General features: G+C 37.8%; 1 protein-coding gene, 1 long non-coding RNA gene and 2 pseudogenes across 21 annotated transcripts; 2 read left to right on the forward strand and 2 right to left on the reverse strand.

Moving 5' to 3' along the window:
* Nucleotides 1-29213: 29213 nt before the first annotated feature.
* DTNA (dystrobrevin alpha) lies at nt 29214-514176 on the reverse strand. Of its 20 annotated transcripts, none has more exons than XM_078153434.1 (23): nt 513903-514176; nt 513097-513242; nt 200966-201033; nt 188713-188793; nt 162213-162426; nt 147811-147896; nt 141791-141945; nt 139720-139825; nt 133938-134104; nt 129908-130032; nt 122666-122749; nt 120836-120925; nt 111264-111341; nt 110612-110704; nt 95559-95646; nt 90685-90782; nt 82426-82539; nt 71931-72027; nt 55318-55477; nt 51599-51688; nt 46742-46910; nt 44852-44984; nt 29214-32822 (listed from the first exon to the last, which is right to left on the reverse strand). In XM_078153434.1, the coding sequence occupies exons 3-23, from the start codon at nt 201030-201032 to the stop codon at nt 32664-32666; spliced, it is 2454 nt and encodes an 817-aa protein (XP_078009560.1). In that variant the 5' UTR covers nt 201033; nt 513097-513242; nt 513903-514176; the 3' UTR covers nt 29214-32663. The 20 variants fall into 20 exon arrangements, with proteins under 20 accessions (XP_078009560.1, XP_078009557.1, XP_078009558.1 ...); XM_078153431.1 differs by lacking the exons at nt 513097-513242; nt 513903-514176 and adding exons at nt 377764-377850; nt 378139-378220; XM_078153432.1 differs by lacking the exons at nt 513097-513242; nt 513903-514176 and adding exons at nt 283968-284096; nt 377764-377970.
* LOC110212520 (uncharacterized) lies at nt 49792-113606 on the forward strand. The gene is made up of 4 exons (XR_002325696.2): nt 49792-49875; nt 75574-75651; nt 110487-110777; nt 113172-113606. It is a non-coding gene; the product is annotated as an uncharacterized LOC110212520 (long non-coding RNA).
* A 113832-nt stretch (nt 514177-628008) lies between the features above and the next one.
* On the reverse strand, nt 628009-629808 carry LOC110212498 (nucleolin-like; annotated as a pseudogene).
* Nucleotides 629809-668671: 38863 nt separating this feature from the next.
* LOC110212550 (reticulon-3-like) lies at nt 668672-683240 on the forward strand (annotated as a pseudogene).
* Nucleotides 683241-812158: the final 128918 nt, after the last annotated feature.

An 812158-nucleotide genomic window follows, 5' to 3' on the forward strand; every position in this document is an offset into this window, starting at 1 on the left:
TGCATTTGGGGATCCCTACATGTGATTTCATTGGCATAGGAAACAGGGAAGAAACTCCCTGTACCAATGCAAATTCACAATTACTCTGAAATTTATAGTCTTAGAAAGTTTCATCAAGTTGTGCCCTGGTCAAGTGATTTGACCAGCATCTGTAGCCAATACGTGTCACAGCAAGAACTGAATTCATGTCTTCCTGACTCAGAGACTAAATCTCTACCCACTAGCTCATGCTGTCTCTCTCTTTCCCTTCCATATTTTGCTGTTAACAACAAATCTCTTTATACTTCATTGAAATCCATCATAAATCTACTTTCTTAAAGTAATTTTCTCTTCCTGACCCAATGGAAAACCAACTGCCTCTTCTTAAACCATGAGATAACTTATCAGGAATTCATTGCAAGGATACACTGAAGCCAAAACACCATTTCCCTTGCTTGTAAAAAACTGTGAAAAATCAACTCAGTGATATTTATGGGATATCCATTAGTGTACTCTGAACTAGGCAAGCTACTGTGAGGTTAGGGGTAGGGGGAATTCCTTAATTCCTTTCTTTGACTAAACTCCTGGAGTCTTAATGAGAGTGAATCAAATGAAAGTAGGTGTCCATCCATTCACTAATAGCAATATTGATTAATTTAATTGTTGAAGTAAATTACCTCATTATTTTTACTGTTAATCTCAAGTTGATGAAACTAGGTGGTATATTGGATGGAGCACTGGACTTAGACTCAGGAAAATCAGAACCCAAATCCTGCCTCAGATGCTTATGGCCTGTGTGACCCAGTTTCACTTTCCTCATCTATAAAAAGAAGGGGTTGGCCTCAAAGGCCTCTAAGCAGCAAGGTCCCTTAAAGTTCTAAATCTATGATCCTGTGAAGCTCGTGATGTTATCTAGAAGCTTCAAACTGAGCCCTCCTCATAGTAGGGGCACAATCAATGCCATGTTGATGGTTTCGATATTAGCAAATGCTACCTCCCTCTGGAGGCCTTCTTATATTAGTGTCTCAACCAACATTACATCTGGGTCTTTCAGAGGAATTTTGAATGCAGATATTTTAAACATTCAGCAAAATGTTAGCTGCAAGTATTTCCTACTTCTAATCCACTGCTTGTTTTAGCTTAATGTGGACGGTTACCAGTTTCAGACTCCTGGCCCCTATGGCTCCAGTCAACTTGGAGCTTCACTGGAGGAAGAAAGAATGCTAGGATAAGAATTGACTAGATTGTTATCTTTATTGCTGGGTGTCTGACATCACTTGTGAACTCTGCCAACATTCCCCCAGAAACAGATGCTCCTAAAGCAGGAATGGGTCTGTCTTCTTTCCCCCCCTACATTTGTTCCATGAATGTTGAGTTACAGAAGATACAAAGGCTCCAATTATGACAAAGAACTATTCAAGAAGGACACCCCCTTCTGTGAGATGGAATTTGCTCATTCTAGAACACTTTCTCTGCCTAATGGTTGTCATTTTTCTGTTTAGGGTTTCCCATTCACTCCTAGGTTTGCAGTAAGAGAGAGGATAATTGGAGGAATATTCATTTCCTACCGTGGTTTGCCTGGTGAATTCTTTTTGTATTCACCTTGATAATGATGATGATGGTGATGTTAATTGCCATTGTTATATCATCATCATCATCATCATCATCATCATCATCATCATCATCATCATCATCATCATCATCATTGAAAGAACTGGTGTGTTGGAGAGGCTTTTACCAAAGGTAGAAACTTAGGATCTTTGAAAACACCAAGTGATATTCTAATTGTGATCCAGCCCCATCCCTTCTTTCTACTTGCCTGAGGCCTAACCCAATGTCCATCTGCACTGCCTATCTAGGATTGGCAGCACATAGGGTTAAGTCCAGAATTGAGTTAGTTTGCCCTTCTTTAATTGCAATTCTCTAATGATTTGAAGCATTCCTTTTTTCATATGGCTATAGGGAGCCTGAATTTCTTCTCCTGAGTGCTGACTATTCATATCTGGTATATGAGTATTATGGAGTACTATTGTGCTATAAGAAATGAGGAAACATGATTTCAAAAAGACTTGGAAAGACATATATGAACAGATGCAGAGTGAAGTGAGCAAAACCGAAAGACAAATTTATAGCAAATCGCATATCATAAAAATGAACAATTTTGAGGATTTTTAGAAACTGACGAAGAATGAAATAAGTGGAACTAGGAGAATAGTTTATATGGCAATGACGGTGTAAAAACAAACAACTTTAAAAGATATAAAATCATTGCTCACATAATGACCATTCATGATTCCAGAGAGAGAGCCAATGATAAAACATACTATCTGTGACATTGAGAGGTGATGGATTTAAGGTACCATATGAGACATGTACATATAGATATCTATAAAATATATAGGGGTGTATTATTTGTATACATCCATTAAGGGAATTTGTTTTGCATAATTATGCATATTTTTTATAAGAAATTTGTTTTCCCTCCCTTATTGTTAATGGAGGTAAGGATTAGAGAAAGAGAATAGAGATTTATATTAATTTAAAAAAATACACAAGTGGGAATTGCTACAGACATGGAATATTGCAAGAATTTTCAAGTAAGGTTACTATATTATTAATTTACCTTATTATTTTACCTAGTCACAGGAGACCTCTCATAAAGTGGGAGTAATTGTAATCATAATGGAAAAACACTCACCCTACATATCCAATCTGTTGTCAAGTCTTGCCATTTCTACTTTCACAACACTTTTTCCCAGCTTTTATGATTTTATTTTTTTTAAAATTTATTGATTTTTAGTTTTCAACATTTACTTCCACAAGATTTTGAGTTCCAAATTTTCACCCCATCTTGCCCCTCCCCCCACCCCAAGACGGCATGCATTCTGAATACCCTTTCCCCTAGTCTGCCCTCCCTTCTGTCTCTCCCCCCACTTCTCTTATCCCCTTCCCCTTCTATTTTCCTGTAGAGCAGGATAGATTTCTGTACCCCATTTCCTGTATTTCTTATTTCCCAGTTGCATACGAAAACATTTTTTTTTAAACATAAGTTTTTGAAACTTTGGGTTCCAAATTTTCTCCCTTCCTCCCTCCCTACCCACCTTTAATGAAAAGGCAAGCAACTCAATGCAGGTTATACATATGCAGTATGCAAAACACTTCCAGAGTAGTCATGTTGTTTCACAACTTTTCTTGTATACATCTTCTCACCCCTCAAAAAGCCATCAGCATGGTACAGGCCCTCACGCACCTGGACTACTGTCTCCCTACCTCAGCTCCCTAGCCACTCCAGTCCACCCTCTATTTGGCTGCCACAATAATCTTCCTGAATTGTAGGTCTGACCATTTCATTCCCCTGCTCAGTAAACTCCATAACACCCTCTACTTAGCATTTAAATTCCTTCACAGCATGTTCCTTCCATTCCTTGCAAACAACACTCCATTTCATCCCTTTTCACTGGCTGTCCCTCAAGCCTGGAATGTTCTGTGTTCTCACCAGTGTCTCTTGTCTTCCTTCAAAACTCAGCCCCGATCCCACCTTCTGCAAGAGGCCTTTGCCAATCCCCTGCTCCCCAAATAGTGCCTTCTCTGAAAGATTACTTCTTATTTACATTGTATGAATCTTGCATGCACATAGTTGTTTGCATGTTGTCTCTCCCATAACGGTGTGAATGCCTTAAGTACAAAGAACCATGTTTTAGCTTTTCTTCCTATTCTCATTGCTTAGCATAGTGCCTGGTACATAGTAAGCACTTAATAAATGCTTGTTTCTGATAATGATATATAAACACTTAATGTCCTATCATTTACAGGAATAATTAGCTGAATTACAAATAGACTTAGATAGTAAGAAGAATTGTTTTTGACTTTAACCTACTTCTTTTATGTTGAGACCCATTTTTGTTTTCTTCAAAATTACTTTTCAACACTGGCCCTGAAGTCAGGAGGACCTGAATTCAGATCTGGCCTCAGACCAAACACTCAACACTTATTAGCTGTGTGATCCTGGGCAAGTCACTTAATCCCAATTGCCTAAAAAAAAAAGGGCAAAATTACTTTTTAAATTTTATTTTATTGGTGCCTTTTGCTTTTATATCATATACATGTCTAGTTATATCCAACATCTATCCCTTTTTCACATCCACAAACTACAGCTTGTAACAAAGATTAAAAAGCGAGAAGAAAAGCCACTCAGAAAAGCCGATACATTGACTGTGTCTAACAGTACGTGTAGTATTCTACGGAGGGAGGTGCATTTTCTCCACTTCGTCCAGGGCTAGACTTGGTCACTATAGTTATATAACATTACTTCACTATATCAGTTCATGTGATTCTCCTCATGCTTTTCTGACTTCTTATTTACTGTTCCTTCTGTCTCAGTAATATTCTATTACCTTCATATGCCATAATTTGTTGAGCTTTTCTATACTCATTGGGGACTCATTTTGTTTCCTGTTCTCTGATGCCTCAAAAAGTGTTTTTATGAACTTCTTTGGTATATATGGGATCTATCTTTTTGTCTTTGACCTTCTTGGGGTTTATGTCTAGCATTAGAATCTTGAGGTCAAAGGGTATTGTCAAATGGTTCAGCATCAGAAACTGATATGACATTATCAGTGGAAATGTCATTAAAGAAGAAAAATTATAATTTGTTTTGCTATTATGCTCCAAGGACCATCGGACTTTTCCATCTGACTTGCAGCTGCAAATGACCATAAGTGTTGTCTCCCCTTTAGAATGGGAACTCCTTGAGAGCAAAGTCTGTTTTGCTTTTTTCTTTGTATCCCCAGTGTTTTTCAGAGCGCTTTGCACACAGTAAGCACTTAATAAATGCTTTATTCCTTCATTCATAACATGCAAAAATGGCTTAGAACGCCTGTCCTAGAGAGAGTTAAATTTTTCTAAACACAACATTAAAGCATTATTGGCTTGAGAACAAACTTCGGGAAATGACAGGTTAGTGGCATTCTTGAAATTCCAAATTTTTTTTCCTTGTTAGGGTCTGAGAAACTCTGTTCTATGTAGAGGTGAATACAGAGTGTGGCCTGGAGTCTAATGCAAGCATGGTTCAAACCCGGGATCTCAGTGTTGGTTAAATATCATTTTCCCACAAACAAAATTTAATACCCATTCTCATCTGCATGGCAGGGACTGGCAACTAGCCGAGCAGATTTTAAGACATGCTACGTTTAAGTAAAATGATGTATGGTGAGGAACCAGATGCTTAGGAAGTGAGGGCAGGGAGTGGAATGGTTAAAGCACGTCCTGATGAAATGATTCCTACTACAGACTATATGTAGAGTGTGTCTATAGTACAATCTGAGAATGCGAGGCTTCATTGTATCAGCAGCAAGGGGCAGCTAGGTGGCACAGTGAATAGTGCCAGGCCTGGCGTCAAGAATTTTCTTCCTGAGTTCAATCAAATCTGGCCTTAGATACTTCAGATACAGATGGATGGCTGGGTGACCCTGGGCAAGTCACTTAATCCAGTTTACCTCAGTTTCTACATCTGTAAAATGAGCTAGAGAAGGAAATGGCAAGCCACACCAGTATCTTTGCCAAGGAAATCCCAAAAAGGGGTTATGAAGAGTTGGACAGAACTGAAAAAATGACTGAACAGCAGCAGCAGCAGCAGCAGCAGCAGCAAGGGGAGTAGTTGATCTATTAAATGAACATTGCAGAGCCTATGTTTGTAGTAATGTAAATGATGTAAATAGTTTAGCAAAGATTAACATGTTTATTAGGCTATAAAGGATTCATAGTTTGTGTTTGGGTGGAAAAGGGTAAAAAAAAATTTTTATTATGGAATTTCCTGACAATAGAATATCAAGGGGCAGCTAGGTGGCACAGTAGATAGAGCACCAGCCCTGGACTGAGGAGGACCTGAGTTCAAATTCAGCCTCAGACACATAACACTTACTGGCTGTGTGACCCTGGGCAAGTCACTTAACCCTATTGCCTAGACCCATCCCCCCAAAATGAAAGCTGGACAACAGAATATCAAAATCTTCACTATTAGTTTTTTTTGGTGATAGGTAGCCACATCTGTCCTAGGGTCTCATGCTTATCCTTAAGGAGAAAGCTTTGTATGGGTGACGCTTGGGAGGCTCCATAATCTTGCTTTCGTAATACATCAGAAGGCTCTTAGAGTTTAGGATATATATGTATATGTACTTATATATATATATATATATCCATATATATATGTATGCATATATTATATGCACTGTGTATTGCATTTTGGATAAGATTTGTGATTTTATTGGTTTAGGGAACTCCTAAATTTTGAAGATTCAGCCTGCCAGCTCAGAATGTGATAGTCTTAGATTGGTCCCTGGGGCACTGGCCTGTTAAATGCTTGCCCAGGGTCACACAGCTAATATGTTTCAAAAGGAAGACTTGAACCCAGGTATTCCTAGGCACCTGAATGGAATGCAGGGTCTGGAGTCAGGAAGACCTGAGTTCAAACTCAGCCTCAGACACTTACCATCTGTGTGGCCCTGGACAAGTCAGTTTACCTCAATTTGCCTCAGTTTCATCAACTGTAGTATGGTGATAATAATAGCACCTACCACTGAGAGGTGTTGTGAGGATCAAATGAGATAATATCATAAAGCGCTTAGTATAGTGCCTAGCACATAGTAGGTGCTACATAATTTTTATTAATTCCTGACCACACTGCCCCTCTTAGAATATACGATACTGAAATTCCTCATGTTTGGATAAACTTGGCTTTTCCTCACTTTCTTCTTCCCTTCCTCTTTCCTCCTTTTGTTCAGATGCAAATGATTTTTCAAGACCCAAATGTTTGAAGTTTAATTTGGGTTGCTTAGGTAACACTACAATGCTAAACTCAAGCTAAGTAACTGAATGAAGCAACTGGGTGAATAGCAATCTTGGCTGATGCCCACACCTAGTGGGGGAGAGATGAATTGTAGCTTGGTGTTGGACCAGCTGACACCTGTTTTTAAAGCTGCTTTCAGAGTTACAGCATATCCTTTTCCTGTGTTTTTCCTTTCTGGCTTTATCTTATTCCAGACCAAAATACTTCCCTGGTAACTACTCTCCAATATCTGTTATCTCACCTTATTCGAAAATAACCTTCTTGAGGGCAGGAACTATAATTGTTATTATTTGTATCCACATTGCTTAGCAGAGTTTGATGTATAATAAATGCTTAATAAATCTTTTTCATTTATTCTTTCATTTATCTCTGCCTTTCTCCTATAAAAAGAGTGAATTTTAGTTTAGAAGGTGTCTTTAGTGTTTCTGATGTATCATTTACTCACTGCAAAGCAGAAAAATCTATAGGTTACTCATTCAGGTAAGTAATGTCTGACATAGCAAGTAAATAAGAATATCATAGTCAATAAACATTTATGAAGCACGTTTATGTCCTAAGAACTGTGCTAATACTGGAGATACAAAGAATGGAACAAGATAGCCCCAGCTCTCAAGGACCTCCAGTGGTGGAGACAACACGCAAACAGCTATGTACAAACAAGCTATCTGCCATATGACTAGGGAATTGTTGTTTCGTCTTGTTCTCAGAGGACCATGACATCAGGAAGGATATGTTGTGGCTTGCAAGTGAACTGGATTTGAGTGAAGGAGGGCTTGCAAAGTCACCAGCCTCACTCTCTCCTCAGGAGCCATCTGGCTCCAGTGGCAAGATATAGATCAGGGTGACTGAAGATGGCCCCAGATGCAATGGAAGACCATGACCTTTTGAAGCTAAGGTCTTTCCCAGGTCTCAGTTTGACTGAGGAAATGCCCATTTCAGTAATTAAGGCTAGGTAAGAAATGAGGCGAAAAAATGGCCTCTTTTACCTAGTCAAAAAGCAAAGGCGAAGGGAGGTGAAGACCCTCTGGGTTTCTGGCCAAACCAAAACAATTGCTATTTACACTGATTCTGAGCCATCAGGGCCCAAACAAGGACCAAACCGGGTTTGGGCTGGGACCTATTGCTGGCCAATCAATGAGAGCCAGAGTGATTTGGGTTTAAAGCATGGTCTTTAAGAAAGAAATCTAGCCCGTAAACCCCAAGATATCTTGTCAAGTTTCAGCGATCAAAATTTATATTCCTTTGGGTAGAGCTCCCGCAGGTAAGGGTAGGACATCCTATGTGAACAGAGGGAGAGAAGGAGGAAGGGAGGGAGGGAAGGGAGGGAAAAAAGAAGAAAGGAAGGAAGGGAGGGAGGAGCTGTGTCCCCAGTGGGGCAGCTACTACTACTATTCACAGGTTGTTTGTTCTTCATTCTGGAAGAGGACCTTAACATCAGAAAGGTGATGTCATGACTTGCAAGTGAGTTGGATTTAAGTAAGAGAGGGCTGTAGAAACAAGGAAATAGTCAAGAGAGGGAAGGCACTAGAATCAAAGGCGAATCAGGAATGCTTCCTGTAGAAAGTGGGATTTTAGTAGGCATGTAATCCCTGAACCCTTTAGTGAGATAAATGATTGTTTCTCTCATATTAATTATTAATTGATATTAAGATTTTTTTCTTTCTGTTTTCTCATTCAGAAATAAACTCCTGTAGGTTACACAGTCAGTCTTTTAAGAACATAACTGACCTTGCCCCAAAATTTACCCCACTGAGACCATTTTCTGTAGGTGGAGTTGTTACCCCTCTCCACTAGAAAACCTTACAAAGAGCATCTAATCTAGGTGAATTCCAGCCCATTGTGTTCTACCCAGATAGGCTTGGATGGGTGGGGTAGATCCCTTTATCTAGATTTCCTGAGGCTGGGGGTGGTCTGGGTAGAGGGAGTCATGTTGCCCAACCTCTTATTAGAATAGGTCTACCTCTCATTATAACATTCATTCTCTCATTAATTGTAAAGCAATCAGAGTTGTTTCCTGCCTGTTGGGAATACCCACTCTTCCAAGGGTATATAAGTATCAAGAGGTCTCCATGAGGAGTCTTTGGTTTATGAAAGCCAAATGACCATCCTTTTATTAATTATTTGCTAGTCATAATTAATAAAATGATTAATTACCCAGAAATTATGTCTCTTGAACTTTTTATGTCATGTTGGTATGAGACTCTCTCTTTTCTGGTGGAGATTGAAGGGCCCTGCTCTATATGAGAGGCAGGGTGGAGTTCATTGTGGAACTGGTATTTGGTGGGAAAGGGGTCAAGCCTTGGATGACAAAGTGACCAAAAGTTAGATAGAACCCAATCATATCCCTCTAGACTAACAATATTTAAGAGAACAGATCTTCTATACTTCTAGTTGGGTATCCCTTCTCTCTGAGGGTGCAGAGTAGTGTTTTCTGGGCCCCCACCTCTTGCTTCCCCTCCTGGAAAGAATGAAGAGAAGAGTGAGGAATTGGGGGGAAAGCAGAGGTTAGAGATGTCTATTCTGTCTCCCTTCTAGCCATAAAATGACAGGCCCACCATCCCTACAGGTACTTGAAGGAAACTAGGGAATCTAGGAAATGTAGATGAGGAGGGAAAGAATTCCAGGCATGGGGGACAACAATGAAAATGCCCAGAGTTGAGGATTGGAATGTCTTGTACAAGGAATAGCAAGGAGGCCAGTATCCCTGCATTGCAGAGTATGTGGGGAGGGGGTGCCAGGTGTAAGAAGACTGGAAAGATTCGGGGGGAGGGTGTGTTATGAAGGGCTTTGAATGCCAAACAGAGAATTTTATTTTTGGTTCTGGAAATAATAGTCTGGATTGAACTGGAAGTCTGTTACCTGAATTCCAGGCCTACCTCAGGTCTATATGCTGGGAACTCAAGTGAGCCATCTGTTATTCAATTTGCATTTACTGACTTCCTGTTCTCCACAGAATTGGACTTTCTTCTATGCATCTTTAATCAATACATGGGAGACTTGACCCTTGCCCTCCAGATAAGCATAAGCTAATTTTCAAGGCAAAACATGTAGGAAGGAAAAGAAATAGGAGAAAGCAAAGGTTCATAATTTTGTCTAAGGATGGACCTTCTTAGAAAATGACACTGTAGGAGCACTAGGTGGCATAGTGGATAGAGCACTGGCCCTGAAGTCAGGAGGATCTGAGTTCAAATCTGGCCTCAGACCAAATACTTGACACTTACTATCTGTGTGACCCTGGGCAAGTCACTTAACCTCAATTGCCTAAAAAAAGAAAAAAAAGAAGAAAATGACACTTCAATAAAAATCAGATGTTGTTGTCAATATGAGACAAGAGCATAATAACACATTGAGAGGGAGACCAGACCTCAGAGAGCCTCTAGGTCTCTCATTTTATAGGTATTGACTCAGACACCCAGAGGCCTTTTCTAAACTCAATCTAGTTGGCTCTCCTTTCTTTCATTCGTTCTTTCATTCATTCTTTCTTTCTTTCTTTCTTTCTTTCTTTCTTTCTTTCTTTCTTTCTTTCTTTCTTTCTTTCTTTCTTTCTTTCTTTCTTCTTCTTTCTTCCTTCCTTCCTTCCTTCCTTCTTCTTCTTTCTTTCTTTCTTTCTTTCTTTCTTCATTCATTTGTTCATCTATTTTTTTTTAAAGACAATTGGGGTTAAGTGACTTGCCCAGGGTCACACAGCTAGTAATTGTCAAGTGTTTGGTCTGAGGCCAGATTTGAATTCAGGTCCTCCTGACTTCAGGGCCAGTGCTCTATCCACTGCATCACCTAGCTGCCCCTCTAGTTGGCTCTCCTTAACCCTGCAGTCAGGGCTGGACCAGGGCCAATCACTGAACGTCACATTATTATACTAGTCACAGAGATAAATGCTGGTGATAGAGGAGAGAGAGAGTGTGGAGCATACATCTCCCAGGGACACTTTGTCCCTTGTTTCCTTTAATCCTCCCAGGACACGTTATGATTTCCAGATCAGGTCAGACCCTTGCCCCCAAAGTACTGGATAAAGAACAGCAACTTAGCCTTCTCTGGCTTCAACAAATACACACACACACCCATATATATGTGTGTGTATGTGTGTATGTGTGCATGTGTACACATATGTATGAATATATGTTCATGTACACACATACATTCTTTTTTTAAAATTTTTAGGCAATTGGGGTTAAGTGACACAGCTAGTAAGTGTTAAGTATTTATTCTGAGGTCAGATTTGGACTCAGGTCCTCCTGAGTTCAGGGCCCGTGCTTTATCCACTGGGCCACCTAGCTGTCCCTATATTATGTCTTTTTAACATTTTTAAAAATTGTGTTCCAGATTCTCTCCTTCTTTCCAGCCCCTTCCCCATCCATTGAGAAGATAAGCAATATGATATGAATTATACACATGGAGTCACACAAAATATATTCCCATATTAGCTATGTTAAAAAAAAAAGCAAAAACAAAAAAAGTGAAAAAAGTATGCTTCAATCAGAGTTCACCAGTTTTCTCCGGAGATAGATAGCATTTTTCCTCATGAGTCTTTTGGAATTGTCTTAGATTGTTGTATTGATTAGGTCAGCTAAGTTCATCAATTCCTTCATATTTTACAGGATAGCCAGAGAATCCCGAAAGGTGAAGATGCCCAGGCGGGCTATTGTGATAAGCTAGGTGACAAGAAAGTAAGAAGGCAGCCTGGAGTCAACTCAGCATGCGGGCAGCATATACCCAACCAAATGGATCAGGATCTACTCTAGATCTCTAAGCACAAAGTCAGATTTAGGAACTTCTTTATCTAGCTCCCCCAAGTAATAATCCAGGCTGTCCAGGAGCCTGTAGACCAGATCAGGTGACAGTTTGTTGAAAGCAGATGATAGGTTTTGTTTATTGTGTGCCCTAACACAGAATGTGGTTGGGATAACTTTAGAATCCAGCATCCCTGAAATGCATACCTTATCTTCGAGTATTGTGAGGCTCAAATGAGATAATTGATGTAAACACTTTCTAATACTTAAAGTGATATAAATGCCAATTATTATTATTATTATTATTAGGCTACAATCACCAGGTTTTCTGTCTGGTGATAACTTAATTCCCTGAGCCTTCTACAGAACTCCTGCTGAACACAAGCAATATTTATAAAGCAACACAGAAGGATGCTGGTAGATGTTTAAGAACTTGCCTCTCTGGGAAAAAAACAAAAACAAAAACCTAATAGCCATCTATGCATATACTTTTAAATTTAATCTGCATTATTAACACTCTGAAGTCTAAATACTCAACAAAACAAATCAAACCCTGATTGGCAGTGAGTGCAGATTTCTGAGGTGCAAATGCTCACAATGAAAATTTAACAATTGGCTCTTGGGAACCTATCTGACCAGCTTCAACCACACCCCTGCATGCATGTCTTTAATATTGATTTTGAAAACAGTTGTTTGCATTAATTTTTAGAAGGGACTGGACCTGTGATTTTATCTAAATTAATTTCATTGAATTTAACTTAATTTAATTTAGTTCAATATCTTGGGGATTATAGCATCACAGAATCAAAAATACAATTTGGAATCCAGCACAGCTTGGCATCTTTCTGAAATAGAACCATGCCAATGTGCTTATGAAAACCCACCATATCAGAGAATATCTCTTGTTTCAGAGCCATGCACAGATGGAAAATCTGAGGTGACTTGGAAGAAAAGCAGCAATAATGAGCAAAAGAGTGGAGTCTTTAGGAAGGAGGATGAAGTAAATCATCATTTAGCAGTTTGGTAAATGGAATGTTAGACACAGAAGGACTTTGATGTATCATAGAATCAAAGATTTAGACCTGAAAGAGACCTTGGTGGCCATCTGTCCAGACCATCTCTCTTCATTTTTCAGATAAGGAAACTGAGGCCCATAGAAATTAAACAACTTGTCAGAATCCCCCAGGTAGGAAATTGGTAGAACTGAGATTTGAACCTAGGTCTTCTGACTCCAAATTCTTTTTTCTACAATACCACACTGCCTCCCATAATATCTACAAGGACTTGGAGGGAGAAAATCAGTGGGTTTTAAAAGTTTCAGAACTGAAAGGACCTTAGAGAATGGAATAGTTCAACTTCCTCCTTTTATGTATGAGGAAGCAGAGGCTCAGAGAAGCAAATGTTTTACCTAAGGTCACACAGGTAGCCAAGCCAGGATTCAAAATGTAGTCTTCTGACTCCAAATCTACTGCTCTTTTCACTATACAATGCATTGGTCAGAAGAGTTGATTGAAAGCAGACTCATGCAGGATGGTCACACATAATTAGAGAGGTTTACAGGACATAAGGATTGGACATGTGATGTGATTGGTATAGGGAACTCCCTGGTGGGGGAAACTCTTTGATTTATAGCCTTAGAAAGTTGCCTGGAGCAGTGGTGTCAAACTCAAATAGAAATGGTGGATACTAAACCATAGGGTGGTTGGGTAGCATAGTGGATAGAGTGCTGGGTCTGGAGTCAGGAAGACCTGTGTTCAAATCCGGCCTTAGATGCGTACTAGTTGTGTGACTCTGGACAAGTCACATGACTTCTGTTTGCCTTAATCCACTGGAGGAAGGAAGGCTGACAGAAAATTGTTAATACCAAATATAATATTAACTGTCACTATCTTCTAATCATCCTAGCAATGTTAGAATTTCCATAATATCCTTGCGTTCCTACCCTTAAGATAGTGTTGACTAGGTTGAGCTGAACCACACCTTAAGACCCCATCCCAGAACCTTTCCTTGTAAACAAAGCCAACTTGAGCCAGACAGTAGCCCCTGATGTCTTTCCATTGGGATTCATGGCATAAAGGGCAAAACTGTCAGAATGAAGTGGTTTTCCTTGCTCAGATTGCTGGCATCTCATGACCAGACCTTGCTATCTTGTACTACTTCCTCCCCCTCTCCTCCTAAGAGTATAAGAACCTTTTTCATGGGTCTTCAGGTTGGGAAATCCATTGTGCTCTGCACTCATCCCCCAGATTTGCTACCATGTTATCCCAGTTAAAGATTTTATTTCTCAACTCATGACTTTGATTTATTTCAGGACTTGACATGGCAAACCAGTCCACTATCTGTGCCAAGAAAACACATGGATGGTATGTTTCATGGGGTCAGGAAGAGTCAGACAGGACTGAACAAACCATACATAAGGATCACTGTGGCTGCATATTAACTTAAGTTTTGAAATATCATCTATGCTGTATTGTATTTTTATTATTTTAAAAAATAATTCCCAATTACATTTGAATCTAGTTTGGGTCATGCAGCCAGCCTGCTGAGTGTAGAGCACTGAGATGCCAAGTGATCTTCCCAAGGTCACACCTCCAGCATGTGTCAGGGGCAGAATTTGACTCTGGGTTTTCCTGGCTTTGAGGTTGGTTCTTCTATCTACTGTACTACACTGGTTCTCTGAACAGGTGAATGAGGGAATTTAATGGAGTAAATGAGTGGTAAGAAGGCTGAATTAATGAACAGGTTTAGGACTAACCAACAATTATCATTTTCTGGGGTAGGAAGGTATATATCCCATATAGCACTAGTAGGGCTATGATTTTAAAAAGGTTTGAGAGACATAGTTTCTGGGTAATTTAATCATTTTATTAATAAGACTAGCAGGTTATTAATAAAAGGATGGTCATTTGGCCATCTCTCTTAGGCTAAAGACATGGTGACAAGCTCATTGTTTATATACTCTTTGAAGCAATGAGGGGCTGCTAGTGACATCATGTCACCCTTGGACAGAGAAATTATCTCTACTCAAACCATCCCCAGCTATACCAGATCACTCCTGGCCTTGGGCTATATAGACAAAAGGATCTTTCTCCAACCAAGCTGGAGTAGAACACAATGGGCTTCCCCACCTTACATTAAGTTCCTTGTAAAACTGGGTGGGGCCTTACCAGGATCTGGAGAGTTCATGCAATCTCATTATCAGTAATGTCCTTCAAGAAAACTGAACTTTTTAAAATGAGCAAAATGGGGAGACCTTTGAATCTCTCCAAGATATAGGTTACTAATAATAATTTCTCTTAGGGCAGGGACTGACATTTGCCTCTTTTTGTAGCCGTAGTACTTAGCATAGTGCCTGGCACATAGTAGGTACCTAATAAATATTGACTGACTAATTGATAGTACAAGGCCTCATAAATAGTAGGTTTTTTTAAACATCTATTGAATGGGACTCAATAGAGCAAATAAAAGCTAGTGAATAGAGCTAGTGACACAAGCAGGGCCAAAGTCTTCTTGAGCCTTCAGAAGGATGGAGCACAGGATTTCAGTCTGGAATGAAGATGTCTCATCAGGTCACTCCTTTAGCTTACCTATTGACTGAGGGACATGGGACTCCATTTTCTGATTAATAAAAGTAGGAACTTGTGAATCTAGTTCAACAAAAACTCTAAATACAGGGGTGGGAATAAGAGTGGGAAAGGTAGAGGAGTAGTGGAGGAAAGAAAAGAGGCAGGTGATGAAGTCTGTGACCATTCTTGAATGTGAAACAGAAAAAGAAAGAAAAGTGGAGAACAAATGTTCCCTGAGCCCTCCAGGACACAGTCACCATCCCTCCATTCTTATCCATTTGGCAAGGGAGGTAGCCTGACAAGGTAGATGGAACCCTAGCTTTGTAATCAGATAGACCTGGGTTTAAATACTGTCAAAGACACAGTAATTGTATGACCCTGGGCAAGTTACTTAATCTCTCAGACTCAGTTCATTCATCTATAAAATGTGAACAGTAATAGCATTGTGAGGATCCAAAGAGATTATGTACCTATATGTACACATTCAAGTATATGTAGATATATTTGTACCTATGTACATATATGTTATATGTGTGTATATATGTGGAGTCTTTAGAAAGGAAGATGAAGTAAATCACCATTTAAACAATTCGGTGGGCGAAGTGTTCCAGACAGTAGGATTTCAAGGTATCACAGAATCATAGATTTAGAACTGGAAGGGACCTTGGTGTTTATCTCTCTGGTCCATCTCTCCTCATTTTGAAGATAAGGAAACTGAGGCTCAGAGAAATTAAATGACTTGCCTGAGGTCACTCAAGTATATGAATCTGTATTTATGTATTTGTATATTACATAATATATAATGAAATATAACATAATATGTATGTATATAATATAAAGTGCTTTGCATACCTGAATGTGTTATATAAATGTTAGATTAGAGACATCAGTCTAAAGCTGGGACCTCAGGCTATCTTCTAACCCTCTCGTTTTACAGATAGAGAAACTAAGGGTGGAAAAGTTAAATGACTCGCCAAAGTCACACAAGAAACAAGTGTCAGAGTCAGGATTTGAATCCAGGTCTTTCTCCTTACTGTTATTACTATTAGGCACTGAATGTGGAATACAATGACAACAAAAACTTAGTAGTTTGCTGTAACGCTCAACTCTGTTTCTGGGTTTCTTAATTAGGGATCCTTGAACTTGTTATCATAATATTTTGATAATTATGTTTCAATATAATTGATTTTCACTGTAATCCTAAGTATTTTATTTTATGCATTTAACAACACTAAGCCAAGACTAGATTGCCAAAAGGGTCCAGGACACAAAACAGGCTCCTTAACTGTAGTCCCAGAAATCAAAGAAGTCCTTGAGGAAAGGACTGTGCGTATATTCAGCTGTCCTCAACCAGATAAAGCAGCTTCCCTGACGACACAGAGTAACATGATGTAAGCCTTATCTCAATGGGTTGTGCCCATTGATTGTGAGATATGGGAGACACTGGCACAGAACCTCCCAGCATGACATGCCCACATCAAAGAAGACACTGTGCTGTATAAGCAAAGTAGAATTGCATAATATGTAATATATAAATACAGATTCATATACTTGTGTAACTCTCTCTGGGCCTCAGTTTCCTTATCTTCAAAATGAGAGATGGACCAGATAGGTAGCCACCAATGTGCCCTAAAAATGCTTGCGGCATTTGTTGTCTTTAAAACCTGAAAAGAATAAGCTGCCACAGAATTAAATCAATTACAATTCATGGAGTCAAATAACAGTGTTATCTCCCATTGGCTAGGCAACAAGAAAGACTTTTGTTTCTGGAATCTAAAGTAAATCCACCTTAGGCAGGCCTTCAGAGCTTTCATGGTGAGCCTTCTCAAGCTAAGCCAAATTCAAACAAGGCCTTGTCCCCTTCTAAAGCGATTTCTATCTGCTTTCTTTTTTTTTTCTGCCCTGGATGACTAATATGCATTAATATGAGGCTATGATGAACACATTTTAACCAGAATTCCCTAAGTGATTTAGCTGCCAATTTGTTATGAGCAGGTCTGCAGAGTAGGTCCTAGGAGAAGAGTTGAACCAGAATTCCTAGAGAGTTTCTCATTTGTCTGGAAAGATTTATGTGCCATTTTGCCTCTAGTTGGGGGCTGGGCTGCAGAACTTCTGAAAGTTTGTCTTATCTAGGTTTCTTGTAAAACATGCTGAGGCAGAGTCCAGAGAGCTCATCGTCATCCTGGCTTGCACAGACCTAGCTAGTGCTTAGTAGTTACAAAGTCCTTTCCGAATTTTCTCTAATTTGATCCTCATAATACCCTTGGGAGGTAATAACAACATTAATAATAGCTCACATTTGCATAGCATTTTAATTAAGTGATTTATTAGAAATTTCATATTGAACCTCAACAGAGCTGATTACACTTGCTTGGTACCTATTTACATTTAAATTGATTTAAATTCATAAAATACTTTAACAGTTTTCTCATGAGAGGCAGCTTGATGAAATGGATAGAACGTTAGTCTTGGAGCTGGAAAGACCAGGGTTCAAATCTCCATCCCTTATTGACTATATGGCTAGCGCCTTAACCTCTCGATTATTCCTTGTTCATTGCTCTCCTTTGTAATCAAAGAGGACCAAAATGATGTCTGTATGTCAGGGTCAAGGTACAGTGTGTCTGACTGGCCAATCAGACCAATACAAGCTCAGAAGGCTCTACTACAGCATTTGGAGTGGAGATGTCTTTAAATTTGCTCATCTCACATTTCTTTTGAACTACTGCAATTCTACTTTGCTCACACAGCACCATGTCTTCTTTGATGTGGGCTCACCATGCTGGGCGCTCCTGTGCCAGTGTCTCCCCTATCTCACAATCAATAACAAAGTTCGTCAGAGAGATCTTGAGAGTGTCCTTGTATGACTTCTTCTGACCACCATATGGGCACTTGCCTTGTGTGAGTTCTTCATAAAATAATCTCTTACGCAAACTTATGTTTGGCATTTTAATGACTTGGCCAGCCCATCAGGGGCAGTTCAGCTGAGAAGGGCCTCAGTGGCTGGTACCTTATCTTGCCAGGTGATCTTCAGAATCTTCCTAAGACATTTCAAATGGACGGGATTCAGTTCCCTGGCATGGTGCTGGTTTACTATCCAGGTTTTACAGGCATACAGTAATGAGGTAAGCACAATGGCTCTGTAGACCTTCAGTTTGCTGGTCAGTCTAATACATCTTCTCTCCCACACTCCTTCGGAGCCTCCCAAACAGTGAGCTACTCTGGCAATTCAAGTGTCAACCTCATAATCAGTGTGCACATCTCCGTGAAGTATACTGCCAAGGTAAGTGAACTTATCTACAACATTCTATATTCTCAGTTTGCTGTAAGTGGTAGTTCCATGTATAGATGGTACAGTGAGTGCTGAGTGGTGGAAAACCACTGTTTTCTTGGTGTTAATTGTCAGGCCAAAATTAGTCCAAGCAACAAAGAAATGATCCATATTCTGTTGCATCTTTACCTCAGAGTCTGCATTGAGTGCACAACTCTCTAAGACTATAATTTGCAGAGAAAATGCTAACTTGTATTGACAGAAGGCTTTTCTTCATCTAGGAGTTTTCTATACCGGAGAAATCACAGGTTTAATTCCTATCCTTCCTTTTGAATTTTCTGTTGTTCAGTTGTGTCCAACTTATCATGACCCCATTTGGGGTTTCTTGGCAAAGATATTGGAATGGTTTGCCATTTCCTTTCCCAGCTCATTTTACAGATGAGGACACTGAGGCAAACAGGATTAAGTGACTTGCACAGGGTCTCATAGCTAGTAAATATCTGAGGTTTTGATTTGAACTGAAGTCTTCCTAACTCCAGGTCCAGTGTTTTATCTAATGTACCACCTAGCTGCCCAAGGATGCAGAGAGTGGGAGGGACAACAAGAGGTGAGTTCCAAAGCATCCTGCGACCCCTCCACACTGGGGCCAAGCCTGATGCCACCAAGTGAGGGCAGCCTGCCTATACTCCAACACTGGGCTAGGGACTAGCATTTCCAAAGTGTTGCAGGAATAGGATGCCAGCAGGGATGTTGCCAAGTGGTCCTCAGGCCATGGAAGGAGGAGGGAGTCCACAATGGCCTTGTCAGTTGCTATTCCCAAGACTTGCCCTGGATTCCTGGGTCCATCCATGCTTCATTACACCCCAGGGAGTTCCCATAGCAGGTCAGCTTAGGGAACAGGGATGCTGCAGCTGTTTGATAAGGAGGAGAGGAGTCCTGCCTTGCCAGTCTGGTTAGTTTCCCATCCCTGGGATATGATTAGGACTTAGAGTAAATACTTTTCTTGAGAAAGACAGTACCCAAAGGCATCTAGGTGGTGCAGTGGATAGAGCACCGGCCCTGAAGTCAGGAGAACCTGAGTTCAAATCTGGCCTCAGACACATGATACTAGCCGTGTGATTCTGGGCAAGTCATTTAACCCCAATTGCCTCACCAAAAAAACCCCAAAAAACTGAGCCTAAAAAAAATCACAAGTTTTTTCTAAACCACTACTATAAGATAATTCAAGGAAGGGGAGATTGCTGGAATCTAGAAAGAAATTCTCTCTGTTTTCCCATCACCAGTCAGTCAGCAAACATTTATTTAAGCATTTACTTAGATATTCCAGTCACTAGGCTAAGTGATGAGGATACAAAGAAAAGCTATGATAGGCCCTGCACTTAATGACTTTACATTCTAACCTGGGAATTAATACATACAAAATATATACAAGATACCTATAGAGTCAATGGAAGGTTATTTCAGAGAGAAAGGTACTATGGATATGGAGAAAGAACTTCCTACGGAAGGTATAGATAGCACAGTGGATAGAGCATTGGACCTGGAATCAGGAAGACCTGAATTCAAATCTAGCCTTAGATACTTATTAGCTGTGTGGCCTTGGTGAAGTCATTTAACTTCTGCTTGCCTCAGTTTCTTCACCCATAAATGGGGATAATAATAACACCTGCCTTCCAGGGGTTGTTGTGAAGACTAAATGAGATCATTGTAAAGTCCTTAGCAGAGAACCTGGTACATAGTGTTATGTAAATTATTACTATTGTTATTTTATTGGATTTGAGCTGAATCTTAAAGAAAGTCAGGAAAACTAAGAGACAGAGGTGAGGAGATAGAGCATTCTAGGCATGGGGAATAGTGAATACAAAAGCATGGAGGTGAGAGATGAAGTATCATGTGTAGAAAACTGCAAATGGGCCAGCATAACTGGATCATAAGGTACATGGAAGTAAACAAAGAGTAAGAGCAGGAAAGCAGGAAAGACCCAGGTGAAGAAGAGTTTTAAGTGTCAAACAGAGGAATTTGTATTTGGTCCTGGAGTCACAGAAGCTCATAGAGCAGGGAGGTGGTCACCAGGAGAGATGGCCTGTCAGTCAATGCTGCTGACAGATTGATTAGTACAGTGTGATTGTAACCTAATCACTCGGTATTTCTCAAATACCCATTTGGAGGAGGCTGGTCACAGGTAAACCTCTTGTAATGCATCATTTCCTCCCAAGCACCTTGAGACTGGAAGTTCATAAAGAAAACTCAATGATGTAGGCAAACATCCAAACCTCTCCGACAGGCAACTTAGGAAGTGATTATTCAATTATGTTACAAAAGGATGCTTCATTTTACAAAATTACTCATTACAGGCTTTCTTTATATAGTGAGCTCTTTCCTTCCCACCCCCAACCCCTCCTCAGGGTATTTATAGCATGACCCAATTTACACATTTCAGGAACACATCTCTGGGGTAAAGTGAGGTAAACTTCCACTCTTGCTGACTGACTCACAACTCAGCATTGCAAGCAACTGTAAGTAAAACTTCTCATTTAGGAGTCCTCTAGATTTCCTTGTCAATTAAATCTCTTGGACTGTGGTCCTGGGGAAAGCCACAAACAGCAATGAGTTGGGCCAATGCTAACCAATGGAATAGAAACCTTGCTGTTTGGAAATAGGGAACTAAGACCCTGGAAATGACCATTACAAAAGGACCAGATATTTAGAGTTGGAAGGAAATTTAGAAGTCTTCTGGTCTAACTCTCTCATTTTACTGGTGAAGAAACTGAGCCCCAGAAAAATTTTGACCTGCTCCAAGTCATGCAGAAACATAGCCAGGATTTGAACTTGGAATCCAGCACTCTGTCCATTGCACCAAAGACTTCCCTTTCATTTTTCTGAAAGAGGAACCCAACACTTAACTGAGTCACCATAGATTTAATGTTTATTGTTTTACCCAGACTTCTATCATATTACAAATACAACAGATAATAGATTGTATTTCAAACTCCTGCACAGGAGATGCATGGGTATGTGTAATCAATTAAGCAACAAGCATTTATGGTGTCCATTACGTACCAGGCACTGTGCTAAGTAAGCCCTTTGAAAAGGCAAAGATGGAACAGCTCCAGGCCTTCTAGAGGCCTTATAAACCGTTATGGAGCTTATAATCTATAGGGGTGACAAGTTTACCATATATACATGTATATACGTGCAAAATAAATGCAAGGTAATGTTTGGGGAGGCACTAACAATTGGGGAGATCTGGGATGGGATCTTATGGGAGATAGCATTTGAGCTGAACTTTGATGAGGGAAAAGAATAAGCATTTATTAAGCACCTCTTATGTTCTAGGCATGGTGCTAAACAATTTAGGAATATTATCTCATTTGCTGAGATAATAAAAACAAAATTCACAACAACCTTGGGGATAAATTATTGTCTCCATCTTTCAGATGAGGAAACTGAGGTAGACAGAGGTTAAATAACAGGGTCATACAGGTAGCAAATATCTGAATCTAAGCCCCAGAGCTCTATCTACTGTCCTATTTAGCTGCCTAGAAAAGTAGGAATTCTAAGAGGTGGAGAGGAAGTAGAGGCAGCAAACATTCAATGCTTCAAAAATTATATTTCATTTTTTCAGTTACAAAAATCTATTTTTTTTCTCCCTCCCACTTCCTCTTCTCATTAGGGGAAAAAGAAAAAGAAAAGCAAAATTTTGTAACAAATATGTATAGTTAATCAAAGGGTCCCAAAGGGACCAAAATATATGTCTGAATCTACACTCTCAATCCATTACCTTTCTGTTGGAGGTAAGTAGTAAATTTCATCCTGGACTTTCTGCAATTGATGTGGATACAAATGGTGCCCTAAAGGTTAAAAAGAATATTAAAGGTTGCTTTTCCAGTACTTTGGAAATCCTGTAACTTGAGGGCATCCTAAAGTCTCTTCCTTTTATCTTGAAATACCACAAAACTTCTCTTTATCTTCTAAGCTCCCTCATCCTGTGTTCCCCTTGTCTCTAATGTTTAACCTATGTCCCCTCTGCCCTGTGCTTAAATCTTTAAACCACAAAGAATTCCTTTTGTCTCCCTCATTCTGTCCTGTCTTTAATCTTTAACCTCCATAAAAACCTCTAAAACTACATCATCATTCTGAAACCTCTATACAAGTATAACTCCCCCAAATATTGGGGTCTCAATTAGCTTTCTTGCTAAGGAGACCCATGTTTCTCACACATTAAATAAAGCTTCCAATGAATGGTTACAGAGAAAGTCTAAGTGAATTCTTTCACACGTGAACTGCTCTCCTAAACCTGACCTCAACATTTATGGTTCCAAACCCAGGAGTCCAAATATTAATTGAACTCTGCAGACCTTCACCTAGCCAACTGGGATGAAAGGTAAATGCCCTTTTCTGTGTTCTTTTCCCGAGATCTTACTGCTCCTATTGGCTCCCTGGCTGTGAGACCCCTGGAGCCCCCAGACACTGCCAGCAGCATCTGAAGCTTCACTGACTTCTGGTCAGTCAGACCATTGACTCTCATATAAGGGGATGCCCTTGTGCTGGGTCGGTCTGCTAGGAGACTGCTAGCATGGGAAATTTGGGGGAGGAGATCTTAAGGAAAATCAACCCTTAATATTCTTTTGAACCCTTAGGGCACCATTTGTATCCACATCACAATCATGTTTGGTCCCTGCATTGATCAGAATTCTTAAGTCTTTGTCTTTACAATGTTGTTATTACATATGTTCTTTTCTTGATTCTCCTCACTTCATACTGCATTCTCCCTTAGTTTTTATCTCTTTGGCATCACACAATGAGCTGCTATGAATATTTTTGTATATATAAGGCTTTTTTTCTCTCTCTTTGATCTTTTTGGGGTATAGACCTACTAGTGGTATTACTAGGTATACAAAAATTAGTAATTTGGGAGCATAGTTCCAATGCTTTCCAGAATGGCTGGACTAATTTATAGGTCTATTAAAATGTACCTGTTTTCCCACAGACCTTCCAACATCTGTCATTTTCCTTTTTTGTCTACTTTGTATATCTGATGGATGTTAATTGCTTTAGTTTGTGCTAACCGCTTTTACTAGGTGTTTTGCTCTGGTAGAGAGGAGATATATGAATGCTTGAGGCAATAAAGGGTTTTTAACAATGGAGGAGACCCTACCCTGTTTGCAGGCTAAAAGGAAGGAGCCAATAAGAAGACAGAGATTACAGTGAACAAGAGGTTGATTAGGGTGGGGTGAAGCTGCAGGAGGAGATAGGAGGGAATGAGATCTAGTACAGAAGAAGGGAAACATCTTGATGGAAAGGGCTACCTCTTCACTAGAGAATGGACTGAAGAGAGAGAGGTTGAGCAATGACTTAAAGGGGCTTTGAAATGTAGTATAGGGGAGAAGAAGAAGCTAATGGTTACCCAGGTCTTGCTTTCAGCAAAGTATGAGACAAGGTCTCACGCTGAGGTGAAGTAGGGGAAGTGGTGGCCTGGGAAACTTGAGGAGAGGAGAAAAGGTTTGAAATAGCTAATGTGGGGATGGTGATAGGTAATTAAGGAAATTTTATCTTGCTGGCTAAGATGAGATTAAATAACAAAAATCCATGGTGGACCCAGTTGGGACATATTTATTACATTCCCTAGAATAGCCGGACTTGACTATGTGAGCCCTCGGCTCTCATATAAAAGGACCACTGAATACAACTTTAGATTTTTTTCCCCAGGCCCTTTAGTATTAGACTCAACTGTTGTAACCTGTGCTTGAGAAGCCTGGTCCAGTAGGTCTCCTTAAGCCAGGGAAACCCATTCCAGATGTGCTGGGGGCATAACAAAGTATTAAATAGAAAGCTAGGCTTGGCATTAAGAAGACTTGGGTTTAGGTCCTACCTCTGATACATCATAGCTATTCTAACATGGGCAAGTCATTGAAATGTCTCTTGGCCTCAGGTTCCTAATTTGTAAAACAAGGAGGTTGGCCTCTCAGGCCCCTTGTAGCTCTAAATCTATGATCCTTATAGAAAAGAGGTTAGGAAAGGAAACAGCTTAGAGATGTTCAAGGCCTGCCAAGGACAACTGGAAGTGGCTCTCTCTTTGAGAGCAGGTGTTATGAATTACTTTGTGGCAGAGGGCCAAGTGTTCCCAGTAATGTAGAGTTGAAGCTTTTTGGTAATACAAAGTTGTAGTTTGCCATGCAGTAGCTTCTGAGGAGACAGCTTTATTCTGAGAGCTTAGTGGAGCTATCATTTAAAACTACCTGGTGCTTACAACATCACTAATGTGAAAATATGTTTAATAGGTATGTATATGTATAGCTTATATCAGACTGCATGCCGTCTTGGGAAGGGAAACAGGGAGGGAGAGGGAGAAAAATGTAAAACTCAAAAGCTTATGGAAGTGATTGTTGATAAATCAAAATAAATTAATTTTTAAAAATGGAAGAAAAGGCTACCTAGACAGAATCAGGAATGCCTAGTACTCCCTCTGTCCATCTTGTAAAAACTAGTTGTGGTTTCAGAACTGCCCAAATTCCAATGCACGTCCTAGTACCTTCTCCAGGGCCTCTGGAGTGAGCTTCTTCATGCTTTCAAAATCTATCCCCAAGTCTGGGGTCATCATTCCTGACCTCAGCTCTGAGCCAGAGTTTTTGAGGATGTTCACACCATAAAGTCTGGAGTATTCTCTATGAGGTCCTCCAAACCTTCCTTAGAAATACGTGGTAGCTTCTCCAGAATCCTCCCTGAGGAGCCGTGAACCTCAGCCTAAGCCGGGGCTCCGGAGGATGCCCCAAAGCCTGATACAGCATTAATAAATCTTGCTATCAGGCCCCAGATCCAGTTGTGGTGAAGCAGGAATCTTCTTCCATGAGGCCAAACCCCACTGAGACTGGTGAATGCATTGGGCCTCAAATACATAAAGAGAAGCATCAGAGTGTATATCATACCCCTCTGCTCAATGTTAATGTCCTTAGTGATTCCCTGCAGTCCATGAAGTGCCATATACTCAGATTGTTAAAAAACATTTGGAGTACAAAAACATTTGTACCGGGTCTGTGATTTAATTGGCATAGAAACTACAACTACAAAAAAGCATCCCTTCTGGTCTTAAAGAGTCTCCTGTGGTAGTGAGAGGTATGTGGCTCAGTATGTGCCAATGTCAGGACTCACACTCAGAGCTTCCAGATCCCAGGGCCAGCCCTCTATCCACTCCACTCTTTTGCAGCTCAGATCTGCAACTTGGACTTCTAAAGTGTTAGAAACCAATGATAGAAACCATATCTAGTCATGTCATAGACAGTATTACCGCAAAAGAGATTTCATTTGCTAAGTTCATACTATTCCTAGTATCTGCTCCTCTCCCTCCCACTTTCACAATCCCCATTGGTAAATTGGTTGCTGAGTCCTTTCTGACTCAGGTGCATCAGGCAGGTCCTGGTAAATGTCATTTGCTCCACAGAGGATAGGCAAATGAAAAGAGGAAAAAGTTGCCCTACCTACTCCTGATCAAGGACAAAGTCCTGAGGGAGTTTATGTCATAAACCCTACTGATGTGGAGGAAATAAGCCTATTAAAAAGTCATACTTCCCTGAAAAGTGAGGGATGATGAGGGGGTACCCTGAGCTGAGGGAATGGTTAGACATGGGTGGATCAAAGTCATCAACCATGAGTTAGCCCTTCTTGGCGCTGATCCTTCCTGAATAATTAGCCCACCTGTTGAGAACCGCCCCCCCCCCAACTAAACCTACAAAGGCAGGTTTAGATAAAAGTAGGAAAAGGAACTTTGGGGATGCTTTGATGTAGCCAATAGTTCCATGAAAGAACTTTCCTTCGTGTTTTGGTGGCTATAAAAAGATTAACCCTTAGCCATAGGCCTACCTACTACCTCAATCTCCTAATCAGCTTCAGAATTCAAAGAAGACATCTGTGAGAACTGAGAAACACACTACCAGTATCCAAGGATAAGAATACCATGGAAACTTCCGTTAACTCTGCTGTGTCTCTATCAGAGCTAATAAAACAAGTGTGTGGGAAGCAAGACTAGTAAACTATGTCTAGACTGGAAACCAATAAGAAGAAGCTTCCTTTAGCACCAGTGCACTCTTGACTCTCAGTAGGGTTTGGCTCCGTGAGAGAAATCCCTGGTTCACTATACCTCGGATCTGGGGTCCAAGTATCTACGTTTGTTGATGCTGATTTAGGCTTTGGGGAATCTTCTGGAGCTTAGCCTTGGGCTGAGTTTTAGGCCCTGCTGTTCTTAATGGAGAATTCAGGGTACAGTAGGGGTGATATACAATGGATGGAATTCAAATGGTGGAAAGGATGACAATAAAAAGATGATAAAGACAGAGATACTCCCTAGCAGAATGGTATGAATGAATGGAATGGAATGGAATGACTGGTGCTTTGTGCCAGGATGCTGAAGTTTAGAATGTGCATTCCTTCCACAAATAGACATAACTGAGCTTAGCACCTAGTGAACAAAAATAATTAGTTAAAATAGGAAGCTCTAGAAGCTTCCTCTTTTCCCTCATTCCTGGTGGTTACACTTCAGTGAGCTCTTTCCTGCCTCACACCTGCCTCAGTGTGACATTTTGTGATACAATATGGCTCTGAAATTTTTAGGTTATTGCTCTGCCCCCAAAGTCCTGTTCCTTGAATAAACACTACTGGAAAATCCCTGATTGGTGCAATCAGGGTACAGTGTCTGCCTAGCTCCCTCCTTCTACAGTCCACTAATATTTTGAGCTAGGGCTTTAATGCTACACTGTAATTTCAGCTTGCTCTAGACTCTTAGGTCTGTCCTGTGCCTAGGTGGAACAAATGTATAGCCCTAGGACTCTTTCTTATTTCTTCTTGAATCAGCTTTACCAATTTTACTGACAGGCCTGCTTTGACCCTAGCACCCAAGTAACTAGGTTTCTCTCTTTTTCCCTTATAGTGAAGTCCTTGTCTTGATAACCAAGTACCCTGAAGGTCCTAGACGACCTGACCCTGAACCTCATTCTTTCTGTGAGCAGATCATGTTATCTGCTGCCAGAACTTCTTGGTGCCATTCATCTGCCTTCTTGTACTTCTGCCAATGGAACTGCCTTTTTATTAGCCTGTAGTTGGACAGATCATGGCTTTGTATTGCATCTTTGATTCATGGTCTTGCACCCTGTCTTTCCTTTCAGTAGACTGAGCTCTTTATTCTGAACCTTCCTTCAGACTAACATTCCTTGAGCAGCCAACATCTGACTTTGAGTTCATATTCCTGCCTGATCCTGTGGATCTCTCTGGACTCCCTTTCTTGACTTCCCCAAGTCTAGCTCATCTTGCCTATTCTTGGCCCATGACTCAGCCCTGCTAAGCTATTAGTCATGATTAACTTTGTTTTGGACAAATTGCACCCCATCCCCTCCGAACAGTATTAAAAGGCCCCCGGGGATTCTGAGGGTTCTAATAATGAGGTAGAACTGGGGTTTCCAACAGACTAGTCATGAGGCTGCAGCCTGAGGACAGCCCCATCTCCCTTGTGGCCTATGGTAATTTGAAATATGAGCTTGAAGTATCCCTGGGCCAACTGTCCATGGGATAGAGGTAGCAGTTATGGTCAGAGGTTGCTACTATGTTCCCTCACCTCATCTTGAAGGCATTTATGTTAGGAAAGAAGCATAGCTGTGAACTACAAGGATTGAAAATAATCATGATTTCAAAGGAAAATGACCTTTATATACAAAAATATTTATAGTAGGTCCTTTCTGAGGCAGCTCCTTTCTGGAAATTGAAGGGATGCCTATCCATTAGGGAATGGTTGAATAAGTTACAGTATATGATTGTGATGGAATGCTATTGTGTTATTAAAAATGATGAGAGGATGGTTTCAGAAAAACCTGGGAAGACCTGTGTGAATTAATGCAAAATTAAGTGAGCAGAATCAAGAGAACATTATGCATAGAAATAGCAATATCGTAATAATGATCAACTGTGAAAGACTTAGCTATACTGATTAGACAATGATCCAAGACAATTCTGAAGGATTCATGGTGAAAAGTGGTATCCACCTCCAGAGACAAAACTGATGAACTGAGCGCAAATTGAAGTATATTTTTTCCAGTTTTTTTCTTGCTTTAAAATTTTTTTTTTTGCAACATGGCTAATATGGAAATATATTTTGCGTGATTTCACATGATTAACTGCTATCATATTGCTTGTCTTCTCAAAGGGTGGGGGAGGGGCTATAGACAGGGAGAGAACTTGGAACTCAAAATTTAAAAAAAAGAATGTTAAAAATGAATAATTCTGAAAAAAAAAAGAATCATGCTGATCAGTCTGTAATCACCTTTCCCCTTCATTTTTTACCAGTAGTATTTCATTGTCAGAACTTTCCTTTCTCTCCACTCAATTTCCGTCACTCCCCATATACCATGTCCCTTTTCTCCAGCATTCTCTTGACCTCTTGTTGACCATGAGACTTGAGATAAGTAAAGCATCTTTTCAACCCCAAAAGTTGGAGATCTCTGAGGTAGCAAAAGAGAAAGGTAGCTTGTCCACATTTACTATTAAATAATGGAATTTAGGCCACCAAAGTCTCGAGTTAGAGGCCCTGAGTTCAAATCACTCTGATGCTCACTACCTGTGTTATCTTAGGTATCTCAAAGCTCCCTGGGATCGTTTCTTCATCTTCAAAATGAGAGAATTGTACTGTATGCCTCTTAAGGTCCCTTTTAACTCTAGATCTATGATCTTGGATTCTGGGCTCTAACCATTAGGACATCCCTTCCCTTTATATTTAGACTAACTTTATAGTGACTTTAGGGGAAAAAAAATCCATCAAGGCAAATGAAGAAAAAGACCACACAAGGTAGTATTTTTAAAAACCTTTTTTTAATGAAGAAATAATTCCATTCCAAAATATAGACACACAATTAAATAGTTTAATCACTTCAAAATATAACATGTCCCCAGTAGGTTCCAACACACACACAAAACAATACTTAACAGCAATACAAAAAAATCCATACAATAGTAGTTTTGTTACAATACCAATGAATATCGTGAAATCTTTAGTGTCTCTGTATCCTTTGTTTCAAATGGCGTCAAATTACAGTAGTCATAATTAAAAAGTCTTACAGTAAGTAGCCTCAAGATGTAACTCTTTATATATACATATATATGTATATATATGTATATGTATATATATATATATGTATATTTATATTTATGTATAATTTATTTTTTGGTTCAAAAGTAAAAATGCCCTTTCTGCTGAGGACACAGTGGAGTTGCTGTTTGTGGCTCCTTGCGCTGAATTGAACCAAGGTGATCCTAGCAACCTGAGGTTGCATTATTTACAAGATCTATCTACAGTTAACAGCCAAGAACTCACAAGGGGTGGATAAAGATGATCAAAATAAAGGCAGACACTTGTGCTAAATTAAGATGCAACAGTTTGGCTCATGCATATAAGAAAATACATATCACAACAAAGGCCACACTCCTTCAATGCCATTCAGTTCACAGGCTACTTACAGATGAACCTTCACCGCCTTGCGGGAGATCATTCAAAAGACTCCTCTTCACCTTTCTCTTTGAACATCCCTTCGGACCATCTGCACCAGTTTCCTCCAACCCCCACCCTGACCAACTGCGACAGTACTCTGGATCCTGATCAGCCTATTCCTCTCGTGACCTAAGTGCCATGTCTTGGGGGTTTGGCCATGTGTATTCACTGTGCACTAAAATGCTATCATTGCTATGGGCCATGAATGTGTAATTCTTTGTCGAATGCACAAGAGACAACCAGCCACAAGATATAATTGTGTCAAATGGACAGACGAAGACCTGCTGGGCTTTGCATTAAGAAAATACTTAAAAATGTAAACCTGGAGTGCCAGAAAACAAAACAAAACAAAAATGGCCACCTCTTTTCAACTGTAGGATTTGGGTGCCTCGGTACGATCTGCACTGATATGGAGCTGAGAGAAATGTCAGGTGGCTGGCTAGTCTGAAATAGATCACTGAAAATGACCCCCAAGGAAGGCATTGCAGTGCCTTGATTCTATCGCATCTGCCTGATGAAGGGTGGTGTACCCCAATTCCTCTGCCCAAGGGAGAGCCTGATGGTATGTTCTTATAATGCCTTAAACTGTAAACTAGCTTTTCAATGTGGAAAAAAAAAATGATGACATGTCTTGGCAGCTCTGTCAGCTGCTGAAGGTCCCTAGGGATATGCAAGATTGGCCGTGTGGGACTCTGTATTCAGAAACTACTTGGCTGCAGCTCAAAGCTGAGAGTGATTTCGGCTTCAGCGTGAGGCACCAGTGGTCGCTCTTCCTGGCTGGCGGGGGCAGGGAGGGCTATGCTGTCACTGGGTATGGCCTGCCTTTAGGGGAGGCTGGCAGATGCCGCCCGAACAGCAAGCATTTATTAAGTGCCTACTATGTGCCAGGCACTGTGCTGTGGGGCTATCAAGACCAAGAATAATAATCCCTCCTCTCAAAGATCTGATATTCTAAGGGTCATAAAAATGATTTGTGGAGGGGAAAAGAAAAGAAGAACACACCCAATGAGGAAGAAACTCAAGCACTGTTCCAATGCTGACTGGGGTGCCGGTGATATTTGGTCTATGCTCACCCTAGCACAGGGTTCCCTGTGAACAACTTCAGACAAGCGTGGCTTCTGATTTCTTTTTAATTACAAAAGGATAACCCTGAGGCAGGCTACTTCAGACCAATTGCACAGGGATGAATGTCTTCTAGCCCTCTGGAAACTGAGCTGAAAAAACATCTGACCAGACATGTGCTCTCTGTTGGACAGCCTTTCCCTGTGGTCATACGTGGGCAGGGCCCAAGGCTCTGGGAGCCTAAGATGCAACATATAGTCACTGAACCTGGGCCTCAGTAATCCAAGAGCAAGTGAGGAACTGAGAAATCTTTTCAGCATTCTTAAGATGTCTCCAAATTGATTCTCCCAAAAGACAATTTTACTTACGCTGTTTCATCATTTCTTTTCTAAAGTTTCAGGGAAGAAAGGGAATGACCAGAATGCCTCCTACTTTTAGGGCAACAAATCCAAAATGTTCATTTAAAAAATAATAATAACTCTGAAAGACCCAAAGAACATTTCTCCCTTCCATCTACCCAATGGAGTGCCACAAAGAGCTGACCCCAGCTTCTTTCCTTCTCCTTCTCACAATCCCCACTGCATCCTAAATTCCCCTTCTGTTGCCCTCTGAATGGGCCAGTCTCCTTTCGCATTGCCATAGCCTGTATTGAGCATACCTGGTGGCCTACCAAGGAAAAAAAAACCACAAAAAACAAAACAACCCCCAACCCCCCCCAACAATCATTCAGAAAAAAAGAAAAGGAAAAGGAGAGGCATTACTAACAAGCGCACTTTAAGCCTGTACATTTAAAGCTGAAGGCCTCCAAACAACCTGAAAGGGAACAGATGAGACTGAGCAGGGAGAGGTGTTGAAGACATGCTTCTGAAAGCCCAAACAACAACGAAATGAGAGCATGGAAGAGCACAGGGGACTTTAGTTGGTTTGGGGAATCTTATGGCACCTGTGGTTTATAAACAGCTTTAGTAACGAGTATTTCAAAACATAGTTCACAGTTTTAAGAAGATCTGTGCTGATTTAAAAACTAGATTCTATATAATTCGAATGTTGCCTTTTTTTGTATATGATATCTATTTGGAAAAAATATTTACACTAAATTCTATGGCTGATTTATTAGAGTATCTTGAAAGAAAACAACCCCAAGTTACACATTAGCCTAGAGAATAGGGCTATGCTGCTGCATTTGGTACAGGTCACTTTTTTTTCTTTTCTTTTTTTTTCCCAACAGAGACTTGCAATCAAGTTACAGACTTCTTGGCTTCTGGATTCCAAGCAGGTGCTGCAGCCAGGAACAGAATCCTTTACGGCTAATGAATAACTCCAAGAGGTTGCTTTTTACAATTGCTTGTGGAAAAAAAATGTACAGTATATAGTAAATTGTTCTACTAAAATCTCAAAGTATTCAGAAATCAAACTCCTAGCTTTAAACAGTATTAATATCATCATTGTAAACTGAACAGGTTCAACATCATGTGCAAAGGTTTAAAATGTTTTGTTAATACTGCCATTGCTGTAACAGCAGCGCTATTTTTTAGCCTGGGTTCGTCATCAGGGATGAGCCATGTGACAGAAGATGCAGCTGATTAAGTTAACTTTAAACAAAAGTCTTTTTTTTTTGTCTCAAAACACACACCTACAAACTACGATTCTTAGAACAAAGATTAGCAGTGCTACATTCAGCAGGCAGACAATGTCAGGGGTTGGGGTTTCTTGTCAGGAGCTGCCCTACACGTTGGTTCCATTCTTCAGTGACATTGGTTGCCAGGGTGTCGTCTTCTTCCTCTGTCTGGATGTAGCTCTCATCGTCCTCTGTTTTCACATAACTTTCATCATCTGTCTGACTGTAGCTTGCCTAACGAAAAGATACATACAATTTTTTTTTTAATGGAACATTTTTTTTCCTGAATTAGGATTAATATTTTTCTTCTTTCCTGCAAAAACAATCCTATAGCTCCGATTCTCCTTTTCTTCATTGCAAGACAATAGACTATTTTCTAGCCCTTTCTATATTGAAAGAAAATCCTAAGAATCTTAGTGATTAAAGTTTTATCTTTATAAGTCCCTAAAGGCAAAGTGGAAAATATGTTAAAAAAAAAAAGCTAGAACACAGGCAACATTAATGTTGTCTTTCACTTAGAAAGTTGATTTGGCTTGTATCACTAAGGCTTAGTTTTCACTTGTTTTCTCAGTTATGGTGACTCCTCTAATTGTACTTTCTTGCCCTAGTCCCTCTTGTTATTTTAGGACATGGCAGGCAGTGACAGTAGTGGAAGTTGTAACTAAACACCACAGACATAAATTGAAAACCTGGGCCTCATTAACTAGGCACTCAAACCAACTGAGTTAACTGACCATAGTAACAGCAAATATAGCTTCTACTGAAAATCTTAAAAAAAAATGAAATAGAAAGAAGAAAGAGAATTAAAGGCGGTTCTTTGAGGCCTGCTGACTGATTTCTTTAGGGCTTGGTCAGCTTTCTTTTATGGCTCAAGTGTGTGGACATAAGCTACGTTGTATTGTTTTCCCTAAACTAGAATTACATTTTGGAAAGTACAAATATGTAGCTGGAAACATATTAAATCAAGATCATATATCATTTCCAACTCTGGATTTCCCTTGTGTTTGATGCTACCACGACTAATGATAGGTTTTGTGGTTTCTCCATGCCATGTGCCCCTCAGAAGCTTGGGGGACATTTTACCAATATCCAAGCCATTGTTTACCCCTTCTCTTGTTTTCCCTTATTTTCCATTCTCCCCCTGCCCTCTCCCATTCTGCCAACACTGGCCTCTGTTTCTCTAGACTTCATTATGTCCCAGGAATTTTTTCATCCGGCAAGATTACTTCATCATGACCCTCTGCTCTTAGGACCCCTCCCTCTGAATGGAAGATGATGAGATGCTTGTAGAACCTCCATTTAAGGAGAAAAACTAAATTGCCAGTATCAAAAAATGATAAGGGTCAATGCCTTGAATGAAGATGAAATTAAAGCAATGAAGAGGAAATTAAGTATAGCAATTATTAGGAGCTATTTTGCCCAAAATATGCCAGTAAAACTGACAATCTAAGTGAAATATATGGATAGTTACAAGAATATAAATAGCCCAGGTTAACAGAAGAAGAAATAGATTGCTTAAATAATCCTCTGTTAGAAAAAGAAATTGAACAAGTCATAAACGAGCTCCATATGAAAAAAATCTCCAGGACCAGATGGATGTAGAAGTGAATTCTACTAAACATTGAAGGAACAATTGATTCTAATTCTATATACATTTTTTGAAGAAATAGATAAAGAAAAAGTTCTACCAAATTCCTTTTATGACCCAAATATAGTTTTCATACCTAAATCAGGAAGAACAAACACAGAGAAAGAAAACCATAGGCCAACTTTCCTAATGAATATTGATGCAAACATTTTAAATAAAATCCTAGCAAAGAGATTACAACAATATATCACAAAGATCATACCTGAGCAGGTGGGATTTATACCAGGAATACAAGACTGGTTCTATTAGGAAAACTATCAGCATAATTGGCCATATCAATAACAAAAATATAAAAAATCAAATGACTGTCTTAATAGATGTAGAAAAAGCTTTTGACAAAATACAACATCCCCTACTAAAAACACTAGAAAGCATAGGAATAAATGGTGCCTTTCTTAAAATGATAAATAGTATCCATCTAAAATGAAGAGCAAGTTTTATGTGTAATAGGGATAATCTAGAAGCTTTTCCAATAAGATCAGGAGTAAATCAAGGATATCTGTTACCACCACTATAATTCAATATCGTATTAGAAATGCTAGCTATGGCAATAAGAAAAAAAAGAAATTGGAAGAATTAGAATAGGCAATGAGAAAACAAAACTATTATTCTTTGCAGATGATATCATGGAATACTTAGAGAACCCTAGGGAATCAACTAAAAAAACTAGTTGAAACAATTAACAACTTCAGCACAATTGCAGGATATAAAATAAACTCACATAAATCGTCAACATTTCTATATATTGCCAACAAAACTCAGCAGGAAGAGATAGAAAGAGAAATTCCATTTAAAATAACTGCAAATGATATAAAATACTTGGAAGTCTACCTGCCAAGACAAACCCAGGGACTATATGAACATAAAATCAAAACACTTTTCACACAGATAAAAACAGATCTAAACAATTGGAAAAATATTAATCATCCATGGGTAGGCTGAGCCAATATAATAAAAGTGATGATTCTGCCTAAATTAATTTACTTATTCAGTGCCATACCAATCAAACTAACAAAGCATTACTTGACATAGCTAGAAAAAATAATCACAAAATTAATCTGGAAGAACAAAAGATCAAGGTTATTAAGGGAATAAATAAAAAAGTGTGAAGGAAGGTGGCCTAGCAGTACCAGAATTCAAACTACATTACAAAGTGGTAATCATGAAAACCATCTGGAACTGGCTAAGAAATAGGAGGGTTAATCAGTGGAATAGATTAGATACAAAATACACAGTGGTAAATGATTATAGTAATCTAGTGTTTGATAAACCCAAGTGTTGAGGGCAAGAACTCACTATTTGACAGAAATTACTGGGAAAAACTGGAAAGCAGTTTGGCAGAAACTATACACAGACCAATATCTCATACTACATACCAGGGTCAAAATGGGTATATGATTTATACATAAAGGGTGATATCACAAGTAAATTAGGGGAGCATGGAAAAATGTACCTGTCAGATCCACAGATACAGGAAGAGTTTATGACCAAACAAGAGATAAAGAGGATCACAGGAAGAAAAATGGATTATTTTGATTACATGAAATTAAAAAGGTTTTTTTTTTTACAAATAAAACCAATGCAGCCAAAATTAGAAGGAAAGCATGAAACTGGGATAATAAAATTTTACAGGAAGTTTCTCTGATAAAGGCTTCATTACTCAAATATATAGGAAACTGAGCCAAATTTATAAAAATAAGAACCACTCTCCAATTAATAAATTAAAACAAAAGTCTCTTCATTTTTCACCAGGCTATGCTCCTCTGGACTTCATCATGCCCTCTGTGGTCACTGCCCTCTCCTCCCCTCCTTTCAGTGTTCTCTTATGTCTTGTCTTTCATCTATAAAATGTAAGCTCCTTACAGGCAGGGACTGTCTTTTGCATTTATCTCTAGTGCTTACCACAATGCCTGGCACATAGTAGGTGCTTAATAAATATCTATTGACTATTACATAACAGAACTATATTGAAAGGAATAATTCAAGAAGCAGTACAATGTGGTGGCTAACACTAGCTAAATGGCAATGGACAGGTCATTTAAACTTTCAGTATCCTGGAATAAGTTGTCAATTGGCAAGGATGGTAGGAACTGCCACACCGTGAAATCATAGCTCTGGACAAAAATAAAATAATTTAACAAATTCAATTAAACCAATTAAGCATCTACTATGCACAGAGAACTGTGCTAAGTGGGAGTGAGTGGGTGGGGGGTTAAGTTTAGATAAAATATAGTCTCTGTTCTCAAGGATCTTACAGCCTTAGAAGAAGATGTGTTATAAACACAATAATTATATAGTATTATGTGATAAGAGCACCAGATACTGAAGTATGCTTATGCATCAAAAGCGTGAGGTAATATGATGTAGTAGGTAAAAAGTTGGCTAGTCTTAAAAAAAAACCCACCAAAAAACAGATTCATAGTGTCTGAGTCAGCTCAACCTAGCTCTCAAGAGCCAATTGTTAAATTTTCAGTGTGTGCATTTACACCTCAAAAATCAGCAAATGTTACAAATCAAGGCTTTATTTATTTATTTTATTGATTGTCTAGACTTAAAATGACAGATAAAATATTAATAATGCATATAAAATTTAAAAGTGTGTCTTGCATATAGGTTTCCTCTTGGAGACCTGGTTGTTAAACATTTATACCATCCTCCCCCCAATACATTTTAATTCCAACTCTACCACTTACTGAATGACTTTGGACAAATCACCAAGAAATATCAGCCTTTCCCATCTCATAGCATTGTTTTAAGGATCCTGTGATTATATATACATACATATACATACACACATGCATATACATATATGTACATAGACGTGTGCATGTATATATACACGTGTTGTATATATACACATGCATGTGTATATGTGTATATACACACATATTTAACAGTTGGCTCCTGAGAGCTGGTTGGAGCTGATTCAAATACACCATAGAATCTGAATCTGTTTTTTTCCCCCCTTAATTTGAAGACCAAACCAACTCTTTCCCTACTACATCATGCCTCATGCTTGTTGATGCATAAATATACTTCAGGTATTTCTGTGTATACTTAGATTGGAAGCTCCCTTATGGCAAAGGGGCTGTCTTTTTCTTTTTTTTTTATTTTCCTTTTTTTTTTTTAGGCAATTGGGGTTAAGTGACTTGCCCAGGGTCACACAGCCAGTAAGTGTCAAATGTTTGGTTTGAGGCTGGCTTTGAACTCAGGTCCTCCTGACTTCAGGGCTGGTGCTCTATCTACTGTGCCACCTAGCTGCCCCAAGGGCTCTCTTTTTCTTTCCTTGTTTCTCTGTCTGTCTCTATTTGGCATGTCCACCATAGCTCCTGGGATTCTATTTTGATTCAATTGACAATCGATGTTTACACGGGAATTGAAAGGTAAATTTCATGATCCTTTCTATAAAAGATCATGGTCTTTTGTGAATTAATTTCCATTTCTGCTACATAGAAGAGGTCTGTAGGGTATCTCAAAAGTGTTAGTGTAGCTTTTAATAATAGAAAACTGCCCTAACATTTTGACTATATCTATATCTCTACGGAAAGTTGAAAAGCTATCAGTTCCTTCTTTAGCTTTTCCTACAATTGCCTTTTAAGTGCTTAAGTGACTGAATTAAAAACATACTGGTTCATGCTTATATATGTGTATGTATATACACATACATATGTGAGTATATGTATATACGTGTATATACATACACACACATATATTGTGGGGAGGAGGGGATGGTTATTGGCTGGATATAGGATGCAGAGAACATGCAAAGTCATCGAGACCACAGTTGTTAAGTTTTCTATTGCTGAGTTTATATCAAAAGCTTTTTTAAAAATTGCATTTTAAAATCAAGTTTTGGGGCTGGCAGTTTCATTTTTAGATCCAGTTAACTTTAAGCCTCTGCTCTTCCATGGCCATGTCAAAAATCCTTTTGTCCCTTCTTTCTCCTGTGTGGCATTTCTTAGGTTGACCTTTTCTGCCAGCCCTCAGCTGTCAAAAAAATGACACAACACAGAGCAAACATGATCAAACCACATTATACTTGCTCTTTCAGGACTAGACCCACTACATCTTTAACAGATGTTTTCAGTCAACTCCAGAGTTTTTCTGCCTATGATGATAATGAATTTATAGAGAGTATGGTGTCGTTCTGTTGTTTCAGTCATATCTGACTCTTTGTGACCCCACGGTTTGCTGTTTCCTCTTCCAGCTCATTTTACAGATGAGGAAAACTGAGGCAAATAAGGTGAAGTAACTTGCCCAGGGTCATAGAGCTAGTAGGTGAGTGAAACCAGATTTGAACTCAGGAAGATGTCTTCTTGACTCCAAGCCCTATACTCTAAGCACTGCACCACTTAGCTGTCGAGTATAGAGTCTCAAACCCCAGAAAGGTGAAGAGACTGGAAAACAAGGCAGTATTCTCTCCCTCCAGAAACCCCTTATCTCTTATAAAGTACATTTTACAGCACAACCTTAGGAACTCTGCTTTACTCTGGTTCTCAGGCTCATAATCCTAACCTTGGGCCTTGGGAAAATGAGCCAGAGGTATCTAAGGAGGAATATATTATTGGCTAATTTATATGGCTTTTAGAACTACATCTTGATTTTTTTTTCCACTTTATCACCAGAGGCTGCAATGATCAGCCTTGCTAATTTTGCAGACCCTGGCAGAGCTGGCTGAAAGCTGAACAAGGTGCTTGAATCAATGCAGCCAGGCAAACAAAGAGAAGCGGTTCTAAACTGGATGGGCAGCACTGAACGGTTCCGGCACACGGAGTCAGTTAGCATGGCCAGATGTGGAGAGGTGCAGGGCCCTAGGGGTGCAGGGTAGCCCTTGGTATATCTAATCAGCTGCATGTTTCATGGCAGCTAACACATAAGACTGGCTCTGGGCTGATTCCGAGCCTTAGGGGCCACTGGTGACATGAAGAACATGTTGGGTAACCGGTACATAAAAGGACAGGGGCAGGTGCAGTGGGGGGAGGCTCCTGGTACAATGATTCTCCTTCTGCTTCTTCCTTGACAACCATGGGGTCTCTAGCAATAGCCAGGAAAGGCTAAGATAAGTGTAAGATCAAGGTCAAATGTATAAGCTGAAGAATTTCTCTTTACAAACTTTTATCCTTTTGATTTCTTTAATATAATATAGTTTTACTTCCAGTTCCATCAGAGTATTTCTATGCTCACATGAGAGTATAGGTCATAGATTTAAAGATAAAAGGGATCTCTGAAGTCACTGTATTCAAACCCCTCATTTTACAGATGAGTTGGTGCATGGGATAGAGCACAGGAATCGGAGTCAGGAAGATCTGAGTTCAAAATGTGCCTCAGATACTTCCTGGCTGTGTTAACCCTTTGCAAGTCACTTAACCTCTTAGCTAGGTGATATAGTGGATAAAGCACTTAGAATCAGGAAGACCCGAGTTCAAATCTGGCTTCAGACATTTACTAGCTGTGTGATCCTGGGCAAGTCACTAAACCTCTATCTGCCTCAGTTTTCTCATCTGCAAAACAAGGACAATAACAGCACCTATCTCCCAGAGTTGTTATGAAGATGAAATGAGATTTTAAAAAAGCACTTTAAAAACCTTGAAGTAATACATAAATGATATTATCCTCATTATCATTATTATTATTTGATCTCTCTCAGCCTCAGTTTCCCCATCTGTAAACTGCAGCTATCTCACTGGGTTGTTGTGAGGATCAAGTGAGTTAACATGTGTAGAGCCTTCTGCAAGCTGTAAAGTGTAAATTATGTAAATACTAGCTGTTATGAGGGAACTGAGGTCCACAGAGGTAAAAGTGACTTGCTGAAAGTCACACAGGCTTTAAGGGATACGGTTTACCTTTTTACCCAGGTCCTGTGATGTGAAATCAAAAGATCTTTGTACTGTGCCATGACATCCTTCATGAGACTTTTAAAAAATGCTTCAGATTTCTTTGTTGTGTAGAGGACTTCCACTGATGCTGAACAAAACCCCTGTGAGCCTTAGTTGGGGGCTTTCCTCTCAGTTATGGTGACAGAAAAAAATGGATGATTACTTTGGGGCCAAACTTCTCCTGCTAAGAATTTCTAAAATTAGGCTGGTTCTCTGACAATGGAAACACAGAATCCATCCTTGGGACTGGATATGAAGTTTTTCCTGCTAGGCTGCTGTTGCTGTGGACTACATAGCATGTCAGCACTGTCCATGGGGTTTTCTTGGCAAAGATACTGGAGTGATTTGCCATTTCCTTCTCCAGTGGATAAAGGCAAATAAAGATTAAATGACTTGCCCAGGGTCACACAGCTAGTAAGTATCTGAGGCCACAGCTGAACTCAAGTCTTCTTCATTCCAGGTCCAGTGTTCTATCCACTGAGCCACCTAGGTGCCTCCAGTTAGTACCTGCAAAACCAAGGGCTTCACCTGCACAGCCTTCCCCAACCTAGTAGAGCTAGTAGAGAGGGAAGCATGTTTAATTCTTTGACTAGATCACAAAGTTGACGAAGACTTGCTCTTCTCTATTTTATCTCTCTATAGTATGGCTTCTAAACCTAGTGTCCATGAGCTTTCATTTTTGATGACTGTGTTTCAATATTATTGCTTTCCTTTGTAATATTATATATTTTACATATTAAAAAACATGATTCTGAGAAGGGGTCCATAAGCTTCACTATGACACTACCAAAGGGGTCCATGACACCAAAAAAGCTTAAGAACCCCTCTGATCCATAGTTTCATAAAGGTTGGAATCCATTAGAAAAATGTCAAGTGAGCAAGATGTTATTGCTACATGAACTGGTGAGTGAGTGCCAAGAGCTGATCCTTGGAGCATCGTTAGCATATAGAAAGAATCCTGCCAAGTATCCTAATGAATCAGAGTCAAAAATTCAGGTTCTGGAGATGCCGGCCAGCACTCCATAGCATTACTATGAAATACTCCATAAACAGCTATGATTGCTTGATGCCAGAAGGAAGGTATCTCATCACATGCAGACTTAAAAAACAAACAAATAAAAACCAGAAAGTGATTGTGAATCTGAGTTCCAAGTGATTAGAATTCACTGGTAAGTAGCCATATTTTTTCCTAAACAAAGAGGATACTTACTTGAGAGGAAAGTGATAGAAGGATATGCACTCAACCTTGCAAGCTGACCTGTGGATGAAAAAGGATATAAAACAAGAGAGGTGACACACCAAGTCAGGGAGGCAGCGAAGCTGGTGAATTATTTGGATGAAAGCCAAGCACACAAAGCGTTGCAGTGGGGGGCTGGGGAAGGGGAGGAGAAGAGGAAATGGTGGCTGGAGCATTCACATAATCAAACATCTGTACATTCACAGAAAATCATCTTAAAATTCTTCCAGACACATTTTTTCTGTGGTTCCGACATTTTATTTCTGTCTGCCATTGTGGTATTTGGTCATAGAGGAGAAAGCAATGTGAAAACAGCTTATGGCTCAAAAGAAGTTTCTTCATCTCAGAAAGAAGACTGTAAAACTCCGAGTATTTCCTCAACAAGTTTTACCCATCTGCATAATTTCTGATATGCTTAAAAAAAAATCAGATTCAATGTTCTGTAGCAGAAGGCTGACCTCCGCCTAACTCATGGAATGCCTGTAGTCACAGTTCCTGGTGTTACCCAAAGCCAGAAATAACTGAGCTCCAAGAGGGAGGCCAAGCTGAGGAGCCCAGAAAAACATGAACCCAGGCATTGACAATTTTACTATATCTCTCTGTGTACATGAAATAGAGCCAAATGAGAAACATGTGGGGATATCATCAGTCAAAATTCCCTGTGACTTTCTAATGGCTTGATTCCAAGCAAAGTGACATATCTCTTCCCTGCTGTGGAATGCAGTGAACATCCTAAGGAAAAAGAAATCTTCATTGATCTGGATTTTAGCAGCTTTATGCAGGTTTCTGTAGCATTTTATGTATTTATAAATATGCTTATATATTTATGAATAAATATGTTTGTATATTTATAAATAAATATGTTTATATCAAACATATAGTGTATTTATATAAATATTCATATAAATATGTTTTATGTTCACATATGAAAATTCATGTATAAATATATTTTATATATTTATCGCTCCATTTGATCTATAGACAAGTATCTATATAAAGAGAGAGAGAGAGAGTGAGAGAGAAAGAGAGATTGATTCACATTTTTTTAAACAACTGGGTCAACATGTTAGTTGTCTTTGAAAGCGGATCTTTCTCAAGGTGCTTTTGAGACCAAATTGATAAAGCCTAATGAAATGACAGGACTTAAAGCCCTAAGGTAAAAAGATACAGAGATGGCAGCAAAGATGGGGCCAAGATCTATGATTTTGGTATTCTCTTCTTGTAAAAGTACAATAGGATGATTTTAATTGCATTTTCTTTTATCAAATCATTGTCCAGAAGAATTATAGAGGTTAAGAAGCCATGCTTTCTTTTCTTTGGTTGGGGGGAAGGGAAGTATTTCCCTTTGCCCTGTAGTCCTCCAGGGAGAATGTTTCAAATTTTAACATGTCATGTGAGAGAGTCAAATAAAAGGTCATTTTTTTCTTCTCTAGTGTACTTTGAAAGAAAGGAAGGAAGAAAGAAAGAAAGAAAGAAAGAAAGAAAGAAAGAAAGAAAGAAAGAAAGAAAGAAAGAAAGAAAGAAAGAAGAAAGAAAAGAAAGAAAGGAAAGAGTATAGCAGACACCAAAATGCAGAGAAAGCTAGCCTGGGCACTCAGGAGGTAATGCAGATAGGTAGCATAATCTGATGGAGTCTACAAAGAGGCACAGACACACTATATGCACCAGAGGCCTTGAACCTCACTAAAAAAGCATGAAATGTCTGGTCTGAGAAAAGAAAAAACAGAAAGGGAAAGAAAACATGGGAAGAGAGCTAAGGAATTAGGGAAAGCCATCATTGTCAAAAATTTACATATTATTTTCTGTGAATTGGGATTTAGAGTTAGAAGGGATCTTAGAGGGTTAAAGGGCACTGGGTTGAAACTTTTCCTAAAATATGAATCCCCCAAATAACATTCCTGATATGTGGTTATCCGAACTGAAGTTGTAGACTTGTAATTCATTCTCTCCTGAGGCAGCCCATTCTGGCTCTGGACAGCTAATTTTTTTCCCCATTTTTTCATTTTCAGTCATTTTTTTTAGTCATTTGGTCTTTTTCTTTTCAATTAAAAAAAATTACACCTGTGATTTTGTTGCTACAGAGAATTCCTGATGAGCCAGCTCCCTCTAACAATGTTGACTGGTAACCATTGCGCAATTTCAAGTCTTAGAGATTTGCTTGGATAACTGAGAAGTTAAAGGACTCCCCCAGGGTCACAAAGCCGGTATGTGCCAGAGGTGGGACCTTGAACCTACTGCTTCCTCACTTTGAGGCCAGTTCTCTATCCATTAGGCCATACTGCCCCTTAGTTCTTTCATATACTGAACCCAAATCCCTGATTCTACCACCCATTAGTTCTGAGTTTTCCTTCTGGGGCTAAGCAGAATAATACACACAATCCTTGTCCCATGTGAAAACCCTCCCAAAAGCTGGGATCCCAAGATCCCAGCCAGTCTTCTCTTTGCCAAGCTCAATGTTCTTAGTTCCTTCAAGTAATCAGTAAAATCAGATTTTTAGAAACTTTGCTGTCCTCTGCCCTTTTCCCCACCTGATGCTTTATAAGAGGCATTAAGAGGGCAAATGCATTTCTAGTATTTCTGAAGGGTTGGCCTATCTATCTGCTTTTATATATCTGGGTCTTAGAATTTTCCCAGAACTTCTCAGTGGAATATCCTACTCTGTTATCTCTCTCTCTCTCTCTGGGAGGAAATCAAGGTTAAGTGACTTGCCCTGGGTCATACAGCTAGTAAGTGTCTGAGGCTGATTTGAACTCAGGTCCTGCTGACTCTAAGACCAGTGCTGTATCCACCACCCCACCTAGCTGGCCCTGTCATCTACCTTTAAGAGGAATCCATGAGTAGATTGTCTCCATTTTCCTTATAAGAGGAGGTACAAATAGTTTTAATTTACTTTTATTGCTTATTCTCATATGATAACTAATATAGCTATTCAAATATAATTATTTAGATAACTGCATCAGTTTTAAAGTATTTCAGGAAATAACATATCTTTTATTTCTTCTAAAAATCTGTTTCTAATAAATATTATGAAATAATAATCCCATCATAATGCTATAAGACCCAGAGAGAGAGAGACGAAATTTCTGCCAAAGTTCAGTTTGGGTACAATAAAGGCAACATGTTTCTCCCAACCCAAGTAAGGCTTTTTCTGACAATCTAGATAGAGTTTCAAATAAAATATTTTTGAGTAATGAGTAGAATTAATTTGCACAATTAGTGTTATTAGTACTTTAGTACCTGACTGGTGATTTATATATATATATATATGTATAATACTATAATACTATAAATAATATATTATAATAATATAAATACATTATATATATTATAATAATCTGATTTGTAGTCTAAAATACTCTGAGCAAAGCAGTCTATCTAATCCCTAAGAAAGTGGGAATGAATAAATTTTCTTAGTTCATCAAAGGATCCCAGCTATTAAAATAGATGTAATGCAAACTAATTTAGGGAGGTCTAAGGAGCAGCAGGCATCTGACTCATATACCTGGTAGGCTTCATCCTGCAGTTTCTGTTTCAGGTATTCTTCCATCTTGAGCTCATTTTCCAATTGACGGACAGAGTCATTTTCATAATTTTCATCCTCAGTCCTCACATAGGGGTCTCCATCTTCTGTAACCCTGAGAATACAAAAACAAAATTAATTGGAGCAAATGGGTCTTGGGCACAAAGAGAAATTGTCTGGAACTAAGGGAAAACATGGATAAAAAATTCATAGCAGATGTGTGTTTTGAGAGGCAGCATGGTTTAATGAGAAGAGCATTTGGTTTGGAGTCAAAAGAAACCTGACTTCATACCTTAACTCTGAAACTTAAGCTTTGTGATTTGAGGAGATCACTTAAACTTTTTGAGCATCAGTTTTTGCATCTGTAAAATGAAGACAATACAGTCATCCCTTCCACATTGCAAGGATGAGGAGCACTGTGACCCCATGATCTGGAAAATCTGTGTAAAATTTTTTGGCCCTTCCTTCATACCAGAGAAGAAGTCTGAATTATTATGGTATTAAAATACAAAATATGTTGATATTGTACAATACCATACACATATTTTATGCATTTCTGAGTTTCTAAATTTTTTCTGTGTTGTCTGCTGGCCTTTGTGTGTCATTTGCAGCTTCTGCAAAACTCCCCCCAAATTCCCATTTAATGCATTATGCTGCCCCGTGATATATTAAAAGGGTGATGGGGAAAAGTTGTGATGTGGAACGGATAACTATAATATTAATACTATGTTGTAAGGATCCAGTGAAATAACACGTTAATGGCTCTATAAACTTCTAGCATTATTATTTTTAGCAGTATTTTTTCCATAGTTCTATCCACTTCCATCCCTATGTTCCTTGGGGTTTTATATTCATTTCTAATAACTAATAAAAAACATCCTCCAAAATACTATTTTCTTGTGTTCAAGATCCTGAAGGACAGTTTCTATTATACAGAGAAACACATAATTGAGGACATCCAGTAGACTTGGTAGTTTAAACCTTAGGCTAAAATCTTAGAGAAAACCCTAGGTAATTAGTAATATACCAATGTTTCATTATGCAAAATAAAATGAATGTTTCACAACATAGATTAACTTATTCCAAAAAATAAACACATGAAATAATGAATTACAAAGGAGAAAAACTTCTATAATCATTATATTTTGACCTTCTATTTTATATTCTGCTTACTACCATTTGAATTTTAAACAAAGGGTAATGATAATTTTAGGTTAATGTTGTTCTTTTACAGAGGTGATATAAACAGTGGATAGAGATGGCTGGCCTTTGATTCAGAAAGACTTGCCCTGGGTTCAAATTCCATCTCTGACTGGCTTCCCCTGGGGAAGTCACTTAAGCACTCTGTACTTCCAGCAACTTCCAACGATTTATCAACTCTGTCATAGGTGGTCATGCTCTGTATTGGTGGAAAGCATTTCATGTTGTTAGTTCCCCAGGACAGATCCTTTACAGATGGTTTTTTATGCATCAATCTTGATAGTGCCAATGATTTCAAGAAGGCATCTGGTCCCTTTCTCGTTTGGTTCTTCAAAGCAGCTAAGCTTCTTCTTTGGAAATCTACAATACCTTTTCTGTTTGTTCTCCTTCTTAGAAATTCTCTATAGAGAATGATAGCAGACTCTGCCCAAGCCTTTTATATTCATAGCTACTCCTTCTAGTAGGTCTTGCCTCCCAATTCTGCTGCATTTAAATGCCGCTCAGTTCTTTTTCTCTATGAGGGTCAGGCCATTGGTGCCATATCTTTTCCAGAATGAAGGAACACCTCTTCTACCTCCTTACACCTTACATTTTCTCCAGCTACTCACAGTCTTTTATTTTATTTTGTTTTGAGGTTTAGAGGAACACATACATAAAAGGGGAGATACTTACATATCACTGTGCATGGTTCCAGTAGCAGCTCCACTGTGAAGGTACCCAGGTTTTCTAGCATGGATTTGTGCAAGGAAAGCCTTTTCAGAAGTGGGTGATGGAACTAGGTCATCAAATTGGGTCCGCCCAAATTCAGAATCCACATTACTCTCGGTCTCACTCCCCACCTCTATCAGGTATAACCAGAGATAACACAACAGAATTGTTAGCTTTGGTTTCTAGGAAATTCCTTTTATTACTAGCATTGCAAACAGTTTTATTTTTATCCAAATTACTAAATCAATTTAAAAAGCACAGGTTGCATATAGAATTTTATTCGACACACTGAAAAAAAGTGGGAGCTTTTTGTCTGCTATAATTGATATGAATCTTAGAAATTTTTTCCCTTGCCAAAAATATCCCATTGAATGTATTCTTTAAAAAACTTTTCCCTGATATAATGTTATAATCCTGTAATTCTTAACATTTTGGAACTGTAACGTATATGATGCTAAAAATGCCATTTGCCAATGAAGTCATATCTTTTATGACAAGTTATTATAATTGTGTAAACCGATAATATTTATCTGGAGAGGTGTTTTATTACCTCTCTGGAGACAGCAAAATGGTCAATTCTTAACAATTTATCTGGGCAGCAGTTCCATGTTATCATCCATGATAGCATAGAAGAAGTCTTTAATTATATACCTTCTTCCTATTGAGAGATTGGACAGCTAGGTGACACAGTGGATAGAGTACTGGACCTGGAGTCAGGAAGACTCATCTTCCTGAGTTCAAATCTGGCTTCAGACACTTACTACCTGTGTGATCCTGAGCAAGTCACTTCACCCTGTTTGCCTCAGTTTCCTTATCTGTGAAATGAGCCGGAGAAAGAAATGGCAAACCATTCCAGTATCTTTGTCAAGAAAACCCCAAAAGGGGTCACAAAGAGTAAGACAGGGCTGAATAACAATATAAATCAAACAGTAGATAAAGTGCTGAGCCTGGAGTCAGGAAGACCTGAGTTCAGTTCTAGGCTCAGATACCTTCTAGCTGTGTGACTCCAGGCAAGTCACTTAACCTCTGCCTTAGTTCCTCAACTGCAAAAATGGGGATAAAAATAACACCTAATTTACAGGATTGTTGTGAGGATCAAATGAGATAATATTTGTAAAGTGATTACTTAGCAGAGTACCTGACACATAGTAGGCAGATAATAACTCCTTGTTTTCTTCTTTCTTTGATAAGATTAGTTGATAACCATATTGGTAAAGGGAGGTCCCTACATTGATAAAATCATAGATCCTTCACCTATTTGTTTCTGTCAGTGCACGAGATAACAAGTTAGAAAAAGAAAGTTGACTTCAATCCAGTTCCCATCCCCATTTTATATTAGGGCTTTCAATATAATTTTGTGTGTCTGTGTTTTTAAATTAGGCATCAAAACATGAAGCCAGTTTATTTCTGGACAAGCTTCTTAATAAGAATAACAGATGGGAAAGACACAGAGGACTAGGATCACTAGAAGTTCTAATGTTATTTAATGAATAAAATGTGGATCTTAATGCTAAATTTATAATGATAAAAATAAAGTTTCTGATAGTGTCCTTCCCACCTCCAAACTTTGGTATTTAAATTTACATTATAATACAGGTATCAGAATATCAATGAACTCTTCCTTTATAAATTAATGTTTCAGCAAAGAGGACAACAAAAGCAACTTATTGAAGAATCCAGAGCTATCACTAATGTGTCTAGAACAAGTAGGAAAAATTAGAAATGCCAAACTAAAATTGTGTAAGAAGTTGATATTCTTGCCATAACTGAAAACATTTCATGTTAGATGAGTAAGGAAGAAAAAGAAAATGAAAGAAGTAGTGTGTTAACGTGGAAAGGGAGCTGAATTTGGAGACAGAGGACCTGAGTTTGAATCCTGACTCTACTCCTCATGGCCTATATGACCTTGGGCAAGGCACTTAAGTCCTCTGTGACTCAGTTTCCTTATTTTTAAAGTGAAAGGGTTAGAATTGATGGCCTGTGAGGTCTCTCCCAACTCTAAATATATGATCCTGTGACAGAGTCTAGCTCTAGAGAATTTGTCTTGAATGACACATAAATTTAAAAAATTCAAGTTTGTCATTACATTTGCAATGACTCCGGCCCTGAAGTTAGGAGGACCTGAGTTCAAATTCAGCCTCAGACCAAACACTTGACACTTACTAGCTATGTGACCCTGGGTAAATCACTTAACCCCAATCGCCTAAAAACAAAACAAAACAAAACAAAACAAAATTGCAATGACCACATGAATCAAGAAAAAGTATACATTTTCTCCTTTTATTATTTAACATGAAGTTTCTTTATTATTTAAGTTGCTAAGATTTCAGTAGTAGTTGGCCTTGAATCGAGACTACTTTGTCTCTTAGCAGTACACTATATAACAAGCTCTAATCCTAGCTCAACTAGGAACTAGCAAGGGGCTGTAGGTGAATCATTTAAGGTTCCTCAGTTTCCTCTCTGTAAAATAGGGATAACACTTATATTCCTTTATTCATAAGGTTGCTGAGAGGATAAAATGGGATCTGTAAATTATAATGTGTACTTGAATAAGTTTTAGTATCTACATTTGCAAACCAAATTCAATTCAGTAAAAATGAAACAAAAAACATGGATCGATTGGACTAGAAACTAGTCCATTGGACTAGTCACTAGATGGTCCCTATTAAATCCCTTCCAATCTAACATTCCATAATGTGATTAACACTAGTTAAATATAATACTGGGGGGAAGGGGTCTGCATGGCCCTACAAGATAGAACTGGGATGCTGCAGAGGGTTAGATTGAGGCTTAAGAAAAGGAAAAGCTTCCTAGTAATGAGAGCGGGATGGGCAACCTTAGGAGCAATGGATTCTCTGTCACTGGAGGTCTCCAAGGAAAGGCTGGATGAATACTAGTATTCTGAAGATGGAATTTTGATCCTTTTATAGGTTGGTATCCAAATTCCCTTATAACTTAGAGATTCTATGATTCTGATGCAACAGAAGTTTGCTCAGACGGCTCATAATCATAGTTCCATTTTCACTTCTCTTTCTTCTCTCCATACGGTCTCCTTTGGTGACCTCAACCACTCCCAAAGCTTCAGCTATCAGCTCAAGGTAAGATGACTGTCAAATCTATATTTCCAGCTACATTCCTTCTACTGAGCTGAAGTACTCTATTTCCAACTGGTTGTTAGAAACCTCTGCTAGATAGTCCACTGGCATCTTAACATTGAACACTAAACCCACTGTCTCCACTATCTCCTTCCTGACTTCTCTAGTTTTGTTAATGGAATTGCCATCTTCTTTGTCACCTAGGCTCAAAATCTTGCTGTCATAACTGACTTTTTCACTTATATATTTCTTTACTTATACACTCTTCTATTCCATTAATTACCAAGTCCTATCAATTTTTATTCTATGATATCTTTTGAATTCATGTCTTTTCTATCCCTGCCATATTAGTTCAAGCCTTCATTATTTCTAAAATGGACAATGGTCTTCTAGCTGGTGGTATCTAATAGGGGTGGGGAACCTGCAGCCTTGAGGCCACATGTGGCCCTCTAGGTCCTCAAGAGAGACCCTTTGACTGACCTGCTCTAGTATCTGACCATTACAGGACATCTTGTTGAAGTTTACATCCTATCTCAAACACTTCTTAGTTATATCCTCCAGGGCAAGTCATTTAACTTCTCTCAGCCTCTTGTTCCTCATCTGTAAAATGAGGATAATAATAGTATCTACATCCAATCTAGTAATAATAATAACAATCTAATAATAGTACCTACTTTTCATCTAATGAGAGAATATTTGTAAAGCAAACCTTAAAGTACAACACAAATGCTGAACTACTATTATTTCCTTTCAGTTATGTGATAAAGCTCTCTTTTTTTTTGAAAAATATCACAACTTTGTTTCAGATGAACTGATCTCTGAGAGGAAGGAAAGGATCATATTTTATTATCTCTGTATCCCTTCACTTCATTTAACAGTGCCTTGCAGGTTGATATTCACTCAGTGTTTCCTGAATGAATGAAAACACTTTGAAAAGGCATGTAAAGAATTCTTTGTTTTAAGGGATGGCTCTCTGGGAGGAGGAGAATTACAGAGGGAAGTCTAGGTAATGCAAAAAACATAGATATCAACAAAAAGATGTACTAAATAAAGAAAATACATGTAAAATGGCACACAAGTGTGAGGCATTATTTTCATCCACATAAATGAAAGCTGTGGAGCAGACTAATGTAGATAGTCAAAGGTTCTTGGTCTAGCTCCAGCCTCCTCAAACACATTCCAAAGAATTCCTGGCATGAAAACGTTAGAGTGAAAAACCATGGGCCAACTCAAAATGTTATTAAATTATAGGCATTTTGAAAAACAAAATAATGAGATTGATCAGATGGATATGAGACACTGGGCTATATTACTAAGAGCAGCAAAAGTATTGTCTTTTTTTTTTAAACCACTATAAATACTCACGATAAGTGATTTTTTTTAATGGTGTCAGCAACAGTTCTGCAATTACAATCTTAAAGAATTTGTCTGGGACCCTGAGAAGATAAGTGACTTGCCTCGGATCATTTCTCCAATATGTGAAATGCAATTCTTGAACACAGGTCTTCCGAAGTCCAAGGCCACTATTGGACTCTGCCTCCCATAAATAGACATTTTTTTTTTGGAGACAAATGGTCATTTAAACAACTATAAAATGTATGGACAAATTACTAAATTTAAAACTTTGGCTCCTAAGCAGCTCCATCTTTACTCTATACTTTGCAAACTAAAGCTTATAGATCCTTACGTAATGCACAGCAGTTGTTTTAATGATTGAGAGTCTCACCTGAGTTTAGCTCTTTCACCAGAGAGGACATGGTATTAGTGATGGAGTCTGCAGCTACAAGCAAGTCATTCCTTAAATTTCTCCTTGTACCTTAAGTAGAAAAACATAATACAAAGCACATGATTCTTATCTATTCCCAAATTATGTTTTTTTTAAACAAACAACCCTCCACCCCCACAGAGCTAGTAAAAGGAACAGACTCCTTCAACATCCTGAAGGAATAGATATTATGGGGGGAAAAAAAGCCTGGGTTACTTAGGACAAAGAGCTTCATTTTCCCAAATACTATGTACAGTAGTAACATGAAAAAAATCCTGACTTTTGTCTACAGAACTTTTAAACAAATCATCCACACAAATAGTTGTCGTATCTGTTGTTTCTATTTTCTCTCTCCCTCTTCTTTCCGTGCTCCCTGTTGCTCTTAGAGCAGATTATCAGAGTCCTCATGACCTAGAGGTTTCCCAGCCACTGGTAGGACCATATTCTTTTTTTTTTTTAATAGTCATCAAAAAAAAAAGAGAGGTTTTTCCCTTAGTATTTTATTTTCCCCCCAATTACATGTAAAGATAGTTTTCAACATTCATTTCCATAATATTTTGAGTTCCAAATTTTTCTCCCTCCCCAAGTCAGGAAGCAATCTGATATAGATTATACATGTACAATCCTGTTAAATGTATTTCCACATTAGCATGATCATATTCTTAAGGCATGAGAGTGGCTGAGAAAGAGTGTTCTCAGGACAAAGTATACACTGACCCTGCTGGGTACAACTTTTCATCACAGTTCCTTCCTCTTTATGTAAGTATGCTGGCTCCAAGGAAGCAGAAAGCAAAGCTTGGAAACAAAAACACTGTATCTGGGGTAATATTAAAACGCCCCCAACACCGCAGCCCAAAGGAGGGCAATCAGAACTCGTGTGTACACAGACAATGGTTGTAAGGGAGAGACGGACCTGGGAAACTGAGGACGAGGACCTTGGCTGCTAGATTCCTGATGCTCAGAGACATAATAAGTCTCGCCTAGCTCCTTTCTTGTACTATCTGAAGACCACGACTTCCCAACAAGCTGTAGAATGCCATGGCCAGGTTTCCAAACACCAGGCTTGCTCCCCATAGCTACACCCAGTAAATATCCTGGCTAAAGGAGACCAGGGCAGAAGCACTAATGCAATCAGATGGCTTTGTGGCACCTAGCATGGTGAAAGACTCTTTCTGTGTTTTGTTTGTCGGTACTTTACTCAGATTATTTTCTGCTTCTGGCCCTGCTAAATATCTCTTTCCAGTGAAAAGAATTCCAGTTGGAACTCTGAATGCATTTTCTCATTAAAAAAAAAATCTCCATAGAGACTATGCTCTATGGTACCATTAATGCTGTATGGTGCTATTAACACTGTAGATTACTATTACTGTTGTATTTCAAGTACGTTAAAAATTAAAAAAGGCAATTGTGGGAGGAAGCTAAGTGGTGCAGTGGATAGAACACTGGACTTGCAGTCAGGAAGACCTGAATTCAAATCTAGCCGTAGATTATTAGCAGACTGATTCTGGGCAATTCATTTCCAGGGGTGGGGAACCTGTGGACTTGAGGCCACATGTGGCTTTCTAGATCCTTAAGCCTTCAGCTTTTTACCTGAATCAAAATTTTACAGAACAAATCCTTGTAATAAAAGGATTAATATGATATAAATAATAAATAAAATAATATAAATTAGTATAATAATAAAAAAAGAACTTAATAAAAATTAAGTTATTTAACCTCTCTCAGCCTCGCTTTCCTCATCCGTAAAATGGGGATAATAATAGCACCCACCTCCCAGGGTTATTGTGAGAATCAATGAAATAATATTAGTAAAGTACTTTAAAGCACTCTATAAATGCTGGCTATCCACTATTACATAATCTTAGAACCTCATGATTTAAATGTGAATTCTATGGGAAAAATACACTCACAGGACATATGAATGAAATTTTGAACTACACCCTTTTAGTAAGTTGGGACTTGAACTTAATATAAAATATGGCTCTTTCTATCACACTACTGGTGGTCTAATGGTTATTAATTGAAATACAACAATTAATAGGCACAGCTAACAGGCTAAAGCTGGATGAGTAATAATTTAAATTTCTGTAAAAATATCACTCTGGAGAAGAGGGAGAAAAGGTAATTTTCTTCTAATTCAAAACACAATTACATGAAATCTTTATCACAAAATATTTACACTTATTTTTGTGTTAAAAGGCACACAATTATGTTAGGGCTCTGCACTTTGTTTCCTAGATATTGCTTTCATACTTTTAGCCCTCTAAATAAGTGCTAAGAAAGGTGTGGATTCAACAGGAAGCTTCTATGATGGTCATCCTCCAATCAGTTATTGGGAAAGGAGGCAAGGCTGTTTCTGAAGTTCACTGATATCATGACTTCATCTTCAAGAAAGTTCTGTGACAAGAGGGAATCCCTCAGGCATCTACACATCACAATAAGCCTCTACTTGTCCATCTCAGGAGTGCTAACCTCCTACTCTCCTGTGCATAAAATAATTAAACTGTTGTGCTATCTGCAAATTGAATTATCTCAGTCTTTAGTTGGTTATAAGCTAACAGAGGATGGGAAAGTAGTAAGAAATGAGGAACTTAATAGATTGTTCTCATCCCCAGAAAGTTTACTCTGGGGCAGATGGATAGAAAAGTTAATTAAATTTTTTTTAAAAATCACTAAGTTCACTGTGAATAGCTTTGAATAAGAATGGTTATATTGTTGTTCAGTTGTGTCCAACTCTTCATGACCCATTTGGAATTTTCTTGGCAAAGATACTGGAATGGTTGGCCATTTCTTTCTCCAGCTCATTTTACGGATGAGGGAACTGAGGCAAACAGACTTGCCACGTAGGTCACACAATAAGTAAGTGTCTGAGGACACCTTCGAACTCAGATCTTTGTGATTTCAGGCTCAGCACTCTATACACTGTGCCACCTAGCTGCCCTAAGAATGGTCATACAGTGAAGTAAATAAGCAGGACACTGTTCTTATTTCCTTGAAGGCATTTGGACCTCTTCTTTCACCCCTCACTGCTAGTGCCTTCCCTTTTAGATTACCTTCCATTGTATATATCTTATAAATATAATTTTTTTGCACATTATCCCTCCCATTAGATTGTGAACTCCTTAAGGGCAAGGTCTGTGTTTTTGCTTTTCTTTGTCTCTCCAGAGCTTAGCACAGTGCCTGGCACATAGTAAATACTGAATAAAGGCATGTTAATTGATTGACTAAATGCTACTGACTTGACATATTGTATTTTATCAAAGTTCCTGAGAAATCAAAGATATCCACTATACTCCTAAATGATGTCTGTTTATGGAGGATGAAGCAGAAAGGAGGAAGGAGTATCTACAGTTGATTTAGGGCAAGAAAGTAGAATATGTCACAGTACATTGCAAAGCTCTTATAAGTTTAGATCAATGGTTCTTAATCTGGGTTTCATGAACTTGGTTTTAAAAATATTTTAATAACTATTTCAATGTAATCAGTTTCCTTGGTAATCCTATGGTTTTATTTTATGCATTTAAAAACGTCATTCTGAGAGCGGGTCCATGTGCTTCACCTGACTTGCAAAGGGATCAATGACATAAAGAAATTAAGAACCTCTGGGTTAGACCATATAGCAGCATTTAAGTGAACAGACCTTCACAGGTCCAAGCAAGAACCAAAATAAGGTCACTTACTTTGTGCAAAGGCTTCTTGTACATCTCCTCCTACCCCTGTCAGAGAGTCCTGAGGTGTATGAGTTGGGGTAGAGCAGGCAGAGGCTGATCTGATGGGCATAGGAATAGGCCTGCTTATCGTGTGACTGGGAGAAGAACGTGGAGAACCTGCCCCTTGAGTCTGGAAGGACAATACAAATTGTTAATTTATTTTTACATTAAAAGGCCATGCGACATCTGTGATTCCTCTGTAATTTCCTGCAAATAACAAAAATTATTAGGCAGAAAGACAGGTATAGTAGATACTATACAGATTAGGTATAGTAGTCTGGGCACTGGACTTGGGTCAGGAAGACTTAGATTCAAATCCTAGTACAGACACTTACTATCTCTCTGCTGCTGGGCAAGTCATGTTACTTCTCCTTTTATTCAACTGAAAAATGAAATTATTGTATTTGATGGCCTCTAAAGTCCCTTCCAGCTCTGAATCTATAATCTTATGACATGATAAATGCTTAATCTACCTAATCCGAAGTCATCATAAGAAGATAAAACATTTTACATCCTTTGTGGTAGGCACTAAATATTGTATGTGCTAAGTGAAATAGGTCACCTGCTTGATCCTTATTTAAGAGTCTGTTAAAACTTAGTGCCATGGAAATTGCCTTCTACAATATTCAGAGATAGCCTGGTATAGTGGAAAAAAGCAGCAGCCCTGAAGTCAAAGGACATGGATCCACATCCTGTCTCTGACATTGCCTGTGTGACTTTGGGCAAGTCACTTACTTTCTCTGGGCCTCAGTTTCTTTCCCTGTAAAACAAGGACATCGGACTAGATGGCCTTTGAGGTTTTTTTCAGCTTTGACTCTATGATCCCATGACTACTCTAGGATTCTGGGTTCAAGTCATGAAATGAAATCAAGAATCTTGGTTCTGATCTAATTATTGGACACTGGCTCCTTGGAAGAAATCTCCCCCCTCCCCCCAAAAGGCATATTCCAAAATGCCAATAATAGATTTAAAAGTAGAAGGATCTGGCTTTCCTTGGGTTTAATAAATTCTAGCTAGCCAAGAAGAGGGTTCTCCCCAGAGGATAATGATTTTTTTTCCCTTTCCCAACAAAATATGAAATCCTCTGTTAAGATCTGGGCTGTGAGTTCCATGAGTAGAATGAGTAAGATGCTTGAAAGACTGAAGTAAGGAGGAGAATAAGAAAATAACTCAAAGAATTCTGAGGTGGTCATATTTTGAATGGAAAATGGTTGAAACATAATGACAATGCTTAATCTGGATAATGAGGACTTTGGGGAACATTTTGCTTATTTTAAGTGACTAGTAAACAAAGCCAGTCAGTCATACCTGAATAAAGAAGATACAACAGGGTCCCCCATATACAAAAACAATAGATTAGGTTGTTGAGATACATTTCCAGCAAAGAGCAATGTGGACACTTTCTATCCTGAGAGTCATTTATGCCAACATTCAAGTATTCATTATCTACCAGTATTAGAAGTTCACTAGGTAGGTAGGTAGGTAGGTATTATCTTGCTTGGGTACATTCAATTTCACTTTTTTGTTATGGGTTCAGCTGCATGATGCAGACACAATGTGTTAATACCAGTCTTGTAAGATGCCATGCTATCAGTTCCTTAGAGTTCAGCAACATATCTAAAAATATAATCTATACATTCAGAAAATCCAGTATAAATGAAACAAGAAATCCCAAAAGTAACACAGAGCAAGGCAATCAGCCGATGGGGACTACACAGGGTTTCCAATTACTTCAGACGACTTTTTAAATTTTTGCCTGTGCAGAAGAAAGGATATTTTGTATAGTTCAAAGGGCTTATCTTGGCTTTCCCTGGCCCACAATAGGGGGACCTGGGTGCAAATGGGGCTCAGTTATGTTATTATTATTTCATCAGAGGCATGAGCCACTGCCGGTGACCAGGCTTTCTGCCATTAAGGCTACACCATAGTACCCCTAGTAGAGGAACTACTGGGAGAAGGGACAGAGTTCTGTTGTGTGCAGTTTCATTTCGTCCGAATCTGCTTCTCCTCCTTTTCTAATGGGAAAACAGAGGTACAGAAATAAAGTGATCAACCTTGGGTACTGCTGATGTTCTTCAGTAATGTCTGACTCTTTGTGACACCATTTGGGATTTTCTTGGCAGAGATATTGGAGTGCTTTGCCATTTCCTTCTTTACCTTATTTTACAGAAGAGGAAACTGAGGCAAACAGGGTTAAGTGACTTGCCCAGGGTCCTACAGCTAGTAAGTGTCTGAGGTCAGATTTGACCTTAGGTCTTCCTGACTGTAGGCCCAGGTCTCTCTCTACTGCGCCATTTTGATGCCCCAACTTTGGGCATTAGTCAATGCTTAATAATGACTGGGGAGTTAAAGGAAGATGTGTTACGGACAGGCGAATATTCACTGGCATGTAACTCTGTCCACTCCATATACATTTTAGCTGAAGCTACTAATCTAACTGGGCAGTTACACAATGGATAGAGTGTGGGGCCTGGAGGCTGGAAGACTCATGTTCCTGAGTTCAAATCTGGCTTCAGACACTTACTAGCTGTGTGACCCTGGGCAAGTCACTTAACTCTTTTTGGCTCAGTTTCCTCATCTGTGAAATGAGCTGGGATGAGGAAGTGGAGTATCTTCACCAATAAAACCCCAAATGGGGTCATGAAGAGTTGGAAAGGACCGAACAATAACACTAATCCAACCAAATGTATCTTCAAATTCTTAAGCGTCTAAGCACCATGAACTTGTGCACCTATAAGAAATTGTGAAGGTGGCAACTGCTTCTGAAGAATGCACAGTCTGTCAGCAAACAATGTTTTCTTTACACTTGGCCATATATGACTGAGAATAGCCCCATGAACAACAGCTAACCTGGAGTCTATCCTTGGATTCCATTCACTTTGTCATGAAGCCAATTCATTGTGGTAGGTGAGGAACTGAAGGGAAGGAACTTCTTGGATAATAAGAGCAGGCAGCAGGCCTGGTAGAGTGTATGGAGGGTAAATAGGTCAATTTGTTGTCCACTCCAGAGAGTAGGATTATCTACCAGTCTTGGGAAGAAGGATCCATCAGTGGGTGGAAGACCTTTTTTCAGAATAATAGGAGGGAGACGGATCCCTCTGCTATCCCCAAATTCTCCAGAGCAAGTGATAGGTCGAGGGGGGACCATGGGGTTCCTTTCACTCTAGGGGAGGCCCTGAAGTACCTTTCCCTTTCTTCCCATCCCTCCCTTCTATTTTCTAGCACATTCCTAATGCCCACCATATACTGACTTCTGCCTACTCAAAGGCCCCACTGCTCTAGATCAATAAGGCTTTGGTTTCATTCTTCATATCCCATACCCCAAATTAATTCTTTCTATCTTTTCCTTCCTCTCAATCAAAACTCCCATTCTTTCAATTAATATCTCAAATAGGGGCTAACAGGAAAACGATCTGATCGAATGACTGCACACTTAAGTATAAATGACTGATCCCTTACCTCCCTTACCTATCCAAGGAATATTTAGATTTTTTAAAGAGGAGGCTTAATGACCAATTAATTGATCTATTGGGGAGAGGATTTTTTATTTTCTTTCTTAAGGTCTTCACAGCACCCTGATAGAAGAGCAAGATGGCTAAACCACATAGTTCCTTCTGGATTATAGAAGATCTAGGATTTTTTTGGGGGGAGGGCAGGGGGACACACAAGAAAGAAGGGCTGGACTGCTCTGTCCTGTTTCCTATCCTTATTGTCCTTAAAATAATAATAATGATAGCTAACATTTATGTAGCACTTTGAGATTTGCAAATCACGTATTCTCATTTGATTCCCACAACAATTCTGTGAGAGTTGTTATTATTGTCCCCATTTCATAGAGAGGAAACTCAGGCTGAGAGATGTTAAGTGACTTGCCCAGGGTGACATAGCTATTAAGTATATATGGCAAGAATGGAGCTCAGATCTTCCTCACTCTATCTTTTACCAGCTGCTTCCAGGAATACCTTCTGAACCCATTCCATGAGGCATCCTTTATGCCCTCTCTAGGTCTAATCCCTTCCTTATTTCCTTATTCTTTTGGGGGCTGAATTGTGACTTTGGATTCAAATTTCTGCTTTCCCAGATATAGATACAAATGAGCAGCTGTAGACTCTTCCATGGAATCTGAGCCTAGGATAGTCATCACTGGCCCTATTAGGTGACCATCCCTTGACCAAGGGTTTTATTTCTTAGTACCTGGGCCATCCAAATAGTCTCTGGAGCCCACCTCCTGAGCCTACCCTGCTCCATTTCCAGCCACTAACTAAATTTGCTTATGTAGTATTCAGGTTTCCCCCCAGAACATGGTCACCGTGATCCAAAGTCTCCTTTCTTGGGAATAGGAGAACTGCCATTCCATTAAGCCTGGTCTCTTTCCTTTGGCGTAAAGGGAATAATACCATTGTTTCACCTACCAGGACCTGTCCCCTCGTCTGAACTGCCTAAGGCCTTGATAGAACAAAATGCTGAGACTAAACTTCCCAGACAAATCCCTACCCAAACTAATTCCTTAATGATTAACAAAATCCCCTCCCCCCACCTCAGTGATTCTTATCGTCTATCATCATTCAAAACTCATTCTCTGTCTCCCCATTCTCTTATTTCTTATTCACATTCCCCTTAAGCCAGCTGGAGAAAATTACAAAATCATGCTGAGGTGTCATCCTCAACTCTTCAGTATTTCCTCCTATATCCAAACAATTGCAAAGGCTTATCATTTTTACTTTTATAATATCTCTCTCATATACCCCCTTCTCTTCTTTGACACTGTTACCACCCTGGTATGGGCACACCTCACATCTTGGGCCACTGTAATAACCAGCTCCCTGTCACAAATCTCTTCCCATTCTAGTGCATCTTCTACTTAGCTGTCAAAATGATCTTCCCAAAATGCAAGTCTGACTACATCACCCCACTACTCAATAGACCATTACCTGCCTATTACCTTCAGAATCAAATATAGAATCCTCTGTTTGGCTCAAAGCCCTTCACATACTTCCCTATCCCCTACCTTTCAGTCTTCTTATATCTTAGGCCACCCTTCCCCTTATATACTGTGTGATCTGGTGACAATGACCTCCTCATTCTTCCTCAAACATGACACTCTGTCTCCCAACTCTGGGCATTTTCACTGCCTGTTCTTCCATGCATGGAATCCCCTCCTGCCTCATCATAGCCACTGGCCTTCCTGACTTTCTTCAAGTTCCAGCTAAAATCCCACCTTCTACAGGTACCTTTTCCTTCTTAATTAGAGCCTTCCCTCTACTGATTATTTCCAATTTATCCTGTATGTAGCTTATTTGTACATAGTTGTTTTCATGTTGTCTCCTCTATTGGATTGTAAGCTCCTTGAGAGCAGGGACTATCTTTTATCTTTCTTTGTATCCCTAGCACTTAGTACAGTGCCCAGCACATTGTAGGCATTTAATATGTTTATCAACCAACTGACCAAAGAAATTAGATAGATTACAATTTGCAAGGCACTATACATGCATTTTTCCTCTAGAAAAGATTACATGATTAATGTAGGAAAATTTTTTTTTTATTAAGGAACAACAGTCCACGTAGATCAATAACATAGATCTAACATTTCTGACAACAGAGCTGAGAACAAAATTGACTTATGGAAGGCGGAAACCATGTATCATGTTTAGGAAGTTTAAAAATAGTTATCTTCATAAAGCATGAATGAAAAATTAATTTCTATGCTCAGTCCTCTTGGATCCATTCAATCCATACTTATATTACTTTAAAAAACTTTTGCACACTTGTGATTTTTCTGGAACTTTTCAAGAAGTATTTTGATTTTTACTTAATACCAAAGATACAGTATGGCTTTAAGAGGAATAACTAAATTCACTCAACATTCATCCATTCATTCACTCACTCAACATGTATTTATTGAGCAGCTACTACATGCAAGATGCTATGCTAGGAAATGAGGGGGATACAAAGATGTATAGACATAGTTCCTGCCCTCAAGGAGCTTACAGTATAGCAGGGGGGATAAACCATGAACACAATGAATTAGAATACAAAGTAGAAATATGCTAAGTACATAAAAGAGATATAAACAAAGTTCAGAAGAGGGTTTCAGAAAAAAGACTTCATGAAGGAATTGGCATTTGAGCTGGCTCTTGAAGGGGGTGTACCATTTTAACAGGTGGAATTAGGAGAGGAAAATATTCCAGGTGTAGGGAAGACTATAGGCAAGGTTACAAGGGTGGGAAGGTACAAGGTATGTTCAGGAAGTAGTAAGAAGGACAGTCTGCTGGGAACATAGGGAACACAAGGGAGAATTGTATGAAAATAGTTGAAAAACGCAGGTGAGTGAGCCAAACTTTGCAACAAGTTGGGCATGGAGTTTGAACTTTATGTAGTAGACAATGGAAGTCAGTGAAGCTTCATGAGCAGGGTAATGACATGCTCAGAGCTACATAAGAGGGGAGGTAGCATGGTGTAGTGGAGAGTAGAGTGGCCTGCAAGTCAGAAGGTCTAATTTTGCATCCCAGCTCCAATACTTACTAACTAGCTGTGGAACCTAAGGCAGTATGATATATCAGGAAAGAGCCCTGAACCTGAAGTCAAGAAGACCACAGCTCAAATTTCCCCTGCAATACTTACTAGCTGTTTGATCACAGGTATATCACTTTATTTACCTGAGTTATAGTTTCCTCATTTTTAATATGGTGTTAACAGTACCTACTTCACAGAGCTATTTTGAGGACTAAAAGAGATAACATATGTGAAGCATGTTGTACTTTGCAAACATCGACTACAGCTAAATCACTTAACCACTGTGTCTTATGAGGAAAACACTTAGTAGACCTTAAAATGTTAAATAAATGTGTTTTTGTTTTGGTCCAGACCTGTGATTTCATCTATATGAAAACTCCCAACCTCTTTCCTTGAGGCAGAGCAGACTCAGCAATCATCTCTAGCTTTAGTGGTTCCCTGGAACACTTAGGAGTTAAGGGAGATGCCCAGGGTCACACAGCCAATATGTGTCAGAGGCAGGATTTGAACCCAGGTTTTTCTGACTTGAAGGTCAGTTCTCTATCCATTATTCTGTGCTGTTCCCCACTATTATTAGAAAGATTAATCTCATAGCAATGTGTAGGGTGGACTAAAGGAATAAAGAGGAAAGAGGAAGGGAGGCCAATTAATAGAGGGGAAGTCAAGGGTATCTAAACTAGGGTAGTGACAGTGGGAAGGAAGGTAAGGAGTGAATGAGAAAGAAATTAAAGTGACAGGGTTAATAGGGTTTGGTGACTGAGTGTATGTTGGTGAGGGTAAGTCAAAGATGACCAAGAGGTTTTGATTATGGGTTACTGGAAGGACGATGATATCATGAATAGAACTAAGGACAGGAAGAGCAGGTTTGGGGGAGGGGGAAGATGATGAGTTGTATTGATATGTTGACTTTGAGGTGTCGGCGAGACATCCAGGAGGAGATGTTCAGTAGGCAGTTGGAAATGCAGATCTGGAGCTCAGGAGAGAGGTCTGAGATGGAGATAGATATTTGGGAGTCATCTGCATAGAGGTGATAGTTGAAACCGTGGTAGTGGATGAGATTGCCAAGGGAGAAAATGTAGAGAGAGCAGAGAAGAAGGCCAAGGACAGAGCCTTGGGGAACACCTACAATTAGGGGGCTGGAGGAGGAAGAGGAGCCTGTGAAGGAGACAGAGAAGGAGTGGTCAGAGAGGTCGGAAGATAACCAGGGGGGTACAGTGTCATGGTATCCAAGGTGTTAGTATTCTAAATGCCCTTTCTACAAGTGAGCACTACAAATCATCAGTGGCGTGATTACCTTGCCGCTGGCTATTAACCTCCCCCTGGGTTACTGCCTCTATGATACTTGGGTTGAAGAAACAGAGTTGTAGTAGAAAGAGCATTGGATCAGAAGTTGGAGAACCAGGATTCAAACCCAGGCTCTGTTACTTACTACCTGTGTGACCTTGGGCAAGTCACTTCAGTTCTTGGTCTCAGTTTCCTCATTTGTAAAATCAAGGGAGTGCACTGGATGACCCCTAAGGTCCCTTTCAGTTCTAGATCTTTGGTCCTAGATTGCTTCACTCTACCTGTCTATCCCCATTAATTGTGAACTGAAAGTCAGTGTGGTGTAGTGGGTAGAGAGTTGGCTTCAGAATCAGGAAGACCTGGCCCTAACCCATACTGGCTGTGTGACCATGGGCAATTTCTTAAGCTCTCAATGCAACTCATTGAAATACTAACTGCAGAATTGTTGCTGGTGTACACTGCTGGAGGTGTTTCCTCATTGGGAGCTATCTAGTTAAGAAATCATATGTGCAATAAATAATAATAATGACGATGATAATGCAGGGCTTGCATTCTGCATTCTTACTCTGTCTACTTGACTTTCTCTCTTACAGAAAATGTGGGGTGCTCCCACCAACCCTCATTCCTGGGAGAATAGCTTTTCTAGGAGTAGGGGCTTAGCTTCCTTAGGGTTGCTCTGTCTTTATCCCCCCAGAAGAGGAGTTTCCTTGTGATATGCCACTTGCCTTCTTGTACTGTTAGCCATGTAACTCACCTTTTCTGATTATATCATTAATGATGCTAAGTACCACAGGTGGCAGAGGATAAAACTTGCTTTAGAAATCTAGAGCCCTACTAAGATTCTACCTTTATTTGTAAGCAATTGGGATGGAGCCAGTGATATTGGTCCCAGGTAGGAGTGATGGAGTAAGGTCCAAGAGGAGATGGGAATAGGGAGTACTGAAGGATGGATGGGCTTGGTAGCACTCCATGACAAAAGAGAAGAGTGGGCGTGATTAAGATGGAGTGCTTACCAGTGCCAAGCGTTACAACAGGTGAAAGAGGTGAAAGTATGGAGGAAACACCAATAGATTTACTGATTAGGTAAACTTGGAGGGAGAATAGTGAGAAGTGGGGACAGCAGGTGTAGATAATTCTAGGAGCCAATTAATGAAGAGGAAAAAAATTAATTATATGGTAAGTTGAGGGGAGTAGTAGTGTTGAGGAAAGATGTTTTTAAGAAATGGGAGAAATGGGAATCATAGGATCATAGATTTAGAGCTGGAAGTGACTTTAAGGGCCATCTAGTTCAGCCCCATCATTTTCCATTTCATGAACTAGGACTTGATTAAGTAACCAGCCCAAGGTCACATAGCTAGTAAGTAAGTAACAGAGTCATGATTTGAACAGAAGTCTTTGGTCTTCTGACTCCAAAACCATTACTCTTTCCCCATACCACACTGTTCCTCCTTTATCTGTAAGCAATTGGGATGGATCCAGTGATGATGGTGCCGGGTAGGAGTGATGGGGTAAGGTCCAGGAGGAGATGGGAATAGATAAGGGCAAGGATTCAGGTGGAGAGGTTAGCTTTAATAAATGGGGGAACACCTATTCATCTGAGACAGGCAGGACAGAAGAGAGAGTGGATGAAGGGTAAGAAATTTTCTGATGGAGGGATAGGCTGCTGTGAGAAGGCAAGCTGGCAGGACTCAGTTTAAGTAAAGTATGTGATAATGTCAACTGCTCAGAGTGAGGAAGGGGGGATGGTACCAGCAGCATTGTCTGTGCCTTGGACAGCAACATCCTGGCTCTCATTTAGAAAGCCCTTCAAAGAGCCACACCTACCTAGCTCTTGACAACAGAAGGCAGGTATGGACAGGGCAATGTCTAGCCTATTCCCCTAGCAGGCAGCTGACCCTCTCTAGAGTCAACTCCTTTTAAAAGTCAAATCTATGAGTAGAATTGGAGATGTCTAAATTTTTGAACTGCTGGATGGTAATTGATTTATCATTCAGTGCTTTTATATTCCTTGTGGGAAGGAACAAAATAACTGCCTTTCCCAAGTTCTCTGACTGCCTGACTGGGGACCAATATGATTCTTGCTCCGTATTGGTATGTCCACCAGAGAGGATGTATAAGGGAAATAAAAGGAGTAGAGCTCCTGACTTATCAATTTTGCTACTTCTCACAGCATGTCCAACAAATTGTCAGGAACAGAGGGGGTGGAAATTGGGCCATTGCCAAAATGGAGTTTGGGGATTATTCTGTGATTCCAATTTTCTGTAATAAGTTTGGAAATAGCAGTGGACTGAGAGGCTAAAATCATAGAACTGTTTTTGTGATCTGTATTATTTTTTTTTGTTGAATTGAGTCAAGAATAAGTAAAAAAAAATGGGGAGGTAGCTGAAATCAAAGTTTAGTTTTCTGTGACTCAGTCACTGCTAGGTAATAATAATATTTCGAATTAGGGTATGAGAAGTATGAATCATCAATTCACATGAGTATAATTACAAGTTTTTATCATTAGGCTTGTTTGTAATGTTTAAGAATTCCTCCAACAAATTTTTAGAAATACACAAAGAATAACATGAAGAGAAAGTCAGGGAACTTTAGTCCAAATAATGCCTAAAATGCATTGTGTGGGACGCCATAATAATCACATTGGATTGCAGGCACTGTGGCTTATTCCCATCCCCTTCCCGACATACAATATTTTTCATAAGAGAAAGTAGGTATTATATACATAGAGTGTTCCACGAAAAGAAAGGCTCCAAAGAGAACAAGGATACAAATGGGACAGAAACAATTGCAGAATAGAGAAGTAGAAAAAATGGTAAAATCTCTTATCATTTAGCCAAGATCCCTGATGGAATGCACAAAAAAAGATGGGATATTGGCTCAGAGATTGGCATACAGTAGTAATATTTACTAATGAGCCCGATTCTATTGGAAGGGAAGACTGGTGAGGCCACCAATCCGGGGTGAAGGAGGAGAAGTCTGGAATGATGCCTTTTCTGTAAATGGAAAGAGCATATCCATTGCAGGTTCTATACATCTATGAACTTCTTGGGCTGGTTGCCTAAGGGTCCATTCAGTGATTGGGGGGTCTTCCCCATGGGAATGGAAATGATACAAAGTTGACTGATGGCTTAGTTCTCCCTCCATCTAGGAGGAAGTTGGATTCAGGAAAGCTTCAGGGAGGCTTGTCTTTCTTTCCTCTAAGGTTAGGAAAGTTCTATTTCTCTTCCCTGCTGGGATCAGGGGAGGAGAATAGACCCTAATGTGTGAAAAGAAGCAGGGAAAGGAAGACTCCTTAAACATATGTCCCCTAAGAAATTCATTTTCCCTTACTGGAATATTAGAATATTACTGCTGGAAATTTAATGACATCTCAGATAGATTGTCAGATAGTATTAGATGATTATAGAATTTAGAGCTAGAAGGGAACTTGGAGACAATCTAGTCTAATCTTCTCATTTTACAAATGAGGAAACTGAGGCCCAGAAAGGCTAAATGATTTGTTCAATGTCATACAGAGAGTAGGTTGCAGAGCTGGGATTTGAATCCAGTTCTTTGACTCCAAAATTCAATACTCTTACCACTCTATTTCTCACCAAATTTTGATTTGAATTTGCTGAGCTAAGGTTTTCACACAATACCAAATATTTAATGCAAAATTTTTGTCCTGGCACTGATTAGGACTTCAAGATTATATCACTTTCCTCTCATGCAGTGGGGATGAGAAACAAAACACTTTGCTGATAGACTAATTTGTTTTGTTAGCAATGCACACACACACACACACACACACACACACACACACACACAATGAATAAAAGGCAAGACAGAGGCAAAGGAAATTTAAAGACATTAAAGAATTGCTTGGTTTTTGCAAGAGTATTATTCCAATTGATCTATGAACCTGACTTTAAACTTCTTTGTAACTTTGAATTAGTGGGTATGTTACAGACACCCAGCTTGATACATGCACTTGAACTAAAAGCTGCTGTATTTCACTTTATTTGTGTTTTTAAGTACACTGCTCCCTCTGCTGGATTCTGAACCTGACCATGAAGCTGAGAATTTTCTCACACAATATACTATGATTACCACATAATAATGTGGCCAAAACTGCACCAGGAGACGGATTTAATGATCTCATGGCCTCTTATATGAGAGAAAAAGCTCTCAGTGGCAGAATAACAACTGAAAGTTACTCACTCATTAATGAGTAATTTAGACCAATAAAAGGATTTTTGCTTGGGTCTGGATGTGAAAAGCCAAAAGGCTGCTCCCTGTGATAATCTCTTTGCAATCTTTTTTGATAAGAATGAGTTCATTTGAGTGAGCAGCATGAAACAGGGCAGAGTACTTATGAGATGGTTACGAACTTTAATGGGCTGTTTTTTACAAAAGGCGGCTTCACATTTATGTATCCAGTTGGAAATGCAATATCTACAGCTTGTATTTTTTATGAAGGATGTAGAAATTATGTATTGAAAACTGTGAAATCTTCAAGACAATATTTAGCTCCAGTGTGGCTTTAGTTAGTGTGTATCTTTAAATCAATAAAAAAAGAGAGTATTTTGTTTAGTCTGAACAACTGAGAAAGGCATGAAATTGGTTAGAAACTTAAATCCCTGTAGATGTGAAAAGGCTTTAAGAGAAGTACGCTCTGTTCTCTTTTGTAACTGTTTGATGCTGACAGTAATAACAGGCATGAAAAATACCACTTCTAAATCTCAACACAAGCAAACACACAAAAATGGAGGCAAATTAGGAGGATATTTTCCTTTCAAAATGAAGCATGAACACACACATGTTAGAGGCAAGAACAGTAGGAAAAGCCACAAGATGCCTGTTTACACGCCATTGTCAGTCAAGACCTACATTAGGAAAAATAACTTACTCCCTGTTTCAGTTCTTCTTCCTATGGAAAAATTCAATCAATAATAGTTAGATTACTCAGGAGTTCAATAACAGCATACCCTATGTGAATGAATGTTAAGCAAGACAAATATCAGCAAACCTTTAGTAAAAATCAAATCTTTTCTATTTCAACAAACATTCTTATTTTGGGAACTCATAACATTTTCCTCTTTTGAGGACCTAGCTTTCTTTATGCAAATAGATTTAAAAAAACCCAACCAAACCCTCAAAAAACCAAACCCAATAACACCACACCTGTTTATGCTTGACAGAAGTTTCTTTCCCAACAGGAATCACCAAAACTTTTTGGTTACCAATAATATATATTATAACCTGAAATTATAACTTTGACATGGCAGCCTCTCTGCAGAATGATGTTTAAGGGAAGGATGGACTATTTGGTCATCAAATATGTCAAATCATTGTGGTGACAAAAGCTATAGGCACAGAGTGTTCTGGATTAGGGGGTCATCCTCTAAAAAGTATAATGCCAGGCTTATGGAAATAGGCCCTCTCAATCTATTTATTAGGAAAATAAGCAGAGAGAACTGCTTTGGGTCATCAAGGTAGTGATGGAGTCAGCACACACACAGACACAATGAACAGAATGGACAGAAATGAATCTGGATACTATCTTTGGAGGCAGGAGAAGAAAAAAAACCACTCAATTTGTTTAATGCTCTCAAAATGCAAGTTTACCTAACAAAGTTCTGCTCTCTGGCATGAAGGTGGACCCTGACTTCTATGTCAGTGGACTTCATGTTCTGACAGTTTCTACTGAGCTAGAAGGACTTGGTGATAGAGTGCTAAGTACATCATCTCAGGACCAGTGTGTTTTCAAAAGGTTCATCACTATAAGTTTGGGCAGCAGGTGGTGAATGCCTTTGGTCATAGGAATTCCTGATGGGCATCTAATAGATGATATGGCCTAGGAGGAGTGGGCTGGAAGAGGGAAGTGAAGTATACTAGTGCAGGGAGTACCCACACAGACAAGACCATATATCTTTGAACTAATGAAAGGAAGTCAGTACAGTTTTCCTTACATCCTAGGTGGCAGAAGACACAAGAGAAGTTGATAGGAAGATGAGAATACAGTAAGGATAAAAAACACACTGTAAAAATGAGTCTGCCCCCCTTCTCCTGTCAGAGGTGAGGTTCAGGAAACATTGCATCACCGTGTATCTCACAGGGAAATCTCCTTTGGGAATTTAATTTTATAAGTATCATAGATTTAATTTTATAAGTATCATAGATTTAGAGGGCACTGAGTCCAACCTTTTCATCTTACAGATGAAGAAACTGAGGCACAGAAGTTAAGTGACTTGCTCAGGCTCACACAGCTAGTTAGTGTCAGAAGCAGGATTTTTGCCCAGGTTTACCCAGATTGCAAGACCAGTATTCTATCCACTATGTCACACTGCCTCTCAGTCAATGGTATCTTCTCAGAAGGGTCTGTTCCCTTTGCTGGCAAGCCAACAGAAGTTTTTATTTACCCTACAGCATACCACACTTTAGAGAGGGCAGACTGAGCATCATAAATCTGAACCCCGATTTCCACTACTCTCTGGCCATCCTGTATAGGAAAAGTCAGGTTAAATCTGCCCTGTACTCAGTTTTTCTTGAATGAGAAGCTAATTCTTTATTATAGGAAGAGTGGGAACTTCACTGTCCACAAAAGAAAGGCAAAAAGGGACTTCTAGAGGTAGGTTGGTGAAGAATCCTGCATGTAGGCAATTTGAATATTATATTCATTTTACAGATTGACAAGGGAAGCTCAAAAAGATTTGTGATTTGCCCAAGGTCACGTGGCCAAAAGGTGAGGTTTTACCTCAGTTAGAAAAGAATTATTCTTCATGAGAGAACCACAAACAAAATAAGAGGAGTGGCACAGGGGGTCCATCCTTAGCCCTGTTCTGTTTGATGATTTTATTAATGACGTGAATGAAGCAGAGAGGAGATGTTTATCCAATGTGCACATGACATGAAGCTGGGAGGGACAGCCAAGATGCTGAATGCTGGGATAAGGATCCAAAAAGGTCTCAACTGGCTAGAATCATTGGGCCTGATACAATAAAATAAAGCTTTGCAGAGATAAAGCAGAACAAAACAAACACCCCCCAACCCCACAGCAGGGCTAAAAATATCAACTGCGTAAGTGCAGGATAGGGGAAATGAGTAGATGACTAGAAAATGGCTAGATGAAAGATTCTAGGAGAAAGACCAGGAGGTGATTATCAGCTAACTATGAGACAAGAAAAGGAAAAAGGCGACAAATGGCTATTAGGCTGCATTAACATAAACACTGTGTCCAGAACTCTTCACTGATGTAATGCTTCACAAAGCCCCATCATGGCCTGCAAGTGATCCCAGGAAGTGATCTCAGAAGGGAGATAACTGAGCAAAATATAGGCTCTGGGAGTTCCTACCAATGTGGAAAAACTTTGGGTGTGGGCTTGGTGATGGACGCAGTCTGTTGTCTGAGGGCCAGCCCAGGTGAAGTCTGAAGAATCAAAAAACCAGGGGGATGATTGTTGGCACACAGCAACTCAAGGGAGACCATATACTAAGTTACTGAGCAAGCTCCATCACTGAAAAGAATACTCACAGAAAAGAAATTACAAATGCTGAAATGGCTAGAGGAGGTGACGGTTCCATTCTTTTTGACCTGGCTGGACTGGATGTCAATCTATCAATCAGTAAATGTCTATTAAGTGCCTGTACTGTGCTAAGCACTGGGTATACAAAAAGAGGCAAAAGACAGTCCCTGCCTTCAAGGAACTTACAATCTCATGCATATAGAGTATTTACTCAGTTTTCATTTTCACATGCCTTATTATTTCAGGAAAGACACTGAAAGCTGGAAAATGTCTGAGAAAAGAAAACAGGATAGTGAGGGGATTTGAAAGAAGGTTCAGTTGTAGAAATTTTGCTTAGTCTTAATAAGGGGAGTGGGGGAAAGGAGACAGGAGGGCATAATAGTCTCAAAATTTGGAGGGATGTTATGTGGAAAAAGGAATATGTGGATTCTGCTTTTCCTTAAAAGGCAAAGGAAGAATTGAGAGAGACAGAGAGATACAGAGACAGTGCGACACAGAGACAGAGAGAGACAGAGAGAGAGAGGGAGACAGAGACAGAGACAGAGAGAGAGAGAGAGAGAGAGAGAGAGAGAGAGAGAGAGAGAGAGAGAGACTAAGATTTTGAATTGATGTAACACATCAAACACAGGAGACAATTGAAGCTATCTAAAAGTGGAATGGGCCACCCTGAAAGATACTGAGTCTTCCACCAGTGGAAGCCTGACAAATGATTACTTATTATGGATATTGTAGGGGGATTCCTGGTGGGGTATGAGTGAGTCTATGTCATATCTGAGCTTTTTTGCAATGCTGAGATCTCTAGATTCTATTTCATGGAATTTTATGCGTTTCTCAACTATATACATAAAGGCCTGGTGAATTTTTAATCATGACAGATGTCACTTAAGCTCAGCATGTAAGAATAGTTTGAGAGATAACTAATGTAAATTAGTTCAAAGGACAAATTTTAAGGTATTTATAAAGTATTAAAATTTTATTATTTTCAAGGACGTAAAACAATTGGAACTTTGGACCACTGCCTAATTGGATTTTCAGTAGCCTGCTGGGTTAAGATAAATTGATGAGAAAGATTGGTACAAAGTGAGCTTTCTGTTAGTGTTATTGACTGGCTGCCTGATTTAACCTGAGGCTAGGAGCTGATTGAGCTAGGAACAAAATTTAGGGGTCACTAATATAAAAATTAGAAAAAACCTAAATGATTTATTTTTAAAATTTATTTAAAAATTAACCAATTAAAAATTAATCCCAGAATCGTGGGATATTTTATTCAAAATGGTTTACCTTTAGTAGCTTCATGAGACCTTCCAACTGGACCATCAGCTCTCTCCGGCTCTCCTGAAGAGCAGACATCCTCTGTTCTAGCTCATCCTTGCGTTGTCTGAGAAAGAAGCAATTGTGATCAGAAGCAATGCTTACCCCATTCAATTATCCATATCTTCTTCTACTATTGAGATAATGACTACCAGAGAAATAGTTAGCTTGTTGCCTGCATACTACAGCTAGTCACTTGTCATAAAAAAGAAGGCTTAGGGAGGGCAGAGATCAAATTCCAAGTGAATGTGTAAGTATAGATGGAAAAATTTGTTTTAAGAAAGCAAAAGCAAAATTAAGTAAAGCTTAATTTTTTTTTAAAGTTTTTAGGCAATTGGGGTTAAGTGACTTGCCCAGGGTCACACAGCTTGTAAATGTCAAGTGTTTGGTTTGAGGTCAAATTTGAACTCAGGTCCTCCTGACTTCAGGGGCCTGTGCTCTATCCGCTGTGCCACCTAGCTGCCCCTTAAAGTTTAATTTTTTTCCCCAAATGCAGAGCCAAACCAGATCAGTCTCAAAGCTCAACAAGTCAAGTGATCTATTATGAATGTGGACAAAACTTCGCCTCATAGTAGCATCTGGATATCTGAACCAGAATTAGATCTTAGAGCCCACTTCATTCACATAGTATTATTAACAAAACCTTGTCTCCCAAAGGTGGAAATATGACAACATGCTATTTATACTGGCAGTTTTATTTTTTTAAATATTGGTTTCAGAGGTCAAGAAAGAAAAGAAGAAATCACTTAAAAAATATTTTTATGCAAATAATCTAAATTTTGAACTAGAAAACATTTTTTTCTTTTTGTTCCTTGAACTCCAAGTATCCTTTGAGAACTGAGGTGAAACTGAAAACCTGTTTCAGGGTTGTATTACTGTGTCATTCATAGTGACAATAAGAGGTAGCAACATATATTCAAGAGTGGAGGAGAAAAACAATAATGGAACAGAATTACAATACCTTTGTGTGGAACTCTTTTACATTCATTCAGAAAATTCAAATTCCTCCTTACCATTACTGCATGCATGTTACATAAAATTTCCCCCCAAAGAATCTGAATGATGACCCCAAAATATGAAAATACAACTTAAAAACATATAGAGGATTCATACATTTGTGTGCTCATGTATACAATTGTATATTATATTTGTATATATATTATACGTATATATTTGTATGTTATTTCGTGTAATTTCCTTGCTCAGAAATTTTCAATGGCTTCCTACTGCCTCTACAAATTTTTTTCATTGGCATCTAATGCAATATGGCTGTAACTCGACTTTATAGCCTTATTTCATACTATTTCCATTTGCCCAGGATGTTCCCCATCCTGGAATGATCTTTCTTCTCATTTGTTCCTCTTGAAATGCTTCTTTTCCTTCAAGGTCCATTAGAGGTAGCACTTCTTTCATGGAAATTTCTCTTGGTGCAACAGAGCATTGGGCCTGGAGTCAGGAGGAACTGAGTTTAAATCTGAGCTCAGACACTTAGCTGTGTGATCCTGGGCAAGTCACTTAACCCTTGTTTGCCTCAGTTTCCTTATCTGTAAAATGAAGATAATGATAGCACTCACTTTTCAGGGTTGTTGTGAGGCTCAAATGACAGAACTGTAAAGTACTTAGCATAATGCGTGGAACGCTAGCATAGTAAGCTCTATATAAAATGTTAGCTATTCTGAATCCACCTGGGGGAAAAAAAAGTGATCTCTCTGTTCTCAGATTTCCCTAGAGCATTTCTTCTGGACCATTCTTTTGCTGCTATCACATCCTAATCCTATACATCATGCATGTACGTGTAAGATCTACATTGGAAGACGGGTTTTAACACAGGGAAGTTATCTCAGCAGACAAAAAGTGGCATGTACCAGACAGGTCAAGCCTTTACTACTTCCTTGATGAACACCTCCTCTCAGTCCCTAGTGGAGGTGTTCCAGAATAATGAGCCCCAGAATAGAAGTGGTCATACGCCTAGCACAGTACTTTTCATGTGCTTAGTGACTTGGATAGGACGTGATCAACTGTGTGTTTAAGTCCTAGCTAGAGTCCCTAGCTATTTGACCTTGAGCAAGTTACTTGCCTCAGTGTCTATTTTCTAATCTGTGAAATGGGGATAACAATGTTTATACTACCTATCTCTAGGGTGGCTGTAAGGAAGGCATTTTGTAAATGTGAGCTATTATTTATTTCACTCTCCTAAAATGACCTCTTTTGCTTCAGGGGATGCCATTAATTTTAATATTCTAGAATTTGATAAATAAGCCAAAATTAAACCCCAGCCTGGATGTTTTATAGATGTTAATCATATTTCCTCACAGCCTTTGCCTTGCTCGGCTGAAGAATTTAACAATAATTTATCTGCCCTTTTCCAGACCTTTGCGAGCTCATACTATCTTCCTAAAGGTGCAGTATCCCAAACTGCACAGAATGTTCCAGGGCTTTGTACAAGAGGAGCATAATGATATCTGTTTTATTTCCAGCAGTTTTTAATTTATGATGCTCAACATTTTGTTAGCCTTTTGAGCATCAAGAGGAAGGCAGAGGCAGTGAAACTGAACCATGCTAAGGTTACTGAAGCAATCTCCAGAGAGGCTTTTAAAAGCTAGCTGAAGAATTATGAAAAAGCATTGATTTATCATTTTCCAAAGACCTTTTCTTCTCCTCTGTTAAAGCTCAGCCTATAATTGCAGAACTTCAATCACAGAACACACTTTTCCAAATATTTTACGATGACTTGATTCAATCTAATCTATAGGTGCTCCTACCTACAAGTTGCAATTTCATTCTAAAATGGTTAAAATATATTTTATGTTGTTATGCTTTTTTACTATATAATTTTGCATATTTACAAATAAAAGTTTTTTATTGCATAGAATAATGTCTGGAAGTATTGTTTTCTTCCAAGAAATAGATATGGTAATGTCATAAAAGTATGTTTCTTCAAATTTATCGTACATAGTAGGTCACCTTTCAGTGATTTCATTTTTATGCTAGCAGATACTTACTTGGCTTTCCATTTTAGGTGCTAGCCTACTATGTGACAGGCACTGTGCTAAGCACAGGGGAATATAATGCAAGGCAAAAGCAAATAAACAATCATTCCCTTCAAAGAGCTCATAGTCTAAACTGGATTTTTTTTTTTTTAGTTAGGCAGTGGGGTTAAGTGACTTGCCCAGGGTCACACAGCTAGTAAGTGTTATGTGTCTGAGGCTGGATTTGAACTCAGGTCCTCCTGAATCCAGGGCCAGTACTCTATCCACTGTGCCACCTAGCTGCCCCTAAACTGGATTTCTTTAAGAATATTTAATAATCTAGACTTTTCACTAAATTTCCTCCTTTTTATAGGAGCATAGGATTGAGATCTGAAGTAATCATTTACTTCAACCCCATATATGTTATTTTTTAAGCAAAGGAGGGAACTTTGCAAAGATGCTAAGAGGAGCCAAAAGTTCTTCAAGGCCATGTGGGAGGAAATAGCAGAGTAGGAATTTGAACCTAAATTTGAACATCTAGTCCAAATCAGCCCATATAAGCAATACAAATACACATTCAGTAACATTTATCACATCAGTCTTAAAGAAAAAACATAAATTTTTATTTATTTATGTTTTGTAAGGAGGACAAATTGAGATTACCTCTCTTGGAACACATTCAAAACCATCTGGCTATTTACCTGGCCTGGAATCCACTCAAGGTAAGACACTACATTAAGTCTCTTACTACAGGAATTACTTGGAGATTGTTACAAATAGAGCAGATAATGAAAAGATATATATTTGCAAATGGTCACTAGCTTAAGACACTAACTTAGCGGGTGGGTAATAAGGAGTACTGGCCTCTTTTATCTTAATACTTCTTTACCATCTAGCACAAAGAAATGTATATAGCATGCTGTTGTTTAGTGGTTTCTGACACTTCATGACCCCATTTGGGGTTTTCTTGGCAAAGATACTGGAGTGGGTTGCCATTTCCTTCTCTAGCTCATTTCACAGATGAGGAAACTGAGGCAAAGTTAAATGACTTGCCCAGGGTCACACAGCTAGTAAGTATCAAGAGGTCAGATTTGAACTCAGGAAGATGAGTCTTTCTGCCTCCAGGCCTGGCGCTCTATCCACTGTGTCACCTAGCTGCCCTCTGTCTATAGCATGTGTTTTTCAATTTATCAGTTTGGGATAATACGGCACAGGCAAGTATGGCAATTGACCAGAATGATGAAGCAGCGATAGATATACTTAAGATTTCTATTCTGAGAGGAAGGAGAGAATGCTCATTTAGTTAATCAATAAATATTTATTAAGCACCTACTATGTGCCAGGTACTGTGCTGAGCACTGGGGATTCAAAAAGAGGCCAGAGACATTCCCTGCCCTTGTAGAACTCACAGTCTAAGGGAGGAGCTCCCAATCTAGTTTGCCTCCTACCATTACTGACTTCGCTATTACTAATATTTTATTATGGTTAGTACTGTTGTATCAGGGATGGCAGTGAGCAAGAAACAATTAAGAGTCTTTGGTGTCCAATTCTTCAGATATTTAGGACTTAATTTACCATAAAATTCAAATGGAAAACAATCAACGACTGGATCTTGGTAGAGGAGGAATCATCCATTACACTGTTTCTGCAGGCAAAGTAAAGTAGGGAATAGGGGGATTCCGAAACATCCACAGGGAGTTTTAGTTTTGTTGTTGCTGCTGCTTCCACTACTACTTTGTGGCCCATCTGGTAAAGATGTGATGCAGCTAGGTAGCACCATAGTTCATAGAGTGCCAGGCCTGGAAAAGACTCATCTTCTGGAGTTCAAATCTGCCCTCAGGCACTTGCTAGCCGTGTGAATCTGGGCAAATCATTTAATCCAACTGGCAAACAAATCCAGTATTTTTGCCAAGAAAACCTCAAATGAGGTCACAAAGAGTTAGACTCGACTGAAACAACAACACTATGAGTCAGGTACTGTGCAGAGTGCTTTACAAATATTACCTCATTTGATTCCTACAACAACCCTGGGAGGTTTATTATTATCTGAGGAAACTGAGGCCGACAGAGGTGAAAATGAATTGCCCAGTGTCGCATAGCTTGTAAGTGTCTGAGATGGGATTTGAACTCCAGAAGATGAGGAGTTTGGGATTCTAGGTCCAACACTACCCATTGCACCATTTAGCTGCTTCCTTTTTTGATACTAGAGGTGATAGGGAGCTCTTAGATCTCACTGACACGGTCAGACTTGTGCTTTAGGAAGATCACTTTGACAGCTGAGTGGAGGAGGAATGGAATAGGGAGAGATTTGAGGCAGGGAGACTTACCAGCAGGCTATTGTAATAGTCTGAGCAATAGCCTACCTGTTCTATCAGAGAGAGGTCAAGTTTGGGCGTCTTCTGTCTTTCTAAATTTCTAGCTCTAACATTGACAGCTTGTGCGGTAGGTATCACTTACAGCATCTCACATTAGTCCTTGTTCATAAGACAAACCAAGGTAAAGACATAATTTATTCTTGCAGGCAGAAAGTTCTCCAAATGTTCTTGGTGGATGCTATGAAGGTGGACTGTGCTTTCCTACAGCTCGGTTGTAAATTATTTAGCTCTCCTAATGTCAGAGTTGCCTTGAGCCACTGAGTTAATGACAAGTCCTAAAAATTTAGGAGTCTCACACAATGACAACAATAAAATCAAGGGTATCTTTTCACTTCAAGCTGATGTAAATGTTTCAAAATGCTTCATGCTCACAGAGTGTCAGGAAGCAGACTTGTATATCTAGTCTAATGTCATGAAATAAAGAAAAGAAGAGGCTTTAGGTGGCCAACGATATTATCAAATGAAGGACCTTCAGAGAACTTCTTAGGTTGTACTTATCTTGCATTATTTTTTAAAATTATATTTACATGTCTACTTGCCACTTCTGAAGGGAAGGACTGTGTCTTACCTAAAATCTAGATCTCTTCTAGGGCTCAGCATAAGACTCTTTACACCCTAAGCACTTCGTAAATTTTGGTGATTTGAATTATACTGAAAATCTTCTAAGGCAGATGCTTTAATACCTGAAAATACTTATAATAAATTCCCAAGAACCTTAAAAATCTTATAGACTTATGAATTCATAGAGAAGGCAGAAGTTCTCAAAGGGTTTTTCCTAGAGACTATTTCAGAAGGCCTTGAGATCAAAACTATCTTCATAATAACACTAAGATGTTTTAATTTCTAATATGGTTAATATCAATAGATATAACCCATATAAACAAAAGCTCTTTGGTGTCCACAATGATTTTTAAGAGTATAAAAGGGGTTCTGAGACTAAAAAGTTTGAGAACCATTGGTATAGGAATTATACAGTGTAGAAATTGCTTCCACTAAAAGAAGTCAGTAACTCATCTGTAATTCATGTTTTGTAAAACTTGTCTTGGGCACTGCTTGGTTAAGCTTACCCATGTCATAAACCTAGTATATGTCAGAGGCAGAACTAGAAACCAAGGCCAACCTTCTATCCACTATCTATTTACTATCACCTTTGCAGGGTCATCAAGACATATATATCAATCGCAACTTGATTGTCAAAATTGATTTATTGATTTATGTCCCTGATTATGTCAGTATCATCTATCTTAGCTCATAAACCCAGAGACTAAGGACATTTGTGCTTGTTGCAAAGACACTGACATATGTAGGCATTTAATAAATTATTTTCATAATAAGATGTTATTGACATTTTATCTGACCATATTAATCTCATCTAGGGGAGGTAATAGAAAAACATGTATGAATTTTCTAGACATAATCTGGAACAGAAATCTCCTAGACAGCATTCAGAAATTTCTGAGAATCAGGCACCGATTCCAAGATTCAGTTGTTCAGATCTGATTCCTACAGGCTGGGTCTTTGCTGCAATTGTGTGGAGGGTGGGGTGATGAACTTTTCCTCAAACCTCCATTTAAGGAGTGCACTCAGGCCAGCCATCTCTTCATTTCTCGCTCAGCTGCACTCCTTCAGATTTGCCTATCATGTCCCTGAGAATTGCAAATGCCAGGTACCATCCCACTACCCTCTTTTCATATTCCTTTTTGTATGTTGTTTCCCCATTAGATTATAAGTTCTTCGAGGACAGGATTGTTTTTCTTTTTCATATTTGTACCCCTGGTGTTTAGAACAGTTCTTGGGCACATAGTAAGCATTTAATAAAGGTTGATTGATGACAGATTGCATTTCACTAGCTTGAGTACACTAAGGAGAGGCCCTTGGTCTCAAAGCTGGGAATTTAGGGCATAGTTATTCAATGTGTGCTCTTAATGCAGCAATATTTAAGGTATAAAAAAATTAGGAGGGAGCAGGAACCAATTAATTTTTTTAAATTTAATGTATTTTCCCCCCAATTACATGTTAAAACAATTTTTAAACTTTTTTTATTATAAAGTTTTGAGTTCCAAATTCCATCCTGGTAAGCAATCAGATGTAGATTATAGAAATGCAATCATGTCAAACATTGGCAGGAACCAATTGAGAGACAGATGATTGGTATTAATCTCACAAATGGAGGGTTTATAAGTTAGGAAGAGGGCTTTTAGAACCTGACCAGTGTCCTTTAAATGACCAGTGAAAGATAGGATTGCTCTGCGATTTCTGCAAAGGTCTGAGAGAAGCCTGTAAATCTAAATGAGGTGAACTCTGAAGGGGCATCTTTTTGCACAAACTGAAGAGGCTCAGAATTTTAATTCCTGTTAATCATACTCATACCATTTGAAATGTGGGTGTAATGGTGACTTCAATAAATACCTTTTATTCTTTCTTCAATACTTCAAATGATCTGTGATTTCATTCTTGTAGGCACTATGCTTATGGATACAGCTCAAAACCTTTCTCTGCTTTAGTTAAGGTTTTAATGACTTTCTTAGGCCAAAAATCAGAAAATTATCACCTCACCCACTTTCTGGTGAGGAATGACTATTAACTTAGCTGACTGGTCCTTGTACCACAGTCTATTGCTGGCTCCAGAGTCAAAGTCTCTCTAGCTTGGTGGGATGAGTACTTGCCCCAACCAAGCACAGCCTTGGAGAATACAGTGCCCTTTAGTCCATGATTTCTCCCCTTCCCTCAACATAAATGATGCTACTTTCCTTGAATGTTTTCCCTGAATACCTCAGGCTACCCTGTTTGACCTATTTTTATGTAATAATAGCTAGCACTTATAGAGAATTTCAAGGTTTGTAAAGGGCTTTGCAAATATTTGCATTTTCTCCTCACAACAACCCTTGGAGGTAGGTGCTATTATTCTTCCCATTTTACAGATGAGGAGACTGAGGCAGACAGCGGTAACGTGACTTACTCAGGGTCATGTAGCTAGTAAGTTTCCAAGGGCAAATTTGAACTCAGTTCTTCCTGACTCCAGGCTCAATGTTCTATTCATTGTGCCACCTAGCTGGTTACTTCCTACATGTCTTTCCGTTATTTAAGCTTCTTCAGGACAGGGACTATGTACTTTTTCTTCTCTGTATTCCCAGTGCTTGGCAGAGTATACTGCAAATTCTGGAGGACAGAGCTGGGGGAAAATCGAAACTGTTGATTTTATCAGTATAGAAAACTCCTCCTACTAATGTAGTTTGGCACCTGCTCTAAAATTTATAATTCCTGGGATATGACTGGGCCACTGAGAGGTTAAGTGACTTGGCCAGGGCCACACAGCCAGCATGGGTCAGACTAGGACGTGAACCAGGATCTTCCTCACTCCCAGGCCAGCTTTCTATCTACTACAGCCATGCTACCTCCTATAGTGTACTGCACTGTAAACAGTAGGCACTTAATATATGCATGTTGAATTGAATTCATCAGCATTGGGATTTCTGACCTCATTTCTCTCAAGAGAAATAGAAATAGGGCTCTCATCTTCAATTACTGTGATAAACTCATTGCTTTCCTTCTCAAGAGTAAGGGCTTAAAGGGAGAGTTCCTACTATCTGGAGTGGGAAACGGGAAGAGGCTAGGGACAGAATTACAAATACTAGAACATTGTGTTTTATACTAATAAAGCAAAGGCTTTGGGGTCACATGTACATTTTGAGATTTAAAAATGTTTTTTGCCAGTGAACTACAATTGTTAGAGTTCATAGATGTACCATGTGTGTATGGAGGGGGAAGAGAGAGGGAGAGTGTGTCTATCAACCTCTTGCCATATAATGAGGATTCTTTGGGTTGATGTTCTGTGTGAAGGTTAAGGGCCACGGTGGAAGCACCTTAATCGATCAGATAGTGAGGAAGCATTTATTAAGCATTTACTATGTTCCAGGTACCCTGTTAGGTACTGGTGGTACAAATAAAAAAATAAAGTTCTTCCTGTGCTGAAGGGACTTATGTTCTACTGGTGGAGGTGAAGGTGCAGACTGCAAAATGTTCACAGACATGTAGGCCCAGGATGTTTACATAAATACAAAATTACTTGAGATGAGACATTGACAACCGGGGCCTTTTAAAGCAGGGGGTTAGTATTTGCACTGAATTGAAGGGGGCTAAGGCTTCCAAGTGGCAAAGGCGAGAAGAGAGAACATTTCAGGCACGCGGGGGATAGCCTGATAAAGGAATGGGGTTGGGGGGGAAAGGGGAAAATGGAAATAAGTAGGCCAGTCTGGCCAAACTTAGAAGACATGGAAAGAAGAGTGGGTAAACAACATAGAAAGAGGCTGGAAGCAGATTATGAAAACCTTTAAATGCCAAACAGAGGAATTTGAATTTAATTCTAGAGGTAACAGGGAGCCATGGAAGCTTCTTGAGGCAGGGAATGACATAATGTTTCGTCTATGTTGTTGTTGTTGTTGTTTTTTAACTCTGCTCTTTATGATGTCTGTTGATCCCAAATTCAGGACACATTTTCTAGCTAAATACTATGCAACTTTCCTTCCCACTCCCTATATGACATCTCCTAAATTTCTGGTTTTGTTCTTTGAATGGACTTAGCAACAGTTTCTGGATTGGGGCATTGTGTTTGGAGTAACCTCTATTTTTGTAGATTTACTTGTATTTTCTCACTTATTAATCATCAGATTATATCCAACACAGGCTGGTCACCTCCCTACTCTTGTAGGGGTGGGGGATGGTCAATACCATTTCATGAATATATTTTTTTCGGGAAATAATTTTTGGTTTCATAATCCTATTTTGCACTACAAAAACTATGAATGAAAGAAAATGTAGTAGCCCAGCTGGGGGAACAACTAGAGAATTAGATATTTTTTAGTAGGGGAGCATAGAAGGAACATCCTTTTTCATTTTCTTAATGTTACCCATAAGTGAAAGAATATGAAAAACAATTTCGCAACCCAGGTGTGTGAGGCTTCTAATGACAGAGTAAATTAAAACAATAAAACAAATACACTGGAGTAGCCAGTTGTGAGCTAAGACTAATTTATTTTCACTCTGTAGGTACATAGGGTACCTACCTCAATTAAAGAAACCAGGAAAACATTTTCCCTCACATTGGTGAAGTGCCCCATTTACCTGAGAAGACGGAGTTCTGCCAGGAGAGTAGGATTCTGCTGGGCCTTCTCTGGGGTGGGCTGAGAAGCCTGTTCATGCTCCAGCCGTAGCCTCTGGATCTCCTGTAAGATTTCTCTTAGGAGAGAAAGATAAAGTCAGAAACCATGGGTTAGCTTTCTTTGACAGCTAAGGTCAGGACAAGTCAAACTAACAGAAGAAAGGAAGGCTTATATACTGAAAGTGTTGTCTGGGACAGGCCAAGGCACACCCTAGGCAAAGTCTGAAAACTGTTTTTTCCTCCCTTTTGAAAATCTGTCCACATCTGTGATACTGATGTCATAACACACACACTGTAATTTGACTTGACCTAACATAAATACCTACTTGATATGAAGAATGGAGTCCTCTGGCATTTAGAATACGTGCATGGATGAGAAAAAATATAGAATCTTAAGTGTACTTCCTTGTCTTCCCATGTAGGTTGTGCCCTTGGAGATTGCTTATCTTTTCTTTCCCTCATTCTCATTCTGAACATTGAAACTTGGGACCACAGCCTTCTTCCTTCACATATTAATCATGTTATATCAGACTTTTTGCTACATGTAGTTGACGTGTTTCTGGAGAAATGAGGAGATAGATATAACTCTATTTGAAATATGTCTAAATCTTCATGATATTCTGTTTTGGGTATTATAAATCACTAGGCCTGTTGCTACTATTAGGGCTTAAATGCTTGAGCAAGGAAGGTCTTAGACTAAGGTGCTGGGCTTAGTTTTAAAAAGTGGATTGCTGAAGAGATATTTTTCCTAAGAGACAAAAATGTGTCTCTTGGTTACTTAGCACCACACTTGGGAACCAGGCAGCATGAACAAAGATCCAAACCGAAGAGGTTCTTTGAGGGAAAATAAAGATAAATGTTGTGCATTTTGCAGAATTAGATAACCTCTTACTCTAACCCCAAATGAAATTCTTTGCCCTGAATTTATCTGCGAGCCAAAAGATCAGAGGTCCTTTAAATCTTCAATTAGGCCAAGTCCCATTTTTTATTCTACAGATTTTCAGCCTAACAATGGAGCTGAATGGGGCAGCCTTTTTCAGGAAAGTGGTTTTAAAAGAATGAGCTAAAATTGAATCGATGGATGACACAAAAGTGCTATTGGTGTGACCTTTGTCAGGGGCTGAGGCAACACAGCCCATTATTGACGTTGGTGCCTGGCTATTATTACATTTAGGTGGACATTAGACAGACCATAAAGGAGACATGAACTGGGGAAAGCAAATGGTTCCCACAGCCTGTCAAGAGCCATTAAATGGGGTCACAAGATATCACATCCTCTAGGAAAGGCACCTGCTCTTGGTCAACTCCCCATCTGGTCAAATGAAGAAGATAAAGTCACTCAGAGGAAACAAATCACAATGAATAAAGATGAATTGCAAGAACCAGTTAAGTGTAAGTCAGTTGGAAAGGCTGCCTCTAGAATATACAGTATAATTAGAAGATTCATTTTCACTAAGCGACCTCCACTCTCTGTGCCTGTTTCCTATTCTGTGAAATAAAGGGGTTAGATCTCCCAGTTCTTTTCCACCTATGGAACTTTACTGGTAAGAGTCAAAATTGTCGGATGCTTTTTGACCTACAATGTACTTTCCCCAGAACATCCTTGTGAAGTAGGTAGCCCATGTGTTATTGTTATTCACATTTTACAGATGAGGTCACTGAAGTTTGGAGAGATCAGGTTACTTGCCCATGGTCATAAACATTTTCAGATTCAAATCCAGTTCTCTAGTCACCAAGTCTCATTCTCTTCCTACCATCCCATGCTCCTAGGACTCCACAGCTATAATTATATAACTAAGGATCATCCCATAAAGCCTTAGACCCTAAGGAGAGAAACAGTGGGGACTTAAGTTTCAATGTAAGCTTTAACAAAACCGTCCTTAGGCATACATGCTACACATAGTCACAAAGATGTGAGTTGAGGCACACTACCTACTTATTTCAAAAGCCCTCCACCTTATTGTCTACCCAGAGAGTTATGTCCAACCCCTGGATGGGTGAGTGGGCAGTCATGACCAAGCCCAGTTTCCCCTTATCCCTTCAAACTGTCAGCAGTGGTGCCAAATACAGTAAGAATAATAATAAGAGGGAAAAACAGAAAAATATTTACATTAAAAACCTCACAGAAAAACTTATAGAATGGTAGGGGGCAGAAATGATGCATATATGTTATTCTCCCCAGTAGGATGTAAATTCTTTGAGGGTCAGAAATATTTGTCTTTGTGCCCTCTCGGACCTAGTGTAGTGCCTGCAAATATGCCCCTGTGAAGCTTATGATCTAAAATCTAAGGGGATAAGCTATGTACACAGCACTGTGATAAAGAAAGGGAGAAATGTAGACAACATGGGATAGGAAAGAGAGAGGACTTTCTGCTGGAGGTATGAGAGAAGGATTTATGGAAAAAAATGGTGGTACCTGTGGAGGAAGAGAAAGATCCTCCCCCCCAATTTTTAACACTATTTTATATTAGAATATTAAAGAATCAGTAATTTTGTCAGCTTAGTGGGGCACTCTAGGCATGGAAAATTTGATCCAGTAAGAGAGATTTGAACAGGAGGAGATGTGGAGACAGTGTATTTTTGTTTAGTCATTTTCAGTCACGTCTGACTCTTTGTGACCCTATTTGGAGTTTTCTTGGCAGATACTGGAGTAGTTTGCTATTTCCTCCTCCAGTTCATTTTACAGATGAGGAAACTGAGGTAAACATGGTTAAGTGACTTGCCCAGGGACACACAGTTAGTAGGTGTCTGATGCAGGATCTGAACTCAGGTCTTCCTGACTATAGGCCTGCCTCTCTATCCACTGTGCTACCTAGCTGCCCCTATGCTAAGCACTTTACAAACACTTCATTTGATCCTTACAACAACTCTGGGGGAGGTAGGTGCTATTAAAACCCCCATTTTTTAAATTGAGGAAATTGAGGCAAACAGGTCTTACCCAGGGTCACACAGTAAGTGTCTGATACTGAATTTGAACTCGGGTCCTCCTGACTCTAGGACCTATCTACTCTCACCACAATTCAGTATCCACCTTTCTACATAATTGCTCTACTGTTTTTAGTAGTAAATGCTTAAAAAATGCTTGTGGATTAAGTGATTGTTGATTGGCAGCTTTGTGAAAGACAGACTCCTGAGGAAAAAGAGAAATTATGCAGCATATTTACACAACAGTATAGGAGAGAGGTGATGAGAGCCTGAACCAACAAAGCACAGTGAATAGAATGCTGTACTTGGGTTCAAATCCCACCTCTCACATTTACTAGCTTTGTGAACATGGAAGACTCACTTAACCTTGCTGGACTCTGATTTAATTATCTTTAGAATTAAACATGTCATCTGGGCCAATGCACAATGTCCTCAGGTCCTGAAAGAGCGGGCAAAGGTAATTGCTGAGCCACTGTAAGTAAGATTAAAAAGATCATGGAAAATAGAAAAGAGGTCACAAGAGGAAGGACAAATACTGTCCCTTTTTTTTTTTTTGGCATATGCCAACTATAGGCCAATGAACTTGACTCTGATTCCTGGAAAAAGTCTAGAACTGATCATTAAAGAGATAGCTGATGAACAACCAGAATGAGAAGTGGTGATAAAAAAAAGCCAACATGATTCACTGAGAACAGGTAATGATAGAGTAACCTCATTTCCTGCCGTGCCTTGGCCATACTTTATATGGCAGGAAGACTCCAGCAGAGAACCCCAAAGATCTATGCTTGGCCATGCACTGTTGAATATTTGTAACAATGACTTGGATAATGTTTGCATGGATGGCAGGCTCATCACATCCGCATATAAGACAAAGCCAGGAGGGCTAATGAAGATACTGGATGACGAAGTCAAGATTCAATATAATCTTGACAGGCTAGAGCACTGAGCTAAATCTAATAAAATCAAATTTATTACAGATAAATGTAAAGTCTTGTATTTAGTGACAAAAAAAAAATCAACTGCAGTCCATGCTGAGGATATTGAACTTGTAGAAGAGAAGGCTCAGTTGGAATATCATAGCTGTTTTAAAGGATGTGTGAGGCTCTCATGTGGATGAGACTCATTTGATTGGACCCCAGAGAGCAAAACCAGGAGCAATAGGTACAAGTTAAGAAGAGGCCAATTTAGACTTGATGTCAGGAAAAACTTCCTCACAATAAAAACTGTCTTACGGTTGTGTTATTGTTGTTGTTCAGTCATTTTTCAGCTGTCCAACTCTTCATGACCTCGTTTGGGGTTTTCTTGGCAGAATTATTGGCTTGCCATTTCCTCCTCCAGATCATTTTACAGATGAGGAAACTGAGGCAAACAGGGTTAAGTGACTTGCCTCAGGTCATGCAGCTAGTAAGTGTCTGAGGCCAGATCTGAACTCAGGAAGGTGAGCCTTACACTCTATCCACTTAGTAACCTAGCTGCCTTGTCTTAAAGTGGAATGAGGTAAAAAGCTATTGGACTGGGCATACCATTTGATCCAGCAATTCTATTACTACAGCCCAAAGAGATCAAAGAATGAGGAGAAAGATCCACATGTACAAAAATATTTATGGCAGCTTTTTGTGATGCAAAGAATTGGAAATTGAGGAGATGCTCATCAACTAGGGAATGGCTAAATGATAAATGATTGTGATGGAATACTATTGTGCTGTAAGAAATGATGAAGGAAGAGACAGCTAGGTGGCTTAGTGGGTAGAGTACTGGCCCTAGAGTCAGGAGGACCTGAGTTCAAATCCGGCCTCAGACACATAGCACTTACTAGCTGTGTGACCCTGGGCAAGTCACTTAACCCCAGTTGCCTCCCCCCCCCCAAAAAAAAAAAGAAATGATGAAGGGGATGGTTTCAGAGAAACCTGGGAAGACTTATATGAGCTGATGTGAAGTGAGCGCAACCAGGGGAACAATTTAGTCAGTAACATCAATATCATAATTACAATCAACTGTTAAAGACTTAATAATTGATAAACACAATGACCCAACACAATTCCAAAGGACCCATAGTGAAAAATGTTATCTACATCCAGATAGAGAATTGATGGACTCTGTATACAGATTGAAGCATATTTTTTCTCTTTTTTTTTTTTTTCAGAACAGGGCTAATGTAGAAATTTGTTTTCCACATTCATATTTGTAATGGACTTTTTATTCCTTGCCTTCTTAATGGGTGAGAGAAGAGGTGAATTTGGAACTGAAAATAAAATAAAATTGAATCATGGGGAAAAAAAACCAAAGTAGAATGGTCTATCTCAAGAGGTGGTGGGTTCCCCTTGTTGGAGATCTTCAAGTAGTTTCTGCCTTATCAGGTATATTAAGTGAGGATTCCTTTCATGTATGGGATGGATCAGATAGCTACTGAAAGCCCTTCCACTTCTCGAATTCTGTAAATCCCTATCTCATGGTATTGTTTTGAAGCCTGAATGAGTTCATGTATTGTCAAGCATTTTTCAAACTTTAAAGGGCTATATAAAAATCAGTTATTATTGAAGAAGGGGGACATACAGGAGATAAACTTTTGGATAGAAAATGAAGACACCTTGGCAAATGACTGGCTGTTGGGAGGAGTGAGTGAGAAGGAAAAGATGAGTTTGAGGTTTGAGGTGAGTGACTGAGATGATTGTGGTGCCATCAACAAAAAATAGGAAAATTGTATTTGGTCAGCTATTTACTACTAAATTCCTCACAGCCCTTCTTCTCCCTTGTAAAATTCTTGTCCCCAATGCTATGTAAATTGAGGGTTACCATGTATAACTAAATTGCTCTTATATTCCCTTTTTGATGTGGCTACATCTCTCCAGAAGCAAGAAAAATTCCTGTGGTAATACAGTCATATTCTCACATTATGAAGCTAACCCCACACTCACCAAAGAATATTTAATGATGAGATTCTATATCTAAGGAATGAAATGCATTCTTTCAGGAAAATGTTTTCTAAAAAATCATTAAAATAGTTAAATTTGTTTAGCTTAGCACAGTGCCTGAAACATAGTGGGCACTTAATAAATGCTTGTTGACTGACTGATTATGAGAAATATGCAGAGATTTTAATTTGGACCCAGATTGAATTCCTGGTTTTGATTCATAGTACTTTTGTAACCTCAGGAAAGTCACTTTTCTGGGGCTCACATTACTTATCTGTAAAATGAGAGAATTAGACCAGAAGGCCTCCAAGGTCTCTTCCAGCTTTAAATTTATTATCCCATGATCCTATTATCTACTCAAAATTTGTAATTCAAAACCTGTAGGCAAGAAGAGATCTTCAGAAACCCTCACCAGTCTCACTTTAGGCCAAGACAAATGAGTAAGAGAACCAAAGTGTGTGTGAGTGTACTTTTGCTTTGATGCAATAGCAAAAACATGAGGTCCATTCAGCTAAGGGATTTTAGTACTGTTCTAGCAAAACATTAAATGAGTTACAATAACTTATATGTGTAGTATTAAAAATCATTGCTAAAGAATTGAGTAAGGCCTGGATTTTGATATTTTATAAACTCTTAAAATTGAGGTCAAAATAGATCTCCTATAACATGAAACTTTCATCACTTGCAGTAAAACAAAAGTGAGAGGTTACAAGAAATAGCAAATGTTTATTATCGCTTTCAAAAATAGAAATGACCCAAAGAAATAAAACTATTAAAAAATCTGAAAAGAAAACTCTGTGTGTGTGTGTGTGTGTGTGTGTGTGTGTTTCTGTTCATATAACAATGGACTAAAAAATGAGCTAAAGCCAAAATACCAGAAGGAAAAAATACTTGTAACACATCATGAACAGAACCAGAGGTAATACTAACATTTATTCAAGTCACAACAAAATGGATAGTAAACACACTGAAGGAATTAAGGAGAAAAATTATTAAAAAAAATAACATTAAGATAAAATATGGAAGGAACAGGGTATGGCTAAAGATCTTAGATGAAGCTGGTAACACTCAATAGTTTAGAAATATTTACAGAGAATATGAATCAAATAGTATATCAAATACAATTTAAGCATTTCTAATAGTTTGCATTACCATCTCTATGAAATTAACCAAATGAATGTAAAACTGTCAAACTACTGGTGATAATGATTTTCATCAGGATATTAACACTACATGGTGGCCTTCTTATCTTTCAGTTCCAGAAATTGAATACTGAACTCCTTTCTCTCTGATTCAGTCTGTGGTGACTTCACCAAGAAAGCTATTGCTAAGATATGACATAAAAGTTAGCCAAGTTTAATCAACCAATCAATCAGTCTCTTAGTGAGTGCCTACAATGTTGTTGATAGAGTTCTGTTGTGGAACTTTGGGAAAGGATAAAATCAAGGGAGAGAATATAGAAAGAAAAGAGAAAAGGGCCAATCACCTTTATAAATCCTCACATTTAAGAACGGAAAAATGACAAAAAGCAATTATAAGATTATTTATTCTAACAATTATTTATTTTTAACATTTATTTTTAAAAATTTTGAGTTCTGAATTCTCTCTTTCTCTAGCCCTTCCCTCATTGAGAAGGCAAGCAATATGATATCAATTATATTATAGGATCATTGATCTAAAATTGGAAGAGACAAGAACTCATCTAGTACAACTCTTTCATTTTATAGTTAAAGAAATTGTAACCTAGGAAGGTTAAGTGACTTGCCCAAGGTCACAAAGCTAATAAGTGTCTGAGGCCAGATTTGAACTCAGGAAGATACTTCAGGCCCAGCACTCTATCCACCGAGCCACTTAGCTGCCTTTTCTTTGATCATACAAATTTGTAAATAAGGGTTTTGTATTTCTTTTCTTTTTTTTAATGGGCAAAAGGAAGTGGGAGAGAGAGACGATAGTGCTGGTTTTATTTTTTCATTAAAAAAAAAAAACAAAAACCAAACAACTAAACAAAACAGAAATGGCACTGAGTTGAAACTAGGTTGGAAAGAAAGTTAGGACTCAGGCCAGGAAAAATTTGATGGATTGAGAGAACAGGGCAAAACTGAGTGACTAAAGATTATGATTTGACTAGTCACTAAAAATATTCATTAAATATTAATAATAAAATGTTTGGAAAATTCATATAAAAGCAAAACTTCATCCCATAACTTCCTAAGACTAGCTTTTCACAATTCAGCAAACAATCTTCATTGACAACGAGGAACATTTCCTCTTCCCTTAAAGTGATAACTCACAGGAGAAGACAGGTAAAGGTTTTAAATAAAGTACAATGCAAATGAATGATGATACACTATGAACAAACTGCCGATCTGGCTTAAAAGCTCTTACCTGTTCTTGTTTTCAAGTTCTGCAATCAGCTGCCTTTGTTGCTTATTTGCATCAATGGTGAAAGAGATATCAGAAGCACCCCTCTGCTGACTAGGCTGCTGTGAAAGAGATGACATAAAATATTTAATACTGGGGAGTACAAAACCATGTCCATCACAGTGACTCTTCCCCGAGGAGTCTCAATAAAATATATTTGTCAAGGTATGCTGAAAAGTGCGGAAAAGATGAACTTTTTATGAAAACAAAAAGATAAATCAACAGAATTAAATATAATTTATTGCCTCCCCCTACCTCTTTGTGTACCATCTCCCCCCAAAAAAAGGCTGGCATAGTTCGGCGAGCACTGGACTTGGAGTCAAGTAGTAGATATGAATTGGCAGCTGGATGTCAGAGTTGATGGAATATCAGACTTAGAGTCAGAAACAGAAGTCAGAATCCTGCCTTAGACACTTACTACATGTATGATTCTAAGCAAGTCACAACTTCTTCCAGCCTCAGTTTCCTCATTTGTAAAATGAGGGTAATAATAGTACTTACCACATAGTACTTAAATAATAGTAACAAAGACTTTATAAACCTTAAAGTCCAATATAAATGCTAACTATTATTATTATTATTATTATTATTATTATTATTATTATAGTAGTAGTAGTAGTAGTAGTAGTAGTAGTAGTAGTAGTAGTGGTATATTTAGCTGTATTCAAGCGCTAGACTTGGGTTTAAGTAACAGACACTTCTAATAGTAGCTGTGTGACCGTGGACAAGTCATTTTCTCTTTTTAAGCCTCACTTTTGTCATCCATAAAGTGAGTTTATAATACTTATGCCACCTACCAAACAGGATTCAATCAGGAGGATCTGAGTTCAAATGTGGTCTCAGACACATAATACTTACTAGCTGTGTGACCCTGGGCAAGTCACTTAACCCCATTGCCTAACCACAAAAACAAACAAACAAACAAAAAAATCGCACAAAACTTTAAACAAAAATGTTAAAAAAAAAAGGGAAGAACATTGTGAGGAAAGAACTTTCTAAATCTTACATTGTAATGTTAGTATGTTATTTTTGATTATTTTCATTATCATTTACTTCAGTGAATATATACTAGTATTCTTCCTGTGAAGGTTTTATTTGTAGGTGATGAGTAGAAGCTTTCCTCATTTGAGCCAACCTTGGTTTTCAATACTTATCTTCTGATCTATAATCTCTAGTATTAGGTAGGGAAATGAGTTGGCTGGATAATTTGGTTAAGTCATCCCTGGTAAACTCACTGAGTAGTTATCCCATATGAAAACAAGAATTGAAAAGTGAAAAATATAATCAATCAGCTATTTTCTTTACATCAGATATGAGGAATTTTGGTTACCCTCAGAGCCCTGTGAAGCAGAAAAGCCATTATCAATTGATGACCCCATAAATAAAAACAACTTAATTCACTTTTTCTTTAAAAAAGGGAGATGACTATAAAGCATCTATACATTTAAATATGTGGGTACATACTTGTAAATATCTAAAATATATATGTGCAATTTAAGAATGAGGAAAAGAAGATTATTAAATAAATAGACATAGGGACAGGAGCTGGGGCCTGTGATTTTATTGGTATAGAGAGTTCCAGATAAGGAAATACCCTCTATCAAGACAGATCAGCCTGGAAAAAAGACTTTGATGTGGTTGCTGTCTTCCAATATAAAGGCCACTCCAGTTACATCAAGTCAGCAAGCATTTATTATGCACCTACAGTGTGCCAGGCACCTTGCTAAACATTGGAGACACAAAAAATGGCAAAAACATGGTTCCTGCTCTAGGAGATCACACTCTCATATCAGCAACTATGTACAAATAAGATATGTATAGTATAAATTGTAGGCTATCTCAGAAGGACTGTGTTAACATTAAAGGGGTCTGGGAAGGGCTTCTCCAAAAATATAACTTAGACTTCTTCGAGCAGAGGTGTCAAACACGTAGCCCTGTGTCCTACAACACTCCCAGGTGTGGCCTGAATCAGATTAAAATGTCATTGGGAAATGTTTAATAAAACAAATAAAAAATATAATAAAACATAGATATTACATTTTAAACCTAAGCCAATATGTGGCCCTAAGGGATCCTTATATATGGATTAGTGGTATCCATTTCTATTGGAGTTTGATATCCCTGGCCCAGAGCATTTGGGGATAAATGGTATAAAAATACTCCAGTTTTATGTTAGATTCAAGTTAAAAAGATAGAAATGGAAGAGAGAGTAGACTCTATCTAGGTCCTCAAGTGTGGCCCTTTAACTGAATCCAAACTTCACAGAACAAATCCCCTTAATAAAAGGATGTGTTCTGTAAAACTTGGACTTAGTCAAAAGGCTGCACCCCAGGACCTAGAAGGCCACATGTGGCCTCGAGACTGCAGGTTCCCCACCCCTGAAGTAGAGAAAATGAAGAGAGAGAGAGAGAGACAAAGAAAGCAGAACAGGTGGCTACAAACACAAAGAATGAGAAATGCACAAAGAGAGATAAAAACAGAGCAAAACAGACCCACAATGAGATAACACACACAGAGACAATCTATACCTAGAGAGATGTAGAAAGTCAGTCTATCTGTATGCCTGTCTTTTTTTCCCCTCCTAAACCCCCTTGTCCCTCTTTCTTTCTTTTGCATATATGTGTACAAAGGATTAAAGACACACACACACACACACACACACACAACACACACACAGAGTAACAGAGTAACAGAGTAAGAAATACATATAGAGAAAGATAAGGGCAACATCTCTATCTTGTGAAACATCAAGGATAATATTTCTTTGCACTTTTAAACCTTACTGCATTTTTATAACTATAAACAAATAGTGGTTTCACATTTTCCTCTTGTTTTATGGGCTAGATGAAGATGAATTCAAAGGCTAGCTCTGGCTCATGAGATAGAGCTTCCTATTCTTGAAAGAAATAATGCCAAAGAATTATATTAACAAAAATCTTCCTTGAAATGACTAATTTTATTGCTGGATACTTAGGCTATAATTTTCTGTTCTTACTGAGGCAAAATCTTTGGGCTTTCCTTAAGGCTCTATCACAGGCAAGAATCATGGAGAAGGAAGGTAAAAACACAACCTGGGAAGATTTAAATCTGATCCTTCCAAAGGAAAGAAAATATATCCAAGTAAGTGAACTTCTAATGCCAGGTTTCTTTTTAATCTATGATCTCTTACAGAAAAACAGAATTTGACACTTGGAAGGCACTTCAGTTGCCATTTTTTTCAAGCTCTACCTGAAAGGAAATTCAAGTAGAACATAAACACCAAGTGGTTACCAAGCCTCTGCTCCAAGGAGAACGGAACCCACTACTTCTTGAGGAAGACCATTCCATTTTTAGACAGTTCTAATTGTTAGGAAGTATTTTTCCTGTCATCAAGCCAAAATTTGCCTCTATTAGTCTTTTCATCTATTCAGCCACTAGGGTTGTTGGGGAATTTACAAAGCAGCTGGACTCATAGCAGGGCTAGAGGGTGGGATGATATCTTCTCTACAGATGATCTGCTATGACTCTGATGTAAGTAAGTACCACAAATTATCTTCACTGAGGAGTCAGGGAACTGGAGTGTGCTGGGGTGTTGGTGGCTGGCAATGGGTGTCAGAGAGTAAGGGTTGGAAGGATGTGAACCAATTCTTTCATCCACCCCCTCCCTTTGATTAAAGCCAGTTACAGCAAAACCAACACATGGATTGATGTGAACTAGAAAACTAACTGGACAAGGGTGTTTTTTTTTTGCTAAAGAGCTTGTATGAATTTGTCCTTCCAGTTGACCCCATTGTACATTAGTCATTTAGCAGAAATGGTCTTCCTGACATTCAGTGCTGAATTCCTTTTGATTTAATTTTCATTCATGCTCCTTTTTCTTCTGAGATGTGCTGAGCTGGAAGACCATAATGAGATTGACCTTATTCATGCTATTTGATGTTTTACACACTTCAATGCTATCTCTAGTCCACTGAGTCTTATTTTGGGGAAAAAAATCAAGTACATTTTTAGCTTATAATTCCCCTTAGTCATGGGAATCTGACAGTGCCATGGTCAATACACCGAACTGTGAGAAAATGCCAGGGTTAATGCTTTGGGTCATCGTAGTGTTCCTGTCCAAGATCATTAGTGAGAATGCTCTGCAGTTAGGGCTCTGACAGCTGGGGTGACTGAGAGTGATGAAAAAAAATGGAGATGCCCTGTACTTCCCAACAAGCCAAAGTCCATGGTTATCCTCCATTTCAGACATCTGCATTCTGAATAAAGTGCCAAATTGATTTGAATTCTTTGTGTTGGAGAGATGGAGAGATGTGGAACCAGTCTAACCTTTACTACAGTTTTTCCAATTGTACTTGAACCTACAAGGAGAGAAAACAATGTCTTTCCTACAAGTGTTTTGTTTTTGTTTTGGTCAGGTCCAAATAGCATATAAGGGATGCGTATGAAAGGACACTGATAAGCTTTTGGCTTTAATTGGAATCTGCAGCCTAGTCACCGAGTGACATTAGCTAGTTCGTTAGCTAGTTTATCACAGAATCAGATTTAGAGCTAAATAGGATCTTGAAATCTAACCCTTTCATTTTATAACATAAAGTGCTTAATAAATGCTTATGGACTGGCTGAAACAGGTAGTAAGCATTAAGTCATGATTTTGTCATATATAGAATGGGAATTTTTACCAAGATACCATAAAAACCTTAAAAAGCCAACAATAAACTAGTAACAAATAAAACTCTGTATTGAAAGCAAGAATTACAATGAAAAAACCACTAACTGAAACAGAAGGAAAAGGTCCAGTAGCTGCCCAGTTCTGATAGAACTTCCTTAAGAATCATTAAAGACCCTTAATGAAAACTTACAGATGAGGATGTCTCTGCTGCCAGTCTCGCTGCATATCTGGCAATCAGCCTGTGTTCCTCGTCAAGACGATTTGGGCTGTCAAGCATGCTGTTCAGAATGGGAGACAGAGTATATAGTCAGGCCAGTAAAGAAACATTATCTATTTATCTTCCTATAAGAGTTATTTGCTACTCCATTTTTTTCCACTGCAGAAGACAAATTAACTTAATTTGTTAAATTAATTGTTAGCTTAATGAGCCCAGGGCTTGGTTCTATAGAATGTTCTAAAAGTCAGGACCAAGGGGACTTAAAATCTTTGCCTTTGGTCAATGCCATCCTATTGCTAAGAACTTGAATGCAAAAGTAGCCATTCTGATCAACCCTCTTGATGAAGGTCAAATTTCCCTTATTTTATTACTGAATGAAATCAGTTACATTTTGTTAATTCTACATTCCCTTTCACAAGACTGAGAATTATAGGACTGGATCTCAACAACAATGGGAATTTTTCAAGAGATGTCAGATTCGCATTCTTGTCACCCACATATTATCTAATGCTATAATAATAATCCTGATGATAGCTTGTGTTTATATAGTTTTAAGATTTGGAAAGCATTTTATAAATATTATTTCATTTTATCCTTATATCCTCCAGGGAAGTAAGGGCAATTGTTATTACTGTTTTACAGAAGAGGAAACTAAGACAGATATAGGTTAAGTGACTTGCCCAGATAGAGGTTAAGTGACTTAAACAATTAGTAAGTTTCTGAAGGAGCTGCAACAGATAGTACTATCCCCATTTTATAGATGAGGACACTGAGGCTCAGAGGAGTTGAATGATTTGCCCATGATCAAAACTCAGTATGTTTCAGAAGCTAGATGTGAAGTCAGGTTTTCTTGACTTTCTATATAGCAGTCTATACTCTTTGCCACAGCTTCCTCATTTATCAGTCTTATGAATCTTATGTTGTGGGTAACAAAAGAAAAAAAAAGTTATATTACCACTGAATGGATCAGTGTCAGAACCCACATTAAAATTTAAATCCTTGCAATCCCCAGTCCCTAACTGTAGTCTCCTCACATAAATTTTATTCTTGATTTTTTCCCTTAAAAATCACACATACTCATACAAACCAACACCCACTCAGGACAGTCTGCTCTATTAAAATACTAATTGTAAACCTTCTACCTTTGGAAAGGCTGAAGAGTCATGTGAAGTAAATACACATTAAAAATGACCTATTAGAAGAGATAAGCACTTTGAATGTGTGACTTCCATCCTTGTATCCTCCCATTGGCTTTTCAAAGCCTTGTGCACCAAATGCTTCATCTTCTCAGTCACCAAATGCTTCTAGTCTTTAAAATTCACTGCCAGTTCATTTCTGACTACACACATATGATAGGGGAGCTAGGTGGCCCAGTGGATAGAGTGCCAGGCCTAAAGTCAGGAAGACTCATCTTCCTGAGTTCAAATCTGGCCTCGGACACTTACTGAGAAAATCACTGAATTTTGTTTGCCTCAGTTTCCTCATCAGTAAAATGAGCTGCAGTAGGAAATGGCAAACCACTTTAATATCTTTGCCAAGAAAACCCTAAATGGGATCATGAAGAGTCAGATATGACAACAACAACAACAAACATCACATATGCTCACCCATCACCTTCACTCTTGTCAAATAAACGCATTTTTATCCCCCTCCTCCTCTACCCAGAATGTCTTACTTTTTTTAAATGAATTTATTTATTTTTAGTTTTCAACATTCACTTCCATAAGATTTTGAATTTAAAATTTTTTACTCTCTTCTCCCCAAGATGGCATGCAATCTGATATTAGCTCTACTTATACATTCATATCAAACATATTTTCACATTAGTCATGATGGAAAGAAGGATTAGAATTAATGGGAAGAACCACAAGAAAGAAGAAACAAAACAACAAGAGAAAAGGAGAGCAAATAGTGTGCTTCCATCTGCATTCAAACTCCATGTTTCTTTCTCTGGATGTGGATATCATTTTCCATCATGAGTTTTTTTGAGTTGTCTAAGATACTTGCATTGCTGAGAAGAGCTAAGTCTATCAAAGTCAGTCACTGTACAATATGTTAGTGTATACAATGTTCTCCTGGTTTTGCTCATTTCACTCAGTATCATTTCCTATGTCTGTCCAGGTTTTTAAACAACATATTGTAGGATTATGGTTGTTAATCCACTCTGCTGTCTTCCATTTTGTGGGAGAATTTATTCCATTCACATTCAGTTATGATTACTGTCTGTGTCTTTCTCTCCATCCTATTTCCCCCGTTTATGCTTTTCTCTCTCCTTTCTCCCTTTCCCTCCTCACTAGAGTTTTGTTTTCAACCACCGCCTTCCTCAGTCTACTCTCCCTTCTATCAGCCCCCCCCCTTTTCTTCCCTTTTACTACTACTTCCCTGTCTTCTACCTACCCCCTCCTTTTTCTTTCTCCTTTCCCTTCCTATTTCCTATGTGGTAAGTTAGATTTCTATACCTAACTGATTATGTTATTCCCTCTTTGAGCCAAATCTGATGAGAATAAGGTTCAAACAACGCTCTTTTCTCTCCCTTCTTTCCCTCTACTGCATTAGGTTTTTGTACCTTTTCATGTGATATAATTTACCCTTGTCTGCCTCCTCCTTTCCTCTTCTCCTAGAACAATCTCTTTTCATCACTTAATTAGATTTTTTATCATCACATTAAAGTCAACTTATACCCACATGCTCTGTCTACCCTTTTTATATGTATACTCCTTTTAAATGTCACAATAACGATACAGTTCTCAAGAGTTACAAGTGTCATCTTCCCTTGTTGGCATGTAAACAGTTTGCCTTTATTAATAACATGTTTTTTTCTTTCCTTTTTATGCCTCTCTTGAGTCTTGTATTTAAAGATCAAATTTTGGTCTTTTCATCAGGAAGGTTTGGAAGTCCTCTATTTCTTTGAACATCCATCTCCTCCCCTGAAAGATTATGCTCAATTTTGCTGGGTAGTTGATCCTTGGTTGTAACCCAAGCTCCTTTGTCTTATGGAATGTTGTATTCCATGCCCTCTGATCTTTTAATGTAGAAAATGCAAGGTCCTGTGAAATCCTGACTGTGGTTCCATAATACTTAAATTGTTTCTTTCTGGCTGCTTGCAATATTTTCTCTTTGACCTGGTAATTTTGGAATCTGGGCTACAATATTCCTTGACATTTTCAATTTGGGATCTCTTTCAGGAGGTGATTAGTGTACTCTTTCAATGACTGTTTATTTTCTGGTTCTAAGACCTCAGGGCAGTTTTCCTTGATGATTTCCCTGAAAGATGCTGTCCAGGCTCTTTTCAGAATGGTTTTCAAGTAGACCAATAATTTTTAAATTGTCTCTCCTGGATCCATTTTCCAGGTCAGTTGTTTTACCAGTGAGGTATTTTATGTTTTTTCTATTTTTTCATTCTTTTGTTTCTGTTTGGTTGATTCTTCATATCTCATACAGTCATTAGCTTCCACTTGCCTAATTCTAGTTTTTAACAAATTGTTTCCTTCTATCAGACAATGTACCTCTTTTTCCATTTGGCCCATTTTATTTTTTAAGGAGTTTTTCCTTCAGTGAGTTTTTGTGCCTCTTTTTCCATTTGGCCAATTCTATTTTTTAAGGAGTTGATTTCTTCATTGTACTTTTTTTTTTTCAATTTGGCTAATTGTATTTTTTAAGGACTTGTTTTCTTCAGTGTACTTTTTCCCCATTTGGACAACTGTATTTTTAAGGACTTGTTTTCTATAGTGAAATTTTGTCCTTCCTTTTCCAAGCCATTGACTCCCTCTTGCATACCTCTCATTTCCTTTCCCAATTTTTCTTCCATCTCTCTTATTTGACTTTTGAAATCCTTCTTGAGCTCTTCCACCAAGGCTTTTGGGGCTTCAGACCAGTTCATACTCCCCTTTGAGGTTTCAGATGTGGGTATATTGACAGTGTTGTCTTCTTCTGAATTTGTGCCTTGATCTTTCCTGTTCCCATAATAAGAATCTATGGTCATTGGCTGTTTCTGCTTTCTGCTCATGGTGTTTGCCTATTTCCTGGCTTTTAAAGTTGAGCTCTCCCTCTGGAATGCAGGGGGGCACTGACCCAAGCTTCTTGTACTGAAAACCTGAGGTCACTGGCTTTGTGCGCTGAGGCCTCAGGTGCTGGCAGCTGGGGGCTGTAGGAGACTGGCAGCTTACCTGGTTTTGAGCTGGGGTCAGCAGCACTGGAACTTTTGGGGTGGGGGTGGGGAGTCTGGCCCCTGGAGGATGCCTGCTCACCTGGGTTTCTTTAAAGCACTTGAGTGTTTGGCTGCTGGAGAATGTCTGCCAGCCTGGAGTTGTGCTAAAGCACTAGGAGACTTTGCTGTTGGAGAACACCAGCACACATGGTGGTTTTTCAAGCTGATGTTTACCAGGTCCCCTGCCTGTGCTGAGGCACTTGGGGAGGGGGGGAGTCCTGGTGTTGGCGCTTGCCTGCTTCACCACCCTGGGGCTCAGGATCTGGTTTGTTGTGGTAGGGCTTGCTGCAGGCTTGCTGGGATGCCTCCCGTCCTGTACTGTTCCCTCTCCCCTAGAGCAAGATGGGCCTTTCCCGTTAATTACCCAAGCTCCCTGGGCTACACGACTTTTGTACCCTGTCTTTCTGCTGGCTCAGCTGTTCCAGGGTTTTTCCTGGGGTGATATTTTCTGGCCTTCCAGAGGTCAATAAGGAAGGGGGAGAGTGACTTACTTCTTACTCTGCCATCTTGGCTCCTGGAAATGTCCTACTTTCTAATAGGCCAAAGGTGTAGAAATATTTGTACTTATTATCATCAAGTCACTTCTCTGTCCTCAGGAAGAACTTTTATTAACTCCTGCATGTTCAGAATCCTATTCATTGGGTTACATTACTTATCTCCCCTAAATCATCTACCACCTAGCCTTCATGATGATACTTCCCAATTTCTCAAACTAGAGTACATGGAATATTAAAATGAACAAAAATTAAACTATCAATGTATATATTTGTATGATATATAATATGTATAATATATGAGTTATGTTTCTGATCTATGCCTCTGGTAGACAGGAACTATATACTATGTGTTACCTAGCACAATGCTAGGCCCATAATGAGCACTTAATGCTTGTTGATTGATTGCGTGTTCAGTATGGACTCCAGTAGGTGCTCAATCAATAGCAAATACAATCAATATATATATATATATATACATCCCAATTTATAGTAATAAAACCAAATGAATAACTAAAGTCCAGCTCTGAGTCCTCATCAAAATACAGAAATGACCCTCTGTTCTCAAAGTCTATGCCAGTGGAAGACAAACTCTCTCAGGCTTCACCAGCCTGAAAATGGACTATAGGTCTGTTGTACAAGTATCAGCCTTGCTGAGTTCAGAACGGCTCATCACCAGAAGCTTGGCGCCAACATTATGATAATTCTGGCTACAACTCATCAAACTATCCACAGAGGTATGAAGGTGGTATGAATGTATTGGTACAGAACCACATGAGTGAAGTCATCGGTTTGGCACACTAAAGTCTTTAAAAAAAGATCTTTTGTAAAGTACTGACGGCACTGTGAAAATATTTCAAATCAAATGTGGTTCCTCATGCAGGCTTTGCACATAGAAGTCTTTGCTTTAATCTGAAAACCAGGTCTACAGACAATTTTGCAAGCTGAACAACTATGGCCATTCTCTTCTAGTGTATTTGAACTTATAGGCTTCATACAATAGAGTCTGTGTGAATAGTACTCTTGGGTATTTAAAGATCCTGGAACAACCATGGTGAGTGACTGTCAGAAGTAACTTTATCAAAGACCTTCCAAGTTTTGAAGACAAAGGGACCTTCTATCATTACTGACTAGCAAGTATAAATAAAATGAAGGTTATTAAAAAAACACATCCATCAATCTAAGACTTGAAGTTATGAAATTATGTCTAAAAAGCTGTAATTCATATTTTCCTGCTCCCTACAACTACCACAACTGAATGAACCAAGGGTGAAGTGACAGATCACCTCTTTGTGTACACATAGGATTTATGAGCCCATGTCTGCTACCTCAATATGTTCAAATTACACGTGTACAAGGATGAATGAGGCATCCTCTGATAAATTCCATTATTTCACTGCTTCACTTACAAATGGTTGGAAATGAATAGCCAATAATCCCTAAATCACTAAAACAAACACTGGTTCCCACATTTTGTCCATCCCTAGTTATTTATATGCAGACTGTAATCAGCAAGACTTGGCTACCAGGCTTAGTTGTATATGTGTGTGTGTGTGTGTGTGTGTGTGTGTGTGTGTGTGTGTGTGTGTGTTTGAGGGAGGGCAGGAATTCATCATTGAGAAAGTGCCTTATTCTCTCCCTTATCTACCTGGCCAACAGTATACTGCTACAACATTGAAAATTGACCTTTAGGAAATTTAAGATGCTTCAACCAAACTACCATCTGCTAAATTATAATGAAGCAAAGATTTCAGGAGGGCAGCTAGGTAGTGCTATGGAATAAAGCACCAGGCTTGGAGTCAGGTAGACCTGAGTTCAAGTCCAGCCATAAGCACTTACTAGCAGTGTGGCCCTAGGTAAGTTACTTAACCCTGTTTGCCTCAGTTTCCTCATCTGTAAAATGAGGTGGAGAAGGAAATGGCAAACTACTCCAGCATCTTTGCTAAGAACCAAGCCACCCCCCAAAAGAGTCACAAAGAGTCAGACACAAGTGAAATGACTGAATAACAACAAAAAGATTTCAGAAGACACATTCATGTTCTTTCATACTAATGCCATGTAAAAACCCCTTTTCAGAATACTCTTTTAATGTTGAGGATCTGGGTCCTGGGTCATAAGATCATAAGAATTAGAGTCAGAAGAAACCTGAGGTCACTTAGTCCAACCCCATCATTTTATAGGTGAATAAAGTGAGGTTCAGAGAACCAAAGCTATTGTCCCAGGACAGAAAACCTACAAGCGGCTAAACCAGGATCCAAATCCGTGCCCAACAAATGTCAATTCTGTACTACCTTACAAGGAGGTATAGAGTAGGCACCTGTCCATTTGGTGCTCTCCCATACTTTGTAAAGGTGTTTGAAATTCTACCATTAGAGATTAATTTATTTGGGTCTTAAATCCTTTTTGCTTCTCAGGAGTCCCTACCAAAACACAATGTGGAAGGCTAACATCTTAACATGTTATCACCCAACACTTTAGTAATAAATAATAGTTTTAGAGCTACAAGAGACCTTGCAGACCAATTAGACTCATCCCCACGTTTTATAGATGAGAAAGCTGATATCTAGAGAGGTTAAGTGATTTGCACAAGTCATATGCTTTATTGTTATCCTGTATATGTTGTTGTTCAGTCATTTCAAGTTGTGTCTTACTCTTTGTGACCCCTTTTGAGGTTTCCTTGGCAGAGATATTGGAGTGGCTTGACATTTCCTTCTCCAGCTTATTTTTGCAGATGAAGAAACTGAGGCAAACTGTTAAATGACTTGCCGAGGGTCACACGTGTAGTAAGTGTCTTCAGACAGGATTTGAACTCAGGTCTTCCTGAATCCAGGCCTGCCATTCTAGCCACTGTGCCACCTAGCTGCCCTAATTCTCTATATGTTTTTACACATACTCACTGTCTCTCACATTAAAATATAAGCTCCTTATGAGTAGAGATTGTTTTTTCTCTTTATTTATTAAAAAAAAATTGTTTTTAGGCAATTGGGGTTAAGTGACTTGCCCAGGGTCACACAGCTAGTAAGTGTCAAGTGTTTGGTCTGAGGCCGGATTTGAACTCAGGTGTTCCTGACTTCAGAGCCAGTGCTCTATCCACTGTGCCACCTAGTGCCCCTAGAGATTGTTTTATTCTTTGTACTTCTATCTCCATCATATACCAGAGTTCCTGGCATACAGAAGATACTTAATAAATACTTATTTGATTGATATTAAGTGATAGAAGCAGGATCTGAACTCAGGGCTCCTGATTCCAGATCTAGTAATTTATTGTACTATACTGCATCACAGTTATGTAGGGTTTACAAAGTTAACAAAACTATTTCTCATTATCTTATTAGGCAGCAATATAAAAGTCTGTCTCTCTGGCCACCCCCCTCCCTCCCTCACCTGCTTAACAAATAAAGATACTGGGACTCAGAAAGGTTAGTTGACTTATCTACAGTCACTGAGGTAGACTCAGTAGTAAAGATAGGGCCAGAACCTGAGTCTTCTGATACTCTAAATCCTAAAACTCTTCCAACCACATTGTTTCTTAGGATCTTAAACATGGTTAGGTATGGTGGCACATGCCTCTAATTTCCTGCTACTGGGAAGGTTGAGGCAAGTGGATTATTTGAGCTGAGAAGTTCTAAGCAACAATATGGCTAAAGATGAATGGATGTCCAAAGAGATTAAAAAAAAAAAAGGGAAAATAACCTATGTGTATAAAAATATTTATAGCAGCTTTTTGTGGTAGCAAATAATTGGAAATTGAGGGGATGCCCATCAATTGGGGAATGGCTGAACAAGTTATGGTATATGATTATAATCAATACTATTGTACTATATGAAATGATGAGGGAGATGGTTTCTGAAAAACCTGGGAAAGCCTATATGAATCAATGCAGAGTGAAGTGAGCGGAGCCACAAGATCATCGTATAGTCACAGCAATATTGTAATGATGATCAACTGTAAAAGACTTAGCTACTTTTACCAAGATAATGATCCAAGACATTTCCAAAGGACCGATGATGAAAAATGCTATCCACCTTCAGAGAGAGAACTGATGAACTCTGAGGGCAGATTGAAGCACATATTTTTCCTTCTTTATTTTTATTGTTTGTGTGTATGTCTCTGTGTGTGTGTGTGTGTGTGTGTGTGTGTTCTTTTGCAACATGGCTAATATAGAAATATGTTTTGCTTGACTTCACATATATAATCAATATCATATTGCTTGCCTTCTCAATGGGTTGAGGAGTAGCAGGCAGAAGGGAAAGAATTTGGAACTCAAAATTTTAAAAAATGTGTTAAAAATTTTGTGGTTATGTTAAAAAAAGATGATTGGGTGTCCACACTGTCTGGCACCAATAAGGTTAGCCTCCAAGAGCAGGGAACCACCAGGATGCCAAAAGAGGGGTGAACCAGTCCAAGGTGGAAACAGAGCAGCTTAAAGCTCCTATGCCAATCAGAAGTGGGATTGGGTCCTGTGAGAGGCTGCTGGATTCCTAGCCTAGGCAAGATAGGGAGACTAAATGTCTAAATTAAAAAGAGGAGGGCTCTTAAATAAGTACCAAAAGTGTGTAGCTAAGTAGAGCAGATTATGAAACAGCTCCTACATTTTCATTTCAGTCTGCGTAAGGTACATAAAGATGCCCACATGCACACAAATACACATATATATACACACACAGAACACACACACATATATACTTATATATATATATATATACATATATATATACACATGCATATATATATATACACATTCATGCAATTCTTCCTTTTGAAATAGAAAATGGCTAGGATTTTTTATGATAATTAATATCTGTAATATATATGAGATGAAAAATGCTCTATACTTTCTGGTGATTTAGAAGTACTTTTCTTTCCTTTATAGAAGTCTGATAACTTTTACTCTGCATATGAGTTTAAAATTTATTATTGGTTTGGCTGCTGAAACTGAGGATGTCAAAGCAACATAAGGCAATTAAGTTCTTTTAGCTAATTAAAAACAATTAAAGTCAAGTTTGCGATGTCTACAAATTATTGATGCTGTTTCTAATTAAAGAGTGTCCACATAGTCATATGCTATTCATTGTATAACATGAAACTGACTGAAAAATCAAGAGCTTTCATTCCTTCTCATATCCCAGACTGGCATCTTATATTATAGAATATATACTTTAATTCCATTAGTAAAGAGACATTTTAAATTATGGGAACTTCTAACTATCTTCTTTAAAGTGGGAAAATTTTTATAGCCTTAATAGACATTAAACTGATAGAAATCATGGGCTGCACCAGCTGTATTTGTGGCTCAGTTATCCAATTATATAGTATGGAATGGAAGAATTTGACAACATAAAGAGTAATTTTGGTTGCAAATATCACAAGCCTATGTAGAAACAGTCCTAATTATTTGCAAAAAACATAAATAAACGAAACACAACACAAGAGTTAGAAATATAAAAAGCATTTATGAAATACCTCCTATGTGGATCTGAGATGTCATTGATACAGGCATGGAGGAACTGCATCTATCAGTGTGTTCAGCATCTTCTCTGTAACTTGCAGAAGTTAAGTGATGTAGTGGATAGAGCACTGGACTTGGAAGGCCTCAGTTGAAATCCTGTGTCAGACACCAGCTCTGTGTCTCTGGGCAAGTCACTTAACCTCTCTTTGCCTTAGTAACCTCAACCATAAAATGGAGATAATTTATAATTTACTCTACCTTATAGAATAGTTGGGGGCATCAAATGAGATAACACATGTAAAGTGCTATATAAACCTTAAAAGGCTACATAAATGTTAGTTGTAGCAATAATTATAATGATATAATATTATATAACATTATATATCATAATGCAGGGTACCCCAAAAGTCTTAGTGCAGTTTTAAGCTCTTAATGATCATTATATAGGAGACATCCTATATAATAATTATACTCATTGTTATTATCATTACTATATTTTGATTTTATGATGGTTTAATATAAGCATTATTATTATAACATCTATGATGATGATGATGATGATGATGATGATGATGATGGTTATAGGACTATTCCAGGGTCAGCATCAAATATGTGTCACTGGCAGAACTTCAAAGCCAATCTTCCTGACCCCGTGGCCAGCTCTCTCTTTCCACTAGGCCACACTGTCTTATTACTACCTTAGTAAATTTTATCAACAACACTTCTTAGGTCTTGTGTGCAGGGCATAAGGTGTTGTGGTAAAATATACAAGAAACAGAAGGCCCAGTTCCTGATCTTAGTTTAGCATCTGATTGATAAGAGAGGGAAGAAGTTGAAACATTAATGCATAAAATGCCTAAAGAACACCTGCATAACAGCACCGAACAAGTATAAATGAATCTAATTTAAGATGAATAAATATTATTAGCTAGCATTTATATACCACTTACTGTGTGCCAGGCACTATGCTTAATGCTTTTCAAATATTATCTCATTTGATCCTCACAATAGCCCTAGAGTTAGGTGCTGTAATTATCCCCATTTTACAGTTGAGGAAACTGAGGCAAGAGGTTATTGTATTGCCCAAGGTCACACTAAAATTAGGATTTGAACTCAGGTCTTCCTGACTCTGGGTCAAACACTCTACCCACTGTACCACCCAACTGCCTCAGTAGTGCAGGAATATTGAGGTACTAAGGAATACAGTGATCAGAGTTAGTTCAAGTAAGACCAGGGAAGCTTCCTGGAAAATAAGTTTTGAACTGTTTTTTTTTCCTTCCCAAAGAGGTGAGAACTATGCATTAGTGTTAAAGCAAGAGAAAGTTATTATTGGTAAGAGTAATGGTGGTGAGGGAAAGTAGATCATTATAGTACTTTCAAATCTCTGATACACATATGACATTATTAGGTTCCAAAGTTCATTTTTTAAAACAGTGAAAAGGAAGAGGGTCAAGAGAAAATGAAAAAAATTAAGGATCTATGCAAGACCTAGCAATGTAATATGTTGGTGGAAAGGATGATGAGTCAAAACAATATTGGGAAGAGAGAATGGAAGAATTAAAAGGGAAGATAAAATCTCAGGGAATTTGAAGGATGTCTTTTTTGAACAGGGACTGTTCATTTAATAATTTTAATTCTACTTTTGGTTTTCTCCATAAGTAACATATGGTTATCTCCACGTGGGTGGGTAATACATCTATAGAGACAGTTTTATGGCCTTATGTAAATGAAGAAGTCATTGTGATTAAGCAGCAGCTAGTGAAAATGTCTGAGAATGACAGTTTTCTTCTTCAGTAATTTAGAAAAATGTTGCTATTTTAATTAAGAAAAGGGCCAAGAAATGGTTGAAGTAGTTGGAAGCCACTGGAAGTTGTGGATAAAAGGAGACCATCACATTGTCTTCACAAAGGAATTCATTTGTAGCCAAGATTCATGTTTGAAGACTAGATAAAATTTCTATGTATCAAAATCATTTCTGTAAATTAACATATCACTAAATGCACCAGAAATTAGATTAAAACAATCATTCCTTCCTTTAGAAGTTTTGACAGGCTGATTAGTGTGGAAGTATATGAAAGCACTTTTAGATGTATCAAACAATCCAGTTCTAAGATGTTATTATAATTGAAGACCTTGGACTAATAACTGTAAACAAGTAACAACCATTAGCAAATTGATAAATACTATCCTGTCTTAGAAATCTGTTATTTGCCTAAGTAAAACTATAATCAAATACTCAAAATATTTGCATATGTAAAACTATTATTATATAAAATTAACAGTGAGTGAGCCTGGGATTTCTACTAAGAAATTCAGTTTAATTCAACAAATCTGAGATGTCTTCAGGACTGTGCTAGGCACTATGAGGTATATAACGAACTTATAACCTTTCTGGGGGAAAAAACATATACCCATGAAATAATTATAGGTAAATCCTAGGAGAGTTCTCAGGAGCAGGCAGAATAGTTGAGAGTAAGTTTCACAGATGAGGTGAGACATGGTTGGCCATGAAAAGCAGGGTATGGAGAGGGAAGAAAAGCAGGGAAAACAGAGTGAGTAAAGGCATAGAGATGAAATGAACATGTCCTGTGTGAGGTACACTGAGAAGTGGAAGGTTAACACTTGATAATTAAGGTAAGATTATGGAGGGCACGGAGGTGTTTGGACTTTATTTATTTATATATTTATTTATTTATTTAAAGGCCAAATTGAATCCAGTGGGTGACAGTGGGGAAGACACTGTTGAATCAGAGGAGTTATGATAAAGGGATATTGTAGGAAAATGGTAGGAGTGGGTATAGACCAGTTGAAATAAATATAAAATTTATGGGCAACTTAGAAGAGGCAAAACAGTACAGAAAGGATGGAGAGCTGGCCTTGGTGTCAGAAAGAGCTGGATTTAAGTCTTGCCTGCAACATACTGGCTGAGTCACGCCAGGGAAGTTATTTAACTTCTCAGTGCCCTCAGCAGCTCTCGGAGATGATAAGTTGCAGAGCAGATGCTGACCTCCATTATGGGAAGGAGTTTCTTTACTGGGAGTTCCCTAAACCAGTGAAATCAGGTCAAATTCCCCCTCTCATTTCGTTCCCCCCCATATACACACCCACAAAGCGAGATTCATAATCCATTATGAAGTCCAAGTGCATTACCTCTTGCCAATGCACAGTCACAACTACAATTAATTAAGAAACCCATAGTTCAAAGAAAGAAATTATTACATTTGATGGCAGAAATGTAAATAAGCTTAATTAATGAATTTGCTAATAGACTTTGATTTTTAAGAATGTTACTGGAACATGAATAAGACTACCACTTTTCTCATATAACTTGTACAAATAAATATTTATGATTAATATAAACTGAGACAAAACAAAAATATGAACTCTTTATGTAATACTCATAAGCTGTTTGAGGGCAGACAAGTATTGGGTCATTTAAAATTTTGTGTCCCAGCATCTTTCATGAAGTAGAAGAATCTTATCTGTAAACCAGCAGTTCTCAAACCATTTGGATTCAGGATCCTTTCCGATACTTAAAAATTGTTGAGGAACCCCACCCCCTAAAGAGCTTTCATTTATGTGAGTCAGATCTATTGATATTTAGCATGTTAGAAATTAGTGACATTATTATTATGATTAAAATAGCTTTCACCTCAAGGACCCCTGAAAGGATCTCAGGGACCCCAGGGTTCCCTGGGACACACTTTGAGAAGCACTACCATAATTTTGTTATTGTGGAGAATTCCCTTCCTCTCTAGATCAAAAGACTTAATTTTAGTAGATACATTTTAGGGAGTTGCCTAAACTTCTGAAAAATTACATAGTCTTATATAGTCATACATGCCAAAGGTGGAATTTGGACTCAAGTCTTTGGGACTCCAGGTCTAGTCTATACTATTAACTACTATGCCATGCTGTCTTAAACACAGAAGGCACTTAATAAAATGCTTGTTGAGTTGTAATACCAAGTAAAAGGGAGGTCGAGGCTGGCAAATCTCTTGAGCTCAGGAGTTCTAAGCTACAGTGACTTAAACTGATTGAGTGCACTAAGTTCAACATCAGTATAGTGAGTCCATGGGAACAGGGATCACCAGGTTGCCTACGGAGGGATCAACAGTCCAGGTTGGAAATGGAGGAGGTCAAAGCTCCTGTGCCAATCAATTGTAGGACTGCGCCTGTGATTGGCCCCTGCATTTCTAGTCTGGTTGAACTGTCTTAAAAAAAAAGAAATAGTTGTTGAATTAAACTGTATTACTGTAAAGTAGTCATTGCACAAGAAATATAAACAAATTCTTAGTCCCTGAAGACAGAATAAAGTCTTAGTGATTTAATAGAGCATATTTTCCTCAAACTTGCATAAACAATTTTCTAGTTGACTATCTTATTTCCTTCCTTTTCACTTTAATCACAACTTAAATGAAACATTACCCTTTAATCTACAAGAGCCAGAAATGTCCTTAGAATAAACTAAATTCTATGATGACTTTCAGGAAAGCACTGAGTGGCTGGTTCCCATCCCAAAACCATGAGTCCATCTGTATGGTAATTCTCTAGCTAGAAACCAAGTATATCATACTCCCTGTCTTTGCAATGGTATAAATAATCACTTGGATTCTCTGGCATATGAATACTGATACTCAAAGACATCAAGTAAATAGAGTCATAGACCTCTTAATTATATGTGTATGTGTGTGTTTGTGTGTATATATAATATATATTATATACATATGTGTATTTTTTTCTTATCTAGCTGATTTGGGGACTGCTCTTTTGATATACAACAGTATACCACACTGAAACATAACGTCACCAACTGGATAGGGTCCTTCTCCTTCAGATTAAGCTTGGCTGCCCAAGGGCCAAACCTGCACTAACCGTGAAGGCTTGCTCTGAAGCATGTTGACATACAACCCGATGAGAACATGTTCATCAGCTAGCCTGTCTGCAACATCCAGGCTGTAGCGTAACCTGAAACAGGGGTGGGAGCAAACGGCGTAGTCAGGAGCGGCAGAGAGAAATTTATGGCAATCAGGACACAATGGTGAGTCATTTTCTTAGGGGTGCAGGTGGGAGTGGGTGGATAAAAACACTAAACTCAATACTGACATTTTCATTTCCCTTTTACCAATTTATAAAAGACTTTCGTTTGGATTAAACTACTTAAAAAAAAACAACCTGATTTACATTGTCCAAAAAAACACAAAGGTTAAAGTTAGCTTTTTTCTACAGTGCAAGCTTTGAAAAAGGCTCCAGGCAAAGATTAGTTATTTTTTGGAATATCTAATCAAGAGCTTAAGCTCAAGTACTGAAGTAACAAAAATCACGCCAGAGATTCAAAAACACACAGATGTTTAAGTACATTACTTGAAACATCTACTTAACGTGGTTAATTGGGTTACAATGAAACCGTTGCTCAGACTCAAAAAAGGTATTAAGAGCAGAATCAAAAAAGGTATTAAAAAAAAAAGAAAACTTTGTTTTTAGTTGTGTTAATAAGAGATGCCAACACACCATGTCTTTAACTTACCCTTTGCCTTTCAGAAAAATTGGAGCGGCCCTAGCCAGCAGTTTGCTCTGCTCTACTTCAGTATTCTTGTGAGGAGGGCTAGTTAATGAGATGGGAAAGCTAAGAAGAGTGTCAGCATTGATAAGCATTCAAGAATAGACATGAGTGACATAGGACCATATCTGCGGACAAATCACTTTTATTAGATTTAAATGTTAAGGACAAGATTTCAGATAACTGCACAGTTCAACTTGGTATAGAAACATAGACCCATTCAAACTCAGAAAAGAAACCATTCATTCATTGATCTTTCCATCCACCCACCCACCCCATTCATTCAATAGGTCCACTAGAAATTTAAAGTATGCCTTCTTCAAGTACCATAAATTCTCTAATACAGCATGCCTATAATTTCCTGGGCTGACAGAGCCCTAACTATGATGCTATTACTTAGACTGTTATCTCTTATGACTATAGTTACAGAATGATATATGATTTAGAATGCAAATACGAAGACCAAGGTTTGAGTCGCTTCTTTATATCTGAGAACATATCATTTGTCCTTATATTAAATGTGACTATAGAAATAAAAAGAACATTTTATTATTACTAATCCCTTGAACATTATTAATATAGATAGTTGCTATTAAAAAAACATTCTTTATGTCTACTTGCAAGCACGATCTAAATAACTTCATGAACTGGAATAAAAATCTCATTAATTTGCATTAATTATGAGGGGAGGTCAATCTTAACCAGTATAAAGAATAAATTACAGGAAACTTTTAAAGAAATGCAGTTTTACTACTTTAAACTACTCACAGTAATGCAAATTAATGACTAATGAAATTTTGCCAATTAGATGTCTTGGCAGATCTGTTTTTAATGAACAAGGTTCATTTGTAATGAGCAATTAATTCTTAGTATGTAAATGATTTTGATAAAGTACTTACAAACAACATGCCCATAAGTAGGCTAAATACTAACCTTGTAATTTTTGCTTGATTTATTATTATTATTAGAAAATCATTCTTTTTCATGGATGGAACAAAAGCAAACTCTTGTCCAATCTTGTTTGAGTTCTAAATACTTTATTACCAAGGTTAAAATTACATCCTTTTAAAAACTTTTATAATGCTTAAACCAAATTAATATTCACCCAGAATTTGCCACATAAAATAGTGTGAATTCCTCAACTCTGACTATGACCAATTTTAATTGGCTTAATGACTACAAATGTACCTTACTTTAAGAAAAATAAACACTAAAATATTGGAATTTATAAAATATATACATTGGGAGTTTGTTTTACAATCAGAATTATTGCTTTACAAAGAGATTTATAACAAATTCCTTCAAATATCAAGGTTTCTTAGAAGATTTTAAATCTATTTTAATTTACTAAAATTTTGATTTCATGCAATGTTTAAGAACAAATCTATTACACAGGGTGTGGTACCCATTTACTTAGAACGTGCAACCCCAGGAAAACATAATTGACTATTAAATTAGATTGAAGCCACCTATACTAATGAGTATATTGATCTCCATCCCCTCCCCCAACTGAGGTCATCAAGCCTACCAGGATAGGGCCAAAGAATACATTTAAGCTTTGCTCATAAAGTGTTCGTAATAAGCTCAGTTACACATGGGGTTTTTGGAGATGTATTACAATGATGCCCAAAGCACATGCTTTTTGACCAGCACTGGATAATGTTGCGGAACTCAGTTTCATTCAATGACTATCTTTTTCTCTATGAGCTCTGCCCACAAATCATGGAGTTTTACCATAGTTTTTACCCAAAATGTGTTTGTATCTGACCTACTTCAGGATCTCTGAAGACTACGCAAATTACTGTTTACCATGCCAGGTATTGCTTTTCTAGCTAACCAATTTAGCTATTTTTTCTTCTATCCTCTTATTCCCAGGAGTTGGACTTTATTTCCATGTCCATTCCAAGGAGAATACCAAAGAAAAATACTGTTGTGAAAGAAAGATATATTTGCTTCTAACATCTGGTGAAGTATTAAGTAATAAGGAGTACCATAAAATTGGAGGATCAATAATGCACTGGAAACTTACTACCATCACGGGGCCACTGACATGAAATGACAGCAACTAAAATAGCAAGAGGACTGGCGATAATCATGCGGCTAGATTTGTGTTTGTGGGAGAGGGTGAGGCTGGTGCTGCCTGTCCCACTTTGGTGGCTTGAATTCTTTTTCGATCGTGTTCACAGTGACCCTTCTAAGACTGGAATTGATAGAGTGCTTCATTTTCAGTTAAGAGGAGTGGGCTTTGAATGTTTATCAGACACATTCTAGCTGTATGACTCCAGCTAAGTCATTAAATGTTTTTTCTCAGCCTCTGTTTAAATCTTTAAAATGGGCATAATAAAAGTACCCACTTTCCCCAATGGTTTGTAGTGAGGATCAAATGAGATAATACAGGTAAGGTACTTTGCAAACCTTAAAGTACTGTATATATGGGTGAGCTCTTATATTTCTTTTTTTTTTCCTTTCCCTACCTAAATGCCAGATAGAATGAATGAGTATCTAGATTAGAGAAGCTTTTCTAGGAAAACAGTTTCCTCTATCTGGGAAATGAATTTCAAATCCATTTTGGGGTTTCATGGTGTAACGAATTTACACTAGATTCCGCAGGTGGTTTTTGAGTTTGGGGCAGGAAACTCCTCCACTACTTTTTCCTCCGTTATCAATTATAGCTGTGTGGATCTTGCAGCAACAGATGCTTCTGGTCTTCTCCTACTTACTGTCCTCATGAGTGCCCTGTAATTTTGTGTCATGTTTATCTATCTTCCTAATCCCTTTCTCCCACTGTCTGTTGCCTTCTTTCTTAAAGTCATTAAGAAGCACCGATTCCTGGTCAGCAGTTTATGACAACTACCACCCATGCTTCACAGGGAGTCTGGGGAATTGCATTATTTGGTGTTTATCTGAAAAAACTACCTGCTTTTTCTTGCACATATGGGCAATCCCTGTGTTCATTTCATGTATTTCAGCTGTGTCTGATTCTTGTTGACCCTATTTGGGGTTTTCTCGGCAGAGATCCTAGAGTTGTGTGCCATTTCCTTCTCCAGCTCATTTTACACATGAAGAAACCGAGGCAAACAGAGTTAAGTGATTTGTCCAGGGTCACAGTGAGGCTGGACTTGAACTCCCAAAGAGAAATTTTCCTGCCTCCAGGCGCAGTGCTCTAGCCACTGCACCACTTAGCTGCCCTTATTTTTATTCAATTGTTTATCCATTGCTGCTGGTTTAAAAAAAAAGAGAACCTTTAGAAAAGTTTAAGAAGACTATATACTTGCCTCAGGGATGGGGAAAGAATAGGAGAGAAGTTGTAGAACTATTCTTAAGATTATAGTTTCAGAGATGGAAGGGACCTTAGATATTCATAGGGGGTAGGGAACCCATGGCCTTGAGGCCACATGCTACCCTCTAGGTCCTCAAGTACAGCCCTTTGACTGACTCCAAACTTCACAGATCCCTACTGGATTCAGTCAAAGGGCCGCACTTGAGGACCTAGAGGGCCAACATGGGCCTATTTGTTCTGTGAAGTTTGGATTCAGTCAAACATCCTACCCTGCTAGAACCCATGTCCAAGCTATAGGAACTACCACCAGGGCTTGGAGCCAGAAGAATTTTCATTTCACTGGAAAATAGGAATGGGAAGAGCTTGGGTCTATTGTTAGGGTTTTGGCAGTGAAGACAGTTGTCTGAAATCCCCAAGATGCAATTATGAATGCATTTTTTTCACACATAAATATGTTATATACGTTGGTTAGATAATACAGAATTACTAAAGTGTAATACTATGCTTCAGGCATATTATGGGTTAAATAAGCTGTTGAAGTCTGAACTGGGAATGTAACAACAATTAATAACATGGAATATTTAGGAAAATGCATTCTACATTCCAAACAAACCAACTAAGAATAAAACCTCAGAATTATCATTGGCCCAGTCTTCTCCTTCACCCTTTTATCTAGTTTTGAAGTTTTACCAATTCTAGCAGAAATCTCTTATGTCTTTCCTTCATTTCCATTTCCACCATACAACTGTAGTTCAAGTCCTCATTGCCTCCTGTTTGGCCTACTGCAATCGTCTTTTAACTGGTCTTCTTATCTCTGGTTTCTTGTCCCTCCAACCTATCCTATTCACTGTGGGCAGATTTGGCTTCCTAATGCATAGTTCTGATACTACTCCTCTACTCAAAAAGCTACAATTAACTCTCCATTGTCTTCTGAATAAAGTCTAAACTCACTAGCCTAATACTGTAGGCCCACTTTGATCTAATACCAACATTCTCTTTGAACCCTGTCTTCCACTATAGCCCATGGGCATCCTACATTTAGGCAATCTGGACCATTGCATTTTGTTCCTAAAATATTCCTTGTCCTTTCTTGGCTCTATAAATCTGCTCATGGTATTTCCTTCAATTTGTGTCCTTCCCGAGTCTTCATCTGTCAAAACCCTCACCATTTTTCAGGACCCATCTCAAATATCAATTCCTCCATGAAGCTGAGTATGATATTACCTAGTCAAGAGTGATTTTTCCTTCTTGGAATTCCTGTAGCACTTTGTACTTCTCCCATATTACTTGTAACATTTTATATATTTTTTTGTCTTGTGCATGTTTTATATGCTCTAATTATATTATAAGCTACTTGAAAGCGAGGCCTTTATTTTGTGTATCTTTGCTTCATTCATGACATTTAATGACGGTGCAAATATCTGTTGAATGAATTAACATACACAACTTATTTGTAAATTGGGTACTGCCTACATTGAACTGAATACAGTTCCATTAACAAACACTTTACAGATGTTGACAGATATTTCCTACCATCTTGTGAAGTTATGTTGAAGGCATATATATGTATACTACCCTGACACTTAATCATTCAAACACACACACGTATATATGTGTATATATATATATATATACACACACACATATACATTTATGTGTGTGTGTGTGTGTGTGTGTGTGTGTGTGTGTGTGTGTGTATACATGCCTTCTCATCATTAGGCATAGGGTCATTCACATTCCATCCCCATCAGGCATAACATAAAAAATTTTTATATACATGTGTATTGAGCAATGAAAAAAGGTACAGACATATTGCATAATGGAAATGTCTTCAAATATTAGCAGTAGTGACCTCTAAAATGACAGAAATATAAATATTTTATATATTTCCTCTAATATTCCCTTCTCCAACTCCATCAAGCTATGAAAGATGACAATTGTTATTTGTCTTTTTTGGCTATTGTGAAGGATTCTTTTGGGAAGTCAAAGGGACAACAGGTCAAACACATACATACTGACCTTTTAGCTTACATGCAGAACATTTCTTTTAAAATCTTCCAATTAAAGAGAATGTTATCTATTAAATGTTATATGAAAAGTCCAAATTGTTGTATTTGAGGAGAAGAACTTTCTAAAAGCAAACTATATAATGCAGTGTGGGGTGATGAGTATCCTAATGATTGGAAAAAACGTGCTTCAACATAATTATAGACTGAATTTTTCATTAGTTGTTAAATATATGATAACCTTAACTGATAGAACATCATTGAATATCAGCAAAATATGGGTAGGTAAAATTAATATATGTAAGTAGCTTTCAAAGAAGAATGAATATATTATACTCAGGTATAAACCATGTGTAAGTATACTCAGACCTTGATGTTATCAAATTAATTTAAATAAATTTAAGACTGTGCAATATGATAACATACCAATGTATTTTATCTGCAGAGAAGAAACTTTATTGAAAAAATTTTTTTTTTGGTTTCTAACAATGCTTCTTCTTAAGGTTTTTGCCTCCCCCTTCTACTTTTTTTCTGTCTTTAGTCCTTTGGATTTTAAATTTTAAAATGCTTGCCACAAACAAATCATTATGTATTAAATATTGTTGGAGTTAACACTGGGAAACCAGCTCAAATTAATTCAGCCTAACACCAATGGTATCTTGACTCCATAGCATGCTAGAAATGAAAAATTTACTTGTGTCGCTCTTCAGATGACTAAATTTACCAGAGTATTTCCTACTGCTTAGCATCAGAATCTATTGAATAATTATTATTACTAATAGTCATATTACCAAGAAACAATTTATCTCTGTACATGAATGTTCTTATTGTTGTTCAGTTATTTTTCAGTTGTGTCTGACTCTTCATGACTCCATTTGGGGTTTTCTTGGTAAAGATACTGAAGTGGCTTGCCATTTCCTTCTTCAGCTCATTTTACAGATGAGGAAACTAAAGCAAACAAGGGTAAGTGACTTGCCCAAGGTCACACAACTAGTAAGTATCTGAGGCCAGATTTGAATTCAGGAAAATGAGTCTTCCTGACTCCAGGCCCAGCACTCTAGACACTGGGCCACCTAGCTGCCCCTTCACATGAAAGTTCTAGCTTACAACTAAAGCATCGGAAGCTAAGAAATGGATGTTAGCTATGCAAGGAAGATAGGGGACTTGTGGTTTTAATTATGTGCTAAAAATTTAATATGGTCAATAGCTGGAGTTAAAATATGATTTCTCTCCATTTTAAGTTAAAATTCTAACATATTCACATTGCTCTGGTGCATCTTACAACAGAATTTACCTGCAGTGACTGTTTTAACTCAGACAATTCATATTAATAGGTAAAGTAAATATGATAGTAGGAAAATTTTAAGTTGATTTAGATATTGACTCAAAATCATATCTTTTTTTCTGAAAGAAAGTTACAGGCTTTAAACTTGAAGAAATCATTCAGGAGGAAAAAGCCCAATTTTAGGGAGAAAAAGTGAATTTATAGAACCTCCCATAAAATACAGGTCACTTGAGATTTTAATAGGAATGCTGTTGTTTAGTTGTTTTTCAGTAGTATCCGACTTTTCATGACCTCATTTGGGATTTTCTTAACAAAGATGCTGAAGTGGTTTGCTATTTTCTTCTCCAGCTCATTTTACAGATGAGGAAACTGTGGCAAAAAGGGTTATGTCACACAGCTAGTAAATGTCTGAGGCCGGATTAGAATTCAGAAAGATGAGTCTTCCTGATTTTGGGCCTAATACTTTATCCACCCACACCACCTAACTGTCCCCTAATGGAAATGAACAGTCGCCAATTTAGCACAGTCAAGACAGAAGGCCCAAGTTATGATGAGGGGGAGTTCTCATGTAAAATGCAAACACTCAGAGAACTGAATAGTTATTTCGAAAGGCTACATCGGATTGAGAGAAGTCCTTGCGGGTAAGCGATGTGTAACTACACACGAGGAAAATTTGTACTTTCCTTGTTTGTACCACAGTGACAGATGCACTGTTGTTGAAGTAAAAATGTCTGGCTCACTAACCGGGATCTGGAAGTACCAGAGAAGAAAGTCTTTAGCATGTTAATCATATTCAAGTTTTGTGAATCATGAGATATTTACTATTTAGTTGGCAGAGTGGCGAGGCTTGGCTTCACAGTGAATAACTGCAAAAGTGACCTCTTACTTAGTGACAAGCATGGTAAAGGAACACAAATCGAGCCTGTAAGTGAAGCCTTTCACATTGGAGGCAAAACAGCAACTCAGTATCTAAATGCATTCTTCACATCTGGCCACTGCAGAAAGCTGAAAACAACTGAGGATGCTCTTTACTCCAAAGAATTGGAAGGGAATAGGAATTGGCTTCAGCCCATGCCAACGCCATGCTGTTCATATAAGCACACAAAGGTCAAGACAATTAAATTAGAAGGTGGTTGGGCCTTGAAGAAAGATGCTTTGAGGTGCTTATTGCAAAGGGGGTGTGTGTGGTATTGTGAAACTGGCTCGGTCACAAGATAACTGCGAAAATGATGATAATGAGTAACAGGTAAAATGGTGTAGTGGTTAGAGCACTCAGTTTGGAGCCAGGAAGACCTGGGGTCAAATCCTGCTTTAAACACTTATTTTATAACCCTGGGCAAGTCACTCCCTGTGTCTCAGTTTCCTGATTTTTAAGATGAGGGCATTTGGACTTAATGGCTTCTAAAGCCTTTGTAGATATAAATCTATGATCTTTTGATCTTGTAACGAGATGGTGCCTTTTGTACCCAAAGGTAATGTTACTGACCCACTATCCACGGGGAATATATTGAGGCAAGGCTTATAGCTTTCTGTCGATTTATATACATTCTTGCATAATGCCATGCATTTGCAAAATAGCTGGCTACAGTTTGGGTCCAGGGGACCTGGAAAATAGTGGAGCCAAATATTCCAGTTGAAGATCAAACACAAAGACCTTTGCTTTTTTAACTAGAGCAAACACACAAAAAGCCAAGAGTGAGTAAGTCTGTGAGGATCACTTCCTGGCTTTTAGGTATAGATAAATTGTCAAAACTTGGTTTGAAAAAGAGTGTGATGGAGTAATGATGGACATAAGAACGATATGCTTCTAAATCTGTATAAGGGAAATTGCTGGAAAAATTCAAATATTCTAGTGCCTTTTGAAGATCAAACTGTAACTGCAAAGAACCCCAGGTTGGTAGCTGCCAAAGAACCTGTAGCAAGAAATGCTTGGGTGAAGATTTCTATTTTTCATTCTCTCTGCTTTATTTTCAATGCTAGTTGTTAAAGAGATAAAGTTGATAAAGAGTTGTTTAACAACATAAAGGTAACTGAAAATTCCAGGTAAAGGCAATGGATGCAGAGGAAAAGGATGTCTGTCAAATTGAGTTACCTACCGAATGCCCTTTGCAAACACACTGGTTAGAGTTTTCTTGAATTGTTAGGTTGCATGTCATCTAGAAGAATGAAAGAGTAGGGGGAAGAGCCCCAAAGATAGTCACAACAGTATGGTTAAAACTAAATGCATTTCAGAAAGCCTGACAACTCACGAGTCTGAGAAAGATGTCAGATGTTTGTGTCCATGTTCTCCATGATGAACAATGAAGATAAGATAAATGGGGGAGATGGACTGAGCTACTCTCACAGTAATAACTGAAATCATACCATGATCAGCATTAAATACGTCTTGGCATAGATGTGGGGGTGATGACACCATTTCAGACCTGCTCAGTCACCTCGGTAAAGAAAAAGACCTGGCATGTTTCTTCTCAAAGGGGCATAGGAGCTTCAATCCCCAGCTCTTTTCTTTCCCAAAAAAAGAAAGGTTCGGGCTACTTGAAGCCATTTGTTTCTTACAAATGAACATTCATAGCATCTCTCCCACTAAGGATGTCTCAGAAATCACCATCTGGGTCTACCAGGAGGCATTTATTGGTCACATTGAGCAAAGCTGTGTAAAACCAGAGGCTTGATACCAAAAAGAGGATCTAGAATACCTGCCAGAATCGGAAAAAATAGACCTGCTACACATCAGTACAAAGGTGGGAAATCATATGAAATAACTGTGTTAAAGGAAGAAAGAAGGGAGCAAGTGTGCTGAAGGTTCAGGACTGCTTGGATGTTTAATAGGAATTTCATTAAAACCACAGAAGTCCTCTATCCCCACTGAGGCATCCTGCCAAAGCATTTTTAGTAACTGAGTAGAATGACTAATGATGGTTTAGCTAGTAAACGACAGCAGTTAGGGATTTAGTGCGCACATACTGACCGTGAGTTGCTGTGAAGCTGATTTACATACAGCTTTATGAGAGAATGCTCATCAGCCACAGGACTGGCTGCACTCGCACCCTCAAGTAACCTGAGTGATTCAAACAATAAGACCTCATTAAAATTGTCCATTGACACAGCCCAGCCCCAGTCAGAGCAGAAAGACATTCAGTGGACACAGCTTTATTAGACAGGACCCTTGGCAATAGACACCAGAGGCAAACCAAGGCTGCCACAGGATGTGATATAATCATTTAAAACAACTCTGGGGTTCTAAGGAAACATTCCAAAGAACCTGAAAAAAGGAAACAAATTAAAACAATTGCCACCATTTTGATTTACTGGGCACCGGGCACCCTGGAGGACCCAGAGCAGCTCAGAGTATCCTAGGAATATTTTAGGGTGGAGGAAGTCATGTTATCCATCTAGACGCATTCACCATAAGCACCGTCCAAGCTGAAATGATATAAAATGACCTGAAATAAGGATGGAGTCAGCCTCTGGTTGAGCATTTGCAGAATGCACTGTTTCCTAGAGAAAGTATAGCAAAGATCAAATGAAGACCTTAATATATTTCTGAACATTAACTGGAATCTTCCCAGACTATAATGAAAAAACAATGCCTTGTCCTCTGACTGGGTCTGACAATTCATAACTTCATTTTTGAAGAAACAATTGAATTGGCTGATGGTTCTTGGGTAGTAGTCAAGTTAAATATTTTGTCGCTCTGTTGAATGAGCTAGTATAATTCCTGTAACATTCCTATGTTAGAATTCTTCATGTCTAGCACTGAAACGCTGCCATATTCTTTTTACTCCTTTAATTACAAGCGTAAGGAATGCCATTATCGCCGGTCACTCCTGATATATGTATGAGGACAGCAGTGGATCAGCAAGAAGAACAGTAGCAAGTACTATTTTTCTCTGCTTCAAGCCCTCCTTAGTAAACACTGAAACACTAAGTAGCTCAGAAACAATGTTAGCTCTATAGTGAATGGCTTTGTGATTATTTTGTGGTATGTGTGACCATTGTAACTTTTTTTAGAGTCATTTGGGATTGTGTGGGAAATTCTTTACTCCTATATCTCTGCTTTTGCTTTCCTATTAGACTGTGCTCTTTGTACTCAAAACAACAAAGTTTCATACCATAATTTGATGTATTTGATATTTTTGTTGATAAAATAGCATAGGGTTCCTCTTGACATTTCTAATGTGTAACCAACTCAGAGGTATTAATTATTCCTGCCCTTAGATCATGGGGAAATTAATACATGGAAGATGAAACAAACTTCCACACATTTTTCTTGTTTTACTTATTAAACTGTCATGGAAACCACACCTCCCAGCTATTGATTTGACCCCTTGCTCTGAATACAGTAACATTTGCCAAGAAGGATGTTTTTGTCAGCTGATGGTTTTGGTGATGAGACTTTTTTGGACCATGCACAACAAATCAAAGTATTTCCAAAAACCTGTGCAACTCTTTGGCTTTTATGAACTTCTTGAACTGCAGTCCAGATATCAGAAAGTGCAATTTAGCTAGGGTTTTCACTTCATATTCTCTCCAACAGAAGTAGTGCATATTACAAGTGGGATTTGAACAAATTTACTGTGGGTAGGATGTAAACTTAGACTTCCAGAAATAATATTAAATCAATGAGTCAGCTGCCTTCCTTAAGTGTATAATGAATGAAATTAAGATCAGTTACATTTCCAAATTAGCTTTCAACCCACATTTACCCTAAATGGTTCAAAGTAGAATATTTTTCCCACCAGAGACTCAAGACTCATTTATCAAGGAGGTGACATTTTATGATAGCATTTGAACTTACCTTCTGGTTATGAAAGGACTTCCTGAGGAGGGAACAGAGTGGGAGAACAGTGTGTCATTCATGCTGGTTACAGGTCTGGGAGGCCTACAATAAAGAAAAGCCTTAATAAAATAACCACCCCCTTTCATCTCTTCCACTGGAAAAAAAAAAGGGTCATGGTTCTCTCCTGCCCAATATAAATTGATTGCACGCAAAGTTTGATATTTTCCAATTGACTTCTATAGTACTTTTATGTGAAAGAGGTTAATATACTCCCATGAATGCAAAATCCCAAATTAGACCCCAGGAGAAAAATGAAAGACATCCTTCATCAGTATGCACACTATTCTCACTTTTGCCTTTTAGAGCATTGTATGCTGCATTCTTTTAACTTCTCCCAGTGGAGGAGAAAATACTGTCATAGAACTATCTATGATCATGACTATTGAAAAACGGGAGAGGGTTTTGCTAACTGATAAATAGTTATAATCTTTCTCCACTTGGAAGGAGAAGCATGACTTAAGAGAACTGAGCAAGCTTTGTTAACTATTCCTGCCCAGGCCTTAAAGCAGGCAATGTCTTGTTATAGAAAGAACCTGGAATTTGGAACCAAATGATTGAATCCCATCTCTACTACTTACTGCCTGGGTGATCTTGGGCAAGTCATGCCTCAGTTTTCTCATCTGAAAAATGAAAGGTCTGAACTAGGATGACCTTCCAGTTCTATCTGTTATCCTATGAACTTAGATTTTCGGCTTCATTCTCACCTTAGTTCTCCAGGTCATGATGACAGCCCTCTCCCATAGATTGTTATTCCACTGTATGAGCACCACCCCCTTTTCCTCACCTTGTCGTACTAGAGTTTGAGGCATCCTTAAAACTTAAGACTTCTCCCAAATGAGTAATCACACGTATTTATTAATCAACTACTATGTGCCAGTCACTATGGTAGATGCTTGGGGTATATAGACAAAAATGAAACAGCTCCTACCCTCAAGGAGCTTACATTCTATCACTGGGAGATGGGATCCAATAATGATGGGAAACAATGGGGTCTAATGCTTTTTTCATATTTAATATGTGGATTTAATATGCGCTTCTTCTGAAAACACATTTTTGTCTCAAAACTCATCATAGCAGATTTAAATAGTTAATACACAGGGAGAATACATAAATGACACTCCAGTGAGATCCAACGCTTTTTAAAGGACGTTTCTGAGATAGTTCTGTGATTTCATCAATGTTGGTAATTGTCCTGCAACTTACAGTCTTGGGAAGTTGTCTGGGGCAGTGAGAAAGTGACTTTTCCAGTGTAAGTCAAAGGTAAGACTTGAACCTAAGGTCTGGCTCTCTATGCAGCATATCACACTGCCTCTCAAAGCCTTACTAGGCACTAAATATTAATCAAGAGGGTTCACACCTTGTTTTTGCCCCACCTGACTATTATACTTCACTGAATGCTCTTTTATATCTCTTTCACCTCTTTTCTGTGCAAAAGCTGATGTCCAAGCACTCAATTAAGAGCAGTTTTTGGTTTTGCTAAGAATATTTTTGATTATTAAGAATAGTTTTTGGTTTTATTTTGTATTGAATATTGGATAATCCTTGGTTACAGCTGAAGTAGGTAAAGTATTTCCTTGTATGGAGAGGCAAGAGGAGAAAGACACCACTGCGTGAGAGAGTAATTGTGGTTTCACTGAAATTCCAGACTTTAACTTTACAGTGCAGAATACTCTGCTATAATTTGCCAGCCATTAGAGGTACCAATAAAGAAATATTTGTATGAGTCTGGCAAAAAGTGAAATTTATAATGAGTCTTCTAATTTTTAAGTTAGGGAAGCATTATTACTGGCTACACTTTCTGGTCCTTCTGAGATAAGAAGTTGCCCTAGTAGCACAAAGGTGACCTTGTCTATCACAATGAAGGAATGTGGATGCAACCAATAGTCTGCAAGGGTGTGTGTGTGTGTGTGTGTGTGTGTGTGTGTGTGTGTGTGTGTGTATACGCACACACTATCAACATAAATGCAACCAAATGCTACTTCTTTCCAATATTTGATGCAAAATTCAATCTAAACAGCTTGAGAGTCTTAATGACTTTGAGAGAAATTGGTATAGTAGAAAGACTTTAGGGTCAGAAGATCTGGGTTTGAATCTCAACTCTGCTTTTAACAACATGTATGAACTTGGGCAAGTTGTTCAATATTTCTGAATCTCAGTTTCCTCATCTATTGGTTGTTTGTCGTCCTTCGTTCTTGAAGAGGACCAAAATGGTATCACTATGTTAGAGTCAAGTTACAGTGTGTCTAACTGTGGCTGATCAGACTAATTTGATCTTGGAATGCTCTACCACAGGTCAGGCACAAATAGTCAGTGTGAACATCTGGGGTAGATTCTCTAAATTTGCACATCTTGTGTTTCTTTTGAGCTACTTCAGTTCTGTGGCCACTCCAGTAAAACATGCACACAGCTCTGACCTCAGTAAGCTGGCCTTCATTTGGCATAAAAATGAGGAGGATGGACCATATGACTAAGGTAGCCCTTCTAGCTTTAAAAACAATAAAAATGATCCTTTATTTCATTTGCTTCAGGATAATTTAAAGGTGTGAAAATTATCTTTATGTTCTGTTTTGTTAATTTTGATATACCCTCAAAAGTGAGTAACACTAGCTAGTCATGTTTAAAAGGAGTTCTAACTTGGGATCTACCCGGGGAATATAGGATCTATAAGCTAGAAGGAGATAATCAGTCTACAAATTCCCATCCTCTCCATATTTTACTTCTATTTCCATATTCTGGTTTGTGTTAAATTTATGTTTTATAATTCCCTAGTAGACTATGAGCTCCTGAGGAGAGAAGCTGTGTCTTTCTCATCACTGTCTCCTTTTCAGCATCCAGCATAGTCCTTTACATTTAGGAGGCAACCAATAAAGGCTGTTGAACTGAATTATGAAAATTTCCACTGTGGACTGTCAAAAGTCAAGTTCAAAATGAGATGCATGGAACCAAAGAAATGCTTTCATCCTTTGCAGCCATCTAAAAAAGTGAAATTTTTTTTAAAATGTCTAAATTTGGGAGAAAAGCATCCTAGGAAAAATTAAAATGTAAAAATTCATATACTTCTCTAATTGCCCTTTGTTTTTCCATGGGCAAGTATCAATTTATAAAGTGGAACACTAATGCCTTTTTCCATTGTCTAGAAGTCAGAACAAGCTCATCATAAGTATCAAAGTAGGATGACTGGCCACAGAATCAAATATTATCCATACCTTTCTCCAAATAGCATGTCAGAGCTTGGAGGAACCTACATTTCATAGTAGAGGGAACTGAGAGAGATTAAATAATTTGATTAAAGTCACATGACTAGTAAGTGTTGGAGGACCTGACTAGATACCCTGCCTTCTTTGAACAACACCACACTGCTTTTTTAAGTAATATAGTCCTTTCTTGTTAACTAAAAGATCAATCATTCTATTGAGTAAGGTACACTGAGGATTTTAAACCAATCTCATGATGCCCAGAGAAGCAATGTCAAAAGATGGAATCAACCACCTGAAGTCTGTGCTAACACAGTCCAATGATTTATTTATGGATGTGGAAATTATAGGTTAGGACGCCTATAAAGCCAATATTTCACTTCATAATTACGTGTTTCATAGCCATTTATATTTATAATTGTAAGCCTTTAAAAAAGTATACTGGATTCTAACAAAATACTTACCAAGTATCTCTTTGGCAGCAAAAATAGAATAGAGAACATTAATTATTCTGACATTTAAGAACAATATAGTATCTAGGCGAAAATCATAACTCCTTTGCTGTTTGGCTCCTGAAAACTATTTAAATATTGCTAAGTGAGGGCAGATAAGTGGTAAGTGGGTAGACCATTAAATGCCCTCTGCTTGAAAAGAGGAGGAGGAAGGGAGGAAAAAGAGGGAAATGATTTTTTTCTATGTTGATTTGCTTATCTGTCACTCGTCCCTGTGAAAAAAGTAACAATAATTCTCTCATTTAAAATAATATTTTCCATTTAAATATTATTTTATATTATTCTCTAACGATATGGTATCTTTACTTGGATCTAACATGCAGTTATAAAAATTTCAGATTGCTAGGGTCTACAGTGCCACATTCATTTGTCAAAATTCACATAAAAAAGTGGCGCTAAGATTTTTAGGAAGTTTAAAAAGTCTATCCAACCAATTTACTAAATATTGATCAAGCCAAAGCTATATCCATTGCTGAAATTTACATCTGTTCCTTCCAGTGATTTTCTATTTTTAAAAAATATGAGAATGGATCTCGAAGAAGACTAGAACCAAATTCGATCCAAGTCATAAATCATTATTGGGATGAAAAGGTAAAGGGAATGGATGATATCTGATGGCTATTTCTAAATTCCCAGGTATCACAATATCCTGAATGTTGTAAGATGGAGCAGGAATAGACTTGATTGCCTTTAGAAATGTATGTAATCAGTGAGGTAGATGAGATAAATAAATGTATTTGCCTATACACATTATATAAATAACTGAGAATTGTATTTCTATATTTATTTTTGCCTAAAAAGGTATGTCTATAATAAATGTAAATATTGACTAGCTCTACACATATGCTCAACTAAGAGATTAAACAGATTAATAAACCATTCCAGGAGATGGCTATCACATGTCTATGATAATTTGCTACAGTTAAAAAGATACATTTTAAAATAGAAAATCATGCATGAGAGCAACAAAAAAATTATGATGGTTTATCTGGTCAATGTAACAGTATTTGGGGGAAGGAATATACAGAAGTGTAAAACTGAAAAAAGCATTCCATACTGATACAAATCAAAAAACCCTGTAAACCTTCAAAGTAATGATTAAATTCCTGTAATAATGGATATATTTCTCATGATGTTGCTTAATCTGTATTACTTTAAAATAAACATAAGAAAAAATACTGCAAAATGTATCGTCAATGGACATGCATAGTTTTCCTCAGTCAATATAAGTAACTAATATAGTTGGCCATGTTTTCCCTGTGATTTAATAGATGTTTTATTATGGATCACAAACAACATTCTGTACCCTGTCATGGACTCACTAGGAGGAAAATAGATAGCGTCTTCCTCATAGCTACTCACTTCAAATTATTTTTAGGATGTGGCAGTAATTCAGTTCAAATGCAAAGCTGATAGAGCAAGAACTTTCTTATCCATTTCCTATCTATCTTCATTGTGCCTAGCAGAACTGAATGAGGTACTGGACTGCTGAAATATGTTAACTTCTACCGGAGAGACAAGTACTTCTTAAGAGAACTAATGTCTGTTGGATTCAGAAGTAGAGCTCAGTTAGCATGGGGCAACCTCCATTACAATTCTCTAGCAGCTTACTGATTTTCATTAATTAGGGTCTGGATGAGGAGAGTCTAAGGTTTTTTAATAACATTGGGACTTCTGGGAGTTTAGAGTTGAGAATCAGCATATATGAGGTGGTTTTCCCCAAGCAGAGGAAAAACAACTCAACATGGGCCTATGATTAGCACTTGGGAATGATCTACAAATTTATAATAAGACAAAGCAAAGATAACCATATTTTATAGTATAGGATTTTAAGGATATTAAATGAGTCAGCTTCTCAGATGCCTAATTCTTACCAGCAGCTAAATAACTGTGAGCATGTTAATAATGGGGACTACTAATTATATCTCTTATTGAATACAGTTATTTCTCAACTCTTAGCAGAAAGCAGAAATTGGTCACAACCAGGATACTGCACGAAGCATTTATGTGCTGTTTTAGACAGGTGATCAGAGCAAATAAGAAAAGTTCTTTGGAAAAAAAGATATTTTTGTTTGTTCATTTTTTGAGAGAGCCTACAGTATCATCTCTTTGACTGACTGCCACAGTAATTTTCTTTGGTTTGCATATGGTCAATTGTCAATGTAGCTAGCTAGGTGGCTCAGTAGATAAAGTACTGGGCCTAGAGTCAGAAAGACTTATGTTCCTGATTCAAATATGGCCTCAGACACTTACTAGCTATATGACCCTGGGCAAGTCACTTAACCCTCTTTGCCTCAGTTTCTTTATCTGTAAAATGAGCTGGAGAAGGAAATGGCAAGCCACTCCAGTTTCTCTGCCAAGGAAACCTCAAATGGGGTCATAAAGAGTTGGACATGACTGAAAAATGTAGCTAGCTTTGGATGGGAGCTCTATAGCCCTGTTTTTGAGTTTGCTCATGAAAATATCATCAATCATTCGATATTAGTCAGCTCTGAAAAGAGATGGTATTTTAGGGACAGTGAATTACCAATTATGAGGCTTTCAGAGAAGAATATAATGTTATTTGATATGGCAGGGCAGCTGTACCAGAGCAAAAAGTTTCAGGGACATGGGGGAAGATTTTAATGTAGGAAATAGTAAGCCCTTGTAGCAGAAATATAGTCATCTACTTGTGCTTAGGCACAAGAGAGAAAGGAGGAGGATTCTTAGCTGACCGTCATGATGTCCTCTCTTAGGCTCGGTTATACAGCCAGGGGTATAAAAACTTTCAGATTTGATGACAGTTTAGTGTCGATTATTTTTTGAAGTGAGGATTTCCTGGTGTAGAAACTCCCTCCACTGACACAGTCTCTCAGGTTAATTTATACAATAATTTTGGAGAATTGTCTGGGGACACTGAAAAACTGAATGATTTACCCAGGGTCACATGGTTACTATATGTCAGAGTCAGTACAGATTCAGGTCTTTCTGAATCGAAGGTCAGCCCTCTATTCATTATGCAACACTACTACATTTAACTTCTGGCTTTTGAGAGAAATGAAAAAGAAGGTTGGGGGGAGGAATAGATAGTTCATTTTCTGAGTTTGTAGCATCTAGGAGGTGAATATACTTAACACCAAAAAACAAACAAATGAATCCATTTTCTCCTTATTATTAGCTGATGTAAATTCTACTAGTATTTGCATGTTAAAATATCAAATAGTATAATTTCCTCAATATCAGAAGTCTCATCTAACTTGTCAATTTCTGAAAGCCTTCTATATTTAAGATGGTTGAGCTAGCTTATAATTAATTCACTGTTAGGTCAAGGGAAAAGAGAATATTTGCTTTGCTGTGGCATTTTTAAAAATGGTCTTTCATTTAAAATTTTTAGATTTGAAATCTGAACTCTGGTAAATGCATATATACTTCCCTTAGAACCAATATAAATACATGACATGATGGCCAAGAACCCAAGAACATGATCAGCTGCCCCATGGCCTGCATGTACTTACACGATGTGAGCCAGGTTTAGTGGCTTTTCCGGCTGATCAGGAAACATGGGGTGCAAAGGTTCACGGCTGGAAGCACAACTCAGAGACTTGCTTAGTGCATTTGTTAACTTCTTAGCAGGTGACTTCTAGGAGGGACAAGCAAGACACAGGTAAGGTAGACAGGCACAAGGAATAATTTTGATATCACCTGAAATATCCCTCCAAGGCAATCTTCTGGGAGTGTGGGGGAGGAAGGGATGAGTATGGGTATGTGGGATGGACTAGTCCTGGTAATAGGAATCTCCCATGAGGGGGTTTCCTCTACCAATGCAGACTGGGACTCCTGCAACTTAGAGTCTTAAGACATTACCTGGGGTCACTGAGAAGTTAAATAACTTGTCCAGGGCCACACAGCCAGTATATGACAGAGGCAGAACTTGAACCTAGATCTTTTTGACTCTGAAAGCAGTTCTCAATCCACTACACCAGTAACCAATAACCTATCAATATGCAATCAGAAACCCTTAACTTGAATTGTCTTTTTCTGCAAGAAACCATTTACCATTGTATCTCATGTTTTCTTTTATACATTGACACCTAAAGTGAAAATTTTACTATAAAAACCTAGCCTTCCCTCATTATTTTCCTTCTCCTTCTCTTCTTCTTCCTTCTCCTCCCCTTCCTCCTCCTTCTCCTCCATTGTAACCCTTCACCAACTAGGCTATACTAATCACCAGAGAACAATAATAAAGGTATTCTACTTACTTAGAGACAAAAGGAGTAAAAGAAGAAATGGGTAGATGTTATTGAATACTTCCTGAAACATGATATTGAGAAAGCAGTCTATATAACTTAGGATACCAGAATTTTAACTGTATCTTAAAGCAAACTAGCTAAATTCCTATGATGTATAACCTGGATCACATTATTCCTATGATCAAAATTCTTCTATTGCTCTCTATTACATAGCAAATAAAGTCCAACATCCTTAACCTAGAATTCAGTTGCCTACAATCTCCCTTTCTTGCCCTTTCACATCCTATTTGCCTGTTGTATCTTATGTTTCAGCCCAATGTGACTATTATTGCTCTGTGCACTTCTCTCACCCTTTCCTGCCTCTGTGCCTTTGGACATGCCATCCTCTTTGTTTGAACTGTATCCTTCCCTTCTTCTTCTGCTCTCTCCATCATCTGCTTCTTTTCCATCATTTGAGCTCAGTTCAGGTGGCTCTTCCTCCATAAATCTTTCTCTGACTTTTCCAAATGGAAGTAATTTCACACACTTTGGAAATCTCTTAGCATTTCAAACATCTCATCCACATAAACTCAATTTTGTAACAAATTCATTTTATACAATCTCTTTTTGTAAGCTTCTTTTTCATTCATGTTTGTACACCACACAGTTTCTAGTTCAATGACTTATACATAGACCTTGTTTAATAAATAGCTATTTTAAAAAATACTACAAAGAGTTTCCTGGGATGTCTTCTCATAGTTCTGTTACCCATTCCCCATCATTACTGCCCCTACCATCGTCCAAAAAGTTAAAATAATGTTCTTTAAATCCCAGAGGTCACTGAGTCTAATTTTCTTTTTGGATAGTCTGATTATATTATCTAAAGACAGCGCCATCCAGTGTAACTTTATAGTCAAAATATTTCAGAAAAATAAAGACTATTCCTGGGAACTAAATTTTTTCCCCAAAGTCAGTTTTAAATGACAGACAAAATGAGAATATGGTTATTACTGAAGGGGAAATTTACATACAAATAATAATTTTCCCAATACAACAAAACCTCCAGGGTACTGGATATACAAAATATGAAAGTGGTTATTTCTTAAAAACAGATGACATGCCTAGGCCTAAAACTCTCTCCTTCCACAAATCTGCCTATTGAAACTCATTTCCTTCAAGGCTGCCTCCTTAATGGAACTTTGTTTGATCCCCTAGGAGACAGTGATCTCTTTCTCCTCAAATTTTCTTAAAATAATTTTTGTTAATCTCCCCTTTGCCCTTATATTCTGCCATAGATCACACTTATCTTGGTACATGTTATGTCCTTCTGCTCTCTCTCAATAGATCTAAGTTCCTTGAGGGTAGATACTTGTGTCTCTTTCTATGTTTGATTTTTCCTTGGGTTACTTGTACATAGTATGCTTTTAAAAACCTCACAGAGTGAAGGCAGAAGTCAGGAGGACCTGTGTTCAAATTCTGCGTCAGACCAAACACTTGACACTTACTAGCTGTGTGACCCTGGGCAAGTCACTTAACCCCAATTGCCTAAAAACAAAACCAGAAAAAAAAACTTGAAAAAAAAAGCCTCACAGAGCATTTTGATTTATATGTCAAAAGAACTTATACATTATTGTGTTATCTATATTATCTGTGTATGTATCTTATGGGAAGAAGACAATAAACTAAGAGAAGTTAGACTCAGTGGCATTAAGGGCTTTTTTTCTCAGAGTTTTTCTGACTGTTGTTCAGTCATCTCAACTCTTCATGACTCCATGGATTATATCATGCCAATACTGTTCATGGGGTTTTCTTGGCAAAGATACTGAAATGGTTTGCCGTTTCCTTCTCCAGTTGATTGAGGCAAATGGAAGTTAAGTGACTTGCCCAAAGTAACAAAGCTAGTGAGTGTGTGAGGCCAGATTTGAACTCAGGTCTTCCTGACTCCAGGTCCAGTGCTCTATTTAATGAGCCACCTAGCTTCCTGATAGTAGCTACTTAATAAATATTTGGTAATTTAATTGAATGGAAAACTTTCCCTCCCACAGATTCTGAAAAAAAATTGCATCCAAAAATTTGGGTAGAGTCTCCTCATCATTTTTGTGGTACCCCAAAACCAAGTAGAAACACTGAGAGGATGGCACAGTTCTGCCAGTACCCCAAAGAATCACTAAAATGTAAATTCAGCAGAAGTGGTAAACAATGAGTGAGCTAATGTTAAACATTCCTCTGCCTCCTTTTTTTCCCCCCAATAAGTAAGTACATTGTTATTTAGGCTTCATATTCTGAGTAAGTTTCTAATGGGTTTTCTTCTTTAGGATCAGTTAATTTATCTCTGGGTCATCATAATTTGAACTTAAATTTGTTTAGCTTTGGAGGGGCTTGGTTGCAAGTGCCATGCATTCTTCTCATGTGAAGAGAAGTATGACTGGAGGAGCTGATAAGATTGCCTTTCGAAAAGAAAAAAAAAAGAAAAAAATGATCCATAGAGCATTGCTCTAATGGAAGATGGAGACAACTGAGCATCCTCATTATGACTGCTTTTTGAATGTAACTGTTGGGGATGATAAGATATAGCAGCAGACAGCAAATCGTTTGAGTGAGAAACCAAGATAGTGCCATTTCTCATAGACTCACTGCCACCTGCTTCCTGTGACAAGCATATCAGCTAGGCAGCTAGCTATTCATGTGGAACTTTGTTTCTCATCATTTTGGCTAAACTGGTTTACTTAACTCTTTACTAAAAGATTAGTTACTTACATAAATATAATAAAAAACCAAAAATAAATTTTAAAAAATCCCAGAAAAATAAATGGATTAAAAGGAATGCTTCTCTTCAACCCAGATACCCACACTACTTTTCTTCATATATGTGTGTGTGTGTGTGGTGTGTGTGTGTATAAACTATATAAAATAACAAAAAGGAAACTAACAATCATTTTATGCAAGTCCAGTAGAAATCTAAAACACAATCAAATTTAAACACCCTCAATGTCCCATAAAAATAGAATTCTTCACCAAGTGTCTCCTGCTGTTCTCTTGGCATCCAAGCACAGCACGAAAATGATGGAAATTCACATCTAGACTCCAAGGAGCAAAATTGTTCAAAACTTTTTATTTATCATCTCTCAGAAACCCACAGTAGAGTCAGGAAAGGATCTCTACTTACCTCCAACGAGAAGGAGGAAGCACACCACATTTCACCCCCTGAAACAAAAAGTAAGTCTGACCCCCAACGCTAACACCATTCTTGATGTTCCTTCTCATTCTGGGGAGACTCAAACATTCTACAGTTAGCGATGCCTGAACCTTGCCTTACCCATGACGTGTACTCTTTCATTTGGTGCTGGTTGCTATGGGAACCACTGGCATGTCCCCTCCAGAAGCAGTCCTGACAGAGCTGGTAATTGTGACACTGCTGGCATCGATAGCGAAATCCCATCATGCTCTCACTGTGGCAATAGGAACACTCAACAGGGTGGAAGACTGAGGGGAAGATGAATTAAAATAAAAAGAAAATAAAAATGAATAATGTTAAAGATAAAACTACTAAAAGCCACTGAATTCTTCCACTGTCAACCCTAATTTTTAGCCTTCTGTTTGACATTCAGTTCTAGTTGAAAATAGCATTAGACAAATTTCAGAAACTTGAGGTACCCCTTTCAAGTAGAGTAGGAGGGAAACAGATGGGGGTATTCTTTTTTGAAAATAAACAAACAAAAAACCTCTGAAACGCCAGTTCCTCTCCTCTTCCATGTCACACCACAAGAATATAAATGACCCAGGCTAGTTTACTCCCACCAAAGACTGCTTTCTGTCTCTAAGAGGTTTATACAGTTCTTTGAAAAACTAAGAAACACATTTAATAGAAACAATTGAACTCTTAGAGAGTTCAGGAAATAGCAAACAGTTAAGAATGTGTGCATAGTGAGAGGGACAAAGATTAGGGAGAGGTGAGAGAGGTAAACAGAAAGAAAAGAGAAAAATAAGAGATAGATGTAATGAACACAGAAAGGAATGAGCTAGAGGAAATAAAGTAGTAAAGGGGAAGGGAGGGAGGAAGGAAGAAAGGAAGGAAAGAAGGAAAGGACGAATGAGAAGGAAAGGGAGGGAAGAAGAGATGAAGAAAGAAATGAAGGAAGGAAAGGAGGGATGGAAAGGAAAGGGAGGGAAAGAAGGGATGAAGTATAGGAAAGAAAGAAAGAAGATTTTAAGCACTTACTAATACAAATGTGCTAAATTCTGGGTATATAAATAGAAAAGCAAGACAGTCTCTCTGATATTCTAACAGGGGACATAGCACACAAAGGGTTTCAGCTGCAAGTTAGATGGAAAGGCTCTGTGCCTTTCCTTAGGGTGCATCGACAAAACACATAGGAATGTATCTTATTTAATGTAATTTGTACTGATAAAATAATATATTTCTAGTGTACAACCATTTGCCAGTGCCACAGACTCTTATGGCAAGAAGAAAAAGAGAGAATAAGAGGAGAAACGAATTACTGTTCTAAAACTGAAGCAATTGTCAATGTCTATTGAGAATCATGATTTTGGACAGGATAGCCAATTAAGAGCCATACAGATTTTATTTTCTGGCCATAGCTGGATAGACTCCATGGAAATGCTTAAAGTCTTTGAAAACAAGTTGAATTGAACCAAAGCAAGATATATTTCTTGCTTTGGCAACAGGAAATGTCCATTTCAATTTGGGTGGGGTTAGGTGATGGTATTTGGGGTCAATAATTAATTTAAAATCATTAAATATTCCCATGTCATGGGAATATGTTGAATTGCCAAAAGAAAAAAGGAGAAAAAAAGAAAAAAGAAAAGAAAAAGATAGAAAGCATGGCTTTTGCATTTGAGGAATTTATCTCTAATAGAGTGGTCAGGAAGAGAAGCAGAAATTATAAAGTGCAAATGACATAACAGCTATTTCCCAAAAGATAAACAATCAAAGGATTTGAACAAATAATTCTCAAAAGAATTTCAAAGCATTTACAACCACATGAAAAAATGATTCAGATCACTAAAAATAAGAGAAATGCAAATTCAAACAACTCTGAGATTTTGCCTCACACCTGAAAATTGGCAAAAATAACAAAAAACTGGCTAGAGTCAGTGTTGGAGGGGTTGTGAAAATGCATTATTGCCTTGTTGGTGGAACTGTGAAAAGGTACAACCGTTTTGGAAAGCAATTTGGAATTATGCAAATAAAGAGACTAAAATGTCCATACCCTTTGAAATAGAGACTTCCTGACTGGTATTATAACCCAAGAAAGCCACTGATAAGAAGAATGTCCTTATACATATTGCAGCACTTTTTTTATAGCTAAGAATTGGAAGCAAAGTAGATGCCATCAACTGGAGGATGGTACAACAAATTACAGCATATGAATATAATAGAATATTACTGTGCTGTAAGAAATGATGTATGTAATAAATACAGAGAAGCTTGGAAAGATCTACATGAACTGATAGAGAATGAAGTAAGCAGAGTCAAGAAACAATATAACTTTATATCTATCTCTATATATCTATATATACACATAATATATCTACTACAGTGTAAATGGAAAGAACAACACATCAAAAAAAATCAAAAGTGAATGTAAGAAAATTATAATGATCAAGTAGGACCCCAAATGAAGAAATGTAAGAGAACAACCCCAATCCACTCCTTCGGGGAAGTCTACCTGTGTCAGACATTGCACATGTTTTCAGATGTCTCAATGTACTGATCAGTTGTAAAGATTTTCTTCCCTCTCTAAAAAATACTCTTTGTTAGAAGGAATGGCTCTCTGGGAGGGGAAGAGGATACTTTGGATAACTCTGATGATGTAAGAAACAGACCACATGAATAATACGTATTTTAAAAAGTACAAAAAAAATAACAGAACCCAGTAGAGATATAAACTACCACTCTGGTAACCTCCAAGAATACAACACTCTCTCTCTTTTGTGAGGAGTCAGAAACTCCAGATCGAGAAAACATTTGCTAATAGATATTAACTATTAATATACTGGCATGTGATCTGCCCAGGAAGGAATATACAATGAGAACAACTGTATATGGAGGAAATACCTATAATGAATTTAAAGGCAAGTTTTTTAGCCTTACCAGTCTACATACTTCTCCTGCCTGCAGAGAAACCTTTTTAAACATCTGTTAGAAAAGCCTGATGCATTCATTAAGCATGATTTTAGAAGTTTGGATTTTCCAACTCCAATCTCTTTCAGAAAACAATCTCTATCAAAAGCCAATCTACAAATGTTGGAGCTATAAATGTACTGCAGCTAGCTACAGGAAATGTTTAATAATTAAATGTTAGCATTTTAGGTAAATCACAAATCAATACCAAATGAGAAGTGATAAAGCCATTATTCTGAAAAAAAGGTAAGGAAAATTACTTTTATTTTTAACTGAAAATGAACAATTTAGAGGGTTAATGCTGATGTGTACACATACCATATGATAAGGACTTCTACTTTTTTACTTCTCCAGGTATAAAGAGGTAAGAAAAAATGTTTGATGTCAAATTGCCTTAAGCCCTTAAACTTATTCAATCCATGCACATTATTTGAGAATGTGATGACTAAAAGTTCAGGGAAGAAAGCAGGGAAAAGCCATTCCTTCAATAGTTTTATAAGCAATTGTGGTGAATAGATCCACTTGTCTAGGGGTGTGCTAGAGGCAGCTTATTCAGGGATGGGGAACCTTTGGCCTTGAGGCCACGTGTGGCCTTGTAGGTCCTCAAGTGTGGCCCTGTAACTGAATTCAAACTTCACGGAACAAATCTCCTTAATAAAAGGATTTGTTCTGTAAAACTTGGGATCAGTCAAAAGGCCGCACCCAAGGACCTAGAGGGCCACATGTGGCCTTGAGGCCACAGATTCCTCACCCCTGGAAGATTGCTGAATTTTTCAGGGTAAGCATTTACACCTCAGAAATCAGAAAATGCTACAAAGTATTGTTTTGTTGATTGTATAGACCTAACGATAGTAAAAATGTTAATAATTCAGATTAAACTTAAAAAGTGTGTTATGTACTTTCAGAAGTCTGTTGTTAAACATTTACCAGCTTGTGACTGCCTGGGAAACCATGTGGGCAGATGAGGAAAGCTGTCTCCAAGTTCTTTTAATGCAAAAGCTTACCCAAACCATGCACATGGCTTGGGACTGTTACTACTGCTAACAAATTGTTCAATGTGAACTGTTTTCACTTAAGCCTAAAGAAAAATTAGGGTATTAAGAACAGTTAAAGATTAGTGAGTGATAGATTTACTTACACCCAGGAATTTATATTTCTTTAAATGTGCTTTAAATTTTCATTCTAAATATTATGATTGTATTAGTAGCTAATGTTGATGCTTTCCTGTTTTAATAAGGCATTTTATAGGGAAAGTATAATTGAGTGCAAAAGCATGCTAATCATTTTCTTTCAGTTAATCTCTCCTGTGGGTGGCCAAGCTGTTTGAGACATCAAGCCATGACCATCCACCTAGTAACCACTTACCTTAATTATGGGCCAAACATTGAGGAAGAAACAAATAGCTACCTTGCAAATTACATCTCCAAAGTAACAATACATGTTGTGACCTCAATCTATGACTTCCCAATTTTATTATAATCTTTGTGTATCACAATTATGTGCTAGCTAACACATAAAGGAAGCAGAACTAGTTAATGTATTTGGCCATTTTTTTTTGCATTTTTAACTGGTTATCTTCATTTTTCAGGGAGAATAATAATAATAATGACTATATCTTTCACAGGTCAATATATACGCTTTAGACAATAAGTAGGGCCCAGAATTATCTAAAAGAGATCAAGTAAGTCACATTTTTAAGAAATGGTGTGGCACTTTCAATGATCCTGAACTGCTTGCTGTCACAAAAGCTCATCTTTTTAACAGCAATATTTTCTCAGAAATTCTATATGGATGTGAATCAGGGAACAGAAGAATTTCAGAACAATGAAACTGTAATGAATCCTAAAGGACAATGGAAAGACTCATGCTGGGTATGAGTATTTTGGGGCATATTACCAATAATGTCTTTCACGTATGAAGTATTGTAAGAGATACAATTAAAGGCAAGTATCATTGGAACCAGTGGATTGGTAAAACAAGCAAGAATAAGATTACAGACAATAGGCCCAAATACTGCATAAGATATATTCATGAGATATTAAAAGAACAAGACCACCAGAATGTTGGGTAGATTCTTTATGGAGAATTATTAGAAAGGTACAGACATAATTCCATCTGCCCAATTTTAGTTTTCAAGAAGTTATTTTCTTATAAATACCTAAATTAACTATAAAGGACATATGAAGAAAGATACTATCTGCATCCATAGAAGGAACTGATAAATAGATGTATATAATAATTTTACATACACACACACACAACACACACACACACACACACACACACCCCTATTTGTGTGGCTATCTCTAGGGCAGGGGTGGGGGATGGAAGAAAAAAAAAAGAAATTTACATGATAATTTTGTTGTACATTCAAAAGGGAATAGCAAGTTGTCCATAGTAAATTAGCAGTTTCATGTGCAATCATCTTTTTTATTGTACTATGTTACAGAAATGCTTGTTTTATTCCATAAATTAAAAATAAAATTTAATAGTGGAAAAAAAAGAAAGGTAGGAACACAAATTGCAGTGAAGAAATAGTGGTAGTATCCTCACCAATGACATCACTAATCCATGAAAAATGACAATAAAAATTTACATTACTTTAGGTTTATAAAACACTTTCCTCGTATCATAGAGATGAGATAAATGCAGCATGATCAATAATACCAAAACATAACAAGACTGAAAACCAACAAAGATTTCAAAAGAAAAAAAAAACAGCTATGACCTCTAAATACCAGTTTCCTATCCATAGCCATGATGCACATAGTCAATTCAATTGAATTTCACAAGCACTTATGAAATGTCCACTACATGCAAGGTATTGTGCTAGATTAGAGATATAAACACAAAAGACAGTTCCAGCCCTCAAGGTACGTACATTCTATTGAAGGGAACATAGACTTTATAGTCTTATCTCGCTAAACTAAACTGGCCCAGGAATCAGTCTTACCATTTTCTACATTTGCCAATCGATGAAGAAGTGGTAACCAGACCAGACACTGAGGTGGGGGATCAGACATGAGTGTGTCCAAGAAAGCATTCAAAGTGACTTTTTTCTGTATCAGAAAGAAACAGGGTTAAGAATAAGAGAAAACTTTCTTAATATACCTGTTATGTGGGGGAAGCTAGCTGGGACACTGGATAGAGCACCCACCCTGAATTCAGGAGGACACAGTGGCTATAGGTGTACAAAAGTACAAATAACAGCTATCACTGATTTAAGGCTTTATAGACACAAGCTCATTTAATACTCACAGCAACCCTGTGGGTGACGGTGGAGTACAAGTCGTGTAAAAAGATTATTCCCTATTTATGACAATTCAGTGGAGGCTCTGAGAAGCTGTTACTTTTCCAAGGCTACACAGAGTGTTATTTCTAGGACCTGATCTTGACCCTCATTCTAAATCTAGCACACAGAGTGCGAAAGAACACAAGGATCATAGAATAAAGGCCAAAAGGGATCTTGGAGGCTATTTATTGCAACCTCCTCATTTTAGAGAATAGGAAACTGAGTCACAGAGAAGCTAGGTAATTTGAGTCACCCAGATAGCTACATGTCTGAGGTAGAATTTGATCCCAGATTTTTCTGATTCCAACTCCAACATACCATGTTGCCTCCCTGAAAATACTGAGCCGCTCAGGTGTATAACAGATCCTTTTATAAAGGAGATTTGTTCTGTGAAGTTTGGATTCAGTAAAAGGGCCACACTTGACCTAGAGAGCCACATGTGGCCTTGAGGCCGTAGATTCCCCACCCCCAGAACCCGTACTCTTCTGATCCATAGTAAGATAGATAAGTCCCAGGTCCAGAGGCCAGGTGGGTTCTGAGGCCATCTATCTCAAAAGATGGAGAGCAGTCAGAATGGACTGCTTTTCATCTATCATGAATCACACATTGACAGGGAAACTGTTGAAGCATCATTCATACACAACCAGCTTCTGGATTAGGGTTTTTTAAGTAAGGAAACTCATCTAGCGAGATAATGAGAATGCATACATAAAGCACTTTGCAAATCTTGAAGAGCTTTATCAGTGTTAGTTATTATCATTATTTTCTATTGAAAGTCATCAAGCTTTTGTGTTTGTATGATTTTTTTCCATCAGTGTAAGCAAAAACTTCCCAACATTTAGAACTCTTCAAAAGTAGAATGGACTGCATCAGGAAGCAGAGGTGTTCTAATAAAGATTAGATGAGGGGAGCTTACAGAAGAGATTCTAGTTAGGTAGTCAATAAGCATTTGTTAAGTACCTACTATATGCCATACACTATACCAGGTGTTCTTAAGGTATAGGTTGGGCTAGATGACCTCTCAGGGACTTTCCAGTTCTGAGATTCTGCAGCCTTATGCATTGCACCACTGTCCCTACAAGGGGGAAAAAGTATCTCAATCTCTTTCTCTTTCCTTCTTCTCTTTGGAAAATTTCCTTTCTTCCTCATTTGTCTTTGTCTCTTCTCTTTTTCCCAACCTCTCTTTCCTCTAACTCTTACCCTAAGCCAGTCTGGACCCAGACTCTGAATCTAATTGATTGTTTCCCGTGCTATTAATAGTTGACATTTATATAGTGCTGTAAAGCAGAGAATTCTATACATCTATTCTTTCACTTGGGCTTCACAATAAGTCTGTGAGGTAGGTATCTCAGCTCTTCCTATCATGCATGAGGAAACAGGTTTAGTGAAGTTATTTCCCCTGGTCACAAATCTAGTAAATGTCAGAACTGAGATATGAACCAAGCCTCGGTCCTCCTGATGCTGGCTGGCATTCTTTCCACTGGACCACACTACCCCTATCGAGAGGCTAGTAAGAAGATAGGAGTCTCTCATGTACTTTGGTCTGTACAACCAAGGATACTGGTTTTCACTGTTATTTTGGAGGAGGGTCACACCAAAAGCTGGTAACAATACACTGTAGATTAATGACATGATGGAAAAGTTTTGAATGAGTTTATGTGTTTTGGGGTAACATTTAGGGAGATAACTCCCATCATATGACATGCCCTTCCTTTAATCACACTGTTCTTACCTGTTGGGAGAAACAGGATCGGGCAGACTGCTCTGTATAACCAAATGAGGGACCTTCAAACACCGCAGTGGGAAGTTTGAGGACTTCCCGAAGGAATAGGTCATATCGCCCATAAACCATTACTCCATTGGAGTCAGAAATCATTGAGAAAATATCTAATGGAAATAAGAGAAAAGATGCTTAATTTACATATAGAAAATCATTCTATTTAATTCAACCACATCTCATTAAAATAATAAGGGATATGACTGAATAAAATATGCTTTGGAAAAATAAGGAAAGATATCTGATTTTAATACTTAAGTATTCATTCTCCTTGGCAAATTTTTATTTTAAAAGCTGGTAATCTAACACAAGACAGGAAAGCATTTAAATGAAATTAGACTAATTTGATAACCAGCAGGTTACACCAACTTTGTGCCTTGACATCACATAAATTGAGTAGATGACACTGTTGATCTTGTGAAATATTTCACTAGATTTACTGAAAAATGTTTATACATTTTTTACTATAAAAACTAGCTTTTCTGTGCTTTTAAGACATCTAGAAAAGCAAATAAAGGGCAGAGATGAGAAGGAGTTAAAGCAACTGATTAACATTTGATAGAGGTGGCAAACTCAGTGAACCTCTATGTTACATGTGCAAGAAGTCTAACTGCATGTAGCTGGGAGAGGGTTTTTTAGGCCTATCTAATTTAGAGGAAAAGTAGTATAGTAATCGGTCACTGGACTGGAATCAGAGTTGTAGGTTTTATTTTCACCAATACCCTTCATTTTTATTGTAACCAGAGGCAACTGGTTTAACTTTTTTATCTCAGCCTCTGCACCTGTATACTTAATGAAGATTAATGAGATAATGTTGAAGAGTTCTTCTGGGTTCAGCCAGTAAAAATGTGCCTTGAAAATGAATGACTTTTTTTCCCTTTTATTCAATATATTATCACCATACTCTATAGAAGTTCACCAGGAGAGGACTGCTCTTGGGAATGCATGACTGTACTACAACCTTTGCACAATTAATACACCTCAATGACTGCTTACTAGGAGTAGAACATTCTCATAGAGTGGAATCTTTTGATAACACTTATATCAGGGCATGAGACTGACACCTGTTATATATGATCTTTTATTCTACACATTTGTCATTGTTAGAATTAGAAGGGCTTAAGTTTCCACAGGTAGAATAATGCAGAGATTTAAAGAACAAAGGTCCCGGGAGGTGGTACACTGTAGGTGGGCTGGGCTTGACCAATAGGAACTAAGTGGATTGTTCCAAGAAGATCCCAAAATCAAGATAGGGGTCGAGCCAGCTCAGACCAGTTAGGGTCAACCTGAGGACACCTGAAAAATGTTAGTGCGCCTGCTATCTGACACACCCCGCATAAAATTAGAACCTCATTAACTAGTCATGGAATGTACGACCCAGGGAGGGGGAACATACTTGGCATATCAAGGGGAAACATGTAAGGAAAGGTGTAACTTGGGAAGGGTTGGACCAATCCTGGCCTGGGAGGTTTCGTGCCGAATTCAACTGCATAAAACCACACTTTCCCTCGCACTCAGGGCCCACCCCTCCTGAAGAGGGGTGGAGCCCGCTTCTGGCCAGAAATGTCTAAATCCTCTGGACTTTCTTTATAATAAATTTTCTTGATACTAAATTTTTGGTGTCAAGCCTATTTCTAACATCATGGAGGAGGAGCATGACCCATGTGGCACTAAAATCTTTGTGTGAAGGAGTTCTCAGAGTGGAATTTAGATGTAGGTGCAAATTAAAAAAAATTATTAGGTTAAAAAATGCTATTTAATCTATAAAACTGACCTTTTGGCCCCTATTTTTATCAATGACACTTCTCTTATTTATCTACTCCCATCTCTTACTGCTTCCAGATCACTTAGATGAGTCTGCCAGTGGCAAATATAGTATGCCCTAACATAAATGCCCATGAAATCCAATGGAATTGGCTAATTCCTAGCTATAATATCTATTAAATATCTATCTCAATACCTATAATATCTATTAAATATTTCAGTGGAGTCCCTAATTGCTTTTGCTTATGCTAGCTATCTTTCTCTTCTGATTTCTTTTAGGCTCTGGATTTGTGAGCTAATGTTTAGTTTGAAAACAGGATTAGTTTTTTTGGGCTATATTTTTAAGGAGCTTGGGCACTCTTGATTAGATTAAATGCAGAAAAGTATATCCACTCTGATTAATGCAATAAATCAACCATGATTCTAGAATACTGGTAGTAAAGGATGCTACTCATTTCCTGACACAGAGGTAATGGATTCAATATACAGAATGAAATGTACATTTGTGGACACAGATAAGGTGGGAAATTGTTTTGCTTGACTACGCATATTTGTTACAGGGGTTATACTTTTCTTCTTTTTTTTAAATTAGGAGAATAGGAGGGAAAATAAATGAATGTTAATTAAAAATAACATGGAAAATAAATTAAAAACCCCATAGTCATTTAAACTCAAATAATGGTAACATTTGTTATGAGGGCAAGTTCAACCAAGGAACAGCAAAGCAAGGGCCTATAGAGAAAAGATGTTGTTAATGGCTACATGGCCCAAGATTCCATATTTAATTCAATTTAAGGATCAAGTTGAAGAATGAGTTAAAAAGCTCTAAAAAGATCATCTCAATAATTACTGTCTACTCTACATTTAGACACTTGATCATATTCAGTTTGGCACTATGTCTATAAATTTCGTAAATTTTTTCTTCCCCTAGCAGACTTTCTTGTCCTTGTCATCAACTTTTGTATCTGCCATAATAATTAAAGTATCAGCTACATAGAAATGCTTAATACTTAACAATTCTTCTAGAAATGTCCTGAATTGAGAATGTTGGAAAATGAGGAGAAATGAGAGGGAAGAAATGGAATTCTATATTCTCAGACATTTGCCAAAGCCCAATCCTCTTTTTGAAGCTCTTAAAAGAATAGTTTTGTATGAAATAAAAGTAAACTAAATAATAAGGGCTGGGGTTATTAGTGGTGCCAACAGAGAGGAGCAGGGGGCAAAGAGAGAAAAAGATAGTAATGACTTTAGAAATGAGCAGATGACTCTTGTTTCTTGAATCAGAACTGTTCTGAGGCTACCCTTACACCTTGAGAAGCTGGAGCCTACACATGTGGAAGAGAGGACTGTGACATGCTGCTGTTACATTCTGTCCTACTGCTATGAGATAAATAATTTGGTGCATACATCAGGGCAGTTACTCAGTTTGGTGACTAGATGGCACTCACGTCATTTACTTCATTCTCTCTGTCAAAGAACAGTGGCTCTAATGGTCACTATATATATTATGATGTTTTCACTGATCACTTGCCTTTTTAAAGCAGGTGAGCTGCTATCGCTTGGGCTTCTTTGGCCCAAGGGACTGAAAGAGGTGTTAATAGTTGGGCCACTGCTTTCTTAATCAGATCAAACTCTGTTCTCATTTAGGCAGCAGCACTGGTATAGTGAAAAAAGAGCACTGGTTCTGGAGTCAAAGGGCATAGATTCAAATATTGTCTCTGCTATTTAATAGTTGTGTGACCTTTGACAAGTAACTTAATCTTTCTGGGCCTCAATTTCTTCATTTGTAAAATGAAGTGGATTAGTTGACTTTTAAGATCTATTTTATCTCTAAATATGAACCATATTTCATAATGAACCAACATTGACACTCATCTGTTTTAAAGCAGCATTTGCAAAATATACATTAGCTCCTTCATAAATTTCACTAACAAACTATCTAGATTTTCTCTAATATATCTACAGAATAAAGGGCTACTTACAACATTTAGGTACAGGCTTTGGGGAGAAGTCCTATAGTTAAAGTTTCCTCCTCTGACAATTCTTAATACTCCTAAATTTATTTTGCCAAGCCTTGACCTGAAGGAAATTCTTCCAGCTTCATAGTGAGGCACTTCCTTAAATAACTAGCAGCCAGAACTGTAATTAGCCATTTTTGTACACTGGGGAAACATCACAAAAATGGACCAAGGGTATGTGGCAAGATATATATCCTCAAATGATGGGGGAAGGGTTGATCCTTGTGGGCAGAGATATCATGAGGTCACTTCTTGGAAAATCAGATCAGAAAGGCAAGGCTAATGAGAAACTCAGCTAGGGTGCCAGGGGCTAAGGAACTGGTGTCATCTGATAGTTTTCCATTTTAATAAATTACCCTTACTATGTGCTAAGTTGAGTTGTTTCAGTGCTACCAAAAGACTGCAAGTACTATGAATACCCTCTAAATTTCAGCACCTTGGGCCAAAGGCCTACTCATCCCATCTTAGTTATAGTTGTAACTTCTAATGCCACCATTTTAACTTATTTAGGCATTGTATTAGAGTACTTTCCTCAGTTTCTCTAGTCTAATTCTAAAATCAAAACTGAACACCCAAAAGGGTATAAGATGACTTTTTGGTACTTCATGAATTTACACTGACTCTTAAGGAGGAAAAAATGAGCCACCCTGGATGTACAGGCTGATCTGGGCGGTTCTACTGATTTCAACCTTAACCTCTCTGGTTTTTCCTCCCAACTGTCTTTGCTGGACAACAAGAAAGCTGTGAGCAGGTCCTGGTTATTCTCCACCTGGGCTAATAATAGGCTAATTTAAAGCATATCTCAAACTGGTTTTCTTCTGTTCTCTATCTCTTTTCCCTTTATATTAGTTTATTAACAACCCACAATAACCTAGTATCTGAAGCTGATGGGCAAGCAACTGAAAGTGAAATACTGAGGTATCTTTAAAAAAAAAGTGTGTGTGTGTGTGTGTGTGTGTGTGTGTGTGTGTGTGTGTGTGTGTGTGTGTGTAATATGAATTGATGCTAATATAGATTTCTTCATGGATACCAAGGGATGAGAGTGACAAAAATATATTTGGACACAGGAGGAGGTTTCAATGGCCAGTTTTCTTTTCAACCTTTTGTCCATTTCAGTTTATTTTCCACCTTGCTTAGGACAACTGCATAGACCAGTGGCTCCAAAAATGCAGACTTCAGACTCCTAGGGACTAGGAAGTTATTACGAGGGGTCCATAAATCCATAAGAATACCACATACCATCTTTTTTATTTTATTTAGCTTCAACAAAATATTCAGTACAACTCAGCATAATAAATAAGCAAAGAAACCTTCTGTCAACTGAATAAGTATGTCTGGCACACATATGTATAACTTGCCTTTGGGATGTTTTTTTTAAAAACTGTGTAGATGCTGTTATGATTAATAATGTAGAAACTTATTCAGAAGCATATTGAATTTATACTATCTTTTTGTCATCATGCATGTTTATTTTCAATAAATACTAATAATACAGCTATCATGTGTTTTTTATGTTAAAAAAGGAGGCTTCATGCCATTATTCCAGGGGTGGAAAATTAATGGCCCAAATAATTCCTGTGCCCATACCTTGGAAAAGTCTGTTTTAGGACATGCATCTCCAAGTTCTACCTATTTGGCTTTCATTAAATATGGGGTGAGGAAATTAAGCAATATAGTTGGGTGACTTCTACTGATTGTTTATTGAAATAGCAGGATATCACGATTTGGTCTTCAAGTTCTTATCACTGGAAGCACAGGGCTATGTGATAGTTCAGATAATCTCAAAAAGTCAGTAGATTTGAAGAAATGCATGTTTAATATTAAAAGAACTGATCATTTGTGTTTAACTAATAGTAAACAATAGCAATAATTCCAATACAGAAGTATAGCTTTTATATTTGCATATAATTACTTAATGTGAATAGTTCAAAAACCAGAATCTAAAGACCTGGGGAGGTTGAACTTTGTAGAACTTTAAGGGGAAAAAAAGAACTTATTAAAATATAAATTATGAATTTTTAAAAAAGTTATAAATTCTTCAAAAACAGCAACAACTTTGACAGGTACTGGAAAGAATTGTGACTGGGATAAAGTTAGGGTATTACACGGAAGGGAAAGGAGAAAAATTTATAAAGAGATAGACGGTAAGTTTGTATTTTGGCTAGAGAAAGGGCAATACAAGAAATGACTTACATCTTAATTTGTCCATGATCTTTCCTCCACATAGGGTGGCTAAGGCCATTTTGACAGCAAATACTGAAATTTTACCGTGGCCTTCCCTATTAAACAACAATAAACAGTGATGTTATTTGAAGTAATCTCTGTAGTTAAGTCTTAATACATTCCATTACATAGAATTAAAAGGACGTGGTCCCCTGCAAGCAATATGAAAGCGCTCATCATGCGTTCTGAGAGGAAACATTTTTGTAAAAGTTGTATATATAATTTAATGCATGTTTCCATGAGCTAATTCACCGTTTCCATTGTGAAGAAAGAGGAAGGTCTTCTGGAACCTCTGTAACCCGTCCTTGCTTAGAATATTAGGCTCATAATATGCACAGAATGGACTGAAATTGTATAACACAGATTTAAACTTTTGTGCACCCCCATATCATACCCTTTGTTACTTTCTATTTAGAAAGTTTCAGATGCATCCTTCCACCCTGACAATGCCTCGCTTTTGAAAATAGAGAGATTCTGGATTCTGCCTCTTCCCCGTCAAATATTCTTTTTCTAACTATTTTTTTATATCTACAAAGGAGCCATTGTTATTGTAAAATATTTATCTGACAAAAATGAGTTCATTTTCTAAGGAGGAAACAATCAGTGCTATATTTGATCCTTCACCTTCTACCCAAATAAAACACACACCAACACACTTGCACCAAACTTCATGGATTCTGGAAGTTAGTCTATTTTGTCCTTCACACAACCCGCTATAATAGACCTCTCACAACTATAAAAAAAAATCAAATATATAGGTCCAAGAATTCTCTAACCCCTGGATCAAGCTGTTTATCTCATATTCTAGCCACCGAAAAAACACCCCATCACACTAAAGGATTCACTTCTCTCCTGGTGGCCCTACTAAGACTGATCCAAAGAACTATTTAAGGAAGGAAAATGATTGAAATGTCTGCTTTAAATATTAAATTTTGTGTACACTATGTATTTTTAATGCAGCCTAGCACACAGAGAGCTGGCTTCAGAGTAATGACATCTGGGATTCGAGTCTTATTTCTCATGCATGCTAGTTATGTGACCCTGGAAAGGTGAACTAACCCCTTGGTGCCCCAAGCAACTCTATAAATTGCAGAACAGGTGCTGATCTGCATTAATAGAGAGGGAGTTTCTTGTTCAGGAGTTCTCTATAACTGGTTTCATCTCAGTCATCATTTTCATGAGCTAAAATTTCTGAAACAGTACCCTTCAGCCTCAGTTTCCTTATTTGCAAAATGAGGTTAGACTAAATGACCTTTAAAATTACTTTGGCTCAGAAACCTTTCAGCTTACATTTGTCAGCCAGTCAACAAGCATTTATTAAGTACTTACTATGTGTCAGTCACTGAACTTAGCACTTAGAAGCAGAAATAGAGGTAATAGAAATAAAAGTAGAAGCAGGAAAAAAAAAGGTAGTTCTTGTCCTCAAAGAGCTTACATTCTAATGGGAGAAGACATAAAAGGGAAATGGAAAGGGAGGGGTTGTGGTGGAGTCTTGGTAGAGAAAGTCTAGTGGAAATGAGTCAGGAGTACAGCCTAGGGAAGGCTGAGGACATCTTTGGCCTGGGCATCTTCCTTAAATTAGAGTTTCTGGGAGGAATCAGACAATCAGAAGGTGAGGTCTCAAGGGTGCAGAGTTCTTCCAATGTGAGAAATAGTTAGGGAGGTGGTGGTGGTGGTGGTGGTGGTGGTGGTGGTGTTGAAGTGAGCTTCTCCTCTCCTGTCCTGTCCTCTGCTCCTTCTTCTCCTTCAATCCACATAGGGTATAATACCCTTACCTGTGGGTGCTCTGCCGAAAGGAACGTAAATTTTGATCGATGAAACCTGGCAAGGGTTTATGGATTAGATTTATTTCTTAAGGACCATGCCTTAAACCCAAATCACTTTGGCTCTCATGAATTGGCCAAGTATAGGTTCCAGCCCAAGCCCCACCTGGTCATTGTTTGGGCCCTAATGGCTCAGAGTGAATGTAAACAGCAATTGTTTCTGTTTAGACCAGAAACCCTGTGAGTCTTCCCCTCCCAGATTGATTTTTTTTTTTTTTTACTAAGTAAAAGAAGCCATTCTTTGCCTCATTTCTTAACCAGCCTTAATCACTGCATGGGGATTGCCTCAGTCAAAATGAGACCTGGGAAAGAGTTAGCTCAAAAAACACCAAGGCCTCCCACTGCATCAGGAGCCATCTCCAGTTCATCCTGATCTATATTTATATCTTGCCACTGGGTCCAGATGGCTGTGGAGCCCAAAGTGAGGCTGGTGACTTTGCACAGGCCTCCCTCACTTAAATCCAATTCACCTGCAAGTCGTGGAATCATCTTGTTGTCATGGTCGTCTTCAAGAACGAAGGACAAACAACAACATTTCTGTGGCAAGGTAGGGAAAGTCCTATGGAGATCAACTAGTAGTGCAGCCTGTAGAGGGATAATTTGTATTGTTCTTCATAGTTTTTTAACAACTCTCCTTGTAACAGTGATGTGAAGTAGGCAATTCAAGTCCATTATTATTATTATTATTATTATTCCATTTTACAGATGAGGAAACAGTGGGCCAGAGAGTCTTAAGTGACTTGCCCAGAATTACTATGTAAGTGTTGGAGCTAAAATATGAACCCAAGGCAAATGACTCCAAATCCTGTATTCTTTCTGCTACACCATGCTGTCTTCAATGAAATAATGATCAATAATAAAAATGAAAGGTGCTGACTTCCTTATAAATTCAGATCTATACTTTTTTAGCTCCAAAAATGTATGAAAAGACTTGATAAACTTATTCAACTTCTGTTGTTGTTGCTATGCTCAACTGTTTGTGAGCTAATTTTAAGATGAGAAACTGTCTGACTCTTTGTGAACTCATTTTAAGATGAGAAACTGAGGCAAACAGGGTTAAATGACTTACCTAGGGTCAAACTGCTAGTAAGTGTGTAAGACCAGATTTGAACTAAAGAAGATGAGTCTTCCTGACTTCAGGCCCTACACTCTATCCACTGCATCACCTAGCTTTTAGAGAAAGGGAAATATACCAAATGTGGGCACACTACTTGGGAAAAATGGAAAAATTGAATTAAAATCCAGAAAGAATTAAAATAAAGAATTAAGAATTAAAACCTACAAAAGAGTCTATTAAATGGGGGGGGGGGGAGTGTAGCTAAGTTCACACTTGCTGGAGAAGGAAATAGCAAACCATTCCAGTACCTTTGCCAAGAAAACCCCAAATGGCGTCACAGAGTCAGACATGACTGAAAAACAACTAAAGCTCACACTTTACCTGCACGAGGAAAAGATGTCAATGGATCTACTTTCAGCCAGAGGATCGATGGGATCCCATTATAACTATGGAGCCAAACTTTATGAAGCAGAGACCACTGATGGTCAGCATATCCTGAGCAGCAGATTCCCACACTGTCCTTAAGAGAGAAGTTTAATGTACTCAAAATACCTTAAAGTATGCAAATAGAACTGGGCATGGTTGTACATTTTCTGTAAATCTTTCATAGTAGAGGAGGCTGAGACAGGTGGATCCCTTGAGTTCAAGCATTCTGAGGTCCAAGTAAGCTTAAAGGGTAGGCTGTATCTGCACTACATCTGATACTAATATGGTAAGACCTCCAGAAGGAGAGGGTTACAAGGCTGCCTAAGGAGGGGTGAACCCAAGGATGTGATGGAGCCAGCTCAAACCAATTCCCAAGAACTGACTTAAATTTTCAGTGTGAGCATTTACACCTTGGAAATTGGCAAACACTACAAATCAGGGATTGATTTATTGTTTTGTTGCTTGTGTAGATGTAATAAATAATGGAGAAAATGTTAATAATGCAGATTAAACGTAAAAGTATGTCATATGTGCATAGTCTTCAGAGGGCTGGTTGTTAAACATTTACCAGCAGATTTCTAGGTGAACCTGCCCAGGTTAGAAAAATGTAGAAGGTAAAAAGCTTCTGTAAAGATCAACACTGGGACAAGCCTACGAGTGACTTTGCACTTCCAACCCAGGCTAGATAGATAGACTCATTCTCCTTTACAACTTGGCCCCAACCTACCTTTCCAGGCTTGTTATATATTACTCCTCTTTACCTGTGTGATGGTTCAGGCAAACTAGCCTTCTTACTGTTCCTCACATTTCCTGTCTCTGAAACTTTGTGCTGGCTGTCCCCCAGGTCTGGAAAGCATTCTCTCCTCCTCTCCTCCCTTATCATCCCCATTATTCTTCATGGCTCAGTCCTCTATCACCTTGTATTCCTGGGCTATGTCCATTTAGGTCTCTCAGTAATTCCTAGAACTTTATTATGACAATCTCCAAGATAATATTAGTCTGTAATAGATAAAGAGATTAGTTATTTCTTTATCTCTCTGTTATACCAAAAAGACAAGGAAAGAAAAGAAACAATAAAGGCTGAGCAATCACAAAATTTCTAGGCTCAGAAAGTCTTATACAAATAGATGATTTCATATCTAATTAAGAAGTCATTAAGTATCCATTGACTGAATGAATGATTAGTATTTCTAAAGAAGTAGACTATCATTAATACTTTTTTGTTCAGTATGTGGGAAAGGCTGATCATGTTCCTTCTATTTCTAGGCTCAAAGATATTTCACTCATAATAATGTATTGAGGATGGCATCTGGATATTCTTTCATTCTCCTTCCACCTCCTCCTCATACATCATCATCCTCATCATCATCAACAGTAGCAGCAGTAGCAGCTTCTTAGCGGTAGGAAGAACTAAGGGATCGCTTATCCCAACACCTACAAAAATTACAGGATAGCCTCTTCCACAACACTACTAACAAGGAAGTCACTCTCTGCTTGAAGACTTCCAGCAACAGAAAATTCACTTTCTATTGAGGCAACCTATTCCCATTTAACTTTTAGTAGGTTTTCCCTTCTGTTCTCCAATAACTGACACTCATGGGTCCTAGTTCTTTGATTTTGGGGAAAACATAACAAAAACAATCCCCTTTCTACTTGATAATACTTCAAATATTTGAATACAACTGTCATATCTATGCCAAGTATTTTTTTTTAATCCAGGCTATATATGTCCAGTGGTTTCAAATAATCAATCAATTAACAAGGATTACACTGGGGCAGCTAGGTAGTGCAGTGGATAGTGCCAGGCCTGGAGTCAAGAAGACTCACTCAACTTCCTGAATTCAAATCTGGCCTCTGATACTTAATAGCTGTGTGACCCAGGGCAAGTCACTCAACCCTGTTTGCCTCAGTTTCCTCATCTGTAAAAGGAACTGGAGAAGGAAATGACAAACCACCCCAGTATCTCTGCCAAGAAAACCCCAAATGAAGTCACATAGAGTCAGACATGACTAAAAATGCCTGAACAGCAAAATCACTAAGCTAAACGTCCTAAAGCATGCTGAATAATGATATTGAGACTTCAGCTTATTCTAGTTCCTGTGTTGTTATGCTGTGTTCAGCCCTCATTTTGTTGCTTTAGTTTATAAGATAAAAAATAAAAACTAAATTATTAAAGCTGTCTCTTTTATGAGAATCATCAAGCTTCAAGTATTTATGAGAACTAGGCTATTACAAGAAAACATTCAAAACAGCCAAAATGTGTAAATTATCTTGAAAGAAAAGTTTCTTGAAATATTTTATATAACTTTAACACTTTACCTGCTTATTCTGGAAATTTTCCATATAGTTGCTTTAAAAACCATTTACATCTTTGAATTACTTTATGGATCTTTTGAAGTATTCATCCAATGAGTACTTACTCAATTAGATGATGATTCGCATTTCGGGCCCTAACCTCTCTCATGACCTCTGGTATCACATCACCAACTGCCCACTGGACATTTTGAACTGTATGTCCTGTAGACATCTTCAACACAACATGTTCAAAACAGAACTCATTATCTTTTCTCCAAATCCTCCTCTCTCTTGAGCTTTGCTGTAACTATGGAAGGCACCACCATCTTCCCATGAACCCAGGCTTAAAACCTGGGTGTTATCCTTCGGTCCTCACTCACACTCACTGCCCAGATCCAGTCTGTTGCTATGTTTTGTTTTTTTTACCTTCACACCTCCTCCCATGCATCTTCTCCTCCCCACTTTACACAGCTTCCACCCTGGTGCAAGTCCTCACTTTCTGCAACAGCCTCCTGATTGGTCTCCCAATTTCAAATCTCTTCCCCAGGTCCAGTCCATCCTTCACTCAATTGCCAAAGTCATCATACTTACACATAGGGCTGAACAAGTTATCCTCCTTATGAAACTCCTTTGGATCACTATTACCACCAGGATCAAACAGAAAATCCTCTGTATGAATTTTAAAGCTCTTCATGACCTTCCTATCTTTCCTGTTTTTCTTCTTTTTTAAAAAAATACTGTATTCACCTCCATGTACCCAAGGCAGTTTAGGTGGCATGATGGCAAAAGCGCTGGACCTGGAGTCAGGAAGATCTGAATTCAAATCTGGCCTCAGATGCATAGTAGCTATGTGACTGTGGGAAAATCACTGATCCACTATTTGCCTCAGTTTCCTCATCTGTAAAATGGGGATCATACCATAACACCTACCTCCAGGGTTGTTGTGAGGATCAAATTAGATGATAATTGTAACTTGGTTAGCACAGTGCCTGGTACACAGTAAACACTCTATAAATGTTAGCTATCATTTTTATTACTTTGCTATCAAGGGAAACAGGTCTTCTTGCTGCTCCTAAGATGATACCTCCTCTCTCCAATCTGAGCCTTTTTCATTGGCTCAGCTCATGCCTGGAATGTTCTTCTTTCTTAAGCTTTGCTCAGTAAAATGTGAGCTCCTTGAGTGCAAGGACCATGTTTTTGCCCTTCTTTGTATCCCCAGTTATTTCACACAGTGCCTGATACATAGTAAGCATTTAATAAATGTTTACTGATGATAATGATACATTGTGCACATGATAATAATACACAGTGCCAGGTACTGTGCTTTGTGTTAGGGATAAAAAGGGCAAAAATGAAACTGTCCCTATCCTCAAGGAGCTTGCGTTCTATCTGACTAAATCTGATCCTATGATTGTTTTCATCATTTCGAACCTTGACCCAGCATAATTAAAAAGGGAGTTACTGGTTCAGTCTGAGGCTATTCTATGCAATAACAGAAAGACAAACTTTTCCCCTCATTGGGATCAACTGTATTTTTAGGGAATTATTGCCATGATGCAAAACCTTGCTTTTGAGAATGGGGGAAAGAAAATACATCCAACTCATGAGCAAATAATGAAATAATATCTGATCCTAGAGAGTCACTAAAGTTTATTAAATAAAGGGATGGCCTAGTTAGACATGTATTAGGAAATTCAGTTTGGCTGCTGTGTGGAGGATAGGTTAGGGAGGGGAGAGACTTGAAGTAGGGAAACCAGTCAGAAGCCCATTGCAACAGTACAAATAAGAGGTAAAGCCTGAAGTTGGGGACTATTTGAATAGATGGCAAAAAGTGTCATGGAGGTAGAAAAGGCAAGATCTGGCAACTGATGGATGTACGGGATGAGAGAGAGTTAAGGAGTCGAAAATGGCATTGAAGATGTTGGTCTGGGTGACACACAAATAATATGGTGCCCTTGACAAGAAGATTAATTTGCAGTAAAAAAAAAAAAAGTAATAGAATGAGAATGAAATAAAGAACATGACTCATCCATGTCTGTTTCTCCTGTGTAACCTGCTCAAACCTACCAAAATGGAAGGGGCAACAGGGGGTGGAGGGCATGATTAATCCTTATACTCACTCACTGGCCATTGCCTGGCACCTGCTGTAGCAATGAGGTCATGGGGGGAGGGTGGAATGCTGGGGGGAGGTGCAGATAGGTAGAAAATTTTACTTGGGCAATTGATGCAAGTGTCTATGTCATGTTTATGTTGGTTATCTTAATGTGTGGGTGTACCCATAATAGCCCAGTGGTAGGAGTGGATGAGTTGGGGAGTGTCAAGCAGTATTGTGAGTAGTGGGTGGTATAATTGTTTTGAAGACAAGTCCATGATTGCCTACTTGGGAAGGGCAGGATATGACCTACTTTTCTGCTCTCTGACTGGCTGATCACATGTCCTTGGGGTCATGTTACAGTTCTGAGGAGATGCATGGCCTCGGCTTTGGAAAGCACTGTCCTAGAGACAAGATGCCTAGAAGCAGGAATCAAGCATGTCAAATATTGGATCTAACAAGATCCCTGTCAAAATTCATGATGGGCCTTTGAGGTGACAGATCTTTCATCTCATGCAGGGATCCCTTCTACAAAACCAGGACAAGGGCTTCACCTTAGTTTGAATGAGTTCAATGACAAGAAACTCACTACCCTATAAACCACCCCATTCCATCTCAAGTAATCTCTGATTGTGTCTGATCCAAAGTGTTCCCTTGAAAGCAGAAAGGCAGGTGTGAAATAAATATTCTCAGTATACCTAACACACAGTGAGAAATTTTAGCCTAACTTGACAGAGTTAATGTTAAGATGACAGAGGAGTTTGTGGAAGGGGGTGCAACAATCGTTCTCTCAAATTCCTCTGAGACCACTGCCATTTAATGACCCACAGTGGTCATTTGCCAAGTGATTACCTAAAGAATTTGCAGTCCTACCCAAAGTATCTAAATTATTCCCAGGGAGTTTCATGAACTTGAGCAGAATTCCTGGGATATTTAACTTCTTTGTAAAATCAATTTGGATGGCATTTCCAAAATCCACCAGCCTTTTGAAGGTATCATTCTTCCCTAATACTAACCGCAGCTTACACCTTTACAATGCTTTAAGCTTTTATACAATGTGGTACATCCATTATATACAAGTACCTTACATACATATCTTATCTCACTTGAGCCTTGCAACAACTCTGTGGGGTAGGTGCTACTATTATCCCCATTTTACAGATGAGGAAACTGAGGCTGGAGAGGGTATCTTAGATATGTTCACACAGAGAGAGCCAGGGGAAGGACTTAAACACAAGTCTTTCCAACTCTAAGTCCAACATTCCACCCACCCACCCCAAACATCCTAAATTATATGGTATGGTTGATCAAGGCAAACATCCACTCCTTTCAACTGTTACTGTAACTATAAAGTTACTTCTTCAGTGAAATTATTTTATCTCAGGAACATGAAGGACTCTCAAACAAAGCATCATCCATCACAGCCAAGTCTTAGTTACCAAAGAAGAATTCTACCTGGATATTGAGAATTCGAGAGAAGTTTGAAAAGGCATCAGCTAAGTAGTCATGGGGTGTTTGATAGGTTCAGTCGTACCGATAACAAAAAGAAAGAATTGGCCTTTGTAGAATACTGTCTCTTTCTCCTTTGATTTCAGACATCCACACAAATTCACCAAAGTGAGCAGACAAAGGTTTCTCAGGAGAACTCCATACAGATAATGTACTGCTAGGGTAGTCACTTTCATAGGCACACGCAGAAACCGTTATATGCTCTACAGTACATCTTGGCTCTGAAAATACATCAGAGCCTTTTAGAATTGGAAAGGCAGAAGGGTTTGGGCTAGAGTACCTGGGTTCTCCTGCCCTTACTCATTTAGAGAAAAAAATACTAAGGTATCTTTCATGGTAACTGGGGATTCCATAGTGGGGAATGTCTGCTTAAATGCTTCCCCAAGAAGTAAGAGCTAAAACAGAGGGAACTGTATAGGTATTTTATATTCTCTACTGTAGCATTTATAAGGCTTATGTGTTTGAACTTTTAGGCTCTGTTAAATTAAGTATAACACAACAAATTAAATACCACTCCATTTGATTCACTACAAATATATCTTTCCAATTCAATTCTCCAAGGATATCTAAAGATAGTAAAGTGAAAAGGATTAGAATTTGGGATATATATAAAACCAATGGTGTTTCTCCATTTAAAATAGCTCAGAGAATTACAATAATTATTAATTTAAAAAGAAGCAGCCAAAGATCATGGAGATATATATATATATATATATATATATATATATAGATATAGATATAGATATAGATATAGATATATATATGTATGTATGTATGTATGTATGTATGTATGTATGTATGTATATATATATGTATGTATGTATGTATGTATGTATGTATGTATGTATGTATGTATGTATATATACCTGAACTCGATCAGCTTCCTAAAAAAGTCATGGGGTTTTTTTTGGGGGGGGGTGGTTTGAAGCTATAGGGATTTCCATTTTCCCTTTAATTTTCTTGCCATGTCCATCACTGCTGAATTCCATGTTGTTTTCCCATCTTCCTCAGAGACTTCAGTGCTTAGCTCACAGTCTTCCCCTCCACTTCATTTTTCACTAGAAGATCCAAGAATTTTAAAACATATGTTGGTAACCCTTCAAACTAACTGTCTCAAATCTCAACACAAGTGAAGCAAGGCTGTGGTATGGTAGAGACTATACCAACTCTGGGGTCAGAGCAGGTGTGTTTAAGTCCCTGCGAGATCCTCAGGAAGTCACTTAATGTCGCTGAACCACAGTTTCTTCATCTATAAAATGAAAGGGCTGAACTAAATGATCTCTGAGGTCCCTTTCAGCTCTAAATTCTGTGATTCTATGATCCATGTCTAATCCACCCAATAGTAAAGCCATATTCTGTCTGACATAATTCAGAATGGTTTCATCCTCAAGATATTTTAACACTGAAATTCCTGTCTCTAACCACAAGTTTTTGTATTTATTTCCAAGATCAGAAACAACTCCCCAACCCCAAAATCAGTTTTTCTCCTTGACTATCCTATTTCCGTCAATTGCACTTTGTTATTCAGTTCAGTTACATGTGATTTTTTGTGACCCTATGGACCATAACTCCCCAGGCGCTTCAATCCTCCACTCTCTCTCAAAGTCTGTCCAAATTCATGTTCATTGTTTCCATTACTCTAACCACCTGTCTCATCCTCTGCTGTTCCCTTTTCCTTTTGCCTTCAATCTTCTCAATCTTCAATCTTCTGAAGAGTCCCGTCTTCTCATTAGGAGGCCACAGTATTTAAGCTTCAGCTTCAATATTTGACCTTCCAAGGAACATCCTCAATTAATTTTATTGACTGATTTGATCTCCTTGCTGTGTAAGAGACTCTCAGAAGTCTTCTCCAACGATGCAATTTGAAAGTGCTGATTCTATGACACTCTGCTCTCCTTATAGTCCAACTCCTACAACCATACATTTACTACTGGAAAAAACTATAGCTTTGACCATATAGACATATGTCAGTAAAGTGATGTCTCTACTTTTTAGTATGCTGTCCGGATTTGCCATAGCTTTCCTTCCAAGAGCAAGCATCTTTTAATTTCATGGCTACAGTCACCATCTGTAGTGATCTTTGAACCCAAGAATATAAAATTTGACACTGCTTCCATTTCTTCTTTCTCTATTTTCCAGGAAATGATGGGACCAGTTGTGATGATCTTAGTTTTTGTTTTTATTTTTTTACATTAAGCTTCAAGTCGGCTTTTACACTCTCCTCTTTCACCTTCATCAAGAGACTTCTTAATTCCTCTTCACTTTGTGCCATTAGAGTAGTATCACTGAATATCTGCTAGCTGCCCAGTTAATGGCACCACCATTTTCCAAGTCACTGTAACTAAAAAGCTTACCATATTTTTTGTCTCTTTTTTATTCTTGCATGCTACCTCCTTTCACACTTTCCTGTCCTCAGCAATTCAATCTATTGCTAGGTCCATCTGGTTCATGATGTAGTGGTAAACTGGGAAGGTATATGAGGGGAAAGCTGACTTAGTATTTTATATATAAAAAAAGTAGATAAGGAAATGAAATTTTCTGTGTGCATGTGTGTTTGAATTCCTTTTCACCTAGAGATGTTCCAGAAATACAGCTTTCCTTATTACCTTTAAAATTATTTAAATGGATTGTACAGTTCTTACTTTTCAGAAAACATATAAATAAATGCTTGGTTTTTAAAAAATGTATGCCCTAGCTTTTGAAAGATTCAGTAAGGTAGCCAGTTCTGTCCCTGTATCTCCCATCCCTTACCTCTCAGGGTATTATTTTCTAAGCATACACACACACACACACACACACACACACACACACACACACACACACACACACTCCATTTCATTGTCTGTTGCCCACATCTGTGCAGTGGTTACCACTTACTCATAGTATGGTTGGGGATTTCCATTTTGGCTCCTGACAACTGTCATTATGGCATGAATTCAAGGTTTAACAGAAATTTACATTTTCCATTCCCTGTTGCATCACATTAATAAAGAACTCAAAATCAAAATAAGCACCCTGGAGACAGCGGTGACGTGACCCAGGGATGCTGGACTACTGCTGTGAAGAGGACAGGAGTGGAAGGCTGCTATAGCAGTACCATAGCTTGGCTCCATTCTTTTGCCTTGTCATGTGCAACAACCCAACCACCTTCTCTCCCTGCCCCACCACTCTGTTACCATGGAGACTAAATTATACCAGTAGATCTTGTTCTGAAGGGTACACAATACTAAGCAAGGAGACTCTCAAGCTGGGGTGAAATGCTTATTTTGAAACTGCTATTTTCAACCTAAGTATTCCTCAAAATATGAATTCATGAAGGTAGCATACATTGGTCTAACTGAACAGTAATTACCTCATTACTGCATTATGAAGCTGGAAGTCAGTTGGCTGCTTTTGTAAGTGGATAAAGGAATAAAAATCAAGCTGGAACACTCCCTCTGGCAATGATCACAATACCCTTATGTGCTCTGTGTACACATCTGAATCAAGCAAAACCTTAGGTGTTTCTCAAGATGAGGTGGTGGAAATTTTGCCTCCAAGGATCTCTATTTTACCATACAAGGCAGCAAGTAGAATACGGAAAGGTAAGGGGTTGTTTGAAAGATCCTCCTTAAAACTTTAGGGTCATCATATGGATTTAGGGTATACTCCATGTTCCATTTTCTGTCATTAAATATCATGGCAGTGTGTAGTATTGTAAATAGTCCTGGATTCATATCAGAAAAACAGAGTTCTAGTTCCATCTTTGTTACTGTCTAGCTACGTGACTTGGGGTACACCACCCTTCTGGACTTCGATGCCCTTGTCTATAAATGAGGTTTTGACTTGATGATCACTAGAGTTTTTCTCAGTTCTCAAATTCTATAAATCTATGAAGTATGAATATAAATGAAGGAGGCCAGTTTCACAGATGGTGTGTGAAACCAATCATCGTATAGACTTTTAACATGTCATGGTCACCATCACCAAGGTCACCAAGAATCCTTCCCTCTTTCTTCCATGAATTTCTGAGTAAGTTTCATTATTTTAGACAAAAAAAATCAATGAACATGGGAATTTACAGATAGGAAAGTTAATTTGCTGATAGGAAAGTTTACCATGCTTCCTTAACTCACACTCCAAACAGGCAGTCACATATTATTTTTACATGTTATACAGCCTTTAGTCTAGAGAGGTAGGGTAGTATAGTGGATAGAATGCTAGACTTGAAGGCTTCAGTTCAAATTTCATCATTGATATTGTGTGACCCTAGACAAGTCATTCAATTTCTATTTATTTCAAACAATTCCTAAAGACTTATTAATGAAGTCATTGTTGAGTTGTAATTTATTTACATCAGTGAAGTCAAACTCAAATAGAAATGAGGCCATTAAACCACACATAAGGATCCTTGTGTCCCCATAGACTTAGAAAACCACAAAATAACATTATCTATGTTCTATTATATTTTCATTTTTGTGAAATATTTCCCAATTACATTTTAATCTAGTTTGGTCTTCTGAACTGGGGAGTGTTGCTGGACACAATGCTTGCAGGCTGTGTGTTTGACACCTCTGATCTACATGACTTTGGGGGATTCCCACACCATCCATTCCCCCCATTGATGACATTATAGCTCCTCTGAGCATTCACCTAAAACATCTAGGTAGAACGCTAGGAACTTTTAAAGTTTACCTCATGAAATACAAGTGTTTGTTCCTAGTTGATATTCCACTTCCATATTTCCACAGACGTTTTTGTCTTGCTCTCAAATCCATAAACTTCTCTGACAATGTGGTATAATGGAAAAAGGACTGAATATGGAGAGAGCACTGACATTTATGTGTTTTCTGAATTGCACCTAGTAGTACCTTTTGTCAAATGAATTTATAACCTTACCTCACTCAACCTCTCTAAGCCTCAGTTTTCTCATTTGAAAACTGGGGATGATGATATTTACAAAACCTCTATCATTTCACAGGGTTGGTAGAATTAAATAAAACAGTATGTTGCAATTGCTTTGTAATCACGATATAAATGTCAGATATTACTATTTTTACAATTGGCATCAGTTTAGGCAGGAGAAAAGAAAGACATGTCTTTTAATCTGTTACTTTGGGCAACAAACCTGACACACGGGAAAAGATTGAACAGTGAGGGAAAACTAAAACCCACTGGTGAGGGAACTTACGGATCAAAGGCTGCAAGCAGGAAGTTGAGCAGTAAGCTGATAGACTGTTCCACGTGGATCTGGTGGGTGGTCGGCATCCTTTTGTTGAGCTGGTAGAAGATGGTTGAAAGCACAGCCTCCAGACGGGCCACATTTAGTTCTATATTTGGGTCTAGGCTGTTCAAGGCATTTTCCCTCAGAGCTTCAATGACATTCCAAATGTCCACCAGATGTACTGTATGTAATCAAAGGAGATTCATCAAATTCATGAAAAAAACCCCAATTTTTTAGAAAATATTTACCAAATTTTCCAACTGTGGTAGGTTCCTTCAGGGATCAAGTTCCTTACTTCCTTAGTGTTATTCCACAGCATCCTGTTAAAGAACACAGGATGTGTTCTTTCTCTCTCAAGCTCTCATTTTCACTCCTATTCCTTCCAGAGTCTGGGGTTTGTCTCTCTTCTTAGGGCCAATGGCATGTCAGATAACTGGTGATGTCTAAAGATGGAATGGGACCAGTGGAAGTGTTTATGCTAGGGCTAAGTGAACACTTGTTCAGGATATTGTTGAGGGGACTCTTACATAGGTTATGAAGTTGGGATCAGAAGACCTTTAAGCTCCCTTCTTGTTTGATACTCATTAATGCTAACACCTTCCTTCTGTTAATTATCTCTAATTTATTCTGTATGCAACAGAGCAGCCAGTGTAAAGATTTGTTTTATAGCTAAAACAGGGTTTTTTAATCTAGGGAACCATCTTGGGGTTAGTAAGTCAATAAACATTTATTAAGCATTTATATGTGCTTGGGACTGTGTTAAGGGCTGATGATACAAAGAAAGGCAAAAGACAGTTCCTGGACTAAAAGAGCTCCTAGTCTATTGGGGGAGACAACATGCAGACAACTATGGAAAACAGGATACATTGGAAATACAGGATAAACTGGAGATAGTCAACAGAGGGAGGGGCAGCTAGGTGGCATATTGGATACAGTCCTGGGCCTGGATTCAGGAAGACCCCCTTTGTGAGTTTGAATCCAGCCTCAGGCACTTACTAGCTGTGTGAACCTGGGCAAGTAACTTAACCATTTTGCCTCAGTTTCCTCATCTGTAAAATGAGCTGGAGAAGGAAATGGCAAACCACTCCAGTATCTCTGCTAAGAAGACCCCAAATAGAGGCATGAAACGACTGAACAACAACAACAACAGAGAAAAGGTGCTGGAATTAAAAGGGTTAGGAAAATGTTTGTAGAAGATGGGAATTTAGGTGGCACTTGAAGAAGCCAGAGAAATCTAGGGGTGGAGATGAGGAAGGGAGAGGCATGAGGGACAGCCAGTGAAAATGCCAAGAGTTGGAGGATGGACTGTCTTGTCTGAGGAGCTGCAATAAATATCTGGAGGCCAATGTGACTGTATTATAGAGTATGTGGTGTTGGGGGCAGAGGAGATTGAGAAGGAACAGTCAAATGGGTAGAAGTAAAACTAGAAGAGAGTAATGTCCTGAAAACCTAGAGAGAAGGTTTCAAGGACAGGGTGATCGACATGTCAAAAGCTGTAGAGAAGTCAAGAAAGAAGATGATTAAGAAAAGATCATTAGATTTGCTAGTTAAGAGATTATTAGGCATTGTCAATAAAGTAGTTTTAGTTGAAAGACCAAGTTAGAAGCCAGACTGTAGAGAGTTAAGAAGAAAGTAAAAAGAAAGGAAGTGAAGATTTCTATTGCAAATGGCCTTCTCAAGGAATTTAGCCACAAAAGTAGCTAGAAGGAACCCATGATCAAGTGAGGGTTTTTTGAGGATGGGGAAGACATGGCCATGTTTGTAAGCAGTGGAGAAGCAGTCATTATATAGGGAGAGATTGAAGATAAGACAATGGAGATGACAGAGGAGGGTGATCTTCTGGAGAAGATGGGATGGAATGAGATCACTTGTGCATGTAGAAGGGTCTGTATTGGCAAGGAGAAGGGCCATCTCTTCATATAAGACAGGGCTGAAGGACATAGGTGACAAGGCATCTGAGTGATGTGAGATAAGGAGAGAGGAGAAAGTTTTTGGTAAATGACCTCAATTTTTTTGGTAAAATATGAGGCAAGGTTCTCAGCTGAAAGGGTGAGGGGAGGAAATGCCATGACAAATTTGAGAAGGGTTAAAAAGATTTGGAAAAGGTTTAGGGTGAGTGGGACGGTGAGTTTATTAGGGAGGTGTAAAAGGATTTCCTTGCAGCATTGACGGCCCAATTGAGGTTATATAACATACATTTGTATCGGATGAATCATCATGGATTTGTGATTTTATTCACCTTTGTTCAATATCATAGATGTAGAAATGAAGGCAACAGATGGTGGGAATGATGCAAAACTAAGGCTTGGCAAGGGCGAGATGAGTGATACAATATGGGGGCTAAGGGCTCTGGAAAAGAGGTCAGTGAAAAGTTGAATTCGTTTGCCAATGGGTGAAGACGGAGAAAAGAGGAAAGTGTAGCTGGTGCAAGGGTGAATACGTAGGAGTACTAAGGGAGAAGCTGAAGGATTGGAAGTCATGGTGTGGACTCTTTCTTCCTGACTCTGAAGTTAGCTTTTCTATTGTGAGTACTATTATCTTCATTTTACAGATAAATTATCTGAGGCTCAGAGGGGTAAAATAACCTACCAATGGTCACAAGCTAGTGAGTGTCAGAGGTAGATGTCCAACTTTGGTCTTCCTGACTCCAGGTCTGGCAAAAAATTCACTATGTTATATTCTTTCTCTTGGATTTATCTTCTAATTAATCTACAACTAGATACCTTCAAATTGTGGCCTTATGTATCCAATACCTAAATTAGTAAACATCTTCATGGGAATTATTTCTAAATGGGAGTTGTTCAAGGAGTTCATGAATCAATTCAATGAGCTTACTGTGAGATGAGTCAATGACTGGAACTTCTAAGAGTCCATACCAATCCTCAGAGGATAATATATTGAGAGTTCCACACCTATTAACGACTTATAAAGAAAACAAAATACAACTGATAAAGTGTTTGACTGTGGTTAGTTCCAGGATAAAGTAGTTGGCCTACATGTTTGATTGGGTAGACTTTGGTGGAAAGAATAACCAATTTTGTGAAGGCCAATAAAAGTGAGGTGATTAGACTGCATGTCCTTTTGCCTTTCTTTAGGAGTGCAAGAGAGCTAAAAGATAACTTAAATATGGGAAAAGGGGAGAGAAACCTTTGTATGAGCACAGTCTCTCTTCCTCCATACTGCAAACCCTACCCCTAAGTGGCTACCTTAGCAAGAAGTACATGGAAATTGCATGTCCTTATCCTCTTGGCTCAAAAAGGAAATTCATAAAATTGGACTTTTCCAGTTCAAGAGATGGTGGTAGCTAGGAAAGTGGTAGAGTATGGAGAGTTACTGCTGAGGCACATGCCACCTTTTGATAGAGGACAACGTGTTCTTACACATGGCCCACAACAGCAATTTAAGACAATGCAATTATTGAACTCTTTCTTCCTAGTTCAAGTAGAAGTGGTTTCTAAACTTTTTCTGTGTCTTCTGCTGGCCTTCATGTTTTGTTTGTGGCTTCCACAAAACTCCCCCAAAATTCCCACTTAATTTCTTATGCTAACCTGTCTACGATATATTGAAACCATGCTAGAGAAAGTTGTGATGTAGAGGGATAACTGTAATTACATATTATGCAAGGTGCCCAAAAAGTCTTAGTAAAGTCAATTAATAAATATTTATTAAACTCCTACTATATACCAGACATTGTGCCATATTGGGAATATAAAGAAAGGCAAAAAGATAGTCCCCTTTCTCAAGGAACTCATCACTTTTTAATGGAGGTGTCAATGTGTAAACAACTATGGAAAACAAGCTATATACAGGATAAATTGGAGATAATCAACAGAGGTAAGGTACTAAAATGGAAGGACTGAGGGATGGCTTCTTGTAGAAGGGGAGATTTTAGCTGGGACTTGAAGGAAACCAGGGAAGCCAGTAGGCAGAGATGAAGGGATAGAACACTCCAGGCATGGAGGCAGGCAGTGAAAATGCCTGGAGTCAGGAGATGGAATGTCTTGTTCAAGAAATGGCAAAGAGGCCAGTGTTCCTGAATCATAGAGTACATGGTGGCAGGGGAGTAGGGCTATAAGGGGGTAAGCTTACTAGAAAGGTAGGGGGCTAGGTTAATGAATGGCTTTGAAAGCCAAAGGATTTTATACTTGATCCTGGAGAGAGATGGAGCCCCTGAGGTCTTCAGAGTAGAGTTTCTCTGTTTCTGGCAGTGTATCTATCAGGGTGAAAGTCCTGTTTATCAGAAGCTTAGGTACCATATCAGGTAATGGGGAATGGCTCTCTTCTTCTTCTCCCTTTAGGCCGTTGAGCCCTGGAAAGTGGGCTTGGGGTTTTGGTCTGTATCATGTGATGGAGTCGGTGTCCACCCACCCACCCACCTTCATTCTAGAACTGTGGCCATAATAAACTTGAAGGCAGGATACCAGGTCAAATGCTGCTGTATGCCCAGCCCAAGGAGGGGGTTGGGGGCAAGGGGTGGTTTATATTTGGAACTTGGTGAGACCAAGTTATATAGGAAACTTCAAACTCTGAACTAAGTCCCCTTCCCCTCCCTAGGGAAAGAGGTGATATAAAGAAGGATTATGCTCTCTTTCTCCCTCTTTCTTATTGGGGGAGGAGTGTTTGTATGTATATTCTTACTATACATCTGAAGTAAATATTCCTTTGTAAAAGTTAATCTTTTAAGTGATTAAACAGAACTGAGGTTTAGGGGACCCTTAAAACTGAGGGAACACACAAAGTGGGGGCTTCAGCCAATAGCAGCAACTATACATTCCCAAACACCCTTACTGCACTGAAAAACCTTGAGGAAAGAACAAAATTAACATACCTGACTCTCAGGCAGTGGGGGGTCAGTAGTCATTGGTATATACACATATACATATATTTACTTTTGTTGATGTTGAGGTCACATTACACAACTGAACTATAATTTGGTTATTTTCCTTTTCAAATTGAACCAAAGTAATTACTTGTAAAGTCAGTAGGAGGTAAATTACTCCTACTTCAATATGTTATGTAACATTTCATATACTTTTGTTAAACTTTATCAAGGTGACAATCTAGCACTCAAAACAAAGACATTTAAGTTGCAATATTTAACAAGATACTTATATCTTTTTTAAACAAATAAGGTTATATGTTTTTTAAATTTTAAACTATTTTGGTATAATGTGATTTTAAAAAATACAAACCAACTAGCCCAGCCAGGTTAGCTCAATAAAATATCAGTCTTTCCACCATATCATATTTCCTTTCTCCTTATTTTTTTTTGGTTGCTTTTTTGACGAGGCAATTGGGGTTAAGTGACTTGCCCAGGGTCACACAGCTAGTGTGAATCATGTGTCTGAGACCGGATTTGAACTCAGGTCATCCTAACTCCAGGACCGGTGCTCTATCCACTGTGCCACCTAGCTGCCCCTCTTTACTTTTTAAAAAATGTTTACTTGTACACTGGAAAAGATGAATTTTACCATTTTGTTCTCCTCCATGGACAACCTCCTTTCCCATCCTACCATTTCTCAATTTAGAAAGATCTTTCAAAAAAGTGAGCAAATGCTTCCTATCTCTGCAGAAAAAAAAACCTGGTTTCTCACTCCCATATTCTTGGGTGAATCCTGGTACTTAAGATAATTTTGCCTGTCCAATAGTGTGAATTTCTTAAGTCCCTTTCATCAAATATAGATTTCTTCGATGTTTCTCTCTGAGCCTAGAAATATATTGAGTGAGGATGGTATTATGTGGGGATGATTGCTAGGTGCCCATGTCATAGCTAACTTGACTTCAGTAGTTCAGGTTTGATACTGATACTGACTATTGCAAATATTGTCAAGAAAATGAGTTAGCGATTGTGCATGGCCTATTGTGACCTATTTGTAAAACTTTTCAGAAAAAGATTATCTGAATACAACATCTCAAATCCTTTGGACCTTTTAATTTTATTCCTTGTTTAATATGATATCTTCTAGTTTTAATATCTTAAACAAGGCTATCTTTACGGTTTATTTTTTTCAGTAAGTAGTTAATTTTTTAAAAAAGTCTGATTTTAAAATGATTGATTTTTCTTTAACCTATCTAATTCGGAGGTATTCTCAAACATTTTCTCATCCATCTCCTGAATCATTTCACTTCTGATCCTTAGATCAGTAGGGATTCTTTAAAAAGATAACTCATACAATGAAGTAGTAAATATATATTTTGACCTTGAACACTCCCTCCTCTGCCTCCACATCCCTTATGATTAATCTTGTTTTGTGTCTTGCCCTTCTTATCTAATAATGGGAGGGCTATGAACCTGTAAACTTGTGTTCTACCTCACTCACTTTATTAAAACTCTTTTGATTTAATTTGCTTTAGTTCTTTCAAATTCCCTTGTTTTCCCCCTCTTATTTGCCTGCCTCTCATCACTGTACTATCATTTCAGGAAGTCAGACTGGCTTAAAGACAAGCATTCCATTATCAGAATACACCCTCCAAAGCAGCTTTACCTATTGTACCTTTTTTTTGGGGGGGAGTGGTTGTGGTTGGGGACTTGACCTGTGATTTCATTGGTGTAGGGAATTCCCAGTGAGTAAAGTCCCTCTACCAATCTAGATCAGGAACTTACTGTGCAAAGATTGTCTTAGAGAGTTGCCTGAGGGTGCTGAGAGGTTGATGACTTTTCCAGGGTCTGTCACTCAACTAGTATACTCAGAGATGGGACTTGAACCCAGGTCTTCCTAACTCCAAGGCTGGCTTGCTGTCTACTGTCTCACACTGTTTTTTATCTGCTGTCATACTGCCTAGAAAAAACAACAACAACTATGCTATTGGTAAAGAAAAAGTAATGTTCCTCAAAGTCCTCCTCAGTGTTCAATTATCTCTCTTATTTTGGGAGGATAACAAAAAATACTAATGAGTTTTAGTATTGAAACAAAGAAATAAAAAAAAATCACAATAAGAAATGAAGCATTTCCTATGTTCCATAATATTATGTATGTATTAAGAAAGACAAGATGTATGTAAAATCAGGAATCTTTCAACTCCCAAGAATTGGGATAGCTCAAACAACTTCAAATTCCTATTCCATATTGGACAAGTTCACAGTAATAATAACAACAACAACAACAATTAGCATTTATATACTGCTTTAAGGTTTGCAAAGTGCTTTACAAATATTATCTCACTTTATTCTACCAACAACTCTGAGAAGTAGGTGCTATCGTTATTCCCAGTTTATAGGAGACTGAGGCAGAGGTTGACTTGACTAGGCTTTATCAAAAAAGCAAAGAAACAAGCAAAAAATCCTTCAGGGGACAGGGAAATTGGCCTTTTAAAAATCCTATCTTCAAAATATGTTTTGTTTTTGGACTTGCCATGAGGCCAGAGAGATCCCATTTTTTGTTTTGTTTTTGGACTTGCCATGAGGCCAGAGAGATCCCATTTTTTTTTTGGTCTTTCTTAGCACATTGCTTGCACATAATAAGCACTTAAACAACGCTTGTTGACTGACTGACTGAGAATCCAGGAGAATTTTGAGGTCAACCTTGGTGCTCTAAAATCATAGGACTCCTTTTTGGTTTGGAGTTTACAAGGAAACACATTAAAAACTCTACTTATATTGCTGTCATCAATATCCCTGACATCATAGGAGGCCTCTGAATTAGTCATGACCTGAATGAAGTGGAACCTACTGGACCTGTATCTGTCAATCTCCAGCTCCCCAAGGTAAAAGGGATGCCTATAAACAATGAGGAAGGAAGGTCATTCAACCTGCTATTCTTTATAAAGCTATGAACAGAAGACAAATCAATGGTGACAGTTTTCTAAATATGTATAGTGAAAGAGCTAAGTATTCTCAATTAGCTGTGAAAAAAATAAATTGCCTCTGCAATCTCAGTATAAGGAAAAAAAAACCCTACGTCAGTCTAAATGGGAGATGAGTCTGACTGATAAAAACATTTTTACAGTAAGGCAATAAGATTGAGTTCAAGTGCATAGAATAATAACATATAGACCAATTATATGTTAATATGTGCTGACAGGTCCTTGCATTTGATTTATTGGATTAATTGTTTCACAGAATTTCAGGGTGAGAAAGGACCCAACTCATTTTCTCCCAGGTCTACATATTTAGCACCAGTTTTTCCCTGAGCTTCAGTCCCATATAATTAATTGCCTACTGGACATTTCAATTTGGATGTCCCAAAGACATGTCAAACTCAACATGCCCAACATTGAACTCACTGTCTTCTCCCTGCTCCCTCCTACAGAGCTCCCCACTTCCAAACTTTCCTATTTCTGTCAAAGGCATCACAATCTTTCCTGCCTCTTAGGTTTATAACCTTGACATCATCCTCATTCTACATATCCAATCATGTGCCATATTTTGCCATTTCTACCTTCATATCCTTGACATATAGCCTCTTCTATTCACTCACACTGCTATCCACCACACTTCAGTTCTGACTCTTACCACCTCTTGCTTAGATTTTTGTAATAGCTTACTAATTGGTCTTCCTACCTCGTCTCTGCCTTACTGTTGTCCATTCTTCACTGATGCCAAAGTACTTTGGCATAGATCTGTGCATGTGATTCCCCTACCTTATCAATTCCAGTAGCTTTCTATTGCCTTTTAAAGTCCTATACAGCCTAACCCCAAACTATCTTTCCAGCCTTGTTGAACATTACTCCCTCTCCTGTACTCTGCAGTTCATTGAAAACTGCCTTCTTTCTGTCCCTCACACATAATGCCCTATCTGCCATCTCTATGCCTTTGTTTTGGCCACTCAATATGCCTGAAATGCATCCTCTCCTTACTTCTACACTGTAGAATCCTCCCCCTTCCTTGAAGATAGAGTTCAAGCAGCCTCATCTGCATGAAGTCTCTCCTGATCCCCCCAATTGCTAATGTCTTCCCTCCTTACCCAAACTACCTTGTAATTAACCACCATGTAATTCTTCATTTTATATTTGCACTGTATATATTAGAGGGCTTTAAAAGTCTCAGTGCAGTTTTAGTAGTTTTAGGTTGGTACGCAACCAAGAAGTTTCAATTTTCAAATATTGTGTGTGTGTGTATGTGTGTATATACATATATATATATATTTATATATATGTACCCACACATATACACACATACATGCATATACACACACATATATGGAGATACATATGTGTGTGTATACAATCTTGTCTCTTCCACTAGAATGTGTGGAGAGATTATTTCATTTTTTGTACTTTTATCCTCAATGCCTAGCATAGTACCTGACATGCAGTGTCCATTTAATACCTGGTAACTGACTGATTAATTGACTGTCCTCAGAGACTATCTATTCAAACTCACATCTGACCAAGAATTTGCTCTAAAATATACCTGAGAAATGCTTGTGTAGGCTCTGCTTGAAGATCTCAGGTAAGAGGGAATTATTCCCTACCAATACAGCTGATTCCACTTTTGCAATTTTAAGCATGACTTTTTGTAATCTCATTCTAAGTGGCCATTTGCATGATTTGGGAAGAATATTCCAAGTAGAAGTAAGCTTTACCTCATCTCCCATCTGAATTCCATTCATTGAGCAATAAATTATTTGTTTATCACCTATTCATTCTGTGTTCAGCACTCTTCAAGGTGCTCTAGGGGATATGAAACATTTGAAAAACATGGCATTTGACCTCAGCTACATGGTTGAATTACCAAAAATTCTGAATCAAGTGAAACTTGATTTAATGAAGTTTTCTCTATGTTTGATAATGCAAAGCATCAGGATCTCCTCTTTCTTTAGCATCAAAATAATACTGCACTGAATGCTTTGGTTTGTCATAGAAAAACAAAAGCACCGGGAAAATGAAAGTTTGGGCTTTCTTTCTGGTACCTTTTAGCATAAAATTGCATTTTAAAGGCCTGTAATAAAATTTACTTAGACCAACTAAGTCAGAAGATGAACAGAAGAAATAGAGTTGGCAGAATCAACCACTTACCACTAGATGGCAGTGGGTATATTTTACTAAACTGTACTCATCTTAATTCTACATTACACATCATATTGATATTGTCAGAATACACACCAACCACCCCCAGCCTCTGAGAAATCTGTACAATATGTCTATTTAAGTCCTAAAAGTAAAACACACACACACACACACACACACACACACACACATATACAAATAACACAATTTTGTCATCAAGTAATGCTTAATAGGAAACATGTCATGGGCAAGGAACATATATTCTTAAAAAATAATATTTGACCATTCATATGAATTTATCACCAAATAATGGTAGTATTTCTTGTAAACTTTAATTACTAATAAGACATAGTAGAACTTGGAGTCATCTTAAAACTAAGGCAGAGAGTTCAAGTCTACTTATAGAATGTTCCAAGTTGGAAGGGAACAGAGAGGTCAGAAATTCAACTTAACAACAAACCTTGCTTAAATTCCTAATCCATGCGTATAGAATGCTCAAGAAACAGTGCCTGGGCACCAGATGGAAAAGCAGGTGAGAAAGCTTGACTTCACCTGAGAAGTAGAAGCAGCCATAAGGGGTGGTTAATGAGCATCAGCCAGAGGAATCAGAACAGGGTAGTCAGAGAAAGGGCTTAGGACTCATAATTATCCCATACACTGGTATAAATGTGTGGAGAAACAGCTTTATGTGTATAGTGGGGAATGGGGAGTGGAATTAATGATTGTTAAACATTTTGAAAAGCTGTTCAACAGCGGTCTATTGAAAAGCTACTATTCACAGAGCTATATGATATGGAGGGGGCCAAAGTATGTCCAAGCCTTCAGAAACGGCATTATTACTGAAAAGAGAATACTCCCCACATATGACAAGTTGTAGAGCAGCAGAGGGGCAGCTAGGTGGTGCCATAGTACATAGAGCACTGGGCCTGAAGTTAGAAAGACTCAGCTTCCTGAGTTCAAATCTGGCCTCAGATACTTAATAGTTTTGTGACCCTGGGCAAGTCACTTAACCCTGTTTGCCTCAGTTTCCTCATCTGTAAAATGAACTGGAGAAGGAAATGGCAAACCACTCCAGTATCTTTGCCAAGAAAACTCCAAATGGGGTCACAAAGAGTCAGACACGGCTGAAATGACTCAACGACAACAAAAGTAAATTGCACAGATGTATTCTGCACAGTAACTAATCTTCTACACTGTCTTTTGAATGGAAGTTTTCAAATTTTATAGGTTGATAGACTATTTTTGTTCTTTACAATTCAATTAAAAAGGTTTATTTTCAGATTACCAAACTAGGTAAAGCAACTTTCTGCTTTCACATGTAGTGATCAGATAAAATCAATCTACCAACAAATAGAATATGAGGAAAGGTGTGAGGAGGGGAGAGATGGCTGAGACTTTATGTAACTCATGTGCCGACTCATTCAACATTCAGTGTAGGTTTTAAAAAATAATTGAAATTTATCTCAGCTGGTAAGTCACCTGACTTGGCTTATATTGTGTCTCTAAGGTCAGCTAAGTTCAAGTTGTACCTTATTAATAAACCAAGCAAGAATCATGCATTGAAATAGTAAAATATTTTATCAGGGCAGAATTGGAAAATGAAAGAAATTGGCAGAAAATGTATCATATCACTAAATGAATACAACCCATTCTCAAATGGACAAAACATCAGGTCTGATTTATGCCAGAGCACTCTAGGAAAACAGCTTCTCCAAGATTCATCTCTTTGAAATGGGAAAAGGTTTCTTTTTCTGTCTGGAACCAGAATGAGTAAAAGTGGCTTATATGCAGACATCCCTGGTATTACTGCTTGATGATTTCTCCTGCCAATATCATAGTATTCTAGCATGTCCCTGGTAACTTATCTCAGGAATACTCCAGGACACCTGGTTCCTAAATACCACCACTGCTATATCACATTACTATTGGGTCTTTCTACTTGTTCCTGAACTCCCAAAGGAAACCTCTATCTTCCCAGAAGTTTATTCTCACCAATCAGATTTTTACCTTAATTTCAAAAGCTCCCAGAGAAATGTTCCAATAAGACTCATGCCCTGTTGACTCAAAGTCTCATGGGAAATGTAGCCCCTTCCCACGTTGTGACTATTATCCATACCCCTTCTTTAATCTATAAGTAAAGAAAGGAAATGGGGAGGAAAAGCCTACAGTGGGAGAGCTTCCTAATTTTCCTACAACACTTATAACTTGAAAATGAGCTAAAATGGGCCATTGAGGGGAAACACTGAAATGGATAAAAGAAAAAGAGAAATAAACCACTCATCTTTGCCCCTAGATCCTCCCTAACTGGGGGAAGGCGACTTGCTCAGAACACTGCAAAACTGAGATATTCCTCTTAATCTCACATAAAGGATGCTCACATGATAAGCTCTACCAAGGGTTGTATCTGACAGTCTTCCATGTTGAAGACTTGCTCAGGACAATGCAAAATTGTGCTCTTCCTCTTTGTCCTTCCTAACGGGTGCTCATGGGATAGGGGTCTACAAAATGTTGGGTTTGAGAGTCTCCCATGTTGCAGGCTTTATTCTCCCAGCTTGGGGAGAAAGGAAGCAATGTGACCCAATATTTTACTTTAAAGAATAACATACCTTAAATTTCAAAATGTGAGGTAATGAAGCTGCCATCATGTAATGACTATTGTTGTTGAGTACCTAATATTCCACGTAATGCCGACACTAGCCATTGACTTAAAAGTCTTACATGATAGTGATATGAAAGCTGTCATGTAAACTGATTAATGTTTAACCATGGACATTATCTGCTAACAGACATCTCTAGTGGACAAGGGAATAAGTCTTCATTTTTTTAGGTACAGAATTGAAATGTAGAATCAGCCACATAAATACAGTTAGTTGCCAGAGATGTGCAGTATGGAACTAAGAGCCATGTCAGAAGCAGGAGCTGATATCAAGATCAAAGTTCAATATAAAAATGTAGAAATGCATTTAGGGCATCAGGTTTAAAGGTTCAACACTAAACCAGCAGAGAGGATTTGGTTCCATACCGGGTTCATTGTTTTGAGGCAGCTAGGTGTCACAGTGGATAGAGTGCTGGGTTTGGGGTCAGGAAGAACTGAGTTCAAATGTGACCTCATACTTATCAAAAGTGTGACTTTGAGCAAGCCACTTAATCTCTTTCTGCCTCAATTTCCTCAATTGTAAAATGAAATAATAATGACGCCTACCTCCATGTTTTGAGATCAAATGCAACAATTCTGTAAAGTGCTCAGCACAGTGCCTGACACACAGTAGTTACTTAATCACTAAACAGGTATTAATGCTAAGTATGTGCTAGGCACGTGTTAAATGCTGGGGATTTAAAAAAGGCAAAAGATGGTCCTGCCCCCAAGGAGCTTACAATCTGATAGCAACATGCAAATATACATACATACATACATATATATATATATATATATATATATATATATATATATATATATAAAAACAAGCTATATACAGGAAAAATATTAAATAATTAACGGAGGGAAGGTACTGGAATTAAGAGGCTTTGGGGAAGGCTTCCTGAATAAGGTGGGATTTTAGTTGGGACTTAAAGGAAGCCAGGGAGGTCAGTAATCAAAGTTGAGGAGGGAGAGCATTCCAGGCATTCCAGGAACAGTCAGAGAGAATAGCCAGAACCTAGAGATGGAGTGTTTTGTTCATGGAACAGCCAGGAGGCCAGTGTAACTAGGTCAAAAAGTACATGTCAAGGGAGTAAGGTATAAGAAAACTGGAAAGGTAGGAAGGGTCTAGGTTATGAAGGGCTCTGAGCACCAATTAGAGGATTTTGTATTTGGTCCTGGAGGCAACAGGTAGCCACTGAAGTTATTGATTGGAGGGTGATGTGATTGGACTTGTGCTTTGGGAAAATCACTTTAGTGGTTGAATAAATGCCTGTTCCCTTCCCTTTCTTAGGTAGATGAGCATGTTTTATGCCCAATTGTTTGAACCCAGTCCTGTTTTTCACATTCCCTTAAATAAGGTGCAGCTGGACAGTTCCTAGTTCCTTTCCTATGCAATGTTTACCTGCAAGTGGCTGTGATCTTTTCAAATGACTACACTAGATTCCAGGATAATAGTTCACTTCTTTTCTTCTGGGGATCAGAGCAGTAGGCTCAATTTACTCTGTCAGTCTGTCTAATGGCAGGAACAGCTACTGCCAGAGTTCTTTTCCTTTTACTTCTTGACCGAAAGGTAATAGTCTAGAGATTTAGAATGAAATGTGCGTTCTGAGACATGGCCAGTATATTGACTTGCTTTACTGGATTATACACATTTGTTACAAGGGAGGACTTCTATTTGGGAAGAGAGTAGTTTAGCTGGTCCTGATTGATCAGCAAGAGAAAGAGAATTAATAAAATATGTTTTAAAGTCACCAAATAAAAAGTGCAGAAAGGGATTCAAATTGGGCAATGTTGTTGCTATCTTATTAGATTTTATAAATTTATTACAAGAGTTCTGTTTTTCTTTTTTTTAAATGGGGGTACACATACACATATGTATATACAGAGGCGTTCCAAAATTAATATACACACATATGTATATAGAGAAACATACATTATAGATACATACACATATATATATATATATTGTTTAAATATATTAAGTGTATGTAAATTTAAATATATACTTTATATATACACATATTATTTTAAAAAACAAACTATAACAAGTTCAATTTCTTATACATCTTGTTTTTTGTATATTAAAATGTTTATACTTGTTGGTAATTAAGTTTTCTATTTTAAAAATATTTAATTATAAAGGAATAACTACTGACAAATTTGTTTATGTACCATAGATATGATGTATCCATTTTAAGAATTCTAATTATAAGAAGTAATTCTAATTCTAATTATATAATATATATGTATTTAAGAATTCATATAAACTAGTATAGTAAAGGGATAAGATGGAACCTGCCTCTGAAATCAGAGGACTTAGGTTCATATCCTGCCTGTAAAGTTTACTACATGCATGACCTTGGGAGAGTTGACAGCACCAGTACTCTGTTTCTTTATATGTAAAACGAAGGGGCTGGATTAAATTTCTAGATCTATGATCCTAAGTACTGTGAACACATAATTGATCATTAGAAGTGTACTAACAGAAATTCATCTGATAGAATTCTAAACTTTAGAAATTTATAAATTAAGTTAAAATTATTTTATGTAACAGGACCCCTTGACATTAAGAACCTGAGTTATAAAACTGATATTCTGCCATAGCTGCTTGTGCTGAAGTGCCTAACATTCCATGTAATGTCAACAATATTAAATTTGTCTTAATAATATAGGTATGATAGGTATTTCTATGGAAACTGGTTAGGGCCCAACCATGGCATTGTTTGCAGTAGACCTTTACAGCCATTTTGGATAACTTGGTTTTTATTTTCTATTGTTTTCCTTTTAAGAATGCTGAAATAAAGTACATAGGTGGTACCAGATAAAAATTTCTGGAATGATATTGGAATAGTTAAAGGAATAAAAGAAGAAAAGTAGAAGAAAAAAAAGGAAAGAAAAGGAAAAAGATATGGAGTCAATAAATTGCTTAGAGCAATTTCCAGGGTTTAGGTATTGATATATTATTTCCCCCCAAAGGGGAAACAAAGAAAATCAAGAATGGAATGTTTGTTGAAAATCTACTATATTCAAGGTGGAACATATACTACATAAAAAGGTACTGTTAAAGATTATAATACAAATGGGAAGATTGGAAATATAAGTAAAATGTAATGAATACTAAAAGACACAAAGAAGTATCATGTGAAGGATAGAGGGAATACAGGGGACACAAACTCCATTTGTGTTACTGTAATGGAAACTAAATTCTCCTGCCCCCATGTAAGCCCTCAGTGGAATTTTCTGTATGGATTTTTGTCACAGGCCTGCTCCACACTTTTTAAATTGAGCTAATTATTTTTAGGAGTTACCAGGAAAAAAATGTTGAAAAAGTCATTTTCTTTAACCTGTGGCAAGCATCCCAAAGGTGGAATAGGAGATGGTTTTAACAGCAGAGTGAATGGATTTGTGCAGTGAAGCATATTCAACAAATTCATTCATAAATTCATGCAACAAATATTTATTAGGCCCAAGGCACTCTGGGGAAAGAATAAAACATATCTCCCTTCCTATCTTTTTTTTTTTTTGCTAGGCAATGGGGTTAAGCAACTTACCCAGGGTCACACACCTAATGTTATGTGTCTGAGTCTGGATTTGAACTCAGGTCTTCCTGAATCCAAGGCCGTGCTTTATCCACAGTGCCACCTAGCTGCCCCCTCCCTTCCTATCTTTGGTCTCCATGACACTTGGGACTTCTGAGAGTCCAACACTTGAAGAAGAGTCCCCAAGAAGTCCATGATTGTATGCCTATAGATTGGTTCAAGTTAGTCACACAGGTTGGCTTTCTATATACATGGCTGTTTACACCTTCCCCCCTAACTGGAGAATCCTCAATGAAGACTTAGCAATTCATTTTAGAGAGATTGCTGATCCCTGCTTTGGTCAGACTGAGAAATCTGTGGAAAGCTTTCTTCTGTATCTAACTCATCGGTCCCAACTAGATGTGAAATTTTAAAATCAAATATTTCCTAAAATGGGAAAAATCATTGGGTTGACCATTTATCTTTCACATATAAATATTGAAGAAAAAAGACAACGAGCTCTATACAACAACAATAGCCATAGACAAAGCTGTAGTCTTGTCCATAGATGTGTGGACCAAGCATAAATATGCTGCTCAAGAGAAATAGTAACATGAAAACAAACTAACTAACAAACAAACAAAAAAACACACACAGAAACCCTAAGATGTTAAGGTTAAAACTAACAGAGAAATACATTTTCTCCTTATCAGTTTTATTCGAATCCATCAGAGAGACACAAAATCTTTTAAATCATGTCTTTGTCACCATTTTTGTTCTAAAAGAAATCTACATTGGCTTTATCATCATCCTGCACTATGGAACAGTTTTATCATAGGCTGAGGATTCCCAGTGAGAAACATACGCGTTTTTCCCCTGTGCTCCTCAGTAATGTTTAATAGGTTTGTTTATGTTTGGCTGCCTCTACCAACTTCTCCACAGGGACTTTTCTGTGAACAAAATATTCTAACTCCATCCACTTTTCTTTATTTTAAACAAATATCCGGAAGAATTTAACCACAAAAACAGCAACTAAATTATGTATTTTAAAGTACTTTTGGAACAATATAAACTATGGTGATTATGTTCCAGTAGTTATGCATATGCCATCCATTTTCCTTGCTGACTATTACTGGTGCTGCTTTTCTGATGACTAAAATCCCTGCTTTTGTTTTCTTTCTCAAACAAATCTCTGTTCTGAATATTGCTTCCATTAGAAAGGGTGATCTGCAAAAACTGGAAGTTAAGCTGAGTCTTGAAGGAAGGCAGCTTAGTGGACAGTATTATTGATGTACTACAGTAAGTCTACCAAGTAGGAAGTTCTAGCACATCAGGTGTGGTCCTGCCTTAGATCAACAAGCATTGTTTTCCAGGATAGGCCAGTGAGGAAAGTGCTATGGCTAGCCACTCATCAGTAACTGCTGACTGATGACAAATGGCCACCACTCAATCAGTAACTAATGACCTTAGCAAGACAGCTCAAATTCTCCAAAACCCCCTTAACATAATGTTGTGTATATGAACATAGCCATCTTGTACTAAAATCCCTTTTCTGTCTTCCAAGCATTGATTTGCAAGACTCTGCCGCTATATGCGTAAGTATTCAGAGTCTATATTTCTTGGGTACAAAGATCTATTAAAGTGGCAATGCCCCTTTTTATAGATACCTAATTGACTTCTAACTGAATTCTTTCCTTCAAATTTTGTCCATTTGGGGAGTCAGGGGCCCTTAAGGCTTCTTACAAGTTCCACCCTCCCTTCTTGAGATTCAATTACCTATTCTTCACACCAGTAAACCTCCATATAAAGACTAGAGCGAGATTTTAAAACAAATCCATTGGCATGGGACAAGTGTACCCTGAGCATTACCATTGGCTCTTCCTTGTTCTGTCAGAGAAAGAGCTAGTGGGAATGCTCTCCCAAGATATGTCCGCACACCAGTCCCATGTTCTATGCACATCTATGTCAGTATCATTTTACATTCATTTTTTAAAATTCATTGATGGGTACAGGAATGTTTAGCAGTGAAATCTTCTTAATGTAACCAATAGGAATTAATGTTATTATGCTGCTTTACTGAAACAAAGTTAATCTCAGTATGAAAAAGCAAGTGATGGAAAAGAATCATCTGGAAAATTAGTTCTCTTCTAAAAAATCAGAGGTGAGAAGGGACAGCATTCCAGGCATGGGGACAGCCAGTGCAAAAGGAAAGAGATGAGAGGTAAAGTGTCATGTGATGAATAGCCAATGCAGCAATGTAGTAGAGAGATGGAGTAGAGTAAAGTATAAGAGACTGAAAGGTAGGGAGGGAGTGTCCAGGTTATAAAGACCTCCAAATGCTCAAGCAGGGACTTTTATATTTGATTTTGGATAATTGGGAGCCACTTGAGTTTATTGAGTAGAGAGGTGACATAGACCTGCACATGAGAAAAATTTCACAAGAAGTTTGAAGTATATGTTAAAATGGCTCGTACAGAATTATTTCCTTTAAAAAACCTGTAGTTAGGGGCAGCTAGGTGGCGCAGTGGATAGAGCTCCAGCCTTGGAGTTAGGAGGACCTGAGTTCAAATCCAGCCTCAGATACTTACTAGCTGTGTGACCTTGGGCAAGTCATTTAACCCCCAATTGCTTCACCAAAAAAAAAAAAATCTTATTGGGGTAGCTAGGTGGTGCCCTGGATAGAGCACCGGCCCTGAAGTCAGGAAGACCTGAGTTCAACTCTGGCCTCAGACCAAATACTTGACATTTACTAGCTGTGTGACCCTGGGCAAGTCACTTAACCCCAATTGCCTTAAAAAAAACCAAACCTATAATTAAAAGTTAGGACAAGGAGCTGGTACCCTGTGAAACTAAAGTAAAAAATATGCTGGCTGTGCTACCTGGGTACTGAGTATATGAAACATGCTCAGGATGCAGAATGAGACATATGTATTTTGGACATGATCAGTATGGGAATTTGTTTTGCTTGACTACACATATTTGTTACAGTGATTTTCTTTTTCTTTTTTCACTTCCTTTTTTTAAAAAAATATTATAAAAGTTTCATGTTGTACTGAGAAATAAGTATTTCCTTAGTGGTCCCATTTAGATGACATACGCTCCTAAGTTCTTTTTTCACTTTCAGTGGGAAAGCAGGAGGGTGAGAAAGTTGATATTTGTTGATTTTTTAAAAATGCCCTTAAAAATAAAAAAAAAGTTAATGCTGTCAAACTGATTCAATCGAAATAATCTTAGATTTGGTTGAAGAAAACTGTTAAGAGTTCCATTTACTTGAGGAAGGTTATTTTGAAAGCAGAATGGTTTTCCTTTCCCTCTCTTAAAAAAAATAGATTTATTTTACCACATTTGAATTAATCAGTTACTGAAATAAAAATTGTTCAGATAAATGTAATCTATAAAAGGCCTCCTCTAGCAGGAGCTCTCTGATCCTATGATGTTAAGAGCTAGAATTAAAAAAAGCAGCGAGGTATCTTCAGTGACAATGGGGAATTCCCTGGCTTAGAATATCATTCTCTCCTTTCCCTGCCTCAGCCTACTGAATTCCCACCAATCCTTCAAACCCCACCTCAGATAATTCTTATTCTAATTAGTCTTCCCTCAGTTTCCCTGTTGGTAATGATCTTTTTTTCTTAGGTCTTCCCAAAGAAGTTTGTTTGCCACCTCTTTTTGGTATTTGCACATAGGTGGTGCAGTGGATAGCGTGCTGGGCCTAGAGTCTGGAAGACTCACCTTTCTGAATTCAAATCTGGCCTCAGACACTTACTAGCTGGGTGACCCTGGGCAAGTCACTTTACCCTGTTTCCCTCAGTTTCCTCATCTGTAAAATGAGCTGGAGAACCACTATAGTATCTTTGCCAAGAAAACCCCAAATGCGGTCACAAGAGTGAGACATGACTGAAAAAACTATTGAACCATAACAGCAATAATTGTTACTTGCATACATATCATATCACTCTCTTAAACTTAAGTTTAAGCTTCTTGAAGTCAAGAGACAGCATCTTATCTAAACTTTGAATTTCCTATAAGGCCTGTGGGTGCTTAATAAATGCCTCTTGAAATACGCTGGTAAACATCCTATGACTGGAAAGGGAAGGAATCTTTTCCCACCTTCTATATCTACTATTAACCAGAACAGATTACATGATGCTGAATTATTACTGTCATTGCCTTTTCTTTTGCTGACAAACTTAGGTCCGTTTCATTGACTCCAAAGTAATTTTTGAAAAAAAGATCTGCTGACACTCTAAGATGCCTGCATCATTAACCATGTCCATGCTTTGCATGAGAATGATGGTCTCTTAGAAATTCTGGTATTTGTATGGAATAAAGAAAGGTCAAAGTAGTATTATTAGTATGCAGACCTACTGACTATGTAAAACCTTTTGCCAGCAAGCTATACAAATACATAAAGGCTGGAGAGAAGAGTGAAGTACATACATAAAGGCTGGAGAAAAGAGAAGAGTATATAAATTAGTGTTCAAATATACATAGAAACATGCACAAACATACATACATAGCACTAGTCTCGAACTTCTTATAGTAAACTCTTATAGGCTCCAGATCTTAAAAAGAATAAGACGGGAAAACAAAATAATACAGTGGTAAGTTACTTGGGATCAGAAGGCTTGGATTTATATCCTGGCCATACTACTTATTACTTGGGTGACCTTGGGTAATTCACTTAACTTCCTTGGGCTTTAGTTCCTACCTAATCTGTAAAATGAATTTGGACTATACTGTTTCTGAAGTCTCTTCCAACTTTAAATCTATGATCCAATGAAGGAAAAAGGGAAGTATGGTTCAAAAGATCAAACCTACAAGGAAAAGCTAAAGTGATGGAGGTCATTTAACTTGGAAAAGAGGTTGGCTTATGAGAGCCATTTGGTTAGAGTTCTTTTAGGGGGAAAAAACCCAACCAGTTCTTCTCTATGCTTATTCTAGGGACTAGATGAAATATAAAATTTACGTAAGGTATGATGCCTGCCTTCATGGAGTTTATAATCCAGTAAAAGGATACGACAAATTCACATAAGAATTCTAGCTTTGGCTTGAGCTACATTAACTAGTCAATACCTAATTCCTAGGTACTATGTAGGTGGAGACAAGATTTACTCTCTCTAGTTGATGGGGTTTTTTAACCTAAAACATATGAGTGTAATATACACTATTATCTAATAATTAAATTAGAGAATTCAAAATCAATGTGTTTTACGCCATGGGATTATCCACTGGGTTAAAATATGAGGACTATCTTCAAGTCAGTATTACTACTTACTAGCTCTATGACCTTGGACGACTGAAGTCCTCTCTGTATCTTAACTGCTTCATCAGTAAAATGGGGCAAGGGGTAATCACACTTGAACAACACATCTCATAGCATTGTTGTGTGGGGTAAAAAGAATGCTATATAAATGAGGATTGTTTATAACATGCACATATGGAAGATTTTCAAGCATGTGAAAAATCTCCTTTTCTCTAGATCTTTTAAAATGGGAGAAAAGATAGGCCATATGTTTGGGATATATAACAGAGCCTGAATTGGGTGAGGAGATGATTTGACAATTTCTCAAGACCTCCTCTAAACTTAAGCTGCTGTGATAATCTTGAAAATATCTTGGATGATGTCTTTTCAATTGGGCACAAAATCCTGTCTAAAGCTTTAAGTTAAGTAAAGTTTAGTTCCATTAAGAAATAGGATCTTTTTCTATCTATGGGTCAACTTACTCTTTTTTTCCTAATAAAATATAAACAGAGTTGGAGTAGTTGGGCAAAGGTTGTACAGAGGGAAAAAGTAAAAAATATGCTCCCCATTTAACACTTCTGGAGTCTAACTTTGGCTAGAATCACACTAATTGCTCAATATCTATTCCCCCACCTCCTCCTATGTGTAGACCAGATTTATTCTGTTCTAGATGATAAACTTAACCTTTTACAAATTTCTGTGTCAACTGTGTTTTGCCCTCTATTTTGTGTTGTTGAACTCATTATTTTATATAAAAATATATTCCTCTTCTAAAATAAGTGTAATGCTATGAATATAATGCTATGTATGCCTGCTCCCTATTAGTATCTTTGAAAAGAGGAGAGATTTTTGTGACTAAAGAAGAGTTTTAAGTATGGCCAAGTCTGTGAAAACGCATCAACCCAGAATTAAAAAATGCTTTCTTTTGTGTCTAGGAATAGCACCTCACTACAGTGTAGTGCAAAAAGGCCTAGATTTGGAGGCAAACACATGTGGTTAGAAATCCCAGCCCTGCTACTTCTTAGTTATTTGACTTTGAACAAGTTATATAACCTCTTTGAACCTCAGTTTCCTCATCTGCAAAATAAAGGTTTTAGATCAAATGACCCCCAACTTCTCCCCCAAATGCATTTCTATTATCCTATCTTGCATGTTTGCTTTTATTGCAGATCATATCATATCTCCCCAACCCCACCTCCTCTCTCCCCAGTGATTTACATGTCATGCTGACTAAAGCTAAGCAAAGAACAGTTAAATTCACGAATTCTTTCTCTGTTTTCCTCTCTAAAAGGAAGCCTAATTATTTGGTTAAGTTAAAACATTCTGCTTTGATTAAGGTCACCAATAAATAAAGCTGTGTTAGCAATTTTCCAAATACCTTTGGATTTTACAAATTTTATTATAAAAAATGTTAAACCAAGGAGATAAAGTTTAGTGACCTTAGTACAGAAACTGTATTTGGGAACTCTGCTAATCAAGTAGAAGGAATGTATTTACACAACCACATTAAGTAGCTCGGTGTCAGGTAGGTGGGACAAGAGGATAGCATCCCAGGTCTGGAGAAAGAAAGGTCTGAATTAAAATCCAACCTTAGGCATTTAGTAGCTGTGTGACTGTTTGCCTCAGTTTCCTCCTCCATAAAATGAGGATAACAATGACACCTACCTCACAGGGTTGTTGTGAGGATCAAATGAAATAATAATTGTTAAGTGTTTAGCACAGTGTTGGCACATATTAAGCACTATATACAGTTAGCTATAATTATTATTATTACATAATGCTGAACTTGGAGTCAGGAGGACTTGAGTTCATATTTGACCTCAGGAACTTAATTAGCTGAGTGACCCTTGGCAAGTCACTTGTCTGCCTCAGTATCCTCAACTGTAAAAAGGGGATGATAATAGCACCAACCTCCCAAGGTTGTTGTGAGGATTAAATGAGATAATATTTGGAAAGGTACTTAGCACAGTGCCTGGCACATAGTAGGTGCTTAGTAAATGGTTTTTTCCACCCACATTTAATTTTATATATGAAAACTGAATCACAACTATGGATATTCCCTTTGTTATTTCCTAGATAATTACCTGGTTCAGTTTTTACTTAGAACATATATAGTATATATTTTTATTATATATAGTAAGTGATATACATGAGTCTCTTTCCTTCAAATCTCAGCTAAAATCTCAACTTCTGCAGGAGGCCCTTCTTGGTCTCTCCCTAGTTGTTGGCATATTCCGTTCTGATATCACCAACCATCGACACTGTATAAATTTTCTATGTACCTAGTTTATTTATTAGAATGTGAGCCTCTTGAAAGAAGGGATTGTTTTTGCCTTTCCTTGTATCCCCAGTATTTATCAAAATGTGTCTGACACAAAATAAGGGCTTAATAAATGTTGGTTGATTTGACTTATTCTATGGGAGAGCAAATCTATTACAGGAACCATATCCTTGTGCTTTGACATAAGTAAGAAAAAGACTTTTGCTACCACTCAATTTAAGAAATACACATTAAACATTTATTTATCTGTGCAGGTTATTTAGTCACCAACATATATTTTAGTTTATCCTGAAAAAAAAACCAAGTAAAATCATCAACCAGCATCCCATAGGGTACTTCTCCCTTGGTGGGGTGGAGAAGGGAGTTGTTTTTAAATAAGAGTGTATTTATAGTAATCACAGTTGGCAATTCATTTGTCACCAGCTGCTCTGCTTGGTTCAGCTCCCACCATCATCTTCATCAGGCCCTGCCCAGGATAAACTCATTACTAGGAAACTTGTCATCATGGAGCTTGCTTCAGTTTTGCTACTCACACGTCATCAGTGCCCTTAGTTGTTCTTGCTTCTCTTTCTAAGGGCAGGAGGGCTCAGTGAGAAATGCCTTCCATTACCTCCCTTAATTGAAGGCTCAAAATGCTAGCTGTCTCTTCATTTGCCACCAGCTACTGTGCTGGGTTTCAGCTCCACCACCATCTCTATCACGACCCTGCACCAAGTATGTCTGGCACCTCCCTCCCCTTTTCTGTTATCTTTTGTGCATTGTCATCTCCCATTATACTGTAAGCTCCTTGACAGCAGGGACTCCCTTTTCCTTATTTGTATCCCAGTGTTTAGCATGGTGCCTGGCACATAGTAGGCACTTAATAAATGTTTATTGAATTGTATTGTTTAGAACCGGCAATAGATATAGACATCTATGTAGATACAGATATGTCTGTATCTATATAAATGTATAGATAAAGATATAGTTATAGGTATCTATAGCTATATCTATAGAGATACCTATAGACATAGATCTTTCTTTCTGTGTGTACCTTTAACTATATAGCCTGATCCTTAGTTCTTATCCATGTCCTTTCTTCTTTTCCATTTCTAACTAATTGAAGTTAAATTACTTTGTTGCCTATGAGAAGACTCAGAAATAGTATTATGCTTCTGAACCTAATCTTTACACTAGGTTATGTGACTAGACATACTGGACTTGCGACTAGCCTGGTCAGGCATGTAGGTAGAGCAGTTTGTGATGGTCTTCTTTGGCTATGACCAGAGAGGGTAGGTGCAACAGCTAAAGCTATGAAGGGGGTAGTTTTATAAAGCCACTAATAGTGTACAAATGTGGAGTCAAGAAGGTTTAGGTTCAAATCCTACCTCTGATGCTTACCACCTATGTGACCTTGTGTAAGTCACTTAACTTTCCAGTGCCTCAGTTTCCTCATCTGTAAAATGAAGAGGTTGGATGTGATGGTCTCTAAGGTTCCTTCCCGCTCTAAATCAATTATCTTTTGTTTCTATGATGCCATGGCAATTATTCACTGAGGAAAGTCCCCAAAAGAACTATTAGTTACTTGGTTGTTTTCAGTTTTTTGGACTACTCATAGTGATAAGTGCTAACCACAGAAAAGAAGACAAGCTTGTAGCTATCTTATGACACTTTTTTTTTTAAAGGAAGATGTCTGTCACAGAACTCTTAAGCACTAGATAAATGGATCTCGGAATGCTATGAATGTACCACATTGGTCCAGCAGGACATTTGCCATTGAACACCAGGATGAATAATCTTTTAATGTTTAAAACTTGGGAAAGGGTTGGACTTTGTAGGGATTGCTATTTGTTTCCCCAATGACTTCACAATATTAGTGCTCATATTAGGCACTTAATATTTACTGATTGATTGATTTACATTTTATAGTAATTACAACTCTAGCTCTGTAATGGCAGGGTAGGTGTGTGAATGGGGAGCTGCCTCCCATCTTGCCTACCCTGAAACAGGAACACATATTATAATTCTGAAACAAAGAGCTACATTTGTAGTTCTATAAACTTAAAGGTGCCTGAGGACTTTGGAAACATTTTTTCCTTTCTTGTTTTTCTGTAAATAAATAGAGAATACAAAACTTAAAAGAAGGTTGGATATTATGTTCTGTAAAACTTGGTATTTCTTCAAACACCTTTGAAACTAAAATTTAAAAAACAAACAACAAAATACTCCAACAGTTTTACTGTGGCATTGAGGCGACACTGGTATCTTAAAGGCTTTGCCAGTGGACCATAGGCTCTGATATGTCCTAGTAAGGTGGCAAGACTTCTATTATAGGCCTGGTAACAGACTCTGTGTCTGTCAGCAGAGGTTGAGTCTAGCTGAGTTCAAAGAGGTGCGTCACCAACTTGATGACAAGGCAATAATTTTTTTCTTTTTGGCCACAGTACTCTGGAAGACTATTTACTAAGTTGTAAAGAGTCAGTGGTCAGTATTGGTAGAGGGAGTGGCCAAATATAAAAACTGATGGATCACTGAAGTAATCTGGAATGGAAGACAAAAAAAATTCTTTTAAACTATTCCAAGAACACATACACACACACACACACACACACATACATATATACATATGTATATATATATGTATGTATGTGCAGATATGTGCATGGCCTAATATTTTATCTCAGAGTAATTACTCAATTAGGACCAATTATTTCTGTATAGCCCAGGAGGCACAGACACCAAATTTTCTCTTTCTTGCATTCTAAATATACATAACACATGAAATAACCTCTCATGATGATTCAACTTGGTAACAAAAACTACGAGGTAGCAGTTGTTTTAACAAATGACAGACTTACAATTGCATTTCTTCTGAACAAATCTAAGCTTGCATGCTGTTCTGTAGGTAGATAACCGGATGCGATCCAAATCTTGGGCTCCTGTTGAAAAGAAGTACATGTATGCTGTGACTTACACTCAGAGGGAAATTTTATAACGTTCGCAAGTATTGGGGCTATAAAATACACACTTTTATTAGTTCTTCTCTTCCTCCCTCCCAATCTTAGAACATATTTGCAATCACAAGTTTTGAAATGGTCTGCTCTATATCACCTGGTTTCAGGCAGGGCTATCTATGCCTCCAGGGAATTGGGCATATCTATTCAACTTTGGAAATTGCATTATAGATCACGTTCATGAAATAAAAAATGGGAAGCTTAGCCTGCTGTGTATGTCACTTTGTAGAACAATCTGGTCCAGCTGTAGGCTAAAAGGCAAACTGGCTAAGCTCCCATATCAAAGGGGAAATATCAATACAGCCATAGAAAAACAACATTTTTATCTTTAAAAAAAAGAAATTAAAATGACCAGGTAATGATCTCAGAAATATGTGTATTCTTTTAAAAACTTTTTAAAATTCTGAACTTAGTAAACACCAAACAAAACAATCATTTCAATAGACAAAATTGGACAGAATATGAGGACTATACATGAAAATGTGTCTCTCAAAAAGTCTAAGAAATTCATCATGTGGCCAGGCATGTTGGTATTATGTACCTGGTATCCCTGCTACTGGGAAATCGAAGATTGGTGGAATATGAGCTCAGAAGGTCTGAGCTTCAGAATAGGGATTAAGCTGATCCCTTGTTCACACCCTTGTCTATACTAGGTCTAGCACTAATATGATGGATGCTGGGGCACAGAAGTCAACTAGGCTGCCTTACTGCTGAATCTGACTAGGTCAGAAACGGAACAGGTCAAAGCTTCCATATTCCATATTCATTCCACATTCATTATCAGTTTATGAATGGCCACTGCATTTCCAGCATAGGCAAGAAAGATGAATAAATAATCCAGCATGCTTTGTTGTTGTGTACTCATGTCCAAGTCTTTCTGACCCCATATGGGGTTTTCTTGGCAAAGAGATTGGAACAGTTTGCCATTTCCTTCTCCAGTATTATGCAGGAAGGGGTTAGGTGACTTTCCCAGGGTCACACAGCTAGTGAACGTCTGAGGCCACATTTGAACTCAGGTCTTCCTGACTCCAGAATCATGCTGTATGCACTGAGCCACCTAGCTAACACTTTGTCCTGGTTATCCAGAAATAAATATTGGTGCTGCATCTAGAGTCAGGAATATTTTAGTTCAAATCCAAGCTCAGACACTTAGTAGCTATTTGACATTAGGCAAGTCACTCAATCTCTGCCTGACTCAGTTTCCTTGTCTATAAAATGAGGATAATAGCACCTGCTTCCCAGGGTTGTTGTGTGGATATATTGAATAAATATTTTTAAAATGCTTTGCAAACCTTAAATCTCTATATAAAGGCTGGTGGTTTTTATTGTTATTGTTATTATTATCATTGTCATTATATGTTGTTGGTGATTATAACTTAGATGTTATCCTGCATCTCCTGTTGGATAACTACTGGAGGTAATCAAGAGCTGTATTATCTGTATTAGTTAGGCTGTTTGTGAGGTGGCTGATGAGATCTACAATAACGAGGTTATCTCAATAATGAGCTTCCTGGGGCACAGTGGAGAAGTCAGTCAGAAAGTCCCAAAGTAGTGTGGGTAGGTAAGAAATGAGAACTAGCTAGGTCTTTGACTTTAAGAAAAACACTTGACCTTGGACTTCAGTTTCTTCATATGTAAATCCATTCCAGCTTCAATGTTCTGTGATCTGAGCCCTTCCTATATGTTCATATTGTTATCATGAGGATATGTGTACATGGGCAGGAAAAGTAGCTGGAGACATTCAACCATGAATCTTAGAGTGTTTGATATCAAGTGCTATGATATAGGGAGGGATGTATAAATTCTTATTTCATAAATGTGTAAATGCTTCTATGTATGCAGTAAATCTGTAATGCCTATATCATTTCTGTTTACTTGTGGTTTGCCAGTAAAGAATGCTGGGTAAAATATGATAACAAAAACTGACTTGTACTTAAGATTTCACTTCACTAGAATTTCAAAAGCCATGGCTAATTGGGTGCCTTTTATGAAACTGAGGATGAACATATGTACTTCTTCTCTGATCACTTACCAATTCTTTAACTGTTAACTGGTTTCCCTAAATTAATTTTTTAATGACTTTGCCAACAGCCAAGATTTTGTGACTTTGTGAGTTAGAAAGAAAATTACTTATTCAATCCGATGAAAGTTTCACAGTTATTTGACTTAAACAAAGAATCAGAGAACCTTTTGTTAGGAACTTAGAGACCATTTATCCTGACTTTTAATCCAACGCAAAAATCTCATCTTTTATATTCTTGATGTGTTGCTGCTTGAATTCTTCACATAATGGGAAGTTTATACTTCACACGGAAGTCCACTCTAGTTGTTAGAAAGTTTTCTAAGTTGGAGTGAAATCTGTCTCCCTGTCATACCTACTTATTAGTCCTAGTTTTTTTTTTCTCTGTAAACCATCCTCTTACCCTTCGAATCTTCAACCTGTTTCTATCTATTAGAGCCTTCTCTAATGCTCTCAAACATGTCCTAGTCTCCTGGATCCACTAAAAACAACACAAAACAAACAAAACTGTGTTACACCCTACCCATCTCCTCAAGCTATTGGTTTTTTATCTCTACTTTTTTTTTTAAGTCAAGCTCCTAGAAAAAGGTGTCTACACTCACTGACTCCACTTGCCTTCTTCTACCTTCACAATTTGAAGTCTGGTTTCTGACCTTATCACTCAGCTGCAACAGCTTTCTCTAGCATTAGCTATATTCTCTTAACGGATAAAACTAATGGTTTTCATTCCTCATCTTCAACTATCTACTGCACTGACACTGTTACTCTACTTTGTATCTACTGCCCTGCCTGATTTCATCTCTGGGAAATAAGATGCCCTTCCCAGGATAAGCTCATCACTTCTAAACTCACTACCAAACGGTAACTGAAGCCCTGATTGACACCACCTCCATCAGCCTCCTCTCCCCTCTTATTGGAGGGCTGTGGTGGTGGTGGTGGTGGGAACGGATGGATGACACTGAATTCTTTCCAATGCCTACCTTTATAAAGGACAGAAACCAGCCTCAACACACTCTGCTCTGCATCAGTTGTCCTGCCTGGTTTCAACTCCATGGATTCCCCCAGCACTGAGTCATCCTAATCCCTTTCCTGCCTCCTTTTGTGTGTTAGACTGTAAGGTTCCTGAGGACAGGGGCTGTCTTTGCTTTTATAAGTTGTACGCCCAACACTTGGCACACTGCCTGGCACATGCTATTAAACACATAGGTGCTCAATAAATGTTCATTGATTAAACAATTGATTCATTCTAAATACTCAGAAACCATAAGCTTAATGATCTATTGTAGGATTTTCCCAAAGGAATCAAGACCATTAAATGTAGTTTCTAGAATCTACTTCTTTCATCTCCCTGAAAAAATAGGACAATATTTGCTTAATTCAATTTGGAAGGACACATTTCCTTTTTCAATGGTTGAGAACAGTTATTCTGTCATTGCATAAAAGGGTTTTTTTTAAGTACTCTGGGATACAGTCTATCAGGATAAGAGACTTAAACTCATTTAATACCATTAGATATTCCTTCTCCATTCTCTCTCTCTCTCATTAATAGGTCCATTGCTTCTATGTTCTTATTGTCCTAAGTATAATATTGCTCTGAACATAACATAAAAAGTTCTTAACATCCTCAGCTGCTCATTTTGGGCCTTTTAGCCTTCCCAATATTAGTCTTAAAGATTTTTGTTACTCCTTCATAGTTGTCCTCGGTAATGGGCTCTCTTCCCTTTTTTTATATATATCCCTTTAGATTCTGGCCTCATCAGAGAACTCATTATGTAGCCCCACTGGTCCTTTCAGATATACAGTGATATAATGAATAGAGGGCTGCACTTGGAAGCAAAAAGCTCTCAGTTTGAAACCTAATTTGGAAATTTATTAGCTGTATGATTCTGGGCAAGTTACTTAACCTCTGTGGGCCCCAGTTTTGTCATCTGTGAAATGAAAGATCTCTAAGATCCCTTCCAGTTCTAAATCTATGACTTTATGACCTTTCCTTTTTCATTCACTGATTTGCGTGCTTTTATTTTTGAATCTACTATCCCTCTTGGTATGTGTATGTGTGGAGGGGGGCATGGGATCATACCTATCTTTTGTCTTTTTGCCTGGCACTTAAGTGCTTAAGAAATGCTTATTGGCCTGTTGACTTGGCACTTGGTAGCATTAATAAATGCTTGTTGATTGATTGTCTGAGGCCACAAAGCTAGTCATTGGCAGATCTGGAGCCAGAACCCAGTCCAGAGTTCCCAGCCCAGTGCCCTTTTCACTAGAACAACAGCAGGCTTTGTGCTAGAACTACTTTGATAACCTTGTTAATGTTATAATGACTTGGTAGGGGAAGAGGAAGGAGAACAAAGGGCTGTGACTTACGGGCAACATTTTCATTTTAACTGAATACTGCCTTCTCACAAGGGAGTCAATAACTGGGAATTTTGTCTCAGCAGGGAAGATAGTTTTGGACAAAGGGGTCCTTTTCCTGCACCCCTTAAATCATGGCACGAAACAACTTCTGCTTATCTGTGAGCCAAACATGGTTCTTAATTTAATCTTCTTTCCTCTACCTCCATCCCTCATAATGCCACATGGAGAGAAGGTCCTCAACAAATGTTCAGCTGGATTTGTTAAGTATTCTTGTCCATTATGCTCTGTTGCCCCTTTTCTCCCATTTTCTAGGCAAAAGGTCTTTATTGCTTTCTTTTACCGTCAACTCTTATGTCTTGGTGTTGCTTCATATGCCTTCCTGAACACCACCAATTCCTAGCAGAAGTGACGTTTTGATCTAGAGCTTTCTTTTTTTAATTTATACACCTAAGTTTCTCCACCTTCTTTACTGGGGAAATTAACATCCCACCCCCAACACACACACACACACACACACACACACACACACACACACACACACACACACACACACACACACACACACACACACACACACACGTATGCTCTTCCTTCTTTTATAACCAGATAATTGTTTTATCCAGCTGAATCTCATTTAATGTTCTCTCCAGCTCACCATTTAGTACCCACTAGTACTGATTGAAAAGCAACCTCCTCAGTGATTGCGAATGATGGTCAGATATATTTGGTTGTTTTGGGAGTGATACCTGAGTCTTATTTAGCATTTGAGGAGGAGAGATGTACCTTTGCTTAGCTTGCTTAACTATTCTTCCTATAATCAACTAGAAATGTGTTCCAAAGTAATCAAAAGTATCTTATTAGGCTCTCTAATTACTCATAAAACCATTCATTAGACCCTACAAAATCCCTAAAAAGCTACATAATGAAAAGCTCGAGTTACAACTGGGGAAAAACAGCATAGTTAACCTCACCGTTAGACCCCTGTCTAGGGCCCTCTTCTCTCTTTAAATTTTCTATTTTGATGATTTTATTAGCTCCCATGAGTTCAACTAGCATTTCTATTAAGAAATATCTCCTAAATTTACATATCTAATCCTTATCTCTCTACTGAGCTTGAGTCTTCAATGGCCAATTTGCCTGGTGGACATCTCTAACTGGATATCCAAAAGAGATCTCATCTTTCCCCCTAAATGTGCTCCTCCTCTGAATACCTATTTTTGTTGAGGACATCACAATTAATTGATCAATAAGCATTTATTAATCACCTACTAGATGCCAGTCACTATGCAAGGTATTGGGGATAGAAAGACAAAAGTGAAAATATTCCCTGGCTTCAGGGATTCCTTCTGAGACTGCTTTACAATCTAATAGGGAGAGACAACAGAGATATTTACAAAATAGACACAAGGTGATCTAGAGGGAAAGGGACTAGCAACTTGGGTGGGGTGGGGAAAGGGGATGAGTCACCCAGGTTCACACCTGCCCTTGGAGCCCCCCTCAATTCTTCATAATCCTTCACTCCCCCTACATCCAATTAGTTGCCAATTCTTGTCAATTTGGCCTACATAATCTTTTCTCCTCTCATTTCCACTCATACACATTACCTACTTCAGACCCCCATAACTTCTCACCTGGACTATTGCCATAACCTCCATAGCTATATCCATTCTCTTCTCTCTCCAATCCATCTTCCACACAACTTTCAAACTAATATTCCTTAAAGCACAAGTCTGATGTGACAGTCTTGCGGCCTTGAGGATAAAATACAAATACCTCTGCTTGGCATTTAAAGCCTTTCACAGTCAGAGTCCAAATTATCTTTTCTGATTGGCTTCACAGACTTATCTTTATGAATTACTTTTTAGCTAAATTGGCCTAGCTGGAGCTCTCTTACAAATATTCTATCTCTCCTCTTTGTGACTTTGCACAAATCATCTATCCCCTATACCTGAAATTCTTCCACCCCCACCCCTCACCTCAATAGGGAATCCTTCATTCTCTTTCAGGCTCAGCTTTAATAATTTTCTACAAGAGTCCTTAGCTGGTTTTCCAGTTATTAATATCCCTCCCCCTCAATTACTTTGTCATTTTTTGGTTTTTTTGTATTTGCCTATCTGTGTGCATGTTATTTCTCCCCAGTAGTATATAAGTTCCTTGAAGGAAGGGATGAGTTGATATTTTGTCTTTAGATCTCCAGACCCTCATACAGTGTCTGGTATATAGAGTAGATGCTAAATAAATACTTATTGAATTCAACGAGGTAAAAAAAATGAATAACCATTATTGCCATCTATACACAATTGATGTTTCCTGGTCTTTTAATTTGGTAGGGCATTGTCAAAAGCAAAAATTAATTAAGTTAAATTCAAGTATCTGCAATATTATCATAGGTAAATTATTTTATAATACCAAGCCCAGAACTTTTCTATTCTATGTTACCAATACAATAACAAACAAATAAAACAACAACAAAAAACCTTCCCCTTTTTTTCAAGCAGCCCTTAGGACAAAATGTTTTGGGTTTCTTTTTTTTTTTTTTTGATGGTTAGTCACAGTGCTCTGATGTAGGACCTCATGACATTTTAAGCCTATTAAAAGCCTACGGTTGAATACCTAAGGTTCATTTTAGCTCTGATCTTCCACAATTCTACTTGTGCCTTTTATTTCAGCCCCTCCACCTCTTATTCCTACAGTCATCCCTTCCCTCTCATCTATCTTTAGTCTCTTGTTCTCTACTGGTTCCTTCCCATCTGCCCCAAAATTCTCCCCAATCCCAAAAGAGATAAAACAAATGGACAAAAAGCCTTTATTTTCATGGCCTATTCATCTATCTTTGATCTCTTTTCTCCCATTCACGGGTAAAATTTTTGAAAAAAAAAGTTTACACCAAATAGCTATCATTTCCCCAGCATCTACCCTTCTGTCCCCACTCCCTGACTAAAACTGCTCTTTCAAAGAATACTGCAGAGTAAAGAGGAACTGAGCTCAAATTTCAGCTTTGCTCCATACTCATTTGGACAAATCACTTAATTTTCAGGGGGATAGAGAAAGATCTCCATGAGATGATATTTAAGGTCTCTTTGAACTCTAAATCTTAGGATTTAAAGTCACAAATGACCTTTTAATTGTCAAATCCAATGATTTTTTTTTCAGTCCTCATTTTCTGTGACTTCTTGAAATCATTTCTAGTTATTATCTGCTGCCTTGACTTCACAGATAACACACTCTCCTGATTATCCTTTGTGAGAACCTTAGTAGCCCCACTATGTGAAAGAGCCCTGGGGATGCTCAAATTCCCCAGAGTCACTGTGCCAACAAAAGCCTGAAGTAATGGCTAAAAGCCCCTTTTCCTGAAGGGGGGGAGATTAAATATCAACTAGCCATTAACCCCCAAGCATTCTCCCCAGCATGAATCAGCTCCAGTCCTTGAACCTTGGCCTGCACACCAGCTTCAAGCTTCCTGCTTTAATCCTCCTTTAATCAGTTTCCTCTATACTGTCTTTTTCATCCATCACTCCTTAATCCCACTACCAGCCTGAACTACTGTAATAACAACTCTCTAAGAGGTTGCTTTCATGGCTCTAATTCATTGTCATATTTATAGAGAGCTTTAAGTTTCACAAAGTGCTTTGTCTATATTATCTCATTTTCTTGTTATCATTAATTTGCACAATTATCAGATGATTCTGCCTTCTATATAGATATGGTTGTGTTACCTTTCTGTTTAAAACCCTGAAATGGCTTCCTACTGTACCTAGAGTTGATCTCAAACTCCTTAGCCTGGTCAGTTCAAGGACTTCTGTTGTGTGAAGTCACTTAATTTTTCCAGATTTATCTCAAATCATTCCCTTTCATTTACTCTATGCACCAGTACATGGGTAGATGGTGGGGAAATAGAGGCCATTACATATAAACATTTTTTTAAGTTTACCTCTGACTGGGAGAAAAGAAATCAAAGACAAGTAATGCAGACTGATTTCTTTCCCATTACATGTTCCATTCCTAGATCTCTCAGCCCAGATGGGACTAGGCCTCTACTTTCCAGAAATATCCTCACCATCATCTCTCCAGCCCTGCCCCCTCCATGGTAGGTCCATCCCCCCGATTTCCAGCTCCCTTCTATGTGTTGTCTTCCCTCATTAGAAGTAAAGTCAGGTAGTCGGGGGCAGCTAAGTGGTGCATGTGTGTGTGTGTGTGTGTATGTGTGTGTGTTGGATTTAGGAGGACCTGAGTTCAAATCTGGCCTGAGATACTTGACACTTACTAGCTATGTGACCCTGAGCAAGTCACTTAACCCCGATTGCTCACAAAAAAGAAAGAAAGAAAAAAGAAAACAAAAGAAAAGAAGTAAGATGGTCTTGCTTGTGTTTATTTGTATGTCCTATGCTTAACAGAGTAGCTGGCTTACAGTAAGAGATTACTAAATGTTCTTGTTTTCTCTCTGTCTCTCTCTCCCCTCCCCTGCCTCACCTCTTCTTATTTTCTTCCTCCCTCCTTCCCTTCCTTCCTTCTTTCCTTCCTCCCTCCTTCCTTTCTTTCTTTACTCCCTCCCTTCCTTCTTCCTTCCTTTCCTTCTTTCCTCCCTCCCTTCCTTCCTCCCTCCTTCCTTTCCTTCTTCCCTCCCTCCCTTCCTCCTTCCTTTCTTCACTTTCCTCCCTCCCTCCTTTTCTCCCTTCTTTCCTCCCTCCCTTCCTCCCTTCCTTCTTTCTTCCCTCCCTCCCTTCCTCCCTTCCTTCATTTTTTCTCTTCTCTGAGCCTTTGCTCATGTTGCTCTCTGTTTGAAATGCTTTCTTCCATCTCTTTAATTCCTACTTATCCTTTAAAGCTCAATTTAAGGCTCACCTCCATGAATATTCCCTTTATTTCTCTAATTAATAGCAGCATCTTAGTTCCCAGACCTCAGTATCACTTCGCACTTCTCACACATTTATTATGTATGTATTAGGGTAATATGAGCACATATATGTTTATGTAGCTATGATAGCACCTTCAATTTTTCCCCTAGTATGCCCTCCTCTTTCCACCTCTTGCTCTGAGAATTGTGATCAAATGAACAATACCATCACCTCTGGAATGGACATAATGACAGATTGTTTTATTATCCCACTCAATATCTTTGTGACTTTCCAGACAGTAACTCCCTTTCCTGGCCACCACTTTCCACATATATTGTCTCCCCTAGTCAAAATGGGGGAGCTTCTTGAGGGCAGAGACTCTTACTTTTATATTTGTATCCTCAGAGTTTAACACAGTGAATAGCACAAAGTAAATGCTTAATAAATACTTTTCATTACTCCATTTGTTCATGTAATACAACTATATTGATCTGCTAGACAATATAAGATTCATGATAGCAAGAACCTAATTTTATATAAACTTTATATATCTCCAAATCCTTTGAACCGTGCACAACACAGAATAAGTGCTTAATACATGTTTGTTAAATTGAATTGGTTGGTTTTTTAACTTGAAAAATGAGATAAATCTTTTTCTTTTTTTACAAAAATTTAGGATAAAATGTTCAGGAGGAAAAAAGAATGTAATGTCCATTATCCATAACAGCCTGAAGTCTGATGGTGATTCCTTAGAATGGTTTTGACTTTTGAAAATGAAAAGGTTCTTCATTTCTGGTCTATAATATGGGAAAGACCCACACTGGTTTGTTGTTGTTGTTGTTGTTGTTGTTTTAATACTTTCAGATGGTTGGATAGGTATTAGATACTTCACTCTTTTATTTGTCAAGGTGAAACATGCAAGTAATTTGGTGATCTAGTCATGTCAGAAGAGCATTTCTGTGCTAGTACAGGTCCAGGAACTCATAGGTGATGGGTGGTAAGAGGAAGAGGGGAGTTGTATCAGATCATGGAAATTTCTCTCAAAAAGAAATATCCCAGGAAATAAAAAAGGTAAGCTCAATTTTGCCTGTTATTTCCATCCCTAACTTTAATTTCCTTTCCTTTTGTTAGGTCTAACACTGCCCTGGTACCACTAGAGTTTTGAAAGATGATAAAGAAAAATCTGAATCTCATCACGCAACACTTCTTAAGCATCAAACTGATAAGACTTCTAAAGCTAACACTGACAAAGTACAGCAATATTGGCATTGCCTAACCTCCTGTCCCCCTTAAAACAAATGAAAAAAATTAAGTTTGCTTTTTATTGCTATTTCTTATGCACGAAAGATGAGATAGAGCGCCAACATGAGAACAGCTTTTTCTTTATCGCTGTAGTTTTTTTCTTTAAGTATTTTTTCTTCAATGTCAAATACCTCTCCCCTTATGAATATGGAAATGAGCCTTAGAACTTAAGGGAGACAGCCAATTTAATTTTATAAACAAAATCAGCCTTCCCTATTTTCTTTCCTCCTCGCAAAAATCAGTGACCAATACGTTCACCTTTCTCTAGACTCTGTCTTGTAGTCACTAAGTAGAAGTCTTGGCTCTCTGCCTCTGTTTATGTCATTACCTGCCTCAGAGCTATTTTTATCTTTTATTTTTCTTTGTGCTTCCCAGGTACTGGTTAGTAGGACAGATTCTCCCTCTCTGTATGAGATGGGAATAACAGATGACAGTTTGGCAACATAGTCTGGCATAGGAACTGCGTCTGATTCCTCTTCCTTATATGAACCTGGGATTTCTGTCTCTTTGTAGTCTACATGTTGAAGAAGACAATCTTGACATCAAATAGCATTTACCATATAAAATCTTTAGTTCAAAGATCTACGTCTACAAAGGTATATGTATATAGATGTGTAAGCCTGAAATTATTATTTCATCTGTGTAGGAATCCCTTAAGACATAAAATTCCTTCCACTAAAGCATACCTGCCACCAACCCATAGTTTTAGAGAGCTGCCTAGGGCATTGAGAAGTTCAATGAGTTGCCCATTGAGCTCACACAACCAATATGTGTCAGAGGAAGGATCTGAACTCAGCGCTTTCTGACTGTAAGATTTGTACTCTGGGAGATGGCCTCTTCATAATAAATGTTAGACTTTGCAACTTAAGACTAATTTCTATTTTAATTCCTGTGAAATATTGCATAATGTCAGGCAAGTGTATTAAAATGTCCAGTAAAAAACTGGGCATGTCAAAGACTTTCGCAGGTAGGAAAAATATAATGCTACAAAGTTTGTATGTACCCTTTCCCTATTTGGCAATGAGAAATTCAGGGTAAGATAGAGATAAGAATTAGATGTGTTATGTCACTGGCATAGGGAACCCACTGATGAAGAGGCTTTCTCAATCAATTCAAGTTAACATTTTCTCTCTCAATTATAGTTTCAGAGAGTTGCCTAGAGCAGTGGTGCCAAACTGAAATAGAGATGGGGGCCACCAACACTCTATACAAGGATCCCTGTGGGTTGCACATTGACATAGAAAACAATATATTAGTATTACCTATGATCTATCATATTTTTATTTTGTTAAATATTTCCAAATTGTGTTTTAATCTAGTTCTATATCACTTGGGAATGTTGCAGTCTTCTGGGCTAGAGGGACAAAGATTAAACAACTTGCCCAGGGTCATGTAGCCAACAGATCTCCCAAGTGAGACTTGAACCTAGCCCTTCTGACTCTGAGGCCAGCTCTATCACTATGCCACTGCTAAAGGCAGTAATAATAAAATTCAGAATATGTTTCTAAAAAGCCCCATACTTACTCATGAGAAATTCAGAGAAATGAGAAACTCAGAGTACATTTCTTAAAAGCTCCATACTTACTCATTTCTGCAAATAGCTGTCTTCTTTCTGCCATGTTATTTCCTCTTTTCCCACTATCTTCAATCATTCTATGGAACAAAATGATTACAAGGTATTATTATCCTCAAGCTACTGAGGAATTAATTTTATTTGGAAATAAATTCTTAAGCCGTATTTACTACATAAACACAGAAAAGACATTTTTAAATAAAACTGCATTAAATCAGTATAACCCCTACTTTTCATTAACTGGAGAAACTCCTGATGTAAGCCACTACCTACATATTTTCCACATATGATTTTGTTATGATGTTTGGAATCAAGTCAATAAGCATTTATTAAGCACTTTTCATGTACCAGGTATAGTGCTAAGTGGGCAGCTTGGTAGTGTGTATGACGGACAGAGCACCAGGCCTGAAGTCAGGAAGACTCATCTGAGTTCAAATCTGGCCTCAGACACTTATTAGCTGTGTGACCCTGGGCAAGTCACCCTATTTTCCTCAGCTCCTCATCTGTAAAGACTTGGAGAAGAAAATGACAAACCACTCCAGTATCGTTGCCAAGAAAACCCCACATTGGGTCACAGAGTTGGACACAATTGCAAGGACTGAACAACAACAGTGCTAAGTGCTGGGGATACAAAGAAGGTCAAGGAAAAAAAAGAAAAAGAAAAAAAGAAAACCCCCCTCCAGTCCCCACTCTTAAGGAGCTCACAGTCTGACTAGGGGTGGGTAGAAGGGGAGGGACAAGCTACAAATGGCTACATACAAACAAGATATATACAGGATATATTGGAGATAACCAATAGAGGAAAGCTGGTAACATTAACGGGGATCAGAAAAAGGCTCCTTGTAGAAGGAGTCTCTAAATATAACACAATGGAGTGTGCTACATCTGGAAAGAGAGGAGGACCCAACTACCTGTGTGATCTCAGACAAGTTGCTTCACTTTTCTGGTTCTCATTTTCTTCATCTGTAAAATAATGGGACTGGACCATATGAACTCTAAGGTCCTTCTTAATTATGAATCTATGATCAAATGGTCCTGTGTTTCACTACATAAAGTTAAATCACGAGTAGTCAAATATTAGCCATCCGCAACAGTAGCCAAACACGGAGGAAAGGGGCAGTTAGGATAGCTTGTGGTATATGCAATTCCCTTAAAAACAAGAAAAGAAATATTGGGTTATTTCCTTGCACCCATCACCAGGGCTGAAGTTGCTGTCTGAAACTCCAATCTACTTCCTGGCTTCCCTGACTTCCTTCCAATCTCAGCCAAAGTCTCACCTTTGCAAGAAGCCTTTCTTAGTCTTCCTTAATCATAACATCTCTCCATTGGGCTTGTCCTCTCTAGATATCTTTTTTGTGCAATGTTGTTTGCCCACTGTCTCACTCCACAGACTGTGAGCTCTTTGAAGGAAGAGAATGTATTTTTATCTTTCTCCTGTGCTTAACACAGTGCTTGGCACATTGTTGTTGAGTCATTCAAGTCATGACCGACTCTTCATGACCCATTTTGGGGTGTACCTATTTAAAAATGCTTGTTCATTGACTGACTGATGGAGCTGGGGAAGGTTATGAAGAGGTCTTGAGGAGGACGGTGAGGGGAGAACTGGCCATTCGTGTCTACAACTTGCGGAGTTCTTATATAGTATTAGAAAAGGAACCTAGCAATGAATGGGGCCTCTTAATGAAACTTATATTTGACAGCAAATTTGACAGGCTGAATATTGCCACAATCCAAAACAAAGATTATTGTTCTTGGAGAAGACTTAAGAAATACTGGTATATTTCGCTTGAGGTAATGTACATAAAGCATTTTGCAAGAATTAACATATTTCTACAAAATAAATGTCATCTATGATAATGATGATCTTAAAATGAATCTTCTCTCTGGCTAAATTAACCCAAATTCCTGTTTCCAATAAATATACAAAAGATTGATACAGTTACTGAAATATCTCCTCTAACGTTCACAAATAGTTTTGAAGAGTAGTCTTTAAATATTTTTGATTGTGCATTCTATCACTAAAAGTATTTTTGAGCTTACACTCCTAATTGCACATATTTCCTTAGTTATAAATTTTATAATGTACTACTGTGCTAATAATTACATGACAAAACTTAGAGACAAAATAATATTTTACTCCAGAATCAATAGGGAGACACTAGAACTTATGGAATAAGAAAATGACATGGGCAGATTTTCATTTAGAAAAATCATTTTGGCAGCTGTATGGATGATGGATTGGAACAGAGAAAGACTTAAGGTAGAGAGACCACTCAGGAGCCTATTGAAATAGTACTAGGAGAAGTGATGGGGGTCTGAACTAGGGTGGCAGCTCTGGTAGTAGAGAGAAGGGGAAAGCTTGAGAGACAGGGAGGCAAAAATGACAAGATTTAGCAAGTAATTGGATATGTGGAAGAAAGGAGAGTGAAGAGTCGAAGATGATACTGAGGTTATGATCCTTGTGGTCTGGAAAGATAATGGTACCCTCAAGAGTAACAGGGACATTTGGAATTCAGGTAGGTTTGGAGGGAAATATAATGCAATGTAATTTTTCAACCCATCAATGTCTTCTCATCCTGTGAAATTCATTCTATCCTTTCCAAAACAAAGAAGGGGAAGGAAGGGCTCTTACTCACTACTAACACGTCTTGGAGGATACGAGTAAGGATGCTGGGGAGATAGGCCAAGAATTTTTCCAATATTACCTGCACAGAGTAAAGTTATAACTTCCATGAGGATCTGGATCAAAATCTGAGAGGGGCGCAGTGGGACTGTGTTGGAAGACAATAGTCAGCATGATTTTTTTAAAAAAGATAAGCCCCAAGTATAGTGAAGAGGGCAAGATGTGACCCATCTTCCCATACTCTAAGTGGTTTATTACATACTCCCAGGGGTCAGGTTGTGACAGCTCCTACTTTGGTGACCGCTGATCCAGAAGATAGGTTCAGATTTCATCTTCCATTAATTTTCTATGTAACATTGAAAGAGTTATTTCTTAAGACCTCAATTTCCTCATTGGCAAATAAGGATAACTATGATAACTAGAAGACAACTATAGTCACTTCCGTGTCTAAAACTCTATAAATATATATGTATATATATATATATATACCTATATATATATATATATATATATATGTATACACACACACACATATACATACATATATATTAAGAATTATCTAATTGAAGACATTTGGGTGTACATGTTAGAGATGGAAAAGAGATAAGAAACTAGTAAAGAAGTGCTTTTCAAATCGTACTTGCTTAATGAATATTTGGCAAATGAATAAGTGTTCAAAGTAGTTAAGCAGGCAAGACAGATTCTTGATAATCTATTGGAAACAATAGAACAAGTGACATCTTCTTGTTTCCCAGTTGTTTTGTAAGGCCTTTAATGGTCTGCCTCCATAAGGGAAATCATCACACACACACACACACACACACACACACACACACACACACACACACACACACACATTCTAATAACAATCTAGGAAAGAACAATAAAGCAAATCTGAACACTGTATGATTACAATGACCGAACTTAGTCCTGAGAAATAAGAAAATTTATCTCCTTTCATCGGTTAGGTGGGGTACTAGGAGGATGGAATGTTACATATGTTTTGAAATTTTAGTTCTTAACATTTAACTGTTTTTTTCTTCCAAATTTTAAATCTTTCCTACAAGAGAAGTTTTTCAATACACGAAATTACAATTTCAAAAGAAACTCATATTGCAATAGTTATCAAAATATAATTTAAAAAAAGAACAATATCAAGTTCACAGACATAAAATTACAATTACAAAGGAAACTAATTGTATTGAAACATATTTATCAAAAGTAGAAGAGTCCCTGTGTCTAGAAGGAGCTTAAGGTCATCAGGCCAGAGAGCAGCCAATCTTCACAGAAATCCAGAGCAAATAAGCTTTCCCATGGGAAGAGCTCAGCTGTAAATTAGTGATGGCATTTAATGGGGAAAGGAAAAGCAGGAAAATGAATCTGTGGATGGTGACCTTTTAAATATAGCCTTGATCTATGAAAAGGCATCAAGGCTAAGTACACTTCATACAGTTCATGGAAAGTAGAGGAAGAAGTTTTTTTCTCTTCTCTTTTATGGCAGAGTGTGGCAATCCATGCATGCCAGCTTGGGTGGGGGGGGAGCTGCAGGCTTCAGTCAGAAGGATAACATTCTCCCCATTGCTAGGCCAGTGAGGCCTAGCATTAGTGTAATCTAACAAGATGTAGGAAATATGTATATGCATATGTATGTATCCATTCCCATTTTCTTTTTATGAATGTGTTAATTTTTAGGATTTTACACTAGAAAATTTATTCCTTGTCCAGAAAAGTAATTTGGGTAAATTTACATACCCCCATTTAATCAAAATTTCCTCAGAGGTGCTCATCTTAATTTTACTCTTCAATGTCTATTAACTACATCTCTTGTCTTTTAAGGAGATATGCACATTTGAGATATTTATTAGGAGAGGCAGTCTATGATACCTGCCTAGTAAAAATACAATAGCTAGCATTTAGGTTTACAAAGTGTTTTACAAATGTTATCTCATTTTATCCTCACAGCAATCCTGTGAAGTAGGTGCAATTATTATCTCCATTTTACAGATGAGGAAGCTGGAGCAAACAAAGAATAAGTGATTTGCCCAGGGTCACACAGCTAGTGGGTGTCTGATGCTGGATTTGAACTCAGTCCCCAATTAGCATACAGTAGACTGGTTTTAAAGAGAACTTGGAGCAGTACTATTTGCCTTCTTAGCCTCTGTATTTATTTACTGAGGTTTTTAACCTTTGTTTGTGCCATGGACATCTTGGGTCATTCTGATGAAGACAATTGATTCCTTCTTAGAATAATGTTTTTAAATGTACAAAATTATAATTATAAAGGAAACTAATTAGATTGCATAATTTTGCAATTAGAATACATTTTTTAAAAAGTTCGTAGACCCAAAGTTAGGAGTCCATGTGTCTAGAAAAAACCCTGGAAAGACCCTGGTTGAGAGGGTAGGTAGCCTTTGGTCAACTCTTTTTAGTGGATAGCAGGAACAAGAAAAAAGGAAGGGATAGAAACATAAAATGAGGCACAACCTTCTTTAATAACAGAAGCTCTTAAGTTTTTGTGTGTTTTGTGTGTGTCTCTTTGTCAGTCTGGGGAAGCTAACAGAACTCTTCTCAGAAAAATGTTTTTAAATGTATAAAGTAAAATACATAGGATTGCAAAATGACATATATAAAAAATACTTATTTCACTAGGCTCAACGATCAATTGTTTGAAATGAAAGCCCTGTCACATAGGCCATAATTTGAGTAGCAGAAAATTGTTTTTTAAAAGACACAATCCGAGGTAATAGAAGTTGTACAACACAGGAATTGCAATGAATTTAACCTTTCTGCAAACTCACCATCTCTCTTCACTAATTAACTCAAGGAAAAAACTATCTTTAGCTACAGAATAAATGTTAGTCTTCCTATCTTAGAAAAATGGGTACTTTCTGAGAAAAAGAAGGAAAAACTCAGCAGAGTGAAATACTTGAAAAAGATAAGTGTCATTATAAAAAAAAAATCAAAGAACGCAATTTTCATTTCACCTCTCCCCATGTTTTCCAAGAGATATTCATATATTTTTCATCAATAATATTTATTAAGAAAGCAATGGAAGAAATAGCATGCTAAGGTACCAGGTTTTAAATGTAGAGATTTTTTTTTTGAAACAGGTGAAGCTATAAATAAATAATTAGCAAGCATAACTGCCAGCTCCCTTAATTTCCAATTTATTTCTGATCAAGGGCACTGAAGAGCAGGATGCTTGGTCACATTCCCTTTGCCTTTAAAAAAGACACAAGTGAGAAACCCACAGGAAGGAGGAGCCCATGTACAGAGAGAAATTTTCCTGCTGAAATAACTAGGATTGTCAAGAAGCTATGCTTATGACAAGAGCTGTCCAAAGTCATATGGAGGAGATGAAGTAGAAAATAACCCATCTGTCATGATGCCAATGCATGTCATAAAGCAGGTTGCTTACCACAGGGCCTAATCTGGTCAGTCACTACAGATCCTATAGAAATTTAAGTCCCCTGCCATCTGTAATCCTACTGCTACATTACAAAAAAAAAATGCAAGAAAACAAAAAGAATTAATACCACTTGTCTCTGTAACGAGTAAACCAGTAATTGATCCATTTGATAGAAGCACACAGAACCATAGATTTGAGCTGGGGCCTCTGAGGCAATCCAGTCCAAAAGCTTCCTGTCCTTCATAGATGAGGAAACTTGAAGTCTTGAGAGAATTATTGATTTGTCCAAGGTCACATACATAACAGGAGGCAGAACCAGAACTGAAATTCAAATCTTCAAACTTCAAATTCAACACCCTTTCTATGGTCCCACAGTGCCTCCTTCCTAGATATCATCAAACCCAATCATCCAAGACAAGCAAGTGTGGCTGCCAGGTCACCCAAGTTCATATCCTCAAGTCATCTTCAACCTTGGCAATCCTTCCTTCTCCCTCATTGGCTCCATCCAATCCATTTACAAATCTTATGGATACAACTTTCACAACATCTCTCTCAACCATCCCCTTTCTTCACTCACTTGGCTTCTTCCCCAATTCAGACTCTCATCCCTTCTCATAGGGACAATTGTGACAGCCTCCAAACTAGCCTCCCTGCTTTCAGTAGTTCATCCTTCACACAACTATTAAATTAATATTCCTGAAGCACAAGTGCGATCATGGCAAAATTTGGTAAAAACAAAAACAAAAAGAAACACTTTAATGGCCCTCTATTGCCTCTAGAATAAAATACAAATGCCAGTTTCACATTTAAAGCCCTCCACTGTATGAGCTACCTTTCCAGAGTTATCTGATATTACTTGACTAATACACTCATGTCCCAGTTGAAATGGTCTATGGCAAACACTTCTGGGGAATTCATTATTCATGCTGACTATTCATACTGATTGGGGAACTCACTATTCATACACATTGGGTGTATTTGCTGTTCTCCAAACTCAACATTTTAGGCACTTAATCTGTGCCTTGCATTGGCTGCCCTCTATGCCTCTAACCTTTGTCTTCCATGAAGTTCGGCTCCGATCTCATGTTCTCCATGAAACCTTTCCTGTTCCCTTAGATACTAGTGCCGTCTACCTTTCTAGCAAAATACATGTTATCAGCTACAGATATAGATTGCTTGAGGGTTTTCTTTTTATCTTTGCACCACCGGTTCTTAGTACAGTGATTTATGTACATCTGTTGAATTCAGTTGGACCCAAGTTGAATCATCTGTGAAATAGGAATAATAATTTCTGCCTTGTCTCCCTTCCTAGGCAGAGGAGGAAAATGAATTTCAAAGGTAGGTGACATCCATTGTGGCCAAGTACCCAACGAAGTGCTTCAGGGGAGAACCTAAGCACAGGAAGACTTACAGTTCTTCCCTCCCCAAAAGACTTCCTTGACTTCTATCCTCAGGAGACAAAGCCTATACTAAGGGTAGAGAGGAAACTAAATTACAGGCAGCTAGGTGGCATTGTGGATAATTGTGTGTTGACCATAGAGTTGGAAGATGTGAGTACAAAACTTGCTTCAGATACTTTCCAGTTGTGTGACTCTGGGTAAATCAGCTAAATGTTTTCTGACTTCATCTTCCTCCTCTGTAAAATAGAACTAATAATACTGGCCTCACAGGGTTGCTGCTATGAACATCAAATGAAATGACACACTCTGCAAACCTTAAAGTGCTATACAAATGCTAGTAATTAATATGATTGTGATTATTGCAAGAGAGAGCTTCTCAGGTCAAAACATGATTCCCACGATTAGGATGAGGTCAGGGAGAGAAAAGTTTTGCAAGAAAGGAGAGCTCAGTCAAGGAGAGGGGATTGCCTTCTTAGCAGTAGCCTCTGGGGGCTAGAGTCCTTTAGGTAATGAGAGGCCCACTGCAGTAAGCTGGACAGAAGAGGATGGATTCTTTGTCCATGGCAACCCAAATTTAATATTAAACCATCATTTTTCTTCACCACAACTCAGTGGGATAAGAGTTATTTTACAAATGAAGAATCAGGTGTTCAGGGAGTTTAGCTGAATTGCTCAACTCCTTTAATTAACTTCTGTTTGCCTTAGTTTCCTCACCTGTAAAATGGAGATAAGAATAGCACTACCTCCCAGGGTTGTGAAGATCAAATGAAAATAAGGTTCTGGAAAGATGGTGGAGTAAGGCAGGAAATTACCTGGCTCTCCCAAATTCCCCAACAAACAATCTAAAATAATGTCTCAAAGCAAACTTTGAGTGGTAGAAATAATTAAAAGTTGGGGTAAAGCAGTCATTCTCTTAAGACAGCTTGGGAGGACCTTAGGAAAGACCTGACCTCCAGGGGTAGTCTGGCCCGACTGAAGTGCAGATACCTCCTGACACCATGGAATCCACAAACAACAATTGTGGGGGGAGGACAGTTATGTCAGTGGCAGCTTGGACTTCAGAAACTTTCACCCCACAGAGTATTTGGGGGACAAAGATGTAAAATGGATCATTTTGATTACATTAAATTAAAAAGGATTTGTACAAATAAAATCAATGTAGCCAAGATTAGAAAGAAAGAAAACTGAGGGAAAAATTTGTAGACAACTTCTCGTATAAAGGTCTCATATCTCAACTATATGGAGAACTCTGTCAAATTTGTAAGAATATGAGTTGTTCCCCAATTGATAAATATCAAAGGAAATAGTTCTGTATGAAAAGATCAAACCTATATATTTTTATACATATGAAAAAATGCTTTAAATCATTATTGACCAGAGAAATTAAAATTAAAATGACTTTGAGATATCTCACACCTATCAGATTGGCTAGAACGATAGAAAGAGAAAATGACAAATATGGAGGGGATGTGGAAAAATTGGGATACTAACATACTATTGGTGGAACTGTGAATTGATCCAACCATTTTGGAGAGCAAGATGGAATTATGCCCAAAAAGTTATAAAACTGTATATACCCTTTGACCCAGCAATATCATTCTCGGGTCTATTTCCCAAGGTGATTAGAGAAAAATGAAAATACCTTATATGTTCTAAAATAAATAAATAATTTTAGCTATTATTATAACTATTAAGATGGTCTCTATGGCTTCTGCAAGCCTTAAGTCCTCTGATCTTATGACAATCCATGTCCTTAAGGCATTCACAACATATTATCAATTTTGGATTTAGCCTAAATAGAATGATTTTACATTTACATAATAACCTCTTGCTTTATAGCCTTCACATATGCTTTTAGTAAATTGCTAACAATAAAAATATACATTTCCATCACATGTAGATTGTGAGAAATTTTAAAAGTAGGTTCGTCTAATGAACACTGTTTTTCATATGTTTCATTTACCTGGTTGTCATTTACCAGTACAAGTCCATCTAACAATATTCTGGCAAAGGTCAGTTGAAAATCTATTTAACTAAATTAAACTGTTATGCTTAGTACTTTTTTTTTCTGGGTAGGCAATGGGGTTAAGTAACATGCCCAGGGTCACACAGCTAGTAAGTGTTATGTGTCTGATGCCGGATTTGAACTCCTGTCCTCCCAAATCCAGGGCCTATGCTCTATCCACTGCCCCACCTAGCTGCCCTTCTACTTAGTACTCCTTTATGGGAATTTTCCATTTTCTTTCAGGAGTATACTGGAAATAATAATGAAAATAATTTTCTTCTTCCAGATTTATATAACCTCCACATAATTTAAAGCCATAAAACCTTTTTAATATTATGAGAAGTATTTGGTTACTTAAGTCCAAAAGCAGACAATGTGCTTTAAGAGACAAGTCCTCTTTCCATGTCTGATTTTTTTCCCCTCATTTTGCTCTAGGTAGATTAGAAGAAGGTTGTAGAAGTCATGAGATGCTGGGTGAAGCCTGCACTTGCAGAATCACCAACTCCTGCAATCTTTACACTGAGTAACTGGAACAAAGGGCATTTCAAAACTCTTTTCTCTTTTAATTAATTTATTGGTGGCTTATGGATGCCTGTTAATAAGGCAGACCTCTAATATGACTTTCCCAGATTTACATTCCAGCCCTAATCTTTGGCAATATAATAACAATGTGTTCAGTGCTCTTTCCTGGGGCTAGAGATAACTGCTTTGCTCTTCCTTGTTTTCACTTCATCTACATGAACCATCGACAAGGTAGGAAAATGTTGTTCCTCTACTAAAGTGACTGCATTAAGCTGTGATTTTTCATCTTCGACTCTGCTGTTTCAAAGAAAAAACTTCATCTTCCTATTTCCACTGATCTTAGGAAAAAATACTATTTTACCATAACATGTGCCATCACTTGCCCTTCCCAACACACACAGACATGCTTCATAGAAGTTCCATCAAGTTTGATAATGACTTTAAAGAGCCTGTCTGACTGATCTGAAGCAAAAAGTAAGGGATCTATAAGGTCAGAAGTCTCATTTCCCCATCAAAATAACCTCACAATGTACATTAGGCTAAATATATCTATCATAAAAAGTTTTAGCCTGAACTAACATCTGAACTGACGAGTGTATGCTATTGTCATAAACACAGAGCCTCTCTTTCCAGAAATGGAGACATTCCAGACACATGCAGAGAAATTACCAGGCATTTTCGACAACTGGTAATATTTTGGGTTAGGGTTTGATTAAATTCAGGTCAACAGACATTTGTTAAGTACCTGCTTTGTGTAAGGCCCTATGGTTGGTGCTGGAGATTTTTTTTTTTATTAAGTGAGGTGAGGGAGCAAACCAGAGATAATTATTGGTGTCTAAGATACAAAGACCAAAATGCAAACAGTTCCTACTCTTATGGATCTTACCTACTACTGGGGAATCCATCATTCAATTAGTATTTATTAAGCAGCTATTGTACGCCAGGTACAGTGTTAGCTGCTGACTATAAAAATACAAAGAATGAAACAAACCCTATAGGTAAGTAAAACACAAGGTAGGATATAATAAAGAGGATGAAGGAGAGATCATAAAAACTGCTTTAGGAAAATTAAAAGATGGAAAGTACATTAACAGTTGGGGGATCAGTAAAGGCTTCATGAAGGTGGCAGCCCATGAGCCAAGCCATGAACAAAATAAGTTTTCTAAGTAAGGTTTTTGAAAGTACAGTCTTAAGAGGCAGAGGTGAGTTGAACATTCATGGGGAAACAGATTGGGAACAGAGAAAGGAGATGCAATGCTGAGCTCAGGAATCTGGAGAAGAACAATTTAGATGGAATGCAGTGTGGGAAGGGAAATAACATGAATGAAGTCTGGAAACGCAGGTGGAACCCAACTGGAGAGTTTTTAATGCCTTGCTGAGGAGTTCATATTTTATCCTGGAAGTAGCAGGAAGCCATTGAAAAATTTCAAGCAGGAGATTAGCATGCTTAGACCTTGATTTTTAGGAATTTTAATTTCACAATTGCATAGCAGATGGATTTGAAAGGGAAGGCTTCAAATAGGAAGACAAAAGAGGAAACTCTTATAATAGTTGCCATAAAGGTATCTTCCAGCTCTCTATCCTATGAATTCAGGACAAAAGGTTAGAGCTGGACAGGTTTTTACGTGTATGCATGCATATATACCAAATGCATCTGCACAAAAGTGACAATTTAATCCATCGTAGCTGATGAGATCACCAAGGGAGAGAGCATAGAGATCAGGACAGCACCTTAGGCATATTGGAGACTTCTGAAGTGAAAAAATACTAATAAGAGATCAGAAGGCAATGCGGTGCCAAAGTCCCCTCCTCCACAGTGCCAAAGGAGAAGAGAGTATCTAAAAGGGGGTCATCAAAAGGATCAAATCTTATGGCTGGTTGAAAATTAGTCACAAAAAATAAACAGAGGCAGCTAGTTGGCACAGTGGGTAGAGCACCAGCCCTGGAGCCAGGAGGATCTGAGTTCAAATTTGACCTCAGACACTAGCTGTGTGACCCTGGGCAACTCACCTAATCCTGTTTCCCTCCCCCCCCCAAAAAAGAGAGAAAATACACAGCATGCTTTAACTAACATATAGATTATTACTAATTACCAATAATCAGACAAATGCATGTTCTCTTAGTCTTTCATTCTCCTGGGACACAAATCCAAAGAACTCCCTGATATTAATTTCCATAGAAGAAAACACAGAGAACCACATCAAACAGCACCATTTCATTCAATACTTGTGTATTCCTTTGCCTCTACTGCATTTTACTATTCTGAAAATGAACAATACTGTCAATGTTGACAATACCATCAATACTCAATTCTGTTCTGCTCTTCTAGAACAATGGATCAGTGTCCAGATAATCACCAGCATCAGAGGGCTTCCAATGTGGTTCAAAACACACACAAATTTGGTAATAAGCTCCTGGGTAATTGTAGGGTCAACAGATAGTTGCTTATTTTCTACTGGCTCATAATTCTTGCACCTGCATTCTATTCTACTAAAGGCTTCCCAATAACAGCAGGTCTGTTTTTCTCTCTCACCCCTACATCCAAGCACACATTACCGTTTGCCTACTTTTGTTCACTAATCCCCTAAATGGTCTGGTTTAATTTCTTTATACAAACTTCCATTATCCCTTCCCCTACCCCTAACAGTTCTGGAAATATTAGACTTTATCTGTTCTTACTGAAAAGACTAAACCTAGAATTTTGAACAAATGGTTAAACTTCATATTAACCATAAACTTAAGTTTTAACAAGGTGGAGAGTATTTGGTATTGATGAGGACACCTAACATGATTTCTGTACAAAAAAGACAAAATTATTACATACTGACTTAAGAAATCTCATATTGTTTCCTTTGCAAGTTCCTACTCTTTTAAAAATAGCAAGAACAATTTAGGATTACTACCTCTGAGACTCTAGGTTGTCACTTTATCTTTCAAAGCCTCGGTTTCCCCCTATCTAAAATGGGAAGTAGATGAAGTTATATTGTCAGGTAACCATTCTGTTGGTTGAAATGCTGGTGTTTCATATAGGGTGGTATATATTTATGAGTGAGAAGGGCTAATCAGAACTTAAAATGGAGTTATTACTACTTGCACTAACTAGCTCATAGTTTTGCTGTGAGGAAAGTTTTCTATAAACTGTACCAAGCTAGATAAATATTTGAATTATGATGGCTATCCAACTATATTTCTGAATCCACCTACATTCAAACAGTAGGAAAAATTAACCTAAGTAAAGTGTTTCTTCAATCTTCTAATCTCTCTTTTATTCACTATATTTAATACCTCCTGATACTAAAAACCTGGTGGCTTTTTTTTTAGTGTCTTTTCTGATTAGCCCCTCTTACTCATAAATACATATTTAAATGACCTGTTCAAAGTTTTGTAGCTAATAAATGATTGATTTAGAGCTAGGATCTTTGTAGAGATTGCATATTATTGTAACACCTTGTTATAATAATTTTTAACACATACTAATTAGCTCATTTTAAACCTAGAGGCTATTAGAATGGGTTCTAAATCTACATGGTTTCCTCCTCTGCAGCTTTAAGGGCATTTACTTTAGACCAAAAAGTTATGAGATTAATCACAATTGCTCTGAGCACCCTGTTAGGAAAATAACATTTAGACCAGAAGTTCTTAACCTTTTTTTGTGTCTTGGACTCCTCTGCCATTCTGGTGAAGACTATGGACTCTTCTCAGAATAAATGATTTCATTCATTGAAACATTTATTCAGTGAAAACAGTCTGTTTCTAGGTACAGCTACTGATATTATTAGGGTTATAAAGAAGCTTGGTCCATTTATAGCTTCACAGGATTTGTAAAGTATAGCAAGAGGAAAAGGGGACATGGAATTGGCAGTGTATTTCAGTAATGATTATGCTTATATTCCCTCTGCTGTGCCCTAATCCTTTCTACGTGTTGGAATACACTTGGGGCTTCTATTAAAAGTGGCATTGGAGCCTGTTGTGGACTCATAATATACAAACAGAAATGGGACAAACATGGGGAGAATTCAAATAATGCTGGCTACTGGACATTTAGGATAAATTCTAGTGAGGAATTTTTTTTTTAGGGAGAAACGTTTTTAGAGAAAAAAGAGGGAAGAGAGGAATGTCTAAAATGAAGTAGTAGAAAGACTTGAAAGTGAATTTCAAATGTAGAAGGGCAAAATGGAGTGATTTGAAGGGACGACTCAGGACATGTACATTTTATTTGAGGTAATGGATTAGGACTGGGGCTGCATTGTAAATCTATGAGAGGGTTGAGGATCACCTCTAGCCATTAATACCCGTGTGTGTGTGTGTGTGTGTGTGTGTGTGTGTGTGTGTGTGTGTGTGTGTGTGTAAGGCTGGTGTGTGGAGTCAAGAAACTGGAACACTGCCTTTTTAGGGGGTGTTTGCAGGCTGTTAGCCACATTCCAAGAGGCTAGGGATCTCTAGCCCTTTTTTCTCCTCTTATTTTCTGCTTGTCTTCCTTCCCTTTTGTCCCCTTCCTATCTTTTCCTCTCTCTCTCTCTCTCTCTCTCTCTCTCTCTCTCTCTCTCTCTCTCTCTCTCTCTCTCCCTTTTCTTTCTCTCTCTCCCCTTTTCTTTCTTTTTCCTTCCTTTTCTTTCTTTTCCTTCCTTCCCTTCCTTCCTTCTTCCCTCCCTCCTTTCTTTCTTCCCTCCCTTCTTTCTTTCTTCTTTCTTTCTTCTTTCTTTCTTTCTTTCTTTCTTTCTTTCTTTCTTTCTTTCTTTCTTTCTTTCTTTCCTAACTCCTTTAAAAAGCACTCCAGGGACAGCTAGGTGGTACAGTGGCTAGAGCCTGGAATCAGGATGACCTGAGTTCAAGTCCACTCAAGTCCACCCTCACATACTTGACACTTATTAGCTGTGACCCTGGATGAGTCACTTAACCCCAATTGCCTTGCAAAACCAAACAAACAAACAAAGCACTCCCTATCTTACTTACATCTAAATTGGATTAGAAGGCTGAGAAGACTCAAGTCAACTAGTTATTCAGCTATAAATTCAAAGAGTGGAGGAATGATGTGGGAAAACAAATGTCTATTGGTGATAATGGCATGGGCAATCTTGCATATAAGTAGATGGAATAGGTATGATGGGATCTGGGGGTGACAAAATCCTCCCTAAGACCAAGACGAAAACCAAGCAAAACAACTCTGCCCCAACCTGTCAGATTCCCAGAAAAGCAGTATTTAGAGAAGCATTCTTTGGCGTAAACTAGCTCTTCCTGCCCTTTTTCTAAAAAGTAAGCACGCCTGGAAAGATGTTAAATAAGACTTTGTCATCCACAATTTAGCACAAATTAAGTATAGATTATTTCTTACAAATCGCTAGCCATTATCAGTGCACTTAAGGAAAGGATGCTTAGATTAGAGAGGAGAGATAATGAAAGACAACAAAATGCATGACTAGGTAGACAAAAGGTAGGATAAAAAATGTTACTGATCATAAAGAAGTGGCTGAAGGTGAGGGCAGAGAGGTGAGAAGGTGAGGATATTGTGAAATAGGTGAAGATAAATTTCATCTGTTTCACTACTGTACCTAAGATTGGCCCTGAACATCAGCTAGGTGGAACAATAGATAGAATATTGGACCTGGAGTCAAAAGGACCTCAGTTAGAATTCTGCCTCAGACACTTACTGGCTATGTAATACTGGGGAAGTCATTTGGACTTTCAGTGTCAATTTCCTCAGATGTAAAATGGGGACAATAATAGCACTTATCTCCTAAGGTTGTTGTGAGGATCAAATGAGATTATTATATGGAAAGAATTTCATAAACGTTAAAGCTCTATGCACGATGTCCCCAAAGCCTTAAGACTGCACTATGATTTTTTGGACACCCTATATAAATGTTAGCTATTCTTCATAGGTTCAGAATTGAGAAATCAGAGCCTGAGGAAGACAATCTTAACAAAGTACAAGATGGATAAGAAGTCATGGGGCAAAAAGTATACTAAAAAAAAATCTAAAATCTTTTTTTGTTCTAACCTGCATCAATGGAGGTCTCTGTAAATTTATTTTTGCCAACAGAAACACTTAAAAAGAAGAGATCAAGTAATTGTAAAAGGAGCAATTTATTCCTCAATAAAGTTTTTAATTTTAACATGTAGAATTAGGAGAAGCCAGGTCTTAACAACTTTTAACCTCACTTTTATGTGTCAGGAGGAAAATGTAACCGTGTAGCTGATCTATAGTTTAACATAAAATGAATTAATCCCTTCCTATTTCTGCCTTTTCTTCCACAAAGCCTTTCTATCAAGATAATGAGTGTGGGGAAATATAAGACAACCTAGAGAACAGCAATTCACCAGGGGAATAAAGACGAAATTAAAACACTTGCAGAAATGACATCAAAGGGAGTGTGAGGAATGCCATCCAATAAAAACACAGCCAAGAATCTGGGGTTAACCAACCTACCAGCCAAAATTAAATAGGCCACATGGAAAAGGAATTGGCAGGGTGAGTGTGCATCCCATAGCTATGGGTTGCACAATCTCTAGCAATAAACAATGAAATTCTGTGCGCCAATGGACTTCTCCCCAGACAGTGAATTGAGTTTTATAACAAGAGGGCAGAAAAAAAGGAAAGATGAAACAGCTATCTCTCATACTCTGCTTTTGGAACCCTGTCTATTTCCTGCTGATCATCAAGTTCTGCGTGTGATGCCTTCAGTGAAGGGAAATCTGTTCTAAAATAAGGAACTGGTAAAAGGAATCCCAGTTTCCTGACTAAGCCATGGTAATAGATCAGCGGTTGCCAAACATTTTTTTTTAAAAGGGGATACCCCTTGCTTCCCAGTTGTCATGTTGAAAGGGAGCAAGGTTCTTTTAAATTTCTGACTCAGAATTCCACAGGGAGACATAGGTATTGACAGCTACAGTGGAGAAGGGACAGGATTTGTTGCTCGGGGAGCTGGGCTCTGAAATTCAAGAGCTTGGGAATTGTGACACTCCTTGAGGTTTACTGGGGCAACCCAGGTGGAAGTCACTGTGTTACATTGTATTCTAGGCACATCCTTTCCTGTGTGTTAAAAGCAAGTTCTTTTAATATGAAGCGATCACTGAGACAATTGTTCAGTCTTAAGAGCTTCCACATTTGAATTTGCCAGTCCATGTTGTCCTGTTTACTCAGATGTGTTTAATTTCTAATGTTTCATGAATATGAGACTGTAATAGAAGAATATGAATGAAAAAGAGAGGTAACTAAATGCCACACCGTTTGTCATGACAGAATCATTGGGGCACAATTTTACCATTTCTTGAAATAAGTATAAAAAATTAGTCTGTTGGAGGAATGATCTGTTTGAAATAGCTGCTACACTGAAGAAAATCACAGCAGAAGGTCTGGAAAATTAGATGCCTACTTCTTTATAGTACTTTATGAACCTCCCAAAAGAAAGTATTACAATGAATTATATTTATTAATTAAAACATATGACATTTTATTGTCACATGGCACCTACTATAACATGAAAGGATAACATGATATACAATTGTTCAGAAAATAAAGCCAGTTAGAGAGCCAGAACACAAAGAAAATTTCCGAATTATAACCAAGTTATTGCTTTTAACTGGAATAAGGTAAAAAGGCACTCTCCTACCCTTATTCATGACTCCCATACCTCTTGCACACATACACATACATATACACATTCTTGTTAACAGTGTTATGGTTCTGAGAACTACTGTTCTGGAAAAAAAAAGCAGTATAAACATTTTTTTAGCCAAGCAGCATTAACTACCCTGTGGGTGAGCTCTTAAGATTATAAAACTCTCTCTTGTGGTCCATAAATATTTCAGTTCACACAAATATGTCTAATGTTATATAAATTTGTAGCCACTGAAATGAGTATTCTGGATTTTGGAGGTAGAGGAAACATGGTGAAATGTGAGAAGTACATCATTTTTTCCAAGATTTAAGATTTAAGATTTAATTTCTCCCCAAGAGGGATGTAGAGCTGTACAAGTCACTCTCCTAGAGTAAGTCAGGCACAGGCTCTGGGAAGACAGGAGCAATTCACTCAGTCATTGTCTTTTTCTTCACTTAAACAGCTCTGCTTTAGCCCCTGATCACTTTAGTGGCTTCAAAGAGTTAATGTGGAAGCTTAAGCTTTCTACCTGGAAGTGATTAGGCTCTGGGGGGAAATGTTCTTTAAAAGCCCCAAGTGGCTAGTAAAAGGCCTTTGGCTCCTATAAAAGGCCTTTGGCTAGATGTAGTTGAAAGTATCATTTGAGCTCATGCTGTGGCAAACCAAGGATATAGATATACCTGTACTGGCAGATAACTAGCTATTAAGTTTTGAATCTATAAAAAAGGATCCAGTCATATTTCTGGGACAGGGACCATTTAATATACCATCTGTTCTTCCCCCTCCCCCATAAGAGCAAGTCTATGCCTAACATTTCAAAGCCATACATAAATTGAAGCTTGAAAAAAGCAGCCACTTTCCATACCTGCCAACTGTGTGACTTTCATCAAGTCATTTAACTTTCTTCCACCTCTACTTCTCCATCTGTAAAAAGGGAACCATAGTACCTGAAAAATGTACCTCAAAGAGTTGTTGAGAGGCTGAAAAAGTCTAACAAGGATGATGAGAACCTTGAGATAATTTCATATGCATATCAGATGAAGGAATTTGGGATAATTAGCCTGCAGCATGACAAGACTGGCTGTGGATGAAGGAGGAACACAAAAGCTATTTTCAACTATCTGAAAGTCTGTCACATGGATGAGGGCATTAGATTTATTCCATATGGCTTTACAGGGCAGAACCTGTGGCAATACATTGAAAAGGCCAAGAGGAAAATTTAGACTTGATATAAGGAAGGAAAAAAAAACTTCTTGTAAGTGGAGCTATCCAAAAATGATATAATTTGTTTAGTATTTGCCACATTCAATAACTGACAATACTCTCCTTGAAGAAAAAATTCATAATATTACATAAGACTGTGTAAGTGGGACCACATTTAAACTTTTTCCCAGCACGGTAGAACCTGCAATGGCTCATGCTTTACTGGCAGAGCCTTTGAGAACCCAGGGTCCCTTCCATGCCATGTTATGACACTATGGCAATACTTTTATGGTACTGTACATAACAGATATATGTCTGTCAAAATGCATGTTGCCTTAAACCTGCAAACCTTCCCAACTTCTCACTGTCAGTTTTATCACAAACCTCCCAGTCTGTCTTCTTTTTACTTTCTACCCCATACACAGACATTCATCAAATTGTGGTTGATTCTTCCTCTATAATATCTGTTAGATCAATCCTTTTATCTCTTCTCAGTGCCTCATTTTTCATCCTGTTCTTCATCATTTCATGCCTGAATCACTTCAATATCCTCTTAGTAGGATCCCCTATCTCTAGTTTCTCTAAACCAGCCTACATACCACTGTCTGATAGTTTTCTCAAAAAAAAAATCACTTATCATGATGCCTTCCTAATAAGTAACCTACAAAAATATACCTTTGTTCACTGTATCTAAATTCTTCAACCATCTCTTTATATGCCTTTTTCCTCATTTCTCCACTCTATCCAACCATGCCAGATTCTTTACTGTCCATCTCACATACTTCACATTTTAGTTAGTCAATAAGTGTTTATTAGATGTCTATTAGGTGCCAAGTCATTCAGCAAGAATTAAAGTGCCTACTATGTGCCAGGCACTGTGCTAAGTGCTGGGGATACAAAGAAAAGCAAAAACATGGTCTCTGAACTCAAATTTTATTTTATTTTATTTATTTTTAGGCAACTGGGGTTAAGTGACTTGCCCAAGGTCACACAGCTAGTAATTGTCAAGTGTTTGATCTGAGGCTGGATTTGAACTCAGGCCCTCCTGACTTCAGCGCTGGCGCTCTATCCGCTGTGCCACCTAGGTGCCCCGAAACTCATATTTTAAAGGGGACGTTATGTGCATACAAGATATATACAGTGTAAATGAAAGGTAATCTCAGAGATAAGACATTGGGGGAGGGAAAGAGGGCTCCTGCAGAAGGCGGGATTTGATGTGAGTCTTAAAGAAAGCCAGAGAAGAGAGTAGGCAGATATGGGAGGTAGAGCAGCAATGTCAAACCTGGGGCCCCCAGGCCTCATGCTGCCCACAACACTCCTAAATACAGTATGAGCCAGATTAAAATGTAGTTGATGCATTAATAGAAAAATATAGAAACGTGGTTTTCTAAGTCAAACTGTGAATCACAGGGATCTTATGTATGGTTTAGTGGCCCTTTTTCTAACATTCCAGGAATGAGAAACAGCCAGCGGAAGGTCATGGAGCTAGGAGATGGAATGTTGTTATGTGAGGAATAGCAAGAGGGTCAGAATTGCTGGACATGTAGTACATGGTAGAAGGTAAAATGTAGACTGAAAAAAAGAAGGTTGTAAAGAGCTTTAAATGCCCTTAAGGGCATTTTATATTTTATCCTGAAGGTAATAGGGAGGTGGGAATAGTTTGAGTAGAGAGGTGACCTCCACTTTAGGAAAATCATTTTACTAGCTAACCGAAAGATGGGTTGGAATGAGAAGAGACTTTAGGAGACCAACAGGCTGTATACACAATAGATGCTCAATAAATGTACCAATGAAGGAATGAATTCATTCCAACTATATTCTTCTAGTGTGAATGAAGTCATAGTCTACTGCTTTTTTTTTAATTGCATCACAGAAAAACAAATTGCATCACAGATCACACTTTACAACCAGGAGACCAACCAGAAGGCTACTGTAATACTTTAGGCAAAAGGTGGTGAGGGCCTGTACGTCACACTTCATTGTGAGGGATGTATTTGAGAAATGTAGTGAGGGTGGAAATGCCAAGCACTGGCAACAGAATGGATATGTGGAATCAGTGCAAGAGAGAAGTCAAGGATGAGAGTGATATTGTGAGTCTGGATGATGGAGGCAATGGAGCTTCTCTCAACAGCAATGGTAACAGCAATATTATCACCATCTTCATCATCTTTTCTCCATCACATATCACCTGCCCCCCACCCCCACCCCCGCCCTTGCTCAAGTCAAAAACTGGCAAAGGAGAACTGAGAAACCAAGGAAGATTTTATCTGCTTTTATGCTACTTGCCCTGAACACTTTTTCATTTTGTTTTTATTTCCTTCAAGAACTGTCTCTATACTAATCTTCAGCAAGTATTCCTAGACTATCCTAGCCTCACAATAATTAATCCTCTATATTTCTGTCCTTCACTAATTAGGAATAACATTTGTTCTACATTATTATTATTGTCTAATTGTTTATATTTTCTGACTTCACATATGTTTCATCTTCCCAACTAGAATATAATTTCCTTCATCACCAACTGTCCCTACCATAGGCACATATACAATAGATGCTCGACAAATGCACCAATGAAGGAATGAAATCACTCCAACTATATTCTTTTAGTGTGAATGAAGTCATGGTCTACTGCTTTTTTTTTAAATTGCATCACAGATCACACTTCACAAATTCCAGAAATCCTCCCAATTTTCTCTTAGTCAAAATCTTCATCTCATCTTTCCACCTACCTGATCTACATCAATACTTTGAACTAGCATGCTGAATTATGCGTCACAATGTCCTTTGTTTTTTAATTCCTCTTTGCCAATTTTTGACTGTATGTGGGAGGGGCAGATGGTGATAACTGATGGAGAAAAGATGGTGGTGGTAATGATGGGGTGTGTGTGCATGTGTGTGTGTGTGTGTGTGTGTGTGTGTGTGATGTGATGTGGCTGAGGGTAGAGGTGAGCAGTATAGATAAACATATGACTGGAAGAAATAGAAGATGCCAGTACAATATGTTTTCACAAATTCATAGCTATGTCTTGAACTAAAAAAGATTAGAAACCAGCGCTACAGTACCAGACAGAGCACACAGATTCTAGAAAATATGATAAATAGTTTCTGTGTTAATAATATGTAAGTTCTAGCAAAGTTCTAGTCTAATGTGTAGTTGTGGCATGGAGCTGACCTTTGGTTCAAAGGCTTTCTATGATATCCAGGCACAAGAACAGCCACATTATACTTAACCCTGGAAAGGTTTCCAGTGTGGGACCAGCAACAGACTAGCTTCTGTGTCTGGCCTCTGAGTACCTGCCCAGCTAAGTTCAAACAGGCTCATCATCAGAAGATTGTGCACCAGATGAAGACTTTCTTGTGTGAAGGGTTTATCATCTGTGTTTGTGGAGGAAATACTACAGTAATGAAATTACTGTAGGATTTCAAAGAATCAAAGTAAGATATATTAAAATTCATGGGATGAGAGCTCTGTTTCAAGTGAGCCAAGATATTTTAAATGCAGTACAGGGCAATACTATAAAACTGGCATCATTATGTGAGATGCCAAATGTTCAACAATCCTATCCTACAACAATTGCTGCCTAGTTTAAAGTTGTTTTTCAGGCAGTATCTTTTGCCAATTCTCAGGCATGCTCCCGTGCAGACTCTCTTGTTTGGCCCATAGAAACACAAATAACTTCTGAATTTCTCTTTACATTCAGAGATCCCAACACCCTTGCCAGCAACATTTCTATTCCCCCAAAACTATCCTCCTAATGGAAAGGTATTTATTATTTACCCTAAAAGGGGACTTTTTGTGGGGGAGAAGAAGGGTGTTGCAGAGAAAAGAGTGAAGCTGATGAGGTGAGTCCACAGCTCACAGGACTAGTTATGCTGGTCACAGCCTGGAATTTCTTGAGAGCAAGAATTAATTCCCAGTGGAATCACTCCATCTACAAAGGTTTTATTAGCCTTCCAAACTCATTAACTGTCTGTGGCATTATTGCAAAGAAGTAGCCAAGTTAACAAGCCCTTCAAATGACATATCCTTTAAAGGCTGATTTTCTTTGTGGACTTTTAAAGTTTGTGCTTATGCTAACATTGTATATATGCTTAAAAAGTTGATGCTTGGTGGAGAAGATTTTTCCAGCTTCCATCATAGTTAATTAATAAGTAGAGAAATGATACTATTTTTATGCTAAGAAATAAAATAATATGCTATTTCAGCTTTTAAAAATATGCCCTCAAAGTGTGAAAATCCAACTACCAGTGTTTTTGTTTTCAAAAGGAGATGTTTTCATTCCAATATTGGAGTATCAAAGTCAAAGCTATTTCTTGGAGTAGGAAAAGTTCAAATTAATCATGTTATTTTTCTTTATTAAATTACATCATGAGACATTGTCAAATGACTTGTTAAAAATCAAATATTTATATCTATAGAATTGTTTTTGCTAATATTGAAATTTTTAAAAAAAGGAAATGACATTTTGTTCTTACTATGATCTGTTCCTAGTGAACTCATGCTGTCTCCTGAGACTCACCTCTTAAAAAGATTAAAACTGGTGGATCAGAGGCAGCAACCCAGCCAAAATCTCCAAACATTCCCTTCCAAACAACTTTAAAATAATGCCTCAAAATGAATTTTGAAGCAACAGAGCCAATAAAAGGTCAAGGTAAGCCATTTTCCCAGCCTAAGTCAACTTAGGAAGTAAGGAAGAGAGGTCTGTGACACCAGGGTGCGGGTCAGCTGGGAGCACATGCAGTAGCACCAGCAGTGAGTCTTGGTGACAGTGGCAGCAGCAATTTCAGGAGCTCTCAGCTCATAGACAGTAAGGGGGTGGGACAATTGGTCAGAAAGAGATTACAGGAGACTCTGCTGGCAGTCTGTGTAGCTGGTGCTATTTGGCAACTCTACTGCCCAAATACAATTCTAGGCTGCAGTTTCAGGGTAGAGAGAAGTGCTTGAGGTCAGTAACAAGGAAGCAGGGGCCCTGGTCACAGTTCTAAGGCACAAAGAAGCACAAGGGCTTGGGCCTGAAGGAGAGCAGAGGATCTGGTCACAATTCCAGGGCCAAGAGGAGTGCTAGTGCTACCAGCTTCAGAGGACAGGGGCCCTTCCTGGGTAAAGATTAGAGCACACAGTGCACACAGCAGCGACCACACCTCTCCCTAAATCACACCACCTCAGAAGCATTGAAAACTTGCAGACTCCCAGAACTAGCTCTGAAAAAAAGCAGTGTGAAAAAGCCTGAACCTGGGACAGTGGCATCCCATCCCAAGGTGAGCAAAGCCCAATTTTAACATAAAGGGCCCCTGCTCCTTTGTTACTTATCACAAGCACTTCTCTCCACCTTGAAAATAGGGGAAGCTACATTTTGCTAAGAGCTACCATATACAATGAAGGATTATAAAAGAATTTTATAGCAAGTTTCTCCAATAAAGGTCTCTTTTCTCAAAAATACAGAGAACTGAGACAAATTCATAAAAATAAGAGCTCTTCCCCAATTGATAAATTGTCAAGAGCAGTTTTCAGAAGAAGAGATTAAAGCTATTTATAGTCACATGAAAAATGCTCTAAATCACTATTGACTCAAGAAATACAAATTAAAATGACTCTGAGATATCACCTTACACCTATCAGAAATGACAAATGCTGAAAGAGATGAGAGAAAATATGTACATTAATGAAATGTTGGTGGAGTTGTGGATTGGTCAACTATTCAGGAGAATAATTTTGAACTATGCCCAAAAAGCTATAAAACTTTCTCTAGTATGATACTCAAAAAGGAGTCTCAGACAAGAATTACATCTATATGCCTTCTCAAATATTGCTGATCTGGGTGCATATCTGGTTTGAAACAAAAGCCATTTCCCAGGTCACTAGCCCTTGGCTTACAATTGCCTATTTGATTCCTTCCCATCAAATGCTAGCTAAACAAAAGGCCACACAAATAACAAAGTGAGTAAACTCATTTATCCAACAACTAGCAAATAGAAATTGAAGAAATACAGATTAGAATGCACCAATAATCAATACAATCAATACAATGATCCAAGACAATTCCAAAGAACTAGTGATAAAACATACTCTCCACCTCCAGAGAAAGAGAACTGATGAACTGAGTGAAGATTGAAGCACACTTTTCACTTTTTTGATTTTTCATGCTTTTTTTTTAATCAACATGGTTAAAACGGAAACTTTTTTTGCATGATTTCACACGTATAATTGATATTATATTGCTTTCCTTTTCAATGAGTGAGGGAGGGACTAGAAGGAGAGAGAATTTAGAACTCAAAATTTAAAAAAGAATGTTAAAAATAAAGGAATAATATTTTTTAAAATTTACACAAATCTGAATGAGCTCTCCAGGTGGGAGTAGGATATTGAAACTCAATTGAAGAGAGGGGCCTGATCCTACATAAAGGCCAATTCCCTTAAATAGCAAGGGAGACAAGCTAGAAATCAGAGATGTACTGGGGAGCTGGCCTCCACTATATGTCTATAAGCTTTCAAAGTACATCTTTCTCTCACAAGCATTGTTTGGAACCACACTTCTTCCTTAAGAAGACCTCAAATCAACTCCATATCTTACAGAGGCATAAAACATCAACTTGCATGAGTTTTACCATTTAGGAATCATGTCTCTTGCATATGCAGCACTACCCAAAATGCCACAAGCTTCAGTGAAAGCGCAGTTATTTGTTACAATAATGCTTAAAATTCTGATTTGTCAGGAAACTTGGAAAGTAAGATCTTCATCTCTCTGATGGAGATATTTGGGGAGAGGGAATTCAGAAATTATATCTAATTATATCTGAAAGACCTAAGAAATTCTATCTAAAATTCTAGTTAACTGGTTTAAGTAATTTATCAATAGTATCCATATCATGATGAATGACTGTCAATGTGGTTGTAAACTTCTCATAGTAATTCTGCCCAGGAACACACACAGACACAGACACACACACACACACACACACACACACACACACACACACACACATCTATGATCATTAAAAAAATACATAAATATTCTCAGAAAAGTTTAAAATTTGACAAGATGTCGCCACAACTAGAAAACAAAGGTGATTTTGCTAGATAGACATGAGCAGCAATAGACTTCAGGAAACAATGTTTTGTTTTGCTAACTGATGCTAACATGCCAAATCAATGAAACAAATAAGGCCTATTTTTTAAGCACCTGCTATAGTGTCAGCACAATTCCAGGTGCTATGGGAGATAAACAAGAATACAGTCCTAACAAGGATGCCATAATTCAGTGTGTAAGACAAGACTCACACATATGAAATATCTAGTAAATTAAGGGATTAACAGATTGTCTAAGCTGGTGAAGACCTGGTTTAAACCAGGTTTCATTCAGGTTGCTCCTATTGTAATTTAAGTCCAATGCTAAAACAAAATGAGCATTTGTAGGTGATTCAACAGTTAACTAAGGGAGATTTAAGTAGCCATAGCAGAGGAAGGATAATGAAGAAGTTTATGCAGTGAAGATACCCCATGCATTGATTCAATTCAGTGACTAAGTTTCTCTGAGCTTCCCACAGTAGTCTGTATTAGAGAGGACCTGAAGTTCCTCATGGCTTTTTGTACTTAGGTGACTAGGAGGTGATGTCAACCATTTGAGCCTTTGGTCCTGTGAATCCATTAAGTCCCAAGGATGATTTTAATACCTTTTAAGGAAAAGTACTAGCACAGCCTGCATGGAAGAGGACTGTAGTATACATTTCTCTTACCATGTCCCAAGTGCCATGGTGCCAACATCCTTCCTGAATGTCTTCTAGAAGATCTTCTACCACTTAAATGACTTTAGGGCTGGGAAAATTCCAACATTTTAAATGTTAAAAGTTTGGCATACGCAGCACTGGAGGAAGAAAAACAAAGTACCTCTTCTTCCACCTCACCCCCCTCCCAAAAAAATGGTAGCAAGTTTTACAGAAAGGAGAATTGATTTCTGACAAATTTTCCCCTCACTGGTCTAAATATCAAATTCCAGAATGTGAAGGCTAGGAACTTTTAGACTGAAACTGTAAGCTTGCCAACCACGTTAACAGAAGCAAATGTATAAAGCAATATGCATTATATACAATTGTACAGTTTAATGCTAAATCACATGGTGCTGACCATGAGAGTTGTAGGAATTCTCAGGAAGGTAGGTCTTTGACTGATGGATAGGATTCCGAGCCAGGAGAATAACTTAATATCAGGCATGGGGAAAAGAAAGTATATGATATTTGAATGGGTGGGGTGTGAGATGGGGTAGACACTGAGGAGGATGTATATATAGTATAAAAATAAGATTGTCCAGAGTGGATGGGTCAGATTGCCAGTCCAGCAGAGCAATTTGACTTCATGGGATGGGAATGGGGACATCCTTTAGAGTAGTTATCTCCCAAAATTGCCTAACCCCCAAGGGATGTGTGATCATTGAAACGGAATGTGGAAAGACAGATCACATCCCACACTCACTGCCACAGCCAACTACTCCTCTCCTTATTCCCCAACACTTCATTCCCTCCCTCTGCTTCTCCCAAAGCCTCCATTCTGAGCATGGTGTGGACCTACTCAGGTCAGCTGTAATCTAAACTAACCTCTACCTACAGCAGCTGCTGTAAAAAGTGACATTGGGAAACACTTTCTGCCCCTCAGGTCACCTCCTGATTATGGTGGGTCTCCCTGGGAGGGTGGGTTCTGAGCTCCAGGGCAGTAATCAATGAGTAAGAGTCTTGCCCCTGCCCTTTATATTTTGGGTGGGATAGAGTGACTCACTCAGGATAAGCAGGTATGGATTGAGATCTGGATCACAAATATCATTGTGATTACCTTCTGCTCAAAATAAAAAGCTTCTTTCAAACTTCCCTATTCTTATTGAGGTCACTATCTTCTTTTTAATCATCCAAGTTTTCACAAACTTGGTGTCATCTTTGATGCCTCACTTTTCCCCATCACATATCCACATATTAATTCAGAAATCTTGTTGTTGGAATAAATAGCGACAAGTTGGAACATATCATAAATGGTAAGAGGAGTATTAGGGAGTGCTGTTCTCTCCTAATAACAATGCCAATCATCATTATTGTATTAATCTGGGACTTACCTCTCTTTTTTCAAATGGAGTTCAGATAGAAGTAGTCTGGGCCAGTCACTATCCTGCTATTATTCTTTTATGTTTAGTATTCTGTAGATTATTGCATAGATGGATAAATAACTGCCTTTTGTAATGGATTAAATGTATTGCAATTTAAGCTCAGTGTTTATAGTTTCATCAAAAAATTAATTGGGATGACTTTAATAATAGATGAAATTATAGGGATGATGTGGTCTTCATCCTGTCCCCACAGACTCTATATTTTGAAAGCTCTCTATTTATACAGTTTATTATGGCAACATCTGTGAAAAATATCTGTAATTTTTCCAGATCAAGGTTATGTCCAGGTGGTTGTAAGCAACAGTTTGATCTGTGATAATTTTCCAGTCCCTGTACAGTTTACTTCATGAGTTCTCAAAGATATTTTGAATTCTGTATTTGTAGTATGGGGATTTATCATATGTCAGTCGGATGTGTAATTCTAGTCATCAGATTGTATATTAACATGTATTCAGTAGGCACTAAATTTTTGCCAACTTCAGTGCTATATTGCATAGTTACTAATGTTTCTTTACCTCATCTACTTTGACCAATAAATCTGGGCTCCTTAAGGAGAACCTTTCTATAATTTCTAGTGGCAATGGTTTGATCCTAAATTGTCATCATAAACTCTTTCTATAAATAGATCTGCATGAGTCAATCATTAATTTAGTGCTTCTTTCTTCTTTGCTGACATATTATTGGCTGAGTTCATTTGGCTCTTAGATCTTAGCTGTTTCATAGGCTTTATACAGTTATACTCAAGAAATCCAATAGCATAGACCTATTGTTAGCCTTTACTATTACTCAGTGAAGTTATGCCTGCTTATTCCAAAAGTATTTCAATAAGCTTTTAACTTGTTTAATATGTGCTCTGAGAATTTCTAGTGTAATAGTCTTCTTCCTTTTATGATGAGAAAGTATTAGTTTTTATTTAGCCATCTTAGGGTGATATGCCTTTTGTTTCATTAATACAAGTATATGTTAGGATATTTTCAAAATCCATTATAGTCCACTTTGCATCCTGAAAGTATATGTTAAGATTATAGTCATCATGAGAAAAATAAAAGGATTGGACCAGGTAATCTCAAAAGTCCTCTTCAGTTTTAAAACCATGATGGAAACTTGGCTTTAAAATGGAATTCTTCATACTGAACCCTATTGTTCTACTGACTCCCATCATTAAATGATAGAAACTACACCATTTGAAGGAAGTAGTGTTTTATAGAAAAAGAGTACAAGCAGAATTAAGTGGAAGAGGGAGATAAAAAAGATAGTGACTAGTACCTCACTATCTTGGCTGCCCAAAGAAGAAGGAGCCTCACAAAAAAAAAGGCAAGCGTAAGATAAATACTTCTGGAAATTAGCCAGGAGTGGACAGCATGCTTTTATATGAAGCACTGGCTGGAGCAACAAGATGATTTTTATAAGCCACACATGCAAAAAATGATGGCACCACTTTGTGACCACATCCTACAGGACTCTACATTACATACCCCCCACCATCACTCCAGCCCCTCCTTCCACTACCTAGCACAGTAGATTTTATGACTGATTAATTTTCCTCCTACTTCAGGCAGAGACGAATCTTTGGCTCAGCTGGCTGACTAAGATAATTCAACACTTTATCATTAGGTAGATTCAGTATAGAGAATTTCACATTTACATATAACTTCTTTGGAATATGACTATGGTAGGATCCCACTTTACACACAAGCACTTTAAAAGTTAATTTGTAATTCAGTTGTTGAGCCAGAATGCATTTTCTTGTACAAAATGATGAATTATAGAAAACAATATTATTCCAAATTTATAGCATCTTAGCCATATTATCAGTAAATAAAGCTTACATGAATTAATCTGGGATGCTGAATACCATGATAATTATGTAGAGGCTTGGAAAATACATTCTTCCCCTTGATACTGTGAGAATACAGAAGAAACTAAGGGAGTAAATCAAATGTGTTAAAATTATACTTGTTCTAGTCCCCCTGACCATCACCCTCTTTATAATTAGTATAGTAACTAAATAACATATCCTAAGACTAGGGGCTAAATCAGGGGAAGCCAGCTAGACCTTGCTGTCAGGACATTTTGGTCCTATGATCTGTAAACCTCAGATAAGCTCCAGGTATCCATAATAAGATCAGCAGAACACCAATGTTGCTGATAACTTTGAGATGATGTTGATATAATTAACTAACCCTAAAGAACTGCTGGCAAGTTTGAGATGATGCAGATATATTCATGAACTAACCATCAGATGGCATGGATAAGAGTTTGTCCTCTACCAAAACCCTATAAAAATGAGACCGGAAACTCCTGCCCACTCCCCACCCCCAGCATTCTTCTAACTCTATGTTGCTTGAGTGCTCCCAACATTGATCCAAGGTTATGTAAATAACTCAACCTCTCCCTATTCTCTTCCCATCCTGCCTGCCCTAGTCAGCTACCTCCTCCCAGGCCCCCACTGCTGTCTTTGCATTCTGATTGAAGCATTACTCTCTGCTACCACCATGGTCTTTTCCAGTGAATGCCCAGAGAACTGTGTGCACCTGTACTATTTAATAATTCCAGAAATTAATTAGCAATTCAGCAAAGAGAACAACTACTAGGTTTGGAAATAACCAAGAGATGTGCAGAGATTGAAGTAATTAAAAAAAAGAGTCAAGTTTCCTGGTTCACCTGGTGATTATATCACTAGGAATCTCCTATGATAGGTATAGGACCTATATCTTACAAGGACAAGTGGCTTTGCATCCCTTCAACCTACATCAGATGTCTAGCCTTGAGCAAGAAACAAATGACAGAGTTCTAAGAAAACCCCTTCCCCCATTTCTGCACCCATCACGGGCGCTGGATAAACTCAGCATGTAGCAAAATGCTACCACAGCAAGACAGTTTTAGAGCTAGATAGGAGCTAAGAGTTCATTTAGTCCAATTCCTTAATTCCATAAATGTGGAAACTGAAGTCTAGAGAAGTGAAGTGATTTGTCCTGGGCCAAATGACAAATAGTGATAGCAACTGACATTTACAGACCACTTTGAAACTTACAAAGCCTGATTTGAACCTGATAATCAATCAATCAGTTGATGACCAATCAATAAGCAAACAATGCTGTAAATCAGTGGCATCCAACTCAAATGGAAACAGATATGATCCCTACCAAATCCCTGCCAGGTGCATATTGACTTAGAAAACCATACACTAACATTATCTATGTTCTATTTTAATTTATTTTGTTAAATATTTTCCAATTACATTTCAATCTGGTTCAGGCTGCACTCAGGAGTTTTGTGGACTATTGAGGGAGTTTGACCCCTCTGCTAAGCTAATTACTTATTATCCCCATTTTACAGAAGAGGAAATTGAGGCCAAGTGAGATTCAATAACTTGAAATGATCTCAATAAGAGTCACAGGCAGGATTTGAACTCGTCTTCCTAATTCCCAAGTCTACCACCTGATCTATTACCCCAGATCATAGAGTTATTATTAGAACCCAGATTTTCCCTTCATATTCTACAACAAATAATTCTTCCTCTCTGAGGATCCTGATTGGAAAATTGCTCCCAACTCCTATAGAACAATATCTGATCACTCAAACATATGAGATGGTACTAAGTCAAGTGTCCATAAGGATATACTAGGCAGAAAGGAGGGGTTGTGATTACATGCATCCCTTCTGTCTGTATAATGTTCTGCCCTTTCCAAAGTACTTTCGATGTCTTGAACATAGTAAGTGCTTAAACACATTTATTGAATTGAAGTTCCCATCTCTTTTCTCATTTATGGACTTGTGAGTTCTTCAGAAGGAAGGTGCTACACAGTTGCAAGGCATTCCTATCACTTTGGACTCCAAGTGACTGGTCCAGCAGTTCTCCCACGTGCAGGAACAACTGTGTGCCTCTCTGCCAAGCTGAGTGGCTCGGCTGGAGAGCAATCTTGGAACAAACTTTTATTGTGCTTTGTGGAATTGCTTCAAGAGCTTCTTGTTCCTCCCGTAGGGCTCTGGACAGAAAACTGGGGACATAATGTCCTGGTGAAAGCAAAAAGCCTAAATTTATTTTTGGAATGATTTCTTGGAACTGTGGGGAGATGAGCTTTTTTTTTTTCCATACAGAACCAAGGACAAGGAAACATGAAGGTTAATGAAACACAAACTTTATGGACTAAAAGCTCTACTAAACTTGTCTGGTGTCTCCTGGTGGGCATAATCACTAGGTATAATAAATCCTCAGCAGGTACAAACAATCTGAGGCTCTCTAAAGATGGTCTCAATTGGCTGAGGCACTGCCACAAAGACCATTACTCCTAGTCATCCTCCACTGTACATTTTCTATCCTCTTTTTTTTTTTAAATGTCCTAATTCATGTTGTGTTTACTTTCATATCTTTTAAAGTAACTAAAATGTTGAAAGTGCTTTGGGAAGGCAGCTTTTTTAAACCTAAAAATAATTGCCTTCTCTCAACTCCTATAGAATCCTCATTTTTAGAGCAGGAAGGGACCTTAAGAGATCAACTCCTGTCAGACAGTTAAATTGTGATTCTCTACAAAGCCAAACACAGGGAGAATTAGAACTCAGGTCTCCTGCCTCCTAGTAGATCCCTCTTTTCATTATTCTGTACCACCTCTATCACAGTACCACAAACTTATCTAGTTCAACCTATACCCGACCAAGAATACTTTCTATAACTCCAACAACAGGACATGAAGCCTTCACCTGAGATTCTCCAGTGAGGGGAAGCTCAGGATTTCCCCAAAGCAGTTCACCCCACTTTTGTATAGCTCTAAGGAAAGGATTCTGAACCCCTTTTTGCAAGGGGCTCACCTTTTGGTGAAACATGGGAACCCCTTCTCAGGATATAAAAGTTTATAACAAAATACACAGAATTAGAAGGGAAACTAATTTTATTGAAATGTACTTATCAAGATTACATCTATCTATCTATATCTATCTATCTATCTATCTATCTATCTATCTATCTATCTATCTATCTATCTATATTTAACCCATCAACCCCAGGTTAAGAACCTCTGATCTAAATGTTTTCCCATATCTCAGCCTTTGCAATTTTCTAGTTTTGTCTTCTCAAGACAAAAAGAATGAGTCTAATCACCCTTTCTGGTGATAATATTTCAAATACTGGAAGATAGTTATCACTTCTCTCCTAAGATTTCCCTTCTCTAGGACTAAACAACCTCACTTCCTTTTTGTGGTATGGCTTCTAATTCCTTCCCCTTTCTGGTCCCATTCTCCTGGCAATGATCAAGTTTACCAATGTCCTTTCTAAAATGAATTACTCTGAACTGAATGTGATAAAATAATTGTGGTCTGACCAAAGCAAAGGATACTACAACTACAACCTTCCTCATCCTGGACACTGCCACCCTTTAGTTATGCCATTACATTTTAATACCCCACAGTCCTACATCCCAATTTTGGTACATAGAATGTCAGACAGTCCAACTAAGGAATACTTTCCAAAATATTGTCCAGCTCCCTTTCCATCAGTTCTCTCCAGAGAGAGAGAGAGAGAAAAAAAAAAGAATTTTCATTGGCAAGCAGCTCCTGGGTTCTCCCTTCCACTCCCTTGTTCTCTCTCACTTGCACACACATGCCAACTAACAGGTCTTTCTTTGTAATGTTCCTGGGAAGTGTGGATGAAACATAAGATGGGAAGGAAGGAAGGAAGGAAGGAAGGAAGGAAGGAAGGAAGGAAGGAAGGAAGGAAGGAAGGAAGGAAGGAAGGGAAAAGAACATAACCAGAGTAATTTGTTAACCTGTTTCTACCTAGCTCATCCCTTCCTCAATTTAAACAACATGGACCCTTAATCTCTTAATGCATTACAGTTTCTACAATGATCCGCATTCTCTCCCAAAGCATGTGAGGGGAAAAGAAAATGCTTAGTATATATCCCAGAGTTTTCCTTCTTCAGCTTTGAATCATCAGGAGAAGCATGTTTGCCATATAAAGTAACAAATTAGAGCTAGGTCAGCACTGGAAAGTGAACAGTGAGAGAACACAAATTGTACACGGTACTTCTTGGTTTTTAGGGCTACAGCTTTTAAATCTCCCACAATGTTCTTTGCAAGAGAAGTTTTATTTGCCCTGCTTTGATTAAAATTCAGGTGTCAATATAAATCATGCTGCGTCAAATGAAAGTGGATATTTTTCAAGGAGAATGAAAGATTCTGCTCTTAAAACAAACAAACAAACAAAAAAACTAGACATGATTTCTTATGGATGATTTCTGGTACAAGGTAGCTCCTGGGTTTCCATCCCTTTGAGGTCTATGTTTTAGTAACAAAATCTCTGTCCAAAATGTAAATAAGACTCTTTGGAAATTAAGACAAAGGAGTTACCAAATGCTGATTATCATTACCCTTATCAACCACATTCCCTACAAAAAAGGAAAGTGACTCATTAGATCCATAGACTATGAATTACTTGAAAGCAGAGTCTTTTTCTGTGCTTTGTATCCCCAGCCCCTAGCAAAGTGTCTAACACTTAGTAGGCACTTAATAAATGTTTATTGATTGACTGACTCTCTCCTTTCTCTCCCTAACAGCATTATAACAATAATAAACCATTTTTAGTTACATTTTATTCAATCTCTTTGTTGGCTCAAGGATTTTACATAGTCTGATAGGAGGCAATTTGCAGTAAAAAACTATTTGCATATCATTTGAAATGCTGTAAGAAACATTTCATCCAACCTATTTAAACCTTGGTTAAAGATCTATTTTCCGTTACTAATAGGGTCATAGCATTTAGAGTTGGAAGGGACCTTAAACAGTCTGTGGCCCATCTTTCTAATTTTATAGCTGAGGAAACTATGGGGAAATGATTTGTTCAAGCTCATATGGTAAATCTGAACCCGAGAATTTTGAGTACAGATCTACTGTCCCTTCTACTGCATGATAAAGTTCATATTAGGCTTTGATACACTGAGCAAAAAAGGAAGAAGAATTTTAAGGGAAAATAAAGAACACTAGGAAAATCTAGTTAGAATTCATTTGTACTTTTTGCTGAGGTTTTAAATGGATGGCCCCCATGATTACTGTTAATGATCCCCATCTGCCTTACCTCTCACTCAGGCTTTAATCACTCTACTAAAAATTAGGAAGCTCTATTAAAAGTATCTAGTAAGCCCCTAGTGGGTCCAATCACTGAACAAGCCACAGGGATATCAGAGTAAACAAAGGGGTGGAGAGAGGGTTCTACATTGTGGGATGCTGATGGCTCAAGGCTACCGCTCTCACAGCAAGATAACTGATCAGAAAGAGTGATGAGATTAACATATTAGGAAACAAATGGGAGAATCATTTCATTCACTTGGAGTAGATTCCAACAAATTACCACTATTTGCCACTGTCAGTCAAAGTGAAAAATGGTCTGTCAGGAGTAAAATTCAACAAAGTTAAAAGATGCTGTACTCAGGCCTGCCCATTCACAGAATGATGAGGCAGGTGGAAAGGAACCTCACAGATGAGCTTATTTTATAGTTAGGAAGGCAGAGACCCACCCAGAGGGGAGAGGTGACTTACCCATGGTCAGTGCCAAAGCTAAGAGGTTAGAACCTATGTGTTTGACTCTACTCTTTCTGGTCCACCATTAAGATCTTCCCTCCCCTGAAACCTGGGATCTGATTAGTGAGGTCTCACACTAACACAATTCAGGACCTACCATACCACTTCTCAGCCATCAGATATGTACCTCACTTTCTCCTTTTTTCAACTTTCGTTTCTCTATATGTTTTACAGTCTGTTATTTGATTATAATGACTTGATGGTAGGGATTATTTAGCTTGCTTGTATTTATATTCCAAGGGCAGCTAGGTGGCACAGTGGATAGAGTGCTGGGCCTGGAGTCAGTAAGACCTGAGTTCAAATCTGACTTCCTACAGTAGTGTGACCCTGGGCAAGTCAATAACCCTGCTTGTCTCAGTTTTCTCTTCTTTTAAATGAGCTGGAGAAGGAAATGATAAACCACTTCAGTATCTTTGCCAAGAAAACCTCAAAAAGGGGTCACAAAGAGTCACACATGACTGAAACAACTAAACAACAACAATTTGTATCCCCAGCACTTTGCATAGTGCTTGGTACATAGTGTTTCATAAGTTCTTTTCCATTAATTTTTAATCATTCATTCAGTATTGACCTGATTGTCTTAACAGACATGTCATCTACCTGCCAAAGTATTTTCATGTACTTATATGTATTTCTATAGTACTGATCATTCAGGCATTAGAATGATAGTAATGTTTATACAGTATCACAAAGACTACAAAGCATTTTACACAGTTAGTCAACAAGCATTTATTAAGCACCGACTACGTGCTAGGTGTTGTGTTAAGAACTGGGGATATAAAGAAAGGAAAAACACAGTCCTTGCCTACAAGAAGCTCAGTTTCATAACATGAAAAAAAACCAAAACTATGTACAAACAAGATTTAAATAAACTAAATTGGAAATAAGCAACAGAGAGAAAGTGCTAGCATTAAGGGAGATCAGGAGAAGCTTCTTGCAGAAGGTGAGATTTTAGCTGCAACTCGAAGGAAGCCTGGAAAGGTAAGAAGTGGAGGTGAGGAGGGATAGAATTCCAGGCACTAGGGTTGGCCAGTCAGGGAAATAAACCAAAAGGCTCCCTTGGCAGTCTAGCTGTGAAGGAATGAGGGCCTGCTACCAATCAATCAATAGACATTTATTAAATGCCTACTATGTGCCAGGCACTGTGCTAAGTGCTAGAGATACAAAAAGTGGTAAAAGGCAATACTTGTCCTCAAGAAGTCTATAATCTAATGGAGGAAACAATATGCAAACAAATATATGCAAAGCAAGCTAGGGTAATAGCAGCATCGGAGGAGAGAAGGGGTCATACAGGAGAATTGTTAGGAAGGTAGAATTGACAAAACTTGGCAAATTTTTCTCAGATAATATTAACTCGCTTTTATATAGTGAGGAAAACCAGCACTTTCTCATAACACTGCAGAATGGATAGTCTAAGATTTATTATTTCCATTTTTCAGTTGAGAAACCTAGAGTTCATGGAGAGTAAATGATTCAGGATCACATGATCAATAAATGGCAGAACAGGAATTCAGACCCAAGTCTTCCCACCCCAAAACCTGGGCTTTCACTATGATATTGCGATAATCTGGCAGTAGGGGCTGTTTCTGAGAGATGATGGCATATAGAAAGAAATGGCAATTGTGACTGCTGAACTAGTTTTAGTCACCTGTGAAAGAACATGGAAAATGAAAGAGGTATCACAGGAAAGAAGAAAAGCAAATGCCCCAATTTACAAAAAGGAAAGAAAAGGAACTCTACAAACTATTGGTCAGTTAGTCTGACTTCAATTTCTGAAAAAAAACCCTGTAAAATGTCTTATTACAGGGATGGTTAGCAAACATTTAGAAAAGAAAATAACTAAAATGAAGTAGCACAGCTTCACCAAAGACAGGTCATACAAGCCTAAACTCATTTCCTTTTCTGATAGGTTCATTAGATTAGGGCAACACTATGAATGCAGTTTGGCTAGATTTTAGCGGTGTTTGAATAAAATTTCTCATGCTATTTTAATGGAAAAGATGGAGAGATGTAGGCTAGATAATAGAATAGTTAGATTTGGAACTGATTGAATGGGAAGACTGTTTCTATATGATCTTGGGAAAAGGTCTCCAGTCTAGTACCCCAGAAATCAGTACTAGACCCTTGACTAATTCAAATTTTTATCAGTGACTTGGATAAAGGCATATATGGCATTTCAATCAAATTTACAGATGGTAAAAATTGGGCAGGATATCTAAAATAATGATTGACAGAGTCAGGATCCAAAAAGATCCTCATGTCCAAGAGCAATGGGTTAAATCTAATAAGGTGAAAGGTAGTAGGGTATCAAAATAAGGCATTATTTACCCAAAATGAAATTCACTAGTACAAGACAAGGAAAGCATGACTTCACAGTAGTTCACCTGATAAAGATCTGGAAATTTAGCCAATAGTTTGATATGGCAGCCAACAAGGCTAATGTTAGGTTGCATTTAGATAATCATGGTACCTGGGTCTAGCTAAGTGATAGTCCTCTTCCCTGGTCAGGCTACATCTGGAGTGCTATATTCTATTCTGGATGCCATGTTTTAGTAAGAGTATTAATAATCAATCAATAAACATTTATTAAGTGCCTGCTATGTGCCAGGCACTGTGATAAGCACTGGGTACACAAGAAGAGGTAAAAGACAGTCCCTGCCCTAGACGAGCTTACAATCTAATGGGGAAGACAACATGCAAACAAATATATACAAAGCAAGCTCAATAGTGTATAGAGGAAGGGCAGCTAAGTGGCACAGTGGATAGAGCACCAGCCCTGGAGTCAGGAGGACCTGAGTTCAAATCTGGCCTCAGACACATAACCCTTACTAGCTGTGTGATTCTGGGCAAGTCACTTAACCCCAATTGCCTACCCCTCCCCCCCAAAAAAAAGTACATAGAGGAAAGCAACCAAGATGGAAAAAACAAAAACAAAAACAAAAACCATTGAATAGGTACTGGATAAAGAAATTAAGATTATCTACCCCAGAGGAGACATATGGGGAGGTATGGTAGTCATCCTCAGGTGTTTGAAAGGTTGTTACTTGGAAAAAGGATCTTCTTATCCTTAACTTTGTTGCTGTTGGTGTTCAGTCATGTCCAACTCTTCGTGACCCCATCTGGGATTTTCTTGGCAGAGATGCTGGAACAGTTTGCCATTTCCTTCTCCAGATCATTTACAGGTCAGGCAAACAGGGTTAAGTGACTTGCCCTGGTCACATGGCTAGTATCTGAGGCTGGATTTGAACTTGGGTTCTTCTGATTCTAGGCTTAGCTCTCTAGCCACTGAACCACCTAGCTGTCTCCATCCTTAAGCTAAGAGGGCATAAATAGAGAACAATGTATGAGAGTTTTAAGAAGTGACTTTGTCCCAAAGTGATACTGCTATCTGAGTTGGAGAAGCTTATCTTCTATGGACATCTAGGTGACAGAAGGGGAAAAAATGCTTGGTCTATGGAGTGTATTTGTCCTAAGAATGATCTTTCTGCAACATTTTGCATAGGTGAAATCTCAAATCTGTTTTCATACTCAAACCTCAGTTGCTGTGCTGAGTCATCATTTCCATTCATTAATACTTCAAGCACATTATATAAATTCTTCCACTCAAACAGAGGTCTGCAAAAAAAATTTCCAAGTACTAGGTCCTATAAGATTTTTCAGGGATTCTTGAACATTTGGATGACTCAGGTATTTCAGAGAGCACATTTCTGATGGATGTTCCTGATGTCATTCCCATATATACTTTTCTACAGCCTCCCATTTCTCTTACTCTGATCTTCATGAAGTTTATAATATCCTTCTCATTGAATATGGGTTCTTTTCCACATGTCAGTAGAAAGAAATGTTAATCCTTTATGAATATTAATATCCGTAAATTGACTATATATTTCAAATATTGTACTCTCATCCTCATAATGTCACTCCATAATGCCAATATTTACCCAGTCACCACAAAAGCAATACTATAATTGACCACAAAATCTGATTAATTCAAACAATGCAAATTAGAAATGGTAATAACACTGCCAAATACAGTTATCAGTATATTATGGCAATTATAAAATGGTATTTATTCTCTTAGGCATAGATCAGAACTAAGATTCATGTAACAAAATGCTTAAGATACAAAATATAATGCTTGAATAATAATTCAAAGCATCCTGCTTAAAAGGAAGTCAAATAAAACCAAAAAATGACAACAAAAGAAATAAAAATTTAGCAAAACGTTTAAACCCCCAAACAGAAAAATAAAAAGGAAAGAAAAAAATCTATCCTGAAAGAGATTCCCAACTTATTAACTTTTTAACCTTCTTTAATTCATTAGGTATTTAAGCATAGGGTTAATATAATGGCCCCTAAGGTCCATATGGTTTCCTCTTCTTTGGCTTTGGGAATTTATATTAGATGAAAAGTTATAAATTCAATGACAATTGCTTTGAGCTCCCAGTTAGCAAAAATATCTAACATTTAGGGAGAGGTTGGATACTCTACCTAACTCTCCATTTATATCTATCTATAGATATAACTATCTATCTATCTATCTATCTATCTATCTATCTATCTATCTATCTATCATCTATCTATAACTCCTAGCCTCTTTAGGATTAAAGAAAAATTCAGTTTGCTGAAAATACTTGGGAAATTAAAACAGCAGAGTATAGAGCATAATATAGCAGGTGGTTCTTAACGGTTTTGGTGTCCTAGATGCTTTTGACAATGTGGCAAAGCCTATGGGCTCGATCTCAGAATATTGTTTTAAAAGCATTAAAAATAAAAATACATAGGATTACAAAGGAAACCATTATATTGAAACAGTTATCAAAAATTTTTTAAGGTCACAGTACCCAACTTAAGAATATTTCTTTCTATTCTAGTGTCGATGGACAGACATGTGCCAGGACAGGAATTCAGGTAAAGAGTTAAAAGAGTTTGCTTTCTAACTCACGTTCAGGACTTCAAATCCAACCTCAGACCCTAGCTCTGTGACCTGGCAAATCACTTAAACCTATTTGCCTCAGTTTCCTCATCTGTAAAATGAGCTAGAAAGGGAAATGACAAACCACTTTAGTATCTTTGAAAAGAAATTCCCAAAATCTGGTCACGAAAAGTTGGACATGACTGAAAAACAATAAAATAACCTTTTCTTGGAACTTCCCTTAGCCCAAATCTTCTATATCAAAATGCCTGTAGAGTAGATGTCCCTTCTCAATATTTTCCTTTGCTATGACAGCTCAGTCTTTGTTCCTTACAGGTGTGTTGGAACACTACTGCTACTCAAACCTATCCACTTCCACACTCTCAGAATCTCTATCTGGTTCTGAGATAACCTCTTTTATACAAATTCCTAAGGGCATGACCTAGTCTTTTATACAACAGCTTTGATCGATTCAAGGAGTTGTACAGATCGTATTCTAATTGATTGAGTCCATTGAGAAGTGTTCTAACCTAACAAAGGCAATTAATTTTAAGTGGATAAAATAAACAATGGATCCTCACTCTTACATATTAATACATAAATTACTTGGCTATGAATACAGTAGACCAGGCTGTGGACACATAAAGATTTATAGTAAGGTTAAGTAGTTACAAATTAAGGATGACAGGCGTACCAAGAGCTGCACTGATACCTCCAAAATGTCCTAAGACATAGAGGAAAGCCTTCAGTGCGCTTCTTTTAAGAGATTCCTAATATACAAGATGATACGGTAATCATTTATTAAGCATATATGTCAGGCACTGTGCTATGTGCTGCAGATACAAATAAGAAAAAGATAGTCCCTGTCCTCAAGGAGCTTACACTCTAATGGAGGAAGATAATACAAAATAGGAAGCTGAAAAAAGGAGGTGGTGGTGTCAGAAGATTCCTGGCACAGAGGCTTAATGAAGATAATGATAGAAATGAAACCAAGGGACCAGCTGATGGCAACTGAAGAGAGGGCTAGAATTTTCAGCCCTCTATAAAGAGAGGTTATGATAGGAGCTAGAGGGCTCAACCTTCCAATCAGAGAGGCAGAAACAACTGAGGCTACTGATGAGGTACCAGCAGCAAACTGAAGCAATATCCATGATGATGTTTAGTACCCTGAATAAAGGCAATTTGCATTTTGCAGTGTTCTTGCTTGGTGTGAAGTGTCATGTAAAGTACTACATTCAGAGCTGGGTATAACATTTTAGGAAGGCTATTTACAAACTGGATTTGGGTAACCCAAATAGTAGAGTCCAGGAGACAGAATATGCTGGAGCCAGTGCAAACTGGTTCCCAAGAACTGATTGTTAAATTTTCAGAAACAGCATTTACATCTTGGAAATTGGAAAATACTACATTTTGGGGAGGGTGAGGGTGGAGAGAGCAGTTAGGTAGCACAGTAGGTAGACTGCCAGACCTAGAGGAAGGAAGATTTGTCTCCCTGAGTTCAGATCTGGCCTCAGACATTTACTAGCTGTATGACCCTGGGCAACTCACTTCATTCTGTTTGCTTCAGTTTCTTCATTGGCAAAATGAGCTGGAGAAGGAAATGGGAAATCACTCCAGGATCTTTGCCAAGAAAACCCATAATGGGGTCATGAAGAGCAGGACATGACTGAAATGACTGGACAAACAACAATTCAGAGCTTGATTTATTGTTTTCTTGATTGAATAGACTTTAAGAAAGTTATAGTTATAGAAAATAATAATGCTGATTGAACTTAAAGTGTGTTATGTGCACTTTTTTTTTCTCGAGCCAATTGTTAAACATTTACCAGCACATTCCTGACTGGAGATGTCATTTGAGAATTTGAAGATGATTTGAGGGACAGAATAGTTATCTCCATGAATTTGAAAGACTATCATATAATAATAATAACCTTTACATAGTGCTTTAAGTCTTGAAAAGTATTATCTATATGTATGTATATACATATATTATTATATACATATATATAAAGTCTTTTAATTTTCACAACAAAACTGGGAGGTAGGTGCTATTATCCTTATTTTACAGAAGACAAAACTGAGGCAGACAGAGGTTAAAGGACTTGCCTAGGGCCACATAACTAGTGAGTCTCTAAGGATGGATTTGATCTCATGTCTTCCTTGTTGCATATCCAGTCCTCCATCCATGACACCAAAGATGTCAAACATGCAACCTGCTGACCCATACCATCTACAACACTTCCAGTGCAGCCTGAACTAGATTAAAATGTAATTGGGCAGTAGTGAACAAAATAGCTAAAAATACAATAAAACCTAGATAATGTTAATTTGTGGTCTTCTAAATTAATATTCAGACAACAAGGATAAATTTCTATTTGAATGTGACCCCACTACATTCTACCACCTAGCTGCTTGTACAAAAGGGATTCCATTTGTTCTGTTTGGCCCCACAAGGCTGACCTAGGATCAGGTATGGAAGTAACAGAGAAGCGGCTTTTGGCTTCTCACAATCAGGCCTACCCAAAGGTGGAAGGGGATGCTCTAGGAGGTACTGGACACCTCACCTGAGGAAGTTTTCAACCACAGACTTCACAACAATTCCTAAGGGATATTGAAAAGAGGATTTTTACTAATATATAATTAGCACTAGACGATGTCTGAGGTTCCTTCCCACTGTATGATTCTAGGAATCTACTGCTATAGGATAAGGAACTCAGAAAGAATAAATACAGATTTCTATGTTTGGGTTAAAAACAGAAACATCACAAGGTCAGGATGGGGGAGTCGTGGCCAGCCAACATTTCATATGAAAAGGACTGTAAGGTTTTTTAAAGGAATGTAAGCTCAAAATGATTCAACAGTGTGAGATAGCAGGGAAAAAAAGCCAATGCAAATTATGCAGAATTAATAGAAACAAAGTTTCCAGAGTGTTGGCAGGTGATAGTACCAATATGTTTCACCCTGATTAAAACATGTTTGCATTACTGTCTTCAATTCTGAGCACCATAGTTTAGAAAGGATACTGATAAGGTTTTTTTCTACCCAAAAGAGGGTGAAATGGATGGTGAGGGGTATGGAAATTTCTGGTTCCTCTCCTCACTTTGAACTTCTCTACCTTCCCACCAACAGCCCTAGGAGATGCTTCCACCTTGTGTCCATCTCTTTCAATTAGTGAGCCCCTGGTCACGAGGCATCCAGGCCACACTCACTTCACTGTCAGGTCCAGATTTCACTGTTTGCCCACAGCCTTATTCCAACATGGGTTTCTTCCTCTCTCTTCTTTCTAGCTATTTTTTATGTATTGTTTTCTCTTGTTGAAATGCAAGCTCCTTGAGGGTAGGACTGTAGTTATTTTTATTCTTTGCATTTGTGTTCCTAGCACTTAAGTCACTGACTAGCAAATAGTGAGCACTTAGTGTTCTTCCTTCCTTCCTTCCTTCCTTCCTTCCTTCCTTTCTTCTTTCTTTCTTCCTTTCTTTCTTTCTTTCTTTCTTTCTTTCTTTCTTTCTTTCTTTCTTTCTTTCTTTCTTTCTTCCTTCTTCCTTCCTTCCTTCCTTCCTTCTCCTTCCTTCCTTCCTTTCTTTCTTTCTTTCTTTCTTTCTTTCTTTCTTTCTTTCTCTCTCTCTCTCTCTCTCTCTCTCTCTCTTTCTTTCCTTCTTTCTTTCTTTCTTTCTTTCTTTCTTTCTTTCTTTCTTTCTTTCTTCTTTCTTTCTTTCTTTCTTTCTTTCTTTCTTTCTTTCTTTCTTTCTTTCTTTCTTTCTTTCTTTCTCTATCTCTCTATCATCTACCTATCTCTGTCTATCTTTCAACTATAATGAAGAAGTAAAGATTTAGGTGGAAGAATGATCACAGTTTTCAAATATTTGAAAGACTATTATGGAATAGAAATTAGACTTGTTAAAGAACCACCCAATGGGAAACAGCTTTTGGCTCGGTATAAGGAAAAACTTCAAACTTCTAGAGTTGCCTGACAGTAGAATAGATTTCCTTCAGAACTGGTAAATTTTCTAATGTTTAAGCTTTCAAGTCAAGAATGAATGACAAATTTTCAGGAATGCTGTAGAAGAGATTCCTTCTCAGTATGTGTTGTTCAAGGGGCCTCTGTGTTTCTTTCCAACTTTGAGATCCTGCATCCATATTGGTACAGAGTAATAATGGGTTTGATGATTCATCTAATTCAATTCAATTAAGCAAGAAATACTGGGATGCCTATTATGTGTCAGGCACTGTCCTAGGCACTGGGGAAACAAAAGACAAAATGAAATTGTTTCTGGCATCAAAAAGCTTATATTCTAGCAGGGAGAAGCAACATATGCAGAGAGAAGTAAGCACAAAATAAATACACATAATATGTGTGTATGTATTTTATAGATATGGAGAGAGGGAGACAGAGAAAGAGAGAGAGAGAGAGAGAGAGAGAGAGAGAGAGAGAGAGAGAGAGAGAGAGAGAGAGAGAGAGAATAGACATGTATATTGTTGATAATCTTGGGTATGCTTGTTCTCAAGCCTTCAGAAGTCATAAGATCAAAGATTTACAACTGGAATAAACCTTAGTGGTTATCTTATCCATCCCCCTCATTTTACAGATGAGGAAACTGATGATAACAGAGACTAAGAGACTTCTATAAGTTCTCACAGGTACTAAGTATCAGAGCTGGGTTTTGAAGCCATGTCCCCTGACTCTAAATCTAGGACTCTTTTCACTGTACCATGTCCGTTATGTGCCCTCAATTTATAGCAGCTACTACAGAGTACCATGCACTCTGCAGATGCCCAATTAATTTCATTCAAATGAAAAAAAAGAAGTCATATTTTACAACACTAACTGTGGAAGGAATCTGTCAATTATTTAAGTCTTTTTACTTGCAGTCATTCACATCATTAGCCACTCTGGATAAAAAAGGTCAATAATAAGCAGATGTAGAGAACAAAGAAGATCTCTGTGATACATGCCTGAGCTAAATGCAGATCCCATCCTTCTCTGGCAGATGTACTAGAGAGTTTTGTGGAGGTCAGAGTATCTGGGCATAGTACATAAGGCTTCATTGGGAGACAGCCATTTTTATGAACAAAATATTATTCAAGCTGAATGACATACATTGTCTAAAACTATTATATCTTGAAAGAAAAATTCACAGCTGCCTTAGAAACTCTGTCATGGCTTTTAAGCAATTTGCCATAGAACAGGACCCAAAATCAAACCAAAAGTCTTCTAAATTAAATTATGTAAGGTATAAGCTTCATGTTTTGAGCCAAGAACTTCCTAATTACTTTAGTGAAATATGGCAAGGAATAAAGAGGAAGCTTAGGAGTTAAGACTTCAGATGTATTACAGTAATTAAAAAAAATCAATGTCAAGCAATAATGTTTCCACCTCTGAAAATGTCTTTACTATACTGGCACATTCTGTGTTTTTGCTACTACAATTAGGGAGGCCAAATAGTTAAGGGGGAGGTTGGGGTGAGGTGTGGGTGTGTGCACAAAAAGGTCGCAACTATTGGCAGTAGCACTACCAGGGTATGAACCTATTCTATGCTGGGGCTTCCAGTCTATAAAGATGGGGAGAACAAGAACTTCTGGACTGCTTTTGTTATGGGCCAGTTCATTATACTATAGTGGTAGAACTGTTTGTCCGACAAGGGAAAGCTATTGAGACTTGGTATGGCATAGCAGAAAAGAGTCGTGGATCTCCAGTAAAAGGATCTGTGTTTGAATCCTGTCTCTACATTCTATCTTTGTGAATCTGGCTGTCTTTTATACTCTCTAGGCCTATATTTCTTCATCTGTATAATTACAGGTTTGATTAGGATTGATGGATCCATAACAGAGCAGTATATGGTTCCACATATATTATTGTTCCTGCATTTCTGGGTCAGTGTGTCCCTTTTATATGTGTCTATAAAAAAGTTAAACTTTCTGAAACATTGAAGGCTTTGGGCAATGACGATCCTGTATCACAAGGACAGCAAATAGCAACTTCCTTAATGAGACATTTTGAGCCCTTCCCTAATCTCTTGTGTATTTTGTTTGAACCATTTCAGTCATAAATGGGAACAATGGGATGGGGGGATGGAGGGAAGGAGTTGGCATTTGTATTTTGCCTGGTTTATGCCAGGCATGCTAAGTATTTTTTTAAACAAATATTATCTTATTTGATCCTCAGAACAATCTTTCAAGACGGATGCTATCATTATTCCTATTTTACAGTCAGGAAACTGATGCGAACAGAGGTTTAATGACTTGTTCAGAACCATACAGCTGGTAAGTGTTTGAACTCACTTTTGAACTCAGTTCTTTCTGAGTTCAGGTTCAGCACTCAATCCACTGTGCCACCTAGCTGCCTCAAAAATTAGCAAGTATCTGAGGTTCGATTTGAACTTAGGTCTTCCTGACTCCTGGCCCAGAGCTCCCAGCCACTGTACCATTTACCTGTCTCAGCCACCAGGAAAAACTGCCTATTTTTTTTCCTCCATTTTAGAGAATGCCTATAAATGAAACAAAACAAAATGTTGATCATTTATTTAATTTAGCATCCATGAAAGAGAAGTAACATTGGAGTCAGAATACAGGGCCAGACCTGGAATCAGGAAGATTTCACTTCAAGTGCTGCCTCTTGACACGTGCTGATTATGGGACCAACAGGAAAGTCGCTTAACCTTTCAGTTCCCTTAGGCAACTCTTTAAATAAAATTATAAATTTACTGGAAATTATTGATTTGTATTGGTGAAGTCCTCAACAATAAAATCACATTTACAGATCTCCCCTGTACCCCTTTCCAAAAAGGGCACTTTACAAATAGCTCCCAAGGGATTACACAGAAAAGCACATCTCTCAGTAGTTGTGGAAGAATTACAAGGTCTATATTCCAACACTGAAGCTACACCAGCCCCCTTTCTTTTGCACCAGCTGAAGTCACATTCCACTCTCTGAACTCTAAAGGGATTTATGTACTCTATTCTACTCAGGGACTTTACTATCAATACAACACATCCACTCTAATTCTCATGAAGATTTCAAATGATGGTCAGTAATCAATATGAACTTCTTGGGAACAGCTACAGATTCTTATCCTCAGGTAGATAGTATCATTCATCATGGAAGTTGACTTAAAATGTCTCCATTGGATCTGTTACTAGGGAAATTTAAAAAAAACCAACAACAAAAACAAGTAAAGAGGGTAAAGACTGAAAATAACAGTACACCTCAACTTTAGGCATTTCTTTAGCATTCTGTGCCATGTACAACAAAGGCAAAAGTCTTTCTGAATAAGAACTAAGCATTATTTTTTTTTTACACCATAGAACAGCTATGTTTGGAGAAGCAATTCCTATGGAGAAGGGGACAGCTATCCCTCCCAAATGCCAACCAATTGTCATTCACAGGGAAGGGTAACACCAAGGCTGCCCAAGGGAAAGACAGAAGGCAGCATGTGACAGGAAATTTTTTTAAAAAAGGCACTACCACCATGTCCCATCTCCATCTCTGAAGGAGACAGCCCAGGACCCCAAACCCAAAAACCTTTGGGTTTTTGGTTGCAGCCTGATTCTGGAAAGAAACCCCTGTAGATGCATCTATGTAGCTGCTCCTGCAGATACTATAGCCACATTTATTGAAGACACAGAAAAGTTACTGCCACCAAAGTCCTTGGCATCATCAAAAAATTCAACATCAGAAAATAACATGAATTTATCAGTAAAAATAACATTAAGGAAGTGTTACTACTGCTTTGCCACTGCACCTTAAGGACAATGGGCCCTTCTTATTGTGAGTTGCAGGTGAAATATTCCATGTTTTGTCTCAGCTATTAGAATGTGAGCTCCTTGAGAGCAGACTGTCTTATTTTTCTCTTTGTTTCCCCAGTGTTCAGTACAGTGCTTTACACATAATAAGTGCTTAATAAATGCCTTATTCATTCATTGGGAGCTTTGAAGAGTCTAGGGCAGTGGTATCAAACTCAAATAGAAAGGGGGGCCACCAAAGGTGACCATTAAACTTTAAGGATAGCTGTGGCTACATGTTGACTTTGAAAACTACATATTATGGTTATCTATGTTCTATGTATTTCTATTTATTTTGTTAAATATTTCCTAATTACATTCTTATTTGGTTCAGGGGACACTTAACAGTCTGTGGCTTTGACACCTTTGTCAAATGTTGGACTTCCCATTCTCACATTACTATCCTAACAGCATTCCCAAATAAGCTGACAGTGGTACCTACATTGGGAGCCAAGTATAGACTGGATATAAATTCATGGCTCCCCAAGGAACCTAGCATAGAAAGTGTATCATGCCTGACAGACCTTCTTGAGCACCTCCATAAAATGAGAAAGACAGCTGTGAACTATCCTTTTGCTAAATGTGCTAAAATTGAGCTCACTTTCCCCTGGTCTTTGTATGTCAGACTTTTAGGGATATATTTTGTATCAACTGTTGTTACTCCTCTAAAAACATCAGCAAGCATTGTTTGTAATGGGGATAAACTAGAAGCCTTCCCAGTAAGATCAGAGTGAAACAGGGTTGCCCACTGTCACCAATATTATTCAATATTGTGTTGGAAATTCTAGTGATAAGAGAACAGAAGAAATCAGAATGGGGAATGAGGTAATAAAACAATCTCTTTTTGCAGACAATAAGATAATATAATTGGAAAATCCCAAAGACTCAACCAAAAAGTTAGTTGAAACAATAATTTTAGCAAAGTAGCAGGATATACATCAGCATTACTATATATTACAAACAAAACTCTGCAAGAAGAGATAGTAAAAGATACTCCATTTAAAATAATTCTAGACAGTATAAGACACCTGAAAGCCACTTAAGACTAGATAACTAAAATGATTCTCAACTGATAATACTGGAGGGAATCCTACTGGTGGAGACTCTAGATGATGGCATTGGAGAATTAGCCTCCAACTTCTCAGGGGAAAGTCACCCCCAACTTCTAGAACCCTGGGGATGAGATGTGGCTTTCTTTCTCCAGGACCCAAGACTAATCTGAGAAAGCAAGAGTTGAGATAATGATCCTAAACATTTACATGGGCTGCAGATAGAAGGCACTTTGCAAACATTAAAAGCACTATAGAAAGGTTGCTGTTATTACATCCAAAATCTTGGCTTATCCAGTTCAGTCCTGAGAGAAATTTGCATTGGAATGGGACAGGCTCGATTTCGTCAGCCACAGAGCTTACCCCAGTGCTTAGTGGAATGATTAATATAATCCCTACAGACTCTAAAAAAATAAGTCAGTTGCTGTTTACCTGACTTACTGCTAAAGATAGGCAACTGACAAAGCAAAGTTTTAAAAGTAAGCTCCCTAAATTCCTCTGAAGGGTGAAAACGCAAATTTCAAATCAATTGGTATAGGAGAACAAAGATGAATTTCTAAATATTCCCTCTAGGTCATACTAAACAAATAATGAAGGAATTTCAGTCAGGAAAAAATATTCTTATTACTTTAGGCATTTATGATTGTTTTTTAAGCAAAAATTTATTGACAAACAGCACACTTTTTTAGCCATGTCCTCTTGGCTCTTAAGCTACTTTCTAGATGAATCTGGTCATTTGGAAGGTGCATTTTTTCATCATGAACCTGGAAAAAATAATTTATTTCACTGGGTGGAGTCAATCTAAACTGCTTAATCTAATTATTCCCAAGAAGTCAGTGTTTAGTTTACCATTTTTTAAAGTTTATTTTTTAGAAAAGGAAAATGTTTGAATTCAGGCACTAGAATTAAACTGCAGACAAACAATAACTAATAGCTTGCATTTATATAGTCCCTTAAGGTTTGCCACATGCTTTACAAATAGGACATTATCAATCAGTCAATAAACATTTATTAAGTATGCTGGGCAACTACTATATGAGGCAGCTAGGTGGCTCAGTGGATAGAGTACTGGGTCTGGAGTCAGGAAGATCTGAGTTCAAATCAGACCTCAGATACTTATTAGCTGTGTGACCTTGGGCAAATCACTTAAGCTCTATTTGCCTTAATCCACTGGAGAAAGAAATGATGAATAATTCCAACACCTTTGCCAAGAAAACCCCAAGGACAGGACTGGTGTGCTATGGTTCACAAGGTCATAAAGAGTCAAAGAACAACAACAAATACCATGCCCAGGGGATGCAAAGAAAAGCAGAAAGACAGTCCATGCCCTCAAGGAACTCTTCGTCTAAAGGGAGAGATAACATGAAAACAATTATGTATAAACAAGCCATACAGAAGATAAATAGGAAATAACCAAATGAGAGAAGGCACTAGCATTAAGGGGGATTGAGAAAGGCTTCCTGTAGAAGGTGCTATTTTGTTCGTAACCTGAAAGAAGCTAGGTGGTAGAGGTGAGGAGGGAGGGCATTCCAGACATGGGAGACAGCCAGCGACAATGTGTGGAGTCGAGTTTTGTTCAAGGAACAACAAGGAGGCCAGTGTCACTGGTTTGCAGAATATAGGGTGGGGGCGATGGGGCTGTAAAGAAAATTGAAAAGGTTGGGGGCTGGAGTTGGGCAGATAATGAAGGGTGTGGAAAGCCAAACAGAGGATTTTATATTTGATCTTAAAAGTAATAGTGATCTACTACAGTTTATTGAGTAGAGAAGTGACATGATCAGATGTCACCTTTAGGAAATTCACTTAGACAGGTGAGGAGATAGCATGGCAGAAGGGATAGAGGGCTGGCCTTCAAGTCAAGAAAACCTGGTTTCAACTTCTGCTGGAAAAGTAACCATCTAATTGTCCCCCTGTGCTGGTTGCTGTGTCGTTTTTCAGCAGTGTCCAGCTCTTCATGACTGCATTTGAAGTTTTCTTGGTAAAGATACCGGAGTGGTTTGCCACTTTCTTCTCCAGGTCATTTCACAGATGAGGAAATGGAGGCAAACAGGGTTAAGTGACTTGATCAGGGACACACAGCTAGTATCTGAGGTTAGATTTCAACTCAGGTCTTCCTGACTCCAGGCCTAGTGCTGTTACCCACTGAGCTACCTAGATGCCATAATTGTCCCAAGCAACTCTCTAAAACTAGTTAGAGAGCAGGTTCTGATCTTCGTCGGAAGAATTTCCTCATTGAGAATTCCCTATAACAATGAAATCACAGGTCTGTTCCAAAACTTAATAACTAAAAGCATTTAACAGATTCTTCTAACTCAGCTCCAGACCTAGAAGTGAATCACTGAAAACAAACAACTGAGAGAACAATATGTGAACATATTCATATCCATATAAAGTAAATTCTTCTGGTTGTATCCTAACCTTACCTAAGTTCATATTGAAATGTTCATTCTCTCTTTTGAGTTGCACAAACAGCACCTATCAAGAATCTTTCATGCGATGATTCTATTCACCTACAAGGAATGATAACACTTTTTCAATTAGTCACAAGTAGGAAAAGCAACATAAATTCTTTTACAAAAAAAGAATACTAGGTTTCAGATACAATGATCTTGTCGTTCACTTTTTAATAGAACTTCCAATATTAAAAGGTATCAATTGGGTGTGAGGGGAAAAGAATGTGATGGTTCATTATATTAATAGCTCTTTAGAATTATTACTATTATAAAGTTATCTCTTACTTCTTTCTTTGAGAAATACTGCGGGGCAGCTAGGTGGCACAGTTGATAGAGCACAGCCATGAAGTCAGGAAAACCTGAGTTCAAATCCGGCCTCAGATCAAATACTTGACACTAGCTGTGTGACCCTGGGCAAGTCACTTAACCCCAATTGCCTTAAAAAAAAAGAGAGAGAAATATCACAAACTGTGGGTTCCTAGCTAGAGCCTCTTTGACATTAGACAACTGCCACTGTTTGGTAAAGCTACTGACTGGTGCAGGGGTGGGGAACCTGCTGCCTTGAAGACACAAGGGGCCTTCTAGGTCCTTGGGTGTGGCCTTTTGACTGAGTTCAAGTTTTACAGAACAAATCCTTTTTTTAAGGGGTCACACAGGTAGTAAGTGGCAGGGATGAGATTTGAACTCAGGTCCTGTCACTTATGTTTAGCATCCTTTCTACTATACCACATTGCCTTCTAAGGTAGACTGAGTACTTACCAATCTAACAGATTTTTTTAAACTAGCTATATCTGATTCACTGGAAATTCCTTTTATTATCACATTCAGAAATGTGGTTTAAAAAAATAAGCTAAATGAGGGGCAGCTAGGTGGTGCAGTAGATAGAACACTGACCCTCGAGTCAGGAAAACCTGAGTTCAAATCTAGCCTTAGACACTTGACACTTACTAGCTGTGTGACTCTGGGCAAGTCACTTACCCCCAATTGCCTCACCAAAAAAAAAAGTTAGATGTCTAATAATGAATACCAAATCCTCCTGAGAAGCAAGTCTAATCTGTTTTAAAGAAAAAAAATTTTACATGGCTGCCTACAGATATGGAACACTGCATATGTTATGGGATTTATTTATCTGGTACATTTAATAATTTTACTGAGCTTTCCTGGCTTTGTTTTTCGGTTTTTTTCCCTACAAGGGCTCCCTGGGGAGGAGAAGGAAGGAAAATGAAGGTGATATAAAAAGAAAAGATATCAATAAAAATCTTGATTGACAGAATATAGGATGTTCCTAAATATGACCACTCCTCAGGACTGAGTAGCTAGCTTATAATGTATAGCACTGAGCTCATTGAATTTTTTTTTATCTGTTTAAGGAATATTGACACTTTTTTTGCTTGAGAAAACTATCATCTGCATTTCACTCAACCAAGAAGGGATATCTATATCATTAGGGAGGTAGTCTATTTTTCTTTCATTATATCACTACCTACTATAGGGATAAAACACTACAAATACAGTGTCCAAGTTTTTAAATAGCTTAGATCTTCCATAAAAATGTTATAGTTCTTTGAACTCAAAGGCCATTTGATGATTTTTTTAATGACTTGGATTTGGACAGAAGAAATACTTGATCTATAAAAAAATCAATATTACTTAAATGGGTGTGCCAGCCTTAAGAATCCTCCCAACCCCCCAACCTGAATTTAGATTTTTCTGACAGTTACTTTTTTATTCTTTCTTTCCTTTGTTCTTCTTTTTCCTTCCTTCCTTCCTCCTTTCTTCCATTCCTCCGCCTCTCGGTGTCTCTCTTTTCTTCCTACTTTCTTTCATTCTTTTGTGGTTGGATTTGCCTATCTTGCTTAGACTAGAAGTACAGCAGCCACTTGTGGGTTTGATCTAAATACTGGTCAGCACAGGAGCTTTAACCTGCTCTGTTTGTCTGCTCTGGGTTGCTTCGCTGCTCCTTCTCCGGCAGTCTAGTGGTCCCTCTCCTCCTGGGGCTGCTTACTATATTGGGGCTCAGCTTAATGTGGATGGATACCCAATCAGCCTAGCCCACTATAGCTTAGAACTCTTCGCTCAAGGTACCCACCAACCTCAGCCTCCTAGTTAACAGAGATCACAGGTGTGTGCCACAACTCTGCACCCAATGGGAATTGAGGAAAGGAATTGGGAAGGGGTAGGGAAAGGGTCGTGATTTACAATATAAAAGGATTCCAATATTTAAGTCCGTTCACAGTTCACTGGCCTTCAGGGACATTCAGATTCAACAAATACTTAAGTGTCTGCTTAAGTACAGGAGCCTTGCTAGTCTCTGATAACCTAAGTACAGATCTGACAGAGATGCAAACATGAAAGAGCTTTCAATCACATCGGGGAGGAGACACTAGGAACCAAACCAATGTAAGAGTGGAACTGCAAGAGAAAATGCCAAGTGGTGCTCTGTTTCTTGAAAGATTTAAGGACGGAGAGCTCACTTTGACCTAGGGGTTATAGAGGAAGGAGATGAAGGAAGGATTCCCACAGAAGAACATCACCCGGATTGGGTCTCAGAAGGAAGAAAGGGACTTCCACAGTCTGAGACTAGGAGGAGAAGGGAGTTCATTCCAGGAATGAGGGGTGAGGGGTTGTTGACCTGAGCTAATCATTGAGCCCAAAAATTAGGAGACCTAAAAATGCTGAAAGGGGAAGGGAAAGGGCTGCAAATAACCCCAATTTGTCTAGGATACAGAGTATGGGAAAGAGAGTAATGGCTCATAATTGATAATAATAACATTGATATAGCACTTTTTATATGTCAAGAACTGTGCTAAGCACTTCACAATTATATCTCATCTGATCCTCACAACAATCCTAGGAGATAGGTGCTGTGGGTTATTTCCAGGTCACAAATGAGGAAACAGAGGCAAATAGGAATTAAGTGACTTGCCCAGGATTGCACAGCTATGAAGTGTCCAAGGTCACATTTGAACTCGGGTCTTTCTGAGACTCCAGGCCTGGCAGTCTAACCACTCTGCCACCTAGCTGTCCTAGACTAATGAAATATTAAGTACAAAATACTCACTCTAGGCCAGTGCTATGTGTAGCTTTCAAGAATTATCATAGCCCACGATGTTAGTGAATTCAGCATATGCCCCTGTAACATCTCTTCATTCCAACTACAAAGAACAGAAAGGGACAATCTGTGCCTTTTAAAATTTATGCTAAATTATGCCTTTTGAAAAATGTATTGAATTTGCTACTCAAATACTAGTAGTACTCCAGGTCTTTTCTCCTTGTGTGCAGAGCTAATAAAAATGAAGCAGTCAGGCATTGATAAAGGTATCTGTTAATCTGATTCAGTAGCTCAGGGGAAAGTTATAAGATTAGGAAGAAAAAGCATAGGTGCCCAGAGGTTTGTCTTATTTCCACACCATCGAGCTCCAGCCTCTGCTTCCTACCCTGGGATCCTGACTGATTTAATTCTCCACATTTAGCTCAAACCCAAACCCACCACACTGCTTTCCAGCCATCCTCATGTCTCCCACCCACCTCTGTTTACCTCCAACTCTGGGAACAGAAATCAAAACATTGCCGTTCTTGGAAAAAAGTGAGTCATTTCACACTCTGTGAGTTCCACTCACCACCCCTGTGACTTCCCATAATAAAACATCCTTCCCTCTCTATCACTCCCTATTATTACTGTTGTTCAATTGTGTTTGACTCTTGGTGACCCCATTTGGGGTTTTCTTGGCACAGTTACTGGAGTGGTTTGCCGTGTCCTTCTCCAGCTCATTTTACAGATGAGGAAATAGAGGCAAACAGATTAAGTGACTTGTCCAGGGTCACACTGCCAGGAAGTGTCTGAAGCCAGATTTGAACTCAGGAAGATTGAGTCTATCCACCTACCTGCCTTAACACTCCCGGTAGGTCTTCCTCTACTAAAATATAAGCAGGGCAGGGATTGTTTTGCTTGCTTTTCTTTCTATCCCTAGCACTTAACACTTTATCTAGCATATGGTAAGTGCTTAATAAATACCATTGCATTTATTTAGAATATATTCCTTTCTCCTATGGAAAGATACATTATGAATTTCCCATTTAAAACAATTTTCTACTGATTTTTCTTTTATTCTGTCTATACTCTGAACTGAATGTCTTTCTACCAACCAGCAATCTTAATAATTCAACAATAATAATAAATAGTACCTCATAGTTATAAAATACGGAACATGTTTTTCTATTTTATTATTCTTAGTCTATTCTATGCTCACAACTACTCTGAGGTAGGTAAAATAATTCATGAAGTCTCATCTCTTCTCATGCTGAATTTTGGTGCTCCTCAAACATGCCTAGATCTTCATCCTGCAGCCTCACTCCAGCCCTGGAATTCACACACTGGAAATACTTCTGCACCTGTAGCCTCCTTCTCCAATTGAATGGCTCCTCCTAGAACCTCCATTAAAATAACTAATATGGAAATGTTTTATATGATTGTACATGTACAACCTATATCAGATTGCTTACTATCCCAGGGACGGGGTGAGGGGGGAGAGAGGAATAGAGTTTGGAACTCAAAACTTAAAAAAAATGTTCAAAAGTGTTTTAACATGTAACTGAGGAAAAAAATAAGGTATTATTATTATTTTTTTAAAGAACCTCCATTTAAGGAAGGCATCCAGGCTATACATAACTCATTCCTCGCCTGGTTGCACTCTGGACATCCTCTACCATCCCACCCCTTCATCTGGTACCTTTGTTCCCCTCTTCCCCCCCTTTATGTGTGCCATCTCCCATTAGATTTTAAGCATCTTGAGAACAAGGATTATCTTTCTTCTTGTATTTGTATGCCAGTGCCTGGCATAAGCTCTCATGCCTGAGAGCTTAAAAAATTCTAGGTAACTGAATAAGTTGAACTCATTCCTGTATTGCATTCTAGTGTTGGCTGTCACAGCCCTTATACATTCCATACTTGCTATCAATGTAACATTTCTCTTTGATTATGATCGCGTAAGGTTTTTTTTTTTCAATTCTGGTTTAAACACCAGACACCATCTTTCTCTTTAGACAACCACCTGGGCAGAGGGAAACTTGCCAACATCGATGAAATTCACCAAGGAATTGCTTTAGAACCAACCTTGCTCACTAGCCTAGCATAGGCTCACTTTCTCCTCTTTGATATGTGGTGCATGACCAGCATTTTTAGTTTAAGTTAAGAGCATGAGGTAGAAACAGACAAGTAACTAACTGTGATGACGCTTAGTCGTTTCAGTCACATCCGACTATTTGTGACCCTATTTGGAGTTGTCTTGGCAAAGATACTGGAGTGGTTTGCCATTTCCTTCTCCAGCTCATTTTACAAATAAGGAAACTGAGGTATATAGCGTTAAGTGATTTGCCCAGCAGCACACAGCTAATAAGTGTCTGAGGCTGGATTTGAACTCAGGAAGATGACTTCAGGCCCAGCACTCTGTCCACTATGGTGCCACCTAGCTGCTCTAACTTCAGTCGCTCCTAAATCTAAAAACCTATATTAGTTAACCAAGGATTTTATACTATTTGTTACACTGTCTGAAGTTCCAAATTTGTACAAATTAAATCATCACAATGGCAAGACTTTTATTACTGTTGATTTTGATTATGTCACTTAAAGTATAAAGTAAAAATTATAAAATGGATTCAAGTATATTCTTGGCTAACAATTTTAAATAACCTGTTTTCTTAGGAGAGGATTAGATATCTGATATGGAGACCACTATTTTTCCATACCAGAGAAAGTATAACCAGAATATTAAAGAAAAAAAGAATTTTTTTTTTTTGTTGTTTTAAAAGTGCTATGTGAATATGTCTGCCCCTTCGAAGCAAGTAATTTGGATGGCAGTATAAACAAGAACGAAGTGGGAATGGATTGTCCCAGTGCTCTGGGAACGATGTTTTACTAAACAGGTCAATGCCATAATTAATTGCTTACATCTGCTGCTCATTGGTGTGCAGTTCCTAGGTGCCTGCATTTAATATTCAGCCTTTCTTTCAATTCTTTAACAACAGCAACAAAGTTGTGCTCAGCTATGTCCAAGTGTCTAGTAGAAAAGGAAAAACGAATAGGAAATTACAGTGAAAGCCTTAGGTAAAACCTTGCCATTCTGATAAAGTTTGTTGGGTAGGAGAGGAACTGATGTTATTATAAAAGGGAAAACACTATTTAAATATTGCAAGTAGAATGCTGGCAAATCTAAGCACGGCTCTGATTAGCTTGCCACATAGAATGACTATTCTTGAGAAACTGGCTTCTGTGACCTGTGGAATATTTACAAAGATGAAACAGAAGTAAAAAATGAAACCCCCAGGACACTTTTTCATTGATGGGTAGGGAGGCAATAGGAATCCAACTCACATCAATCAGTTCATTTCTACTTAGCTATCTTTAAGGCACACGCTCCGTGGACTACAAAAACTCTGAATCTTTTTGCCCTCTCAAATTCAAAACCTGGTGGGGTTCTTGGGTTGGGAGTTACAGGAGTAGAGGGGCGCTGAGGAACGGGGTCGAGGACGCTGGGAAAGGAGGGGGTGGGAAACGACTGGGGTGGGGGGATGGGGTGGATATAGTGTACCTCTAGGAGAAAGACCTAGGGTGGGATTCCTCCCTTTAAGTCAAGCTTCTGGAGAAACAGCAAGTTAAAAGGAGTTCCATTTTTAGTTAGACGCGATTAAACCTTACCTTAGTCTGCAGTTTACTGCACCAACATAGCCCTAATGTTTCTTTTGGAGTACGGCGTATTCTGGAACTAGAGCATTTGACCTCACTCATTTCTACAGAAGAAACTCCAAAGTAACCTTTAACTTCCATAAAAAGCTGCGCTCATTCTCCCTGTGCTCTACACACAGCAATCTAATACACCTCATCATGTGGTCTGTTACTATGGTAGCAATGCATCCAGCTGCTAGAATACAAAAGGCTTGACAAAAAGTTGCTTTTTTACCCCTCTACCCCCACTGAAAAAGTCAGGTTTTAGTTTTTTCTCCTTGTGCTATAAGGTTAATTTGGATGTATTTAGGTTGCTTCCTGAGACTCACATTTATAAGGAAAAACAAATGGAAAGAATTCATTGTACGGAGGTGAAAAAAGGGAGGGGAAATCCTCCAAAGCTTTTAAAATAAATGAGTTGAACATAAGAAATTTTTAAGTTGTCACTAATCTCTGAAATTGCTGATGATTATCTACTCACATCATTTAGAAAACTTAAAATTCTCATCACTGACTTTATAGGAAATGCAATCAGTTTCTTAATTCCACTTTTAAAAATCATGTTAAAGTAGCTTAGCAAATACAGGGATACAGGTGTTGAAAACACTACTGAACAATTACATTTGCTACTTAAAGAGTTATTCCCACTGCAGTTTTCTATAGCAGACACTGCAGAAGGCATAGTTCTGCTTTGTTATAAAATCCAACATTAAATTACTATTAAAACCAGTTAGAACTATTTAATTAAAATTGATCACAGCCTTCATAATTGCACTTGGATGTCCTTTTCAATACTGATTCTGGGTTGATAGACTCAGTATCAACAAAACTGAATAGAGAGGCTTCAGATCAAGAATAGCTGTAATATTTAATCATGACGTTATCCAAGTATCTTCAGACTAAGTCTAAAAGAAGGGTGGTCCTTGCTTACTTTACTTACTTTACTTTACATTAATAAACAGTTTTTTTGGAAGTATGAAACAGCACAATGGGTTTTCTACAGTCAAATCAAAAAAAGAAAATTCAAGCACCAAATAAACATATCTTTCACTTGAATTAATAATAACTAGTATTTATATAATGCTTTGAGGTTAGCAAAGTGCTTTGCAAATACTATCTTATTTTATGCTCCCAACAACACTGGGAGGTAGGTACTACCATGAGTCAATCAACATACAATTATTAAGTGTCTTTATATGCCCGGCACTCTGCTAATCTCCAGGGATACAAAAAAAAAAAAACAACCCAAAAAACCTAGCCCCTGCTCTTGAGGACTCGGCAATTTAATCAGGGAGACAATGTGCAAACAAATATGTACAAATAAACTACAAACAAGATAAATAGGAACTAATAAACGGAAAGATCAGGCACTAAATTTAAGGACTGGGAAAGATTTCTTGTAGAAGGTGGATTTCTAGGAGGGACTTGAAGGAAGTCAGGGAAGGCTAGGAAATGGAAATGAGGAGAGAGAAAATGCCAGATATAGAGGAGAGACAGAAAAAAATGACCAAAGCCTAGCATGCCCTGTTCTGGAAGCAACAACGAGGCCAGTGTCACTTCATCTATTTTCCAGATGAGGAAACTGAGGCTAAGATAGTTAAATGACTTGTCCAGAGTCACATAGCCAATAAGTATCTGAGGCTGGATTTGAACTCAGGTCTTCCTGACTCCAACTCCCACTCTCCATCCATTGTGCCACCTGGCTATCTTTTAATTAACTAGGCTACATCATGCTTTCTCCACTGATTTGGTTGTGCTTATGAAGTTCTTACTAAATCCAAACTCAATGGCTGGGTAATTATGGAAAGACTTTCACGGCCACTGGAAGCATTTTCATTGTTACCAGCACTTTAGTATGTGACAGGAAGAAGTCGGGGGTTTGGCATTAAGTCTTGTCTACATTCATCCTTCAACAGGACTATAGCCTTCTCCCTCTTTCCTTTTGCTTTGCTAACCAGTTGTTTTCATATTCATTTCTTGCTTCCAAAAAAATGCATATATGTATATAAACCTATAAAAACATATATACATGATGTATGTATGTATATATAAATGTATATATACACATACGTGAATGTGTGCATATATGTGTTATATATACACACACATGTCAAACTCCAACCACTTCAGCATTATGTTAAAATTTCCCTCATCTCAGTCCAAATGAACTATTCTATGAGTAGACAAAATACAGTCCCTCAGGATTGTAATTTCCTTAATTCCAAGTCAAATGGGAGCATTCACCATTCCATGAATTTGTCCTATCCTTTCCCAGCTATGAGACATTTATTTAAACTTTCCATGCATGCCTGGAATGAATCTCTTTTCTATCCTCTTCTCCCCTATTTCCATCCATTAAAATTCTTCCTGTCTTCCAAGGCTCAGTTACTTTGCCATTCACTCCGTAACTGCCATTCCCTGATGCCCCAAGTTTGAAGTGATCTCGGCTCTTTGAATATCTTGTAACATTCAGTATACCTCTCTCTCCACATCTGTCATGATCTCTTTTGTAGTATAGTGTCTGCGTGCCTATCCTGTATTTCTTCCACTTGTGACTAAACCCTACTGACCTTTGTTCTATCCTGACACCTAGTACAATACTCTGCATACCGCAGGTGCCTAACTAATCTTTGTTACATTGACTTGACTAAGTCCACCAAAGTTTTCACCTTTGTGTAGGCACTTGACCTTGTTCATCTGCTCCCTTAGCCTTCCTTCAATGAACTTTGATAAACTTTTAAAAATTTGAAAATGCAATGAAGAAGATTTCATCACTAACTTTGAAGACCATGTCATAGTCAGAACCATGAAGAACGAGAAAGCTCCTGGAGGAGATGGCATTCCTTTCAGATTTATAAGCAAGGGGGTTAGGAGCTTAGTTGCGAGTACTTATCAGTAAGCATTTGAGTCCTAAAAGTATCTCAACCAAGGCTCCCATCTTCATTTCTATTTAGGAGAGTCTCTGAGAAATAGTGGGGCAGGTAGGTGACACAGTGGATAGAGTGTCGGGTCTGGAGTCAGGGAGACTCATCTCCCTGAATTCAAATCTGGCCTCAGCATCTACTAGCTATGTGACCCTGAGCAAGTCACTTAACCCTGCTTGCTTCAGTTTCCTCATCTGTAAAATGAGCTCGAAAACAAACAGTAAAGCACTCCAGTGTCTTTGCCAAGAAAACCCGAAAAATGAGGTCACAAAGAATCAGACACAACTGAAATGACTGAGCAACAAACATGAGAAATAGCATGTCTTAGTGAACAAAGGGCTAGGTCTGGAATCAGGAAACCTTGTATTTGAATCCTTTCTCTGATATGAACTATGTGAACATGGGTAAGTCACTTGGCTTCTCAGACCTCAGATTTCTTATCTGTAAAACAGGGATAATAATGCATGCATTCCTTACCTCACTGAGTTGTGAGACTCAAATGATATAATGTAAAGTGCACCAACAACTTTAGAGCATTATATACATTTCAGGTATTGTAAGTGGAAAGGAAAGAAAGCTTGGCAGTGTCTACTACCAAGGTAGCTCATAGCTCTCCCGTCATGAAAAGGACTGTAGCTATGACTGTTTTCAATGAGGCACACATAATCCACCATGTGTTCCACAGTCATCATGAGACTCCAGGTGGCAAACAGCACGGTGGACACAGTGGCTCATTGAGAGGAAGCATGGTGCAGTGGAAAGAAGAGGAGGAAAAGAGTTTTTGTCACAAGTGGGGCACTTACTATCTACAGCTGCTGCTTTTCTGAGTCTCATTTTCCTTATCCCTAAAGTTGTTGTTCAGTTGTATCCAACTCTACATGCCCCCATGGACAGTATGGTTCATACTGTCCATGGAGTTTTCTTGGTAAAGATAGTGGAATGGTTTTCCATTTCCTTCTCTAGTGGATTAAGGCAAACAGAGGTTAAATGACTTGCCCAGGGTCACACCACTAATAAGTGTCTGAGGCCAATTTGAACTCAGGTCTTTCTGACTCTAGGCCCAGGCTCTATCCACTGAGCCACCTAGCTACCTTTTAGGGTAGGTGTCGCCCGCAACCAGATTGTACACCGAATGGAGAGGCGTGAAATAACTTATGACATGGGCCAGGCAGAGTAGAATTACTGGCTCAGTTTATTCATCTGAGGGCACAGAATATATAGGGAAGATCTAGCCTAACTTCAAAGAGTCTTCCCCACAAGATACTCCCCAGAACATCTGCTGAGGAAGTAACAATCATGAATTTCCTCCTTATCAGGGTTCCTAGATTGGGCTGTAGATTCCAAGATTTTCCCAGGTGCCTTGGCGCCACCTGCATAGAGGAGTAAATACGTAAATCTAAGGTTCAAAGAGAGAGAATGGATATCTCAGAGACCTCTTTATCAGGAAGGAATTTGGGGAGCCGTACCACTTAATCTTTGAGCCCTTTGGGGTGAAAGCCTGAGCAGAGGTCAAACTCTGCCTTGGATCTTAAACCCTTATCAGACTCTTAAGATCGGCCCTCAACAGGTAGGCATGGGGACCTGCGGCCTCGAGGTTACATGTGGCCCTCTAGGTCCTCAGGTTTGGCCCTTTGACTGAATCCAAACTTCACAGAACAAATCAGGGTCCGTTCTATAAAATTTAGACTCATTCAAAAGGCTGCACTCAAGGACCTAGAAGGCCATATGTGGCCTTCAGGCCACAGGTTCCTTACCCCTGTTCTAGACAAACAAAGGCTAAGTGACTTGCCCAGAGTTACACAGCTAGCAGATGGCTGAGTCTGGATTTGAATCCAGGTCTCCCTGATTCTAGGCTCAGTGCTCTATCCACTGACCCATCCAGGTAGCCCAATCCCTAAAGTACCACACAATAATACTCACACTACCTATCTCACAGGGTCATTTTCAGCGAAGTGCTTTATAAGCCTAGAAATACTTTAAATATGAGGAGCTAGCATTATATTTATTTCAAACAAAGGCTTTCCATGGCCAATAAAGCAAAGACGTAGATCTGTTGATAGCAACCAGTCTAATAAGGATGGATAACAAGTCAACAAATTCCACACGTTCATGATGTAGAAAGGCTTATGAAATGAACGTTAAGCTTTATAATCAAACATATAGTCACACATAAAGATCATTAGAATCCTCCTATGTTGAAAAGTTCTCCAATTAATACCTTGCCCTTTTTGTTAAAGATAAATCATTCTTTAAAATAACATTTGGCTTGATAATGAAAGAGAAAAAACACAGGTGATCACTTTTTGGGGTTTGAACTCCCTCCCCAGGGCAAAAAATAATATGCTAACAAAGAGACAGCAGCCTCCAGGAAATAAGCAAGTAAATGAACAACTGACTTGAGAAAGGTGTGAACACAGGCACATTTTAATAATCTGTTGACTGTAGCTGACCTTAAAATATATGTCACCTCAACTAGCAACAGTTTGTGCAAACTGAACTGTATTCTACACATCTGGCTTCTTGCGCATGCTAGGCTACATCAAGGTTAGCCGCGCAAGGAAATTCTTACTCAATTCTCCTTCAAGCCTATCTTCAATGGCGTGGCATAAGAAGATAACCCTGGAGGAGGGAGAGGGTGAGGAGTCTGACATTTTAAATTTCAGCAAGTTTTCAGAAAGGAGAAAATAAATGTGCACTGCAGTATTTTCTCTATCTTAACCAACCAACTCAAACATTTGGCTGAGATTATTAAAATAGTCTTGGCACCAGAACAGCCCTGAAAATTTTCTAAGTACTGTGAATCGTGATGACATTGCTCTATGAAGTGTCTGAGTGGATGAGTGAGGCAAAAAGCATGGGAAAGACAAGCAGCAGCACCTACAGTGAAAGTGGATTCAGCACCTGCTCGCTCTTTGCCGACAGACTGATGAAGCAAAGATTGATTCAGCCAGAGTCTGAATAATTCATATCTGTTCTAGCTCAAGCAACAACTAAAAACAGACTTCTGGATCGCTCCTATTTACAACTTTGGGAGTCTTTAGCTCATTCTTCCTCCTTCTACGAACTGACTTCTTCCCACTAAATCTATCGGATGGACAGTTTTGTGTCTCTCTAGGCACAAGACACATATAGTTGTGGAGTATTGAATGTTTTTTGTTAGGAAAGCTAATAATTTGAGTTAGGAAAACGGATTGATATTTTCCTTCTTATCAACTGCAGTACATGAGGATGCTTGGTTCTGTTCTTTTTTTTTTAATTCTTAAAAGTCTTATTTTACAAATGGTAGTCCACATTTTTTTTGTCATTGGTCAGTTGTTTTTTGAGTTATGTCCAACTCTTCATGACCCCATTTGGGGTTTTCTTGGTAAAGATATTGGAGTGGGGGCAGCTAGGTGGTGCAGTGCATGGAGTCAGGTGGACCTGAGTTCAAATCTGACCTCAGACAGACACTTCCTAGCTGTGTGACCCTGGGCAAGTCACTTAACCCCGACTGCCTCACCAAAAAGCAAAAAATGGTATCGGAGTGGTTTGTCATTTCCTTCTCCAACTCTGTTTATAGAGGAGAAACTGAGGCAAACAGGGTTAAGTAAGTCGCTAAGGGTCACACACCTAGTAAGTATATAGGCTGGATTTGAACTCAGGTCTTCCTGACTCCAGGCCTAGAGCTCTATGAACTTCACCACTTAACCATTCCTAGTGCACATAGTAAGTATTTAATAAATGTCTGTTAACTGACTGTCAGGATCTGCTTCTCTTTCAATTTTAGAAAGAGTGATTATTGATGCTTTGCTGTACTATTATTCTATATACAAAATCTAGTCACCTATAGTAAAAAAAAAGTTTTCCACCTTCAACAATAATTTAGCAAAATTTATTAAAAACTTACTACATACATAAGATGAGAAACAATCTGATAAAGGGTCAGGCAGACTCTGTGACCAAGTCTTATCTATGATATATGCAGTAGTTGCATGACTAAAGGAAGTTTTAAGCTCTCAGTGCCTCATGTAATTCTCTTATGTCTACAAATTATAGTTAAACTGCTCAGCTTCCCCGAAGACTGGAGTCTCCCCATCGGGAGTTTCTTACACAGGCGTGGTTCTAGGCACTGGGTCATTGAGATAAAAACAAAACAATTTTTTCACTTGAGGACCATACACTATCTCTCTTACATACCAGTGCTTCAGATTGTCAACCCAGGAACTCTTGCTTAGACAATTTTGGCATGGTCTAACTGGAAGAGAGCTCCAGAGGTCATTCATTTCATTGCTAAACTTATTCCCTAATACATACTCTTTGATCCAGTGATAATGGCTTCATTGCCATTCCATGAACAAGACACATCTCTTGGCTCTGGGCATTTTCTCTGGCTGTCCCACAGGACTGGAACACTCTCCCTTCTCTGCTATACCTACTGACCTCCCTGGCTGTCTTTAAGCCTCAACTAACATCCCATCTTTTACTGGAAATCTTCCTCAACCCCTCCTAATTCTAGTGCCTAGACTCTGTTAATTATTTCCTATTTATCCTGTACATAGTTTGCTTTGTATAACATATATACATACATAAATAGATATATGATACATATGTGTGTGTATATGTATATACATATATATATGTATATATGTAGTATGTATATGTATTACTATCCTCTTCCCCAGTAGATCGTTAGTTCCTTGAAGGCAAGGAATGTCTTTTGCTCCTTTTGTATTTCCACTGTTTAGCACAGTGCTGGGCACATAGTAGGCACTTTATTTATTGACTGATTGTAGATGTGGTAACACTTAATCTATACAGATCTGTGGTAAGTTAAGAAAAGTTTAGAGGATACCATCTTGAAATAAAGTCAACTCTAATAAAGGCATTTGAACTTTAATAAAATAATATAACCTACAGCTAGAAAGCTATCTTTTTCAGACAATACCACATGCTGCATTCTTGTAATGGCTTGGCATATATCATAGAAAACAGTGCTTGTGAAAAGCTTTCAAACAATAGTGACAAGTTTGGATGACAGAAATTTCCTAGACCCTTTCTATATTGATAACTTAAGATATCTGAACCAGATATACCCATCCAATTCTTGAAAATTCTCCAAAAAAAAGTACTCAAATTATAAGCCATCTCAATTTTGATGAGCATTTGCTACCAGGCTATCTTATGATTATCTTCTATCTCTTTCTCTTCTATCTCTTTTGTTTCAAATTGAGTCCATTTCTTCTTGTTTGATCTTCAGTGAAAGACCACCTTCCAAAAAATAATTTTTCAGACTTTAGAAAAGTCATCAAAACATCCTTGAGCTCCCTTAACTAAAACCTTTTGTTCCTTTAATGTTGTCTTTTCTCCATTCTGCTCGACATCATTCTAGTTACTTGTATTATACTGCTTCAAACCCTTTTCAAATTGTACACTTCTAAAACAGAAACACAACCAGACACAGGATCTGCTTTGCAATTTCTTCACACTACCCTACTACTAATACATCAGGATGAAATGCATGCTCCTTGAAACCAGGAACTAATTTTTTTCTTTCTTTATATCCTTGGTACTTAGCACAGTATGTGGGACATAGTAAGTACTTAATAAACGTTTGTTGATTGAAATGCTAGTTGACTGACTATGGTGATTAATGGCTGTATCTTTCTACATCTGGACTATTATGAAACCCTGAACCTTTTCTGATATTAATTTCCTAGAAATTCAATCCAAATCTTGACTTTTTGTAGTTTTTTTTCTCCATCAGTATATTGTATTCCACCTACCTCTTTTGAACTATTAACTACTGGCTTATAGTCCAATAGGACATATTGGTTTTTAAGACATAGGATGTTAGTGGTAAAAGGGACTTTTAAAATCATCTAGTGCCTTATTTTGCCCACAAGGGCAAGAGAAGTTGTCTTGTTCAAAGTCACACGGCTATTAAGTAGACTAGTCATAAACCAAATCTGATTTTCCTGACTCCCATTCCATAGATCTTTCCATTGTACCAGGCAGCCTCTATAGATGTCAAGGTCATTTAAAATTCCAAATCTTTCCTCTATAATTCTTTCTTCCAGCTCCTCATTTGGCATCCACTATGAAGCATGCCACATGCTCAGTATTTCAACTTTCAAATAATAGATGGGTATCATTTGGAGAGGGGAGACATTGTCACTTGTGGGAGAAAAGAACATTTGGTGTTGCCACTAGGGTGCACCTGCTACTGGTAGAGAAAAAAAATTGTTGAGAATGACTAGAAAAAAGAACATTTCACCCCATAACAAAACTAGAATATGAAGTTGTAATTAGGATGGGGAAAACTCAGACTTTTCCTTAGGGTGCTAAAAATTTATTGAGGAAACAGTTTCTTCCAAAGGGTAGTGTTTTTCCTCTGCAACAATTGGGAGATCAGTGTCCCCTTATGGCCCTGCACCGGTATGCATTACATGGAGTGAGCTGGCTTCCTCTTCTCTTCCAAGGTCTCCAGCCCCAGGATACTATTGATACAACATTCCCTTCTGGTGCCTAATCTTACCATCCCCTTTCTCATTTTAACTGGGCCTGCAATAAGATTGTTTTCTGCCTCCCACCTATTGAACTGTCTTCTGAATGGAGTATCTTCACCCCACTACCCTAGTACGCATACACACTCTGAACTGTTTTTCCCCCAGGTAAAAAAATCACTAATTATATTTCTGTCAGAATACACAAGCAGTAATGTGGAAAGAAACTAAAAAAGAAAAATGCTGGGCTAAATGAAGGATCAGGCTATTCATAAGGTAAATGAGCCCAAAACCTATTTAAGGTCAGTGAGAGCTCATTTGAATTCAATTATTGCATTAATATCACATTGAAAGATCAGAGGAAGCCTGTGATTTGAGCTCAGTGGTACATTCTGTTGGCAAGTCGCCATGTTCTACACCAAATGTAACCTTTGCATCACCTTCTGTGACAGCCCCACATCCTGTACACTCAGATAGATGGGCTTTCTGCCTTTATTGCCATGGTAATGTCTTTATTTAGATCAATGTATTCTTTCTCTGCCAGAGGTAGAAAAAGACATTTCTGGAAACCCAATCTTTTTTCCAAGGCCAAGAGAACAAACAAATTCCTAAGACCCTGTCATTAGAAGTGTTCACTTTCTCTGTCTCTGAACCTTCTGTACCAGATTTTCTCTAAATGTTTTCCCCTTAACTGGCTCTAAGTTTAGCTATCAGGTCACAGGGCTCTACAGAATAACTACACAACTTGTATAATCATGGTATATAAGGGAAAATGTGTAATGAAGTATAAAAAAAATGATTTCCAACTATTCCTTCATCATAAAGCACATTGGATAGAAAAACAATTTGCCTGGCTCAAGATGGTAATACTGTGATCATTAAGTAAAACAATTGTGTGTGTGTGTGTGTGTGTGTGTGTGTGTGTGTGTGTGTGTGTGGTTTTCTTCTTTAAAGGTATGAATTGGGATGTTTAATGTAGTATAATATAGGGAAACATTGCTTTAAAGTTACCATTGTTACTGTTCAGTCATTTCAGTCATATCTGACTCTTCATGACACCATTTGGGGTTTTGCTGGCCAAGATACTAGAGTGGTGGGCATGTCCTCCTCTGGCTCATTTTACATATGAGGAAACTAAGGCAAAGAATGTTAAACGATTTACCCAGGATCACACAGCTCTAAATGTCTGAGGCTGGACTTGAACTCATGAAAACGAATCTTCCTGATTCCAAGCCCAGAACTCTAGCAACTAAACCACCTAGCTGCCCCATAGTAACCATAGATAGGGCCATAACTTTCTTAGTAGTTATTTCAGAGCAAGTTTCAGGGAGGATACAGAAGAGTTCTACACTCTTCTCTACATTGTTCCAATCTCCAATATAGTATACAAAATGGATAGGGGTAAAGTGAAGAGGATGCTGCCCTGACACTTGCTGCCATGCATAGTCATCTGTAAAATGAGCTGGAGAAGGAAATGGCAAACCACTCCAGTATCTTTGCCAAGAAAACCTCAAATGGGGTCATGAAGAGTTGGGCACAACTGAAATGACTGAACAATTCCAAACCCTGGAAGGGAGTTCAATTCCTGACCTTGGGAATTTACCTTCTAGGCAGGGAGATAAGAGATAAGAGTAAAATAGTTAGAAGTGAATTCAGGACTTTTTTTTTTTAATTATTACCTACAGAATAAATTCAGGCACCAAATTTCCCCAAACATAGTAGAGGCCTAGCTCACCAAAGTTGGCTTGCTTCCCCAGCTTGAGTGATTTCTGTAATTTACAGAGAGGGTTCTTTTATCTGGAGTTATCTTTTTTTTTTTTTTGGCTTCTGGCATATGGAATAAATCTGAAAATTCTATATTTCCTGGTGTTTCTCAAAGAGAGAATTCCTGATATTCCTAAAGGAACCAGTAGCTCAGAGATTTAATATATGAATAAGCAGTGACTGAGTCATTCCTTTCCTCCTTAATACTCTTTTGGGAAAGGAGTAAATGACTAAGTGGAGTAGTAGGGACACTAAGTAGAGTTGTAGAGACGCTCAATTATTCATTGCTTGTCCTTCATTCTCAAAGAGGACCATGACATCAAGAAGGTGATGCCATGACATGAAAGTGAATTGCATTTTAGGTGAGGGAGGGCTGTGCAAAGTCACCAGCCTCACTTTTTCCTCTGGAGCCATCTGGGTTCAGTGGCAAGATACAGATCAGAACGACTGTAGATGGCCCCCCTGTAGGGACACTAACTGCTTGGTGAATAGAGTGTGTATCAAGGATAACAGAGATTGAGGAGAGATAGAAAATCCAGAGCCTTTTACCCAGTGGGCATACAAATAAATAATTAGTGGCAATGGTGTTCAAGATGGAGCTAGGGCCAGCTGGAGGAGAAATTAAAGGCAAGAACCACAGGTGTCATGAAGGTTGACAGAATGAGGAAGCAGAGTTGGGGAGGGAGTCAAAGAAATGACTGGGAGGAAGAAAGGGGAGGGAAAAGAGATTCAGGATAAAATTTCCTAAAATTACTAAGAAAGGCAGTAAAAAGGAATACTAATGAGGTACATGAAAGAGTACAATTTTGAATATTGAGAAAAAAGAACAAGGTAATGTTTGAAATTTTATTCAGTGCAATATAAAAACAGTTTAATGAATTTAAAGAGGTTAATTTTTGTATTTAAGTAACTGTTCTATGGAGTGGCTCATCATGTGCATAAGCCAGACATACAGACAGAACACTTCTGTGTGTTTGTGTTGAACACCTGCTTTCAGCAAGTGCCTTCAATCTGAGACAGCCCCTCCAGTCCTGGGAGAATTAATTGGCACTCTGGGAGTTAATTGGAGCCATTGTAGCCTGGCTCCAAAATGGCAGGTAATCCTCCCTTGATAATTAGCATTGGTCAGGCTTTTTATTAGAATACTTCATCCAATTTAGTGCCCCACAACTGAAATGTGTAATGGAGAACCTGGAGAAGGTCCAGAGGCAAGCAAAGAAAATGACTGGAAAATCAGCCCCATCAGAAAAAAATGAAAGGAACTGGGTTTATTCAGTACAGAGAAGATGGGATATAATATAAATGACAGTAAACAGAGATATTATATAAATGACAGTAAGCTGCTTTCCACTTCTCTTTTATTACTAAGGACAGGACAGAAGGACGTGACATAACCAGTTTCTGACATGAGGAATCTGTGTGACCTTGGCTAAGCTTCAGGTGCTTTATCTATTTTGGGGGAGGGAAGGGAAATAATACTTCACCCAATTGCTCATTTGACAAACATTAAGACCTTATTATTTTTATTATTACTATTTATTGTTATTATTATTATTTATCATGCCCTCTGGGATTTAATCTCCTGAAAGATAGTCTCTGAAACTCAAACCTTCTTAGTACCCTCTGCCCCGGGGTCTGCTCCTTCCTTCTTATTGGAGAGGGTAGAGGGTGGACAGTGGAGAGCTCCTCCCAGACCTTCCATTAAAGGAGGGCATCCAGGGTAGCCATCTCATCATTTTGCACCTGACTGTGCTTCTATGAACTTCATCATGCCACTTTTCAGCTTCTTTTTATGTGTTCTTCCCCCTTAGTTTGTAAGCCCCTTGACAGCAGGGATGGCTTTTTGCCTTTCTTTGTATCCTCAGTTCTTGGCACAAAGCCTGGTACACAGTAGGAGCTTAATAATTGTTTACTGTCTGAGTGATCTATTTTGTGCAAGCATCTGTTCTAGGACCTTAGAATATGAAAAATAGCATATCAAACAGTCGTCTTCAAGGAATTCATTTGGGGATTAAGGAGGATAATATATACATAGAACAATTATATATGCATATATTACATATACTATAGATATAATAAACACAATTTGAGCAGAGAGCATTAACAACTGGGGAGAATGAGGAAAAGCCTCATTTCACTGGTAGCACTTAGCTGAAGATTTGAGGACAGCTAGATATTCCCAGAAGTGGAGAGGGAAGGGATTATTCTAAGCATCTGAGTGATTGAACCTCATGGCACATGCTGGGCAGACATCTGAAGGAACCATTCAAAGAAGTGTTCCCCAGAGCTCCTCTGTCAGATTCCTGGCATTCCTGGGAAGTGTGTGGCTCAATGTGCTGGGTTCTTTGAGATGATGAATAATACCCCCTTATTGGCTGCTGATTAGGAAGATCTGCTGACTCAGTGGGTGTTTAAAAAGGAATGAAACTACTCTAGGTTTCTCTTCTCTTCTCATTTGCTGAATATAGAAGGATTCTTTGAACCTTTTCCTGGAGAAGTCTGGAGGGTCTGATTCCTTCCTCCCACTGTAGCAGAAAAAGCATACAGCAAAACTCAGAGAACATGCCAGCTAAGACACATGAAAGTTAAACCACATATGTGGGCTTAGATGAGTCAGCCTGGGCTTGGTCTTCTGAAGGCCGCTTCCGTATGGTATTGTGTTTCTTTGCCTGATCATAGGTGATTGAGCAGTGATCCTGAGATGGACATTTCTAGCATAAATGGGCCATCTTAGGAGTTCAGGAAGGTACCCTCTCTATTTCTACTGCAACACTTCTTGGAGAAGAAGGTGATCGCTGACTAGAGAATAAGCCTAATAAGCACAGTACCTGGCACATAGTAGGCACTCAATAAATATTTATTGACTATTAATTGACTAATTTCTAGCCTAGCTTACCAAAAGACATGGACTTCAAGGCAATTGTTTGGTTAGTTAACAAGGTGAAATGTGAAATGCCTGTTCTGCAGTCTTGCAAACCCTTAATGTTCAGATGTTCAAGTCTCAACCAACAGGTAGAATTTTATAGTAGTACAAATTATTGCTTCTTGTTTACTCTTTTTTCTGGTTAATCTGAGCTGATGAATCTTTTGTGCTTAGCAGTTTTTGTAGAGAAATAAATGGCTGTCATCCTAAGCTGCACTGTATATCGAGTAAATTTCTACTCTTCCCTTTAAGAAAGACCCAGACAGGAACCAAACCTAAATTTTAAGTAATTTTCCACAGGGCTCTGGGGTTGGGGTGTAAAGAACCAAAGAATGAGAGGAAAGGGACCTGACCCTTAATTTAGATGCCCAGGCTTACACAGGGCTGAATCTCTGTCCTTGAGAGGGAAAGGGTAATTACCCCAGTCTTTAAGTGCCTGTAGCAGGTCCCCTCTCTGTTAGACAAGTATAACGTACAAAGACATTGAGACAGGATAATGCTGTGTAAGGAAAACAGCAACCAGGCCAATTTGACTGAAACATAGTGTGAAAGGAGGCATTAATGTACACCATCTCCTCAGACTTATTGGGGGAAAGGCTTTGTAAATTTTACTGCATTATAAAAATATTATTTATTACTTTTTATATGATTATAGCAGGGCATTTGGAGGTAAGATTTGGGAAGAACTTTCTGACATGATACCAGAATTGGCCAGGTGCAGCAGTCTGTGCTGATAGGTGGTAGATCGCTTGAGCTCAGGAGTTCTGAGTTGCAATAGAGCCAAAGTCAATGAGATATCCACCCTAAGTGTGGAACTAGTATGATAAGCCTCTGCGAGTGAAGGGCCACCAGACTGCCTAAGGAGGGTCCAATTGGCTCAGATAGCCAGTGCCTTCCTGCCTTCCTTGACTCCAAAAAGCCATTCATCACAGGATCGTACCTAGGCTTGCCTTACTTTTGCAGTATCATGTTTCTAGACATCAACCCTCCTCTTCACCTACTTCAAAATGTACCCACAGAGCAGCCCCTGATAATGTGAAAGTGAGTCACAATGTTTTAATTTGTGAACCTTTCAAAATACCATGTTTGCATTTCAGCAGAGGCCTCTTAGAGATAGTTCTTTGGATGAAAACTTTGCCTCCAATCATGATATAGGTATTTAGGGCACCATGGATAAATTCTGGGGGGCAAACTTTTTGGAAATCCTCAAATCATATAGATAGGGCACCATCTTACTCTCTCTACATGTGATATGACTGAATTGTTTTAAAAGTCAGCATTATTCTATGTAAAATAAAAACTTGTTTTAAAAAGTGCTATTGTTTTTATATCATATAGGAGGGGATTTCACCATTTTATAGTGATGATGCTTCCTCTTAAGGAAAGATATTTCTTACATTAGTCATAGCCCAATGTTTATTAGGTTTCTTTTCTTCCATTATAGTACTTCAGAATGAATGTAAAAAAAAAAAAGAATAAGCTTTAGGCTCTTTATATACTCAATTTGAGAAAGGCAGGATTGGAGTAAATAATGAAAATTTTTTTCCACTAGGGAAACTGAACAATCTGACTTAAAAAGGCATCTGGAAAAGCCCTTTGAGAGTATGTACACTGCTGGGCATTTGTTACCATATATACTATCTCCTTCCCAGGGCATTTGTCCATGTGGGGGAAGGATAGAACAGTCTTGGCCCTTTGGGTTTGGTTTCTTCTGGCTCCTTTTTCAGTATGAGGATGTTGTCCTGCTGGGGTTTTTGTCCTCCCCCAACCCTCATTTCCCAATTGAACTCAGAACCTGTGGGCCATGAATGACTCTGTCCCCAGCCCAAGGAGGAGGGATTGGGGACTTCTTCCCAGAACTGGTCCTGATAGTGACTTTTTAATGATTCTGCCCTTGTGACCTAGTCTGTCATTAAAGCAATGTCTAAAGTGAAAAAAAAAAAGTGTTTCGTACAAATCAGTGACTTAGTCTCTTGGATTCTCTTTGGTCTTTCTTTTCCTTTTGGAGCCCTTCTTTAAAGCCCAGGATGAGTTATATTAAATTCCTGTTTGCATTTTGATAGCTGAATGTGCATCTTCTGAGAACTACTGGCCTAATAGCCCATTTAAAAACATCTGGAATTCCTGGTTCAGGGCTACCTGAGTATTCTGTGGCCCACCTGAAACTGTCAAATCCTCCTTAATCCAAGCCTCTCTTGCTCTCTGACACACCTCTCCTGGTTACTAGGCAACTAGAACACTTTACAGTCAGGACACATGAAGCTTGAGTCTGGTAAGAGGGGAGGGTGAGAGAGAGAGTGTCAGGGTTTTAATGAGGAGTCAGTCCTGACCTGACAGAATATTTTCTTTGTCATTAGGTAAGGGATTATTAAGGCTGAACCTATCTGTCAGGAAGTAGATGACTAATTGTACTGAAAAACAGCTAAGCTTGAATGCTACAACTCATACATACCATTAGAAATAGAGCATGGAAAACCTCCACAGTATTCTACTCATCTGAAGGAGGGAGAAATTCATCTGGGAAAGATTTATATTTAGGATGGACATGTGTACTTTAGGCTCCCCCCACCTTTTTTCTCACTAAAGTAGTGAACCTCCACTTATATCTCAATCCTTAATAATCACAAGTAATGCCACTGGAACACAAACTTTAGCACCTTTTACCATATGGAAAGTCTTTGTGTATAGGCCCTGTAGCTTGCTCCCCATCATAATTATTAGGTATTTAAGCTTTCCTTCTATATGATACATTTCAAATATTATTCTATTATGTGAAGTTCAGAATCAATCAGTGAATTAAGAAGCAGTTATTAAGTGCTTAATAAATGCCAGGTGAGACAGCTAGGTGGCACAGTGGATAGTGCCGGACCTGAAGTCAGGAAGACTCATCTTCACGAGTTCAAATCTGGCCAAAGACACCTACTAATTGTGTGACCTTGGGCAAGTCACTTAATCCTGTTTGCCTCATTTTTCTCTGCTGTAAAATGAACCAGAGAGGGAAATGGCAAATGACTCCAGCATCTTTGCCAAGAAAATCCCAAATAGGGTCATGAAGAGTTGGATGTGACCAGAAACGACTGAATAGCAACTCACACTTCAGTCCCATCTACCCTTCTGAGTGGAGGGCTGAGTAATAAGCTTCTACCAAATCCTTTACTAAAAGAAAGAGCCCAGGCCAATCATCTCTTCATTTTCCATCCAACTAGCATCCTTTTGCATTTTTCCATTATTACCTTGTACCTCCCACTTTTCAGCTTCCTTTTGAGTGCTGTTTTCCTTCATTAAATTGCAGGCTCCTTGAAGGCTGGGACTGTCTTTTCCTGTTTGTATTCCTGGGCTTAGCAAAGTGCCAGGCATATGGCAGGTAATTAATAAATATTTATTGACCGACTGACTTGACTTCCATGAGACTGGAAAGGAGTGTAGATTTAAGAGCTATGGATGAAATGACCAATCAGTAGAATTATTAGGTCTTTGATATGGGAAAAAGATAAGTTAAATTTTGAGACTGGGGCTTATGAATAGAAACAGCAAAGTCAGAAGGTAAAACAAGTTTGGGGAAATGAGGATGAAAATTTGCTACCTGTATGACCCTGGCCCTCTTACTACATTTCACCTCTGGGCCTCAGTTTCCTCATATGAAGGATTAGACCAGACAGTCTCTAAAGTCCCTTCTAGCTTAAAATTCTATGATGTTTGATGAGTTTGATTTTGGACAAGTTGAATTGGAGGTACCAGAAGGATATCCAAGTAAGGCTATTTTAGACAGCATCTATATTCATAGAGGATTTATGCTAATTTTAAAATACTATACAATAGAAGTATTTAATCATACCCAATCATCTAGGTTTATAACCTCAGAGTCATCTTTGACCTTTTTTTTTTCTGTCCCTCACCACTTCTGCCGTTATTCAATCCCATGGATTGCACCACCATAACACCTTTTACATGCTTCCCCTCTCTCCGCTCATACGGCCTCTACTGTAGGTCCTTAATATCTCTCTTGCAGACTATAGTAATGTCCACAGTTTCCTTGCTTGATCCCAGCCTCTTCCCTCTCCCATCCTTCTAATTGCCAAAATAATCATTCTAGGAACAGCTAGGTTGTGTAATGGATAGAGCACTATCCCTGGAGTCTGGAGGACCTGAGTTCAAAACTGGCTTCAGACATTGGACACTTACTAGCTGTGTGACCCTGGGCAAGTCACTTAACCCCATTGCCTAGCAACAAAACAAAATAAAAAACAATCATTACAACACACACACGTAGCCATGCTGTTTCCCTGCTCAAAAGCTTTCAGTGGCTCTCTGTTGTTTTTTAGGATAAACTCCTTGGTTTGGTCTTTCAAAATCTGGCTCCAATCTACCTTTTCAGCCTTATTTCATTCTATTCTGATTAATGCATTCTCTGCTATAGGTGAATTGGACATTTGGCTATTCCTTGAACTCAAAATTCCATCTTCCTTGTTGGCATCTACATAAACCACCCTTCATGGCTACAGGGAACTCCCTCCTCATTTAATAATAGCGATATATTCAGAATCCTAATCTACCTTTAACATTCAGCTCAACTCAGCCCGGACGCCACTTTTTCTAGGAAGCGTTCCACATTCATTCCCCTCTCTTCCACCCCATTGTTATTGTTCTCTCTCTCTCCTCAAATGTTCCTATATCACTTTATTTGGATCTCTCTTTTACCCCTTTCATTTCCTATCTTGTACTGTTCTCATCTATGGGGTCTTTCTATTGCTCTATAAAAACACAAACTCCTTGAGATTGAAGAATATTTTTGTCTTTGTAACTACAGCACCTAATACACACTTTGTATATAGCCTCTTGCACAAGGACTTACTAAATATTAGCTGAATAGAAGTAAGCATTTTTTTAAGGATAGCAGAAGCATCCCTATAACAAAGAACAAATGTGTTACCCTGGGGAACTCCCATATTTGTAGACCTTTCCCAACTTGGACCAGTCTTATCTTGAAAATAGCAGCTTCATTGTCTTCATGTTTTTTAATTTCTCTAAGTTTAAAATATCACTGTGGAAATATTTTTCCTCATTCACTTTCATGCCACATATTCTTTCCTTTAACCCAACAAATAATTATTTCCTTAAATTGAAATGAGCTTCACCTTCAAGACTTTATATAGAGTGGCCACAAAGCACTTTGAATTTTACCACGGTTTCTTTCTGATTATTTTCTCTATTCTAGCTACTGACCCAAATTCACCATTTTTTCACCTCTCTGTTTCAATGCCTTCCTCTTCCTCATCACCACTTTCTTTTTATTGCTTCTATTTGTTCACTGCCCTTTGATAGCATCACACAAAGGTATAATTGACCATCTAGTTGGCTTCCTTCTGCAAACTATTTAGTTTAGACACCACCTTAACTTTCTGATTTCAATGAAGTTCTATCCCTTAAATGTACTCTACTTCCCCCCCATAGCCTAGTTAATGCCATTAAATATATGTGTATGTGTATATATACTAATATAAATACATATATGTATAAACATGTATACACACACACACACATACCTTGGTTATGAAAAGGGGAAGATACTCGGGATACTCCATGGCTATTGTACTTTGGTGCCACAAAAAACATAATCTCATCAATATTGGGATCTACTCCATGACAGTTCCCTCCACCCTGCATGCCATCTCATACTGTATGATTCTTGTCCTTCCTTTTACACAAATTCTTCATAAATTAAAATCACTTCCCCCATGGGTTTTGTGAATATTGTTGTAACAGTTGGGCCACCTCTTGCTCTTATTCCATGACCAGTCCATTTTGCCTTATGTGGTTATACATAATGATGTCATTTATAAAACTTTCAAGTTCAGGGACCAGGTTTTCACCAATCTGTGCACCCTCCAAGCTTAGTCCAGAGCCTGGCATGTAGTAAGCACTTAATAAATGCTTGTTGACTAACAGATGATTGTTATGTCACTGCAAATTTAGACTCTTCTGAGATAATTCTTTCTATTTCATAATATACACCCATATAGCATCACTGTAAGTTTTTTTGTTTTTGCCCAGACCTGTGATTTCATCCTTGTAGCAAATTCCTCACTCCTTCCAGCAATGCAGATCAGCAACCGTTCTGCAACTTCAAGTAGTAAAGAGTTCATTGGGGGCACTGGGATAAATACAAAGTTAAAGAATTTTGAACCCAAGTCTTTAAGTGAAGCCTTCATGGCTGATTTGAAGTCTGCTCTCTCAGAAGTAACCATCAATTTTGTCTCAGTCTTTCAGTGCTACGTTTCTCTTCCCATGGATCCGGAAGCATTCCAGGTAGCCTGCAGCACTCTGTGGGTGCTTATCTTTCCCGACTCATGATCTGATTCTGTAGCTATTCTCCCTGACAAAAATCTGTCAGTCAGGGCTTATGCCACCCCAGCCAGACATGCATGTGCACGTGTAATGCTTCCCAGGTAACATATTTATTTTTCAACCGAAGATACAGTTCCTTTACCCAAAAGCATATCTCAAACAATGCAAATTTTAAGGGATTTTGGAAGCACCTAAGAGAAACAAACCTAAAGGGATATGTTTAGGCGGTTGAGAATTTTGGAACTCCTCAAATCATACGATCAAGGTGGCAGGCTACCCCTGACTATGGCTGGCTCTGTGTTTCCTCATTGTGGATGCTAAAGGATTTCCACAGAGCTGTTAAAGGCCTCAGCAAGTCTGATGATCAAGCAACTTATTTGTTCTCTGAGAGCATTCCACACTGGATATTAAAGGTTCAGCACTCCCCACCTCCCCCCAGTAATGTTCTGTTTCCAATGGCAATGGGAACACGATGTCCGTTTGAGATGTAAATGCACTAAAACTGACAGTTGAGCAACCCTGCTGACCTCTGAGGAAGAGGGTAAAAAGAATAAAATCCACATAAATAAAAGAAAAATAAAGTAGCCAGGCACTTACACTCACAAATAACCCAGTGAAGAGCAGAAATGATTAAGTTAAATGCTTCATTAGTACTAAGGAACTCCTGCAGATTGGGAATACTAGAACAATGATGAAGTATTTACTTGTCAAAGAGGACAGACACTTCTCTCATGACACACCATGTATTCATTAGAGGAAGTGCAGCCTTGCTAAATAGTACGCCAGCTTATAAAGCATCTTGGGTAGCAAACAGCCATAACTAACAGAAGGATGATCGATCATTCAGCTGTGGAGAGAAGATACATAATCGAAGAAATCAAAAGGCTCTGTATTTAAATACGAATGTTGGAATGAGTGACACCCTAAAAATAGGAGATCACTAAAGGGGGAGTCTCCATAATAGATTGAGTTGTGCTAAATGTCAACCTACAAAACTAGAAACAAAATAAATCATATCTGGGAATGTTTTTTTGCAAATTCGAAACTGACTCATGTTAACATTTGTAACAATAACAAGTCTTCATTACTATTAAGAGCAGCCAACAAGATTATTTTAAGAATACTAAAATACAGAATTATGGCTTAAAAAAAAGACAACCTCCAATTTATATCCTAGGTAACATTTATTTCTTTAGGGAATGCAAGCCATAGTTGCTCCCCTTTCTTTGCAAAAGAGAGAGAGAGAGAGAGAGAGAGAGAGAGAGAGAGAGAGAGAAAGAGAGATATACAGACAGAGACAGACACAGAGAGAGTAATAAAGTGTATCTGAACTTCTGATAGAATGACTAAGAATACAGGCTTTTCATTTGATCCTCAAGACATGATTTTAACAGTAGCCAATGATTTTCTCATATTTTAAAGGGCACTTAAGTTGAGCTCTGGGGATCTTCATTAGACAAAATTCTTCTAAATGTATGCAAATCACCACTATGTTTTGGTTTATAACATCTTTGCTTCACACAGTTATAGTAAATTAAATTTAAACACCCTTCAAATTATGAGACAATTAATCAACCTCATTCTGAAATTACTCAAAAATATAACTGAAACATCACCACCAACCAGCCTAGATATATTCATCAGGTCACCAACATTCCCCCTAATATATTACTCAATATTTACATTTGGATGTAAGTGTGACTGAGTCTCTGGAAATTCATAACACTTTACATGAAATAAAGAAGTCCTCATTTTGAAGATTTGACTCAGAGAGAGCTAGACAGCCCTCCTTCCCACTTTCCAGTTCTAACCCTTTGTTAACTCCTCCATTTTTGGTAGTTAATATCAAGCACCTCTTACTTAACTGGTGTTGGAATTCTCTCACCTACAACAATCTCCTGTCCATAGTCAAATAACTAGACAGTGTCAGGGCTGGGATTCAAATCTATGTCTTCCTAATTCTAAGACCAGCACTCTAGCCACTGTATCATACTGCCTCTCAACTCTATGATTAACTTCATGACATTATAAAATGTTAGAGCTGGAAAGAAACTTAGAGATTATCTAATCTAACTACCTCATGTTACCTCATTTAGCAAAATTAAGGCCCAATAAATTGTGTGACTTGGTTACAATTATGTCACTACTGCCTTGGTCCTAATCTAGGCATTTACTCTGAAAAAGAGATCAATTGGAATTGAAAAGATAGTATATAAGTTTAGAATCAGAAAGTCTTGATTATAAACCACACTTGAAGGGGCAGCTAAGTGGTGCAGTGGATAAAGCATGGGCCCCAGAGTCAAGAGGATCTAAGTTCAAATCTGGTCTCCGACCAGACATGTGATACTTACTAGCTGTGTGACCATGGGCAAGTCACTTACCCCCAATTCCCTCCTCGTCCTCCCCCCCAAAATAAACCACACTTGAGTTTTATACAAGGCAGATATGTAGAAAAAAATAGAATCAAAATGGAAATTAATGGCAAAATAACTTTTATTTTTAGAACTTCTACTGATACCAGTCAAATTAATTAATGCAAGGTCCCAGCCTAAGGCAGCATTGACATCAACAGTTTACTTATTCCTATGTTGACTACCATAGGAAGGTAATTAAGGATTTTCGTTTAAATTTTTTTTTTTCCCATTAAGGTCCTTAGGACAAAAATTAATAAAAATCTCTCCATGTAAAAAACATAACATAAAGTAAATCACACACAAAAAAATGACAATGTCAAGAACTAAAAGTAAAACTGTCCTTAAATTTTATTTTTATCATCAAGAAATATTAGATTTTCAAAATGGTATCTTATTTGATATAGATTTGACAATGCATTGTTCTTGTGTTAAAAGAGTATTTATTGAATGGATGATTGATATTCAAAAGAAATCATGACTCAGGTTCAAGTCAGTCATGAATGTCACTTATTCATTTTGTGACCTTGGACAAGTCCCCTCTCTAGGATTCATTTTCCTTATTTGCATGAGGGTTTGGGTTAGATATTCTCTAGCCTGAGAATCTATGAGTCCATAAAACTGTCAATGATATAAACACTACTGTGATCTAAAATTTCCATCTGGATCTTCTTCCATTAAAAAAATTACCTTGTCTCATTCACTCTTAATATATTTAATCATTACTTCTTTTTTTTTCTCCCCAAGACCTGTGACTTCATCAGTATATGAAATTTTCTGTGAGGAAATCCCCTCAGTTAAGGTAGATCAGTAACTATTCTGCAATTCGTACTCTTAGAAAGTTGCCTGAGGTAATGAGATGTTAAATGATTTGCTCTGTATCCTTGCCTAAGGGAGGATTTCAATTCAGGTTGCACAGACCCTAACACTAGCCCTCTATTCATTATGCCACTCTTAATTACAACTATGTATGTATGTATGTATTGGTATGTGTATTGACATGAAGGATATTGGGACAATCCTAAATATCATGATATTATGAAATTTATCTAATAGTAATCAGAAAGAGGCCCTAGGGAAGAAGGTACATTTTTTCACAGGAGTTAAAACCAGAGGTATCCTGGTAAATATTTAATAAGCAGGTCTCTAAGTAGTACAACAAATTTTTAACATTAATTTGCACCATTAACATTTTCTCCATCACTTTTATAAATCTATAGGCAAACAACAAAACAATAAAGAAAGCCCTTGTTTGTAGCATTTGATAATTTCTAAGGTACAAATGTTCACCCTGAAAATTTAATGATCAGCTCTCTCCAGCCAGTATAAGTTGGCTCCAGCACACTCCAGGTTGTAACATGGATTCAGATGAATTCCAACAGCAGAAGTAATAAAGAGAACTGGGAGAAAGACCAATCAACACCTGATGTTCCTATGGTAGTTTACAAATTACAAAGTATTTTCAGAAACACAATCTCATTTGATTCTCAGAAGAACCCTGTGAAATAGCCAAGGTATGCACTGTTATCCTCATTTTGCAAATGAAAAAAACTGAGTAGTTAAATGACTTGCCCAAGATCATATCGCTAATAAGTAGCAAAGCCAAGGTCAAGGTCTCCATAGTCTACCACCTGGCTTCAAAAAAGAAAAAAAAATTACAAAAGGAAGTAGTAGGAAGTACTAGTCTTAAACTTTGATCCTTCTCACACAAAGAACATTAAGGAGGTACAATCTAGTGCCCCGCTTAAATTCTCTCACACACACACTCACCTAAAACTCTATGAAGGCACAGCAGGAACTTTCCAAAACCATATATTTTCTGTTCTCTGAAATGGCAGCTGACTATGGAACTTAAAGTTTTCCAAGCACTTGATCCAGGGACTGGTAAATCCTAATTATCTGTAATGGAGAAAAATACACTTCTAATTAGCTAGCCAAGCCCACACTGCCTTGTTTACTTACAGAAACAGCAAGTCAAATTTAGCAGCTCTAGATCAAATGGAACTTATATTTTTGTACTTTTGTACAGTGTGTATAATGTAAAAATGACTTATGCCTACTGGGATATGTTTTGCATCACCTCAAAAATCACAACAGCTTGCATTTACACAGTATTTTTTCCTCATATAATGCTGTGAGCTAAGTAGTGAGAGTAAAATTGTCTTCATTTTACAGATGAGGAAACTGAGGCTCAATGGGATGAAATTACTTCCCCAAAGTCTCAGGGCTAGTAAGTGTCAGAATGAGGACTCAAACTCGTTGTGTTTAGCAGGAATAGTATGTTTCCCACTCCATCACATTGCCTCTCTACTTTGCTATTTCTGTTTTTGTTGTTGAGTTCTTTCAAGTCATGTTGACACTTTGTGAGCCCATTTGGGGTTTTCTTGGCAAATATAATGGAGTGGTTTGCCCTTTCCTTCTTCAGCTCATTTTTACAGATGAGGAAACTGAGGCAAACAGGGTTAAGTGACTGACTCAGGGTCACACAGCTAGAATGTGTCTGAGGTCTTCCTGACTCCAGGCCTGGTGCTCTGTCCACTGTGCCACCTAACTGCCCCACTTTGACCAACTAAGTATAGAATCTAAGAATGTTAGAGCTTAAAGGTATTTTAGGGACCATTTAGTTAGTTCAAGGTGTTGATTATAAATAAGTAAGGACACAGAGACTGAGAGAAATGAAGTGAATTGCTGAAGGTCAGCCAAGTAATGAAGGCATCACTATTTCAAAGTCAAGTATTATGATTCTTAGTGTGCTGTTCTTAGTATTTAAAAACTCAAGTAAAAGGAAGATATTTTGTTATCATTCTAATTTCCCGCAAGAAAATATGTTGTACATGTACATGAAATGTTATACACACTCATTGTGCTACATGGTAATTAGATATAAATGGCCAAAAGTTTCATGAATTATGGCAGTGAACATTACTTTCGCATAGCAAAACTAGTCATACAAAGTGTTTCTCTTTGTGTCTTCTTAGTGCCCCAGAATTTGTAAATGTTTTAATATCAACAATTTTCCCAGGTGCTAAGCAGCCTGATCAAGTGAAAAAGGAATCTGAGGGTTAGAATCGAAAACATCGGTTGGAACCCTAGCTCTGTTAATTATTACCTCTGTGTCCTTGGGCAAGATGCTTTAGCTTTCCAACTTCTATAAAATGTTGGAGTTGGTTTAGATGGCCTTTAAGGTCTCATTCAGTTCTAAATGCCAATTATAACACTCTAACTATCATCAACAACACACTAACAATTACCCACATTAAAAGACAAGGGTCTGGGAAGCTTGCATTATAGGAATTTTAGATATCTTGTGCTTGACCTCCCCAGGGACTGATGTTCCCTCTACTATATCCATAAAGTCTCGTCATTAATCCAGTCCTGTTCCTGGTCCCCTGTCCTGCCTCTCCCCATCCTCATTTCCCTTACATGGGGGCTTGGTGTTTTAAGTACTAGCAGACTTGAGGGAATAACTGAGTCAACCTGGGGATGGATGAGGAGGAAAAGGGCAGAAGGAGGCTTAAGGAGGATTGGGAAAAAGGAGACAGGTGAGGAAGAGGAAGGGAAAATAAGGAAATGGTCCCAGAACCAACTGTCCCTTTTGACCTAGCCATTAAATCACCCTAAAATGTTTGAAACAAGTTCACCTTCAGAATCAGTCTTATGCCTTGTAGGATTTCTCCTTACTCCTAAAATACAATGTTGACACTTACAATATGTCTCCCCCCTTTGCTCCTAGTATCCTGATGTTCTTTTAAGAAGAGACAACTCAGCATTCCACAATTATGGATAAGAAACAAAACTTGGGGAAAATTATCACATTGATATAAAAATTATTTTTAGTAAACTCAATAAAAGTTTAAAAAGGCTATTTTTTGTTTTGTGCAAGGGGTTAAAGATCATGAAGACACTGGGTGTCTGAATGGGTGATGAGAAAGGAACACTAAAAGGGAGAAATGAATAGAAAAGGGGATGTCACAGAGTCCTTACTATTGCCCAGGCCTCAGTTTATTTGCATCTAAGCTATGATATTAAGAAAAAAAAGTACAAACAATTCATAATGTGCTACTTCTGGTCTGATCTTTCCCTGTAGCATGCTTTCAATCAAGACTGTATTAGGAGTATGTATGTATGTATGTATGTGTGTGTGTGTATGAGTGTGTATGATATCACTTATATAGTTGATTCTACCCCAACTCTTCCAGTTCTAGTGATATGGTACCAGTTTCCATCTATTTCACATGACTTCACTGAAAGCATGTCTAATTTGGTAGCAGCATCACCCTAACCTCTACCTTCCACTACAGATAGATAGATAGATAGATAGATAGATAGATAGATAGATAGATAGATAGATAGAGATAGATAGATAGATATAGATATATAGAGATAGATAGATAGATAGATAGATAGATAGATAGATAGATAGAGATAGATAGATAGAATTGAATATCCATTGCTTTTACTCTTCCTCAACCTGAAAATGGCAGCTTAACAAAGTGACCATGAATCTCCCCAACAGCCTTTCTCTCTATCCACTCTCAGCCAACCTGGCATTTGACACTCGAAAGGCAAAATTTCCACATGTGCAAATGAGGAGCAATAAAACCAGGAGAATTCTTTTACTCCTCTTATGGGAAAATGGTGTTAGTTTTACAATCTGGTGAAGAAGAAATTAAATAACACGTGATAAAGTAAATATACTGCTTCATTCAATTGAATTCTGTTCAATTCAACAAGGATTTCTTTTGTACCTAAAATGCACCAAACACTGTTCTACATGCTGGAGATCTAATTTTCTAAAATATCTCTGCTCCTAAGGAGCTATTTGGTATTATGAATAAGTAAATAAGTAACTTGAGGCATGGATACAGATAATAAATAACCTGATAAGAGAGAAAGCAATACCACCACCATCAATGCTGTCTACTTCTACTCGTGAGCCACTGGCAGCTGCAGCTGGAGAAAGTCACAAACTGTTCTGAGTGGATCTGTTGAAAATTCATGCTATTTAATGACAATCGGATCCTATTGTTGGTGTTGTCACACAGCTAGTAAGTGTTTGAGGTCAGATTTGAACTCAGGAAAATGAATGTTCCTGACATCAGGTCTGGCACTTTGCCACCTACCTGCCTTGGCAATCTTGCTATTTATCTCCAATTGACTCCTTATCATCACTCCCATAGAGGCTGTTCCAACCCTTTTCATCTGTCTTGAAGCCTTCAGTTATAGGCTTCCCTTTTTGCTCAGATTACCTTTTTCTGTCTTTTTAAAAAAAATAATATTCAGCCTAACTATTCTGGGCTTTACTGATCTCCCATCCTCCAACTTAAAACGTCCTTATTTTCACTCACCAGCTCCTCCTTTGCCCCAGGTCTCAGAGTATTAGGTTGCCTTCCTCTTTGCCAAGACTAACCCTTCTACTTGAAATCCTGATATCCCATCCTTCTGTCTCCAACGGAAGCTTGTCCTATGGATCATATTTAATCTCTCCTTATCCGGTGGTCCATTCTACACAGTCAAGCTCAGGTCTCCTCTCCCCCAATCTAAAAAATTAAAAGAACAACAAAAACTCAAACCCCTTGCTGGTGCCATCCTCTCAAGTTACCATACTATTTCTTTCCTTCTCCTTTATTCCCTTTTCAACTTCTAGACAGAACAATTTAGACATGCTGCCTCCACTTCTTTCCAACAATTCATTCTCCAGTCTCCAATCTGATACCACCACTCTTTTGGCACTCTTCAAAGCCACCAATTACCTTTTCTCATTCCTTGCCCTTGATGTTGCATTTCCATTTTCCCACCATTTCCAATCTGTTGCCAAGGCTTGTGAATTTCACCTTCGTAAGATCTCTTTGATATGCTCCTTTCCTCCTCTGATTCTGTCACACCCCAGTGTAGGACTTCACCTCTGCATGCCTGGACTATTTGAAGTAGCCTGCTGGTTGGTTTCCCTGCCACAATGCTCTCTCCACTCCAGTCAATGTTCCATTCAGCAGAAAAAGTGATTTTCCTAAAGTGCAAGTCAATCATATCTCCCCCATCCCAACCCCATTCCATCCCCCACATAAACTCCAGTGGCTGCCTCTCACCTCCAAGATCGAATATAAAATCCTCTGTTTGGGTGATGGAATATTATGTTGAAGGAATAGAGAGCCCTAGAGTCAAGAAAACCTGAGTTCAAACTGGGCCTCAAACACTTGATACTTACTAGCTATATGACCCTGGGCAAGTCACTTAAACTCTACTGCCTCACAAAAAAAAAGGGTCAGTATGGATGGATTGTAGAGTATGTAGATGGGAGTAAAATATAAGAAAACTGGAAAAGCAGACAGAGGCCAGGTTCTGAAGAATTTTAAATGCCAGCCAAAGGACTTTATGTTTGATCCAGGAAGTGACAGTGAGCCACTGGAATCTATTGGGTAAGGGAGATGACATGTCAGACTTGCACTTTCTGAAAATCACTTTGGCAGCTGAATGGAAGATGAATTGGAATGAGGAGATGCTTGAAGTAGAGAGACCAATTAGGAGGCTATTGTAACAGTATAGATAAGAGGTGATGATGGACTGAATTAGGTTAGTGGCAATTTGTGTGTAGAGAAGACAGAGTAAAGAGAGATGTAAAGGTAGAAGCTAAATGATCTGGTAATGGATTGGATAAGTGGAAGTGAGAATGAGGAGTCAAGGATGACAACAAGTTTGCAAGCCTGAGTAACTGGAAGGAAGGCAGAACCCTCTACAGTGATAGGGAAGTCATACTTAACAAACACATGACGTTATTTGTGGCCATTCCTAAAGCTGTGTCCAATCCAAGTTGCAATTACCAAACCCTCTTCTAATTTCCCATTCCACACTAAGGAGAGTGAAAGAAACAGCAAAAATTAGGCTCTGTGTCTTCCACTGGGTTCCAGAAAACTGCCTAACCCTAATTTGTGCTACATCACTCTCCTATACCATGAAACTTTAGCCCCAGATTACTCAGAGAATATATATTGTCCTTTCCAGTTCTATAAGAAATCTGTGTTTTTATACTGGCATAGGTTAATGCTATCCCTTACTCTTTATTTAAAATCTTAGGAAGTTTAATACTTTTTCCTCTAAACTTTAAATATTATCATGAGGACACATGAACTCATATAATAAATTTTGATTATTAATCAACAGAAAAAAGATAACCAACTTGTTGAAATATTTGAACCTCTCACCTCAAGCTTTTAGGTGAAATTAAGATTCAATAGCAATGTTTGTGCAAAGTATCTGTCAAATGGAGCATATATATATACTTATGTGTATATATATATGTGTGTCTGTATAAGTATATATGTGTATATATACATACATCTATTTATATCTACATCTATATGTGTATCTATCTGTCTATGTATCTATCTATCTATCCATGTACCTACCAATCTCTCTAGCAGTGTGCAATCTAGCTACCTGATGACTAAATCATCACATTTTAAAAGTAAAATTTTCTGGGATATTTTGGGAAGAATGTTATCAGCCAGGAGTGGAAGGGTTTGAGAAGCCTTCTTAGAGAGGATGGCACTTGAATTTAAATAAATAAATTTAAATTTATTTAAAATTATTAAATTAAATTAAATTAAAATTAAATAATTAAATTATTTATTAAAAATAATTTAAATTAAATTAAAAATAGGCAAAGAGCTGGAAAATAACATTTTAGGTATAGAAAACAGTATTGGCATAAACAAGAAGGTGGGAAAATACAATTCATGTTCAGGGAGCAAAAAGTAGGCCAGTTTGTTTGCAGTGTAAAAGGGCATAAATGATGAGGTTGCTGTACCAAACTGTGGATAGACTTGAATTCAAGGCAAAGGAGGTTGAAATTTACTCAGAAGGGAAAATAGATCCACTGTAGATTTTTGAGAAGAGTAGTAATGTGATCATATTTATGCCTAAAAATATTACCTTAGAAACTGTTTGAAGGATGAGTTGCTGGGGGAAGAGGGTAGAATTGAGAAGACCTAATAGCAGGCATCTCAATCTCAATATAGTCAAAACAGAACTCATTCTCTACCCCCACCGCAATCTGTTTCTTTTCCAAACTTCCCTATGACTGTCAAAGACTCTGTCATCTGTCCAGCTACCAGTTCCTCACTTTTACTTATCCTACATATGGGGTGAGTAGCCACATCTTGGCATTTCTAGGGTTACTTAAAAAAAAGTCACGGAAGGGAACAAAAGGAAGGTCAGAAGGAAAAACAGATAATAAGGACAACTTTGAAAGTTACATGTTAAGTTCATTACATGTTTAAGTATAAGAATATAATTTAAAAGGAGAAGCAAGCTGTACATAATAGAAACTTGCAGGTTTACGTTCTTTTACTTTTCTCATTTATATATGGAAATGTTCATTTTATTTGGCATTTGTAAAATTCATAACAAAAACATTTAAAATGAATTTTAAAAATTTTAAAAGAATTTTTGGTGTTGGTTGGATAAAACGACTTTGGAAGTCCATTCCAACTCTACATGAGTACATCACTCTGCTATACCTATAACTCTAAATGAGTACATGATTCTTTGGTTTCAGGTCATTTACTCCAACTCCTACGCAGTTAGAGCATCCCACCTACTAAATAAGTTCCTGAGTTGTCATTCAGTCACCTCCAGTGACAAGGAATTTGTTACTTCAAAAAGTAGCCCATTCCATTTTCAGACAGAAATTCTTCTTCAGGCAGACAAAAAAATCTGCCTCCCTATAATTTCTACTTATTAGTCTTGGTTTTTCCCTTTGGAAAGCAGCAGTAAAAAATCTTATTATCTGTCTTCTACAGAGCAGCCACGCAGATATTTGGAGACAACTACCATTTTTTCTCTAATGTTTCACTTTTTAAGGCTCAACATGCCAACCACCTTCAGCAGATCCTCGTATATTGTGGTTTCAGTCTCCCATCATATTGTTTGTCTTCCTCTAAAGGAGTCAGGATGGGGATGGGGAGGAGCTTAACCTTGTGCCTGAGACCTTTTCTTTTTATAATTGAATTTTAATATAATTGGTTTCAAGCACCTAGGTGACACAAGGGATAGAGTGCCAGGCCTAGAGTCAGGAAGTTGTTGTTCAGTCATTTCAGTTGTGTCTGACTCTTTATGACCCCATTTAGGGTCTTCTTGGCAGAGATACTAGTTTGCCATTTCCTTCTCCAGTTCATTTTACAGATGAGGAAACTGAGGCAAACAGAGCTAAGTAACTTGTCCAGGATCACACAGCTATTAAGTGTCTGAGGCCAGATTTGAACGCATCAAGATGAGTTTTCCTTATTCCAAGCCCAATGCTCTATCCACTGTGCCACCTAGCTGCCCTTTTTTCTCATAAAATGCTTAATTATTTTACATTTATATATATATATATATATATATATATATATATATATATATATATATATATATATATATATATATATATATATACTTAATAGTTCCACAAAGAAAAATTCTGTTCAAAAATGTCCTCAGACACTTACTGGCTGTGTCCTTGCCAAGAAAACCCCAAACGAGGTCACAAAGACAACTGAAATGATTGAAAAACAATAACATAATTGTTTTTCTTTGTAATCCTGTGTATTTTATTTTGTGCCTTTGAAAACATTATTCTGAGAAGTCCTTTGGCTTCACCAGCCTGGCAAAACATATAGTAAGATTAACCCCTGGTCCAGACCTACTTTGGATTATCAACATCCCTCCCATAACACATAGTGTGCATAGCTGAATATGATAATCCACATGTAGCCTCATCTCATTCAGGATAATATACATCTATTACTGCTACCTAAGAAGACATAACCTCTTTTGAGAAGTCAACTCACACTGTTGACTCATATCGAGCTCGCAGTCCACAACAACATAACAAAACAGAAACAAAACCCTTCTTCTCAGGCTGTCCATCCTTGTGTAAGTACTTTTTTTTTTAATTGAAGTACAAGCCTTTGTATTTAATCCTTTTCAGTTCTATTTTTGCTAGATTCAATACATCACATCTAGCCTGTTAGGATCTTTTTTGGAACTGCTTTCTGTCATCCACTGCATTGCCTGTTCCAGCTTAATGTCATCCACAAATTTGATAAGCCAGGATTCTGTCCACAAACAGAATTTTCTTATGGCTGCTGGTATATCTATTTCTGTTATATGTCACTATTTATTTAGGAGAGCTGGAAAATGCAAGCATTTTATAATGACATTTTGTGGCTAGCTACTTGATTCCTGGAACCTAAACTATGAGTAGGGTGAGCGGCAGAAGGGAACAATTTCCTTATTTATTGAATGCTGATTTTTTAAAAATTTTGGCTATATTAATTACAATTGATCACTCTTCTCATACCAGAAAAAAATTCTAAACCCTTTTTACTCTTGTTGTTGTTAAGTCATTTTTCAGTCATGTCCACCTCTCCATGACCCCATTTGGGGTCTTCTTGGCAGATGTACTAGAGCGGTTTGACATTTCCTTCTCCAGATTATTTTGTAGGTAGGGAATTGAAGCAAACAGGGTTGAATGACTTGCTCAGGGTCACACAGCTAGTAAGCATCTGAGGCCAGATCTGAACTCATCAAGATGAGTCTTCCTGATTCCAAGCCCAGGGCTCCATCTCCTTCACCACTTAGCTGCCCTTTTTACTCATAGAATGCTTAATTATTTTATGTAAACTTAATAGTCCTACAAAGACAAATTCTGCCACATTCCTAGACATTATCACAGAAGTGCTCATTTCTTTGCAAAACATCTACAGCTTGAGCAAACCAGGCATCCTAAACTTTCTGAAACACATAGGAAGTTTTTACAGTATGTGCTTTAAAAAAAAAAAGGAATTACAAAAGAAAAATAAACTGAGGAGGCCAACACAATTGCAAGGCATCTTTCACTGCCATAGGCTTTGTCTATACTTTAGCTCTCTCAGGTCCAAGATCTTCTCCCTGAAATGGCCTTTGAGGAATGAAACTTAAACAATAATTAACTAAAACATCACATTTAAGGTCTAGCCCAATTGTAGAATGATTTTTTTAAAAGGCAATTGGGGTTAAATGACTTGCCCAGGGTCACACAGCTAATAAGTGTCAATTGTTTGGTCTGAGGCTGGATTTGAACTCAGGTCCTCCTGACTTCAGGGCCAGTGCTCTATCCACTGTGCCACCTAGCAGCCCCAAAAATAATGATCTTTACCTAAGGTTTAAGCTCTTTCCCCAAAAGGGAAATGATTTTAAGACAGAAGGATTAATATATTTTTGTTGCAGCTAAAAAATATATATATATTTGCTGTAGTTCAACTTTTCTCCTCACTAGCATATTGGTCAACTAGTTGCAAGTCAAAGAATGAAGGATATTTGCTTTTGAGTACTAAAATAAAAATATGTCCATCAACAGGTGGTAAGACAAACTGTCTTCATTAACTTTATGGAAAAATATGATGACATGATTTACTATTTGCTCATATAGTTCTGTATTTGGAGGTAGCTAGCTATTGCAAGTGAAGAGAGTGCTGGACCTAGGGTCAGGAAGACCTGAGTTCAAATTATGCCACAGACATTTAACTAGCTGTGTGATGCTGGGCAAGTCACTTTACCTCTGCCTGTCTTTGATTCCTCAACTATAAAACTGCAAAACTGAGCTTGTAAGGTTATTGTGAGGATCAAATGAGACAATATTTGTAAAAAGCTCTTAGCACAGTGCTTGGCACATGCGTACTTATCTCTTTCCCTTTTTATATTATATGGGGATAGCATTGGACTGAATTTCATTGGTATACAGAATTCTCCTGGTAAGGCAACTCCCTGTATTAAATGCAAATTGCCCCCTTCTTTGTGACTTATAGTCTTTAGAGAGTCTTCTACACATTTGAAAAGAAGAGTTATAGCTTGATGGATTGGAAAGAATGATGGATTAGAAGTCAGTGGGTCCAGCTTTTAATTCTGGCCCTTCTATTTACTAATTGTTTTCCTGGGATAAATTCCTTTGTCTACTCCCAGTAGAATGCTTCCTTGAGAGCAGGAACTGTTTTTCACAGAATCATGCAGAGTGTCAATTGGAATAGATTCATTTTGACTTTACATGCCTGGAGCTAGCAATAGTAGGAGACACTTAATAAATGCTTATTGGCATAGACAAGATTGGATTGGATTGGACTGGACTATATTTCTTCATTTGGAATATGAGGAATGGTATTGAATAATATCCCTAAGTTTCTATCTATCTTTAAATCTATGATGCTAAGAACAGAAAAGAATATATTGTCAGATGGGAGAACTACATCTGTAAAGTCTTTCTGTGATAACATCAGAAAAGCAAAACCTAGCAAACATGACTCTTTTAAATGTGATGATAATATATTCAAGATTTTGTAGCAATAGACAATTAGAAAATCGACCTCTAAATTCTGGAACATGATAGACAACAATGAAATGATCATTTGCCTACAAAGAATATCCACAACTCTCATGTTACATGTATACTCTGAATTATGTGTGTTGAACACAAATTCCACTTAAAAATGTGACATATATATTCTTCTCTAAAGTGTACAAAATTCAATTATAGATTTTGTTCTTATTATATATCACCACACGTAAACACGACAGTTCCTTGAACTCCATTTCAGCTATAAACTCTTTGTCATGGAAACCAGATTCAAAAGATCTCTACATTTTTTTCTGGCCAAGTGTATCTTGTTTCTCCAGGATAAATATTTATGGGAAAAAATATAAATGAGTGGGTGTTTTCCTAGACAAAATGCTTCTGTCTAAACCTGCAAAGAGATAGAAGCATCTTAATTCTGGGAATGTTCCCTTACCCTTAATGTGCTACTCTGCTTCTGCTGGAGTATTTGTAGATGTAATATGGCATAATAACTTTCAAAGGGCTGCGGAGAGCGTTGTACTTTTTTCCATCTCACTAAAAGTACATGTGGATGACTTGTACAAATCACATCTTAAGACAGAAACCACCAACAGCAGGAGAGAGAAAGAGAAATTCCATTTAAAGTTACTGTAGACATTATGAAATATTTGGGAGTATACCTGCCAAAACAAAACCAGAAACTGTATGAACACAATTACAAAACACTTTTCACACAAATAAAGTCAGATCTAAATAATTGGAAAAACATCAGTTGCTCATGGGTAGGGTGAGCTAATGTGACACCAATGACAATTCTACCTAAGCTAATTTACTTATTCAGTGCCATACCAATCAAACTACCAAAAAATCACTTTATAGAGCTAGAAAAAATAGCAACAAAATTCATCTGGAAGAGCAAAAGGTCCAGAATATCAAGGAAATTAATGAAAAGAAATACAAGGGAAAGTGACCTAGCCATACCATATCTTAAATTGTATTATAAAGCAGCAATGATCAAAACCACTTGGTATTGGCTAAGAAATAGAGTGGTGGAACAGTGGAATAAGTTAGGTACACAAGACAAGTCAATGACTATAGTAATCTGCTGTGTGATAAATCCAAAGCCCCAGATTCTGGGATAAGAAGTTACTATTTGACAAAAACTGCTGGGAAAACTGGAAAATAGTATGGCAGAAACTAGGCATAGATCAACATCTTATACCATATACCAAAATAAACTCAAAATGGGTACATGATTTAGATATAAAGGCTGATACTATAAGCAAGCTGGGAGAGCAAGGAATAGTTTACTTGTCAGATTTATGGAGGACACAAGGATTTATGACCAAACAAAAGATAAAGAACATTATGAAATACAAATGGATAGTTTTGATTGCATTAAATTGAAAAGTTTTTGTACAAACAAAGCCAATGAAACCAAGATTAAGAGGAAAGTAGAAAACTGGGAAAGAAAATTTTACTACCAGTGTCTCTGATAAAGGTCTCATTTCTAATTTTTAGAGAACTGAGTTAAATTTATAAGAATACAAGTCATTCCCCAATTGATAAATGGTCAAAGGATATCAACAGGCAGTTTTCAGATGAAGAAATTAAAGCTAATTATAGTCATATAAAAATGCTCTAAATCACTATTGATTAGAGAAATGCAAATCAAAACAATTTTGAGGTACCACATCACATTGATTAGATTAGCTAACATGACAAAACAGGAAAATGATAAATGTTGGAGATGTGGGAAAATTGGAACACTAATGCACGAGTTATGAACTGACCCAACTATTCTAGAGAGCAATTTGGAACTAGGCACAAAGGTCTATAAAACTGTCCATACCCGTTGACCCAGCAATACCACTTCTAGGTCTGTTTCCCAAAGAGATCATGCAAATGGGAAAAGGACCCACATGTATAAAAATATTTATAGCAACTCTTTTTGTGGTGGCAAAAAATTGGAAATTGAGGGGATGCCCATCAGTTGGAAAATGGCTGAACAAGGTGTGGTATGACTATAACAGAATACTATTGTGGCATAAGAAATGATGAGCAGGCAGACTTCAGAAAAACCTGGAAAGACTTATATAAACTGATGTTGACTGAAGCGAGTAGAACCAGGAGAACATTGCATACAGTAACAGCCACATTGTGCGATGACTAACTTTGTTAGACTTATCTCTTCTTAGCAATGCAAGGATCTAAGACAACTCCAAAAAACTCATGATGGAAAATGCTGTCCACATCCAGAAAAAGAGCTATGGAGTCTGAATGCAGATGGAAGCATATTATTTGCTCTCTCTCTCTCTCTCTTTTTTGTTTCTTCTTTCTCGTGGTTTCTCCCATTTGTTCTAATTCTTACTTACAATATGACTAATGTGAAAATAGGTTTAATATGAATGTATATGTTGAGCCTATATCAATTTACATGCTGTCTTGGGGTGGGGGGAGGGGAGAGATGGGGAGAAAATTCGGAACTCAAAATCTTATGGAAGTGAATGTTGAAAACTAAAAATAAATAAATAAATTTATAAAAAAAAAAAAAGAAAGAAAGAAAAGAAACCAAAGGTGTCACCTAGTTTGAGGATGAAAGCACATTAGCAGGGGCAGCTAGGTGGGGCAGTGCATGGAGCACCCGCCCTGAAGTCATGAGGACCAGAGTTCAAATCTGGCTTCAGACCAAACATTTGATACTTTTACTATCTGTGTGACCCTGGGCAAGTGACTTAACCCCAACTGCAAAAAAAAAAAAGTGCATTAGCTAAAGCTACATTCAGGTTAGAAGCCAACTCAGCTTAGATGTACCTGAATACTTTGGGAAATGTATGATTTCACTTGTGTATTTAGTCTTTCCATCAATGCAGATCATAATCTTTCTATATCTCAAATAGACACTTTGGACACAAAAGTTACCATGTCCAAAAAAATGCACTACCTAGTGTCTAATAACCTCCAAACTTACATAGGCCTATCTTCAGAGAGTATATAGTCTAATGCCAAGTCAGTATTAGAAGCTTTCATCATTTTAGGGCCCTCCAAAGATAGCATCCTACTAGAATGATCTCCCACAACCCAGGATCACCCACATGTCAAGATGACACACCAGAGTAAGACTTTAGTGAAGGTACTTTGAACATGCTCTAGAACAGGGGTGGGGAATCTACAGCCTTCAAGGTCCTTGGGTACAGCCTTTAGTCCAAGTTTTACAGAGCAAATCCTTTTATTAAGAGGATTTGTTCTGCGAAGTTTGGATTCAAAGGGCTGCACTTGAGGATATAGAGGGCTGCATATGGCCTCTGAGGTGGCAGGTTCCCCACGCCTGCTCTAGAAAATATGAATTAAGCCTTATTTGGCTTTTTAAAAATTCCTATAGGTCACCCTCTCTTCTACTTTTTGAGGCAATTGGGGTTGACTTGCCCAAAGTTACATAGCTAGTAAGTGTCTGAGGCTGGATTTGAACTCAGGTCCTCTTGACTCCAAGACTGGCTCTATCCACTGTGCCTCTCTTGGTTAGCCTCTCTTCTTGCTTCCCAGATGTTCAGAACTACTTTCCTGTACTTTGATCTTATGAGTCTGCCGAATTCATCAGGTTGTCTCTGTTAATTAGGCATTTCAGTGTGGTATGTTGAGACGGTTCTTAACAAGGCCTAATGTAAACACTTTAAAATCCTTTTTTCCATCCTGGGGAGAAAAAAGATTAAGGCAGATTTTTAATCTGTATTAACAGTGGGTCATAACAATTACCAAATGAGAAGAGTTCTGTTAAAAATCCCCTTGGTTTGGAGGTAAAGGAAGACATCTAGAGGAAGACATTTGATGATCATACCTATTTAGAGGGACCTATTTGCCCTTCATCACTGAAGTACATAGTTTATAACTTTGATTGTGACCTGGAAAGGACCTTAAAGATGTTCTACTCCATCCCTACCCCCATTTTATAGATGAGAAAAATGAGCCTCAGAAAAATAGTGAATCAACGAACATCACACAAGTATTAAGTAGGAGAATTTGGATTGAAACCCCCAATCCTTCCAAGCTGCTTTTCTCTGATTGTTTTGAATGTGGAAGCCATCCCAAAAAAGGACTCACTTTCCCCCTTATTTAGTCTGCCTGTACAACTTACAACTTTTGCTTGCTGACAAGAATTTTGATAACATTTAAATTAAAAGTTAGACATGGGAGAAATTTCTTATTAACCAGCTTTTGCTCTGTCAAGACCGAGATCTCATTGATCTTATTGTTATGCAAGGAGACTGGGAAGATAGGCAACTTAGCTGGCAAGACTGTGTAGTGGGAAAACTACTGGTCTCGGAATCAGTTCAAATCCTGTTGCTGTTACTTCTTCCTTTTATAGCCTTTCATCTGTTCCAGTTCTAAATCCTATGCTCCTATTTGATCCTAAAATTATCCTATGATTATTTTCACTTCCAGCCTCAGTTTTCTCATCTGTAAAAAGATATAATAACACTTCCAATACACAGATGCTATGTGATAATCCTTAAAATGCTATGTAAGTGTGAATCATTACCATTTTGATGATAATGTCGATCGGCTCAAAGGCAATGTCAGAGCCTATAGTGATGGAATTGGCTTTGAGTCTAAACCACTGGAAAAGGATAAAGATGAGCTTCAGAACCTGCAAGGGGACTTTGAGAGCTGGCCTCCAGCAGAAAGGATAAAGCCAAATATGTGTTCTCGATGATGTAGAAAGCCAGCTGTGTCTGCACACTGTGAGCTGCTGGCCTGGAGTTGTCATTATTCTGCAAGAGGGAATCCCACACTAACAGAACCTCATGTAATTCTCTGTTAGCTAATGCAGACTATTCAGACAGCAGTGATGATTAGATAGCCATAATGTGATCTGTGCTTCCAGTGTGTCACAATAGTCCAGCATTCATTAATTGAGCCATTCTTTAATTCTGTTGTTTATGTCCTGTGCAGATACCTTGAGGTCTGTCACTACCAAGGGGGGAAGAGGGGAGGTGGACCAACGACAGAAATTTAGTCATTTCTGAAGGAATGAAATGGAAAGAAACATAGCATTCAGCTAATAAAGGATTTTAGCAAAGTTAGAAAATGGATCATGTAACAGCCTTGTCTTCATTTGGACATCTGAGTACTCTTAGGAAACTATCCCTGAGCTTTAGAAGACTGTAGCTCAAATGTCAACTTTCTAGGCTGGTTTGCTCTGTCTATTTATTTTCTTCCTGTGCTGCCTTCTGGCAAACATGACACTCTCAGATAACCTGATGAACTGGAACACAATTGCTTTTACCGGCGTAATACTTCATTATATATTTGTTTTGAAAACAGTTTTCAGAGCCTTGGAGGATGTCAGCAAAAGCAACAGAAAGAATGTGGATGTTGTTACAAGGTCAGCTTTTCAGAAACTGTAGGCAGGAGCCATTGGCTTCCTGTCAAACAATCACCATGGGATACAAGGCCATTCATGGGCAATGATTCAGCGGGTCTGACAATACCAAATACAGTATCCCAGCTAATGTGCCAACATACTACACACCCACTCTCCTCCAGGGAGCACTGCCAAGGCAAAAGATCTTATTTTTCAAGTTTATTTAGAAGCAACTATGGGGAGGTTATTAAAATATCCAATCTGAGCTCTTTCTCTGTAAAACTGGATTTTAAAAATATATCTGGGTTTTGTTATACAGAAAGCAAAGGCATTCAAGTTGAAGGCTGAGATCTTTTTTAAAATTTTTTTATCTGGTGTATCAAACTACTGAGAATCAGGCCAATGTGAGAAGCAAGAACATATGTACAGCACAGTGCCATCACCTTACTCTTCCATTTCTATGCTTGGTGGCCAAGCAGGAAGTAAATTGTATTTGTGTGTGTTTTTTGAAATATTGGCTTCAAAGTTTACTAGAGGTGCCAGGTTGGAGATTAACATTCACAAGCCAATAAAGACAAAAAAAACCAAAACAAAACAGCAACATGTTACTGAATCTCCAATAGGTCTCAACCTAGTTTCAAGGGAATTCCAAAGAGTTAGAAGGTGTATTTGTCTCCATGGTCTATTTAATTCTGGCTACTATACTGAGAATGGCAAGGAACTCATCAATTTAGTGTCAACAATACTTTAGACTGTTTCTTATCTAATATTTCCTATGGGAAACCAAATGAAAGGAAGTATTTAGAGTCAGGAGACCTGAATTTAAATACCGGCTCTAGCACTTACTGCTTTGGCAACTCTGGGCGCATCATTTTACTTCTGCTTTCAGTTTCCTAATCTATAAAATTGGGGGCTGGGTGACTAATATTTTTTCTATGTACCTCATCAAATTGTTGCCAGGAAAAGTGACTTGCAGATATTTGAAGTACTAAATATTTTTATTTTATAACTATTTCATAACTTTGGTTTGGATATGAGTTAAGGTTAGAATAGGCTAGGAGTAATCATGAGTAGTAGAGGCAGCTAGGTGCTACAGTCCATAGACAGCTGAACCTGGAGTCAGGAAGAGCTGAATTCAACTGCAGCCTCAGATACTATTTGTGTGACCTCTGTCTGCCTTAGTTTCCTCATCTGAAAAATGGGTATCATAATACCTCCCAGAATTGTCGATAACCTGTGGTAATATTTTAAAAGTGTTTTGGAGTTTCATTTCTTTTCTTTCTTTCTTTCTTTCTTTCTTTCTTTCTTTCTTTCTTTCTTTCTTTCTTTCTTTCTCTTCTTTCTTCTTCTTCTTCTTCTTCTTCTTCTTCTTCTTCTTCTTCTTCTTCTTCTTCTTCTTCTTCTTCTTCTTCTTCTTCTTCTTCTCCCTCTCCCTCTCCCTCCCTCCCTCCCTCCCTCCCTCTCTCTCTCTCTCTCTCTCTCTCTCTCCTCCCCCCCCTTCCTGCCTCCCTTCCCCACCCCACACCAGGTGGCACAGTGTCTACACCTGAATTTAAATATGACCTCAGACACCAGCTATGTGACCTTGGGCAAATCACTTAACCTCTCTTTGCTTCAGTTCCTTCAACTATAAAATGGGGATAATAATAGCTCCTATCTCCCAGGGTTGTTAAGATACCTGAGGTAATATTTGCAAAGTGCTTAGCAAAGAACCTGGTATTAGTTATTATTAGAAGTAGAAGTGCATCCTAGAGGGAGGTAAACAAACAAACAAAAAACAAATATAACTTTAATCAGTACAAAGACAGAGAAACTATTTTGGGCAGTTTAAATAAGTCAACAAGGATAGAGGATAGACCTCTGATTTCACTGGTATAGAGGATTTCCAGATGAAGAAACTCTAGCACCTAGAGTACTAGGAAGCTAAGTGACTTGTCCAGGATCATTCAGGTAGTATGTCAGGAGTAGGACTTGAACTTGGGTTTTTCTGTCTCCAAGAACAGCTCCCTATTATTTATGCTAAACTGGCTTTCAAATAAATGAATAAAAAACTATCATCATGTAGTAACAACTATTTGACTGAATAATGCCTATATGTTAACTTTATGGCTCCTATGCACATGTGAAAATTTAAAGTCTGAAAGAGAAGGGAAAAGAAAGGAATATGCAATAGAAGAGTGCCTTTTATGTCCTAGGCACTATGCTCAAGTGCTTTTTACTCAAATCAATCTCATTAGATAAAGCACAGCATAAGAGGAGAATCTGCCTCTGTCAGCTCTGAATGCTCTCTCTCCTCAGTTTCACCTACTTGGCTTCCCTGGCTTTCTTCAAGTACCAATTAAAACCCTATCTTCTACAAGAAGCTTTCCAAACTCCTCTTAATTCTATTCCCTTTCCTCTCTTAGTTATTTCCTATCTCTCCTGTATATAGCTTATTTGTACATACTTGTTTGAATTTCTCTCCTATTTGATTGTGAGCTCCTTGAGGACAGGGAACTGTCTTTTGCCTCTTTTGGTAACTCCAGCACTTAGCACCATCCCTGGCACATAGCAGGTGCTTAATAACTGTTTGTTAACTGACTATTATTTTTACTGCCAAATTGCCACTAAGGCTTCTAATGATCCTACTCCTATAGGATTTAGTGCTGGAAAAAATCCTAGAAGACATCTAGTCCTCACCTTTCATGTCATAGATGAAGAAACTAAGGGCTAAAATCTCACAAATACGAAATAGTAAGTCTATGATTTTTACAAAGTTGCTCTGACTACAAATTCAGTTAGCATTCTACTTCAGTAAGATCACTGGACACTGGAATTTATCATTGTTTTCTGCTCCACCTTAAACCCTGTGTTTCGGAAAACTTTTGATTCTTGTTGTTCAGTTGTGTCCAACTCTACCTGACCCAATGGACAAATTTCTTGGCAAAAATACTGGAATGGTTTGCCATTTCCTTCTCCAGTGTGCCCTAATTTTACAGATGAAAAAACCTGGGGCAAATAGGGGTTAAGTGACTTGCCCAGGGTTACACAGCTAGTAAGTATCTGAAGAGATACTTATGAGGAATGAATGCCTGAGGCCACATTTGAACTCAGATCTTCCTGGTTCCAAGCCTAGTGCTCTATCTACTGCACCACCTAGCTGCTACAGAGATACTTAAAAGAATCTAAATATCTTGACAATGAGAATGTCTAGCTAAGCTTGATTCTTGTCCTGTGTTTTTCTTCTCCTCATGGTTCTGTCCCCTGTATTTCTAGTTTTAATCCCTTAATCAAACCTATTTCAGCTTCTTCCTCCAGCTGTCACTGTCACCACAAAATAAACTAAACACCTGATTTCCTGGCTTTTCTGATTAAAAAAAACTCTAGTAACAGCAGTTATGTACATTTCTCTAGTGCCTTATGATTTCAAATGTTCTAGTTTTAATTTACTGTTACTTGGCTCTAAAATTCAACTAAGAAGTTAATTTCCAGCACCAGATATTAGGCTCTAGCATTAATGCCCCCCTCCATTCACTCTTCAGCTATTTACAGCTTCTAAATTAAAGAACATAACTTGAAGGTTAAGTAAGACACAGATGTGTTAGTAGGAGGTTTTATTAAATGTGGTTGAAAGGGATACCTTTGGTGCCCCATATTGTTAATAAAAATGCAGTGATATGCCTAGCCATCTAACCAGCTGCCAAGAATCATAAAAATCAAACTCTACTAACTAGGTTTTCAGACATTGTTCTTTCCTGGTTTTAATTCCTACCTGTCTGATCAATTCCTGGCATACAGTAGCCACTTAATAAATATTCACTGACTCCCTCTCAGTTTCCTTTGCTGTATCATCATTCATATCCTGCCCACTAAGATTGGATATGTCCCAAAGCTCTATCCTGGATCCTTTTCTCTCTTTCAATACTATCTTGTCCAGAGGTGGGGAACCTGTGGCCTCAAGGCCACGTGTGGCCCTCTAGGGTTCTCAAGTGCATCCCTTTGACAGATGATGGCCTCGAGGCCACAGGTTCCCCACTCCTGAATTCTTGTCTATATTAATCAACTTTCATCTCAATGCAGACATCAGCCCAAATCTCCATATCTAGCCTAAATCTCTCTCTCTTAATCTCCAGTCCCACATCACTGGTGATAAATGAACATATCATCCTGAGTGTCTCATGGGTATCTCAAAAGCAAAACGTCTAATTATCTCATTATCTTCCCCCAAAACCTTCTTTTATAACTTCCTTCTTTCTGCTGAGAATTCTAACAGCCTTACAGTCACCCAGAGTTACAACATTGGCATTATCCTCAACTCTTCTTTCTTTCTCTCTCCCCCAACCCCACACTTGCCTTGTTAATTCTTTCTCTATATATCTCTTGGTTCTCCTCTCCAGTCACACAGCTACAATCCTAGTTTAGGTCTCTTATTGCCTCTTGTTTAAACAATTGCTGTACTCCCCACTCCTCTACCTCTAAGCCCCTCCCCTATTCAATCAATCCTAGAAACAACTCCTTAAAGCCCAAACTGACAGGTGGACTAAGTCAGTCCCCAACTCAAGAAGCTTCAGTGGTACCCTACAATTTCTAGGATAAAATGCAAATTTCTTTGTTTGGCATTTAAAGCCCTTCACAATCTGGATCCAATCTATATATCTACATTGATTTCACATTATTCCTTTTCATGTACTCTACTTTATAGCCAAAATGACCTACTTGCTGTTCCTTATATATGGAATTCCATCTTGTTCAATATGTCTTTTCCACAGGCTGTCATCTGGTGTGACAAAAATTATCTAAGGATCTGTTGATAGGTACTGCTGCCAATTATACAATCAACAATGCAGAGACATGGAATACTGACTTATTATGCTTCCAGTATAGACTTACTATATGCAAAAAATCAGTGAACCCTGAACAGAAGTTTCACCAGTCTTATAAAGGTTTTGGTTACATAAGCAGGATGGGTACAGTGAAATTTGAAAAGCTAAATAAGGGAGGAGGATGATTTACAGACCAAAGAACAGACAGCAAAAGGGAAAGATTTGTATCAGGTGAAATGGGAAACTAGCTTCATAAACACCAGATATCTCATCTGGAATTTGCAAACAGAGCAAAAACTGACCATTTAATATAAGGACTACAGCTAATATTTCAACTTGATTTTGTAGGCTCTGGCTAGTTACATGACCTACTCATCTTAAGTAAATGACAGTAATAAAATTGAGCCAGAATTTCTCTTATTACACTGGAATGCTCTCCCTTCTCATTTGAATTTTTTGGAATCCTTAGTTTCATTAAAGCTCAGCTCAAGTCTTAGATCCTAATCATTCCAGTTGTTGGTACTCTCTTTTCCTACCCTGCCCTGAAATTACTTTGTATCTATCTATCTATCTATCTATCTATCTATCTATCTATATCTATCTATCTATCTATCTATTTTTGTATTTATTTATGCTCCTTGTATCTCACACTATAGAATGTAAGCTCCTTGAGCATAAAGTTCATTTGCTTTTTGTGTGTTTTTATCCCCAGTACTTAATACAGGACCTTGCATATGGTAAGCACTTAATAAATGCTTGTAGAATTGAATGTTTGATAAATAACAATCCTTAAAGGAAATGTTATCCATTCAGATCCACAGAATGCTTCTTTCCCCCCACAAAGGAAATATGATTCTATCACCTAAAATGTGGTAATAGTTTTTCAGAATTTCAACCAATAGATTTATTTCCTTAGATATATATTCAGAGGATCATAGGAGCCTATACTTATGAAGGAACCTTAGAGGGAATCAAGTCCAGCTCCCTCATTTTTACAGAGCAGGAAACTGAGGCAATGAGGTTAAGTGACTTGCCCAGAGTCATGCAGCTAGTAAATGTCTAAAGTGAAATTTTACTGTCTAACCCTGGACTGTGTTTTAAGAACCTCTGATCTGGTACAATTTCTATCAACTCATGCAGAGCCAGGAAAACAGTATCCATAATAATTACAACAATGTAAATGGTATGAATTATAAAATGAAACTAATTTTATGTCATTATAAAAGTTAATCTTGCCCCAAGAAGAGATGAAGAAATGCATCTTCATCCTCCACTGAAGAGGTGGGGGACAGTAAATGTGGAGTATTATGGATAACATTATATGTTGATGTTTTGGTTGGCTTCGCTGAACTATTTTTAAAAACTGATACAAGGAAAGGATTCTTGGGTAGCATAGGGAGAAGGCCATAATCATAAATGAATATGATATAAAAGCAAGAGACATCAATAAAACTTCAAAAAAATAATGGAGAAAAAAGTTGATAAAAGCATTTAGCTTCTATATCCTCTCTACCCCAAACACCATTTTCATACTCTATAACATTGTCAGTCTGGTTGAAAAACAAGCTGCTCTGCTTTTATATGTTTCACTTGATAAAAAAAAAATCTAACTTACATTTGTTAACTATCCTCTCATATAAACATATGTGTGTGTGTGTAACACACACACACACACACACATACATACATACATACATATCATGGCCCAAACTAAAAGTTAAGGCAGTTCAGAGGGCAGGCTTAAGACTTTTGAGGATTCATTCATTAAAGAGAAAAAATAAATCAAACTTTCCTTTTAGTTCTTATGCCTTAAATTTTTTTTAAAAAGCACTTTTTAAAAAAGTCAATATGTATCTAAGGAATTGAGAATGGGTTCCTGGAATTAAGTTACCAAACATTTTAGATAACAGTATAATATTTCAATTGTAGAGTCAGACATTTTAAAAATCACTCAATAGCTATTTCACCAATATATTTACCTTTTTACTATACCTTTTACTATTAACAAATGCAAAGAGAAAGAGAGAGAGATCTTTTCAATTCTGACAGGATACTAGTTCTTAAGGCTACTCCCCCCGAAAAAAAGTATCACATTATTTAAGCCTGTCACATCTATAAAATACGGGTTGGGAAACCTAGAAGGATAAACAATTTCAGTACGAGGAACTCAAGATTGCTCTCTGACCCATAAATCTAGGGAGAAAAGGGTTAATAATGATTGGCAGCTCATCTCAAGGCCTGTTAGAACACAATAGTCATCAAAAGAAGGGTTATAATGGCCTGATCCTGAGGAACTTAAGATAAGAATAGCTCATTCTTCTTGAAATGAAATTTAAAGCAGCACAATGTTTAAGGGAATGAAATCAGACAATACAACTTTCACTGTCATTTAACCATGGTTAATCATTTTAATGAATGGTTTGTTTTCACCTCTCAAGAGACTGTCTATGGTAAAATGTAGCAGCATTAAAATCAGAAATGAAAATGTTACTTAGAGATCTCTAATTAAGGAAACAAAAAGTGCTTATGGAATATAGTAAAAAGTGATGATGACATAGAAAGAACATTCTACAGTGGAATGCCCCTAACCACAAAGAGATTGCCAAGAATACAAGGGGCATAGATATAATAAGATCTGCCATGAAAAAAGCAGTTGAAAATTAAAGTTTCCCTATTCATATACATTTATTTGATGTATTTTACATATGTATGTGTCCAATACTGAAACTGCTAAAATAGCAGAAGAATAATGCAAGAAAGAAAAATAAATAAATTAGAATTTATTTTCTTCCCAATTCTGGCATTCTTGTGGGAGGAAATGGGAAAAGAGAAGGGAGGAAGAAGGTTAGGGAGTATGAAGTGAGATCTACATTCCTTTGTAGATATAACTTGTACAAAACATTCTTCTCTCCTCCTTTTCTCCTAAAATACCTGCATTTACTTCAGGCTGAGGTTATAAGACACTTCAGGGAAGGGTTTACGCCTGTTAGGTTTCCCTCTGCACCAAAAGAATACTTGTGAGTGTAAATAAAGACAAAATATTTAAGCTCCTGATGAACAACAGACACAAACAACTGAACAACGCAACTTTTAGAATAATTATGTCTATGGTTTAGTGTACACCAGATCCATGAACATTATTGGGACAGAGAAAGGATATTAAAATGAGTAGTAATCTTAGTCTAGACAATTTTGGAAATTAGCATCTAAACTAATCTTGCATACAAATTAGGGCCTATCAAAATGACAGGTGGATAGATGACATTTCTGTATCATTCAATTTCTATAGCTCACACACAAATCAAACCTCTCATGTAATAATAATTCATGCAGATGAACAGCATGTTAACACTTACCCACCTATCTAGACCCTTGCACACCAATGCCTTTGCCAGAAGCAGAAAGTTAAGTAGAAGGGAGAAAAAAGAGAGGGTTAGTGGGATTCATAACACATGAAAACTGGGGAGGGGATTAAGGGGTGGAGAAATGGGGACAAGCTGGCAACATGCTTGGGTAGCTCTGTTCTCTCCCTCTGCCCAGAACAAAGAACCACAGATTGTGTTAAAGGAGAGGAATGGAATAACCTTTCCACTTAGATTTCATACAGCTGTGGAGGAGGCCCTTCTGGGGTGGGTGCTGTTGAGGAGTGGGAGGAAAGGAAACCCTTAAGCTCAGTTGCTTGGATGCCCTGCCTTTGCAGATGAGAATTTTCTTGCTTGGCTGAATTAAATAATATTTTATATTAACAGAGTGCCAAAAAGTTCTGCATCTTTTGCATAGCTTATTCTGTGAATTCTCAGACCATTGTTATTTTGCATTTTAATAGTTCTGTAAAGGGAGCATAGTAGAGCAGATTATTCCAACAGCAGATGATCCCAAAGTCCCCTGCCCCTCCTCCAATTCACCTCCTTAATTATGATTTACTCCAAGTACTATTAAAATTTCTGTGTATTACATGAGAACATAGTGATAGCCAGAGGATGGAGTGTCATGATGGCAGCAACAATAATTGCTCATGTTTATATAGAGCATAAAAAATTCTTTCCTTATAACAGCCAAATATAGTGCATAGTGCAAATTTTTTTAATCAAAATTAAGGTTCACATAGGTAAAACGATTTTCTCATGAAAGTTGAATGGAAAGATGAGCCATGATGTTCGATTTACCACATTTATCTCTAAAAAGGAAAATTTGTATCTAGCTAATCAAGAGTTACATAGTAACCATTTATGGACTTGAATAAAACCAACGGGAAGATGGTTATTGTATTCATTTACAGAGACTGCATTTGAATATCCAAGGCCATGAAATTGATTTATACATTTTTTAAAAAGTCAGTCCTTATGGTTGAGCTATGCTGCTTCCCAGAATAATCCTGAATATTGAGTATTATCTTCACCAGCTCAGCTGAAGTACTCTTCTAATAAGAAAAAGATGTTCAAGTTGTTTTTCTTTTTAAATAAACATTGACTAAGTTTGAGCCAGCGCAGGTAAATGCATATTCTCTAAACTGTAAACTCTATGAGAGAAGAAATCATCTTGACTTTGCATTTTCCCCCAACAATTGGCAAAGGGCTCTCTACATAGTAGCCACTCGATAAACATTTGTAGTCTCTAACTGAATTATAACCAGATGAGACAACATTCCTAAAGCTGGGGAACTCTAGTCCTCAGGCTTAAAGGTATCAATTCACAGTGAAACTGGCAAAATTTGACTCCTGCAGTTAAATAAGCTCTACCTTGTTCTTTTGTTCAGTCACATGTAAAGAAATATTAATATATGGGAGACATTCATGACCATGCTATGTTATCCATTATGAATCAAAGCACCTATTAAAATTGATAAGCTTGGCTCCCAAAAGAACTGCAGAGTCAGCTAGGAAAAGAGGATTAATGTTTGCAAAGAAATTTAAAAAATAAAAACCCAAAGGCTGTGCATTATTTTACTACTACTACTAACAAACAGAAATCTTTTGAAATAATAAAATTGAACCGTATTTGGTAAACTAAGACAATTTCATTGTAAAGGATATGAAATACTCTAATGAAAAAATTAATCAGCAGACACAAAGTAGAGTATTAGTATGAGAGGTTACAGAGCAAAGGACTTTGAAAGGTTTAACGACTCCATTTTTAACCAATGAAGATTTTATACAGTCAATTGACATATGGACCTAGAAACTATGTAAGGGGAGGTGACTTTTCAATGAGGCAGTACCAAATTGAGTTTTGGTGATTCTGAAACAAATTTGGCCATGTGGGTTATTAAGGTTAATATTAGACATTTCAGAACAAAGATTTTGAGTATATTCTTAACAGGAATAAAATAGATTTTAGAAATAAATTGTAGAAATATCTTACAAGGCTTTGGCACAAAAAAAGAAGTAGATGGTTTAATGCAAGCAAGTAGGACTATTAGGGGAAAATAGCCCAACTATACTGAAGGGGTGAAGGATTCTGAATCCTGAATCCAGGAAAGGAATGGTGTGCTTATAATAAGCACTCAATAAATATTTGTTGAATGAATATGTTGCTGTGGGCCCCAAAAAGTCAACAAAATATTGGCCATAATCAAGGAAATACTGGAAACAAAATAGAAGATAATATGCCACTTATGTACAAAACCCAAACATATACATATATGTTCATATACATATACATATATTCACATATATAATGGAGAGAGACAGATATGCCACTTATCTACCTATCATCTATCTGTCTTCACACACACACACACACACACACACACACACACACACACATACATACATACATACATATACCATACCCAGAATTCTAGCCTAGTTTCCACATCTCAAGATTGACATAATAGAACTAGCCATTCCTCTCCAAGTGGCACTCCAGATATTCTCTGCCATGCCCCAGAAAGCCTCTTAGTGCTAGAAGTTCATTCCAGCCTTGGAATTCACACACTGGAGGTGCTCTCCACACCTGTGGCCTTTCCCTCTGATTAAATGTCTCCTATCAGAACCTCCATTTAAGGAGGGCACCCAGGCCAGCAATGTCTCATTCTCCTCCAGGTTATATTCCACACTTCCTCTAATGTGCTCCTGCACTTGCTTGGCTTTATGTGTTGTCTTCTGCCATTAGAATGTAAGCTTCCTGAGAAAAAGGAACTTTCTGCTTATATTTGTATTCTCAGCACCGAGCACAGTACCTGGAAGTAAGAGCTTAATAAATGCTTGTTGCTTGATCCAATAGGAATGAGAACTCATGTTAGGGAACAAACTAAAATGCTTAGGACCCCAGTTTGGAAAGACAAAGTCTGAGAAGTTCTTAAAATCATAAAAGACATAGAGAAGGTAAATATGAATTTATATGCTATTCCTAAATAGAGACATCAATTGATGAGCTAGTAAAAAGTATTGGGATGTAAGTCCTTTATCTTTGAGGTTGTCAAACAGGATAATCATGACGTTTCACAGTGTATCCACTGCTGTCTCTGTCAGATACAAAATACTGGATTGAAAGAAACATGGATCTGACCCAGTAGAACATTCTCATGTTTTACATTTTTCAGTTGATATCTCTGCCCTCCTCCCACTCGTACTACATCTTCATGCCTTCCTATCCTGTATTTTTCTTGCCCCAGTGAAACCTCCACAACGTATTTACTCAGTGAGCTGCAGGCCTTACTGGTTCTTTAAATATAGCTCCTACCCCACCCCCTCTAATCACAGGATCCCTGAAGGCTATTGAAGTAAAAGGCACACAATGGATTGGGGTCCACTGAAAAACATAGCTCCCGAGCCCATAATGAGTTTTCTTTTGCCAGACTAACCAGAGGATATATTAATGCTAATTCAGAGTAAAATATATATAACAAAATAGCATAGAAAAAAAGGGTGGGGGTGGGGTGGGGAATTTTCATCATAGACACAGGGTTGCACACGCCTAGATTTCCATGGCAATGACCAAAAATGAAACACATGTGACCAGAGAACACATGTAGCAAAGAGAGCATGGGGAGGCCACAGGTAAGTGGCTTAGGAGCACTCCTCATATGGTTTCCCTGCTTTTGGTACTGCTGCTTACTTGCCCATAGAACTGCCAATGTCAGCTGCTTATAAGGAGATATCATTGGGCTGACAGCTGATTTCTCTGCTCCTGCTCCCTGCCAGGGTCTTCCGTTGGGATATTCTCTCCACTGCACTGTCATCTGCTGCTGTCTGCCATAGGCTGCTACTCTCCTTCCAGTCTCTGCTGTTGCAATCTGCAAGTTTTCTGCTGAACTGCACCTCCTATGTAATCTTTTCTACCAGAGGCAGGGGTCTCAGCTCTGAGCTTTTGTCTCCATAGCACCTTTCAAAGCTTTTATAACTCAGACCCATCTAGTCAATCAGTTAAGACAAGTCCTTAGTCACTACATTTGTCTCTTAAATAATTTTTTTTTCTCATTCGCCTGCCACTCTTTTAATTCTGTTTACTTTTTTTGTTAGAGCAAGAAAATTCCCTTTTACCTCCTATCATTATCCTAAGTCATTCCATGCAAAAAGGCTCTCCAGAAAATTCATTTAACTAGACTAGAGGAAGAGAGAGGAGCTAGTAACTATTGTTCTATTTTTCTGTCAACATCAGTATAGAAAAAGCAATGAATTTGGTGATGGCAGGAAGACAGGACAGATGTTGCTGCCCTCCCTAAATAAACATTTTGTGTTCAGTGCTTCAGCTTCAGTTCTGTTATGTTCCACCTTTGATATTTGACTAGCCCACCTCTTTTTTCATTCATATATGACTTTTCCAGACACATTTTTTGTGTCATCATACATAGCTTTTCCCCTTCTGAATGTCCTTGGTTCCCTTCTGAGTATTTTTTTTGATGTTTCATTGACATTATTTTTTTCATCTTTTCTTTTTTTATTAGGTCAAGATTATTCTTCCTTTTCCACTTCTTTGTATAACTCCCTTTTCCACTTCTTTGTATAACTCCCCCTCAAAAAAATTAAAGCCCTCCCCTTATAATGTATTTTTATAGTCAAGCAAAATGAATACATTGTGTCTGAAAATCTATGTCTCATTCTGGATCTCTAGTGCATCACCTCCCTACCAAGAATTGGGAAACATGATTCATCACCAGTCTTCTGGAGTTGTGATTGGTCATGGCATTGATCATAGTTCTTAAGTCTTTCACTGCTGTTTTCTTTCCAATGCCATAGTTAATGTAGAAATTATTCTCATGGTTCTGGCTTATTTCACTGAAAAGCCGAGGCCATTCGCTGAGAGCTCCCTCTTTTCTCCTCCTCTCACATCACTCAGGTTTCTCAAACCTCTGACATTAGCAAATGCTACAAATCAGGGCTTGATTTATTGGGGTTTTTTAATTGTCTAGTGCTATTAATGCAGATTAAACTTAAATGTATGTTGTGAGTATCTTTTTCCCTGTCTCAGAGCCTTGTTGTTAAACATTTACAACCATACTACTGCATGGTTTTCATTATCTCCTCTACCATTGTCTCATATGAAGAGGTAGCTTTTCTCCTTGCCAACGTAAACCCCTCAATATGCACCTGTGATACCATTTCTCCTGTCTTCTCCAAAAAATTTTACTTCTGTCAGTTCTACTCTGGAATCTTCAATCTCTTCCTATCTACTGCCCCCTTACTTGCTGCCTATAAACACATTCCTGTATTCTCAACACTTAAAATGACCTCCATTTAATCCAACCATCCATGCTAGTTATTATCTTACATTTCTCCTTCCTTTCTCAGATAACCTCCTTAAGAAAAGTGTCTATGTTAGGTGCTTCCTCTTTTCCTCTCACTGTCTTCTAGATTCTTTGCACTCTGGCCTCTGATCTCATTATTCAATGGAAAATTATCTTTCCAAAGTTACTAGTAATCTCTTAACTGCTACACACAATTGCCTTTTCTCAATTCACATCCTTTTTGACCTCACTGCAGCATCCGACACTGTAGACCACCCTCTTCTCCACGATGTTCTCTCATCTTGAGGTTTTTGTGGCATTGCTCTCTCCTAGGTCTCCTTTTATCTGATTTCTCTTTCTCAGAATTCTTTGCTTGATTTTCATCCAGGCCATGCCCCCCTAATTGTGGGCATCCTTGAAAGGAAATGACCTGAACCCTTTTTTCTTCTCCCACTATATCATCATCTCACTCTGTGATATCATTAGCTCCCATGGCTTTAATTATCATCTCTATGGAGATGATTCCCAGATCTATATATTGAGTCCTAGTCTCTCTCCTGAATTCCAGTCCCACATCACCTACTGCTTTTTGGACATCTCAAACTAGATGTATCGTAGGCATGTCAAACTCAGTATGATTTCAAAATGAGTTCAAAACAGAGATTCACTATCTCTCACCCCCCCTTCCACCCTCCCTTCTTCCCAAATTTCCCATTACTGCCTGGGGCACCACAATTGTCCCATTTATCCAGCCTCAAATCTTGGTGTCCCCCAAGTCTTCACTTGCACTTACCCCACATATCCAATCTATTGTTTTCACCCTTTACCTCAACCTCCTAGCTTCCCTGGCCTCTATTAAGATTCATCCCAAATCCTACCAACTGCAGGAAACTTTTCCTGGTTTACTCCCTTGCTAGTGCCTTCCTTCTGAGATTGCATTCCATTTACACTACACATATTTTGTATATACACAGTTATTTGCATAGTCTCCCCCATTAGAACGTGGGTTTTTTAGGAAGGGACCAATAATTTGCCTTTCCTTGCATCCCAGAGCTTAGCTCATTGCTTAGCACATAGAAAGCACTTCATAAATGTTTATTGATTGACTGATATAAAGAAGAGTAATGTGCTTTTGAAGGATGGTTTTGTGAGGCTATCATCTACATGGAGGTGATAAATGAATGATAACTGACACCATGGAGCTGATGAGTTAACAGAGAGAGGGGTGTAGAGAGAAAAGAAGAGGAGGGCCCAGAACAGAATCTTGAGATACATTCACAGCTAGGAGAAGATGTGGATGACAATTTGACAAAAGTGACTGACTGTTAAGAAGCATTCACACAAATAGGAAGAAGAGAGCAATGTCATGAAAACACAATGGCAGGGTAAAGAGAGCATGCAGGAGGAGAGGGTGGTCATCTGTGCTAAATCCTACAGAAAAGTAAAAAAAAAATGATGAGAGCTGAGGAAAAAAAAAAACCAAAACATAGAATTTGGCAACTGAAGAGTATCTGTTAACTGGAGAAAGCAGTTTTGTTACAGTGATGTGGTCAGAAGCCAGACTGTAAGAGTTGAGGACTGGGAGATAAGGAAGTGGAAGCAATGTATGCACACGTTTCCCTCCTCACCCCCCCCCCCCAACCCAGAGTCAGGCTGTGAAGAGGAGAGATACAAGACAACAATTCTCATCAACCCCGGGTTGCCAAGTCTAGATACACTCCCCCAACATGTTCCTTTCTTTCCACTGCATAACTATACCTTCATTGGTTGTTCAATTGTTTCATTTGTGACTGACTCTTTTGGGGTTTTCTTGGCAAAGATAATGGAGTGATTTGCCATTTCCTTTTTCAATGGCTCCTGTCTATCCATTCAGGCAATCAGAGGTTAAGTGACTTGCCCAGGGTCACATAGCTAGTAAGTGTCTGAGGGTGGATTTGAAACTCAGGTCTTCCTGAATCCAGGCCCCCATGTTCTATCTGCTGAGCCAACTGCTTCCAATGACCCTTGTACAGGGTTTTATCTCCTCTATTCCTAAATAATTATAGTAGCCTCCTAATTAGTCTACCTGTTTTATTTTTCTCCCTCTCTTAATCCATTCTCCCCACAATTGCCTAAATCATCTTCCTAATGCCCAAATCTGATTATGTTACTTCCTTGCTCAACCATTCTCAGTGTCTCTTGGGGGAGAAAGTGCATTCTTCAGCTAAGAATTTAAAGGCCTCTGCCATTTGTCCTTCACTTGTGTTTCTAAACCTACATTATTTCGTATTATTCCTTTTCACACACATTCTGTTCCAATCAAATTGGCCCATTAGCAGTTCTTCAAACTTGGCATTCAGTCTCCAGGCTCTCAGTCTTTATCAGGGCTGTTCTCTATGTATGGAATGTACTCTCTCCTCAGCCCCACCTTGTGAGATACTCTCTTAAGGTTCAGCTAGGGTACCACCTGTTATCCAGAACCTTTCCAGATCCCCACCCCTCCCAGTTGTTAGTGCTCTTTTTCCCTTATCAAATTACCTCTTAAATACTCAAATAGATCTCTGATCTCATCTCCAAGGTGATTCCCTCCAACTGTATAGAAAACAACTCCTCTGTGTTCATCTAGTACAGATCTGTCTACATTTTTCTCTTAATTTCTCCTCAGTGGCACCACTCCCCACGTGCACTGCTTTCTCACTTTCTCTAGAATTGTTGAGCACATGGGGACTTCCATCGGTTATCCTTCACATGCCTAGCCCTTTCATCTTTTTTACTCCTACATTTTTTTATGATATCCTTCACCTTGATAAAAATAATTATTTTCTTTTTATTTTAATAACCATTTTTATAATTGGGACCCAAAGATTCTCTTTTGTGGTGATTGATAACCAATTATTAGTAGGTCAGTCTTTCTATTTCCTTGTGAAGGAAATAGACAAGGAGACATTCTCCTCTTAGGCCAGTCTCCACCCAACTGGGAGAGTTTATTTCTGATTAAAGGGTAAAGAGAATTTAATCTGGGTGAATTCTGGCTCATTGTTCAACTCAGGTAGGACTCAGGTAGAATGCCAGAAGAGTGCTGAATATGATCAGAGTTCCCCTAGCCCTTCATCCTTTAATTAATTGTTAACCAGTCAGAATTGATTCCCACCCTTCACTGACAACCCCTTTTCAGAAAGGCATTTAAACATTCAAGTGACCTCCATGCAGAGGCTTTTGTTTCTGAGGAACCACTGATCTCAATTTATTGGTTATCGCTAGTCAAATTAATAAATTTATTAATTACCCAGAAACTACATCTCTCAGACTTTTTATATTCATTTTACCCCACATTTCCCAAGATTCCTAGTTTGAATATGTAGCTCTCCATAGTCCTCTGGGCAATATTTACTTTAAATTATTTTTTAATTAGTGTCTGTCATATAACAACATGGGTAGAATGTTGGCAGTAAATATGTACGTCCAAGCTGTGTTCCTGTACCTCCTCCCACCTAGGATGTAAACAACTTGAGTACTATTTTTTGTCTTTGTGTTCCTAGTATTTAGAACAGTACTGCAGAGTATATACAGTAGTCATTAAATAAGTGTTTGTTGTTGAAGTGAATTTAAAATAAAAACTCCACAAGTACAAAATGAGGGAAACATGCTTAAGTAGCAATTTATCTGAATGAAATTTTGAGTTTTTGGTGAGTGAATGAATGAATAAATGAAAAGGCATTTATTAAGGGCTTATTGTATGCCAAGTGCTTTGTTAAATGCTGGGGATACATATACAAAAGGGAGACTCTTAAGGAACTTACTTTCATTAAATAGGGGGAGTCAACGCATATAGGGAAGTAATGGTCAGGTAAGGGTATTTTGGTCTAAGGAGACATAGGATAGGGTGTGGAACAGCAAGGCAGTCCATCGGCATACTTCTAGAGAATTATGAATTCAATATGAGTCAATGATGCCAGATAGCCATTAGAAAGACCAGTGTGCACTTAGTCTACATTAACAAGCAAATTATTGAGAATACGGGAGGAGAGTCCCATAATTCTCTACTCTGGGCAAAACACATCTGAAATATTTTGCTCAGTTTTCAGTAGCGCATTTTAGTAAGGACTTTGATAAGCCAGAGAGTTTCCAGATGCCCACAAGGGTAGTAAAGGGCCTTGAGATCATGCCTTATGCAGAGAGGTTAAAGAGATAGGGGCATTGAACCAGAAGAAGAGAAGGCTTGAGGGAACCTGAGAACTCTCTTCTTGTGGAAGATGGTGTAGATTTGTTGGGCTTAGTCTAGAGGGAAGAATTAGAAGTGATATGTATTCCTTACAGGGAGGCATTAATCTTTAGCTCCACATAAGGAAAAACATTTTATTATTAGACTTAAAGGAAGTAGTGGGCTTCCCTGAACTGTTGACATCAGGAAGGTGATGCCATGACTTGCAAGTGAATTGGATTTAACTGAAGGAGGGCTGTGCAAAGTCACCTACCACCAGCCTCACTCTCTTCTCCAGAGCAATCTGGGTCCAGTGGCAAGATGTAGATCAGGATGACTGGAGATGGCCCGGATCCAGTGGGAGGCTTTGGCCTTTTTTAGCTAATTTCTTTCCCAGGGCTCAGTTTGTCTGAGGTAACACCCATTCAGTGATTAAGGCTAGGCAAAAAAAAGGAGGTAAAGAATGGTTTCTTTTACCTAGTCAAAAAAAATAAATAAGTCTGAGAGCGGAAGATCCACAGGGTTTCTGGCCAAAACAGAAACAATTGCTATTTACACTGACTCTGAGCCATCAGAATCCAAATAATGACCAAATGAGATGTGGGCCAATCAGTGAGAGCCAGAGTGATTTGGATTTAAGTCAAGGTCCATAAAAAAGAAATCTAGTAGGTAAACCCCAAGATGTCTTGCTGGGTTTCAGTGATCAAAATTTATATTCCTTTGGGCAGAGCACCCACAGGATGCTGAGGTCTTTCCCAGGACTCTCTGAATTAGAGGTTTCAAGCAAAGTCTAGATAGCCCTTTGTTGGGAGTGCTGCAGCAAGGATTATTGTTCAGATAATGAAAATGTACTAGGTGGCATCTGATGGATCTTTCAACTCTGAGGTTCTGTATGAACAACCTTCTATGTATAGTTTAAGGACATGTGAAAAAGAACACATTATGTTAGCATCATTACTATAAAACGAAAATGTCTTAGGTTCTGAAGTAAAGAGAAATTATGCATGTGTATATATCTTAATGTAAACATCATGCAAACACATATATACTTCTCCTCTTTCATTATCCTGATCTAATTCATACCATTGGAAGTTAGAGAGTAACAAGGAAAAGGCTGTAGTTGACTCATAACATTATTGCTCATATATCCTGTATATTATGTTGACAGTAAACACAAGAAACTTGGCAAATTAATTTTTTCAAATTGTCAATATGTAGACCAGGAATTTTATTTCCAATGCCAAACAATAATGAAAAGAGAGAAATGTTTGAATGATTCAGTGCAAATGGAGTCTTAAAAGCAGGCTATTGCTTCAACAAGTATCTGAATCAATTTTTCTGTGAAGTTTTAGATTGTGAGACTTCATTTATATGCTGGGATGGGAAATGTACCAATTCTAAGAGGAGTCAAGTTGTAGATGGGATAAGTATAAAAATATATTAAAATTTAAACATCCTGGAATTTGAAGATGAGCTATATGCTACATTCACATTCCTGTTCTACTTCATGTACAAGGTAAGCTGAAGACCAGAAAGTGAATTTTAAAAAGTTTCATCAATTTCCAATGGCAGCTTCTGCTTGGACAGACTAATAATAACTTTGCTGTGAGATGGCCTCACATGATGGGAAAGAAGGGGATTAAAGGGAGTTATGAAAATAATAGAGGAAGGGGCAGCTAGGTGGTGCAGTGGGTAGAGCACCGGCCCTGGATTCAGGAGGATCTGAGTTCAAATGTGGCCTCAGACACATAACACTTACTAATTGTGTGTCCCTGGGCAAGTCACTTAACCCCATTGCCTAACCCCTCCCCCCCCAAAATAAGAGAGGAAACACTATGAGAAAAGAAGAATTTGAAAGACAGTAGAATGACTGGAGGGAGGAAAAAAAGAGAGAAACAGAAAGTAGGTAAATGCTAAGCAAAGGAATCCCTATGACAGGAACAGGGTTGTATGTGAGGAGAAGTGAACACAAATACTAGAAATGTCAGTGTCTGGCCAAAAACAAATAAGAAGCTTCTCTAAAATTTTGTTCCTAAAAATTACTGCTTCTGGCACCCGTATCAAAAAGAAAATGACTTCTGGGCATAAAGACATTTCTCCTCTGGACTTCCTGACCTTGTTGCAGCTCACAATTGATCATTTTAATAATAGCAATGAAAGTAAATGACTTAAATTTTTTTTTCTAAATTTGAATACCCTTAAAATCTCATTGTGAGTCTCAGAGAGGAGACTCAATCTTTAGAAAGAGGGAGAGTAGTTACAGTAAATGTTTTATTGGTTATAGAGATAATGATCCTGCAGGAAATTTGCCAGTCATTTAAAGAGCTCTTACTGTAGGATCTTGTGTTCAGAAGGTATTCCTCAGACCCACCAATTCCCAAGATCACTGTACAACAGCCTATTTCATCTCAAAACCACTTGTCAAGCACTAAAATAACCTTCACAGAACCTCTGGGAATTCACCCGAAGCCCATTTTCAAGACTGAGAAATAAAGACAGAGAAAAAGATGTGAATTAGCCAAGAAAAAAAAAAGGGGGGAAAGGTAGAGCCAGGACTGGAATGAAGCAGTACCATACAGAGTGTTCTCACCAAAGAAATTCTTACGAAGCCTCATCCAATTAACTATGCAGTGACAGAGAGCATGGACCAGAAGGATGTAGTTCAGCAGTGTCACAACAGAAGGGCTTTTCCCCCAAAGGGTGAAATTAAAAGTCAACACATTAAAAATAAATTAAACATCAACCAAAACATACCTTTTACGAAAATGTTTTTATTAGGGACAAAGCCTTTGGGCTCTATGGGATGAAATCTCATTTCTATGCACCAAAGGAATAGTAAACTCTTGTTTTCATTTTACTGGTAGAATACATTGCAATGGTCTTTCAAATAATAATAATGCAATGTAGAATTATAGAATGAGAAAGGATCGTAAAGACTGTCTAATTAAACATCTTCATTTTACACACGAGGAATCAGAGATGCAGGGAGAAATAATTTGCCCATAGTCACATGGGTAGTAAGTGGCAGTTTGGATCTGAACCCAGGGTCTCTGACTTCAGATCAAACATTATATCATGCTGCCTCCCATAAATAGTATTTATATGGTATACATTCATATATTTATATATGGCATTTATGTAGCACTTGAAGGTTTGCAGTGCATGTGACATACATGAATTATTTTTATTTTCATAATAATTCTGTGAGGTAAGTACTATAGCTAGGTGGCGCAGTGCATAGAGCACTGGGCTTGGACTCAGGAAGACTCATCTTCCTGAATTCAAATCTGGCCTCAGACATTTACTGGCTCTGTGACCCTGGGCAAGTTGCTTAACCCTGTTTGTCTTAGTTTCCTCATCTGTAAAATAGGAGGGAGAAGGAAATGGCAAAGCACTCTAGTATCTCTGCCAAGAAAACCCCAAATGAGGTCACCATGGGACATGATTGAAATGACTTGACAATAACAAAAAGTACTACAGTTATGATGAGTCTCATTTTATAAATGAGGAACCACAGGCTCAGAGCAGTTAAATGGCTTGCCTATAGTCATAGATCTAGAAAGTATCAGAGGTAGGATTTGAACCTAGATCTCTTTGTATGCTGGGGCCAGAATGTTTTTCCTTACATACCAATTAGGAAGGGGACTGAAGTAGGCAGAGCTAGAACCAGTATCTTCTATCTACCAGTCTAAATCACTAATACTTACATCACGTGACATATGCATCTTTTTATGAGGTGCTCCAATCATTCAAATTTTTGTTTTTCTTATGGCAGCAAATTAAAATTCAATAAACACAGGTATTTACTGGTTGCAGAACCCTGTCCTAGGTATTTGCTAGAAATAAAAAGTCTTGCTAAGAAAGGGTCCCGACTGTTATAGAACTTATAGTCTAGAAGTGATACAACATAAAAGCAGATAATTATACAATATTATGTAAATAAGTTAGAGAGTTATGAAACAAAACATTATTTGAGGTCCAAGGGGAAAGGTTGTTTTAAGGACAGTCAGGGAAGAAGACAATTTCACAGAAGAGGTGGCAAAGAATGGACAGCAATTCAATAGGTAGAAAGGGTGGAGGGAAGACATTCTGGGATGAAAGAAGACCTATGGGACTAAGGAAGAGAATAGAAAAGGCACAAAAGTCGAAAAGCACGGGATATGCTCGAGAATAATGCATTTCAACTGAATAGTGGAGATGTGTGTGTTTGTGTGTGTGTGTGTGTGTAAGGGGAGTGAGTGATTTGAGATGAGGCTGGCAAGGTAGGGTGGCAATAAATAATCTTTCAGTTAACAAGCATTAATAAAGCACCAGTGGGGAATTCCTGAGGACTTTTGAATCAAGGAGTGTGCAAGTAAATTAATTCATGGAAAACTGTTCTGAAAGTGACATGAAGGGTGGATTAAAGTAGGGAAAGAGTAGAAGTGGGATAATATAAGAATAGGACACGGTCATAGTAAATAAGGGCCAATATTTCTGATATTGCTTAAGGCAGCTTTTCCACATTATCTCATCCTGTACCCAATATTAATTTCCTTTAAGTAAGGTCTTGGTCAGCTACCCTTGCTTTATTTTCTACCCGCCAGAGATCCTTGGCCTCATCTTAATTTCCTCTCTAGACTGTGAATATCCATGGCATACACATCATCAACTTCAATGACAGACAAATCTGTAAAACACAGTGAATAATCAGATTTTGGGGCCCATGTATTTCCCATACATTTAAAATTCTATTCGTGATTTTATTCCAGTGTCATTTCTGAAATATTGACAATAAAAACCTGAAATATGCATTCTCTGGTGCTTCTTGGGCTCCAATTGATTAAAGTAGGAAGACTGACATTCCTCTGCCTTTTCCTAATGGCTTGAACCATACTTTGGACATTAGAACACTATCTGCCTGAGAGATGGAATAGTGTCGTGAACATAGAGGGGAACCTCATTCAGGAAGACTAAGGTTCAAATTCTGCTCACAGTACCCCAAGTAACCATTAGACTATATATTTCAGAGAAGGTAATAGCTGCATTGATAGAAGAAATTCCTCACTAGGGTCTCCCTGTAGTGGTGAAATCAGATCCAGTCTCCTCCCCCCCCCTCAAATAATCTAGATCTAAGATAGACTATTTTTTTAAACAGGAGGGGGAAAAGGACATTCACACTTCCTTCATACTCCTCACACTTTATCTTAAAGTTTCCAATCTGAAAACTGCTATTTCTCTTTGGCACCTCTCTAAATGAATGCCCACAATAAGCTCCAAGAGTGTAGCTGTCAGAATCACAACTAACAAGTTTTCTATTCAAAGCATGAAATGCACTTTCAATTCATTTTGGGGGAGGAATGTTGAAAAGAGAGACAGAGTTTTGGGTGGTGAGACTATGATGTTACCTGAAGCATGGCTACCAAGGGGAGGAAGCCACCATCTAGTAGCTTTTCTTTTTAACTAATTATTCTTGTTAACTGGGTGATGGATTCGATTGTTTCTATACTGTTATCCCTTTCCCCATTACGGTTTTGATACATCTTGGGTAGGCATAAGAAATTAAATGGGAATTTAGGGGAGTTTTGTGGAAGCCATAGATGACATAGAAAGGCCAGCAGATGACATAGAAAAAAATTAGAAACTCAGAAATGCATAAAATGTACAGTATTGCACAATATCAACCTAAATTTTACAATAAGGTACTGTAGTCACCCCATAAAAGAAAAAGAAAAAATTCAGACCTCTTCTGGTATGAAGGGAAGGACAAAAATTTTTATGTGGATTTTCCAGATTGAGGGAGTTCTGCACCTCTAAGGGATAACTGTGGAAGGGATAACTATACTTCTGAAGAATTAAAAGTGCCATCTCTATCTTTCAGTGCCCTGATGAAAAGCTCCAGTCACTTTATCCTAGTTATGGCTCCAATGGTAATGATTTTTTGGGGGTAGGGGTATGTATAAAGGGGTCTGTAATTTCATTGCTGATGTGGGGAGCTTCTGGTAAGTAAATTCTCTCCACCAAACCAGTTGGCAACTTCTCTACCACTCATTGTCTTAGAAAGTTGCCTGGGGGCACTGGCAGGTTAAATGTCTAGCCCACAATCACCAAATAAGCAGAGGGAGGATCTGTGTTAGAAGTGATACTTAAACCCAGGTATTCCTGATTCAGAGGCCATCCTCTATCCACTAACCAATGGTATCTCTCTGGCAATGATACAAATAAGGCATGATGACAAATAAAGAAACCGTTAGAAATTGAGGTGATGTGCTTATCCAATGTCCTTTTCCTATCTAGAAAAAATACTGTCATAATGGTTGGACAGTAATGTAGCTGACAGTTGTCAGGCTTTGAAACCTAGATGGGCAGTGGGTTATGAAGTATGCTAAGACATCCCAATCACAAATAAAAGAAATGCCTTCTTTGCTATTAAAATTGTCTATCATAGAGAAAATGTAGTCCCAAGTTATATACACTTCTAGGCAGAGAACTGGATTCAAGTTTCTTATCCCTTGGGGCAGCTAGGTGTTGAAGTGGATAGAGCTCCAACCTTGGAGGCAGAAGGACCTGAGTTCAAATCCAGCCTCAGACACTTGACACTTACTATCTGTGTGACCCAGGGCAAGTCACTTAACCCTGATTGCCTCACCAAAAAGCAAATAAAAAAAAAGTTTCTTATCCCTATCTCATTATCCTTGTGCCTACAGATCTATAGAGACATGTAAAGGTGTAAATTTCTACCAACAACTCTTGGTGGCCTACAGTTGGAAAAGTAGAACTGATATATGGAGGAAGGAAAGTGAAAGCCAGTCTTCTTTGTTAATTTTAAAGCCTAAGGCATTTTACCTTAAAAAAAATTACAGTAGCTGTGAAATGTATTTACTGCCTCTGGCAGAAAGGTGGTAGGCTACAGGTATGAAATGGGTTATGCATTTTCAACCACTGTCAAATTATTGGTTCATTTTGCTTGGCTGTATTTGTTTATTACAAGGACTCTTGTGGAGAGGGAGAGAGAGAGAGAGAGAGAGAGAGAGAGAGAGAGAGAGAGAGAGAGAGAGAGAGAGAGAGAGAGTGTTTGTGTGTGTGTGTGTGTGTGTGTGTGTGTGTGTAGGAGTCCTTCAGAAATGATAGTGTTATCTAAAAAAAAAAAGCACATCAAGAAAGCATTTTTAAGGGGTAGCTAGGTAGCCCAGTGAATAGAGCTCTGGCCTGGGAGTCAGAAGGACCTGAGTTCAAATCCAGCCTCAGACACTTAACACTTACTAGCTGTGTGTCCTTGTCACTTAACCCTGATTGCCTCACCAAAAACAAAAAGCATTTTTAATAAAATGAGTCCAATAACTGAGTGAGAACTCTGCCATGCCAGTCTCAAACTGCAGAGTAGCTAAGGAGGTGGGTTGAGGGAAAGGTGACCTTGTCCCTTCCTGTAGTCTGTTGAAGGGATTTATGAAGGAAAACTGAGGGTTTCTCTAACTGCAGCAATATTTATTGCTGCAATATTTATAACATGAATATATCAGTAACTCTTAAGGCATCAGGCCAGGAAAGTCCCTATGTTCATGTTCTCACAATTTGTTTGTAATATAAGCTGGGTGCCCTAGCACTGGAGACATCTCACATCATTTAGTCTTGTTAATGATCTTGAGGGCTGAGGGTTTTTCTCTACTACTCACAGATAGCAGTCATGAGAATCTCTACATGTGTTCCCTGCAAATAGGAACTCCTGTATAATCATTCATAGCATTTTTTTACATATGTACTAAAGGGCTGTTCTTCTTCCCTAGCCTTCACCTTCATTCTTAGTCAATATTAGTCTTCGAGTCAACTCGCTACATAACCAGAGAAGGTTAATGATGAGTCACTTATAATATTCATAGCCTCTACAATCCTGGAGCAGAAAGCTGTCTCAGAGAATCAAAAGCCAGTCTTGAAGATAGCAAATAAGCATTATAAAAACCAGGAAGTACCCAGAACTCAATACAGCAGCACTTAATATTCAGAAGCCCTAAAATCCATGCTAAGCATTTTATACGTTTAAAAACTGCATTCTTAACAAGGCCAAATAATCCACTACATATTGTAAAATCTCTGAATGTTTCCCAAGGGCCAGGTTTTGGATTTATAGAATGGTAAATATCTATTTCTAAGATAGCACCTCCTAAATTACTAGATTTTGTAGAGAAGCTTTAGACTAGATAAATAAGTGTGTAAATGGTTTTGAAATTTTGAAATGGAATGAATTTTTTTCTTATGAAAATGTTCATAATTAAAATATCCAGTCCATAACTCCTCAAATGTGTAATTAGGACCCACAGAGGGCAACAACAATTTTGAAGGACACATTTACAATTGAGAAGAAAAATAATATGAAAACTCTAAATGAATGTGTAAAAGATTCTCAAGTGCAAGAGATATTAGAAAGGCTGCAATGTTTTATTTAGAAGACTTTTTATATTTGCTGTAATAAAGACTTCATTGTATAAAGGACTAAACATTCTGGCAAGCTCCAGCAATACTTAGAATCATTAACACCAGATACATTTTATATCCATATTAGGCTGTGTGAAAAAGGCTGGCTGAATAACTGAGGATTGTGCCTTTCTTAGGCTTGCAATTTTAATCAAATGAATGAAGCCCTCTCCAGATTTTACAGTGGGACACCAACTGTTCATTATGATAATATCCCATTGATGGTGTGTGTGTGTAAGTATGCATATGTTAAGCAGGATATATATGTATTAAGCAGCACAAAACTGAAGCTGTTTCAATTTTTAAAAAAATTGACAACCAAAATATAAGCAAGTTTAAATAACCACAAAGTTTTGCAGAAACTTTTTCATTCTTCATTGGTTTATAGGAGGTCACTCTAGGCCAGCCATTGCGGAAAAGTTTTTATAAAAATTAGGAGGGAATCTACATACCAACAGGGAATAAACTGAAACTTAATAAACTCAATATAAAATAATTAGGTAAAATATAAAACACAGTGTTTTAGCTCCCTCTTGGCTTTTATTACTTTGCTACCCTGTAAACTTATGCTGTATATAGCCCCAAGGTTTTCATATGTTGGGTGCATCTTAATAAATTCAAGATGTCTAAATATTCACAAACACCTGGTTAATATATCTAGAAAAAAAAAGATCCTTTTAATAATAGTGCTGTCAACTCTCACACACTCCAGGAATGATTGATTTGTTGGCAAGTCTAAGGCTCTAGTCTTCTACCTTTTCCATTTATTCTCATCTTACAGAAGAGGGAACTGAGACCCAGAGACTTGCCCAGGGTCATATAGCTAATAAATATCTGAGGCAGGATATGAGGCCTTCCTGACAAGTCCAATTCTCTATTCACTGTGCCATCTTGTTGCCTCTTACCAGTTAGAACACCCACACAGTGAGATAATATACCCACTGAAGCACTGAAACATATACTGTTAGAGACTATTAATTTCATATAGGACAGGGAATTTGCCTAATGTTAACAAAAAAGGCAAATTCACTGTCCTATATGGAGCTGATGGTCTCTAACAGTTAGGACCAACGTAGTCCGTGCTTTGTTTACATGAGCCTATACATCTATTCATAATATGGGACTTGATAGTAATTAATTCCATGGTCATGCAAGTCACTTAAACTTTATGGCTTTAGGGGCAGTGGAGAAACTGACCCCATTTCCTGTGCCTTCCATTACCACAGGCAGTACATCGACCACACCATTTCTTCTTAACAACAAAATTAAACATGTGTGAGGTGTTTCCTACTTATGCATCTTAATAAGAAGTACATTTTTTTCATATCTATAATTAATAATGGAAGAACAAGTTAGGAGAGGAATTGATGGTCACCAAGATAAGACAATGATAGATTAGAGCTGGAAGTAAACTTAAAAGTCGTTTAGCCCAACCCTACAATTTTACAAAGAGGCTAAAGACTTGCCTGAGTTCATCCAGGTAGTAAACAGTGGCTCTAAAACCAGGTTCTGGGATTCCAAAACCATTCTACCTGCTGAACCCTATTCCCTCCCCAAGTGTGTACTTTTCTATCCCTCTGTTATTAGCTCTTCTGTTCATGTATTTCTCTTTAGAAATGAATGATCCATTCCTTGTGACTTGTCAATTTTCCCAGTTTAGGAAACTGGTGATTCCATTCCTATACATCCTGCCTTCCCCTACCATCCCTACTTCTGGGTCCCCATCATTTTCTATAGACAAGAGCTTGATGTTGATGTGGGTTCAATGAAAGACAAACAAGGTCGGCACTAACCCCTTTGATCCCGTTAGATTGTAAGCAGTTTGATTGAAGAGACTGTTTTTTCTTTCTTTTCTTTATACACTCAATTTAGCACAGTACTTGGCACATGTTGTCCAGTCATTTTTCAGTTATGTCTGACTCTTTGTGACCTCATTTGAGGTTTTCTTGGCAAAGATAAAGGAGTGGTTTGACATTTTCTTCTCCAGCTCATTTAATATCCACTTAATACATGCTCACTGACTGACTGATTAAACTTTCCTAAGGGTACACACCTTTCTGCTTTTCCAGAGCATGTTTGCCACAGTAAGAACATAGGCATGTCTCGTAGGGGAAAACCCACCCCCTACGTATACTCCTCCCACGCACACAAGAAAGGTTCAATGCTCAAAACAAACAATAATATGTATAAAGAGAGACCATTCTGTGATGCTTCATGATGAAAATTTCAGGGACAAACTCAAAGAGAATTATTACTCCTGTAGTCTCTGCTGGTCTTCATCCACTGTCACTACCCCAAAAAATGGAAGGTGTGGACTTCTCTTTGGACTGTGACTTTGGGTTTACAGCCTAGCCCTTCACTCCTCTCCTGTACTGTTTATTCACTGCGGACAGGAACCACATTTTAAGGATGGGCCATTACTTTCACTGATTCAGATATTTTGTCTGTCAAATTGTTTTCATCGGAAAAATAGCAACTATTCAGAGTGACTGAATGTTCTGCAATGAGTCATCCAAATTAGCCTACCTTTTACTGTGTATGACTTTAGCAATTTGAGGGGTCTCAGTGTACGAACTAAATAGACAATTTTCAGGTCCTTAGTGTAGTCACAGAGTTCAGGCTTTTGCAGCTTAATACAAAAATATGGCTTGTTTTTTTTTTTAATCAAGTACACTCATTGTCATTATTGGGCCAAGTCCTTCAAAACCTTGGTTGGCTAAAAATAAAAATCACTTTTGCCTGCTTTTAACAAATATGTCTCTAATTCAGATTGGAAAGCTTTTTCCTCAAGTATTTGCTAATCCTCTCTGGTTCTTACTTTTTGAACATCATAAAAATTATCTACTAAATCAAGTCACATGTCAAAAGGTGCTTCTCTTCTACCTTCCTTGAAATTGTCTTGCATCTGTTCTTAACTTTTCTGTCTTACTTCCTTCAACTCATTGTTCCAGGCACTTCAATCTCTTTCCTCTGGTCATCTTAATGGGATTACAGATCATAAGATCATAGATGTAGAACTGAGTCCAATTACTTCATTTTAGAGACGAAGACATTGAGACCCAGAGAGGTTAATGCCTACCCTAGCAGGATGTGAACCCAGCCAGCCCTTCCTCATTCCAAATCCACTCCCTCCATCCACTATATCTTAGTTTACAATGACTATATTTATGACAAATTTATGCCTATATTTACAGTTATCTTTATGCCAAATTGGATGTCCTACTCATGATTTTTCAAATCAGTCAGTAAGTATGTATTAAGAGACTGTTATGTGTCAGGCACTGTGCTAAGTGCTAGGGATATAAAAAAAGAAGCAAAAGACAGTCCCTGCCCTCAAGGAGCTCTCAATCTAATGGGAGAAGCAACAAGCAAACAAATATGTATAAACAAGATAAATACAAGATAAATAGGAAATAATCAAGAGATAGAAAGCACTAGAATTAAGACAGGTTGGGAAAGGCTTCCTGTAGAAGGTTGGATTTTAGCTGGTATTTGAAGGGTGCCATGGAAGGCAGGAGGTAGACATGAGGAAGGCGATCATTGTAGGCATGGGAGAGAGCCAGTGAAACTGACCGAGGGGGAAGATGGAGCATCTGGGAAGCCACTGTCACTATAGCAAAGAGTGTGTGCAAGGGCAAAAGGTACAAGAAGACTGGAAAGGTGTGTGTGTGTGTGTGTGTGTGTGTGTGTGTGTGTACACTATGGGACTAGTAATGAGTTTTGAATGCCAAATAAAGGATTTTATATTTGATTCTGGAAGTGATAAGGAACCAATGGAATTTATTGTGGAGGGAGATGATGGTATCAAACTTGCACTTTAGGAAAATCACTTTGGCAGCTGAGAAGTGGCTGGACTTGAATTCAGGTCTTCCTGACTCCTGGTCTAGCACTATATCCACTGCAATGCTTAGCTGACACATGTTTTTCTATGACCCAAACTGGTACAACTTTAATATATATGTAATTGGAGATGGGGTTATTCAACATAACCTTTTCAGAGTTTCAGGAAAAAACGTTAGCAGCTAATGACAGAAGGGCAGATAGGGGGCACAGTGGATAGAGCACTGGGCCTAGAGACAGGAAGACCTGAGTTCAAATCTGGCCTCTGACACTTACTAGCTGTGTAACCCTGGGCAAGTCATTTAATCCTGTTTGCCTCAGTTCCTCATCTGTAAAACGTGCTGTAGAAGAAAATGGCAAACCATTCCAGTATCATTGCCAAGAAAACCCCAAATGGGGTCATGAAGAGCCAGCCACAACCAAAATAACTGAACCATAGGGACAGAAAGTAAGAGTTCTGGATTGATAGCAGCTATGAGGACATGGTCAGAGTCATGAGCAGATAAATAGAATACGCTCTCCTCCTATCTTCCTGTCCATGTCCACACAGACAATTCAAACTTCTGTCTCTGCTCTTGGGACCCTAGTGGCCTAATTTCCCTAAGGCCTCTCTCTGTTCATGAGTTACCTCAGATTTTTAAAAAATTAATATAAAGTTAAACATAAAGAGCAACTAATATGTCTCAGTCCTCAGATTATAATCAAAAGTACTAATCACTATTGCAGACATACGAAGAACTGAAGACAAATTTGAGAAAAAGTGTGGGGAAAAAAATAACTAGACCTAGAGTCAAAAGACCTGGGTGATATTTTCTTTAACTTTTAATAACAATTTGGCCATGAGAAAGTAAACTGACTTTCTGAGCCTCAGTTTCTTCATCTGCAAATTTGGCATAATACGTCTTGTGCTCCTTCCCTCAACAGATTATTGTAAGGATAAAAGGAGATAATTTATGCATAGTACTTTATAACTATAAAATGCTATATAAATGCAATCTCTCATTTCACATCACTTTCATCCACTAAACTTTAAAAAGCCGGCAATATCTCAGAATTAAAACGTTGGAAAGAAAAATCACGAGATCCCTATTTTTGCTAGACAAGTCACCATCCAAATCTCATATTCCAATGAGGTAAGACTCTTCTGAATATACTCCAAATGAGCAATGGCATGGTAATTACTGATTCTGATACTAAGTTAGTGCTCACTAAGCATGGGACAGGGTAGGGCCTCTGTGACATATTTGGGAAGGTTTGCACTTCAGTCAGCCAAGAGACGAACTCTGGAGCCAGGGCAATAGGAGTCTCTGGAAGTCATACTGAAGGAAGGTGGGATGTGCAAAGCCTATTTCCATGAGGATCAAGACTATCATCCATTATGTTTGTAAAGTTATCCATTTTAATGGCATTTTTTTGTGGTGTCAGTCTTCTCATCTATTTAGGGTCACAAGAATTGGAGCTGACATCCACATCTGGAGAAACAACTATGGAGTTTGAATGCAGATCAAAGCATACTATTCACTCCTTTTTTTCCTTCTGTTTTGTTTCTTCTTTCTTGTGGTTCCTCCTATTGGTTCAAATTCTTCTTTACAACATGACTAATGTGAAAATACGTTAATAGGAATGTATATGTAGAGCCTGTATCAGATTGCACACTGTCTTGGAGAGGGAAAGAAAATTTGAAACTCAAAAGCTTATGTAATTGAATGTTGAAAACTAAAAATAAATTAATTTTTTAAAAAAGTGAAAAACATTAAAAAAAATTGGAGCTGAGAGAAACCTTAGAGATCATCTAGTACAACCTTTGTATTTTATAGATGAAGAAACTAAGACTTGGATAAGGGAAAGGGACTTCACCAAGGTCATACAAAGTCATAAGTTGCAAAGTTCGGATCGAATCTCAGGGCCTGTGACTTCAACTAAGGATTTCTTTTCCACATACTTATGTCAGGTTAAAAAACACTTTGGGTACAAATACAGCAGCAAACTTACACTGATAGCCTTTATTTAATGTGCTTTGTCTTTTTTTAAAGCCCTTCACAACTGACTCCCAACCTACCTTTCTAATCTTATTGTATATATGGTACTCCCTTTCCTGCCCTCTATGATCCAGTCAATTGGCCTACTTATGTTCTTCATTTCTGACATGCTATCTCCCTGTGCGCTGGCTGTCCCTCACATGGAAACGCACCACCTCCTTGTGTTTCTTTCAAAACCCCATTTAAGCACCATTCAAGTATGAATGATCCCTATGATCCTGATCCCCCAGCTTCTCGTCCTCCCCCACACTACTTACCTTATTTATTTTGTATGTACTTATTTATGCACATTTTCTCTCCCATTAGAATATAATCTTTTTGAAGGCATAGACTGCTTCACTTTTTTTATTCCCTAGCACTCAGCACAGTGTTTGGGATGTAACAGACATTTAATAAACGGATGCTGAATGATTGATTCTTGGAGAACTACTTTTGGTGTAAAGCTAGAAATAACTTTTCTTTAATATCTACATTTACGGATAAAAAATGGAGGAAAGCATTGATTGTGGCCCTGTTCCTAAATCACAAAGTTCTCAGACGGTTTGTGGAGCCTACAATATGTAGTCAGAATGCAATCCAAATAAAGAATGGAGTCCCAGTTTCAACACTCTCTATAAAAATGCATCTTTATTCTTTGTACAAGCCACCCATATGGTTTGGGTGACTAATAAGGATTCTCTTGTGCGGAGGTGATGTGTAGAAAATAGAAGTCCAATTTTAGGAGTAGAAAATTCTGACCTGTGATAATATTTGCTATTTTTAAATACTTAACGAATATCTGACTTATGACTGACTTTTCTACCCTAGCATCCATGCAGACCACACAGTCCTTTCACACCTTCTCTTCCTTTGCAGTTCTTATCCAAGTTTTTGCATAAATCTTCCCCAGAGGATTTGCCTGACATCCAGAGGCCTTCCTTTTTCTTCATCTCAGAAATGCCAGTGTAGCAACAGAGCTATCTATTGCTTTTCTCACTACCTGACACATCTTTTCAAATCATATGCATCTTTGAAAAGGTCTTTTGTAGGGGCAGCTAGGTGGTACAGTGGATTGAGCACAGGCCCTGAAGTCAGGAGGACCCGAGTTCAAATTTGGCCTCAGACCAAACACTTGACACTTACTAGCTGTGTGACCCTGGGCAAGTCACTTAACCCCAATTGCCTAAAAGCCAAAAAATTTTAAAAAAAGAAAATGTCTTTTGCTTTACTTCTTGGACACAAGTCAAAGAAATAATTCAATTAGATCTATTGGAAACAAAATTTGAAATTTAGTAGAAATCCTTTTGGAGATAAGATTAACATGAGTCTTCTAAAAAAAAATGGATGCTATCATAGGATCATCAATTAAAAACTGGAAGGACAGCAGAGGCCATACAGTTCAACTTCCCCATTTTAGAGATGAGGAAACTGAGGCCCAGGAAGAATAAGTGACTTGCCCAAGGTTCCACAGGTATGAGAGTTTGAGGTGAGACTTTAGCCCAAGTCCTTTAACTTTCTCTCTCTCTCTCTCTCTCTCTCTCTCTCTCTCTCTCTCTCTCTCTCTCTCTCTCTCTTCTTTATATATCTATACACATATATACATATATATAACACACATATATATACATACACACATATATTCATACATACACACACATGCATGCATACACATGATTTATGGAACAGGATTCAATCACAGCATATGTAAATCTGTGTAATAGTAGGCTACATATTTTTATAGCAAAGTTAACACTGGTTGGAAATCACTTGTTTTGAGTATTCCTAAGGCCTTTATCCTATGTTACTAATTCTAAGGTTTCAGATCAACTTGCAAAAATTCAGTCTTTCATGCATAGTGTAAAAGCTGCTAGAATTCCATGGTAAATTAAATGTCTTAATTTGAAAACAGAATCAGAGACGCTGTTTGGAACTGTTGGAACACTTGGAGAAGACCTTAGGAATCATTTATTATAACTATGTCACGCTGATATATGAAAAGAGGACTTGATCTCTATAATTATTCTATGATTAAGGAAATACAGTATGGAATAAAGAGTACTGGACTAAGAGTTAAGGATCCTGGGTTTGAGACATGCCTATGACTTAATTTGTGTCCTTGGATTAATTAGCCTTTTCTGGGTCTAAGTTTCATCTATGAAATTCTTCTTCTAGCCCTAAAATTCCATGATTTCTTATAATAATAGTCTGTGGCAAGGTCTGAAGCAACCTGGCTGTGACTAATACCTTCTGAAAGGGTTTTAAATTTTATTTTTATTTATATCTCAATGAGAAAAACACATTATTTCCAGGTATCCACTTAGGCACTCAGGAAATACTACCCAAGCTGCTGTTCTTGTCTGATCTCAGAAAGAATAGAGAAACACAGAAGTATCTATCCGACCCGGCATTTACAAGAAATTGAATAGTTCATATCATTTAAAAGGCTTATCAGTGCCAAAAAGAATCAGGAGGACTTGAGAAAGTACAGTGAGCTCAGCAAATGAGACTAGTGATGGTCAGAACTGCTATTGCTAATAGCATTCAGTTGATTGGGGAGAGTCCATTCAAGGGAAAATCTTGATTGCTATGTCTTATTACTTGAGAAGGTGCAGCAGAATTGGGAGGGAACATACTAGATGTAATCGCTGTTTATCCTCTTTTTTTGCCCCTTCCATGTTGCTGTTTTATCAGATCCCCCCACCTCCCAGTTTAACTTAACTTTCCTAGACTTGGGAAGGTTTAGAATCTGGAGGTTTATATGTTTCCAAATAGGTTTCTAAAGAAATAAGAGATCACCTCTCCTTTGTGGCTTTCCCTTCCTCTAATCTTTTCTTCTTTCTATATCTTCCCTTTCCCTTTTCTATCCCTTTTATCTTCTTTTATGGGGTCCACTTTGATCTTTAGCAAAAACATGTGCTGAATACTTTTAAAATGGTTACCAAGGGAAAAAATGAGAGCAGAAATAATAAGAACACTTACCATAGCATTTATGTAGCGCTTAAGATTTGTAAAGTGTTTGAAAAACATTATCATTTTATCCTCACAACAAGCCAGGGAGGTAAGTGCTATTATTTTCCCCACTGATATTAAGTGAAGTTGCTGGGAGACATGTGATATTAAATGCCTAAGGCACAATCTGAACTCAGTTCTTCCAGACTCCAGGTCCAGTGCTTCAGCCACTATGCCACTTAGAAAATCTTCATGCCCAGAGACCTGATTTGGCATAAGGACATCTGGTTTCTTGAGCATAGAGATGTTTGGAAAATGGATGCCCTCAGAATAAAAACTTTATCTCCATAATCTACTACTCAGTCTCTCTTTTCACTAAAATCTTCAGCCTTAAGTAAAGCAAAATGGAAAAATCAATGCAGGGGGGAATTGAGGAATGATGGGATCCTGAACTCCTAATCAGTCTGAACTTGAATTTCACTCATTTTTTTTCCTGATGAAGCTGCAGTGGGTCAATGAGATGTAGCATCATTATATTGCCAGCCTGTAGACAGGTATCATGTTTGAAGTACCCACAGTATGGATGGGCTAAGGAAAAACTCTGAGATCTCACAATTCCAGGGGATCTGATGTGGGAACTTGTAGGGTGGGAAGGATGGTTGAAACCCAAGACTTTAATGTACAAACCAGGTAACATGATGGAGTAGGATTTTTTTTGTCAACACTGCTATTAGACCACTGGGAGCTAAGGCCAATGGCAGCAGAAAACGAAGACATGTTCGTGAAATATCTTCAAGGATCAGCTTTGTACTCTTACAAATTTCTAGATCAATAGTTCTAGAGGATGAAGCCATCTTAGCATGTGCCTATGAAGTACTGCATGTTACACAAAAAGCTATTCTTACTTCTACGATGTTACTTCTAAGGTTTCTCTACACTATCTAGATGTAATAGTGACCATCCCACGGGACCTGTATGGGGATAAGCCTGTACCCTGGCTCTTTCTAAAGGGTCTCTTAATAAAGGGTATGTGAAATCAAAGGCTTATGGTTGGTTTCCATGATGGAGGTGCAGAGTGTCAAGTGTCAAAAGATTGACCATGGAGTGTGAAGAGCCTCTCACTCAGTAGATGTTAAAGGAAGGGACCACTTCTTTCTGGTTCTTTTCTTCCTTTCTTTTGAATGTGTGTCTTGGGTCTCCAACAGTTTTCTCTCGAATTTCCCACAGTGGGGCAATAGGGGATATCCCTCCTCTGCCTCCTTTCTTTGGTAGCAATTGTGGATGTTTGCACATTGGGGTGATAGCATGTGTAGTTTAGGTTATCTTGAGGCTGGATCACAAGTCTCTGGCTGCTCTTCAGTTCTGTATGTTTTCTTTGAGCTCTGATAAGTCAATGGTGATCCTGAGATGGCTATTTTCTAGACTTTCTAGATATCTCATGAGTTCAAGATATTGGGAGACACTAGGTTACAGTGTTAGTTGTCCTTTAGATGATGACTTCTGATATGGCTCCTTGGAGATAAAAAAAGACCACCAGTAGGAGATTAATGGCGGTCCACAGTGAGTCCAGGGCTGGGGGGACCCTCTAGGGATGAGGGCACTTTCCTCTTTGGGCCATGAATTTTACCCCAAGAAACTACAAATAATTAAGAAGGAAATTCAATATCCCTGGCCCATTTGTTCACTTTGTTAATTCACAGAGTCAGATGCAATGGTATTTTACTTAAATTAGTTTATTGTAACTGAATAAATCATTATTTACTACATTAAATGAACAAATCATTTACCCAGATTTTATATTCCTTCTACCCCTCCTAATTTCAAGGAGGAAATGTATATTTTCTTGGTGTAATTCCCTTCTGACTTCAGTTCTCAGCCTAAAGCAGCTGTCCTGAATCTCTACAGACTTTGATAAGCACTTTTGAGGGCCTATATGAACTGTTTTCAAAATTAGATCCTACTAGCTGAAAAACAAATAGAAGAGGTGGTTTTTGATGACCACAGTAGCTGGCCAGTCAGGTGGGAAATTACGCTTGGGCCTGCAGTTCTGTCAAGATTCACAAAGGTGGAGTCATATCACTGTCCAATTCTGTTCACCCACCCTGTTTTAGCAGTAAAAACAGCTGCAAAATTAGTAAGACATTATTAAAGCAAATATGGTATCTATTTATTTCACTCTATGGTCTTTCAACAGGCCACTGAATGTCTATCATCTGGCAACAGCTTTCAGTCCATACCAACCTGGGCTTAATTCAGAACTAATGACCTAGAAGCTAAGATGAAAGGCATGCTCTCCGGTTACCAATCCTCTGAGTATCCGCTCCTCTCAGTGCCTGTCTTGACTAACAGCAAAAGAATTACTAGACTTATTTTTATCAACATCAATCACTCACATTTAAGTGGACAATTGCAGATTCAAACGCACAGCTCAGTCATGACATTGGATTCTGCAGCTCAATGACAATCTAAATTTAAAAGTGGTGGGTGTGGAATAAGATGCCAAATAAGACCAAGAAATATAAACTTAGAAAATTCAGGCTGTACACAAATGAATTTGGGCAAATTTAACATACTACTTTAAGGAGAAATGACCATGGAAATTTTACACCAAATGACTTAATATCAGGGATTTCTAGATGTCTTATAGGCTCTGCCTCATTACCTAAAATACTGATTATCAATGTTGGTACTTTTTAATAATTTTCAAAAAATCTCAGGGGGAAACAGTAATTTTCTTCAGTAACTTGTTTCACTGTTCTAACAACTGTTATGAACAAATTTCATCTTTTATTTATGCTAAGGCCCTAGTATTGTAACAAACCCATGATAAACATATTTTGGTGATGCCAAGCTATTAATAGCTAACATTTATATAATACTTTTTAGGCTTTTCAAAATGCTTTGCATGTATTAACTCATTTGATCCTTATAAGAAGCCTGTAAGATAGGCATAATTATCATTCTTATTTTACAGATAAAGAAACGGAAAGATAGAGAGGTTAAATGACTTGCCCAGGAGCACATAGCTAGTAAGTGTCTGAAGCAGGATTTGAATTCTAGTCTTCCTGACTCAAAGTCCTACATTTATCCACTGCCTAGAATTTTCCTGGATTTTCAGTGGAAACATCACTGGTGTTTGATCCTTCATTTTTCCTACCTTGGAAAAGTACAGAAAAATCAAATTATCCTACAGAGCCCATCGGACAAATGTACATGTGCCTTTTGGACTAGTTGAGGCTGGATGTGGAGACAGAGAATCCAATTGAGTCCCTGCTCTGTCACTTGTGACCTTGGGCAATTTGCTTAACTTCTCTTGGCCTCAGTTTCCCAAATTATAAACTCGGAGGGAATTAGGTTTGATGTGCACAAGAGAAAGGAGAGTGTAAAATGTAAAGCTTCCATAGTCAGTACTTGACTACATTTAATAATTGTAGGAACTACTTGAGTTGTAAAAATCAGATAGTTTTGTATGTCCACATAGAAAGAGAAGCATATATGCCTTCCACTCAATCTAAAATAAATCTGCTTCCCCATTTGACCCCTCTCTATGGCCACCATTCTTCCAAAGGATAATCAACCAAGATTTCTTCAGAGGGTACCACTTCTTGACCAAGTTGGGGAACTTTTTGACTTCATAGCAGTATTTTCCTCTCAGGGGTTTCTTGCACATATCATTTCCCATTCCACATCATTCCCCTTTTTATCAGAGTTCAGTAATTTCCACTTCCTTCTGACATAGTTACTAGTTCTCTCTAACCTTTCTCTCCCAATTCTTCCTAAATGACTAGAAAAATCTTTCCTTTTCTCACTTTCATTTCATGTGAGAAAAAAAATCACCTATCATCATGACTGATAAGCTCAAGAATAGTGCTAGTTATTCAACCGTATCATGGTAAAGGAAAGTCATACGTCTGGAAGTGAAGCTAGATCTAGTAAGGCAGCAACAGTCTTTGTTTGGATAGTGATTAAAAGCTGGTCAATGGAAAGAGCACCAACCCGGGAGTTAAGAGACTGGGATCCTAGTTATCTTTGGGCAATTCCTTCCTGATCTGTAAAATGAAGGAGAGTGGATTACATGATTTTTTTTGGGTCTCCTTTAGCTCTAAGGTTATATCATTTCTATGATTCTTTAAAGCCTTTGAAAGTGTCTCCTTTAAAACCTCCACAAAAATCACCTACCATTTACCTCCATATAGGCCAATGAAACCCACTCTTTCTCAAGTGTTAGCAATCAAGATGAATGAAAACTGATTTTGTATTCCATTTTTCCTTTTTTGCCTAATTACTAATATTGGAAAATTAATATTTTCTGCCTCTTTGTGTGTTACAAATAAAATTTCTGTGGGCTGCTCTCTGAACCTAAATGCAATGTATCAATGAGAAAGTCCATTCTGGCAGATAGCTGGTACGGTGGATAGAGCACCGACCCTGGAGTCAGGTGGACCTGAGTTCAAATCTGGCCTCAGACACATAACACTCACTAGCTGTGTGACTCTGGACAAGTCACTTAATCCTAACTGCCTCATCAAAAAAAAAAGTCCATTTTGAATTTTAAACAGATAATAAATGAACTTTTGAAACATAAGCCCTTTTAAATTGGGGATTTCTTGTACTCAGTTAATATTACGTTATCTATCATAGTCTTATTATTTGTGTTATACACTTCCAAACTCTGAGTTAATGCCCTTTTTTTCTTTCCTAAGAACATCTATAAATTTTTTAAAAAATCCTTAACGTTGTTTCAACAACATTTATGGCTCAATTGATATTGTCTGCCTAAAGTGCTGCTCTGATTTGGCAAATGGAACTTATTCAGTGACAAAAATAATCTTTACTTCAGTGCTCTGAAAAAAAAATTAAGGTCTCAAAGCATAGATCCGTACAAACACACATAATCACATACGTACTTTTACAGAAACAGCAAATTATAAAATTTGAGATGAACATTTTTACTCAATTGAAATTATATCTTTTCTCTGAAAAAAAAGTTAATAAAGTTGGTTATAATGAACTTTTTGAGATTCTCAAATTAAGCACTTTGCTCCCAAAGCTTTTGGGATAATAATTAAGGTAAGCAACAGTTGGTAGATTCAAGCAGTAAATACCTCCGTTCGCTTAGGGATAGTTTCCTCGTGAAGGAATGGATAGTTTTTGAAAACAAATTCATAACAACCCCTGAAAAATCCTGCTGATAGAAAGATTCTCCTTGACAAGAAACAAGAGATCCAGCTGGGATCTGGCATTTTCCATAGGAGGCTTCTTCCAAGGGAACACCAGGGAGCTGCTAAAAAAGGCAGTCTGCCCAGAGTCACAGAGTAATCTAGTACAAAGCGCAGCATAATTTGAAAGATATGAAGTTAAAAAAAAAGGCAAAACAATAGGAGGTACCTAGTTTGCTTTCTGAATGATTCCTCTAAAGCCATCATTAAATAGAGAGATACAGGATTCATGGACTGTGAAAGCACAGCTTAGTCACAGGAATCAAAATACTTAATTATTTACATTGTGGTAGTTGTGCTACAGGAGGAGGTGGAGGAATCCTCCAAATATCCTTTTCTCAAATGACAGTGACTGAATTGTTAATGTCATTATCAAGTTCATAGTCACTCTATCTTCTACTAACAAAAACTCAGTCTGGACGCCATTTTAACAAACATTCACTTTTCCTTAACAGAATGGGATTTTCTATTAAGCAGGAGTGCAAGGTAGTAGAGCAGAAAAATTACACACAGACAAGATGGAAACAAGCAGATCTAGCCAGGTATGGCTGAAAAATTAGACATCAGTGATTGTCAAGATAAACTTTCTGTGTATGTCAGCTGTTAATAATGGAACAAAGTGGACACAATCTGAGGGGAAAATTATTGTCTCATTCTACTCATTAAAAGATTTGGGATAAAGCAGGTTTGGGAACTTTCCACATGCAAATTGCTCCATTTGTTTTGTTTTTTAGTGAGGCAATTGGGGTTAAGTGACTTGCCCAAGGTCACACAAACAGTACATGTCAAGTGTTTGATCTGGGGCCAGATTTGAACTCAGGTACTCCTGACTTCAGGGCTGGTGCTCTATCCACTGCACCACCTAGCTGCCCCAAGTTGCTCCATTTGCTAAAGCCCCAGGATCTAGTTTTGTATTTGGAGAGCTTTGAGTGAATAGTTCTGGTCAAAAGTAAAAGTCGTGCTCCCTCTGTATCTTATGTCCTGGCTCTTAGGTGGTGGCCAAGACATAACAACTCAACCAACATTGACACAAAGGCAGATTCTTTTGAAAGAAAGCCAAATATTGTTTGATTTATATTAACCAGATTGAAATTTCTAGTTGCTGACAGTAACATTTAACCAGACACTTTCAACTCTGCCTCAGTGGCTCAGGGCTCTCATTTGTATGTTGCATGTATATTTGTTCTTCACAGTCAAAGTTTCTGTTAGCAAGTAATTGGCCTTATCTGTGCAAACAGATAGCCAAGAGATTAGTGCCTGGGCAGCAATGAAGTTCACACTCTACACATGTAAACCTTGTTCTTTGGTTAGTGGCTATAGCTTCTATTCACTGAGACTGACACTATTGTGGAGATTGACTCTGATTTACATTTTCCTGGATGCCATTTCTTAATTTAGTTCAATGCAATTCAGCATTTACTAAAATAATGTTGAAGGCAGTATGGTGGATTGTAAAGTTATAAAGAAAAGAATTCCTGGGGCAGCCAGGTTGCGCAGTGGATAGAGCACCAGGCCTGGAGTCAGGAGGACCTGAGTTCAAATGTGGCCTCAAACACATGATACTCACTATCTGTGTAACCCTGGGCAAGTGACAACCCCATTGCCTAGCCAAAAAGAAAGAAAGAAAGAAAGAAAGAAAGAAAGAAAGAAAGAAAGAAAGAAAGAAAGAAAGAAAGAAAAAAGAAAGAAGAAATGAATTCCTGCTGCCAGGGAGCTTTCATTTTATTGGGGAAATATACCATGTCAACGGAATAGCAAATACAAATTAATTTCAGAGGTTGGGGGGGAGAAAAGGGAGGGAGAAAGAGAAAGCATTAAAAAGTAGGAGAACTTGGAAATTTTTGTCTAAGAAGCAACCCTTACTTTGAATCTTGAAGGAAGTCAAAGATTCTCAGACTTGGGGGTGAGGAGTGAGTGCATTCTGGGAAAGGGGGACACAGCCTATGTGAATGTACTGATGTGGGAGATAGAATTTGGAATTCAGGGAACAGAAAATAGACCAATTTGGCTGGATCACTGAGTATGTGATGGAGAAGAATGTGAAATATACCTGGAAAGGGAAGCAGGAGCCAGAATGAGAATGGCTCTCAAAGAAAGACTCACTATCACCACCACCGCCACCACCATCACCATCATCATCATTATCATGATCATCATCACCATCACCATCATCATCACCCCCGATATTTCTATAGTTTTATGGTTGATTGCAAAGGATTTTACATATGTTATTTCATAAAATCCTATGAGATTGATCATTTAAGTTTTATTATTTATATTCTTCAAATGAAGAAAATCCTCATGGAAATAAATTGACTTGTCCAAGGTCACAGTAGGGAGTGGTAGAACCCAACTTTATTCTTTTGGTTCTAGTACTATTTCCATCATCATTACAATACTGTATCTAAGATGAAAATACCAAATCTAGATCAACTTTCCAGCAATATTTCCAATTGATCTCTGCAGTATGAAGACTGAATCCAGTGTTCCCCTGTGACTCCATTACGGCTAATGTGGAATTAAATGACTGAAATATCCACTCATATTTATATAACACTCTAAGGTTTACAACATGTTTTCTTATAAAAATCCTGTGGTGTAGGCAGCATGTTATTACCTCCATTTTGCGGATACGGAATCAAAAGCTCAGAGAAGCTTTGTGATTTGCCATGTTCATATAACTTGCAAGCATCAGAACTGGAAGGTCAAAGATTTCTACTAGTTTACTAAGGTAATTTCCCTTTAATGTGCTATTAAGTCCTCAAGGCACCAAAGAGAACAACTAAGCAAATTCACTGGAGGGCCCTAAGGGAACCAAGTTGAATGTACTAGAGACAATGAAAACATTTATGTGTATGTCTCCTCTGCCAGTATGTATCACATTGAAAAATTCAGCAAAAGATAGTGCTTTATATAGATTTTTGTCAAAACACTGGAGAATACAGCAATGGTTTTGCAAATGATTCATATTGTGGAGTTTGTGGTCTGTCAACACCATGGCTGAGGACTACTTTTCAGTACAGAATGAATTGATGTGCCTTAAAATAATAGCCTCAGGCTGATGCACTTCATGAGTTAGTCAACAGATATCATGGGATACTAAAAAGCAAGGCAGAAAGCCCCTCAGTGGATGGCAGAATGTCTCCAGCAGGATCATGAAAAGTTGTGAGAGACAACATTGTAAGGCAGCAATAGGTTGGGTTAAAAATGAAGTGGGAGTTCCAAATAACTGAGCCATTTCCATGAGCTAAGGTACTCATTGATTGGTAAGGCACACACTCTGGGAAAGAGCATGAACTTTCTTGGGTCACTAGATTATTCTTGAGTAGACTGCTGCAGTGGATGGATGTGATTTACTACTAATAAATTGTTTCAACAATGTAAAATCTGGATAATTCCTTAATTTAAAGGATGTAGTAGATACGGTATTTCTTTGTTGAAACTAGGATTGAAACTATAATGGAAATCTAAATAGTCCCACATAAATCAAGAAAATGTAAAAAGAGCTTTATGAATAAAGAAAATAGTTGTTTTTATTTCCTGTAAAATTTGTAAAATCTACTGTTTTATATTTCAATTAAAAAAAACCACCTGTGAATAGGAATAAAATCATGCGTGAATTATTCCTCAGATAAAAGGCACTGGGCATTACCATCATTATTTCTACCCAAGACACTGAATTAGGGGGTCTTTATTCTGAATTTTAAGGCATTTATTATAAGATGTATGCCCCAGGCATAATGTCTAAAAATCAGGTTTGAAAATACAGTCACTTCAAGTCTTATAAAAGGAATTCAAAGAGGAAAAAAGAAATAGAGACCAGGGCAGTGAAGCTTCCAATGACTGCCTCTCTGCATTAGCTACATCCTTAGGACCTTTGAAGCTTTATAATTACACCAAATGCAATTGCTATCCAGGGACTAGGCAATGCTGAAATGCCAGAAGGTTACTGGAAATTCCTCGATAAGCGGTTCTTTGAAAAGGCACGAAGCAAGATTTATCTGGATCAATGGAAAAAAAAAATCTCAAAGAAGAGCATAATGCAATTTGAACACCACCTAAAGATATGCCAAAGAAAGCTAATCTTTTCTCATAAATGAATTACTAAACTGATGGCCAGCTTTCTTCACAAGATAGAACTTTATGACTACAGATCCTCGATGCAATGTGAGTCTAAAGAAATCCCTACCCCCCATGAATATGTGATATTCTCCAAAGGGTCCTTTAAAACACTTCAGTAGAACTCAACTCACCTGGTAAGATGTAATTTGGCATTTTTTAAAGATCAGGTGACTTCTACACGTTAGCTGACTACACACCCACATACACACACACAGCCTTTCACATGAATTAAACTATGTACAGTTATTAAATACTAGATAAAAGTCATGAGGAGTACTTCAACCTTTTATGATAGCAGAAAAGTCTGCCTCAGTCTTTAGGACTCCAATTGGTGTGATTTGAATTGGAATATGTCCAGTTAATCATGAGATGCAGAGCAGTAGTAAGGGGAAAAGCCACCATCAAGGAAGCTTTGGGGAAATGGAATAAGGATTGCAAAGACAGCTCTTTGAAACTCTGCCAAAGCTAAATGCAAACCCAGAAAGCAGGGAGGAAATGTGAATCAGTACAGTCACTAAGCAGAGGACCCAACCACTCCTTTAACGATTCATCAAGTGACGCATACTTAATTATTACATCTTCTGTGACAGGAGAGGGCTGTGAGGAGCCGAAGTACAGCAGGGGACTGGGGACAGGTGTTGGCTCAGATTGCCGAAGAAAATTAGGCAGGGGTCAGAAAATTATTACATGTGCAAAAACGTTGAAAAGGATTGGTAATAGCTCATCAGTCTTTTCAGTCATATTCCCATACATTAAACAATAGCATATTTTTACTGGCAGATCTCAAATTAATTTTGCATGTGGGTGGCAAGTGATTGGGAAGTATCAGGAGGGGTAGAAGGAAAGCATAGGCAATAATGGAGACTACCAGGTTGCTAGAACAGTGCCCTGATAGGGGGCATAATAGGACATCATTAAGGCATCTGAGTAAAGTGATCAGAGAGACCCATGAGCTGGAGAGGATGACACTTTTCACATATTTCAAAAGAACGTAAAATGAGAAGTAGCTGTTTTCAGAGGAGAGATGGCTGAGCTCATAGTCAGGAAGGGCTGAATTCTAGTCCCATTTCTCGTTCATACCTGGCTGTGTGACTCTGGGCAGGTCATTTAACCTTTCAATGCTCTAGACGACTCTCTACAACTGCTAAGTTACAGGTAGCAACCTGCATTGATAAAGGTGGTTTTACTATCTGGGAGTTCTCCATATCACTTATATAACAGGGCCAGGCCCCCTCTCTAGCCCTTAAACTGTCATATGTACTCATACATACAGGCTGTATAAATACACACAAATCAGTTTGATTGTTCTGTCAAAGAACAATTAAGACAATCAATCAAGACGCAGTCAGGAGGCATGTTTTAACTGCCCTGGACTTTAGACTGTCAAACTGTTCTGGGCATCAGTAGAGGGCTACTGAGGTATTTGGCAAATAAATTTCATTTTTTACTTAGATGAAGGACTTAGTAGAAATGGAAGCACCCCTATGATGATCTAAGTTATCCTGAAAGGAAAAATTTAGGGCATTCTATATCTCAAACTGACAATTACTGTTTGGTTTAAGCAATGTTAAGATATCCCTGATGATCACTGGTAAATGTCTGTTGACTGATTGATTGATGGACTATAAATGGAATTGGTCAAGGTTATCCTGAATTATTTTGGTGCCAAACTTTCATTTAGCATGCTATCTACCTCCAAAGAACTAATAGTCTGAATATAGACTGACACATGCTATTTTTCACTTCCTTCCTCCCTCCCTTCCTTCCTTCCTTCTTTCCTTTGAGTCTTCTTGTACAATATGACTAATATGGAAATTTTTTACATGATTGCACATATATAAACTATATCGAATTGCTTACTCTATCAGAGAGGGGGAGGAGAGGGAGGGAATGAGGGATAGAATTTGGCACTCAAAACTTTAAAAAAAAAGCTTAAATTGTTTTAACATGTAATTGGGAAAAAATAAAATATTATTTTAAAAAACAACAACAAACATTTAATGATGCTATTACTGCTAATCTATGCTGTCACAACTGTCATGACTAAGGTATTATGGGTCCCCAAATCTAGGCAGCAGCACATCCATTGCCAACACACACAAAATTCACTATTATTAATCTTCCCTCCCTTCTCCTCCCTTCTTTCTTTTCTTCTCACCTCATTCTTCCTCCCTTCCTTACTTCATTCCCTCCTTATGCTTCCTCCCTTCCTTACTTTCTTCACTCTTCATTTTCTCTCCCTTATTTCCTTCTTCTCATACCCACCTAGCCCTCTAGATAAAAGTGGGGGACCTGGAGTATTTTTTGTTCCCTCTTGCCCTTTCCAGAATCTCAGTTACCATCAATCACTCAGTAATCTCCCCTTCCTTTGAGGTTCACTCAATTCATATGTACCACCTAATCCAGATTCTAGTAGCTGTTATCTACTAATCTCTAGGATACTCTGTTCCATAGGTTGAATGCCTGGCTCATGTTCTGACTATGTCTGACCATTGTCTGACCCTCCTTCTATTTAATAAACTCCAGTGGTTCCCTATCACATCCACGATCAGATATAAAATTCTGTTTGGCATGTAAATCTTGAGTCCTCCAACTTTTCCAGTCTTCTTACATCTTAACTCTGTTCTAACATAGTCTGATTTACATTGATACTGGTTTTCTTGCTGTTCCTTGTACAAAATTATTCAGTCTGCAAACTCCTGGTATTTTCATTGACTGTCCACATGCCTGGAATTCTCTGTCTGCTAATGTTTCCTGCCCTTCCTGATTTCCTTAAAGTCCCATCTAAAATCCCACCCTTCCACAAAAAGCCTTTCCCAATCCGCCTTAATGTTAATCCCTTCCCTCTGTTAATCATCTCTAACTTCCCCTCTTTATAACTTGTTTGTACACAGCTGTTTGCATATTGTCTCCTCCGTTAGTCTATGAGCTCCTTGAGAGCAGAGATTGGTTTTTATTTTTAATTTTTTTTTCACAGTGCCAAGAACTTAGTAGGTGTTCAAATGTTTATTGACTGACATCTCAACCCCAGTTTCCCCTCTACAAAATGGGATAACAGCACCTGCTTTATGAGGATCAAATGAAATAATAATGCAAACTGCTTTGCAAATCTTAAAGCACTTTATGAATGTCAGCTACTACATATGGGAATATAATTCTGGTCTCAGGCTCTTTCGAGGACACCTCAATGCCTTTTTATAGGAATATAACTTTACTCCCCCAATAGGAGTAAAATATAATTTACATCTTTTCTTTTTCAGTAACATTGATGAATTTATGCCATGCTATGTATATTCTCTTGTCTGGCTCCCCTAACACATATACAAAAGATGGCTGGACAGTGTTAAGGTTGCAGTTTGTGACTACGAAACTGAAGGAATCTGCCATAGAAGTCACATCTACAGTCTTGGAGTGCTTACCACTGGGCTCTAACCAGCTGAGTTAATTAGCTGCAGAGACAAATAGAACCCTGGACTGAGAATAAACCACTCATCAATCACGAAATTGCCTTTGTATATGAACTTTCATCAACTGTGTAATTATCTGAGGGTCTAGAGACTATATTTCTGTAGGTTTTGACAGAATTCAAAACTTTCTGAAGGTCCAGCTGTATAATATTCTCCTTATCTCTAAAGTTATCACTTTCTCACAGAGGGAAATTGAACTGATTTGTTCTTATTCTCTCTTCATAAAGCCTTGCTGATTACTTCCTAGTGCCTATGCTCAGATTGATTTCTTCTAATATCTTCTTAGGAACTGAGGCCAAGCTGACCAATCTTTAATTTCCAAAGGTCATTGTTTTTCTTTAAAAAAATTTTTTTCTTAAAGTGATTTGTTCAAATTCCAGTTCCCTGACCAGTTTCCAGGTGGTCTGTCATGAGTCCTTTGTTAAATCTTAACTTTTCTTCTCATGGATTATTTCTGCTGTTATTTTGTTGTAGTTGTTACAGTTTCTTAAAATGCTTCTTTGGATTGTCTTTTTTTTTTAATTACTCTTTTATGTAAATACAGCCTAGCCTGGTGATCTCTTAAGGTCTCAGTTAAAAGATTCTTTGAGATTTTTTCCACAAGCCTTGAAATTATGCATATACTCCTTTGTTACCTGTTCATGTGTAAAAACAAAAAATTTCTGAGTTGAAATGTACCACACTGGTCATCTCGTCCAAGCCTTCCCTGAAACAGGAATCCTTCCTACAATATTGCTGCAAGGTGTTTTGCTTCCAGTTAAGGTCTCCAACGATTGTAATTGTATCCAAGGCTGCCCATTTCAATTTTTGTATTTCTGTTGAGCCCAAATTTGCCTGCCTGTAATTTCCACCAAATGATTCTCATTTTGCTCCCAGGGGTATAATTTCAGTCTGGTAAAAAACAACACCACTACCACCACCACCACATTTTTTCTAATTTTTTAACTCTTCTAACTCTTTTTCCCAAATCAAAGGTAAGGCAAGGCAACAAGGCAAAAAAAAATTTATTTATTTACTTCCTATGTTCCAGGAGCCATGCTAAATGCAGAAGATACACATACAAGCAAAAAGAAAGTCAGTCCCTGCCCTTAAGGACTTCTAAAGGGGGAAGACTATATACAAAGGGAGATGAAAAGTTAGAAGGGGGAGGAGGTGAATAATGTAGAGGCATGGTGCTGAAGTTAGGAAAGTCAGAAGCATAACCAGAAGGGGAATGAAGATTGGCCAGCCTGAACCCCTCCCCCAAATTGGCAACCCTGAGAAGAACTCACCAATGGGAAAGGGGTGCATAGATTATAGAGCTGGATGGGAAGAGAAAAAATGATCTAATTCAACTCCCTCATTTTTATAGATAAGAAAATGTAGACTGACTAAAGTGAAGGGACTTGTCCAAGGTCATTTACTTATTAAATGGCAGAGCCTGTACTCAAACCCAAGTCCTCTGAGTCAAAGTTCAGTGCTCTTTCCACTGCACCAACAGGACTAGTTTTTTCTTTTGTTTTGTTTTGGTGTTTTTGGTCATCTGTAAATTTGAAAAGCATGCCAACTGGTGACTCTGACTGTCTGTATTTAACTACAGTAATAGTAATAATAATGCTACCCCCAACTTTTGTAGAGCTGAGAGGAATTCATAAAAGGTTATGTAAAAGTTTTTATAAAAGAATAATTGTCAGAAATAGTCCTACAATACTGATTTTGTTATTCTTTTGCTCAAGAAGTTGTAATAAACTCCCTCAAAGTCTTTTATAACAATTCCAAATATGTCTTCCAAGCACTAAAGGCTTTCCAAAATCTGTATAGTCCTACCATATCATTCCTTGAAGTTCCTCAGAAGTACTGTGCTCATTCTTCTCTTAGGTCATACTGTTTTCCCAACCTATTTCCTCCATTCTCTTCATTCATCCAAATTGTAGATTGCTGTTTTCAATTTTTGTCTCCATGAAATCCTCTCCAACAAAAGTAGCTAAAATTGCTTTCTCCCTTTCCTGATTTTTAATTTAATTTATTGTTATCTTTCGTTTTTACCTCATCTTTATTTACACTACCCAGAGAGCCATTCTTTGCAACAAAGAATAAAAAAGAAAAAGAGGGAAAAAACAATTCGGCAAAACTAATCAACACATCAACCAAGCCTGATAGTATATTTAAAGTTCCACGCACGTAGTCCTTCAGCCCTGCAGAAAAGGAAAAGGGGTGCTTTTTTCCCCTCTGTCCTTTGGGGACAAGCTTGATCTTTATAATTCTGCAATGTTCAGTTTTGGTTCTTTAGTTCTTTCCATTTGTAGTTGTAGTTATTGTGCATATTATTTTCCCAGTTCCACCTAATTCATTCTGTATCAATTCATATGTCTTCACATTTTTCTTGGAATTCTTTGTTTTCATTTTATGTTTCCATTGCATTCAAGTTGTTTACCCATTCCTTAATTATTGGGAATCTATCTACTTTTAAAGTAACAATAGTAGCAACAACAATAATAATAGCAACTAGCATTTACATAGCATCCACTACGCACTAGGTACTGTGTTAAGTCCCTTACAAATATTATCAAATTTGTTCCCCACAACAACATTGGGAGGTAAGCACTATTATTACCTCTATTTTACACTTGAGGAAAAAGGTTAAGTGACTTGTGCAAGGTCACATAGCTAGTAAATGTCTGATATCAAATTTGAACTCAGGTCATCTTTCTTACTCCAGATCCAATACTTTATCTACTGCACCACCTAGCTGCCTAATTATTTTACTTATTATCATTAAATATTTCCAAATTGTTTTTCAGAATGGTTAGACCAATTCACAGATCAATTATCAATGTATCAATGTTCCTGTTTGTAGCACCTCTCATATTGACTATTCCCATCTTTTGTTATCTTTGCCCATTTGCTGGATGTGAAATAAAACCTGAGAATTAATTTACATTTTTGTTATCATTAGTGATTTGGAACAATCTGGCATGTTTTTGTTGTTGTTGTTGTTTTTTTATATGTATATATATGAGGCAATTGGGGTTAAGTGACTTGCCCAAAGTCACACAGCTAGTGAGTGTTATGTGTCTGAGGCCAAATTTGAACTCAGGTCCTCCTGACTTCAGGGCTGGTGTTCTATCCACCGCGCCATTTAGCTGCCCCGTGGCAGGTGTTTTTTTTTTTTAACAGTGTGTAACTCTTTTAATTGTTATTCATATCTTTGGACTACCTTTCCCCTGGAAAATAGCTTTGGTGTTATATGTTTATATTATTGTTCAGTTATTTCAGTCTTGTACAACTCTTCATGAGCCCATTTGGGATTTTCTTTGGGAGTGGTTTGTCATTTCCTTCTCCAGCTTATTTTACAAGGTGAGGAAACTGAGACAGGATCACATAGCTAATAAGTGTCTGAGATAAAATTTGAACTCAGGAAGATGAGTCCTTTTGACTCCAAATCCAGCACTTTGTCCATCTGTGCATCTAGCTGCATATGTTCCTTCTATGTTTTGGATACAAGTTATTATTATTATTATTGTTATGTTTTGGTGAGGCAATTGGGGTTAAGTAACTTGCCCAGTGTCACACAGCTAGTAAGTGTAAAGTGTCTGGTCTAAGGCCAGATTTCAACTCAGGTCCTCCTGACTCAGACTGGGTGCTCTATCCACTGCACCACCTAGCTATTTCTTAAGAGATATTTGATGTGAAGACTCCCATCTCTCTGTCTCCCCACTCAGGACATTTTTTTTCTTATCCTACAGTAACTATATTGTTTATAGTAGTGCAAAATCTTTCCAGTTTCATGTAATTGGAATTATCTATTTTATTTTTTGTGATTGACCTTCTCCTTCTATTTGGTTAAGACTCTCCCCTTAACCATAGTTTGAAAGGTAGCTTACTTTCTTCTCTCCTAATTTTTCATGATGTGACATTTAATATTCAAGCTACATATCTACTTCTATTGTAACGTGATATAAAATGGTGTTCTAAATCTAATTTTTGCTAAACACCTTTCCAATTTTCCCAGTTCTTGTCAAATAAGGAGTTCTTTCCTAAGTAATTCATGCTATCATGTATGTTGGACACTAGGTTGTTGAGTTCCATTATTTCTGATCCTTCCTTACCCACTCTGTTCCACTGATCTACTGTTTCTATTTTAACCAATACTAAATAGTTTTAATGATTGTTGCTTTATGGCATGATTTGGGCTCTAGAATTATTGGAATTTGACTTCTAAGAAGAAAATGTCATTTTAATGTTCATTTATCCAAAAATGACAGAGAAAGAAAACCAGACAACATTATACGGTTTGACTGTCTCTCTCTCTCTCTGTCTCTTAAATGCCAGTTACTTTAAAATTATAAAATATTTAGTCAGTAAGTAATTTTAATAGAATTGTAAATTCACCAAAAAGTTTTATTATACACAGTATAATAGAGTTCACACTCTTGTTTGTTTCTTAGGCATTTTTCAACATATGTGATTGTCTATCCACTTTTGGAACATTGCAAAGGTCAAGTAAAATTAACTGAAATTTAAGTGTGGAATCTGGGAAAAGAAAACCAACTCATAAATGCTTACTAAATATTTTTATATTTTGTTTTTTTGATTAATATCTGATACAATTTTTTTCTTTAAGGGAGTGGGGACATAATTTTTAGTTTTTCAGAACAATTTTTCACCAGGTTGTTGAGTAATTTTTAATTAAAATTCAGTTCAAATTAATCTCTTACTCTTAGCAAAAGCATCTGCTATTTCTCCTATCTTCCTCCAAATTTAGGACTTTCATTCAAAATGTAAACAGTTTCCTGTCATGAAAATGCAGCTTTTTATAAATAGGCTAAAATAGTTTTGAAGTTAAATTATCAGATGAATTTAGAATACACATTTTTAAAAACACTATTTTAAGAAAGATAATGTTGATGTCATTCAATATTGCAATCAACCCCCCACACCCTTTTTTTTTTTTTAAACATCTAGAGCTCAGTCAGACTTATAGAGATGAAGTCCTTCTCCTAGTCTTCAGGCTCTACATATTGAATGAGCAGCAATATTTGTTGCAGTCTAAGGCTATCTTAACTTGACTATATCCATCAAACCTGAGGACTAATCAGTGTAAAATTGATAGAGATGTATAGATTTCAGAGGATAATTGTATCAGTATATTTAGTTCTGTCCAATATTCACATCTGGACCTATCCTTGGACTCCAGTTCCTGAAACATTTATCATGACCTTTTCTTTTGGTGAATCCTACATTTCTTGGTACTTGACACTAAAATAGCCTGAATCAGTATCTAATCTTGTTAAGCCTTTGTATTCACTTTTTTTTTTCTTCCTGGAATAGGTCTTTGAAGACTGTCAGACAAGCCTAACCATGAAGCAGACTGTGATACTATTCCAGAGAAGCAAGCATTTCCAAAATGGGAATTCTTTTGGATTAAGATAGATATGGTTCATTCATAGAACATTATCTCTGGCAATTTCCCATCCAACATATCAGTAAAAATCAATAGTTTGATGAAATACTTTGAGATAGGAAATTGCTTTCCATACTTAGAAAGCAATCTACACATCCAAATATATTGATTCTTTCCTTGAAATATTTTAGCTGCTCTGTATACATGAATACACCAAGCCTAACGTACCCACGAATACCCAGGTGTAATAGTAATACAAACTGACATCTTTGTGCTAAAGGCTCAACTTTGATTTGACCTATTTTGCTTTGTAAAAGATTGATTAGGCTTGCAAAATCTACAGTAACTAAACAAAGCTTTACATATGTATGTGTGTATATATATACATATACATATACATACACACACACACACACACACATACATATTATTCAGTTATATTCAGTTGTGTCTGACTCTTCATTACCCTGTTTGAAGTTTTCTTGGCAGAGGACCTGAAGTAAGTTGTCATTTACTTTTCTAGCTCATTTTACAGATGATGGAACTGAGGCAAGCAGGGTTAAGTGACTTGCCCAGGGTCACACAGCTAGTAAGTCTCTGACACTGGATTTGAACTCAGGAAGATGTCTTCCTGATTCCAGGCCTGGTTCTTTATTCAATGTGCTACATCACTACTCAAGTATACATACATACATATATATATATATATATATATATATGTATATATACATATATAAAATGTGTGTATATATACATATATAAAATGTGTGTATATCTATATCTAATATATAGATATAGACACACAAATGTTTCTTTTTTGTGTGTGTGTATATACACACACATATAAATAATGTCCAAATCCAATTTTTATTTCAACTTTATAGAATCAATGAAACCAAGGCTGTTTTTGATCATAGATCAGGCCCAATACAAATGTGTATATATACATATATATATATATATATATATATATATATATATATATATACACATATATATATATATATATATATATATATATGCAAATATATACATATATCTCAGTTCTTAATAAGTAAGCTGGCTTGTATGTAAATATGATGAAAGTGGACGTAGAAACCAAAGCTTTTAATTGTTATAAATTTTAAGAAATTATTAAAATATATTAATACTAATTTAAGTTGAAATTTGTCTTTCCCTGAGCTTACAGGGTACACCCAATGTTTAGTTCTGTACTGACCAAAATGAAGAAAACCTACCTTTGTCCTTAAATGAAACCTGCCTCTTCTTAGTCCACATTCAGATATGTGGCAAAATGACAGTTGTTTCTAGGTGTTCATAGTTTTACACAGCCTTGTGATTGGAGGCTTTTAGTTTCTTCAATAGCGTGATTATCTGGATTTTATATCCATTGAGGTGTCCCAAGCAATTGCTGTAGAAGTTTTCCTGGAATAGTTTTGCACTGAGTTCTTTTTGGAACCTTCCCCAAAGTTACTAATATCACTCCTCATTAGGGATAGATACATTTGTTGCTATGAGTAGCAGTCATAGGAGATAAGAGCATGGAAACTGGTGTGGGGTGTGTTTAATGGTGATGGCACCATCTTGGATTATGTTCTTCTGATGGTTTTGATCAAGATAAATCATTCATTTGAGCAACTCTAACAATTGCAGAAAACATTAATTCGAGATTTCAAGTAAATTTTTTGTTTTAAACATGGCTCTGGAATTTTTTCAAAAATTCTACCACCTAACTATAAATGACATAGGCCTTCAGTACAGTGACATAAAGGAGGCATATTTCCTTTCCCTCTAGAGCTCTTTAATAAATAATGATAGTACTGCTAAACGTTTGCCTTCCATAAAACTCAGTGGAGATGAGGAGCACATAACAATACAAATTGGACAGCATAATCTTTACCCTCACTTTGGACTTCTGTCAAAAGCATGCTTTCTAGAAGTTTGTCTTTCAAATAGGAAATAGCATTTACCTCATCTAATTGCCTCAGACATACAGATAAAGTTTATTTAATCATAATTTTTCTAAACATGTTTAATTTCACGATTGACTATGGTGAGATAGTCACAAGAATTTAGGATATATATGCTGAATCCATCATTGCGTACAATGTGGACAGTTTTAAGAAATGTTACAATGTTTGTGCTTTCCGTATGCATATATAATGGAGCAATACTTTTTACTTATAGTAAAATAATAGCTAGCATTTGTAAAGCAATTTAAGGTTTTCAAAGAATTACAAATATCTTATTTGATCCTTACAGCAACCCCATGAGGTAAGTATTTTTATTATCCTCACTTTATAGATGAAGAAACTAAGGCAGACAGAGGTTAAATATAAAACTAAGAAATTAAGACAGACAGTGACTTTCCTAGTCATGCACAGCTGCCAAGTGTCTGAGGATTTGAATTCAGGTCTTCCTGACTCTAGGTCCAGCATTTTATACACTGTACCACCTAGATACTTCTACCTGTTTATATCAACCTTTGTATGATAATCATTACCTGGTACAACTTTTAAAAGAAGATTCGGAATTTCACTTGTCCCATAATAACATTATAATGCTGTGCTGCCCAGATGAAGAAACTAGCAATTACAGCCTCTAACTGTCTTGAAATACTTTCCAAATTGTTGTTAATGTCTTGGTTCAATGATTCTTTATCAAAGGAATAAAGATTAAAAGCCTTTTTTTTTCTATGCTATTTTATAAGGTTGCCATGATGATGCCAAAACCTTATGAACTCAGTGGAATAAAGGGAGGTCATATTAACATTATTATATGGATTTTAAAAACCTCTAGAGAACCACATTCATTCAAAAGAGACTAGTTTAGGGGCAGGTAGGTAGTGCAGAGGATAAAGCACCCACCCTAGAGTCAGGAGGACCTGAGTTTAAATCCAGCCTCAGACACTTGACACTAGCTGTGTGACCCTGGGCAAGTCACTTAACCTCGATTGCCTAATTTAAAGAGAGAGAGAGAGAGAGAGAGAGAGAGAGAGAGAGAGAGAGAGAGAGAGAGAGACTAGTCTAGCAATCCACACAGAAAAAACACAATGGGTAAACAACCAAAAATAAAAATAAAACACATTGTCCAGATGACAGCATATAGTTGGTAGGTGGCTCAGTGAAATAATCCATCAGTGCAAGAAGGTCTTACTATACTTCTATAACTAAATAAGCTAAGAATTGAGAGATCAAGAGGGATCACATTTGACTACTGCATAGCCCTTTCAATGACCATAACCACTCACACTCATAAAGCCCATCTTTTATTTTTTAACATCTGTGATATTATATGCATGCAAATCATGTAATAATATGGTCTAAGAAGAATCAAAATTCAAAAGACTAAAAATACAATGGAAATATGCAAACTGGGGCATGAGTAGGCCATAGCATGTCATCAACAATTTAAAATATTTGAACAAATGGTATAAAAGACTTCATAAAAACACATATGACTAGAACATGAGGTAGACCAGTTGCTCAGCAAGACTGAGAGGTAAGTCTTGAATTGTATGCTGGTAGCCAAAATACATTAAAAGAGCCAGAGGAAAGTCTCCCCCATGAAATTTTGATTAAGGATTTAGGAAATATATATGGCAAGAATTGTATAGAATGATAAAGTGTGTCAAGGTTATGATCAATCCCTGAGGAGGAAACACACACCCTGAAAATATCAGGGATCTAGTGCAGTACCGACATACTAGAGCTTTATGGGTTTGGTTCCAGATTGCTGCAATAAAACAAATATTGCAATAAAGCAAGTCACAAGATCACATGAATTTTTTGGTTCCCCGGTGCATATAAAAGTTATGTTTATACTATACTGTAGTCTATTAAGTATGCAGTAGTATTGCGTCTTGAAAAATGTATATACCTTAATTAAAAAAATACTTTATTGCTAAAAAAAAATGCCAACCATCACCTGAGCCTTCAGCAAGCCATAATCTTTTTGCAGGTGGAGGGTCATGTCTCAATGCTGGTAGATGTTGACTTATCAGGGTAGTGGTTGCTGAAGGTTGGGGTAGTTGTGGCAATTTCTTAAAATGAGACAACAATTAAATTTGCCCCATGGATTGACTCTTCCTTTTACATAAACACTTAGAGGCCATTGTAGGGTTATTAATTAGCCTAATTCCAATATTGTGTCTCAGAGAATAGGGAGGCCCAAGGAGAAGGAAAGAGATGGGGAATCTCTGGTCAGTAGAGTAGTCAGAACACACAACATTTATTAATTAAATTCTTTCCTATATGGGAATTGGTTCATGGTGCCCCAAAATAATAAACAATAGTAATATCAAAGATCATTGATCGCCATAATAAATATAATGATAATGAAATCATTTGAAATATTGTAAGAATTGCCAAATTGTGACACAGAAACACAATAAGAGCATATGCCATTGGAAAAATGGCCCTGATAGACTTTTTTCACAAGGAGATGCCACAAATCTTCAATTTGTAAAAATTGCAATACTGCAAAGTGCAACAAAGCAAAGCACAATAAAATGAGAGAAGCCTGTGCTGAAGTATAAAGGTAAAAGCAAGAGGATGACTAATTTGAATCTTTCCAAGGCATCATGGTAGAATAGAACAAATATTGGATTTGAAAATAAGGATTTGTGGATTCAAGTTTAGGCTCATCACCAATAATTCTATGACCTTGGGCACCATTTTGGGCCTCAGCGTCCTCATCTGTAAAATGGGAGGGGGAGTTACTAGGTGATTTTTGAGGTCCCTTCCATTTCTACATTATATGATTATGATTTTCTGGGCTTTGGTTTCTTCATCCATAACAATGGACTGGATGAACCTTAAGATCTTTCCTTGCATTATAATTTGCTGTTTTAAAATCCATATCCATGATATCCAGGGCCTACACATATCAATAAACTATAGAAAGTATTTTTAAAGAGTGAAAAGTTTAACATGTATACCATCTCATGGGTGTGGGAATGTAGCATTTGCATGCTTGTTTTAAATGCAGTAAGAGTTTGGCACAAAAGCTGAGTCATTACAAAATGATTTATTTAGTATGAGTATTTGCTTAGTCATGATTAATATACAGTGGTTTAATATCTCTATTTAGATAAATATGTGCCATGTTTTGTCATCATAAGATGAGTGAAGAAAATTAGTGGAAAAATATTTAAAGGTAAGCTAAATACCATTAAGCTGCCAAAAGTTTAATAAAATTACTCATGAGTATAAGTTTTGCATAAATAATAACAGTCTTGCTTTGATAAACTTTACTGTTGTTTTAATAACACTGATTAAAAACCATGAATGAGCAAATTCTTTCCAATGTCTCAATCCTTCTCTAGTCATAGGCTATGTGCTAAGGATGGTTCATTAAGTCTTCTGGGCTGGCTTGAATGCTATGCTAGGGAGCACAAGTTCTGTGGGGGATATAAAACTGGAGAGGTCTGACATATGGTCTTGGAAATAGACTATATCTATGTCTATCATCTAAAACTACCATAACAACAACACCGAAACTAGAAGATGAAAACTTTAGCCAAGGTAACCTGTGAAACAAAAAAAACCAAAATCAAAATGGCCCTAAGTCCTATATGGTAGAGTGATAGGTGGGAGCCTGACAGAGAAAGGACCTTAAAAGACAGGATGAAGAGTTTGTATTTTATCATAAGTAGTGTGTGCTTGGTGGCATCGGCTATTTGTAGAAAAGGCATTCAGAGAGAGCTCCCTAGGTGGGTTGGAATGCCTGGCAAGGCTACATGAAGGAAGTAGGATTTGAGTTTGGCCTTGAAGAATGAGTAGGATACAAATTTGCAGAGTGGAGGATAAGGGGCATTTTAGGTAGCGGCAATAGCATGAGTAAAAGGCATGGACGCAGTAACTGTAATGATGCCTCAGGCAAATAAGGAATAGTTTAGCATGAGTAAAGGGGAAATAGTGAGTTGGAAAGTAGTGGGAAATGAATTTGGATAGGCCAGGTAATAGTAACAATAACGACAATAGCTATTATTTATATGTTGTTAAGTCATTTCAGTACTGTCTGATTCTTTGTAACCCCATTTAGCATTTTCTTGGCAAAGATACTAGAGTGGTTTGCCATTTCTTTCTCTAGCTCATTTTTCAGATGAGGAAACTGAGGCAAACGGTTAAATGACTTGTCCAGGTTAAGTGACAGGGTCACACAGCTACTAAGGGACTGAGGTTGTATTTGAACTTGTCTTCCTGACTCGAGGCTAGGTGCTCTATTCACTGTGCTACCTAGTTGCTATCATTTATATAGCACCTACTATGTTCCAGGTATTGTGCTAAGCAGTTTACAAATATTATTTCATTTGATCCTCACAACAGCCCTAGGAGGTAGGTGCTATTATTTTGTCCATTTTACAGTTGAGCAAATTAAGGTAGAAGTTAAATGACTTGCTCAAGGTCACACAGATAATGTCTCAAGTCTTTCTGACTCCAGGCCCAGTGTTCAATCCACTGAGTCACCTAGGTGGGCTCATAGAAATTCATCAACCAGTAGAGGATGTATAAGAAATCGAGAACAGTATGTGAGTCATTTGATTCAGGTGAACGTTTCTCTGGTATGTGATTATTAGACATGTAATTTTGACGTGAGTCTTGGCTATGGCAATAATTATAAACAAAACACAGAAAAACAGTGTTTCATTTTCTGGCTTTTCTCTTGTGAATGTCAACATAACAGTAAACTACATCTGATTTTTATTATGCACAGGAACAATGTAAATCTTTTTTATTAGTTAGAAATCAATGTCAGAGTTTGCTGTCTTGAGGTTTAAATTTGTTATATTGTAGTTTTAGGGTTTTTTTTAATGCATTTTTTTTTACAGAATTAAGGAGAAAATATGGGAGCCCTCCAGTGGCCAAAATAATCCATGCAAATTCCCAGGTTTGTTTCTCCACACCAAATTTATGAAGACAAGTGACTTGCTATGTTGCAAGTAGCCAACCCAGAGTGCAAGTTTTATCTTTTTTTGTGAAAATGTTGATTTGAGGGGAAGCTAGGTGGTGCAGTAGATGGAGCACTGGCACTGGAGTCAGGAGAACCTAAGATCAAATCCAGCCTCAGACACATAACACTCACTAGCTGTGTGACCCTGGGCAAGTCACTTAACCCCAATTGCCTCATTAAAAAAATGTTGATTTGGGCCACCTTTTATTCTTTAGGAAAGATGAAGGGCTTAGAGAGTACAGAAGAAAATTTAAGGAGGAAGATAGTCATTAGATTTAGGGGAAGCAAGACCAAAAGGTTGACACAAGAAAAAGAGGAGAAGAAAGGAATAAGCATTTATTAAGTGTCTAGCATATGCCAGGCCCTGAGCTAAGCACTTTTATTGACCATCAGATCACAGGATCATAAACATAGAGCTCTTGTTATTGTTTGTCCTTTGTTTTCAAAGAGGACGGATGACATCACAGTGATGTCTTCACTTGCACATGAATTGGATTTAAGTGAGGCAGAGTTGCACAGTCATCAGCCTCACTCTGTCCTCCAGAGTCGTTGGAAATCCAGTGGCAAGCTAGAGGTGGGGACAAGAAGCACCTCATAAGCTATTTTCAACACCTCTCATTTTTTAAGCGATTCACCCAAGGTCACATAGTAAGCATCAGCGATAGAATATGCACTCGGTTCTGATTCCAAAGCTATTGTTTTTGGAAAAAGAAGTTCTGAACCATTGAACCTCGGGAGTAGCTATCAATTTCTTTTTCATAGAGAGTAAATCTAGGTTGTCTACTAAAGAAGCAGGATCTTGTGCCCCACAGAACAAATAAGGAGGATCTTGCAATAGCAATGAAATGCATTTTGACTTTGCAAGTGTTTGCAAAGACTAGGAAAACTGGAGGAGTCTTGATGAGTAATCCCCTGCTTTGGGGTACCATGTTGACCACATAGAGGCCTAATACAGAAATGCGAAGTGCCCAATCCCTCTGGGGTATGGATCTAGGTCTAGGATAAAGCAGATCAAAACTGATCAAACCTATAAGGTATATTCTGTTAACTTACATTCCAAGGTTCCAAAATTCTAGACAGCTTATTCTTCTTCTTAGAAATAGAGACAAAGGGTAGTCCAGATGACTCATGCATACTAGGAAACATTATTTAGAGGATAAATTACTCATCTTTTGATGAGATATCTTGAGTAGCCATAAAAAAAAATGATCGTATCCTGAGCAACACAAAGCTTTGCTTAGTGGAGAGTACTTCATTTCCTTCTATTGCAGCTATCAGAGAACTGCTATGAGTATGTTAAAAATGTTCACAATGAGGAAAGGATTCAGTCAACCCAAGCTGTGCTTGTTATTTCACTTTTCTACATCCTCATAAATCTATATTCTAACATAAGCATTCCTTGATGTGGCAGAACTGTTTATTTTATTTCTGATTTAGAAGGTTTATATGTGAAATATTTTGGTTTCCCTTTTTAGCAAGCAAATGCATATCTAACTAAGCCAGACAGCTGCATTTTCATTTGCTTATTCTGTATCATCAGATCACCAGCAATAGCTGGGTAGAAAATCTGAAGCAGTATCTCTGACTTGGAAATAATCAAGTCAGGTCTACAATGTAGCCTAATGTCATCATGCCATTTGGGGCTTTTCTTCTCATACTAAACTCTCAGAAGTTCTTGTAAAAAAAATGTGCTTGGCTAAAATAAATATACAAAACCATAACTGTAGTTGGTCAAAGAGGGGAAGAGTGGGTATTTCATAGATTCATAATAAGTATTCTAAGTCTAAATTGTACAATCCTAAAACTCCAAAGAAGAGCTAAGAAAAGAAGCTGCCTCCATAATTACTCAGGAAGTTAGCTACACCTACAGAGAGGTATGAAAAGAAATTTCTGATGAACTTGAATGTAATTTCAAAAATGTAATTATTTTACCCTAAGTTTTCTACTTGTAAAGGCTAATCAGGTTTTAAAACAGAACACACACACACACACACACACACACACACACACACAGTTTTCCATCAATTTCCCCTTACTTGTGAGATATAGAAGATTTATCAATTCAAATTATGACACTATCAAATTTCCTAAACTAATAAAGGTCAAACTGAGTTGGTATTTGTGAATGGCATCCAAGAAATTCCTCAGGAAATGTTATGGGTGATTCACTGAGAGAGATTCATCTAGGGAGCAAGCTATTTCCTGATAATAAACCAGACCCTTCTGGAAGCTGCACTCTGTCTTTTGAGGCCACCAGGGTATTATTTAGCCCACTGAAGCAATCATTTACCCTTGTGGGCTCCAAGTTGGAATGGAACTTGCTCACTAGGAGACTCTGGCTCATTAAGTTGAATACTTCCCTCATATCATTATAAAAATATTCTGGTAAATGCTGTAGTTACCATTTTTTTTCTAAAATAAGTGAGATCTGAGGTTTTGGTTGTTAGTGAACATTTAATGGTCATATCATACTTTTTACAAGAGAATGAAATAATCCCCATGTCCTGCACAACTATTCACGTTATTAGATTCAGACGCCTTATGTCTTCTGTGATTTTGGAATGTGGAGGCAATTAGCTTAATAATTGGCTAGACAACAAAGTGAGTACTGGCCATGAGGCTGTTCAAATAGCTGTGAGTTCCAGAGGTGGCAATGTTAACACCGTGGTGAGATATGATGTTCAGAACTATTCTGTAATGAAATTTTAGGGGCATTATTACAACCATTAGAGAATAACACTCTTTCAGCCCAACCCCAGGGCAGACTATAAACTAATATTAATTAAAGGTAAAAATGGTATGCTACGAACTTCTTGTCTGCTATTCAGATGAATTCTCTTCATAGCAGATTGTTTTTTTGTTGTTTTTTTTTTACGGGATGGGGGTGGTATTGTTCAAAGGCAACTCATGGGAGAGGGTAGCATGTAGCCGTAAAGCCATTTAAGTGGATTGAATAAATACTCTTTATTTCAAAAGGGGATAAAATGCTGGATGAAACGGAAGTATAATATTCTTAATAAGACCTATATAGTGATGAAAGTGTGACCTTTATAATATTGACAAAGGATTACTATTGGAGGGTCTGGGCTTTGTGGCATCACTTTTACTAAAATATGCCCCAGCAACTATTTTTCTAGTCTGAAGACTTAAGAGGTAGTGACTGTTAGCTTTAAGGAAATCATTTTAATTCCAGAACCTTCTTTGGGTTTAGTATTTTCCAGTGATTATAAAAAAAGTTCAGGAAAACCATTCATTTTAGGCAGCCATGGCATCTCATTGAGATCAGTACTAGTTCTGAAGGAAGTAGATACTTTATATCTCTTATCTCTTTATCAGTTTATCATGCTCTGAAGCTACTCTGCCAAACTCCCATTTGCACTTGCTTGGTCAAGTTCCCATAAGGTAATAGATTAATCCATGAGGGGTTGTGGAGTTGTTTTTCTAATGCTATAGCTCACAAGCCCCCACTGATGGGCTTTCTTCATGATTACTGGTTGATATAAATTTTTCAGCCAACTTTTAGGCTTTTCATGGAATTCATGAAAGAGAGATAAGGATTAAAAAAAGGCATCTTATAGGAAAATTCAGGAAAACAGGTAATGTTGAAAACGATTTTTTTCTTTCCATGAAATCTTTTCTATAGAAGAATGGAAAAGTGAATTGTAACATAAGTAACAACTAACCACATTCTTTATAGACGAAATAGTCTTAACTTAAATGAAATATTAAAAGTAATGAAATATAGTACTTTAAAGTATTTTTATACACTATCTCATTTGTTGAAGCAATTATTCTTATTTTATGAAGTAGGAAATTAAGATTCAGAGGAGATAATTGATTTACCCAGGGTCATACAACTAGTAACTATCAAACCCAGATCTTTCTGAGTTCAAGACCAGTATTCTATCTGGTATGCCATGCAGGTTTCCTGTGCTATCTCAGAATTGATTCTTTGTGGGATGCTGAACACAGCCTGTAACTTCATCATGATCACTGAACAAACATAATATTGCTACAATGGAAAAGAACTCTTTCTTTTCTAAGTAGGTCAATGAAAACTTGTGTTTTGGGATTAAACTGTTTTGTTTAAATCTTAACCTCACCCTCGAAGGAGAATTTAGAATGCTTAAGATTTAATTATGCTTCCAATATTATACAGTTATTAACAACCAATGCTCTAGTGTTTCCAAATCCCCCATCTATTTTGACATTTCATATTATTGGTTTAATTCTAATGTCTAGAAGATATATGCACATATTAGTAAAGCACAGGAAAAATCCCAATTTAAAGCTGCAAGTTCAAATGGTTGTATAACTTTTCATGTTCCTTGCTGTACAATAGGTCTTGTTGACTTAAATCTAAATCCTAAAGTAACAATATTTCTCACTCACAGACATTCCTTTAATGCATTTCACAGAATCATGGCATCTTAAAGTGGGAAAGCATCAAAAGGGTTCTATATTCCAATTAGAACCTAAAGAAGAAACTTATCTACAATAACTGTAATCAGCAAGTGGTCACCTAGCTTTCCCCAGCCTGTGATGGGGAATCTATCGGTCCTCAAGGTAGTTCACTGTCTTTCTGGGTATCTGGACTTGTTAGGAAGTTTTTCCTTCTATCAAGACAAAAGGTGACCATAAGTTCCACCTTCTGCTCCCAATTCTATTCTCAGAACAAGCATAATATGTGCATAATACTTTTCCCTGTGGCAGACCTTCACATAACTTAAGATACTTATTATGTCACCCTTAAGGTTTCTCTTTTCCAAAATGAACATACTGGGCTGCCCTAGTCCTCCACTATTCGGGCTTGGCTGAACTTCATTCTGTTGTGCCTAAGATGTGGTATCCCAAACTGAACACTATAATCCACTTGTGGTCTGATCCTAGAACAGCAGAATGGGAATTATTAACTCTCTTGTTGGAGGTACAACATTTTTATTAAAGTATCCTGAAGAAGGCATGCTATCTATGCCTTCTCCCAAGTCACTTATGAAAAGGTTAAACCGTACGCATCTGAGCTTTCCAGACTGCTCTCCATAGTCACAGTGGACTCAGGGGACACCTCTTGAGGTAGTTCACAGTTTCAACATTAGCTCATAGTATGTTCCTTTCAATAACATCTCTTGAATGCTTGTGAAGTTTTTGCTTACTTATACTTTTAGCTATGCCATTGACTTAGAAAACTTTCCTGTTTGCAGCCTTTGTATATAGCTGACTTTGGGTCAGTTGCTGTGATAAATAAGTGAGTACTGTGTGAAAATCAATGTGGAACACAAAATGAAGGTGGTGGTGTCCAATCTGATTCCAAGGTTTGAGACATTGCACAGTGCCAAATAGGAACACACAACCCATTAGTAAATAAAAGAGTTATTTAAGAATGAAATTTAAAAACCTTTCCATTTACATATATTATTTTTTCAAATGGCTACTATGTTGTTAGGATGTAAATATTTATTATTTGGACCTAATTATTCAATAAATGGAACTGTTGGGTTTTTTTTTTTGCCTGGGGAGCTGTGAAACAATTACTAATTCAATAAATATTTGTTAAGGTTCTACTTTATGCCAGGCATTATTTTAAATGCTAGAGATATCTACTCAAATAGAGATAACTAGGCAGTTCCTATTCCCAAGGAACTCATAGTCTAATGGGGGAGACAACATGCAAAAACTATGTTAAAATAAGTTATATACAAGATACATTGGAAATAATCAAAGGGAAGACACTAAAATTAAGAGGGATCAGGAAAGGCTTCCTGTAGAAGGTGAGATTTTAGCTGGGATTTCAGGAATCTAAGAGGCAGAGACGAGGAGGTAAAACTTTCCAGGCATGATGAATAGTCAGTGAAAATACATAGGGAGTCATGAGAGAGTGTCTTGTTTAAGAAACAGCAAGGAGGCTGGTGTCACTGAAGGAAAGAATACTTGGTGGGTTGGGGTGCATGGTATAAGAAGGGCTTTGAATGCCAAACGGAGGGTTTGATCCCTGTTCCCGGAGGTGATAGGGAGCCACTGTAGTTTACTGAGTAGGGAGATGACATAGTGGGACCTGTGCTCTAAGGAGATCATTTTAGCTGCTGAGTGGAAGATGGGCTAGAATGAGGAGAAACTTGTGGCAGGTAGACCCATCAGCCTTTTGCAACAGTCAAGACATGAGGAGAGAAAGCCTTGCACCAGGTTGGTGTCAATGTCAAAGGACAGAGAGGCAGAATACACTGAGGACTCCATGAGCCGTTAAAGTTTGAAAACCTCAGGCCAAGAAAAGATACTTGGAAGGCTCTAGTAAAAACCTACTGCCATTAATCATCAGTAGCCATTCTTTGGGTCTAAACCCATGTCCTTCCATCTTGTCTATGAGCATGTTGTGAGAGATTCTGTCACAGGCCTAGCTGAAGTACAGGAATACTATGTCTGCAGCATTCCCCTAGTTTACCAATCTAGTAACTTGATTAAAAAAAAAAAAGAGGGGCAGCTAGGTGGTACAGTGGATAGAGCTCCAGCATTGGAGTCAGGAGGACCTGAGTTCAAATCTGGCCTCAGACACTTGATACTTACTAGCTGTGTGACCTTGGGCAAGTCACTTAACCCTGTTTGCCTCAGTTACTCATCTGTAAAACAAGCTGGAGAAGGAAATGGCAAACCAGTCGAATACCTTTGCCAACAAAACCCTAAAAGGGGTCACAGAGAGTTGGACACAACTCAACAAAAAGGTGCTATGGTGCCACCCCCTCACCTTTCATAGATTTTAACTACCTGTTAACTATTTTTTAATTTATTTTTACCATTCTGAAGTTATTTTATTGAACAAAAATAAAATAAAGACTGAGTAGTTCTGTCTTCTCTCAGTTACGAGTTATCAGTGACCCATCCATTCCAAGGATTGGAACTCCCTCTTCTTTGTTTTTGGTCTTGCTCCCAACATAGCTTAAAAATCCCTTTTTGTCGTCACCAATCTCATCTTGTTTGAGTCAGTAGTGCTCCTGGCACTATTCTCACAGGAGTGTGCCTTTTTTTCCCCTCAGTTATGTTCTGCCTTTACCCATATTTTACACATCTTTATAAAAACCTAAGTTGGCCAATGACTTTTCCACGTTAATCTCTTTAGGTAATTCCTTCTTTTCCCCCCTTTATCAGAATCATTTGTGTCATAATCATTTCATTCTTGGAAATTTTCATTAACCTTAGGCTAAATTCTCTGTACAATTTTAGGCTACCTGGAGCCTACTTGTCTTTTCTCTGAACACCTAGAAATCTGTTCTCCTGTAGTCTGTGGGGCAATCATGCCCAGCTACTCACTCCTTCTCTGTCACAAACTCTTAAATGGCATTTTCAAAATTTCACTGATTCTCATTTGACCATGATAATGAAAACCCAAAAATTCAAAAGAAAGAATAATGATAAATCACACTTCCAAGGCAAATTGAAGTTTTCAAAGTCTTTCGCACACAATCTTATGAGACAGGTAGTACAGATATTAAAATTTTTATAACTTTTAATCTAAGGATATTAAACATATATTTGTGGCCCACAACTTAGAGTACTTCCCAATCTTAATACAATTCCTTAAGAATGAAATAAATTAAAATTTCAAAGGATCTAAGACTTTAGAAAAATCATTAGGTGAATAAGTATTTCATTAATCTCTGAAATTAAAGCCATCTATAGTCATATGAAAAATGCTCTAAATCACTATTGATTAGAGAAATGCAAATGAAAACAAGTCTGAGGTACCACATCACACCTATCAGATTGGCCAACATGACAAAACAGGAAAATGATAAACATTGGAAAAGATGTGAGAAAATTGGAACACTAATGCATTGTTGGTGGAGTTGTGAAATAATCCAATCATTTTGAAGAGCCATTTGGAACTATGCCCAAAGGGCTATAAAACTGTGCATATCCTTTGACCCAGCAATAGCACTTCCAGGGCTGTAGTCCAAAGAGATCATACAAATGGGAAAAGGACCCACATGTACAAAAATATTTATAGCAGTTCTTTTAGTGTTGGCAAAGAATTGGAAATTGAGGGGATGCCCATCAACTAGGAAATGGCTGAACAAGTCGTGGTATATGAATGTAATGGAATACTATTGTGCTATAAGAAATGATGAACAGGCTGACTTCAGAAAGACCTGGAAAGACTTGTATGGTCTGATGCTGAGTGAAGTGAGCAGAACCAGAAGAATGTTGTACACAGTAACAGCCATATTGAGTGATGACTAACGTTGATAGATTTAGCCCTTCTCAGCAAACAAGGATCTTAGACATCTCCGAAGGTCTCATGATAGAAAATGCTATCCACATCCAAAGAAAGAACTATGGAGTTTGAATGCAGATCGAACCACTATTTGCTATTTTTTTCCTTCTGTTTTGTTTTCTATTTCTTGTGGTTTCTCCTATTGGTTCTACTTCTTACTTACAACATCATTAATGTGAAAATATGTATAATAGGAATTGTGTGCCGTGTTGGGGAGGGAGGCGGGAAGGGAGGGAGAGAAAAATTTAAAACTCAAATGCTTGTGGAAGTGATTGTTGATAAATTAAAATAAATTAATAAAAAAAATAATCTCTGAATCCCTTGGTTTGGGTTTTATTTTCTTCTCTCAAAAAAGTTTTTTTAAACCTAAATGAAAGAGTAGTATGTGAATATGTACTACAGACACAAACTGCCCAAATCTATGCATTTGTAGCAAATAGCATTGACCCTCTATTCCCTCCTGGCCTGAGTTCAGTACCTTTCCTGCACTAAAAATAACTAGTGAAGGGGACCTGTGTTAAAAATGTGTTTAGTGATTTTATTTTTCTCCTTTTCACACTCTTTTGCAGCTCTTTGAAACAGGAATGGGAATAAGCTATAATATTGTTATCTACACTTTACACAAAATAAGCTATTTAATATTTGTGCCTGTGAAGGAAGCACCTGTCTCTTCTCAAAATTTTTGCCAGAGTGACTGCTTGAAGAGATGGAAGCTACAGACTGAGGTGTCCACAGCACTGTCAAAGCTGACAGTGAAGCAGGAAAACTATGGCTGTGATAAAGATTGAGGGAGCAGCAAAATCTCCATGGGATGGCAAATGAACTCTAAGTCTTAGAAATCAAATAGACCAGTGAAGGCAACTTCGAAAAACAAATAATCTGCTCCCATGTTACCAAGAATGAATAGCGACATACACACATGCTCCTCATTAAAGCTACAAAACTACTTTGCTTTTTTTTTTTCTGTCTTCCTTCTTTAATTGATTAAAACTGCACTGAGATTTTTGGGACACCCTGTAAACCTTGCCTTCTTATAACTAAAAGGAATCTCAGGAGGTGTCTAGTCCAAATCAAAATTTTGGAAGCACTTAAGAGACCATGGTCCCACAGTGGCTAATTTCCTAATATTATACAAAGTAAATTATTAATCAGTTCAACCATAAGCCCTTATAACAGGTCTGATACGTCTGCTAGGCAGTGGGGATAAAATGACAAAAATGAAACAATTCCTGTACTCAAGATTACTTTTCACCTACAAAAACAACATATATACATATAAGTAGATTCAAAGTATATACAAAATAAAGTAATTTTTCAGGAGGAGGATGGGAAACGCCAGGATGTTGGGGGCATGTAGGTTGTACAGTGGATACAGCACCAGACTTAGAGTCAGGAAGAACAGAGTTCAAATCCAGCCTCAGACACTAACTGGGTGACCTTGGACAAATCACTTAATCTCTATTGGCTGCAGTTTCCTCATCTGTAAAATGGGGATAATAATAGCACCCACCACCCAGGGTTGTTGTGAGAATCAAATGAGAGTATAAAGTGTTTAGCACATAATATTATATAAATGTTAGCCATTATCACTATCATCATCATGTAGGGAGGATAAGAAAAGCTTTTCAGGGAGCTTTGAAGGAAGCTACAGACTCTAAGAGGCCGAGGTAGCGGGGAGGGGTACATTCTGGGCAAGGGGGACCCCCTGTACAAAGGCATGGAGAATCAACTAATTTTCAGCATCTCACTTCACAATCTACAAAAGAGAGTACTTGTATCCATAATAGAAGCATCTTAGAAAAGAAATGGTGTGTTAATTACAGGTATTAAGGACAACAACCTAAGGTGAATCCACAAATTTCTGTTAATTTGTACTGAGGATTCAGATAAGCCCAGGATAACTGTGTTAGAAGCTAATTCTGGTTAAAAATGAATCAGTGTGTGATTATAGCAAGCTATTTCAGTTAGCTATAATCTTGAGTGAGGGCAGCTGGGTCGTGCAGTGGCTACAGTGCCAGGCCTGGAGTCAGGAAGACTCATCTCTCTGAGTTCAAATCTGGCCTCCGACACTTACTAGCTGTGTGACCCTGATCAAGTCATTTAACCCTGTTTGCCTCAATGTCCTCATCTGTAAAATGAGCTGGAGAAGGAAATGGCAAACCACTCTGGTATCTTTGCCAAGAAAACTCCAAAAGGGGTCATAAAGAGTTGGACATGACTAAAACAATAACAACAAATAATCTTGGACTATAACTCAGTAGTTACTTTGGGTTTCATAGCCTAGAAATCTGCATATGTCCTTGGAACAAGGAAAGAAAAATATTTAATGAGGGGAATGGCTAGTGAATGTCCAAGGTATGTATGTCATACTCTGCTGGATGCTATGTAGATGTTTGGAGGGTAAGCTTCCAGGCATGCACAGTGGAAGTCCCCATTTCAGAGCATGTATGTGCAGGTATTCTATGACTGTTTCCTTCACTCAGTGTGTGGCAAACAGGAGCCTTTTCCTCAGTTGTAGAAGCAGAACTGGGTATACAGAAGGCACCACTTGTCCAAATCAATCTCTCTTTCCTCGGCTGCATGACAAGGATGAAATGACTTATGCCTTCAGGTGGGAAGAGAAGTCTAGGACCTTTATCTCTCCACCTGGGCTGTGTTCCATGAGCACAAGGCCCTGCTGTTGTTTCTGTTCCTTATTCTGTTTATTCTTTCTATCTTAGTTCAAAGAGTATTGCAAATGGCTGTGATCTTGTGAGCTTTGAAAGGCTGGAAGAGCTAGCTACCAGAGGTCCAAGAACTGGAATCCATATCAGTTTGCTGGAAGTGAAGTCTGGTACACCGTTGTGGCCCTATTGACTCTTCACATTAGTGGGCCAACCTGGTAGCCAAGATGCTATGTTTTGCAGAAAGCAAGTATTTTGTTCAGCTGCCATTCTGCACTGGGCACAAGGGGTCAATACTATGTAGAAACTGTTTGAAGTTTGAGCTCATGCTCTTCAGGGACCAAAATGGCGTAGGGAATATGTACTCTTGATTTGGAGGGGATGTTTTTATATTTGAGCCTTGTTCTCTCTTTTCAGTAAATAAGTACATAAATATACTTACATATTACATGCATGGTATATAAATATGTAAAATAAATCAAAAGCTAAAAGTATTCTATCCAGTAAATGTAACAGCTACTTGATGTTAATTAAATGACATTGGGGTACTCCTAACAGAGAAGTGGACTAACATGCAGAAGGAAACACACATTTTTCAACATGGCCATTATGGGAAATTATTTTGCTTGACTATGTTTATTTCTCATGAGGATTTTGTTTTTCTTTTCCTCTTGGGGGGAAGAGGAGGTAGGAGGGGAAAAGAAATGTTTGATAATTGAAAAAATATAATAAACATAACATTGCAGTGTGAATCACTAGGTCAGTGAATGATATAGAGATCCTAACTATTGATTGATACTAGGGTGAACACACTATGAGGGATCAATATCAATACTTGAAAAGGATTCAGTAATATAGCCAGCAGCATTATTTAAAAATTCAAACATGCAAAAGTAATCTCAAAAGGAACTTATCTGACTTGTAAAGGAAACATACTAGGGAAAGTAACTGAAAAATGATAGCAAGAGAGAGGGAAAAAAAACTACCAATTTTTCTCTAATAGATAGTGAAAATTAAGAAATATAAAAACAAAAATGCTAGGATGAGATGGGCCCCTACAAATGTATCAGGCCAGCTTTCTATCCTAAATACAGCCAGTACGTAGTCCATATTAACTCAGCAAGTTGGGTCCTCAGAGAGTTGCTAATTACATCTCCCATCAGGGTCCTACCAGAATCCCTGGATGACTGGGGGTGTTTTTATAATGTTATTGGCTCAAGGCTCCATTCTGCTGTGGGAAGATAAAGGCCTAAACCTCTCTTCCCACCTAGATGCTTATAGGATTTCATCCTTCTCACTGAAATGCAGCCAGTGCCAGAGCTTGATTTGATCTTCTGTGTGTACAACCAATTCTAGCTCAACAGCTAAGTAAAATCTCCCTTTCTGCCACACTTTGAGTAGGCAGGAAATAGTCACATAATAACTGTGAATGCTCTTGGTTATTGTCCTTTGTTCTTGAAGAGGAGCAAAATGACATCACTGTGTTGGAGTCAAGGTACAGCGTGCCTGGCTGTGGTGGATCAGACCAATATAAACTCAGAAGGCTATATCACAGGTCGGGCACAAATAGTCCATGTGAACATTTGGAGAGGAGATGCCTCTACATTTGCACATCTCATGTTTCTTTTGAGTGAATGCTCTAAAGGGGAGAACAGGGCCCTTCATTGCACAAGCCCAGAAGTGGGCTCACCATACATCTACATGAATACCTCAGGAAGAACATGAAGTACGTGCTCCTAAGGACTGGACTCTCATTGGCCAGTCCTTCCATTATAACCACAAGAAGGCAGAAAAGTTTAAAAAAAAGAGTTAAATCTCTTTGACAGAAAATCTCTATTTAGAAATACATGAAATTAAGCACCCATCATATTTCTTTAGGCTATAATATCATGTAGAAAAGGATACCGTTTTGTTAATCCAACTAAGTGTTTCTCTTTTTACCTACCACCCTATTAAAGGAGAAAACATAGTGCCTTAGAGCATTCTATTTGGAATCAGAGGACATAGGATCGAATCCAAGCTCTGCCACTTACTACCTGCATGTCCTCAGAAGGGCCTCAGGTGTAAAATGAGAGTGGCTACATGACATGTAAGGTCCCTTCTAGTACTAAATCTATGATACTTCAACTTTTTTTTTTTAATAATGACACATACTCCTACACATTACAAACAAATTCCTTTCATCATCTTTCATTCCTTTCTCTAATATGCCTATTTTATGTTAAAATTTAGCAGAAAAGTTCTACAAAATACATAGAATCTTTTTAGTATGAAACTTTTATACCATCATGCTGTATTTAAAAGATTTTGTCTGTTTTGTTACTTGGTTTTTCTGGGATTATGCCACATACTTTCATAATACATGGGAATAGTTTCAAATGAAATAAGCTAGTAAAAATTCACTCAGATTATGAAGCAAGATATAAAATTATTGCCTTTTTTAAAAGTCCTGCCTCTTGCATCCCAAGTATATGAAGTTAATTCAAATATCTCCATAATGGAGACAAACTACAATTCCCCCAACATCTGATATGAGCAGAGACTTACAGTCTACCTTTAAGCAGAAAAATTATTCCCATTTTTTCTTTGTTTTAAATCATATAGATCTAGCAGATTAAAAGTAATTCTCCAGGTCCTTAAATGACTAAAACTTTACTTGTCCATTTTTTATTCAGTTTGGGGTGACTCTTTCAGCTTACATCAGTTTATATTCAGCATACATCCTTTAGCACCTCGATAATTTCAGATAGCAACATTATATATTGATTGCTGACTCAGGGTCTGTGTTCAAGGGGATAGAATTTGGAAACTAGTGCAGATGTTCTTATTTTCACCATTCAGCATGTCTGCCAATTAGACTGGTAGTTTTATTATTCAATCATTGCCACTTGACTATGCTTCCTTTTAATAACTGGTAGCTTCATCATGCCTAATATTCCCTTCTGTTCACATTTCAAACATATTTTGCACATCTTCCCTCACACAATGGAATCATTTTTGAAATAAAATAAAGCATTGAGGGGAGGGGATGGAGAGGAGGAAATATGAAACTCAGAATCTTATGGAAGTGAATGTTGACAACCAAAAATAAATAAATTGTTTTTTTTAAGCATTGCATGATAAATTTTGATATAAAAGACATGCAATATTAATGATATCTTTTAAATAATAGGCCATAGAGTTAAAGAAGGGCAGCTAGGTGGCACAGTGGATAGAGTGCTGGGCCTGGAAAGAGGAAGACCAGAGCTCAAATTCAACCTCAGACACTTACTAGCTGTGTGACCCTGGACAAGTCACTTAACTTTTTTTGCCTCAGTTTCCTCATCTGTAAAATGAGCTGGAGAAGGAAATGGCAAATCACTCCAGTATCTTTGCCAAGAAAATCCTAAATGGGGTCATGAAGAGTATGATTCAACTGAAACAACTCAACCACAACAAAAAGGGTTAAAGAATGAATAACTTAAAGTAAGAAAGAAAAGGGTAAATACAAAAAGGTAAAGGAAGCCTTTCTATGAATAGTCAAACATATGGGTGGATCTTTTTCCCTCCCAAAACATTTCACATTTATAAATATGATAAAAATCAATTCAAAAAATATCTATAAAAACAAGAAAGCAACATTTCTCCCTACCAATTTTCCTGTTAATTTAATAGTCCCTATGAGGATTTATTACTCTTCCTTGTTTCCCTTCTACTTCTCTTTTTATATATTGAAAACTTGCTGAAATTTAAAATTTTTGTGCCTGAGGGGGCAGAGCATAAGGATAAATAAGTTGATATTACAGACAACTCTCCAGTATCTTAAGCACAACCAGTATTAAAAACAACTTATACTGGACTGAGATTACATCAGAAATACACTAGTTTCACACACAGAGATACACACAGAGCTTGGCTCTGACCTCCTTTTGGCTCAGTTTTGCTATTGGTGTGCCAGAATCCCACTGGGTGGGAAAAACAAGGGTATAAGCCACTCCTATATAATTGAGAAGAGATCTGCTTCTACTTACCTAATAGTATGTGGGTCACTCTCTGTCAACTAAGATGATAGAAGAATGTCTAAATTTATTGGAGGAATAGGGTTTACACTGAAAGAAGCTTAATTATAGGGATTCTCCCTTTTTACAGTCAATGATTTATTGACGCGGATGGAGGAGAAGAACTTAAATCCTTCATCCCTTTCTATTACTAGACACAAAATCAGAAGCTCTGTACTGGTCACTTCCTGTCTCATGAAAAATGCTCAAGAAGGTCAAAAGGGATATACTAGTACACCTAGAAATTTAAGACAAGTAACCATTCTACTAATTATACAGTAACTGTCATTGTATACCCAACTTCCTGGGGTGTAATGGAGGCAATTCATACTGGAGAGCCAATTGGTAAATTTTTAGTGTGAACATTTACACTTCAGAAATCAGCAAACACTACAAATCAGAGCTTGACTCAATGTTTTGTTGATTGTTTGGACTTAAGAAAGTGATGGGAAAATGTTTATAATAGAGATTAAATTTAAAATTCTCCTATGCTTTCATTCCTGTGTCCCAGCCCCCTCCCAAGAAAGCCAGTTGTTAAATATTTACCAGCACACCCCAGTCTACCCCTGATCCTCAACAGCAGTTTCCAGGCCCAACTCCTGAAGTCACATAAAGAAGCAATTCTGAGGCTGTCTGAGGAAGCTAAGTGTTGTCTTCCCCATTAGAAGGTGAGCTCCTAGAATGTAGGGATAGTCCTGGGCTTTTCTATTTGTATTCCTACCCTTAGCACAGTTTTGTACATAGTAACTACTTAAATGTACTTAAATTCATTCATTCATTCATACATTCATTCATAACACTTGATGGAATTCACAAGTGGGGTAAAGGGAAACTCTCACCTAAGAGTAAATGTTACTTGAATCTTTCACATCAAAGAGGAAGGATTGAGCTGAGGAATTTGCCACATATGTCAGAATACATTTTTTTTTCAAATATGAAAGGAAATTATTACCAGGGTTAAGCTAATTTTACAAAGTGTGAAGGAAAATCCACATGATACTGTACCACAGGAATGGCTTTGAAGCATGGCCTATGTTTTTGCCTTTCTTTGCATTCTCAGAGTTTAGGACTGTCTCTAACACATATTATTTCAATGCTCATTGGCTGAATGATTTACTTAGAGATCTAGCATAGATAGAATTGGTTACTGCCTACTGCCTAGGTTCTGGGATTTCAGAGGAGGCCCTCTCCCCACAACCTCTAGTGTTTGCCCACTAAATATTTTCCCTACTGCTCTGGCTAGAATATCAATAGAATATCTCTAAAAGGCAACAAAGCCTTTCTCTTCATAATTAGAGATAAGATTTAAGGTACAAATACCCTTGGGATACTCATACTTTCCCTTGAAATCACACTAACTTGTAGATAACTTATATCTGATCCTTTTTTGAGAGGCTTAACCGGGAAGGGTTAGAGTTTGAGACACCACCAGATGGATAGGTTACTTAGCTTTCATGACCTTGCTCAGAAATTGTTCTACCATACCTCTAGGCAGAATTTCAGGAATACTAAATTACTGCTATTTCCTTTACCACCCTGGAAAAATGCAAAAAGGCAAATTTCTCCATAGAGCATTAGTTTAACATCAATTTTCCTTTTGAGGCCTTAACACTGGGTGTTATTTTTCTTAGCCAAATTGAGTGATGTACTCAGAATTATCTACACATGCAAAGTAGCCAGATTAAGACACCCATTGCTCTATTCCATTTTAATCTTATTCAGTCTAGTAGAGCCTAGCATATAAGGGAGAGCAAAGATTAAACTGCCCCGTTCAACAACTGTCTTTAGCATCAGGCTTTACAACAGCAATGTCAGCATATTTATTTTCCCCGTATAAAGACTTTCTAATTCACACTGTGTACCCTGTGACAATTATGGACAATATTTATTCAGAAGGAGTGCTGGGCAAGTTTGGAAAAGCAGCTAGTAAGAACAGAGCCATGAGATCATTTCATAAAACAAAAAGCAAAATCTATACATGGTCAAAATGTGCAAGGAAATGAAACTGGTCATTCTCAAGCAGTTTGCTTCTCTATCCCCTCATCCAAAAGAAGCACAAAAATCCTTAAAATATAGATTAGTGGATTAAAAAAAAACAAAAACTACTCCTCTCCAGTACACACACTTTGCAATTTAATCAACCCTTTGTAGTAATTTAGCAAACACCAGCTTTATTATTTTTTCCTGAGGGATTAGATAAGGGAATATACTAGGAATTACTAGTTATACTTTTTAGAAAATAATTTCTTTTGGTAAAGCACTTTCCAACAAAAGCTGTGTATTTTCACAAGTGTCTACTATATGCTAGGTACTATTTTTGACCCCCCATTTTTTTTAAGATTAGCTAAGAAATTATCTTCAATAGTTGCTCTATGTACTTTTTAAACAGCATATTTTTACTATGTAAGTTAGGAAGTACAATGCAAGAGAAATTACAAAGTTTTTCTAAAGTATCAAACCCACCTAACAATAACACACTTTCTCCCACAACACACTGGAAAGATGACATTCTTTGTTTTTAGTATCCTAAAGTATCAGACTACTGATATTTTAATTAAACAAACTCTCTGTTAGAAGTGGGTAAGCATGTGTGTGTCTGGGGAAAGAGCAAAAGGTAGAGGGTTTATTTAAAATGGATTGGCGACATTACAAAAGAAAACAAAACCAAAGAGATTTCTTTCAGTGGCTTAAAACATGAAATCCAAATGTCTCTAGAAGGACAGAGGAATGTTACTATCAAGATACTCAAAGCCCAAATCATTTCATTTTTCCTTTTTTCAAAGAAGAGTTCCAAATTAACTTTCATAGTTAGGAGTTGCACCTGAAAACAAATCTTTCTACTTACCCTGGTGTATGCACCATCATCTCCTAAATCACCTTAATTCCAATGTATCCAGAATGTGTGTGGATACGAAAAAGGAGAAAATACAGTCTAGGACAAAATTTGACCAAAGAGTTAATTACAACAGAGATCAAAACAGAACTCTCTGAAATGCTAGGGAGCAAGATGAACTTAATCCCTGCCTCCAGAGCCTGGTATATACTGTGTCTATCTTTAACTTGTAAATGATTTGGTTTCACATTCCATTGAAGTCCCACTGGCAGATGCCTTTGGTGAACTCACCAATCACAAGCTTTCATGTCCCCTCCCTTTCTCCCCCAGCCCTGGCTGTGCTTCCGTTCTGATATCTAATACAGATTTACTCAGCTGTCTTTTTACCTGTCCCTGCATGGATGAAAGAGGATGCTTTCATTGATGGCTATTACTGAAAGGCTGGGAACGAAAGACCAGGCTGAGAAATCACTCTCCCTCTTCTGCCCTCCCTTCCCCCACACTCTCTTCTCCTAGCCAGAAATCAAACTAACTTCCAAACTTGGCTGCCCAGGAAGGAATGTTCTCTGATTGCCATTTCTGCAAGTGGAAAGCAATGGAAAACAGCTCCTGTACTTTCTTCTTCACTAGTAATCTCCCAGGTATATACAACACAAACGTGTTGGGTGACTGCATTTTTTTTTCCTTTGGGGAGATGGGTACAAATATAGGGTGTAAGACATTATGTTTGGAGCGCAACGGGATTTTTAATTTCACAAATGAAGTTCTTTTATCCCAAAATAAAATTTTGTTAAAAATAAAGGCAAAATTTTTCTTGAGAATTGAAATGAAATTTAGGAAATGAGCTTTTAGAACCCATCAAAGGGAGAAAACTACACAGTTCAAGCTTAACAATATAGTCAGAGAAAAGCTTGATGAATTGTGGATACAAGGATTTAAATCACTCTTTGAATTAAGTCCCCAGGCACAGATTATCCATAGCGTTTCCCAATGAAGCTTGTGTAAGAAGGACAAAAGAAACCTGTGCAGCTTCTCACTGGTCTCAGAACCAATTTTATCAGGGACTGTGACTGGGAAAGAGTTATTATGCCTAAGGAAAAAGATCTGGAGGAAAGGAAACAGGAGTAGGTACGGGAGATGAGAAAATGAGACGACTTTACCAGGCATCACACTCACATCAAAGAAACTTTCCCTAAAAAGTTCATATCTATTCTCCTACAGTTTTTCTTTAGTGTGTTTGTTTATTTTGTTTGTTTATTTTGATGTCAAGATATATGAACTACTTGCAAACTGCCCTATCCAGCACTTAGCACAGTGCTTAGCATATAGTAGGCACTTAAATATTTATTGACTGACTGATTTATTGATCATTTATTTATTGACTGATTTACTCTTCATATTGCTTATGCAATCTACCTATCTAGGTGGATTTTAGTTCAGCAAAAGGAAAAAAAAGTATGACAAAAGTAATAGTAGGCAGTTCATCACTCCCTTGGTACCCAGGTAATGTCAAGTGAACTCAAAAGAAGTAACACATCAAGTGAAGCCCTTGTGGTGGATTTATGGGACAACATGAGTAAGAGTTACACAGAATAGACATGCATGGTGGGTTGTGATTTGTACCATTGGAAGGAATAACCACTACATGGATGACATCAGAGATCCAATGGAAAATAAAAAACATTAGAACCAGACAGGTGTAGAATGGGCTGTATATGATCATAGTAACTTTCTAGATAAAATGTAGCTCCTTGGGTATAGACTGAACAACTTCTTGTTAAGGGTGGGCTGCCAGGTGGTGCAGTGGATAGAGCACAGGGCCTGGAGTCAGGAAGAACAGAGTTAAAATTCAGCCTCAGATATTTGCTAGCTGTGTTAACCTGGGCAAGTCACAACCTCTGTTTGCCTTCGTTTCCTTAACTGTAAAATGAAGATAATAATAGCATCTACCTCAAAGGGATGCTGTGAGGATCACATGAGATAATATTTGTAAAGTGCTTATCAAAGTGTCTAGCATATAGTAGCTGCTATATAAATGATAGCTGTCATTAATAATCATTATTAATAATTATTATCATTATAATGTTAGACATTTTCTCCTCTTTCCCCCATCTTGACCCATTGGTGAACCAATTCAACTTTACACATTCTTTCTTTCTTGAATCTCTAGTTCTATTATTATTATTATTATCATTATTATCATCGTTCAGATCGTGCCCTGCCAAACCTAGGCCTTGGATCACTCCCACCATCCTCTGCCTTTGGTCCTACAGATGTGCTGGTGAACAAAGGTGGAGAAAAACCACACAACTGTCCTGATGGAGTCCACTACAAATTTATTACACAACCTCAACTTGGCCCTCACTGCTGCTAGGCAATCCCATCACGCTCCCTTATCAACTCACTATCCCACTCTCCACTGCAGCTCTTCCAAATTTTTTAACCTTCCTCAAACCTCCCATAGCTTCCATTCCTCCCATCCTCTCAGCTAGGAATCTTATCTCATATTTCATAGGAAAAAAATTGGAGCCTCTCACTATAATCTCTCTCTTTTCCTCCCTTACTAATTTCATATCACTCATATGCATTGGGCCATTATCTTTTCCATCCTCATCTTATGTGGAAAAGTGGCTTTACTCTTTCTTAACACTAACCCCTCTACCTGCTCAAATGATCCTAATCTCAACAGATTGCCCTCCTGTCATCCCTACCCTTTCACTTATTTTCAATCCCTCTGGCCCTCTCTCGCCCTTTCTCTACTGTCTACACCCAGGTCCATGCCCCTCCCCCCAACCTCAAAACCACCTCACTTGATCCTTCTGTTCTTGCTATCTATCATCCTATATCTCTTCTGCCTTTTGTGGTTAGATTTTTTGAAAAGGCCATCTCAATAGGTGCCTCTACTTTCTCTCCTCTCACTCTTCTTAACGCGTCACATCTGGCTTCTGACCTTACATTCCACCCAAACTGCCCTCTCCAAAGTTAGCAGTGATTTCTTAATTGCCAAATCCAATGGTCTTTTCTTAATCCTCATTCTCATCAGCCTCTCTGCAGCCTTTGAAACTGTTGGTCACCATCTCTTTCCTGATACACTCTTTTCTCTAGGTTTTTGGAGCACTACTCTCTCCTGGTTCTTCTCCCTCCTATCTGACCACTTTTCAGTCTCCTTTGTTAGGTCCTCCTCTAGTTTACCCCCTCAAACCACAGGTGTTCCAAAGGGTTCTGTTCTGGACCCTCTATACCACTTCATTAGCTCTTACAGAATTAACTTCCATCTCTGTGTTGATGCTTCTCCAATCTACCTATCCTGGGCTGACCTCTCTGCTGACCTTTAATCCTGCATCTCCAACCGCTTTTCAGGCATCCCAAACTGGACATCCAGTAGGCATCTTAAACTCAATATGGCCAGAACTGAATTCATTATCTTTCTCCCCAAACTAGGGGTGGAGAACCCGTAGCCTCAAGGACATGTGTGGCTTTCTAGGTCAAGTGCGGCTCTTCGACTGAATCCAAAATTCATAGAACAAAAGGATTTGGAAGTTTGAAGTTTGGACTCAGTCAAAGGGCAGAACTTGAGGACCTAGAGGGCCACATGTGGCCGGGAGGCCGCAGGTTCCCCATCCCTGCCCTACTCCTACCTTTCTTATTACTGTAGGGGGCAACATCATCCTCTTAGTCCTTCCGGCTGGATACCTCACTTCTCACTCAACTTCTCCCTATGTCTCATCCCCCTCCCCTCCCATATCCAGTCTGCTGCCAATGCTTGCTGATTCCACCTTGGCCAGATCTTTTACATGCATCCCTGTCTCTCCTGACAATGTCACCACTCCAGTGCAGGCCCTAATCATCTCATGCCTAGCCTATTACAATAGCCTGCCTCAAGTCTCTCCCCACCCCAGTCCATCTTCCATCAACCATCAAAGTGATTTTCCTAGAGTGCAGATCCAACTATATCATTCTTCTACTCAATAAAGTCTTAATGGCTTCCTGTAGCCTCCAGCATCAAATACAAAATTCTCTTATTTGGTGTTCACACCCTTCATAATCTAGCTCCCTGCTATCATTCCATGTCCTTACACCTTACTCCCCACCACATATTTCTTCTATCCAGTGACACTGAAATATTCTTCCTCATTATCTCCACCCACTACTTTCCTTGGTTTCTTTTAAGTCTCAACTAAAATCTTATCTTTTATAAGGGAGCCTTTCCCAAGCTCTCTTAATCCTAGTGCCTTCCTCTTAATTATTTCCTATTTATCCTGTATATAACTTGTTTGCACATATTTGTTTGCTGGTGGTCTCCTCCATTAGATTGGGAGCTTCTGAAGGGTAGGCACTGTCTTTTGACTTTTTGTGTCCCAGCCCCCTTTTCCCCTAGACTTATCAGTTTCTGGTTCGTAGTAGATGCTCTATAAATGTTTAGGCACTTAATAAATGTCTATGGACTATTTCATATTAAGCAGAAAAATGTGATCTTTTTCTTAATGGAAGCCTTACATCACCTGTGGCAGCAAGCTGACAACTAGGTGTCTAGTTATATTCCATTCCCATTATTGTTAATTATGGAGATTCTATACATGTCTCTAGGAGCAAGAGCAGTGTCTGCAGGCAGCTACTCTTGTCAAGGCCAAGAAGAAATAATTTAAATAAGTACTGTGGAATGGACCTGTATTCATTTTTTACCTCTATAGGGTAATCACTGTGATTTTAGCTGTCAGCACTCGATCTGCAATATAAGTAAATGATGTCTTTTTTCTTCTATGAGAAACACTACAAAAAACTTTGTCTGATAGGAAAATTGGCCCCTTTTCCAAGAGGCATGCAGCAGGTGATTTAGTTACCTTTAATTCAAGGCATGCAGGTATTTTATATTTTCAGTTTGCCAGAAGAGTTCCATAGTGTGTATTGACACTTAGTATGAACAATGCTATTAGCGAGCCACTGGAAAGATTCAACAGAAGCAGGGCAGTGTGGTAGATAGGGAGTGGACCTGCAGTCAAGGAGACATGGGTTTAAATCCTGCCTCACTACTTATGTGACCCTGGACAAGTCACTTAACTTTGCTGTTCATCTGTTTCTTATTTGTAAAATGAGGGGATTGAACTTGTTGACCTTTTTGGTTCCTTCCACCTCTAATTGGATGATCCTGTGACAATACTGATCTTTGTTTCTTCTGGGATAGTGATGACCAGTGAATCCAAGCTGCAGCCATGTATACAGAAAGTAAGTACTTGTATATTTAAAAGCAGAAATCAGGTTGTGGTTAAAAGAATTATCTACAGAGATCCTCTTTTTTTTTTTTAAACTCCTTTATCAAAACACCAATTTTCATGGCTCAAGGAGCTTAAACTCTTAGAATGTGGTAGTTTTAGCCTCTGCTAGAGAATCATTGAACATCAGGGTAGGAAAGAACCTTAAGGATCACAGATTATTTAGGGATTGGGTTGTGGTTATTCAATTGTTTCAGACTCTTCATGACCCCATTTGAGGTCTTCTTGCCAGAGATACTGGAGTGGTTTGCCATTTCATTCTCCAGCTCATTTTACAAATGAGGAAACTGAGGCAAACAGGGTTAAGTGAGTTGCCCAGGGTCGCACAGCTAGTCAGTGTCTGAGATGGGATTTGAACTCATGAGGATGAGTCTTTCTGAATCCAGGCCTGGCACTCTATACATTGCACACCTAGCTGCCCTTTGTTTTTCCTTGTACTGAGGAAAGTTTGTCTGAACCTGTGATTTTATTGGCAATAGGGAACTCATGGCATGTTAACTCCACCAATCCTGATCAGTGTCTCCTTTGCAATTTTTAGTCTTAAGAGAATTCCTTTGGGTTTTTAGAGGTTGAATGACTTGCCCATGGCCACACTATATAAATCAGCATAGAGACTGGAACCTATGTTGTATTGACTCCGAAGTCGCTTCTTATGGGATGCAGAGAGCCAAAATTTGCCTCCCCAAATTTTCATCCTTTTGTCCTCTTTCTGAATTTAGGGGGGTGGGACGGGAAAGTGGAGTTCAAGCAGAAAACATCTGACCCTTTTTTCTAAATGAGTGATTTATTAATTATTTGATAATTTATTTTTCATAAAGTGCTACTCATATTTCAAGATTTTAGAATTAGAAAAATTTGGAGCAGGGATAGATATCATCTGGTCCAACCCCTCAACTGTATTCTAGAAATAAGAAAATTTAGACTCACAAAGTGAAATAATTTATCCAAGGTCAAGACATGGCAAAACCTGGACCGGAATCCAGATTTTCTGATTCCTAGTCCAATATACTTTAAATAATTCAATCTTGTGGATGCACAGGTACTGGCAGAAAAATTGAAATCCTTATGCTGTAGTAGACAATTCTTCTTTCCTATGCTCAGGCACCCAAATTTTTCTTTGTAGAACAAAGGCATATATTATTAACTATTATTAAAATAGTCCTAATTTTATTTACTATGAAGAATGCCTATAAAAACATTCATCTACTTTCCTGTGCGATTTCTTATTTTAGATGTTATATAATGCTCTAAGACTAAAGTTGCTAAGTAAGGCCAACCAGCATTGGAACAAGAGTTCCATGTGTGAATGAAATCACAGGTTTGATCCAGTCTGCCCCACCTATATATATATATATATATATATATATATATATATATATATTTAATAGCTAGCATTTATAGAACACTGTAAGATTTACAAAAATCTTTACAAATATTATCTCATTTAATCTTCACAACAACACAAAAGATAGGCACTATTATTATCCCTATTTTATGGGTAAGGAAACTGAGGCTAAGTGACTTGCCTAGGTAATTAGGCAGGTAGGTGGTGCAGTGAATGAGGTACTGGGCCTGGAGTCTGGAAGACCTCAGTTCAAATCCAGTCTCACACATATATTAGCTGTGTGATCCTGGGCAAGTCATTTAACTTGCCTGCCTCAGTTTCTTCAACTGTAAAATGGGAATAATTATAGCACCCACCTTACAGGGTTGTTGTGAGAATGTATTTTAAAGTGCCTAACATAGCGTTCCCTTCCCCCTCTCCTTCACCAAGGTCACACTGCCAGTAAGTGCCTAAAGTTGGATTGAACTCAGGTCTTCCTGATTCCCAACCAGTCAGTCAACAAACATTTTTCAAGCATTTGCTATAGGACAGACACTGTGCTAAGCACTAGGAATATAAACACAAGCAAAAGGAAAAAAAGACCATGGCCTCAAGAAGCCAGTTGAAAACATGGGAAGGAAGGCAGGGAGGAACAAAGTAGCAGGTAAGGAGAGGGGTTGTGATGGACTAGTGAGAAATGAAGAGATGGCTGGCCTGGGCATCCTCCTTAAATAACAGTTCTGGGAGAAGTCATTCAGTCAGAGGGAGGGTTTCCAGGGACAGAAGGTATTTCTGAGTTGTGACGTCTAGGGCTGAAGTGATCTGAGATGAAGAGGTTTCTGGGCCATAATAGAGTGTTTCTGGAGTTCAAACTACTGAGGAATAAATAGATGCCCTCGTGTGCCCTCCTTAAATGGTCCAACACTCTGTACCGCTGTCTCTCCTAGCTGCCTTGTGCACACACACATACATATACCCACACAGAGTCTATGAGCATTAGTGTGTGCATAAAAATATAGTGGCCTCCACATAGAATTCATTAAAAAGAATGAATTAGAGGTTGAAGTAGATGGCTTCTGAGGTCTCTTCTAATTTCAAAGGTCTATGATTTCTGTAGACTACAAAGGAAAGCAGATTGTGAATTGAATGTGCTGTTGACCTATTTATTCCAAATAGACCTACAGCAACAGAAAGTGGGCCAAAGCAAACAACCCTGGTCATTGTTAACTCAATTCCTAATTGTTCCTTAGCTGGCCTCCTCAGGTTTTCCAACCCAAATTGTGAGAAGTTGACATCTACGCCTTATGAGCCAGTAATGTAGTTTTGGGATAACATCATTTATACCTGTATGACTATAGTCAGGACTATAGCTAATTTAAGAATCTCAATTAATTCCTACACCCTGATTCCTGTTAGATATCATCAATGAAAACTACCAAATGAAAGTGCAAAGTCTGAGACAAATGAAGTCTAAGCATTTTTAGGCAGCCTTAAATGGTTGGATGAGAAGAGTGTCTCTATACAAAATGAAAATCTAGGACTACCTATATACATATACATATTTATGTGTATGTGTGTGTGTAACACACACACAGAGGCAACTTAAATACTATGAACAAATATATAATCCTCAGCCTGCCTCCACAGTGTCATCCCAGAATACCTTTGGAGAGTTATTTCATATTATACTCCCTTTGGCAAACTTTATATTTCTATCAAACAGATCCACTTGTTGTATCCCACAATTAGCATTGTATCTCCTTACTATGTACCTTTGCAAAGACTGTCCCCTTAGATGTGGACATGGGGACCACCACCAGTCACTGAAGTTCACAGTGTCACAGTCATCCTGAAATCTTCCCTCAACTTCAACCCCCTACCATTTCACCAGTTGCATTGGATTACTACTATGGATGACTGATCAGTGAACTTTGGAGTGAAAAAGTCTTGGGTTAAATACTGAATTGACCCTGGTACCTGAAGATACTGGATTTTCAACCTTTAAACTGCCAATGTGTAAGTCTAGTGTTCTAATTTCTTAAGAAAAAGCAACTAAAAAGCTGCGGTGCATTTTAGAGTCAAATGTAAGCAGTTTTTAGATTAGGATTGTTCATATTACTGCTCTCTATCATTAGTACAAATAATTGAAATTTTATATATATATATATATATATATATATATATATATATATATATATATATGTGTGTGTGTGTGTGTGCTTGTGTACGCTGGGGGATGGTAAGGTTTGTAAAGGAGGACATCAGTCTCTGAGACAATTCAATGGGACACAGGAAATGAATATACAGGGGAAAATACTGATTCTCTATTGTCCAGAGCCAATTGGAGAGTAAGAAATCACCCAAAAGGCAAATATTTCCCTTTTTTCTTTTTTTTTTCTTTTATATTTCTGATCTGAGAAACCTATCAACAGAGATTAGAGATGTTGGTTTCTTTACATATCTAGACATTGAATATCATAAAATCAATCTCAGAGTTCTAGTTACTATATTATAGAATATTGTTTATTATGGCAGCTACCAAAATCTTGCCCCAGGACCTTGTGAGTGAATAGTGAATTCCTTGGGGGGAAATGAAAGTAGAGTCAGCTGGAACAGATTTATTAAAAGCATGCTTTCCCAATTGTAGCCTTTTAGCTTACGCCAAAGGATCATGACAGAGAGGAAAATGCAAGGACACTTCTCTAAACCACCTCCACATTTCACTTTTTAAATTATTTGTATTTTTTCCCTCATGTTGTGCATTTAGCCCCCCAGGTAAGGATGTGACAATATTGATTGGTACTCGGGTTCACTGATGTATGTCTTAGAATTGAGAATTTTCTTGAGATAAATTTCTTAAATTAAAAAAAAAGAAGAGCTGCTATTTAATATAATACAAGTATTATATTGGTCTTCAAGTCTCCCAGAGACTAAGGAGCACACACTAAGAAAATAAACAAGCTCATCATACATTTTAATATTTAAGAAAATTATTTATAGAAATTAAGAAATTAAATATTGTAAAATTTTCTGACAAATTTCCAAACTGTGCTATATATTACTTAATACATTCTTCCAAAAGTTAGTGTGGTTCAGTGGATGGAGTCAAGTGGAAGAACTAAGTTGAAGTCCTGACTTTGACACATACTGGTTGTGTCACCCTGGACATGTAACTCAATGTCTCAGTGCCCTGGGTGCCTCTCTACGACTACATTACAAAGGCATTGCTTACATCTTTAGAGGGAATTTTCACACTAGGAGATCCCCATACCAATAAGATCATGGTTCCCCATCAATTCCACAACAATGTCTCAATAGTTCTAGTTTCAAGAACACACAATAGAACCCATCAATTGTCCTCAATTCTTCTGAGCCTCACTTTTCCATGCTCTCCAGTAACACAAGCCATTAACCCAAAGGCAGCAACAGCCTGAAGATCTAGTATTTCCTGGTGCCAAGATCACCTTGGTGTGTACTCTGGAACCAGTCCACCCTGGGGATCACTGATCCGTTCTTCCTTCCTGTGTAAGGCAAGAACCAGGAAGGATTATAGACCTGAAGCGGAAGGGACCTTATCACAAACAACCTGACTTCTATTTTTAAATTTCCAAGTACTTTATTCATGTGTATACAGATGCAGCTTGAAACTGCTCAGTCAGATGTACTAAAAATAATAAAAGGACAATAACTAGAATAATAAAATAAATAATAAATAGAATAAATAAAATGATAATAAATAGAAATTGCCATAGAATCATAGATTTAGAATTAGAAGGAACCTTAGAGATGCTTATTGTTTGGTCGTTTTCAGTCATGTCTGAATCTTCATGACTCCATTTGTGGTTTTCTTGGCAAGGATACTGGAGTGGTTTGCTATTTCCTTCTCAAGCGCATTTTATAGATGAGGAAACTGAGGCAAACAGGGTTAAATGATTTGCCCAGGGTCACATAGCTAGTAAGTGTCTGAGGCCAGATTTGAACACAGGTCTTCCTGACTCTAACTAGGCCACCTAGCTGGAAGACCTTAGAGATTATCTAATCCAAACCCTTCATTTTATTGGTGAAGAAACTGAGGCCCAAATTCCTTAAATGACTTATCCAAAATCACTCTGGCAATAAGTGGCAGAGCCAGGATTTGAATATATGCCCAGGGATACAAAATGCAGTGCTCCAAGTTGGGAGTTCTTTCCGTTGCACTGGTCTTCCAAAAGAATAAGCATTTATGGGTGGCTGAGGTGATGCAGTGGGGTCAGGAGGACCTGAGTTCAAATGTGGCCTCAGACACTTGACATGTCCTACCTGCGTGATCCTGGCCAAGTCACTTAACCCTGATTGCCTCACCAAAAAAAAAAAAAAGGATAAGCATTTATTAAGTGCCCAATTAATCCAGCCTCATAATCTTCCTAGCTATGTGACCTTGGGCAAGTCACTGAGCCTCTGTTTGCCACTGGAGAAGGAAATGGCAAACCATTCCAATGTCTTTGCCAAGAAAACTCCACTACAAAGGTCCACAGAGTCATGAAGAGTTGTAAATGACTGAAGAAGAATCTACTGTGTCCCAGGCACTATGCTAAGTGTTTTATAAATATTATCTCATTATCTCATTATAAATATTATCTCATAAAAACCCTGGAAGACAGGTGCTACTATTATTATGTCCATTTCATAGTTCAGGAAATTGAGGCATACAGAGGTTAAGTGATTTGGCTGGAGTCACACAAAGTCTAAGTATCTGAGACTGAATTTGAACTCAGGTTTCCATGACTCTAGGCCCAGTTCTATCCTTCGTGTCTCTATGTGGTTGTAGGTAGGGGAGGCACACGGAGAAAGCCCACAATGTCACACCCAGGACACAAGCCAACAAAACAAATGAAAGAAGACAAGGACATTAGAAAGAAACAAACGCATTGATTGATATCATAGCCTATAACTTTAAATGCTTAATGCCAACCTTCATTAGTTTCGAGCTCTACTTTCTCTCCTTGTCAGTCCTGATTTTCTTGAGTGCTGGTGAACAAGCAGGCTAGCTTCCTCCTAAATTAACTTTTGCCACCTCTCCCTCTCCCTGGGTTTGCATTTTATTACAGTCTGATCCTGGCGTCCATCCAGCTCAGTATCTGTTACCGCCGTCAACTCTGAGAGAGACCACCATATGTTGTTGTGTGTCATGTGGCATCTCTTTAGTTAGCTGCAACCTTCATATTTAGGCTTATCCATTTCAATATTCAAGAGCTGAAATGTTCAGGAGTATTTATAACTGGGGGAACTTTTGTTTATTTTATGAAATGATAGGGTACAGTTAGTAAAATAAACATACACATACACACACCTAAAATCTTCAAAAAAAATTTTTTTTAAAGGAAGGGGGAGACTTTTTCAGTGTTTTGGCAGAAAAATTTGCTTTGTGAAAAATCTGTGATCATCACTATCCCCTCTTTACAAATAACTATTACTCTTAGTTGATAATTTAAGTTTTTTTCTTTGTTCTCTTTTTCTATTTGGACTCTTACTTCCCTCTTCCCCTTCCCCAATACTGCTCCTGTGGGATCAAAGTGAGCTCTAGTTAGAGCAGGTCACACACACACACACACACACACACACACACACACACACAACATCCCAGAGACAGAATAAATGCATGATCTCATCCTGAGGGACTGTAGGGCCCCCTCCTCTACCACCTGTGTGAACCCTGGCAGCACATAACATTCCTAATGACTCTTAAGGAAGTGGGCAATAGAGCATTTTCTGGAGGAAAAAAAATAATGCTCATTTTAAACTTGAAATCCACACACATTTTGACAGTGGAAAAAATTTTCAACCCATACTTAAAATCCAAGGTCAAACACTGTTTAAAGAAGATTTTTAAGGCTTATTCAGCTTGAAATACATAGACAAAAACATTTCTGTGTAGTAACAAAAAAATGGCATTAAAGAATAAAATGTGTTCCTGTCTAGCTTTTCTATCAAAGGGTTTCCTTGGAAACATAATGGGCTCACAGAAAGAGTAAAGGATTTGGAGTCAGAGAATCTGGGTTTGAATTCTGATTTCTGGCATTGATCAACTGTGTGAGCCTCAACCTCTCTGAGACTCAGTTTCCTTACCTGCATAAGGAGGACAAAAATACTTGTGTGGCTTACCTTATAGGTTTATTATGAAGAATACATGAAGGATCTGTGACTTCAGAAGCAGAGGGAACTCTCCCCACAAACGCCGACTTAGAGGACACAGAATTTTGCATTTCAATAGTGACCTACTGGTCAAGCCTGTAGCTAGAAAAAAAAATGCCTTCTACAATGTAGATTCTGCCTATGAGAGAGAACCCTCTATCTCTCAAGGTAGCCCATGACACTTTGGAATCAGTTTAATTGTTAGGAAGCTTTTCCTGACATTCAGCTGAAATTTGTCTCTTTGAATATTCCATTAATCACTCCTAGTTCTTCTCACTGGGGACAAAGAGAGCAAGCTAATCCTTTTTCCAATGACAATCCTTCAAAGAATGGAAGGCAGTTGTCATATCATCCCAAATCTCTTTTCTTCTGGCACATTAGAGACTGTTCTAGTGATTGGGAATTGCCTCCTAGCCCTCACATAGATGTAAGATATCCCAACCAGTGAAATACTGAACAAAAGAGCCCTAAGTGAATGAGACTGGCTTTTTAGGAGAGTTAATAGTTAAATCAGAGATACAGTCTATTAATAAACTATGGCACCTTTGATCTTTGTTTTTGCCATATTACAAGCTAATGGCCAAGCAGTTTATGGATTGAACTCCTTTGGATACCTGTACTTGTACCAATTATTTGTTATTCTGTACACCATTATAATTTTAATTGCTTCTTGCTGTTTTCTGCTTTATAGCCTTAAACCAGAAGAGAAGGTCTTCCCCATCTTTAAAATTATGATTTCACAGACAAGTATCCACCACAGGCCACAGGTCCATGCCATGCTGTTGCATTTGGAATCATAGTTAAGAGACTTTTTTAATCTCCTTGTTAATGGACCTTGAACAATGATGGGCAAGCAAACATTACCATCCTAGGTTGCTAAGCCCATTTAAACAAATAAAATGTTGAAGGATTCTAGACCATAGATCTGGAAGTGGAGGTGACAAAAAAATTTTTGGTTCACCATTAATCACTGCCCTACAGGCACTAGGAGTAGAAGTAAATTGAGTAACGCATGACAAAGACCCAGACATTTGTTGTATAAAAAAAGAGAAAAGCAGGAAAGCCTGTGTTGGCACTGCTACTTCCACCTTCCCCCCAGCTTCTCACCCCACTCCCTTACCCCCTCAACCCCAACCCCCACTGCCAGCTCAATTGAAGCCTTGCCTGGATATGAAGAAATATCTTTCAATAAATCTCATTTTGAATGTATAAGTATTGTGTATAGACCTATTTCTCCTTTTTCTTCTATAACATAGAGACTGAATAATCATAGATTCATTCATTTGGAGACACATTTGCTGTTGAATCTAGGAATTAAAATGGGTAGAAGAACATGATCATGGCCAACCACTCCAGTATCTTTGCCAAGAAAACACCAAATGGGTTCATGAGCCAACAACAAAACAACAAAAAACGTGATCAATTCTCCTTTTCATTTTAAGAGAAAAATACTCTCAACCTAAAGAAACTGTGTCTTTGCCTTTGTAAAGGCCAACCGCCCCATCCCCACCCAGAACATATTCCTTTCCAGATTCTGCCTCTTAGAATTCCTAGTTGTCTTCAAAACTCAGTTTGAGGCCTCTCTAGCCACCTAGAGATGCCAGTAATCCCCCCATACCCTGTCTTTATTTTGTTTACAATTTGAACATACACTTATGTTCATACACTTTCTCTTGCTCTTAGCACGATAAAATATAATCTAGTCTGATGTTTAAAGTCCTTCACTGTCTAGTTCTCACCTACCTTTCCAAGTATTGTATATCATTTTCCTTCACACACTTGATATTCCTGTCAAAATGACCTATTTGCTTTTCCCAATGGGGTATTAAATTTCCAGTCTCCAGACCGTTCCTCCCTCCTCCATGGCTCTCAATCCTATATTCCTCCCATTTGTCTCCTGCTCTCAGAATCTCTGTCTTCTTCCCACGCTCAGCTCAGGTGATTATCCTGCTCCTTCCCTCACCCTCAATAGAACGTAAGCTCCCTGAGGGAAGGAACTGTTTCATTTTTGTCACTCTATCTCCAGAAGCTAGCACAATGCCTAGTCCTTCAATCTCAAAGATGACCAAGGGAGATGATGACATAGATAATGAATAATGCTTGTTCAATGCTGAAAGTCCTCTGGTTCCCAATTCACCACTTTTGCCTCCACCATAGTGTCTTTCTAAGTCACCCCTCCCAGGTAATATCATGCTTTAAATGCATCCATTAAAATTCGTATACAGGAAGGCCCTTAAGGAGTGGCTTTGGGGGTGGGAGTTTCAAGTACTGTGACAAGTTGATTGAAATGACATTTTGGGTCGCGGTTCACCCTTAAGTACTCAATCACACCACCTGAGGCTGGGCCTTAAGCTTATGCTACTTCCACAGAGATGGATAGGCCAGAGGTGATCCGTGGGCTGCCTATGTGGGTAGCCCCTAGGGATGGTTAAGGCCCATCACCTCTTATTTAACTACTGTTACCTTTGGAAGGTTAATTAATTTTCAGGAATCCTCTAATGAAATGCAAATAACCACAAGAGAAAAAAATTTCTGGGGACCTGGTCAGCTAACATCTTGGTGGGAGTTGTGGGAATGGGACACAAGATAGAAAGAGTTTACTTCATGGGGGTTGTGAGGGTTGAAGTGGAGAGACTATCTCAATAGGTGCAACAGGATGGCTCGAAGTAATACTGATAGGGGACCTGTGAGGTTTGCCTGCTTTGCAATTTGGCACACTGTTGGCTACAATTTCGACCTTGTACATGTGATTCACAGAATAAGAATCACAAAATTTTCTCCTCCAGCAAGGCTGATGTAAGGTGAGAGACAGGAGGCTTGCAGCAGATAATTCCTAGAAGCATATGGTAAGAGACAGATGAAGGAGTGTGTGAGAGAGAAGAAATGCCTAAGAATATGTGTATTTGTCTGTCTCTTTGTATCTCTTCTTCCCCTCATGTCCCTTAATGCCCTTATCTATTTATATACTTTTCTCTTCCTGTCACTTCTCATCTAGGATGTGATTAAATTGTTCGGTTTAATAATCTATTCTTGTATTTCTTGTGCATTACACCATGAATACCATATTGGGCTGTGTCACAACAGTGGAGAGTATAAATGAATCTTATTTTACATGGAGTTTGAATGTCTTGAAATTAAATGCAAATTTTTGCAACTCATGCAAATTAGCTGTGTTCCTAAAATTACTAAAACAAAATCTGACAGCCTATTCCTAAATTTAATATTTTCTATTTTACCTTTCCCATTCCCTGTTGTTTCCAATCTGATTGTAGCTCAGGTAATGGAATACAAATATTATAGGCTATTTATGGGTAGGCTGTTTGTAAAAGCAACCACTGGAATTCTGTGGTATAAAACCCTCAAAAGACTAAACCATGTAAAACAGGACCTCTTGTGGTAAGCAAGAGACCAGACAGAATAAACCAATCAGATCAGAGTACCAAGGAGAAAAGCTGTCCCTCCAGTATTAAAGTGTGTAGGCATCAGGAGTTCTGTGAATTACCCTATGAAGGTCTGACATTTGATATGACTCACTTTTAATGTTCCTTTTACTGAAATAGGGAAAGTTCCTTTATTCATCATCATAAAAATAACTTCATTCAGCAAAGAATACTTTCGCAATCTGAATACCCTCAAGCCTTTCTGATTTCCTTTTACTGAAATTGCATGGTGTTTGGAATTATTAAGAGGGCTGGTGGCTTTGCAAAGTTATGAAGTTTGTTTTGTTTTGTTTTTCCAGTTGGACTTCACACTCCCTTCAGTATGGCCCTCTCCCCTTCCAATACCCCTTCTCCTCTACTTGCATTTCTGGCTGCCTAGGGCCTCCTAGTTTGAAAGTCTTATAGAGCAGCACCTGATATTCTATATTCTTCTGAACTGCTTTCTCTGGCATTAACATTTATTCATAATATATTCAATTTCCTTTGGGTCCTGCTGACCACAAGATGAGAGGTGGCTAATCTGGCCAATTAGAATTGCAATCATAAAATTTTTAAACTAGAAAGAATGGTAGAACTCATGTAGCCCTTAGGGATCTGTCCTATGGACAGATGTGGCTCTGAGTGACTCTCCCATCTTCAGTGCTATTCTGCCCCTCCCCAGGTTCTAGTTTCACCTGAGATGTTTTGCAATTTTTTTAAAAGGAAAGAAAAAGAGTACAGTCATCAGTAACAATCAAAAAATTGATAAGATTTTTGGTGGCATTGAGAGAAAGTATATTCAGGATTAGGGAGGTGATAGTTTCACTGTACTCAGACCTGGTTAGACCTCATCTGCAGTTCTGTTTTCCATTCTTGGCACCATATGCTGATGAACTGGAGAGATTACAAAAAGAAGACAATCAAGATTATAAAGGCCCTGGAAATGATGCCAGGTGAGGATTAGCTGCAGGATATTTCACCTGGACAAGAGGAGACTTAAGAAGTGGTGGGGGAAAGCACGATGGCTGTGTTTAAGTACAGTTAATCCTCAACATTCATGCCTTTAACTTTCATGACTTTAAGTATCTGTGTGATTTTATTAGTAACCTCATTTTCACTTTCACATTCACCTTTCATAATACATGAAATCTACAGTACCATAAATACTGTACAGCAAATAAAATTCTTAAAACTAAAACATTTTTTAACCTGAATCTTGTTGTTGACTATGTCAGATGGCAGGTATAAGAGTGTTGTACTATATACTATACTGCTGTAAACCCCTCTCCCTTGGCAGCCCTCTGAAAACCAAGGGAGAGGTTACTGGGACCTTAGTCACTGCTGTTGGAAGGCATCTAGACTGGTAAGGTCTGGGCATTGCCTCCGACATTGACCTTCACCACTGGTGGATGTCATTGGAGATGATAGAGATGATGAAGGTGCACTAGACTGAAACTTTCCTTCTTTTTTGCAGACATAACAAATCATCTATTAGTTAAAACTCACAACAGATAGCTGCTGCAGGCATTCCTGCATGAAGTTTATCTAACTCCTTTATCTTCTCACTAAGCCACATCACTGACTTTGCACACTTGGGCTTAGAGCCCAAAGGACTTGCACTACACTTTAGGGACATAATTGCAACAAAAAACTTGAGTTTTAAAGACAAACAATGAAAATATGCAACAGATCCACAGGGAGCTCTTTACCATGATTGGGTAAACAAGGCTAGTGAAGCATCCAGTAGGATACCAGCCACTCCACAAACTTACAAGCATCTCTCATTTTTTCTACACTACTCAAGCCATGAATGTTAGGGTCAATGAAGGTCAATGTTGGAGGTAATGCCCAGACCTTACCAGTCTAGATGCCTTCCAACAGCAGTGACTAAGGTCCCAGTAACCTCTCCCTTGGTTTTCAGAGGGCTGCCAAGGGAGAGGGGTTTACAGCAGTATAGTATATAATACAACACTCTTATACCTGCCATCTGACATAGTCAACGACAAGATTCAGGTTAAAAAATGTTTTAGTTTTAAGAATTTTATTTGCTGTACAGTATTTATGGTACTGTAGATTTCATGTATTATGAAAGGTGAATATTGTCTGAAATCACTGTTTTTGTTTCATTTTTTAATTGAGATGTTAGCACAAAAGATCACACAATTCTAGGAAGTTATTAGGGAGCAAAATGTTTTGCATGTTACCAATTTTATTTTGTGTACTGCAGTTTTTGGTTTATTTCATGGTTGCTGCATTAGGAAAAATGCATATCAGAATTATTGTTTTGTTATACAGGGGCAGCTAGGTGGCACAGTGGATAGAGTACCAGTCTTGGAGTCAGGAGGACTGAGTTCAAATCCAGCCTCTGACACCCACTAGTTACATGACTCTGGACAATTCACTTAACCCCATTGCCAAAGGAAAAAAAAAGGATCTGTAGAAAAGTGTATTTTCAGCAATCTCTAGTTAAAGATCACAGTTTTTAGTTGCTGTGAGAATCTTACCTCCTATTTCTCATAGGTTCAATGTATCAACATTCATGTATTTTACTTTCCTGGATTTTTTTAAAGGAAGATTATCCTGTGAAAGTTGAGGTTTGACTGTATTTGAAGGGTTACAATGGGGAAGAGGAGTTTGTATTGTCCTGTGTGGTTCTTGGAAGCAGAACTAGGAATGATAGGCAAAAGTCACAACAAGGCAGACAGGTTTGATGTAAAGAGAAATTCCAAATAATTAGCATTATCTAAATGGTGAATGTGCTACCTCAGGAGATAGAGGGAAGGGGAGTGCTGGTAAATGTTAAATAAGGGGGCTGGAGTGTGTGGGGCAATGTATACATATAGACTTTTAAGTTTAGTCAGCATTATTAACATTTTTTAAAAGTCTAGACAATAAAGAAAACATTAATTCAAGCCCTGATTTTTAGAGATTGCTGATTTAGTGGAAATGCTCACATTGAAAATTTAACAATCATCCTGAAAGTTGGTTAGAGCTGCCTCCAGAACACCCCATTTGCTCCTCACTGGAAATCTCTGAACTATAGCTACAGGACCACTTGTGAATGGGGTGGGGGGAGCAATACTGAGGAATTTTTATTCAGATATAGGTTGAACTAGTTATTACTAGCTAACTTGTTGATTTACCTAGTATTTGTTCCATTAATGTTATATCCCTGCTCCCCACCAAGGCAAACCCAGGGACTATCTGAACACAATTACAAAACATTCTTCACACAAATAAAGACAGATCTAAATAATTGGAGAAATATTAATTGCTCATTAGTAACCTGAGCCAATATAATGAAAAGATAATTCTACCTGAGCTAATTTAGTTATTCAGTATAATACCAATCAAACCAGCAAAGAATTATTTTATAGAGCTAGAAAAATAATAACACAATTCTTCAGGAAGAATAACAGGGCAAAAATATCGAGGCAATCAATGAAAAAAATGTCAAGGACAGTGATCTAGCAGTACCAGTTTTCAAACTATATTACAAAGCGTAATCATCAATACAATTTTTTTTTCTTCACCACAGCCCTATATGGCATGGTAAGTAGGGCAGGTATGATTATCATCTCCATTCTAAAGATAAGGAAAATGTGGTTGAAATATTTAAATTCTCACCTAGGCCTAGAATTGGCAGAACTGGAATTTAAAGCCTAGTCTTCTGACTACATGTCTAGACCAAAGCTCTTTAGACAGAGAATACAGGATGACAAGAGAAGAAGGAAATGGAAAGAGAGAGGGTATTCTGCACTTTCTCTGAAAGCAATATGGTTTGGAAGCACTGTACTTGAAGTCTGAAGTATGTGGCAATGGGCAAGACATTAAATCTTTCTGAATCTACTTACAATACCTACCTTATGTACAGATCTGACATTCTCAGTCTCTTAATCAATAAACTATAGTTTTCCTTATTGTCTTTAGGATAAAATATTAAGTCTTCTGAGTTTAATGAACACCATCTCCTCCTGCCCTTCCCCCCTCCCCAATTCCATACACAAAGTAGAATAGAAATTTATGCATGAAAATGTAACTCTCCATTACATATTGCTTGTTTAAAAATGATATAATTAACTTCAACTTATTAAAACTGTCTTCCTTGTGTCACCTTCACAAATAGCTTCAATGACTTTTAAAGTATCTTTTCCTTCATTCATTCATCCATTAAAAATCTCTGACTTTTAGAGTTCTTTCCTACCTTCTCAAAACTGACCCATCCTATTCTTTTAGTCTCTTTATACCCTACTCCTCTTCTCACACTCTATGGTGCAGCCAAACTCTCTGTTCTGTATGCAACATTTCATTTTCTGTCTCTGACTCTGCACTATATGACCCCCCATACCCCAACTTTACTGCTCCTTCACCTCTGCCTCAAGGAATCCTTCACTTCTTTCAAAATGTAGCTCAAGCATCACCTTCTAGGTGAAGCCTTTCCAGAACCCACCAGCTGTTAGTGCTTATCCTAAGTACTGTGTATTTAACTATCTTCCATTTATTTTCTATTTATTCTATACAGTTAGACATGTACATGTTGTCCCTTATAAAAGAATGAAAATGTCGTGAGAGAGGATGGTGCTTCATTTTTCTGTTATTGTACTCTTAGCACAATACCTGGCTCATAGTAGGCACTTGATAATGTTTGTTGGTTAAGGAAGGTACTTCATAAGCAGTTTAAAGAAGAAATCTATGCAAATTTAAGCTAATAATATCATTAAAAGCATATCTAACTTATGTAATTAGCTGTTTTTTTAAAATCATGACATTAAGGGAAATAGCATTACTGGGATATTTATTTTGATAATTAGACCATCCAATCTGTGTATCAGAAAATTGGCTAAGTTTTATGTTTAATGTTAATTAAACAAGACAAGATCTTCTTTAAATGTATTAATGTCGTGATTTTGAAAAGATGGCATTAGGAGCACAGTACTTAGGGTATTACAAATGAGAGGAGAAATGGAATTACCTGTAGCTAGCTAGCCTTTTTTATTTCCTCACTTCTGCTAACATAGCACTATTTGCAGTCAAATTCCTAAAGAATTCACTTACATTTCGAAGTTTTGGTTCAGATCCATCATGGTCAAGTAAAATAGAAAGATATGCCATTTAAAAAACATGGCCACAGTTACTTAAATTTAATGGCTGTGAAATTCCTACCAAAATATAGGACCCATTACTTCCTGTCATGTTTATCATTTGCAGGTGAGATGACCTGGAAAGCTGACAAAAGTATTATCTGTGTTAAATGATATTTGATTCAAAATAAATAACAAAATTGCCCAAAGAGCACTCTATTTTTTAAGGCAAATTCTTATTGCAATTATCCACATTGGCTGTTTATCAATTTCAGTGAAGACTTTATTTCTCCCTTCACACACACACACACACACACACACACACACACACACACACACACACAGAGTAAAATAAAGATGTAATACCACAGTATATTTGTTTCCTATAGAAGGCACAGCAATTGATTTCTACCACCCATAGCTACTTCTACAGATTGTAATTCAGATACTTTATCTTACTATTTCAAACCTTAGCTTTTTTTTTTTTTGAAAAAGTAGGTCTAGGAAAAAGAAAATGTCCATAGTTGCATTGTGAAAGAAAATAGCATAAAATTATGTCATTTTCATTATGTTCAGCATATAAGATTTTTAAAAAACCTAAAAATGACATTACTATAAAGCTTCACAGAAATGAGACAGCTGCAAAATCCTCTCCAATAGCGGAGATTTACTGAAATTTAGTTAAAAAGTAAAAAATACATATAAAACCTGTGGAAATACCACTTAATCTCTCAGTCTATCAAAGCACTGTAGTCAACAATTAATTTAATTTGATGATCAAGTACTGGGTAGATATAAATGAATGGAATGCAAAGGACTACAAATACCTTGTTCTGTTTTTAAAAATATTGAAATACCACATCAATCAGTCAATATACATTTATTAAGCACCTACTAGAGGCCAGGCACCTTGATAAATGCTGAGGATGCAGATACAAAAAATGAAATAATCCCTACTGTCAAGGAATTTTTACTCTATCAAGGGAGACAAGTACATATATAAGCAGCCTTACTCAAAGATTTTTGGAATATCAGGTTCTGATTGTAGCAAAACAGTATGGTATCCATTACAGAAGCAATAGCATGGGAAAACTGGAAAGTAGTATGGCAGAAATTAGATTTAGATCAACCTCATTATTGTATATGCAACAAGCTCAAAATTTACATTTATCTTTGAGATGGGGAAGGGAAGGAAATAAGCATTTATTAGGCCCTTACTGTGTGCCAGGCACTATACTAAGTTTTTTTACAAACATTACTTCATATAATCCTCACCACAACAATCCTGAGAGGTTGATGCTATTATTATACCAATTTTATAGGTGTGGAAACTGAGACAAAAGTTAAATGACTTGCCCAATATAACACAGCTAGTAAGTATATGAGGCCACATTTGAATACAGAGCTTTCTGGGGTAGTCTGTCCACTTCATCACTTAGCTGCCTAGAGGAAAAGTAATACTTTAAAAAAAAAAAGATAACCAGATCTAGTCCTTTTCTCATATAAGGCTAGAGGAAGAATTCTTAATCAAAGAAGGGATAAAGTTGATCATTAAGCATAAAATGGATTTTAATTACATGAAATTAAAAAGGTTTTATGCAAACAAAATCAATGTATCTATAATAAAAGGGTAAGTTATTGATCAGGAAAATTTGATTTTATTTGCAATCAAATAACTTTGAGAAAGACTTGATATCCAAGATATATAAAGAACTAACAAAAATGTCTAAGAATGAAAGCCATTCCTCCAATGGATTGGTGGTCAAATTATAGTAACAAACAATTCCTAAAAGAATTGCAAATTTTTAACAATGATATGAAAGTTTCTTCCAAATCATTAGTAATAAGACAAATCTATATTAAAACAACTTGAGGTTTTGCTTCATACCTAGAAAACTAGTAAAAATGACAAAAGATAGGAAGTCTATGTTGATGTTTCCTGTGTAAAAACAGGAACACCGATATACTGGTGGTGGAGTTATGAATTTGTCCAACCTTTCTGGAGAACAAACTAGAACTAAGTTATAAACATGACTAGAATGATCATTCCCTTGGACTTAGGAGAGTCCATTGCTATGCATATGCTCCAAGGAGATGAAAGACAGAAACATCACATATATAAAAGACAATTCTTGCTTTATATAAGTGGACTGTTCCACGGACCTCTGTGTAAAGAAATTTTTCTGTAATGAGAATTTTCCTGCATGTGTGGGAAGGTAGGGTGGCAGGAAGGGGGCTGGACAACCATGGAGGGAGAAGGCCAGCACATGGTTCAAGGACACACTGGGGCCAGGAACAAAGGAGTAAGAGCTGATGAAGGAACATGTAAGCTGTGACTCTGTCTGGGTTTCTCCATGTCTGTTGTTCTGCTTTCATTAAGAGAGCCTTTTTTTTTTTGGTAGAGGTCTAGGAGGCCATGGAACACTGACCTGAGGGGAAGGAATGGAGAGAGAGAGAGAGAGAGAGAGAGAGAGAGAGAGAGAGAGAGAGAGAGAGAGAGAGAGACAGAGACACAGAGACAGAGACAGACAGGAGCACACAGTACAGTTTACTTCACTATTCTTTTGGAGTGCAGATTTCTTTCAGAATTTGTGTAATGCAAATTTACATAAAGTGAGAATTGTCTGTATAGAAAAATATTCGCAAGTCAATTTTTTGTGGTAGTCCAAAATGACAAATAAAGTAGTTGCCTATTGATGGAAGAATGACTAAACAAATTTTGATACATGATTATAAAGGGATATTAAGATACTATAAGAAAAAATGAATACAAAGAACGAGAGAAGATTGGAAGACATATATGAGCTAATGCCAAGTGAAACAAGCAGAACCAGGAAAATAATTTATATTATATCTACATCAATGTTAAGAATAAAGAGAGGGGCAGTTAGGTGGTGGAGTGAATAGAGCTCCAACCTGGGACACTTAACACTTACTAGCCGTGTGACCCTGGGCAAGTCACTTAACCCGATCGCCTCACCAAAAAAAAAAAAAAGAGCTTCAGAATAAATAGAAAAAGAAACTGAATGTTGTATAATTATAATGACCAAGAAACTTGGCCCTGGAGAGGAGCTGAAAAAAGGTACCTTTCTCTCCTTTGCAGAAATGGTGAGGGGCAGGAGGAGACAACAGTTCTCATGGGCCATTACATGAATTTGTGTGTTTATTTGGTTTTAAAAAATTATTTTTTTTCTTTCTTCATTCTTTGTAATATGGCATGGTGGGAAGACTATATCACAAATTAATGACATGCAAAAAACCAAAAGATAGTAATATTTTTAAAATCAGGCTTATGATGTCCTCTTAAACATAGGCTCAAAGGTAGAATGGTGTGGTGCCTAGAGTGTCTGTTCTGGAACCAGGAAGCACTTGCCTTGGACACATAGCAAGTCATATGTAGAGTGAAAGATGGAGAGATGAGCTGGAAGAGACCTGAGACTTCATCTTGTCTTGGGCTCACGTGTAGACCTGTTGCTAAATCACCTAACCTCTCTTGGCCTTGGTTTCCTCATTTGTAAAATGTAATCCAGGGCTCTACCTGGAACTCTTAGGTCCCTTCCAGCTCCAAATCTAAAAACTCTCGATCCTCAACTAATCACTTCATTTTATAACTAAGGAAAATGAGCTATACGATCATGGATAATCCATTTAACCAATCAGTGTTCCAGGCAGCTCTTGTAAGACCATAAATTATAAACAAGTTGCTTATCAGTATTGGTAGAGAGAGTTTCTATACCTGCAAGTTCCCTAAACATGTGGAATCAAAAGTCTGGACCAAAAAAGCCCAACAGCAAACAACCAAAAACCCCCCACAGACTATTCCTAACTCGTATTCTCTACCAATAAATAGCTAAATATTGCATGTTTTTAAAATAACCTTGTTTGATTCTTGTTCCCTACCTGATAATAGTGATAATTAATATAGTTAATGAAATTAATATACTATATAATAACATAATACAATTATAACATTTAATAATCAAAATAATAAGTAATATAGCATTTATGAAGTGCTTTGATTTTGAAAAGTGGATATGTTAGCTCATTTGAAACTCACCACCCTATGAGCTACAGGCCATTATTGTCTCCATCTTACAGATGGGAAAACTAAGGCCCAGAGAAGTTAAGTGACTTGGCATGGGTCACACAGCTAGTAAGTGTCAGAGGCAGGATTCAAACTCATGTTTTCCTGACTAAAAGTACTGAATTCTAACCATTTCACTACTTAAGTGCCTTTAATAAAGCTAAGAAAGAATCAGAAGGAAAGTTCCAGCCACCAAAATCTTGGCTTCAGGTTCATACTGACAGGATTTTACCAGCAGAAATGCTGTTAAAGCTTGAAATTTCTCCTCCTCAAAGAGCTCTTTTCCTCATTATCTCCCTGCCACCCCTGAGATCACCTTAAATTTATCCTGTATATATCTTGGTTATATATTGTTGTTGGTATGTTGTCCCCTCTCCCCCTTTAGACTATGAGTCCTCTAAGGACAGAGACTATTTTTGCTTTCTTTGTATCCCCAGCATTTAGCATAGTGCTTGGCACATAGAAAAACACATAATAAAGTACTTATTGACTGGCTGACTGAAATACTTTTACAATACAATAAAGTACAATATGAAAGAAATTTCATGAGAGTTTTAATTTCTTTCTATGCCAAAGCAACATTTATTCCCAGTATGCTGCTGTTCATAATGTTTTCATTTTTTTAAATAAACAAAGGGACATGAATCAATATATAAGATGTTATGATCATTATCCACCCACCACAAGGTGGAAAAGAGACCCTCATAGAAGTCCTCCCATCCTTCTCATCTCCTTTGTTCTCTTTTACACCTATTCTAAAGCACATACTTTTCTCTAACTTTTGAAGCATCCTCTGGTAGTTCCCCAGGGTAGAAGCTTCCCCAGGGTCATAGAGCTGAGTGAGTCTGCATTATCTAGAACCACAGCTAATGCCTTCTTCTCCCTATTGATGTGCTTGCCTTCATTTGTCAGCCAGAAGACTCTTCATTCAAAGCAAAAAACATTTAATGCAATGGCATGGTAAGAAAAGTAGCAATGAAACAAGTTTCCCTTATGTCTGGGGTATTCTCTCTCTCTCTCTCTCTCTCTCTCTCTCTCTCTCTCTCTCACACACACACACACACACACACACACACACACACACACATTGAGAAGAGTGTATCCTCTATCTTTTCAAGAAGATATGGAAAGGAAATTCATGCTGTTAACACTACAAGGTCACTAATACACTAATTTGTTCTAGTGATATGATCATGCTGATCCCATTGGGTTTTTTCCTTCACTAGTCTCATAGTCTCTCCTGGGTTCTACTTAGACAGACACATCATCTCTGCTGGATACTCTTCTGCTTTAGTTTCTTCCAGACACTGCTCCAAAAATGCTGCTATACTTCTGACCACCTACCTGCTACCAACAGTCAGATGGGAACAAGAGCCCTGTGAGTAGCAGCACCCCTCCCCACTACACATACCATTCTTGCTTCCAGCCCATCCTCACAGCCATTATCCATGGAAGCAACTGCTGTGAAGACACTAGCCTTCCCCACCAATAATTAGCCAACTGCATTGCAAAAGGCAGGCAAGCTAGCATAGTTAAGGCAGCTGCTAACATATCTCCTGAGGGTGATAAGAGAGGTAAGAATGTGCCAGGCAAGTCAAACCACCACCACCACATTGATCACCATCTCCCCTCAGACCCTGACAGAGACAGTCCAGGACTATGAGCTTTGGCCTTTGGAACAACAATGCCTTCATCCCAGTGCCTATAGCCATCAATCCTGGGAAACAAGTCAGGAGAGGCACCCTGGTAACTGCTCTTGAAGGCGGGGACAATTCCAGTTACCAAAGACTCAGAAAAGAAAGCCTTGCCACTGTGGGTCCTTGACACTGTCAAATGGTTCAACACCAAAAACTGATATGATTTTAACAGTGGAAAAGACATTAAAGAAGAGGCATTAACATATGCTTTGCCATGGCACCCAAAGGATCCTGGGACTTTTTCATCAGACTTACAGCTGAAATCTTCCATGCACCGTCTCCACCATTAGAATGTGAGTGCCTTGAGAGCAGGGATTGTCTTGCTTTTCTATTTGTATCCCTAGTTTAGCACAGTGCTTTGTACTTTATAAGCACTTAATATATGCCTCATAAATCCGTTCATTCATTCATTTACTGGTCTGTCTTCTTTAGACATTGCTTTTTTTTTTTTAATAATCACCCTTACTTTCTGCTTCTGGCTCAGTTGAAAAATCTTGGGTGGTTTTTCTTAGGAAAGAGTGGGTGCTGCTATAAGTTTCCACTACTTTAAAGCCTCCTTGCTAAAAGACTTTTTTCTTTCTCGTTAAGAAGAGGCAGAAACACTCCCTACTCTACTTGGAAACTAGAAAAACTCTTCTTTTTGACTATTCTCTTGTCTTGGTCTGTAAGAGTCTTGGAGAAACCTCTGAAGTCTCCTCAAGGAGATTCTTGGCCCCCAGCACCAAGCACTCCTAACTACCTGACATCCTAGGCATAGTTTTTTCTTTGGGCTCCTTTTCTTGGTCCTAGGTTGGGTCCTTTAGTCAGAGACCCAGCCTAGTTTATGATGAATGGTTCCTATTATCTTCCAATTGTAATTTTTGGTGGCTAGACTACAAATTAAGCAATGATTATTTGACTAATAAATACTAACCAGCTCTGAGCTTCAGGATTCCCGATTTTTCAAATCCTAAATCTCTTCAATTTTCCCATGTAGATTAGTGTCTGAAGAGAAAGATTTTGATACAATGCCAAGCCCAGGGGCCAAGGTCATCATCTCATCCACCTGCTCAATCACATTTCTATTCCTTTCATATGCAGATATAGCCAGCCCCCAAACCTCAGAAGGGTATTAAAGAATGTATAGATTTATACTTTTATTTTACTTATCCTGCTAATTAATTGAAGACATGGTACTATTTTTCATCATTGTACCCTCTGTGCCTAGAATAGGTTTTTTTTGTAAATATTATTTTATTTTTTCCAATTACGTGTAAAGATAGTTTTCAACATTCATTTTTTATAATATTTTGAATTCCATTTTTTTTCTCCCTCCCTCCTTCCTTTCTTACCTCCTCCTTCCCCATGAAGGCAAACAATCTGACATAGGTTATATGTGTACAATCATATAAACATATTTCCCCATTAGTCACATTGTTAAAGGAGAAACAGAACAAAAGGGAAAAGCCACCAAAAAAAAAAGTTAAAATGGTATGCTTCAATTTGCATTCAGACTCCATAATTCTTTTTCTGAATGTAGAAAGCATTTTCCATCATGAGTCTTCTGGAATTGTCTTGTATCATTGTACCACTGAGAAGAGCTAAGTCATTCACAGTTGATCATCACACAATGTTGCTGTTACTGTGTACAATGTTCTCCTAGTTTTGCTCACTTCACTTGGCATCAGTTCATGTAAGTCTTTCCATGTTTTCCTGAAATCCACTTGCTCATCACTTCTCATAGAACAGTGGTATTCCATTACATTCATATACTACAACTTGTTTAGCCATTCCCCAGTGGATGGGTATTTCCTCACTTTCCAATTCTTTCCCATAACAAAAAGAGCTGCTATAAAAATTTCTGTACATGTAGGTCCTTTTCCCTTTTTTAAATCATCTCTTCAGGATACAGGCCTAGTAGTGGTATTGCTGGATTAAAGGGTATACACAATTTGATTTCCCTTTGGGCATAGTTCCAAATTGCTCTCCAGAATGTTTAGATCAGTTCACAACTCCACCAACAATGCATTAATGTTCCAATTTTCCCACATCTTCTCCACCATTTAACATTTTCCTTTTCTGTCATATTAGCCAATCTGATAGATGTGAGATGATGCCTCAGAGTTGTTTTGATTTGTGTTTCTCTAATCAATAGTGATTTATAGCATTTTTATATGACTATAGATAACTTTAATTTCTTCATCTGAAGACAGCCTGTTAATATTCTTTGACCATTTCTCAATTGGGGAATAACTTGTATTCTTATAAATTTGACTCAGTTCTATATATTTGAGAAATGAGGCCTTTATTAGAAACACTTGCAGTAAAAATTTTCTCATCTTTCTGCTTTCCTTCTAATCTTGGTTACATTGTTTTTGTTTGTGCAAACCCTTTTTAATTTAATGTAATCAAAATTATCCATTTTGCATTTCATAATGTTTTCCATCTCTTGTTTGGTCATAAATTCTTCCCTTCTCCATAGATCTGTCAGGTAAACTATTCCTTGCTCTCCTAATTTATTTATGGTATCCCCCTTTTTGTCTAAATCATGTATCCATTTTGACTTTCTCTTGGTATCCAGTGTGCAATATTGGTCTATGCCTAATTTCTGCCATAATATTTTCTAGTTTTCCTGGAAGTTTTTCTTAAGTAATGAGTTCTTATTCCAGGGCTGGAGTCTTTGGGTTTATCAAACAGTAGATTACTCTAATAATTTACTACTGTGTCTTGTGTACCTAATCTTTTCCACTGACCCACCACTCTATTTCTTAGCCAATACCAACTAGGTTTGATGATTGGTGCTTTATAATATAGTTTTAGATCTGGTACAGCTAGGCCATCTTCCTTTGCATTTTTTTTTCATTAATTCCCTTGGTATTCCTGACCTTTTTGTTCTTCCAGATGAATTTTGTTATTATTTTTTCTTACTCAATAAAATAATTTTTGGTAGTTTGGTATGGCATGAATAAGTAAATTAATTTAGGTAGAACTGTCATTTTTATTTTATTAACTCAGCTTACTCATAAGCAATTAATATTTTTCCAGTTGTTCAAATCTAACTTTATTTTTGTGAAAAGTGTTCTGTAATTGTGTTCACACAGTTCCTGGGTTCATCTTGGCAATCAGATTCCCAAATATTTTGCATTGTCTTACAGTTATTTTAAATGGAATTTTTTTCTGTCTCTTACTGGTGAGGTTTGTTGGTAATATATAGAAATGCTGGTGATTTATGTGGGTTTATTTTATATCTTCCAACTGTGCTAAAGTGTTAATTATTTCAAGTAGTTTTTAGTTGATTCTCTAGGATTCTCTAATTATACTATCATATCATCTGCAAAGACTGATAGTTTTGTTTCCTCATTGCCTGTTTTAATTCTTTCAATTTCTTTTTCTTCTTTTCTTGCTAAAGCTAACATTTCTAGTATAATATTGAATAATAGTAGTGATAATGGGAATCCTTATTTCACCCCTATTCTTACTGAGAAGGCTTCTAGCTCATCCCCAATACAGATAATGCTTGCTGATGGTTTTAGATAGATACTACTTATCATTATAAGGAAAGCTCCATTTATTCGTATGCTCTCTAGTGTTTTTAATAGGAATGGGTGCTGTATTTTGTAAAAAAGTTTTTTCTGCATCTACTGAGATAATCATATGATTTCTGTTGGTTTAGTTGCTGATATGGTCAATTATGCTAATAGTTTTCCTAATATTGAACCAGCTCTTCATTCCTGGTAAAAATCTCACCTGGTTATAGTATATTATCCTAGTGATAAATTTCTGTAATCTCTTTGCTAAGACTTTATTTAAAATTTTTGCATCAATATTTTTTACGGAAATTGATCTGTAATTTCCTTTCTCTGTTCTGTCTGTTCCTAATTTAGGTATCAGCACCATATTTGTGTTATACAAGAAATTTAGTAGCACTGCTTCTTTGCCTATTTTTCCAAATGATTTTTATAGTATTGGAATTAATTGTTCTTTAAATGTTTGGTAGAATTCACTTATAAATTCAGCTAGCTCTGGAGATTTTTTCTTAGGAATTTCTGTAACATCTTGTTCAATTTCTGTTTCTAAAATGGGGTTACTTAAGTATTTTATTTCCCCTTCTGCTAATCTGGGCAATTTATATTTTTGTAAACATTCTTCCATTTTACTTAGATTGTCAGATTTATTGGCACATACTTGGGCAAAATAGCTTTAATTTCTTCTTCATTGGTGGTAAATTCACTCTTTTCATTTTTGGTACTGGTAATTTGGTTTTCTTCTTTCTTTTTTAAAAAATTAAATTAACCAAAGGTCTGTTTATTTTACTGTTTTTTTCCCATAAAACCACCTCTTAGTTTTATTTATTAGTACAATAGTTTCAGTACTTTCAATTTTATTAATCTTTCCTTTGATTTTCAGAATTTCTAAATTGGTATTTAATTAGGGATTTTTAATTTGTTCTTATCTTTTTTTTAATTGCATGCCCAATTCATTGATCAGGTTTTTTTCTCTATTTTATTCATGTACATATTTAGAGAAATAAAATTTCCCCTAACTGCTGCTTTGGCTGCATCTCATAAATTTTGGTATGTTGTCTCATTACTGTCATTCTCTTGGTTGAAGTTATTGATTGCTTCTATGATTCATTGTTTGACCCATTCATTCTTTAGGATTAGATTATTTAATTTCCAATCAATTTTTAATGTATCTTACCATGGCCCTTCATTACATGTAATTTTTATTGCATCATGATCTGAAAAGGATGCATTTAATTTTTCTGCCTTTCTGTATTTGATTATGAGGTTTTTATGCCCTAATATATGGTGAATTTTTGTAGGTTCCCTATACCACTGAGAAAAAGGTATATTCCTTTCTATCCCCATTCCATTTTCTCCAGAGGTCTACCACATTTACCTTTTCTAAAATTCTATTCACCTCCTTAACTTCTTTCTTGTTTATTTTGTGGTTAGACTTACCTAGTTCTGAGAGGGGGAAATTGAAGTTTCCCACCACTATAGTTTTGCTGTCTATTTTCCCCTGTAACTCCTCTAAGAATTTGAATGCTATACCACTTGGTGCACATATGTTTAGTATTGATATTACTTCATTGTCTATGGCACCTTTTAGCAAGATGTAGTTTTCTCCCACGTCCGTTTTAATTAGATCTATTTTTGCTTTTGCTTTGTCTGAGATCAGGATTGTTACCCTGTTTTTGTTTGTTTTGTTTTGTTTTTTACTTCAGCTGAAGCATAATATATTATGATCCAGCCTTTTACTTTTACTTTGTGTGTGTGTCTCTGCTTCAAATGTGTTTCTTGTAAACAACATATCGTAGGATTCTGGTTTTTAATCCTCTGTGCTATCAGCTCCTGTTTTATGGGAGAGTTCATCCCATTCACATTCACAGTTATGATTACTAACTGTGCATTTCCCTCCATCCAATTTCCCCCTGTTTATACTTTTCTCTCTCCTTTTACCCTGTCCCTCCTCACTAGTGTTTTGCTTCTGACCACCACTTCTCTCGATTTGCCCTCCCTTCTATCAGCCCTCACCTTTTCTTTTCCCCTTCCCCTTCTACTTCTCTATATGGTAAGCTAGATTTCTTTCTTCAACTGAGTGTCTTTGTTATTCCCTCTTTGAGCCAGACCTGATGAAAGTAGAGTTCAAGCAATGCTCACCCCCTCCCTTATTTCCCTCTACTCTGATAGGTCTTGCATGCCTCTTCATGTGATATAATTTGACCCATTCTGCCCCCTTTCTCTTCTCCCAGTACAATTCTTTTTCTTCACTCCTTAATGTTTTTATTATCACATCAGAGTCAACTTAAACCCACATCCTCTTGTCTAAGTATACTCCTCCTAACTGCCCTAATACATAGTTCTTAAGAGTTACTAGTATCGTCTTCCCATGCAGGAATGTAAACATATTAACATTATTGAATACTATGTTTTTCTTTTCATTTTTTTTTCCTGTTTACCTTTTTAGGCTGCTCTTGAGTCTTGTCTTTGAAGATCAAATTTTCTGTTCACCTCTGGTCTTTTCATCAGGAAAGTTTGAAAGTCACCTATTTTATTGAATGTCTATCTTTTCCCCTGAAAGCTTATGCTCAGTTTTGCTAGGTTCTTGGTTGTAATCCAAGTTCTTTTGCCTTCCAGAATATATAGTCCAAGTTCTCCAATCCTTTAATGCAGAATCTGCTAAGTCCTGTGTATTCCTGACTGTGGCTCCTTGATACTTGAATTGTTGATACTTGAATTGCAGTATTTTTTCCTTGATCACAATATTTCTTGGAGTTTTCATTTTGGGATCTCTTTCAGGAGGGTATTGGTGGATTCTTTCCATTTCTATTTTGCCCTCTGGTCCTAGAATATCTGGGCAGTTTTCCTTGCTAATTTCTTGAAAGATGTTGTCCAGGCTCTTTTTTTGATCATGGCTTTCAGGTAGTCCAATAATTCTTAAATTATCTCTCCTAGATCTGTTTTCCAGGTCAGTTGTTTTTACAATGAGGTTTTTTACATTTTCTTCTTTTTTTTTCATTCTTTTGATTTTGTTTAACTGATTCTTTATGTCTCATAGAATCATTAGCTTCCACTTGCCCAATTCTAATTTTTAAGGAATTATTTTCTTCAGTTAGCTTTTGTACTTCTTTTTCCATTTGGCCAATTTTACTTTTCAAGGAGTTGTTTTCTTGAATGGATTTTTTAAAAAAATTTGGCTAATTCTATTTTTAAGGAGTTGTTTTCTTCAGTCAATTTTTGTGCTTTTTTTACTAAGCAATTGACTCTTTTTTTCATAATTCCCTTTCATAACCCTCATTTCTTTTCCCAATTTTTCTCCTACCTCTCTTACTTGATTTTTAAAATCCTTTTAGAGCTCTTTCAAGAGGACTTTTTGGTCTTGAGACCAATTCATACTCCCCTTTGACACTTTGCATGTAGGCTTTTTGACACTGTTCTCTTCTGAGTTTGTGTTTTGCTCTTCCCCGTTGCTATAGTAGCTTTCTATAGTCAGAGTTCTTTTTTTTTCTTTTTTTTTGCTCAGCTTTTAAAGATGAGCTCTGCTCCTGGGATACAGGGGCCACTGTCCCATGCTTCTTGTACTGGGTGCCAAAGGTCTTGTCACTGGCTTTTTGCATTAGGGCCTCTGGGGCAGGCAGCTTTCCCACTGCACTAGGGTGGCCTGACCTAGTTGCACCTGTTGTGCCCTGGGTTCTAAGACTGGCAGTTTGTTTGCTGCTCTGGGGCTGGAGGCCTCACAGCTGATGTGCTAGGCCACTGGACCACTGAACCAGATGCTGATCTCTGCTGTGGCTAAGAACCTCTCACTGGCTTACCTGGACACTGCCTACGCTCTCTTTTTACCCAAGAGAGATACAACTTTCCTGAAGTCCTTCTAAGTTATCCTGGGCTGGAAAATTGTTTCACTCTATCTTTCTGTGGATTCTGTCACTCCAGAATTCTTTTAGAGGCTTGATTTAACATTTTTTCCAAGGGAAAATGGGGAGAGCTCAGTCAAATTCCTGGCTTCTCTCTGCCATCTTGCCCCACCTGTAGAACAGTTTTTTTTTTCACAAAGTGCTTAGTAAATGTTAGTTTAGAAAAAAAAATAACATAGGAATATTCATATGAAATGTTGTAGAGCAAAGTAAGCAGAAAGAACAATTTCCATTAATTACTACAATGATGAGAGGCACTTTGGTGTAGTGGACTGAGCTTTGGACTTGGAATCAGAAGTTCAAATCTTGCCTCAGACACTTAATAGCTGTGTGACCTGGTCCAAGTCTCTAGGTCTTAGTTTCCCCATCTGTAAAATAGGGATAAACACAGCATCTCTTTCACAAGGTAATGTGAAAATCAAGATAATACATGTAAAGTTATATAAATGTTACCTATCATAATTATATAAAGTCACTGAAAAGAAGTCAAATAGATGCATTTCAATAAAAAATGTTCATCCTAAGAACACACTTCCTGCCTTTTTGTTACATGTGCAGGATGTCACATATACTGATGCTTCTTCAGTAAATTTTGCTAACTTCTTTTCTTATAAAGGAGAATTCAACATTGTGGTTGTGGTTATGGCTCTGTTTGTGGGTGTGTGTGTGTGTGTGTGTGTGTGTGTGTGTGTGTGTAAATGGAAAAATAACCAGTGTAAAAAAATGAAAGGCTTTAATTAGAACTTAAAATAAATTCTTGCTTAATGAATAAATATTAATGAAAAAATTGAACATCATCCTTACTGTATTTAAACTTTTTCAACACGAAGGACTTCCAAAGTACAAACTAAGTGATCCAGTAAACCAGAAGTTAGCAGTCCAAGGACATAACCACAGATACAGTTATTGTGGACTATGAGAATGACCAAATATGAGAAGACCAAGTTTCAAAAATATTTAATGACTAGATCATATCTTAAAAGTGGATTTTAAATGCTAAACTGGCAGCAATGTCGGCAGGTAGCATGGACAGATCACAGGATCATTATCTTATGTATGGAAAGAAACTTAGAGGTCAATGAGTCCAATTTTCTTATTTTATAGATGAGGAAACTGAGACCCAGAGTGGTTAATTAACTTGCCCAAGGTCACACATCTAATAAATATCTGAAATAAGAATCCTAACCAAGTCCTCCTGACTTCAAAGTTAGCAGTATTCTGTGCACTATACCATAGCACTACATATGTCTACAGAGAACAGAAGAGACTAGTTTGGTTTAATTGGCTGCTTTCAGTATTAATGTAATACTCCCATTATTTTTAATTATAAAAAAAAATACCCCCCTCCACAAAATAGAAGTGTTGTTAGTATATAATGTTAGCATGTAATTGTTAGTACATAATGATTGAGAAAGTGAATAATAAGAAAAAGCCACAATGAACTTAGTAACACTTTTAAGAAAATACTGATTTTTAATAATAACAAGAGCAACTGAAAAACAGTAATTCATATATGTTCAGGATGTATTCAATCTATGGGAAGTATATTTGCTTATTTGTCCTACAGTGTTATGCTGACTATATTAGATCAAAGTTTTTTGCTATTGTTGTTGTTACTAAAAGATCAAATGACCAAGCTTGGTATGAATGTGCAATCAACTTGAAATAACTCTATAGTTTTCAGATACCCATGGCTCCCAAGTGGGGAATCTAGTGAGAAGTGAATTCACTTAAAGCTAATGTCACTGTGAAGAATAATTCTGCTTCATTCAATAGCAATACACCCTACTTTTAAAGCTTTAAATCAAGTTGGTATTCAAAGAAAGATTCCTTTGGACCTTGACGTATTTCACACTGTCACACAGAAAAGCTGTGTTTGCAAGTGCTGTGTTGGCTAGACTGATGCTTATATTGGATTCAGTGGGATGCACAGGTGCACATTCCCTTCCTCAGACAATTGAGTCAGATTCAACATTTAGTAACTAAGTTCTCCTATTGTGAATACAAGAGGATTCAATTGGTTTATAACAGAGGTTAGAAGTGACATGCTCTATACCATCAAATATACTAAATAGACTTTCTCTTCCTCACTGAGAGGTAAGAGTTGATTGAAAAATTTCGATACTTTTTTTTTGGAGATATGTTATTTCTCTGAAATGTACATGTGGGAGTTTAGGGTAAAGGCTATGAATTAAATGGGTTTAATTATTCTGAAGGGAATTATTAAAAGATGGGATGGTGCAGCTCTGCACAAAAAATCCTTCATTTTTGACATTTTATGTTAACAGGCAGGAATGGAAGCATTGCTAATTATAGTTCACTACTATGCAGATTTCGTGCACTGAGCCAACTCTTTTAGATATGCCTCATGGATAGAGTGCTAGACGAGGAGTCAGGAAGAACTAGGTTCAAATTCTCCCTAAGATACTTATTAGCAGACCATGAACAAGTTATTTAATATTTCTGATTGCGAGTTTCTTCCTCTGCAAAATGGGGGTAAGAATAATAACACCTCTTTCACAGGGTGACTGTGAGGCTCAAATGAGATAATGTGTGTAGACAGTTGTCTCTAAATCTTAGGGAGCTATATAAATGCCAGCTATTAATAGCTATTTAATAATTCTCTTAACATAGTATTGCTGTATATCAGATTTTTCTTTCCATCATTGACTTTTAAAAAAATAAATACAGAGTTTCTAGATGATAAATAAATCACAGCTACATTTCAAAATAAAAATGGAGATTATGAAGTACATTTTGAAAACAAGTTTCATTTTTCTTCTTCCTTTTTCCATCAAGAGAAGGATTTTCATTTTAAATGTACATTTAAAAAAAATAAACTAAAAGGTGCTACATGCTTGGTGTAGTCTTTGAATAGATCCACATAAGACACACCAGGCACCAAAAATCATTAACCCTGATGGTGAAGGGTCATTGCACTTAGGACATGACTTAAACACCAACAGAAGGAGCCACAATACACTTAATAATGTTAGTTATTTGCATATAAAATGGCCAACTGGCCCAATTAAATGTGCCTACTGCATATCCCAACAGATGAGTATAAAACAGCTTAAACAGACATAATCCACCTCAATGTAAAATTTCACAGACAGACAGATGGATGGGAAGATAATAGATATTCTAACTAACTCCAGATTTTTTTTTTAAAAAAATGCTTTGTTTCACCACATGAAAGAGGCCTCTTAAAATTAATATTCTACCAGGACAGGCTTTCTTTCTGCATGAAACAAAAATAGAGCTTTTTGAATTGCAGTTATTACTGGTTAATGATACCTTAAAAAGGGAGATTTTCATTCCAGCTCATATTTGATTGAGAAGGATTTGAAGGGGCAAAAGAAAATTGTTCTCTGCTCCAGTACTGGGCAAAGTCTTCTAAGTTGCAGACCCTCGATGCAGCCTCCTCTTGATCTGCAGCTCCCAAACCTTCTATTGTATATAATGAGGTAAGTGGCCCCTTGGTCTCAGCTGTGTAGTGCTGAACTTGCTTTATTCTCAAGTACCCAAGAGGACAATAAGCTCTCTTCACTAATTTTTCCCACCAGTAAGCAAAAAGAATTGGGGAAAGACCTCAGCGATGACACAGGCAATTAACTCTCTGTGCTTTCCCCAATTGGTGAGCAACACATGGTCATAATGGTATAATTATTCCTCAGCTGATCATCAGGTAAAAGACCCAACTACTTCCAAGTATAAGAGAATAATTGGAAATAAAGAGTTCTGGGGGTGTTTCTCCCCCATCCTCCTCCCTCCCTTGCCCCCCCCACCCCGCTACCTTATCCGTCCATTCCCAGAGGAATGATTAAGCACTAGATTAAAAATTGGAAGACCTAGGCTCAAAGTTGTGACTAGCTGCATGACTGTGGGAAGGTCAACATTTTAGGCCTCAGTTTCCTCTTGCAAAATTGGATTAAATGATCATTAAGGTTGCTTACAGCTCTAAATCTTGTTATTTTATGATCCTTCTTTGCCTTCAGAGTAAATGTAGAAAGTGGAATGATGTTGCAGATGATGGAGGTACTGTGCCAGGTAGCATGGGGAGATTTACCCATCATTAACCCTTCCTGAGAGAAAGGAATATGTAATCAAAGAATCCCTGTTCAATTTTGTCTCTGCCACTTACTCGTTGTTCAGTCACGGTCCAACTCTTTGTGACCCCATTTAGGGTTTTCTTGGCAAAGATACTGGAGTGGTTTGCCATTTCCTTCTCTAGCTGATTTTATAAGTGAGGAAACTGAGGCAAACAGGGTTAAATGACTTGTCCAGGGTCATACAGCCAAGAAGTATTTGAAGTCACATTTGAACTCAGGTCTTCCTGACTCCAGACCCAGAACTCTATTCATTGGACCATCTAGCTATGCTTTGCCACTTACTATCTAAATGATAAGGGGTGATTCACATGACTTTTCTTGGTCTTAGCACCTCATCTGTAAAATGGGGGCAAGGTTGGACTACATTACCTTCAAGACAAAAGTTCTTAACCCTTTTTTTGTGTGTCATGGGTCACATTGGATCCTTTCTGGAACTAATTATTATTATTGTTATTTTTTAGGCAATCCAGGGCAAATGATTTATTCAGGGTCACACAGCTAGTAAGATTCTGGGGTCGGAATTGAACTCAGGTTCTCGTGACTCCAGGGCTGGTGCTCTATCCAATTTGATACTTAGCTGTGCCTCCTATTAACATTCTCACTACGTAAGATGACAAAGGAAACTAACTGTACTGAAATAGAGTTTTATATGCATATATATACATACATACATGTACGTATATCCACAGATTCATGAACCATGTATTAAGAAAGCTTACTCTAAGGTCACCGCCCTCCAACTTTAAGTTTAGGCTCTTGTGAACCTAAAATGCAGGAGAAAGTAAAATGGTTATTTTTCTGCCCATTTTGATGTTCCCCTACCTCTTTAATTCATGCCTGGAGAATAGGAGTTTTCCTCTTCCCTGATGACTTAGATATAGAAAAGAATGGCCTAATTTGTGTATTTCTCTTGAATCTACAGCATTACCACAAGAGAATAAAAGTTGGATTCTAACTTATAGTGGTTTCAGTTTTATAGTGAGGAAGGCAGTCTTTAATTCTGTCTCCCATCATTCTATGTTTTTTTTTCTTTACTCTTATTTCTTTATACCACACATGTTTATGTACAGCAGAGCAACTAGATGATAGAGCACCAGGCCTGTAGTCAGGAAGAGCTGGGCTCAAATTCAGTCTCAGACACTTACTACCTATGAGACCTTGGGTAAGTCACTTAAACCTGTTTGCCTCAGTTTCCTCATCTATAAAATGAGCTGGAGAAGGAAATGGCAAACCATCCAGTATCTTTGCCAAAAAAACAAAACAAAACCCAAATGGGGATCACAGAGTCAGACATGACTGAAAAACAACTTATGGACAACTGTTAGAATTAAAGCTTTTATCTTCTTCAGTCTAATATTTTCCATTGTTGTACCTCAGAGTGAAGTCTCAGTCTGTGACTTTGAACTATTGTCCCTGAAGACAGGGATAGGGCCTGGACATGTGATTTCACCAATATAAGGAACATCTAAGTAAGGAAATTCCTTCCAATTCAGGTTGGCCCTTTTTCTGCAACACTCAGAAGTTGTGACTTGCCCCAGGATCACACCAGCCGGTCTGTTTTAGAGGTGGGCCTTGAAGTCATGCCTTCCTGGCTCCAAATCCAGCTTTCTATCGACTATGGGTAACACTGCCTCTCATGATAGCTGCCCCTGAAACTGTCATAAATTCAGCGTCATGACTTCATTACAAACTGTGACAGGTAGGAAAGATCTGTTGCTAAGGAAGGAACACCCTTGAACAAGAATAGAGTTGTCAATTTAGTTAGTGGAAAGAAAAAAAGTGAGAATTAAAATGCATTGATATTTAAGTTAAATACAATCAATTTTTTCCCCTTGAAGCAAAGACTGTCTTCTATGTGAAAAGTTAACTGATTTCAGAAATAATACTAAAAACATTACCTATCTCTCTAGTCCCCAATTTCTCTGTGTGAAAAGAAGAAAAATAATCAAGTTGCTCCAAAACCAGAATCTATCCCTAAAAACATAATTATCACATGCAAATAAGTAACTGTCATATAAGAATCTTAAATTACTTTCTTAGTATAACTACCCATTTATAACCATTCCTCTCTAACCAATAAACTTAGCCTCCAGGGATTTTAACATTTGCTCTCTGGTAGGCATGGTGAGAAAGAAGGAATGTTTATTTGACATACATGAGGAAAAATAATTATTACAAGTTGAAAAATAATGAAAGACAATATGGTTTAGTGCATATAAAAGGCTGGGCTTTGAGTCAAGAAGTCCTGTCTAAATGGGCAAATCATTTAACCTTGTAGTGCCCTAGGCAACTCTCTAAGACTCAAAATTATAGACCAATTGCTTGTCTACATCAAAGTCCCCCAAATTCCACTCTGGGGAGTTCTATACACTGATAAAATCATAAGTCTGACCAATCCCTCCTCCCTCAAAACCATCAAAAATTAAATTGCAATTGCTATTTCTGATTTCAGCATAACTGTGAAAGCTACAACCCAATTAGATGGAGGCATTATGTTGGAAAACCTTGATGAATTACGTGTAACACTAAGAGAAAACATATTCCTTTGTAAGTCAGTACTAAAAAATCATATTTTAAACTCATTCTGCATCATGCATGTGAAAGTGTTAACAAATGCATCTGCAGGGAATGATCATTCTTCTGTATGGTAATTATTATTGTCCCAGGCACTCCAATGACAGTTTCCATTTTCATCCTCAATTACTTTTTGGACACTGTAGAAACAAAGAATGGACTTTTTGAAATACCTTCTATCTTTGAATTGATATCATGAAATTATTATCATAAAAATACTGTTTCTTGTATTTCACCACCAAAGAGATGCATGTATTGAAGACAGTGAGAATCTGTTCCCTACAAAACTATACTTGTTCTTTCTTTTAGCTTAAAAATAGACTCTTCATTACCAATAGAACTTGCATTGAAAATGTTTCATCAATGTAGATTACAATTAGCATTGAGAAAAAAATTTAAAAATAAAGTACAGCACCTGATTGTGTTAAACCATGTTATTTTCCCAGACTCTTAGGTGATTATAAGTTTCATTCTGAAAGAAATCTATATCAAATTACAGTATGTTGAAAGTTAGCAGGTGAACCAAAATTCATGACAGGATTAACAGCATGTTGCCTTCCCACTCCTTAGATTTGCTATGCTGTGTTTTTTTTTAAACTTTTATGAGCTTGTTTTGCTGTATTCTTTTTTGTTGTGATTGCATCATTCTTGTATTATTTTAACATATTTGTATCTTATATCTCCCCTGATATATTGTTAGCTCCATGAGGGACTATGTCTCAATTGTCTTCATATCTCCCCTAGCATCTGGCACAGGGATTTGTATATCTTAGGCATTTAATAAATGATTGTTGAATAAATAGCATTTATTCAATTATTTTCACAAGTTCTCTAATTATTCATTTTAGCATTTTCTGGTATGTTTTTATGTAGCATGAAGAAAGGGAAGAAAAGTCTTCTTTTTCTCAACAAATAGTGTGGAGTAGTGGCTAAAGAACAGGACTGTAAGCCTTGTTTCAGATCTCACTGCTGATGTATATTGTCAGGCTGTGTGACCTTGGGGAAGTCATTTAACCTCTGAGAGCTCTAGGCCAGTAGTGTCAAAGTCAAATAGAACTGGGGCCACTAAACCATAATAAGGATCCCATCAGGCTGCATACTGACTTAGAAAACCAACCACATATTAATATTACCTATATTTAATTGTATTTTTATTTATTTTGTTTTTAAAAAAGCCCAATTACATTTTAATCTGATTCTGGCCTCACTGGGGACTGTTGTGGGCCCCATAGAAGCCATGTGCTATATGCTTGATACTTCTGTTCTGGGTAAGTTAGAGTATACATTGCAGAAAAGATGGTGACTTCTACTGGTATGGGCTGCAGGGGTGGGGAACCTGTGGCCTTAAGGCTACATGTGGCCTTCTAGATCCTTGGGTATGGCTTTTTGACGAGTCCAAGTTTTACAGAGCAAATCCTTTTATTAAGGGGATTTGTTCTGGGAAGTTTGGATTCAATCAAAGGGCTGCACTTGAGGACTTAGAGGGCCACATGTGGCCTTAAGGCTCCAGGGTCCCCATCCCTGTATGGGGAGTCTCCATCTTTACTAACGAAATGATGGATCTAATTCTTGTCCCTATCTTGATGAACTAGGTCTCAGAGAGCACTCTGAGATAGAATACAGGATTGATTGGTTGGAATCCCAGTTTTGCAACTAGCTCTGTGACATTGGGCAAATCAATTAATGCATTTTGTATATATCAAAGTGGTGTCTCTGAAATGAAGATGATAAAATCTATCATAACTTATGCAGTTACAGTGAAGCTAAAATTCAGTTCAATCCAGTGCTCACTGCCATGTTGTGTGCTGGGAATATAAAGACAAAAGTGGGGTGGTTCCTGACTTCAGTGAGCTTATAGCCTGTATTTATTAAAGGAGATAATATATACTTAAGTACTATTCAAATACAAGCTATTTTTTTGCCACATATTTTTGAGGGACAATACATTAAATAATAGAGAAAATACAGAATGAGCCTGAATTTCAGTGGAGAAAAAAAGCAGGTGATGAAGGATAGGCAGTGGAAAAAAATCAGTATTCTTAAGGTATCAATACTAACAGAAGATTCTGAAGAGAAATAGATACAAAATAAAATTTGACAAGGGCAGTTTTTTCAGTCACTTGAAAAGTATATAAATTTAGGTGTTCCAAAAATCTTAGCATAGTTTTAAATTTAATAGTTTATATACATACACATTGGGTTTTAATAAAATCCTCATGTGATTTAGAAATTCCTAAAAGTGTAAAAATTTAGATTTCAAGCATAATAGAAACAAACTGTGACATTTAAAGATAAATTGGAGTTTCTTCTCACACTAATAACTAGCCCTATATTTCACAGAAAAGAAAACCATCAATTAAGTGAAATGTGCCATTAATATTGACTTTACAGCACTGAATGTGGAGGTACTCTATAGGACACAGACAAGAAGGCCAAGAAAGCAGAATATTGAACAGAAGATGAAAGATGGCATGAGTGCTGGCAGTGAAAAATAAAGATTAAAGAGGGTCTCAACCAACTCCGGAGAGCAAGCAGAAAATTTTTTGAAAGATGGCAGAAATCTGTGACTAAGTGTGTGAAGGTGACATTAAAAAAGGAAACTAGATCAACTGTTATTATATCTTTAAAAAGTTACTCAAAAACATGGAAGGCTGAATATTTTAGAATAAAGATGAAAATTAGCACACAAGGTGAGCTTGCTATATTGAGTACAGAATTACTGAAATGATTAGGGTATAGATTTTATTTAGTAGTGACTTTAAAGAAGCCAATAAAAGTGGAAGAAACACAATCAAATATGTTAGCATCTTAACAACAGAGATAATTTTGTCATTTTATTCAAATCCAGACAGATTCCAAATGGGATAGTTTAGCTGAATAGTTTGAGGTATGAGTATAACAGACATTTTTCCTCCCTGTCACTTTTAAATCACATGGACACTCAAATGGCACATGTGCTCTTTCTGATGATTTGACATCAATTATCATATGCTTTGGGTGAGCAGAAGAATAGCTAAATACCCTATTGTAAAAGCAGAGAGGACAGACAAGCAATGGGAAATGACTGGTATATCTACTCCTGCCCAGGGAATCCTACATGTTTGTTTAGACAAGGTAACATATGCAATTGATTGGCCCTATAGTAATAAAAAATAATAATAATTACTATTTATATAGTGATTACAGTTTGCAAAACACTACAAATATATAATTTGATTCTCAGAACAACACGGGGAGGGCTGTGGGAAAGTGGGCATATCAGCACCATGTTGGTGGGCCTGTGAATGGGTACAACCTCTCTGGAAAGCAATTTGGAAAGATGTACAAGTAACTAAATAGTTTATGCCACTGCTAGGCCTTTATCCAAAAGAGACCTAAAAAAGAGGAAGAGATCCTACATGTGCAAAAATATTTGTAGCAGCTCTTTCTATTTCTTGGTGGCAAAAAACTGGAAACTAAAGGACTGCCCATCAACCATAGAATGGCTGAATAAATTGTGGTATATGAATGTGACAGGATACTATTGTTCTGTAAGAAGTGATGAAAGGGGTGGTTTCAGGCAAACCTAGGAAGATTTGTGTTTGTGGTACAGAAAAAAAATATGTGTGTGTACATGTGAATATATACATGTGTGTATATATGTATATATACACACATGTATACATACATGTGTATTTATTTGTGTTATCTATACAAATATGTATCCATATGTACCTATGTGTGTGTGTATATCTATATCTACTATATATACACATGTGTATATATACAAACATACATATACACACATCTATTGAGGGAATTTATTTTGCTTGTCTATGCTTATTTGTTACAAGGAATATGTTTTTCTTATTTTTTTTCAATGAGTCAAGAAATGAGATGGAGAAAAATAAATTAAAAATAGAGAGGTCAGGTCTATTTTTAAAATTAAAAAATAGATTAGAAAATAGTGAAGTATAGGTGATGGAGGGTGCTATAGATGTAGGATGTTGCATGCACCTTCAGATGAGGTCACTGCAGTCTTAGTTTTATTTAAATGTTTTACTCTTTTTACAGGGTGGAGGTAATCTGTACGTGTTTATACTATAAAATCAAAACACATCAATAAAAAGAAAACAAAAAATGACCCTGGAATGAGGGTACCATTATTTCTCCCATTTTACAGATGAGGAAACTGAGGCAGACACAAATTAAGTGATTTGAGAGGGATCACATAAGTGTCTGAGGCAAGAGTCAAACTCAGATCCTCTGGAGAATGCCAAGCCCTGAACATTATATATTGCCACAGGAAACAAGAAGGCTGGTCAAGAAATTGACTTCTGACTTTATGGACATATATGGTGCCCATCCTGAGCAATCAAATAAACCATTCTTACATTAGCATTTTTTCCCACTCTCTCCTTTGTGAAATAGCTGGCCCCATTGGAACCAAGGCTGGGAAAATGCCCTGATTTCCTGGAATAAAAGAAATGATTATATAAGTTAACAGTGTTGTAATTCTTGCATGCAATAACAAATTTTCAGTTTCCATGGTATTAAAGCAAAATCATGCTCCATTTCTTCCTCAGCAATGAACTCTATCATAGCAGCATTAGGAACTTAAGAGTGGGTAGGCATTTTAAAGACTATCCTGTCCAATCCCTTTATTTTACAAATAGATGATATTAATTGTAAAAGGTCACATTGTAAGGTGATGTTTACGATCAGAGAAAAAGCTGATTAACTTTAAGCCATTTGAAAAAAGGTCAGGGTTTAAAAAAATAAATTCATTCACGTAGGATTTTGATAAAATTTGGCAAATAAAGTAGCTCTTGATCAAGATTGACCAAACAGATAAGTCCTTATAAGCATTAAACCTCAAGGCCAAACTGCTGCTTGATAATGCCTTTTAAAGAACCAAAGGGGAGGGGTTGCTATTGTCTTCATGATTATCAATCAAACCAACATGGAAACAATTGAGTCTTACTGAATCAAGGTTTCAATAACCTCCAAAGACAGATAGTGAAAGGCAGCTTGTCATGTTAGGCAGACAGTGAGACACAGGAAGTCACAAAGCTATGCCTCTCACACATATCAGCTGTGTGACCCTTGGGAAATCACATAATCTTGCAGTATTCGGGGACTGTGGTGAATTACACATATATGTCTACAAGTAATCTATCATTTATTTATCATCTATATCAACTATCTTTATCTTCTATTATTAATCTTTCATCTATCAATCATCTATCTTTATATCTATCTATTTCTCTCTCTACTCAATCTTTAACATGTACACTTTTATTTGAACTGGTCATAAGTCAGTGTGTAGGTAAAACTCCTTTCCTCCCCGAAGTACTGGCATGAATTTCATTGACTCTTGTGGAAATTAAAAAGCCTTTGTTTACATCTATTTTGGGAGAAGCAGAGAGGGAAAGGAAAGGGCCATTATGGCTCTGACCATTAAAACATGTGAAACAAGTATTAAGGTAGAAGAGAAAAAAAATTTTTAGTACTATGTAATTTACATATAGTCAATACTTCTACAACTCTCTGTCTCACTATCCTGCCCATCCCCCACCCCTCTCTGCCATTTTCCTCCTCTGGAATTGTGTTGATTAGTCCCTTTTTTGTGGAGCAGGGCAGTCTTCATAGAGACAAGTAGTTCCCTATAACAATTAATTATACAATATTTGGAATGATTATTTTTAAATGTAGAATCAGATTCCTGAGGACACATCATAGAACTTTGGGGATGTTTGCTTGCAATGTACCTAGACTGCTCATCACCTTCATCATATAAAAGTAATTTATAAAACAAAACACTAAAACCTGGACTGTATGTGTAACAAGGTCACCTGGTTAATTGAACTTTCTGGTTAACCTGGGGCTAAATTGGCTTTAATGAAACTCAGAATCATTAAAGTGTAAATCTGGGGAAGGTTATATTAACTAACACACTCTATGCCTGGGTCACCTCTCCTCCTAAGGAGCAGTGTTGAGGGATGCAGGATCAGAAGGAACCCTTTTAAGTCTGTTTGTTTGTTTCTCTCCTAATTCTTCTAACTCTCCCATGGCCTTGCACGTGTCACGATATAGCACGGTAAAATACTGTGGTTCCCTTCCTTTGAAGGTCAAAATATTTTGTGGACCCAGACATGATAGGAGCAGTATTCACTGATTAAGAAAATACATAATGACAAAGTGAGAGGTTAGTATGCTATATTATTAATATTCATGGACTGAATTGATACATAATGACAAAATGAGAACTCAGAGTATAAACACACTTTTGAATCACTTGCAAATTGGGAGCCACTACTAGGTGGCACAGTTGATAGAGTGCCATTCCTAGAGTCAAGAGGACCTAAGTTCAACTTCTTTCTCAGACACTTACTAGCTATGTGACCCTGGGCAAATCATTTAACCCTATTTGTCTCAGGTTCCTCATCTGTAAAATGAGCTAGAGAAGGAAATGGCAAACCACTTCAGTACCTTTGCCAAGAGAACCCCAAAATGAAGTCGTGGAGAGTTGGACACGACTGAAAATTACTAAACAATGCGAGTATAATGGAGGCAAAAATAGATTTAGAAATCCCAATCCCAGCTCTACTGCCTCCCACCTATGTGACTTTCACCAGTCATTGAATTCTTTTGAGTCTCAGTTTCCTCATTTGTAAAATTGGGATAATATTATTTATACTACCCACCTTATAGATTGTTGTGATGTTAACACTGTAAGTTTTATTGCATTACATGAGTTTCAGCCACTATTATGGAACTTGTGCCTCTCCCAGGTTCTACTCAGGGAAAATGGGGATAACAACCATCTACCTGATAGGATGAATGTGAAAATTAACAGGATGATGAACAAAGCATTTTTACAAATGTGCAAAAACCATGAGCTAATATTTAAAAATAGATTGGCATGAGGACAGATATCAGCTGATGAAAAGGAAATCATGTCAGGAGCTTTCAATGAGGCAATTACTGAAGAATTAAGCCATGTTCCATTACTCACAAATTTATGCATATAGTTAGCCCTAGGGTGGTTGGGCTTGTTTGTTGACCTCTAAAGTCCTTTTCCAGTTCTAGATCAGTGAACTAAATACAAACACATATATAGTACCATATATTACACTTTTCTATATCATATTTCTGATTTGAAATTCATTTGGTACTCACTTCAGCATTGTGAGGTAAGAAAAATTAAGATCCTTGTATTTTAAATGAGAACATGGCAGTTGGGAACACTGACATAACTTGTCTAAATTCATATAGCTAATAAGACAGGAAGCTGGGACTATAATTTTTTGTAGTACAGGTTTTTTTTTTGTACAGGTTTTCTAATGCAGTGTTATTTCTACCCTCACCTTGCTGGGATAGAATTAAAAACTGATACTTGGTTATGGAGCCATTTTTCTCCTCCAATCCTTTTCCTTATAATTGTCAACTGCAATATAAGTTTTGGTGTTGATATTCTTTCATAAACTTGGACCTTTCTGTTCATCAATATCTTCTATTCCCATAACCTACAGCTTTAGTCTACTGCAGTTACCCAAAGGGATGATTATACCTTACTTGGATCTCCTACTCACTTGTGCAAATTCCAATATTATAAATTTGAAATTCCCTCTTTGATAACAACAACAACAACAAAAATAGTCTTTATATAGCACCTGCTATGTGTCAGATACTGACACTTTGTGAATATTTGTAAATCATTTGATCTTCACAACAAAGTAAGTGCTATTATTAGCTCCATTTTACTGTTAAAGAAAATGAGGTTGAATGACTTGCCCAAGGTCACATAGCCAGTAAATGTCTGAGGCTGGATTTCAACTCAGGTATACTTGAGTCCAGGCCTAGAACTCTATCCACTGCACTACTTAGCTACCTAGGTGACTAAATAACTTCTTGTCTCTTTCATCTCTCTATTTTTCCATCTTTCCTTCTGCCTCACTCCTCTTAAGCTTATTCTTAGCCTTTACCAAATGCCAGTCTTATTCTGTCATTCCCCTGGTCTCTCACATTTTCTCTGGCACCACTTATTTCCTCTCATTGTTTTGACCTTCATCCTTGACTTCCTTGCCCTCTTATCTCACTGTGATAGACATTCTGCCACCCTGAATCCCTCCCATTATCTGTCTTTTCTGCTCATAACATTGAGTTGTTGAATGTTGCTGGAGGAAGTTGTGGTGCCATGATAACTGGGACCACTACACATTCTTGTTATGTAATCTTGGCTAGGCCTTCAATATTGCATTGTAAAACTTTTATTCTTCCTTGATTTACTATTTTATTATCCTTGGTGACTGTTTCAGATCTCTTCTTCTCCTTTAACACTCCAATATTTTTATATTTGCCTCTCAGCATACGACACTGCTACCTACTTTACTAAGAAAATGGAGTCCATCTGTTATGAGTTCTTTCTTCTCCCTTACTCCACACACCAAAACATTCCTACTTCTTCACTCAAGCTCTCTTCCTTTACTTCTATCTTCAAGGAAGAGGTAGAACTTCTTGCCAAGGCCCACATCTCTACCTATCCCTTCTTTTCCTCTCTAGAAGCTTGCCCATCAATCATTCTATTTTTCCCATTGCTTACAAACATCCTCAGGTCTAAACCATTCCTTAGCATGCACCCCGCCATCCTCTCAAGTTTTTCTATTTTATCATTTCTAGCTTTTACTGTCAAATTTCCAGAAAAAGTCTGCACTCAGTGCTTTACTTCTGAATTCCTTGTAGTATGATTTCAGTCCCAGTTCCTTGGCTGAAACAGTTTTCTCCAAGAATACCAATTATCTTTTAATTGCTAAATCTAATGGCATCCCCTCTGGCTAGAGGTAGCTAGAGGGCTGAATGGGATAGAACCTTGGGTCTGGAGTCTGGAAGACCTGAATTTAAATCTAGCCTGAGACACTTATTAGCTGTGTGACTTGAGTAAGTCACTTAACTGCTTACTGCCTCAGTTTCCTCAACTGTAAAATGTGGATAATAATAGCACCTACTTCCAGGGGTTGTTGTGAGGATCAGAGGAGATTATATTTGTAAAACACTTAGCATAGCGCCTGGTACCAAGTAAGTTTTTAATAAATGCTTGTTTCCTTTCTCTCTCCCTCCCCAATCTTCTTCCTATCCTTCCTTCTCAGTTTCTTTGACATCTCTGTAGCTTTTGACATTGTTGTCTACCACCGCTAACCTTCTCTGCTTTCCTTGATATTTCTCTAGACTGGTTCTCCTAGTACATCTCATGCTCTTTCTGTACTCCTTAGTTGCTTTTGCTGAATAATCATCTATTTCTTTACTCTTCAGGAAAAAAAAATGTCCGCTGGGTCTTTGTTCTAGCCTGTCTTCTCTACTTCACTATAGTTTCTTCCTTGGAGTTCTACAAAATTGTCACTACATAGATGACTCCAAAATCTGAATATATACACACACATACATCTCATTATCTCCTGAACTTTCTCATGCATCATCAACTGCATGGTGTATCTCCTTCTGAATGTCCCCTAGGCATTGCAAACTAAGTGCATCTAAAGTGTGTCTATTATCTTCATGCCCAAAATGTTCCAGTTTCTGTTGAGACATTTACCCAGTTATTTCATTTCATAATCTCAGCATTACCCTTGACTCTTTCCTGTTCTTTGCCCTTCGCATCCAGTCAGTTGCCAAACAGATTGACTACCATTACCTCTCTCATATCATTCTCTTCTCTCTACTCACATGACCACAATTCTAGATTAGTCCTGCATCATCTCTCACTTGGACTACTGTGGCAATCTCCTTATTGCTCTCCCTGCTTCCAATCTCTCCCTTCTCCAGTCCTTTCCCCACTTTTACAAAGCAGACAAAATAGTTTTTACTAAAGTTTAGGTCTAAACATGTAATTTCTGTGTTCAAAAGACTTCTGTGACTCCCCATTGCTTGCATAATAAATTCTAAACTTCTTAGCCTGGTATTTAGCATTTAAGCTCCCTTCCCCCAACAACTTGGTTATCAATCACTCTTCCGGTCCCCCTCCCCACACTCTCCATGTTACCACCATTCACTGATTGTACAATCTAGTCAAACTAGACTATTAGTTATTACCTGAACTTGACACTTCATCTCTTCCCTCCATGAATTTTCACAAGTTATTTCCCATGCCTTGAATGCATTCCCTTTTCATCTCTGCCTTCCACAATCTTCATCTTCCTTCAAGGTTCTACCCACATATATTATCTCCTCCACGATATGTCCTTGCCTGATGGTCCCAGTTTTCTGTGCTTTTTCCCTCATTTTCCTCATACAATACTTACTTATGTACATATTGGGTCTCCCCAGTGGAATGTAAGCTTCTTGTAGACTAGGAATATTTTATTTTTGTCTTTGTATGCTAAAACCTTATAGAGAGCAGACACTTGATCAATTTTTATGAACTGAAGAGGAAAATTAAAAACCTTTAATTATTACAATAACAGACCTCATTCTCTGTCAGCTCCTAGAGATAAAAAGTCAATGAGTTTTTTGTTTGCTTGTTTTTAGTGCTACACAAGCTGCCACGATAGTTGCTTCTAGTTAGTGGTGAAAGTCAGCATGTATCAGATAGAGGTATAGTAGAAAGAGAATTGACCTAAGATTTGGGAAGATGAATTCATGTCCTGCCTCTGACATGTTTAGCTGTGTGACTTTAGACAAGTCATTTGTCCTCTCAGTGCTACAGGAAATTCTCTAAGACTACACATTGGATAACAGATGACATATCAATGTGCATATCAATGCATATTAATATTCACTGATAGAAATCCCTCAATTGAGATATCTTTATGCTGATTTAACTATACTTACATGATACTCTTTCTTCAACTAAATTTTTATTTTGATGGAATATCACTGAGAAGGAACAACCCTGTGTTCTCTCACTCTATGCCTATGAAGCAGGATCTCTGGTAGATCCTAACAAGCTGAAAAAACTTTCATAACAGATGCAGTAATGGTCAATATGTCATTCCCCAAGGACAAGTCTACCTAAGTGAAGTCATCACCATGTGATAATTTTTTTTCTTCACAGGATCACATGAGAACTAGGATTCAAGGTATGGAATGGGTTGTGAATTGTATTAGTGAAGTATCCACACTGATGAAATCACAAATCTCTTAAGTAGTAAGTCAGGGGAGCAATTATTAAGTACCTGCTATGTTTCAGGAACTGTTAAGTACCAGGGAATATAAAGAAAAGGTAAAAGACAGTCCCTGCCTGGAGGAGCTCACTATCTAATGAGCGAGAGAACAAGCACATGCATATGTCCAAACAAGCTATGTACAGAATAAATAAGAAATAATTTAAAGAGGGATGGTACTAGAATTAAGAGGCATTCAAAAAAGTTTCCTGTAGCAGGTAAAATTTTAACTGAGACTTGAAGGAAGCCAGGGAAGCCAGGAGGCAGAGATGAGGGGGGAGAACATTTCAGGTATAGATAGTGAAAAAAAATGCCCAGACCTGAGACATGGAATGTTTTACTCATGGAATAGTAAAGAGGCAACTGTCACTGAATCAAAGAGTAGGGGGAAGGTGGAAGGTTGGGGAGGAGTAGGGGAGAGTAGGTATAAGATCAATGAAGACTGGAAAGGTAGGAGGCGACTGGGTTATGAAGGGCTTTGAACACCAAACTTTTTTGTTTGTATTGATCCTAGAGATGAGAGGAAGCCACTGGAATTTATTGAGTAGGGAAGTGGTAAGGTTGAACCTGTGCTTTAAGAAAATTACTTTGGTAGCTGAATGGAGGATGGACTGGAACAGAGGAGAGACTTGTGGAAGGGAAACCAACCAGTATTGCAATAGTCTAGGTGTGAGGCAATGAAGGCCTGCACCTTGGAACTGATAGTAAGAGTCAAGAGGACTTATTTTGGAAATGTTGCAATGGGGAAATTGGCAGGTCTTAGCAACAGATTGAACATGGGGAGTAAGAGATAGTGAGGAGTTGAGGATGACTCCTAGATTGTGAGCCTAGGGAATTGAGAAGATGGTGGTGCCCTCCAATAGGGAAGTCTGGAAGAGGAAACGATTTAGCTTAGCACAGTATTTGGCACATGGTAGGTGCTTAATAAATGTTTATTGATTAAGAGGATAGATGAATTCTATTTTGGACATAATTGAGTATAAGATGTCTACAGATATCTGATTTGAGATGTCCAAAAAGCAGTTAGAGATGTGAGACTGGAAGTCAGTAGAGAGGTTAGTAGTGGACAAATAGATCTGAGAATCATCAGCATAGAGATTATAACTGAATCCATGGCAACTGATCACCAAATGAAGTCATATAGAAGGAGAAGAGAAGAGGGCCCAGGACAGAAATTCTGAGTTAGTGAGCATGACCTGGATGAAGTACCAGCAAAGCAGACTGAGGAGAGGTCATATAGGTAAAAGGAGAACCAGGAGAAAATGGTGTCCCAAAAACCTAGAGAAAGAAGACTATTAAAGAGAAAAAGGTGATTAACAGTGTCAAAGGCTACAGAGAAATTGAGGAGAACGATTAAGAAAAGGCCATTGAAATGTTGGATGTTGGAGGGGATGTGGGAAAACTGGGACACTAACGCACTGCTGGTGGAGTTGTGAACTGATCCAACCATTCTAGAACTATGCCCAAAGGACAATAAAACTGTGCATACCCTTTGATCCAGCAATACCACTGCTAGGTGTATATCCCAAAGTCATCCAAAAAAGAGGAAAAGGACATATTTGTACAAAAATATTTATAGTAGTTCTTTTTTGTGATATCTAAGAATTGCATGTTGCAGGGATGCCACTCAATTGGGGAGTGGCAAAACAAGCTGCGGTATATAGTTGTAATGGAATATTATTGTGCTGTAAGAAATGACAAGCAGGATGACTTCAGAAAAAGCCTGGAAAGACTTGCATGAACTGATGCATAGTGAAGTGAACAGAACCAGGAAAATGTTGTACACAGGAACAGCAATGACTTACTATTCTTAGCAATACAATGATCCAAGACAATCCCAAAGGACTAATGATGAAGCATACCATCCTACCAACTGATATTGTTTGAATATAGACTGAAGCGTGTTATTTTTCTGCCTCCTTTAATTTTTTCTTTTATGTGTCTTCTTGTACAAAATGACTAATACAGAAATGTTTTACATAATTGCACATGTAGAATCTATATCTGATTGCTTACCATCTCAGGGAGGGGGGAGGGCAGGGGAGGGAAGGATTTGGAACTAAAACCTTAAATAAAATGTTAAAAAATAAGGAGGAAAGCAATATTTTTTAAAGAAAAGGCCATTGGATTTGGAAATAAAAAGATCACCAGTGACTTGGTAGAGAGCAGTTTTGGTTAAATAAATGATGAGAGCATAAGCTGGATTATTGGAGGCGGCTAAGAAGAGAGTGAGAGGAGAGGAATTGGAAGCATTTATCGTAGAATGTCTTTTCAAGGAGTTTAAACACAAAGGGTAGAAAAGATACAGGGGAAAAGCAGAATATTCCTTGAATTATTTTGGTAAAGTCTTAACTACATAGATCATAGAGTTGGAAGGGAACTTAGATGTCACCTGCAGAGGTAAAAATACTTATCCAAGTCATACAGATAGTAAGAGGCAGAGCCAAGATGCTGTCCCATTTCAATTCAAAGTGGCTCTTAGCATAGCACTGTGCTACCTCCTACCTTACATTAAACTCTCTTTAATTCATTATATTACAAAGAATGCTCAAGAAACTTTGAGCAAATTAATATTTCTATTTTGGTTATATTGCTTTAATTTAGCTACCCAAGTATCTTGAATAATATTTTAAATGTAGTGTTCTTGAAGCCAACGCAAAATGTTATGTTCTTTCTTTGAAAATTCTCTTTCAGCATCTGTCACTAAAACCTGCCTCCTAGGTCATTTCAAAAGAATACTATGCCAACATAGCAATTGTCCTTGTTTTTATAGAGAAAGAAGACAGTTTACATGTGCAGAAACATATATTTTTTTTCACAAAGGAAAAGTGAAAACAAGTAGTTTAAGTGAGCCAGAAAGCCATATTTTTAAGACCCCAACATAGTGAAAAAACAACCACGACCATGGATATCTTTCATAAACTTATTTTTGGCATGAAGGCAGTCTATAATTTTCACTGGATTGGGCTTCATACATACAGGTGAGTGCATGAAGTATTATTTAGCAGGTCAGAGTTCTCACTGGAAATTTCACAATGGTGTGGATGTCGGTAATACTATAATTCTTTCACTGCTTAGAGCTCAGAGTAAAATCCATAGCAAGATCAATTTTCAGCTACTTAAACTTCTCTTTTTCTTGTGGTGTAGAGAAAGGAGGGTCATGAAAAGGAGGCTTATTGACATTGCCTTATAAATGGCACAGCTGGTAGTTTGGTCATTTTAAGAGCTGCTGTTATTAAGCCACCCAGGCCTTTATGTTTCTCATGCATGTGATGTTTATTTGGGGTCAAGAAAAAAGAAAAAAAATTGTGAAGACAGTATTTCTAACAGGAAGAAAAATTCCTTCTCTTTAAAGACATTGACAAAAAATTGGATCTTTGTCTTATTTGCCCACTTTTGCAGTAACCTGAAACGCCCCATGGATTCAACTAGCACCTCTATATCCCCTACTACCAAATATTTGTTGGACTGATATCACCTGGATATCCCAGTGACATCTCAAATCAAGTTGTCAAAAGCTGAACTCATCATCTTCCTGGGTAAATGTACCCCTTCCTCCAAATTTTTCTATTTCATTTGCAGGCAACATCATCTTCACAGTCACCCAGGTTTGTAATTTTAGAACCATTCATGCTCTCCTCCTCCTCCTCAAAAAAATCAAACCAGCTTCCAAGTCTTACAAATTCTACCTCCCCAACACTCTCACAGCAGTCCTCTTTTCCACATTCACATGGTCACTCTAGTTCAAGCTATCATTTTCTCTCATCTAGACTTTTGTATTGGCTCCCAAACATGCATCTCTGACTTCAGCATCACTGCTCTCCTATTCATATTTCACACAGGTGCCAAAATAATTTTCCTAATGCACAGGTCTGACCACATCACTCATTAGTTCTCCTTTGCCTCAAGGATAAAATACAAACTCCTTAGCCTAACATTTCAGGCCCTAAATCACCTAGTTCTGATCTTACAACTTTATTTCACATTATTCCCCTTTACCCATTTTATACTTCCACCAAGTAAACTATGTGTTGTCTCCCTCTATACAAAGTATCACAAAAGTGTTAATGAAACTCTCAGCTTTAATAGCTTAGAGAGTTAGAACTATTTCATTTATGGCTTTTGTGTCTCCACTGCCTGGCACACTTGCTGTTCAGTTACTTCAGTTGTATCCAACTTATTGTGACCCAATGTGGGTTTGGTTTTTTTTTTTTTTGGTAAGGATACTAGAGTGGCTTGCAATTCCCTTCTCCAGCTCATTTGACAGATAAGGAAAAACTGAGGCAAACAGGATAAAGTGACTTGTCCAGGGTCACACCCTAATAAATGTCTGAGGCTGGATTTGAACTCCAGTCTCCCTGACTCCAGGCCTGACACTCTCCACTATGCCACCTAACTGCCTTGCCTGGAACATACTAAAGGCATAAGTGATAGATAATTACTAGCCACACTCTGAAAAGGTTTTTTGTTTCTTGCCTCATGCATCAATACAGACCATCTTCCATGATGGAAATACACTCCATTCTCATTTTTTATATTTCAGAATCAAGTCTGTTATATAAAATATTGCTCTCTGCATAGATATCACTTGGGAAACCACTTTGTAAACTTTCAAACAATACATTCATTTAAATTCTTCTATGGATCCAAAATCTTAATAAAATGGGTACTCTCCACAGTGAGGAAGATCAAATTCATTCTTATCTTTTGTGATTCTCATCCATGACCTTTCATAAAGATTTCATGAAGATCTACCCAATGTGCTGCATGCCTTCCTTTGGATCTTTGACTATTTTGTGGATACCATCATAATCTCCATTGCCCCTCCATTATCCCTCACTTTAATATATGACTAACTCTTCACCTATACTCTTGGTCATATATGTCTTTGTTATAATTTTTACACCACTTTGCACACAAACTATTTGTGGCAATATTCTACCAACTATTTATATCCACTATGCTTCTTTCTATTTCTCTTTGGCTCAATTGAAATTTTATTTCCCTTGACGTAATCATTTTCCATGATTTATGCCTATATTGTGTCGCTGATATAATATTGGTGTTTAAAAAAATGGACTTTTCTGGCAGTTGGAAGCTTAGGAGCACTGAAAGTGGCATGTAATTTCCCAAATGCAATGCTACCCAACCTTTGGACCCATCTATTATAGGACATCCAATTCTAGGCCTAGGTAATTGCCCATTTGCAGTGTCTGTCCCAGGTTTGTGAGGTGATGGAATAACTCCATGGGTTGCCTATCTACCTTTACACTAAAATCTGGACAATATGCATTCTTAACAACTTTTTTAAAACCTGTGTCCATCTTTTTAGGGTAAAATATCTGTCCATTTGGGGAGGAATCTTTGCTTTTATGGAAATATTTGGAAAATCAACCTGTTTAGCATTGCATAGACTTCCTTTTGTATGTATATGGCTAGGCCCAGCTACTTTTCTGGATTTCATCTTTTTTTTTAAAAGCCCTATTTCTACTTCTTCGTATAGATCACCAGGAACAGAGGTGGTAGCATCCAATTTTTATAGTTTCACTGTCATCAGTGATCAAGAATTGGCTGATACAGAAACACTGACATCTTTCATTTCACCTATATTTTGTTGTCCATCTTTCAATTTAATCTATAAATTCACTTTATCTGACTTAGATGGTTCTCACACCAAGCTTTTTACAATGCCATTTTCCTTGTACTGCTTTTCACTGTTTTGTAAGATAAAACTGCTTGTACTCTTCAATTTTTAATTACTTTCTGCTTATGAACCTCTCTAAACTCAACTACTTTGGTCCTTTCTAATGCTTTACAAATGAGCTCATACTTTGAGCTGGCATTGCTCTTGGCTGTGGTGTCTCTTCATTGGACAAGTTCAAGTTTTACTGATTGTTTCTGAACCATTTGGACACTTCATTGTGGAAACTGTTTTACGTCAGTTAAAATTATCTAAAAGAAAAAAAATTCAGATAATTCGATTAATTTTCTTTATTTTTATCCATCCCCCCCCTTTCCCCTCTAGAATCAACCACTTGTTAAATTGGTTGGATTGGAGACATGGTAATTGCATGCAGTCTTCCCATTTTTCTCCTTTCTAATTTAGTATTGATCTTGGCCTTTGTTCTAACAAGTACCGACTGCAAAAGAAATTCATACTGAATTTCACACAGAGAGCTAATTCTGAAATTGTTCCTGCTGCTTTAACCCACTAGTCATTTCCTGTAGGTTAAGATATAGACAATTGTTATTTTTCTGATGTCATTTGGTACTTTTTATACCTAGCAATTTCTGACTCTTCTTAAAGAAAGTATTCAAGATACATACATAAATGTGAGGTTTCTAAAAAGTCTACAAGATTGCCTTTTTATTCCTTGGTTTCAAATCAAATTTTCTAACAATTTTTGCCATAATCCACCTTTGTCTTGAAGTGACCAAATTAAGGTATATATTGACTTAATTCTCTACTTTTTCACCTTCTGATTGTGGTACAATAAAATGCAGTTATCATCATTATAGTTTGCTCCTTTATACTTATATATGAACTGAGATGCCTCAATGTCCCATGAAATGATGTTTCTTGTTGCTTTTCAGTAAAAGACGAATCCAGGTTTGAAAATGTCTTTACTCAACTGTCTGAAGCTTTCCTTCCAATGTTTTTATACCTTCTGGCTTCATTCAGAATAAATGTCAAGACTGATGTGGTTCAGTTCCTCCTGTTCTCTATCAATTAATAACATCACAGGATTTAGTGGTGAAAGGGACCCACTATTTTTTCTTTGGAAAAAGATTTCCCATTTAGAGCATCAAGAATTAAATGATTGTTGGTGGTGTAAAAACTGCTATTCATCTGACCCCTTTCCCACGATTCCATCACTATCACTGTGGAAGTAGAATGGGACCATATTGTTTTTGGTATTTTTATATATTAGGGGTCACTACTGCCACGTTCTGGTGATGATCATGTTCATACTTATTCAGGCAGGTTCTTGCATAGCGGACATGGTCTGTAACCAAAATTATACTTACCTACTTTTTCTATTTTCTATTTTCAAATATCTGTTTTGCTATTTCTCCATGTTTCTTGAATAAATTTGTTTGACTCTAGTCTTTCTTCTACCTTACCTCTACTCTAAAATTTATCACTAGTCCCATTTTCCTCATAGCTATGTGAGTTTATATTTATTTACATGTTTTCTTTGCATATTTAATTTTCTTGTTTTGGTTTTCTCATTAGATTAGGAACTCTTTAATTGTAGGGTACTGTTTTTTTTATAGTTGGTTTTCCCTGGTTTGTTATCAATATTGGATGAATGAAAGAATGAACAGATAGATGATACTTAATATAATAACCAGTTTTTATATGTGAACATGGGACAGAAAAAAAATGAATAGTCAATGAAAGGAAAGTGGCACCAATCAGTCTTCTCATTCCCTCCTACACACATTACAATCACTGTCTTAAGCATTATCTTTAGTTCACCAAGGGTAGGACTACTGGTTGGAGATTTATGATTGACTTTATTTAAATGATAATGCTATAACTGTGCTTATTTTGTGTTCTTAAAACTCTTTCAATGCTTTAAAACATTCATGAATTCATCAGCGTAGTTATTTCTCTAATACAGATCACAACCCCTGTGTGCTTAACTTGTTCAAAAGTTCCTGTGACCAAAAAAAAAAATCATTTCCTGGTGGGCATTTTAAAATTAGTTTCTGCTGAGGGACCCTTCCAAATTCAACCAACTTGGTCCTCAGAGAATAGACTATATCCACTGTTGAGCCTTGAATTGAAACTCTTTCACCTCAGTAGAACTTGCCAGCATAGCCTTTGAGAACCCACAGTCACTTCTAAGCCATAATGAAGCATCAGGAAAGTACTTTCTATCCAAAATAAGTAATTGGATAGAGTGTTTTTTATAATCAACTTGGAAACTCTTGTTGCAGCAGATGGATCATTAAGTAGTTGAGGAATTATGAGGGATTTGAGTGTCACTATGGAGAAGTATCATTAATATCATAAAGAATAATTCAGGGATGGAACAGATTTTCAAAAAATCTTAATTGACTGACTTTTCCTTTTCATTTATACCACAGATAGAAAGAATAGAGAGCCCAGGAATATAGAGTCAGAACTGTTTATCACATAAGACAAGAAGTGGAAAGAGCAGCAAACTTGGAATTAAAAGAACTGGAACCACCCCTTGCTCCAACTTAATATCTATGTGAACTTGAATAAGTAACATTATTTCTTAGGGTCTTGATTTCCTCATCTGGAAAAATGGAGATGATAATAATAGGCTCTATCTCACAGAAACATTGTAAAGTACACTGTAAACTTTAAAGCAAGCAGCTAGATGGCTCAGTGGATGGAGTGCTGAGCCTGGAAAGAGGAACACATGAGTTCAAACTCAGTCTCAGACATTAATAGTTGTGTGACTCTGGGCAAATCATTTAACCCTGTTTGCCTCAGTTTCATCATCTGTAAAATGAGCTGGAGGAGGACATGGTGAACCACTCCAGTACCTTTCCCAAGAAAACTCCAGATGGAGTCAGTCAGACATGACCGAAACAACTGAACAACAACAAAAATCTTAAAGCACTACATTAATTCTAGCTGTAGTGGTCGTCTTTCATTTTAAAAATGAGAAATAGAGGCCCTAAGAGTTAATATGAGTCTTCCAATGTTACTTAGCTAATCAGAGGGAAAGATGGGTCTTAGAGAAGGCTGCGTAATGTAGAAGAACAAGAATTTGGCCTTGAAATCAAAAGAACTGAGTTTGTTTCCTAGCCATGACACTTAATAGTTATATGACTCCTGAGCAAGGCACTTTAAGTCTTTAAGTCTATCTTTACTCCTGTAAAATAGGATAATGATGCTTGCATTATTTGCTTCACATGGTTGTTATAAGGAAAGTACTTTGTAAACTTTAAAGTGCTATGTAAAGCAGTAGTTATAATTGTAATGAGGGACTGGGACAGCACAGAGTGCATCAAAGTGCTCAGCTGATATAAATTCCCCACGTGGGAAAGGTTGGGGAGCCTGCTTCCGGCACAGTTGTGATAATGCATAATGGAAGTGTCTTAGAGAGACATTGGAACATAAATAGACATTCTGTAACTGGCTCCAGTCTGCTAACTGTGTGGTTATGAGGTGCCTTTAAAAAGCCCTAGTGACTAAAACCTCAGCTGTTCTCTTTGGCTCTCTCTTGGTTTGACTTCTTCACTGATGATGTCCATTGAGAGATGGCCTTGAGTCTTCTCCCCTTTGAGGTCTCTGCAATTTTGACTCATTGATTATTCTTTTCCGTTGAAGGTGAAGGAGGCTTTGAACTTTGTGAGTTTTAAAACGTCAAGAAGATTAGCATCTAGAAGTCTAACCATGCTACGCTTTGCTGCTGGCTCAGCATCTTTATCCCCACTGAGCAAGGAATGACCTTGAGGACCCAGCCTTCTGGTAGCCAAGATGAGGACTCATCTAGCAGGCATGCTTCGCTTAGATTTGAATTTGGTGGGACCAAGGGCATGTAGAAACTATGCCAGGGGTGAGCCTATTCTTCCCCAAAGTCTGAAATAGGGTAAGGGAAAGTGTGCAACTGAGGTGTTGGTAGGAAATGTTTGCACTTTATTTTTGCTATACCCTTGAAGTAAATACCACTTTGTAAAAGCTAATTGATGTTAAGTGGTTAAAAGGAACCGAGGTCCTAGACACTGGCACCTAATAAAAGAGGCCACACAACTGGTGGGGCCCTGAGCCAACAGCAATAGAAAAGAAGCTCCAAGTCCCTCAGAATTTTCCTTCTGTTTTAAGATCCACAGTGACTGGGAACTTGTTACCTTTTAAGTGAGCTATTCCATTTTTGGAACGCTCTAGTAGTTGTTAAGAAGTTTTTCCTTATGTTCAGCCCAGATCTGTTTTCCCATAACTTCTACCAATTGATCTTCATTCCTTCCTAGTGGCCAAGAGGAACAAGTTTACCTTCTACATGAATTTCAGGCTATCTATATTACTATGTTGCTTCCAAAGTAGTGATTGACTAACAGTAACAAAAATAATACTTAGTACCTATGTAGCTCTCTAAGGTTTGTAAAGCTCTTTATATTCATTACCTTATTTGATTCTCACTAAATCCTGTGGTGTAGGTACCATTTTTATCCCTATTTTACTGATAAGAAAACTTTAAACTTAAAAACACATTTTGTAGTAGGAGCAAAGTAACATCTTGGCCAGATTTTCATTCTCCAAATTAATTTTTATTTTTTACAAAAATGATTTTATAAACCTATTTCAGTATTCACTCCTTAGTTCTAAACATTTTTTTACCCTTCTGTGATAAATTCATATGTTACTATCCTCAATAATGAGAAAGATAGATAAACATATTCATTCTCAAAATAAGGAATACAGAAACATATGAATGGTATAATCAATACATTTAGCTAGACTGAATTCTCAGGTCACAAAAATTCATTTTAATATTCTGAAATCTTAAGTGACTTGCAATAAATCATTTGAACCACTGACTGGATTGGAAGATTTCCCATCCTTCAAAGGCCTAAGTAGGCAATTTTGTAGTTCTAAATAAAAGACAGCCTCTTGGTAAGCTCAGCGTACTCTCTGAAATTCAAATCACCTAGTAACCTTAATCATCTTCACAACTATATAATTCCCTGAACTATTTACAGTCTAGTTGGAGTATTCTGTACTCAAACCACAAAGAGGAATTAATTGAATTAAGTATAATTTACCAGAATTGGTATCAGTTTCTCCTTTTAAGTTAGTGGGCAATTATTTTTTTTCTTAGTGAAGGGGGAGAAATAGTTGTTTTGATCAGCTGTACAACTGCTGGTTGAGAAATAAGCTGGTAGTGCAGCGGATTAGGTAGCATGCCAGTTGATTCTAAAATTTGCAATGACATGGCATTGGGTCTGTCTGTGTGTACCTGGATTTATTCAAGTATGCTGCATTTGGATGACAACTCATGGGTATGTTATAGTGGGAATCCCCTTCATGTATGGGTTGGACAAGATGACCTGATTCTCAAGTTCTGTGATTCTTTGACTATATAGTTCTGCAATGTTCTAATGAGTGAAATTCCTTTAGTAATCATTAAACAAGCACTTTTTTGTGTTCCATGCTATGCTTGGAATTGTTTGTTTTGTAGGGGAAGGGGAGACAAAAGAAGGGGGAGTCTGGGGTTTTTATGTAGTTTGATTATAAGAATATAATATCTGTGTGTTGGTAGTTCTCCATATATGAAGATGATGCTATTGACCATAAGGCAGTATGTCTGGAGTTGTTTTTCCAATGGTGGAGCTGGAGTTTTTGCAGATCCAATTCATTCATAAGCCCTCAGCCACTCCTAAGCATATCTTAGGGGCATGCATTTGCAACTCACCTTAATGGAGTTTGGGCACAATTCACAGGTAGTATACAGAGCAAACTATGTAACTTAATTGAAGGTCTGGCTTGTGAAGTCAGTCTCATTACCTTGATGTTTTAACCAGCTAAGTTAATCAGTCACTAGAGCAGACTCTATGGTCAGCTACGTGGTGCAATGGAAAGAATGCCAGGCCTGGAATCAGGAAGACTCCTCTTCCTGAGTTCAAATCTGGCCTCAGACACTTACTAGCTATGTGACCCTGGGCAAGTCACTTAACTCTGTTTCTCAGCTGTAAAGTGAGCTGGAGAAGGAAATGGCAAACCTTTCCAGTATCTTTGCCAAGAAAACCCCAAATGGGGTCACGAAGAATTGGACAAGACTGAAAAATGAGTAAACAACAAGAGCAGAATCATGGCTCACTTGGGTCCTCTCAGATAGTGGCACTATAGGATATCTCTTAAAAAGCTCCTCCTGTGTGTGTGTGGGGGGCAGCTAGGTGGCACAGTGGATAGAGCACTGGCCCTGAAGTCAGGAGGACCTGAGTTCAAATCTGACCTGAGACCAAACATTTGACACTTACTAGCTGTGTGACCCTAGGCAAGTCACTTAACCCCAATTGCCTAAAAACAAACAAACAAACAAAAAAGTAAAAAGCTCCTTCTCTCAGCTTTCAAAGGATGTCCTTTCTTTCTCTCTTTCTTTTTCTTCCCTTCCTTCTTAATTCTTTCAGTCTTTGTTTCTTTCTTTGTTGGATTTTAATGAATTTTTCCAGTTCATTTTCATTGCTTTAACCTAGGGGCTAGTCACCCTTACTACATGTACTAGGTGATGATGAGGTCAAAAAAGTTAATGCAAGTTCCCCCAGGTGATCAAGGTCAAGAATCCATGTTAGAATAAGGTTCTCTCTTTTGTGAAAGTGGTTGGGAGAGGGGAAAGGATAAAAGAAAATAACTATACCAGTGGATAACAATAATTAATCTTATTTCATAGGTTCCATTCTTTAAATAGAACAGTGAATAGAACTCTTTAAACACATTATCTCATGCATCCAAAAGCACATATTTGGGAATTGCTCTCATTCCATTTTAAGGAGAAGAAAATGAAGACCTTTTCTGTGGCTCAACTAGTGAGCCAGGAAATAAAAGAGTTGGGTACAAAAAGGCTTGACCTTATTTCTTTGTTATAATCATATAAGCATAAGTCTAGAGAGCTGTGATAGTATTTTATTCCTTCCTTAAATTTCTCAGGACACTTTATTTGGACTTCTCCTTTATACCTACATCCCATGTGTCCTAGTTACTTGTTTAGATATCTTCTCCTCCTCCCCACACCTGAGTATAAAATCCTTGAGAACCAGGTTTATGGTATACTTGTCTATACTGATTATTTAATAAATATGTATTGACTGGTTATATTTCAGATTTTCCCTTCCTCTAATTAAAAACTGGCTATCAAATGTTGGATTGTTCTTGTTTGTTTGGCCACTTTTGTTGTTCAGTTGTTCAGTCACATCTAACTCTTCGTGACCCCATGAGCCATAGCACACCAGGCCCGTCTCTTCTCTGCTATCTCTCAAAGTCTGTCCAAGTTCATGGTTGTTGTTTCCATGACACGATCTATCTACCTCACCCTCTGCCATCCCCTTTTCCTTTTGCCTTCAATCTTTCCAAACATCGGGGTCTTTTCCAATGATAAGGTCCCATCTTCTCATTATGTAACCAAAGTGTTTAAGCTTCTGCTTCAGTATTTGACTTTCCAGTGAGTAGTCTGAATTAATTTCTTTAAATATTGACTGATTTGATCTCTTTGCTGTCCGAGGGACTCTCAGAAGTCCTCTCCAGTACCACAATTCAAAAGCATTGATTCTGTGGCACTCAGCTTTCCTTACAATCCAACATTCACAGCCACACATTGTTTGGTCATGGCAACTCATAAAAGAGTCAACCAATAAAATGGATCTTTGGAAGTACTGAAAGATATAAAAAACAAATCCAGTGATAATATTATTATTTACACAAGGACCCTTGGCCATAAAACCTTGTGGTTGGTGTCTTTTTTTCACCTGCAGATAAACCTAGTGAGGATGCTTTCTGTCTGTTTAGGAAGGACTAAAAAGACTAATTTGGAATTATTCTTTTCCATGAAGTACTCTGGTTCTTTGTTCCTGTGTTCATTCATAAAAACTTTATATGATCAATAACCTCTTCATCTATTCATTCAACATTAAAAGCAAATGAGAAAGCCAAAGAGATAATAGACAGCTCCTCCCCTGCAGGAGTCTATAACGAAATAGGGAAGCCAAGTCAAGAATGTCACCTATACAAAGAATACAAATGCAGCTGATGTTGATCATGTTGATGATGGTCAAGGCACATGCCTCGATGAAAGTGGTGTTTTAGGAAAATTGGTGCAGCATGGGTGTGTGCTGCGGTTTGATAGAGATTAGAGGGAAGGAGGCCAGGAAAGAGGCTATTACAGTAATCTAGGGATGAAGTCATAAGGGCCTGGTAGGTGTTGACAAGAACTCTGAATAAGTTTGTGGCAATGGGACTGAAGAGGAAAGGTCAAACTGAAGAATGAAGAAATGATAGGCTTCCATCTATGAAATGCAGATAATGAGAGACTCTAAAATCACATATCTTAGAACAGAATCAGTCTTCAAAAGATTGCCTAGTCCAGCCCTTGCACTCTCTTGCTAAGGAATCTACAATAGCTGTATAGGCTGTATGGGGTGTTCAAGGAGGACTGGCATCTCTGGTTTGAGAGCTTGTCAAGTCTTTTTCAGGGCTCCTTATCCACATTTGGTGTCTATCTGGCACTCAACTCTCACCTGTGGCTCCAAGAAGTGATAGCATGCATAGCAGCCACACCCCAATAAAACCATCTTGGCAGATGGGCTATACCAGGTTGAGAGTAACTGATGGGTCTCAAACCTATCAGTGAGCTAGCAGGGTGTCTACCCTATGCATGTGAAGACTTCCTCTGGTGGAATGGGCAGATGAGAACAATTTATTCTAACAGCCATGAAGGCTGCTGAAGCATGCACTTTAGAGGGCTTAGAGTTTGGTCAGACATCGAAGATACCAAGGTCATCTACCACAGTCGTCCTGACTTTTGTCCTGCCACTAGACTTTGATGACTGAGGAAGAGATAGTGAGGCTGATGACTTTGTACAACTCTGCCTCACTTAAATCCAGTTCATGTGCAAGTCATTGGTGATGCCACTGGTCCTTTTGGAAAACAAAGGACAAAAACCAACAGATTTATATTGTTTATGTACAACATTGTCTAAACTCTTATTAGGCTTTCAAGTGTCATTGCAGACTTGGAATAGTTTGAATAGAGTCTAACTTGTCCTTGAATAAAAATCTTCTCTATAATTTCCCAACAAGTCATCAATCATCTGGACTTTGCTTGAAACCCTACTTGAATCACCCTCAGAGAGTCCATTCCACTTTTTACAGAGTAGTAATTGCTAGGAAGATTTTCCTACACCAAGACTAAATTGGTTGGTCTGTAACTTCCACTTCTTACTCTTAGATCTGCCCTCCGAGACCAACAGAACCAGTCTAATTATTTCTTTTTCCAGATGATAATCCTTCAGATAATTTAATTCCACTATTGATTTCCCTAAGTCTTCTCTCCTTTAAACTAACGTCTCCATTTCCTTCAACTGATCCCTATAGTTAATGGTCTTGATTCCCTATATCTTCTTAATTGTTCTTCTCTGGACATTCTTAAGTCTATCAATATCCCTCTTAAAATGGAGCACACATAACTAGACTCAATTTTCCAGCTATGATCTAAAGAGGGCAGAGTTCAGTGGTACTGCTTTCCCAGTTTTGGGTACAATAATCTCACAATGTAGCCTTGGAAGGAAGGAAATAAGCATTTATTAAACTCTTACTGTGTGCCAGGCACTTTACAAAATACTTTGTAATATCATCTCACTTGATCCTCATAATAACTCTGTGGGATAAGTGTTCCATTTTACAGTTGAGGAAACCAAGACAAAAAAAAAAAGATTTGGTGACTTGCCCATGTTTATGCAACTAATTTAGTGTCTGAGGTTGGATTTGAACTTAGGCCTTTTTGACTGTAGGCCCAGTGCTCTATCTACCTCACTACCTACCTGCCTAAGACTGAATAAGCTTTTTTGGCTGCTGTATTACATTATTGACTCAAATGGAATTTTTAGAATGCAAAAAACTTCAGATTTTTGTTTTATAAACTGTCTATTCTTCCTCACACCCCTCCATGAATATGAAGCTCATTTTAAATATCCAAATGTAAGATTATACACTTGTTTCTATTGAACTTTACATTAGGTTTGGCCCAACCATTCTAGTCAATAGATAACTTTTTTTTGGCACATAATAGTATTTTATTTTTTTCCAATTACATGTAAACATAGTTTTCAACATTCATTTTTATAAGATTTTGAGCTCTCCCTTCTTCCTTTCCCTCTCTCCTCCCCAAGACAGCAAGCAATCTGACATATGTTATACACGTACGATCACATTTAATATATTTCCACATTAGTAATGTTGTGAAAGAAGAATCAGAACAGAAGGGAAAAATCTTGAGAAAGAAAAAACAAAAAGAAGTGAAAATAGTATGCTTTGATCAGCATTCAGACTCCATAGTTCTTTCTCTCGATATGGATAGCATTTTCCACCACAAGTCTTTTGGAATTGTCTTGGATCTTTGTACTGCTGAGAAAAACTAACTCTATTATAGTTGATCATTGCACAATGTCGCTGTTACTGTGTACAATGTTCTCTTGATTCTGCATCAGTTCATGTAAATCTTTCCAGGTTTTTCTGAAGTCTGCCTTCTCATCATTTTTTACAGCAAAATAGTATTCCATTACATTCATATACCACAACTTGTTCTGCCATTCCCCAATTGATGGACATTTCCTCAATTTCCAATTCTTTGCCACCACAAAAAGAACTTCTACAAATATTTTTCTACATGTGGTCCTTTCCCCTTTTTTATGATCTCTTTGGGATACAGACCTAGCAGTTGTATTAGTGGATCAAAGGGGATGTACAGTTTGATTGCCCTTTGGGCATAGTTCTAAATTGCTCTCCGTAATGGTTGGATCATTTCATAATTCTACCAACAATGCATTAGTGTTCCAATTTACCCACATCTTCTCCAGCATTTATCATTTTTGGTTTGGTCATGTTAGCCAATCTGAAAAGTATGATGTGATACTCAGAGCTGTTTTGATTTGCATTTCTCTAATCAATAGTGATTTAGAACTTTTTTTTTCATATGACTATAGGTAGCTTTAATTTCGTCATCTGAAGACTGCCTGTTCTTTTGACCATTTCAATAGGGGAATGACTTGTATCCTTATAAATTTGACTCAGTTCTCTATATATTTGAGAAATGAGGCCTTTATCAGAAACAATGACTGTAAAAATTGTTTCCTAGCTTCCTGCTTCCCTTCTAATCTTGGTTGTGTTAGTTTTGCTTGTGAAAAACCTTTTTAATTCAATGTAATTAAAATTATCCATTTTGCATTTCATAATGTTCTTTGTCTCTTGTTTGGTCATAAATTTTTCCCTTCTCCGTAGATCTGACAGGTAAATATTCCTTGCTCTCATAATTTGTTTATGATATCACACTTTATGTCTAAATCATGTACCCTTTTTACCTTATCTTGGTATAGGGTGTGAAACGTTGGTCTATGCCTAGAAAATGCCATGCCATTTTCCATTTTTTTCAGCAATTTTTGTCAAATAGAGAGCTCCTATCCCAGAAGTTGGAGATTTTGAGTTTATCAAACAGTAGATTGCTATAGTCACTTACTACTGCGTCTTGTGTACCAAACCTATTCCACTGGTCCACCATAATAGATAAATTTTAAAAGATTAAAAAAAACTTTACTTTTAATTCCAAATTCTCTCCTTCCTTTGAGCCCCTTCCCCACCTATTGAGAAGGCAAGAAATATAACCATTATGCATTTGAAGTCACGTGAGACATATTTTTGTATTAGTCATGTTCTAAAAAAAAAAAAGAAAAAATATGCTTTAATCTAGACTGATTCTCTCAGGTCTCTGTCTAGAGGTGGCTAGTATTTCACACAAAGAGTCCTTTGGAGTTGAGATGGACCATTGCATAATTGAGAGGTATTAAGTCCTTCACAGTTGATTATCTTCACAATATTACTGTTACTGAGGATAATGTTCTGGTTGTGCTTACATTACTTTGCAGCGATTCATATACATTTTCTCAGGTTTTTCTGAAACCATATCCTCTTCATCATTTCTTATGGGACAAAAGTATTCTATCACATTAATATAACATAAATTGTTTGGCCTTCACTTATTGATAGGCATCCATTTGGCAGCTAATAATTTGCCACCATAAAAAACTGCTACCCATGTTTTGTACATATGGATCCCTTTTTTCCTTTGATCTCCTAAGGTTATAGTACTAGGTAGTGGTATTGCTAGGTCAAATGATATGCATTGTTTTATAGCCCTTTGGATGTAGTTCCAAATTGTTCTCCAGAATGGTTAGAAATGTTCACAACTCCACCAACAGTGCATTCAAGTCCCTATTTTTCCACATCCCCTCCAGCATTTATCATTTTTCTTTTCTGTCATATTAGCCAATCTGATAGGTATGAGGTGGTATCTTAAAGTTATTTCAATTTGCATTTCTCTAATCAATAGTGATTTAGACCATTTAGACCATTTTTTTTCCATATGAATATTGTTGTTATCGTTCAGGTATTTCAGTCCTATCTGACTCTTCATGACACCTTTTGCGGTTTTTTGGGGCAGAAATGCCGTAGTGATTTGCCATTTCCTTCTCAGTCCTTTTTACAGTTGAGGAAACTGAGGCAAACAGGGTTAAGTGACATGCTCAAGATCATACTGTTAGTAAGTGTCTGAGGTCAAATTTGAGCTCAAGTCTTCTTGATCCCATGCCTGGTGTTCTATTCACTGTACCACCTAGTTGCCCCTCATATGAATACAGAGAGCTTTAATTTCTTCTTCTGAAAACTGCTTGTTCATATCCAATTGACTATCAATTGGAGAATGGCTTTTATTTTTATAAATTTGGCTCAGTTCCCTATGTGTTTGAGAAATAAGGTTTTTAATCAGAGAACTTTTCCAGTTTCCTTCTTTTTTTCTAATTTTGACTGCATTGGTTTTGTTTGTGCAAAATCTTTTTAATTTCAAAAAATTTCAAAAAAATACAAAAAATATTTTTAATTTCATGTAATAAAATTATCTATTTTACTTCTTGCAATCTTCTCTATCTATTGTTTTGTCATAAACTATTCCCTTATTCTTAGATCTGATAGGAACATTTTTTCATGCTCCCCTAATGTACTTGTGAGATCAACCTTTATGTCTAAATCATTTATCCATTTTGTCCTTAAATAGTGTGAGATGTTGGCCTGTGCCTACTTTCTGCCAAACTGATTTCCACTTTTCTCAGCAATTTTTGTCAAAAGTTGAATTTTACCCCAAATGCTTAGCTCTTTGGGTTTAAACACTAGATTAGTATTGTCATTTACTACTGTGTATTGTGTACCTGATCTATTCGACTAATCTATCACTTTATTTCTTAACCAGTATCAGATTGTTTTCATGATTCCCACTTGGTACTGCTTGGTCATATTCCTTCACTTTTTAAAAAATTGATTCCCTTGATATTCTTGATTTTTTCCCCCAGATAACTTTTGTTATTATTTTTTTCTAGTTCTATAAAATAATTATTTGGTAGTTTGATTGCTATTGCAATGAGTAAGTAGATTAATTTGATAGAACTGTCATTTTTATTATAATGGCTCAGCCTACCCAGGAGCAATTAATATTTCTCCAGTTATTCAGATATGACTTAATTGGTGTGAAAACTGTTTTGTAATTGTGTTCTTATAGTTCCTGGGTTTGTCTTGGCAGGTAGACTCCCAAGTATTTTATATTGTCTGCAGTTATTTTAAATAGAATTTCTCTTTCTTTCTCTTTCTGCTGGGTTTTGTTGGTAATATATAGAATGGTTTATGTGGATTTATTTTATATTTTGTAACTTTGCTAAAGTAAGTGTTTCAGTTAGTATTTTAATGGATTCTTTAGGGTTTTCTAAGTATATGATCATATTGTCAGCAAAGAATGATAGTTTTGTTTCCTTGCTGCCCGTTCTTATTATTTCAATTTCTTTTTCTTGTCTTATTGCTATAGCTAGCATGTCTAGTACAATATCAAATAATAGTGTGAGACTGGATATCCTTGCTTCATCCCTGATCTTAATGGGAAGGCTTCAAGTTTATCCCCACTGTAGCTCATGCTTGTTCTTGATTTTAAATAGATATTACTTATCATTTAAAGTTTCTTCATTCCTATGCTTCCTAATTTTTTTTAAGAGGATGGGGTATTTTATTTTATCAAAAGCTTTTTCTGCATCTATTGATATAATTCTATGATTTTCATTGTTTTTGTTATTGTTATGGTCTATTTACACTTCTCTCCTTTTTTTTTTACCCTCTCACCTCCCTGTTTTGCTTCTGATCACTCCTTCCTTTATCTGCCCTCCCTCTTATCACCACACACCCCCTTCCTCTTATTACCTTCCTCTCTACTTCCCTATTGGGAGAGGTGAATTTCTATAACCCAATGGTGTGTATGTATATGTATATGTATATGTATATGTATATGTATATGTATATGTATATGTATATGTATATGTATATGTATATGTATATGTATATGTATATGTATATGTATATGTATATGTATACGTATACGTATGTGTATGTGTATGTGTATGTGTATATGTATATGTACATTTATATGTATATATTTTTCTCTCTTTGAACCAGTTCAAATGAGAATCAGGATTAAGTGTTGCCCTCTCCCTCCCAGCTAAAGTTTCCCCCTTTATTTTAAAAACCTTTCCTTATGCAATTCTTTTATGGGTGATAAGTTTTTCCTTTCTTCTTCTCCCTTCTCTCTTGCATCCCTCTTTCTCACTCTTCCATTTTTCTTCTGAGATCATCCCAACATCATAAAATCATACCCATCTCCTCTATCTATGTATATTCCACCTAACTCCCTCATTATAATGATAAAATTTCTTAGGGGGTTATGTGTATTATTTTCACACATAGGAATATAAACAGTTTAACCTTATTAAGTCCCTTATGATTTCTCACTCATTTTTACCCTTTATGCTTCTGTTTAGTCTTGTGTTTGAATTTCAGATTTTCTATTCAACTCAGATATTTTCATCAGGAATGCTTGCATGATCTCTATTTCATTAAATGTCCATTCCTCCCTCCTGCCCCCTGTCCTGTAGGATTATATTTAGTTTTACTAAGTAGGTTATTCTTGGTTGTAATCCTAGCTCCTTTGCCTTCTAGAGTCTAGAAGTCTTAGATCATCAAAGACTATCATATTCCAAGTCATACACTCCTTTAGAATGGAAACTACTAAATCTTGTGTGAGCCTGACTGGCTCAACAGTTTACGAATGGTTTCTTTCTGGCTGCTTTCAGTATTTTTCCTTAACCTGAGATCTCTGGAATTTCACAATAACATTCCTGGGACCTCTCATTTTCGGATTTCTTTTAGGAGGTATTTAGTGGTTTCTTTTATTTTCTTCTTTGCTCTCTTCTTCTAAGATATCTGGGCACTTTTTCTTTATAATTTCTTGAAATATTGTGTCTAGGGTTTTTTTTAAAATAATTTCTTTCAAGTAGTCCAATATTCTTAAATTATCTGTTCTTGATCCATTTTCCAGGTCAGTTGTTGTTCCTACAACATATTTCACATTTTCTTCTATTTTTTTTTGCCTTGACTTTGTTTTAGTGTTACTTGATGTCTCATGGGGTCATTAGTTTCCATTTCCCCAATTATGATTTTTGAGGAGTTATTTCCCTCATTATTTTCATGCCTTTTTTTTTTACCAAGCTGTTAATTCTCTTTTCATAGTTTTCTTGTATTGCTCTCATTTCCTTTCCCACTTTCCTCTACCATTCTTATTTGATTAAAAAAAATTTTCCCATCCTATTCCTTAATTTTAGACTATATGTTAGAATTGGGCTTTGCTATTTCTGGGGGTGGACATGGAGGATATACGGCCTGTTTTTCTGACTTTTATGTCTTACTGCCTTCACAGTTAGGTCTAGGAGCCTTTAAGTTTTTGGAGCTTCCAAGATGGTATGATCTAGGGAGTGGTCTAGTCACTGCCCTTTTGCTTTGTACTTTGATCCTTACCCAGATGGAGTGCCTGCATCCCAGAACTGCCACCTGGAACTCGGTAATGGTCTACAGAACTGCCAAACAGTACCTGATCGTGCACTGAGTGATAGCACAGAGGAACTCTGGCATCTCTTTCTAACCAGACTTTCAGTCTCCTTACCATTCCTGCATGCTGAGTACTCTTGATGCTGTTGCTGCCAATGGTGCCAGTATCTCCAAAGCCCAAATTCAGTGCCATTTCTATCATATTATACTTCCAGCCAGCCCTACCCTAATGTCTTCAAATCTCTCTGTCTGTCTTCCTAAGGTGCCCTGGGCTGGAAAAAAATGACTCACTGTAAATTTTGGTTGGCTTTCCCACTCAAAATTTGGTTTAACACACTTTAAAAAATTGTCTAGAGGGTTGTATTGTGAAAGCTCGAAACAAAAATGCTCATTTCTCTCTGCCATTTTGGCTCTACCCCCTAGATAACTTTTTAAATACTCACTATCATCCACTGTCTTAGTTTTGGGTTACCAGCACATTTGACAATCATGGCTTCTATATCTCTTCATCTAAGTCACTGATAAAAATGATGAACAGCACAGGACCAAAAGTATTTCCCTGGAGGCATTCCACTAGAGAATGATCTCCTTTCAAATTGATATTTAAACAATAATAGCTACTCTTTGGATGAGGCCATTCAACTATATGAGACTTACTATATGTACCACTGTGTAACCTAAATGTTACTATCTTGTCCTATCTTGGTAGGGGTTGGAGAGAAATAAAGCTTTCCAGGAATAGAAAAATAGCTGTGTCTAATTATATATAGGTAAGCATAATCACACAATTAGTGCTAGTAATTGGCAAAGCATTGTTGACACATCAAAAAAATGCATATGCATTCATGGGGCTGGGGGGAGGGAGAGATATCAGCTAGGTCAAATGGATCTTAGGTACCAGGACAACTGGAAATAAATTGTACTCCTGGAAGCACAGGTCTTTGACCTCTTAAAATAATTTAGATTACTCAAAAAGAACTTTTAAATTGGGATTGCCTCCAATCTTCTTAAATAAACAAGCCAAACAAACAAACAAAAATTTCATTTTTAGAGGTGACACAGTCTCCATACAAATTATAGCAGCCATTTTTCAATCTGACTTTTAAAATGTAGAATTTGACATAAAAGTTCATGCATAGCAAAAGGGCACTGGGCACGAAGTAAAGCAAAAATCAGTACAGTATTTCATCAACTAAAAGTGTTTTGATTTTTTAAAAAATCAGAAAAATGATTATTCAATCAGAAATTTCAGTGCTTTTTTAAACCCAAGGGATTATTCAAATAGAGTACAATGCTTCTTATTTCCTCAATTCCTATGCTTCTGCTGAATATATCCTTTCAGGGTTTGTTTATATATTGATTGATTCAAAAGGTGGGGGAGAAGCTGAAAGAACATGCAAATTTAAAAGGTACCAGGTAAAGTATAGACACTTTTGCACAATCCCATGATGACTGGAATGAAAATAGCAATGCTTTTTGAGGGCACAGAAAAGGACAAAGCTTTTTCCTGCCCCTTCCTGAGATTCTGGGAGGCAGGGGGGCAGCTTCGGAGGGTGGGGGGCAGGGGAAAGCACTGAACTTCAAGCAAAAAGACATGACCAGATTAGGCAAACTGGATGACATTGGAAATGTCACTTAACTTCCCTAGGACAGTTTCCTCCTCTGTAGGAGGCAGGTGTTGGATTTGATTTCTAAAGCTTCTTCATTCTCTAAAATTCTAGGATTTTCCATTTTCTCTCCTGGCTAAAGTTACTTTCCAGCTTCTGGCAATTTACCTAGCTGCCAGCAACAATCTTCCTCTGATGTTTCTGAAGTGCTACGAGCACATCTCTGTCGTGAATACAGTTGTGATTCACACACTAGGAAGGGAAATGTTATTTGAACACAGCTATTGACTTAACATCCTTAGTAAATGGCCCCTTTTTTGGATGAGGTGACTTGTGGGCTCAATAGCTGAGAATCTTGTCACTGTGCCTGAGCACTGTTGAGTGCAAGTGGGTGGTTTAAAGTATCCCTTCCTGGCTTTATCCCAGTCAAGTCTCCTCAGTGGCTCAGCTGTTGCTTTCATGTGTAGCCTCTTTCCAGCAGAGATTGCTAATGTTACCTCAATACTTTAAAATATTTATGATTTCATCAGTGGTGGGGAATATACCCCCCACCCAAAGCAGATCACAAAGCTTCCATAAATTTCATTTATGTATTTACATTTTTTTTTCATTTAGACCTGTGATTTCATCAAAAAGGAACTTCCAATGTGGCATCTCTCTCCCATGATGCATATCAACAACAATTCTGTAACATGTTCTTTGTGGGTTGCCTGGGACAACAACAGGTTAAGCAGCTTACCCAGCCTCACACAGTGACTTTACTCCAGGTGTGTTGATTCCAGAGCTGTCCCTCTATTCACTTCTGACTCTCATATAAAGTTTTCATGAATTATTGTGGCCAACAACAACACAAAAATTCTTACCTGGGAGCCAACTACGTGCTAAATTTGGAGAGGCTGGTCCTCAGGTGATGGAAGGGGCTGATTGGCTAGGCCCACACTCAAAGCCTTTTTGGTAATGACTGCTAGAACTTAGCTCCTCTGACTGTATTTAAATTATGGGGTTAGGCTAAAAAACCCCAGACTGTAAAATGATGCAAAATTTTATTTACATTCACTCCTTAAATTTAGTTTGCACATAAATTTGTAGACCTGACTTTGGAGAATTATTCAACAAATCTCCATTCAGTCTCACTTCTTACACTGCCAATATTTTCTCTGATGTATGTTATTTCAGGGAGCTAGAAAAGAATTCCTTCTTCCTCACTACCTCATAATAGCATCCAAGCATAGCACTACCATAAATCAATCTTTTAGTTGTATATGAATAACTTTAGAAAAGCATGCATTGGTCCAAAATCTCCATATCCCCTATTAAAACCAATATGCTCCACAGATCACAAACACACATATATAAACCCTAAAAACAAACAAAACTCCTAAAGGAAGGACCTTTTTTTATTCAGAAATACTTGTATAAGTGGAAGAATAGAGCTAATGTACAACATCATCCTTTGTGTGAAACAGTAGGCAAATAAGATGGGAAGGAATGAAATAAGTCTGTGGGTGTCTCTGTTGAATATCAGCCTCAAAGAAACTGCAAGATAGCCAGCTGCTCTTACAAAAGCTCTATGACATGGGTGAGTAAAAACACATGTGAACAATGAAAGAAAGAAAGGAAAAAAAAACCCTTTCCTTTTCTCCCCTTTGAAGTTAAACCTTACTCTATGAACAACCAAAATGTCTTCTTACAAAGTGAGGTCTGTCAAAACCTATCCAATTATATAATTTAAAAAAGATAACATCAATTTCAAAAAATGTTTACTGGTAAGCTAATTGATAAAAGTAGTTCCAATTAATTTTTGCAACACTGGTAGGTTATCAGTAACTTTAACAGTAAATATGTGATGTGTGTGTTTGTGTATTTAAGGTAAAAAAATTCATTCAGTGTTCAGTACGGTATAGAAGAAACACTACACTGAAAAGGGCATGTCAATCAACTATTCTATTATTCCTGTGATTTCTCAGACTAAAAATATCATTCTTTGCCCACCATCCCTCAATATGTGTTCTCCTCGAGTGAAGGAACTGCCTTGCTTTTGAATTTGTATTCCTAGAGGTTTACAAGTGTTTTTTCACTCATTTATTCCTCCATGACAATCCTTTAATACTTGAATACAGCTATATCATGTCCCATCCAACCCCCAACTCCAGTCTTCCATTCTCTAGGCCAAACATTCCCAGTTATTTCAACTGAAATTCATGTGACATGGATTCCAGCCCTGCTGGACATTCTCCCATTTATCAATGTCTTTCTAAAACTGGGACATCTAGAACTGAAAACAATTCTCTAGATATAGTCTGATGAGGTTAGAGTATGTAGGCTAGAACAGCTTTCGCTTTCAAGTTATCAAACAGTGAAATGCCTGATTCCAAATTAGCTTTTATACACACACACACACACACACACACATACACACACACACACACACACACACACACACACACACACACACACACACGTCCCACAAGGCAGAACCAAGCCACTTCAACCAATCCTAATGTACTTTGTATGTAATATCTCATGTTATCCAGTTGCTGAAAGCATTACGTTCTTTCCCAACTTGATTACCTGGGTTAATACAAGATTGTTGTAAGGCTAAAATGGGATAAAATATGTAAAGCTGTTTAAAGGGCTTTGTAATCCTTGAAGTCCTATATAAATGCTAGCTATTATTATAATTATTGGCTGTTCACACTTAGGTCAATGCCTTTGATTGATTGATTCAATAAAGATGTCTAAACCTTACTTATGCTTCAGTTCATGCTTCTCATTGATTTAATTGCAGGATCTCTAGGCCTTCGGTTATTTTTGAGGTAGGGGGTATGGAACTCCACTTACATCTGCAATTTACAGAAAATGACCATTTCATCTTTTAAAGTAACAAAATAAGGAACTGAGCTTTCAAAAAAAGATTAAAACTTCTACTGACCAAAGAGAAGAGAATCAGTGAACAAGTCCACCTGCAGAGTTTAGAGCACCTGCAATTGGACATATATCCCACTGAGCAGTCATCCAGTTTCTGCTGTTAACCTCTGGTAGGTACAGCTGGAGAGCTTTCCCATGTATGTAACTTATGCCAAAGGTCATCCACCTAACTGTACAAGATATACACCTACTGAAATCTTTTGGTGTCCCTTTATGTGTGAATGTCTTCAAAGATTTAAGTTAAACTACATTGTATTAGAAGACCAGGAAGAAGGTGAAATAATGCAAGTGAAGAAATCCCAAATATTGGGAAGGGATGGGGAAGGGAACAAATATTTTTAAGTGCCCACTATATGCCAGGCACTGTGCATTCTGCAAATATCTCATTTGATCCTCACAACAATCCTGGGAGGTAGGTATATTTTATCCCCAGTTTACAGTTGAGGAAACTGAGACAATCAGAAGTTAAGTGACCTGTCTAGGGTCACATTGCTAGTAAGTGTCTGAGGTTACATTTGAACTCAGGTTTTCCTGTTCAGGCCAGGTGCTCCATCCACTGTGTTGACTCTGTGGTGCAATTTCAGGCATAACTTTGTCTAAGGTCTTAGCCTTCAAATTATGTCATGATGGCTTGACTTGCATATGCTAAGTCTCCAGAAAGAGACAGAGTATATATAGCCCAATGGATGGAGGGCTGGCCTAGGAATCAGGGAATATGGAGGTTTAAGCTCTGCTTCTGTCAGGCACCGACAGTATGAGCATAGGCAAATCACTTAACCTTTTAATGCCCTGGGAAACTCCCTAAGACTCCAAATTCCAAGGGAGTTACTGATCTACATTAGTGGAGTTCTGCTAGAAGAGATTCCCTACATTTTGTTGTTTGTTGTTTGTCCAACCCTATTGGGGTTTTCTTGGCAAAGATACTGGAGTGGTTTGCCACTTCCTTCTCCAGTTCATTTTACAGATGAGGAAACTGAGGCAAACAGGGTTAAGTGATTTGCTCAGAGTCACACAGCTAGTAAGTGTCTAAGGCCAGATTGAACTCAAGAAGATGAGTCTTACTGACTTCATGCCCAGCACACTGTCCACTATGGTGCCACTTAGCTGCCCATCCCTACATTTAGGAAACCACATTTAGTCTGGACAGCCCTCCACCGACTTTCCCAAAAAAGTACCCACTAGGTTTGCCTTTGTGTAAAACTAGCTCTGTCTCAATAATGCCAATTTGAAGGCTAATCCTAAGACATATTTGACAACCTAGCCATTTATGATTAGATAGGGCAGGACCTCTAATTATAGGAGGTACAACAGATTGTATATAAATCACAATTTTAAAAATAAAATTATTGAATGTTTTCTTTCTCTAGTGATGAGCTCAAGTATTGCAGGAATTTATTTTCCCCTAGTTTTCCACTATGCCTCTGTCTCCCCTAAACCTTTCTACCATTGGTTACAGGCGAATAGTAAATATAAAAGGAATCAAATATCCACAGCTAGATCCATTTAGAAAGATCCAAGCTGCCATTTTCTTAATATATTTCCTAATCCTTCCTAGTGATCAGATCCAGATAAGAATTTAACCAGTCCTTCATCTCTTCCACTCCCCACCCTCAACTCTTTTATCTATGGCTTTCTTAGGAACTAGTCTAACCTGTTTGGCAAATGATATAATTGTCTCACTTTACATAGTTAAGGGGAAAAAAAGTCTTAATTTTATTCCGATTACTTTTCGGCTATAGTAAGGCAAGTTTCCTCTTACTGATTCCATTTACACATTAAGTGCTACTCACTGAGTTTGGTAACTTTTGCTTTGATACATCACTTGGGAAGTGGAACAAGTCTTCCTGCCTTTACACTACTAAAACAAAGGTCAAACATTTTTAATTTAGATGATGGATTCACTTGCATATGCTAAACCATTGACTTCTATCCTTATACTGAAGGGAATATTAAAGGAAAAAGATAATAAATATGATAAGATACATGGAAGGACATTCACAGCAGAGAATAAATAATGAAATTTTGTGGACAAGAGAAAAATAATAAAAAGAAATTCTTGCTTCATTTCTACAGTAGCAAAACATTAAGTCATTGTAGTTCTAAGACATATATATATATATTTAATTTTTATAATTTTATTGGCCATTTAAAATATATTACCTATTTCATAGTTACAATTTAGTTAACATATGTGTATGCATGTATGTATATACATATATATATGTATGTATTTGGCAGTGTTGACATAAGTTTGAGATACTTTAAACCAATTACAATACAAGCAGAATAAAGAAAAGCAGGTCTAGTATATTCATACCACTAATATATACATACATATATGTATACATAAATATTTTAATGAAATGATATGTTTTTTTCAGAGAAACATGTGTTTTAAAATATAATAATACTGCATAAACTTTAACCACACACACACACACACACACACACACACTCACACACACACACACACCCCTCTAGTAGAGTAGTAGGAACATCACCATGGTACTAGAAAACAGGAGTGCTGGATTTATTACTAGCATTGCCTCTTCCCTTTCTTATCTCCAGCGTGTGCCTCAATTTTTCCTTGTTGTTAACGACTATAATCAATAGATGTCATTTAGAAAACTGAGGTGATGGAGGCTACACAAACTCAAGGGATTGTTATTGTTACTGTCATTATCAATTTGTGGTTTTCTCCTCTGCTTCCCTAAGTTTGGAAAGTACTATCCCTATCTCCACCCTGCTTGTTGATGTCTACTACATAAAGCTGAACTCAGATCCCACATGCGCCAGCTCACCTGATCCCTCCCCCAGACTCAAATATAATTACATTTATACCATGCTCTTTTATATGAACATTATTTGTGGCCCATATCTTATTACTTACTAAAGTATAATGTCCATGAGGGAAGAGATGGTGTATCATTTAAATGTAGCATTTCCCTTAGCAGTTAAAAGAGTACATAATGCACAGTAGGTATTTAATAAATATTTAAAAATTAAATTGAAATTGATTTGCTCCAATTTCAGTCTTCCTATGAAGTCTCCCTTTGTTGTCCTGTCTGTTCTTTCTCATTTTCTAGAACTGAGACATTTCTTATCTTCTTGAAATACTTCTAACATGATTGAAGGTGGAATGGGAGGCAAGGCATTAAAGAAAATATTCGGAAATTCTCTAGAATTGGTAAATTAGATCATCCAAAAAAGTTATAATTCAATGTTTATATTTTATATCAAAGCATCTTTTCTCATATCTGAAAGCCAATAGTTAATAGATATTTATTAAATGCCTATTATGTACTACTCACTATGATAATTTCTGGGCATACAAATAGGAAAAATAAAGAATGCCCTTGCCCTCAAGGAGCTTAAAATCTAATGGGGGAAGACAGATTGTTGTTGTTTGTCCTTTGTTCTCCAAGAGGGCCATGACATCAGGAAGGTGATACCATGACTTGCAAGTGAATTGGATTTAAGTGAGAGAGGGCTGTGCAAAGCCATCTGTTTCACTTTCTCCTCCAGAGTCATCTGGGTTCAGTGGCAAGACAACACAAAAAGGGAACTGCAAGAGGGTGAGGCTGGGGCAAGAAGATACCTGGCTACAGAGGATGGAGGAGAAGTCAAAGAAGTCCAAAATGAGTGTAGTAAGGTGAGAAATAAGATGTTTGAGAAGATGTCTCAGCTTATGGCTCTGCCCTCTAATTAGAGAGGCAGAGGGTACTGATGAGGTGTGAATTACAAGGCTGACTGGATCTTGCATGGTGATGAGATTTCCCAGTGATTAGTTTACTTGGGGCACAGTTCAAAGATGCCCCAAATGAGCCTCAGCTGGAGAGATAAGTCTAAGAAGGACCAGAGCTCTTTTCTTGACAATAATGGCTGTTGTTCTATGCTACTGACTCGGTAATATTTCATGAAAATGCTTATGCCCTTTACCATTTTCCTACTTAAATTAAACTCATGCTTATTTAACAGCCGGAGAGGGAATGTCGTGGAGGGAAGAAGAGAACTCTTGCTCTTCTCCATCCCTTTGACCAGAGTAAGACCTTGCAAACTTCAAAAGTTCTGGATAATTTTAGACTTCCTATTTATGTTCTAGTAGCATCGCTGAAACAGGTGACAGCAATTGTCTGAATAGGGAGGCAAGGAGATAAGTCAATACATGGAGGAAATCTATAAGGAAGAGGTGCTAGGTGGTGCAGTGGATAGAGTTCTGACCTTGAAGTCAGGAGGACCTGAGTTTAAATCTGGCCTCAGATGCTTGACACTTACTAGCTGTGTGACCCTGGGCAAGTCACTTAATCCTGATTGCCTCACCAAAAAAGCAAAAAATAAAAATCTATGGGGAACCCAGCAGAAAATTACACCATATGTAAAGTAGCCTGGCTTTCTGTTGTTTGTTCTTCATTCTCAATGACACCAAGAGGGTGATGTCTTGACTTATGAGTGAATTGGATTTAAGTGCAAAGTCATCAGCCTCTCTCTCTCCTCCATCGTCATCAGAGTCCAGTGGCAAGATAAAAGTCCAGTTGACTGGCAATGGTCCAGCAAGTAGACTTGCTGAGGGCTCCCTGAAGGGGCAAAGAGTCCTTCTAGGAGCTGTTAAAAAATCCTTAATCACCTACAATATTCTGAAGTAAATTGGGGAGGGAGGGTACAGGAGCCCTGACTAGAATCTACATTACTTTTTTATTATATAGGAAAGGAGATATAGTACCGGTTTATTCACTTGACAGTTTTCCATTTTCATAGTATGTACTTATAGAGTTTTAGAGCTAAAAGGAACATTATAATCCAATCCTCATTTTAAAGATAAGGAAACTAAAATCCCAGGGATGTTAAATGGCTTTTATTCACAGAGCCAGGTCTGGAACTGAAGGCCTACTGATTTCTAATCAGTTCTCTTTTTCTCTGCACCATATTATTCATGACAGTTTAGTGTGAGACCTTGTGACAAAGTAAAGTGGGCTAGATTTGCCATCAAGAGAAGCTGGAATTCAAATCCTGCCTCCTAAAATTACTACTTATATGAATAACTTTGCCTTTCTGAGCCTCAGTTTCCTCATTTGAAAGATATGGATAGTACCTACCATACAGGGTTGTAATAAGGATTAAGTAAGAGAATATATGCAAAATACTACAGAAATATCAGCTATTATTCATGACATGTTTTAGTAGTTTTTAGTAATAATTTTATTATAATTATAATGATAAATTAATAATAGTTTTAAATAATTTATTTTAATTATCCTCCATTAAAGTCCTACTCTAATGACTTCTCACAATGTGGAAATAACTGCAAGCTCTGTTAGGTGATATTAAGGTAGAAAAGCTTCATGGACAGTACTGATGAGGACCAGCCTAGCTAAGTTTTGAGAACTTCACCACTTAGATGACCACAATGTAATAAATTTTGATGATCACAACCATCTTCAAAGATGTTCTTCTACTAAACCATCAAAGGGTTGCAATCTTCATGAGGAGTGGAAGTATCCACCCAGCTAAAGTGGTAAATATTTTAAGTATTTCAATCATTAGGAACACCTTTGAGCACCCCTATATATTAATTGGTCATAATTTCAATGAAAATTCTAGTAGTCTTTCTGTGATTGCTTCTGTCTTCATAGTCTGCTTTGAATGAGCTAAAGTGAATAATCAATGATTGCTAGTTTGGTACCTGCACTAAAACAGCAGCTCCAGAATTTTTAACTGGAAGAACATCAGGCTAAGAAGTTAATGCTATTCTTATGTTCAAGTAACTTTGGCAATTAATTCCAATAGATCTGGCAGAAGGTGTCTGAACTTAGTCAATAGTGTAATTTCAAAGTCTTGTACAGTGCATAATAGTTGCGGAGGAAATTGAGATTTCAAGGGCAAGCTTTCATAGTAACCACGTAATAGGAACAGATGGGTTTTTAAGGCAGAAGCATGGGGACTCTGACTCATTAAAAAGGAAATAAATACAATGAATTAAATAGTAAATTAATCACGAGAGCAGGTACATTAGCATTTTTATGACCTCCCAGGAACTCGGACAGGAGGAAACAAGCAATACCCTGCTAAGGTGTGGGTACAAACTAGCTTGAAATGTATAACAGGAAATTATACGACTGCAAGAAGAAATTCCTTGGGAATTTTCCTTCAATTAGTGACTGGATAGCCTTTGGTACAGACTCAGACCCAGCTCAGTGGTTTGTTTGGCCATTGTATCTGGACTCATTTATTACGGCTCAGTGGTCCAAGCAACAGCATAATAACTTAAAGCAACCTGTTCCAATTTCAGACTTGCCAATGACTTTATCCGTTCCTGGACAAATCACTCAACTCTTACAGAAATGATTTCCCAGGGCAGTTATTTGGATATTTACTATTGTTTCTAATCATAAAAATACCTCTCAAGGACTTAAAATGTAACAAAATAAAACAGAACAAGCAAATAAGTAACAAAACCAAAAGAATAAATATCGGGGGGAAATGTCTATTGACTTTTCAAAATATTTCCAAGCTCTAAATACAAACTTATTTTGTTACTTAAATAATATCATCTTTCTTTAAGACCTCACAAGGCTGTAGATGAAAAGAAAGATTTTCTAGTTTCACTGAGGTTTTTGTCAATGTTTTTATATCCACTATTAAAATTCCATTTTTTCCCATTTTTTACAACCACTGATGAATTACTACAAATATCTTTTCACACACCAGAAGTCCACTTCTCTGATATTCTGCAGGACAGAACACAAATTTATTGGTGGAATGGTCTGAGGGAAAGTATAACCAGGAGTAAAGGGAAAAATACAAATGACCTGTTGAAGTATTCTGTGATCTGATTTGTTATGGCAGGACTTTAAAAGAAATATACCTCCTGAATTCTAACTTATACTATTAGAGGTAGAGTAAGAGAAGAGAAGAGAGTGGGAAGAAAAGAAGGAGGCTTGAAAAAAGAAGATTAGGATGCCTATAAATCAGAAAAGTAGAAAGCCAAGTAATCCTAGGATCCGATGTCAGGATTGAGCTTCCAAAATGGCCTATCCAAATATTCTACTATTGGCAGGGTTCTTTCAGCTAAACTTGCACAGGGCTAGAACAAGCATATATCACACTCCTAACAATTGTCCTTAGGTCCCCTGGTAAGAGGGAACTAACTATATTTGCAAAATGAGATGATTTTTACCTTAAAACCAAATAGTTGGGGCCAAAAGGAGAGAAAGAATCATACCCCCTCCCTTGAACATGCTTATCTTCACCCTCTTGGATCAGGAGAGTTTTCAAAAGTAAAGAATATACCAAAGTATTAAAAGTAACCAGCAAAAATATAAAATCTTCCTCCTTTGATAAATATACACATGGTAATTCTGATGTAAGGAGCTTTAGGGCATTGATTGCATGTGACTTAAACTTATTTTAGTTAATTGTGTGAAAAGCAATTCTATAAATGCCCAATTCTTGTGTGTGTGTGTGTGTGTGTGTGTGTGTGTGTATGTGTGTGTGTGTGTGTGTGTTTAACATTCAGAGGTTTTCCTAGAAGAGGTAAGGATGATGTCCCTGAATGGTAAATTTCAGATCGTATCCCTCACTGGTTAATTTTAAAGAGTATATTACATTGTGACTCTATTTCCTCTGGGATAAAATACAAACTGTTAAGCATGGAACAAAAAGCTCTCAAAGATCTACTTCCAGCTTGCCTTTCAAGAATTAGTTCACATTGCTCATCATCACAGGGTCTACATTCCAGCCAAAATGACCTACCACCCGTTACCTGAAATCAACATTCCACCTATTTCCATGTCTTCACTCATGCTTTCTTTCTTTCCTTATTCCTATAATGACCTCCTTCCCTCCATCCAACTCTTAGAATCTTTATTTAACTTCCTACAAGGCTCAGATCATTTGTCTTTTGTGAAGTGTCTCCTGATTTTCCTGATTTCCCCAACTATTTGACTTCTCTCTCACCCTGAATCTGACACTTATTTCCAATATGATGCAAGCCAACTCATTTCACTTTTCAGGGCCTCAGTTTCCTCATATATGAAATGAGTGGATCAGACTAGATTTAAGTTCTTCCAGCTCTAAATCTATGACCCTAAAAATTCTTCTATATTCACCTGTGTAATTTTATCATTTCATATCATAATAATCATGAGAAGCATTTACAAAAAGACCCCCATGAAGTTAATAGCAGCTTATATGTCAACATCTGTTAAGGAAGATGAGGAGGCAGAGAAATCCTATGAGGACTCAATTAGACCTCTAAGTAACACCAACATTTATTTTATTATCATTAATTATACTAAAAATATGGGAATGGAGGAGGAGAGTGCAAAAATATATTTGAAAACATGGTTCAAGAGTAAGAAATATGAGAAGTTAAAAGCTTATAGGCTGAAGAAGCTTCATACCTATATATCATGAATACTTTCTTCAAGAATAGTGTAAGAATATTTGGACATAATTAGCACTGAATAAAACCACATGAACACACAAACAAAGAAAATTATTACATAAATGAGGTTTTGAAAACAACAAGTTTTTGATAAGAGTCATTTCCAAATCAGCTGTCTGAATACAGTCAGACCATTAACTTTATAAAGCAAAGATAAAAATAAATATGTTAGAAGACAAAAATTATAAGCTTTGTAGTGCAATTGAGGCAATTCCAACCTGATTCATTTAAACAATCTATTGATTTTTTTAAAATGGGAAATGGATAAAATAACAAGCGTTCACACAGACTATTACCATTTCCTAAAGAAATTTAACCACAGTAAATCAATTACCACAACAAGGAGACAAACAGAGCCCAGAAACTTCTGCAGCCTAAAAACACTTGATTTTCTTGCTAAGGGGAAGGCATGGGAACCAAGGGCAGCAAAAACAGAGTATAAATTCATTTCTAATGCATAATGGAGAAGATTGTGGGAGATTATAAGGAGTATTGCTTCAAAAACAGTGAGAAGCAGAGAAAGTAAAAACCAGATTATAGAAAACATAGTAAGGGAAGCCACTGAGCAAGATTATCCTAAATGCATTTAAGGATGAAACTAAAAGCACAACAAACACATGAAAAATGCAAAAGATCTGTTAAGATTTCTATAACAAACCCTTTTCTTCATTAATGATAAGAGAGGCACCAAAATTTAGACTATAACATCACAGTCCCTGATATGCTACATGAATAAGTGAAAATAGAACTAATAATAACAATGATGTGAAGAAGAGACGGTCTAGACCAGCACATCTTATTTTTTTCTTTATTTTTTATTTTTAATTTATTTATTTTTAGTTTTCAACATTCACTTCCACAAGATTTTGAGTTCTAAATTTTCTCCCCAACTCATCCCTCCCCCCACCCCAAGATGGCATGCATTCTGAATACTCCTTCCCCTAATCTTCCCCTCCTTCTATCTCTTCCCCACCCTTCTCTTATCCCCTTCTCCTTCAGTTTTCCTGTAGGGCAGGATTGATTTCTATACCCCATTTCCTGTATATCTTATTTCCCATTTGCATGTGAAAACAATTTTTTTAACATTTGGTTTTAAAATTTGGGGTTCCAAATTTTCTCCCTTCCTCCCTCCCCACCCACTCTCATTGAGAAGACAAGCAACTCTACACAGTTTATACATGTGTAGTCATACAAAACACTTCCATAGTAGTAATAATGTAGAAAAGTAAGTATATTTCCCTTAATCCTATCCAGTTCCCTATTTATTCTATTCTTTCTTTTGACCCTGTCCCTCCTCAGAAGTGTTTGCTTCTGATTACCTCCTTTCCCAATCTGCCCTCCTCTCTATCACTCCCTTGCTCTCTTGTCCCCTTTCCCCCCTATTTTCCTGTAGGGTAAGATAGATTTCTGTACCCAATTGAGTGTGTATGTTATTCCCTCCTTAAGCCAAATTCTATGGGAATAAGATTCACTCATCCCCTCTCACCTCCCCCTGTTTCCCCTCCACTGTAAGAGTCTTTTCTTTTCTGTTTTTTTGTGAGATAATTTATCCCGTTCTACCTCTCCCTTTTTCCTTCTCCCAGTATAATCCTCTCTCACACCTTCATTTTATTCTCCAGATATCACCCTTTCATCTTCAACTCACCCTGTGTCCTCTATCTATCTATCTATCTATCTATCTATCTATCTATCTATGCATATTTTTTTCCCTCCAACTACCCTAATACTGACAAAGGTCTCATGAGTTACAAATATCATCTTTCCATGCAGGCATGTAAACATTTCAACTTTAATAAGTCTCTCATGATTTCTCTTTCCTGTTTACCTCTTCATGCTTTTCTTGAGTCTTGGCTAAATTCTTAAGGAATCTGAGCTGCCTATGTTTATTTCCTCAATTTTCTTTCTTGTCTTAATGTGACAGCTAGAATTTCAAGGATCATGTTAAACAGTAATATTAAAGGCATTCCTGCTATTCCCTCAATATTATTGGAAAAACCTCTGTACTTTCTAGTGTTTTTAGCAGAAATGGTTATTCAATTTTTTGAAAGGTGTTTTCAACATCTTTGATCAAATCATTTTATTTTTACTGTATATAATGTATATATGTATACATATATATTAAAATGATGTAATATATTTATAATCTTCCTTTTTTTGCTTTTAAAAAATTTATTTTTTTAGTTTTCAACATTCACTTCCACAAGATTGAGTTCCAAATTTTCACCCCATCTCACCCCTCCCCTCACCCCAAGATGGCATGCATTCTGAATACCCCTTCCTCTAGTCTGCTCTACCTTCTATCTCCCCCCCATCCCCTTCCCCTTCTATTTTCCTATAGGTCAGAATAGATTTCTATACCCCATTTCCTGTATTTCTTATTTCCCAGTTGCATATGAAAACATTTTTTTAAACATGTGTTTTTAAAACTTTTGGTTCCAAATTTTCTCCCTTCCTCCCTCCCCACCCACCCTCATCAAAAACGCAAGCAACTCAATATAGGTTATACATGTGCAGTTATGCAAAACACTTCCATAGTAGTCATGTTGTGAAAAACTAACTCTATTTCCCTTAATCCTCCCCTGCCTCCCATTTATTCTATTCTTTCTTTTGACCTTGTCCTTCCTCAGAAGCCTCTGTTTCTGATTACACCCTTTCCCAATCTGCCCTCCCCTCTATTATCCCCCTGCTCTCTTGTCCCTTCCCCTCTCCCCATTTTCCTGTAGGATAAGATAGATTTCCATACCCAATTGAGTGTGTATGTTATTCCCTCCTTAAGCCAAATCCTATGAGAATAAGATTCATTCATTCCCTCCCACCTTCCCCCGTTTTCCTTGCATTGTAAAAGCCTTTTCTTGTCTGTTTTATGTGAGATAATTTACCCCATTCTACCTCTCCCTTTCTCCTTCTCCCAGTATAATCTTCTCTTACCCCTTAATTTTATTCTCCAGATATCACCCCTTCATCTTCAACTCACCCTGTGCCATCTATCTATCTATCTATCTATCTATCTATCTATCTATCTATCTATCTATCTATCTATCTATCTATCTATTTACCTATCTACCTATCTACCTATCTATCTATCTGCATACATATAATTTGTGCCCTCCAACTACTCTAAAACTGACAAAGGACTCATGAGTAACAAATATCATCTTTCCATGCAGGAATGTAAATAGTTCGACCTTAATAAGTCCCTTATGATATCTCTTTCCTATTTACCTCTTCATGCTTCTCTTGAGTCTTGCATTTGAAAGTCAAATTTTCTATTTAGCTGTGGTCTTTTCATCAAGAATACTTGAAAGTCCTCTATTTCACTGAATATCCATTTTCCCCCCTGGTTTTGCTGGGTAGGTCATTCTTGGTTGTAATCCTATCTTGATCTCCAGAATATAATATTCCAAGCTCTCCAGTCACTTAATGTAGAAGCAGCTAACTCTTGTGTTATCCTGATTGTGTTTCGCAATACTTGAATTGTTTCTTTCTGGCTGCTTGCGATATTTTCTCCTTGACCTGGGAACTATGGAATTTGGCTACAATATTTCTAGGAGTTTTCCTTTGGGGATCTCTTTCTGGAGGTGATTGGTGGATTCTTTCAATTTCTATTATGCCCTCTGGTTCTAAAACATCAGGGCAGTTTTCCCTGATAATTTCTTGAAAGATGATGTCTAGGCTCTTTTTTTCGTCATGGTTTTCAGATAGCCCAATAATTTTTAAATTATCTCTCCTGGATCTATTTTCCAGGTGAGTTGTTTTTCCAATGAGATATTTCACATTGTTTTCTATTTTTTCATTTATTTGGTTTTGTTTTACAGTGTCTTGATTTCTCATAAAGTCACCAGCTTCCAATTGCTCCATTCTAATTTTTAAGGAAGTATTTTCTTCAGCAAGCTTTTGGACTTCCTTTTCCATTTGGTCAATTTTGCTTTTTAAGGCATTCTTCTCCTCATTGGCTTTTTGGATCTCTTTTGCCATTTGGGTTAGGCTATTGTTTAAGGTGTTATTTTCTTCAGTATTTTTTTGGGTCTCCTTTAGAAAGCTATTGACTTGTTTTTCATGATTTTCTTGCATCACTCCCATTTCTTTTCCCAGTTTTTCCTCTATTTCTCTTATTTGTTTCTCAAAATCCTTTTTGAGCTCTTCCATGGCCTGGGACCAATTCATATTTTTCTTGCAGGCTTTGGATGTAGGAGCGTTGACTTTGTTGTCTTCTTCTGCTTGTATGTTTTGATCTTCTTTGTCACTAAAGAAAGATTCTGTGGTCTGACTCTTTTTGCAAGGTTTACTCATGATCCTAGCCAATTACTTGAGTTATAAACTCTTTATTAAAGGAGGGGTCTACTTCCAGTGCGGAGAATGTACTGTCCCAAGCTTTGGGGGTTTTGTGCAGCTGTTTTCAGAGATACTTCTAGGGATCTGTAAATTTTCAATTCTTCCAAGATGGTGTGATAAGGAGCGAGGTGTTTACTCTTTTCCTGGCCTGTGCTCTGATCTATGAGTGACGACAAGCACTCTTTTCTGCCTTTGAACTGTGAGGAGGATTTACTTTTCATCACCACTACAAGCTCCACCAGGGCAGCACTCCTCCTTGCCCCAGGACCGCCACCCAGAACTGTGACCCAGATCCAAGCACGGGCAAAGCAAGAGAATCCTGTCTCAACACCAGCAAAGAGATCCCTTCAATTCCCCTCTGATCAGCCACTCAATTCCCCCTCAGTCTGTGGGCCAAGAGTTACAGAAGCAGCTGCTGCCCCGGGCACGTGGGGACTGAGGCTGGGACTAAGCTTCTCTCTCCCTGCAGTCACAGACTTGTCCTACTGACCTTCTAAGGTGTCTTTGGCATTCCTGGGTTCAGAAGTCTGGAAACCACCACAGCTGCCCCATTCAGTCCTATGAGGGCTGCTCCAGGTTTGCTGAGGCCTGTTTTGCCTGCGTGCCCATGCCGAACTGTGCTCCTCTCCCAGCCCAGCACAATAGACCTTTCTGATCGACTATCCAGGTTGTCTTGGGTTGGAAATTTGTTTCACTCTGTCTTTTTATGGGTTCTGCTGCTTTAGAATTTGTTTAGAGCCATTTTTTTTTTACAGATATTTGGAGAGGTTTGGGGGAGAGCTCAAGCAAATGACTGCTTTTTTTTTTTGACCAGCATATCTTAGACTGTGGGTCGTCACCCCACATGTGGTCATGAAAAATTTGGCAATAGTAAAAGGTTTCTGAATGAGCAACAATAAAAAATTAATTAAAAATCAAACGTGTAATGAATCCAAGGTGTTTCTGGGAGACTTGCCTGTGTTGCATCATGCAACTTCAGTGCAACCTTGGTTCTGAACTCAAAGCATGCGCACTTTGCACTGCACATGCCCTCAGGCCATGCAACACCAACAAACACTGCCAAATCAAAAAAGGGGTCTTTAGTGGAAAAAGTTTGAGAAGCCCTGGTCTAGACCAAACATATACAAAAGAGGTTCCCAGAGGAGGTGAAAAACACTGAGTATCAATATATCTGAAAGGATGGAAAGTAAATTTTTTTTTTGAAAACTACTGAATATATTACTATTAAAATTTTAAGACAATTAGGAAAATTGAAGTATCTATTAGTCCACATCCTTATTTTCCAAACCACATAAAATCTCTAAGAATCATCTATAATCACATTGAGGGTATCCTTGATGAAGGTAAAAGAAATGAATTGGATGGTTCTTCACAAAAAATATTTTGCAACAGACTCCATCTTTACTATCACAAAACCAACTGGAACTTACTGAAAATACAAGAATTGGTTGTTTTTATGGCTTATTGGCAGTAAAAAAAAGTTGATGTGATAAAGCAAAATGTTGCCATAAATAATTTCTTCAACAAGGTGTCTCATGTATATGTTGAAAACATACATATAGCAACAACTAGATGTGGTGGTATATCCTATCAGAGAGATTGAGTCTGGCAGGCATCTTGAGCTTGGGAGTTCTAAGCTCCAGTGTGCTATTCAGATTAGGTGCCTACACTAAGTTCAACATCAAGATGGTGAAAGGGTGTGTGTGTGCATGTGTTTGTGTATTTGTGTTGGAGTGGGGTAGGAACACCATCTTGCCTAAGGAGGGAGCAAACAGGCTCTGACCCCAAATAAGCAGGTTAAAACTCTTATGTTAATCAATAATGGATAGGTTTGTGACTAGCCCCTGTACTTCCAGTGTAAACAAGATGGGTAAGAGGGATCCTTAGCGATGGTGAATTACTAAAGATGCTCCTGTATAAGGGTAACATTGTACCAAATATATCAAGCAGAGAATCCTAAAATTGTTGATGAAATTCATAAAAAACTCTATATTTGATCTAAATACCCATGGGTGAAAACCAAGTAAATTGAGAACACTGTTTTCCAGTGTATGGTATTCCAATCTATGATACTTAGTTGGATGAGCAGGCCTTTACTATGCATATTTTGCAGATGGATAGTGGATTGGGCTCAGAATTTAATAAGGAGAAGAAAAAGGGAGTAGTATAAATTTTGGATATTGTACAGTGCTTTTATAATGACCCCACGATTCTTCCTGAAATTAAAGCTTATCATTGATGTTATGATATTTTTCTGGAGACACTGTACAACTGTGAGTCATGGAATATCAAAGGTCCAGAATTAAATTTGTGAATTACCTAAAGGACAATGCAGAGGTACATTGTGAACATCAGCAGCCCATAACAAATTATATTTATTCCCTGGCTATCTCTTTATTAGCTGATTTGGCACCTAGAAACCATGCATCTGGGACCTAACCATTTTATCTTTGAAACTCTTATCCTGTGGTGAGAATGCGTCACTTAGCTCACTGTATCAGGCTGGGATGACTCCAGTCATACAGCGTTTTATTCCCCAGCCAACCAATCATCATTTGCCTTACAACCTTGACCAGAGAACACACCCTGGAGGACTTAACCCTTTCAGTTCTAGAACTCCTACCTTCTGGCTGCATTGTGCTGGTCAAAGAACTTGCCTCTCATCACAGGCAGTTTTCAAAGAAAGAAATCTAAATTGTCAAGAGATTTATGAAAAACTGCTCCAAATCACAAATAATTAGAGAAATTAAAATTAAAGCAAACTTTGAGATTCAACTTTACACCCTGACCACATTGTTAAAAATGGCACTTGCTGGAGGGGATGCAGAAAAATAGGCACATTAATACACTGTTAATAGAGCTGTGATTATGTTCAATCTTTTTCTAGAAAGTAATTTGGAACTAGACCCCAAAAGTCTCTAAATTTGCATACCTTTAACCCAGTAATCTCAGTATTAGTCATTGATCCCCAAACAGATAATACACAGGCACAAACACATTTATAGTGGCTCTTTTTGTAATGGCAAAAAAAAGGGGGGGGAACAAATGGGGTTTTCATCAATTGGGGAATGGCTGGATAAAATATGGTATATAAATGGAGGGGAATATTACTGTGGCATAAGAAATGACAGTAATATCTAATAATAATAGCCAGCATTTATATAGTGCTTTAAGATTTGTAAAGCATCTTACAAACATTATCTCATTCTATTCTCATATCAACCTTGGATGAATTGTTTCATCCAAATAACAAGTGGAGAATTTTGTAAGAAGTTGTTTAAAGGATAGCATCAGAGATATGAATAATAGGTATAGGTGATGATCTGGATATATAGTAAAGGCTGGGAATAACCTATGGATAGCTGGACATGCCACGCTTGAATTCACATGGTCATAATATTGTGAAGAAGTACACAGACTGTAACCTTTGTGGAGAATTTATGGGAGCATATGGACAAGCAATAAACTGGATGAGTGGCAATCTGTGCCATTAGATCTGGAGTTCTTAACCTTTTTTTGTGTTATGAACCCCACTGGCAGTCTGGTCAAGCCTATGGATTCCTCAGAATAATGTTTTAAGATGAATAAACAATTACATAAGATTACAAAAGAAACCAATCATATTGAAATGCAGTTATCAAGATAGTTCTAAAAAACAAGTTCATGAATCCCTGCACTAGAGAGAGAGAACCCTCACTGATTCACTAAAGCATAGAATTATAGAATTTAGCACCCTGAAGGCAGGAACTGTTTTCTTTTTTTATCTTAATATCCTTAGCACTTAGCCTTACACATTGAGAGTGCTTAATGCTTGTTGAATTGAATTGAACTAAAATTTATTATCTTTATCAAAAAAAGCTTAAGGGCAGCAGAATCAAGAAAAGGATGGTCGTTTTTCAAAGTGTTTTAAATTTAAAAACCCCTTGATGAAGCATCAGGTTGCCTGAGTTATAGTTTAAGCTCTACTAGTAAGTCAGTGGGGTCATCACTTTGGTTCTAAAGGACCTCAGTTTGACCATCTTTAAAATGAGAGGATAATCTTTAAGTTCCCTCCTGTGTCTGACAGTTCATTTGTTAAAAAGTTTTCTACTTCATTTTCTCCATCTACTTAGCTAAAGCAGAGAAGTGAGAATCATTCCCTTGTGAGAAGCTCATTGTTTCTTACCAGCAAAAGACCAAAGGACTGAATGAGTAATAGATCCTGTCCCCTCAAGTGAAACACTTGCTGACCTTGAAATTTGAGCTTGATTTTAATATAGATATGTCAGCAGCTCACCCCAACCCCCACGGCATTGTTCTTTTCATTTATGTCACATGAAACTTGTTTATAATGGCATGCATTCTGATGAAGAACATGGTCCAGTGTTTAACAGGAATGTAGTGTTCCAAGCTGAACTCTGCTGTGTAGACTTCTATGACCCAGTGACATCGAATGGAAAGAGAACTAGACTGAATCTCTAGATTTTCCTCTGTGAAATAAGGATGACAAATAAAACCTAATCAGCAGAAGTATGTGAATAACAAGGAGAAAAATGTGCACAGAAATCAATGCAAAATTTTGGGGAGAAAAATACTATGTGTGTATCTCTCTCTGTATATTGGATACACACACACACACACACACACACATATCCAAGTTATCTCTGCGAGCATCATGATCAAGTATTCTCACAGGATATTTATTTCAAATCAAGCAGAGATCTCAACCTCTCTGATTTCCTATAGTTTAAAGATTCTCCTGCCTAATCAGAGCACTGTTGGTTTAATCAACAATTCAATTTAATCCAGCAGGCATGCATTAAATGTACTTACTATGTGTAAGGCACTGGGGAGGACTTGCGTCTACTTCCGCAGCTGAGTACCAGAGCTACATTATAACAAACCAGTTACTTTTGAATGGTGAGGCTGCCTGCTAGGGAACAGTCTAATTGCTAAGTATACTGCCTGGTGAGAAGGCTTAACAAAAGATTAATGAAACACCACTGGTCCTACAGTTCTCTTTCACTGCTTATGAACTGAAGATCTAGGAATTCACCCAGGTGAGTACATCACATTCAGGATAGAGTGAGAGTGGCAAATCAATTGTTGAACCCCAGTAACCAGAGGCAGGAAAGTGACAGAAAAAGCCAGAGAGGTGAAGGGGAAATAGAGACACAGAGAGACAGGGAGAATATTGTTGAATGGATGATACAGTGCTTTTGTAGGTCAGTGCCATTTTTCCATTCCTCTCTCACAGGGCATAGGAAAATGCTAATTATATCCTGAGACATCTGGAAACCTTACCTTAGGCAATGGATCACTCTCTGGGAAAAGATTCACAGAATTTCAGAACAGAAAGGAATCTCAGGGGCACACTTAACCCATTCTGGAAAAGAATTCCATTATGATACACCCAACAAGTCTTTTTCTAATAAGGGAAAACACACTACTACCAAGGTAGCAATTCCACTTTTAGTTCCAATTGTTATGATACCTTACTTGACATCAAACCTTATTTGTATATAACTTCCCCTGATTTCTGCTAGTTACGCCCTCTAGGGCCAAGGAGAACTTATTTAATCCCTCGCCTCACTCTGCTTACCCCAAAACACCTATATCTCTACAAAAGGCATCCTGACTTAGTGGGGATAGACAATAAAGGACTCCATCCTGTGGCATGTACCTCTCCCCTTATAAGGGATACCTAGTACTCTGCCAATACATAACACTCAAATATTTTGTATATGTCTATAATGTTGGAATGTTGGACCTTGTATGTGAATTTTCTATTGTTCATTACGGGTGCTTGTTCAATTAAAAATTTTTTATTAAGCACCTATTATGTACCTAATCTAACTACTCTAGGTTTATAGCTTCACACTGGTATTGGGGTGACAGTGCTTTTAAAATACTTTGGTCTTCATCCAATTCACTTCATATTTGATTTATTATGTGCTGTTTGGAGATTGCCTAATCCTTGGCTACCTTTGGGTGTCTAACTATGTTTATTATTACTATTACTATTATTATTAATTATCACTAGTTATATAACATTTGATGATTACAAAGTACTTTAGGTATACAGCCTCATTTGAAATTTACCTCTGCCATATAAGGTGAGTAGTACAAATACTATTCTCACTTTAGGAGTGAAGACATTAAGATTCAGAAAAGTCAAGTAATACACTGAAAATTGCATAGCTAGTAAGAGGCAAAACTTGGACCAGAACCCAAGTCTTATGACTTCAAATCCAATGAGCTTATAGCATGCTAATAATTCAGGAGTTAGCATTGGATTTTCCACAAAAAGCCCTTTAATAAAGGGTTAACTTGTTGCAAATGTTTACAAATGTTCTGAATAATATTTTTCCCTTTGTTCTAGGGAGATTTTTTAAAAAAACTTTCAAGTGTCTTGACAAATTTCTTTTAAGACCTATAAGATCTCTTGACAACAGAAAAGCCACCATCTACAACTGGAGTCATCTTAACCATTGCTATTGTTCGATTCAATTTTACTAATGAACATCTTTGGAACACAGCTTATAATGTAATGTTCTGCTAACTTGGTAGACAGATTGTTTATAAATAAGAATCAGGTGAATTCCTACCCATTTCCTCTCAAGTGGATGTCAGTCAGATAGTCAGTCAACAAACATTTCTTAAGAGCTTATTGTGTGTTTACTTTGTATCTGGGGGTACAAAAGAAAGATGGGGAAGGGGGCACTGGGGGAAGAACAAATCAACAACAAAAAAAGCTTAGTCCCTGCCTTCAAGGAGTGTATATTTTAATGGATGTAGGGTTTGAAGGCTTTCTTTGAATCAAAAGATTTTTGACAGTGTATCAAAACTGGAAAATTAGCTAGCTTCATATTGAAAAGTAAAATCTGTTACATTTAAATGCAATATAAACTGTAATTACAGTATGTTATTTGCAGCATATCAAAAACAAGAATGCAACATTTTTCAATTGAAGAACTAGATGTGCCGATAAAAAAAAAAGTCTATTTTTCCTGAGGAGTTGTGTTGGTGGTAAAGTATTTGAGAAGGGATAATGTATTCTGCGCAGCAGTTTACTACGGAGTTCCACTTATTACTCTTATTTTTGCATAAAGGTTATCATTTGCGTTTGTAAAAAAAAATCCAAAAAACAAAAGCACCATATGTCTCAGACTCACAGTCCTCTGGAACAGTGAAATTGTTTTAATATTACTGTGAGGAACTGGTGGAGAACACAGTGAAGGAAAAAGTCAGCTAAGCATCAACTGCATTACAAGGAAATGCTAGCAGTTTGGAGCCACCACTTGATTATAATGGCATACATGAGACCTGGAGTGAGAGTGTGAGTGTCTTACTAAACATAAACCTTGTGATAAAAATAAACAAGGGACACATAAATCATTGACATTGCACTTTTATGAGAAGCACAGCTAAACAACAATAATCTTCTATATCCCTTTGTTGTTCAGTCATTTTTCATTCATATCCAACTCTTTATGACCCCATTTGGGGCTTTCTTGGCAAAGATCCTGGAGAGGTTTGCCATTTTCTCCTCCACATCTTTTTACAGATGAGGAAACTGAGGCAAACTGAGTTACGTGACTTGCCCAGGGTCATACAGCTAGTAAGTGTCTGAGGTTATATTTGAACTCAGGAAGACACATCTTCCTGACTTCATCCACCAAGCCACCTAGCTGCCCCTCCATATCCTAAAGCATTAAAATAAAATAAAAACATTTCTTTTTGTCAATATAGTGAAATGATGAAGGCGACAAAGTAAAATATCTAATTACTTTGTGAAAAGTCAACAGAAAATTCCCCATAATTCATCACCCCATATTGAATTAGCATTGGCAGTAGAGAGGAAAAAAAAGAAGCTAGAGATTTAGAATCTGGCAATTAGGTGGTACATGGCATAGAGCGTTGGACTAGAAAGTTTAGAAAGATAGGTAAGAGCCAGATTAGGAAGAATTATAAATGGCAAATAGGGAAGTTTGTATTTTATCCTAGAGGCAAGAGGAAGCCATGGGAACTTTTTTTTTTCTCTTTTGGTGAGGCAATCAGGGTTAAGTGACTTTCCCAGAGTAAGTGTTATGTGTCTGAGGCTGGATTTGAATTCAGGTCCTCCTGACTCCAAGGCCAGAGCTCTATCCACTGTGCCACCTAGCTGCCTCCATGGGAACTTTTTGAATAAGAAAGCGATATTGTCCAATATGTGCTTTAGGAATCTCATTTTGGCAGTTGGGTGAAGGCTAGATTGGAGAGACAGAAAACACAAATAGGAAATTATGGCAGGGGTCCAGGTAAGACGTGATAAAAGCCTAAACCAGGATGGTGGTCTTTTGAGTGGAGGGGCAATGGATGTGAGAAATGTTGTGGAGATAGGATTAATAAGATTTGTAAACTGATTGAAAATTTTTCAAGGATGACTGCGGTTGGGAACCTGGATGTCTGGAAGGATTGTGTTGCTCTTAACAGAACTAGGAATTCTTTTCTCAGTCTTGAAATAGTGTGCTAATTGTTTAGTGCATTAAAATGCTCTTTTATTCCATGAGCTTTCTTTTTCACAGTGTGAGGGCAATGAGTCCCAACTTTATAGAGTCCTTAAAAATTCTGCAGGATAGAAATATATCTGAAACTAGCTAGATTTAAGTAGTTAGATACATGATAGGTATATGTTCATGTATGTGTGTCTGTATACACATACACACGAGTCTACATCTTGGCTAACTTAAATCAAATGAATGGGAATAGCTTTCAATACTCCTAATAAGGAGATCTTTAAATGATATGTTAATTTGTGAAATCTATTTTACTGTATATAATAATTCTCTAAACACTCCAATTTTGGTAAAGAAGGCTTAGCATATACTATTCATGAGTGTTCAGGGGACCATTGCTTTAACACTACATGGTATTAATGTGCAAAATTTATTTCCTCTTATATTGAATAATTTGGAATTGGAGATGCTTTGTATCAGGTTGTGATATTATCTGTGCTAAATAAAACAAAAACATTGATTTCTTCATTTGAACATTTTAATTAGAGTCTATCTTGGCTCTTAGTAAATGCAGCCTTCCAGTTAAAAATTTTATTAGTTTCAATTTAAAGATAAAAATCATAAATATGTATTTGTGTATAGCTTACATGCATGCTCCACTGCCTACCTATACTTGTGGCCATCTGTTCAGATGGCATGATGCCCACTGACAAGTTCGACCATTTTATTTGAATGGTGTTGCCAAAGAGTCATGGCCTTAGAAGCAGCATGCCATGGCAACAGCAATCTTCTCCATGGAGTTCTCCTTCTATGGAACCTGCAGATGTGTCTGCTTGTATGCTATCCCACTTGTTGTCACTCTTGTACCATATAACAAATGCTCAAAGAGGATGAAAGGTAGGGCAGAGCTTCACAGGCAATTCTGGCATTAATGAACACAGTATACACTAGAAAACTTCCCTTAGGAAAATGACTCATGGATGAAGAAATAGAGGATGATAGAGCAAGAAATACTATGAAAAATAACCTTTATCATATTTCTGTGAGAAATAACCTCAAGTTGGAAGTCCCATTGACATACCGATTTTTTAAAAGTTTTTTTTCTTTCTTTGTTTTTGCTTACAAACTAAATGCTCCCAAGAGCAACATATGCCATACTTTGGACAGCTCCAATTATTAGGAAATTTGTATTTATATTTAGCTGAAATCTGCCTCACTTTAACATCCCTTGCTGGTCCTAGTTTGGCCCTCTAGAATAAAGTTAAGTAAGTCTAAATTCAATAACTCTTTATATTACACATGAACAAAAGGAGTATGAAGTCAGGGACCTCAAGGTGATGGGGTATTGAAAGGGGTTGTGGGGGTGGGGGGCGGGATGACAATTACTAGTTACTCTAAATATTAACTACTCTGGGTATGTCTCTGTTCTTTATAAATATTAAATAGCTGCTACAAAGTAGAAATTGAATCATGAAAAAATGAAGGACAGAGATCAAGACACATGCTATTTAAATTTAAGGGGAGCTTTCATACACGTCAGAGGGGACAATGAACCAAAGAATTAAGAAGGTAATTTTCAGAATAATAAATTATTATTTATATAATCCATCAGTTGAAAGAATTGGGCATGTTTAGCCCAGAAAAGAGAAGACTGAAGGGGAAGAGAATATGACATAATATGTTTGGAGGAATTAGACTTGTCCTCTTTGGTCCTGGAGAGGCACAATCAGGAATAATGGGTAGATGTGGCAAAGAGGCAAATTCAGCCTTAATGTCAGGAAAAAAAGGTTCCTAAGAATTAGCGCTGTCCAAAATGGAATAGGCTGCTTTAAAAGGTCATGTGCTCGCTTTCCCTTGAAAGTCTTAAAGCAGAAGTTGGATAACTATTTGTTAATTATGTTATAGTGAGGATTCCTTTTGTTTATGAATTGCCTTGGTTGACTGCTGAGGTTTCCTCTAACTTCCAAATTTGATGATTCTGTGATAGAGTAAGCTCATAGACTTCCTGGTTCAACCCATTTCCAAATGAGGATGCCCACTTTGACATATCTGACAAGTCATCTGCCTTATCATCTGAAGACTTCCAACCTCCCAAAGTGGCCTATTCTAAATAGCTCAAATTATTGGGAATTTTATTTTTACTTTAGCCTAAATTTGAAGCAGATAGGTGGTGTTGAGGGACATAGCATAAGGAAGACCCAAGTTAGAATCCTGCCTCATACACCCTTTGGATGTGTGACCCTGGGCAAGTTGCTTTCTCTTTCTTGTCCTCAATTTCCTTGTTGGTATAATGGGAATGAAAATGGAATCTATCTCGAATGGCTGATATGACAATCAAATGAGATGATAACATGTGAAGTCCTTTGCAAACCTCAACTGTTATGCAACTTATAAATGGTAGCTTTAATTATTATTATTACCTGATTTCTCTTCCACATGAAAGTCCTTCAAATACTTGAAAGTTTACTATTATGTCCTTCCAAGGATTCTTCAGATTGTGTGGGGGGGACTTTTTTTTTTGTCATCCCCAGAGCTGAGTATGCTAACTGCTTGTTAACTGACTGACAGACTAAATATCCATTTTTCAACAGATCTTGTGACCTTTCACCCTTCTGATTACATTCCTCTTGATTCTTTATAGCTTAGAATATGCCTTCTCTGTAATGTAGCAGCAAGATCGAGACATAATACATTCAGTGGACTCTGACCAGGGCAGATGTATTTGATTTAATCAAGAAATACCAAGTTTACATCTTTACCTACATGTCACACACACACACACACACACACATACACATACCCAATAGCGAATTCAATGCAACACAGGCCTGACTGCTTTGCCTAGAATGGTAGCTTCTGGACATGTATTTATTATTTTCCTAGGGATGGCATTGCATGCTTTCCCAATTTTTCTTGACAACTCTCTTCCAATTGATCCAGTCCCCAAAGGGTGTAATGATGAATTCCATGTGGAGTCTATGGCAATATGTTGTAATCCTCATCCATACTGCAGTATATATTCTTCTTAGATGTTTGGAACAAGAAATGTTGGTAAATTCTTGCTAAGAATTGACAGCTTTAAAAAAAATAGCCACATCTAGTGTATATAAACACACACACACATACATACATACACTTATGTATATGTATAAAAATCCAGGTACATTATTAGAAAGAACACAAGATATCAGTTTTAGTCTTTGCCACACATTTATTCTGTGACATTGAACAAATTGCTTAATTAAATCCAACAACTGAATAGGATTAAACAGAATTGTTTTGTAACCCTAAGTAAGTCAATGAATCAATCAATCATTGTTGTTGTTCAGTCATTCAGTCCTGTCTGACTCTTCATGACCCCAAGGACCATGCCAACACAGCCCATAGGGTTTTCTTGGCAGGAATTCTGGAGTGGTTTGCCATTGTCTTCTCCAATGGATTAAGGTAAACAGATGTTAAGTAATTTGCCCAGAGTCACACAACTAGTAAGTATCTGATCTCAGATTTGAACTCAGGTGTTCCTGACTCCAGTCCCAGTGCACAATCCATTGAGCCATCTAGCTGCCATCAATCAATTAGCAAGTATTTATTAAGCTTTTACTATGTGCCAGGCACTGTGCAATGCACCAGAATAACAAAGGCAAGATCCTCACCCTTCAGGGAGATCAGATTCTAATGACAGACAACATAAACACACCTATGTATGTACAAGATATCTACAATGTAAATGGGAAGTAATCCCATAAGGAAGACGCTGGGAGTGGGGGTGGGGTGGGGAGCAAATTAGGGAGAATGTAAAGTAAGATTTGGGCTGAGTTTTGAAGAAGAGGTGAAGAGAGAGAGTATTTCAGGAACTAAGGAAAGTTAATGAAAAGGCATTGAGTTAGGAAGACTGTCAATCAGCAAGAAGGTCTATGTTGCCATGGGGTAAATTGTAAGACAACTGGAAAGGTGGGAAGGGACTAGGTTATGAATGGCTTTGAGGGCCAAACAGAGGATTTTATATTTGATCCTGTGGGTAATAAGGAGCCACTGGAATTCATTGAATAGGTTAACTTCTCTGAGGCTCTTCTAATATGTAAAATGAGGAGTTAAACAAGACAGTTTTTTAGGTCTCTCCAAGGCCTAAAATCTGTCACCTCCATAATGATCACCTAATCTTTTAATATCAACATTGTAGGCCAAGAAATAAAATGTCGAAGATAAAGCATTCAAGTTTCACATAAAGAGTATATATATATATATATATATATATATATATATATATATTTGGAAATCAAAATAAGACCTGTTTGGGCTACCAAAGAAGTTTTAGGATGGGATTTTGAGGGAAGAAGGGTATCTACCAAATAAAGTCCACTTAAAAGAAATACATGGAATGTGTGGATTCTTTCTAAGTAGAGAAGGCAATAAAATTGATGAAGGCAGAAGTCTTTCCTGATTGGAGCCTCCCTAACAGTGAGGAATTCGATGAGGATTTAAAAATGAATGGAAACTTTTGCAGAAGTGACCCTGGATTATAGAATTTAAAATCCTAGAGATAAGAAGGAAAGAAATCATCAAGATAAAGAAAATGAATTTCAGGAAAGCTGAGAAAGTAGTAGGAAGAAATGGAAGAAAGCTTAAGTGACAAAAAGGGTCTAATGGAGCAAGCTTTTTAAACTAACAGCTCTAAGGGCAAAAAGGTTAAAAAATATAAAAAATTAGTTGCTCAGAAAAGTTCTTACAGGCTTGCTTTGTGAAATCCAGTGTATATACGTACATGTACATATATACACACACACACACACATTCATAGACATACATGTATATATGTATATGCACACATATATGTATATACAAGTACATATATGTATACACACATGCACACACACGTGTGTGTGTGTGTGTATGTGTATATATATAATAGATCCAAATAAATTTTGATATTTCAGAAAAAAACTATAAATTTCTTCTGCCATCATAATTATAATTATAGATCATGCTTGTATTGCATTTTTTGGCTTATAACACACTGTCTTCACTATAATCCTGTGAGATAGGTAATATAAATATTATTATACTTATTTTATAGATAAGGAAATTAAGGTGTCAAGTGTCTTCGAATCATTGAATCTCATGGCTGAAGTGATTTCAGAGGCCAACTAGTCCAACTTGGACTAGCCTGAGAATTCCCTCTACATCTCTAACAAGTTGTCACAGTGCCTTCCTTTGGAGATCTATAATATAGGAGAAATAAAGGCAAAATAGAGTATAAGAAATACTGGATTTTGAACCAGAGGACTTGAATTTGAACCTTGATTCTGCTACACATTGTCTGTGTGGGCAAGTCATTTAATGTCTCTAGTCCTGAGTTTCTTCATCTATCATATAATGATGCTGGGCTAGAGCCTTTGTGGCACTAAATCTCTCTGTCTAGGATCTCCTGGCACAGCTCATTTTACTTTTGGGTGTTCTCACTGTTAAGACATTTTCCTTTACATCAGAGCTACATACGCCTCTTAACAACTTCCAATATTTCTTCCTTTTGGAGTCAAATAAAATAAGTCTAATGATTCTTCTACAGGACAGTCCTTCAATGAAGATGACTACAATGTCCTTTCTTTCCTTCCCCAAGTCTTTTCTTTTCTAGGTTCAATATTCCCAGTTCCTTCAAACAGTCATTACATGGCAGACTCATAATACCCTTCACCACCCCGATTGTCCTCTCCTGCACCCTCTTCAGCTTACCAATGCCCTTCTTACAATGTAGCACCTAGACCCGAACACACTACAAGTGTGGTCTGACAAGTGTAGTGGAACTAACACCCCCTCTACCCCCACACCTGGACACTATACTTATCTTAATGCAGCTGATGATCAAGTCAGCTTTTAAGGAATTTGCATAGCAAGTAGCAGAAAGGGGATTCAAACATAGGTCAACTGACTCCAAGTTTTCTGTTTTTGTTTTTTGGTTCATTTGTTTATTTGTTTGTTTTAATGTTATTTTAATAAGGGTAATACTAAATTTGAACTCAGGTCTTCCTGGCTACAGACCCAGTGCTCTATCCATTGTGTCACCAGATGCCTCTTAGTAGAAATCTGGTTATAGGTACTTAATAAGCATTTGTTGAATTTTATAACTATTAGGATTTTAAGGTTAAGATAATTGCCTAATCCACACACAATAACTAGTTCCTGTAGTATAATAATAATACTAGCTCACATTTATATAGTTTAATTATCTCACATTTATAGGCTCCTTTTCATAAATATGTTGTGAGGTAAACATAGCAGGTCTTGTAATTTCATTTTCTAGAGGAAGAAAATGAGTTTTAGGGCCTTAGAGCTAATAAGTATCAGAACCTAGATATCTGTTGATTCCAAAGGCAGTGTCCTTTCTATTGAACAGTTGGATACCTCCATTCTCCACTGTGAGTCATCTAAATGACTGGGATATCATCTTACATAGATTGATTATATCTCTAATGAGAGATTAGAGCTAATCATTCAATTGTCAGTTTACCATCTGGCACTTGGAACAACTGTGGTAACCTTTTAGGTCTGATGCATAAAAAATGATATCAACAAAGCCATTTTTAGAAATGAGATATGTGATGCTTTTCTCTTGTTCAGTTGTTGAGAAAAACTTGGCATACTTTCTAAGTAGGAGATCACTTCTGTTCAGCTTTCCAATTTTTCTACATGTCAGCACTTCTGTTAGCATATGTGCTGAAATAACCCAAGAGTAGTTTTCAGATGCTGTGACTGCATGAAGAGTTTACCTAGAGTCTGCTAGGATCTCTTCGTCTCCTGACTAATGAAGGGGTACAGATGCTGAGGATGCCGGAACAGGTTTAGAAGAGAAGAACAATGTATGTTGGCATTTTAGCAACTTTGAGACAAAAAAAAATGATAATTGAAGGGAAATCGGATAGATGAATTGTAATTCCTTAGATGAGATAAGGCTTACAGAGAAAAAATTGTGACATTCTCCTTTTTTCATCAGTCATCAACAAGACCACTTTCATTCAGTTTATGCATGCCAGTCTCATGAGATAAAGGAGATAATGTTTATAAAGTGCTTTAGCACAGTGCCTGGAACATAGTAGGTATTTAATAAATACTTGTTCCATTTCCTTTAGCTATTGGACAACTTGTGTGAGTCTGATACCATTCTTCTTTAGAGAGAATTTGCCTCTTTTTGCCTCAGATTGTCTTGGTGGTCCATGGTGCAATAGTTAGCTACATTATAAGATGTGGCTTCAAGTTTGATTTTGTACCATTAAAGCAAAACTCTTCAATTATTATCCAGGCAATCTTAACTTATATATGTCCCTTGCATATAAACAGCTACAAATGGCCAATTGGTCACAGAAATTCCCATGCCATCCTCAATGTTGCTGCTTGAGACCCTCCTCCTTTCTGTTTCTCATCTCTCTTTAGGGTCTCTTATGCCATGAATAGCAGTGGTGAAAGTGAAGGATTGGGACGACAAAAGGATAAATCACTATGGCTGATATTAATCAGCATTCTTCCCCAAGCACCATCACTGGCTCTCCTATCCCTAAATTATTGTTTGTCCTTCATTTTTGAAAAAGATTGATGACATAATAATATTTGGGTAAAATAGATGATGGGTGATGTCTTGCCTTGTGAGTGATTTGCATTTAAGTGAAGCAGAGTTGTACAGAGTCATCAGCCTCACTCTCTCTTCCAAAGTCGTTGAAATCCAGTGGCAGGACGAAAGTCAAGATGACTATCAATGACCTGGGATGCAGTGGATGACCTTGGTATCATTGACATCTGACCAAATTCTAAGCATTCCACAGCACCTGTTTCAGCTGTCTTCATGGTCATTGGGACAAATTGTTCTCATCTATCCATTCCTATGGGGGAAATCTTTGCATGCTTGGGGATGACATCTTCTAACTCACCAATGGGTTTGAGACCTTTGGATTACTCTCAGTGTAGTTTAGCCTGCCTGCCAAGTTGGTTTTACTTAAGTATTTATTCCTAAATATTAGTTTTATCAATGCCCCCAGAATCTCATTTCTTCCTTTCCACCTCCTCACTTGTCTCAGAGGCACAATCCAGATCTTTGCCCAATAATCACAGGATAATGAGATTTAAAACTGGAAAGATCTTTAGGAATCACTTAGTCTAATCCCCTCATCTTACAGATGAGGAAGCCCAGAAAAAATAAATAAATGGCAGACAAAGAGTAGAAAACAGATTTCCTGAATTCCAAGTCCAGTATTCTTTCCAATAGGCTTCCCTTAGCCCCCATCCTACCTACAACTCCAGCACAATGCCACAGAATCCCCCACTATTTGCTTGAAGCTAAGAAAGTACCATATTTCACTGTTCAGTAGGGGCTGGAGGCAGTCTCTGATTCTTCTCTCCAAGAGGAAATGTGTTCTTAATATCCAACATTGGAATTTTGAATGTATTCAGCACTAACATTACTACACACAGTATACTTTAATACAATACTACCTTTCAGATATATCCTGAGTTAAAAAGATTTTATTGACTGAACCCAAAAATCTAAGCACCATATAGAACATTGCTTCCAGGTTCCTAAATACAAACCAAGTTTTGTAACACAATTCATCTATCAAAGGTGATTCCCGAAATCTGGGAATCTTATTTTGTATGAGGAAGACAACCTTATTTATTAGCCATTTCTTAGTTGGTTCTAAAAAGGCCTGCTCCAATTCTAAGAATCACAAGACAGTTTGTTTGAAGTGATAAAATGCTATAGCAAAGAAAGTACAACTAAATGAACAATACAGGACTAAAATAATGTCAATGAAAATAATGCTAAAAAGCATTTGAACTAGTATTTATCAGATGATATATTATAAAACACACTTTCCTTCTCTTTGTTATTTTTCCTTCCCACAAGAGAGCACTCATTTTAGGGTTATATGTGTTGAAAGCTGTTGAGTGATCAGAAAATAGTAGTTATTAAATATAAAGGCATCAATAAACTTTTTTTAATTTAAGTGAGGCAATTGGGGTTAAGTGACATGTCTAGAGTCACACAGCTAGGAAGTATCATGTGTCCGAGGCTGGATTTGAACTCAAGTTCTCCTGACTCCAGGGCCAGTGCTCTATCCACTACACCACCTACCTGCCCCTTCAACAAACTTAAATTTTTTTTTTCTAATTTTTAGGCAATTGGGGTTAAGTGACTTGCCCAGGGTCACACAGCTAGTCAAGTGTTTGGTCTGAGGCTGGATTTGAACTCAGGTCCTCCTGACTTCAGGGCCAGTGCTCTATCCACTACGCCATCTAGCTGCCCCTCAATAAACTTTTAAGATAAATAAATGTAATTATTTTGATACGATCTTTTCAATAACCTGTTTTTCCACCATCAGTGGGATATACATTTGAGCCTTTATTCCAGTTATAGTGATGGACTGTAATAGACAACAAAAAAGGAAGGAATAAGCATTTATTAAGTGTCTGTTATGTGCAGCTAGGTGGCTCAGTGGATACAATGTCAAGCCTGGAGTTAGGAAGAATCACCTTCTTGAGTTCAAATCTGGCCTCAGACATTTACTAGCTGTGTGACCCTGGGTAACTAACTTAACCCTGTTTGCCTCAGTTTCCTCATCTGTAGAATGAGGTGGAGAAGGAAATGGCAAATCACTCCAGTATCTTTGCCAAGAAACCCCCAAGTGGGGTCATAGGGTCAGACACGATTAAAAAATGACTGAACGACGTGCCAGATGCTGTGCTAATGTGCTTTATAAATACTAACTCATTTGATCCCCACAATAACCCTGGGAAGTAAGTGCTCTTATTACTTCCATTTTACAGTTGAGGGAACTGAGGCAGAGAGAGGATGAGTGATCTGCCCCAGCTCACATACCTACTGAGTGTCCAAGGCTGGCTGTGAACTCAGGCCTTCATGAATCCAGGTTCATCATTCTATCCACTGCACCACCTAGCTACCTAAACCACAAGCCATTTATGTTTGGTTAAAAAATGGGGATTGAAAAATAATTAAATGGAAGTAGGTTTGTAGTCTCTGGCAGTAGGACCTCCTCCATGTAGCAGCTCTAGTGAAAAATGTGTGCAGTGCTGGGCTATCTTCTGCTTGCTATATATCACTGCTGAATGGAGCCCTTACATTGCTGTAGAAATTATCAGTCATTGTTACCAGTAATTGAATCCACTGATTATGATGCAATTTACTTTTCCTATATGGGACATTGTAACAATAGCTAGGAATCAGTAGTCAGCTGCCAAGGATGCCCATATTAAGTATATAAGTCAAGTGGAAAAAGAAGAAAAAAACTACTTGCAAATGACCTGAATGAATCCTCCGCTCCTAGAAACTTTCCATTTCCCCCTTAATATGATTTAAATCCTTTTGTAACTCCGTTAACTAAACAACCCAACTCCTCAACTGTAAGAAAACTTAGATGAACCTTTTATGAAGATATACAAATAACAACACTCATTCTAATTAATCACCAGAGACTGTCTTCCATTTTCTATTTCCACAAGGGAGAGTGGGAAAATGGGCTAAATTGCTGACAGAATGATTTAAATTAGGCTAGGCAGGACTGTTCTTATCTCTATCCTCTGCTGCAGTGAAGGCTGAGGCTGGTGGACCACTTGCTTGAGTTTGGGAGTTCTGAGCTGAAGCAGAACTGTAGCCATTTGGGTGTCTTTATTAAATCTAGATCTAATATGGTGAGCCCCTAGGAACAAAAGGCCATCACACTGCTGAAGAAGGGGTAAAGAAATTGGAAAAGCAGAGCGGGTTAAAACTTCTGTGATGATTGGTATTGGGATCTGGTAACTTCTGCTGCACTGGAGATAGAAAGAAAAGAATAAGACAGTCCCTGTTCTGAAGGAGCTCATAGTGTAATGGGGGAGATAACATGCAAACAATTCTATTCAAATAAGATATATACAGGTTAAATTGGAAATAAGGTAATCAACACAGGGAACCCCAAGGATAGCTCTCCAGATGCTGAGGCCACAGTTTTTGGAGATGGTATTTGTGGAAAATTTTCAACAACTCTGGGATATCCACATTTTGCATAAGCTTCCATGTCTCCTTCTTGGGCTCGTACCACTACCAATTCATCAAGTCATAGAAATGGCTCCTTTGCCTTCATAAGTGGAAGATATCTTGTCTACTGAATACATCCTGCTCATCAATAATTAGTGTGATAAATGAGGACTCAGAAAATAGAATTTTACAAAGAAGGGTGAAACAGTCCCTATCCCCCAAAAAGTTTATAATAGATGACATGTAATAAAATAATAATACAATAGTAAGTTGCATCATACATGCCAAATAAGTTATATAGATAATAAATACCATAGGAATTTAGAAATAGCAACAAGCACCTAAGGCTGGAGGATTGGGGAACTGGACTAGCAATGGGTAACAGGGCTTTGCCCCGGAATGCCAACATCTCAGCATAAAACAGCTTCCTCTTCATGGCAACTGCTTTTCACAGCTCTCATTCCACAGTCCTCTATGTTCCTTTGCTGCCACCTACCAAAATTGCCATTCTTAGGTTCCTGTTGCCCATGGTACTCATATGGCATAGTCACCACTCCCCAGGTCCCTTACTATAGAACAGCTGCCACTCCCATGGACCTATCATCATGGTGGCCTTCTTGGTGGTTCCCCTCTAAACTCTCTTGGGGCAGAGAGATGGATGATCCATCTCACGGAATGATAACTCCTGTCAAAGCTCTCTCCCCAACAGCTTTTGCTTTAAGTAGGATATTTATGAGTGGGTTATATATTATACATACAACTCTAGATCTAGGGAAAGCTTTGAGTGGAAATCATTGATTGTTAGAGTTGGAAGTGATGTTAAAGTCATCTAGACCACTACTTCATTTTACAGAAATGTATGGCCCAGAGAAATTAAGTGATTTTCCAAGGTCCCACAACTAGCAGTACCCCAGCTAGATTTTAAGCAAGGTGTCCTCCGTCTTAGTTCAGCTGCTTGCTGAGGATCCATTCAGGTCATTTGCAAGCTGAATGTGGGCCTTAAGTTGGGTTTTGAAGGAAAGATAAGATAAATGGCAGAAGAGGGAAAAGACTTTTAGAAGGAAAATAGCATGAACAAAGACCTAGACATGGGAATATATCCAGCGTATTTAAGGAACATTGAATAGACTGGTTTCTGTGCAGTATAAGGTTAATGTGAGAGGACAGGGGAGATAAGACTGGAATGTTTGTTTGCAGTCAATTTGAAAAGGACCCAGAATGCCAGTCAGTTAACTAGCACTGAATAAGTTCTGTGTGCCAGATACTGTGCTAAGCATGTCTAAGAAGTTTGAATGTTATTCTGTATGCAATGAAAACTATCATTTTCCCTACTACCTATCTGTCCAGTTCTCTACTTCTGTTTACAATAATAGTTCCTAATATCCCTCTTGATAATGTATTCAATCTGACCCATAATCTGCATATGTGTATTCACTTACCTCTAATCTACATTCCCCTTGCTCATTCACTTTTGGCTCTAGCAAGTCCTGTCTTAAGAGTGTGCCCTTTTATAAGGAAGGAGGAAGAAAGGAAACATGTAGTTGTTAAGCTCTTATTATGAGTGAGGCACTATACTAAGTTCTAGGGATACGAATACAAGCCAAATACAGCCCCATTCTCAAGGAGCATGCATTCTGTTTTTTAATTTTTTTTTTTTTAGGCAACTGGGGTTAAGTGATTTGCCCGGGGTCATATAGCTAGTAAGTGTCAAGTGTTTGGTCTGAGTCCAGATTTGAACTCAGGACCTCCTCACTTCAGGGTCGGTGCTCTATCCACTGCACCACCTAGCTGCCCCTGGGAGCATGCATTCTAAGGGGGGCAAAATAACACACACATGCAAAGAGCTGAAGGGGCTGGGGATGAATGCCTGGTTTTGAATTCCAGAAAGTCCAAAGCAGGGCCAGGAGGGGAAACAAAGGCTAGCTGACCTGAGTCCCACCAAAATGGAGGCCCCAAGAGGAACTCACCACTGGGAGAAGGAAACAAGGGCAACATCTCCATAATTAACTTAAAATAACGGAGAGGATAGTGATCTAAAGAGGCATGCTTAAGCACATTTTTTAATGATAAAGAAGATTACCCATTTTAAATAATAAAATAAAATATTTTTAAACTTTGTTATGTTCTATTTTGATATATTTTAAAAGATGTTCTGGTAAAGTTGGATTATAACAGAAAAGTCTGGTGCTAAAGAGGGTTGAATAGGTCCAACTGTAAACACTGAAGAAGAACTAGCCATTGTTTTGGAGAGGTTCTTAATCTTTTTTATAAAACTTATTCTTTTGCAAAGCTTATAGACCCTTTTTCAAAATAGTATCTCTTTTTTAAAAAAGTTATTAATCGAAGAAAGTGCCAAATTTCAGTTAGAGGTTAGTGAAAGTAAGGATGTATTTTTTTTCTGAGTCCAGAGACCTACCGAAAATTTGTCCATGGAGCCTAGGTTAAGAACTCCTGGTTTAATGAGTTAACAAACTCTGTATTTAATGTTCAAGCTACTGATAGAAAGGAAGGAGGAAGGTCCTTAAGTAGGGGGAAAAAAGAAACTCTGTAAAAACTCAAACTAGCTGGAAATGAACCATGGTTTGGATAAATAAAATTGTGGGGCTTTAACACTAGCTGATGCTAAAATGCTTCCTGCTTTTCTCTCTTGCCTTCTGTCTTCTTCCGTAAGAAAGAGATACTTGAACTCCCAGTGCTCAGAAAGCTGATTGAGAATATAAGAAAGGACAGACTCCCAGAGGGCTTGGCTCCAAGACAAACTCAGGGTGAATTAGGTCTATTGAAGCCTGAAGATAGAAGCAGAATTAGATTAAGCAGTGTTTGATAACAGTTGAAGTTTTCTGAGAAAGGTACCAAGTTTATCTCATGGGAGAGCACAGTGTAGTGGAAAGAATGTTAGACTAAGGGCCAGGACACTCAAGTTTGAGTTCTTAATTTGCCACTAATGAGTACTACGACCTTAATCAAGTCACTTAGCCACCGTGAGCCTCATCTTTCTCATCTAGAAAGTGGTGGGGTAGTGAAGAAGATGACGATGATAAATGTCCTACCTACTTTAAAGAACATAAGAATTAGTTGTAAGAATCAAATGCAGATACATAAAATAATTTTGTAAAATACAGAGTTCTATACACACAAAATATCATTATTAAATCTTATCTAACGAATGTAGTATTAAAATAGATCATTTATTATAATGCTATTCCATGTTATTACTTAGCTCTTTTGATTCTATAGGAGGGAAAAGCAAAATCAAAGGCAAGACATGTTAATAAATATTTCTAAGACGCTTACAAGGACTTATATTCAACAGAAGAAAAAAATTTATAACTCTAAGAACTGCCTCAGAAGTAGATGGTCCTTCTAGTAGAGGATGGGTGCACACTGTACAGGAGATTCATGTTCAGATATGATTTTGACTAGATGGCCTCTGAGGAACCTTCCAATAATAATTTAATTATAATTAATAATTATACAATAATTATAATATATAATATATTAGTTTATATATTCTATTATAATATGCTATATATTATATTGTATAAAATATGTCAAAATACATAATTATAATTCAATTATGGTTAGAAGGGACCTTAGAGGCCATCTACTCAAAATCATACTTGATATTTTAAAAATGTGATCATCATCTGGTAGAAGTTGGGCCTATATACAAATATAAGGGATAAGAGCTTTATTGGCAGTGGTTGATAGCTCCATTCCTCCCTTCCAATTCCATTTTATATGTGGTCTCTTCCCTCATAAGAATATAAGCTACTTGAAGGCAGGAACTATCTTTCTGTTTTTATTGGTATTCTCAGTGCTTGTTGAGTGAATGGGTGACTGACTTCAGTGTTTCTAGTGCTTTCTGGAGGCTTATCAGAGTTTCAGGACCAATTGCATTGTCAGACTAGGTGAATTAACACTAGGAGTGTTAATAGATAATTACACTTCTGAGCTTTACAACCCTAGGTAGGTCTCAACCTCTCCATTCTTAAATTTCCTCATCTAAAACATGAGGTAGTTAGACTTAATGGCTTCCAAGGTCCCTTCCAGCTCTGAATCTCTCTTCCTTTGAACCTTATGATCTCCAATCATCGAATGTTATTACTCTGCTCACTCTGGGCATTGGTCATGATGTAGAGTAAACCTGTTCTTTCCTCTAAGCGAGAAAGATGAGTTTAGCTGAGAGCAGGGCCTGCCTTTCAGCCTTCTAGCTCTGTGAGCTGCAGAATGCTTGTGCTGCCCCGGCTCAGTGAAGGAAGCACCAGCTTTTACTTCCCTGCCAAACCTCTGCTTGTTCAACTATAGACTGTTCTGCTCCAGAGACAAGGAAGCATACATTGTGGAATCTCTTTTTTTCTCCTCTAGATGGTATGTGTTCAGCAAATAAAGGTTTATGTTATGGTCATTTTTCTTAGTCTCCAGATAATCTTCCACACGGCTGACCAAAAAATCCTCATGTTTGGGTCTGACCATATCACTTCCTGCTCATAAACCTTCAGTGGTTCCCTATTGCCCCAGGATAAAATATAAAGTCTTTTGCTCCCCCTTAAGGCTTTCACAACCTGGCTTCAAACTTCCTCCCCAGACTTAGTTCATTCTATTTCTTTTCTGTGTACCCTCCATTCCAACCAAACTTCTCTTTACCTGATCCCCTACTCTCCATCTTCACTTTCCCATTACCATGCATTCACATGGGCTTTACCTCAAATTTGGAATGTACTGCATCATTACCCTGCTGAAATCCTCTTCCTTCAAGGCCCAGCCTTTCAGCTAAAAGTGATATCTCTCTCTCTCTCTCTCTCTCTCTCTCTCTTCTCTCTCTCTCTCTCTGTCTCTCTCCCCCTCCTCTCTCCGTCTCTCTGTCTCTCTCTGTCTCTCTCTGTCTCTCTCTGTCTCTGTCTCTGTCTCTGTCTCTGTCTCTCTCTCTCTCTCTCTCTGTCTCTCTCTGTCTCTCTCCCTCTCTGTCTCTCTGTCTCTCTCTCTGTCTCTCTCCTCTCTCTCTCTCTCTCTCTCTGTCTCTCTCTGTCTCTCTCCCCCTCCTCTCTCCCTCTCTGTCTCTCTGTCTCTCTCTGTCTCTCTCTCTCTCTCTCTCTCTCTGTCTCTCTCCCCCTCCTCTCTCCCTCTCTGTCTCTCTGTCTCTGTCTCTCTCTGTCTCTGTCTCTGTCTCTCTCTGTCTCTCTCTCTCTTCTCTCTCTCTCTCTCTCTCTCTGTGTCTCTCTCTTTTCTCCTCTCTCCCCTGATCTGATTCTGTCTGTCTGTCTCTCTCTGTCTCTCTCCTCAATCCTCCTAGAGTACTTTGTATGTGTCTCTTATTTGTACCTACCACATTCGACCTCATGTTATATGAATCATATCTTTCTAGTGAGAGGCTTGAGGGCAGAAACAGTATCAGTTTTCTGCATTGTATCCCTAGACTCTCAAAATATCTATGGATCCCTCAAAGAGAGTACAATCTCATTCATAGTACAGTAAATGTTTTATAAACATGTGCTAAGTTCAATCAATCAACCAATTAGCAAATTGAATAAAGTCATAGAATTCAGACACAGGAGGGCTCACAGAGGTCACATAGTGCAACCACTTAATAATAGCATTAATTTTAATGGCATGGTGCTTAAAGGTTTGCAAAGCACTTATAAAAATATTATCTTACTTTATCCTCACAATTACCCTGCAGGTAGATGTTATGATTGTTTCCATTTTATAGATGAGAAAACTGAGGCAGACAGTAGTTAAATGACTTGCCTCAGGTCTCATAGCTAGTGCTGATATCAAATTTGAACTTGGGTCTTCTTGACTCCACATATTGAGTTCTATGCCCAGCATCACCTATGAAAAAACAAACAAACAAACAAACAAACAGACAGACAAACTAAGGCTCAGAGACTGAGAATTGGCCAGGTGAGTAAGTAAAAGAACCGTAAAATTTTTGGGTAGCACAGTACAGTGAAAAAAGTGCTGGATTTGGAGTCAAAGAACTTGGGTTGGAATCTTAGCTAGCCTATTTATTAACTGTAGCTGTGGACAAGTCATGTAAGAGGTCTGTGTTTGTCAGTCAATAAACATTTATTAAGTACCTACTATGTTCAGACACCATGTTAAGCACAAAAAGAAGCAAAAGATAGGGAAGCCAGGAGGTGAAGTTGAGGAGGGAGAGCATTCCAGACATGGGGGACTACCAGAGGAAATGCCCAGAGCTAAGAGATGGAGTGTCTTGTTTTCAGAACAGCAAAGAGTTCAGTGTCATTGAATCAAAGATTATGTGATAGGGACTGAGGTGTTAGAAGACTGGAAACATAAGAGGGCTTTGAACATCAAATAGAAAATATTTAATTTGGTTCTGGAGGTGATATGCAGCCACTGGAGTATATTGAGTATGTGCTGGGTCAGGGATCGAGGGTGACATAGTCAAACCTGTGTTTCAGGAAAGTCACTTTGGTGACTCAGTGGAGGTGGGGTTTGAAGTACAGGAGGGGCCATATTGAGATATGTTGCAAAGGTGAAATTGATAGACCTTGGCAACAGATAGGACATGGAGGGTGAGAGAGAGTGAGGAATGGAGGGGGATGCCTAGGTTGTGAGCCTAGGAGACTAGGAGGATGGTGTTGTCCTTGACAGTAATAGGGAAGGTAGGAGGGACCCTCACTGTTCTCATCTGTAAAATGAGGGAGTTGTACTCGACCTCTAAGTAACTCCCTTTCCCCTAGTTCTAAATCCATGAAACTGAAGTAAATTGAATGCTCTTTGTGCTATTCCTTCCATTTAACTACCTCTTCTTTCTTTTTCATCTTCTAATTTTTAGTTGGTTCAGAAAAAAATGGACTTTTCTGCTGTCTCTTATTTTTCTTTCCTCCCCTTTTAGTGTATTTGAGAACTAAAAATCAGCCCTAATCATGTGACAACTCACAGTTGGTAGTGTCAAATGCACCCCCCCACATATATACATATATGTATACATATACATACACATATACATATATACCTGTATTTAGGGACAGTAGAGACAAAATTTAAAGTGAAATTAAATATAACAAGGAACAAGGTAATTTAACTTCTAATGAATGATCTCCATGAAAGTTCTCATCTACCTCTTTATCCTTTTCTAAACAAGGAAGCCAAGTGTAATGGGCTTGGAGTTAAGTGATCTGTGGGTTCAGATACTGCCTCTGACACTGTTTATATGACTCTGGACAAGCCACTTAACCTCCTTTTCCTATTCCTGATTTCTGGACTTCAAAATTATGCCTCTGCTACTTTCTGTTCCTGGAATATCCCTCAGCACCCTAGAGCATCTAACCAGTCCTGTGGCTTTTTCAACCTGGAATGTCTCTCTACAAATTCTGCTCCTTTATTCCATGGATGAGTTTCTCCCCAGGCTTCCATTTTGCAGAGGAGTTGAAGACAGTTATTCCTCTCTCCCTTTGTCCCCTTCTAGACTTACAGACTTCAAAACCATGCCCCTACTCTTGGTATCTTTTTCTCCCTCTCCCCTTCTTCCTTTTTCAGTTTCCTTTCTTGTTAGTCTTCCCTCATTAGAATGTAAGTATCCTGAGGGCAGGGATAGTCATTTTATGTTTGTATCCCCAGCACTTATACAATGCATAGCACTTAGTAAGTGCTTAATAAATGCTTCTTTTCCTTCCTTCCTTCCTTCCTTCCTTCCTTCCTTCCTTCCTTCCTTCCTTCCTTCCTTCCTCCCTTCCTTCCTTCTTCCTTCCTTCCCTCCTTTCCTCCCTCCCTCCTTCTTTCTTTCCTTCCTGTTTCTTAACTATTCTTGTTTAATTGTAAGGATTACAACAGTATTATTTTGTATTAGTTTTCTTCACAAATACATAGCATCTAAATTAAATTATAGGGTAAATAGTCCTTAAAAGAGTCTATTCTGTAAATATACCCATTACTTATAACTTTGTTTTTACCTACATGAAATTCCAACTCTAATGCCTCATTGTTGTACCCTAGTAACCTGGTTTCTTGAAGCCTGTCAGTAAGCCACAGGCTGGTAAAGAGCCACACCAAAAAGACATTGAATACGGTACAATCATCACAATCAGCTGCATGTATGTATGTATTTCCCAGATTAATTTAGCTAAATGTAGAAATAGTTTACAATTAGGCCTTGAATTTTTAAGTAGCAATATCTCACAAAAACTATTAAGGCATAGAGGGACTGTGATCTATGTCAAAGGAAAAAATGCAATGATGTTTTCACAGACCCTGGAAGTTTTGAACTATTCCTTGAGAAAACTAATTTGAACTTAAAAACTTGACTGATAAATGAACATTAGAAACATAGCTCAGTTGGTAATTGGGGATTTCTATACTCAGAATATGTTAGCTTCTTTACCACAACTCTAGATTATCTGATATTTTGAATCTTCTCCTTGCAAACCCAAACCTACAAAGCAATATCTAATGTCATTCCCACAAATGCTACAATGAGTCATAGAAACATGCAGAAGGGAAGGCAAATGTAGACTTACCAAAGGCTAGGTAGCATTAAGTGAGTTCTGGGTCTTAGAGTAAGGGAAATGAAATAATATAGATCTTTTCATGGGTTCAAAAATTTAGGCACGGCCCTATTCAGTTAAAGTTAAAGTGGGGAAAAGAGAATGTAATAATTCTACCTTCATCACCCTGACAAGGTTTTTCAATCTAAATTATGGCCCCCTTCCAAGACATCATTTTAGGTTGGTAGGGGAAGGAAAGTAAAGGAGAAGTGAAAAAAAAAGAATTAAAGAAATGGGTAGGAAAATGAGGGGTAAGTGGGATGGATCAGTTCAATAACCATGACAAGGCAAATGGAGTATTGTCCCAGAGTGCTAAAATTTAGAGGTTACTAGTAGCACTTATACTTCTTAAGAAGATATTAACAACTGGACTTAGTATTTAGTCAACAGAAATCATTAAAATAGGGAGCTATTTCCTAGTCACTACTCCTTAAGAGAGTCCCTCCCTCTCTATCTCATCCTTTATCCTCCACCCCTGATACTCCCTTAGGCAGTGACAGCCTCCTTAGAAGTGGCCATACGATAAGTATTTATTAAATGACTATTATGTGCTAGACCAGGCCTGCACAACCTGAGAAAAATACAGTGGATGTTTTCCTCTGCATTTTTCATGGGTCGCCTGAAATCCTTTGTCATGCGGCGAGGGGCCTGTGTGTCCTAGCGGCCATGGGCCACAGATTGTGCAGGCCTGTGCTTGACACTCTGCTAGGGTAAGACTATACTAATTAGTATCAATCTTTAGTCTCAGCAGTCAAGCTCCATGGTCAAGTCCAAACATAAATGCAAAAGAGACTAGCATCTTCCCTCACATCCTATCAGAGGGAAGCATAAAATACATGTTCACAGATAAATAAATGCAGAATGTACACAATACAAAGTAATTGGGGAGCAAGAACAACAGAAGGAATTAGCAAGGGACTCTTAAAGGAACAAACACTTGATTTGAGTCATAAACAGAGTAACAAAGGACCAAGACATGTGATCAGGGGAGCATTCCAGACAAGGGACAGCCATTGCAAAGGCATGGACATGTCCATGGAACGTTGTCTATAGGCAACAGCAAGAGGACCAGCTTGGCTAGTATGTAGAGAGTTTGAGGAAAAGTAATGTGAAATTAGCTTAAAAAGGTGGGTGGCAGGAAATGATGAAGAACTTTAAATGACAGAAGAGTTTGGATTTTATCCTACGGGTGAAAGGAAGCTACTGAAGTTTCCTAATTAAAGGAGTGACACAGTCAGACCTGTGCTTTCAGAATATCAATTGGGCAGCTGTGTGGAAGATAAACTTGGAATGAGGAGAGACAGGAGACATGGAGACTAATTATATTAGCTCCACCAAGAGGTGATCAGGGCCTGAACTAGGCTGATTGTGGCATAATGCACAGAGAAGGAGACGTATGTGAGAGATGCTATGCTATGCTATGATGTTCATTGGCCGCAGTCCAAAGGAGTTCTTCCACATCTTGTCTCTTACTTGTTCCCTCCAGTAGTGGCCTCATGGTGTCCTGGTATCTCTCTCCCCATAGTTTTGTGTCTCTAAATCCAAGATCTTAAGGTCTCTCCTTAACTCTTCACTAACTGTCCCCTCTTAAATAAATTCATCCTCATTCCACCATCACCCACAACTAAAAAAAAAAAAAGGCTGATCTGAGAACACATTTTGTTCTTCTTTCCCCAGGCACCCAAATTCTGAGTTATGAATCTGAAAAAGGAGTTGACACCTATATAGTTGAGGTGAAAATTTAAAACTGAAGAAAGAAGGGGATGACTTCCAACTCATCCCACTCCCAAAGATTCTGCTGCTAAGTCATGGTTACTCATTCAATCACCAACCATGCATTACATTTATGGCACTACTATATAACAGGAAGTATGCTAGGTACTGGTGATCCAAAGACAAAAATGAAGCAAACTGTCCTGAAGGAGCTTGGGAAGGAGGCAACCTGTAGATAAATAAATATATGAAAAATACATAGGAAACAAATGCAAAATAATTTGAGGGGAGAAAACATCAGCTGGGGTTCAGAAGAAATCCATTTAGGAGGTGATACTTGAACTTAGTTTTGAAGGAACCTGGGAGTGTTAAGAGGAGGGGAGAAGAGAATGCATTCTATGCATAGGGAACAGCCCGTCCAAAACAGACTTCTTATATAGTACTATGCCCCTATGAGGTCTTACACAGAAGTAAAAGTTATGTCTGAAATTAAAGCCCATTATGTTATGGACAGCAGGCAGAATTTTGCTTGAGCTGTAAGTCACATGCCAAAATAACACCCTAAAACAAAAGAACCATAAAAAGAGTGATTAGTCACTACATTAAAGAAAAGGGGGGAAAAATGCCCACACATTTTGAAGATCTCTCTTATCCTGAAGAACAATTCCCATTTTGAAGCAAATTTTCAAATTTAACAGTATTCTATCACTTTCTAGAGAATGTTTAGCAGTGTGAGCAAAAACTCTTCCATCATGCACATTCTAATGATAAATGCTGCTTTTGCAGATTTTAGGTTAAAAGACAGAAGCACAATTTATCAAAATATGAAAAACACACCACATTTTATGCTCATAAATAGAAACCCAAGCTGAGTTGGGAGGGAGAACCTGGAATATTGCCCAAAGAACACGTAATGTTCATTTCTTACCTTTCTGAAAATTCTTTTCTTCCTGACTTCTCATCATTTCCTAAGAACAATTTTTGTTCATGTTGAAGCTATTCAATGGCAGGCTTAATCTTTGCATATATAATTCATTTCAAAGAATTTGAAAGGCATCCAGAGACTTTTCATATTTAGGACAATTTTTAAAATGTCAACTCAGTAATTATTTTCCAGAAGGAAATGTACTAGTAACATTACTAGGACTGAGGACTTTTATTTTGTAAAGAATGACCATATTTGTTGAGATAAGACATCTGCTAAACATTGAAAAAAATCTGCTGATGTAGAGGATCAGAGATGCAGAGCTATAAGGGATGTTAGGGATCATCTAGTTCAATTCCTTTCATTTTTACAGATGAGGAAACTGAGGACCAAAGAACTTAAATGGCATGTCCAAGGTCACAAAGTCAGTAAATGGCAAACAGAATTTGAGCCCAGGTCCTCTGATTCCAAATTCAGCATTCTTCCCGTTCCATTGAACAGTCTTAAAGATTCACAAACTGGGGCTACTAAATAAGCTCTATGTGTTGAAGGTTTGGGTGAGGTCTCATCCTGAAATCTTTGTAATCAGAGACACATCATGTAAAAGGAGTACATTTGAAATGGAAAATAAAAGCAGGCTGCCTGCAGAAGAGACAGAAGGAAAGGACAAACATAAGACAACTGGTGGTGTGGAATATTGAAAGACTAAGCAACAGTGAGAGAATAATATTTTCCCTAAACTAAGTGTGTGTGTCATCTAAAATCAGAATTAGATAAACTAATCATGGATCATTTTCCTTGCTAATTCAATATAAGAGGTAGATTTAAAAATATTTATATCATGATAAGGTATATGAAGTCAAAACCTATAGTTTATGAAAAAAAACTATAACATGAAAAAAAAAACCAAGCAATACTAGAAAATCATGTCCAACCAAACAGCTGATGGGTTGAGCCTCCAAAGCAAGAACTCAATGGCCTCTTAGGTCTTTTACTCACTCCAATTTTTATGATTAATTAATTGACAAATTAGGACTGTTTATTTAAAGCAATATCCTTGTAGGCACATGGTACAATCTTCTGAAAGGAACTGTATCTAGGATTAGGGTGTAATATACAGGTATGAAAAATACTCCAAGCCACTTCCTTCTTCTATAACAATGCCACTTATTTTTTCTTTCTTATTGTCAACCTCATCTCGCTCTCTTCTTTGGTTTCTCTCTATAATTGTAGATTCTTGTTTAGAAATATTGCTTCTTTTCCCTCAGAACAGTCATGCAGCCAAGGTGACATCTTATCTTACATGACCTAGAGCACATCCAAGTAGATACTTAATCCTTTGCCACAGAAAAGATGCAGTGATGATAATTATGAGCCTGGATTTCTGTGTAAGTTTCTCTCTTGAATAGAAGAATCACATATCCCAATCTCCTCAAAGAGAAATGATTAAAAACTACAGGGGTAGCTACCACCCAACTCTCTCAATAGCTCATGCTTCCAATACTGGCACCAATGCTAGAAAAGTGTACAAAAAGAGATAAAGAACTAGGTAACGTTTAATCTATCAGGTAAAGAAAGAAGGAAGTAGGGATGCTATGCATAAGTCCTGGACCGCAGGTCAAGCATGATTTTGTCAAAGCACAAATTCAAACATGAAGTAGACAGTATGGTTACTTGAGTCATGCACTGATTTTCTCCTTTAAGCTGTGGACTAAGCAAAATGGCTCATATAACCTGAATCTGTTTAATCACGTTAAAGAGTTTGGGGCAGAATATGAAATTGGTTTTAAAATGATAATCAAAGTACCCCAAACATCTATTAATACTGTTAACCCCTCAAGCTACTGTTATCTTTATCTCCTTCCACCTCCCTCTAAATTTCTTAAAAGAATTGTCTATTCTTGCTGCTTCCACTTCCTCCCCATTACTTTCGCCCTTACCACTCTACAGAAGCCATTTTCCAGAAGGTCACCAGGGTCTTCCTAATCAATAAATCCAGAGGCCTTTGCTAGGTTCCCATCCTTCTTGATTTCTTCCACAGTATCTGATCTTGTTAACTTCCCTTTCTTAAATTCTCTCCTTCAGTCTCCAGGATGCTCCACTATGTCTTTCTCAGGAATCATTCTTTTTTTACTGTTGGCGCCACATCTTCCTCCTGCCCCTAATGTGTGAAATAGGCAGTTCCCTACAATTCTGTACAGTTCTGTCCTCGTTCCTCTTCAAGCCTCTCATCTTCTGTCTTTATGCTCTCTCCCTTAAGATTTTTACCCATGTATTATATTCGTTTTTACCTATCTCTATCCCAAAACCTTGAAATCTTTACCTCCAGTGCCGACACCTCTCCCAAATCCTAGCCCCACATTTGCAACTTCTTGGTGCACAGCTCTACCTGGATGTACTGCTGGCAGTTGAAACTCAATATGTCAAAAACCAAACTCATTATCTTCCCCACTATGCCACCCCCAAACAAGCCCTCTCCCACTATTTTTTAAGGTTCTTCCTCTTGACCACTCTTTTACTGTTGGTCTTCCTTCATTCTCCTAGTTATCCAATTTGAAACCTCAGCAACATATTTAATTCATAACTAACTTAGTTCTTAATAGCTAACATTTATATAACCCTTTAAGGCTTACAAAGCATTGTACACACACGATTTCATTGGATCTTCACAACAACGTTGTGAGACTGGCGCTATTACTATCTTCATTTTATAAATGAGGAAACTAAGGCTTAGAAGTTAAGTGACTTGCACCAGAGTGAAGGGCCACACAGCTTGTGACTGAGGCACCAGTTGAACTTGGGTCTCATTCTTTATACCTGATAAATCACCATGTCCTGCTGATTGTCCATGTGCAATGTATTTCTCTCCTTTTCATTATTACTATTAACAGTGGAGCTCAGAACTTTACTGGTTTTTGCCTGGAATCTTGCTTCCAGGCTCTCTCCCTTCCAATCTACCTTATATATCACTTCCAGAATCAGATTTTTTTCCATCAATCTCTCTGATCATGTTACTCCTCTAATCAAAAAGTTTCATTATTATCCTTATTATCTACTGAATCAAGTCTGAAATCTGAGGCCTTACATTCAAGGCCCTTTCATACTCTAGCCTCAATTTACCTTTCTAAACCTATCCTCCAATACTCCTACATTCCTACACTAGGTTCTAGACAAACTGGACCACTTGTTAAACTATATACCTGTGTACCTTTTCTCCTTCAAGCCTCTGTTTGTACTTTTCTCTCTACATGAAATATCTTCATTCCCCATTTCCTGCTATTAAAATCCTATGTATAATTCAGGTCCTAGATCAAATACTATTTCCTTCATGAATGAATGAAGGATTCACTCAGCCACTTGTGAACTCTGCTTTTCTCTGTACACCCCCTCCCCCCAGCACTTTCTTTAAACTTCTCTTAAGAGTAATTACCATGTTCTTACAGTTTAAGATTTCTACTTAGGTCCCTTCTCTTCTACATTAGTATTTATACTTTGTTTTTCTTAATGTTAGGTTATGCTTCATTAAACAGTATTGCTTTTCCTATCATTATATAGTTGTTGTTCAGTCCTTCAGTTGGGTCTGACTCTTTGTGACCCAAAGAACTTGTCCATGGGGTTTTCTTGGCAAAGATACTGTAGTGATTTGCTGTTTCCTTCTCTGGTGTGTCCCTATTTTTACAGCTGAGGAACTCAGGCAAGTAGGGATTAAGTGACTTGCTCAGGGTCACACAACTGGTAAATGTCTGAGGCCAGATTTGAACTCAAATTTTCCTGACTCCAGACCTGGTGCTTTATCTACTACACCATCTAGTTGCTACACAGACACACACACACACACACACACACACACAAGTAATTATATATGGACCAACACAGGACCTATATTATTTTACATACCATGTCATCATCATAATACCTTTCTGCAATTATGGTATGTTTGCTGTTTTCATGGTATATCATTATTCACGGATCTGGCTCCTCATTAAATGAGCTGCCTAACCCACTCAAAATAAACTACATCAAGTTATCTTGTAGCCCAAGGGTCAGCAAAATAAGGCCCATGGACCAAATCCAGCCTGACACTTGTTTTTCTATGGCCTAGGAAGTAAAAATGGTTTTTGCATTTGTAAATAAGTTTGTATTTGTTAAAATAATTATGAGCCTGTGAGCTGCACTTTGCTGACCCCTGTCATGGTCAACTTCTCTCAGTCTTCTGTGACTATGTTGCCTCTTCATGAGCTGTGCTTCTCGATGTCCTTATGGAATTTGTACCTATTTCCATGATATGCTTTCCCTATTTCAGCTTGCCAGAAACACAGTGCTTTAGTATCATGACCTCATTCAACCTTCATAGAAATCCTTTTCTTTCCTTCTATAGTAGAAATCTGCTAAATAAAGGTTTATAATGTTATTGTTCCTCTTAATGATGTATTTAGCCCTTTTTAAGCATTGATAGAGTATTTGTGTTCTAAAATATAGTTGTTGACAATTCATTCTTGACATTTTAGCCACTCACCTTAACTCTTCTTCTAAGAAATTTACTCTGATCTCCCAATCTGAGTCCAAAGTAAGCTATTTATACTCAGATCTCTCAAAACATTTTTTAACCTTCACATGTAAACATAATATTCAAATTTGTATTATAGCAGTAATAATAGCTAATATTTATGCAGTGGTTTAAGGTCTGAAAAGCACTTATATACCTCTTTTCATTTCTACTTCTAGATTGTAAACTCCTAGAGAAGAGGGTCTGTAAAGCTATTCATCTTTGCACTTCCTAGCTTAATCAGTGTTTATGTTTAATTGAATTTGAAAAGTGTATTTTTTCAAGTGATAAAGAATAAAACACTGAAGACAATTATTAAATCTAAGAGTAGATGGGCAAAAATATTCATTGCCAAGAGAATGTTGAGGTCACCCTGGACACCAAAGGATCATAGATTTAGAACCAGAAGGGACCTTAAAGGCTTTGTAGTTCAATGCTTTTATTTTGTAGATGGGAGGCACTGAAGTCAGGAGACATTAAGTGACTTGCCCAGTCACACAAGTAGTAAGTTAGTAAAGAGGCATGTCCTTTGACTCTAAAGCCTGCAATCTTTCCATAGTCCCACAGGGCCTCTCTCAAATTCTACAATCCAAGCAAGTGATCTATTTGTTAGACCAACAAAGAAGGCAAATCAAGACATCTTGAACATCATTTGGATGGCAGTAGATGTGTGACACACTGCTAATGTAATTTCAAACTCCAAAATAAGTTTAAAGTTTACAGAGAAACAAGTGCCTGACTCTCTATAGGGATGTATAATTTGTATAATAGAAGTAGCCTCTTCAATAGCTTCATTAGCCTAAATGGTGCAACTTAACATTTGTTGAAAGTTACGGGTAAAATCTGAGCCATTGTTAAAATGCAGATAGAAATCAGGTTGGTTTTATTTTGTCCTTAGTGTTCTAGAAATCACTGTTTATATGTTGGGCAAGCTAATGTTGGTGTTAGAGAGATAGTTGAGAAGTTATCTGAGAAGTCAGTCATTTATTTATTGCTAATAATACCTAAAAATATTTGGCAGGTATAGTTTCCCCACGTAGTTTCACTGTACAACTTTAGTTTATATCAAATTTCAACAGTAAATATTAAGTAGAATCATCATACAACATCCTAGAATCATAGATGCTGTGATGGAAGGTACTTTAGAGAGTCAATCTAGTACAATTCATTCATTTTGCTGGGTAGGAAACTGAGGTTCAGAGAGATTGTAGGCATGCTCAAAGTCTTTTTTAATCCAGGTCTCTGGTTAAAGCCCAGTTTTGTTGAGACTAGGCTGTTTCTTACTTTATCTGAAACCGCATTAGATATACAAAATTACAATTTTGTATGAAATTGTTCTTTGCTCAGTCTTGTCAAAAGACGTCAGGGAAACATCCCAGATAGGATTTAAATATTATAAACATCAAGTCAAGATTAAGATGTTTATTAGAGATAGCCTGTATCAGTCTTGTTCATTCTGATTAATTACTGTAAAAATAGATAAGTCTGTCTTTAAGAAATGTTGCTTTTGTCTTATAAAGATAACATTAACTCTAATTGTCTTTAAATGTAAGTATATTCAATGGATAAGAATTTTCATACAATTAAGTGGTCTCAAGACTTTAGTCTACAGATAGCTTTCACATTACGGAATGGAGACATTCTGGGAAAACTGTTTTTAAGTCAAATTTCTGTAAAGGAAATCCTAGTTTTTCATGATCTATTTGCTGACACAATGGTACACCAGGAATTTAGCACACCATGATACTTGCAGTGAATTATACTCTTCCCTTAACAGTACAGATTCCCATTCAAATAATTTAAGCACTTTGTGGTACTATCTTGACTCTGGGTCCTTTCTTTTCCAATTGGGCACTTTATTAAGTTCACTGTCTATGTGATAAAAATCAGTTAAAATTCTGTTCCAAAGGGGGAAAAATACACCTTTGATCTTGTAGATCAGATAGAGAGAGATGCTGAGTTAGATAATAACAGACTTAGGTGAACTCAAAGAATAGACATGTCAACTTAGAAGGGGGTGAGGAGGGAAATGGTGGTTCTAGTGTTGTTCTCCAGTTATGTGTACTTGGCTTTGAGTTGTTTAATGTTTTTATCAATGACTTGGATGAAAGCACAGACAGCATGCTCATCAAATCAGAGCTGACACAAAGCAGGGAGGAATAACCACCACATTTGCTGACAAAGTCAGGATTCAAAAAAAACCCATGACAACTAGAACTTTAAGCCAAATCTAATGATATAAAATTTAATGGGCACAAATGTAAAATATTTCATAAGAGATTAAAAAAATCAACCTCCCAGATACCAGAAGGGTAAGATAACAGATCCTCTGCAAAGGTTCCTAAGATCATAGTTTTAGAGCCAGAAGGATCCTTAGAGTTCATCCACTCCAATATCCCATTTCACTGAAAAGGAAACTGACCTCCAGAGAGTTTAACTAATTACAAAGTTTACACAGATGGTAAGTGGCAAAGCATGAATTTGAATGTAGAACCTCTAACTCCAAATACAGCATCCTTTCCTATAGAATGTGCCGCATCCCCTAAAAACCTGGGAATCTTAGTGGATTGAAAGCTCCGTATGAGTTAATGGTGTGCTATGTAGTCAAACAAGGTAATTGAAGCCAAGTTTATTTTAAGAGACAAATAGAATCCAGTGCTAGGGAGGTGACAGTCCTATTATTCTTTGTCCTGGTCAGACTATCCTGGAATATTGTGCTCAGTTCTGGGGACCCCATTTTAAGGTGGACATCGATGAGCTAAAGGGGGTCTAGAGGAAGGAGCATAAAAGCAGATCTAGAGGTCATCCAGTATATCCCTCTCATATTACAAATGAGGAAACTGAAATAAAGGGAGGTGAAGTCACTTGCCCAAGGTCACACAGGTCATAATAACTACAGGAAGGTTTTGAAACAAGGTTCCTCAATTCCCCCCCCCCACCCACTATATTATGCTCTAACCAGTTTAGCAAAGGACAGCAAGATCTTGCCATATGAGGACTGACTGGAATAATTTTAATTGTTCAGCATGGAGAAGTGAAACATTAGGGAGTGATAGGATAGCTGTCTTCAAATATCTGAAAGGCTTTCATATAGAAGAGTAATTAGGTTGATCTATATGGCCCCAGAAGGCAGAACTAGGAAGGTATGGATGGAAGTCACAAAGAGGAAAATTTAGGCTTGAAGCATAGAAAAACTTCCTAAAAATAAGAGCTAGCAAAAAATGGAACGACCCACCTAGGAGTAGTGGGCTCCTTGTCATTAGATATCTTCAGGTATAGGCAAGATGACTATATATGTTTGAGTGACAATTTTTGTTTACATATGGGCCAGGCTACATAGCCTCTGAAATGCTTTCCAACTCTGGGACTTTCTGATTCTAAAAGTTGATGCTAGGAGTTACTAACTGAAGTAGGGACAGAGTTAGGTATGGCATTTATGATTTCATTGTATAGGAAACTCCCAGGCAAGTCAATCTCCTCTACCTTCTTGGCAACTTTGGAGAGCTGCCTATCAAAATGAGAGGTCCAATAACTTTCTCAAGGTCACAGAGCCTTCCTTGTTCATGGGCAGATATCTACTCACTATTAACATTAGCCTCTCTAAACTGAAGCAACTGTCTAAAAGTAGGGCCATGGACTACATTGATAAGGGACAAATTTGGAGTGACTTTTCCATTTGTAGTCTGAAGATACTGAATGATGCTGAAGAAAGTCATACTACCACATTAAATGAATCCATTTCAAATTCACATTACCTAATCTCAATGGGGCTTTTATGTTCAGATCTGACCATGTTCCTTCCCTGTTGAATAAACTCCAATGGTTCTTTATTACCTCTCAGAGAAAATATGAACTCTTTTGTTTGCCCTTTGAAACCTTTTATAACCTAGCCTCAAATTATCTTTCCAATCACTACTCTCCTTAAACTCTGCAGTCCAGTCAAATTGATTTTCTTCTGTTCCTCACACACCCCTCTGAGTCTTTGCTATTTACTGTCCAGGTTTAGAATGCATTCTCTCCTTACTCCACCTCCAAATATCTCTAATTGTCTTCAAGACACATCTCAAGTACTCCCTTGTACATGTAGGTTTTCTGGATCTGCCAACTCTTAGTCCCTTCCCTCCCTAAACACCTTGTATTTAACTACTTTGTATTAATTTTGTACTTTTTATTCTGTATATGTATCTCTGTGTACATGTTGTTTCTTCTAATATGAGCTCTCTTAGATCAAGGATTGTTTCATTTTTTTTTTTGGTCCAGAATATGCGGTTTATAAAGTGCTTTTTGATTGATTTATACTCTCTTACCAGTTTTTCTCTGCTGTTTGCTAAGCTTAGCTCATCCTCCTACCTTTATAATTAAGAGAATTCCTGCTCTTTCCATTCCAGCATCCCATGTTCATTCCCAGTTTATGAAGTATTCCAACAATGTGGCTTGTAGTCTATATTTATTGACCTGAAGGTACAGCCAGAGAAAGGCAAAGAGGAGCTTTTTAACTGAGAGAAAAAAGTTGTGTTTTCTTTTAAAGTCCGACAGGGAAGAAATAAAAGAGAGATCTTATTAACAGGCAGGGTAGAAATAAACCATATCTAACACTGAATGACAAGTTGCCATTAAGGGAAGGTTAATGCCAAAATTAAATAAGTTGATTCAAGGAATATAAAAACTTTCTGAAGTTAGGGATCATAGCATTACATATTCATAGACTCTTGGAGCTTCATGAAACCTTAGAGATTGTCTACTTTATCACATACCAGAACAGGTAATTTCATCCAGCCCATTTGAGGGCCTCCAGTGATGAGGAACTCATTTCCTCCCAACACAGCAGATTTCACTTTTGGGTAGCTGTTACCATTAGAATGTTCCATCCCCGCCCCCCAACTGCCGGCCCCTTTTAATGACCTAAAATCAAGATAAAACAGATCAAGCTTAAATCCTCTTCAACAAGATAACCTGTCAATTGTGTGAAGCTAATTATCATGTCCTTTCTGAGTCTTCTTCTCTAGCTATGGTTCCAAATCCTATCACCGCTTTGATTACCTTCCTCTAAACACGCTTCCCATCGCCAATATCTTGTCCAGAACAATAATCAGGTATGGTCTTGCCAGGACAGAATATAACAGAACTACTATCAACTCATTCTTTCATAATGCAATCTTTGTAGTATTGGTTGCTCATTTTTTTTAAATAGCCATACCTCATTGTTGACACAAAATGAACTTCCCATCCACTAAAACAGTAATAGCTTACAAATAAATATATAGCGTTATGGTTTGTAAAGTGATTTAACTACATTATCTAATTTAAGCCTTTTAGCCAAAGTCCTACCCTGTTATTGTCTTATCCAGGTATGGAGGTAACCCTGGGTTCTCAAGCCCTTTTTTTTTTAGAAAAATTCAGTCTCTACTTAAAATTCTACTAAGCTGAAGAGGCTTTGTTTTTGGGTCTGGTGATGGTGATGTTGACTTCCCAAGGACCATCCTAGCTAAGTTCAGAGGATCTTATCACCAAGTTGGCTACCAGGTGATAAATTTTTTTAGTCACCACAACTTTCAAAGGCATTTATTAAGCCATAGAGGGATTGCCATATTTCTTTATGGGAGGAATATTTGCACCAATAAAATTAAAGAACTTTGGAGTAATGATATTAGCAACAACATTCTAAGGTAGGTAATACAAGTAGTATTATGTCCATTTTGTAAATAAGGAAACTGAAACTCAGAGAGGTCAAAAGATTTTCATTAGGTAACAGCTAGAAACAGAGTCAAGACTCTAACCCAGTCTAGTGTTTTTGGCAGCTCTTTGTAGTAGCAAAAGGACTGGAAACCAAGGGGGGAGCCTATTGATTAGGGAATGACTGGACAAATCATGTATATAATTTTAATGGAATACCAGAGTGCCATAATCAGTGATGAAATTCATGGTTTAGAAAACCTGGGAAGACCTCTATGAACTAATACAGAAGGAAATAAGAAGAACCAGAAGAATAATAATAGAAGTGTTTTAAGGGACAAAAAAACTTGAAAGATCTAAGACCTCTGATCAATACACTGATTATGATTCCAGAGGATTAATGATGATCTAAGCTAAGGCATCTCTTGACAGAGAAGTGATGGATTCAAGATGCTGAAGGAGACATGCATTTCTGGACATGGACAACATGGAAATGCATTTTGTTTGAATATGAATATTTGTTACAAGAGCTTTTTTTTCTTTTAAATCTGTGAAAGTGAGAGGGTTGGAAAATACATGTTAATTGAAAAAATAAGATAAATGTAAGGTAGTATGTATGGATTTTGTGCCCTTGGTCACACACACATATACATATATACATACTTAAAACTTTGCTGTTATAATAAAGGTAAATTATTTATTATACAAGCCTCGAATATTTATTTATTTCTGAATATCAAAAGTACCTGTAGATAGTGATAGATTCGTTATGACTATTGTGGGAACATATGGAATTTGTAAGAATCACTAAACTTTGAAAAAATTAACCCTTAAAGTATTTATACTATAAAGGAAATGCTATCAATTGATGGATTGGTGACAAATTGCTATCTTTTTTTTTTTACTGTTTGTATATTTTTCTCAGAAGTGTGAGTACAGCCTTTTCCCTTTTTTGTTGATATTTATAATAACAGCATTTATAGAATGCTTTAAGTTTTGCAAAATGCTTTCCCATATATTATCTCCCTTGATCCTCACAACAGCTCTGTCAGATAAGTACCATTATTATGCCCATTTTACAGATGAGGAAACTGGGACTTAGAGAAGTTAGAATTGCTAAGAGTTGTACAGTTAGTGTCTGAGGCAGGATTCCGCCTCATATCTTCTTGATTCTAAAACCAGTGATAATGATGAATAACTTTAATATAACTTTAAGCAAATATACCCACATTTTACATAGGATTTACTCCTAAGAATTTTAACATGTTTTAAGTCCAAAGTTTCATGGGATTTGGAGCTAGAAGAGGTTTTAGAAGGCATCTAATGAATCACTCTCAATATAGAAATAAAGGAAATGAGACCCAGAGAATTGATGTGACTTGTCCAAGGTCACACAGGTAGTAAGCATCAGAATATGGTTTCAAACCCAGGACCCTTGATTATAGACCCAGTGCTAACTCTATTACATTTTAAAAAGGAAAAAACAATGCCCTTTATAGAACTTAAAATTATCACCCTGATATTTACACTAACCAATTGAGCTAATCCATCCAGCTAACCCATCCAGGTTACGAAAATTATAGTTACATGGCATAAGTTTGGATACATCTATATCAAGTTCATTTATCTAGAGTAAGGAAATCACATTAAAATTGTGGGTTTTTAAATAGTTTCAAACAGTTGGAGGAAAGGCAGATTTGTATTTATTTGAAAGAATCCCTTGCAAATGAATAAGGTTAGAGGAGACATTTAATCAATTAAACAGATAATACCATGATTCCGTGGTATGCTCAGCTGAATAGTAATTGGTCATATAAAAATGTCTTGTTAAATACTTTATATTATGGCACATTTAAAACTACCAAGGCTTTTTAGGTATTTTTACAACTAAAGGCTGTAGATTACTTTGTTCCTCATAACTAAATTGCTACGAATACATCTATACAATGCGGTATAAGACATATACACATGTACAAAAATACATAGCCAAGTTTTAAATCATAAAAGAGAATGATTTTTTAAAAATCTACCCAATCCCCTGTCACTGTGACTGGATTAAATATAATTAAAACAGCTTCAAAACACAGCCAAACCCAAAGATATGTAAGGCTGCATTGTGAAGAAAATGACTGCCAAATCGTAAGCCAAGAACAGATTGGTGACTTAAGAACTTTAAAATTAGTTCTGAAGTGTTGGTTCAGTAGTTTGCCTCATAATAACCTGTTGTTTCAACACCTTCCCCTAAGTACTACAGCATAACTTAAAATTGCATAAAACTCTGCTAAAATGTGAAAGCATGGACCCTGTGGCAGTTTTATGAACAACCTGACTAAAACTAATGATACTGTCTTCAAGCGGAACTATATGATGCAACTAAATTATTCAGTACTAAGAACGCATGCACAAAACTCGTGTATTGAGGAAAAGTATGTTTCAGTAGCCTAAGAAAGTCCAGATGTATACGACACCTGCATTTATTATGTCTAGTTCTATAAGCGAAATGGCAAACAAGTGTAATGAGAGGCAGCAGGCATTTGTACTTGTAAAAACCTATTCAAGGGGAACAACTTTACTTCTACAAAGTCCAACAGCACGCGCACAAACCAATGAAAGAAACCCCGGGTTCCACCAGACCGATGCTTGACTGTTAAGTGAAGAAGACCTACAACCTCTCCTTGGAGTTCTACTGTGACGTCTCCAGCAAAGCTTTGCTGAAACGAGAGGTGCTTTATTACCTTGTCCCAGGCAAGTAGCACTTAAGCAGAAACGAAGATGTCAGTGAGGAAGCCCCTCCTTCTCCTGGCCAGTCATCTCCCTCTGCTTTGGGTCTTTTGAAAGACATCTCTCTATCTTCCACTCAGAAAATAAGAATGAACCAATATAAATATTGCTTTCCCTCTTTTTTTTCTCCCTCCCTCCCTTCAACAGAAAACTCTGAAGTGGGCAACAGGATTTAGAAACGGAAAACCCCGGCGACCCCCAACCCCCACCTTTGCCCTCTTAGCCATTTGCCTTGACACCGCGGTGCCCTGAAACGTTGGGAGCCACAGCTTCCAGGGAAATAAACCCATCCAGTATTTCCTGGTAAATATTCCTCAGTCAGTTTCCCCAAGTGAGGAGCATCCCTTTGTGGGGGCTTGGGGACCCCGACTCCCAAGCGGCTCTCCCTCCCTCCTAGCCTAGACGAAGGAGAGACGCCAGAACAGTAATAACAAGGATGAGGAAAGGAATCGCTCGCTACCTCCAGAGCTGCTCCCTTGGCTGCCTCTCTCGGCGGTGGCCGATGCCACTGCCGCCGCTGCCGCCGCTGCCGCCGCCGCCGCTGCTGCTGGGAGGGCTGTCTGGGTGCTCGCTGCTGCCACTGGGCGCTGATCAGCTGATATTTACCTGTGAGGTAATGCACACCCTGTAAGGTCATCATCATGCAGCAGTCCCTACCGAAGCCAACCTAGTGCGGAGTCCGGGAGCTCCAGGGAGAGCCCGCCTCGCGCTGCCGCCGCTCCCCACGCTGCTGCTGCCCGCTACCGGCCCGGGGAGCAGGGGGTGGGGGATGCTGCACCGCAGAGGCTGCGGCTCCTGGCACATGCTTGGGACTTGCTCCGGCTAAAAGCCAGCGGCACAGGTGGGGAAGCCCTGCGAAGTGGGTGTTTGGGCATGGGGGGTTGTAAGCCTCCCCTTCTCCTCCCCCATGGTCCTCCTTCCCATCCCCAGTTAGCTCTTTCCACTATTTACTTTGCCTCCTTTTGCACTGCCCTTCCTCCTGCCTCAGTGCCCCCTTTCCACCACCTCCACCCCCACCTCCTCCTTTTCTCCCGGAGGTGGTGTCAGCGGCTGCTGCTGCTGCTGCTGCTGCTGCTGCTGCTGCGGTCCCTGCGCAGCTGTGTAATGCACGTCATGAGCACCTCCCGATTCACAGAGCCTCTCTACGGCGAGCCGGGGGCAGCGTGCACCGGCTCAGCCCGGGCTTTACGCCCACTCGGCTACACATTCACATACACACATACATACCCCTCCCCTCCCACCCCACCCCCACCCACTGGTCCTCACCCTTTGGCTCCCCTCACCACCGCGCTGCCTCCAGAGCTGTCATCCGAGGGGGGAAGAAAAAAAGCTTTTCCACACACCTTCCGAGGAACCGGCTTGCTGAGCTCAGTCAGTCCTCGACACTCTCCAAACTCTTAGAAGGTGTCCACTTGTGAACGTGTGTATGTATACCTGTGTGTGTGTGCGCGCGAGTGTGCATAAGTGTGAGGTTGGGGAAGGATCCTCTTTCTTATTATTTAATAATGTCAGAAGTGCCGGGGCTGCTCCCGGAGTTGTGGGTCATGTGGGCACAGCAGAGGCTGGCTGCTGCCAGTACCAGGGTTTCCTGAGGATCCTGAAACTATGATCTCATCCTCCTCATCCCCCCTCCTCCCTGCCCGCGCACACATACACATACATACCCTGCATGCACTATCTTCTCTCTTGGACCTAAATATCTCTCTAGGGAAATGCAGTGTTCACTCTCTTCACTGGGAAAAGCCTTCAGAATGGAGATTTTTCTCTTTCAAGGGGTGATTTATTGGCTTTGTTTATTTTCTTTATAGTTTAACCACACACGTGCGGAGCCGAGCAGCGCCCATCTACAAAATTTAAAAATAAAAAATATTCAGACCTACATCTTGACCCAAATTTTCAGCAGGGAACCTAGGACTCCAACAAATAGCTCCATCTCAAGCCGTAACAAATAAAACCCCATACGCTAAATAGCTCACCATAATAATGCCTAGAATTTCTGTAGTGGGGCTCTTTAACAAGCTGAAAGCGTGTCACAAACATTACCTCATTTATTTGCAGAGAATCTTTGCAGGGGAGAGGGATTGGTAAGGCAAGTAGTACTGTCTGCATCGTATAGATGAGGAAAGTGAGGTATGAAGAAGTTAATTGATACGTCCTAGGTCACATAGTGTGGCAATATCTCAAAAAATAAATAAGTAATAGGTGTTGAGCACTCACCCACAGGGTGCCACATCATCATCAATTACACTGACTGTGAGAGTTGGTTACAGAACACAGAGAAGACACTATTTCTGCCCTTGAGATGATTATTAGCTCACTGAAATAGGACAGAGAAATTAATAGCCATTATATACATTTCCCCAAAGCTGTTTCAGTTATCTTATTCGACCCATCTTATGTCATCTGCCATTAACTAGATGTATGACCTAGGAAAAGTCACTTAACCTCTTTGGGTCTCAGTTTCTTCATGAAGGTTTAGGCTTAGATGATCTCTTGGGTACCTTCAGATTTTAAAAATTTATGAATCTAGGATTTCTTTAGATGGGCAGATGTTCTAGATATGCCATTCAAAAAAGTATTTAATCCATCAATCAACATCTTTTAATAGGTGTTAATTATATGTGAAGCACCATGCTGAGCAATCTAGGAGATACTAAGAAATTTAAGGTAGTACCTTCCAGAAGTTTAAAATCCATTTGGTAAAGAAAAGACATATATACCACACAGGAAACAGAGATGTCTCATGTCGGTCTCAGTAAACCATTGAAAATACTCAATTCAGCAAACATTTATTCAGTGCTCATTATTTGCCAGGTATCATACTAGGCACCAGATATTCTGGGAGCCACTGCACTGCATATAGATGCTAAGAAATCATTCCCTTCATATACTCTCCCAAGTTATACTCTAGTCAACAAGCACTTATTAAGCATCTACTGTGTGCCAGGCACTGTGCTAGGAATTAAAAACAAAAGTGAAAATAATTCCTGCTTTCAAGGAGCTCACAATCCAATGGGAATAGACATGCAAATAACCATATAAAAAAAGAAGAAAGAAAAAAGACATACAGTATAAATTGGAGGTAATCTCAGAGTGAAATCACTAGCATTGATTAGGGACAGCTTCTTTCTGAAGGCAAGATTTTAGCTGAGACTTAAAGGAAGTCAGGAGATAGAAATAAGGAGGAAGAGAATTTCAGGCATGGGGACAGTCAGTGAAAATGCACAGAGACTGGAGATTCAGTATCTTGTTTAAGAAACAGCATGAAGGTGAGTGTCACTGGATCACAGAGTTCATCAAAGAGGGTAAAGTGTGAGAAGACTGGAAAGGTAGAAATGGGGCAGTTTATGAAGGGCTTTAAAAGCCAAACAGAGGGTCTGATATTTTATCCTCTAGGTAATAGTGAGCCAGGGTTATTTATTGAGTGAGGAGGATTGGTCAGAGCTGTGCTTTAGGAAGATTATGTTGGTAGCTGACTGGAGAGTGGAATATGGTGGAACTTAAGAAAAAAGACTAACCAGGAGGTATCATTTTAGTCCAGACCTGAGGTGATGAGGACCTGTACCAAGGTGGTGGCAGTGCTAGAAGACAGAAAGTATGAAGGTAGAATTGAAAGGACTTGGCAACTGACTGGGGATGATAAAAGGGTGGTGAGGGAGAGTGAGGAATCTAGGATAACACTTCTGTTTCAAGGATACTGGGTTACTGAAAGGATAGTGATACCTTCTACAATAATAAGGATGTTAGGAAGTGGAGAGAAATGAGATCAATTTTTAGCATTTGAGTCTAAGAATAAGAATAAGAAAGGGCTAGGAATAGCTTTAAAAATCAGATGATTTTATATTTGATATTGAAGGTAATAGAAAGCCACTATCATTTGTTGAGTTGGGGGAAGAGGAGTGTGGTCGGATCATAGTTTAAGATACCTATGGGAAATCCAGTTCAAGATGTCCAAAAATCTAGAAGTCACTAGACAGGTCAGGTGGATAAACAGTTATGAGAATGCTCTGTACAGAGATGATAATTGAATTTATGGGATCTGATGGGATCACCAAATGAAATAGCATGGAAGGAAAAGAGAAGAGGGCGAAGGACAGAGGCTTTGTAGACACCCACAGTTAGCAGGTTCAACCTAAATCAAATGGAGACTGAGAGGGATTGGTCTGACAGGTAAGAGAAGAACCAAAAGACAGTAATGTCATTAAAATAGAAATTAAAAGGGGTGACCAACAGTCAAAGGTTACAGAGACATCAAGAAGAATGAGGATTGAAAATGGAGGGGAACTTAAGAGGAGAAGGAAATAAATATTTATATAGCACTTACTATATACCAGGCACTGTGCTAAGCACTTTACAACCCTGTGAGTAGGTGCTGTTATTATCCCCATTTTACAGTTTGGAAAATTTGAGGCAAACAAAGGTCAAGTGACTCTCCCAGGTTCATACATCTAGTAAATGTTCCAGACTGGATTAGAACTCAGATCTTTTTGAGTCCAAGTCCAGTGCTGTATCCACTGTACCATTTAAGTGTTCTACAATTTGGATTATTAGATTTAGAAATTAAGAGATTACTGATACCTTGGGAGGGAGTGGTTTTAGTGAGGTTGGAAGTCAGATTGCAGATAACTCTCCATGAATATAGTGAAGTATTGAACTTCATGACACCTGGGTTCACATCCCAAATCTCAGATTAATGACTAGGGAAAAGTCACATCATGACTCAAACCTTAGTTTCCTCTTCTATAAAATGAGAAAAATAATGTTTAGTGTACCTACTTTACAGCATTGTTGTGCATTTTCAACGCAAAAAAAAAGAGATTTGCTGCTATTTATTTTTAAAAGCACAGATTTTTTTTAAAAAAGTCACTGAAAAGCTTCACAAGGAGTCATGAGGGGTTATTGCAACTTTCTGAGGGTCTCTTGGCAAGTTGTATCATTGGCCCAAGGGATCATAGGAACATTCCAGGAAACAGAATTACCACATAAATAGCTGGTCCTATACCCCTAAGGCAGAAAAGAGAAGTCATTGACAAGGCTGGAAACAAGAAACAAGAAAACTGCTCTGAGTTGGTCCCTCTTCTCCTGCAATCTCAAGGGCTTTCCCCTTTGCCCTGGAGCCAACACCTTGCTGAATGTTTTAGGCAGATAGAAAATTGAGAGTACTTGTAAGTCTGAGAGGTGGATAAAGTGGATAGAGTGTTGCATTTGGAACTAGAAAGACCTGAGTTTATATCTTGCTTCAGACAAGCTATGCAACACTAGTCAATTTCCTAAACCTCTCTTTGCCTCAGTTTTATCATTGGTCAAATGGGGATGGGAATAGTACTTACCTCACAGGATTGTTGTAAGGATCAAATAAGATAATATATATAAAATGCTTTGTAAATGTTAAAAATTCTCATAGATGTTAGATGTTGATGATGATGCTAGCAGTTCTTAACATTCTGTTTACCTCTGGAGAGCCTTGGCTATTCATAGAAGTGGCATTGTCATATATCCAACCATGCTTAAATATGCACAAAATTACTTAACCTTTTGGTTTCATGAAATTTCATTTCATTAATCTTGAATATCTACATTTTCAAAAAAACATCATATTCAGGGGAAAAAGAGACACATATTTGGTGCTTTATAATATCCAAGTCTTTCTCTAAAGAGTTTAATTTGGGCTCTTGTATAATACTAATTCTTTTGTTGCCATATTCTAAATGTCTCCTATGCCATTGTTTGCCCCAAACCCTAGTGAACAAGTAGGAGAAGGTTTTTTTTCCTTTTTTTCCTGTTTGTTTTTTACTACACCTTTCTTCTTACGCTTTGCTCCGTTTCAGGTACTCTGTGATCCAGTGACACTAACCTCCTGCTATTCCTCAAATAAGACACTGAATCTTGTCTCTATGCATTTTCACTGGCTCTCTCCTATGCCTAGAATTCTCTCCCTCCTCATCTCTGCCTCCTGGTTTATTTCAAATATCAGCACAAATCCCACATCTACAAGAAGACTTTCATGTTCCCCTTTAATGTTAGTGCCTTCCCTTTGATACCATCTCCAATTTATCATATATATGTTGTGAGGCTATCCCCCATGTGTAATGGGGAGGGGGGGGATGCTTTTGTGTATGACTCACAGGGAGACAAAAATTGACATCTCTAGCCTCTTGTCCCTCCACCATTCTCCAAGGGAGATTTTAATTCCTGCCAGGATGGGAAACAGGAGTTGAGGCCAGAAGCTTGGCCACTCTCCTCAGACAGAAGAGAGTACCAGACTGGAACTGTATCTATCTTCTCCCTTAAATATTTTTTAGTTTTAAGAATGTGGTTTTTCAGGTTCAAGCTAAACTTCTGATCACTATGTCTTAATGGGGAAAGGAATACCCAAGTTTTAGAACCAAGGCTTAATTGACCCCTTTCCAACCAAGTACCACTTTTACAATGTATACACATAGCTAATAGCAAAGAAACCCATTTATCCAAGTCAATGGCAAAACAGAGAAATCAGAGAAAGTATACATATGAGAATATATATACCAGAGCATAAAGAGTGAAAAAGCTCTACCATTGTTATCAAGGTAGAAAAGTTCCCTGAAGTCTCTAATACAGTAAGCTGGGATAGTGACATGATGAAGACTGTCAGCTCCTCCCATGTCCCTTTCATCCCAGAGTTTCATTCTACCTTTAGCAACCTGAAGTGGAGTTGGCATCATCCATCTTTTCTCTTGAAACTGGAAGCCGGAAGTGCCCAAAGCAACTGCAGAGTTCCATGAGACTCCTAAGACTCAACATCTAAGGAAACTAAAGAACTTGGAGCTCTCTTCTCTCCCTTTCTCTCCAATTATACCCCACCCCTCATGCCCCACAGGCACAGGGCATTGATCTCTGCCAGTGAAGGAAGAATCCCATACCAATGGGTTTTGGGACCTGGGTTATATATAATATATATATGTACACACACTAACATATAGTTTCATATGTGCATGTATATATGCATGTAAATATATGTGCAGATATATATATGTGTGTATGTATAAACATTTGTCTGCACTTAGTCTTTTGCATGTTGTCTTCCCTATTAGACTGTAAGCTCCTTGAGATCAGGGACCATTTTTCGTTTAGTTGGTTTTTTGCCTTCCTTCATATCCGAAGTGTTTAATACATGCTTATTGTTTTTGACCTGACAATAAGCCATAATTATATTGGTGTTTAACATGTGCTTTTTTTTTGGAATCAGTCAACAAACATTTATTAAGTGCCTACTCTGTGGCAAAGATTATGCTAATTGTTGGGGATGCAAAGAAAAGAAAAAAGATAGTCCCTGCCCTCAAAGAGCTTACAATCTAAGGGGGTATACAGCACATTGAAAGAAGCTGAAAATTGAGAGTGGGGTGGGAAAGAGTACACAGCTCAGGGACATGCTGAAGTTCTGCAGCCAGGTGGGAAATGATGAGGTGACTCCCCTAGGTAATCTATTTAAATAGAGAATCTGGAAGTAATTCACCAATGTCCATCCACCTTTCACCCTGCACTCTCTTCAATCAGAAAGAGGAACCCTAGGGGCAGAGTAACATGCTTTTAGCTACTGCTGATACCCACTCTTATGGATAGAGAATTACTTTTAAGACTTAGGTTTATAATATTATTGGTACAGACACTCTCTTTAAGGATGGAGATAACCATCTGTCTAGGATTTGATCTAGGTGGTCTTTGATGATTTCTGTGGCCAAAAACCAAACCAAACCGAAGAAAATGACATCCTGTGGATAACCTTCACCAAATGATCTAATCCACTTATTAGACAACAGAAACACAGGCAGTCACCAGACCTGACTCGAAATCTTCTCAGCTTAGTAGGACCTGCCAGAACTTGTGCCCTGTTAGAACAGCCTTTGAGAACCCAGAGCCACCTCCATACCAAGAGAAGGCATCGAATTGTGACAGAGCAATAGTTTGGCTGTTTTACAAGTATAGATCAGAAAATGGTCCAGATCTCCAGTCATTCAACAATTCGTGGAAATGAGGAAAGAAGGAAGAAACAAAAGGAGAAAAGGAAACACAAGAAAGAGGAAAATAGAGGGGTGAAGAGAAGAAAAGGAATGAGAGGAAACATAAAGACAAAAAAGAAGTAAGAAAATTGAAGAGGAAAAAAATAATACATTAAAATCTGCTACTTAAAAAAAATTCTAAGAAAACCATGGACTAACATTGCCCAAACTCTGTTCCAAATGTTTGTTAAATGAATCAATCAATGTATTCTGTGTGATATGAATCTATTTTTATGAGATAATTTTGACCCTACAAAGTTTAAATATAAATTATGTATATTTCAAAATGATTGTAACGTGCAGCATTAAGAAATAAAATAAGCTTAATTTCCTCTATTTTGCTCTCCTACCCTCTCATAAACATCCTTTATCTGAAGTTGTCTATACCAATGTTAACAGGATGCCCTGGATTTTCCAAAATTATTGCACCTAAGGAAAAAAAACTATACTTTTCAGAAGTTTTTCCAAAGGACTATTGTTTGTTGGTCTTGAAAAATGTGGTCATTACATTTCCACTCCCAAATACTCCAAGCAGAATTTACGGTTTCCATAAGTCTATGTCAAATCCATCATTTTTCCCCCAGTCAGAATTAATCACAACCAGAAACTTTGTCATCGAAAAATATTTATTAAACCCATTCTGTATTCATGGCATTATTCTAAATACTTATAAGGAGAGGTTAAGTAGTCAGAACAAAGCATATTCTTATCCCAGAGAATCTTTTGGGAATAATCTCTACTCCATTAACCTTCTAGTCAATGTGCAGAAGTATCTACTGTGATTTCATTCTTCACAATGATACAGTGAGAAAAAAGGCAGATGATCTGAGGTAGTAGCAGCTGGAGTTATATACACCTTCATAGATTAATGACAATTTGTTGAATAGCAGTAATAGGTATGAAAAAAACCAAGGTAGACTATGTAGTAGGAAAAACAGTATGATTTCATTGCTGTAGGGACTTGCCTCATGACGAAACCCCCTCTTTCGATATAGGTCAGTCCATTCATTGCTACTATGGTTCTTAGACTTGCCTATAGCACTAAGAGGTTAACTCACAACCATACACAGTTAGAATGTGTCGAAGGCTGGACATGAACATGAGTCTTCCTGGTTTTAACTCTCATTGCCTCCATTGCCTTTCATTGTGGGCTAAACAGTAAGAGAATAAGTATTCTGTAATGGTTATATAATCTTTAGTACTGTATCCCATGATAACCCCTGTGATATTTGTTTAATGTCTCACAGTTTTCAAAGTTATGTTGGATAGAGTGGTTGGAGTAAAAAAAAAAGATATAGATGCAAATCGTAGCAGTTAATAGCTGTGTAACCTTGGGTAAGTCACAAAAACTCTGTATATCTCAAACAACCTCCTAGGACTTACCTAGTGAATCACAGACAAGTTGTGATCTATGTTGGTGGTGGGAGTTCCCATATTTGGATTTCCCCACAATGACAAAATCAAAGATTCTTCATGTTTTCTTGTATTTTTCAAAGTGTTCTCAAATATATTATCTCATTTGAACCTAATGGATCAGAAAGGCAGACAGTCTCATGTGGATGTAATTTTAAGGCTTTTAAATCAATAATTCTTCCTTGTTATCTAGATGTTGAACAGGGAAACATTCACATTTTAGCTATTGTTTTCAAAAGTCTCATAGATATTTTCCTGACTAGTCAGCACTAAAGATATTGTTCAGAATACTGTACTCCAACCTTTTTGGTAAACAATATGACTAGATAGATTCCTGTGTGTAGAGTACAACAGTGATTTATAATCCAGGATTTTACACGGGCTATTGGAGTTAAACTAGAGGCTTTAGCATGTAGCAGGCTCTAATGGTTTTGCAGCATCTGTGGGAGATTTCTGAAGAAGAGATGGAAGTCTAAATTGAATAGCCATATATCAAAAGCACTTTTCTAGCTATCCAGACACTCATGAATGGAGGTTTTTTAAAATTAAAAATGTATTTAGGTCTAATGGCTACTTATGTACTTAAGAAATAGACAATACCTTTGGTAGCACACTGGGATTTTCAAACTTGTTGAGTACTATTTTAAAAAGCTAATATATTTTTGTGTTAGCTTATAAATAGCTCTACTTGGAGGAAAATCAGCTTAAATCCTCACTAAGTCAATATGTACATATTTGAGTTGCACAAAAGCTCACTATAACTTAGTCTATAAAAAAAAATAGGTGTTTGGATACCATTTCCCCTTTAACATGCTTAATGTTTATTCAGAAATTATCCATTTATGTGGTATAATGAGAAGAATCACCTTCATTGATGAAACATTAATTCTTTTAAATTTCTGGATAGGGGTAAGAAAATAGGAGCTTTTAAAATTTAGGAAGTAAAATGATAAAATTGTTAAGTATTTATGATTATTATCATTTACTATAGAAATAGGGTTTGCCTATGTCTCCTGGTGCTTTGATATTCCCATAAACGTATTATACTAGTGTCATACTTAGTGTCATAATGAAGTTAACATTTTATTAGACATATGTTTGATATTCAAGTAATACTTTCCAGGTTTTTCTCCTATCTTTTTTTTTTAAATTAGGACCTATGATTTCATCGGTGTAGGGAACTTCTGCTAAGAAAATTATATCAATATAAATTGGTACCTATTCTGAAACCTAGAGTCTAAAGTCTGTTGAGGACAGAGAGAGGTATAGTGACTCACCCAGGCTTCCAGGTCAGAGATTACTCTTGAACTCAGGTCATCTTGACCCTTAAGTCCAACTTACTACCCACTATGCAACACTACCTCTCTTTCTCCGACATTTCTAGCTAGCCCTTCTCTCTTTTTAACTTGGCTCCTTATCTTTTCTCATCATCTCAACATAGATGTCCCCAAGGGTCTGTCCTTGGCACTTTGATCCCTTTAGCTTCTCTCTTAACTATCTCATTCCCATCGCTTTAACTATCAGTTTTATATAGATGCCTACTAAATCTGTATTTCCTGCCCCAGCTACTATTCCGAGCTCCAGAACCTCATATCTTATTTATGGGACATCTCCACCTGAAAGTCCAAACACTACATCCAAACCTGAGTTTATCATCTTCTCCTCCTTTTGACTTCCCAATTTGTTTCAGCGGCACCAGCATATACCCACTTGCATATGTTTGAAACCTTGGTGTTACTTTTGATCCTCTCCTTCACCTCACTTCTCATAGACAATCAAGTACCAAATCCTCCTGATTCTATCCTTAGGTGATCTCTCACATCCATGCTCTCTTCTCTCTTTTGCCACCCCTCTGGTACAGGCCCTCATTATCACTCCTCTGGATATTTATAGTATCCTCCTAATAGATCCTCCACATTGTCTCCTTTCCAAATACATCTTTCATAGTACTTAGTAGATTAATCTTCCTCATTCAGGGCTATGAGGAAAGTATTCTGCAAATCTTGAAATGCTATATAAATGTGAGTTATTCATGTGCAGAGGTCAGTTACTCTTCTGCTCAAAACTCCAAGTTCAAACCTCTTCACAACCTGATGCCATCCTACCTTCCTAGCCTTATTCCATAATATTTTCCTCTATGCATTCCATACTGGAGCCAAACACTTTTCTTACTTTCCTCACTTTGCTCACACGGTTACTTATACCTAGAATGTCTTCACTCCCTTTCTTTGTCTATTCATGTCTTAGGCATCCAACCCAAATTAAGCCTCTTCTAGGATGCTTCCTCTGATTCCTTCTCCTGACCCCTCATATAGAGCCTCTTATATATTTCACATTTAAAATTGTATATTATAGTTATATTTGTTTATGCCTTGTCCCCTCCTAGATTGTAAGTTCTAGGAGGGCAGTGAGCATGTCTTTTCTAAACTTTGGACTTCCTCAAATGCTTACCATAGTACTACGCAATCTGTTGAACTAGATTAAATAACTATATTCATTGAATGATTAGTTTCTTTATAGTTGTATTCTATGTGAAAAAGCATGTCTTGGTTTTATAAGGGCACATAAGATAAATGTTAGAGCAAATAGTCTATTTTTTATGTTCATTTAGCAGGTGTGAGGCTTGCTACATTGTGTCTGGTATAAATTCTCACCTTATTCTATTTACTCATTTTTTTTTCCTTTTTACTGAGCTGATGACTCTTTTGAGTAGACATTTGAAGTAAGGAAGGATGATGGCACTTGGGAGATGAAAATGGATGGGATAATTCTAGGTAAAGGTACTATCATGGCCAGAGTCTTAATTCAGGGGAAGGAATAGATAATGTAGCTACTATAACTAAATTAGACTGTAGGAATAGGAAGAGGAGTAGTAGATGAGAAGAGCTGGAGAAGATAATAATGATAAAAAAAAAAAAACTTAGAGGTCCAGAATAAGTAGGTTGGATGCAACAGAAGTCTCATCTATCTTCTTGTGGATGACCATGGAAGATTTTAAAGTGTAAAATTAACACAATATAAAGATATTTTTTTTTTTAAATTTTTACTTTTTTAGGCAATTGGGGTTAAGTGACTTGCCCAAGGTCACACAGCTAGTAAGTGTCAAGTGTTTTAGTCTGAGGCCGGATTTGAACTCAGGTCCTCCTGACTTCAGGGCCAGTGCTCTATCTACTGCGCCACCTAGCTGCCCCTAAAAATATGTTTTTGATGGGATTGTTCTGGATATGTAACTACTGCTGTACTCTAATGGATCTTCGATCTTATGGATGTGGTCATTCCCTGTGGTGATACAAATTACAACCCATCCATGCCTGCCTATTCCCATTTATGTCATTGCACAAGCTTCACAATTTTCATTGTTATGCCTTATTTTTTCTCCTTTACATATTTCTCTAGTGGTGATCACTACTTTGTTTTTGTGAACCTGGGCAAGTCACACAGTTCCTTCATCTGTAAAACAACGATTTTAGACTCAAGGAACTTTAAGATCCCTTCTGGCTCTAAATCTAGGACCCTTTGATGCCATTACCCCTTGGGCATTTCATACTCCACTGAGGAAGCCCAGGAGATTATAGAATAAAGCTTTCACATAGCACTCGTCCTAAAGAAAGTGATGAGTTTGTAATAATGAGGGGGGGATATAAGACAGACCAATATGCATGCATCATAACGACCTAAGATTGACAAAGTGGAAAGAATGCTGAAATAGAATTCAGAAGAGCTATACTATAGTTCTGATTAATTACTCATTAATTCACTCTCTTTGTCAACTTGGGTGATCAGGAAGTGATGGCACTTTGGTTTTCTATGATGGGAAGAAATTTAATGGGTAGAGCTGAAGGAGAAAGAATGATGTGAGCAAAGACACAGAGGAAGGAAACCATGGATTAGGAAAATACAAGACACATTTATGGGATAGTAAACAGATCACTTTGATTTGTACAATGGATTAATATTGAAAAGTGATAGTAGATATATCTGTAAAGGTAGCTAAGGGCTAGATCGTGGTAAACTTCTAATTATAAGCTAAGAAATTTGGACTTGAAATGGTAAGCAATGAAGAGTTATTGAAAACTTTTAAGGAGGGAAATGACATGATTGAAGCAAAGTTTTTAAAAGACCGGTCTGGCAGTTGTCTGTAAGGTAGATTAAGATGCAAAAAAAAGGTGGAGGATAGGAAGTAAACCAGTTAAGTTGTGACTGAGATAGTTTAAGAATGAGTTAATAAGTTCTTAGATTAGTTTGTAACTTTAAGAAAGGAAAGGACAACAAAAGAAAACAAGACAGAAGACACATAGTGAAGGCAGAATCCATTGGATGTGGTGGGAAATGGAAACTTCAAGACAGAAAGTATAGAATGAGGAAAGTAGAAAGAAGTGGACAGGATGAATAAAAGCTGGGGGGAAAATATACTGTGAGATCGTATATAAAGCTTCTTGGAATTCTGAAGTGGAAGAGATTTCCTAGAAGTTGTGTCTTGACTGCCTCCATCTAAGAAAATTCTTCCGAATTGGCTATGGGAACAATGAAAATATTATCTCTTCTCCATCCAGTGAGAGAGAGAGGAAGGGAGGAAGGGAGGAAGAGAGAGAGAGACAGACAGACAGACAGACACACACACACACACACACACACACACACACACACACACACACACAGAGTGCATCCCTGTTGTTGTTAAGTAACCTCAGCCTGGAAGCAGCTAGGTTGCGCAGTGGTTAGAGCACCAGCCCTGGATTCAGGAGGACCTGAGTTCAAATCTGGCCTCAGACACATAACACTTACTAGCTGTGTGACCCTGGGTGAGTCACTCAACCCCACTGCCTAGCCAAAAAAAAAAAAGAGTAACCTCAGCCTGTCTGACTCTTTGTGATCCCATTTGGGGTTTTCTTGGCAAAGATGTTGGAGTGGTTTGCCATTTCCTTCTCCAGCTCACTTTACAGATGAGAAAATTGAGGTAAAGAAAGTTAAGTGACTTAAGGGTCACACAGTTAGTAAAGGTCTGATGCCAGATTTGAATTCAAGAAAATGAATCTTCCTGATTCAGGACCAGTGTTCTATCCACTGTACTACTTAGCTGCCTCATGCCATCCTTACCAGCATTAATTTCTGAAATTCTTTTCAAAAGGAGATAAAAACTTTCATTTTACAATTCAAGATGACTTTTAAATGCAAATATTCCTACAAGATAGTAACCATAAGTTAAAAAAATGATAAAATAAAAAAGTATTTATTAAGTGTTAATTAAGTATTTATTTCTATGTTAGTCGTGTTAATTGCTGGGGATACAAATACAAAGCAATTAAAAAGTCCCTTCACTCAAGCAGCTTATATTTTAATGGGAGAAGGCAACACAGAATGCTAAGGAGAAGGAAAGAAAGGGAATATGTGCAACTGCATGGTTCAGCCATATACAGGAAACAATGAGGAAGCCTGATTCCAGGCAAGAGTAAGCAAAAGCTTACCTATTAGAGCCCAGGTTCCCAGGGGCATGGTCTGAGTTTCAGTGGGGAGGAGAAGGAGAAGGATGTTCAAAGTACAGTTGGTATGGTTTAGAAATGGCCAGGAAGATGTAAATGATTAGTCTCAAATCTTTCCATGACAGCAGGTTGTGATAGCAGGAGGGGGAGAGGAGAGAAAACAGAGACATTGGACAATTATGAAATGGAACACTTAACGATTTTCTTTAGGCCTGGCCCTGCCTTCATCTATCTCATTATTTCTATAACCATAAGTCCTGAATCATATATGTGGCCCAGGATATTAATGTACCTAGGGACATTTATATAGACTTCACACTTTTAGACACATATAATATCCTGGAAGCCATGTATTTGGAACATAATAGTCAGTCTCTGATGAACAATTTTTCCTTCTATCCTGCACCTTGTATAAGAACTCTAACTGGCATGAGATGAATGGAGCTTTGCCCCCATGCACTGATATCTGGGCAGGGTTGAGGACTTTCCAAAAGTGGTCCTGCTCTTTATCACACAGTCACCCTTAGATCACCATTGTCAGGATCCTGTCATCATGCCATTCGTTTCCTGGGACTTGTTTTCACCTCCAAGCCTAGCCCCTCTAGGGCCAGGTTCTCTGGAGAATGGCTATCCTTTGCTCCTAGCACAGCTACATCTTACTCACCATCCCCTCCTGAGATTCTCCCCTGCATTGCCAATCCTCCTTCTCCCTGTAAAATGAGAAAGTTGAACTAAATGACCTTTGATATCTCTTCTAGCTCAAAATCTGTGATTTTGTGCTCCACATTGTTTTTGTCCAGAACAAAAGAATTCGCATTTATAGATAGACCTAGAGTATGTGTATACCTTGAGTTTTTGTCTTTTTTTTTTTTTTGCTTTATGATCCCATCGACTCTATAATCTCTTTGGTGAGGGGGCAATGTCTTCTAATTCTTTGGTGTACTCTGCAGTTGCTGTTGTCACAGTTACACATTCAATAAATCTTTTTGCTTGACAGTCATGCAGAAAGCATATTGCTAATATCCTAAACTGGAAGAGAAGAATGGTACCCAGTGAATTGTCATGAACTCATTGCTGGAATAACACATATTCAAGTTTTCACATCAGGTTTATATACCTTGTGTAGAAGGGGCAGGTTGTTTCAGTTAGTTTTGAAATCTATTTACAATTTCCACAGGTGTGCTTGTAATCATTCGTTAAATACTTATTAGCAATGTTCAAATATCTCAGCAGCAACACCACAGCAGTAAAGCCTCTTTTCTTGGGAAAATTGATTTTCTCAGCGGCCCATAGACAAAACACAGATATTTTAGGGAGAAATAGATGTATCTATGTGATAAAGGCTAAAGGAAAGGGTGAGCTAGGGATGGAGCAGTCCATGTTAAAAGCTACCTACAAGCCATACCTTTTATGGTGTGTTTCAGCCAAATTATTTTCTTTTCGAAGAACTATTTCATTTCATTTTTCTCTGGTATATTTAGTCCTTTGAGGAACATATAGCACTTTCCTCATGAGGGGAGAATGATTTATGGATAACATATAGTAATTCTGAATAAATTGTAAATGTCAGTGGAAACATATTTGATCTATGTAGATAACCAATACAGATAATTTAGGCCCAAGAAAATCTATCATGGAACTTGAATTATCTAAATTTCCTGCCTCAGTTGATCCAATTAACCAGTTAATTATTAAATGCAACACAATTTTAGGCTATGAATATATGACGTCAAGACAATGAGTTAAAAAGTGAAAATATTATTATTAGCAATAATATCTAGCATTTATACAGTGTGTTAAGATTTGCAAAACACTTTATAAACATTTTCTCAATGAATCAGTTTTTAAAAAATAGATGATTTTCCTGCATACCCTCTCTCTATTCTTAACTTAAATAATACATTGTTTTGATATGGTGTAGGTAAAAGCTCTACACTGATCTAGGCCTTAGAGGATCATGTAAATGCCCACAATTTTTTTAGAGTAGTTTTCTATTGATGACTTATTTTAACACTGGGGCAGCTAGGTGACACAGTGAATAGAGTACCAGGCCTAGAGTCAGAAAGAACTGAGTTAAAATGTAGCCTCAGGCACTTACTAACTATGTGATCCTGGGCAGGTCACTTAATCCTGTTTGCCTCAGTTTCCTCATCTGTAAAATGAGTTGGAGAAGGATCTTTGCCAAGAAAACCCCAAATAGGATCACCAAGAATCAGACACAGCTAAAACATTTGCAATGGCAAATGAACAAAAGTCAGATTCTGTACCTGGAAACAGAACAAAATTCCTATGGGGTTTATCTTCTGTACCACTCAATTGACACATATCTATAAGCCTTGTATTGGTAGTTCTTTTTTTATGTGTGTATACCATGTCTTTTCACCTAGATTTTAAGCTCGATGGTGGGTAATGACCTTTTCTTGTACTTTTTTGTGTTCTCTCAGAGATAAGCAAATAAATCTGCACATAGTGAGATCTCATTATATATTTATTAATAATGATGATAATAAAGAAGACAAATTTCAAAATTCTAAAGAGAGTTGGTTTTTTTTTTTAAAGCTGGAAGTTTCTTTAAGCGGAGACCATATTTTTTTCCAATGTGCTAGTGAGTAGCATTACCAAACATACTCAATAAATGTTAGCTAATAGTTATAATGGTAATAACAACCCCTTACTTTGTGAGCTGAGCTGGTGTCCCTAGGTGGGTTATTTCATGATTGTGGTCTGCACACCTACTCTTCTTGTGCAGTGAAGAAAATAAATAAAAATCCCTTTGATGGCAGAATTATGCCTATGTAGGTGTATTCAGTTGAAACATGGGAACAGTTATTTCTGTGTAATTTATTTTTCTGTCTTTGCAATGACATTTGTTTAATTTAACAAAGAAAATAATTATAGCAGCACCGTCGTCTCTATTTTGGAGCCTTGAATACTTAGAGGAAATGATCCTCAGCACCTCTTGAGTAAGCATTCTATATCAAAATTTACTTAGAGAAAATAAGTGGGTATTTTAAGAACATTTGTTTATCATTTTAAAGGAAAATAGGAAGCAATTTCACTGAATATATTCTAGGAATGACAAACAATTTGACAACAGTATTCTATAGGATGTGTGTGGTTTTTTTCCCCTCTGACTAAATCCTCTTCCTGCTTGGTAGCCCAGCTCAAGGACTGTGTCTTCCAATACACCTACCCAAGCTACTCTAGGCCATAGACATCTCTCATTTGTCTGAACTTTTATAGGACTTACAGATGTATCTCTCATCATGATTCTACCTTATACATCCTCCAATATTGTTACCTAATTGTTTCAGAGTTTGTTGACTAAAGTTCTTTGAGAGCAGAAACCCTGTCTCATTCTTCTTTTGGATCAGTTTCTCAATAAGTGCTTCACTGATTAACTGAAAATGTGTGTCCCTCAGAATGAAGCATACTGCTAGGTAGCTGTTTTGAGATGCTATTGACAAAAATGTGACATAGTAATATGTTTTCCTCCATATTTTAATCTTACTGGGCAAAGACGTTAATTAGAGATTAACTCATTTAATTGGAGATCTAAGTCATTCTCATTTTCTTACTGATATTTAACAATTTAAATATGCAAATTACACAATTCTTACATTTATTAATTGTGCAAAACTGATTGAGCCTTTGACAAAAGTCAAATAACAGAATAACAGAATCTCAGAGCTAGAAAGAACTTCAATGGTCATCTATTCAGACCAGCATTTGAATGATAATCCTCTATAAAATCCTCAGTGAATGGTATTCCAGGGGGTCCTTGAAGATTACAGAGGAAGGAACCTCATGAGGAACCCAATTCATTTTGGGAAGCTCTAGTTTTTAGGGTGGCTAAGTGGCCCAGTGGATAGAGTGCCAGGCCTGAAGTCTGGAAGACTCATCTAACTGAATGCAAATCTGGCCTCAGACACTAGCTGTGTGACCCTGGACAAGTCACTTCACCTTATTTACCTCAGCTTCCTCAGCTGTAAAATGGGCTGGAGAAGAAAAGGGCAAACCAGTCCAGTATCTTTGCCAAGAAAATCCCAAATGGGGTCATGGAGAGTCAGACGTGACCAAAATGACTAAACAACAAACATTATTAGGTTTTCCTTACACTGTTTTCCTTACAATATGCCTGCCTTCTACTTTTTCTCCTTGTTCCTGTTTGTCCTTTGTTTTTGAATGGACCCATGACATCATGGAGTGACTTGTGAGTGAACTGGATTTAAGTGAGGCAGAGTTGCACAAAGTCATCAGCCTCACTCTCTCTTCCAGAGTCAACGAATTCCAGTGTGAAGACAAAAGTCAAGATGACTGGTCATGGCTTGGGGCACAAAGCACGACCTTGGCATCTTCAGTACCTGACCAAGCTCTAAGCACTCCATAACATCTATTTCAACTGCCTTCATGGCCATTGGAATAAGTTGTTCTCATCTGCCCATTCGTCTGGGAGAAGTCTTCACATGCTTAGGGTAGACACCTCCCCCTGCCCCAATTCACCTACAGGTTTTACTGGGGTGTTGACCTAATTTACTAGAGAGATTTTCTTTCTTTTAGATCCCATTATTGAACATGCTGGAGTGGCTTATCCTTTCCATCTTTGTATTAACTATTCATTTGATAAGCATGATGCCTTCATTAAATTATAGTTATCCCTTACACATCATGGGGTTAGAGATATGGTGCCCCCATGAACTGGAAAATCCACATAAAATTTTTTGCACATGCTACAGCTTCTTAGAACCACAGGTAAGAGTTGGGTGACAGGTAAACACCAAAGGTAGGTGAGCAGCCCTGAAAAGGGCTCAGCAAACTCTCAAACCAGGGGTGTTAGTCCTCCCTGAACCTCTCATACAGCCCTTTCTTCTAGCTCTGCTCTCAAGGGTGTAGCAAAAGAAGTCTAATCCTTTTCCCACTTGGCAGCCCTTCAAGTACTTAAAGAAACCATCATGTCAGTCTCCCTAAGTCTTCTCTTCTCCAGGTTAAACATCCTGCAATCCTTCAAATAATCTTCACCTCTGATGTTCATACTTTTGTGGCCTTGGGCATCTTACTTAATCTCCTTGAGTCTCATTTTGCTCACCTGTAATATGAGAAGTTAAGATTAGATGAACTCTCCGGTTCCTTTGCATTTTAGTGTAAGGATCCTATGATTCTATGACCTGATGTTGAGGACCTCAACCATTCTCGCTATCTGCCTCTTTCCAATGCATCAATGTCGATCATTCATGAATGAAGGAATGTGGGGGACCTCACTACTCTAAGCAATGGAGCCCTGTTAACTCATATTGAGCTTACAGTCTATTAAAATCTCCAGGTCACCTTTATGTCAACTATTGTCCAGTCACTCTACTACATCTTGTACTTGTAAAGTTGGTCCTTTGAAGCCAAATGCAGGACTTAATATTTATACCTATTAAAATCCATATTATTTGACCTAATTTACTAGAGAGATTTTCTTTCTTTTAGATCCCATTATTGAACATGCCGGAGTGGCTTATCCTTTCCATCTTTGTATTAACTATTCATTTGATAAGCATGATGCCTTTATTAAATTATAGTCATTCCTTCCACATCATGGGGTTAGGGATATGGTGCCCCCATGAACTGGAAAATCTGCATAAATTTTTTGGCCCTCCCTTCATATCAGAGAATAAATCAATTATTTTGGTATTAAAAGATTAAACATATTAATATTATACTATACCATACACATACTTTATGCATTTCTGAGTTTCTAAACTTCTTTTGTGTTGTCTGCTGGCCTTTGTGGCTTCCCCAAAACTCCCAACAAATTCCCATTTAATTTCTTATGCTGACCTGAGATATATCAAAGCCATAATGGGGAAAGTCATTATATGGAAGGGATAACTGTATTGATAAAAGTTATTAACAACCCGGGACCATGCACAGTTTCCCGAGACAAGAGATCTCCTGTCATGCTAACACTAAACTGTGAATGACCATTCTTGGGATCTGTCTATTCAACCAGTTCTAAATCTTCCTAGCTATACTGTCATCTAACCCAAATCTCTCCATCTTGTTCACATGAATAGCTTAAGAAGCTGTTGATCACTTTGTACAAATCTAGGTAAATTCTATCTACACCATTTGCTTGATTTACCTGTCTAGTGACCCTGAAGATAGCTAGGTGGTTTGGTAAATGAGCCTGGAGTTAGGAAAACCTGTGTTCAAATCTAGCCTCAGATACTAGCTGTGTGACCCTGGGCAAGTCACTTAACCTCTGTATAACCCAATTTACACACCTATAAAATGGAGCCTCCATTTTAATAGCATCTGGCTCCCTACATTGTTGTGAAAATCAAATGAGATATTATTTGTATTAAAAAAACAAGCTTAGCATAGTGTCTTGCACACAGTAGGTGCTTAATAAATTCTTGCTCCCTCCCATAGTAAAAAAAAAATGAAATGAAGTTAGTCTAGTATGATCTCTTCTTAATAAAACAATACTGGATTTTAGTGATTATCACTTTTCAGGTGTTTTATGTTCATTCTTTTCCTAATTCTAAAATTTTACAAGGAATCAAAGTCAAGCTCATTAGGCTCTAGTTTATGGGTACCACTCTCTTCTTTCCCTTCTTCCTCCCCTCACCCCCAATACCACCTTAATATGGACAGCTGTCATTCTCCAGTCCCATATCATCTATTCAAGTTTCCGTGATGTCATTGACAGTTACTCAGTAAATACATACAGAAGTTTTTTCATTGCCCCAGTATGTTCATTTTGGCCTAGAAACATGAAGTGAAGAAGGGTAGTTAGATGCTCTCTGCAACCTCTTTTAAAATTTTGAGTATCAGCTCACTATTAGATATTAATATCATAGCCTTTAAATTTTAAATATTATTCTCTTTGGCAGAGAAACAGAAACAAAATAGAAGTTAGGCAGTTCTATTTTCTCACTGTTACACATTATTGTTGGCAAGGGCAACAAAAAAGAAGGAAAATTTTGGAAGGACTGCGGGAAAACAAGCATATTGATGGACCATGGGGGGAGCTTTGAATGGATACAACCATTTTGGAAAGCAATTTGGAATTATTCACAAAAAGTTACTAAACAGCTCATACCCTTTGACTCAGCTATCACTGCTAGGCTTATACTCAAAAGAGATTTTAAAAAAGCAAAGGTGCTACATGTAGAAAAAGTATTTGTAGCAGCTCTTTTTGTGGTGGCAAAAAACTGGAAATTAGGAGGATGCTCATCAATTGAGGAGAGGCTGGACAAATTGTAATATATGAATTTGATGGAACATTATTGTGCAATAAGAAATAAGGAAGTAGATGATTTCAAAGGGAAATGGAAAGACTTGTATGAGCTGATGAAGAGTAAAGTGAGCAGAGCCAGAAGAACAATTTATACTATAGAGCTAACAATATAATTTATTTTTTAAATCTTGGATAAACTGATGAAGAAGCAAATGAGCAGAACCAGGAGAAAAATTTATATAATAACAATATCATTGTAAAGATGAACAATTTCGAAAGCTATAGGAACTGATCAATGCATTGATCATACATGATTCCGAAGGGCTGATAATGGAACATTCTATTCACCTCCTGACAGAAAGGTTATAGTTTCAGGGTGTAGAATGAAACTTTTTTTTTCTTTAACATAGCCAATGAGGGATTTTTTTTGCTTGACTATGGATTGGAATTTTGTTTTCTTTTTTTCTTCCAGTGGTGTGGAAGGTAAGAGAGAGAAAACTAGACTTCTGTTAAGAAAAAAAAATTTTTAATTTAAAAGAAGAGAAGGCCCAGGAAAAAGCCTCGGCTTATTTCTACAGTTAGTGGTCATGACATGGATGATGAATTAGCAAATATGACTAAGGAGTTACTGAACAGCGAAAAAAAACTAAGAGAGAGCAGTGTCCAGAAAACACAGAAGGGAAAAAAGTATGTAAGAAGAGAAAGTGGTCAATGTTGTCAAATGTGGAAGAGAGGTCAAGGAAGATGAGAACTGAAAAAAGGTCATGCTTCAAAGAACAAAACAAAGCAACCATCATCCCTTTTGTTGTCCTTAACATTCTCCTCCAGTTCATTCAGAGCTAGAAGACTCTCACACATGTGAGAATCATTATCCTTTACCTGTCCTTGCTTTCAAATTTTGTACATCTCTTTAAAGAAATACAAGAGGGTGGTGAGTTCTCCGGGTAGCCACATAAAACTCTTTAGATTCTGCTTGTCCGCTTTTCTTTTCTCATCACAACTTTTTCAGAATTTAATTTGTGAAAGGGTCCCATCCCTCCTGCATGGACTTCTCCTTTAGAATTTTAGGTCATGAAATGGATCCTATCCCTCCCTTTTCTGAATCCTTGAAAACTGGCCCTTCAGATGTTGAGTTCAAGACAGTTGATGGCCAAATTTCTTTTACTTTATCATTGAGTAATCAGTGGATAGAGTGCAGAACTTGGAGTCGGGAGGTTCTGAGTTCAAATCCTGCCTCAGTGCTTGCTAGTTGTGTGAACATAGGCAAGTCATTTAGCCCCTTTCAGTCTCAATTCTGCCTCTTAGTATACCTTGTTTCCTTCAAAATCTGTGGCAGTTCCATTTTTTCTGTGAAGCTTTTCCTGATCCCCTCCAGCTGCTAATGCCCTCCTTCGCACCCGAATTTTCCTTTCCTTTTGTTCTATTTATTTTTATTATTTTTGTATGTTGTCATATATTACATATAATTATATAATAATAAATGTATTTACAAATAAACAAAACCACTTGTATTATACTAAATATTTTTGTATTTATTATATTTTTATTTTGTGTATATTTATTCATGTATATATTACCCACCAATAAAACACAATCTATTTTAGGGCAAGTCCTCTTTAGTTATTTTCTTTGTATCCTCAGCGCCTAGAACCATGCCTGGCACATAGTAGGCATTTCATAGATGTTTGATGATTGATGGATGGAGCTACCCAAACATAGAATGGGCTATCACAGGAGAGACTGGGATCCTTCTTACTGTAGGTTTTCAAACAGAGACTGGATGACCACCTGCCAGCTGTGTTATACTGTGGATTCCACACTTGGGTGTGGATTGGTTTAGATAGCAGATGAAACTCTTTTCAACTCTAAAATTCTGTGACTCTGTGGTTCTAGGGTGTGCCCAAATTTATTAGCAGGTTGTTGTATGATCCAGTAAGGAAACTCCCATTGGACTAAAGTATCATGACTAAGGTATAGTTATTTTTGCCATCTTAGTGACCTCATTAGCTCGCCAAAAAGCCTATCAACAAGTCACTTCATAGTTGATCTTGAAGACAGCTGAAAAATTTGGTACCATGTACCACCCAGCCAGTTCTGGGCTTCAGTATGGCCCACTTAGGGACTTTGAGAACATCTATTTTCACTTAGTTTTTGCACTGAAATTAGGAAATTAAAAAAAAAATTTCATTTGTGAAAGTAAATTTTAATTCTCTGTCATTCAGGTATTGTTCCTGCCCTGCCTTCTTCTGACTTAAGATGTAAGGGCCTAAACTGAGCCTGTGGTTCATTGGCAGTCCTACTATTCTTTACTCTATCTGCAGAATTCTCATGGACTGAACCGAGTAGCTATTGATTTGAACAGGGCAAGCCCTGAAGATATATTGCTCAGAACTCTTAGATCTGCCTCTTCTTGATTGTGACACCTTCTCCTACTGAAACCTACCAGGGATTTGGAACCTGACGGCTGCAGGGCTGAAAATGTCTACCAATATTTAAAACCTCCTTTCTATCATGACTGAGTCTTGGCTTTGATTTTACCCTATAATTTGTTCTGTAATTTTTTCAAAAGCAAACTTAGTAAGGAAATATGACTTACTTGAAAGCTTATAGGGCAGGCTCTCTAAGGAGAATACAAGAAGAATGTTTCAGGGACTGTATTTCCTTTAATTAAACAAAGGCTTTAAAATATTGGCTTAATAGATTAGAATGTCTCATATCTTTCTCATTATTTTGGCAAGAATAAAATAAAGTGGTGTTAAATGTACTTTTAATATAGCACTCTTTAGATGGTGTCAGCATTCATGCATGCAGCAATTTTAGTTTTATTATTGTTGAGTCTACACCCAGGAACAGACATATTGGAGCAGATTCAGAAGGAAATGTGATAATTACACACATATAAATGTGCCATATATCCAGAGTTAGAATTCTAGGTAGGCAAGGTAGGCGACTGTTTAAGGAAAATGTGTATGTGTGTGTGTGTGAATGCGTATGTAAGAACAATGGGAATATGCTCTGAGAAAACTTTTTTATATTATGTATTACAAACCTTTCAAATGTTAGGATATTGTACTGTCCATGGCATAGGGGTATTTTATTTTATGAAAAGTCAAGTCACATATCTATCATGGGGGGCAAATACTATTGTTTTTTAAATTAATTTATTTTTAGTTTTCAACATTCACTTCCATAAGCTTTTGAATTTTAAATTCCCCCCTCCCCAAAATGGCACACAATCTGATATAGGCTTTACATACACATTGCTATTAAACATATTTTCACATTAGTCATGTTGTAAAGAAGAATTAGAACCAATAGGAGGAACCACAAGAAAGAGGAAACAAAATAAACTGAAGAAAAAATAGCAAGCAGTATGTTTCTATCTGCATTCAAACTCCATAGTTCTTTCTTTGCATGTGGATAGCATTTTTCATCATGAGACTTTCGGAGATGTCTTAGATCTTTGCATTGCTGAGAAGGGCTAAATCTATCAAAGTTAGCATCACAAAATGTGGCTGTTATTGTGTACAATGTTCTTCTGATTCTGCTAACTTCACTCAGCATCAGTCCATACAAGTCTTTCCAGGTATTTCTGAAGTCGGTTTGCTCATCATTTCTTATAGCACAATAGTATTCCATTACATTCATGTACCACAATTTGTTCAGCCACTCCTCAATTGATGGGCATCCCTTCAATTTCTAATTCTTTGTACATGTGGGTCCTTTTCCCATTTTTATGATCTCTTTGGGATACAGCCCTAGAAGTGCTATTGCTAAGTAAAAGGGTATGCCCATTTTTATAGCCCTTTGGGCATAGTTCCAAATTGCTCTCCAAAATGGTTGGATTAATTCACAACTCCACCAACAATGGATTAATGTTCCAATTTTCCCACATCTTCTCCAACATTTATCATTTTCCTGTTTTGTCATATTAGCCAACCTGAGATGTGTGATGTGGTACCTCAAAGTTTCTTTGATTTGCATTTCTCTAATCAATAATGATTTAGACATTTTTTCACATGAATATAGATAGCTTTAATTTCTTCATCTGAAAACTGCCTCTTCATATCCTTTGACCATTTCTCAATTGGGGAATGACTTGTATTCTTATAAATTTGACTTAGTTCTCTATATAGACAAATATTATTTTTTAAAAAGGAGTAAATGGTTTAATTAAATTTATTTTTCAATTGTAAAGCCCCCTTTCCCTCTTCCTTCCAATCTCTTCCCCCCAACTAGGAAAGAAATAAGAAAAAAAGTTCTTCTAATAAAAAAGAATAAATAATAAGGCAAAACAAATTCTCATATTTACACGTCCAAAAATTGTGTGTCTCATTCTACATCTCCATTCCTTTCTGTTAGGAGGTGGGTAAGAGGCATTGGTTCTCTGGAAGCATGATTGAGCATTATATTTTTTTTTGTATAGGCAATGGGGTTAAGTGACTTGCCCAGGGTCACACAACTAGTAAGTGTTATGTGTCTGAGGCCAGATTTGAACTCAGGTCCTCCTGAATCCATGGCCAGTGCCCCAGTATATTTAAATGCACTTAGCAATTTTTTAAAGTTTATTTATTCTTTTTTTAATACGAGGCAATTGGGGTTAAGTGACTTGCCTGAGAAATAGTGGGTTTCCCATCTCTGGATGTGTCCAAACATAGACTGTATATTCATTTCTCAGAGATGCTATAGTGGTATCTTTACTGAGATATGACTTGGACTATTTGGCTTCTGAGGTCCTTTCCAATTCTGACATATTATATTATGATTACATCCGAACCTCAAAGCCAAAGCTGAACAGTAAAATCCAGACATGAGTGTGTTCAAACTTTTCATACATAATACATGGTCCAGAACTTAGTTATGGACTCATTTGGAGTGTAGTCAATTTTTTAAAAGTTGTTGATGCCTCTTGTTTCTACATCACACCAATTTCCCAAAATAACCCTCCTTCTAAAGTCTACCCAGTGAGCCTTCCATTGAAGTAACAATAAAAAGTTAAGCAAGACCAACTGACATACTGTCTAACAATGTATGCAACATTTGACACCCATAGTTCCTATGTCTGCAGTGAAAAGAGGGATGCACATATCTTCCTCTTTTCTTTAGGACCAAATTTGGTCATTAAGATTCTATGATGTCCAATTTTGTTTCGTTGTTTTTTCCTTCCACATCATTGTAGTCATTATGTTTATTATTTTTCTGGTTTGAGTATGTTCGGTCTTGAAGATTGCTTGAGTATAATTTAATAATAGCTGGTTTTCTCCTGATGCTGTCCCTGCAGACATTAGAATTTGTCTCCTGTCTTATCCTAAAAGCCTCCCCTTCCTCCACCCCCATCCCCATTTCCTTGCATGCACTAGGGCTAATACAAGATTGAATATAAGGTAGATTTTATTTCATTTGATAGACATTGCAAAGTTCCTAATACTTGAACTCCAAAGCAGTCCAGGCAGTTCTCCTTCCCTTTCTAGAGGGCATTAAGCAATCCTCCTCTCTATTAGGTCATATTTTTATTTAGGAGTGTTCGTGAATGCAGTGGGTTCCTTGCTGTACAGATTGCAATCCTCCCCAGTAGAAAGGACTGAGGGATTCTCTCTATATCTCAATGAGACTGAACATTTCTCTATCCTCTTCCCCTTTCCCTCATTGAAGCTCAGTTTCTCCATCTCTCAATCTGCTGACTGATCTTTCTCTCACCAGGTGTTGCATGAATGCCCAGACCTTTCCCTCTTAATCTGTGTCTTCATGTCAGTCTGTACCCTTGATCTAACTCCCCATAAGTTTGTGCTCCATCCAGCATTGTCTATAAATGCTTGTTGACTGACTGACTTTTCTCAAGGGGCTCGCTTGCATGCATAGGCTTCTCTGCAGGTACATGTCTGCAGATTTTCTATATATCTCTTTGGCTTGTTTTAAAGGCCAAATGTAAGGGCCAGCTCAAGAGTGTGAACTAAGCTACAGGAGTAAGACTTGTCATTGGGTCTATGAGGATTATGGGCAAGAAAAATTCTCAACTTGTCTAAGAGACAGAAGAGGAGCTCATGCAGCCCCTCTTGGCACAAGACTGCTGTACAGAGGCTGGACAATGCTTTATCTTTGTCTGGTTTATATCCCATCTAGCACCTAGAACAGTGTTCTTCAATCAATTACTCAAATAACAATTATTTAAGAGCTTATTATGTGGCAGTTGCTGTGCTAAATGCCTGGGCTGCAAAAACAAAACCAAAACACTCCCTGCCCTCAGGGAGTTTACATCCTAGTTGAGGGGACAATGTGTATGTATGTAAGGAAAAAGAGACAGTTCTCAGCAAATGAACAGGTTTTTTTTGTTTTGTTTTTTGGTAAGGTATGAGGCAAGGACCTTAATGGAGAGGTTTGAGAGAAACTACTATTTTTTTTATTATATTAATAATCAATTATTAAATTAGGATTAAGGTTTTTTCTTTCTATTTCCTCTTGTAGAGACTAGCCCTTGTAGGTCATTCAGCCAGAGTGAAGGACATTGCTGGTATTTGAGATTGCCCAAATCTTTTGGGTACCTGCTTGGTGATCTGGGGTGGGACCCCACCCAACTAGAAGACCTTACAAACAGAAACTAATCTAGGTGAATCTTTGCCCTTAGGAAATAAGCCCCTGTTCTTGGAATCCTCCATTAGAATTCAGTTTATAAGGGAGAAAACCAATCACAGTGGTCTGGACAGAGATGGAATCCTTTGTCCAGATTACTGGAGGTGGCTGAGTCTTATGATCAAGTCAAGTTCTCAGCAGGAGGAGCTGAAGAATTTTAGCCCACCTCCTCATTAATATGTCCACTCCCTTATTAATTGTTCACCAATCAGGATTGATGTTTACCTTTCAGGGGCACCTCCTTTTCTCAGGGTATTTAAGCATTCACGGATCTCCATGGTTTTATTTTTGGTTACAGTGAGAGAAACCACTGACCATTAATTTACTGATTATTTGCAAGTTTAATTAGTAAATTGATTATTAATTACCCAGAAACTCTGCCTCTCAGGCTTTTCATTTGTCACAGGTTGTGTGGAAGAAGTGCTGTAGAAGACTTGAGGGAGAAAAGGTTTTGAATGATTATTATAATTAGAATAGGGAGAAATAAAAAGATTGTCCTATAGTGAGAGTGCAGTTGAGATTAGTTATCATAAAGGATAGCACAGAATGGGAGGAATAAGAAAAAGTGGAACATTGCTAAACATAGCAGAATGAGACCAGGCAGAGAATCAGTGGATGGGAGAAGTTTTGTGAATGAAGACAAGTTAGTAGAACGTTCCTCATCTGGTCTTGCCTTGCAGCCTTGTCCCATGGTATTAATTCCTATGTAACTACCCCTAGTAAGGGGTTGACTGGCCATAAAAACTCCTGGAATTTTTAGTTCTTCCCATTGTGGGAAGAGAGAAAACTAATGTGAAATCAGCCCTCAGACAAGGAAGAGAAGGTTTTTTTGTGCATAGCCAGCATGCGCAAGGTTCTCAAGAAGAACAAGAAGAGGAGAGGTGACAGCCATGCCATGGCAACAGCATGACCTCAGCAGCAGCTAGTGTCTGCCAAATATGCAGTTGCCTTCTGTAAGACCTTGAGACATGGCCTTTATTTAAATGGACAAGCTGGGAGGTGTATGGAACTGTGTGCATTTCATTTTGGTCTATGACCCCAGTAACTGAGACAGAGAGACAGAGAGACAGACAAATAGAGACAGGGAGACAGAGAGAGAGAGAGAGACATAGACAGAGAGAGGTGTGTTACTGGCTTAAGGGTTGTTAAGTAGGAAGAGGGAGGAAGACTAGGAGGAAGAGTGGGTTGCCTAAGAAATAAAGTCCTACTTGAAAATATTGTAGCAGATATGATCCTGACTGGAAATTGAAAGTTTTTTCATGTGACTATTATTTCAGCCACCGTTGGTGGCTAGAAGGTCCTAGAGATGTTTGTCCTATTTGACAAACCCACAAACTGTGCCTTTAGGATGAATCACTAGCAAGAAGTTGAAGACCCTTAAAAAGGGAAAAAATGTGTTGCATTTCAAATGTGGGATTGATGTAATGTTTAACAGAAAGGATAGTTTGAGGGCAATAATTAAACAACCAGAAGTAAATGTCCTAACCCCCTAAAATGGTGCTTGCTCATTTCTATCAAATAATCTGCATCTCTATTACTAACATTCTCTCTTTTTTTCAGTTAAAGATGAGTATAATTAACTACTTTGAAATTGCTTGCATGTGTGAGTTGGTGGCACAATGTTATTCAGCAAATTACACAAATGTTTAAGTTAAGTCAAATTTCTATTTTAAATATCTTTCATCTCAAACAAAATCAGTTATTTGTAGAATATGGTGATTGACTCTTACAATAGTTCTCTGATTTCATTACTCAAAGGTTCTAAGCAGTATTACTTTATTTTTCCAAATAAGAATAAATTTGTGCTATTTTTTTAAACTAAAAATGATTTCACTAAAAAACAAAAACAAAAACAAAAAAACAAAACTTCTATGAGTCAGGGGCTCCCTAGGTTAGAAATTTTGTGGTCATTTTGGGCTCTTTTGTCTCATAGCTAATCTCTCACTGAGTTCTGTGATTTTTTTGGAAGAAAAATTGATAGAATTTTAGCACTAGAAGTGCCTTCAGAGGCCATCTAATCAGATGTATGCTAGTAAATGTTTAACAACTGGTTCTCATTACACGCTTTTAAGTTTAAACTGCATTATCAACATTTTCTTCATCACTCTTAAGTTTAGACAATCAATGGAACAGTAAATCAAACTTTGATTGGGAAAGTTCCCCAGTTTCTGAGGTGTAAATACTCACACTAAAATTTTAGCAATTCGAGCTGGCTCTAGCACACTTTTGCATCTAATCCAACCTGAAAAAGAATTCCCTTTATAAGTGGTTATCCCAGCCTTTGCTTGGAAAGCAATCCACTTGTATGGAAAGAGCATGGGCTCTGGAGTCAGAAGTCCTGGGTTTACATCCCACTTCTGATGCTTATTGCCTGTGGACTTCCTGTCATTTCCACATCAAGTCACCTTCACTTCAGCCATCATTCTCATCGCTTCCCATACAACCTTGCACTTCCTCCCCAGGGTGCCCTAGCTCAGAGAGGTGAGCTTTTGCCTTGTCTTGCCTGGAAAGAAGCCTCTACCCCACTCCCCTACCATCTTTATACCATGTTACGTAGACACCAGCCTTTATTCTCATCTTTCACTCCACTTTGCACTCTCCCTTTATATAAATTCTTTTCCTATTAATTTTTTTTTGTTTTTTAAAAAAAATTTATTTTATTTTTTATTTATGGAATAAAACAAGCATTTTCATAACATAGTATAATTTTTAAAAATGACTGTACATGAAACTGCAAGCCTGTTTTGCAAACTTGCTATTCCTTTTAAATATATAATAATTATTATGTAATTTTCTTTTTTTCTTTTTTCTTCACTCCTCCCTACCCTAGAAATGATTACCATTAGACACAAATATGCATATATATGTAAAATCATTCTATACATACTTCTAATTATCAGTTCTTTCTCTGGATGCAGATAACATCTTCCTTCATGTGTCTTTTATAGTTAATTGGGGCATTTATAGACTTGCACAAAATAATGAAGAGTGAAATGATCAGAACCAAGATAACATTGTATACATTAACAGCAATATTATTTTAAGAATGACTTTGGGTAAGTCATTTTGACTATTATAAATACCCAAATTAACTACAAAGGACATATGAAGGAAGATTAATATAAATTTCCATTAGAATTTAAGTTCCTTGAGGTCAGAGACTATCTTGTTTGCTTGTGCTCACATCCCCAGTGTTTAACACAGTGACTCAGATGACATAATATCTTGCTGTGTGTCTTTGGGCAAGTCACTTAACATCCCTGGGTCTCAGTTTCTTCATCTATAAAATGAGGGAGACTGAGATGACTTCTGAGATTGCCCCTTCCTGCTCAAGGTCTATGACCCTATGATCTCAAATGAGGGGTAACACACTCTTCTTGAGACAACCCATTTTGCTCTGGAAGTTGTGATTATTAGGAAGATTTTACTTTATATAAAGCCTAAATTTTCCCTTTTTGCAACTTTTAGTCATTCTTCCTATTTTTGCCCTTTGGAGCCAAGTAGAACAATTCAGTTACTCTTCCATTTGATAGGTGTGTCTTCTTTGAATCTTTAATGCTCCAGGCCAAACAGCCCTAATTCCTTCAATCATACTTCATATGATGTAAACTAAAGACCTATCATCAGTCTTCCCTTCTCTGCACACCTTCTAGTTTATCAAAATCCTTCCTAAATTGTGGTTTCCTAGAACTGGTTTCTTAGACTCATACCTTTTTCTCCAAACCTGATGCTATCACTCTAGTTCAAGGCCTTACATTTTTTGGGCGGGCAAGGCAATAAGGGTTAAGTGACTTGCCCAGGGTCACACACCTAGTAAGTGTCAAGTGTTTGAGGCTGCATTTGAACACCAATCCTCCTGACTCCAGGACCAGTACTCTATCTATTGTACCACCTAGCTTCTCTCCCCCCTTATATCTTTATACCTAAAATATTGCATGAGAATCCCAGAAAATCTATCCCACACCATTCTATCCACACACACCAGAATTAGCCTCTATCTTCTCTGATGATTATTCAAATCCTATATACCTGCTTATGAATCCTGTATATTCAGAGTGACTAGATTGACAAGAATAGAATGTAGGAATAGAATATCTATGTTTCAGCAAAGAGTTGGACAAAGTCACTCAAACTGTCCTTGTGGACAAGATGGAAAGTTGTAAATTAGAGGTCAGTACAGTTGGATAGAGTCAGAACTGACTGATCAATGGCCATACCAAAAGAGTAACATTAAATGCTTAGTATCATTTGAGAAGAAAGTCTCTAATAGTGTGCTTCTAGGATCTATTCTTGGCATTGAACTGCAAAATAATTTTATCAATTACTTGTGTGAAGGTACAGATGGCATATTTATCAAATTTGTAAAAGGTACACATCTGAGAGGGATGGTTAACACAGAGTTTTTCTGACAGAGTTAGAATTCCAAAAGATTTTTGGGTCAGACCAATGGGCCCAATCTAAATAGAATGAAATTTAACAGAGACAAATCTGAAGCCTGCACTTAGATTTAAAAAAAAATCAACTATACATGTGCAGAATGAGGGAGAAATGTCTAGTCAACATTGCATGTGAAAAATATTTGGGTATTTTAGCAAACCACAGTCATTATTAGTTACCAATATAATATGGCAGCTCAAATGCCTAAAATGTAATCTTATACTGGATTAAGGAAACATAGTTTCAAGAATGAGAGATAACAGTCCTGTTATACTTTGCCTGGAAAGACTAGATCTGGAGTATTATAATCAATTTTAAGGAAGGATATTGACCTTTCCTAAGAGGTATTGAGGATATTGATGATTACCAATATGATGAGGGAATTCAAAACCATGCCATACCATTATAGCTTAAAGAAATTGAAGATATTAAGCCTAGAGAAGGCTGAGGGTAAAGTGGGAAGACAGAACTTCCTAGAACTATGTGACACTAATGACTCTGGCCCCTACCACCTGAAGGTCAGGTGTGTTAGATCTCCCCTCTCCTCCCTCCCAGGGTTAGACCTTAAAGGGGTCCAGAATCTCCTCCAATGGCTCCAACCCCAACAGATGTTGTTTCTACAATTGTAGGAGTTGGGTCCCCTGCATCCCCGTTCCCCTTACTCCCTAACAGTTAGATAAGCTTTTTAGAGGAATATTTACTTGAAGAGGCATGATAACAAATGTACAAGCTTACTCCCCTAGCCTATGGAATGCATAATCCTATTTCTCCCTTGCACCAGTCTTTGGAAATGGGAAGGGGATTAAGTTTATAACTTATTTATGTTCCAATAGAACATAGTTCCAGTTCCAATTTGGAAATCAAACTCCAGTTTGAGTCTGAGGCATCCTGGCTTTTCTGGCCTTCCCTATTGGTCTGACTGACTGTGACATCCTTCCTGGATGACACAAAACAGAAACAAACACTCCCTTATGCCCATGCTTATTTCACAGAGCTGAAGTAAAAGAGGGAGCAAAGGAGGGAAATCCTTCCCTTTCCTTCTTGCCAATTCAGTTCATGGTGCCTGCTGTGGGTAAAGAGTGATCATCTTTACCTTCTTGAAGCAACGAGAAAGAGCACAGGGTGTAAAGGAATCAGCTGGAGAGCCACTGTCTCAGTCTCAATTTTAAAGACATCATCTTTTACATAATCAGTCAAGGGAGGCTTCATGGGTGGGTACTCATGTCATAGGGTACAAAGAGTGCTTGAAATATGGGCATGCCCAGGTAAGCCCTCTTAGGGGTGCCTCTGTGTTAGGCAGATTTGGATATGATTCAAAGGCCCATAACAAGTAATTGAAGGACTGTCTCATGGAAGAGGTGTTAAATTCATTCTATTTTGCCATAAAGGGCAGTGGAGAGAAAAGTAAAATCTTCAGAGAGGCAGATTTCAACTCAGTTTAAGAAAAGTATACGAGGGGCTGCCTCACACAGGAAGGATCTTGGGTTTTTTTTGGCAATTGGGGTTAAGTGACTTGCCCAGGATTACACAGCTAGTAAGTGTCAAGTGTTTGGTCTGAGGCCAGATTTGATTTCAGGTCCTCCTGACTTCAGGGCCGGTGCTCTATCCACTGTGCCACCTAGCTGCCCCCGCCATCTTGGTCTTCTTAATTGATAGTACTCTGTCCCTCCTCAAATTATTTGGTTTTTACTTATTTGTGTAAATATCTCCTGGGAGAATCTAAACTCCTTGAGGACAGGAATTATTTTGATTTTATTTTTTGTATCCCCAGTGCTTTGCACATAGTGGGTACTTTATATATGCTTAATGGATTAAATTGAATTAATTCTCTGAAAGTAAAATGGAGTTGTAGTGTGTTCTTCTGCAGGAAATCTTCATGCAGAAGCTTCTCAGGTATGGGTTGCATTAGACGGAATTCAAGTCACACCCTTTTAAAAGAAGCCATGTAAACTCTTTGGAATCAGTATTAGAGAGTTGTGGACTTAATTTTTCTCTAACTGGTTTTTTAGGGAATGTTGGGATTTTATTTATGATGATAATAACAACAATAATAATATATGTATATATTTATATATAATTTTAAGAAATTGAAGTACCATACAGATATTACCTCATTTGATCCCCATAATAACCCTGCAAAGTAGGTGCTATTACAACCTGCATTTTATAGCCAGGAAAACTGAGACTGAAAGAAGTCATCACTTGTTCAGGGTTACATAGCAAGATTTGAGCTCAGGTCTTCCTGACTCCAAGTCAGACCAACGGCCACTGCCAGGGCAGCCTAGCTAAAGCAGCAAGGCACCTTGAGGTAAAGACAAGAGGCAGCATATGCCAGGCAAATCAAGTCACCACCACCAAGTTGACTACCGTCTTCCTTCAAACCCAATGGAGACAGCTCAGGATGCTGAGCCCTAAAAGTCTTTGGAATAGCAATGCTTCTAGCCATTTTTCTGTGAAGCAATCCCATATGTGGTCTGCTGAGTGCTCCTTCAGGCATCATAGCCAAGTTGCTGGAAGACAAAGTTCTTATCACCAAGGTTCTTGGCACTGTCGAAAGGTTCAGCATCAGAAACTGACGTTGATTTGAATAGTGGAAATGACATCAAAACAGAGATATTACCATTGGCTTTGTTCTGGTGTCCTAATGTCTGTGGACTTCTTTCTATCTGACTTGCAGTTGAAACCTTCCATATGTGTGGTCACTGCCATTAGAATGTGAGCTCCTTGAGGACAAGGACCAGCTTACTCATCTACCTGGATTCCCAATTCCCAGTGCAATGCTTTGCCCATTGTTAATGCTGTATTCATCCATTCATTCATTCAACTCCAGCCTCTTAGTTTCTACCACCTCTTTGTTTTGCATTTTTATGTTTTGGTATTGTTTGTTTTTACAACTAGATTACAGATCTAGACAGCAGACATTGTCCAATGTTTCTTTCGCATCCTCTAAGGTTCAGGCAACCAATGATCATGTTATGGATGTACCATATCTTATATATACAAATCCATGTATCTCATTTGGAACCACTCTGAAGGGAGAAAATTAAATATTGAAATGTCTAAGTAGATCTCAGTTAAAAATCTTAGTATTATATAATGCTTCCTGTTCAATTATTCCTATCAGAATTGGTTTGGGTGTTTTTCTCTTAAATATATTTTTCTAATTCTGGCCTTGTGCAACAAGCAATGACATTGTTAATAGAATAAGGTGGGGAAGTCATCGTAGCCTTCATAGAAATCACATGCTCATGTTATTTAAGTAATTTTATAGACCTTGAATCTCTAGCAGTGATTTGTTCTTTGTTCTATTTTTTTTCCCAACCAGGGAACTTTCAGTACGTACAGCATTCATAAAGCTTTGAATAGATTGTAGGCACTTGTTTTCAATGTTAAGATGTATCCTGGCATGTTCTGGGTGAGTCCAAATCTATCTAGCTCAATCCTATAACAATGAACTCTTAGTGACCTAGTAAAGGAATTACCAAACCACAATGAAGAGATTTGGCTTGTTTTTACCTTGCTCAATGGAATACATAAAACAAGAAAATAGGGGCACAAGACATAACTAAGATGAAATGAAAGTTTATAAAAATAAAAGAAATTCATGTTTATGGTTTGCTGACAAAATACCCTATTCTATAAATGAAAAAGGGGATGTTAATAAACACGTACTGTAATAATAAATCATGATTTGCTATTAGGAAACCTGAAAGCTTGTAGGAAGCTGTGAGTCAATTTCTGGTTTGTTCCATTTCTATCTTTTTTATTTTCTACTCACATTCATGTTTAAATTGTTGTGTCAGGGTAACACTTTGAGCAGCTATTTTTAGAATCTCACTATCATGTGCTCAATTTCCTGGAAGCCACATAGATTTGAAATTTATAAATTCACCCAATCCTTTTGCATCATAAAAACAAACACCTATTATGATATCACTCCGACCAAGGAAATTTGTGACTACCTGACAACATTTGGCCAAACTGCTTTTTTTGCTGAGATAGGCAAATCAAGAAAAATATTGAATATCATAAAGAAAATACCTTGGACTAAGATAGCACCTGAAAAAGAAAGTGACCCCAAAAGTCCAAGTAAAACCTCAAAAATATTCTGACCACAAGCACTAGAAGAGTACCTTGAAGAAATGAAATAAGAAATACAAAATACAATAGCTAGGGAGTTAAGAAAGGCAAGGCAAATTGAATCCTTAGAATAGATGGTAGAAAATCTCATTCAAGAATTGATTGTCCTGAAAATTATAATGGGCCCAACTTATGAAAAATAACTCAATGAGACAATAAGAAATAATAAAACAAAATTAAAAATTGGGAAAAAGAAGAAAATGTAAGAAAGAGAATATCAAAGCCAAATAATCTGGAAAACAAATCATGGAGAGATAATAAAAAAATTATTGAACTATCTGAAAATCTTTACTAATGAAAGTTTTGAATAACAGATCTCAAGAAATTACAAATGAAAAGTGCCAAAAAATGTAGGGTAAAGAGAAAATAGAAGAGATCCATCCATCAGTCGCCTCATGAAAGAAACCCTCGAATGAAAACTCTGAGGAATATAATAGCAAACATCCAGACCTTCTAGGTCAAAGAAACAATACTATAAGCAGCCAAATAGAAACTTCAAATTCCAAGAAGCCAAAGTAATGATCACAGATGACTTGGCACCTTAAAAGAGGAGAGCTTAGAATATAATATTAAAAAAAAACCCCAAAGATGAAAGAATACAACAAGGATAACCTATCTGAAAAAACTAGGTATAGTTATCCCTCCCACATTGTGGGGGTTAGGGGCATGGTGCTCCATTCAGAAAAATTTGAATTATTATGGCATTAAAAGGTAAAATATATTGATATTATGCAGTACTATATATAAATTTTGTATTTCTGAGTTTCTAAACTTTCTTTGTGTTGTTTCCTGGCTTTTGCATGTCATCTGCAGCTTCTGCAAAACCCCAAAATTCCCATTTAATTTCTTATGCCAACCTATGATGTATCGAAACTTTGTTGGGGAAAGTTATGATGTGGAACGGATAAATGTATAATTCCAAGGGGAGAAAATATGGATCTTTAATGTAATAGTGAATCTCTAAGCATTCCTGATGAAAAGGGGAACTTAATAGATATTTTGAAACGGAAATAAATGCAGGAACCAAGAGAAATATAGAAAGATGCACACATTTGTTCAAGTGGAAAAGAATATATGGAGGTAAGTTGTTTACATGCTAATAGGGTAAAAAGAAGCAAATATCTTCTAAGAACTCTATTATCTTTAAGGGTCACAGAGAAAGGTAAATATGACCTGTGGGTGATAGAAAGACTGTGGGTGTTTTGATCTGTTTTTCCAGTTTCTGAAATTGAAAGGGACAAGAACTATACTGGGGAAGTAAGGAAGAGGAAAATTAGAAAATATTGTCATATGATAGAGGTGCATATTATCAGGGGTATTTAATCAGAAGAGGTGGGAGGAATGGACATTCTATGAACCTGAATTTCGTATGAACTGGATTAAGGAATATTGAACATGATAAGACACAATATATTTTGTTATAGAAATTCATAGGGAAATAAAAGGGGACGAGGACAAAGGAGAGGTAGAAAGAAGTTTGAAAGAGAGGGAATGATAGGTAAGGGAATAGTTATAAACAAAAAAACTCAAATGTTGGAGAGAGGAATGTGAAGGGGGGATTAAAAGGAAAGGAAGAAAGGAACAAAAAGTCTGAGATCATAGGTAATGCAAAGGGAAAAGAAGAGCTGAAACAGAGAGAAAATAAGTTGTTATACTTATTTGTTATACTTATATGTCAGGAAAACTGTCTCTTTTACCACTTTCTTCTTATTTGTAAAGAGCTGGGATGAGAGTCAAGAAAGGAAAAAAGTACAAAAGGAGAGGCTAGAGGGAAATATACATTTAACAATTATGACCCTGAATGTTAGTGGGATGAACTTACCCATAGATTAGAAGATGATAGAAGAATAAATTAGAAAACTGAATCCAACAATATTTTATTTACAGTAAGTATATTTGAAACACAAAGATTCATATAGAATTAAAATGAGGTACTTGAGTAAAATCTATTATATTTCAGTTGAACTAAACAAAACAAAAGAAAACAAAACAGGGGTAGCATGATAGTAGATAAGTTTGTAGCAAATACGCATGATAAAAAGAAAGGAAAATTACATTATGTTTAAAGGTACCATGGGTAATGTGTGTGTGTATGTGTGTGTGTCTGTGTGTGTACATATAGTTTCTGTTTAGTTGTTTTTCAGTCGTGTCTGACTCTTCATGATCCCATTTGGGGTTTTCTTGACAAAGATACCAGAGTACTTTGACATTTCCTTCTCCAGATCATTTTACAGATGAGGAAACTGAGGTAAATAGGGTTAAATGACTTGCCCAGGGTCACTTAGCTAGTGTCTGAGGCCCATTTGAACTCAGGAAGATGAGTCTTCCTGACTCCAGGCCTACTCTATCCATTGTGCCACCTCTCTCTCTGCCTCTCTGTCTCTCTCTGTCTCTCTGTATGTGTGTGTGTGTGTGTGTGTGTGTGTATTACTTTAGCATATAAATACTTAGAGGAAAAGTTAGTAAAATTGGAGAAATTTGGGTTGGAGAATTTGGAGAATATTGGAGAAATAGTAAAACTAATAGAGGGAAAAGTTAATGGACTCTTTCTATCCTTAGACAAACCTAACCAAAAAACAAACAAGACCCAAATAGAACTTTAGAAAAATTAGAGATGATAGATCTCTGGAAATAGAACTAGAGAAGAATTTATATAATTCTCAGCTTATTCATGTAAAACCTTTACAAAAACTGATTATGTATTGTGGAAAAGACCTCACTAATACTTTAGAAAAGCAGAAATGCCAAAGACATCATCTTCTGATCACTATGCATTAAATATTATAGTCAATAAAAGACTCTTGAAGAAATAATTTAAAAGCAATTGGAGACTAAATAACATTCTAAAGGACTAGTGAGTCAAAGATCAAATTATTTTAAAAAAGCAGATTCATCCAAGAAAATGACATCAAAACTTGTAGGATGCAGCTTAAATTGCTTGTGGTGGGATATTTATATTTCTAAATACTTTCATCAACAAAAGAAAGAATAACTCAATAAATTTTGTGTGCAACTAAAAAAAAGAACAAATCAAAAATAGTCAACTGGACAACAATATAGAATTTCTGAAATTAAACATAAGATTAATAAAACTAAAAGCAAAAAAAAATCACTGAATTGGTAAATGAAACTAGATGTATTTAAAAATTTTAAATAGACAGTAATCTATTTTTTTAAAGAGAGAGGTAAACCAAATTGTGCATAAAAAATGAAAAAAGAGACTTTGAAAAGCTGAAAAACCAATAAAAGGAATTATTAGAACTTTTTTGCCCAATTATATGCTAACAGAGCCAATGATTTAGAGGAAATGGATTAATGCTTACAAAAACATAAAATATCTAGATTAACAAAAGAAGAAGTATACATTAAATAATCCAACATGAGAAAAATAAATTCAATGAGCCTGAATGGGATGTCCCAGTGAAGACTTCTCAGTGTAATTAAGGTAATGAGTTCAGAAGGTAGTGTGAGAAATGAACTCTCAGAAGTAAAGGCTCCTCAAAGCGTCAAATAATTCTTGATTATTACTTTCAAAATCCTCCCCCACTCAGACCCTGTTTTTAAGCACTTAACAGAAAGAATAAGCCCTGCCCCACCCCCAACCTGAGCCGTTTACCCTTGGCTTCCGGCCCCTTTCCTTGTCTTTGAATTTCTTGCCTGGAATGTAAGCCTCACCTCCCAGTTAAGAGGATAGGAAGAAATTTTTGAGTTTAGAATGTAAGCCCACCCCCAGTTAAGGGGTTAAGGGATAGTGGTAAGTGGAGGCTTATTTGCATGGTGGGCGGAGATTTGCTTTTATAAGGTGGCCCCTGTTACTCGGTCTCTCCCTTTCTCCATGTGTATCAAAGGAGCAGACAGCCATCTCTCCAGATTGTAATAAAGGTAACCTTTGCTTTCCACCTTGAGAAGTCTCTGAGTTTAATTTGGGTTAGGGTCGATGTCCCACACAAGCCATAAATGGACCATTGTGGGTAGGGAATTCCAGAATGAGACGTATTTTCAAGTTAATTTTATTAGATGTTCCAAGAACAATTAATTCCAATGTACTCAAACTGTTTGCATTATTAGGACAAGAGGCTCACATCTAAGTGGTTTCTGTGAGACAAACCAGGGAAATACAAAGCAGAGAAATAAAATATGGACCAATATCCCCAATGAACAGTGATTTTAAAAATTAAAATAAAATATTTGCAAATAGGCTAAAGACACATAATAAAAAGATTATGTACCAAAACTAGGTTGGATTTGTACCAAACTGCAGGGTTGGTTTAACATAAGGAAGATTATAAATATATTACATCATTTTAATATATATATGTATATGTATATACATTATATATAGTAAAAATCACATGATATTATCTATAGATGTTGAAAATACCTTTCAAAAAATTGAATAACCATTTCTGTTAAAAACACTAGAAAGTACAGAGGTTTTTCTAATAATATGAGGGAATAGCAGGGATGCCTTTAATATTACTGTTTAACATGGTGCTTGAAATTCTAGCTATCACATTAAGACAAGAAAGAAAATTGAAGACATAACCATAGGCAGCTCAGATTCCTTAAGAACCTAGCCAATAGCTCACAAATGTTCAGATTCTTTAAGATTCTGCCCATTATGATGGATCTTTAATAAACCTTGTCTCTGGCTGAAAGGAGGCTTGAGTCGAGTTCATTTGGGCAGGACCCACACGTCATGATTTTGGGGTCCCAGCTCCCTAAACTTTTAGACCTCATCATATGGTTCCCTGCTAACTGAGAAGAACTGCCTAATCCCAAACTCTTCTCCAGCCAAGACTGGGAGCTTTGTCTCCTTCAGAGTCCTAGCCATCAACTTCCAGATGATTGCTCAGGCTACCAACCTCCAACTGAGTCCAAGGTTTTCTATCCCATTGGACCTGAAGTCTGACTCCTTGAACAGGACCCAGAGAGGCAGGGACAGCTCTACACCCCTTGCCAGCAGGAAGCAATTTCAGAAGCCGAGACCTTTGCCCCTTACCCCAAAAGAACTGGGTTCCATTTGTCTAAGGGACTCTCCTTGAATTCTCCCACTTGATCAAAGAGGTCTCTGACATTCCCTTGAGGCTATAATCCTATCAACTGGCCTTTCATTGTGGCTACACCCAGTCTCCCAGTTCTGTTCCTTTATATCCCAATTGCCCCTGGCCACTTCCCACCTTTAATCCTATCTAGATTCCATTCTCCCTTGGCCATGTGGTCCAGGGCCCTGGCATTCTGTTTTCCCCAGCTTACTGGCCTTTTCCTTCCAGATCCTCCTTAGGCCCCTCCTCCAGTCATCCCAAACTACTCCTAGATCCCTCCCACGGTCTTTCTGTGTATAAGATACATCTTGTCTCCATTAAGGTGCTCAGACTCCTTAAGAACCTAGCCAATAGCTCACAAATGTTTAGATTCCTTAAGAATCTGCCAGATATGATGGATGTTCTAATAAATCTTGTCTTTGGCTGAAAAAAAAATAAGCATAGGCAAAGACATAATGAAATTATCACTTTTTACAGATGATATGATTTACTTAGAAAACCTTAAGGAGTCAACCAATAAATAAGAACAAGTAATCAACTAAGTTGCAAGATATAAACTAAATCTATATACGTAATTGGAATTCCTACATATTACCAATAAAATCCAGGAAGTAAGGACAGAGAAATTTTATTTAAAATAATTATAGAAAGAAAAAAATACTTTTGCATATACCTACCAATATACCTAGATACTATATAAATTCAAAGTTAAAATAAAAAATATTTTTAGAAATATAAAAGTAAATAGAGAAATATTGATTGCTAATAGATCAAGGTACTATGATAAAATGATAATCATTATGCAAACTAATTTACCTATTCAGTGCCATAGTAATCAAACTATCAAAATGCTATTTTAAAGAATTAGAAAAGTAATAATGACATTCATATGGAGGAATACAAGTTCAAGAATCCAAAGGTAATAATGAAACAAAATGGGAAAGAAAGAAAATCAGTACCAGATCTCAAACTATACTACAAAGCAGCAGTCATTAAAATGAGTTGGTACTGGTTAAAAAATAGAGATTAATAAATGAGAGAGAGTAAGTGCATAGTTTATAGAAGGAAATAAACATAATAGCATAGTGTTTGATAAGTTCACAGATCCCATTTATTGGAAGTAAGGACTCACACAAAAACTACTGAGAAAAATGGAAAGCAATTTGGAAGAACTTAGGTATATCTCACCCTATATACCTTGATAAACTCCAAATGGCTAGATGACTTAGAAGTAAAGAAGAATGTCATGAAGAAATGAATGGAACAGGAGGAAATAACCTTTTAGGTCTATAATAGGGGAAGAGTTCATGACTGAATATGCAATAAAGGAGAAATACAAAAGAGAACATAGAGGGTTTTTATTCTCTAAAATTAAAGTTTCTCAAAAGTATTTGCAGAAAGAAATGTAATACAGTTAAGATTAGAAATGAAGCAGGAAACTGGAAAAATCATTGCATTAAGTTATGCTGATAAATGTCTCATATCCAAGATATATAAAAGTAACTAATTAGAACAAGAGACGTTCCCCAATTGATAAATAATCTAAGGATATCAGTAGCCAATTTTCAAAGGAAGAAATACAAACTATTAACACCCATATGGAAAAAAATGCTACAAATTCCTAATAATCAGATAAATGCAAATTAAAGCAACTCTGAGACTCTATGGACAGCTTGGTGGCATAGTGGGTAGAGACCTGGGCCAGGTGTCTTCCTAGACTTGAGTTCAAATACAGCTTCAGATACTATGTGACCCTGGACAAGTCACTTAATCTGTTTGTCTCAGTTCTTCACCTGTAAAATGACCTAGAGAAGGAAATGGCAAACCGCTACAGTATCTTTGCCAAGAAAACCCCAAATGGAGTCACAAAGAGTTGGACGCAACTGAAGTGACTGAACAAGGAGGTTTTACCTCATATCCATTAGATTGGAAAAGATGATAAAAGAGAAAAATGACAAATGTTGAAGAGCCTGTTGGAAAACAGGCATATTAATACATTGTTGGTTAGGTAATAAATTGACCTAGGTATTCTGGAAAGCAGTTTGAAGCTGTATCTCCAAAGTTACTGAACTCATAATACTTTTTGATCAAACAGTATCATTACTAGATCTAGGTGGCAAAGAATTGGAAAATAAGGGGGCATCCATCAATTGAAGAATGGTTGAACAAAATGTTATGTGATTGTAATAGAATACTAGTAGTCTATGAGAAATGACAATTGGGACAGTTTCAGAGAAAGCTAGGAAGTGTAAAGTGAAGTGAGCAGGACTGGGAAAATAATTTATACCATAACAACATTGCAAAAACAAATAACTCTGAAAGTTTAAGAATTCTAATCAAAGAGATGACCAATGCCAATTCCAGGGGACCCTTGATGAGGCATGCTACTTGCCTCCTGACAGAGAGGTAGTGAACTTAGGCTGCAAATTGAGATATAGACAGTTTTTTGTACATGGCTAATGCCATGAATTAATTTAATTTGATTATACATATTAATTACTTGGGGATTTTTTTTTGTTATTTTTGTTGTTTCCAATGGGACAGAGGTTGGTGGTAACAAGAAAAAGTTGTTAATGTAAAAATAAAATAATAAAGGAGCAATGCTCCAAGTTATTAAATTGTGTATATACTTTACTCAACTATACTGCTACTGGGCCTATAACCCAAAGAGAACAAAGAACTAGCAAAAGGACTCATATGTGCAAAAATGTTTATAGCAGCCCTTTGCATAGTAGTTCCAAACTGGAAACTATGAGGGTAACCGGGTGGGGAATGACTAAATAAATTATCATATAAGAATGTAATGGTATATTATTGTCCTATTAGAAATGATATCATGGACAGTTGCAAAGGAAACTGGGAAGACCCCTATGGACTGATGCAATGAAGTGAGCAGAACTAGAACAATTTATATAATGACAATATTATAGAGAAAAAAGAACTTTAAAAGGCTTTAGCAGTATGATCAATGCAATAATAACCCTCCAGTCTAGAGGATGAAACGCACTGTTCATCTTCTTCTAGAGAGGTGAGAGATGAGACATAAATTTTTGGACATGGCCGATATGGGAATTTATTTTGCTGGACTATGTATTATGTTTTTAGTTTTTGTTTTTGTTGTTTTAGGCAATGGGGTTAAATGACTTACCCAGGGTCACACAGCTAGTAAGTGTTATGTGTCTGAGGCTGGATTTGAACTCAGGTCCTCCTGAATCCAGGGCCGATGCTCTATCTACTGCGCCACCTAGCTGCCCCTGGACTATGTATTATGAAGGGTTTTATTTATTATTATTATTGTTCAGTTTGAGTGTGGGTGGGAAGAAGAAATAATAAATGTTTGTAAAAATAAATACACCTTAAAAAATTTAAAAGAAATAGATAAAAATAATAACTACTCAAAGAGGTAATTTCTGGCATCCCTTTTAGCTTTTAGAGGGTGTGTGTGTGTGTGTGTTTATGTTTTGTTATTGTGGTTTTATGGGCTCTGTTCTAAGAAATATTAATGGAAATAGTCATTTCAGATTATTGCAAGAGCCTTCTGGTTGGTCTCCATACCTCAAGTCACTCCTCATTCCAGTTCATTCTCCACGTAGCTGCCAAAGTGATCTTAAAATGTAGGTAGGTTTGATCAAGTTACCTGCTCTCCTTCCATTTCCACCTCCCCCAGCCTTCTACTGAATAAACTCCACTATTACTTCCAGGATCCAATATAAAATCCTACAACTGCCATTGAAAGTCCTTCACAACCTGAACCTTTCAAATACTTTATTTCCATCCATATACATTCATATCCACATATATTCACTCCAGCTAACTGACCTTCTTGCTATGCTGCCACACACAGCACAGCATCTTCTGACTCTATATTGTCACTGGCTGTCTCTCATCCCTGAAATGCTCACCTTCCTCACATATGGTTGCTGGTTTCCTTGGCTTCCTTTAAGACTAAACTTAAATCCCACCTTCTGCAAGAAGCCTTTCCCAGCCAGTCTCTGTACCCCCACCCAGTGCCTTTTCTCTGGGATAACCTTCCATTTACACTGTCTTTGTGTCTTGGAGGCACATAGGTATTTTCATTTTGCCTCCCCCATTAGAATGTGAGCTCCTTGAGATCAGAAAATATTTTTGCCTTTGTATCTGGAACATTTAACACAATGCCTAGCCCATTATTGTTCAGTTGTGCTAGACTCTTCATTACCCCATGGACCATTACTGTTTACGGGATTTTCTTGGCAAAGATACTGGAGTGGTTTGCCAGTTTCTTCTCTAGTGGATTAAGGCGAATGGTTGTTAAATGACTTGCTCAGGGTCACACAGATAGTAAGCATCTGAGGCCAAATTCGAACTCAGGTCTTCCTGACTCCAGGCTCAATGCCCTATCCACTGAGCCATCTAATTGCCTTGACTAGCCCATAGTAACAGCTTAATTAATGCTTGTTGACTGACTGAAATGCAGCTGCTATTCTCCTGGCCATAGTCAACTCCTTATCTATCATTATGTCTTGTTCTCTATCTATACGTATCTAGTCCTTAATTCTGCTCATCCTTTATAAGTTTTTGTATGCATTGTGTTGCAGCTTATTCAAACCCTCTTTTGCCTCTCCATCACACTCTGCAAGATCTTACAGAAGGAGTTTGTGTTCTAAACTGATGCTGCCTTTGGCTGCAATATCTTTCTCTTTGGCAAAGAAGTGAAGTGCTTGCTGACTCAGACGTTTTAGGCTCTTTTGGTCTTCTTATCATGGTAATAGATTTACATCAGCTCACATTTCTATATGAAATTTTGATAATATTAATGTCTTTTCCTCCAGCAGTTTCCTATTTTTTGGCATCAATAAATTTATTTAAATAGATCAGATTGGAATAGTTTTAATTTCATGCCATTTTTTCCCTCATTTTTATTCTTTTAGGTTTATGTTAATTTTTATTTTGTGCTAATAAATCAGTGCTCTGACAGTATAGAGACAGCTGATTCAGGAATGATTCCCATTTTAGTAATGAGTCATTTTCTGCCTGCTAAAATGTATTCAGTTTCATGTTTTCTTGTGGTTCTCTGTTTCTTGCCAAACATAGCACATCCTAGTTCTTTTCTTGTGGTAGTGCTCTTTTCTTCTGTGTAGTCTTCATTCTATACTCCTGAGCCTTATTTTCGAACATATTTTTACCATCTTTACCTATGCCCATCTTTGCACTTTAGTCACTATTTATCAAGGTATTGTTGTTCAGTTGTTTTTCAGTTGTGTCCAACTCTTCATGACCTCATCTGGTATTTTCTTGGTAAAGATGCCAGAGTGGTCTGCCATTTCCTTCTCCAGCTCATTTTCTAGATGAAGAAACTGAGGCAAACAGGGTTAAGTGACTTGCCCAGGATCACACAGCTAGTAAGTATCTGAGGACAGATTTCAACTCAGGAAGAAGAGTCTTCCTGACTCCAGGCCCAGTGCTGTATCCACTACGCCACCCAACTGCCCTTTATCAAGGTATATGTAGATCAAATTTCAATTTGCAGATTCATTGACACAGTATCAATAATTATGTTATTTTATATTATATTTCTATGGATATATATATTGATAATTTCAATATATAGATTTAATATCAAGGTCTTCATAGAATTCCTCTCCATTTTAATCTACTACATTAAATATTAATTTCTCTGAGACTCACTTTTCTAATTTGGAAAATCAGGTTAGTAATACCTATCCTGTCAGTTTCAAAAGGTTGCTACTTAGATATATAGATGGTTCTGTGATCTCACTGGGGTGATCACTCCCTTCATCAGTGCAGAGTATAACTCTTCCTCTCTTGTGTGATTTCCATCAATGTCTTCTTGTAAGTCTACTGTAAAAAGACTTACAACATACTTGGTACCCTTTTCTTGCCCTTTTGATAAGTGAAAAGCACCAGTGTAGTACTGGGTCTATCTATCTACTGTCTTTCATCTCACTATGGGAATTACCCACTTCTTTGAATCACATCTGTCTAGGAGAATGTCTACTATATCTATCCTTGTGCATCATGATTGGCAACCCCCCCATCTTTATCTACAGTCTTGATTCTTCTGAGAATGTGGTATTCCATGATTCACATTCATATAGCATCACTGGAAGGACATTGATATTAAAGAGATGGACTTTTGTTTGGCTTGAGATCATTGAAATAATAATAATAGTATTTATATAGAACATTACTGTTTACAAAGGACTTTGCAAATATTATCTCATTTTATCCTCACAACAATCTTCTGAGATAGGTGCTATTATCCTCTTTTTTGTATATGAGGAAACTGTGTATGTGGATATGTGTACATATGTGTGTAAATATCTCATGTAAGTATTATAGATGAACAACCATCTGGTCCTAGAATTTACAAGGTTGAATTGTGTTTGAAATATTTACCATGTGTGGGTGTATGTATTTATGATTTTCCAATTTTATGCCTTGTGTAATTGAAGGATAGTGAAACAAAATCACTGCTGTCATTGCATCTTTCAAGAATCTCATATGATTTTAATATAAGCATGGAACACACCTTCTTGGTAAGAGTCTTTAAGAGGGCATTTTACTGTACCAAGTCAAACAGTTTTTGATAAATAAATAGAGACCATAACTATAGCAGACTATAGGATTATACATTTCAGCCAATTATGTGACTATAAAGATGTGCTGTATGATAGAATATCATTTACTAAAGCCTGCCTCTTCCCTTCTCATACCTCTTTTAAGTAAGGATGTACTTGATACATGTACAGATTGTTCTGAGGAAGGTTTTGTACAGTGGGCAAAAAAGTCAGTCATCCATGTTATAAGGACCAGAATAAGATTCAAGGTAGGAAAAATGCCTTGACAAGTTAAAACTTCTATTCAAAGTTAATTATTTTTATTACTAAATGTATTTTTATGCATATAGCCCTATACTCTTGCCTCACTCTAATCTTTTAGACACCACATCAAGCTTTTACTCATAAATTACCAAGAATAGTGAAGAAACACTTTGGATATAACACTAATCACTAAGTGTAGAAAAAAGAGATGAAGTATATCAGCTAATATTAGAAGTTGAGAAAGTGATTTGAAAGAAGATAAAGTAAAAAGCAAGCACTAACTTGAAGTTTGGGGATTATCTAAGAATTTATCCTTGGTATCATGCCTCATTTCCAGAATTCATTCTAGAATTGTACCCCAAAAGTACCATTTCTACTCAATCTTGTGGATTTTTAATAAGACAAAAATGTGACTCATTTGGAAAGTATATTTTGGAAATATTTTCCCTGGAAAGACATTCAAGATATGTTAGACATTTAAAAAAAATTTTTTTATGCCAAAATTGTCTTAGCTTTGACATGCAGGCCTGCATGCAAAGGTCTCTCTAAAATGCAAGTGCCAGTGACAAATGTTTCTGTTTGACAGGCATGAACACTGTGATACAGTTCGTACCTTCTAGTAATTTTCATTTAAAAAATATGAGTTGCAATTTTAAAAAAAATAGTCAAAGGTTTTTTTTTTTTATAAGCCCCACAGAGCACAGTTTAATGATTTTGTGGTTGCCAGTACCTTAATGTGAAAACAACTGGACCACTGGTCAAAAACTTAGTCTATCTAGTAAAAACTCTTTCAAAGAAATTGTTTAGCATCTGTAAGTAAAATGATTGAATTTTCATTTTCAACCTGGTGTTTTCATATTGGTTAGACTTGGCATTTTCATCCTTTTCATTTGAGATATTCTTGTCTCTCTCTCTTCCTTCTATTTCTATTTCTACCACTTTAAGCCTTTCTCCCCCTCACATCTGAACTATTGTTGTAATATCTTAATGATCTTGTTTTCACCCTGTTCTAATACATATTGTATACTTCTTCTATATTTATCATCTTATATAGTAGCATTTGAAAGATCTCAGAAGCCTCCAGGGCTCCTCATGATCAATAGGAAAAGGTTTAAACTACTTAGATGGAAATTTAATCAATCAATCAATCAATCAATCAATCAATCAATAAGCATTTATTGAATGCCTGCTATGTACAGCCACTGTGCTGTTTGTTGGAGATACAAATATTGAAAACAAAAAAACCTCTCACTAGGAGCTTATATTCTACTGGGAAGATACGTGGTGTATGGGGTGCTCAGGGAGGATTAGTACCTTTGGTGTGAGGGCTGCCAAGCCCTTTTTTGGGCTGCTTATCAACCTTTGGTGTCCACCTGCCAAGCAACTCTCACCATCGTGGCAGATGGGTTAAATCAGGTTGAGGGTAATCAATGGACCTCAACCCTGTCAGCAGATTAGGGAAGGTGTCTATCCCAAGCATATTCCCTGGAGAAACAGGCAGATATGAACAGTTTGTTCCAGAGGCCATGAAGGTGGCTGAAGCAGGCACTATGGAGCACGTTGAGCTTGGTCAGACATCGAAGATTCCAAGAGCACCCACTGTATTTTAGGCCATCGCCAGTCATCTTGACTTTTGTCTTGCCACTGGACTTTGATGACTCTGGAAGAGAGAGTGAGGCTGATAACTTCCTGCAACTCCACTTCACTTAAATCCAATTTACCAGTGAGTCAAGAAAGAAATACAAAATTAATGAGAAGTAGTTAAATATTAGGTACTTTAGGAAGGAAGGTACAAATAATTGAGTGGATCAGGAAAGGCTCGGTATAGTAGTGCTTGAACTATTTCTTAAAGGAAGAGAGGGATTTTATTGTGGGAAAGTAGAGAGGGAATGTTCCTTCAAGGCATGGGGGAGGGCCAATGCAAAATTATAGAAGTGGGAGATGGGGATGCCATGTGTGAGAGACAGAGAGGGCCAATTTGTCTGAAATTTAGAGTGTGGGAATGGGAGTAGCATGTAGTGAGTCTGAAAAGATAGGATGAGTCCATGTCATGAAGAGTTAAAAACCAAACACAGATTACATTTTATCCTAGAGATAATAGGGAACTATAGTATTTCATTGAGTAAGGGAGCAGCATGGTGAGATCATTTTGGCAGATACATGGAGGATGGCTTGGGATAGAAACAGACTTGAGAATGGGAACTAATTAAGGGGCCATTGTAATAGTAGAGGCAAGAGGTAATAAGGGCCTGAACTAAGATGGTGTCTATGTTAGGAGAGAGCAAGAGATGGACACAAGAGGAGACAAAAATGTGGAGGTTAAAAAGACAAGATTTGGAAAACCAATTGGCTATATTGCATAAGAGAGAATGAGGAGTTAGGGATAACATAAAGTCTACAAACTTGGGAAATTTAAAGAACTGTGCTACCTTTCACACAAATAGGGAAGTTTGGAGAAGGTGGGTTCAGGGGGAAAGATAATGAGTTCTGATTTAGACATATTGAGTTTGAGATATCTCTATGATATCCAGTTTGAAATGTCTAGTAGACATTCAGAGATGGGGTACTGAAGCTTGGTGCAGGGGAAGACTGGGGTTTTATATTTAAATCTGTGAATCACCTGCATTGAGATGATAATTAAACCCATGGATGCTGATAAGATCATTAATAGAAAGAGTTCAGAGAGAGAAGAGGGTGGAGAAGGAGTCTTCAGGAACATCCATGTTTAGGGGGCATGATATAGATGATGACCCATCAAAAGAGACAGATGGAGTAGTCAGAAATGTAGAAAGAGAATCAGGAGAGAGTAGTATCAAGAAAACCTGGGGAGGAGAGAGTATATAAAAGGAGAGAGTGTTCAATTGTGTCAAATGCAGTAGAGAAGTCAAGATAAGGACTGAATAAAGACTATCTGATTTGGTAACTAGAACGCTGGTAACTTGGAAGAGAGAAGTTTCAGTTGAGTAGTGAGGTTAAAAGTCAGCTTATAAAGAACTGAGATGTTAGTAAAAAGAGAGGAAATCAAGGCAATGAATGTAAACATCTTTTACTTAGAATCTGGCTGAGAAAGAGGAAAGATATTGGACAATAGCTTGAGGGAATGATAAGGTCAAGTGAAATTGTTTGTTTTTGAAGGATGGCACAGATGTAGCTAAGCAACCAGTAGATAAAAAGAGATTAAAGATTAGAGAGGCAATTATTGAAAGGGGTTGGCCTTGGAAAGAAGAAGGGTCACCTTATGATTGAAGACAGAAGGAAAGGATAAGAGAGTTGAGGATGATGTCTAGGGGTTTTGAGATAAAGAAAACAGACATAAAGGGAGAGAGAGAGGAGGAGGGAGGGAGGGAGAGAGAGGGAGAGAGGAGAGAGAGAGAGAGAGAGAGAGAGAGAGAGAGAGAGAGAGAGAGAGAGAGAGGAGAGAGAGTTCATAGTGAATGACTTCTAAAGTAGGAGTCAAGGGTGTGAGAGACTTGAGGAGAGAAGGGAAGGTTGAAATAATTTCTTGGGGGACTGATATAGAAAATTCAACCAGGGAAAAATAAAAGAATTTCCCTGTTGCACTGGGGACTAGTTTAGTCTGGATAGCATTCAATATCACTCCTTTATTTAGCCTCTACTATTTACCCAATTTTCTCCCCCACTACTATCCTACAATCATCTTTGGCTCCAAACAAATTGCCTTGCTCATTACTCATAAAACATACCATGTGAATTTCTTCCTTTGTACCTTCGTTTATTCCTTTCACCCAATCTGAAAAATTCCCCATCCTTGCTAAATCATATTCTCCAAGGTCTAGCTAAAGTGCCATCTTTTTTTTTGAAACTTTACGCAGCCTCTCTGACTTCTGATGACCACTCCCCTCTCTATGGCTCTCAAGTTCTGAAATGGTCACTTATCATTTTGTGTTATCTTAAATTATTATTAATATTTTTGTTTGTATGCCCTGTCTCTTCTCCAGGGGAATCAATCAGTCAAAACCATTTACTAATCACCTGCTTGGTGCCAGGCACTCTGCTAGGCACTGGAGATACAACATAAAAATTAAACAGTTCTTACCTTGAAAAAGCTTGTATTTTATCAGTAACTTATAATTAGCACCCCTAACACCTAGCTTGATACTACACTTCTAGTTTGCTCTCATTAGGTAGATAATAATGAATATAGTGTCTGTAGATCGATATGACTCCCTACTAAAATATTAGTTATGTTGGGTTATACCAGTGAAAGAAATTAATAGGAACTATTGTATTTCTTGCCCAAGATTGTGTGATAGATGCCTTTGTGAAGAGTGTATGGGTGAGTGTAGAAATGTTTTCTCTGTGACACTATACCTATATGACATTAAACTGTGGTTCTTTCCACTTCTCCTATTATACTTTTTCTAAAAGAGTTTTACCCTCATACTTAAATCTTTTCCAAGATAATTGGAAGCCAGTGGCTCATTTCAGTTTTAGCATGCTCATGTCAGTACTGTGTGAAGTGTTCAGTAAAGCATAGAGCAGATCACATGTGGGAGAATAGATAATATCAAATTCAGTAACATAGTGGGTGGTTGGGTGGGTGGCTGGGTGGGTAGGTGCTAGGGAAGGATAGAAGTGAATAAAATGTTGGTGTCTGCATAAAAATTTGCTCTTAGTCAGTGGCAGAACTCTTGGATTGGGTTGAGGTGATCCAAATCCAGGGATCCTTTAAATGTTAATAATAGCAGTATTATGAATTTTGTTTCAAGTACATCTTAGAAGATAATTTCTAAGCTAATGTCTGTAGCTAGCAGAATCATACTTTAGTATTTTATTATTATTTGAGAAAAGGAAAAGTAGAGGTTTCAGTGTGAGCATAAAAATCTTTCAATGCAATTCTGATGCATTCAGAAAAAAATAAAAATCTATAATTACTCCATGGTTCCCTAATGCACTGGAAAATGAAAGGGGAGTCTAATTTTAAAGTCATCATAAGGACGCTGAGTCCTTAAAGAAAATGCTTTTAGTCAAACAAAAATATAGGTGAGAACTTTTTTTTTTGGTAGTATCTATTCCATTGTTTCTACCATCATAGCCTCACAGAATATCACTATTGGATCTCAGCTTTAAAGGCCATTTATAACAACTCTGATGCATCTTGTCTAATAGTCCCTAGACAATTCATCTAGTGTCTGCTTCAATAGCTCCCATGATTAGGAACTTGCAAGGCAAGGCATTCCATTCCTTTTGAGGAGAACTCTAATTCAGAGAATCATAACATCACTGAATGAGGGTCCCCTGTACAGTGTTACTGACAAAGGTTGTCTAGCCTTCATTTGAAGACCTCCTTAGAGAGGCAGTCAATTGCCTCCTGAGACAGCTCATTTAACTTTGAGAAAGGCCCAAATGTTCAGGAGCACTTTCTTACAATGAGCAAAAATTTAACTATTACTCCCTTCCATTGTTTCCAGTTCCATAATTTGAGACTAAAGCAAAACAAATTTAATTATTTTACATAACAGTCCTTAAATACTTAAAGGCAGCCTGTCTTCTCTTCTCTTCTCTCCTCTCTCTTCCCACTGCCCCTGGACCCCCCATCTCTTCTGTAGCTTAAATGACTCAAAACCATTACCATCTCCTACCTGGGGGCTTTCCTGTTTCTCCAAGATACTAGGGCCTTCACCTAAATACACACCACACACACACACACACACACACACACACACACACACACACACACACACCCCTAATAGAAAATATCTCTAGTCCCTTCATCCTGTTCATTTTCTTCTGGAGGGTACTCCAAGGTATCTATGTCCTTCTAAAAATGTGGTGCTGGTACCCCAAACTGAATTAAGTTTTCAGATGTGGTCTGACCTGGGCAGGGTGGTATAAAAATTTCACCTGCTTCATTGTGAACACTAAGAAGTACTTAATGTAGTCAAAATTCTGGTGCAATTTTGGGCTTCCAGTTTGGTTTATAATCTCAACATTCAACTGAAATTGCCCTCTCCAAAACGGCCAATCATCCTTTAAGAGCATTTTCTCAATGCTCAACTTTCTTGACCTCTCTGTAGCACTGGATACGTGACCACTCCTCTCCTCCTGGCCACTCTTTCTTCTTTCAAGTTTTCACGACACTTCCCTTTCTTGGTTCTCCTTTTACCTGTCCGACTTGTTTTCTCAGGCTCTCCTGCTGGTTCATTATTCTTATGTGGTCCCCTAACTATGGGCATACACCAAAACCTGTGCCCGTCCCCCTTCTCTCTGCATTATCTCTCTCTTTGTAACCTTCTCAATTTCCATAAGTCCAAGTATCAACCTTAGACTGATAATTCCATATCTGTACATCTATACCTAGCCTTTCTTCTGAGTTCCAGTTCCATCTTCCCAACTGCCTAGAGGATATTTTGAACTGGATGTCTCTTAGGCATCTCAATCTCAATATGGCAAAATTGAACTTGTTTCCCAATTCATCTCTTTTCCACGTTTTCCTATGTCTGTCAAGGTCACAGCCAGTCGCCCAGTCCTGAGCACGGTATTCCCCCTCACCCCACATAGCCAGTCAGGTACCTAACCTAGCTGATTCTATCTCCACAACATCCCTTGTTTGCAGTCCCTTACCTCTACTCACAAAGCTACCATCCTCTTCTAGGCCCTCGTCTCCTATCACCTAAACCATCATAATAGCTCCTCTGCCTCAAGTCTTTCTCCTCTCCAATTCATCCTCCACACAGTTGCCAGAATGATTTTCCTAAAGCACAGGTCTGACTATGTCATTCATCTACTCAAAAAACTTTAGTAACTCCATATGGCCTTGAGGATCATATAAAAAACTCATTTGTGACATTTAATACCCTTACAACATGGCTTCTACCAAGTTTTCTAGAATTATGATTCGTTAATTACTTCCTTTCCCTCACTCTATGGTCGAGCCAAACTGGTGTTTCTGCTATTCTCTCTTTTCTCTATTCTTTTATTCTTTTATTTATTTATTTATTTACTTATTTGTTTGTTTTTTTGTTTATTTATTTTTTTGTGTGTGTGAGGCACTTGGGGTTAAGTGACTTGCCTAGAGTCACACAACTAGTGAGTGTTATGTGTCTGAGGCTGGATTTGAACTCAGGTTCTCCTGACTCCAGGGCTAGTGCTCTATCCATTGCGCCACCTAGTGGCCCCTTTCTGTTCTTTTGACTGAGAGTCTGAACACAGGTCGTGGTCGTCCCCCATTCCTGGAATGCATTTTCCTCCCATCTTTGCCCATTTTAGTTCCTCCCATTCTTCAAAGCTCAGCTCAATTTCCACTTCCTACATGAAGCCTTTCCTGTTTCTCCAAACCGCTAGGGCCTTCCCCCAAATACACACACACAAACATATATACACATATGTGTACACATATATAAACATACAAATTACTTTTGTTGTTGTTCAGTCATTTCAGTCATGTTTAACACATTGTGACTCCATTTGGAGTTTTCTTGGCAAAGAGAGCAGAGTGCTTTGCCATTTCCTTCTCTAGCTCATTTTACAGATGAGGAAATTGAGGCAAACAGGGTTAAGTGACTTGCCCAGGGTCACACAGCTAGTAAGTCTGAGGTAGGATTTGAACTCAGGAAGATGAGTGTTTTTGATTTTAACCCCAGTGCTCTATCCACTGTACCACTTAGCTGCCCTATTGACTAATAGTAAATTTAAATCAATTTTTAAATTGATTAATAGTAAATCTATGGACCATTAAAACCCTTAAATATTTTTTCACATAAAATGTCATCTTCCCTCACCTCCTCTGTCTTGTGTTCTTTCTGTTGATTTGTTTTTAAACACAAATTCGGGACTTCACATCCTCTCCTATTAATTTTTACTTTATTAAATTTAGCCAGTTAGTAAATAGTAGCAGAGTATTTATTAGGCTCAACATTTCAGCCTATCAGAATTTCTCTGGATTCTGACTCTGTGATTCACCATGTTAGCTATCCCTTCCAGCTTTGTGTCACCTGTTAATTTGATAAGCGGTCCATCTATGCCTGATCCAAGTCACTTCCTTGAAAGTGAGACAAAGCCATGAGTTCATGTCATGAGGTAGCTCCTCAACCCTAGGTTTTGACATAGCATGCCATCTGTTTTCTTCAGGAGCCTCCTTTCTAAATGAGTTTCAATCCAGTGTCTACTTGCTAAGTGACACTGACTCTGTTAGTCACTACCGTAGGTACTACGTAAGAATAAGAGTGACTCCAAGAAGCTGTAGCATGTGCAGGGGCCACACCCTAGTAAAACTGTCTTGGCAGATGGGCTAAACCAGGTTGAGGGTAACTGACAGGCCTCAAACACATCAGTGAATTGGGGGATGTCTGCCCCAAGCACGTGAAGTCTTCTCTCATCTGAATGGGTAGATGAGAACAATTTGTTCCAAAGGCCATGAAAGCAGCTAAAGACACTGTGTAGCGCTTAGAGCTTGGTCAGACATCAAAGACACCAAGGTCATCCAGTACATTCTGGGACATTGCCAGTTGTCTTGACTTCTGTGGTGCCGCTGGACTTCGATGACTCTGGAATAGAGTGAGACTGATAACTTTGGGCAACTCTGCCTCACTTAAATCCAATTCTTAAGCAAGTTAAAACAACATCTGTGATGTCATTGGTCAATAATAATAACTAGGGTAAAAAAGATAAAGGGCCACAGAGTTCTTGCCCTCAATAAGCATAGAGTCTAATGGGAATAGATAACATGTATACAGGTAAGAGTCTCATATGATAGAATGTGATAAATACAAAGGAGAGATCCAGACAAAGTATTTCAAGAAAATTTGGGCACACAGTGATCACTTTCACTTCAGGGTGACAAGAAAAGCTTTCTTGTCTGATACAAAATATTATTGAATCAGGTGAGGCTATCCCAATATTCCAGTATGGTAATGATATAGTCTGTACTATTCAATAACTGAAGCAATCCTCATTATGAGATTTTGCATTATACTGGTAATAATATTACTGTCGAAGCTGGGAAAACCCCATCTTCACAGCCTCTCTCCAACACTCGTTACCTCTGTGAACAAAAGGAAACCATTTAACCTTTCAGAGACTCACTTTTCTCATCTTTAATACCTACATACCTATCTACCTCAAACCTACTTTGAGGCACTGTTGCAAGGGTAAAATTAGATGATGTAAGTAAGGCATTATATGTAAAAGGCAGCTGCTATCTTAGAATGGATGAAGATACTGGATCCCCTATATTGAAGTCCTTTTATTTTTCAACTGTCTTGTGTAATTTATAGATGCTATTGTTGTTATTGTTCATTTGTTTCAGTCGTGTCCACCTCTTCATGACTCCATTTGGGGTTTTCTTGGTAAAGATATTAGAATAGTTTGCTATTTCCTCCTCCAGCTCATTTTACAGATGAGGAACTGAGGCAAACAGGGTTAAATGATTTGCCCAGGGTCACACAGCTAGTAAGTGTCTGAGGCCAGCTTCGAACTCAGGAAGATAAGTCTTCCTGACTCCAAACCTGGCTTTCTATCCTCTCTACCACCTAGCTGCCTCCTATAGTTTATGGGTTATCAATGATAAATCTCTTATTACTGTTCAACTTTGTATGTATCCTGGGGGGTGGGAAACATATCCTTATTGATTAATATTAGTATTCCTTTCTCTGTTCACTTAGTTTACTACCATGGACCAAGCAGACATTCAATAAATTTTAATTGATGGTTTCCATCATCAAAGAGCTCTCCAGAAAGTCAATAGAAGCTCCATTGCTCAAAATGACTCCAGAGTTCACAATGACAATTTATTTTCCCCCAAGTCCCTTCCAAACAAGTAGTAACTTCAAATTAAACAAGAAAAGTACTAACATTAAAGAGGTAAGGAAAATATTCTTATGCCTGAAAAGCAAAGCAAATCTGAATTTCTTGGATAATAGTGTGAACTGCAATCTCAAATATGACACTTCCTGTAGGAACTTCTGTCAATAAAAGAGACAATGTGATCTAGAACATAACCCTGGTAACTTTTTTTAGAGATTGCAGTACAGGAAGAAAGGTTATGTTTGGTCAATTACAGGCATTGATCTGTGAAAACATCACTGGCAAATGGAATTACAGTATCTTAAGATTTATTATTGTAAAGATAGCACACAAATCCTATACAGGTAGCTAAACTCAAATTATCAAAGTAAAATCGTCACTGTGAACTTTAAACAAATACCATCATACTTATGGCATCTACAAGTGAGACTGAAAGCTTCTGCAAAAAATATGGCAGCTTACTTTAAAAAAACATGTCATTTTGTAGTATTGGGGAACTATGTTGACAATGAATCTAAGGCAATGTTTTCATGATGACAAATGAATGGTTTGCCTGAAAAAGAAATTATGTAAATGGATGAGTGTGGCAATGTCCTAGCACCTAAGCTGTCCCTGCATTTTTTTTTCCATTTTTTTCCTGCCTTATATTATCTGGGGGAGAGCTAAAAGGAATATCTGAAGATATCTGCTTGCTATTTGCCTAGGTCAAGAGCTCTAGGATCAATCTTGTTTCTAAGAAATAGAGAAATGTTATAATAGCAGGACCTATCAGAGTAAGGTAGAATCCAATTATAAAACTTCTGTACCACTATATATTTTGTTAGAGTACAATCTTGATACTATGAATACATGAAGAAAATCACATTCCCATCTCAGGGAACCTGCAAACAAATCTACAAGTGAGTTTGTATTTAAATCCAAATGGATAAGTGCCTGCAGATTTGTTTTTAATTCATCTAAAAAGCACCATCACAAAAACACCCATTCTTATAGTTGGGGGGAGATTAAATCATCTGACTAAGAAAATGCATATTAGTCACTATTTCCAAACCACTTCAAAAAAAAAAACCAAACAGAACCAAAACCAAAACAAATGAATTATAGCTTGGTGTAGAATAATTACTCCTAAATTCATAGGAGAAAAAAGACAGAGACCTGACCAGGTAAAATCCTTATTAATTAACACCATGGATGAGGGCTTTTCTTGAAGTGCTCACTCATCACCCATTGGCTCCATCAGTCTTCACATGAACCTGACAGGAATGCAAGTTAACTCACAGATTTGTTTAGAGGCTCATTTTGGGATTCCCCAATGCTATATAAATTATTTCAGAATAATTTATTATTCTCCTTGACACATACAATCTCTTTTCATCCCTCCATGGACAGTAGATACTGACTCTACCCTCCTACCATGTAGCTGTAATGAGGGTGGGGCAGGGGTGCTGAAAACATGCTGCCTATTAACTGGGGCCTGGCTCTAGGTTAGGTAATCAAGGTGGTAGATACTCTCCCCAGATCACATCTGCCTATTCCTTATCCCATAGAAAGTGGAAGATGCTAATTCAACCCAGCTATGAGAAGTCAACAAGGAGAGCCAAAGAAGGAATTGGGGCAATAGATCATGTGGGCAGGTATGCAGGTAAATCAACTGAGAGGCTCCTAAAACCAGAAAGAGGGATGAGTAGAAAAGCCTCAAGGAGAATGAATAGCTCTTTAGCAAATATAACATGATAATGGAAAATGAACCAGTTCCTTATGAAAGACAGACTCTAGTGGACGCTCAAAAGAGCAGGAAATAGGAAGAAATTCCAGAGCAGTTAAAAAAAAAGAAATACATCAAAGGAGAAATTAGGTGTAGGTCAGAACGTGTAGCTTTCAGTGGAAAATTTAAAAAAAACTTTAATTAGAAAAAAATGAATCCATGATGGAGAATCTCCCCAAACAAGCAAAGATGTTAATAGATATAAAATACTAAAATGGTGGAAAACCTGGCGTGAAAAGCAAAAGACAGCAATGTTAAAGGAACAAATCAAGTCTCTACAAGCCCGAACAACTAACACCAAAGATAAGATGCACATAGACAACTTAAGGGTAGTTGATCTCCCCTAAGAATATGACAAATCAAAAACCCTGAATACCGTAATGCAGGAAATGTTACAAGAGAACTACTTACAGCTTCTGAATACAGATAACTAGCTGTCAGTCAAGAGAATCCACTGACCACTTCCAGTAAAAAACAAAACAAGAAAGCAAGCAAACAAACATGCTTCAAATTCCAATTCAAATTTAGCAATGGCTAACTTGAACCATTTTACTAATAAACAACGCATTTTGCAAGTGTCTTGGAGAATAACTTACTATTACAAAGAAAGTAAAATTTGAATAACACAAGATTATTCTTTAGCCCTGAGAAAATTCAGAGGGGAAGGGAACTGTATATTCTGAAAAGCAAAGGAGATCAATTTTCAACTCACAATGAAGTACCCTGCAAACCTGAGCCTAATCATCAGTAAAAACAAAATAGATTTTCAAAAAAAGAGAGGTAGTTGAGGTATTCCTACAATCAAATAAGAGATGAGCAGAATATTCAACTTGGTGGCTCAGTGTAGAGTGCCGGCCCTGAAGTCAGGAAGAGTCATCTTTGTGAGTTCAAATCTGGCCTCAGACGCTTACTATCTGGGCAAGTCACCTAACCTTGTTTGCCTCAGTTTCCTTATTTGTAAAATGATCAGGAGAAGGAAATGGCAAACCATTTCAGTATCTTTGCCAAGAAAACTCCAAATGGGGTAATAAAGAATTAGACAGGACTGAAAAGACTAAGCAATAACAACATCAAAACACCCCCATCCCCACCAAAGATAAATACAAGAAAGGCAAATAAGTATAGCTCTCAAGGATAGAGTAAATAATTAAATCAATTACCTCATGCTTAGAGGTTTTTTTGTAGTGTGAGAAAGGCTGATTTGTGCAATTAAAAGCAAGCAAACAAAAGAACTGAGGGATAGTTAAAAGAAAAAAAAACTCTAGGGGATAAAGTTGCAATCAGAACTTAAACAGGTGAACTGAAAGTGAAGGAATAGAACTACGACCCTATGGGCTAAACCTCTTGATCCTCTCCACAACATCGTAAGAAGTTATAGATTTAGAGAGTATTTAAATGGGGAGAGGAGAAGCAGGGCACAGAGGGAAATGAGTGTTGCCCCTCTACCAAGTCTATGGATGAATGGTGACGGGACCATGAGTCCTATAGGTTTTTAGTAAGATTGGTGCTGAAGAATAATTGCAGAGGGAGCAGAAGGAAGGGATTGAGCCTGGGAGACTTGAAGTAAGGATCTCACCTCAACTGGGGGGGGGCAGGAAGGATAATGGAGATGGGGACTCATGAATGCTTAATCTAGATCTGGAGTTCTTAATCTTTTGTGTGTATTGTGATCCCCTTTGGCAGTCTGACAAAATTTATGGACCCCTTCTCAGAATAACGTTTGTTGCTGGCATTCATGATAGAAGGAAATGATAAATTTTGGTTAAAAGTTAGCTAAAATAAACAAATAATTTTTCCCCACCTAAGTTCATGAATACTGATCCAGTTTGACAACTTCTGCTGTAGAGAGAATTGGTGCATTGGGAGACCCCCTTCTCCAGGTGATTATCGTGTCTCTCTATGGACAGTATCCTGGCTTACTAGATGGAGTATGTTAGCTCCGAGGTGCAACTGGCATAGATGGAATAGACCCAGAGGTGAGATGGTACAATCTTTGTGAAGAAGACTGATCATGGTGAATGCAGGAGGTAGGATTGGGCTGCATGAACTGGGATGTAGAAATTTCTACCATGCAGTAGTGTTTTTGTCCAATATTGCACGTTTCACAAGATTATACTTCTAGCAGTAAGTAATGACAGAATAAAGGGATCATAAGGAAAGACTTTTAAAAGTAGTAACAGACAGAAGAAGAAGTTAGAAGAGGGAGCTCAAACCTAGTGCTTTAGAAACTTTAATCACATTTTGAACACTGAGAGATTAGAAGGAATAAACAATGATGTAGCCAACTAATTAGAAAATAATTTTTCAAAATAGACTGGAAAAGAATTTATAAAGAGAACAAAGAAAAGAAAAATTCATAAAAAGGTATGGTAAAATAAAACTAATAAATACAAGGAGTTGGAGTGGAGAGGGGCAAGATTTTGAATTTACCACTAGATTGAGAAAGATGAGTACACTAATGCATTAATGTCGACCTTTGAATTGGTCCAACCATTTTGGAAAGCAATTTTAGAACAAATCCTGCTTTTGGCATATTGACACCAAGGAGGTCAATGATAAAAAGAATGTCCTTGTGTACACTGAAATAGTTACAATGACACATTTTTTGAAGCAGCAAAAACAAACAAAAACATCAAAAGAAAAACTGTGAACAAACAGGAAATGGCTAAACGAATTAGAATTTGTAATATGTATAATACATGTTTACAATATACACATATAATATATGTATATAAATATATAATATACATATATGTAAGACATATGTGTAATGTATATATATATATATATTATACATGTAATATGAATATAATATTATGCTACTATGTTTTAAAATGATGAATGTGACAAACAAGGAGCAGCTAAGTGCTGTAGTAGATAGAACATCAGGCCTGAAGTCAGGAAGGCTTATCTTCTAGAGTTCAAATTTGGCCTCAGACACTTACTAGCTATATGACCCTGGGCAAGTCACTTAACTCTGTTTGCCTTAGTGTCCTCATCTATAAAATGAGCTGGAGACAGAAATGGCAAATCAGTCCAATATTTCTGCTAAGAAAACCCCAAATGAGGTCATAAAGAGTCAGACACCATTGAAACAAGTGAACAACCACAACAGAAATGACAAATATAGAGAATTATGGAAAGATTTATATAAACTTATACAAAGTAAAGTAAGCAGAACCAGAAAAACAATAATTTGTCTCTGCAACTTCTACTTTTCAGTTCTAGTTTTTCTCCCTGAGAACAAGCGGAACAAGTATAATCCCTTTTCTACATGATGGTTACCACAACATAATGAATAATTGAAACTGAAGCTTCTGAAATTACAGTGACCAATCTTGGCCTTGAAGAAGAGATGTAAAAAGATACCTCTTCCCATTCACTGCAGAAGTGGAGCATTAATGGGTGTTTATGGAGTGTAGGACTTGGAGTCAGGAAGATCTGAGTTCAAATCAGCCTCACTTAGTAGCTGTGTGACCCTAGGGAGGTCACTTAACCTTCCTCAGCCTCAGTTTCCTCATATAGAAAATGGATATAATAATAGTACCTACCTGCCAGAGTAGTTATGAGGATAAATTGAAATAATATTTGTAAAGTTCTTTGCAAACCTTGAAAGTGCTAAATACATGCTGCTGCTGCTGCTGTTACTACGCCAGAGTTTTTTTTAATGTATTTGTTAGTTTTGCTGAAATGTCATTTTTCTCTCTTTTATCCTTTTTATAAAGGAGTATTTCTCTAGGAGGGAAAAGAGAAACATACATTGGGAAGTAAAAGTTGTTTACAAACATTTAAGTCTTCTATATTCCAGGCACTCTACCAAGCTCTGGGGTTACAAAGAAAGGCAAAAACCAAACCCCTTCCCAGCTCTCAAGGCGCCCAAAGTCTAATGGAGGAAGGAACATGCAACAACTATATATAAACAAGATACATATAGGATAAGTTGGAGGTATAGGTCATGTAAAATTAAAAATACCAAAATTTTTTTTTTTTTGGTGAGGCAATCTAGGTTAAGTGACTTGCCCAGGGTCACACAGCTAGTAAGTGTCAAGTGTCTGAGGCCAGATTTGAACTCAGGTCCTCCTGACTCCAAGGCCAAAGCTTTATCCACTGTGCCACTGAGCTCATTTTTAATTAGCCCAAAATAATTTTTAAAAATATTTTATTTTTCCCCAATTACATGTAAAAACAATTTTTAACATTCCTTTTTTTCCCCTAAGTTTTGAGTTCTGAATTCTATCCCTTCCTCCTCCCTGAGATGTAAACCATCTGATATAGGTGCAATCATGGAAAACATTTCCATATTAGTCATTTTGTGTGAGAAGACCCAAATTAAAAAAAAAAGAAAGTGAAAAATAGTATGCTTCAGTTTGTATTCAGATAACATCAGTTCTCTTTCTGGAGGCAGATAACATTTTTCATCATGAGTCCTTTAGGGTTGTCTTAGACCATTGTATTACTGGGAAGAGCTAAGTCTATCAGAGCTAGTCATTGTACAATATTACTGTTACTGTGTACAATGTTCCCTTGGTTCTGCTCACTTCATTCCACATCAGACCACACAAGTCTTTCCAGGTTTTTCTGAAATCTGCCTGCTCATCATTTCTTCTAGCACAATAATATTCCATTACAATCATATATCACACTTTGTTCAGCCATTCCCCAATTGATGGGCATCCCCTCAATTTCCAATTCTTAGCTAACACAAAAACAACTTCTGTAAATATGTTTGTACAAATAGGTTCCCCCCCCCCTTTTTTTTTAAATGTCATTGGGATATAGACCTAGCAATGGCATTGCTGGATCAAATAGTATGCACGGTTTTATAGACCTTTGGGCATGGCTCCAAATTGCTCACCAGAATGCTTGGGTCAGTTCACAACTCCACCAAGAGTGTATTAGTGTGTCAATTTTGCCACATCTTCTCCACCATTTATCATTTTCCTTTTTTTTTTTTTTGGTCATATTAGCCCATCTGATGGGTGTGAGGTAGTACCTCAGAGACCAAAACAATTTTTAAAAAAAGAATCTTAAAGTTCACTAAGTCCAACTCATACCTGAACAAGAATCTCTCCTATAACATTCACAATAAATGGTAATAAAGCTACCACTTGCAAACCTTTAGAGAGGAGGAAGCTATTAATCTCTGCTGTAGACCATTCCACTTTTGGACATTTCTAATTTTAAGAAGTTTTTCCTTATATAAAGACTAAATCTGTCTCTCTGCAACATCTACCTTTTGTTTCCAGTTCTTCTCCCTAAGGCCAAGCAGAACAAATCTCCTTTTTCTATATGATGGTACTTCAGATACTTAAAGACAGCTCTCATCTATCTTCCCTCTCCAGTCTTCTGCAAACTAAATATACTGAGTTCTTTCAACAGATTCTTGGATGGAATTTTCCCCAGTCCAATCACCATCTTAGCCTGCTCTCTGATCTTCTTATCAGAGGCCCTATCAATGTGCCCCTTAGAAATGAACACAATACTCCAGATATGTTTTGTTCAGCCCGCTGCATATCACCTCTTTCATTCTGTGAACAATGAATCTCTTAATTTTCTGGAACCCAATTATCTCTCCCTGGCTACCACTTTCTTCTGTGGATAGTATCTCTTATTAGACAATAAACTCCTCCAGCACAGACTGCCTTTGCATTTGTATTCGCATCCCTAGGATATAAAACAGTGCTTGGCTCAAAGGAAAAGCTTAATAATTCCCCCCCCCTCTGCCCCCCTCCTGTTAGCTATAGCATTAAGACAAGAAAAAAGGAATCTAAGAAAATAAACATAGGCAAAAAAGTAAGAGAACTATTACTTTTTTGCAAAAGATACAATGGTCTATTTTGAGAACCCTACCCTAAAACTAAAATTTTAATTGAAACAATTAAAAAATTCAGAAAAGTTGCAGGATATAAAATAAAGTCACATAAATCATCAATATTTCTGGATATTATTAATAAAATTTAGTAGGGAAAGATAGAGAAATTCTATTCACAATAACTACAGAATGTATAAAATATTTGGGAATCTCTCTACTAAGGCACACACAGAAACTATGTACGTACAACTCCAAAACACAACACAAATAAAGTTCTGAGTAATTGGAGAAACATTAATTGCTTGTGAGTAGATAATGCCAACATAATAAAAATGACACTATTACCCAAATTAATTTACTTATTTAGTGCCATATCTATCAAACTACCAAAAGATTATTTTATAGAGCTAGAAAAAATAATGAAATTCATCAAAAGATCAAGAATCCCAAGGGAAATGATGCAAAGAGGTGAGAAAAGGCATTCTAGTAGATCTCAGACTATACCACAAAGCAGCTATCACCAAAGCTATTTTATACTGGTTAAAAAATATAGAAATTGATCAGTGGAAAAGATTAGGTAAATTCCATTGCTTTACCTCCATTAACTGCTCCCTATTTATCCTCTGTACAGTTTGCTGTACATATAATAGCATGATGTCTCCCCCAATAGAATGTAAGCTCTCCAAGGGCAGGGACTATTTATTTTTTGACTCTTTTTTGTATCCCCAATACTTAACACCCTGCCTGGTACATAGTAGTTGCTTAATAAATACTTATTGATTGTATTATCAATTGGAATCAGTTCCATATGTATGTGTGTGTATGTGTATATATATATATATATACATATATATACATATATATGTATATATATATACATGATATGAGACCTTTATCAAAGAAATTTGCTACAAAGATTTTTTTTCTCTCCAGTTTCCCACTTTGCTTCTAATTTGAATTGCATTTGGTTTTGTTTGTGCAAAACCTTTTTAGTGTTATACAATCAACATTGTCTGCTTTACCTTCACCATCCTCACTATTTTGGTCATGAAGCTTCACTTTTCCATAGGTCTGAATGGTTATTTCTCCCTTGCTTCTCTAATTTATTTAGGAAGTCACTCCTCATGTGTAAGTCAACTTACCTTGATATATAATAAGATGTTGGTCTCATATAGTGATTAGTAAAATGGGATCCATGAACTAATTTTTTAAAAACTTTATAATTGTATATCAGACCAACATCTTACTACAAGGGAGGAAAAAATCTTTGCACCAAATTTCTCTGATAAAAGTCTCATATCCAAAATATATAAGGAACAGATTCCATTTCATTTGGTGTTTGTTAAGTTCAAAATAAAAATAAATGAAAGAATAAATACTTGTTCATTCACTAGCTTTCTTAAATATGTCATCTGCTGACTCATTTTTAGCTTGTTTACTAATAGCATTTTATATTTTTCACATAACTTTTGTTTAGTCATGTCTCTCCTATTTTGTATTTGTGAAATTGATTTTATTTTATTTTTAAAAATTTATTTATTTAATATTTTTAGTTTTTAACATTCACTTTTATGAGATTTTGAGTTCTAAATTTCCCCTCCTTTCCCCACCCTTGCCAAGACAGCATGAAATTTGATGTAGACTATACATGTACAATCATATTAAACATATTTCCACATTAGTCATGTTGTGAAAGAAGAATCAGAGCAAAAGGGAAAAATCATCAGAAAGAAAAATGAGAATGCTTTGGTCTGCACTTAGACTCCACAATTCTTTCTTTGTATGTGGAAAGCATTTTCCACCATGAGTCTTTTGAAATTGTCTTAGATCATTGCATTGCTGAGAAGAGCTAAGTCTAACAAAGTTGATTATTGCATAATGTTGCTGTTGCTGGGTACAATATTCTCTTGGTTCTGCTCACTTCACTCAGCATCAGTTCATGCAAGTCTTTCCAGGTTTTTCTGAAATCCACCTGCTCACCATTTCTTATAGAATAGTATTCCATCATAATCATTTACCGCAACTTGTTCAGCCATTCCCCAATTGATGGACATCCTCTCAATTTCCAATTCTTTGACACCACAAAAAGAGCTGCAATAAATATTTTTGAACATTTGGGTCCTTTCCCCTTTTTTGTGATCTCTTTGGGATACAGAGATAGTAGTGGTATTGCTGGATCGAAGGGTATACACAGTTTTATAGTCCTTTGGGCTCAGTTTCAAATTGCTCTCCAGAATGGTTGGATCAATTCACAACTCTACCAACAATGCATTAGTGTTCCAATTTTTCCACATCTTCTCCAAAATCAAATTGATTTGTTTTCAATCCCAGTTTAGGACTTCATACTTATGCCCTTTTAATTTCATCTTATTAGGTTCAGTCCAGTATCCATAATTCTATCCTATCCAGAACTTTTTGGATCATGTCTGTATTCTCCAATAGTGTGACTATCCCTATGGGCTTTGTATTATTATCTTCAAATTGTTAGGATGTCATTGATAAACATGACAGTATCCTCAGGCACTTTGCTAGAGACCTGCCCTAAAGCTGAAATCAGCCTCCTAATCACCACTATTTGGGTCCAGTCATTCAACTACATATGTGTTTATCTAACCTAATTCCTAAATGTCCATCTTGTCCATATGAAAAGAATGAGACATTTTTTTCCCCAAATGCTTTGTTGAAATCTATGTAAATTTGTAAGTAACTATCAAAAATCCAACCAAATCAAACCAGAAATGAGGCTAGCCCAGAATGACCTGTTCTTCCTTGATCAAATCATGCTGGTTCTTGGTGATTACTGCTTCCTTTTTCTAAATGCTCACAAGCCATTGATTTAATAGTAAATAAATTCTAAGATTTTCTAGGAATTGAAGTCAAGCTCATTGCCTAGTTATCTTCTTTACTTTGTGGAAAGAGAGAGGAAACTTTTCTGTTTTTCAGTTCAGTGGTTCTTCCCTTTTCAATTATTTTCCAAAGACCACCAATAATACCGTATGAATTTCATCTGTCATCTTCCTCCATTATTTTCCTAATATAGTCAGCCTATCTTAATGATTAGAGAGCTGGATTCTAAGGCAGAAAAACCAGTGGTCAATTCTTACTTCTGACCCATCTGTGATGGGGGGCAAATAAATCACTTAATCCCTCAGTGCTCTAGCCAGTTGGTCTAGGAAGTTTTTTGACCAGGGAGCCCCCTATAAGAATGAAATCACAGGTTTAATCACTGTGCTTATTGATTCTCTTATTACTTTAGAATGGAGATATCAAAAGGGGGACTTGCACTTCCCAGTGAGGCCTGAACAAGATTAAAAGATAATTGGGAAATATTTAACAAAATAAATCAAAATACAATAAAACAGATAATACCATATTTTAAAACTAATTCAATATGAGGCCAAAGAGATTCTCATGTGCAGATTAGTGACCCCTGTTTCTATTTAAATTTGACTTCACTGCGTTGAGATCTAGGTCCAGTGACTTGAACATATTAAATAGTTTGACGGTCTCTCATTATCTCTTCTCTTGTCTTGACTTTCAACTCCCCAGGAGACAGCTAGTCAGTGAAATGGATAGAATGCTGGACCTGGAAGACCAGAGTTAAAATCTGATCTCAGTTACTTTATAGCTATGTGATATAACCTCTGTTTGCCTCAATTTTCTCATCTGTAAAATGGAGATAATTATAGCACTTCCCTGGTTATGAGGTTGTTGTGAGGATCAAATGAGGCATTTATAAAGTTCCTGGCATATAGCTGGCACAGATAAATGTTTATTCTCTACCCCATACATTTTTTACCTTTCGTCTCTCTCAATCTTGTTGATTAAGAAAACAGAAGTAAATCAGTTGAAGATTTTTATTTTGTTTTGTTTTCCCTTCTCTTTGTCATCTACAAGTCCTGGTCACACACATATAAGTTGTGTTCATAACCTTTATTTGACCCCTTTCTTTTCCCCAATATAGCTGTAAAAGTCCCTTTTGTTGTATTTAGCATTGATATCTTCAGTTTATTCTGAACTTTAACACTTCTGACACTATTCTCATAGGACTTTACTCCTCTTTTGTCTTTATCTCTTATTGCCTGTCCTTGTCTCCATCATCTATGCTAGATTCTTGGATTTAGAGTTAGACAGACTTGAATTCAAATCCTCACCTTCCTAGGAGCCTTGATACTGTCTATGGGATTGTGGCCAAGCCACTTAAACTTTCTGTGTCTCAGTTTTGTCATCTGTAAAATGGAGATAATAATAGCACCCACCTCCCAGGCTGTTGTGAAAATGAAATGAGATAACACATATAAAATCATTTGCAAATCTTAAAGTGTCCAACAAATGCCCCTCCCCTGCCCCACAACCGCCTTTCCTTAACGGAATAGTTTCTTGTGTTTTCAGCATTTCATTCTTGGTAGCTTCCCATTCCTCTGTTGGGTCTATTTCCCCTTTAGAGTTTCAGGGCATGGCATCCTACCTATCCTTTCTCATTTCTCTTTGAAGTCTACTCTCTCTCAAAGTCTAGCATATCAGGTTATGCTTATTTTTCACTTTCTATCACAAATTTACCTTGCACATAGTAGACCCTTAATCAATATTTATAGAATTGAGAGAATTCTAAGGTAGAGTAATTTTCCCAATGTTCCTATCATTCCTACTTCATCATCCTCTTTGCTGGTCAAAATAAGGTCCTGAATAGAAATTGTATTATTGTTGCCTCCATTTTTAATGATATCAAAACTATCATTAACGCAAATGGCAGATATATCAATCACATTCTTTTTGGCAGAGAGAAAGGTCCAGCAGACATCATTGTTGAAGTCTTCCATAATTGTTATGCATCTTTGACAGATGTGTTTACAGAATTCTCATATATTTCCTCTTCTTGTCCAGGTAGCTATAGCATATTCCCCTGGCAATGTTGTATTTGTTTCTCCTTCTATTGATTCTCATGCATATGCTTTCCAATATTTGTCACATCTAGTTTCTGTATTTGTTTCTATGAGTATATATTCTTAATGCATAATCCTATTCTACCAACTATTTCTACAATCCAGTATTCTGCATGTAGTAGGCACATTATAATGCTAGATGAATGAAGAAATACGCAGTGAAAATTGGGTATTGTTACGCATGGGCCTCCTTTTACCCCTTTCCTTCAGTATCCTTGGTTCCCCCCACACCCCTCATGCATGGGACTATTGGAATGCTTGGGGTAGGAAAAGATAAAAATTTAAGGGTAATTGCTACATAATGACAGAACTCAAGAACTATGAAGAGATCAGCCATATTTCCATTCATTCTACAAAAAAATTTTATGTTTATTATCTAAAAGGTAGTGGATATACTGTTTGCTGAGAAAAAATAAAAAAAAGATCAACCTTAAGAAAACTACTATCTGGTAGAAATGAGTCTTTGATGGTTTGCTACTGTGATGAATCCATATTTTTATATATGTGGCCCACAGACTCTACCAGTGAGGATCACAGTATTTCTATTCTTTATCTTCCTGTGTCATTCTTATTAATGGCTTCCCATAAATACTCAGTTGAAGATCCACTCAGCGTACTGAAGGCCTTCTAGTTGTTTTAATATTGCATGGGTGTCAGGGTATCATTACAGTTATGTCACTATCCTTTCCTCACTCTCATTCCATGATCAATTCACCTCCTTTTTGGGTCCTATATCTGCTGGCCAATGTCTTTTATGCCACTTCTTATCCATGAATCATCATAGGTAATGTGTTGTGGCCTGCCTATCTTTCTGCTGCCCTTTGGTTTACTTTTCATTTTGATTTTTCCTGGATTGTGACATTCCATGATTCACAGCACTCTACTATTGCCAGGAGAATATTGGGACTAAAGAGATCAGCTTTTTTGACCATGCAGTTTGGGACAGTGTCTCCTCACTCCAGGTGAGCAGAGCCCAACTTTAACATAAAGTTCAAAGTCAAGAAGTAGGCTGGAAAAATGAGCAAAGAAAAAAAGAAGTACTTGACCATGAAAAGCTACTGTGGCAGCAGGGAAGACCAAGACATAAACTCAGAAGAAGATAAAAACGTGAAAATAGCTACAAGTAAAATGTCAAAGAAAAAGTGTTGATTGGACACAAGCCCAACAAGAATCCCTGGAAGAGTTAAAGAAAGAACTAAGACTAGTAGAGAAGAAATTGGAAAAAGAAATTAGTGCTTCAAGAAAATTATGAAAAAAGAACAGTTTGGCAAAAGATGCACAAAAAATACTGAAGAAAATAACACCTTTAAAAACAGACTTGACCTAATGGCAAAAGAGACGTGAAAATTCATTGAAAGAACTCCTTAAAAAGCAGAATAGGCCAAATGGAAAAGGAGATACAAAAGCTCACTGAAGAAAATAATTCCTTACAAATTAGGATTGGTCAAATGAAAGCTAATGACTCTATGAAACATCAAGAAACAATAAAACAAAGTCAAAAGAATGAAGAAAATAGAAGAAAATGTCAAATATCTCACAGGAAAAACAATTTCCCTGGAAATTAATTGAGAAAAGATAATTTAAGAGTTTTTGAACTACCTGAAATTCATGATCAAAAAAGAGCCTAGACATCATATTTCAGGAAATTATAGAGGAAAACTGCCCCAATATCTTAGATCTAGAGGCTAAAATAGAAATTGAAAGAATATATCTATCACTTCCTGGAAGAGATCCCAAAATGAAAACTCCCAGGAATATTGTAACCAAATTCCAGAGCTCTCAGGTCAAGGAGAAAACACTACAAGCATTCAGAAAGAAAAAATTCAAATACCATGGAGCCACAGTTGGGTTCACACAAGATTTTGCAACTTCCATATAAAATGAGCAGAGGACATGGAATGTGATATTCTGGAAAGCAAAGGAGCTAGGATTATAAACCAGGATAGCTTACCTGGCAAAACTAAGTATAGTCCTTCAGGCGGAAAAAGGGGATATTTAATGAAATAAAGGACTTCTAAGCATTCCTGATGACAAGAGTAGAGCTGAATAGAAAACACGACATTCAAACACAAAAATCAAGAGTGGCATAAAAAAGTAAAAGTGAAAGAGTAAACACAAGAGATTCAATAAAATTAAACTGTTCACATTTCTATATGGGAAGATCATACATGGAACTCCTAAGAACTTTATTATTATTAGGGCAGTTAGGAGTCTACATAGAGAGAGAACATAAGTGTGAGTTGATTATGTTGAGATGATCTCCAAAAATAAAAGATGAAGTGGTGAGAAAGAGGGATGTACTGGGAGAAGGGGGAAGGGAGAGGTAGAATGGGGACAATTTTCTCACATTAAAGAAACATGCAAGGAAGAGCTTTTATAATGGAGGTGGGAAATGGGGAGGAGTGGCAGGCAATGCTTGAAGCTCACTGTCATTAGAATTGGCTCAAAGAAGGAAGAATACACACACATATGCTCTCAGCTGGGTATAGAAATCTGTCTTTCTCAATAAGGAAATAGTAGGGGAAGGGGATAAGAGATATGGGGAAGGGGGGAATATAAAGAGGGTGGATTAAAGAAGACAATGGTTAGAAGCAAAAAAGACTCTTCAGGAGGGACAGGATAAAACGAGAGAAAAACAATAAACAGAAGAAAATAGGATAGAAGGAAATACACAGTTAATAATAATAACTGAATGTGGATGGGATGAATTACCTATAAAATGGAAGTGGATAGCAAAATGGATTAGAAAACAAAATCCAACAATATATTGTGTACAAGGGACGCACTTGAAACAGAAAGATGCACACAGAGTTAAAATAAAGAGCTGGAGCAGAATCTATTATGCTTTAGCTGACGTAAAAAAGGCAAAGGTAGCAATCATGATTTCAGACAAAGCAAAAGCAAAAACAGAACTAATTAAAAGAGATAATCAGTGAAATTATATTTCACTAAAAGCTATCACAGGTAATGAAAAATATCAAACATTTTTATGATAAGTTTCTCTGATAAAGGCATCATTTCTCAAATATATAGGAAGCTGAGTCAAATTTATAAAAATAAGAGCCATTCCATAATTGATAAATGGCCAAAGGATATGCAAGGGAGGTTTTCAAAAGAAAAAATCAAAGATATCTATAGTCATATGAAAAAATGCTCAAAATCACTATTAATCAGAGAAATGCAAATTGTTTTAACTCTGAAATTACCTCACACCTATCAGAAATTACTAATGCATATTGTTGTTGTTGTTGATCTTTCTTTCTTTTTCAGGGTCACACAGCTAGTAAGTGTCAAGTGTCTGAGGCTGGATTTGAACTCAGGTCCTCCTGACTCCAGGGCCAGTGCTCTATCCACTGTGCAACCTAGCTGCCCCTGATCTTCCATTTTCAAAGAGGTCCAATGATATCATGATTGATCTGTCATGTGTGAATTGGATTTAAATGAGGCAGAGTTGTGCAAAGTTGTTAGCCTCACTCTGTCTTCCAGAGTCATTTAAGTCCAGCGTTAGGACAAAAATCAAGATGACTGGTGATGTCCCAGGATGCAGTGGATGACCTTGGCATCTTCAACGTCTGGCCAAGCTCTAAGCTTTCCACAGCTCCTGCTTCAGCTGCCTTCATGCCTATTGGAACCAGTTTTTCTTATCTGCCCATTCTGTGGGGGAAGCCTTCACATGCTTGGGATAGACAGCCCCCAAATCACTGATGGATTTGAGGCTTATCAGTTACCCTCAACCTGATTTAGCTCACCTGCTGAGAAGGTTTTACCAGGGTGTGACCACTGTGCATGCCACCAGCTTCTTGGAGCCACAGGTGAGAGCTGGGTGACAGGCACACATGAAAGGTGGATGGATGATCAGCCCTGAAATGATCTTGGCAAACCCTCATACCAGAAGGGCTAGTCCTCCTGGTGTACCTCATACAATCAATGTTAAGAAAATATAATGTTGATTCAGAAAATATAAGTATTTTGTAATTTTGTACTTAGTGAAGCAGTGAAATGCAGTGAAAAGAATACTGGATTTGGAATCTGAGGACCTAGGTTCAAATCTTAGCTTTGTCACTACTGCATGGCTTTGGGCACTTAACCTTTCTGGCCCTTGGTTTCTCAAGTATAAAATAAAGGGGTTAGCCTTGATGACTTTGCAGTTTTCTTCTCTAAATCTATGATTTAGATTACAAGAGAATGTTACTTTGCATTTTATTGACTTTTGGAGGAAGAACATAAAAGAGGGAAACATCAAGCTTTGATATAGCATATGCACTTTGTTGCAACCCACATGTACTTCATAAAAGGGTAAGGAGAAGGGAAGAGGAGTAGAAGCAAAATTACCATTAAAAGTTATCCAAGATGCTGACTGATTTTAAGCCCTGTTTCCTATCCCAAGAAATATTAGCTTTTATTTGATTACATTACCAGATCATTATGAACTGGTCCAACCATTTTGGAGAACAGTTTGGAACTAAACCCAAAGGGCTATAAAATTGTGCATACCCTTTAACCCAGCAAAACCAAAAGAGATAAAAGGAAAAGGAAAATGACCTATATATACAAAAATATTTGTAGCAGCTCTTTTTATTGTGGCAAAGAATTGGATATTGAAGGGAAGTCCATTATTTGGGAAATGGATGAACAAGTTGTGGTATGTGTTTGTGATGAAGTACTATTGTTGAGGGAAATTATAAGGGAGGGGGTGCATGGTAATTCCCATATGAACTTATGCAAAGTAAAGTGAGAAGAACCAGGAGATCACTGTGCACAGTAAAAGCAATGTTATGATGATGATCAACTGTGAAAAACTTGGCTACTCAGATCAATACAATGATCCCAAACAATTCCAAAAGGCTCATGATGAAAAAAATTCTATCCATCTCCAGAGAGAGAACTAATGAACTGAGTGCACATAATTTTTTTGCATTCTTTATTTTTATTTTTTATTGCAATATGGCTGATATGGAAATAAGTTTTATGAGATTTCATGTGTATAATTGATATAATTTTCCTTGCCTTCTCAGTGGGTGGGGGAGAGTGGATGGGAGGGGAATAATTTGGAACTCAATTTAAAAAAGAAAAGGATGTTAACATATATAAATAATAAATTTTAAAAGGCACTGTATTAGCAGACTTTATATAGCACCTTAAGGTCTGCAAAATTTAGAAGATTTTGAAAGCAAAGGTGCATAATTCATGCCCTTAAAAATATAACAATATTGGAAAAGATCAAAGATATGATGAAAACAGCATAAACCATACTTCTGGACTCATTTTATATGAGAGGAGAAGGGAAAAAAAATGATTTAACTAATATATATGAAAGGTAGGATACATTAGAAAACGGACTTTTAAAATGGAGCAATTCTGCCAACAGCTGTGCCAACTGGCCATATAGAGCAATCCTTTAGAAGTTTTAACAGAATAGGATAATACAAATGATTTAAAATCTATTATGTGATCAATAGTCTGAAATCCTTGCAGGTTATTTAGTAGTCAGATATTAAAGATCAATGAGAAAAGTGTTAGAAATTGCCATTAGGAGGAGAAGTGTAACTTTAAAAGCAGAATTTGTCGGATGTGATTCATTTCAACCAAATGGACCTTTCCTTCCTTTTACTGTAAGATTTCTAATAATGATACTACAAGTTCTGGAAAAACAATTCCAATGAATTATACTTTCCCTTTATGGTCTTCCATTCTTCCTCCTAATTTCCCTATTTTTGTCAAAGATGCTGCAGTTCTTCTTCCAGATTTGCAACCTGATATTATCTTTGACCTTTTGCTATCATGACTCCTCCCTTCCCACATGTCCAATCAGTTGCTAAATCTCATCAATCCCTACCTCCATAACATCTTTTGCTTCCATCTTCTCTCTACTCACATGGCCATCACTCTAATTTCAGACCCTTAACCCCTCTCAGCTGGACTACTGGAATAGCTTTTGAACTGATCTCCTTATCTGAAGCCTCTCCCATTTCCAAATCATCCTCAAGACAGCAGCCAAATGATATTCCCAAAGCACAGGTCTGACACTGTCACTACCCTGTTCAAAAAAGTTCAATGCTCCTTTTGCCTTTAATACATATATACATACATATATACACACACATATATACATATATGCATATACACAAGTGTGTGTGTGTGTGTGTGTGTGTGTATGTGTGTGCATGTATGTATAAACTGTCCTCTTTGGCATTTTAAATTTTAACTCCATCTCAGTCTTGCTCCAATCTGATTAGACATCACTTCTCCTCAAAACCTGTACATTCTTAGCCAAACTTGTCTACGTACCATTTCCCATGCATGTCATGCTATCTACAGGCTGTCGCTCCCTCTTGTTTCCCCTAACTACTACTGGAATGCTTTCTTTCTCTTCTTCTTGTTCTTGTTCTTGTCCTTCTTGTTCTTGCTCTTGTTCTTGTTCTTTTTCTTATTCTTGTTGGTCTTGTCCTTGTTCTTCTTCTTCTTGTTGCTGTTCTTGTTGTTCTTGTCCTTCTTGTTCTTGTTCTTGTTCCTGTTAGTCTTGTCCTTCTTGTTGTTGTTCTTCTTGTTCTCCCTCTTGTCGTTGTTGTTGTTGTTGTTGTTGTTGTTGTTGTTGTTGTTGTTCTTCTTCTTCTTCTTCTTCTTCTTCTTCTTCTTCTCCTTCTCCTCCTCCTCCTCCTCCTCCTCCTCCTTCTTCTTCTTCTTCTTCTTCTTCTTCTTCTTCTTCTTCTTCTTTTTCTTCTCCTCTTTCTCCTTCTCCTTCCCCTCCTCCTCCTCCTTCTTATTCTCCTTCTCCTCCTCCTCTTCCTCCTCTTCCTTCTTCTTTTTCTCCTCCTTCTCCTTCTTCATCTTCCTGGTCCAATTCAAGGTTCAGCTCAAGGATCACTTTGTTATATGAGGCCTTTCCCAATTCCTTCAGATATGACTGGCTATCCCCATTAATTATTTTGTGTTATTTTCCTATAGATGAAAGTGTGGGTCTCTTCAGACTTAAGCAGACTTGCAGGTTGCAAGTCTGAATCATTTAAATAGCATGTGCATGTGTGGGTGTGTATATGTAAAGAAAAGTACATTATTGTGCTTTTATTATTATTGATAATACTAACACATCACTCCTGGGGGAATTTTTTTTACTTTATGGATGTCAGTATCACCATGGTGAAAAGACTTAGAAATGAAATATGTTTTTAGATTTAAGGAGCTCTTATGAATAGAACCAAGATCCTTTTTCTATGCATTAGACATAGGACCACAGATTTAGAGTCAAAAGGATCCTTAGAGGTGATCTCCAACCTCTATACTGAGGGCTAAAGAAGTTAAAAGACTCCTTTGAGGTCATACAGGTAGTGCTTGATTTGAGACCTTACATTGTTTCCACATGAAGGGCTCATTTTATTTCACTTTGATGCCTTATTAAAGGTTTTGTAATACTAGGCTGGCAAAAATTAAAATTCTATAATTTATTTATTTAAAAAATATATTTTCTTTTTACATCACCTTCATTCCCAAATATATCTGCTTCCTCTATCATACACAGACAACTATTCCTTGTAGAAAAGAACAAAAAAGAAATAGGAAAATAAAGCAGTTTAACAAAACTTACCAATATATCAACCAAATTAGAGCGTAGATACAAAGCTCTACAGTCATAGTTCCCCATGTCTACAAAGAAGAGAGGGAGGTGCATTTTCTTATCTCTTTTTTGGAATCAAATTTTGTTTTTATAATTATGTGAACTAAAAAAATAAGTTACATTCACTTTTGTTTTTGTTGTTGTTTCCACTGGCATTGTCGAAATCACATATGTTATTTTCCTGGTTCTATTTCTTTTACTTTGCAATACTTAATGTCTTCTAATACTTCTCTATTTCTTCATATTCATAATGTCTTAAGGTTCAGTAATGTTCTATAATTTTCGTGTGCCATAGATATTCACTTCATTTTCAGTTTTTTTTGGTACTATGATGGATATTTTGGTGTATATGGGACCTTATTGAGTAAACTAATAGGATTATAGACTTGAGCTGGAAGAGACCTTAGAGGCCAATAATTCTAGCTCTCAAATTTAAGAGGTGAAGAAACTAAGGCTCAATGAGGTAAGTAATTTGCCTAGAGTCATACATCTTGCAAGCATCTGAGGCCTTCCAGCCCTAGCCACCACCTAATAATATTATATGCATGGTATTATTTTGTTTTGTTTTCAATTTTATTTATTTTATTCTGAACTTAAGAAATAAAACAAGCATTTCCATAACATAGTAGAATAGAAAAAAAATATGATTGGACATGAAATTGTAAATCTATTATGTACAACTTGGTATTCCATTTAAATATATAAGTAAGTTATGCATGGTATTATTATAATATGGAAGGCAGAACAGTTGAGTTGTAGGAGCAAGAGGGAAGCAGGGAGATGCCAATAATTGGGGGAAGGCATAATTTTCTCTTTCATGCAAAAGTTGCCTATAGCAAGCCCATAAAAAAGGGCTTCCTTGATTATGTCTAAAGCGTGACCCAATAACATTGCTGCTATAAGGCTTACGGTTGTCTGAAGAGGGAGAGAGAGACAGGTAGGACTTTATCGCAGCACAGCAATATAGTTGTTTTGGGGGAGGAGTGCTAGTGAGTACATTTCTCCTGAGAAATGCTGTAAGTTGCTGAACTGCCTAAGGTCTGAGACATAGATGTAGTAGCTCCTCAGTGTTCTCTCGGTCATTCACACTGAACTACCAGATCAAGCTCCCAGAGGGGCGAAAATTATTTTTACTCTCAATGTTGCAGGGAGTAATCTTGAGGAGCTGGGATTTCTTATGCTGTCATTCACAAACTTCCATCCAGTGTGTCCCCAATTTCAAGAAACCAATTGCTATTAATTAGTTTTTACAAAGGGACATTTATTGAGAAGGCATAGGAAGGACAGAAGTTGCGAAAATATCCCCCCAAACTGGGGCTAATTCTCCCCTTGCAAATACAAGGTCCCTGGGGAGAGTGGGCTCAAGCTTAAATTAGTTAGTATAGAACATTTCTTGACAACCCAGGAGAGCATTCTTATCCTTACACATACTGAAGGCTCCTAGAGCTAATGGGCTTAATCTTGAAGTTCAAAGGTAGAGAGGTAGACAAGTAGGGGCCAAAAAGTATCTTTTAACTCCTGGCCCAAGGAGTCCTTTTCTCTTTTTGAAGAATTCCCAATTTTGCTTCTAATGAATAGCATTGGCAATACACGAGTTGCTTTTCTGGTCTGGCTCTTTGCAGGGCTTGGTATCTTGGCTGACGGGGCAATCCACCACTAGGTTGACTCCAGCATGTTGCTTGACAACTGAGCCAGCTCCTCAGGACTCAGCTACCCCTACTACATGCTCTGGTTGCTGGTGAGACATCTCTAATGGCTCCGATGGATCTCCCAAACTCCCAAAGTCACCTGGACATGCCACTCTCAGTATACTCATTCATTTGAAACCAGGAAAGAATAAACATGAAAGAAACTGAAGTTATATGTGTTTGCAGAAACATAATGACAGGGATAGGAGATAGGCTAGCTGCCTTTCCCTTCCCACAGTTTACAGCAATCTTCCTCACTTGAAAGACTAAAGGGCAAAAAGTGAGAGATCATCTACCCTAACCTTTTGAATGCTCACACATTTCCAGTTTAGAAACTCATGAGTCCTTAGTCTTTCTCATTCTAAAGCCAAATAAAAGGCTTTTCATCATCAGATAAGACTAACCTTGATTTATCATGGCCAAAAAATTCTTGGTCTCTAAAATTCTACCTATCAGATTTATATCATGCAAGGAATGTCTGAGCATGCTGCAAGGACTGGATCCTTACTGGCCAGTGCCCTGCCTTTCCTCTTCACTTTCATTTATTTGACGGAGGATAACAAAGAGTTTATAGGAGCTTAGATGTCATTTATTTCAAACCCCTCCTTTTCTAGATCCAGGAACCTGAAAATTATAGGGACCTACAGTCTTAATACATTCTTGGGGCAGCTAGGTGGTGCATGGATAAAGTGTCAGAGCTAAAGTCAGGAAGACTCATCTTCCTGAGTTCAAATCTAGCCTCAGACACTTACTAACTGAGTGACTCTGAGCAAGCCACTTAACACTGCTTGTCTCAGCTTCCTCATCTGTAAAATGAGCTGGAGAAGGAAATAGTAAACCTCTCTAGTATCTTTGCCAAGAAAACGCCAAATGAAAAATTGGACACAACAGAAACAACTGAACAACAGTATTCTTTATTTTTTTATTTTTAGCTTTCAACATTCGCTTTTATAAGATTTTGAGTTCTAAATTTTTTCCCTCCCTCCCTTTCATCCCCCCTCCCCAAGATGGCATGCAATCTGATAAAAGCCATAGATGTACAATCATATTAAGTATATTTCCACATTAGTCATGTTATGAAAGAAGAATCATAACAAAAGGGAAAAACCACAAGAAAGAAAAGACAAACAAAAAAACAAAAAAAGAGAAAATAATATGCTTTGATCTGCATTCAGACTCCTTTCTCTAGATGTGGATAGCATTTTCCATCACAAGTCTTTTGGAATTGCTGAGAAGAGCTAAGTCTATCAAAATTGGTCACTACACAATGTTGCTGTTACTGTGTATAATGTTCTCCTGGTTCTGTTCACTTCATTCAGCATCAGTTCATGTAAGTCTTTCTAGGTTTTTCTGAAATCTGCCTGCTCATCATTTCTTATGGAACAATTATATTCCATTACATTTATATACCACAATTAGTTCAGCCATTGTCAATTGATGGGCATCCTCCCAATTTTCAATTATTTGCTACCACAGAAAGAGCTGCTATAAACATTTTTGTACCTGTGGGTCCTTTCACTTTCTTTTTTTTATGATCTCTTTGGGATACAGACCTAGAAGTGGTATTACTAGATCAGAGGGTATGCACAGAGTGCGCAGCTAGATCAAAGGGTATGCATAGCCTTTTGGGCATATGAATAACAATTATCTTGATAGAAATTTCTGCTTTCTTGCCTCAGTGGTCAAGGGACCACTTGGCATTCTCTCTTCTCTTAAGTTTACCCTAGCAGGTAATATATAGCTGCAACAGTGATTAAGGAAGACAAACATATACTGTTAGTATGACAAGATAGTGCTAATAAAGCTATTAGATAATAAGCTTTTTGTAATAAGTACAATGGGGGATTTGGATTCAGAAGAGCTAGGTTTAAATCCTACCTCTGCTATAGTCACCTGTGTGACCTTGGGCAAGCATCTTCACATCAGTTTTTACATCTACCACTACTCTGTGGTGTCTAAGCTCTTTTCTATGTCTAAATTTAAATATATGATCAACCAGTTACACTTAAACTTAGGCTTTTATGGGATGACTTAGGAAACTAACTTCCAATAATAATAAACTTTTTAAAGAAAAATGAACATTTGCCTTAGCTATTGACTTACAAACTTTTTGAGTACAAAATACCTGATTTTTATTCTTTCTCCAAAGTATTAATAATGCAAGAGCAGAGAAATAACACATCTGTAAATATAATCTTTAGAAACATTCCTAGTAATTTACATGTCTATTTCTAAGCACCCAATAAAAACAACCTTCACAGAAATCTCATTCACTGAGATGTAAATAATTCAAAAGAAGAAGGAGGGGAAAGGACCACCTTTCCCTATAGCATGTAATCATTGCTCTGATTTTCTGAGAAAGGAGAGTAAACCAAAAATAATAATGGGTGATAGTGATTCATTATGGTGACTTAAGGGAGCAAAATTACCTTCCATAAATTCAAGGTAATTTGTCTCTATCAACCTGTCTAGTAATGATTTTCCATTTATTTACAGATTGGGTAGTAACATCTTTTCACAAATAGCTGATGTAACTTGTCATCTTTTATCTGTCCTCATTCATTTAATATCTTCCAAAGGTTCAGAAAGTGTTTAGGGTTTTTTGTTTTCCCCTTTTGACTCTGATGCATCTGATATTTTGGTTAAATTGAATTCTGAATTTAGTGACTTAGAAGCTATGGTACTTCCTAATGAATGGAGTTCTGAAACAAATGTACCAACATCACTTTTGTAAAGAATATCTTAATTGTGATGGACAGCCTCTGGAGAAACATAAATTATCTGATCACATGTGATAAAAGGAAAATACTTCATATCTTTTTATAAAGAGTATAGAACTAGGGATTGGGCCTATGATTTTTTCAGTGTAGAGAAGTTATGGAGACGTAAACTCCTTCTATTGATATAGCATGACACCAGTATCAGTAAGTAACTGCAGTTTATAGGTTGCCTTAAGGGCACAAAGAGGTTAAGCGACTGTTCCAGGATCACACAGCCAGTATGGTCGGAAATAGAATTTGAACATAAGTTTTTTATACATATGGATCTTTTTCTTTTTTGCCAACACACATCACTGGACCCATAACCTAAGCCTTTCCTGCTTGTTGGAGAAGGTTTTAAGAAACCATGCCACAGTAAGTCATTAGTATTAGGGAATTTCATGACAAGATAATGAAATGGATGAGTTACTACAGTTTTTTTGTCTTATGACTAACATCTAGTTTAAATGTGTAGAGAAGAGATTCCCAAAGTGAATGATACCACCCCATGGGAGACACTGGACCTATCCAGGGGGGTGGTAGTGGCCTTGAGTGCAATTGGGGAGTGTTGAATAAAAATAAGGGGGCCTTGGGAGTATAAGGGAAGAAGAGACGATAAGAAAATTTTGAAAACCATTCATATGTGTTTCATCTGTTGTGTAACAGAGTTAAAATCAGAGTGATTACATTATTTTCCAAATTAACACACAAAATGCAAGTTATAACCAATCGATCAAGTCAGCTGACAGGTCTTAATAAGCAAGTGTTGGCAGGCGAGCCTGTCACACATTGTCAGTAAGTCTAGCATGCATCGGCAGGAATATGTGCATGTAATGACTTGTTTACAATAAGATACTATATGGTTACATGATGCAAAATTTCAATGCAGAAAAAAATCCACAAATTTACAATAAATCATTAAATTTAAGATGCATCATTTAAAAAAAATGCAGCATCAGACCAAACACTTGACACTTACTAGCTGTGTGACCTGGGCGAGTCACTTAACCTCATTGCCTAGCAAAAAACAAAACAAAACAAAAAACCCTCCAGAATCTGCCAAGATATTTTTAGCTATTCTAACTTTCCCCTGTAACCTCAATGAAAGAGAATTCCGGGGTGGTAGAGGGAGGGGAGCAAGTAAGCCTCAGGGAACCAAAAAGCAACTGCAGTTTTCCCCAATTCTCTAGTGCCAAGAGAACTAACAGAATTAAGCATACTCCCAGATAGGGCATCCATCTTTGTCCTCTATGCTGTGGAAGGTGTCCCCAGGTCCTTGACCTTGAAACGATCCAGTGGGCCAAGAGCCTGAGAGCATCAGGCCGAGTGCAAGACAGCCTCGTAACTGTGCCAGAAAAGCATCTCCAAGCCTTGGGGTTTGGAGAGCGATCCCAGCTGCAGAGCAAGAAGTGGGGGAAGCTTACATACCTTCCCATCTTGGCTGGAGAAGAACTTGGGATTAGGCAGTTTCCCTGCACAGGCCACCAAAATGTTGAGGTTTAGGCTTGCTGGGACCCCAAAATCACAACATGTGGGTCCTGTCAAAAAGAATTCGACCCAAGCTTTCTTTCAGCCAAAGACAAGATTTATTAGAACATCTGTCATATTGGGCAGACTCTTAAGAAGTCTGAATGTGAGTGAGGTATTGGCTAGATTATAGGAATCTGAGAAGTGACTAGATTTTAAGAATCTAAGCCCTGAAAGTTTTTGAATAGAGGAGTTACCAATGCTTATTACCTACTATGTATCTAGTGTTGTGTTAGGTGTAGCAGGTTATAAGTATGTGTATATGAACATACAGAACCTGCTCTTTAGATCATCTCTATCTAGTTGGAGAGACAAGAGTCACATACAAATAATCAAAGAACAATGGGAACTCATATATAAGCAAGTGCTAGGCTTTATGGCATAGATTATGAGTTTTGGGGAGAAATTTATAAAAGAGAAATATTGATATGACTAACAGTGGTTACAGAAGAATGTATGGATGGGTGGGGGCTGGATCTGGGTCCTGAAGAGGAGATTAAAATTTGGATTAGTGATGAAGAAGAGAAAGGATGTTCCATGTATAGGGAATATCCTGAATGAAAATATGGAGGCAGGAATGGGAATGGGGACAGTAACCTGGTTATCCTGACTGAAGTAGAGGTTTCCTATTGGAGAATAGTAGAAAATAAACCAATAATGCTAAAATTTTTCTTGATATGTAACTAGGGAGAAAATAAAATACTATTAAAAAGTTAAAAATTTTTAAAAATTTAAAAAAGAAAATAAACCAATAATAGATACTTTTTGATGGTTTGGTAAAAGTAAATGGAAAAACTGGGGTCAGTTGATGAAGAGCCTTACAGGTTAAAATTTTTACTGGAAATTTAAACTTGGTCTATGAGACTAATGATCTGCAAACTTTTTTTTTGGTCTCTAGCACCTCATTAATTAAAAATAAATAACTTTTTAAAAAGTAAAAATTGAACATGTAAGTTTATTTATAAATGACATGCATGTACTAATATGCTGTTATATGTAAATAAAAACAAAATTTTAAAAGCATGAAAGGAAATAAATAATATTTTAAAGATATTTCTAATTTTTAAATGACTAGTACAAAACATTTTTATTCTTGAGAACAATGTGATTGAATATGCTTCATTATTTTAGAAAAAATTCTTTATTTGTATCTTGGGAAATATGGTAGACTCATGAATAATTGTTAGGAATCAGTGAATTTGGTTAGTGTGGCTAATTAAACAGGTGCATTTCTTTTTAAAACTTTTTTTATTTGAAAAATCTACAGTACAAAAGTAAAATAATAGATGACAGAGAGTTGTCATAGCAGCTTTTGAACAGGAATTGTGCTTTTTGTACAGTTATTTACCATACACAATGCAAAAATAATCAACAAAAAGCCCATTGTCCCTGATTTCAACTCAGCAGAGTTTCTAATATAGGCATACTTTGGAGATATTGCAGATTTGGTTCCAGACCACACAATAAAACCAATATTGCGATAAAGTGAGTTATATGAATGTTTTGTTTCCCAGAGCAAATAAAAGTTAGTTTTTTATATGCTATATTGTAGTCTATTAAGTGTGAAATAGTATTTTGTGTATAAAAATAATGTATATACCTTAACTTAAAAAATACTTTATTGCTAAAAAAAAAAATTCTAACCATCATATGAGTCTTCAGCAAGTCAGAATCTTTTTGCTGGTGCAGCATCTTGCCTTGATGTTGATGGCTGCTGAATGATCAAGATGGTGGTTGTGGCAGTTTCTTAAAATAAGAATAATGAAGTTTGCAGCATCAATTGACTCTTCCTTTCATTTTATCACTTAGTGGCCATTGTGGGGTTATTAAGTGACCTAATTTCAATAGTGCTGTGTCTCAAGTAATAGGTAGGGCCAAGGAAAGGGGGAAAGATAGGGAAATTGCTGATTGGTGAGGCAGTCAAAACACATACAGCATTTATTGATTATTGCTATTTTATATGGGCATTTGTGGACTCCCCAAAACAATTACAGTAGTAAAATCAAAGATCACTGATCACAGATCACCGCAACAGATATAATTACAATGAAAAAATTTGAAATATTGTGAGAATTACCAAAATGTGACACAAAGACATGATCTCAGCACATGCTGCTGGAAAAATGGTGCTAACAGACGTGCTTGACACAGGGTTGCCACAAACCTACAATTTGTAAAAAATGCAATGCCTGCCAAGTGTAATGAAGTGAAGTGTAATATAATGAGATATGCCCACAGAAATCCATTCCTCTTTCTTTCCAAGGTTCTGCTTAATGGTGGCATTATTCTGCAATTTCTTATTCATCTTTGGGTGTTTTAACTGTGTTTTGTGTTTGTCTGTGTGTGAAGAACTCTAAAAAAGCTAGTTTGGTCAGAGTGTAGAGTACAGGAAGAATAATAATGTATAATGAGTCTGGAAAGATAGGTTAGTGGTAGGCTGGGAAGAGTTTTAAATGCCAAAAAGACTTCATATTTGATTGCAGAGGTAATAAGAAACTTCTGGAGTTGGTTGAATAGAGAAGAGGCATGTTCATACCTCTGATTTAGGAAAATCACTTTGGCAGGTGTAAGGAGGACATATAGGAGAAGGGAAAGACTAGAAACAAGGAAACCAGTTAGGAGGCCACTGCAATAATATAGAGAAGAGGTGATGAGAACCTTAATCAGGGTGGTGACCGTGTAGTGGAGAGAATTGGGAGTAGGCAAGAGAAGTTGTGGAGACAGAAATTGTGAGACATGACAATTCCTTAGATATGTGGGAAAAATGAAAGTAAGGAGTTGGGGATGATGCCAAGGTTGTGACATTGGGTGGCTGGGTTCCAGTAGCAATCTTGACAAAAATAGGTAAATTTGGAAGACAGATGGGTTGGAGGGAGGGAATAATGTAATGATGTATGATACACATCACAACTCATCCTGTGCAATTCACTCTATCCTATTCCACAAAGAAAAGAGAGGTGGTTCAGTTCTTTTCCTCACCCATCACTCCGTGAATAGTAGAACTGGCCCTCCAAGGTGCACTTGTTATAGCCACGAGAAAATCTGCAGATCAGAGCGTAGCTACGTTGGGAGGCTGGGGACGTTCCCCAGTGATGTCTGTGCAGCTGTTGCATTGGGTTCTTGATGTAGTGATTGGGTTTCATTCATCTGATGGGTCAATGTCAGAACCAGAAGTTAGGAGCTTTCCCCGATAGTGTGCGGGGAAGTTGCAGAGTGGTGGGATTTAATGGTTTGAAAAGTAGATGTGGTTGTGTTGAAAACAAGCCCCAAAGTAGCTAGAAGGGAAAGGATGGGATACTACACATCTTCCTGCCCTTTGGTTGATTATCATGGCATCATTGGCTTCATGTCATACTCCACAAGAGAGCCAGTGTCCCAATTTTGGAGACTACTGCAGTAGACAATGGAAAGCCACTGTAGCTTCTTGAGCACCGAAGTGACTTGTTAAAATGATGTTTTATGAAAACTAATATGGTTTTTGTGTATTGTTGTTTTTGTTTTTATCCTTGGTTCTTGAAGAGGACCAAAATGACATCATTATACCAGAGTCAAGTTACAGTGAGTCCAACTGTGGCTGATCAGACCAATACAAGCTCAGGATGTTCTACCACAGATCGGGCACAAATACTCCATGAGAATATTTGGGGTGGATTCTCTAACTTTGCACATCTCAAATTTCCTTTGAGCGGCTTCAATTCTGCTTTGCTCATAGAGCATGGCACCTTCTCTGATGAGGGCAGGCCATGTTGAGCAGTCCTGTGCCAGTGCCCACATGTTACACAATAAATTCTAAAGTTCTTAAGAAAGACCTTGAGAGTATCCTTGTATCACTTTTTTTTTAATCACCATGTGAACGCTTGCCTAAGTTCTCCATAAAATAGTCTTTCTGGCAAGCATACTTTGACATTCAGACAACATTGCCAGTCCATTGGAGTTGCTCTTTGTGCAGTAGAGTTTGTATACTTGGCAATTTAGTTCGAGAAAAGAACTCAGTATCTGGTATCTTATCCTGCCAGGTGATTTTCAGAATCCCCCTAAGACAATTCAGATGGAAGCGATTCAGTTTCCTATCATGGTTCTGGTATACTGTCCAGGTTTCACAGGCATACAACAATGAGGTCAGCACAATGGCTCTGTAGACCTTCAATTTTGTAGTCAGTCTAATACCTCTTCTCTCCCACCCTTTCCTTCAGAGCCTCCCAAACACTGAGCTAGCTCTGGCAATGTATATGTCAACCTCATTATCAATGTGTATATCTCTGGAAAGTACACTACCAAAGTAAATGAACTTATCCACAGCATTAAAAACTTCTCCATTTGCCATAATCAATGGTTCCATGTATGGATGGTGTGGTGGTGGCTGATGGAGAACTTGTGTTTTCTTGGTGTTAATTGTTAGGCCAAAATTAGCATAAGCAGCAGAGAATTGATCCATACTCTCTTGCATCTTAGCTTCAGAGGCTGCATTGTGCACAATCATGTGTAAACAGAAAACCATGTACCAACACTTCCTTCACTTTAGTCTTGGCTTGTAGCCTTTTTTTTGGGGGGGTGAGGCAATTGGGGTTAAGTGACTTGCCCAGAGTCACACAGCTAGTGAGTGTTATGTGTTTGAAGCCGGATTTGAATTCAGATCTTCCTGACTCCAGGACCAGTGCTCTATCCACTGTATCACCTAGCTGTCCTTAGGTTTGTAGCCTTTTGAAGTTGAAGAAGGTACCATCAGTGTGGTAGCTGACCTTGATTCTGTATTCGTCCTCATTGAAGACATTTGACAAAATGGCTGAAAATATCATGCTAAAAAGTATGAGAGCAAGCACACAGCCTTGTTTCACTCCATTGGTGACTGGGAAAATGAGAGAGCATTATCCATTATCCAGAACCTGGGCAAACGTGCTGTCATGAAATGGACATACAATGCTGATGAACTTCTCTGGGCAATGAAATTTTGACATGATTTGCTACAAGCCTTCATGACTGACAGTATCAAAGGCCAAGCTTGGTCAGATCTGCAAACATTGTGTAATTCTAGTGTTCTTTTTTTCACGTCTAGGACAATGTTATGGCTTTATTAATAAAATATCATCATAATCTTAATTCTTAGTTATGTTTCTTCAAGGTATCAAAAATATAGTTAAAAACTGAAAAATTAAAAACAACTTTCCTTCATCCAGATGTTTTTGTTCCACTCCTAGCATTTCTCCTGGAGTTGTTGGGCAGCAAACATATTATCCCCCATTCCTTGGGCCTTTCTGAAGCCACACTGGCTCTCAGGTGGATGACCATCTTTCACATGAAGGATCAGTCTATTAAGAAGGACTCTGGAAAGAATTTTGCCAGCAATGACTGAGAGATCCCCCCACCCCCATGATTGGCACAAGACAATCTATTTCCTTTACTTTTACAGAGATGGACAGTGCAAACATTCTAGAACTTCTGGGAGAATAACCTCCTCTTGCCATATAATCTGGAAAATTTCAGTCACTTTTGTATGAGCAATGGACCCCTCTATCTTGATGAAAACAAATTCTAAAAATTCCAAAAACTAATTGAAAACTAATATGATTTTTGTGTATAGAATGGATGCAAAAGGGACTTGACTGGAAGTGAGGGTACCGGTTAGGATACTATTTCAAACAATCCAGGCATGAGTAGGTGAGGACCTGGACTACAGTGATGGCAATGGCAAAAGAAAGGAAGAGACAAATTGAAGAGGTGCTGTTAAGTATTCTGATGACTTTTTCCATAGACAAAATAAAAAGAGTAGTCAAAGATAACCACATTTTTTAGCTTGAAGGACTAGGACAGAAGTATAAGAGTTTAGAATGGGAGCTGTTTTAAGAGAGTTCAGTCACAGACATTTTGATTTTAAGTTTAAAATGTTTTATAGTTGGAAAGCAGTACATTATTATGTCTTCCCAATTAGAGAAAAGTAACCTTCCACAAACTCAACTCAAGCAAAACTCAATGCTTTCATTCTACAAAACTTATTAATATAACAAATATTGTTTTGACAGTTTTGTTTTGGCTCCCCAATGTTTACTTTGGCAGGGAAAATTGAAAGACATTGTCTCTTTAGAGAACATAATAAAAATTCACACTACGAAATTATGAATGCTGCTTTCAAAATACATAAATGCTGTTTTAAAACATAATTATGCTATAAATCATCTACAACATATTCCTTCTTAGGTAAATTTCGCTATAGTAGAAAGACAAATGAAACTAAAAATTCACTCTCATTTTTAAGTACTTGTGGCTTATTATTTATTTAAATATTTAAATCAGAGATTCTAGTGTGCTTTTTCACATCTAGGACAATGTTATGGCTTTATTAACAAAATATCATAACAATCTTAATTCTTAGTTATGTTTCTTCAAGATATCAAAATATAGATGAAAACTGAAAATTAAAAACTACTTTCCTTCATCCAGGTGTTTTAGGCATCCCTCTATCTCACCCTAAACATAGCTAATTGGAAACATTTGCATGACTTAACATTTAAATTTGAACCTGAATATTTGAAATAATTTAGAAGATATTCAAGCAAAGGAATATCTCACAAAAACTATGTTTTTTCTTATAATTTTCAGTAACAAAGTTTTGAAATGTACTTGGTATATCTAGTCTAATGATATGCATTTTTGTAAGACTAGATATTACTGATGTATTTGGAAAGACTTTGTATGCTGCAAAATGCAGCTATGTGGCTAGTGGATAAATTGCTGGGCCTGGAGTTGGGAAGACTCATCTTCATGAGTTCAAATCCAGCCTTAGACACTTACTAGCTCTGTGATCTTGAGCAAGTCACTTAACCCTGTTTGCCTCAGTTTCTTCTATAAAATGAGCTAGAGAAGGAAATGGCAAACCACTCCAGTATCTTTGCCAAGAAAACTCCAAAAGGGTCACAGAGAGTTGGATATGATTGAACAATTGTTTATTGCAAACTACAAACAAAAAAAGTTCTAAGTGTAGGCTTACAAAGAAAAGCAAAAACATGACTCTGCCCTCCGTGGGGTGCAGCTACATTCAATCATATTAAATATCTCATTTGGAATAACCATTTTCAGAATAATAAGTTATGTGTAGTCTTAACTTGCTTGAATTTCTCAGTGTCCTCCTTAGCTTTAGTGCAAAAGATGCAGGTGTGCAGGCCATTGGGACATTTATGGATCTAGTAAATTAGTAGCTGTTGCCATGAAGACAAGTTCATGTTCAACAAACTTTAAAATGTTCCAGTGTTACAGATGGTCTCATAGAAACTGTGCACAGTGGACTTTGCAGAACTCTTACACCATCCTGCCCCTGTAGATAAACTTGAGAAGAATGTCTTAACCTTTTCATACAGTGGTTCTTTGATGTATGGTGCCTAGAATGGAGTAGGTGCTTAATAAATGTTGGTTCAATTGAATTAAATTAATTGCTTCCTTAACATTGTAGGTTTTCTGAGCCTTTTCAATTGGCCCAGATGGGCCAAAATATATTCTGACAACACCTTCTAGAGTCTTGTTGCAGGGTAAACTTTAGCTGTCTCAAATCTAATTTGGTATCAAACTATAAATACTGCCAAATTACCTTTACAAGGGAAAAATATAACCCTAATGAATCAAGGGTAGTTGAATTTTTTGCCTTTAAAAGAAGAGGTTAAATAAAATTAAACCTGTTACTGTTCTGCCTTATTATGCTGATAGTGAGGAATGGTTCAAACAAGGGACCATCTGCTCTGTTCCCATTCTATCTCATATTCTCCAACAGATCACTGTTTTTGCAATCTGTCAGTTATTTTCAGTTTCTCCATGTCTACTGAATGCTTCTCTACTGACTACAAACATGCCAGTATTACCTACCATTCCTCCAGAAAAACAAAACCTCATTTGATTCATCCATTTTTACTATCATCTCATATCTCTCCTCTCTTCTGTGGCTAAAGTCCTTGAGAAGGGTGTCTACAATCGGTGCTGCCACTTCCTTTCTTCTAACTCTCTTCCTAACTCTACAGTCTGACTTCAAACTTCATCATTCAAACAAACTACTTTTTTTCTAAAATTACTAATAATCTCTTAATTGCCAAATCTAATGACCTCCTCTCAATTATCATCCTTTTTGACCTCTCTGAAACTTTTGATATTATGATCACAGTCTTCTCCTTGATACGCTTTTCTCTCCAGATTTTCATGACACTTCTTTTCCTGCTACGTGTCACTGCTCCGCAGTACATCTTTGCTGTATCTTTAAGACATGTCAGCTAATCATAGATGGTCCCACAGGGATTTGTCCTGGGTCCTTTTATCTTCTCCCTCTCTATTGTTTCACTTGGTGATCTCATTGGCTTCCACAGGTTAACTTATTTGGACTATATGTGCTGACCTGTGGTGGCACCTTCTGAACCCATATTGATCTGATTAGCCACAATCAGATGCTGTACCTTGATTCCAACACAGGGATGCCATTTTGGTCCTCTTTGAGAATGAAGGGCACCAACCACAACCATGAATTCACTTATCATCTTTATATAGATGATTTGCAAATCTGCTTATTCAGTCCTGACCTCTCTGCTTACCTCTACTCTTACATCACCAGGTGCCTATCAAATATCTTAAACTCAGCAGGTCCAAAACTGGACTCATGATCTTCTCCCTAGCCCCAAACCATCCTCTGTTCATAACTTTCCTAGTACTGTCGAGGGTACCACCATCTTTCCAGTCCCTCAGATTCATGACCTAGATGTCACGCTCAATTTTTTACTCTCTCTCACCCCCTATATCCAATGTTTCGTCAAAGTTTGTCAATTTTACCTTTCTAACATCTCTTACATACACACCCTTCTCTCCTCTGACACTGCTACCACCCTAGTCCAGGTTTGGATCTCCTCACTCTTGAATTACTGCAATGGTGGTCTGCCTTCCACTAATCTCTCTTCACTCCAATCCAGCTTCAATTCAGCTGCCAAAGTCATCTTTCTAAAACACAGCTCTAATTATGTCATCCCTACACTCAAAAAAGTCCAGTGACTCCCTATCACCTCCAGAATCAAACTGAACAATCTCTTCTATTCAGAGCCCTTCATTCCTCCCCTCCCATTAACTTTCTAGTCTTCTTACACTCTATAAATCCCCCTTACCTCTCACTCTTTGATCTAGAGACATTGGCTTCCTTATTATTACTTGCATAACCTGATTTGGGGTATTTTCCCTGCTGTCCCTAATGCCTGGAATGCTCTCCCCTCCTCATCTCCACCTCTTGACTTAACCAACATCCTTCAAATCCCAGATAAAATCCTGCCTTCTACAGGAAACCTTTCCCGATCTCATCTTAATGCTAACACCTTCTCACTATTGATGATTTCCAATGTCTCCTTTATATAGCTTATTTACATCTTTTTTTTTGCATTAAACTATGAATTTCTTAAAAGCAGGGCTATCTTTACCTTTCTTTGTATCCCCAGGGCCTAGTACAGTGCTCGGCACATAGTAGGTGCTTAATACATGTTTGTTTATTGACTAATATAACCAGTCATATGATATGAAGTGCTGATGAATCTATTGTGTTGGGCACTCTTTTTTTTTTAACCTATTGCCAGAACTTACACCACTTAATGATACTGAATACTTCAGTAAACTCAAAAAATATAGATGCTTATATAGCTCTGATTCTAATAATATGCATTATGCTAAATGGATTTTGAATCTCAATGGTATTCCTCTACACAATGCTGTCCATACGTACCTCTTTATCTGGTACTTTTGTTGTTGTTCAGTTTTCCTTTGCCAGCTCACTTTATAGATGAAGAACTGAGTCAAACAGGCTTCAGTGACTTGCCCAGGGTTACATAGTTAGCAAATGTATGAGGCCAGATTTGAACTCAGGAAGATGAGTCTTCCTGACTCCAGGTGCAGCACTCTATCCATTGTACTACCCAACTCCCCTAATTTTGTATTTTTCAGTTCAGTTGTTTTTCAGCAGTGTTTGACTCTTCATGACCCCATTTGGGGTTTTCTTGGCAAGGATACTGGAGTGATTTGCCATTTCTTTGTCCAGCTCATTTTACAGATGAAGAACTGAGGCAAACAGGGTTAAGTGACTTGCCCAGGGTCACACAGTATCTGAGGTCAGATTTGAACTTAGGTCCTCCTGACTCCAGGCCTGTGTCCATTGCACCACCCAAGTTGTTTATATCCAGTGAAATATAATATCATCCTTGGGGACAAGGATGATTTCATTTTTGTCTCTTTATACACTTAGCACAAAATTTGGCACATAGTCAGCATTTATAAAATATTTGTTATATAGAGAGGAAGCACTTTGGCCTTCACAGACTCTTCCTTAAAGTAGAGAAATAAATGCCAAAAAGATTTGAAAGGGTCCCCCATCCTTAAAAACCAAGGGGGGAAAAAGCTGATTGTGGTAACTACGAGGGGCGTTCTCCACTCTCTACCTCTTATAAGATCCTGGCCAGAATCTTTTGTCTATAACCCAATAATATCAGTGAACCGATACTCCCGGAATCATGGCATTTCTTCAGACAGCAGATACGATCTTTATTGTACATTAGATATAGGAGAAGCCTAGGAAGTACAACCAGGATCTCTAAAATAATGATAATAATAATATCAATATCAATAATAACAATTACAGTTAATCTCATTGTTGAATAAGTCAGGCTGTGTAGTTCTCTTGGTAAAACACAGACCTTTTAACAAAGTGAGAGGATGCAGGGGGCTGGGGAAGGAAAGGATGGGAATAGTCTTTAGCACTAAATCTTCTTGTCTTTCCATTAAAAGCTTCCAGCATGCTAATTGCATCATCAGCTTACTTATTGATTCTAATGTGTTGCACTTTACCATAAATGAAAGTCTCTGTAGTTGTTGCTTTAAGGATTCTTGAAATTTAATATAAGGATGTAAGGATGGAGAGTTTCCACTGCCCAGTTTTAATTAAAAAAACAATGGAATGAAAAATAAAATTTCAGACATTGCTAAAATTACCTTTTCCAGGGGAAAAAAATCCTGATAAATCACTTACTTGCATTTCCTTTAGTAACGAGGAAGTCTAGGCAAAGCAAAGTAAATCTCTTTTTGCTGAAAAGGCAATTTGTTAATGCTGGAAGTTTTATTTCTTATTGATTAAGTAATAGATATAAACTGACCCACTCCTCCCGGATGGCCTGACTTGAAAAATGTTAACACTGGACAACTTTAGAAGAAATTTTGAGGAAGTTTATGAGCACACCATTAATGGAGCTGCATTTTTTATCTATACCAAAGAGAACAACAATAATGGTTTTCTAAGGAAAAGGGCATGGGTAACAGACAAATAACAATGTTTATACTTAGTAAATAAATCTAGGATGAAACTAATTCATTTACCAAATACTATTTCTTCCACTAGCTGAACAAAAAAAAAAATGCACCAGGCTTGAAGTCTGTGTGTACTCTCACAAGTATATCCCTGAAAAGACTCAAGTGTTGAAGTGTATGATATGTACTAGCATCCATCCTGGGCAGGGCGCCATGTTTTCAGGAGTTCCTGGTACTCTTCTTACCCAACCATGAAGCACATGGGTGTCCAGTGAATGAATGGTAGCACCTGAACTTCAAAATAGCAACAAAATAGCCAATAGTTGTGTCAAAAGTAGGTGTTTTTTTCCTCATCTGTACCTTTTTGATTGATTAATAATAGATGCTACAATTTGCTGCATCCTCCCTATCTGATTCTATTGTTCTATTCCTTGGCATCAATTCCTGTATCTCTCTTAATAGAAAATCCTGCCTACTTTCTTTTATTCCTTTTTTCATTTTAGATATATAGTTCCTATTTCATTTTAAGGCTTGACTCAGTTTTCAGGCTTGTTCCACCATGCTTGAACTGTCAGTGCCCTTTGCCTATGGCAAATACCTCTTGTATGTCCCCACAGACTACAATTCCCATAATCCTCCACTGGATGGCTCTTGATGGAGGATATGACCCACTGAAGCTAAGAATGCCATAGTTTCAACCCCAGTTCCAGCATTTCCTAACAGAAGCTGGCAGTAGGGAGCAGACAGGGTCCAGCGTGACCCAAACTACATTCCTTTTGCTCCTTGTTCCTCAGCACCATTTGGACATCTTTTTTCTATTAATGGAACCCTAAGTTCTTCATTTTCAACTCCCTTATGTTTAGTGGTTGGTGGGCCTTGTGTCTGCTAGCAATGACATGGAACTGTAAGAGGGGATCCCTAGGCGATCCTGGATTTCTGCCACAGCAAGGGAAAGAGTCAGTAGATTCCTCTTCCAATACCTCTCATTTCTCATGATTCTTGGTGGTATTGGAGAATATGATATTTGACCTCACAGAGTCCACAGATTTTCTGGAGCCCCTGGAAAGTCATCTCTAGTCAGAATTACTATACTTGCCATGATACCTTCTGCTCAATGACCAGTCAAAACTCGTGGCTGTCAAATGAACCAGTGTTCTCTGGTCACATCAAGGATTTCATTGATATAGTTAACTCTCCAGAAGGAGAAATCTTTTTCTTTCCTGGAACCCATGACTATGTCATCAAGCTCCTACCGAAGACCCTCATCCTAGGTACATGTCTCTTCAAGTGAGATGAAGTGTGTGAATTATATTGCAAACTTTAATGTTATTTTTATCATTACTTATTTATAGGCCTAGAGACCCAGGCCGTTAATACTTTTGTAGCAAGGAAATTCTTCTAGATTCTAGACTTTTTGTTTGCAAAAGAACTACTACTACTGTTGGTGAGAAAGAAAATCTATGAGTTCAGACAGTGCTATGATGATAGAAATGTAAAAGTGACAAATATCACCTAGTATTTGTTCTAGAACTACTGAGTCAGTTTTTTTTTAATTTGTTAGGAGGTGGGGGGATGTCTAATTTTCATCAAGAGGAACTAGGACCTGGGGTTTGGGCAATCATGCATGTTAATTAGTATTCATTAAAGGAACAAATGAACAACCATATCTCAAATACGATTTGGACCATAATGATAGCTTGTGATGCCATTTTGGCTCTATAAATCCCTGCTAAATTTCAACAAATCATGACTGTCATCTTTCAAGGCCTGTTAATTCAAGATTTAGTCACATACTTTGAAAACATTTTAATCTATTCCACAACTCACACACAGTACATCTCATTATGTGAGTTAATGCTAGCATGGCTCCATGAGAACTGTTCATATTTGTAGCAGGTGTGTCTAGGGATAGCCTTGAAAAAGCCAATTTTCCTCTTGCCAACTCTGCCCTGTACAAGATGTGAAGTTCCCAAGGGAAGGTCAACTCTTTGATCAGGTGTTAATTGGACTTGTTTTAGATTCTTATTGCCACATCAGTGATGAAGTACACACCTGGTTCATGAACCTCAGTGACACCTTTGTGTTTGGCCTTTTTAAAAAAAATTGTTTATTTCATTAAATATTTCTCAATTACATGTAAAATATTTTTAGCATTCATTCATAAAAATTTTGAGTTTCAAATTCTCTTCTTGCCACCCCTTCTTCCGCTTTGAGAAAACAAATAATTTGATATTGATTATACATGTGAAGTCATGCAAAACATATTTCCATATTATCCATGTTGTGAAAGAAAACATGAACAAAATAAAACAAAAATAAAGAAAGTTAAAAAAAAGTATACATCACTCGGCCTTCAGAGTTTGTCAGCTCTTTTTCTGGAGATGGATAGCATCTTTCATCATAGGTCCTTTGAAACTGTCTTGGATCATTGCCTTGATCAAAGTAGCTAAGTTATTCGCAATTGATCAGATTTACAATGTTGCTGTTACTGTGTATAATGTTCTCTTGATTCTGCTCACTTCATTTTGAATGAGTTTATATAAGTCTTCCCAGATTTTTCTGAAGCCAGCCTGTTCATCATTTCTTATAGCACAACGGTATTCCATTATATTCATATACCACAACTTGTTCAGCAGCCATTCCCCAACTGATGAGCATCCCCTTGATTTCCAATTCTTTGCCACCACAAAAAGCTGCTATGAATATTTTTGCACAAATAGGTCCTTTTCCCTTTTCTTTGATCTGTTATAGATACAGACTTAGTAGTGGTATTGCTGGCTCAAAGGGTATGCCCAGTTTTATAGTTCTTTTGGTGTCCTTCCAAATCGTTCTCCAGAATGGTTGGACCAGTTCACGACGCCACCAACAGTGAATTAGTGTCCCAACTTTTTTCACATCCCCTCCAGCATTTGTCATTTTCCTTTTGTGCCATATTAGCCATGAAGATAAGTGTGAGATGGTATCTCAGAGTTGTTTTAATTTTCATCTCTCTAATCAGTAGTGATTTAAGACATTTTTTTATGTGACTATAGTTTTGAGTTATGCCTTCTCACTGGAAGCCTCAATCATAGGTTGGATAATCACTTATTGGGTATATTGTAGATGCTTGTTAAAGTATGGGTTGGAGGGTCCTTTGATTTCTGAGATTCCTTGATTTTATGATTATAGAAGTCCTTGGGGTTGGTAGGTCTGGTTTTCCAGAAGAGTGAGTTGTTCGATTCTCTAGCAGTCTTCAGTCATTTCTCCTTATGGATGCCCTACCTTTGGTGATGTTTGGTTTCAGAGTTATCAAGGAGGACAGAGATAGGAGACTGCTCTATGAGTTCCTGGAATTCTTTCTTAGCCAGTTGTGGCTTCTCAGCCACATAGCTCGCTCTACTATACACAATGCCCCTGATGGATTCTCATCAATGTACTTATTGAAAATATTGTCCTTCTGGTAGCATTTTTTAATTTAGTAACTGTATATGAATGCCTGAATTCTTAAGATTTGATAATTTTTATAAATGTGCTGATTATTTAACCCCTCTGACCCCATTTCAGTGAAGATTTGGCTGCACATAGGGAGCACTAGACAAAAACTAAGGTCCTCTTAATTTTAATAAAATGTTATCTCCTAATAATAGAAGGAGGGTCTAGGGAGGTGAAGAAGATAGGGTACTGATCAATAAGTGACAGAAAGCATCAATATTATAGACTACAAGGGTGAGAGAGATTTTATAAACTCTATGCCCATACTTTCCTGAGCCTGTCATACCCCAAATCTATTGGAGGCATGTACTCTTGGATCTTCTAAGTACTATCCAATCAATAGATTGCCTGGATAGCTGACACAATATAAAAACATAACTTTGCTTAAGAAAGAGAAGTATTTAATAGGAACCAGCAATAAATAAACAAACCCATTATAATTGGAGATCTATCAAGTGTGTGAATTGTGATCTATCAAACACATAGACTATCATGGGAAATCCCCATCAGAAAAAATGTCTACATAATGAAAATATAATCTCTAACAGAATCTTTAAAATATAATTATTTCCAAAAGGAGGATTATTTTCTCCTGGGTATGGTTAGACTTACAATGATACGAAGGCTTTTGCTGTCCTGGACACATGGCTAGATCAAGGTACAGAGCCAAGAGGATTCTGATCTCTTGGTCAAAGGGGAGAGAAGTGAAAAGTTTAATCCTATAAAGGAGACTGAAAAAGAGTGGTCAGAGGGTAAAGAAAGAAAAAAAAGAGGTAAAAGGGAAAAAAAAGAGAAGGGGTGAAAGGGGGAGCAGTACCATGAAAAACCAGGGAGGAAAGCATCCAAAGAGCAGTGAGCAGTCAATATTCAGCAGCTTTGGTGATCTGGATAGTACACTCGGGGTAGTCCTTTGCTGTCTCCTTTTCCTTTTGCCTCCTATGAAATTCTCAACTTAGACTTCGAGAAATAGTGGGGGATAGAAGAATCTGTTGTGCTATGGTCCATGGGGTCACAAAGAGTCAGACGTGACTGAATTACTGAGTAACAAGTCCTTTACCTCTCAGTCCTATTCCTCCATGCCTAGGGCTTCTGCTACTTTCTCAGGCCATTACCTCTACTCTGACTTCACTTTTCTCCCTTCTTGATTTCAACCCACTGGTTAAACAAACTAACATCATATTCTTCTCCTTCTACTTGTCTGGTCACCCCTCCTCTATCCCTTTTTGTATATAATCATCCATGTCACATTTACTAATAGTGTGGACTCTATCCTGGGCCCAATTCTCTCTCTCTATTCCACTTGATTACCTCATTAGTTTTCATGGGGTTTTTTAAAAATCATTTTTACATTGATGATACCCAGATATACAGATCCAAACCCAGTTTTCTTCCTGAGCTCTAATTCTACTTGGCCAACTGCCTGCTGGGCATTTTATACTGTATATACCAGAGACATCTCACATTCAACATGGCCAAAGCTTACTTCCCTCGAGACAACTTAAGTATCATCTTCTACATAAAGAGTTTTCTGACTCCTCTAGCTGGTGCTATCCATCCCATGATTACCTTGTATTTATTCTGTACATATTTAGGTGTATACACATTGTCTCTGCTGATAGACTGTAAGCTCCTTTAGGGTAAGAGTTATTCTAGTTTTTGCCTTTTCACTGAGCACCTAAAGTGATGCCTGATCCTTAGGAAGTACTTAGTAAATGCTTATTGATTAGATTCATCTTCCTAATGGAATTTTCTGCACAAGTCATTCTATAGCCTCTTTATTTTGTTTTTTATTTTTATTTATTTTTATTTTTTTTTGCTAGGCAATGGGGTTAAGTGACTTGCCCAGGGTCACACAGTCAGTAAGTGTTATGTGTCTGAGGCCGGATTTGAACCCAGGTACTCCTGAATTCAGGGCTGGTGCTCTATCCACTGTAGCCTCTTTATTTCATAACCTACCAAGACCACTCTTTCCTGAGACTTATGTTCTGAGAGAGTAAGGGCATTTTACTCTGCCCTTCCAAACTGCACTGTACACATTTTTAACATGAGGTCAAATATTAAGTTATTGACAAGGATGCTTAAGTAAGCAGGCTCCTAACAGCAAAGCAAGCAAACAAACACAATGTTTCTTCAGATCACTAACATAGAATAAAAAATACTGTACTCAAGGAGAGTGGGTGAAAGTTATCAGGACATATAAATACAGTCATGAGAGAATTTAACATCTCATGAAATATTTCCATGGAACTTAAGAAACATTTTTTTTTGGAGGGAGAGAGCAACAGTACAAGATCACAGATTTAAAGGTGGATGTACACAGGTCCAACCCTCTTATATTATAGATGAGGAAACTGAGAGCCCAAGAAGTGAAATGATTTACAATAAAACAGTTGAGACCTGGTGCCATGTGACAATTTTGATGCCCAACAAGCTCATTAAAAATTAACAAATAAACCAACAAAAACCACAATTTTGTCTGTATTCTATAGGGTCCCTGTATTTTGTTGGTACTCAAAGTTAATAACGTATTAGGGACAGGTACAGCATACAAAGCATTTTTAAGGAATTTCTAGACCTTAATAAATGGATTCTATTACTTATATAAGGTATTTATGCACAAGTTATTTATGTTTAAAATAATGAAATATTGGGCAAGAAATTGAAGACAGACACAGGTGGGGTTTTTATCACTAGTAGACATTGAAGGTAAGGACTTTAAAAGAGAAAGGTAAATTCTTCCTTGTAACTGCTAATGCCTCACTTCCGCCCAAAAATTATTTTGTTTTTCCTTTGTAATTTGTATCTACATGCACACACACACACACACACACACACACACACACAGAGATTTATATATCTATTTATATAATTATCCCTTCCATATCATGGGGTTAGGTTAACAATGCCCCCATGATCTGGAAAATCCAAATATAATTTTTTGGCCCTCCCTTCACACCAGAGAAGGTCTGAATTTTTTTCTTTTTCTTTTATGGGATGTTTGCAGTGCCTTATTGTAAAGTTTGCATTGAGTATTTGGGTAATAGGTCTGTGTTATCTGCTGATCTTTGCATGTTGTCTGCGGCTTCCACAAAACTCCCAAGAAATTCCCACTCATTTTCTTATGTGGAAGGGATAACTGTATATGCATATTGTTCTCACATGTCTTTGTGCATATATTGAGGCAACTAGTTGATGCAGTGGTTAGAACACTAGGTCTAGAGTCAGGAAGACCTGAGTTCAAATTTGACCTCAGATATTTACTATCTCTGTGACCCTGGACAAGTCACTTTACTTCTGTTCGCCTCAGCTTCCTCAACTATAAAACAGAGATTAAATAATAGAACCTGACTCACAGGGTTGTTGGGAAGATCACATGAGATAATATTTATAAAGTCCATAGTATAGTTCCTGGTAAATGCTTGTTCCTTTCAACCCTTTCCCTACCAGTAAAATACAAGGGCTAGGAAAAACATTTCCCCGGAAACTTGCAGATATAATCAAAAGGGTGTTTCCATGAAAGAAAATAGAATGGGAGGGAGAAAACAGGTACTAGTGAGGAGGAGGTGAAATTTATAAAGAAGCACATCAATGGAGAGAACTAGTAATTCACAAAAGAAAATATTCAGTAAGAGATTAGCAATCAAACCATGGCCACAAACATCTATAGACATATACAAGGAGTATGTGTAATAAGCAAGGATGAACTAGAGTTATTAAGTCAAGGAGACAATATGATCTTACAGTTATTCCTGAAATTTAGCAAGATGAGGCTAATGAATAATATGGCTGTGGAAAGATATACCTTTCCCCACCCCCAAAAAATGAAGAGATTGAATAAAAGAGATTATGGAGCAACATTGCATGTTAGTAATATGCTTATACGAGAAAAATCGCAGAATGAAGGGAGAGAGAAACACCTGTTTCTCCCGGTGAGGATCAATAAAAAGAGAAACAAAGTGATATTCTGGTGAGTTTGTAATGCAGACCTCTTAGCCAGAAAGATGTGACTAATGAGTTCAGAGAAGAGATAAAAAAAAACTGTCATAGAAGCATAATGGGGAATTTAACTAGCAAGATATCTATCAGAGATCTCTCTGTGCTGAAAAGCAGAGTATCTGATAAACTTTTGATTTGGTTTAATGATAATTACTTTCTTCAAAAGGTGGAGAAAATCATAAATAGAATTGCTATTCTGGATGAGATTTTGATCAAAAGGAGAAACTTCTTGCTGAAGTAGAAATGATGGGCACCTTAGGGGAAAGTACCCACTCAGTATTAGAGTTTATAAGAAATTGGGGGTAGAAAGTTGAGAATAGTCAAATTATACCCTAAACTATGGTAAAGATGATTTCAAAGAGTTTAGGGAAAAGATGAATAAGAGTTCATGACCAAAAATGACACAGAGGAATTCATGCCCATGTAGAGATTAGAAGCTGATAACACTGAAATTCTGATAGCTCAATCACAAGGCATTTAGTTTCATATTGCACCTCAGAAGTTTAGCAGTTGTGTGATCCTGGGCAAATCACTTAATCTCTATGGGCCTCAGTTTTCTCATCTGTAAAATGAGGTGATTAGATTCTATTTTATCTAAGGTCCTTTCCTTTCTAAATCTATGACCCTGTGATACTTTTCATTTCAATAGAGAAGAGGAGTCTACATAAGGGGATCAAGGTCCACACTCTACATAGAAACATTTACCAATTTATATTTTGACCAATTTTACTTCTAAAAGCCATAGAAGGTAACATAGGATAGATGTAGAGGAGCAGTGTAATCCTAAAAGAAAAGCCCAAACTAGAAACCACAGATTGATCTAAAGCTAAAAGAAATACATTTTGTGTGAAATGTACTTTCAAGATATACATATTGCAAGACCACTCTCCTTGTTAGGGTTCCAGGTTGACAAACACATCTTTTCCTTCTCTCAGTTTTAACTAGATATATTAACATGCCATGCTCTCCACAAGCATTATTCTCTCTAAAGCATCAAAAAATCACTGACCAAAGTGTTTTTCCTAGATTTAATTAAACTCAGGAAATAATAGAACTAATTAGGCTATAGAATCAACTAGTCTTCATTCTGAGTGAATTTGAGCATAATCATCACCCCTTTCTATTTAAAAGACATATGACACCTGTACTTTTCGATCATGCTCATGCAACCATAGGCTATGCCTCAATGATGCCAGGATTCAGGAATAGTTTGACATTGTGCAGATAATAACTGAATTCATGTTGGAAGTCTGATATCAAAGCTTATTATAATTGTGTACAAAGTAAAAGCTAATTGGCCCCAACTGAAGGTGAGTGGAGATCTTCTATAACAAACTACATGGAATTTTTCACACTTAGTTGCTGTTTACTTACTCGTTTTCAGCGGTGGTTCAGTAAAATATAAGTCCCACGATGGCAAGGGATGCTTGGTCTGGTTTTCATATCTCTAATACCTACCACAGTGCTGCATACATAGTAGATGCTTGGTAAATACTGGTTGTGATGTTCCCTGATTTCTGCTGCCTTATTGCTTAATTCTATCCAAGTGAGGTGTGACTGTAGTGTTTTACAAAGATGAATGATGTGATTTTCACTAGAAAATTGCCAGCTCTTCATAAGCCCTGCAAGAGACAATATCTTTTTGCTGAGAAATTACTGGATTCTGATTTCTAAAAAGGATACCTAAATTGCATAGTGCATATCTCATGGAAAAAAATAAAATCATTGCAGCCATAAGAGGTACCATTGAAATATGAAAATACATGATTTTCTCATCTGAATGGGGTATTGTAACACATGATCTTTGGAAGAGTTAGCAAGTGTGGTATTTTGGAAGAATATTTGTGTCACACAATGAAGCCAATAAAGGTTATAATTTACCATCCAACAAGTGAGGAAAATGATAACCATCTCCAAAAAGAAAGAAGTAAAGGCAATTTCAAATCATATGGATAAAGCAAGGCAAGAGTGGATGTAAGTTGTGATTTTCTTATAGAAAGTAATGAAAATGAAAATATTACATTCTTATTGTATCTTCCTAATTCTTGCTATATTCGTACATTTATGTAAATTATAAACAACCATTGAAGGGTGAGAATAAACATTAACAGTTATCTACTGAGGCTATGCAACACACTAAATAAACACTAAATAAGAAGCAAAAACAGTTCAGGATGGGAACTGTTACTTTTTTGTCTTGCATTTGAAGTATTTAACCCAGTGCCTGGCACATAGCAGCCACTTAGCAATTGCTTATTGAATTGAATTATCCATGAAATGGAGGCTAGGTAATAGGACCATTTAAAATATTTAAATTATCTAGATTAACAATAAATCTCCAATTTCCTTTGCATATTTGACAGAATTATAGGATATCAATAGCTAGAAGGGACTTCCGGGAGCACTTAGACCAACTCATACCTGATATGAATCCTTTCTATTGTATATGTGAGAAATGGGTCACCCTATTGCTACTTTAACCCCTCCCCCCCGATTTAAACTGAATATCTGGATTTCACCCCAACATATGGATGGGAAATCCAGTCCACCTTGGCCGTCTTTTTCCATGGACAGAGACAGAACAAGCCTCTAAGGTGTTCCGACAGTAACTTTCGGCTCAATTACTACTGATGTTACAGCAATTGTGCTTCCACATGTTTGGCTTGGGCTGATTGGCTGGATGGAAATATGTGGTCAAAATGGTGAATTAACTCCACTCTTGGGACCAATCTGGATTAAAGCTAATTCTTTAGGCATATAGGATTTTCCCTTAAAATGAACAAAAAGATCGATCAGGTTCTTGTGTACATTTTTAGTTCCTGAGTTTGGTGGTAAATTCTTTTCCGAAAGGAATGATTCTGTGTTAAATCAGCATTCACACTGGAAGTAAAAAAGAGATAAAACCCAAGCATAAAATGTACTTAAGCCAAACAAGATTTATTGAAGGACATTTTTCATAGCCCACTCTAGCCTCAGGAAAGCAGTAGATGTGGGTGTAACAAATCAAGAAGTCTGAATCCAGCTCATTTCAAAGCAGGTGATGAGAGGAGGGGAGGAGAAGGGAGAGGATAACAGTTTACAGTGTCATCCTTCCAGCTCCTCTCTTTTAAGCAGTAAAAGTTCCATTTCTGATGTGTGTCAGTTTTCCTTGATTTTCAAGGATATTATAGCATTGATTGTTGGGGAAATAAGGTATTGTATTTTACATCTGCTCCAAGCTTTATGTTTTGGCATCTCCAAGCATTGTAATTCATTGATGGAGCTAAAGAGAAAGGTGAGGCAGGGAAAGAGTTACTCATCTTATGGCTGACTCCTGTTCTCCTAGAGATAGGAGTCAGTTCTTTGTGGCCTTGAGTGGGCTCTGAGAAACACTCCCCTGCATTGGTAGCCATGACTCATACAAAGAACAAAGGTGCCAAGGTTTGTTCATGACCCAAATTTATGATTTAGTTCTTAAGCCTAGTTGCCAGAAACTAAAATATGCTGTAGATACGGTGAGCAACAAGAAAAACAATAACAACAATAAAAGCCTTCCACAACCCCCTCTTAATTCTATTTTAATTATTTCCTCTTGATCCTGTATGTAGTTTGCTCTGTATATATTTGTTTGCATGTTGTCTCCCCTATTAGAGACTAAGCTCCTTGAGGGTCTTTTGTGTCTTTTTTTATCCCACTGTGCTTAGCACAGTGCCTGGCACATAGTAGGCACTTAATAAATGTTTACTGAGTTGGAGAAGATGTGGGAAAATTGGAATACCAATTCATTATTGGTGCAGTTGTGAACTGATCCAAACATTTTGGAGAGCAATTTAGAACTATGCCCAAAGGGTATAAAAATTTGCATACCCTCTGACCCAGCAACAGCACTTCTAGGGCTGTATCCCAAAGAGATCATAAAAATGAGAAAAGGACCCACATGTACAAAAATATTTATAGCAGCTATTTCTGTGGTGGCAAAGAATTGGAAATTGAGGGGATGCCCATTCATTGGGGAATGGCTGAACAAGTTGTGGTATATGAATGTAATGGAATACTATTGTGCTATAAGAAATGATGAGCAAGCAGACTTCAGAAAAACCTGGAAAGACTTCTATGGCCTGATGCTGAGTGAAGTGAGCAGAAGCAGGAGAATGTTGTACACAATAGCAGCCACGTTGTGCAATGACTAACTTTGATAGACTTAGCCTTTCTCAGCAATGCAAGGATCTAAGACATCTCCAAAAGTCTCATGATGGAAAATGCTATCCACATCCAGAGAAAGAACTATGGAGTTTGAATGCAGATTCAAGCATGCTATTTGCTCTTCTTTTCCCTCAGTTTTGTTTTGTTTCTTCTTTCTTGTGGTTCCTCCTATTGGTTCTGATTTCTCTTTACAACATAACTAATGTGAAAATATGTTCAATAGGCATGTATATGTAGAGCTTATATCAGATTGCATGCCGTCTTGGGGAGGGAGGAGGGGAGGAAGGGGGAGAAAATTTGATTGTGGAAGTGATTGTTGGAAACTAAAATAAATCAATTAATAAAAAAATAAATGTTTATTGATTGATTGATTGATGACCTGAATTTCTGATCTAACTCCCAGCTCTCTCAGCCCGGTTGCCAAACACTAAAATATACTGTAGATCTATTGAATAGGTAACATTCATTCAAGGCCTTTTGTTCAGTATGAATTGACATGTCTTTTATCTATGAGATGGGCCAGTAGTCAATTGCCAGGAGTAGGGCAAGCAAGGACAAAAGTTTCTCAGAACTGTTCAGTACCTATAGACACACCCAGCAATCAAAATTATTCCATCTGTACAAATTGAGTAGGTAAAGTTGCGATGAATTGTAACCTAGGTATTGGACTAAAGATTAGGGTTCTATCTCCTTAGCAGAATCACTTCTACTAATAGAATTCCCTGACAAGACTCCTTAGATTCTCACTGATTTGATTTCCCCTTTTATATTAGACTTTCTGTTGCTCTTTTCTTGATATTTAGGTTTTATCTGTTTGTTTTCCCCTTCTGGTTGTGTTCACATCAAGATTCCTTCTAGAATTATAAGTTATAGGAAACTTTCCCAAATAAACTATCCCCTATATCCTTTGCTTGGGGAAAAAAAAGGAAAGTGAAACCCATTTTGTGACAACTTTCTGAGCAGTATCCTGTAGTACAAAGCTCCATGGATCCTTCCCATGGTTAACCAACGAATGCCCAACTAAAAGGCCGATATGTGTTCATGCTCATACAATTGTGCAAGGTTGTTCTTTAGCCCATGAAGCAGAGAATAAGTTTTAGTATTATTTAGAATCATGCTCTAAGTCTGCTAGAATAGGAATTCTTTGTCCAGGGCCTGTGAACTTCTTATTTTTAATATTTTTCTAACTGAATTTAAGTAAAATTGTTTTCTGGTGTAATACCATATATTTTATTTTATTCATTTAAGAATATCATTCTGGGGAAACAGGTCAAGAAGCTTTACCAGGCTGTCAAAGTAGTCTGTGACACAAAAAGGTTAAGAACCCCTGGACTATATCATTCTCTGAGTATTTAGGAAACTGAAATAGAAATGTGATAACTTTTTTTTTTGCATATACAGTTTTGTTTTGATAATAGAAAATGGGCTTTTTTTTTCTTTTGGACCCATTGTCCAAGATATTATTCTTGACCTATCATCAGCATGCCATGTACTATTTCTAACTTTCACTTTAAAAATTTTATTTTCGCCTTTTATCTGTATAATCACAATCACTTCAACCTCTGTCTCCCCTGGAATGAACCAAAATCAATTAATCAAGTGTTTCCAGTACAGTATCTCCACCTGTGTGTCATGAATTTTTGTGTTTTATTTTCCTTGCACTTATTATAAATTTGCAATGTACTGTCTACTTCCTGTTATGAGTAGCAGCACCTTTGAAACAAAGGTGACTGTATTAGAAGTATAGTCCATAAAACTAATTGGAATATACAGGATTAAGCCTACAACCTCAAATCCTAGATTTCAGGCTACTTTGAATTAATAGTTGTAGGATCGTAGTCTTAAAGCTAGAAAGGATCTTAGAAGCCATTAAGCGCAAACCCTCAATGTAGAGATGAGGAACTGGAGCCACAGAGAGGTTAAGCGACTCATCCAAGGTCCAACAGGTAGTAAATAGCAAAGCTTGGATCTAAACCCAGGTTCTCTGGCTCTATCTGTGGCCACATAATGAGAAAACAGGACTCACTGGAAAAGACCCTGATACTGGGAAAGATTGAAGGCAAAAGGAAAAGGAGATGGGGACAGCTAGGTGTGGCAGTGGGTAGAGCACCGGCCCTGGAGTCAGAAGGATCTGAGTTCAAATCCAGCCTCAGACCAAACACTTGACACTTACTAGCTGTGTGACCCTGGGCAAGTCACTTAACCCCAACTGCCAAAAATTATTTTAAAAATGGGATGGCAAAGGATGAGATGGATAGGTAGTGTCATGGAAACAATGAACATGAACTTGGACAGACTTCAAGAGACAGTGGAGGATAGAAAGGCCTCGTGCTATGGCAACTCTTCACGTTGAACATGACTGAGTAACAACAACAACCTCTGACTTTATAGCCATCACTGTTCCCACTGCACAATGCTGTCCAGCTCCCTCATTTTAACAGACATAGAAACTGCGACACAGAGAGGTTAGGTCGCTTGCTTGGGTCACACAGGTAGTAAGTTGCAAGGACAGAATTTGAAGTCAGAACCTCTGAGTCCAAATACAATAATTTCTCTACTATGCCAATCTTTCTCCCATTAGCTTCAATGAAATCATTACAGGGTCGGGGAACCTGCAGCCTCGAGGCCACATATGGTTCTCTAGGTCCTCAAGTGTGGCACTTTGACTGAAAACAACTTCACAGAGCAAATTCCCTTAATAAAAGGATTTGTTTGGACTCAGTCAAAAGGCCTCACCCAAGGACCTAGGAGGCAACATGTGGCCTCAAGCCTACAGGTTCCCCACCCCTGAATCTAACCAGCCACCTCACGAAGGGTGTAGCTGTATATGTTTCCAGTTCTTGGTAGCCTGTTAAGAGAAATAACCATGAGATAAAATGACAAAAAAGATGGAGTCTTCAATGCTCTGGGCCTACTTGATTTAGAATTTGATGATAAGGGGAAAAATGCGGGACTGGTTCTGATGAGATAAATGGGGGAAATTCTCACTAACTGATTTTACCCAATAGGTATTATTGGAAGCCATGGTTGAACTACTCAGCACAAAGCAATGCATTTCATAGTGAAGTACTTTAGAATGCTAAATATCACCCCAGGCTTTATTAGAAATTAGGATATAATCAAAACATTCATTCATAGTTAAAACTATTGAATCAAACCTCTGGGTTTCTCTTCTTCATTAGATTGTAAGCTCCTTGATGGCAGGGACTGTCTTTTGCCTTCTTTTTTTATTTTTTTGTATTCCCAATGTATAGCACAGTGCTTGGTACCTAACAGATGTTAAATAAATGTTTATTGATTATTAATTGATAGATATTTTGTGCCCACAGTGTCTAACATATATAAAATGCTTAATAAATGCTTGTTGAACTGAATTTTTATTACTTGACTTTTGGTTCAGAATAGTTAAAAAATTTTTAATTTGGGCATGTAATGACACTAGGGACTATTTAGAAAATGCTTTCTTGCAAAATTCTTAAAACGATCATTCATCAGAGGAGGTTACAAAAAGTGACTCATATAATTTCACATGAATTGGAAGCTTCAAAAACCTGTCATGCTGGGGCCTGGAATTTGGAAGTTCTGAATTTGGGAGTTCTAAAGTGCGGAATTCCAGGAGACACCATTCTAAAATGAAAATTGGTGTCCAGGGCCAATCTGCAATTAAAGGAGTTAGACCAAAGCTATCCTTATGATAGCCAAGGGAAAGGCAAACACTACGAAGAATATTAATTATTGAATTAATATGCTATTGAGAAATTAAAGTAACCCTCTAAGTTCTAAGCACTAACATATATGAGGGACATCCTAATCAGTAAAAGAATTTTTATTTAAGTCTAGGAAAATTTTCAATTGCCTCTTTAAAGACCATAGATTCAGAAGTTAGATTAAGGAGTTCTTAAAAGAAAGTGGTCAGTGTGGAAATAAAAAATCTCTCTTTAATGTAAGGGCTAACCTTTTCTCCAGTGAGAATTATTATGCTCTATAAAATATAGGTAGCTATTAAAACTTAGGTGAGTGATCACAAAGAGACAAACAATTTGTTATTTCAAAGAAACTCTTTGACCTACTTAGTCTGAGAAAGCCTAGAATGCAGTGGCCTAAAGCATTTGGATTTATTCACATGGCATTTATTCCTGCTTTTGTAGCTCTGCACCAATTGCCTTGCCTCTGGGTGTATTAACAAACAAGATTAAAAACATAAATTACCATAACTAATAAAATTACTCCACAGGCAATTTTAACAAGAAATCTTGAACCCTGTTTCTTGGGAGAGCTGATGATTGCCCAAAAACAAACTTGGCTATTCCTGAATCATACATTGCTTTACAGAGTTATACTCAAATGACCAAAATATGGCATTATTCTTGGCAATGACATATTGCATAGAGTGCTGTACACATATTCATAAATACCTGGATTTGAAACCTGTTTCTGCTACTTATTACCTGAGTGACTGTGGGAAAGTCACTTAACCTGATTGGGCCTCAATTTCTCCTTCTGTAAAATGAGGATGTTGGACTAGAACTATACGGCCTCTGACGTCCCTGCTAGCTCTAGATTCATGGTCTCATGGTCAGACATTTAATGCCTTTGAGCCTTGGGCCAATTTCTAAAATTATGAATTATGTGTAGATTGCAGCACTGTGACTGGAATTAATTCCTATGCTGTTTTCCCCATCATAATAGCTTTAATCGTAGTTGAAAATGTAGTCATCAAAATAATTTAAAAGCCAGGAGAATTAGATGCTCAGTTTGCTTATTTCAGATGTTTTAATGAGCAAATTGAATTGACCATAAGGTGAACTGTTTAATTGCTTCATAATTCGTGTTCAGGCAATGGATCTATGTAGCCATATGGACACCACCCTTAGGCTCCACCATTTCTATAACAAAAGAAAACAAACTTTATATGCTAAGGTCATTAGGGTGCAGGAATGATCATTCCTCTCACTATTTCTATTTAAATTGTATATCTCCTCCAGTATCTAACACAATGTTTTATGTATAATAGTAATCACATTTATCGAATTGAAAATTGAATTGTTTGGTACCAGTGAACTACTGTCCTTTTAACTGATTCCTCTGCCTCAGGAATATCCCCTACAATGTTCGCAAGACAGCTCATATTCTGCAAGGAATATCTGCCTTCTCCACCAGAACTGCCAAGAGGGCTGACCCCTCAAATGCTCTGGCAGTAAGAGACTCGAAAACCCAGGTATCTTTTGACAGTTGGTAATAACTGCACATCTTGACAAACTGTACCCTATTACATAAAAAGCATTCTCCGTTTTCATGTCAGGGTTAGAGCTAAAAAGTAGTTTGGAGTTTGATTCCTTTATTTTACAGGTGAGGAGATCAGAGAGCTACAAGTGACTTCCCCAAGATCACACAGGAAATAGATAGTAGGGTCGAGATTTGAACTCAGATCTTCTAAATCCAGTGCTCTTTTTGCTAAATTACTGACTACCCAACTAGTAGTCTTGTATCATGTTGAACTTGGAGTCAGAAAGACTCAAGTTTCTTTCTAGAACCAAAGAGAACATGCCTGATCTCTACTCCACATGACATCCATGCAAATACTTAGAGACAGCTATTATATGCTCCAAGTCTTCTTTTCTACAGACATACCCAGATCCTTCAACCCATTTTCACATGTCAGTCAGTAAATGAGCATTTATTGTATACTGACTATGTGCTAGGTGCTTTAGTAACTCATTAGCAGTCTAACCCTGGGCAAAGCCTTTAACCTCTTTCAACCTTAGTTAACTTATTTATAAAATAGGGAAGATAATAGCCCCTACCTTACAGAGTTGTCAGAGTTAAATAACGTAAGTGCTATACAAATGCTGGGTATTACAGTATTTTGTTACCCTCAGGAAGATAAAAACAAAATGGGTGACTACCAACGAGGATGATCTGGGAAAGCACAGAGAAAAAATTGTTCAAATTGCCTTGGAGAAGAGAAGGATGTCCAACTTTCAGGGGTCCATAGCTCCTTGGGTGGAAGTCATAGAATCACAGATTTTTAGAGTTGAAAGGGACCCTAGGGGTCATCTAGTCCAATAAATACCCCCAAAGGAATCTAGTATAATATGCCTGATGTGGTCATCCAATCTAAGCTTGAAGATGTCAAATGAAAGAGGGACATATTCCACTCATAGGTATCTCTAATTGTTTGCAAGTTTTTCATGACATCAAGTCTAAATTTGCTGGAGTTTTGATCACATCTGGTTCTTTCTTTCTAGAACCAAAGAGAACATGCCTGATCTCTACTCCACATGACATCCATGCAAATACTTAGAGACAGCTATTATATGCTCCAAGTCTTCTTTTCTACAGACATACCCAGATCCTTCAACCCATTTTCACATGTCAGTCAGTAAATGAGCATTTATTGTATACTGACTATGTGCTAGGTGCTGTGCTAAGTGCTAGGGATACAAAGAAAGGAAAAATACAAGCCCTTCTCTTAAAAAGCTCACAATCTAACAGGAGAGAAAGCATGCAAACAAATATGTACAAGAAGGTATATTGGAATAGGATAAATTGGATAAAAAGGATGTTGTTATTTAGTTGTTTTCAGTCGTGTATGTGTCTTCATGACCCCATTTGGGGTTTTCTTGTCAAAGCTACTGGAGTGGTTTGCCATTTCCTTCTTTAGCTTATTTTTACAGATGAGGAAACTGAGGCAAACATGGTTAAGTGATTTGCCCAGGGTCACAAAGCTAGTCTGAGGCCAGATTTGAACTCAGGAAGATGAATCTTTCTGACTCCAGGCCCAGAACTCTAGCCACTGTGCCATCTAGCTGTCCCATAAATAGGATAAAATGGATAAAAAGGATAAATTGGAAATAATCAACAGGGAAGGCACTAGAATTAAAGGGGATTGGAAAAGCATTCTTGTAGAAGATGGGGTTTTAGCTGAGCCTTAAAGTAAGCCAGGGAAGTTAGGAGGCAGAGATGAGAAAGAAGGGTATTCTAGGCATGGGGAACAGTCAGTGAAAATGCCAAGAGTGAGAAGATGGATGAAGTGTCTTGTGTAAGGGACAGTAAGGAGGTCGACATCACTGGATTGCAGAGTACTTGAGGGGCCTAAGGCTTAAGAAGACAAGAAAGGTGAGGAGGAAGGCAGGTTATGAAGGGCTTTGTACATCGATCAAAGGATGTTATATTTGATTTGGGAGGTGACAGAGAGCCACTGGAGTTTATTGAGTGGGGAAAAGAGAATGGGGAGAAGCTATTCAAACTTCATTTTCTTTTCTTGTGGCCTGTTGTCTCCTCCTCCTCAGCCTTGGAAACTACTCTGGCTTCCAAAGTTTCCTCAGCCTTTGCCACCAAAACCCCTTCAGCCTCGTTTACTGCCTCTTGGCCACTGAAGCCTCTATGACCATTGCTGCCATGACTACCATTGCAGCCTTCAAAGTCACTGGGCACAGCCCAGTCCAAAGTTACTTTATTTCCATCAATGTCCCAGTCTTCTATGGACTCTTTTGCAGCTTTAGCAACTTTTGAGTTGAAATTCACAAAACCAAAACCTTTAGATGACCCTGTTTCCCTGTCTATGACTATCCTGGAACCAAGAAAGCCATGAAATGAATCTTTCAATATTTCTTCCATTGTTTCTTCAGACAGACCTTTGATGAACAAAGTTTTGTAGAAGTGGCTCCTTCGCGCTGCATGTGTTATCTTCTGACCCTTTAGCTCCAGCCTGATTGCTCTGCCTTTGATTTCTGTATTGTTACAAGAATTCAAAATCTCTTTTGCATCTTTTACAAGGGCAAATTCAATACACACATCCTTTGTGTCAATCTTGGTTGTTCTGGGGCAAGCTGATCGCCTTCTCAAGCACTTTCTGCAGACCTTCTCCAGGGGCACTGTGGGTGAGGTTATTCACCACCAATGTCTCTGAGTCCACTGGCTTGCTGTTTTTCCTGCCCTGGGAATTATTCTCCTATTCTTGAATTTTCTCCCTTATGTAGTCCAAAATGAGTGCCCAACCATGAATTTCTGCTATCTGTTTCTCTTCCAAGTCCTTGTCCACATCTATTTCTGTCTTAAACTCAATGTAAGTAATTCCTTTGGGTGTTGCACTCTTAGTGCACACAAGTCTAACCTCAATTGCATCTTCAAAGACTTCCTTGAGCTCTTCCTGAGTTATTTTATAAGGCAGATTCTCTATCTTTTATGTTTTCTTTTTTGACTTTTCTCGTTTCATTTCAGAATCAACAAATTTGGAGCTACTGAGTTTTAGAACTTTTTACATGTCTTCAGCTGATTCCATATAGTCAAACCTCCTAGTGGTGCCAATGAAGACATCCACAACTCTAAGATCCTTTTTGCAAAAAAGTTCATGATTCCAGTTTTTAGCCCAGAAATAGTTTTGTTGAAGTTCAGGTTACCAGCAAAGAGATTGTAGACACTTTAGCTTCCAATTTCTGTTTCTTGGCTTTGGAAGCTTTTTGTTTGCCCATTTCTTTTTTCCTCTTCTGTAATGCTTCTTTAATGGGCACTTCTTCCTCCTCCTCATCTTCCTCATCAACATCTTCATTCTCTTCAGCTTCATCTTCCTTTTTTTGATTCCTTGGTTTTCACAGAAGCAGACTTTCCTTCGGCAGGTGTGGTATCCATAGCTTCTTCTTCAGAGTTATCCTCATCTTCTTCATTCTTATCACTCTCATCTTCCTCCTTAGCCTTTTCCTCCTCATGCTCAGTCTTGTTTAGCTGGAGATGCTCCCATTTTTGTGGCTTTGAGTGGCTCAAATTCTTTATCTTTCTCATCTTCACTGTCCTCTTCGTCAGAGCCACTGTCCTCTTTCTTGGCATTCTTCCCATTGTTTGCCTCTTTGGCTGAGGGGCAGGGTGCATTGCAGCTTTATCTGGAGTGCCTCCCTTTTTGTCTGGTGTGATGACAGCTTTTCCTGGGCTAACTGCTTTCTTGGCAAGGACCATGGCTGCCTTCTCAGAAGGAATTATGACTGCTTTCTTGGCAAGTGTGATGGCAAAAATTATTTTTTTGGCATATTCTGACATGTTTTCATCCTCTCTCTTTTATCTACTTTGGGGGAGGAGCTACTTTCTTTGGCCCATTTTGATTTTTAGTAGCCTTCCCGATTTTCACCATGGTGGGGACATGTGACTAGGGGCAGAGGGTAAAGATCTCTTGGCAGAGGTCCAGACAACATTGGGGGCAGTAATGAAGAGTATGTACAGGAGTCTATCCAAGAGCAGCCCTTTGCTCTTGGGTGAAATTTTTGCTTAATTTTGGCTGAAACCAGGCCTCTGGGTCACTGTTATTTCCTGTAGTCTCCTCATCATCTTTCCACAGGGTATCCTTCCCCTACTTTCCAATATACTTCTACGTATTGTCTTTCCTCCTTAAAACATAAGCTCCTTGGGACAGTTAGGTGGTGCAGTGGATAGAGTACCAGCCCTGGATTCAGGAAGACCTGAGTTCAAATCTGACCTCAGACATATAACGCTTATTAGCTGTGTGACCCTGGGCAAGTCACTTAACCCCATTGCCCAGCCAAAAAAACTCAAAAACCCATAAGTTCCTTGAGGGCAAGAATATCCTGTTTGCTTTGGTGTCTGTAGTGCTTGGCACATAGTAAGCATCTAAATGCTCTATCACTATCTCTCTATCATCTCTCTCTCTCTCTCTCTCTCTCTATCTATCATCTATCTCATTAGCATCAATATTTTGTCTTCCCATTACTATAACTAAAAACAAAACAAAACAAACAACAAACCATTTTGGTTGTCTTTGACTTTCCTTGGTAGCCTTAGATCATTCTGAGTTTAATCTCTATTGGAACTTTTTTATAGGACCATGCCACGTTCTTGTTTTCTTCATCTGTGGCCTGCCCTTGCTTCGATCTTCTTTACACATCTTTTAAAAATCAGATTTGATTGGTTATTTTCCTATGTATCCACAATGGTGTCTTCAGACAACTTCTATTTTTCCTCCTCAACATAAATGTTTTTCATGGTATCTTCAGAATTTTATTTTTCTGAGTTTCCCATCTTTCCTGGACTGATTTCCCAAGTAGAAATTTAGTCTGTGGAATCCTATCTAACCTTCCCCTGAACCCTTTGAAATCAGGTCCTCCAAAGTCCGTGGTACATGACAGATTATGACTGTCATGCTTCTTCTCTACAAGGATATTTTTATTAGAACCCATGACTGGATTTGTGAATTAGGAAATTACTTTGACAGCAGAGTGAAGAACATATTTTGTTGATTTTATACTCAAAATACCTCTCACCTTTGTCTCCTCTCCACTTACACAGCTGCAACCTTAGTTCAAATCCTCATCACCTCTTGCCTAGACTCTTGCAGGACTTTCTTACTTGGTCCCTCTGCTTTCAGTGGATGCTTTCTTCATTCCGTTTTCCATATAGTTGCCAAAAAGATATTCCCAAAGCATAAGACTATTGATATAGTCACTTAGTGCATTATTCTTTTGGTTCTGTTTATTTTGTCATTCCTCAGCACACACAGTCTGCCCATGTTTCCCAGTATCTGGCACAATATCTGGCACATAGTAGGCATTTTTTCTTTTAATGACTTAAAAGATTTATATTTATGTCATCCAAATCATGAACTGGGACCATCGCATTAACAAATACATAGAAATCAAACAAAGAAAAATAGAAAGCATCTCTATTAGCGTACTGGATTTACCACCAGTAAAAAAGAAAATATGGATCTGCCTACTTTCATTATCCTGGCCTCCATCCAGTATGAGTCCCCTACAGAATGCATGGTTATTTAATTTTTATTATCATTGTTTTATTTCATGCAATAATTTTTTTTAAAATTTTCCTGGTGGTACATTTTAATGCATACCATTGTTTTAAAGGGACAGCTAGGTGGCGCAGTGAATAAGGTGTCCGGCTTAGAATCAGGAAGATTTGCCTTCCTTAGTTCAAATCTGGCCTCAGATACTTACTATCTATGTGACCCTGAGCAAGTCACTTAGTTGTGTTTGCCTCAGTTTCCTCATCTATAAAATAAGCTAGAGAAGGAAATGGCAAACCTAGTATATTTGCCAAGAAAACCCCAAATACGGTCACAAAGAATTAGACGTGATTAAACAACAGTTATTAAAAATATAGACTTTTTGTATCACCTTTATTTCCAAATAGGTCAATCCTCCATCTGCTACCTAGAAGTCATTCCTTGTAAACAAATTTAAAAAGAAAGAGGGAAATATTCAACAAATTGGCATATCAACTGGTTGATACTATATGCAATGTTCTACACCCATAGTGTCCCACCTCTGAAAAGCAGGGAGGAAAGTGCATCTTCTCTCTTCAACAAGGTCATTTATTTATTTATTTATTTATACTGTATAGCATTCAGTTGTGTTTTGTTGCAATTTTGTTCTTTCTATTTCCATTGTCATTGTGCATTATGTTCTTGGTTATATTTATTTCATTTTACATTGGTTCATATATGTCTTTTCTAGTTTCTCTGTTTTACACATTTATCATTTCTTATAGCACAGAAATATTCCATTATATTAGGAAATATAGATATTCCTCAATTGATAGACATCTACTTGGTTTCTAGTTCATTGCTATTTCAAAATGTGCTGCTATACATATTTTGGTGTATATGGGACATTTCTTTCTATCTTTGACTTTCTTGGGTACATGGCCTATCTGGGCAATTTAGCCACTTCCTTAACATAACTCCACGTTGCTTTCTAGATTGGTTGGATCTATTCACTGTTGATTCAACAGGATGCAATTTTTTTAGTACATCCATCATTCTATAACCCATCTAACATGGACTGTTTCATTTTTTTGGTCATCTTTGCCATTTTGCTAGGTATGAGATGAAATATAGTGGGTGTTTTATAAATGTTTGTGGAACTGAATTTATTTAGTTTCTCCCTTACCTTTCTAGTACTGAATGGAGAAGGAAGAGCAATCTTGAATTGACTAATTTCACCCAGCTGTTGAAGAGATTGCGAAACCATAGATCTGAATGAGGAAAAGAAAGGCACAGGTGTGCCCCCTTGTGGAAGATTTCCTGTCTCTGATGTGGGGCAACTGAAAATGGAAGCAAATGCCCAAAGTAGATTTAAGGGCTGGGATAGAAGCTTTAAACTTAAAGTCAGTCTATTGATGTTTCTGGTAGATGGGAAAGTGATAGTAGGGATTCACAAATTGGTGGTTGGATTGAGCTTGGGTGGATGAATGAATAAATGAACATTTATCAAGCTTTTAGTATGCACCTTGCCCTGTGACAAGTTCTGGGGAAACACATGCATATATGATCAAGATGGTCCCTGCCCTAAAGGTGCTTACATTCTAATGGGGGAAGATAATCGCATTGGTTTGGAGATGGTTGTAAGGCACCATAGTGAGCAAAACAAGATGAAAACTCACCAATGCGACTATGGTCTCAGGGACTAGAATCAGGGTTCCAGTGGGAGGAAGAGGAAGGAGAAGAAGAGAAGGAAGAAGCCAAAGTGCAGGTAGAATATGGCATGAAGAAGACCAGAAAGAGGTGTGGTAGGAGTATAGAGCTTTGGAAAGGCCTTGGCAATGTATTTGAGATTAGAGGTAAGAGGAGAAGCAGTGACTCATGACTATGGTGGGAATTTTAGCAGTCATTTCGTGCAAGTGTCTCAACTTTCTACCCTTGGTCAGTTGGGAGAGATAGGGCAGAGCAGAGGGAAACAACTCCAGAAGCTCAAGGCCAACCTTTCAGCACAGTAAAACCTCTTCAGATAAGTAACCCTGCCCACTGCCCTGCTACCAGCTGCTGCTAACTACTACTTCACATGCAGCCTACTTTTAAAGGGAAACAAGTTCTTTTTTGGCTAATACCATCTGGTATTTAGCACATACTTCAGTATGCAGCAAAAGAGCAGCCTCAGCTTTCATAGATAGAAAGGAGAGGCTTGCATTTAAGTGGGCAGCAAGGCTCTAGCTACAGTTGGATGACCAGAGCTTTGTCCCAGGTGAATCTTTGACTCATTTTTTTATTAAGCCTTAATCACTGAATGGGCTTTGCCTCAGTCAATCTGAGACCTGTTAAAGACCTTAGCTTGAAAAGACCAAGGTCCCCCCACTTCATCGTGGGCCATCTCCAGTTGTCCTGATCCATATCTGGCCACTGGACCCAGATGGCTCTGGAGAAGAAAGTGAGTGAGGCTGGTGACTTTGCACAGCCCTGCCTCACTTAAATCCAATTCATTTGCATTTCATGGCATCCCCTCTCTGATGTCATGGTCTTCTCTGAGAATGAAAGACAAACAGCAGCAACTGAGAGGGTGCTGAAAGCATTTATTCTTTCAGTAGGTAGAAATAACTGAGTTCAGCAATTACGTGACAAAATAATTAAAGCAGGAAGCTACCACGTAACCTGCTTGGGCAATCAACAAGCATTATTTGAGGACTGACTATTTGCCAGATGCTGTTCTAAATAAGCACCAGAACAGTACAATGCCCCTTCCTCCCACCGATCTGTGCAATATAACTCTTCCACACCAGATTGTGAAGGGAAGAACCTGAGAACCCCCTCCTAAGATTCCATCAAAACAACAGGATTCTTAGTCCAATTACCCTCCCCTTATCCAGGGCAGCTGGGTGGCTCAGTGGGTATAGCACTAGGCAGCTGGAGTCAGGAAGACCTGAATTTAAATTCAGTCTCAGACACTTACTAGCTGTGTGACCCTGGGTAAGTCACTTAAATTCTGTTTGCCTTAATCTACAGAAGAAGGAACTGGCAAACCACTTCAGTATCTTTGTCAAGAAAACCACAAAGACAGTCCATGAGGTCATGAAGGGTCAGACAGGACTGAGCAACAACAATCCCAGGGAGGGTAAAAGTTGATTCGTATCTTATGGAAGAGGGAGAAGAAACTTACAGAAACCTTGTAATATGAAGGGTAGGAAGAGATACTGGTGGGTAGGACCTTTTAAATTTGTTGACTTGTAGGATCTTAGATGTAAGACTTGGAAGGGATGTTGGAGGCCATCAACTGATCCAAGAAAAGTAAGGCTAAGAAACTTGCCTGAAGTCATAAAGAAGTAAGTGACAAAGGCAGATTTTGAGCCCAGGCCTTCTGACCTCAAGTCCAGTGCTCTTTCCACTGTTCTACGCTGCCTCTGAAGCTTTTATTTTTTTAACTTTTAGGACAAAGACTCTGGCAAGAAGGGAAGACCAAGGAGCCAAGATGGTGGAGTGAAAGCAGTGACTTGCTAGAGCTCTCCCCCAAACCCCTCCAAATACCTATAAAAATGTGCCTAAACAAATTCTAAAGCAACAGAACCCACAAAAAGACAGAGTGAAGCAAATTTCCAGCCCAAGACAACCTGGATGGTTGATCAGAAAGGTATATTGCACTTGGCGGGCAGAGGAGCTCAGTGTGGCATGGGCACACAGGTCGCAGTGAAGAAGCAGGCGTCAGAGGACTGAATCTCGGGCAGCTGTGGCGATTTCCAGATCTCTCAACCACAAACGCCAAAGACAACTTAGAAGGTCAGTGGGAAAGTCTGTTTCTGTGGTGCTGAGAGAGGAGCTAGATCAGAGCCAGCTCCAGAGCACAGAGTGCGGGCACTGGGGCAGTGGCTGCGTCCTGAGCTTCCAGCCCACAGACTGAGGTGGAATTGAGTGGCTGATCAGAGGGAGATTGCAGGGATCTCTTTGCCAGTGCTGAGGCAGGAATCTCTTGCTTTGCCCATACTTGGATCTGGGTCACAGGTCTGGGCGTCAGTCCTGGGGCGAGACTGCTGGCCTGGTGGAGCTTGTAGTGGCAGTAGAGAGGAAATCTTCATAGTTCCAGGACAGAAAGGAGTGCTTGTGGTCACTAATAGACCAGAGCACAGGCCAGGAAAGGGTAAACACCTCGCCCCTTATCATCCACCTTGCAAGAACTGAAAATTTACAGGTCCCTACAAGTATCTCTGAAAACAGCTGTATAAACCCCTGAAGCTTGGGACAGTACATTCTCCACATTGGAAGCAGACTCTTACTTTAACAAAGAGTTTAAAACTCAAGTAATTGGCCAGGATCATGAGCAAGCAGCACAAAAAGAGTCAGACTATATTATCTTACTTTGGTGAAAAAGAAGATCAAAATATACAACCAGAAGAAGACAACAAAATCAAAGCTCCTACATCCAAAGCCTCCAAGAAAAATATGAATCAGTCCCAGGCCTTGGAAGAGCTCAAAAGGGATTTTGAGAAGCAAGTAAGAGAAGTAGAGGAAAAACTGGGAAGAGAAATGAGAGTGATGCAAGAAAATCATGAAAAACAAGTCAACAGCTTGCTAAAGGAGACCCAAAAAAATACTGAAGAAAATAACACCTTAAAAAATAGCCTAACCCAAATGGCAAAAGAGGTCCAAAAAGCCAATGAGGAGAAGAATGCCCTAAAAAGCAAAATTGGCCAAATGGAAAAGGAAGTCCAAAAGCTTACTGAAGAAAATACTTCCTTAAAAATTAGAATAGAGCAATTGGAAGATAGTGACTTTATGAGAAATCATGACACAGTAAAACAAATCCAAAAGAATGAAAAATTAGAAAAATGTGAAATATCTCATTGGAAAAACAACTGACCTGGAAAATAGATCCAGGAGAAGAATTTAAAAATTATTGGACTATCTGAAAGCCATGATCAAAAAAAGAGCCTAGACATCATCTTTCAAGAAATTATCAAGGAAAATTGCCCTGATATATTAGAACCAGAGGGCAAAATAGAAATTGAAAGAATCCACCTATTTCCTCCTGAAAGAGATTCCCAAAGGAAAACTCCTAGGAATATCGTAGCCAAATTCCAGAATTCCCAGGTCAAGGAGAAAAATATTACAAGCTGCCAGAAAGAAACAATTCAAGTTGTGGAAACACAATCAGGATAACACAAGATTTAGCAGCTTCTACATTAAAGGACCAGGGCATGGAATATAATATTCCAGAGGGCAAAGGAGATAGGATTACAACCAAGAATCACCTACCCAGCAAAACTGAGTATAATCCTTCAGGGGAAAAAATGGTCATTCAGTGAAATAGAGGACTTTCAAGCATTCTTGATGAAAAGACCAGAGCTGAATAGAAAATTTGACTTTCAAATACAAGACTCAAGTGGAACATGAAGAGGTAAACAGGAAAGAGAAATCATAAGAGACTTATTAAGGTTGAACTGTTTACATTCCTGCATGGAAAGATGATATTTATAACTCATGAGACCTTTGTCAGTATTAGGGTAGTTGGGGGAAAATATATATGTATGTAGATAGATAGATAGATAGATAGATAGATAGATAGATAGATAGATAGTAGTAGAGGCACAGGGTGAGTTGAAGATTAAGGGGTCATATCTGGAGAATAAAATTAAGGGATGAGAGGATTATACTAGAGAAGAGAAAGAAAGGTAGAATGGGGTAAATTATCTCACAAAAAAAAACAGAAAAGAAAAGGCTCTTACAGTGGAGAGAAAGGGGAAGGTGAGAGGGAATGATGAATCTTATTCTCATAGGATTTGGCTTAAGGAGGGAATAACATACACATTCAATTGGGTATGGAAATCTGTCTTACCCTACAGGAAAATAGGGGGAGAAGGGGACAAGAGAGCAGGGGATGATAGAGAGGAGGGCAGATTGGGAAAGGGGTAATCAGAAGAAAATACTTCTGAGGAGGGACAGGGTCAAAAGAAAGAATAGAATAAATGGGAGGGCAGGATAGGATTAAAGGAAATAGAATTAGTTTTTCACAGCATGTCTACTATGGAAGTGTTTTGCATAACTACACATGTATGACCTATATTGAGTTGCTTGCTTTTTCAGTGAGGGTGGGTGGGGAGGGAGGAAGGGAGAAAATTTGGAACCCAAAGTTTTAAAAACACATGTTTAAAAAAAAATGTTTTCACATGCAACTGGGAAATAAGAAATACAGGAAATGGGATACAGTAGTCTATCCTGCCCTACAGGAAAATAGAAGGGGAAGGGGATAAGAGAAGGGGGGAGAGATAGAAGAGAGGCAGACTAGGGGAAGGGGTATTCAGAATGCATGCCGTCTTGGGGTGGGGAAAGGGGCAAGATGGGGTGAAAATTTGGAACTCAAAATATTGTGGAAGTAAATGTTGAAAACTAAAAATAAATAAATTTATATCAAAAAAAAAAAGGAAGGGAAGACCAAGGAAAGGTTCTGTACTACCCAATTTTTCAAGAGAAGGTTAGAGGAAAGAACCCAAGGAAGAAATTTGGAAAGGTTTGGTAAAAGAAGTATTTAAATGTAGCTCTATCATCACATGAAGAGTTATGTTGGTTTTCCCCTGGGACATTTAAAGCACAATCAGCCCACAGAGGATGGGGCAGGACTGATTTAGAAAAGAGATACTGTTAGGACTTTGGAATGATGTGGAGTTGAGGGAAAGAGGTGGGGAAGGAGACACAGATGGCCATTGTATAAGATTTCTCTTCTTTCTTCTGCCATTGAGAGAGTTGTTAGGAAAATAAGATGCCAGTAATTCTGCCTGACTGTTATTAGGATACAGCAAGAGGAAAAGTAGTCTCAGGGTTCTGGAGGTATATGATCGGTTTGTTTTGAGAGATGTGGTTTGGAAAGCAAATCATTGGGAGGATTTGTCTGGGGAGATGTTTTTGTGACAATGTTAATGAGGGTGAGTTTTGAGTATGAGTATGGAGGTGGGGTGCCTCTGCTTTGCATTGAAAACTTGACATGTGACCAGATCAATTGAACTTTGGGCATGGGGAAACAAGTTACTGCAGAGAACAATTTTTGAATAAATGAAAAGTGTCCTAGTGAGTGGGAGACATCTACACCCCACCCAGATGTGCATGTGGAGGAAGCTATTGACATTTGTCATTATCATAGGTGATCCAGGAATTTGTGACAGAGACTGTTAAAGAGGGAAAAGACCAGGACGTCTTGTCCCTGGGAAAGGCTGGCAGTAGTGACTTTTGGTTAAAGGCAATATCTTAGCAAAAGGAAGTACCCATTATATAGTTGTGATATATTTGTAGAGAGAACTGAATCTTCTGCCAGAACAGGAGAAACCTTAAGGATTTTTCCCTTTGCTAACATAACTACACCTAATGACAAAGAAAGTTTTGACTCGGCAGAGAAGGAACTCCACAAAGTAGGATGTCTGTGTGAGAAAGCCATACCTCGGTCCCCCTGCTATGAACTGTAGAAGAAACCATGTACTGCAGCAATGCCTGCTGACACTTACTGGGTGCCTCAGGAAACTGCAGAGGTAACTACACTACAGGAGCCATTATACCAATAGGTAGACAGCAAAAACCAGTTGCAGGTCCCACTCAATACCATCTGCAGGGACCTAAATCAAAAGAGACATTATGCATACACATATATATATATATATGTATATACGTATGCATAAATTTTTTTTATTTCTATAGTTTTCATGTGAAAGAAGAAACAAACCAAAAGAAAAAAAAACAAGAAAAACATAAAGTGAAAAATAAGTATGCTTTTGCATTCAGACTCCATCAGTTCTTTCTTTGGAGGCAGATAGCATTTTTCATCATGAGTTCTTTGGAATTGTGTTGGATCATCCTATTGCTGAGAATTGTTGTTATTTTTCATCCTCAGTTCTTGAAGAGAAGCAGTAGCTAAGTCATTAACTGTTGTTTATCATATAATATTGCAATTACTAGGTACAATGTTGTGCTGATTCTGCTCATTTCACTTTGCATCAGTTCACGTAAGTCTTTCCAGGTTTTTCTGGAATCAGTCTGTTTGTCATTTCTTCCAGTACAAGTCATATATAATCATATACCATAACTTGTTCAGCCATAATTTCTAATTCTTTGCCACCACAAAAAGACCTGCTATAAATATTTGTGTACAAGTAGATCCTTCCTTCCTCCCTTTTTTTTTTAATCCCTTTGGGATACAGACTAGTAGTGGGCATAGTTCCAAATTGAGGCACTCTAACATTCAGGACTATAAATGCCTGGGAATTGACATAAAGCTTTGGGAGATGATTGTTTGTTGAAGGATTTGTCTATTTGCTCAGGTGTTTGTTTTATTTTCCTTCTTTTGGAGGGGTAGGGGAGTTGCTCTTGGCTGTCATTCTATTGATGTGAGCAATGGACAATTAGGAAACTCCCTTTACCACTTCAAACTTCAACTTGGAGCTTTAGAGAGTTGACTGGGATGCTGAAAAGTTAAATGATTTTCTCAGTCACTCACACACTAGAAATGGGATTTGAACCAAGATCTTCTCAATTGTGAATCTATCATTTTATTACTATTCTTTTAAAAAATCATCTTAATTGAGAACTCTCAATTTAATAATTGCTCAGAAAATTGAGAAGTGTTTGGCAGAAATGAGCTTCAGACCAATAGCTATACCATATTACATGATAAATTCAAAATAGATATGTGAACTGAATATTAAGTCACACAATAAAGAATAGATAGGTTATCACAGCCATGGCTGGGGAGGGTTCCTGATCAAAGATAAAGGTGATCACAAAAGCTAAAATAAGTACTTTTGATTACATGAAATAAAAATTACTTGAGAACTAATAGAAGAAGGGAAATCATCAATATGGGGAAAATATTTGCACCAAATATCTCTGAGAACAGTCTCATGTCCAAGAATATATCAGGAACTAACATAAATATAAAACATGTAAAAATTCCCCAATGGTTAAATAGTAAAAGAATATAAAAGAACACTTTTCAAATTAAGAATTGCAAATGGTTGAAAGGCATATGAATGATTGTTCCATATCATAATAATAAAGTAAATACCAATCCGAACAACTCCAGCGTTTAGTGCCAACACTAAGCAAATTGGCAAAGATGGGAATAATCAATGTTGTAGGCACTGTGGAAAGGTAGGGATACTGATGCTCCATTACTAGGGCTCTCTCTTCATTCTGGAAAGCAATTTGGAACTATGTTAACTCTAAGCATCTGGGTGGGCTATAAAAAAATGGGATTAAAATGTCTATATTCTTTGATCGTAAGATCATTCTGGTAGGCATATACCCAAAGGAGATCAATAAGAAAAGCTCTTTTTATACGAAACATTTGTATCCATTTGTAGTAGCACTTTTTGTAGTAAATGGGAACTGGAAACAAAATAGATGTCCATAGATTGGGGAATGACTAAACAGATTTTGGTACATGAGTCATGTACTATAAGAAATGATGAATATGGTGGATGCAGAGAAGTGTAAGAAGACTTATGTAAGACTGATACAAATTGAAGTGGGGACCAGTAAGACAATATGCACAAGAACTACTATGGTGTAAATAGAAAAAAAATTGTAGAAAGAACTACTATGGTATAAATAGAAAGAACAAAATTATATGAACTTAATACTGTGAGGCTAAAACTAATCTTAATCCCAAAGAAAAGATATGTGACTGCATCTCCCTTCATTGCAGAGGAGGGAGACTATGGCTGCAGAATACGGCATGTAATGTAAGAACTGCTCAGTATGTTAAGTTTTGCAGGACTATTGTAATGTTTTTGCTGTTGTTTGTTATGAAAGATAGCTTTCTGTGAGAGGAAGCAATATCGAAAAATAGAGGTGATATAAAACATTAACACAATTTAAATGAAAAAAGAAAATATTCCAAATGGTGTACTTATGAAGGGAATTGGTGTTAGTGTACTGAGTGGTGTCAGGTGCTGATTTCCTCCTATTTCTGTGTAAGGGATATGATGCAAAGAATTGAAAAATCCTCCAAATTACATTCCTGTTTCCTTTGTATTGAAAGAATTTTCCTAAGGTATAGGTCATGCCCCAGCGGAAAAATCTGCAGTGCTTCCCAATTGCTTATGGTACAAAACATAAATTTCTTAAGACCCTCCAAAGTTTGTTCACAAAAAACTGTTCCTTCAGTCCAAACACATAACCTCCTGAGACCTTAAATCTTACTAAGTCTGTCCCCATGGGCATCCAACTAAGCAACTGGAATGGAACTATAAATTAACTAGTTCATTCACAGCTGCAACAGCTATTTAGCAAGCAGAATGTCCACACTAGCTATTTACAGAGATTCCACCTCAAATGTTCCCTAGCTGGTATCCAATTTAAAACACTATGTATGCAGAATACTGCATGGCCCATTCCCAGAGATCAGAAGGGGAAGACACTACAGTCTTTAAAGATCTCACCTTGTATGGGTGACACCAATTAATTTGTATAAATTAGACATGGGTCCTGACTTCTTCCTGCAATTTCAAATTGAAATCAGTAAATTAACTTCTCCTTTTAAATGAAACTGGCTATCTATATCAGGAAACTTTAAGGAAAAGGAAGCAACGTTTTTCCTTCTGAGTATTGCTATAAATGTTCTCAATTATAATAGATTGCTTATAATAATTCATTTTTTTGGTTTTGCTACTAATTTGCTTTGTAAGTTATTAAATGTCTTTTGCCTCAGTTCCTTTATCTAAAAATGGAAATAGCATCTCCTTTTTCTCTTCCAAGTTCTAACATGTCTTACATATAAGAAAGCACTTTTTTTGGAGTAAGGGAGGTTATCATGCTATGAGGAAACCCCTTCTATCAATGCAGATGGGCAAATATTCTACTCCTCAAGTAGGGCTCTGAAAGGGCTACTGACTTGCCTAAGGTCAAACAGTTATAGTATGTCAAAGGCAGGAACTGAGCCCAAGTTTTCTTGTCTCCAAGGCCAGCTCTATTACAGTACACTGCCTATATAGAGAAACACAGAATTTAAGATATGAAATGACTTACCCAAAATCACACTGCAAAGTGAAATAAATTAGATTTCTCTGTCTCTATAGTATATGATTTTGTGGGATTTCTAGAATCTCCTGAATGTGTCCTAACTGCTAATAATCCAGGCACTGATTTTTTTTAAGGTTATATCATTTTATTCTATACTTCTAAATTCTAGAGTCATGTTGAAGTAGATCTAAGGGAACCCCGCTGTCCACTTTGGACTTGGGCTTGTTCTGGACGGTTCATCAGTTGGTTCTTGGGCAATTTTGTAAGAACTACTAAAACTATCCCAAGAGAATTTTTATGGAACCTGAATTTTACCAGAAGGCCCAGGACCTCATAAAGTCGCTTTGATTTTCTTGGGGAAGGTCCTAGAAGCAAAAGATTTCCTACCCAGCATTCCTTTCATGGAAACTTCCTCTGTTTTGAAAAGGATCTTTGTTTCATATTTGATCTTCCCAAGGTCATGGGGTGGTGAAAGGGATTATTAGTGAAGTGTTTCCTCTTCAGGGAGTTAGGAAAGTGATGATACCAGGAAGTTCAAGATGGACACCTGGGTCCTCAGAAACTGGACTGATAGTACCAATTCAGCCATTGTATCCTAGGATGTTAAAGGATGAGATATATGCACAAAATATTATATACAGAGGAATAAACACTGAACTGTGTGTCAGCCCTGGTGTCCAAGACCCTGGTCCATATGATATTCAGGTTAGTAATTGAGTCAGAATAGCAGGAGAACAGCAGTAGGCTTTTGTCTGTAAAACCAGGCATTCTTGCTCCATGTAAAATAATTTGAGGTGGCAGGGGCAGCATTAGACCTTTGCCTGAGGTTAGGCTTAATCTGGTTCCAACCTACTTTTCCAGTCTTATTTGCATTACTTATTTTCACACAACTGTACATTCCAGGAAAACTGAACCAATAGCTGTTTTCTGAATTCAACATCTACCTCCTTCCTCCATGTATTTTTACAAGCCACTCCCCATACATGAAATACATTCCTTCCTCATCTCTAACTTTCAGAATACTTCTTTTCCTTTAGGGTTCAGACTAGGTACCACCTCCTTCATAAATCTTTCCCTAATTTCCCCAGTTGAAATTATTATCTACTTCCTTTAATTTTCCTAGAACAATCAGTCTGGATCCTCTTTTGCCCCATTATTGTCATCCCATTGCTTATAGCATATGTGTATCATAAGCACTCAGTAAATGTCAACTCCTTGTGCTCAAGGGTTATGTAATTTTCTATCTTTGTATCACCTGGCATATAGGATCACGGATTAAGACCCAGAAGGTGGCTGAGCCAGAATCAGGTTATATGGTGCTACCTGGTATCCAGAAGTATAGCTGTTTCCCTTTCTTTGCATATCAGCTCTTCGATGTCAGTCAGTTTATAAGTATTTTAAGCATCTACTATGTGTCAGCCACTTTGCTAAGTGTTGGGTATACAAAGAAAAGTAAAAGACAATCCTGCCCTTAAGGAGCTCACAGTCTAACGGGGGAGACAGTATACAAACAACTTATGTACAAACAAGCTACATACAAGAGAAACGGGAAATAATCAACAAGAAGAAAGGCACTAGAATGAAAAGCCATTGGGAATGGCTTCCTGTAGAAGGTGGGATTTTAGCTGGGACTTGAAGGAAGCCAGGGAAGATATAAGGTGGAAATGAAGAAGGAAAAGCATTCTAGCCTTTGGGGACAGTCAGTGAAAATGTCTGAAGTAGGGAGATTAGTTTCTTGTTCAAGGAACAGCAAGGAAGCCAGTGACTGGATCAGAGTATGTAGTGGGGGAGGGGGAGTGGTAAGGTGTAGGAAGAAAAAAAAGGTGGTGGTGGGAATGTTGTAAAGGTCTTTAAACACCAAACAGAGTGAGTGTATATTCAATCCGTGAGGTGATACAGGGACACTGGAGTTTATTGAGTAGGGGCAGATCATGGCTTGGTCAGACTGGCACTTTAGGAAAATCACTTTGGCAGCTGAATGGAGAATTAGGATGAAGTAGGGAGAGTCTTACAGCAAGCAGATCCACTAGAAGGCTATTGCAATAGCCCAGGAATGAGGTAATGGGAGTCTGCACCAGCGTGGTGGCAGTGTCAGAGGAGAGAAGTATGTGAGAGATGTGGGAGTGGTGGGAGATCATGACAAACTGGAGGATGATATTTATGTTATGAGTGGAGGACTGGGAAGATGGTGACAGTCTGTAAAGTAATAGGGAAATTGGGCACATAGTAAACACTTCATAAATTCTTGTTGACTGATTGACATTGGTCACCAGGAGGCGACAGGAAAGCTTAGCTCTGTGCATGTCTGATAGGGTATGCTCTAGCCCAAGGGTGGGGAACCTGTAGCCCCTTGAGTCTACATTTGGTCCTCTAGGTCCTCAAGTGCAGCCTTTAACGAGTCTAAAGAGCTAAAGGGCCACATGTGGCCTCGAGGCCGCAGGTTCCCAGCTCCTGTTTAGCCAGAGCGGATAAAATAGATGGCAATTACCTTTTTTGCACATATAAACTTTGCAAAAGGATTCTTTTAATTAAAGCACTTTTTCCCCCCTAAAACATAGAACAACTGTTTAACCTTATCTTCTCTGCACAAAAAACATTTCTCCAAATTGACCTTGCTCCTCTGGCCTCACACTCTGCCATAAAGTTCAAGGACTGCTGCCCAGAGGTACATCCTTTTAAAACTTAAATTTGACCTCTGTCTTTTTTCTCATTGTCTGTTCCAACCAGAACCTCAGATTCTCACACTACAGGTGAGCCATGAAAAACAAAGCAGACAGTGGATTCAAAATGGAATACATAATTTCTATTTAATTTTCCCTGGATCTAGACAAAGCTGGATGGAATCTCACAAAGGAGGGGAAGGAAAGAATCTTGGGGCAGATGGTCCAACTCACCGGGCCAGAAACTGAGATGTAGCAAGCAGAGACAATACAAGAACATGAGGAAGACTCGAAAGGGGCCAGTACCACAGGGAAACCAAGTTATCAGACATGTTTTCTTCTTCCATCTGAACCATAGTGTCAAGGAAGAGGTAAAAAAAGGGGAGAGAGAGTGAAGTGGAGTATGGAAGCATAAGGTGTACCAGTGACAGGGGTGGTGGGGGGGGCATTGTGGATACAGCAGTGAGGAGTCCTTACAGAGATGAGGTGCTTCCCCCAACAACAACAGCTCTAGTTCTTGGGTCGCCCCAAAGTCATTGGGAAGATGCTTGTGGCTCTGAATATTATGGTGTTCCTAAGAACAACTCACATATATTCCTATGATTAATAGAGCTAAAATCTCACTTGATAATCCATCTCCTTGATTCTACACTGGTTGTCTGCTATGTCGGTAATGCTTTCCCTCCTTACCTCTGCCTGCCTTGTGGACTCCCTAATTTCCTTTAAGACTGAGCTAAATTGCCCTTTCTACACGAAGCCTCTCCTAAGCACTGCCCCCTCTTACTACCCTAGCTGCTAAGGCACTCTCAACCGACATTACCTCATATTAATTTTATACATAATCTGTATATACTTAGATGTGCACATCTCACCCACTAGAATATAATTCCTTGAGGGCAGTAACTGTTTTAGTTTTGCCTCTGTAACACCAGGATTTAGCAAAATGTCACGTAGTAAACCGCTTCATAAATGTTTATTGCTTGATTAAAACTGCTCTGTACTTTCCTTACAAGGTTGGTCATCTTGTAATCTTCAGAATAGAAAATAGCATGTATAGCTTTTAAACTCCTACCAAAGTGACTTCCCAAAGTGACAAGGAATTACAGTCCTCCTAAACTGTGATCTTCAAGACTCAAGTAGACAAGTGTTGTTGAAATATTTGGTGCCTGGAGTTATACCAGGCTGACATATTGATTGCAGCTTTCTCCAGTACCACCCGTTAGGCCTCACACGCTGCATTGAACACGTGGCTATAATGACCCTTATTTAAATCAAGGAGACTAGTAATCAAATAGGAAACTAATGGTGAATGAGGCTGATGGGGAGATGAAGTCACACAAAGTGCAAGCTTATAGAGGTAGAGAAGAGTGGGGGATTCCATCCTTCCTTCATACTCAACCCACTTGTGAAGAAGTCTGGCAGTCAAAATATCTAGATGAATTGTAATCAATTTGGTAATTCGTCTGGATGCTCTGCATAAATTATGCCAGACATCTGAGTCTTTGACATAATCTAAACACTGCTAAGTAGCATCATGGACAGACTACTGGGCCTAGAGTCAGGAAGACTCATTTTCCTGAGTGAAAATCCGGTCCAGATACTGATACTTAATCCTGTTTTCCTCAGTTTCCTCATCTGTAAAATGAGCTACAGGAAACAGCAAACCACTCTAGTATCTTTGCCAAGAAAACTCTAAATGGGGTCATGATGAGTCAGACATGACTGAACAACAACACTAAAGAAAAACAGAGCCACACAATATAGCCATGTCAACTTTAGTCAAGGAAAGGCCCAAATGGGTGAAATTTCCTGATGTAGAATTCCCCAGCATTGTCTTGGTTAAACTAATTCAAAACTTGGAAAACCTGCCTTTGTCGATGCATAAAATTTACTTTTCATGGTGTTGCATTTGCTGAAAGAATTCATATCTGAATGGCCACCAATGCTAATAAGTTCTTTCTCTTCTTATTTTGGGATGGGATTTAGTTTATCAGCATACACATCTTTCCTCCTCATCCCCTCCCCCACACCTGCCAAAGATGTTAAGATCTCCTGCTGATGCAGATATTACTAGAAAGAAAAACATCTTGCCATTGGTGAAATCAACAGAATGGTTTTTATACTCTGTTCTTCAAGAAAAAAAAGCCATCAGTAGAAATTTTCAGAGTCATCATGTGTTGATGATGGTGTTAAAAAATGAGATTTTTCTGCAAGGGACTACTCTCTTAGTTAAGATGATACTCTCAACTTGCAAAAGAAAGAGCATGCCTTGCATGAGAGGAGTAAATTTTATCATGGTCAAAGAGAAAGTTGTTTCCCAACCCTACCCCACTTTGGGACTTGAAAAGTTTTGCTATTAATTAAATTTTTATTTCCTAAGGTTGAGTCTTCCCATATGAATACCCCCCCACCCCAAGCAAGCTAGTAGTTCTTTATGGAGGAACTCATTTTTCGAACAACAGTCAACTTTGAAACCAGGAGGCAATGCCACAAAGGAGTCTGCCTTCAAAGGGAGTAACTCTACAGAGATGGAGGAGAGGGCATTCCAGCAAAGCCAAAGGGAAAGTATTTCACAGCAGAATAAAATCAGCAGAAAGGAGAAGCCTCAGATAAAGGACAAGAGACGGTGAATTTTTTTAGATTTCCCCCTGCATTTTGGACAGGCTAATTTAAGGTTAAGAAAAATGGATCCGCCATATTTAGAAATGTTAGCTGAGTTCTCAAGCAAATAATTTCCCCAAGAATAAAAATTTCACTCACAAGGCTAAAGAAATGAAGGTATACCTACAATAAATCCATTCCTTTCACTTTTGACATTATCCTATAATGAGAAATACAGAGTAGGTAAAATGCATTAAAATACAGTATAAATCACAAAATCATTACTGTATGTGTGAACATTTCCCGTATACCTGTTTAAAAGACACCTAAAAATCTTTTTGGAAAGTAAAAATTCAATGAGTGTTTAGTAAGTGCCTCCTGGATGACCTTAGGCAGGTAACTTAATTTCCTTGGACCTCAGTTGCCTCATTCATAAAATGAAGGGGTTGTCTCTTGTCTCTTGATCCTACTATGCCCAACACCATTTCAGGGGATGAAAATTGAGATGAAAGAATTAACCATACTCTCAATTCCTTAGGAGATAATTGGTCTTTTAAACAAACCTGCTTAAGGCTGCTCAGATGATTTTTACATGGATGTTCTTAGAATAAGTGGGGATATTATGCTGAACTCTCTATGTGTATATTCACTGAAAAAAAAAATCCACCACCCTTGTACTAGTTTAATTGACGTTTAGCTTTCTCTTCAATCTTATGAGCTCTTGATCTCCATCGCACCCTATTTCCTGAAGAGGTAATTGTGAAGGGCATATAGAAATAGGTGATGGAGGATAAGAGCGATTTTACCCCTTAATACAAGAGGAAATCACTCCTCCCTCCCATACACACATTCTTTTTTTGTGTTACAAATTTGTTTTATTTTCAAAACAAGCATTTCCATAACAGTACAATAAATAGACGATTGCTCATGAAACAGCAAATCTACCATGTACAACTTACTATTTCCTCTAAATATACAACAAAGTCATCATGTAAATTTCTTTTTCTTTCTTTTTTTTCTTCCATCCCCATCTACTCCTACCCCTGAGCCCCCATCCTGGTGATGGGTAACATTAGACACAATAGGTATGTATTTGTATACGTACATATACATTCACATATGTATGTGTGTAAAATTATTCTATACATACTTCTATTTAGCAGTTCATTCTCTGGATGCAGATAGAGTCATTATATGTCCTTTGTTTTTAGTTTGTAAATTTATAATAGTCAAAATGACAAAATGCTCAAAGTTGTTCTTAATACAATATTGCTGTTACTGTATACAATGTTCTTTTGGTTCTGCTCACTTCACTCTTCATTATTTTTTACAAGTCTTGCTGTGCTCTTCTATATCATTGAGCTCACCATTTCTTATAGCACAGTAGTACCTCATCACCATCACACACCACAACTTGTTCAGCAATTTTCAGGACTGTGTATAGTATTATAATGCCCATGTTTTGGTTGGGCTCCATTGCTCTAAACAATTATTATCTGGCGAGAAGCCAATTATAGTAGAGACTTTCTAGGGTCCCCAGATTACTCTTCAGGTTCATTTACCTCAAGAACTTAATCCTTTCTGTTCCTGAACATCCTGCTGGTATGATTGGCAATTGCCTCACCTAGCCCACTATTTCAGATGGGTCACAGGCAAAATTTATTTTACTTCCTGACAACTTTCTTAACAGCTAACTTGCCAGTCCCCACATCCTCAGTACCTTTTCAGTTTTGAAACCACAATCAAATCCAACCACATTGTAAAGGGTGAAATGATTCATTAACCTACACAATTATAGCCTTAGTCACCACTCCCTTAACTTTCCAAACGGAAATATCCTTCCTTGACCTCTATGCTTCCACAGTGTTGCCTTACGCTATTAGAATGCAAATTCATTGTGCATAGGGGGTGTCTTTGTTTTTATATTTGTGAAGTCCCCCAGAAGACCCTGGAATCTCAATAAAACCTTACATTTTTAAGTAAGTCCAGGTGGGATAGTGTCATGGAACCAATTTGACCTTTTCTCCTGCCTTTTCAGAGAGCCTATTAACACTTTCTATTTATCAAAGTTGAAAAGCTTGGAGCCTCCAGACTACAGGAGAGACTTTTTTTTTCTCTTCTCTAACCGGTGATCAAAGACTGGAGTTAGGTAGACTTTTGCTAGCAGCAGTTCATTCTTCTCAACCCCACCTCCATACTGAACTCTTTACAAACAAGCTATCTACAATATTTCAAGCTTGAACATACTGTTTTCTGTGCAGAAGAAAGATATTAAAATCAAATTAAAAGAACAAATATTAAAACAAAACCAAGAAGATTTGTATGCCAGGCAGGATCCAGCCAAGATATGTAGAGAGAATGAGGAGATAGAAGAGAAATGAGAATCTGCAAGCAGCTTTTTATCAGGTCTTACGAGGGAATAACTCACCAGGTTCAGTCTACAGGCTTCTCTGGTATTTCCTGCAAAGGTGGAAGCTGACAAACTTCTATGCTCGGTTCCTTGTCTTAAGATACATGGTGTGAAAAGGTTGACCTAAGCTGCTTTATCTGTGGCCCTGCTCCCGTTCTAGCTTCCTCTGCCCTCTGAACTACTGTGACCACTAGTGAAGGTGCTTGTCTCTGGGTTGATACATGCGGTACCATCAGAAGCTTAATTTCACAGGCTTTCCATCTCTCAATCTGGTTAGAAACACCTGAGGCCCAGCTAGAGTTCAAACCTTGTGAAGTCTTTAGCACCTTTTCCCCACCTTGGTACACAGATCCACAGCACCAGGGCTTAGCACAGTGTTTGGTACACATTATCAAGTACTTAATACAAATACTTTTTCATTCCTTCCAGGCAAATGGTTCCATGGCTATTATTCCAGGTAATGCCAGTACTGCTACAATGGCCATGATATTTTTCATCTGTCTCTTAGGACAGAGTGAACCTGGAATAGGTGCAGGCTCTTCTTTCTGCCTACAGTAAGTTCTCAAGTACGTGGAGGATGCACAAGGTTGTAATGCTCTTCCCCCTCATTTCAGCTTCCTGGCCTTCCTTGCTTCCATCAAGTCTCAATTAAAGTCCCACCTTCTTCGGGAAGGCTTTCTTAATCCCCTTTAATTTTAGTGCCTTCCCTCTGTTGATTATTTCAAATTTATCCTGTGCGTAGCATACATATGTATGTATGTGTATATATGTATGTGTATATGTGTGTGTGTATACACATACACACACACACACACACACACATATATATACATGTACACATATGTATGTATACAAAATGTAAATCCTGTATAAATCCTCTGTTACATTGTGAGCTCCTTCAGAGCAGGGACCGTCCTTTGCCTTGTTTTTGTATCCCCAGTGTTTAACATTGTCTCTGGCATATAGGAAGTGCTTAATACATGTTTGTTGACTGACTGGTACAGTGAAAGAGTACTAGATTCAGAGCTGGAATCCTGATCTCCTAGTCTAGTGTACCACCGCTCACTTTTTTTTCTTTGCTTTTTGGTGAGGCAATTTGGGTTAAGTACCCCTCACTTTTGCCTGTCCCATGCCTACTGTGCATGAATAACAGGGCTTTGGCTCAGGAACAAGAGAAGGAACAATAAGGGGCAGCTAGGTGGTGCAGTGGATAGAGCTCTGGCCTTGGAGTCAGGAGGACCTGAGTTCAAATCCGGCCTCGGACACATGATACTCACTAGCTGTGTGACCCTGGGCAAGTCACTTAACTCCATTGCCTCATCAAAAAAAAAAAAGTAGCAATAGGTAGTGACAAAAATATAGCTAGAGGAGAAGAGATCGGCAGTCATGGCTGGAGCAGGGCATCAGAGTGGCAATGAGTACAAGGTTTTTCCTTTCTGGGAATGTCAGTTTAATCTCCCACCCTGAGTCACAAGTGGTGAATTAACTGTGACTAGAAGAGGTCAGAGGCCTTTCAGTCAGATGAGAATGTGAACAGCATCAGCTGTTGGAGTTTGTCTTTTCCCAAATCCTTTTGGATCCTGATTCTTTTCCCTGTTTCCTGAGTCTGAGGTTTAAATTTCCTTTGGAGTTTTTATGTCTTTACCTGATGAACCTAATGAAAAAAAAGAAACCCTTCTTTTTTTTCCCCTTTGGATAATGTTTCATTTTCCCCTGATTACATGTAAAAACAATTTTTAATATTTTTTTTTTAAAAACTGAGTTCCAAATTATCTCCCTCCCACCTCTCTTCCCTCCCTGAGATGGTAATCAAGTTGGTATAGGTTATATATATATATATGCAATCATATATATGTGCAAACATATTTCAATATTAGTCATATTATGAAATAAAAGACAAAAACTCACAAATATAAATAAAGTGAAAAAGTATGCTTCAATCTACATTCAGATTCCATCAGTGCTTTCTCTGGAAGTGGATGGCATTTTTCATAATTTTCCATCAATCCTTTGGAATTGTCTCAGGTCATTGTATTGCTGAGAATAGCTAAGTCACTCATAGTTGATCACTGTACGATATTTCTGTTGCTGTGTACAAAGTTCTGCTGGTTCTTCTCACTTCACTTTGCATCAGTTCATGTAAATATTTCCAGGGTTTTCTGAAATCATCCTACTCATCATTTCTTTTTTTTAATTGTTTATTTATATGCCATATTTATAAATATTTATATTTCTATCCCCTCATTTTCCTATAGTTGGTACACTGGACATGTTCTATGTGTTTCTGCCTCCAGCATGTGGACTCTTTTTCCATCCATGGTGACGTGGTGGGCATGTCACTTTTGGAAATTCTGAGGGTATAAAGATGTCAGTCCTGGTGCCCATGGCTGATCAGCTGAAGTACAGATACATCCTGTTAGGCTCTAATGTTTAGCTCATTACTCACTGAGCTTCCCTTCTAGCTCAGGGAACTCTTTAACTGGGAGTACTTCCCAACTTAAAGGCCAGGTTCGTGTTCTATTTATTGTTTGTCCCTTTTTCAGTGAAGCATCTCCGTCCATCCCTTTCAACACTGCCTTGAAGTTTCTGATGCTGGTGCTCTAATGGCAGTTTACAAGCCAGAGTAAACCATACATACTCAAGTTCATAGACTCACAGTAACTTCTAGAGCAGAAAAGGACCTTAGAATCCATCTAGTCCTACATTTTCATGAAATAGATGAGGAAACTGAACCCCAAATATGTTCGGTGTCTGGCTTCAATGAAACAAGTATCGTCAGAGATGGCATTTGAGCCCAGATCCGGTGACTTTAGAATTACTCCTCTTGATAATGCCTCTTGTCCTTACCCAGAAACCTACTTACTCAGACCTTATCCATCTGGATAAAGGTCTATACCACATTTTCTTTCTGCTGCTCCTTTTATTCTCAGCCTGGCTGTTCCCTTAGTTCCCTGGAATTTTTCCCTCTGGCCACCTGCAGGTGTTTTGGGTCATCAAAAACTCAACCATTTTCTTTAAAAAACAAAACAAAACAAAAACAAGTTTTTATTAATACCTTCTGTTTCTCACATCACAATAATATCATTTCCTACCCTCTCAGAGAGCCATCACATAGACAAATAGTATTTTTTAGAGAGGAAGTAAACTAATTGATACACCAAAAAAGAAAAACCTAAAAACACATGCAACGTGTAAAACCTGTGGATTTCTTACCTTCACAAATAGGTAGGTTGGGGGTATCTTCTCATATCTCTTTATCTGAGTCCCACTCTATCTTTATAATTTTGTACATTTTTAGTGTGTCATTCTTCCCATTTATATTGTTGTAATTATTGCATGTATTTATTTTCCTCAAGTCTGCTTACTTCATTCCGTACCAGGTCACACAGATCTTTCCATGCTTCTCTGTAGTCATCCCACAACATCATTTCTTTTTTTTTTTGTTTGTTTTTTGCTAGGCAATGGGGTTAAATGACTTGCCCAGGGTCATGCAGCTAATAAGTATCAAATATCTGAAGCTGGATTTGAACTCAGGTCCTCCTGACTCCGGGGCCAGTGCTTTATCCATGGTGCCACCTAGCTGCCCCCATCATGTCTGATAAGACAGTAGTATTCCATTACATTTCTGTGCCACAGTTGTTTAATCATTCCACAATTGATGGACATCTACTTCGTTTACAATTCTTAATTATACCTATCAATTGGGGAATGGCTGAACAAGTTGCAATATATGATTGCGGTGGAATACTACTGTGGTATAAAAAATGATGAGCTCAATTATGTTAGAAAAACACTGAAAGACTTTTATAAAATAATGAAGAATGAAATGAGCGGAACCACAGTAACAGCAATATTATTTTGAGAATGACTTTGAAGGGGCAGCTAGGTGGCGCTAGGTGGTGACTTTGAGTGGCATATGAATGTAATGGAATACTATTGTGCTATAAGAAATGATGAGCGGGCGGACTTCAGAAAAAACCTGGAAAGACTTGTGTGGACTGATGCTGACTGAAATGAGTAGAACCAGGAGAACGTTGCACACAACAATAGCCACATTGTGCAATGACTAACTTTGATTGACAGCTCTTCTCAGCAATTCAAAGATCTAAGACATCTCCAAAAGTCTCACGATGGAAAATGCTATCCATATCTAGAGAAAGAACTTTGGAATTTGAATGCAGATTGAAACATACATATGCTCTTTTTTTCTTTCTGTTTTGTTTTGTTTCTTCTTTCTTGTGATTCTTCCTATTGGTTCTAATTCTTCTTTACAACATAACTAATATGAAAACATGTTTAATAGGAACGTATCTGTAGAGCCTGTATCAGATTGCACATCATCTTGGGGAGGAAGGTGGGTAAGGAAGAGGAGAAAATTTAAAACTCAAAAGCTTATGGAAGTGAATGTTGAAAACTAAAAATAAGTTAATATTTTTAAAAAAAAAGAGTGACTTTGAGTGAACAAGTCATTTTGACTATCATAAATGCCCAAATTAACTATAAAGGACATATGAAGAAAGGTTCTATACGCATCCAGAGAAAGAACTGATAAATAGGAGTATGCATAGAATAATGTTACATATGTGTATACATATACATATACACATATATACATATATATTTCATTTTTGCAATCCTTTCCAAAAAGGATTTCTCTCATTCTCTTCATTATTCATCTTTTCTTTCTGTTTATTCTTGACTCTACTTCTTTGATTCGTAACCCCCATAATCATCTGATCTCTCTCTTTTCTTTGCATTCTTCATACAGTCCATGTTTCCAAGCTATCCATTCTACACTGTCCCCTCTAAGTACTTTCTGCCACTGCCTTGTAGGGCTTGCCTCATGCATTCCTCATTTCCATTGTACTTCACTCTCAGCAAAAAAAAAAAGTCAATTATTATAGGTGTCAGAGAGGACCCTGTCCAGTTGTAAGGCTCTTCTCCCACCACTGATTGACCCTCTCTGATTGACCTTTCCCCCCCACATTTTCCTGGTAATTTTCTCCCTGTGTCCATGCTCACCCTTGCCTGCAGGTGCCAGTTGCCTCCCAGGGGTTTAAGCACCCCTCCCCCAAGACAAGTAAGATTTTTTTTTAGATTTCTATACCCCTTTGCTTGTATATCTTATTTCTCAGTTGCATATAAAAACAACTTTTAACATTTTTAAAACTTTGAGTTCCAAATTCTCCCCCTTCCTCCCTCCCCACCCACCCTCATTGAGAAGGCAAGCAATTCGATATAGGTTATACATGTGTAATAATACAAAACACTTCCATAATAGTCATGTTGTGAAAGACTAATTATATTTGCCTCCATCCTATTCCAACCCCCATTTATTCTATTCTCTTCTTTGACCCTGTCTCTCCTCAAAAGTGTTCGCTTCTAATTACTCCCCCAATCTGCCCTCCCTTCTATCATTACTCCTTTTCTTATCTCCTTCCCCCCTATTTTCCTGTAGGTTAAGACAGATTTCCATATCCAATTGAGGCAAAAAATAGGGTAAGGAGGTAGGAATGAAAAGAAAGGGACAACTGTGAATATTTAAAAAGAAAGAAAAAACCAATAGGCTCTGGCTGCTGTTCGGATAAGGAAACAAGAGAAAGGGAAGGAGTCAAAAATGTCGTCAAGGTGAAGAAGGTGGTGTCATTGACCTGGTGCTGTAATGGATAGAGTGTTAAACTTGGATTCAAGAAGATCTGCATTTTATTTCACGACATGACTAATATTACTACTACTACCTATCTGCTGCTATCTACTGCTGCCTATCCCCAGTCTTCTCTCTCAGTTTTGATCTCTCTTCTCTACTACTCTCAGGTTACTAGAATACATAAAAGGTTTGAGATGTCAAATAGTTCCTTTAGCAATGCAGAGAGCAACGGAGGGCTTAGTAGCTAAATCCTAAGGATTTCCCTGAGGTAAACAGAGGCTAAATTACTTGTTTGATAGTCACACAGTGTCAGGGATAAAACTTGAATCCAGGCTTTCCCGATCCCATTCTCAGGAGTCTATCATATCATGCTGTCTCCAATCTGCTGTTAGAATAATTTACCTAAAATACTATTCTGTGACTAAGCACTTTCCTGCTCAAAAACTTTGAGTGGCTTCCTTTAACGGTAAGACGGTAACAATACCTAACATTTATGTAGAGTTTTGGGGTTTGCAAGGCACTCTCAAAACAATCCTACAAAGCCATTGCTCTTATTATGCCCAGGGAGGAAAAGGAGAATGAGAGAGGTTAAGTCACTTGCATATGGTTGTTCAACTAGTAGGTATCAATTCAATTCAACAAGATATTGGTAAATGATTTCTACAATATTTGTAAGCATTTGTTCAGTTGTTTGGTTCAGTGTCGAAGTCTTCATGATCCCATCAACTGTAGCATTCCAGTACTATCCACAGGGTTTTCTTAGCAAGTATGCCAGGATGGTTTGTCATTTCCTTCTGCAGTGAATTAAGGCAAACAGAGGTTAAGTGACTTGCCTGGGGTCACACAGCTGGTAAGTGTCTGAGGCCAGATTTGAACTCAGTTCTTCGTTACTCCAGGCCCAGCACTGTAGCCAATGAGAAACTTAGCTGCCTCATGTAGGCATTACTACCTCTTTATTTTACCCTTGAGAATCCTGAAACTAAGAAAGGTCAAGTAATTTGCCCAAAGTTACCCAACTATTAATGTCAAATCCCATATTCAATTTTTGGTCCCTCCTTTCATACACCCCAACCAATAGTAATCTGTCCCTCCTTGGTCAGTTAGTAAGTCAATAAACATTAATTATCTACCATGTGGCAGGCACTGTGCTAAATGTCAGGGTTACAAAAAGAGGTATTGTGTGGCTTGAGGGCCTTCACTGGGCAAAATGCGCATGCTTTGTGTTCAGAGACCAAACAGAAAAGACTTCACAAGTGATTCAATATGGGTATGAAGAATTTATGGATGTTGCTTAGATTTCAAACTGGGGTGACTATAATGATGATGATAACCTTGACAGAAATGAGGAAGTTAGTTATGGGTTTAGAGGGAAGGATAATGTAGGAAAGTGATTAGACATCTGGGTAGATGGTACAGAGTGTCAGATTTAGGTTTGATATCAGCAAAAAAAAAATCCCTATCATTTAGAATAGGGGTGGGGAACCTTTGACCTCACTGTGAAGTTTGGATTCAGTTAAAGGGCCACACTTGAGGACCTCGAGGCCAAAGGTTCTTAGGCCTGATCTACAATTATCTAAAAGCAGAATATGGGCACTGGAAGGTGGTAAGTTGCTCTCACTAATGATAAAGGAGGAAAGATTTTTGAGGAGGACCACTTGTTATACAGGGTATTTCTACTTAGGAATAGATTACATTTGCTGATTTCTGAGGTCCCAAAGTGCTACCCTAGCCCATAGTTAATGCTCAATAAAGCACTTATTGATTGATTGACTGCTTCTCCCCCTTGCGGGTACTTCTAATCTGGCAACTCCAGCTTCAGCCTTCTGCTACAGTTTAGGATTGAGTCTATCCTAAAATAATCTCATATTCCTTTTCCAATATAATTTTTTGGGATGATTTTATCTAATTACTATTCCATTTTGGTCCTAGGTAGTTCCTCTCTGGATCCAATTACTTTTCCTAGGCTAAACTCTTAAATCATAATCCATAAAACCACACTAATGAATTGATAAGGAAAGAGACCCTGTCCCCCAGATCCTTAGGCATAACCTTCAGCTATTTCATTCCTTGTGAGTCTTGCACTGATCTCTGGAATCAGGTTATAAGAGATAGAGCAACCCCAGGGCAGGTTTCAAATGCAGTTCTTGACCTCACTGCAGAGCCCTAGATCAGGCTAGAGTTTCTCTTTGCTCCTCTGCTTTTGAGGTTGAAAGAGGCAGAAATGCTAATGATTAGATCTTGATTTAAAAAACAACAACCATAACAAAACACAACCCAATATTTAAATAAGGGGACTGAGACCAAGATTGCTTGTTTCTCTTTACTGCTCTGGAGCTGATGAAGTGAAATCAAAGAACGGATTGAAAGGCCTTGTTATTGCCTTTTTATTTCCCAATCTGCTCAATTTCATTGCCAACCCAGTGGATAGATAGCTCTGAATGCTACAGACATGTAGGCATGAGAACAGCCTCCTTTTGTGTCTAGGGGGGCAGGTGAATAAAAATGCCCTGCTTTGTTATTCCTCATCTGTCTGCATTCCAGAGAATGAGTCTGATGGGCAAGTATCTTCACTGTAACAATCACCATACATGGGTAAGACTTAAGAAATGAGGCAGATCCTGTCTTTCTTAGCTATAGACTAAAAACTTTCCCCCAGGAGGACATATCTCCTTCAGGACTTCTTATCATACTAATAACTAGCATTTATATAGAACTCTAAGGCTTTCGAAGCATTTTAAAAATAATAATAATGATGGTAATATCTAACATTTATGTAGCACTTATGTATCTAGCACTGTACTAAGTGCTTTATGATTTTATTTCATTTGATTCTCACAATATTGAGAGAAAGGTGTTATTATTATCTCCATTTTATAGATGAGGAAACTGAGACAGATGGATGTCAAGTGATTTGTCCAGGGCAACATAGTCAGTAAGGGTCTGAGGCTAGATTTGAACTCAGGTCTTCCTGACTCCAGGCCTAGTGCTCTGTGCATTATGCCACCACCTAGCTGCTTCTTATCTTTTTATACTCACAGTCTAAGTTTTAGGGGTTCTATTGAATTTTAGAGGAGGAAATGGAAAACCACTACAGTATCTTTGTCAAGAAAACCCCACATGGGATCACAGAGTCAGATGCAACTGAGATGACTGAACAACAACAAATTGAATATTTGCAAAAATAATATAGGAGGGTGGGATTATTAGGAGACAAGAAGGGTAATTTGCATTGTGGTTTTTGTTTTTGTGTTATACCCTTTGCTAGAATGTGAGTTGCTCATTCTAATGCAATCTAGGCCCTATAAGGCCAATGCCAGGTAATCAGTAATGTCATATATAATTTGTATAAGGGCTTTCTACTTTTTGGATGGAAGCAAGGACTTGAGAACAAATGTTGACATCTGCAAAATGTTTCATGTTAGGAATCCTTAAATCTTCATTCGTAATGAGCTAATTTTTGAGGGGTGAAGTGTGGAGCAAAAACTATAATTTCATCCCTGTACACAGGGTGTGCTAGAACCAACTTGTACTAGCTCAAAAGAGCTGATTGTTAAATTTTCAATGTGAGCATTTACACCTCAGGAATTGACAAACACAACAAATAGAATTTATTGTTTAATTTTTGTCTAGACTTAAAAGAGTGATGGAGGAAGTGTTGTAGATTAAACTTAAAAGTGTGTTGAGTATACCCGCCCCACCTTGCAAAGAGTTGGTTGTTAAACATTTTCCAGTACAGCTCTGTTAGCACTAGAGTGGGGACAGTGTAAAAGGAAAGAAAGGGCTGTGTTCAAGTGACGTTGCAAAGGTGAAATCAATAGGTCTTGGCAACAGATTCGATACGGGAGTGTGAGAAAGAGAGATCCAGGATGACTCCTAGGTTGTGAGCCTGAGGAACAGGGAAGGTGGCATAGCCCTTCACAGTAATAGGGGAAGTAGGAAGGAATGGGAAAGGTTTAGGGGAAAGATAATGAGTTCTGTTTTGGATACATTGAACTCGAGACATTTGCTGAAGATCCATTTTGAGATATCTGAAAGGTAGTTAGAGATGCAGGATTGGAAGGCAGCAGGGAATTTGAGGCAGGAAAGGTAGGTTTGAGGATCATCAGCATAGAGATGGTAATTCAATCCATGGGATCTGATACCATCACCAAGTGAAGTAAAATAGAAAAGAAGAGGGCCCAGGCTAGACTTCTGAAGGACACCTATAGTTAGAGGGTGTGTTCTAGAGGAGGATCCGGTAAAGGAGACAGAGAAGGAGCAGTGATTATACCTCAAAAGATGAAGTGCAGCAGAATTATCATGCTATTCATTGAATCATAGATTTAGATCTGGAAAGGAGACCATCAACTCCAATTCCCTCATTTTACAGATGAGGAAACTGAGGCACAGAGAAATGAAATTGCTAGCCATGGGTCACATAGCTAGTAAGTATCTGAAATATTCTTTTCACCCGTGTCTTCCTAACTCCAAGTTCAGAAGTCTCTCCACTACACCATGCTTTCTGTCAACATGTTTCAATAAACGCAACCAAAGATTGGATTGATTTTTTTGGCTATGACACACTTTGACCTTGAAGTCTCCTGAAATCCCTCACTTGAGGTCTAGAGGAAAGTCTGAATCTCCATTTGGCAGTGATGTGGTAGAAGGGAAGTCTTGACCAGATAGGTATTGTACTAAATGGTCTCTGAGATTCTTTTCAACTCTGAGGTTGTGTGATTCTGTGATTTGGGGTGCAGATGTGAGAAGGGGGAAAACTTGAATTATAGCTATAGTACTTACGTGCCAGGGGCACTGTGCTAGGGGCTTCATAATTATGATATCATTTGATCCTCACAACAACCCTGGGAGGCGGGTACTATTATTTTCCCTGTTTTACAAATGGAGAAAGTGAGACAAATAGCAATTAAGTGACTTGCTCAGGGTCACACAGATAGTAAATATCTGAGGCTGGGTTTGAATTCAGTCTTCTTGATTCCAGGCCCAGTCCTCAATCTATTGCATCACCTTCCTTCCCAAGGGTGATTCTGCAATTTCATATGTATAGGGAACTCCTGGTGAGGAAACTACCTCTGTCAGTTCCAGTCAGTAGCTCCTCTGCTTCTTACAGTTATAGAGAATTGTCTGGAGCATTGAGCACTTAAATTAATTCCCTAGGACCAACAGCCAGGATGTGTCAGAATCAAGTCACATCATAAAGCATTTATCAAGCACCTACTGTGTGCCAGACATTGTGCTAAGTGCTGGGGATACAAAGAAAGGGCAAAAAAACAAAGAGTCCCTGTTCTTAGGGCTCTCACAGACAAATGGGTGAGACAACATGCAAATAATCATCTACAAACAAGATACATACAGGATAAATTAGAGATAATTTTACAGAGGTGAAATGATTGACAAAGCAGCACACAATAGGGCAGCAGAGATTCAAACTCTGTAAATTTAGTCCTAGAGGGAAGGCAGTAGGATTAAGAGATGGGACTTCAGCCACGGACTTCTTGATTCTGAAAATGGCTCTCCATTCACTCTGCCACATCACCTCTTGAAAGCAATTATGCTTTTACCCCTTCCCTTCTTTATTCCATCTAATTTTTTTAAAATTAAATTAAAATTGTTGTTACATTTAAGTTGTGAACTATCTCTTCTCCACCCTACACTAGAGGACACCATTTTACATACACACACACACACACACACACACACACACACACACACACACACAATATATATATATATATATATATATATATATATATATATACACTCACACACAAAATACATGTATTACATATATATAAGCACATACATGTATAAAGCCATACTATGTCCATCTTATTTTTCATGCCCATTCCTCTTCCATTTTTTTCTAGTACCTTCTGATTCTGTTTCTTAAAACAATCAAAATAGCCATCAGAGCAGCCGAGCAGAGAATAGACACAAAAGGGTTAATGGGAAAGCAATAAGTGTTGGCAAATATTGAAGGTAATAAGTAACCCTTTCATAGATATGCTTCCTGTACCGGGAAGAAACAGTGAATTCCTCAAGGAAATCACGTAAAGAAGAATTGGCTAGAACAAAGGAACATAAAATATCCTCTGCAATGTTTCATAGAGAGATATCTTTACTAGTGTGAATAAAGAAATACCTAAATGTCTGATTGGGTAAAGGGTATTGTGTCTCTGTGGAGCAAGCCATTTCCTGAAGAAGTAAAACCTGAGTTGCTGAAACCTCTATTTTGTAACAATTAAGATTTAAAGACAAATATTATACTTTAGCTAATTTTTCTCTTCAGGTATCACATTTAAACCCGAAAAGAACAAGGCTAAGGGGGGCATGGGGCAGTGAAAAACAATGCTGGATTTAGGGTCAAAGGACCTGTATTTGAATCTCTGCTGCCCTACTGGGTGCTGCTTGGTCAATGATTTCACTTCTCTGTAAATTAAAAAGGTTTGGACCAGTCAGCCACCAAGGTCCTTTCTAACCCTTACTGCATTATCTTAATTATTTTGTGACCAAAGAGACATTTTTGAGACTTTTTTTTTCACAATTCAGCTAGCTTAGTAAAATGGAGAAAATGAAATGGAAGTAGGGATGAACAATGATCCAAACCCTGTGGATGGAGACCATGTAATCTTTTGTGTCAAGTTCCCTTCATGAAGTCTTAGCTTCCTATTCATCTCTTTCTATTGCTTCATTTTCTTATTATTACACATTTCCTTATTATGTATCATATAATGGAATTTAAAGATTTGATTGTTCAAGTTATGCTAAAACTTTTTCAGTGCTTTCCATCAAAATCAACTTAGACTAAGAATGCAAACATTATTCACCGTAGAAGAAAAAAAAAGATGAAAAATAATGCTAAATTATATAAAGATCCCTTGCATTTGTAAAATGCATTATAGTATCCAGAGTGCTTTCACCAGAGTCATAATTCAAGTACTCAGATGAATTTGTGATCTCATCGATTTAAAAGTTCTCCATAGATTGCAAATCATTTATGCTAGCCTGTCTGGCTAAGCTCTTCACCATGCCCTTCAGTGAGGTTCATAGGGGTTCACTCAAAGGGCCAGAGGCCTTTGCCATTTTCTTTTGACATCAGGAAGGTATTGGGGGAGCCCTCTGGCTGTTCTTTTATTCCTTGCCTTTGTCCCATCATCGGCCTATGTTCTCTTCCTATCATACAATTCCATAATAACTTCCTTATCTTCTGTACTTTAACGTTTCTCATTGATTATATGTTGTAAGCTGTTCACATCTACCATACATCTTTCCATCTCTCACTGTGTGATATTTACTTTTAATTCTTCAGAGACTGTTGTAGTCTATGTCTTGCTGACATATTGCAACATTAGTAGGATATTAGTATTAAAAAGATTGACCTTTGCTTTCATGGGAAGCTTGGAGTTATTAAATGACCTTTGCAATTTCCTGAAGGCAATTCAACTTGCTTTCCTTCTCCTGTTCAGTTACAGGCCCAACTTAGTATTATTCTATACTACCTGTCCCAGATATATGCACTAGTTGTCCAGCTCTATAGGTTATCCATCCAAATGCATATTGCCATTTGAGCAAGAGACATTTTTCATCCACTTGTTCTTTCCTGTGTGGATGCTTTGGCCAAACTCCTTTGAGTGATGGTAGCTTTCTTCCAAGAGTCTCTGAAATGCTCTAGGGTTTGAAACAATCAGCATAATTTCATCCACAATCCACAGCATTTGGAGAAATTTATCATGTTTAAAGAATCTCTCTTCAATTTAGGCTTTGTACCAAATTTCTTCCATTGTTGTAGCAAATGCCTTTTGTGAACATACATTTCTTGTTTATACCTTCCCTGATGTTTGTGATGAGAAGGAACAGGGGTATTTTCATTGCTATATAAGAGACATAATCAATGACTTTGATGTGTAGATGGGAGATACCTTATTGAAAAAGAGCCTACACAGAGCAATTTCCTATACTGAAGCAAATACTTTTTCAAAATCAACAAACCATAAGTACAGTGGGAATTTATGTTTCTACATCTTTCAGTTAATTGTTTGAGTGGTAAAGAATGAACAAATTAGTGAAAAAAAATTATGAAGTGCTTGCTATGTGCTGGGCAAGGTGCTAGGCACTGGGAAATAAAAATTCAAAAATGAGCTAGATGCTTGCTGTTCTCAAGGAGCTTGAACTCTAATAGTGAGAGACAACATGTAGAGGAAGGTGGTAACCAGGAAAGGTGTTTAGATCTGGGAAGTCATAGGGATGACGAATGGAAAATATTAAAGTGAATTATCATGATCATTTAAAGTAATTTATAATTGATTTAATTACAGTTCACAGAGCAAGTAGTCTGGTGTTGAGTATTGCAAAAGCCCACTTATCCCCTACTAAAACCCTCATTGAGGATGCCCTCCATTCTCATATAATTGATTTATAAGATTTATAAAGTTGGGAAAGTAGGGATGTAGGTCATTTATCCTTTATTAATAAGGTCCAAGATTTTTTCCATTCCTTCAGTATCTCTCCTTCAGATATCTTCTATCCCCCAATGCACTCATAAATACATTGCCTCTAGCATGGATTTACTCTTTGTATAGTTGGTCCAATCCAGCTGCTTTTCCCATCTTTGTTCTTTCCAGTACTATTTCTACATCCCTCATAAACACATTTGTTAGTGTGATAATAGTTTCCAAGTGTGGTTCTTCTGATGCCTTTGTTGGAGCAGGGTGCTATAAAGTATTCTACAAATCTTATTTCATTTTTCTTCTATTTGTTGTTCTCCTTCCATTTTTATCCTTAAATGTCCTTTGGATGTTTTTGTTTGGTTGGTGTCATAGCAGTGAGGAAATGGGCCTTTGTCCCAGGTTACCAACACAGAGGCTGCCTTCTTCTGTGGGGTATGGCTGCCTTTATATACAGAGGGTCCTATTAAACATGGAAGGGTCTGACTATCCATCCCTCTCAGGAAGACTCTACTATGGATGGGACTGTTTCTCTGCTCTTCCTTCCCTACTCACAAATTGTTTTTGCCCCACATGAAAATATTCCCAGTTGTTATTCTTCTTTTAACTTACATTGTTCCTTTTGATCTTCATGACAGGTTTGTCAAGTACGCCCTTCAGCTAAAGTTTATAGGTGAGGAAATGAGGCCCCGGAAAATTAAAGGATTCACTGAAGGTCTCACTGCAGTAAGTGGCTGAGTCTTTGGGCATCTATCCAGAATTCTTTCCAGTTATTTATTTTCCAGTTACAATACTTCAAAAAAAACCATTTCTAAGATTTCCATGGTATGGCCTTATTCCCTTAGAGGCTGAAATTCCCCTGTGACTTAACTGGCCCTGGCTGAGAAAAAAAAAAGTCATTTGATAGTCAAGCTTCTGTTAACAAGTATCTTTAAATTTAGTTAGACTGGTCCTTAGATGACATACAGCCCAGTGCTAGCCCCATACTGAAACTTTGTCAGCTTAGCTGGACCTGCCACAGCTTGTACTTGGATAGCATGTACATATAGGGTATCTCAAGAGTTTTAGTGCATTTCTAAATTACCAAAGCCATTTAAACTGTTAAAGCTTAAAACTGCACTAAGATTTTTGGGATACTGTTAGCAATTATAAGAAACTCTGATTTAAAGATAATTTCCTATTTTTGTTGTTATAATTTTTTAAAGAACATAGAGGGGGAAAAAAAAAGATTTGCATTTTGATGTTTTCACTCCACACTGGAAGAAAACAAGCCTGCATCAGGTTTTGCTGAGTCCTGATTTTCTTTTTCTACAAAGACCATTATTTGGATTAATGGGTAGAAAAGCTCTGAGAAAGGACATAAATGGCACAAGCAGGAGGGCATATGCACGTTAAAGTCTGGGGGTGTATTGATTTGTGTGCAAATGAGAACAAACTTTGCTGTTAATTTTTCCAAGGCTGCTTTCACTTTAGTAAGTTCATCTCAGACAGTCCCTTTTAATGGTCTGTTGACCAAATGGTAAGCATAGTTAGTCCTTCCATCTTGTAGGCAAACCTTTTCTATTACCACTTGCATAGACTGTATAAATCTTTGTTAGGAAAGTGTTTCCATCTACTTGCTGTCCTAATGGCATCTGACTGCTTTTATCTGGATAATTTTTTTTGGGGGGGGGATGGGGCATTGGCAAGAACCATACTAACTGAGGAAAATATTGAGTTTGAGAAAGGAAGTTCTAAACACCTTAAGTAGTAGAGGTGGGATGGATTAGAACACTTCCCATGGAGTTGATGAAACATGTACTCTGGCTGCTTCCTAAACAACTTGCAGGGGTCTTCTCTAGCTATCCTGATCTATATCTTGCCACTGGACCCAGATTGTTCCAGAGAAGAAAGTGAGGCTGATGACTTTGTACAGCCCTCCCTCACTTAAATCCAATTCACTTGCAAGCTGTGGCATCACCTTTCTGATGTCATGGTCCTCTTTCAGAATGAAGGACAAAAACAACAACAAAGGACACGCACCATTGGAACCTGATTGGTTGCTTGGTCTCTGTGATGGGGTGGGACTGGGGATGGGCATCACGCCAAAGAGCACTTGTGACTGACCCAAGGAGAGCAAACCATTTTGTAGGCTGTAAGAAACAAGGAGAGTAGACTTCTGGTCTCTGAAGGAATCTTCTTTGTGGGACGTAGCCAATGTAAGCATTTCCTTGAGTATCTAGGGCAGGGGTATGGATTTCACTCCCCATGCCCTACCTGCTCTGCCCAGTAGCAAATATGGAAGCTGTGAACATAAGGAATCAATAATGTGGGCTTTCCTAGAGGGTCTGAGAGAGAACCTCAAATTCATGGTTGCTTCTTTTGCTATGTGTTCTTTCCGCAAGCAAAGGAGATTAAGAGGAATGGATTTTTCCAGCTGTGGTGGCTACCTCACAAAGTCAAGTCAACAAGCATTCAGGAGGTCCTGAGTGCTGACCAGTATTTGGAAGTCCTTTCTGCTGCTTCTTACAGGAAGGGATGAATACTGGAGGAGGGGAACAACCTGAAACCTGCAAGCTTACCCTATGATCTGGATGTCTTAGAAGACAATTGCTATTCAGCAAGTGCAGACTGAAGTAAAAGGGAAGCCTGTTCAACCATCCCATAACTCTCCCATGAATCTTTTCTGCATCCTCAAGTACAATAGGAGTGACAAATTACCTTCTCATCTCAATCAAAAAGATGCATCTTTTGTGTTCATGTATTTCTTTTGTGATAGAGGAAATAAACAGTTGACATCTACTGGTATGTACTACATTGTTCAGTGACTACCTTTCTAGAAAGACCCTTGTTAATTCCTTTTAGGGGAGACTCTAAATGTGAACCATACCTAGTTTCTGTATAAGAGATTCTCCCCAGGATTCCATGTAGAGGCATAAAGAGCCAGAGAGTATAAGAAAAAGCTTAAAGCCCCTCTCTCTCTAGGGATAGAGTCCCCTAAGACTGAATTCAATCACGTGAATCCAGGGTTACAGCTCTTTTATAGGGTACTAGGTCCATGCCTTGTGCTGAAGAAAGACAAGTAGATATATTTATTTAAGTCCTACAAGTGGCAAACATTTCATTATGTTTTTGTTTTTTATTCTGATATTTTGGTGTATATATGAAATCTCTCTTTTTATTATTGAATTCCTTGGTATTTCTGTATAGCAGCAAGATCTCTGAGTCAAAGTTGTGGACATTTTGATCCATTTTTTTATTCTTTTTTTTTTTTGGCTAGGCAATGGGGTTAAGTGACTTACCCAGGGTCACACAGCTAGTAAGCGTTATGTGTCTGAGGTCAGATTTGAACTTAGGTCCTCCTGACCCTACGGCCAGTGCTCTATCCACTGCGCCACTTACTTGCCCCAATCCATTTTTTTTAAACAGAAGAGAGGATACTTATCCTGAAAAAGAGAAGAATCAAGGAGAACAGGAGAGCTGTGTGGCAAAAGGAAAATTTAAGCTTAATAGAAGTAAATACTTCCTACCAAAGAAAGTGGAATGGGCTGCCTTGGGGAGGAGAACCATCCTCATTTATTAGAGGTCTTCAAACAGAGGCTTGATGAGCACTTGGTGAGGATAACACTGGTTGTGGGCTAGATTATCAGGTTACTAAGGTCCCTTCTAACTGGAAAACCCTGTGATTCATCAATATTGTGATCCTACCTAATTATAACATCCAATCTACATAAAACTGACCATTTATACCTTTCACAGTGGATCCATCTCTAGAAAATTTGGAAGGCAAAGACTGGGTCTTTCTGAGGTGGCTGGGTGGCACAGTGGATAAAGTATAGGATTTAGAGTTGGGAAAACCTGAATTCAAATCCTGCCACAGATGTTAATTAATTGTGTAACCTTGGGCAAATCACTTAACTATTCTGTGCCATAGTTTCTTCATATGTAAAATTGGGATAATAATGGCACTAACTTCAAAAAATTGTTATAGGGATCATAAGAGAAAATATATGTAAAGTGTTTTGCAAATCTTTAAGCACTATATAAATGTAAACTACAATAATAATAATAATAATAATAATAATAATAATTATTATTATTATTATTATTATTATTATTATTATTTAACTTCAAGTCCCAGCTCTATCACCTACTAATTGTGAGACCTTGGAAAAATTACTTAACTTCTCTTACTTAACAAATTACTTAACTCAATTTTCTCATTCATAAAATGGAAATAGTAATACTTGGACTAGATATGCGGGCTGGACCTGACTCAGGCTGGTCTCCTGGTAGTGTAGGTCTAATATTAGAATGAAATGCCACCTTCTTAGCTTACTCAGTAGTTAATATAAGGAAGTTTGCTTTGCCACAGCAGAGAAAAGCCACTTAACAAGGATGCAGTACTTAGTTCCCTAGTCTCCATATGAACCTCTCTGACCAGAAGGACAAAGTGTGGTAACAACAGGAAATCTGAATAAAGCTTGGAAGGGATTTTTTTATACCTTTAGGTGTCCAAGGAACCATGTCAGCAGGTAAGCTACTTGAGCCTTTTCCCCCTGAGCCAATCAAGTCTTGAGGACAGTATTTATGTCTACTAGAGAAAGAATTAGCCTAACCTACATGATAGGGGTGAGGGTAGAGAAACAAAACTAGTGGCTATTGATTTTTTACAACTATTGACCTCACTGCATTGTCATGAAGATAGTGTTTTATAAATAGTAAAAGTATGTATGTATATATGGGCTTTGATAATACATAAAAAAGTATACATGTATGAGGTGTTACAATGTGGTGATGATGATGATGACTTGTGGGGGAATAACAGCTTCCATGCCTTAAGGTTTTCAATGTGCTTTACATAAACTAGCTAATTGGATCCTCAAAACCACCCTGTGAGGTAGGTGTTTCTATGGAAGCCATTTCACAAATGAGGAAACTGAGGTTCCAAGAAGTTAAATTAAGATTTATCCAGGGTCACACAGCTAGTAAGTGTCTAAGGTAGGATTTGCCTTCAAGTCTTCCTGACTCACTCCAAGTCCAGAACTCTTCACAATGTCCCAGTTGAGCCATCACGTTTTTTTGTGGATACAGAATCCCTACATCTCATTTCTGGATTACTATTACCATTAAATTTCATAGCTTATGATCTAATGTAAAGTCATATTTTCATAGGATCAAATCACATAATAACTGATTACCAGAGCTTACTTATCTTACAAATAACAAAAAATTAATTTAAAAAGATATCCTTCAAGTGCTGTTCTGATTTCTATACACTTTTGTCTGCTTGCGTGAAGCTGAAAGACTGATCACACCGGGTCTGAGAAGGTAAGAAACCTCTGACACCTGCGTAGGATGGGGCTGGACAGCAACCACTACTGGAAGTTCTTTTTTGTTTTAGTGTCTGAAGCTGTTGTTTTATTCATTTTTTTTTTAGATCCTTCAGCATGATATAATAGCAAGCCCTCAGACAATTGTTTATTTCTAAATCAATGTGACAAGGTTAGCATGAGGCTTTAATTTAAGGTTAACTTGCCATAAAATGCTAGTTGGTTTCATCGAATTCCACAGGGTCCATTGGGAGTTACAGTATTACATGCGACTGCCCCCTGGCAGACATTTTGTTTACTGAGTTCTGTGAAGTGCCTTCAGAGTAATGCAAATAATTTAGAGGCAGCACTGTGTATCTATGCAGAAGACGAACTCACGGCTTCCTGGTTGTGCAAAGAACAAATATTTCTACTGGAATAAAATCTGTTTGAATAAGGAAGGCTATAGGTTATAAATGAGGCAGCTCTATCCAAACCCTACCTCAATTTCCATCTGTGCCAATGAGCATAATAATCAGTGCTACTGGAAACACAAGAAGAGTTGTGTTATAAACAAAAAATAAACACAATTGTCACTTCTCTAAATTCTTCATAAATTCTCCATTTCAGCTTTCCCTGAGATGTCAAATAAATCAAGGTTGAACTGAGGTAGATGTGAGGGATATCTCTAGGTCTCCAAAGTACAGTCTCCAGGCCAAAGATACCCAATTCTGGTCACAAAACTAATGATGTCTCCTGCCCCCTCTCTGTCACCAGACTGTGTTTTGCTTTCCAAGTACAATTGTCCAATCCTAGTCTTTATTGAAGCAATGGTACCCAAAGAGGCATCCTTCTAAGACATAAGCACAGCTTCACTCATGTTTGAGAAAAAGAACCACTTCATCAGATAAAGGGCAGGTGACATAGTGCCTTGGGCAGCACAATGTTTTTGTAGCTACAGGGCTTTGATAATACATAAAAAAGCGTCTGGTGTCATTCCTTATCCATAGAGAAGTACCTTCAAAGTTTCTTATTATGCTTTCTCTCTAGGAATCCTGGGAGATTTCTCTTAAGGAATTTTAGAGCTGACAGAGAACTTATAAATCATCTATTCCTTTGCTCACATTATAATTTGAAGAAACCTAGGGGTTTTCTTTCAAGATATGATCAGTTCTCAGCCTACCCCTTTCATTACTTCAAAAACAGCAAGAAATGGGGGCACTTAGGTAGTGCAGTGGATAGAGCACTGGCCCTGAAGTCATGAGGACCTGAGTCCAAATCTGACCTCAGACCAAACACTTAACACTTACTAGCTGTGTGACTTTGGGCAAGTCACTTAACCCCAATTGCCCCCCCAAAAAAAATCAAGAAATAAACCAAATAAAGTAAAAGAGAATTAAAGAGAAGAAGGGAAAGGAAAGATGTCTTTACAAAGAAAACCTAACAGATGTGGAGTGTATAGGTTCTGGGTTCACTTTCCCAACTTTTACTTCCACTGACAAGTCGGGATAACAGAGCCTGGCTAGATACTACCTCCCTCAGAGTTTTAGGAGGAGATATCTTTTCTTTCAAAAAATTAATTTTCAATGAACAAAAATAACTTTTTCCTTCTACTTCACCACCTCATAAAAATCCCACATAGTAAGTATGCATAATGAAATAAAACAAATTCCTACATTGACCATGTCCAAAAAGTTAATGCCTCAATATGCACACTGATTCTATTATCTCTCTGTTAGAAAGGAGCACGCTTCATCATGGGTCCTCTGGAATCATGGTTGGTCATTGAATTGATCAGGGTTCTTAAGACTTCTGAAGTTATTTGTCTTTACAATGTTATTATCACATAAATTATTCTGGTTGTACTCCATTTGTCCATACAAGTATTCCCAGGTTTCTCTAAAACCATCTGTTTTATCATTTCTTAGAGCAAAATGTGAATGAATGAAAGAGGAATTCATTAAGTGTCTACTACGTATAAAGTTCTATGATAAGAATTGGGCACACAAATAGACAAATAAAACAGTCCCTGCTTTCAAGGAGTACACATTCTAATGGAAGAAGACAACTCCTATGGAAGGTTTCAGCTGCAAGTCAGATGGTAAGATCCCATGGGTATGGAGGCAAAGCAAATGGTGATGCTTCTTCTTTAATGTGATTCCTATTGATAAAATAATACTGAAACATTTGGCAGTGTCAAAAACTTTGGCGATAACAACTTTTCTTTTCTGGGTTTGTAATAGATGTGTTAGGCTACATCTTCAGAAAGGTTGCTCTCAGGATGATGGCAAAGGTCGCTGGGATGGAATCATTGATGTTCCAATGTCCCCTTGACATGTCTTGAGCTGGATGTGCTTGGACTGATGTGCTGGAGCCAGCTGGGACTGGCTGATTGTTAAATTTTTAGTGTGAGTATTTACACCTCAGGAATTGTCAAATGCTACAAATCAGGGCTTGATTTATTGTTCTGTTGATTTCTAGATTTAATAAAGTGATTGAGAAAATGTTAATAATGCAAATGAAGCTTAAAAATGTGTTATGCATATATTTTTTTCCCAGAGAGCTGGTTGTTAAATATTTACCAACATACCCCTGGCTGTAGCCATCAGTGTGTATGGGAGGGGGGGTCGGAGGTGGTTTGAGGTGGTGGTGCTGGCAGCTTGAACTGCCTGGTACATGCTACCTTATTTCTTGCCTTTGGGGTGTCTTCCTGTTCTGGATAGGCCAGTTTCTGCCCTATGAGTAGCGAATTGTTGGCAGTTAGTGGACATCTAGTTTTTTTACACCTTACTCCCCAACATATAACCTTTGATCCTGGCCTCCTGGCTGTTTCATGAAGCGTTTGCTGACTGCCATGCCTGGAATGCTTCCCCTCTTCTGTTCTGACTACTGACCTCCCTGCCTTCCTTTCAGTTCTAACTAAAATCTTACCTTCTACAGGAAGCCTTCCCTGACCCCTCTTAATTCTAGTGTTTTCTCTCTCTTAACTATTTTCCATTTCTATCATATATAACTTTTGTTGTTGTTCAGTTGCTTCGCTTTTCTGACTCTTTGTGACTCCATTTGGGGTTTTCTTGGCAAAGATACTGGAGTGGTTTGTCATTTTCTTCTCCAGCTCATTTTACAGATGAGGAAACTGAGGCAAACAGGGTGAAGTGACTTGCCCAGGGTCACACATCTAGTAAGTATCTGAGGCTAGATTTGAAGTCAGGTCTTCCTGACTTCAGACCTGGTGTTATATCCACTGCACCCCCTAGATGCCCCTGTGGACATCTTGCTTTGTACATATTTGTTTGGGTTGTTTTTGAAACATTTGGGAGTTGTCTCACCCATTAGACTGTAAGCTCCTTAGGGCAGGGACTGTCTTTTTCCTCTTTTTGTGTCTCCAGTTCTTAGCAAAGTGCCTGGCACATAGTAGGTGCATAGTAAATGTTCATTGGTTGAGAGTTGCCCCTTTTTCCACAAAAGTGATCTCCTGGATCATGGCCATTGGTCTTGGAATGCTACTACTTTCAAAACTCCTGTGCTTATTTCCTGCTGGTGAAAGTTGTCTAGCAATTATTGCTAGCAGTGGTGAGGATTTTGGGCCCCTTCTTCACAATTATTTCTCCCCTTAATGGTGGATGTGGGGATTAGGTTGGTAGTAGGTCTGGTGGTTTGGGGAAACACTACTAGTCCCAAAGTTTTTAGGCTCAGTATCCTGGGCTGTATCCATCAGGTCTGAGAAAAGATGTTGGTTAAGGTGATGGCATTGCCTAATCTGCCTAGCACATACTGTCTCCTGTCTCTTCCCCAGAGTACCTTGCTATTTCATCTAGGCTGGCTTGCCTATATTATTCCATTACATTTATATGACATAATGTATTTAGCCATTCACCAATTTTTGAGAGCCTGTATTTTCCTATTCTTTGCCACCACACAAATTGCTGCTATAAATATTTTTGAACATATGAGTCGTCTTCTTTCTTCCCCCCCTTTTTCCTCCCCTCCACTTCCACTTCCCTTCCCCTCCACTGCTTCATTCCTCTTCCTTCTCCTTCTGTTCTTTCTCCTCCCCTTTCCCTCCTTCTCCTCCTCCTTCTCCTCTTTCTCCTTCTCCTCTTTCTCTTTCTTCTTCTTCCTCCTCCTTCTCTTTCTTCCTCTTCCTTTTTCCTCTTCCTTCTATATTATTAGGCCAAAGGATATGACACAGTGTAGTAATTTTGAGGGGTGTAGTTTCATAGGTGGAACCTCAGAGTTATTTCAATTCACATTTTCCAATTATTAGTGATTTGGAATATTTTTTTCATGTGACTATTGATAACTTGGATTTCTTCCTTTGAAAACAGACTGTTCGTATCTTCTGATTATCTGCTGATTGGGAAATGGCCCTTACCTTTATAAATTTGAATAAGTTCCCTACATATATTAGAAATAAGACCTTTTTTTTTTTCAGGGAAACTTCCTGGAAGATTTCCCCCCTAGTTGCTTGCTTCCCTTCTAATTTTAGCTGTAATGGATTTATTTGTGCAAACCTTTGAATTTTATTTAACCAAAACTGCCCATTTTATTTTCTATGATACTAGGTGATGCGGTGGTTAGAGTGCTGGGACTGGAGTCAAATGCAGCCTCAGATATGACTAGCTTTATGACTCTGGATGAGTCACTTAATCTCTGTTTGCCTCAGTTTCCTCATCTGTAAAATAGGGATAATAAAGTACCTACCTTGCAGGGTTGTTGTGAAGATCAAATGAGATGATAATTGTAAGTTAGTACAATACCTGGCACATAGCAAGTACTATATAAATGATAGCTATTATTATTATTATCATTATTGATATTATTATTATTAATATTAATTATTTGATCATGAACTGTTACTCAGTCCATAGATGTATAAGGCAATGTCTCTGTTTCTTGTTTAATTTGTTTATGATGTCATTTTTTGGGTCTAAGTCATGTATTCATTTGGAGATTATATTGGTATACAATGTGAGATTTTGGTCTATACCTAGTTTCTGACAAACTACTTTCCAGTTTTCTCAGTAGTTTTTGTCAAATAGTTAGGATTTTTATCCAAGTAGCTAGGGTCTTTGGTTTTTACCAAACACTGGTTTGCCATGCTTGTTTGCTCCAGTATATTATATATCTAATCTATTCCACTGATCAATCTATTTCTTAACCAGTCCCAAATCATTGGGATGATTACTGATAGCAGCATAGTTTGTGCTCTGGTACTGCTAGGCTCCCTGTCTTCCCACTTGTTTTTCATCATTTCCCTTGAGATTCTTGACCTCTCATTCCCCCACGAATTTCATTATATTTTCTTGCTCTATAAAGAAACCTTTTATTAGTTTAATTGGTATGACACTGAATAAATAAGTTAATTTAGGCAATATTTTCATTGTTATCATATTAGACCTGCCTACTTGTGAGCAATTAATATTTCTCCAATTATTTAGGCCTGCCTTTATTTGAGTAGAGTGTTTTTCTAGTTGTATGTATGTAGTTCATATGTTTGTTCCTAGCAGATAGATTCCAAGTATCACATATCCCATAGTTACTTAAAATGGAATTCCTCATTCTATCTCTTCCTGCTGTATTTTATTGGTATTTTATAGGAATGCTGTGATTTATATGGCTTTATTTTAAATACTGTAACTTTTCAAAAATAAAGGAAGACCTAAATAATTGGAGAAATAGTCAATGGATATGGCACTTTTTATGGAAAAAAGTCAATGCTGAAAAGAATATGAGAAAAGGACACCAATTCACTGCTGATAGAACTACAGATTAATCCAATCATTACAAAAAAAATTTTTTTAATTACACAGCTAAAGCTACTGAATTTTTCATTCCTTTAGGCCCATATATTCCAATACTAGATTTATGCCCAAAGCAATTATTAATCAATATGAAAAGATTCATATATAGAAAAATATTCATATCAGCATTATTTGTAATAACAAAAAACCAAACTAAAACATGTGCTGAAGGATTTGGAAATTACCAAAGAAACTGAGGTATAAAGATGTAATGGAACATTATGGAGTTGTGAGAATGATGAATATGGATGTTGGAGGGTATGAGTGAAGGTAATCTGTGTTTCTACAACATTTGTGGCTGAGAGAAAATTTTGCCCAACGGAGAAATTCTTAGGACTGCACCTCCCATAAGGCTGTGCAGGATGCACAATATCACCCAGTGATACCTAGGCTAGCTTCTACTTCTCCCATTTAAAAAGTCTATAGGTGTCTTCCAGGGTTGATAAGATGAAGGGCAGCAATAGCTAGAATGTACAGAAACAAGGGGGTAGTAAAACAGAATTAATGGCAAACTGCATTCTGAGTTCTAGAGTCCCACCTAGACCTTGACAATGACAGTGAGGACTGTGACTCTTGGTTTCAGGGCTCACCCAGTTATTGTGCCAAAACTCTAGCATTCTTAAACCTGCCATTCACCAAGTTGGAAAGAAAAGTGACTAAATTGATCTTGTTCTACATGTTAACCTCTAAAATGACTTTTCATGAGTGAACAGATTCTGTCTCTAACTGTATTGACGAGATATAGGAGTTAAATGAGAATCAACTAGCATTTCTGGGAGATATTTAGAAGTGTCAGTCACTTGGGAATGTATGCTGAGAACATTTAATGCCTCAGCAAAATCCTTGTTATTCGTGTTGCTGTGTTCTTTTATTAAATTTCTCTTCTATAATTTCATGAATTATAGAGATTGATCTGATACATGTCATCGGGCTTAGAATTTGAATAGACAACTATCTGAGCAGTACCCTGAACTTGAGTGTAGCTGAGAGAAGATCCACATTGAAGCAAGAGGTATGTAGGCTTACTACATAAATAATTCAGAGAAACATGGGAAGACATTATGAACTGCTATACAGTCAAGAAAAAAAAAAGCCAAACTAGCACTATACACAACTACAACATGAATCAATACAACACTAAAAAATAACAAAACTCAGGACAAAGATGATGATGGTATCTTTCTGCCAAAGTTAAAAGATACAGCCTTTTCTGTGTGCTGTAAACCTGTGATTTCATTAGAATGGAGAATTTCCAGTTGAGAGAATCCTTCCACCAATGTAGACTAGCAGCTCATAGTTTTAAAGAGGTTCCTAGGCACTGAGAAGTCAAGGGATTTGCCCCTGGTCACACAGCTACCATATATTAGAGACAAGTATTTATTTTAGGACTTCCTGATTTCAAGGCCAACCCTCTCTCTATTATGTGACGCTGCTTCTCAAACATGATTTTGAGAATTGAACTTCAAGGTTAAATTAGCTATTTATCCAGTCATCAAGGTCAGCATTACTTGGTGAAAGGGCCCCCAAGTACTTAAACTTTGTTCTTGTTGTTGTTGTTGTATAATCAGCTTGGCTGTAAAGAAATGGCAGAATTTTCTCTTTATGCCATTCTTGGACCATCTCATATACCGCTTTTCCCCATAAACAAAGTGTTGTTGACTAAATGCTGAGTTTGGCATTCAAAGCCTTTCATAACCTAGGCCCCTCCTACTTTTCCAGTCTTCTTATGCCTTACTACCTAACACATACTCTTCAATTCAGTGACACTGGTCTGGCTGTTCCATAAACAAGATATGCTCTCCGCTCTGGACATTTTCTCTGGCTGTTTCCTATCCTGGAATACTCTTTCCTCTTCTCTAATAACTTCCCTGTCTTCCTTTAAGTCCCAACTAAAATCTCACTTTCTACAGAAAGATTTTCCTAACCCTTCTTAATTCTAGTGCCTTCCCTTTGTTAATTATCTCCATTTATCCTGTATATAGCTTGTTCCATATATATATTTGTTTGCATGTTGTCTCCCCCATTAGATTGTAAGCTCCTTGAGGACAGAGGCTGGCTTTTGCTTCTTTTTGTATCTCTAGCATTCAGCACAACATCCACTTAACAAATGTTTATTGATTGATTGATTCTAAGAGATATGGATTGTTTTCTTTTAAGATTTCTTGAAGTATGATATCTAGGCTCTCTTTTCCATCATGACATTCAGAAAGTCTGTGATTCTCAATTTTTTTTCTCTTTGATCTGTTTTTTAGGTCATTTGTTTGCTCCATGAAATACTTTACATTTTCATCTCTTATTTTCAGATTTTTGAATTTATTTTAATATTTCTTGTTGCCTCGTGCAGTCTTTCGCTCCTATTTAGTCCATTATGTGTTGCTTGGGCAAAGTTATATGTCTCTTCTGCCAAGCTGTTAATTCTCTTTCCAATTCTTTCTTCCATAGCTCTCATTTCTTTTCTAATTTTTTTTCCTCAACTGCTCTCAAACTATTTATAAAAAATCAAACAAAAACTGTTTTAACTCTTAAAAAAAAACGCTTGCTAGGAATTCCAGTTTAGTTCATGCCCAATATGTATTTTTCTCCGAGGAACTGCTTATAGATGTTTCAAATAATTCTTGTGTTTATATCTTGAGCATCACTTCTACCCTAAGAGCTCATTATGATGGGATTCTTTTTTTTTTTTTGCCTTGTCTTCCGGCCTACTTCTTGACTGTGAACCTGATGTTAGGGCTAGGCTCCACCATATTTCTGGAGGGAAGGTCTGGGCTGGTTTTGTTGCTGCCTTCTTGGGATATTGAGTGTTGTTCCAGGATTTCAGGGACAGGCTAGGGACCTGAAAGTTTTCAGTCTTCCAGAGTGGTCTGATCCAGGGTGTTAAAAGGATTTTACTGAGCCAGTCTCTAACCTGAGAAACAGCAGGCCAGAGACAAAGTGCCAGTAATCAAGTAGTGGTTTAATTAATTAATTTAATTATAAGGAACAGATTTGCAAATTGAGAATTCTCTTGATCAGAATTCTACCTTGCTCAATGAAGACAGAGACTATATACATTAATCACAGTGGGAAGGGAGGGAGGAAGGTGGAGTACAAACAATTGTAATTGTACAAACAATTGTAATAGAAAATCATAATTCCCCCTAGTTTGAGCTCTTTAAGTTCCTGGCCTGGTTTTCAGTCAGAACAGCAGTAGAGTGCTGCTGGACTCAGCCCCTATCAGCCAGCTAGGAAATTTTTCTGGTTCAGAGTAGCAGAACTGCAAGTTCCCTTTGGTCTGGGATTCCTGCCCTGGTTATTCTTTTACAAGTACAGCTAGATGTCAGAACTGAGATTTTACTCTGCTTCTGGGATATGAGTCAACCTCCGCTTCTTGCTTCTGAACTTCCTCCTTTTTCAGTACAAAACTTCTTCCTTTCTCACACCACCCAACGTCTCCTCATCTAGGAATATCACCTCAGTGCCCGGGTCCCCTTCTCGGTCTGCTCTGGATCTGTGACCCAGAACTATGTAGAGTGACAAGGGTGCCAGTTGGCACCTGTTATAGTGCCCTGGTATAGATCTGGGACCTCCTTTTGCCCTGGTGCTCTGGACCCTGGACCTCACCCTTAAGTGCTCCACTTGCCCCAGCTCTTGTCCTGACTCAGAGCCCAGTGACAGCAGACCTCCCTCTCTGTCTTCTTCCACAGTTCCAGGTCAGACAAAGGACTCACTGGGACTTTTTCTAGATTGCCCTGGATTTAATCTGGTGCATTTTCTAGACTTGCTTAGAGGAATTGTGGAAGGCAGCTCAGTGTCATTGCCTCTGATACTCTATTGTCTTGTCCTCCGCCTAAGTTCTTTTCAAAGATAATTTTTCCTCAAGTAAATTACATTGTTAGATTTACTGAATACTGGTTGATTGAATAAGAGTACGAAAAAGCATACATTAAGTTATTACTTTTTGCCAATCACTGAGGACACAAATGGAAGGGGAAAAAAGCAAGATGTTGCCTGCTTTCAAGTTGCCCACATTCTAATTTGCAGTGATGACACAGGTTATATATTTCACCTTTAGGGTAGATTTTTCTAAAAGTGCCCAAAGTACTAAGACTACAGAAGTAAGGCAAATAACAAAGTCCAAGGGTTTGGGGCAGTTTCAGGAAAGATGATAAGGTTTAGAAGATCAGAAAAGATGATTAGTACTGGTGGTTCTCCATCTCATTAGAGTTGCAACTACAGATTCTGAGCCCATTTAAAGGATATGTGTGAACACCTCATTTCCTGCCTAGGTATCCCAATAGGATCTGTATGACTGCAGATAAAGGATGGAAGAATACCCCCAGAGGTCTCTCTTCCCACTAGGCTACTCTGATGGGATCTTGGTAGCCTGGGGCCAAGGGAGGAGTAAAAGGAAGAGACAGGGAAAGAGTACCCCAATTGATGGCTTGCCATAATTCTCCTGGGGTTTGGGTGAAGAAGGGTTAAGTTCAGGGAAAGGCAAAGGATAGCCTCTCTGGTGGCTTTTCCCACATGGCCACTTTAGAATTGAGTTCAAATGTTAATGATTCTTCCATTGATCTGATTTTCTATTTTTTTCTCTTTTCTATTCTTTCAGCAAACAATTATTAATCACCTACTAGGGCAAGTCACTGTGTGTATTAGATCATAACTTCTGAAAACACAAGTCCTATATCTTTTCTCCATTCTTTAAAATGATAAGAATTCTATGGGTTCTAAATCAATAATAAATGATACAATTAATTCTTTCACTTCAGGCAACTGGAGAGAGGCTCTGGATTTATTCTTCCAATCCTTATATGTACTAGCATGTCAGGAATGGAGAGTCTGGCTGCCTACATTTTCTCCTCAGGATCTAGGAATATCCCTAAGGGGCAGCGGAGTTCTTCTGATGCTGCTGGTTCAAGTCTTCATTCCTGTGTGTTTTCCCCTCAGTCTCTCCTTAATGATTAGTGCTCCCAATGTAATTTAGCCTATTTACATTTCTTTGATATCACTGGTAATCAATTAACATTAGCTCTCCCACCCCTGCAAGGTATATTTATTGAGAAGGCATAGCAAAACTAGAAGTACAAAATGTCTGTGTTAAATGGGACACACTTTCCCTTTTGTACCTCGGTTCTTTGGAAGAATTTGATTAAATTTTAAATGGTAGCTACAAACATTCTTCTCACCACTGAGCTTACTCCCAGAGGCAGCATAGCCAAATTACATTAGCCCCTTGCTTACAGTATGACATCATGGCTTCTAAATGAATCCACTGCTAGATTGGCCAAGCAGGCCACCCCTCATTGCTGTCTCCTTCCATGGAATGGCTATTGGACATCTGCTGACTCTCCTAACCTCCCAAAGATGCCAAGGTTCTTCCATGTTCAATATTCCTTTCTATAAGAGCAGGGAAACACAACAGAGACAAGACAGCAGCAGCAGCATGCGTTCCAGGCTTCGTGACAAGTGGGTGAGACAGGGACCCAGGCCCCTCCACCACCTGGAGTTTTAGAACAGTTCCTGCCTCATTTGCTCCTAGAGAAGAGAGACCTCATTTTGGCTAATTAGTGCACACTCATTTCTGGGTTAGCAGCCAGTCAAAAGTCTCTTCTTTACCAGCCAGTAAGTGAAGGGGTTGGGAACTTGGTGGCACAGTGGATAAAGTGCCAGGCCAGGAGTCAGGAAGCCTCATCTTCCTGAGTTCAAATCTTGCCTCAGACACTTACTAGCTATGTGACCCTGGGCAAGTCATTTAACCCTGTTTGCCTTAGCTTCCTCATCTGTAAAGCGAGCTGGTGAAGGAAATGGCGAGCCACTCTTGTATCTTTGCCAAGAAAATCCCAAATGGGGTCATGAAGAGTTGGGCATGACTGAATAATGACTAAAAAACAACAGCAACAACAAAAGTGGACAGGTAAGAGTGAGAGGAATCCTGCATAAACTGTGAATTAGGGATCAGGGTGTCTCTATTACATGTCATCTTGTACTTATTGAAGCGGATTATCAAACCGCCTACATGAGTCAATAGCAGGCAGAGTTTAGTGCTCATGCCCTGAGGATTTAGGATATTCCTAATCCCCACTGGCCAGTCCCCTCATTGCACAATTATACCCAGACCATCTTACCCTTTTGCATTCTCAAATATCAGAAAATAAGTATTGAAATTTCACAGCATTTATGGATACCTTTCACCTCTTGGCACATTTTTGTTATCAATCTTGTGTGTATTTGTGTGTGTATATATATATATATATATATATATATATATATATATATATATATATATATATATATATGTAGGGGCTTTCATTAACATCTCATTTATTTTCATTGCTTTCCTATGTAAATACTGAGGTCAGCACTAGTAGTTGATTGCCCAGTGGGTGACCAGTCAGGATTACAACAACTGACAATAGTATAATAATTTTTCAAAGTTCAAAATAATCTTACAGCTAGATTTCTGAAACAAATTTTGATTATTGAGGGTTGAATGTTGTACCACATCACATACTTTCATTTGTTGGAAAAGAGGTAAGGGACTCAAAAATTTCACAGAAAAACTATCCCTTGAGAGAATTGCTTTGGCTTAAGCTCTAAATGGAGCACTTACATGTTTGTGATTTTTCCTTTCAAATGCAAGTTTGTTTAAAAATGGAGTACTAAAGTATATTTTCAGTTTTTTAAAGTCTAAAACCTTGAGAAATATTTGGAGATTTTAAGAACTTGAAATGGAGCTTATTGTTTGTTTCATAGTCAAAATATGAAGATATATAGTGGATGTTTGCCATTAAAATCTCATGTATAGTTCATTTTTCATGAAAGGAATTTTATTCATTAGAATCAACTTATGCCAAGACATCTATAGTTTGTCATAAAACTGACTATATATGAAGCTATGCTATTCTAACAGTAAAAACTGCAGCTAGATCCAGGAGGGCTAGTGGACTGTGCCTTGACCTACTCCATTAAGGGTGTGGAGGCCTCTTCTCTGGACATATCCTCAGTGGACTGGGCTGGACACTCAGCTCCTCACCCCACTCTGCATCTGCTGCTCTGCCTGGTTGCAGCTCCACAGAACAAGATGTTTACTGGCTCCCCCTCAACCCTAAGTTTTCCTTTTGTGTGTTTTCTCCTCCTTCTCCCATTAGATTGTAAGCTCCTTGAGGGCAGGGACTGTCTTTCTTTTTATTAATTGTATCCCCAGCACTTAGCACATAGTTGATGCTTAATAAATGTTTATTAGATTGATTGGTAAATACTTAACATAAAACACTCATAAGCACATATCGACAGAAACATTTAAACATATTTTGTTTCACCTGAGGGGTGAGAACTGAACCTCATCTTGAGCAGTACACGTTCTCATCTTTTGGTGGGACATAAAGAAGACCAAGCTTGTCTTTGACACATCACTGATCATGCTGCTTTCCCTAGAAGCCTTCAGGGTCATCAGTGTGGCTTCTTACTTGAACTTAGCTTGTCTCTCTGTCACCATCAGCTTCAAGGTCTACAAATCTGTCATCAATACTATACAGAAGTCAGAAGAAGCTCATGCATTTCAAAGGCTTCCTGAATGTGGACATTTATTTGTCCTTAGAAACTTCCCCTAATTCTGTGAATGTGGCTTATGGTGCATTTCAACAGAGCTCTCAAATCTATCTCTCTTCTGATGAAAGATCTGGTGCATTCCTTAAAGATAGTTTTAGGTTCATATAGTTGATGACATATGTGACTACATGTCATGTATAATTTAATAGGATTAGTTTCTGATTCTTGCTAAACTGTCTTCAGTATTCCAACTGTCTTTGAAAAGTATCAGACAGATTGACTACTATGTTGGCATTATATGTGATTTGATCAAGTCAGTTGCTGCAAAGATCCAAGCAAAACTCTGACATCACAAAGAAAAAGGCAAAATGACAGCTCAGAAACAAGACATCCAACACTTACTAAAACATAATTTAATAATTATAGCCATTGTTACTCATACCTATGAAGGAATATGCTCGTTTTTTAGCTTAAGCCTTCCAAGCTTTTTAAAAAAGTTGGTATTTTGAAAAACTTATTGTAACTACTATTATTATCCATTCGTATTGAAATTTATACAAGCTAAGCAAATAGTTGTAGTAGCTTCTGCTATACTCTGCTGAAAGGTTGAGATAAACATTGGAAAATGAAGAGGTTTGTAGGTCTGCTAAATAGGCATTGTTACATTCACTTTGTCTTCTACCACTCAAGGTAGATGCCTTCTGGAACATTTGGCCAAGGGTTTAGCTTGTGTGACCTCCCTTGTCCTGTCCCGATTTGGTGGCATGCTCTCTGATGCAAAAGAAGCTTCCCCCACTGCCAGTCAGCTCTGACCAGAGGACCCTGGATCTTCAACCTCTGGAATTCATAAGGTTACCTCTAAGACTTGGACATCTGAGTATTGCCTATTAGGCAACTTCACTCAGGAAAGAAAAACCAAGCAAAGAAGGTAACTAAAGTTTCAGGCACAAGTTCACTAACTTGAGACCCTCTACTGTAGCTGCCCTATGGGAACAATAGGCTTGAAAAGTACTGACACCCTCAGAATCTGGGAAGAAAGGAGATAATTATCTTTTAAAAGTAACTAATAAGGGGATTTCTTTATCATCACCAAAATACCTGAGGGCTGAGCTAGCATCCATAGTTGGTTATAAACATCCAGGGAGGTTTATCATCCTCAAAGTACCAAAGCGCTAAGCTAGCCTGAGTGCTCATCCAAAAGCAGGCAGGTGGCTCTGTTACATCCTGTTTGATCCTTGGTTAAATTGCCAGTTGAAGTTTGGTAGAAGGGTATGTTCTTCGTTCCTTCATCATAAATGCCTCATCCTAATTGGGAGTATCTACATTTTTATACAGAACAGCTTAAATGTATTTATGTTGTCTTAGGAAAATGTATAGCATTTTCCTCTGGGTCAAAATATTTCCAAGCTAGTTGAGTAATCTTAGGCTGTGTCCTACACTACCACCTTTCCCCTCTCCCAACCTTCCAACAAATTCTTTTTCTCATTTGTAATCATTAAAACAAACATTTTTTAACCATTTGCTAGCAAAAGGAATCTTTGCTTTGAAAAAATCTTCACCCAAGGCATCCAAATTTAATGTCCTTAGGATCTGTCTCAATATTCAACAACCAGCAGTGTATAAACTTAGAGGAAAACACACACACACACACACACACACACACACACACACAAATCTCAAATAAAGGGAAGATTTGAAAATTCTTGTGAAATAGATGGACACTTGAAAATATTTTCTAAACAACTCAGAACTAAAATACTTTCAACTGAAACAGAACACTGGAGCAAAAAAGAATTTGGGGGGACAAATGACTGAGAAAATCAGCTTGGGTTTTTGCTTTGCATGGCTAGACACAGTCCCAAAGTCTTGTCAGCTTAAAAGTAGATTTATTTTGACCTGAATTATGCAAACTGGATATGCAGAGCCACAGTCTCATATTCACTAAATAATTGTACCCCTCTCTGCTGTGCTTTGGCCATGAAGGCAAAGTAGTATTTGTGGGGTTTTTTGTTTGTTGGTTTGGTTTTGATTATTTACTGGGAGACAGGAGGACTGAATATGGAAATAAACAATTGGGTTTGAGGGTCTTGGAATAGGCCTACAAAATTCTGATATTTTAAGTTGAAAAGTGGGAGTAAAAAAATCAGTTTTGTCTACACAACACAGCTTGAATAATATTCTGACTACGTTGATAGTCACTGGATATCAGGTAGGCACAACTATTGTGTTAAATTCCCCAAAAGTCTTGCCCTCATGGAAGAGCTCTGTAACCATTACAGAGTAATAGACTCTTAGCATAGGAAGGATTCACTCTGAGATGATCTAAGCCAAGCTCTATCTGCATCAGAAAGCTCCCTCTACATCATCCCTAATAAAATGTTTAATTACCTTCTGCTTGAAATGATGGAGAACTCATTCCCTTCCAAAGCAGCCTATTTCCTTTTTTTTGAACATTTTCGTTAGAATTTTTCTGCTTTCTTCACTGTAACCTCCATCCATTGCGCCTAATTCTGTTCCCAGGAGCTGAGACTAACAAGTCTGATCTTTCTCCAAAATGACAGTTTCTTCGAATACTGGGAGATGGATATCAAGTCCTGGTTATGCCTTCTCTTCTGCAGGTTATCTGTTCTGGTTCCTTCATACTATCCTCTTTGAGTAACATTTTGAGTTCCCCCAAGTATCTGGGTCACCCTTCCCCAACACGCTGCAGTTTGTTAACTTCATATTTGCAATGCAGTGTCCTGAACAGAAGAAAATACTTGGGAAGTGATTTGATTAAGGCAGAGAATTATGGAGACCTTCCCATCCTGTGTCCTGGCCCTCTTAATGGCAATAGCTAGCATTTGTACACTGATTCAGGTTTTGCAAAGTACTTTACTTATTAATCTCACTTGATACTCACAGCAAATCTTATAAGTGGTGGCTACATTTTAAAGATGGAAAACTGAGGCCAAGAAAGGTTAAGGGACTTTCTCAGGATCACACAAATACAACAGTAAGGATTTAAGACAGGATTTAAAGTCAGGACCTGAGACCTTGAAGTCATGGACTCCAAGTCCATCACTTTGTCCATTATAGTGCACCCCCAACTTAGTGTAATGAAGGATTGCTTTTAGCTTTTTTTTTTTACTGTGAAGTCTAAAACCTCAATGTTTTTACACAAGCTGATGCCTATCAACACCTTTTTCATTCTCTAGTTGATTTCTTGAATGCCAGTGTAAGGCTTTATATACTTATCCCTTCTAAATTTAATCTTATTTAATGTAGTCCATCATTCTAACCTATTTCCATCCTTATCCTTCCATTCAATGTATGAACTATCCCTTCCAGGATCATGTCATCTGCAAAATTGGTAACTCTGATATCTATACTCTCATCTGTGCCAGTTACTATATGTACACATACATAAACATGCATATGTATGCGTGAATATATACATACACATACACATACATATACCATACACATGCATATGTATGTACATATACATATACATGCGCACACACACACTTCCATTCTGAGGCACCATGATGTAGGAGAAAGAGGATGGAAGACAGAATCAGGAAACCTGAGGTCAAATTCTGGCTTGGATATTTGCTTAACTGCATGACTTTTGTCAAGTCCTTGAAGCTTTCTAAGTCTCAGTTTCTTCATTAATAAAATAAGCATAATAATTTATGTGTTATTCACATGATAGAGTTGTGAGGAAAGTGCTCTATGCCTATGTGGATAGTCCTTATTATTATTAAGAGGCAGGATGGAATGTGAATAGAGAGGAGGCTTTGAAGCTAACTCACATCCCACATATGACACGTACTGGCTGTGCAATCAGTGCTTTGGGTAAATTTCTAAGACTATGATTGCAGTATATGTGCCAATATGTATTGGTAGAGAGAGTTTCCTCACCTAGTTGTTCCCTATACCAATGAAATTCTAGATCAGGTCCCTGTTGATATTTTGTTGGCATTACTACTAATGATCTTCCCCCAAGGTAGTATCAAACTATTAATTAATACACTTCGGGCCTGGTCATTCAACCAATTTCAAATGCTATTTTCTAGCCTAAAATTCTCCATCTTTTGGACAAGGAGAAGATAAGAGACTCAAGAAGTATTATTTCTCAAGTGTTAGCTAACCATCCATCATCATCATCACCATTGGGAGCAGAATGTAGCAGGAAGAGCTTGGGACTAACAGGTAGGAGATCTGGGTTCTGTTCTGGTACTTCTATTAATTAGGCCAATGCAAATGTGCTTTCATCATGTTGTATTTAAATGTCTTTAGGACATGCATACATTCTTTGCTTTCTGAAAGAATAGGCAAGAAAAAGAGGATCTTTAAAATAGGACCCATTGCTATCTATCTGGTATATGGATGGGATAGATCAGAGGTGTCAAACATGCAGCAATTGAGATGTGTTGTGGCCCTCAACATTCCCAAGTATGACCCAAATTTCACTAAAATGAAATTGGAAAATATTTGACAAAATAAATAAACATATAATTGACATGCATAGCACTACATTTTAAAACTAAATCAATTTGCAGTCCAGAGGGATCCTCATGTATAAATTAGCGGTCCCTATTTCTGAGTTTGACACCCCTGGGCTAGATGACCTCTGAATATCCTTTCCAGTCCTGTGTTTCAGCCAAACCTGTATCACATACTGATAGGCTAGCAATTATTTTTTTTTTACTAACACATTTATCACAGTTCTCTCTCCTTCAACAGAATTTAAAGGACATGGCTAAAATATAGGATCATAGATTTAGAACTGGAAGGGACCCCAGAGACCATCTAAATCCAATCCCCTCATTTTACAGATTAAAAAAAATGAGTCTCAGGGAAGTGAAATAATTTGCCCAACCCAAGACCACAGAGGTGGCAATTTTCACGTGGATGAGACTGAAACAAGAGCTGGAATTTAACCAACATCCTTTGATTCTAAGGCCAACGTATTTCTGTTGCCCCCATAATGCCTCCCATATCTTGGCCTTTAAAAAAGTGATAATTCTTCCCACAAAAAGTTACCGGCTTTATACTTCATAGAGATATAAGAAGTACTAAAAATTGATATTATATTGATAAGTTAACTGTGTAGACATAAGATAGCAACCTGTTCTTTTTTATTTAAATGTGATATCCTACTGAGACATACCTAATAATATTTTCTGTGATGAAATCATGTTTTTTCATATTGAGACTATCTCTGGGTGATAAAGCGGGGTCCTATAACCTCTGACCTACAAAGATTCTTCCACATGCATGCACAGTAGAGAGGGGATGAGCTTAAGAAGGTGTTGTCAGGGATGCAACCACCACTTTGTGAAAGCTTAATGACCCTCAGCTGTGTGCCATACCTCAAGATTTCCATTAGTCTACAATCTAGCCTACTGAGCAAGATTCTCCTCAAGGACATATATGGCAAAGGGAAACAGAAACACAGACACCAGGAAAAGCCACCCAGGTAATCAGATTCCCCCGAACTACACTGCTCTACCTCAGAGAGATCTTAGCTGATATTCTTGTTTTCCCTCCTGACCACAGTTAGTTCTGAAAGTACGAGGACCAATTTAGAAACATCTGTCCAGAATCCTAGACAAGTTTTGCTTCCATATTACATGGTGGATAGAGTGCTGGGCTGGGAGTCAGAAAGACTCATCTTCCTGAGTTCAAATCTGGCTTCAGACACTTACCAGCTGTATGATTCTGAGCAAGTCACTAAACCCCATTTGTCTTAGTTTCCTCATCTGTAAAATAAGCTGGAGAAGGAAATGGCAAACCACTCCAGTACTTTTGCCAAGAAAACCTCAAATAGTGTCATGAAGAGTTGGACATGACCGAAAATGATTGAACCATCACAACAAAAATGGGCAGCCCCAGAGAGGAAAAGAGGCTGGTACCCCCATAAGGATCTCTGATGCTATTGCCTTTCATCTATACAAATCAATTTTTCTGCCTTCTGATGATCAGGTGGTCCTTCTGCTTGCCAAGGCCAAGGCCAATATATATATATATATATATATATATATATATATATATATATATATATATATATATATATATATATATATATATATATATATATATACCATTGGTTACATCCCTTCCCATCTTCTCAATTAGATTATCCTCACCATTATTCTCTCTCTCTCTCTCTCTCTCTCTCTCTCTCTCTCTCTCTCTCTCTCTCTCTCTCTCTCTCTCTGTCATCTTTAATCTCTCCATATCAACTGATTCTTTCCCTGCTCCCTATAAATAAGCACTAGTCCCTCTCATCCTCAGAAATCCCTCACTAGATCCTACTCTGCCCACAGCTGTCATCCTATATTTTTCTCCCCTTTTCCAGGTAGATTCTCTCAAATAGCTGTCTATATTTAAGGTCTATACTTAACTCTCCATTTACTCTTTTCTAAACCCTCCACAGTTTGCCTTCTGACCTCATCACTGAATTGAAACTACTGTCTCCAGGTTATCAGTGATTTCTTAATTGCCAAATCTAATGGCCTCTTCTCAATACTCATCCTTCTTTCTGCTCTGGATTCCCATCCCTACTCATGATTATTGTCTGCCAATCCCAGACCATTATTTCAGGAAAATTAAATCCATACTTTACTCTCTATTTTCCAGCCATATCCTCCTCCTCACCAGTCAAAATTCCTCTCTCTCTCTGGCCACCAAACCCCTTTGAGTGTTGTATTGCTCATTAGTATGTAAACACTTTGAGGGCAAGAACTGTATTTGCTTTTTGTATACTATTTTATTTTTACATTCGAGTACATGTCATTTAACCCAGAAAAATATATTTTGCCTTTCAAATGTAACAATGACCTACATAGTAGCAAAAAATAGCAACAATTTTCATCTTGTTTATATATACAGTAATGAAAGAAGAAATGCTTTGTGACTACAATGACCAAGTAAGGCATCATAGATAAGATTAAAATGCCCATCCTTTCCCTCCTGCAGAGATGGGGCACTATGCATGTGGAATATTATATATCAAGTCATATATGTTTGATGTGTTAGTTTTGGTGAAATGCTTTCCTCCCCCTCCTTTTCTTTTCACATTTTTGTTACAAGTGATAGCTCCCTGTAAAGGGGAAGAGGAAGAGATATAGTATGTTCAGAAATGAAGATGATATGAAAGCAAGTTATCAATTAAAAGAAGAGATTTTTTAAAATTCTTTTGTCTTTGGGAATTCCCCACAGAAAACATATTGAGAACATTTTAGCTCCATTTTACTCAATTCAATTCAATTGAAACACTGTGCTAGGAAGCAGGGCGACAAAGATAGAAATGAAAATGTTTCTCCCCTTAAGGAATTTGGATTCTGTTGTGGTTGGGGGTGGGGAGGATATGTAAAAGATAAGTGAATATAAAATATCTACAAAGTCAATGTCTTTCTTCACAATCATCCCTAGTCCCATCTTTCCTGCACCTTTGAAAAGAATCTATATTAATTATGTGGAGGTAAATTTCACTGCATATTTGCCTGATGTGATTCAAAGAGTAACAGAACAGATGAATAAAGACATGAAGTTTTTGAGAGGAGTCATGGAAAGAATCCTGGACTTGGGATCATGAAGACCTAGGTTCAAATCCTGCCTCACATATTTACAAGCTGTTTGACCCCAAGGAAGTCACCTAACTTTTCAAGATATTAGTTTTTGGGTTTTTTTTTCATTTATTAAAAGATGTAGGGGACAGCTAAGTGAAACAGTGGATAGAGCACCGGCCCTGAAGTCAGGAGGACCTGAGTTCAAATCCAGCCTTAGACCAAACACTTGACACTTTAACTGTGTGACCCTGGGCACTCTACCCCAATTGCCAAAAAAAAAAAAAGATATAATAATCCATAAGCTCCTTCCTCAAAACTGTGTGAAAACACTTCACAGTCCTTAGAGTATCGTGTAAATGATAGTTATTCTAGACAAATGACCTTGTATTTTACACAGAATCACAGAGAAACTTAGCAGCCATCTAATCTAAGAATCTCCTTTAAAGCAGCTGACAATTGGTTATTTAAGCTTTGCTTGAAAATTATTGAGGAAAAACCTGTCATCTTTCAAGGCATCCTATGTCACTAAATAACATATACCAGTCTCATGATTTTTGACCAAATGTGACTACCTTATTATATAAAATTTCACCATATCACTGTGATAAATTTCATCAGCTACTGAGCATGGCCATGGAGTCTTGGACTATTAGAATGGGAAAGAGATTGAGACACATTAAAGATATAAATCTTAATGTGAGGATATATCTGAATCAAAGGAGAGATGATTAAATTTCCCTAAGAGGGAGAATGATGAAAGAACTACTGAATTTTGATCAAAATATTTGATTTTGCATACTACTACTTACCAGCTCTACTACTAAATAGCTGTGCAACCTTGAAAAAGTCACTTAAATTCCTAAGACCTTAGTTTTCTCATCTCTAAATTAGGAGGTTGGATCAGATGTTCTTTAAGTTTTCTTCCAGATCTGAAATTATTATCTCTTAAGAGAATATGAGAAAAATGAGAATCGGGCTCTTTTATAATCATAAAATGCTTGATTAATGTAAATTCTTATTACTAAATAACAGAAACGGGTTAGAATTGAGAAAAGTAAGAAGGGACCAAAGAAGAAACAAATAACAAAAAACCCTACAGATTGCCCAATCTGCCCTGACTTAACGAAAGAACTAAAATGGGAAGTATAAGTTCATTCAAATTGAAGAATAGTTTCCAGCCTTACAAATCACCAGCTGTAACAAAGGAGGCCAAAAAGCCAAATAACTAAATTTACAAAGCACTCATGCTTACTCTAACAATTTGTCTTAAAGTATCCCACTGGTGGGATTAGAATGTAGGTGGACATGTTGGATATTACACTTCACAAGAGAACTGATGAGTTTACCTTCTAGATGACCAAAGGGCTGAACCCAGCATCATGATTCATGGCTGCCTTCAGGCCAATGGTAAAATAGGTTGCATGCTCTCAACTCAGTTTCCTGAAGAGGCTAGCATAGAGCACAAAAAACATCCCTCTGAAAAACAGTCTTAGTAGTTGCAATGTAAATGATGACTCTTTCTTCCCATTGAATATAAAAATCATTGTAAAAGAAACTTATGTCACAACTTACTGACCAAAGCTTATTGGTAATAAACAGAGGAAGTCATTGAGTTTGGAGCTACTCCCCTTCTGTGAATATAACTTCTCACTATAAATTACAGAAGGTATAGTATATCTTATTATATTTACACTAATTTTAGTGGTAAAGGAACTATCTTATATTCCTATCTTCTGACTTCCTCTATCAGTAGCTTCATCCTAACTACTTCTAATCTGTAGTCTGTTGTATCCAGTTTCCATGAAACTGTTCTCTCCTAGCTCACCTCCTTTGTGTCTGATTACTCCTTCTCCATTTTTTTTTTAGTTGAAGCAAGTTTTTTATTGGCAGTAACTAGGTACTGGAGACAAGTGCTAGAAAAAATATTGGCTAAAGGTAATAATGGATAGTATATAAACTATATGTGGGAATGTTGAGGTTTAGGGGTTTAAGGGTGCTGGGACCCCAAAATCACAGCACATGAGTCCTGACTGAAAGAATTCGACCCAAGCCTTCTTTCAGCCAAAGACAAAGTTTATTAGAACATCCTTATATTGGGCAGCCTCTTAAAGAGTCTGAATAGTAGTGAGCTATTGACTAGATTGTAAGAATCTGAGCATCTTAATGGAGATAAGATGGACTTTATATTCAGAAAGACTATGAGAGGGATCTAGGAGTGGCCAACTAGTCTATGAGGTAATAGAACTCCAGGGACCAGACCAGGTGGCCAAGGGAGAATGGAGCCTATATAGGATTAAGGGTGGGAAATGACCTGGGGCCATGGGGAGGTGAGACAAGGGAAGGCTAGGCTAGATTAAGGGTAACAGAATTAGGAGATTGGGTGTAGCCACAATGAAAGGTCAGTTGATGGGATTATAGCCTCAGGTGCCAGAGATTTGGCCATGTGGGGTCTAGATCCCATCCTCATCATTCTCCCCTCAAACAAATGGGACACAAATTCTTTTGGGTAAGGGGTGAAGGTCTTGGTTTCTGAAATTGCTTCCTGCTGGCAAGGGGTGTAGAGCTGTCCCTACCTTGAGTTCTCCATTTCTTTTTGTTGGTTTATCATCCACTTTTTTTTGGGGGGGGGCCTAGACAGTAGGGTTAAGTGACTTGCCCAGGGTCACACAGCTAGTAAGTGTTATGTGTCTGAGGCCAGATTTGAACTCAGGTTCTCCTGAATCCAGGGCCAGAACTCTATCCACTGTGCCACCTAGCTGCCCCTGTCATCCACTCTTGCTCCCTAAATCATATGTCCTCCAAGGCATTGTCCTGGGCCTTCATCTCTTCTTTCTCCATACTTTTCTTGGTGACCTAATCCTATTTCTCCTTCCCTACCATGCATTCAATTATAGCTATGCCAATGACTTCTATATCTATATCCTAATCTTTTTTTTCATCAAATTCCTGTCCCATGTCTCACTCTGCTAGACATCTCCATGTGGATATTCAGAAGGCACCTCCAACTCATCTTACAGAAAATGAAACTCATTATCTTTTCCCTGAGTTTATTTACCTTCCAAACTTCTTTGTTTCTGTTGGATGACACCATTAACCCTCAAATGACCCAAATCCATACACTTGGAGTCATCCTTGATTCTTTTCCTCCCTTTCTTTCACCTCTGTTATCCAATCCTCTCAAATGCCTGATGACCTCTGTCTCCACAACACTTATTGTATCTATCTGTCCCACTCTCTCCCCTCATAAGGTCATCACCATAGTTTAGGCCCTGTGATGCTCTTTTCCTAACTATTATTGATACTTTAATAAATCTGTGATTTTATCAATGTAGTTACTCCCTCCAGTGGTGCAGATTATAACTTACCCATGCCTTGTCATTATGCAACATCTTTGTCTATATCCTCCCAAAAATTCTTCACAACAGGTTGGTATATGAGCTAGGTAGGGTCTTCTTCTGGATTTCTTTGTATTGCATATATATCAACAGAGGACACAGGCTGTGTATTGGTTATCCTTTGTTCTACATGACCAGATCATCTCCTGTTTAGGTCATACCTCTCCCTGGCAAAATAATTTATGTTGCATCTCTTAAGTAGTTCTTTACTGATACCATGTCACAGTCTATTCACACCCACAACACACCTCTCCATTGCCCATTTGGTGATCTGCAACATTAACTCTTTGATGCATATAGCCATACAAAAGAATATTGATATTAAAAAGAGATATTGACTTTTGTTTCAAGGAGAAGGTTGAAGTCATTAAAAGCACTGCCAAATTTCCTAAAAACAAGATTGTTGTGAAGAATTTGTGTAAGGATTTGGACAAAGGTCTTATGCAATGAGAAGGCATAATTGGGTTTAATCTGTACTGCTGGCGGGAGTAATTACATTGATGTGATCATCAATTTGTCAAAGTATTAATAATAGAATATGGGTATTGTAGGACCTTAAGTATTGTAATGGCCTTATGAAGGGAAAGAAAGGGATAGGTACAGGCAAAGCAGCCTATTCTCTTCTTGTCCAATCCTAGGTACAGCTCATTGCTTTGTGTGCAGTGTCTATTCAAGATAGATAGAAGACCTTCATAGGTTGTTGATTCAATGACATATCATTATTTGGGCCAATTGGAATTCCTCATCAATTTGCTGCTTTTGCACTATGTGATTTGTTAGCCAAACTCATTTGAGTGACTAGTGATCACATTTAGAAGACTCCACAGTGTGTTTGGATGTGATGAAATCCACAATGCCATCTGCAACCAGAAGAATCAGGAGGAATTTTACCATCTATAGGCAATTCCTCTTGCATTTGGACTCCACATTAGATGTCTTTCATGATAATGACAAACACATTTGGCAAGTACATTGTTCCCTGTTCTATGCCTCACTTGATGTTAATAATCAGAGTCATTAAATAAAGTGATTTCTGCTGTTATATCATTCAAATAATCTTGGATGATATTCACATGTATAAGGAAGATACATTGCTGTAAGAGAGCCTTTAAAGAGGTTTTTGTTCTATCAAATCAGAATTGTTATTGTTGTTGTTGTTTTCATATTCAATGATAAGCACAATGAGATCTTACATTTTCTTAACCTTTATATAAATTGTGTGTCTGTAAAGATGTGCTATGCCTTAGAATATAAAATATTTGGCAGAAGCCTGATTGTTTCACTTTCATACATTTATAAAGCATGTCTTAACTTTACAGTCACATGAGTTTTTCCAAAGGGTATGGAGAATGCAAGATTCCATTTTATTTATTGTTTGATAAATATTTTTAAATGACTTAGAAGGGCAAAAAAAAAGATACTTTATCCAAGTATCTCCTTTGCATATTGTAAAATCATACAAAATGCTTTGAACTGTTCTCATCAAGATTTTGTAGATATGGGAAAGTAGCCACATGAATTGTTACTTATTAATAAAATTTTTCTCAATCACCTTTTTGGTAATAATGAGGTCCATTATTTTCCTAAAGCCTAGTAACTTCACCTCTTTCCATTATCTTATGAATCAATATCTCAATACCCTCAAAATTGTGTTGACCCTAGCATGAATCTCCTTTATTTATTCCTGTGCTTCCCATCTTCCTTTTCTTTACCATTTTCTACTTTTTCATGACCCAATTAAGACTTTGTTGTTAAAATGCAAATGTACTGGCTCTACTATCATTGATTGAGAAAAGTTACAAAAATCTTGGTAAATATCTTCCACTTTTACCTTTTCAGGGTCTATCTCCTTATTTCATCCTTAAATGTTCTCCAGATGATCTGGCTTATTTAGGTTTTGTGCCAAGTTTTCTGTAAACTTTTGTTCCTTTACATTGTTTTATGAGATGATATTCCTTATAATTTTCCACTATCCTTCTTTCTAAGATCTTGCAAATGACTTTGTGTTCTAAACATGTTGCCATTGGCTGCCCAGCTTGACAAGAAGATCAAATGTTCATTGGCTTGAGGTGGGTTCTATGTTCTTTCCATCTTCTAATTGTGGTAATTGATCTCCATTATTAAAAATTTTTAGGACATGGTGATAATCTGTGTTGATGTTTTTTTCCTTTATCACTTTCCATATTTTTGCTTTCAGCAGTTTGTTTAAAAAGGTCAGGTTATTGTTACCTCAATTGCATGACACCCTTCCCATATTTTTATATACTTCTATTTTGGTATTCATTTTTATCTTTTTTTTTTCTAGCAAGATAATGGTATGATTCTACACACAAAGTTGATTTAGAAGTTATTCCCATGATAATAATGTTTGTTAACAATATGATAAATTTCATTTTGTAATGTTATTTGCTATTAAGCACGCCCATGCTTAACTGTTTCCCTTAATAAACTATTATGTATATATTATTATATTATATATGTATGTATACATATACACACACATATACACACACACATATGTATCTATACGTATGTATGATAGGGTATCTATATAGTTTATAAACCTTTGGCCTTGCATCTTTTTCTTGAATCATGTTTTCTAATTTATTTTCCCTACTGTTTGCCTTTGCATTAAAGTAAAAAAAAAAGTATAAGTTGATTTAATTTTTAAAAGTATTGGAGGCAGCTAGGTGGCAGAGTAGATAGAGAACTGGCCCTGGAGTCAGTAGGACCTGAGTTCAAATGTGGCCTCAGATATCTGACACTAGCTGTATGACCCTGGGCAAGTCACTTAATCCCAAACTGCCTGAAAGAAAGAGAAGTATTGCAGAGGGTTTTGGAAAATTTCTTAACTTCCTCATTCTGATTTGTAAATGCTTATCATAAGTCTTACAAATTGTGAGATGACCAAATGTCATTAATCAGCAGGAAACATATAACAGTATAAACTATATCCCAGAAAAGGAGACTGAGAAAGAAAGAGCTATAAGGTTCCTCAGTCACTCAGTTGCCTAGAGTTGTAAGGATTTTGAACTGTTTGAATGAATCTAAAAGCACTACTCCACTACCCCAGGGTTTAACACCCTTTTTTGTTCAGTTGTTTCAGACTCTTTTTGACCCCATTTGGGGTTTTCTTGGGAGAGATACTGGAGTGGTTTGCCATTTCCCTCTCCAGCTCATTTTACAGATGAGGAAACAGAGGCAAATAGGGTTAAGTGACTTGCCCAGGGTCACCCAGCTAGTAAGTAAATCTGAGGCCAGATTTGAACTCAGAAAGATGATTCCATGGCCACCACTCTATCCATGGTGCCACCTATTTAACATCCTACTAGATGCAAAGGCTGTTGGGATTGTGTCTAGATTTTGAGTTCAAAGGGACCTTAAGCATCACTTAATCCAGTGTCATTTTAATAGATGAGGAAATGAAGACCCAAGGAAGAGAATAATCCAGGATCATACAGGTCAAAAATGAGCATGGGTGTGGTGTCTCATACCTATAACCCTTGCTACTGGAGAGGCTGTTGAGGGTGGATCACGTGGGTTCAGGAGTTCTGAGCCGCTCGTGAGGCTAAAGCCAAGTCCATGTGTGAACTAAATTTGGCATGGTAAGTATTCTGGAAGGCTGGGCCACTAGGGTGCCTAAGGAGGGGTGAACCAGCCCAGGTCAGGAGCCAGGAGGCCAAAGCTCTACTGATCAGTCCTTGGATGTGGCCCCATTCCATCCTAGGGAAGGTGGGGAGACCAAATCTAATAATAATGACAGTAATAATAATGATCTAGTCATAACTTTAAAATCAGATAAGGCTAATCTTGGCATTCCATTTTGCAGAGGCCTTTTTAATTCTTCACATATGATTCTAAGTTTCTGGTCCTTTGTTTAACTCTCAATGTTCATTTTCTTTATCTCTGCTTCAGCAGTGCTGCTGAACAAATTGCTCCAGGCTGGCAAAGGGAACATACAAGAGGCTGCTTTTTTGTCTTGATTAACTTGTGGGATTGATGGAAAAATCTCCTTGCAAACTGAAGGCAGAAACTGTCACTTCCCCATATGTTGCTGGCAATCATAACATGTAAAAAATTCAACAAGATTCTGAGTGTTGAAGTTCTTATAGCTTTCAAGAAAACTCCATTTGGACTCCCGATATTCAGCTTTGCTTTGTCTTCTCTCTATTTGTACCTAGTTAACAATTAACCCCATGGAAGAGCCGAAGCTGTTCATCTTTCTATGTCCTTGAAGTCAGGTGTAGCCATGAAAATATCTGGGAAAGGAAGAGAGATACAAAGAGAGAAGATAGGACAATAAATATACCCACTAAGCTCAAATATTAAATTGTTAAGTAAAAAATGAAAAGAAGGTGAAGGCCAGCTAGGCATCATCACCATCATCATTAACGGCTGCCATAAATGTGGGACTAAAAATAGTGCTTTAAGGTTTGCACAATGTTTTACATGTGGGCTCTCACAGCAACCCTGTGAGGCAGGTGTTACCACTATCCCCAGTTTACTGATGAGAACACTAAGACTAAGAAAAGCAATGACAATTAGACCCTAGGACATAAGCAAATCTATTTCTTTGTTGCTCTTTTCTCTGAAAAATGTGTAATATGCATATTTGTGTCTAATGGCAATCATATCTATGGCAGGGAGTAGGGGGCAGGGAAGAAAAAAAAGAAATTTACATGATAACTTTATTATATATTTAAAAGGAATAGCAAGTTGTACATAATAGATTTGCAGTTTCATGTGCAATCATTTTTAAAAATTATACTACATTATAGAAATGTTTGTTTTATTCCATAAATTAAGATAAAATAAAATAAAATTTAAAAAATGAATGAAAGTCAGACTGGATATGTCTACACTTCTGGGTGACAGTTCCTGGAACCTCATGGGAAATATATTTCAGAATCAGACAGGCTTGTACTTGATGTACAGCAGACTGTTTTCTCTAATCTGATCCTATCCCAACTCCCCAGTAATAAGAAAAAGATATGGAAGATTTTGTTTATTTGTAAGCTATAAAATGCAGCCTATTGAAAATAATTCCCCCTTCTGTGTTGGGGGCTGCATTAGATCCTGTAAATATTTTTGTTGTTTGGTTGTGTTTGACTCTTTGTGATCCCATTTGGGGTTTTCTTGGCAAAGATACTGGAATAGTTTGCCACTTCCTTCTCCAGCTCATTTTACAGATGAGGAAACTGAGGCAAGCAGGATTAAGTGACTTGCCCAGAGTTACACAGGTAATAAGTATCTGAGAATAGAGTTGAACCCAGGTCTTCCTGACTCCAGGCTGGACATTCTACCCACTGTGCCACCTAGCTACCCCTGTGAATATAAATTCCTCAAATAAAACAGTCCTTTACCCTCAAGCAGTTTACTTCCTTCTAGAGTGTAGGGGAGGAATTAAATAACATATGTATGCAAAAAGGTAAGTATAAGATCATTTATGGAAGGAGAGAACACTAACCACAAGGAGAATGGTAAAAATACTACAGGAAATGATACCAGAGCTGAACCTTGAAGGAAGTTAAAATTTCTAAAAGGCAAAGGAGAGGAGGAGACAGGTTGCCAAATATAGGGGAAACTGAGGAATGAAGTTACAAAAGGGAGACATGGAGTTTGAGGAATAGCTAGAAGGATGATTTGGCTGTATTGGAGATTAAAGGAGGTAGGACTTTAATCATAAAATGCTTTACATGAAGTCTGGTAGAGGAGTTTGTATTTTATCTTTAAGGTGAAAGGAAGTCACTGACAATTGTATGTTTATTTACGTTTTCGCTTACCTTTAGTAAAATCTCTTAAAGTGATTTTCAGTGTTATAAGATCACAAACTGAGAGGAACCTTAGAGATCACACAGAGAATCTCAGCATCTCAGCATCTCAGAGTTGAAAGGGATTTCCTAGAGTCCTTTATAAAGTGCTTGCTATGTCCCAGACACTATGGTAGGTGCTGGGTATACAGATATAAAAGAGATACAATATCTAACCTCAAGAAGCCTACATTCTACTAGGATGATATAACATCCATCTGGACACATTGCTCAGGAAGGGGAGTTTGGGTTGGAAGTTGCAGAGATTTTGAGTGTTGCCAGAAGGCAGCAAATCGATATGTCCTTTCTAGAGGCAAAGGTAGCATTGATTTGATGATTGTTCCCTGAGCAAAAATTGAAAATCTGGGATAGGGCAAGGTGGTGGGGAGGTATAAGCACAACAAGAATGCAAGGTATCTAAGCTCTAATGTCCTGGTAAATGGGAGGATGGGATGAAACATGGTCTGGGGAGGAGGTCTAAGAAAGGCTAGGATTAGGGGACTAAAGTGCAAACTGGTACACTTGCCTTCCAGTCCCAGTAGCTTACACCAAAGCAAGTCTCAAAACTGAGCAGATAAACTTCCCCCTGGGTAGGTGAGCTGGGTACCTAGAGACCTGTGTCTAGAAGGTCATCAGTCCACTATAATACAACCCAGCAGTCATTTGCTAAGCATCTGCTACATTCAAAGTATCATGTTAGGGTGGGATATTGATTGAGTAAATCAATCATGTCATACTACCCTACTTTAAAAAAAAGGGATTAGAAACCTTAATGAGGTAAGAACACATCTCAAGTGACCAAAGACTTTACATTAAGTGTGAAAAGTCCTTGGATGACCTAGAGTGACATTGACAGGAAGGATGTTTCATTGAGGAAACAATTATGCTGGGTAGGTCTTCTGTAAAATAGCAGATCAGTGCCAAACTGGGAGATAGATGAGAAAGATTTTGAAGGTCAGGAAATGGAGAGGTAGGAATAGAGATATTCAGAGCTGAATCAGGAAGAACTGGCCCCAGGGTAACCAGTGAAAGGAGAAAGAGAAAGTAGGACTGAGCTGTGGCAGAGAAGGGAGATTTTGAGGAAGGCCATTGGCCCCTTATGTGCCTGCAAACTGAAGACTCCGGCTGAAGACACCAGCTGCAACCACTCCTCAAAGACTGAAAGAAGTTCCAACAAAATGTCCTCCCCTTCCCCAACTATTAATAGGCATGGCATGCTACGCTGGTTCTTTACCTACACATTTCTAAGGAGCCTGGATTTTGTCTCAATCATGAAGAGTCCAGGGATTAAATTGAAATAGATATAAATTCAAATTAATCTAGAGAGCCAAAGCTTTGCCTGAAAGTTAGGAATTTTCTTAACTGAGTACCTAGAATGACTGTGATGTACTGTTATCTTTCCCTTCATATAAACTCCCTATAGCAGCAGAAGAGGTAGCACACAACCCTTTGGCTTAAAATAAGCTAAATATTGCAACAGGGTGTTAGAGTAGATACAGGATACAAAAACAAAACAAAGCCTCCCTCTCCTTAAGGGTCTTGCACCTACTGATTCAGTAGCCACAACTGCCTTTTACTTCAGTAGTCTGAAATGTTAAGTGGTGATCTCATGGAAGGCAGCTGCTTGCTTTCTTACTATCTGTTGACTAATCTTGGATTTCAACTTCGTGTGTGTGTGTGTGTGTGTGTGTGTGTGGTGTGTGTGTGTGTGTGTGTGTGTTGTGAGAGAGAGAGAGAGAGAGAGAGAGAGAGAGAGAGAACATTTCAGTACATTACAATCCTAAAGATACCCTTCAGTACAGCACAGTCTTAATAACTGAAATACCCCATCCCTATTATATTATGTTTTTGTAACAGTCTTGAATCTGTTCCCTGTACATTTAATTTATTTCTTCCTTCTGTCTAGGAGGCCCATAGTATACTCTAATGAAAATATCATTTTTACTTCTTTTTCTTATCATATCATAGTTATTCCATGGACTCAAGGCTCAGTGTGGGCATTGGCTCTATGCTATGTGACTTGTTGAATAGCCTGATCTTTTTTTAATAGAATAAAAATGTTCAGGCTATTTGTAGTTGCCAAAGGGAATGTCAGACTGTCAATCAATGCAACAAATATTTAAGTGTTTTTCATATGCAAAGTACAAAATAACATTTTTTTTTCTTATTTCTGGTACAGTACCTTGGAAGATTAGGAACAGAATTGAAAATGACTTCTTAATACCTAATGAATTTATGTACCACTCCTCCCCCAATGTTTTTCCTTATCCTATTGTTTTTAAATAAGGTAAACTCTTCCAGAGGCATATTTTAGTCCTAGGATTCATCCCACCAACAAGTCTCAGTGATATCCATCAGGTCAATTTTGCCTCTTTGCATTAGGAGCTCTAGTTTACCCTACTGGATACCTGAGAGGACAGATGTTATTGTTGCCTCTGTTTTGTCTCCTATGAATTTCTGGGTGACTCTACTGCTATTCTTCATCCTATAGTGTCACTGCTCTCAATATCTGGTATTCTAGAGGAACAGACTCTTTTCTCCCTTGTGCTTCCTTTTCCATTTAAGGTTCAGTTTGTTGTATTTGCAACACCCTGGGCAAATGCATTCTTTTTTAAAAAATAAATTTGCATTGACATCTTTTGTGGGGGTTTTTTTGGGGGGGCTTTTATCACATACATTTCCCTACATATCCTCTCCAGAAGTTTAAAAGAAAAGAAAAAAACAGTTCAGTAAAATTAAACAAGATATTTTAAAAGTCTGACTTCATACACTTCTATACACATAACCCCCATCTCTTCAAAGTAGTGAGGGAGGTGCTTTCTCACATATATTCTTCGAGACTAAAGTCAGTTATAATTTTGTACCCTTCAGTTTGGATTGTTATTCTTTCCAGGTATATTACTGTAGTCATCGTGGATTTTTTTTTCCCTTGGTGGTCCAGTAAATGTTGGACTTGGAGTCAAAAAGGTCTGCATTCCAATCAGCTATTGACTCTAGACAAGTCAGATAACCCCTGTCAGCCTCAGTTTACACATTTGTAAAGTGGAGATAATAATAGCATCTACCTCAAAAGGTTATTGTGAGGATAAAATGAGACAATGTATGTAAAGTGCTTTGCAAACTTTAAAGCTTCATATAAATTCAAGCTATTGTAATTACAATTATTTATTGACTTAAAAATCCAACCTCTAGCCATAGCTTTGAAAGTTACCTGATCTAATGATTTTATGTTATGATCATTAATAGGTAGGTCATGTATTCATTTTGAGTTCATTGTGGTAGTAAGTTGCTTTTCTACACCTGCCGTGCTGCTTTCCAATTTTCCCAGAAATTCTTGTCAAATAGAAAGCTCTTTCCTATGTAATGTAGGTTTATTGAATGCTGGACTATGAAGTTGAAATATTTCTGATTCTTTCTTGTCTAGTGAGTTCCATTGATTTACTTTTCTAGTTCTAAGCCAGCAATAATGATGATGATGGTGATATAACAGCTAGTATTTATATAAGGTATTAATATTTGCAAAGTACTATTCATATTTTATTTCATTTGATCAGTACCCAAAAGCTTTGCTAATTGCTGCTTTAAATATATAGTTTGAGGTCTGAAAGTGTTAATTCCCTTTCATTCTTACCCATCTTAAAAAATATTTTGCCTTTTTTATTCCTACAAATGAATTTTATTATTTTTTTCTAGATCTATAAAGTATTCTCTTGATAGTTTCATTGGTACAGCACTAAATCTTTAAATTAATTGCAGTAGTATTGTTATTTTTTATTATATTGGCATAGTCTAATCATGATTACTGAATATTCCTCCAATTATTTGAATCTTTTTTTTTATTTAAGGAACAATTTGTAATTGTATCCACATGAACATTAAGTGTGCTTTGCTAGATTGGCCCTTATATAGCTATTCATTGTGTAGTTATTTTGAATGGAATTTCCCTGTCTATTAATTGCTCCTTGATTTTGTCTTGGCTATATAGAAATTATGTCTTTTTTTGTTGATTTGTTGAAGTTACTAATCATCTCAATTAAATGCATACTTAACAGTTCTTAATATGTGATCTCCATCGCTGACCAAGAGCCTGTTACTTTTATTTTAAGCCATAATACAGGAACATCTCTTTCTCATATACCATCTTCTTCCTTGTTTTAACCATTTTGCATAGAAACAATGGTGGTGACATTGTATGCGCTTACATATACCTGTGTGTATGCAAACTGCTTCTTTTAATTACTTTTCAAAAAAATTTTAAAGATACTGACATGGAACATCATTTAGATGAAAGAAAGCCATAGTAAATCTCCAAAATTCAAGGACCTGTACTCCTTCTCATATGTCAGATATATAATTGTACCTAGATCATAGGATAATAGAAATGTAAATTTATGGCTAGAAGGGACCTTAAAGGTCACCTGGTTCAACCTCCATATTTTATGGATGGGGAAACTGAGGCCCAGAAGGATAAGAGACTTTCTAAGATCACAAAAGTAGTAAGTGGTAACATTGGGATTTATATCATGGCATCACAGATTTTAGTGAATAGGGAAAGGCTTCAAGTAAAAGGTGATGAGCAGAATTTTGAAGGAAAGTAGAGGTTCTAAGATAGAGGTAATAGAGTTCATTCTAAGCATGGAGAATAGCAAATGCAAAGAAATGGAAGTAAGAGATAGAAAGCTGTGCACATGGAGCATCAAGATGGCTGGTCTGTAGAATGTGAGAAGCAGATTAAGTTTGTAAAGGTACTTTGGGACCAAGTTGTGAAGGGCTTTAGAATCCACATAGAGGAGACTCTAAACTCAACATTCTTTTTGACTTACCATATTGTCACTTACATATTTGAGTGTCAAATTGTTAATGGTGCTATTGTCCATAACTGAAAATATGACCAGAAAGATGGCTTTATCTCATCGACTGTCAGACAAAAATAAAAACAAAAACAAAAACAAAAACAAAACTGGTGAGAGATTGTTTTAGTTTTGTTTTTTTCCCCCTATGGGAGACCAAAATCTTTAAATAGTTGAAAAACTAAAGAGAACTTCAAAATAATCACACAAAAAATTTTGTGTAGTTCACCTCTTCCAATGTTGGCATGTTTCATCACCCAGCATTTTAGCCTCACCTAGGCCACAGTATTAAAACAATAATAATGCTGAGAGGTAAAGGGGTGAGGCAGAGAAATCCAAAACACTCTTGAAATGTGGTCTCTCTTCTCAAACCTTTCATTTGTGTTCATTCATATTTCTTTGTCTGACAAAAGCAATATCAGGCAGGTACAGATGAAAAGCCTCGGTCATGAAGAATTCCTTTTAGGGCCTATTTCTTAATTCTCAAGTGTTATAGGATATATAACACCAACGATAACCTAGGGAAGGATTTATGATCAAGTACCCACAAAAGGAAAAACTCTGGTGGGTATAAATCATTATCTGTTTCTTATTTTGTGGTATAAATAGAGCTTGCCTTCTTCTACCTACAATATACAAATAAAAGAGTTCTTGCTAAAATTCACAATCTAAAGCTGTGTGCTGCTCCCAGTTACTCTTCCTGTCTCTTTTATAAGACAGAGAAATCCACAGATATAAAACTGCAGTAATGTTTATTTTCAAGCTACTAGAATTCTCATTCTCACATGTCAAATGTTTGTAGAATTCTTGGAGTGTAAGAAAAAGAAAAAAAATTAAGAAGGACCAACTGACAGAAGCTCATTGCTCAGAGAATGAGAGAGAATACTTTCTAACATTAGACATCATCTAAAATGAGACTGGCTCATAGAACAAGCAGGTATTTGTATAATGTGTTCCCGGTGTGACAGAAGGGGCTCTCTTTATTGTCTACAGACCCTACCATAAGACTTCCTCTAGCTTTCTTTCAGTGGAAAAATGTCTCCGCCACAGTACTCTTCTCTTAGTAGTCATTCAATCATAAAAAAGAAGGGCTTTGATTGGCAATGGCTAAAAAAAATATGATGTGTAAATATAATCAATAAATAAACATTTATTAAGTGCCTACAATGGATTACCACAGGAAAGGATGAATATGAAGCATGGAATGACTTGAATGAACTGATCCAGAATGGAATGAGAAGAACCAAGAAAATAATATATACCACCACGACAACAATATCATTGGAAAGAACAAAAAATTGAAATGGAATACTCTGCAATTATATTAATTAAACATGGCCATAGAAAAGATATTAGAAAATGTATCTCCCTTTCTTTCTTTGGAGAGTAAGGGACTATGGATGTGGATCATTACATTACTGTCTGGTTTGATCCCTAGGTTGGTTTGTTTTACTGAACTTTCCCCCCTCTTTCTGGCTTTTGTTACAAGGGATTATAATTAGACTAGGGGAAGGGAGAAGGATAAAATCACAAATGAAATTTAATCAATAAACACTTATTCAGCAAAGTCAAGATAGCAGAGAACTAGCAACTTTGCCTCAGTTTCCCCAAAACCTCTTTCATAAAAACTTAGAAAATACACCAAGTTGAATTTTGAGTAGGAAAGCCAAGGAAAAGTCACATTGACCATTTTTCCAGCCCGGGCTATCTTAGGAGACAGACATAGAGGTCTAGGAACACTGGGGTAGATGCTGGCTAGGAGCACGGCATAAGAGTGAAAGTAATATTGGCATGATGGCAGTAGCAGAGAAGGAGAGCAGTGTAGCACTTAGGGATGGTAAGGTGACTGAACACCTGGGCAGAAAGAGATCCCAGGGGATCTCTATACTAACACTGGAAGCAGGAATAACTGCTATCTAGCAGCTCTGTCACCTAGTACTCAGATCTGGTGTCATAGTTACAGGGCAGAGAGGAGTGGGTTCTACCTGTATAAGGAGCAGAGTACAGACCAGAAAGGCACTGCCCAAACTTCTTCCTGCATCATACCACATTAGAAGCACTGAAAAAGTAAACCACAAACTGAGTTGTGAACACAATAGAAGCACATGAAAGATAGAAGCTTGGCAGCGGTCACCTTCCCATCCCGCAGAGGTAAGCAGAGCCCAACTCTAAGATAAAACTCAAAATCAAAAAGTAGGCTAGAAAAATGAGCAAATGACAAAAAAAAGGAGAATATGACCATAAAAAAATAGTATGGACACCAAGAATCTAAAGACACAAACTCAGAAGAAGACAATGACTTGAAAACATCTACAAGCAAAACCTCAAAGAAAAATACAGATTAACCATAAGCCCAACAATGATTCTTAGAAGAGTTAAAAAGAGACAAAAAAGAAGAAAAATTAATTTATTTAAAAATCAAATAAGAATAGTAATGGATAAACTGAGAAAACAAATGAGAGCTATCAAGAAAACTATGAAAATGTAGTAAGCAGTTTGGCAAAAGAGGCACAAAAATACTGAAGAGAATAACTTCTTAAAAATAAAAATCAGCCAAGTAGTAAAAGCACAAAACTGTCACTGAAGAAAATGACTTCTCAAAAATTAGAATTGGACAAGTGGAAGCTGATGGCTCCACGAGACATCAAGAAACAATAAAACAAAGTCAAAAGACTGAAAAAAATTGAAAGTGTGAAATATTTCATAGGAAAAACAACTGACCTAGAAAATGAATTAAGGAGAGATAGTTTACCAATCATTGTACTACCCGAAAAACATGATTAAAAAAAAGAGCCTGTGCATTATATTTCAAGAAATTATAAGGGAAAACCACACAGATATCTTAGAGCCAGAGGGCAAAATAGAAATTGAAAGAGTCCACTGGTGAATTCCTAAAAGAAATTTTAAAACAAAACAAAAACTTCCAGGAATAGTATAGCCAAAATCCAGAACTCCCAGGTAAGGGAGAAAATACTGCAAACAGAAAGAATTTGAATATCATGGAGCCACAATCAGAATTACACAAGATTTAGCAGCTGCCACTCTAAACGAATGAAGGATTTGGAATATGATTTTCCAGAAGGCAAAGGAACTAGAATTACAGCCAAGAATAACCTACCCAATAAAACAGCATAATCCTGCAACAGATAGGATTCTTCAAAAACAGTGGAGTATATGGGATGTTCATGGAGGACTAGCGCCTCTGGTATGTGGGCTTGCTGATTCCTTTTCATGGCTGCTCATACACCTTTGGTGCCCACCTCACACTCAATTCTTACCTGTGGTTTCAAGAAGTTGTAGCCTGTGCAGTGGCCACACCCTGGCAAACTGTCTTGACAGATCGAATAAACCAGATTGAGGGTTACTGATGGGCCTCAACCCCTTTGGTGACTTAGTGAAACTGTCTATCCTAAGCATGTGAAGACTTCCCTAGGTAGAATGGACAATTTATTCCAATGGCCATGAAGGCAGCTGAAGCAGGCATTGTAGAGTCCTTAGAGCTTGGTCAGGCATGGAAGATGCCAAAGTTATCCACTGCATCCTTTCCCATTGCCAACCATCCTGACTTTTGTCTTGTCACTGGACTTTGATGACTCTGGAAGAGAGAGTGAGGCTGATGATGTTGTGCAACTCTACCTCAGCTAAATTCATGCATGAGTCAACATCACCTTGTGATGTCACTGATCCTCTTTGAAAATGAAGAACAAACAACAACAACATAATTCTACAGGAGAAAAGAATGGATATTTAATGAAATAGAGGACTTTTAAGCAATACTAATGAAAAAGTCAATAAATATTAACTAAATGTCTGTGCCAGGCACTGTGCAAAGCACTAGAGATACAAAGAAGGGGAAAGACACCACTTGATTTCAAGGAGCTCACAGTCTAATGGGGGAGAGGACATGCAAACAACTATATGCAAACAAGTTATATACTTGGTAAATTAGACATCAAGAGTGGAAAGACACATGAATTAAAGGGGATCTGCAAGGCTTCCTGTAGAAGGTAGGATTTTATTTGGGACTTGAAGGAAGCCACGGAAGCCAAGGGGAAGATATGAAGAGAAAGAAAAATTCCAGGCATGAGGGACAGCAAGTGAGAATGCCCAGAGTCTGGGGGTGGAGTTTCTTGTTCAAGGAAAAGAAAGACTAATGTCACTGGATCACAGAGTACATGGGGGAGGTGTAAGGTGTAAGAAAACTTGAAAAGTAGAGGAGACAGATTATGAATGGTTTTAAAACCCAAAGGATTTTATATTTGATCTTGGAGATGACAGGGAGCCACAGGATGTTATTAAGTGGGGTGGAGGTAGTGATATGGACAGACCTGTTCTTTAGGAAGATTACTTTCATAGCTGAGTGTAGGATGGACAAGAATGGGGAGAGGTGCACCAGGAACACCAATAAGCAAGATAATACCATAGTCTAGGTGTGAGGTGATGAGGGCCTGCCTACACTAGTCATGACAGGGTCAGAGGAGAGAAGGAGGCACATGTGAGAGATGTTTTTAAGGTAAAATTGAAAGACCTTGGCAAGAGTTTGGATATAGGGGATGAGAGAGAATGAAGAGTCAAGGATGATACCTGGGTGGTGAGTGTAGGTGACTGGGAGGATAGTGATATCTTCAACAGTCATAGGGAAGTTTGGTTTTGGACGAGTCAAGTTTAAAATGGCTATGGGTTATCTAGTTTGCATTGTTCAATAGGCAGTTGGAGATGTAAGAGTAGTAGTCAGTAGAGAGAATAAAGTGGATAAGTAAATCTTAGAATCATCAGCATAGAAATAATCATTGAATCCACAGAAGATGAAGAGATCACAAAGTAAAATAGTATAATGCGAAAGAAGAGAGAAGAAGAGAAATGAAGAGGGCCCAGGACAGAGTCCTAGGGAATACTCACAATTAATAGGAGTGACACAGATGAAGAAAGAGACTGAGAAGGCATAGTTAGGTAAGAGAAAGTGATGTCTCAAAAACCTAAAAAGAAGAGGGGCATGAGGTCCCATAGGTGATGACCAGACAGGCTTTCCTTCTTTGCGGCATCTCAGGGTCCTGCCTTAGACCATCCCTTGAGCTGGGCCAGCAGCCCAGGGTTGGGGGTGGGGTCGGGGGGGGTTGCATCAGCCGAGTCTGCCCAAACACCCTGGCCTGGCCCGTGACTATCACGCACTGGCAGCTGGCCCTTGGACCGGCATAGTCTTCTGGCTGGGGTGTGCGGGCCTGCAGAGCCAGGTCTCACACTCATTGTCCCGTGAGCTAGGAGGACAGGGAGAGGACCTCACCAAGTCTCTGGTTACAGGTTGGCCTCCTGGGAGACGACGGTGATCAACAGTATAAAGGCAGCACAGAGTGGTCAAGAAGGATGAAGATTGAGAGGCCATTACATTTAGCAATTAAGAGATGTTAGTAAATGGAGAGATCAGTTTTGGTTGAATGATGAGGTTAGATGCCAGACTGTAGATAATTAAGAAGAGAGTGAGAGAAAAGAAATTGGAGGTATTTATCATTGACAGCCTTCACAATGAGTTTAGCCACAAAAGGGAAGAGAGATATGGGATAATAGTTGAGATGGATGGATCAAGTGAGGGTTTTTTGAGGATGGGGGAAACAGTGGCATGTTTGTAGGCAATAGGGAAGGAGCCACTAGACAAGGAGAGAGTAGGGATGAAAGAGAGAGGGAACACTCTATGGAAGAAGATGGGATGGAGTGGGATCACTTGTTCATGTAGATATGTTTGCCTTGGGATGGAGAAGGACCCGCTCATTATATGAATGAGATGAAAGAGGAAGCAGTGGCAAAAGGTATGGGGTAATGTGAAATGAGGTGGAAGGGACAAAAGGGAACTCTTCGTAAATGGCCTCAATTTTTTCAGTAAAATCTGAGACAAAATTCTCAGCTGAAAGGTTTTGAGGAAGGGGAGCCATGGGAAATTTGAGGAGGATTGAAAAATTTTGGAAGACTTGCTGAGGTGAGCTGGATAATGAGTCAATTAAGGAGGTGTAAAAGGAGGTGTAAAAAGTAGGGAGGGCCCAGTTGAGGCTATGCAAAATACATTTGTAGTGGACCCAGTCAGCACAGATTCATAATTTTCTTTAACTTCCTTCGGCAGCACTTTTGTAGGAGTGAAGGTAGCAAATGGTGGGAGTGATCCAAGGTTGAGTCTTGGAAGAGCAAGATAGGGAATCATGAGAGGATAGTGTAGAGCTGAGCTAGTTTACTAGATGGTCAAGATGGGGAAGAAAAGCAAGTGTAGATGAATAAAAACAAAATATAACTTTAAAAATTAATGGACAGAAAGCTATCTTAAGAAGTCATCTTGTCCATTCTTCCACATTTACAAAGAGGCAGATCTAAAGCACTCTTGATATTGTTTAATCCATCTTTAATTTTTTAAAAAGGGTTATTTCACAGTGCTTTATAATACATACACATTTGCATGTATCATAAAAATCCACTAAAAATAGACTAAGAACTCACCATATGTTACATATTTTCTCCCTTTCTCTCTTTTTTTGCTGGTTCTGTGATTTCATTGGTGCAAATAACTCTGGGTGAAAAAGTCCTTTTACCAATTCAGAGCAGCAACTCTTTTGCAATTTGAAATCTTGAGAGAGTTGGTAGATAGTTACTAAGAGACAGCATGACAGTGAATAGAGAAGTGGCCTCAGAGTCAGGAAACCTGTGCTCAGGTCCCTAGTCTGACACATTCTGTACTGGCTTTGTGACCCTGAACGTGGCATTTAACATACTTTCATTTTTTAAAAACACAAGTTCACTTTAGTGGGTCAAACTATATGAGAATATAAACTTCCCTTTGGTGGTGAATGTATGTGTGTGAGAGGAGGATTTTCTACACATTTTTTCCTGATATGTGTTTCTGCCAGAAAACTAAGTCTTTTCATACCAGAATTATTTTCCCCGGTACACTGCCAGGTCATGCTTCCCCAGGATTAGGTCTCACTAAGGATGAGATGAAAATAAAGGCAACTGAGGTCAAAACAATAAGTTGATTCAATATCGGGGTTCTTTGCTGCTGATGCTCAGTGTCTGCGTCTTGCCCCTTCAAGTCTGGATTGCTAACTATTTCACTGACCATTTGACCACATAGATTATTCTTCAGGTCTAGCAGGATTTTTCTGGTTATTGTCTATGCACGTGGACTTTGAAGATCAAGTCCTGCTCTATTCCCTAGTAATTGGGTACTATTGATTTTTGTTGCTTACTTTTCCTCTGAATCATTACTGCCGAGACCCTAGAATGTTAAGTGTTCTTTTTCTACAGTGCTTGAGTTCTACCTGGTCCCTTTAGCCTATTACTAGCTATGACCCTGTGTGACTTTTCCCTAAGCATAATTCCCTTTATAAATAGCCTTATTAACCCACTCCAGTATTTAATTATACTTACTTGGCAAGAGATAGTCCATATGTATAGAAACCAGAGAGACTAGGCTGAGATTTGTCAGTGAGGGAAGTGAGACAAAGGTCAACAGCCATTTGAGTAGAACATGGAACATGATGGGGGAGACTCAAAAGCAGTTGCCTCATCATGATTTTCATCAGTTCTATTACTGTTTGAGAAAGTAAAGAGCCACCACAGAGGGGACTTCAGAGTGTGATGAGAACTAAGACTTAAAAGGAGTTTCTAACCATAAGTCAGATGCTAGTTGAACTGAGAGAATGAGAGGAATTGGTGGAGGAAAGCAAATGTGACCTTAACCTGGACATCTGCTACCTTTTGGCACAGCTCAGCTGAGGAGAAGTGATTCATAGTTATTGGCAGAAAAGGCTGTAATACTCCCTTGCCAAAGCACCCCACATTGGATGATAAAGGTGGCTAACTCCACTGGCTAACAGAGCTAAAGCTCTCTCCTGCAGAGGTTTAATAATAGCTCAGTAGATAGTGAATATAGTTTTAGGTGGCCCTGAAGATAGCAGCATTGCTGACAACCACATGGAGCAAAGAACTGAAACCCATCAGGAAGCACCAAAGGCAAAGCCCAGAAGGAAGCAGGTCTGGCAGAGAGCATTGACATCAGCGTCAGTTTTGTATCTCCATGGCATATAAATGTAATGAGGTCCATGTGTTGTGAGGGCTATCCTACATGGGGCATGGGAGTGTCTTTATGTGGCTTGAAGGCAGGCAGAATTGATATCTCTAGCCTCTTCATCCCCTACCCTTCTCCAGAGTAGACTATTGACTGCCTGGAGGGGAAGCAGGGATACAAGCGCAGGGACTGCTATTATGCTCTCTTTGGAGAGAAGATGTACCAGGCTAGAGTAAATATTATTAATCTAGGGGATATGAGTTTCAGGTTCAAGTTAACTTCTGATTGCTGTTTCAATATTGAGGAGGAAGGAGGACCTCAAGCTCTATAATGACCCCTTTTCCTCCAAATACCACTTCCACAATGAACACACCTATAAATTATCAAAGAAAACCTATTTATCTAAACTGGTGGCAAAACAGAAATCAGAGAAAGTATACAAAGGAGAATACATACCAGACAATAGAATGAAGGTGCTCTCTTGTTGGGAGCAAGGTAACTCAGCTCAACTGAGGTGGGGGTGGGGGAGAGAGAGAGAGAGAGAGAGAGAGAGAGAGAGAGAGAGAGAGAGAGAGAGAGAGAGAGAGAGAGAGAGAGAGAGATTGTGGCTTTCAGATAATCCAATAATTTTTAAATTCTCTCTCCTGGATCTATTTTCCAGGTCAGTTGTTTTTCCAATGAGATATTTCACATCATTTCCTGTTTTTTCATTCTTTTGAATTTGTTTTACAGTGTCTTAATTTCTCATAAAGTCACCAGCTTCCAATTGCTCCATTCTAATTTTTAAGGAAGTATTTTCTTCAGTAAGCTTTTGGACTTCCTTTTCCATTTGGCCAATTTTGCTTTTTAAGGCATTCTTCTCCTCATTGGCTTTTTGGACCTCTTTTGCCATTTGGGTTAGGCTATTTTTTAAGGTGTTATTTTCTTCAGTATTTTTTTTGGGGGGGTCTCTTTTAGCAAGCTGTTGACTTGTTTTTCATAATTTTCTTGCATCACTCTCAGTTTTTCCTCTACTTCTCTTACTTGCTTCTCAAAATCCTTTTTGAGCTCTTCCATAGCCTGGGACTGATTCATATTTTTCTTGGAGGCTTTGGATGTAGGAGCTTTGACTTTGTTGTCTTCTTCTGTTTGTATGTTTTGATCTTCTTTGTCACCAAAGTAAGATTCTATGGTCTGACTCTTCTTGCGCTGCTTGCTCATGATCCCAGCCAATTACTTGAGTTATAAATTTTTTGTTAAGGAAGGAGTCTGCTTCCAGTGTGGAGAATGTACTGTCCCAAGCTTCAGAACTGGAACACCCTGCCTCTCACAAGTATTATGTGACTTGCCTATGGTCACAAATCTAGTTAAGTGTCCGAGGTGGAATTTGAACACAGTTCTCCTAACTTCCCATCAGCACGTATTACATGTTATGTTTTGTCTGAGACAATGTACAAGGTAGAGTTAGGTCTTTTGAATGAATATAGAAACTCATGTGGAGTATAATGTCACCTACCGAAGGAAAGTGTGGGAGAGAAGAGGTATTAGACTGAAGATTTATAGAGCCATTATGCTGACCTCGTATGCCTGTGAAATCTGGACAGTATACCAGCACCATGCCAGCAAATCGCTTCCGTTTGAATTGTCTTAGGAAGATTCTGAAGATCAACTGGCAGGATAAGATACCAGACACTGAGGTCCTTTCTCAAACTAAACCGCCAAACATTCAAACTCTACTGCAGAGATTGCAACTCTGATGAGCTGGTCACATTGTTCTAATGCAAAATGTACACTTGCCAAAAAGAGAACTCACACAGGGCCAGCATTCACATGGTGGTCAGAAGAAGTGATACAAAGACACTCTTAAGGTCTCTCTTAAGAACTGTGGAATTGATTGTGTGACATGGGAGACACTGGCACAGGACCACCCAGCATGGTGTGCCCTCATCAGAGAAGGTGCTGTGCTCTATGAGCAAAGCAGAATTAAAGTAGCTCAAAAGAAACACCTGATGTGCAAATTCAGAGAATCCACCCCAAATGTTCATGTGGACTATTTGTGCCCAAGCAGTGGTAGAACATTCTGAGCTCATATTGGTCTGATCAGCCACAGTGGGGCACATTGTAACTTGACCGTAGCATAGTGATGTCATTTTGGTTCTCTGAGAATGAAGGACAATAATCACCTCACAGAGCTGTTATGAGAATGGAATTGGGGTGGAACAGGCAGGTGAAATCTCTCTAAGCTTAGCCTCATTCTTTCCAGTTTATTGCCATAATGAGATAATGTCAGTGGAAGTGCTTTGTCAGCTATTAAGTGCTATATAAATCCAAGATGTTATTATTATTGCCAAGGAGTAAGGCTTAAGGGATTAGATCTGGGCAGCTATTTTCCAATGTTCTCTCTCCAGTCACAAAAAGCAAAAGTAAGCGCTAGATCATAGATCATAGACATCAGTCATCTATATAAATTGCCTCAGCATTGGTCTGGTATGACATAGCCAAACAGAGCCACCCCTGGTGCACAGAAAACCCAGACAATAAGTCACCCTGGTCCCTGCAATTGGAGGGACCCTATGCTTATGGTGACTAAGTAGTGACTTAGCCAGATACCTAGTAGGGTATCTATGAGAATGTACCCCTCCTTTCACATTCAGCTTTCTAGCTACCTTTTGGTGACTTTTCTATTTCAAGGTTGACACAATTTAAACTGATTTCACTGGTATCAAATTGTTACGGAAAGAGGGATAGAGGCAGGACAATAGGAAGTATAATTTGCCCTACTTCCCTCAGCACCCTACCTTAAGGCATGGTGGATCTAGAGATTGGAGCAAGGGATTTAAGTGTTTGTAAATGAGTATTCGTCTCAGCTTTATCTTCATTTTTTAAAAAATTTTGTTCAATTAATTAATTTATTGTTAGTCTTTGACATTCACATCCATAAGCTTTTGAGATTTAAATTTTCTCCACCTTCCTCCTCCACTTCCCCAAGATGGCTTGCAATCTTAAATAGGCTCTACATATACATTCTTATTAAACATATTTTCACATTAGTCATGATGTAAAGAAAAATTAGAACAAATAGGAGGAACCACAAGAAAACAAACAAACAAACAAACAAAAAAAGATAGGAAGCAAATACTGTGCTTCTATCTGCATTCAGACTCTGTAGTTCTTTCTCTGGATGTGGACAGAATTTTCCGTTATGAGTTTTTTGGAGTTGCCTTAGATCCTTGCATCAGTGAGAAGAGCCAAATCTATCAAAGTTAGTCATCACACAATGTGGCAGTTACTGTCTACAGTGTTCTCTTGGTTCTGCTTATTTCACTCAGCATCAGTTCATATAAATCTTTCCAGCTTTTTCTGAAGTCTGGCTGCTCATCATTTCTTGTAGCACAATAGTATTCTATTACATTCATATACCACATCATGTTCAGCCATTCTCCAATTGATGGGCATCCCCTCAATTTCTAATTCTTAGCCATCACAAAAAGCTGCTATAAATATTTTTGTAGATGTGGGTCCTTTTCCCATTTTTATGATCTCTTTGGAATATAGCCCTAGAAGTATTGTTGCTGGATCAAGGGTATACACAGTTTTTTTTTCTCTTTCTTTATTTTTTTTATCAGATTTTATTTATTTTTAGTTTTCAACATTTACTTCCACAAGATTTTGAGTTCCAAATTTTCACCCCTTCTTGCCCCAGGATGGTATGTATTCTGAATATGCTTTCTCCTACTCTGCCCTCCCTTCTGCCTCTCCCCCCCTTCTCTTATCCCCTTCTCCTTCTATTTTCCTGTAGGGCAAGATAGATTTCTGTACCCCATTTCCTATATTTCTTATTTCCCAGTTGCATGTGAAAACATTTTTTTAACATGTGTTTTTAAAACTTTGGATTCCAAATTTTCTCCCTTCCTCCCTCCCCACCCACCCTCATTGAAAAGGCAAGCAACTCAATACCAGTTATACATGTGCAGTTACGCAAAACATAGTAGTCATGTTGTGCAAAACTAACTCTATTTCCCTTAATCCCATTCTGCTTCCCATTAATTCTATTCTTTCTTTTGACCCTGTCCCTCCTCAGAAGTGTTTGCTTCTGATTACCTCCTCTCAAAATGTGCCCTCCCCTCTATCATCTCCCTGCTCTCTTGTCCCCCCTTCCCCCACTATTTTCCTGTAGTCAGCTTTATCTTTAACACAGGAGGAAAGTATGCATTCAGGGTAGAATTTCTACCATTTACAACTTCAGTAACTAAGATTACAGAGGGAGTCAGTACAGTAGGTAAGGCAAGAATTTACTCCTTCATTGTCCATAATGTGGGAGAGTTCTTAATGCTCTCAAAGGGAAAGCTAAAAAAAAAATTATCTGTGTCCATTGAGAACTATGTGACTAGACATGAAAGAAGGCCATCTAGTTCATTCTATTTTAGAGAAGAGAAAACTGAGTCCAAAGGTCATTAAATGATTTGCCTAGGGTCATATAGGTAGCAAGAGTGACAAGTGAGATTTGAGGAAGATAATTAAGTGCGTCTTCCCCTATATTATTCACACTATTTCTACTTACGCGCGCACACACACACACACACACACACACACACACACACACACACTCCCACTCCCACTCACATTCACACACACACCCCTGGGATTTCATTGATACAGAGTACTTCAGATGAGAAAACTTCCATTACTGCTTAAGTAGGTCATTACTACCTCCACAACTTACCGTATTAGAAAGATGCCTGTGACTTTCATGGGGTCAGTCAGTTAATATCAGAAACAGGACTTGAACTTAGAGTCTTTCTGACTCTAAGACCAGCTGTCTATCCACTGCACCAATACCTCTCAAAGTAACCCAGAGACCTTTCCAGAGGGTTTCTTGAAGCCAAAACCATTTTCATAGTAATACAAAAATATAATTTGCCTATTAAAATGTTCCCTTTTCCAACTTACATATCTATGAGGCCAGATTTTCTTCACATACCTCAACCAAAACAACATATCGCAACAGATTGAATGCAGAAGCAGATATGAGAATACAGATGTCTTCTATTAAGCTAGACGTTAGATTTGCAAAAATATGCAAAACAATGCCACTCTTCTCACTATTTTTTGGGGAAATGCAATTATTTTTCATAAAAATATTATTTACATTAACATATAATCAGTTGTTATTTAAATTAATGTAGAAATACTTTAAATTTTTTGTTTTAATTTCTAAAATATTAAATATCAATAGATATAACCTGCACAAATGCAAGCTCTTTAGGGTCCTCAATAATTTCTAAGAGTGTAAAGGGGTAGTGAGACCAGAAAGTTTGAGAACTTCTGCTCAACATCATGCTGCCACTGTAATTACTTATCTGTCTAATCTATTTATCTATCTGTCTGTCTGTCTATATATCATTTATCTATCATCTATCAATCGATTTATCTACTTTTTTGGATCTGAACCCATAAAGGCTCCCTGTTGGGGAAACTCCCCAATATAGATTGGCACTTATTCTGTAATTGATAGTCATACTATATATATATATATATATATATATATATATATATATATATATATGTTTGTGTGTGTGTATGTGTATATATATATATATATGTGTGTGTGTATACATATATATGTAATTGATAGTCATGTGCATACATGTGTATTACATGTCTGTTGTATTTATATATGTAGATTATCTATTGCAGAATAGGTGTATAGATAGAGGATAGTGATAAATGATGATGGAAAGAAAGAAAAAGAAAGAAGGAAGAAAGAGAAAGAAAGAAGGAAAGGGGTAATTAGCAAAGTCACTCTGGTTTACTACCAGTGGGGTGTGGATGTTCTGGCTCAGCCCAGAAGAGTTTGGTGCTTTGGGGATGACTCAGCAAACCCTGGCTTATCCCTTGAGCCCCTGTGACAATTGTAGAGGATGGAGTACTGTATCACTTTAAAAAGAGAGGCAGCTTTCACTCTGTATCTCTTCTTCCGTTCTTCTGAATGTTTGTCTTGGCACTCTCTCTGGGATATCCCTTGAGGGAAGAAGTTGCAGCTACTCACACATGACATGTGCTTGTCCAGGTGAGCTGGCGTCAGGATCTCCAGGCCCTGGCTGCTTTCCAATTGATGCTTCTTTGCATGATTCACTGGGTACCTGAACAGCTCTCCTAAGATGGGTATTCCTAGCCTTAGTGTCAGCATCATGAGTTTGAGAGCCTGGTGCTCCTGGGCCTGTCAGCCCAAGCTGAGCGGCAGCAGGACAGTTTTTTTTTTCTGAGACTACATTTTCTGTGAAGGAGATGACCACCAACAAGAAGAGGAGCCCAAGCCATGGTCTATTTCTTTTTTTTTTAAAAACATGGAGTTTGAGGGGCTTGTTCAGCACCAAGGTGAAGATGAAATACCGACTCAGCAATCTCACAATTTGGTCATTTGTTGAGTTAGAGCTAGGAAAGAACTTAGAGGTCATTAAATCCAACTGTTTCATTTTATAGATGAGGAATCTAAGGCCTATATAGATTAAAGGATTTTCCCTTGGCTACGTCACATCAGAGACTGGATTTGAATCAGGTTTTCCTGGCTCCAAACCCACCACTCTATCCACCAAGCCAGTCTCCTTTAAAGAGACTTCAACAGTTTAAGATTTTCTTCATATTTAAATCTTTGTCAATGCAAGCTTTTAAGTCTTGTGTATTTTGTATTTCAAGCATTTCTTTTTTGTGTGCGGGAAAACTAACTGTCCCATACCTGATCTACATTGTATATTCAATATTTTTTTTTTTTACTTTCATCTGTGGGGATACCTTAGACATGAATCAAAACTAATCTTTAAGTGATTGTTCTTGAAGCTCCACAGTGTGGATGTAAATATCCAGAGAAGTTGAGAAGGGAAAAAAAGAACCCTGCTTCTCACAGGTCAGGCACCTGCAGGACCCAATCTACATATATAAGTCCAGCCTTAAGGGTTCCATTAGAGGACTAGAGCAAATTGTCAGGCCCTTTATATATAGGAAAGTTTCTGCACTGTTGTAGTTATATAGGTATATACATGAGCATTTTATATACTGTCATACTGATGATTGACGTTGGTTTTGTCTAATTTTTTCTTCCATTTAAAATCTTTGTTACAAGGGACAGCTTATAGATAAAGGAAGGATATATTCAGAAATGAAAGTGATGGAAAAGCAAAAGGCCAACATATATTTTAAAGAACCATACAAGCATTCTCTCTGACAATGCACCATAGATAGAGACATGGGATTATGAAGGGAGAAAACTGGATTTGAATCTAGGCTCTGATATTTACAAGCTGAGACTATTTGACTATTCTACCTCTCCAGGCCTCATCTTATTTATAATATGGGGATATTAATACTACCTACTTACTTTTAGAAAGGTTGCAAGGAAAACCCTTTTTAGAACTAAAAGGAAATGTCTAAATGAGAGAATTAACTTGGATTTATTCAATTCAATGAGGATTTATTGAATACTTCCTATGTGCAAGGCACTGTGCTAGACTGGGTATATAAACAAACGCTAAAAACAATTTTAAAAAATGAAAAATAGCTCCTGCCCTCAAGAAGGTAATATTCCATAGGAATAGCATGTTGATGCTGTTCCTTCACAATTTTGTATAATGTGACAACTCGAGGATTATTAAAAAGTGGAAATAACTGAGGAAAGTACATACTTTCAAATCTTGCCAATTTTAAAAAAACAACTAAAATAATCAAAGCTATTAAATCAAAGGAGGTAAATAAACCGTTCCCTGTTGTCACGATGCAACACACTGAGTAGCACCTAGCAAGAATCTGACTAGGAAGACATTAAAGGCAATCCCAGAAATCCTAACGCTTTTGTAGAACCTTGCATCCCCTGGCTTCCATGTGCTTTCTCTCTCAGACAAGGTTCCCTAGCAGGACTGTCTCATGCTGGCCAGCGCATTGTTTCCTGGACCTCCTCGGTCCCTAAAGAAGGCACCACATGGTGGCGCTCTGGTTGTACCTATCATTCCACCGGCCGGAGTCCTTTCTCGGGAGATGAGTTTATCAGAATCCGTAGCAGTGCAAATCCAGGCTGTTACGATCTGCTTTGAGTTCTAGGGGGAGGCTCTCTCAATGATTTTGCTGCCTGCCTTCCTTTGTCTTTTCCTTTCTTTTCCACCCTGGTACCGCGCCAGCAGCCAGCAGTGGCCAGATGTGAGGGACAGCTGCAAAGGATAACAATGGGAAGGGCAAGTGGACGAAGGATGCTCAGATTCCTTCTTGAGCATTCGCCCGGGCTCCCCTGCCTGTTTTGTTTCTTGGATTTTTTTTTTTTTTGTATGTTCGGGACTGGGCTTGCTGGAAGGGAAGGAAAGGGAGCATCCTTCCCCCCACAGCAGAAATGAAATGCGCAAAGGTGACTAATTAAATACCAAGTTTAATTATTGGGGCCTGGTGATGAAGCCACTTAGAATTCAAAATATGGGAGGTTAACCTACTCTTTTCTAGAACATAATAAATGTACTGGCAAACCTTCCTGGGAGACTCTGAGAGGCAGAGAAAACAGAAAAGGGTAGGAGACTGTCCAATCTTTAAGGATGGCTCCCCAAATACGGGGCCCAGGGATCATACCAGTTTTCCAAATCCAAGGGACAGCTCTGATGTTTGGACCAATTTGTGCTATTACTGGCTTAGGATGGCTTGCCTGGAAGTAAGAAGAACTAATTTGTCTCTGACCTTCCCAATGTCTGTTTCAGAAAATAGAGACAGTAAAATGAGAGGGCTGGGTGGTGCTGTAGTTGGAGAAATAAACTTTGAATAGCTTGAATACAGCCTCAGTCACTTACTAGCTATGCTATGCTGAACAAGTAACCTAACCTTTTTCTGTTTTAGTTTTTCTTCTATAAAATGGGGTTAACAATAGCATCTAACTCCAAACATTGCTGTGATAATCAAATGCTATGATGAATGCAAGTACCCTGCAAACCTTAAAGCACTATATAAATGCTACCTATTATTATTATTATTATAATTAACAGAAGGGCCTGCTTCCAGATTGATGATATTCCCAGAATTGGACTTCTTAGGGTATGATTCTAGCCCAATGAAAGAAGGCAGAGACAAAGTCAAAGTTAGTAGGGACCATGGAAGGGCAGGCCTGGCTTAGAAGGCAATATGTGCTCCCTCTGGGGGAACCCATTTCTTCTCTTGGGGAAAAATACAATTCAGTGTTTCACGCATAGCAGGAGATTTGCATACAAAGAAATCCTATTTCTGCTTACCTGTACGAATGTTATGTTTTGTGTTTTGTTTTGTTTTGTTTTCCCTTCAAATGGATAACCTGCAAGAGGCAGAATAACATTTTCATGGAGAATATGATTCAATTCAACAAACATTTATTGAGCACCTAATGTGTACCAGGTCGCAGTGCCTAGTATATAGTAGGTACTTAATAAATACTTGTCAAATGATTGATTGATTCAGGGAGTTTCCGTTCTGCCAGAGGGATGCAAAATGTGTACTACAAGAAAAATACAAAGTAAATTCAAGAGGGAAAAGATTGCTCATAGCCTGGGGGTGGATATCAGGGAAAGCTGCACATGGGAGGTGGCCCTTGAGCTGTGCTTTGAAGGAAGCAGGGGATTCTACATAAAGAATGAAGTTAAACCAGGCAGGATTTTTAAGAGTTTTCTACCAAAGGGAAGGCTGCTACATCTTGGCTCTTTCTACGTAGCATTAGGGGGCAGTGAAATGTTGTCAGGCTCCATTGTTTGCAGAATGGGCTGGAGTAGGACCTAAGACTCCTGAGGAAGGAGCCATCATTTTAATACAGGTGAAATTTGTTCCAATGAACATCAAGGGAGTCTATAAAGGTGAAAAGATGTCCGAAAAGGACAACGTGGGAGGAGGTGGGGAAAAGCCTGTGGGTTGGGGGGAAAGTGTTTCTAGGCATCCAGACCCAAACACCGTACTGTGCTACTCTTCCTGGTGGGTATAAGTGCATGTGGAGGGTGTGTTAAGAGGAGGGGCGGAAGATTACATGATGTAAATATATACATTTACATACATAAACATACAGAATATAGGTGCTATCCCATTTTCCTTGACCCCAGCCTTTCTTATACTTCAAAGTACCTATCACCACAGCTCTTGGGTCCACAGTTCCCCCAAATACAGAGCCCATGACTCTTGCCACAATTTTTCAAACTCAAGGGACAACTCTGATGTTTTGGCCAATTTATACTGTACTGGCCTAGGATGGAGACTCTGGAAATTGGAGTGACTAATTTTTTTCTATCCTTCCCATTGCCCATTACAGCAAATAGAAGACAGCAAATTGTCTCTCTCCACTTGGGAATAAAATGGGTGATTGCAGCCTCTTCCTTCAAATAGGCTGTGACTCAAGATGGAGCAAGAGGGAATATGTTTCCAGCACCAGTGGGAAGAGTGCTATGATTGGCTTCATAATGCTTTCCAGTGACTTGTTGCTGTACTTTCAAGAAAACTTTCAGCAAGCCAGGGAATACAAGCTCTGAGTACTGACTTGTCTAGAGGCCTGTGGTTATCCACATTTTAAATACAGGTAGTCTGCCATGCTTGCTAGTTTGATGGAACATAGCTGCACAGGTAACTGACATATCCATGGTATCCCCATCCTTGCAGTCTTCCAGGATCATAACCTTGGCCCTCTTCCTTACCACACATAGGCAAACATTCCTATCTCCCCAAAACCTCTAGCATTCAACTCCTTCTCCCTAATCACACAGCTGCAACCTTAGTTCAAATTCTCATCACCTTCTTCCTAGATTACTGTAACAGCCTCTTCATTGGCTTCCCGGCCTCAAGTATCTCCCCAATTCAAGTGCATCCTATGCACTACCTCTAGAGTGATTTTCCTTAAGTCTGGATCTGACCATGTGACTTCCTTGCTTAATTAACTCTATTTTCTCCCTGTTGCCTATAAGATCAGATGATTTTAAAGCCCTTCATAAACTGACCCCAACCTGACTTTCCAACTCACTTAACTTCACTCCCCCTCCTGCACTCTGTAATCTAGCCATTTCCCATCTATCTACTTTTGTACTGGCCATTCCCCTTACCTGGAACAAACTCTTTTCTCACTTCCATGTTACGGAATCCATTTCTTTTTTCTTCCTTGATGCAGCTCAATCATCTTCTGCTGTATGAAGTTTTTCCTGAGCTCCCCAACTGCTAGTTTCTTCCCTTCATAATTGCCTTATATTTAGCTTCTTTGTATTTATTCTTTATGTATATATACATATGTGTTATCTTCCCCATGAGACACATAGACAGAGATGAATGGATAGATAGACAGACAGAAATGGATAGATAGATAGGTAGATAGAGTGAGCATCTGTTAAGTGCTTACTATGTGTCAGGCACTGGGGAAGAGCTGTAAATATGAACACAAGAAAACAGGATGATCCCTCATCTCCTGGAACTTCCATTCCCATAGAGGAAGACAATAATACAAAAAAAGGAGGTAAACAGACCATGGAGGCAATGCAGCCAGTTTCATTCTTGGCATTTTAATCTCCGCACCTAGCACAGTTCTTGGTACATAGGAGGTGCTTAATAAATGCATGTTTGCTTGATTGACTTATATCCTTTAGCTGCCTTAGCTGAGCTGGAGAATCTGAATGGAGGTGTTTTTTTTTTCTTGATATATTTAGGGGAGTGTGTTACTGGCACTCTCTTGTATATAAATAGGAAGAATGAGTCCAAGAACACTTTATATATACTCTTCCTCTCTGGTAGCACTGATTGCTTAACATTATATCGTAGTTATTTGTGTAGCTGACCTACCTTCCCTGTGGTAGACTGGAAATATGGGGCAGGAAAAGTATTTTATTTGTCTGCAACTCCTCCAAATACCTTGTATATAGTAGTCATTCAATAAATTTTATTACATTTAGCATACACATAAGAAAGTATAACAGAAGGAGTTGGTTCAAATGGTGGAATGCCCATTTATTACGTGTGGGGTACCAGGATTGATGTCTGCATTCCCCACTCCTGTTTAGAAGCATCAGAGCTAGTAAAAAGAACATTGACTATAGAGTCAGAAAGATCTGGGTCCAAATCCTGCTTCAGACACTTAGAAGCTGTGTGATCCCAGGCAAGTTTACCTAAACTTTCTGGGATTCAGTTTGCTTATCTGAAAAATGAGAGGAATAGATGTAATGACCTATGGAGTCTCATTCGTCTCTAAATCAATGCTCCCATAAACAAAAATTATTTTGAGGAGACAATTGAATTAGTGATGTGGCTTGTCAAGAAATATTCCATGGGTCAACAGCAGGGCCAAGAATAGAGTTTAGGTCTCAACTTCCAGTTAAGGGTTTGCTTCATATATTACATCATGCTTTTTAAGGAAAAAAATATTTTAGAAAAAGATATGTTAGGGAAAGATATTTTAAAAGGAAAGAAATAACTGATCAGAAAATGTAAATATTATGATCTAGCTGTCTTAAATGCATGTTATATTTTTTCCCTTAATTTTTTGAAGTTAAAAAAATAACATTTTTATTTAAAGTTTTGAGTTCCAAATTCTATCCTTCTTTCCCTCTCTTCCCTCCCCTCTTCCATGGTAAACAATCAGATATAGGTTATACATGTGCAATTATGTAAAACATTTCCATATTAGTCATTTTGTACAAGAAGACTCGAATAAAAGAAAAAAAATGAAAGAAAGTGAAAAATAGTATGCTTCAATATGTATTCAATCAATATCAGTTCTTTCTCTGGAAGCAGATGGTATGCTTCATCATTAGTCCTTTGGGATTTTCTTGGATCATTGCATTGCTGAGAATAGCTAAGTCATTCACAGTTTCTCATCATACCATATTGCTGTTACCATATAAAAAGTTCTCCTGGTTCTGTTCACTTCACTATGCATCAGTTCATATAAGTCTTTCCAGGTTTTTCTGAAATCATCCTGCTTGTCATTTCTTATAGCACAATAATATTCCATTACAACCACATACCATAATTTATTTAGCCATTCCCCAGTTGATTCCCTTTGATTTCCAATTTTTAGCTGCACAAAAAGAGCTGCTATAAATATTTTTGTATAAATAGGTCCTTTTCCTTTTTTTTTGGATGCCTTTGGGATATAGACCTATGCACATAATTATTCACCATTGTGTTAACATGACATTCTGTTTGCAAAGTAATTTGTAATCATTTTTATCCATTTATAACCCCTCTTTTAGAAATTAGGAATTCAAGGGACAGAAAAGGTACAGGTACCCAAACAGTTGAGTCTGAACCAGGCCACATGTTCCTTCCTTGAGTTTCTAGTCTGTTGCGTAGTTCTCCAGATTTGCAGAAAAAGTTAAAGAGAGTGGTGATTCTTGTTCAGGAAATCACTTCAACTAATTATGCTCCTGTTTTCTTGTGTGTGCATGTCTGTGTCTGTGTGTGTGTCTGTGCATGTGTATAGTTTTTTAAGATGAAAGATAACATAATGCATTGGAAAAGGCAGCAGCTTAGGAGGTCTGGGCTCCCATTCTAGTACACACGGGCAAATCATTTAATCTCTCTGCACTTTACATACAAAATAAGGAGGCCAGAGTACATGATTTTCAAGGCCCTTACCAGCCCTAAAATTCCATCAGAATAACTATGCAAATATATCAGAATTCTATCAGAATTAAAGATAGAGCTACATATACACAGATGCACACACATACATATGCACATACACACATACAGAAATACCCACATGTATACACACGACAACAGAGGCAGCATGGTAGAGTAGAGAGTGCTGGACTTGCAACCAGAGAGATCTGAATTCAAATTCTGCCTCTGAAAATCATTAGCTACTTTATGAGCAAATCTTTTGACCTTTCATTGCCCCAGGCAACTTCCTAGATGTCATCTACAAAACACAGACTTATTGGGATCTATAGAGGTAGAGGGAATTTCTTGTGCAGAAATCACAGATCACGTACATGTATGTGTATTAGTTAAAATTTATGTAGCGCCTACTACATGCCGGGTAGTCTGCTAAGTGTTTTATAATTTTTATCTCATTTGATCCTTAAGACAACCCTGGAAGGTAGGTGCTGTTATTATTTCTATTTTACAGATGAGGAAACTGAGGCAAACAGAGGTTAAGGTGACTTGCCCAGGGTCACACAGCTAGTAAGTGTCTGGGGCTGGATCTGAACTCAGGTTTTCCTGACTCCAAACCCAGCGCTCTAGCTCTATCCACTGCACCAATTAACTACTATATAAATACATATGTATATACCCACATATATATATATATATATATATATATATATATATATATATATATATTATACACACACGTATATGTATATACAATTAGTATATATGTACATAAATACATATATACAATGCCAACTAGCTACCCTAAATGAATGTGTGTGTATCCATGCACACATATAAATGTGTGTGTATCTATCTATCTATGGCAGCTAGTTTGCATGGTGGACCGAGTTAGAGCACTATGCCTGGAGTTAGGAAGACTTGAATTCAAATACAGCCTCAGACATTTAACTAGCTGTGTGACCCTGGGCAAGTCACTTAAGCTTTGTTTGCCTGAATTTCCTCATCTGTAAAATTATTTGGAGGAGGAAAATGCAAACTACTCCAGTATCTTAACTAAGAAAATCCCAAATTGGGATACAACTGAAACAACTAAATAACTATATACATATATGTATATGTATGCACGTGAATATATCCATGTATATATGTGTGTATGCACACATATATACACACCCAGATATACCCATAAATATGTGTATGCACACATACATATGTATGTGTGTCACACACACATATATTTCACATCATACAGATACCCACATAAATGAGAGATAGAGACAGAGAGAGGTATAGTGGATGAGAATAATCAAAAGCCAGGACTAGAATCAAGAAGAGTTAGATTCCATACTGATTATGGGACCCTGGGCAAGTTTCTGCTTCTCAGTGTTCCAAGTATTTCTCTAAGACTACAAATTATGGGTGTCTTCTGATATGTATTGATAGAGGAAGTTCCCATGAAATACTCATGAAATCCCAGGATTGAACTCCAAATAATAAAAGAGATAACATATGATGTGATATAATATGATATATAATATACACATGTGTATACATATTTAGGCACATTCATATACATATATACACACATATCTATACATGTGAAAAGATTAATATGGAGAAACCTTATTTTCAGTTCTTTACTATCCACTCTGAAGGTATGTAAAATATGTCTGTGCTTTTGTTAACACCTATAGCTGTTAACTGAAAGGCCTGTTCCTATCTGCAACCCCACATTTCAGACTCAAAGTCATTCATTAAAGCCACAAACCAACCTAGTTTGTCACTTCAGTTGTTACTCTACATAAGGCTTTCCATGTTGTTTGAGATTATTCTCCAATGAATTCTTAATATTTTTCTGCTACCTGTGATTGCCTCACTTCAGCACATTATAAGTCAATGGCTTAAATATTTTGCTCTCATTCATTCATTCATCCATTCATCAACTGTTCATTATGTACTTACTACCTGCCCAGGGCTTAGCCAGGCATTCTATACACTTGTTCAGCTGAGTGAAATGTTCCATTTGAAGAGGGTGGTATTTATAGAGTGCTTTACTGTTCACAAAGCACTTTCTTCAACACAATTATCATTATCCCCATTTTACAGATGAGAAAATTAAGGCTCAGGGCAATTAAATGACTTACTCATAGTAATATATCTATTAAGTGTTATAACTGAAGCTAAAGCCCAGATCTTCTGACATAAAAACTCTTTACATTATACAACTTTGTGTTCCAAAATTTTGTTACTGGTTAAAATACACACATATATCATACACACATATATCTATATCTATATATCTATATCTATATATCTATATGCACACACACACACATATATACATTATATATATGTTGCTTATATTAGCACAAAAATACAAATATCACCCACTCTTTCTTGGGGTTATCTTGCAATTTAATGGTATCTTAAAAACGTTTTTAGTCTGTTGACAGAAAGTTGACCTGTAAACCAAACGATAGCTTTCCCAATTTTCTATACCCATGCCCCACTAATTCCATGATGGTACAAACTTTGCCACTAGCCATTTTCCAGGGGAATCAGTCACTAAAAACTCAGTCTTTCTACCTATGAATCACAGATATTCCTCCCCAAAAGTCTTCAAACACCCAATCACAAATGTTATCTAGCTTGGGAACAAAAGTGAAGATTTAGCTTTGAGACAGTCTGTGAGAAGGGGCTACAGAAAAGAGATACAGATAGCTTTGGGCATCAGGAATGAGCATCCTCTGAAGAGGATAAATATATAAACACTTTCTTATGGTGCCCAGAGTCTAAACTAGATATCTAAAAGAAGACCCCTCCCCACAGTGCCCTGCCAAACCAATATCTAGTTGATCATTAAATCATTGGATGATAGATTTAAAGCTGGTTGAGACTTCAGCAGCCTCCTCGTCCAAACCCCTCATTTTTACCTGACGCCCCAAGAGGTTAAAGGACTTGCCTGACACCACACCACTGAAGCTCTAGTGTTATGAGGACAGCTGCATATGTGGGATAAAATTCAGGAAGTCAGTGGTAGGGGTAGGTGACTTGGGTCTCCTTTTAGTCTGTTGAAACCAAGAACAAATCAGGAAGTCAACAAACGGGGTGTGGTAGGCAGCCATAAATGGAGGGCCAATGTAAATTTTGCAAGCTAATACAGTTTTTACAACCTAATGATTTTAAAAGCTATTTACAAGGTTGATTTTTTTTTAGTCACTATTGACCTGATCTGCATTTGAAGTAGTGGTGTGGAGGGGAAAAAAGGTTTATTTTCTATTATTATCAGCCCTCTAAACAATGTCGTCCTCCCCATGCCCCCTACTTACCAGAAAAATTGCTTCCTTTGTCTGCATTTGTTTACAGCAGATGCCTTATTACAAGCCTGGGTTTTTAATTGTCCTTATCAACACTGCAAACCAAATGAAAGGAGGGGTGGGGGGAGGATTGACAATAACAAACAGTATCTACTCTACAAATATTTAAAAACAGAACTGGAGGAAATGATAAATGCATTTTGAATTTCTCTCCTTTTAGTGGTGAGCCTGGAGGCTGGGCCCCGGTCTCCAGAGGTTAGCTCTCTGGAGCAGAGATAATTATGATTATTTGTGTTTATTATTTTCATAGTGTTGCAAAGGACCTCTCTTCTTTCTCCGGAAGATGATTTCTGTTCCAGCCCAACCATTCTTCCTGAAACAGATTTTACAGTGTTCTGAAGAGTATTTAAGGTCCCCTCCTCCTTCCTCCTAAGATTCTGTATGTTGACTATCAGGGGCTGGCTTGACAGTAGTGAAATCTCAGACAGAAGGAGAATCATTTCTATAAACTGCACTCTGATTCTAGAATGAGAATTCTTTTTATTTACATATGCATAAATTTGTGTGTGTGTGTGTGTGTGTGTGTGTGTGTGTGTGTGTGTTATATCAGAGGCAGATGTCTCTTTCTCATTTTTTTTACCATTAATAAAGGGGCTAAAACCAAATGTTCTTTTACCTTCTCCTATCTCCTAAAAAAAAAAGTTTCCTAATTTTTGGACATCTTATTTCAAGCCAGTTCTCTAGCTCCCCTTTAAAACCAGCTTCACAAGGCCAACCCAGGGCCCTGGTAGAAGTTCACTATTCTTATGTTAAAAGGTTAAAGACCTCTGGCCTCTGCAGGACCCAGAATCACTGAAAAGGAAGTGGGTTTTTTTTTCAGCTACTTAATCCCTAACTCAGAAAACCAAGCTAATTATGAATGGACCCCACTCACTTCACCTTTATCACTACCATGGCCACATTTTGAACAACACCACAATGCACTATCTCCGTTGGGGAGAGGCAGAGAGACACTGAATATCTTGGCACCTCCTGGTTCCTGGAAGCAAACAATGTTCTTTGCTTACTGCTGGCTGGAATATGAGACATCAGTATTAAAGATTAACTCAGTATTTCGGCCCAGAAAATATCCTAGGCTACCAGGATGGGGCTGCAGAGTGACAGCAAATGATTGAGGACAAGGGGCTCCAGTGAATAGGGTATTAGGGTCTGATGGAGGGCCCAGCTGAGACAGCTAGGGGAGGGAAAGAAGGAAGGTCATGAGGACTCTGATGGAGGTCAGAAGGCCTCTGCTTTTAAAGAAAACGCTGCACAGAGGGTGTGAGTGAGCAAACACAAGAGGGAGACCAACTTAAGCCTCAGAAAGGTAGATGCTGTCAAAGGCAGGATTGGATGACTTACAGGGTAAGAAAGCAACCACCGAGGCCCGAGCCAGAGCTGGTTTTAAATTAGTGGCCATCAACAATTGTGGGCTGGACTACATCCCTTGGAAAGCTCTGCTAGCTGCGTATCGCGCTGAAAGGGCTCCTATTCTGATTTTACACGAATGAGTCTCGAACGAAGGGCAAGGATAAGGAAAACACATTCTGGGAAAAGATGCAGAGAAGTACAGTAAGACTAGCCTCCTCTGTGCCTGGAGATAGAGGGGAGAGAGGAGAAAGGGTTTCCTCACTATATTTCATCAGGACTGAAATACTACTTTGCTCAGCATGAGACAGATTGCTTTGGGGTCCTTATGTTATAGGACTGAAGGAATGCCATTACAAGTTAGAATTTTCTGTGGGTGGCTGTATACATGCATGTGGGTGACCATACGTGTCTTTTTCAAACGGTCCTGAAATCACAAGATTTTTGAGCTGTGCCATGTTAGAGATTATTGATTCCAAAAGAGAAATTTCAGAAATGAGGGACATGAGACTCAGATAGTGAAGTTGTGGTGTGGAGGAGAAATGGCTTATTTTTTTATTATTTGTCAGTCCTCTAAACGATGTTGCCCTCCCTGTGCCCCCTATTTACCAGAAAAATTGCTTCCAAAATTGCATTTGTTTACAGCAGATGTGTCATTACAAGCCATGGTTTACCCAAGGTCACATAGGCTAGCTAATGGCAAAGCTGGAACCAGACCCTCCTCCAAGATCCTAGTTCAATGTTCTTGTCTCACTGATTCCTCAAAAGTACTGACTCTATGCATAGTTTGAAAACCAAAGACTCAGTGTGATGCTATGAAAAAAAAATTGAATTAGGAGTCAAAAGTTTGAAACCTAGATCTAATAATTACTACCTGTGTGATCTTTGACAAGTCATTACAAATCTGCGATTTTTTTTTTAATTTGTAAAATGAGGATGTTGGACCAAGTGATTGCTAATATCACTTCCAGCTCTAGGTCTACAATTCTATGACTTACACTTTTTTGCTTTTGTTTTTAACCCATAATACCACTAATAGTGGCTGACATTTAAGATTTTCAAAGTGCTTTAAATATATTAGCTTGCCCATCTCTACACTAACAGGAAAAAATGTTGGGCAATTCCCCCCTCCCCACTTTGTGGCATTAATGCATCTACTTATGCCAGTAATCAAAGCCAATCATCAACCACAGTGAGGCAGTATTTTTACTGCAGTAAAAAAGAATCAAGCTACATATAATGTATAACAAATGACATTCATTTGAGGGCATGATGTTGGACTAGTGTTGAGGCCAAAGACTATAATTTATAAAAGGCCACTCACAACCTAGCCATTCTTTGTAACTTGATGTCTTATCTCTCTCAGTTGGGGTAGGGGGAGAGATAACTAGACTCTCCTTAACAGCTATTTCTGCAAGGACAATTTTGTTCATACAATTTCAAATCATGAAAATGTCCATCATTTTTATGGGCACAGGGAATCTTAAGGACAAATGGAAGACCACAGAAAATTAGGGCTTTAAGTGCAATGCGTTCAAACAAGTTAGAGGATCTGATCTACAAATGGGTGTGTTTAATTGTTACTTTCTTTTCATGAACTACAGTGTATGTATACACACTCCCTTCCTGAGAATATCTATGTGATTTGTATGTATATCGATGTGACATTAAGCAAAGAATTTTAATGCTGGAAGGGACCTCAGAGAGGATCTAGTTGGCCATCCCACCTAGTCTTTATCTTATAGGACTCCAAAGAGGTTAAGTAACTTGCTTGGCCATGGTCACATGGCTAACATCTGTGTGCTGATTACTTTTCTTGGCCATGAATTCCACCCTCCAAATGGGGACATTTTGCTGTCTTTCTTGTTCTATGTGTTCTGCTTCCTAGATTGCTCCTTTGCAACATACAACAATAGGCAGAAGTGTCTATTCTCCCTCTTTGCTTCCTCTAGCATTTGTCTCTGAAAATTGCATGATGATCTGTGAGGGCCTGGGGATTCCCATCCTTTATCCCCGAGCTGTGAAGTAAACTGAGTCTATGTTTATTTTAAAAAAAATTCATTTTTTCAGCAATATTAATGACCATTATGTCCATAATCAGATAAACTCTGTGGCAATCCTAATTGGTCGTTAGCCTACATAACCAGATCAACAGCATTGTAGAATGGTTACTTAAGTTTTATAGACAGTGCCTGATTCTGAATAATAATTATGTTGAATTGATTACACAGGAAGATGTGTTCTGCTGGCAGGATTTGCATCTGATCTAAATCAGTAAGCAGTGATTCCAGTTTGCTCTGATTGTTCGTATCAATGAGCAGCCACAAAATCAAAGCCATACTCCCCACCCTCCCCCCACCCTACCACCACGCTCCCAGATCCATATGAATAAATTGCTGGTGTTATTTAAATAGATCCCAAGACTCAGAAATGCCCGTTCTACCCTTATCTTCTTTGGCTTTATGCTTCAACATGTAGGCCATGTTATAATGGGGAGGGCAGGGTTGTTAGAGAAATTATTATGCAATTAAACTGCATTTTCATGGCACAGATTCCAAAGTACATTGCAAACGCCTGAAAAAAAAAATGAGAATGTCTAGAAGAACATAGGTCAAATAGAGTCTTTCCCAGGCTCAAACTCAAAACTGCAGAAATGAAGTGGGGCCAGAAATGGAAGGAAAAGACAGATTCAACAGGAATATTAGCAGAAAGATTTCAGCTCAGAAATTATTTAAGGCAATACAGATCATCAACTCATCTAGCATGAGCTGTGATCCCTAAAGGGGTATCTGTGAATGTCACATTCAAAGTGACCGATACCTTTTCCAAGCCGATATGAAGACTAAAGGGCTTCTCAGTAAGTATGTCACTGTTTACTTTGTGTATACTCTATGACATCCTCCAGCATTGTCACCTAAAAAATAAGGCTCAGTGATATGCATTTATTAAGCACCTACTATGTTCAAGGCACTGTACTGAGTACTGAGCGTACAAAGAAAGACAAGACAACCTAACTTCAAAGAGTTAGCAGTCTAATGGGTGAGACAATATGCAAATAACTACAGGCATATCTCAGAGATATTGTGGGTTCAGTTTTGAACCACCTAATAAAGCAAATATCACAATAAGCAAGTCACAGAAATGTTTTGGTTTCCCAGTGCATGTAAAAGTTATGCTTGCACTATACTGTAGTCTATTAAGTGTGCAATAGCATTTTGTTTAAAAAACAATGTCTATACCTTAATATTTAAAAATACTTTATTGCTAAAAAAACAAATGCTAACCATTATCTGAGCATTCAGTGAGTTGTAATAATTTTGCAGATGGAGGGTCTTGCCTCGATGTTGATGGCTACTGACTGATCAGGATGGTGGTTGCCAAAGGTTGGGGTGGCTGTGGCAATTTCTTAAAATAAGACAACAATAAAATTTGCTGCATTGATTGACCCTTCCTTTCGCTTGAACACTTAGAGGCCATTGGATTAATTGGCCTGATTTCAATATTGTGTCTAAGGGAATAGGAGGCTTGAGGAGAGGGAGAGAGATAGGGAATTGCTGGTCAATCAAGCAGTCAGAAAATACATAACAGCATGTATTAAGTTCACTGTCTTACATGGGCACAATTCATGGTGTCCCCAAACAATTACAATAATAACATCAAAGACACTGATCAGAGATCACCATAACAGATAGAATAATAATAATGAAAAAGTTTGAAATATTGCAAGACTTACCAAAATGTGACACAGAGACATGATGTGAGCATGTGCTGTTAGGAAAATGGCACCAGTAGACTTGTTCAACACAGGATTTCCACAAACCTTCAATTTGTGAAAAATGCAGTATCTTCAAAGTGCAACAAAATGAGATATGTCTATATATACAAACAGCATTTATATAGGGTAAATTGGAGATAATCAACAAAAGGAAGGGACTAGCATTAGGGGAGATTTGGAGAGACTTCTCATGAAAGGTGCCATTTTAGATGGGATCTAAAGTAAGCCTGAGAAGCTAAGAGGCAGAGATGAAGAGGGAGAGCATTCCAGGGATGAGGGAGAGCCATTGAAATCCCCAGATACTGGAGATAGAGTGTCTTCTGCAATGAACAACAAGATGGCAGAGTGTCAATTGATTGCAGAGTATAAGGTCAGGGGATAGAGGTGGACGGGAGGGACAGGGACTGAGTAAAGTGTAAGAAGGCCTTACAGCTTCTTCAGGTAGGAGGAGAGCCAGGTTATGAAGGTTCTTGAACACCAAATAATAGATTTTGTATTTTATTCTGAGGGTAATAGAATAGGTAGTTATTGGAGTTCATTGAATGGTTGGGTGGCATGGTCAAATATGAGCTTTAGGAAGATTAATTTAACATCTAAGTGGAGGAAGTGCTGGAGTGGAAAGAGATTTGAGGTGAAGAGATCAACCAGGAAGCTATTTCAATATTCCAGGCCTAAGGTGATGAGGACCTGCACAAGGCTAGAGGGAGGGTCAGATAAGAGATGTAACAAAAGTAAAATTGATAAGATTTGGCAACCGATTTATATTGGGGGTGACTAAGCAGTCCAGGATGATGCTTGGGTTGTGTGTCTGGGGGGGGGACTAAATGGTAATTGGGAAGTTTGGAAGGGGGTAGGGTTTGAGAAGGAAGAATATAAATTCAGTTTTCATTTATCTGAGTAAGTTTTCATTTATCATCTAGATGAGTTTTATTAATGAAGCACCTACTATGTTCGAGGCACTGTGCTAGGCCCTAAAATCCCCAACTGTTCTCAAAGGTGAAGAGTGATGTAATTTATTCTGTAGTTCATGCTTTGTTTTGACATTTGACACTTCTGCTTGATTTAGGTTTAAAATGTAAAATGTTTTGTTTTCTCTTCATTAAAATGAGTGAATATTAATCATATCAGCAGCAGCAGCAGCAGCAGAAACTTAGCTAACATTTATATAGCACCTACTACGTGCCAAGCACTCTGCTAGGCACTTCACAATCATTACCTCAGTTGAATCTTACAACAACCCTCAGAGGTAGGTGCTATTATTATCCCCATTTTACAGATGATGAAACTGAGACAAACAAGGGTTAGGTGGCTTGCCCAGGGTCACACAGCCTGTAAGCATGTGTGAGGCTGGGTTTGAACACAGGTCATCCTGACATCAGGCCTGGCACTGCACCAGCTAGCTGCACCTAATAAGTGACTTTTCATTCATTTAGAGAGATAGATAGATAATTGCATTAACATAAGAAATTCACTCTATCAATGGGTAAGAGCAACATCTGACCCTAGGCAAGTCACTTACTTGCTGCCTGATTCAATTTTCTCATCTGTAAAATAGTAAAATATAATATAATAATAATAAATAATAAAATAATAAAATCATATTATATATAATTTATTTTATAATAAAATAAATAATTATTATTATATAATTAATATAAGAATATATCCTATATCATATAATATTATATATAATAATTATATATAATTTATTGTGTAATAAAATAAATAATAAAATAATAATAGCACCCAGCTGTCAGAGTTCTTGCGAAGACTAAATGTACTATAATTTATAAAGTGATTTGCAAACCTTAGAGTACTATATAAATATTAGGTATTATTATCACACTGATGTCCTTATTAGCTTTTAAAATTACAACACCTGTCATTAATCAATTAGCTCTGAGCCCCCACCATAGCCTGGTCTGTGTTGTCTGTGTTGCTTTTGCTGTCATTGGCTGCTGCATTTATTTACTCCTCCTGCACTTCTGTTGTCTGGAGTATTTGAAACTCTCATCTGTTCCAGTTTTCTTTCTAAAAATGTTTCAAATATCTCCTCATAATTAAACATCCATCTCCTTTCATTTATGGTTAAGCTCAGGTTGGCAAAGCAGATCACCTTGAAGCTATACCCAGGGCTTCCTTGCTCTTCAGAACACATTATCCATTCCCTCCTGCATTTTCCTTTGATTACCAGTGGTATCACTGGCTTCCATTATCAAGTAATCAATTAGAAAAAAGGTAGGAAGAGAAGGTGCTGTTTCTATCTTAACTATAATGTCTCATGCCTAAGGTATAAAGATAGACATTGGCTTTGATTTATAGTCTTTTGGTCAGTAATAAAAGAATGGGAAGCAGTATAGAGTATTGGATAGGTGAAAGTTTAAAGTCAAGAAAATTTGGGTTCGTGCCCATGATGCGTATGGTCTGTGTGACCCTGGGTAAGTCCTTTAAACTCTCAATACCCCCTCCCCCAGTAGTCCCCTAAGACTATAAGTTACAGATGAATAACAGATCTCCAACAGTGGAGGAGGTTTCCATACAAGAAACTCTACATTGATGAAATCTCAGGACTAAAACTTCACTCCTCGTCCCAGAAAAAAGGAGAAAAGTAACTAAAGTCATTGAAGTAAATAAGAAAAGCATTCCTTAACAAAACAAAGACTTTTGCAACCACTTTGCACCTTACTCAATTTTCAGCTCAGACGATACTCAGGAACATTGGCCTATATTCCCTAGTCTTTCATACGTTTAATTCTTTAGTTTTTTCAACTTACTGAGTACCCATTATGTGCAAGTCACTATGCCAGCTTCTGGGTAAATAAAGATGAAAACAAAACAGCCCATGCACTCCAAGGACTTGCCTTTATTATTTAATCAGATTCTCTGTCAGTATTTAAAAATCTATGACTTCATCTGTGTGGGAACACTTGGCAATTCCCCTCCTGCTTTAGTTGAAGGTATCTACTAGTTTCTGTGGTTAAAAAAAAAATCATCCCCTGCAGCCAACCCTGTGGTGAGACTCTTTGATCTTCTCTAGGTTGGCCCACTGGGCAGCTAGGTGGCTCAGTAGATAGAGTGCCAGGCCAAGAGTCAGGAGGACTCCTCTTTGTGAGTTCAAATCTGGCTTCAAACACTTAATAGCTGTGTGACCTTGGGTAAGTCACTTAACCCTGTTTACCTCAGTTTCCTTATCTGGAAAATGAGTTGGAAAAATAAATGGAGTTTAAAGCATTTTTTTTTCTGGAGGCAACCTATGGATTCTTTCAATTGGTATTTCATTTTCTGTGTTCAAAAGTTCTGGGCAGTTCTTTTATATTATTTCTTGCATTACAGTATTCAGATTTTTTGTCTTATCATGTCCTTCTGGGAGACCTATGACCCTTAGGCAGTCTCTGAGTCCTATCTTTGAGATCAGTATGCTTTGCTTACATACTGAGCATATTTTCTTTTAATATTATTGCTTTTTTCCTTTTCTTCTTCTAAAGTGTGAGGGCAGATATATGAAAGAGCAGTTAACATACCATTCTGATGCTGGTAATTGGGGTTTGTATGATGGTTGAAAGGAGTCCTAGATGTGTGGTGGGAACTTTAGCACTATAGTGAATTAAGTTTGAAGATGTGGTATGACCAAGAATAATTTAGTAGGATTCAGTCAGTGCTCAGCGAACAATATTGTGGAGAGAGATCTGATCACTTAGGAACCCAAAAGGGGGAGGAGTAAGTTTTTAGTACCATGAATGAGTTTCAGGGGAATGATGTTTGTTATGAAACAGATCAAGAAAAGAGAACAGAAGCTCTTGGAATCAGGACAAGTGAGTCACAGTGCGCCTGCCTGGAGCTAGTGGTTGAAATCTATGGCTAGAATAACATCAGTGAGCACTGAGTTGAGGAAAGGTAAGAGGTTAAGAAAAAAAGGTGGATTCTGGTGGCAGCTGCTCCCCACCTGTGCAGCCAGTCAGAGAGATTAAGTGTGGGTCCTGGGTCCTATTGCCATCCCAGCCAGTGTTACTAACTGAGGGTCAGTGATAAGACAGTCCTATCATATGTAATAAAGATGACTATACCTCCTTCAAAGAGCCAGTATTGAACCTTTGTACTTTTCCTACAAGGTGGGTCCACTAAACTTGCTGCCACTTACTATGTTAATTGTTATTGGGCAAGAATATCATGGGGTTAGGCTGCTCTTCCTTAGTGACAGAGTGAGAAATAGAATCCAGCAAAGAAGGCAATCAGAAGACCTTGCCAAATACTTAAGTGGCTCTATGCAAAGGGAGTTTGGGAATGAGGCTGTAATTTTAGCTAATATATGGAATCAGCTTCCTATGGTTGGCCTCTAAAATCAAAATTGCATGAAGAGCAACCAATGGGGTTTTAGCTGTAAGGCTCAATGACTACCCAATGGCTCCTGATGGGATTGATAATCTGCTACAGTAGACACTCCATCAATTTTACAGGCAGTGACTTGTCTACAAACCAGACCAGAGCAAAGCGTATTCCTTCACCATTTGCTTCCATTTCAAACTATTTTTTAAAATAAGGGCTATATCCTTCACTTAGTTGGCTGATTAGTATTTTATTCAGAGACAGGTTGGGCTGCATCCCTTATTATGTGCAAGAAGATTTGGCTCAGAGGACAAGCACTGCCACTGGTGCTTGAATAAAACAATCCCTCATTTTGGTGCCACCTGAGTGGCACCATCACCTGATGGAGAGATGCCATTTCAACTTGGCTGGTAAAAAAAAAAAAAGGAAGAAGGTTTTAAGCACCAGAAATCCTTTAACAGCTCCAGTACTTGTAGAGGCACGTTGGCCATGCTTTGTGATTTTAGATCATGAGAATATGACAACCAAAGGCATTGATGTGGCTGCATCCTTCAAGAATTCATACTAACATTTGGAATTGCCAGAGATGGAAAAATATCAAAGAACCAAATGGTGTCCCAGCATCTGGCACCCAGGAGTTATAAAGTATATAGCAATGTACTGAGTGGGGAGGCTGTTGGAGGGTAGAATTCCAACAAGGAGCCTGTGCTGCCCAGATTAAGTAGTGCCCAATTGTGGAGTGGCACATCATTAGGTGGAAATAGTATTACATATTAAGCATATCATAGGTGTATGTGTGTGATAATATAAGAAATTACTATATGTGTACATTTTATATGTATATGAAAAATATCTTTGAACTTTTAAAATGTTTTTGCTTTTATAAAATATCAACTGAGAAGTAATTGATTACTTTTCTTAGGATGACCCTGATAATATTTTGTTGTTCTTATTGGTAGTATTTATTAATATCATTTTTGCATGATTTTCATTCTTGCAGTTTAAAAGATGTTCACTTATTATAGTTATAGATTTGGGGTTGGAAAAGACCTTCAAGGCTCTCAAGTCTAGCTCCTTCATTTTGCAGATGAGGAAACTGAGTCACAGAGAGGTTAAATGACTTGCCTAAAATCAGACAGCTAGCAAATGTCTAAGGAAAGATTTGAAATCAGACCTTCTTTTTCCATGTCCAGTGCTCTATCCAATGTGACCTTTAGCCACCTAGTCATTCTATAGTTTTTTTGAAATATGTCTTGTGCAAATTACTATGAATCTAATTGTACAGATAGGTTGATTGTAATGGTTGAAATGTCTTGTGATATATCAAATATTTGCTAAATAAGGCTAGATATTAATGTAGCAAAGTCCCTGGGCTCAGGGGAGTGGGGTGCTGGTAGACCCCCAACTTAAGGTAGGATTGAAATCAGTGGCAACTATGTTAGTTGTTAATAAGCATATATTAAAGGCTCTGGGACAAGAAGCTCACTCTCCTCATATCTGAATTTTTGTGATATTGTGGTAGTAATAATTAAAAATAATAACACACATTTCTATAGAACTTCATGATTTGTAAAGCACTTCCACACACTAATCCTATGATGTGGGTAGTGTAAATTTTATCATTTTCATTTCACAAATGAGCTGGGGCCGAGTTGGAAGAACTAAATTGGAAGGAAAGAAAGAAAATGAACATGAAAAAAAGGAGTAAGAGAAGGAAGAATGAAAAAGCAAAGAAGCCAAAAGTAAAAAAGGAAGGAAAGTGTGGTAAAAAAAAAAGAGAAGGAAGAATAGAGGAAGGAAGAAGCAAGGGGGAAAGAAAGAAAGCATTATGGCTAATGATCATAAGAAAAGAGGCCACATTTGTAACTATAGATAGCTGACAAGATATACTTGAAATAAATGCCATGGCACCAAATATTGAACATATTATATATTTTCTAGCTAGACTGTGAAAATGTCACTTAAATTATCTCAAGTTCACAAAACAGATTCTTATCTTCACCTTGGAAATTTACAAAAAATGTTAGAGTCTGGTCAATAATATTAGAGAAAAAGGCAAAGTTCAAATTTTATAATTAATATAATAATTACAGAAGTAGACTGTGAGAAAGGTCAATTTGAAATAATTGAAAGCTCCATTTTTTAATCCTAGCAGATTAGAAGACCAAATACACAATTAAAAACCTAATTCACTCTAATTGACATTTTATTTGACCACTTAAATGATTAAGCTTCTTTTAATATGATTTTATATAAATTTCACAATTGATAATTAACTTTTTTTAATTGTTTAAAGGATATTTCAACCTTAGCATAGTAACTTCACTTCACCGTGTGTTTTAATTTTTAGGCAAACCATTTGTATAAGAGGGAATTAGGAGTTAATAATTGTTATTATTGTTGTTGTTGTTTGTCTTTTGTTCTTGAAGAAGACCATGATATCATGGAGGTGATGCCATAACTTACAAGTGAATTGTATTTAAGTGAGGGAGGACCGTGCAAAGTCATCAGCCTCCCTCTCTCCTCTGGAGCTAATAATATCTCTAGTATAAAGTGCTTGATCTTATAGTTATTTCATATTTGAGTTGTAAGGTATATTATAGGTCAGATAGTCCAATAGTTCACCTAATGCAGAAATATCTTTTCTATCATAGACAAATAATGAATGGCAAATGAAGCTTTTTGGTTGAAAATAATGAGAGATATAGAAAACTGAAGGTGTAAGAGTGGACCCCAAATGATTATTTCATGATTGCTTTAAATTTTATATGTTCATCAGAAGAGAAAGGAAGATTTAGGAAATGAATAGCTAATTCAAAAGATGATATCCAAGAGATGGATTTGGGTTGTTGGACCATGGTTCAAGATTTAGGACTAATGGACCATTGATTAGGGATGAAATATATCTAATCAGGACTAGTAAAAAATATGGTGACTGTTTCATAGAGACATGTGGACCTGATAAAAAGTTTCTGAAGAGAAGAAAGAAGCATGGAGGAGAGTATTTGGGTAAGGATCAGTGGAGGGAGGAACAAGTGATTTTGTGCTGAGAGTATACTACAGATCATCCTATCAAAAGGAAAAAAAATGGGTCATGATTTTAGGAAATGGGTCATGATTTTAGGAAATGGATCATAGGCCTGGTGTGGAGACATCATGTAGTAGTGATGGCTTCCCACAGATGTTGAAACTATTCTCTGGTAAAAACAGAGCAGTTGATGAATTCTCAATTTATGTCTTTGATAATATTATTCTTCTAAAGGAACAGGAAGCAACAAGGGGAACTGCTATTCTAGGCTTTTTCCATACCAATGAGAATGAAACTGTTTTCAAAGTAGAGATAATTGGAACCTTAGGAAAAAAATTGACTTTATCTTTGAGATCCTGAGAGATAAGGAGGCTGGCTGATAAAGCTTAAGACCACAACTAGAGTTTTTAAATTTTATGTTGGTTAAGAAGTGATAGGAAAATTTGTTGAAGTGTATACAATCAGTTGCCAAATTTTGCTCTTTCTACTGTCACATCTCTCACGTTTGACTCCTTCTGTCTGTCCACTCACACAGGTACCACTTTAGTCTTTATTGCCTTTTGCTTATAGTATTATAATAGCCTCTGACTTGGTCTCCCTGCCTTGAGTTACTACTCACTATTCTGATCACATGACTTTCCTACTCAACCAGCTCTAGTCATTTCCTATTACCTCTAGAAGAAAGTATAAACTCTGATGTTTAGCTTTTAAAGCTATACACAACCTGGTCACAATGTGCCTTTCTAACCTCAACAAACATTACCTCCAGCATTCTGAAGTCCAGGTAAATGTGCCTTTTCTATATTCCCCACTCATGATGCTTTATCTACTTATTCTATGCCTTTGCAGTTGCCATGCCCCATATGGAGTCCCCCGGGGGAATGTGCTCCCTCTACACCTCTACCTCATAGAGTCTCTCTTTTCCTTTAAGATGCAGCTTATGGAGGCGGAGCCAAGATCTCAGAATAAAGGCAGGGACTTGTGTGAGCTGTCCCCAAAAACCCCCAACCTTTTAATAATGACTCTGAACAAATTCTAGAGGAGTAGAACCCACAAAAAAGGCAGAGTGAAACAATTTTCTAGCCCAAGACAACTTAGAAGTTCAGCAGGAAAGGTCTGTTGCACTTGGATGAGAATGGAGCACAGTCTAGCACAGGTCACACCAGCACAGACCCAGCCCCAGTAAACCAGGAGGAAGCCTTGGGAGCCACTGAATTAGAAGTGACATCAGCTGCTTCCAGAGCTCTCAGCCCACAGACAGTAAAGGAGTTGAACAACTGGCCAGAAGGAGATTATAGGGGTCTCTTTGCCAGCAATCAGGCAGGACTCTGTTGCTTTGCCCATACTTGGATCCAGATTATGGTTCTGGGTGGTAATCCCAGGGCAAGGAGGAGTACTAGCTCACCAGAGCTTGCAGCCACAGTGGAGCAGGGACTCTCTTCACAGTTCCAGGGCAGAAAAGAATGCTTGTGTCACTCATAGATCAGACCATAGGCCAGGAGAGGTGTAAACACCTCTCCTTAGTTCATACCACCTTGGGAGAATTGAAAACTTATGGGTCCCTAGAAGTATGTCTGAAAATAGCTGCAACCCTAAAGCTTGGGACAGTGTGTCCTCCACCCTGGAAGCAGAGCCTTGCTTTAACAAAGAGTTAAGAGTCAAATAATAGGCTGGGAAAATGAGCAAACAACAGAAAAAAAATTCTGATCATTGAAAGTTACTATGGTGACAAGGAAGATCAAACCACACATTCAGAAGAATATAACAAAGTCAAATCTCCTACATTCAAAGCCTCCAAGGAAAATATGAATTGGTCTGAGGCCATGGAAGAGCTCAAAAAGGATTTTGAAAAGCAAGTAAGAGAAGTGGAAGAAAAATTGGGAAGAGAAATGAAACTGATGCAAGAAAACCATGAAAAACGAGTCAACAGCTTGCTAAAGGAGGCACAGAAAAAATACTGAAGAAAATACCTTAAAAAAACAGACTAGGCCAAATGGCAAAAGAGATACAAAAGCCAACGAGAAGAGTGCCTTAAAAAGCAGAGTTGTCCAAATGGAAAAGGAGATCCAAAAGCTCACTGAAGAAAATAATTCTGTAAAAATTAGAATTGGGCAAATGAAAGTTAATGACTTCATGAGAAATCAAGAAACAATAAAATAAAACCAAAAGAATGAAAAAAATAGGAGACAACATAAAATATCTCATTGGAGAAACAACTGACCTAGAAAATAGATCCAGGAGAGATAATTTAAAAATTATTGGACTACCTGAAAGCCATGATCAAAAAAAGAGCCTAGACATTATCTTTCAAGAAATTATCTAGGAAAACTGCCCTGATATTCTACAACCAGAGGGTAAAACAGAAATTGAAAGAATCCACCCATCATCTCCTGAAAGAGGTCCCAAAACAAAAACTCCCAGGAATATTGTAGCCAAAATCCAGAGCTCCCAGGTCAAGGAGAAAATATTGCAAGCAGCCAGAAACAAACAATTGAAGTATTGTGGAGCTACAGTCAGGACAACTTTCAAACATTCTTGATGAAAAGACCAGAACTGGATAGAAAATTTGACTTTCAAATACAAGACTCAAGAGAAGCATGAAAAGGTAAACAGGAAAGGGAAATCATAAGGGATTTAATAAGCTTAAACTGTTTACATTCCTACATGAGAAGATGATCCTTAAGAACTCTCTCATTATTAGGGTAGTTAGAAGGAGTATATATAGACAGAGGGCACAGGTGAGTATGCAGGGATGATATCTAAAAAAATAAAATTAAGGGGTGATAGAATAATGTACTAGGAGAAAGGGAAAGGGAGAGATAGAATGGGGTAAATTATCTCGTGTAAAAGAGATAAGAAAAAAGCTGTTACAGTGGAAGAGGGGACAGGTGAGTGGGAGTGAATGAACTTTTCTCTCATCAGAATTGGCTCAAAGAGGGAATAACATACACACTCATTTAGGTATAGAAATGTATCTTACCCTACAGGAAAGTAGGAAAGGAAAGGGGATAAAAGAAGGTGGGGCAGTGATAGAAGGTAGGGCAGATTGGGGGAGGGGGTAGTCAGAAGCAAAATGCTTTTGAGGAGGAACAGAGTGAAAGGAGAGAGAGAGAATAGAATAAAGGGGAGGAATAGGATGGAGGGAAATACAGTTAGCAATAGTAACTGTGAAAACAATTTTTGAATCAAGTTTCTCTGATGAAGACCTTATTTCTGAAACATATAGAGCACTGAGTCAAATTTATAAAAATAAGAGCCATTTCCCAAGTGATAAGTTATCAAAAGATATGAACAGTTTTCAGATGAAGTAATCAAAGTTATCTATAGCCATATGGAAAAATGTTCTAACTCACTATTAATTGGAGAAACACAAATTAAAACAATTCTGAGGCACTATCTCATACTTACTAGATTGGCTAAAAGGACAAAAAAGGAAAATAACAAATGGTATAGAGGATGTGAGAAAAATGAGACTTTAATTCACTGTTAGTGGAGTTGTGAACTGATTCAACCATTCTGTAGAGCAATTTGGAACTACGCCCAAAGAACTATAGAACCATGAATACTTTGACCAAGCTATAACACTGCTAGGTCTGTATCCCAAAAGAGATAAAAAACCAAAAAGGTAAAGGACCTACATGTACAAAAATATTTATAGCAGCTCTTTTCTCAGGGCAAAGAATTAGAAATTGAGAGGATGCCCTCCAACTGGGGAATGGCTGAACAGATTGTGGTATGTGATTATGATGATGAGCAGGGTGCCTCTCAGAAAAACCTGGAAAGACTTACACGAGCTGATACAAGGCAAAGTGCACTATGTACAAAGTAACAGCAATATTGTAAGATGATCAGCTGTGAATAACTTAGCTATTCTCAGCAATACAAAGATCCAAGACAACTCTGAAGGACTTATGGTGAAAAATGCTATCTATCCTCAGAGAAAGAACTGATAGTGTCTGAATACGGATTGAAGCATACTTTTAAAACTTTCTTTATTTTTCCTGAAGTCTCCCCCTCCCCCCACTTTGGTCTATGTTTTCTTTCACAACATAACTATTATGAAAATGTTTTGCGTGACTGCTCATGTATAACTTATGTCAAATTGCTTGCTTTCCCAATGAGAGGGAGGAAGGAGGGAGGAAGGGACAGAATTTGGAAGTCAAAGTTTTAAAAACAATGTTAAAAATCGTTTCTACACATAATTGGGGAAAATAATATACTAAATAAAAAAAATGAATTGAAAAAAAAAGATGCATCTTAGGCACCATCTTCTGCATGAGGTCTTTTTTTAAAAAAAAAACTATTTATTTTTTGGTAAGGCAATTGGGGTTAAGTGACTTACCCAAAGTCACACAGCTAGTGATTGTTATGTGTCTCAGGCCAGATTTGAACTAAGGTCCTCCTGAATCCAGGGCCAGTGCTCTATCCACTGTGCCACCTAGCTTCCCCTATGAGGCCTTTCTTAATCCCCTACTTCTCCACAATTACCAGTATCCTTCCTCCTAAACTACCTTGTATATTCATAAGCATGGATAATTATGTATGTATGCAAACATTTATTACTTTAATATTTCTGCTTTATGTAATTTTGCATATGTGTACATATACAAAGCCCCAATTAGATTGCAAGCACCATGTAAGTAGGATTTTTTTCATTCTTTGTGCTTGTACCCAAAGTGCTTGATACACAGCAGATATTTCAAAATACTTATTGATTCATTGTTGACGGAGAAAAGACAGCACTATTCAGTATTTTTTTTCCTACTAAGGGAAAGGATATTCAGACTGGGAAGAATATAACAAAATTGTTAACAAGGAGTTGAAATAGATAAATTAGATAAAATAAACTAGTTGAAAGATAAATTAAAAGAATATCTACTTCTTGATGAGTTCATTACTGTTTCTCACTGTATAGAAAACACCGACAGACGTTATTGCTTATCCCTTGAAAAAAATATTTAAAATGAGAGATTTAAAGTACTAAAAACTGACAAATGCCTTCAAAAAAAGGAAGGAGGTTTTCCAACTCTAGGTTGGTAATCTTAAAAGTTCCTGACCATGTTATTAAAAAAAACGGCTTGTGAGCATTTAGGATGGCAAGTGATAATCACAAAGTGTTATGATGGCTTTGTTAAGATAAAGTTTGTGAGAGATTGACTTCATTTCCTTTTTAAATTTTTGATGGAATTATTAGACTGGTAGATCAGAGAATTCCACAGATCTAAGATACTGGATTTCAACAGTGTTTGATAGTCTCTCATGTTATGATTTTGGACAAGATGAGGAGATATGAGTTATCTAGTAGTATGGTTATATGCGTTTAGAATTATTTGAATGACCAGACTGAAAAAAGTAGTCATTAATATCAACATGTAAGGAGGTCTTTAGTGGACAGAGATGAAGTGACTTGCCCAGTGTTACACAGTTAGTAACTGAGGCTGGAACTTGGGTCTAATTAGGTCACCTAACTGAAATTGGATTAAGATCTATTTCACCTTCTATTAATTTGTATATTTTATATTTTTGAAGGCATTCCTCCTTTCTGTTCTCAGCTTTGTTACCATATGACTAAATTTTCCTACAGTAGGTATAGAGGAATGTGGTGCTCTTCCTCTCTTGCAGGCATTTTCTGCTTTTGGGGGATCTCTAGTTGTGCCATAATTTTTCATACTATTCAAATGTTTTCTTTGATTTACTAACCTCTCCTGCTTTATTGGGACAATTTACTCTTTATCCTGTGCAATTTTCATTCATTTACGATTTCTAAAAGTATAGCTCTGAAAAAAACAGGCTTTTAAAAAGCCCATTATGATTCAAATGGAGCCACATGACTATGCCTTTAAATCCAAATCACTCTGGCTTTGATTGAATGGCCAATAATAGGCCTCGGCCCAAGCCTCTGTTGCTCATTGTTTAGGCTTTGATGGTTTTGAGTGAGTGCAAAAAATAGCAATTGTTTTCTGTTCTACCCAGAAACTCTAAGGTCTTCCCCACCCCAGAATGATACTTTTGTGATGATAAACGAGACCTAGTCTTATCTCAATTCATACCTAGCCCTTAGTCTTTGGAAAGGCATTGTCTCAGACAAACTGAGACCTGGAAAAGCCCTTAATTTAAAAAGACCAAGGTCACCCACTGCATCCTGGGCCATTGCCAGTTGTCTTGACTCTTGTCTCACCACTGGATGCATGACTCTGGAAGAGAAAGTGAGGCTCATGACTTTGCACAGCTCTGTTTCATTTAAACCCAACTCAATGGCAAGTCAAGACATTACCCTCATGATGTCAGTCCTCATCAAGAATGGAGGATGAACAACAGCAAGTGGAATGAATTAGGGATTGGTGCTTGTACTTTCAACATATTTATCAATTACTTTGGATGAAGCATAGATGGCATGCTTGCCAAATTTGCAGAATGATAAGGACAACTAATGAATGCACTGGAAGATAAAATATGTATCCCAAAATTATAGACAGGTTAAAATAAATCTTACCCTGGTATAGGCTCTCATCATCTCACACTCGGACTACTGCAAAAGCTTGATAGTTGGTCTCTCTGCATCAAGTATCTTCCCACTGCAATCCATCCTTCAGTCAGCTGTCAAAGTGATCTTTCTAAAGCACAGGTCTGATAGTGTCATCTACACCCCAATTCAATTAACTCCAATGGCTCTCCTTTACCTCCAAAGTCAAATATGAAATCTTTGTTCTAACTGATGAAGTCCTTTAGAACCTGGCTTCCTACCTTTCCAGTCCTTTTGTACCTTACTCCCCTTTATGTGCTCTGAAACACAGTGATGCTGACCTCCTTGATATTTTTCACAGAAGACACTCCATCTGCCAATTCTGTGCATTTTCAGTGGTTGGTGCCCATATATAGTTGGTGCCCTTATTTCTACCTCCTGCCTTCCCTAGCTTCCTTCAAAAATCACACCTTCTGCAAGAAACCTTTCCCAGTCTGCCTTAATGCTAGTGCTTTCCCTCTGAGATTATCTCTAATTACACACATACATATATATATATACATACATACATATATATATATATACACACATATATATGTGTATATATATATGTATGAATCTATATACACACATGTATAGACACAGAAACATATGTACATATAAACACACATGTGTGCATATATAGTATGTACTATAGGTGATATAAATGATATGTATCTATATGTATGTGTATATGTATACACATACATATACATATACACATAAATACACATATATATACACAAACACATGCACAGAGAAAGAGAGTACATAGTTGTTTGGATTTCATCTCTCCCAATTAGACTGTACTTTGAACTCCTTCAACATAGGGGCTGTTTTTACCTTTCTTTATGTCCCCAGCATTTAGCAGGGTGACTGGCACATAGTAAATAATAAATGCTTCTTGATTTAACTTAATAAGATGATATTCAATAGTGACACATAAAAGTCCTGCATTCATTTTCAGAAAATGAACTATTTAAATATAGGATGGGGGTAAGCTTAGCTAGGTAACAGTTCATATGAAAAAGACCTGGATTCTGTAATTCTATGATAATTAGGATGTTGTATTTATCTTCCATTAAAAAGTTTCAAGATTACTTTGATTATTGCCTATTAAGTATCCTTCCTTATTTTTTTTTTCTGGAGTCCTATGATGATTCTTCTTTCTACATTACTGTTTATGCTCCATAGTATCTAGTTTTCCTATTTTATCCTGCCATTTTAATGTAAAGCCTTAATCAGATCAAGAAAGTTTCCTACCAAACATGTTCTTGTTGAACTTTATGCTCGACCGTTTTCCTCTTGACAGGTGTTTATCATCCTGATATCCTAAGCATATTATTACACGACGCACTTATCTGCCTTTTCTCTTAATGTTTTAACTTAGGAGGAAAAAAAAGAGAAACATAAATTTAAATTATTTTAAAAATGCTAACTTAATACTGGTTTTGCATATTATTTCTTAGCTCTCTTTCCACTCTTGAAATATGTGGTCTATGATCAGTAAAACATTTGTAGTCAACCCAAAGGGCAGGAATGGTATTATTGTCATGTTTTCTTTTTTCTGCCTTTTCTACTGAAGTCAAACGATTATGGAGCAATCTTCTTTTCCTAACACATTGAAAGTAGCACACATAGTCTCTCCCTTCAAAGAGCTTACAATTTCCCTACACAGACAATGATTGTATATTTGAAGTAATTAAAAACAATGCATGTCTGTCTATAATTAAGTGTTAGTGATCAATCCTGGTTATTACTCTCCAGAAGGAAAATCATAAATGTCACTGGGTTTTAAAGAACAAACTATATCAATAAAATGTAATTGCCTTTTCAGTCCACTCCAAAGTGAGCATAATAAACATTGTATATGATATAGCATGATTTCAGGAAAGCGTTCAGGACCAATATCTCACACTTGCTTATTTGCCAAATTAATTCCAATTGGATAAGATTCAAGCACTGTCACAAAGTTTGAAATCTGGATGAAGGATTCAAAATAAAGGGTAATTTTAAATGGCAACATTTCAAGGCAAAGAGAAGTGTCTCTTATGGTGGTTTTATGGCCTGTCTTATTTAACATCTGTATTAATCATAGAAGGAATAGTCAGCATGTTAATTAAACTCACAGATGACACTAAATTTGTACATATTGCAAACACCACTGGGGCCCTGGGATGTTTTACAAAGAAAAATGGAAAATGGTGGCTATAATGAAAGGCATAGAAAATGGGGTTAATATATTACTGCAGAGGGAGAAAATTAAAATTTATCTAAAAGAATATTTCAAATTCTCTCTGCCCATTCTTCCTGCTTCCTCCAATCAAGAAATCTCCCCTTATTTTAAGCTTGTGTAATAGTTACCTTTTGAATTTCTTAAGATGCATATTCAGTCCTCTTTTTCTATTTTGTATATATGTAGGGGGATGCTTTAGCTGCATCCCAGAAATTAAAAAAAAATATTATCATTGTTTTCTTTCATCTAATTATTAATTATTTCTATGATCCCCCTCTCCACTTTTGGCCCACTTTTTATTTAAGACTTCACTGTTAAGTCTCCATTTGGGTTTGGGTCTTTTGTTTATGCTCCCTGAACTGATTCTTATTGTTTTATAATCTATTTCTTTGTTTGCTATTTCTACATTTCTGTATTTATTTTCAATATTTCTCTGCCCTAAGAGATGGTCAGTTTTTTGTAAAAATTCCACGTGGTACTGAGAAAAAACACATGTTCTCTAGCAGACCCATTTGGAAAATGCCATAAGTCTTTTAGCTGTAATTTTTCTAGCAATGTGTTCAGTTTTAAAATTTCCTTTTTGTTTATCTTTCTGAGCTAAAGGGATATTGAAATTTTCTGCCACTATTGTATTACTTCATATTTCTTCTTGTAGTGGAGATAATTTTTCCTTAATGAATTCTTGATATTGATTTGTTATCTATAGTTACATTTTGTATAATGTAGTTTTGTTGTTTGTCTTTTCAATGTTGCGAATGTTTGTCTTTGCTTTGAGTGAAAATGATTGCAACTGTTGCTTTTTTAGATTCACCTGATGCATAGTAAATTCTGTTCCAACTCCTCATTTTTATTCTGTGTACATCTTTGCTTTTAAAATGTTTCTTATAAGCAATTGATTATGAGGTTTTGTTTTCTTATCCAATCTGTCTTTATTTTTCATTTTATTGGATTGTTTAATCCATTCACATTTAAAGTTATGAGAGTTCAGTTTATATTTCCCTTCATTTGTCTGCAATATTATTGTTTGTTTGTTTGTTTTAAATTAGTTTCCTTGGTAACTGGACTTCAAAATCATCTCAACCTCTGCCCATATCGGGCAATTCGAATTTCACAGGTCTCAGTTTGTGCTCCTGGTGACTGCTTGGAGAACAGAACTATCTCCACCTGACATTAGGCTCTTTCCCTCTGGCTTAGTGGAGAGCCACACAGTCATATACACATTTGCCCTACCCCAGTTTCCCCTCTAAACTCTGTTGCAGCACAGGGTGTTACTACACTGTTGTCATAGACTAAGTAAGCTTCTGCTAGTTTGTTTTCCACTACTGACAGAAAGGAAATATAGAGCTGAGTTCATTTGCAAGCACCTGGATAGGCTTATAAAGCCTATCTAATTCTGAAGTATGTGGGTATTAGGGGAAAGGATAATAAGTGAGTATGGTAAGGGTTAGTTACAGATTAGTCTTCTCCATTGTTTGTTCATTCAGTTGTTGCCACTTTGAGTTCTTTATGTTCTAAACCAGGGACATAGCTGAAATTGCTTTATCGCTGGAGCACAAATTCTATTTTGGAAAGAATTGAGAAATCATGAAGACTGTAGAAAATTTTCTAGTCCTCCATCTTTTTGGCCATATAACCTGGAAGGCCCTAATCCAGAAATCTACAAAAAGATCCTAATATTTTTAGCAGAGCTTTGCTATGAGTTTTGCTGACTGAGCACCATTGATTCCTGCTTTGAAATTACATTCTCAAAGGTATATGGTGACAATCTTCTGCCAAACTTTATTTACATGAAAGAGGCAGCAAGGTAAAAGAAAAAGAACACAAGTCTTAGAGTCAAAAGACTCAGGTTTGTGTAACAGCACTATCTGGGTAACTCTGTGGAAGTTGCTTCATTTAGCCAAGGCCAAGTTTGCTTATCTATAAAAATGAAACCATAAATATATGTACTATATAGTTTATTCAGGCCCTGGATAGGCTCTAGAACTGGTAAATGCCTTGGAAATTATTGAGTCTATGCCCTCTCACTTTACAGGTAAGGAAAATTGAGCCTAGAAATGTTAAATGATTTGCCCAAGATAATTAAGATCATAAGTAGCATAACTGACATTTTTACCTAGGTCCTCTGACTCCAGAGCTAAATACTCTTACTACTTATTTTTTTTCATACAAAACATATTTAATATCCAATCAGTGTCGCAGTCATCACGTATCACACATTTTGAACAATAAGAGAGATGACAACACTATTTCTTTTCCTAGGACTTCTGGGAAGTATCTTATAATTCTAAAAAGTGCCAAATAAGAGAGCTAGTAATGATAGCATAATATTTATCTTATATATATCATGTATATACACATATATGTATGTATGTATGTGTGTGTATACATATATATATATATATATATATAGTGGGTATATATATATATATAGTGGGTATATATAATATATATTTTATATATACATATAATATATATACATATATATACATACTTATTTATGTACATGTTGTTTCTCCTAATAAAATGCAAACTCTTTGAGGGTATAGACTATTCCATTTTTGTCACTATGCTCCTAGTACAGTGCCTACCACATGGCACATATTTAAGAATTGCTTGCTAATTGATTGTATGGGATTTCCATTAACAATTAGCTTGGACTAATGGAAAATAGTACATTTGCTTAGAGTTCCAATCACTGAAGGTTAAATGAAGATCTGAATAAGAAAGATCATGGACTTAGATTTAGAAGGGACCATGGGAATCATCTTCTGGCACAGTGCCTTTATTTTATAGATGAGGAAATTATGGCTCAAAGAAATTACAAATATAGAATCCCTCTGAGCTGCTATCCAGAGACAAACTGCAGTTCCCAGGTTTAAGGATCAAAGGTTACTCTCTGGGCACTCATTCTTATTCCTATAGCTCATGAGCCCCCACAAGTATGCTTTCCAACAGATACAATTAACCCAAAGGAAAGGTATTTACTAAGATAGCAAAGTAAGGTCAGTTGTTACAAAACATTCTCCTCAATCTATCCATGACATACTCCCCCATGAATATAAACATCTCTGGGAAAAGTGGAGGGCACAAAGTATAAATAGTTAGATGCACATGTAGGGAATAAATGCCACTCAAGAACTGAAGGGCTTCAATATCCTTTTACATGGAGTCCTCATGAAGCTCCCCCTTGGGTCCAATATTTCCTCTAGCTGAATTGCTCAGCTGGATCCCCAGGTTCTGTGCCACTCTGTATAGTCACTCTATGTTGCCAAGCCTAGCTTTCTCCTGAGTCTAAAGGTGGCTCTCTTCTACCATCAAGGATCATGTTGTTTGAAGCTGCTTCTGAACTCAGGTGACCACCACTCTGTATCCAAGACTACTTGAAGAGTATGTGTCTCTGCTTCCTCAGCTGTGCCTCAATGCCTCTAAAAATGGATCAGTAACTGCTAGGTAGCCTGTCTCCCAAGTAAGTAGCTCTTCTGTTAGATTCAATAGCTGATGTGGAGTAGAGGAGACACCCCCCTTTCCTCTTTGCTACTCTCTGATATAGACACAAGGATGATAGTCCATAACTATTACTAGTGAGTCTGTTCTACCTCCTACTTTCTAGTTGTGTCAGCTGACTTTTAAAGATCACTTAGAAGCATAGTAATTCATTCTTCATACAATTACATTACCCCTTTCCCACTCAGTAGGAGAGAGGTATTCATATTTCATAATGGTAATAATAGCATATTAACATTTATTAATAGCTTAACACCTCATCGTCTATAATTACATCTTGATGTAGTCATCACGCTCTTGGGGTAAGGGGGAAATCATATTTTCTCCACCTTTATATAAGTAAGTTCTCCAAAGTCACATAATTAGTAGCAGGTTCAGGTCTTCTATCTCCAAATCCATTTTTCTTTCTACTACATGATCCTACATGGACCATACTCCCTGTATCTCCTTGTATCTTTTTCATATTTCACCAAAAAGTTTTGCTTCAGGCTAATTACTCTTAGAAAATTAATCAAATGCAATGATTAAGACTATTTTTCTTCCACCTATCCTTTCTCTTTAATTCAAATCCTTCATCTTTTAGATCCCAATATCTTTCCTTGCAAGTGGATACTATTATCCAGAGGTGGGTTTGTAAGTGTTTAACAACCAGGTCTAAAATAATAGCATACACAGGACACACTTTTAAGTTTCATCGGCATTTTATTGATCAATTTCTTAAGTCTAGAGAATTGACAAAACAATCCACTGAGCCCCAATTTGTAGCATTTGCCAGTTCACACTGAAAATTTAACGATCTGCTCTTGAGAGCCAGTTCAAGCTGGCTTCAGAATACCCCTGCTTCTATTTCTACTTTCCATTTTCTTTTTTCAGCCTCTCTTCAATTGACACATTTCTTCCTCCTTTCCTGAAGCTATCCTTGTGCCTTTTTTTTTTATATCTCTCTTTGAAACATTGAGGGAATATGATAGGATTAATCATATTTTAATTGGGAAAAGATGGAACTTCATCAATTAAACTATTTTAGTTAAAAACTTTGGGGAACCATTTATATATAGTGGCATTTAGATTTTTTTAAGTCAAATGAACAATTTGGAGGAAGGGTTAGCTCTTCTAAAATGTATTTTTTTTGTTCTTTTTTTCTATACTATATCAAGTTTGATGGAGGTGTGTAAAGCTGTGAATATAGAATAACAAAGTGAAGGGATATGAATTTTACAATTCATTTGATCAATGTGCACACACATTTTGTATTATACAGGGCAAAAAAAATTCTTTGTAGCCTGAGCTATATAAATTGATTATTTACACTGATTAAATGAACAAAAAAATTTCACATCATTTCATTTTGTTTTTATATAGACTAGGCCTCAGGATCAATACAGCTAATTATGTAAGGCAGTATGTTGGTATTTTAACTAACTACCTAGTTTCTGCATTCATATGTTTCTAATATATTTCCACCATTGGTTGCCTCCATTTCCATTACAACAATTCTACTCCAGGGCTTTATTGCTTCTCACTAGAATCTTGTAATCATCACCTAAGTCCTTATTCTTTGTCACTGAAGATAAGATGGCAGCAACAATCCGTGCAGAAGAAAGAACAATAGCCAGTGTGAAAAACACAACCCACTGTCAGTAATCCTTAAAAGACTGGAAAATTGGACAAGTGCCTCAGGAATGGGGGGGAGGGGAATCTCTCTTGATTAAAAAAAAAAAAGTAACAAAAAAGAATTTGCAAACCATAGTCCAGTAAGCTTGATTTTGATTTCCAGAAAAATTCTAGAATATACATTATGCAGAAAGACAGTGACATATACAAAGAGCCAACCCATTGGGTTCAATAAGAAGGGGCTTTGTCGGATGATAACATTTACTAAAGTGGTAGATCATGGAAGTGCTGTGGATAGAGTTTATCTGGATTTTAGCAAAGGAAAGAAGAAAGAAAGGAAGGGAACAAATATTTATAAAACTCCTATTATACTCCAGGTTCTTTGCTAAGCACTTTACAATGATTATCTCCTTTGATCTTTACAACAGCCCTGTGAGTTAGGTGATATTATTATCCCCATTTTACAGTTGAGGAAACTAAGGCAGATAGCGTAAGTGACTTACCCAGGATCACACAGCACCTGAGACCAGATTCGAACTCAGGTCTTTTTGATGCCAGGTTCAGAGTTCTATTTATCACACTAGAAAGTTTCTAATGCTATTCCACAATGGAGCAATATGATAGTATAGTTAGGTTAGGTGAGTTCAAATCTGATCAAATGGCCAGACCCTAAAAAGAGTGGTTTTCAATATCAAAGGCCATCTCTAATGGCCTGGACCTTTGTTACACTTTTTTTTTCAATGATCTCTTTCTAAATTGACCATGAAATACTTTTTTTAAAAAAAAATTCCAGCCATTCTCCACTAGGTCCATATCTTGCTAGCCCATCCATAAGAATACCATGAGAGACATTTTCATGTTTTGCTAATATTTGGATAGGCTCAATTGATAGCATGTGTCTGATCAATCTAGTTACTTTGTCAAAAAATAAAAATAAAGAAGGAAATGAGGTTAGTTTGGCATGACATTTTCCAAGAAGTCATACTGGTTATTTATCCCTCCATTTTCTGGACATTCAGTATAGATTTTTCTGGGGATAAATGTAAAGTTAACTGGTCTAAAGCCTCAAGACTCTACTCAAGACTTCTTTTGCAAATTAAGACAAAATTTCTCCCGCTCCAGTACTATGGTACTTTTCCCATTCTACAGAATGTTTCAAAGATCATTGACAGTACTTCAGTGATCACATATCTTTTTTTCATTATTAAATTTTATTTTTAATTTATGAAATAAAACAAACATTTCCATAACATAAAATAAAAAAGATGATTGACATGAAACTACAAGTCTACTATGTACAACTTACTATTCCTTTCAAACATACAAGTGATCACATCTTTCAATTTTTTTTCAATCATCAGAAATGTGGTCTGGTGGCATTAACTCATCAAGGATAGGAAAGTGCTCCATTAATGTCTTCCTACGTATGCTGAGTATCAATTCCCTATTAATCTTTTTTAATGGTCTTTCCAGTCCAAAGGACGTTCTCCTTGGAAGAGAAAATAGAATCAAATAAGAATTAATGCATTGCACGATTTCTTTGATATTCATCATCATTCCCTTCCTTCTCCCATTCCCCTTCCCCCTCCCATAATATTGCTATAAAAATCCCTCTTTGTTGTCCTTGCCTTTCATCACTATTTTCAGTTTATTTTGAGTTTTGGCCCTATTGACAATATTCTTGCAGGATGTACAAAGAACTCATTTTTACTATCTTACATTCTTACGTTTTTGTTTTAATAACTGCCCTCTCTTCCATATGTGTGTGTGTGGGTATGTGTATTCATATGTGTGTGTGTGTATGAATGTAGATTTTAGGCTGTGAGATTCTATCCATCCTCTCTTTAAACTTTTGAATTTCTCTATCCAAAAATCTAGGATGCATGCCAGACCATAATTAGCTTTTCTAATTTCTACCACAAAGTTTAAAGTGAAATGATTATTTCCCTTGAGGTATCCATCCTCTCCCCCCAGCAGCCAGTCCCTGCTGGTTGGACAGAATCAGGTTCAGAACAAAAGTTACCCTCACTCATTCCAACTAATAACTAAGAAATTATTAGTTGCTCTATTTTGAAAAGAGAGCTCCAACAGATGCCTTGATAATTGAAATCCCTAACACAGATATATCATGCCTCTGTCTCAGGATTGTGACCTTGTTTCTATATTCCGCATCTGTTTTCTTTCCCTGTTCAGGTTGTCTGCAATATTCCCCAGCCACACTAACACAATCTACTTGTTTCTGTATCTGTTAATCTTTACTCAAGTGTTTCTTTTCAAGGCATTCTTCTCTTTGTTGGATTTTTGTGCCTCTTTTACCATTTGGCCTATTCTGTTTTTTAAGGTGTTATTTTTCTTCTATGTTCTTGTTTTGTGCCTCCTTTACCAAGCTGTTGACTCTTTTTTCATGATTTTCTTGCATCACTTTCATTTCTCTTCCCAATTTTTCCTCTACCTCTCTTACTTGATTTTTAAAATACTTTTTGAGCTCTTCCATGACTCAAGACCAATTCATATTTTTCTTTGAGGCTTTGGTTGTAGCAGTTTTGACTGTGTTGTCTTCTTCTGAGTTTGTGTTTTGATCTTCCCTATTATCATAGTCACTTTCTATAGTCAGGATCTTTTTCTGCTGTTTGCTCATTTCTCCAGCTTATTTCTTGATGTTTAACCCTGTGCTCTGCTTCAGGAGTGAAGAGTCCACTGTCCCAAGCTTGAGTTTTTTGGTGCAGCTGTTTCAGAGATAATTCCAGGGACCTGTAAATTTTCAATTCTTCCAAAGTGGTATGATCTAGGGAAAGGTGCGTTTACTACTCTCCTGGACAGTGCTCTGGCCTGTGAGCAACTATAAGCACTCTTTTCCACCCTAGAATTGTGACCAGAGTCCCAGCTCCCCTGCAGCTGTAAGCTCTGGTGCGCTAGTGTTCCTGCTCACCCTGGAATTGAGACCCAGGACTGTGGCCCGCATTCAAATATGGGCAAGCCTGCCCTGGTACCAGTAAAGGGAACCCTGCAATCTGTTTCTGACCAGTTGTCAGACTCTCTTACCTTTTTGGGGCTGAAAGGGTCCGACTCAGTTGCCCCCAAATCCTACTGCTAGTTTGCTGAGGTAAGACCTGCCCTGGACTGTGTTCCACTCTCACCCCAGTGAAACAGATATTTCTTGCCAACCTTCTAAGTTGTCTTGAGCTGGAAAATTGTTTCACCTAATCCTTTTATGGGTTCTGCCACTCCAGAATTTGTGTTGAGGCAAAGTTTAAAGTTTTTTTGGAGAGGTTTTGGAGAGAGCACAGGCAAGTCCCTACCTTTTCTCTGCCATCTTGGCTCTACCCCCCCACTCAAATGTTCCTAACCATCCTTTTCTCCTCTGGTCCCTGAATTTCACCACATGGGTGTATTTACTTATGATACAATATTATTCCATTCCCAAACCTTTTTTGCTGTCTCCTCCTCCTCCTCCTCTTTCTTCTTCTTCTTCTTCTTTTTTTTTAATGACCATATAACTTTCCAGAGTCACAGACTAGCCATGAGTCCCATCACACCAAATTTCAGAGATACCTATGATTTTGAATTTGCCATATTGATATTTGTCTTGCTTGACAGTCATGCTTTGTACATTTGTATATGAACATATAAGGGATGGATTTTGTTGCTGATTCTAGAATTTTATTTTCTGTGAATTTTAAGGCACTCTTATTGCTATTCTTCTTCCTATTTAGTAGCTCTTCTCTGTGGTATCTAGCTTGATAAATACCATGATTCACATTTGGATTCTAAAAATCAGTTTCACCAATACAAGATGTGGAGGCATGATTAGATTGAAATTGCTCTGGGAAAAAAAAAAGGTATGTGGAGGTTTTAGTAGCTTGTAAGTTCAAATTGAAGTCAACAGTATAATAAATGGCACTCAAAATAAGCCAATGTGACCTTATGTTGCACTAAAAGAATTATAATTTCCAGAACTAGAGAGGTCAAGACAACATCAGTAGTTTATATGTTCAACCTTGGGTGTCATAATTTAGTAACGACATTAAAATAAACTTGATAGTATCCAGAGGAAAATAGCCAGAGAGACAAAAATCCTCAAGTTGATGTTATCCAAAGGGCCTTGAGACCATCCTGAAAACTAGTAGCTTAATAACGACTGTTTTGAATTCTTTTAAGAATTGTCAGGTGGAAGAAGTATGAAGTTTGTTCTAGTTGGCCCCTGAGGGAGTACAAGTCTAGGAAAAACGTATCTTTTAGTTAAGGAGAGGTAGATTTAGGCATATGGTAGGGGGGAAATTCCTAATTAGAACTACTGAAAGTAAGATGAGCTGCTTTGAGAGATAATGGATTCACTCTCCTTAGTAGTCTTAAAGCAAAGCTAAAAAGCTGGGGAGGCTATAGATAGGATTCTTTTCAGTTCCACTTCACAGAATCTGTAGTTTCCTTCCAAGCACAATTCAGGTGCAATCTCTAATATAGGATCTTTCCTGAATCCATCCCACCTAAGTTGTTAGTGGCCCTTCTTTTTTTAAATTTCTTTATATTACTTTGATTTTACTTATCTGCATGCATACCATGTTACCCCAGTAGAATGAAAGCTCTGTGAGGGCAGGGATTGTTTTGTTTTTGTCTTTGCATCCTCAGGACCTGGCATGTAATAGGAGCTTAACAAATATTTGCTGAAGCTTTGAAGTTTCCAATTGGACTAAAAGGTCACTGAGATGCCTTCTAACGCTGAACATCTGTGATTTTATGATAGAAAAATAAATTCTGCTCTGCTTACCCTACCAGAATTTTTTTTTCTTCCACGTATGATACAGGGTTGTTTTAAGGAACACACTTTGGAAAGTTTAAAAATTCTACATATATTAACTATTATTATTAGAAATATCATCAGTTTGGGTAAAAAATGGGGTGGTTTGGTTTAGGACTGCTTAGTTTTTTCAGCATGTAAAACTCTTGCAGAGAACAAATTAAAACTTAGTCTCCTCAGACAGTGATTGCACATTCATTTATTACTACTACTATGGCAATTATCATCACCACCACCACCACCACCACTACTACTACTACTACTACTACTACTACTACTACTACTACTACTACTACCACTACTACTACTACTACTACTACTGCTATTACTACTATGACTATGACTAAGACTGCTACTGGCATTTATATATCACTTAAGGTTTGCAAAGCATTTTACATACATTGTCTCATTTGGCCCTCACAACAACCCTGTGAGGTAGATGCTATTATTATAATCATTTTACAGATAGGGAAACTGAGGCTGAGAGAGGTTATGTGATTTGCCCAGGATCACACAGCTGTAAGTGTCTGAGGCAGGATTCTATCTCATGTCTTCCTAACACTAAATCCATCATTCTATCAACCCACTGCCACCATTCATTCATTTAACAATTTTTTTTGAGAGCCTACTATGTGCCCAGGACTGTGCTGTTTTGCTCTTGGTTCACAGCCTCCAAAGAGCTTTGTAACTATAATACTTTGTCATTGTTAGGATTTGCAATTGTATTCCACCTCCTAAAATTCCTATATGACCTGAACAGGAGAACACCTTTTGTTCTAATTTGACCCTGACTCAAGCCAGTCTCCTGGTAGTTTGGGTTTCATAATGGAACAGAAGCATATACTTTTAGGTCATTCAACAGTTAATAAAAAGGAGATTTATTAGTTGTGGCAGGACAATATTCAAGGACAGGCATTGAGAACCCCTTGAGTTGTTCCAGTTGGGTGAAGCTTCCATTGATTCACTAGCCAAGGATCTAAGAGTCCCTCCAGCTCCCCTGTGGCAGCTTTCTGCTCAGGTGATTAGGCATCGACACCAATTGTCTCAGTCCTTATTTCTCTGAACCAACTAGGTCTTGAGGAATGCCTCAACATCTTTTCAGATTATAGCATAACCTGAGCTGTAAGAGGGGTCAGTGTATTGATCCTACTACCTCTTTCTAATGATAGAGTCAAGGCGCATGGCTCATTGTGCTGTGTCTGTATTTTTGGTATATATAGCTACATCTTGGAGGGCGTGATAACACATCAAAATCCATGTGGGTTTCTGCTCTTTTTTTTTCTAATTTCTCTTCCTCCCTCTTCTCCCCCCTCCACTCCCCCTTCTCTAAGACAGCAAGCAATCTGATATAGGTTATACACGTGCAATCATGTTAAACATATTTCTACATTAGTCATATTGTGGAAGAAGAATCAGAATAGGGAAAAACCATGAGAAAGAGAAACAAAAAAAAATGAAAATAGTAAGCTTTAATCTGCATTCAGACTCCATGGTTCTTTCTCTGGATGTGGATAGCATTTTCCATCATGAATCTTTTGGAATTGTCTTGATCATTGTATTGCTGAGAAGGCTAAATCAATCACAATTGATCATCACACAACATTGCTGTTACTGTGTATAATGTTCTCCTGTCTCTACTCACTTCTATCAACATCAGTTCATGTGAGCCTTTCCAGGTCTTTCTGACATCTGCCTGCTCATCATTTCTTATATCTGCTCTTTTAAAAAAAAAGTGAATTTAAATTAAATTTCTTTTGAAAATTTCAGGAAGCCCTTGAAATGATTGGAGATATCTTGCACTATGACAAAATCAGTCATAGAACTCTGACCCCTAAGTGATGGATTTTAGATAACTGCATATTTTTGAAGCCTAAAAGTTTTGTTATAGCCCAAGATATCTCCAATCATTTCAAGGGCTTCCTGAAATCCTCAAAAGAAATTTAATTTTTGGAACAGGGTTGTACACTAGTCCTGTGATCCTTCATAGCAATGGATCACCCAAAGATTGCGATGGGCATAAATACATTACAATGCAAACATTTCATATAAAAAAAAAGATGTCATCAAAGAGATGTGTGCAGGAAAAATGAGGAGGATGGTCTTATAAATGTTATTATTGTGTGTGTGTATGTGTATGTGTGTGTGTGTGTGAGAGAGAAAGAGAGAGAGAGATAACGAATGAACAATCCATGCACTGTATTAGTATTGTCAACAAGTAATCACAACTTCACAAAACTTACATGAAAACTAGAAATGAACATGCACGTGGAACCCAAAGAGTTCACAAGCCATATAGAAGTTTGCATATTTATGACAGTAGGACAAAGGGATGAGAAGAAAACACAAATCTCCACCTAAAGGGGTATGGCATGGGAAGGAGAAAGGTTCAGTAAAGGTAGAAAAAGGGCAAAACTCCTCCCGAAGGGAAGGAGCAAGGTGATGGCAAAAGTCACATTCTTTTCCTGTAGGAATTGCTAGACCATGAAGATAGGATGGTCTGCTTATCTACAAGAGTTCTAGCTGCACAAGCAGTTTCCCAACCTAGTGCAGACTGACTGGTGCCTGTTTTGACACCCAAGGACATACTAGGAGTCCAGTTTGGGATGCAAACAACAAAGCATGTCATCTGTGGGGAAGGGGGTCCATCCTTGACCCATTTAGGGACTTCTGCATAACTCTAGATCCAGTGTTTCTGGAAAATATGGCAACACAAAAAGACAGGTTTGGAAGACCCCTTAACATCCCTTAACAGTATACAAGTAATGTCAACAGATTTGGGAGAAGGTATTCAGGATGTTGGGTGGACTTTTATGGAGACTTTATAGAAAGACATTGACAAAAGTCAAATCAGATGGATGGGTTGGGATCAGGGCCCCTGAAGAAAGTACTCATATCACTGAGATCATAGATCTATTGAAGTATTAGTTTTGAAGTAAATAGGTTTAATGAAGAACGATCATTTCCCCATTGCACAAAATGGTGACAGACCTCATATTTTCTGGTTAAAATCAAAATTAAATCCAGTCTGCTCACGTTTCTATTTTGCATACCCCATGTGAATATAAATTGAGACATAATTTGGAATTATTTTACCTGGGGCAAAAACAGCTGGGGGTAGAGGCAGGGCATAGCAGTGGCAGAGAGAATAACCTTGAGGCAGGAGAAGTAATGTGTAAGTAGGATGATGGGGTTGGAAGGCAAGCAGGCAATACATGCAGAAGCCAATCTGCCTGTGGAGATGGAAATTTGCTCTGAGACATGGAGTGACCCACCTCTTTCTCTTCCCCTTTTTTCTACTGGCTGCCCCATGACCCCACTTCCTTTCCAGGGGCCTCATTTCCCCCAAATCTCCACAAGTACATGAGTCAGTGGAACACAAGGAGTGGGACCAGCAATTTCCAGTTTTTGACAGTCTACTTTAAACCTAGCTCAGCCCAAGACTCTTGAGTCTGTTTCTCAACCTTTGCCCCAGCAGCCTTCTCCCACTGGTAAAGCTTCCACATCTACAGTCTTTTCCTCTGAATATTGAGTTCATCCATGGAACTTCTATTTTATGAAGTAAAATGCCAACCACGCACATTTCAAGCCCAGATTAGCTCATGACTCCCTGGACTACTTCTTGACCTCCCCTCACAAGTACCTTCCTCAATGTCTTTTCAACTTCCTTTTACATGTTGTCTTCAACTATTAAAGAATAAGTTGCTTGATTTATTTATCTGTCTTGGCAAGGTGGAAGTATACCACCTCTACCATGTCAAGACCTGGGGCAAAGACCCAGTCACCCTGTTCTAGTTATAGCTCCGAACAGAAGAGAAAGACAAAAAAAAAATCATGTTCTCTTTTCTCTGTTTGCCCAACTTATGTGGAATTTCTTGAGAGAGGCTAGATAACTGAATTAAGTATAAATAGGGGCCAGAGTTGATTGAGTATGTAAGCTTTTAAATAGATAACTATTTGTTACTGTGTAGAACCTGAATGCCATCTAGGAGGTAGGGTGTTTTTTTTTTCCAAAGTGGTATTTTAATTATGTCTTTTCACCTGGGCTCCAGGACGAAAGTTCCATTTTCCTTCCTCTCATTAAGAAGGAAAGGGTTTTTCAATTTTGCAGTTTTAGTGAATTTCATAAGTGAACATGACTATCTGGGACAGTCTAAACACATACATACATATAAACACACACAGGGCACAAGTCAAAACTAGACCCTAGAATTTTTTCATTTCATACTTAGTTGTCTCAGTTTACCTACTACACTTCTGAACTGAGTAACATTTATTAGTTTATAATCCATGCCCTGAGTACTTCATGTTTTCCTTGTATCTATCCTTACATTGTCCCTGTCTCTATGTATCACTTACGGAATTTTTTTTTATTCTATACTTAATACAGTGCTATACACACTATGGACTCTCTACCTTTTGAAATTGATGGCATTGAATTCCCCCAGCCTGGCTTCCTCAACTAAATTCCAGTTAAGAAATTAAATAATGAGAGCAGGGGAGGGGCAAGTGTCTCCAGGGGGCACTAGGGTTCAAGTCCCTTGAGATTTTCCTCCCAGTTCTTCCATTGTTTCACCCTGTGATCTTGAATTAGCTACTATGTGCCTTTGTTTTCTTCTGTATAGAACTGGAGTTAGACCAAGTGCCCGCAGTTGTACGGTGAGGATGAATGAATGCCTAAAATGTGCTTTGAGAGCCTCCAGTAAAATGCACTATGCTGCATGTGGAAATTATTATTAGTTCATTCTTCATGCACTTCTAGACCTTGCCCTCTAGGCTCAGACTGCTAGCCAAGGCACCAATTACTGTCGATTGGGCTGTTGGTTCTTGTGATGTGAACACCTGTCCCCTAGCAAATGAACTGAGATAATACATACCAATTTACTGTGTGTCATATACCCTGCAAATTGAGGCCCCCAGTACAGTACTGAGTTGAATAATAAATGACAAGAGTTGTAAATGACAGAAAGAGGATTTAATACAAGTGGCGGGGCATCTGTATGCGCCCAGGCTTTTGTCCAGCCTGGCCTGCTGCTGCAGCAATGCCAGACATTCACTCAGCACTTTCAAAGCTAACTAAGGGGGCCATCTGTATCCACAGTGTCACTGCTGAATTACTTGCTTTCCTGGGATGGCCTGGAGTGATTAACTTAGTAAAGATGGAGATTTAGCCTAACCTGAGCTGCGCTGCTCATCAGATAGGACAAAAGTGTAAGGGGGGGGGGTGACCATCCTAAAGCATTTTCAAATTCATCTTTAAAAGAAAAGGCTTTTTTTTTCCAACTCTGCAGGCCTCCACGTGCACATCTGGAGTACCTGAATTTACAAAGCAGAAAAACTCAGTTTTTTTTTAATGGAAGAAAAAAGATTAAATCCATTAGTCCATATTTACAATCATACCTTAATTAAGAACTTACTGTTCTAGGCTGGGGAAAAAATAGTAAATATAGAATTAAAATTGACCAATCCAGCTAAGATTCTTCAATTTTAAGTGGCAAAATATTATATACATTTGGGAGCAGATAGAGAAGAAGAAAAAAATTTAATATAATCTCACTTTAAATCCCATATTTGGAGGAAGATATCTTAACAATGATCTTGGTCTCTCCATGGAATATAGCATTTTACTGTAGAGCATTATTAGTTCAGGGCTTCCTTTACTGAACTACTTTATAAAATTTATCATATTTTTTACTTCTTAAATTTTGTGTAGTGAATTTTAATAGTTATGACAGGTGCTGAGGTGCCAACTCTGCTTAATTTCAGCAAATATGTACATATCCAGGACTATGTACTCATCCTCATGCATAAGCATTCATGATCTTTGCTATTGGGTTTGCAGGAACAATCTTTAGTCAAGGACAAGAAATGGAAATCTTAGGCAAATCTTTGGCTCTCTCTTATCATGATACCATTCAGAAGGTATAGTTAAGCAGTTTTAGTTTGTTCAATGAGCAATTTCCTTTTTACAGCTAGATTTATTTAATAGTCAAGCCACTACTTTATTTTAATTTTTACTAGTAGTAGTAGTAGTAGTAGTAGTAGTAGTAGTAGTAGTAGTAGTAGTAGTAATACATGTTGCATTTAGGATGCTGATAGTCTTTTTCACAGAAGCAGAGAACATCAGAATTGACATGGGCATCAATGGCAATCTGTACTTGAGAAAGAATTCTGATCATGGCACGCACAAATGGTCATCCACTCAAAGACCATCAGTGATGGAAAAGTTACTATTTCCTAAAGCACTCTATTCCACTTTGGGACTGCTTGAATTGTTAGGAAGTCAAGTCATCAAGCATCTATTAAGTGCCTACTATGTGCCATATACTCTGCTAAGCTCTAGGAGTTTGTCCTGATATTGAATTTAAATCTACCTCTTTAAAACTTCTACCCATTTCTCCTGGTTCTGCCTCCTGGGACCAAACAAAATAAGTCTAACCCATCATCCAAATGGCAGCCTTCAAACCCTTGAACATGAATATGATCCCTTCCCACCACAAGTCTTCTCCCCTCTAGATGGAATGTTCCTTCAACTAGTCTTCACATGACATGAATTCAAAGTCCTTCATAGCAGTAGGTGCTCTTGTCTGGATGTTCTCCAGCTTTTCCACATACTTCCTAATGGGTGGCAGGCAGAACTGCACCAAATACTCCATACTTTGATTAGGGCAGAGTACGGGAAACTCATCAACAATCTTACATCTTTGAAAAATGTATACAAAAAGAGAAGAGAGAATGTATAAGTGCAAACTGAAAAAAGGAGAAGGAAGTAATGTACTATGATAGATATGAAATAATTATCCTAATGGAAATATATTAAATTACTTTATCCATTTTAAAAGTTCCCCTTCTTTCCCCACAAAATGCCTAATTACCTATGAAGTATTTGAGAGAAGCAGTATCAGATCATCATGTGAGCACTTGATTCAGAATCAGAGGACTTGGGTTCAAATCCTAGTTCTCTTGTCTAGTAGTTAGATAACCTGAGGTAAACCCTGCCCCTTCTCTGGGTCTTGTTTGCAAAATGATAAGTGTGGCCCAAGGTACCTGTCAGCTCTAAATCCTATGTTTGACTGTTGTATATTGCAATTGTTTTATTTTGTAATCTTATGATCCTATAATCCTGTTTCTAATTAGGAATGTCTGGGCTCCAGAGAAGAATGACCAGTTGACATCATTGAGCAAGTAGTGAGGGTAACTAGCAGTCCTCTGGCCCATCGGTGAGTGAGGAGGATATCTACCTCAAGCATGTGATGACTTCCCCTGGTGGAATGGGCAGATAGGATCAATGTGGTGTGCTCAGAGCTTGGTCGGACATCAAAAATGCCAAAGTCACCCACCGCATCCTGGGCTATCACTGCTCATCTTGACTTTTGTCCTGCCACTGGACTCTGATGACTCTAGAAGGGAGAGTGAGGCTGACCAACAACTTCATACAACTCTGCTTCACTTAAATCCAATTAATGCACAAGTCAACATCACCAGTAACGTCATTGGTCCCTTTTGAAATGAAGGACAAACAACAGTGAACTTGAAGCCAATAGAAGGTTGAAGGTCCAAGGTCACATTAATAATAGCAGGGCCAAGGGGCAGCTAGGTGGCACAGTGGATAGAGCACCGGCCCTGAAGTCAGGAGGACCTGAGTTCAAATCTGACCTCAGACCAAACACTTGACACTTATTATTCTGTGTGACCCTGGGCAAATTACTTAACCCCAATTGCCTAAAAAAAGAAAAAATAATAATAGCAGGGCCAGGATTCTAACCCTGATCCTCTAGGGCCAAAGCCAATTGATGTCCTGCTACATCATTCTGTTGCCCATTGTTTTCTTAGCCACTCAGGATTCTTTCACTTAGAATCTAACTTCACTACCACGTAAGAACAGCTCTAAATGTCCCATAAGATTTTTCTTTCACTACTCTTTGGTCTTTCCTATTAGAAGTGTTCAGTGTATCATAATCCAACAAACTTTGGCAAGCTATTTAACTTCCTTGGATGTTTGTGTTCTTGCCTGTTAGACAAAGGACTCAGTCTTGATCCCAGAATCTCAATCTTGGAAGAGGCCATCTACTACCTACATGCATACCTACATACCCACCAAAAATTCTCTCTACAAAATGTTAAGCCATATATAAGGATCTTTACAAATGCATACACCATGGTCCTGTGGGCCAAGGCATACAAATACAAGTTAGGCTTTGGAGCATCTCCACCCTAATTCACAAAAGCTTTCCTCTGCCAATGCCACCATCCTAGTGCAAGCCTCACTTGTTTTCCCTGGCAGAAGTTTCTCCCCATACCCTACTCAGCTGTTAAATTAATCTTCCTAAAGATTATCTGAGGCTGGATAAGACACCCCATTCAACAGACTTTAATGGCTTCCTTTTTTACATCCAGGGTCAACTATAAAATCCTCTGCTTGCATTAACCTGACTTCTTCCCACCTTTCCAGTCTCATCATATGTTACTCCTCACCGTGTGGTCTGAGATTCAGTGATGTTGGCCTCTGTACAGTTCTTCATACGTGACACTTTATCTCCTGATTCTGGACATTTTCATTGGCTGTCTTCCATCTCTGGAGGTCTCTCTATACCTCCTGGCTTCCCTGACTTCCTTTAAGCCCCAACTAGTCTCACCTTCTGCAAAAGGCCTTTCCAGTATTCCTTAATCTTAGTTACTTCCTTCTGAGATTATTTCTAATTTATCTGTGTATATCTCATTTGTACATAATGGCTTTCATGTTGTCTCTCCCATTATATTGTGAATTCTTTGAGATCAGGGACTATTTTTGTTTGTTTTGGGGCTTTTTGCCTTTCTTTGTGTTCCCATTACTCAGCACAGTGCTAGGCACATAATATGTGTTTCATAAATGTTTATTGATTTGAATGCAAAGTGCATAAATTCTGATAGTTAAAATTTGTGGATGAAGCAGATCTTCTATTCCTTCCCTACCACCTACTTTTAGTGAAAGGATGACTGTCCATTTCTTCTCTATTAGTGTTCCACAAGTAATCAGAGATTTATTTATCTGGTATAAGATTCAGAAATACTTTTCAAGCATGAGGATTTATGACACTGATTGTATTCCAATAGATATTTAATTGGCTGATTACAGGGCAGGAGCCCAGGCATAAAAACTAATAATTCTAATGGGTGAATGTTTTATTAAGAAGTAAATAAAAAAGGCCTTGAAACATCAGACCATTAATTATGTCTGTGGCACCTTGTCTATTTTTGAATAATTGATATACCCTTTAACAGGGCTAAAATATGCTCAGGAATTACTGTGTTCTAGAAAAGTACACAGCAGAAATTGTGCAAGCAGTGTCACTGTGACATTCCTACAGCTGTCACATGGCACAAGAACATACTAACTTACACCAAAATGTCAAATAACAGACAAGATATCAAAGTTTGGAAAGAGTAGCAGAGGTCTTTTAGTATGACATGTATTATAATCCTCTCTACAATATCCCCAACAAGTGATCATCTAGCCTTCATTTTATTTCCTTTAATGAAGAATAGTCCATTATCTGAAAAGATAGCCCATTGCATTTGGGAATGACTCTAATTATGAGGGAGGAGCAGCTAAGTGGTGAAGCGGATAGAGCACTGGGCTTGAAATCAGGAAGACTCATCTTCATGAGTTCAAAGCCAGCCTCAGATACTTAGAAGTTGTGTGAACCTGGGAAAATCACTTAACCTGTTTGCCTCAGTTTCCTCATCTGTAAAATAAGCTGGAGAAGGAAATGGCAAACCACTCCAGTATCTTTGCCAAGAAAACCCCAAAAGTAGTCAAGAAGTGTCATCACCCAACTGAAATGACTGCACAACAACAAAAATTAGGAGGGTTTTTTTTTTTATAATGGGCTAAAATCTGCCTCTTTGCAACTTTCACTCATTTTTCCTAGTTCTGCCTTGTGGGGACAAGCAAAACAGGTCAAATGTCTTATCCATAAGAGAGCCCTTCAAATGACCAGAGATAACTAATATATCTCTAATAGATCTTTTTCAGGCTTAACATACCCAGCCATACAACTACCTGTTGTACATCATGGTGTCTAATGTTCTTGCCAAGCTATCTACATTTATTGCTTCTACTTCTTCTCTCACTTATTTCTCAGTTCCTTGCAATTTGGTTTTGAATAGCTTTACCATTCAAATGAAATTTCTCTTTCCAAAGTCACCAGAGATGTTTAATTTTTAAATCCAATGGCCTTTTTTCAAATCACATCCTTCTTGGCCTATCCAAAGCATTGGTACTTTTTATCAACCTGTCCTCCTGGATACTGTATCTTCTCTGGGTTTTCATGACTTTGTTTTAATCAACAATATATATACACACATATATGTGTGTATATATATACATATGTATGTACACACACACACACGTACATATACATGTGCATTCCTCCAATATAGCATAAGCTTTTTGAGGATAGGGTCTATTCTAACAAGGTGCTTGGAATGTAATAAGCCCTTAAAAATGTTTGTTGATTGATTCGACATTTGTTGGTGATATAATTTCAGTATTTCTTTCCCCAAGAACTTTCTTTTGCTTTTCTATCATAACTGGGTTGGGTAAAGTTTAGTGGATCAACTGGAAGACAGTTAAACATAAAGTGAAATAAAGATTTTAAATTAAATTCTATAGAAAATAATACATGGGTGGTTTTGAGGGTAATGATAGCAAGGAGACATTCTAGGCATGGGGAATGGTAGACTTACATTCATAGAGGTCAGAGGGGACAGGACTTGAATGGAGAATAGCAAGTAATCCAGTTTGCCATGAGTCTAAAATGCAAGGTGTAAGAAAAGAAAAGGCTGAAAAAATAGCCTGGACCCATATTTTGGAGGACTTTGAATGCCAAGAAGAGAAGTTTATATTTCTTTTCTGTAGGCAATGGGGAGCCAATGAAAACTTTTTAAGTAGGGGAGTAACATAAGTAAGCCTACACATCAGGAAGATTACTTAGGCAATGGTGCCAAGTATGGACTAGCAAAGGTAATGATAGGTAAGATGTAGATGGTTTGGAAGTTCTTTATAATAGGATAGGTAAAAAGCAAAGCTGGCATAATATTATGAATTTATATGCTGAAGAAACATCTCCCTCACTTTAGGACAGGTGCTGTCTTACTTGCACACATGCACAGAGATGTTTCAGCAATTTTCTTTCAGTTGAATTGCATAATGTGACTACTGATGAAGTGAAAGAGGATGTGATCTCACAGATGACAGAATATTCTCCTAAGATTTGTTTGGCTACACTCTACAATTTCCTTCCCCTATGTGTAATACATCCTTTATATCCTACAATATTTATGTGTGGTGGGCTTCTGTCCTGGCATCTCTTTACATGGAAGCCCAGAAAGCCCTTCGGGCAATGGTGAAATGGTCCTGGTTGGTCCATTGTCCTTTCCTCTTAACTTAGGAGCATATTTTTTTTCTGTCCTCCTTCCTGATTCCTCCACCTCAGGAATCCTGGCCTTCCTAACCTTCCCCTTGTGCTCATCCCTCCTAATCCCTTCCAAATTAATAAATGATAATTAAATTGTTAGAGAATGTGGGCAAGAGGTATGGACCCTTCCAGAGGGATTTGTTTTTCAGGAGGGAACTCTTGAATATTAAAGAACCTTTATGATTCAAAAGAATTGCACTGTAATGGTGGTGGTAGGATAACCTTCAAATGATGTTTGGTCCCAGGATTTCCTATCTGATGCATTCTCAAATCAGAGAACTCAGGTAACTATCTACGCTGGAACGTAAAGCTGACATTTGATAGACATGTCCAAATGATTCTTTCCAAAGCAAATGGATATATGTGTATGTGTACATACACACATATGTGTGCATATATATATAAATATATGAGCTTGTGTGTATACATATACGAGTATGTGTGTGTATATATATGTACCTGGGAACATTCATTACCTGTAAAAGAGGGGAAAAACCAGTTGTCATTCTTTTCAATATGTATGTATATATGTATATAGAATATATAAGGTATATAGAATATATAATGACGTAAGTGCCTGAATAGTTTTAATGCCTTCCTATCTCTCTTCTTCCTCATGCCCTGCCCACTTCTACAATTGCCTGAATGTTTAGATACGTATTTTTCAATCTGCAATAGCATATACATATATATACTTATACATGTATCTGTGTAATGTTATTTCAGAGCATTCAAACTCTGATGTTCATATGATGTGTCATTTGAAAGTTTACAGAAATATCACATTTCACATTTCCAGGGTTCTATTTTCATATGGCCATAAATTTGTCACTTGGAAGGCTAAATTTCTTCAGGAAGGCAAAGCAGCCAGAGCAGACTAGATGTTTAATTTTGAAAAGAAAGCTGAATGAACAAGCAAAACCAAGAGAAAAATTATCAACTAAATACTGAAGAATGTTGCTTTTAGTTCTAAAAGTGACTCTGAAAATTTCATGGACTTTTAAAAGTTCCACTAAGTTAAGTGAAGGTCAAATATAGGAATTAAGGCAAAAAAACAAATACTGTAACGTGTGAGTGGTTATTATTGGAAAACAATGATGTGACAAGTATTAGAGATGTTCAGTCACAGGACATGAGTTCAAATCCAAGCTCTGTCATCTACTCTCTGTGTGATATTGAGCAATTTATTTGTCTTGGCTTTAGTTCTTCCCTCTGTATTCACTCAGTCTACAAGTATCTATTTATGTTGCTTACTGTGTCCCAACCACTATGCTAAACTGAGAGTATAATCCAAACAAAAAAGTAAGACAGTTTTTTGCTTTCAGTGGCTAAATAAAAGGAAACTGCAAAGGAATGGAGGGCAGGTAAGAAGAAGGTACCCTGATGGGGAAGGGGCATGGTGGAGGGGTACTGTGGTGGAGGAGCCTGGTAAGAAATGAAGAGATGGGGGCAGCTAGGTGGCACAGTGGATAGAGCTCCACTCTTGGAGTCATGAGGAGCTGAGTTCAAATCCAGCCTCAGACACTTGGCACTTACTAGCTCTGTGACCCTGGGCAAGTCACTTAACCCCAATTGTCTCACCAAAAAAAAAAATCAAAAAACAAAAAATGAAGAGATGGTTGCACTGTGCACCCTATATAAATGGGGGTTCTGAGAGTAGACATCCAATACACACAGGGGTTGAGGATGCTTCCAATGTATGAATTCCAGGGCTGAAGTGGTTTTCCAGGATGAAGAATTTTCTGGGGCATGATGGAGAAATCCGGAGGAATTTCTATAAAATGAGTTCAGGCTAGATGATCCTCCCTCCCTTCCCTTAGCTCTTAAGCCTATCATTCTACTATCATTTACCACATATACCAAGACAATCAGTTCTGCAGACGTCAAAAGAACCAGGAAAGGGGTGGATCTTTATAGCGGTGCATGGGGTATTCAGGAGAGACTAGCACCTCTGGTATGAGGGCTTGCCAAGCTCTTTTCAGGGCTGCTCATCCACCTTTCATGTCCATCACTCATCCAACTCTCACCCGTGGCCCCAAAAAGCTATAGCATGCACAGCAGCCATACCCTGGTAAAACCATCTCTGCAAATGAGGTAAAGCAGGTTGAAGGTAACTGAGAGGTCTCAAACTCATTGGTGAATTAAGGGGATGTCTACCTGAAGCACATGAAGACTTCTCCAATGGAATGGGTGGATGAAAAAAATTTGTTCCACTGGCTACAAAGGTGGCTGAAGCAGGCACTGTGCAGCACTTAGAGCTCGGTCAGACGTGGAAGATGCCAAAGTCACCTACTACATCTAGGGCCATTGCCAGTCTTTCTGACTTTTGTCTTGCCACTGGACTTCAATGACTCTGAAAGAGAGAGTGACTTTGTGCAACTGTTCCTCACTTAAATCCAATCCATGCATGAGTCAAGCATCACCTGTGATATCATTGGTGTTCTTCCAAATGAAGGACAAACAACAAGATGAAAAAACAAATCATCCAGTGTAAGAAAATGTGGTCAGGATATAACTTGCAACAGTGAAGCAAGTGTCCTCCCTCATTAAGATAACAGACCCATATGCTCATAGCACAAATGACCGGGGTTAATATTGGAGAAAGTCTTGCTTTTCCTGGTGCCACAACACAAAGAAGAAAGAGAAAGAAAGGAAGGAAGGAAGGAAGGAAGGAAGGAAGGAAGGAAGGAAGGAAGGAAGGAAGGAAGGAAGGAAGGAAGGAAGGAAGGAAGGAAGGAAGAAGGAAGGAGGGAGGGAAGGAAGGAAGGAGGAGGAGGGAGGGAGGGAAGAAGGAAGGAAGGAGGAAGGAAGGAAGGAAGGAAGGAAGGAAAGAAGGAAGGAAGGAAGGAAGGAGGGAAGGAAGAAGGAAGGAGGAAGGGAAGGAAGGAAGGAGGGAGGGAAGGAAGGAAGGAAGGAGGGAAGGAAGGAAGGAAGGAAGGAAGAAGGAAGGAAGGAAGGGAAGGAAGGAAGGAAGGAGGAAGGAAGGAAGGAAGGAAGGAGAAGGAAGGAAGGAAGGAAGGAAGGAAGGAAGGAAGGAAGGAAGGAAGAAATAGAAGAGGAAAAGAAAAACTGAAAAGCTTTTCATTGCCTCCCCTACTGCCAAAATCAAGGCTACCTAAAAGGAGCCATGATCTACCCCAGCATGAAGGAACCTTCGTACTAGGATAATATACACTATGCTTTGATTACAATTTCCTTTAATAAAACTTTAAGATTTAATCAGTTTTTCTTTAACATCATATATGTGTGTGTATAAATATATATGCATATATATGTTTATATATACATATATACATATGCATGTACATGTACATATACATATATATCTCATGGTTATATTTTTATATGTATAGAATTTTTAAGACTATGCTTCAGTTTCTTTCCATCCTTATTTAGAGGGGCCACTCATGCCATCCTCTTGGTATTTGCTCTTCATAGCCACTCATGGTATCCTCTCATAGAATCTTCAGCCAATAGTGCACTGATAAATGTTTAACAACTAGCTCTCTGAAAAAAGAAATGTACATACAACACAATTGAAAGTTTAATCTGCATAATTAACACTTTCTCTATCTTAAGATTCTAGACTGTCAACAAAATAATAAATCAGGCCCTGAGTTGCAGCCTTTGCCAATTTTTGAGCTGTAAGTGCTCACACTGAAGATTTAACAACTGGGTCTTGAGAGCTAATTTGGCATCAGTAAAGTCCTGGACTCACTCAGACGTATATACTTGAGACATATTTGCAAGACTGCCCACTCATGGCAGCTTTTTGCAGGTATCCACTCTTAAGATGCTATCATGGCCATTAGGTAGCCCACTGCCATCTGGCTGAGGTCACAGATCTCTCTGAGCTAAATTCATGGCTTTAGCAACAGGGCATGAGACAAGGGACTTACCTGAACCAGAATTCAACCAGAAAGAGGGTATTAAGATTAGGGCATTCAAGGACTGGTTGAAAGGAATGAAAATGTTTTGCCTGGAAAAAAGAAAAATAATTGTCTTTAAGTATCTGATATTCTGCCAAATGGAAGAGGTATTAGACATATTTGGGTTGGCCTCAGAAGCAAGAACTGAGAGAAATTGGTGGAAATGGCTAAGAGGCTGATTTAAGCTCCCTAGAAGTATAGTCATCCCCAAATTAAAGTTGTTCAAAAGTGATGGCTGGCTGACCTGGGGGAAGATTTTATAGAGAGCATTCTTCATCAGATGTAAGTAGAACTAGAAGTCCTCTTAGTTCCCTTCCAACTTTGATATTCTGTGATTCTAAGTTGCATATCCCCCATCCTTGAAACTGTTCTTGGAGTTATTCCTTATAATTCTTGTTTTTTTTTCTAATCCTGTTTAATAAAGGTCCCAAGGCTCAGGTAGATGATCATTCTTCCACCTTCAATGTATTTTCCACCTCTGGTTCAAATGATAAGACACTTCCCCATTACATTACAACCCAAGTGTTCCCCATTTTATAATCCTTAAGCATTAAGAGCATAGGATTATACATTTAGAGCTAGAAAGGACTTTAAAGATTATCAGGTGAAAAATCCTTTGTTTTATAGATGAAGAAACTAAGACACTCAGAGCGGTTAGGTGATTTGCCCAATGTCACACAGATGGTAAGTAACAGAGGCAGGTCTTCTGGGCCTCTTTCCACTGAAGCACTACCTCCAATTATTTGGATGGGTTTATTCACATTACATAAAGTTGTTACTAGCCTTCAAATCATGATGCTCCATGATGCCCCAGACTCTCCACCTCTGTCCTAGCAAGTCTTCTTAAACTGACAATGTTTCCTTCCATATGTTTCCTTCCAGGCTTCTTCCTCCAACTGAACATGCCTGCCATCCTGCTCTTTTTCTTTTTTTCTTTTTAGTCAATTGGGGTTAAGTGACTTGCCCAGGGTCACACAGCTAGTAAGTCTCAAGTGTTTGGTCTGAGGCCAGATTTGAACTCAGGTCCTCCTGACTTCAGAGCCAGTGCTCTATCCACTGCGCCACCTACCTGCCCCCATCATGCTCTTTTCAAACCAGAACCAGCCCATGATACTGCAGCCCAGACCACCTCCCCACCTTCCCTTCCAGCCCTGTGTGAATATTTTACCCTCTCCACCCCCATGTGCTGTCTTCTGCTTCTAAAATGTGAGCTCCTTGAAGGCAGGAACTCTCTTATTGCTTTTGTTAGCACAGTGTCCTGGCATGTAGTCAGTGCTCAATAGAGGCCTTATCTATCTTTATCTATCTAATTTATCCTAATTAACAGCCCAAGTAGAGGTTATATCTTTTACTGTTCCCTAGAGTTAGAAAGTAAGCTATTTTCCTAAGTCATCATGGGCCAAAGGAGAAGAAATGAATGCTGGGGAAGAGAGGAAGATTCCAACACAGGTCACATGTATGACATGTATTACATATAATTGGCTATCATAGCACCAAAGAAAAAATCCATGACCCTTCTATAAAAAAAAGTGTGATCCAGAAGATTGGAACATTGCACTGAGCTGGAAGTGTTGTTGCATTTCTGATCTCCTTGCATATAAAATTACCTTTTAGTTGCCTCACTACTACTATAAAATGGATAGAGTAAAGAAGGGAAAAAAAATGACTGAAGGCAAAAATACTTCTTAAGTGTCTATGTAGTATGTTTATCTTATTTGCTGTTTACTTGTCTACAAATTCAGAGATAAGGGCTGATCATTTGTTTTAATAATAGATGGGACTCAGAACATACCATGAGTTTTCGATAAATGTTAACTAGTAATAATCAATTAATGTATCAACAAACATTTATTAAGTAGTTACTATGTGCCAGGCACTGTGTTAAGCACTGGGGATACAAAAAGAGGCAGAAGATGGTCTCTGCCCTCAAGGAGGTTATAACCTAGTTGGGGAGAAAACATGCAATCAAATATATATATAAAGCAAGTTATATATTGGATAAATAGGAAATAATTAATGACGTAAGGCACTGGAATTAAGAGAGGTTGGGAAAGTGTTCCTCTAAAAGTTGGCATTTTAGTTAGCACTTCAAGGAAACCAGAGAATTCAGTAGACAGAGTTGAGGAGGGAGAGCATTCTAGAAATGGGGGACAGCCCAAGAAAATGCCCAGAGCCAAGAGATGGAGCATCTTGTTCTTGGGACAGTCAGGAGGCCAGTATCATTGGACTGAAGAGTGCGAGTTGGGGAAGAAGGTGTCAGAAGATTGGAAAGTTAAAACAACTTACAAGGGTGTTGTTATCAGTAATTAATTCATGTTTGCAACAAAACTTTATCATGAATTTAAAATGAGCAAAACTTTAAATGAGAGGTATTTGATTAGTACACATAAATGTCAGTCAGTTGGTCAACATTCATTTATTAAATGCTTGCTATGTTTCAGGTACCCAGCTAAATGTGGAGGAAACAAAGAAAGGCAAAGACAGGATCCCTGCTCACAAGGAATTCACATTCTAACGGGGAAGACAGCATGCAAATAACTAGGTACATATAATATACGCACAGAGCAGATGAAATGTGATCTCAGAGGAAAGGCATTAGAAGACTGGAAGACTGAAAAGGCTTCCTGCAGGAGGTAGAATTTGAGCTGAGTCTTAAATGAAGCCAGGGAAGCCAAGAGGTGGAGGGGAAGAGAAAGAACACTCTGGGTATAAGGGACAGATAGTGCAAAGGCACAGAATTGGGGGATGGGTGTCATGTTTTAGGATCAGTGAGAAGGCAAGTATGTGGAGGAGAATGAAGTGTAAGAAGACTTGAAAGATAGGAAGGTGCAAGGTTGTGAAGGGCGTTCAGTGTTATACATGGCATTTTATATTTCATCATGGAGGCAATCCAGAACCAACAGAGTTTACTGAGTCAGGGAAGGGGTAAGAAAAAGCGGGAAGGGCGAAGTTTGTCCTATGTTTTAGAAACTCATTTTGGCAACTGCATTAAGGATGAGTAAAAGTCAGGGGAAAACTCGAGGTAGGGAGACCAATCGGAAGGCTAATACAATATATTCAAGAGTAAGGATTAGTGAGAGCTTACACCAAGGTAGTGGCTGTGAGTGGAGAGAAGGGGATGAATACAAGAGGTGTTGTAAAGGTAGAAATGACAAGACTTGGCAACAAATTTGATATGTGAACTGAGTGAGAGAGAGGAGTTGAAGATGACACCAGGTTACAAACCTGGGGAATTGGGAAGGTAGTTCCTTCAACAGTAATAGAGAAATTGAATAGGGGAGGGATTTATTTTGGGGGAAAGTCCAATGAGTTCTCTTTTGGACATGTTGAGTTTGAGATGCCTATGGAATATTCTATTTGAGATACCAAGAGGGCATTTGGGAATGCCAGACTGGAAGTCCAGATTAGGACTGAATATGTTGATCTAGGAATCATCTCAATGACAAGGTCATGCAGGCAATCTTTGTCCAAACCAGGAAATGATCACAGTATCTGAAAGACATTAACTTTTTTTCTTTAAAAAAAAAACAGGATAAAAAAATCTCTTTTTCTCTGTTCTTACTGGTTTTACATAATTAGATAAGAAAAATAAAAAAGAAATAAAATCTAAAAAAGAAATTCTTTCTTGGACATGACCCTTTTGATACAGTACTTCTTTGAGGCCCTTTGCAGCAATTTTAAGAAATTAATAATTTCTAGATAAGTACAAATATTAAGTATCATATATATGCCCTATCTCTCCAACTAGATTGCAGACTTCTTAGGGGTAGTGATTGTGCCTTATGGTTTCTACGTCTACAGTGCCTAACACAGCACTTTGATGCAGTAGACAATCATTCAATCAGTGTTGGCGATGATGATGTACATTTTCTCTAAATCTGGTGACATTTTCATTAATTAAAGAGAGTAGTACAAATGAATAGCAGTAGATAATGATCAGATTCAAAAACTCCTTGACATGGAAATGATCCGTAGAGAAGCAAACAATGGGGCAGGAAATTGCCAGCCTGACACAGCAGTGGGGATGGTGTTTTAGTGACAATAACTTCTTTTAAGTGATAAATTTAGAACCATACAAGTTAACCAGCAGAACAGTCATTGATAATTATAGGGCCCAGTAGTGGACCTGTAGATTAGTACATGGTCAAAGATCCACTAATAATTCTGTCAGTGGACACAGAAGTGGTAGTTGATTGAAAAAAAAAGAGAGAGAGAGAGAGAGAGAAAATAGCAGCCTATGGACAAAAAGTATCCATTTTCCATCATAGTCTTGGGGATAAAGGAAGCTAGAGACACTAAATGACCACTTCTGCTGTAACCAGGATGAAAACTGAGCAAATTTAATGATAGCTTGGAATTGTTAACACAAACTAGGATTGAAGTAACAACTGGAGTAGCAACTGGAATTTTAATAGAAATTCCAAGAACCCTGGAGACTTCTGGTTAACATTATGTACTGATTTTTTTTTAAAAAGGGGGGTAAGGGTGGGGAGGGGAATTCATCTTTTGGGAAAGCCTAGGCTACCTGGAGATTACTTTTTAATGAGGTCACAACAGGAACCAGTGAATTAGATACAGACAGTAATCTTCCTTTCACATAATCTTTCTGCACCCAGTGAGGATTGGAAGGGGAAAGCTTCTGTCCTTTCTCTTGAAGTCCTTATGGAAAACATTCCTTTCTGGCTTTCATCTTTCCTTCCTTTGAACATCTAACCAGATGTCCACCATCAGCTGCTTCACTTAGGCTGCCAACTGCCCCCCTGCAACCTGGGTTGACTAAAGAGGGAAGATGAGGGCATGGCTTGCTTAGTTAATAGGGAACATTATCCATATTGGTTTTGTTTTCCTAATTTCCTTGTCTTGTTTTCCTCTTCACCACTTGCTAATTGGAATTCTATGTTCTGTAGAATCAAAGCTATTGAATTTTACTAGTTAACTTTTTGAGGCAGCTAGGTGGTGAAACAGATAGGAAAGGGAACTTAGAGTTTGGAAAACAAGTTCAAATTTTGCCTCAGGCACCTGCTTAACTGTGTGACCTGAACAAGTTACTTAACATCTTTCTCAGTCTCAAGTTTCTTCATCTGCAAAATGGAGATATAATAGTTCCAATCTCACAGAATTGTTGTTCCGGTTAAATAAGAAAACATGTCAACAATATGCATTGATTAAGCCCCTATTGTGTGCCAGATCCTGTGCTAAGTAAGTTCTGTGTTTAGCAAACCTTAAAGCTGAGGCAACTAGTAGAGCACTAGTAGAGCACTGGTCCTGGAGTCAAAATGACCTGAGTTAGAATTTGGCCTCAGACACTTAACTAGGTGTGTGACTCTGGGCAAGTCATTTAACCTCTGTTTGTCTCAGTTTACCCAATTGTAAAATGGGGATTATAAAAAACATCCATCTTGTACAGTTGTGAGGATCAAAAGATATGATATTTGTAAAAAGCACTTAACACAATGCCTAACACATAATAGGCACTATTTAAATGCTTGTTTCCTCTCCTTTCCCTATGTAAATGCTAGCTCTTATTTTGAAACAGGTTTGAATTATAGGTGTATGGAACTCATGTCATTGTTTCAATGTGTATTCCATTCTATTTTCCAAACAGAAGTTTTTATACATAGAGTTCTCAACTCTACCCAGAAACTGGGCAGCTACCTAGTCCTCCTTAGAATGATTATCTCCCCCATAATCCAGACCTTGATTTGGATCTGTTGTGAAAAAGGAAAAGAAGGTATATTTCAACTCTACTTCTTATCTCTCCATCCCGAACTGCATATAATATTTATGTACAATTAATGTCACCATAGATATTTGTCATTGGGAACATTAATGTGTCAGATACATATTAATGAACAAAGGCTGGTCCACCACTCTGGACTTCTGGAGAACTCTGAGAAGGCCAGGCTGGGATCACACCAGAATTGCAAGAGAAATGGGTTCCATTTTGATAATTCCTCAAGTTTCTGGCCTGAGGAGACAGGTTACAATTGAGTCTGCATCAAGAAATATATTGGGGTTTATCCATTCACTTAGGGCGAGATTTGCATTGTCCCAGGTTAAGGTAGAATCCCCTAAATCAACATATAACAACCGTGTCTCAGGTAGCTCTAACCAGAGAGTCTCAATACCCACACGGTCTCAATCCTTCCTTATCTTTAAGCTGTGGAAAAATCTGGCCATACAGCCCTGTAGCAGGATCAGAGGCAACAGAAACACATATCAGACATGGCATCATGCTCCTGCCAAACAACTCATGATCTATAGACTCTTACTGAGCCATCCCTGATATAGTTAGTCTGCTAATACACAGAAAGGGAGCCTTGAACAACTATACCGACATAGAAGAAGTCTGAGAATTGACTGGTGTCGAGATCTGTAGCTCAGAGGAACAAGCATTTTCATCTCTGCCCTTAGAAGCTACTTGGGACTGTCTTGATCTCTGAGCCAGACGTTTGAACCTTTAAACTTCTGTCTTTGAGGTGGAATTGACTCAGACCCCAGAGTTCCTAAAGAGATACACACAATTTTTAAGAAACAGAAGGAGAGGAAGTAGTAGAGATCTCAACAGCAGCCACAATAATCAGCCTTCCTATTCCTAGGAACAACCCTAAGAAAAAGGAGAAAGCAAAAGGTGAACTGAGTTATGCCAGAGAAGTGAAAGTTAGGGATCGACATCATCACCTGTAGGCATCTCAGAGCAGAAAATTCCTAAAACCCTCAATGGTGCCTACCTCTTCAAGGGCTAGTGGAAGTTCCAAGAAAAGCTCTGCTCTTTCCCAACTTCCCTTCCTATTCCTCCTGTCCAACAACAGATATCGTAACATACTCAATATGTTTCTTTACCTCGACATTTCCCAGTAATCTGAATGTTTGCCTCAACTCTACAGATGCCAGAGTTTAGCTAGAGATGAACATAAATTTGAGTTAGGGCAGATCCAAACCTCTGCCTAAATGTTAGGAATTTTCCTAACTGGAGGCTCTATTATGTCTAACTTCTTTTAATATAAACTCTGTAAAACAGCAGAGGAAGGGACTACATGAACTTGAGGGAATATTATATTGCCTCAGGTAAAAATGAGCTAATAGTCGTAATTGGATGTGACTACTTAAAACTCCAGAGACAAAAGAGAGAAGTCAGCAATGAACCTCAAAAACCAACTGTAACATTCTTGGCGACCTAACCATCAGTGTGTTACACTGATCTTCAGTAATATATCCTCATGAATCTTTACTGGAAATAGCAAAAGAGAAGGATGAGTTTAGTCAACTGGAATGGTTGCCTTTACTACCACCACCAATTCTATTCACTCCTCCCAACTTCTACCACTTTCAGTCACTCATGTTCTCAGTCTTAAGAGTTTTACTCAACACCTCATGTTCTGGGGCATGTATTCAGTTGCTAAGTCTTAGTTTTACCCCTGCAACATCTCTAATATCTGCTTCTTCCTTTTCATTTATGCTAGTTCGGGTCTTGGTATCCCTGCTTTAGGTTTCTTACCTTTTCTATACATCCTCTATACAGCTACTGAAGTGATATTCTAAAGTATATCTCCAACTAAACCACTCTCCTACTCAAGAAGTCTCAGTGACTCCCTATTGTCTCCATTTAAAACCCTTCATGGTAAAGTTCCAGCAAGCCTTTTTAGGCTTATAAAACACTACTCCCTTTCATACACTCTATGCTATAGCCAGGTTGGCTTCTCTTCTTTAAAGAAAAGATTCCATTTCTCATCTCTGTGCCATTGCCTGTACCTGGAATGTACCCCTTCCTCACCTCTGCCTCTAAGAATGTCTAGCTTCCTTTAAAGTAAAGCTGAGAAACCACTGCCTATTTAAGGCCGCTCCTGATCCCCTTAGCTGCTAATACCTTCCCCTGAAATTAATTTATATGTATTTTGTATATGTTGTTTTCCTAATAGAATGTGAGAGCAGGAAATATTTCATTTTTGCCTCTCTATCCCCAATGCCTTGAATAGCACTTGACATAAAGTAGGTGAGGAGTAAATGTTTGTAGACTCACTGTACTCCAATAGATGGATTTTCTTTAAAGAAACAGAACCTTAAAATATCGTTCTTGCTTGTCGCTCAAGGAAAACACTTCTAAAGCATAGTTTGTTAGAAAGTGTGTAAAATCATTATGATGAGATTTTGGAAAACATGACTAAATATCTTCTTGGCTGGGAGAATGGTGGTGGTGGTACTAGGATTCTACCTAATATAAGCTTAATAGCTTAAATAAATCATTTATCATGAAGACTGATCATCATGGTTAACTGCTGCATTACTATTACTTTAGGGCAATCCTCATCTCTTTAGAGGTAAATAAAATACTTGAACATTTTAAAAAGAAGTGTCATTTTAGTTAAAATTAATCAGAGGCAAAGACACTCAGGATAGCATGGAACATGGAATTATTCTTCTGAATTATGGGAAGAATTTAGTATTAGTTAAATACCAAATATGAGTCCCAAGATAATAAACAGACAAATAATTCACTATTAAGAGTTTATATAATCTTAATGCATTGAAACACATTTTAGGGACTAATTGAAATTTACCAATTTGTCTTAACTATGGCCTGTGCTTCGTCAGTGGTAGATGACAACAGATCACAGAAATGGGTCGACTGAGTAATGAAAACACTAGGTAGGTTAAAAAAACCCATGAAAATGACAATACTAAAGATATTTTATGCCTATCTTGATAAAAGAGTTTATTTTTCAATTGTCATTAACACTTGTTAGCTGACAGAGCATTGGATTTGGAGTCAAAGGATACCCTGTGTTTGGGTCCAGACTCAAATCCAGTCATTTGCTGACTGTGTGACCTTGGGCAAATCATGTGACCTCTCTGGGCATCAGTTTTCTCATCTATATAATGAGAGTAGTAATAAGAGCTGAAATTCATACGATGCTTTTCAAAGTTTGGAAGTTACCTTACATATGTTTTCTCATTTGATCCTTACAGCAATCTTGTAAAACAGGTACTACAGGCATTATTATCCCCATTTTACAGATTAAAAAAGTGAGGCTCCGAGAGAGTAAGGAGTTAGCCAATTTATGCTTGATCAAGGGCATTACTTAGGGTCAGAGCAACATAATTTCTGGCTTGCTCTTCTTCCTATTCTTGCCCCACGCACAGCCATGTATAGCCACAGATCCAAATCCAGTAGCTTTACTGAAAGGCTCTCTGTGAATCTTTCTTAATAAACTTGTGCCTATAGCTGTCTGGCTATCTTATTGTGCTAACATGGGCTTGAAAACTGTCCCACTTTGATCTCTCCTTGGATTTCCCAATTACCACCCTGTCTGTTGCCCTTTTTTTACCTTTGTTGGAGTAGGTGTAAGAGAGAGTTTGGCTGTATCACTTCTTCATGCTCTGTGATCTTTCCCAATCTTTAACATATTACCTTTCTTTAAAAAATTTTAAAATTCATTTTATTTCATTAAATGTTTCCCAGTTACATTTAAATAACATTCTTTTTTTAAAAAAATTTAAGTTCTAAATTTTCTTCTTCCCTCTCACTCATTCCATACCCCTTGAGAAGGTCAGCAATATGATATTCATGATACCTGTGAAGTCATACAAAACATATTTCCATATCAGCCAAGTTGCAAAAGAAAATACACATTAAAAAACTCAAGGAAAATAAAGAAACTGAAGAAAGTGCTTCAATCTGCACTCACGTTCATGAAATCTCTCTCTCTCTCTCTTTCTCTGGAAATGAATAGCATTTTTTGTCATGATTCCTTTGGAATTATCTTGGATCGTTGTCTTGATCAGAGTAGCTAAGTCTTTCATAGGTGATCACTGTTAACAATATTGGTGTTATTGTGTACAATGCCCTTCTGGTTCTGCTCACTTCACTTTGCATCAGTTCATATAAGACTTCCCAGGTTTTTTTCTGAAACCATCCTGCTTGTCATTTCTTGCGCAACAGTATTCCATCACAATCACATACCATAACTTGTTCAGTCATTCCCCAAATGGCTGGCATCCCCTCAATTTCCAATTCTTTGCCACCACAAAAGAGCTACTATAAATATTTGGGATACAAACCTAGTAGTGGTATTGCTGGGTCAAAGAGTATGGGCAGTTTTATAGCCCTTTGTGTATAGTCCTAAATTGTTCTACAAAATGGTTGAATTAGTTCATAACTCCATCAACAATTCATTAGTGTCCCAATTTTTCCACATCCCTTCTAGCATTTGTCATTTTCTTTTCTGTCACATTAGCCAATCTGATAGGTATGAAATTGCATCTCAGCAACTCATTATCTTTCCCTCCAAACCCACACCTCTTCTAAATTTCCCTACTTCTATCGAAAACTCCACTATTATTTCAGTATCATAGGTTTATCTTGGTATTACCCTTGACTCTTCACTCTCCCTTACAAGGCAGTTGCTAAGAATCAATTACTAAATCTTGCCATTAAAGCTCCCATAATATTTCTCACATATGCCTCTTCCTTTCTAATCACACAGATACCATCATACATAGTATGATGTACCTCAGGACCTCCTTACCTCTCATCTAAATCATTTCAATGACCTCCTAATTGGTATCCCTAGTTCCAATCTCTTCCCGCTCCAGTCTATCCTTTACATTGTTGTCAAAATGATTTTCCCAAAGCATAGAGATAATCATATCACTCTCTAATTCAGTAAATATCTATAGCTACCTATCGCCCCTGATGTAAAATACAAATTCATCTGTTTAACTTTCCTTCCCAATGTGGTCTTGACCTCTTTCCAACCTCCTTGGACATTACTCTTCCTCCTCCACTCTGTAGTCCAGTCAAACTGCCCTCCTTTCTGTTGTTTATACATAGCACTCCATTGCCCATTTCTGTGTTTGTGCATTGGTCATGCCCCAGGTTTGGAATGACCTTCCTCTTCACCTCTGCTTCATAGAATCTCTTTCCTCCTCAAGACAAAACTCAAGTGTTATCTCCTACATGAAGCCTTTTTTGATCTCCCAAACTACTCTAAACTCTGCAACTCCCTGATAACTTTCCTGGGCTAACTTTTCAGGGCTGCTCATCCACCTTTGGTGTCTATCACCCAAATCTCACCTGTGGCTCCAAGAAGCTTTAGTCTGATCAGCAGCCATACCCTGCAAAACCATCTTGGCAGACAGTTTAAATCAGATTGATAGTAACCAAAGGGCCTCAAATGGATTGATGACATAGGGAAGTGTTTACCCCAAGAATGTGAAGACTTCCCCCAGCAGAATGGATGGATGAGAACAATTTGTTCCAAAGGCCATAAAGCAGGTACTGTAGAGTACTTAGAGCCTGGTCAAACATCAAAGACACCAAGGTCATCCACTTCATTCAGGGCCATCACCAGTCATCTTGACTTTTGTCCTGCCACTGGACTTCAATGATTCTGGAAGACAGAGTGAGGCTTAGGCCTTTGTACAACTCTGCTTCACTTAAATCCAATTCACACACAACTTATACATCACCCGTCATCTGCTATTTTATCCTAACATCATGATATCATTGGTCCTCTTTGAAAATGAAGGACAAATAACATTTATTTTCTTCATTCTTATATATGTACTTGGTATCTCTCCTGTTAGAGATACAATGATAGATTGTCTCATTTTCTGGTATTTCAATTCTTATACCCAGCACAGTGCCTGGTCCATGATAGGAACCTTAACAAATGCTAGCTAATTGATTGATTAATTGATAAAGAATCAGTGGTAAATCTCAGTAATTTACCATATTTGTGAAGAGGATCAGTAGTAACATTCATGTTCTCCGATGTGTATAAACAAATGTCCTGAGTACAGATGATAAAAAGAACTAAAGATAATACTTTGAGAGGTAAAATTCAACTGAAAGTTAGCACTAATGCTTCAAAAAATATGACTACTAACTGGAATTTCATAAGAAGTCTCAGTCATACTCGTCCCCCTCTAGACAAACTCTCCTCTGTTCTCCAACTCCACACTATTTCCCTTCTTCCCCCCATTTCTCACAGTGTCTTTATGTGTTGTCTCCCCAAATTAGAACATAAGCTTTTTTAGAGTAACGGATTCTTTTTTTTTTCCATTTTGGTATCCTCAGAAATTAGCACAATACTTGCTACGTAGTAAGTGCTTAATAAATGCTTTTTCTAATCTAATCTGGAATCTGTCAATGGGAGGGGAAATTTTTTCAAAAGGATCTTACTTAAACAGACATGAATATTATATGAATATTTTTGTCTCTAATGTAATCACAACCTGTTTCTTCTCATCCTGTGAGACCCTTGTCCTTGTCTTCCCATAAATCTTCTGAAGAGTGTCTACTCAATACTCTAGCAGCACTTGGATCGCCCATCTTATCCTATGCTTTCTCTATGCGATAGGAAGTATCCTTTCTTGGTTATATATTTCCTGGATATGTGTGGGCATCAATATGTGTATCTTCTTGTGTGACTGAAATATAAGAGATAAAATGGGTCAATAGAATAGCTTTGTTTCTCAAGGAAGTATATTTATGTGAGAAATCTATGAATTAGAGTGAGGATGCATGGCAGAGAATGTAACAGGACAAATGTTAGAAGAAACAAAAATGATGTTGTTGTGCATATATACTATAAACCACCAGGCCAGAAAAAGGAAATGGATGATGAATTTCAGAAATAGATCACAAATGTGACATGGAAGTAAACATAGGTACAATGGGGGACTTCAACTGTTCTGAAATCTGCTGGATTTCTTGACTAGCCTAAATGATCATTTATTTTATTCTTCAAAAGGTGGAGAAGGCAAAGAAAGAAAATGCTATTGAAATGATTTTACCAATAAAGAGCAACTTTTTGCCAAAATAGAAATGTTGGATACCTTGGTAGGAAAAGGATAGGCCATCTTAGAGTTTGTGATAAATAAGAACAGAAAAGCTGTAAATAGTCTGATGTGTTCCTGATATTTTGGTGGAACAAGTTTTAAAGAGTTTGGGGAGGGGGGAAAGGCTGGGAATTGCTATGGTTCCATGCTCTCCTTAATCTGCATGCTTCTTGAATTCTCCTTGCCTTTCCTTTGCATGGAAGCAGAATCCAAAAATGTCCCTTCACCCTCCGCTATACCACTTCACATTTATGTGTGTCATGCTAGATCTTTCAATGGGACAATACACACAAATAGGATCTATTCAGTCTCAACATCTCAGAAGACCTTCTGAAACAGAATCTTTTGAGTTCTAGACCTGCATCAACAGCTGCGTCCAGGACAGCACTGTCTGCATGCCCTACAAGCACATCTGTCTTGGGATGTCCAAAATCAGGTCTATCATCTTCTTCTAAGCCTTCTTCACCTTCTAACTTCATTTTTTCTGCCAATTATACCAATACTTACCTGTCTCTGCTATTTGAAACCTTGTTATCTGTGGCTTTCCCCCTTTCCCTCAATTCTAATATCCAGTCACGTGCAAAGTCCTATCAATTCTACCTTTGCCATGTTTTGTCCTTGTACATCCTCCTTTCTATTACCATGGTCACTAGCCTAACACTTGTCCTCATCACCAACTAGCCTAATACTTGTCCTCATTACTACCAGGCTGGCCTAATGCAATAATCTCCTAATTTAACAGATCCCATTCCAATGCCAATGTCTCTCCCTTCCAATCTAATTCTTCATGCCTCTGGCAGAATGATCCCTCTTATGAATAAATACAGTCATTTTACTCCCCAACCAGAGAAGAATCTTTAGTGATTCCTTTCTTCCTACTTACCAAAGTTTAGTTTCCCTTAACTGGCCTCCATGATTAGTATCACCTGACTTTTCCAGCCTTATTGCATATTGATCTTCAACTTCCACTTTATGCTCCAGGCAACCTGTATTACTCTCCACCCTCCACAAAGGCCCTGAACTTTCCTGACTCTGTGCCATTGTTCATTCTGGACTCTGTACTGTACTTAGAATGCCCTTCCTCCCCTTTTTGACCTACTGAATGGCTAAACATCACTTAAAGCCCAACTCAAGTGCTACCACCTTAATGGAGCCTTCCCTCAAATATCCCACCATAAAAAGAAAAAGAAAAACATATCCCTCCCCAGCCTCACCTAGTACTTTTTTTGGGGGTAATCTGTAAATGCATTTAGCATTTATAATCTATGTATGTGTCTTCACACTAATTTATACAATAAGTTACAAGAAAGGACTGTGTTTTATCAAACCTTTGAATTTCTTCTAGTTCCTAGTACAGTGTTCTGCTCACAGTTTATATACTTAATAAAAATTATTTAAATTAAAAAAATTAATTCAGCTCCCCTCTCCTGACTTAGAGGATAGGAAACTGGCTAATCTCAACATCAGTCCATTTTTAATGGTTAATCATCCTCAGAATAGGAATTTTTTTTCCTTCTTCCTAACTTTAATCTCTCTTTTTTCAGTGTAAGCCCATTTCTCTCCCTTTTAGTCATCTGTGGAAATGGAGAACACATATATTAGAATGCTTATATCTCATATTAGTTAGAATTAAATAATTTAGACATCAATTACAGATCTGCCTTTGTTCTTTTATATTATAAGGTAATGCAATATTAGACATAGTATAAGATAAAACTAGATTGTAATTGAAATTATATCTAATTTCTATTATTCTGCAGATTAGAATCATTTGACACTTTCATTACAGAAGGTATAGGAGAAAGGGCAAAATGTGACCTGACTTCTCATCAGACTGCGGGAGTTATTGTTTGTCCAAGTCCTTTAAATAAAGTCACCTTGCTGCCATTTGCCTCTGTCTCTTAAGATTCAACATTCTGCTTACTTGAAAGTTCTGGCTACTTGTATTTGAGCTCATTACAGCTTTATTATAATTGAGTGGCAATATAGGCTACAATATACTGACCTAATATTATTTAACTCTAATGTTCCCAAACTAACATGAATTTAAATACAGAGGATCATTTGCCATAATATGTCATGTCTTTTGAGCTGTTTTTTTTTCCAAAACAGAATACTAGCCATAGAAAGAAACTTCAGAGAAGTCATTTTTATGTTAAATGAAATTATCTCTTTTGTAATACCTCATTAATTTGTACTAGATATCACCTCTGAGGCCCCTGTAAGTTCTAAATTTATGTTCCTATTATTGTAATTTAGTCACGACCAATTTGTAATTTGCTATGATTCACATAAAAGATGTATTATCATTATTTAGGAAAAAAGTTCACAATAAGTGGCATGACTTGGAACATTCATTGACATGTTACATTTAGTGATAATTACAATTTTCTCATTAATTTAACATATTATCTTCATGAATGTTCACTGATCTGCCCAACAGAGATGCCTCCTATCCAAGAGTATATTGAGATGAGCTGAAGCCTCTCAGCTTCAAGAGCTTAGAGATACTGGGTGAGTGAGACAAACAGTAGAGGCTCTCATCTTACTGAGCATGACAAATTGCCATAAACTCTTTGAACAACTTTGGACCTGTCCTTTGACCTAACCATTAGCAGTTTCACTGACTCTGGCTTTTTGTTGTTATTGTTCAGTCATGTGTCCAACTCTTTGTGACCCCACTTGGGCTTTTCCTGTCAAAGATACTGAAATGGTTTTGCCATTTCCTTCTCCAATTCATTTTATAGATGAGAAAACTGAGTCAGACAGAGATTAAGTGACTTACCCAGGGTCACACAGTTAGTAAGTGTCTGAGGCCAGATTTGAACTCATAAAGATATGAAGATAAGTCTTCCTGATTCCAAGTGTAGTGCTCTAGCTATCCAGCTCTGACTTTAGCCCTGGACTATTACTTCTGTTTCTATTCTCTGAATCCTACTGCTTCCCTACATATACAGATGGGCCCCATGCCTCTGGCTTTCTGTCTCTGTGTTGAAAACTTGGTGTGGATCTCCTCCTAATTGTCAAATATGTCCCTTTGCCTCTGAAGTTTTGAAGTTCCCACAGTTGACCAAAATCCTGGTCATGAGTCTATGACATTAAAGCCTGGGAGACTTTAGACAGCATCTTGGAAGACCTACTCCTCTGACTTTAACCCTGGGCAGAACCAGGTGGAATGGAAAAATCAGTATTTGTTTATATAATTTTAATATGGCAAGTTCCTAAAAATAACTGCATTTCTTTTAAAAATAACTCATAATTCTTTAAAAATAATTCATAATTAATAATTTTCACTTTCACACAGAAATTCTTTTTTATTTCGGGAGTTTTGCTCTCTCTGGATATATATAGATAAAGATATGAATATAGTTCTTTCATAATGATAAAACAAACAGCTTAGGAGATAGTGAGGTAGAGTAAGGGGGGTAAATCCCTGAAATGGAATATAAATAGGGAAATGATAGCCATCTTTAAGATATCTGTAGAACTGTCCTCTCTCTCTCTCTCTGTGTGTGTGTGTGTGTGTGTGTGTGTAATGGCTTGGCCCTGAAAGGTAGCACTAAGGAGCATTTAGGAATGTGTGGAAATTGCTGAGAGGCAAATTTATAAATAAGGTCAAATTCCTAAACAATTAGAACTTTCTATAAGTGGAATAGGCTACCTTTTAAGAAAGAAAAATTTTCTCTGTTACTTAATATATTCAATAAGGTGCTGTATTATCACTTATCTGTAATGGGGGATTCTTGGATTCTTTTTCTGCTGTGGGTTTATTTCTGAGATGCTCCAATTCTAATTGAGGAAATGAGGCCCATAGGAAATTACTATGAGACCTTGGGAAAACTGTGGGCCTTAATTTCCTCATCTGTAAAATGAGGAGAATGGGCTAAATGACCTGTTAGGTGCCTTCTAGTTCTCCACTATTTGACCTTTTTCAAATCTAAAATTCTATGATCTATAATACTGACATTAGAGAAAAATAATTAGCAAATTAGCAAACATTGGGGAAGAATAACGAACAAATTCATGGATCAGATCTCTATGTAGACTTCTACTACGAAAAACAATCATTTGCTTAAAGATGACTTTATGCCTTGGTTAGAAAAGGCAATATGTGAAAAATATTGCCTAAGTTTGGATCATTGCTAGATGTGTAAAACTGAAATTTCCTCTTGAAATTTATCTACACTATTTTTTTTTCTGATAGGCACTCTGACCTTGACTTAAATGAAGTGCATGTAGGGACACTTCACTCCTGATTTTAATGAAGGCAGACTAGTTAAGACAAACAAATTTAGACTTGGCAATAGAAGCAGGACTCTAATTAATGATTTTTCTAATTCTTCTCCGCTTCTGGTTTTAGCTAACAATGAATCTTTAGTTCTGACAAATATTTGCTTTAAATCATGAAGGGGTGTTGGTTCTGGTGATCATAGCAACTAGTTCTTCACAGTCCCTGTATTCGGGATGATTCTTTTTCTGTGTTATAGCACTACATTGCTCTTTCTAAGAGTCTCTGCAGCACAGATACCAGAACTAGTAACAATAGGCACAGATGAGTACTTAATACACTTTGAAGATGCTGGTGGGCATTTTATCCCAGATTAGAGATATTATGTGTAACTGAGTTACCTGGAGTCAGGAGCAGTCCAAAAGCCAGCTTAGGCTCTTTTTTTAGGCAATTGGGGTTAAGGGACTTGCCCAGGGTCACACAGCTAGTGAGTGTCAAGTATTTAGTCTGAGGCAAGATTTGAACTCTGGTCCTCCTGACTTCAGGGCCAGTGCTCTATCCACTGTTCCATGTAGCTGCCCCTCTTTTTTTTTTTCTATTTGTTAATTTCAGGTTCCTCACCTACAAAATTCAGATGATAGTGAAACACGAACTCTCTAGCTCACAGTCATAACGAAAGCACACCACAAACCCTTAAAGGACCATATAAAGATGAGTTATAATTATTGCTATCATGGAAACAAAGGGTATTTGCCACATTCCTCAATATCATTAAGGAAAATAAACTCCACTGTTCCCCCCACAAGGGAATTGTATATATTACGGTCATAGATCTTGTCATTTTTCTGTATCATAAATCCAACTGAAAGGCAGAGTGGTAGTTGATAGGGGGTGAGGTCCAAGTCTTTCTTTGGACATGTCTTAGCTGTATGACCCTGGGAAAGTCACTTAACATCTCAGTGTAACTCTCTAAATCTATTGGTTGCAAAATCTGCTTTGGTAGAGAGAGAATTTTCCACGATAATTGAATCAGAAGTCTAGATAAAAAGTAGTAGTAATAAATAAATTAAAGAAGAGTTGGGATTATAGAATTCAAGGAACTTCAGATTTCTATTGTTTACCAAACTATATACCTTAAGAGATGATGTTCTGGACACATAGCACCTCCACATCCCTTTTTAGCCCATAACCAAAAGACTGCAAAAATCTTGTGTAATTCATGTCAGTATGGTTGGGGTTGCAAGAGATATCTGAGGAGAAAATGAAAGGTTTGGAGCAGTTACTATGGTGAAGGAGAGTAAATTAATGTAGAGGTGAGAGATTGTTGAGTAGCAAGGACTTGGCAAAGGATTGTTTATCATAAATATTGAAAGAAATTTATGATTCAGTGTCCTTACCCTCTCTGTTCTGTGCATCTTGCAAAGAATAGAGGAATCATATGGTGGAGTATATTCAACTACATTTGAGGAGGAGCAGACTGGAAATGGGAGAGGTTCTGGACAGTCAGGGATTCTACAGGGGTGGCTAGTGAATCACTAAGGTGGCAGGCCATGGGGTCAAGGCTGGGTGCGCAGGAAAATGAAGTAAAAGTGGGGAAGCTGGGCTGAGAGAACATTGGTGGTCAAGGAACTCCTACAAGAAGCATTAGTTTTCTCTAGAGAGTGGGAAACATGCACTTGGAAAGGAAAGCATTGGTTGGAACAATGTGTTTTATAAAGTAAAACAACAACAAAATTCATCTCCCTACATTGCCAAACTTGAAGCTTTATGAATATTTTCATTGCTCATCAGTCTGACAGAATTAGGAGATGTAGCCCTAGGACGTGAATGTGCTGCCTAGGGGTTTCTATGGAAATGAATCAGAGTAAGTAGTGGGAAGCCACAAGAACACAGGAATATTCTATAACTGATTTGGCTGTATGGATTGAAGCTAAGGGTAGAATTAGGTTCCAGCTTTCCTTCCACTGTGAGATAACAATGAAGATAGACTGTGTGAGTCATATACCTAATATATAATGAGAATACCTACAGTCTGGGAAGTAATGCATATATGGTCTGGAGTGCATTGTACGTATGTGTTCAGTTATTATTAAAAAGTAAAACTGAAAAGGAGTGAGAAACCTGAAGGCAAAGTGTCTTATCCTGTGTCTCTGTGGTAGCCATAAAATATTTTTTGGAAGAAAACCTATATTCTGCCATAATGGGAGAGATCTCCTTTAAAAATAGCGAGTTAGCACATAACCAAGATGAAAATAAGCCATTATACCCAGGCTCTTGCCTCTTTATTTATTTATCTGACTCAAGATTGGTGAATAAATGTGGTTAGACTGTAAGCAATACTTATTATTATTATTATATAGATTTAACACAGAGTCCTGGGCCTCCCAAAGGACTCAGAGCTCATACAGACCAATAGAATGACAGTGAGCATGCTTACAGCCACAAGGAGATGTCCAATTGCCTCAAAATTGGCCCATGCCCTGGAATTTCTTTTTTTTTCCTTATTTCTAAAAATTCAATTTTTTTTTTACCAATTACATGTAGAAAAAATTTTTAACATTCACTTTGAGTTCCACATTTTCAATTTCTCCTCTACTCTCTCTCATCCCCAGTCAGTGAAAAGGCAAGCAATTTAATATAAGTTATACATTTGCAGTTATGTAAAACATATTTCCTTATTAGTCATGTTTTGAATGAAAACACAGACCCCCCCAAAAAAAAACCCAAGAAAAATAAAGAAAGCAAAAAAGTATGTTTCACTGTGCAACCACACTCATTAATTCTTTCTCTGGAGGTGAATAGCATTCTTCACCATAAGTCCTTCAGAATTGTCTTGGATCATTTTATTGCTGAGAATAGCTAAGTAATTCACAGTTGATCATTGTGCAATATTGCTGTTACTTTTATAATGTTCTCCTGCTTCTGCTCACTTGCTCATGTAAGTCTTTCCAGGTTTCTCTGAAGGCATCCTGCTCATCATTTGTTATGACACAATAGTATTGCACCACAATCATAGACTACAACTTGTTCAGCCATTCCTCAATTGATTGGCATCCCCTCAGTTTCCAATTCCTTGCCACTACAAACAGAGTTACTATAAATATTTTTGTACATATAAGTCCTTTTCCTTTTTTAAAAAAGTCTCTTTGGGATACAGACCTGGTAGTAGTATTGCTGGATCAAAGGGTATGCACAGTTTTATAGCCCTTTGGGAATAGTCTTTCCAGAACAGTTGGATCAGGTTTCATCAGGTTAAATGGGAGAATTCTTAACATTAATTTGGACACTCCATTACTCTCATAAAATAAATGCAACACATGGCATTTGGTTGCTGGCCCCTGACATAACTGACCTGGTTCACGTTGAAGGCCTGTCTTAACAATAATCTCTATGGCACCTTTCCTCACCAAGAAGCTTCTCACTAGGAACTTTAGATTTTTTTTACTACCACCCAGGAGTTCCTTTGGGAACATTCGAATTTAGCTTATATTTCTCCCAAAAGAGATCTTTATCTCCCCTAAAGGCACCGAAGCTAACGTGACTTTGTTTATATGAGACAATTATGTTATTGTTTTCAATCTGAACAAATATACAAAAGAAGCTCATCTCCAAGTTCTTCAACAGTCAGAATTTCTCCTCCCATTTCTGCTAAGAATCAAGTTGTGTATATAGAATACATAAAGGGAAGGCACACAGTAAGGGAAGGGCATGGAGTTGTGAGAGGCTGCACTGTATACGAGTAATAGTAAGAAGGCTCGCATAGCTAGATTATGGAGTATTTGTGTGGGAGTGGAGGGAAGAATAAAGTATAAAAACTTTATTTTGATAAGGAAGGAAGGGACCAGGTTGTAAAGGGCTTTCTGTTCCAAATGGATGACTTTTTATTGGACCTTAGATATAATAAGAAGACAGTGGAGTTTATCGAGTAGGGGGGTGACATGGTCAGACTTGAGCTTTAAGAAAATACCTTTGGAAGTTGAGTGGCAAATGGATTGATGTGGGAGGGAGGGGGACTAAACAGTGAGGTGATGAGGACAGCTGGGTGGTACATTGGATAGAGTGCCAGGCCTGGAGTCAGAAAAACTCATCTCCATGAGTTCAAATCTGACCTCAGATACTTATTAACTGTTTGACCTTGGACAAGTCATTTAACCCTGTTTCCTCATCTGTAAAATGAGCTTGAGAAGGAAACGGCAAACCAGTCCAGTACTTCTGCCAAGAAATGCCCAAATGGGGTCACAAAGAGTCAGACAAGACTGAAAATGACTCAACAATGACAACAATGAGGGCCTATACCAGGGTAGCAGCTATGTGAGTGAAGGAAGGCATATACAGGAGATACTGGTGAAGGTAGAAAAGACAAGACTTGGTGAATACAAGTGAGGGCAAAGAATAGGATTAGGAGGGGTGAGGCATGAGGAGCTGTAGAATGACAGAAGTTTGTGATGAGATAGATTAATATCTGAACTTTTCACTGGAGAAATGGAACACTTATGAGTAATGATAAAGTCTAAAGCATGTGACCATTCCCTATATGTGGCAGATGTGGACTGAAGAAGTAAGTCATGGCATTTATGGAGACTGTTGGATGTTGGAGGTTAGGGTGTCTAAGAGAACATCAGCATGGGTATTGAAGTACCATAGCATAAGATGTTGGGGAGGATAGGAAACCAAGGAGCTGATCTCTGAGAGGAGAATGACCTGGAGGCCAATATATAACAGTCACCATAATTTGAATTGGGTGGAAAATATTGCCATTATGTACTTCACAGGAAGAAAGATTGTTTTAGGAGGAAATTCAAGTATTCTACAGCTTGGGAGATAGTGGATCTCAGAGACAAGGCTCTGAAGGAGTAGACTTCAGGATCCTTCTCAAAGAATCTTCTCACTGGCTCTCCAGTAAGAGGTCTGGTTGTTTCTGAAAGAATGTAGCTGTGATCTTGCCATGGGATTTTTTCTTTGCTAAAAACTTTTCTTTCCTGAAGCTTCAGAGACCATGGCCAACCAGCAGAGCAATGGAATAGGCTCCGTGAGTGATATGCCTAGTGAAGCACAGGACACCATGAGAGAACACCAAAGGGTAACATGATAGGTCTGAATTGTCCACCCACCTCTATGACCCTCTTATTTAATCTCTGTACTTTCTCACAATCCCTATTAGGGGTATATATGTTTAGAGGACAATGTGCGCTCAGTTTATTGGGGGGGGTGAAGGAAGGGGCAAAGAGTAGTCTATTGTAAGTCTTCTTATTATGCTCTTCCAGTAAATGTCTTTATTTTGAGCTACTTGCATCCCCTTGCTGACTATTGATACCCTCTAGCCCTTTTCTTACCATCTCCCTTGCTAATAAACTCCTTTGAATGACTTAATCCTTTTAGGTCTAGAACTCCCATTCTCAAGTCTTTTCTGTTTTGATTGCTAAGTGCATTACATGGCCCACTTTATCTAGACAGTCTCAACTGCCTTCATGTTCCTCCCATGCCCTTTTCTTGTCATCTGCATTGCCCGCTACTGCAACCTGCAGATCACTGGACATTGCCATCCATCCTGCTGAAGCATGTGTGCCCTTCCCAGTACCTCTAGTCTTCCCTCTTGCCCACTTTCCAGCTCTGGAACTGTAATCAAATCAACACTATTACTGCTACTGGAAAAAGAGTGTCAATACCCTATAGCTAGACCCTGATCCCTTTGACTTCCCAAAAATATTTTTATCTTAGTGCTCTTAATAGTTCTGGACAAAAAAATAGCACTTAATAAATGTTTTATCTTTCATTCATTCGACACATCGGTAGGGATCTGCGAGTTAAGTTTTGAGAACCAAAAGAGCACCTTAAGCCTAGGGTAACCGTCCTCTAGGGAACCAGCCTACAATTTAGAGAGTGGATGAGCAAGGTGCCACAGAAATATTTTATTATTGTTTGAATAGGTTTTAGAGATCTTAGGGATCTTTAGCCAAATCCTCATAATTTATAGAGGAGGAAACTGAGGCCCAACTAGATTTTAGTGATTTATCCACTGTCACAAAACTAGTGTTTGTACTGAAATACAACCCAGGTTTCTGGTTATAAAGCAGACAAATCAAAGCACTCTCTAATCAATTTCCCAATTGACTTAATGAGATTACAGAGTGAAAGCTTTTCTTGATAGACATCTAAAAGGCACCACCCGTTAGGTATAGGAATGTACCCAATGGTACCTTGCTGATAGGACCTGAGAATGAATGATAATTAGCTAATTGAGGATTGGGGATGTGGAGTCTTGCTGGGGAAGCTGCCCACTGACTGGACTTTCTAGAGAGAGATTTCCTAATTCAGTGTGCTTCTTGGAGAAAGACAAAAATTATTTACATGATTACTGTATAGCACCTTGCTTGGAGAGCAAAACCTGTATGTTCATCCAACAGTATATTTGAAACAGGAAGTGTATTGCTGGTTCAGCAGCCTTTGCAACATTTTTTTTCCCCAGAAAGAATCTAAACCAAAGTCTTGGGGAGATTTTGTAGGACTCAATGGGAAAGAGAATCTCACAAAAATGACAAGGGCTTGCCTAGTAGTACCCCCAAATTCAGCTCCCTTCAGAGACAGCTGATGGGCTATGTGAGAGCTCCATGCATTTCTGTATCTAAATTTTATGGGATACAATGAGTCTTTTATATATTATGTGTATTATTTGCAGGTGAAATAAAGGCATATCTGTACCTGTTATGTATTTCAATCAGTGAGTCATTAAACTCAGTAGGTACCTACTATGTGCCAGGCACTGTGTTAAAGAATGGGGTCACAAAGAAAGGTAAAATTGTTCCCTGGTCTTAAAGAGCTCATATTAGATCTGTCTGTAATGATGGAGACAACACGAAAAAAATTATATCCAAACAAGTAGTATACAGGATACATTGGAAATAATCAACAGGAAAGACACTAGAATTAAGGGGAATTGGGAAAGGCTCCCTGTAGAGGTCCTTGAAGACAGCTAGGGAAGCCAGGAGGCAGAAATGAGGAGGCAGAGCATTCTGGACATAGAGAACAGAGAGTGAGAAGGCACATTGTCAGGACAGAGAGTGTGGTGTGTGAGGAACAGCAAGAACACTCATAAGGTGCCAGGAATTTTCTAATATTTCTTGCTGTTTCATAGAGTTGTTGATTTCTATTTGTTCTGCTCTAGTTTTCAGGAATTCCATTTCTTGGATAAGGTTTGCCACTTTCTCTTCTAAACTATTTATTTATCTTCCAATTCTTTCTAAAGAGTTTTATTTCATTTTTATCTTTTTCTTCATTCCTTTTAGGTATTCTTGCAGTCCTTGGGGAAAATTCACTTTCTTCATTTTACTCCCTGCTTGCAGGGGTTGCAGAGTTTCTCTTTCTTTTGGGGAATTTCTAGATTGGCACTTATTTTACATACTGATTGTGTCTTTTTTACTATATTCATCTCTCTAACTTTTGTTCATGAATTGAGGCTTTTGGCCTGGAACAGGCTTCACCTTCTGCTGCACTTTTGGGTGTGGTGGTTGGCTCTGCTTGGTCTTTCCTTGGGTCACCTGGGTCCCTGAGCTGGCCTCTTCCTCACGGGTTTAGTCTGTCATGGACTTTTGAGGTTCAGAGTTTTGGATCTTCAGGTCCCTCTGTGATGTCTCAGCACTGTGGATCCCTGGGGTTTCCCAAAATGAAGTATTTGCATTGGCCATGACTGGTTGCACTGGACAGGTGTTAGAGGTCTGTCTGTCTGTTACATGTCTGTTAGATGTCCCAGACTGAATGCTTCCATACCACTCTGAGCTCTGAATGCTGCCAAGTAGCTCTGGTTGTTATCAGACATCTGGAATTCCAAGGTCCCAATCTGGGGCTTTCTGAATACCCTGAAGCTTTTTATCCAACCCATCAGCTGGAGCTTTCTCAGGGAGGTCTTCTACTCTTATTGCCTCTGGACACAGAGCCTTTCAGACTACATGTTTCTCCAACTTGTCATTGGTTGGGACTGTGTTTTGTTTTGTTTTGTTTTGTTTTCTAGGCTGGTGTTGGTTTTACTAGCAATCCCTTTCTTATTACCTGCAGGTTTCTGGCTGATTTTGGTACAGTTCTGGAATGGAAGTCACTTGGTGTAAATTATCATTGGATTTCTTGATTATTATTCAGTCTGGTACAATTTTCAAGTTTTTGCTAGCAGAGGCTCCTATAGTGTGTGATACTCTACTGGAAAGATCCAGAGGGTGCTTGGTGCAATTGAGGGACACTGAATAAAAATAAGGGGTTAGTGGAAGCGTAAGGAAAGAAGAGAAGAGAAGAAAATTTTGAAAAAAAGTTTGTATATATTTTATCAGTTGTGTAACAGAGTTAAAGTCATTGTGATTACATTATTTTCTAAATAAACACACAAAATGCAAGTCATAACTGATCAGTGGTCAAGTCTGCTGACAGGTCTTAACAAGCAAGTGTTGGCAGGTGAGTGTGTCAAGTGCATTGTTGGCAAATTCAGCATGCGTAGGGAGGAATAGGTATGTGTAATGACTTGTTTATAATATGATACTATATGGTTACATGATACAGTATTGCATCACCAAAATTTCAATGCAGGAAAGAAACACAAATTTACAGTAAATGACTGCATTTAAGATGTGTCTTTTTTAAAAAAAAATTTTTTTGAAATGATGCAAATTAAAAAAACACATTAAAAGGTTAAAGAAAGTAGATTTTCAGGGGGGTGCTGAGTAATTTTTTAAAGGGAGTGGTAGGCAAAATAAGTTTGGGAACTTCTGCACTAGAGGATGTGTGTAGGAGATGCATGATTTGCCTCCTGCTCATGCAGCCATCTTGACCTTTTGATTCACTTGCTCCTCCTCCATTAACTATCCATTAACTGGACAGCTTTTTTTGGGGGGGCAGGGGGAGAGGCATCATTTTACAGCTATTTGAGAATTCTTTTTCTGGCATGGAATGTAGAGGCTACTTTTAAACAACACAAATGTGCTTTCCCTTCTCTCACCTGTGATTCCTTTGAATCCTTCCTTTGATGATACCTAGCCAGCAGCATTAGGTCTCTACTTAGTGATATAATGTAATTCTTTAGATATTGTTGTGCCGTTGTTACTTTTAGGTGAACTCTAGGAATAAATGTTTCAACTGAGTCCATAGCCTCTGGGAATTGCTTTTCACAGGAGAACCACCTGAGTTCCAACATTAGTTTCAGATACAGACAATAATGGCTTATGCATGTCTGACTTGGGGAAGCAAATGTCCCAGTGGGTCTTGGCATAAAATTCATATGCATTGGAGACTTCTTGAATTCTTGAAAAGATCCTTGATCCTTGGTGTGGAAACTCTACAAATGTAGAACAAAATCCCTCCAGGCCATAGTAGATAGTATTTGTGAGTTGCTGTGATAAAAATTTTTTATCGCCCCTCTGTCAAGATATTAGGAGATATCCTGTTTTCCAGAGCTAAGGCTCATTAAACAATCTTTGCCTTGATCTTGGCATAATAACAATCCTTTGCACTCACCCTCTGGATGATCTCACCTTCTGGAAAAATTATATAATTATTGTATTGCTTTGACCAGCACCAGGTGTTCTCTGAACTTCTCTGAGCTTGGACAAGAACTGCACAAGTACCCATGTTCTGGTCCTGAAGCCTTGCTGTGAATCAAACTTGTCTCATTGTTGCTGTTACCCTTCATTGTCAGGGCCACAGCTCATGGTGCAGCCATTGGTATAAGTAATGAGACCTCCCCACATTGCCTTGAGTTCTCCCCATCCAGGGGCAGGTCCCCGGCATATGTGTCTAATTCCCCTTCTTGTTTGCAAGCCATTTCCCTCACTTTGAAATTAAACTTCTGTTTGATTCTTGACTCTCCTGTCCTTAGCCTGCTCTGTTTGGCTCACACCATCTACAGGTTAGAGGCTGGTTTGGTCCAGCTGACACCTCCCAGCCAGCCTTCAGGTAATAACTCTTTCCAAACTTAAACTATACTTCAGATGCCAAACAAGCTTCCCCATGGTTTTCCCCAAGTTCTTTTGATATTTTATAATCCCCAATGCTACACCTGAAATATAAATCTATTGTCCCTTGCTCCTGCTACTTAATTAGCTCACCTCCTTTTCCATTCATAATTTTTCTCAGTGTTATCTCTTACATTACTTCTTCCATGTAAGTTATTTCTGGGCATATGTTGTTGTTTGGTGGTTTCAGTTATGTCTAACTCTTGGTGACCCATTTGGGGCTTTCTTGTCAAAGATACTGGAGTGATTTGCCCAGGATCAGAAAGGTTATAAGCGGGGGCAGCTAGGTGATGCAGCAAATAGAGCACCGGCCCTGAAGTCAGGAGGACCTGAGTTCAAAATCCTGTATCGGACCAAATACTTGACACTTACTAGCTGTGTGACCCTGGGCAAGACACTTAACCCCGATTGCCTAAGGACAAACAAACAAACAAACAAACAGAAAAAGGTAGTGTCCCAGAACAGATTTGAATTCAGGAAGATAAGTCTTCCTGACTCCAAGCCCAGCGGCTCTGTTCACTGGGCCACCAACCTGCAGCCTATTTGCACTCACAGTTTATCCCTCCATTGTGCTTTGGATTATTCACACCTAAAACTGGAATGTTCTAAACTTAGAGAGACAGTATTGAATAATAGTTAGAAAACTGGCCTTGAAGTTAGAAAGACCTGGACCTAAGACCTGGGCAGGAGCCTCTGAAACATACTAATTATGTGACCCTGAGCAAATTATTAAACCTCTAATGTACTAAGCAACTCTCTAAGACTAGGTTTCAGAAAAGGTGACAGCCTGAATTAGTAGTTATTTCAACAGGCAATTACCTATATCAGTGATATCACAGACACAGTCCCTATCCCTATCCAGAATTAATAACCAAACAGCATCTCTGTGGAAAAATTTGCATCAAAACCGAATTACAATAATAAGAATAATATATATATATATATATAATGTATATACTATTATTATTACTATATAATATATAACACATACTATATACTATTGTTATTATTATTATTATGCACCTGGGAGAAGCTTTCAATCATCAAAGCACTAAACAATTTCCCAAATGTAATGCACCCCACCTTTCACTTCTGTTCAGTTCTGGGCCCAATTCATTGGCCATTTGCAGTGCCTGGATCAGATGTATGCATCAATTTAATGTATCAAAAGACAGGCAATCCATAGCTTATCATAGTTCTGAAAATAAGCATTTTCATCCATTTAGTTTTTTAGACCAGTTTGGACGTCATAGAAAAATTAGCAGAATAATTTTAAATCAGTAAGAGATGACTAATGGTGACAAATGAATAAACATTTGAAGAAAAATTCCATATTTCTTCATAACAAAGGGAACTAAGTCAAAATTCATTGAGAAAGGTAAAAATAACACAAAAAATAATTCGACTCCCCCAAAAGATAATGAAATAGTTCAAATACTTAAACCAAAATGGTTCTGAGGAGCAATCAAATAAGTAAAATATCAAAGAAAAAAAGATTGGGAAAACATGCAAACTCTACATGGACCCAGTGCTCTAACACACTACTATCTACCTGCCTCCTACACCACTTAGAAGCAGAAGAAGTAGAGATGAAAGAGAATAAAAAAGATATGCTCAGACACCATCTAGTCTGGCTCTATTACAACAAGAATCTGATATACCACACAAATGGTTGTCCAGCCTCTTCTTAAAGACCTCCAATGAGGGAGATATTCACTATCTTTTAAAGCTGTCCTTTCCATTTTGGATAATTTTCTTAGTAAGCTTTTCCTTACATTATGATAAGAACTGGCTCTTGGCAACTAAGAACATGCTATTTATTCTCAATTCTACCCTCTGGGGCCAAGTAGAACAAATCTAATCCTACTTCCATATGGCAGTCCTAGAAATAATTGAAGGCAGTTCTCATTATCTGCTCCTCCTCCCCCATCCATCCAGCCCTCTCCAATTTAAACTCCCTAGTCCCATGAACCAGTCCTTGACTAACATGTTCTCTAGTACTCTTATTGCTCATTTTTGGACACTTCCCAACTAGTCTAATATGTGGAGCCTGAAACTAGACTCAGTTGTTCGAATGCGGTGAAATGATTAAATTCTTCATTTGGGATAATATCTCTTTCTACATGCAACCTAGGATAGCATTAACTTTTGGGGCAGCCATTTCATACTGTTGACTCATATTGATCTCACAGTCCACTAAAAATCCCAATCTTTAGAAAGAAATTATTGTTCTACATTTGTATAGTTGATTTTAAGAATCCAAGTATACAGAAATTTGCATTTATCTTTATTAAATTTAGTCTTATTTGGTTTGGCCCATTGTTCTAAACTCTGCCATTCAATATCTTATCCAGGAAAAGGACATGGAATTGCAAAGGATGTTGGGATGTTTGGGGAATTGTAAGTGGCAGAAATTGTTTGTGGATATGGAAAATTCTGGAGGACTTGGGATAGAGTAAAGGGAGGAGAGAGAAAGAGAAGGCCTTAAGATATAGGAAGAGAATGCATAAAGTCAGGTGTGTGTTGGAACTAGCTCAAATCAGCTCATTAGAGCCAATCATTAAATTTTACACCTTGAAATCAGCACATGCTACAAATAGGGCCTGGATTTATTATTTTTTCTTTATCTAGATTTTTTAAATTTTGATTGTCTAGACTTAGGAAAGTGATGGAGAAAATTTTAATATTGCAGATTAAACTTAAAAGTATGCCATGCAAATTTATTTTCCTGGAGAGCTGGGTGCTAAACATTTACCAACACATCACTGACTAGTGGAAGGGTAAAGAAAGAGAAGTTCTAGAGCTGAAAAAGTAGAACTAAGAAGAACTTGAGGGGAAGAATAAGATAAAGACTTAGGAAGTAGCATCAAGGGACAAAAAGAACATCAGTTGAAGAACAAATAAAAAGGATGAAAGATGTAGCAAATTTCAAGAAAAGGGGAGTTGTTAAAACAATGTATATTTGTAATACAACTTGATGAAACAAGTACATAGAAGACTTAGTAAGATGAGATTGGAAATCAAGTGCTAATAAAGTGAGAGGGTGAGGAGAGTAACAACTCGAGCGTTGAAGACACGCCAATGGGCACTTTCCTCCAATGGGTTTGTCAATGTTATCCTTCAAGGAGACTGTCAACAAGTAAGCTAAAGGCTTGAAAAATCTCACCTCCCACAAGTGTAGAGAAGAGGGAAATTTTTTCAGTGACCTGAATAGACTATAGTAATGTTTTTATTTCTGTCTCAGCCAAATAACTCTTATCCCATGTTCAAAGAACAGTCTGGTCTCCCATTTACCAGATAAATTAAAGGGTCATGAGAAATATTCTCCTATTTTCCAGGTTTTCAGGAAAAATGAAATATTTCATTTTAAAGATGGAAGTGCTTTACTATAATATGAAAACAGAGAAGAAGGTCCTTAAAAATCTTGAGTAAATCCTGACATGTCAAAAGGGTAGAAGGTGAAAGAATATCACACTGGGAGGGGTGGGATAGAGAAAAATAAGGATCACTTAACACTGGGAGCTAAGGAACAGTTTTGAATCTCTTTGCCATGAGGAAGGAAATGTGTCTCTAGAGGACAAAGCAGGTGCTTATCTTTGAAGGAGTGAAGCAGCATACCCACAGAGATTTTCAGGTGATTTTACTCTTCAAAATATAAAGGAATCATGAGGGAAGCTTCCCTTCTGATTCTCATCAGCTGATTCTCATCAGCAAGGTGGAAGTGATTGTGGGGGGTGGAAATTACGGGAATTTGCAGGGAAGGTGAATAAATACATTTTGAAATATTTGAAAGAGAGAAAAATTATAGCCATCAGGTGGCACTGGTAAGTAAAAGCAGCTTGAATTATCACTTGAGGGTGGTGGTGGTAGGGAATGCACAGAAGTCAGAGGAACTCCTTCCCATTCCTTAACAGGGCAGGGCTTCCCTGGCAACTCACTCCCTTTGTGGGGCATAGTTTTCCTTTAAAACCCAAGCACTTTGCCTTTTATAAGAAAGTGAATAGTTGTCACTTCACTCACCTGCTCCTGGAGTATGTCAGCTCATGTTCTTCAAGAATGTTTTTCCAGCCCATGGTTCTCTCTTTCTTTCAGGGCACACATTTAAAGAACCCAATACAGGCAGCTAAGTGGTGGTGCAGTGGGTACAGCTCCGGCTTTGGAATCAGGAAGACCTGAGTTCAAATGCAGCCTCAGACACTTGATACTTACTAGCTGTGTGACCCTGGGCAAGTCACTTAACCCCAATTGCCTCACCAAAAAGCAAAAATAAATAAAATAAAGAACCCAATAACCTCTCATCTATGTAAAATATGTAGCTCTGAACCTCAAACCAGTTTGCACTAGAAAACTCCACCTTGGATTTACAAATACTCAATAACTTGGATCTTCCCCCCTTTCCAGGTTGTGTATAATATTCAAGGAGGGTCAAAATCACTGGCCAATGAATTTTATGATAGATAAATTTAAAAATCTAAATTGGAAGGAATAGGTAATTATATTATTCAACTGAATAATATAATAATACTTTATATTTTCAGATTGCTTTAAGGTTTACAAAGTGCTTTGTTCCACTTTAAAGTAGGTGGTACAACTATTAATTATACTTGTTTAACAGATGAAGAAACCACAGCACAAGGAACTTATTTGTCTTGCTTACACAGCTAGTAAAGGGCAGGAGGAGGGGAGGAGGGATCCAGACTCGGGTCTCCTAACTCCAAATCTAGTGTTTACGTGTTTGTTTTTCAATCAGTTGTTAATTGAGTTGGCTGCTGTCAATCTACTAATATTACTAGAATGCATATTGATTTTCAAAACTTTAGATATGTTGTTAATCCAGCCAGGTACCTACAAAATATAAAAAAGGAATACTGATTGATTGTTTGACTGACTTCAGCATGTTGGGTAGATATTTATTGGAGAAGTTATTGGACACATGGATGGGGCACACAAGATGAGAAGTCATGAGTTTCAATTCAAACTGAAGAAAAAAAAGAAAATGATTACTTATATCAATGAAATTATAGACCTATTGAAGTACTGAAATACTGAGTTAAGTACCTAGGCAGCTAGGTGATACAATGGATAGAGCTCTGGGTCTGGACTCAGAAAGACTTAAGTTCAAATTCAGCCTCACACTTACTAGCTGTGTGACCCTAGGCAAGTCACTTAACCTTTATCTGCCTTAGTTTCCTCATCTGTCAAATGGGGATAATAATGCACCTGCCTCCTAGGGTTGTTGTGAAGATCAAATGAGATAATATTTGTAAGTCTGTTTGCAAACCTTGAAGTACCTCTAGGTATTATTATTAGTAGTAGTCGTCGTCGTATTATTATTACAGATAAATAGATTACAAAGTTTTGGAATGCTAAGTAGTTTTACCTCTCTGAATCTTAATTTCCTCATCTGTAAAATAAAGGGGTTAAACTGCATGATATGGAAGTACTTTCTAAACTCTAACGTCTTAACGTCTTACGAATCTGTGAATTACAACCTATATAGGATGAAGAGTTTGTTCAGTATCCTACATCACAGTGGTATATTTGCTTCAGGACTAGCCTAAGAGATTAAGATCCCTACCTTGTAAATCTGAAAGACCTGATCAAGTCTGGAACAGACAGAAGTAAGAATAGCCATGTTTCAAATAAAGAAGAAGGTCAGTTTCAGAGCCAAAGCAGGAATGTGGATCTGCTCAAGGATTGAGTTAAAAGAGATTTAGTAGGAATCTAAGACATGTCAACTCCAGAAAATAAGACCAGGACAAATTTTCCTGAGTCATCTTGGATGGCAATGGTTTCCTATATTCACCCGGTCCAGGTTCTTTCACTACAGCATTGTGTGGATTTTCCTCATAAAAATCAGTTTTTGAAGTTTTGGAAGACAGGATCATCAATCTTCCCTGAGAGGGGATGGCTACGAAGACACAATCAGGGACCACCTAGTGGGGAAGAACCACCAGCAGGGGTACCCTTATCTCTTGCTGTCCTTTGTCCCTCTTCTGATGATGACTCCTGGCTTCTCTGATTCCAAGAGGTAGCCAGTTGGGAAGAGGAATGTTGGTATTTGTAACAGTTGGGTGAGCTTACCAGTTTCAAGCTTCTAGTGAGATGGAGTGATGGAATGTACACTACCACTGCCTCCCAAAGTCATCTGGGCCTTCTTGGCATTTACTCTGCTTCTTTACCTTTCAGACCTCTGGGAACTATCATCTGATCTACTTATGAATCTTAAGGAAAACTGGGCTTTTCTGTCTGTCCTGCAACTGAACTTTTATAAATAAATAAATAAATAAATGTGTGTGTGTATATATATATATATATATATGTATATATATATATATATATATGTACACATATATATATATATGTACACACACACACATATATATATATGTAGTTTCCCCCCCATCATGAGAATAGGAGGTCTTTTTTTCCTTTTTATTTGTATCCCTAGCATTTAACATAGTTCTTAAAATAAAGGTAATGCTTAATAAGTAATTTTTCTTTCATTTAATTCATTTAGTAGCTATTGAGTCAATTCTTCAATGGATCTATGATTTCATTTGGTATCAGTTGAAACTTGTCCATATCTTCTTATTGTGTTCATTTCTTTTCCTCATCCTGACATTATTCCTTCGTAGAGAATCCACTGAATGTGCCTAAGGCCTTCTCCTAAGTCTTAACAATCAGTGGCTACCAGTGCTACTCTTGGACTGACATTCTATTATTCCTCTCCCATACTGTATGACCAGCCCATAAATGCTTGTTCTTTGAATTTTTTTAATCTTTAAAAAGCTTTTTAATTAAAAAAAACAAACAAACAAAACCAAACCACTAGCCACCTCCTGAAAAAGAAATAATGGACTAATTAAGCAAAATGAGATATGCATTTTTGGACATCCAGAATATGGGAATTTCTTTGCTTGACTATGTATATTTATTACAAATGTTCTGCTTATTTTTTTCCCAGTGATGGAAGAGGGAAGGATAGAAAATAAATGCTTGTTAACTGAAAAAAACATTAATTTAGTTTACATGATCAACCTGACTTCTTTTCTGATCATACATTTCCTAGATGATATCTTCTAGGCAGCATAGCAGAGTAAATAGAATCCTTACTAGCTAAGTGTGGAGGAGTTCATTACCAGCAAGTTAGCCACCAGTGTGTTTGTGTGTATGTATTTCAGTTACAGTAATAAGATCTGCACCAGGGGAGAGATTATCCACAGTGATGAAATATTGTATCTTTTAAGAATTGAAGTATCTTGCCTTACATTTGTGTATCACATGCCATTAAAAAGAGATAGATGTGTGGACTTCTGTACAGTAAGTTTTACTGAATGAGAATAAAATCGTGGGAGAATATCTCTTCCTAAGAGAAAGATGGCAAAAACAAAACAAAACAAAACATTAATTCTATCATGTCTAGCACTTGTTTATAATCATAATAGCTCATGTTTTTACAGTGATTTAGGTTGCAAAGTATTTTAAAAACATCATTTCATTTAATTCTCACAACAAGTCTATGAGATAGATGCTATTATTAGATTATGTCATTTCATCTTCACAACAGCCCTGTGAGATAGATATTATTATTCCCATTTTAAAAATGAGGAAGTTGAGTTTCAATGGTGTGAAGGGGCTTGGATTTTGCTCAGGGCTCTAGCTCTCTCTCTCTCTCTCTCTCTCTCTCTCTCTCTCTCTCTCTCTCTCTCTCTTCTCATCTGAGGTAGAACCCAAACCCAAGTCTTCCCAACTCTAGGTACAGACTTTATTTATTATGCCAAGTAGTTTCTTGATACAAAGCCAATGATGCTTTTTAATGTGAAAAATTATAATTATCAACTAACATAGTAGGCTAAAATATGTACTACAGGCACATACAGAACTATTCTTAAATTTTATTCACCAAATTCTATTCTTATAAAGGTGACTGAAAAGACATTTATTCATATAGAATCATTCAACTTTAAAGATTATCTAGTTCCATTCTCTACTTCTAAAAGCATGGCTTGCATTGCATGACTGTAGGAAAAGTGCAAATCTTGGTTACAAGTACACAGTTTAAAACCCCTATATCTCGAAAAAGCACCAGGCATATGCTGTTAAATATAATCAATGTGTTCGTTTGTTTTGCTTAACTCTGCTTCTTTTTCACAAAAGAGAGTTTTATGGGAGGAGGGAGGCAGGGTAACTTAAAAAAAAAACAACCAAAAAAGTTATTTTTAAGGGATTTTTTTTTTGAAGAAAAAGAGCCATGAGAATTTCTGGATATTTATGATAGCCAGGTCATTTACTGCATAAGGTTGTAACTCTTTCTGGAAAGTCTCTACATAATGACCCTGTACACAAGGTACTCTGCTATTCTACTGGCAATTCAAAGTATAAAACAAGAAAAGCCAGCACCAAATTTCAGGAAACTCCAAAGATCTTCTGTACCTTCAGCATGGAAGACCAAGGATTATGAGCTGGAGCTCATGCCTCAGCCTGTTAAGTGCTTACACATTATGCCATGAATTTCTCTGATTTTTTTTATCTGTTAAAGTGAGATTCAACAATTATAAGAAAATGGTATTCCTATAGTTTCCCACAAAGGGCAAGTTTCTTGTAATATTATTTTCGACTGTTGATACAGAATGCACAAAGAAAATCACATTTGCTTTAATAAAAACCAAGCAATTCTTTTGAATTTTCAATTCAACATGTGCCAATCACTCCCATTTAGGTGCAAAAATCATAAACATATATCTGTGAAATAGCATAACTCAAGATATTTTTTTAAAAGCTTAACAATACCTATCTATGTATTTAACTATCTAGGAGTAATGGGAAAGACTGCTGGATTTAGAGTTGAGACCTGGATTTGTTTTTTCTTTAATATTTTATTTTTTTCCAATTACACATAAAAACAATTTTTAAAATGTATTTTAAAAAAATTTTGAGTCCCAGATTCTCTCCCTTCCTTTCCCTCACCTCTCATTGATAGGGCAAGAATTTGATATAGGTTATATATGTGCAGTCATGCAAAATGTATTTCCCTAGTAATCATGTTGTAAAAGAAAACAGACTAAAAAAGGAAAGAATCTTCCCCCTGAAAAATAAAGAAAGTTTGAAGAAAAAGGAGTTTCAACCTACATTCAGACTCCATCAGTTCCTTCTCTAGAGCTGGGTAGCATTTTTCATCCTAAATCCTGTGAAAATGTCT

This window comes from Phascolarctos cinereus, unplaced genomic scaffold, assembly GCF_003287225.1.
Source record: "Phascolarctos cinereus isolate Bilbo 61053 unplaced genomic scaffold, phaCin_HiC Scaffold_4;HRSCAF=312, whole genome shotgun sequence".
NCBI classification, from domain to species: domain Eukaryota; kingdom Metazoa; phylum Chordata; class Mammalia; order Diprotodontia; family Phascolarctidae; genus Phascolarctos; species Phascolarctos cinereus.

Coding starts and splice junctions, on each gene's coding strand:
- DTNA (XM_078153431.1), bottom strand. CDS start 377,783: ATGATGGTGCATACACCAGG. Junction 51,689..55,317: donor ACAAGAAGCCTTTGCACAAA/GTAAGTGACCTT, acceptor TTTCTACTTAAG/GTACAAGGAGAAATTTAAGG. Junction 44,985..46,741: donor GGAACCATGCACAGTGATAT/GTAAGTATCTCC, acceptor TTGTATTCTCAG/GGTTACAGAAGATGGAGACC.